The 997,043-nt window shown below is 36.5% G+C and overlaps 1 protein-coding gene across 16 annotated transcripts; it reads left to right on the forward strand.

Moving 5' to 3' along the window:
• Positions 1-167,885: 167,885 nt before the first annotated feature.
• PMCA (plasma membrane calcium-transporting ATPase 3) lies at positions 167,886-973,864 on the forward strand. Of its 16 annotated transcripts, none has more exons than XM_069838528.1 (26): positions 167,886-168,031; positions 171,567-171,694; positions 312,571-312,617; positions 516,560-516,613; positions 624,056-624,132; positions 687,518-687,570; positions 819,272-819,449; positions 823,491-823,682; positions 838,083-838,315; positions 838,484-838,619; positions 842,361-842,495; positions 845,227-845,262; positions 854,694-854,894; positions 857,537-857,739; positions 857,863-857,969; positions 858,347-858,482; positions 858,566-858,807; positions 864,492-864,756; positions 871,466-871,645; positions 877,462-877,656; positions 884,170-884,376; positions 886,299-886,497; positions 888,019-888,230; positions 896,279-896,430; positions 920,442-920,583; positions 927,984-933,073. In XM_069838528.1, the coding sequence occupies exons 7-26, from the start codon at positions 819,293-819,295 to the stop codon at positions 928,554-928,556; spliced, it is 3,903 nt and encodes a 1,300-aa protein (XP_069694629.1). In that variant the 5' UTR covers positions 167,886-168,031; positions 171,567-171,694; positions 312,571-312,617; positions 516,560-516,613; positions 624,056-624,132; positions 687,518-687,570; positions 819,272-819,292; the 3' UTR covers positions 928,557-933,073. The 16 variants fall into 16 exon arrangements, with proteins under 16 accessions (XP_069694629.1, XP_069694633.1, XP_069694630.1 ...); XM_069838532.1 differs by having other exon boundaries at positions 516,560-516,602; XM_069838529.1 differs by lacking the exon at positions 167,886-168,031 and adding an exon at positions 168,083-168,233.
• The last annotated feature ends 23,179 nt before the right edge of the window (positions 973,865-997,043 follow it).

The following is a 997,043-nucleotide window of genomic DNA, read 5'->3' on the forward strand; positions in this document are numbered from 1 at the left end:
ATGCTACACTGAAAGGTGAATGGTGAATAAACAGCTGTCGTGCTGAAAACTATCACTGTAGGAATAGCCATAGAAATAAACGCGCGGGCTGGCAGAAAACTGCGTGTCAGTCCACCCACGCCTACAGAATCCAGCGTTACACTCTGCTTTTATGGCACCCGAACTGATGTTAGTATTTTATTCTTTCACTTTTTGTTAAATTGCACTGCTTGTGAACTTTGTGAACTGGCACAGCCCTATGGCCTTAACTGTGCAAGTATAAATAAATATAAATAAATAAATACTTATTTTAAAAATTGACTGGTATTTCACCTTAATACACCCTTTCTCTCCTCGGCGTTTTTCTGAGATCTGTGAACAATAATACACCCCAAGCCCCCTTCGGGGCAGGGCATAGTTGCGCCCCACGGTCAGATAAAATGCAGCAGATAAAAAAGGGTCCCTATTTTGTGGGCATAGTTGCGCCCCGTTCCCATCAGGTAGAGAAAAGGGGATGGTATAGTTGTGCCCCGATGAAATGGGTAGAGAAAAAGACACTACGGAAATTCGAGCCTCGTAATCAATCAACCTTATTGATTTCTTATGCGATTTAATATTCATTATCGATATCATTAAAATGAACACCATGAAGTTGGCAGTACTTTATTAACTGTTTTTCTACTGTTTATGCAGTGATTATCGATAGCCTACCGTTAAAATGAACACCATGAAGTTGGCAGTACTTTATTAACTGACATATTCAAATGAGGGAGCCGTTGGAATATGGGGGCTTAAGCAGTCTTTGACATTTTATTAATGATTTTCACACCGTCTGTGGCGTATAGTGAGGTTAATTTAAAATGAATGTTAAGTTTAGTGAAAAGGGTAAAGATTCACAATGGTTCTAAGTTCCAATTTTCGAAACCCTGTACCGTAGGGTTAAGATATCAACATAACGAATAGAAAGAAGAAGTGTGCGCACTCCTATCTGTTCAGCATTGTCGACGGTGACCAAGAGAATTAGTGGCGCTGCGATCGGTATTGCTCAGTTGGAAGCGAATATCCATAAAAGAAGCAGTAGAGTGTTCGTTCATTTCGTTTGCTTTTTTTACTGTAATTAAGTGCGTTAAATACTTTAAGTGCCAATAAGCTATTCGTACACGAATGGCCAGTGAGTAGCTCTCACGATTTATTTATTAAAGGACGAGATTATTATGTTTTTGTCTTGTTATATTTGAAGCAATGCCTTCGTGTTTTGTTCCGGGTTGTAGGGCGGGATATGGCGGAAAGGCAGCCAATAAACATTTTTTCACCCCTCCCAGGAACAAGGACGAATTTTATAAATGGGCAAGGGCGATCCCAAGAAAAGACAGGCCATTGTCGCGAACAAGTTCTATTTGTGACTCATTTCTCAGACGATTTTATTGTTAAAGTAGACGCGTTCGTTGTGAATAACGAAAAAGTTGAATTCCCGAGACTGAAGTGGAAATTAAAACCAGGTGCAGTTCCTCATATTTTTCCGAACGTACCTAAGTACTCTCAACGCCTATCAAATCCCGAAAACGACCAATACGGAAAATTCAAGAATCCACAACTCCTCGTAAAAGAAAGAGAAAGGATGAAGATTATCTTTCCGAGAGAAGCATGAAAGATATTCCGGAAACAAGAGGTGAACCAAATTATGTTGATATTCAATCTTCTTCTTCTTCTTCTTCTTCTTCTTCTTCTTCTTCTTCTTCTAATAAAGAACTAACTGTAGCTTCTTATCCTCAGAAAACAATAACATATCTGAAAAACCAACTGAGATATGTAAATCGAAAATTAACGCGCGTTAAGGTCTGTTTGTATCAGCCAAAACCAGAATCAGCGCTTTAGAAAGCGAAGTTAAAAGTACAGAATTGCATTATAAGGACACTGCAGGTCTCAGTAAAAAGCAGAAAATAGTAGTAGATACCATGTTAAAAAAAATGTAATATTAAGAATCCTAATGGAATGAGGTACAGCAGTGAATTCACTCTAGAAAGTTCATTGCTTAAAATAAAATCACCTAAAGGATACAGACATTGTTTACAACATGAATTGCTACCACTCCCTTCTAAAAAAACACCTAAGGAAATTATGTAAGGGACTTCAATGTCCCTATAGAGTAAATCCACACGCCATTAATGCTATTGCACAATGCTACAAAGATGAAGAAGAAAATAATAAATACGGTGTATTAATATTCGATGAAGTGAAACTTAGGGAAGAAATTCAGTTTAATAATGCGTCACTTAAAGTAGATGGCTCCGTTGATTTCGGGGATCTAACACCAGAGACTCCTAAACATCAACTGGCAAACCACGGTTTGGTGGTCATGTTTATTCCCTTCTTGCAAAGCTGGGTGCAACCCGTCTCGATTTATGCCAGTAGGAATGCTGCACCTGGGGATATTCTTGCAAAAATATGCATCCAAGTAATTCTGCAACTGGAGGAAGCAGGAGCAAGAGTTGTAGGCTTTACATGTGATGGAAGCCAAACAAATAAGAAAGTTTGGAAATGGTTAGGCATAAGTGGAAAGAAGGGTCAATCTAAGTGTTTTATTTTAAATCCTGCAGACAATGAAAGGAAATTGTGGGCATTTTCTGACTTTGTTCATATCTTAAAATGTATACGAAACAATTTTAATTGTAAAAACGTCGTTTATTATAAGAACGAATTAATATACTTCAGTTTTTATAAATTGCTGTATAATGAAGATTCTTCAGCATCTAAAGGGCTTAAAATGTGTCCTAAACTGTCTTCAGCACATGTAGAACCCTCTTACTTTCAAAAAATGAGTGCAAGACAAGCCTTTCAGATCTTCAGCAACAGTGTAGCCAACGGCTTGAAATTTTATCGAGAAATTTGTACACCAGGTTTCGAAGGCAGCGAAAGCACTGAACAATTTACAAGGGATTTAAATCAAGTTGCAGATTGCTTAAATTCAAGTATTCCCATTAAAGGTCTTTATAAAGGTTCGAATTCTCACACCGTCATCAATTTTCTCCATTCCATCAACACTACAAACAATACTTTCGCATCTGACAGAACCATGGAATCATTGAGAGTTTCTCTTCAAAGTACACTGAAATTGTGTGAATTTCTTTGGAGCAAAGGGTTCCGATATTTGTTAACTGCAAAATTACATCAAGATCCCCTGGAACGCCATTTCGGAATCATGTGATCATTGAGCTGCGACGACCATCCTTCAACTATTGATTTCCTCCAATTACATAATTATGTTGCAATGCATTTACGTCCATATAAAACAGGCCTTGTCATCTGGGAGGAACTGCGAACCAAAATCGGATGCGCCCTTGACATCTTTCGTGAACCAAATGCGTTTCTAGCCCGAAATATATAACGGCGTAATAAAGAAATAAAAACATTGACAGAAAAAAATCTTAAAGAAAAAATTGTCCTTCAACATGATTCCGAATTTCAAGATAGGGAAAGTGCTATTTCAGAATTATATAATTCTTCTACTCTCGCAGAGAAATGCTTAGTATATCACCTGGCTGGATACGTAGTGAAAAATATTCTAAATTTATTCAATGTAACCAGTGTGCCCGCTCCCTCCGTCATCATGGACACAAATCACCGTATTCCGCACTTACAGAAATAAAGGATTACGGATCTGATCGGGACATCTCCTTCCTGTCTCATCCTTCGACGAGCGTGTTTCATTTGCTTATGCAAACAGAAAAGACAATAAAAGAAACATTGAGCGATGGAAAGTGGGGCGACATGTTTCACGAGTGCATAGACAGCATTACCTCAATTGTAATTCAGCCACCGGGAACAGGATGCTGCTTGGATCATGCCATGGATATCATACCGAAACTAATTTTTCACTATATGAAATGTCGGTTCTTCTTCCGGACGAAACAAATCCGACAAGAACTTCAACGCCGCCAAATCATCTCGTAAGTTAAGTTTTACATAGCCTATTAAAAATATTATTTGTTTTACAGTGTGATGTATATGAATGTGTTTTTCTTTCAAATAGTCTTTAATGTTATAAGTACAATGCCAGTAACGTACGTATATGGAGCTAATGGTAAACAGTGCAACTTACGTTGAATGTATTTACGTACTTACACACGGAACAGACTGAGCGAACTCTGCACTAGCGCCGAATGGTATCGGCCGTTTGAATTAACAGAGTGCGAACACTATTTCTTTCTATTCGTCATGATATCAATGTACAAACAAAAAATGCAGTTCATTTATTGTGTGATCGATAAAAAAGTGCTATTTTAAATAGTAAAATTGATCATATGCTAGGCCTACCTGATTTCAATGCAGCTATCGCTAATATTTGTAACTAATTTGTTTATATTATGACAATCACTTTCGTGTGTACTATATCCATCGGGGCGCAATTATGCCATGTCCATTCTGCTACCTGGTTTCTTCGGGGCGCAATTATGCCACGCCTAGGCCTCCCAATTGACCGCGGGGCGCAACTATGCCACACCGCCCCTTCGATGGCTGAGTGGTTGGACCTCTAACCTGTCACGCAGACAGGCTGGGTTCGATTCCCGGTCAGATTTGGGATTTTTCATTGAAAAATCCATAGTGACACTTGTAGCGGACAAGGTCACAGTTGAGGTTTCTGTCAGGGTTCCCCCATTTTTCCCCATAATAGGCACCTACATCATCCTGTCACCATTTCTCCATTTTGTCACCATTCCGTAGCATTCCCTAAACGCCGCGCCGGCTGGCGACATACGACGCACAAGGTGGGCTGGCCTAGGGACGCAGCGAACCTTAGTGTAGTCAGCCGGTTTGGGTTTGGGAATGCATATAGCTGGGGGGTGAGAGCAATAGATCGTAACAGGTCGCAATGCTGGGCCATAGTGCCCCCTCCCGTAAATTCCATTCCATTCCCTTCCAATACACCCTAAAGCTTCAGAAAGTATTTTTGTCGAGCGCTGCATACAGGGAATATAATTGCATGCAGTCTGACCTGGTTAGATATGAACTAAATACAATAGTATTTAACATTCGTGCGGAAAATGAAACGAGAAAAATAAAAATAAATAAAACGATAATAATAATAATAATAATAATAATAATAATAATAATAATAATAAATTGATTTATTTATTTATTCATTTATATTTATTTCTTTATTTATTTATTTGCTGGACAACAGCCATTGGCCAATAAAAGTCCAGCACAATGATACAATTAATACATTAAAATAAACAACTATGGAGCAAATTAAATACTTGAGTTAACAACAAAATTAAAAAAAACATAGATTACAATAATTAATTTACAAGAATTAAAACTATAAATTATTAGGGAAAGGAGTTGATTCGTACTACCAATTTGTGTATAAGGATTATGCAAATAATATTAGCAAAGACATTGCCATATTCTAATACTTCTATACATTGAATGGATCGAAATCGCCTACATGTAAGTTAGCATGTTTAATACATCTGGAGACCGGCGAGGAAGATTTAGAATTTCTAATATAGAAGAGTTTGTGATGTCTCATGTCCTTCATAGGAATACGAAGGCTGACACTGTTTAAGAAAGATTGACAATTAATGTCACCTTTAAGGACCTTACATAAGAATAAGTAATCGAGATCATGACGTCTGGCATACAGGCTTCGACATTTAAAGTGCTCGCATTTTTTATCATAGTTATACTCAGAGTTATTAGGCAGGAATCTGTACGAACATAATGAAATAAATTTCCTTTCAATACGAGGGCTATTCATAAAGTAACTTCCGTTTATTTTTTACAAACTTGTGAATGACGTGACAGAATTGGGTTACAATACGTTTGAAAGTATACACTCTAATTTATTTTTCCACATAGTTTCCAGTCACATTGAGACACTTGTCGTAGCGTTTGACGAGCTTTGAAATTCCGCAATCGTAGAATTCGGCCGCCTGCGACTGAAGCCAATCTACGACGCTGGTTTTCAACTCTTCGTCATCGTCAAAGCGCTTCGAGCCAAGCCACGTCTTCATGTGCATGAAGAGATGGTAATCGCTAGGCGCAAAATGTGATGCTTTTCTCGATCAGATTGTGATAGGAGATGAGACTTGGGTGCGGTATGTGAATGCAGAATCAAAGCTTCAATCAATGCAGTGGGGCCATACTCACTCGCCGAAAAAAACCCACAAAGTGCCGCCAAACACTTTCCACTACGAAACTCATGGCAACTGTCTTCTGGGACACAAAAGGAATTTTGCTAGTGGAGTTCTTGGAGAGGAATGCTACAATTAACGCTCAGCGTTACTGTAACACACTAACAAACTTGAAAAGAGCCATTCAGAACAAATGTCGTGACATGTTGAACCCCGGGGTGATTTTCCTGCATGACAACGCCCGGCCGCATACAGCGCGTCGTACTGCGAACAAACCGCAAGAGTTCAACTGGAAAGTATTGGATCATCCTCCCTGTAGCTCAGATTTTGCCTCTAGCGATTACCATCTCTTCATGCACATGAAGACGTGGCTTGGCTCGAAGCGCTTTGACGATGACGAAGAGTTGAAAACCAGCGTCGTAGGTTGGCTTCGGTCGCAGGCGGCCGAATTCTACGATTGCGGAATTTCAAAGCTCGTCATACGCTACGACAAGTGTTTCAATGTGACTGGAAACTATGTGGAAAAATTAATTAGAGTGTATACTTTCAAACGTATTGTAACCCAATCCTGTAACGTCATTCACAGGTTTGTGAAAAATAAACGGAAGTTACTTTATGAATAGCCCTCGTATTTTCCAGTTTTGCCGAATCAGAACTAGTAATAGAGTTCCAAACTACATATGCATATTCGAGTTTCGATCTCACTAATGTATAGTATAGTATTAGAAGAGAGTCAGGTGTTGAAGAAGAATAAGTAATTGACCGAATTATTCCTAACATTCTTATTGCATGGTTATAAATATAATCAATGTGGTAATAATAATAATAATAATAATAATAATAATAATAATAATAATAATAATAATAATAATAATAATAATAATTTGAATTGCAAAGTGTGTGCTTCTAAATACAGTGCATACGACGCTTACTCTCAACGTTCGCCACTGCGGGTTGTGAACATCTTAGCCGGAACACGTGTCTCTCTACAGGTTTTATAATTCCGCTCGAGCATCGCTGACCATCCCACGACGTTTACAGTATACAAATTACACTTGGGATATATGAAACTGCTTGAGCTGTCTCCATTAGGACTTCTACGAGAACGTTATGCAAGCCATAGCCATAAAGTATTCAACAGATATAAGCGGTAGAATGTATGTTTAGCAGAACGCAACTTAACTTGCCGACGAAGATGACTTGGATTTTAATAGGAATAATGTTTCTTGATTTCCCGAGTATTTTAACACCCAAAGACTACTGAAAATTTGTAACTAGGTACTTTATTTTTCACCACAAAGTGAGTTGATTATATGTACACAGTGAACCGTAAGTAATGTGATTAATTTTAGGGGATATTGTTTGAGATATTTTCAACAAAAAGGTTTAAAATTTTACTCCTTTTTACTTCTTGTTCGAGAGAAAAAATTGTTTTACATGAAACATTTTTTAGCGTGTTTTGGGAAAGTCATTGATTTAATTCCCACTGTGCTCAGTAATTTTAAGAGAACAGTGCATTATGATAATAAATTGTTGAAAGAATTTTAGTTTTATCCTCTAAATGTGGAGAAATTTGATCCGAACAAATGTAACATTTTAAAATTCCTTTTAAGAACGAAAAGTTATATTTCTTCACATAAAATTTCTCAACGAATACCCCCTTCAAATTAATTACTATTTACGGTTCAGCCTTTGTGTATATAGCTTGTGTATTCTTGGTATTAGAAAACAGAAACCTGTTTCATGTTAAATTTAATAATATTCTAGTATGTTTGACTGTTCCAGCGATTTATTTTAAATTTCAGTAAATTTTGAGAAAAAAATTGTAAGTACGAATTGAAATACAAGAATAGGTAAACAATGTATTTTCTGAAAAATTTTGAGGGAAAAATTGTTCCGGGGCCGGGTATCGAACCCGGGACCTTTGGTTAAACGTACCACCGCTCTACCAACTGAGCTACCCGGGAACTCTACCCGACACCGATCCAACTTTTCCCTATATATCCACAGACCTCAATGTGGGCTGACAACCGTCAAGCAACCAACACTGAGTGCACAGTAACTCTGTGTGATTTAAATTGTGGCTTTATTTTAACGAACAGTGACGTGCATTATGCAAATGAAGCTTTCAGGTATAACTCCCTATAAAGTTGATTTGAACAATTTAAGTCACACAGAGTTAGTGTGCACTCAATGTTGGTTCTTTGACGGTTGTCAGCCCACTTTGAGGTCTGTGGATATAGAGGGGAAGGTGGATAGATGTCGGGTAGAGTTCCCGGGTAGCTCAGTTGGTAGAGCGTTGGTTCGATACCCTGCCCCGGAACAATTTTTCCCTCAAAATTATTCAAATCAACTTTACAGGGAGTTACACCTGAAAGCTTGATTTGCAATGTATTTCCTTTACATTCCAATATTTCATATAAAGAGTAGGTGAAACCCGGCTAAATTATTACTAGATGTAGAATCAGTTCGGACGTGGATTCGAAGCCCAGCAGCCTCGTCCATCGCTGTGGAGTATCGGTTATCATATCTGACTGTGCAACGAGTGGGACCGCGTTCTGATCCTGGTTGAGTTTTTTCCCCAAGGTTTTCCTTCAACATTGAAGTAGAATTGTTTGATAACTTTCAGCGTCGGACCTCGGACTCATTTCGCTATAATTTCTTCACATGTCATTATCATTACCATAGTCCGGGTTAAGTTTACTGTGCAGCGTGTTCTATTCGCACAAGAGCGCGACAGATATCATTCATAGGACAGGAATGATAAGCAGAATAAGGCTCGATTCACATTATACCGAACACCAACGTCACGGACCATCACCGTCACCGTCACGTCCAATGCAAACTCATTCACATTTAACGACAAGTGACCGTCAGTTTGCAGGCGTCATCAAGAATAGAGAAGTAGTTTATGCTCTCAAAAAATGTCGTAACTCTTATGTGAGACAATGAATTGCACTGTAATTTGTAGGGTTCATTATAAAAAATGTCTAAGGAAAGCGTAAGAAAAATTTGGAATCAAAATCTTTTTTGGACAGTGAGAAACGTCACCCGTTCAAAATAGATATTGATATATCAAAAGTTGATAAGCGGCAAAAGTTTTTTTTTCATGTTAGACGGGGGGTTAAAGCGAGATAAATGTTTAGAAAGAATGGAAATTACTTTTAAAATAATAATAATAATAATAATAATAATAATAATAATAATAATAATAATAAGAGTAAAAACGCTGCCAGATAAATTCAAATAAATTAGGTCCTTTTGCCTTGTCTTGCACATACACCAATAATAATAATAATTATAATAATAATAATAATAATAATAATAATGATAATAACAATGACAGTAATACAATAATAAATTCTTTTTTTTTCTTTTTTCTCAATTTCAAATTATGCCATACTAGTGGTTAATCAACATAGATGTTATTTATATATTGTACTAGGAATATTTTAATTACATTTAAAAACTCACAAATAACTCGAAAATCTTAAGCAATGGAAATATTTTCAACAAAAATTTGGAATTAGAGCGACGATTTCTATGAGAATCCGCAGTTCTAACAGATAAAAGTTGTTGCTCTGCATAAGAAAGTCCGCTACGCATTAAACTCGCCGTAACTCGCAAACCGGTACAGGTTTTGAACATCAGCCACTTTTAAAAGTAATTTCCATTCTTTCTAAACATTTCTCTCGCTTTGACCCCCTCATGTAACGTGAAAAAAAATTATCGCTTATCAATTTTGAGTGTCAATGTCTATTTTGAACGGGTGACTTCGCTGTTAGTATTTTTTTCTCACTGTCCAAAAGAGATTTTGATTCCAAATTTTTTCTATGCTTTCCTTAGACATTTATATATGAATCCAAAAATTACAGTGCAATTGATTGTCTCTCGTAGGAGCTACGACATGTTAATGTTTAACGTTGCTGCTAGAGTCTAGCAGAACAAACCGTCCACTTCACGTCAAAACATTCTCCTTGACGTTGCCTGTATATGTGAACGCTACCATATAAAATGCGTTGTACAATGTTTTGATGCAACGCTGCTGGTCCGTGACGTGACGTTGATGTGGCGTATAATGTGAATCGAGCTTAAAGCCGCAGTAAAGGTGCCGTCCTACGTCAAAGTAAGGAAAAAAGTCGCTTGGCTCGAGTATCTGGTTGGTTTTCTCGTGTTTCCCCAGCTATAAAGCGACTGTCAAGTATACGCCATTCGTTATCTCGTGAAACGAAATGCACGCGTGCGCCGTAGCTTATAGGACTAATAAATTTATGGTGGTGTAAGTGAGCTGATTAGCTACAAATGGAAACGTGGTGAGGGAGGGAAGCTTCGGAGTCCACTTTCTTTTTGCCACATGCGCAGGTAGGTTTCACGAGATAATGAATGTTCCATAATGTATTTTCGAATCCTCGATTTCATTTTGCCAAACACTGGGTAGCGTCGATAACGACAAGTGTAAATAAAAGTGTGTTCTCGTTACCAGTAATTTCTTTTACTTTTAATTTAGTTTCACGACCAGACGTTCTAACCGTTACTCCACAGAGATACACTATTCTATTATTCTGCATATATTCTCTTTGGGTGGTAAGGTCCATAATCGTGGGTTGTTTCTAAGTTTTCAATATGTAGAGGTTTCCTCTTAGATTGTCTTTTGATCAAAAACAGTTTTGCTGATAATGGAGGATATTTTCATTTTCTTCTTATTGTTTCCAGCAACGTTAAAAATCTCGAACTAGAGGGATATGTTCGATGTTGGTACTCCAACTCTTCTCCACCTAAACGCGTTTCTTCGAGTTTCAAGTAGGCTGTGTTAGAGGAAATCTCTTATCTTTCCGGACATTAGACTAACGACTGTAGCTCGCCTGCACTCCCCCTATATCAATCTTACTTTTTATGAAGTGCAAAACGAGTTGTTTTTTCTGTTACGTTTCCCATATATCTTATTTTCCTTTCTTTTCACATCTTCCTGTTAGTTGCATTTTATGTAATTATCTGAAATGTGCTACTTCAAAAGAAATCATTAGGCCTATTACGGTGTATATTGCTTCGATCTATTAACGGACGAAAATGTAACAACTCATTCAGAGACTTTCTTCTCCTTGCTTAATAATCTCGACATAACCAAGAAATAGGACATTTCTTCTGTATAAAAATACGCTTTGTAGTAGCTTCCAACGTACGCACCCTCAGTGTTAGGTTTCTTTGAATTCCTATGTACAAAAGAATTTATTTCATTCGCACGTGTAAATAACTTCAAAGAATTGTGCTACAATATATCATATTACTTTACCTGTTGGGAACCACTATTCATTGCGTAAACGTAAAGGCAGTTTGGACTTGTCTCCAAAATGTATTTATTTCAGATTTCTGTAGAATGATCCTATGGCCAGGCAATCAAATGAACATCAAGTTAAAATATTTCTGTTTAATAATATTCATCCAGATAACTATTGACTTTCATTTATCTACTCGTTTCACCTTTAATTAATTAAATTAAGCAACACATACATTCATCAATTCATCGCTGAGTCCATCCATATAGTTCTTTTTCATTTATTTATACATCCATACATACATACACACACTCATGCATTTATTTAAATGTCACGTGTCTCCCTTCGTCCATAGAACCAACGAACTCATGACTTTTTTTTTTTGTTTTCTGTTTTCGTTTTTTCCCCATTTGTTTTCCTTTCTGCTTTACTTACACTAATACAACACAACACCCATGCCCGAGGCGGGACTCGAACCCACAACCCTTCGGACCAAGCGATAGAGACTTGCCGTGTCCCTACCGCTTGAGCCATCCGGGCCGGCTGACTCGTGATTGTCCCGAGGGAACTACCTCCCACCTCGCTCTCACTACAACGTTCCAATTTGTTCGCATCATTCAGTGGTCAGATATTAGTGATTTTAAAATTAAATTTACACAAAAATCGTCCACGCTGTGAAAATACGCCAGAGGGATAAATTATCCTTTATTAGATTTTCTATCGATATGGATAAAAATCACGATCCTACTCGCAGTAATTACCGAATAAGAGGGTTTTAAACATTTGATAGTATTATTATCTGAGAAAGCTCTGAACATTCCACCAATATGGTATTACATATTTTGTTACAGACAAATCTGCAGGGTTATTTCACTTTCACTCTGTATATCCCTGCATACATCCATTGATCAATCTTCAATCCGTCCGTCCATCCATCCATCCACCCACATATCTGTCCATCTCTCCATCCATACATCAGCTCACCCATACATTTAAATTATGGTTTATTTAACGACGATCGCAACTGCAGAGGTTATATCATCCTCACCGGTGTGCCGGAATTTTGTCCCGCAGGAGTACTTTTACATGCGAGTAAATCTACTGACATGAGCTTGTCCATTTAAAAACACTTAAATGCCATCGACCTGGGCCGGGATCGAACCCGCAACCTCGAGTGTAGGAGCGCTAAACCAATTACGCTACCGAGGCCGACCCCATCCATTCATCGATCAATCCATCCATTGATCAATCAGTCCATCCATCCATCCATCCATCCACACAATCACACATCTGTCCATCTCTCCATCCATACATCAGCCCATTCATCCATCCACAGTGAACCATAAGTCTGTTCATCTTTCCATCCATACAGTCTTCAATACATTTATCTATTCATTCATATCCAGTATGTCTAATCTCAGTTACTGGTAAAGTAACTTGTAATTTGTCATATAATTCATTCTTACAGTACATATAATTCATATAGCCTCGTCTTAATCATATAATTTAACCTGTCCACACCTGTGGAGTAACGGTCAGCGCGTCTGGCCGCGAAACCAGGTGGCCCGGGTTCGAATCCCGGTCGGGGCAAGTTACCTGGTTGAGGTTTTTTCCGGGGTTTTCCCTCAACCCAATACCAGCAAATGGGTAACTTTCGGTGCTGGACTCCGGACTCATTTCACCGGCATTATCACCTTCATTTCATTCAGACGCTAAATAACCTAGATGTTGATAAAGCGTCGTAAAATAACCCAATAAAAATAATTTAATCTAATCTAAAAGATTTAATTATGTAATGTAATCTGATATATCTAATTGAATCTCAGGTTATGTAATGTGTCTTAACTGATCTAAACAAACAGGTTATTCCCAGTAATCCAAACTGTAGCATGAAGCAGTCCACTTTTGGAGACGGTGGATGTATAAATACAATATTGTTTTTATTAGCGTTAAATAAAGTGAAGTTTTACCGCGAACATTTTAAGCAGAAGTGAGCAAAATAATCCGGTGTTCGGAGACGCGTATTAATTTGTGACTGATTTAAAGTTTTTCTTCATGCAAGTGATAGGTTGTCTCAAAACTTTGTATTTGTATCTTTCTCATATTGGAACTCATCCATTTTCTAACAATTTTGAAGTAAACCGCCTAAAATATTGTATTTGTCCACATAGGCGTACAGTCTCACCAAGCGTTCAGCTGTATCGGCTAAATACTCAACTAAATGTTTTACCTAATTCTTGACAAATCACAGAGCGCATGTACTATACTATCAGACATGCTAACCTGTGAGAGACGAAATGCGGAAGATCGGAATTTAGTATGGGGCATCCATTTTAATAGTAGTAGTAATAGTAATAATAATAATAATAATAATAATTATTATTATTATTATTATTATTATCATTATTATTATTATTTTATTACTACTAATAATAATATTGATGATAATAATAATATTATTATTTGTCCAAATTAAATAGCCTATGTTACCAAATAAAATACAATAAATCCACAGCATCATCAAATCCTTACCTCAATGCAAAAAATAAGTAACTCAAATTCTTGCACTGAAAAAAAAAATAATTCTTACATTGGCTGGAATCAGCACTGATTACAATAAACACATATACCACTCCTATATTTTCTGGCAAAAATTACACATTTTGTTGTTATTTTTTGTATAATGAAAAGCCCATGAAGTTCCAAAAAGAGCAGAAATTAAGTAGATAGTAACTTTTACGGTTTAACTCCGTTTTAAACATTAATTTAGACATATAAAATTAGACGTAGCAACGCTGAAAATACTTTCAAGGATACGAAAGAATGAGCGAGAGTGGAATAGGAGCCACATATTCTGTTTTGATTTCAGTGAGCCTAAAGGGGAATTTTGGCATTTCGCTTATCCTTCGCTATCGCTGAATGTTGGTGAAATGTGTTGCATGGGTTATTCAAGGTTTTCTTGGAAAAAATCTCTATTTTCTCCTTATAACATCTGGAAAATTCTGTTCAGTGGAACATTTTGAAACCTTAATGGAGGGAGTGAAATCGTAAAAAGTATAACAAAACATGAAAATCTTTATGAAATAGGCCTATGAACATTTTACCATTATATTATGAAATATCAATTTTGCGTTAATTGTATTTACTATTTACACATGTAGAATCTGAAAATGCTTGTTCTCATACCGCTGGTAGGAATCGTTGAGGATATGAAATGTCATGGTTTGCCTCTCTCTAGTGATGACTAGGCTTGTAATGTTGGGGACCGATTACACAAGTTGACTGCAGCATGGTACATAGGCCGGGTATGTGAACTAGTACGAGGACATTGACTTGGTTCTGCGATCGATTACGCGAATAACAAGGTGCACATAATCAAATCTGGACAACTCTAGAAGTAAATATACACTACATAGTATTACAAAGATATATCTTTACGTACATTTTGCTATGTGCAGAAGTATTATCATATAATTATTCGTGGGTTTGAGTTTCCTCCTTTCTTTCCTTGTGTTACAATGTCTCTGTACATAATATCGCTTGTCACCTCGTATGTTTGTATTAGATAGTTTACATGTAATGTTCGTCATTCAGTTGAAAACACTCATCAAATTCCGCTGCAAAAATATGCGCCTGAGAACCTTTGACCTTCGTATTTATTATTCAGCAGGTACACTGTTCATGCATGCTAGAGTACTGACTGGTGAACGGATAGTCAACTTGAAACCACCGTAACGCACTCTTTTCGGTTCCCAACATTGCAACCCTAGTGAAGTCTATTCTACTGCGATTGTCTTTTGAAAACTTGGCTATGAGATTAATTGCGTGTTTGCCTACTTTAAAGGTTTTAAAAAATGGCTCATAAACAGTACTACATTAGACAAGATTTGCAAATTTGTGTGTTGAAATTATTATATACAGAATAGAATAGTCTGTTCACTCTCTGTCGTGCTTTTTATCTTTAATTTATTTACTTCTTCTTCCGTTTATTCTTCATTTTGTGTTTCCATATCTCTCCTTTAATTTTCGCGTGAATATATTATCAAGTAGTGTCTAATGATATTGAGAATGTCTGAACACCCCTTGATTGTATGTTTTTCGCTGCCCCTGCGTCTTTGAAATTGGAATCTCTTCTTGATTCGGTAATGATGTGTGCTGGCTACTCTTGCAAGGAATCGGTCATAAGTCTCGCTTTCATGCAAGGGTTGTTCTCAGAAAACACGAGATCGTATCTGGCACTGCGTGATGCCTCATGCTAATGGCGATAATGCCGCCCAGCACAATGGCCGTGTGGGCTCTGTTGGAAGGGTGAAAGGTCAACGTTTTGGCCTTTGTGTAGTGCTGAATGCTGCAGTAGCGATCATCCCTATCGAGGATGTGTTGCACTCCTTCGAGGAGACTGGAAACTGCACTTCAAGGTCACTCGCGTCTATTTATAGGACACGCCGACAATGTTGGGATACAGTAAATTAGGACGTTAATAGGCCTAACTCTATACATCAAAATACCTACCATTCTTGTCTGGTGTTGGATGAAGACAGTAACATTTGAGTGGCTTGATTCTATAACCTATTATTTAAAACTATTTTGAGTTTTAAATGTTACCCTATACATTTTAATGTCTTGAATTCAATGGTGAGGTTGCTTCTTGCCAAAAATATACAGGGACACCATTTTATTTTTACTTCAATTTTTTATTGTACCTGAGTTTTTGAATGTACTTCACTCCCACCCCTTCTACTAATGACAGGACCTAGACGAAATGTTTAAAACTAGAGGAACAGAGTATCCGTACAAAAATCACAGAATATGTTCAATCACTTTAGATTATCGGACTTCAATAACCCCAATTTGAAACGTCAGGGGTAAGTAAAAATAAGGTGTAATTGGAAAAATACCGAAGTTTCAAATGAGTCTTAGACCTGTTAATTTTTAATATTTTTTTAATAACAGACTGAAGAAAACAGCTATTCCTTCACTGAATTTAACAGCTCCTTCTTCCGAAAATATGGATCAAAGTACGATGAAAGAACCGCGAAGGTCCCCAAAGAAACGCATTAAACGTTCCATCGAGGAGGTGACAGGTTCTCCGATTCCAGACAGAAACGACGATAATCCTCTACCAGGTACCTCATAATCAGATAGTACATTAGCAATAACATGTTCTCTGTGCTCAGTGAATGAGTTATTAAACTGCATAAAACTACTTTACTTCCATCACACCAAACACAATTTCTTTATAGCTTCTCCATATAAAATACTGAAAATCATGACTTTTTCAAACTAAATAGACGCATATTGTGATACGTAACATAAAAATACGAATTATTGATTTTGTGAAGAAAGTGTGTGAACTCATGTTTTCTCATAAAAACTGATTCAGTTAGTTATTCGCAAAATATTATTTACCTAGCCCTAGACTTTCAAGACGTTATTAATATTTTACTAAATTAAGTCCCTGTTTATTTTTTAAGATGCAAGAAATCCTAAATGGTCAAAGATGGCTCAAGATCTTCAGATAAAGACACTTTATAAGAAATTGATTGCAGCTCAAAAGTTTGTATCTAAACACAAAAAAAAAATATATATATATATTTCATCCCTTCGGGCGGAAGTGAGACCTCTGAAGACAACCATTTCAAATACTGATTTAATCAAAATTGTTTCTAATGATGAATTCATTATGTCGCAAGTGCGCTTAAAAAGAAAGAAAAAAAAATGGGAAGGCGGTATTACAGATGTCTCCGATTTGGATGTAACTGTTGATAACAAAAATGTACAGCACACAAATCAAGAAACCGTGTTGCAAGAAAATGCAAGGGCTTATGTTGCAGCTTCTTATTGAAATCAAATGCACACCTCTCCTCTTTTCCTCACGTAACCTAGCACGACGCACGGAATGTGCGAACGTTTCAAGCCGCTAGATGGCAGCACTGTTACTTTTCGCCGCCGCTTGCAATGCTAAACAGGAAAGCTTTCCAGTATTAATGTTGGAGAGTATTTGCTAGCTGTCAGAAAGTACCCGAATTTCGTGTGGCAACGCCATGCTTTGTAAGCAACTTCTCTGCCTTGTCCGTGTGGTATGTGGCCTACTGTCCAGGCGCATAGACTCAGTTTGTTGACCGATCAAAGGGGAAAGTAATGCTTGAAGTGTTCTTCGATATCCAGGGTCTCTTACATTTCGAATTTATTCCTGAGTGTCGAACTGTCAGTAAGGAGACGTATGTTGTATTTCTTCAACGTCTTCGTGATGCAGTTCGATGAAAAAGACCCAATTTGTGGTAAAGACAATCATCACAATACCCCAGCGAATTCCTCGCACAACACAAAATTCCTGTCCATCCACAGCTACCATACTCTGCAGATCTTTTTTATTTTATTTTACTAGGTTATTTTACAACCCTTTATCAACAGCTTAGGTTATTTAGCGTCTGAATGAGATGGTGATAATGCCGGTGAAATGATTCCGGGGTCCAGCACGGAAAGTTACGCAGCATTTGCTCGTATTGGGTTGAGGAAAAACTCCGGAAAAAAACCTCAACAGATAACTTGCCCCGACCGGGAATCGAACTCAGGCCACCTGGTTTCGCGGCCAGACGCGCTAACCGTTACTCCACAGGTGTGGACTGCAGATCTTACACCAGCACATTTTTACCTATTTCCAAAGGTCAAATCCCTACTCAAGGAATGGCGGTTTGCGTCAGCCGAAGAGGTGAAAATTCATGCGACGCGCGCTCTGCGGGAAGTGACCAGAGATGGGCTGCAGGAGTGTTTCGAAGAGCGGTATGGACGCTGGCAGGAGTGTGTCACTACCTAGGGGCGTACTTTGAAGGCGGTGTTGTGTAAAGGGTTACATGTCATTTGCAACAAAGTTATCTACACATGTTCGGTTACTTTTTGACTCCAGTAGTATTCTTTTTCTCTAGACCCTCTATTTCTTTACATTACTCTTTCATCCATTCACTCTTTGTGTAATTAGTTTCTCCTAGTTCATTGTTTAGTTTCCTGTAATTTCTTCTACCTAGTTCTGTGTTGATGTTTATCCATTTCCTCTTTTCCTCCATCTTGTCCAACATTTCCACTGTGACCCAAGGAAGGTTTCTTAACACTCACACCTCCTATGTATCCTATTGTTTCTTTTGCTGTTATCTGTATACAGCGTTTTAGACGAGTCCTGTATTCATCAGTCATCACTGACTATTCTCAGTTGTGGATCCTAATGTAGAAATTGCCACAGCAACTTCGACTTTATTTCCATTACACTTTGAAATATTATAGGAAGGAAAAGCATTTGATATAAATTTTGTTTCTAACGGTAAACGCCGAAGTTCGTTTTACAAGTCCATGGAAAAGAAAATGCGCAGAATAAATACTTGCATTTTCAAAGCTGATTTATAAACCCCGACACTCATTTAGTTAACAGTTCTACAGCTCTACAAAAGCGGTGGTAAACTCTTTTATGAGCTTTAAGAGTATATGACGGATTTTTATTCTCAGCATCAACGAAATTATTTGCCCTTTTACTCGTTTCACTCGAACGCACTATTAAGCAATTTTAACAGCTGACCGACAACCGCACAATGTTATTGCAACTCTATTCCGTGTGACGTTGCTTTGCGATGAATGTAGGTAGAACAGTTGGCGCGGGAAGGGGAATATGGCATCCTGGAAAATACAGGACTTGAGAATTTTGTTACGGCATTAATCATTCAACATTCAAAGGGAATAGGCAGTTTCGAGGAAGAAGAAGTATTTAGGGTTTTCCTGATGCAGCTCAAAACTAACGTGAGAAAGTGGTAAGACAAAAACATATCAAATTCTTAAATCGTTTTTCTGTGTACCAAATTTAAGGAATCCTCTTTAAATATTTATTGAAAATGTTATGGGGGTGTACTAGAAACAAAATGTTCTTACTTTTTACTTTTGAGGGCCTCTCCACTTTTCAGTGGTTACCCTTTATTCCCATTTTCCATCTGCGTCTGTCATTCCAATTCTGCACATTTAGTCCCTTATCATTCATCATCCTCAATATTCCAGCCCTCCATGAATTTCTAGGCCTTCCTCGTTTCTTTCTACCAGCTGGAGACCACTGAAGTAGCACGTTTGGCCACCTCCCCTCATCCATCCTCCTCACATGACCATACCACTGAAGTTGTCTACTCTCAGTTCTTGCAATCACCGATTCTTCCATGTTCATTATCCCTCTAACATCCTCGTTTCTTCTCTTTTCCAGCCTGGATATTCCAGCACCTCTCCTTATGCCGTCCATTTCAACTGCCTGTATCTTACTTTTTTGGCCTTCCGATAGACTCCAACCTTCAGCCCCATATGTCAATATACTTTCCACTATAACCTCAAGAATTCTCTTTTTTGTTTGCATTGTTATTGTCCTGCTCCATAGCACTCCATTCAACATCTTTATTGCTCCTCTACCCTGCATTATCCTATAATCTATATCCGCTTTACAATTTCCAGTCTCATGCAAAACCGACCCCAAATATTTAAACTCCTTCACTATTTTAATTATTCCTTGGGGCAACTTTATATTTCGTCCATCTCCACCTATCACCAGGTATTCGGTTTTACTCATATTAAACAAAACAAAATGTTCATATTCGTTAATATTTCATTCTTTTTTCTAAGAGCATAAAATATTTACTGTTTACATTGTTAAATAATTACACGAATCACATTTAACATATAGTCTTTATGGGAGATTTCGACACTTAAGGAAAGTAGACATTGCGAGCACTGTTCTTAGTGAAAACGGTTTTAACCATATGAATTCTGTGTTGACTGTTTGTAATCTCTCTCTAAGTTAAGGTATACAGCGACTCTAGAAATGTCAGATTTCTTCAAAATTTTGGTAAGTAATGTTTCTGCCTAATCTCGAAGCTCATTTCTTCTAGTTTTAAAAAATTAATTAACTTGCACCCATTATCTCAAAAATTTCATAATTATTTGGTGGTTTGCAATATAGGCACACTATACTTTCTATACCTTACGCCATCTTCAGTGTATGTTTTCTCCTATTTCACATTTTCCGACATTCATTACCCTTCCGACGGACAAAAAGCAGACTCCCAATCGAGCAAAGGACTTCATTGTGGTACCAAATTAAAATTTAAACACGCGACTATATTGTAAAGTTATCATTTTCAACCGTTTGTAATTATTTTATCCCAAAAATATACAAATATATTTTTTATAAAGTGCTTATACAGGGTGTTTAAAAAATACGGGGCATAATTTCAGGTATGTATTTCCCACATGTAGACAATCAAAATAGTTCATTACAACATGTGTCCGGAAATGCTTTATTTCCGAGTTATGGCCTTCACAACATTGAAATTCACAGGAACGTTTTTCTTTCCGCAGGTCGTTGCCGTCAAAGGAGACATTAAGAGGGCACTCTGACAGTTCATTCCGAGGCGAAGGTTACATTCAGTGTTGTGTAAGTGTTAGACTGTGCGACATATATTCAAATCAAGAGCTGGCAGAAATACACTTCATGTACGCTAAGGCGGACGGCAATGCTGCGCTGGCTCGTTGTTTGTACCAGGAGAGGTACCCACAGCGACAATGTCCAGATCGGAAGACATTTGTACGTCTCCATTACCGTCTTTGCGAGTATGGAAAATTTAACTCGATGGATAGGTAGAGGTGGCCCAATTGCTTGGCCTCCACGCTCACCTGATCTGAAACCTCTCGATCTCTACTTGTGGGGCCATTTAAAATCATTGGTTTATTCGTCTCCGGTGCCTGATTTGGAATCCTTTCGGAATCGAATTGTGGCATGTTCTGAGGACATACGCAATACTCCTGGAGTTTGGGATCGTGTTCGCAGGTCAATGAGACATCGATGTGAGGTCTGTATTCAAGCAGGAGGTGGACATTTTGAACATCTTCTGTAATGACAACGACCTGCGGAAAGAAAAACGTTCCGGTGAATTTCAATGTTGTGAAGGCCATAACTCGGAAATGAAGCATTTCCGGACACATGTTGTAATGAACTATTTTGATTGTCTACATGTGGGAAATACATACCTGAAATTATGCCTCGTATTTTTTTAAACACCCTGTATAATGTGGTATATCTTTCGAATGGTTCAAGATAAATAATTTTAGTATGCAACTTTCTGGATTTGTAGGGGATCATTTTGGCGAAAGAAGTTTTAATCTGGGTCAATTTGTAATGGAGTTAGGTCGGCCCAAACTGTTATTGATATTTTTCCAAAAAAAAAAATTGTTTGGCTTCCAAATTCGATTTTCAGCTTTGAATTATATAAATTTCTTAGTTTCCTCCCAAGAATCATGTCACCAAAGTTTCAAAGATATTACGAAAAAATGTGTACTTTTATCTTAAGACATAATGTATGCCTTATTCTCCTGGCTCCAACGTTGTTTTACGTTCGCAGAAGGCAGTAAACACGATACATGTGAGCTACACTTTTCTTTTCGGTCATGAAATTTAATATACAGTCTGTAGTTTATTGCGCTTTGACTGGACATGCGTGATATTCGAAGAGGCACAAATTACTATATATGCGTTTTAAATGTTAGTAAATGCGCCAGAATAGTTATCCTAAAAAAATTCTTTGTTTCGGGTTTCCTATCATCTTTTGAATGAAAGTGTAACTCGGGGACATCTCGACACTGTTTTGGGGAGATCTCGCGTCTGATCATTCTTACATGACTTGGGGACTGTCGCTATCAATATTTTAGGAGGGTTTGTAATCCTTCCTAGAGCTTTTTAGTGTCATTTTGTCCGTCTATCCGTTTTTCTTCCTGTGTGTCTGCTGCATTTATGAAACTACTCATCTTCCATTCAATCAATCTTAATTAAACTTTATATTTTAATTTTCATTGATATCGGACAAAAAGGAAAAGTCACAACTCCCAATACAAACATGGAAAATCAATTAGTTCGACATGTCCTTTTCCTCGATTCTAAATGTTATATAGATTAACAATTAAAGACGTAAGCGAATTGACATTCTGACGTACTGCAGCATAGCATGTTTGAGTACGATTTGGTTCTATCCCAAAATTGGTGTGAAATTCGCGTTGAGGAAGACATTACCACTGCCCCAAGAACACCACAGACACCATTTAGGCAAGGACTTTTAGGTTTGCCTATTTCCTCATCTAGTGATACTTCCTTTAAGGAACTGTCGCCAGTTCCGCTGCTAAGACTACATCTGATGGCAAAAGAGAAAACTGCAAGTCTCAAACGTAAAAACGTTTGAAAACTCTAGGAAACAGTTGAAGGAGACTAAACAGCAAAAAAGAAGTTAGGCTTCCCACAGATGGAAATCATCTAATGCTCGACGTGTATGGGGAGGAAGCTAGTTCATCAAACAATCTATACAACTCAAAAAACCTATTATGCCGCTACAGTGGTATTACTTCGAACACTTACCCGTATATGTAATCACTGTACGCTACGTATACCGTGTTAGAAATGTTGCACTAAGCTGCTAACTCTAAATGTGACAAATAAATATCAAACCCACGAAGTTATGAAGACATACACGCTTAATTCCAAAATAGCGGACACGGAAATCGATAAAATTAAGATTTCACAAGATATGCTCAGTCACTGAACTCCATCACACTTCGGGGTTAGCGCTATCAAGTGTGTTGCACAGTCACTGAGAACAAACTTGCGTCTTGCCCCGACTTCCATGAATTGAGCACGATAGAATGCACTCTGCACTTGCTCTGCACCAAGTTCAAACTTTTAAAATTTAAGTCTAGAATCAGAAACTCTAATCGTTACGCTACCGAAGAGAAATTCTTTATAGCTGCAACGAGTGATGGTAATCCAAGTTTTACTGTTATTTTAAGTGCTGAAAATTATATGTATAACTTGTATGTGACAGTAACTCATTTTCGAGTGTAGGACTTAACACGATGATGTTTTATAAGGGAACTGAACAATGTGTAATTTTGTAGACTCCCTAAACGAACTAATTAATGCACCACACTTCACGTTTTATGCCAGGTGAACCCGAGCTTAAATATAAACACGTTGTAAAGCTGATGAGACCGGTTATAAAGTCCCGCTCTATTGTTCAGTACAGATCCTTGTGAACTGAATGATGTATGATGTTTGCGTTTTTGGGAGAAAAGGGAGGGAGGTGCATTAAAGTTCACGGTCTTTATGTATAGGCCAGAAGAAAACTCTTTCTGCTACATAACGCTACTTTTCATGTGGAATTTGTAGAGAGGGTTGGTCATTAAAATGGAGTGCATTAAAACATTAGGTGAATGGAAACTATACAGGAGATTACGACAGTTATTCACGGAGTATTGTAACTGTCTTCATTCTCCTCAAACTGAGACACCGAGTTCTAGTGTTTGCTTAAAGATAAAAGAAATTTATTTATTTATAGAAACGTATATACTAGTTATTTATCTATTAAACCTTTTAGCTTCTTTGGTTTTTTTCCTGACCCCCAATGGTAATATACCTGTAAAGTTAATTAGCAGGCAAAACTTTCATTCTAGAAGTTTCAACTTATAGATATGCCCTTCTAAACCATTTTATAATGCATAAATAAATAAATAAATAAATAAATTAATTAATTAAATAAATGAGTGAGTGAGTCAATCAACAAAATGCTAGTACATTGTTGATATTCAAATATTTAAACACCACTTATACTGCATTGGTTAACTCGGAAATAGACTTGACTAACAATTATTTCTAACAAAATCGCTTTTAGAATAAACGTAACACAGGGGAATAAAAAAAAATAATTGGAAACCATTGGTCGTAATAATATAAATAGCAATATGAATAATAATATAAATAACACAAAAGAAAATAAATTTAAACCAGACTAGTTAAAAAATTAAGAAAATTAAGCTGTTACAGATCGAATTTCCTTTCTTGGAATTTTCATGACAATCATGATACAGACTAGCAAGAGGGATAGCAACATTAGCCCACATGAAGAAAGCGAATTACTTCTTGATGCAGATGAATTATTTGTAATATTCTTATTGGAAAATGTTTGTAGACATGTAACGGTCAAATACATGGAATTTCAAAAATAAATATGGAGAAAAATGGAAACAATACTAAAAAAAAATCATCAGTAGGGTAATCCTATTATCCCCCTCTTGTTGGAGGAGGGTTAAAAATAATATGTTGCGTGCATTCATAATTACTGCTAGTAAAGGTAGTGTCTGTTATTTCAAAGTTGTGAGGAAGTATATAATGATTAGTTGAAAGATTGTTAGATTCCGCTCTTCTTTAAGCGATATCAAGAAGAAAAATGTTACAACTAAACAACCAATCGGCAAGAATATTCTGTCTATTATTCCTTGCAAGGTAGCAATGTTTCTGGGTTTATAAATTTTTAAGGCATATACAAGGCACTAATTTAGGAGAATTTATAGTTTCTGACGTTTTAGCTCTGAAAAGGCACGGAGGATGAAAGAGGACCCCGACTTCACACAATGAAGTATATCGTCTACATCTGTCTACGGAGTTCTAAATGAACCCTTGAAGGGACTCCAGACTAACGCACGCTGTTTAGTAATCCTTGAAACGTTATTTATCCGCAAGCAGCATTTTCCTCCAGAGAGATCAATGCTGGGAGTTCTCAAGTCGCGTAATGACAGGGAAACACCGCCCTCCATGCCCCAAATGTTCCGGTCGTTAGGCTATAGGTCTATCTTGTCGGGGATAGACGCAGAGTTTAATGAAGCAGTAGTACCCCTTGACAGAGAGGTGCATTCTGCCCAAATCCAATTCAATACAATGCACAAGTCTCTTCGCGTTCCTTAATACCAACAACACGATCAACTATATCACTGGTCTGCAAGCAAAAATCATCAGAAAAAAAATAGGTGGACTTCATTAAAATCAACTTGCTGATTTCAAATGTGTAATCAGCTTTCCTGTGTGAGGTGTAGTTTTAAAGATCGACTCATATTTTAAATATAATCTTCAGAAAAATATTATTACAAATGAGGATAAAATGGCTTTAATTTTTCAGTTATAATAATTTTCTACAGTGCCTAAACACTTTTGTGGTCGTTGCTATTGACTCCTCACCCAAGTTGTCTGCGGAAGGTCGCTGAAGTTTTTTTTACATTTAATGGTCCAATGGTATTTTACAATGACGTTAACGGCCTCCTCCAGCAGCTGAAACAGGACCATTCTGCCACTGACTCGAGACTTTTCATTGATTCCTCAACGCGAAGTTTGAAAATAGTTCTGCTGCATATTGGGAATACAAAACCATTTATTCCGGTAGGCCACTCTGTGAATCCGAAAATAATATTCCTTCAGAAAACGTATTATGTGTCTTTCAAGTGTCAAATTTCTTATTATCTTGTTAACATGTTTCGGCCTGCAATTGGCCATCTTCAGAACTGGTTGTTGCTGTAAATTATTCGAGATAATTTCCCGTAAGGTTTTATGACTTACACCTTGGAATTATTTCAGCGGTAATCTACAACGTTTGATAAAGTGCATCGGTACTAATTGAAACAGTTTTAGTGTACAGGTGGATTGGAACAGTTTTAGTGTACAGGTGGATTGTAATCTACCCTTTATAGTGATCTGCAAATAAGAGATCAAAAGAAAGCCCAAATAAAATTCTCTCCCGTTTAGCTTACTCGATCGCATAGCGAATATATCTGGGGTGGGGGGGGACATTATAACCTGCTGCAAAGAAAGTGTCAGGGATTTTTAATGTATATAGGATATTTGGGTGGCATTATTACAGATATTTGGAAAGAGATGGTAAGAATTAGAAGGAATAATTTTTTCTAATGAACCCACAACCTCAGCTCACCAGTACGTTGCTACAAGTCCTTAGAAGTTTTACTTCTGGTCGTTAGAAAACTCTGTCGCTTACTTGAGTAATGGAATACAGGTAGCTGGGTGATTATTATTATTATTACTATTATTATTATTATTATTATTATTATTATTATTATTATTATTATTATTATTATTATAAGCTAAGTTTCTTGATAAATTTCCTCCACTTCATTGGTATTTCACAGATCACACTTTTCACTAGATCATAGAGAGAAATGTCGAGGTCTTGGGAGCTTGGTGATCAAGCAGTAGGACCGTATTTTTAGATCCACTTTTCACGATAATGTTAAGGTGCGACTCTTTTGAGCTCAAGCGGTTTCGTACTCAAACACTGTTGGCAATAATTTCGTTCTTTCACATATTCATATTATGTTCATTTATTCGCACATTCACTCATTCCTTCATATACTCGTTCGTTTACTTTCCATTAATCATTTATTCATTGTTTATTTCATTGATTCACCTACGCAATCGTTTATTTTTCGTTCATTTAGTCGTTTATTTGTTCATTCATTCTTTCATTCTGTCACTTAATCATTCGTTCACCTACTTACTCATATTTCGTTAATTGAGTCATTTATTTATTCATTCTTGCTATCAATCATTCACTTAATCATTCGTTTACCTGCTTGCTCATTCACTCAATCAGTCAGTCACTCTTTCTTTTACAAATTCAATAATTTGTTTCTCGCTAATTTAGTTATTAATTTGTTCTTTCATTCTTCCGTCTATTCACTTAATAATTCGTTCACTTAATCGTTCATTTAGTAATTTAATTGTTCATTTATTGTTTCGTTCATTCGCACATTCTTTCTTGTATTCATCCACTTCAAACACCATTTTACGTTAATGAGAGGACCCAAATTGTGTTCCGTTACTGTTAGAGTGAATATAAATTTAACCCGGCCTGGATCAGATAGATTGATTCTCCTTCCTTGATATTTCTTAGAAATCTTGAACTCCGTAGCAGGCATGGTAACAGCTACTCCCTCTGTCCCATAATAATTGTCCGGTACTCTTTTATTTCTTGTCCCATAATAATTGTCCGATGTCCATAATTTTACACTGGAGTTTACATAGGAGCAAAATGAAGCACATGAATGAGTAATACAACTATATTACTCCAGGAATCAGTACAAAATTGTCAGTCAATTAGCAAAAGAAAGAAATTATTAGTCCGGGATCTGTATAAATTGGCCAATCATTGAGCAAAAAAAAAAAAAAAAGAAGAAGAAGAACATGTATACTACTTGTACAACTTTATGACTCCAGGATCAGTACAATTAGGTAGTCATTGAGCCGAAAATAAATACTCCTAGGAGTGCAACTTTATTAACTCCAGGAGTAGGCCTAGTACAAATTGACCAAGAAATGAAACAAAGAAAAACATTCTCCTACGAGTAAAGACGAAAAAACTGCCTGTTAGACCGGGAAGGTTGTCATTGTAACAGTTTGCCTAGAACCACAGACCTATTGCTGCAGTGCTACTGTAGCCTCGTCGTAAATGTTCCGAGGACACTCCAAGCGAGATGGCAGAATGTTGAGGTGGTCCAGGTGCCCCTTTTGCATATGGGGAATCTTGCTGTTGTTCCCGTCATTGACTTTCATTATTTCAATGACATTGGACTGCAAAGTGAGGAAGACATTGTTGAGCTTGTCGCGTGTCAGCTAAGAGAAAGCTGTTTCAATGGCGGCGATCAACTCATCAATAGTTTGTGGAGCTGCCCAGATCTAAAACATTCATATGCAGATTGTTTGGCGGTTGGCACACGAGTTCCAAAGTGATTCCACTGGCTGCTGCAGCATCCATCCAGGTGTGGTCATTGGGAGCGATATGCGGACGCGCATTGTCCTGCTGAACTGACACCTGAATTCTCCCTGTGCGCGGTCCAGGAGGCCATTTTGCATTTATTGCTGGGATTAATTTGGTGATGAGCATGGAACCACTTTCCAAAGATTGCCGCCCTCGTTGCCAAATGCAGGGTGCTGTTCTTTTAGTGACATGGAAATTCTCGGCCGCACCTGTTATGGCACCATTCTTCACTACGTCAGCCGTAGTGTTTTTTCAAAAAAACTCATATACCGCCTGCCGTTCACTGTCTGTAAAGTTCTTGCTACCCCTGTCACTCACTACAGCCAGTTGTGTTCCCAGGATGTCCATGTTTGTTCAAACGTAAGTTTTCACTGCAGGAGTATGCTCTACTATTTCCAGCTTGCTTTGCTACACTGGTTTGTATATAATGCCACACCGGTGAGTTGAAAACCAATACCCACTTTCGGTAATTTTCTGGATGGAGTGTGTTGCTTGTCTCGATAAGATCACGTCATTGCTCTGCATAACCTTGTGCACTGATCTACTGCGCTTCTGCTCATGCGCGCACTTCTCATTTGCCCCGTCGTCTGTAATTACTGTAAAACCATTTCGACGTACCGGACAATTATTATGGGACAGAGGGAGTACATGCGAAAGGATGAACAAGTCTATGAGGGAAATATTTGACGGAAATCGAACATGGGTTTGCCGTGTTCCTACCTGGAAGCGCTGACGCATTGAACCTCTTCATTCGGGTTTGTACAGGATTGATGACATATATAGATATTATGTGATGCAACAAAACTTATTTAGGTACCTCATAACTTATAAAAGTGATTTCAATAACGTGCCACTGATCATAGGAATGACTATTTGTGTCTCTTGTATAAATAATTACTTGCAGAATAGTGGGAGAGTCCACACCTGTGGAGTAACGGTCAGCGCGTCTGGCCGCGAAACCAGGTGGCCCGGGTTCGAATCCCGGTCGGGGCAAGTTACCTGGTTGAGGTTTTTCCGGGGTTTTTCCTCAACCCAATACGAGCGACGAGCGAATGCTGGGTAACTTTCGGTGCTGGACCCCGGACTCATTTCACCGGCATTATCACCTTCATTTCATTGAGACGCTAAATAACCTTGATGTTGATACAGCGTCGTAAAATAACCCAATAAAATAAAATAAATAGTGGGAGAGAAACGAAGTACTGACTGCAAACACAATTTCAAATGTAACAGCATTAACCCAGTTAAGACTGAATTATTTCTTGTTAAAAAAATACAATTTTTTTGTATGAATTATTTATTTGTAATTGATATAACATAACAAAGCTGTTTTTAAATTTTTTATGACGATAGTATCCGAGATTTTCAGTGTCCTATATATAGGACGTCAGTCATATCCCCATGCAAAAACATATATAACATAAGTCGTTTTAGCACTAATATATAAATTGTTTAGCTTAACAATACATCAAATTAACACAAAATTATAATATCACTCGCACACAATAAGATTATTGTATTTTTCGAGAATGTTTATGGTGTGTGATACGTGATAAAACATTTTACATGTACACCAACATCACACTTCATACATATTATTGTTATCTTTGTGTGACAATGTCTGCATCGAGTTTGTTTTTCTTGAGATACCACAAAATGATTACTTCCATCAAACCTTGAATCTTTTTGCTCAGTCTTAGATGAGATGGTCTACCGCAGTGGTCGTCAGCATTCGCTGAAATGGGTAAAGGGTGAGTGCAGCAGGATTAGGTAGAGAGCATATCCGCCAGTAGCCACAAATGCACCTGCGGGTAAGAGACGATAGCCCGAGAGTGCAGTGAGTTGACGACCGCTGGTCTACCGCTTGACTGTACATGTCGAGCAGTGGATTCGAGAACAGATAAGACAAGACGTTTGCGAAATGCAAGATGATCGAGTTTTTCGTTGGAGTTTATCCTGTAAGCTGCCATGCATTTTGTTCTGCTACGTCAATGCAGACTGAAGTACCATTTCTTGTTTCTAATAGATGTTTTGTACAGATTGATGTTTTGGTCCACCCATATTTTTTTTGTACCAATATATGATATTGGGCTATTTCACTGATATTTTCTTCTTCATATTTCTAGAGTATCTTGAAACTGTGTGTACAGAAATTGAAAAACAGTATTTCCCTGCTGTATGTCAACTTCTTCCCAATTGAAACTTATCATTCTTTATCTTCATCTGTATATCGGTTGCTGAATCACTAGTATTTCTACTGCCATTCTCACCATCGCCTTTACTATGTTCATCATCACCATTATGACTTTCCTCATCATAACCATCCATTCCCTCTCCTTGTGTGTTGAGGGTTACTTCAGTCTCAGCTCACAACTGACTACCAGGCATATTGTCAATTGTAGGGTTATTTTCATCACCAGAATCCTCATCAGTTACGTTACCACACGCATTTGTGGTAATAAAATGGTGATGGAAATGTTATTGCACTTAGGTATAGCAACTTGGTCGTCCTGAATCATTTGTAAGGCTTCATTTAGTGAAAATCCCCTATAATAACATGAGTACCATCAGTCTCACGAAATGTCCCCTCTTATGACTGACGTACTACATGTAGTACGCCTAACTTTACCATGATGTGGCATAACACTAAATAAAAAATTGAATCTAATTATGAATTATTATATACGAAGTACATCATACGAGTATGCCCTATCAATATCAAAAGCATTATATCTATAGCATGTAATATATACCGACTTCGAGAATAACATGTTCTGCTCCACAGCCATGACTCACACAAATATGTTAACAACAATGACTATGACAGACTGAACATAATAAAAAAATTGGAGGCAATTTATAACACATGAGTATTATGGTATCATGATTGCCGACTATGAAAATCTAACACAACAATGTTAAAAAAATAAAACGTCCGGTGTCCTATATATAGGACGTCAGTCTTATCTGGGTTAATGCAATTGATTGTACAGCTGTTAAAAATTAACTGCAATAAAGGATATCATTGTTACAGTGACAAAGATATTATGTGTTGCGAAAGGCGAAGGAGTTACAGCAAGAAAATGAGTATATCCTCTTGACGTTAAGGTATTTTGCTCGTCAGCAGTCACCTTAGATCGCGTCTTAGATTGCTAGAATACAAGTTTCAAGGACTCTCTTTGACGAACTACAAGAACTCTCTAGTACTGAATGCATGTAATTTTAATCCCCAAAACTCAACATACTTAATGCTACTGAGACGTATTACTGTTGCAGTAGCATACTTGGAAAATAGTCGTCTTTTGCGAAAGAAGTTGAAAAAATCCTTACGTATGCTGATAATTCATAAACAGGTTGGAGATGAAGCGCTACTAAATACATTTCAACAGCCGTAAACATCAGCCACTTTTAATCCTCTTTGCAACTCTCGTCATTAGCACTATAATTTCCTGACATCTGCAGGTAGGAACGTTGCAATAATAAGTAGTGATTATGAAGAAGAGTTCTTCCTTCGCAGGGTTCCGATGTGTCGAGGCTTCAATTTGGAAAATGTTGTAATTTATGTAGAGGATCTCTTAAGTTTATGGCCCATTTCTTCTAGGCTTCATCGCGAAGTTTGTCATAGCGCCCTGGGAAAACAACCGGAAAAAACATAGGCAAGATAAGCAAAGGTGGCCGTAAGAGTGGCGACAGAGACGACGGTCGCTGTGATGGTGATGGGTGTGACGGCGGCTGTAGAGTTAGGTTTGTGTTGCAGGTCCTGGCAGCAGGTGTTCACTGTAGAGTTAGATTTGTGTTGTAGGTCATAGCAGCAGATGTTGACTGTAATGTTAAGTTTGTGTTGTAGGTCATGGCTGCATGTGTCGACTGTTGTGCTAGGTTTGTTTCATAGGTCATGGTAGCAGGTGGCGGCTGTAGTGTTATGTTTGAATTTTACTATGCTTTGAATGTTATATGACCAATTAGCGGTGATGTTGCCACTGTTGTCATATACGAAACATCGTAGGGGATTACGAAACGTTGGGCATTGAGGGGATCAAAGCATTCTTGGAGTGGCGTGACGTACTCTGCTGCTTCGTGGTCATCTTACAAGGGTCGGATAGTAGGGCCTGCCAGTAATTAGTAGACCAAGTTGTGGGTGATGGTGTGTTGTGGGTTCTTACAACCATAGCAGTATCAGAAGTGGTGATTGTAGTGGTGGTAGCGGTAGTGATGTCATTATCATAGCTAGCAAGTTGGTACCGAAACTGTTAAGTTGTATGAGCTTGGACTATATCTCTACCGAATGAAAAGTAGTAGCGCAGCTCTCATTGTCAGTGAACCAGAACGACAAACATGTAGAGCCGTGTGGTAACCAAACTTGTGCTCCGCTCGTCCACGATCTTACAACAAGAAAAGAATAAACGAATAATATAAAAAAACAATAATTTGTAATTATAACCTTCGTAATTCCCAATCTAATATAATTTACACATACATATAAAATTAACATACAATGTATACAATTATGATTCTAGCCTAATTATAACAAATAATATTGAACATTTTCATTTTATCAAGAGAAATACTCCTTTTAAGTTCAGAAAAATAAAAAAACAATATTTGTAGTCTGAAAATATTCGTTCTACGTCACAAAAAGTTACTGCAGCAAATCTGAAATATGACACAGTATTTCTTACTATTATCAGGTGAACAACAACTTTGTGAATCTAGTATTGTATCTCATATGTGGGACATTATATTAAACCCATAATTTCTTTCAAAAACATTTTTCATTTCTATTGTAATGGCAGCTAGGAAGTTCGTATAGTAGCACAGCAGCACGAGACGTCAAGAGACCAACAAAACAAACACGTATTGACAGCTGGTAAATAATCTTCCCTTTCAAACATCATTTAACGAAGAATAATACGGAAAAAAATAAACGTGTTACACACTCCTGTTTGCATAATTATTTAACAACAGATGAGTTTATATTTTTGGAATCATATAGTATAATATTAACATTACGTAAGTAATATAATAATAACAGAATAGCTCACTTTTTTCGAAACCTAAACTATTAATATAAATTAAAAATATTCTGCACTATTCAGAATAATATTACGCGTTGCTTATGTGACCTGCGTATCGTGTGTAGCGAGCGGGAGCAGGGCGAGGCGCGGGTGACATCTGTACTCCACGCTGTACTCAACTGAAATCTACTGTTTTGGTACGAACTTACTTTATTATTACTTTATCTGAAACGTGATCCGTTGGGACAAGTACATCCTCAGCCACGTAAAGACAGTGCTATGCCATGGTTTTAGTGTATGAATGTTACCTCAGCATTATTATGTTCTGCTGACCTAGGCAGTCAGTATAGTCCATTGTATTTTTAATATTATAACAGTAAAATACTTATTTTTAACAAATTCCTGTCTAGTGATTTGTTTTTCGAAATTTTCGCAACATTCTGAAATCTAAGATAACTTTTCGTTTTCATGTTTTTAAATTTCATCAAACTACTTTAGTCATGACATGTTTCTCGTTTTAATTTTACACTTTCCAGTTCTATGTAACAATAATTTTCGTAATAATAATAATAATAATAATAATAATAATAATAATAATAATAATAATAATAATAATAATGTTAATAATATTGGCCTCAATTGAAGTAGTTACTGACGGAGTAGCAAGTAAGTTCTTTGCCTTAGATTGAAACATGTTTTTTCTCTTGTAAGCAGTGTTGAATCTGAGCCTTTTGCTCCGTGTAGTTAGTAGTAGTTACACGATAATTATGAGTTCATGATTCTTAAATGTTTTCTTCCACCATATTCTCTGTTGCTGGCCGTACTCAGACGTAATGAAATGTGAATTACGAGCGACTTCTATTAAAAACGGAGCACGTTCAACAAAAAGAAAGTTGCGGACGGAGCATTGTAAATTTCGAACTCTCTCTCTCTTTCATAGAACAACTTTATTATGACGGCATAAACAATTGTGTTATCTGTAACCCTCAGCTATTTATATAGTTTATTCTTGGGATATTTTTCTCGATTCTTTTCCTCAGTGAGAAAGCCATAGATTTCCTAATATAGTCGTGCAAAATTGTAATCGATGAATCTCGTATAGGTCTCAAAATAACTTAAGGTCAGTATTCCTCTTAAAATAGGAATGACCTCCATAATAAACATCATGCCACGTCAGTTACGTTAGAGGACTGCATATTTTATTACCTGGATCCCATTTCAGCCTAAGTCACTAAAATCGATTTTTAATTTCCTTTCCCCCCAGGTTCTTTTGATGTTTATGCACGCCGTTAGCAATTTAACCCGACAGCACGTTTCCACACAAGATACTTATTTTGTTTCCACGAATCAAGATGCAGAAGTTAGAGAGATGTGTTAAACTCGCTTTATGAAGCGTGACTTTGTGCTCTCTAAGTGCATTATCCACGGCGTGTGGGAAACACGATATTTTTGTCAGTACATCCGGTTAAAAGAGCACAGAAGCGCAGGGTCTCCTCGTAAACTAGAGCAACACACTCGGCTCTCAAATTGTCGTTAGAAACTAAATGCTATACATCATATTGTCGATGTGTCAGAGTTTTGCGTCACTGGCAATGAAATGTGAACACACAACGCTAAATAAGTATAATTTTTCTTGAAGCTTTGTGAAGTATTGGCATAAATTGTAAACGTTAAATTCTCGCCAATAAAATTTGTCATATTGCTTCTGTGATTTTCTTTAATGTGACAAAATATTACTATATTATATGAAGTTTTAAACTTGAATGATTCTGCAGAAATCGTCTTTATAATTTTCGCGAAAATACGCTTTTTCAAATTATCCGATGCAAAAAAGTGGTTTTGGGCATCCGAATGTCTGCGAAGAGTGATTTATCTTGAACTTTCACTGATTTTTTTCGTACTTGGGATCTACAAATCAAATATTCCGTAAATAATAAACATGCGTTCTCGGTCATTTTTTCCAAACTTTTTTTCTCCATTATATATTTTCCAAACAATTTCTCCCATTGGACAATTTCACCCACACGTTTTTCCAACAGCAATGCTCTCCAACTTAATTTCTTTTCCAACGACTTTTCTTGATATTAATAACAATTGCACTTGATAATAACTGGCTTCAAGTTGCTGTGGAAACTTTGTTCATTTTATAGTTTCAGAATTTATTTGCTTATGTTTTCTTTCCAAATCATTGGTTAAAAACGTATAATAATTCAGTTATATTTACTTAATCCGGAGGGGGAAGGAAACTATCTTACGATGGATATTTATACCATTGTAGAGACAGAATCGGAGATAAGAAATATTGGTCATGCCAAAGGACACCGAATTGTAAGTGAACAGCAACTGCCAAAATTATAAGGAATGTTAATAAAGGACACCATTCACACGCACGTAATCAGGAGCCAGTACAGACGGAACTGGATGTCAGCAGAGTGGAATATATTGACGCCATTTTAATATCATACATGCCGTATTTGTTTCTAATTTCTATTCTTTTCAATAATTTAACGTCCATCTGTCCAATTTTAATTTAGCCTATGTTTTGTCTCCTGTTTATGAATGTTAAATGTGCAACTTTGGCAAATATCGCTCAAAGCCTGTAGACTTGTATAGAGTATACTCACAAGCATACAAACAAACAAAAAAACACACAATAAAGAGAAGAACACACAAAAGAACACACAAACACACACATTGACTTTTACATATATATATATATATATATATATATATATATATATATATATATATATATATAAGATATCTTGAAATCGTTTGAGTACTTTCTTTGAGTGTGATACCTGGATACGTTTATTGCTTATATTTATTTGTTAAAAATATTTTAAAGGGACGTAGTTAACTTTTAGTGCATTGACATGAAATGATTATTTTCTTTATGCTAAAACACAATTTAAATAAACTTATTACGGTAGATAGTTTTTATGTTTACATTTTTGTCATTTTGTATCGAAAGAAATTCAGAATTTTGATTGAGAGTGAGAACTGAATAATTTCATTGTAATTTTTTATTAATAATTCATTGGAGATTCAATTGATATTTACTTTAATGGTATAAAATGTTAAAAAAGTCCGATATTTTTCAATGAATATTAAGATATTTATTGAATGATGAAAGAAAATGATGAAAATAGTTTTTCTCGATTATCTCAAAACTATTGTCTTTGTCTTTATCCACTTATCATTCTCAGGTCTTTATACACTACATTAAAAGATTAATATGTGCAATTACATTATCTGCTTTTTAAAAATTTTGAGAGAACAAAATTTTTCTTAGAGCGAATACATATTTACACGAAATGATTTTCAGAATTTTCACTCTAAATGTAGGAAAGTCGAGCAGTGAGAAGAGGGTTGTGTGATAGAAAAGCATTATCGGTTTGTCCTAGATTTCTTAATTTTCGGCTCTCAAAATATAGACAGAATCCCGTCCTCGCCACAAATCATTTAAATAGCATTGTAGAGTCGCTCAGTATAAGACGAGGATTTCGTGTACTTGGTTGTCAGTTCTAAAATTTGTTTTGTATTCAAAAGCTTTTGTGAAGAAATGATTTTCACCAGACTGGATGTCTGTGCAATATAACACAGAATCTCAGTATAATAGTAATATGCGTTACAAGAGCGGTATGTTGAAGTTTTCATGTTCGAGGAAAAGTATGAGAAAGCGAAACGTAGTTGAGCTTTTTTTAATTTCCGAGAATTGAAAGAAAACATACCGCTCGTGTATCGTACATTATTTTGTGCGAAGATCGTTTATTACATACCTGAAAAAAGGAATTTCTAATTAGTTGCAATGAAATCTCCATCTTGGTTTCTGTTCAATGACAGCAAATTTGCAAAACAAAAATATCTACCTTCAACATTGTTGCTTTAAAATGTTTTCTGTGTTTACTATACTCCAGCAGGCCGTGATATACGTCTGTATTTTTTTTCCCCAGTCTATGATGAGTCTGGAATCTTGTTGATTTTTTCACGGCTTCCGTAATGTCACTTGCATCACGAATGCAGTAACTTTAGTGCAGTTGTAGAGTTTACTTAATTTTTGCAAATATTTAAAAACAATAATTAACAGTGGAATGTAGTTGAAATTGCAGTGGTAAGTTTCCAATTTATAATTATTACTATATTGAACGTCTGTAAAAATAATATGTTAAAAGCCTAAAGCAGTAAAATCAATATGTCACTTAAGCGGTAAGAAGAGGGAAATTGTTGTGTGTGTTAGGTTGGGAATACTGGATGTGGAATTTTAGACTTTCCGCGGATTGGTTTTGTGCGGAAACCAAGCAAATACACACGATCTCGCACAAAGGTTTTTTACCTCATCAGAAAAGGCAGAGCACTATTACAAGTGAGTAGAAACACTAAGAATTTTAAATCATGATTTTTAAATTAAATCTAGCCATCAACTTCAAACTATACAATTCGATGATTTAGCGGCACATCTCGCATTTGTTTAAAACGTGGCGGATGATTTTGCGTGTAATCCAGACAAGAAAAATTAATATTATAATTGTGGGGCAAAGCAAGTTAGGTCATTGTATTTCAATAAGAGTTCAAAAAATTAAAAAAATAAATTGTAAAAATTAATATCTTCGATGAACTCAATTCTTACACTTCCTCCCTCGAAAATTCGTCTTCTTCGTTTTGCATTCATGCCATCGAACATCAGAAGTTTCACACCGTTGCAACATGCCGGTCACTGAACCTTGATTGCTTATTAATATGTTCCGACTGTAATTTGCGAGTTTACATGAGGGATATAAGATAAAACGTGAGCTTATGGATGAAGGAGAAGCCATACATACACGCAAATGAAGTCAATTGTTTCCTAGGAACCAGGAAGAAATTTATTATATGTAAGGAACACAGAATGACGTGCTTCATCTGTTTACCTTAGAACTAAATGTAGCTACAGCCTCAATTGATTCCTGTAAGGAAATAGATATACATCGAGTGAAATGATGCGTGATGTAAATTTCAAACTTAATTGTATTGTAGTTGATATACATTCTGCTACTATTGCTTGAATGAGAATTAAGTGTATTATAGGAAGTACATTCTGTTATAAATAAAGAGATATTATGAATATTTATTTCAACAGCTGTTGCATCTATCTACATGTAGTGATGGCCCTCGCATTTATGTAAATAAATCTATTTATTGATCGGTTGTGCGTACTCCCAGAAGCCTGATGCGAGATTTATATTCGTATCCGATCCTGTTCTTTCATAATTTTTGAAAATAGGTACCGGAAAAATGTGTAATTTAAATTTATAACGCTTTTTCATTTACAGTAAATGTTTACTGTCAATCAAAATTATTTAACTACAAGTGAAATATGCCAATTTTATTAAGAGATAAAATATATACTTAGAGAATGCCAATGCTTTCTTTGTTGAATAATATTTAGATTATTCTTTACAATCAGTGGCGATTTGCTGTAGATATGAACAATATATAGTTAAAAACATGGTCATAATAATGCTATCATGAATAATAATTTCATTAATGAACCACGTTATTTAAGTCAGGACAACTAAAATCTCTGTAGATCTTTTGAAAGTAAGGGTCTTAAAATAGTACTACCATTTAAGTATGGGAGAATGGGACTAATTTATGTAAAATTAATTAAAATTATTATCTTGTTCTGTAATAAATACTAATTGGTCCTATTATTTTTTGTAATACCTTGTAGAAAGACTTTACTTCTTATTCTTTAACCGCGGCATGTAATAATTAATAAATAATTATTTATTTATTTAATCTGGCAGAGCCTTCTCTTCCGCCTAGCCAGACTCTTATTCTAATTGAATACAATTGCTTACATAATTATTACATTAATATCTAGACCATAAGACAACATTAAAGTAAATAATGAAAGTTGGATAAGTAATGTTAGTGCTACAATAATAAACATTGGTAAGAAATATTTATAATAATAATAATAATAATAATAATAATAATAATAATAATAATAATAATAATATGTCAGATTGTTAGATTTTTTCTGTTAAATTTCAACTTGAGTACAATAAAATTATTCCTTCATTGTAGAAGGTTGAATTACCTACGAGTGGCTTTTCTAGGGATCACTCGTTCATTCCTACAAGGTTGCTTTAACTTTGATACATTTAATGTACTCGTATTTCGTCTGAACTTTCTCTTCTAAACAAAATTCTAAGCATATTCCACGTCGCGATATTGAATTTTGTGGTTGCAGTCATTCAACGTTGTCTGTCTCTTTTCATGAAAATTGAAAGCAGTTGATGTCCTGCCGATTGGTATCGTAAGAATGGGAAGAAATAATCGAATGAAAAATGAAATATATAAACATTCATATGTCGTGAGGTTATGGAAAAAATTTCCACACGCGACGAAAGAATATGGAATGGGTGGCACTGGGAATAAGAATCTTTGCTCCCTGCGTTGGGAAGAGATGGAGAGTCTAGAAATTCCACGGTTGTGAGAAATTCGAATTAACATTTCAAAATAACTTTTTAGGCCTTGTAAAAATAATGTTATTTCTATTTATATCAGTTACTAAATATAGCGGTAGTAATCGGAAACAAATTATTATTTTTCGAATGACATTACATAAACTATCGTGCAATTCCCGCATACTCAAATTGAATATTTAGCTTTGACTGGAATTATAATTTTATTGTGGTGAGTAAAATCTGGGGATGAGGGTTCTTTCTCGTTTTTTCCCCACGTTTCTTTGTAAGTTACAAACTTAATTTAACTAAAACCGCCCATGGGGCCTATTTTTCTGGGATTTATATATTGACATAATATATGATTAGATTCTGGTAAAGAAGTTTCGGTGATGAATAAGAGTGGACTCGTGGCTCATGGTCTCCTAACCATGTCAAGGTGTTGGTATGCTGTACCAACGGCTCCTAGACTCATGAGAGAACCGTGACTGACATTCATGGACTCATGACAAGGCTATCTTATTCACCGCGGTGTTCCAGATTGAAATATTTGCTATTTTGGCCTGTGCATATACTAGAAATGCCTTGACTCAAGAGTTGGATTTGTTTCTGCCAGGCAATGTCCAAATTGGTATGGCAATGCCAGAGGACACTGGATCTTCTCTGCTCCCGATGCCTTGTAACACTTTGTTGGATACCAGGACATGCGGGAATCATAGGTAATAAAGTTGCCGATAGGTTAGCGAAGGAGGACTCGGAAGATACTTTCGGGAGGCCAGAATCTACCCTTGATATTACTCCATGTAGAGACAAATTGGAAATCACGCAATGGATGATTCACCAACACTGCACACTATGGACGAAATGAATCTTATTAACGCTAAGCAAGCTCGAAAGTTGTTGAAGGATTCTATCAGAAAGATGGGTGGGATACTTCTATCCTTTAACTGTACACACCTTAGAAGTGTAGTGGGTCTATTAACAGGACACAACACTCTAAGGAAACATCAGCATGTATTGGGACTGACTACAGGAGATATTCAACCTCGCAAACTTCTAGTGCAATAATTAACAACAGATCCCTATTAGAAACAACAACAACCAAATTTCGTGGCTTAAAAATCGATAATGTGTTAAATTGGAAAAATCATATTACGGAAATTACCCCCAAACTAAATTCAGCTTGTTTTGCTATTAGAACTATGCAAAAGATAGTAAATATCAATACCTTAAAAACAATATACTTTGCGTACTTCCACTCGGTAATGAGTTTTGGAATAATATTCTGGGGAAATTCCACAGAGAGTAACAGTATATTTCTATTACAAAAAAGAGTAATTAGAATAATAGTAGGTGCCAAATCTAGGGAATCTTGTAGGACTGTTTTAAAAAAACTACAAATAATGCCCATGGCTTGTCAGTATATCTTTTCATTAATAGTCTTCCTCGTATGTAATCGTGAAAACTTTGTAACTAATTCAACAGTTCATAGCATAAATACAAGTCAAAGAAATGACTTTCATACTCCATCGGCAAGTCTATCGTGCTATCAAAATGGAGTGCGTTATATGGCAGTAAAAATTTTTAATAGCCTCCCTATCGATATAAAAAGAAACTCAAAACATAAGATTATTTAGGGCCAAATTAAAGAAGTACCTAATTTCTCAAGCCTTCTATTCTGTAAGTGACTTCATGACATTCAATAACGCTTCATGAAATTGATACTAAAACTATGTGTTGTACTAATAGACTATATTGTTAATCTCGTCTGATATATATTTCATCTAGACTGTGACTATAAATTAAGACTTTATAATAGTATTATTAATTTTTTTTTACTTGTTCCATATTCTAGATGTAAAGCAATGTATGAATACCATGGAATGTTAATAAATTCAATACAATACAATTCTATATTTTGGATTGTAAGGAAATTGTCTCAAGTTCTATTTTTGCAGGAGAACTTCATTCTCTTTTTTGACACACGAAAGCCTTCAAGTATTGAAAGTTAAGTGTGACCTGATTGCAAGAACCATTTTATCATTTTGTAAATTTGTTTCGAACCTTGTACTTAATGCGCAACTTTTTGTGTTGTCGCCACATTGACAAATACGTGATGGAGTGGTGGCATAGACTGCGGCGCGGCAAGTGTCAATGCCGAGACTCAGGACCAGCGTAATAAAACAGATGTCCCAGTTGGGTTTTGTCCACTCCAGCACGCAAAGGGCATATTTGTTAGACAGCCATTGTGTCGTGTCGCTTTCGAGCAGCATAGCAGAACACAGAAAGGTCAAAAGTTCCTGTCAACTGATATAAATAGAGAAATCATTTCATTAATTTTTTTTATATTTTACTATTATCAGAATTAAAGTTTATAACATTTAATCCTTACAATATCTGACATTTATGCATACGTGCAGTAAATAACCTAGTTACAGTTGTAGCACGAATGGCCGTACAGGCTCGTGTTAGGATACTGTGTACGTGAGTTTGTATAATTGTGTATCAATAAATGCACTTCATTCATCCAGTCATTCATTCACTCATTCATTCATTCATTCATTCATTCATTCATTCATTCACTAAGGGCCGATTGTATAAACCATTTAATCTTAGATCAGAAGTTAAATTGATCCTCGTTCTAGCTGAACTTGGAATTTTGTGTTGTATAAAGTCTAATCTGAGATTAATTTGTCTTAAACTAAAGTCAACTTTGACTGAAGAAATTTCTTCAATTAAGTTAGATGATCCAAGTTCAGTTATTTCTTTTTTGTTTGAAATATACGAGTGACAGATTGTGCAAATAAAATATCCATTATTATTATTATTATTATTATTATTATTATTATTATTATTATTATTATTATTATTAATGTTAATAGATATGGTAGGTACATATATATATTTTTTTTCAAGTTCTCGCCTTAATACACAAACAATCTTATATTTTATTACAGAAACAATCTTATATTTTATAAGGCTCTATCGTGTTCAGCAGTATCAAATAACATAACCTATAATTATATTATGTTTATAACAACCATTAATTATTAATGGATATGATAGGTACATTCATAAATTTTCAATTAACTGTATTACTGAATGAAAATTGTCGTTTCATAAAGCTTTATTATGTTTAACAGTATCAAACACCATAACATGATAACAATTTGGAGAACAGTCAACCTTCTTCTTATTGTCCGCCATTATTTACAGTGCACAAAACAAACCAGTGTCTCCAACAGAGTGTACGGAAAGTCGCCAAAAAGTAGTTATAAGGTCGCTAGATTTTTCATTATCAACCGAGAAAGATTAAATTTTGTCACTATGGGGTGCTAAAAAGGTCGCTAAATCCCTATTTAAGCAATATAAAAGTTAAAAGAAATTGTTGTTGAAAAAGAGTTAAAGTCGCTTTATTGGCAACACTGAACAAACCTGTACAACATGGCCCGCGCATCACATAGTTCACCTGTTTACGCGATGTTGCCAAATCCTTTTCACGTGAACTTACATTGCATTTGAACCAAGGTAATTTGATCGCGGAAAAGTTTTATACAATAGAAGAAGTGTCTGAACTCGGTTCACTTTTCGATCTTCGATCAAAGTTGATCTTTAGTCAGGGAGTTCCATACTATTGGGCTTAAATAACCTTGCAATACAAAATTTATTTATTTTACGTAACGTCTCTTCTCAACCACTGAGATATTTGAAAAAAGATGAGTTGATAACTTCATTATGAATGTTCCTTGTAGTATGTAATACTGAAATAATATACAGGGTGTCCACATGAACCTTCATGAATTAAAATTCTAATTTTAAGGAAACTATTAGTCCTACAGTTGTCTGGTTTGTGGTGTTACGTAAAGTAACTCAAAAAGTTTTGTATTTTTATTCTATTCTTTTGTTGCAGGTGTTGAGTAATTAGAAAAGATGACAAAAGCACAAGAGATAGCTTAGTGTGTGTTGTGGTACTCTGAAACGAAATCGTCGATTACGGTCCAAAGGAATTTCAGGCCACCAGAAGTAAAGACAATAAAATTAAGGCGTGGTTTGATAAGTTCCTAGCCATGGGGAATGCTAACCAACAGTCCGGCACGGAAAAGAAACGCACGTCTGAGGAAACAAAGTCAACTCGTAGGCGCCTGAACGATTTGAACTGTATAGGTATAGAAACGAATTCTTTATGCAGCACCTGATGGACTGTTGAGCGTGGGATGCTGAGCTCCGGTTCCGGACAATTGGCCACAGAAAATTGGTAACTGGGACAGTTGGCCACAGAACATTGATAATAAGGACAATTTGCCACAGATAGACAATTTGTCACACTGAGGTACAAAGATAAATCCATGACGTCCAGAAGCTCTGTATTGTGCGAATGGATACACAGATTAATAATAGTAAATTCCACTAAGTTCGTCAATATTCCTTGGTTCAGGTGGTAGGTGCAGCTTCCTGACACAGCGTACAGTTTTTTAATAGATAGTTTCTTCGGTAGATTCACATTGGCTTCGCTTGCAATACGCTGTAACTCATTTTGAATAATGACAGACGTTGGTTCTCGGGAAGTCCCCGCCCTTGCCTTCATGTTCTCTACACATTCCTTTGCCTTAATCCTTCCCCAGTCTGGACAATGATTCTTGTCTTCAGACGGTTCTTTGACGACACTGCTCCCATCTTCTGATAACGTGACTGTTGCATTACACCCGCCACGCATGTCACGGCGCCAAACAATTCCATTCTAATTTTTTCTAAGTCTCGTGTACATGTAGCCAAGATATATTAATTTGTGAAAACCTCTTTCTGATTTAGTGAAGCGAATTTCTTCCACCATAGTTCCGAATCAGTTTACAACTTCTGGATTTGTCTTGTGTTACCATAGAAATATATTCTAAATTGTTGCGCGTTTGATTATTCCCTTGAATTTTAATGTGTGGCTAATTGTCTTTGATACGAATTTCAATTATGTGGCGAGTTGCCTCTGTGGCCAATTTTCTGTGGCGAGTTGTCCCCAACTCGCTGAGCTCTCGTGACGCTCCACGAATTGACATTGATCTCGTTCAACGTTTTCTCAGACATGCGTTTCTTGCAGAGCCGAACTGTCGTCTAACGCTCCCCGTAGCTAGGAATGTATCAAAACATGCCTTACCTCCGGTGGCTCCCATTCAGGGTACGTTTGTCTGAAATTCCTTTGGACCGTAATCGGTGATTTCGTTTCAGAGTACCACACCACGCACTAAGTATCTTCTTGTGCTGTTGTCATCTTTACTAATTATTCAACACCTGCAACAAAAGAATAGAATAGAAAATACAAAACTGTTTGAGTTGCAAACCGCACAACTCTAAGACTAATAGTTTCCTTAAAATTAGAATTTGAAATCAGGGAGGTTTAATGTGGACACTCTGTATGTGGAGTCATTCATTAGGCATCATACCTTTGAAATCTCTGAAATGCAACTAAAAATAACAAAATACAATTCAAATCACAAAGGAACGAAGTTTAAAGTCGTGATCTTTCCTTAAGTTGTAATAGACTAGTACAGGCATGCCAGATATCAGACTGTAAGGGCCATATTCATAGAAATTCTTAGCGCGGGCTTCCGGTGGATGATCAGCGAACTAACGTTTTTCGTATTCATAAACCAGTGTTAGCAATATGATATGATATGATATGATATGATATGATATGATATGATATGATATATGATATGATATGATATGATATGATATATGATATGATATGATATGATATATGACATGACATGAATGACATGACATGACATGACTCCTGTACAAGTAACCAGTCAATAGCCGGGGCTAGTTTAGCACGCTCGTAGCGCGGGCTAGCGAAATGTCTATGCATAGCAGCCTACATGTGCAGTTATGTGCGCGGATCGCCGGTCTGTGCAGACTGCATCATAACAAGCGTTGCTCTTACCCGTTCTTAGCTGGAGGGGTGTACAATAATCTATTCTGCGCTTCTAGGGTTGAATTAAATAGACATTTGGACATTATAAACACACATAGCAGAAGGAAGAAAACATAGTTATTATGAGTGTCTATATTTGACAATTGTAATACATGATACTTTAGGCTTACCGGTACTCAGTTATACTTCACAAAGTAGTGGTCTGTAAAGCATAATTTATTAATTTGCAATTCATTTTATATTTCAGATGTGTCTAGTAATGTCATAAAATAATGTTATAAATTTCAATCAAAGGCACAACTATCTGCAAATGTTCATTTGCTACATGAATATAAGGCATATAAACGTTTTCGCCTTGTGGGGCATCATCAGATATATTAAAATTATGTGATCTGAACTTAGATTAAATTAGATTTATAAAAGCAAATACGAACAGTGTGTAATACATGGTGATAAAATTTCATGAGTTATATGTATACTAATTGTAACAAGAAATAAGATAAAATGATGAATTTCAATGTAGTGTAAATTCAAATATGATTAAAATTGGAATTGTGTGTACATATAACTCATGTTACATTATAATACATTTTATCAAATAATGTTATGCAAATTATGATCATGTTAAAATGAATAACTATAACCCAAGATTTTATCTATTTATTTACCTATTTATTTATTTATTTACTTATTTATTCTGGTGTAATTAAGGCCATCAGGCCTTCTCTTCTACAACACCAGGAATACAAATACAATAATATATGGAATAATATAGATGGAACCCAAAATCTCGTGTCTCTCGATCTCGAGTTAACTGTCAGTTTGTTGTATTATTTTGGTATTTCTAGCAATTTTTGGTACTGTCGTCTGCAATCTTAAAATCATCACACATGTTCTCAAGTCTGAACTATATAAATTACAGTGTAATTTAAATTTTGTTGCAAACATGTCTAAATATGTTAGCTGTCGCATCGATAACGTATCGATGCTTACGCAGTCTCGCGAAATTACTCCATTTTTATTCGGGAGGAATTATTATTTGTGCATTATAGCGGACAGCAGCTTTGCATATCGAATAAAGACTGAGAATTTGATTCGCATTGGAACGTTGCTTGTATATGATGTTAGAAATGTGAGCCTATATCAAGAGAATAAGTCAGACTAATAAAAGAAATGTTCAGTATGATTATTTTGTGTGTGAGCGTGACACGTGAATGACTTTCTCACATGCTAGAGAATTCCAGCAATAGCACTATCGATTTCAGAGATATTGCCTATCTCTTTCTATTACAACCTTCATATGCTTATTTCATTTCATTGAAAGCATGGCTTTACTTAAATGTTAGCAAATAGGAGAATTTTAAGTTTGAAGCTCGGTGGCCAGGATGGTCATCATAGAACATGTTTCTTTTCTGATAGCCTAGTCAACAAATTTTAACCTTTTTCGATAATCTCGATAAAAAATACCTGATTAAGTGGTAATTTGAGCTCCTGAATTAGAAAAGAGCATCCTAATTGTTCTATCGGTTCATATTTTTGAGTTATCGGTATGTCCTAATATGTAGTACTTTGTGTATATTTAGGAACACCCATGCGGAAATGCAGTTATCTCTAAAAATGAGTCCTCATCGAACATATTAATGAAAATCAACAAAGTAAATATGATTTTAGCTTTCAAGGCATGTAAAGATTTTCAAATAAATTATAAGAGCTCTTACTTTGAATCAAAAGTGTGTTTTGTTGACTTTCTTTTATAAGTAGAATCGGGTATTATCCTTTAGAGAAACCAGCAGTGGTTTCACTGGTTCCCCATCATAGATGGGTCCCAACGTCTTTGATAGCGTTTTGACGTGAATCCGTGTTTAAAATCAGACGGACAACCTACAGAAGGTGTACCAGAATGGAAACGGCGATGTAACGTTTGCAGGGTGATCGATACCGACACTTTAACTTTATGACTAATAACACGATTGAAATAAATGTGGTCTCGCAGCGACTGGCGACCATTTCGAACATGGGCAAACATTTTTAGGCGTTATATCTCGCGACTCCGATGTGTTACCACGCTAATTTTGATGCCAAACAAAAGATCTCGTGGGGTTTACACAAATACTGGTGCCACTTTGGGATAAACAATTAAATAGCCTATTTGTTTTTTTCAGTAAATCTTGACTTTCTTGTCAAGTTAAAATAGTAATCGGTCACATGATTTTAGGCTCTCACCAAATCATCGGTTACCGGCCTTGACTATAATAAGGAAATATCAGACTAATGTGGAAGTTGTCTAGCTCCTATCAATAGAATAACTCCGTTAAAACGTAACAGAAGATTCCTTGAATGCAAACAACGTGATGCATTTTACTCTGTGGTGTTCTGTCAAATGACCTGACACTTGAGTGCAGCAAAGCGCTTGCGCTCCATGTTTAACGGCCCGGTTACCCATTGCTTGCTCCGGGAGTTAGAAGAACCAAGTGCTACCCGACTTGACCTGAAGGAAAGCACCCGTAACGCACAGCGTGTGGTAATTAATATGGCAACCAGTCTAGTAAATGCACTATCCTCTACATCAGCCGTGGCGAAAATGTAATCGTGCGCCGAGCCACTGTGTAACCTGCAACGTGCATAGCACCAATGGAGGAAGGCGGACACCCGAAGGGGAAGTGAAGCAACTGTCTGACTTATTAACGGATTTTCATTTTCCTTACGTCAAGCACTTAAATATAATTTTATGCAGTACAACGCTACAAACTAATGTTTAGTACGTGTAACGAAGAAATAAATGAACAAGAAAACATAGGACACATTATCACAACCTAAAATTAATTGTCTTCAGAATGTCTCTGCGACAGAGTTTCAAAATCAGGAATTATGTCACTTACTACCAGTCGTAGTTGATCACGAAGGTATTTGTCTGTCAGTCGTGATCTAAATTTGATTTTTACTATTTTCATTGTTGAAAATAATTTTTCACAAACGTAAGTTGTAGCGAACATGGCTTCAATAGAGCAAGCGAAAGAACGAAGCTTAAAATATTTATTTGTTGGCAAAGACTTGAAAAGTTCAACATTTGTCAAGTCCTTACATCTAGCTTTCATTTAACATCACATTGTGAATCTGTGAGTTTAAATTGAAGATCTAACCGCATTATTCGTACATCTTCTGAAAAAGGCTCGACGTACAAGGATAATAATAATAATAATAATAATAATAATAATAATCATAAACATAATAATCATAATACTAATAATAATAATAATAATAATAATAATAATAATACTTAACCTTTTAATGTTTCATGAGTGACATATAGTATAACGCCGTTTTATGTTATACAACCGTTTTCCTCGTAATACTTGTGAACAAATCATACATTTAATATTCTCACCATATTGGCAGCAAAAAAATTCGTCCTCCCATCCTAGGCCTACTTGAAACTTTCGTTTTTGTAGAGGTACATGGTTTCGAGAGAGACATTGCGACGATACGCCAATCGCAGGTCAGAGAAAAATACAAATCGAACGGAGATTGACTCCAGTGAGTGGGAGGGTGGGGGTTGGAGAAGTAAGAGTCATTCACAGCTATCATTGCGAGCCACAAAGTGCTCGTGAGTTACATTTTCGCCACGGCTGCTCTACTTCATGTACCGGAGTTATTTTCACACCCAGTAAGCGAATATCTGCAAGACTTTTCTTGGACTTGAAGATACTTCTAACTTTGTCACTGCCTGACTCTGGCAGTTTGACTCTCATTTCCTTGGTAACCAGCAGATCCATTACGAGCTCTTTACTTACTGCTTTACTGATAGACTGAATTATAGAGTTACTACCTTACTTAATTATTGACGCGTAATTTAATGCAATACTGACTATTCAAAATAATGAATGACGAGATTCAGTACTTTCATTGTCAGAGCCACTTATTGACAGATTTATTTACTGGCAGATAGACGTGATTAATTGCCTTACTGGCCCTCTTATTGGCTGATTTATGAATGGTTAATTGGACTACAGGTTACATGATTTACTGGCTGATATAACTTACAGGTTAATTGATTTAAAGTTTAATATATTTCTTAGCTATTTGCCTCCTTCGCTGATTCATGTACCGTCACATTTAATACATAGACTCAATAGGATGAAGGCTTTCTGCCTCCGTGTTCTTGCAGCTAGGCTGCTGTCCGTTGACTCCATGGTTCGTGAGATCAGATCCGGCCGACGATGGTTAATTTTAAAAGGCGATATAATCTTTGACATTGTTTTCTCCGGGACGGAACTAAAGATGGAAGTCTAGTTTCGTAGATTTACGATACGCGAAAGGACACTGTCTTGGTTATTATCCAGTGCGCAGTGAGAGAGAGAGAGAGTTCACGCTCCGTTACAACTTTAATCAGCGTAGATGATACCAGTGTCCCCGTCCCATTCAGGAAACACCCCCAATAAATGTAATTTTGAGGACCTGAGGTTCCTAGGTAAATTCTTCGAATACTATGCAGCTCGAGAATTTATGAGTAATCCCAGGTTCTCTCGTGGTATTACCTGAAGTCTGTGAAGGAAGCCTCAACTAATAACTCCCTCAACATCGATAAGCTTACCCCTTGTCGCGGACGACGGTAGGCCAACCTGACCTCTAGTGTCATATTGACGTCCCACGCGACTCACGTCCTAGCATCAACACGCTTTATTGGCAGCACGAAACATGTCACTGCAATTCATATGCTGGATACGGTCGGAGACTATTCAGGTGTGTAACTCGCTTCTGACACCAATCACATACGCCATGTTGAACATTTATCTGAATGGTTGTCACCATTAAAAATAACAACCTAAAGGAAACGAATGGAGTAGGGAACTCCTTATTTGCGGTTTTTTTGTGAACACTTCACTTTCTAAAGAGAAATTTAAAACATTCTTCTGTCTGTCTGTCTGCCTGTCCTGTGCATTCATCCATCCATCTCATCTAACTACCTGTCTGTAGTAACGTTTATCTCTTTTTCGATGTATGCTATTGCCTCGTGAATTGTCCAGTTTTTGCATCATAATTATAGCTGAGTTAGCACTAAACTCATATGTGTAGGCTTTCTGGCTAATGCTTTCACGCGACTAGAGCTCTCTGTATTATATTGTATTAATTAACATTCCATGTTATTCGCACATTGCTTCTAGCTAGAATGTGGAGCAAGTCAAAAAATGAATACTACTATAAAGTCTTAATTTATAGTCACAGTCTAGTTGAAATGTATAGAGAAGAGGTTCACAATATAGTCTGCTAGTAGGCTGCAACACAAACTTTTAGTATCAATTTAATGAAGCGTTGTTGAATGTCATGAATTCACCTAGAGAATAGAAGGCGTGACAAATTAGGTTCTTCTTTAATTTGGCCCTAAATAATCTCAGGCCTATGTTTTGAGTTTCATTTTTTATATCCAAAGGGAGGCTATTAAAATGTTTACTGCCATGTAACGTACTCTTTTTGATAGCAAGATAATAATAATAATAATAATAATAATAATAATAATAATAATAATAATAATTCTTTATTTATACTGGCAGAGTTAAGGCCATAGGACTTTCTCTTACACTCTACCAGGTCACAAAGTATACAACCAGTTAAAATTTAACAAAAAGTTAAAGACCAGAATACTAACATATTACAAAAAATAATAATAATAGCATAATAAAATCGACACTAAACAACATGAAAATAATACCATAAATAGAAAAAAAATAAAGTAAAATACATTGGAATGTAGTGAAAGCAACTCATTTAGTACAAATGGTTAATATAGAAAAACTTAAGGAAGAATATATCAAAATGGAATGTAATAAAATAATAATAAATAAGATAAGAAATAAGAAAATTAAATAAAATGCACGATAAAATGGCTATGGTAATAAATTCATCGGCTGATAAAGAGAACAAAGGAAGGAAAAATAAATATATATCCTATATTTTTACAAAACTATGGCAGAGAAAAGGGCTTATAACTGAAAGGAATCTAATTTAAAAAGTGCAATTTTAATTTATTTTTGAAACTAGACAGTGTCCGACAGTCTCTGACATGTTGTGGTAGAGAGTTCCAGAGATGAGCTGCAGAGACGGTGAAAGATGAAGAGTAGAAGGATGTTCTGTGTTTAGGAATGGAGAGTGTGATATGGTGTTGTGAGCGAGTATCTATTTCGTGATATGAGGACAAATGTTGAAAACGAGAAGCTAGGTAGCTAGGGTTAGAGGTTTGAAGAATATTGAAGAGTAAAGTGAGAGAGTGAATAGTTCTTCGCTCTTTGAGACGGACCCAGGACAGCATATTTAGTGAAGGTGTGATACGGTCAGATCTATGGACATTGCAAATAAATCGAACGCATGCATTATGAACACGCTGTAGTCTGTCTGTCAGTCTCATGTTAAGGTCAGTGTAGAGAATGTCACAGTAAACAAAATGAGGCATCAAGAGCGACTGTACTAAATTCTTCTTGAGAACCAACGGAAGGAAATTTCGAATTCTTTTTAGTGCGTGAATTTTCATAAAAATTATTTTCCATGTGTGTGTGATTTGAGTATTCCAGCTTAAATGTTTGTCCATATAAATTCCTAAATTTTTTACTCTATCATTGTAAAGGATAATCACTCATTTTAACAGGAGATAAGTCACCTGTGTTTAATTTACTTAAAAGTCGTTGATGTTCCATTATAATTGCCTGAGATTTCTCCGAGTTCAATTTCAGTCCAAACTTTTTCGTCCATGAAATAATTGATTTTAGGTCATTGTTTACTTCATTTATTGCGTAATTTAGTGTCGATATAGGTGCAGAGGTATGTATTTGTAAGTCGTCAGCAAATAGCATATGATAGGATAGGATAGACTTGCCGATGGAGTATGAAAGTCATTTTTGACGCCTGTTTATGCTATGAACTGTTGAATTAGTTACAAAGTTTTCACGACTACACACGAGAAAGATTATTAATGAAAAAAATATACTGACAAGCCATGGGCGTTATTTGTAGTTTTTTTTTTATATTTTTTTTGAAAATAATCCTACATGATTCCCTAGATTTGGCACGTACACAAAGATACATTTAGAATCGGTATTCAAGACAACAAATCGTTTTATTTTATTCAAAGACACTCGTTGAAAGTTGCATGCAACAGATTTCAACATGATTCTCCTTCAATCTGTTTCGCCCATCTGTGATAATCATGATGCTTCTCTAGTATTTTTTTCTCCCAAGCCAGCCTTTCACTACGCAATTTGCACATCAAAATAATAGCCACCAACATAAAAATGGTCACTTTTATAATTATATGCCCGTTGTTTAATGGTGATTTTTTCCTGATCCATTTCGTTGCTTAATCACGTACTTTTTTGTGAGTGAATTGGCTCTAGAGATGCTTCATAAGAGGTCGTATTCCTGTGCTGCATTTACTACAAAAGCCAACATGGAAGGGTTACCAAACTATTCGAAAAAATGTAAGAAACTCAGTGTGGCGAGACAGTGTTTCAAAAAAGGAAAAAATGTAATTTCGCAGAAACGTATACACTTCGCATTTTGTACTCAATTTCGCATTTTATCACGTATTTAAAATGTACAGGGACATCATTTTATTTTTACTTCAATTTTTATTGTACCTGAGTCTTTTAATGTACTTTACTCCCACCCCTTCTACTAATGAAGTTCAACCGTCCTCCACACAGATCCAAGACCGCATATACAGTCATAGTAGCAATACGTTTCAAAAATATGTTCGCGTTTTCCAGTGACGAAAGAGCTTTCAATATTGAATCATATTCGCACAGGTACGGTCGTCCATTTGCCTACGTCGTATCCCGGTTTCCCCCACCAGCTTTTATTCGCCACCTAGTGGCTGGATTGTCTTAGCTCTTTTCTGAGAACATTAATTTCTGTTAGGAATTGGACGTAATATTATACAACTGTTTAAAATAACTTAAATAAAAGAGTCTCGTTAAGTAATTAACTGTCACGTGAATTCCTCCCTTTCTACGACCCTACGACATAACCACTTGCACGGACAGTAGATAGTATGTCTGAGTAATTTTATCTTTTCAGATCGGGCAGAAGTGAAGATTGAATTTACAGTACGTAAGGTAATCTTTCATATAGTAGGTACAGAATTATTTCAACGTGAGTTACTAGTACGAAGGACGAAACTGATAATTGGGATTAGGTACAATAGTCTATAGTGCGATAATATGCACATTAGAACTGAAGCCTGTATCGAAATGAACGGCCACCATTTTTAAAAATGTGTTTAAATATCCATATTATGATTATTTTTCAATTTAATTTCATTCTCTATATCGTAGGCTAATGTGCTGTAGACAGTATAATATACACTGCATAATGAATACGTCCACATGGACAGCTCAGTTCGTGAGTAAAAACACTCGTTTTTAATACTGTACTGTATTTTGATTAAACAAAAACCTAATGAAAATGATCAAACTCAAAATCGCGATATATCCTAGTTTACGTAAATGGATGTACTATTTTTCTTCCCTCCTATACCTAGTAAAGTGATTAGTTTGTATATTACGCCAGTATCATCGAACTCCAGTCATGGAAGGAGGTAGCAAACGGTGTTGATCCAAAAGTAGAGCCAGGTTAATATTAAAAATGTTAGTAAAATAAAATGATGTCCCTGTGCAATAATATACTTAACATACTTTTAAACAGAAAGATATTTAATTATACAGCATTTGAGCACATTTCGCATTCAACGTGATTGCGAAAATGTATCATTTCGTAACAATTAGAGAAATATGTAATCGAAACTGTTTCCTCGTTGAATATAATTTAAATGCCGTGGACTACCCTTGGGCTAGAAAAGGTCGAAGTGTTAATGAAGAATCAACTTGCTCCCACTGCCAGCTTCAAAGACCACCGACGTCTGCCTCTGTGGGGAATAGATAAATCTCCATTACTCTGCCAGGAATCAAATCCTGGTCTGCCAGGTTTGTAAATTGAAACGTTAACGCTTGATTCACTGGAAAGTGTCTGGTAGTTGCAAAGGTTATAGCATGTAACAATAAATTATGTTAATCGCCATCTATATTCCATTTAATCGTTGACAAATTTCATCCTTTCCGTACTTACTCGTACCAAGATTTTGAACTAAACCTAGATCTTCATAAAACTGTTTGGACTCACTGTTTATGTGGCGTCATTGGCACAGCTCACCTATGGAGTCAGGAAAACCAAATAACGAAACAGAACACATTCAGTAAGTACTATGGCAGATAAATGAACATATTTGTGAATGAGAAGAAAAGCAGGGGTCGATTATTCGAAAGTGAAGTAGCGTAGACGCCTTCCATCGCTAGTAAAATATACGAAAAGCTAGCAGTGTTAAGATTCAAGTTCAGAAGTAAAGTTTGAGGAAGGATCGCAGTCCTCGTGCCATTGACGTGGTTTCAGCCATTTGCAACCACCCCAAGTCAGTTATAATCGTTTTAAGCAGAAGACGAAGGTGGATCAAATTTTCCAAGCATTGTCGGTTCTTTTATAAAATTATTTCACGAGCAATTGAAATATTTGAAGCTATGAGATTTCCACGCAAGTTTAAGTGTGGAATATCAATGCCTTCAGGGTAGGCAAAATGTGAGTTATGCTCTATGCTCATGGAAATAGTTATTCTCTTGTTTCCAATTAAATTAAAAGTAATATAACAGTAACACTTCACTTACATAGCCTCGAACCTAGGGCTGAAGGCTGTGTAGCCACATCCACCACAGCGTTCTTTCACGACGATGCAGCCTACTGCACATATTATTACACCACTTACTTGATTGCTACCAGATTTTCAGACAAGAAATCAATGCTCAGTATTAAATTCAAAGTTGCCTTAACAGAGATTTATACAGTATTTATTCTTGCGAATATAATAACTTTGACTCTTAATTTTGAGAGGGGACCACATTGTTTATTGGTTCCCGTGAGTCAGCAGACGCGATGGTTTGTAGGTCATGTGCAGCTCCTAGGTAAAACATATTCCAACTCTGTGACGCAAGTTGGACGTCATCAACTCCAGGATCGATTCCTTTCGTGGTTGGTCGCCGTTCGCCGCTCGCTCGGTTGTCTGCTGGCGATAGCCTACCTGTCTGCTCTGAGTGAGAGAGACTCCCTCGCTGCTACTGACAGCTTCTCGAGTTCCTCAACACATTGCAGAAATCACATACGAAATTTAAAGTAACGACTTCGAAGAAAGTCGTCCGCAAATGTGAAACGTCCACAACCAAAAGATCGGTTACAAAGGAGACCAGGAATACCACTCTTCCAACTTTCGAAGAAACTGTCCCGGAAATCAAAACACTATCTCGGATTCCGGACAAATACACTTATACGGCGCCGATGCCGATTTTGAGAACAGCAGATAACAATGTCCTAAATATAAATGGAATCAAATTTGAATGAGCATGTATAAAAAAACTTGCCTTACTTAATTTTTTTACAAATGGCTTTTAGATAACCCGGAGATTCACTGCCGCCTTCACATAGGCCCGCCATCGGTCCCTATCCTGAGCAAGATTAATCCAGTTCCCAGCATCATATCTCACCTCCCTTAAATCCATTTTAATATTATCCTGCCATCAACGTCTCGGCCTCCCCAAATGTATTTTTTTTCTCACGTCTTCCAACTAACACTCTATATTCAACAAGTATCAGTCAGGTTTCAGAGCTGGACACAACACAAGCACCACTCTACTTAAGGTGACAGAGGACATTTGTGAAACAATCGACTCTAACAAAGTGACAATAATAACTCTTCTTGGCCTTAGCAAGGCTTTCAATTCTGTAAATTTTGACCCGTTTATCCATAAAATGAGAAATCTGCATTTGTCAAAGATACTGTGAGTTGGTTTGAATCCTACCTACGGGAAAGACAACAATGTATTTTATCCAGGACCCGACGTTTGTCCTGGCTTAACGTAACATATAGCGTGCCGCAGAGATCGGTACTCATACCATTGTTGTTCACGATCTCTGTCAATGATATTACATCACCTGTAAGGCACTTATAAGCTGATGATTCTCAATGCTACATATCTTTCCTCTTAGACCAAGCAAACGACGCTGTAGAAGGCAGTGACTCGATTGTGACATGGACAAAGAAATTACATCTTGAAATTAATCCTAAAAAGACACAAGTAATTATATTAGGACACAAACGCCAAATCGACGCTGTAAAACAACTTGACATTTCCCCCGTTAAAGTACAGTACATATTACTTTCAATCCGTCCGTAAAAAATGTTGACATTCGCATGGATAATAATCTGAATTGGGACATAAAAACAACAGAAACATACAGAAACGTATACTCTATTATTCATGTGCTAAAAGGCGTAAATTTTCATCTTCCTTACTGTTCAAAAACCCCCTTGTGCAGGCGCTTATATTGCTGTATTTTGGTATTTTGACAATGCCGACAATTGTCTGACCTTTCCAGTGACAACAAAACGAAAATTCAGCGTTCTCATAATTTAAGTGTAGCCTACGTTTTATAAGCAATGTTCGCAAATATGAACACATTACCACATCCCTGGAAGCAATAGGTTGGCTTGAATTAGATAAAAGAAGAAATTTACATTCACTTTTTCTCTCCGAAATCTTGAACTCTATTGAACTATTCTTTCGTACCAGTCGTCTCGCTTCACTTACCTTTCTTCCCATCATAATCTGAACACACGTTCTCGCCATGAAACAATAATAACAATACTTATCATCCCACCACACCTCCTCATAGCTATCCTCTTTCACAACAGCCAAGACTCTGGAATTCGCTACCTGCTAGCATCAGAGACTGTCAAAATAAAATCAATTCAAACGCAAAATTACTGGACATTTGGTCAGTAATTGAGACTCGTTGAGACATGGCTTCCCATAAATAATTCTCTTGTTCTGGGATAAAATATATCAGTCTCCGTTAATTTAATCCCTATATAATTACTCTACGTTCAATTTTGATTTCAGTAATTTTTTTTCTTCACTCCGACAATAAATTATCTAGTCTTTATTAATCGCTTTTACCAATCATCAGGTTCGATTTCTTGCAAAGTCTGTACCGTGCAGGCGTGCAGGCGTGCAGGTGTAGTAGATGGTGAAGAACTTTATGAAACGTCGAGCTTTTCATTTCAAGCTCTCGCTGCTTGTCTGAGTGAATTCCGGTGCTTCGTGCGAATGATTTCCGTATATTTCCTACAGTATCTTTCGAGATGCAATAATCTTCACCACCGTCACCTTTCGACACACTACCGGTCGCCAAAAATTGATGGCGACACTTTTTGGTATACCTAAATGTCGGAGGGTCCTTACTGAAGACAGTGGATTTTTCGTTGCACTTCAGTGACCGATATTATTCCCGTGTACCAACGAAAAAACATGTTTCGCAAACTTAGAAAACGAATGATTGTAGTGCCACTATCGTTGTAACGTGCAGTGAACTTTATATAAGTTTCTGTTTCGTCCAGTATCTCAGTTGTATATCGTGAAACATACGTAAAATTAATAGACTCTGGAAATGGTTTGAGTCTCATGATGAATACGGTGTATATTTTCACAATTTACGGAAATTAGATTTAAAATTGAGATGGATATTAAAACATAACCGTCTTTAATACTGAGTTTCAAATATGTAATTTCCTTGTCAATCAACAGCAAACCGATCTATCATGTCTCAGTCGAGCCCTGATATCAGAAGTCATACTAAAGGCGTTATTTATCAAGTTTACTGTTTCTTGAAAGAACTTAAAATTTGTGATGAAAAATTAAAAGTGTCCTATATACATATTCCACTTTCCGCCGATGGTCAAGTTGTGGTTACCTCTGGGGTCAATGATGTTAATGATGTGGGTAAAAAATGGAAAAAGAAAATTACTCAAAATGGGGAAAATTGATTGTAAAACAAGCAGAAATATGAGCACAGATCCTACTGATGACTTTCAGATTAATGGGAATATATTCGACAGTTACACATTTTTAAATATCTTGGATCAGTTATCAAACGAAGTGGGATAAGGAAAGAACAAAGGAAAGTATAAGTTCACTTAATTCAGTTTTATGGAGCAAAAATACTAATAATGAAATATATAACACAGTAGTGGAAATATTTTACTTCAAGAGACTGCAACATGGATACTAGAAAGGAAACACAAAAATAAGTTGCTTATCACAGAGATGGACTTAGACATTAGGTAAAAATTTCAAGCAGGGATGATATGAGAAGTATTATAATAAAAACGCGAAAGACACAAAAAAGAATTCTTCAAGAAATAGAAGTACTGCTGTTAAAATGGTATGGATGTGTAATGAGAAGGAAGGCAGAGTTAACTGGAAACCTAAAACTGTATCTTTTGGTTGAGGAGTTTTTTCTGCAACATCATTCGCATAATGATAAACTTAATGTTTGTGACGCTTGTAAAATGCATGATAAATTCCGTATCACAATCGCAATAGTCTCGACATCCTTCCGGACACGTAATATTCTCTCTGTACTTTGAGAAGTAATAAATTTCGTTAAAATCGATTATTCAGTTCCTCCCTTCTTAAATGACAAATAATAAAACCTAGCTTTCTTCGTGTGCCTCAAACATGGCAGAAAATAAACACCAGTTTACTAACACATTCCGTATATTACAGAAGCTGATTTAATATTTCGTATTCTGAAAGATCTCTAGGGAAGCTGCGGTGTTCGTTTCGCTTCGTTACAAACAGATGTCTTTTCCAAGTCCGCTTTTACGACGAAAGGTTATATCGTTCCTTCCCGACGGAAATAACTCCCTCTCGTAAAGACGACGATGTTTGCTTCCTCTAAGAAGTCTAAGTAATTCAGTTTCACAAAACCGAGGTGTGCCACCGGTCTAAATACACTTCGGATAAAATCTTTCTCCTACTTTATGAAAGAAAATTACATTACAATGTTGGCATATAGCGAAAAACTTGACATGGTTTCCTGGATAAGATGCCCGACAATTAATCTCTTGTTTCAACTACGCCTAATTCTAAAACTAGGAACAAAATTAGAAGCCTGATATTGTCTTGCAATGTCATAACAGACACGATCATCACCACCCTTTTCTTCACAGACAGTTTCGACTACCCTGAAGTTTTTATGCAGTTAAAATATATTTAATTTTACTTTTTATTAACTACGTATAAAGAGAAAATATTGTGATATAAAATGTCACTTTTGAAATATTCATAAAGATACTAAATCACTTGTACTATAAATTCTATTCGGCATGTCGTTTTAACTGTTCTTTCCTCCGCCGCCATTTCTCCGAAACTTTTAGAAGTATTTAGTTCTTATTTAGTGCCTTCGAGTTAGATCGTTTAGGAATAATGCACAGCAGGTAGAATCATATTAGGCCTATACCAGGCCTGCAGAAATGTAGCTCTTGAGAGCGACTGCTTTCCTCCCTACTCCACCCACCTTTTCTATCTGTGCGGTCACGGCGTTCTAGTTACGCTCGGCTGCATCAACATTCATTCTCGGGGCGGAAGTCGATCATCCCCAATAGGAGTGGAGTGAGGCTGACGTCATAGTTCCCCTACTAGCGAGTTCTGCAGGCCTGGCCTATACAATATTAAAGAACATATCCAAAACCAGGCAGGATGGCAGAAACATTTGGAGTGGCTTATTCTGAAAGGTTAGCTCTTAATAATGTAACAGTCCATTGAGGAGTAACGGTTTGCATGCCTGACCGTGCAACGAGATGCCGCGAGTTAAACTCCTGGTTGGGCCAAGTTATCTGGTTGAAGTTTTTTCGGGTTTTCCCTCAAGTAATTAAGAATAAATGCTAGGAAACTTTCGGGGCTGGACCCTGGACTCATTTCGCCGGCATTATCACTTTCATCCCACTCAGATGCTAGATAACCATAGCAAATGATAAAGCGCCGTAAAATAATCAATTAAAATTAATTTAAATTCTGTGTTTCGTCCTGGCGAATGTCCGTAGTACTATGTAGTTGTATGACTGAAACGTCGGGCCGAATAACGGTCTATGTTACAATCTGCTAACTGTGCAGGAGGAACAAAGATGTTACATCGTAATTCCGCTCATAAATTTACTATCGGACAGGCAACATAGACCGTTATTGCATCAATATGTTTGTACACTAAGCGAAGTATACGATTTTATGATATTGAAAGTCATATTACACATCATAGAAGTTTGTAACATTTTTAACTCCACAGAAATGCCACTAGGGAATATAGAAAATAACCAGTTTTATACGATCAGAATATTATGAAATATTATATAAAATCAATAAAAATGTTAAATTATGAACAGAATGATTATGGCATTTATTTTTAAATGCTATATATTAATATTAATTAACACCACATAATTTATTACAGTTACATTCAATGTTATATTATGAATAAACACACAATATTGATCAAATAATAACACTATTATTAGAAAATAACTGCAGTATTGAGATGTAGGGACCCCATTAAGTTAATTAAAGTTGTAACAATAACAAATGGATAAAGAAAATTAAATATTACAATTGACAAAATGTTGGGGGATGGAATTTGAAGCCCTGTCCCGAATATTCACTATCCATCCTAACAGATGGCATATCTGTTAAGTATAAATAATATTGATGATGAAGACAATAACAATTAGAGTTTTTAAATGCTGGCTGTAAGACAGTAATACATTTTAACAGCTCCTTTCTGACATCAAGAACAAGCTGTGAGTACATCTTACAAGAATTTTCACAAATCTGTTCCTGAAACGGAATACCGATAAAATTCTAACATAAACTATAGTGGCAAAACACAACATAGACCAACTAAACCCGTACCTTTTATTTACGACAGGTAAATTTATGTGGCCCTGAGAGAGTCCAAAAAAATTCAGACATTTTGCACACGTCAAAACTGAATTATGGCGGTAGCATAGTGGGACTAAGCAGGAGGCTCAAGTGCAAGCTGATTTCTTCCACACGCCATCTGTAACCAGACCATTGCATATCTTCCACAAGAATTAATATTGCATTATTAGTATTATTATTATTATTATTATTATTATTATTATTATTATTATTATTATTATTATTATTATTATTATAGACTTATTTTTGGTGTAGGACGCGTCTTTACTTGATGTTTCTTGTATTAAGTACCTTTTTTTTTGCAAATGTCTCTTTTGTTCGCCTCTTTAAGCCGCATTGGCCAGGGGTTGACTGTAGACCTATTCTGTCGTTTACAGATTTTAGAGACAACATGTATCGGCATTCATATACCTCGGAGCTTAAAGGAAGTCCTTGGCTAGCTATGTCTTTAATCACATACAGAAGCCTACTTGAATTCGGTGAATATACTCGCACTGTTGAATTTCTGTGTACAGTATGTGTAGTTGATTTAACGATTTTTGACAGCTATGATTTCTCCATTAAAAGTGATTCTTCTGCTTCAATTTGATAGACGAAAAGAAGAAATAACTAGATATTCCTGATGTACTGGGTGTTCATTTCAAAGTGTGTCATGACGTTACTGTTGTGTCAGCGATTTGAAGCGAGTTTCAGCTTTTGTGTCAGAGAAGTTGCCTATTAATCAAGGCGTTCAGTCTGAGCTTGAGAACGTGTACTGTATAACTTGAACGTCGTAGCAGCAGATGGCGGTCTGTACGGTCTGTGTGCTACCATAGCCTCTTTCGAACTGTGTTTTTCGCGGGCAAGTCGTACGCAGGGTATTTGTTATCATCGGTTGCATACGGCAACATTCCACAATACAAATCAAATGCTCCGTGTCCATGTTGACCGTCGAAGTTAATGTCAACAAATACGTAAGTAATCGTCTTAACCCTCTCCACATACCCTACAGTAAGAAAAAAACTCACCTCAGTACGTGTTTCCAAACAGTTCACATTCCTGCCACTACAGGTGTTACCGTACGTATCGGTAAGTGCTCTTCAGAATGAACGCCGTACTTGGTAGGCAACTTCTCTGGTACATACGTAATACGCCTCTGTGGAAGTGTAGGAAGATTGAATTCTCTAGGCTCATCGGCTAGCCACATGACGACATACAGCGAGCCATGACACACTTCGAACTGAACACGCAGTATACTGCGCAGAGGCGTATTACCTAAATGCGAGAGAAGTTGCCTAGCAAGTACGGCGTTCATTCTGAAGTACGCAGAGTCCGTGGATACCCACGGCCTACCGATACGTGTGGCAACGCCGGTAGTGGCAGGAATGTGAACTGTTTGGAAACACGTACTGGGGTGAGATTTTTCTTACTGTTGGGATATGGCGAGAGGGTTAAGACGATTACTTCCGTATTTGTTGTCATTAACATGGACAGTCAACATGGCCACGGAGCATTTGGTTTGTGTTGTGGAATGTTGTGGAATGTTGAGGTATGCAACGGATGATAACAAATACCCTGCGTACGACTTGCCCGCGCAAAACACAGTTCGAAAGAGGTTATGGTAGCACACAGATCGTACAGACCGCCATCTGTTGCTACGACGTTCAAGTTATACCGTACATATTCTCAAGTTCAGATTGAAAGCCTTGCTTAATAGGCAACTTCTCTGACATAAAAGCTGAAACTCGCTTCAAATCGCCGACTCACAACAGTGACATCATGACACACTTTGAAATGAACACGCAGTATTTTCCGTACTATCAAGCAAGACCCAAGCCCGTCTCTCTGAAAGTAGTTTCTGAATATTTTTCAAGTGCTACTTGTTTGATATGTTTATGTCTGATTCATCTTCCTTTTCTGGTCTATACAATTAAGTGAGCTTTTATATAATGCATTTTCAAAGGATGTCTATACACTAATGAATTCGCTTTTTCAATAGCGGGGCTGCTGCATCTTGTATGTTAGTTTGTCTGTTTCGTTCTTCTCTTGAATCTCAACTTCAGGCAGATTCCGTCAAATATTTCCGATTCTTATATAAACTACGTAATTAATATGTGGAACTTTGGAATACGATTTTAATACCATCATAATGAGAAAGCCTCATAATAGAGAACAGAAATGAAATTCCCAAGAAAAACAACACGAGCAGTCCTGCAGTCAAGAGATTCAATCGAACGATGTAGGCTACTAGTAAATCGACACGGAGGCACGTGGCAGAAGTCGGAATGCCACACAATATCTGAATCCTATAGATTCAAAATCCCCTATATCCACTTTCTCAAATTAAAGGATTTTGACAGTAACTGGTGTCAAATAGAGTGAATTTGCAACCTAACAGTGATGTTAACCAACTTTTTGCTTCAAATTTAGTGGCTTTCTTAATTCAAACTATATAAATAATTTTAATTCATTCTTAGTAAGCAATGCGTGGGCATAACTCAATTATGAACAAAATTATCTCTAGGGGGTTTTGAATCTAGAGGAGTCATATTCCCATATGCTTTACGCGTTTCAAAACATTTGTTTTATCATGTTGCCAGTTATACTATTCTATACAGTTTATTTTCTTGCACCATTGCCCTGTAGACATACATAAATGAAAATATTTAGCGTATGAACGTTTGCTTTCCGGATTCACGCGAAGGAAATGCACAGTATATCGTAAAATTAATTTATTATCTTCATTTGTACTCTTTAAGTACACAGGGATCCTACCGACATAGTGACGTTACAGAGGAATCTTGATGAGGTGAAGTGGGGCAGGAAAAACAAAATAAAAATTAACAAAGATAAGAGTAGATCGGTGGCCATTACAAAACGAGAAAAGTGATTGGTCTTGGCTACAACATTGAAGGTGAAATGATATTCAAGATAAGAATTTCAAATATTTAGGAGTTCATCTTAGCGATACCCTTGGGTGGGACGGTCAAACTAACTATGTGATTGGGAAAGAATACTGGGTGTTCATTTCAAAGTGTGTCATGACGTCATTGTTGTGAGTCAGAGATTTGAAGCGAGTTTCAGCTTTTATGTCAGAGAAGTTGCCTATTAATCAAGGCGTTCAATCTGAACTTGAGAACGTGTATGGTATAATTGAACGTCGTAGCAACAGATGGCGGTCTGTGTGCTACCATAACCTCTTTCGAACTGTCTTTTGCGCGGACAAGTCGTATGCAGGGTATTTGTTATCATCGGTTGCGTACGGCAACATTCCACAACACAAATCAAATGCTCCGTGTCCATGTTGACCGTCGAAGTTAATATCAACAAATACGTAAGTAATCGTCTTAACCCTCCCCACATATCCCGACAGTAACAAAAAAAAACTCATCTCATTACGTGTTTCCAAACAGTTCACTTTCCTGCCATTACCGGGGGCAGCGTTACCATACGTATCGAAAAGTACTCTTCAGAATGAACGCCGTATTTGCCAGGCAACTTCTCTGGCACATAGGTAATACGCCGCTGCGGCAGTGTAGGAAGACTGAATTCTCTAGGCTCATCGGCTAACCACATGACGGCATACAGCGCGCCACTTTGAACTGAACACGCAGTAGAAAGCCTTATACATTACAATGCGAACTCTCAATAAGGAAAGCGCTAAATCTAAGGACTTAGCGTAGGACTACGGATCTTTGGTTCGCTGAAAAATGGAATAGACCACGCCTGTCAAACTCGTGCACTGAAAGTGTGAAGAGTTGTTTGTGCACCTGTGCGCAGTGGTTAAGGCAGTTCGTACGTCTCAGCTTAGTGCTCTGTGTTGTTGCCCTGAACGGCTGTGTTAATTGTTATGATGGCGTGTAATGTGTACTTCAATCCCGAGAGGGAAGACCAGTATTTCTGCGTATTACATAATGGAAAAGAGCGGTGTTCGATTTGCCCCGTGGAACTAGAGTGCGTAACACATTATAACATTAAACGACATTTTACTCATTCGCATGCAGAAGCGTACGGACGTGATAAATTATCAGGAACAGCCCGAGAGAAAACCATTGACGAATATAAGTCAAAATTTAAGAATAATTCTTCATCTTACATTAAAGAAGCCTTGGTTCGTGCGAGTTGTAAGATGTGTAAACTTATTCCGTCGCCATCAAAACATCCACTGCGGGAGAATTTGTTAGATATTGTATATTAGCAGCTGTGGAGGAAATCTGAACGGAACTGTTATCCACATTCAAATATATAAGCTTGCCTCGCAACACTTGTACAACGAACACTTGAAATGGGTGACAATTTGGAACAGCAAGTGTCACATAAAGTTAAGGATTTTATTTCCTATTCTTTTTAACCCTAGACGAGAGTACTGATAGGAGAAATACTGCACAACTAGCGGTATTTATAAGGGGTGTGGACATTCATCTTAATGTTTTCGATGGTCTCCTCGATGTTGTTTCACTCAAAAGATCGCACATGTAGAGACAATTTTTTGGGGCTATAATGACAATAATGGCAAAATTTAATACTGTTTCAATGTTTACTAAAACATTATTGTAATAAGCATATAAACCTAATTTGTAATTACTATTGTGTTCCAAACTGGCAGCGTAGCAGTAATTTCTGTTGTATACATTTTACGGATTAATAGGACTACTGAGAAAGACAAGGAGGTCCAAAGTATATGCGGGCTATTCCATCTCAAATCGACCGAAATACAGAGAAAATTTACCTTGAATTTTTTAAATACAATGAAGCTTTTTCTGTCCGTTGACAACTGTGATACAATGCTTTGTGCAAATTTTGAGGCTTCAGAATTTCATAGTGTTTAAATTAAAAATATTTAAATTTATCGTATTTTCATAAAATTAGCAACTTTAAACTGTTGTGGCTCCGAAACTCTTTGACCCAATGATCAAAATCATGGTTTATTTTGATGCTGAGAAATTAAAGTTTATATTGACATGTAAACAGTTTTTCTTACTTTTTATGGAAATGGAGAAATTTAGATTTTTCTTCATTAAGACGCCTTTGCCCACGAAAAAATATTTTTAAAATATATGGTTACATTTCGCATTGAAAGTACAAATAAACACATAATTTTACCTGTGCACCGTTGATAAGAAAATATTGAAAATATCAAATAAAGAAAATAAATATTGCGAGCGTGAAGTAACCAGCTGACTGTGAGGCGGGATTTAGACGAGACAAGCAAGGCCAGGAGACAAACACATGATGTTTCGTCTAGTAGCACATAGCTGGGCTAGCTTTATCACAAATTTTCATAAACACAGGAGTAAAATGACGCCCAATGCTCTCTTATCTTCAGCTCTCGGCCAGTGCATGCTGTACTGCGCCGTTCAACTCCAAGCGTCTGAAAATAATTTATTTAATACCCTCGAAACCTATTGCCGAGCCACTAAGCAAACTATGCCGAATCCCTCTTAATAATGCAAGTTTTTTTCTCATTTTTTTTTACATTTTTACAAATGGGCAAAAAGCCTAAAAGTAAGTAAAATCAGATTATCTGTCTCTCTGTATACAATAAAAATAAGGATTACTTCTTATCATAACCTACGAAATGTCAGCTTCAAATGTGCTCCCGTTCAATGTTCTGCAGTAAATGGTTCCAGAGTTTTGAGTGCTGAAAGAGGCTTGTTTTTATAAAATACGCTAAATTTGTCGCTCAACAATACGAAAACCGTTTGACTTTCGATAGTATATTTTTGAAAATGCACTGTCCTCAGCACCTTGTATAAATAGGGAAAAAATTGGAGTATTAAAAAAATGCGAGGTTTTTTACTGATCGATTTCATATGGAATAGCCCATGCACATTACCAGCCTCTTCTGTCACTAGTACAACAGCTCTGTTTACGTTCACGCACCCGGCACTACCTTTTATCTAGACATCTACGTTGAGTCAATGCAAGGGACATGAAGGAGTTAGGAAGCATGCATCATATTTAACGTCTCTGCACAGATATAAACAGCACAGGTACACAAGCAACTGTTCACACTTTGGGTGCACTAGTTTGAGAGGCATAAAATAGACTACAGGGCGGTATGCTGGGATCCATAAAGAGTGGAACAAGTACATTGTATAAAAAGGTGAAAAAAATTCACAAAAGTTGAAAAATGCAATAGATGCGAAGAAGTCCATGCTTTGGGTTTTTGGCTCTCTAGCAAATAGACAGAAAACTCGAGGTCTATGCACTATTTGAAGCGTATGCAGATCTTAAAACGTGGAGAAATATTGGGGATCGAATTGGAAAATTCAAGGATTACTCGAGGGAAAACAATAATCACTAGATTAAAAGTGGGAAACAGAGGACCGATATAGGAGAGTTTTCGTTTTAAATAGGGCTCTAATAGAGTGTAACCAACTAGCTGCAGTGGCTCTTCTTGGCTCTCTAGCAACAATAATTAAAGATTAAAAATGACTTAACTTGTTATAATAAGAATAGTAGTAATTATAAATTAGGTTATATAAGTGGAAGTGTGTAATGAATAGTCTATTTATTATAGTCCCGTCGCTCTAATTTCCGGCAGCCAATCACGTTGCAGGTCGACTACATTTTAAACATGTGCGTCTTGTGATTCGCTGATGAAGACGTCATGCATTTCCTAAGGCTGGATAAATACTTAATATAATCGCCCGCCATTTTGGCTCCTTCGTTGGCGTTCGCAGAAAGCACATGAGGACGTTATTTGCCGCTCAATTATTTGCTCAATTATACAGTGCGTTCGATTTATTATCATAGAAGCTACGACGTGATAATGTTTAACGGTGTGGCAAATAGAGCCCTCGTCTGGTAGTTCGGCAACGAAAGAACAAAAATGGCGAACGATACTACCTACCTAGACTTTATGGAGCCTTGACTTCCTAAGACGTAAGCAAAGAGGAGGAGTCACGCCGGGAATAACAGGGTTGCGACTATAATTCTTGCATTAGAGTTTCATATTTTGTTTGACCATTTCTCTCTCTTATGTTTTTATTTTCTGTTTTGCTGCTTTTTTGTGTGTGTTGGAAGTGCTTAGTGCTACGAAAGGTTTTGGAAATAAATGAGCACAGTGTTAAATGTTTAAGTGTTTCTTCAGCGTTGATCTTGGTGAAGGTATTATGTAAGCGTTACAATTGCAGTGGTAAGCGATTCTCTGCACATCAGTCACTATGTAATGTCTAAATTTTAGTATTTTGTTTGCTCGCTGAGCTGAAGAATAAGAAATGTCGGCGTGTTGTGCAAGTTTCCTTACGGGTTTTCTGGCAGAGGCGTTCATGAATATCCGGAAGCTTTTCACACGTTAAGACTGTAAGATATTTCCGACCTTTTCGTTTAGAACGGAATCTGTTGTTCAGGATGTATTCACTAGTTTATGAATCCCGGAACGCGTACTAATTCATACTCCTGGAAATTATTGCTCACGGCAGGTTCTTACTTAAAGCATGTGGAGAACAAGAAAATATGTTGTTTAATGGCTTTTCGTCTGATATTTAATCACAAAAAGAAAACAAGTACGAATTGGGAAAAACGAACATACACAATAATGAAAGCCAGGGACTGCTTAATGTGCGGAGACAGATGCTTCTAATACACCGCTAGTCACCTGGTGGTACCGCATGAAATAGAATCCGGTGATCACGTTTCAGTAGGATTTGTGGCTGCATATTTTTCCGTGCACTTTGTAGTATAGTGTCGGCTCTTACGCTGTCGCTTGCCGAGAAATCCGATGTTTTCGCTGTTAGAATTATCCTAATGTAAACAAAAGCACGTGGCTGTCATAGCCGTGATTGGCTCCTACTCGAAACACTCGCACGACAGCGATTGACCTTACACGAAAGTATAAAACAATTTAAAAAGTAACTGTTTTCTCGGCCAATCAAGTCTCATTTCAGTCACGTACCATTGTTTACTGTGTCATTATTCTAACCGCGAAAAGATTATATACGTACAACCATAAGAATCCCATTGTAATATAATACAAAAGAAAAACTATAAACTCCTCGCCATGAAGAGCCATGCTTCCTTTGGTGTTTTTTTAGTAGGTTATTTTACGACGCTTTTATCAACATCTAAGGTTATTTAGCGTCTGAATGAGATGAAGGTGATAATGCCGGTGAAATGAGTCCGGAGTCCAACACCAAAAGTTACCCAGCATTTGCTGAGGGTTGAGGGAAAACCCCGGAAAAACCTCAACCAGGTAACTTGCCTCGATCGGGAATCGAACCCGGGCCACCTGGTTTCGCGCCTTTGGTGTTAAAAGGAAGGTCAAGCCCTGAAGTGGCTAATTAAAACAATAATATTGTAGTGCAGTCAGCGAGATGAGGTGGAGGTCTGGAGTGTTACATTTAGACTCGTCTGCACTTTTTATTTTCAGTAAAAGTCTGAACTCATAATGAGACACGCGCATCGAATAGCTAACCTCTCTTCGATATAAAATATGGATGTTCCAAAGTCGGTGAGATGAAGTTTCATGATAAGTATTTTCATAGAAGTTGCAGAACATTCAAACAGATGTAGTAATTACACCGCCGTGTTTTTGTTGGGTTTGAATTTCCAGTTTGAACCCCTGATCATTCAGGGTTGTGACACTAGTGAATTCTAAAAACAAGTAACTCAGCAATATATTCTGCATATTGCATTAATTAAATTGAAATGAGTAAGATGTATGTTTATATCTTAGTTCTCAAATTAAAATCATTATCATTGGTAATGCCACGATAGGTTCTGAGATTACTGATTAATTCTCGATCTACAAATTAGCGTAGCGAGAGAATTGTTCTAGGAAGCTCAGTTCCTGGAGCGTCATTTATTCAGATTATTTTCCGAATGGGAAGGAAAAAGTAGAATATAAATGAAATTCATAAAAACGCTTAACGTTCTGATAAGGTAGTGATCTACTTGATCGACACACTGTTACATAAAGTTAAATAATCTGTTTCAGATCAACAATCAAATAAGCAGAATGGTATACAAAACACTTTTACTAATACTACTGCCGCTGCCGCCGCTACCACCACCACCACCACCACCACCACCACCACCACCACCACCATCACAACTTTATTGGCTATTTAAATAATTAAGATAGTCTTCTTTAAAAGGAAACATTACAAATTAAAAATTAATTATAAATTAAAAGACAAGATCATTCACCCCCACATTAAAGAATTCGTCAACAGTGTGAAAAGTCTCATCAGTTGACCACTTTAAGAGAATTTTTTTTTTAAATGGGCAAGAGCAACACATTTGGCATTAATAGGTAAGGCGTTAAAAATTCTATTCTCATGGTTTCCCAACTTTTCAGTATTTTGGAAGTGCGACAATATTTAAAACTCATATCTTCACATGATCTAGTGTCATAATCATGAATGTTTGATCTATCACAACATTTATACGCATGTTCTCCTATAAAATTCACATATCAAAACACAGTTTTCGTTATTAATTACACAATTATTGAAAACAAAGCACGGGTCATTCTTTTCTGTAGCGTATTCTGAAGACTAATTAGTTCATCATATTTCTGTGTATTTGTTTTTGCTTATTTTGGTGCGTATTTTCACCATTTTTCGTGCTTATTTTACTGTTTCCACTCACAACTTCACTCATCGTGTCTATCAGTCACTGTAAAGAATGCCTCTGATATAAATCAATTACAATCATCGCAATCTCAGTTTCACCTTCGCTTTTTTCGTTTTGGGCTCTACCAGCTCCAACCTTCCCTGTGGCCAAGATTCGGTGACAATGGCGGGCATTACAAATCGTTTTGCCGAGCGTCAAATGAGTAATCCAAGAAATTAAAAGAGAAATGTGTTCAGATTTGACGAAAAAAGATGAGTGTTATCTCTCAAAATTTAGGACTTCCTCCTTTAAATTAATTTGTCATTATAAAAATTGAAACGAGCAAGTATTGTAACGATGAAACAATTATTTCAAAACTTTGTCCGATATTCAGCATGTCTGATGTTGGAGGAATTCTGCCTGTCCCTGAATTGTGGCGAGGGTTTTGTTCCAAGTTCGTTTTTATTATTCAACTGAAAGTGATACATATGAAATGTCATTATTGTGTTGTATAATGTTTGAACTTTATTGGAAAAAATATAAAGCGACCCTTCATTCAAAATTGGAACCATTCATTTCCCTTCCTTTCCTTGACCCAGTTGCTTCTTGTCTAATATAGCCTACTATCTTATGTATTCACTTTCCCGCTTACCCATTTATTTACATACCCTCACAAGCCGACCACATTAATTAACTCATTTTCAGTTACGTTAAGTCGTCTTTGTAGTATAAAGCATGTTTTCCTTCTAGTTTGCTGATTCTTCACCGCTTATTGACTCTCCTGCTTCATTGGTGCTCTAGTTCTGAAGGACTTGATTTGGTCGTTCTTTCATAATGAAACACACTTAGCCGAGTCAGAGTTCTCGGAATGAAGTCTCTCTTATCGCAACTCTGTCAGGTCGCTATCAGCAGTTAAATTTCATGGAATATCCAATCGATACGTTCCCCGTGGTCTGGCGCTTTCAGAAACTGCTCTCCTCTACGATCTAAGGACATTAGCCAGCGCTTCGCTGTTTCTGTGTATACATTTAGCGTCGACTGTTACAGAGAATCACCGAATGTTCATGCAAATGATTGCGAATTCCTACATCTTCAAACAATCTACTCCTGATTTCTTTTCCGTTCCTAAATAACTACATGGGAGGATAATATTAAAATGGATTTACCAAGAACATCACAACCTTCCAGTATTTTTAACTGTTTTAAAAGATATACAAACAAAAACACATATAACTTTAAACAGCTTAAATTTGAAAAAGAACTGCAATAATAAGACATACCGTGAAAGACTCCGTTTTTTAAACCATATGATCGAGGAATTCAGAAGCGGTAAAATAGACAGATACATGTTCTTAAGAAAATTCAGCTACCGCTATAATATTTTTAAGTAATTTATTTATTTTATGATAATCACTTTCGTCTGTACTATGCCCATCGGGGCGCAACTATGCCATGTCCATTTTGATACCTGATTTCTTCTGGCGCAAATATGCCATGTCCATTCTGCTACCTGATTTCGTCTGCGCAACTATGCCATGTCCATTCTGCTACCTGATTTCTTCTGGCGCAAATATGCCATGTCCATTCTGCTACCTGATTTCTTCTGCGCAACTATGCCATGTTCATTCTGCTACCTGATTTCTTCTGGCGCAACTATGCCATGTCCATTCTGCTACCTGACTTCTTCTGCGAAACTATGCCATGTCCATTCTGCTACCTGATTTCTTCTGTCGCAACTATGCCATGTCCATTCTGCTACCTGATTTCTTCTGCGCAACTATGCCATGTCCATTCTGCTACCTGATTTTTCTGGCGCAACTATACCATGTCCATTCTGCTACCTGATTTCTTCTGCGCAACTATGCCATGTACATTCTGCTACCTGATTTTTCTGGCGCAACTATGCCATGTCCATTCTGCTACCTGATTTCTTCTGCGCAACTATGTCATGTTCATTCTGCTACCTGATTTCTTCTGGCGCAACTATGCCATGTCCATTATGCTACCTAATTTCTTCTGCGCAACTATGCCATGTCCATTCTGCTACCTGATTTTTTCTGGCGCAACTATGCCATAACCATTCTGCTACCTGATTTCTTCTGCGCAACTATGCCATGTCCATTCTGCTACCTGATTTCTTCTGGCGCAACTATGCCATGTCCATTCTGCTACCTGATTTTTTCTGCGCAACTATGCCATGTCCATTCTGCTACCTGATTTTTTCTGCGCAACTATGCCATGTCCAGTCTGCTACCTGATTTCTTCTGGCGCAACTATGCCATGTCCATTCTGCTACCTGATTTCTTCTGGCGCAACTGTGCCATGTCCATTCTGCTACCTGATTTTTTCTGCGCAACTATGCCATGTCCATTCTGCTACCTGATTTCTTCGGGGCGCCACTGTGCCATGCCTAGGCCTTCCAATTGACTGCAGGGCGTGACTACGCCATACCGACACCAATAAAAAATAACTCGTGTTGCAAGTGATTCAGGAGATAATGGGTAGGTTGGCCAGTTTCTTTCCCCCTCCGTTGCATACATCGCTGACTAATAATATATGACACCTATCAGACTTAGGATGTGTACAAATAATAATTGTTCATCCTCTGACTTATCGTCAAGTGAGATGGACTGCCTCAAAATAGAAGCACTTATCAGCCAGAACCTCAATCAGAAGCAGTACTCTGTTAAGTCAGGTTTGAATTATCGTTCACTTCCACTCGGGGTTTATGCGTTCGACAAAATAAAGGAATGGTGCAGGTAGCCGCCACGATGGACAGGAAAGTTCCATTTTCCAATCCTTTGCATTGCATGGCAAAACGAGTAAGGTTTCCTTTACCTTTTCCAATTTGTAATGATGCGGAAAATTATAAAGGTATAAATAAATAAATTTTCTAGCAACAAATATCGAAATAGCTAAAGGACTCGTACATCATTTAAATTAGGTATGAACATCACCACATTGTAAAACATGTATCAGAGAAAATCGCTTTATAAGAAGTGTGAAATGGGTTTTATTATTGGTTTAAATTCGAAAAAAAAATATCACATTTTGTCATATTTTGTTGCGAATACCTGAATCTCTTTTCTACAGCTATGCATTAATAACTATGATATTCTATTGTTAACTAAAAATATTTGATATTTTGTAAGATATGATCTTTGGTTTTCGTTGCACATTACTTATGTGCTGGCTTGAACCAACTGGGCAGTTAAAAATTTAAGTGTGTTGTAAAACTTTCACGATGTTCACAGAAGTGCTGTATGTTCGGAGTTGCACCGTCTTACAAATATAGACACATCCAAATCTTCATACAATTAAGAAGAGCAAAGAAAGGGGAGCCTGCTTATGGATTCGTTAACAAGAGATATTTTCCAAACCTTGGTAACAGATCTAACAAAGAAGTTCCCCTTTGTTTGTCCAGCTTGATGAAGGAGAAGCGGATTTTTTTATGCTTTTGCGGCGTCTGTGACACTGTAATGTGATAAACACAAACACCAAGAACGGTTCCATTACTTTGTAAGCATATTTAATTTAATCTTTATGTTCCGCCTATCACAGTCTTCTCAATTCTACTACTGAGGTAGAACAAAAAGCACGCTTCTCATTGTGTACCTTTCGTCATCTCGTCTCTTTGTCGCCTGTAGGTACATATTCTTAAGCATTTCCTTACACACTCTCTTTTTCTCTGTAGCGCGAAATACTCCTGCAGAGATTATCTCTTTATTATTTTAGCCAGCTTTCTTGCTAAATTAAAAACACAGAATGCTTAGAGAACCCGGAGGTTCATTGCCGACCTCACAAAAGCCCGCCATCGGTCCCTATCCTGAGCAAGATCAATCCAGGCCGTAACATCATACCCCAAATCCCTCAGATCCACTTTAATATTATCCTCCCATCTACGTCTCGACCTCCCCAAAGGTATAAAATTAATAATAGAAGCTAAGTTCCAGAAAATTTACGGATAAATAATTTGTTCTCGCAGCAACAATACGGCTTTATATATGTTGTGAATGATGCAACAGTTCGGAATATATTGTGTTTTCCTCACTTTGTATTTAGAAAAATGTAGGCTATAAAATGATATCGGTGGAGTAGCGGCTACATGCAAGGTGATGGATCCACCCGGCCGAGGAAGAGGAGTTTTAAAGGGTGATTAAATGTTTAGCATGATTTCCTCCAAGAGGGAAAAAATTTGTGGATCCGGTATAATAGACTCGCGACACGCAAAGAATGCTGTTAAAGGTAGAGAACTCCGTAAAATTTAGGCAGTCATTTTTCGTTTCCGTTGAATTTCGACGATGTGAAAAAAGTTGCATTTGATAGTCTTTAAATAAAATTCTATAGGACATTCGCTATCTCGTGAAACTACAGTAAGTGACTGCGTGCGCCGGTAGCACATAAGAAGAACCTTATGGTGGGGGTAAGTGATCTCGCTTGCTACGAGTAGGAGCGAAGCTTCTCAGTCCACATATTTCTTCCCCTGATGCGCCGGTGGGTTTACGAGATACCGAATGGCCTGTATTACCACTACTGTTATATACGATGTATTATATTATATTATATTATATTATATTATATTATATTATATTATATTATATTATATTATATTATATTATATTATATTATATTATATTATATACATAAAATTCCACACTGACGAAATAAATGATGCAATAACTAAAATTAATGACGATCTGGACTCAATCTGGACATAGACATGGAAATTCCGACTTAAACTAAATCCAGAAAAATCACAGTCAATCATTGTGAGCCATTCACGTTTGTTAAGCACTATTACCATACTAAATTTGTCCCCGGTTAAAATATACGGCACCGAAATTCTGTTCAGTAATTAGTAAAGAATCTATGTATTTATATGGATAAAAGTTTAAATTGGAACATTCAAGTTGCAGAAACCTGCAAACAAGTATTCTCATTAATCCACTCGTTTAGGCGATTGAAGAATTTTCTACCCTTTTCCATGAAAAAAATGTTAGTGCAAACACTCGTGATGCCCCACTTCGATTACTGTGATATTCTGCTTACTGACCTAAGCGTTACTTCGGCGCAGAGACTACAACGTGTTCATAATATGTGCGTCCGTTTCGTCTGCAATATTCGCCGGGCTGATCACGTAACACCATCCCTCGAAATGTTGTCCTGGCTCCGTCTAGAAGATCGTAGGAAAATCCACTGTCTTTCCCTTCTCTTTCACATATTGCATTTCTCCAATCCTGTCTATCTTGCGTCTGGTTTTCAAAATTTATCCACCCATCATAACCTAGACACACGATCACAACACTCCTCAATATTATCCATTCCTTCCCACCGAACATTCTCATATTCATCTTCTTTCACTGTGGCTGTTCCTCTGCTTTGGAATTCCCTACCGAGTAATGTCAGGGACTGTCAAACATCAAACCAATTTATGAATAGGCTAACGAAATATTTTTCCAACAATTCTTGTTAACAATAATAGCTGTTTCAGGTTTCTCAATGTTTAATGGTTATATATATATCACAGATAAATATTTAAATTATCTCATTATTATTAATATTATTACTATTACTATTATTATTATTATTATTATTATTATTATTATTATTATTATAACTATTTCTTACCAATGTTTATTATTGTCACACTAACATTACTTATCCAACTTTCATTATTTACTTTCATGTTGTTTTATGGTCTAGATATTAATGTAATAACTATGTAACCAATTGTATTCAATTACAATTAGTCTGGCTGGGCGGAAGAGAAGGTCTACTGGCCTTAGGTCTGCCAGATTAAATAAATAAATAAATAAATAATAATAATAATAATGATAATAATAATAATTATTATTATTATTATCATTATCATTATTATTATTATTATTATTATTATTATTATTATTATTATTATTATTAGTATTATATTACATCTATGGCTGCCAAATTTAAATTATGATAAAAAGGCTGTAATGCTCATAAAAGCTAAAAACAAAACAAAAATCTGGCATCATGGATGATTACTTTAATGAATCACTACAGAAACCAGAAACATTACAATAAAATAAAAAAATTGTCATATAAAATGTCTGCTAATGGTATCATAACCATTTTGGGCTACAAAAGTAAGCAATTTATTCTGATTAATTTTTGTTATATTCTTCATTCGCACGTCTGGCTTTTATTAAAATGCTTATTACCAAATTCTTGCTCGTGACATTTCCCCTCCTAGTTTAACTTACACCATATAATAGAAGAGAGAGTTCTGTCTACCTTCATGGAGGCACGAAATTGTATCATATATCGCATAATACATCATATCATATCATATAATAGAATACAACTGAAGATTCTGATCCCAAAACTAGCTCAGTTCATTAGGCAATTTTTATCATTTATGCATAGGCCTATATACGATTTTCTGAGGCCTCTATATGGATGTTCAGACTATAATTGTGAAAGTGTGTAATTACTTTTCAATAGATACTGTTATGGCATATTGTGAATTTGTAAATGTAACGTATGAAGATCTTCTAAATCATGTAAAAACTAGTTGGCAAAGTCTCTTCACAGCAATTGAAAGATTTTACATATGTTTCAGCCATTTAAGTCATATTTCATGTCTCAAGACAAATGTCCTGTTCTTATGAAGTTCTTTTTCTCTAGTGAAGTTGGAGAGCCTTTTTCTGATTTGTTGTGGACCAGATGAGCATGTTGCAAAAGCCCATTGCAAGGACTGAGATGTAAGAGATTTCGGTAAATGAGGTCAAAGTAATACTGTTGAATTTGAAAGAAAGAAAGAAAGAAAGAAAGAAAGAAAGAAAGAAAGAAAGAAAGAAAAAGAAAGAAAGAAAGGATGCTGGTTTTGTTAGTACTAAGGTTACAGATTTATTGATAGATCTGCCAGAATCGCAGTAGGCCTATGTAAAATTTCATAATGAATGCATGTCTATATATGAATGTGTCTACTGAAATGAAGGAAGCTTCTGAACCACTTTGATTGGATACTTTTGCAGGAGCCAGTTGTATGGGATAATATTGAAGTAAATCTTATAAGTTTGTGTGCATTTATTGATACAGTCTCAAACTCGCTTTTAGGTGATTTCAGAAAAGTGCAGCCAACCTCACAATGTAAACGTCGATGACTCTTGCAATTGCAGACAGTACGCAATTCTTTCCGAGTGCCTGGACTGGTGAGTAGCAGCCAATCACAATATGACATGCCACAGCTGTTCAGCGGTTCAAGAATTTCGGATTCATGAGATGATAACTTTTTAATCACTGTCCATTACATAGTTAGTGACTGCATTCTTAAATTCATTATCTTAATGAATTCCTGCGTTCAGAGCACTCTTGTGTTTGCGGTGAACTGTAATTACGGTGCGGATAATTGCGGTTTAAGACGTGATGAAACCTCCGAGAACCTGAGAATCCGGTACACAAAGTGGGTGTCAGGCAGATTTGCTTGTTGCACTTCATCGCGTCCGAGTTATCACCTTGTTAGATGAGGATTTAACTTTTAATTTTCTACCTAATTATCCACTTATTCTCTAACTATCCGTCTAGTCTGATCTAATTTTGTTTCCAAGTCAGTAGGAAAGTAACATCTAACGAACAAAAATGTCTACAGAAGATATATGTCGAATGGCAGGAAGTGCAAGGAAAAAAATTAAACAAAATAACGAATAGAAATTAATGCAACCAATAGTAATAGCACTTAACAAGAATATATTATATATGCACGACATATACAGGGTGGCAAGCAAGATAGTACATTAATTGTAGGATGTGATTCCTTGAAATATAACGAACAAAAAGTATAATGCCATTTTTCTCGTTTTTGCGAGGTTTATGAAGAAATAATACTTTTATGCCGACATTTCGATCGCGAATTTTACGAATACTGTTTAAAGTACTATTAAATTTCTTGTATAACAACGAAGAGAACGTTTATTATGTTCACGTTGCAGCAGTATTTTAATTAGAAAATTCACAGATTTCGAATTAATCGATTGAAGAAACATTGGAAACATTGATTATCGCTGTCCGGACGGCAGACAGTTCGCCTAGTACTCGCAACTGATCAGCTGTTGTGATGTTTACATTGCATTAGTGTGCAGTTGGACGTACAGCGATACAGTTTAGAAATTTATTCGGAACAGTGAAGAACTACTGGACAGAGTTCGTCATAACTGGACTAGAAGATGTGAAATCTGCACGCTGACGGTGGACATTTTGAACAGTACCTGTAAGGTGTGAGTGGAATGTGGTTTACAGAGTTTATTACTCTTTATTTCATTATTAACGCCCAGAATTAGTGATTCGTCAAACAACAAACTGTAATGTTAATTACATCTTGTTCACAAAGTCACATCAGTTTTATTTTTTCATTAATTGTAACTGAAACTTCAGTCCGATGTGTTTTCACTAATTTGGACATAATTTCCTGGTTTTCACGTTATTTCTTGTTATTGCTGTACGTATTTCTTGCTTACATTAAAATTATTACGCCATACTTAGTATTGAATTGTTAGTGTATTGCATTGTAAGTTGATAATTCTGCATTCGTTGTTGAACTGCGCCCGGACACGAGCTATTTTGTTCATTCGGGTTATTAATTTATATTTTCTGACATTAAATTACACAAATTAAACAAATAACAGTTACGTCCCTATCCGTAGTTTACGTAGATCATTTTTGTGCGAAGATTTATCCCCAGATTAGCTGGCGAAGTATTGCACCGAAGCTCAGTACATGAGCCGTTTAGAGCAGAAGTGGTGTAAGTCAAAAATGGGTAATGACGGTTTAAGTATACATTCTGTAAAATACAGCGCAAAGTAGCAATTGATATTAATTTTATTTAAGCTACTAATAGTAGTGGGTAGCACGAAGGACATATTAATTGCTGCTTTGCACTGTATTTTACAGAATTTTTACTTTAAACCTCTTTACCCAATTTTGACTTACACCACTTCTGCTCCGAACCACTCATTTGTTTGCTGTCGTCCTCCCCTCATCTGTTGCAAGATACACGGTGAAAGGTAGTTGAACTTAACCCATCCCCTTCAAGTCGCTGACCGCTTGGAGTGTGGGGTGCTACTTATGCGGCGTTGAGACATCTTGCAATTGCCGACAAACAAACAAAAAATTCTATAATAATTATAACGAAAAATAGATTCTCTTTCTCAGCGCTTTCGAAACATTTGTAATTATCTCGCTATCCGTAAGTCCTATAATCTTTTTTATTTGACAAAACTTACTCTAAATAATGAGTTCTATGGCTCCTGTCAAATAATATGCTACCTTACCTTCCATCCTGTATACGGTTATAGGCCTAGATTTACTGGAGTAATTGAAACTACAAATATTGCAGTATCATTCAAATAAGTAGGCCTATGACCAGTCTTCACACAAATTAATGATGTTTATTTTGGAGTGATGATATTTAAAAGATCATTCTTACACATTCAAATATGACACTTACGTCTTTCTTTGAATGACTGACTTCGGAAGTACGGTACCTATGCGAGACAAGAGACCGTGCATTAATCGATCGTGGTTTAAGAGGACTGCATCTTATCTTTGAGTCCACCACTGCCTTTTCTTCAACAATTAACATGACACAAATCGGCGCGAGTAGAACTGAAAGTTTCAGGTGGCAAAGTGTGCAAAATTTAGTGCTCAGCGAGATTGTAAATTACAGAATTGTCCCAGTGGCACTGAGAACGAAGGGCTGGTACCCAGCGCGTGTCGTAGCGATACAGATTGGCCCATTTACCTCAGAATTAATCTCCTAGGACAGCAAATTCATTATGCTTAATTGGTGCTGTGTTTATTCTCGGACAGTTGGGTGTCATTCAACTTTCGTGACAGGCACGAAGCACACGCGTACCAGGCCCCGTCGAAATATTATTTTGAGCTGGAAGACTCTGAAACCTTCAATATACTACATTATTCACACAGAATAATTCAAAATCATACTGTTTAACGTATAGAATCACATTGTAGTTGATAATTCCTATATATTGTTTTGTTTCTTATCGTTCAAGAAAATTTTATTTCTCGAATGTGTCGGAACTGCTTATTCCTTCCATCAAGAGGATCGTGTCGCTCAAGAAGTGGGAATGTCGTAGGTTTTGATTGGAAACACGACTGCTATGATGTAATCACAGTCTAACATACAGTCACGAAGCTTGAGGTGATTTTTTAGCGTTTCTCACAATTCAATGCTCCAAGCGGTTAGCAACAGGGAATAATAGGAACAATAGTCAGTGCGACAGTAGCGATCCTAGTGGCTAGCAACTAAAGTTCAACTGTCATTGGATGCATATTCCCTACGTATTGAACTTCGTGACTGTTTGTATTAGACTGTGACGGAAACCTAAGCAGTTCGAAAATACACTGTTAAAATCTTCTCCGCAAGACATCTACCGCTAAACTCGGAATATTATAGGACTAACAATAAATTTAAAGAAATAATAATTATAATTCTTATTCAATGTTTCTATCTCAACTTCCACGTTATCTGTCGTTGGGAGTGACGAAAGATGCAATTATGGCGTAATTAGACCGATCATTCGCTATGGGGTAATCTGATATTTGTCTTAATTTGGCAAATGCCTTGGGAGAAAAATCCGACCAGATAATAGTCAGTTCTAGCTTAATTCTTACCGAACCTCAGCGCAACTTCGTCTTACGAATCCTATTCAATACACCGGAGCTCCTGCAGTGTTAATTTGTGCAAATTTTCCCTGAAAATACGCTTACGTGAAATTTCTTTCCCAAAGTGACATAAACGCGCGCCGTAGCGTCGTGGTATAAGACATCGTGTCTAGAACTAGCGTTAAGGAATGATCGCTGGTTCATGAAATTTTGGCCAGTGTGTGCCGCTGAAGCACATCCAGCATCGTGATTAATTTGGGGAGCTACAATAGGTAGCGAAATCCAGTTTCAGAAATCAGCTATAGCGGCTGGGGAGAATCATTGTGCTGACCACACTACACCTCCGTTCTGGTTAGATGACCGTTCACTTCTACTGGCTAGTCGATCGTGGCACTGCATGGTCTGTCATTATGGTTATTATTACTATTATTATTATTATTATTGTTATTGTTATTATTATTATTATTATTATTATTATTATTATTATTATTATTATTATTATGTAGTGAAATGAAAATACGTCTGCTGAACACAATCTTCCATTGTGCTCCTGTTTGATCTTACTGTTAATTTTTATGTGATATATTTTGCTGGTTTAGTAGAGTAAATCAATTTTATGGAGATTAATTCTTAAAGCATACTTCAGTATTTAAATGTTCTTGTTGTAAAAGTAGCTTATCGTCATAATCTGCATTACGGTTTGTGGCTTCCAATCTTCTCCGTCGACATATATCCTGCATTATTTCCAGGGGTTTCATTGGTCATTTTGTAGTTACCATGAAAATGATAGCGTAGCTCATGGAGTAGTTCATTTGCCTAATGATCCAGGGCTGCACTCAGGCGTGAGTTCAAATCCAGCTTGGGCTGATTACTTGATTGGGCATTTCTCGAGGATTTCCCCAACCGTAAGGCGAATTTCAGGTAATCATATCGAGAATCCTCTACCTCATCTCGCAAATACCACCTCGCTATCACCAAAATAATCGACGCTAAATAACTAGTAATTGATAAAGCGTTGGTAAATAGCCTACTAAAACTAAGGAATTGTCATTTTTGTTAGACTTTCAGTATTCGCACTAATTGAAAGTATGCTTTAATTTATTTTGAAATGTATGTTTGTTCAGCAATGTTTATGCGTATAACTTTTAGTTAACATTCTGTAGGCCTTTTCTTTTATTGTAAACATACTGTAGCTTAATATGAGGACTCGAAATCCACCGGAGCGGACCGAAACGTCTTTCCGGTTCGTGAATTTCACGAGCATTTCGCGTAAAAATGGATACTGTACGTTCCTTTTGATTTGGTATTGGTGTTAATTAGATATGATTTTCCAATACATTTTTAAATTATGTTTACATTTTATTTTGCTAAAAACCGGGCAACGGTACTGTCGCCAGTGCTTAATTCCAGTAGGGTCTACATCATTCATATGAGCTCTCTCTAGTGTATAACAATCTTGTAGAATGTGTTTAATATGTTAGATTCCTCACTGAGTAACGTTGAGGTTCCGAAAAATAGCACTGGGTTACTAATGAAGGACCGGAATTCAGCAAAGCTTTATCACTTCATACCGAGCTATCTGATGCCATAGGCCACTACTAGGCAGAAAATCTAATTTCTTATTGTTTAAACTGGAACATGAGTACGCATGTCCATTTTTTGCGAAACAAAGCTTCCAGTAAGAAGCGTAGGGCCAGAAATCATTATCTTTCGCTAGTAGTAATATGCGTGTCGAAATAATAATATTATTATTATTATTATTATTATTATTATTATTATTATTATTATTATTATTAATTTCTGCTGAATGAAGTGTAAATATTGTGGCACCCGTCTGGAATATTCTGGTCGCGTCAGGGAGTTGCGCGCGCATCCGGCGAGAATGAAGGCGCGGGGAAACAGAAACACGAACCCCTGACGCTAACAGCGGTACGGAGCAAGGGGGGAGAAAAGCTACTGTGGCTGGGCGGAAGTAAGGAAGCATCTGGAGGCGGATTTTTCTGGAGGTGCAGAAGCTTCGCGACGCAGAACATTCTAGATGTACGTGGTAAATATATAACGCCGTGAGTTGCCGACGAAAGTTAGTCTTCAGTCAGTCTTCAAGTCTTGTCTTGGACAGCGGCGACGTATCCGGAGGATCTATGTTCGACGTGCAGTGAACTTGAGTGAGTCCGTAACTGTGGCAGTGGCCAGGCGAAGGCGACGCATCCAGAGGATCCGAGTTCGTTGCGCAATGAACTTGGACAGTGAGCTAGAAGAACTAGCCAAGGCAAGCGAATTGCGAACTGAGAACTGACAGTTTTGTTCTGCATTTAGTGCTTTGTGAACATTAATTGAAATTAGGGGTACATTGTTCTTCTTCTCAATAATACACGTGTATTGTTATGGTCGTCGTGTGGAGTGCAATAACGACTATTGTGTTGCTGTGTTGAGTGGAGTACCCATTGTTATAGGGTGAATTATTGAGAATAAAAGTCACATTGTTGACAGGTGTGGTGGTAAAAGTAAAATAAAGTCACAATATGGTAAAGAGGTTAACATTCCGAAGACTTATCTCTGAAAGTTTTATATTAATTGGTGTGTAAATAAATATTTCAACGTTGATACATAAAGAGTGAACCGTAAGTAATGTCATTAATTTCAGGAGGTTAATTTGTGAGATATTCCAAACAGAAAAGTTCAATACAATTTTCCTCGTTTTTGTTTTCTTTTCGAGAAAAAAAATTGTTTTATATGAAACATTTCATGGCGTGTTTATGGAAAACCATTGACTTAATTCCCAATATACTCAGTCAATTTAAGAGAGCAGTGTGTTATGATAATAAATGATTGAAAGTTTTTTAGTTTTGTAATTTGAATGTGCAGAAATTTGATCGGAACAAACGTAACTTTTCGTTCTGCAAAGGAATTTTAAAATGTTACATTTGCTCGTATCAAATTTCTGCAATTTAAATAACAAAACTAAATTTTTTTCAGTAATTTACTGTCGTTATACACTGATCTCTTAAATTAACTGAGCATATTGGGAATTAAAATAATGGCTTTCCCAAAACGCGGTATGAAATGTTTAATATAAAACATTTTTATCTCGGAAAAGAAGCAAAAACGAGAAAAATTCAATTAACTTTTGTTTGAAATATCTCAAAGAATAACCCCTTGAAATTAATGACTTTATTTATGATTCACCCGGTATATATGTATCTATACATAAGGCTATATTTAGCATGATGATACTCGGCGCCATCTCGTTATTCATTAATTCCGTCGTTGTCGTCATCAACGCCGCTGTATCCACGAAAATAGCCAGTGTTCCAATTCGTGGAAGTGTCCATTTCGAGTCCTGGTTAAAGTGATACTTGCAGTAGTTCATGTGGTGAATTGTTATGGCATTTACTATTATTTCATTTCTTAATGCGCATTTGTGTATTCCAGTAAATTGATAAGACACAGGAACCACTAAGATGATACACTGTCTGACACGTTTTCCAAGTTTATGCGTTTCGCAACGTCCAGTTATTCATGTTGTGGCGAACGGTACACTTATCCATACACTACTTGCCTTTCTCATGTTATGAAAATCATTTTCAATAATGTTTGTATGAATATTGCAATGTAATAATAATTCTTTCCCATGGGATTTAATGTATATTATTTTGTCCTTAAAGTACGAGAACTCGTTATGAAATCAGATCCTCTAGACTTGTAAGTTATTTCCATGTTTGCATTTGCAGTAGCCTTCGTCACGGAGACAGGCATATGTTTCAACGCAAATACACTTTGGATTTAGTGGTTCAAAAATGAAAGAGCGTTTTAATTCAGTGACTTTACTGATTTGTTTTTAAGCCGTTTAGCCTGATTTTGGTTGTATTAGGTTTTTACGAAAGTGCGTAATATTTTTTTTCTCTGTAAAAAACGTTTTTATTTATGATGAATAAAATACAGAAATTAATCAGTAATATATACTTCTACATTATCCATGACTAGCTGGGTAGTTTTTCGGTTTCGCGTCTGAATAAATCTACTGATTTTGAGGTAAAGAAGTTGTCAAGCCAAGTTTGTATGGTATCTTCGTTATGAAAGGAATTCCTGTGAAGATTGTTGAATAGAGGAAGGAAAAAGTGAAAATCTGATGACGCAAGTTCTGGAGAATATGGGGGATGTGGAACCACTTCCAAGATCCTCGATAGCGGCTTTCGTCATGTTAGCGGAGTGTGGACGTCCATTATCGTCTTACAGCGGCACTTGATGCAGTCTTCTCGGTTCCTTTTCTTCAATTGCGGCCGCAAGGAGTCTGAGTTGCTAGCAGTTATGGTTACGTTCCTGGGAAGAAATTTATAGTAAAGGACGCCTTCTTTATTCCACCAGACGCATAACATCTTCTGCGGATGGATACTAACATTTGTACGGGGTGTTGTGTGTTAAAACAATGGAACAATTTAGTTTCCAACACTTCATTTTCCTCGGTGACGTAGTGGTTACCGTTCTTATAACTGGATCCGTGGTGTGAGTGTTCGAAATCGACCAAGGACAAGAAATATTTAGTTTGAAAAAAATATTCAAATCCAGCTCTATCGCATGAGGTATTGAAGTCGTTCGTCTCGAGTAGTAAACTACTGCATGTAAATGGCTTCATTGCTCATGAATAAAGATGGATAAAGGAAGAATTCCAAGTCCGGGGCCGCCATTACTCCATTGAGTAATACTGGTAAGAGATATTACCACGACAGCGATTGAGGAGTCGTCTGGTGGACAAGAATGGGAATGAATCGATTCGTATCCTCTCTGGTCCAGAGCAACTTTTGAAGCAATTCAGCGAACTGCTAAAACCAGTACAGAAATTGAAAATGAAAGTCAATTAAGAGGCACTGATTTGTCTGTTCAGAGCATTGCAAAGCAAACAAAAGTTTGAAATTGCCTAATGAAGGTTTTCTATGACATGTCATATTTTTACCCTGTTCTCTTTTTTGCAAGCTTTAGTTAATTTAAATACATTCCTAGTCTTTCTGAACAAGATGGCACGGATTTTGTTGGTTATATAAATTTATATTTTATATTATTTTGTTTAACATTAAGTATATTTAATCAAAAATGTTATAAAACATATTTTAATCATATTAAAATTGAAGACTGGACATAAAAAGGCTGTAAGTGCCAAATAGATAAAAAGTAGAAAACGGAGCTCAATCAGAGGTAAAATTCAATATGTATCAGGAAACGTATCCGGAAAGTGTGCATACACACTTTTAGTCCAAAGAATGAGAGCCCATTCGAATATGTGACATATCTAGTTTGGTTGCAACTACTTCGGTTTCTTGTGCAGCTATAGGTTAACAACTGGGAAAACTACGTTGTAGGAGGTTACTAAATATTACCGCTGTGCTGGAGGCGAAGTCAGAGTTTCCCTCCATTAATTTGAACCATTGTCGCTACTGATCGACAAGTCATCTAATGCATCACTGCTGTCAGTACGCGCTACAATTGGCTGACAATTAGGAAGAAGGAGGTGAATAGTATAGCAGACCAACGGAGTTTTGTAAGTTGTTCCCCTATAGTTATGTAATCATACACTTTACACATGTATGGGAGGAGCAAGGCTCTAAATAAAATTACAATGGAACTTATCATTTTTCTTGGTGAGTTGAGCCAGCAACATACTCTTTCTTTTAATTAATTTTCAAAGATATGGGTACTTACAGCCCTTTTACGTCCAGTCTTCAATTGTTTTAATATTTCTTCAAATAATTTCACATGTTTTGCGTCAATAATGGCAATATGTTTGTTTAGATTTGATTATTTAATTCGATTTCCTTTCCTTACAAATATTTCTTTGGGTAAATGAAGTTTGAGGTTAATGGAATTCCCTAGCAGTAAGTTGCGAAAACACAAAGGACAAAAGAATGCTAGTAATATGGCCAGATTGTTGCCGGTCATCTCGTCTCCACCACTTATTTTTTTGTAATATTTTAGTACATTTAGGACATAAGTGCATGAATATTTTGTGAATTTTTTGGTTATAGAAATCCAAGGCTAGGAATAGCACTGTGTGTGTTTGCGCATGCGCAGGCGTGAGAAGCTGACTTACGAGGCAGTCCTAGAATATGATAGAAGCCCTGAGAAGCCGGAACAGGCACAATTCGCAACATTTTGATACTGGCCACCCCGCAGCGCTACCTGTTCGAGGCCGAGGGAGCGAACACACACCCTTTTCGTGCACAGCCCAGGGGCTCCACTTCTGACGTCATGCATTCTTGGCTCGGCTCAGCCAGATCACCCGACACAAAATCGTTACGAAAGAGTGAGAGAGACGGAGAGAGTGAGGGAGAAAGAGGATGAGGAGACAGTCAGACAGAGACAGAGGGGCGCGCAATCCGCGACTTGACTTATGTGTGGTGTATTAGAGGTTAACTTTCATCTTGCAAGTTAATTTTTGTTATAATTTAGAGTAATCTTGAGCAAAGGGAATATTTAATAAGAAAAAAGGAAAACGTTCATATTTTAAAATATAAACAGCGCGTACTTGTTCTAATTAAACATTTATCATTGAGTCTTAATTTTCGAACTATTTCCACGGGGCAAAAATTACATTAGCTCTTCGCTACAGCGTGTCGACATGGAGGGTTCTACAGCCTTGGCGATGAGTATCTCAGCTAACCAGGATCATATTGTCTAATAACACGTTATTATTATTATTATTATTATTATTATTATTATTATTATTATTATTATTATTATTACAGTAGGACATGGATTATATGTAACCCAGTTATACGTAATTATGCACAAGTCTCAGCAAATATAAATTAATTCTGAATTCTACGTAATTAGCTTTTGTAAGTAATATTGTTTTTATTGTGGTTTGAACTGTATATATTTTTGTTCACTTCAATAGTAATAAAATTTCATTTAACTTCACATGCTACCTATGACATCAAAAATATTTTAATAATTTCACCCTAGTCCCCAAGGTCAGCTGCTGGATACCGGTAATATACGATTAAGCTATTTGGCACAATGAAGTCAACTGTATATTTATATCAATGATTTTAAGGCTGCGGGATACGTATCAAAAGAGAAAACTCACACATCCCAGGCGAATACAGGGCTGACATGCTCCTTCACATGCTAGCTAATCTTCTTTCTCATGGAACTTGTAACATTTGAAAATATTTTCAGGTCACGCAGTATCTGTCTAGCAATCATGACGTGTGACAGCAAAGGAAGGGTTAAGGCTGGTCCGCAATAAACCGGGAACAGAAGCAACGAGAACGAGAACTAGAACGCAAATATTGGTTAAAATTAATGTATTTAAATGTGAGCATTCATAATTAATTTTCACATTCCCGTTCCAGGGCTCCGGCAAGCTTCTCGCTAATTGTGAATGCTCACGTATAAACATTTATTTTAACGATATTTCCACTCTTGTTCTTGTTGTCGTTTCCGTTCCCTGTTTATTTTGGACCAGCCTTTACTCGCAAGATGACGAAATTAGATTATAAAAGAAGTTCAGACAATTGCCAACAAAACAAAAACTGAAATTAAGAGAGCTTTTTTACAAAGAAACATATATAATAAAAAGTAATAATTAAGGGATATTAACTACCTTATACCGCCAATGCGCCAATTTTGAACTTGCTTAATTAATGAGGAACTACTGAAGGTAGACCTATCATAAGGATAGTGATACGAGGTTTCTAAGTAAATTGAGACAGATTTATCACGAAGTACAAGTTGTAAAAACATTATCTCAGGAACTGTTGAAGATAGACCTATCAGAAGGATAGTGATACGAGGTTTCTAAGTAAACTGAGGCAGATTTATCATGATATATAAGTTGTAAAAATATTATCTCAGGATCTACTGAAGATAGACCTATCATAAAGATAGTGATACGAGGTTTCTAAGTAAACTGAAGCAGGTTTATCATGAAATACAAGTTGTAAAACCATTATCTCAGTAAGTACTGAAGATAGACCTATCACAAGGATAGTGATACGAGGTTTCTAAGTAAACTGAGGCAGATTTATCACGAAATATAAGTTGTAAAAACATTATCTCAGGAGCTACTGAAGATAGACTTATCATAAGGATAGTGATACGAGGTTTCTAAGTAAAGTGAAGCAGATTTATCATGAAGTACAAGTTGTAAAACCATTATCTCAGGAAGTACTGAAGATAGACGTATCATAAGGATAGTGATACGAGGTTTCTAAGTAAACTGAAGCAGATTTATCAAGGAATACAAGTTGTAAAAACATTATCTCAGGAAGTACTGAAGATAGGCCTATCATAAGGATAGTGATACGAGGTTTCTAATTAAACTGAAGCAGATTTATCAAGAAATAGAAATTGTGAAAACATTATCTCAGGAAGTACTGAAGATAGACCTACCGTAAGGATAGTGATAAGAGGTTTCTAAGTAAACTGAAGCAGATTTATCACGAAATATAAGTTGTAAAAATAATTAGAATGTTTAAAATGAAATCATTCAATATGCACACAGATATGATTATGACCATACAACGGATACTGAACGTCAGTTGCAGGGAGGTCATTGAACGCATTGCTACGCCAAGGGGCGCGACGTCTTGTTGCTATGACCGAAAGTCCGCCGTTATCTGGTTATGATCTATCGTTTTCTGTATTCGTAACAGAAACAGATTGTAGAGGAATCACTCATTACTGAATTGGGTTCTCTCAAGTCTGAATTTACTAATAGTAATTGTTATAATATCTACTGTTTAAATACCGGTATATCATCTTCAGAGTTTTCCGACATTTATAATGTCTGGATCTTTATAATACATACATTTTTTGTCTCTTACAATTAGTGGGTCATTTTACGACGCTGTATCAACATCTCAGTTTCTTTAGTGTCTGAATTGAAGGTGATAATGCCGGTGAAATGAGTCCGGGGTCCAGAACCGATAGTTACCCAACTTTTGCTCATTTTTTGGTTGAGGGAAAACCCCGGAAAAAACATCAACCTGAGTAATTTGTTTACGAACTACGTTTTGCATAACCACATATTGCAATATTTTAATTTTTCCACCGTATATTTAAGTTACTTTAATTGAACTATTGAAAACATGTACGAACGTAATTAAATTCTTCTTGCATCTCAAACGTATTAAAATTAGGATCATTAGTTGGATAAGTACGTGTTTAATCCTGTATTGAACTGATTATATGCCCCAATCTGCTTGTAAGCTATTGTAATTATTGTAACTGAAATGATAAAAATAAAACTTGCATTGGAATGTAAATAGCTAAACAGTTATATATAATTGTAATTGCGTGAATAAGTAGCTACATTTTTATTCTGGTATATCATTGTTAATAGTTGTCCAATCTTCTGCATAATTTACTGTAATTGTATTCCTGAGAAATGAACATCTACTTTGGGTGTAGTATAAGCAGAAACCTGAGCTGCTGTGAGGAAGTCAAAAGGAGGATATCAATAACAAAGAAAGCTTTTAATAGGAAAAGGGATTATTTTCTATGTACCTCAAGAAAAATAACTGAGGAAGAGACTAGTGATATATTAGGCTGTGTCGAGTGTGGCATTGTAGGGGGAGAAACACGGACGTTACAACGAAGTGAAGACCACAAATAGAGACATTTCAAATGTGGATATGGAGAAGAATGGAGCGTATGAAATGGACAGACAGCAGTGCTAGAAAGAGTGGGTGAAGAAATAATAACGCTGAAAGTGATCAGGAAGAGAAAACGAAATTGGTGGGTTGTTGGCTAAGAAGAAGCTGCCTACTGAAGGATGCACAGGAAGGAATAGTGAACGGAAGAAATGTTCGGTGCAGAAGATATCAGATGGTGGAAAACAAAGTGATTAAGATATAAGTTATGGATCGTATGCGGAGACTAAAAGGAAGGCGGGAAATAGGAAATATTGGATAAAGCTGGGTTTGCAATGAAAGACCTACCGTTGACCAGAACATTATGAATCAATTAATGTATTCCTGAGGAAAGTTATAACTTGTATTGCTATGTAAATAATTGTGTGAATACCTACGTGTTTAGTCCGATGCTTCTGTTAACAGCTGCCTGGTTTTACGTTCAGATTATTATAACAATTATTGCACTGCTGTGTTGTCTATAATTTATTTTGCTTGTTATGGGTGATTTTCTGAAATTGTTTGCTAAGTTCACATTTAACTTTGTATTTCACTGTTTACAGTTCCTTCATTACATATAAGTTGCGGTAATGAAATCATGTTGTATAAACTAAAACCCTAACATACTCGCACATATTATTATGATGTACCGAAGTACATATAATATTTTCGTGCAGGAATTTTGCGTTACCATATGATGAAGGATGGATAGAGCAGAGTGATTCATGTGATTCGAGACGGCGCTTACCCTGTCGGATCTCGGCCACTTAGTCACTCGTAATGAGTGCACTTCTGTACATAGTGCGTTGGACATTGTGCCACTGTCACATATTCTGTGACACAGTACATGAAGGTAGGCCACCAAAGGGAAAACTGAGAGATAGAACCAAATACTCTATAATGATAATACCGGAAAGTTCACGGTAAAAGTGGCGAATGACTCGCCAGTGCTACCTAGCGGCAGGGATTGTAGGCAGCGAGAATGACGAGACAAATAGCTTTGTTCTTCACAAACACGTGATGCCGTAAGGATTATTCTCATTAAAATTGTACATAATGTCAGTTAATTGTGGAAATATTTGCTCTTTGTTTTGTAAAATCTACGCCTAGCAAAATATGCTAGATTTTTCTTCAGAATTCCAAAAGATAGAGATTGGGAGTAGTCAGTCTTGTGGCCCTCCTGCTGCGAAATTCCTCACAGACTTAAGCATAATGTTGTGATGTCACATTGTTGCTAGTAAATAAAATTGATTCTCTTAATTTGTGCCCAAAATAAATTGTGTTAACATGATATGGATAAAAATGTGTTATTTTATTTCTCGAAGTACAAGATTACTGTGTACAAAACATTTTTAAAACTCGTCAGTCTATACTGAATATTTTATTTCCGAAATAACATAAGTCAGTCATTTTTCATAAATTCTTATTCCATAACTCATTTTAACACACCATTTCCATTACTTTCTAAAACACTGAAAAATAGCCTATCTTATATTATTTCTGTAGAACCTATTAGTTTGGCTATCATACGAACTGAAGTCATACATAATTCTAATTGTCTAAAAATGACACGTTGTTGCAGAAATAAACGATTCACTTGCAAATTACGAATTGTTAAAAACATCTCTATAGTATTTAAGTATTAACTTCTTATTAATCAAATGTATAAAATAGCTTCTTTTCTTCCCTGAGATTCTTGGGTTGCCAGCGAATATAGAAGTTAACATTACATCATTGATATAAGTTTTCTTCTTCTGTTTAATGACGATTTCTTCCTAAGAATTAGCACCCTTTGTAGAAAAGTGAATTGGATGTCCCTTTCAAAACTTTCAGTACTTTTATACCTAAACCTTACGACTCCCACATTTATAGGACGTCTATTCAGATACGGAAATCAAATTTGGAGCTCCTTTATTGTGCAAGTTTCGCTTACAACACACTGCGCATGTGCAGTAGACAAGCGCCCCTGTATTTTACATGTATATGCTACTTGTGGACAGTTGTGTGAATTGTTGCCTACATACAGGTGGACTGCCATCAAGACTCGCTGCAAATTTTAATTTCGTATCTGTACATCTGCCGTTGTTTCATGTCACAGAAATCTTCATAACACACGTACGAGTAATTTACATGAAATGGTTGTTCAGTTTTCCTCGCAGAAATAAATGTTTCTGGTGTGTACACGGGTTCACTTTTCAACTGGCGCTACACTTTTCTTTCCATCAAGGAATGGACAGAACCGCTTTCTTTCTGCGTGTGTCCGTAATGATACTTCTTACATTAAGACACCTGACAGCGTAGAATCATGAATTATTTTTTTTGGCATGTTTAGACGCCAGAGTAAGATATGAAATATTTCTGACTGTTGTCATAAGTTTTACCTTTCAAGTATCGAAGTACGCACATATGTTCCCAATTCGTCCACACCCATATGTTCATTACGTTCATTCCAAACGTAATATTCACAAGAATTATTTTGTCAATTGTAGACTTAAAGTTTACTATGACTAATTTTGATTTAAAATAAAAGACTGACACAGCACTTGGGTAATTGTATCACTGCTTTTGTATCGTAAACTGCAACAAATGTCTTCCGTATTTTATCAGCTTTCTTTTGATTACGAGATAACACTTTTCCAATCAATCGTTTACTTTTTCTAATCGGTTATTTTCTTCTCTTTCTATATTAAAATATACAGTACAGACGTCCACTTAATTAGGGCGTGGTGGAGGGAGAAAGGAGACAAGACGTAGTCTATTTGCCGTACCCTGACCTACTCCATTGCATATTTTTCTTTTATATTTATTTCAAAACAACTTTGATATCAAGACACGTCTTTTGTATTATATCCGTTATTAATCCAGACACTTAATTTTAAACACATACCTAAATCGAGGGAAATCAGTGAGGTGGGGTATGTTTGTCGATAATCTTGCTTATGGGTTAGTGCTTGCAATCTTTAACATCGATCTTAATGGATTATGCAAATCAAGCTTTCTGGTATAACTCCCTGTGAAGTTGATTTGAATAATGTCGAGGGAAAAATTGTTCCGGGGCCGGGTATCGAACCCGGGACCTTTGGTTAAACGTAGCAACGCTCTACCAACTGAGCTACCCGGGAACTCTACCCGACACCGATCAAATTTTTCCCTCTATATCCACAGACCACAAATTGGGCTGACAACCGTCAAGCAACCAACATTGAGTACACACTACCTCTGTGTGACTTAAATTGTGGTTTTCTATTAACGAACAGTGACGTATATTATGCAAATCAAGCTTTCAGGTATAACTCCCTGTGAAGTTGATTTGAATAATGTCGAGGGAAAAATTGTTCCGGGGCCGGGCATCGAACCCGGGACCTTGGGTTAAATGTACCAACGCTCTACCAACTGAGCTACCCGGGAACTCTACCCGATCGATCCAATTTTTTCCTCTATATCCACAGACCTCAAAGTGGGCTGACAACCGTCAAGCAACCAACATTGAGTGCACACTAACTCTGTGGGACTTAAATTGTGGTTTTCTGTTAACGAACAGTGACGTATATTATGCAAATCAAGCTTTCAGGTATAACTCCCTGTGAAGTTGATTTGAATAATTTTGAGGGAAAAATTGTTCCGGGGCCGGGCATCGAACCCGGGACCTTTGGTTAAACGTACCAACGCTCTACCAACTGAGCTACCCGGGAACTCTACCCGACACCGATCCAATTTTTCCCTCTATATTCACAGACCTCAAAATGGGCTGACAACCGTCAACCAACATTGAGTGCACACTAACTCTGTGTGACGTAAATTGTGGTTTTCTGATGGGTTATGTTAGCGAACACAGCATCCATCGCCAGGCATGGTAAAATCTATGTTACAAAAGATCTCATTCTGCACACGATCTAAATTATGATTTTTAGTTAAAATCTGTCAGGAAGTGGGCTACTGTATCTTGCGTGGCGTTACAGGCGACAGTCGTCCGATTCTGCTCTCTTTGCCATTCCTGCAGTCTCAAGAACGTTGCGTGACGCTGGACGACTGCGCAGTGTCTTCTGGGAAGCTGCGCCTGAAAGCCGGACCGCCGCCGCCGGTCATGAAAGGGGTGGAGGGTTATGCTTGACGTTAATCGAAAATTGATGTCGGTGTCTTGCCGCGGTGATCAGAGCCTAGCCGCACGTGTAGTATCCGGCTGGGCTACCAGTTGTCCACTGTTGCGATAACGTTAATCCCTCTGCGCGCCTACCAAAATATTTACAGGCGTGCTTGAAAGGCCGCGGAGAGCGGAGACTAAGTTCAATATTAGATGCGCCGAGAGAACTGGTCAACAGGCGAGAGTTTTAACAACTAGACCCCAAGTACGAGAGCGCAACGAAGATTCTGATAGTCTGAATGGAGACGAAAACTTTTAACGGGAGAAGATTTCAATTTGACATTTTGTCCTAATTGATGCACAATTTTAATTTATTCTATACATCTTGATTACACAACTTTTAATACTGTATCACTTCGGAATATGTATGATAAGAACTTTCTTGTGTTAAATTTTAACGTACCTTGTTAACATGTTTCGACCTATTTTCGGTCATCTTCGGAACTGGTCGTTGTTGGTCTTGGCGCCTCTTGTTTCCTGTGTGGGTGCGTTCGTAGTGTAGAGTCAAAGAGTGTATGTGTCTTGAAATTGAGTTGTGTGTTGAGAATATAGTTGGGGTATGTTTTCGTGTGTCTGTATATTTCATATTGTTCTAGTGTGTTGAGTTTCTGGTTTTTGGGTTGGATGTGCAGTATTTCCATGTCTGTGTTGATGTCTCTGTAGGTGTGGTTGGTATTTGTGATGTGTTCTGCATATGTGGAGGTGTTTTGTAATTTTGTTATGGCTGTGATGTGTTCTTTGTAACGTGTTTGAAATGATCTGCCTGTCTGTCCTATGTGGAAGTTGTTGCAGGTGTTACATTTTAATTTATTATGTAATATATATATGTGTGTGTGTGTGTGTGTGTCGTCGTTGTTCCTGAAATGACTCCTATGTGACATACATATTTATCGATTTTCAGATTTTTGCTCTGTTAATTAACTTAAATAGTGATACAACAAATAATAAAATCTCCTATATATAATTATATTTCTTTGTTTCAAAAATGTAATAATTCTCAGTCTCCTATGTACGGCTGCCATAGGATGAATAAATGTGTTTTTTCTTCCTCCTGAAAAATTTTATATTTTGCACATAGGAGTTATTCCAGGAACAACGATATATATATTTGCTGAAATAAATTTAATTCGAAATTAGTTTTGAAAAAATGAGGCCCAGCTTAAAAAAACGGGCTAAAGTAATTCATTAAATTGGATAGGCTATATCTCAACCGTCCACACCTGTGGAGTAACGGTCAGCGCGTCTGGCCGCGAAACCAGGTGGCCCGGGTTCGAATCCCGGTCGGGGCAAGTTACCTGGTTGAGGTTTTTCCGGGGTTTTCCCTCAACCCAATACGAGTAAATGCTGGGTAACTTTCTGTGCTGGACCCCGGACTCATTTCACCGGCATTATCACCTTCATATCATTCAGACGCTAAATAACCTAGATGTTGATACAGCGTCGTAAAATAACCCAATAAAATAATATAAAATATATCTCAATCATTTCTTAAATAAATTCAAAATGTATATAGCATTTTACTCCTAATGCACGTTCTTAGAAAAGTCGGGGTACAATTTTGATATTGGCTTTGAAAATTTTGAGTAAATAATCACATTTTAAGGATGAATTTTTAGAGGTATTGTAAAGAAATATAGGGCACATTTTTAAAATGCAACAATGTAACAAATGTCTCTTCGAGAGAAAATTTTCATTATTGGCTAAAGAATTTGTGTACCAGAGATCATGGACGTAGCGTTAATAGTTTTGAAGATATAGACCTATAGGCCTACCTTTCTTTATTGAATAAAGCAACAAATTATAGTTACGTGACATTGCAATCAAAATTTATTGTGATTTAAAACCCCGTACACCAGAACTATAGAAATTGCGCCAAAGCAATTAACGAGGCCATAAATATTATGTAAAATTTTTTGCATGTCCAAGGATATTTTAAAGAACAGTATAAATATAGGCCTACTGGTTTTTCACCATATTTAACCTTCTCCCCTTTAATGCGTAAAAAGACGTGATTTCATTCCTTTACAAATAGCCGATAACACGGGCCTCGCCAATGCCGAGTAAATAATCTGTTTCGAACAATTCAGTCATTTTTAAGTTACTGCTTAAAATATCCCCGTTTATAGGCCTACTTAATATTTTTCAACTGTCATTTAAAATAGATACATAAATAAAATCATTTCTTATACACAAAATTATTAAGAAACAATTTTTTTAAGTACAGGGACATCATTTTATTTTTACTAACATTTTTAATTTTAACCTGGTTATACCTTTGGATTAATGATTGAGACCCGGAAACACCGTTTGCTACCTCCTTCCACGACTGGAGTTCGATGATACTGGCGTGAAATACAAACAAATCACTTTACTAGGTACAGGAGGGAAGAAAAGTAGTTCATCCATTTACATAAAGTAGGAAATTCGCGATTTTGACTGTGATAATTTTCATTAGGTTTTTCTTTAATCAAAATACAGTAAAGTATTAACAATAAGTGTTTTTACTCGCGAACTGAGTTACCCATGCGAACATATTCATTATGCAGTGTATATTATATTGTGTACAGCACATTAGCGTACACTATAGAGAATAAAGTTAAACTGAAAAATAATCATAATATGGATATTTAAACACATTTTTGAAAATGGTGGTCGTTCATTTCGATACAGGCTTCAGTTCTAATGTGCCTATTATCGCACTATAGACTATTGCATCTAATTCCAATTACCAGTTTCGTCCTTCATACTTAGCAACTCATGTTGAAATAATTCTGCACCTAGTCTATAAAAGAGTACCTTACGTACTGTAAATTCAGTCTTCACTTCTGCCCGACGGTCTTGGTTCTGTGTGGAGGACAGTTGGAACTTCGTTAGTAGAAGGGGTGGGAGTGAAGTACATTCAAAATTTCAGGTACAATAAAAGTTGAAGTAAAAATAAAATCATGTCCCTGTACAATGAAATGCATTTCTTATAACTGGAAGAACTCTAATGGATATTATCTTATTTAATTTATATACTGTTTTGCACGTATTCTTTTAGCTCTTCGTATACAGAAATCAATCTTAGCATTACTAAAATTCGTACTATTTACAAACCTCTGCAAAATTGAGGCGAATGCTAATTTCATGATTAACCAGGCACTGTGCAGTAATGGCTATAACTCTGGCCTAGTATTCGGGATGTGCGACTTCGATTCCAGGGCCAGTTATCCTTCTTGAACATTTCATATTTCCCCAAGTGTCTACAGGCGAATTCTGAAAGAGAAACAATTCAAGGGCCATGACACGTCTCCTTCCCGGTCGTATTTAACCTTTCACCATTACTTCCGACTAATTATACCATCTAGACCTGCCACCTATCTGTCAAGCATTGCAAACCTCTTCTCTAGCAAGCATGATTGCAAATCTCAGTATTGTGGAAAATAAATAATAATAATAATAATAATAATAATAATAATAATAATAATAATAATTATTATTATTATTATTATTATTATTATTATTATTATTATTATTATTATTATTAGAGGATGAGAAAATGTTGCTATTCAATAACTGCAGTTTCATTCAAAATAAAGACAACTTTAAAAGAAGCATAAGTCTTTTTATTCAGACTCACAATACTTCCCTGGCGGAGAGTTCAGGTTAATTTCAAAATATAATTTGCATAGAAAATTTTAAGCCCTAAAGTGGATCACTTTTACCTATTTCCGTAGACGCTAGGCCTGAGTTGACTTCGAGAAGTTTCAGGTGGAAGGTATAATGATGAAAATATTACGGAAATAGACTTCAGTTACGTAAACAGTATGATAACGAGGAAAATTACAGAGGCGATTTTCAGTACATCAAGATTTTGTGTTATTTTTAATAAAACTCCCACAATGTTGTATTGCATGCACATCATTTAGCATTGTATTGACTCGTAAATACTGAATACGAACCAAATGCCGTCCAATAGTTTTGTCGAATTCGCTATAAACATGCCAGAAATAGGGGGAATGCTGCAGACGTGTTTATCCTCCACACTGAAGAAATAAAAGACATTGTACAGACGTTGTTGCAACAGTGAGCTAACTTAAAGGACGCTGTAGATTCTAAAGTAGGAGGAATAATGAAAATTTTCCTTTTACGTAGGAACAAATGAAACGGTTTCGACGTAAAGTGGAACAATGAATGTTTACTAAAATAATAACTGCCGTAGAAGCAAAGATTTCAGCGGAATGGATACAATGAACGATTAAGTGAATCGTGGGAGCAGAAGTTCCATTTCTGTAACACAAAAGGACAACAATATGCCATTTACGAAACGGAGAGAGCAGAAGTAAATTTTCTAACGGAAAGGCTAAAACGAGCTACATATGGAATAAAGGGTTAAAAAATTTATGTATCCTGAAATGTATGGCCTCCACATGGCTTTCTATGTTGGAGACTGTTCAACTACAGACAAGGAACAATATTTATAATTTGATAAACAAAGCTATTAGTGCGGCATAATACTCGTAGAATAGCTTATCTGCTAATTTAGGCATAATTCGTCTTCATATCCAACATCTGTGCAGAAAGCAACAGGAAGTCATAATAGCGTAAGTTTTCACATTTAGTAAATTGAAAGATTTTTTTTTTTTATTTTCTATCTGTGTGTCGAGACTTCAGGCTTCTACGTCCACCGGATTGGAAATAGTTTGTTTTTGATGTTATGTTGATTTGAGTTCGGAAGGTATATTTTCCAACTCTGTGTTAAAATTGCCGATCTTCACATTTATTTAAATGACAATATTTTTCGGCTTTCTGTCTTGTCGTTTGGTTTCACGCTTTCATGTTAATTGCGTTAAGAATATTAAACTGTGTTTTAAATTGTGTTGAAATTCCGAGGATTCAAGTCTAACAAAGGGTACATTTTGCGTTTTGAATATTTAGGCTTCCAGGTTTACTGAATTGAAGATGATATGCGCGTTTTGATACCGCGTTCAGATTTGAGGTTTGGCTTTTGATTTAAGTTCTAAACATTATTTACTTTCCACTCTGTGTTGAAATCTCAGGCTTTTGCATTTATTTCATTCAGAAGGTTATGCAACTTTCAGTCATTTGTTAGGGTTTTGCGGTTTCATGTTAACTGCGCCAAGAATATTTAGCTTTTTAAATTGTGTTGAGTTCCTAGCTTTCACTTCCAATAGAGGGGAAGATTTTTTGTTTTCATAAGTGTGTTAATGTGTCAGGTTTTTTTTAATGTTAACCTTAATTTTGCACTAAAACCTTAGTATCGCGAAATTAGCCGAGTCTGCCTACAAGTACATGTCGCATTTATCACTCCGTAAATGGTTGCAAACACCGGAAACCGTAAATATCAAGATATTTAAAATTCCATGTCATGTCATTATTATGCATTACTGAAAAAGTAATATTTACTACTACTACTACTACTACTGGTGCTGTCGGCCTGGGTAGTGCTGTCGGCAGAGTTTTGACCTTTTGTTCTCGAGGTTGCGGGTTAGATCCAGGCCCAGGTCGATGGCATTTAAGTGTGCTTAGATGCGACAGGCTCATGTCAGTAGATTTACTGGCATATAAACGAACTCCTGCGGGACAAAATTCCGGTCCACCGGCGACGCTGATATAACCTCGACAGTTGTGATCGTCGTTAAATGAAATATAAAAAGGTACTGCCATCTTATTACTGTTTCTACTACTGCTATTACCAGTAAAAAGTATTACTACTACTGGTACTACTGTTACGAACTCGATCAACCACATCCAGCATACGTATAAGATCTTTCTGTACTTCACAGTATTCGCTAATCAATATTAAAAGCGCAAAGTCGAAACTCCTTGAACTCCTGAACACGAAGCCGTAACATTGCGACTGATTGATGGCTGCAAGTTATTACTAACGGTACAATTTTAATAATCTCTCTTCTAATTTTCAGTACAGCAATCAGTTACAATACTTTCAGCTTTCTACGGCCTCTTGGTCGTGTGTGAAAGAATTAATTTTATTTTTTACAGAGAGCCGGTTCTTCGAATGACCTTTTCTCTTACTGTCTCATTTAAAATTTTCTTGGAAATGCTCTTTTTCGAAATTCCTTATTCAGAGAATTAATTGATTTTGGCATGGCGTATGTCTGTCTGTCTTTTGTTCATACAGCGATTTCTTATAAATTATTGGACGGTTTTTCTCATATTTAGTATCTGGAAGCAATTGGTGTGTGAGTTATGCACATGAAGTTTAATAATTTTGTTAAAAATGAATTGAAAATTTATTTAAATCTAAAACACGAAATAATATAGAGATCTAAATCTACCATCTCAGGGACTGGAATGCTTTACCTGCAGACTTACTAAAGGCTTTACCAACAACCAAAAATGTATTTAAAAATAGGCTTAAGGACTTTACTAATAGACGATAATTATACACAGTATTTAAAGGGTGTAATTGATATTTTGTTATTGAAGTGTTCTATCAGTGAAGAATTATGTTGTGTCAGTGAGGTGTGTTGTGTCAGTGAAGTGTGTTGAGTAAGTGAAACGTGTTCCTGTCAGTGAAGCTTTATAGTTTATAGTGGCAGTGCAAAGTATTTGAACAGTGAAATGTTTTTGAAGTGTTAGTGAAATCAGGATAGAATCAGTGAAATGTGTCGTAGTTCCAGTGCAGTGAGTGAGTTGACAGCGAAATGAGTGTAGTGTTGAAAAGTACTTGTGCAGATATGAACATATCATACTCGTGGGTTTTAGTTCGAACATAGGTTTAAGGTACAAGTTAGATTTACTTTAAATGTTATTTTAACCGATCGTGCTTCATTTAATTTAGGATGTTTCCTGTTGTTGTTATTATTATTATTATTATTATTATTCATTATTGTTAGTATTAATTATTAGTATTATTATTAATTGTATTTTTATTGTGTTTATTATTGTCTTTATTGAGTGTAATTAGTTACCACTGCCACCGGGTATATATACATACTTACAATATTTTTACTGTCACCAATGTTGTCTTGAAGGATTGTAAGACTCAATTCACCGAGCTTCTCCTATAGGAATCAGTGTCCTTTACTTTGGATTATCTTGTCCTAATTTTCTTTCAGGAATCTCTGAGATTGTTCACCACAGTTCTCTTGCATAATTCTAAAATTGTGTTTACCAGAATTGTATTACACGAATCTTAAGCATTTCTTCGCCAGAATTCTATAAAGTAAGATTCTGTTAGTAAAAGTATTGCAGCTCTTATTATTATTATTATTATTATTATTATTATTATTATTATTATTATTATATGCGATGTGTGTACTTCTTAAGCGGATTCGAGTCTGCATCGCAACTTACTGGAGCCTCGGTGTGGACCGAAAGAACCGCGATAGACTAGTTGGGGGATTTTAAGGCGAGTTTCTTCTTACACTGACCTCTACGATGGTCTCTGGATCGTGTTTCGTGGAACTGAAAATCCTTGTGGCTCTCTCGCATCTGAAGGCGACACACTCCGGATTCCAGTGTTGTGCACATACGATCCATTTTGCATAATGTGTTTAATTGCCGTGCCAATATTAGCCTCCTGTGACGTAGTTCATTAGCAAGTGTTGCTGCACAAAACACATCTACTCCAATGATTGGCCGCCCTATGACGCACGTTCCCAACTTCGCAATAGTAAGGGAAGGTTCTTTTCTCCATCTGAAGTCCTGCAAATTTTTCATTGTGCTCTTTATTGATAACTTCTGCTTTGCTTTTTAACTTGTTCAAATATTCGATCTGCTATGTTCTTTAACATTTCCTTTATACACTGAACATTGAAACCTTTATATTTATTAGCATTTTTATCTAGCTTTTGTTTCTAAATTTTAAATTTGTTTGTGAGACTTTCGACTCAAATGAAAGGTGAAACTTCAATCTCACTGCACAACACACAGGGAGAAGAAAAAGTTGCTGTTGGAAATAACTCCAAAATTGTAGCACAACACACTAGGCACTCGATATGATTACTGCGAAAGCTATAAACCCACCCAGTCCTCTATATATAAGTCTACTTACAATGGTGGCATAACTTAGTGTAGTCCAGGGTAAATCACTTATGTCTTCCTCTGCGGTCGGTATAAAATGATCATAGTCTTTGAAAGCACTCCTTTGTTCGGTATGGTCCATGGTATATTTGTTTTCAGATAATGGCATACCACAGGTTACGAAAGTATGATCCAGAGTAGATCTACTGCGTGTTCAGTTCAAAGTGTGTCATGGCTCGCTGTATGCCGTCATGTGGCTAGTCGTTGAGCCTAGAGAATTCAATCTTCCTACACTTCCACAGAGGCGTATTACTTATGTGCCAGAGAAGTTGCCTAGCAAGTACGGCGTTCATTCTGAAGAGTACTTACCCATATATACGGTAACACCTGTAGTGGCAGGAATGTGAACTGATTGGAAACACGTACTGAGGTGAGTTTTTTTCTTACTGGCGGGATATGTGGAGAGGGTTAAGACGATTACTTACGTATTTGTTGACATTAACTTCGACGGTCAACATGGACACGGAGCATTTGATTTGTACTGTGGAATTTTGCCGTACGCAACCGATGATAACAAATACCCTGCGTATGACTTGTCCGCGCAAAACACAGTTCGAAAGAGGTTATGGTAGCACACAGACTTTACAGACCGCCATCTGTTGCTACGACGTTCAAGTTATACCGTACACGTTCTCAAGTTGAGATTGAACGCCTTGATTAATAGGCAACTTCTCTGACATAAAAGCTGAAACTCGCTTCAAATCGCTGACTCACAACAGTGACGTCATTTCACACTTTGAAATGAACACCCGGTATTGCTTATTTTTCTTTCCACTTACTAGTCGCACTGCGGTACGCTTCTCAAAAGACCAGTGCCGAATGTAGTCACAACCTACTACCCCAATCTACTTGGCTTCTCGTTTTCAAAATTTATCCGCTAAGTACCAAGTCTCGTGTTCGAATCCGGGTGGGGTGATGCATTTTAAATTACCTTAATATTATTAGCCCGGTTTCCTCAGGGAGACAAGAAAAGTTGTGGTTCCCGCGTCATAGATTTACAGCATGTAAAAGAAATCCGTTGCTGGTAGAGGGCTCCACGCAAAATATATCCGCCTTTTCAGGCGTACAATGCAATAGCCTGCTCTGTAGTTGAAAATACTGGCACTTAGGGTACAGTAGCATAAATAGCACCGCTTCCTAAATGGCACCACTGCTAGTTTAAAACAAGTTACTGTAGTAGTGTAGCATCTAGTGGTATTGTTACAATCTACCATATGAACTTCCACCATGCCACTTGATTTCTGCCACTTCTTTGTGCTAGCAACGTGGTGATAGAGTATTTAATATAATCGCTCAGGTGGATGTATATTTAGCTAACATTTTGTAACTAAATAACGGATTTGTATGCAAAGGAATCCATAATCTTAAGATGTTATTGGTTAAAAGAAATATTAAAGAACATTTAACTTAGTACGATTTTCGAACATGTGGTGATTACAGGCTAGAATGAAGGAAATAATAACTTATGACGTAGTTTCTTAATTCGCACCACTTTGTAGGTGCCTAATTCGCACCGGTGCGATATGAGCAACTACAGCAATTCTAGCCGTACAAAGAAGGCTAAAAAATTTTAACTGAACGAGGAATGCATCAGGTGGGTGCAATATCAAGTGGTGAGAAGGGCGTTAATACAACAAGTGTGTGTTGTACAAGCGCACCAGATATTTTGTGCTACCTATGAAAATTTTTAAACGTCAAACAGTGCATCCTATATTATCAGCTGGTGTTCTTCCAGGATCGTTATTTGTTTGCTCTGATTCAAGTTACATCAACAGTGAACTATTTGTCGAATAGCTCAAACATTTTATTTGCCACTCAAACCTGCCATAGAAAAAAGTGCTGCTTCTGTATGTCCACCTATACGAACCATTCCAAAAAATTAGGAGCTAGATTATCTCGGGAAAGTTATGTGCTCATATTTCAGCTTCTTCGTCATAATACTCAGAGGCCCAGCCTTTAGATGTTTCTATCTTCAAACATTTCAGACAGCTAAATCACGAAGCAGTTCTTAGGTGGCTTCGAGATAATCGTGGAGATAAGGTGACGCAGTTTACAGTTTGAACTGCCTGGTGAAGCACATGGAAAATGTGTGACAATGAAATACGCATTCAGGAAGTTGAAATGTTAAGTTATTTATGCTCTATTTTTCAATTTCATTTGAAGATGCGTTACTCTCTTTCATTAATTTCAATAAACTTGTAATTTGCATTTATCACATTATTCATATTAAATACTGTTCAATATGTTCATTATTAAAAGCTTTCCTTCATCCTGTTCCCTGCAGTTAAAGAGGTGCGATTTAAGAAACCGCAGGTGCTGTTTAGGAAACTAGTTGCCTAAGTGACACCGCTGACAAGTGTTTCGAAAATGTCATTTTAATGAAAAAATATTAAATCAAATTCAAGAATTATTTTTTACATGAAAGGTAAATGTTCTGGGAATGTATTTCTGTAAAGTAACGCAGATAATAAAAATTGTATTGTTCAATAAAAATTATAAATGCTAAAGTGGTGCGATATACGCAACCTACCCTACAATATAGTTGAGAAAAGATAACTCTCATACTGTTTCATTATAAGTTTTTCTTTTTCGCAACAGTTTAATTCGTCAGTTTACAAGCAAACACATTGAGTCAATTTTTTTTTCATTTTTGAACTTAATGTAATTAAGTCACAGGAATGTGTTCTGTCCACTCTGTGAGCAGCCTGCGTTCAGATGAAAACAAAATTATTAGCATTGCCCTTACTCGTAAAACACCTGCACAGCGCATGAAGCACTATATTGTATTATGAAAACCTGTTTGCTTTGATTAATTACCGAATTACGTATCTGCTCCCATATCGTGTAATATAATACAAAAACATGAAAGCCTAATATTTTAATTTCAAGATATAAGCACCATTCATGAGCATGTGATCATAGCAGTTACATAAAATAAACTTTACTTGCATAAATTACTCCGTAAATAAACATGAACTCTTTATGCATTTTAGGTTTAGTGTACAGAACAAAATCTTATGTATTGATTCATAAAATTATAAGATAGGCTTTTTTAAATGTTTTACAACTTTACGTAAATTCATTTTTAAGTTTTTATCTTTATGATATCTAATGTTTATGGAGGCCTACATATTTGTGGTCAGTTTACAAAGTCTAAAAATGTGAATTTCTCTGCTTCCCTATTGTATAATACACCCGTGAAAAGTGCAGGCCTAATCCTTTATTTTCCAAATATAGGCGTAAGTAGCACTAATTAGCTTATTATCACAGCAATAATAGACCTACAAAATAGATAAAATAAACTTTACATGTATGAATTACTTCGTCACATGGGCTTTGAATGCATAGGCCTACATTGATTTTAAGCCTATCCTTTAGAGGATAAGATGTTACATATTGATACATAAATAAGAACGACTTCGTTATATGTTATTTCACAACTCTCTTATGTAGCTAAACTCATGTTGTAACTTTTAGTTGTGTGGTGGCATCTGATCTTTATGTGCATATCTATGGTCAGTTTAATAACTCTAAAATGTGATTCTCTGGAAAATGTTCCTGCAGTTTGTGGAAAGATTGTAGAAGTCTTCAACTATTGGATCGTATTGTTTTACATACAATATGACACCCTTCGTGGTATGTCATTATCCCCTTTCAACATCTGCCTAATCGCATATTTTTATAATCACAGATGATGGTATGACAAGACCCCTATTATTTTTTTCGTAAGAAAAATGTGATATTTAGTTCACTGCTGGCACAACAAAGTGATTGTTTATATTTATCACATCATATTTTCATACTAATTTGTTTAACACCAAAGCCAGCAATGTATACAATAATATTTTAAGAATATTCTGACATTGAGAATGATGTAAAAATGAGGGAGATATAAATGTTGTTTACAGTCGAAAGCTCAGAAGAGACATATCGCCTCTGACTTTCAAAACACTAATCGTGAAGTTTATTATTATAAACAGTCATTTGTGCTCCCAAAACAAGAATCGTACAAACGTGCGCGAGTGTGTTCAAATTTGTACAGAATACCAACGCCAATTGTGTGTCTAGATAAATAACCACGTCTTTGACCTTCGCTATGCCAACTGGGTTGCCAAGGCCGTGGCGGTGTTGAAGAGTTCAGTTTTGGTTGCAGAGATGGAATCACTTCTTTTCACGAAAATAAAAATTTTCTGTTAGAAGGAGTTAAGCAAATATGAAAGGTTTCAAGTGAAATTGTCATTATGAAGATTGATTTCTCAAATTAAAGAAAATATATTATTTCAGTGGAGAGATAGTGTATGTTTCTCTTATTTTATAAAATTAGGAGACAATAGAAAAAGTTAATTACATCTTACATTCTAAACACACTGTGTATATCATGCATGTAAAATATTGAACTCCCAAAGTCCTTTGCAGAATGTAACTGCTTCAGACAATCGTCTGTAAAGGACTCTGCAACTGCCACGTGAAGACAGAGATAAGCATCAATTTCCATTGTCTGCCGTCTCAACGGAGACAATGGGGAAGTCTAAAATCCCATATAATTACAAGCAATAAAACGAAGAGATGAAATGTGTTCTTCCATCTGAAAACCAGCATTAGCAAGAACACATTGCCAAATGAGGTTGCCAGATACGAGCAGTAGAAATCATGCGATAATCTTTGACAAACTCTCAATTTTCAAATATAAATGAACTGGTGCCATGAAGGAGAGGCATTCTGTGCCTTTCACAGGAACTCGGCTGTTCTTCATCATATTACATTCACAGTTAAATCTTCACTGTTCTCCTTTTTCGTTTCATTGGTTTAGTGAACGTAATTTTCCTTTATAGTCGTGCTCATAATTTGTGTGTAAGTTTTGTAAGCAATGTTCGTAAATATGATCATATCACCCCAACCCTGGAAGCAATAGGTTGGCTTAAACTAGATAAGAAAAGAAACTTACATTCACTTCTCTCTCTCTCTTCGAAATCTTGGAACTCTTCTATTCCTTCGTACATGTCGTCTCGCTTCACTTACCTTTCTTCCCACATTATCTGAACACACGCTCTCCTCATGAAACAATACTAACAATACCATCCCATCGCACATCCTCATACTCATCCTCTTTCGCAATAGCCCTACGAAGACTCTGGAATTCGCTACCTGCTAGCATCAGGGACTTTCGAAATAAAATTGAATTCAAACGCAAACTAACTAGGCACTTGGTCAGTAATTGATTTCTTGTAAATAGTTTCCTTAATCTATCACAAAATATTTCAATATCCGATAATTTCGTCACTATACAATTTTGTTATTCTAGGTTTAATTTCTAATTCAGTAAGTATAAAATATTCTTTGTTTTTTTTTTTTGATAAATTATCTAGCTTTCATTAGTCAGGTAATATTTTCGTACTTTGATTTGTATTGTAATTGTAATTGTAAATTTAATACTATAATTTTATTTGTAATTGTAACTGTAAATCTAATACTAATTGTAAATTTATTCTTCATATTATAGTTGGAATCTCCTGGTAGAGGGGCAGAGAAGGCCTGACGTCCTTATCTCTACCAAGTTAAATAAATAAATAAATACTACTACTACTACTACTACTACTACTACTACTACTACAAAGTTAGATCTGACTTGATTTATAAATAGAAAGCATGTGTCGTCTTCGTGACCGAATTTTGGTTGTGGGAGGAATTAGTAAAATAAAGAGTGAAATATTTGATGTTTATGGATATCTGGTTGCTCAAGATCTCAGGAAAGGAAATGGTTTTTGTGATCGAGTATTCATAAAAATATACGCAGAGGTTATAGAAAACGAAATCAGTTAGCTTCAGTAAATGCAATCAATGAAGACCAAGAATATTCATTGAAATCTCATACCAATCTATCTGAAGTCATTTGTTTGTTATTGAGATTTGTATGATTGACAGAGAGGCGACGAGGATCTGTGATAGAGGAAAGTACAGGAGGAATATTTTATGGATTCATAGTGGATTACGTGCCCTTAAGGCGCATCTCCACTATTAAATATTTAACAACAACATGTTAAATGTTAAATTGTTTACCGTTAACATCCCAACATGTTGATTGAACATGTTAATGCCAATTTCACTTAACGCTTTGTCCACACTGTTAAACATGTTAAACTTGACTTTCTTTGCGTAGTCTACCATAAACAGTCTATGAGATTTTTAATATAGGTAGTGTTTTATTTTCAAACCTTGGACAATGGACTCAGATGATGATCTGACTTTTGTAATTGCCTCTATTGCTTGTTACAAGGCTTTGGAAAGGAAGAAAATGAGAATGTGGATGCGGCAATATCTTAGTAAAAGGCACTATGCAGGATACATTCTAAACTAGCTTAAAGTTGAATACAGTATCGATTTGGTTTCATAAACTTGCTGAGAATGTCAGAACACGATTTTCATATAGTGCTGCAAAAATACTTCCTGTTACATCAAAGAAATACACAATTTAAGAGCAGCCATTTCATCTCAATTAAAAAAAAATACAGCGCGATTGATTATCATAGAACCTACGACATGATAGATGTTAAAGGAGTGGGTAATATCGTATAATTATTCTTTCCGAAGTTTTACGAACTTTAACATGCATCACCAAATACGAGCATTACTGACGTTAACATAGCATTAAAGTTTAGCGTACGACGAGAGTGCGAAAACTCTCTACTGTATTCTCGAGAACAATTAAATAATAATTCCAGTTCTCTAAAACAATCGGCCTTCTTAGTTTTGCCCGTGTATTTGTTTGCAAACACATCCCACAAACAAGGCCTTTCCATCAGTGCATTAATTTTAATCTAATGTATTTTCTTTCGTCCACTCCATTACTTCGAACAACTTACAGCCAACACAAAGGACCAATGATAGTAGGCCTATAAAAATGATCAAGATACGCGCCACAAAATCGGAAGTTAGTTGTTGCTATGGAAACTGTACGAACTTTGCCGAACTGTACCGACGCTGCGCGAGCAAATGAATTGACTTGACATGTTTTCCATTTCTGCTGGAAAACACGCCAACATGTTAAAAGTGTTAAATTCAACCTACTTAGTTAACATGTAAAGTCAATTGAGACTTGAAATGTTCATATACATGTTAAATTCAACATGTTATATTTAACATGTTGTTGTTAAATGTTTAATAGTGGAGACGTGCCTTTATGCGTTTTAATGAACTACGTTTATTTTCTGTTCTATTCTCCTCACTGTTTTGAGTGGAACTGAATTATTATATTACATTTAAGCTTGGAGATAGTATAACTATTCTAACCATCAACAAGACCATCCCTAAAAAGACACGAGAACACTCATGGGAAAAAAATAATTCCCTCAATTTGCCTACTGCATAAATTCAGTTATTCATGACGTAGACACAGTCAATTGAACTTATTTGACTCGGAATAACTCTTGTTGTTAATGTTGTCGTAGGACTCCCTGTATAGTCTGTGTCTATATTCGACATGAATAGAACTATTTCGGATTGCCGGTTGGTTCAATCATCACAAATTATTTGAACAACTGCCTCGTGCAGTGCGAGTGACTCACTTCCAAGAATAAATGGTTTCGTGTTGAAAACTCCCGAGCATCGCTTTGATAAAATTTTAAACTTCACTTAATATAACAAACATTCCGTTAATGGGTTTGGAATTAGCTCAATATTGACATTTCAAAGTTTTGGAGGATAGCGGGTGACATTACATCAACAGCTTCCAGCTCGCGATGTAACGCGACGAGACCGTGCCGAATACATTTATAGCAGAATTATTTGGTTATCTCGTATCTGTGCCGGACTCGTTGGCCGCATTTGAGTCCAGGCATGGCTCGTTAAGTTGAAGAGTTCTCGCCAAAGAGACCTACAGTGCATTGATCATATGAAGCTTGTCATGACAAAGCAACTGAGGAAAAGCTTTTCTTCGAGAACTCTCAGTTCATTTCTGCTCCAAAATCGTCACAAGCCACATTACACAGATTAACAAAGAACATGTAGCTAATTGAATGCGTTATTTCAGAAAGGACAAGAGTAAAAAAGTGAACTTTTCAAGAATAGCAGAAAATTGTTTCTAAGTTTCACTATTCTACAATGATATTTGTGCAAAATAATATACATGAACATACTCGATGGGAATAATTTGCGTGGTGTAATTTCAGCTCTGACATCTCAGTTTTCGAGGAAAGAAAAATTATAAAAAGGGTTGACTCATGACCTTTCTGCAATGAATATTGCTTTTTAGCAAAGAAAATAGAAAAATAGAAAAGAGAAAATTGAATAATGTTATCGTACATTTTAGGGATTTTTTTGTTATACGACAATGGCTTACAGTTCTGGATCTGTAATGATCGTACAACTTGGTAATCTGGCTAAGAACTAATACGATTATTGAGATTTGAAAAGAGATTAATTAGTACTTAAAACGAACAGAATTGAGGCGGGAACACGAGTTCTGTCTCATCATTAATACATCCATTCACTGCAGACAGGACACGAGTCATTAACTCATGACATTCCTGCAAGTTCTGGAAATTTACAAGCCCTAAAACACTGAATACAAATTCGTGACTGACTTCCTTCTTCTGCAAAATGATAGATCTACCTTTAAATTATAATATCTATTGAAAATATATTTCGCACAGAAAATTTACTTATGTGCTTTCTATAATGACCGATTCATTTTTTTGTTATGCCTCTTCTTTCAAAATCCAATTTCATACACTGGGCCATACATTCTGCATATTTTTCTTTCAAATATCGCTAAATATCTAGACGTCAAATTACAAAACATATAATAAAATGCAGTTATTCATGATTGTGGATACAAAGCTAAGACTACACGACATGACGTCAAGAGCAGGACTCAGTAATGGAAGTGAAATTTGGATATCAAATAAACGAAGATCAAGACAACGATGGAGGGATCAAGGCCATCTTTCTTACTTTATAGTTACAGCTCACGAAGAAGTTCATGATGATATCGCTAATATTCCCAACCCCGTGCCGTAGCCTCGTGGTCTAAGACGTCATGCTAGGATTCGCGTAACGTAGTGTACGCTGGTTCGTTTCCTCGTGGGGAAGTAAATTTCTCATGGAATTTCGGCCAGTGTATGGGGTCGGTGCCCACGTAGAGTAAAGCCTGCTATTTGCTGGAGGGATCATCGTCCTGACTACACCTTACTCCAGTACTGATTGGATGATCGTTCTCCTCCGCTGAGGCATGTGGACGTGAGGCCATTAGTCGCCTGGTTGGGCGCGACTCCTCATGAGCTGTTCGCGTCACGAAGTTTTCGTTCATTAAATTGCATGTTACGTCTGATATGTAGCCTAGGCCTACATCTATTATCAGGCAATACATCTCACTTGATAATTTGAAATCGGACTAGTGTTAATATTGTATATACCACTGCCACCGGGTGCTTGCCCACTTGCAGTGTAAATAAATACATACAATATGTAGCTAATCGGCGATGTATGCAATGGAAAGGGTAATGAACTGGCGACTCTACCCCATTATCTCCTGGCTTAGTTGCCTCATAAGTCGAGCCTTGTTATCACTTGTGAGGTTCATACCCGTGTTCGGATAGTTGACTAAACAACAATAATTTTAAATGGTCTATTTTCCTTATGCATATATCATGGTTGGTCTCACAGTGTTTTATACAAAGTGATTTTTTTGTTTTTTTTTTTTAAGGAAGATATGCGACGAAAAATGATTTTCTCAACCTGAGAATATTTGGTTTATTTAAATTAAGTACTTGTAATACAAAAAATAATAATTTCTATGTGGGGATATGAACTAAAAAAATTGTATAGGCCTATATTAATTCAGTCATTCATAGTATTGACCCCAGAACATGCCTTTCACTGTAATCCCAGCTTCTCCAGTCTTTCCTATTTTCCGCCTAGCACTTAGGCACTAATTGTTCATAAACAAATAACAAATGTTTAGTTGTGCTCATATTTATATTTGGTTCTGTATTTGTAATTGCTACATTGACATTAAAATTTCGTTTTTTATTATTATTAACGACGCTGTATCAATTATTAGGTTATTTAGGGTCGATGGGATTGGTGATAGCGAGATGGTGTTTGGCGATATGAGACCGAGGATTCGTCATAAATTACCTGACATTCGCCTTACGGTTATGGAAAACCTCGGAAAAAGCAAACCAAGTAATCAGCCCAAGCGGGAATCGAACCCACGCCCGTGCTCAACACCGGATCGGTAGACACTCGCCTCGGCCGACTGAGCTCTGCCGGTGACTGACATTTGATATTGTTAGTTTAATACTTTACTTTCTCTCTTTCTCATTTAAAATATTCTTCCTATTTATTCCTCTCCTTGCCTTTATTCTGTTATTTCTCCTAGCTCTTTCTTTTCTTCACTTTCTCACTTTCTATTTGGTTCTTATTTTTCTCTTCATATTATGTTTCCTTCCTCTTCCTTTTCACAATTATCCGTGCTCTTACTTCCTTCCATCCTTCCTTTCCTATTTCTTTCTCATTTCGCCCTGTGGCTTACCCTTTTCTTTCTTCCTCGTATGGGCAAATTCATTTTCATTCAATAATGTATTCCTGTACTTAATCGTCTTTCATTATATCCTTTAGAGTGCAATTGGTTTACGCTCTCATTCATTCATTCTTTCATTCATTCATTCATTCATTCATTCATTCATTCATTCGTTCATCCATTCGTTCATTCATTAAACATTTGAAACAATTGCTTGATGGTTATACCCTTTTATTCATTTGAACATTTTTGGAAATACGGTAATACGGTACTGCAAATATTCACGAATTGCCTTTTCCCAGACATTCTTTCCTCTCTTCTCTAGCTATTCAGAGGTAAATTGAAATTCCTTGAAATCAGAGAATTCAGAAGCCTTACAAAGTCTGCGAACCAGTTATCCTTTCTAGAAAAAATATGAAAAATCTTTTCCTCACTGTCGTTATTTTGGTAACTTAAAACTTACATGGCATGCCTCAACCAGGACTCTGAGAAATATTGGCTTTGCACGGGCAAAACAAGGTGAGGCGATCCGTGACGTCACGCCCGTGGGCGTGAAGAAGAACAACGAACTACAGGAGATTTCAAATTCGGAGCACTACATTGCTGGGTCTTCCATAAGGCCGCGAACGCGCTTCAGTCGCCATCAGATCAGACGGTTAAACGGATGTGATGCTCCATCTAATTCAGCTCGAGATTGATTTCTGATAATGTCCTTGTCATCGGAAACTAAATTTATCCAGTCTTGTTAAATGTTAAACAGGAGCGTCTGGCTTTATTTCATCTAGTAAATGATCACAAGAGTAGATAAAACAGCTGGACGTTGCAGAATCTAGTTTAAATCCTGGCGATCTTACAACTAATACTGAAAAAAAATTGTTTTGCTATAATTTCTCAGGGTACTTCCATAACCCCTTCGTAATATCTTTACCATCGCCTCCTAATTTACAATGATAATTATTACTAGTGAAATGAAGAGTCCACTGCAAGAATGATGGATGTCATTTGCAATACATTTTGCAGGAGAAGCAAATGAAAGTTTGAAATGCTTAGCGCTCAAAGCTTAACTGTGATTTTCCGAACATTACTGGACAATGACTATCAGTGTTAATGCCATATAACTCTCTATGTACATTCTATATATCTTGAGCTATGCATTGGCAGTCTTGGTTCATTTTCCACAAGAAAGTGACATTCATCATTCTTGCAGTGGACTCCTCAAATAGAAACTGATGCACCTTCGCTGACTTCCATGGCAGAAAATTATACCGAATTCCTAAGGTGAGTGTGCGGCAGTATCGGAAGCAGGTCGCTGCTGTAGGTTTGTTGTGCTTAAATCGCAGGCCCATCAACATTCACGCATAATGCGAGAGTCACCCGAAATTAAATCGTGATTTCCTCTCTCCAGCATTGACACGATAATCTCGGGGATTTAGAGTTGATCGCATAATTTTCGCGTTTAATGTTATATTTATGCCCTGTTGTTAAAGGATATCGCCCTGCTAAAGTCCCATTTCCAGCATTTCAATTCCCATAGGTTGACAGTCCGATGTTACATGCGCTCTGCAATTGAAGATGTGGATTCCAAAGTGTTCTAAGTCTTCTTTTTATATTTTCACTTGCTTTATTCACGTTTTAATTTAGCCTTTTGAAGCCTATATGTAGGGTGTTTCAGAAATAAGTACCGAATTATTTTAGGGATGATAGGTTGGGTCTGGTTATTCATTTTAAGGACAGGAACCTGGTGTCCCTGATGAGTGGCTTTTATTCTACGTGATGCCGAAGTTCGCATAGCGAACCCTGGGGGATAGGCAGCCGGAGTTACTTCGAAATGAAAAAGGGGACAATACGTACAGAGTGGGTATTATCCAGTTGTTACTTAAAAAAGTATCCAATATTTTAGGAGTTGATAGTATACATCGAGAAAAAAAAACGTCTAATAAACATGGGTCCTACAACACATACTTTCCGAGATCTGAACACTTGTTCATAGGAGGTGCTCAATGTGACGTCCATTCATGGCATAAGGACCTTCGGCATCATGAATCACGTACTCTTTGAAATTTACCTGGTTGTTCTTGTATATGCTGACATGCATTTAAGACGCGATCCTGTAGTGTGCGCACATTGTTGATTGGAGTGGTGTAGACCAATTCCTTCATGTGTCCCAATAACAAAATATCTAGGGGATTTAGGTTTGGGAAACGAGCAGGCCAAGTTGTGGAGCCTCCCCGACCAATCCAGCGGTCCAGAAATATCAGCGTCAGGTGTTCACGCACATTGCAGAGAAAATGTGCTGGTGCGCCATCTGTAGTCTTTGCTGACTTGGCACATTCTCCTGCAAGATAGGCAATACGTAAATAAGAAAGTCCTGATAACGAGCCCCAGTTAATCTCTGTGGTAGCACGTATGGCCGTATTAATCTATCGCCAAGAACGCATGACCATACGTTGATTGAGAATCGGTACCGATGCCTTGCTTATTCAACTGCATGGGAATTTTCATCAGCCCACATGCTGGTTACGAAAATTCACAACACCATCTCTGCTGAACCCCGCTCATATCTGCAACAAGACTTTTGTTTTCACTATTCCCTGCGACGTATCAGTATTCCATGCCAGGGGTGTCAACTACGGTATGATTGTCTAGTAGTCAGCTGTATTATAGGGCAGAGAAATACATTGCCATAAATGGACGTCACATTGAGCACCTTCTTTGAACAGGTGTTCAGAGCTCAGGAAGTGTATGTTGTAGGACCCATGTTTATTAGAGACTGTTTTCTTGTTTTGATGCATATTATCACCTCCCAAAATATTCGATACTTTGTAACAATCTCTATATCAGTAGCGTCACCTATCACGATAGTACAAAAACTGGCAACTAACTCAGAGACCCCACGTTTTCTATAATCCTTGATCTCACTTTTACTTGCGTCAGCTTCACGTGTTTGGCATAATTCAGTGATCACACAATGAAATAGATTAAAGGATCTTTCAAACTTTTCAAACGTTGAAAAAAGTAATTTTCTTGGGAACTCGTGACTTTTGGAATAATAAAGTCGCACTTTGTGACTGAACCAGCACTTTCACCCTGTTTAGAGACATTAAAGAGTAGCAGAAAATCAACTTGTGACCTTCCGTAGATATCAGCGGGCTCAGTCGAGTTTGTTGCAATGCATTTGGCAAAATGAGCAATGTGTCTCGCTTTGCGACATTCCTTCGTACTTTAAGTTAAATAACGGTAAGTCTGCCCCTGTGACAAATGGAACCATCTGGCACGGGGAAGAGTTAGAGTACTCTTGCGAAAACATTTCTGACGTCACAGTCGTACGAGGAACTAACAAACACATGAGTCGATATCGTAGATCCAGAACCAGGCAAGTCAAGACTAGACAACACAACAACAATGAGAGGAAAGGTGGTTGCAAAAGAGAAGCTGTCGAATTTTGCTTATATGTTGGAAATATTAATACAAATATTTATACATCATTCTGTAACTTTGTAACAAAATGGGGAGTCTCGACCGCTACACCAATCCATTCATTAATCATGTATAGGCCTATGCATTAACACTCATCATTAACCACGATTATGGATAACATTTCTCCTATAATAATAATAATAATAATAATAATAATAATAATAATAATAATAATAATAATAATAATAATAATAAAAGGTAAAGGTATCCCCGTCACATGCCAAGACACTTGGGGGGGCATGGAGGTAGAGCCCCACGCTTTGCATGACCTCGGCACTAGAACGAATAATAATAATAATAATAATAATAATAATAGTAATAGTAATAATAATAATAATAATAATAATAATAATAATAATAATAATAATAATGGTTTTATATAAACTGGAAGAGTTAGGCTCATAGGGCCTTCTGAAACACTCAACAACCTTCTAGTCATCTAGTGCATTGATATTAAAAGTTCTTAGTGTGGTATGTATGCCTTGAAGGCGTCTGAGAAAAAGATATAATAATAGAAACTTTCCTAAATCGTAGGGTCTGAAGAAGAAAACGCAGGCTATAGTCGTAGATAAATTAGTAACTTCTCTAGACACGTGGTAGCGTAGTAGTTATGGGCCGTATTCATAGACATTCTTAGCGCGGGTTTCCGATGGATGATCAGCGAACTAACGTTTTTCATATTCATAAACCAGTGTTAGTGATATAATTTGATATGAATCCTGTACAAGTAATCAGTCGATAGCCGGGGCTAGTTTAGCACGCTCGTAGCGCGGGCTAGCGAAATGTCTATGCATAGAGCCCTAGGTTTTTACGCTACACAGTCGAAAGTCACGAGATCTATCTCAAGAGAGTCATATATTTTTTTCAATTAACCTCTGCCTCCCGGCTAGCACTGTCTGTCCTGGTCGACATAGACTCTTAACATAAATTGTTCTCCTTGGAGTTAAAAGCGACTAGTACGTAGGACTGATGTCTCCAATGTTATTAACACTGTTGGGAAGTTTATACTAAAACATTGTTTTCAGATTGAGTGCAGCCAGACATATAGATCTATTGTACTAGAATACTATACTCTGTTCACAGTATATCTGCAAATATGGGTCGATGACTTCAGTGAGTCACTGCATTACAATAATATGCACAGTAGAGAAGCAGTTTCAATACGTACTAACGGTCGCAGTGGCGTTGTGCAGTTTAGTGAGCGGTTTTCATCGTGACAAATTAAATCTTCCTATCGCAAGAAGTTGAATGCAATTCTTCAAGAATTTTCTGATAACAAATGAACATTTTACTGAAAAATATGTAATACAGAAATTTAATGTCTGTTCAGGGACACTGCCCTATGTAAAATCACGTGGAACACCTCTCTTTACCTAGGAAATAAACAATGACCAGAAACAGTCTTCATCAAAATATAATACAAATATGCATAATCCTTTTTTGATATATGTATAATGTTGGTATGTTGCAATATCCCTTCAAACAATTGAATTGTCCATCTATTGAAATCATTCTGCTGCAGCCCAAAAATTTGGAAATTAATGAAGCCGTGAGATATGTGGAAGAATAATATTGTTCAAGTAGCCTATATATACTCATATATACCAATCCGCATAAGGCCCAATAGTCATTAAAGCAAATATGAAAAGTGTCCTTGAAAATAATTATTGATTTAATACGATGTGCTATATGAGAGGTGCACTATTAGATTCGTAAAGCTATTGGTCACTTGATGATATAGTAAGAAATACTGTATCTATTTCAGACTTGCTCCAGTCACGTCTTGTGACGAACGAATATTTTCCGCATACGAATAGTTTTTTTCTAAGCATAGAGGGAGTATTTATTTCGATAAATGAAAATGTACATTGTAAAAAGTGAGACATATCACTATGAATTTGATTTGATACTTTTATACGTATGTGAAAATTATTTGAGATTGAAAATCACGAAAGTTCTAATTGAAAATTAGTGTATTTCTATATCATTGGAACAAAGACAAGATTGGTTACCACGCGACTGTACATATTTCTTGTGCTGGTTTGTTGACGTTTAGAGCTCCGTTACTACTCTTTATTCGGTAGAGATATAGTCAAAGCTCACACAACTTAACAGTTTTGGTGCCAATTTCCGAGCTCTAGTTATTAATATTGTTTATCTGTAAAGGTGAGAACCTTATTTCATTTCATTTCATTTCATTTATTATATTCCATAGATCTTACATGAGCAATGGAGCTTTAAGATGTAGAACAAGTCAAAATTTTACAATATTACAATTTTTACAACTTTTTACAATGTTTTACAATTTTTACAGTTTTACAATTTTTGTAATTTTCTACAATTTTTACAATCTTCTGCATATTTTTACAATATTTTGGTAAGGTGTAGTGAGATGAGGTGAGGTCCGAGGATTCGCCAAAAGATCCGAGGATTCGCCAAAAGAATAGGCCAACACTACACTTTATCACTTCACTATACCACACTTGACAAACTACACGACACGTCACTGCACTTAGGCTATATTTCAGTCTAGATGCAACTTCATTATTTATGTTTTAAATTATTTCTACTTTGAAGTATCACCACAATACAATATTTTAATAGACCAACACTACAATTTATCACTTCACTATACCGGTACCACACTTGTCGACGTTAATCTACACGATACGTCACTCCACTGCACTTATATTTCACTCTTGATGCAACTTTACTATTTGTGTTATTTAACACAAGCAATTTCTTAATCAACAATAGTATTTATATTGAAATGTGCTATTAATACGTTAGCCTAGTCCTTGTTAAAATATGTAAACACATTCTATATTAGGTGTTACAATTAAGCCTACTTATGTATCAATTAAATATTTGAACTTTACAAATAACAAAAAACCTTAAAATTAGTCAACTTATTAGTTAAAAATTACTCAAGTTAAAATAAAAGATCGGAAATAGTGACCAAAGTGTTGTGTGATATTTGAGATTAATTGTTAGAATTTGGCGATTTATGTTGTGTATGAAATGCGAAGTAGCCTATATTATTACGAAATTGCGTGGGAAATGGCTGTTATGAATTTATTATTTATGTATCAAATGATTAGGGAGTATTGTAAGTGTCTTTGAATATTATGATGTGCCTATATATTTGTATGTATATGAGAATTGTATTAAATATAAGTTTGAAAACACAGAGCTGCTTTGTCACAATCTTATCTCTTCAGTCACTACTGCCAACCTCCCACCACTCTGTGGCCTATATTGCCTTAGGGGTAACTATATCTTTAACTTTCCCTCATTGGGCATTTACATCTTTATGAATTGCAGTTCTTGTGCTAAGAGCACTTTTTGTTATGTAATGGTTATTATTATACTAATATGAATAAATACGTAAAGTAAAAAGTAACTATGTAATCTGTCGTCTTTGAATTGGACGCAAAAAGCAGTCATTATAATAAATTACGTTATTTGACTTAAGACAAGGTCTCCAACACTGCATTGCAGAAAATTACAGCTTCTGAGAACATCACACAAAAAAGCTCTCATAACGAAGTGGAAGTGGGGTGGTCATGTAGCAAGGCAGCAACAAGGCAGATGGGCGCGAGAAACCACCATGTGGGACCCGTACATAGGAAGGAGAACACAAGGCAGGCCAAGAAGAAGATGGGCAGATACATTCAAGCAGCAGCTGGGAGGGAACTGGTCAACCATCGCCCGCAACAGGAACGAGTGGAGACAGATAGTGAACAAACTCATATAGAACTAAAATTTGACAAACTCAAGTGTATCTCACATAGTGAATGTGAATGTAAATATTGTTCACGTGAAATAGCGCATCATGTGAACCACACCAACCGAGCTTCCCCTCCTGTAGGAGGCCCGGCCCTTCATGGGACACAGTGGCTTCATTCATTCATTCATTCATTCATTCATTCATTCATTCATTCATTCATTCATTCATTCATTCATTCATTCATTCATTCATTCGACTTACTTTACAAAATTGTCTACTTCATCAATGTCTCTACAAATTAAAGCGAGGCTCCTATTCGTATAATGTTATTTGATATACTTAAGGAAATCAATGCTCAAAAGTCACATTTGTTTTAAAATATATCGGTACTTAACGGAAATATAAATCTTTGTAGTATTGTCGCTCACAGCTGTAAAACAAATTTCTACTCTGGAACCTCATACACTCCATATAAGAATAGTTCACAAACAGTGACCGCTAATCCTTTAAGGAATAGAGACTGTGCTACGTGAGTTGTGTTCAGCACCTGAGGGTGAGGACGGATTTTTAAGAAATTTGATCCGAACAAATGCAACATTGTAAAATTTCCTTGCAGAACGAAAAGTTACATGTTCGGATCAAATTTCTACCCATTAAAAGAGCAAAACTAAAATTCTCTCAACCATTTATTATCACAATACACTTTTCTTAAATTGGCTCATCATATTGGTAATTACATCAATGACTTTCCCTAAACACGCTATGAAAATGTTTAATATGAAACAATTTTCATCTCGGAAATGAAGACGTATAAACGAGCAAAATTGAAGACCGGTGCAAAATCCGGTCAAGTCAATTTTTTTTAAATCGTTATAAAAGTATGCATTCCATAAACAAATATATGCTGCACGCTTTGGTCCAAGAATCCGTCAATCTAACTTATAGTAACGGCTCTTCAGTTGAAAAGGACTGAACCGCTTCAAAAAACACACATGTCCGGCTGATTCTTGTTCAAAGATCTTCCCACTATATGGAAGATAAGCCATACTTCTCCTACAATATATATTTCGATACCAACCTTTAGCTACAGCTTTGGCCTCCGAGATCAGATACCTGTAGTAAGTATAATACTTTACAGAATATTAATGTTTTGAAATATGTATGTAATATATATGCATTAATTAATAACTCAACGGGAACGCACCTGAGACTGAAGTAAGTTTCGTAGAATTGTTTTCAAATAAGAAATAAATTAAATGTAAGCATGATAAAAAATCCGTCCCATTTTCGGGACAAAAACATTCAAGTAAATCGTACGAAAGAGAAGTGTCAAGAATATTGGTAACTTCATAGAATACACTAATTTCGTAAATTATCGTGTAAAAAACTATTTCAAATTAATGCACATTTAGTTTTTATTTTTAACTCCTGTAAAATTTTCATTTCTGGACTTGACCAGCTTTTGCACCGAGATTTTCAATTGTATTAAACATCTTTATTTTAAATATCTCAAGGAATAACCCCCAAATTAATGACATTACTTACGGTTTATCCTGGGTAAATCACAAAGCTTTATTAACTAGCAATTTTCTTATACAGGGTGATTCACGAGGAAAGGTAAAAAAATTAGGATGTGAATTCTGAAGTCATTCTGGGTCAAAAAGTTCATATGAATATAGGTCCATTTTCGAACGGTTACGGATTTATGGCTCTTCGATTTCACAAAAACTTCCAAGATTCCATTTTACTAACTCGCATTTAGAGACAGATAACGGACAAATTTGAAGTTTATATTCATGTATGCATACATACCTAATATTCTAGACGTCGGGGTCGATGTTTTCGCACATTTTCAAGGGTACCTCCTTCTGCTTCAATGCACTGTTGCGCTAGGGCGTGAATCGCGCTCATCGCGCGGGGGAGTTGCACGTAACTGTTCTTTATGCCGCATCCAAAATACGGTCGATTAGCGCCTCTCTCGTTTCCCCCTTCCTTTGCTATACCAAGTCTTTCATCCAACCCCATAGACAGTAAGTACTCTTCGATATGATACCCTTCTGTTCGGAAAGCGTCGTTCATATTCAGCGACGGCACGCAAGGAACTTTCATCACACAAACCATAAACATACACAATATCGGCGTATTCTGTAGTCGAAAATTTATAAGGCATCTGGAAAAACACAACTTAACACTTCCGAAAACTGTACCTGTATAACTACTGTACTGTAGGTAGCTGACTAGACTGCTATGAATTGATGACAGTGTAGGCTATTTGAGTTATCTGCGAGTTCTGTGTCATTACATCAGACAAGGGCAGGCGATTGGACATTTGTAATGCTCCACCACTCGGTTTCTTCCTCTTATCTACATCGTTCACAATGCAGATTCCAATGTTACGTCATTCATTGCGACCTTGACCTTGTCTCACGCCTCGTCTCACGTCAGTAGCATATGGTAACGTCTGATTCACATTGAGGCGAGACGTTCTACCAAAAAAAAATTATCTAGCTCCGCCATCGAAAACGGACCTAGGTTCATATATTATGAACTTTTTCACTCAAAATGGCCTAAGATATCGTATCCTAAATTTTTTACTTTTCCTCCTGAAACTTCCTGTATAGTGAGTAGAATCTTAAGTGAGAAAATGTATGGCATTTACAAAGAGCTAGTTATTTATTTATTTAATTATTTATTTATTCGTTTATTTAATTATTTACTTACTTATTTACTTACTTAGTTACTTATTTACTTACTTAGTTACTTATTACTTACTTATTTACTTACTTATTTACTTACTTACTTATTTACTTATTTATTTATTTATTTATTTATTTATTTATTCATTTATTTAATTATTTATTTATTTAATTACTTACTTACTTATTTACTTACTTATTTACTTACTTAGTTACTTATTACTTACTTATTTACTTACTTACTTACTTATTTACTTACTTATTTACTTATTTATTTATTCATTTATTTAATTATTTATTTAATTATTTATTTATTTACTTAGTTACTTACTTATTTACTTACTTAGTTACTTACTTACTTACTTACTTAGTTACTTATTTACTTATTTATTTATTTATTTATTTATTTATTTATTTATTTATTTATTTATTTATTTATTTATTGTGAATTACGTTCGCAACATGTTAAACCTGGCACAGAGGGCATGTGTGTAATACATGCTGGTGTGCGTAGGAGCAAGAGGAGGTGAAGTGCTTGTTCGCTGAATCTCTTAATTATCCCCATTTGAAGTAAAAAAAAAAATGTCATCGCGCATTCAGTGTCCCCACGGTAATTCAAATTGAAGGGGAGGAGCGCGAGCTCCCCACCCTCCTGTGGGTGTAATCGCCTCGCCTACCAACTTGACCTGACCTGACCTCTTTTCGAAAGCAGCGTGGTGTTCCAAGAGACAAACAAATCAATATAACCTCATGGAGTAAACTGTGATTTCACATACTAGCTAATATTTAATCCAGCATTTCAACATAATGTGCCTTACGTTCTCTTTACTTCCCTGATTCAGTTCTGATTGATATATAAACTGTGACACAAAAAAACACGTGGAGATGCGGGTTTTATCTGTTACTTCAGGACAGTCTATCTAATAAGAGATAAGCTTATCTACGTTGAAAGCACCATATCATGCAAGTTCTAGGAGGAAAATAAGTGGAATAGGCTTGCAGAACATAAATGAAATTGTCATATTCTAGATCAGAGAGATGGTTGCAACAAGATTAGTAGTAGTAGTAGTAGTAGTAGTAGTAGTAGTAGTAGTAGTAGTAGTAGTAGTAGTAGTAGTAGTAGTAGTAGTAGTAGTATTCTTATCGCTGTCACCATTACACGTAGGCCTACTTTGTTAAGAGTCTATGATTTTATCTTTGAATAAATGTCAGTGATTAATAAATGAAGCCATAGACATTGTGTTTCGCATTGGGTCTCATGCATTTTTGATCTTTCGCATTGAAAACCGATGCTTTGTGTATCTTGATGAATATCCTTCTATCGATATTAGGCCTACATATTAGTTACTCACTGTTAACGCACGGGATCACCGCAGCGCGGCGCTTGCGTACTTTTAGGCTGTTAAAACACCTGATTATGACATTGTTGCTGTTTACACTAATGTGCGCTATTATTGCAAGTTTTAGCTATTTGCCAACAATGGAAAAATGGAAAAAAGTTTCCAAATAATAATAATAATAATAATAATAATAATAATAATAATAATAATAATAATAGTTATTACTGACCACAGACTACTTGTGTGAAATTTTTGAAAGTTTCCTCGTTGACTTAGCTGGTTTCGAGGATTGCGAATTTCTTTCACTCTGAGAAAGAATCTGCACTTCATGTAATGAAGTACTAGTTTTGGAATTGCATCTTTTATATGTTCCAAAGTGCAACCTACTTCAGAGGGCCGAATCACAATATTATCGATAAGCACTCATAAAAAATATCACTCCATATTTCGCTTTTAGAATGCAGCTTTTCTTTTATTTTCATTTTAGTATGAAGAAAAACATCATAAACATTTTGGGATGGCCTAGTTAAAAAGGAAATGTCCCTATTGAAGCCAAAATCTCTTATTTCAGTAAGGATGGAAACACTTGTGGGCACCTGATATTATTCACGAAAAACTGGGCACATAGCTTACAATGAATAAATTTAGTAGAATGTTTCAGAACGTATCCAGCCAAATGGTAAACTAAACACTCTCCAGTATCAAGCTCAACAGTAGGTATTTCTAATCTAATGCAGGTAGATGACTCTCCCAATTTTGGTATTGTGAAACCGATTCCTGAATTATTTCAGAGACCGGGACGTAGATGGGAGGATAATATAAAAATGGATTTGTGGAAGGTGGGATATAACGGTACAGACTGGATTAAGCTTGCTCAGGATAGGGACCGATGGCGAGCTTATTCTTGATCGCGTTTACCCTTGCCTGATATTCGTTCTTAAATTCCTTTATGCCCTTATATAAATCTCTAATGTTCTTATTCTTATTATTTGTTTCTGCCTCAATCAGTTTTTCCTTCAAGTAACCTCTCTTTTATTCCTAAGTGTACGACTTGCTTCCCGTCTTTCGTTGAAATAATTATCTCTATTCGCCTCAACTGGATGCTGTAAGAATTTCAATTTTGCTTTTTCCTTGTTTCCTTCTTCCTACTACCATGCAACAGTCTTCATCAAACCGCGGTTTCTTTTTCTTGGTTTCATATAGAATGAATTATTCTACAGTTAAAGCTGTATTAAACGAACATTGATAGCTCCAAGTAACAGTGGTCTCTGAGAGGATTGTCGTTGAATAGGGGGATGCTTTTCTACACAAATAATGACTTAAAGTACTGTACTGTACTTAATTAAAAATGGCTTTTACAGAACCCGGAGGTTCATTGGCGCCCTCACATAACATCGCCATCAGTCCCTATCCTGAGCAAGATTAATCCAGTATCCCAACTCCCTCAAATCTATTTTAATATTAACCTCCCATCTACGTCTCGGCGTCCCCAAAATTCTTTTTCCCTCAGGTCACCCAACTAACACTCTATATGCATTTCTGAATTCACCCATACGTGCTACATGCCCTGCCCGTCTCAAATGTCTGGATTTAATGTTCCTAATTATGTCAGGTGAAGAATACAATGCGTGCAGTTCTGCGTTGTGTAACTTTCTCCATTCTCCTGTAACTTCATCCCTCTTAGCCCCAAATATTCCCGAACATCCATAACCTCTGCTCCTCTCTCAAAGTGAGAGTCCAAGTTTCACAACCATACAGAATAACCGTTAATATAACCGTATCATAAATTATAACTACGTTTTTTTAGAGCAGATGGATGGCTAAATCTTCTTAACCGAATAATAGCAAGCATTTCCGATATTTATTCTGCGTTTAATTTCCTAAAATATATTAAAAAAAGGACTAGGAATATATTGTTAATTATAATGAGTTGTTTGCGAAACTTTATTACAGTTTTATCCTGTAACTGAGTGGACAGCACTACGGACCCAATTTCCATGGATCTGTACTTTCGCGGACCCCTTCAAAGTTGTCAAAGGAGTAAGTTAAAATTCCGGGTTAATACTAAGTGTACTGTATATGAGTAGTGATATTTCTGGTACATTTTCCAAAACTGAATCCATATTAAATGTATATCTGAATTAAAACGTAAATAAAATATTGCCCTGAGAAAATGCATGTCCTCATTAATATGCAACAGATTTTAAAGGAGTGGCCCAATTATCCACTTAGCCAATCTTGACACGTAAAGATGGCTACAATAACGGCGAGAATGTTTACCACTTTCGTCACTTAAAGAGTTTTCAACCCAGAACTGCGTACACTGCTGCCGTCCCGTATTCATCGTTTCTTCCATATAGACCCTCAGTAATATGCAATGAAGATTAAATATATTACGAGCTTCGTTTAAAATGCTGGCATGCTCATAATCCTGTGTTGATTCTGTTTCACATATCATCTCTATGAAATCACAAATCTCGAAGTAATTTTGCAATATCCTGTACCCTCGACCACATGAGAGGATTTGCGGCCCCGTCACGGCTTAGTGACCAGGCGACTCTGGGCTCAGTTCCCGGATTTGCGGCGCATGGAGCAGCAGCAGTGGATCATATTTTCTCAGTAATTTGGTTTCCGTTATGCAGTTAATTTCATCAGTACTGTAGTGCCATAAACCACTAGCGCTCAGTGTTCCGGTGACCTTAAAGCCGTTGTTAAACAACCGCAGTTTAGACAATTGAACATTTTAAGGAAGCTCTGCATCATCAAAGGTAACTTGACGTCCGGATGTCAGGACAGAAACAAACAGTTCACGATTACTCATCGTAGATAGCAAGGAATGGATTTTTAGTTAAATAAATATTTATTCTGCTTGTAAATAAGTGACAGCGCATAAGTTTACATGTTAAGAACAATAAGCCATGTTTGTATAGTTGAAGCAACCTTGCAGATTGAAAGGGACGATGGGGAACACTGGAATGAATAGAAAACCTATCTTACGTTTTATAATTAAATGCACGGTTAATTAGAAAGTTACGTTTGAAGTTCCAGCAGTCCGGCAACATCGCCGTCGCTAACACATACTTCTCGTGATACAGATGTAAGAGGTCAAGGAACTCGGTAACTCGGTGTATCTCGCTAGTTGAGCTGTCCTCTGGCGCTGTGATGCAAGCAACTGGCAGCGCGCAGTGGCTTCAATTTAGAGGTTTTTAAAGTTAAATTTACACGAAAACCGTCCACAATATTGAAATACGCCAGAGGTATAATAGTAGATTATGCAACGAGCTTATAATGGTAGTAATTAATACGCGAATATGTTTATGAAACGAGCGCAAGCGAGTTTCATAATTTTCATACGAGCGTCTTAATTACCATTATAGGCAAGTTTCATACGACTTTTTATGCTCGACCATATTTCTAACTTGAAATTATTCATAAGTATTCATGTTATTGTTATCTAAGTGAGAAGCGGAACTGACCTTGTGCAATAGCCTACCTCGTAAATTGTGAGATGTGCGCAGACGCGAAAATATTGATTTTTTTCGAGAAACAGATGTCGACGACCTTGATATAATCTAGAGAGTAAAAGAAACATTAATCTTGATATAACCTTGAAATTGAATTATACATTGAAAAATGAGATGACAAATTGAGTTTATTTGAATATTATTTACAATTAACGCTAATTATTATAGTAACAGAACTGACTTTATTTCAAATGTAGGTTATTTATTGTGCAATTGGTGAAATCGATACTTGCGCTTTCATATGGTGCTTCCTGATTGGCGGAACACCTGAACTTTAATGAATAGGTGTACTTTAATGAGGTCCACTAAAGGGCAGCTACCAGGTGTATAATTACTACATTTCGGCATGGTCGAGCATAAATTATTCTTTATTAGATTTCCTATCAATATGGACAACCAATATGAGCAAATGCTGGGTAACTTTCGGTGTTGGACCCCGGACTCATTTCACCGGCATTATCACCTTCATTTCATTCAGACGCTAAATAACCTAGATGTTGATACATCGTCGTAAAATAACCTAATAAAATAAAAGAATATATGGATAAAAAATTACGATCCTACTCGCAATAGTTACCGAATAACAGGTTGTTAAACATTTGGAAAAACATTTTTTTCTTAAAGAACTATTAACTTTCTATCAATGTGATATAGTTTTTTGTTACATACAACATAAGCTATTCACTCTGAAAATCTGCAAGGCTATTTCACTTCCACCCTGTGTATTAAAATTCATTCTACGTATAAACACATATTTTTACAACATTCTTATGTAAATTCATATTTTAAATAATTTCGCTATGAATACTAATGTAATTTATGTAATTCCTTAATTAAATTATTCGTTCAGATACCTCGGAATGACCTTCCAAACATGAGGAACTTGTTTTACTACGCATGTAAAAGAGAAGGTCATAGCAGCGATCAGGGCAATAAGCGCCATGAAGCACCTAAAATGATTACTGTCGTGGAAACAGCAATGAAACTACTCAGGGCAAAGATAGTCCCAGTACTGACGTATGGGGTTCAAATTATTTGGCAATGCTTAAAGAAGAAGGTTCTAGAGATGCTAGAAAATGTTAAAGCTACCTTCCTGAAAAGAACTCTGGGAACATCAAAATATGCACTTTCGAGATTTGCAAAAGAAACCTTTTTGATAGAAGACCTCAGAACGGACTACTTGCTGCCATCTACCAGGGGCTACGGGCAGCTTCTGACAGAAAGAGAAGAGAAAAGACGCCAGATTACGGACGAGTTCTACAGAATCGGGGCCATGATAGACAGAAACTGGATGGGACCAAACCGACCGTTGCGACATGTGGTGACGACACTATTAGTCCATGGCTACCACCACAAATTGTGCATTAGATCAGGCTGACGGAGAGTGCGTGTGCAAACTATGTCGGCAATATCACATACTAACGTGTGAGAGGGCAGAGAAATCAATAACTGACATAGGAAAAGAGATATTTATTAGTAACTCTAACAATGAACATTCGTGTGCATTTCTCTCTTATTATTATTAATAAAATTTTTAAAATTAATTTCAAATATATAAATTTAAATAAACAAAATGCGTAAATATTTCGTAATGTATGCTTGTGAGTCCTCTGCACCGTGGCTGCTCCAGTGTGTGGACGCTACGCATGTGGAGTTTTTTCAGGCTTGTTGTTGCCTTCATTAGTTAAGTGAGTGCTGATGTCGAAAGTGAAGTCAAGTGTTAGTTTTCGTTTGCATAAATAAATTGCTGAATTTAAATGAATATTTAAAAATGACGAGAAAGATCTATACTGTCAAAAATGTGAGAAATACATAACAGGAAGTTAGCCATCTCAAGTCACACAGCATTTGCTAAAATTGGCAAGACTATCTTCTTGTGATACATCGAGGTTCTTCTACAGATACCATGCACTCTTCCGTGACAACCGACATCTACTATTTCTGATGGAAAATTGGATGAAATTATTCATTGTCCGCTGCAAAAACCAAGGTTTTTCACTCACCCATGTCTCGACATAATTGATGAATAATAGTTTTACTTTGCATACAAAATTAATTTGTCTAGTATTGAATCAAAGTATTTTTAAATTTTTATAAACGATTTTCTATTTTTAGGTATATAAAAATAAAGATTTTAAAGTTTCTTGGCACCTAAAAATTCGTTCCCAAGTGATAGCACCTCCGAGGTCACTGCGAGGTATAAGCCCGCATGCGTTAGACTAGCGAAATGGAATGTGGGTTGGTTATAGTCCTAATGGAGAAAGAAATTTCGATATGAAATTATGGCCGGTACACATTTTGTTTTTTAATTTTTAACTAAAAATTACATTATTCTTATTCACTTATCACAACAATTTTATTGTTCCAATAATACGACTTCAGGAACTTGATTCTTTGAAATTTAATTCTTGCATCTTAATGTATAGTCTTAAAGGATTTACAAGAGTGGCAGAATTGTGATAAGTGCGCAAGGAAAATATAATTTTGTAGTTAAAAATCGAAAAAAAAAAAAAAAAAAAAAAAAAAACTGGACGAAGCATCTATGGAATTCACAACACATTTTTAGCTTCAGAATACTAAGTAATTAAAGAAATGATACTCCTGAATAGTTCATTCTTTATCTGTAATATTTTTTTACCCTTAAAACTAAAGAAAAAAGGTATTTTACAAACAACTTCAAATTAGTGTAACTCTGAAAATATTGAGAATATGACCCATGTTTATATGACACTTTTTGCTCAAAATGTCTTTGGAAATAAGCTCCGTAAGTGCCGGTAACTCCTCATGAATCACCCTGTATAAGTGGTTGATAAATTAAACATTTTATAATATTTATGAGCATTTTAAGACTCCTTTTACATGTTTTTAGTTTTAATTTTAAGATAAGGGACTATGTCATTACAATTTGTTTGCTAACAGACAATAGATAAATAAATAAATAAGCAAATAAATAAATAAAAATAAATAAATAAATAAATAAATAAATAAATATACATCAATGTACTACATAATATATTAGCCCTATACTCTCTTTACTACAGAAAAAAAATGATGTAGTAGTGTGTAAATCCGACTGAGTATGAATGTATTCGTAATCTTGTATGTTAAAGAAATTTTATTACTATATTTTATTTGTATTAAATTCTTTTATAAAAACATTTATTAATTTTATTATTAACATAGGAAATAGTAAAAAGTCTTATTGTATTGCGTTACAGTCAGTTGCCTTTTAAGACATTGGAATTTAGAAAAACTAGATGTAGTACTGTGCTCCAACCACGAGAAAGTCTCTGCCGGATGAGACGAAGGGGGATAATGCTGTGAATGAATGTTGATGTCATAAGGTCACACACGTGGGTACTCTTATCTCTATTGGCTAGCTCTCACAGCACAAACCATAACATTTTATTTTATTGGGTTATTTTACGACGCTGTATCAACATCTAGGTTATTTAGCGTCTGAATGATATGAAGGTGATAATGCCGGTGAAGTGAGTCCGGAGTCCAGCACCGAAAGCTACCCAGCATTTGCTCGTATTGGGTTGAGGGAAAACCCCGGAAAAAACCTCAACCAGGTAATTTCCCCCGACCGGGATTCGAACCCAGGCCACCTGGTTTCGCAGCCAGACGCGCTGACCGTTACTCCACAGGTGTGGACACCATAACATTGATACAGACATATTGATACTACCCTAGTTACAAAACTAGAACACAGTTAATCTCCTGGTCTTTTAATCTCTTCATACAGGAAATAACATATGCAGGAGAGCGCATGGTTTTTAAACTGGCGTTATAACGGTAATATTATTTATCTACTTCGTTCCAATAGATGAGGCAATACTAAGCACATTCCTTTCAATGTTGATCTCCTGGTTGGAGAACAGTAATGTCACAATGCTTATCGATTGTCGTGGAGGGCACCCCGACGTCGTTATTCCTGGTAATATAAGCTGAATATATAAAATTAGGTCAAATCCCACTAAGGGTACGCAAGAGCTCTCGATGAATACGAACAACAACCTAACAAGACACATCCCGCGCAGTTGGAGATCTGTATTATGAAAACAGAGCAAACTTCAGATCCTCACAACGACGCGACGGTGACCTTTCTCGTCATGGTGGAAATATCTAGAAAGCAACGGTGTTGGTTCTGCGAATCTGCGAGGAGGCCTATTTAAACATGGAGTATAGAAAGTACAAAGACATGCGAGGGGATGTGGGCGCACTTCTCTGGCCACTCGATTCAGATTACACAAGGCCGTGGTGCAGAAACAAACCCCCGGATCTGTAAACATTGCGGAATGAAATCGTTCTGTAGCTGCTTTGCGTATTTCTATAAAACGTTATGGATACCACGCGTGAGTGATACAGAATAAATATCTGGCTTCTCAACTTATATCCTATGAAGTATTAAAAGGTAACTTTGCAGCAACATCTTGAATTGTACAGGGACATCATTTTATTTTTACTAACATTTCTAATATTAACCTGGCTATACCTTTGGTTGAGAACCGGAAACACTGTTTGCTACCCTCTTCCACGACTGGAGTTCGATGATACTGACGTAAAATAAAACAAATCACTTTACTAGGTATAGGAGGGAAAAAAAAGTAGTTCATCCATTTACGTAAACTAGGAAATATCGCAATTGTGAGTTTGATAATTTTCATTATAGGTTTTTGTTTAATCAAAATAAAGTACGGTATTAACAATAAGTGTTTTTACTCACGAACTCAGCTATCCATTGGGACGTATTCATTATACAGTGTATATTATACTGTCTAAAGCACATTAGTGTACAATATAGAGAATGAAGTTAAATTAAAAAATAATCATGATATGGATATTTAAACACATTTTTGAAAATGGTGGCCGTTCATTTCGATAGAGGCTTCAGTTCCTCTGTGCACATTACCGCACTATAGACTATTGTACCTAATTCCAATTACCAGTTTCGACCTTCGTACTAGAAACTCATGTTGAAATAATTCTGTACCTACTCTATAAAAGAGTACCTTACGTACTGTAAATTCAATCTTCACTTCTGCCCGATCAGAAAAGATAAAATTACTCGGACATGCTATCTTTTGTGCGTCCAAGTGGTTATGTCGCATGGTCGTAGAAAGGGGGGAAATCACGTGTCATTTAATTACTTAACGAGACCCTTTTATTTAAGTTATTTTAAACAGGTGTATAATGTTACTTAGACGTCCAATTCCTAACAGAAATTAATGTTTTCAGAAAAGAGCTAAGACAGCGCAGCCCCTAGCCTTTGCAGAGGGGTGAGTAGAAGCGAGTGGAGGAAATCGGGATGCGACGTAGGCAAACGGACGTCAGTACCTGTGCAAAAATATGATTCAATATTGAAAGCTCTTTCGTCACTGGAAAACGCGAACATATTTCTGGAACTTACTATACTCACACAGTACTGCTTACTATGACCGCATATGCGGCCTTGGTTCTGTGTGGAGAACGGTTGGAAGTTTACTAGTAGAGGGGGTGGGAGTGAAATACATAAAAAACTCGGGTACAATAAAAATTGAAGTAAAAATAAAATGTTGTCCCTGTATTAAGTTCTATAGTTACTCATCAATTGTGTACTCGTCTGTGTACTCATCAATTGTGTACTCGTCACAACTGAATAAAATTATTTTTAAAATTGATTACAAACCCCTCCCCGCATTACAAAAATAAACACTTCCAGACAGGTTATTTAAAGAGACGAACACGTCTTGGGTGTAGAAATTGACTCGTTCACTTGTCATTTTATCGGAAATGACGTAAGTATTTCCGTTGCAACCGAAGTGGAATTTCCGTTCCACAAATTCCTTTCACTTGCTGTTCATTGGTTTAGTTCGAATTACACGTTACACATCGGAAGAAATTACAGCCCATATTAACTGGCAGTCCCAGGAGAGAATTTCACTCCCTTTCATAGTTACAGGTCAGTCCAGTTGCGTCGTGTTTATCAGCGTTTTCTTAATGTCATTTCAGACCTCGATCTCAGCCAGGATGCGTGTAAGGGAAACAAAGACATAAACTGGCTGTGGCCAGTAATGTAAGCTTGTAACACAGACGCTGTGCATTGAAAAATCACGCAAAGCAAGGTTAGAAAGTTACTTTGAATATATATTGTTATTGGACGTTATTTTAGAGTAATTTTCTATAATTTGTTGGTAAATACCGGTATAAATGTAATCCACGTCCATAATTTGTCAATCACAAGTGTTTAAGTCTGTAGCATATTTTTATTCTTACATATATTTGTCTTTTTTGTTCTAGGTATACTCTTTGTTCGGGTGAAAACCCATTCATATTTAATAAACATTAATTGTGTCCTTTAGAGCAAAAGTGGTGTAAGGAACTTTTTTTTAAATAGACTTCATATCATAATCAGTTACCTTTACGTTTATTCTGTCCTCTGTATAAATGGTGCCTAATACACGTGACCACCAGTGTTGCCACGACCTACTCACGAAAATCAAGAGAAAATCATCGAAAAAAAAACAGGAGATTACAGTAGATTAATTAAACATGAATTTCCTCTTTGTATTATAATATTAATTACAAAACAGTGTACTGTGAAAAAGATGATACTGTTATATTCCTATATAGCACTTCCCTAACCAATGAAATGGAACAATTTTGCTAAATATAATTACTGTTATCTCTACTCAGCGTACGTATCAAAGCCATGCAATTTTGTTTTTACACAGTAATGTCTTATTGACAATGTTTCGCATTAAATCTGGAATTTTTCATGTATTCACGAAACATTTATTTTAAAGGTGATATTAAATACAGTACTGCATTAGCTGCGACTATAACAGACGAAAAATTATCCCCTTTCTTGCTTTTACATAACTATCCTTTAAACTGTTCACCATTTTCCCACTATAATTTATAATATTCTGGGAGTATTTACTTTTTTATTTCCTTCTGGGACATTTTCACTCATTTTAAAAGATCACTGTGCAATATATGTAACCCTAAAATGCCATTACCTATACTTCACTCTTTCACTGTTTCACGTGCACACAATCAGAAACAAACTTCACTATACTGAATAAGTTTCGTTCCTCCTCTGTTCCCCGAGTCCTCAAAACAATAATGAAATAACTTAATTCTGTCGTCGATTTGCAAAAGGGAATACGTCCAAAATAACAAAGTGTTGGAAAATCGCTACAAAAAAACATAAACTTAAAATATTAAAATGTTCATGGATTCTGAATGTATGCATCCATAGTGATCTAATTAGAAAAAAAATTATGAACATTTTAATTTAACTTATAGTTTTGCGATTTTCCAACACTTTATTTCCGAAATGTCTCCTTTTGCAAATTGACGACGTTATCACATGCTTACGTTGCATGAAGATTATATACTTGTGTGTGTGTGTGTGTGTGTGTGTGTTGTGTGTGTGAGTGTGAGTGAGGAAGAGGGTTTGCATCCTTTCGTGGTAAGGTTTCAAACATTCGTTCTCTATCGATCTGTAATTATGTTTAGACTATCGAGTGGATTGGAGAGACCCATAACTCTGAGCCATGTGTATAAAACATGGTCTTTATCTGCTGTGTGCTGATATCCTAATCCGTCCACACCTGTGGAGTAACGGTCAGCGTGTCTGGCCGCGAAACGAGGTGGCCCGGGTTCGAATCCCGGTCGGGGCAAGCTACCTGGTTGAGGTTTTTTCGGGGTTTTCCCACAACCCAATACGAGCAAATGCTGGGTAACTTTCGGTGCTGGACCCCGGACTCATTTCACCGGCATCATCACCTTCATTTCATTCAGACGCTAAATAACCTAGATGTTGATACAGCGTCGTAAAATAACCCAACAAAATAAAATATCCTAATCCGCCGCTGGACTCCAGGCGAGAGCCGTCTCCTAGCTTCTTGTAAGCATCATTGTGGCGACGCAATATGAGCAGGGAGACAAATGGAAGCATTGACTTGTGTATAAGATGCAAAAATAAGACATGATGACATAATATAGGCCTATGTGTACTAAAGTAATGAGTTGAAAATCCGGGCATAGAAGTAGGTCACTGCAGCATGCCAAAAAGGCAGGAGAAATTCGGACTTTTGACATAAAAATCAGTAGAGCAGTAGATTCAATGGAAAAACAGGAAATTTCCTGCTAAATCAGTAGGTATGGCAACACTGGTGACCGCTTCGGCTGTGGTGTAATGGATACTCTTTTATTATCTTCGGGATTATGGGTGGGGTCCTTGGACCCAAGGAGACGAAATAACGTAGAGTAGAATTTCTAAGTTGAGTAAATAAATGTAAGATGGTTTATTCTGGTATATATTCCTGATACGTCTGTCACAGGATCACAGACGTATCTCACACAAGCAATGATACAGAAAGACATTATTTTACCCTTTACACGGATATTTATAGACTAACTCTCAAAGTCACTCAAGGATTAGATCAAAGTACAATTCTGATGAAATGGTCTCAAAAGTTTCGTGGAGATCTTTCGAGAGTGTTCTATCAAAAGCTGATGCAACATACCGATTCAGTATCATCATTGTCTGTGGTTCAGGGTTCGATATTACGCTGGAAGAATGATTGAATTTCGTAAGAATAAGTTGGCGTAACATCGGCGTAACACCACACGGCCGATCAATCATTCGTGGAATGTGAGACTTAGGTGATCTCTCACCCGACGGTTAAAATGTTCGTGCTGGAAGATCATTCCCATTCTTGTAGCCAATTCTTGAATCACAATAAGTTTTGTAATATCTACTAAAATAACGTTTTAATTGTTGAACAGGAGCCAAAAATTGATGTTTTAGAGTTTAATTTAAAAAACTCCAACTAATGAAGCAGTTCAAATAGGTATTCCCCGGCATACATGCACACACACACTACACACATGCATCTGGTTGCCTGCATGACCCGGCGAGGTCCATGACATGCAATAAATTAGCTGTAAGCTTTTATCAAGGAGGTCATCCTCTCTGACCTCACGCGATGCTGTCATGTTTTTCATGTACAGGCTTCGATCTTAGGCAAGCATCTTCGTGTCTGCTGCAAGGTACAGTTTGACAGAGAACAAATAAATTCGAAACGTATTGAAATGATGTTATTTTCTCATATGTTTGCCAAGAGCAGATTCATACATGCATTAGTGTTGTACCAAAAGTAAATGCCTGTTCTCTTCTCCGTGGATAAACTGACTTGCAATGCACTGAAACTCTACGCCTCGGCACCTAATTTCAGACTCGTAATGTAGTTTAAAAAGTTTTCTTCTGACTTTGCTCTCTCTTCCCCGTCTTATTCTCTAAAAATGAATAATTTTTGTGCACTTCTTTCCATTCAAAACTTTAAAGCTACCGTGAAGAATAATTGGCTTGGATGTCTTCCCACCTTTGTTAGTTTTAAAAGAAAAGGTATTCGTATTTCAAACTCTGAATTGTTTGAATTGTCACAAATGACATTAACAACTTTATAATAAATTTGAAAGAATTATTTTAGAGGAAAGATGTGTAAGTAACAACCACTGTTGAACTTAAGACTAAAAATACCCCTTAATGAATGATGAAGATCTGAAAGAAAATCTTGGTTCAGGCAATCACTACCAGTGGAATTTATACGTTATGGTTTTTGTTACTAATAAAAAAAATGTTATTGCGTAGAATGTTGTATGTGTAAGCGACTGCCACATTGCTCTTCAGATTTTGCGAAATGATATTATAGATTGTCGTCTCTGGTTGTAAGTACTTGAAATATGTGTGAATGAAGACAATAAGCTTAATTATTTATTCCGCTACTATTAAATGTCACACATTGTAAATACCAATAAGATCAAAATAAAATTTATCGATAACTTTATTATCGAAAACATCCGCGTTTTGTGTACCATTATTCTATTTGTACAGCGTTGTAAATCCAAAACCCTTCTATTTGTTACCGTTCATCTTTATAGTGTTGAGCGTTTTTATTCTATTCCTTTTCTTAATTTTGTGGTGGAAAGCCAAAACTTGATATATACAAATTTTGCGAAATTGAGATTATGGTATACAAATGTTGCTCCTAACAGAGTCCGTGTGCTGACAGGCCATGGTGTGTCTACTCTCAACAGTGGTAGAGTAATAGGCAAATATAATATTACAAAGACAAGTTTAAATGAAATTACTTCATAATATACATCCATACTAGGCTACTTCTACTGCTATTGTTTATTCCACTGCTACTACTACTTCGACTAGTGCTTCTACTACTAATAATTTTATACTACTATTTCTGCTACTACTTCTGTTTATACTACTTATAATTCTACTACTTCTGCTATTACTGTTTTCACTACTATTATTTCTGCTACTACTTCTCCTTACACTAATTCTGCTGCTACTTCTACTACTGCTTTCGCTACTACCACAACACTTATGCTACTAATACTACTACTCCAAATACTACTTATACTTCTACTACTTGCAATATTACTACTACTACTACTACTACTACTACTACTACTACTACTATTACTACTACTTTGTTGACGTCCCTTGCGAAATTTCGGTTTTCAGGCTACCTGTTGGACTAGAAATTCACAGATTCAAATTCGGCCTTGATCGATTAATTTAAAATTACAATAATAATAATAATAATATTATTATTATTATTATTATTATTATTATTATTATTATGAATTCCTCTGACGAAAATTATAGCTATTCATTGTATGTATCAGATTTATGGGACGTAAAAGAAGTCTGTTCGCCATAGCGGTGTTCAGGCTACATTTGTAGGCCATTTCTTGCCGACGCTACGCGGCGATCAGTTCTGAGATTACTGGACTCGCCAAACTTACAGGACCGCAGTTCAGAAGAAAGAAGTCAAAGAAGTCACGTCAACATGCTCTCGATGATTATGTTATGCAATTGGCCGCGCCCGATGACTGAATTGCTTTATAACAGCGTTGCTAAACACAGACGGCCTCGACCCAAGTACAGAGGTCAGATTATCTTGTCTCTTGTACTGTCCGACGAGGGGCTCCTGATGCCTCAGAGGTATTGTGAGAATGTTGGGTCTTCTCGCAAGAGACAACTGCTAACTTCTCTGTTAAAAATCGTACTAGTCTCAGCTCAGCGACTGGGCTAACTCAGAATCATATGTGACAACGCTGCATAACTAACAGACATGCCCCGTATGATTTCTAATGTTTCCGATAGGGTACGAGTCAGCGGAGTGGTGTGAGTGAGGTCGTCTAAGCTTGGCAACAACTATACATAAGGCCCGTAACACACTTGAAGAGTTTTCGCTAGCGAGAAATGTGTTGCGAGAAAGAGGCGAAGAGCCTTCCTCCACACACTTGGAGAGTTCTCGCTACCACAGATCACACCTCGCTATGATCATCTATGCACTGCCTTCATGCAGAAAGCATTTTTCTGATTATAGTAATCACTCGTTGGGGGAAATATTATAGGTTATGTATTTACGTATATTGTCGTACTTAAATATATAACCTGTAAGTATATTGTCGTACTTTACAAATTACGTACGAACGCTGTGTTGAATCTGAGTATTCAGATGATGAGAAAATGGAGTTACATGAACATATTTTGTTAATGAAAAAAAAGTAGGCCTAAAATTAAAGCCAGAAATATCTGAAAATAACATTGTATATTACGAAAATAAGGGCGAGTTTTGGACACTGGTTTCGATTTGAATGATGATACTTTAGGCGTTATTTCAGATTGAATGGACCTCAGTTTTTGCTATTCATGATATGATAGAGGATTCTTTGCTATGTTCTGATTAAAATTATGTAATCTGTTAAGACATAGATACATTATTTCAAATGTTTAAATAATACTATTAAATCTCATCAAAATAAAATATAGCCCTATTTATTTTCACATAATCTCCAGATTTCTTCTTTAAGTTTCGTGTTTTTTATAGTTTTCATCCCGTGTATCATATAAATAGGCCTACGGGTGACATCGTACAAGTTCGATAAGTTTCTGACTGCAATTATCTGCCATCTTTCCTCATTTTCAAATAAAAACAATACAATTCATCGCCACCTGTGATATCTTTTTCTACATTCAATCGTCATAAAGAGTATAAATGTCAAACAACGTTGATAAATGTGTCAAGAAAATTCGCTGAGCTACCGATTCCAGCGAGAAACTCGCGCGAGGTTTTTGCCTCGAGCGAGAATCTCTTCCAGTGTGTGGACGTCCATTTGAATCCATGTTATCAATTTTTTTAATTTTCTCGCAACACATTTCTCGCTGGCGAAAACTCTGCAAGTGTGTTACGGGCCTTACGTCTGCAGTTGAAGACGTTGTTGCTGCTACTGCTCTCCATGTCATAATTTAGCAATTATATTTCCGTCTCCCCTGCTACTTGAGGAAGCGGGAAATAAACCTTTTGTAATACAACCAGATACGAAGAAATTTAAGTCATTATTTTGTCTGCGGTCCCATTTTCCCCCTCTATGTTTGATTGAAGAGAAAAGTAACTGCAGGTTCTTGATACTTCGCTTCCCTCGGGGAATTGCATTAAGCGAAGCACTTAACACACATTGGTGCACAAAGTGAGAGAATAAGTGGCATACACGTGTCCAGTCAGCAGCAGTCGCTGGCACAGCCGTCGCCATATGGCTGCGGTCTGTCCACATTTCATTCCTGCAGTATGAGCTTGTTTGTGAGATCATGTGTGCCTGCCAGCTTAGCTAATTATACTTCTGTTCCTTATATCCGGTGTTCGATTCCTATGCCAGCTATACATTTCATTTAAATAGTACTAAAGTGCAGAGTTCATGTAGGCCTACTATAATCTCCGTAAGGTCGATTGTGCTGACTGACCCTGTTGGGAGGAAGGGATGAGTTTGGTCAATAATTTTAATGGCGACATTTTAGTCCTGATGTACAATATAGGCATATGCCTACAGGTGTGGAAGCGATATAGGCCTACGTAAATACACAGGGTGATTCACCAGGATTCACCGCCACTTACGGAGCTTATTTTCGAAGACAATTTGAGCAATATATGTCACATAATCACGTGTCCTAATCTCAATATTATCAGAGCTACACTAACTTGAAATTGTTAGTAAAATACATCTTTCTCTGTAGTTTTAAAGGTAAAAGAATATTACAAATAAAGTATGAACTATTGACAAATATCATTTGTTTAATTGGCTAGATTTCTGAAGCTAATATTATTGTTTATTGCTTTGTGCAGATTTTGTGTTTCAATTTTTAACTAAAAATTACATTATTCTTACAAAAATTGTTACAAATCATACGACTTTAGGAACTAGAGTCTTTACACTTTAATTATGCATCCTAATGTATAGTCTTGAAGAATTTATAAGAGTGGCATGATTTGTAACAATTGTTGAGATAAATGCGTAAGAACAAAATAATTTTGTAGTTAAAATCGAAAAAAAAAAAAAATCTGTGCGAAGCAACTATGGAATTCACAACACATTTTTAGCTTCAGAGTACTAATTTTACAAGTATTTTGAAGATTTTTTAGATAGTCGTAGTAAGTTCAATTAAATTGGTTTTATTATTTTCAGCCTATGACTTATCACACAATACTTAAGGAGTAGTTCCTCTATATTACATGGTTTGCTATTTGTATCAACGTTTTCATCTCCCTGCGACATCATTAGCTACATTCTTACATTATCCAATATGTTAACCTCATTTTAGTTTCAATGTGTACAAGCATAGTGAATATCAAATATCAATAAAACATAGGTTAAAAGTTAAAAGATACAAAGTACAAACATTTAAAAATATGTATTATATGTCTTTCTCGTGTTAAATTCTGTCGTATCTGGTTAACATATTTCGGTCTGTTATTGACCCTCTTCAGAACTCTGACCTTCAGAGTTCCGAAGAAGGTCAATAACAGGCCGAAACATATTAACCAGGTACGATAGAATTTAACACGAGAAAGACATATAATACATATTCCGAAGTGATATAGTGTTAAAAGTTGTGTAATCAAGCTGTATATTTAAAAATATGTGGTACGAGCTTTCACTTACATTTTTTTACAATTATTTTTGGCCTGTATTTGTGATTGATCATGCAAAATTTGTATAAGTTGTTAATTTTATTAGTGTGAGTGAAAACTTTCTTACAATTTTGATTTACATGATGTGAAGTGTACAGTCTGTGTTACATAATATTGTATCTATATTGGTTGATCAGTGTTTTAGTGTGGTATTGTTTTATAGTTGAATATGTGGTTGCTCTCGTGTGTCTGTATGGTGAGGTTGATATTTGGAATTATGGGCCGATGTTGAGGTATTATCTGAATTAGAATAAATTTGTATTTAATTTACAAGAAAACCGTCATTTTATTTAAGAACTGCAAAGGGATAAACAATTCCTTACCCGTTTCTCTAATGATAAGAGCAAAAGTGCAAATCGTACGCATAGTACTTACCGAGTAAAACATTGCTAACATATGGGAAAATTATTTTGATCAGAAAATTATTCATTTCTGACTTATGTGGAATCAAAGCTTTTTTTATTTCATTCTATCCAAGGAATAAGCTGTTTAAATTTTTAGAATTACCGGTACATTACTTCCACCGTGTATACTCAGGAAGCTCCGTAAAATTTATCAGATTAAAATCCAAACCGCGTCTTATCTTACGTATCCCCGAGTTCGTGCACTGACCCATGGCCTAAGATGTTTAGAGAGATGAGCATAATAAAATTATATCTGGCAGGCCAACTCATCTTTCACACTTGTGTAGCTAAATTGTCACTCGAACCTCAAAAAGTCATCTTTCACATTTGTCGAGGAAAGCACCTTCCACAATTTTCCAGCTAAATTTTCACTCCAAACTCGAGCAAGACGTCTACAACACTTTTTTTTTGTATTCAGTGTGCTCCATTGCAGTAATGCAGTCTTCAACACTTGTTCTAATAAATTATTCTTCCAACCTCGAGGAATTTCTCATCTTCCACACTTGTCCAACAGGATTAACATTCCAATCTCAAGGAAATTAGAGAAAAATAAAAGAACAGCGTACGAACACCAGGTCTGCGGACGAAAGATAAACTTCTTCCATTGCCCACGTCGGGTTAGAGGAAACGGACTGTATAATATACAGTAGCGTGCAAATTAATCCGAACACGACATATTTTTACATTTTCTGTCATTGTTGGCGTCACAGCTGCTCATACCGCTTTAATTGACATCTGTAGTACGTGTAATTCCATTGTTTAAGGTCTGTCGTTACTATTTTTTTTTTATAATATGTGATATTTTGCCTGTCGTTTTGTACATATAAGCATTTCAGTTGTGTTGAAGACTTAATACTGCAATCCTGTGTACATTCTGTCATCTTCACAAACGGATACAACTCCACGAAAACGGTCTACAATTATAACATTAGCAGAGCATTCTTCTATGACACAGAGGCAAATTGCTGCAGAATGTAACATCGGTTTGGCTACTGTTAATTCGATCATATAACGATACAGGGAGACTGGATCCATCACACCCCAGAAAAAAAGGAAACTGTGGCCGGAAAAGGAAGACTTTACCTGCAGATGATCGTTTAATTGTCAGGAAAAGTAAATTAAATCCTAGACTTACTGCTGTCGACTTAACCCGCGAGTTAATGGCTACCACTGGGGCGAATATTCACGTTACAACAGTGCGGCGTAGGTTTTTGGAAGCTGGACAAAGGGCTCGTAAGCCTATTAAGAAGCAACTGCTAACCCCTGTTATGTGCAAAAAACGCTTAATGTGGGCAAAATTACATCAACACTGGACAGTGAATGACTGGAAGAATGTACTTTTTTCCGATGAGTCTCATTTCGAGGTCCACGGCCACAGTGTTTCTTACGTACGGAAAGGATCCGAAAAAGTAACAGTAGCTCATCTCCAACAGCACCCAAATACCCCCCTAAAGTAATGTTTTGGGGTTGTTTTACACATGAAATGTTAAGAAATGTTGTGTTTTATTTAACGACGCTCGCAACTGCAGAGGTTATATCAGCGTCGCCGGATGTGCCGGAATTTTGTCCCCAGGAGTTCTTTTACATGCCAGTAAATCTACTGACATGAGCCTGTCGCATTTAAGCACACTTAAATGCCATCGACCTGGCCCGGGAACTTACACATGAAGGGCCTGGAGCATTAATACCTATCAAGGGAATGATGAATTCTGACAAATATATTCACTTATTGGAAACCAGAATCGTACCCCAGCTGCAAAAGCATTTCCGGATGGCAGAGGTGTGTTCCAACAAGGCCTGGCACCATGCCATACGTCTCGAAAAACTACAGAATTCTTCAACAAGAAGAATATTCAGGTAATCCCCTGGCCAGACAACTCACCCGACATCAACCCCATTGAAAACTTGTGGTCAATGTGCAAAATAAGAATGCAAAAAATGGATTGTTCTACAAAGGAGAAGATGATTTCTGCCCTCATTGGTGTACGGTTTCGCGATGAAGAAATGAAGAATATTTGTGGGAAATTAGTGGAATCCATGCCAAATCGTCTATGAACTGTTATTAGGAACAAGGGAGGCCACATAGATTACTGAGGTATGTCTTAGATCCTTTTTTTATCCCGTTTGAGTGTTTTTGCTTAAGTAATTACGTTTTTCGGATTAATTTGCACGCTACAAAGGCGTGAAAAATAAAAGAATTGGCTGTAGTTTATCTGCAGTTGAATAGTGGAAGAGGCCTTGGATAGGAGATATAGCAGTAATAAACAAATAGTATGATGCTGGAACATGAGTCCACACCTGTGGAGTAACGGTTAGCGCGTCTAGCCGCGAAACCGGGTGGCCCGGATTCGATTCCCGGTCGGGGCAAGTTACCTGGTCGAGGTTTTTTCCGGGGTTTTCCCTCAACCCAATATGAGCAAATGCTGAGTAACTTTCGGTGTTGGACCCTGGACTCATTTCACCGGAATTATCACCTTCATCTCATTCAGACGCTAAATAACCTAAGATGTTGATAAAGCGTCGTAAAATAACCTACTAAAATAAAATAAATAAACATGAAGTGGTTAATAAGGAAGTAACACTATTTAACTTAAGAGGAGTGTGGTCAGTAGACCTAGGTAATATATGGAAAAGCATAACACCTGTTAGACCTTTTTCAACTAGCCTATATGAAGTAAAGCAAAAACGTATGGATGAATTAATGATTTCCACTTCGTTTAGTTTCATCATTACGATATTACGAGATTGAATGAATCGGGCATTGCAGAAACAGCACATGTCAATACGCCATACATAGTGACATGTGTTGTTTCTGCTATTTCCGATTCTACAGGAGACAAAAGAGATATGAACAATTATAGACCAATATCATTACTTTCATGTATTTCAAAATTACTAGAAAAATGTATTAAAGTTCGTTTAATGAATTATCTTGATAAACATAATATATTAAGTGATAATCAATTTGGTTTTCGAAAAAAATTCATTACAGATAATGCAATATATCAAGTTATTAAAAAAATTGTTAGAGAATTTGATCAAGGTAACAAATGTATTTGTATTTTCCTGGACATAAGAAAAGCATTTGATACAGTGAAACATGATATTTTAATTGAGAAATTAGACTTATTAGGAATCAAAGGTAATGCTTTAAACTTAATAAAATCGTATCTTAATGACAGAATTCAAATAACGAAAATTGACAATTATTCAAGTGAACCTTTAATTATTAATATAGGTGTTCCCCAAGGCACAGTTCTCGGCCCTATTCTATTTTTAATATAAATTTAAATTACTCCACACCCCTTTACCATTTTCTTAGAAAAAAATGTTGTTACAAACAATTCACAGAGTTTATACACCACATCCACGCAAGACTGTAGCTGTTAATTGTATATAAATTAATGATGTTATAAAATCCTAATGCACTATGTAAAACAAGGTGTCTATCTTTGGGACATAATAATAGTAATGACAACAATAACTATGTTTGTATTATAGATTTTACTATTGTTGAGTATTTGATGACAGGTATATAGTTTGTAACCATAAGTAATTTTGTTTTTATTTTTTCTTTACTATCGCAAACCAACTATATAATAGGTATTTTATTTGTAACTACGCCAATTATGTGCATTATCTCATTAATATTGCTTAAAATTATGTATAAGATCACAAATTAATGTAATAATCTTGCAATTTCTCTACACCTTCGATTATAATTTCTAATTTTATTTCATTTTGTTTTAACTGAAAGTAATTATTGCATAACGTATTAGTATTGTTTACTGTCTCTTAATTAGTGTATTTATATTGTAACTATGATTCACACCTACTATTAATTCTTTAAAATTGTGTATTATCACTACATATTGTATTTCACATGTAACAAACTACAACCCTAATATACCAAAGGTAAAATAGGGTTTCAATATTTGGATAACAATAATAATAATAATATATATTAATGACTTATTAAAAATTGACTTACAAAATACAATGGTGTTCACTATTCTTATGCAGATGACACAGTTTTACTTTTTGGTGGAAAAACCTGGTATGATGCATATAATAATTCAAATAATGGACTTAAATTAATAAAAGAATGGTTTGACATAAATTATCTTTCTATCAACGAAAATAAAACCATAATTATTCCATTCTCATTATCTGAAAAATGTAACAAACCTCCTACATCTACATTAAGTATTAAATTACATAATTATGATTGTTGTCTTATACAGTGTAAATGTGCGATTATTAAAGAGTCCTCTGAAGTTAAGTATTTAGGCATAATTTTCGATAATCATTTAAAACGGAACCAACACATTAATTACCATTGTAATAAATTACGTAAAATAGTATATTGTTTTGCTTTATTGAGGAATTACTTGTCAATAAGTTTATTACGTACAATATATTTAACTTTATTTCAATCGGTAATTATGTATGGAATTATAGTATGGGGTAGCTCATTTAAATCCAATTTTAATCCACTTTATTTATTACAGAAGAAAATAATTAAAATATGTCTTCATAAACCTATTGATTTTCCATCTCAAAATTTGTTTCTAGACTTTAATGTACTTAATGTAAGACAAATGTGTTATATTGTATTAATAAAATTCATACATAAAAATCGAAATAATTTTGAAATTAATTCTCATAGTTATGAAAAAAAAGGTATGAATTCTTTAAGATTGTTTGAACCAAAATGCAACACTGTTACAGCATTTAATCATAGTAGTAATTTAGGCCCAAGAATATATAACAAATTTGTATTTAAATATCCTAACCTTGTCAATTCTAATAGTTCTAGTATTAAATTTAAAAAGTTATGTATGGATTTTATAAAAATAGAAAAATTGTAAATTTAAATTTATATGCTATAATTGCACAGTAGACATAAGAGAAATTGTATTGTATAATTATTAATTTCAATTCAGGTATCCGACCCTGAGCACGAGGTCTACTCTTTCAGGGGCGAGCTAAAGTTTTTTCTGTATATATTATATTTTATGTTACAATCATTAGCAAAATAATAAATAAATAAAAATAAAATAAATAAAATATATCTCGTAGACTTGTTAGTGTAGCAGTTCTGTCAGTGTTCTCTCATACAGAAACAGACAATAACAAATGACACCTGAAATCACATTCGAAGTAAAGTCTGATTTATGTAATTACTTTTCAAATCGCCTGTTACTTCGTAAGACGCTTATCCGCTCATTCGCTTTTCTGCAGTTGGGATAGAACTGCACACTTACTACTGAGCAGTATGGCGGTCCTCGTGGCCAACACGCCGCTCCTGAGTGTAATGCCGTTCCAATCCCAGGCCTGTGCCTGGATTTGAACACTCTGACCCGCTTCACGGGTTGTCTGCAGGCTGGGATAATTCTGGATCATATAATAAATGTGCAAGTAAACTAATTGAGACTTAATGACCACAAATCATATTTTAATGAACAAGTTCATTAAGTTTATGAGTAGTTAATCTGTACATGATTTCTGTATTTGCTTCGTTTGTCTGGCTAAATAACGTCCCATTATAACAACTTCTGTTTGCACTGAAGTCTTCTCATAGCCATTAGGGCGACGCCTTCACACTGCTGCAGTTTGCTGATGGTGCACCCTATATTCGTGCATAATGTGATCCCAGAGCATTAACATGGCAGCCAGTTGAAGCACAATAATTAGCATATGCGAACATGAAATGCCGAACTAGAGAACTTCCAGTAATAGAGTTGTGTATCGTCATACCAGTTTGTTCACAAATAATTTAAATGCGTATTTGGAATTGTCACTGTATAAATTACAAAATGAATTGTCTAATAACTGAGACAGGATTTTCAAGCATTATCAAATCTTAAAAAATATGGATCCGATCATGCACTATCAAATGACAAAATTTGCACAACCAAGGAAAAAACACCAAAATATGCAGTATCAAAATTGAAGCCTACAATTTATTTTTAAATGGCACATTGTACTGGTAACAGTGTTTCCAAATTCAAACGGTCAATATCATAGGTTTACTTACTTACTTACTTACTGGCTTTTAAGAAACCCGGAGGTTCATTGCCGCCCTCACATAAGCCCGCCATTGATCCCTATCCTGAGCAAGATTAATCCAGTCTCTACCGTCATATTCCAACTCCCACAACTCCATTTTAATATCATCTTCCCATCTACGTCTCGGCCTACCCAAAGGTCTTTTTTCCTCCGGCCTCCCAACTAACACTCTATATGCATTTCTGGATTCGCCCATACGTGCTACATGCCCTGCCCATCTCAAACGTCTGGATTTAATGTTCCTAATTATGTCAGGTGAAGTATACAATGCGTGCAGCTCTGCGTTGTGTAACTTTCTCCATTCTCCTATCATAGGTTTATCTATGAAAATGTTTTGTACATAGAAAATAACCTGGATACATCACAAGAAGTGTCAAGTGAAAATTTAAATTATGAAATTTGAGAGAAATTGAGGCCATATACTGTGTCCTTAATAATTATTGTTCACTGAACACCTAAGTTCATAATTAGAATTTCCATTAACGACTTTGTCCAGTTTGTCTTTAGCTGATGTAACCACATCCACATTTCCTTCATGTGTTAATGACGATGTAAAGAGGAGCTGAGTAAGAAATCCCAACCCATCTTAGCCTAACCTGAAATAATTACCAATAAGATCATTGAGTGCAGAAATATCGTACTTACCCCTACGGTGGCTGAGTGGACAGACCTTCAGCCTGTCACGCAGGCAGTCCGGGTCCTCAGCCTGTCACGCAGGCAGTCCGGGTTCGAGTCCCGATCAGATCTGAGATTTTTCATTCAAAAACCATAGTGATATTTGTAGCGGAGAAGGTCGCAGTTGGGGTTGCCCTGTACATCATTCCGTCATATTTCTCCATTTCATAGCATTCTCCAAACGACGGCTGGCGACGCAAGGAGGGGTCGGGAGGTGGCCTGGGTACGCAACCGGCATGGGTTTGGAAATCCGCCTAGGTTGAGGATCGTGAAAGGTCGCAGTGTTGAGTCATAGTGCTCCCCTCCCAAAAATTCCATTCTATTCCATACCCCAAAATTTCTACTGAGGTCACAAAGTTTTAGGTGAAAATTCTGAAAATTGTTCACAATCTTTTGTCAGGCAAACTTCGGCAAATTAATGTTGTAATGATAAGAATTACTTAATTTGAGTCGCCTAGAATGAAATTGCACTTTCTCCAAATTGTGAAATATGGAATTAAGGTATGTTTCATTGTATAATTTTGCAGGGAATGTAATAAACTTCTCGTTTGGAGTCAAACTTGAATTTATCTGCCTTAACTTTAATAGTAAAGTCACCGTTTGCAGTCTAACTGCGCTAGTTTTTTCGTCTTTTCTGAATGATCAGATATTTGATGAAGTGCAGTTCGATTCTAAGTAGGCCTAGGTGTTCACTGCACACTCTCACATTCTCACATAGCCTACTTGTGATGGTTCATTAATCTCCGTCTGTGACCCAAGAGAGAGCAGCTGGTCTTCCATCCATGCGGCCCTTGTACGATTCCCACCAGGTCGTATGGACGTTGCCGAGGCCTGTCTTGGAGTATTACCGTCCCCGTGCCACATGCGCGGCATCATTTGAGCCACAGCCGCTGTCTGGAGTTCAGTGTAACGCTGTGCCACGTGTTGTCCTTGCGGTGCAAAGCTAAGTTACGACGCGTTCTTTTCTGCTCTGATGAACTTAACTGTTAGCTAGCTCTCCTCTACGCTGTGCTGAGATGTGTTTTCTTCCGTTCTTCCCTGCTCTGCTGAACAATTTCAGTTGGCACTGATATACTTCGCCATATTGCAATATTTTTCCCTGTGTTGCGTTATGTTCTGTTATATCATCGCACTCTGTTTTGTCATGTTGTGTTATTTTGTCGCATTGTGTTGTGTTATGTCTTATTCAATCGCACTGTGCTATGTTTTGGTGACGTATTATTTTATTGTACTGTACTGTGATATGTTTTATAATTTTATCGTACTGTGTTATCTCATGTTTTGTGCCATCGTACAGTGTATTGTTATCTTTTATTATTCTGACGTATTAACTTATCTTATTATTTATTATTCTAACGTACTGTGTTGTGTTATATCTTATTATTGTATCGTACTGTGTTGTATTATGTATTTTTGTCGTTGTTGTTGTTGTTCTTCTTCTTCTTCTTCTTCTTCTTATTATTATTATTATTATTATTATTATTATTATTATTATATCGTACTGTATTGTGTTATGTCTTATTACGCTATCGTACTGTGTATTGTTATGGTTTATTGTTGCATTGTAATGTGTTATGTTACGTCTTATTATTCTATCGTAATGTGTTGTATAAAAAAATGTATGCTCGACCATGCTGAAATGTAGTAATTATACACCTGGTAGCAGTTCTTTAATGCATGTCATTAAAGTACACCTACTCATTAAAGTACAGGTGTTCAGCCAATGACAAGTCAGTTTACAGTTGTTCAGCCAATGACAAGTCAGCTTTGTACCTTTATAAAACCGCAAGTATCGATTATTCTCGGATATGCAATCGAAAGAGAATTAGCGAAAACTCACGGAGGCTGGAAATCCAATACTGTCGCAGAAGGTTATGTTCTGTTACTATAATAATTACAGTTAATTGTAAACAATATTCAAATAAATTCAATTTGTCATCTCGTTTCTCAATTCTAAATCAATCCATCTTATTCTGTGCCAAGGTCAATGAAATTCGGCCTCGGAAAAAAATCAATACTTTCGCGTCTGCGCACATCTCACAATTCAGGTCAGTTCGCACATAACCATAATTTTGAATACTTTCAAGTTAGAAATATGGTCGAGCATAAAAAGTCGTATGAAACTTGCCTATAATGGTAATTAAGACGCTCGTATGAAAATTATTAAACTCGCTTGCGCTCGTCTCATAAACAATCATACTTGCATCTTAATTACTACCATTATAGGCTTGTTGCATAATGTACTATTATTTTATAGTTTTCAGTCTGCAAACTTATCAAAGAAGGCAAAAGGTAAAAAAAAATTACATTATTATTCATATAGAATGAATTTGACTCAAATCCACTCTATATGAATGATAATGTAATGGTTTTTTAACCTTTGACCTTGTTTGATAAGTTTGTAAGACTGAAAACTACATAATAAAGTTTTCTATATATATACAACTCATCCGAAAAATGGGTTGGAATTACTGTGTTGTGGTATTTCTTATTGTTGTATCGTACTGTGTTGTGTCATGCTTTAATATTCTATCGTATACTGTGTTTTTATGTCATTATTCTGTCATACTGTGTTGTAGACTAATATGTATTATTATTCTATCGTAATATGTTCTGTTATGTCTTATTATTCAATCGTACTGTGGTGTATTTTGTTGTAATACCGGTATGCTATTGTGCTGTGTTGTATTATACCATATTATTCTATAGTGTGTTGCGTTATCTCTTACTACTTGATCGTAGGCCTACTACCCTTTATTGTAAAATCGTACTGTGTTGTGTACTGTCGTTATTCTATTGCACTGTCTCTTACTATTTCATTTCATTCAATTTTATTATCTGTTATTATTGCTTACTGTGTTACGTTATGTTTTATTAATTTATTATCCTGTTTTGTGTCATGTCTTATTGTTTTTTCGCCCTCAGTTGCGTTATATGTAATTATATTACCGTAGTCTGTTGTTATGTTTTACTATCCTATCGTACTGTGTTTTGTTTTATTATTCTATCGTACTGTGTTGTGTTATGTTTTATTACTGTTGTTCTGTGTTTTGTTTTCTTTTATTATTCTCACTGTGTTGTGTAGTTTTATTTTTTTTCTGTATTGTACTGATTTATAATTTTATCGTGTCGTGTTGTGCTATATTTTATTATTCTATCTTACTGTGTTGTGATATAATTAACTTTCTTGTCGTACGCTGCTCTGTTACGAATTCTTATTTTATTATACCGTGTTATGTTGCATAACTCCAGAGATCGGTAGAAACGTCATCATGATAGTGACGTCGCAGGGGCAGCGCAGTAAACTGTCTTTGCTTCGCCCCCTCCCTTCCGTACACCTCCCCTGCAACTCCAGTACACAGTCATCTACTGTGTGTTCAGTTCAAAGTGTGTCATGGCTCGCTCTATGCCGTCATGTGGCTAGTCGATGAGCCTAGAGAATTCAATCTTCCTACACTTCCACAGAGGTGTATTACTTATGTGCCAGAGAAGTTGCCTAGCAAGTACGGCGTTCATTCTCAAGAGTACTTACCGATACGTACGGTACTGCCTGTAGTGGCAGGAATGTGAACTGATTGGAAACACGTACTGAGGTGAGTTTTTTTCTTACTGTCAGGATATGGGGAGAGGGTTAAGACGATTACTTATGTATCTGTTGACATTAACTTCGACGGTCAACATGGACACGGAGCATTTGATTTGTATTGTGGAATGTTGCCGTATGCAATACCCTGCGTACGATTTGCCCGCGCAAAGCACAGTTCGAAAGAGGTTATGGTAGCACACAGACTTTACAGACCGCCATCTGTTGCTACGTCGTTCAAGTTATACCGTACACGTTCTCAAGTTGAGATTGAACGCCTTGATTAATAGGCAACTTCTCTGACATAAAAGCTGAAACTCGCTTCAAATCGCTGACTCACAACAGTGACGTCATGACACACTTTGAAATGAACACCCAGTATTAGTGGTGGGTTACATGATTACATTTAGATTGCTTCTTTCTCAAAATCTTCAACGTCTGTTCGAAAACGTGTGTTTAAGGAAGAATGGGAGAAACAGTATTTGTTGTGCATATGGTGACAATGTAGATGCCTCTTGTGTTCTAAAATTATACTCTAATAGGCATTTATAAATCAAACATCTAACGACATTACGACACGTCATAAGATTATCACGAAATCATAGGAAAGCATGAACATATCCAATGTAATTGTAAACGGAAATGTATACAGTGAACTATAAATATAATTTTCTTTTCGTAGGGCTGGACGGGGCGAAGCAATTAAAACATTAAAAAATAACTAAATTCAAAATACAGTTTCGGTACTAAAATATGATGAAACAAGCTATGAGTCAAAAGGGACTCCATCCTAGTTATGTTATTGCTTTGGAAATCGCAAAATCATTGAAGTGCTATAATGAGGGACAGTTCATTAAAACATGTCTGAATAAAGTTGCTAACATTATTTTTCGCCAATAATCTGATGTTTTCAACAGTATGGAATTATCCACACGAACAATAAAAAGGAGGATGAGGGATATTGAAACACTAGCTGAACGAGAAATAAAATCAAAGTTGCATGAACAGTGGTCTAATCTCTTCGCTTTAGATGGAAACAAGATGTTGATACAGTAGAATTGGTAATGTTCACCCGCGGAGTTACGAAGGATCTCTCTGTATAAGAATATTTGCTCGATGTCATTGCACTTAAAGGAAATACAACAGAAGAGTTATTCCAAGCATGAAGAAAATATCTAGAAGAAATGAATCTCAACATAAAGCAACTTGTATCTATAGTAACAGAAAGGACTCGAAATACGATTTTAAACAAGTCTACTTGGTGCAGTAACGTGTTATTAAGAGAGCTGGAAATAAGTGACGGCATAAAACGTTGTCATTGTATAGCACATCAGACTGACTTAGATTTATTTAAAGTACTCTCCACAGAAAATGTGTGTAGTCCTATGATAGGTCGCCTGCCGCTACCCTACACAGCCGCTATGTTTGGCTTTATATTCAATAAATTTCCGAACACTTCTTTTCTGAACGAAAACTTGTAATATGTAAACAAAGATCGTGACTAACAGACGAAAATTTACGAGTTGTATTAAGAGTGGAAATTTGTGACGTATTTTGCTAGGTTGTTGTAGCATAGTGAAAATAAAGGTGAAATAATATATAATCTGTCCACCTATAAATCAATATTGTGTAGTCTACGTCAGATGATTGGGTTGAGAGTCCGCCACTGGGACGGAGTGCTCTATACTGGGTGTTCATTTCAAAGTGTGTCATGACGTCACTGTTGTGAGTCAGCGATTTGAAGAGAGTTTCAGCTTTTATGTCAGGGAAGTTGCCTACTAATCAAGGCGTTCAATCTCAACTTGAGAACGTGTACGGTATAACTTGAACGACGTAGCAACAGATGGCAGACTGTACGGTCTGTGTGCTACCATAACCTCTTTCGAACTGTGTTTTGCGCGGGCAAGTCGTACGCAGGGTATTTGTTATCATCGGTTGCGTATGGCAACATTCCACAATACAAATCAAATGCTCCGTGTCCATGTTGACCGTCCAAGTTAATGTCAACAAATACGTAAGTAATCGTCTTAACCCTCTCCCCATATCCCGACAGTAAGAAAAAAACTCACCTCAGTACGTGTTTCCAAACAGTTCACATTCCTGCCACTACAGGTGTTACCGTACGTGTCGGTAAGTACTCTTCAGAATGAACGCCGTACTTGCTAGGCAACTTCTCTGGCACATACGTAATACGCCTCTGTGGAAGCGTAGGAAGATTGAATTTTCTAGGCTCATCGACTAGCCACATGACGACATAGAGCGAGCCATGACACACTTTGAACTGAACACGCAGTACTCCTCGATTGATATTACATCTTATGTATTGCGGGTTGCGTTCAGTGATGTCATCGTGAGTACAAATTTGCCGACGGCTGCATTACTCTATTGCTGTGGTCGTCAACTCGATGCCCTGTGACGTCATCTCAACCTGCTCTGAAGCCCTTACGCTCTTGTCTCGCTGCCGCGGGCACAGCGGAAGCTTGCAGTGGTGGCTCCTCTTCGTGATGATAATTGTTTCTCATATTGGTCGAATTAAACTTAAAGTAATATGCATGCTAGTACTAGTATTTAAATGTATGGAAGCAATTGGTTGACAAGTTAGGTATGAAATGAAAGCTGAATAAAATTAAATACTGTAGGTACTACATTTTAGATTTCTACTTTTTCTTTTGTTAATGCAGGGGAATACAGCTATATCTCTGTCTTATTGCGATACCTTGTACTTCTCACTGTACGCTTTATGAACGAGTTAAGAGCATTGAAGTGGTAGTGGTTGAAGGAGGGTTGACAAGATCATGAAGCAAATTAGGGGTAAGGACAAGGTCATGCACGGATCTAAAGAACCACCAATGTAATAACTGAGAACACGACTTGCATTAATGTTATCCAGAAGGTTAAAATTGTAACTCGAAGTGCAAAACAAGCACTCAAATTAATCCAGACAGAACACAAATAAAAGTAATTGTAAAGAAACTGTTTGAAGTTGTGTAACGGAGAACTAATAATTAGGACTAAATTATAATAACGATCTTTTTAAAAATGAACAGAAGAACACTTTTATTTAAGTAAATCTAGCTTGTATATAGGCCTAAGGGTACTGTCTATACAATAAAATATATTATTCACAGCAATATTCAATCTAAATTTTCTTTGCAAAATTAAAATAAACATTGCTTTCCTGTTTAAGAAGGTGTGACCATTAAACATTAATACACCAGATGACCTTTATTATGATGAGCGTTTGCATTTTTAATTCTGAATATTGTCTTTGAAGGCAAGCTCACACTTTCAAAATCTTCTAGCAGATTTGAAATTTTTTTCTTTGCAGCCATCACAATAACAGCTTTAGCAAAATCTCTATAGGTAAAAGATATTAGATCTTTCGCTACCGTAATTCTGAAGCTCAAGCGAACAGAATATTCGCTAATTTGATGATCAGCAGTCTCCTTGAACTGCGGTATCATCTCATCACGTTCATATCCCTGATATTTGTCATATTCACTTGCGTGACACGAAGAATAGTGACATTGTAGATAACACTTTATTAACCCAGTGCTTTTCCTTGCCACAAACTCAACATTTTTGCCTCTTCACTACACGACACAAAAAGGAAAAGATCCTCCCGTACTGACAAGACACTAGGCACAGATTGATTAGAAGCCATCACAAAGATATGTTTGCTTTCGAAGCTTACGACTGGATACTCGCAGTGCCTTTACACTGAATTCCCCATGCCGTACCGCTACCAGCTACACGAGCACTCAGAAGACGTCATAGCTGTACGAGCCTCTCACTCGCTGCACATACGTCACAACTGGTTTGAGTTGTCTAGGCCTGCTCTATTGTATCCCGTTATGTTGCATTACTCTGTTTACCGTATTGTACTGCATTATTATTACTGTATGGTATACTTTTTTTTTAAGTTAATACTTGTATACTAGAATGTATTTTCCTGTTTGTGATTATGTATGTATTTATTCACACTGCAATGGGTATATACCCGGTGGCAGTGGTAACTAATTACACTCAATAATGACAATAATAAACTTATTAATTAAAAATACAGTTAATAATAATACCAATAATTAATACAAATAATTAATACTACTACTAATAATAATAATAATAATAATAATAATAATAATAATAATAATAATAATAATAATAATAATAGGGAATATTCTAAATTAAATGAAGCACGATCACTTAAAATAACATTTAAAATAAATCTAATTTGTATCTTAAATCTAAGTTCGAACTAAAACCCAAGAGTATGATATGTTCATATCTGCACAAGTACCTTTCCACATTACACTCATTTCGCTGTCAACTCATTCACTGCACTGGAACTACGACACATTCCACTGATTATATCCTGATTTCACTAACACTTGAAAAACATTACACTGTTCAAATAATTTGCACTGCCACTATAAACTATAAAGCTTCCCTGATAGGAACACGTTTCACTGACACAACACACTTCACTGACACAACATAATTCTTCACTGATACAACACTTCAATAACAAAATATCATTTACATCCTTTACATACTGTGTATAATTACCGTCTATTAGTAAAGTTCTTAAGCCTATTTTTAAATACGTTTTTGGTTGTTGGTAAAGCCTTTAGTAAGTCTGCTGGTAAAGCACTCCAGTCCCTGATAGTACTATTGAGAAAAGAAAACTTTCCAGTGTCCGTCCTCTGTCGTCTTTCTCTCAATTTATATGAGTGGTCGATGTATTCAGTCTCTTTTTTTATTATATATATTTTATTATTGTTATTTTAAAGTTAATACTGATTGTGCATATGTATTCAATCTCTCTTTTTTACTTAATTAGGTTTATTATTATTTTTAAGTTAACATTTGTATACCGGTATGTATTTTTCTGTATGTGAATTTATCCTGGTTGAGTGGAAGAGAAGGCCTGATGGTCTTAACTCTACTAGGGAAAATAAAACTACTGTATTATTATTATTATTATTATTATTATTATTATTATTATTATTTTATTACTATTGTGCTTGTTCATGGTGCTTTGTTCTGATATGCTGTGTAATTTGTGTTGAAATTTTTGTTTACTATAGAGCTGTGTTGCGATTTCGTACTCATTCTTCTTCTGTAAGTTGTTGCGCCCTGAACTCTCCCATAGCTTGTTTTATTACACGTTTCCTCTTATGGTGTACAGTCATCTCACGTCACGTTTGTGTTGCATGCGTTAGTCAAGTTGTTGTACTTTCTTATTGAATCTGTATGTGAGCCGTTCAGAGCAGAAGTGGTGTAAATAAATAATATACAAAATACGATTGAATCGGTTATTGTTGAAAGGAACTAAGTCCACTTTCTTAAGTTTTGAGATAATCGAAAAAAAACTGTTTTGTGCGTAATCTATCGACGATTAAACCAAAATATATTGTGCACATAAAATATAAGCATACAGAATTAGTTTAGACTCATAAAAATATCCGCACAGTCATTAGAATCTTTCTAATCTACAAAACACGTAACTGGACTTAGTTCCTTTCAACATGGAAATGCTCTATTTATAAGAATGTAAACACATTTTGGCCTATAAAAATAAATTGGGAATTTAGTAAATCACCTGTAATACATGTCTTAAGAAAAAAATTAACTATGAAATATGTTACTTGCATGATGCAGTATAACATACATTATTTTTACAATATACATAGAATGTTTACAGTAGTCATACACCTTTGCAATGAGAATAACTCAGAAAATAAAACAAAGGTTTTAAAATATCCATACTATTTGATTGAATTAACCAATATATTATTATTCTTGGGTAAATACAGAGCAACAGTTCAAATAATTACTGTTTTCAATAAAGTAGGTTTTCTTTTTATTCCGTTGGCCATTGAAATATTTCTTCACAGAAATCTTTGCTATCTCCTGATGTAGTGACATAACGATAAACTTTCCTCACATCTCCTAGTTTGCTTGTTTAGATTGGAACTCGTCCTTCAGGATAGGCTTTCTGTAATTGGCTAATAAGATTACAATGTCTTGTGCCAGGGTTTGATAGGTGGAAAGAGTGACTGACTGGACTCTCAATAAAAGGACGAGTTACAATCGTACCAGGTGATCAGCAGCATATACAAACTCTGAGAATGATGCAGGAGCAAATGTCATCTTCATATTCCGAAGGATATTCCGCCCAGCTGATTCATCACTGAGCGTGGTCTTTTTATAAAATGTGGGCTATCATTTATTTACATCATAAATATCATTACCTGTTACTATATTTACACTAACATTGCGTTTTGCATTAGCAATGATGTTACAGTATTCTTTACATGTACAGACTCTATCACATTGCTGAATTGTTTTCTTGAACACTCCAAAATCTATATCACAGGGCAAAAAGGAATGTCCTCTGATAGGGAATCGGTTAATTATTTCATCAAACATTTTATTCTCAACTAAACCCATACAAAGCCGAATGAATGAATGATTTCTATTCTGAGCTGGGCACCCATCTGAGTAAAGATGGAGTTTCGTAACATTTTGTTTTACTCATTGGTGAGGTTGTCCAGAACGAAAGAACTTACTTCATTGGTACCTTTTTGGCCTCTCCCCCATGACACACGTATACTTTGCAACTGTTGTCATTAAGGTTATGAATATTAAAACATTAACCCAGAGCTGTCTGAGATAGAAAATCTCCTGAACAGGTATATGAGGAAGGGGAAGATTTTGCATGTAATCAAATGCTATACATGGTGTTTCATCAGAGTTACAGGATTCAGAGCTCGAGTGTAAGTTGGAATACAATTTTTTACTTCTTCTTTTATGAACTTGTAATTCATAAAGTGCTGCTAGTTTTACGTTTTGCGATAAGTGTAGAGATTTTTCTTTTGTTTCAAGTTCTTCACACTTACTACAAACGTCAATTTGTGGCCTAACAAATCGATAAGGAAAATTCTTATTAAAATATTGAACATAACAATTATATTTTACATCAACAAATATTCCTAAGGTATATTTCATCGTGACGTTGACGCTACTTTTCACGGCCTCGTGTATTCCGTCTTCCATTATCTGATACTGTTATCAAGTACAGAATAATCAAATCTGAACATTTAATGCGACAAACAACTAGTAATCAACAATCAGTCTCTGCAGACTATAAAACCCGCGAAATATTGGAGGCAGAATACACTGTTAGCACAGGGCCGCCAACCTGGAACCTTCGTAGTTCCGTGTTGAAAAGCACTATCTACAGGAGTTAGTTCCTTTCAACACGGAATGACAAGATTGGCCACCTCAAATAAAGCACAAGGAATAAGAGTAATAAGTTCATTCCAACATCAACAGAAGCAGCTTGCTTTCTACATTACAAATCGATAAAAAAGTGAAATTGACAAAAATGTGGACTTAGTTCCTTTCAACAAGGAACGATTCAATTCCTACCTTCTCTTTGTTTTTTTCTCTCTCTCAATCTCTCTGTTCTTCGTATATACATTTACAGGCAAAATATATATTCATATCATTTAAATTTGTGTAATAACGACCGAATCATTAGCCTAGTCAAAATTGACTTACACCACTCCTGCTCTGAACGGCTCATATCTCGGTTGCGTACTAGTTTCAAACGTGAATGTAACGCTTTACAAGGAATACAAATTTCGCAGTTCTATGCCTTGATCATTGCATTTGAGAGCACTCTGACACCGAGGAAGGGTATTATCGACCTTTCCTCTTTACGTTAAATTCAGAACTTAACCGAGGATTTTAAGTAGGCCTAACTAAGTAGCCACCACTAGCTGGCGTTGAATAGACTTCCTAAGTGAAACCTTGTTCGGTTCGGTTCAGGAGGCGCAGCAGACTCGATCCAGTTCTGAAGAGCATTGCCGCGAATGAAACTGTTCCTTCAACTTTTACCGCCGTTTATGCCTTGCAAAGTAGGAGTGACCCTGAAAGAAACGGGTCAGCAGATCTCGCTCACAAAAAATTAGGGCTCAACCGAAGCGTTCATCTAGGCGCTGATCAAGGCAGGCTTACAGGTTTGTAACATGAGAGGAACTCTAATGTGGAGGAGAGGTGTTGATCATGCCAATGACGGTGACGATAAAGTGGATATTGTTGCTACTATACTGAGTAAAAATATTCAATGGTTTCGTGTGAAGATACACTGTTTGAATGTTACGCACAACTCTTACAAACGGTATGAAGGATCGACAAGGAATAATAATGTATGTGTCACTTCTGAGATCGTGTAATAGGTGTAGAGAAACATGTTCGTAGTTCCCTTGGCTACAACATGGGCATATTCTTCCAGAATGACGAAGCCCCTGTGCATCTTAGCCATGAGGTGACACATTACAGATATCTCAGATTTCCCGAATGATGGATCGAACGCGGTGGTCGCATTCATTGCCAACCAAAGTCCCCACATCTTACTCCTATCGATTTTTGTCTGTGGGTGGATGAAAGACGATGTGTATAAAAACGAAGTAAACACGAGAATCCAATGTCACCAGTTATATATCCATTTTTTTTTTTTAATTTTGGTATGTTTTGAACAATATGGAACGGGACTTTTCAACCAACATGTATTAAAATAGAACGAGTATTTTACATTTTCTGGAGATCTACAGTCAATAATACATGGATAGTTAAGTAGGCTATTCCAAATTCTTAACAAAGATTGGTATACGGTATTTTTATTTGGGTAATTGTATTAACTCCCTTGGTATTAGCAAGTTGTAATAAACCTTGGTATCAGGAGAGTTGTTGTTGGGTTATTTTACGACGCTGTATCAACATCTAGGTTATTTAGCGTCTGAATGATATGAAGGTGATAACGCCGGTGAAATGAGTCCGGGGTCCAACACCGAAAGTTACCCAGCATTTGCTTATATTTGGTTGAGGGAAAACCCCGGAAAAAACCTCAACCAGATAACTTGCCCCGACCGGGATTCGAACCCGGGCCACCTGGTTTCGCAGCCAGACGCGCTGACCGTTACTCCACAGGTGTGGACGCAGGAGAGTTAATATAGAATATGTTATGCATGCTTCCCTTTTACATATCTATGTTTCTATTACACATTCATGTCTTTTCAGTCTCTCTTTCGACTCCAGCATTTAGTTTTCCCACAAACAATGGCGAAGTACGAGGGTTATCTGTGCTCCATCGTAACGAGCGCAGCAGAGTGGGCGACCTGCCCTGGCTGGCCGGACGGGTAGGCACGTTTTGGCCCATTGTGCACAAGATTGTCCAAGTAATACAGTTGACCCGCATGACATTTGTGAGTCCGACGCTGATAGGTGGGCCGCCTTACTTCAGCTCTTGATAGAGCCAGGTCTAGTCCGCATGCGAGTAGCTTGATGGCCCCAAGGGCCCGGAGCCCCAAGCTGTTCCGAGACCCGTACTGCCCTCAAGACCACTCAGCCTGTTTTTACTGTGCAGATGAGGGGGAGCCAGGGAGTGATGGTTGGATGATAGAGGGAAACGGGAGTATCCGGAGAAAAACCCTCTGCAACTTCTGCTTTGTCCACCATTAATTCTATCACGACCTGGTCGGGGATCGAACACGGGTCGCCTGGATAGAAGACCAGGCCGCTAGCTGCTATCTGCCCTGATGACGTAACCTGTATGTAGTTCTGAAAGTCAAGTTCCAGGACACGGTGGAATACCCAAAAGCCTAATTCTGATATTTTTTTGTTCTCAGTTATTTTTCTACAATTTTAGTATAGAAGTTTTTTAATTGTATATTCATACGACAGTAACATTCCGTAATTACACTTATTGTTGCTCACACATTTTTACTCCCAAGGAAACCACGTTCTGTAGGATCCATGAGTGCTCACTTTACAGCATTGTAGAACTCTGTTTCACCAATAATGCTAAATTTATATATCTTTTTAATATCCTTTAACTTTATATTTTAATGTGGTAAGGGAGCAAAGTAAATCTAATTTGGAGGCGTTACTAAATGTTTTAATGTAACGTCGCCTTCCAGTGACGTAAACGCCGACCACACGTAGCTAGAGGCCACCTTATACTTGAAAGCGTCTGCTTCCTGTTGTGTAAACGAATGTTTCATATTTTCTGACGGCAAACGTCGCATCTTGATGTACTGCTTTCCTGAAAAAATGAGCTAAAATTATTCACAAAGTAAAAAAACGAAATGTTTAGCTGTTGTTTTCAATTTATTCTAGTAATCATATGCTCATATAAGCATGATTTATTTTATGCAATTGACCATAATCTAGGCGCATTATTATGATCAGATTTGTAAATAAATAACACAATATTGTGCATTTTTTCTTCAAAATCATTTATTCAGTCCCCTGGGATGCCTGCTCTCTCCATTCTTTTCTAAAGCCAGAAAGACAACCAGCTAGCTGATTGGTTGTCAACCTTATTACAAGAGATGTCCGAGTGCCACGTGTTGGGAAATTACTGTCTTGAATCTAATTTTCAATGCCTAACAGAACTTGGGTGCCTTTTGGCATGGTGTACTGTCCATCTGCGTTCTTATCTCCGTTTGTCTAAAAATGCCACTTAGGCACTTATTGACCTGCTCTATTCAATTTTGATTTTGAGGAGGAGAAAGAGATTATTCACGTTATGAATTCGACGATGATAGCAAAGATTGTCCCCAGCGGAGGGGGACTGTGATCACACGATAGCATTGTTGACGAGGAGAGAAGTTGTTAATAAAAGAATGAATGGAAAGTTGATACCGATGAAGATGTAATGAAGTAGAAAAAGATTGTTACTGATTATACAGGAAATATTGTTCCTTATACCGAAGACATTTGAGTCACTGATATCCTTTTGAAGCCTCACACTAGGTTTACTTTGACTTCTCCCGCTAATAGTTTGTTGTAGGTGCCGGAAGTATGTTCTGAGCGACAACATACGTGTATAGGTTAAATAAACCATTATTATTATTATTATTATTATTATTATTATTATTATTATTATTATTATTATTATTATTATTATTATTATAGGTTTGGAAGTAAATCCCGAAAAGACAAAGTATATGATTATGTCTCGTGACGAGAATATTGCACGAAATGGAAATATAAAAATCAGAAATTTATCTTTTGAAGAGGTGGAGAAGTTCAAATATCTGGGAGCAACAATAACAAATATAAATGATACTCGGGAGGAAATTAAACACAGAATAAATATGGGAAATGCCTGTTGTTATTCGGTTGAGAAACTTTTATCATCCAAGTCTGCTGTCGAAAAATCTAAAAGTTAGAATTTATAAAACAGTTATATTACCGATTGTTCTGTATGGTAGTGAAACTTGGACTCTCACTTTGAGAGAGGAACAGAGATTAAGGGTGTTTGAGAATATGGTGTTTAGGAAAATATTTGGGGCTAAGAGGGATGAAGTTACAGGAGAATGGAGAAAGTTACACAACACAGAACTGCACGCATTGTATTCTTCATCTGACATAATTAGGAACATTAAATGCAGACGTTTGAGATGGGCAGGGCATGTAGCACGTATGGGCGAATCCAGAAATGCATATAGAGTGTTAGTTGGGAGGCCGGAGGGAAAAAACCTTCAGAGAGGCCGAGACGTAGATGGGAAGATAATATTAAAATGGATTTGAGGGAGGTGGGATATGATAGAGGATGGATTAATCTTGCTCAGGATAGGGACCAATGGCGGGCTTATGTGAGGGCGGCAATGAACCTCCGCGTTCCTTAAAAGACAGTAAGTATTATTATTATTATTATTATTATTATTATTATTATTATTATTATTATAGTTATAACGCCCTTTAAATGTGACATCAGTACAATTGAGATGGAACTATATTTTTGGAAAACTTTATATGGAGATTCAGTGCACAATGATAGATCCTTTGAGTTGTGGCATTTTAGACTTTTTTTATATACAATACAGAGTGGCCCAAAAGTCACTACCCATTACTACTATATAGTTTTAATCTGCTCATGGATTTCAACTTACTCGCCTGTGACGTTCATCTGACAATTTGTTACTAATGGTACCACTGGAGTACATTGCTAAATGGTCATTCTATTGCCAGATGTTTATTTAGAGGTTTGTGTTAGTGATGTTCAGTGTTCATGGATGTAGTTAAGCTGAGATGTTTGGTGGAAGACGAGGGATAATAGAAATGCCGCTCAGATCTGTTTTGAACGGGCTGATTTACTATGGGCCAAGTACTAGAGATCTTACAGGGGTCTCGTTTTAAGTTTACCTCAGTTACATCCTGTGACATTTACTTGGAAATTAATAGCCTAGTATAGTATAAGGGTACACTGAAATTAAATCTGAAAACTTTCATATATTGTGGTCTACAGTTTTTTTTTTTCAGAGTTTTTTGTATGTTTACATTTTATATTAATTTATTAAAAATTAATTATACAACACTTGAAAAAGGGACACCCGTGTGAGCAAACCTCGTGTTTATTTAGTAGATTTATTTCTATTGGCAGAGTTAAGTCCATAAAGCCTTTTCTTTCACTTAACCAGTAGGCATATAAGAACAATAGCAATTTCAGTATAAAAATGGCAGAAATATAGGAACAAATTAAGTTAATAATAACAATAATAAAAAATAATAATAAAAACAAAATTTAATACAAGTTTAGTTACATGTACTTCTAAGAATCAAACAATTACAGTAATTTGAATCGAAGAAATTGTTAAAATAATAAAGAAAATTTATATATCAAAAATAAAAATTATATATTGGAGAAAAAAAATATTTTTAGCAAAGCTCATAGTCAAAGCACTCTAGCTGAAAACGGGTTTTGAAATTAGTAAATGTCTGACAGCCCCTTAAGATATGAGGTAGGGAGTTCCAATGACGAGAAATTGAAACGGTGGATGATGAAGAGTATCGGTAAATGTTATGATGAGGTTTACTAAATATTCCTGTGATCTGAGATCGAGTATTTAGGTTATGGTTGGAGCATACATACACAAGACGAGACGACAGATAACTTGGGGCTGAAGTGTGCAGAATTGAAAATCGAAGAGAAAGACGGTGTAAAGTTCTGCCATCGTTGAGCCGGAACTAAGATAAAGATTCGAAAAATGGTGAAATATGATCGTCTCGAGTGTTCGGGTGCAGTTGTATTTAATACAAGAAGTACACAATTATTACACAGCAATATTATATGAAGAAAACAAACGTGAGAACGTGGAAGAAGAACTTTACATATAGAAACAATTTAAGTATCATTTAAAAATAACCTATTAAAAAAATAAACACATTTAAGTATTCAAGTATCATTTATAAGCTCCACCAGAGTAAATAAATAAATAAATAAATAAAACTATTTTAAGTTCATTTTCAGCATACAGACATCCCTTCACGAAATAAAACATGGAAAAAGCCGTTATAGTAGTTTTACCATTTAAGCTATGGCATTTTACGTTAACACAAATTAAATTATGGATATATTTTATCGGAATGTTTTGGAGGTAAATTGTAGTTTTTTTTTATTTTACTAGGTTATTTTACGACGCTTTATCATCTTTGGTTTTTTAGCGTCTGAATGAGATGGAAGTGATAATGCCGGTGAAATGAGTCCGGGGTCCAGCACCTAAAGTTACCCAGCATTTGCTCAGATTGGGTTGAGGGAAAACCCCGGAAAAAACCTCAACCAAGTAACTTGCCCCACCCGGGAATCGAACCTGGGCCACCTGGTTTCGCGGCCAGACGCTCTAGCCGTTACTCCACAGGTGTGGGCAAAATTGTAGTTAAAGGTTATCCAAATCTCCGATTGTATCTGTCTTTTATTTACGTAGTATGTACATATCTGTTTTTTCTTTCATTTTTCATTTGTATTTACACTTGTACCTTGCATTTGTATCTATTTTATCTGTTTTTTCATGTTATCTCCAATTTTATGTTTTAAACAAATATTTATACTGTCTATTGTAATTGGAGCTTTGCCCTGTTATAGGCATAAATAAATAAATAAAGATAAACGGGCTCAAAACTGTCCATAGCTTAGTTTTAACATTTACTGCATATTTCTAAGGTTTCTTAGTACGTGGTTGCACGCATATTTGGCAGTTTTGGGACATAGAAATCATCGGTCTACTTATAACGTTACATTGTAATGTATTTATTTTTATCATATGGTTCAGTGGAAGAGACCTGGTTACTTTAACTCCACCAGAATGAAGTGTTATTATTATTATTATTATTATTATTATTATTATTATTATTATTATTATTATTATTATTATTATTATTAATTTCTTTGAACCGTAAACTTTGGATCTAACTTCAAGCTATGTAATCAAGCGAATTCGAAGTTTAATAGGACGCCCGTCATCTTTAATGAGAGAAATTTGGAAATTAGACATCTGCTTGATAAAACGTCGTTGAATCAAAGTAAGAAATGGGGGAGGAGAGGCTGCAGCTCCACCCCCGTGTGCCGCAGTGAACCGTTCCAAGGCGCTGCCTAGCCGCTCGCCAGCTATCGATCGCGGCTTGCCCGCCATGGCCTCGTTCGGCGCTCTCCTCCACTTTGGAAACTGTGGCGTCGGCCGGCGCTGAGTGTGGGGCGCTGAGTGAGGCGTCGTCACATTCTTTTGTGGACTTGCCGATGACGAGTGGCGTACATCTGCCCAACACTTCACCTTGTGCGCGAATACAGTGTAAGCACCATGCCTTGTTGTGAACACGTGAACCTGCTTGTTTACTGAGATTTTCGTACTGTATATCGCCAGTTCTTCGTCGGTTCGTCGGAACGTCTCTCCGCAGTGCCGGATAATTCCTGTTATTCTAATCTAAGCCGAAGACCCGTTTTCTCCGAGAAATGAACCTTATCGATTGCCTGGCAGGCAATTTCATAGCCACGTAATTATATCCTTTCAAACTTTTATTAATCGTTTTCAAAATAAGTACACAAGAAAACATGAAAGGTACAATTAATGTATGGGGTGTTCTAAAATTGAAATACCATAAGTAAAAGTGTTAATTTAAAGAACAAAATTTCACATCTAGAAATTTCTTTGAAACATGCATGCACTCCAAAAGAAGTCAGCTATCTAATCCATTTTAGGATTCATTCGAGTGAAATAGTAATACAGAAACGTTATTACAGAGTAATTTTATTACAGTGTAATGATATTTTGGATCACACTGTATATTTCTCTCACCCCACGCATCACAAATATACAGTTTCCTTTTCCTAACTGCAAAATTTTTAAAAGGAAATTACTAAATATTTGAAATTTACTTCGCAATAATTCCTTTTAATATAACACTAATTCCATAATATTATAATATCAACATGAGTGTGTCCACACCTGTGGAGTAACGGTTAGCGCGTCTGGCCGCGTAAACAGGTGGCCCGGGTTCGATTCCCGCTCGGGGCAAGTTATCTGGTTGAGTTTTTTCCGAGGTTTTCCCTCAACCCAATATGGGCAAATGCTGGTTAACTTTCGATGTTGGACCTCGGACTCATTTCACCGGCATTATCACCTTCATCTCATTCAGACGCTAAGTAACTTAAGATGTTGATAAAGCGTCGTAAAATAACCTATAAAATAAATAACATGAATGTGGCATATCTCTGTATGGAACGGGGTCAAGTCAGTGCTCTGAAGAAATAGGAAGGGCGTGCCACTTTTATTCCGCGATGTTCTTCTGTCTCCCTGTCTCGCAATCTCTCTCTTTTTCTCGTATCAAATATTGTGACAATAAACTCAGCTCTATAATAAAGAGCTATAGCCTTGTGTGTTTCATGGTTCCTGTGTTTATGGGTACTATACGGTCACGCTAGCAGAATCTCGATTATGTCCACAATTCGATAATCTATCGCAATCGATCGTGGATTTATTGTATATCCTCAATAACACATAATCCCTTTTCACGGTTCGCAAAGACAATAATTAATGTCTCATTTAAAGTGTGTGTAGTTATTTACATTTTCACTCATAGTAAAAATTCTGAGTGCGGTCAAATTTACTTCATTAAAAAGAATACTTTAAGTTCTCACAGAATTCAGTACGAATCCATTCCAGCACTTATATTGTACTAAGGAAATAAATTATAGCTTCATAGAATTTTTTTAAAATTTTGATAGTGTTATTTTATACGTAAATGAATCAGAAATGTTACTAAAGTCAATATCCAGAAAATAGTCTTAATGGAGATGTTGCATTGAGAAATGAATATGCAGTGATACTGTTCATAAAACACATTAGGCCTATCCCACTAAGAGTTTGGTCACTCCGTTAGCGAATTATTCTATTTTCTATGTAATATAAATTATCTGACAGCAATCGTTATGAGTAGCATATATTATACATTTGTCAATGAATTGTTAACACAGAAATAGGGTTAACGAACATACAGGTTTGACTTGGCAATTCAGCCGTTAGTTTGAATGCAAGGCTTAAGAAAATCTGTCTCGAGTAACGAATTCCAGGAAGGAACTCTGGTGAGACATCAAATAGGCGCGTGCTTGCACACTCACACCTTCAGCGTGGGCCGCTAGCTACCTTATCGATATTAAGGCTCTGTTAATGTTGAAACTTTGATGAGAAAGCCTTCTCTTGCATATCTGTTCTCGGCCTATTATGCATTTAATTGATAGAATCTTAGATTCATTTAAGAAGCTATATTTTCTTGAGAGAAAATGTTCCGTTTATGACTGAACTATAATTTTAGGCAGTGCATCCTGTCTCGCGTAGGGATGTGATTAGAAATACGAAGACGCTCCAGTCGCAGGCAGTAGGCCTACTCTGAAAAACCCTCATATCAGTCACTGTTCACATTTACTAATTACTGTTTTTCCGGGATTTTCCCTCAACCCAATATGAGCAAATGCTGGGTAACTTTCGGTGCTGGACCCCGGACTCATTTCACTAGCATTATCACCTTCATCTGATTCAGACGCTAAATGACCTAAGATGTTGATAAAGCGTCGTAAAATAACCTACTAAACTAAATTTACTAATTACTAAGCTATGTCAAATCGAAAATTTTCGCATCAAGTAAGTTTTCAGCATCATGTATTAATGTCTTGCTTAAGTGCTTTTTTAATTAGGTCCGTTATTTCATTAAAACATTTCATTTCAAGAAAATGAAATGAGTTTGAAGCGATTAGCTTGCATGAGAAGCATGATACAACGTAATGAGGTTTTATCATGTGTCCATGAAAAATTTGCAGTGGCCAGTATCATTTCATTTGCTTAGGACGTTGTCTTCATTAGTTAAGTTTTGAATTACATTTCCACTTTTATCGAAAGTTCGTAATTCATATTTTATACCCGAGATCCTTCTCATTATTTGTTTAACCGCCCACATACATTGATAGTCACTTGCGTCAGAGCAGCATTTAGACAAGACAATGTAGGATACATTGCATTGCCGACTTCTTGTATCTTGTATGCGTGTAATCAATTACTGAGAGGGTTGTATTTTTGTAGTTTCTGAGCGTACCGCAAGGAAATTCATAGAGCAAGGTTTAGTGTGGACTGCTTCAAATAGAACTACAATATATTTCAGGAGCCAAGAGCCTTTAACCTGCTACTCAGTTTTATACATTCAGCCCGAAATCTACTGCGGCATGAGCATTAAATATGTTTGAGCAACTCGTGTGCACCGATTTATCAAAAGTTTGCGTACCTCTGATACACTTTTAAGTTATATTTTCTGTGATTCCATTTGTTATAATAGCATGTAAAACTGATTATTAACATACCAGTTTACAATAATTGTGAAGAAATATATGAGAAAATGAATACTGCAATTAATCCTTCATATATCGTAATTCTTACAGCCACAATGTTCAGTTCAACCGATTGAGGGGATATGACACATTACCACTAGCTTTTATGTTTGAAAGCAAAACACGGATTTATACGCAATACCGATAATCACTTTGTATGAATCAAGTTTTTTTTTGAACGTGCAAAACTTAGCACGAGGTACAATAATACCTGGATATCGTAGTTCGCAACTTGTGTGGTGCCTGACATTTCGAAACCAAAACTTAGCACTCCGTGGACGCGGTCAACTGCACTCCTTAGCTACTTCCTATCATCGCTGTCAGCTTCTTTGCAGATATAACAAATAGGAAGTATAGAATTAGTTGCTGCAAAATTATTAGACAATAACACGTGTTCAGTCAAGGATATGCTGTATTTGAATTCTTACATTGTGGTGTGGTTTCTGTTACAGATAAGAAACGTCAGACGCCTAATTATTTGATGTGTCCGAAGGAGTGTTAAAGTAAACGTCCCGAACGCCACAACCTCAAGGGGGAAGAGCTCGGATACCCGTTGATTCACGGAACTTCCTCCAAGAAGGTAAGTCCAACGCTGTTTGTGTAATAAAACACCGTCTTCAGTAAGTTTCTCGGAAAATTAATTGGCTTCAGGTCGCCATATAATGAGGATTTACAGAAAATAGGCAATTAAGGGGAAATATTTACATTCTTATACTTAAGTAATTAAATAGCGGAAATATATTAAATTTAAGTTCGGGAGTTGAAAAGGAATGGTTTCTGAGCGTACACCAGTTCAGTACATGCAGTAAGTCTTCACGTCACAGTTATACAGCGTGATTAAGTTCTTATGCAGCCCTACTTTTTACAGCACGCCCACGAAATTGCGGTACCTATTTCTAGGAGATTTCAACGCAAGATTAGGTATGAAATTTCTACACCTTCAGGGTGAGTAATTTCTTACTTGTCAACTCTGCATTTTGTTTGTTACCAAGGAAAGTTAGCACCAGTTGATACTAGACACTTTCTTCGTATTAAAATACTCATGAAGTTAGCACCTATAGTAGGATACGTTATACGATACTGACAAATTTGTATATTTATACGTACTTAAAGCGTTAGTGTAGGAAGCACGAGCATTTCAGAGAACATGCCGATCTGCTAGCAGTACATTTACGACAGCGCTGGCGTAGAATCGATGAGGAGGAAATATGCGGAATATTGCGGGGTTTCCTCATTAAAGCAAGAGCATTAAGTAACATAGGCTGCCTGCCCACAAACCATTATTAGCTACACGCCTTTATCACCTGATCAGTATGACATGCACAATACTGACATTTCCATTTAAGATATGATTACGAGTGCTGGGATTGCGTAACTTCCTATAAATAAAGGGCAGTGACTCACCTGGCATATTCGACCTACAAGGAGAGAAGAATTGTACAGGGACATCATTTTATTTTTACTTCAATTTTTATTGTAACTGAGTTTTTGAATGTACTTCACTCCCACCCCTTCTACTAATGAAGTTCCAACTGTCCTCCACACAGAACCAAGGCCGCGTATAGTAAACATCACTGAGTTAGTGAGTATAGTACGTTCCAGAAATATGTTCGCGTTTTCCAGTGACGAAAGAGCTTTTAATATTGAATCATATTTTCGCACAGGTACTGTCCGTTTGCCTACGCCGTATCCCGATTTTCCCCACCTGCTTCTGCTCGCCCTTCTGTAAGAGCTGGGCTGTCTTAGCTCTTTTCTGAAAACATTAATTTCTGTTAGGGATTGGACGTTTACGTAATATTATACAACTGCTTAAAATAACTTAAATAAAAGGTCCTCGTTAAATAATTAACTGTCACGTGATTTTCCCCCTTTTTACGATACTGCGGCATAACCACTTGGACGGACAGTAGATAGCATGTCTGAATAATTTTATCTGTACGGGTCGGGCAGAAGTGAAGATTGAATTTACAGTACGTAAGGTACTCTTTTATAGAGTAGGTACAGAATTATTTCAACATGAGTTATTAGTACGAAGGACGAAACTGGCAATTGGAATTAGATGCAATAGTCTATAGTGCGATAATATGCACAAAAGAACTGAAGCTTGTATCGAAATGAACGGCCACCATTTTCAAAAATGTATTTAAATATTCATATTATGATTATTTTTCAATTTAACTGCATTCTCTATATTGTACACTAATGTGATGTAGACAGTATAATATACATTGCATAATGAATACGTTCGCATGGATAACTCAGTTCGTGAGTGAAAACACTTAACTTATTCTTAACACAGTACTGTATTTTGATTAAACAAAAACCTAATGAAAATTATCGAACCCAAATCGCGATATTTCCTAGTTTACGTAAATGGATGAACTACTTTTCTTCCCTCCTGTACCTAGTAAAGTGATTTGTTTGTTTTTTATGCCAGTATCATCGAACGAACTACAGTCGTGGAAGGGGGTAGCAAACGGTGTTTCCGGTTCTTTAAAGGTATAGCCAGGTTAATATTAAAAATGTTAGTAAAAATAAAATGATATCCCTGTACATTTTTGACATGAAAGTTTTACTCTGACGTGACTCGCGGTATCATGTAAACAGAAATGTAAGATGAATTTTGTGCCCCGTGGTTTTACACACAGTGCTCTCCCTCGTGTTGTGGCTATAAGGATACGTCCATTTTCGGTTTTTCCCCTTTCGTAATTATCCTAAGTTGTTTCAAAGGAACTGTGTAAATCTGAGTCAGGCAAGTGACCGATTGGCTCGGAGGTTACATAGATTCTTCCTTCACTTAGTCAAATTCACTCGCGCAATCGTGCGTTCGCATACCTTTTAACCTTTTCTCTACCCATTTCCCCTTCTTTCATTACGTCATTCCAAACAGTTCGTTTCGCTCCATTATATAATTATTGGATAGGGTGTACTCATCCTGACTGTGGTAGTGTTATAGTCAATCCTTCAGTCTTTCTTCAGCTAACCTGAAAATTCATACCAAGAAGAAAAGGCGTTTCGCGTAATCCAAGGGATTTCATAAACCACTAGCAACTTTTTATTTTCAGTAGCTGTTTGAAGAAAGTTACTGTGCGTGTAGAGTTTAGAAGTCTGGACACAAAATGATGATGAGAGGGTAGAGTCACGCTGCGGTTACTTTTACTGAAGGCGACAAAAATTTTACCGATGAGTTGGCGGAAAGATATGACCTGCCGTAATTGAATCTCGTTCGTATATCCGGACTAATTAAGTAATTTCCTCTTGAGCTTCATGGCGTGCTTTGTGTGGAAGACAAACTGAAACACATCAGTCCAATAATTTGAAGAAGGATGACATTGCGTAGGCGCAGATGTGCGGACGACGCTTCTCTGTCTCTCAAAATAATTGGGTAGTAATAAGTTAAAAGTGAATGTAACATTTTACACATCATAAAGGCGCATGGGTAGCATGGAGCTACAGCTTCATACTTCCAATGATATCGGCACTGTAATGAGGTGGTCTGGTCTTCACCACGCTCCGTCCGCCTTTAACCCCCAGCAATACTAGACACTCAATTTGCCAGAAGACTGATGAATCTCAGAGTTGTTCTGGAAGCTTTGGCAGCGAGGGAAATCTCACCACCGCCCGTGCTACTTACGTAGTGACATTTCATTCAAATAAATATGTACTGTGGTCCGCTTCGGTGGCGCTGCCTATTCAAACGGTCCTTGGGTCGATTCCCGACTTAGGTAGTGGAAGTAACTTAAGTTCCGTCTACAGGACTGTCCGTTCTCTTGTGATTGCCATGTGATGTCTCTGCGGTGGCGCAGCTTTGTGCCAATCCCACATTCAGGTATCTAGTGTGTATTCAGAAACAGTACCTTCTCTTCTACACCGCAGTGGCCTGTAAGTCGTTAGTACAAGGAATATCTAATCTTTTAATTATTATAACCCATAATGACTTGAAGTTTTTACCTTCAGGTTTAGAATATAGCTTCGCTGAATTTATTAAGTTGTCAATAAAGTTTTTCAGTAGCTTATTTTACGACGCTTTATCAACATCTTAGGTTATTTAGCGTCGTGCTATCAAAAAGGAGTACGTTATATGGCAGTAAAAATTTTTAATAGCCTCCCTATCGATACAAAAAATGAAACTCAAAACATAAAATTATTTAGGGCCAAATTAAAGAAGTACCTACTTTCTCACGCCTTCTATTCTGTAGGTGAATTCATGACATTAAATAACACTTCATGAAATTGATACTAAAACTATGTGTTGTACTAGTAGACTATATTGTAAATCTCGTCTGTATATATTTCATCTAGACTGTGACTATAAATTAAGATTTTATAATAGTATTAAGTTTTTTGACTTGTTCCATATTCTAGCTGTAAGCATGTATGAATACCATGGAATGTTAATAAATACAATACAATACAATACAATGAAGGTGATAATGCCGGTGAAATGCGTCCGGGGTCCAGCACCGAAAGTTACCCAGCATTTGCTCATATTGGGTTGAGGGGAAAACCCCGGAAAAAAACCTCAACCAGGTAACTTGTCCCGACCGGGAATCGAACCCGGGCCACCTGGTTTCTCGGCCAGACGCGCTAGCCGTTACTTCACAGGTGTGGACGTCAATAAAGTTAATTTTCATATCACGACGATACTGAAGACAGAAATTAATAGTATTTCACGTTTGTATCAGTATAACTTTCCAAATATTTTGTGTTCAAAAGGATACAGTAAGAATATTTAATATCTCTGCATTCTCATGTTCTCGTGTATTTGAAATGTCCTTAGCATCTTCGTTCCGTCTTGCTCATAATTCTGCCCTCGGCAAGAGGAGGCGTCCAAATGATACAGCGAAGGGAGTCATAAATACAAAATTTCACGTCCAGTCGCTGACATAATTAATCATTGTAAACTCGTGCAATTAGCTCCCGCGTAGCCTTTCTGTCAGGCTGCGCTAGGCATAGCTCTGCGTGAAGATCGGCTGTCGCTGTTGAATGTGTTTCAAGAGACTTGCAACCAAACGACATTGTTTTATGATAAGCCTATATGTCCATGTTTCAGAGGTTAGCGCATTTGTTGATTTTTTCTGTCGATCCTCAAAATAATGCTTTACAATAGTAATTCGCTATACAAGAAACGGAGACAATGGAGCCATTTTTCAACTCAATTCAACTTATTGCAGTCTGAAGTCATGAAGACGGCGACACCACAACCATCAACAAGATACTCGTTAATCTCGCCGTTACGGGTACAAGTATAGTCTATTTGTGATATCCCAACAAATCTCCTTCATCGTCGTTTTCAATCAGTACGAGAGCAAAGTACAGTCTCTGACGAGCTAGGAGCTCCACGCTTCTCGGCAAAAGCTACGCTCGTAGAGTCGTGGCGAATAGCGAGCCATTAGTTAGGAGTCCTACCCTGTGCTATTTGTCGGCTCCTATATAAGAACATCCTTTTGTACGAACAACAGAAAATATCGTTGTCTGAGAATTTGGAGAAATAACTAGAAGTTTATTGCAACTTCAATTTCAGCAAAAAGAATTAAGTTAAAGAAGTTGAAGTTCCTTTTGTATAATGGAATAACTTTATTCTTTTATTTGTAAATAATATTCATAGGACTAAACATATAATGTATTTGTTTACTCCAATTTCATAGTAAATTGAAACTGTACAAGAGTTTTAAAATGCTGTAGTGGTTATTAATGAACAGGGGCTGTCTGAGCGATAAATGAAAGTAAAATGCTTGAAATGGAATCAGTTTTCATTTTTAACTGTGCATATTTTGTTATCTTCCGTGCATATATTCCACTTTTTGAGGACATACGTGCATGCATAATTTGCCACTTTTTAGTGCATATCATTACACATGATTACTGTCAGCACAAAACACAATTTATTGTAGAAACTCATCCAGTCATGGTGACTGAGTTACCAATTTGCCCGCATTTCAATTCCAGATGTAAAGGTTGCTCAAGTACTAGTAGAACAGAACATTTTAGTCTATTTATAAATACATTTGTTGTATGTATTGTAGCTGCTTTATCGCCCTTTCATTTTATTAACTTGTGCATACATTTTCAAAGAGTTCCAACCTGATTATGTGGAAATTCCCCTCGTGAGAAATACGAAGTTTCAGTTACATGTTACTTTTCGTGTTGATATTTCTGTAAGAGAAATACTTTTCCAAATATCACACGAAATAATATTCATTATCAAGCATTAAAATATACTGTATATAACAAATCTTCAGTAGTTGACATGTATGAAGTGTACTTTAATTACTATAATATTGATGTAGAGACTACAGAAAAGCGGTTTTAAAAATACAAGAAATGACATTCGACATGGAGTTCACACCTGTGGAGTAACGATCAGCGCGTCTGACCGCGAAACCAGGTGCCCCGGGTTCGAATCCCGGTCGGGGCAAGTTATCTGGTTGAGGTTTTTTTCCGGAGTTTTCCCTCAACCTAATACGATCAAATGCTGGGGCAACTTTCGGTGTTGGACCCCGGACTCATTTTACCGGCATTATCACCTTCATACCATTCAGACGCTAAATAACCTAGATGTTGATACAGCGTCGTAAAATAACACAATAAAATAAAAAATAAAACATTCGACATGGATTTAAACAACTCTTTTCTCAACAGGGGAAAAATTGAATTCATAAATGTAGTTTGACATACGTATTGTTTTTATATAAATGCATGAATTCAGCAAGTTGTAACGATAAAATATGATATTAATTTTCTCTTTATACGTAAATTCACTTAAAAAGAACACACAGTGGCACTCTGCATTTCAGTCATTTCACTATTCTTAGATTGTTTAACTTAACACCAACATTTATTTCATTTGTATCTTTACAGTTATTTATAAATGCATATGATTTAACAGTCTGAACTTTATTTTTATACTTGTTTTACAAAGTTCGTTATTCTGTTCCTTGTTAAACTTTCTTCCGCTTAATTAGAAATGAAGCGAAACTCTAAGTAGTAATTGTAGTTGTAATTCTTAACTTGCTGTAAGCCGGAATTATTGTTATGTTCCAAAGAAAACAACAATAATTTCAGCTCAATTAAATTAACCTAAGCTAATTAAATTAATTGCTCGTAGTATTGTTGTAGGGAATGGTAAATACGATTGCAAATTAATATTATTTGTAATCTAGCAATTAGTCACTAAAGAGATGTTGACATGGTTTTGGAAAGTTAATCAATGCGTTTTAGACACTCTCAACTTCTTCTGAAGCTCAGAATATGCGTTGAAACGAGTATCATCTGGCAACGCCCTGTAAGTACAAACAAAATAACTTCACATATGTCCAATGAAAGGTGTAATCTGATTCCGACTACCGGCTCTAACATGCGACCCCCCTTCTGAGCGGTCACGATACAAGACTTGACAAATGTTCTACGTATTGTTATTCTTGCACCTTATCGTTACGTGGAAACGTCCGACGACTCGAAACTACATGATTGCCTTCTGTTCAGAGAACCAAGTAGGAGAAATTATTTGTTTAGATCAGTCGCGTCGTCAAGATATTTTTTCCAGAACTGAGGAGACATCGTTAAAGAATTCTGATACAGGAGACTAAGACGTGAAGCGACATTATTGCGCGGATTGTGATTCTTTTTGCGGGGAGATGTATATTATAAATCTTGATTTTCTTCCTAATTTGCACTCCGGGGTTCAAGATTTTGCACATTAAGGCCTAACTGGAGGACCATTATTTCTTCTTTTTGATTTTTATACAAAATATTCCCAAGTGCCCAAGTGTTTGAATTTATACACTAATCATGGAAGAACCAAATTGCACGATGTACAAGATGAATATAAATTCGTACATAAACTCCCTATAAGGTGCCTCTTTGTGCATAGTGCTGAACTTGTGACGACTGGGCGCTCGTTCTGAGTAGCGTACCTAACACATAATCGGCAAAAGCGACAAATAACAGAGCTTAAATCATAGGCGCATTATGTTTAGAGAATATTATCAAAACTGCCTCGTCCATATGAAGGCAGAAGTAACTCCACTAGACTAGACGGCATTTCGGAAGGCGGTTAGCTTCTATATGCGCCGTAGCATTCCTGGTATGTGACGTCACAAGCTTGTACAGTAGAACCAATCAGAATCAGCCTATAACAAGCACTTCTCGAGTTCGTTTGTTCGCGTGCGAGTGTTTCAATGCATGGAATAAGTAAAACTAACATTTACTGTGTGTATGTAAGGTAAATAAATGGAAGAAGAGACTGTAAAAAGACAAGTATTACACAAGCAGGCGCGGAAAATAGTGTTTAAGATGTATAATTATTTTAAAAACGTTAAAGAGCAGAACGTTGCCGGCCACCTTGATGCTGGCAGCAACGTTGCCAACATGCAAGAAACGACTGCAGAAGCATGTGGTGTGGGATTGAGAACCGTGCAAAGAATATTGTTAGTGAAGGAAAGAGAGTTTGTTTGGTGTCATGCTTACAGTAATCAACGGCTAAGGTCATTATTGTCTTTTGATGATTTAAATTCTCTCCTGCGCTATTTGTATTGCACGTGCTCGTGAAGTACGATGTGGCAATGTTGTACGCTGCCTTGCTCTCCCTATCTGTCTCCCTCGACGCAAACGCTAGCAGACAACCGCCTTCCGAATTGCCATCGACTCTAGGCGTATACAAAATATGTTGATATTGATGCCCCACGATTTTCCATGGTCATGGAATGGACGGCGTAAACTCACTCCACCTAAACTTACAGAAAATATCATATTGGAGTTAAACTGATGATAGAGTAGCCATGTTGTTGGTCTTCCACGTCCAATTCACTGCGATGAATATTTCAAGTTCAACCACTGGCGTGGTTAAAGGATATCCAAGATATCTTGCTTTTACGTCGTGACGATTTTACTAAATTTGACGTGTGGTGTGCAGTGTGTGTCATGAGTACAACGAAAGTCCTCACAATAGATAAATTATACCTTCGGAAAATGTCAATTACATGAGGTTGAATGGACCTCGGAAATCCCACGCCGTGGCGACGTGGACTAAGTCATCATGCATTGGACCTGCGTTACGGAATGCGTGCTAGTTCGATTCCACCTAGACAAGGAATATTCTCATGAAAATTATGCCACTGTATGGGACCGGTGCTTAGGAATTTGGGGAGCTACGAGTATGATAGGTAGCGAAATCTGCTATGGCAGCTGAGGGATCATCGTGCTAACCACACGATACCTCAGTTCTGGTAGAATGATCGTTCTCCTCTGCCAAGATAAGTGAACGTGATATCAGCATTCGACTAGTTAGACTTCGACCTTCATCGGTTATCGCCCCAAAGGTTATATCATCATTGTAACTCGAAAACGAAACGCTACACACTGTAAGTCCCACTACAGTTCCAACTTGCTTTTTGGTAGACTCATTCTGTGAGAAAATTTGTACTCATCAGTATAGATAGATTTTTCCACACATTGAATGATAAATCCTACATCTCATGTAGAACATTAAATTGTAAAGTATAATTTCAATAAGGTACGTAAAAGTATATCTCTATGAAGGAGGTAAGAATGGCTGATGGGACATCAAACATTTCTGCAGCTCTTCAGGCGGTATACAGCCTTGATCAAGCAAACATCACTTGGTCTGCTCTGTGTTTTCGTTGCTTTGAATGCATATTGCATCTCCTGTCTCTTCCTGAAATTCAAATATTGCTTAGTATAAAATTTACAGCTTAATAGTATTGGAATGTATACGCTGGACACACTCGATTCTCATTAAATTTCGGCCAGTGTATGGGACCGGTGCCCACCCAATACCTTGATGAATTTGAGAAGATACGATAGGTAGCGAAATCCGATTTCGGAAACCAGCTATAACGGCTGGAGGTTGATCGTGCTAACCACACGATTGCTCCGTTGTGGTTCATTGATTGGTCATGGTCAGGCATGTGAACGTGAGGTCAACAGTCGACTTGCCGGCCTTGGACATTCAGCGGTGCTGTGCCACGGATTTAATCGGAATTTTATTTAATACATTATAAACTACGCACTGCTTTAATGTAATATGAAAGCCAAGGCTGTCAGTTCGAATTTCGCCGAGGTAATGAATGTTTCTCGTTGGACAATGCGATGTCTTCTTCCTTATAGGTGTAAACACGCAGCCGTGCTGACTGACGTCACGGGAATGCCCCTGCGTGCCCTTGTGTTTGGTCGAGAATATCAACATGTAGGTTAAGGCTAAAACCCGATAGGGGAATGAAAACGCTCGATACATACAAATGAGTCCTCAGACGCCGAACTGACTAACTCCATTTTTGTGTACGTAATTGAGTTACGTGGTTAGAAGGCGATTAACTTCAGTGTGGTAGTGTAGATTGTTGTACCTACCTTTTCCTCTGATAATTGTGAAATCCAATCTTTCAGAGGATATCGTACATCAGCTTTTGATTTCCCAATTTTGATCTTAGTGAAATTAATTAGTTCGGCTTAAAATGTCAGAAATAATGCTCTATTCGCTTGCTGCAAACGTTACTCATAGGGGTCTTGAAATACGATACATGCCCTATTATCGCATTTCCATAGTGTGCACCCAATACGGTGAGCAAAGTGGAGAGTTACAATGTAATTCGGCCCAGAAAATGAGTTTTAGCGTGTGCTAACCACACATTATTCCATACTGGTCGCTTCATCGTCCCCCTGTCGACGCGAGTGAGATGATGGACTTTGGCCATATTGTGATTGTTAAACAAGTAATATTAATATACACTGTGTAACAATAGTTTCTGTTACAGTAGCGCATTAAAACGCTCTAATTTTTTTCTACTTTTCTTGCGCGGAGTCTTTAAATTTTAGCGGTACCTGCTACCACGTGGTTGACTACATAGTGTGTGCTGCTTTGTACTGTGAGATATTTTGCGGGAAATACTGCTTCTGGAAAACAATAAGCTTTCATTTGTCATTTGAGTTCACTTCTTATCAGAAACAAGTCAGTTACGAGGTCAAGCCATTGTTGTACGCTGGGGTCTTGGAACTGGTAAGTAACTTCTCTAGTCACAAAAAATGAGAAAATTTTTTTACCCGGCTTACAAAATTAATCTTCAAGGACCAGTTATTTAGTCTTATTGATGAGAAATGTGGAACAAAAATGTTTGGTACATAACAGAAACTTTTGTTACAGAGGTGTTCGGTATGAACACACATAAAGAATTATAGTGCTTGGAACTAACTTCATATACATAACATTGTGCATTGCTTATTATCGAAGTTAATTGTGTGTTTAATGATTTAGATTACCATGTCTTTAACGAAACGAAAACACGCGATCAAAAATTCAAGCTTTGTTCAGGATTGGAAAATCAGTACGTGATATTGCTCAAATAAATGTTGAAACTGTCTCCAACAACCATCATGAAAATGTACAAAAACAAGGATGGTGGACTCGTTTCAGACGCACGGAGGAATGTGGGTTAAGAACAAAATTGGTATAGGCACACGAATAATGAGCAAGAGACTTAACTTTTCCGAAACGTATGAAACGCAGAACAAAACCATTTCGCATATGACTATCCGTAGACATTGCAGACAGTAGGAGTGGGACCGAAGAGCTTCACACTTCAAAATTCTCACTAAACGAAATCAAAAAAGTGCAGCGGAGTGTGGGGTGACTGGCCTGGAAATTCACCTGACTTCAATCCTGTGAAGCAAATATGAAGCAGGTTACAGGACAGCGTGTTTTGAGCTCCCAGACCGAGAAACCGTGTCGAGTTGGTGACCCTTGTTTTTGCGAGGCGTGTAAAACAGTGTCTTGAACGAAATGGAAAACACACAATCAACTTAAGTACAATTTAAGGTATGCATCGAGCTCTAGAATGGCAATTTTTCTACAAAAAATAAAAATTTTGTTTTTGTCTTACATTATAGCCTGATTCTTCTACTTTATAAACATACCTAACTTGTTTAGGCTTTCTCACTATTGATGGACTTTCTTTTCTTTTGTACTCCATGCGCAGCTGCTTGCGCCAAGAAGTGGGTTAAATTTAATTACGAAAGGCTTAGACCCCAGTATGCTGAGCAGGTGCTTGCATGATACGACTCAGAATGCAAACGAGTCTTTCAATGGTTTGATTTGGAGACGTTGCCCCAAAGAAATGTACGTAGATCGTACAATCCTGAAACTTGGGGTCATGGATGCTATCTGACACTTCGATTGTGGAAACTAAGTTGAATTGGACATACTCCGGAAGATGAGCATAACCCCAGGAAAATACACAATGGCTGGTGTGAATGCTGCGGACGAAACCCGAACCCTGAAGATCAAAATACAGTGCACTTCTGAGCAACAGCAGCGAAGACAGTATTGGAGGGCTGTGAAGAAGAGAAAAATTGACCTCAAGACAGAATAACAGGGCCTCACCTAAGTTGTAGGAGAGTTTTAATAGCATAAAATTCTTGGCCTCATCTCGTCAAGTAGCATCTTGCCATTACCAATTTCAATAACGGAGTAGTTGACACAGTGTCGCTGATAGCCAAGTGAAAAGAAACATGGGTCCGGAAATGCTTGGTTTGTTTCTGAGTAGGGCTTGCAGTATTCCAGTAAGTTTGTTTCTTGGAATTATTATGATGCATTCTGTTTACCTTTCCTTAAATGAAAACTATTCAAAATATCCACCCCCTGCTGAATACGGCCGTAGCTCGTCGTCTCAAGATTGGAACATGCCTGACTTCCACGATCAGTAGATCTCAACCCATTGCACTTCTTTCTGTGAGGACACACAAAGTCGTTGATGTAATCCTAGCCGAATCCTATGGATAATGAAGGGACTCATTAAATGGTTCTGCAAGGCTGTCAGAAAAAAAAACTATGCCAGGAACTTGGGAACACGTTCGCATTGTGATGAAACGACGAGCTGCGGCCTGTATTCAGAGAGCAGGCGGACATTTTGAACAGTTCATCTAAGGAAATGTAAATAGAATGAATGAAAGAAAATAATTCCAGCAAACAAATATACTGGTTTGCACTAAGATCGTACTTGCAAGTCTTATTCAGAAACCAAGCGTTTCCGGAACCATGTTTATATAACCATTTTCCTTCTATATGAGGAATCCATATCTCAAGTTTCGTCCACTTGTTTCCTTACACCCTGTATATTTCTACTCGTACTTGGGAATATTGGGGGCCTGGACCCATGTATACTTTTCTGAGGCGGTTCGGCCCCACGGAGTCGTCTCAGAGCTTGGTTGTAGCATATGGAGAAAATAACCTTTTAATTATATGCATGGTGTAAGCTATAAAGTAGGAAACATAAACGAGTCCGTTCAATAAAAACATTTAATAACATTATGTTGTGTATGTCTCTCGCTATTATTTTAATATAACAAAGTACCTTGTTTGTAGAATGGTTGAATGCCAATGAGATCAGCTATTCCACTGTAAGTTAATCTTAATATTCTGGCTACAGCAACAAATATCCTTCATGCAGAAAACTGACGTCATGTGGAATGTTCTTCACACGCCTGGAGGGACAGCAGCTTCTCTAATTATTCCTAAGCGAAAATCATTAAGGAGATACAACTTGCCCGCTCACGTGACTGATATCAGCTGTCAGTTCTGTAGGTCCTTGCGATTAATAGCTCACACCCCATTGCTATGCAAGTCAATGAATCCGACGTATGCAGTTCGAGATGGGCCTAAGACGGCTATACAATCCTTAGTATCATTTCCTCGGGGTGGAAAGTAAAGATTTTAGATCCATAGCACAGACTACTTACTGTTCGTGAGAGAATCCTGCCTCTGATAGGGTCTCCAGGAAAGATGTCGGGCATTCCTCATCCGCTTTGAATATCGGTGTGGAATAACCTCACCAATTTTAAGAATCGTAGAATTAAATACTATTATTACCGGTACTGTTACTATAGTATTACTACTATTACTACTGGTACTACTTCTATTAATATAAGTACTATACTATTACTAACGATACTACTTTAATTATTATAAGTACTACTACTATTACTGCCGGAGAAGAGAGAATGGTTTAGTTTATTTATCTACAACAATGAGCATTACATACTATAGTATTTGTCAATATAAAATTATTAGATTGTTGTTTTCCATGTAGTCACGAATATTATAATAGTTCTTTTTCAGTAATAATTGCTTAACCTTATATCTAGTTCACCGCTGTGGAGTAACGGTTAGCGCGTCTGACCGTGAAACGAGCGGGCTCGGGTTCAAATCTTGGTTTGGATAAGTTCCTGGATGTGTTTTCCTTCAACCATCTGCAGCAGAATTGCTGAATAACTTTCGACATTGGGCCTCGGACCCATTTCGATATCATTAATTCACATATCGTCATCAATACCATAGCCCGGGTTGAGTTCACGGTGTGGCGTGCTGTATTTGTACAAGAGCGCCGCAGTTCGGCTACCCAATCATTCACAGAATAGGAGTGGTAAGCACAATAAGCCTCAGACTGCAGTGTAAGCCTTCGGGTCCCTCCTGCGTACAAGAGAGAGAGGGAGGATGATTATGATGTTAGGGACTGGATTAATAGTGCTCAGGATAGGGACCGATGGCTGGCATTTATTATGAAACTTGATACTCATAACATGATGACTGTTTAAACTTTTTCTAATCCGCATTTCGGAACAACAAATAGTAATATACGTTCGAGGAAAAGATTGAAAAAGCGAAACGTAGTTGAGCTTTTTTAATTTCCGAGAACATGAAAACAAACATACCGCTCGTGTATCGTACATTATTTTCTGCGAAGATCGTTTATTACATACCTGAAAGACGAATTTCTAATTAGTTGCAATGAAATCTCCATGTTGGTTTCTGTTTAATGACGGCAACTTCGGAAAACCAAAATATCTTTCTTCAACATTGTTGCTATAAAATGTTTTCTGTGTTTACTATACTCCAGCAGGCCGTGATATACGTCTGTCTTTTTTTTCCCAGTCTATAGGCTAAATGCGAACTTAAAACAAACGGTAAGGTTATGAAACGATTTATTTTTTCATTTTAATATTTTAACAATATTATTTATAAAACATATTGCAGTAATAACATCGGCATCTGGAATCTTGTTGATTTTTTCACGGCTTCCTTAATGTTACTTGTATCAGGAATGCAATAAGTATCGTGGAGTAGTAGACTTTACTTAATTTTTGCAAATATTTAAAAACAATAATTAACATTGCAATTTAGGTGAAATTGCAGTGGTAAGTTTCCAATTTATAATTATTACTATGTTAAACGTCTCTAAAAATAATATGTTAAAAGCCTAAAGCAGCAAAATGAATGTCGCGCTTAAGCGGTAAGAAGAGGGAAATTGTTATGTGTGTTACGTTTGGAATACTGAATGTGGTATTTCACACTTACCGCGTATTGGTTCTGTGCGGAAAACAAGCAAATACGCAAGATCTCGCACAAATTATGTTTACCTCTAGTTCTGTGTAAACGTACTGTTCGTCAGTAAAACACCTGATCAAATGAAAAGGAGGTGGAAGTGTTGGAGCACCCCAAGAAAACCTCTTCTGCGAAGTCTCCTTTGCCCAAATTTCCTGGCCAGGGATTGGACACGGGCTGCAGGTATGAAAGACAAGGTCGCCAGCGCTTCAGTCATACACGCTATTCCCCATTTACACGCAATAGAAGTGACATCGATCCCCTGTGTAGGGCACGTAGGTCTATTAGACGAATCTGATGTTTATCTCAATTGCAGTATGGACATATAACTAACTTTCATATTTCGCCTTCTGAGATATCCGGTGAAACTATAACTCCTTTTCTATTCTAGGCAATCAAGCATACTGTAAATTGAGTCCATTCCCACAGGAACTGGTTGTGCCCCTTTTCCTCGATTTTTCTGGGTTATATCAAGACCATCTTCAATACTCAGACCTTAATGCAGGTGTCGGTAGTGGTCAAAATGGCTCCGGTGGCGATCCAAGCTTGATTACCACGTATTTTTGTTATAAGTTTTTTTAAGTCAATTACGTCGTGAAATGGGCCGTTCGTGTTGTGTACAGGGTTGTAATTCTAATTGTGGATCTGTGTCTCGTATCCAGCGTTTAAGTTCCCGAAAAATAAAACTTTATGAGACAAATGGGTTAGGTACATACATTCTGACAATTTCCAGGTTAAGAAAATTGCAGTTTGTTGTTGTTAGTCAACTGTCCGAAGGAAGGTAAGAACCTGACAAATAATACAAACAAGACCCCACTTATGAGGCTACTATGCCAGGAGATAATGGGGCATGGTAGCTAATTCCTTTCCCCAAAAAATTACGGTTACACATAAAATATTTCGAATCTAGATTAGTTAATAGGGAAGATATTTTTCCTATCATATATGGTGATGCTTTTTGTGTTCCCGGGAAATTTCGAATCCTACCAATGATGCCTAACTAGCCATATTTCCTAACTAATCCTCATACCATACTGTCAGTCATCCTAGCCTCCAGAAGGAATCCCGGTCAAACAAAAAGGAACAGATGGACAGAAGAAGAATTTTATTTTTTCATGGAATGGTGTAAAAGGAACATTATTGACACTTTCGTTCAGTTTCAAAGTGAGGTTCAGGAAAGAAGTGTGGCTTCATTTATGACTGTTGTCAAAGGTGGTTATGTTATTTTCTTGAATATGAAATATGACAGCGTAGAAGAAATTCCATCGTTAATAACTATACAAAGGTGTTGAACGGGGATGGGGGAACATTTCAAACCAATTTTCGAAAAAAAAAGAAAGTGAAAAGAGGTCATGTAGAATTCAAATCTTAAAGTAATAAAATATAAAGAATTGAAATTCAGGAGGAATTAGGTCAAGAACCCTAGGTTATGTCAACAACTATCTATTAAAAAGATAAAATATAAGCTGATTTATTATCATCATTATTATTAGCACTACCAGTAGCAGCAGCAGTAGCAGTAATAGTAATGAAAGTAGTAGGCCTAATAGTAATAGCAGCAGCAGTACTTGAATTAGTAATAAATAATATTAGCTGACCATGTTTAATTGTGTTATTGATTTCAGTTATGTGTTATCCTTTTGTTTGCCCAACAAATATTAGTGAACGTTTGCATTTACTGCAGTAACTTGTACGAAGTTCCGGGTATAATTTTCAACTTATTGAAAACTATTTTCAGGCTGCGTTTGCACTGTCCAGTTCATAACCTTATTGCAATGTGTTTATACTCGTACTTATCTTATTGTCTCGCTTTGAAATTTAACCTAACATTGTTCATAAATTAAAGCTGGACGTTTATTTAACACACAATTGAGTAATTAAAGTTAATAAAATATGAAAAATATAACTCTTTCGACACAAGGATATGGCGGAACCGTCTATATATTTGGAAATGGTTCGACCTCACCTTTCTTTCTGTATTGATTATGTTAAGCGAATGCCTTACTCCGTGTTGACCTCGTGAACCTATCACTGGGCTAGCGAGTGGACTTGTGATCCGTCGCATTCGGGCGTGGGTTCGAATACTACTTGGTCTGATTGAATGATTCTTTTGGAAATTTCGCCCAAATCGGGTAAACTCATTGTGAGTCTTTGGACTCATTTCGCCAAAATACCACATTCATATCGCGAATTCCGCCGCTGCTAGCGCGGGAAGGCGTATATGCGTTATAACACGAGGAGACGCAAGCGGTCAAAAAGACCGCGCTACTTAAAATATATTAAGCTCAATTTATTTTTTCCTGCTTGAGCATTTTGTCCTGTGATGTTATTTTTATAATAAACATTACATTTTTTTATAATACAATCTTGTAACATTTTATTACATTTTCGCATTACACTTTTTTTTTCTATTTCAAAAGTTAATCATAGTATTTATTATTTTCTTTAATGTTATAATCTAAATTGCAGCAACACAATGCTTGAGTTAAATCCCTAATACAAATCGGTAAAAATATCATAGTGTTTATTATGAAAATAAATTAACACGACAAGAAAAATTCTGCAGAAATTAATATCACAATATTGTATAGAAAATATGAAATAATATGTTTTACATTTCATAATAAATCCAATATAATATTACGAAAGCATTGTTAACAGAATTAATAGTTACACAAATAATATATCAATACTTAATGAATAATGCAGAACCGTTCTTCATATCAAATTTAAAACAGAAAAATAATCTGTTATTTATACGTATAACGTGAAGATTGTCCGACAACCCAGAAAGAACGAACACGTAATTGTAAGTGCACAGCTGTGAGTGTTGCATGTGCACAAAATGTCAACAATGCTCTATTTAAGGTTATGATGGAATGGCGAAGTCACACCATCACGATGTTGCCAGTTTAGTGCAAAGCGCGCCTTACTGGGATACAGGGGAATGCATTTTCATGTAACATGAGCGAGCTTATGCGGTCAAAGACACCGCGCTATAAAAGAACAAGCATTTCAGGTGCAAAAGTTGTCAACAAGGTATGAAAGAGTGAGGAGTGAGGTGGTCAGAGGTTTCCTGCCATTACAGTAGTGCAGACTTAAAAAAAAGTGCGGTCATTTCCCCGCCATGCTAGGTAACCGTGAATCTGATGTAGCTTCCTTAAGGAGGAATGGTATTGGATTTGGGAAAATTTTAAACCATTTTTTAGTTGTCAACTCTATTATTTGGTATTCCTCCTTTAAAAAGTATCTATTTTAAACCTTTAATTTTTAATTTTAATTTTAACCCTTTTTTTTCAAAAACGTACGGACTTTGGACTGAAAATTATGCATTTTTCAATCATTACAATTTTTTTATTTGATTTTTCCCTTTAAAATGGTATATAACATTATTTCAATTACTGAAATAATATATACATGGTAATTTTTCGTTTTTCTGAGGAGGAGACACAGCATTTATAAGGTCCCTGAGCCAAATAACGCCATGTATAACTTTAACGCCACCCTATTAAAATTTGTTAACGACACAAGTTTTCGGTAGTGCACTACTGTAGCCTGCATTCGCTTACAATCTAGTGATGAAATGAGTTACTAGCTGTCCGCTGACTTTTACGAGTGACATTATATTCCATCATTTTCCTGTTGTGTGTTGATAGTGAATGGCTGTTCTTATATCAAGGTAAGAGGCAATATTTTATTTTGTGTGTTGAGCAAATAATAACCGTGATCCTTAAGCATTCTTCTATGTATAGAAAGTATAAAATTTGAAAATGTTAGAGAAACAGGCATGTCATGTTATCAAGTACTCAATAGCGCTTTAACACCATGTGGCGTTAAAGGTCTACAGACAAAATTTTAGGTTAAGTTGGTACTAAGGCTGACAGTACAGCATCAGTGTGAAAACTTCAGGAAAATCACTAAGCTTTCAACTTACAAATGTTCAGAATGTGCAGTGATGATATTGATTCAATTGCTTATCGAACTCTTATTTTTTTTTTAGTTTACATAACTTAATTTTTTTGTTTTACTTATTGGAAAACATTCATATTAAACTAAGGTAAATGCATTTGTGTTTAATAACTTTCTGCTGTGTCACATTGTCTCTTTTTTTAAGTAAGGCGTCACTGGAAAACAAATTTTTCCTAATCCATCTGGTGTTTCAGTTTCAGAACAAGAATCTTTCATTAGTATTGAGTGATTTTGTACCCTTTATTAACAGAAACTCAAATTTAGTCGCTTAGTTCAATTTGTGTTGCTTAGGAAAAATAATTCATTAATGATTGTAAGTGTATAGGTTACTAGAAAATAGGTGGCGTTAATTGGACATCCTGTTCCTAATAACGCCAGTTTACAAAGTTTTTCTATTTGAGTTCTAATTCTTGTTCGGTATAAAATATATCCATTTTCATTGTGCTATTTTGTAAAGATAAGATTACAGTTTCTATTTCATAATTTTCATGTTTGTATATAACTTATTTCCAGAGAAAAAGTGACTGAAGTGTTAAGGTGGCGTTATTTGGTACGTGTACCTTACACAAGTCTCACTTTAACACTCATTTTCCGTAAGTTTACCTTTTTACACAAAAGCAACCTTTTCCCAGCTTTTATTTCAAATAGAAAGCTGAAACAACCGGGAATTGTTTATTTGGACGTTTCATATATATAGCGAAACAATGATTTTGAAATATGTTAAATTTTGGATATGTTAAGTTATGTAATGTACTGAAAATCATTGAAAAAATATACGAATGCGGAAAAATTATTTCTCAATAAGGAGATAAATTAAAGAAAAACTGTTGTTTCAGCATAAAGTCAGGTTATGAGTTGTAAGAAATGAACTGGCTAGCTTTAATAGTTTTCGAGAAAAAATGCCTTATGTAATATTTAATTTAATATTGTCAAGATAGGCAATTCCGTATCCCCTTATCCAGGGAAGTTTGAGGACCCAACCTAAAATTGAACTATCAATAATGATGTCATATTTAAATTATTGCGCTGTGCCCCTTTCCACTGCTCTGTGGTGCCTACTCGTTTAGTACTGCGTAAATGGTATGCTTCGGCAATATAACGACAGCTAGCACATCTATCTGCTGCTACGTACAGGGACATCATTTTATTTTTACTAACATTTTTAATATTACCTTTAGAGAACCGGAAACACCGCTCGCTACCCACGTAAAACACAAACACAAACAAATCATTTTACTAGGTATAGGAGGGAAGAAAAGTACTTCATCCATTTACGTAAACTAGGAAAAAACGCGATTTTGAGTTTGATAATTTTCATTAGGTTTTTGTTTAATCAAAATGCAGTACTGTATTAACAATGCGTTTTTACTCACGAACTGAGTTATCCATGCGAACGTATTCATTATGCAGTGTATATTATACTGCCTACAGCACATTAGCGTACAATTTAGAGAATTAAGTTAAATTGAAAATTAATCATAATATGGATGTTTAAACACATATTTGAAAATGGGGCCGTTCATTTCGATACAGGCTTCAGTTCTTTTGTGCATATTAGCGCACTATAGACGATTGCATCTAATTCCAATTGCCAGTTTCGTCCTTCGTACTAGTAACTCATGTTGAAATAATTCTGTACCTACTCTATAAAAGAGTACCTTACGTACTGTAAATTCAATCTTCACTTCTGCCCGACCCGCACGGATAAAATTACTCAGACATGCTATCTACTGTCCGTCCAAATGGTTATGCCGCAGGATCGTAGAAAGGGGGGAAATCACGTGACAGTTAATTACTTAACGAGGCCCTTTTATTTAAGTTATTTTAAGCAGTTGTATAATATTACGTAAACGTCCAATTCCTAACAGAAATTAATGTTTTCAGAAAAGAGCTAAGACAGCCCAGCTTTCACAGAGGGGCGAGCAGAAGCGGGTGGGGAAATCGGGATGCGACGTAGGCAAACGGACAGTACCTGTGCGAAAATATGATTCAATATTGAAAGCTCTTTCGTCACTGGAAAACGCGAACATATATCTGGAACGTACTGTGCTCACTAACTCAGTGCTGTTTACTATATGCGGTCTTGATTCTGTCTGGAGAACAGTTGGAACTTTGTAAGTAGAAGGAGTGGGAGTGAAGTACATTCAAAAACTCAGGTACAATAAAATTGAAGTAAAAATGAAATGATGTCCCTGTATATACTCGTGTATCGCACGCTTTAAAATTCCGCGTTTCTCTGGCCAAGAATCTCTTAAGGCTGGTTCACAATAAACTGGAAACGGCAACGAGAACGAGAACGGCAATAATTTTAAAATAAATGTATTTAAATGTGAACGTTCACAATAGTTAATTGTGAATCCTCACATTTAAATAAATTTATTTTAATAATATTTCCGTTCTCGTTCTCGTTGCCGTTTCCGTTCCCGGTTTATTGTGAACAAGCCTTTACAAACATTTTGCTGAAATAACCGTTATTCGTATCTTTTATTATTGCAACCAGAACAATGCCTTGAAGTTGTGAGACATCGCTATAGGCGGCATGACATTTTCTTTTTTGAAGAAACAATGATCCTAATCCCAGAACACACAGAAATATAAATACAGCGTGTGTTGTGCTATGTCCGAGTCAAACAGACATTCGAGATGGCGCTGTATTGCAATCGAATCCCGACTATAAATCTCTTAAATAAAATATTTTCGCGATTCCCCGGCTGGCTACAATGCTCAAAGACGTCATAATGAATCTCGTCCCAGTATCAATTCTTAATACACTGCCGTTATGTAATGTACAAATCAATCACAGTGTATTTTCAGTCTTATCAATCAACTTGTCTAACCTTTGACCTTCAGCAAAGTCCCGGTACCGCAATGTGAAAAATGTAATTGTCAATTGAATGCACTGCTTTTGGTCTTCCGTAAGTCTGTTTTTGCAATGGAGGTAAATAAATCATGATGTTTACATACAATTTTGAAAATGGTACAAATTCTTTATGTCGCTATGGAGATTCTCATGCGTTTTCTAGAACTTCTGTATGACTACTTCGAGTAGCTGCCAGGCAGGTTTCACGAGCGCAATACATTATATTCCGTCAAAAGATTGTCCAACTTCCCAGAAACAATGAAGCAACGCTTAATTTACAAGTAACTACATGTACCTACCTCTTGAAGTGGAATACTAAGTTCCATATGCTGATGGGCAACATGCCGCGGATGTTTAATTTGACTAATACTACGTCATACTACTTTTGACCAATAAAACGGTACGAAAGGACGTATTTCAACCAATCATGGCTGCTTATCGCACAATTTTATCGCGTCCCTAGCATTTGTTTCTTTGTTTGCCACATTTCAAACTGTGCTGGTCTGGACGTCAAAAAAAAAAAAAAAAAAAAAACAGAAAATTACAAACCACTCCAGTCGATGCACAGCAGTTTCAAATATGACTCGCATTGGCATTGAAGAACAAGAATTAATAAAGATCACTGGTCATACCTATCCATCTTCCCTGAAACCCTATTTACAAATAAATGAAGAGCACCATTCGGAAATCCTGAATAAGTTGAGGAATAAACCATGTACATCAACGAGTTCCACTTCTTTTAAGCACACGTCTAATATAAAACACTAACACCAACCACTAAAACATTCAAATTTGAAAATTGTATTTCAATAATTGTTTATTTTAAAATTATTCATGTTTATTTTGTATGTCATCATCGTTAATTAAAACTTTTCTTGTTTATTTCATCATCCTTAATTAAAACTTTTCTAACACTTGTTTATATTATTTAGGTTATGTTATAGCTTCTTCTATATGATATTATGGATAGTCACGTATCAGAGAATGTTTAATACTGAGATTTATTGAAAATCATCTGTAAAGTGACGTTGATTGCTGGGATCCGGATAATTGAAGTGGAATGCAACTGTTTTAATAAAAATGAAATTGAATCAACAAAGCCTTCTTGACTAGTAACCGTCTACAGAGTTCAATGAAGATTCCATAGTTGGCACACCTGATAACATCACATAATCATAACACACCACTGCCATCTAGCATGCATCTAGCGTAATATTTGTAATGTTGAGATGGTACAATAATACATTTGAAGACAGTTATATTTTCGTAAGTCAATTAATATTTTATTGTAGGCTATTGGAGTACTTCGTTACTTCTAATCTTTATATACTTTCTTCTAATAGTCAATTAAATTCCACTCGAGCTTTGATTTTCTCTAGATAAATCAAAACCTCTAGTGAGATTACTGTTGACAAGACACACCAACTTTTCTGGTAACTAAGTTACCTTGTGTTTTTCTTTAAACTTAGTTTTATTTTTTCGCACACTTTGTGCTAATCGGTAAATAAACTCTCTGTGATCATAATTCCTCAGTGTGAACAATAGCAGTAGTGGTGGCGTTGGGTGTAGTGGTCATGGTAGTAGTAATATTTTATTTATTGACGTTTTTACTGCAAAAGCAATTCAGCATCGAAATTCAACCTCAGCAAGAAATAGCCGACAGACTTTGCTGTTCCTACACGTGTCTGAAATCTGCTACATGGAACCAGAGTTTACTTCTTTGACGTCCTCTAAATTAATCGTCTGAACGAATCTAACAACTAGCGTAGCGTAGCCGGAAACCCACGTGGCAGACTTTACGGAACTATAGGACCCGTTTCTTAAAATTACTGAATTCTTGGCATTTAAATGTATGGCTTTATCCCAGCCAAACTTTAACACTATTATAATTACAAGATTTGCAACCGACAGTCCTCAAGCACAGCAGCAGCCGTGGGCAAATTATATTTGAATATCTTTGTTTGTTTTAAATTATGATTTAGTAAAATATATCAGTTACATATGCATAATTGATATACCAAAAACCAATGCTTACTTACAAATGACTTTTAAGGAACCCGCAGGTTCATTGCCGTCCTTACATAAGCCCGCCATCGGTCCCTATCCCGTGCAAGATTAGTCCTCTCTCTATCACCATATTCTACCTCCCTCAAGTTCCTTTTATTATTATCCTCCCACCTACGTCTTGGCCTCCCTAAAGATCTTTTTCCCTCCGGTCTCCCAACTAACACCCTTTAAGCATTTTTGTGTTCGCCCATAAGTGCTACATGCCCTGCCCATCTCAAACGTCTGGATTTTATGTTCCTAATTAGGTCAGGTGAATAATACAATGCGTGCAGTTCTGTGTTGTGTAACTTTCTCCATTCTCCTGCAACTTCATTTCTCTTAGTCCCAAATATTTTCCTAAGTACCTTATTCTCAAACACCCTTAATCTCTGTTCCTCCCTCAAAGTCAGAGTCCAAGTTTCACACCCAAGGAAGTCACTCTTGCTATTCCCGAAAACAAATGAGCTCTACAGCATTTCAGTTAACAGTGACAGTAAAGTTGAAGGTGGTGTTCCTGACTATGCGTAAGCTTATTGTTTTTCTGAAATATAGTTCCTTTGGTATGGAATTTTTTGGCATCTCCACTGAGTGCTGGTGATCAGCGTTTTCATATTGAATACACCAAGTAATCTTGACTGTGATAAAATATTGACAGTCTCCAGTAATTTCCATTTCATTGGAAAAGAAGTTGAGTGGCACCGCGAAGTCCTATGCCAGGTAAATAGTAATTTTTCAGAGTAAATTAAAGAATACACTTCTCCCCTGATTTAGTAGAATGCTTTTGAGTCTAAAGAAATGCTGCAAAACAGTACAATTGGATCTGTTGTCACGAGAATCCAACTACCCGCATGCCAGTAAGGCATCATGTGACAAACACGTTCACATCTGAATATATCTCACGCAACGCTTTGAGAACGGCGCAAATATTAAGAATATTGCTGAGAATTTAAGATAATATTTCGCCTTTGCTTACTCTTTCCTTTCTTTCTTTATTTCTTTCTTTCTTTCTTTCTTTCCTTCTTTCTTTTATTTCTTTCTTTTTCTTTCTTTAATTATTTCGTTCGTTCTTTCTTTCTTTTCTTCTTTCCTTTTTTCTTTTCTTTCTTTCTTTTTTCTTTCATTCATTCATTCATTCTTTCTTCCTTTATTTCCTTCTTTCTTTCCTTCTTTCTTTTTTTTCATTCTTTCATTCTTTCTTTCTTTCTTTTCTTTCTTTCTTTTTTCTTTAATTCTTTCGTTCTTTCTCTCTTTATTTATTTATTTCCTTTGTTCTTTATTTACGTCTCTTATTAATGTATTTATTAATTAATGTATTTACTATTATATTTTATAGATAGGTATATTCCAGAAAATAAAATTAATTTGTATTAACGTTTTATCAGATTCACTTTTTAATGAATTAACAACTCTTAATTAAATACCATTCCGTACGATCGATTATTTTTACTGTCCATAATATCCCTGGATTTTCATTCAGTACCCAACACGATGCTTGCCGAATGCAGGGGACTCGCTCCGCGTGTTACATATAAGTAGGTAGACATTGGCTTTCTCCTATATTGAGGAGTGTGGTACCTAGCACTAGCGCTGCTTCATTTACGTGTTACATTAATTCAGGTCCATTTTTCGGATTTCCCTGCATAAGAATTCTAAATATTTTCAGTCGGAAAGCTAACTCCAAAGTCAAATAAGTGACCAAATTATGGAATTCTCATGATTATTATTGCCAATTCCGAGACTTTTTAGAAGGCAACACGTACCCACATTTGTAGACACCCGCTCTTGTCATTGACATTGGCCTTGAGGTGGTCTTAGAGACATGAAATGAAAATAATATTGAGTCAGAAGAGTCGGTGTACTTGATAATTGCGTCGTCCTTCAACTGACAATGTAGAGTCCAGGCGAGACATTTACGAAAATTGTACTCTCTGCAGCAATCTACATAATGGACACTTCTCCATATATGTCGGTTGTAGTCACGCTCTAGAGTGAGGTCTGCTTTCTAGCTGAAAGAGCAAATAATGGGAAAATCCATGCGAATGGTTGAGCATTACTGAGATTGTTGTACACTCGCCACTAGACTAGATGACCTCTGACTTGTCAGCATATGTGGTCTCTTAAGTAGCGAGAATGATTCTGCTACGTCGGAAATGCTAATAATAAATCATTAAAGAATTTATACTTGACTTTGGAATTAATCTCTCCAACCAGTCAGATCTCCCCCGTATTTCACACATATGAAAGGCAACATTCGACATGATTTTGACATCTATTCGGGTATAAGAAGCAGAATCCTATCGAAAACAGTGCCTCTAAAGCCATATATTGGTACCAAAAAGCGCTGAGGTTTATAATACAGGTGCATCATCAACTGAAATTTAGTTTCTTCAAGAGCGTCTTTAGTTATTTTGGGGCTGTGGATTGGTGTATTTTCATTAGAAACAACTCAATTCAAGTCGCAGTCGTCGTACTGATGCTACTTTCATGAGTTTTTTGGTTTATTAAATATTGTTTTATAAGCGGTTTATAAACCATGAATGTTCATTTCCTTTCGTGCTGTTAGTGGAGAGCCATTTGTGCGCAGTTCAACTTCCAGGCACTTAAGCCTTCGATAAACCACCATTGCCACCAACATTAACATAATTTTTGTGCCGTTTGATACGTTTCAGTGTTGGTTATTTGAAATGAACAGTTTCGTTGAGATACATAATAACAATTTAATATGTAAACAAATTTGAAATAGACTGTAGTTTTCTGAGAGTTGCATAGCGTTACTCTCACATAATCGTACGTGAATAGAATCGCATTAACTCGTAGATAGATGGTTGTTAAATCAAGTGGCGTTTAGTCTCATTACTTCGGAATATTTCTTGTATAGGAAGGCAAACTGTTAGTCAAAGGTCAGTGCATTAAATTTGTTTTTAATGTTTTATCTATATTCATATTTCCAAGAGAAATTTCGTAAATACATCGTAATGAGATAAGTTTCTTCAGGGTTACTTGTCTCCCCTGTCGTTGTTCAATATTTCTGGAGGCCAATAGGCCTACAACAGCTCACTCAACTGTAAGGTACTGGATGAAGGAATTGGCCATATCGTGTTAGATTTTGTGTTGTGCAAATCAACTGCAAGGTATATTTTTCTTTATAATCTCGGTTTTGCATTGTTGCATAACTGTTCTATTGTTTCTAGTTACCTCTCAATGTGCCTTATAGTTTCAAAATAAACCGTAAATAAAAGTCCTTGTCATCAATATAACACTTTCTGATTACATATTTTACGCCTTTCGCGAATGTTCAGTTCATTATCGCTAGAGTTGTGTCTTTTAGTTGATTTTTCCATCAATCATTCAAAAGTTAATACTTTAATTACATTATTCTTCACCCAAATAAAAACATTTATGTAATTCTAAAATATATGACAATGAATCCCTCATTTTGGATGCACTCTTTTAACGCTTGTATAATCACTGAACAAGTAATAACTAGTTCAGCGTGTCAATATTGTGGTAAATTACCTGGCTGACTAGTTTCGACGTGGTGTCCGTCCTCCTCCGAAGCCGAGTGAGTCACAGCGCTATCTTCTGGTTTCCTGTTGTGGTGGGGAATGTTCATGATTGTGTCGAAAAGGGTGTGTGCTTTGAAATTCAGTTGAGTGTTAGGAAGTGTTGTGGGTGTGTTTTTGTGTGTTTGTATATTTCAGATGTTCTAGAGTGTCATGTTTATTTTTTTGCTTGGTTGTGTAGTATTTTCATGTCAGTGTCAATGTCGCTGTAGTTATGATTGGAGCTTGTGATGTGTTCGGCTTAAGTTGAATTGTAGTATGGTTAAGGCTGTGATATGTTCCTTGTAACGTGTTTGAAATGATTTTCCAGTCTGTCCAATGTAGAAGCCGTTGCAACTAATTGCATGATAGTTTGTATACACCTGTTAAGTTGTATTTGTTTGTGTGTCTTGTGTTCGTGTTTTTGTAGTGTGTTCTGTGCTATGTTCAAAAACCTAAAAATACACATTGCATACAGAACACACTGCTGCTGATCCAGAGCTGCGTTCGGGCTTGGCTTGGATCCCCCTTTGGTCTTTGGTTTCTTCCGAGGTTTTCCACAGCCGTGGGACTGAAGCCGGATGGTGTATGGCGAGTCCTTGGCATCAACCCCTTTGATTAGATTACCCCCTTTGATTTGATTACCTGGTTGGGTTTTTCCGAGGTTTTCCCCAAACCAAAAGGCAAATGTCGGGTAATATTTTGGCGAATTCTCGGACCTCACCTCACCTCACCTCATCTCACTACATCTCGCCAAAATATTGTAAAAAATTGCACAAAATTGTAAAAATTGTAAAAAATTACTAAATTGTAAAACTATAAAAATTTGTAAAAATTGTAATTGTAATATTGTAAAATTTTGATTTGTTCCACATCTTAAAGCAGGCAAGACACACAAACAAATACAACTTAACAGGTGTATACAAACTATCATACAATAGTTGCAACGACTTCTACATTGGACAGACTGGAAGATCATTTCAAACACGTTACAAGGAACATATCAAAACCACACAATCCAAACTACGCAGAACACATCAAAACTCCAATCACAACTACAGCAACATAGATACTGACATGAAAATACTACACATGCAGCCAAAAAACCAGAAACTTGAGACTCTAGAACAATATGAAATTTACAAATACACAAAACACACCCACAACACATCCTAAACACTCAACTGAATTTCAAAACGCAAACCCTTCTCGACACGATCATGAACACACGCCACCACAACAGGAAACCAGAAGATTGCGCTGGAACTCCCTAGGATTCGGATAATGACACACACCACGTCGAAACGAGTCAGCCAGGTAATTTACCATAATATTAATGCAGTAAAGCAGTTATGACTTGTTCAGTGATATGATAATTAATGTAATTCGGTAAGTACAATTAGTATATCTTGTATTAATTTCTGCAGTTCATACCTAGCACCGATTCGTATATTGGAAAAGCTTGTAATATTGTTTTTCCATTTACAAATATTGCTATTTGTAATTGATTGAAACACTGAAAGACATTAATAGCTCATAATGTGATTCTAATATTGCCTACCCTGCGTCATTCCCGGCTGAATTGAGTCGTATGAAATGAATGTGAATAAAATGACTTCAGTAATTTAGTGAAGTTACGATTTGTAAAAAGAAATGTAACAGATTAATGTTTCCATATCACTAACGGTCATTTCGCGTATTTCCGTGAAAATACAGACAGTGATTTTTTTATATAATCACAATAGGTCCTAATACTCAGTGCATATTGTTAGGAAATAATATTTCTAAATCAACAGTAATAAATAAATTAGTGAAAGCAACTACTGTGGTATTGCAAGTCTAACAAATGAATGCCAAAACGACTTCGAAAACAAGATATCATCGCACAAACAAAGTTGGAGGTCAAGAGGGAGACGGAAAGTAGCATAAATTGTCAAAATTAATATTTTTCCTTAGTGCGTGGAGATGTTCCTGAACGACCCTACCTTTAACATCTTACGATAATACTGCGCTTTCACCTCAATCGCCATTCTGAAAATGCAGTCAGTTGTACATATATACTACAACGTTAAAATATGTAACACTCTCAATAAATTTCTGTAAACATTTTACAGTAAAGTATTAGCTTCATAAAAACCGATAAATTCCTCTTCAAATTAAAAGGAAAATGTAAATGACTTAATAATGACGTGTAAACAGACACCACCAAGATCAATCGATAGTTCACTATAAACAATGTTGCTGGGAAATCTGATTCACTTTTATTAATTGTGCCAACCATTACAAAACTTAATTATAGCGTGAACTTAGACAAAATGTAAAGTGGGACGTTTCTTAATATCCCGTTTCAGTTATAAATATCATTCTGCAACGTTGTGATGTTTGAGGGGATTCCCATTTTTTTTTTAATATTTATTTTATAAATACTATTGCATTTTATTATCAAAATATCCTCCTTAGTTTTGTAAATTAAATCACTATATAATAGTGATAGTGTGATTGGATTAAATTAGTAATATTGTGTGTAAGTCTTTTATTCCATGAGCTCATAAACGCTTTCCACAAATATTCATTTTAATGCAAGGAATGCCTTCATTACATTTCTGAGAACGTTACATAATGTAAAATAAAATTCCACTCTTAAAATAAATGCAACTAAAAATTTGATTTCGTGATTTGAAACAAATTCTGCCATTGCGAAATGTACGAGTATGTCGGACAGCTAAATTTAAATATTGCATCCTGTAAGTTAACATACTAGTTTTAACACTTATATACTATACTTACACAGGCAAGTTTGGAAGAGTTTTTGTCATTTGATGTACGGACGTTACGTAAACGAAGCGAGACAGTTTACTCTCGGCGTATGAAGCATTTAGAAATGCATTATAAATGAAGAGATTCAAAATGGGAAGGAATGTGAAGGCCACACGCAAGCTAGCTGGTCGCAAGAGTGGCCGTGGACGTGCTTTTACCTATGCACAAGAAATTAAAATATTTTACTGTAGAAAACATAGTAACTCTTACAAACTTATTCGAAAATTTAAAGCCAAAATCTGTTTCCTTCTAGTAGAAATGTGAAAACTTCACTTATTTCTGCACTAAATCAAATCACATCATCATCATATCCAATTAGCAGATACATCTTTAGGGCTATCTATTATTCATAAAAATAAAAATTTTCTGTTTATTTCGTCTTCTTCTGGGTCTTCGGTCCTACGCAGTCTCGTCCGCTGATTTCATCTAGAGATGAATTTTCGTCTCTTGGATCATGGTTTATCCAGATAATATGTGGAGCAAGAGTTTGTATATAATTTACTGTGTTATGCTTCTAATTTTGTCTTTCTTAGATTACTTACAAATGGCTTGTAAGGAAGCCGGAGATTCATTCTCGCCTTCAAATAAGCCCGCCATCGGTCCCAATCCTGTGCAAGATTAATTCACTCCCTACCATCACATCACACATCCCTCAAACCAATTTTAATATTATTCTCCCATCTACGTCTCGACTTCCTCAAAGTTCTTTTCCCCTCAGGTCTTCCAACTAACATTCTATATGCATTTCTGGATTCACCCATACGTGCAACATATTCTGCCCATATTAATAATAATAATAATAATAATAATAATAATAATAATAATAATGATTTATTTAACCTGGCAGAGTTAAGGCCATACGGCCTTCTCTAACATTCAACCAGAAGTAAAAACTGCGTTACAAAAGCACTACAAATTTACAAAGTACACTACAATTTTACACACAAAACTGAATAAGATAATAATAATAATAATAATAATAATAATAATAATAATAATAATAATAATAATAATAATAATAATAATAAAATGTAAACAACAAGTAAGAAGAAATCAGACATAATATATAACATAGAGAAGGAAATAAAAAAGCATAATAAAATGTGAACAGCAGGTCAAAAATAAATGAGGCATACAAAGTATAAAAAATAATACAATTATTGATAATAATAATAATAATAATAATAATAATAATAATAATAATAATAAATAAGACTAGTAATAATAATAATGATAATAACAATAATAATAATAATAAAATAATAATAATAACAGGCCCAATAGTAATAATAATACTAATAGTAGTAATAAAATAGCGCAGTACAAAGCATATAATGAATACAATATTTTTAAGTACACACAGTAAGGAAAATTATGTTTATATATAGCTCAACTTATCACGTTAGAGATATACCATTATCGGAAAATATGAAAACAAAAATATAAAATAAGTTAAATATCACTAGAACATAAAAAAAATGGGAATACGTGGAAACATGCAATACAACACTTGTCATAATATACAACACTTGTCATATTAAACGTCTGGATTTGATATTCCTAAATATGTTAGGGTCCACACCTGTGGAGTAACGGCCAGCGCGTCTGGCTGCGAAACCAGGTGGCCCAGGTTCGAATCCCGGTTGGGGCAAGTAACCTGGTTGAGGTTTTTTCCGGGATTTTCCCTCAACACAATACGAGCAAATGCTGGGTAACTTTCGGTGCTGGACCCCGGACTCATTTCACAGGTATTATCACCTTCATATCATTCAGACGCTAAATAACATAGATGTTGATACAGCGTCGTAAAATAACCCAATAAAATAAAAAAATATGTTAGGTGAAGAATACAATGTGTCCAGTTCTGCGGTGTGTAACTTTCTCCATTCTCCTGCAGCTTCATCCCTCTCAGCCCTAAATATTTTTCTAAGCACCTATTTCTCGAATACCCTTAACCTCTGTTCCTCTCTCAAAGTGAGAGTCCAAGTTTAAGAGTAAGATAACTGTTTTATAAATTCTAACTTTGAGGTTTTTTAAGAGCAGACTGGGTGACAAAAGTTTATCAACCGAATAATAACAGGATTTCCCATATTTATTCTGCGTTTAATTTCCTCTCGAGTGTCGTTTATATTTGTTACTGTTGCTTCAAGGTGCTTGAATTTTTTCATCTTTTTAAAAGATGTTTCTAAATTTTATATTTCCATTTCATAATATGTTTCGGTCACAAGACATATCATGCAATTGCTTCTTTTTTGGGGGTTTACTTCCAAACCTCTTTCCTTACTTCCTTGAAATAAAATTCCATTGTTTCCCTAATATTTTGTGGATTTCCTCCTAACATATTTACATCATCCGCATTAACAAGCAATTGATGTAACCCGTTCAATTCGAAACACTGTCTGTTTTCCTGAACTCTTCTAATGGCGTATTCTATAGCAAAGTTAAACTGTAGGGGTATAGTGCATCTCCTTGCTTTAGCCGACAGAGAATTGGAAAAGCTTCAGACGGAAACCTGCATATACGGACTCTGCTGTACGCTTCATTGAGACACATTTTTAATTAATGGAACTAGTATCTTGCAAATACCAAATTCAACAAAAATATTATATAAAACTTCTCTCTTAACCGAGTCATATTACTTTTTGAAATCTATAAATAAGTAATGTAGTATGTCCTTATACTTCCATTTTTCTCCCGTATGTGTAGGATACAAAAAGCTGATTCTTGTACTAATTTCTGCTGGAATATGATCGATACCTGAAGACTGATACTTTTTCAGTTTTTCTGTCGCAATTTTGACTTCAGAAAGTGAGAGTTCGGGTATAAATGACTCAGCAGTTTGCATTTTAATATCGTACCGATCATTTCTATTTGGCCTATGTACGCAAAATAATTTTCCATCTGTTCAGGACGGAATGAGAGCCTGTAAGCAAATCACCATTCTCATCCTTGATCAGGTTTGCCCTTGCCTGATATCCTTTATGCCCTTGTATAAATCGTTAATGTTTTCACTTGTAGTATTTGTTCACATCATTCAGCTTTTCCTTCAAGTAATCTCTTTTTTTGTTCTAAAGTGTACGACTTGCTTCCCGTCTTTCATTGAAATAATTATCTCTATTCGCCTGGACTGTATCCTGTAAGAATTTTAATTTTGCCTGTTTCCTTCTTTTTACTACCATGCAACACATTTCACCAGATAAAGTTGCTAAGTTTCCTCGTCTTTTAATTTTTAAATATTGAATCGCTTATATTAACTTTTTGCTGTATGCGCTTGGCTACTGATAATTCTCTTCATTTCCCAAATATCAAATAATTGTCAGAATCACAGTCAATTTAGTGGGATTTCGTGCTGACATTTTTGAAATGCCTGTTTCTTGAACATGCAGACGTAGGATTTTTTTTTTTGGGCGGGGGAGCATCTTGAAGTCGTTCACCTATTATATTTTTCAACGTTTTCTTTCGTAAGAACACGGCGATTGGCAATGCGTTTCTTGTCATTGAAATATCCTGTTTTTCTTAACTACGTATTTAAGAAGTTGGTGAACAGTTTGTCTATTTGGAATAGGATTGCAAGAATATTTTCTCTTGAATCGTTTTTCTATTTCTGTGCAAGAATTCGTTTTCACTTATGTATCTTATATAGAACCCGTTCTTCAAGATTTATTTATGTAGTGGCTTAACGGTGAAAGAACAAAAGCAATTAGCACAAAAATTTACACACAATGATAACATCCTTTAACACACGAACGCATAACCATTCGCTGACATAGCCTCCGTCAAACTAACTAAAAGCGACTAACTGCACATGCATTACACGGCCTTGACGCCTGGATTTTCCCAGTACGAAACCGCACTTAGGCGGTCCTTAACTCAAATAACCTCCCTGTATAAGACAAGTAACATATTATAGTGCCGTTATCGAATTGCATGATATAAGGTAAAGGACACATAAATAAAATAAACTTATTAGTATCAATACTTCAACTGCTGCTAATTTTCTTTCCCAGTGAGTCATGGTCGAAATATCTGTATTATTTAGCTGTAACTGTTAAATTCTTATCACGTCCCTGTCTCCAAAATATCCGTTCAGTGACATAAGTACGTCAATAATGCCACTTCAGTAAGAAGCAATAAAATGATCGGCAACTTGTTATGAGGTGAAATTGGGTCTGTCGGTAGAGCGAGAGACAACGAAGTGGAGGAAGTTGAGTTTTCTCAGTTTCCGGAACCTCTCCAGCGTTAGTCAGACTAATATAAAATTGATTGCCGGGTTTTCCCGAGGGTAGAGGATGGCCCCATAACATACTCCTTCTAGTACTAAGGTCAGAATAGCATGGAAACTCAACCTGGATCTCTCCTAAATGCTTCAGCGGCGTGTGCACAAACTCTTCACCTTTGTATTTCTCTTAGTTATATTGCGTTTCGGTACGTTTTAGTCTGTGTTTTCTTTTATAAACTTGCGTCAACTGAAGTATCTCCTATACGTCTTTAACTAAAAACTTATCTTGGAGACATCAGTTGTCGAGAAAAAATAGCAAAATCTACTTATAGACCTACGTTTGGACTCTACAACCCATTTCGTTTTTCATTCCTGTGGAATGTTTCAATCTATACTGGACATTTACAAGTGGCGATAATTTTATTCCTGGTCCTTCGTAGAGGGTAAAGGCCTCGAAAGAAGGAGATCTTCGCATTCCCGAGAGTCTATTGTTGCGGCATGGATTCCTATTTCTCTGTCATGAATCGTACGCGTATACTCTGAATTTCTATCTAGCGACAGTAATCCCTAACAAAGTTTATTACCTTTTAGTTTTATTAATTCGGTTCTTTACTTTTATTGTGACTCTAGGTAACCAAACGCAGAACCCCAGTAAAAACTTATAACACACTAATATGCTTTAATTTCGAATTGCTTATCCCGCATTAATATGCTGTAATATCAAACTCTTTATAACACACTAATATGCTTTTAATTTCGAATTGTTTATAACGCATTAATATGCTGTAATATCAAACTCTTTATAACATAATAATATGCTTTAATTTCGAATTGTTTATAACGCATTAATATGCTGTAATATCAAACTCTTTATAACACACTAATATGCTTCAATTTCGAATTGTTTATAACGCATTAATATGCTGTAATATCAAACTCTTTGTAACACACTAATACGCTTTAATTTCGAATTGTTTATCGCGCATTAATATGCTGTAATATCAAACTCTTTATAACACACTAATATGCTTCAATTTCGAATTGTTTATAACGCATTAATATGCTGTAATATCAAACTCTTTGTAACACACTAATACGCTTTAATTTCGAATTGTTTATCGCGCATTAATATGCTGTAATATCAAACTCTTTATAACACACTAATATGCTTCAATTTCGAATTGTTTATAACGCATTAATATGCTGTAATATCAAACTCTTTATAACACACTAATATGCTTCAATTTCGAATTGTTTATAACGCATTAATATGCTGTAATATCAAACTCTTTGTAACACACTAATACGCTTTAATTTCGAATTGTTTATCGCGCATTAATATGCTGTAATATCAAACTCTTTATAACACACTAATATGCTTCAATTTCGAATTGTTTATAACGCATTAATATGCTGTAATATCAAACTCTTTGTAACACACTAATACGCTTTAATTTCGAATTGTTTATCGCGCATTAATATGCTGTAATATCAAACCCTTTATAACACACTAATATGCTTTAATGTCGAATTGTTTATAACGCATTAATATGCTGTAATATCAAACCCTATATAACACACTAATACGCTTTAATTTCGAATTGTTTATCGCGCATTAATATGCTGTAATATCAAACCCTTTATAACACACTAATATGCTTTAATTTCGAATTGTTTATCGCGCATTAATATGCTGTAATATCAAACTCTTTGTAACACACTAATATGCTTTAATGTCGAATTGTTTATAACGCATTAATATGCTGTAATATCAAACCCTTTATAACACACTAATATGCTTTAATTTCGAATTGTTTATAACGCATTAATATGCTGTAATATCAAACTCTTTGTAACACACTAATATGCTTTAATTTCGAATTGTTTATAACGCATAAATATGCTGCAATATCAAACTGTTTATAACGCACTAATGTGCTTTAATTTCGAGTTGTTTATCGCGCATTAATATGCTGTAATATCAAACTCTTTATAACACACTAATATGCTTTAATTTCGAATTGTTTATAACGCATAAATATGCTGCAATATCAAACTGTTTATAACACATTAATATGCTTTAATGTAGAATTGTTTATAATACACTAATGTTACCTTTGTCCAGCGATGTGGTGTAGCGGTAAGCACGTCTAACCGTGAAACGAGCGGGCCCGGATTTAAATCTTATACGTATTAAGTTACTGGGTTGTTTTCCGAGGTTTTCCATCTACTAATCGAAGCAGAATTGCTGAGTAACTTTCAGCGTCGGACCTCGGACATTACATTCTCACTCTCTCATCGTCATCTCCGTATCTTTCCCTATTTCGAGCTTGCCACGATGCAGAGTGGGCTGCGGGCCGCCACAGAATTTGGACCCCGTGGTATGTGGTCATTAGTTGCTGGTAGTAGTGCTATATACCTTGGGACTTATAGCAGCTCATGGGACCTGGTTTGATTAACTGCGGTGACGTCTACTTAGAAATATAAAGAAAATCCTGCAGTCTGTATGGGAGTAGAATGCTACGTTTTTAGTAGTGATATTCTAGGTTATGCACAAAACCATGCTATTAATGTTTTCAGTCCTCTCGATACCAACAAAGTCCCTTTCGGTACACTGTATGTATATCTCCGTGTATAGTGGTTTACCCTACGCATTTGAACGGATCGTATTTACATTCAGTACCTGCGAGTTAATTCATCCGGGATGTACAAGGAAATCAGTGGGATCTTGTTTGAAATAGAAATACAACATAGTGATTCACCCACATTAGCCAGTTTTTCGTAATTTTGTTTCTTACTCACCGTGTGATGAACGAAATGGCGACGATTTTGTTAGAGGAATTACATACAATTTACGTAACGCTACTTCCAGTAGAAAACTAAGTTAGAAAAAATTCATTAATTATATATAGATACTTAAAAAATTAAGTATGGAAAGTCCTTGTAACGTAAAAATTGTTGCATACGTAATTATGGTTCCAATGCATTTCGAACTGAATACTTGTTTGCATTTTTTTTTCGAAATTTTCCGAACTATGAGAATATTAGGTAATCTCATGGTGGATATTTGCTAAGACACAATCTTGCTAACATCTCCGCTCATAGTAGATAGTTGATACGTTCTCGTTAAATAATCTAATCAAAATGTGAATTTATAACAGCGATTTTCATAATTAGGAGAGTAATATTAAAGGGACTGCCACATACAAAGACCTTTATCATGAAAATTTGTACGTAATTAATAACACACAGCCATCAACTTCACCTGTGAAATATACAAATTAAGTAGGACATATACGTTTTAGTATTATAAGAATATGGAGACTGGACTTGATTATAGGAGGCCCCGGCTTCAAATGTTGTGTTCGGCCAACCTGATCAGAATTTATGGTTTCCTCGGTCATAGGTACCTAGAATTCTGGTTCCTTTAAAGGCAAACGCGGAATTGGCTACCACTTCCACCAAAAATAAAGATATGTGTATTTACCGGCAGATGGCAACATGTCTGAAGTTTACATGTCTGCCAACTCGCCTGTAAGATGGAAGCCAAATGTGTGAACAGTGTACGCGTATCATTCGGAATAGACGGTCGCGATATGATGTCATGGGCTGTGTGACTGTAACAAAAAATTGTATACAGTATTTGTTAAAGGTACCGAGCGGAAGTTTGTTTTCTGTATAGGATACACACTAAATGATTTCATTTATTCTCCTTTTCTAAATTACAGCTGAATAAAATAAACTACGGACAGGAACGCCATCCTCGTGCGAAGGAAAGGCATGCAAATGTAATAATGGATTATTACGTCGCCTTCATGATACAGAATATTTACCTGTGAGTTTTTAAGGGAGCTGCATATAATCAGGGCGATAAATAAAATTCATGAAATGAGGCGAGATAATTAGAACAATAAAATGCAATAACACCTATCTATATTGTTTATGATCCGTATCGTCGTTTCCCATAAATATAATTGTCGGCTACAGAGTAAACTCATGTCATTTACAGCGGAATGAAGTGAAATCCCGACCATTTATAATTAAATATGTCGATAGATATTTTACGTTTTATAACTACAAGCTCATAATAAACATGTACCAACTCCTGTCGTAAAGTGAGAAATACGAACATTCAACGTTACTTCTCCCACATAATTATTCAAAGCATAGGCATATTATATTGATTTTCCTCGAAGTTTCTCGGTGGATGGCTTTCTGACAAGTTTTATCTGGGTATTAGGCAGTAATGAGCACATAAATTTGTTCAGTTTCTGTGGAGTGTATCATGATTATTTACCATTCCATCCAAAGCCTGAAAGTACAATGATTTCATTTTACGAGGGAACTTTGCAACATTCCGAATGCTGTATACGTGTATTTTTAATAATAATAATAATAATAATAATAATAATGATAATGATGATGATAATAATGATAATAATAATGATAATAATAATAATAATAATAATAATACTTACTTACAAATGGCTTTTAAGGAACCAGAAGGTTCATTGCCGCCCTCACATAAGCCCGCCAGCGGTCCCTATCCTGTGCAAGATTAATCCAGTCTCTATCATCATATCCCACCTCCCTCAAATCCATTTTAATATTATCCTCCCATCTACGTCTCGGCCTCCCTAAAGGTCTTTTTCCCTCCGGTCTCCCAACTGACACTCTATATGCATTTCTGGATTCGCCCATACGTGCTACATGCCCTGCCAATCTCAAACGTCTGGATTTTAAGTTCCTAATTATGTCAGGTGAAGAATACAATGCGTGCAGTTTTGTGTTGTGTAACCTTCTCCATTCTCCTGCAACTTCATCCCGCTTAGCCCCAAATATTTTCCTAAGCACCTTATTCTCAAACACCCTTAACCTTTGTTCCTCTCTCAGAGTGAGAGTCCAAGTTTCACAACCATACAGAACAACCGGTAATATAACTGGTTTATAAATTCTAACTTTCAGATTTTTGGACAGCAGACTGGATGATAAGAGCTTCTCAACCGAATAATAACACGCATTTCCCATATTTATTCTGCGTTTAATTTCCTCCCGAGTGTCATTTATATTTGTCACTGTTGCTCCAAGATATTTCAATTTTTCCACCTCTTCGAAGGATAAATTTCCAATTTTTATATTTCCATTTCGTACAATATTCTCGTCACGAGACATAATCATATACTTTGTCTTTTCGGGATTTACTTCCAAACCGATCGCTTTACTTGCTTCAAGTAAAATTTCCGTGTTTTTCCTAATCGTTTGTGGATTTTCTCCTAACATATTCACGTCATCTGCATAGACAAGAAGCTGATGTAACCCGTTCAATTCCAAACCCTGCCTGTTATCCTGAACTTTCCTAATGGCATATTCTAGAGCGAAGTTAAAAAGAAAAGGTGATAGTGCATCTCGCTGCTTTAGCCCGCAGTGAATTGGAAAAGCATCAGATAGAAACTGACCTATACGGACTCTGCTGTATGTTTCACTGAGACACATTTTAATTAATCGAACTAGTTTCTTGGGAATACCAAATTCAATAAGAATATCATATAATACTTCCCTCTTAACCGAGTCATATGCCTTTTTGAAATCTATGAATAACTGATGTTCTGTACCCTTATACTCCCATTTTTTCTCCATTATCTGTCGAATACAAAAAATCTGATCAATAGTCGATCTATTACGCCGAAAACCGCACTGATGATCCCCAATAATTTCATCTACGTACGGAGTTAATCTTCTCAAAAGAATATTGGACAAAATGTTGTACGACGTCAACAAAAGTGATATTCCTCGAAAGTTACCACAGTTGGTTTTGTCCCCCTTTTTAAAAATAGGTACAATTATGGACTCCTTCCATTGTTCTGGTACAATTTCCTTTTCTCAAATAGCAAGTACAAGTTTATAAATTTCGCTATATAATGCACTTCCACCCTCTTGTATTAATTCTGCTGGAATTTGATCGATACCTGGAGACTTGTACTTTTCAGATTTTCTATCGCTATTTGGACTTCTGAAAGCGTGGGTTCGGGTATAAATGGCTCAGCAGTTTGTATTTCAATTTCGTCCAGATCATTTCTATTTGGCCTATGTACATTTAGTAGTTGCGCAAAATAGTTTTTCCATCTGTTTAGGATTGATGGAGAGTCTGCAAGCAAGTCACCATTCTCATCCTTGATCAAGTTTACCCTTGGCTGATATCCGTTCTTAAATTCCTTTATACCCTTATATAACTCTCGAATGTTTTTATTCTTACTATTTGTTTCTACCTCATTCAGTTTTTCCTTCAGGTAACCTCTCTTTTTATTCCTAAGTGTACGACTTGCTTCCCGTCTTTCATTGAAATAATTATCTCTCTTCTCCTCAACTGGATTCTGTAAGAATTTCAATTTTGCCTGTTTCCTTCTTTCTACTACCATGCAACAATCTTCATCAAACCACGGTTTCTTTTTCTTAGTTTCATAATAATACAGCCCACGAAGGACCAAGACCGACCAGCCGGCAGCTGGCCTCGCGGCCACATGACGAAGCAGAGGTGGACGATTATCCAACCAGAATGGAGGTATCGTGTGGTTAGCACGATGAGCCCCCAGCCGTTATAGCTGGTTTGCGTAACCGGATTTCGCTACCTATCGTAGCTCCCCAAGTGCATCACGATGCTGTGTGGGCACCGGTCCCATACACTGGCCGAAATTTCATGAGAAAATTTCTTCTGCAAAATAGTGCATAGGCAATAGATGTAGTCCCTATGTTCGTAGACTCCGAAACAGCACTAAATCCCATCAAAAGTAAATTTAATTTCAATTCAATAGCCTATCTGTGAATATTGGAGAGACCATGAGCCCAGTTTAAACCACATTAGTGGCTGAGGGTTTGCGAGTCAAACTCCGAACCCAGCGGGCCCGGGTTCGATCCCTGGTCGGGACGAGTTGCCTGGGTGAGGTTTTTTCGGGGTTTTTCTCTCACTCCTATGGATGAATATCAGGTAACTTTATCAGGCGATTGGAACCCTACTGATCTTCGCCACTTTCTTTCCTCCCCTATTATCCTTTCATTCATCATCCCGTTACTACTTCTGGTTTTCAGATCGCTCTACAGGCGGCCCTCCGAAGCTGTTGGCTCTGTCGACCGGCCTCCGTGGATTTTATTCATCTGATGATGGATAGCTTCTGCAACGGAACCCAGGGCAGAACTTCTCGGGGGAGGACTTCCGCCTTGGACCGTTAAGGGAGCCTGGGGGAGGGGAGTTGCCGAAGCAGGAGTGGTACATGCACTCTGTTGGCTGTAGGGACCGGTCGTTAGGGGGGTCCAGTGGTTAGGTCGGTGCGCGTAGAGGATCGATGGGCACGCAACTCATCCCATGTACAATAGATCTCAGGTCGTAGGGCGTGGGATGTTCCCTCCCTCCTAACAAAAAAAGTAGATAAGAGACCTCTTAGGTACAACGGACAACAAGGAGGCCGACAAACTAGCGAAGACGGCAGCATTGTACTATGAACATCTATTACATGAAATGTCCTCTATTATTCATTAAACATTCACTTAAGAAACGTCTTATATAAAGACTTTGGAACGAGAAGTGGATTAATATTACAAGCGATTCAGCTACTTGAGAAATTTATTCCCAACTATCCAAAATCGCCTTGAGTCAAGTCTTTGATTCCTTCATTCATTACCTCACTTCCTGTCACAACATGGACAGTTTGGCATTTATTTCAACAGGATAAACTCTGTAAGTGGGAAGGAAAGCGCATATATATATGCCAGGAGTTACCCTAATCATTGTCCCATTTATCATTCATCAATTCGCTTTCGAAACAGCGATATAAAATATCATAACATGATATTTATTGTAACATTAATTTTAATAAAATTATCCACTGTAACTAGCATTCAAGAGAGAATGTTGCAGCAAATCTTGCTGAAATTTCTTTATGATATACATCTAAATTTGCCATAATGACTTGCAGGGGACTAATATACTGTTCTATTACAATTTCTATTATGTATATTTTCACAATATTGGAGCTGTTTCTCTAACACCTTACATGCCTATGGCTGAAGTGTGATTACTAATGGCCTATATTTGGATATTGGGTAATAGTAATAGCAGTAGCTGCAGTACAACTACTATTAATTATGATGATGATGATAATAATAATAATAATAGTAATAATAATAATAATAATAATAAATTATTAATTTCAGGAAATCAGAAATAGATCTACGTTGCTGAATAGAACTTAGTTTTGATGTTATTCTGAAAATAACTCTTTCAATAAGACTTGTTTCACTTTCATACGTCATTAAAATAATTGCATAGGGCAGTATGTTTCTGATGTTATCCCTCACCCTACCTTTGGCTTATTTGCAGAACAAGGTATTTGAGAGTGGAAGTCTGTATTGAATATTCTGTTTCTCTAACTGTAGAATGAAATTAATATCTACCTGTGCGTGGATCCGTCTCTCATATTTCATTCGATTGCTGTTACTACTGTACGTATTTATAATACAGTAAACATTCTCCGAAGCGGCACTAAATCCCATCAAAGGTAACACGTTTACAAACGACATTGCTTTAAAAAAGTATTCCAAACTAACATCAAGTTATTTTTTTATTATTGTTATTATTATTACATGATCATCATCAGCACCATTATTGCCTTCACTATAATATTCATATTTAGTCCACAGTTTTGACTGTAATTAGTAACCTTTGCAGTTTAAAATCCAACAAACTCGTGTTCGTTTCCCGACAGGCAAGCGGGATTCAGTACGTGCCTTGTCTTCTGCTTGCCTGTGGACATGATGCTTATAAGAGTAGAGTTCCGCTACTTTTCAGTTTTTATAATCGGTTTACATACTTAAATCTCCATATTCTAGTCACTTCGTCAAGACAGACACCTCTCTTAAAACGGACACCTCCCTAAGATGGACACTTACCTAATATCTACCTAATGTGAAAAAAAATATATAGCCTATGGAGATCATTCTAAGAAAGATAATGAAGAATTCCCTCTCCGAAAAGATATTGAACTACTTAAAATACGAAAAACATTAATGGGAGTCAGCCATCAGAATTTCTGAACCATTATCTCACCTAGTATTAATATGAAATATATTTTTGCAGTTGATTTTTATATATCTTACCACTCACCCTAGTAAAAGTCTTAACTCTTGAACATACTACAAACATAACTTCCTTGAATTAAGTGTCCACACCTGTGGAGTAACGGTTAGCGCGTCTAGCCGCGAAACCAGGTGGCCCGGGTTCGATTCCCTGTCGGGGCAAGTTACCTGGTTGAGGTTTTTTCCGGGGTTTTCCCTCAACCCAATATGAGCAAATGCTGGGTAACTTTCGGTGTTGAACCTCGGACTCATTTCACCGGCATCATCACCTTAATCTCCTTCAGACGCTAAATAACCTAAGCTGTTGATAAAGCGTCGTAAAATAACCTACTAAAATAAAAAAAATTAAATTAAGTTTTTTTAGAAAAAATATGAACTTTTTATTTTTCATATTTGGGTGATTAATTTTACTAAGTTATCACGTAATTGATAAAGAACAGTGAAAATCTCATCTCTAAACATTATGCCATTTTGCAGATACTCTTTGTGAGATAAGTATGCAAAAATTGTAATTGTACAGAATTGAGTTCAACGGAGGACATGTGTAAAATCTTGAAATTTTGTATTATAAACTCTTTAAAGAGTCCAGCTGGATTTTTAATTAAAATCTTGTTATGACAATGCAGTCAACTTATGCAATAAATTTTCAGCCACAAAACAAAAAGTAAATAAATCTCTCTGCGGAATATTTTGAAGTATCTTTGACGGGGTAAAAGTCGTACCAATAAACCAAATGAGTGCAATGCATTCTTTTTATATCTTAAAATAATACACATCTTATAAAAATTATATTGTTTTGTTCATAATACATACACAGAATGTTTGTAACATAATCTAGGAAACGATATTTAACAAATTCGTGGTCGCTACATCATCGTAAGCGGACATGTTCCTATAGTGACAGGTACAACGATTTTCTTTTTCATGGGTACACCTTACCTCTCCGTAACGGACACATTTAGTGGTTTATAAAGTAATAATTAAAAATGTGCCTTTTACCTTCACTTTAAAGATCCACTTATTGCACACCATTCATCTGATACAGACTTACCATTCTTCAAACTCTCAAAGGGTAGGGGGATTGTCTCAACTTTGTCTTCTGTCCCCACAAGTTTGTTTGGCGGCCTCGAACTTGCGTTAAGAGAAAATGTTGAGTAAAGTTTCTGCTTTTAATCCCAAGTCAGATTTGGCAGCATTTCTCTTTCGAATGATAATTTCCACACTAGATTTTGATTGCACCGTATCTCTTATCGGCAATGTAGGAAATTTGAAACATTTGTTGTCCTGTAAAATTTCTACCAGCGTTTCCTTAATCTTTGAAATACGTTACGTAGTTCATTTCAACGAGTGAGTTCGAAAATACATAGTGTTCGTGCCATGCTTTCATTGTGTATTCTACACTTTCTTGCTATGACATGCAAAACAGTGACGTCTTCGAGAAATTGAGAATTTATCTGTTTCTGCATTTCAAAGCCATATGTTAAATAAATGTCTGTTTGCGACATTTTAAATTTGTCTGTTCTATCTTAATGTATTTGTACTTCATAAAGAATTTTAGAGAACCAAGCTCTTTACAAAGAGCACGCCTCTTCACTGCAGACAAAAAAGCTGTCCGTCCATGTTTAGCCAAGAGTAATTTCAATATAAATCTGAAAATATTGGAAACGCAACGAGCTTAAATATTCATCCATCCATCCATCCATCCATCCATCCATCCATCCATCCACCCACCCATCCATTCATTGATTTATTCATTCTAGGAATGCACCGTTATTATTATGACATTATTTTTATCTGTTCCACGAAACTAAAATTAGTATGACAATGCACCTTACTTTGAATGCACTGTAGCAATTTATAATAATATATATTAAAAAAGAGGCCTAGAGGAGAACGGCACGTCGGTTTTCAAGTTACCGCTGAATTACTTTGCGTGTATACTTTGAGTGCAATTCAATATTACGGCATATTTGCGCATGTATTCGGCACGCCTTTTTCGCTCCGACATCTTATCCGTAGATGACGTAATAGCGGGCACAGTCTTCTTCGGTAAAACAAAGTCTTCTTAACAATTGTACCGAAACTAAAAACACTTGTTAGAGATTGTCAGCTGTTCCGTATGTTTTATATTGGTTCAAAATAAATTTAATTTTCTCATGAATAATAAAATCTATGCTTATGATTAGACAGTGTATGCGGGATGACTTAAGGAAAAGTGAAGTTGTTTCGTATCGGAGTATATGGCACGTGCCGCGTCGTTCGTCTTTTGTGTACCTGGCGAGTACAGCAGCGTACATAACGAAGGAACCCCGGTCCACATTGCAACGCAATGTGTGCAGTTGTGTTATCCTGCTCAAGTATTTAGTACGAGTTGAATAGTGTAGTGCTGATCCATTCATAATGTCGAAGTCAAAACGTTAAATTCGTTCAGAGATACGAAATGCAATTAAGAAGTATGAGAGTGATATTTTTGTATTAACAAAGACAATATCGTGTGTAGGCCTAATGTATGTAAAATTGAAATAAAAACCAGAACAACTCAGACTAAAGAGAAACATTGCAACAGTACTTCGCACAGGAAGTGCATTGAAATGAAATCTGAGGAACCATCATCATCATGTCATCATCATCATTTAGTTGTGCGGGTCTAAACGACACGTGCAACATGATACTCAGTGCAAATATTCCTCTAAAGAAATTGAGTGATCCCCATTTTAGAATTTTTCTTCAGAAATTCTCTCGATACAAAAACTGTTTAAGCGATAGGCGAAGACGATTCAGCTTTGACAACTTACGAGAATATATCGTCGTTTACTGCAACGCTGGTAATTGCATCAATGATGACGAGGGCTGAACTTGAAGGTATGTACTACAATACGTTATTTTTCTTTTGCTTGTGACTTTACGGAGATACAGTAGCATGTTGATGTCGTCTGTTTACGTTTAAAACCTGTTGAGCCAATGGTCTGTATGAAAAAAATGTAACATATAGTAAATGTGCACCTACATTTAACGATATGTAATCCCGCATCCACTGTCTACTTATGATTATATTGATCAAATAAAAATGCAATAATTAAGACTTTATATCGAAAAAACTTTGACGTACAATATCAAACTACTAATAAACAACAGGCATAACAAACGTTAATTGAGTTGTGAGAAATAGTTTCTGAGAAAATGGTACCAGACAAAAAAATATCAGAAATTTTCACTCCGTTGCTCAGCTGTTGCAACTAAAAGAAAATAATCTCCGTTGCTTACTGTGGGTAAAATTCATCTCAGTAGGGTATGTTTTATGACTAACGAACATTGTTTGTCTATCTTCTGTAATTCTAGAGACAATTCAGTTTCTTTTGAGGTAACGAAAAGCAAACGGAACACCTGGAAAACTCTACCTAGTATCCTTAAATCACCACAAGCTAGCTAAAATCTGAATACAGATTTGAAAATCAGGTGTTTACTTACGTATTTCATTTACTTTATTAGTTAACATTTCGGTCATTAAGCAATTACCACAATTGCAATACACAAATGAAACCCACATCGCAATGTGTGTGGATCCAACACTCGTACTTTGGACGTGGTGAGTGAGCGAAAATTGTTGTATGTTTGCGAAATAGTGTAGAAGATTTACTGTGGAATAAAATAAAATACATTAATAGAAAACGTTTTTATTTACTCTTTAAATTTCACACAGTTTTGTATCGTCTATCTCTCACAGGCACTGAATTAGTGGAATGTTATGCGCCAACATCACTTACATTTTATTTCTGGCGCTGTCTCGTTTAGATAAACGTTATTAAACGTTGAAGAATCGGTGGCAGAAAAATAATATATCCTCATTACCTAGTTCATGCTTTTCGCTTACGCTGTCGTCCAACTAGACGCATTCCCAAAACACAGCTGCGGACTGCACTAGGGTTCGTTAAGTACCAGGTTTGAAGCAGTTACCCCGCTTTTCCCTAGACCAAACCCTTCCGTGCGACGCTATGGGATGAAGACAGGACGGGCTTACTTTAATTACTAATGTGTGGAAATCGGAGAACCCCGAGAAAAACCCCAATTGCAACCTTCTTCGTCATAAGTCACTATGATTCAAGTTAAACATTTCAGACCTGACCGAGATTCGAGCATGTACCACCTGAGTAACAAACTGTAGTTCTGATCACTCAGCTACCGAGGATGCTCACACGTCGATGTTCTGTTGTATAGTTTATCTCCCTGAATTGTTATTCAAAAGCATTGGTGGGCAAAATGAACGCAACCCACAAGACAGGATTTAAATAGCAACTACATACTGTGGGAGGGGTTGCACTCTACAGTGCAGTGACGGATTTACAGACAGTTGCGCCACTACACTCCTACCTACCATATGTAATTAGAATAGTCCATTCACGTGATATTTAATTAATCATTTTTCAAAGCAATTTGTTCGAAATTGGGATTTATATCTGTGCATGCTATTTTCAGTTGCGCAAGGAGAAAAGCATCGCTTAAGCGGGATCTGTGGCTGGACTTTATACATTTCATTTTAGAAAACAGCTGTTCGCACTGGTAGGTTGATGAATACATACCGTCATTTCCCATAACTATGGTCCTGGAACAAAACTATTGTCCACGATACAACCATTCAAAGCTCATTGTAGAAGTAACATAGACCGTTCGTAGATAGTTGCAGTAACTTGAATTCAAACTACAGTACCGCAAGAATATAGATAAACGAGGTACTAAGTTATGGAGTACAAAATTTGAATAGTTGTATCGTGGACAATAGTTATGTTCCAGGAACATAGTTATGGGAAATGACGGTACTCATTATTTTCGAAGCAAACTGTCTAAGCAGTGGATATGTAGTACTGGACATCTTTTAAAAAAATTTAGCCCCCAGTAGACCTTCACATTCTGCTTTCAAGAAGCTATCATTCTGCAAATCCAGTACCTCTAACTGCAATTCTGGGATAACATTTTCAATTTAAACACGAAAAGGAGTGGCAAAAATATTGAAATCTTTCTCCATCCTTTGAAAATCACTGAATCTGTGATCTTTGAACTCGTATAACAGGTGATCTATTTTAAGAACGTACATATTTAAGTTCGTGTTCTGCATATTTGTAACTAATCTTAAACATGAGAAATGAAAGAACCGCCTTTCTTGTAAGTGTGAGATCCTCTGGATTCATATCATTCTGCGAAAGACATTGTATCAGTAATGAAGCTCCGAAGTACAGCAATCCAGTATAATCCGCCACGTACACGAGCAGTATTTTCATGGAGTGGGGGAAGGGGAAGGTAGGGGATAAGTTTGATGCTTCGCTGAGGTCTGACGTCACTGCGACAATGCCGCAGGAATGCGCACCATTGTTCAAAAGGTATGCATAAGTTAAATCTTTGACTATACACCCTAATAATAATAATAATAATAATAATAATAATAATAATAATAATAATAATAATGATAACCATGACGCAAAAGTCTTGATACATTTAAGATTTACAATCCGACAGATAGCCTTACGCCCACTTACCCGCGGCAGATGTGGGCGATCATCAAACCTGTCCAGAGGTAACGTGTTTTGAGTACATTGCAATATTGGTTCCCAACCGTCGAAGTTTGTTTACTATAACTGATTGCGCTCTCATTTTACAATCACGATGCTGTATGGTCCCATACACTAGTCCAACCATGGGGAAAAATGGCTCCGAAGGGCCACTGCACTCAAAGCCGCCTTACCTCACTCCACCGACTCTCTCCTCCGCCTGGTGCTTCTCTAGACACGCTTCATTCAGTGGCGGGTATGGCTTCGATCTCGGGACGTCAGTTTCAGGAAGAGTGGCAGAAAGAATTTTTTGTTACTTACAAAAAGAAGAAAGCCTGTTGCTTACTATGTAGGTTTAAAATTGCGCATATAATACACTTCAATATTAAACGCCACTTTGATCGGAAGCATAAAGCGGACTTCGGTGATCTTACAAGTATTTATTTACAATTTTAAAAGCTATTTTCGTAATATTTGTGGAAAGATACAAAACAAGATGTTTATGGTATTTTCAGGATTTAGATACTTATTATTTTATTAAGTATCTGGAACTGAACTTATTTAAAACTTTGAGTGCATATTAGGCCTACTTGATGCGTTCTCTTTCCAAGAAAGATTTTCAGAAGTAACTGCAATGGACATGGAGACGTGTCTGTTCAATAATCCATTTGTATTTGATGTTACCCAAGCATCAGAGCCACTTTAGAGATGCAAAAGAGCACGCCACTAAAGTGTTTAGGAAAAAATGGATTAGATCTCTTTAAATACCTACCAGAGGAGCAATTCCCTAATCTGCGCACATTTGCAACGCGTATGGTATCTATGTTTGGATCAACTTACTGTTGTGAGCTGTTTTTTTATTTTCAAAATGAATATGACCAAAAGTATCTCCAGGTCTAGAGTCACAGACATGCATTTAGTTTCAGTATTATGGTTGAGTTGTTCTATTTTAGAGCCAAATATATCATTTTTAGTTAATAACAAGAAATTTCGAGGGCAATCAACAAAAAAAAAAAAAAAAAAAAACCAGCGGTATAGGCCTACAGTAATATTTCGTTTCATTCACATCTCATATATTTTCTTTAATATGTTTTAAAGTTAAATGACAGTGGAGCTTAGTTTTACTTTCTTTAGTATTTATAAAAAGAAAAATTGATTTTGTTGATTATTATATTGTGTTTAATATGTTTTCAAGTTAAATGACAATGGAGCTTAGTTACTTTATTGGTTTTAAAAAGAAACAATTAATTATGTTGAGCATTGTATCTTTTAATATATTGTGCAGTTAAATGACAATGGAGCTTTGCTTTTTTCTTTATTGTTTTTAAAAAAGAAATTCTTTATTATGTCGATCACAAGGCAGTTCAAGAATTTTTCGTGCACATGATAAAGGAATAGTTATACAATTGAAAAATATATAATTTGCCTAATGACAGTAGGTGGCCGTCATAATTATTGTATGATACGTGTACTTCCTATAAACAAAATACTGTAAAGATTTTGAAACAAGAACTAAGAGCGGAGAAATTACTGGTGCGCAAGGTGTGTCGACTCCACCACTGCACTTGACTTAGCAAAACAACTGCGTTACCCCTCGCCTGTCAATCAAACGAATGTGGGGTGAGCAGGAATGTTCCCTCCCTACTTTGCTTATAGTCCCCATAGCTGCACTAGCTGAACATGTGAAACATTTTCCCACATGAAAATTCGAACCAGTGCTACTTCAAAGTGTGACGCCTTAGACCAGGCATGCCAAAACCTACACATTGTGCAACTGTCTCTGTGCGATGTGCACTTTCTATTCCCCTACCTGGAGGGAGTGAATCGCCTTGGAGGGGAACGCGACAGGGCTATACAATAACTGCAGCAGCTTTTGTTTCAGTAACACAGTTTCAGTACCACAGTTTCAGTACGAGTGCCGATTTGGCTGTGTCTGTGAATGAGTTATGTTAAATAAAGTGAGGAGTTCACAGATAACGAAGAAGAGAAATTACGAACCATATAACATAATTGTTATAATGTTTTCCTCAGCCAACAATAATAATTATTTTAAAATGAAAGGCTTTCATCAGCCTATGTCGAGGTAATGGTGTTGTGAGGTGACAATTTAGATCAGATTAGTAAAGTTCTCAAAATATGATATTGCCAGCGCTTATTTCTTAATCAGTGCTCTCACGGAAAAACATACTTAACAATGGCATTGTTTTGAAGTCTGTACTAACACAGCCATCAAAGGTTAGACGACTTATGACTTTCATTTCATAAACTGGTAAGTGATGAGAATATAATGAGGAATACATGTGAGGCTCTTGAGTTTGTAAGGAGAGAAGAAAACAACTATTTGCAAGGCGGAAAAATTTTTTGGAAAAATATATAATGGCAAATTTTCCATCTTACGTCACAATATTAATTCAATATACTTATATTAATAAATCTTTAAATCTGACATAAAGAGAATATCGTCGCTTCACAGCTTGTGAACTACAACTTTAATTTCTTTGAGTAACGCTCCCAACTTTTCGATACTTGCTGTCAACGTTTTCAAATAAACTATATGGGAATTTAAATTCTAATCTTAATTTATATTTATTAAAGGTAATATTAATTTATAGTGACATACAGTAAAGAAATAATTTCAGTGAAAAAACTCCACAATCCCCTACTGGATGTAATTAATTGGGAGTATAAAATGTTCAACATTTGTGCACCAATGGTCACAGTAAATAATAATGCTTGACGAACAATGAAAGAGTAGGGTATATTACCTTAAAATAATTAGTACCTTCTACGTAAAATTAAATACTTGTTCGTTTCTTGTTGTTTCGAAATCACTGCAATTTTTTTCTTCAAATGCTGTATAAAAATCATATTAATAAATTATACTTTACAAACCACCACTTTGTGAAGTATAACTGAGTAAGCCTGAAGTTTCTTGTATTACAATTATTGTCAAATATAGACACTGATAATAACTGTGTTTTTTCGTTCTGTTAACTATGTTTATAATGTCCAAATGTCTATTTAATCCAACCCTAGAAGCGCAGAATAGGTTATTGTACACCCTTCCAGCTAAGATCGGGTAAGAGCAACGCTTGATTGATGCAACCTGCACAGACCGGCGATCCGCGCACATAACTGCACATTCAGAGTCTGATTTCTGGCATGCCTGCCTTCGTAGACGGTGTGGAACGTTCACCCACATGAGAACTTACACTTTCGCTTTCTGCAATGCATGTAAGAAATTAGCATTTTGTTTTGGCTGTATGTAAGAAGATTTCATTGATAAGTTGTAAGTTGTAACAGTTTAATGAACTTATACAAATTGGTATAGAATATACAGTATATTGCTATATTGCTGTACTTAATTTATAATATTACCTTTGTCTTTATTAAAATTGGCATTTAAGAGTGATACGCTGTATAGGTTAAAACATTGTGTGAGTTGTAAGTCACAAGACGCTTTCATATCCCACTTCAAAAAGAGATAAACAGAAATCTGAACAGACTGTGGCATTACTTGGGGAGGACATACAACAGTACGACCACCATCTTCACTTCTGATCGGATTCAGGATTTCACATGCTGTGTCGAATAAAATACGCCAAATTCGCAGATGTCCATTGGTGTCATTCTTTCAAATCTTTGCCCATTCTTTTACATGTTATATTGAACAGACAAACACCGACACAAATATTCATAATTGAACTGTGGGCGTGGTCGGCATACACTCGTACGATATCATCCGGGGAAATGCCCGCACAGATGTCAGTGATGGCGCTCCTGTTACTATCTATTGCGCTAATTCAAATCTACACCGACTGACTACACTACGGTCCACTGCGTACCCAGGTTTCGAGGAGGCAACCCCCTATAGAGGATTCCACTCTAAGAAAATAGCATTCAACATATGGAGGCAATACCATAAATTATTTTAAGTATTTTTCTTCTTGAACTGGGAATTAATTAGTTTCATTTAATTAATATAACATAATTTCATTGAGAACTAGATCGATTTCGTGGGCTAAAATTGTGTTACACCTCTAACATTACCATATATTTAATTTACGAATAACGGGGTAACAGCTGAATTGATGGAATAGTCTTCCGCTTTCTTCCTAAATATCACCGCAGAAAAACATAACAGACAAGTAGGGGTGGTATAGTTAAGGCTAAGATTTCACACTGTTAAAACTCGCTTATTTGAAAAAGTACACAAAATTTAACTGTCAGCAAATCAACAAAGGCATTAGGTATGTATCTTAGGTTATTGTTTGAGTATAGTGTGAAGATAATAATGGAAAAAGTGTGCTGTACATAATCATAAATTTGTATTATAAGCACTTCTTAGCATTTTCAATAACGAAAAACGTCTGCTGCACATAATCTTAAATTTGTATTATAAGCGCTCCGTAACATTTAATAACGGAAAACGTGTGCAGCAAATAATCTTAAGTCTGTATTATAAGTACTTCTTAACCCGATAAAGTGACAGTATTATTATTATTGTTATTATTATTATTATTATTATTATTATTCCAATACTACAAGCAGTAACATGAGCTGCACTCAAGTAGTCAAAAGGAGAATAGCAATGCAAAGGAAGCTTTTAATAGAAAAAGGACCTCTGGAGAAAGAACTAAGGAAGAGACTAGTGAAGTGCTTTCTGTGGAGTGTAGCATTGTATGGTGCAGAAACATGGACCTTATGACGAAGTGAAGAGAAGCGAATAGAAGCATTTGAAATGTGGATATGGAGAAGGATGGAGCGTGTGAAATGGACAGAGTAAGAAAGGAAGCCGTGTTGGAAAAAGTGGATGAAGAAAGAATGTTGCTGAAACTGATCAGAAAGAGGAAAAGGAATTGGCTGAGTCACTGGTTGAGAAGAAAGTGTGTTCTGAAAAATACACTGTAAGGAATGGTGAACGGGAGAAGAGTTCGGGGCAGAAGAAGATATCAGATGATAGACGACATTAAGATATATGAATCATGCGGAGACAAAGAGGAAGGCAGAAAATAGGAAAGATTGGATAATGCTGGGTTTGAAGTGAAATACTTGCTCTTAGGCAGATCACTATGAATGTATTATTATTATTATTTATTATTATTATTATTATTATTATTATTATTATTATTATTATTATTATTATTATTATTATTATTATTTGTAATTTCACTAACGTTTTAGGTCCCTAAAACTGTATTTTAATGCCTACTTTCGATCATTATGGAGCCTAGTTGAGGTGTCTAAAAGTTGGTTAGTGGCCTAAATATCCGAAGTCTAGTTATAATGTATATAAAATATAATGTATGTTTTTGCAGGCATCATTATGGCATTAATAGCTTTTTTTTACTATTTCAACGGACTCAACGTACCTATCTTGTGCGATAAACTTGCTTGAACGCTGTACGTATTAGGAAGAGAGTGAGATAGAGATACTACACCTCACTCGTTCTACTAACGGAGGCATCTCGCGGCAACAGCGTACTAGCCAAGACTCGTAAGACGAATGCTTTTTCTTAAGGTGGAATAGTCTATAGTCTCTAGGCCAGCCCACTCCCTGTGCGTCGCCAGCAGGCGATGGGGGAATGCTATGGAATGATGACGAAATGGAGAAATGGTGACGGAGTAATGTAGATGCCTAATATGTGGCAAAACGGGAGAATCCCGAGAAAATCCCCAACTCCGACCTTGTCCGCCACAAGTGTCACCGCAGACCTGACCGGTGCTCGAACCTGGTCCGTCTGCGTGACAGGTCGGAAGTCTGACCACTCAGCCACCGCAGGGGTTCCAGTTCGGATTACTATCACACCGTCACTATTACTTTGTGGCGTTTGACCTCACCACTTACGTAGAAGTTGATTCCGTCATTAAACAAAATTAATTTTGCAAATGATGGTATTCAGCTGCTCTTGGTAGAATCGACACGTAAGTCCGGGTCAAATTCCACCATTGACATGGAGAATACGCACAATAGAACTTTGGCTAATGGCACAAATTGCGAAGAGGTGTCTCGTGCTGCGTTTCGGTTGACAAATGAGGCCAATCCGTCACTGTAGGACTTCGTGAGCAGCTGTTCTCGGCGAAAACCATGTGGCTTGTCGTCAGTAGTCCCTGGTTCACGAAATCTGGCTATCCAGTTTGCTGAAGCTCCCGATCAGCGTGGCGTCCGTGACACCTGACACGGCAGTTGCGTTCACCGGATATCAGAAGAAGTTCGATGCTTTCCTTTTTCTTCAATGCCATTTTTTACTTACCTGCAACAGACAGCATACTGTATTTGTGTCAGATTGTCTCACCCTAATTTCTGAACTAATGAGCGTGGGATTAAAAGGATTGCACCACTTGATTCCTGTAAATTTTCTAATTCCCACTTCAGACATCACATGAACTCTTTACCATTTAAATATGTGCCCTCACTTCAATGTGGCAAACATCACTATAGTGGCTATGTTGTGGTATGTCGCACAAGGCAGGTAATGTTAAGGCTGGTTCACAATAAACCGGGAACGAGAACCAGAATGAAAACGAGAAGCAGAGGACGTGAATATGAAAATATTTGTTTCACAATAAACCGAGAACGTAGACGACTATGCATCGATATGCATGTCAGTAACGATATGTAAAGTCGATATTACGCATTCTGATGTTATTTGTGTATAATTGACCAATGGCGTTCTCTCATGAGTACAAGGCAGCAAACATAAACACAGGTTAACCAACTTCGAAATTTCAACTGAAACATTTCATTATGTACGGTGCTATAAATATGCCCATGCATCTTTATTATCACAACCTATTTTAAGTCTACCATAACGTAAAATAATTAGAGAAGAAACATTTGTAATAGAACAAAAATGAACACAACAGTAGTTATTGAATTGAAGCATGAATATGTAGTGTGTAATACAACCAATACAGTAACAAAATATGATTCACTTACGATCGGTGTTCAAAGACGCAGCTTTTGAAAGCCACGTATTCTCCTTCATTTTCTCATCGTTATACGAGGCGCGCCGCTTATCGTAAACGTGAGGATTTTCCTCAACACAATATTAGAATGTCATCAAATAAAACTTGCTCCATGAGGCACAGCACAGAACAAAATAATGCATAGGTTATGTCACGGTCTTCTTGCTACAAAATATACGGTGACAAAATAGCTTTTAGATGGCAATAGAATGAATCTAGTGGTCTGTGATATGAAACGTGAACGCCAAAGTTGAAACTTGGCCAACTCTCCGTTCCCGATCCCGGGCTCCGGCAAGCTTTTCGTTAATCGTGAATGCTCACATTTAAATGTACACATTTTAACAATTTTACCGTTTTCGTTTTCGTTCCGATTCTCGTTTCCGGTTTATTGTGAACCAGCCTTATCTATAACTTTTCAAGTCCTCGCATTGCAGCTCTTTCAATAAGTTCTGACGGATACCGCTCTGATCACGTTTTGCAATCCACGGTTTAAACCACAGGCGTTTCTTTTTCTGTTTATTTTTCAGTAAAATGCTTTATAATAATTGAACTACCTGTAGCTAAACAAGCATAACACTGTTCTTCATTCACGGTGTTATAAACTTAACGCGTAAATATTAGTATAAACAAATCATAAACTTAACGCGTAAATATTAGTAATAACAAATCTTCGGAACACGTATTAACTGTTGTGGAACAAGTGTTAGGTGAACTTTTGTTCCTAATTTTAGGTTCTCTTTGATAAAATATGTTATAAAAGATTTTATGTAGTGTAATATACCCCAAATCCTATCTTTTATCAAAGTTCTTTGATAAAATATTTTCATATTCTTTGTCAAATTTGATAGTGTAATAGCAGACGCCTCCATTGCCATCACATGGACCTTTACCATGCGACGTTGCAAAGTGCCATTCAGCGCTAATTCCATAATCGTCTTCATGTAAGCAGATATTTTTAAAAATCTTTTTGTTTTTGTATTGTGAACTTGATTCATCGGAAAAGTAGGTAATTTTTCTCATTTCGTTGAATTCTTGCTTTAAGAAATTGATTGCTTCGAACTGAAATAGTGAAAGGAATCAGAGTCATGTTTCATGCTTTCTGAGATGACAACAACACTTATGTGACGAATTTCTGTACCTTCTTTGAAATATACTACAAAAGGATTTATTGTGACTTGGCAGTTGTTCCAATGCACACTTTGTACTGAATCTTGTATTACAAAAAATAATTTTCAGAAAAGTCTGCAATAACTATGTAATTTTCAGATTGTACATTTTCTTTGCATTCCGTAAAACTTTCCGAGCACAGTCTTCTAGCACCATGCACGTGTAGCCCGGCCTACGGCCGCAAACAGTTCGTTAGCTGGGGATCGCGAGCGCGTGCATTCCTCCGGAAAGTAAATTGTTCCAAATGTATGCATGCAGATCCCACATTTTTAAATGCAGTACTTTACAGATGATACATCAGGGAACAATTCTATATATATTCTTTTAGTTTTTTAACTTGGCTATTTAATGTAGTCATTTTACTTTGAAAAAGAAGTGATTAAAAATTAGGCCAAAATTTAAATTTATTTGTGATAGGCCTAAAGTAATAAAAAGTATTTTATTCAGTCTTTCAAATGCGCCAAACTCCATATCTCAACTGTATGTGTACACAGAGTTCCAAGTGAGCTTAGCCTATGTAACAGTGCGCGCATAATTTGCGTAATTTCAAATAGTCATAACTACACAAATAATTAATAGTGGTGGAAGTAGAACAATACGGGTCTCCTTATTTGAGGTCTGAAATTCATGAAAAGAATTCGACTATTTACGAGAAGGTCATATTTTGTTGCTGTGTGATTTGACGTGGAATGACTCATATGTGACAGTGCACATCATTATTTCGGGAATTTTAAAATGGAAAGAAGAAAATCTTTCTCTTTCCAGCACACACTCCCATTTCTGTATTTCTGATGTCAGTACACGACGAAGTCTCTGCATACCCCAGTAACCTGTGGTTTGGTTTCCTAACACCACTTCATCCTTTTGGCTTAGTGAAATTTAATTATTTAGTAGGTTTCGTGTCACCCATTTTGATGATGTGCTCAGTCCGTGCTGCACGCTGGAAGCTGAATAATAAATTCAGCGGGGCATCACATCGGCGTGGGTCAAGGTATTTCTTCTAAATGTAGCAGCAAATAGGTCGGCTGGGAATTATTTAATAAACGACAGTCTTCATCCCCCAAATTCCACTCCGTTGTCACGCTTTCACATTTAATATATCCACATCCCGAAAATCTTTTATCATTGAGAACCCTGAAACCCCAATATTCTCGTAAACAGCTTTCTTATATTTACAAGAGGATATCTATCGTCATTTCTTTCTCTCAGTTTTCATGTAAGTCAAAGTCAACGACATCATCTACTTTTCTCGACTGAGTTCCGGATTGAAAACTCGGCAATATTTGTACGGAATTTAGTGATGGTTTGAAACAAATTTATCTAGATACTCCTGTTTTGACGCGCCCATTTTGCCAATCATAGTATTATTATTATCATTATTATTATTTATTTATTTATTTATTTATTATTTATTTATTTAATCCACTCAACATTGTAATTACAGAGTAGATAAAATGAAAATAACAGTAGTAATACATATAATAATGGTATTTACACTTAAACAGTTACAATCCAATACTACTCAACGAAAGATATTAAGCAAATATTACATGTAAATCTCGGTAAACAAAAACAAAACTATTTACAGTATGAATAAATCTTAGATTATATTAAAGTAATAGAGCCAGTGATGAAATGCAAATAACTAGTCACAGATTAGTAACAATAATACAATAACTGATGAGGGACTAGACCTACGTTAAGTCAGAATTAGGAGTGAGTTTGTAATGGTAATTGATATGAAATAATTTAAGAAAGAAGACCAAAAATACAATATGCAAACCAGTTAAGACCTATTTATTAGCAAAATACTTATGGAATGTTTTGAACGCTATCGGTATTTATTTCACTCAAGAGTGTGGCTCTATCCTGAAAGATGTCAATATTGCTCAGTTTATTATAGAAGGAACAGATTCTAAGAAGTGCAGAGTACTTGTAATAACATGTCCTAGCATAGTTTATATTAAATGTTTTACTGGTCCTACAGTTCTCTCTTGGTACATGTGTTGCTATCGTGGACAGTAGATGACTATTTACAGAACTTGTTAATAATTATGGAGGCATTTTATATCAATATTATTTCTTCTGTGTTGCAAACTTTCAAAATTAAAGAGAGACAAAAGAGATGAGTACGAAATACTACTTTCATTATTCCAGGAGGGATAGTAACCAAATGATTTAAGAAACAAAAATCTAATGAATCTTTTTTTAACACTCTCAGTTTTGTTAATATATTTAATTTGATCGGGGTTCCATACAGTACTGCAATATTCAAATTTTGATCTAACTAGTGAAAAAAAATAGAATTTTTAAACTATCTTGAGAGGAGAATTTTGTGGTATGTCTATAGATAAATCCTAGAAGTTTAAGAGACTTAGACACAAGTTCAAGTATATGGCTGGAAAAATCCATATTATAAGTGAATACTATGCTTAAATCTTTTACCTTGTTATTATCATTATTACTACTATTACTATTATTACCACCATTCCGTACATGATGAACATGAATATTTAGTTGTTAAAATTGCATTATTTGTGAAATATCAGAACTAAAAAAAACGCACACAAACTAAAAGAACGACATGTCTGAGACGCTATGCACAACGAGTACAGCAAGGCAGAGGTCGCCGCACGTATCTCCTGGTCATTGAAGGCAACCGCAATGCTCTACAACACAGGAACGTGTTACCGTATCGTCAAGAGTTTGGAAAAGACTTCCTCTTCTTGGACAACTCTCGCGTCCATCGTGCAGGTATTGTCAACGATGTACTTCGTGATGCAGATATCATCCGAATGGAATGGCCAGCTTGTTTCCCAGACTTGAACTCTATTGAGCATGTCTGAAATCGGTTAAAAGAAGCTTTTTTGGACGTCCTGACCGACCACAAAATCGATGAGATCTATGCAGAATTGCCATTGAAGAATGGGACAATTTGGACCAACAGTGGGTTAATGAACTTATGCAAGGTATACCAAGAAGGATCCATGCATGTCTTAATGCAAGGGGCCAACTGCTGAGTATTAAACTCGTTGGGCTGGCTTGTTCAAGTTTAGGGTGAGAAAATAAAGTTTTGTTTTGTTACATTTTGATCTGTTTTTCATTTAATGAGCAATGTGTATTGCAGATGTGTTCCATTTTTACATATCGCTTCCAATTTTGTGACAAGTGCATTGTATGTTTTAGTTCAGAGGTGATGGAAAACTTTTTTTGATGTGTGCATTACAAGACCATCGTTGTAATTACTAGAACTCCTCCGTCACGCCCGACGCTCGGAAAAAAAGACAGACAATATTTCTGATATATTCCGCGGATATGATTATCTCAATCCAATTAAAATTTATTTCAAAGTTATCAATTGAAAATGAAGTTTTATATGAAGGGCAAAACGGGAATTGATATTTCATGCTCGTAAGGCTTGCAGAAATAACGAGGTGCAAAAGCATAACAGTAGCCCAGTCGCTTCGCATTCACAGTTCTGTTTTGTTACTAGTTATGGTCTACATAGGTTTTGTATAGACAGAATTTTAAATGAAGTTTTCAGTGTCTCAGTGGTGTCCTCATTAATATAGTGCTAGTGTTCGTCTGAGTTGATCAGTTGCAGTACTAATGTATTTTCATATCATGTTTTATTTAACAACCATTTTATACCTTAATAAGTAGCAATTTCTTTCTTTTATATTTATTTATTTACAAATTATTTGTTTACTTATTTACCTATTCATTTATTCATTTACTTATTTATATGACAATGAATTCATTTGCTTACATATTACACTTTTACTTATTTATATAATCTAAGTAATTATATTAGATAGTGGACGTCAAATGAAAAGAAAGGATTACTTTGATACATGTGAGAACTGTTATAACATCTACCGTAGTCAGAAATGGTATGTACTCATGCATTAAGAATAATACGTACTGAGGACATTTGTTGAAGAAAATAACAAAGGAAACAATAGAATAATTTTCTTACTTTTACCTTGAAACATACTTAACAACTCTGGAGTAGTCAAGGGACTTACATTAAAAGTAAGAAAGAGAAAAGAGACAATTACTTTGTACAAGTGAGAAGACATGATTTTCAACAGATATTGAAATAGGCTTTGCACTCTTTACATATCTTTATTTCTCTTGGCAAACTGTTAAACCTTTTGTATGACGCATACCGGATACGGTACCTTTAATGTGATATTCAGTGGAAGGTAGTAGTATTTATGTGTTAGATTGCAAGTTATGGTAATTTATTAATGAATGTCGGCATTCAAAGTTAATGTCATATTGCAGTAAAATAGACTGTTTAAAACTTTAAATATATAAAGAGATGTCAGATAATATGTAGTCAGATCTTTAATCCGGAGTGCTTTGGGCGTGTGTGGATTTCCGATAAGTAGACAATTTTGAAGAATTTGTACTAGTTGGGTGACATACTCAGTCATATCCCATAACTAGGCTACTCGGTGTTCATTTCAAAGTGTGTCATGACGTCACTGTTGTGAGTCAGCTGTTTGAAGCGAGTTTCAGCTTTTATATCAGAGATGTTGCCTATTAATCAAGGCGTTCAATCTCAACTTGAGAACGTGTACTGTATAACTTTAACGTCGTAGCAACAGATGGCGGTCTGTACGGTCTGTGTGCTACCATAACCTCTTTCGAACTGTGTTTTACGCGGGCAAGTCGTACGCAGGGTATTTGTTATCATCGGTTGCGTACGGCAACATTCCACAACACAAATCAAACGCTCCGTGTCCATGTTGACCGTCCAAGTTAATGTGAACAAATACGTAAGTAATCGTCTTAACCCTCTCCCCATATCCCGACAGTAAGAAAAGAACTCACCTCAGTACGTGTTTCCAAACAGTTCACATTCCTGCCACTACAGGTGTTACCGTACGTACCGGTAAGTACTCTTGAGAATGAACGCCGTACTTGGTAGGCAACTTCTCTGGCACATAAGTAATACGCGTCTGTGGAAGTGTAGGAAGATTGAATTCTCTAGACTCAACGACTAGCCACATGACTGCATACAGCGAGCCTGACACACTTTGAACTGAACACGCAGTATATCTTATGGCCGCGGCAAGCAGCGCTCCCCCAGTGTATATCATACGACAATGTGCATTCGTTCGCGAAGATGGCTACACAGCTGTCTCTAAAGCAACGCATTTTTGTGGGTAAAGTTTATTATAAATACGAATCAGCTCGTCGTGATTTTGCGGAAATTCTTCAGACGTTCTTGATTAATTACCTCCTTCCAGAACTGCAACTCATGATACTGTGACAGATTGAATCGACTGGTTCTGTGCAAAAAAAAAAAAAAAAACGCGAAAACATACATTTCTAACAGATGGCAAATTAGATCAAATTGGCGAGCATCTTCAACGGTCCTCAACAAAATCACTCTAGGAATTAGCGCAAATGGAGGTTTCAGTGTCTTCTGCACATAAAGCAACATAATTCCTAAAACGTAAGTCTTACAATTGTACAGTTGTCCATTGTTTACAAGTCGATCCAGTGGCACGAATGCGTTATTTTGAGTCGTTTTCTTCATCGGTGACTGAAGGTTTAATCTTGTGTTTTTTCAGGTGAGACGTGGCTCCACCCGACAGGTCGTGTAAACAATCCAAACACTCGCTTTTGGTGTTACGAAAATCCACATAGTGTACAAGAAATCTGTCTTTATAATAAGAAATTTTGGAGTTTGGTGTGCTGTTAGCGCAAGACGAATATAATCGGACCGATGTTTTATGAGTAGAACACACTTTGTCTACTATTCATTGTTCTCAAATCCAGCATTTTAATTATTGTGAGGTTAAATATCGTATATACTGATGGAACAAATGAAATAAAAAAACATTGCAGTGGCAGAACTCAAACGTAAAAATCATAATGTTTTTCCCGATACAGCTCCTGTTTAGCCGAGGGAGGACGGAATTTCCAGCATGTTCCATAAGATACGACTCTACACACGGTCAACGTACGAGTGCGGCCGGCTGCGACATGCCTAGCCGCCGAGCAGCGGTCGGTACATAAGTTATAATAGAAGCCCTGTATAAATATATCTGTCGACGTTCCGTTCATTATTATTTCAGGTTTTCGTGCAAGTACTTAGTTTTCATCTGGATTCAATTATGCATACTATATGAGTCTGTTACACCAACATGCAGAGCCAGTTCGGAGGATCTGTTCTCTAGTCTGGTGTCCGAATTTCGTGGTGAAGACATTTTGGTTTTACACACTTCAATAGCGTCCAAATTTTTTTTGTAGTTACGTGTCTTGTTATGGGAAGGAATGTAAAAGGGAATGATGTGGAATGATTATACAATTAAGATCGGCGAGAAATTATGTTAATTTTCAAAGATTATTTTAACAGACGGGTACATACATAAGAAAATGAATTTAAATTATGAATTTTCCTTTTAGATGAAACACGCATTAGTCCATAGCCAAGTTTTTCTATCGACTAAGCTATTCTCCTCTGATACACCCAGCGGAATGAAAGAAAATTTACAATTTCTGCACCTTTCATTAACCCATTTATGCCCAGATTATTTTTTCATTTTTATTTTTGTTTCACATATCATCTTAAGTGGGTCAGAGGGACGTTGTAAGCATTAGGAACTATGACAATACTGACTTAGTTACTTCGGTAAAAATTTATGGGGTGGGTCGATAACGACCCACTAGGCACTTCCTCGGGAATTTGTTCAGTATAATGTCTTGATGATTTCGTGTTTTATTTATGCTTTTGCGTAGTATGCAACTTGTTAAATTTAAAAGTAATGTGTAAACAAATCATTACCATATTAAAAACGCATACGATTTTTTAAAAATATTTATTGAATAATTTCCCTGAGAGCTATATTCACATTTACATGTATTTTACATTCACACATCTGAAAGGAAACCTTGTAAAAATCCTTGGCTCTACAGCCCTTGAAGGGCCTAGACCGACCAGCCGGCTGCTGGCCTCACGCCCACATGCCGAAGCAGAGATGGACGATCATCCAACCAGAATGGAGGTATCGTGTGGTTAGCACGATGATCCCCCAGCCGTTATAGCTGGTGTAAGGAAACCTTGTACTGGAAGAAATAAATAATTTTAAACACACAATAAATTATGGTACATGACATAAGGTCCACACCTGTGGTTAGCGCGTCTGGCCGCAAAACCAGGTTGGCCGGGTTCGAATCCCGGTCGGGGAAAGTTACCTGGTTTAGGTTTTTTTCGGGTTTTTCCCTCAACCCAATATGAGCAAATGCTGGGTCACTATCGGTGCTGAATCCCGGACACTTCACCGGCATTACCACCTTCATCTCATTCAGACACTAAATAACCTGAGATGTTGATACAGCGTCGTAAAATAACCTACTAAAAATACGTGACATAAGTCCTTAGTTCTACTCATGATATGGTGCATCTCTGACATGCTTTTACATTGTCACAAATCTTGTATCGCCGTCATTGTTGTTGGGTTTAGTGCCCACAGTGATCCTTTCTCCGGTGTTCTTTGATGGTATCGAAGGAACGAACTCGTCTTCCACTCTTTGGAGAAGTGTCATATTTTAGGCTTGCGTTATTTCGTGGCCGAAGGCGAGTGCGTCCAAAGACTTTCCATATGATCGACTGACTGAGAAGCCAAGCATTGTTCATTCACACATCTAATAACCACGAAAGTAATGATATGTGCGATTTTTTCCACGTATATCAGAAGTATGTACTCCACTCATATTGCAATTATATTTACGGAAAACATAAGGCAGACGAATTTTGATTTCCTCTTTCTTCTTGTAAAGGGGCTACTTCATGTTCGTTAGACATGTTGCTCACACTTATTTCTTTCTCGCTTTATTCTACGTGTCGGTAGTGGGGAATTCTCAATTTCATTGCTGATAAGATCTGAATCTTTTCTAATATCGGTGCCCTTTCCTCATTATAAGGCTGAACAATGTCTGGTAGCTCTGTCACTAACTCTGCTGCGGCTTGTAGTTGAGCTCGGTCGGAGTCCTTGCAATCTTCATCTCCAGAATCTGCATCCGTTATCCTCAGGCAGACCAATGAATATATATGTGCCCCATATTTTGGGATTTCGGAAGAATTAGATCTCTCCAACTATTCTAGAATTTATATTACTGTCATACCAGTGAGTCTGAAAAGAGGGAATACTTATGATTATGGAAACTGTTATGAAGGATCTCAGTTTTCAGACGGGGCCAGTAGAGAACTCTCATGAAGATAATAAAAAGACAAAACGGGGTCATTCTGATTGTTATTCACACCCGGCTCTCATAGGTGCCGCTAGTGCCGAGAATTATGAACTACTTAGTTCGTCAAAGACTATCCAGAGTGCATCCCAAGCGGTGAGATATAACATTACGCAAGTAAAACAATGTTGTAAACGAAAGCGGTAATAAGCTTGAGATATTCTGAGAAATGCTATCAGAATTATCATCCCCAAAAGCACTCCTAATCCTTACACAAACTTCTATTGAGGTAGTTGTTCGCAAAATATCACTCAAAGAAAAATAATAAGAAAACAAAATGATTTCATAATGAAAAGCTATGTGAAAGGTGATCCTCGAGTAAGTGCTTAGTGGGTCGTTATCGACCCACACTAAATTCTAAGCCCTACTTTACAGAAAATAGCGTAAATATTGACAAAAACACACAAGATACATATTCTCCTGAATCTTCTTGGCAGGAAACACTGATCGTTAATACAATTCACGGATTGAACAGAGTTTTTACTCACTTTTTCTTCTCCAAGGCAGACGGTAGTTGCGTCATATTTATTCGGCAAGTTCCCGCGCAATAATGACATGGTCTGTTGGTTTCCCGCGTGTTCCACAAGTGCATTGTACCTTTGTGCATCCAAGAAAAGTGGACACGTAGTGTTGTCTATACTAATTCGCGTGGAAAATAATTTTAATCAATGGGTCGAAAACGATCCACCTGGGCATAAATGGGTTAAAAACAAATATTGCTAGTAATACGTATTTTTAATTTTTGAATTACACGAAGCATGAAGGAATAGTGTTATGGTACTGAGAAACAAATCGACTTCGGGAATTTCATGGACATAGACGTTCTAGTGTGGCTGTTGTGCACACACACTGTGAACGCATAAAATTGTCTTCCAAACTACGAGTCTGATTTTACTGACATATTTTAATTAATGTGTCTTAATGTGAAATAAAAAAAATACAAATTGCTATTACACAATTTTCTCCTTTATTTTTTGTTTATTTGTTTTGTAACCTAGAATAAATTGACAATTGAAACGCAACAGTTTGTACCGAATGGAAATATAAATATTATTACATAAATCATTATTTTATACAGAATTTTGTCCAATACCCCGTATGTTTTCCTACACAGATTGACCGTATATAATTTCTTTTTGTTGCCCGTCGCACTCAAGGTGTGGTGAGAGGCGTTACATATGACAGGCCTAGTAGTGAAGGCCGGTGAATATTAATAACGCACGTTCAATTCGAAAATCTTTGCATATACAGGATGAAAATCGTTGGTATATCAAGGATTAAAACATTAAACAAGCAATATTATGACATTTTGTTAATGTTGATCAGATTGAACTTCAGTAAACTTGCTGTACATTCAAGAATATTCCGAAAGTTATTTTAAAATTCTGGTAAAGTAGCTCATAACTTCAGTTATCCTATTCAACCGTGGGGTATAAAGTAAAAATTGTGTGACTTATATATCTGTAGTAGAAAATATTTACAGAGTTTTATTGTGAGAAAAAACTGTGCCATATTGTCACGACGATCTATCCTCCAGCAACACCTGTGACCGACCATGAAACATCTGTTGAGAAACGTAACATTCAACTCTCTCCTCCGCTGAATGCAATGGAGTGTAGCTTCTGTGGGGGAACATAAATGATATCAAGGAATGTTTTATCTACATTATTTCAACCCTACAATATTGCTTTCTTTTTTACTTTCTATCGTGTAAAGACAGTATTGCAACAGTGTTTAAGACCGGTTTGGACACTTACAAGTGTTCAGTATTATTTTGTGCTCACGTCAGTAGTATTTCCAGTTATTCCATGTTAAGTTACGTAGTATATTTTCCCAGATTCCAATTTTGCTCCACGAAGAGATAATAAAAATGCATCTTAACACATTCTCATTGGATACATAATATTCAGACGATTCGCAGCGACTTTGGTCACTGTTTTTCGGTCAGTGTATGTATGGGTCAAAGATACATTGGTCTCGGACATTTGAGTCACGTTTTTTCGCTCAAAGTTATATTTTGGTCGCTGGATATTGGTCAGAATTTTTAGGTCACTCAGCACACTTGGATCACTATTTTTCGGTCAACCATTTGGGTCACTGAAATCGATAACTCATTTCTTCGGTCAGAATGAAAGAAGCCTTTTTCTACTGCATTTTATTTTTGTGGTATGAATATATAGACTTTTTGTGGCATGAGCACAAGCTATTTGTGATCGTCTTGACTATCAGTTTCTTCAATGTTCTGGCTTGGATTGAATTTCAATGTGTATGCTACAGCTCTTAGGTTAATATCCATTTGTCCGCCATCTTTATACTCTTCATATCTTTGCATTACAGCTCCTGGTTGTTAATATAGGCCTACTTCTTGTTCAGGACTTGTCACATTCCTGTGTCCTCCAAGTAGCCTTGTAGGGTAATATCTTGTTCATTGTCATGTTTCCTGTCCTCACAACGCCAGTAACGACGGGTTTTCTGTTTGTTGCACGTGTGAAATTGGTAGCAGAGTGCATTTAATACAAGCATTGCTTTGTTCTTCGTGACTGAATTATTCGTGTCATTTTCACTATAGTAATTTAGTTATAACTCAGGATTTTGTGAAAGTAGTGACGGAATGAGAGTTATAGCGATTCCAAACCGAATACGAATGATGTACGTAGGCCTACATTGCTAGGATACAGACAATACAATCGAATGATGGATACTGCTACGATACAGCCAACACAATCTGTTGATCATTATATCCGTGATACCAAAACGTCGCACTGACCGAAATGTTGTATGAGCGAAAAGATTCGTGACCTAAAGAGAGACCAAAACCGCGTGAAACGATTCAGACCTCGGCGAGTTGCAGTGATAAAGATAATCCTGTGTTTCTTCTCGAGATATTCCCATTTTCTTGCCACCATTCTACAATAAAATTTCTCCATAGTGAAAAATGTTAATGCAGGAAACCACTGCACTATTATCATATTCTTCGAGACAAAGTCCACATGTTTCCTACGGGACTGCAGTGTGAGTTACGATTGTCTACGAAGAATTGTTGCAATCATTAGAAAATTTCTTGCCTCTTTCATCCTCGAAATCATCTATAGTTTGTTCTTATACAGAAGGAATTGTCCCGCCAAGAGTTTTTAACCGGTATGATTAGCAGGCCAATGAAGTTTAGGGGTTGCTTGTGTCCTTCCTCCCACCACTTGCAAAACTCGTAGTGTAACTTTAAACTCCAGCTGTGACACCATCTATAGCACGTGAAGACTAAGCCTTCTTCCCTCTGAATTGACCTGTTTGATCTATTAGCAACGGATTGAAAGTGTAAAATATATATTCATGAATAAGTTTGTCGTGTCACATATCCTCGTCTGTCCTTCGGTATCATATGTGATAGATTAGAAATTTACTCACGTCGTTCATTATGCGCTTATATAGGTCCGTGGCCTGAGGTATCTTATTCTATACCATCTGCGCTTTCTGGTTATCATTCGAGTTTCTTCCATTTTCTTGTCACTAGATGCCTCCAGTTGATTGAATTTATCAGTCCGTCTAGTCAGCAGCATGGCTGAGAAAAGCAAATATAATTGCCGATTTGTTATATGTTAAATTAAATAATATTAACTGTTGATACATTCTTACGCATTACCTATTCACGTAATAATAATATAAATATTGTTTGTGTTCTCATACAGGCGTACAACACTACTTTTTAAGAGGTATCATTGGCGATACCTTTGGTCACTACCATGAATTTCATAAATCACATTACTATAATTTTCTATAATAAGTAGAATAAATAATATTGTATAAACCTGATAGCTGTTATTTCATGCTCGCATCATTTTCATATAATCAAAATATTCTTTACAATATAATACTTTTCACTGGAAAGTGACACTGATATGAAGAAATAAGGTAGGGGTTGTTACGAGCAAGTGGTGAGAAATGACGACGAACTAACTCTACTAAAGTAGTTTGACAATACGTCCATTTTTATATCATCGACTGAATTCGGTGTGGAACCAGTAGAAGACTATAAGTGCTGGTCAAAAAAGATACTGTGCCCTGTATTGTATAATACTCCAATAGATGGACAGTTTAGTAAAAAATTGTGGGCAGAAATAATTCGTATACTAAGAAAATGCCAGAATTAGGGAATGTGTGAAACTACCAATCAGATTTGATCACTGTGTGTTGTATAATACTCCAATAGATGGACAGTTTAGTAAAAAATTGTGGCAGAAACAATTCGTATACTAAGTCAGTGCCAGATATAGGGAGTGTATGAAACTACCAATCAGATTTGATCACTGTACCCGTGTGTTGTATAATACTCCAATAGATGGACAGTTTAGTAAAAAATTATGGGCAGAAACAATTCGTATACTAAGCCAGTGCCAGATATAGGGAGTGTATGAAACTACCAATCAGATTTGATCACTGTACCCGTGTGTTGTATAATACTCCAATAGATGGACAGTTTAGAAAAAATTATGGGCAGAAACAATTCGTATACTAAGTCAATGCCAGATATAGGGAGTGTATGAAATTGCCAGATTTGATCAAAGTAGTGAGTAAGTTTGGTCCCCTCCATCGTTAATGTAATGAGAATTGTGGACCTTCGTTGGAGATTCTGATGCAGCATGATTCTCTGTTCACGCTGTCAGTATAATACGAAATTTTCGCTCAGCAAAATTTCTCTAATTCCATGCCTAGATTCCAACCCGAAAAAGTAAGCGCATTCCGCCTTTTCTAATGACCCGAAAGAGTAGAGTACTCCTGAAGGCTATCGTAGATATTATATCCGAAACTTATGGTGTATACAATACGTTAATAGTAGAAATCTAGAAGCTTAACGCCTTTCGAATTGAACGCGTGACCTTTGATTTTGCAGCTCTATATGCCTCTTCGTTTTACGTGGGACTTGGAACTAAGAAATGCACCATATTATATGCTTACAACTTTGAAACTCCGTCATATTTGCAACAGAATTTCTATTGAAATTAATGAGAAAGGCTATGCGAATACGTCGCTGACGTTAATATTGGTTATCTGATTGCAACGCAACACATTTTCCTTCATCTTATCTGAAATTATGTACTACAAGTCATTCAACTACACAGAAGATTCGTCGTTACATAAACTTACAAAGAGACTATATACAGTACGACCTCTGAAAGTGGCGTTATAGAGCGCACGCAGACTGTCTCGTCGTACTTCCAATAACGTCCTCAAGTTATTTTTCCTTTCACTCGTCTTTATTGACTGCTGCTGGGAACTGAACTTCCACGTCATAAAACAAAGAATGACAGTGATTTCGTTGCATCAAGGAAGATAAATATTTGCTTTTAATTTTCAATAACCAAACTGAAATATTTCTTGCGACTATTCTTCAAATGACAGAAGTGAACGTCAGATATTTTGTTTCGTTCTTTTCATTGCATCTATATACAGTGTGTATGGGAAACATTCTAACACATTTTTTAAGATTATTGGGGTACGGAGATATCATTTGTGAATTGAAACACGTATCTAGATACAGTATTGATTCAGGAAGACAGACCACTTTGTTTACGTACGCGGTTATTGATCTAGAGAATTCGACGCTACTGTCTGCGAATTTAATATTAAAGACATAACTAAAGTGAACAAGAATAATATAAAGCATTTTAAAATTTAATCAATAAATTAATAGTAGTCGATTACAGGCTAGAAAATGAATCATTAAATGATTTTTAACTAAAGTCTTACCTGTCGATCCTGCCTAGAGTACGGATGTCTTCCTTCATCAATGTGATATGTTTTGTATGTCAGTGATATAGTTAGGCCTACTATGGCACTATGCGCAAGCGAAACGCTCAATTTTTTGTTAGGATTTTTGCATTCTTCAACGGTTTACCTCACAAAGTCCTTTTTCTCGATAGAGGGGACAGTTCTCAGCCAGTTGTGATACTTCGCTGACAGATGGCGGGTCTGTAGCGGAAGAGGGAAGATGAAGACGAAATGACGTATAAAATATTGTAGGATTGGAAAAGAAACGGGTCGTAATATTCCCTTATTCATCTGGAGACTTGCAAAACATTCAAAAACCAAAGCCAGGATAGCCAGCCCCTGAGATCCAAACCCGCACCTCCCAAATACAAGGTGGACGTGTGACCAACTACACAACCTTCCTTGGTGTGTTTTTTAATTTTCAGTAATCAAATGGAAATATACCGTAAACCCATGAGGACAACAGTAATTGGAAAATTTGTTTCATTTATGAGTACCATTCTGACGCGCTTTGGAAGATTATGGAGTTGGGGAGATAAGTCACACGTGAAATGTAATCCATCTGCACATATTGACTGCTTTGGTAGTGCACACGGTGACTTCCTCCCCACGAAATATCACGGAGAGAGCATAGACAGCTCCTGAAGACCTTAGTACGCGGTTACCACACGCCGCGCCGTGAATTTTTAATCGGTTACTTAACAACTACTAAGTTATTTAGCGTCGATGGAATCGGTGATAGCAAGTTGAGATTTAGCGAGATAAGGCTGAGAAATCGTTATTTGATTACATGATATTAGCCTTACAGTTGGCGAAAACATTTAAAAAATTGCAACTACGTACTTAGCCCAACAGTGAATTGAAATCAGACCCTGACTCAGCAGAGAAACGAGCTACCGCCTGAGCCAAGTCGGTGGCTCATAGAGCATGATGTAGTAACAGTAGGATTAGTGGTGGTAGTAGTAGCAGCAGTAATAGCAGTATCAATAGTAGTAGCAGCAGCATTAGTAGTAATGTTCAAATTTCACGAGAGGATACCTGCGAGGGGGGTATGGTTCTTGCGGGGTGAGAGGAGAGGTTCAACTAGTAACTCACCTCCTCTGAAAGGGCAGGTGGATGGAGATGGTGTCATTGGCCGGCTGGGACAAACAAGGCTTAGTCATTGGCCGGCCGGTTCCATGTTGGGGAGTTGGTTGCAAGAGAAGGGGAAAAACTCGCATTCCTTGCTCGGATCTTCTGCTGAAGTGCGGACTGTAGTAGCAGCAGCATTAAAACACTGGTCTGCATTTTGAAACTTGTTTATGTTGTTTTGCAATTGATATGTGATTATTATTAAGGATTTTATGTGTTGAATTCGACAATAATCTCCAATTTTTTTCCAACTTGTCTGGTTTTCGTAGAAATCATAAAAATGTGAATGAAAGCTATTGAATTAATTACTGCCTAGAAATGAAGTTGTAGCTTTGTGAAACGTCATGAAAATTATATAAACAAACATTTCGTAACAAAAAAACTGGACTACAATTTTCTATAAATCATTAACAATCACATTCATAACCTTCAAATTTCTTCCTTTTTGAACTCCTCGAATGTTGTTCAGAGAAATCTCATTTCAACACCCGGAAATCAACCACAATGTTACCACTCCACTTCCCTAGACAGCACATTTCCATTTTTTGATATTTTGGTGAAATCTTTCACCTTGTTCCTCACTAAAATCTCCTACATTATCGGGGAAAAATTTAGATGAGAATGAAGGAATTGTACTCTGATAATCATGTTACAACCAATCTCTTTGAAACTTTGTAACATCACTTTCATTATTTTAACATAATTTGGATCTTTTTATTTCCAAGGAAATTAAAAACAACGTACTTGAACACATTCCAGACATTCTTTACATTTCCATTCTTAGTATTCTCGAACTGCCTGTCCATCATCCATTTTCGAACTTACGGGCCAATGAATGTACCAACTTCAATTTTTTCATAGGTTAATGAGGAAGATTTAACACAAAGGTATTTAAAGCACTTACTGTCTTTATTTAGAGCTTTCACAAATTGTTTCATTAAACTTAATTTCACACGTTTCGACATTTTTATGAAACAACACTATTACTCTGTACTTTCAAAGAAAAATAAGAAATGGTAACACACTTCACTTTTACACGACAACGAAAACACAAGACTGAGCATCCAAAGTTCAAACAACGACTTTTAAAGGAAGGTGAAAGATTTTTGAAGTGTAGCCTCACAGGCTGGATCCACCTCCGTAAATCTGTGTACCTGTCCCTGTGTCGATTCACTCCCTCATGGTTTGTTTCAATAGCCAGCCCTTTAAAGAGTAAATATTTCCTTCAATAAATTGTTGTGACCTGAAAACACTTTGCAGTTGAACTTCCTGTCGGGTGGAGACAGATAATAACGGATGTTCTACCCGCAGTATATTTTAAGCTACTGAAGGGACGGAACCTGTAAAACTAGGCTTTACTCGATATAGAAGGAAGAATATTCTTTCAAATTTTAAGTAATAAATTTGAAATTGTTAACTGTCGTGCCTCCCAAATAATTGTTTTTAACATGTGTCGGACGCAGAAAAATAAAAATAATTTGTAACATTTTCCAATTATCTACTTTATTTGGTATAATATTCTGTGTTTCAGCGAATTTAATGTGTGTCAGATTTGTAAAATAAAAAAATATGAAAAATATTAGAAACATATATTTCTGAACTGTGCAAAATTCTGACGTGGTACACGAAAACGGATTTCATTTTTTTGCAATCGGCATGAAATTCACTTTCAGAAACGATAATTTTTTACAAAACAAAACCCGTGCAGAAAAGTTTAATTAATAGAACGAAGAGGAAGTGGAGTTGTCATGTAGCAAGGCAGCAACAAGGCAGATGGGCGCGAGCAACCACCATGTGGGACCCGTACATAGGAAGGAGAACACAAGGCAGGCCAAGAAGAAGATGGGCAGATACATTCAAGCAGCAGCTGGGAGGGAACTGGTCAACCATCGCCCGCAACAGGAACGAGTGGAGACAGATAGTGAACAAACTCGTATAGAACTAAAATTTGATAAACTCTAGTGAATCTCACATAGTGAATGTGAATGTAAATATTGTTCACGTGAAATAGCGCATCATGTGAACCACACCAACCGAGCTTCCCCTCCTGTAGGAGGGCCCAGCCCTTCATGGGACACAGTGGCTTCATTCATTCATTCATTCATTCATTCATTCATTCATTCATTCATTCATTCATTCATTCATTCATTCAATAGTACTGTAGCTAGAGCCCGTAATCATGCAGTCCCTATACGGTTCGTTCACATTAGTTTTACAGTACTGTGCTAAGGAATTTATCTCCCCGTCGAGTTTGCACCTGCGTGCCTCTGATCCGAAATATATCGTGGTGACCATTATACCAGTGGATACAACTGTGATTATGCTAAGTTTTAAGAACTGCGTTACATTGTGTTGTGTAATTCACTGTCCAGGAATCGTGATGTTTCTGTGAAATGTAAATCATTTTACCCACTATGCACCAAGTCATGGTGTAGTAATTAGGTGTGAGATGGGTTCCTCGCTCGAGCCGATGATTTAGTAATGACTAAGAAGAGAATTGGAAGCGCTGTGTTGGTGTATCGATTGCATTAAACGGCGCGCCGCGCAGCTCCCCAGACCACGCCCTGCACGCTGCCCCATTCCCTCGACCCACATATTTCTGAAAATCCTCTGATCCCTCCAGACGCCCCCACGCGACCGGAACACTTCAACTGCCTTATATGCATGTACGTAAAATAAATTCATTGATTTAACGTCTGTCAGACATAAAAGAGGTCGGTGTATAATCGATATTCTCAGATATTCAATCACTCTAACATTCTGCACGAGTCCTTTGAACTGTTCACTTTACAGAACATTCCCCTTCTCTGCCGCTGGATAATTCAATTCTTTTCATTGAGTCGGGTGTCTACGTGTGAGGTTAACGCACCAAATCTTTGACATTTTGTTACAGAATTTGTTGTCCGTGATGCAGTTCGCGAGGTGATTTTTTGTAGTGATGATATCATGAGAGTGATAAATAAAAAATTAATGGAATTCTGATAAGGAAAGCGGGAGCACTCCACGAAGATGTACACGAAACAGACACTGCACTGGTACCAACTCAGAGTTGAGGCCTCGTGTTCTACATGTCGACAGCTTAGTGCAATGATGTCCTGGATGTGATGACCAGGAGTTCTTATTTTTTCCTGAAATCTCCATTTCGCCCCAATCTTTCTTTCATTTCTTTCTTGCTTCTTTTTTGACAAAGAATGACTTTAGCTTATGTGTACGAACTTCGGTGATGCTGGTGAACGCGATCAGCCAGTTACTTTCCTCTTAAATGTTCACAATTTACCGCCCAATACTGCTTCCTGCTGGCAGGATCAGTTTATTTATTTATTTATTTATTTATTTATTTGTTTGTTTGTTTATTTGTTTATTTATTTATTTACTTACTTACTTGGTTTGTTTGTTTTTTGTTTATTTATTTATTTATATTATAAAAGGACTTAACTAAGAACCAAACAGAGATAGTTCTTTTAAATAAACCTTTACTCTTAGAGTGTATTAGAAAATTGTATTAGATACTATTAAAGCCATGATTTCAAAATTATCTCTAGCATTAGTTAATCTAAAATAAGGTTTGGAAACAGTGGTAAAATATCTAATGTTTTAATAATGAAATTTACTCCTCATAACAGGCTTGTGAACAAAGAACAATAATTCATGTATTTTTATTTTTATTGGGTTATTTTACGACGCTGTATCAACATCTCAGGTTATTTAGCGTCTGAACGATATGAAGGTGATAATGCCGGTGAAATGAGTCCGGGGTCCAATACCGAAAGTTACCCAGCATTTGTTCGTATTGGGTTGAGGGAAAACCCCGGAAATAACCTCAACGAGGTAACTTGCCCCGACCGGGATTCGAACCCGGGCCACCTGGTTTCGTTATTCATGTGTATATAGGCCTGTGCCAATTATAATTTTCCCCTTAAATAGAGAACAGCAAATATTCTTATTGAAGGGAATTTGTTACATGAGTACTGTTCCCGAAAAGTAAAATTGCATAAGAAGGATACAGAGGAAAACCCTCATAGGTCACGTTTTAATTTTTTTACAGGAGAGCAAGTTAAAACTTTCTAGACCCATTATAGTCTATTGTCTTTGGGTTATCGTACTTACGAACTTACAAATGGCTTTCAAGGAACCCGCAGGTTTATTACCGCCCTCACATAAGCCCGCCATCGGTCCCTATCCTGTGCAAGATTAATCTGTTTCTATCATCATATCTCACCTCCCTCAAATCCTTATTGCATGGTTTCGTAACAAGCTGTTTTTTACGGTGATGGGTTGTTAGCCCTTCGCCCAACCTCCAAGCTGGAGGACCACCCCTTCTCTGCTGTCCGCGACTGCTTATTCAATATATTCACAGCTACCCTCCATATCTGGAGGCCGTCTCCTTTATCCGCAACCTGAGGATGCGCCGTGCCGTGGTGATAGGGACCCACAATACAAATTTATTGGACTACATAGCCTGAGGTATCACATGACATCCAAAACAGAAAATCAATAATTTTTGGGCTTATCAAGTATTCCTTCCCCCTGTGCTCTTCATGTGTTATAGCCTACAATCCTAGTGGAATATACAAAGTGCGCTGTCTTCATGTAATTTGAAGCTTTCAAACATCTCAATAAGTATAAAGTTTAGGGAATTTTCCACAGATGTATTCTACAGTGAGAGTTTCGTGTCAGCTGCAGTGACCAACATATTGAAATAACTATTGCCGTGAGCAAATCATTAGGAATTTATGCCTAGTTTTACTTCCTTTTAAAACGAGGCCAATTACATTAAACCATGATTTTGCTTCTAATTCATACAGAGATGTTTCGTTTTCAAATATGGTTAGATCTCTATGATTACTAAGAATAGTGCCATCATGGACATTGTAGTAATGCTTTAGCATGTACATAATTATTTATTATTATTTGCAATTAAAAATAAAATTGACCCAAGAATAGATTTTTGTCATTAATTGCAACACATTGTTTTCTTCCAACAGAATATGAGTTCATTATCTGTGATGCCATAATATTTGAATTCATCTTATTACAACCAGGTCTAAAACCATATTGATTGGAATAAAAAGTAGGCCTATAGTTGTTTTCAAAGTAATCACAAATTTGTCTTTTAAGCAACAAATGAAGCGTCGGGCCGAATAACGGTCTATGTTACAATCTGCTAGCTGTGCAGGAGGAACAAAGATGCTACATCGTAATTCCGCTCATAAATTTACTAAATGACGGGCAACATAGACCGTTATTCCATCAATATATTTTGTACACTAAGTGAAGTATACGATTATATGTTATTGAAAGTCATATTACACGTCATAGAAGTTTGTAACATTTTTAACTCCACAGAAATGCTACTGAGGAATACAGACAATAAACAGTTTCATGCAATCAGAATATTATGAAATATACAAGATAAAAAAGGCTAAATCATGAACATATTGATTATGACATTTATTTTTAATTTATTAAAATTACATTCAATGTCATATCATGAATAAACATACAATATTGATAAAATAATAACACTATTATTAGAAAATAACTGCAGTAATTAAATGTAGGGACATAATTATATTAATGAAAATTGTAACAATAACAAATTAATAAACAAAATTAAATATTCCAATTGAGAAATTGTTGGGGAATGGAATTTCAAACCTTGTCCTGAATATTCAATACCCATCCCAAAGATGGCTAATCTGTTAAGTATAAATTTTAATAATAATGAAGACAACAATGATCAAAGTTTTTAAATGCTGACTGTAAGAGAGTAATACATTTTAAATAGCTCCTTTCTGACATGAAGAGCAAGCTTTAAGCATAGCTTCTAACAAGAATTTTCACAAATCTGTTCCTGAAACGAAATACCTCGATAAAATTCTAAGATAAACTATAGTGGCAAAACACAACATAGACCAAGTAACACTAGGTAAAGTGTAAATTAAAATACAATTAATAAAATACTACAAAAATAACAGACAGGAACTTACATCACTTGAGGGATCTTTCGCATTAATTTGCGACTTCGTCTTCCTTGTTGTATACTCAAGACCACCATCTCCCAGCGACTTTTGCGACGCATCTTTCTACTTATTAATATTAATTTGTTTGGATCTTTTTTTTTAGGTTTATTTAGCCGGTCAACATCTACCGTAGAAATCGTCACTGTCTTGCAGTCGTCCATTTTACGTAATAGATCAACCGAAACCTGATACACAGAGTTCAAGTACCCAGTATTCGTAAAGAGAACACACCCTGTAAAATCTCAGTGTCGAAAGCAGCTACAGGCCTGTGCATCAGTTGTTTGATTTTTACTCGCGAGTTCTGTATTATTAAAGTGGCAATTGACACGTACCATGAAAGTATCAAAAATAAACTTTCGAAAATTGCGTATATCAAGTTCTTTCGTTAGCCGCGATGTAGACCGACCACACAAGAAATGAACACCTTCGCTTATTCCGCCGCAACAAACCACATGGGTGCAAGACTTGAAAAAAATTAATATCTAATAATTTATAGTAGTAATAATGTAGTAATTAGGTTCTCGAAGCTAATGGAAGAGAGTAGTGCTGCTGAAGCCCTCCTTGTAGAGTGAGCGTAGGCCTGCATCTGGACCAACCCTGAAAGAGACGGAGAGCGCCTTTGTGACGGCAGTACCGCAGCTTCAGAGTGATGGCGTTCTCGTTTTAATGAGCTGGTACTATGCTTTCATCACAACTAAGAGTATCAGACTCAAGGTCATTGGGAACTTGAAGGCTCAGACATTCCGCCACTTGCACGTCTTCTCTAAAAGAAAGAAAGAGACGCGACGCGACGCGACGCGACACAATTTATTGTATGTTCGCAAACGACAGACGGCGAACTTTTTGTCTGTATACGATGTTCCGGATGACAAAAAGCGAAGACATTTCTTTGCAATGCATATAAATTACATTCAGCAATTCGACGACGGAGAGCAGGGTTTAAAGGAGGTAGAAATAAACTGATAGTTACGCTGATGAAGGCATGAGCATTGTCAAAGTCTGGCTTGTTGAAAATGAACTTTCTTTAAATTCCACGACATCGAAGTGAATTCCTTTTCCATTAAGCATTTATTGGTATTCAGAAGATACATTCAAATTCTGGAGGTTGCGAACAAAACCGGCCATTTCCACCGAAAACAAGAAATGAGTTTTTTTTTTTTACGGTTTCGGTATGTTTTGAGAGGAATCTTTCTGGATATGTTACTGTTTTTATCCTGAGTCGGTCATTTACATGAGAAACAGCAGGCCTATGGTAAAATCAGCATTTTCAATCAAAACCCGATAATTCCACATCATAGTAATGCCTATATTTTCATTGTCTTTCTTTAATCAAAAACGAACATTTCCAACATTCTGTCTGTGTTGCAATTACTAAGCCATTCAAAATCGGTCATTTCAACTTTAATGTGCAAGAGTGTCAATATTTTACTGCAAATTGAAATTATTTTAAAATTGTTGTAATATATTTATTTTTTCATGATGCAGTGGAATGAGAGTGAAGGATATCTAGGGAGATAAGCTACTAAATTCATACTTTTATTTTCATGCAATGTGCATTCAGAGTGTTTTTCATTGAAATTATTGTAAAATTATTACGGTAGAGTGATTATGCAGTAAAACTCCGACCAGACCGCCATCTTCCCATTGGAGTGATGCATACAGTGGACAAGATCAGAAGATGAAGATTCTCTCAGATCATTTAACTTAGAACTCTTTCTCCCAAAGACATTACAATTTCATCAGCAGATAGACATGATCGCCATCCCACCAAATAACAACAATGGCTACATCATCGATCCCTCCGTTAGATTTGAAAAACAAAAGAGCCAACCTGAATATGTAAATGGGGGAAAAAACGACATCTATGTACGTACCGTTCCATATTTCATGGACAAATACGGCCTACAACTAATTGAAGTAATAGGCCTTATGGTTGGAGCGCGCGGAACTATTCCCGGTTTCTCCTTCCAAACCTGGCAACGTTTCGGCCTACAGAGGAAGGCAATTGATGACATCGTTCTTGCAGCTCTGAGAGGATCCATATTTCTACTACGAAACCATCTCTACGGTCAACAGTGATCTTTAACTAATTAATTAGTGGCTACTTATTTATTCAGTCATTTCTTGTCTTTGTTGTAAGACTCCCTTCAACTTAAACATATGTATATTATTTATACTTCCAACTGCCTATTGCACAATATGCTCTGTCTTTGTGGAAGCCTGTTAATACAGGGAGCTGTTATCGTTTGGATAAATAAATAAAATAGGTGCATATGTCACATGTTTTATGTCAGTTAACCTTTTCCCATAAGCTTGGCGAAGTAATGAATTATTGCTCTTTATGCTGAATGCTTAAAAATTTTATAATAGTATTTCCTCTGTCTTTATTCATGAAAACATAGTTAGAAGATGCGTCTTCCCCAGATTCTTAAGGTGAAATTTACATATTAAGTGGTTAATAAAATGGATAGGCCAAGTTTCATTTGGATTATTTTTCGCACGTGAGTTCAATGGATGACAATGGCAGTGTTGCCGTTTGAAATCCTCGCCGGTCCGTTATTTTGTGGATCCCGTACGCGGTTTTAATGTATCCCGCCGGACTTCCACCAACACACACACATCGGCTATGATGTTCTGATTCATATATGGAAATAAATCTTCGTATTATGTCGTTTCTCTTATCGCTGAGACGGTCACGATGATACCAAAAGCTGGCATATAATGAAGATGTGGACTTACGCGGCTGTGGGATTCATGAGTATATTTTTCTTGAAACTGCTGATGGTGCTGAAGATGATGTTGATAATTCTGTGTTGTGATGACAATGTATATTTGAAAACTATTCATTACGACAGATAAATCAAAGTTTTTAACGCATCATATAGCCTTAAGTACGTATATCGCCGCAAATCTCTACTCGAAATATCTGTGAAATGACAACATAATGAAACGTAGGCCTAAGCGGATATGATGATTCTTGGCTTATACGACCGAACGTCGTCTCGCCGGGATATTTAATGTTGAAATACTGTAATAGAAGGTAAATCTTGCGCTTCGTCCTATAAAAGTAATAAACATTGCGATATGGGTAAGTTCGTTTATTATTCTATTTGTATGAACATACGGTAATATCAAATATAACTCTCCCTTCCAAGCTAGACATTTCGTTCATCTATTGAGCAGTCATCTACGTAATCATACCTTATTGACATAAAGTAGCATATTTGTGAGAGAACAATTTTCTTGAAGTCATTAGAATTCTAAAAAAAGGAAATCTGTTGCAGCATCGAGTGAAAATATTACATTCATGTTGTATTATAATATAAAAGTTAACAATATAAATGGAAAAAATACTACGAGTAAAGGCCAGGAAGTAGGTAAGGTACTCAGTTTGATCACACCTTGCTACGATGACTGCCATTTCACTGACAAGCTAGTTTCGCCGATTACCACTTCAGAAATGTGCAGTATTTTTGTAAATGTAATTTATTGTTTTGAGGCGCCAACTTCTTCCACAATTGTACTGTGCTGGTTGCAGTTCCATCAGGCGTTTGACACAGTATGAAAATAATAATAATAATAATAATAATAATAATAATAATAATTATTATTATTATTATTATTATTATTTCTCTATTATTGTTATTATTATAAATATTATTATTTTATTGTTATTATTATTATTATTATTATTATTATTTTTATTACTATTATTATATTTAGGCTCGTGAACAAATTTATGATTATAAAATCAGACTATAGGCCTATTATTGCCTTTATTTTCAATACTTTGCATTTCAAGCTTATTCAGTGTTACGAACCTTATTTTTAAATCCTTTCGTATTCACTGTCAGTTATTACATTACTGTGCATCGTCTTTTCTTCCTCCTTGCCTGTTGAGTCCTAGAAGAACCTTAATAGAACCTAGAGTAATTATATCTTTCACTTGGTAAAGAGTGGAACTGCCATGACTTTAGTATTAGCGTTGCGATGGAACTCGACCTAAGACAAAATATGACGTCATACCTATATTGACAACGGACGAACATCCGTGTCCTAAGTAGGATTCTAACGGAGAATCCTGGTTTTTATTCAATAACAAAGCTACGCATCGTCTATTACTCTTCCTCCATATTCCATCTCGCTAAAGTAGCATTTTCACAAACACATCACTTCTTTTATCAATCACATGATTATTTGTACTTCATATAAACTTGTCCGAAACTACTTCCGAGAATCGTTTTAAGCTCTAAAATTTTGATTGAACAATATCATGTCTTGGCTCCGGCTGGCTGACAGACGCAGTTTACTTTGCCTTTCTCTTCTCTGTCGGATTTTGCACACATCAGCCCTGAATGCCTCGCATCACGATTTCGTAATGTGTTCACACATCATAATCTGTATACCCGGTCACGACACGACACACTATTGTCAGCTCCTCTTCACAGAACTTCCGCGTACTCTTCGTCTTTTACAATAGACACTATTCGTTCTTGGAATTCATTATCTACAAATGTTAGGGGCTGCCCGACTTTAAACGCTTTCAAGTCCAAAGTGAAACATTTTAGAACGCACAATGTCCCAGGGTATATATTAGAATTCACAATTGTATCTAGTTCATTAATTAATCGTTTAATTTAATTTATCATCTAGTTTAAGTAAGTATTCAACTTCGAGAATTCTCTGGTTTATGCAATTTTTGCTGTTTCGATTTTGTCTTAGGTATACCTATAACTTTCTTTTGTATTAGCATTATATAATCATGTATTTCCTTTTCATCCTCTGGTTGAGTGGAAGAGAAGGCCTCACGACCTAAACTCTGCCAGAAAAAATAAAGCATTATTATTATTATTATTATTATTATTATTATTATTATTATTATTATTATTATTATTATCTCAGTTTGCTGTAAAAGTTATTGTTACGATTTAGATTTTTAAGGGCATTTTGTTATCATATTTGGGTTATGCGTTCACTTCATGGAATAGCGCTTCAAAATTTCGGATAAATTTTGCCTTCACATGTTTTATTCGTGTTGCACTCTGGTAGGAATATTCCACCTGATGGTGTTTATTATTACTGAGGAAACAGAATATTGGACGGAGTTAAGAAACTGTGGTGATATGTTAAGTCTTCCTCAAAGAAACTGTTTTTATGCAGCACAAATTCTCTTGTCAGGTTTTAAACGAAGATACCCCGTTTAAACTTATTTGTGTGAAGTAATGGTTGTGTTAAACATGAATATATTATTTAACTTGTAATATTTCTTACGTAAGAAAAATTGGGAAGGAATTAATTGGACATAATTTCGAGTTGTAAATGAATGAGAATGTTATATCATAGTTATATAAATTAAAAAGTTGACAATTTTGGAGCGACTAACCGCTGCATCATCAGGGAAAGCATGACCCACCTGTTTGATCCGTTACCTGGAGCTATTCTCCAGGACTGGCCATCAGATGCAATGGAGGGTGTTTGTGTAAACAAAGTTGAGTGGAGCCAGGGTTGTATGGAACAATAATCGCCCCGGTTATCTACATAATCTTTCATGAAAGCCAGTTTTAAAGACCGCGAAATTAGTAGAGAAAATGGAAAGCCTTGTACGATATCATACATAATTTGTATTGGAGTCAAAGAGAATTATGCGAAAAGTCGGGTAAGGACCATCATTGCTTGACATCAGGCATCGTGTCAACCGTTTAAGGATGAGGGAAGTATTCGAAATTACAATTCTTCTTTACATAATAAAAGTTTCTTAAAAAGGCTTTCATCACTGATTCTGCATAGAAACGAACGGTAACTTTTCTTTCCAATAGCCCTACTCTTCCTCGGTGCTAATAGTAATACCAACGTTGAAAATGATATCCAGTAATGGGGAATAACTGTTTGTTGCACATCCAAAAGGAGGCTTCCCATTCTTTATTTTCCCTGATGATGGAACTGTTATAGGACTCCCAAAATTTGGACCTTTGGACATCTATGATACAGCGAGAGAACCAAATAGTAACTTCAGACCGCATGAAGTAATGGCACATTTAACTGTATGAAAGTTAAATATTTGTAAAACGTTAAACCAAATGTTCAAGAATATTTACAAAGCACCAGAGAATATCCAGTAGCAGGAGTTGTGTCAAAATAATTGTGTAGATTTAGAGTATAAACGAAGACCTGAATTGATAAAGATCTCAAGTATATTGAAGTAAAGTTTTCAAGAGAGGATAAAAACCATATAGGCTTGCCATATGACTACTGAAAGTAAACATTTTCATGACTCAAAAACAGAGGTGTAGAGTCGGTCTTGGAATATTCTTTTTAACATGTTGGTCGCCTATGCAAAACACAACATATGTCTGCTAAATGACAAATACGGTAAATATTGGATTTGGAATGTTGATCAATTTTATGTCTTCAAATGAAAAAAAAAATGTAAAAACAAAGATTTCCGAATGACACCTAAAAAGTAGGTAAAATACGTCACAAAACATTTAAGCAAGAGACTACAAGCTTCAGTAACGAAGTAATAGAAGTCATACATATGAAACAATGCAAGTCAGTCCGTGACACAAGTTGCACGCCTGCTCTCACATTCCTGTCTATACTTACGACACCAGATGATAGATCATCATTTTGTTTTTAATGAACTGATTTTTTTTTTGTTCTGGATAATTTCAAAACAGAAGCTGTATAACATTTCCTGGAAGACATTTATCTTTTTCCTCTGAGGATCTGAAAGAGTTTAACCAGTGTACCTCTCTAACATTCACATTTTCTTCGCAGCTCTCTATCTAAGCCCCACGGACACATAACATGAAATTTACCAAACTAATTGGAGATGAACAAAACTAACTGCCGCTCTCGCTCGCTGTATTCGTTGCATTTGTCTTTCGAGTCTCGTCTCGTAACTCTCGTGCGCTTCGAGTCTCGCTCATCATTCTCGAAATAGCATTTGGTCGGCGTGGAAAGATTTCGTAACTTTGAATAACATGCATCATTGGAATAAATAACATTAGAAATGTTTAATTGAGACAAAAAGACAAAACAATACAGTATCTAAGTTATCAAAATGTTTTGGTTGTATTATATGATATTACCTGTGGTTATATAAATAGAAAAAAAAAAGATTCTCAAATAAATTTGCATTTCTAAGAAACATAAATAAAGCGTTAATATTTTTTTACTTGAGGTTATACACTTAATCTCAAGAAAATTCCTAGCCTTTTAATAAGGGCCTAGTAATTAAATACGTCCAAGTCCCTTTCATGATCCAAAGTGAAAACCTACCCATCCGTTTTCCTCACATATTACATGTCTGCAGTTTTGCGTCGATGCTGATCGGATTTCTTTATCGTCCGAGCCTGACTCTCATGTACATGGCAATGGCAGGGCTATACATTATATGTGTATGCGTTCAAAGTGCGAATGTTAAAATAAATTAATAAAAAGGTGTTAGAAATTATTTCTGAATATTTTAATAACCAGCCCTTCAGTCATCTGGCAACTGCAGCGCGTTATTCGTACAGTCCAGTATGCAACGTTGGAAAAATTTCTAGAAAAATACAGCATTGTATATGCATATTTTTAATATTATTTAAACAGTAGACGCTTAATGTTAATAAATCAACGTAATAGGCCTACTTCAGGGTAATGCAATGTTACGAGAACCGCTACATCTATAAGAAGCTGTTCAGTATTTTAACTTTGACATTGCATTCAGAGCATTGAAATCTTTTTCACTACAGCTGGTATGACAGGAGATGTACAGTTGAATAAATTAAGAATTATCAGTTCAATGAAAGCTTGAAATTGTGGCGTGAAACGCATTAAAGGAAACGCACCGACGGAAAAATTGGTAATGAAAACAATTTAAAATTTTCAATCTGTATTGCATTTGACAAGAAAAACTTTATGAAAATTAGGACATGATTTTCCTGCTGCGCCCCAAGAAACGTCTAGAGCACACCATGAACTCAAACCCACACATTCGACTTGCGTCCAGTCTTGGATGTTCCTTCATTACCATTCCATTGTATTTAGCTGTGTTTATATACAACATGCGGAAAAACAAACGACATTGAAATGTTATTCATTTGCGTTGGTTCAGTATGTGTTCAAAATGCATACCATCACGTGCCACACATTGTTCATAACGTTTCTGAAGGTTATGGAACATGTTTATGAACGAAGGTTGCTGTAAGGACTAAAAATGATCTTATCTTCTCGCGTAATTCGGGAATATTTGTAGGTGGGTCATCTGTCTGGAAAATTGACTCTTTCAACATGCCCCATATTAGGCATCTGGGGCCGTGAAATCCGGGGACCAGGAAGGGTACGAAAATTGAATTCCACGAAAAATTACACGATCTCCAAAGTGTCGCTGCAGAAGGACAAGTGACTTCCCCGCGGTGTAGGCTGTAGCTCCATCTTGCCACATCCATTGTCGTTGAAGGTGCAAGTTTCCGCTGCGACAAAAACGGCGCAAATCCCGCACGAATGCGGTAATAATGAGGTCTCTGTAGAGTACCTGGTTTACTGCTTTTGGGTTCTATGCAGCAGTCCACACCTGTGGAGTAACGGTTAGCGCGTCTGACCGCGAAACCAGGTGGCCCGGGTTCGATTCCCGGTTGGGACAAGTTACCTGGTTGAGGTTTTTTCCGGGGATTTCACTCAACCCAATATGAGCAAATGCTGAGTAACTTTCGGTGTTTGACCCCGGACTCATTTCACCGGCATTATCACCTTCATCTCATTCAGACGCTAAATAACCTAAGATGTTGATAAAGCATCGTAAAATAACCTAGTCTATGCAGCATCCCCGACTAAATAAGGGCCCAATATTTCATGACAGGACTCGGCGAACCAACATCGTAACCCGCGTACTGTACAGTGGTTTCTGTATAACGACATCAGGCCGTTCAAACCCTAACAAGCGAGTTGTTTATCGGTTGATGTAGCCATCAAGGTGAATATGTCTTTCATCTGAAACCATATGTTGCACAAGAAATCTGGATCCTGATACGTCATGGACATCACTCGGCTGCAATACTGTAATCGGGCTGGCTCATCCATTTCTGTAAGACGCTGAGCAACTTCAATGCGGTATGCAAATCCACCCAACTCTTTGAACATTCGCCGAAGAGACATTTCGCTCAAACCAAGTTTCAGCGACGTTCGTCGTTGACTACGCTTTAGTGACTATAACATCTGTTGGAGAAGTCGTCCATGATTGTCGTTCGTGGTAACGGTTCTTAGGCGCCCTGTTGTCCCCTTTCGTTGACATTAGATTGATCACGTACGTCGGAACTTGTCAACGACAGCTAACATTATTCTGTTACTTGGTGCCTCCTTATCAAATAGCTCCTCGTACTGTCCTTTAACGTGAAGTAAACTTAGCCAATTCTGACGTCCTACTCCATATCACCAGAAATAATGTTCCACGATAAACACCTTCTCCTTTGTTGTGAGAACCATAATTGCAGAAATCAACACAACACTAAATTCACAATATGTCAAACTAGTATTAATACATTTAGTGTTCTGTCAAAGGGCAGGTCTTTCACTGCAAAACCCAGCTTTCTCTAACCTTTCCTATTTTCTGCCTTCCTCTTTGTTTCCTCATATAATCCATTATCTTACTTCCGTCTATCATCTGATATTTTCTTCTACCCCAAACTCTTATCCCATTCACCATTTCTTCTAGTGCATCCTTCAGTAGGCAGTTTCTTCTCAACCAGTGACCCAGTCAATTTCTTTTTCTCTTCCTGATCATTTTCAGCATCATTCTTTCTTCACCCACTCTTTCCAACACAGCTTCATTTCTTATTGTCTGGCAACTTCACACGCTCCATTCTTCTCCATATCCACATTTCAAATGCGACTATTCGCGTCTCTTCACTTCGTCGTAATGTCCATGTTTCTGCCCCATACAATGCCACACTACATACAAAGCACTTCACTAGTCTCTTCCTTATTTCTTTCTCCAGAGGTCCTCAGAAGATGCTCCTTTTTATATTAAAAGCTTCCTTGGCCATTGCTATCCTCCTCCTGATTTCCTCTCACCAGCTTAAGTTACTGCTTATATGAAGTACACCCCAAGTATTTGAAGCTGTCCACTTGCTCTACTGCCTCATTTAGAATTCGCAAGTTTATCTTCTGTATTTTTCTTCCTATGACAATGCTCTTCGTCTTATTTGCATTTATCTTCATCCCATACTGCTCACAGCTGTCATTTAGCTCCAGTAGCATATCCTTTAGTATCATTTCCTCTTCTGCTAACAACGCCATATCATCAGAAAATCTTATGCACTTTATTCTTCTTCCTCCTACTAACACTCCTCCCATGTTCTGAAAACTGTTCTGTACTAAATCCTCCAAGTAGATGTTGAACAGGGTAGGTGATAAAGAACATCCCAGACATACTCCTCTCCCAATTTCACTTCCTTCTGACATTTCTTCTCCTATCCTGACTTTGACTCGTTTCATATACAGTAAAGATTAATGAAGTCTACTCTCTTTCCAATCCACACCCATTTTCTTCAGGATCTCCATCAGTTTATTCCAATCCACTCTGTCAAAAGCATTTCTAGGTCCACAAATACTACATACACTTCTTTAGTCTTCTCTAGATATCTTTCGCCGATTGTCCGCAGCAGTCCAATTTCATCTCTCGTACCTCTTCTCTTCCTGAAGCCAAACTGCTCTTCCTCCAACTGTTCTTCCATCTTAGAATATAAACGTCGATTCAGTATTAGCAAGAGAACCTTCGCCGATTGCGATATTAGGCGTTGCTAGGAAAATGTGGACAGCAAATGATCAATAATTTCAGTCTCGTTTGTTTTGCCGCATAGAGATGGAGCAACGTGTCGTCATACGTAACACGAGTCCCACAAATTGTTAGTGTAGTGTTAAGTTTATATCGAGGGAAACGTGTAGCCATATACATAAGATGCTTTTCGCATTCTGTACAGCGGAACAGAAGAAATGACACATAATGCTGTATACGTGACGCATAAATTGTCTAAATATGAAGTGATTCCTTTTTACTGGCTAGAAGTAAATAATAAATCATTGCGGCAGAGGACTTGAATTATACCTTTCCGATGGTGTCCAATATGTAGGATCATGCAGGCATTATGCGGACCTTAATAGCTTCCCATCCCCACTGAGCACTGTACAGAACAGCTTGAACCTAAGTTGTACCTCCGCGTACATATGTTCTCGCAAACGGACACGTGTTGGTAATTTATTCTAATTGTATAGCGAGGCAGTGGAACGTGTATGTCGTTACCCTTCCATTCGCTGTTATATAAATAGTTTTATACAGTTAAGTCACTTGATACTTCTTCTCTAGAATTACCTAAATTGATTTCACAGCACGTGAGCGTATTAATACGGCACATTTCATGTTTTGCTTATGACAGTTAAATAGACAGCCCCGAAGAAAATGTGAAAGTTATATAGGTTCATTTGTTTAAACTCTTTCAAATCCTCAGGAGAAAAAGGAAAATTCTCAAAATACTTACACCGCATTACGTCGGTTCAGAATATAAATTGTCTATATAAATAAGTTTCCTTTTCATTGTAACTTCCTCTACACGTATTATCTACAGTAATCTCACTAGAAGTTTTGATTTATCTAGAGAAAATCAAAACTCGAGTGGGATTTAATTGCCTACTACAAGATTAGAAGAAAGTATATAAAGATTAGAAAAAAATGAAAAACTCTAGTACAATAAAATATTAATTGACTTACTACAATACTAAACATTCTTGGAAATGTATTATTGTACTATCTCATCATTACAAATATTCCGGTAGATGGCAGTAGTGTGTTATGATGAGCTGTTCTCTTGTTACCAGTTTTTCCAACTATACAATCTTCATTGAACTCTATGGACGATTACTAGTCAAGAAAGTTTTGTTGATTCAGTTTCATTTTTATTAAAACAGTTGCATTCCACTTCAGTTATCAATATATATTAAACAATCTCTGATACGTGACTATCCATAATCTCATACAGCAGAAGCTATAACATAATCTGAATAATAAACAAGATAAATGAAGTTAATGTAAGTTTTATACATTGGAGACTATAATTTCAAAGTCTATTAAACTTTTGATTCGAGGAATTAAATTTGTACATGAGGTATTATTTATCCATTAAGGAAGTAAAAACCGATCGATAGTTTAAAGGTTCCCACGTGAACAATTTCCGTAATCATAAATATTGTTATACATTCTCGGCCAGTAGCAGTTATCAGCCAAAAAGGCCGGAATTTATATTATCTCATTGAGATCAAAGTAGATGGTTGAATTTATGCAATTATATTTGTCAAATATATACTTATATCTTCATTTTCCTCTCTCACTTTTGCATCTGCTCTAAAAACAGGAGTAGAATAATGTCGTAGGAATAGGAATGAAATGCTGATGGCGTTGGATGTTGTTCATGGTATTAGTAATAGAATTTGCGGCATCCTCGTGAACATATTTTAATCCGTCAGTATCTCCCACCCACGACGTTACTGCCACAAAGAGAGCAGAGAGCGTCCCGACGCCGGGAGAAAGGCGCCGCGAAACCTGACTAAAACAAGAGCAAAGGATCGATTGATTAAATGAATGTTGCCCAGCTGAAAGATAACTGGGACAGTTGGGTAATCTATCAGTCAGGTTGGCAATTCAACAGTTACATATTGATTAGTTATGGATTATCTATTTAAAGGCACTACTGCATACCACAGCGATTCTGGTTAATTGACACATCAGCCCATGTGGCGGACGACATTGCTCACTTTCGAAAGGAAGGTTTCAGTCCTAGTGGAATGCTGTAATTACAATCCAAACCTGTTTCTCTTATCAGATAAATCCTCTGCTTATTGGAGATTTCTGAATGTGTGTTATTGGCGTAAGTGAAAATTAACGCATTTTACGTTGGCTATCCAATTTAACTGTCCACGAAAAGAACACATTAACAAAAACTATGTTGTGCTATTCATGTAAGTGCACAATAATGTATCTATCTTCAGAAGAATGATTTTGTCTTTCCAACCGTGTTTAAGGCCTAACATCTCAGACGTTTCGGTATCACTTACAGGTTCTATCATATACATCTAAATTAGCGGTGACAAACTGGGTATCGTGATTACAACGTATAATCAAAGACATTCATACTGGTAAGGGGAGTTTCCTATACATTGCTCTCTGTCTTGCTCACGTACTGAAGGTAAGCAGTGTCTGTACCATGTGACTCTACAATCCCTCTGTATCTACGAGCAGGAACAGAAGGTTCGTACAGAATGGGAAGAGGAATTTATTCGCTGTTCTGTCAGAGAAAATGTAATATGTTGCTTTGCTCAGCGGTTCAATTAGTAATAGTATGTAGAAGCGACATTACAGGGCATTGCGCTAATACACAGACATAACAGGTATTATTATTATTATTATTATTATTATTATTATTTATCAGCAAGTGTTACCATAATTCTTATATACATGCTCAGTATATAGGTCTACATCTTCCCTTGAATGATAAAATAATTACTACGCCATATCTCCATTTCTAATTTATTTTTTAATCTTTTGATGACTATTATCAGTTATTTACTAGTTATTGATTTACTAATACTAATAATAATAGTAGTAATAATAATAATAATAATAATAATAATAATAACAATATAAAGAAAATGATTGAATATTACGTGCTAGTGTAGTAATCAAACGAGCTATTAAACTCCAAGAACTGAAATCAGCCTTCAGTCATCGCTATGAAAAGAAAGATGACATAAATAAATGTCAGGAAGCCAGCTACCTAGTGGCGAACGAAATAGCTCGTTGTCTTAAGCTTTCCAACGAAGGAGAGTTTTATAAAAACGTAATGATCAAGGTGGCTGAAATAATTTGTCCAATGAAAGTTGTTAATATTGATTTTGAAAAACTGCACATTTCTCGACTAAATATCCAGAAGCGAATTCAGGAAATTTCTAATTGTGTTCATGAGGAATATTTTTAAAAAGTAAGAAAATTTATATATTTTTTAATTGGTTCTTGACGAAGTAATAACATTACTGATACAGCAAAGTTTGCGATTTTTATTCGCGGGGTTGATGAACTCAGTGTTAGTGCACGAACCACCACTGGTTGTAGTTTTCATGCTATGTACCTCTCCCCCGTCTCCTTACTACTTAGATTGTCTCTCGCGTGTATTCACTGCCGTTCGAGTTTTGTCACTGCTGATCTAAATGGTGTACTCACAAGGAAACCGTCCCAACTGGGCCGAGTGTATTTGAATGAAAAAAATTATACAAGCTAATTTTTGTATGATAAACAACGTGGTAATAGTCGTTTAAGTCGCCTTTTCGTTATTAACGATATATAAACATTTTAAACAAGGACAAAGATATGCCACTCATGCGCTAAATGCAAGCAAAAAAACAAGCGGCAAGTTCTAAATCTATACTCTTCATCCTTATTTAATTTAATACCTTCATACAAATGTAACATATTACATTATAAATATATCAATTTAAGTTTTAAACAACTCTTACCTTATCGATGGTAGAGTAGATTCAAAAGAAGTGGTTCGGAAAAAGGGCCATAGAAAAGTACAGACGTTTAACAAATTCTGGCTCTTCACTATCTTTCATTTCACATTCACTACTGTTAACTTCAAGTAGAATTTGAAGAATATTTCGAAAACTAATGTCCAGTTTGTTATATATCCAGATTTTCACCACGCGTATACTAACACGTCTTGTACGGACATGTAATTTTATTATAAAGATTCTATCGTGCAAATTTTCTGTACTATTTCCAATTATAATTTTGTGTCTGAAATAGTCCTCTATTCTCCGAAATACAATGTTATACTGCCGGAAAAAATAAACGTCAAGTGGCTACATAAACCTTGTGGACTTGGAGGAAAGTGTTTGCGTCTGCATAAATATACTGCAAAACAATATGATATGACATCCCAAGATATTAAAAATATTGTTTAAATATCTTAAAGAAATCCATAGGCATTTTACATAAACATTTATATAATGTTTAATTTTTAAACTTTCTAAATTGCATATTGTACTATGATTGCTACCTACTGTATTGATTTTTCTCTCTATTCCATATATACATTTTTTAAATTGTTTTCCGGACCTATATGGTCATCTGTTATGACAGGCGGATGTATAAATAAATATTAAAAGAATCTTTATTTCAGCGTCATTAAACATGTTTTTATCAGTTTGTCCACCCCACGAATCTAGTAGAAATAATATATAATCCTTAACACCGGGAATGAACAGACTCATCAGCCATCTTTCCACATGGTTTTTCGTGAGTTTTCCTGAATTGGTAGCATCAACCACAGATTAAATGGAGCTTCCCTTTCAATAGTTTGTTTAACTTTGGGCCCAAACTCTCCTATCCGTTCTTGGAAACAAAGGTAAAATCGAGTTCCTAAGGTGCCCGTAGATGACCAGATGCAAGTAGTGTGTGTGTTTTTTTTTTATTTTGCTGGTGATATAGCCTAGATTTTTAGATTAAAACTCACTGCTGTATATGTACTCCAATCCGATTCTTGTTGTGTCCGCGGGCTTTTTGCCTCTCATAATGTTCCTTAATCTTTTTGTACGGCAGCCTACTTGTCAAGAAGATTTGCATTTTTTCATGTGCGCGCATGCGCACCACTCGTTTTTCAGGACGAAGATTTGTATTCACTAGTGAAAGTTCCTGGATCAGATTCTGAATCTACACTTCCTTCATGTAAAATTTCGCCACTGTCTGAATCACTATCGACGTCTAAAATGCCGCACGTTACAAGAACACATCACTGCCATAACAAAATTACAAAACACCTTGACATATGCAGAACACATCACAAATGCTAACCACACCTACAGAGACATCAACACAGACATGGAAATACTACACATCCAACCAAAAGTCGACCTGCTTGCCGAGTTGGTATAGCGCTGGCCTTCTATGCCCAAGGTTGCGGATTCGATCCCGGGCCAGGTCGATGGCATTTAAGTGTGCTTAAATGCGACAGGCTCATGTCAGTAGATTTACTGGCATGTAAAATAACTCCTGCGGGACAAAATTCCGGCACATCCGGCGACGCTGATATAACCTCTGCAGTTGGGAGCGTCGTTAAATAAAACATAACATTTAACATTCCAACCAAAAAGCCAAAAACTAAACACAGTAGAACAATATGAAATATACAGACACACAAAAAACACGCCTCAATGAAATTCTCAACACACAACTCAATTTCAGAACACACACACTCTTTGAGTCCACATTACACCACACAAACACACCCTCACAGGAAACAAAATAAGAGGCGTCAAGACCAACAACGACCAGTTCTGAGGATGACCCATAATAGGTCGAAACATGTAAACCAGGTACGATAGAATTTAACACAAGAAAGTCATATAATATATATTCCGAAGTGATACAGTGTTAAAAGTTGCGTAATCAAGATGAATATTCTTCAGTCAAGTTTTAACGACTAGTTCATGTTTATTTGAATTGAGGTAAAACCTATACGAAAAAGTAATAATTTAATATATGAGCTACTATAATTCAATTCAGTCAGTATGAAATATGTAAAGAATTGTAATTAAGTTGAGATAGTTAGTTGTTGATCAATTTATTTCTATAATCCGTTTAAAATACAGGCTAATATAATGTTTGGTTTAATTTCAATAACAGGATTTGTCTCGCGACGGAGATACTACGAGTGATTTTGAAGTCACAAGCGAATATTTCACAATTTGAACTTATATATAGGCTATTAAAATGCTGAAATGGAAATATCTGCTTATAGGAATGGGTGTCTAAAACAATTATTTACAAAACAAGAATGCCTTGACAACAGCGCATTTCGTGTACTGAGACGTTGAGCAGTGCTTGGCGTGCTATGAGCAATAGTGTTGCGTTTGGAATGCCAGTCAGGGAATTAATAGCGTGCACAAAGACGAAAGGAACGGAGTCATCCCTGTTGGTTGAGGACAGAGGGTCAAAATCCAAGGCGGAGCTCCGTAGTCCAATGAATTCCTACACAATTCGCGATCATAATTTTTCCGGAGATAAAAGTGGCTTACACAACAGTTCGTTATACTCTTGGTTCTGAGTCATACTTAGCGTTGGGGTAGAGTTTCAAACTCCGCTAAAGAGATTGATTTCATTTCCTCAGCATGTTTTCCTCTGGAAGGGAAGTAACACTTGTGTCCCTATGGAAAATTTACAGCGCGGAAACAAACTTGTCTGTACTGCAGTGGTCAATATAAACTCTGTCTGCTTCTTCTCGCCCACATTGAATAACGTCATCATTTGAAAGCACCATTAAATGAAATCGTACTCTGTCTGTTAGGCTGCCGCTATAGAGTAACGGTTGGCATGTCTGACTGAACGAGCGGGCCGAGATCAAATCCTAGTTAAGCACACTTAAATGCCATCGACCTGGGCCGGGATCGAACCCGCAACCTCGGGCAGAGAAGGCCAGCACTCTACCGACTGCGCTACCCAGGCCAACATAAATGCAAAATAAACATATAAAAATTGAAATTTCTAAAAATCCTCAAACAAAATTGATTAGCTTTCATTTAAGGCAAGATTTTTTATTCCTGATACTCTTGTCAGCGGATATATCATTTTCTTCATAATACCACATTTTTGCGTTTGTTATGTCTGTGACTATTCCATAAAGGGGAAAAGTGAAAATGTATTAAAAGGCTTCATATTCATTCATTCCTTCATTCATTCATTCATTCATTCATTCCTTCATTCATTCCTTCATTCATTCATTCATTCCTTCCTTCATTCATTCATTTTATTCCATAGATCTTACATGAGCAATGAAGCTTTAAGATGTGGAACAAGTCAAAATTTTACAGTATTACAATTACAATTTTCACAAATTTTTACAGTCTTACAATTGAGTAATTTTTACAATTTTGTGCAATTTTTTACAATATTTTGGCGAGATGTAGTGAGATGAGGTGAGGTCCAAGATTCGCCAAATTATTACCCGGCATTTGCATTTTGGTTGGGGAAAACCTCGGAAAAAACCAACCAGGTAATTAAATCAAAGGGGGGTAATCAAATCAAAGGGGTTGATGCCGAGGACTCGCCATAGACCATCCGGCTTCAGTCCCACGGCTGTGTAAAACCTCGGAAGAAACCAAAGACCAAAGGCGGATCCAACCCAAGCCCGAACGCAGCTCCGGATCAGCAGCCCAGCGAGTCTGCCGACTGAGCTACATCGATGGCTCTACTAAAAGTATACAATACATAGCCAATTAGATTATTAAATTTACAAACGGAAACGATCATTCTTCAGTTGAGCTATATGTATAATACAAAAATGTAAGTTAATTAAATTTAAGGCATAAACAATTCAACCAGTTGTGATATACAGAAAATGATAATACATATCATGCAAACTACTTCAAATTACAAACACAAACAATTTATCAATAGAGCTATACAGATTACTATTCAATTTAAAGCATATATAATTCATCGGCCAAAACTATACAAATATATACAGTACAAAGTAAGCAGATTAATTTAATTTACAAGCATGCTTTCATTAAGATATACAGATTTGTGCAATTAATATCAAGTATATTAATTCAATTTATAATCATAAACAATTCATCAGTTGAGCTATACAGACTACCATTCAATTTACAATTCATCATTAGAGCTACACAGACTAGTAATCATTTTAAAAGCATATACAATTCATCAGCCAAACTATACAAACATATACAATCAAATTAGTTCAATTTACAAACTTATTTTCGTTAAGCTATACAAAATTGTACAATTGTATGAAACTATGTTAGGAAACTAGAGGCTCTGTTTAAAATTATATGGGAAAAGAGATTTTCTGTAGGTCCTTTCTCTTAAGACAATCATCCCTATCAGTCGAGGTAAGCACAATAAGCCTTGGACAGCGGTGCACCCCTCCCTAATTTAAAAAGGCGTACTGCTCGCAGTACTGAGGTCACGAAAGCGTGGGAGACTACCTGCATGGCACCCACGCGCCTCAGTTGCGTGATGCGGATGGTGGAGGCCACGACAAAACTTCGCTCACGTAGGTCACTCATGCCGAGCGTCAGGAATGTATTCACATTCTTTGCGGATATGTCCTGTAATTATAATTTGTGCTTTACGTATATACGACGTTGGCCTCTCATCTCCCATTGCCATGGGTCTGCGATCGACGCGCATCAGTGTAGGTGTGCACGGAGTACAGCGCAGCGTACTCTCGTCATATCTTCTGCTATTCAGTGAACCATGCCAAAACAAAACAAAGCTAGACCGTTAGAAATGAGTGTTCCAATAGGAAAATTTGTAGCGGGCACTTCGTTAGGAAAGAAGAAAAGGTATTTTATCGGAAAGAAGGAGAAATTTTTCTTTTGAAAGACTTCAATGTTTACAGTTACTCGTAGAGGAAGTAATATGTGTAAATAATTTTGTTTTCATTGTGATTTATTGTATTATTTTAATTTCCACCATTTATGTATTTATTTATTTATACTGGGTGTTCATTTCAAAGTGTGTCATGACGTCACTGTTGTAAGTCAGCGATTTGAAGCGAGTTTCAGCTTTTATGTCGGAGAAGTTGCCTATTAATCAAGGCGTTCAATCTGAACTTGAGAACGTGTACGGTATGACTTGAATGTCGTAGCAACAGATGGTGGTCTGTACGGTCTGTGTGCTACCATAACCTCTTTCGAAATGTGTTTTGCTCGGGCAAGTCGTACGCAGGGTATTTGTTATCATCGGTTGCGTACGGCAACATTCCACAACACAGATCAAAGGCTCCGTGTCCATGTTGACAGTCGAAGTTAATGTCAACAAATACTGTACGTAAGTAATCGTCTTAACCCTCTCCCCATATCCCGATAGTAAGAAAAAAACTCGCCCCAGTACGTGTTTCCAAACAGTTCAAATTCCTGCCACTACTGGAGTTACCGTACGTATCGGTAAGTACTCTTCAGAATGAACGTCGTACTTGCTAGGCAACTTCTCTGGCACATAGGTAATACGCCTCTGTGGAAGTGTAGGAAGATTGAGTTGTCTAGGCTCATCGGCTAGCCACATGACGTCATACAGCGAGCCATGACACACTTTGAACTTAACTCGCAGTAGATATGCCTATGTACATACATAGGCTGTGTCAATATACAACGTAATACAAGTAGCTCTATTCTAATTTCTGTAATCTGGCATTATAGACAGTAATACATAGAGACAAAAAGAACCTACAAACATATTTAATTGAAAAGAAGTTGAAACAACAGAGTCGAAATATAACATATATTTCTATATAAACTCATTTTTCATTGTGAATATTCATATTTCAATTCTTTCAATAAATTATCATGTTATTAATTCCTAAACTCATTCGATTTGATAAAAGATATTCTATTTATTTTAAAAAGTACAATTTAAATATTCAAAACTCTGAAAATAGGCGAAACATGAGTTTTTTTTTTGTGAAAAATATATTGTGAAGCAAAAAAGTAGGCTTGTCTAGAATCTAGATTCGTTTTACTTATTATGATAATAATCTTCTGTTGTACATAACATGGCTTTAAATAAATATTTTGTTTGTTATTTAATACACACGACAGTATATTTTGTGCGTGAGTAGCATTCTCACTGCTCAGTTCCTATATGAATCAGCAGATTGTAACACACGCAACGTCCACACCTGTGGAGTAACGGATTGCGTGTCTGGCCGCGAAACCAGGTGGACCGGGTTCGACTCTCGGTCGGAGCAAGTTGTCTGATTGAGTTTTTTTTTCCGGGTTTTTCCCTCAACCCAATATGAGCAAATGCTGGGTAACTTTCGGTGCTGGACCCCGGACTCATTTCACCGGCATTATAACCTTCATCTCATTCAGACGCTAAATAAGTTGAAAAAGCGTCGTAAAATAAAAAAAAACACACGAAACGGAGCGGGGAGACGAATCAGAGCCCTCCTTTGCAAGAGAAGCCAGTATGATCCATATGATCTAACTGGCACCCGAAGTAACGAAGCGCAGGACCCTGCTGATTACTTTTATTAGACGCTAAGTTTCTGTGATACACGAGAATTAGAAATCTCACATCTTCAGTAACAATCTGAATTTCTATTCCACAAAAAACTTTATTTCAGATAGTGTTCTACAAATTTGGTTGCCTTAACTATCGTCATTTTTCCATTACTCAATTCTAGTATAATTACTAGCTAGTCGCGACTGAATTCCCTCAATAATATAGAATACTTGTCAAGTGGACGATCGGGAGTTAAAAATTAATTTTTGGGCATTTTTTTAATTCTACATTTAGCGTTTTTGATATGTCCTCTGTTGATGTACGAAAGGATTCAAACGAATTCTAGTTTAAAATGTGTTAATGATAATTTTTAAATATCTAATATTTTCAAGCCCAGATATAATACAAACTTTAAACTAATTTTCCCACAACATTTTTTTTTTAAGTTCGATCCCCTGATTCTTACATTACATATCAACCAAATATTAAACATGTTAAGATTCAAAATTAAATACCTATAGTGTAAATTTGTACGTCAGGCCTGGGCGTAAATAGCTCGATTGAGCCACTGAAGACCACCCCTTAACTCCCCACTCCACCGTCCCCGACTGAAACAGTAATGTTGTGGTGCGGTGCGAGCAGGCAGGAAGGTCAGTGACGGGTTGTATCTGACGAGCATCATAGCTTTTACGAATTTTCGGCACTCGCCGGTTGCCTAAATCCGCTACTGATGCACAGATCCTTACTGGGCGTTTGTTTGTAAGGCGGTGTAAACAAAAAGGACATGGACGAGGGTCTCTTCGTCCCTTTAACTTTCTCTCTTATGCCCATGACTGTTCTACGTGAAAAACCTACCTACCTAACTTTGCTTTACAACATATCAAAGCACATAAATTTTCATCTAATATTTTCTTTAAAAATTGGAGCCAGACTTAACACCCAAAACTTTGATGGAAAACATTCTTCAAAAATTTTCACCATATAATCTGGAAACTCAGTACTGCTACTTCTCATTATGCTGTAAACCAGGCATGCCCATCCGGGGCAGATCTAGCCTTCAAACGAGGTGAAACAATGACGTAGAATCACAGAATACCATGCAGGCACACGCATAACAGATATTCTACGTCACTGCCACACCTCGTTTGAAGGCTAGAGTTGTCTCGGCTGGGCATGCCTGCTCTAAACACGCCTTGTAAATTTTATTAAAATTGGTCCAATAGGAAGAAACGTTTTTGCAAACTCCATACTGCTCCCTAAAATGGAGTGCTGTAGCTGTGGCTAATATGGGAAATGGAGACTTATTGACTTCTTATCTGCACCGTCCCAATTTTCTCAAATCTACTTTTTTTGTGACTTCAATAAAAATTCTTGTTTTATCGAAGTGAAATTTCAGGTGAACAAAGACAGTCTTTGGAAAAGGATTTCGAAGGATATTCCTATTTTGCCTGTCGTAATTCTACATACAGTACAATGACGAATAAAATCGTACAGATTCACCTTTCAGGGTGCACTATGAGCAAAGACGACGAAAAATAAGAGATCTACAAGCATTGCGCGTTAATCCTACAGGGGAAAATTGTCACTTACTTTTATCAACTACCTGCTGTTAAAAAGGTAAAACTTTTGTTTTGACATATTCTATATCACTCGTTTATTACAAAAATGAATACATTCAGTGGTACTACTCATATTCATTAATGGAAATCACACACACACACTATGTACACGCGTGTGTGTGCGTGTGCGTGTGTGTGTGACACATGAAAACGATTAGACATTAATGTAATGGATGTAAATAATACATCTGTGTCAGGAACATCACATGTATTTAACATAATAAGTTTAATTCGTTTCGGAACAGTTATTTCAAAAGTTACCATTAAGAGTTTTCGTGAGCCATTATTCAGAAGATATAGGTAATGTAACTAATCGGTTGTACATTCAAATAAAACATACTTCTGTTTCCTGCACCGCACACAAGCTATTTTATAAGCCATAAACTTATCAGGCTCAATTTACAAATTACAAGTTTTAAGTAGACGATTGAACTTAATTTGTGAAAACAACATAAAATATATAGGCTATCTTACATTGCAATTCCTTCTAATTGTACTTTGCTATTTACTCAAATCTATATAGGAATAAGAATATTTTATTGGCTTGTAATGGCTAGAGTCCTGCGTTTGGCTACTTTGAGTACAATTTAGGTGTACATGGATCGTACTAGCTTCGCTCTGCGAGTCGGACTGTTTCATTTTTTTAACGGCGCTGTGTCAACTACGAGGTTATAGAGTGTCGATGGAATTGGTGATAGCGAGATGATACTCCTGAAATGTCTTCGTTAGCCGCCCGGTCGATTCACTACTTTAAGAATCGCGAATATTCCTTCGAGTCAATCACTGTTTTTCTTAATGAATATATGCTCTTTTTGTGTGCTGTGGTCCATCTTCATTTCAGTTCAGACTTAGAATGTGAAAATTTTCGCTTTATTTCTTTTATTTGTTCATTTCAGTAATTTTCATAGGCTAGTAGGTAATTTTCCACAAATTCTCTAATTTTTCATCAATATTTGGTAAACTTTGCAGCCACTTCGTGCTACACAACTTTCTTCGAGTCATTGTATTCACGTCCGGTTGCCGTAAAAATTCGAAGATATAAAACAGAAATATCCTCTGATTGAGGTTCTGGCTGATATGTACATCTATTATCAGGCAATACATCTCACTTGACGATATGTGTCAGAGGAAGAACAATATTGTTTTTTATGCTTCTGAAGTGTAACTAGTGTAATTTGTAACTACTCTGCAATGTATGCAATGGAGGACGGAAGGAACTGACCACTCTACCCCATTATCTCCTGGCCTAGTTGCCTCACAATTGGTGCCTTCTTTGTATCACTTGTGAGGTTAGACCTGTCTTCGCACAGTTGACTAAACAACAAAACTTAAATAAATATAGGGTCAAAAAATCTACATTTCTACTGACAGGTCTCGTTTACTTTTCACTAATATCCTACTTCATCCCATCAAAGCTGAATTTTCATTTTCACATCATTTTTTTCCTTCCCCTTCATATTTTGACATGTGGGGTCGTGAAGGTTATTTATTGTAAAACTTAAATTTTCAAAATTTGAAAATTGATTTTAGCTCCCCCTTAATTTTTTTCTTCAACATGTACATATATTTCTACAAAGTAATTTATAAATTAATACACTGCCGAGCAAAAAAAAAAAAAAAGCAACACTTGAATAAATTTGAAATATCTAACCATAATACAAATTATGACATTACTGTGTGCTTCTATGGACCTGTTTGTGTCAGGCAAGTGTTCATTCATGTTTTGAAAGAAAAGTTTACCCATTGGGTGGTTTGTGACACCATTTTTGCCACTTTCTGTCCCTTAGTGTATATTTATTGCTGTGACATTAAAATTTACAATCCTAAACACAAGCAGCTAAAACAAATTTACAACATTTTTGTTTTCTCTTTTTGCTTATAATGAATTCTGTGATATTGAACTCAGTTTTAAACAACGTTTAAGGGGGTTAAGATGCCGTTAAAACCCATGAAAGCTGCTAGAGCAGTGGCGTTGGTAGAGGATGGCAACATCTTACGTTATGTGACTCAAGTGTTGCATACAACTCCGTCGACGGTTTCACGTACAGTGCACAGAGGTACAGGGAACTTCGTTCATATTCTCGAAGACCGGGATATGGTAAGAAAAGATGAACTTCTTGCAATAGATGACCAGTTCTTGCGCCTTCAAGTGCTGCGTAACCGCCACACCACTGCGGTCTAAGCCAGAAATAGACTGGAAAAAGTGCGAGGTGTGAATGTCAGTGAGTGGATTCTGGCCTGATCTCCAGAAGACCTGCTCCTGGCTCAGAACTTACAAGACAGCATCATCAAATTCGCTTACAGTTTGCAAAGGAAGATCAGGAATGGGCTGAGGAACAATGGAGAACAGTTTTGTTCTCAGATGAGATCCAATTCTGCCTCAGATCCCCAGATGGAAGAGGAAGAGTGTTGAAGAGAACTGGAGAAAGGTATTCTCCATGCAAATTTTCATCAAGGACAGCATTTCATAGCCGTTCAGTGATGGTGTGGGCAGGCACCAGTTTTACTCTACGAATAGACCTTGTCTTTGTGGAGGGTGAGTTTCTTACTGCCCATCGCTACATGAAAGAAATCCTTGGGCAACATGTTCTTCCTTTTGCCTCATTTATTGGTGACAATTTCGTGCACTTGGAAGACAGTACACGTCCTCTTGAGGCGCGATATATCCTCCAGTACCTTAATGAAGTAGGGATCCAACTCATGCAATAGCCATCACGCAGTCCGGATCTTAACCCAATTGATCATCTGTGGGATATTTTAGGAAGGAATGTCCGTCACCAAGGTCCAGATACTCTTCAAGAGCTACGGGGCCATGTATGCAACACCTGAGTCACATAACGTAAGCTGTGGTCATCCTCTACCAACGCGACTGCTCTAGTGGCGTTTTCGGGGCTTAACGGCATCTTAACTCTCTTAAATATTGTTTAAAACTGAGTTCATTATCACAGAATTCCATTATAAGCATGAAAAGAAAACAATAGTGTTGTTGCTTTGTTTTGGCTGCTTGTGTTTAGGGTTGTAAATTTTAATGGCACAGCAATAAATATGGAGTAAGGGACTGGAAGTGACAAAGAGGGTGTCATAAACCACCCAATGAGTATACTTTTCTTTCCAACACATGAATTAATACTTGCCTAAGACAAACAGGTCCCTAGAAGCACACAGTAATGTTATAATTTATATTAGAGTTTGAGATTTCAAATTTCTTCAAGTGTTGCGTTTTTTTTTTTTTTTTTTTTTTTTGCTCGGCAGTATATTTATCCATACAAAAATAAATATTTTATAAAATCTGTACACTTGTTGCAATAAAAATCGAAATTTTGGTGATGTGCGGGGTCATAAAAGGTTAATGAGTCTATAAAATATAAATTTTTAATCATCTTCGTGCAAAATATCTTACTGTGTAATTGTACCAAGGCCAAAGGTCTGCATCATCGAGAGAATCTTCGGTTCTCTGTACGCTTCTATCGGAGCTTATATGTTCTTTATAGAAATCTGTTTAACAGTCGCCATTCGAAGTATAAATAATATAAACTAATAGGTACCACAAAATAATCAGGTTATTTCTACGTTATATTTAAAAAGAATAGTTATTCGAAAACCTATTTGAGAATTACATTCAAAATTCTGTACTAAAATTACATTTTAATAGACTATTGAATTCAAAATGTTGTACTTCATACCAATCTTTGGGCACATTAATTTGAATTTCTGAAAACATCAATATTTTTCTTGAAAAACATCAATATCAAACAAATTTGTGCTAAAACAAAACTTTCGTGTATACACAACATTTCTTGTTATTTCATGAGTTCAAACTCAGGATATTTTACTTTGGGGCTTTACTTTGAAACATGGAATGTTTACTTTTAACAGCTGAAAAGCAATATTTCCCGAATCCATGATGTGCCAAAACTAGGTACCATTAGAAATTAATGTATATTCGTTTAAAGTTATGAATACAGGGACAGAAATTTGTATTTTCTCCTGGCTAGTTTTCTAATTTCAACAACCTTGTCGATGTTACGAACATAATTTCCAGTGAATTTCTAAGTTCTTCAATTCGCTCTTAATACATATGTACCACATTAAAAATTGAAGATTACAACATTTTGTGACTTCAGGATGTTGAGAATTTTAATTCCAATTGATTGCGTTTTATCCGAGCTAAAACTGCACGAACGGTGTGCAGCTGATCACATCATTAGAGATGAGTAATGCGCTCGCTTGTATATACATAGGGAAAAATCAATGATGACCCAAATACGTATAAGGTGGCCGCCTTCCTTGTACTGGGCGAATCAACCTTCCCACCCCCACGAATCGAGCTTTGGTGGCATCCAACTGCCTGATGACGTAGCAATCGATAGGCGCTCCCCAGACTCTAGGTCGACCCCAGCTTTCAGGCTTCAAGTTCCATTCACATGGCTGACGTCATGCCTGCTCCCCATCCAGGTACATACAGCCTGCCTCGCGTTCTTAACCTACGACGAATCAACTGGTTATTTTCATCCTGCAATATACATACAGCATAAAGGTTGCTGAATTTTAAATTATTATACCTTACGGCTTTCACGATGACTCGTTTGTAAACAATTTCAATTAATGCTTGTTCTGATTTAATATATCAGACGTTTCGGAAGAAGTTACGGAATCCATTTCTATTAGCTAAATGTAAAGGAAACAACAGAGTAGATGAACCTTCGAGATTCAGGACGATAAATCTGGATTATATAACAAAAGCTGTTTCGAAATCAGAAGAAATCCTATCTCAAAACACGTCTAGTTCCTTGATGTATAGATATGGAAATAAAATTTGGAGCACCCTTAATGGCTAAGTTTCGCTTACAGCACACTTCCCATGTGCAGTAAACAAAAGCCCCTACTTGTGCACAGTCGTGTAAAATTGTTGCCTACATACAGGTTGACTGCCATCAAGACTCGCTCCAAATTTTAATTCCGTATCTGTACATAGGCCTACATACGTATAACGTACCTAAGCGTAAGTTAGCTTACCTTTCCAGAACTTAAACAGTGAAACTCTGATGACGGTAACTAAATATCGGAGAAATACTGTATAGTCTTAATGCAATTGCTCTTTTCCTTGACCCAGTAAATATAACGAACCCAGTAATATTCCGTTTTCTAAGTCTTAGACGAAGTAACTATGATGATGCAACATAGAAACAGTTTCGAAATGTCGGAGAAATGTAATCCCAACACACGAGTCCAATTATGTTGTCTAGATAATGATACTTACTTGTCCAAGTTTTTAGCGACACGACCGTGATCGGCAACAGTACTTTGAGGAACTGCAGAGGATTTCTGCTCAATGACACAGGAAAGGTAGGTGTAATTTGAGGAAAATAAATACAAGTATGCTGACACAGAAAAGGTAGTTGTAATTTGAGGAAAATAAATACAGGTATACTGACAGAAAAGGTAGTTGTAATTTGAGGAAAATAAATGCAGGTATACTGACACAGAAAATATAGTTGTAATTTGAGGAAAATAAATGCAGGTATACTGACACAGAAAAGGTAGTTGTAATTTGAGGAAAATAAATACAGGTATACTGACACAGAAAAGGTAGTTGTAATTTGAGGAAAATAAATGCAGGTATACTGACACAGAAAAGGTAGTTGTAATTTGAGGAAAATAAATACAGGTATACTGACACAGAAAAGATAGTTGTAATTTGAGGAAAATAAATACAGGTATACTGACACAGAAAAGGTAGTTGTAATTTGAGGAAAATAAATGTAGGTATAAGGACACAGAAAAGGTAGTTGTAATTTGAGGAAAATAAATGCAGGTATACTGACACAGAAAAGGTAGTTGTAATTTGAGGAAAATAAATACAGGTATACTGTCACAGAAAAGTTAGTTGTAATTTGAGGAAAATAAATGCAGGTATACTGACACAGAAAAGGTAATTGTAATTATGAGGAAAATAGATGCAGGTATACTGACATAGAAAAGGTAGTTGTAATTTGAGGAAAATAAATGCAGGTATACTGACACAGAAAAGGTAGTTGTAATTTGAGGAAAATAAATACAGATATACTGAGACAGAAAAGGTAGTTGTAATTTGAGGAAAATAAATGCAGGTATACTGTCACAGAAAAGGTAGTTGTAATTTGAGGAAAATAAATACAGGTATACTGACACAGAAAAGATAGTTGTAATTTGAGGAAAATAAATACAGGTATACTGACACAGAAAAGGTAGTTGTAATTTGAGGAAAATAAATGCAGGTATAAGGACACAGAAAAGGTAGTTGTAATTTGAGGAAAATAAATGCAGGTATACTGACACAAAAAAGGTAGTTGTAATTTGAGGAAAATAAATACAGGTATACTGTCACAGAAAAGTTAGTTGTAATTTGAGGAAAATAAATGCAGGTATACTGACACAGAAAAGGTAATTGTAATTATGAGGAAAATAGATGCAGGTATACTGACATAGAAAAGGTAGTTGTAATTTGAGGAAAATAAATGCAGGTATACTGACACAGAAAAGGTAGTTGTAATTTGAGGAAAATAAATACAGATATACTGAGACAGAAAAGGTAGTTGTAATTTGAGGAAAATAAATGCAGGTATACTGTCACAGAAAAGGTAGTTGTAATTTGAGGAAAATAAATGCAGGTATACTGACACAGGAAAGGTAGTTGTAATTTGAGGAAAATAAATACAGGTATACTGACACAGAAAAGGTATTTGTAATTTGAGGAAAATAAATGCAGGTATACGGACACAGAAAAGGTAGTTGTAATTTGAGGAAAATAAATACAGGTATATTGTCACAGAGAAGGTAGTAGTAATTTGAGGAAAATAAATGCAGGTATACTGACACAGAAAAGGTAATTGTAATTATGAGGAAAATAGATGCAGGTATACTGACATAGAAAAGGTAGTTGTAATTTGAGGAAAATAAATGCAGGTATACTGACACAGAAAAGGTAGTTGTAATTTGAGGAAAATAAATACAGATATACTGAGACAGAAAAGGTAGTTGTAATTTGAGGAAAATAAATACAGATATACTGACACAGAAAAGGTAGTTGTAATTTGAGGAAAATAAATGCAGGTATACTGACACAGAAAAAGTAGTTTTAATTTGAGGAAAATAAATACAGATATACTGACACAGAAAAGGTAATTGTAATTTGAGGAAAATAAATACAGATATACTGACAAGAAAAGGTAGTTGTAATTTGAGGAAAATAAACACAGATATACTGAGACAGAAAAGGTATTTGTAATTTGAGGAAAATAAATACAGGTATACTGACAAAGATAAGGTAGTTGTAATTTTGTAAATTGAGGAAGGAAAGTAAATCACAAGAAGGTGAGTGACTGCGTTATTTATTTTGGCTGGCATTTCTAAAATCTGAAGACGTTGGTGATTGATTTGCTTTCGACTTATTTCAGTGTCAATCATCTAATTCAAAATAAAGAGAACTGTCCGATTATCTTCTTGAAAATTATATGTAGTGCTATTCAAATTTCCCTCCAGAAATGTGGGCTCGACCTATATCTTCCTTGGAAAACACCACGAACGCATGTAAATCATTTGGTTTCACTCAGCTTTCAATGATCATTTTTATAAGTCTCAGCACAACTTATTCGATTTTATTGACATTTTAATATAGTTTCAGACTCAAACATACGTAAACATGCAAACACCGACGTGGTCAATAAAACACGTACTGCAGTCAGCAATCACTGGCACTAAAGCTGAAACATAATGAACACGGAGAGAGCACTAATAGATTTCAGTTAGTCAAATAGGCAATAATGTGTGTCATCCCTAGAGAAGTGAACAATACTTTTAAAGCGGCAGCCGTGGGACAAAGTTAAAAATTTTACTGCAAAAAAAAAGACAAACAATAATTTTAACTACACCAATATGCCAGTTCTATGTCTAGGAAAAGTGGGAAAGAATTTGTTGCTTCGTGTAAAATATTGCATGATCTGCCTTAAAACTTTTCGTGCCTTTTCCTCAAATTACAATGACACTTTGAAGGATTCTTCCTCAAATTACATATTGCATTAGCGGACCCTAATAAATATTCCTCTCCACACCTCTGGAATAACGGTTAGTTCGTCTGGCCGCGAAACCAGGTGGCCCAGGTTCGATTCCCGCTCGGGGAAAATTACCTGGTTGAGGTTTCTCCGGGGTTTTCCCTCAACCCAATATGCGCAAATGCTGGGTAGCTTTCGGTGCTGAACCCCCGACTCATTTCGCCGGCATGCCGCGGCATTATCACCTTCATCTCATTTAGACGCTAAATAACCTAAGATGTTGATAAAGCGTCGTAAAATAACCTACTAAATATAAATAAATAGTCCCCACCGTGACAGTGGAACATAAAAATTTGCTCCGAACGAATTTTGGCTATATTAATGCCGGATTCTTCTCCAAATCATCCTTTTTGTATGTTTGAAGCATAAACCATCTTAAGACATTTTTTCGGTCATTACACTTTTTTCAATATATAATAAAGATTTATGTCGGCCTGTGTAGCGAAGTCTATATTTTTGGTACAAAACGGAAATCATTTATTACTTTGTTTATAGATACAGGTTTCCTTCTTACTGCAATGTAGGCATCTTTCCCCGATAGTCGGGTAAGATGCCAAATGTAATTAACACAGTTACTGATATATATATATATTTTACCTGAACTTGGTTTCATACATGTATATAACAAAATTGACTTAATCTAAAGCTCATGGACACTTTCTCACTCGTTTATCACCGCTTACGAACATAGTTATTGCACGTATTTTATTGCCGTGTGCAAGCTTTCATTTTCTTTGCGTTCATGTATTGAGCTCTGCAATCTGATTTTAAGCCATCTATCCATATATTACCTTAGGCCCAATCTCATTCGTTTAGTATGTCAGTTTAAATACGTTTTTGTACTCGTTGTAGTCACTGTTCTGTGTATTCGTATAATTTAACATAAATTCGGTATGTTTAAAGTTTGTATCACTTTTCTTTACTTCTTACTGCTAGTAAAGTAGCTTTATTTTTCTCGTCACATTCCAAGTTTACTTCTAAACAGCGGAAAAGAAACTGCAAAGTTTTGAGGAACTGTTTTTTGTTTTGTTTTGCTTTTTGTTGTTTTTTTTTCATATATTTTAACATATCCTTGCAGTGCCCCCCTTTAATGCAATTTAATTTTAATAAGTTCTCTAGATTTCTTATTTGTATAAAAGAATGGCAAAAACTTGAAATAATTTCTTTTATTATGTTATTTCTCGAGTTTTCTATAGATATTTTCGAAGTGTACACAAAAAACGTATGTACAATTATTGTACATAGGTATGTTTAAATATCTGCTTTGTATTTAATCATTGGTCTGTCATCTTTTCATATATTCCACCACTGGTCGCTTCGGACTTATTGCTGTTACAGTAATATCTTCAAAATATTTGTTTCATGGAACTTACTATTTTTTCTGAGAATCAAGTTTAAAACCCGAAATTGATCGAAAAGGAACTTTCAGCGAACAAAAGCGATTTCGGAGCACGTTTGCTTGAGATATCTCGGTTTTTCTCCAGAACCCGATCGCAAACTCGTGGCACCAAACTGCGCGAGTTTCTTTCTGAATCTTCTATTGCGAGCGGTGTGGGGGGGGGGGGGTTTCTGTGTGTGCGTCCGTTTCCAAACGACTGCTTACTAATCGAGCGTACTGTTCAAACATCCCCCAGTAGGACCTTTGGGCGAGTCCATGTAAGTGAATGCTATTCGGCTTTCGAGCAGGTGTCACGAGTTTGCGATCGGGCTCTACATAATTCCGCCATCCCTCCATATCCTCATCACCGGAGAACTACTACTGCAGCTTACAACCTCAGTGTGATTCCATGGCTGTGCCATCCTCGGCGGTCTAGAAGTTACCGTGCTGGCCGTTGGGTCCTAAGTTCTGGGGTTCAAAAAAGGCCGAGGGCTGTGGATTTCAATGGGCTATAAAATCCTTGTTATGGATTTTTTTCGGTAGTGAAGGAAATCTCTTCGTCCCCTTCATAGACTACCGCACATAAATGAACCCTGTTCTTGATACAGGACTCAGGAAAAAATTGTCCGCCAATCGGGAATCATCGTGTGCACTGTGTTTACACTCGTGCGTTTTAGGCCCGTGTAGAGAGATTCGAAGCTCGACCTTTGTAATGAGACGAAAGAACTCTATCTCTAAGCCATGAAGGCTTCGTAGGCAATACGTTGTTTCGTGACGCGCTGCTACGACTCGATCTGATGCTCAATATTTCCCCGTGTGAATCTCGCATTAACTCGATCGACACTGAGACAATCTTACGTTACAAGAGAGCGACTATTTTCCGTGCCAAAGTGTCGTAGTTCTAGCATTGCTACTAGGCCTAATAGTCCTGTCCATGGCAATCTTTTCATGGATCAGTTAGTCAGAAGTTAACGGGAGATGTAATTGTTGTGAGGGCTGATTTGTACAAAATTATGAGATAAATGTTTAAGTTTCTTATTAGTCGTATGCAAATTTATTTGAAAATTCTTTGCTTCCAGACTTTGGATTTCGCTTATGTGAAGAATTTTCAATCGACCATTTCTTACAGGGATCCACCGGCGTAGCTCAGTCGACTAAGGCGCTGCGTGCCGATCCGGAGTTGCGCTCGGGCGTGAGTTTGATCCCCTCTTGGGTTGATTACCTGGTTGTGTTTTGCCCAATCGTAAGGCGAATGTTATCCAATCAGTGGCGAATCTTCGGCCTCGTCTCGCTAAGTAATCTAATAGTTGATACAGCGTCGTTAAATAACTAAGTAAAATCTTGCAGGATCGCTTTATTCACTATCCTCATGGGACGTTCAGAAACGAAGCCGTTCAGTATTTTCTCTCTTATTTATGCGTCGTAGTTTGAATAGTGATCTGTTACAGAGAATCGATGTAATTATTTTGAACACAAGAACACTTCCAGAAATGATGCTCCACACCATACCTCAGTCTACATCCACCCAAAGTTACAAAATTGATCCGAAACTCTGAGCAAGAATTTCGACGTAGGTTACCAGCCATTCCATTGAGTCGCATAATGATTATATAAATATTCGTGAATATAAACATTACGGTGTACTGTACATAAAGATTGAGGCTGTGAGAAAGCCATGGCTGTGCACAGAAACACCGAATAATTTATTATCATGATGACATGTATTGTTTTAAGTGAAGACTCAATCTCGTATTGACCCCATGTCATGGAAATCTCATTTTATGTCCTACTGTCAATCAAAGAAAAATTCAAATATTGGTTTAGAGTAAGACCTTTGGTGGCAAGGAAACACTCGATAGATAACTTAACTCACTACTTTAATATGAAATGATTGAAGGCATAATTTTCGTAAAATTATTAAAGTTAGGCTAAGGCCTTCAGTTAGTTTCATCGTAACTGTTACGGAGAATTTCAGTCAAGCACTGGTCTGCATTTTGAGACTTTTGTCTGTTGTTTTGCATCTGACATATGATTCTTAACGAATTTTAGTGCTGAAGTCGAAAATTATATCCTATTTCTTCCAACATGTCAGGGTTTCATATAAAGCATAAAAATGTGAATAAATGATAATTAATTAATTACAGCCTAGAAATGAAACGTCATTAAAATTATTTTCAACAAGTATTTTGTGAGAAAAAGCTGGACTACAATTTGCTATCAACCATTAACAATCACATTCATAACCTTACCTCAATATTGCACTTCAAATTTCCCCCTTTTTTAAATCCTCGATTATTGTTCAAAGCTGTAGCTTTTTTCCGTCCAACAATCAGCGACCATGTTATCATCCACTTCCCTTGATACCTCATTTCCATTTTCTTGTATTTTGGTGAAATCTTTGAATTTGTTCCTCATTAAAATCTCCTAAATTATCACGGAAATAATTTAAATATGAATGAAGGAAATGCACTTCGACACTCAGGTACTTTGTTACAACCAATCTATTTGAAACTTTGTAACATCACTTTCATTATTTTAACATAATTTGGATCTTTTCATTTCCAAGGAAATTAAAAACAACATATCTGAACGCATTCCAGGCATCCTTTATATTTCTATTCATAATATTCTTGAACTGTCTGTCCATAATCAATTTTCGAATTTGTGGGCCATTGAATAGTCCAGCTTCAGTTTTTCAAGGTTAATGAGAGAAATTTAACACAAAGCTATTTAAAGCAGTTACTGTCTTTGATTAGAGCTTTCACAAACTGTTTCATTATACCTAATTTCACACGTTTCGATATTTCTATACAACAACGCTATTATTCTGTACTCTGGCGGAAAAATGAGAACTGCTGGCACACTTCACTTTTACACGACAACGAAAATGATGAGACTGAACCTCCAAAGTTCAAAACATCTGCTTTTAAAGATAGGTGGGTTATCTCGGAAAGGGTTTAAATGCGTAGCTTCACAGGCTGAATCTCACCCCCACTAAATTTGTACACCTGACCTGTGTCAATTAACTCCCTCATGGTTTGTTTCATTAGCAAGCTCTTAAAGGAGTAAATACGAGGGGGATCCAGGAAATAACGACCGTTTTGTTGTAATAATTAAAAAAATATATATTTATTTGAAAAAACAAAGTCTGTTACATAACTGAAGCTTCCTTTACTTCTCTACATAATCACCACCTACATTTAAACATTTGTCGTATCTGTTCACTAGCTTTAGAATTCCCGTTATACTCCTCTGCCGCCAGTTCATTAAGCCAGGTGTTCACTGTCTTCTTCAACTCTTCATCACTTCCAAAACGCGTACCACCCAGAAAGTCTTTCAGCTTAGTGAAAAGGTGAAAATCGCTAGGAGCAAGGTCTGGACTATAGGGCTGATGATCAAAGATTTCCCAACCGAATTGATCCAGCAATTCTCGAGTTGAAGGAGCAGTGTGCGGGCGGGCGTTGTCGTGAAGAAGCACAACTCCTCTCGAAAGCATTCCTCGCCTCTTGTCTTGGATGGCTCGCCGTAGTTTTCGTAAATTCTCACAATAACGATTTGCATTGATCGTAGTGCCTTTTGGCATGAAATCCAGCAAAAGAACACCTTTGCGATCCCAAAAGACAGTAGCCATGACTTTTTGTGTTGAGAGAGTCTGTTTGAATTTTTTCGGTTTCTTGGGTGATGAGGGATGATGCCACTGACGTGATTGGCGCTTGATCTCTGGGGTGTTGTGAGACACCCAGGTCTCATCACCAGTCACAATTTGATCAAGAAAGGCGTCTCCATCTGTGTGATATCGCATCAAGAATGTCAATACCGAAGCCATTCTCTGAGTTTTGTGTTGGTCACTCAGTTGCCGTGGAACCCATCGTGCACAGATTTTGTGGTAGCCAAGATGTTGCGACACAATTTCACCAAGCAAAGAACGAGAAATGTCAGGAAAGGCAATATGCAATTCGTCGAGTGATGTGCGCCTGTCTTGCAAGATTCTGTCGTTCACTTTAGTCTTCAGGTCTTCTGTGATGAGTGATGGGCGTCCGGGTTGAGTTTCATCATGGACATTTGTTCGCACATTGTTGAACATTTCGCACCATTTTCTCACATTTCTTTCATTCATTACAGTATCACCATACACTTCTTTCAATTGCCGGTAAATTTCTGCAGGTTTCAAATGTCGGGCATTCAAAAATCGAATCACACTCCTCACCTCACAGTCGGCGGGATTATCAATCACGTCGTTCATTTTGAAGTAACACAAAATGCACAATGGCGACTTGTTGCAACCAGTACTCACAACATTATGAGAACACATGTTAAAGAAGCCAGTTGATCTTCAAACAAGGAAGGGGATTCAGCTGCGCGGCGGGTATGCGCGAACGGTCGTTATTTCCTGGACCCCCCTCGTATTTCCGTCAATATATATTTTATGACCTGAAAACACTTGGATTTCAACTTTCTGTTTATAGATGATGTTGGGTGCAGACAGATGAGAATCCTAAAGATTAAGGGTGCTATTCATAGACATTTCGCTAGTCCGCACTACGAGCGTGCTAAACTAGCCCCGGCTATCGATTGGTTAGTTGTACAGGATTCATATCATATCATATCGCTAGCACTGATTTATGAATACGAAAAACGTTAGTTCGCTGATCATCCACCGGAAGCCCGCGCTAAGAATGTCTATGAATACGGTCCTAAATTATGGATGTCTTAGCCGTAGTTCATTTTAAGGTACTAAAAGGACGGAAATAGTAAGACTAAGCTTTACTTGATATAGAAGGAAATAGTAATATGCGTTACAAGAGCGGTATGTTGAAGTTTTCATGTTCGAGGAAAAGTTTGAAAAAGCGAAACGTAGTTAAGCTTTTTTAATTTCCAAGAATTGAAAGAAAACTTACCGCTCGTGTATCGTACATTATTTTGTGCGAAGATCGTTTATTACATACCTGAAAGACGAATTTCTAATTAGTTGCAATGAAATCTCCATCTTGGTTTCTGTTCAATGACGGCAAATTTGCAAAACAAAAATATCTATCTTCAACATTGTTGCTTTAAAATGTTTTCTGTGTTTACTATACTCCAGCAGACCGTGATATATGTCTGTCATTTTTTCCCCCAGTCTATAAATGCGAACTTAAAACAAACGGCTTCCTTAATGTTACATACATCACGAATGCAGTAACGTTAGTGGAGTTGTAGAGTTTAATTAATTTTTGCAAATATTTAAAAACAATAATTAACAGTGCAATTTAGGTGACATTGCAGTGGTAAGTTTCCAATTTATAATTATTACTATATTGAACGTCTCTAAAAATAATATGTTAAAAGCCTAAAGCAGTAAAATGAATATGTCACTTAAGCGGTAAGAAGAGGGAAATTGTTATTTGTGTTAGGTTGGGAATACTGAATGTGGAATTTTAGACTTACCGCGGATTGGTTTTGTGCGGAAACCAAGCAAATACGTACGATCTCGTACAAAATAATATTCCACTTTTAAGTAATAAAGTTGAAATTATAATCTGTCGAGCCTTACAAATAATAATTTTTAATAAATGCCAAGCGCTGGAAAATAATGATTTATTATATTACGAAAAAATATTAGGAGCATAAAATTTTGAATTCTAAAAATTCTGACATGGTACATGGAAACGGATTTTATGTTTGCAATCAGCATGAAATTCTGATTCAAAGACACTATTTTACTCAAAACAAAACCCATGCAGAATATGCAATCGGACACCGACAGTGAAACTCTCAGGTTATGTAATGAACATGACGCGAGAATTCTTCTTTTAATAGAACACAAAACAAAAGTCAAAAACGCAGTCAGTGTGGAGAAAAGGTAAATTTCCAATTTTATTGGAGGAATTCGATCCACTTGCGCTGGATATGTAGCTAACTGGAAACGGAGCTGCCTCAACCATAGCAGAGAGTGCAATTTTCATTGTCTAAAATACGTTCTAATATGCTGCTCACTGCTTGTGATACAAGAGAACTACACGCCAGAGATATTCGTCGTATGCGCTATTTACTGTGAGGTGATTAGCCGCGTTCTACACTACTCTATAAATCCTTATTCATCACATAACGATATTTGGCGTAGTTCACTGTAATATTCACTCTTCATTAATCACAAGATTTGTCGAGACGGGGAGAGACTTCAGACATTTGTTTCGATTTTTCTTCATCCAGCAAGAACGTTCAGAAAACCAATACGCGCGAGATCTTCTCCATACATAATGAAGTGCGTTTCTGTGTTCTAATATCTATAGTCCAAGCAGGCACATTTCCCGCTTCTAATCCTCCAAATCCAGACTTTAAAAGAGAGTTAAATAAGGAACCATTACAATGAACACCGACGCTAAATGCAACTATTACTAACACCACCACCACCTTCATCATCACCATTAACACAAACACAATTGCAATTACAACATGATTATCATCACCACTGTCACAGTTATTATTACTCCCACTTTCTTCACCACTACTGTTAGAACCAACATCACTAACACTACCATAAACACCACTACGATCACCAATAACAATAACACAACCACTAATACTATCATTAACACTACCGCCGTAACCACTGTTATCTGAATCAGCATTAATACCGCCGCCACCACGTTAATTATCATCACTAACAATACCAATACTTGTACTAGTGTCCGAACGTGAGAAGGGATCTCAAGATACTACAAACGTCACCCTGCTGTATAGGCATCCAACAATACGCAGAAGTGAAGCATGTAAACTGAAATGATCGAATCCGTTGAAAACCGGTATGTTCGGTTCATGTTTGCACGAGTCTGTGTGCAACCGAAGCTCGCTTTGCATTTATTCTAACTTACCCCTTCCTTTCGTATGTTCGGTGCCTTTTTCCTTAGCTTCTTCTCTCCCTGCGTCTTAATGCTTTAGCTGCATAAGGATGTCAGGTCCACACCTGTGGAGTAGTGGTCAGCGCGTCTGGCCGCGAAACCAGGTGGCCCGGGTTCGAATCCTGGTCGGGGCAAGTTACCTGGTTGAGGTTTTTTCCTGGGTTTTCCCTCAACCCAATACGAGCATATGCTGGGTAACTTTCGGTGCTGGACCCTGGACTCATTTCACCGGCATTATCACCTTCATTTCATTCAGACGCTAAATAACCTGTGATGTTGATACGGCGTCGTAAAATAAAACAATAAAAAAAGGATATAAGACACATATCTTGCGCAGCACGCATAGTAATTAGTATAGGCAATATTTGTTCTTATTAATAGGACTAAACATTCACAAAATGTTACGTATAAATAAGTCAAACAAAATGTATTTTAAAAAATCATAATCATGTTCATAGTACCGACTAGTATTGTACAGTGTTCAGACTTAAGATAAGAAACTTCATCTTATTTCATATGAAAAACTAATCACAAAATATATGCTGAAATCCTTAAGCGGTTTAAAACATGAAGAAATTCGAGAAGAGGACAACAAATATTTTCATAATATTGGCGAACAACATGACAGGTCTCCTACTGCAAAGCGAACATAGGCGAATATCCAACTTCGCCAAAATCGACAAAATTAACCGAACATAGTGTCTGTCATGCACGACGATAATGTGTAGTATGAAAATGAAATAATTATTTCATTTTATTCATTAACAGGTTGAATATTATAAGCTAACATAATGTGTAGTATGAACATGAAGAGAGCAAACTACATGTAGGCCTATGTACAGATTTGGTATTATTTATTTATTTATTTACTTATTTATTTATTTATTTATTTATTTATTTATTTATGTGTCTGTCTGCCTATCTATCTATCTATCTATCTATCTATCTATCTATCTATCTATCTATCTATCTATCTATCTATCTATCTATCTATCTATCTATCTATCTATCTATCTATCTATCTATCTATCTATCTATCTATCTATCTATCTATCTATCTATCTATCTATCTATCTATCTATCTATCTATCTATCTATCTATCTATCTGTCTGTCTGTCTGTCTGTCTGTCTATCTCTTTGTCTGTCTGTCTATTTATTTCATCAATCATTGTTCACGTCATAGCGGATTAGATGTATTAGATTTGGTATTATGTAGTACGAAAATGAAACTCTTCCTTTATAGAATTTATTTCATATTATGCTGTTCATGTTGTTCTACTTCTTCATATACATAGTGCACATCTACTGCTGTTGAGCAGTTGTGATTTATTTTTATTTCATAGGAAGAATGTAATAATACTTTTTGTACTTAGTTCGCATAGTGAACTCTATCATGCATTGCAAAAGATATTGTGATTTACTTATATGTGTATTCCTGTTAATGTTTCGTTATAATTTTGTAACAAAATTATCTGTACTTACAACTGTGTAGAACTTTACAAGATTTGTTGTAAATCCTTACGCAGCTGAAGCATGAAAGTCGGGGAGGGGAGGAGAGGTCAACGACTCACGGGGCGAGTTCGGACGAACATGAGATCTGGCTTCCGCAAAGCGAGCTTCGGTTCGATGTACAAAGACTTGGCACACGTGAACCGAACATAGTGTCTGTAATGCACGACGCTAATTTGTATCACTTTCACTGAAATCGCCACCTTTATGAAAACTAATACTATCACCACCAACACTTCAATCACGATTATTACTGTCATAATTTCCATCATTAACATCAACATCAAAGCACACCACTACACAGTTGATTTTCCACGCATGAAGCTGTAATCCGATTCTTGACGAGTCCAATTACAAATAATTGTGGTCTACAAAGACCAAGATTGAACAGGGTTTGTCAGGTAACTTCCCTTTTCTTCGCAATCATTCTATCATTTGTCCATTTGCTGTCACCCGAGAAGTGAAATTCATAGTTAAAGTGTGCCTCTAACGTGTTCATCTCACTAATATAACGATCCAAAATAAACGATGGCGGGATTTCATGCTCGTGGTGAAAGGGAGAGAGTGATGTGACATACGTAATCACAAATATCACTGCAACAGCCCTCAATACCACGGTTATTACGACTACCACCGCAGAAAATTGTCACTAGCACTATTATCAACTCCAAACCCACTAAAATTAATATTACCACCACTACGATCACTAGTGCTACCATAATAGATAATAGATAATATATAATAGCCAATACAGGCATTACTTCCGTTTTTAAGCAATTTATTTTATCACCGCATCAAATGGCTTCTTGTAAAATGAATATCGGATAATTATATTGTGCTGACTGGCTGGAAAGCAGGATATCTTGAAATACTTCGGCCGTTGTTACCTTCGTCAACCCATAATTTCCGTATCATGATTAGTTTCTTCAGTCTGATCTTTTTTGGCATCTTTTTTTAAGTATCAACATCTTAGGTTAATTAGCGTCTGAATGGTATGAAGGTGATAATGTCGGTGAAATGTGTTCGTATTTGCGGATGTTGCAAATGAAACATATGCAGGCGTTATGAACGCGCTGCAGTATTTGGGCTAAGTTAGAATTTAAATCTGTTAGTGGAATGTCACAATAGTCAAAATGTGGCAGCATCAATGTTTGTATGAGAATTCATTTTAATTGAAAGGGTAGAACATTCTTCAGGCGATTTAATGAATTTAGGATGGAGAAGACGGACTTGCATGTGTGTGTGACTTGGACATTCCACTTGAGGCCCTCATTCATGTACCGTAGAAGAGGGTAAAGTCGATCAAAGTTTTGCAATTGTTTAATGATACTGAGGTTATGCAATGGAGCGAAGTTCCTCAGAAAATAGCATTTTGTCGTCATATCCTTCACTTATGAAGACACGTTACAAGAATTGAATTACAATCTATAAAAAACTGTTTTTTTATTTGACTTGTGATCGAAGTTACCTGCTTAAATAAGGTAAAGTCGATCACCATTGAATTTTTAGTTTAAGATCGATTTTAAAATATTGCGGAGTAAAGTCGATCACTGTTTATGCTAAAAAAAAAAAATTAAGTGTATTACATATATTTTATTTGTTATAAGGGGTGTAAAAAACAATAATAATCTTCAATACATGCCTATAGCATTATATAGTGTATATTTTGTTACTTTGGTCATACTATTCGATACAATTAGGCATATAGGTCTCCACTGTACAATCGTGACTATGATTGCCAACTTATAAAACATAAAAACACATTTTAATACTTCACATGCCAACAAACAAAGATTTAAGAATTCAAAATTTACATTGAAATACCATCCTTCAATTATAATCTAAAATGCAATTCAACATTGCTTAGGTTTATATCAGATGTTATTTGAAATCTTCACCTCCTCATGTCACTTTAAAAACTACGTTGTTCCCATAGTCAGGTACAGAGGGGTGTACAAAATATGTTCCTTTGGCAGTGCTTCTCTTACGCAAGACATTCACCATAATTTCGTCTTCCTCTTTCCCCACTATCCCATCAATACTGTATAAGCTATACTACGACACTTTTCTGTTTATACTTTATAAGTGTTAGTTGGTGGTATTTCGGTGAACAATTTATTCTTCCTGCTGGTCCTATTTGTTTCGAGTAGATCGATGGCATGATCGACTTAGCCCTACAAAGGTACAAGTTTTCTTAAAATAATAAGTTTCAATACTAACATTTACGAACTGCAAAACTATTATTTCAGGATACAATCTCAACAAAAGTACTTACCTATACTTCCTGTCTCCTTTCACTGCTGACTATAATTTAGAGTTTGTAAGACTTTGTTTTCATTTAAGAGAAAAAGTTGAAAATAACAATTTTCACTTCAACGGTAATTACACAGTGTTCCCATTGTTGGCATTCGCAGGCTTTTTGTTGTCCCTCTCGCTTACATTTGCAATGTAAGGCAATGAAGTCAGCATAACAAAATTTTAACATTTAACTGAGAAAATATATAATTTTCAATAAAAATCGCAAATGATCGATTTTACACCCACTTATGCGGTACACGCCTAAATATTTTAACAGAGGGACTGAATGGGATTATAGATTCATTTAATTTTACAGAATTTGTAAGAGCGAATTTTGAAATGCGTAAGAGTCGTTGTTGCCCGATTAGAATTGCCTGCGACTTATTGTATGTAAAGTTAAGTCGAATTTTGTAGACCATGCTGACATTGAGTTGATGTCACTGTTCAATTGGTCTATTGTGTCATTTAGAGCTTCATTTCCCTCTGTCAATTTCAGTTCAATATTACTCTTACTTCCTTATCGTGTCCTTATCTGTTCTTATCTTCACTGAATGTTGTTATCCAAAGAGCCTAACGGGACATGAATAGGAATTTAATCTTCGTGGTCACTCTAATGTGCTTGTCATTTTAACAATGATCAACATACAAAATCAAGCTGAAATTCAACAGGATATGCTTTCATATACAGCTTCCCTTTATAGTGATTTGTATTGTCAGGCTCTTCGAGACTTAGGAACTTTACAGACACGTGGATCCCAGTTGAAACAAAGAAAATCACATTACACGAAAATTATTACTTACCCAAGCCAAATTGCAACAAACCCAATGCCAAAAACCGAAATCGCTTCTTACACAACAGCCAGCACACGAGGACTTGGCTTGCCGAAATTCGAACACGGGCCATAAGTTCCAGAAATAAGTGAAACTTCAGAATCGTCAAGTTGAAACCTTTCTTAAAAATTAATAATACGCAGGGAGGCTGGTGGAGGAAAGCCGAAGCACAAAAAATACACCAATGCGAACCTCAAGTCACAAAAGCAACCTGCATAAAGAGCTTAAAATCTAAGTTTCATGACAAATTTGAAAACGTGCTTAACACAGTTCTCCGTGATTCTTCAGCGGTAAAACCTCAAGAGGAATTATTAACATTCTCTCTTCGACATCCTTCATTGTAGAGGAATTATCGTTGTCAGACAGAATGTGAAATTCCTCGTAGATGCTAAACTACAGCATAACATGATTCGTATTACACACTTACCTAAATAATTTGTAATTTTATTCATTCTAACTTCACTTTGTCCTAATATATGACTTCAATAGCGACAAGCGGGAAGATTATCAGATCTAAGGACTAGGAGGAGGAAAATTTAACGCTATTTCTTAACTTAAAATTTGTCTGATTTCGTATTGACAGCTAGGCTCTTAGCTCACTTTTCCCGCTATGAGTCTGTTCCTGATAGAGGACACTAGGCAAAACTCGTCGGCCATTTCTCGCCCACGTTGAGTTTTGACTCTAGACGCTAGATAACTTCGTGGAGTTGGAAGTGACGTCAAATTAAGTGCCACTACTCTGCTGCATCAGTTGTTGTACCTCGCTGAATGTAAGGGGAAGGATATTCTGTTTAGCAGAACAATATATATATGGCATTATTCCTGTGGGTACTAAAAGAGAGTGTGATGTGGGGATTCCTTGAATGAAAAGGAAACTTTGTACTTTCAAGGCATGCATACATATTAAAAAGAACTTTTTACAGCTTATCCTCTTTGAGTCAGAGAAACGCGTTATTAGAACGTAAGCCTGAATCCTCTTGATGCCGTAATGACTATGAAATGCTTATCTTAAATCCTACGTATATTGGCAATTGAAATTAAGAATAGCTCAAATTGGAGGAAGAAAAGTATTATATGTTGTAGCTAGCTCATGTCGATGATGCAAATCAAGATTGTTTTATAAATAGTTATAATATTTATTTATTTATTTATTTATTTATTTATTCACTTACTCATATATATATATACCGTATATTATAGCAGAGATAATAAGGCCATAAGGCCTTCTCTTCCGCACTATCAGAAATGAAACATGCATTCAAATAAAAATAACAGTAGTAATATTAATGGTATCAATATAACATGGAAATGTCACCGGATAAAAGAATAATTATGGCATTTTCTGGCAAGTAACTAATTTAAAGTTAAATATGTTTAGAAAACAAAGATCTGGAAAGGGTGAATGAATTCAGTTACTTGGGATACAACATATCTTTTCTATCTGAAAGGGATATCTCCCACCAAATCAACAAATACACTAAAACTATGAGCATAATCAATAGTGTTTTCAAGCCTGCAATTGTTCATAAATATACTCGTTTACGCCTGTATAATATTCTCGCAAGACCAGTTCTCTCTTGTAGAAGTGAGCCATGGACCTTAAGACCTCATGATATTAGCAGAATGACAGCATGCGAGAGGAGATTCATGAGAAGAACTCTGGGATACACTAAATTCGACCACAAGCGGAATGAGGGTATCATGGAGGAACTCAAGGCTGAACCAGTGATGGAATACATTTGGCGATATCAAGAAAATTGGAAACATCACGTCAACAGAATGAGCAACAACAGATCTGCAAAGGAAATTTTAAATTATCGAACGAGGGGTAAAAGATCCATTGGTACACCTCAAAAGAGATGGACAGAAAACAAGACCGTAACAGATCATTCGGCCTAATACTTCTCAGGAGGAGGATGATGATGATGATATTAATAGAAATACTTAAATATATTTTATTCTTTTGCAGATTAAGGAGTTAAATATGATTAGGACTAAATATTGACTAAGCATAGTACATAATTAATTAATTTAAAATTCATATCCTAATTCTACTTTATGATAGCTCTAAATGACAATTTATACAAACACACAATAACCTATAAAAATCGGCTAACGCGCACAAATCAGTTCCATGTAAAAGTATGTAATCTTGAATTCATTCGCGTGACTAAGATCATTAGGAATCATCCTCGCTTGATTGATTTATTAGTGAGTAAAATATGGAAGACCGTCCGTTAAAATATGGCGTAGGAAACTTCTGCCTCATCCCTGCAACATGACTACTTCGTATGTTGGACTGGACGTCAAACTTTCCTTCAGTCGAGAATTAATTTCACTAGAATAAAATTTCCTGATTAGTTCTGAGTAACAAGTGTTGGCTACACAGTGTTATCCTTTCAGTTGTGTAGCGATGACAAACCAACTTATGCATCATTTCAGTTTTGTTCGTGGGTGGAGTGTGTAATACTGTGTAATTTCGCTGAGCTACATGTACACAGTGGGGAAAAAATTCTCTGCGTAAACTGTTAAAGATAACAGAAAAGACTAAAAATACGCTTGTGAAATACGTCCATCCAAATGTCGAAGTACATGCTCGTTCTTGACGAACCTGGTGGTAAGCAACGCCATGCCTGGAATCTGCTGCACGAGCATCTCTTTCATTCGTTTTGTTATTGAGAAGACGGAGTGAACCTGTGAACTGACCTTGCTGACCTGCTAGACTTCTTTGTAGGGAGCCAGATCTGCTCAGTGCCGACTCTGAGATGGATCTTGTAGCACGTATCGCTGAAGAAGACACATTCATAATAAAAAGCACCTGATACTTTCAATCTCTTGTGCGTCTTTGTCGTCTTTCTAACGAGATTATTGGCGGTGACGTTGAACTGTTGTTGTAATATGCTAATAAGAAATAACCAAATAAAAATGGAAAAGACACTTGCTTCTTTCTTGATTCTCAACCATACCTAGCACACTGCAGCAGTCTCTGAACAAGTTGACTAATTGCTCCTTGCGGATTATGATCTGTAGCGTTTCCGACGCATTCAAGGTCTGTACTTGTTTAGAAAACTTAACTTTATTTCTTTGCAGTTACACTCAGCATTTAACTCATCGAATTTTCTTAACCCTATATATGCAGGGACATTATTTTATTTTTACTAACATTTTTAATATTAACTTGCCTATACCTTTGGATCAACGCCGTTTGCTACCCCCTTCCACGACTGGAGTTCGATGACACTGGCGTAATATACAAACAAATCACTTTACTAGGTATAGGAGGGAAGAAAAGTAGTTCATCCATTTACGTAAACTAGGAAATATTGCGCTTTTGAGTTTGATCATTTTCATTAGGTTTTTATTTATTCAAAATACAGTAGGCCTACTGTATTAACAATGAGTGTTTTTACTCACGAACTGAGCTGTCCATGTGGACGTATTCATTATGCAGTGTATATTATACTGTCTGCAGCACATTAGCGTACAATATAGAGAACGAAGTCAAATTGAAAAATAATCATAATATGGATATTTAAACGCATTTTTGAAAATGGTGGCCGTTCATTTCGATACAGGCTTCAGTTCTAATGTGCATATTATCGCACTATAGACTATTACACCTAATTCCAATTACCAGTTTCGTTCTTCGTACTAGTAACTCATGTTGAAATAATTCTATCCTACTCTGTAAAAGAGTACCTTACGTACTGTAAATTCAATCTTCACTTCTGCCCGATCCGAAAAGACAAAATTACTCAGACATACTATATACTGTCCGTCCAAGTGGTTATGTCGTAGAAAGGGAGGAAATCACGTGACAGTTAATTAGTTAACGAGGCCCTTTCATTTAAATTATTTTAAATAGTTGTATAATATTACGTAGACATCCAATACCTAACAGAAATTAATGTTCTCAGAAAAGAGCTAAGACAGTCCAGCCACTAGCTGGCAAATAAAAGCTGGTGGGGGAAACCGGGATGCGACGTAGGCAAATGGACGACAGTACCTGTGCGAAAATGATTCAGTACTGAAATCTCTTTCGTCACTGGAAAACGCGAACATATTTTTGGAATGTACTGTTTACTGTGACCGTAAGGCTACTATGACTGTATATGCAGTCTTGGATCTGTGTGGAGGACGATTTAACTTCATTAGTAGAAGGGGTGGCAGTGAAGTACATTAAAAAAACTCAGGTAAAATAAAAATTGAAGTAAAAATAAAATGATGTCCCTGTATAAAGATGTTACTCGTAGGAAGGCTTCGTAGTTCTTCTGGGGTATTTATAAATTGATTACACATGCAATTTGGAATAAATGTTATCGGATATTGAGATTAGCGTGTTTTAATGCCGTTAATTGCATTATCTTCAAAAACTGACTAATCAATTTTATATTTTCTGACGAGACAGCTCGAAATTAAAATAAATTGCTTCTACGAGGGTTGTCAGAATGCAATTTGGTTATAAATAAATCTTTGTTATAAAAATTATTGAAGAAAGTAAACAATCGCAGGCCCCTAATATTTTATAATAAAATTATTCACAACATTGTTTTCAAAATGTTTAAACATTTCCCAACACTACGTAATGACTGATAAGATTGCAAATGACACAATAGTTAAGAATGAAATAAGTTTCAGCCTCCGAAAGGAAGATCGCACTTACACACATGCAGTCCCTTGCCAGCTCAGCGACCATTGATACAAATATGTCACTGAAATGGCCGCCGTAGTGAGGCGTATGCCAATTTGGAAACTTATTCTCTGATTTTCTCTAGTTTTTATCTATAAATTACTTTCCGAGCTACACGTGAATTTACATATCTTGAAATGAATGTTTTCTCTAATTATTTATAATCACATTTATGCTCAAGTGTTGAGTCAGGCAAGAATCTCCCACATTCTGTAGGAGGATTTTTGTAGTAGTGGCTCGTGAGATGTGATGGAATGATGGTAGGAAAGGATGAAAGGGTGAAATTGCTTCAACTCAATCATATTCCAACACAAAATTCCAATTGGAATATTCTGGATTTTACACGTGGAAAGCAGTTACTTGGGTCTTCATTTAAGGATGCAAAATATTAATCATTACGATGATTCATAGATGAATAAAAGAAATCATTTATAATTAAATTTCTGATTCTTGAAAAGTGTTAAGAAACTTTGTTTCCAAGTTTCACGTTGAATAGCGTTGAATTTTAAGTCCAGTACTAGCAAGGAAACCTTTAACTATGTCACGTTGAGATTCATTTCCAAACTTTTCACTCTGAAAGGTCTTGTTAAGAAAAGGCATATAATAAAAATTAGCCCGTTACCTACACTGCCAGGCCCTTCTTTTGGAGGTAACATTATCGGATGGAACCAGTTGAGCGCCTCACACTATGTAGATAGGCACACACTTCGCCAACACATGATGTTTACGTAGCACAGCAATGTTGGGAAGAAAAGTTAGGAACAGATCAGTAAAGGCTAGTTCACAATAAACCGGGAACGGAAACGACAACGTCAACGAGAACGGAAATAATGTTAAAATAAATGCATTTAAACATGAACATTCACAATAGTTAATTGTGAATGCTCACATTTAAATACATTTATTTCAACAATATTTCCGTTCTCGTTCTCGTCCTCGTCGTTTCCGTTCCCGGTTTATTGTGAACCAGGCTTAACGCTGAACTCTATACGTGAAAGTCATTCGGACATTATACTTACAAAATGTTGTCACACTCGTCATTTTATATTTATAAAACAATATTATTAAAATAAAACGAAATAATATTTTGATCTAGTAGGCACATAATGGGCATCCGTTAGGTGACTGTATTTCCCAGTTAGACATTGATACGAATGACCTTAAACACACATGATTATATTATTAAGAGTATTAAGCAACATAATCGACAATGCTTTATTTATGTACAATTATCTTTGCGTATTCATATAGGCCTACTCTACTATGAACAATCTTTAATTGAAAATACGCTACTGTTCTAACAGCTTACAATGGAGTTCCGGAACTTACAAGACGTTTCCAATAACAGTAGTCGTCATTGGTCCCTATTTTTTGGAAGGTGGAAATCAGAGAACTGTTACGGTGAATGGTGAACGGTATCGACATATGTTACAGGCATATAGAGGCGCACTAAACAGTGGTGATATGTGGGTTCAACAATATGGGGCTATGGCCCATACTGCCAGACACACACTGCAGTTGTTGAGAAATTTTTTCCCAGGGGACGCATAATTTCTCGGTTTGGAGATATTAATTGGCCGGCTCGATCCCCAGATCTAACAGCTACTGACTTCTTTTTGTGGGGACACACACTATCCAGGATCTGAAGAAGAGGATACAGACTGAAGTGCAAGAAATCAACGAAACCGACCCCAGGTTTATTGCAAAGTGTCATGAACAATTTGCGTGTAAAATTACAACAGGTCATAAGATACCACGGGGATCACTTGAAATGTGTAATTTTCAAAAGATGAAGACGTTCCGATAAATTGCATTATTGAAACTACATACTGTGTTATTTTTTTAATTTTTAAACCTTATAGTTCCTTTACAACAGCATGTTGAATCTCGTCAGAACCAAATGCCGGACCCTGCTGTTTATAAAATACATCTAACACAGTATAACTAAGACTGTTAGCCACTTCACTGATTTTGTTGGTTTCTGTGTTTGTTTATGGTATAAATTGTAACAATGATTTATACGTTTATTTATTGTATACAATTTTACTTCTATATAGTAGATTTTAACCGTGACTGATGATATTTTATACAGTTTCAGTTTTTATGTAAAATATTGTAACAATTTGTTTCTAGTCTTTTTGAGTATTTTCATTTTTCATAGCAGTGGTAATATTTATTTCAAATTTATGAAGCCCTATTTTGTATTCTGTATACGAAGGCTATAGTTTAGACTAATCATGACAACAAATAAACACTTAAATACAGTAATTAAAGCCTTGAGTGAAATAAATGAGAAAGTTATACCAAGAGTTCTTTTGAAAAATATGTAGTACATATAGGATGTCCATAGGTGACGTTGCAATTTACGACATACGTAGTAAGATATTGTCTATGCGTATAAAAATACAGCATATTCAAATAATAGATATTCAACAGATGGATATCACCACAAAAGCACTTGAATACGTCTACATTCTTAAATTTGAATCATCCAAAATAATCTCAAAATTTGACATGGCCACATATAAATTGCATACTAATAAAGTTTGGAGATTGTGCTTTGCTTTTCATTCTACCCACACTTGAGGAAAATACAAGTTTTTCGTAATTGAAATGTTGTGACTTTCAGTCCAGTGTGAATTCCAAGTATAATTAACTACTTACTAATTTAATATGAGGTGGAACACTTCGTGCGTAAAATAAGGTAGATCTGCAGGTCACCTGTTTCTTCATTGCCTACAATGCTTTTGTGTCCTCAACCCAGAATAGGCATATAGTATTGAAATACAGATCTTATTTTCAAAGTAAGATAGAGAAGATTCTTATTGTTTTAACTGACTGAATTGCAGCTTGAGAATCAGATTATATACAGGAGTTTAATTTGTCGGTACTGTAATACTCCGTCTTGTTGGTTGAAATATGGCGAATACATAGTGCATCTGGCTGTAATCGATGGATAGATGAATATATTTGTGTGCCATCATTTTGCGTGTAATAGATTGAAATCGCTTTTAATAGTTTTATCATATAATTTTAGTTTGATTACTGAATTTTAATTGCAGGATGTTGTAACTAAAGCTGGAAGTATAAAATGTCAACGCTTGCTCGTGAATGGAGAATTAACGGTGATTATGAAAATAATAATAATAATAATAATAATAATAACAATAATAATAATAATATCTCAACTTGTATATTATTATTATTGCACTGTAATTTCGAGAAACTGTATTAAACATGCCTCTAACTTTATTTCAACTTGAAACAAATTATTTTTCGTAGATGTATCATTTCACCGGAAAGACAGCTTTGGTAAAATGATTGAATAAGTACAAAGCTATAATAATGCCTTCATGTCACTTTTCTTCCTTTTAATCTTTAATGGCAATGTTCTCCAACATAAATCGTTTTTAATATCGTAATGAAAGTGTGCATGTTGTAATATATCTAGGGATGAATAATTTAGAAAGGCGCTTTATGAGCTATTACTTTAATTAAACACGAATTATTTTAACTTTTGCATTTAAGAGCAGGAAATTGCATAATCTTCTTTCTCGCTTTCAATATCATCTAACACGTTTGCAGGACTTATTCTCCTATATATATTTATTTTAATTTCTGATTGTACGAAGTACAAAGAGGAAGACAGTGTTGCGATGTTGCGAACAACGGCTTTCGACATTTTCATGGAAATAGGCTACGTGTGTTCAGTATCCATGATATCTAAAGCAGTTTTGGACACGCGTACTGTTCGTCTGTGTTTCCTTAGCGAATTATGCTAAGCTTTTGGTCGGTCTTCTCCGAATTCGGTGCGTAGTATTAAATTTACCCGGGAATAATTCAAATGGAATATATGAGTTTAAGTAAATTACTATTTAATTGGAATTGAAAACACGGAGCGTTGCGTTGCTGCCAGACAAATCCAAAGGTCTGTTTTCTGGTTTCTCCGGTTACCCAGAATAGACTGACTAAGAAATAAAGTCTTCCCTAAGGTGAACTATTTACTATATGCACAATAATTTTTGCATTTTGTTGTAAAATTTCCAATGTTAAAAAGCTTTTGAGTGAGGGCAGATAAAGAGTATCCGAACATCTCGTTGCATAACTGGCTTTGTAAAACATTCGTGACGCGTGCGTGAACCGCTGAAGCGAATAGAAATTTGATTTTCAGCTTTTAGAAAAATGTCACTAAAATGCAATTTTATTCATAAATAGAAAATTAATGTTAGAAAATATTATGTTTTTTTATTTCCTTAAAAATGAATTAAACATAGCCTCTCTACTCATGTTAAACCGTATAGTATATAGACGATCCGGCTCCGTGGTAAAACGGTAGTCTAACATTAGGGAGGTCCCGGGATGAGCCAAACTCGTCGTGGTTTGTAGTGATTTTCTGTCACAAATAGGGCCAGGATTCATGTGCAAATGCATATTCTACTAGACATTTAAAAGTAATATAAAAACTTTTTTACACGTTTTGAGCGTCTATGATGACGAATAAGCAAAGTTGATCCTGCATATTTTTGCATATTTTAGGCGTTCCAGCACAAAATAGACTATTGTCCATATATTTATTTCAGGATTTTTTAACATAAACATTCAAATTTCCATATTCTGTAAAAAAAAATATATTCTGGATTGTTTGATTACACTGAACAACAAAAGTATTTACTTTTTGGCTTGCTCCGAAATAAAAATAGCTGAATATTGCTAATATGTATGCCTTAAATCTGAGTTTAAAATCCAAATTGCCCCATCACGTACCATTTTCCGGGGAAAATGAATTGATTTTTTTTATGACAAAACGTATTTGTTTTTCATTTTTCGCTGCTACTGATAAAATTACAACACACTAGGGATTTAAATTCCTCATAATACTTGAAAAATGTGTACTGGATACAAAAATGACGTAACACTCTTTCCCACTCACTTGCTGTCTCTCTCTGGGCCTCGGCAGGGCAGCCACGGGGCATCACGGGGGCTGCCCCCCCCCACTTGGAATAGTCTGGTGTAGGCTTATATAATGTATAGAAATGCCTGTAGTAACTCCGCCATTGCCAGTCCCCAGCCCGGATGAGAGAGGAGGAGTGCACACACGATTATATTTAAATACTTATTACTCATTACAGGTTTATTAAGACCTGCTACGAAACCATGTTCTCTCGAAACCGGAGTGTCGTGAGATGATGTCTGTATTGAACCAAGTTCTTTTACAGTAGAGAGCCGTAAAGTGAAAGAACCAACGTTTTCTGAAGAATCACGTTACCCGAGGGAGGGGCATTCTTGCCATGCCGTTACGTTGATGAGTACATGCCGTACCGAGCAGTTCGAAAGACAGACTTAGGAGATGTATGGTTCAAGATAACTGGAATAACAGTATATGCCGGACATTGTGCAGCTGAGATATTTTCAAAAATACTTTTTTCCTCTCTTGTCCATGGACAATAAATAATTCACACAACCATCGTGAATACATGTTTTGTTTCACGGTATTCATGTTCAGATTCAGGAGTTCCTGACTTCTGAATAGCACTATACACTGCAGGCAACTCTGGCTATAATGCCGACTGACCCAATTGTCTTACCGACCAGAGTGACGTGTCCAACAAGAGGGGCTGTCTGCACACTGACAGCTCTAAGTAGCCTCCCAACCTCTCGATAAGTTCAAGTGCTGCTGATGGCAGTAGAGAGAGCGCGTGTTGAAATCAGCTGAATTCAGCGACCCCAGAACGTGAAAGAGTACAGTTTAAAACGCAAATAAATTCCGGTTTGGGCGCTACAATATTTTATACTGTGGAAAAACTTTATGAAACGTCGATAAAGATTCTATCGTTGGTTTACTTCTAGAATCTCGTAACTTCATTTGAGGGAATTATACAACGTAACTGTTATACCACATCTAAGAAGTGTTATGCAATTGTTATTTATAAAATATAAAAACACAGTAGACACAAGGTTTATCGGCAAACGCGCATTGACAATATACACAAACTTCACCTCTAATCCGACATTCAAGAAAAGTTGGAATTACGAGGTTTCAGAAATAAGCCGACGATAGGATTATATAGAGCTCTTAAACATTTGGGGTGCTATTCATAGACATTTCGCTAGCCCGGTCTACGAGCGTGCTAAACAGGATTCATATCATATCATATCGCTGACACTGGTTTATGAATACGAAAAACGTTAGTTCGCTGATCATCCACCGAAAGCCCGCGCTAAGAATGTCTATGAATACGGCCCTTGTTGTTTAGACAGACACATGACGAAACTTACGTAGAATTATCATGACATGACATCGGGCTTCTAAACCAGCTATAAATCCTTCTGGTCTAACGTATGAAATTCACAGCGTTTAGATGGTTTTTGGTTTCGAATCTTTAGTAGAATACCAGTGACGGCAATGAACCTGCGGGTTCCTTAAAAGCCATAAGTAAATAAGTAAGTAAGTAGAATATCAATTAAAGGTCAAAATGAAGAGAAAGTGCTTTCTTGTACTTTACCGCTTGTTCTATAACTCTATGGAGCTTCCAGTTTAATTGTCGAGTCCCTTGCGACGATCACCCAGTCGCTTTGATTCTCGAGTTAAGTACTCCAACATTTCGTTTATAGTAGTTAAGTTAATGACGCTGAAACAAAAAAGCTCTCATTTGGCGTCGTTAAAATTGATGATAGCTGGATGAGATTTAGGCGAGGATTCGGGTTTCTAACCCGTGCCGTCCGCCGTTGTGGCTGAGGGGTTAGCGAGTCTAACTTCGAACCCAGCGGTCCTGGGTTCGATTCCCGATTAGAACGAGTTGCCTAGGTGAGGTTTTCTCGGGATTTTCCCCTCACTGCTATGGATGAATTTCAGGTAAATTTATCAGGCGATTGTAACCCTACTCATCTTCGCCACTTCCTTTCCTCCCCCATCATCCTTTCCTAATCATCCCGTTTCTGGTTTTTCAGATCACTCTACAGGCGGCCTCCCGGAACTACTGGATCTTTCGACCGGCCTCCGTGGAATGTTGCTAAGCGACGTTGGATGGCTTCTGCAACGAGCACCCGAGGCGAACCTACTCGGGGGAGGAGTTTCGCCTCGGACAAACAGGGGGGCCTTGGGATGAGTTGCCGAAGCAGGCATGGTATATGGATTTCTGTTGGCTGTAGGGACCGGTCGTTAGGGAGCCATGTTGTTGGGTTGGTGCGCGTAGGGGATCTATTGCACGCAACTCATTACATATCGAGTGTTAGCGCAATAGATCTCAACAGGTCGCAGTGTTGGGCCATCCGTGCTCCCCCTCACTTAAATTCCAATTCCAACCCGTGCCAATCACAAAGTACAGACCTGTGGCTACTGTACTGCACGCACCTGAACACAAAAAAATTCTTCTTATTTAGATATTGTGTTCATTTCCTCATTTTTGCATACTACTTTTTGTCTGGAACAATTGTTTCATTTATTCCTTACATAGAGAATAAAGGCGAATTTTGATATTGCAGTAATTGACTTGGAATATTTGACATAAATAAATAGGACATGAATGTTTTCCAAATCCCTGACACCAGAAACGCAATTTTCAACTTGCAGCATACCTATCTGACTGTTGAGGTTTGTCTGCGGTGCAGAGTGGATTCTATTCGTTCTCATTAGGCCTATCTGCGAATCGATTAAGGAATCGTGTACACCATTGAGGTTCAAAAATAAACTTTTATTATTTCTTCCTTTTAATAAAGTTTCTTGTTCAGTTTTATGAAAGAAATTAAGATATCGCCAATTCTTCTCGATTAACTACGTAAAACTAGGTCTAGCCCTTTAGGCTGCAGTTCTTCGCGCCCACTTAAGTGGCTGAGCTCATTTCTCGTAACATACATTTTTAATCCGTTTTACACATAAGTCGTACACTTTTAGATAATGAAGTTTTCCGAGGTTGTGTATTTTATAGACGAGAATAAAATTTACCTTTATCACTGTTTCAGCTTTAAAGGTTTATTTTTATAACTTTACTTTTTAAACAAAAAGTAAAAAAAGAATAAATAGTTCACTGAAAAAATATCAGGAAAATTATTTCTTATTTATATACCGAAACGATAGTTTTGTTAAAATGTCCATTGTGAATAAAATGAAGCAGACATTTAAAAATAGTGAGCATTATATGAGATATCAAGAAAATGGTACTCCCTTACGCAGATCATATACACCGAGTTAAAAGAGCATACATCATTAACTATAAAAGCATTCTTAATTATACAAATTGTTTAATGATATAGAAGTATCATGTAATCACTGCACCAAATTTAATAAGAAAATGAGTTCGGGTTAGGAAGTATTAAACTTTAAATATTTCTAAATTTAGACAAGTCAGTGGTGTACCTGTACATACTTATGAAATACAATAATTTTACTAAGAATATTAAGTACTTATTTGAAAATGTTTATATTATACCTTTTCAATTACTTAAATTCGGATCAGACGGTTATTTTACAACTTTATCAAGTATATATTACGAAACGATATACACAGTATGTCTCCAGGAATGTTTTTTAGAAAAATGATTGTTCACTTACGGAATTATACACTTAGTCCTTAAAGTGTTCGAGGAAAAATGTCAGTATTTCAAGATATATTGTGAATAATTATTCTGTCATAATTACGCATTAACTAGAAGTTGTTGAATTAGAAGAAAATGACGCCTCACTTTTGAAGCAAAATAATGATAAAACGTTGTTGTTGATGATGATGATGATGATGATGATGATGATTATGATAATAATAACAATAGTAATGATAATGGTAATGATGTTAATGGTAACAGCAATAATAATGTCTTATGTAATTATACCTCCAATGTGAAACAAAAACATTACAATGTTTAAATATTTCTACATCAATTAAATTTTAAAATTTGTGAGACTGTGAACTTTATGGGAAAACAGGAAAACAAACAAACACAAAATACATTGTTTGTCACAAAATGTCACAATGTGCTCCAACAAACTATGCTCGTATTTCGTCTCAAATTATGTATACGGTAGCTAGGATCATGTGGTTTTGGACAAATTCTGCGCCCTATACATTACATTACATCACATTACGGAAATACAGTCTCAGAAGCTTAATATTCTTACATATGAATGTATTAATATAACAAACTCGCTTGGTAACACAAAAAATACTGGATGTTCATTTCAAAGTATCATGACGTCACTGTCGTGAGTCAGCGATATGAAGCGAGTTTCAGCTTTTATATCAGAGAAGTTGCCTATTAATGAAGGCGTTCAATCTGAACTTGAGAACGTGTACGGTATACCTTGAACGTCGTAGCAACAGATGGCGGTCTGTATGCTACCATAACCTCTTTCGAACTGTGTTTTGCGCGGGCAAGTCGTACGCAGGGTATTTGTTATCATCGGTTCCGTACGGCAACATTCCACAATACAAATCAAATGCTCCGTGTCCATGTTGACCGTCCAAGTTAATGTCAACAAATACGTAAGTAATCGTCTTAACCCTCTCCACATATCTCCACTCACCTCAGTACGTGTTTCCAAACAGTTCACATTCCTGCCACTACAGGCGTTACCGTACGTATCGGTAAATACTCTTCAGAATGAACGCCGTACTTGCTAGGCAACTTCTCTGGCACATATGTAATACGCCTCTGTGGTAGTGTAGGAAGATTGAATTCTCTAGGCTCAACGACTAGCCACATGACGGTATACAGCGAGCCATGACACACTTTGAACTGAACACGCAGTAAAGTAGAAACAAGTTATAAAATAAAAATACATAATTAGTTAAGATAATATAACTGAGCGTTCATTTAGTCTAAGGGAAAACAAATGTTATTGCTGGCAGTACTGTTATCATGAAGACAAAAGGGACGTAAGAGGCGATGAAGTGTAACTCAGATTACGGGACAGATTAGAATGCATTGTGCTGTCAATCAGGTCTGAAGGGAACTGAACAAATCAGGAACTAAAACGAATACAGGACAGCGCTGAAGGCGAATTTCTGAGAAAGAACCACTGCAATCTCATTTACGAGTAACTGCAAGTGGAGCTCAAGAACTCATAAAAGAAATGGAACTTCGTGTATCTCCTTTTCTCAAAACCAACGTGGATTATGCCATAGGCGAACTCTGTTTTCTCCAAAACTTTACAAGACAATCAGGGTCTCTTCGATACTTCGGTTTAAAAAGTGACTTTGGCAATGTTACCTGTATATAGCGACTTCGTGATCGATTATAATTAGTAACGAGACGATTTATTCAGTAGGTATGCACATGAAATAAAATTTTATTAGAAAATTATTAGGGTTTCACTTTAAATCAAGTCATAAATAGTGATCTATTCCGAATTAAATGAGACTGATTTCTTCGTGACTTTTCTATTCTTAGAATAGACACAGAATTATTTTTATTCTTGACTTAGATTACAATTTAAATTTTGTCGTTTCGTGGACAGAATCTATTCAGATAGACAGGTAAGATCCCTTTTATTGATGGATTAGCGAGTACTAGGACTAACCAACCCTCTTGCGGAAGTGAATATTAGTATTTTAACGTTCCACTTGACAGTACTGCTGGTTATTTGAAAAGGAAGGGATATACTTAGAATCTCATTAAAACACTATTTTTTTATTTATATTACTTTTAAGTAGACAACGATTGAGGAGCAGACATGGAAAACGGTATAAGTGCCTCCGAGGTCAAATTTTGTTTTTGTCACTGAATGTGATATATGTAGCAGCGCCAATGTCATAGTAATGGATATGTGTCAAACATCCTTCCATGTAGTCAAACGAGTGCATTCTAGATGACACTCGATATAAGTCCCGTAGTATAGTCCTGATGAACGATATAAGAGCCACCTAGTGTATGTTCTGTGGAGGGTTACTCGCTGTGTTGATCTGCAGTGAATGTAGCGGTTTTGTAGCATTTATCATGGATAATAACAGGCCGCTAACTATAAAAGTATCCAAGGCAAAGAAGTGTGTAGAAAATAGGAAACTACGGCAGCAAGGGAAACCATACACAACTGCTAAGGGAGAGGGTTTGTAAAGCCATGGCTCCTGATGAGATGCAGGACATTGTAAGGTCGGCCAGAATTAAAAGCATTCAAAGTTATTACAATGAAATCTGAAGACTTCTTGGATGTGGCTCAGAAGCTGATAGGGCTCTAAATACGTTAACATTGCGCATTACTCAAGTATCATGGATTCGAGTTGCTTGTGATCATCCAACATTGATCCTTACCAGGAATGACTTGAGTGATTCTGAACAGTGGAAGACATGTCAGTTTCTAAGGAGGGGACGAACAGTGCAGTCTATTACAAATCTGGAGAAGTTTGCTATGCTGACTCCTAAGAACTCTTTAAAGGCAGACCTTCTAGCAATGCTAGATTCCATGGACACTAAGTACCATTGTTTTTATAAATTTGTTTTATTTAATGTATATAATTATCAGGTAAAATTCAATGCATATCAGAAAACGATCTATCCAATAATTCAACAAGCAGATAAACGGTATGCCCAAAAACACTGTCAAAATGTAACAGGGTTACTACGGTATGGGTGTGAAATAAGTGTATGATGGTACATACACCTTTTTAATGGACTTTGATTTCTGTGATGGACTTATCCAGAACCATTTTAAAGGAAAAAATGAGCGTGAGAGAAAATAATTTTTTGTACTGGGAAAATGTTCCTGAACAAAGGTCATAAGCTCGTAAGCTTTTCGCAAAAAGGACTTGGACATCAATATCTTAAACGTAACAAACGGAAGTTGAGGAAAATAATTACAGGTGTACTTATTGGGCTTATTCCTCTAAAGTATTATCTTTGAAAGCTGGGAAGGCTCGAGTACTGCGCCCGATTAGGAGAGAGACGATCACAAAAGGAAATTTCATCAATGAAAGGAATATTAGCATGTGAGATTATTTAAAATATAGATCCTAGGAGGATTTTTGTTTAGTCAAATGTCCGCAAATAGGTTTGAACCTCATAAGTGGCACCAATAAGTCATCGAGGCAACTAAGCCAAGAGATAATGGGGTATGGCAGTCAGTTTCTATAAAAACTTAAATGTTACCAAGGAAACGTAAATTAACACAACATTTGTTTTAGGTCGTAAGTGACGGAAAGAAAATCAAAGCCTTTCCATTCCTATTCCTGTGACCAGGTTTCTTCCCAGCTCCTTTACACTTCATAATATTAGAGTGCAAAAATACATTACACAAAAATTTCAATAATTATGGAAGTACTTAAGCATCCAAGAATGTTATAAAATGGAGTGCAGATCGTGCAGCGAGTTGGATGTTCTTACTACCGGGAACAGTCTGTTGGTGTTAGGGTGCGGCTACTTTAACCTCGTGAGAGATGTCGGTGATTGTGACAGGTGATTTCAGTTCCCCTCTGCATTCACCGATCCCCACTCTCTCCACTCTTGTGCGCTTTCAGTTCCTCCGTGACACGCCTTTGTTTATGCCTTCATAATCCACTCAAACATGCACTTTGCCTCTTTCAAGAGAGGGCAGCTGGCATACCCGAAGCCAATTTTTCTGTGTCAGGGATGCCAAGAACGTACTTTTGCAGCATCAGAGTACTTCATTTTTTTGCGTCGTATAATGCGAATAAATTCTTAATTGTTTGTTAAAACTAAGTTCTGCTGTCTGTTGAACAAAGGAAGCATTATTCAATTTACGTTCATATAAGGAATAGAGCGTTCTTCATTTATCATGTATAAACTTGTTGAAAATAAACGTGGCAAAAGTGGAAGAATTGTTTAATGCTGAATTGAAGCGTAGTAAAATATTGTTACAGTGAAGATTAAAGAACACTTAAAATTGATTTATTCACTTGTGAATTAATTTTTAGGAGCATCATTTTAAAATGAGTTTTCTCCGTCTTACGGAGTGCTGCATTGGAGTTAAATCGCTCGCTTGAACTCGGTCGAATGTCGCACCCTCGAGCGAGATAAGATCGATCGTGATACGCTTGTAATAAATAGAAGCACAGTACAAGGTCATCTCACCGACATGTCTTATCTTGTATGGAAGGCGACAGATAAGATACACATATGTTTTGCCCACACGGTAAAAATAAGGCTTTATTTTCTGCGTTTATGACAAACGTTAATGAAAAGTCTAATGGAACGTACCAAAACAGTAACATGCATTTATAAATAAAATAGTATGAAAAAATTCGATATACAGTTATTATTGCTAATTAATAATTATTCAATATTTGTTTTACCACATATATAATATGATAGGTCCATACATAGTGTTCCGCCTATATTCTGCGACAATGTAGCAACGTTTTACATATAGCAGTAGATTAATAACAATATTAGTACAGCGATAACGTCACAGAAAATATAATAAAACGAAAATAATCATGCTGCACAACTGTTACAGACGTAAAGATTGATACACTAATTATTAGAGATTATTATTAGAGATTATTATTATTATTATTATTATTATTATTATTATTATTATTATTACTACTACTACTACTAGAAAACCTGATACAGTTCTTGCATTATCGTAATTGTATTCTCCGTTTATAATAATTACATTTACATCCAATAACATCTATCAGATGTGGCAAAAAAAAAAATCAGTCCTGTTTGGAAAAAAAAAACATTTCCCTACAACATTTATATTACATTTTAAAGCAAGTTTTGTAGTTGTAGTATGGAGAGGTTAGTTAAACACTGCAAAATTTTGAAATGATAAACATCTATGATGTTACTACATAGTTCATCACTGTAACAAGAACGAATGTCTAACGCTCGGCTTATACCGTTCAAGAATTTATCGCTCGCAACAATTTTACCCATCATGCATGTGCGCTACCTATCGGATTATGCTATGAACTACTTGGCGCTCGAGCGAAAACGTCCGATGCAGACCTCTGCGGCGTTTTAGTATTTTTCTCGTGAAATAAAAGAATAAGTCTGCTCCTTTTTTACACCATACTAAGATGAGTAATACTTGTTTTGTTACGCTGTCACTGCAGATTTTAATTCTGCGTAGAATGTGGAATAAATGCTACATGTTAAACTTTTCAAGAACGGAGACAACACGTTTTTCAACTATACTTTCTTTATTATATAAAATGTTTAAATTAACAATTCCGGGAATTATCCAGTACTGTGTTGCACTATCATTAAAATCACTGAGTGCTAATTTTACGATTTTTTTAGAATACTTCATGGCTAAAGAAATCCCTAGGTAGTCATATAATTTAAAATGGTGACGTATTAATTTTCTCTTCTTTCAGATTGTTGCGTGACCGCCCAAAACGAAGGGTTCCCTCTCCGACTAGAGGTAAGTATTTTTCTTTTCACTAATATATATATTGCCAGACTTCTCATAAAACAATCGCCAAGTTTTTCCCAATATATTTACAGAATTTTACGTAGTCAAAATATTCCTACAGTTTTAATCACTAGACAGGAAACAGACGAGTAGTGACGATGTTCATGCATATGGAATTAACTATTTTCCATATAGAATTATCATCACTTACCGGTAAATACCGACTAAGTGACATTATTCCCGCTTCAGTTCCCGATAATTAAAAGCCGCTCAGCAGAGATTCTTTGACGAACTGACCACTGCTCAGTTAAATACTTAATTTCATATTAAATAATATACAAAATGTTTCAAAAGTAAGTAATGTAAGTTGATCATATCACACATTTTTAGCCTTCCTTCAAATCCGTAAACTATCCCTTTACGAAAGGAATTGCATCTTTAAAATAAGCAATAAAGTTGGAAACGGTTGCTTCAGTGTGGCATCAACTTAATAGCTTTCGAAAAATATTTTAGTAAAATATATTTCTACAAAAGTAGTTTTATCTGACAATTGCTATGGGATTTATTATTATTATTATTATTATTATTATTATTATTATTATTATTATTATTATTATTATTATTATTTAATCTCCAGATACATAGAAACACTCTTTCACCATGAATTATGTTATGCTTAAAGTTTGATACACAGGAAAACATACATTGCATTCACCAAGCATAAATACTATATTATGAGAATAACTTCAAGGAAAAATTGTTCCGGGCCCGGGTATCGATCCCGGGACCCTTCGCTTAGCGCACGAATGCTCTCCCGAATGAGCTACTACAGGAACTATATACGACACCGTCACAATTTTTCCTTTATATCCACACAACTCAAATGGGCTGACAAGACCCCAGAACCCAACTTTGAGTTCACACAAATTCTGTGTAAATTCGTTACTGAAGGTACGTTAACATGAAGCCACAATTTAAGTCACACAGAATTTGCCGGTGGCCTAAAGAAATTTCATAGATTTAATTACCCAAGAAAGAAATTCGTCAATGAACGTTAAAAATGTTTAAATATACTCCGACAATTCGGTTCAAGGAAATCTCGTTGTTTATTATTTACGATAAAATTGTTGTCGTAACAAAGTAAGCCTACCAAAATTGTGTAACGTATTCTGAGCTTTCCCGGAACCATGAATTCACGATGCGATTCGTGACAAGACTGCTTTAATTATGCAAGAGAGACACAAGCTAACCGAGAATAGAGATCATTGTAGCACTTGGGAATATCGACCCATCTTGTGCATGTGCTCTGATACTGTCTCAAAATCCATTCCAAAGGAACAGTGATTTTTTTTCAAACTAGTTCGAGAGTTCTTTGGTTTGTTACATATCTTTCAATTTTAATGTTCACTGACCATTCCAATCAAATGTTTTTTTGGCTTAGCAGTAACTCAGTGAATGAGTGAGTGAGTGAGTGAGTGAGTGAGTGAGTGAGTGAGATGGCCTGTTGGTTTGTGGCTAAGGGATCTGCCTTCCATTCCTAGACAATCATGTGAGAATTTTGGAATACAGAGCGCAACGGCTGTGGAACTGTACTTCTAGTGTTTCCATCTCTTAATGACTATGGACCAATGGCGGGCATTCCTGCGGCATTACCGCAGTGATGTCAGAGCTCAGCGAAGCATCAAACTTACCCCCTACCTTCCCCTTCCCCCACTCCATGAAAATACTGCGCGTGTACGTGGCGGATTATATTGGATTGCTGTACTTCGGAGCTTCACTAGTGATACAATGTTTTTCGCAGAATAGTATGAATCGAGAGGATATCACACTTACAAGAAAGGCGGTTCCTTCATTGCTCATGTTTAGGATCAGTTACAAATATTCAGGACGCGAACTTAAATATGTACAGTCTTAAAACAGATCACCTGTTATACGAGTTCAAAGAACGCAGATTCAGTGATTTTCAAAGGATGGAGAAAGATTTCAATATTTTTGCCACTCCTTTTCATGTTTAAATTGAAAATGTTATCCCAGAATTAAAGTTAGAGGTACTGGATTTGCAGAATGATGGCTTCTTGAAAGCAGAATGTGAAGGTCTACTGGGGGCTAAATTTTTTTAAAAGATGTCCAGTACTACATATCCACTGCTTAGACAGTTCGCTTTAAAAATAATGAGTACCGTCATTTCCCATAACTTTGGTCCTCGAACAAAACTATTGTCCGCGATACAACTATTCAAATGTTGTAGGCCCTACTCCATAACGTAGTACCTCGTTCATCTATATTTTTGCTGTACTGTAGTTTGAAGTCAAGTCATTGCAGCTATCTACGATCGGTCTATGTTACTTCTACAATGATCTTTGAATGATTGTATCGTGGACCATATTTGTGTTCCAGGACCATCGTTATGAGAAATGACGCTATGTATTCATCAACCTACCAGTGCGAACAGCTGTTGTCTAAAACGAAATTTATAAAGTCCAGCCACAGATCCTACTTAAGCGATGCTCATCTCCTTGCGCAACTGAAAATAGCATGCACAGATATAAATCCCAATTTCGAAGAAATTTCTTTGAAAAATGATTAATTAAATATCACGTGAATGGACTATTCTAACGTATGTAGGTAGGAGTGTAGTGGCGCAACTGTCTGTAAATCCATCACTGCACTGTAGAGCGCAACCCCTCCCACAGTATGTAGTTGGCATTTAAATCCTGTCTTGTGGGTTGCGTTCATTTTGCCCACCACTGCCATAGACTATAGACTATAGACCTATCAGCATCCTACGTGCCCTATCCAAAACATTGGAACACATTGTACGCAAGCAACTGACGGAATACTTAAACAAATACAAACTTCTCGACTCTTATCAATCAGGTTTTAGGGCCGGACATAACAGATCCAGATGGTCAGCATCACAAAACAGGGCATAAGCCTATAAGGTAACACAGCAAGGGTATACAGAAACAAACAGGTTGTGTTACATTTCATGCTGGAAACGCCGCAGTTTATAAAATTTATCCATTTAATGTTTCCTTCATTCTTTCCGTATTTAAAAAAGAATTTTTATATACTTTTCATCTCTGACTAAAAAATTAGTGAAATGTTGTAACATAGATTTGGGTTAATCTGTAATGGACAGTTTGAGTGCTCACCGAGCGAGGTGGCTCATGTGTGAAGTACGGGACTCGGGGTTCAAATCCCCGGACCGACCAACCTGACTGTGGTTTTTCCATCGATTCCAAGGTTATTTAGGGATATCCCGGATTTAAATTTTCATTGCCACGGTCCATTTCCCTTCCTCCTCCCTGTAGAAAAAACTTTAGCTTTCATGTCATATTCATCTTCATCATCTCACGCCATACGCATATCCAGATCATGACACGTGTCTTCATCCGCTTCATCCTCTCCGAACCCAGAGACTGTTTCAGATCTCCAGCGACGGCGATCTAAGGATGGGATCTGCTAGTGGATCCGAAAATTTTAAAATGAAGTAAATGGAAAGTCAAGATTGGACATTTGAATGAGACCTTAATTACGTCTGCCCAGTTTGCAACATTTCAGAAATATATCAATTAACATGACGCAGTCCAAAGGAACTCACTTATTTGACACCATATTTCATCAGTGCATTCGTCGACTTCACAAATTCCACGGGGTCATGAGCTTGTGTATCACACGACACTTTGCGAATTGGTATGTAATTAGTAGGCCTATATGGTATCGCACTGACTCAAACCGCAGTTTCTTTGATGGCGCGCTGTTTATTGTAGGAAAGTGAGGAAAGGATTATTTTGAACTTCACCACTGGATGGAAAATACCAACACTCAGAAATCGTTACTCGGAGCGAATCATGTGACCGACTAAGAAAGTATTGTGACTCCAAGCCATTAGTTAAGAGTTGAGTACATACACAAGCTTTTATTATTTGACATTAAGGGACATGTATGATAAAACTGACAAAACCCACGCTCATAGTCGGATTTGTTCAAGGATGGACAGACGTGGCGAAGAAATTTGTCTTGTACGAGTAATTAACGTGCGAGTTTTTCTACTCTCCGCTGGTATGTTTATTTTATACATTTTCCATCATTGTGTCAAGAAGGATGTGCTACTCGCAATCTCATTCATTTTAATGTACGAATGAGCTACTTGCAAGCATTTCTAGTAATTGATCTGCAGTGATTGAGCCGAGCAGCCGTTGAACCCTTCCATGTCTTTGTGGCGACATTCCTCCATCTCGTACAATGGAGAGCATTTGTACGCATAATATAAGGCAGAACAGTTTTGTGAACATAAATTTAATAGAACTCACACAACACATTCATTGAGGTGATATATACAATAATTATATAATTAATTGATTAAATGGCGATCTTACTCGTGTTAATTATGTAAGCATGTGTGGATTACAGCTGATTCGGTGTTGCTTGGCACCATCCTCAGAGCCTACTAGATCTCAGCGCTATCTCAACTTCGCTGCCTGTTGTGTGGGTGCGTTCGTGTGATGAAGAGTTGTGTCAAATAGTGTGTGTGTTCTGAAATTGATCTGTGTGTTGAGAATTTGATTAAGGTGTGTTTTAGTGCGTCTGTATGTTGATTCAACATGAATTATATAATGTAATAGATCTAGTGCTATAAATTGTCTGTTTATCCGTCCTTCCTTCTGTCGGTCTGTCCGAATATCCTTCTGTCTCTCTGTACGTCCGTCCGTCTGTCTGTCTGTCTGTCTGTCTACCCATCTGTCTGCCTGACTGCCTACCTCCCAGTCTGCTTGCCTGTGCAATCTGTCCCACCTAATTCTTTATTTTCTCTTTCTCAGGACTTCAGAATCTGCTTTTATGTGAGACATGTTCCAGATTCCGGTGTATGAGTCAGTTATTATTATTATTATTATTATTATTATTATTATTATTATTATTATTATTATTATTATTATTAAGATAAGAACGCCAAGGCATACTCCATTGAGATGCAGAAAAGACAGGCTCGCGTTCTTGACGTCGGCACTAGAAGCAGGTGTACTTCTGCGCTAGTCTTCTGTCACCCTTATTCCCAGGAGGATTTTCGATATCGTTTATCTGCTATTCCAAGTGAATCATGCATTGACACACAAACCATTTCATATTAGCCAGATTTATTAGCCTATTGAAAAGATTTTCTGTATGCAGTAGTGCTTGTTCCGTGCTTCACTGTGTTGAAGATGATCCATAGCACCTTTCTTCATATCAGTCTATTCGCGGAAATGATTATTATTGATTATATGTGCATGGATCATTAATTTCATGCGATATTTTGATACAGTCTTACTTTTATGTTCGGGGTGCTGTAAGTTTTAATGCATAATAATATACATGTGATTTCAACAATACCGAATCTTTCTATTCAAGGAATTAGGATGAACACATCTTCATTGTAGAGATACATTTTTTTTTTTAGTTTGCGCCATGCCATTTTATTGGGTTACTTTACGATGCTCTATCAACATCTCAGGTTATTTAACGTCTGAGTGAAATTAAGGTGATAATACCAGTGAAATGAGTCCGGGATCCAACACCGAAAGTTACACAGCATTTGCTTGTATTGAGTTGAGGGAAAACCCCGGGAAAAACGTCACCCAGGTAAGTTGCCCCGACCGGGATTCCCACCCGGGCCATCTGGTTTCGCGGTCAGACGCGCTATCCGTTACTCCAGCAATGTGGACACACCATGTCATAAATTCAAATGAACTCCACGCCTTGAAGCGATGTATCATCTTCATCAGAGGAGACTGGTCTTCGAGAATAGCCTTTCACAATGCATCCAACACTGAGGTTTACCATACTTTGCCTCCCGTGATGATGGATTCGATAGATTATCGAACTACGATCCAATTCAAAAGGTCAAAATGCAGGAAAGGACCCAGGATATTTGGCATTACTAAAAATTTCCACGACGAATGGTTCAAGGTTGGAAAGGACCGTGAAAATTGTGGACATTCTCCCAAAAACCCGTACTTATAAGTAACCTATGCAGTCGTTATATGTAAGGATATAGGCCTATATTAATTACTAAGCAATTTTATTTATAGTCGTATTTGTCATTGTTGCTATGATTCTTCTCTTTTGGGTGGTCTTCAATCTATATGCAATCCCACATTATATTTGTATCGATATAGTTGCGTACCATTTCAGAAATTTGTTCCTGATTTCCGATGTAAGTGCGACTGACGCTGGGCAGAACTCGAATCTTATCCGATGTCACACAGAGTTCGTGTGCACTCATTGTTGGATCTCTGACGGCTGGTCAGCCCACTTGAGGTATGTGGATTGAGTCGGTGTCTGGTACGTTCCTGGGTAGCTCAGTCGGTAGAACGTTGGCGGGCTTAGCCAAACGTCCCGGGTATCGATAACTGGCCCCGGAAAAAAATTTTACCTTGAAATTATTTTAATTTTATCACTTAACAACTGAGTTGATGAATGTTCATTACCCTCCTACTCCTGTTGAAGGACCTCCGAAGACTTGCACAGCGAGGTTGGAATCCCTGGCAGACACGTTGCGAATAATTTAGCTCAACATAATTTAGCAGATCTTCCAAGTTGCACCAACCAGAAATCTGTAGTATAACATCCGCAATTGCTGGTATTTTCGCTTGTAGGCCTATAGGTGTTCAGTTTTCCTCGACATCATTACACGTACCAGAGATATGACGTGACTCATAAATGTCACGCAAAGTGAATATTTCTAGGAACTCTATCATTATGAAGATATTTCTTAGTTCCGTCGCTTTATACATATTGTTACACTCCTGCAAGTCTCTTTATAGGATCTCCGATGCTCACATCTCCATTCTCTTCTACTGTTGTCCTTGTAAGAATGGAAGTAGTAGCAGTACCCATTGAAATTTGTTATACGTTTCTTTTGTTGTGACTGACGGATTTCTGTCGTGATTTATTGTAATTTCACTGTAAATTCACTGTGAATTATTTTGAACTTTGCGACGAAACTACAAACATCTTAACGGTGGCATGAAAGATACGGCGTTTCGGAGTGGACCTCTCTGTCTGTGAAACTTATCGATATAAGAACATCCTCATTTTTCACATTCAACGCAGATATCACTCTTGTCCTCTGAGCATGTCAGTTTGTTCCACTTCACACAAGATATTTTTGTTTTCTTGTCTTTAGCGCGGGGAAATAAAGCAAATCTAGCTTGTTTCATACGTACACCAGAGTTTATATCATCACCTCTTACAGCCATCACTAACACAATGACAAGAAACGGCTATAAAAACTTACAAATGTGCCCGTATACCTGGGGTTACTAACCACCCCATGAAGCTCGTGAAGCGTGTGTACTGCTTTGAAACACTGAGTGAAAACTAGTCTAAGTAGTGAATGACCTGTGTTGAAAGCCATCCAAGAATATGGCAACAAAATATAGGTTTCTGAGGGGTGACGCATTCTAGGTTTAGTGAGGCAGTATACTGTATTTTATTTCGTGGAGTGCAGTTTCACAGAAAGGACTTTACCGTCAGACCTTCTACTACCCACTACTAATTGGTTGTCATAAATAAATGTCTTCCTTACTGTGACGTAAATATTGTCTTCTTCTATCAGTAACCAGTCACAACCCTCGTTCAGAAGAATTGACAGGCTCCTGTCAAATCCACGTGGAGGCAGGTATGTCGCATCTTTTCCGAATTCCAAGAATCCCGTCAGTCTCACTGTCTCATTTCGAAGATCACCAGGATTGTGGCAACTGTGCAATGTTGGGACGAGGGGACAGGATGGAATTATCAGAGGTGATTATGTAGGAAGTCATAAATCTGTAAGTGGGTGTTCAAAGAAGCCACCCAACTGCACTCCTTGAAATAAAATAGAGTATACAAGGCTCCGATCCACTTACATATATTTTTGACGTGAATACAGACACGTGGGACACCAGGAGGGAAATGTCGTTGTAACGTTTTCAGGATAATCCACTCCGACACGATAACTTCGTGACTAATAACACGATGTCGAGTATACGACTTCGATACGAGCATGGCCTTGATCTGGCGCTGAGTAGGTGGGTATCCACGGCGACTGGTGGCCATTTTGGGGGTGGGCGAATATTTCCGGTAAGTATTTCTTGTGGTTCCGATGCGCTAGCGATGTGATTTTGGTGCCAAACGAAAAATCTCGTCCAGATCTTTCAATTTAAGACAGACGTATTCCAGTAAAACCCACGGCGGTGTCCCCAAAACAGCCACTCTCTGACTTTTTTCAGTTTGAGAGGGTAGCATTTAGCAGTTCACTTATTAATTTAATCTAGTCGTATTTAAATTCCTAATAACTTTGCAAAAATCTCATGTCGGTTCAGGAATTCATGCGTCGTCATTATCTGAGTCAGATGTCCACGCCTGTGGAGTAACGGTTAGCGCGTCTAGCCGCGAAACCAGGTGGCCCGGGTTCGATTCCTGCTCGGGCCAAGTTACCTGGTTGAGGTTTTTCCGGGGTTTTCCCTCAACCCAATATGAGCAAATGCTGGGTAACTTTCGGTGTTGGACCCCTGACTCATTTCACCGGCATTGTCACCTTCATCTCATTCAGACGCTAAATAACCTTAGATGTTGATAAAGCGTCGTAAAATAACCTACTAAAAAAAATAAAACAATGTGAGTCAGATCTTACATCTTGAATAGTTCTATATATCACATTCCAGAAACGGAAATTTCTACATTATTTCTGGCTCAAGTAATATTTATGTTATTAACCGATAAATTACTGATTACTTAAGTAAAAATGAAAGTGCTTGTCATATTATATATAAGTAATGAACCGTATACTTTTAAAATCAGTAAGTTCCCACATTTTTATTTTCATTAACATAGCCTATTCAGTTTTCCAAGAGTAACCTATATTTATGCATTATGCCACGGAGACGAGCAAGCAATCCTCACAATATGTCAGGAACCTTAGTGGGCTCTAAATCGACACACTCGCTCGGGGCCACGACAGTTCATGGAACTGGGCAATAACACAGGAGTCACGATTTCCTGAAATATCATCGGTCTGCCATTTGCCGGTTTGACCTTGTGTCCACCACGCGAGCGTCGTCATAGGTAACCCATGACCCATTTCTGGGGACAGGGGAATCCCTACACGTCGAACCGTTCCGCATGCTTGTGGGAGAGTATTCTTCTAACCACGAAAGCCAATACCGCACTGTTTTATTATGATTATTACACTCTTAGTACGTCATACTACTTTTGACCAATGAAACGGTACGAAAGGACGTATTTCAACCAATCATGGCTGCTTATCGCACAATTTTATCGCGTCCCTAGCATTTGTTTAATTTTATCGCGTCCCTAGCATTTGTTTCTTAGTTTGCCAACATTTGAAAGTGCGCTGGTCTGGACGTCAAAAAAAAAAATATATATATATATATATATATATATATATATATATATATATATATATATATATATATATATATATATATATATATAATTACAAACTACTCCAGTCGATGCACAGCAGTTTCAAATATGACTCGCATTCGCATTCAAGAACAAGAATTAATAAAAATCACTGATCATACCTATGCATCTTCTGAAATCTGATTTACAAATAAATGAAGAGCACCATTCGGAAATCCTGAATAAGTTGAATACACCATGTAGGCCTAAATCAACGAGTTCCACTTCTATTACGCACACGTCCAATATAACATCAATTGAACCACCAACCACATTCAAATTTGAAAATTGTACATTCAATAATTATTCCATTTAAAATTATTCATTCGGAAATCCTGAATAAGTTGAATACACCATGTAGGCCTAAATCAACGAGTTCCACTTCTATTACGCACACGTCCAATATAACATCAATTGAACCACCAACCACATTCAAATTTGAAAATTGTACATTCAATAATTATTCCTTTTAAAATTATTCATGTTTATTTTTTATGTCATCGTCGTTAATTAAAACTTTTCTAACACTTGTGTACAGTATATTAGTTAGGTTATGTTATAGTTCTGCTATATGATATTATGGATAGTCACGTATCAGAGATTGTTTAATATTAAGCTTTATTGAAAATCATCTGTCAAGTGACGTTGATTACTGGGATTCGGATAATTGAAGTGGAATGCAACTGTGTTAATAATAAAAATGAAACTGAATCAACAAAGCCTTCTTGACTAGTAACATTGCCATCGTGTATAACTATAGATCGAGAACTTCTCGACCAGAAGGCATTGCTCACTACTGCCATCTAGCATGCATCTAGCGTAATATTTGTAATGTTGAGATGGTACAATAATACATTTGAAGACAGTTGTATTTTCGTAAGTCAATTAATATTTTATTGTATTGGAGTACTTCGTTACTTCTAATCTTTATATAATTTCTTCTAATCGTGTAATAGTCAATTAAATTCCACTCGAGTTTTGATTTTCTCTAGATAAATCTGCTCGTGTTCCACTCGCAGATTTATCGATATAATCAAAACGTCTAGTGAGATTACTGTTGATAATGCAATCACATTTGGCGCTGCGTGCTCAGAGCTTTGTAAATCATTAATATTTTTCCAACATATACTAACAATTTTACTTCGTAAATTACAGAAAACGCTTAGCAAACTTACAAACTTCTTAGATAACAACGTTAATGCAATATACTAATGATATTCTTTATTAGCTGATTATTTACGTAACGTACATAAATATTATGATTAGGGTACGTACCCCAATTCATTCACTCGTTCTTATATTACAAAATTTTTCAGACAATCTCGCATAACGTTTTCTTAAATCCAAAACCTCTTAAGTCGCTCGGTTGTCAATTTTCACATTTTGCACGGTTTTGAAAGTACAGGGACATCATTTTATTTTTACTTCAATTTTTATTATAACTGAGTTTTTGAATGTACTTCACTCCCACCCCTTCTACTAATGAAGTTCAACCGTCCTCGACACAGATCCCGGACCGCATATACAGTCATAGTAGCCTTACGGTCATAGTAAACAGTACGTTCCAAAAACATGTTCGCGTTTTCCAGTGACGAAACTGCTTTCAATATTGAATCATTTTCGCACAGGTACTGTCGTCCATTTGCCTACGTCGTATCCCGGTTTCCCCCATCAGCTTTTATTCTCCAGCTAGTGGCTGGGCTGACTTAGCTCTTTTCTGAGAACATTAATTTCTGTTAGGAATTGGACGTCTACGTAATATTATACAACTGTTTAAAATAACTTAAATAAGAGGGCCTCGTTAAATAATTAACTGTCACGTGAATTCCTCCCTTTCTACGACCCTGCGACATAACCACTTGGACGGACAGTAGATAGCATGTTTGAGTAATTTTATCTTTTCGGATCGGGCAGAAGTGAAGATTGAATTTACAGTACGTAAGGTACTCTTTTATAGAGTAGGTACAGAATTATTTCAACATTAGTTACTAGTACGAAGGACGAAACTGGTAATTGGAATTAGATGCAATAATCTATAGTGCTATAATATGCACAAACGAACTGAAGCCTGTATCGATATGAACGGTCACCATTTTCTAAAATGTGTTTAAATATTCATATTATGATTATTTTTCAATTTAACTTCATTCTCTATATTGTACGCTAATGTGCTGTAGACAATATAATATACACTGCATAATGAATACGTTGGCATGGATAACTCAGTTCGTGAGTAAAAACACTTACTCTTAATACAGTACTGTATTTTGATTAAACAAAAACCCAATAAAATTATCTAACTCAAGATTGCGATATTTCCTAGTTTACGTAAATGCATGAACTACTTTTCTTCCCTCCTATACCTAATAAAGTGATTTGTTTGTATTTTACGCCAGTATCATCGAACTACAGTCGTGGAAGAGGGTAGCAAACTGTGTTTCCGGTTCTCTAAAGGAATAGCCAGGTTAATATTAAAAATGTTAGTGAAAATAAAATGATGTCCCTCTATATAAAGTGAGAGAAGTTAAGTGATTTCGTAATAGCCCAATATTAAGGCTAGTATGCTAAATTAAGCTTCAGTGCTTTGTCAGTAGATGGCTCTGTGGATATAATTTCAAAAAATGGTCAAGAAAGTGAATAATCGACATCCGAGCAAGTTACGAGGTTTTGGAATTAAGGTAACGATAAATAATAAAAGTTATATTTCATAGTGCACACTTTATAAAGGCGCTGTTCTTGTAATTTTGTCATTATATGTTTACAGGAATTATCTTTCTGTGAATTTTAATTGAAGTTTGTTGTAATCCCAGTTGAGCTAACATTAATTATCTAAAATTTGCTTCGTTGTTTCTCATACTTTGCATTTGAATATGTCGTCTTATTTCATGATTTCATATTTTCGTCTGTTTCCACCGTAAAACATCGCAACACGGCACACGGCTTTTATCCCTCGTGACTGTGTGAGGTTCATTGTACTTATTGACTCGAATTGATTTGAATTTCAGGAGAAGAGCATTATGACAAACACTGTGACCCATACTGCGTCCCATGATATCTAACACGCTACGTAAACATTGCCGGCAGACAAAGAGAGAAGAATAATTGCTATTCAAACAATTGCAGTGGTTACATTCCAGGCTTATCTTCAAGTTGGGCGGAGATAGAACGCTGCAGACTGCCCAACTTCAAGATAAGCCTGGAATGTGACCTCTACCATTGGTTGAATGTAGGGGAGAGTCGGGTAGTATCGGACATCGGGTAATATCGGACAGTGAGTTTCTTTCATCTACCACACGATGATAGTACCTGATTGACATGGTTACGTTTCTGTGATGTCGCATAGAGAAACGTAACCATGTCATTCAGGTACTACCATATGGTGGTAGATGAAAGAAACGCACTGTCCGATACTACCCGACTCTCCCCTAAACTATTCTTCTCCCTTTCTTTACGGAATGTTTACATCGCCTGTTGAACTTTATGGAATGCAGTGTAGATCTATTTCACTAACCATTGAACTGGGCAAATTTCAAAACCACTCTAAGGTTCGCTACGTAGGCCTACCAATCAGCGTATTCCGAATCTCACCGGACCGGTGGACAACAATGACGTCACGCTGCAGCGGAATAGGAACAAAACTGCTGGAAAGATCGATGGCTGTCATGGCGACTGTATAAGTTGTTATCTGTGCTACGCTAGCAAAATTTTGCGAAATTTCCGCACTGCCATCTCGATCAAAGAAAAGAGATCATAAACAACTTATTTCTTGAACCGGTAGTAATAACTGGTCCGTTGACATGTTCTCTCATAAGCCATTAACATATTGTTTTTACGTTGTGCTCATTACAAACAATACAGCAGAACTAAAGCAGAACACACCGCCATGACACAACAGTGCACGATGTCATTCGTCTGATAATTCCCGCTCTATACAAGAACCAGTCAGATTCACTGATGGCGGCTGATGGAGACTGCCACCACCTCTGCAAGCTGATGGCACCGGTGCGACACCGGTGGAGCATCAATGACGTCATCGCTGGAATTCGGAACACCGTGATGCCATCGGATTGCTCACCGGTGAGATTCGGAATAAGCTCAATGATTCGAACATGCCAACCCACTCGTTACTAGGCCAGATCCCCCCCCCTGCGTCGTCAGCCGGGATTCGGAGAATGTTTGTGAGTGATATTTGTCGCCGAACGGTCGCGATCTTTTACGCATACTGCACGCTGCACCGTGAAGTATTTGTGATTATGTGTTCACTTTCGAAATTTGAGCCCACCAGCATAATGCCAAAGCTACGCTAGGCCTGCTCAGCTTTCTTCACCACGAATGTTTAAAGAATTTGTGTAGAGTGGAATTGTGATTCAACTTAATTGAACCACATTTGGCAGATATCGGTTATAAATGTTGTGGGTATCAAAGTATTTTAATTTGAGAAGTACAGTTTCGTAGCCACGAAGCTGTTTAAACCGCTGAAATACATAGAAATGAGAGCACCATTTCGCTGCCAATGAAATAGTTATAGTATTGTTTTAATCTACGATATTTCTTTCTTGTTGATTCATTATGGTTGCTCTTACGAACGTTACTTCTATACGTAAAAATCAAGCTTTTTTATCTGGTTTATGACGTTTCTTCACACATTTATTCTTTTGAACATAGATGTTGTTCTTTCAGAAGTCGTTTTGTAATACTCAGTGTTGTTATGAATGTAATAGAAAATTATCCAATATCCTAGGAATATTTAAAATTCTAAATGTATTCAGGTAAATTGCAGTTGGAATATTTCAAGGGACTGGCACGATCGGAAATAAAAAGTTATAGTATATACAAGTCCATAGAATTTTATTTAAGAACAGTGATGGTTGTACAGAATATTGAAGAAATTAATATAAATTCCTTTTACAAAAAAAAAAATCAATCAAGAAAAATTTTGCGAGACAGAAGTGTGGAAATATTGCAGAAATCAAAAGTGCGACAAATTGTAACATGAGAATTATAAATGTTCCCTTGTAAAATTAAAAACTCCTTTGAACTTGTGAAGGCAAATTGATTCGTTTCAAACACTATGAGAAACGCAAACGAGTTCGTATTGCTTAGTTACAATATTCACGACGTTTGAGGCAGATTTTACGTAAAATGAATGTGTCCACTACACATACAGTACATCAGGGATGTCAAATCGCCTGCACTGCGTGCTCATACTGCAAGCAATACAAATCCAACAAGGTTCACTTTTTAGCAAGATTAAGTACAATCATCGCTCTTAAGGAAATGTTGTGCGGGTTCTTGTGAGAGAACACAGTGCAGGTGCTTTGACATCCCTGCAGTACATTGATCATTTAGTCCAGAGCTGGGCGGATTCTATTCTCTCTCGGGAAGCCATATGGCTACTCTTCAACCCCTTTCTTCCTCGCCGAACACCACGCAGCGTTGATTCCGTGACGGATGAATATTAAGCGTGTCCGTTTATGTAGAGTCAGGATTCGCTTCCGATGTCCAGCCCTGATTTAGTCGAACATAATGGAAATGCTGTCGTTCGACAACAACTACATGATGTGAAAGCTACAGCTTGGCATGATTTCGTCGAATCGTATTTCGCTTAGTAAATGAATTGTGGCCCAAATGTTGTAATGAATGACAGTACAGTACTTCAGAATGTTCACGTTCGTGCGATACCGGCACTGTATTTTAATGGAATATAACGCCGCAACTTATTTTTGAACAACCAAAAAATTACTGAGAAATGCTTTAGAGAATGGTAATAATCCGGCATTTTTTCAACATTCAGCATCCCACAATATCCTTTCGGATTTCCGGTTATTCAGGAAATTCAAAACATTACGTGGTACTTTCTTATAAATGCTCGGCGGAGACCGAAATAAGGTCTATTACTTAAGGCAGTCGACTTGAATTCCGTATCAGTTTATTCGAAGAATGCACTGGAAGGAATGGTAAACGGGAGAAAAGTTTGGGGCAGAAGAAAATATCAGATAATAAACAACATTAAGATATATGGATCATATGCAGAAGTCGTCCACACCTGTGGAGTAACGGTCAGCGCGTCTGGCCGCGAAACCAGGTGGCCCGGGTTCGAATCCCGGTCGGGGAAAGTTACCTGGTTGAGGTTTTTCAGGGGTTTTCCCTCAACCCAATACGAGTCAATGCTGGGTAACTTTCGGTGATGGATCCCGGACTCATTTCACCGGCATTATCACCTTCATTTCATTCAGACGCTAAATAACCTAGATGTTGATACAGGTCGTAAAATAACCCAATAAAATAAATAATAAATATGCAGAAGTCAAGAGTAGGCGAGAGAAAAGATTGGGGAGTATTCCGAGCTTGCAGTGGAAACATGTCCTTGGGCAGGAAACTGTTAATGAATTAATTTAGGGAATGATTTATTATTATTATTATTATTATTATTATTATTATTATTATTATTATTATTATTATTATTTCATCTTTATTTTAGGAAATTTCAGTGATTTCAGAAGCCTTAAATGCAATGGAAGGGGAAAGGAACTGGCCACCCTACCCCATTGTCTCCTGGCCTAGATGCCTCACAGGTGGTGTCTTCTTGGTATCACTTGTGAAGTTCAGACCTGTCTTCGGACATTTGATTAAACAACAATTTTTAGTTACCATACCTTATTTTATATTTCTAGAATGAAAGAATAAAGGGAAAGAACTAGAAAGGAAATTAAATATAATGTATGGATATACAGAAGGAGAGATAGGGAAATCTGGAGATTTGATGAAATCAGAGTACTTACTACTCAGCATACTGGAACTTCTGTAAAGCGGATTAAATGTCCCTGTGGGCCGACTGTAATGGAAAGATTGTGTAGGCCTACATGTGCTGTCTTAGGTTCCATAATGTTCCACGTCATTGACCCTGTGAAACGGGATTAAAGAGCTAGGGGGAGTTTCCTTGGAAACGACATCTTCATTTTAAGTTATTTACGTCGTCGTAGTATAACAGTGGGTACGGCGCAACCCTGACGCCACGTGGAAGTTACGGTTTGGTTTTGAATCTCGTCTAAGGATTGAGTATAAATTGGTATAATATGGTTTGGAGGCCTAATACAGTACTGCTGACAACATGCCCAGGAAGTTCTGTTATTTTCCTTGTAATATAATGGGATGAAATACCGAAGAAGATACTTTTCTGTTAGAGAAGCATACAGTACATAGAAACCCATATTTGAGCCTTCCTCCAAGTGGTAAAAAAAAATATGAGTGAATTATAGGAACATATTATGCCGCTCCGTAGCATCGTGGTCTGTGGCATGATGTCTGGACCCGCACTGGTTTGAGTCCTCATGGGGGGAAATATTTCTCATGAAATTTTTGCCAGTTTATGGAATTTGACAACACTTAAAATCTGGACATGTTATACATCTTTGGATTCAGAATTTAGAGGGGGGGGCAAGAATATGTACTAATATACAGCGTGTTCCATTTGAAATAAGAAAGTTAGAGTACTTTCCGATTAAATCGGAAGTAGTGTTTAAATAACACTCGCAAATGTTTGTGTCTAAAATGTTCCCCAATTGCCATGCAAATGGTAGCATGACTGTAAAATATGTAATCCAGTTACATCCGGTATATTGTGTATTTCACAACTTCCTCTAGTGGAGAGTTAAACATTTGTGTTGATCACACTAGTACTGTCTGGTAAAAAAAAGCTGTTTCTTGTTTATCATCTATGAAATGACCCATCACATTCAAGGCAATATTGTTGGGGAATCAGCTGAGATACGGTAGCCAAATTCATGTATGTGTATATTTATTTTCATATGTTTAGAACATGTTTTTAATAAATTTAGTAATGTATCGAGAATAGTTTGTTAGTGAATTACAATTTACAAACGTGGGTTAATTTGGGTATAATTATAGGTTAATTGGTAACTAACTTAAGTTTCATTCCAGATCATGCCACGTACAAAAATTATGGATTGGTGAAAGACGAATAAATATCCAAAGAATTTTCTGTCCCTAATTTCAATGAGAAATATTTTAAGATTTCAAAATATGCTTTATCAAAACTTGAGTATTGGCAGAAAATTTTTTGTCTTGTTAGATATAATTAAAAGTGTTAAATGCCTACCTAACCTGTGCATTCTGTTTTAGGCTACATACACTATCCCATGGTTGGGATAATTTGATTTTATAAGGACTTAAAATCATGTTTTACTTCAATAATATATATTATACCCAAATTTCCCCCACCATGGTGTAAATTGAGTATAGTTAAACTTAGGGTTATTATTAGGTCTGTGGTAGGGAGAGACCAACATACTTGAAAATACAAAAGAATCATTCCAGAAGGTCACTGTGCTAACATAGAAAAATCTGACTGGAAAATTTTATCATATTAACAGGCTATGGGTCTCTAAACTTAAAAAAGGCTGTTTTAAACCCAAATTACCCCAACTCACTTCTTGTCAAATCGCACATTCTCATTAGAGCTGGTTGTACTCACTCCTCTGGCATTCCTAAATCCTCCTCATTAGGCCTGAACTTTTTCAGTGTACATACTTCGAACATTTCTGCAATATCAACTGCACAAATTACTATGTATGCAACCCATCACAACTTTATGCAACCCATCACAACTTTAACATGGTCTCAAACTACCTTCAAGAAGCATTAGACATTGGCTTGAAAATTGGTGCATCACACTGAACTGCGACAAATGCGAAGAATTTATATTGACTATGTGTTCTGCTAAATCTCCATGCATAAATATTGCAGGAAAATAATTCATTCACAAGCAAAGAAGATCTCCAACCTAGAAAACGTTCCAGGCGAAGTCCACTACTCTCTGGAAGTGTCTGTATTTGCCACTAGAATCAAGAGCCGACTTCGAATGAACCTAATATTATAATCAAAATTGTTATCATATCAATCTTATCTGCATGTACTTAATTACAATTGCTTTTTCTCACCGAGGAGCCCAATCTAGGTCGCCCTCAGTTCAGTGTTACATATTATATTTGCTTATTTAATTCAATATTGGTCTGTCTGTATAACACTAAATTCGCTAAAGTATTATTTATAGAAAGATCGCGAGGATGACAAAGAACAAAGTGCTCAGTTCTCAAAGGACGACGAAGAGGAACAAAGTGCCCAGTTCTCAAAGGATGACGAAGAAGAACAATGTGCCCAGTTCTCAAAGGATGACGAAGAGGAACAATGTGCCCAGTTCTCAAAGGATGACGAAGAGTAACAATGTGCCCAGTTCTCAAAGGATGACGAAGAGGAACAAAATGTCCAGTTCTCAAAGGATGACGAAGAGGAACAAAGTGCCCAGTTCTCAAAGGATGACGAAGAGGAACAAAGTGCCCAGTTCTCAAAGGATGACGAAGAAGAACAATGTGCCCAGTTCTCAAAGGATGACGAAGAGGAACAATGTGCCCAGTTCTCAAAGGATGACGAAGAGGAACAAAATGTCCAGTTCTCAAAGGATGACGAAGAGGAACAAAGTGCCCAGTTCTCAAAGGATGACGATGTTGACCTCGTTAAGTTAGAGATGGAAGAAGCCGAAGGCCCTAGTCTTAGGTGGTTGTTGAAGAAGAGGAACAGAAGGGGTAAGAGAAGGATGGATGATCATGATCATGATGATCAGGAGGAGGAGGATAAGTGAACACTAACTCCCTGAAGATTCATGACGAGGACGACGGTACTGGTGTTGTGTTGACAGCAACGACGTACTACTGGTTTCCATAATCAGCGTCAATAAGTTTATAATTCCGGTAGTTTGTTTACTGTATAATGAAGACACGGTATGTTCGGTTGTCCCTGTGGTGACTCTCGGGCGTGGCCCCGAGCTGCCGCCGCGACGCCCACTGTCTGTGCTATCGATCAGATCCCTCCAGTCGGGGATCAATGCTCCGCTGCTATTCTAGATGCTCTCACATGTTTGGAACGAGTAGACAGACCCACGTAACCAGTGCATTTCTCTCAACTTAACTTCTCACCAATTTACTTATAATTAAGCTTGGCTTTCAAGGGACTCCTGTTACCCATAATATTATTTAAGGTGGTGTTGGCATAAAACTACAAGAACGTTTTAATTCCGAAGCAAATTTGTAATATTTAATCTCATACTATCACAAAATGTAATTATCATTGCGTAATACTACTACTATTATTATTATTATTATTATTATTATTATTATTATTATTATTATTATAACTATTTCTTATCAATGTTTATTATTGTCACACTAACATTACTTATCCAACTTTCATGTTGTTTTATGGTTTAGATATTAATGTAATAACTATGTAGGCAATTGTATTCAATTAGAATTAGAGTCTGACTGGGCGGAAGAGAAGGCCTACTGGGCTTAGCTCTGCCAGATTAAATAAATAAATTATTATTAATATTCTTATTGCGTCAGAAAGGAAGATTCCTATAGCCATGAACCTATCAAAATATGGGAAGTTGTGGGGCAAGTAAACTACAAATTCATTTTGTAACACTAAAATTGTAACTTATATCAGAATTGATTTGTATATCAGAATAAATTATGAAAGTTAAAGTGTATTCCTGCACTTGACACGAATTTAAAATTCAGGTAAAGATTAATTCGTGCTTTCATAATTCGAATATTCCGCAACACCTGATGGAAATGCAATCAATGCAATAGATGAGTGCAAACTCAAAACCGAAATTGCATTCGTATTTATTAAAAAGCGCCTAGATGTTGCGGCAATCAGCCCAACGAACTGGTCGGTTAAGTGCCATAGTAGCAGGACGAATTCTAATACGGAATCTTGCCTTCGAAATACGCAACTGACACTACAATAAGCTTACTGAAGAAAAATATATTAATGTAGTAGAAACAAAGATAATGCATGTATTTAATTTACCAAACACTAGACACGATTAATAAAAAAAAAAACGAAATACGTGCAAGGGAATGCAGTACCGGGAATCACTCCTTGAAATCCTAGGAACGTAGACAAAAATAAGTGAATTGAAATCGGCGAGACTATCATTGTCTAAAAGTAGTTTCCATGACAATGGTATAGTGGCAACGTAGGTCGGCGATCTTTCTTCTGTGTGATTGGTCAAGATCAGGGTTGTCTGACAGAGGTCGTCATATAAAATGTACATGGTATTGATAATACTGAACTTCTTTTAATCAGACTGTTTGGTGAATTTTGTTTTGTTGTCGAAAATGTTATTTTTAGTGAAATAGTTAATTATTGCTTGGTTTACTATCAAGTAAGGGGTAAAGCCAGTAACTTGATTGGACAAATAGTCCCTCGTCAATAGTTAGCTAACACGAAGCGATTCGATTTTTTCGTTTGTAGTTATTGAAATGGTCACAAAATTTGCATTCTTATAGTGGTAATCACACATCGTTATTTTCATCAGTATGACCAGGGTTTAAATTGGTCAGAATTGCTCAGGTTCCACATTAAATGTAAGATCCATTTCATATTCTTTCTCTAGCAATCGTATAATTTATCTGAAGTGCCGTTTCTCATTCATATATTACTTGTCAGTCCTTGATTTGATATTCGTTGCATGTAGTACAGACACAGGTGGTAGGGCACAGTCCAGTGATCAAAGGAACTCAATAAAGTTTTCTTCGTCACACATTAATATTAATGAAATAAAATATCACGTTTTAGAAACGTAGAACATGCAAGAAGCCGACGCTGCGGAAAGTATCTTTGATAAGGTTGAAGCGCTGCCCCCGCTACAAGCATCATCCTCTAGCTATAATTAAATGAATATATGAAAGCTCGTGAGCAAAAATCCACCAACCTACTTCACCTAAATTCAAGTGACTTATTACCCAGCACTGATTTCGCTCATTCTTAAAGGATTAGCACTCGCATGCTATTTCCGCAGACGCACGCGCTTTACAACATGCTATTCACTGGTTTCACTTCACAGTGCGTCTATGAGAAGAAAATAATATATTTAGATCCACATTTTAAAACACCATTATCTTGCAGTATTCATTTGTTTTCAGCTCGTTTAAACAATATTAATTTATAGGAATGGATATCTATTGGAAATTATGACAATGCTTACTATACTGTATATTGTATTTATATCTCGTAACTTGTGCATAGAATGAGATACGGAAACTTATTCGCACAATGAAGAATATTTTCTTTTTGTCAGAACTATAAAACAAAAGTTAATCTTCTTTGGATGCATAGTAGAAATGTTAAAATTGTAACAAGAAATACTACATTTTTCGTTGATTATATTTTCCTTTGCTAGCTGCTACATGTTGTTTTGTTGTCGAGTGGCGATTAGTTGATTTGAACAATTCTTTCTCTAGCTTCCTAATAAATTGTTTCAATGTTTTTTTCTTCCTATTACCAGAATTTATTTTACCACAATTTGCCATCGTCCCTAAGATTTGCTTTTTATACTTTTTCGCTGTCTGTGTAAAGTCAGCAAAATATTTCAATGTTTTGAAAACAAAACAAGCTTGGACTTCGGCCTAGCTTTAGGAGGGCTGTACCGTGGATGGGTCCTCACGTTGAGGCACATTTTGGGCCATTATGCTCCCTACATGTGCAGTGAATCTCGGAAGCCCAATAGGTGACCTGGGTAGCATTCGTGAATCCGATGTTGACAAGTATGCCATCCTGTCTCAGCGTCTGATAGAGCCAGGTCCCGTTTCGCGGGGGTCCAGAGCACTAATTTCTTTCTTCAGCGTCAGCTGACAAGTGGACCATCCCGTCTCCGCCGCTGATAGACACAAGTCCCATTCCCAAACGAGTAGGCCCAGTCTGATAACTGCCAGGGACCGAAAAATCCAAGTCCTTCCTGTATCAGTATAGGAAACCCGTGCTACTCTCAAGACTTCACTCAATACTATTTTTACTATTGCAGATAAAGTGATAGAGGTAAACGGTAGTACCCCGAGAAAAACCGTCTGCTACGTCTGCTTTTTCATCATAAATTACATCACGAGGTGGCTGGGGAGTGAACCCGTGCCGCATGTATGGAAGACCAAAGAGCTAACATTGCAGTCGCAGACGCAACGAAAACAAGCATGGGTTACGTGTTTAATATTCTTCATCGACAGGGGTTAAAACTTAACCTCGTATTATACTATTTTAACTTTAGATTTGACTAATATTCTGTTTCATCAACAGAAGTTAGTTTTAATATGGGGTTAATCTTGGGGTTAAGTTAACACCTACTTTCAGTTGGGTTAAATGTTTAACTCGGGGCTAGAAACAATATGGCTATTGTAAATCTTGTTTTTGAAGCAGAATTCCTCTAGTTAGATAATATGTTAAATGATGTTCCTAACATAGAGAAATTATTTTCAAAATCTACCTGAAGAACACTTTGTAAGGGGATATACTGTAGATTGTCGAAAGTCGTGGTCAGTAAGATTGTCGATGAAATTCACGAGAGGTTAGAATACACAACGGAAAGAAACAGGGCTCTCTCCCTTATGCTGCAGACACTATTAACATTCAGATATTATGCTGCAGGGTCTTCTCAAACAATGATTGGAGACAATGTTGCAGTTTCAAAAGTTACCGTTAGTAGAATTGCCTCTAAGGTGTCTGCAGCTAGAGCATAAATGAGACAAAGGTACGTAAACTTTCCTTCTCGTTGAATAACGTCCACGTGCCATTCATGACTTCTATCAAATGTACTATTTTCCTAGAGCTTTAGTTGGTAACGTGGGGAACGCTATTGAATTCCTCTGCAGTCCTTTCCAACGCCTCATTCTTTTCCTTCATTTTTAATCCACCTGTCTTCTTGCACTCTACGATGTCTTAATGCTAAGTTTCTCATAAATTAGCAAATATTTTTATATTGCCGGAAAATCTGAGCTTCTGTGTATCTTCCTAACATCTTCCATATTCTTTGTCATTCTTGTGGATGGAGTTGTGGAAGAAAACAAAAGAAACTCGCAACAAGGTGCCCTCATAAAAACAAATTCTCGGTCACGGCCTTCTACATTACTTAGTACTTTTCCTCTTCCTCCCGAGGGTTAAAGTGGTGTTAGCTAATTCTCTGCCGAAAAGACTGGGTGAAACGCATCAACCGCAAGGAGTCAAAATTTTAACCTGAAGTTAATAAACTCCGGGTTAATATGTATTTAACATCTCTAGATGAAACCGGGCATAAAAGAGTTAAAAATTAAACTTACTCAAATATATTTTCATTGTTGTCTAGATTTTTGAAATATGCAACGAGCCAGTCATGTTCCGTAAGCAATCGGAAACGTGTCTTCGAAGTTTTGTTAAAATGTATCTTTGCTGCTTGCCTTCAGTTCTTCAGAGTTGCTTCATTTCTAGTTTTCTTTGGTGGTCTCTTATTAATTTGTATTTTATTTGGCTTTCTACATTAAAGGCAGGCATTGCTTTGAGTTGGATAGCTTTTTAACTAATTAATTTGTCAGCTTTTTCGTTGTGAAGTAGACATAGGACGGTATCCACTGGAATACAATTTCCTTATTTCTTGATTTGATAGTTTTGTACAGTTTTCTTACATTTTATAGGTTTTCTGTTGTTTTGTTGTTGGAGTCTGATAGAATTACAATAAAATGTATTTCTTTAAGTAGATCTGTTTAAGGCTTTAAACAGAGCTGTTTTTGTTCTTAGTACTTAATCGAAATTGGTTTCATTTTTTCCAAGGATGCATGTTGTGAAAAGTCTGTACCGGTACTAAACATTCCAAAGCTTTCATCATCATTGTTTGTACATGAACCATCGGTATATATCCTATACCATACATCAGATGGACATCTTTCTTCTAGAAGTTAGTTTCTATTCTCGTCGCCTTCAGCAGTTTATATTGCCGCACTGTGTGTAGCATAATTCTCAAGAACTTCATTTGAAGCACGCGTACTTCTTCCATCTTCCGTAATTATTCGCGTCTAGGGAAGTTACCAGGCACTCCCGTTGTTACAGAAATTTGTAATTGCACTTGTTTCCTAGTTTTAGTTCTGTATGTTTTCGTGGTTATAATAAACGTCATGTACGTAGCATCCCCTAAATTAAAATGGGATTCAGTAGCTCTTTTTGTAATAAGAAAGGCGAAGTCAAAGATTTAGGAATCGTGCAAGCTAACGTCGTACTGAGTGAAAAACGTCAGCAAATTAACGTTCAAACTGACAGAGAAGCAATGAAAACATTAATGTTGCAAATGTAACGAAATGTTGAAGTTTTCCGTGGGAGTTACATGAAGTCGAAAAAGCTGTGACTGAGCGTGCCTGTACCCTGAGTCGTAACGTTGCAAGCTCTGGCAGGGAACACCTGGTTGATGTGGGCGTTCGGCTTTAATGGGCTCTGCTACTTGCCCTGCAGCAACACAGTCAAATATTACGAATCGATTCCGTGACTTTGGAATAGTACGTCATATCCACAACACATCGACGCGTGGATACTGACTCTTAATGTGTCTGTGTTTCTGTTAATGCAGAAAGAATTTCAGTCCGATCACTAGCATACACTTTCTTTAATCTAGTTCAAATTTTATAAACACATTTGAAGCTTTGGCATGCACATGTTGGTTTTTACGAAGTAGAAAATGCATACTCCTTTGTTTGTTTGTTTTTTTTTTTTTTTGTAGGAACAAGTGAATTAAACGCCTAGTTCACCTGTGTTTGTGTTGCCATCGGGTCTTAATGAGCTTCGTAGCATAAAAGAGTTAAGAGTGGAAATTTGCCGCATTCTGCTTCAAACTACCCTATCATATTCTGGCATGCAAAGTTCTCTTATCAGCCAGTCTATTCATTCCCTCACCAACCAACACAACCACCGATTCAATCTTCCGACCATTCATACATACTTGTATCCATCTACTGTAATTTATCTATCTGTCAATACACGAATTCACCATTTCAATCAGTCACTTCTCCATTTATTAAATCTGATATCCACCAGTTTTAACTATCCAAGTACTGACCACTGATTCGCTAATTAATTTATTAATTTTTCAATCCACAAATTTATGTATACGCCAATCAACGCAGTCACCGTTCCGAACATTATTTCATTTATACTTGAATCCACCTGTTCTATGAATCCGTCCATCCTTTCGCCCACTCTTCCGACCAATTATTAAATCATTTTTTCATCCGCTTATTTCTATATTCATCTACCCGTCTGTATTCTATCATGTGCCAGGTTATCCGTTCAGCCCTCAGTTTCAACTCACTTTGTGACTCATCCATCCACTAGTCATTCAACACATTCTTACATTTATCTAATCATCCATCCTTCAATTCACAAATTCATCTAAACATTTGTAGATTTAGTCATTCATTGACATGCTAATGTACCCACAGATCCTCTCCGTCCGTTTAATCCTTCCACAACTTCACCAAATCATTCATTCGTTCATTCATTCATTCATTCAATATTTATCCATTCACAAGCACACCTCTCCTTTCACAATCCAATCCATTCATTTAACTACCCTTCAAACTTCATTGTATTTAGTAATTCACTAATACATTAATACGTCTGCCCATTTACTGATTTATTCATAGTTGAAAACACTGTCTCATCACTTGAGTAGTCCAAGTCAAAAAGTGCTCAAGTGACATCTTCAGGCTTTTAAAGTTAAGACCACCAATATAGGAAATATCCATGTTGGAGCACATAGACCAAATTTATAAGACATTGAAAATTAAACTCAAAGCAATAATTAATTGACAAGATATTAAACTTACAGTATATAGTTTTATTTGAAGTGAATGTATAAGGAAGAGTGTAAAGTAAATGTAACTGTGGAATTTAAGTGTATTATATTACACCAATAAAAATAAAAAGGATGGACTTTTTTTGGAACAAGGAAACAATATGCTTAAAAAGTAATTATGTGAGAAAAATTATTCAAGAAATTATTCATAGAGTTAATAAAAGACGTTTCCAAGTGACAAACTAAAGTCAATTAATAACCTTGTTAACAAAATTAAACATAAAAATAAAAAGTCCGAGAAAAAATGAGTAATGCCATAACAAGCATATCAAGATGTACTGGAACATTCATAATTTTAAATCAAGAATTGACAGCACAGTACTGTTTTTTTATTTTCCTCAAAGTCTGGGTTTTGTTACTGGTCACTAGTTAATTTGGAATATTCAATTCCTTTATATACTTATAAACCCATCAACCCTTAAACTGCCTGCTTGTTATAAATACTGTATATTCTCCTTTATGCCCAATCATTCAACCAACAAGTCATGTCATCAAATCACCATGCATCCGACGGTTCATCAGTCGTTCAATGCATTTGTGCACCTATCCATCCATTTCTTAAACATTCTATTCACTCATCAACACCATCCATCAGCTCATTAATCCATCCGCGACCTTATCAACCAATGAATCCATCAATCCATCCGTTTGTCTATCTATTAACAGTTTTGTACACGTATTCATCCACCCATCAAATTTTCTGTCCAGTCATCAACACATCCGTCTTTCCGCCACACATTAGAAAATCATTCCAACCTATACGATATCAACCCAACTATCCATCCTCTATTCATTCATTCGTTCATCGATCTGTTAGTTCATTCATTTATGAAATATATCCATTTATTTACCACACTTCTATTCATCCAACACTTCTTAAACAATTTTTATCTTCGTTTGTTTCGTAGTTCGCAAGTATAATTAAATTTTATTTCAGCGGAATAATGTATTCCCCTACTGTTGCCATTGTTATTCCTAACTTCTTCAATTATGTGTGCTGGGTAATGTCACAAATGAATAAGTTAATTTAAATGAATGGCTATAACAGATAAGTCAGGACTGGGCATTGGGAGCGGAACTAGACTCTAAACTGATCCGTCACTGAATCAACGCTGCGCGGTGTTCGGCGGGGAAGAAAGGAGACGAAGAGAAATCATATGGCTCCCCGAGAGAGAGTAGAATCCGCTCTTGCTGCCCAGCCCTGAGATAGGCTATGCTGTGAGGAGGATGACAGTGGTGGCAGTAGTATCTTATTGCTGCGTTGTAATACTGCTGGATTAAATTCTTGTATTCAGTTAGAAACAGCAATCAGTTACGAAGTGTGTTGTAGCGTTGATGTGTGATATTATTGTCATTATTTTGAACCAGGAAGTGAAATTACTTTACCCGTCGACGAAGATGTACTTTGTTAACGATCGTTATTTCGATAAAAGCTTCCCCACTTCTGGCCTCACTCTGTCGTAAGGAATTACAAATAATTGATTTTCCGACCCTTATGCTGGGTAGTCGTCTGATTTCCGCGCTGCAGACATGGGATCAAATCCTCGGCGATGAAGCACGTCATCTCGAAGCATCCCCATTATACACGCATCATTGCACCTTCACTTCATGTTCTAAAATCTTACCATTCACTGGCTCAGGATGCAAAGTGTAACCTTTCACAATATCAATTGAATAAGGCTCCTGTACAGAACGTTTCACGGTGCAAGTATCCAAATTATCTACAATACACTTGGTGTTTCAAGCATTTGTTTCAATATGATTTCTCCGAACTACTGGAACTACTCTGAAGTGATCGAGTAAGTCGTGTTGCCTGTTATGTTATCTAGCTGAGAAGCCCAGTTCCAATCATGAGCAAAACGGCCCTGGCTATGTAACCTGTAACTTGGATGTTCTTATTCCTGGCACCGACATATCAATTTCAGTTTTGATATAATGAAAGAAAAAACTTTTAAGATCATAACGTTAACCAAACGACCAGACTTCGGCTGTGAAATTCAAATTACGGTATTTGTAATAGAATTGTGGTGAACAAAACATCCTTTTGTGGACTGGTTTTCTCGAAGTATCCTGTTACCTGTACGGCTATTCACAGTTCCTTTATAATTCAGAATTATTCTTCTCACCAGAATACAGTAGAAAACAGTAGGAAATTATTGCACAGAATTCTTCCTCTCATGAGGCGAATTTCTTGATTTCCTAATACGAGCATTTCAAGGTGCAAGCAATTGTAGGAATATCTAGGATTCGCCCCGATACTTTAGACTTTAGTCAAGGTACATTTACAAATAAGTTATGTAAGGCTAGTGTATTAGCAAAGACCAGTTGCGGTTCGAGAGATGACTGCCGATTGACAACCATTCATTATCCTCAACGTTCAACGCCCGAGAGCAAGAGAAGACCGTTACGAACCAAACTCGCCGTCCTTTGAGCTAGTGTATCAATTTCGAAGTTAAAACCATAATTTCGGATCCCAAGAAAGATAGGAGCATTTTTTTTAAAGAAAATTGGAGGTAACAGCCGTTCCTCTTGCGATACTTCAGGAACCTTCTTATGAATTGAATTGAATTTACGGGATGGGGGCACTATGGCCCAGCACTGCGACCTGTTTAGGTCTATTGTGCTAATCCTCAAGCTAGATGCATTGATCCTGTGAGTGTCCCCAAAAATGTTCAGGAGGTGTTAGGTCCGAGGATATTGCGCCCAATCAATAGCACCCCGACTTTCTACCCACATTCTCGGGAATCACTCACCTTGTCATTCCCGTACTATCAGTATCAGCAGATAGGTGATCCAAACCTTCCTACACGCGCGAAATACAAACGAACTTCAATACATAAACATATACCTAAATATTTGCACCTTATTTCGTGCCCACTCGGTATCTGGGTGAATTAAGACGTTTAAATCAACATTGTCCTTGCGTTATTTCCAACTTAATATGTTTTAATGCATTATTAATTCGATATAGAACGGTTATCTAGCGTCGTTCAGATTGATGACAATAAAATGTTGAGAAGAGTCCAAGGATTTGTAATGGGATTACATTACTTTCGTCTTACAATTTAAAAAAATCTCGGAAATAACCCAACAAATTATTGAATCCAAGCGGGATTCGAACATCTCTTCATGTAAAGATCGGAAGTAAGTTTTTCATTTACAACTGTCACAACTGCTATAGGTGGAGCTCCAATTTCTTAGGTGAAATACCGTTAACTAAGTTGCTATAGGATATCAAGAGGTAAGTAGGCCTACTCAAGCAAGATTAACCGCCGATGATCAAAGTTGGAATGCCAAATGAAAGAAAGTGATGAGCTTAGCAATAAAAAAACGGTAACATGTGTGCGTACAAGCTATTAGGTAAAAATACAGACAACTATAGGAGAACTACAGAAGTTCGATTTATTACACAGTATTTCAAATTTGAACTTGAACGCAGCAGACGGAAGAAGCTAAGAAGTATAAGAAAAATTTTGCTTTGTAATAGGCCTGCAGGTGACAAATTATTTGATTTTTATGGGACATAAAAATTAACCTTACATCAATGCGTGAGGGACATTGTACAAGTTTTAAGCATAATTTTCCAACAATTTTAATTTCCAATATAAATGTCACAGTAACTTTCAATAAATGAAATTCAATCCGTTTTGTGATATTCCAGCGCTCTCTGAACTACGGGTGAATCACAACAGATAACACCGCAAAAAGATTACACCATTGCTGCCTGACGTCGAAAACATAGACTGCACTGATCAACGAAAGAAGAAGAGTAGGTTTATTAATTTATTTTTGTAAATTATTGGGTGGGACTAATACAAATAAGGTCTATCAGTTAGTTGTTGAGCGGAAAAAGTTTAAAGAGCATAGGCAGGTGTGATAGCCTGACAACCCCTTGTGTAGAATAATGTCAACACAAGCATGGACACCTCATTAGGGTCGAGATATGGAGTATTTGTTGAGAGGCCGAGCGACCGCCCAACAATATTATGGATTTCCTATAGCCCCAGCCGTATTGAACAAATATCCGTTCGGTGACGCAGTAATTCAGTCAAAGACAACGGGGCACTCCTGCCAACAAAGAAGAAAGCTGTGTAGCCAGATATTTACTTAGTGACGACGTCCTCTTCTCAGGAGTATGAAGTAGATCTTCACTCAGCTTCTCTTCCACATTACAGAGCAGCAATGGTGAAGCGAGGATGGCTCCACCAAGTTGTCTGACAGGACCGCTCCGGAGTTATTCATTTAACGAAATTCATACGTGATATACGCACCAAAACTTTTACTTCAGAATACCCGAAATATACAGGGTGATTCAAACTTAAAGAGCTTATAGAGGTTCGAAATACAACTTTCAATAGGAACTTATGGTCTAGGAAGTAATCCTAGTCAGTGCACGCTTGGGAATGTCGGAAACTACATTTCAGATGTAAGCTTTCTTTGCAGTGAGGCACTGCGGTCGATACACTATGAAAGGATGAAGACATTCCTCTGCCACCATGATTGAATGGGGTGAAGTACAAGGTCTTCATACAAGACGTTCTTCCAGAACTGTTAGAGACTTATCCTGCGTCGTCAGATATAGATGCAACTAGACGGAGCACCTGCACACTTCTCTCTTCAAGTACGTGACATACTAAAAGACACATATCCCGGGCGTTGGATCGGAAGGGAAGGCCCAATTGATTGCCCGCCCGCCCTCGCCCCTGATCTGACGCCTGTTGACTTCTTCTTCTTCTTCGTTTACGAGACACCAGCTCTCGACCAAGAAACACTTCTCGCCAGGATACTTGCAGCATTTGATGAGGTTCGTGAGATGCGTGATGTACTTTGTAGAGTGCTTCAGAATATTCTATGACGATGTTATGCCTGTCTTGAATGTGGTGGTCGTCAATTTGCATAACTTTTGTAAAAAAAAGTGTTGAGTAAACATTATCTTTGCTTAACTTAAATGTGTGATCGTCCATTATGTAGTTCCTGACATTCCCAGGCTTGCACTGACCCAAGATTATTTCCTAGACCATAAGTTTCTATTCTGAAGTTGTTGCATTTCGACCACTTTGTAAGCTCCTTAAGTTTGTGCAGAACTTTTTGAACCACCCTGCATATGTGTTTATCTAGTATATATATATATATATATATATATATATATATATATATATATATATATATATATATTGAAGACAATACAAAACAAATTAAATTCAATAATACTACTTCAGGATACAGAACCACAAATCTTGGAGTCAAACAGGGTTGTGACAAAATCACTCTATATACAGACGTGGACAAATTATTAACAAAATTGACGATTTTCATGATATTTTGTTTACAAAATTTGACTTTTCAATTTAGACTACAGTTGACAATTTTGGATATTTCCATCATTACAGTAGAGAGAAATATGCAAAAATGTCAACTGTAGTTTAAATTGAGGAGTCAAGTTTTGTAAAAATATATAATAAAAATCTTCAATTTTGCTAATAATTTGTAAATTAGCAAAAATGTCAACTGCATTGAAGAGTCAAATTTTGTAAAAATATAAAACAAAAATCTTCAGTTTTGCTAATAATTTGGAAATATCCAAAATGTCAGCTGTAGTCCAAATTGAAGAATCGAATTTTGTAAAAATATACAATAAAAATCTTCAGTTTTGCTAATAATTTGTAAATATGCAAAAATATCAAATGTAGTCCAAATTGAGGAGTTAAATTTTGAAAAATCTGCAACACTAATCTTCAATTTTCCTAATAATTTGGAAATACACAAAAATGTCAACTGTAGTCTAAATTGAAGAATCATATTTTGTAAAAATATATAATAAAAATGTTTAATTGTGCTAATAATTTGTCCACGTCTGTATATGCGTGTGTGTGTGCCGGTAATATTGTTCGTCTTTGTTACAAGGAATGTAAATTAGGAATCCAAATTTCAAATAACACAAGATTAAACACAATGCTATTTGCTGACGACTAGGTTTTCATTGCTGATTCTGAAGACAATCTACAAAAAGTGTTATTCGTTTTGCACAACATTGAATGTCTGCGTAATGACAGACATTAGCTGGCTCAGTGACACATAGTCTCATGAGACTGAAACACCAAGTACAGTAATTCAACGTCGTAGTGAATGACTGAGACTCATAGATCAAGAAGACTGGAAGGCCAAATTACTGACATAGTAGGCCTAGTTATTATTGTATGACTACCGGAATTAATAAAATGCTGATTATTCCGAATGCCCAACTTTCTGATTAACAATTGTACGCCGTAATTAGTTAATTAATTAATGACTTACTGGCGGAGGGTTGACTCAGTCTGTTCCCCTTAAGAACCCGTGAAATCCATTACATAGGCTCTCATTATACGCTACGCAGTCACGTGGGGAACAGCTTTGCAGCGGGCAGGACTTCCTTAACAGCTTTGGTTTCTCTGCGTCGAGTGAAGTGGGATATTGCTGTGAAGGAGGGGCCATTCCAACCTGTGCCACTTGGGCAGCACGAATCTATCGACGTGCTGAGTGAGCGAAGTTATACTGGGTGTTCATTTCAAAGTGTGTCATGACGTCACTGTTGTGAGTCAGCGATTTGAAGCGAGTTTCAGCTTTTATGTCAGAGAAGTTGCCTATTAATCAGGCGTTCAATCTGAACTTGAGAACGTGTACGATATAACTTTAAAGTCGTAGCAACAGATAGCGGCCTGTACGGTCTGCGTGCTACCATAACCTCTTTCGAACTGTCTTGCTCGGGCAAGTCGTACGCAGGGTATTTGTTATCATCGGTTGCGTACGACAACATCCCACAATAGAAATCAAATGCTCTGTGTCAATGTTGACCGTCGAAGTTATTGTCAACAAATACGTAAGTAATCGTCTTAACCCTCTCCCCATTTCCCGACGGTAAGAAAAAAATTCACCTCAGTACGTGTTTCCAAAGAGTTCACGTTCCTGCCACTACAGGCGTTACCGTACGTATCGGTAAGTACTCTTCAGAATGAACGCCGTACTTGCTAAGCAACTTCTCTGGCACATAGGTAATACGCCTCTGCGGAAGTGTAGAAAGAATGAATTCTCTAGGCTCATCGGCTAGCCACATGACAACATACATCGAGCCATGACACACTTTGAACTGAACACGCAGTATAAGCTCTGCTCTCACATCATGTCAGTACAATTTGCATGCAGTTGCGTTTTATTGCGCACATTATATGATAAAATGCAATAATTATAAATTATTACTGCTTGAGCTGTATGTAATTTCATGTGCTATTTCTTCCCTTCCAAAGATCTGTAAATCACTAATGCTTGTGGATTAAAGTGTTACTTATATAGTGGTGATGGTGGTGGTGGTGGTAATAGATTTTTGCGGAAATACAAGTTTTCATATCCATGATATGGGAAAAATGATGTTTGTATGTTATTTTTGTTGGGTTATTATTATTTTACGACTCTGTATCAACATCTCAGGTTATTTAGCTTCTGAATGAAATGAAGGTGATAATGCCGGTGAAATGAATCTGGGTTCCAGAATCGATAGTTACCCAACATTTGCTCATATTGGGTTGAGGGAAAACCCTGGAAAAAACCTCAACCAGATAACTTGCCACAGCCGGGATTCGAATCCGGGTCACCTGATTTCGTGGTCAGACGTGCTAACACCTACTACACAGTGTGGACTGTTATCCTATTATCTATCTGCCTATGTGCATTGTTCCTGTATTGCTGTTTTTCTTATATTTGCTATTGTTCTTAAACTGGTTGAGTGGAAGAGAAAAGGCCTAATGGTCTTGTCTGCCAGTAGAAATATACCTATTAAATAAATATAGGAATAAATGAGTGGATGAATGAATGAAAGAATGAATGAATGAAAGAAAGAATGAATGAATGAATGAATGAATGAATGAATGAATGAATGAATGAATGAATGAATGAATGAATGAATGAATGAATATAGCGATTTCTTCTAAACAATTCGTCGCGTTTTTTTTTTGTCATTTAATATTTGCAAGTCAATTTGTCAATTTGGTACAGATGAAATGCAACAATTCTTAGTGAATTAGGCCCTATCAATAGGTCTTTGTTAAAGTCATAAACAAGCGGTGCCGCTCCACTTGGATCTCCAGACGAATTTCTTGGTAATATCTGTTTTACATAGGAGAGACTGACAAGTTCGTATCATATAAGAAACCATTTCCTAAGTCGAATTTAGTAACTACTGTAGGCCTATATAAACAATTATTTATTTATTTGCGAATTTTACCTAAGCCTTTACCCTTTACCCTCGTACAGCCAGAACATATAGGCCTAGTTGAGCTCTTCATCCGTACAAGATTATCGCGGTTCCTGCTCTAAACCTCTTCTTATGTGTGCGTGACACTCAGCAGTTAGAAAAAATGTTATGTTTTATTTAACGACGCTCGCAACTGCAGAGGTTATATCAGCGTCGCCGGATGTGCCGGAATTTTGTCCCGCAGGAGCTCTTTTACATGCCAGTAAATCTACTGATATGAGCCTATCGCATTTAAGCACACTTAAATGCCATCCACCTGGCCCGCGATCGAACCCGCAACGTTGGGCATAGAAGGCCAGCGCTATACCAACTCGCCAACCAGGTCGACCAGCAGTTAGATGTAATATATTTTAACATATGTCAATTTTATCTGGCCAGTTTCATTAAAAAAACGTAGTGTTAGCACATACAGTAGTTACTTGTTTTGTGTACATAGGCTATACCTGATGTATAAATGAAGTCGGCCATCTGTGCAGCTCAGGATGTATCAGCGATTCCGCCGGCGACACTTACAGTAACTTCACACTTGATACGGCGTCTCAAATGACCAAATAAAATGTCCGTCTCGAATAAAACATATGTGTCGGTCTATACTCGTACTTGGATGTCTGTTAAATTATTCAATTATCTAATTTTTAATAACAATTCAAGAAAATGAACTACTGGAATATACACATAAATACACAACATGATGAAGGAACTGAACATTTTCGGAACTTGTAAGCCGTCTAATGAGAGGTTGCACAGCATTTTTCCCCAATATTCTTATTCTACACCATGTGAGATACAAATTACTTATTTCTAATTTATTCTACATAATACTACATTTCTTCTTTTTATCCTTATTATTGATTTTGAATTTGTAATAAAGCTATTATTTAAACAATAATGGCTTCAGTAAATACACATGTAGCGCAGTACAAGACACAATCAAATGTGTTGCTGAAATGTGCAAGTAATATATTAGGATAATACACGATGAGTTGTTAAGATGTATTGGGGATTAAGTATAGGATCAGAGGTAGCAATTTAAATAGTTTTCGCAGTTTCTGGCGAAGTTGAAGTAAATAATTTCTGGTATGTCACTATAAAATTATTTTCTTGTTTTATTCATTTTTTTAACTCTCTTCTAAATTGCATAATCGGTCCAAATAAGTGCTACAAATGTATGGTCGTAATTTGAGATACGATTATATTAAATATTTTTTACTGGTTACAAATTTTGTAGATATTCGCACAAACTTACGTATATTTCGAGCCCTTGTCATTGAATTAATACCAATATTCAATATTTTTTTATCCCTTCTGTAGACTCTTTCCTGTCCTCTGTGAGTATTGTGAATCCACATAACCTCTATTACCAACAACCTACTTTGTCGTGTTGTCTGTACGATTCAAAACCACAACTACAGGCCAAGCAACAGGAACACAAAACATAATTTATGGCCCTTACGGTTAGAGAAATCTAGGAGTGGAAAGTCACACATTTCGTTGGGATAGAAAGTGACGATCCTCCTAGCTGTGAATTGCCTGTCGAAAACATTTCCTGCTCTGTATTCCTTCATTATTAGTAGCAGCATTGGTGAGTGATATTTTCATCTCTGCGACCAAGGTGATGGGACCTTCAGGCAGATTTGAAACGTTTGAATGTTTTATTTTAATGCATAGCTCAAAGTGTCGTAATAAAATGACAGTGAAAGCTTGATATTGTTCACAAAACGCTTTCCAAATCAGAAATTCAAAATGTATATTTGAAATCGAAGCCCGTTCCTCGTGATGATACTTAGGAGAAAGCGCAACAGCAGAATTTGGATCTACTAGGGAAGTAAACACACGATTGCCTTCATGCTCTCTGCAGTGAGGATCTGACGCGCTAGGAGGAAGACTGCACATGCTGCGGATCGTAAGTTGAATTAATGACGCCAGTTGGATATTTGGAAGAATAAGCTGCACGAGAAAGTCCCATTTCACGAGTTGTCGTGATTCCCTTCAGTTTATCAAAGGAGGAAGCCTTTAAGAGAGAATACCAGTCACCCACAAAGCTGTGCAACGGTTGCCAAATCTAAAGCAACAGTGTGGGCTTGGAGATGTGAGGAAACTTCATCTGTTACTTAAGAATAAGAAATGATCACGAAGGAAACAATATTAATACATACACAGAAGTCAGTATTTTACATAGGGATAATTCATCTCAAATCTTTAATTTCTTCCTCATTTGGTTTGCAGAGAAAGAGACATTCCAGAAAAAAAAACTGTTTGATTACTTTTCCCGTAACTTCGCCAAGATCTCTTATTCTTTATCCGTTGCTTCATCACTTACGCGACAGTTATCAATCGATATCCAACACTCACAAGAAGCAGGGCTTCCTGGTCATATGGTCCTATCGCGATGGCTACTAAGCTCGGTCTAGAAAAGAGTCGTACCGTAAACTGGGGTTACTTTGAACACAGAGGAAACTTTGAACATTTTTTTCAGAAAATCATATTTAGGTTTCTACATGCTGTACTTGTTATAGGTGGGGGTAAATTATCATAAACATCATACTCATATCAAATTTACCTCCATCGAACAAGTGTAGCATCTAGAAACCTAAATATGATTTTCTGAAAAAATGTTCAAAGTTTCCTCTGTGTTCAATGTAACCCCAGTTTACGGTACTACGAAGCTTGATTAATTTATTTTTCGAGATGTGGGTATTGTATGGTAATTTTACTGTGAATCCTTGGCCTCGTCCCATCAAAATATCATTCACTGCCTGTAATTTCATTCGCGCTAAATACAGTGTCCTTAGTTAACGGTTCGCCACTTACCGAGACTCGAACCCAAGCCTAACTGACTTGTATTTCATTTATAATCGAGTGTAAACGTACTTGAAGGCTGGACGATCGATTTGAAATACTTTCTCATAGGAAGGAAAGTTTGGGTGAACAAATACGTCGGTGAAGGAGGGCTACTCGGGACAATGGCGTCATTTCTCTCTTCCTGTATAATTCGCAATCATGTTTCCCACTAGCCTACAGTGCAATTATCATGCATACGGTAACCCGGCCGGCGCAGCTCCGGAGTTGGCTCGGGCGCGGATTCCACTCCCGCTTGGGCTGATTGTCTGGTTGGGTTTTTCTCAACCGTAAGGGAAATGTCAGGTAATCTGCAGCGAATCCTCGGCCTCATCTCGCCAAGTACCATCTCGCGATCACCAATCCCATCGAAGCTAAATAACCTAGTGTTTGATGCAGCGTTGTTATTTAACAAATAACCAAGTATAAAAATATGGCAAACCTTACATGGAAATAAATTATCAAAGGGTTCGTACAGCTCTTGGCATCGGCTCAGACTTTGATTTCCTTATTCATTCTTTCATCTATCCATGAAACCATCGGTTTGCTTCATCGTGATTCTTCCTTAATTACGTACCTATTTGCTCCTTCTTTATTAAGTTAAGGAATTTACAAGACATATTATGTTATTTATTTATTTACTTATTTACTTATCTATTTATTTACTTAATTATTTACTTATTTATTTATTTACTTATTTATTTATTCACTTATTTATTTATTTACTTACTTAGTTACTTATTTATTTATTTATTTATTTATTTACTTATTTACTTAACTATTTATTTATTTACTTATTTATTTATTTATTTACTTACATAGTTACTTATTTACTTATTTCTTTATTTATTAACTTACTTATTTATTTACTTACTTATTTACTTACTTACATAGTTACTTATTTACTTATTTATTTATTTACTTACTTACTTATGTTTTATTACGACGATTCCTTCAAGTAATCACAAAATAAACTTGTGACACATTTCTCCAGGTAGTCTTAGAGAATGTTGCAATCGTTCCAACAGATTAATTCTCGCCTTCCATTCTAAACTATGGTCGAGTGGTTTAAATTATACTTAAAAACGGTTTAGACATACCCAACTGCAATCCTTTAACTATAAATTGCCTACAGGCAGGATTATTACAAACTTACACAAATATTGCAAAGAAAATCAGAAATAATTATGATTCCTATAATTAATTTCCCTTAGGAGAAATCCTTCAATCGATGATAATTTCAGTTTATTCTGCATAGTACAAAGTAATCAAGTAAAAATTCATTAACTTGGTTTGTATTGGATGACCATTGAATTCAGATCAAGACACGTTAATTTTCACTAGAAGTATGCTTAATGCGTGGTCTGACATAGGACTATTGAGGGCTGACCACGTGTACACAAACATTTTTCCGGTACCAGGAATTTTGAAAACGTACATATCCCCAATATTCTTAATATCGATTTTTAGAACATTGCAATGCTTAATATCTAGTGAGAAATTAAGACTTAGCCTATATGAAGTTCCTCGTACTCACAGGTCTTCATGATTTATGATATTGCATGGCTGGAACCATCCCTTAAAGACTGCAGCCGAAACAGGATTACTGTACAGTCCTGTGGAATGAGTTGCGTGCTAATTTTGCACACCTGGCGAGCTGCTGCATCACGTGTAGCTCTCCAGCCTACAGTCATCTGCGTCGTATGGTTTCGGCTTGCAAGACAGTCTCGCGAGCCACTTAATTGGCCCTCGGTTGCCAACCACGCTCTAAGCTACATAATTAAGCAGCTTTGTGTGTAAGAAATATGATAATATTTTCTGAAAAAAGTACGTTTGAGATGAAAGTAATAACGAAGATAAGAAAGAACTGCTGATTCTGGAGAGAAGAACCTTCATTAGTGGACTTACTGGAGAGGTGACAGAGGCGCCACCCTCTCTCCGCCTTTGTCCATTCTCTGTCCCCTCACCGCATTGTCTTCGTGTCTGCAGACCATGATCGTGCTCCCAGCTGACTTAAGGAACGAGTATGCATTATTCAGACCTTCGACAGGCTCCAGAGAGAACAATCCCAATTATAAGGAAACGCCCCCATTCGTACTGCCGAAGCCCTCAAATATTCTTTACACCCAGCTTCAATGCCAATCCACAATAAAGGCGGGGCACTATTCTGGGACTTCGTGGTATTACACAGCACATGCCATCACGTGATCGATATTACGTGTATGGAAATATAAACAATTATATTGTCCGCCAGTTTAATTGCATTATGAACATTCACTGTAAACAGATACCGGCAATAGATTAAAGTGGTCAATAGACGTACCGCACTCCTGTCATGAAGTAGAACACGCACTCCACTGAGCAAGATGTCGACAAATAATCGACTTAAGCAAATAATCCGTCTCCATTTCCGTACTGCATGCTGTATTGTGAGATACCTTCCGGGTATTGAAAAGTTAATAATAAATGAAAATCGTTAAAATTTAATATATTTTGATAAGGTCCGCATTATTAAAAAAGTCACATTAAATAAATTATGCATCCTAATAAATGGAAGATTAGACAAACACTTCCCATTATTTATTTATTTATTTATTTATTTATTTATTTATTTATTTATTTATTTATTTATTTATTTACTTATTTACTTATTTATTTATTGTTCTAGATTATAGGCGTGAAGATTTGGGTTGCTAATGTGCACTGGGACATACGTACACACATAAACAAACCGCGCGCCGTTGAAAATTAAAATCACTACTTCTTAGTATAATATTTCGTTAAAAATTTTTATTCCCGCACTCGGGTATTGATTTCAAAGATGACACCAGTTTCCTAGCATATACGTATTAATAGAATAAATATTATTTTATAAAAATTATAATCAAATAAAAATAAAATAGAATATCGTCAAACTTACGAAGTTGGCATGGTTTATTATGCGTTCCGCCTGTTCTGAAAACATTCACTTCTTTTAATACCTTACCAATGATATTAATGCTTATAGGTTACTTTCTTCAACTATTGTTAAAAATACATATACAAAAATAAAATCTCTTAACGTGTTCCTAAATAAGATCAACTCAATTCTACCATTGTATTTTATATAGCCACAAACAGACTATATTACCGGTTGTTTTGTATGGTTGTGAGACTTGGACTCTCACTTTGAGAGAGGAACAGAGAGTAAGGGTGTTTGAGATTAAGGTTCTTCGGAAAATATTTGGAGCTAAGAGGAATGAAGTTACAGGAGAATGGAGAAAGTTACACAACGCAGAACTGCACGCATTGTCTTCTTCACCTGACATAATTAGGAACATTAAATCCAGACGTTTGAGATGGGCAGGGCATGTAGCACGTATGGGCTAATCCAGAAATGCATATAGAGTTTTAGTTGGGAGGACGGAGGGAAAAAGACCTTTGGGGAGACTGAGACGTAGATGGGAGGATAATATTAAAATGGATTTGAGGGAGTTGGGTTATGATGATGGAGATTGGATTAATCTTGCACAGGATAGGGACCGATGGCGGGCTTATGTGAGCGCGGCAATGAACCTCCGGGTTCCTTAAAAGCCATTTGTAAGTATATCCACAAACATACCATTCAACCATTTTAAATTCATGTGAATAATCAAATATATTGGACCCTTTCCTAGCACCGACTAATAACACCAGTTCCGGATCCATTGTGAAACTAAAAAGGACAGAGTTTCAAATGTTTACTGTAATAATACTATGAGCCACAGCCAAATGCTAATGTTATCAGTGGTTAGGCTATGAATCAATGTAACTTGTGTCACCACGCCAAAGAAAAAACCTCCCCTCAGTCGTGATGCGCGGTCTCTTTAATCGAGAGCAGTTACAGACCTGTGAGTTCTGCAGTGTTAAAGTGATAATGTAGACCAGTGGTCATCAGAAAACTGCTCTCTCGGGCTAGCGTCCCTTACCCGCGGACAAGACACTGCCCTAGCGTGCATTCGTGGCTGTTGGCGGGCATACTGTCTCTCTATCCCTTGTGCACAACGGAGTATATTTCCTTACCTTCCATGCACTCTACCCATTTCAGCGAGTGCTGACTACCACTGATGTAGACGTACTTTGAGGGAAGAACAGTGAAAAATGTGTTGTGAGCTGGACTAATTCTGTCACTTCATATGAAGAAAAAATATATTTCATGCCCTTTTTTAACTACTTCTTTTATCGCAAACCCATTCTACCCATTTCTAAACAGAAACAAAAAACAAATTATTCAAATCATCACAACTTTAATTTCATTCCCGAAACTGGGTGAAGTATTCTACGTGCCGGTGTATCCCTGACACAGAGCAGGATTTTCTTCATCCGAGCAGTAACCTCCTCTAACAAAAGGAGACTACTCGCCTATTACCCACCTATCACCGCCACAGTGTTTGGCTTTTGAAGGTATTCTGCAAAGTAGAGTAGAATTTATTCTAATAGTAATGTATATTATACCGTGCGATCAGTTATACTTCCCCCGCGGCGCGCACTGGAGTAGCAAGCTTGCTTACTTGACCTTGCTGACTGTCGCAGTCGTATCCCAGTTGTTCCCGGATGTGTGTTGTGTTGTTCGTTTCTTAATTCGACAGTATACATAAAGTGTATTATGTCTCATGAGTTTACAACAGCACAGCGTGTCTTTATCCACGGTTCATATGTGTTAACTGGGTCAGCTCGTGAAGTTCGAAGACGGTTTGAAGAAACATTCCCGGATGTAGACGCTCCAGATCGTAAAACAGCCCATAATCTTTATAATAAATTTCAGGAAATTGGAAGTGTCCAATCTAAAAAAAAAAAAAAAAAAAAAAAGAAGCAGCGTAGGGTTCTCACCGAAGAAATATTACATGATATTCATAATCGTTTATAAAATTCTCCTAGAAAATATCTTCGTCGTCTTGCGCAACAAGTGGGAATTTCTTATGTGTCTGTGCAAAAGGCGGCTAATTTATTGCATTTCAAGTCGTATAAAATAACTATGGCACATGCTCTTCAGCCAGGTGACCCCATACGTAGGCGCACATTTTGTGAGTGGATTCTGGAAAATGTGTCAAATGAACAAATAGACCGACATTTAATATTCTTCTCGAATGAGGCCTGGTTCCACCTCCGTGGTTGTGTATACTCAAAACAATCGTTATTGGAGTACTGCTAAACCTGACTTCGTACATGAAGTGTCCCTCGGTGTATGGTGCGCCATCAGTGGTGAAAGAATCGTAGAACATTTTTTTTAGAATACAGTTGATTCTGTTACTTATGTGAATACCATACTAACCTCTTTTTTTTTAGAGAATTAACAGACAGGGAGCATGATCATGCATCTTTTAACAGGACTGTGCCACTGCTCACGTTGTGAATATTTCCATGAGAGAAATTCACAGTGTGTTTCCACAAGAGAAAGTTATTAATAGGAATTTATGGTCCCCTCGGTACCCCGATTTAACAGCTGGGGTAAATTAAGAAATGCCTTGTACAAGACGAACCCGCACACCGTACAAGAACTCAAAGATAATATTCGTCAGGAAATTGTCCGGATTTCTCAAAATTAACAACAACGAATGATGAATAACTTCCTAAAGAGATGAGAAAAATATATTGAGAATGAAGGCGGGCAGTTTCAACACCTCATTTCATAATTTCGTAAGTAATGAGCCTCCTAAATTTGTTTGTGTGTGGTTGGTTTATTTTATTGTTTTACCTTTCCGTTAATCACCGAGACGCGGTTAATTGGCTAACCGGCTGAGGAGCGGCGCGCTCGCCTATAGGTAAACACTCTGGTGGAAAGCAAAACTTATCGCACTGTATTAGCGAAAACTTTCCCACTAATATTAAAACAAACATCTTATTTGTTAGTTTATTCTATTAATATAAGAACATTAAAAACATTTACTACTCTTTGAAGTAATGATCCCATTTTGTGTTTTTAATTCCAAATCAGATTGATTAATTAATATTTCACTAAAGTTATTATATTCCATGTGCACCATTCACGGATAAATTAACTTGTAGATAAAGAATACGAAAAACGTTTCAATAGAATTCGCTGTATACAGACAGATATCATTACCAAAACCACTTTTCCGTACCATGGATGCAGAAAACGTTGCTCTATTATAAAAATTTCGAACCACATTTTTGCGGCATTGTATTACTTTCATTTATAACTCGTATAAAGAAAAACTATTGGAATTTTTGTACATTCAAAATATTGGATAATTTGACACTCTTTCGATTAATATTTCTGCGTATATTTCTTTACAAGTATTTTTAACTCCGACTTTTTTCCGGTTAAGGTCTAGCCCCTCCATGAGGGTCACTTTACTAAAACCGTAGAAAACAAGGGTTAAAATGAAGTTATTACCATAATTCAATGGAAACATATAGCAAGTAATATAAAGTATACACATTAAAACTAAATGACATGTCAATCTTCATCAAACTATGATATTCAATTTAACCCTTGCTTTCTCAGTGTTTAATAAATAGCGCTTGGCCCACTATGGCTCTGAACTCTTCAATTTTAAGCATTATACGCAAGAGGGAAACAACTGCCTACGATGATGACGTCTCATGACGCTCGTCAATATTTTTATCAAATATGAATCTATTTACACATGACTTAAATAACATAATAGACTAATATATAGATCACAAGAGGTGGCGACGCTTTGAAAACTACTACGGTCTATTTAGAGATAACGCCTACTCACTTCGTAAGAGATGATGACGTAATGTTCTAAATTACTTGATCCATGTTATTGCAGAACTGTTCCTTTATTATTTTTAATGTCACCACGGAATAGCCAGTAGACTTTTCTGTTGAAGAAAAGTTTTTAACAGTCGTTCAGTATTCACTGAAATGTACTTACGATTTAGAAAATGTACTTTACTAATAGGCCTATAACAAACGTCCCTTTAACTACATAACCTTCCAATTTATTTTCGCACTCTTCGAAAGAGAAACGGTCTTCAGAAAGAAATCTGTATTTTTAACGAAATACCGAAGGGCTCTGTTAATATATTTTTTCGTGGAAATACCACTGAATAAACAAAATCGTTTTGCAAGGTAACGTATTACAGCACAGTTCCAATTATAACTGCATGGGATGAAATATATCTTATAAATTTGACTAGGCTATAGAAAACAAAATTAATAAGTTTGGAAATGCTGTATATATGTGTGTGTTTATTCACACTGCTTTTGGAAATACTTCCGGTAGCAGTGGTATATAACACATAATAACTATAATTACTCAGTAATAAATATAACTGGAAGGAGAGATGGTTGGTATGGTGTGTAAAAATGAGAAAAATCTGCCTCAAAGCAGCTCTGCATAGATTTGGTTCTAATGAACACAGCTTTTTTAAATTTTTGTGCTGAGTTATGGAGCTTTTTGGCTATTGAATTAACCTAGAATAGTTGCCATGTAATTTTTTTAAGACAGAAATAATTTTGTTTTCTTTCTCCTCGAAAGTTTCATTTTTCGTCATGACGGTACACTTTTCTGAGGAACTAATTAAGTTCGAATTGTGAAATTTTCATGGTATCTTAATAGATACATGTAGTGACATTCGTGTAATGTTTTAAGGTAATTAAAAAAGTCAGCTTTATGCCAATTTTTCTAGTTGGAAAAAAAATTTTTTTCTACAACGAACTTCATTTCAGGCCTAATACTGAAATGATGTACATGTTAAAAATAAATTGCACGGTTTTACTTCGGTTTCCTCTGGCAATAAGTGGTTAAAATTTCGTTACTATCAGAAGTAGAGAAAATTAATGAAGTGCACCAATGTTATGTTGTGTAACGATACTTAAAAAAAAAAACATTAAATATTAAAAAAATTATTCTGGAGTTCCTCAACACATGTTACGACTAAATATCTACAGCCTTTCGGAACTACTTACAGCTACCACCATCATGTTTACGCCACGAAAACTACTCTATTGGAACCATTGTGTATGCCTACTAAATGCAAACGGAATCTAAACACAAATCAGTAACGAGCAAAGGAATGTCTATGTAAACAATTAATGTAATGATATGTTGTTTAAATCGGAGCCTTTGATGATTATCAACTGTTGTGTAAAACTAATAATTCCCAAGTGGCTGTTAGTGGTATATCAGTTAAGGAGTATTACATAAAAATAAGCAATTGGTGTTTAATCGATACGATAACCGATGTAGCAAATAATACATAAAACAATATTGTGAACTTTATTAGTAACAACAATGTAATTTATTCGTCACAACAATAATTCCTTTCTACAATTCACCTTAAACGCTCTCGTCAACAATTGGATCTTCACTCAACACAGTATTCGTTATAGCACTCCACCGACGACAATGACAATTTACTTGGACTAGTACGAACAACAATGAACTGTTAATCTTAACTAATATTTGCAAAGCACTATTTACAAATCAGAACTACCAGTTCTCAGTTCACAGTTCTTCTATCTCAGTCACTCGAGTTCACAGTATCTCGAACCAGAGACCTTCAGAGACAGTTCACTGTACTCGAACTCGGGTCCCTCCAACTGCGGTCCACTGCACTCGAACTCAGGTCCCTCCAACTGCGGTCCACTGCACTCGAACTCAGGCCTTCGGATGCTGACGCAGATGCGGACGCACACTCGAGTCGAACTCCGGTACACAAGACTGGCTTGCTTGCTCTGGCTTTCTCACTGACTGGCTGACTAATCAGCTGAAAGCTGGAAACTGCCGTCGTTCCTTCGCGACCGTAATTTATAATCACAGCGACGTAACCTCGAAGGTTCCACCCGTCTCTAGAGATGGCATTCCAGAGAAATCCAGGGCCCTCTCCTCTCTACCAGCACCAGATGCGCGCGCAAACTCGTCGCGTGACGTAATACACCCTCTCTCTTCTCTCCACCGCGCGACGTCACTCAATGTTCCGTGGAGCCTGTGCGATCTGCTTTCTTGCGGGACGCTGGTCGTGAGTTCGAATCTCACGTCGCTGTCACATTGCTCCCTCCTTAGGTCTGCTCGTCTCGGGCAGTCCCTTGGTAGGCTGCTAGTCGGTCCAACGTTTGGGGTCCTCCGGCTGCTCCCTCCTTATGGTGGCGCCACCCCATCCTTGGCTTGGCTGGGCAGCGATACTCGTACTGCGTGGGCGCCATCTTGCTTTTCCCCTTGGCCCTCCAAGGAGAGCTCGCTGGCCACGGGTTGGTCCTCGGCGTCCATCAGGAACACTTCATCCCGACCAAGACGGAGTATACGGCGCCGGACGTCCACCGTCGCATCGAGTAACCGCATGGCGTCGAGTCCCAGGACGACGTCCTCGGTGATGTTGGCGACGAACACCCACATCTCCAGTTTCCTCTTCCCCAAGGTCAGGTCCAGGAAGACCTCTCTCTGGATGGGCAAGCTCTCGCCTGAAGCAGTCCGTAGCTCGTATTGGCGCAGCGGCGTCCTCCCAGGTAGGCCCCGCATGACGTCTGGTCTGGCGATAGTGAGCATCGCCCCGGTGTCCACCAATACTCTGCATGGACGGCCTCTTATCCGTCCTTCAGCAATCAGCCCATCGTCGCACCTTCTGTCGACCAGTTTCAGGACGAGCCGAGGGGACGGTGATGACGGCGCCGACGTGCTCCTCCGAGCATCGGCCCCCTCTGTCTCCTGACTGTAGCCAGGTCGGTCGCAACTCCTCCGCAAGTGCCCAGGTTCACCGCAGGACCAGCAGGTGGGCACCCGTCGTCCCCGTTGCTCAGGCGACTGTTGACTCCTCTCGGTGTCAGCCACCTCTCTCTCCGGCCGGTGGCCAGAGCGGTCGCAGTCCCTCCTTAGGTGTCCCGGCCTCCCGCAGGACCAGCAGATGGGCGCCCGTCGTCTCCGCCGCTCCGTGGACTGTTGGCGCTCCTCGACGTCGGCCACCTCTCTCTCCTGCCTGTGACCGGATCGGTCACAGTCCCTTCTCAGGTGTCCCGGTCTGCCGCAGGACCAGCAGATGGGCGCCCGTCGTCTCCGCCGCTCCGTTGACTGTTGGCGCTCCTCGACGTCGGCCACCTCTCTCTCCTGCCTGTGACCGGAACGGTCACAGTCCCTTCTCAGGTGTCCCGGTCTGCCGCAGGACCAGCAGGTGGGCGCCCGTCGTTTCCGCCGCTCCGTTGACTGCTGGCGCTCCTCGACGTCGGCCACCTCTCTCTCCTGCCTGTGGCCGGATTGGTCACAGTCCCTTCTCAAGTGTCCCGGTTTGCCACAGGACCAGCAGGTGGGCGCCCGTCGTCTCCGCCGCTCCATTGACTGCCGCTCGGGTGGCTTCGGTTTTCGCCCCCCAGCATCCGTCGCCGTGACGCTCCTGATCCAGTGCGGTGCTGAGACTCCCGCCGCCGACTTGGCCGCCTCCATCCTGAGGGCCGCCGCCAGAGCTGCGTTGATGGTACGATGCTCTGCCAGGAGTAGCTGTTGTCTGATTTCGGGGTCTCGAACTCCGCTGCCGAAGGTGTAGGCCGCCTCTCCAGCGATGAAGTCATTAGGTAGGCCCCTGAGGGCCTTATGGGCAAGTTGTTCCACCGCCATCCCGAATTCTTGCAGGGACTCTCCTGACTGTTGGACCCTCGTTTTCAGTTGGGTCCTGAACGCTGCCGCAAGTTGATGGTCACCATAACGTCCCTCCAAGGCCGCCATTATCTCAGCGGCTGTCCCATCTTCTGGAACGCTGTGAAGAATCTCCGACGCCTGTCCTTGAAGCGCGGTCATCAGCTGAGTAGTCTTCTCCGCTGGGGTCCACCCATTATGTGCTGCGGTGGCCTCGAACTGGCCACGGAATATCGCCCAAGACGTCGTACCGTCGAACTTTGGCGTCTTGACGTTGTGATGTCTGGCTGAGGGCGATGGTTCCACATGGCCACTACATGAGGTCCTCAATTCTGACGTCGATCTTTCCACGGCCCGTTGAACTTCCTCGGCAATTATCTGTTTCTGTTCTCTAGCCTGGCGATCCACCAAGGCGAGGATGTGCTTGTTTTCCTCAGCGTGTTTGTCCATCATCTCACTCGTCTTATCCAGCAACTCGCTCGTCTGCTCTTGACGACGCTCGAGATCGCGGATTTTGCCGTCGAAATTGTCTACATCCTGTCTCAACTCGGCTACTGTCTCGTTTATAGTTGTAAAATTCTGGTTTAATTTATCCAAATCGGCCTTAAGTTCGTCTTTCACGATGGCCACAATTCCATCTACGTGGGCCGAAACGCTTTCGATTTGCGTAGTGACGTCATCTTTCACTCCGCTTATGTCACTTTTCATCTCCGTTTTCACTTCACTTATGTCACTTTTCATCTCCGTTTTCACATCACTTATGTCGTTCTTAACCTCACTGATGTGCTTGTTCATGTCATTCATGTCGTCTTTCATTTCTGCTTTCACGCCACTTATGTCCTTTTTCATTTCAGCTTTCATTTCCGCGATGGCTTGCAGGATCTGCTGTAGGTTCTCCATTGTCGATAATGTCCCGATTCTGACACCAGTGTAATTTTATTTGTAACAACAATGTAATTTATTCGTCACAACAATAATTCCTTTCTACAATTCACCTTAAACGCTCTCGTCAACAATTGGATCTTCACTCAACACAGTATTCGTTATAGCACTCCACCGACGACAATGACAATTTACTTGGACTAGTACGAACAACAATGAACTGTTAATCTTAACTAATATTTGCAAAGCACTATTTACAAATCAGAACTACCAGTTCTCAGTTCACAGTTCTTCTATCTCAGTCACTCGAGTTCACAGTATCTCGAACCAGAGACCTTCAGAGACAGTTCACTGTACTCGAACTCGGGTCCCTCCAACTGCGGTCCACTGCACTCGAACTCAGGTCCCTCCAACTGCGGTCCACTGCACTCGAACTCAGGCCTTCGGATGCTGACGCAGATGCGGACGCACACTCGAGTCGAACTCCGGTACACAAGACTGGCTTGCTTGCTCTGGCTTTCTCACTGACTGGCTGACTAATCAACTGAAAGCTGGAAACTGCCGTCGTTCCTTCGCGACCGTAATTTATAATCACAGCGACGTAACCTCGAAGGTTCCACCCGTCTCCAGAGATGGCATTCCAGAGAAATCCAGGGCCCTCTCCTCTCTACCAGCACCAGATGCGCGCGCAAACTCGTCGCGTGACGTAATACACCCTCTCTCTTCTCTCCACCGCGCGACGTCACTCAATGTTCCGTGGAGCCTGTGCGATCTGCTTTCTTGCGGGACGCTGGTCGTGAGTTCGAATCTCACGTCGCTGTCACAATATTAATAATGAGATGTGTAATTTTGTGGTGAATATTTTATCCTAATTTCGGTGACTAAAGTAATTTAATTTCGGTTTATATTTCGTAAAAAAACAAGCAATTTCCCTCATATTTCGGAACATAAAAAACTTAAAAGAAAATGAAATAACATTTTTAAATTTATTATTGAAACAATTCCTATGAAACTAAGAGAAAATTGTTTGCATCATTAATTAAATTCATAATTTAATTTAATTCGACTGTGACGGGGTAACAGCACTACCTTCTTGGTCTCACGAAGGCAGTTGTTGCGGGAAAGAGAAATGACCGTTGTCTACTTGCTCTGCTCTCTGGAAGTAGTTCCCGAAACTATGCGTACATCGTTGCCAAATGTCGCACGCGTGTAATGCCTAACGATCAAACATGTAGAAATTGTGAACTAGTTTCTTGGGAATACCAAATTCAATGAGATTATTCTATAAAACTTCTCTCTTAACCAACTTATATGCCTTTTTTTAAATCTGTGAATAATTGATGTACTGTACCCTTACACTCCCATTTTTTCTCCAATATCTGTCGAATACAAAAAATCTGATCAATAGTCGATCTATTACATCTAAGACCGCACTGATGATCCCCAATAATTTCATTTACATATGGAGTTAATCTTCTCAAAAGAATATTGGACAAAATTTTGTACGACGTCAAGAAAAGGGATATCCCTACAGTTAGTCTTGTCCCCCTTCTTAAAAATAGGTGCAATTATGGACTCCTTCCATTGTTCAGATACAATTTCCTTTTCCCAAATAGCAAGTACAAGTATATAAATTGCGCTAGATAATGCGCTTCCACCCTCTAGCATCAGGGACTATCGAAATAAAATTGAATTCAAACGCAAACTTACTAGGCACTTGATCTGTAATTGAGACTCGTTCAGACATGGCTTCTTGTAAACAGTTTTCTTAATCTATCACAAAGTATTTCAATACCCGGGAATTTCATCCCTATACAATTTTGTTATTCTAGGTTTAATTTGTTATTCAGTAAATAACAATAATAAAAAACATTCATTGTTCTTAACTTCTATGATAAATTGCCTAGCTTTCATTAATCAAGTAATCTTTTCGTACTTCGATTTTTATTGCAATTGTAAATTTAATATTAATTATAACTTTAGTCTCCATATTGTAGTTGTAGTCCCGTAGTAGAGGGACAGAAAAGACCTCACGGTCTTATCTCTACCAGGTTAAATAAATACTAAATATATCTTATTATTGTGTTTACGTTAGTTACAAAACGGGTGTAACTTATGGAACAATCCTACTTTTGATTCAAAATTCTGGGACACAAAAAACCCAGATGAACAATGCATTACAAAAGAAGAACTACAAGAAGCATTAAAGAAGACGAAAAATAGTAAATCACCTGGAGAAGATAACCTAAATTCAGAATTGTATAAATATGCAGGAGATCTATTTCAAGAAAGATTACTAAGATTTCTAAACAGAATATATCTGACTGCCACTTTACCGGAAGAATGGAAAAATAGTGTAATTATTCCCATATATAAAACAGGAGATAAACAGAATGTTGAAAACTATAGAGGGATTAGTATCCTCAACACATGTTATAAGATATTTAGTAGGATTTTAAATGAAAAATTAAAAAAAACATGCTGAAACTTTCCTTCTGGAGTGTCAAAATGGCTTTACAAAAGGAAGATAATGTGTAGATCCATTATTTAGTATCAAACTATTGTTGGAAAAAAGAAGAGAATTTAATTTAGAAACCCATATAGCTTTTATTGATTTTGTGAAAGCTTTTGATAAAGTCCGAAGAGACCTTTTATTCGACATATTACAAGAAAAAAATATTCCAAATTTGCTATTCCAAAATATAATAGAAATCTACACGGACAGCAAAATAAGTGTCAAAATAAATAACTGTATATCCGAAAGAAAATTAGTTAATAATGGAGTTCGACAAGGTTGTCCACTATCACCAACTTTATTTAATATTTATATAAATGAAATTATTTTAAAATGGAACCAAATCTACACATCAGGAATCAAAATAACCAGTGCTCTAACATTAAATACCTTACTCTATGCCGATGATCAAGTCATAATTTCCAATTCAGAGGATAATTTACAAAGAGGATTGTATACATTAAATGAAATATTAAAAGATTTTGGGATGGAAATTTCAGCACAAAAATCAAAAGTAATGGCATTTTTAGGACAAGACCCAGTGAGAAGTAAGATAATACACAATAACCAATGCCTCGAACAAGTGCAAAATTTCAATTATCTGGGTTGTGAAATATCTTATCAAAATGAAAAAGATGTGAACAAGAAAATTACCAAATTTACACAAATTCTAGGAATAATAAACAATACATTAAAAGCTAAATTAGTACAAAAATCTACAAGAATAAAAATATATAATACACTAGCATTACCCACCCTTCTATACGGAAGCGAGATTTGGACATTAAAGAAAAAAGACATGAACAGAATCAAAGCAACGGAAATGAAATTTTTCAGGAGAACAGCAGGATATACTCTTTTAGACCGAAAAAGGAATGAAGAAATTTTAGAACAATTAGAAGTAGAGTCAGTAGAAGAAAAAAATCACCAGATACAAATTCAATTGGCTAGATCATGTAAGAAGAATGGAAAATTCAAGAATCCCAAAAATTATGATGCAATATAAACCTAGAGGACATCGTCGACCAGGAAGACCGTTAAGAAGACTGCTAGATGGGGCCGAAACAGGTCTACAGAGGCCTAATTCGTGAAGGATGATGATGATGATGATGATGATGATGATGATGATGATGACAAAACGGGTGTGCATCTTGTATCCTGCAATATCTTGAGCGACAAACTTGCCACGTAGGCCTACTTATCGCACGCACAAGACTGTTTAGCCAGGTGATGTGCTGGTTCTTAACTTCAGGACGAGGACGAAGCGATCAAGGGAATTATTGTTAGTTCTGAAACTTAGGTGGAGGTGCTTATTATTATTATTATTATTATTTATTATTATTATTATTATTATTATTATTATTATTATCGTCGTCATCAGCATAGTTGTGTAATTTTATTTCCATTTGCAGTTCAGCATTTTGCTTCCAGCTTCAGCCATCAAATTATTTAGACGCGCCTGTCACGCTAGGCAACTTCTCCGACTTCTTGGATTTGTGTTGAGGCTACTCACAAAAATGAAGGCGAAGTGTGTTGTAGAAGTTTGTATTAAAAAAATCCCTGCACTTCAATCATATTGATATATTTATAAGTACTAAATACATTCCCAGGACAATTTACGTAAAATACTACCACACGCAATTTGTAAATACACTACAGTAGTTCCAGGTACGATAGTCCTATCCATGCACGCACGTCTATCCGCAGCTAACCCAAACATCCATCATTATCATGTGACAGCCATGCTGTAGAGCTGTAAAAGCCTCAGAGCTATGTCCAGATGATACATACTGTAGTGTGCTTCAGCATAGGAATTAATGACTTAAAGAATGCTTAAGAAAGAGTGTATTCACCCATCTGTCTGCCTGTCCGCTCGTCTGTCCGTCCATCTATCCAATTATCCATCCAACCAACCATCCATATCGAGATCATCGCGCCAAAAGGGCGTGTAAGTACTACAACTTTGCATTAGAGCCATTTAAGCATGGAATGACTATTCTTATCCCTGTCTACATAACCAGGTACATTCCTTGTCCATTGCAATAATAAGTTCCATTACAGTATTTAAAAAACGCAAAATTTGTTGATGAGTCCCTCTGGCATGTTGCCCTTTTCTCTTCTCTCTCTCTCTCTCTCTCTCTCTCTCTATATATATATATATATATATATATATATATATATATATATATCCCTCTTTATCTGTCTGCCCGTCTGTCTATGCATTCATCCGTCTGTCGACCCGCCTGTGCGTCTGCCTATCCTTTTATTCGGCTTAATTTTAAATTCGCGCCAGATCATTGGAAATATTTCGAACGGTCAATAAATTGTTTCTGGAAATAATTTCAGTACCATGAAATGAAACTTTTGTTAATTGTCTTCAATATTTAGCACTTAAAATGTTACGGATAGAGGAAAGTAATTACCTGCACACTCCATATTTTATAATTCCCAGCTGAGTACATGAAAATGGCCACATTATTCTAGCCAATTCCGAGACTACATGGGCCTAAGGAGGCAGTACAGACTCTTCTCAAGAAAGCAAATGATTGTAATTCAGAAATTTCATAAATAAATATATAATGGCTTCTAAGAGAAAACCTGCATCAGATATAAAATGTTCGCTAATAATAATAATAATAATAATAATAATAATAATAATAATAATAATAATAGCAATAAAACAATTAATATTATAGTTTTCATGGCCTGTTCTCGTTAAAGTTGTCTAGTTTCTCAATTATTTATTTCTAATTGTGTTCCTTTCTTGAAAATTTCATACATAAAAAAATGTAATCAGATAAATTGCAATGCTTCTCCAAAAGAGCAGCAATAATCAACAAAATTTAGAATGAATCCCAAAGTTAGAAGCATACCAGGTTGAAAACGCACAACACTTTGACTATACCTACACTTTAGTATGAATGTGAGATTTGGGCAATAAATGAAGAAGAAAAATCCTGACTAAGGGCAACAGAGTTGATATTTTTAAGAAGAAACTACTAAGTATATAACGCAAGACTACAAATCATAAAATTTTATCAGAACTCAGGTCAACGAAGTTTTGGACTCCACACATTCATCGAATAGATGGAAGCAGATTACCTCGTTCAATCCTGCAATACCACTCCGTGAGTAATGCAGTCGTCACTTAGGAGGTGCATAAAGCGGGTTACGAAGAAATAAGCAATTAAACAATTGAAAAAGATTCGGAAATGATGTTGAAGGGATGTAAATGTCTATTAATCATTTCATTTAATATATAACACAACATTTTTTTGACGCCTTAAGAAACCGCATGCATAAAAGTTTCTTGACATTTTCCTCAACAATAACAATTCAATTTCACCAACTCTTCTTTTAATCTTCCTCTTCTCTTCAATATATAACGTTCCAATCCTCGGTCAAGTTGATTGGACACGGTCTGGAAGACTACTGCTAGGCGTAACGGCTCCAGAGACATCGAGCACGAGGCTCACTGGCATTCGCTCTTATAAAGGGATGTTCTCTGCTATTGTATGACCTTATAGGGATAGTTCTGTATCATTTGTGCGGTATTTTCTGGTCTGGAAAGCCCTTCGTACATAGTCTTCACCATTGCGTCGCAGAACATAATGTGAAACTTGAAGTATCGTCGTTTCAGTTCTTGTAAGTCAATACCTGCGAAGAAAGCAAATAAAGCACCAGCTTAATTAATGTCAGCCAGGCAATCGATTGCATCTCCACGCCTCTCTGTATAGAATTCGCCAGTTTTAAAGGCAGGCAGCTACATATTTTACAGCTTTGTAGAGCTTCGCTCTATTCATTATCACACAGACAACGCCTTTGCGTAGTAGGAAAGGAGCTTTATCGCAGATGATCGTTTTTAATGCGTTGAACAATTTACAGAGCAATGCTTGAGTGTAACGTCGATAGTGAAATAGCTGTATCCTGGCAGCCCGGCAGAGATTTGTACCCAGAATTCGTTTGCGGTCAATTTAGTATCAAGGTCATGTTTTTAGGTACAACACAGGTTAGATGGCACTGTACTGAAAAATACTGTGTTTTTACTGGTACCGGTATTTACTTTCTAAGAGCGTGATGTTTTGGAGCTTTGTCCTTATACAAATACTATTACAATAATAATAATAATAATAATAATAATAATAATAATAATAATAATAATAATAATAATAATATTGTTAATAATAATAAATACTAATGTTTATTTCCAAGATAATGGTACAATTTTTTGCAATATAATAAAAAAGAACTCGCACAAAATGTTTGAAGTTGATTATGAAATATTAAAATATATTTAATGAATTGTGTGGATGATGCAAAGGAGACCTACAAACTTTCAGAGTCTAAAGTGCAAACATTCCTTGAACGTTAGCGCACGGGTAAAATTTATAGCGAACAGAAGACCTAAAAATACAGTTATCATTACAACTCTACGACTCAAAAAATGGGTTTTAAGTATAGCGAAAAATGTTCCGTGCTACTAGTTCACTACTCAGTTATTTCTGTTTTGTACAATTACGTCGTTCACTTATCAAATGTGTTTATATAATTTATATTTTAAATATTGACAAACGTTTTCGCTCTTTTATATGAGCATTTCAAGTCTAACAAATATAATGTATGCTTGAACACATGTGGGATGGTAAAAGTTATAGTTATTTGTGCAAGTTATAAAAATTTCAAAAATAAAGTAAAAGCTTTTTATTTGATATGAATTGTACAATTTTCTATACCTTAACGAAGTATGCTTGTAAATTGAATTAATCTGTTTACAATATATTTTTTATGTTTGTATAGTTTGGCTGATGAATTGTATATGCTTTAAATTGAATAGTAATTTGTATAGCTCAACTGATGAATCGTTTATGCTTGTAATTTGTAGCAATTTGCATGATATTTATTATCAATTTTTGTATACCTCAACTGATTGAATTGTTTATGCTTTTAAATTGAATTAACTTACTCGCTATGTATTATATTTTATAGCTCAATTGATGAATAATCGTTTATGTTTGTAAATATAATAATCTGATTGTCTATGTAAGTTACTGTATATTTTTAGTAGACTCGGGTTCCACATATTTCAGAGAGATGGCAGGACTGTGACTCATTTTCAAGTTGCACACCACCATTTCGGCGAGCCAGGCTGTGCAAGACGTGTATTTATGGAGAGTTATGTCGTGTACTAGGCTGAGTGAACGTGTAAGTGTATTGTTGGGAATGGGTGAGGGTGATGATTAAAATGATAAAGGGAGAAGGGGAAACCCGGTGCCGGCACGTAGCCTAATTCTGTCGAATAACTCCAAGTGGGCCACCAGGCTTAACGTCCCCATCCGACGGACGAATCACTATCAACAGTGACAATATGCCTTCTCTTCATATGCACTGCGGAGAGATTTGGGTTTTAATCCAGGCATATTGGTGCACAATCTAGTGACTACAAGTTGTGCACCGCCAACTCTCCTAGTCCCGAGATAGAAATTTTACACGAAAATCTCTGACCCAGCCGAGGAAATCGAACCCGGGCCGGCTAGTCTGGAGTCACAGAAATTGTCTCCACACTTCCTGTAAAAGGAACATAATACTAAAACGTTTTAATAATCGCAAGAATAAGTAACAAAACCTAACAAACTGGACTTCTATTGTCGAGAATTCACTGAAGTTGAATTTAAATATTCAAAGTAGCAATTTAGTTTGTAAGTGATATGGTGGTTTCTTAATGTCTGCGGAAGATCACAATTTCTGATAGGGAAATTTCTTTAATTGTAGTTCATTATAATATTTTGTCCATCTACCTAGGTGGGAAAAAATTCCCGCTATGTAAAGGCTCGTCCATAATAAACCGGGAACGAGAACCAGAACGAGAACTTAAAGCGAGGAACGTGAACGTGAAGATTTTTTGTTGACAATAAACCGAGGACGGAAACGGCTAAGCACCTCGATATGTATGTCAACAACGATATGTAAAGTCGATATTACGCATTCTGATGTTATTTCTGTATACTTGACCAATGGTATTCTCTCGTGAGTACAAACCAGCCAACATAAACACAGGTTAACCAACTTCGAAATTTAAGACACGGAATATTTAATAATTCAATTCACGTGATATTCTGGTCACATATACACATAGCATATATGGAAAGTGATTCTACTGAATTTCTGGGTTAGATACAAGCAATGAATGGACAAGATATTATATCACGGTCTCCTGCCTACAAAATAAACGACGATCAAATAGCTTTTTGATGAAAACAGAATGAATCTAGTAGACTGTGATCGGAAACGAAAACGGCAAAGTTAAAACTTGTCCACTTCTCCGTTCCCATTCCCGAACTCCGGCAAGCTTCTAGTTAATTGTGAATTCTCACATTTAAATACCTAAATTTAAAAAAAAGATCCATTATCATTCTCGTAGTCGTTTCCGTTACCGGTTTGTTGTGAACCAGTCTTAACTCATCTGAATTCTAATCTTCTCCTAAATTTAACAGAAACAAGTAATGGTGAAATTTTATAATGGATGGAAACTGGATAAAGTCACGTGAGGAATGCAGGTGAGACATTATCCATTGATTCGCTTGTTCCAAAGCCCCATGCGTCCATTACCACCTGAGCTTTGTACAGCTGACGATGCAGGTTCGCTTTGTAGCGGCCGTTCAGTCCTCCAGTTCCTAATACATCAAATTACAACTACGAGTTTACTCTTATGGTCATTCCACTCATGTTGTGAAAGCGGTCGGTGATGTAGGTCAGGTGAGTCTAATTGAACTCCGTTTCTGTTATACGGAGATTCAAATCGTTATATATATATATATATATATATATATATATATATATATATATATATATATATTAATTTCCCATTATTGAGGTATGTAGAAATTATTGCGATAATGCAAAATACGTGACTCGAGAATTTCGCAGAAATACATTTTCAACATTCGTCGTACAGAAAAGAATGTCTTTCAGGAACCCTGTTTATGTAAGGCAATACCTACTGAAGCGATTCATTTATGACAGGGCCGGGCATGAGAGCTGCTCAGTCTAGTCGGCCAGAGCTGCTCTCGCTCCGCAAGGCACTTCAATTCCAAGCCAGAGCAGAACGCTCACGCAGTGGCGGACTCGCATTACAGCTACCTTCCCTGCATTAATATAACAAGAGCCACGGTTGTTCTAGTCATTCAGTCTGTCAGTACATAATAGTTTATAAGGATATCACATCAATCCATTGTGCATTACAGAATTTGTAACACTTTTATTAATTTAATGAAATAAACTTCACTCTATGCACACACACAAATCATTAGGCTTATTTACATAACCCATACACATACTGCAATCACCTCACCACGGTTCTACGAGACAGGCGTATGGTTTCCACTTCCCCTACTTGCTGTGGACAGAGTTCATCTGCCAATATAATTAAACATCGCTTGATGAATTCACCTTCGTTGAATGTTTTCAATTCCTTTGCAATTTCGTGGCAAATTTTGTAGCTAATTCTCATAGCCGATTCACTAAGTGCATTATTGTCATCCTGTTAATATATAATATAATATGATATAATATAATATAATATAATATAAATAATATAACGTGATGCGATGCGATATATATGACATGATATGATATATATGATATGATATATGATATAATATGATATGATATGATATGATATGATATGATATGATATGATATGATATGATATGATATGATATGATATGATGCGATATGACCATAAATTAATACAACTTAAAGAAAAAGTTTCTCAGGTACATTATATTAGAGTATCTATTCGATATTTATATTGCATTATAAGTTATTATAGTACATTTAGTAATATATAATTTTAAATTATACAAATATTATGATATGTCATAGTATAGTATATTACAATTCATGATATATAATATGATATATTATATATCATAATACTTGTATAATTTAAAATTATATATTACTAAATGTATAATAACTTATAATGCAATAAATATCAAATAGATACTCTAATATAATGTACATTACCTGAGAAACATTTTCTTTAAGTTGTATTAATTTATGGCGTACATTACCAACATATTTGTCATATTCAGTAGCATGCTGTAAAGAATAATGTCGTTGGATATCGAACTTCTTAATCAGTTGGAGTGTTTTATGCCAAATTAAACACTTTGCTAATCCACTGCTCTCTACCAAAAAGAACTCTTCCTCCCATGATACATTAAAATCATTGGGAATAGCGGGACGCTTTAGTGTGTGAGCGGAAGCTCCGTCTTGAAAGTTCGCCATCGTACTGCAGAGTCGCCACTGCACCGATACTGAATGACGTACAGTATGCATACGCCATAGCGCTCGCAAGATCCGCTCTTTAAAGCACACAGCGCTCATTGCTCAGAATAACGTAATGTGCGCAGCCCTAATTTATGATAAAGGAGACGAATATTGATGACCTACAGTGGTTTTACTTGAAACATGGTAGTAGATAATTCTGATCTCCTAATCTATATAGATATACCTTTTTAAAGTCAAGGTTCTAAGTTAAAAAGAGAGAGCATTAGTTCTACACACCGTACCGGTAAATTTATTGTTTCTGTAAACCTATGAAACTCTAAGATACATCAATACGAGTATTATTAGTAGGCAACCAGATTTGTGCTTTATGTTTTATTATATTGTAATTTTAAATGAATACGCATGCTTAATCATGAGTTTTATTTGTATTACTGTTTCTCAAACATTACTGATGTGCGATAATACATGGCTGCATACTTGAAAACTCTGCGTTGTTTTAGTATTTTAGACATATGAAGGACACTTAATATGCAATTATAACAGATCATTATGCAGGCAGTTTCAAAAAGGACTTTACAAATTTAGAATCGTATGGAAATTTATCCACATACCTTACAGGTACAAGAAAAAATGCATTACTGAAGAATCATTGTTCACTCTCAATTTTAATTTTATTTTTGTCTGTATTGAAATCCACTCCTGAGCATGAGTCTTACTCATTCAGGAGTGGGCTAGTTTATCTTTCATTGTATTTATTAACTTGTATTCATTTCAAACTTACTAGGAATACAAATAAATAAATAAAATATCGGCCGTAATCGAATTTAATTTAATTTTCTCGGTTAAGCATGTGGAGTATACAGATTCCATTTGCGGGAGAGAAGGAAGAGGTTTTCCTACCTTTCCGTAAGCAATCGGGGTTGTGGAATGTCTTCACAGGGGTACAGCTGATCAGCTCAATCCGTTCCCCAATAACTGCCGTGTAAAAGTAAATGTGAAGTAGGAAGTGAAATAAATTATATACTTTCCGCACAAAAATTAAGTTTAAGAACTTCTGCAACTTTTTCCTTCTTATAACTAGTCGTCCAGCAATAAATTAGAAGTGAACCTAGCTGGCGTGTAAAATTTAAACGCTTATAACAGTGGAGGAGTAATGCCCTTACTTACTGAAGAACTTCAACGAATCAGTCGTTTCCAGTTCGTTTAACTGCATGTTCAACATGCTTTACTATATAAAACAAAATAAATGCATATATACTGTACATACATACACACATACACATATACATACGTATATATATATATATATATATATATATATATATATATATATATATATATATTAATGCACTCAACAATTTAATCCACAGCTGAGATAGAGCTCTGTTATGGAATTACAGTATTCATTAAATTTATTAATGTACTGCATAAAAATTAGATGAATTGAATAACAAATTTCCCTTAATAATAATAATAATAATAATAATAATAATAATAATAATAATAATAATAATAATAATAATAATAATCATCATAATATCAGTAATAATAAAATAATAACAACCCAATTATGAAAATAAAATGAATAACAGCTCTGCTTGTTTAGCCTGTTTAATTAGTTTTCTCGCATAAGCATTATCATCGTCGAGATAACTCTGACGCACAGCAACATGGCTGCTCTCACTTCCTGCATGTATACAAGGTGTTATCAACATGTTGAAGTTTTACTTATTGGAGATCGTTTGCCTCGCATTTCGCTATTTTCTATTCAAGACTTCGCAAGTCACTTCATTTGTCTTTGGGCTTCTATTATTTTCAAATTGTATTCATTCAACTTTCCTCGTACAACTAACTTGCAAGTGGCACTCACCTTGATTGTGTAGCCCTACTATTTGCTAATGCAAAATCTATTAAGTTTTAGATTGTTTTCGGTTTAACAATTTTGCTCATAAATTACATTGAATTTGAAATCTGTCTGTCCGTCTGTCTGTCTATAAAACGATAAGCGTCAGTGCGCTAGGTGCTCCCCGAATGACGACCATGGTTAGGATGCAATATTTCCGTGTCGTAGCCGTTACGTGTGCTTACGGTCGGTTAAATTTTGATGTGAATTATCTTAAATTTTGAAGATTTATTAATCTTGTTACTAGGTACATTTTTAGATGTGAATTATCTTAAATTTTCATGATGTATTAATCTTTGTTATTAGGTACCTTTTGGATGTAAATTATCTTAAATTTTGATGACTTATTAATCTTTGTTATTAGGTACATTTTGGATGTGAATTATCTTAAATTTTCATGATTTATTCATCTTTGTTACTAGGTACCTTTTGGATGTGAATTATCTTAAATATTGATGACGTATTAATCTTTGTTACTAGGTACCTTTTGGATGTGAATTATCTTAAATTTTGATGATTTATTAATCTTTGTTATTAGGTAACTTTTGGATGTAAATTATCTTAAATTTTGATGATTTATTAATCTTTGTTATTAGGTACCTTTTGGATGTGAATTATCTTAAATTTTTATGATTTATTAATCTTTGTTATTAGGTACCTTTTGGATGTAAATTATCTTAAATTTTTATGATTTATTAATCCTTGTTATTAGGTACCTTTTGGATGTGAATTATCTTAAATTTTGATGATTTATTAATCTTTGTTATTAGGTACCTTTTGGATGTAAATTATCTTAAATTTTGATGATTTATTAATCTTTGTTATTAGGTACATTTTGGATGTAAATTATCTTAAATTTTGATGATTTATTAATCTTTGTTATTATTTACCTTTTGGATGTGAATTATCTTAAATTTTGATGATTTATTAATCTTTGTTTTTAGGTACCTTTTGGATGTGAATTATCTTAAATTTTTATGATTTATTATTCTTTGTTATTAGGTACCTTTTGTATGTAAATTATCTTAAATTTTGATGATTTATTAATCTTTGTTATTAGGTACCTTTTGGATGTGGATTATCTTAAATTTTGATGATTTATTAATCTTTGTTATTAGGTACCTTTTTGATGTAAATTATCAGGTGTAATTATCTGGATAGATACTTACATGAAATTTTAATTCATTACCTCTGTGTGTTGGTCTGTTACCTTGAATTTCATTTCATTCGATATTCCAAACTATAATTATATTCATCGCACTACTTCCATTTACTGTTAAAATTAATTACACTCTTGCAGTTAAATTTTGGTTTCCTTAAGTTCTGATGATATTATGTTGCCTTAAAATTCACTTTTATCAACTTCTAATACTTTGAACTCAGACAATATGTGACTTTCAGCTGTCGTTCTCTTATTCATCGCTAATGTGTAGTGTACACGAACTAGTGATTTTATTATTTCCTTCTTCATTTAGGCTCTATTTGCATCTAATTACATAGCAACATATTTTATGAATGAATTCATTTTTGTTAACATGCTCAAAATTTTAATAGACTTTTGCAGTGCTGTTCAGATATATGATATTTCAAGAACCACGTTCACCTAGCTTTTGGTATTTCTACAGTTCTAATGAACTTCTGTTGCTCACCATTGATAAACCAGCGCCTGTTTCTCCAGGAATTTTTTTCCAATTTTTGCACGCATTCCTTTGCACTTCAGTTCGATTGCTCATGGACACAAAATGTGGCTGACCTTGTTTTTTAATTGACAGCCAAACGGTAGAGTAACCTATATACATACAACATACATAAAATAATACAATTAAAAACTAACCCCGATGATCTGATATACGTGAACATTCACCGTAATCAAGATTTAGAATGTTGAACTATATTCATATGTGTAAGCTTGTAAATTGGAAAATAGATATACGCCAATCAACTCCAACGTTATACCTATGCATAGCTGGGCGAATACCACGTTCGCTTGCTAAGAGAATGTTCCGTATTCGGTCCTCGGCTGCGATTAGTTTTTATTGGGATGTATTATTACATCTTTGCAATTTCAGCTTGTGTTCAGAATTATTTTATGATTCTTGAATACAGTTAGGAAAAATTGTGTAGCCATGGAAAGGGCTGTTTTTGGGTTTCCATAAAATGTGCACGCCAAAAACCTCTGTTGTCACCGACGACTTGTAGCCGATTGGGAAGGGATACACTAATTTTTTATTACTCGCGGAAGCATATCGTAGGTTTGAAACAGAACAATAATTGAAGAGCTTAAATATACAGAGTGTTTCAAAAATACGGGGCATAATTTCAGGTATGTATTTCCCACATGTAGACAATCAAAATAGTTCATTACAATATGTGTCCGGAAATGCTTTATTTCCGAGTTATGGCCTTCACAACATTGAAATTCACCGGAACCATATGTCATGTTTTAGAAGACACTCCACTGATCAATAGTCAACACATTCACTTCTTGCATGATGGCGCTCCTGCACACTTCAGTCGTACGGCTCGCCGGTACTTGGATCGAAGGTATCCTGATCGATGGATAGGTAGAGGTGACCCAATTGCTTGGCCTCCACGCTCACCTGATCTGAACCCTCTCGATTTCTACTTGTGGGGCCATTTAAAATCATTGGTTTATTCGTCTCCGGTGCCTGATTTGGAATCCCTTCGGAATCGAATTGTGGCATGTTCTGGGGACATACGCAATACTCCTGGAGTTTGGGATCGTGTTCGCAGGTCAATGAGACATCGATGTGAGGTCTGTATTCAAGCAGGAGGTGGACATTTTGAACATCTTCTGTAATGACAACGACCTGCGGAAAGAAAAACGTTCCGGTGAATTTCAATGTTGTGAAGGCCATAACTCGGAAATGAAGCATTTCCGGACACATGTTGTAATGAACTATTTTGATTGTCTACATGTGGGAAATACATACCTGAAATTATGCCCCGTATTTTTAAACACCCTGTATAATGTGTCAAGTGACAACAATATCGATTTTTTGTCTTTAAGTGTGCTATGAAACAACCGTTTTTTTAATGCATAATCCAGCAAGAAAGACGGGACTTAGAAGTGGATCCAAATCCTGTCCAAGATATCGCTAGCTTCAAGGAACAGAACTATAATGGACTATGTGCTGATACCTGTGTTTACCACCAGTAAATGTCTGTGGCATTTACAACCGCCGAACCTACACGCTCTCAAGAATTTTTCTAAGCATTACGATTTCTTTTGTATCGTGATATTGTTACAAAATGAGTGATAGTGAACGTAAACAATCAGGAAAAAGGAAGAAGGGACAAGGTTCTACGTAGTCTACTCGGAAAAAGATGCGTGCTTCAGTGAAAACAGACAAAACAAATTATTAATTACGTTCAAATTTTAAATAGTGCTCTGTAGTAGTAACTCAGGAAAAAACCGTAATTGTTTTATTCAACGCAGGACATTTGTCTATAAAACAGTTTACCAAATCCTTACTGATACGAGTGTAGGAAGTGTATAATCAAGATGTATAAAAATAAGATGTTTTTGTCCCTGTGGTTTTACCTCATTGTTCAGGGATTTATTGATAAAGTTCATCAAAAGTATCTTGTTTCGGGACACTCTTTCTTAAGCTGTGACCGAGATTTTGCCTAAATTGAAAAACGCAAACTAAAGTATAACTGACAGATACTATTAGATTTAATCAAAGTAATTGTTTCTATCCATACCTTTCAAGTATAATGGACTCATCTGTGTTCTCTGATTTGAAAACTGCTTCTCAAGAAGATCTTGGAATAAGAACTTAATATCTCGAAGGATCAAAATCAGTGGGTCAGAATAATGAAGGACAAACCTGGAGTAGTGATGATTCGAACAACCTTCAGTGATTTTGATCAGTTCTGGGGTTTTCCCTCCACCCATTAAGAGAAAATGCTGGGTAGCTTTCGGCGCTGGACCCTGGACTCATTTCGCCGGCATTATCACCTTCATCTCATTCAGACGCTAAATAACCTGAGATGTTGATAAAGCGTCGTAAAAGAACCTATTAAAATAAATAAAAACAAACGAGCCAACATAAACACAGTTTAATCAACTTCAGAATTTATGACACAATATTTAAGAATTCAATCCCCGTGGTAATCTGGTCACATATACACGTAATAAATATTGAAAGTGATTCTACTGAATTTTCGAGTTAGTTGGAAACGATGCATGAAGAAGAAGTTATGTTCTGTCCTCCTTGCTACAAAATACATGACGATCAAATAATTTCATCATGGCAACAGAATGAATATAGTGGGCTGTGATCGGAAACGAGAACGGCAAAGTTGAAACTTGGGCAACCTGACGTCCCCGTTCCCTTTCCCGTGCTCCGGCAAGCTTCTCGTTAATTGTGAATGCTCAATGCTCACATTTAAATGTACACATTTAACAATTTTTTTCTCATTCTCGTTCTGGTACTCGTTTCCAGTTTATTGTGCACCAGTCTGTATGCAATATTACTTTCTTGAGACATCCATGAAGTTTTAGGTATCCCCTCTACACATGATGCTACTGATTAGAATAATATAGAATATTCATTCATTCATTCATTCCGTGTTCTGCTCAAGGGCACGTCTTTCACTGCAAACCCAACTTTCTCCAATCTTTCCTATTTTCTGCCTTCTTTGTCTCCTCATATGATCCATATATCTTAATGTTGCCTATCATCTGATATCTTCTTCTACCCCGAACTTTTCTTCCGTTCACCATTCCTTCCAGTGCATCCTTCAGTATGCAGTTTCTTCTCAGACAGTGACCCAACCAATTCCTTTTCTTCTTCCTGATCACTTTCAGCATCATTCTTTCTTCACCCACTCTTTTCAGCACAGCTTCATTTCTTATTCTGTCTGTCCACTTCACACGTTCCATTCTTCTCCATATCCACATTTCAAATGCTTCTATTCACTTCTCTTCACTTCGTCGTAATGCCCATCTTTCTGCCCCATATAATGCCACACCCCATACAAAACACTTCACTACTAGTATCTTTCTTGGTTCTTGTTCCAGAGGTTCGCAGAAGATACTCCTTTTTCTATTCAAAGCTTCCTTGGGTATTGCTATTCTCCTTTTGACTTCCTGGCAGCAGCTCATGTTATACTGCTTATAGTACACCCTAAGTATCTGAAGCTGTCGACTTGCTCTACTGCCTCATTCAGAATTCGCAAGTTTACCTACTTAATTTTTCTTCCTATGCCCATGGTCTAAGTTTTATTTGCATTTATCTTCATACCATACTGTTCACAGCTGTCATTTAGCTCCTGTAGCATAATATAGAATATATACCACGTAATAAGAAGAATATAAACATTAAAACTTTGACACTTGTTCTATCGATAACAGCGTCATACAGCAAGTTTCAAAATTCAAATACCTTAGTTTTATCTTAATCCATAAGTCAGACCAGAATAGCCACATTCCAACCCATCTGCGGGACCATAAGGAGAAATTTACGTAAGAAAACAAGGAAAGAAGCCCAAATCAAATTTTATAAAATTATGGCAATCTCAGCGGGCTACTGATTGCTAAGGAAGAAGAAAAATATCAGAAAATAATTAGCAATAGACGAACTAAACACAAAAATGGAGCAATATAGAACACAGTGGACACGACATGTACTAAGGTTGAACAACAAGTTTGTTACCAAGGACAATCTTGCACTACATACCAATTGGCAGAAGACATTTGGGAAGACCGTTGGAATGCTGAGTAAACCGATAAATTATGATAATAAAATTATTGGTGCGATTTTAGAGTCGGAGTGGATCCATTCTTCACACTGATGATTGTGACAACGACGACGACGACGACGACGACGATGGTGATGATGATGATACAACACGTTCTTTGATACTTAAAATCCTGTGGAGTAACGGTCAGCGCTTCTGGCCGCGAAACCAGGTGGCCCGGGTTCGAATCCCGATCGGGGCAAGTTACCTGGTTGAGGTTTTTTCCGAGGTTTTCCCTCAACCCAATACGAGCAAATGCTGGGTAACTTTCGGTGCTGGACCCCGGACTCATTTCACCGGCATTATCACCTTGATATCATTCAGACGCTAAATAAACTAGATGTTGATACAGCGTCGTAAAAAAAACAATAAAAATACTAATAATATTTTACTAGCAAATGTAGAAGTCCAAAATTACACATACTACAAAATAAACATTTTTGTATGAAGTGGGTGTGTTATAAAGGGAACGGTTCCAGTTGGGTTGGCGCATTGAAATAGCTGTAAGTACGAAACAATAGTGAACATGTCCGACAAATACTTGTCTGTCTCTTGAAACTATTTCGTGAATGCATTAGTAAGAAAATGAATGAGGACTCCTCTCAACTAATTCCGAATGTAACCACTATGTGCATATTTCTGTGTGTTTGCATTACACGCTGCGTCTCTGATAGTCATGACTATTCTTAAATGCGAGTTCTTTGTACTGTATCGCCTTTTCACCCTGGAGATTCGTTTTCAAAACCCAACGAGTTCCAGTAGGATTTTTGGTAGAAAGTTACTTGTTATGGTCTACACAGGACACTCTTCGCCTCCACTAGTTCTGCATTATCAGTCCCTTCCCGTCTATCACCACTGCTATATACAGTCCACGTTTTATCTGAGGTGAGGAGTAAGTTTACACTTTACCACTTTGAATAAAGTTTCACATTTCCCCTAGAATATTGACAGTAGCTTAGTCATAAAGTGTTTTGAAATATGTTAGTGGGTATACGTGTTCCAAATCGTACTATGTCAGGGTTAAAACCACTTACAAAAGTTCAAAGGCATTAGTGGGGATAAAGGCTATCTGTCTCTTTCGTCGATCAAAAGTAAGTGGGGTTGCCAAGTTCGTCTTACACGCCACTGGCTTCTCAGGTAGCTTAGTGCTAATCATTCTGAGAACGTGGTTCGATTCCCTGCGATTACAGGATATATACTGGAGGTGGGTGTGATTTGTCCCGGTTTTTCTCATTTCCTTGAATATTATAAATTTTATTCCACTAAAACACTCCAGTTCATGCTATTCTCCTCTTCATTTCACGTCATCGCAGTAACGTGTACGAGCTTAGGTGATGTCGGATGAAGATACCAGCCAGGCTACAGTTTCTCAGCAAAGTGCTTGCCATCGTGGACCTTAGCCAGATAGAGATATTCAATAGGTGTTGAAAAAAAGACGCCGCGCCCTATGGTGAGACGCGCTAGCGAAATCGAAATCGATTACGACTTTCAAAGTGCTAGTGAAGATTTCTGTTAGGGATGTGAATAACGCGAAACTGAATATTAAATATTTTGAAATGGATGTGTTCCGAATTTACAATGGATGACGCACTGAAAGAAATGGAAAGAAAGTGATAATTCATTGGGTATATTCCTGTTCAGCGTTTAAGCTTGACTTGCTAAAGTTACTTTCTACAAGTATAACATAGTAGGTATATATATAGAAAATAGTAGGAGGCGGAAGACCTCAAGTTTCTCGTCAAGGAACTCGACAAACTTTGAGTGTTTCATTATTTTACACTACTATACCGTATTTTTTTCTAGTCCCTTCAAACTCGGTGACACCAAAAACGTGCCCTCTTCTTGATAGTGTAAAAAATTGTTATAATACCTTTGGATATCGTTAAGAGTCCATAAGTAGTTTCTGAATAATGAAGAGAATATAGGTATCCACTTGGTGATAGTATGTTTAATTGAACAGTGGTTTCAGTTATGCCAGTAACAATTCACGGATGACACATTCGATATAACGATGACTGAGGGAACAATGCAGTGATTTGTTAGGAGAATAATTTATTGTTTGATTGACTTATCGATAAATGCAAATGCCTCCGATGGTGATTGTAACTGTTTGAATTAGTAATCAGCTACAGATAATGTGCCGAACATGTTTTTATTACGAGTGACCTATATTAATTAACCATTTCAACGAAACTTCTGTCCCACCATATTCTAGACAAGGCAAACGCAGAATACACGGGTTAAGAATCAGAATCCGTTCTGAGAACGTGATGCCAGATTTAATGCTATTGTCAACCTGCTCCATTTCAACCCGACACTTATCTCCGGTGAAGATCTACAGACATAGCCCCGGTTTCTAAATTTAGTTCATCGGTCTTCTGCTAGCGAGATGTCTAGACCGTCGGATTTGCACATCGAAAACTGTGTTCAATCAGAATGCAATTATAGTTGACAGAAGTATTTTAAGGCAGAATTTCTCATGTTACTCCCGTATCACTATCGATTCCTCCAACGTGATCTTCACTGCCACCGTTTCAAGAGAAAGTGACAGGTTTTCCAAATAGCACTGTGACAGATCATCACAGTTGATCATTTGCTTGAGTTCTAACATTGAGCAGGAGGAAAGAAAGAGAAGAGACAAGTGTTTCTTCTTAGCATCACCACAAATTAAGATATGGGTACGTCTAAACTAGTACTACCAACCTTTCAAGTATCACGCGCGCATTGAAGCTCAAATTTAATTTTGGCGGAACTTCAAAATGTTTCATATAATGTAGGGTGATAATCATGTCCTAATCATTAAATATTTCCATAATATACGGAATTAAACAGACTTAACATATTGTTAGCGGTAGTAAATTTCAGTTTCAGTCTTTGAATTTAATCTCAAAATACATAAACTTTTTTGTTAGAAATATTTCAAAGAATAACCCCTTGAAATTAATGACATTACTTAAGGTTCACCCTGTATATTTACAAATAAAGCAAGAAAGTTTTTCTATTGTACAAGAGGAACTTGATGATATGTAAAATTGGAGTTGCAATAAACTGTAGGCCTATATATCTTCCCAAATTCTCTGATGCTATTTTGTTTGGCAATGGCAGGGCCGTGAACTCGCCGTTAATAACTAGTGCTTTGTTGATTATGGCGTCACTATCTATGCTTCGTTACATTACAAAAAGTTAAATGAAAATTGAAAAGTGGCTACACCTCGTTTCCCGTAATTTGCATATTATTGCGATTTTCCATTTTTTACATTACTTCCAGGATCGATTGATAAAAATATGTTTTATATGCACTAGAAAAGGGAAATATGCACTAGCCCCTGGAGTGTGCATATATATGCACTACTGGGTGTTTATTTCAAAGTGCGTCATGACGTCACTGTTAGTGAGTCAGCGATTTGAAGCGAGTTTCAGCTTTTATGTCAGAACAGTTTCCTATTAATCAAGGCGTTCAATCTGAACTTGAGAACGTGTACGGTATAACTTCAACGTCGTAGCAACAGATGGCGGTCTATACGGTCTGTGTGCTACCATAACCTATTTCGAACTGTGCTTTGCGCGGGCAAGTCGTAGGCCTACGCAGGGTATTTGTTATCATCGGTTGTGTACGGCAACATTCCACAACACAAATTAAATGCTCCGTGTCCATGTTGACCGTCGAAGTTAATGTCAACAAATACTGTACGTAAGTAATCGTCTTAACCCTCTCCCCATATCCCGACAGTAAGGAAAAAACTCACCTCATTACGTGTTTCCAAGCAGTTCACATTCCTGCCACTACAGGCGTTACCGTACATATCGGTAAGTACTTTTCAGAATGAACGCCGTACTTGCTAGGTAACTTCTCTGGCACATAAGTAATACACCTCTGCGGAAGTGTAGGAAGATTGAATTCTCTAGGCTCATCGACTAGCCACATGACGGCATTCAGCGAGCCATGACGCCCAGTATAAAAACCTATCGTTTGATTGCAAATATTTTGAAACGCGTTTCAATAATGGTAGCATATGGTTTTGAACTAAGCTCAAATCCGATCGCTATTCATAATTTACCTCAAACTGAATTAACGAATGGCAGTTTTGACATTCAGAACGAAATATCGCCAAGAATCGTCGAGACAACAGGTGTTTGAAAATTGTGAGATATGCTATATTAATTTTGGAGAAAGCAACTTCTTAGCATATCAAGTCTAAATCAGAGAGAATATGGAGCACAAAACTTAACGTTAAGCTACTATTATCAGAACTATTGGGTGAGTAAGAAAGCAAAACAACTTAACATGTAGGCCTGTACATGCCAAAACTGTGTACCAGAAGCATTTTGACATGTACTGAAATGTTATGAAAGACCAGAGATGCATAATTGTTGAAATAGGAATTAATATCGGAAATCTCTCATGTTGGAGATGTCGTTATAGGAAAATGGAAAATCCTCCAGGGCATGCAATGCTCATTGTCAAGAAGTTTTAATTACTCTCAACACTTGAGGCACAATGTTAATCGAGAATCAATAAAGCAACTTATTGCTTTGATCATCGAGAAACAGATATCAATGTTACACAATAAAAATATAATTGAGTGTCAGGGTAATGGAAATTATCTCATTAAAAGCTACGAGAGTTAAATAACAATTTTGTTCTCTCATCATATTTAGAATAAGACTAATGATTAGAGCTCATTTGCTTGAACTATGATTTAAAAAATACATGCGTTAAATAAATTACTTTGTATATACTAGCATAGTAGGACATACTTTCATTTTGAGGATTGTACACAAAAGCTAGGCTATTATGTCGTGTAAAAAATAAGTATTCCATTTCATTCATAGACTGTATTGTTTAAGTACATTATGTGAGCAGATGGATTTTTGTAACACTATGGACTCTTTCTTTGGAAATTCAGCCTCATGTTACAAAACAACGACTGATAATTAGGAAGCTACCTTACTTGTTCAGTATTTAGGCGGAAGATTGTAAAAACTAAGACAAGAAATATTTCATTTCTCCCAGCATATTAGCTTTTTCCAATACTTAAAATTTATTTAACTAGTCAGTGATGCATGCAGTGTAGGAGGAAAGGAACTGGCCACTCTACCTCAATATCCCCTGGCCTAGTTGCCTCATGACTGATGTCTTGTTGATGTCACTTGTGGGGTCCAGATCTCTCTTTGGACAGTTGACTAAACAACAACAATATGCAATCGCATTTGCCTGTTCGTTCTACCTGACAGAAAGTGTGTCGCCATTGAGTGTTTTGATTTCATTTAAAAGCGCTCTGTTTTCCACTAAAATTGCTGTATTTTGTATGTATCATTCCAAAATTAATCCGTATGAGCAAAGCTGAAGTATAAACGTGAACATTTTAAATTAGATATTTGTAGCATCACATTTCTTTCTTTTATAGTTTATTTCTTACAATAAGAAAGCAAAAGAAAATTTTAACAAATTATATGAAAAGATAAAAACGCTAAATTTATAACCCATACGTATCCAGTGGAATTTTTAATAAGTTGCATGAAGCATACATATTCTACTGCATATAAAGAAATCTATATTACCGAAAAAGCATTAATATTCTAATATTGTCATATATGTATGTGTATGTGTTTATTCATACTGCAAATGGGTATATACCCGGTGGCAATGGTAATTAATTACACTCAATAATGACAATTAATAATAAACACATCTCATAATAATAGTAATAATAATAACAAGGAGCATCCTAAATTAAATGAAGCATGGTCACTTAAAATAACATTTAAAGTATATCTAATTTGTATCTTAACCCTAAGTTCGAACTAAGACCCACGAGTGTGACAGGTTCATACCTGCACAAGTATCTTTCGGCACTACACTTATTTCGCTGTCAACTCACTCACTGCACTGATTCTCCCTGATTTCACTAACACTTCTAACCATTTCACTGTTCAAATACTTTGCACAGCCACTTCACTGACACCAACACACTTCACTTACACAATAGACTTCACTGACACAACACACTTCCTCACTGATAGAACACTTCAAATAACAAGATATCAATTACACCCTTTAAGTAGTAACTATAATACAGTACCGTCTATTAGTAAAGCCCTTAGGCCTAAGCCTATTTTTAAATACATTTTTGGTTATTTGTAAAGCCTTTAGTAAGTCTGCAGGTAAAGCATTCCAGTCCCTGATAGTACGATTGAGAAAAGAAAACTTTCCAGTGTCGGTCCTCTGTCTTCTTTCCCTCAATTTATATGAGTGGTCGTTCCTTGAAGAGTAATTTGGCTGCTGCAACTTATTTTTTTATTTCTCTCCAGGCAGGCTCACCTCTGTATGTTTTGAACATTGCGCATAATCGAATTCGCTTTCTCCGGTCCGTGAATGTGTCCCATTTTAATGGTGAATTAATACGGCAACACTTAAGAGCCCGTTTTTTAATCTTTTCCAGTGTCTTTATATGTTCTAATCTGTAAGGATCCCAACATGCAGCACCATATTACATTACTGGACGAACTATCATTTCCAGCTTAAAATATCCAGAAGCTTGTTAAAATAGTTTTGTACATCCTGTATAATGTAATTATTGTTTCAAATTGAAGGAAGTGCCGGCAGTACAGGGACTACTTTCTGAAGGAGAGAGACAAAAACGTGAATGATATCATAGTGTGATTCAGCGCGACTATAAGCGTAACTGCGTATTTCCTCTTATTTTTTTCTCACGCCTAGACATTGCATCATCTCCTTTAATGTGCGAGCTGAAGAAACCTTGATCTTCACATCGAAATGGTTAGGAAATCGGACAAACTATCGCCTTACTACTATCTCCAAATCTTTAGTAATAATTAATACAACGAAAGATAATAACCTTTAATTACATAATTGAGTTTATTTCTCCCTCTACAAAGAAAAGTGGGATAATTTATCTTTAATATTAGCCATGGTTTTATTTAAGCCGATTAAAAACTTTCCTTGACCTTACATGAGGTCGCTAACAGAGTTTTACACTCAAACCACCTGTGTGGTCTTACGGGATAGCGAGCAATATTGGGTCGTCATTTTGAATCCAGCTTGGGCTGATACATGATTGGTTTGTCCCGCGGTTTTCCTCAGCTGCAAGGCATGTGTCAAGTAATTCCCGAACTGAAATGGTCGAAATATATCTCGCTATTTTCAATTCAACTGACGCCAGATAAACGAGCAGTTCAAACAGCGTCGCTAAATAATCACCTAAAAGACTCCAGTAAAAAAAGTTCAGTTTTCAGCTACTTGACGGGATCCGTTGGTCTACGGCAGGCCAGGGAACCAAGAGCGGATTCTAATTTCTCACGGGGAGCCACATGACTTCTCTTCAACCCCTTTCTTCCACGCCGAACACCGCGCAGCGTTGATGCTATGACGGATGAATATTAAATGCTGGTTCACAATAAACCGGAAACGAGAATCGGAACGAAAACGAAAACGATAAAATTGTTAAAATGTGTACATTTAAATATGAGCATTCACAATTAACGAAAAGCTTGCCGGAGCCCGGAATCGGGAACGGAGAGATGGCCAAGTTTCAACTTCGGCGTTCACATTTCCGATCACAGCCCACTAGATTCATTCTGTTGCCATCTAAAAGCTATTTTGTCGTCGTATGTTTTGTAGCAAGAAGACCGTGACATAACCCATGCATTATTTTGTTCTGTGCTTTGCATCATGGAGCAAGATTTATTTGATGAGATTCTAATATTGAGTGTTGAGGAAAATCCTCACGTTTACGATAAGCGGCGCGCCTCGTATAAACATGAGAAATAGCTGCATCTTTGAACACCGATCGTAAGTGAATCATATTTTATTACTGTATTGGTTGTATTAAACACTTCATATTCATGCTTCAATTCAATAACTACTGTTGTGTTAATTTTTGTTCTATTACAAATGTTTCTTCTCTAATTATTTTACGTCATGGTAGACTTAAAATAGGTTGTGATAATAAAGATGCATGGGCATATTTATAGTACCGTACGTAATGAAATGTTTCAGTTGAAATTTCGAAGTTGGTTAACCTGTGTTTATGTTGGCTGCCTTGTACTTATGAGAGAACGCCATTGATCATTTATAGACAAATAACATCAGAATGCGTAATATCGACTTTACATATCGTTATTGACATGCATATCGATATGCATAGTCGTCTACGTTCTCGGTTTATTGTGAATAAAAAATTTTCATATTCACGTCCTCTGCTTCTGGTTTTCATTCTGGTTCTCGTTCTGGTTTATTGTGAACCAGCCTTAAGCGTCTCCGTTTAGAGTTTGGATTCGTTCGCGGTGCCCAGCTCTGGTCTGCGGTATGGTTTGTATATCTGCTGACAGTTTTTGAATGTACTGAGAGTATTTATGTGATATCTCTGGGTTAAAAATCTACAAAAATGGATCTTCAGTCATCTTAGCTCTTCTTTCTCTCGGGGAGGACATTCAAATAAATAGTGGTCCTCGTGCATAAAGATTTTCACCCTTTGTCTAAGAGAGAAAAAGTACAGGTATTATAGCATATTTTTATGCAGAAGGAATCGTCCCGCAAGAGTTTTGAACCAGTTGGATTAGCAGGACAATGACATTTTGGAGTTGCGGGTAGAAGAAAGAAAACAAGCAACCCCTAAATATCATTGGCCTGTTAGTCCGACCGGGTTAAAGCTGTTGGCGGGACGACTCTTTCTGCATAATAAATAGGCCTACTATAGAGGATTCCACTTGAAGAAAATAGCATTGGATATATGGGGGCTGTTCCGTCAACTATTTATAAGTATTTTTTTTTTAGAAATGGGAACTAATTAGTTTCATTTAATTCATAGAACATAATTTCATTGAGAACTAGATCGGTTTCGCATGCTAAAATTGTTTTACACCTCAAAAATTACCATATATTTAATTTACGAATAACGGGGTAACAGCTAAATTGGTGGAATAGTCTTTCGCTCTCTTGCCAAAGATCTCCGCTGAAAAACATAACAGACAAGTAGGGGTGGTACAGTTAAGGTTAAGATTTCACGCTGTTAAAACACGCTTATTTGAAAAATTGCACAAAAGTTAACTGTCAGCAAAACAATAAAGGCATTAGGTATGTACCTTAGGTTCTTGTTCGATTATAGTGTGAAGTTAATAATGGAAAAATAATAATCCTAAATTTGTATTATAAGCACTTCTTAACATTTTTAATCACGGAAAACCTCTGCTGCACATAATCTTAATTTTGTATTATAAGCGCTCCGTAACATTTAATAACGGAAAACGTGTGCTGCAAATAATCTTAAATTTCTATTATAAGCGCTTCTAAACGTTTAATAACTGTAAACTTAAGTCTATATTTTAAGTATTTCTTAACCCAATAAAATAATAGTTTTATTATTATTTATTATTATTATTATTATTATTATTATTATTATTATTATTAAAGTACTTGGGACATACTATAAGCAGTAACATGAGCTGCTGTCAAGTACTCAAAAGGAGAATAGCATAGCAAAGGAAGCTTTTAATAGAAAAAGGACATCTAGAGAAAGAACTAAGGAAGAGACCAGTGAATTGCTTTGTGTGGAGTGTAGCATTGTCTGGGGCAGAAACATGGACATTATAACGAAGTGAAGAGAAGCGAATGGAAGCATTTGAAATGTGGATATGGAGAAGGATGGAGCGTGTGAAATGGGTAGACAGAGTAAGAAAGAAAGCTGTGTTGGAAAAAGTGGATGAAAAAAGAATAATGCTGAAAGTGATCAGAAAGAGAAAAAGGAATTGGCTGGGTCACTGGTTGAGAACAAGTTGCCTTCTGAAGGATGCACTGGAAGGAATGGTGAACGGGAGAAGAGTTCGGGTCAGAAGGAGATATCAGATGATAGACGACATTAAGATATATGGATCATATGCGGAAACAAAGAGAAAGGCAAACAATAAGAAAGACTGGAGAATGCTGGGTTTGCAGTGAAATACTTGCCCTTGGGCAGAACACTATTAATTTATTATTATTATTATTATTATTATTATTATTATTGTTATTATTATTATTATTATTATTTGTAATTACAGTAACTTTTTAGGTCCCTAAAACTATATTTTAATGCGTACTTTCGATCATTATGGAGCCTAGTTGAGGTGTCTAAAAGTTGGTTAGTGGCCTAAATATCCGAAGTCTAGTTATAATGTATATAAAATATAATGTATGTTTTTGCAGGCATCATTGTGGCATTAATAAGTTTTTTATCATTTCAACGCACTCAACGTACCTATGTTGTGCAATAAACTTGCTGGAACGCTGTACGTATTAGGAAGAGAGTGAGATAGAGATACTACACCTCACTCGTTCTATTAACGGAGGCATCTCGCGACAACAGCGTACTAGCTAAGACCCGTATGACCAATGCTTTTTTCTTAAGGTGGAATACTCTATATATTCCGGAGAACTACACTGACGGGACTCGCTTGTATACGGACTTGATTTGTGATTATTGTGACCATAACTGAACTCTAAAAAGCAAGCTGCATTATCAACTCGTAAGAACATCCGTCTCTCTTTTTCCTCCAGGATGATCTAATGCAATACATCAAACAATTGTCACGTTGTAGAAGAGACTCCACGTTCGACCCTTCTGTAAGAAAAGAAAACTTGTAGATTTCTTTGCCATTATAGACTTGCTCTTGGTACACAATGTAGATGGATCTGTGTGATACCAGAGCGAGAGCGATAACGATTAACCAAGTTCGAAATATTGACAGGGAAAACGGAAATAATCTGCGAAAATCTGCCGCAAATACAATTTTTACTAAACGTTTTCACTTGGATTCGCCAGAATTTCAAACCACATTTCGAGATTCTTAAACCGACACGTCACGTGTGTGCAAATATTCTATTTTATGTGATTTTTTCGGTCATGCGTTTGTCAGGTGGAAAAACAAATTAGAATCCGCCATCATAGTTTCAAATACGCATTAGAGCAGGTATGTTTGTCCGTCTAATGCCTTGATTTGGCATAGTTAAGAGGCCCTTCGTTCCGTCTATTTGTCCAACAAGTGTAGTAAATCGAAAACGAATATTTAGGAATACAGGATTATATTAAGTTCAAATCTCTATGGACTATGTTTTTTTTTATTCTCATTGCAGATTATGTTAAAAAATACGGGTTTAATGAAGTTTTGATGTCGCTTTTTCTCTGGGTTGGTTAACATTATGTGTATCGCCTGAATAGAGGAGGCGTTTTAATGATAATAGCTGTAAGAATGGAATCAAAATTTTGAATTAAAAATGATTTGAAATTTAAAATATGTTTGGAATGGAGATGTCGTCTTCTTCACCATTGTGGAGGTCCATCACAGTGCCTGTTCCATGTCATGAGACAGCTGTCATTTGTTCAATACGTGAGGCTGAGCAAATATTCAGGATTAATTCAAGTTCGTGCTTTCGAATCCCAACTAGAGCATGAATGTAGTGCATAGTCTAGTGTTCTACTCGTATGTGTCACGGGAGTACCAATCTCTTACTTCAAGAGCAGCCTCCAAACCCGAGCTGATGAGCGATGTTTATCAAATATTATCAAAGTGATATCACAGTGTAGTATATAAAGTCACGAAGCTCAATACGTAGTAAATATGAATCCATAGATAGTTGCTAACCACTAGGATCGCTAATATCGCCTCATTACAGATAATGCGAAATAGTACCGGCACAGTCTATTGTTCCTAGCATCCTCACAACTCAAGCTTCGTGACTGTATATACTAGACCAGTGATGTCAAAGCAAGCGCATTTTTTCTGACCTTGACGTCGTGCGCGGGCATCAAGCGCTAGGTATGGACGGAGAAATAAGCAGCCTGTTGGATTAAGAAAACAGTGGTGCACAAATTTCAAACGGAACGTGAAATTTTATGTCGTTATTTTTATATGGCTTCTTTCTGTTTGATATTACTTATATTTTCTGTAAAACAAAAGTGCTAACACCAATTTCTTAATATTGCAGTTACGTTTTAAACGTTAATAACATAATAAAGAGTTAAGAAGGAATATTCACATAAATTCCATAGTAGTGAAGCTATAGACTGCTGTGTTAAGTGGATGAAACATAAAGAAAGTGATATCCAAAAAAAAAAAAAGAGAGAGAGATTGAATATGACATGATAAGTTGGAACTGATGTTGATGGTATCTTTAGTCTTGTAAAAGTAATCAATGAACTATTCAAAACAATATTATAGTACAAAGTAAAGTTACCTAGATAGACTATGTAATTATATGTTTTCAGTGTAACTAATATTACATAACAAAAGTCTTATCGCATTATGCTTTTAAGGTGATATTGGTGAGCAATTAAATTATTTTCTCGAAACCTGCTGAAGCTGTAGAGCTGACATTTTTACAACACATGGGCACATATCTTTTGCTTATGATGTAACAGTTAACAGCTTTGTTAATTCATTTCCTTACAAATATTTTCCATGCGAATATTTTCAAAATCTGTAATACACTATCTTCAATAATACATATTTACGGTACATTACATTTACGAAAACATTGTTTCAGTACCTGTAAGGCTATTAAATAAATAGGCCTGTATCTGAAAATTTCACTTTTCTATCAAATAAGTTGAGAAAATATTCCTTTAAAAAAAAGCAAGCTTCTGGAAAATGACCATTAAAATTAAAACTTATTCTTATAATGCACTTATACTTCTCAGACAAACCTAAAAATTAACATGGATACAGTTTTAATAAGTTCTCTTCCCATTATCCATTGAATCAGTGCTGGCCATCCCTGTATATAGCTCGACCAAGCGGCATATACTACCTCTTTCTTCTGTCTCTTTCCTTTCCACTGTAAAGCGCTCAGGATCTCCTGAGCTCTAAAGCGTGCACTTGCGCCTATGGGCATCAATTGACATGGCTGTACTAGACTGTGGTAATATCCTGTATTTTCTTATACGGTGATTGGACGTAGTATGAACCCATGTCACGGGAATCAAACTCTGTGTGCGTCTAGTTTGTTAGATAGGAAAACATTTCAGACTTCACTATCGTTAGCCCAGACCCCGACTACAACAGGGATATTTCTAGTTTGTGAATATGTTGTCCTGTGTTTTCTTATGGATCGTGCTATTGGCATACTTCTAGTGGCCCTCGTGCTACAAGGGGGCAAAGTTCTGTTTGTTTATTAATTGGTCCGTTACTGTCAATTTGAACTGGCCTTTTTATGAATACACTATGCCTCTCGTGTTATGCACTAGACTCGGCACTGGATGAGGCATAAGCGACAGCAAGAACAGCAGATGAATTTATCACAACAAAGCAAGGCAGTTGTGTTACAAGCTTGGTTGGAATTGAGATAAGAAAGAAAAGAAGACCTCGGAGTGACGTGTCATGTGCATCAAACATTTCAAGATTTTTTTTGGTAGGTTATTTTACGACGCTTTATCAACATCTTAGGTTATTTAGCGTCGGAATGGGATGAAGGTGTTAATGCCGGTGAAATGAATCTGGGGTCCAGCACCGATAGTTACCCAGCATTTGCTCATATTTTGTTGAGGGAAAACCCCGGAAAAACTTCAACCAGGTAAATTGTCACAACCGGGAATCGAACCCGGGTCACCTGGTTTCGCGGCGAGACGCGCTAACCGTTACTCCACAGGCGTGGACTAATGTATTTCAAGAAGAGTTATATGAGTTGAAATCGAAAGCACTTAATTTTGTTTCACTGTTACCAAAATATGACAGTGTAAGAAATGTTCTATGAGTTGAGAGCAAAAGGACTTAACTTTGTTTCAGTGTTGCCAAAATATGATTGTGTAAGTAGTGTCTTGTCTTTTTAAAGGAGAAAATCGTTACTCTCCAAAATTCTGGAACTAATTCGGATATTAATTTCCCGAATAGGTTATTGATTCTATGTGATGGCTCTAGTTTTTAATAATTGAGAGAGAATGTCCACCATATTCCGGCATATAAGACGAAGCTAACGTATTACAGAATTAATACCAAAAATGTCAAAGCTTCTATTATTATTTAGGGATAATATTTCCATGCACATCCTCAACTGTAAATTCTCTAAAATTAAATGAATGTAGGGGACCATTTATATTACTTAAATCTAAAAAAAGTACTAAAATTATTTACACTAGGTTCAATACCATTAATAATATCACTAGCTTTATTGATAAAAAAAGTCATTAAAAGACTCAGTAGATAAATTCTTAACACATGAAGATTTGTCATTTGAACTTGTTAAATTTCTTATTACAGATCATGTTGCCTTAGATTTATTAGTCGCTTGTAATATGAATTCAGAATTATATTTTCTCTTAGCCAATTTGATTTCATAAATGTATTTACGTTTATAATCCAAATAAGCATTCTTCGCAATAATGCTTTTACTAATTTTATAAAGGTCATGTAATTTTAAGCATTGATATTTCATCATACGTAAATTATCATTATACCTGGGTTTACTCACAACAACTTTGTTAGTAGGAAATCTGAAAGGTAAAGATTTATCTAGTGAGTTAATTATCAAATTGATAAAACCTGAAAACATATCAATACTAGCTAAAGTTTAAAGAGGAAGCCAATTAATTAGAGACAATAAAAAGGTAAAATACAACTCACCCCAGTTGCTAAAGAACCTGTAAGGAGTACTAGATGTGTAATTACTCTTTTCATTATTAGTCTGATCAACTTCGCTCTGAGCAAACTAGCATCATGAGCAGATCGAACAGTATGAACAACAGATGCAGATATCCTATCCTCGTGAACTGACGTTGCTATATTATCAATGCAAGTATCTAACACAACTTGACTCGGTCTGGTTATTTCATCAACAGCTCTAAGATCAAAGCTAGTTAACATATTCCACCGTTTATATTTATGCTGAGTAGCAATATTTACTAAAAATCGACATTAAAATCTGCACATAAAATGATAGAGTATATAACTTTCATAATAAAAATTAATACTAATACATTATATAAAATATTTGAAAAAATAATAAAATTGTTAGAATTAGGTGATCTATAGACAACTAACACGATAGTATTACAATTTTCAATCAACACCTCAGAGCTTTCACAGACAGATCCCACAGAAAACTTACTACACTTTTCTTCTGCTTCTTTCTCTCAGTTTATCCTCTCCCTTTTAGGTGCATTTACACGACCCACGCCATCCGGGCCTTACAGGGCCGCGACCTGTCGGGAGAGGAATTAAGCTATGGATCACATACATACTTTTTTGACCACACAAGGACGTGGAAGGCCTCCCCGGATGAGGGATCAGCTCAATGCCAGGGCCACCTCCGATACAACACAAACATTTAAGACATTACACAGCATTCACTCACACATATGAAAGGATTAAGGGAAGGATCGCCGTCCATGGCCGGACTTTTAAGAGGTACAATCCCGGCATTTGCCTGGAAATAACTGAGGAAACCATGGAAAACCTCAGTTAGGATTGCCAGCCCCTGGGATCGAACCCCGGACCTCCTGAATTCGAGGCCAGCCCTCTACCACGCCGCTAGCCCGCTCGGTTACTACGCATTATGTCTAGTAAAAATAACCACACCACCCTGTTTTAGTACTGACTGCAATATGAATTTGCTAAACAAAATCTTGGAATATATATAAATTCATTCACTCAAATCCAATGCTCAGACACACATATTAAATCCATATTAAGCATGTCTATTAAAGAGTAAATTTCATCTCGCTTATTTAATAAGCCTTGGACATTCCAATAAAATACTTTCAAACAACTTTCACAATCACTGCTGTTCGAAATCGTCAAATTTGCATCAATCACTACCCGTTTGGAATCCTTTGACGTGGTTGAAAAAGACGTCTTACACAAGCATTATCAGGCCACATTTCCGGGTTAAGAGCAGCTTCAAGATGAATCTCAGAAATTTAAATTTTAAAGGAGGAATACTGATCGGGATGACGGGAATTCAATTTCTCACAAGAGATTACAGGTAGGCTATATCAGCTTTAAGAAAATTCACTAAATCTTCAGTTGTACTGGGTGCAAGTCTATGTACATGAAGTGCTACTGTTTTAGGCACACTCTTTAATTTCCAAACATTTGAATCAGTTCTCACGCTCTTTCCTATTAAAGTATGGTGGTTCCACAACATAAGTCCAAAGAATATCAGGCCTGTAAATAGCAAACCTAAGCTTCTTTCTACCGTATTTTCGTAATTTTATACAATAATTTTAACCTTTTGTAATCATCTAAATTCAATTATAAGGAACTGTTTTCGGCTACCTCTTCGAATATTCCTTGTGGCAAAAAAAAAAATCTGTATTATCCCCCTACAACTTTTCATGGGTATTTTGTCAGAATGTATCTCCGTGGCCACACCATCTTGTAGTTTACATTATACTGTTTCGTAGGAACAGTAAATATTCTTCTAACATTCTAAATTTTCTATTCTTTGCTTGTATAACCTTTCCACTTGTAAAAATATGCTCTTTTCCAAGATGAAGTCGACCTGGTTGGCGAGTTGGCATAGCGCTGGCCTTCTATGCCCAACGTTGCGGGTTCGATCCCGGGCCAGGTCGATGGCATTTAAGTGTGCTTAAATGCGACAGGCTTATGTCAGTAGATTTACTGGCATGTAAAAAAACTCCTGCGGGACAAAATTTCGGCACATCCGGCGACGCTGATACAACCTCTGCAGTTGCGAGCGTCGTTAAATAAAACATAACATTTAAAACATTTCACGATAAAGCAAGATTCTACGTTTTCTATAAATGCACTCTTGCTAATTCTCCCAAGTTTTTAGGATCCATTGTTTTTATAGAATTACAGATTTCAGTATGAACACCTCATCCTTCGCGTCCATTTTGCCACTGTGAGTAGACTTACTGCACCTGCAAGCGCTCGAAAAAGCTGTTGAGTTGAGATAGACCGTTCTTTTATTCCAAGTTCAGTGTCGGAAGAAGCCCCAAAATAAAATTCCTACAATTCGAAACGCACTTTGAAAATGTGTACTCAGCTAGGCCTATACGTTATGAAAAGAAATTATGCACAAAAATGAATTGCAATACAAACGGTGAGATACAAATAAATGGTGTAACATATAGCTTAAAATTTTATATTTGGTTATTAGCTGCTTTGACAGCTCAATTGGCAAAGTTGTATTTAAAGTGGACAAAGTCAAGATTCTGAGGATTTTTCTCTAGCTTCTCTCGTTTCAGTTCATCCTCATTCTATCAACACTCTCCACAATTCCTTTTTAATTAACATAAAACTCTAAAAAAAATAGATCATCTGCTCTGCTTGCGTGACGCAGAATCGGCCGTTCGCCGTGGTGGGTGTTTTACGATGTTTATCCCAAGATTCATAGATGATGGCAGTGCTGATAGATTATACAAGACTCGTAGATTTGTATAAGAAGAATAGACGTGCCCCAGACGGGGATGTGACGACTGATACAGATGCAAACCTCCATCAGAAGAATTTGATAGGAATGCGCCATGCAGCACATCGCGACTGCATATGGCTGAATTGCTTAGGGATGCTCCATGCCATGTCCGATGAACGTCTCTATGTTGTACCGTTAATTCAGCCTTTCTACTCGTTAATGACTAAAATCCTGATGCGTCACGCTTTATACTGTGGTAGAGGCAGATTGATAGCTTGTAATCTACAATTTAACTAAACCATTGCCTGCCATAAACTGAGTTGTGCTACGGTAATCCGGTACCATAAAGAGGTGTGATAGCAGAGTTCATATGTGGTGCACAGGTCTAGCTAATGGGAAGTGAAGGATAGCGTAGAGCAGGGTCGTCAGCACAGAGCACGCTGGGGCTAGTCTCTCTTACCCGCGGAAAACGCAGTGCACTAGGGTGCACTCCGTAGCTGCTAGCGGGTATGCTCTTTATCTCTCCCTGTTGCACGACAGTGCACACGGGACAGCACCGCGTACACTTTGCACATTTCAGCGAGTGCTGACGACCACTGGCGTAGAGCTATGTCAAGAACGTGTGCTCCAACAGCTTCAAATGCAGATATTACGCTACTTATTGATAGTGTTTTGTGCATCGGCAGCCTGTGTTTCATTTAAGCTTCCTTTACCGGTACCCAGCCGAGTACAAATTTTTAAGATCATCTTCGATGTTACGATTTTGGAAGTATTCTTTGTTAGACATCAACAAATTATGACACAGAAATAGACCCGGTTATTCTACCGTGCTCTGGACCTTTACATACAAGTTCTATAATTAGGACAAATGAGTACGATCAGAGGAGTCAGAGCTAACAACCCGAAATCTTTATGCGCACTCATTTGCCCTGATGATGGAACCTATATGTTGTACGTACATGTTAAGATACACGAAGAATTCTCAAAGTCTACATCTGAACACGTTCACCGTGAAAGCATAAAAATTCGTCTATATTGCTTTCGCTGTAAGAAATATCCTAATGTAAACATAAGCACGTTGCTGTCATACCCGTGATTGGCTCCCAGTCGAAAAACTCACATGACGCAGGAAAATATAGTTCGTATTTGGAAACCACAATCTTGTATTATTTGAAAATAAAAAATTGAATTCTAGTTGTTAAATACGATGAAACGTTTAACTTCACTCATATGTAAAACGCTAAGTAAAAGAAAAGCTACTTTTATATTTTGTTATGTGCTATGAACGCGGATTAATATCAACAGTAATACCGAGGTAGTCTGTTCTTGTAACAAGCTGGCGTCACTTGAGTTAGTAGTTGATCACGTAAGCACGTGGTATTGAAGTATGGCTTGTGTATCCTCAACTGTCCATTGTGAATACATAAGACTCAAAAATAATTTTATTACAGTAATTATAAAGTAAATGTTTCCTAAGCAAACGAATGCATGGTAGTGAGGTTAGGCCTACTTGATGAGTAACGGGAAATGTTTAACATGAAACAGAATGTCCAACAGTAGGCGGGAACACGTACTGAGAATCTATGGCGCCAAACAGCGGCCAATGAAGCCTCATTTCAGTCACGTGCTATTGTTTACATTAGGATTTTTCTTACAGCGAAAAGATTATAGATCAGCGTTGTCAGACAGAAACTAAACGGAGCTGAGCGCTCCACTAGACTCGTTGCGTGCTCCGATGTTTCCACAGACATAAGCAAGTTCACGCTCCGATCTCGCTCCACAGCCGGTTTTGGAGCTTACAACTCTGACACTACAGGTCTAGATGATGACACAATGTTACAGCTTCTGTGACAAAGTAAAGATAGACCTTCGTTTAGGATAGATCTATTTCTGAGTCCTTCAGATATTTAGTATGAATTCCTTCCGAAGAGAAGTGACTCCTAGGGTAGTGTCGAATACGTACTTCATATAAAAGCATACTTTCCCTGCATTAGAGAAAATTGAGACAAAATTGCCACACCATTTTTGCCTCGTACTATTTCAGATTGAGGACAAATTTTTGGGAAAAATTTTCCGTTCCCAGTTAATTCTCCTGTACTTCAGTTCCGCTATGTTCCCGCCTCTGGACGACATCTGTATAAGAAACTAGATAAGCATTGTTACTTTTCTCGCTGCTGTGGCTCGCTGTAGCCGCAGAGATTGAGAGCTCCGCGATCCTGGGCAATGTAGCCCTCTCTTCACTGTAAACAATTTATGAATGCCGTCTTCAATTGACATCAATTGACTTAAGTGTCTCTCCACCTCTGTCTGTTAAGATATCTTCAGAAGGGTTTAGCGGATGCCAGGACATTTAGTAGAAATTGAAACGATGGACAAACAAAATTTATCGGGTATACTGCCTCGGCTTCATATTCAGAAAACTCTATTCACGAGTCTAACTCTCAATGCATTTTATTTTTGTATTTCAGTTATGTTATAGAAAATATATATTTTATATAATTCGTAGTTATACACTGCTCTTGTCTTATCAACACAATCTGTAGCATATGAGTATAAAAACGGTCAGCGCGTCTGGCCCTGAAACTAGGTGGCCCGGGTTCGAATACCGGTCGGGGCAAGTTACCTGGTTGAGGTTTTTTCTGGGGTTTTCCCTCAACCCAATACGAGCAAATGCTGGGTAACTTTCGGTGCTGGACCCCGGACTCATTTCACCGGCATTATGACCTTCATTGCATTCAGACGCTAAATAACCTAGATGTTGATACAGCGTCGTAAAATAACCCAATAAAATAAAAAAGAGTATAAAAGCGAGTTTTAGGGGTAGTAAAATGTTTCTTCATCTTCGTAGAATCAGGTTGTTCACACTATTTCTGCCTGGATTTATGTTCATAGTTCTTTCCAGAATTATAACACGATTACCTTTATGTTTTTTACTTCGCCGTCTATTACCGTGTCTACTTCTCTCTCTGTCTTCCCAGAATTGTCATAATTCCATGTTCTGTACGCTCATGTATTACTATGCCCATTTCTTTCCGTATATTTCCAAAATTAGAATATTCTCTCTTCCGCCTAATTCTAGGCTCTAGTTCTGAGCTTACCTTTCTTACATTATTATCAAAATTAGGCTATGATTGCCTTCCGTCTTCATCACCAGCAAAAAAGGCATTTTTTCTATTCAACATTTATCTTTATGTAATTGTGACATATGCTTTCTACAAAATACTTTTTATCGCTACTCTACCTGCATTTGTGCCCTACCTGTAACCCGCAGAATTTTTTCAGCATTTTTCCTCATGTCAGTGACTTTTTCTAAGTGTAGATTTATATTGAACTTCAGGAGGAAGCTTATAAGAACTTTTTACTCAGAACAACCCCTAAAATAGTTGCTATGTTTCTGTATGTGCGCCGTCTTCGTGTTTCTCATCTAAGCGGTCAGTGATTAAATTTCCATACGCAGGACTCGGTATGTCCTTTGTTCTTTGCTCTTCTGTGTTGTTACCAAATTTAAAACCCATCAAACGGATCTGTATTTAAAACGAATAGGTAATTACGGATTACTGTTTAAAATTGCAAATACGATTTTATACTAATTTATCTCAAAGTTACAAACGTCATTTGCCATCCTCGTATCATTACTTAGCTTATTTTAAAATTGAAATTTGCAAATTTGCCGCACTAATTTGTCGTACTGTTCTATACATTCAAAATAATGATATTGCATAATAAAGAAGCAAATCTGCAGAATTATTGAAACTTAATAAATGACTTGCTAATCACATTAGTATTAATAATACAATAATTACATGGGCTTAGACTAATTGCACATCATATGATCTCCGGGAAATTATTAACTATTTCATTAACGGTATTTGGATGTCGGACATACCGTAGATCATAGCTATGCGATTAATTTGCTTCCGAACAGCAATTGCCCAAGAGACTTCGCCTATAATTGATCTACCTTATATACAAAATTCAAAATTTCATTTCTGTTACGCAACATTAACACCTTCCAGGTATGAATGTATTATTTGAGGCACGTATTTCACTGCAAACCCAGCGCTCTCCAACCATTCCTATTTTCGCATTCGTCTTAGTCTCCGCATATGATCCTTCTATCTTCAATTTATTTCAATTTATGTTTTAATTAACGACGCTTGCGACTGCAGAGGTTATATCAGCGTCGCCAGATGTGCCGGAATTTTGTCCCGCAGGAGTTCTTTTACATGCCAGTAAATCTACCTACATAAGCCTGTCGCATTTAAGCACACTTAAAGGCCATCGACCTGGCCCGGGATCGAACCCGCAAACTTGGCCATAGAAGGCCAGCGTTATACCAACTCGCCAACCAGGTCGACTCCTTCTATCTTAATGTTATATTTCATCTGATATCTTCTTCTGCCCCGACTGTTACGTTCACCATTCCTTCCAGTGCATCCTTAAGTAGAGTTTCCTTTTAGCCAGTCACCCAGTCAATTCTTTTTTCCCTTCCTGATCAGTTTCAGAATTATTCTTTCTTCACCCACTCTTCCTAGCACAACTTCATTCCCTATTCTGTCTGCCCATTTACACGCTACATTCTTCTCCATATCCAGATTTCAAATGCTTCTAGTCGTTTCACTTCATCGTAATAACTAAGTTTCTTGTCCATAAAATGTCACACTCCACAGAAAGCACTTCACAAGTCTCTTCCTTAATTCTTTTTCTAGAGGTTCTTAGAAGATCCTTCTTTCGTATTAAAAGCCTCCCTTGCCATTGCTAAACTTCTTCTGACTTCCTGGCAGCAGCTCATGTTACTACTTTGTACACACCAATTTCAAGCCATCCACTTGTTCCACTGCCTCATCTCCAATGCGCAAGTTTACCTTCCTTCGCTTTCTTCCGATACTAATGTCTTCGTGTTGTTCTTCCATACTGCTCACATGTCATTGAGCTCCATTAGCATATGTTTTAGTATAATCTCCTCTTCTGCTAACAACGATATATCATCAGCAAATCTTATGTTCATTGTTCTTCCTCCTATCATCTCTCACATGTGAAAACAATTCAGATGTTGAACAGGATATGTAATAATAGGTCGCATTCCTCTCCCTTTGACATTTCTTCCCCTCTACTGACTTTGACCCATTGTTTCACATAGATATTACAGAATAGCCTCCTCTCTTTCGACTCCACACAAGTTTTCTTCAGGATCGCCATACGTTTATCCCAGTCCACTCTGTCAGAAGCCTTACCAAGTCCGAAAACCTTCATACTGTACACTTCTATATTTTCCTTTAGGTATCTTTCGCCGATTGTCCGAAGCAATCCAATTACATCTCTCGTGCTTTTTCCCTTTCTGTAGCAAAATTGTTTTTCTTCAAACATTGCTTCCATCTCGGAATATAAACATCAATTCAGTATTCGCAAGAGAATCTTCGTCGTGTGCGATATGAGGCTGATAATCCTGAACGGGTTCCATTTCTTAGCATTCTTATTTTTTCTTCGATATTGACAGGAACACTTTCTCGCCTGTCTCATATGTTTCGTTGCATAATGATAGAATTTTCCTCTTTTCGTCACCCATGTATTTAATTAATTCGATAAGGATTCCATCAACTCCTGTGGCTATCCCATTCTTCATATCGCTGAGTTCTAGATAAAAATCTTCTCTTAGAAATGGAACTCCTTTTTTTCTTTTGTCTTCTGACGACTGCTTCATCTCCTGTGGCTAAGTTATCTGGAAGATTCTTTGTCTCATATAACTCTTCTACATATTTCGTCCAGCTCTCCAGTATTCCATGTTTGTCTGTTATTTCATTAACAATTTCGTATTCTATCAAACAAATGGATTGCCTCTTCTTATTCGTGAAGTCTATACACTTTATTCGCGGTATATTAAATCATATTTTCCGTTTCTTTATAGATCCTCATTTCTTTACGATTCTCTCTCATCCAGTCTTGCTTCGCCTTATCAGCTTCTCTTCTTAGTTCGTTGTTAAATTTCCTTTACTTCTTCTACCTCTTTCTGTTTTGATATTTCTTCATTTTCTTCTTTCTTCCAGCTTCTTCAAAATCTTCCTTGTTACCCAAGTTTTCACTCAGATATATTTTAAATACGAGGCGCATCCACAAAGTAAGTTTCCCAATTTAAAAATAAAAGAACACACACTTTCAGGAAAACATTTATTGGCAACAGGTACAGCAATGTTTCAGCTATTTTTCAACATAGCCACCATCAGAATTGAGACACTTGTCGTATCGTGGGATCAACTTTTGTATCCCTCTCTCGTAGAACTCTGCCGTCTGTGAATGGAACCAGCGTGTGACAGACGTCTTCAGCTCTTCGTCGTTGCCAAAACGCTCACCGGAGGACAGGAATTTCTTGAGGTGCAAGAAAACGTGAAAATCGCTGGGAGCAAGATCAGGACTGTAGGGTGGATGATCAAACAACTCCCAGCCAAATTCCGTCAAAACAGCTGCTGTGCGCCGAGCCGTATGTGGACGAGCATTGGCATGGAGGAGCACTACACCTGCAGTAAGCATTCCACGCCTCTTGTTTTGAATGGCACGTCGCAATTTTCGCAGTATTTCACAGTAATGTTCAGCGTTCACTGTTTCACCTCTTGGAAGGAAGTCAATGAGCAGAATGCCCTTCCTGACCCAGAACACAGTGCACATCACTTTCCGTACCGACAGCGTCTGTTTGAATTTCGTCCTGACCGGAGATCCACTATGCCGCCAATGCATTGACTGCTGCTTGGTTTCCGGGGTGAAGTGCGAAATCCAAGTTTCATCGCCCGTGACGATCCTGTCGAGGAACTCGTCGCCGTCATCGTGATACCGTTGCAGAAATGTCAGTGCTGCTCCTAAACGTTGCATTTTGTGTTCGGGTGTCAGGTTTCTCGGCACCCACCTGGCACACACTTTTTTGAACAGCAGGTGCTTAGTGACAATCTCATGCAACAAGGATCGCGATATCTGCGGAAAATGGCTGCTCAGCTCCGTAATCGTGAAGCGACGGTTCTCCATAATACACTGCCGCACCAGCTCAACACGATCATCATTGATGAGGGACGGTCGCCCACTGCGCTCTTAATCATGGACACTTTGACGACCTTCGGAAAACTGTCTACACCAGCGACGCACCATCTGCTTACTCATGATGTTCGGCCCATAGACCTGACAGAGCTGCCGATGAATTTCAATTGGCGCAATGATTTGTGCATGAAAGAACTTTATCACCGACCGAACCTCGCAGGCGGCGGGAGAAGGAATAAGAGCTTCCATTTCGGACCACTGCTGCCACGCTACTAGCACCAGGCGGGACCTGTCCGGCTGGCATATGATTGATACGTCATAGATCTGTTACGCATGCGCAATTGACACGGCTAATTACGTTTACTTTCAAGGGGAAAAAATCGGGAAACTTACTTTGTGGATGCGCCTCGTATGTCACTCTCTTTGAACTTCATTCCTTGTAGTGCATAGAATAGATATGCATTTTGTATTTATTTAATTAAAATGTAAGATTTTTTAGAGTGCCAGGTCTACATAGGCTTCTAACTTTCCAAGTCGCTAAAAACATCCCATGTGTCTTATGTATTTCGCAAACATATTCGTTTCCTTGAGACGGTCCGGGTTATTTGTTTAGTATTTTACAATTCATTTTATATATCAATATGCCTGGTAAATTATTAATAAGTATTTAATGAATATGTCTTAAGATTGAAATTCATTAAATACTTATTAATTATTTGTTTAGGCTTCTCGACAGGCTTTTTTTTTTTGCAAATGTGGAAGTGTCAATCCCGCGACCCAACCCCCAACCTGGAGGACCAGGAATTTGTAATCGAGGTTATCCTTCCCTAATCTTTGGAGAGCCAACGCCCTATACTGCAATGCAGCAGCACCTAGTTTCGGTGTACCCCGGATATTTTATTTTCCCGGTACCTGCCTGACATAATATCTGATGAGCATTCCCCTATCCACACGTAGAGAGCAGCAACCCCACACTGGCAAATATTTTCATTCTCATATGACTTTAAATGACGTTTCTACAAAATAAATCACAAATATGCGTGAGTTAGCATTGGTAGAAGGTAAGAAACAAAAGTCTTCAAAACTCGTAACACTTATGAGAAAGTCTGTCGTCTTTATTACACCAATTTTTCTTTTGTAATCTTTCCTTTGTTTGCCGGACGTGCTGATTTAAAATCTCAAAATAATCTCCACCAACACTTTAAAATTATTTTCTATTCACTAAATCACAATAATAACATAATTTCATGTGTTGAATGGAGGTTATAGGGTTTTGAATTCTTGAGCAAGAAGTCGCCTAATAAACTACGCGCACCTGATATAATATTTACATCTGGCTGTAACGTGTACCTTCTAGAACGTCTATTTCACGTTCTTATCTGTTTCAGGGTAAATATGCGTGTGGTTAAATAATTTATTTCCCGTAAAATTACACGATGACGTTTTCCTTGATCCCGTATAAACGAAAGCGAAGCACATATACTCACGTTGGCTGTCAGTGTTTACAATCCATCTCAAGGGCTAGCTGTTTTTTACTTTTATTTTCTCATCGTAGGAGGTATTGTAGTGTTGTGAAAAATCAACTTAAGTTTCCACTGTAATACACGTTTCACATTGGTCATATCGAAATAGCTTGATCATTCTATTTGTGTGCGATTTCGGACTTTGTTCATATCCAATATCTGCAAGTCAGTTTTTTTCGGAAATGGTGGACATCTAATATAGTGATGTTTAATGCAGAATAGCCTACAGTACGCTAATGGGTTTCCTTTGAAATCAGAAATGCCCAACGATGGTCCAGCCCAACTCAAAATATATACCAGGTATGCTCAAAATTGTAAAAGCGCCGATTACACGGATGATGCTGCCCTGCATAACACACAGTGTACGGACTGGGCTCCACAACTACATTGTAGCACCGCCCGTGGCATCGCTCTCACTGTCTTACACGGATAATAACTATCTCATAGTACGTAGAATAAAGTGACAAACGAAGAGTCCATACCTGTGGAGTAACGGTTAGCGCGTCTGACCGCGAAACCAGGTGGCCCGTGTTCGATTCCCGGTCGGGATAATTTACTTGGTTGAGGTTTTTTCCGAGGTTTTCCCTCAACCCAATAACTTTCGGTGCTGGACCCCGGACTCATGTCACCGGCATTATCACTTTCATCTCATTCATACGCTAAATAACCTGAGATGTTGATAAAGCGTCGTAAAATACCCTACTAAAAAAACCAACGCAGAGGTGAAGTTAGGATGGAGGGAAAACAATTTTCATCAAATAAAACAACTTGTACTTATCGTTGCAAAATTTCATTGAACTTTCCGAACAGATGAATTTACATGTACTTAGTGAAGAAACATTTTCTGAAAAGAACTACGATCATTGTCCAATCCCAAATTCTCATGAATTTAGAGCCAAATTATTTGCTACATAGGCCTAATTATCTGTACATTCATAACATCAACTGACGGACTGGTTGTCTTCCTGTCGATGCAGTGCATGTCTCTGCAATCACGGCAGGGTGCAAAAGCTCAAAAACCCCATGCCGCATTGGGCACCGTGAACATCTCGCCACACTACACAAGAGCTCTTATAATTTACGTCCCTTGCTAAACAAAAACATCCCCTACAGTAGTCACACTTCGAAACAGATGATTCATACTGCTAAGAGTCTGTGGAAATGAAACAAGCCAGACATCTCCCTCGGGATTTCTTCCTGCGATATTCTCTGTACACTGCAACCCGCTCTGCACTTACTCTGTTTGATATATCCTTTGGATCATTAATTAACCGACGTTTCAAGCTACGAGAAGGAATATGTTTTCGTTGAATATTCTGTTTCCTTATCTCCTCTCCTGCAGCCATCGTATTTGCGTTGAAAACCTTACATTTCTTTGCTTTTGTGGTATTTCCGCACACGTCGATGGATTGAAGATTCAAGGAGAGCGTAATATGAAGAGTTGGCGCAGCTTTTGCGTCTCAAGAAATAATGTAACAGCACTCCTAATGTAGTTTACTTGAGTAGTTCTGCAATTTGGAATATTAATAACGCTATTTAAAATAATGTTAATTGTTTCTTTAACGATACCGCATCAACTGCCAATGGAATTGGCGATAATGAGATGTTACTTTTGACAGATGAGTCATGGCATTCATTACATGACGTTGGCTCTAATGTTACGGAAATTCTCGGAAAAGACAGAAAGGAGGACTGAAACGCATGCGTAAGTGCCGTCAACGAGTAGGCCTACATGACGCTCTCGCTAACCATTAGACTACCATTTGGTATTGTTTACGTTGACCAAGAATGTTTTAAATTTATACCTCGTATGCTTTCAACTGAAAGGTCCGGGGTTCGATCCCGAGTGGTGACGGGGTTTTTTCTCGTTGCCAAACTTTCAGAACGGCCCCGAGGTTCGCTCAGCCTCCTATAAAATTGAGTACCGGGTCTTTCCCGGGGGTAAAAGGCGGTCAGAGCGTGGTGCCGACCACACCACCTCATTCTAGTGCCGTAGTCATGGAAAGCATGGAGCTCTACCTCCATGCCCCACAAGTGCCTTCATGGCATATGACGGGGATACCTTTACCCTTACTTTTTATGTGTATGAATCAATCAGCCTATATTATATTTTTATTCTATAAGATAATTGTGGAATATATATTTTTTCATAAATTGTCGTACTTTATTCACGTACGATATTATTCTTCTCTATGTTAATATTATATTACATAATTTCATTGCAGCTGTAATTTTAATTCTAGTTCACATTTTATTTTATTTTCTATATTTCTCTTATATTAATATATTATATTATATAATTTCGCTGTACCTGTAATTTTAATTTTAGTTCCTATTTTAATTTATTTTGTATATTGTCTTATAGGCCTATTAATAATATATCTGAACTGCGACCGAACACGAGCGCTGCTCATTCGGTCCTCGAACTTTTTAATATTACTGTAGGCTATCTTTTTTTTATGTTGATTGTATTATTTTATTTCTATTTCTAGTGTTGTAATTATGTTCTGTATTCTGTACATTTAAATTTAAATAACAATATATAAACTTCCATTAGTAAAGATACGTTTCTCTTATTGTTGATGGATTGTTATTTATTCTATTGCGGAACATTTCTTTCTTCCCCCGCAAATTTCTCCTTAGAATAAATGGGCTTACTGCAGCTTCGGACCGGGGAAACAAGTCTTTCAAAGGAAGAAGAAGAAGGCTAAATAGGCTATCGGAATAATATTATATTCCATATTGTAGGCTATATAAGAAAATAAATATAAGTTATAAGCAGCACATGAGCATTGTTGTCGCTGACATCATTATACGCTGCATTTAGCGCTGCAAATGGATCCAAATAATGGAAAGTAGTTATTAAACCATTGCACGTTTTTTCAAATTAGTATATTAATTTTGAGTTAGGACATGTAAGACTACACTCCTACACTAGAGACAATCACACAGTGTTTCCTGGAATGCATGAGACTAGTACCAGAGGGCTCAATGACAGGGATAGTAACTGTGTCAATCTTCAATGGTTTATATATATATATATATATATATATATATATATATATATATATCACAGGATAAATATTTAAATTATTATTATTATTATTATTATTATTATTATTATTATTATTATTATTATTATTATTATTATACTTACTTAGTTACTTACAAATGGCTTTTAAGGAACCCGAAGGTTCATTGCCGCCCTCACATAAGCCCGCCAGCGGTCCCTATCCTGTGCAAGATTAATCCAGTCTCTATCATCATACCCCACCTCCCTCAAATCCATTTTAATATTATCCTTCCATCTACGTCTCGGCCTCCCTAAAGGCCTTTTTCCCTCCGGTCCCCCAACTAACACTCTATATGCATTTCTGTATTCGCCCATACGTGCTACATGCCCTGCCCATCTCAGACGTCTGGATTTAATGTTCCTAATTATGTCAGGTGAAGAATACAATGCGTGCAGTTCTGTATTGTGTAACTTTCTCCATTCTCCTGCAACTTCATCCCGCTTAGCCCCAGATATTTTCCTAAGCACCTTATTCTCAAACACCCTTAACCTATGTTCCTCTCTCAGAGTGACAGTCCACGTTTCACAACCATATAGAAGAACCGGTAATATAACTGTTTTATAAATTCTAACTTTCAGATTTTTGGACAGCAGACTGGATGATAAGAGCTTCTCAACCGAATAATAACACGCATTTCCCGTATTTATTCTGCGTTTAATTTCCTCCTGAGTGTTATTTATATATGTTACTGTTGCTCCAAGATACTTGAATTTTTCCACCTCTTCGAAGGATAAATCTCCAATTTTTATATTTCCATTTCGTACAATATTCTGGTCACGAGACATAATCATATACTTTGTCTTTTCAGGATTTACTTCCAAACCGATCGCTTTACTTGCTTCAAGTAAAATTTCCGTGTTTTCCCTAATCGTTTGTGTATTTTCTCCTAACATATTCACGTCATCTGCATAGACAAGAAACTGATGTAACCCGTTCAATTCCAAACCCTGCCTGTTATCCTGAACTTTCCTAATGACATATTCTAAAGTGAAGTTAAAAAGTAAAGGTAATAGTGCATCTCCCTGCTTTAGCCCGCAGTGAATTGGAAAAGCATCAGATAGAAACTGACCTATACGGACTCTGCTGTATGTTTCACTGAGACACACTTTAATTAATCGAACTAGTTTCTTGGGAATACCAAATTCAATAAGAATATCATATAATACTTCCCTCTTAACCGAGTCATATGCCTTTTTGAAATCTATGAATAACTGATGTTCTGTACCCTTATACTCCCATTTTTCTCCAATATCTGTCGAATACAAAAAATCTGATCAATAGTCGATCTATTACGCCGAAAACCGCACTGATGATCCCCAATAATTTCATCTACGTACGGAGTTAATCTTCTCAAAAGAATAGTGGACAAAATTTTATACGATGTCAACAAAAGTGATATTCCTCGAAAGTTACCACAGTTGGTTTTGTCCCCCTTTTTAAAAATAGGTACAATTATGGACTCCTTCCATTGTTCTGGTACAATTTCCTTTTCCCAGATAGCAAGTACAAGTTTATAAATTTCGCTTTATAATGCACTTCCACCCTCTTGTATTAATTCTGCTGGAATTTGATCGATACCTGGAGACTTGTACTTTTTCAGATTTTCTATCGCAATTTCGACTTCTGAAAGCGTGGGTTCGGGTATAAATGGCTCAGCAGTTTGTATTTCAATTTCGTCCCGATCATTTCTATTTGGCCTATGTACATTTAGTAGTTGCGCAAAATAGTTTTTCCATCTGTTTAGGATTGATGAGAGTCTGCAAGCAAGTCACCATTCTCATCCTTGATCACGTTTACCCTTGGCTGATATCCGTTCTTAAATTCCTTTATACCCTTATATAAATCTCGAATGTTTTTATTCTTACTATTTGTTTCTACCTCATTCAGTTTTTCCTTCAAGTAACCTCTCTTTTTATTCCTAAGTGTATGACTTGCTTCCCGTCTTTCATTGAAATAATTATCTCTCTTCTCCTCAACTGGATCCTGTAAGAATTTCAATTTTGCCTGTTTCCTTCTTTCTACTACCATGCAACAATCTTCATCATAATAACCTATGCTCTGCTCAGCTGCAATTTTGATACTATCTCTGATATTTTTCCACACGCTATTAACATCTAATTCTTTCTCAACTTCGTCGGAACTTTCTAAAGTGGCAAACCTATTCGAAATTTCGACCTGATAATTTTGCTTAGCTTCCTCGTCCTTTAATTTCAAAATATTGAATTTAGTAATACTAACTTGTTGCTCTACTCGCTTGGCTACTGATAATCTTTCTCTTAATTCTCCAATCACCAAATAATGGTCAGAATTACAGTCTGCACCCCTGAAAGTTCGAATATCTACTATACTAGTATGCCTCCGTTTATCTATCAAGATGTGATCTATTTGGTTGTGTGTCAATCCATCTGGAGATTATTCGCCGTGGCGTTGTGGTCTAAGGCATCCGCGTTACGGAATGCGCGCTAGTTCGAATCCTCATGATGGAAGAAATTATCTCATGATTTTCAGCCAGTGTATGGGGCCGGTGCCCATCCAGCATCGTGATGCACTTGGGGAACTAAGATAGGTAGCGAAATCTAGTTGCGAAAGCCAGCTATAACAGTAGGGGGGATCATCACGCTAACCACACGATACCTCCATTCTGGTTGGATGATCGTCCACCTCTGCTTCGGCATGAGAACGTGAGGCCAGTAGCTGGCTGGTCGGTCTGGGCCCTTCAATGGCTGTGGCGCCAAGGATTATTATTATTATTATTATTATTATTATTATTATTATTATTATTATTATTATTATTATTATTATTATTATTATTACTACTACTATTTCTTGTCAATGTTTATTATTGTCTCACTAACATTACTTATCTCACTTCCATTATTTACTTTTACTTTCATTATTCACTTTCATGTTGTTTTACGGTTAGATATTAATGTAATAACTATGTAAGCAATTGTATTCAATTAGAATTAGAGTCTGGCTGGGCTGAAGAGAAGGCCTACTGGCCTTAGTTCTGCCACATTAAATACATACATTATTAATTATTATGTCTTGACATTTATCAATACCATACTTAAAATACTAAAAAGCTTGTGCAAGGAGCTTCTGTCATTTGTTAATTTGTGGACAAACTCCTGTCCTTAAGGTCGTGATTTAATGCATTGTGTTTAGGACTCGTGTTACGGAATGCCCGCTGGTTCGATTTCTCACGTAGGAAAATATAGGCTATTATGTGTGTATCTAATGCCTACTCACTTCACTTCGTGATTCGGGTTCGGCATATTGCAGATAGATGGCAGAACTATGATTCATTTTAATGTGCACACCACTTCGGCGGGCCACGCTACATGATGTGTTTGTGAAAAGTTATGTCGTGTACTAGGGCGAGTGTATGTGTAAGTGTTCGTGTAAATGTAGTGTAGGGAATGGGTGAGGATGATGATGAAGGTGAGGAAAGGAGGAGGGAAAACCCGGTGCCGGCACGTATCGTACTCCTGTCGAAAAGTAACAAGGGAACCGCCAGGCTTAACGTCCCCATCCGACGGACGAATCACTATCAACAGTGACATATGCCTTCTCTTCATATGCACTGCGGAGAGATTTGAGATTTAACCTAGACATATTGGTGCACAATTTAGTGGTTATAAGTTGTGCACCGCTAACTCTCCTAGTCCCGAGGTAGAAATTTTACATGAAAATCTCTGACCCCGCCGGGAATCGAATCTGGGCCGGTTAGCCTAGAGGCAGACGAGCTACCTCAGAGTATAAAGATATTTTCTCATGAAATTTCGGCCAGTGTATAGGACTGGAGCCCACATTACATCGTAATAAATAGCGAAATCCGTTTACGACAGCCAGCTGTAACGGCTGGGGAGATCATCGTGCTAACGACACGATTGTTGGATGATCGTCCACCTCTGCGGAAGCACGTGGACGTGAGACCAGCAATCGACTGGTCGGCCCTGGCTCTTAGTGCACTTTTGCGTCATGGATAAATAAATAAATTTTTTATAATAATTAGGGCTATTTATTGAATTATTTATTTTGTCGATTTACTCATTCTTCAACATGTTCTTGAGTCGGTCTCAGAATGTCGTAGAGATTCCAATTACTTCAACTATCTCTCTTCTTCTTCTTCTTCGTCGATCATTCGAAGTTTTGTTTTCTGTTTCGTCTCTAAATAAGTATCTGTTTTATGTACTTACGTTCATTCTTTGAGCACAGCCAAGCCATTACTCTCTGAAATTGTTTATTGTATAATTTAGCTATATTGCATTGTTTCATTTGCTTTGTAAAAGGAGATTTGTTTATAATTCAAACGTAAAAAATACAGTTTTAATACGAGTTGCAATGCAAATTCTTAGTAAGCTGGGATGAAGCACTAAGGTGAAAATTAAAGAATTTTTTTTTATATAAAATAATTGCTCGTATGTCGTGGACAGAAAATAAAGGAACACCTGAAAAATAGACGAATGAATAATTTTAATTACAATGTCATAATAATGTACTAGGGGGAATATAAGACTGTGAAAGATTATGTGAAAATTGAAACTAACTTCGGAACAATCATTGACTTACTAGTCAAGCAAATAAATAGGCCTACATAAGTATAGAAAAGTGTCACAAAATGTTACAAAAGTATAATTATTTACATTGATGCTTTCGGGTCCTCTGTAGATCTGTATATTAAAATATTCGTTTCCCTGAAAACCAAACGAGTTATAAAATAATGTTGATCACTTCAACGTTCAAACAATTACGCTTGTCAGCTATGAGAGAATGAACCCCAGTGATGATTTTGAATATGACGTCACAAGGCGGAGCTGCGTGCGCGCACATGGGTGTTGTCTGTGGTATGTGCGTGCGTGCGTGTCATTCATTGATTCTTTGAGCTGTTTAGCTGCGCTATATCAACGGTGTGGGTTACTTCGCAACCAATAGAATCATGGGATGCCTATGACAGAGTCCAATATGAAGAAGGGGTCTAGAAGAAAGGGGCTAGACCTTACAATCGAGAGAATAATGAAATAATATAGGGAATTGTACATACGAAACTTTCTTCAGTGTATTTCAATTTTCACTGCTAATAATTGTGATCATGGAAAAATTGTAACATAACTTAGAATTAAAAGAAATGTTAGATCTTTACATGCTCTACAGTTACTAAATTTCCTAAATAAATTTCCCATATGACAAGGAATATAATAGACTTTAAAATGCACTCTTATTGTGTTAGGCAGTTTTACGTAGTAAGGCAACGATTAATCCAAGTATTCACAGTTACTTCGTACTACATTATAGAAGTGATAAATTTTATCATTTTCAGTTTTGTGCAATGATTGTAACAAAATCATTATGTAATCGCTATTTCAATAAGTGAAATAGTTATGGTTGTAATATGTTTACAGTATACTACTTCCACTTCCCACAGTAGATATTCCACTACAGTACATTTTAGATAAGGGCGCAAATAGCCATAGGAGCTGTCGAGCCCTTTTTAAACCCAACTAACTAACTAACTACTACAGTACATTCCACGAGCATAAATTCCGTAGCGGAAGTCGTGCGCAAATTTCACCTAAACTTAAAAATTTCCTGTACTAGGCTACTTTACTTAAGTTTCCGTAGTCCGTCGTAAAATTTAGCAGTCGTACATTGAATCATATAGACTCTACTTTCAGTATTCCCTTTCTGACCTGGGAGACCGTACACCGCACCTCACGGTTAAGAAAATATCCATGATATGTATGTTTTGTGTCTGTTTCCTGAAATTGCAGTTAGAAACGGGAATACAACTAAGATAAAAATAAATGAAATATGTTCACATCGATATATGAAAAGTAACGCAGCTAAACTTAGGAATTCTTTAGTAACTTGCTGAGAAATGACACTGACGTTAAATTGACAAAAATTTTGCAAGGTTGTGAAATCTTGTCAGTGGTATTAACTTCATTTCCAGTCTCAGGAAACTTTCAAACTAAAGAAGTGCTCATCGTCGTCCGGACTGTGAAGTGGCACAGCAGTATTTTAACATTGTTACTAGAAAAATTAAAATATTTCGGAATCTGTATAAGACATTGATTGTAAATATTTATCTACGTAACGTGTGTAAAGTGGAAACTTTACATGACTGAGAAGATTCTCAGCACACATCTCAGGCGAGAATACACAAAAAAAGTTCACGTCACGCAAGTTGTATGGACAGTTTTTATTAGCATGACAAGAAGCGCTTTTCTATTAGAAATTTATTCTACTGTCATAATAAAACATGGGAGAGAAGGGGACACATTTGAACAGTTTTTCTATTTACATTTTTACTCACATTCACTATAAATTTTTTGAACTTTAAATGCCACAGAATTATAAGACATTGCTTAATAAACACCTCAAAATTTTATATTTGCAGAAATTACATATATCTCAAGTCAGAACAAACTGTTGTAACATGTTCAAAACTGTGTCATGCATGGGATATTTTTGAACACGTATGGCGCACTTTTAAACAATGTCCAAATCATCTATTAAAGAAATAATTAACGCTAAAAAATATCATGTGACGGGCACTACTGTGGTTACATTGTTTTTTCTTTAAAACTACCGAAGTCCACTCCAAATTGTTTCGTTGTCATAGTGCGAGCACTTCCTCCTGAATTCTCCGGTTGTGTGAATTTCATGACAGTATCACCTGTCTTACACAGTCTTCAGTTTTAGGATATGCGAAGTCCCACGTTTGTCACAACCTCTACATAAACCTGACATTGTCCATCTACCTCTTCCACTTGTCCAACATACAGAACTTTAATTTCCTTTGTTGCATATTACGTCAAAAAAAATGTCATCGATGACATTTCTTTCTGCGGCTTCTATAATATGTTTTAGAGTTACACATAAACTTGACATTGTAGATGTAGCTCTTGATAGATTGGTGTTCTCATGTTTTAACATTAATAGTAATGGCATTGTTTCGATGGTGACAAGTGGTATGATATGTGAGGGGGTCAGAAGCAAAGGGTATAATTGCACTTAAGTTATTTGTGAGAAAATGTGGTTGAAACTACTTAAGATTTCGTAAATTCCGTGAAATTTTTTATTTCAGTTTTAGTGTGTGATGTGGTTAAAACATGTATCCCTTTGCCACTAAAATTTTTAAATGTTTTAACTTGCCCTGGATGCACTTAACTCATGTTTTTAGAAATGTCACTTGTACCCCTTTGCTTCTGGCCCCCTCATAATAGAGCACACATGACGTGTGTGTGCGATAAAGTAACTTCATTTCACGGTGTTCAGAATTGGCGTACTCTTCATATGCAAAAAAGTTTAGAAAAATTCCTACATTTTTATGGTAGTGAACAAAAAAATTATTGTATAAATTTGGAATTGCTGAGAAAACTACGAAATATTGTCTTTCATCTTGGTTTCAACACAAGATTTCCATTTGAAAAATCATACATTGCAAAAATCACGGTTATGAAAGAAACCCGTTTAGCACCCGTCCCGCCATTTTCTGTCTCCCCGTAACTGGTGCATCGACTATTAGAAAACCAATGGAATTAGTTTCATGTGCTTTTCTCTGTATCTAGCCGAGCTACCGATGCTGACTCGGCGCAAAGAGTGGCGCCATTGTAGTAGACATCCCAGGAGATAGGTGGCAGCACACGAACGCTGCAGAGTGGGTCTTCGGTACCCTCTCAGTGTGGGGAAGTGCGGGCTGGTGCGAGGGTCTTGGAGTGAGCTGTTGTGTATTGTGTATACTTTTCCTTCGAGCTTCTGTAGTCGCTTGTACCACAAATAGTCTAACGTGGAAACTAGCTTAGAGGACCGAGACTAGAGCTGGAGCATCAAGGATTATATTGTGTGTGAGTAGAAATGTTTCTCATTTCACTGTTAACTGCATTTACAGTATGAGGTCGCACTCCGTTCTTGTCTGCAACAGCTAGCAAATGCCTCGAAGCGATTTCAGTCGCCGGCCGCTTTCGTTGCGTTGGTGGCACATACAGTATTTTAGTACTCTCGTATTGACCGACCGACCACCCGCCCGCTCGCCGCCCGGTCAAATTTTCGTGAGTCTTGCCCTGTGACGTCACACGTCAACTTTGGCCTTTCGCGGTAAATAAATCTATGCCGGTTACGCGAATATTAATTAGTTAAAATTTGAGAGACTTTGTGGCATATTGTGTTTTGTGTGTGTATTGGTAGGTATTGAAATTTGGTACAAATAATTGTGTATTGTTACAAAATACACGAAATACAGCGGACTTCTGAAATTGCATTATTAGATTTCCGATACGTCACAGTTCGACTGGGATTCTGTGCCTGTTTAAGTGTGGTAAGGTGAAAGTTTTTCTTTTTTTAAACAACTTATGAAATATTTTTTACTGAACTGGGATAAACAACGGGAAAATTTCACTGACAGTTTTATCTTAAAATGCTAAAAAAGAGCAGATTTGTCTGTGTGTGTCGAATGCGCATCATGATGCTTAAGAAAAGGTACTTTTCAGTGCCAATAATTTATTTTGTGTGCAAAGGTTGGAATTTTTAAGTAAGAGGTAAAGGAAGGAATCCGTGTTCTGAAATTTATTCTAAACAACAAATAAACTGTACAAAATATTAGAGATACAATTATGTATAATTCGTTCTTTGCTCTACTTTCCAGTAGACAAGTTCTTTTTCTGTGGCGTGCCATGTCTTTGTTATTAACAGTTGTCTAGGCTTCTATATTTGTACTGTGTAGTTATGCAGTCGGACAGATGTGTTTATTTCATTAGACACACAAGAAGTTGATGCCCAAATACACGTTAGCATGATTCATCCGCCGAAGGACAGTAGGTGTATCTGAAAAGACAAAAACTCGTGATTCTTTAACACACAACCTTGTATATTATTTGTAATAAATTTTAATTTTGTAGAAACATTCACGGAATTACGATCTGTATATTATATATATATATATATATATATATATATATATATATATATATATTCCATATTTCTAAAGTTACGTAGGCCTATACTTTGACTTCAGGGGTGCCACTCCCACAAATATACGAATATTTTTAGGTGTCTTACTTCACGTTATTATTTGCTATATACTTACATTACATAGACTATTTCACATTACATTGAATGTACTTCCTTAGAATTGTATTTTTCATTTCTTCACAGGAAAATAAAATACGTTATCACATGTTCAATATTTCTGTTCGAGGCTATTACCAAATTCCTAATTTCGTCTTCGTAACTAATTTAAGGTAATTTAACTCGATATATATGTTTACTTTCATAGCTCGTTAAAATATTCCTGAGACTATCTCTGAATATGTAGTATCTTCCGTTGTATTTCCCAAGAATATCATAATAACCGTGTTTTAGTTTTAGAATGTGTAACTCAACTAGATTTTAGATACTAAATGCTGCGAGGAAGTTTACAAGAGAGTTGATCATTCATTGGAAGACGTATTGTCGTAGTCACTAAACTTAAGTGATAAGCAATTACTACTGAAAATGTGACAACATAGCTAATCGAGTCCAGTCGTAGAGCTGCAATTAATTTGTCATTTTTAAGAAAGTAACTGTACTACGTCTACCATTAGTGAATATAATTACTACACCAATGGCACAGTTTGTCTATAAATTTACAAATACGGATTTAAATTAAGGGTTTCTGGTCACATACAGTAAAATTGTTTTCGAAAATTGTGATAACTTGATATATCTGACAGCTGATAATGGTTACAGAAATTACATAACATAATTGTGTGTAATAACGGGGTTGGGACAAGCATTAGAACTGTTATCTCTTGTTGTGGGAGGTGTGAGTAATGCCTTTTATCTCATCTCTCTTCTGCTCTGCACTCATACTGTTGGGTCCTACTAATACTGGTGATACTGTAGTGGTTAAAAATAATGACGTCTAACTACAATCTCTACAACCATTGGGGCCGCATGTTTCGTTCAGTGTGGAGCTCTCTCAGTATCGATTTTTGTTACGGGGCTTGCTTTTACTAGTGACCCCCCCCCCCCCTGTCTCATTCTCCTACTCCAACGAACATCAAATAGAACCTTGCGTTCCAGCATTCAATAAAATGTACAGCATTCCAGAATACTATACTTTCATTAATTCCTCGTCGATTTTCTATCTTCCTGAAATGAAACCGAGAAAGCCATTCATACGTTAGCAAACTGTTTTAACTTTCTATTTCCTTTGAAGTTTTATTAAGTGTCCTATTTCTAGCTGCATCTAGTATTAAACTCGTAGGTTTACTGATAAAATTTTATCATCGATATTCCATCGTTATTTACCATAAAAACAATTATGTTTGGTTAAAAGCTTCGATTTTATGAACTTCAAGATTCGAAATAGAAATTTTATTAAAAATTTACGAATTTTTGGCTACTCCTTCATATTTGACTCGCAACTAACACAGTTCTGTTTTCCAGTAACTTTGTATATTTATATTGCAGTCAATATTGTGAAATGTGGGAATAATAATACTGTATAACTGTTTTTATTCGATTGTAAAAACACTCGTATAACTTAGTGACTTTAATATAGGTAGACTATGAAGAGGGAAGCGCTCCTTGGACATTTTCTTCTTAAAGTGCCACGTTACTTGAAGTGACACCTTTCACTAATACATAATTTAGTAAAATATATTACTTTCACATATGTAGTCTTTCCTGATCTATTTTGTATTATATTTTTGCATTTCATTAAGCTTTACCTTGTATTGAATGTTCTCTGTATATGCTAGATAGGCTACCGAAATTTAGAGGATAACATTATTTGTAACTGAAATGAAGATGAAATAAAAGCTATTACATGCGACAATCCGGAAATGATGTGTAACTGTAGTGTTCTAAATATCTTAATCTGTTACATAACCTCGACTCTTACCTATGCGAATTATTTTCCCGTTACAGTAGACAACAGTGAACTTGAAATAATTATGACGTAACTGGGGAGAGCTTTGTCTGAAAAGATTTATGGATAATGGTTCATAAATTTAATGTTATATTCAGAACATTTCATTTTCTCCTTATTCGTAAAATAATTCGTCAGTGGTGGTCACTACCATAAAAGTTTAAATATTGTATTTAAGTAAAGCAGTGGTTCCCAAAGTGGGGGTCGTGTAAAGAGCTGAGGGGGTCGCGAAAAGATTTACAAAATAAAACAAAAAACACCTTTATGTAGTCTGTTTTTTTTTGAATTTATAAATATGATCATTAAGGCCCGGAAGTTCATGCATTTGCATGTTTTTTTTTTCTTAGGGGTGAAAAATGTATGCTTATACATTATCTGCACGAATTATGGAATTTTCAGTTATTTGAACATGATTTTATGGTGCATATAACTGCATATTTTCGTGATTTCGATAAATGCATCACATTTCAATATTTTGGTGCCTATATGGCATATTTTAATGAGTTTTATGGTTTTTATTATTTTTTTTTTCATTTGGATCATATTGACAGTAACGTTGCGCATGATGCCTTATATAAGGAACAAAAAACGATACCTTAAGTGAATTGCTGCTGCCCACTAACAATGTAACTGTGACCCAGTGTGTGATGGACTCTTGAAATTATTATGGCTATCTGGAATCAAATACGACTGGCTACTTTTATTTGTTACCGATGCAGGTACTTATATGGTAAAAGTCCACATCTGTTGAGTAACGGTCAGCGCGTCTGGCCGCGAAACCAGGTGGCCCAGGTTCGAATCCCGGTCGGGGCAAGTTACCTGGTTGAGGTTTTTTGCGGGGTTTTCCCTCAACCCAATACGAGCAAACGCTGGGTAATTTTCGGTGCTGGACCGCGTACTCATTTCACCGGCATTATCACCTTCATTCCATTCAGACGCTAAATAACCTAGATGTTGATACAGTGTCGTAAAGTAACCCAATAAAATAAAATAAAAATATATGGTAAAATCAGGACAAACACTGAAAGGTATTTTTCCTAACTTAATGCATATAACTTGTGAGACAATACGTAATTCTTTCCGATAGGTAGATAGATTTGTGGCCTCTACAAAGAGAATTTTTGTTAAATCTCCTTCAAGAGTCAAGTAGTTTAGATCAACAGCACCTCCTCGTAGTTGATACAGCGTCGTAATAACCAATTCAAAAAAAAATAGAATAAAATAAAAAAACACCTAATATCCCACTTCCTCCTGCGCCAGTGTTAACTCGATGGGGAACATGGCTGGATGCAGCTTTGTATTATGCTTGTTAATTCATCGGACTCGAATGATGCTACATTAATAGAAACGGTGCAAAATATTCTGTCAGGCACTGGGTTAGAAGAGAATCTTGTTTTCATATCTGCCCATTTTTCTTTCTTACCAACAGCCATAACGTAACTGGAAGCTGTAGGATCAACCTTAAATGAATCACTTACTGTTTTTGAAAAAAAAAAAAACAATATGTAATCTAAGTTCTGTTCCTGGTAGTAAGTTATAGGACAAAAAGTGAAAGAGAAAGTGAATTTTATAATTAAAAAAAAATCCTGGTTATAAACAGATGTGCGATATTCGAGACATCCTCGAAGGAAGACGGGCTGTCACAACAAGAGACTCTCTGTGGAGCAGTTAACATCATTTAAATATGCCCCCCATTAACATCTTGTGACGTGGAGAGAAGTTTTTCACGTTACAAAAGTGTTTTGCGAGACAATAGGCGAAGTTTTTCAGTTGAAAATTTATGCAAAGTGGTAGTTGTGAACTGCAATTCGTCAGTCAACATTGGCAGCGGGACCACTTCTGCTTAAATCTCTAAGGAATAATGTAAGTTTTTTATTAATAATACTAACTCGTCTTGTCTGCTGCCAAGGGACATTAATTCTTTTAATTTAATAGTGCATAATTATTGGTATATTTTCAGTTTTTAAGAGCATAATTGCATGGATATTTTATAGTTTTTTAGGGCATGAACTTCCGGGCCCTAATGATGATAAACAACATTGAACATAAATATCTAACATTGTTTCAGTATGTAGAGTAAAAAAATAATTAATGTAGTCTAGTACACGTGCCTGTTTTTCAGAAACGTAACCGAAGTAAATAAGATAGAGCGTCAGCACGTAGAGCTGAAAACCCGGGTTCGAGTCCCGGTGCCGGAGAGAATTTTTCTCCGCTCCGCCCATCTTTCATCATTGAAATATCAAATTAACATGATTTTGTAGGTAGATGCGCCGAATAGTTTAATACGATGGAACAGTTATTTTAACGGGATTACCAGTATTTGCTTTATGAAAAACATGCAAGGTAAATATAGTACTATTTTAATATTAGTAGTACTTTATTTTATTTATTTATTTATTTAGGTCATTTTACGACGCTTTATCAACATCTTAGGTTATTTAGTGTCTGAATGAGATGGTGATAATGCCGGTGAAATGAGTCTGAGGTCAAGCACCGAAAGTTACCCAGCATTTGCTCATATTGGGTTGAGGGAAAATCCCGGAGAAAACCTCAACCAGGTAACTTGGCCTGACCGGGAATCGAACCCGGGCCACCTGTATTAGTAGTACAACACGCGTGCAATAATAATTATGATTATACATATTATAATTATAATACTGTATATATTAAAACACTCACCAGAAACATAGGCTACTTCAGAAGCCAAGTTCTAACTGCTGGGTCATCCATCTTTTCAATAGTAATATTTGCAATCAAAAATATTTTCGTAGTATCCATTACAAACTCCATTTTTTTTGTTTGGTTTTCTTCTGACGATCGAACGAAACTTCGTTTGATGCTTTTCTTTTAGGAGCTACACTTTTTTCTTTAAGATGCACATGATCTTTTTTATTAAACAATGTTTACACACTGTATCGTTTCTCGCATTCTACACGCATATTACAAAATTTACACACTAAAATGTTAGTCTCGGATACATAAAGACCCTCACTAGCAAATTCTTCAGCTCTGGAATGAACTGTAACTGTCGACGTTCGACCCATCTTTACAACTGAATATTTGAAAAAGGCTTCGTATTTACTATTTTGTAAAACACCAGCAAAAAATGGCACCTTTCAGATGGACAGTAAGCTACCTTCTTTTCACTTTGTCAAGTGTCAGTGACCAGATTTGGCAGTAGGGATAATCTCTTAATCTCCTTTGGAATGTGTTGTTGTTTTTTTATGTTCACAAGTTTAAAATGCTTAACCCATGAAACTAATTAAGTCACACAGCTGTGAGACTACCGTATATATTGTTGTCAGTCAGTTACACTGATATTCTAGTCCAGAGTTAACTTTCAAAGAATCGGATTTATAGGCCTACGCGTTCAAATTTCTCGCGTGGTTTGTGTGACTGTGTTACAGTAATCAGAGCAGGGTCATTACGAGTTAAACGGTGCATCAAATCTTTAAAAAAATAATGAAATTCAAATGTTTAATCAATTTCGCCCTTTTCCGCCGAAATAATTTATTTCGCTCTAAACACATCTATCACGAAAATTCACGATAAAAATATTGCAATTTTCGCTGTTGTTGCAGGCGTATTCGCAAAGAAAAAACATCTTTCTCAATAGTCAACTTGTAGCTTTTATCGCTAATGCGTAAGTACGTAGTACTCGTAAATGCAACATGGATTGTGTGAGCTTGCATACTCTGTTTTTTTATCGACATCCTTCATTTTGAAACTGTATTGGAACAAATAATGTAGTGATAAATACGTTATCATGTAATTATAGGTTACTCGGTTGTAATGATGTCGATGACTGTTCTGCTTTATGAGAACATTGATGTTTCACGTATCGTAACGCTACTGAAATATGATAATGCGTAGTCTTCTGCGTTTTCATACCTGACCTTGGAAAACTGAGAAGTTTTCTTTTCACAGGCTGTGCAAACCTAATGCCACTGTTCGTTGAGAGAGTTGTTTGAATACACTGATGTTCTTGGAAGGAACTTGCGACAGCGTGCTCTTTTTACTGTTTCTTCGCGACAGTGTGTGGGAAAATTAGTGTCTCGAAGGCTATACACTTTATCATGCATCTTATAATTTGTTTTCAACAGTTCAGTTCCTTTATCATATTGATAATGATATTATCACTGTTTACAGTTTATTTTTCGACTATTGCTTAGCAGACGTGCATAAATTCATTTAATGTGCAACGAAATAGGAAAAGGGGTGTCAGTTTTCTGGAATTCTATACGAAAGACTGCCATTCAGTGTTGCCAATTCAGCAGTTTTCCCGCGAAATCTAGCTTTTTCTGGATAACCGTCTCGCGGGTAAAATTATATTATTCCGCTTAACGGGAATATTAGCGTCTTTTAATCTTTAAAGTTTCTGAAATGAAGTTCATATTAGCGTTATTGTTGTTTTTGCAAGTTTAATACCGGTCGAGTCTAACAATCAGACAGTAATGAAATGTATGTGCGGCGGCGTTAAAAAATCGAACATCTGCTGCCGCCGTGCACTGGTACTGCACATGATCAACAAAGACTAAATAATATAATATATAGAGATCACAGACAGATTAAATTCAATTGCTTAAATAATATTATTTGTGTAAGACGTGTACCGTGACAGTGTTAACTATTACACGTTTTATAAAAATACCGGCACAATATCGTTAAACCTTTCTCTGTGCTATTTATCCGTAAATAATTGAGATACGGGGCCTCAATATCAGCAACGATTTCGTAAAGAGTGGCTACGTGAAGTGCAATTTAAAGACAAACACAATTGAATTCTGGAGTGAAGTAGCCAGTTATAGGGACACATCTAATATAAAATCCTTTTCAAGAGTTGATTGATCCTATTTTGTTTTCTTGGTCTAATGAAGTGGAGAGAATATTTAGTATGATGAATGTCGTGAAGTCTACGAAAACGGATGGAGAAATCATTAATGAACGCAATTCTGACAATACGGGCAGGTCTGGGTCATGTGAACATGTATTGCAAGAATTAATTATCCGATACCACCAGAGATTTTGGAGGAAATATGTACCTTAGATGCGTACAGAAATGAATGTGGCCAGGCTAGGAATAACTTACTACCCCGGGGACCTCACAGCCACAGCATTATATTCCTGCGTTAGAGGATTCAGATGGAGATGATCCGGAGGAGCTGCTAATTTGAGTGAGTGATTTTTAAATTATATGTTTATCAATACTAATTGCATGCGTATAAAATTGAATGCATACATTGTGCCGGATCGAAAGCTTCATTACCAGCTTCTGCGATAGTTAAACTTGTACGCTATACCACTTATTTATTATTATTATTATTATTATTATTATTATTATTATTATTATTATTATTATTATTATAATGAACGTTACTTATGTACCTGACACTATATGACATTGCTAAAATAACTTGAAAATAAATATGGTACCTTAGATTTATAGTATGGAGTACTGAAAATTAGATTGTTTTTATTTAATTGCATTATTTTACGACGCTGTATCAACATCTAGATTATTTAGCGTCTGAATGAAATGAAGGTGATAATGCCGGTGAAATGAGTCCGGGGTCCAACACCGAAAGTTACCCAGCATTTGCTCGTATTTGGTTGAGGGAAAACCCCGGAAAAAACCTCAACCAGGTAACTTGCCCCTACCGGGATTCGAACCCGGGCCACCTGGTTTCGCGGCCAGACGCGCTGACCGTTACTCCACAGGTGTGGACTGGAAATTAGATGTGATTACTGGGAGAGCTATATGTCCACTCAACTCGCCCCAAATACATACCTTATATAATAAAATCGATGTGCGGGAATGAAGAACACAGCCACATTTCGTGAATGTGACGTATTTGAGGGAGAAAATGGAGGAGGTTTCAGTGTCACCAATATAGTAATAATACTACACACCTAGTCTAACCAAACCTAACCTAACCTGTTACATAATATATACACCTAATCTAACCTAACCTGTCACTAATACTACACACCTGTAGTAACATTCCTCAAGTTTATTATCATTTCGTTCGCATATATTGCTATCCCTGCTAGATGCCGTGTCGGGTGCCACCTAGTGGAAGTGGATCGTGATGTTGGGGAGAAACTTTCATCATCACATTTAGTTCGTTCAGTGTGTTTTGTAAAACAATGAATGTGTTGATGTAGTGATAATTCCATATATAACTTATAGTTAAAGACATATTCTACCAAGTTTGTCCAACAACTAGAGGAGACGTGAAACAAAGAATTAGAGAAAACTGTGAGTCTCTCAGCTGTGCTGAAGTGCAATCACGTATGTTAGGACATGATCAGAACATTGTTTAGCATAGAGTGGCGTACATTTTGAACACTTACTATGAAGAGTGTACGTACATAAACAGACAGCATTTCTCAGAAGACACTATTTTTGTTGCTTTGTGAGTAAACAATAAAAGTTAGAAAAAAAAGTTTGTGTAAAAGTTGTTTCTTTTAAAAGTAGTTTCCAGTGGCACCTTCAGTGACCAATGTTCTCATTTGAAATTTCGAAGTTGACCACAGGTACTCCTACTTCCGGTTTGTTACGGGAAATGGTACTACCACCAATCGATTTTTATATAGGTTTCGTTTATCAAATTTTTTAATGCACAACCAGTATCATATAGTTTTCGAGAGAAAAAGCTGATACGTGTGGTTTGAAACACCTGGTATATATCATATGTGAAATATGTGTGCCAAAGTCAACCAACTAGCTCAAAAACTACATACGTTACAAATTCCACCCATCTCCTTCCTTAAGGTGCATAGGCTAAATTAAACTCACTTCAGACGTTCCTGTGTTATTTACAAAAATTGGCATTTAAAGCGATGAAATATGAACAATTATTTGTCGTGTACAGTGAGATTTTATGAGCAAGTCACCGTTGTGTTTAATTGAAAATGAACATTCAGTGATATTTTGGTAAAATAATGCTTTTTGTCTATGAATCGATTCATGAACAAAATTCTTACAGTATTTCATGAGGAACCATTATGACAGATTGATGGACGGGTTGCGTGAACAACTATTTTCCAACTTTTGATTATGGTTAATGCTGTGAAAACTAATTCTTGCAGCGTTACGACACTTTGACTTCATACTTCGTCGAATTAGAGCATTGGCGTATTATATGAGCTAGCTAGGCTAGCTGCGAAAACCATAGATTTTGTTATTATCCTCGATTTTGTCATTGGTATTGCACATTTACGGCTATAAGATCAATATTTATCTGTTAGATTCACTTCAGCTGCACTTCACATTAGATAGGTCTAACCGCAAGCTATATATTTTGCAGCAATTCTGACAATGAGATAGCGACAGCGAGCGTGGATGGACTCGGGAAGGATTGGGGGGGGGGGATGGAACCAGTGCACTCAAGTTGCCATTACTTTGCTATTCAAAAAGCTAGCGGTAACAACATTTTTCGGGAGACAGCGAATCCTACAGTACAAGTTGACAACAGCAGACAACAATCCCCAAGTTTCAGAATGTACAACCAATTTTATTCACATACTGTATTTTGTTCATTCATTCATTCATTCATTCATTCATTCATTCATTCATTCATTCATTCATTCATTCATTCATTCATTTCCATAGATCTTACATGAGCAATGAAGCTTTAAGATGTGGAACAAGTCAAAATTTTACAATATTACAATTGAAGAGTCCACTGCAAGAATGATGGATGTCATTTGGAATACATTTTGCAGGAGAAGCAATTGAAACTTTGAAATGCTTAGCGCTCAAAGCTTAACTGTGATTTTCCGATCATTACTGGACAATGACTATCAGTGTTAATTCCATATAACTCTCTATGTACATTCTATATGTCTTAAGCTATGCATTGACAGTCTTGGTTCATTTTCGACAAGAAAGTGACATCCATCATTCTTGCAGTGGACTTTTCAATTACAATTTTTACAAATTTTTACAATATCTTACAATTTTTACAGTTTTACAATTTAGTAATTTTCTACAATGATGAGGTGAGGTCCGAAGATTCGCCAAAAGATTACCCGGCATTTGCCTTTTGGTTGGGGAAGTTGAAGTCTTTATAATTATATATATTAGGTTTTACAACAGTACATATATGTAAATACCTATGTTTTCTTTTACTATGTTCATATTAATGTTGAAGTGGACCCATGAAGGCTTTATTTTAGGTTTTGGTAATATATCTAGCAAACTTTTAATTTTCGTGCCGGGATGGGTAATTGGCAATAATGAAAGCTGTGTCCGCACTCCGCGCGCTACTCGGCCATCATTATTTCCGTTCATACCGTCATATGAATGCTATTTTCGTGTGTGAATTTCAATGGTTATTTCTTACATACAAGTCATTGAATTTACAGAGTTTTTAATTGATTGAATACCTAGGCTCGAACGTAACTATTGTTTGCCGTGTAGTAGTGTATTGTAGTAGTGTGGGACTTGAAAAATGTCCGAGGTTATTGGTCATTTGTTGAAATCATCATTTTCTAAAATTAAACTTGAAGAAAAACTGAAATTATTAAAAATGGAAGGCCAGAACCAGTTCTTAATGAACTCAAATGTGAACACAAAGAAAAAAAATCGTTCTCACAGTATATTAGAACTCTCAGTACTGCAAATTATGAAAAGTACGAATGGTTAACTGGATATGGTGAGTTGAAAAACTTTATTGTTGGCTTTGTCTTTTATTTTCCACAGAGGTTACTCCTTGGAATAGAAATGGGTTTAACAGTTTAAATTATTTAGTCACTGCATGCGATAGACATCAGAAATCTGTCAACCACTTAAGAGCTTTTGCTGCTTCACAAACTTTTGGAGCAAATAGGATTGACTGTATCAAAATGAAATATTCATTACCCCGTCTGTCGGAACCAACACACATTTTCCTTCATTTTTGATGGCACTTTTCCCCTTTCCTCGTCGGGTGTTTTTCAACCACTCTGGAAGGTTTGGCCAAGAAATGAATTCTCCGCTTCACTCACAAACTCATCGAGTCCAAGAGCTCAGAGGCATGGCTCATTAACTAGATATATGCACTCATTTATGTAAGGGTTGACGTCACTGTTTCAAAGATAAGCATTGTATTAATTAAAACACCATTAGTGCGCTTCCGAGACTGAATAAGCACTCCACGAAACTGGACGTTACGTGTTAGAATGTCGCCTTTGTATTCCTCATGTGTTTATGTAAAGCGAAAGTTCGTTTGTACGGGGGTGTTTGGAGAAGGAATGTTCACGGTACCCACACCTCTTATATTTTGAGAAGTTTGTTTCAAATTTAGCTCTTTTGCTTTCTCTCCTGATCTTCCTCCCACTATTTTCTTCTCTTTCTTCTTTCTTTTACGGATTCTAAAGAGAAACAAAACATTATAATGCTAAAAAAATTGGTTTCGAAAGTTTTGCAGAAATGCAAGTTCTTGGCAACCCTGACAGAGTGGCTTCGGACATGTCGCCTGCCTGCCTACGTACAGTCTTAGAAAAAAGTTTTATTGCACAGATACTTTGCAAGTCCAGAATTGATGCAGTGCACATGGTCAGAGGACGTGCGACCTGGGCCACGAGAAGTATTAGTTGAGGTAGTAAAATTAGTTTTGTTTCGTTGTATGTCTGATCATGCGCACTGCTTCCTTTCTGGGACCTAAAAAACTATATGTACGTCAAAACTTTCTTCTAAGATTGCACAGCGATTTCTTGTAAACTATTGGTCGGATTATGTTCACATTCATTACCTACGAGTCAATTTTATCACAAATTATTGCATTTGAAAAATATTTTAGTAATAAGCTCTTCTATGAAATAAAAAAGAAATATAGCACTGGCTGTCCACTGTAGAATGACATTACGTTCTGTATTGCATTGAACAAATTGACAAATGAGACAGTGAAGATGGTGTAGTACAGAAAAGAATTATAAAAAAATTGAATTAGTTCCAGTTTTCTGCACAAATTCGGTTCAAATTTTCGCCTCAACCGGGCATCAACACGTGGTGGATTCCAGTAGTGAATCCTTTTATTGGTGAATAACTTAAGCAAGGTTTCAAAGCTTCGATCGAACTGTCGACATGTTTTAACATTGATGCCATACTGTATTTAAATGCCGATTTTGTAAATATAAAACTTTTACAAAAGGTTACATTATGTGAATAACTACTTCATCTGTAAAAATGTAAAAACTAAATTATAGCTGTCCCTTCGGACGCCCAAAGGGTAGCGTGATGTCATGTTTGCCGTCTTCCGCCAAGGAAATATTCCTGATACTCATCCATTAGTCCTGCACCGTAGCATCATGCCTGTACTCAGTTACCGAAGAGCGCTAGTTGCAGTCCTCATGGGGAAGGAAGGGAAGAAATATAAGCTTCTAGCACATCTGCTGAATTTGAGGAGCTGCGATAGATAGCTAGGGAGGATCACACGATACTCCCGTTCTGGTGGGATAATCGTTTACCTCTGCTTAGGCATGTGGACGTGACGGCAGCAGTTGTCTGGTCGATCTTGACTCTTCATGTACAGTTGCGCCAATAATAATAATAATAATAATAATAATAATAATAATAATATGGTCGCCACCAGCAGGCCTCTCGACTGGTGCCCAAATTCTCGTTGAGGCCTGATGCAACTAGTTAAAGTAACTCTCATAGAGAATTTTAATTTAAGGTATGAATTTTTATTATATTATTAATATCATTAATGCTATATTATTATTATTATTATTATCATCATCATCATTATTATCATTATTATTATTATTATTATTATTATTATTATTATTAATGAAACATAATTAAAATAATGTCAATCACTAAATAAGTTGATATACTGTGAGTGTTTCAGTGATAATGTGCATGCTATACATGTTATTTTCAGCTAAAATGTTTTGAAATTCCCCTGCAAATATTTTTCCGGTCGCTGAAGCCCTCTGTAGACACACTGCTTCTTTCGATATCAACGAGCATGGTCAACAGAAAAGTTTATTTCGCACCACATTACCACAAAGCTATTTATGTTGTCCATACAGGAATACATTGGAAGCTCGCGTTTTCAGATTATTTTTCTGAAAAATTGTCAGTGATGTGTAGGTATCTGTTTATTTAAACTTCCTTCCTTTCAAGTTTATTTCTTTCTTAAAAATGATATTCTAACAATGAATATAATTTTATTACATTTCTCGCATCTGTTTCTGTTTCTATTTTCCCGAAAAACACAGCACTGGACCATACTCACTACTGTACTACGAAGTACAATAGTACAACATCCTCGCATAAATCATGAACTGAGACATAAAGAGAGAGAATATTGTGGGCTTGTGGCTGCTAGACAGCGAGAATTTTTGTGTTATTTATGGCTTATTTGAGAAGACTAATCACAAATACTATTCTCATTCCATCCCACCCTTGATACCGGTCTATGCATGAGAGAAGTGACAGCTGACCGGGCTATGAGGCCAGAAGAATTGTGCCTCAGTTACAGCTTTTCAAGTGCATCCTCAAACATACGAAATGCAGAAGCCAGACCAGGCACGAGCGTTTCAGGTCTCAGGGAACAAATTTTACTGCAATACAGGCCTATATATATGACAGTTTTTAAATACATCTTCTACAATGCTATTAGCTTCATTTAAGTAACAAATATACAGGGTGTTTAAAAAATACGGGGCATAATTTCAGGTATGTATTTCCCACATGTAGACAATCAAAATAGTTCATTACAGCATGTGTCCGGAAATGCTTTATTTCCGAGTTATGGCCTTCACAACATTGAAATTCACCGGAACGTTTTTCTTTCCGCAGGTCGTTGCCGTCAAAGGAGACATTAAGAGGGCACTCTGACAGTTCATTCCGAGGCGAAGGTTACATTCAGTGTTGTGTAGGCGTTAGACTGTGCGACATGTATTCAAATGAAAAACTGGCAGAGATACACTTCGTGTACGGTAAGGCGGACGGCAGTGCTGCGCTGGCTCGTCGTTTGTACCAGGAGCGGTACCCACAGCGACAATGTCCAGAACGGAAGACATTTGTACGTCTCCATTACCGTCTGTGCGAGTATGGAAAATTTAACTCTCCTGGTTTGGGAAGGGGACGACCAAGATCTACAACTCCAGAAGTACAGGAGGAGATTCTGGTGGCTGTGAACATGACTTCTTCTATCAGCACACGAAGGGTAGCGTTGCAAGTCAATGTTCCTCATACGACTGTCTGGAGATTGTTGAAAGTGTATCAATTGTATCCTTATCATTTGCAACGTGTACAGGCCCTGTCACCAGCAGATTACCCTGCACGAGTTAGGTTCTGTCAGTGGTTCTTGCAGCAGTGTGGTGTAACTCCGAACTTTCCTGCCGCCTTAGTATTATTTACAGATGAAGCACAGTTCACACGAGATGGCATAACAAATTTCCACAATCAGCATGTATGGGCGTATGAAAACCCACGTGCAACTGTTCCATCTCATCACCAGGTGCGGTTCTCCCTCAACATGTGGGCCGGTATCATTGGTGATCGATTAGTTGGACCCCATGTACTTGTAAACAGACTTATGGGGCAGGCGTACACAAAGACCATACCTCATGTCTTAGAAGATACTCCACTGATCAATTGTCAACACATTCACTTCTTGCATGATGGCGCTCCTGCACACTTCAGTCGTACGGCTCGCCGGTACTTGGATCGAAGGTTTCTTGATCGATGGATAGGTAGAGGTTGCCCAATTACTTGGCCTCCACGCTCACCTGATCTGAACCCTGTCGATTTCTACTTGTGGGGCCATTTAAAATCATTGGTTTATTCGTCTCCGGTGCCTGATTTGGAATCCCTTCGGAATCGAATTGTGGCATGTTCTGAGGACATACGCAATACTCCTGGAGTTTGGGATCGTGTTCGCAGATCAATGAGACATCGATGTGAGGTCTGTATTCAAGCAGGATGTGGACATTTTGAACATCTTCTGTAATGACAAGGACCTGCGGAAAGAAAAACGTTCCGGTGAATTTCAATGTTGTGAAGGCCATAACTCGGAAATGAAGCATTTCCGGACACATGTTGTAATGAACTATTTTGATTGTCTACATGTGGGAAATACATACCTGAAATTATGCCCCGTATTTTTTAAACACCCTGTATTATAAAAGACACAAAATTTGAATTCAGTTAAGCGAAGTGACTGAGGCCCGCCTCATTTGTCTCAATCAGCCACCGCTGGTTGGCACCATGATTTGACCGCATTTTACCTTCGGGAAAAATCCTGTTCTCAGTTTGAACAGGAGGCAAAGTGCACTTCGGGGTCGTCCTGGAAGTTTTGACGCCTCTTTGGTCGTATTATTTTAGCTGCTTATTTAACGGCGCTGTATCAAGTACTAGTTATTTAGCGTCGATGAGATTGGTGATAGCGAGATCATATTTGGCGAGATAAGGTCGAGGATTTGCCATATATTACCTTGCATTCACATTACGGTTGTGGAAAACCTCGGAAAAACCCAACCAGGTAATCAGCCCAACCGGGGATCGAACCCGCTCCCAAACGCAACTTAAGACCGGCAGGCAAGCGCCTTAACCGATTTGGTCGTATTATATTGCTACATTCTCACTTCTGGAGTATTATATTGTATTCTATTTATTTACATTCCATGGTATTGATACATTGCTTCACAACTAGAGTATGGAACAGTTATACAGGGACATCATTTTATTTTTACTAACAATTTTAATATTAACCTGGCTATACCTTTAGAGAACCGGAAACACAGTTTGCTATCCCCTTCCACGACGGTAGTTCGATGATACTGGCGTAAAACACAAACAAACCACTCTAATATGTATAGGTAAAGGTAAAGGTATCCCCGTAATATGCCATGAAGGCACTTGGGGGGCATGGAGGTAGAGCCCCATGCTTTCCATGACCTCGGCACTAGAATGAGGTGGTGTGGTCGGCACCACGCTCTGACCGCCTTTTACCCCCGGGAAAGACCCGGTACTCAATTTTATAGGAGGCTGAAAGTTTGGCAACGAGAAAAAATCCTGTCACCACCTGGGATCGAACCCCGGACCTTTCAGTCCGTAGCCAGCTGCTCTACCAACTGAGCTACCCGGTCGCCCTACTATGTATAGGAGAGAAGAAAAGTAGTTCATCCAGGAAATATCGCGATTTTGAATTCGATAATTTTCATTAGGTTTTTGTTTAATCAAAATACAGTACTGTATTAAGAATAAGTGTTTTTACTCACGAACTGAGTTATCCATGCGAAGGTATTCATTATGCAGTGTATGTTATACTGTCTACAGCACATTACCGTACAATATACTGGGTGTTCATTTCAAAGTGTGTCATGACGTCACTGTTGTTGAGTCACCGATTTGAAGCGAGTTCCAGCTTATATGTCAGAGAAGTTGCCTATTATTCAAGGCGTTTTTCAATCTGAACTTGAGAACGTGTACGGTATAACTTGAACGTCGTAGCAACATATGGCGGTCTGTACGGTCTGTGTGCTATAGGTCGCGCCAGGGATTTTGGCAGATGGATTTTCTTAATGTGAACTGGAGAGCGAGTCCTCACCGCTGTAAGATCGGCTGTTATCTCTGTCGCAGTGGAATGGGTAGGACATAATATTAAACATGCACGCCCGAGTATTTGTGCACTCTGAACAGTCACCTCCAAAAACTAAACAAATATTACAGTAGTCTATATGTGTCTTTGGTATTCCCAAGAAACTTGTTCGATTAATTAAAATGTGTCTCAATGAAACGTACAGCAGAGTCCGTATAGGCCAGTTTCTATCTGATGCTTTTCCAATTCACTGCGGGCTAAAACAAGGAGATGCACTATCACCTTTACTTTTTAACTTCGCTCTAGAATATGCCATTAGGAAAGTTTAGGATAACAGAGAGGGTTTGGAATTGAACGGGTTACATCAGCTTTTTGTCTATGCGGATGACGTGAATATGTTAGGAAAAACTCCACAAACGATTAGGGAAAACACGGAAATTTTACTTGAAGGAAATAAACCGATAGGTTTGGTAGTAAATCCCGAAAAGACAAAGTATATGATTATGTCTCGTGACCAGAATATTGTACGAAATGGAAATATAATCTGTTATATATATATATATATATATATATGTATGTATATATATATATATGTATAAGGAAATATTTTAATCCTTAGTCAATAGATAAGACTGAGTTTTACGAAATACGAACATTAAGGGATGGAAAATGGGAGGCAGTAATGATCAAAATAATTATACCGATTTATATTTTTTAACCAGCAGACGTGCAGCCTTTAAATTTAAAACAAAGATTCACTCATAAAATTGGGTTAGACTGTTCATCTCATCTCTCAGAATTCAGAATTGTTTCTAAATTGTATAAGGAAAGTAAAAAAAATTCAATTTCATGTAGGCTACTCCCTTGAAATAACTTCGTTTTTTTATTATTATTTTACTTCCGAGTATAGAGAGGAGAGAGAGAAAGAAGTCGACGATTTTAAAAATTCACTAAACTATATTTAACTAGAGACATAACATTTAAAATGAAAGTTACTCTCTACAATATTGGTTAAACATTCTTAGATTTTTTAAATACCATATCCTAAGGTACTGATGAAAAGGCAGAAGGGAGTGAGAAATCTCATGTCATCCGATCTCGATGAAAGTCGATATCTGGGGATCTTTGCGATCACAGAATACGAATAAGGTATTATTTAGTCCGACTTTGTCCCTAAAGTGGTGGAGTGGGACAAAAATGGGTGAAAAATTAAATTAGATATCTTAGGGGTTTTCGAGACGATAATTACGAATAATACAATTTGTGCGAATTCAATATGGCAGTTTCAGTACTATGAATTATATTTAAAAAAATTAAACATCGGATATTGCACAGGTAACACATGTACAGTATTTAAGGGGGTATGTAACACCTTTTGATAGTAGGCCTATACATTTAGTAAAATCCAAAGTGTAATTTCTACATATTCTGAATGAATGTTGTGCTGGAATTTAATATAGTCATCAGCCAATACCTCTAGATTAATAAACAACTTTTTAGAATCCATAAAATACAGTATTTATTGTGAATGGTAATTATATTTTTCAATTGGTGCAATTTGTGCAGGGAAAATTGGTTTCTCCGATATTTTGTACGATTTCGAATATTTTAAAATGCTTTCTTCTCTGTTCTGTTCACAATGTGCGTGTGAAGAAATTATTGCCCTTGTAATATCCATTACAATCCTATTTATTATACTCTTATGTAAATCTAACTTCCGCAGCATGCAATTTTATCCAATTAAACAAATTATATTTTGATTCTTAAGAAGAATTGTAAGTTTATTAACTTGAATTGTCGCACCACCAGTAGACGATCCCTAGATTATTACTGGACAGATCTTGTATATTGATCTGGTAAGGGTAGGATTATATATATATATATATATATATATATATATATATATATATATGTGTGTGTGTGTGTGTGTGTGCGCAATGCAATGCTTTTTCCTTTTAATTAAGAATTAATTTAATTTAGAAAATATAGGAGACGTATTGTAAAATCATTGCGAACGGAAGTCATTTATATTTATTAAAGGTATTCTTTGAGTAGGACTGTACCGTGGTGTGTTTCATAATAAGGATAATTGATGAGCTGCTGTTATGAAAATATGAACGACTCGGAATGTTATCGCATCTCATTGTCGCAGCTTACACAAACAATATTGGCTCTCCTACTGGAAATGTCATCGAGGTCATCTGCCAAAATCGGTGCCTCCGACTATACCATAACCTCTTTCGAACTGTGTTTTGCGCCGGCAAGTCGTAAGCAGGGTATTTGTTATCATCGGTTGCGTACGGTAACATTCCACAACACAAATCAAATGCTCCGTGTCCATGTTGACCGTCGAAGTTAATGTCAACAAATACGTAAGCAATCGTCTTAACCCTCTCCCTATATCCCGACAGTACGTATTTCCAAACAGTTCACATTCCTGCCACTATCGGCGTTACCGTACGTATCGGTACGTACTCTTCAGAATGAACGCCGTACTTGCTAGGCAACTTCTCTGCCTCATAGGTAATACACCTCTGCGGAAGTGTAGGAAGGTTGAATTCTCTAGGCTCATCGGCTAGCCACATGACGGCATACAGCGAGCCATGACACACTTTGAACTGAACACCCAGTAGAGAAAGAAGTTAAATTGAAAAGTAATCATAGGCCTAATATGAGTATTTAAACACATTTTTGAAAATGGTGGCCGTTCATTCCGATACAGGCTTAAGTTCTTTTGTGCTTATTATAGCACTATAGAATATTGCATCTAATTCCAATTGCCAGTTTCGTCCTTCGTACTAGTAACTCATGTTGAAATAATTCTGTACCTGCTCTATAAAAGAATAGCTTATGTACTGTAAATTCAATCTTCACTTCTGCCCGGCCCGCACAGATAAAATTACTCAGACATGCTATCTACTGTCCATCCAAATGGTTATGCAGCAGGATCGTAGAAAGGGGGGAAATCACGTGACAGTTAATTACTTAACGAGGCCCATCTATTTAAGTTATTTTAAACAGTTGTATAATATTTCGTAAACTTTCAATTCCTAACAGAAATTAATGTTTTCAGAAAAGAGCTAAGACAGCCCAGTTTTTACAGAGGGGCGAACAGAAGCAGGTGGGGGAAATCGGGATGCGACGTAGGCAAATGGACAGTATCTGTGCGGAAATATGATTCAATATTGAAAGCTCTTTCTTCACTGGAAAACGCGAACATATTTCTGGAGCGTACTATATTCACTAACTCAGTGCTGTTTACAGTGTGGAGGACAGTTGGAACTTCATTAGTAGAAGGGATGGGAGTGAAGTACATTCAAAAACTCAGGTACAATAAAAATTGAAGTAAAAATAAAATGATGTCCCTGTAGTAATATGCGTTACAAGAGCGGTATGTTGAAGTTTTCATGTTCGAGGAAAAGTTTGAAAAAGCGAAACGTAGTTGAGCTTTTTTAATTTCGGAGAATTGAAAGAAAACCTACCGCTCGTGTATCGTACATTATTTTGTGCGAAGATCGTTTATTACATATCTGAAAGAGGAATTTCTAATTAGTTGCAATGAAATCTCCATCTTGGTTTCTGTCCAATGACGACAAATTTGCAAAACAAAATATCTATCTTCAACATTGTTGCTTTAAAATGTTTTCTGTGTTTACTATACTCCAGCAGGCCGTGATATACGTCTGTCTTTTTTTCCCCCAGTCTATGGAATCTCATTGATTTTTTCATGGCTTCCTTAATGTTACTTGCATCACGAATGCAGTAACTTTAGTGGAGTTGTAGAGTTTAATTAATTTTTGCAAGTATTTAAAAACAATAATTAACAGTGCAATTTAGGTGAAATTGCAGTGGTAAGTTTCCAATTTATAATTATTACTATATTGATCGTCTCTAAAAATAATATGTTAAAAGCCTAAAGCAGTAAAATCAATATGTTACTTAAGCGGTAAGAAGAGGGAAATTGTTGTGTGTATTAGGTTGTGAATACTGAATGTGGAATTTTAGACTTTCCGCGGATTGGTTTTGTGCGGAAACCAAGCAAATACGCACGATATCGCACAAAAAACTTAATACTACTATAAAGTCTTTATTTATAGTCACAGTCTAGTTGAAATACGAGGGCTGGAAAGAAATAAGTGGCAACACTGTTTTATCCCCGCGCGGGGAGTTTTGTTCGAGCTGCTGTTGGCAACACATGTAGAGGGTGGGTGGAGCTATATAACTTGGGTGGCGGCGCTAGTGTAGGTGCTGCAGTGATAGGAGTAGGGTGTGTTGAATGCAGGTTGTCAAATCACACCGCCCGAAACGGGATGTTTTCCAAGTTAGAACAACGTACCTGGATAAATATCGAAGTTGCCCGTGGGAAAAACGCCAGGGAATGTCACACTGCACTACGTGAAGCGTGCTGGAATGATGCATTGACGTATCGGTTGAATTTGGACAGGATTTAAATTGAATTGTGTTTGTTTTGTTACAATTTAATACTAATTTATTTACTGAGAACCAGTCACAAATTTTGAAAATAATTTTCTCTGTTGAAGATTGGAATGTGTTGGAGTTATTGGCTGTAATTACTATACTTGTGTCATTTGCAAATAATATTGGATGACCTGCATCTTTCATTAGGAGGGCAAGATCATTTATGAACACTAGAATAAGTAGGAGACCTAATATTGATCCTTGAGAAATTCCAGTGAGTAACATTAGACGACCACCATTCATCTTACCGTTAGGTTTTCATGTCACAACAGTTATTTGGTCTAATGTTAAAGTGCATCAAGACATTGGAAAGGAATAAAAGTCGCCTGTTATAATTCCATACTTGTTGAATGTAGGATTCACCAGATTCGTAGATTGTGTAGCTGTAATTTTCTCGGCTTTAAAGTTATCCATGTTTCTTTAGAGAGCGCTAGTGTATGATTTTAATAAAATAAGAGACATGTTAAGTTATACTCGTAGTTATGTAATCCAGACCATATAGGCTGTGATATGACTTGTTTCATTAAATTTATACCTTAGAAATACGTGTAAACGTACTTAAAATACTAAACGGTTATGGAATTTTATTTTATTTTATACCGTCTCGAAAGAAAAGGAAAAGGAAATTCTGCTTTATTTATTAACAAAGCCCAATAAACCTCTTATATGGAACATGTTAGTGATTTTGTTTCTTACTTTTAATATTTGAAACAACGCGTGCTACTTAACATTTTTTTTTCAAAGAATACAAAATTCTGATTGCACAGAAGAAAAAAATTGCCGCAATTGTCTTCTAGATCGCAAAACGTAAGATCTGCAAAAGAAGCATTCTGAATTTAATAACGTTCGAGAATAAATTGAAGAATGATTCTAGGACTCACATTTCAGGATACATTTGGCAAAATTCGTTGCAAAAATAATAAAAATAAAACATAAAGCGGAAGAAGAAAATACATACAAAAACCCAAACGTGATTTTTGTTAATTCTAGCCCCGATTTGGGATGATTTGGCCACATACTAAGAAATGAGGTCTTATTAGAATAACTCCTTGGAATCCACGTGGCAATACGACAGCGTGGGGCATCCATTTATTGGAGACACCAGGTGATTCTGGATTTACATCAAGCCTCGGCCGATCCTTTGAACACGAGATAGGCCTGGCCTTTGTGGACTTGGAGAGACCGGGTAGCTGTTAGGATTCGAATGCATTAAAACTGCTAAGTATGTTGACGTTGTCTTCATTAGACAGTATTAAGAAATATCACAATTTCCTCTTGTACTCCGCCGTAGAGTAGGCTACTTGGATGCAGTAAACATGACAAGTTATGTCAAATAAAGCACTAAAAAAAGATGATCCTAATATAAGTCAACATAAATGAGACAATGTAGCACAAAGAAAGAATAATAATAAAACTTAAACAGTAAGCCAAAATGAGTGAGACATGAACAATGTATGGAAATATGAAACAATAATATTCGTAATAATAAAAGATAGTAAAGTAAAGAGCACATAGTAAAAAATAATTAAGTACACAAAGAAAAAGAAAAATGAAGAAAATAACTAGCACAAGTCTACATGTGGGCATTATAGGGGAAAATAAGATACATAGAAACATACAATAGTAAGTTAGTTTGGCACTTCGTCAGCAGATAATTTTCTAACTTGGATTTAAAGACTTAAAGGTTCGACTCAACAGCCTTTGACTTCAGGCTGCAGAGAGTTTCAGTGACCAGAAGTAGCAACAATGAAGGATGTGGAATACACAGATGATGTGTGGAGTGGAATTTCTAGCAATTTTTTTTCGCGTTTTGATCTAAGACCTTCTGGTGTGAGATAATAGGGCTATCAATTTAGGAGAGAACTGGTCAATTTCGCAACACATCACTTTCTCGTGCCCGAGAGCTTCCAAAGCATGCCCCCTAATGCATGCATGCTAAAGGAACTGAATTTTTGCGAAAAGCGTAAATCTTAATGACAAAGTATATGTCTCTTTCGTGGCAGCTGTTCTTGGACAACTATTTCATTCACTAAAGTAAGATCTTATTGAATAATAATCTCACATTTTGACTTAGTATGCTATAAGTGGTCCACGAGCCTGGTAGGAGAAAGTCTATTACAGAATTGATAGGAATACAAAGGAAGAATTGAGTCGCTACGTAAGAAAGGAAAGTGGGAACTCACATCGATGTGTTAATGGTACTAATTCACGGTCGCGCTCCTCGTTGTGCAAACATGAAGCCACGTCCCCGAGGATCTATATTTACCGGCCTCGACACGAGAGATCTTCCCCACAGCAAAACAGACCGGCTCGTTCCCGCCCGCACCGGTCTGGTGATCTCTTGGAACATCTGCGGTATGGTCGCGCAGGGCCAGTGCTGACAACCTTACAAGTTCAACTCCACGCGCTGTTTTCTTCTCGTGTTAAACAGAATTCACAAAACATGACCCCAAGACCTATTTGAGCAGAAACGAAAATTGGTACCGGCCATAACACACGGAGTGTTTGGATGAGAGACCCATTCTATTGCCACGGTATAGGTCTCGCAAGCAGGGAATACCGACGGAAAGAATTCGAATGAAACAATGCGATAAGGTAGAGCGGGCGACAGGAAAGGTCACGAGATAGCTTGAATGATATTCAAGAGAACAGTCGGAAGGGAAATGAAATCGATAGACTCACTCTTGCGTCGTGATAGTTACATTACGACTTTAGTTTGTTCCATTGCATGTGAATACGTGTCTTACATCGCACGATATTATTATTTAATTCGTAAACATATGTTGCGCGTTTAATTAGTTTCGAATTTTTCTCTTCCTACGTTCCTTATTTCCACAGCGATGTCCTCGTCTGTTCATCATCTTGGAAGAGACGGTACGTCCATCGGCCCGTACCTCTCGCCCCCTCAGCGTGCCTACATACACACGTCAAAACAGACAGCAACGCCACCATTGATTTTCGGTAATCGTTCCTTGCGCGAGCTATACCGGTGTTGTTTACTTAACAAACATTGTCTACCTTATCCCTCTCTCATTACGTGGAGTGTAGGGTGAAAGCATTGCAGTGTTGCAAAATATGGAGGTTAACTCTTGTGATGCAAAACATAATCTCATCATCACTTCCTTCAGTTTGCCGCATTAAGGCCGGAGTGTTGCTAGCTGTGTTCCGATGGGAATGATAAGAAATCTCCGATTATAAATGTCACAATCTGTTTGTTTTAAACAGATACTTTGAACACCCATTATTTACAGAATTTTCCAGTTCTTATAATATTGATATTGTCATTATTGAAATATAAAATCCTCTTTGTGTTCAGCCGATTTAGAATTTTAGTCGGATAAAGGTAGCCATATTTAAGCAATTTTATTGAACTGGTCAGTGATTAGATATTGGCGATCTTGTTACGTTTGAATGTTAAAGCCCTGATCACGTACATAGATCTATCAGATTGGCCATTCCCATGTTATGAAATGGCAACATATAAAAGAGAACAAGCACAAGGATTTCTACTGTCGAAAATGAATCTTTTTGGTAACGATAGCTAGATGGAAGTGCTGCTGCAAGCTATTACTCCATGTAATTCCATGTATAACGCGACTTCTTTTGCAGTCGTTAGATGGCAGCATAGTGAAATTGATAAAAGTTGTCTTGAAAATGTGTTAGAATGATCAATCTGTTATATTATATGATCAGAGATTAAGACAGGCCGTTCATGTGGAAAGATCGGGTAACGAAGGAATTGTGTTGGCAATGGTTTTCAGTTTAATATTCAACAATTATATTTATATGCATATTTTAAACAAAAAAAACTATATGTGGTATGCGTATTGTATTTAAACATCATTGGTAGCTCTGCCTTTGGCGTAATATGTAGAATACTACTGCTAATTAGAATATTGTTTGTATAATAGATGCCTGCAATAGGCCTTCTAATTCAGATGTGTAAAAGGGATAATATTATTGTAACAGTGGTGGCAAAAACAATCACTTATAGGCTAATAATAATTTCAGTAGTCTGTCGATAGGCAGACATTGAGTTGTATAATCTCATATGTACCGTATTTCGAATATCTCAAGAAATTGCACGTTTTCACCGCACCTCATACCGAAAAACGGTTTTCGACATGCGATTTTTCTTAATTATGAGTCGACCTGGTTGGCGAGTTAGTATAGCGCTGGCCTTCTATGCCCAAGGTTGCGGGTTCGATCCCGGGCCAGGTCGATGGCATTTAAGTGTGCTTAAATGCGACATGCTCATGTCAGTAGATTTACTGGCATGTAAAAGAACTTCTGCGGGACAAAATTCCGGCACATCCGGCGACGCTGATATAACCTCTGCAGTTACGAGTGTCATTAAATAAAACATAACGTTTCTTAATTATGGGACGGAAATTGTTCATATTCAGTATCCGAGAGCCAATTTATTGAGGAATTGCGAACAAAAAATCTGATATGTTAAGAAAATTTATTACTGTGATTTTATTTTAAATCCAAAGCTAACTTTGGTGAAATACTACATATCAAATTGGACTTTTTTTTTTTCGTTTTTTTTTTTTTTTTTTTGCGCACAAACTTACGGACGAATGTGTAATTTTGGCGTCGATTAAGAATCATATACGGAGAGAAATTCTTAGAGATATATTTTTACTTGTAATTTCGGACACTGAAAATCATGCAGCCAGCACATTTTCGTAAGAAATTACCGGTGACTACACGCAAATCTTCCTGTTGTGAGTGGGTGAATTTTCCCAGACGCAGAACCATCTGATTGGTAATAGATAGGTATTACAGGAATATGCTTAGACTCTCGTTATAAATCATCATATAGTGTTATAAGTCGTAGGCTATTATTGCATTGTCTTCAGAATATATCATGCTTTTCTTCCATATTTTTCGCGTCTACCAAACTATGATTATAAATTATTCTGATGTACAAACCTATTGCTAACCAGTTCTCTATAGTTAGACTCTAGTCCGAGAACTTGAAAAAAATATTCTTAAGGACAGTAATTTTCGTCTCTTATGCCTGACGGGCGAGAGCAGGTTTGTGGGGCAGTGTTGCACGCATCACAACATACTACCCAGTGCCATCGATTAGTCCTTCGAGTTACCTGTACTCATTTTCAGTTTTAATTATACGATCACATTTTTTCTTTATAACGACAGGTAGCGTTGCCACTTAATTGGAACATGCCTTGTAATAAGTTAACAGCCAATTAAATTCTCTTCGAAGTCTCACTCTCTCCCATTATCCCTTTCACGTGGCCGACGCGCGTTGCGTTGGTTCTCTGCACACTCTTCAGCTACTTGCAGAATTGTGGCAATAGATACGTTTCACTCCTCAGTTATTCTTCTGGCTGTAGGGCCTACTACTGTATACCGAAGAATCACAGAGTTCCTAAACTGTTTTCTACAAGTACTGGACCACTCTGAATAAACAACCCATTAGCCTACAATTCTTCGATCCTTGTGGTTCATGTAGGATTATTTTCTAAGACGCTAATATAGCCGTCTTTTCAATGTTGGAAACTTTTACTGGGTAGGCTATCACCAAAGCGGAGTCACTCCATGAAAAGATGACAATAATTTTGTCTGAAACTTTCATATTTCCTTAAAGTAAATTCAGTGAACTTCCAGAACATTAATACAGTATATTTGTTTCAGTAGATACATTATTCTTGTATTTTCCCGAAAGTCGGTTTGGTGATTATTAGCGCTTGCTACGCCTATTTACAAGCAATTCTTTCAGTTTCAGAATTGCTTGGTTCGGAGTTTTATATTATATTATAAACTGGGAGATATTAGGTAAGTTATGACAAGTTTAGACTTGAATAAGTATTACGTGTGCATCTTCCCGCGTAACGTGAGTTACGAAAATAAACGTTTTTCTCCATAGGTGTGTTAATAATCATATTTATCTCGTAAATTTTTTAGTTTTCTTAGTATTCATCCTTATCTTCAACCATAGCTCAAAAATGCATTGTAGGTAATTGCGACATTTAGGTGAAAATTTCCTTAAATGTTGCACGTAATGAGATCTTAAAATTCTTGAAATTAGAAAAAAATATATATATTTCCAATATGTGCCAGCCGCTAAGTTTACAGGTGTACTTAAGGAATTGAAAAAAAATACACGTTCATTTTCGTGGGACAAAGAATAGTCTTTTTTTATTATCCAATTTAATAAACCCTATTTCACCCTGAGGTATATTAGGGTTATAGTTGGCATCAAAATACATATTTTATAAGCAATAAACAATAGTAAAGTGATAACATAAAATAGTGGTCACAGTTACAATTCCATGAATTATGTAGAAGCATGCACATTAGTCAAAGAATGGCTCCTGTTAAAGATTAATGAGATGTTTGAGGAATAATCAATATAAAAGATATACAAGAATGTCTAACCGTTTCAGAGTAAATCACGATCTTAAAAAGATAATCAATAGTAGATTAATAAAACAAAGTTTCACTTTCACTTTCAAATTAATACTTAATTCATGAACAATGAAACAGTTAAGAGTAATAAAGAGATATTACAAGCAATGATTTACGGTTACAAAATACATACATGATTCAGGAACAATTACAATAATTAAAATATAACACAAGTAATGACTTACAACTAACGAATACCGAAATTCTTGAAGGGCAATATATAATGGTAGGGGCAATACAAAAAATTTAAAAACAAATGTAAACAGTACAGTAAAGGAATAGTAGAAAAAATTACTTAAGATTACAAATTAAACATATTCTTTTTAAAGCAATAGGTAACAACAAAGAGATATTAATAACAATACACTGACTGTAGTTAAAGATTAAACACATTATTTTAAAAACAAACACGGAAAGGATTAATAGCTATTTTCAGGCATCATTCAAATGGACCATGACTGTAATTCACATCTTCTTGACGTTATTTCGTATATTATTTTGTGTTTCAATCTATTTCAATTTGTTATTTTTCACTGTAACAACAAAATATGTTTCATAAAGCCTCAAGACATTTCTCTATACTTATTGTATCACGGTTCTCTTTGTCAATGGCAACCTGTAATGGTTAGAGGGAGAAATATATATAAATAAAAAATAAAATAGTTATTAAACACATTATTTTAAAAGCAATAAATAGCTATGTTAAGAGATGACTTGAAATTTACGAATTAAATGCATTATTTACTAACAGCAATTTGGCAATAAGGAGGTATTACAAGAAATGGCTCAAAATTGGAAATTAAACACATAATTAAAAATAAATAAATAAATAAATGAAAACCAATAATACAGTGGTATGCGAAATTCAAGACTTACGGTTTCATACTAGTTGATTAGAACTAACACGCTTTTTCCCCAAGAATAATTTAACATTTTAAAGTTTCACGAATATTCTATTCAAGAAGGACATGAAATAATTATATGATTTAGAGTTGGTAAGTATATTTGTTAACGGTTTGGTAAATGTATAATTTAAAGTGTTCAGTAACAACTCAAACTCGTATCTTTCACGGCAAAAGACTGGACAGTCATATAATACATGTTTGATATCTTGAGATTCCTCCCCACAAATGCAAATTGCATCGTCTTTAATATGGAATCTATTTTAAGAATAGTCTTTAACTAGTGCTTAAGATTTTGACACTAGTACGAAAGCATGTAGTGTTTTCGTGCCACTTATAGGTTTTATCGTCTCATATCGAGACTGCAGTTAGTCACATTCGTTTGTATGCTCATTATTTGTTATAAACACAAAATTAAATCCGCTAACAATCTTTTCAGGTCACTCAAATAATTTTCTTTGCCGTAATGGAATTCTGATGAGGCTGAAGGCGTGCTGTTGGTGCCGCCGTCCCATCACAAGGGCAATCCCAAAATAGTGTCGTTCAGCACTTGCACCGAAATATTCTTCGTGAAAACACGTATTCACAATTTATTTGTTTGTTTTTTTTATTTTTCTACAGGACCCCATCAGAAAAACATATAACATTTTTCACATAACCTATTTTATTCTTTAGAAAATTTATAGATTTTTGTTAGAAAAACATTTCTATGTGTTTAAGACACTCAGAAGTTGGTAAGAAGTTCTAATGTTTTAATTCGTTTCTATCTTCGAAATAAATGATAAAGGAATGTAGTGTGGTCTGACATTTATTTCGTTCATCATCCTGGAGATATTTCTTCTTAGCCAGAAACGCAGCTTGGTGCGTGAAGAGCTAGGACTTCTAGCTTCATCGAAAGTTTATCTAAAAATTTCTCAACTGAAAACTGCAAAATTCCTAAAATGGTTTGGTCAGCAGTACTCATTGTTCGTAATTGACTATATAATTTTTGTTTCAAATTCTTCCTGGAAATATTAAATTAAATTTGAATCTTCTGATTTTTATTTCAGAAATTGTCCAAATCACCCATAAACAGCAACGTCTCTGATATCCACATGCGCATTCGCATCAATAAATTCTCAAACCTCACCACACCAGACTCCATTTGGTTTAAGACCCATGTAGATGTTCTAATAAAAGACAAACAAATAAATTTATTTGTACTATGAAATTGTGTAATTCTTAGGACGGCTTTCAAAGACAAAAATCCTAAGAATACATATTTAATTGTAGAGGATAATAGTAAAATTATCGGTAGCAAGCTGCCTTTAAAAAACCGTTATTAAGACGTACTCTTGTGGAATGTTCGAAAAACAAAACTGAATTTACCAATAAGTGGGAGAATAACTTATTTATTAAATCAGGCATAGGCCTATGCTTTGTGTGCGTGCGGTAAATTATTACGAGTTGTAGACACTTTATCGAATCAGGAAGATCACACATTGAACAAAATCTGCAGTCATTTGTTTTTGTTAGATTATATTTCGCATTTATATGTGCATGTGTTGATTTTTTGTTTTGCAGTATATGTAAAATCTTAGACAAAAAACATGACCGGCTGCCATACGCTAAATCCCCTTCGGAAGACTTCTGTTAATTCCGTGTATGTATCTTCACACCCATTGAAAATTGGATACATGTTTGTGCGAATTTCTGCTTTTACTCAGATTTGTCCATACTACATCCTTAAAATATTTCTATTCCTCTTGATCAGACAAAGGCTAAGTTAGTGATGTGCAATTAAGAAACCCGCCCCGAACAGCCTTTGTGCACCGTGAATATCGCCTCTGTATCTCTGGAATTCTCCCTTCCTAGCCATAGACGCCAGGATATTGACGTCTGCTGTGCACATTTAAATATATAAAATTACCTGAAGTAAGCGTAATAAATTTAAAGTATCATTTTGCATCTGGAAATATGTCGTTTAATCTCTCGCCTTACTCTTGACCAGACATAGAGTAAGTGCTTCCATGTGCCTTGGGCCGAAGTCCATGAGGTGGACTCTGCACACTTGGTACTACAAATGCATGAATGTCCGCGTTTATGAGATGATAAGGTGATAAGCATTATTGAAACGTATTGGAACAGTACATGTGTGGAATCCGTGTAACTAGCATGAAATATAAATTATTCAATAGTTTAATTTGTTAACTTGTTGAAAAATCTCAACAAATCAGGACATTAAAAGGCGATAACATTCAGATTGATGAAACAGAACGAATAACTATTCTATGAAGCCTGCCAGAGCGTTCAGTTTGTGGAACTATTAGATGACATTCTGGTCGTGTGGTTAGCATGGTACATATCCACATAGGATACAGTAAATAATTGAGACGATAGACTTGCATGTTCATTATATATGATAGAAAACATGTTCCCATTGTTAGGAATCGAAACTAGAAAAGCCACCGGTGTGGCTCAGTCGGTTAATGCTACGTTTACACGGCGACAGTTTAGAGAAGAGAGCTAGAGATTATAGCTGAGTATCACCGTGTAAACGGTTGTGAGAGCAAATATCTCGTTGACTCTAATATCTAAATAGAGCGGCCTTGAAAACTGTTCTCGCCGTGTAAACACCCCGAACAGAGAACTCGCATATACTGTCAGCTCTCATTATAGCTACTCTAAATTAGTCAGGTAAGTTGAACTTTTTCATTAACTCTCGCGACTGTTGCGTTCGAGATTATACAAGCTTGCGCATAACTCTTGAAATACAGGTCTAAAGTAATAATCATGCTACGTTTGCACGGCGACAGTTCAGAGCGAAGTTCTGAAGAATCATGAGAGCTCTCTAACGGAGTGTTTACACGGTGACAGAATATAGCTTCTCTAAATCCATTAGCGAGCTCTCATGAGATTTATATAATTCTAAACTCTATGTTACTCTACGGACCGTTTACATGGTGCAGACAGTTTAGAGTGAAAGTGTTGAGAGAGGGCATTTAGAGAAGAATAGGCTGGTCAGTGCATTTTTAGTACATCATCACCCATCTAACTTGTGAGCATTGTGTCAGCAGTTGTGTAACCTGACCACGCATAGCACTTGCGTTACTAATATTGTTGGGTGAGTCATTTATTTATTCGTATAGAATACTATAATTGCACGAAGGACGGAGTTGATAGTCTTGATCAAAAATGTGAAAATTATAGCTCAAGCCGGCACACATGTAATTTACATTCTATGAATCAGAGATGCATGAAAATAGTACCAATGGTAAGAGAAACTCAAAAAGTTTAGTTGTGTTAACATTGTTTCCCTACTTGATAACACGCCTCATAATAGTGCATATAAACAAATTTGTTCATTGTTGAGGCGAAATGGCTACTATAGAGGACAGAAGAGCTTAATTTTCATGTGGACCAGTCGGTTATTAATGTGCAAAAGCAGTACCGAACAAAGGTTGGTGCAGATTCACCCAGTGGGCCTAAAATCCGTTAATGGTACACAAATTTAAAGGCACGATTCTTCGCAAGCGGTTGCGACTCCATCCATACCTACTACAGTTGCTGCAAGCCCTAATACCAGAGGACAAAGTGCTACGAAGAAATTTTTGCACAAGTATGTAGACCTTAATTGAAAACGATGATGAATTTATTCGTTCCGTGGTGTTTTCTGACGACGTCACTTTTCAACTTTCTGGTAAGGTGAACAGACATAACCTCAGAATCTGAAGATCGGAAAATCCTCGTACCTACGTGGAACTTGACTATAGGCTTGATGTGTGCCGTGTTACTAAGGGGGGGGGGGACATATTGAATATCTTTAAGTCAAGAAACTAAACGTTTGGAGTTTCTCTTTCCATTGGTACTATTTTCATGCACCTCAGATTCATAACCGGAAAGGTCTTTTGTAGGAACCCTGTATAAAGACAATTTTCAGGCTTCCTGATGAAATAAAGGCAACGGATGCAGCTGAAGAAGTGGTTCTTGAGAAGAAGAAAAAGAAGAAGTGCTTTGTGCCCCCCAAAATTAAAGAGGAAAAAAAATATTCTTGCTACAAGGGCCGAAGTCCAATTTACCTCCAATGTTAAAAAAAGGTGTGCAGAATTTGCAATGAAAATGATTGGTTGCGTTTAAGCTCCTCAAAAGAGACCGAGTGTTCAAAGAAAAAAAAAACAATTTTTCAAATAACATTGTTCATCTTCTTTCATTATAATATTGTGTTTATAATGATTCTACTAATACAGTGTAATAGTTGTGCCTATTTCGTTTTGTTATATTATAACTATATTCTTGTTAACAGATACCGGTACAGACCACACTGTACCAGTTATGTGATTTGTTTGTAATGTACTAGGTGAGCGTTATTGTTGTTATTATTATTATTATTATTATTATTATTATTATTATTATCAATAGTATTAAAGGAATATAGAAACTATTCCACATCAAGTGAATGGTGATAATTGGACAGTAATAATAATAATAATAATAATAATAATAATAATAATAGAACAATAGTGATAATAATAGCATAATAGTGATAATAATAATATAATATAATATTATCATCATTATTATTATTTTATTATCACTATTTTATTATTATTATTATTATTATTATTATTATTATTATTATTATTATTGTTATTACAGTTCGCACTTACTGGAGGTTATTTAGCTTTCGCTGTACCTCCTCCAGCAAATAAATAAGCAAGAATAAAACCGACAAAATAATTAACAACTAAAACAATGGACCTTGCTAAAATTACGGCCAAATTACAGTAAATTAACAAATTAAAAGCCAAATTCAGACGCCTCAACAGTCTCAGCTAATTTTGACAATGCCTGATTTCTCAAGGCCCTTATTCTTGTAATTCTCGTTAAACACATTCCACAAACAACTTTCCAATTCATATGCTTCAATCAATCTTCGTGTCTTCGACACTCCGTTGTTTTTGGCGGTCATTTATACTGCTTCTGTCGCGAGAGTTTATGAAAAAGTTCAACTGAGTTGAATAATTTAGAGTAGCTATAATGAGAGTTGAGAGCATATGCAAGTTCTTTGTCCAAGGTGTTTACACGGCGAGAGCAGTTTTCAAGGCCGCTCTATTTAGTCTCTCTAATATCTAATTAGAGTCAACGAGATACCTACTCTCATAACCGTTTACACGGTGATATAGCTTGAACGGAACCTGGTGAAGCTTGACCTTGATAGAGAAACCAGTTCTACGGGCGGTTAAGAGTGGAGGGGGTAACGCTTGTTCAGTCTCGCTTCCATCTCGTCACATAACATCGGTCGGTAGTCGATCCCACACCACAATACTGTTCTCTCCCTCCAAGTTTCACCAGGTTCCGCACGAGCTATACTCAGTTATAATCTCTAGCCCTCTCTTCTCTAAACTCTCGCCGTGTAAATGTAGAGACGCAATTCCCCCGCTCAGAGCGCTGTTCGGTTCTAGATATTTGTAGCAGAAAAACTTATTGACATTGACATTTGGGGCATTTAAATGACTAATCGTTGCGTAATAAATGCTTTGAGCAATATTTTATGGTCAATAGACGTAAGTTCAAAACTTCTACGTATCAATTATATTAAAACAAATGGTTGTAATTTTTTATATGAAAAGATATTACATATTATAAACTCAGGCACTACCTTCCTGTTGTTCAGTTCATACACCATACCTTTTCGAACATCATGAAAGAAACTTAATACATTTTACATGAGCAATGTAGTCTACCATTTTCATATGTTTATTAATAATAATAATAATAATAATTATTATTATTATTATTATTATTATTATTATTATTATTAATTTATTCTGTTAAGAACAATAAAATAATGTGTTTAGGGTACAAACCTGTTGCTAGGAAGCGTAATGTGACCAACAGCCTTTCCTTTATACTAATGACAATCCTCATAGTTGTGTATTTTTTGCCAATTACAGGTCATATGTGTAAGCTCCATGCGTGTTCCGGCGAGATATCCAGGGTTTTTCCCACGTAGATCTATTTCTCCTCTGCCTTCTTCAATTCAGAAGAATTGCACACTACAGCGTCCGAAAAACGTTCTGTTTCTGTCATAGTTGTAAACGCACTGACCAGCCTGTTCTTTTCTATATGCTCGTAACACTTTCCCTCACTCTAAACTGTCTGCACCATGTAAACGGTCCGGAGAGTAACAGAGTTTAGAGTTATATAAATATCATGAGAGCTCGCTAATGGGTTTAGAGAAGCTATATTGTCACCGTGTAAACACTCCGTTAGAGAGCTCTCCTGATACTTTAGATCTTCTCTCGCTCTAAACTGTCGCCGTGTAAACCTAGCATAAGGCGCTTGCCTGCCGGTCTGAAGTTGCGTTCGGGCGCGGATCCATCCCCGCTTGGGCTGATTACCTGGTTGGGTTTTTCCGAGGTTTTCTCCAACCGTAATGTGAATGCAAGGTAATCTATGGCGAATCCTCTGCCTCATCTTGCCAAATATCATCTCGCGATCACCAATTTCATCGACGCTAAATAACCTAGTAGTTGATACAGCGTCTTTAAATAACCAATTAAAATTAGGATAATAATAATAATAATTATACTTCGTGGAATTGCCACGAGAATCGTAAGGTTTACTGCGCACGCGGTATAGACTGTATGAGAAGGGGGCGTGCAAAGGATGGAGTTTGCCTCTGATGTAAACACTGAGCAGTATACTGCGGTTACAATAAAACCTGTATCCTGCATTCAAGAAATATAATGAATGATCATTGAAGTAGGAAATGTCTAAACATGTAAATACACTATTATTTTATATTTTGATATATTAACTCTTAAAATTTAATGTAAGATACTCGCATCATCCTTGAATATGTGCATTGCAGTGAAGAGTTACGCACATTTTGAGCGACTGCAAAGTAATCTCCTCCGATGGTCACTTAAACAGTTTTTATTTCGGGAAAATGTACGTTCAACATCACACGATGTAATACATACATATTTGAAGAACGAAAAGTCACTACGTTTTAGTACACCAACTTCAGATGTCTTATCGTGACCTGATGGTACATTATTTATAACATGAAATTGTGAATAGGCAGAATTTTTAGCAATAATGTTTCTCAAGTTACATTTCACTTTTTCTCAAAATAGTGAATTGTTAATTTGGATAACGGTTTGTGACACTTTATCCACTCTGTTAAGAGCTTCTGAGAGTTGAAGTTTAGACGATTCTAACAGGATGATGCTTTTGGACACGATTTTAAAATTAGAATCAATGAACAGAATATCTTCCAATAGCTGTTCAGAAGGCAATGATTTTACAGCTGCAACACCGGAACTGTCTGTGCTATTCAATGCATCAATTACCTCCATTATTTTGCCGTAATGTTCTGCATAATAATTAACAGCGTCCAACCACATTCCCCAACGGGTCAAGACTGGCTGCGGGGGTAAGGATATTTCAGAGGCAATTATTTGGAACAGCAACACTCTCATTGTAGTATGTTTGATTGAATTCTTGTCTGCACTGAACAAATGTTAAGCTTTGACTATTCCAACCACAGTAATGCAAAAACAAGTGCTTACATAGGTATACATTAGCTGTAGCTGCTCTATCTATTTGGACCAGTCACAACTCTTAATATGAACTGCTTATACTACGAGACCGGGCGGTCGCTCACCACCTCTATACTACCGTACATCGGCAACCTGATTGCATGCTGCGTGTGGCAATTCAACGAAGTCTAATAATAATAAAGGTCAGTATTGCCAGTATTATCGGTATATTGCCATCGACTCCTTGGACATATTCCAGAAAGAAATGGCGTAATACGTAAACTCCATTCTTATAACTAATAAGAAAAGGAAAACTTCTGGTCCACAAAGTCGGAAAAAATATATTTGTGCACGTGTATTTTACCATTTCATATTGTCCGCGCAACTTATCTGGGCAGCTAAAAGAGTTTGGCGCGGGGTGTAAAGGAGTCGCTTCTAGCGGAAGCGGGGCAGGAGAAGGAAGGATGGTCCACGAGGCGGGTAAAATACATTTGCTTGCTTAGTGTGATCTATACTTACAGTAATTTTGCGTTCTGTGAAGACATATTTATGCAATGGCCGGAATTAATACGAGATGCAACAAGGTTATACGCGCCTTCTATACTCGAGGTTGCCGGTTCGTTCCCGGCCGAGGTCAATGGCATTTAAGTGTGTGTAAATGCGACAAGCTCATGTCAGTAGATTTACTGGAATGTAAAAGAAGTGCGGGACAAAATTCCGGCACACCGGCGACGTTGATATAACCTCTGCAGTTGCGAGCGTTGTTAAATAAACCGTAATTTAATTTTAATATAGCGTACACAGTAAGGAGAGGGAGATAATAAGGTCAGTGGTTGTTTGTTGCGATCAAGAGGCAAAAGAGAAATGTCTTACTTACTTACGACTTTTAAGAAACCCGGAGGTTCATTGCCGCCCTCACATAAGCCCGCCATCGGTCCCTATCCTGAGCAAGATTAATCCAGTCTCTACAGTAATCATATCCCACCTCCTTCAAATCCATTTTAATATTACCCTCCCATCAATGTCTCGGCTTCCCCAAAGGTCTCTTCCCTCCAGCATCCCAACTAACAGTCTATATACATTTGTGGATTCGCCCATATGTGCTACATGCCCTGCCCATCTCAAACGTCTGGATTTAATGTTTCTAATTATGTTAGGTGAAGAATAAAATGCGTTGTGTAACTTTCTCTACTTTCCTGTAACTTCACCCCTGTTAGCCCGAAATATTTTCTTAAGCGCCTTATTCTCAAACACTATTAACCTCTGTTTCTCTTTCAAAGTGAGAGTCCAAATTTCACAACCATACAGAACAACCGATACTAACTGTTTTATAAATTCTAACTTTCAGCTTTTATGAGATCTGACTGGATGACAAAACCTATTAATAGCAGGCATTTCCCCTATTTATTCTGCGTTTAATTTCCTCCGAGTATCATTTACATTTGTTACTGTTGCTGTACTATGTTCTAGTCACGAGACATAATCATATACTTTGTCTTTTCGGGATTTATTTGGAAACGTATCTCTTTACTTGCTTCAAGTGTTTTCCCTAATAATTTATGGATTTTGTAATACGTCTAGACGACACCAGCAGTGATGACTATGATGATGATGATGATTATGTTAATAATGAAGAAGAGAAGAGGAGGAGGAAGAAGAATATTGATAATGACTGTATGTGAAAGTGAACTTCTTGGAAACCCAACTACTACAGACCTGTGCTTCTAGTTAAAGACTTCATGCATCGCTTACCATCAGTAGCTCACGGCCAGATACGAATATTGTAATAAATGGAGTTGTGATCATACTGTATAGCACACAGAAGAAGAAAAATGTAGTTTATTTATGTTTGTTATTTTGTGAAACCATATACTTTCACCAACCATGTACAATGGAATGCAGTGAAATTAAATATCGAATGATGTTTTTGTAACTGTACGTACAACTGCTGCAGCGATGGTCAGGAGCCAGCAGACAGCTACGGGGCAGCGAGGCAGCACTAGGGAACCCAGGTGCCTCCTAGATAAGTTGCGCGGACAGTACTTAACTACACATTGCAGGTTGTATCTTCAGCGATAGCGAACGTTAGATATGACGTGTTTGTTGCTGGTGGAGCGTGCTTTACACCGACACCTACGTTCTAGCGGCAATACATCACTTGAAGTATGTGATCATTGTTTGTAGTTTGCCCGTTTACTCCCATTCTTACTTCACCAGCTCTCAATATACTGTATATTATGAGATATGTACAGGTGAGGTTAACAAAAGCATTGCTGTTACTTGCATACCTTTATCTTACAGACTTTAATATTTGTGAAAGAAAATTTGTATTTCTCTTATCGTTTTATGGAATATATTTCTAACGGATGTGTAGGGTCTGTATGTGATGCAGTAGCACTAGTGAAAGTGATATTCATGTTAAAGAAATTTACCACGAATTTAGATAAGTAATGAAATGACTCATTTTTGAACGCGATATCAAAAGCTTTACATGAGTAGGGGCTTACATTGGAACACCCTACATTTTAGAAGGTAAGCGTTACTTGCATACGTCAGTTATTCATTCTTCATACTGCAAACATCCACTCCCAGTAGATTAAAAAGTAAATGAATGACGTCACTTGCAGGTAGTAACTAATGAGAGATAACGTATTCGCTGTTTTTTGAAAAGTTGTAGGCCTACTGAAGTTACTTGAACAGAAAAAAAGAGTTCCTATGGAGATCGGTCCCACTCCAAACTCTGCCTAACAAAGTGTGTTGTCGGAACCGGTTTAAGCCGGTGCACAGACAGGTCCGCGCACGCTTCCCTACTCATACCGGTCCCACTCCATCCCTTACCGCTTAGCTTCCTTTGGACAGACGTTCCGCACTGCTGTCGTTTAAGCCGAAGGAACATTACTACACGAGGCCGGTGTGCATAGGAACTCTGTGTACAACTGCATACATGAAATGCTATTGTAATTTGCAAATTATCACTCTATAAACTGCAGCTTACATCCAAAACGGGAGAAGTGTTTTCTTCAACATTTTCCAAAGGATGTGAGCAGCGCTAAATTCTGTTTTGTAGTTCTCTTCCCTAGTATTTACCAGCGCTGTTAGTCTTTTATAATATATTATTATTATTATTATTATTATTATTATTATTATTATTTATTCCGATTGCAGGTGCCACTTTCAGATCTAATTATGTGCCATTTGTTCCATATGAACAAGTTTATTTCACTGTTAATGACGGAGAAGCACTCGGATGATAAACTGCTTACTTCGGCAGAGTGTGCAGCACTTAGGGATAAACCGTGAACATGACATCCATATTAGGCCTACTTCGAATTTGAAAAATGTATGTTTACTGCCGTTTCTTCATCGGCCAGGGCAGCAAATCCCAGACAGAATCAGTACGCTGCGAATATTTCATGGTGATGACGAAACAGTGGAAATTATACAGTGCAGTTACAGATACAAGCGAATCTAACATTAAACACTTTACTTAATCTGTGTTTTTTGTCAGTGCACTCTGTGCGCTTGTTAAATGATGCAGAAGTAGGTGAAAGGTGGCAGAAGGATAGATCCAGCCAGAAGCTGTGCTGGTTATTAAAGTGTGAATTTGTTGGGCTTTCTGGACTTGGATGACACCGAGTGGGCCCTTCGCAAGCCTTGTCGAGGTGAGAAGCCCCGCCTCCGTCTGCACTCCAATCTGTGTCGCTCCACAGTCTACAGCCAGCCAAGTCCATACGCACCCACATTTAACATTGCTTAGCCAGAACGCTGACACAGTGAAATAATTTCCCCATTCAAGAGGTCATTGTGCCCGAGACCATTCTGTTCCATTCAACCTCAGGAATCTTTATCTGCTTGATAAGCTCACTTTCGATTTTGTCTTAGAACCAATGCGATTCAAGAAAGTACGCAGATAATCTTCGTATGAATATGACGGGAAGATGTGTGTTTATACTGTACTTTCAGAAGCCTTAATTGTTTGGAACTACGATATGATATTGGCAGTTGCTGTTGACACACTTTAAAATAGAAAAAAGGTGAAAAAAGTATGGAAAGTAAAATGACGTAGTTTTCATTTACTCTAAGTCAGCGGTGGCGAAAATGTAATCGTGCGCCTAGCCACTGTGTAACCTGCAACGTGCATAGCACCTATGGAGAGAGGCGGACACCCGAAGGGGAAGTGAAGCTACTGTCTGACTTACGTCAAGCACTTAAATATAATTTTATACAGTACAAGGCTACAAACTAATGTTTAGTACGTGTAACGAAGAAAGAAATGAACAATAAATGAACAATATCACAATCTAAAATTAACTGTCTTCAGAATGTGTCTGGACAGAGTTTCAAAATCAGGAATTATGTCACTTACTGCCAGTCGTAGTTGATCACGAAGGTATTTGTCTGTCAGTCGTGATCTAAATTTTGTTTTCACTATTTTAATTGTTGAAAATAATTTTTCACAAACGTAAGTTGTAGCGAACATGACTTCAACAGAGCAAGCGAAAGAACGAAGCTTCGGATATTAATTTTTTGGCAAAGATTTGAAAGTTCAACATTTGTCAAGTCCTTACATCTAGCTTTCATTTGACATCACATAGTAAATCAGTGAGTTCAAATTGAAGAGCTAACCACATTATTCGTACATCTGCTGAAAAAGGGTCGACGTACAGAGATGATGATGATGATGATGATGATGATGATGATGGTGATGATGATGATAACAACCTTTTAATGTTTCATCAGTAACATGTAGTATAATGCTGTTTTATTTTATACAACCGTTTTTCTCGTAATACTTGTGAACAAATCATGCATTTAATATTCTTCTCATATTGACAGCAAAAGAATGCGTCCTCCCATCCTACTTGGAACTTTCGTACATGGTTTCGAGAGAGACATATGCCACTCGCAGGTCAGAGACAAATACAAATGGAACGGAGTTTGACTCCAGTGAGTGAGAGGGTGGGGGTTGGCGGAGGTTAGAAGCAAGCGAAATGCACAGCTATGACTGCGAGCCACAGTGTCTCGCGAGTCACGTTCTCGCCACGGCTGCTCTAAGTAAATGCTACACATTGTGATTCGGGTCTACACTGTGAATCAGATTCAGCGGTACACTCTGATTCAGATATATTCAGGTATAGGTTTAGAAATATTCAAGGTCAGATCTAGGCTTTAATTCACTTTTAGGTTTAGACTGGTTCAGGAATAGATTTAGAGGAGACTATGGTTCAGGTATAGATTTAGACTTCTTCAGGTTCACACTGATCCAGTTTTAGATTTAAACTCTGATTCACTTCCGGTAATAAATTCTGACTCACTTTTAAGTTCGAAGTGATTGGAGTTTAGCTTCAGATTGTAGTTCAGGTTTAGGTTTGAACTCTGGTCTATATGTAGATTGAGATTCAGATTACACTAGATTGAAATAGGCCTATTATTATTCATATTATGTTCGCATTTCAATTCTGATGAAGGAATAGGCTTATGTTTTTATTAGAAGCGCACTTGTCCGTGGATTTGATATGAAGATATCAGGTACACGAGCTCGAGATGACTGTGAAGCGACAGAGGCGTCCTCTGTCGTACACTTCACTGCTTCTCCATTACTAATTATCGTGTCTTCGTCTCCGAACAGCCGCAATAATTAAAAACAAAATCGTTACAACTTGATTTTGAAAATGTTTGTATTCGACACATTACTTCGTAGGCGCGTATCGCTTTCTGAGTCGCCGCGACGTTATGTTGGCGTTGGAGTTGGTGGATTCTGGAGTAACAGACAAGATGGCCTTGCGCGAACAACTTCAGTCACATTCGAGGTCAGTTGTTCCTCACGACGTTATATCATCGCGCCTGCATGAGTCTGAGAAAGGAGAGGCCACGGGAAACTTCACGGATGGTAAACACACTACTGCGAACTCTGATCCACTGAAAATGCTACGAACTATATACATTCGTTTTCTTCTAGTTTTGACTTATTTATGGACTCTGTATCAAGTACCTGGTTATTTAGCATCGATTGAAATGGTGACAACGAGACTGTATTTGGTGAGATGAGGCAGAGGATTCGCTATGTAATTACCTGACATTCGCCTTACAATTGGGAAAAACCTTGGGGAGGGTAATCGGCACAAGCAGCAGCTCCGCAAAGCTGCCGGTGACTTTCCTCCAGTGCAGATATGGGCATTTGAAGAGGCGCGCCCTACTACTCTGATTGCGGCAACACGCAGCACCTGGTGGATCACATGAAGTCATTTAAACAGGACGAAAACATACACAACATTCTGGAATGTCAGTTTTACAAATAACGACAATGAAAGAAAATAAAATTTCAAAAATAAATACAGATTGTTTTAAAAAATAGCTGAAACATAACTGTATTCCTAACTTATAACTGTAGAAACACTAAAAATGAATTAAACTTTTAGGGTGCTATTCATAGATATTTTGCTATCCCGCGCTACGAGCGTGCTAAACTAGCCCCGGCTATCGACTGGTTACTTGTATAGGATTCATATCATATCACATCGCTAACACTGGTTTATAAATACGAAAAACGTTAGTTCGCTATCATCCAACGGAAGTCCGCGCTAAGAATGTCTGTGTATACGACCCTTAAATTCCACAGCGATAAAAATGTAATACCATATTAATTTTTTTTTTCGTCACTTAAATTGACAAGTTTTCAAAATTTGAGTTTTGTCCAACATTGCAATTAATAATAATGGGAAATGCGCACAAGTGTGCAGAGTAGTTAGACTTCTATCCTGAGTTCAGTCACGGTTTTGGCATTCTTCTTGCAGTTCAGAACGTGATATTTGCCACATTTTTCACCACACAGTTTGCATATGCATTTTTCAGACACTTTATGGAAGCTATCTCTGACATTGCAATGTGAGCTAGTGCAATAAATTCTCGTCTGAAATGCGTGATCTTGATTTGGATTTTGCAATGCTCAACTTAAGAATAATTGCTCACAAATATTGGTTGAACGAAACAAAGTAGCAGTTTTTATAACAAAAGTTGGAGATGTGGATATTTTACTTTGTAAAATTGTTTATATGTATTTAAACCAATCATATTTGTACATTTGCAATTGGTAAACGTGTCATTTTTTGAGTAGAAGAGCTTTCTGAATGAAGATCTAATCTTACATAATGATCATTAACGAGACTGGATTGGCAAACAATAAGAGTCATTCTCTAATTTTTTAAGATCACTTAATCTATTCTGGTATTAAATTTTCCAATACTTAACTGAAATATATATCAACATCGGGTGACAGATTAAGCAATTTTAAACAAGAAAATGATAAATTTCTCTCTGATTTAAATGCATAAAAATAGACGAAGTTGCGGCAGTTTTAATTCACTTTACATATGTACGATATTTTTAGCTTTTCCTTGAAGAGAAACATTGAATTCTTTAACTTTTAAGACTGCTGGTTATGTCACACAGAAAAGCTAAATAAATGATCTACCTCTCACCTGTCAATTCATTTATTGTTTCACCCTGAAAAGAAATATTATTATTATTATTATTATTATTATTATTATTACTACTACTACTACTACTACTACTACTACTACTATCATCATCATCATCATCATTGCTCTATTTTTGGAGATGGAGATAAGGAAATGTGTTCGTGGAATGACGAAAAACGAGGACCCCGCGAAAAACCCTCACAACCTTCGTTTTGTCCACCCCAGATTTGAATCTCGCTGGAGTATAACTCTTTATAATACGAGTATCTATGTAGGCCTAACTCACCAAAGTCATGTCAGTCTCTGAAAAGTAATTTAGTTTCCGCTGTAAACACGGTCTACATTTCAGAAGGAAACATTTCAAAGTCAAGTTGAAACTCTCCTTGAAAAGGTGCCCAAGTTTGGCTACTGTAAAGAAAACGTAAATGTACAGCTGAAAAATCTGCCAATAGCGTTGTGTTTCCAGTACAGTTAAGCTGTACTGCATTCCTTTACCGACCGCTCGCCCTTATCTCTACTCCGGAACTCTCTCCGCTACCCCTACTACTTCCCCTCTTTCGCGTCGCTGAGCTGTCAGGACTAACTAATCGGTCTGTAGTAGCTCTTTAGATCAAATATAAGCATTACGTTTTATCTAATTAATCTTGCGGGAGTTTATGTCATCAGGCTTTCTCTACCACACCAAAAGAATACAAATAGGCATATACAAAAAAAATGAAAAGAGAAGTAGTAAGTAAGAAATATAAATGTTTAATCGTTCTGGATTTCTATTATAAATTGTGAGGAATATCTCGCATTTATTAAAGCTGTAGTAGAACTCGCTGTTCATTGCAGATATTGATGTTTTGCTGTCTCCTTCAAGTGTAATGTGTAATGTATGTAGCTTGTCCTCTTAGTGGTAAGGGGCAAGCACATTGTGGTGTACGTGTAGAATGCAATATCTTGTATTTCAGAACTTTTGTTTTGCCTCTCTTTCAACTTGTATCGGTAGGTATATGTTTCAAGTGTGCTTGTTTTTATGGCTTTTAGTCATGTCGTACTGATTTTAAAAGTACAGTACTTTCATACTCAAAATTTTGTAATGTTCTCTTGTCCGTTCTAAAACTCTGTGAGGCTAAGTAAGTGACAGGGTAGGAATTATAAAGTAGGTAGTGACTGGTACACAATTTACAGAACGCCTTGTAATTTACACGTAGCTTTGTGTCGAAAGGTTTTGAAAAAATATAATAGCCGTTTCTCACCTCCCATCTTTTCGTCACCTTGGCACCACGTTGTCTGCGCTCCTTTCAGAGCTGGGATACGGCTAGTAAGCAAATAACTTTTTCAAACATTATTAGCTATTCCTTTCATCTACTTTGCTAAAGAGTTGCTGTGCTAACTTTAGGGTTTTTTTTTAGTCTTGGTTTCTTACTGCTCTTACCGCAGATTTCTTTTGGTTATGTTGGCATGTCGTAATTTCGAGATAGATAACATTGCAGATAGATATCTTAACGTTTGAGAAGTTACGTGATAAGTAAGTTCGTCATTAAATGCTAGGATCCCACGTTTTTATATACCTCCATACGTAAGAACGTACCTACGTAAACAAATTGACCTCGAAATAACGGTTTGTCACTATAATGCCCTGAGTTGTCGTAAGTCATTTGCGTATACTCGAAGTCAAAGTTATGAAATATTTCTGGGTATTTTAATTGGAGTTCAAGCGTTGATTAACAATTGGTTTGAAGAAGACGCTTGCAGTGACATCGTGGATCTGCGAGGTAGGTGCAGTGCGTTCAGTATCACCATTTTCACTTGCGAATTTATTTCTTTAAGAAAGTTAATGAGTATTTACATCAAAAAGTTTTATTTTTGATGAAGCAATAGCCAAAAGTGTATTAAATTAACTTAGAATAGAAATGGCGTCCACCGCGTGTTTCGAATGCTAATAGTTAACGAATAGTTAATTTGCGAAGGGTGGGAAAGTATTGCAGATTCCAAAATGTGACTATGGCATGCCGCCGATGTAGAACAGTTTGTACTATTAATTATATTTTATGGATTTTGTTCATAATCGATATCATAAATCAATTCATCTGACAAGTAAAGCAGAGGTAGGCCTATTTGTTGTGGCGCACTTACGGCAGACAGGAACATCGTTTTCCCCTCGAAAACGACCTCGCATTCAGGACTGCAGAGGACCACGGAATTTATAATGAGATAGAAAAAGACACGCCTTCACCTGCACTGCACTAAGAATTAAATTGCCGCCTCATCCAGGATGTATCCAAATAGAAGCCATAATTTGTACTCCATTAACAACCCGAGATATTACACCTGGACTCGCGTTACGGAATGCGCACAGGTTCGGATCCTTGTAGAGGAAGAAATTTTGTAATGAAATTTCGGCCAGTGTATGGGACCGGTGTCCACCTCGCATTGTGATGAATTTGGAGAACTACGATAGGTAGCGAACACACTGTTCAGAAAACCAGCTATAACGGCTGAGGATCATCGTGCTAACCAACGATGTAACTGCATTGGTTGGATGATTGTTCACCTCTGCTGAGACGTGGATGTGAGGCCAACAGTAAACTGGTCGGCGTTGATTCTGTATGGGCTGTCGTTCCGAGGGTTAACATGAGCTCTAATCCTTGTAGTAAATCTGCACAATTTTGATACTGATGGTTTTCTTCTTGAATTTTCTTATCGCAAAGGAAATAGGACAAGGTGAAGCTGTGGCTTCGGGGATCCACTCTCCAATTCCAAATGTTGACGTAAAGCTATTTTTGCTTGTAAGAATTAGTTTGTACTAGGCAAGATAATGGTTCTCGTGAATTAGTGAATTCCTCTGGGCAAGATGTAATCGACTTACCGGTCCGTATTTCTTCGCTGACTCTTAATAATTCCATTCACTCGTAGAACTTAATAACCCCTGCAGTTGAAAGTGTCATAAAATAAAACAAGCAGTAACGAGAACCTTTCAGCTTATATTGCCACAGTTAAGAGCTTAATTAGTGATGAAGACTCCATTCTCATAATGGAGAACACATTATCTTATGCCATGTAAAATTATTTAATGAGTGGATTTAGATTTAACTGGATTAATTGCCGATGTCATCGTAAAGCATGGTGAAAGTTTGACAGCTCATTGTGTCTTTGTCATAAGAAACGATAACAGAATTGCGATAGTGTGTTGAATGTTGGTTACAGTTTTATTATGACACAGGCTTCTGTTGACGAACTTCCAGAAAGTATTTAAAAACACGGTGACCTACGTGGACATGACGACGACATTCGGCATACTGTAGCCAAAAGCTTGTACTCGGATATAAAATAAAATCAACCCTGGTATACTAACATGAAAAAAACTCCCTATTAGTATTAAAATAGGGTGGTGCATAACTCCATCAGGTTTTAATGTTATTTTATAGAATATATCCATTTAATTCAATTACCATTTTATTTCCTGTAAAGACACATCATTTGCTTTAGTTTTGCGAAAGAAAAAATAACAATATTATTTGTAACGCGTAGAACATTTTTTAACTTCGTGTTTTGTAGTAGGCCTATACAAATCATGTATGGCATGCTGCATAATGTCATACTAGATTGTCTGCAATGAAATTATATAGGTAAGATAAAGGCAACCCCATGACAGGCCAGAACAATTCAAAGGGTGGGCGAGAGACTAAGGTTCCCACCTCTACAGACAGTCGGCAAGTTAATGGCAGTAGGGGTGTCAACCCTACGTGCCCGCTGCCTTTACCCCCAAGGAAGTGCCCCTCGTACTCATTTCTGTTAGAGGCTGAGTAGACCCCAGGGCCATAGTGCGGCTGGAAGGATTAGATCAATGGAGAAATCCATGACCCCATCGGGAATCGAACCCGCGACCTTCCGACTTTGTAGCGTTACGCCTTAATCGCGAGACGCTACAGCGCGCCCCCAAGTTATATAGGCCTGTACACTCCTAGTAGAGTACAAATGACTTCTAGCTTATACGTATAACTTCACTGCATAGATAACCCTAGTTATATTTTCTTTTTGAACGCCATATGCATTTTCTCTTAAATGTTTGGCTGATTTTTTTTTAAGTTCCCAATTTATGTATATATATATATATATATATATATATATATATATATATATTTATTTGTTTATTTATTTAATACATTACACTTTAGCTACATCAGGCATTGCAGCTCGAAAGAGCAGAAGCTCGTGCTCGGCCGCTGTTCAGATCAGTTACACAAAATTAAGAGAGTTCATTGAGCACAGTAACATTAATATATGGTAAAATACATACAGCATGTAATAATATATACAAATAGAAAATACAAAAATACATGAATATTAGAGTATGAATTTTTAGCTCAATTAGCTTAAAAGAAACACAAAACAATTAAATAATTAATCTAAATTGTTTCCTAAATCTGTGTGTGTTCAGTGTACTTAGTTCAGAGTAAGCTCTAATTAATGCATTATATATTCTGGGTCCAAAGTTTCTGCTGTGATGTGATATGAAATGGTTTTAAAATGACCTAACAATGAAATGTAATTCTTCATAAAAATCTGATACTTCACTCACATATAGAGATTGCACTGAAACTTTATCTTCATAGTTAGTCCCGCTAGAATCAGAGTCAAAATTGTCATCTTCTGCCAACCAAGTCTGCATAACACTCCCAGCTGGTCTTAGTCATACGAGTACTCTTACATTGTTGAACACCAGAGTCACACGGGTTTCCTGCCATTGCACTACTTAAACAAATAAACATAGGCTGAGAGAATCAAATGAAATTCAATAGTAACATGGGTTATGAATACGTCCATTACTTGAATGATAGACACAATAATGGCAAATTTATTGTTTAACTTAGTATAATATGTCAGTTGATGAGAATACATAAAATCTCAATGGTATCAAAACAATAACAAAGAAAGGCGCACCCTGTTAGTATTCTAGACTAGGGTTAAAGGCGTTTCATGTCTCACCGTCATTTCGCCGTCGTGTACTTGATAAAGGAACTTGCAAGCAATACGAAGTGTTTTAAGAGAAAGCAACACGGGCGAGTTAAGTAGTGATGGGAAAGAGTAATTTTTATTTTTCGCTGAAATTTTCCCATACCGCGCAAATATTGGACACTTTGTGTTTTGGGAATATGTATGTGAGCGGTTGTTTAACGTCCATCGCATGACTTCGAGGGTTCGCCAAGACTTAACTGGCATTCGTCTTAACTTACGGTAAACAACAGTCTTACTAAATGCTCGGAGCACGAGTCCCGCTCGCTACCCACAAGAAACACCATCAACCAAAATGTTTTACAAAACAAGTCTGCCTGTCATATTGAGAGCGCTTCCTTGCTTTCTGCCGCAGAGGTTTCGCACTTGTCCCAGAGCCGTCGAAACAGCACTCCAGGTAGCTCTCAATCCGATAATTACATCGTGCTTTAGGTCTTGAACATAGGCGGAGAGAGAATCTTTTCCTTGTGGGGGGAAGGGCAAACCAAAGCCATAGAATCCCGATATAACGAAGTTCGGGGGACATCATTTATCTCCATCTCCCGTTATAGCTTGACCGTGGTACAGTATATCGGAATACAGTATAATAATTTATTAATAGTACATTATGCAACGAGCGTATAATGGTAGTAATTAAGACGCGAGTATGTTTATCAAACGAGCGCAAGCGAGTTTCATAATTTTCATACGAGCGTCTTAATTACCATTATAGTCAAGTTCCATGCGACTTTTTATGCTCGACCATATTTCTAACTTGAAATCATTCATAAGTATTCATATTATTCTTATCTGAGGAGCGGAGCTGACCTTGTGCAATACCTCGTAAATTGTGAGATGTGCGCAGACACGTAAGTATTGATTTTTTTTAGAAACAAATGTCGACATTGACCTTGACATAATCTAGAGAGTAAAATAAACATTAATCTTGATATAACCTTGAAATTGAATTAGACATTGAAAAGCGAGATGACAAATTGAATTTATTTGAATATCATTTACAATTAACTCTAATTATTATAGTAACAGAACTAGTTGTCTTTCGATTGCATATCCGAGAATAATAGATACTTGCGCTTTCATATTGCTACAATGGTATTTTCTGATTGGTGGAATACCTGAACTTTAATGAATAGGTGTACTTTAATGAGGTCCATTAAAAGGCTGCTACCAGGTGTACAATTACTACATTTCGGCATGGTCGAGCATAAAGATATTTTCGAAGGGCATGTTTCTTACAGTGTTACATCCATATACATATTGTCACCGATCGATATTTTCGTAACATTCACAACAATAAATTGAAAGTAAAATTGTAACAAAATATATAGACAATTTTACATTTAATTTATCTGTTTGTTTCAAAAAGCTAGATATTATAAATGAAATGTAATTTCTAATTATTTTATTTAATCTCGTCTTTAAGTTTACACATTGTACCGGGATCACTTTTCTTTGTTTTCTCCTTCTTCTGTATTGTTGTGCAGTATGTTATTCATATTTCTCCAAGTGGCGGCCTGAACACCTCCAGACTTCTAACACATGAGTACAGGCTGTTACAAAGGAAACATTACAGTACTTCCATTCCTCAAATGAGGTGTAGAAATTCTTATACATTCAGAAATTTAAAATAAACATTATAGTCCAGACACATGATCTGAAGATATTAATTCGTCAATTGAAGCACTGAAATTAATCATAAACAAAAACAAGAAAAATCTTTTGAATTCAATATTTTCTAACGTTAACAGAAAAAAAGTTAAGATACTTTGGGGGGGGGCAGTGCTCCTACATGCCCCCCATAACTCCGCCTATGTTCTTGCCAGTATGAAACTTCTGATCTGTTGCACGATTGTTACGTTCTTTATCTCGCCTTTGTATTCAGAGAACATTGGTGAAGCTCCCTGCATCGTAACAGCGGTTCTCTTGAGCTGTGCTCGGCCTGACTTCGAATCCCGCTTGGGCTGATCCTCCTGTTGTTGCGGTGAATTTTATGACTCCTCTCGCTAAAGACTGTCTCGCTATCACCAATTTCACCGGCGTTAGTAAACCACACACTTGATACAGCGTCTATAATTGATTTGAAAAAATAACCAGTTATCTTTCGGAGCATTCTGGATGAATTCAGAATTGAAACGTAAGATTGTGACACCTCATTTTGGCGTCAGGCGGCAGAAAGAAAGTGCCTCCTCTCTGCGTGCGTGTGTTAGGTTCAGGTCTATACTGTATTTTGTTTCATGGAGTGCAGTTTCATAGAAAGGACTTTGCCGACAGCCCTTCTACTGCCCCCTACTAATTGGTTGTCATAAATAAATGTCTTCCTTACTGTGACGGAAATCTTGTCTTCTCCTGTCAGTAACCAATCACAACCCTCGTTCAGAAGAATTGACAGGCTTCCGTCAAATCCACGTGGAGGCAGACTTGCCGCGTCTTTTCCGAATTCCAAGAATGCCGTCGAGGGTCACCAGGATTGTGGCAACTGTGCAATGTTGGGACAAGGGGACAGGATGGAATTGTCAGAGGTGATTATGTAGGAAGTCATAAATCTGTAAGTGGGTGTTCAAAGGAACCACCGAACTGCACTCCTTGAAATAAAATAAGGTATACACAAATATTGGTATGCGCAGTAGACCGCAATGCCTTCGGAAGGCTAATCTTTCTATACCTAGTTTATCTTGTCTCAGTAGCAATAAAACCAAGTCCCTTCAAATGAGGGTGGATATTATAGGAGGGTTGTAAATTTTCAGGATTCCTTTCAAACTCTTGTTATTGTACAGGCTACCGGAACTCAGTTTCTTAAAAGACTAGCTCAGTGACGGAACTATACAGTACGAAGAGAGATATTTTGTTACTGTATTTTGCGCTACAGAATGTATCAACTAGTCCCTTCCGCCACTGGCATCGCTTCACTCCCCCCATCGCAATAACACAGACGAGGTAAGACATATCTCCTTTCTCTGTCTTTTCTCAGTGAGACAAGATTCATCACACAGACTTTCGTTGCAAAGACTTATCGCAAGTATTATTTTGGCATTTTGTTTTACAGTGGATTTCAGGATTCAATTGTACGTTTTTGTGTACATAGTGAAATTTATGGGTCTGGTGATATCTAATGTACATCTGAATAGCTTAGCCTCGGTCTAGATCAGAGATGATGTTGGATCGCAATTCTGAAATCATTAACAATTTATCACGTTCTTTCTTAGAAAGTATTACAATATTTTAAGTTTGCCATGATCCCCTCAAAAATCTTTGTTCTTGTGATTTATGTAGTTTTCTATTCAGAATCTATCTATAGTAATTTTAGTTTCGATTAATATTTTGAAATGTTATGGCGTTAAGTGTTTGGATCCTAATATATATCCGTTATTATATGAGGCCATAGCTTTTTAAAAGAAAAAAGATTTTGAAGTTGGAAGTAATTTCGTATACATTGCTGTGCTACTAATGTTCTGCAATATCAGACTCGCTTGTGTAAAATTCATAATTATGTACACAGTTCGGGATAAATAGACGTGGAGAAGTGAAATAATTAAAGGAAGAGTTTACAGAAATAGACACATAATAAGCCAAACACCAATTAGGGCCTATATGCACCAGAAATGTTGAAGACAAAGTTGTGAAATAGGTTTTGTGGTCACGGAAGTAAGTGAAATTAAAATATTATTTTTGTAGCGTTTAAATCTATAACTTCAGAAACAAGGAGCAAGAGGTGACTGTTCACAGAGTACGCAATAGCTAGTGAGTATCCCGCATTGTCGTGGAAGGAGGTCTGATATCATGCTGACTCCATTTTGCTTGAGTCCGGCCATGTGTCCGTCATGTGAGAATGCGATTGAAAAGAGTGAAGTCTAAATCCTATAACAATGGATTGACAAAGAAATAAATAGCCTACAAAGCAAAAGTGAATATATTCGTAGCCTATACCGAATAAACTGGGCTACCGGTTCGTCGGAGTGATTGCGAAACGAAACAGTTTTCATTGACGTCAATGTTCCAACTTTCGAAATAATTAGTTTGCATTTGTCAAAGTGCAGGAAGTGCAGTTTGCTATCTCATTTCTTTAGAAATGGTTGTAACAATTCTGATTAGATAATAACGGATGCGCATTAGATAAAATAAACTCGTCCTCTGGAATGTTCGTTACAAAGCGATTGCTAATATTAAAGAAGTTACAACCTGAAGGCCTTGCTATTTACATGTTGACGACGTTACTGTAAATATATGCAGTTGCGTAACTGTGAAAATATCTCAGCGGCTCTTTACTAGAGGGAAAGGATGTAGAATTCATTGGCTTTAATCTAAAAATTAAAGGTATTTGTTAACATCACGTTTCGACCGCCGTTATAAGCCGGGAAATACACCGCAAGTATTGGACATTGGATTCGTTTCGGCAATTGATAGCGAAAATAAAGATAATCGTTATTCTCCGAATCTTTCAGCTTTCAATCTAGTCATAGAGCTAAGTCGCTGCTACCAGCAGTGGTGGCAGTGGCAGTGGCAGTGGTAGTAGTTGTTTCTCTTTGTAGAATGGAAGCTGTCCCTGAATCAGAGGGCTCCAGACATGTCTGTGCAATTCAAAACGTCCATAGACTGATAATTTTCTTTGGAGCTACGTTTTTGGGAGACAAATATCTCTGACAAAAGAAGGAATGAAGTAGAATACGGTACTGAATAAACCAATAGGCTGATGTGTATCGGAGCAGTAGAAAACATGTTTCCTCTGGCTAAATGCAAGATAGCCCCCTAAATCAAAATACTACTATGTACTATGCAAATCTGGCGTTCAGGTAGTAGCTCCATGTAAAGCAGGTTTGAATAATAGCAAGGAATAATTGTTCCTGGCCGGGTATAGATTCCGGGACCCTTCGCTTAGCGTACGAATGCTCTCCCGACTGAGCTACCCCAGGAACTATACACGACACCGTCACAATTTTTCCTTTATATCCACACAACTCAAATGGGCTGACAAGACGCCAGAACCTAACTTTGAATGCACACACATTCTGTGTGCGAAGGTGTCGTGTATATATACGCACTAAAGTCTGTGTGATGTATCTTGTCTGACTGTGAAAAGAGAGAGAAAGGAGATGTCTTACTTCGTCTGTATTGTTATGGCGATGGGGGGAGTGGAGCGATGCCGTCCACCCATTCAGTGGCGGAAGGGACTAGTTGATACATTCTGTAGCGCAAAATAAAATTACAAAATATCTCTCTTCGTACTGTGTAGTTCCGTCACTGAGCTTGTCTTTCAAGAAATTGAGATCCGGTAGCCTATATAATAACAAGGTTTTGAAAGGAATCCTGAAAATTTACAACCCTCTTATAATCTCCACCCTCATTTTAAGGGACTTGGTTTTATTCCTACTGAGACAAGATAAACCTTACCAGGTATAAAAACAATCCGCAATTTCCTTCCGTTGACACTTAAGAAGAATGTAGTTCAGTCGATCTTGATGCATCATGATTACTGTGATATTCTTCTTTTCACTGACCTCAGCATGAGACTGACAGAGACTACAGAGTATTCATAATGCATGTGTTCGATTACTTGCAAAATCATAGACTTCACTTAATATGCTCTGAAAGAACTAAGAACCACTTATTCTCCCACCTTACTTTTCAACGTTCTTCAGAAATCTAACCCTAGCTATTTAACTTCTCGTTTTCAAAATTTGTCTCCTTATTACACTGTAAATACTCGTTCACATCACCATATCACACTCTTCAGTTCTAAACACAGAACAGCCTTCTACTCCTCATCTTTCACAGTTTCGGCAGCCCATTTCTGGAACACTCTACCACAACACGTCGGAGATTGTCGAACATTATGAAGTTTCAGAAATAAAATTAAAACTATATTTTTTCAATTCATATTCCTTCAAATATAAGCCCTTTTTACTGCCACAGTTTCATTAATAATGTATACATATGAGTTTTTCTTTGACCATCACTACGCTACCTTGATCACCAGATCAATTTATCATGTTTTTTTATTGTGGTCTTTATTTAAATTTCGTTTTTTATTATTTCATTACATTCTATTTGTTACATTTTCCCTCATGTTTTCCCCCCCTTGACTATTTGTACTAATGTTGTATTGCAGTGCATGGATCTGTATTTTATATTCTTGTATGGTGATATTATTTCCATTGTGTCAATTGTCTTATTGTTTCGTAATAAGTTAGTATTCTTGTTATTTTCTCTTTTCGTTTAATTTCACTTCTTGGTTATTTTGTGACCTTGTGGAGTGTAACAGAAGGTCTTATGATATTAAATTCTCCAGAACAAATAAATAAATGAGAAAATAAATGAAAAAGTAAATAAATGCGTAAATAAATAAGTGAAGAAATGAATATGCGAGTGAAGAAGTAAATAAATGCGCGAATATTAAATATATAAATAAGTAAATAAATGAAATGAGGACAGAGAACTTGACGCTGCGCCAGTCCCTGGCCCTGTTTCAATATCTGAGAGTGATCCGCCTGTATCACTCTTCTTGTGGGTAGTTTTGGTGAATGATGTCTAACGCTAAAGGTCTGAGTACAATGGGGTTTGCTACATTTAATTGCAATTTTATCTCTTGTATTTGTTTTCAAAGTTAAATTTTCTCTATTGGATGTTAGACTATATTTCTGTCTTAGTTCCTTAACATTTTCCAGGAAACTGAACTTTGTCTTTAGGGTTCTTGTGGTCACTTTTTTAAATATATTTTTCTTATGTCTTGGCTATTGATAACCTCATTCATTGACATGTTGGTTTCAGTGATAAAATGAACCATTGCAGAAAACTTTGGCTTTGCCATGCACACTAATTAGATTTTTACGGACTAACTGGAAAATGAATCTTCTGTGGTTTAAGCATTAAAATATTCGGCTGAAAAGTGAAGTTTTCGGGTTCGACTTTTAGCAGATGTACAAATTTATCTCGTGTAGGCCTATATATGAAGCGATGAAATACCTATATATATGAAGAATTAGTACGTCTTGATTACACAACTTTTAACACTGTATCACTTCGGAATATGTATGATAAGTCTTTCTTGTGTTAAATTTTAACGTACCTTGTTAACATGTTTCGACCTATTTTGGGTCATCTTCAGAACTGGTCGTTGTTGGTGTTGGCGCCTCTTGTTTCCTGTGTGGGTGCGTTCGTAGTGTAGAGTCAAAGAGTGTATGTGTTTTGAAATTGAGTTGTGTGTTGAGAATATCGTTGGGGTGTGTTTTCGTGTGTCTGTATCATACATATTCCGAAGATTTAGTGTTTGTCTCTTGTACCGTGTTACTAGACTTGTTTGCAACCCCCACTACCATACTGATATTTAGCCCGTTCGAAAAATACAAATACCTGTAAAATAGAAAGCAATGATAATTTTACTCAAAACGAATCAATACCACCCAAAGAACGACCAAAATAGAAGTATATGGTGCAATAATGACGTAAATATCATGTCTAGTACTTCAAACTAGTACTATCGTCGTGCAGATATGAGTTCATTTTATGAAAATTGTCATTATCACGCGGAAGTAATATGGCCTTCATGGGGGGTAACGTGTTGAAAGTGTGTTTCAGATTAAGAACAGTATTTTTAAATTACTGGTAGGCCTACAAAAATCGGCACATGCAAACCTATTTTCCAGTACTGTTTCTCTTCTTAGACTGTTTTTTTTTTTGCTGATATTTTCGAACATTTAAACACTTTGAATAATCATTTGATGTTATTAACAACATAATAACAGCCAGGAATAAAATAAACGGATTTATAAAGAAAGTTTATTTCTGCTCTACATCACTTGAAAAGGAATCTGATGCATTCCAATGTATTAAACAACTAATGAAAATTCAGCTACATATGATATGAAAAATGCTGAGTTTGCTTTGCGGACATGCAATTAAGTTTTTACAGTTTTAATATTTTCCTGAAGAAACTTAAAACAATTGCGACAGTCGCAAATGGATACTGAATCCGATTTGGATATATGCGTTCAATTGGCACACACTACAAAAATATGTAGGAAAAACTCGTTTAAATATATACAGTAGTGACAAAAAAAAAGCCGGAGCGACCCTTGTAGCTGATTTCAGAGCTTTGTTCACTCCAGAGCACGATAGACTGGTAACTAAGTCTTTCGTGTTCGAATCTGCCTGGGTAGGAAACTTTTTTTTTTCCTTATTCAAATTTATTCCCAATACTTTTCGATTGCTGGTAAAATTCATGTTCTGGGAATAATAAGTTAATTAAGTAGTAAAATATCGCTGCAATCGAAAAGTATTGGGAATAAATTTGAATAAGGAACAAAAAAAAAAAAAGCTTCCTTCCCAGGCAGGATTCGAACCACGAAAGACTTAGTTACCAGTATATCGTGCTCTGGAGTGAACAAGGCTCTGAAATCAGCTACAAGGGTCGGTCTGTTTTTTTGCCACTACTGTACAGTCTTAGACCAAAAAATGGCCGGCTGCCTTACGCTGTCTCCTTCGGAAGACTTCGATTGATTCCGTGACAGCTTAGGTTTACACGTGAAGAATTTATTATAAATACGCACGACTTCGCTCTGTTTTTCCTTTGTTTTCTTTGTTGCTTTTTCTGTCTGTTTATAGGTCATGTGCTGTGAATAATCCATAACGAAGATATTTTCCTATTCAAGGAGTAAATTAGATGCAAAATAAACATGCTATCCCTAGTCTTGTGAACCAGACGCTGCTTGAAGTGGACTTGACAAATTCACACTACAGGAGATAGGTCATTTTTTGTGTCTAACACTGTACCTGATGATAGAATGTTGAAACTAGACTACTTTTTGCAGAACGTGAACTAAGTTTTGGATGAAAACAATGCAAGAATACGTCGAGCTTTGCGAAGGAAGCTCTTAAACTTATGTACGCGTAATATTTGCAACCTCGTAGTTATGCAACACAAGTGTCTCGTCTATGATTGCCACCAAAACAGATGTGATTAGATGAAATTAGATTAGATTAGGTCTTATTAAAGTCATAAATACTATGGACATAGTCATAATAAAACAAAACAGAGTTAATAAGTTTTTATTAAAACATAAGTTATTAGCAGAGGACTCAAAGTATTCACTAATATTATAAAAGGGATGATTAATCATCCAATGTTTTAAAACATTCTTAAATATATTATAGTTAATAGTGTGTGCAGACTTATGTAATATATTAAACATAACTTAAGATACTGTCATGGACATAACGTGAGAAAATGATATCACTGCGCGTGTGGTATGTGTGTGTCTGTGTGTGTGCACATTTAAAGCAGTAATTATTATTTTTTACTTCATACCTACTGAACCATTTTAAATTATTTTTGTGTTCAGCGTTGTTTGTCTTGAATAAAAAATATAAAATGTTAACTTAATAACGCGTTTTTTTCCCCCTTTTATTTTGTAATTCATTTCGCGACCTTTCTCAGCTTCGTGACCTACACTTTGTGAACCATTGGCTTAGTGTGTCAAATAAATTGTTAAATAATAATAATAATAATAATAATGATAATAATAATAATATTATTATTATTAATTGCTACTATCATTAATGTTATTACTGCAAATCGGAAATGTTTTGAGATGCACTTTTGTAACATCGAAAATAATTAAATATTCTTCGAAATGAGCACACACTATTACATTTCCGTGGAGTTACTGACTCGGAAACGATACAGCTGGAACCACATAGGCCTAACTTATCCGTTCGACAATCAGTAACTAGAACATGTCGGAAAGCTTATGAGGCACCTGGTACGGTTAGCAAAGACGAGACTAAGTAAAATAGCTGGTAATCAATTTTATATAAACAAGGGAGTAAAAAATGTTCAACAAACTTTGGGGAGAATAATCGAATGAATGTTTTATAAAGGCTACAGGAACGCCTTTGTAAAGAGTGTATATATTGCCTTCTCTTCTCTTGTTTATGTTCCATTGAAATTTCCGTCTGTGCGCAGGCGTCACTGTGGAGCAAATTGGCTCTTCGTGTTTCAACAGATGAACTAGAGTTACTGTACTCCTGGCTCTTTCTCAGGATCCATAATATATCCATAAGAAGATAAAACTGCTCTCTGTTCTTATTAAAATTCGTTATTATTTTGAGTAAGCTTATAAATTCGCTGGGTAAAGCGAAATGTAAGATTATTGTTTTTGAGACAAATTGGAAATGAGACTTAGTTCACGGAGGTTGCGGTCGCCCGGAAATACACGAACCATTCGCACTCAAGCCTAGTTGTAATGTTGCTGTTCGTTATGGTAAGTTAAATATTACGTGCGCCCAGACAAAATATTGTTGCCACTAAGATGAACTAGGTCGCGTGAAGTTCACCTCTGTGGAGTAACGGTCAGCGCGTCTGACTGAAACGGGCGGACCCGGGTTCAAATTCTGCTTGGGACAAATTACCTGGTTGGGTTTTTTTCGGTGTTTTCCTTCTATCAACTGAAGCAGAATTGCTGGGTGATTTTGAGCGTTGGGTCTTGGACTCGTTTCACCATCATTAATTCACATATCATCCATACCGTAGCCCGGGTTCAGTCCACAGTGCAGCGTGCTGTACTTGTACAAGAGTAGTACAATAACCCTCAGGCTGCAGTGAAAACCTTCGGATCCCTTCTCCGTACAAGAGAAAAAAAAGAATCGCGGTGAAAAGCGTAGTGTAGTAGCAGTGAGGGAATGAGATTGTGCTTCCTTTAGAAAGAGAGAGCCCCTAGTTATTGATTTATATAGTAAAATATTAATTTTATGTAATAATAGTAATATAATTATTATTATTATTTTAGCTGGCAGGGTTAAGGTCGTAGGACCTTCTCTTCCACTCAACCAGCAAATATGACTAATTATTCTGGCTATTACATGGAAGAATACAAAAGTATGCGAAAATGCAATACAAGATACTAAATCGTTAAAATATAACAGGCCGGTCCCAAGTAGTAATGTTCCGTCGGCGAAGCGGCTGGCCCGAGGAAGCTAAGCGGTAAGAGGTGGAGTAGGGCTGGTCTGCGTAGGGAAGCTTGCACGTACCTGTCTGTACGCCGGGATACGACCACTCGTCGCACTACAACACATTTTGTTACGTAGAGGTTAGAGTGGAACCTGTATTCATAGGAACTCTGTATATTATTCTGTGGAATAATCTTTGTAAAAACATATCAACTCGTTTCTATATCGCTTCAAATTTCCAGCATGTCTGATTAAGTAATCTTAATCTTACATTACCACTCACATATAATAATAGTAATAGTAGGAGTAATAGTAATAATTTATTGTAGCTGGAAAACTTAAAGCCGCAAGGCCTTCTCTTCCACTCAACCAGCAAGAAGTATACATACTTATGAATGAACTTAGAAGTTACAAAGATCACAACAAATTGAGTTTGATAAAAGTTACGTGTATGCAAGAATCATTTATGATTTAAACAGTGAAATACTATGAACTATTAATTAATTAATTAATTAATTAATCAGTTAAATACAAATTGTGTAGCAAAATTAAACTAATACACACAGAGTGTTAATATATTTCAAATAATGATAGATAATAGGAAGAAATAAGTAGTGAAAATAATTGTGAAAATACAGCTAGGGACTGGATTAATCTTGCTTAGGACAGGGACCGATGGCGGGCTTGTGTGAGGACGACAATGAACCTCCAGGTTCTGTAAAAGCTATTTGTAATTAAGTTGTATTACAGCGTTACAATAAATATCAATACAACAAAAGTACAATATAGTCATTGACCGTTAACGTCACTATAATTAGAATGAATTGCTACTAAGGTTATCCTTTAAGCTATTTTTAAAAGTGTTTATTGTCTTGTGCCCCTAATACTTTGTGACAGGGAATTTCATTGACGTGAGGTGGAGACTAAAAGATGAGTAACAAGATGTCCTATGAAGAGGTATACTTAGCATGCCACAGATAAGTGACCGGGTATTTAAATGGTGGTTAGAGTATAAGTAAGAGGATCGAGATGAAAGATAATTTGGTGATGAAGTGTGCTGAATTTTTCAAATGTTTAATCTCTTGTTTAACGAAGTTGTATGAGCTACGAAGTTATTTAGCCTCTGTCAAATTGGTGATGGCGAGATTCGCCATGTGATTGCCTGGAATTCGTCCTTGAGTTGGGGAAACCTCGGAAAAACAATCAGTTTATCAGTCACTGCGGGTATGGAGCATAATTCCGCATCAGCAGAACACGTTGCAGCCTGAGCTAAATTCAGTGGCGACTCTTAAGAGTAGTGAACATGTTTCGTACAACTGTCATGTCGATCCTGAGAAATAGCCCAAGATCTTGAAACTTTATCCTGGAATGCAGCTCTTCATAACGAACCTGACGATACAGTAGGTTGTCTTTTCCTTGTGTTGGAGTCTTGGACAGGTGCAAGACCCCTGGAATTTCAGACGCCGTTGGAACGCAATGTAGTTCTAAAGCACGCTTAAGAGGAGTCATAAAGTTCAAAATAGTTAATTTTTCTTTTGTACAATTTGTACATTTCATTCTGCTTAATTTGGTGTTTGTCTTATTAACATAGTACAATATTTGATATTTTAAACTTTCGAGTATTTATTCTGCATGAAGTGGGTTACGGACATTTTTAATTTAAACTCAGTTTACTCAAATCTATATTTCTTTATCAAAATGCTCCATTTTCTCTGAGACTACTGCTTATATTTCGAAGAAATTTTTGCCATATAATTAAGGCAGTAGTCTATTCTGATATTGTGGATTGGTTGTAGGTTAATGTTCCTAAGTAGAGCATTATAAAAGATAGAATGTCCTAATTTTAAGTTCACACCTATGAAAATTGCATAATCTTTGTATTGAATATTTTAAAGTGATTGGGGATTAGTGTATTCAGAAATAATGAATAAACATCCTGTAAAGGTCACAATTTTAATGCAACAGTTCCTGAAAATATGGACCATTTATATCGCTGTTTTAGCACTGGTAAGATATGGTATTACGACTCCTCTTAAGTGCTAGTGGTCGTTTGGCAGTGTGTAATTACGTTGAAGGAAGACATATATTTAATAAGTACCTGCAAAAATTGGGACTCTTGAGAATAATATTCTTTATCCACTTCCGCGAGCAGCAATCCTTCAAAGTTGTCGTATTAAGAGAACTTTCATAGAAGTTCAGTGAGTTAAACCTTCCCAATTGCCATTTATCTAGTATACGAAGATTATTTATAGTAACAATAATAAAGTTAGCAGAGAAGTGAAAGGCTAAGTTTTTCTGTAGGGCCGGCTCGATCTCCTGACTTCGAGCATACTCCGCCCACAGACTGAACGCTCCCGAGACTGATATCGCCCGAGGTGGTGAGTCGTCGCGGCTTGCAAGCGACGCGGCACTTCCCTAAACTTAGCATAGCATCGCGAGGGGGGAGGGAGGAGCATCCAGACAACTAAAAATACCGGACGGGAAGGATTGAGTCTTGGGCCAGCAGCGGTGCTTTTTCCAAGAATCCCTCCCTGACTCCGGCCGGCCTGGATTGTTAATAACCAGGCCAGCAATTTAATTATCTGACGCTTTCGTTATTACGTCAGGAAAGAAAATTGCACAACTTCCCGAACTCATCTCTCTCTTCTCCACACACACCAGAGAGGAATGCGTATTCGGTTGACAGAAGAATTTTATTTTTAATGATGGCGCACCAGCGGTAGAATAGAGTGAGGTGCAAACACGAGTGACATCAGAGGTTGGATTCATTTACAACTAGCCTGTTCTTTATTGAACTCTGGCCATTTTTATATTTATACTGCCTCCCCAATTGCAAACGTTGGCGACAATTTCAAGAATGGCTATTGGTTACGTGTCCGAATTGACTTAATGTACGGATTTCAGATCTTAACTGTGGAAGGAATTCTAACCACGTGGTGTCAAGAGTAGGAAAATGGCTGGAAATATACTGCAACTATACTATTTCAGAAACTTACCTGAGCTTCCATGAATCGTTTAAAATTTTTTTCGGAGCTTATGTAATCTGCGATGCTGTTCAATTTTATTAAATAAAAAAGTTCTTTTTTTTTGTGAGCAAATGGCAAACCCTTAAAATTAGTTCGTTTCTACTGCACCAACTGTGTAAATTTAGTAGTTTATCATTTATGTACACCTTGCATGGAAGGAAAATCTTAAGATGTATTTCCATGATCTTCTGAGAACTCGATTATCTTCATATAATAATAATAATAATTTATTTATTTATTTATTTATTTATTTAATCTGGCAGAGCTAAGCCCAGTAGGCCTTCACTTCCGCCCAGCCAGACTCTAATTATAATTGAATACAATTGGTTACATAGTTATTACATTAATAACTAGACCATAAAACAATATGAAATAAATAATGAAAGTTGGATAAGTAATGTTAGTGTGACAATAATAAACATTGGTAAGAAATAGTAATATAATAATAATAATAATAATAATAATAATAATGAGATAATTTAAATATTTTTTCTGTGATATAACCATTAAACATTGAGAAACCTGAAAGAGCTCTTATTGTTAACAAGAATTTTTAGAAAAATATTTCGTTAGTCAATTCTTAAATTGGTTTGATGTCTGACAGTCTCTGACATTACTCGGTAGGGAATTCCAAAGCCGAGGAACAGCCACAGTGAAAGAAGATGAATATGAGAATGTTCGGTGGGAGGGAATGGATAATATTGAGGAGTGTTGTGATCGTGTGTCTAGGTTATGATGGGTGGATAAATTTTGAAAACGAGACGCAAGATAGAAAGGAGTGGAGAAATACAACATGTGAAAGAGAAGGGAAAGACAGTGGATTTTCCTACGATCTTCTAGACGGAGCCAGGACAACATTTCGAGGGATGGTGTTACGTGATCAGCCCGGCGGATATTGTAGACGAAACGGACGCACATATTATGAACACGTTGTAGTCTCTGCGCAGAAGTAACGCTTAGATGAGTAAACAGAATATCACAGTAATCGAAGTGGGGCATCACGAGTGTTTGCACTAACATTTTTTTCATGGAAAAGGGTAGAAAATTCTTCAATCGCATAAACGAGTGGATTAATGAGAATACTTTTTTGCAGGTTTCTGCAACTTGAAGGTTCCAATTTAAACTTTCATCCACATAAATACCTAGATTCTTTACTGATTCACTGAACGGAATTTCGGTGCCGTATATTTTAATCGGCATTAAGAAAATGAAATGTACGTTTTTATTCTATAAAAGTGTAGGCCTACATAATTGTAGTTCTTCTGAAGGATTGTTTTCAGAATGTGAGTAGTATTTACAATGTGCTGCTATAGCCCTATCTCTGTATCGTTATCGAGCACTGATAAGAGTCTTCGATCTGTGTAGAGCCGACGTGTTCTTCCTGATCTTTTGAGCCGCATGAGGTGCAATAATGATTGCATGTTTTACGTTCAGCGAGACGTTTATTCCATTAGTTTCTGTTGAAATATGTTAAATATACTCCCTTATGAAGTACTTCATCATCCGTAACTGCCAGTCATGGCTCACCTTATATTCATTAAGAGAATAAGAACTGAAATGTGCTGTAAATGACCTAATGCGAACAGCTTTTCTCAAAGGAATATTTCCATTTTATTACATAATTTTTCTAGAATAACTATGTGTTCGTCATAATAATGAATTCTCGTCATTTGACGATTTGCTGGTCTGGATGGATATTGAAACGTGAAGTTTTGTAATATCTTAATGCATCTTGTAAATGGTTTCATTTTTGACAATATTTTGATTTATATTATTTGTTATTTTTTTCTCAAGTGGTGCCTCAGGTGAGCTGTAAAACTGGTCTTATTTTTATTATCTGTGAGCCTTTTCAGTTTTTGGTTATAGCTTTCTTGGTTCGAATCTTCGCTGTTACCCTGCAGTTTTGTTTCCAACCACGTCCCTTCATGATCCCTGAATGACCTGCTAGTTTCACAGTGCTGCTTAAGGAATGAAACTATAAATTGCAACGTAGGAAACCTGAATATTTCAGTTAATAACGGATCAAATGTTACATTTACTATTATTGGATTTAATGTTTTTCATTTAATTGTATTAAGAAATGTCCCCCCCCCCCGGAGGTTCGAATATCTACGAAAATATAGTCCCGTCGCTCCAATTTCCGGCAGCCAATCGCGTTGCAGGTCGGCTACATTTAAACGTGTGCGTCTTGTGATTCGCTGATTCATTTCTTAAGGCTCGATAAATACTTAATATAATCGCCCGCCATTTTAGCTCTTTCGTTGGCGTTCGCAGAAAGCACACGAAGACGTTATTTGCCGCTCAATTATTTGCTGAATTACATTGCGTTTGATTTATTATCATAGGAGCTACGACATGATAATGTTTAACGGTGTGGCAAATAGATTCCTCGTATGGTAGCTCGGCAACGTAAGAACAAAAATGGCGAACGATACTACCTACTTAGACTTTATAGAGCCTTCACTTTCTAAGACGTAAGCAAAGAGGCGGAGTCACGCCGGAAATAACAGCGTCGGGACTATAGTAGTCTTCGTTTATGTATCAATATGTGATCTATTTGTTTGTGTCAATCGATCTGGAGAAGTCAAAATATAATTATGTATATCTTAATGGGGAAATGTTGTTACTTTATTATTATTATTATTATTATTATTATTATTACATAAGTGTTCTGCCCATCGACAGGTCTTTCACTGCAAACCCAGCATTCTCCAGTCTTTCCTATTTTCTGCCTTCCTCTTAATCTCCGTATATGATCCACATATTATCTTAGTGTTGTCTATCATCTGACATCTTCCGTCCCGAAGTCTTCTCCCATTCACCATTCCTTCCTGCGTATTCTACAGAAGGCTATTTCTTCTCAGCCAGTGACCCAACCAATTCCTTTTTCTGTTTCTGATCAGATTCAGCATCATTCTTTCTTCATTCACTCTTTCCAACACAACTTCATTTTTTTCTGTCTGTCCTCTTCACACACTCCATTCTTCTCCATATCCACATTTCAAATGCTTCTATTCGTTTCTCTTAACTTCGTCGTAATGACGTTTCTGCCCCAAACAATGTTATAATCCACACAAAGCACTTCAGTGTTCTCTTCCTTAATTCTTTTTCCAGAGATCCGCAGAAGATACTCCTTTTCCTATTAAAAGCTTCCTTTGCCATTGCTATCTTCCTTTTGACTTCCTGACTGCAGCTCATGTTACTGTTTACAGTACATCCCGAGTATTTGAAGCTGTTCACTTGCTCTACTGCCTCATTTAGAATTCGCAAGTTTACCTTCCTAATTTTTTGCAACAACCATTAGCTTCGTCTGGTTTGCATTTATCTTCCTTATTATTATTATTATTATTATTATTATTATTATTATTATTATTATTATTATTATTATTATTATTATTATTATTATTGTCGAGTTAGTATAATAGTGACAAAAGCATTGTATTATAAATGCCATAGTCTCTCGAGCCTATATTATATTTAGTTGCAGATGTTGCAATACTATGTACTTGTCTATGCCCATTACTATCCCCGTACGTCCGCCAAACATATAGATATGCGGATCCCTAACTTTAGAGGTTTTATAAGTTGCAAAAAGAAGTTTCGGTAGATGAAGGGGGTGGTAGAAAAAAATGAATAACTATGTTTAAAATTAACAGGTACAGAGTAATTAAAAAACTGTACGGCCTCCTTTGTTTATGTAAAGGAAGACACGAAGTGGTGGAAGTGCTCATATTTGATTAATTTTAAAAGTGTTGAGTGTGTGCTTTCTGTCTTTGTGAGATGCTGCCGTTTGTAATGAAGATCTGAATGTGACATAAACCATTAATACAACTCTGGTCTCCCCTCTGACATGCGGGTACAAAGAGGGACTAACAGTATTTATGAAACTGCGGTCTCTTTATACAGTAGCCAATAATCTTCAAGATTGAGTTCCAGTTTGCATGCAGTGGATGCCAACTTGAATATCTAGGTTAGGATTTAAAGCAAGCGATACAAACCAACATGGGTCATAATTTATACGCGTGTAAAACACTGTAGATATTGTCACGCTGCACCTTGCTTTATCAAAACTGTATTCGCGTCAGCAAAAATAGCTGAATGTTCAAGGCTGAGCGGAATACATAGTGCACTGCTGCACCCTGCTAGTGCACGCAAATGTGACAAGTTGGCAGCGGCGGCTGGTAATGAGAGTGCGGTGTTGGCTCTGTCACGTGATCTGAGTTATTTGATTGTAGTACGGTAGCGTTCTGTGATTGAACATGAGCGTCACTGTTCCAAATATTGAAAAACTTGTTGAAATGAAAATATTGTAAACCTATCGTAAATCAACTCCAATACATACGAGAGTGGATCGGAAAGTAACGCACAATAATTTTTTTCTGCATTTGTATTACGGCTGAGATGTTGACATTCCACCGAGATATAGTTTGAAGTTTTCATTACAGACAATTTGTTTTGCATGTGCATCTCTAGCGAGAGAAGCGTGAACTACGCAACAAAGATTGCGTGCATGTTACTGTTGTCAACTTGTGAAGAGCAGCGAATTGTGCGATTTTTGTGGGCTAAAGGACATAACCCGAGTGAAATTCACAGGGATATGTGTGTGGAGTGTACGGAGAAGACTGTATGGACCGTAGCAACATCTCCAGGTGGTGCACATTCTCACAGACGGCCGTGAGAACCTTTGTGATTCACCACGTTCCGGGCGGCCGGTAACAGCTGCAACCCAGCGGAATGTCACAGGCATTGATGCGGCAATTTTAAACGACTGGCGGATCCAACTGCGAACCTTATCTCAGCAGTTTAACATTTCATACGGTGCGGTGTACGATACCGTGCATGAAATATTGAAATTGCGTAAAGTTAGTGCCCGCTGGGTGCCTAAGGATCTGACAGAGGACCACAAGGTCCAGCGAATGATGATATGCTTGAACCACTTAAGGCGTTACGCTGCAGAAGGGCATGAATTTCTGAAAGAAATTGCCACTGTTTATGAGTCCTGCTCATACCACTACATGCCCGAAACAAAGCAGGCCTCTATGGAGTGGAAACATGCTGCTTCCCCAGTAAAGAAAAAATTCTATGTGACGCAATCTGCTAAGAAAGTGCTTGTGACAGTGTTCTGGGATATGCATGGTGTTTTGTTGGTGGACTTTGCTAAACACGGGACCACTGTGAATGCTGCAGCCTACATTCAAAGGTTGGTAAAGTTCGTCGTGCCCTTCGTGACAAACGCCGTAACATTAATGCTGATGATGTCAAACTCTTCATGACAATGCTCGCCCCCCATGTTGCAGCTTCTGTTCGTGAGAAAATCAACACATTTGGTTGAGAGGTACTTCCAGCATCCGCCATACAGTCCAGAACTTGCACCGTCGGACTTCCATCTCTTTGGTCCCATGAAGAAATTCTTGGCCGGCCATCGCTTTGCGACCGATGCAGAAGTGCAATCAACTGTCCGCAGATGGCAATACTCCAACCGAACGGGTTCCACGATGGAAGGAATGTGTTTAGAATCTTGACGCCTATGTAGAAAAGTAGCCAAAAGATGTGATTTCATTCGTGTATTTTTTATTTTTTTTTAACTATTAAACGTTTTTTTATTATTCTGCGTTACTTTCCGATCCACCCTCGCACATGTTTTATACATTTCTTCATTACTTCCAAATTAGTGGTTGAAAATAATTAACAAGAGAATAAACAATTCTTTCCTTAGGAAATGGGAATTACTTTAGTGTTTTTATTGTTAATATTTACTGTAGATATGAACAAGTACAGTATATTGATTATTTTTATATTTGAGATGTAGACGACGCTGTTATTTCCGGCGTGACTCCGCCTCTTTGCTTACGTCTTAGGAAGTGAAGGCTCTATAAAGTCTAGGTAGGTAGTATCGTTCGCTATTTTTGTTCTTTCGTTCCCGAGCTACCATACGAGGAATCTATTTGCCACACCGTTAAACATTATCATGTCGTAGCTCCTATGATAATAAATCAAACGCACTGGAATTCAGCAAATAATTGAGCGGCAAATAACGTCTTCGTGTGCTTTCTGCGAAGGCCAACGAAAGAGCCAAAATGGCGGGCGATTATATTAAGTATTTATCGAGCCTTAAGAAATGAATAACGTCTTCACAAGCGAATCACAAGACGCACACGTTTAAATGTAGCCGACCTGCAACGCGATTGGCTGCCGGAAATTAGAGCGACGGGACTATAGGTGTATGTTTGTTTCATATTCTTAGGATAGGTCAGACCTGTTCAAATGAAAAACAGATCTTGTAGGTATCGTGCGCACTCAGTTGTTTCATGAATTTATATCGGCTTAAGTTACTCTTCTGAGAGTTATTACTTCAAAATCGATGGGGTAATAATTATGAATAACCTTTCCCACTAGATAATGAGACATTTTTACAAATAGCTACGTTCACCGCTGTGGAGTAACGGTTAGCACGTCTGACCATGAAACTAGCAGGCCCGGGTTCAAATCCTGGTTGGGACAGGTTACCTGATTGAGCTTTTTCCTAAGGTTTTCCCTCAACCCGTTAAGAGCAAATGGTTGGCGAATCCTCGGCTTCATCGCCCCAAATACCATCTCTCTGTCGCCAATCCCATCGACGCTAAATAAGAGTAGTTGTTACAGCGTCGTTAAATAACCAACTAAAAAAACAGCACACAAATTACGCACGTGCTCTACAGTATGACAGCATCTAGCAAATTGACATCGTAGGAGCGCCACGCGTTGCTGCAGCAGCGTTATGATGAGTTCAGCGCTCTCCAGATTTTTCATGAGAAGTGTTGTGTCAACTGTCAAGTCAGTGAAATGCATAGTTACGACGACTTGGTATAGTTATAATGTAACATAACCGAGGTGTGTGTACAGGCTCCATTGAATGTCGTGAAATGGAAAAGAATTTTAATGGTCATAGGACGATTAACCTATTGCATATTGTATGTGGAAGAGAAGATAAATATTGTAACTCAAGCATGACACACCGAGTAAATATCGCATTAGTATACATGCAGATGCTTGCAGATGGACGTACGTGATAACTATGGCCGACCATTTCCGCCATCCCGAAGTGTAAAAGGAAACACCAAGCAATGCAGCCCCATTAGCTTATTGTGTGCACTGTGGAATTAAATGTCCGCTGATTAAGAGTCTCGGTGCGAATGCTAGCAGGAACATGTACGCGGAAAGGGTGAGCTTGAACTATAATGCCACTCAAAATACCTACAGTACCTTAAAATTGTCGTGAAACAGCAATCGAATTATTAACAAGGAAACTTCACGCAAGGAAATGTGGAAGTTTGTATACGGTCAAATACTGTAAAAATGTAAGCGATCTACAAACACACAGTTGCCAGCAGAGTTTTGAGTTATTAAAAAACTATTGAAAAATAGCGCAGTGTTCCGAAAATAAGAAAGATGTCCTTCACAAGTCATGATTTAACCACAGTCTAGTATATACAGTCGCGAAGCTCAATACGTAGTAAATATGCAAACATTAGATAGTTGCTCACCACTAGGATCGCTAATATCGCCTCATTACAGGCAATGCAAAATAGTACCGTCACAGTGTATTGTTTCTAGCACCCTCAAAACTCAAGCTTCGTGACTGTATATAGTAGACTGTGATTTAACTATACTGCGAACTGTGTGTTTTATTGCCCGACAGTAAAGAAGGACGAACAGAATGTTTGTTGAAGGATCACGGGCAGCACATGCTACGCTATTCCTGGGAGCTATTTTTGTGAGTGTATTATTTGCAGTTTTTATTTAAACATTACTTGGATACGATTTTTGTATTACACAAACAATAACGAAGCTATTATAAGATTCTTCCATATCACAATTCACAGAGTCACGTACTTTCAAACGTAGGCCTACGTGCTATTTTTATTCACTATTCAGGAGAGTCCTGAAACAAGATAATACAGTGTTCCGTCCACCCCGGCTTCACTAGCATTCCAAGTTCTTGGCGTTTACAGAACTTCTCTCTTTTTCTCCGACGAACAAGGAAAAACTGTCCATTGAGCAAGTTGGCATTATTTGAATTGGAAATTACCAGTAGATCAAAACGTTGTTTTGAAGCAATATTTTTTTTTTCTCGAAGATAGAGCAACTGTCAGTCCAGATGCGGCTTTAAAATGTTTGAAGAGCAAATTTATCTGTGCACGAGCAAATGAATTTAATACTGCTATATTTAACGTTTTTCCACCACAGTGGCTCAGTGCTTGAGCGTTGGGCTTATAAGCCAGGAGTTACGAGTTCACATCCCGATGCACCATGAATTTATAAACTGAATGGACGATTTGAAAAAGGAATAAACTCCATTTTTGACGAAATGAGTTCAGATATTCAAATTGTTCTTTTTCCATAAACACATAATGTGATCTATATCTATACAGCATTATACTGAGTGGGAAACGGAAAAATCTCGAGTACCTTGATTGTTACACTCCTTTCTACGAGATAGCACCACATGCAAATATAAGGAGAAAGCCTTCTATTTGGCGCCAAAATGCGTGGAATATTCTTGTCGTAATGTAACATTTTATACTTGCATTTATTATTGTAATCATTTAATATAAAACATGAGTGGAAGCGAGTCTCGGAAGTGAAAGAGTGCCCTAAAAATGATGATCCTAGAGAGAAATATAAAACAGCAGAGCAAAGGGGGAAGGCACAACATCATGCCTGACAAGCGTACTGGTCCTTCCTGCAGCTAGATATCATTCCTATATCATTTAATATACAGGATGATCCACAATTATGTCTCCAATATCGTTACACTATAGGACTGTCCTTAATGATGGTACACGGTTGATTTCAACTTTACAGGGAGTTATACCTGAAATCTTGATTTGATTTCAATGATATAATGTACTATGGATCTTGCCATTTCATATTTCATCGTAGGCACCAGCATTAGTAACACCGCTGCAGCCAGGGTCCAATGTCCACGACAGCCCTTTGCAACATCTCTCTGTGCGCGCGCACACTCCTTCCTAATCACTGCTTCAAATGCCTTGTAGCCACAGAAGAAGGAAACAATGAGCACAGAATAATTACAATACTATTGTTGTAACTGTACTCTTTGATCAAAATATAGCGTGGTAATCGATGAGATCCAGTTGTACTATTGTTACTTAGTGCGGCACACTAGCCGACACTATCGGACGCAGTAGAGAATCTCAGTTATTCTGTTACCTTTCGTAATAAAATAATGGCAAAACTTTGACGTAGCTGTGTAACAGTTGAATCGTTCGTTGTCCACTAAGTCCACATTTTTGTCAATTTCACTTTTTTATCGATTTGTAATGTAGAAAGCAAGCTGCATCTGTTGGTGTTGGAACGAACTTATTACTCATATTCCTTGTGCTTTATTTGAGGCGGTCAATCTTGTCATTCCGTGTTGAAAGTAACTAACTCCTGTAGATAGTGCCTTTCAACACGGAACGACAAAGATTCCAGATTGGCGGCCCTGTGCTAACAGTATATTCTGCCTCCAATATTTCGCGGGTTTTATGAGTGCAGAGACTGATTGTTGAGTACTAGTTGTTTGTGACATTAAATGTTCAGATTTGATTATTCTATACTTGATAACAGTATCAGATAATGGAAGACGGAATACACGAGCAATAGTAATCTGATTAGCCTATTGCAAAAAGTCTATCCTGAAGGACGAGTTCCAATCAAAACAAGCAAACTAGGAGATGTGAGGAAAGTTTATCGTTATGTTACTACATCAGGAGATAGCAAGGATTTCTATGATGAAATATTGCAATGGCCAACGGAACAAAAAGAAAACCTACTTTATTGAAAACAGTAATTTATTTGTACTGTTCTGTATTTACCCAAGAATAATAATATATTGGTTAATTCAATCAAATAGTATGGATATTTTAAAACGTTGTTTTCTGATTATTCTCATTACAAAGGTGTATGATTACTGTAAAAATATCTGTATTTTGTGAAAATAATATATGTTATACTGCACCATGCAAGTAACATTTTTCATAGTTGATTTTTTTTTCCTTAAGACATGCATTAGAGGTAATTTAATAAATTCCCAATTTGTTTTATAGGCCAAAATGTGTTTACATTTTTATAAATAGATCATTTCCATGTTGAAATGAACTAAGTCCAGTGACGTGCTTTCTAGATTAGAAAGATTCTAATGACTGTGTGAATATTTTTAAGAGTCTAAACTAATTCTGTATGTCTATATTTCATGTGTACAATATATTTTGGTTTAATCTTCGATAGATTACTCACAAAACAGTTTTTTTCGATTACCTCAAAACTTTAAAAAGTGGACTTGGTTCCTTTCAGCAATAACCGATTCAGTTATATTGTGCACGATTTATGTAATAATAATAATAATAATAATAATAATAATAATAATAATATAATTTATTTAACCTGGCAGAGTTAGGCCATACGGCCTTCTGTAACACTCAACCAGATTTGTAGTGATTATTAGTCAGGAATTTACACACGACTTATAAACGAACTATTCGCTGTGTGAGTATAAGACAGTTAAACGTCTGTATAAGAGTTTTTATTAGTAAGACCGTTAAAATATGTGTCGTAATCATTGCTGAGGGGGAAAGGAAATGGATACACTCCCTATTATATCCTGGCTTAGTTGTCTCATGAGTGATGCCTTCTTGTTATCACTTGTGAGGTTCAGACCTGTCTTCGGTCAGTTGACTAAACAACAACAAATTATTGCTGCACAATATTGTAGTTTAAATGCTTCTTGACATAAGAGAAAGTGTTTTAGAATATTATTGAAGACCAAAATTCACAAACATTCAAGGTCCAAGATTAACAGATTTGACTTCTACTTGACATATGTCGTGTTTTTTCATAGGCCCCAATACTCGAAAAAAGAATAACCCAAGTCCGATTCTAAGCCAATGTTTTTTAATAATACAGATATTTATTTCAGTGCTCTTATATTGCAAGTCTGCGTAGTTTTCTTGCTCTCTGAACAATATATGTCAATGGACTTGATATGTTTTTCAAATCAGGCCTTCCATTTTTGTTGTAGGAGAGGTTGTGGGTGTAATTTCTCATTTCTCATGGAAACACGTGAAATAAACATAGTGTACTAAATATTCTTGACCTCGGGTGTATAAATTTGGACATTTGAAGTAATCATAATTTCCCTCGCAGTAATATTCAAATTATGTACGTAAATGTATAAATGCGAATACTTTTCATGGTATTCGTGTGCGAAATTTTGTGGATTCTTATACCAGTGGTGAACAGTTATGTCTGATGTTCTGGAGGTAGGCCTACTACATATTGTGCATGTGTGCATTTGGTTAAAATTAGTAAATTTATGTCAGACAAGGTTTAGAGATTGTAACTACATTCAGGTTTTCACGTTTGAATTTCGGACGACTTGACTTACAGAAATGTCTTACTTTTTTATTTTTCTTTTTTTAGTTCCTTTGTGTATACGGGCGGAAGTTCATTAGCCTTCTTGTTGTCACCTTGCCAAGAGTCCCTCTCCAAACTGGTCTTTTCTTCTTTCTGCTAGTTTGTTTACTACTGACATAAAACGTGGAGTAATTGTTCGACCGAGTGATAAACACGTAATGCCGAGGAAGTTGTTATTATTCAGGCAGACGGAGACCGATTTGCTAAAGGCACGCGTGGAAGAATAAGCCATGCTGTGAGATTCGCATAACCGATTTGAAGGCCGAAGCTAGAGAGATTTTAGTTCATGATGATACACATGTATGTACCCATTATTTTCACCGAATGTATCTCTGTGAATAACGTAATAATAATGATCGTGAACTATCCATATCTAGCCATACCATACCGAATCTGTAACCAGTAGAGCTTAATATACAAGCTGTCACTTGTCGCTCTAGCCTACACTTAAGAGTGGTAGATGATGGCAGTCATATAAAACAAACATTTTCTGTTGCGTTTTATTTAAATTATTCAAAGAGTTTTCTAAAAATGTATTTTAAAACAACTGTGCCCTTTGTTCAGCCTTATACTTTAATTACATTAATTGCTTAATGTTTTTATCGTGCTTCAATCATTATCATACGTAAGCCAGGCTCAACCAAATCTTCTGCTTAAGATAAGTAGGTATCAGTCACTTACTGTGTTCAATCGGTCAGTGCACGATGTAAATCTGTAATGGAATTTTCTTTTGAAGTACATGGACCCTAATTGTGGTTGGCGCAGTTAGTATAGCGCTGGACTTCTATGCCCGAGGTTGCGGGTTCGATCCCGGGTCAGGTCGATGGCATTTAAGTATGCTTAAATGCGACAGGCTCATGTCAGTAGATTTACTGGCATGTAAGAGAACTCCTGCGGGACAAAATTCCGGCACACCGGCGACGCTGATATAACCTCTGCAGTTGCGAGTCGTAAAATAAACCATAATTTAGTAATTTATCTTCACGCATTATGTCCAATATCTTGGTTCAATCTAATCAGGCTTTGATGTTAATATTCCCCGACTGACTTAAAACAATTTAATTTTTTCTACTTTCCTTCCTGGAATGACGTTATAAAACAAATATATATTATCTGTAGTCGCCTAAAAGTTGTATTTCTTTTAGGGATTATTACAACTGTACTTCACAATACTTCCGTACCTGAATTTGTTTAAACTCAGTGTCTTTCTTCGCTCATACATGCTCTTTGTAAAGTTCGAAATTGAAATAAACATTATCTATTAGAATATATGAGACTGATTTTCAAGGAATGAAATTATGTACAGATTTCATTAAAAATTACATATTCCAACACATTTTTCTCTAAACTGACGTGATCCATTTTCAACTCTTATCAAATGAAAACAGATGACTATTGTTTAGTTAAGTAATCATACTGCTCTTCAAATAAATTCTTGTAACTGATACAGTAATCTTAAAATACCTCTTTCTCTGCATTTTTGACATCTCAAGACACTAGTTTTAGTGAAATTACTGTAGAGAACATGTCTTCTTGAAAGATGCATAATTTACACTTAAATATAAGAAAGAAACCTAAAGATATTATCAAGTCCGGACCTCACGCTCTGCTCCAACTTAGGCGTGGGTTCGATTTCCGCTTGGGCTGATTATCTGTTTGGATTTTTTTGAGGTTTTCGCTAACAGTACTGTGAATGTCAGGTAATCTATGATGAATCCTCGGCCCCATCTCGCAAATACCATCTCCATATCACCAATTCCGTCGACGCAAATAACTTGTTAATGAACTAAAAAGAAATAATTATTCTGATGTGAAGTCCGAAACACCGAAAAATATGCCAGATAATGTAACATCATGGTTATGGCTGCCAAGTCCACCAAGTTCATTGAGGTTTGCTCAGATCAAGGCGAATGCGAATGAAAAATTTAAAGTTTGTGTCTCTTTTGGATTGTAACAATTTTGATAGTTATGCGCAAAATTTTCCAGAAAATGTTTTTAGTGAATTCAAAGTTCCCTATGTTAGCTTCTTTGACACAGTACGTCTAAAGAATGAACTAAAATTTGATTACTCTACTGAAGAGTACAAAAATAAATCAGTGGTGAAATTATAACATTATATGAAATTAAATAAATTGCACATAGTATTTAGTGAGGTTTATAAACTTGGCCAATTGTTGTTAACATTTCGCTCTACAGCTGCAAGTGTTGAACGAAGCTTTTCTGCTTTGAACAGAATTAAAACTTATCTGAGAGCAACGCAAGGACAAATGCGTTTGAGCAGCCCGAGTGTACTCTCAATTGAAAAATAAATCCTTATTAAACGTAAGAAACACACTCCGGAGTGTTCTATGACAAAGTGAGAAAGAAATTCACGCAGAAAACAAGAAGAATAGACTTCCTTTGCAAATAATCTCCGAAGGTGAGCGTTTGTGTTTCAAACTAGTTTTACAGTAGATTTAAAATTATATTAAATAAGCTTTACTGTATGAATGTTGCACTGTTAAAAATAAAATTGTTATAAAAGTAACATGTCATCACTGTGAAAACTAGAGTTAGCCCAAATGTTGAGAGCAGCCTACGCCACTGGACGTAACTTTCAGACATGTGCAAAAGAGAGCAGAGCAACAAGTTGGTCACCGTGGATATCACTGTGGTCACTGTTTCAGTGGACTGCTCTGATATCCTCGACAGGTAGGCTATGATGGAAACTTCGACAGATATCTCAACACTGATGGAAATGTATTTGTTTTCAACAAATTTCAGTCTCTAATATATTCTTAATCCAATTATGTTGTTTTGCTAAATTTTAGTTAGAGGATACAAGTCGTTCAGTTGAAGGAGAGAGGCGTTCCCGCGACGTACGTTTCATCAAAAGGTTGCTTGTGCTAGCATGTCCCACTCGAGAGCTGCCAGCTCTTTGACATTGAGAATCCTTTCCGGGAGTAAAGTCCACGCAGTTGGCGTTATTTTATATGTGCGTCCAGTATGCGTTGACATTTACTCTTTGATTGCTATTAGGATGCGCGATACATTGTGAATTGGTTATCTAACAATTATACGCGGTGATGATCTTCAGCACATTTTCATTGCCCGTGTTTTCCGGATCGTAACGTGACAAAACGTCTTTCATTGTCCTCTCTATCATCGTGATTGAATTCACAAGTTCATTTTACACTGTGATGAATTTATATTAACATGGTTCTAGATCCCATGATCTTCGAGTGACGAACTACTTTACTTTGATCGTCATCATCAATAACAGTCTTGGATTAGGCCTCCTGACCTGTTCCGCTTCCAGAAGAAAGTTGATCTTTTCCTTGGTCTTTCGATGTCTCGTTTTCCACGAGGTGTATAGTCCAATAGTCTCTTGGGTAACCTATTGTTGCGCATTCTTAATACATGTTCATACCAGTTGATATTTTATGAAATATATACTAAAATTACCTTCAAGATATCCACGAAAATTCACGCTTTCAGCTTCATTTTCACAGAAAAATTAGTCCGCCTATGATATACACTACTCAAAAAAAGTCTTGCACCAACCGCACAGCTTGCGTGTTTCTTCTTTATGTTAATATTTATGTTCATGATTTTTTGGGCAGTGGACATTGATATTGCCATAGTAGATTGCCACCTGTCCATTGAGAGTCGAACTGAAGCTTCGGTATGTCAGTAGAGTGCGCTATGTCTGGAATCCAGAAGTGCATTAAACAGTGCTCTGTTCTGTTTGCCAACATGCCTAGAAGGGTCATCAGCACGTTTACTCGTGCGAGCATCGTTACATTGCGACAGGAAGAGTTGTCAGTGCGGGAAGTTGCCCGTCGGGAGTACACCGTAGCTACGTCGTTAGAACATACCAACGATATCGTGTTACTCAAAATGTCCAGTACATGCCTCGCAATGGTCGCCCTCAGTCAACCGATATGTACGAATTATGGCTCGTAGGAACAGAGAAGAGAAGGCCATGGAACTACACAACGCCTTCCTGGAGGCAACTGGGACTGCTGTGTCGACCTGGATCAGAGGCATAAGGTCCTCTTTACCGACGAGTGTAGGATTTGTCTGATGCCTGATAATCGTCATAGGAGAGTATGGAGAGAATCAGGTACCAAATCAGGCATTCCATCGGATCCAGCAGGAAGGTGAATTAGTGATGTTTTGGGCAGGCATCATGTACGGACGTCGGATGCCGCTCGTCGTTGTCGAGGGTACTTTGAGAGCTGTCCAGTACCGGGACAGGATTCCCCAGCCCATTGTTGAGCCCTACAGCCAATATATAGGAGATAGGTTTGTCTTCCAAAACGACAACGCGCGAGTGCACCTCGCCCGTCTCGTCAGTACTTTTCTCCAGGAGGCTGGCATACAAAGAATGGAATGTCCTTCAATGTCACTAGACACGAACCCAATTGAACAGGCTTGGGCATGTTGAAACGTGCAGTACGACGCCGCAAAAATCCACCACGCACCCTACAAGCCCTCAGGAGAGCCACTGTAGAAGAGTGGGACTTGCTTGACCAGCAACGTCTCGACCATCTTGTGGACGGCATGCCGATGAGGACCCAAACATGCCCTAACCCAAGGGATGGAGTAACATGTTACTAGAGTCCCCCAAAAGAAGTTTTTGATTTCGATGATAAGCACAGAAACACTTTTTAGCTAATTTCCTTTGTTTTGATTAATTGTTTGTACAGTAAAATTTGTGTTTTGTTTTCATAAGGTATGTCAACTGTTATCCACAAACTTTCACCAAAATTGATATGCTGCAAAACTTGTTTTGAACAAAAATCCAGGTTGTGCAAAACTTTTTTGAGTAGTGCAGTCCGTCTTAAGCACACAGGTCCTAAACTAGTGGACCGATTTTGTTCACATCCACTATCTTGGAGTGATACAAAATATTACTAATACGAATACTAATTAGCATATTTTAAATCAGATAACCACTGGAAAATTTAACTTTTAATGGATACTGATTCAATCACGAGATTCACAAGAACTAAAAATCGATGTGCCAAAAATAACCCGTACTTCCATTTTATACATTTCACTCTTTTCCCGAAAACGTAGTTCCTTCATCACACAATAGCCACTACATTAAATCAAACTTCACGGTTTTCTTTAAGGATTACCTCTTACGTTGAATAAACTGACATTTGAAATGGCCATGCCCACACCAAAGGGAATAATGATATATACATCTTGATTGCACAACTTTTAACACCATATCACTTCGGAATATATACTGTATTTTTTTCACGTGTTAAAATTAGGTACCTTGTTGACTACTTTCAACCTGCTGTAGGTTATCTTCAGAACTGAGTAGCATAATGAGAAGGCGCGAAAACCAGGAACACTGAGTTCTGAAGATAACCTACAACGCATTGAAACTAGTCCACAACAAGGTACCTAATTTTAACACTTGAAAGAAATACAGTAGCCTATATATTCCGAAATAATGGAATATTCAGGGAAATTATCTACACAATTACTGTATATTTCACTGGGTCGTGATTTTTAGACTATTCTGTCGGCGTAGTGCACAAAACATCTTGCGATGGGCTGCCAACCCTACCGAACAAAAGAGCCACTCTTAGAGGATTACCGGTCCCTATCTCTACGCTACAGAAGAAATTAGTTGCACAACTTTTGCTTCTGATTTATCAGCCAATATAAATACTTCATTAATGATCGGTATATTATGTTAGTTAAAAAAATTGTCCACACTTGTGGAGTAATGGTCAGCGTGTCTGGCTGCGAAACCAGGTGGCCCGGGTTCGAATCCCGGTCGGGGCAAGTTGAGGTTTTTTCCGGGGTTTTTCCTCGACCCAATACGAGCAAATGCTGGGTGATTTTCGGTGCTGGACCCCGGACTCATTTCACCGGCATTATCATCTTCATATCATTCAGACGCTAAGTAACCTAGATGTTGATACAGCGTCGTAAAATAACCCAATTAAAAAAAAAGTTAAAAAAATTACTGCACTGTGCTATTATTGAAACAGTGTTGTTAATTTTACCTTATTGACTAGTTTCAACTTAATGTATCGTCATATTCAGGTTTCCGGATGAGGTCTTTTGTTTCTTTCTGGTTAATTATGATTAGAGAGCGGAAAACATGAAAATTTAGACAAAACATGAAATCTATACCCCCAAAATGTGAAAAGATGTGAAATTCTCTTGACAAAAATATTAACGTATCCTAATGCAGGAAAAACGACGCGAAATTAACGTCTGTTAACATTGCCAAACTCAGCACGAACGTTCCGAAATTAAGCTACGTTCAAAAGCAGCAGGTGTCTTAAAAACAAATAAATAACAACGAAACATAAACACCTCCATTTTAAAAACTGGCTGTCCCCACGCATACTTACCTCGTTGTTGACTTGTAGCGACATTTTGTGCAAAACATTGCATATATGGTGTCAAAAGAAGTCTGTTCGTAAAGAGCAGCACATCTGGAGATGGTATAGGGTAAGTGAGGGCATTAACGCCATGCAGGTCACAACGCCATCTAATATTTTATAATTAGTTCCGTGAAAATCTGCTTTGGCAGCCCTAGTCAGAGGAGTGTGGTGTTTAGAGGAACCTTTCTTAAACATCTGGAACAAACAATGAAACGGATTTCTGTCTTTACTGTGAGTTTAACAACCTTTAAGCGCAGAAGTGCGCGCTTGAGCTAATCGTCCAGTGACGTGAATATTGTGTTCTGTATGAAGTAAGTACAGGTAATTGAATTTCAAATATAGTGAATGATGAGATGTTATAAGAAATTCGTTTATATGTGTTAAGTTTGTGGATTGCGATTGGTTTAAAATGTATAATTTATTGTGGTAATTATTCATTTAAAATAGAACTTGCGGCTGTAAATAATGACGCCATCTCGCTGCGAGAATAAAACTTTGATTCAGTATGTAATAATAGCAGCTAGTTTAACCGTCTCTAAATTAAAGATAATCGACCTGACTTGGATATCACGAAACCTGCGACATGAGTAGAACAAAGGAAACTGGACTCCTCACTATATGAAGACGGTTGTGCACCACTCAACGACAGTGACCTTGATTGGATTTTTTTAAAGTTAAGTGGTAATGAGCATTGAGACTTTTTGGTTGTCTCTTTTTTATTTCTTTAGTAGGTTATTTTCGTGACCAGAATATTGTACGAAATGGAAATATAAAAATTGGAGATTTATCCTTCGAAGAGGTGGAAAAATTCAAATAATTTGGAGCAACAGTAAGAAATATAAATGACACTCGGGAAGAAATTAAACGCAGAATAAATATAGGAAATGCCTGTTATTGTCCGGTTGCGAAGCTTTTGTCATCTAGTCTGCTGTTAAAAAATGTGTAAGTTAGAATTATATTACCGGTTGTTCTGTATGGTTGGGAAACTTGGAGAGAGGAACAGAGGTTAAGGGTGTTTGAGAATAAGGTTCTTAGGAAAATATTTGGGGCTAAGAGGGATGAAGTTACAGGAGAATGGAGAAAGTTACACAACACGGAACTGCACGCATTGTATTCTTCACCTGACATAATTAGGAACATTAAATCCAGACGTTTGAGATGGGCAGGGCATGTAGCACGTATGGGCGAATCCAGAAATGCATAAAGAGTGTTAGTTGGGAGGCCGGAGGGAAAAAGATCTTTGGGGAGGCCGAGACGTAGATGGGAAGATAATATTAAAATATTAGATTTGAGGGAGGTGGGATATGATGATAGAGACTGGATTGATCTTGCTCAGGATAGGGACCAATGGCGGGCTTATGTGAGGGCATCAGTGAATCTCCGGGTTCCTTAAAAGCCAGTAAGTAAGGAAGGAAGTAAGACCAGATTATTTTGTTGGATAAGCGATCCCTAATAAATGTCTGTCGAGTGTCAGCGAATACAGTATTTGTCAGTTAGGTAATAGGCGCTATTTACATAGCAGGAAACTGAAATTGAAAGTAGTATTTCTTTCCTTGCCACAAATGAGGGTTGCAGTCTTCGGAAATCAGCTCGTAACGTAAATTTTCTGTTTTCGTAATTTTATTGAGGACATCTTGCAGGTAATTAGAGCGTGGGAAATTTGATACAAGAAATTGTTTAGACATGGAAGGGAATATTCACTGATGGTCACACGATCGAATCTCAGTTCGGCTACATTTTGGCATTCTGCTACAAGCTGTGTGACTAAAACTCAAGCTACGTTTAGCTGAAATCTGCCACAGTTGGCAACGCTCGGGTCTGTACACGTGTACTTCGTGGAGGGAGTAAGAGCAACGTGTATTCTGTGCTCGTTGAGTAAGAGTATGGAGTAAAGCCCAACTCGTTAAGTAAGCCTTCATGCTAGCTTGCGGCCAGTTTTCTGGAAAGCTGTCTGCTAGAATCCCCGCCGTACTTGCATTGTACTGATGGAGAAGAACGTGTATTGGAATACTTTACTTATATACTTCTTATATATCCAGTGCGTATTAGAGTTTCAGATATTCATACCAGTTATATTAATGTATAGGCGTAGTTATTTACAAACAAGATGAGATTTTGTGCTGCTGTTTGCTGCAGTAATAGGACGTCAAGAAAGAGTGCAGAACAGAAGAAAAAACCGAAAGTGTCATTTGACATGTAAGAAGACTGAAGGTTTATTAAGTAAAATATAATACAGATTAGCTGTAATGTAAAGAAAGTGTTATTTTAAATTGTAAGCTATACAATTTTAGGAAGAATAATGAGACGTGCGGAGTGAAGAATGGACAGCTTCGAATTTCCAAGAATTTCAATGCTGGCCACATCTTAACAGTGAACACACATTGAACCGTATTTGCGTGATTATAATACGCACATTTTTTTTTTTACAAAATGTCGTCTTGAAAACTGGGATGCGTATTAATTCGCACTGAAACAATCAGACTCGAACAAATTAAAATTAACGCTCTATTTATGTTACAAGATAAGTATGGTGGGAAACGGCTGACAGAAACGGCCATTGCGAGTTCGTGCTTTCTCGACTTTTGCGCACTGTTCATTCGCAATATTTCTTGTCCCCTTTTTTTTCACAACTATCACTAATAAGAAAAATATGTTTAACTACTAGAATGACTTTAATAACACTTTTTATTTTACGGTGAGATTTGATGAATGAAACTCTCAACAATTGCGCGTCATTAATTAAACCAAAAGAATTCACAAATAATTACTGACGAAAGAGCAGCATGACGTTAGTCACTGACAATCAATGTTCTGACACCAACCCAGACCTGTTGACAAAAGTTTCAGTTCCGATACTGCAAATGAGGATGAATGCGAAGTAAGGCAGAGTCTTGATAATATGAGTGTAATCTTGTGAGGTTTCTAGCATAGGTGTGTATTCTATTCGCCATTTTTTTGTATTTTAGAATGAAAAAATTGGAGTGCGTATTACATTCAATGACGTAAATACGGTATTTTCACTTCCTACATTTTCACGGTAAAACTAATATTGAGAAAAAAATAATTACAATGTATAAATGAATGTTTTGTACCTCTCGGTGTTTAAAATTTGATCGTATAAGTGAGAAAAACGTATGACTGAAATAAATTAACTTGGAAAGTATAGGAATTTTGGCGGGACGTCAGAAAAAACGTATAGGCCTAAGTGAGAAATGTTATAAACAACGTGTTTTACTGTAAGCCACTCCATTACGATAGTTTCAGCCAATACGCCCATATTACGTTGAATCTTTCTTAATCATACCTTTGCAACAAAATATTACATTATTGATTTAAACTTCAATCAGTTGTTCATTTTAATTAAGAAACCAATACCCGTACATACTATTATAATTATTTTTGAAATCATTTCATCTGCTTATAATTTTAAAATATTGAAATAAAATTAATTTGTCATATAAAATATGTAGCAGGCGGGTGTAATGTATCGTAATTTCATTATGTAAAGAGCGGAAATTTTTCTCTAAAACATTCAAATAATTTAGTTTCTTTCACTATGTCTTGTTAAATAAAGTTTGTGTATTATGAAAGCCTGACATTAAATAAAGTTTGTCTATCATCACAACATGAATTCCTTTTAAATCCAGTTTCTCTGTATTTAATCCCTTAGCAAAGTGGCGTGTAGTCTGTCCTCGCGCACCTCTTCCCCCCTTCCGTCACCTGGCACGCTTCCCCTCGTCCTTATTTGCCTACAGCGCCAACTCTATACTCTTACTCCCTCCACGCTGTACTTGGGCACTGCTACTAAACCTGTTTTTTTTTAAGATGGGTCTTGACAGTTACGCGGCCGAGCTTGGAACTGCTGCGCAATGTTGCCAATAATGGACGTCCACGATATCAGCTGGTGTGAGCAAGCAGTTGATGCTAGTTGGCTGAAGTTAAAACATTCATTGACAACTGACGCAAAGGTATAAAATAAAAAAGAACTGACAGAGAATGAAACACGAAACATATTAATGCTGACATTGTTTGCACAACAAAAGGCTCCAAGAGAACTATTGAGCACTCACCACGTAGGAACTGCAACTTCGGCAATTCAACAGTTGTAACCATAGCAACAGGTCTCACACGCGGTTTATTATTCAGTTGTTTTTCCGATCGCAGCGCTAATGATATGTCTCATCTTTCGAAAAAAAAAAAAACAGATTTAGTATCGTAATAGTTTGCTTGTGATTGAACAATTTGAACATGGTGTGATATTGGGTATGACGCATGTTACTCGCATTAATCCTTTAAGAAGCTCGTCTCCAAAAAAGTAGATCTGACAAGGGAAGGTCGATGTTGATGAATGTGAATAAATCTGGAGAATTGTTCATGATATGCAAATGTTTACGAATATTATGTAATATGAAACAAACTAAATCCCTATTCCAATTCTACCGATGGAAAAAAGATATGATTCCCAATATTCTGCGATTAATGGTATAAAACATGAAATTCCATATTTTCCTCTCTCTAATTATAATATAGCCTACAAGTGTTAGAAGTGTGTAAGCAAAAATGAATATTTAAGAAATATTTCGATTTCTTAGAAACCATCCATAAATTAAAATTATATATTTTTTTTAAATTTCGTAAATAGAAAAATAGAAGTGATAAAACTGCAATACAGGCGTATCTGTTGAATTAGTAGAAAGTTGACACGTATCCGCTTAAAACCATGCAGTCCAAAAATTAAGTCAAGTATCTTGTTCTTTTGGGTTGATAAGGGATGTCTTGTGTCCATGAGAAGAAAAGTCATTATGTAAGCAGAGTAAATAATTTTACTTGCGATGCTTCTGAATAATATTGTTAAAGCAAAATTCTAAGAAGAGAGTATCGTTCGCCGCGTGGTGGAGGAACTAAAGGCTGGTTCACAATAAACCGGGAACGGAAACGACAACGAGAACGGAAATAATGTTAAAATATATGTATTTAAATGTGAGAATTCACAATAGTTAATTGTGAATGCTCACATTTAAATACATTTATTTTAACAACATTTCCCTTCTCGATCTCGTTGTCGTTTCCGTTCCCGGTTTATTGTGAACCAGCCTTAACTGATTTCTTGCGGGACATGTCGAGCTCATGATAAAGGTATGGGTCGGGTCCCCTGTGTGATAGCGAATTTCCTATACGCGTTGATCTGTGCGATTGGATTCATATCCACAAAAATGCACCGCTGATCTGATCATATGTAACAACATGTTTTCGATTGGTACTGTATTTAGATATTGGAAGGTAACAGACGCTGTATTTTACGGATTTGAAACTCCTTCCTGGATTTGTCCAAAGAGAAATTCGGGGTGGTCTTCAACATGACGTAACATTACATGGTCGGTCAAATAGGTAATTTTAACTACGAATAGAAATAAATAAATAAATAAATAAATAATATATTATTATTGCTTTAAATCCATATATTTTATTAAGTGTCTTTTAGATATCATTCGCCACTTTCTCATGTACTCGAGAGATTTTGTTTAAATTTATTTCAGGAATCTTTGCATAAGTTCTAATATTTTCGTGTTAAACTTTCGTGGAAGAAATGCAAAATCTTAACACAAAATTAAATATAACATTGTTGTTGTTGTTTTATGTAGTTGTAAAGAATACTATTTTTTTTATTTAACGTTCATGGTATTGTTATGCGCTTCGAATATAAAAAAAAATTCAAATTGGAGAGAGAATTATTGTTGTTGCTGCTGTTATTATAACAATAATAATTATTATCGTACTGCCAATATCATGTTAATCATATTCGCTATAGTCTTTAATTTAAACATTGATCCGGTAACCTCGCAGATACAGAGTTAAATACCGATTAAGGAACATCGCTCCCGTAAGTGTTACGACCGCATTATTTGGTAAAAGTCTCGTCTTTTTTCTGCAGTAATATGAAATGTTTCCATTGGACATCATATTACACTACAGTATTACGTCCCACTATGTTTGACAGGCGACGATAGCTCTGCCTTCGTGTGAAGTGAAAAGGCCAATGTCTATTCAACCAATGGCAGCGGTCACATTCAACGATTATATTTAATGCGATCTGGAGGGTTCTACGGCGTACTACCCAGTTCCAAAACATTGTATTACGCTGTTTGTACAGTTGGTGTACAATCACGGCCTTCTCCACAAAAGTGTGGTCTAATACATTATTAGTTATTAGTAAAAGTTCTTGTATACTATGGAGTTCTAACTTTCTGTTCCACCAAATAATGTACAACAGTTGTGTAGTATTAGTAAAAAGTTACTAGTGACATCATAGAAGTGTGTAGCAGAGGAACTGCTGTTTGCCACGTGATGTCATACCTTGAATTATGTTATGTCCACCTCCCTGGGAATAAATTTGTATTTCAGAATGCAAGGAACGGTTCATCATTCCTATAATATTTATCCGAATTACTTGGTCAGGAATAATGAGTATTTAAATACTTCATCATGTATTTGTCAATATTTGAACGTAATCTTCCACTCTACGATGACAATCGTAATTTTCCGTGCGTAAATACCAATTGCAGTAAAAAGGTGGTGCAGTTGTCGATCTTCCCATATGCGCGCGTTAAATTGTTTGTTATTATTTCACAAACAAGGAAAGTTCGTGAAACTGGTATTAAAAGAGACTAAATTATTTATTCTAAAAGAACTAGAGGGAAGGAAAAAACATTATCTATGGTACATTTAGTGAATGTGTAAAAAAAATGACACAATAAGGAATTGTACTGAAATTGTCTTTTAAAGCTGCTATCACAGAGTGAATTTATCTACACGCTGAAAACTTTGATATTCCATGCATATCTGCTGTCATGATGATGACTATCATTAGCCAACCAGTGGAGAGTATTTAGTAACTGCTTAGTTGATAATGATTGATTTACTTCGATTCTTTGGGTGTTGTAATCTATGCCTAATTTAGTTAAAGGTCCTTCTGCATCAAGTGCACTTAACGCAAGACGTTTATTGTACTCAAGTACAGAGTTAAAATGGAAAATTATTCCTCCTTTGTACACACTGATATTCTCACTTTCCTACTACTATTATACTACATATTTCAGTCAACTATTTCCTTGAATTACACAAAAAAATCAGTTGTAGGGAAATCTGTACAAAATTACAACAGACTGACTGACTATTACTAATAATTACGTGGAACACAGTGAAAAATCGCTTGTACTGTTACAAGTATGGTGTAATAAAGTACAAATGCACAAGAAACCACTATAGGCATCCAACAAACAAAACTCAGTGCGCAGAAACCAGCGGGCGTGACTGTCTCGCGCAGATGACGTATGCTCCCTTTCCCAGCATGCTCCCCGTCTCCAATCACAGCACCGACACTATGCGTATTATCTTCTTGTGCTGAACTGAACACGTGTTATTGCTACAGAGTTAGGGAGTCACATGGCGTTTTATATTAAGTATTAATTTAATTTACTTTAATTTAAATATGAGAACAGTTCCAGTGAAGATAGATACCGATTGTGACTTAGAAAGAGACTATGTTGACATCTTGTAATGTTATATATATGGTTATTGTGACAGCTGCTCTTTGAGTGCATATGTCCGCAACCGTAGCCGTTATAGCTGTACCAATAGCCGCTTATTAAAGAGCCCGCCTACTGCAGGGTGGGGGGTAAGAGGGGTATAGCATGCGCGGCGCGAGGAGTCTGAGCTGAGTTTTGCTTGTAGGATACCTATAATAACTGTTAGTTACAGCTCAGTATACTTGTAATGTATTAGACCTTACTTTTTATTTCCTATAATAATGCCAGTATCATAAATTAGTTGTTAGTACAATTACAAGTGTGTACAGTGTACATATTTACAGTTCATTCCATAGAATAGTATCGTATAATGTTTCTTTGCAATTAATGTAGTAATTAGGGGATTATAATTTAGTGTAGTGCTAATAGTGCAAACAAAATTACGGCAGGTGCTGCAACGATTCTGAAACATAGGAAAGGGAAGCCTTCACAGAGCGGCAAAATACTTTGTTTTGAACGTAGTATTTAACAAGTTTGTGTAGAAAATCCTGCAGTTAGAAGCTATAACGAAACCGACATCGCAAGCTACTGGAGTAGCATCGGAATCAAACATATACACTACACAGCATAAGGAAGGGAAAAGATCAACGAAGTAGTCCCTCCAAGAAATTTGGTCTTGTTAAACAGCTATCGAAGTTCGCCGAGTGAACGAAATGAGTCATAAGAAGGAAAGTGCATGGATTTTACTTATAAACGAGATTTCTGTATTGAATAATAATTTGAAAGAAGTGCAGACCTTTCTAACATTCCCCGGACTACACTGCACAGTCTACCATGTTGTTTAGTCAACTGTCCGAAGACAGGGCTGAACCTCGCAAGTGATATCAACTCATGAGGCAATTAAGCCAGAAGATAATGGGATAGAACGGCCAGTTCCTTTCCCCCTCCATTGAATATATCACCGACTAGCTAGCTACATATTACACTAATCAAACTTCCGCTGTATACAAATAATTGGACGGAGTTTCGCAATAATAGACCAACAGACAATTTGAACTACTGACAACTGCTGCTTACTTGTCGAATTACGTCACGGTAATTGTAAGGCAACTCTAACCTCCTGAATCCCGAGACATTTGTTGTTTTATATTTAAAGTTCAATATAATTCTACACTTGAAAAGAAGTCACCGACATGAAGAAAAAGGCTGTAAACATTCTGCAGGTTATAGTTAGGGCATAAATGTAGGTATATTATACTATACTTCGGTTCTTTCCGCATACATCTTATATCAAAATCATGTATGAAGTGCAGTATAGCATACTATACTCACAGGACTTAAGAGGCTAGTCATGCAAGTGTACGGTGAATTTTTATGGAACAGAAATTACAAGAACTTGTAGCTTGTATCCCTTATACTATTAACTTGTTGCTTATAGTTCTGTAACTTTTATGAAACAGGCCCTGAACTGTGTAAGTAGGGTCGGATGCCGCCGATCATATCTACACTTTTACGGATTGCTTGAAGGCTCTGTCTAAATAAACAAACACAGGACTCCGGTCATTATTGAGATGGGTCGGCAGTGCAGTCGTGAACAAATTGCAACATTGTCACAAAAATTCATGCGAGTGGCTGGGTTCGCTTGTTCTAATCTGATCTATGAACCGTTGTCACTCTGTCTCTGTATTTGTAAGGATGGAAGTGCTGCGTTTTCGTTTCTTTTAATGCAGATTTTTGTGACATGTCGCATTTTTTCCCTAATGGGCGTGAAGATTTCCCGGGAATTAGCTGTATTCGTGCCTGAATATCTGCAAGTTTCTCTGATGTGATCCTTGCACCGAGAAAGATGAATATCATTTTCAACATTTGCTTTAATAAAAGATAAGGTCAACATTCAACGTTTTCTTATTTTGCATACCTCCTACCGGCGCGCACACCTGTGGAGTAACGGTCAGCGCGTCTGGCCGCGAAACGAGGTGGCCCGGGTTCGAATCCCGGTCGGGGCAAGTTACCTGGTTGAGGTTTTTCCGGGGTTTTCCCTCAACCCAATAGTAGCAAATGCTGGGTCACTTTCGGTGCTGGACCCCGGACTCATTTCACCGGCATTATCACCTTCATATCATTCAGACTCTAAATAACCTAGATGTTGATACAGCGTCGTAAAATAACCCTACCGGCGCATCGTTTGTACGGGACTATAGGCGTAAATCACAGTCATTCACTTCCGATTCGTTTTTCTCTCGTGCGAGATTGCGGTCGTATCTCTCCACGAAACACGCACTGTATTTCGATTTTTAATATGGACTGTAAATTTTATGTATTTTTGATTCTACGTCTGTCAGAAACGCCATTTGATTATCTAGTCCACAATCTTAATATCTAGTCTGTTACATGTAACTTTTCAGGTGTGAATATGGATCGTAATACACCTTTGAGCAATGATACTGAAATAGCGCATGCGTTACATCGATAATGTGATAGACCTGTGTTGTTGTTGTTGTTGTTGTTGTTGTATGTATTTATTTACACTGCAAGTGGGTAAGCACCCGGTGGCAGTGGTATACACAATATAAACAATACACAATAAAATTACAATTCAATACATAATGCAATTATATACACAATACAATAAGAATACACAATACAATTTAACACAAAAATTACAATTAATAATAAAACATAAATTAACCTAATTTTACAATACAACCTGCATATATGTAGACCCTACATAAGTTTCAATAATCTTTCATTTTACTCTCATCTCACTTACTGTAGTGGCACTATGACGCATTTCACTGACACTTCAGGACACATTTCACTGACACTTTGGGACACATTTCATTGACGCTGTAAATTATCACTGATCGGAACTATTCACTGCACTGTAAAACCATAACTTCACTGAATCACCTCGCTTCACTGATACAACAGTTCAAATAAGTCAAATAATTACACCCTTATGCATACTTATAAACAGAACTACGTTTAAGCTAAACATTTCTAGTCTAAGACTCTCTTACATACTGTTTTTAAATAATATACAATTCAAACGAAGGGAGTAACTCGCCAGGCTAAATAAATACATGTCACCTTAATAGTTAATAGTAGTGATAGTGTTTAATGATTTGTTTCTGATACAAAACGTTTAAAATATACTGATGTGCCTCCATTTGTAATCAATGTGCTGAATACTTTGAATGCAAATTTTATATTTAATGTAAACAAACTGTTCTATCCTCAATCATACATTTTCTATGATTTTATCTTATTGTTGCTTTCCTAGTAAAGCGTTTTGCTATTTATGTAAGGCTTCAGCTTGCAGTAGGAGAGGCGGGCGAGGCGAGGCGTACACCACGCACGAGACTTCCTGTTGTTGTGGGACTCCTTTATTTATAACGAGCGAAGGGATCACAATTTGAACGCAGAACATGAGGCGTGCGGCGATTAACTTCCTCAAACCGCGGAAGTAGTGCAAGAGTGTTGTAGTGTAAATTCTAACATAAATCTTCCCGTTCTATATATAATTGATGTAAAACCTCGCTTTTATCGCTAGAACGGAAAGAGCTTAAGTAGAGGATGTTGGAAAACGAGCAATACGACCAGGGATACGTCAGAATTAAAATTACTTTCCGTACAGCATAGTCGTTTATCTGGGTGACATCGATAAGTTGAGAGTGATTTTCTTGTAAACACTTGAGTGTAGTTCAGTATTCGCTATAATTAAGTGATCTAAAATGAATATCGAATTTTACTTTTATACAACTGTAACACTTCCAGCAGACACGTATGGCTGTGAAGTGCTGACAGTGAGAAAAGGTGATGAAATAGTACATAGAGATTTCTGAAACGAGACACTTGATACATGGCGCTGAAGACTGTCTCCACGTTAGACACGGTGACCTCAAGTTTTAAAATATACAGAGTGGCCCACTTAACTCTCTCACCTCCGATAGCGTGCGAAATATTTCAGATATACACAAACCGACAATTACAAGTTAAATTACATCGAGGGGTACAACCGATACACGTAATGTATTTTTTCTACATGAAATACTGTAAGTTTCAAGATATCAGAGTCAACTTTCTTCCTTTTTTTAAATAGGAACCAAGTATGTTTTGTATTGCAAATGTTGCATTAGCTCTGTCTAATAACAACTGACTACTTTACCGGCTGTTTGAATCTATAGGTCTCGCAAGTACGGATTACCGACGGAAGGAATGCGAATCAAACACTGCGATAAGGAAGAGCGGGCGAGAGGAAAGGTCACGAGATAACTTGAATGATATTCAAGAGTACAGTCGGAAGAGAAATGACATCGATAGAATTAGTCTTGCGTTGTGATAGTTACATTGCGACTTTAGTTTGTTCCATTGCATGTGAATGTGTGTCTTGTATCGCCCGGTATTATTATTTCATTCGTAAACATATGTTGCGCCTTTAATTAGCTTCGAATTTTTCTCTTGCTACGTTCTTTATTCCCACAGCGATGTCCTCATATGTTCATCTTCTTGGAAGAGACGGTACTTCCCTCGGTGTGCCTACATACACACGTAAAAACAGACAGCAACGCCATCATTGCTTTTCGGTAATCGTTTCTTGCGCGAGCTATAACCGGTAAGAGTAAACATAAACAATGTCTGACGCACACTTACTGATGTCTAGTTCATAATGTTGACGTAATTGAAGATCGAACACACCCATAGTAGTGTACACTACCCAATACAATCCTTATTTCTGTATAGACAATTGAACAATATGACAACTGCGAAGTGTTTCGGAAAGGCTCTCTAGAAAGTTTAGGTGTGAGGAGGTACGTTAAGCTACATTTCACTAATGTATTGTACAGTTAATTGGTATGAATGTTCTAAACGTGAAATTAATTTAACCTGCCAATCATTTGTAGGCATTTGATCGCACACCGGAGATTCTGTGTTTTATTTTTTGAGAATATATATATATATATATATATATATATATATATATATATTCTTTTTATTTTCTGTTATACACTACTTTCATATCTCACTTCACCATGTGCACCATTTCCATAGAATTAAAATGTGCAGCACATTGTGATTGTGATTTAATTGACGCACAACACTAACCAGAATTGTACTCCCGCTGCTCGATCCTTGGTTAGACAATGTTTATGTTTACTCTTACCGCTGACATTCAAACAGTCAGTAAAGTAGCCAGTTGTTATTAGACAGAACTAACGCAACATTTGCAATACAAAACATACTTGGTTCACACTTCATTCACTCTGTTTGCTGTATCAGATTTTAAATAATTCAACACCTATTTACCTAGTTCCTCGCTTCGCACTTTTAGCATCCCATCACAATCGTCATACAAGTTCACAGCATAACCTTGTTCTATCAGTACCATATCTTCAAACATCTCTCTACTCTGCTTCCTTCACAATTCCTTCCTGGAATTTCTTGTCACAGGAAATCAGGAGCAGTCGGAGTCTAAAATCTTTTAAGTACACTCTACTAAGAAATGTTTTATTGAACAGAACTAGGCTCTTGGGGAAGTTTCTAAATAGTCTTAAATGACCAAGTTGTTATTTTTTCTCCTCTCTCTTCTTTTTTTTTCTTTTTTATTATCTTGATATATTACTTAATCATTTGTATCTGTATGCCATACAGTACGATTTTACTTTTTATGTCTTGTAACCAACATGTATTTCCCTATAAGTATAGGCTATTAACTGTATACTATATCTCAAGTGAATTAATCGTCGAATTTATCTCGAGCAGTTTATGTCTTATAAATTGTGTGTAATTATGTATGTATGTATGTATGTATGTATATTCCCCGTATGTTATGTAACATGATTTTGTTTAAATGTAATTTTCTACTTTATTTTATATTCTCCTTGTTGACATGAAACGTGCGAATAATACATGGAGAAGTGTTAAAACAAATGTAATTTTTGTTATTCAGTCAACTTTCGAAGGCAATCTGAACCTCATAAGTGATACCAAGAAGACACCACTTGTAAGGAAACAAGGCCAGGAGATAATGGGGTAGGATAGCCAGTTGCTTTCCCCCTCCGTTGTATACATCGCCGACTAGGTACCTACAATAGTCAGACTTCAGATATATACAAACAATTGTTCTTCCTCTGATACATATCAAGTGAGATCTACTGCCTGGTAACAGAACAGTTTTAATATGACCAATGCTTTCATGCCATATTTTTTGTCAAATCTGACTTAATGCTAAAATATTCTAAAATATGCACTTACATGACCTATAAAATCCATGCCATCGTGTTAAAAAAGCCAGAAATATGTTTAATTTAAATGAATTTTGTAAAAGAGCCCGTGAATACCTCTGATAATGAAGTCAGACATGCACAGTTATGTGAACATTCTTCTAATGCTAGCGAGTCTCACCGGAAGGCTTCTCTGTCTAGCATCGGGAACATGCCTTGCATGTTGGACGTCTTCTATCACGTAGGTTTTCCGGGTTCAAGTCCAGCAAGGCCAGAATTTTAATTAGTATGATAGATATACGAGAAATTACTGCACATGCATTTTTGATCCTTCATTATTTGAATATATGGGATGATTTTTGTCGCATTTTCGTCTCTACTCTCGTGAGATTATGAAGAGTGTAAGTAAAACCGCGGGGTTTCTCTGTTATGTCTTGAAAATTCTCCTTTTACAATTGATGTGGTGAGAATAGCACAGTTTTCATTATACATGTTATATGTGTTGCAACAATGCAAAATAATGCTCCGTTGGACTTCAGCGTAGTCTATATGATTAACAGTATTGTGATACTAGACCGATGAAAGTATTTAATAATGTGAAGTTAAGGCGTGCATAGAACTTGTGACGAGTAATCCCTTAAGAAAGAACAGCCCCGAATTATTCTGCAGGCATACTTTTAAGTTGTAAGTGGCAGTAAACTACTAGAGCAGGCCTGCAGAACTGTAGCTCTTGAGAGCGACTGCTTTCCTCCCCTCTTTTACCCCACCCACCTTTTCTACCTGTGCGGTCACGGCGTTCTAGTTACGCTCGGCTGCATCAACATTCGTTCTCGGGGCGGAAGTCGATCATCCCCAATAGAAGAGTGAGGCTGACGTCATAGTTCCCCTACTTTGCGAGTTCTGCAGGCCTGTTCTAGAGCATCTTTTTCACGTTTATTACTGAAAATGAAAATATAAAAACAGTTATTTCGTGTCCTCCTTCAGTGACGGTTTGGATTGTATTAATAAATCCGTGTAGGTATCCATATGGGGTTGAACGTTTGTCTCGAATCCGAAAATTATGACAATTATGTACATAAATTGTAATTAGAACATGGCCTGACCTTTGCTGCATTTCCAGATTACTTAGAATCTTACTTGTGAGAACTCTCCTGCCTTAAATATATTTATGTCTCCAATATGTTGACAGAAGTAGATTTAACTGCTCCAACGAGGTAGTGCTTTCAGTAGAGCACGATGGTTTTGGCTGAAAATGTTAATGTAGACTGATTTCAGGTTCCTGAAAACCATGGTGAAGGTCTCTCGTTTCGGAATTGCATATTTGTGAAAATACAGCAAATTTAAAAATCTGGATTGCATGTCGTTCTTGCGCCTCTTGCTCATAACCTACTTGCAGAGAGGACTAGAAGCGAGGAAGAAAGTAGTTTTCTCGCCTCTAGTGCTCTCTGCAAGTAGGTTATGAGCAAGAACGACATGCAGTCCAGACTTTTAAATTTGCTGTATTTTCAAAAATATGCAATTTCGAAAAAAAGACTTCCATCATCATTTTCAGGAACCTTATCAGTGTACATTAACACATTCAACCAAACCCACCGCGCCCTACCAAAAACCTTCCTTGTAAGTAGGTTTTTTCGTGTTAATCCAAATAACCTTCACGTGCTGTGTGATATAAATTTCACGGGCTCAACCATGCACTTTTCAAATCAGAATTTGAACCTTCACCATGATTTCACATATGAATCCTCTAAATTCAACACCCCCTGAAGACCATTTTGTTCATAATTGAGTTATGCCCACATATTGCTTGCTTAGAATGAATTCTAATGATTTATATAATTTGAATTAAAAAGCCACTGAATTTAAAGCAAAAGGTTTGTTAAAAGTCACTGTTAGCTTGAAAATTACCTCTATTTGCCACCAGTTACTTTCAAAATCCTTTAATTTGTGAAAATGATATAGGGGATTTTGAAACTATAGGCTTCAGATATCATCACACTATCTACCGCTATAGATCTGTTACCTATCTTCAAATATTACCTCCGAAAACGCGCATTTTAGTGGGCATGGTGGACAAATGTTTTATAGAGAAATCGAACTCTTGACCAGAATATATAATTTTTAGGGACTTAGTGTCTATACCGCTGCACTCAAACAATATTCTGAGTACTTATGTTCAAGCCAGTTTTGAGTAGGCCCCAATTCGTTATTGCAAGTTCGTTTTCCAAATAAATTTTTTAAAGTTTGTGGTAAAACTACATCACACGTATATTTCCCTAGCAGTTGATCGTAGATACGGACCATGAACTAAATCTAATACAATAAAACATTGTACATAAATATAAGACATGCAGAAAACCAGTTATTTGGTATCTATGGAGCTGAAAACATACATTTTAAATCTCGAAATTAATTTTTCTCGCTGTTAGCGTCTCTTTATATTTATATTCCATAAAGTAAAAGAACTGAACAAACAGGAGTCGCAGGCTGCACGCACTGTCGTACACACATACATACAGTAGCCTATATATTCCTATTGGAAGAAGATAATCTCCACTTCTCTGCCGGAAATCGAACACGGAGAAGCTGGATTTGCGTCCAGGGAAGCGAGGAACGTTTATATCATTATGTTGAAGATAACTGAAATCCTGTATGAAGTGACGAACATTTAGTGTCTCATTCTCGTTACACATTTTGGAATAATTTTGTCATGTTAATCCTTCGCATTTCTATTTTAAATTACAGAACCACATTCTTACATAATGCTTTACGTCCGAACTCCGACAAGGCAAGAAATGCGAATTCACGCACAGACTTGCAAATTGACACGAAACAGCTATCATAAGAGGAAAAGATATAGGAGGAATAACGGAGGAGTTTAAGAAGAAACGACGAAATAATGGAAGGAAAGGAAAATAATAAAGCAAACTTTGCGTGAGTTCACCACGCGTAACTAACGACTCTGAGAAAATGGATCCATTTCACTACATAATATATTATACCAGAAGTGCAAATGCTCTTAGCAAATGGAAATGGCTGACTCACTTATTTTGGACGTTGTTTGGGCTTCGGGGTATTTGTAACGCTAAGTAGAAATAGAATATATCTGCATATCCTCCGAAACGTATTTTACAGGTCTGGAGATGTACTGAGTTGCCCGTCAATTTCTCTTATTTTATATTCAAGAAACAAAATAAATTGTGGATGTAGGCCTATATATTTCGAGTTAATCAATAAGGTAAATACATTTTTTTTTCTTGATTAAATTCCCAATTCCTTTACTGTGCTAATCTTTAAATTGTAAATTCAGTTGGTGATATATATATATATATATATATATATATATATATATATATATGTGTGTGTGTGTGTGTGTGTGTGTGTTAGAAATGTATAAAGAAAGAATGAAGAATTTTCAATTAGATATTTTATCATCCGTGATGGTTATCTAGCGTCTGAGTGAAAAGGTGGTAATTCCAGCGAAATAAGTTCAGGGTATAACCACAGTCTAGTATATACAGTCACGAAGCTCAATACGTAGTAAATATGCAAACATTAGATAGTTGCTCACCACTAGGATCGCTAATATCGCCTCATTACAGGCAATGCAAAATAGTACCGGCACAGTCTATTGTTTCTAGCACCCTCAAAACTCAAGCTTCGTGACTGTATATAGTAGACTGTGCTATAACTCCAAAACTTACCCAGCATTTTCTCTTAATGGGTTGAGGGAAAACTCCGGCAAAAACTTCAACCAGGTAACGTATCCTAACCAGAATCTCTGCCCGATTTCGCTCGTTTCACGATCAGATATGATAACCGTTACTCCACAGAAGTGGACATAAAGACATTAATTCTGTACTAAAATGATATTTAATGTGCAGTTACCCGAAGAATGATTGGGCCTTTGGAATATTCATAGCAGATTGGGCCGTTGGAGTATTCAAAGTTTTTCTTTCATTTTCATTCCCTTCCGAATCGTAAATGAATTGTAATTACAAAACTTTCAACTTATGGTTTTATTTTAACAGTAGGCCCTGTATTTCAACAAATAATTATAATTTAGACCTTACAGTCTCATTGTAAATGGAGTTTTTTTTTCTTTTTAACAATAACAGTAAAATTTAAAGTGTTTTTAAAAGAAGTATTAAGGCATTGATTTCAAATAACAACAGCAGCAACATTTAAATAAAATTGCATGGTGTTTTCATTACAACTATTTTCAAGTATTGAATTCTGGGACTGAGAGAGAAGAAATAGGGAGAGCACCAGCTATAACTCTGTAGTTCTACATTGTAACTAATGAAAGGAAATGTTGAAATTATTAATACTCTTGGATGCGTGTTAACATGTACACGTAGAATCCGAAATAAGAATCAGGAGGGAGAGATAATTCTAGATTAACCAGCGGCTCGTGAAGTCACCGTTCAGAAACTATTGTTCATTTTAATAAATAAGAATGATTGTAACACTTTTACAGTCTTTGGTGTCACTGCAGACATACATAGTTCCAAAATTCTGACAAAGAATATTATCTTGTGAATCGCGCTATAGTTCATAGACTTTTTACCACCAAGAGTCGGGGAACTGTACATTATTCACGGATAAGTTGACTCGTAGATACTGAATCCGTTCAATTACTGAGGGGAAATCGGTGTACACGGCGGCATTCCGCGAATGTGTGTAAATTAGTTTTCAACTCCGTATAAAGGAAAATTGAAAAGGATTTGTATTATCTTTGCTGTATCCAAGGGCAGTCAGCGAAGCAGTTTGTACACAAAGGAGCTTAATTTATTTCAATGATTTGCATTTAATATATATATATATATATATATATATGTTCGTACAAAGTGAATTAACAGTAATTTTTCTTTTTACTTCATAGGGGCAGACCATTTGGTGGAGACGCTACGGTTGGCAGACGACTGGTACGTTGAAGGTCAGTTTTTATTCGTATTTGAAGTATAATATCGAAAAATTTCCAATTATATTTTTCGTATGTATAACTTATACAGGTGTAACAACATCCCCTTTTAGTGTCCGTGTATGCTTCTTATGTCCTACACGAGATGATTCAGAATTGAGACGCTGTTAATAATGTTAATGAGTTGCCGCATAATTCTGCAGTCAATGACGTCATTTAGTTACGCATGACTACCGGCTTGTGACACCCACATTTACACAGTGTCCCGAGCGGTCAAAAATTAATTTCTGTCGAAATGAACATTTATATTAAATTACGCACTTGTCCCAAATGATCGAACACTTGTTCAAGCACTGATTGTCCCATTCAAAACATCCGCAGAGAATTAAAAAATCCTTGGAAATAAAGGCTGTTCACAACTGTACTGACTTTCTTTTCATTTCGAAGAAGGTGCTTGAAATTATATATAAAAGTGAGTAGGAAACTGAACAAATATCACATACAGAGTTCCTGGATACACGTATCTACCTGAAAAGTCGCTTAATATCAAACTAATAGCAATGATATTAATACTTAAGCTGTAACGAGGTAATTTAGGACATTTAGGACTGAACCTTTAAAATAGCAATTTCACTATCCTACAGCACCGTTGAACTTGTACATACATCTACTACGCGTTCCATGTTAAATGATTGCTGATTGCTCATGTCGCCACTGTTGTATACAAGACATCGTAGGTCAGGCCTGGGCGATATTAACTCGATTGAGTCATGCGGACTAACACTTAACTCCCCACTCTACCTTCCCTGGCAGAAACAATTATGTTCCGGACAGATAGGAGTACACAGGAAGGAAAGCATTGCTGAGTGACGGATTGTAAAAGGCAGGCATAATAGCTTTCTACTCTCGCTGGTCGTCTAAATTCCACCACTGATGCACACTGCCTGACTGTATGTTTCGAAAGCGGAGTAAGCGAAAAGGACATGGGCGAGCGATCTCCTTTCTTTTTCCCTTCCCCGTTATGCCCGGGGCTGTGTTAGGCGATTACGGAACGCGGAGCATTGAGGGGATCAAAGTATACGTGGAGGGGTATGACCAGGTAACTTGCCCCAATCGGGAATCGAACCCGGGCCACCTGGTTTCGCGGCCAGGCTCGCTAACCGTTACTCCTCACCTTTTACAGTTGGTAGGTTATTATTCCAATTTAAGAGTAGATCCTTTCCTTTTATCGGGCATTAATTTGAACTTCATATTCATCGTAATCGGACGAGAAAATAACTGCATTGCTTTCTCTTGCAAAGCTGCACCCAGGCCGAGTGAGCGATCTCTCTTAGGAAATGAGTAGAAGAATTTTCTCTCCTTTCCGTCCTTGCCTTTATTTCCAGAAATATTGGAACATCCATACACCGCACATAGAGGCATTTTAACGACTGCACAAAATGAGGAAGGAACTCACTGTGACACTTGCCTTACTGCTACAGCCACGCGACCGCTTGGCAAAGTGACGTCATACTATTTCTAAGAGTCGCTCTCCTGTGAAAACGGTGGCGAGCTTCAAGTAAAAACTGTTGCATTGTTGCTTTGAAGCGCGAGTGCATTCATTAAAATATATATTGTGTTGTGCTCCCCTTTAAGAGCGCCAAAGGACATTTCCGAACAATTTTGGACGACGAAGTGGGTCTTCAAATAAACACTATCCAAAATTTAGTATCAGATTTAGAGACGGGAAGAAGTCCAATCAGTCAACAACAGGAAACCAGGTTGCTGTACGTTAAGAAGACTTGCTGTGTAGACTAAACTCGCCTCTTCCGCGTGTCAAGTTGAAACTGCAACCATATCGTGTCACAGTGGTGCAAGAATTGCTTCCGAGAGGCCATGAAAACGTGTTCGCTTTTGTTAATGGTTTCCAGCATTGCGTTATTGAAAGCATTACAGTTTTGTACGTTACTGTACCTTGTTCACGGATAAAATACGAGTCCGTACGTGTAGCAGCAAAAAATATCTTCTGCTTCTTACGTGGCAATGGTGTGTACCTCGTCTCATAAGGAATATTGGTCAATATTTAAGGAGACAGTCGAAATCACTTAACATACAATGAATTATTAACTCAAGATTATCTGTAACAAGTGGCGCAAGATGCCACACCTGAAATTAAAATGAGTGCGTTTGAGAGCAAGGGATGTGCTCCATTGTCGGAGATCTTCCCCAGTAGACAGATGGTGTGTTTATTCTTAGATTTGAGATTCAAGATGTTTGCAGTTAAATTGCTTTCACTTGCGTAATTAAGGAACGGAAAGGAATAACGTACTGAAATCATCTCCGAAGCTCCCTATAGACGATCACAGACTTAAAGGTGACCTAATTTCTGCTCTTGACACGACGTCGAAGTACACAAGTCCTTAACTCAAAGAATAGGTGCCAGACACACTGTTCACTTAATCCAGAGATTCTTACTTTCGTGTTTTCACCATTCCTGTACTTGCACATAGATTAAAAAATACTGTCCTCTATTTTACACAACAAATTTCACTCTGAGTTTATTCTTAGGTTTTTACTTCCTTTCAGCTTATACCAAGGCTGGGCACATTACGTGATTCTGAGAAATGAGCGCCGTGTGCTTTAAAGAGCGTTTCTTTCGAGCGCTGTGACGTATGCATACTGTACGTCATTCAGTGTCGGTGCAGTGGTGACTCTGCAGTATGATTGCGAACTTTGAAGACGGAGCTTCCGCTCATACACTAAAGCGGTCCGCTACTCCCAATGCCTTTAATGTATCATGGAAGGAGGAGTTCTTTTTGGTAGAGAGCAGTGGATTAGAGGAGTGTTTAATTTGTCATGAAACACTCAAACTGATTAAGAAGAGTATCGATTTGATATTTATATTGCATTATAAGTTATTTTATATTTAATAATATATAATTTTAAATTATACAAATGTTAAGTTATATCATAGTATAGTATATTACAGTTTCTGATATATCATCATATTATATAAAGTTACATATTATATTATATTATATTGTAATCCTTTATTACATATGTTTATATTATTAATAGCCTACCATTATGTAATTGTTAAAGCAGTGTGCGTATGGGTTATGTGAATAAGTCTAATGATTTGTGTGTGTGCATAGAGCGAAGTTTATTCCATTAAATTAATAAGAGCGTTATAAAATCCGTACTGTACAATGGAGTGATGTAATATACTTATAAACTATTATGTACTGACAGACTGAATGACTAGAACAACCGTGGCTCTTGTTACATTAATGCAGGGAAGGTAGCTTTAATGTGAGTCCGCCACTGCGTGAGCGTTCTGCTCTGGCTTGCCTTGCGGAGCGAGAGCAGCTCTGACCGGCTAAACGGAGCCGCTGTCATGCCCGGCGCTGGCTTATACAGTACATGTAAAATAGAGAAGGATAATATTCTTGAATTTATGTGTAAGTACATGGAAATAAATGAACATAAGGGATGGCAAAGACACAAAATAAACATTTTGTGGAATAAATGAACAGTGTTTCACCTATTCTTTGCGATAGAGACTGAAATATTATTCATGTACTTTGATGTCATGTGAAGCGTCGAAATGAAAGGAGTAATTTTTAAGTCTGTGATCGTCTGTAGGGAGCTTAGGAGATGATTTCAGTATGCTCTTTCTTTCCGTTTCTAAATTACGTAAGTGAAAGCAATTTAGCTGCAAACACCTTGGATCTCAAGCCTAAGAATAAACAATCCATCTGTCTGTTTGGGAAGATACAGTATCTGACAACCCAATAGCACCAGACACGAGGGAAAGGCTGTAAACAGAGATGTCTGCTAGGACGTTCCCCTGGAGGCAATTCCGTTGGAATTTTTAAAATTCGGCTATAGTGTGACACCAAATAAAGGTACATTCAATCCATTTTCGGAAGATGTTAAAATATCGCTGACAAAATAATCCCCTCAGGGCATAACGTCTTGTGTAATAAGTTAGACTCGAGGCGTTAATTAATGTTTAAAAAAATGAAATACGTATTCATTATGGAGTAGGAAATTGTTTACGGTTTTTCGAAACAACTTCTTGCCCCCACTCTTCACGGAAAGCTTGACTGAAATGCGTCTCATGAGGTAGGCCTGCTAATGGCCACTTGAGTTACTTAAGGGAGTGTGTCTGGCGGACTTCAAAATCAAGTTTAGTTTTTTCTTTTAAATAGGCGTTCATTTTGCATCGTTTAGACTCTGTGAACATACGCGTAAGAAATACGTCAACAAGCATAAATAACACCTTTCTTTCTCATCTTTTCTACTCGTATTTAAGTGAAATTGTGAAAAAATCTAAGAAAGAATGTGCCAGAGTTAGTCTGAGTAAATAATCAGCACTACTACTAAGTTTTCTCCAATAAATTCCCCCGTTGTCACATATAATCCCCCAAATATGGTTGCTGCCGTGAAATAAAAAAAAACAAACCTTCGCCATCTAGGGTGTGTTGCGCACATATTAACCTCAGCGTCAAAGTTTCCAGCATGCGACCTTATTATTTTATTTTCAACTAAATGAAAGAATTTCCATGTGTCGGGTACACTCTTCAGTGCCATTTTATCCCACTCACAACTACCGCCAGTCCCGCCGATCGGTCGCTTGGTCGTCCTTGAGAACTCCGTCCTTCGATTGTCGCTTCCCTCCGAATCTCCGCACCCCTCCGTATTTCCAATTTACCACCTACAGCAGCGGTCATCAGCACAGAGCACCCTGGGGCTAGCGTCACTTACCCGCGGAGAACACACTGCACTATGGTGCACTCGTAGCTGCTAGCGGGTATGCTCTCTACCTCTTCCTGCTGCACGACGGTGCACATAGGACGGCTCCGCTTACCATTTGCCCATTTCAGCGAGTGCTGACGACCACTGACCTACAGTATTACCGGAAATAACCGGAGGAGAGCTTAATCGTAACCTCCAATTCCTCCGCCGCCGGTGGTAGTCGAACTAATATGCAATGTGTAAGGAAAATACGAGGTCGGCAAGAGAAAATTTTCGCGTAAAATCCAGCCTAGTTATGTTAACCTGACACAACAGCAAATACGTGTATCTGCCAGTAGGCCTAACACAAGTAACTATTCGTTCTTATGCAGTACTGTATTTTAATAAAGTGTCATAATTAGCTTCATCAAATGTAAAATATGTGTGGACTGTGTCCGTTTCTACTGGAAGGAGGACCTGTGAAACTTTGTCGGATTTCGATATTGTAGGCTAGGCCTATTACCTTAATCAGTGGATCGATTGTAATACGCATTTGGAATGGGCCCAGAGGTATGTGTGTATATGTCGGATTTCGATATTGTAGGCTAGGCCTATTACCTTAATCAGTGGATCGATTGTAATACGCATTTGGAATGGGTACAGAGGTATGTGTGTATATGTCTGTGCGTATGTATGTATGTAATGTAATGTAATGTATGTATGTACGTTATAATATATTATATTTGCGTAACAATTATTGAGAATGTCAGGTTCTCCATTTCGACGCTTTCTTTACAGCTGTATTAATTTTATCTTCCTTTGCCCGCTTGACGGAGAATATTATTTTAAAGACTAGTACCGTAACTTGGTGCGACTGATCAAAGACTGGACTAAATGTTCAGATATGATCTCCCATCAAAAATATAAATTTAGTTCATTGAAAAGCCCTCAATGAAATATTGTTACTGCTCCAGCTTTGTGTTATAATAATAATAATAATAATAATAATATAATAATAATAATAATAACTCTGTCACAACATCTGGTACAGTGTTGAAGTCGAATAAAATGTTCTCCTAGTTTGAATCTCGCAATGTGGGAGTGTCTTTTAGTTCTGACTGTTGCCTTGCTTGCAAAGCATTCTGATGTTCAGTTATATATGTTGAAGTAATTATATCGCTGTTGCTGAAGTATGGATAGTATCGATACGTTTTGTGGCTATTGACGAAAAAATGCACACCTTGTACTAGGTGATACTCTTGTTGATTTTGTTACTATAACCATTCCGGCTGGAAGTAAAGGTTGAGCGCAACTGCAGAGTATGATGTAATGGAGGGCAATGTAACTATTACTATAAATTTGTGCTTCGTTATTTAATGACTCTGTATCAAATATTGGGTCATTTAAAGTCTATGGAATTGGTGATAGCGAAAGAGTATTCAGAGAGATGAGGTCGAGGATTGGCCATATATTACATGATATTTACCTTACAGTTGGGGGAATAAACCCAACCGGGTATAATCAGCCCAAGCGGTAATCGAACTCACACCCGAGCGTAACACCCGATCGGCAGGCAAACGTGCTACCGCCTGAGCTACGTCCGTGGCTAAATACTACTGTCATCACCACCACCACTATCACCACCACCACCACAACTAACCTTCAGACGGGACAGGCGTTCAATATATAATGAAAAACTTTTTCTTCTCTCTTTCAAGACATGCTTGATCCCAGTTTTAACTCCACCATTTAACTCCCCGATTCTTTGATTACCAAAACCTATTTTTTTTTTCACGATATTATTTCAGATCTATAGATTGTTGCATGGCAATACAAAGAAGGAAACATGCAAAATTGAAATTCTTATAGGATCCTGTCCAGGCGAATAGACATAATTATTTCAGTGAAAGACGGGAAGCAAGTCGTACACTTACGAAAAATTGAGAGATTATTTAAAAGATGAACTGAATGAGGTAGAAACAAATACTAAGAATAAAAACGTTAGAGATTCATATAAGGGCATAAAGTAATTTAAGAAAGAATATCAGGCAAGGATGAACTTGATCAAGGATGAGAATAGTGACATGCTTGCAGACACTCATTCCTGACCAGATGGAAGAACTATTTTGGGCAACTACTAAATGTACATAAGTCAAATAGAAATGATAGGGACGATATTCAAATACAAAATGCTGAGCCGTCTATACTCGAAACCACACTTTCTGAAATCGAAATTGCGATACAAAAGCTAAAAAAGTACAAATTTTCAGGTATCGATCAAATTTCAGCAGAATTAATATAAGAGATTGGAAACGCATTATCTAGTGAAATTTATAAGCTTATACTTGCTCTTTGGGAGAAGGAAATTGTACCAGAACAATGGAACGAGTCCATAATTGTACCTAACTTTAAGGAGTTAATGAGTAACTGCAGGAACTTTTGAGAAATATCACTTTTGTTGACGTCATACAAAACTTGAACACATTAGAATATTTCGAATATATACATACACACAAAAACACACCCACAACACATCCCCAACATATCTCCAATACACAACTAGGCCTACATTTCAGACCCCAGCAAAAGAACTGAAACAGGAAGAGGACATCACTGGTTATGAACGTGGTTGATACGAAGTCGAAACTAGTCAACTGGTTAATTTACGGCATAGTTTACATTTTAACACATGAAATTTGTATTGTAAACCATATAACTAAGGAAGTACTCCTGTTTTATCCAAGTTACTAGTGGCTTTGTGCATCCTCTCTAGGTATTTCCTTTTATATCAGTTCAATCAACTCTATGCTGTTACTACGCTGTATCATCTGAGATTTTGTAGCAGCCAACTGGGAGACTTCGTTCCTTTTCTTTTTATATGTTGAAAACAGTGCCAACAGTGATAGGTATGACTCCACAGATTCAAGCTTTTTATTCAATTGCGACAAGAATATCCTTATTGGTACATATTTTCACAGTTGTGTTATTTTTATATTTTTATTGGTGGGTAATCGCGGTGGTAATTAATACTTTCTAATTGATTTTTTTAGAACAATAGCTTAATTATACTCATAGTTGAAATGGCTTTTTCTCTTTATTTAGGTGCATCATGGTTTGAGATGTAATACTGGTTTATTTTCGTTCCTCTAGTTTTCTAACTGCACATAATATTGCATGATTTATTCATGACTCTTGTCTATTTTTATTATTACTTTTATTATTATCATCATCATCATCGTTGTTATTGTTTATACAGTTATTTTTAAGTGTAGTGAATATAAATATATGATCGGAGTTCTTGGTGATTCATGAAGTTTATGATTACGATAATAGTGAAGTTTGTAGAAAAACTCTGAATAAAGTAGTTGCAATTTATTCCCCACTTCTGGAACTTCTCACGGTTTCGCTGGTTCACGTATTTGATAGATGAAAAGACAGGAACAAGCAAACTTTCGTTTTCTCGACCTGAAGGTAAATCACATTTCAATGACATAATGTAATTATGGGCGATCTTGTTTACATAATCTGCATCCTATTATTTCCTTGCATTATTTTATGAAGACTTCTGAAGGTCACTTATAACTTGACTGCTAAAATTACACCTGGATCCGCAACTAACCAACACCTCGTTCAGAATAGTCGAGGCGGACATTTATAGATTGCATCTTGTATTGTAAGCATCGCACGGTCGAGCTGCTCTTACTTTTGAACTATATCTCCACAAAAAGGCTCGGAATTTAAATTCATATAGTTTGAAACGTTTGTGGAATATATATATATATATATATATATATATATATATATATATATATATATATATATTTCAAGTTCTTACTTTAGGTTTCTTCTGCCATTCATTCCGTCCCAATTTTTCACTAAAACGCTATCAACGTTTAATAATCTGCTATAATAATAATAATAACAATAATAATAATAATAATAATAATAATTATTATTATTATTACTACTACTACTATTATCAAAAATTAATAAAAACTAGTGTTGTAGTCTCTTAAAAGACACTAGGACTGAATATTTGGACAAAATGGTAAAAATAAATATTTTTATATAAATAATTACCTTATACATTTGTTTAACATTCTGTCCTATACAATATTTAGCCCCTCTCCTACTACTTTTATAGGTCTGGCGATCATTTTTAAAATGTCACAGTCACTAAAACTCGCGTGTTCTCGAAACTACGTTTTTGGACAATAATAAAGTTCCTAGCGGCTTTCATTTTCTCCGATTTACATGAAAATTTGCAAGAATACTCAGGATATTGCAATACACAAAGCTGTGCATGGAATTAACTCTTCACTGAAAATATTTATAATATGAATTTTTAACTTCTAAAAATTAAACAAAATAATCAGTCAAAAATTATGATTTGTAAGAAATTTTTCATCTTATGAACTAGTTCCCAAATTTAAAATACCTGTGCAGTTTTCTTTATCATGAATTGTAAGTCCTTCACAGAAGATTTTTAAAAGCAAAAACAATTGTGAAGCCGTCAGGGATGTTTCGAATTTACGCACAATTTAATATCATTAAAATACGTGCAAATTAATATTTAAGGAACTAATTAATGAAACTTTATGAAATTTGATATTGTTGTTTAAACGTGCAGACACAACAAATCCGCCGAATTTGAAAGAAATTAACAAAAAACTTTAAAAATTTCGAAACTCAGTCCCAGTGTAGGCCTGCCTTAAGTGAGTTCATATTGGTGACGATTCCTCTCTAAATTGTACATGGCAATAATACCGGATTTTGCTCCATACATAGCTTATTCGATTCTTGTCGAAGTTCGACAGTGGCATGGATGCCATTTCTGAATTGATGATGACAGAAGAGCCATTTTGTCTCTGCCCTGACAGAAACTGGTCCCATCCTCAAACGAGTATAACTGATCTGATGGAGGACACGGAGTCCGTGTCAGCATCGGAAACCGTTATTACTTACTTACAAATGGCTTTTAAGGAACCCGGAGGTTCATTGCCGCCCTTACATAAGCCCGCCATTGGTTCCTATCCTGAGCAAGATTAATCCAGTCTCTATAATCATATTCCACCTCCCTCAAATCCATTTTAATATTATCTTCCCATCTACGTCTCGGCCTCCCCAAAGCTCTTCTTCCCTCCAGCCTCCCAACTAACACTCTATATGCATTTCTGGAGCCACCCATACGTGCTACATGCTCTGCCCATCTCAAACGTCTGGATTTAATGTTCCTAATTATGTTAGGTGAAGAATACAATGCGTGCAGTTCTGTGTTGTGTAACTTACTCCATTCTCCTGTAACTTCATCCCTCTTAGTCCCAAATATTTTCCTTAGCACCTTATTCTCAAACACCCTTAACCTGTATTCCTCTCTCAAAGTGAGAGTCCAAGTTTCAAAACCGTAAGTAACAACAGGTCATATAACTGTTTTATAAATTCTAACTTCCAGATTTTTTGACGACAGACTGGATGATAAAAGCTTCTCAACCATCACACCATCTACCCTTAAGTACTAAATACGGTAATCTATCACTGATAAATTCGACCTTTTTTACTCCTGATTTTATTCTGTTATGAACAAAGTATCCTGTTCCTAATTGGTGATTATGGTTTCCTTCCTTATAATACAACAAATAATCTCCTATTTGTGTTAGGCCTAGGCCATTCCCATATAACCTAACCTCCTGTACTCTCACGAAGGCTATTCTATATCTATCTAGTTCTTTTGCTACTAATGTTACCCTCCTGTTCTATATAGACTAGACTTGTAACATTCCAAGGACCAAATCTCATAACCTTATTCGTTTGCTGTGGTCGTGCCAGAGAATCAGTCCCATTCTGAGGCTTATTTTGAGTTTTCGTAACAAGCTGCTTTTTATGGTGATGGGTTGTTAGCCCTTCGCCCAACCCCCAAGCTGGAGAACCAGTTCTCATCGGCTGTCCGCGACTGCTTATTCATTATATTCACAGCTACCCTTCAAATCTGGAGTCCGTCTCCTCGATCCGCAACCTGAGGACGCCCCATGCCGTGGTGATAGGGACCCACAATACAATAAAACATATCTAATGTTATTTTTTTTTCAATTATATATGTTATTCAAAGTTACGAAATCTATCCACGTCGACCAAATGCTATTTCGAGAATGATGAGTGAGACTCGAAACGCACAAGATTTAAGAGACGAGATCACACCACATGCATTTGGATAGTTGCTGTCACGTGGTTCTGACGGTTCGCCTCACGTAGTCCTTGTGTGTGTTAAAGGCAGATCCCGTTGATGTTGATCCAAAGACCGCATTAGAAAGATGTGTTCGTTCTACGCTTCGATTTGAATTTTCAATTGTAATGGGAAAGTGATTCTGGTATCACGCTTCACCTAATTTGGGAGGTTAATATAGGGGAGAATTGGGTACAGGGAGAACAGTCAGACATTTTTATTAGATGGTAAATTTTGGTGTTGGAAATGTTTGTAACAGTGGAGTTATATGTTGCATGAGTAAAGTAACAGTATTTTCATACTCGATTTGATTCTAGTTATAAAGGTGAGTGATGAAAAAAATTCGTAATTTTTCACTCTAGAAGTAAAATTTTTGCTTGTGTTTAATGAAGGTTATATTGGATATACAAATTAAATAGAAATATGAATGTTTTGTTACCTAATACTATGGTATTTGACGTTATGTTTTGCAAAGTTTCGTCTTTCTTGTTTTGATTTTGAAGTGATGGTGCCATTTTTAAACGAACTATGCGTAAAGGGAACAGAGAGACATGCTATTGAAGGGTATACTGAGACGTCTCACTGTTCCCATTTACCAATGATTTGCAAAAATGAACTGTAATTATATTACATTTACCGGTAACTAACATTAAAAATGAACATACTAGTAACCAATTTAGGAACTATAGCTTAAAATAATGGATACATTACACTTTAATGGTTTCTTAAATAAGAAATTAGTCACAAAATTTAAAAAAATATATTAAAAAATAATAAAAAATTAAATTAAATTCTTATGATTATAAGCTTTGTTGTCACCAAAAATTCATTTTATTTTTAGCAAAAGTTTGAAGTCATGGAAAATTCACTTTTCCAAGTGTTCCAGATGTTTCAATGGTTTCGAAGTCAGACATCAAAATGATTCTAAGTAAGTCTACAGAACATGGCAAGATAAAGAGACAGCAAGCTTTCTTTTCTTTTGAAATAAATGTAAATTATTTCAGTGTCCGTTAATAGACAGTGGTGTCTCACTGTACCCTCCTGAATGGGAACAGTGAGGTGAGACATTTGCATTTTTTTTACAAACACGCATTGTATATTATGTCCTTTATCTGTTAACATTTCTGTTTATGTATTATTGTACGCCATGTTTTACTGTATATTTCTGTTGCTTTTGATTTAAAAAATACTTGACATTTCGCTTGCATACATATGTCTTAATATTTTGTGTCTCACTGTACCCACTACTCCCCTACATTATACAAGTATTTTCTCGGAACGCTTTAAAGTTCTAATGTCTCGGTTTATGTCTCGAAATAACTTCTAAATTTCCTTTTTTAATATTCGTAATTGGTTAAAGACAGCAATGGCTGTGACCCAAACCGCATCCTGACTTGAGGCTTCCTTTCTTGCCAAGTTAATATGCGATTATATTTGTCCCGACTCTTGTACTGCTAACGTACCTGTGTTGTCCACACTTTCATTTTATCATGGTCATTAAAGACACGGGGACGCTGCATGTAGTTTACGGTTAAGGTCGACAACTCTTGTAACGCATTGCAGGTCGCTATTGATTTATACGTGCAGGCGGCATTCCACTGACATGAAATCATTTGACATGTCGGCATCATGAGAGTTGAAATAAAGTAACGGATTGACGACATGGATGTAGACTTTAGTCACTATATTTATATTCCTGACACTAGGATGCGAACCGTGACACTCATGCCACGCCTCTTCCCTTGGAATTGAGTGAATGAATACGAAATCTTGCTTTCCGGGGCCATAGTGCAGGCTTTTTAAGAGTTGCATGGTTTTACACATGGTTAGCAGAAGATGAGTGTCTAGCGCGCATGTGTTACGTGGTTCTGATCATACTTCGAGCTGACCCAAATTAACAGGAATGTTACAATGCGTTTGATAATATGAAAAAAACTAATAATGTAAAAAGTGTAAATAAACAAATAAATAATGCAGATATTCTTACGAGACTCAGGCTGTTAAACGTTCTTTACAAAATTATCTCATACAAATTGTATGTTATCTATATTGCATAATTTTATTCAAATTAAAATAGTTTCACGTTCTTTCTGGTAGCGCAGTTCATTTCGGATCCTGTAGTTGGATAGCCAATACTTCATAGAAATAAAGTACAGTATAATGTAAGTTCCCATGCCCAGTTGTTTAGGTACCGACGCATAACTAGCCTAACAGAATAGGTGACCTTTCATGTCGTATCAGTTTGTCCTGAAGATGGACCCTGTATGTGGTTCCAAATGTTAGAAACGTTAAGTGACATACCCAAATACGGTGGAATACCCAAATGTCTTCTGCTGAAATAATAGTGTGTCAATTTAAACAATTGCGTCAATATTGATTTGAAGATATTGAGCATTGAAGGATTTCTATCATTTTTCTAGTGAAATAATTTGGTTTCATTGCGTACTCCGCCCATTGAAGCATGTACTCTATGTAACGAGGCTATATTCGCAGTGGAAATTTAATCGTAAATATAATAGTCCCACTTAGACTGGGAAGCGTATCCACGAAGCGAAGCTGTCAAGCTGGGTTGCCTATCGCGGCAGCCTCTTGTGTTGTTTGCCTCGCGGTTCATTCTTTTGTTAGCGAGGCAAGGACGCAAAGCAGCGTGAGTCACTGTTAGTGTGCGGAAATTGAGGCAGTTACGTGATGAGGGGCTACGTGATGGCGCCTTTACCAACTAACGAGCGTTACAATCATTGCTGGACACCTTTGAGGCCCCCGCACTGTTGCGAGGCAAGATATTCACCGAGAGAAGCATCGTGAGGCGCCCTCGTTTTCTGGATAGAGGCTTACGGAATGACAATTTCTGTTAATTCTTAACCCTCGAAACTTACCTGGGGTCGTTTTTGATCTCACATCATACTTTATTGTTAATATTAGAATACATATATAGTGGAGTCCCTGTGTTGAAATCTTCTGTTGTGGAAACTTCTAATTTGGAACGTAAATATTAGTGTACCTCGAAGGTTGCAATTTGGGATGCTGAAATCGGGCCATGCAATAAATTTCTTACGCCGATTTCGATTGTAAGCCACATTTGGAAGGGAAGTTAAGTTGAAGGTTTAATTTAATGAATTTTAGTTCTCTCTCTTTGGCTATTCGAAGCTGGTTTCTTGGAATCAAGTCCACATCATGTTAACACTTTTCTCACTAAAACTATTCGAACACATGGTGAGATTGTCCCGATTTGGTGTCCACAGTAGAAAACACAGAACGTCGTGGCTTAAGAGATCATTTCATATGTTGTCTTGTTTCCGTCATAACCGATACGTATGCTATGGCAAAAGTTTAAAGATTTAGCATGAAATTCTGTCCGAAATGCCGACCAAAACGCTACAGTAAATTAGTAAGAATTTTGGCTTTCAACATTTTAAAATTTGTCATGCAATTCGTTTAATTTCGTATTCACAAGTTAAGCTCTATCAGTGCAGGAAACAGACGAGTGTGTTGGTTGACAATGGTGACTTGACGCATTGAACCGTGTCCCCTGTTTCGTTCGACTTCCTGCCGATTAGTTACGACAAGTCACAATCATATTATTGTCCAACCGTCCTTGAGGCTTAGTAGAATCCGTGGGTGCCTCTGGACCCAAAATAATGCCGATTTTTTTTAGCTGAAAAACGTTCACATCCAGATTATGTACACTTAACTGCAAAAAGAGTGAGCCGCAGGCAATTTTTAAGTTCCAGAGACATAACATTGCGCATGCTCGTCTCGTCAAAGCCGTAGTTCACCAGGTAACACATAATTAAAGAATTTAAATTTGCTGTATTTTCTTTAAGAGTCTAAAATATGTTATAAAATCAAATAGAGGGTTGATTCTAGATACATCAGAGCCTCTGAAGAGTGAAATAATAATAATAATAATAATAATAATAATAATAAAATTGATAAATACAAAATCAACTCAAGCGAATATGAACAGGAAAGCAAAGTATTATGCTGAAAATATACGAACTGTCGCAGTAGCGTAAGTCGTTACGGCATTGATCTCTTGAACGAGTTAATAGTAGTATCTCAAGGTTCGAATCTCCCACAATGTCTTTTTTTAATTACAAATTTGCCATCATATACGTCGTGCAAAGCTATATTTATGTGGAGACATCTCTTAGAATATGCCCAAACTCTAATAAATAATAAACCTCCCTCTCTCTTCCAAGCAATACTCCTGTCTTTTAATAAAACGTTCTGTCTCGTCATTAAGCTTGAAGATGGCAGAGAGACAATAGAGAGCGTGGCTTACGGTGTCGTCGAGCTGTGGGGAGAGAACATTTGACGATGGATCATGCCGTGGACCTCCTAGCGTATGCTAATCTCCGACAGGATTTCGATTGGAGAAATGTAATTTTCTCCGACGAGGTAATTGTCTCCAGTAGCAACGATGGTCCTACACTAGTTTATCGTATGGATGGCCACCGATACGACTTAACAGGTCGGGTCGCGTGAGCGTCGCGAGTTGGGGGAGGGGAGGTTTGTGGACGAAATACTAGTCCCCACCACAGGCCTTTTTTTTTTAATATATTAACACATTGTTTTTTGTTTATTTAATTATTTATTTGTGTTTGATATTCGTCCGATTTTTTAGGATGTGAAACAAGTATTTTTTGTTTATACAGACCAGGTCTCGCCTATTAATAGCCCACAGGTGATGGGCAATAATATTTTTACAAGGTAGGCATGACGAAGTTTATGAACAAATGTCATTTCACATTTAAACTAATAAGTTAATTGAAAACTAATAATAATAATAATAATAATAATAATAATAATAATAATAATTTCACCGTACCAGGAGACGAACTCGCAACCCCTTGTATGGAAGTCAGACGTCTTACCACTGGGCCACACACAGCTCGTAAGGTTAAAGTTTGACAGACATGCCAGCTAGTTAAAACAGGTGCAGCGCAGGATGCGTTTAGAAAATTCAATATTTCAATCAACTCTGCCTCTAGTTCTGGAGCTTAGAAGACTAGAATTACAGCATATAGTGTTTGGACGTAGATCAGCCATTAAAAGTGATCCTAACCTATTTGAATATATCGTAGGCATGATGCGTGATGACGTTAAGCATCAGAATCAGGTCCAGTTCTTCGCTAACAGACACGGTGCAAACACGTCAATGTCTCGAATCGTAGTTAACTTAAAAAATTATAACACGTAATTTTGTAGGTTTTGAATTCTTTAATTTTGTCTTTTTGTTACTATTGATGCACTCTTCCCCATCAACACACCTGCGTATCTCTTCCTCCTTCTCTCTGACATCATTAGACAATTTTGTCACAGTATCTCTATTTTATCACCTGTCTCATTCGCATATATTATCTTCTCTTTCGCCCCTTCGGATTCTCTTCACCCGCCTCTTGGCTATTTTCACCCTCCTCTTCGTCTTCTTTTCGTACGTCTTGTCCATCCATGTGTGTCCGTGTTCTAGTCTTTGACCTTGCGATGTCAGTATTTACATATATCGTCTTAGTTAATCCTGAAACATGAGGTGCATCGCCTCTGGCAGTGTTGACGCAGTATCGGTCATCCACCCGAGGCAACACATTGCAGCGCATGCATTGCTAATTGGATTTGAACTCACGACCGTCGTGTCCATGTAGAGGTAAGACTGTTCCTTATCGATTTTATCACAACCACCATTGCCAGCAATCTTAGGAATACAGGCAGCACTTCGTAATTTGACAGGTCAATATCTCGACACGAGTGTGACATCACACGCTTTTGCAAAACCAATAAACTACTGTAGAAAGTGAGTCACGAGACCTTGTAACCGCCTTGACAAGTCACAGTTGCTAATAACATAATGCGTTTTGTCAATAGATGTCGCTTATCGGCAGTTGCGGTCAGAGCAGTGTAAATTAGACAGTACCGCATTCTCGACGGCGGCAGCCATATTTACTCCTTGCTCGGCACAGAAGCGTAAGCAGTAATGCTAGAACGATGGTGATTAAAGGCGATATCATACATGTTGTAGTTTATTGAACACAGGAGACAAGGATTAACAAACATTGTCATAGTGAAATGACTCTTGAGAGATAACACTTTATTATTTATGTTATGTCCATTTCAATAGTGATAACATCAGTAATTTTCTAGTGCAATTCTCACACCAATATTTTGACCGCGACATTTGCAAATTGTTGTCGTGCACTTGCTATAACAGACAATTTTCTTAACAATGAATATATTCTAGTCTTAAAATAGTGATAAGACTTTTTCAAACATATTATAACGAATTGAGAACGTATGAGTTGAAGTGTTAATGAATAAAGACTTCAAATCCTTTAGTGTCAATACATTTTCTACCAACGTTTCACATTTTTATGCATTTAGAATTATATCAAACACGAATTTACAAGGGTATACAAGTGACATTTCCATGTACGATTTGAGAGTCACTAATATGCTAATAAAATTTATAGATTCATCCCCGTTATCAGTTATTAGATATGAAATACAGTTTTCACAAATATTATATAACTTATTTTGTTTTATTTTGAACAAAACTGATCCCAACAAATAGTAAAGAGCTTGTTGTTCACTCAAGTCAATATTTCCATTTCCATTTTCAGTTGAATTAAAATTTAGCCTATATCAATTTCTTTTGCTCACATTCATCTTCACTAGACCTTTCTGTTTCGGGTTTACTTACATCTGTGCCTAGAATCTCAAGTAATTGTTCAGAATCGCAAACTACGTAATTTTAATGCTTCGCTTTTTTTTTAAGAGAAACTGATGAATTGTAATGCAGTTTTTGAATTCTATTGCATCCGGGATTGGATTTCAGGAACGGACAGTAGAAAATAAATTTTCTAACACATCCTGAGTGCATCCATCTAGCATAAGATATTTGAAGTTCCCTTTATTAAGAAAATTTCTTGAAATTGAAGAACTGTTTTTATTACTAGCATTATACCAGTTTGGAATAGTTTCCAACGTCCGCTTTTCTCCACCTTGGTATTCTCAATTATAAATATTACGTCATTATACTTACGGCTTTTAAGGAACCCCGAAGTTCATTGCCGCCCTCACATAAGCTCGTCATCGGTCCCTATCTTGAGCAAGATTAATACAGTCTCTACCCCACCTACCTCAAATCCATTTTAATATTATCGTCCCATCTACGTCTCGACCTCCCCAAAAGTCTTTTTCCCTTCGGCTTCTCAACAATACTCTATATGGATTTCTGGATTCGCCCATACGTGCTACATGCCCTGCTCATCTCAAACGTCTGGATTTAATGTTCCTAATTATGTCAGGTGAAGAATACAATGCGTGCAGTTCTGCGTTGCGTAACCTTCTCCATTCTCCTGTAACTTCATCCCTCTTAGCCCCATCGTAAGAACCTTATTCTCAAGCACTCTTAATCACTGTTCCTCTCTCAAAGTGAGAGTTCAAGTTTCACAACCATACAGAACAACCGGTATTATATCTGTTTTATACATTCTAATTTTCAGAGTTTTTGATAGCAGACCAGATCACAGAATCTTCTCAACCGAATAATAACAAGCATTTCCCATATTTATTCTGCGTTTAATTTCCTCCAGAGTGTCATTTATACTTGTTACTGTTGCTCCAGGATAAGCTTATATTAATTTTTCTACCTCTCTGAAGGATAAATTTCTAATTTTTATATTTCCATTTCATATAATATTCTGGTCAAGAGACTTAATGATATACTTTGTCTTTTCGGGATTTACTTCCAAACCTATCGCTTTACTTGCTTCAGTAAAGTTCTCGTGTTTTCCCTAATAGTGTGTGTATTTTATCCTAATATATTCATGTCACCCGCATAGACAATAAGCTGTAATGATCATTCAGTACAACAGCAGTTGATTACACATTGACTAACTGCACGACAATACGGCATTCTTCATGATAACGATGGAATATCACACTAGAAACCTGTGTTCCTACGCAAGTTTTGCGGTGTATTGTCCCCGCAGGAGTAAATATGGCTGCCGCGTCGGCATTTGTCGGATAAAAGAATGCGGTACTCTCCAATATACACTGCTCTGGTTGCTGTCTTAGAAGTTCCGTAATGTACCATTCTTCTTGAAGCTTTGCACAATAGTGTCGTGACATGTCGGATTTTTAAACTTTGACTTGAATATGTCAGAACATTGCAGGTCTATTGACAGAGACGTGTAAACATTTCGTTCCATTTTAATTTCCCCCCACACACTGTTTCAGTACCTTTAGTTATCACGTTGTTTTAAAAGTAGGATCCGCTCGTCTTCAAATAAAAATGGGGGGGGGGTAGTATCCCAGTGGTTGGGGAGATTACAAATTGCTGCATCATTCCGTTTTCATCTGAAAATAAACTTTGGGAACATTTCGACATACAAATAGAAATCACTAGCACTTGAAATGCGACCCATCTTCAGTGCGGTGCACGTTTTTCGAAAGTGATTCGCGTAATTGATACATCTCATCGTATTCTCTGATTTCATATAAAGGATTCCGAATTTGCTTCCACTTATTTTATTCTTGCATTACCGGATTGAGCCGGTTTGATAGTAAGAGTTTCTGAAGTAAATTGAAACAATATTGTTTTTATCTTGCGTCACATGACATTTTAACAATGTAAACGGAATTTCGTAAAAATTCTTTCTTCTACATTTCTGTTTTCAAAATGTCAGAAGAATTTTGAGCGACGTAGTTTGGAGCCAGGAGTCCGTGCACTTACGATATATATATATATATATATATATATATATATATATATATATATATATATATATATATATATCGTGAGTGCAAGTTTGAACCAATAAATTACTTAGATTTGTGACAGATAAATTAGTTGTGAAATTGTAGGGCCTATATTTATTATGTATAACTACTTTTCGTGTATAGATCAATTTTAAGTCATTAAGTTCGTACTTTTGTGAACTAATATCAATAAATCTACTATAAAATAATGTATATCTTAAGTTCTTTGTTCATTGTTTAAAAAAATCGTAGTAAACGCATGTAGTATGTTTATATTAAACATTACAATTTTAGTTGCGTTCTATTGATTAAAACACATTTGGACAAATAAAAATATCCGTAAGTAGTCCCGGCTCACTAGGTTATGTTAAATTGATTCCTAGTCATTAATCATTCGAAAATGTTCTGAGTTGTGCGTAATTAAAATCATTCTCCGTTCAACTCAGATTTTAATTATTTAGGACATTACGTAGTGAGCGCAAGAAAGAAAAACATAGTACCCGACGAAGGAGATAAAGATAAAATGCCTTTCTTTCTGTCAGAAATCAAAGTTTGATACTCCGCAGTTGTAGCCAGAAACACAACCACTCGATACACATGGAAGGACAAGGAATAATTACCCTTAGCTGTTGATTACTAAAGCAGTGAGTTCTAGGACTCGTGCCCCCAATCTAACAGGCTTGGTGGGGGTCGGTTGCGTAAGCGCGGAAATCTATTCTTACAAATGATGAGTGTGTATCCGTGCTATTGTTTACAACACGCTGTCCGTGACGGTGGGTACGCCCATCAAGTCTGAACGCCACCGACTGCACATCAATAACGAACTGAAGCTTGATACGAAAGCTTTTGGCTGTGTGTGATACACGTCCTCGGCAGAGGTAAGAAACTGTTGTGTGAGCTTGGACTATATATCCACCGAATTAACAGTAGTATAGTCCCGTCGCTCTAATTTCCGGCAGCCAATCACGTTGCAGGTCGGCTACATTTAAACGTGTGCGTCTTGTGATTCGCTGATGAAGATGTAAAGCATTTCCTAAGGCTGGATAAATACTTCATATATAATTGCCCGCCATTTTGGCTCTTTTGTTGGCGTTCGCAGAAAGCACATGAGGACGTTATTTGCCGCTCAATTATTTGCTGAATTACAGTGCGTTTGATTTATTATCATAGGAGCTACGACATGATAATGTTTAACGGTGTGGCAAATAGAACCTTCGTCTGGTAGCTCGGCAACGAAAGAACAAAAATGGCGAACGATACTATCTACCTAGACTTTATAGAGCCTTGACTTCCTAAGACGTAAGCAAAGAGGAGGAGTCACGCCGGGAATAACAGCGTCGCGACTATAACAGCTTTCACCCGCAACAAACCAACAAAACAAACATGTACAGTCGGGTGGTAACCAAACTTTTTTTTTGTACCTTAGAATAAGAAACAAAATAGACAAGTAATATTGTATAAAAAAGGCATTTGACAATTAGAATTTTTGTAATTTTCAGTATAAAATTATTTACCCGTACATATAAGCATAACAAAGTACATAATTATATGTATCTAGCCCTGTAACAATTAATAATGTACATTCTCAGTTTATCAAAAGAGATACTCTTGTATGTTCTGAAAAAATATTTATTTATTTATTTATTTATTTATTTTATCCTGAAAATGTACATTCTACGTCACAAGACGTAACTGGAGAAAATCTGAAAAATGATACAGTATCCCCAACTGTATCCGCAAGTGAACAAGTATAGCTTTGTGAATCTTACATTGTATTTCGTATATGGCACATCACATTAAACCGTAATTCTTTTCAAGAACGATTTAATTTTTGCTTTAATGACTATATTGGGACTTCTGCGGATTAGTATATATATTAACAGTAACTATTCCTCCACATCTCGCCGTGATTTCTGTAGGCAATTGTTACAAGGGATATTGAAACATAATTTCCAGTAAAATATTTCTCATTTCTTGATATATGATTATCAGTAAATTTTGAAGTATTGGATTCAACTTCATGTAATGGCAAGATTCAAATTTAGCCATGTTAAAAACCAGTTGCTAAACTGCACAACTCCACTGCGAACAATACCACGTAATGAAATTGCTTATCTACTTGCATATTTCTGTAATGTAATTAAGAAAGTCATCCATCCAGGCTTGCGGATATACTTTTGAGTTTTATATGAGAACAGAGTATAGTATATACAGAATGCAGTTGGTGTAATAGTGATCTATGTGCGTGGCTGCACCCAACCTGAAAACTATGTTTTGGTACGAACTTCTTAGCCCTAGTTTATTCTGTCCGGGAATGTCATTTTTCAATAGCATCTTTATCTCCCGCGAAGCTATTCGTCCTTGAGACTAAACCAACGTACGCCTGTGTGAGCTGTGCTTCTACAGACGTTCACAGGGGAAAATGTGAACCGGAAAGTCTGTTCTAGTTTTTAAGGATTTTTGTAACTTAAATGAATCATCGTTTTTTCTTTGTTTAAAATGAGTAGTACATCAATATTAGGTAATTATTAAACAACACACTTAATTTACTTTCTGAAAATTGTCGCACTTAATCGAAAAACATTAAAAAGTAACGCTGAACACTTTATAAGAATATAGGTCCTACAGAGCAATATTTTGACATGTGGTACTATTTACCGTCAAATAGCTCAGGAGACTTCGAAGCACACAAACATAATCTGCATGCCCAAAACCACTTTTTCCATATTGAGGATACCGAGGAAGTTTATTTGCTTCAAAATCCCAAAATAGGTTCCATCATCATCATCATCATCATCACCACGGTGCTTCCTGATTTTGAAAAAGTAGCAAATTGTCCAATAAACTATACGGGTTAATTCATAGGCTGAGTGTAAATATTAGGCAAGTGTACTGCAGCATTGTGTGTACATGTATATGCAGTGTCATCAAAATCATTTACAATTAGCGTATCATTTGTTAATGATGATCCTGTTACATTTCTCTTTTCCAGAAAAACATCCTTAATTACAATTTACTATTCATAACTATTACTATATATTCTATACTACATGTAATTATTATAGTTATTTATTAACAAAATTCTTTCCATTTGGTTAATATTACTTATATACATATGCTTATATTTCAGTTTTTCCTTCCCATTTTTGGTTTCCAAAATTTCTTTTGGCAATATCCTAGATCATACATCATCCCATCTATTTTAGTTTATCGTTGCTTAGAATGGCAAAATGTCCCTTGTCCTGTGCTTCCTTTAGATATGGTAATAGTAGTTTCCTTTTATTTCTCGTCTCCAGCTGTAATCATTCTCTATTCTCAGTCTACTCATAATTCATTCTTTCGTTCTCATACTTGATAGTTTGATAACTTAAGTATTGGCCGATTCCTACTTTTCCCCAAGTCTAAATGCCTCTGCTATATGACATTCATTCAATTCTATTCCGAAAAACTCCCAGCACAAGTCACATACATATTTTATATGTTGCATGTGTATATTCTCTTTGCTTTTCCTTCAGTCCGAAAACTAATAAATTTTTCTTCCTCCGCTTGTATTCCAAATTTTCAATTTTAAATTTTATTTGCTTTTTTTCTTGCTGTAGTTCTTCCATTTTCGTGTTCATTTCTGTATATTTGTCCTCACGCTTGTTAGAGTTTTTCTGATATCTTGTCTAATCATTTCTAGACCGTTCATCATTTCTTCGCTAACCTTCTCTCTTATATTTCAACTCCCTTATTTACGGGCCCGGGGTTCATTTCAATTCTTCCAATTACTAGTAATATTACTAAAACTGCTCCTATTGCCCAACTTAACGCCTCTCCATCACTATTCTCTTGTCTTTTATTCATTCTTTTCCTTCTTGTGTTGAAACCTCCTATTCTCGCTCTATAAACACTAATATCTGCACGCATCTTCACTTCACTCACTTGATTTTTAATATCTTCAGATTATGCACCTTATGCGTAGAACATTGACCTCTTATACCAGTCTTGCGATGGTGACTAATAATTGCGAGCGAGAGCTATTTTATGCCCGCTGCGCGCGCGCGGAGCTCTTTTGCCTGTAAACATTGCTAAAGGATGTATGTATCTTAGAACACAGCGCATCATGACGGAACGGAAGCGCTTAAAGCTTCCAAGGAAGAGTGGAAGATACAATATTTATGCTTCGAACATGGTGATGAAGTCCAGTGTTTGTTGTGTAAAAAAAAATCATTTGCAAAAAAAAAGCAACATAAAAGGGCATTATGAGACGCAACATGAAAAAATATAGGCATTATTCAGGAGAAGAGAGAAATAAATTCATTTCGGAATTGACATCGAAGGTAAATTAATTTACATTTGGGTCAGTAGATAGTATCTAGATTCCTTTTATTACTTTATTTTAAATGTATTGTTGATGTTTTATTTTATTATTTTTGTATATTTCTGGAAATTTACTTTTATTAGAGTACGTGTTTCTTTAATTTAGAAGTAATATGTTATCTTTGATTGCACTTTAACTTATACTATTACTAAGCTCAAAATGCTAATTCACTTTTATTCCAATAACTATTTTCAGGATTTTGAGCAAATATGAACTGAACATTTTGAAAACTTTGATGTAAGGAGCTTTTTTAGTAACGTCAATATAAAGTATACTTAAAAATATAATTTCAAAACTATTAGACCTAATTGCACCAAATTTTGTACAGATGATATTACTATAGATCTGTTTATATAGTTTAAATTTCACAAATTTTGACCGAAATTGTGGAAGTTTTAAAGGTCATACATGTACCCTTAAATGATTGATCCCAAAAATTACGATGGCTCTGAATATCTTAATTTAATCAATTTGTTTTTTCGTGTTACGTGCATCTCACAAATCACTCTAAGAAAACTCATTACATAATCACGACTGGAGAGTAAGGACTACATTTTCACAATCACACAATCAATATACTCTATTTCAATCAATATTGTCATTATTATTTTTTAAACAAATACTCAAAAGTACTTAGAGATCACACACGTCGAGCAGGTAGACCCTATTAGTTTCTCCTAACCAATGAAGTGAAGTATTTACATAATAAATAATTGCTTTTAACAATAAAATTGTTTACATATAATTAACTTTCCCTATTTCTCTTTTTGTTCCTAAAAAACCCTTCCCTTTGCGTTTTGTTTATATATGTACATGTATATTAAATAACTGAGTAATTAGCCCTATTACATAGCCAGAAAGTTAGTAACGCAAGTTATTGTAATAATTGCTGCCTTTATTCACTGCATGTGCATGTACATCCCTGATATCTACGTTACGATGCTACGTAGTGGATGCGCTATGCGCTCGTGATCAAGGTCGAGCTCATCTACCATGATTGGGAGCTAATATCGTCTCATCCCTGTCTTATACTGCACTTCCTGCTTTGACGGACTTCTACTACAATACGTCCACTCGCTTACAATTACTTTTGTAGCAGTAAACACAATATAGTGCTTTTCCTGGAAGTGTATATTCAAGAATTATGTCTCAGTGAATTGAATAGGTCGTGGGGGACCAGTTGATTGGCCAGCCAGATCACCGGACACGAACCCTCCAGACTTCACTTATGGGGTTGTTTGAAGTCACTGACATTTCGGACAGAGCAGAAGTGCAGCGACGAAGTAAATGTAGCTGTGAAAGTTTTCGGGATGAGTTGAAGGGGCGAACTTACAAAATTAATAAGGCGACGGGCACGTCTCTGCCTACGAATGAGGCAAATCACTTCGAACACTATGTACTTGGTAATTTTTGTAAACATCTTGAGAGATTATTACTTCCAGTTTGTGTTGGGTTTGTTACAGCTTCTTTGCTACATAACTTTGAAATAAATCACTTTTAGAGAAGAAAGTGTTAACAAGGGTGTTTAGCCCTTTTACTGTTACATTACACCCATGTAATATATTTACACTTAGAAATCAAACTATCATAAAGACTACGTGCATGTTGCCCACCAGATCACGATATTAGTGAAAGTGCTAATGTGTGTCGAAGTGAATAGTTATTCCCAGGTGAAATAAACCATTATTATTATTATTATCATTATTATCATTATCATTATTATTATTATTATTCCCAGTGATGGATCATAACTAGTTGGCATGGTGGGCTTTGCATTTAAGCTACAACTACAACACCTGTCTCGAAGCAGGTAAGTAAAGTTGCCTCTCATGTGTCATAAATTCACGGTTCGTGGAAGAGTTTTGTTCCTGCAAAACTACTCTGGATCATTCTCACGTTAAATTTCGACGCTGAACCCCCGGTACTTCAAAGCGTTGTTAAATAAATCATTATCATTACCACAAAATTATTGAACACGAAATTGTGGAAGTGCTTACAATAACTAAATGTGTTGACAGGCGTCACATGTACGGAAGATTGGGCCTTGACCGACAAGCACGATATCTCCAAAGCATGGAATTCAGTAATTATTAGTGACAGGATTTTAAAGGGAATCCCTTTTTATTATTTAAACACGAAACGTGAAATAATTAATTACGATGTTTTTTTAATTGGGTTATTTTTCGACGCTGTATCAACATCTAGGTTATTTAGCGTCTGAATGAAATGAAGGTGATAATGCCGGTGAAATGAGTCCGGGGTCCAGCACCGAAAGTTACCCAGCATTTGCTCGTATTGGGTTGAGGGAAAACCCCGGAAAAAATCTCAACCAGATAACTTACCCCGACCGGGATTCGAACCCGGGCCACCTGGTTTCGCAGCCAGACGCGCTGACCGTTACTCCACATGTGTGGACAATTACGATGTTAGAAACTATCTTCCACCAACCAAATTATGTGGTTTTGACTTCCCTCTTTTCTCCTTTTTTAGTCCATATTCTCTTTTATCCACTTTTTAAAAAAATCTCTTACTTTGGTCATTTTTTTGACAGAATATCGCAAACATTTAAATACATTTCCTATATTTTTTTTCCGATAGGCCTATAACTTCCTAGCAAGCGAAAAAAATAATATCGTTCTCCTTCTGATTCCAGACATTGAAAAACTAATAAAGTGTGCTGGTTTAGAGATACGGATGAAAAGAACATTTTCACCTCTGTCGATGTTGAGCGGTCATTTTCTGTTTATAAAGACATTATGCATTCAAAGAGGCAGAATCATATTGAAACGTATTTAAATGTTTAATGTGATCAAATACAACACTTTCCTTATGTTGTGAAGCGATTAATATAAGCTTGTGTGTGCTATGTGTATCCATGAGTGTGCTGAAGTGTGTTTTCAATTAAAGTAGTATCCTTTTGAGGTAGTAATATAGTCCTTTCTGAAGTCCTTTTTTGATTACGTCAAATACAACACTTTCCTTATGTTGTGAAGAGATAAATGTAAGATTGTGTGTGCCATGTATATCCATGAATGCGCTGAAGTGTATTTTGGGGAGTAATATAGTCCTTTTTCAAGTCCTTTTTTGGCTATAACTTTTCCTTTTTTGGTGAAAAACTTTCCCTTTAAAATCCGATCTCTAGTAATTATATTGAACACTTAATCGCATTTCCTCGGATAGTGTGGACAATATACTGTATAGGCCTATATATGAGTCGTTCAGAGCAGAAGTGGTGTAAGTCAAAAATGGGTACTGAGGGTTAAAGTAAACATTCTGTAAAATACAGCGCAAAGTAGCCATTAATATTCAGTTTATTTAAACTAGTAGTAGTCACTGGATAGCAAGAAGGCCATATTAATTGCCACTTTGGCTGCATTTTACAGAATTTTTACTTTAAACCTCATTACCCAATTTTGACTTATACCAATTTTGGTCTGAACGGCTCATACAGACGTGGACAAATTAATAACAAAATTGACGATTTTTATGATAATTCCATATACAAAATTGGACTTTTCAATTTAGACTACAGTTGACAATTTTGCATATTTCTATCATTACAGTAGATAGAAATATGCAGAAATGTCAAATATAGGCTATTCTAAGTTGAAGAGTTAAATTTTGTAAAAAAACGTATAATAAAATTTTCAATTTTACTAATAATTTGTAAAAATGCAAAAATGTCATCCAGTCTAAAGTGGAGAGTCAAATTTTGTAAAAATATATAATAAAAAATCTTCAGTTTTGCTAATAATTTGGAAATATACAAACTGTCACCTGTAGTCCAAATTAAAGAGTCGAATTTTGTAAAAATATACAAAAAAAATCTTCACTTTTGCTAATAATTTGTAAATATGCGAAAATATCAATTGTAGTCTAAGTTGAAGAGTGAAATTTTGTAAAAATATACATATAAATCTTTGATTTTTCTAATTTGGCAATACCCAAAGATGTCAACTGTAGTCTAAATTGAAGAATCATAGTTTGTAAAAATATATAATAAAAATCTCCAATTTTGCTAATAATTTGTCCACGTCTGTATATGTGCGTCTCTCGTAGTTCAGAATACCACTTGAAATAACTCTGTGAGTTGAAACCAGTTTGGAAATATTGTCGACATTTGTCCTATTTCCTTTTCTAATCTTAACTTCTCCCATTATGGCGGGGTTGTTTTGCGTTCTCAGTATGACAGCATTTTATGTTCCATTTAATTATCGAGAATTCTTTGGCCGCATTTGAAAGATGATATTTAGTTCGTCACTCGAGTAAGTCTTGTGTTTCATTTTATGGAACTACTGCATAATACAGGCCCCTGGTGTGTGCAAGAGAGCAATTCCGTCCCAGTTCTTTTTATTGTTTTTATTTATTTTTACATCTAGAATTCATAAGGTTGGTCATACAACGTTTCACATGCGATCAAAGCTGCACGTAACGAATTGTGACCGCTGTGTTATTTTTGTTATTATTTATGATGAATATGACCTTAATAACAGCTGCAAGTTTTGAGAGTTCTGTGGTCATAAATGATTTTTAGAATTTTATTGTCCCGCCTTCTTCACAAGCTTACGTGTCAACTTTTACTGCTCTTTGCGATAGAAACTTGAAGGTGACTGGACGCCTAATACCAGGGCCTTATTGCCAGTTTCAGTAAATAGAATTTTTCGTGAGCGAAAACGTAGGGGCTGGAAAGCTCATCCCGCACACTTCGATGTCCCTCACCAAGTTCCACAAATCTTGCCATTGCCACTGTCAAACATTATATCGTCCAACCTGTGGAGTAACGGTTAACGCGTCTGGCCCGGGTCAGGGCAAGTTACCGGGGTTTTCCCTCAACCCAATACGAGAAAATGCTGGGTAACTTTCGGTGCTGTACCCCGGACTCATTTCACCGGCATTATCGCCTTCATCTCATTCAGACGCTAAATAACCTATGATGTTGATAAAACGTCGTAAGATAAACTAATAAAAAAACATTAAATCCAGCATAGGTAATTATTTGATTTGAAGACCATCCTAAAGTGAACTTTATTAAGATTTTTTATGCTCGACCATGCCGAAATGTAGTAATTATACACCTGGTAGCAGTCCTTTAATGCATGTCATTAAAGTACACCTATTCATTAAAGTTCAGGTTTTCGATTATTCTCGGATATGCAATCGAAAGACAACGAGGGAAACGTCACGGAGGCTGGAAATCCAATACTGTCCCATAAGGTTATGTTCTGTTACTATAATAATTAGCGTTAATTGTAAATAATATTCAAATAAATTCAATTTGTCATCTCGTTTTTCAATTCTAAATAAATGTCCAGGTTATATCAAAATTAGTTCATGTTATTCTCTAGATTACATCAAGGTCAATGACATTATTGTTCCTCGGAAAAAGTCAATACTTTCGCGTCTGCACACATCTCACAATTTACGAGCTATGCACAAGGTCACTTCTGATCTTCAGTCAGATAAGAATAAAATGAATACTTCTGAATAATTTCAAGTTAGAAATATGGTCGAGCATAAAAAGTCGTATGAAACTTGCCTATAATGGTAATTAAGACGCTCGTGTGAAAATTATGAAACTCGCTTGCGCTCGTTTCATAAACAAACATACTCGCGTCTTAATTACTATCATTATAGGCTCGTTGCATAATGTACTATTAAATGGTGATGAAAACACCGAAACACTTGCTGAATTACAGTTGTGGAAGGTCCTCTCTAAATTTCTATCGCCTAAACGAGTGGAGTAATAATGTAACTTCTTCCGTACAATTGGAACAAATAATTTTTCTTTATACAAATTTAGTCAAATATTTCGAATATTTCTCTGTACACATTTGATATAGGCTATTGTGTGAATATCTCTAAATGAAATAAATTTGTATACCGTAGGTAAGTCATACGAGAGCTGGTAACCATTTGTTTTAATATTTTATAACACGAGTGGATCTGACGATCGCAAGAGAGCAGCTGGCAGATCCCCTTAACGACAGTCCTTGGATGTCTTTGTTATTCTTACGTAACTTCTCTTCTATTACAGAAGTTTCCTGGTAATTTTAGCGGATGCCTACTCTCTTAATTTAACAGTGATGAATCAACCATTCATCAATTTATTAGGAAATGTTCGTGATATAAATACGTTTTTGAACCAGCTAGAGTATTTCCGTCATAAGAATCACAGATCAAACATCTTATTACGTATGTCCAACTGGTCTCCGAATGGCACGGTGTCCACATTGCTGAAGTATCTTTAAGGAAATTTTCACGTCGTTTCTACTGAAAGTGCAGTGTAGGTCTGCAAGAGAATCCTTCAAAGTACAATAACTTCGTACACGGTTAGATACTGTGAAGAAAAGCTAAGTAGAAGAAACTAGCTGTCAATACGAACTATAAGGTAGGCCTAGGCTATATAAAACTGCTTTCAAAAATTGGTTAAAGTTATGTAGGTACATTTCAGTAGACTTTTTTCAGGCTTTTGGAGTATACAGTAGATCTGGTGAGACGGAATTGTAGACTAGAGCACACATAATCATTACCTTCGAACTTATTTATCCCATTGCACTTATATTAGCAGATAATGCAACACAGTTCATAATAGTCGTTGATTTAAACTGCATTGTAAAGTGTGAAACATTTTAGCTATAAATTCAGCGGACAGGGATTCTGTTGTCTACAGAGAAATAGCGGGTTACGTCACTTGAAGAGGGAATAGCCCACCTCTTTGCAGTAACGGTTAACATATCTGATCCTGGAACGAGCGAGCCCGGGTTCAAATTCTGATTGGGACAAGTTACCTGGTTGTAGTTTTCCTTCAACCTATTAAGAGCAAATGTTAGGAAACTTTCGACGCTTTGTCCTGTAAGCAGACAAAAAGCAACAAAGAAAACAAAGAAAAACAGAGCGGAGTCGTGCATAATAAATTCCTTCACGTGTAAACCTAAGCTGTCACGGAATCAACCGAAGTCTTCCGAAGGGGAAGTAGCGTATGGCAGACGGTCATTTTTTTTGTCTAAGACTCTACAATAGAGTCGTGCACAACAGGTTACGAAAACTATAAATTATATATTGCTATTGAACGCCTGGCGCTGTACTCAGTATGCAAAGCTCTTACATTTCGCAGTGTGTCTCAGGTTCGGTTTAACGAATATTCGAGTTGTTTCTCACTCTTTGTGGTGGACGGCAAAGGCAGACCACATTGAGCCATGCAGGTGTTCCAAGAGCCCTTGCAAAGACGCGATTACCATCGTGTAGACCAGTGGTCGTCAGCGCTTGCTGAAATGTGAAAGGGTAAGCGGAGCCGTCCCGTGTGCCCCGTCGTGCAGCAGGAAGAGGTAGAGAGCATACCCGCTAGCAGCTACGAGTGCACCATGGTGCAGTGTGTTCTCTGCGGGTAAGAGGCGCTAGCCCCAGGGTACTCTGTGCTGACGACCCCTGGTGTAGACGTACTATATTTAATTGATCATTCTTCTTCTCTCACTACAATCAATCATCCATTGTGCCATCCATCAATTGACTCATTCATTCATTCATTCATTCATTCATTCATTCATTCATTCATTCATTCATTCATTCATTCATTCATTCATGTACTACAGTTGGTATCGTCAAGAGCAAAACATATCTTAAAATTGATTTATTAATGAAATAATGCATCTGCTTAGAGTAATTAAAAGGGATGAACAACTACTGGTTCTGAGGTATAAATTTGAGATTAAAGTGTAAACATTACAATAGAATGTTTGTACTTATTTTCTCTTCTATTTAGTAAGTAATTGTAATTTATTCTATTCTTGTATTTCCTTACACACCAGATTTAATATTATGCATTACACTTATTTCCTTCGTTGTTACCGGTGTCCATTTATGTTACGAAGATAAGTTTAATAATGTATGCAATCAATTGTAGGGCTATATTAAGCATATACATTTCTTAAATTACACATGGTAAATTTCCTTCAATTGTTACTCCGTTTGTGTACACAGAAAATGGCAGTGTTCTGTCTACCTGCAAAACATGAGGGGCAACTGGTGGAAATTCGAACATTCGGTCGGGTACTGTACCTTGACGGATGCTCTCTGACTGGTCGAATGAAATCCGGTTGTAAGATCTATTCTGCAGTCTCTACAAGTCACTCCGCGTCTTATCAAGGTTTATTACGTTTTAAGTACTAGCAAGAGCACTAGTGTTACACATTCAGAAGTACCGTGACTCCACGGTCAACAGGACACAAATTACTGGCTTGGACAATATACAAATTCTGTGCGAGTGAATTTTTTTGAGAGTGAAGAGTGTGTTGGAATTTAATGTCTCAAAAGTCTGCGAAACTGCCATAGCTCTGTTTTCGGGAGGACAAATTGCCAAAGTGGATAAACGAACTTTCCAGGCTTGGCAGAAAAATATATATTTTTCATTTTACTTGTAACTTTGAGAAAAATGTATTTTAGCTCACGGCTGAAATGCTGCAAGTCTGTCAGCCAACCACAGTGAAGACATCAACCGGTACGAACTGAAGGGAAGCAGCATACACACACGGTTCGCAGCTAAGGAAAGTCGTAATATTTCACAGAAAATTTGAAATTCTCATTTATTTTTAGTTTGGATTGAACTTGAAGCGGCTGATTAACGAAGTCGTCGAAAAAGTATAACATTGTCAAAAATTATTGAAAGAAGTAATTTTATGCTATCATAATTCTGTATTCTGTTGAGCTCTCGCCAAGCTCCTAAGGGAAACTAAGTTATTTGTAATCCTCGAGAGAGTAAATGAAACAATTAAGAACATAGGTGAAATTTCTGGTTCAGTGGCGGGAACCCATGTTTGGGTCGACATTGTTTGGATATCACTGTAGTAAGATTTAAGTTAGTGGAGAACATATGCCAACAGACAGATTCCCCGTAAGCCATATTAATTATAAATCCAGAAGATTCCGAAACACCGCACGACCTCTGGCTATATGAGACAATGAATTTCGAAGATCATCCTCCCGACATCAACGAATCCTGCTGTCGTTTATGTTGCTGAGAGGAATGATTGAATAAGATTGGAGATTGGATATGTGGGATTTCAAATCGTTTGTACAACAGTGTTACTCGGGCAAGAATAAGATACTCCATTTCACTTTGAGTGAAAAGTTACAAGGCATGGGATGATTGCTCTCTTTGAGTCGTTCATTACGCCCTTGTGTTGGCAGACTGCATTATATATTTTAATGGTGTGCTAATTATTTGTTTCCAGTAACAAATTTAATAAGTTTTTATGTAGTTCCATAACATTTTATATAGTTCTAGGTGATTATGCTGTATTGTAACTGGCAATATCGAGTAAATCTGCTGAAGCGTTATGCTACGGAAATTTTAAATTTCTTCTCTTTTTTATTATTCTCAGTTGCATTGCAATTTTCTGTTCCCAAAGTCTGATTTCTGGTTGGCTTTTCTAGCTTTCAGTACAGAATTCGATAACATTAATAATAGCTGTATTTAAAATACAGAACAGAAAGGATGGGTTTAATTTTAGAGTGTGGAAGTCTCACCCCAATCGCAAATGCTGGTTTTTATTAAGAGCGGCAGCAAAAAGGATTTTATATAGATAGATCCATACAAATTGAATTAAAATATGGTATTATTTTAGTTATTCGTTGAACCTTAATTGTTATCCGCAGTTAAAGTAGTCCTTGTTAATTTGAAAGCGAGGAAAAGCAGTTATTTTCCTCACGTTCCTCCAGGAAACATTATTTCAACCATATCGGTGCTTCAAGCAGAATTGTAGGTTGCGAGTTCGTGCTTAGCAGGTATGTTAGCACGAGATTTTTGCCCAGTCAGTCATAAATTTTCAGGCATGTTTAAAGTACGCGCTATAAATACTATCGTAAAAGTCATGTAATGGCTCGAAGAGCAGTCGGTTTGTTGAAATGCGTTCATTTATTAAGTATTTCTAACTCAATGCCAGTTTGTTCGCTGAAACGAAAATGAGCGACTGTAAACGTTTAAACAGTTCTCGTTCCCAGTCTTCAACCGTAGATCGTTTCAATACAATATATAGTAATATGTATCCACACATTTGTTGTATATTGGTTGCTCGGGAATTATATTGATACATGCCTTTTATTACAAATAGTAATACTAATAACAACTCATATAAAATAATTCAACAAAATATTTATAAATTAAAAAATACCCGAAATGTAAAGAATAATTACCGCCAGTTAGATTAAACTTAAAGTGTAGTAATAGCTTTCCTGAAAATGTAATAGAGGATGAGTGAATTACACCGCAACTTGATGTCCTGCCGGTGCGCTCCCACGTTCTGGTTACGTCTCGAGCGTGTTATCGGAGATTTGACGCAAGATACGCAGCCATTTCCATATACCTTTGGGTGTTAGTAGTTCCGTCGAAAAAAATAGTTCTTGTATCCTCTCGCTATACCGCTATACATACCGCATAATACAAACTCTTTTATTTCCACATCGTAGAGTGGCTTGCCATGAAGCAAGTTGTGTTTTTCAAAGCTTTAGTATCTGTTGTCTCCAGTATTTATATACATAACTTATGGAGATGAAACCCTAACTAGTTCAAAAATAGGAGATTAGGGTCAATATCCCGTACTCCCGTACATGTACTTCTGAATAGACAAATATTTTGTGTTTTGACTGATAAAAAGCACCTTCTTTATCCCGCGACTACGCCTGCGGTCGATTTCGCTTGGACACTGTTCGGGAATACCGTCATATTTTGAATCACTTAACTGTACTCGAAGAGTAGTTCTGTAGCTGTAGTTCTTAGCCGGCCATTTTCAAGTGTATATTTCTTGCCTTAGTATACCCTTCTTTCTCAAGGTGTTGCGTAGGACTCTTTAAAGATCCCCGCTAATGTAGTATTCCTTTGGAAGTCATCTTGACCCTCATCATTTATTGCTACACTCATTGTAATAAATATTGGATTTCCTCGTTAAAGTGAGTTTATATTGAGACCTCCGTGGTGATCAATACTCCAAGCCCACTTGGAATCCGATACCTACATGAGTTTAGCACAGCGAAGTCTCGTGCACGGCAAAACTCATGGGATAGGCCCGAATGAGGTCCGAAAATTTTCCATCCTTTAAATTAATTTGAGAAAAAACGAGGTGAAAAATAAATTGAATGGAACCGGCATTCGGAAAAATTACCCTATTTTAGAAATTAATTTATAATCTTGGCCATTGGACAAAAATGTTGATTGGGGAGGTTCCTTGAGGCAATTTCTGTTCCTTTGGTGTCACATTTCTTCCAATCACTGACACAAAATTACGAAGATGTTCAAGGAAATAATGTATCTCTGATGTACCAGGCGTGGATAAAGTAATCAGACGTAACAGTATGAATGTTACTCAAAAGGAAGAATGCGGAAATACACATTTCAAATTAGTACCTGAGGTATGGCAATTCTGTATTGCTCTACCTTAAGTTAAAGCCGTCCTCGTGTCCCGTTTTGCATGTTGTTACCCTGTTTGGTTACCATAGATTTCTACGAGTTAATAGTTAGGAAATGAAATTATTTTCATTATAAATGTCGATTCTCCGCAGTTCTGACCTAAACAACCTCATGCATGAAGATAAGCCTACTTAGTTCCTTAAGACACGTGTGCAGAATACTAGGTTTTGCTGTACGTAAAGATGTTATTTCATTCACAACTTGTAGGAAGGTATGAGAATGTGGAACACTTTCGCTTCATATTTTTAATTTCGTGCTGTGTAGTAATGCAGCTTTTTCCTTAGTTACCAGATTCACGACCTTTAATAAGCACAAGTTGAGTAATTATGTTGTATAAAACTCGATGCAGTTGTACAGGAATTAGCGGAGAATAACTTCGTGCTTTACGGCGAAATATCTATGTGCAGGTGCATTCTTTGCCATGCGCAGCAAACTTCATCAATAATTACGTCCCGGTAAAGGAATACCTTAATACACATTTCATGTAGAAGTTCCTTTACTACTACATGGAACAAGAATAGGTCGGCCTTGGTGTATTATGGTTACCATGCAAGTACAAGGATCGTAGGTTCAAACCCGGCAGAGTGCGGTGGATTTCAAAGGACGATAAAATATTAAGATGGCTTCCTCGCGAAGGATGTCGTGTCGTAGATTTGCGGCAGGTATGAGAACCCTCGGTAACAAAATTTGTGGACAATTTCTCGGCCATTTTTAATTAAAACTCTAAATAATTTCTGCAGTTGAAAACTTTAAATAAAAGACTACCACTAGCAACACTTCCTGCGAAAGTAGCGGAAATTGGTATGCTTTCTAGTGAATGTAATTGAAACCCAAGACTTTGTCATTATAGCAGATTCATGTACGTTGTGTACGGAAAATATTTTCCCAAAAAATTATACGATAGTTGGAACCAAAAGGAATGACGTGCAAAGATTCCAGTTTTGTACAAGTCCGTCAGTCACTACACTTCGGAGTTAGAAATTTATAGTGAGGTTTTTCATTTAAAATGGAACGTATGGAAGAAAAATCGTTGTGAAATTCCATTATCACTTGGTAAGGTTTCCTTGTATCAGTATTGCTTACGATGAATATAGGCCTATTCTTATGCCCGGGTTAAACCTAGCTGAATACGTTTCAAAAACTGACGTTATCACTGTTATCATTATGGATAACATCTCGTCTCTCGTCCAGAAGAAATGAGGATCTTTAAGATAGAGAGTTTGAAAGGATGGGGAAACTATTTTGCGCAAACGATGGCAAAAAATGAAACCCTGAAGGAGTTAATGAACTTTTCATAATGGTGCTTGAGCGATGGTGAGTGTCGTAGAAACTGAAGAGGCTTTGCGGCGCGGCGCGTCCTTGTTACTTCAATCAGGAGCAGAGTTTGATGATGTTCATTGGTGTATGGTGGGCTACTACTTTCTGTCTAATCCCAGAGCAGCCCATAAAATGGTTCATTGAAGAAAATACAAACAGTAAATCTGTAAATCGGATTTAGAATCGCTTTGATATCTGTTACCACAAAAATTGATCATGTTGTGGTGTAGAACATTCAGTACTACGTAACATTTTTATTCACTGAATACAGTTGGTCTCTTCACAGGTTTTAATGTAAAGTTACAAATGATTATTTGTTAACTCTATTAACTTGGGGTAATCAGAAAGCATTTATCCGTCAACGTTATTTACAAATACTGGACGCGAGTTATTTGGATGGCCGCATCCAGTGCCCCTCCATTCGACGCATGCGGAATCACGTGATCTTGCTAGACAATCTATTTTAATCAGTAAATACATGGATTACATTCTCAATTTGAAACTATATACAACATACATCCTCTGATTGAGGTTCTGGCTGATATGTACATCTATTATCAGGCAATACATCTCACTTGACGATATGTGCCAGAGGGAGAACAATTGTTTGTATGCATCTGAAGTCTGATTAGTGTAATATGTAACTAATCGGCGATGTATAGAAAGGAGGGGGAAACGAACTGGCCACCCTACCTCATTATCTCCTGGCCTAGTTGCCTTATAAGTGGTGCCTTGTTGATATCACTTGTAAGGTTCAGACCTGTCTTCGGACAGTTAACTATACAACAACATGGAGTGCAACACCAACCTTGCATCGACTTTGAGTTAAAATGTGAAATTATGTAGGATTTGTACAAATTAACTTTATTACCCTTAAATTAAATTAAATTAAATTAAATTAAATTAAATTAAATTAAATTAACTTTATGTATGTAGTCGTCGTACTAGGGACACACAATACTCTCGTTTACAATCAAGTAAGTCAAATTTTCTTATAAGAACATCGATGGCTCGTGCTGAGACTTTATATCTATACCCACGGTGCGCCACTCCCTAACAGTAAGAGGAGAGTTACGAATTAATACATTACTTATAGCAACAGTAAAAGTGGCAAAATTTATGATTAAAGAACACCAATGAAGACTTTTCTTGCACTCCTTCATGGGGAAATAGAAGTCTTCTTAAGAGCCGTTACTGTTGAAAGCTATGGATTTGTATCGCAAACTAGGATTATGCAATCCTTCATCTCCCAATATGTAGATTATAATGTCCGATTGTTTCATAAAGCTGACTAGACCATACTTTATGAACAGAAATGCTGTAAACACGACCGCATCCTAACCGACGTGTACCTTTCGTCATTGTTTGAAAATACAGCGACATAAAGTGCAACCTTGGACGACTGCATCACAGGAGAAATTTCTCTTGGTGCTAATTTATATTAATATTGTAATAATGCCTCTAAGTAATAAACATTTACTATGGAACTAAATGGGGAAAGTTACTTCTTGACATATCTAGCATATTGCAACCGCAAGTTACGAAGAAACTTCCCGTCTTTGGAGTGACGTTGACTTCCTCTTAGAACTGAACTTTCTATTCGATTGTAGTTACTAATTTTATTATTTTATAATAATTACATTGAGAACCATTCTTTATGTGAATCTCCGTCATTGAATGGGTCAATAATGTAACAAATATTTTACGGTTAGCGTTGTAAATGAGAGTATTTGCAACGATTTCGGACTTTTATTGGTAAAAACCTAATATGTCGAGTGTTGGTATATTTGGTGTAGTAATTTAAATGGTAAACTGGCACTCGAAGGTACAATATGTCAATTGTCGTGATATGGGCAATATGGTGGTAAGTTTTATATAATTAGTGCGGCAACTTTAGATAAGTATGCCAGCTTGAAATGCATGTATAGAGAGTGAACAATATGGTAGTAAGTTTTAATTTATAATTAGTACGGCAACTTTAGATAAGCATACCAGCTTGAAATGCATGTATAGAGAGTGAACAATATGGTAGTAAGTTTTAATTTATAATTAGTACGGCAACTTTAGATAAGCATACCAGCTTGAAATGCATGTATAGAGAGTGAACAATATGGTAGTAAGTTTTAATTTATAATTAGTACGGCAACTTTAGATAAGCATACCAGCTTGAAATGCATGTATAGAGAGTGAACAATATGGTAGTAAGTTTTAATTTATAATTAGTACGGCAACTTTAGATAAGCAAACCAGCTTGAAATGCATGTATAGAGAGTGAACAATATGGTAGTAAGTTTTAATTTATAATTAGTACGGCAACTTTAGATAAGCATACCAGCTTGAAATGCATGTATAGAGAGTGAACAATATGATAGTAAGTTTTAATTTATAATTAGTACGGCAACTTTAGATAAGCATACCAGCTTGAAATGCATGTATAAAAAGTGAACAATATGGTAGTAAGTTTTAATTTATAATTAGTACGGGAACTTTAGATAAGCATACCAGCTTGAAATGCATGTAGGGAGAGTGAACAACATGGTAGTAAGTTTTAATTTATAATTAGTACGGCAACTTTAGATAAGCATACCAGCTTGAAATGCATGTAGAGAGAGTGAATAACATGGTAGTAAGTTTTAATTTATAATTAGTACGGCAACTTTAGATAAGCATACCAGCTTGAAATGCATGTAGAGAGAGTGAACAACATGGTAGTAAGTTTTAATTTATAATTAGTATGACAACTTTAGATAAGCATACCAGCTTGAAATGCATGTAGAGGGAGTGAACAACATGGTAGTAAGTTTTAATTTATAATTAGTACGGCAACTATAGATAAGCATACCAGCTTGAAATGCATGTAGAGAGAGTGAACAACATGGTAGTAAGTTTTAATTTATAATTAGTATGGCAACTTTAGATAAGCATACCAGCTTGAAATGCATGTAGAGGGAGTGAACAACATGTAGTAAGTTTTAATTTATAATTAGTACGGCAACTATAGATAAGCATACCAGCTTGAAATGCATGTAGAGAGAGTGAACAACATGGTAGTAAGTTTTAATTTATAATTAGTATGGCAACTTTAGATAAGCTTACCAACTTGAAATGCATGTAGAGGGAGTGAACAACATGGTAGTAAGTTTTAATTTATAGTTAGTACGGCAACTATAGATAAGCATACCAGCTTGAAATGCATGTAGAGAGAGTGAACAACATGGTAGTAAGTTTTAATTTATAATTAGTATGGCAACTTTAGATAAGCATACCAGCTTGAAATGCATGTAGAGGGAGTGAACAACATGGTAGTATGTTTTAATTTATAATTAGTACGGCAACTATAGATAAGCATACCAGCTTGAAATGCATGTAGAGAGAGTGAACAACATGGTAGTAAGTTTTAATTTATAATTAGTATGGCAACTTTAGATAAGCATACCAGCTTGAAATGCATGTAGAGGGAGTGAACAACATGGTAGTAAGTTTTAATTTATAATTAGTACGGCAACTATAGATAAGCATACCAGCTTGAAATGCATGTAGAGAGAGTGAACAACATGGTAGTAAGTTTTAATTTATAATTAGTACGGCAACTATAGATAAGCATACCAGCTTGAAATGCATGTAGAGAGAGTGAACAACATGGTAGCAAGTTTTAATTTATAATTAGTACGGCAACTATAGATAAGCATACCAACTTGAAATGCATGTAGAGAGAGTGAACAACATGGTAGCAAGTTTTAATTTATAATTAGTACGGCAACTATAGATAAGCATACCAGCTTGAAATGCATGTAGGGAGAGTGAACAACATGGTAGTAAATTTTAATTTATAATTAGTACGGCAACTATAGATAAGCATACCAGCTTGAAATGCATGTAGGGAGAGTGAACAACATGGTAGTAAGTTTTAATTTATAATTAGTACGGCAACTGGAGATAAGCATACCAGCTTGATATGCATGTAGGGAGAGTGAACAACATGGTAGTAAGTTTTAATTTATAATTATTACGGCAACTTTAGATAAGCATACCAGCTTGAAATGCATGTAGGGAGAGTGAACAACATGGTAGTAAGTTTTAATGTATAATTAATACGGCAACTTTAGATAAGCATACCAGCTTGAAATGCATGTAGGGAGAGTGAACAACATGGTAGTAAGTTTTTATTTATAATTAGTACCGCAACTTTAGATAAGCATACCAGCTTGAAATGCATGTAGAGAAAGTGAACAATATGGTAGTAAGTTTTAATTTATAATTAGTACGACAACTTTAGATAAGCATACCGGCTTGAAATGCATGTAGGGAGAGTGAACAATATTGTAGTATGTTTTAATTTATAATTAGTACGTAACTTGACATAAGCATACCACCTTGAAATGCATTTATAGGTATTTAGCAAATAATTTTGGAACCTGAAATCAAGAGAAATAAGAGTCCTTTTGGTTGTTGTGATCGGAAGGAAAGAAAGAATTTGTGACAACTCTGTAACATATATTTTTCAACTTCCATCCGCTCCCCTAATCCCTCAGCCAATGGAACTGGATAAGACATTTGCCTTTCTGGCTCCACACGGAGTGGACACGACGTTGTCATGTATAGAGCTATATTCCTTTTCTTCCCTTCCGCGTTTATCTTCCTGCCATTCCACGTGTTTTACTAGATACGTCAGTAGTTGCTTCTTTGTCTACAGCCATAATAATTCAGAGTTTCTGATCCTACTGCATCTTACAGGAATATTTTATTCTCAGTCATGTTAAATTAAATAACAACTATTTTAAGTTTTTTGGGAGTACCAAATACAATTAAGGTGGAACTGAGAGCAATAGCGGTCTGACCAACATCGGTATCACAGTTGAGATTCAGTACATTTGAAATGCCAACACTTCCCTTTGCTTTGTATATGAATGACCTAAATATTAAAGAGTTGATCAGTAAATGAGGAGTCCAAAATTATGTTCAGAACAAGAAAATAAAAAAAAATATATTATTTTCTTATATTCGACAGTATTCTACTTACAAGGCAAATAATCTACATGACTTGTCTACGAACGTTCTGCTGCTGAATACGAGACAATGTGTATTGAGTGGGGCAGAAAATATCGACCTATTTCACATTTTCACATGCTGCATATTTGGAACCTCTGTCAGTGTTGACTTTCTTAGAAACTGCAATCCTTTTTAAGAAAAGACGTAACGTGAAGTAAGTTTAACTAATATTATAAGCATAATAGGTTCCAAAATCTAATAATCTATTACCAGCTTCATCATAAATTTATCATATAATTTTACTTCAGTTCAGTTACAAAAGAGCGGACTAAAAGCCTTCTGCTTGTAGACAGGCCCTATCAGGTAGAGATGAAATAAATTAGAAATTTTACAGTTTGTTTTAAGCCTCAGAAATATCACGTGACAATCGGGTAGCAACGGGCATTGCCAAAACTGTTGGTGCGTTTGTCCTCTGATCTGGAAATGTGCTTGGTTGTAGGTTCGATTCCCGCTAGGGCTGATAATCTGGTTGAGATTTTTCTAAGTTTTCCCAACTATAAAGCTAATGTTAGATGATCCGATGGCGAATCCTCGACCTCATCTCGCTAAACTACAGTATTTCCATCGTCGCGAAGTAAACTAGAATATAATAAAGCGTCGTTAAATAACAGAATAAAAATGAAAATCGAGTGCCTTGAGCGCTACTTGGGTAGACTTTTACTGGCATAAATATCATTCGAATGCGAGCAGAAGTTGTCGGAGTGATTAACTTTACACAACAGTAAGCTGGCCTGGTCATCTATTTCAGTTATCATCGAAGATTGTAAACATAACTTTGCAACTAACTATCCTTCGAGGTCCATGAAGAGGTGCACTGCGTTGCGTCTGAAGGCGGCGGAATTAGAAGAGCGGACATTATGGCTCTAGACAAGACTAATAGTAAAGGCTTTCTACTGGACCCAACTGCTAGATTTGAGATGAGCCAGACCCAACCATCTGAGGTCAACAAAGAGGAACAACAAATTTATGAGCCTACTATTCCGTATTTTCGAGAAAAATATCAGATGGAAGGCACCTGGGAAGTACATGGTTTAATGATCGGAGCGAGGGGCACCATCCCACGATCAACTGTAAACACTATTAAAACATTTGGAATTCATGACATCATTCCAAAAATAATTACTTCAACCATTAAAGGGTCTGTGGCGACTCTGAGAAATCATTTATACGGAATATCATAATCCCTCCCATGTTCTATTCGTTAGTGTGTGATTTTTACAAATATATGTACAAATTTATTATTTCTTAAATGTAAGCTCCTAGTTCACATTTCACTTTGACTCATCTATTTTACTGTAATCGTTACTATTCTTATATGTGTGTTATTCTATGTTTTTGGCAACCCAGGATGCCTGGGCAGACTATTTCTTGGAAGTAAATTATATATATATATATATATATATATATATATATATATATATATATATATATACACATATATATATATATACTGTATATGTGACTTGAGAAAAATAAGATGAAATGGGGAGTGTTGGCGGAAAGGAATTTGCACTGTTGTGGGAAATAGAAGAACCTCGAGGAAATCCCCAACCTTCGAACTTGTTCACAACTTAGCCCACTCATATTACTTATTCTTAATGCTGCTCCTTGCAACTCACTTTCTGAGCGCACTGATATCACCAGGTGTTGTATTCCTTTCGGAGAGTAGCAATTGTGAACTTTTATTGCTGTTCCTTCATGGAAGCACGAAGCGATGCAATAGAAAGTGTCTCGGTACCCAGTGGGGCGTGTGAGGCGTGCATAACCAAGTTGGCCAAGTCACGAGTTTGGCGTGTTTTCCAAAAGTGAGAACCTTCTTAGTCACTCTGTTGACGTTTGTTCGCAGTTGTGAAGAGTAGCTTCCTGAAATTGGATGCCTTGCATAAAATTTGTTGTGATTTTCCGTAGAAGGTGCACACAGTTCTGTTAAGTGCATTTGTCTCAGATTTGCTGCTTCATCTTCCTCATTCCTGTTACTTCAACTACCGGCATATTTTCAGTGTGGTATAGTTCAGTTAAATGGATTTTCTGGAAACTGCTGTCGTGCTCTGTTTAAGACGTTTCGTATATTTTTCTTGGACTAAAAATGAAAGCAAAGAAACCGTATTTGGAGTTACTTTTACTTAGAGGTCATCGTTAAAACCATTTAAAGTTTCGATGTATGTAGTCCACCGAGGTAGGTTCTGATTCAACTCGGAATATTTCTGGTGTTTACTTCTTTCTTTCAAAATATCCTACTATATCTGTTCTTGATGCTCGTTTGAAAATCAAACTCATTCCTTCATGATCTTTAAATGGTTATAGATTTTTCATATGTTAATGTTCTTAGTGATATGTGTGCTATATTTCACTCTGGACAGCCTTCATTTGCAGTGTTTATTTCATAACAATTACCGCCGTGACTCGGCCACTACAAAGTAAAGTCTGTTCAGCTTCCTCGAGTGCAGTTTCACTGACTGACCCTCTACCGCCCTCCATTAATTCGTTGTTATAAATAAACTTCTTTCTTATTGCAATGGAATTCTTGTCCTCGCCTGTAAATAACCAACCACAATCTTCATTTAGAAAAATTAACATCTTCTATTCATCTATTCATCCCCATGCCACATTTATGAAGAAACTGAAGTAGCAATAATTGAGCGGTCGAGGGTCGCTGGGAATGCGGCAACTCTGCAGCGTGTGAATAGGGATCGTCAGAGCTGTTTGACTAGGCTGCAGTAAGTCTGCTAGGTGGGAGTTCAAATAAGTCGCCGGACTGCACACGAGGAAGTTGTACGAACTGTATAGAATGGGAGATCAGTAAAGAGGCTGTGAGAGATGCTGTAGAGCACATCACAGCAACTGCGACACACTCGGATGAGAAGTTGTAGCCTAATGGTGTGTTGTTATTATTAATAGAGTGTACTCTACCTTACTTACAAACGGCTTTTAAGGAATCCGCAGATTCATTGCCGCCCTCAAACAAGCCCACCATCGGTCCCTATCCTGTGCAAGATTAATCCAGTCTCTATCATCATATCCTACCTCCCTCAAATCCATTTTAATATTATCCTCCCATCTACGTCTCGGCCTCACCAAAGGTCTTTTTCCCTCCGGTCTTCCACCTAACGCACTATATGCATTTCTGGATTCGCCCATACGTGCTACATGCCCTGCCCATGTTAAACGTTTGGATTTAATGTTCCTAATTCTGTCAGGTGAAGAATACAATGCGTGCAGTTCTGCGTTGTGTAACTTCCTCCATTCTCTTGTAACTTCATCCCTCTTAGCCCCAAATGTTTTCTTAACACCTTATTCTCAAACACCTTTAATCTCTGTTCCTCTCTGTTCAGTAGGTCTTCAGCAGGGTTACACAAAATACTGTTGCTTTTTGTGTGAGTGGGACAGTCGTGCAAGAGATAAACACCATCGACTAAGTTGTGGCCCCTTAGGTATAAGTTAGAGCCAGGCATTAAAAATGTTATTCGTATGCCACTGATATGAGACCACAATATTACCAGCGTTACGTATTAAACTGGGACTTACGAAAAACTTTGTAAGTGGTATGAATAGAGACGGAGACGCTTTTAGGTATCTATTTCATCAATTTCCACTACTCAGTGATTCTAAAATCAAAGAAGTAATCTTCATAGGTCCACAAATTAGAAAGTTAATGCCTCATGAACATTTTCATGAACTTTTAACATGCAAGGAGAAAATCGCTTGAGGATCATTTTAGTTGTACATAATTTTCTTGGAAACAGCAAAGCGACAGATTACACGGAATTAGTGGACAATGTGCTGATGGCATACAATAGAATGGGGTGCAACATGTCTCTTAAAATACATTTTCTCCACTCCCATCTGAACTTCTTCCCAGACAATCTCGGAAAAGTAGGTGATGAACGTGGGGAACGTTTTCACCAAGATATCGCTACTCTAGAAAGAAGATGTCAGGATAAACTGAGCACTACGATGATTGCTGATTATTGCTGGTCAGTAATAAGGGATGCCCCAGAATTAAAATACAGAAGAAAGGCTGAAAAACCACGTCTGTAAGGTACTCGTATGTACTTAATATGACATAATATTTAAAATTTCTAAAATATTGGTTTTTATTGAATATATGAAGGTTTCAGAACCATATTGGTTCAAACGCCATTTAATAAAACCGTAGAAAACAAGGGTTAAAATGAAGTTATTACCATAATTCAATGGAAACGTATAGCAAGTAATATAAAGTATACACATTAAAACTAAATGATATGTCAATCTTCATTAAACTATGGTATTCACTTAACTTTAACCCTTGCTTTCTCAGTTTGTAATAAATGGCGCTTGGCCCACTATGGCTCTGAAACCTTCATATTTTCTTGAATATCTTTTGAACTAGACCCGATAGAAAAAATAGAAAATAGATTTTCGGAATCAACACATCAATTTCCATAAGAATCGGCTACCTTGACCTCGGAGGTATATTAAAAAAAACATTTACTTATTATTTGCTGGTGAATGAGAAAATCATTTACAATATATTGTAAAGTTCAAAATATCTTGAAAATAAGAATCAACTGGCCATTTTCGTTATCATTTTCGAATTTAGGAGGTCAAATTACACTGCAATCGATTAGTTTTACTTCCGATACATGCAACTTGTTAAAATTTGCTGATCAGCGTTACTGTCTGGTCGAGTTTCCACGACAAGTTCAAATGAACGTAATCTTGACATGATTTGAAAAATGTCCGTCCTTACTTATTATCTTGCGGGTTATGCAATTTGTTGTTTGACAGGTACAGTAGAGGAGGCATGACCTGTTCTGTGAGGCAACACTAAATAATCACAAGTGTTGGGAAATAAACCTCCTGCACGGAATCTGTCCCGGATCATGTGTTGAAGTTAGCACGGTAGAGATTAAGGTAAGATATAGTGCAATTAGTAAACATTAGGGTCCTTAAGGCGTCACGGTGAGTAGGCATATTGACAATACGGAATACGCGCTGGTTCGAGTTTTCGAGTGGCGAGAAATTATCTCTTGAAGTTAGGTTAGTCTGTGGAAACAGTAGGTGAGACTAGCAGTCGGCTGAAGAGTGGCACGGGATGCTTATTATTATTATTATTATTATTATTATTATTATTATTATTATTATTATTATTATTATTATTATTATTATTATTAAAAGTTGGTACGGCACAGTAAACTGAACAAGAATGTCTAATAGTTTTCTTTTTTATTATATTTAAACGGTTTTAGCAGAATAGAATATTAGTTCTTTTTAAATCGGATATTTTTCTAAAACATAATAACATTGTAGAGTTTAGAACTTCGGGGACTCTGCAAATGTAATTTTATGCTCGACCATGCCGAAATGTAGTAATTATACATATGGTAGCAGTCCTTTAATGCATGTCAGTAAAGTACACCTATTCATTAAAGTTCAGGTTTTCGATTATTCTCGGATATGCAATCGAAAGACGAGGGAAATGTCACGGAGGCTGGAAATCCAATACTGTCGCAGAAGGTTATGTTCTGTTACTATAATAATTAGCGTTAATTGTAAATAATATTCAAATAAATTCAATTTGTCATCTCGTTTTTCAATTCTAAATCAATTTCCAGGTTATACATTCTCTGCATTACATCAAGGTCAATGACATTATTGTTCCTCGGAAAAATAAATACTTTCGCGTCTGCGCAAATCTCACAAATTCGAGCTATGAACAAGGTCACTTCCGATCTTCTGTCAGATACAAATAAAATGAATATTTCTGAATAATTTCAAGTTAGAAATATGGTCGAGCATAAAAAGTCGTATGAAACTTGCCTATAATGGTAATTAAGACGCTCGTATGAAAATTATGAAACTCGCTTGCGCTCGTTTCACAAACATACTTGCGTCTTAATTACTATCATTATAGGCTCATTGCATAATGTACTATTATAATGTTGTTCGCCTTTTCCATCCTTCGTACGTATTTTGCTTGTCCTCGTTCCGTGTTAAAGTATGCATTAATCAATATAATATATAATGAATGAATTGGTAGAATGCAGGCCCGGGGAGGAAGGTGGATTAAAAAAAATTGTCCACCGTAATATTTTTCCACCAAAAATTTGAATTGGTGTCACCATGATTTAAATGGCGCATATTGTTTTCGCATTTCTGTACTTACGTTCTAACTACGATGTCGATTATATAAAAAAGTTCATCACAAGAATCGTGTGTTAGCTTGATGTTAATTGAAATAAGATTTATAAATATGTACTGAATACCAAGTGATAATGAAACAAGTGCTTATTATCATAATTTTTTCAGAAATGCTAAGATAGCGTTTCCCGTGTTGATTCGTAGACAAACAAATTTTTTCTGTGTTTTAAGTGAAAAATTAAAATTTCAATGGAATTTTATCACAGTATAGTAATGCCATATCAGTTTCTCGTATCGTTTATTTTGTATAAAGTAATATCTTAAATTCTTTTGGTTTGGGCAAGGTCCATATCATATCAGAAGATAGAAAATTTTATCATAATTACTAACTTTGTTTTTTTTTTTTTATTTTTTTTGGAATATTGGTGCGGATATTACTCAACCAATGCCTTATAGTAAATTGAGAGCTTCTGTTACATCTGAAACTTAAGCCACATGCTTTCGTAATATAGGTCTATCCAAAATTTAATATTTGACACAGTAGAATATGGTGCTGTAAATAAATCCTATTAACGCAACAATTGAAAGGTGTTCTTCATCTGATCCTAATTTGGTCATTTATATATGTCATGTATTTTTTTTAAATGAATCGCCCCATGCAGAAAGCGGTTCAGTCACAAATTTTGAAAAAAAAAAATAAAAAACGAGATATCGATGGAAATCATATCGGCCTGTGCAGAAAGATATTCTGTCCAGTGCTTGGAAAGATAGAAATTGAAGCATCAGGATCAGAGTTCTATGTAGAAAGGAATATAATGTACACAATGTTTTTCTTAGTTTTCTGAAAACTAGGTCTGATGTAGTGAAGCCCTTTCTACATGGGGCGATTCAAATGTCCTGGAACTTTATCGTTGAATTGAAACAAATGTTATAACTTTCAGGATACGTATTACATATTTTCGATTAAGTTATTACCTTCCGCAGTGTTCGTATCGTTTTACATGACATCAATCATTCTCAGCATCGTTGTTGACAGCGCATTGGAAATGTTTACACAAGACTGTGAATGAAGTTTCTGAGCACGTATGGTCGGCTACAGGAACTTTCCTCGCCCCAGGAAGAGACCGCCTCTGTCGAGTAGAGTGCTAGAAGCATAAAAAGAAAAGCGATTTCAAATTGGTCAACAGAGCTTACATTCCGGGAACTCAAGACATTATTCCCCACTAAAAGAACATATTACACAGAAAAGAAAAGAAGGCTTTAATGGTAATCAGGATAGTGTAAGTATTTTACAACACGTACAAAGTAGACTGATTCCTCGGTAATTACTTTCTTAAAGATTGGCGTAATAATTGCCTATTGCCATTCTTCAGGTACATAACAAATTAACGAACGTATGTTAAGGAAATCTAAAAATCTTCTAAGAAAACTCTTTCATGCACATTTTATTAACTCTATTGCAAAATATATAAATATTAGAGTTGAACAACGAGTGAGGAACCAAGCCTAACAGCGCCCGCAAAGTCTACAACCCGCACCACAGTATTGCGTACGTCGTTGATGCAAAGACTGCTTGTGAGTAAATCAAGCGAACGTTCGAGACATTGGGAGTGGTCCACTCTCGAACGTCAAATAACCTTGAATCGTCACAGTTGTTTATACTCACAAACCATAAAATCACTAGTTTTTAATGACTTATTTATCTTAATTTACTTTTATAAATTATTGTAAATTATGACTAAAAAGGAGAGTATCGTCTAAGAAAACACCCTTGTAAGCCTGTTTGCCAGTGAACTGAAGTACGCAACGTATATTAGTAGTGCCACCTACTGAGAACTAGTGCAAATATTTAAAAGTTTGTCAATTTGTTATATCTTTGGTTCTGACTTATCCCGTGGTTAATAATAATAATAATAATAATAATAATAATAATAATAATAATAATAATAATAATGGTTTATTTTAACTGTTAGAGTTAAGGCCATTCGGCCTTCTCTTCCACTCAACCAGTATGATAGAAAATTACTACATTGCTATAAATAAAACCTAATTGATATAATATAATACAATACAATAACAATTCTTTTTATCTTCCTAACACACCAATAAAATAATTATGTAATAATAATAATAATAATAATAATAATAATGTCATACCAAAATATAATTAAATTATTCAACTTGATCTTGATTATAATTATAATTTCAATTTGACTGCGTCCGTAAGAAAATGTTTAGCCTGTTATTTTCTTGAAAGTAGTTATTGTCTGGCAGTCCCTAATCTTCTGAGGTAGAGAATTCCATTCACGGAGGACTAAGACAGTAAAAGAGGATGAATATTGAGATGTTTTATGGGGAGGAATAGCTAGAATTAGGCTCCCCCCTCCCCCTTTCTACGACACTGCGACAAAACCACTTGAACGGACAGTAGATAGCATGTCTGAGTAATTTTATCTTTTCGGATCGGTCAGAAGTGAAGATTAAATTTACAGTACTTAAGGTACTCTTTTATAGAGTAGGTACAGAATTATTTCAACATGAGTTACTCGTACGAAGGACGAAACTGCTAATTGAAATTAGGTGCAATAGTCTATAGTGCGATAATATGCACAAAAGAACTGAAACCTGTATCGAAATGAACGGCCACCATTTTCAAAAATATGTTTAAATATCAATATTATGATTATTTTTCAATTTAACTTCATTCTCTATATTGTGCGCTAATATGCTGTAACAGTACAATATGCACTGCATAATTAATACGTCCGAATGTATAGCTCAATTCGTGAGTAAAAACACTAAGTGTTAATACAGTACTGTATCTTGATTAAACAAAAACCTAATGAAAATTATCAAACTCAAAATTGCGATATTTCATAGTTTACATAAATGGATGAACTACTTTTCTTCCCTCCTATACCTAGTAAAGTGATTTGTATTTTACGCCATTACCAAGCGTGTGTTTCCGGTTCTAGATCTTTAATCCAAAGATATAGCGAGGTTAATATTAAAAATGTCAGTAAAAATAAAATGATGTCCCTGTATAATTATTCTATAGCCATAACGACTGTCCAGATATGATTCGGCATGTGATGGTGGTGTCTGGCGATTTCAGGCAGGTCGTTGAGAGCAATCAACTAATGCATTATGGACAGGAAGAAAGCTGGAATAACACGCGATACGGCTACATTTACCACTAATTACTACCGTGATATAAAGGTGGGTTCGTAAACAGTCAGTTCGCTAGCCACTGGCTTATGCGAGAGAAATCGTTAGCGGTCACTATCATTGTGAATGCTATGGCATTGTTTTATCCACTGAAAAAGGCATCAATACATAATTCCAAATTATAGGCCAATGCAGTGGATTTGAAAGAACTAAGAGCCAGTCCCAGCCTCGTGGTCTGTGTCAATATATCGTTCACGTCCATAGTGACACACTCCGTCTTGCGAACAGTCAGGTTGAGTATTACTCAATCCTCAGACGGACTTAGACTAATTGAGACCACTTGGTTGTGAATGAAATTCGCATCTAGGCAATCGCGCCCCCACCACATTCCCACGATGAAGGTCTTCACAAACGAACTCCGTCATCCAGTTCAGCCGTAATCTACGATATGACGGTACTTAAACAAAAAAAAAAAAACTTTTCTTCGAGCTGATGATGCGTCATGGACTCCTGTTCGAGAATGTAACTTTAAGAGGCGTGTGCATTACAGCAACCCTCAAGTAGAAAGGCGACCTGGTTTACAGCACTTCTGCGCAGTCGAGTGGCCTGGTCAGTCAGTTTCACTTAAATTAAACGTCGTAGCAATAATTGCATTCTACTTGATTACGGATTTATGTGCACATTTTAATAAATAAGTCAACGCAAATATTGTGGATTATTACGAGTTTACATGCAGTACACTACCGATGTAGTTACTCCAGCATCCAGCAGAACACACAAGTATATAAACGTAGAAATTTTCGGAGTTGGACATTGTGTGTATCAGATGGCGAGTATAGATGGCAGTAGGGCAGTAATGCGTCTCTTAATGAGATCATGATTATCATGGGGTGAAAGTATCTCAATTGAAGCACCATCTCTCCAGTGGTACTGACATTTGCAATTAAAGAAGCAGTAACAAGAATTCTTTTTACAAATTCAGCCAAACGGAAAATATATTTCATTTTATCTACAATAAAACAGGGTACGTCTTCTTGCTTTTGTTTTTCTGTGTTTTCTTAAGTCAGGGGTGGGCGAAAGTGCGCATTTCTGCTGTGAGTGTGGCATTACAACCCCTCCCAAGAACACTCCTAGCTGAACCAGTGTCGGAGGTAGATACAATGCCTTGCTTGCGTATTTTCTGTTAAGAGTGGAAAGAAGCATAATTTTGTACGAAGTACAACCACAAAGCAAACATTGAAAATATAACAGGTTTTCGTCATTTTTTATCCTTAGAATACTTTTTGCTTTATTAATTTTTTCGTGTTAATAGAAACTTTTGACGCTATTTGGAAGTAGCACTAATGACGACACGTAGGGGCTTTCATATTAAAATGCTGTGTTAATTATTTTATTAATCCCTGCTGCTTTGCACTGTATTGTCTAAGTAACATTCAGTAAACATGTTGACAGTTAAATAATTGGCAATAATTAATTTGCAAGTTGTGCTACAGAGAATATGATTAATATACTAATCTAAATCCGTGATCATCAGGGCCTAAACGTAGTAATTGCAAACATGGAGGAAAACCATAATTCTGATGACAAAATATATTCTGATTTCCTGGAATTATAACCACAAATTTTCACCAATTTTGTAATTATCTCTAAGTAACATGAATTAACATAAGCAAAATTATTTGACTATATTACACTAAAAGGAGTTAAAAAAAAGAAAGAAAACAAAACAATTCACTACGGAGATTCGAACTCGAACTGTCTGCATAGAAGTTAAGTAGCTTAACCATTGCTCCGGCCAAGCATGCTGTGGAGGTATTAAAATGCTGTGTTAATTATATTATTATTCCCTGCTGCTTTACACTCTATTGTCTTAGGAAAATTCAGTAAATAATATGTTAACGGTTAAATAATTGACAATAATTAATTTGCAACTTGTGCTACAGGAAATATGATTATTATACTAATCTAAATCCGTGTTAATCAAGGCCTAGTGATTGTAAATAAGAAAAACCATAATTCTGATGACAAAATATATCCTGATTTCCTGGAATTATAACCACAAATTTTCACCGATTTAGTAATTATCTGTAAGTAACATGAATTAAAATAAACAAATTTATTTGGTTATATTAGTGAAAAGGAGTTGTAAAAATAAAAGAGAGGAGAAAACAACAAATTCACTACGAATATTCGAAGCATGCTGTGGAGGTAGCCCAAATCAGCGCCTTGTATTATGGAGTTAACTGAAGCGGCGCACGGAGGTTTACGGTAGTGAACTGCGCCACTGTCATTTTGACCAAGTATACACCTGAAAACAGGGAATAAGTGCGCATGTCTGCCATCCGCAGTCCGAAGAGATCAGCTCGTAATCGCGCTGCTGCACTGGGTATGTCAGATCGGACAGTCGGACGAACCCTTCGCGGTATGAAATTTCACCCGTATAAAGTCGCTAATGTTCCAGAGCTAAGTGCAAATGACAGAAGGTTGAGGCTTGAGTCTTGTACCCATTTTCTGGAATTGCAGCTGAGGGATCAAACAGTTCACAGCAATTTATTCATGAGTGATGAGGCCCATTTTCATTTAAATGGTGATGCAAATGGACAGAACTGTCGTTACTGGTCAACAGAAAATCCACATCAACTTCGCGAGGGACCACTACCTGGTGTGCTGTACATACTTGGACCTTTCTTCTTTGAAGGTGATAATGGTGAAACAGAGACAGTCACAGCAGCCCGCTCGTGAGAATTTGCGTCCTGAAATCGATCGGCTGGAGAACAGGGGTAGCATATGGTTTCAAGAGGATGAGGAACAGCCCACACCGCAAGGATGAGTATGGCCCTTCCCCGTGAGATGTTTCCAGGACGTCTTATTTGAGTCATTCCACGTCAAATCGCACAAAATTATACAAATTTTGACCTTCATATTTCCGATTGCGTTTATATTTTTTTTACCAACTCTATGGGTCTAATAAACCAACAAGTGTATTTTTATTTCCTCCTAAGTTCACATGTTTTTAAAATATTACATGTTAAAATTCGTTAAAAATGTCGCACAATGCAACATTTAAAGCGTCATATTTCTGACGATATCGATGTTATTTTTTTAAATGCATTTAAAAGCTTAAGGTACTGTCTTTTATTAAATATTTACTAACTAATTTTAATATAATTATTACAAATATTTTTTATAATTGAATTTTTAAAAGTTATATATCAATGTGAAATAGCCCTATTAAAAATCTAAAAAAAATCCTACTAGGTGCACTGAAGTGTTCTTAATAATTCCAGAAAAAATGAGAATGGGATCTCCAATAGTTTAATGGAAATTTAATTACTTACGACACAATGTGTAGCGGTCGGTGTAGCAGCAGTGGATGGGAAACGTTAAAGCGCGCTGAGAGGTTTATAGGCTGGCTCTCGTGGCAAGTATTTTAACAATTTCTCCAATGCCATCACATGGACCTTTACCATGCGACGTTGCAAAGAAATGTCATTCAGCACTAATTCCATAATCGTCTTCATGTAAGAAATTATTTTTAATTTTTGTATAGTGAACTTGATCCATTGGAAAAGTAGCTTTCTTTTCTTGATAGGGGATTCTATTGACATCAAACTCTTGTTTAATTCCTCAATATTAGTGATTTGTAGCACTGTATCCATAGAACTGCTAGAAAAAGGACTGGGATAATTACTTTCTCTGTCCGCATTTTCATTTGATTCATGTTTATTCATATCACAAGAACTACCGGCTTCACATATAATTCACCTGACCTATCCGGAAATTGATTGATTTTTACGGAACGAATCACATAATTGCACATTCAAAGACTCCTTTAAATTGAGTTTTATCAATAAGTCACGACTTACGCGTCTTAGTGTACTTTTCTTTTTAAAAGCGTGATTAGGAAAGTAAATGGATTTAAACACTTGTTATATATTACGCGATCTTTACCATCACTCATGTTGAATAGAAGTCACGTCACTCCGTGAAATTCAAACCCAAACTGATTATTTTTCTCTTCTATATTTTGTCTCCTGCCATCTGTTTACTGCCATAAAGTTTACTGCCTTACCCTGCATTGCTATCATCAAACACTTGGCTATATTACAGTATAAACATACAGCTCTGTGAAGGGCTTCCCCTCGTAGCTAAGCTGACAATAATACAATAATTTTAGATAAGATATTTACTGTTCCTTCTAGCCTATGGCTGCAAGCAGTTCATTAGCTGGGCATCGCGAGCGTGTGCATGCCTCCGGAAAATAAATTGTTACAAGTGTATGGGTGCCGATCCCACATTTATAAATGCAGTAGTTTACAGATAATACATCAGCGAACAAGTCTATATTTTTTCAGATTTTTAACTTGGCTATTTAATATAGTAATTTTGCTTTGAAAAAGAAATTATTAAAAATAGGCCAAATTTTTAATTTATTTGTGATAGGCCTAAAGTAATAAAAAGTGTTGTATTTAGTCTTTCAAATGCGCCAAACCGCAAATCTCAATTATATGTAGACACAGAGTTCCAAGTGAGTTTATGTAACAGTGCGCGCATAATTTGCGTAATTTCAAATAGTCATAACTACACAAATAATAATTGTGAAAATAAAACAATACGGGTCTCCTAATTTGATGTCTGGAATTCATAAAAAAATTCGACCATTTCAGAGAAGGTCGTGTTTTATTGCTTTGCGATTTGACATGGAATGACTCATTTCCAGGTTTGTAATGTACCATCCCCAGCCCGTTCCCCGGATTTGTTGACGCGAGATTTCTTTTTATGGGGCTACTTAAAATGTCTTGTGTACACCATCTTGCCCCGTACCACCGAGGTGCTGAAGAGGCGTATTGAAGATGAAATCGCAGGCATTAACGAAAAACTTCTACCTAAAGTAATGCGCGATTTGACCCGACGTCAGGAGGAGTGTATCGAAAATAAGGGGGGTCATTTGCTACGAACAATATTAAAAAAGTGATGTGTAAATTGAATTGAACTGAATCTCCCATGTTTCTTAAATATGAATATGTTTTGTTTTATCTTGTATTGTTTTAATAAATTGTAAAACACAATCAAAATCTTTCACATTTCCACACCGGACACCGTATGTTTTGCAATCAATTAATTATACATATACAGAATTATAATATTTATTCAAATACTTTTTATCTGTTCATTGTTGAATAGTTGTTTGAATTTAAAAGTAGGGTGAATGTTTAGGTACCTTACAATGGACAGCTGTCTCGTTTGAGATTAGTCTATTTCTGTGTACTATGAGCTTCCTCCGATATTTTTTATAACTGGTGAGTAAATGTCATTAAAACTGAAATTTATACTAAATCAGTATTATTACATTACTTCACAATTTTGTTTTTCGCTATGATTCGGACAGTAGCAGTTATAAATATTTCTGAATATCTTGCTCCTGAAAGGAAAACGAGGCCTCTTACTGACCTCTTGCGTAGGAAATTCGAGACTCATCCGGTAACTCCGTGCTAGAACACGAGTTTCAGCTTCGATAGTGTGTTGACTTTGGTGAACAAGATCGGGGAATAAGAGTTGCTCTTGGGTTGCCGCTTTTCCCTCTGCCAGTAGCAACCTTCACTTCACTTTATCTTTTCCGTAATTATATTTCATTTAATGAAAGTATTCGCTTAAGAGCATAACGCTAAAAGTCATAGACCTGCGCCAGTCGCAGGACGTTCAGTTGGCGAGACTCTTTCCATATGATTTTGGTCTGTTCACCGTTAGGGCAATAGAGGTATATTCTTATTCGTAGAATTCACTAATTTCAATCTTCCCTCTTAGATATTTTTAAGCATAAGATGTAAAATATTGATATCATTAAAAAGTGATTTACATCTACGCCAGGGCTGGGCACATTACGTGATTCTGAGATGTGAGCGCTGTGTGCTTAAAGAGCCGGTCTTGCGAGCGCTGTGACGTAAACATACTGTACGTCATTCAGTGTCGGTGCAGTGGTGACTCTGCAGTATGATGGCGAACTTTGAAGACGGAGCTTCCCCTCATACATTAAAGCGACCCGCTACTCCCAATGCTTTTAATGTATCATGGGAGGAGGAGTTCTTTTTGGTAGAGAGCAGTGGATTAGCAACGTGTTTAATTTGGCATAAAACACTCCAACTGATTAAGAAGTTCAATATCCAACGACATTATTCTTTACAACATGCTACTGAATGTGACAAATATGTTGGTAATGAACACCATAAATAATTAATACAACTTAAAGAAAATGTTTCTCAGGTACATTATATTAGAGTTTCTATTTGATATTAATATTGCATTATATGTTATTATACATTTAGTAATATATATTTTTAAATTATACAAATATTATGATATATCATAGTATAGTATATTACAGTTTATGATATATAATATTATATATATAACTAAATGTACTATAATAACTTATAATGCAATATAAATATCGAATAGATACTCTAATATAATGTACCTGAGAAACATTTTCTTTAAATTGTATTAGGCTAATTTATGGTCATATATTATATTATATTATATTATATCATACTATATTATATTATGTTACATTATATTATATTATATTATATCATACTATATTATATTATGTTATATTATATTATATTATATTATATTATATTATATTATATTATATTATATTATATTATATTATATTATATTATATTATATTATATTATATATAAACAGGATGACAATAATGCACTTAGTGAATCGGTTATGAGATTTAGCAACAAAATTTGCCACGAAATTGCAAAGGAATTGAAAACATTCAACGAAGGTGAATTCATCAAGCGATGTTTAATTAGATTGGCAGATGAACTCTGTCCACAGAAGTAGGGGAAGTGGAAGCCTTACGCCTGTCTCGTAGAACCGTGGTGAGGATATTCCAGTATGTGCGTATGGGTTATGTAAATAAGCCTAATGATTTGTGTGTGTGCATAGAGCGAAGTTTATTTCATTAAATTGATAAGAGTGTTATAAATTCTGTACTGTACAATGGATTGATGTAATATCCTTATAAACTATTACATACTGACAGCCTGAATGAATAGAACAACCGTGGCTCTTGTTATATTAATGCAGGGAAGGTAGCTTTAATGCGAGTCCGCCACTGCGTGAGCGTTCTGCTCTGGCTTGGAATTGAAGTGCCTTGCGGAGCGAGAGCAGCTCTGGCCGACTAAATAGAGCCGCTCTCATGCCCGGCCCTGATCTGCGCCATTCATATATCAAACGAAAATGGGAAATTAAATGATCTGCCTTTTCCAAGTTGAACTGAACTCAGTAATGATTGTATGTCACAGAATCCCGTACTTCGAATTATTGTTTCCCTGTGTTTATGGTGAAATGCCCCAATCTTCATTTGTTTCATCGAACGAATATCCCGTGACGTCAATCTCCATCTCCGTGCTGCTGTACAACTGCTGTGATGACTGAGTACCGTCTATTCCACTGCCATAAAATTTATAGGATTAGTTTAATCTGACCTCGGTTCTTTTCTGATCGAGGCAGAAAACTGAAGAGGTCTGCAAACAACTAAATCTAGATCAAGCGCATTACTTTTTATGAAGACGGCTGATTATACAACACTGCGTAAGCGTAAACGTTGAAACCAAGCGCAGACAGGCAGCTTGGCCAATAAGCGGCTAGAGATCGATCGTAGAGCCATCTGGAAGTAACTGCTCACGCGCACAGAACAATAGTCATCCTGCATAAATTTCATAAAGTGTAAACGACACTTTAGATTTGTAGCAACATGAGAACAAATAGGAAAGATGGAGATTTCTGAAGCACGTTGATAATTGCGACTGGTAGAAAAGACATGTGGCAACAGATGACGTCAAGGTTAAAGCTTCGAGCCCTCATAACAAATCTACATAAATATCACAGTAACAGAGATTTGAATTGCAGTTTGCAATGTGGAAAGACGACGCCAATTGTATACCTTGAATATACCGTATAGTGATCACGAAGGCAATTGAAATGGTTACATCACTCTAAAAATGAGTCAGGATATACGGTAATTTGTAAGCAATTCGGAAAGGAAGTCATCCACAGTTTGTAATAACTTCTTAATGGCCTTTGGCAAACCAGTTGGAGAGTCTTCAGATATCTCGTGGTAGTGTTCCTTAGAAAATCATATATGAGGCGTAACACATTACTGCGTAATACTACAGCGTAGCTGTTGCGTTGATCACGCACTTTTACTACGGAAATCAGATGATTTGTAAAACTAGAAACGCATCTTCGAAAGTGTCGAAGTACAAAAGCTCTTGTGCTAACGAACACGAGAGCCGAGGTTTTGCAGATTTTGTCATGTGTTTCTTTGAGAATGTATTGGCGATGTTACAGTTTATGAAGCATAGATAATTCTTAACCCTAACATTGCCGAGATTGGGCAAAAGTTGCGCACCCTTTATATTATCTAATTTTTTTGCAATAAATTAAATCTGTTTTTTACCCTCCCTCTAACATGACAAGGTACAAGTGTTCACATTTGTTCTGTTTTACATTTGAAATATAACAGACCAATAATTGAAGTATTTGTTGGTGGGCAGATTTTACCCACCCTTGATATTTCATGTGACGTTAATTTTTAAAAATCTTCAAGTTTGAATTCTGTGATTTTTGTCCATTATTATAACTGTGTTTAGTGCCCTTAAAGTCGTAGATTGTTTCAATTCTTCACTTTACCAGTTTCTTGCAGTGTGGAAGATTGAGTTGGTAAATTGGTAGGATCTACTTTGTTTATTGGTGTTCATTCAAATCTAGTTGTAGTCAGGATACAGAACATCGTCATTAATAGCAGGTCTACTTTTTTGTGTGAAAGTGAGACTATAGTGCTATTGAAAACTGATTTACCGGCGGAGTTGGAGAAGGAAAATGGCAGTTAGGAAGGTAATACAGAAGTGGTTTGTGAAGGTGAATGAAGTTCTATTTCAAGTTCTAGCTGCCAACAAGAAAACTGTTTACAATGTTACTAAAAACAATGTTAGATGTGGAAACTGTGGACTTAATTTATGTAAAAAAAACATTCAGGTACTAAAATTCTGTGTGCTGGAGCAGTTCGCTCAAAAATGATGTATAATCACTGGCAAGAAAAACTAATGTGCGTTTTTAAAAGTAATATAAAAGTTTTTGGTGACTATTACACTCTTACTACGTCATACTACTTTTGACCAATAAAACGGTACGAAAGGACGTATTTCAACCAATCATGGCTGCTTATCGCACAATTTTATCGCGTCCCTAGCATTTGTTTAATTTTATCGCGTCCCTAGCATTTGTTTAATTTTATCACGTCCCTAGCATTTGTTTCTTTGTTTGCCAACATTTGAAACTGCGCTGGTCTGGACGTCAAAAATATATATAAAATTACAAACCACTCCAGTCGATGCACAGCAGTTTCAAATACGACTCGCATTGGCATTCAAGAACAAGAATTAATAAAAATCACTGATCATACCTATGCATCTTCTGAAATCCTATTTACAAATAAATGAAGAGCACCATTCGGAAATCCTGAATAAGTTGAATACACCATGTAGGCCTAAATCAACGAGTTCCACTTCTATTGTGTGCACGTTCAATATAACATCAATTGAACCACCAACCACATTCAAATTTGAAAATTGTACATTCAATAATTATTCCTTTTAAAATTATTCATTCGGAAATTCTGAATAAGTTGATACACCATGTAGGCCTAAATCAACGAGTTCCACTTCTATTACGCACACGTCCAATATAACATCAATTGAACCACCAACCACATTCAAATTTGAAAATTGTACATTCAATAATTATTCCTTTTAAAATTATTCATGTTTATTTTTTATGTCATCGTCGTTAATTAAAACTTTTCTAACACTTGTGTATATTAGTTAGGTTATGTTATAGTTTTTGCTCTGAGAGGATAAAAAGAACTTCTGCTATATGATATTATGGATAGTCACGTATCAGAGATTGTTTAATATTAAGATTTATTGAATAGTAATCATTACAGTGTCTGTATAAAGACACTACTGCCATCTAGCATGCATCTAGCGTAATATTTGTAATATTGAGATGGTACAATAATACATTTGAAGACAGTTGTATTTTCGTAAGTCAATTAATATTTTATTGTATTGGAGTACTTCGTTACTTCTAATCTTTATATACTTTGTTCTAATCGTGTAATAGTCAATTAAATCCCACTCGAGTTTTGATTTTCTCTAGATAAATCAAAACGTCTAGTGAGATTACTGTTGATAAAATTTAATTGAACATCTTGTAAATCTTTAAAAAGTAAAGTAATGGTTCAATGGTAATACAGTAATATAATACTAGTATTTTTGTTACACTAGAAGTATATTTGAATTTAATTTAGTGGGCAATTTTTGCTCACACTTAGTAATCCACGTCACAAAAAAGATCTTGATAATGCTAGTGTTAATGCTTGAATAGAAATGAAGGCACACAAAACTGCACTATTTATCGAATCACGTTAAATCTTTCTGTCAGTAAGGTTGCCAGGTTGTCAGAAAGAAAATAAGGCACAGTTGGAACACAAAATACGGGGAACTAAGAGAGAGAGAGAAAGGGACAGACAGAATAACTTATTAAGTGCCATCTACGAGCATACATTAGCATGTTAAAGCACAATTAGGGAAAATAGTAGCTTAGTCTGACACCATTAAATAATAGTAACCATCAGTTCATTTGCATTAATAGAATTTAGATACATGAAATAAAGATGAGGAAGATGTAATTGAAACGGTTGTGTTCATATACAGGGTGGAAGGGAACCTATTACAATAATTTACAGAGGTAATAGATGAAGTCAGTGCGAACAAGTTTTGGTACATGCAATGTAACGTGTTGCAACTCTGCAAAGAGGAAGAGCGCTCCTTGAGGTCATTGCCCCGCAGTGTAACTCCAATCATCCACTCCGCAAGACTTACGAGAAGGGAATGTAAACAGAAACATCTCCACTGAAAAAGACACTCTATTGAGACATTATTGGAACCGTAAAGTCGTGAAAGCTGGGGTCATTTATGATAGACTAACCGCAAGAGCGCGACTATGAGCTGAGACAATAGGTCCACTAGAGGCTTCAGTGCGTATAATTGTATAGAATGCATAAAATATGTAGGCCTACCATCGTCACTTTGAGTATTCTTCTGACTTGGGGCGTGGTGGATCCAGACGTAGCCTAAAGCCTTGGTTCTTGTGAACCGACACACGTGAGGTCCGAGGCCGGCGCTGCGTACCATCTGCGAGACTTGTGGTTTCTCTCTCACTCTGCGATTTCGCGTGGTGGATCAGTTGCCGAGGGCAGGTTATGTCCGGATTTCCCCTTCAAAAATTCTCTGAAGCTCCATCAGTGGAACAGCGAAACTCTGAGATTAGTGGTCAACAGGTTTGGAGCTCTCATATTCAGTTTTTCCCAGCCCCAAAATCCCTTGCAAAGAACGCGTTTTCGCGCACCATTTGTTTCTCCTCCTATTTCCTTACTGACATCGACAATGGATCTCGCCACCCGTTTTACTACCTTTGAAAGAGGAAGCAAATGTATGTACGTATGTGTAATCAAGTCTGAAGACTGGTTTGGAACCTCAAAAGTGGCACCAATAAGACATATTTCATGAGGAAACTGAGCCAGAAGATAATGGAATAGGATGACCAATTCCATTTTCCCTCCATTGCATACATCACATACGAGTAGTACGCTGATCAGACTTGAAATGTATGCAACAAGCAACGATTGTTCTTCCTCTGAAACACTAAGGGCCTTATTCATAGACTTTTTAGCGCGGGTTTTCGTATTCATAAACCAGTGTTAGCGATAGGATATGATTTGAATTCTGTAGTAGTAACCAGTGGATAACCGGGGCTAGCTTAGTACGCTCGTAGCGCGTTGTGCGAAATGTCTATGAATAGCACCCTTAATCACGAAATGTGACTAGGAATAGGAATAGAATAGGATGACCAGTTCCATTTTCCCTCCATTGCATACATCATATACGAGTAGTACACTGATCAGACTTCAAATGTATGTAACAAACAACCATTGTTCTTCCTCTGAAACACTTAGTCACGAAAGGTGACTAGGAATAGGAATGGAATAGGATGACCAGTTCCATTTTTCCCCCATTGCATACAGCCATACATCATATACGAGTAGTACACTGATCAGACTTGAAATGTATGCAACAAGCAACCATTGTTCTTCCTCTGAAACACTTAGTCACGAAAGGTGACTAGGAATAGGATGACCAGTTCCATTTTCCCTCCATTGCATACATCATATACGAGTAGTACACTGATCAGACTTGAGATGTATGCAACAAGCAACAATTTTTCTTCCTCTGGCACATTTAGTCAATGTTAAATATTATGTTTTATTTAACGACGCTCGCAACTGCAGAGGTTATATCTGCGTCGCCGGATGTGCCGGAATTTTGTCCCGTAGTTCTTTTACATGCCAGTAAATCTACTGACATGAGCCTGTCGCATTTAAGCACACTTAAATGCCATCGACCTGGCCCGGGATCTAACCCGGAACCTTGGGCATAGAAGGCCAGCGCTATACCAACTCTCCAACCAGGTCGACCACATTTAGTCACGAAATGTGTACTGCCTGATAATGATAGATGTATCAGGCAGAACCTGAATGATAGGTACAAGATAGTGAGAAAGAGGACATTATTTTGTGTGTGTGGAGACGACTGATATCTTCAGTAATCTGTCAACACTCCATGTATCTAATTGTTATATTTTTTACTGTATTATTAATTTCATCACACATTCGTTCCTTGAACCCGCATATGAACTTAAATAATTTATGGATATGAAACACTACAAATCTCTCCTACATAGTTCATTTTTGTGCCGCTAGATGGCAGCCTGAGAAACAGCAAGGTACAAAAGATTAGATACGAGTGCCGGTTTCTTTTACCCTATGTATGCAAATTTACGCTTCCTTATACTGTTTTACTGCTAGATGCACGGTTATTTGCTTCCAGTAGACCGTTTTTCCCTATTCCATGTATCTAAATTTCAGTTGTTTTATTTTCCTAGATAAGTTACTTTATTAAATGCAAAAAAATATATATATATATATATATATATATATATATAATCAAACCCTCTTATTTAAACCCAAAATTGTTTCTTCTCTCTAGATCTAAAGCTATTTGCTGAAGCCTCGCACAAATCCGGGCGGTCGAATCGGTCCGAGGCGACGCTGCCAGGCCTCTCTGCAGCTATAGAAACCACTCACAATCCCTCGTATAGTCTGCGTCGCTTCAGAAAAACCAAGGCTTCACAGATATAAACCGCCTCTTACAAAGTCTAGTTCAGTATCAGAGCTCCGTGTATTAGTATAACGAAAATGAGACTGAATAGCTGAAGTCACCCGACCGAATAATAAACTTATAAATCGTATCGTACAGCTCAGTCCAAATTAATAGATGACCTTTGCTTGCATTAATTTTATTAATTAATTCTTTGTCGAGAGCCAAATACAATAACAATAATTATCGGTAGAGAGCGGGGAAATAGTACCAAATATTATTTTTACGTGGTTACTTAAAAGTGCTACGCGTCTTCACTGTAGACAGTTGTTCTGCAAGACAGACATATACAAAGTGCAGTGACGTTAAAATCTAGTATCTACACTTCACTTAAACAATGCAATTAATGTGGTGAGCTTGTGAGTTAATTCAGTTGTTTTGTGTTGTTTCAGTGACCGAGGACCAAACACATTAAAATATAGAGTAGATTCACTAAGACAGAATTTCAGCCTTGAATATTATTTTCGGTGGTAGATATAATAAAATTACATGTACTTCATGCATGTCAGAATTGAACAGTACATTGTCGGCTTACTTTTAGTACCTCCAAGTAAGTCCAATATTGCCAATGTTGAAAACTGTGTATATTTTCAAAATGCGTCCTGTGACAACACTTCGCAATTCTCCAAATGTATCTACATTTTATAAATAACGAATGTATAATAGTTGTTAGCTGGAGTGTAGAAGTTATCTTGCTCTACACTACAATGCCCTCAAACGCAGTTACGAGGTTTTAAAATAAAACCAACGATATACTGTAACAACATTGTCGAATGACTACTCATATAAAAACAGTGAACGTGTTTCACAAGCAAATGCTGAGTTTAGTAGAGATTTGTGTACAAGGATAATTCATGCTAATATATCTTTCAAAACGTTAGGAAGCCCAGAATTCGTAGGAATTCTATTAAAGTACACAATCATATATTATTGAAACTGATCCGAAGAGAGATCTTACCTGCGTGTTACAGTGAAGTTGTACAAAGAACAAAAGAAAAGTTGGGGAACATTACGATTTGGGTTTCAATTTGCTGAAACCACATACATTATATACATATATGCATACATTCATACATACTCACATACATTACGTACGTACGTACATACATTACATTACGTACGTACATACATGCATACATACATACATACATACATACATACATACATACATACATACATACATACATACATACATACATACGTTACAGATATCGTGGGCATACTGTGACCTAATAATCAAGGGGCGAATACTGTATTTCTTGATCTCTGAAATTCTGGAAGAGGTGGACCATACAACAACAGAGATTTTTTACAGTAGGATCACTTTTATAGCCCAAAAGCATTAAGTGTGGTATGTCGTGATGCTGCCCCATACATGGTGAAGGTAGGTAAGCAAATAAAATTTCGTTTTTCAGAAATGTTGCACTTGACCACTTACTGAAAAAGTGACGAAAAGCGTAGTTCTGTTCGCCAAATATATTGTGGTTATTCTGAAATGTGTTCGATAAGAAATTCTGCAATTAGTTTGATTAACAAAATGAAAAAGATACCTGACCCCAGCGCGCCATTTTGACCACCCTCATCGTAGTGCTACACAAGTCCACTCTCGCCGGCTTTCGGAATCGGCCTGCACTCTCTGTACGTAACCTAAGATGTGTGGCGATGACGTACACGAATAAATTTGTGATCCCGATTACAACAGAACCGATGTCTATAAATGCTACCAGATTTTCGTTCCTAACGGACCCAGTTGAAATGACTGCTTCTAAGATAAGCCTATTCGTTTCTCATTTTCGTGTATCATTTTTAGCTCTAGTTACTCCTGGGAAAACTCAGTTAGGGAAGAATTCCTTCCAACAGCATTATGAGGTAGCTATATGACTTGTATTTCTCTTCGCTCTACTCCTAAATTTCTCTTTTAATGCCTCTTTCCGTAAATTTATATCTTTAATACCCCTACAGTTATACTACTCCTGATGCCACTCCCACCCCACATTGACATTAAATATCTAATTCACTTAATTACACTTCCAATTCTCATTTGTTCAGATGTTCTTTCTCTTTAATTGTCCATTGTTTGTATGTCTATCTTGCTACACTCTTACATTATCTTCTTACACTTTACACTTTCTTCTCCCATCACTTTTGTCACCCTGACTTTCTTGCACTAACTTTTCAGCACTCTTCTTTCTCGCTAATTCCATCCTCCTTACTATTCAGTGCTTCATTTCGCCATCTAATAATCTCTCAAAGGCCCTATCTATTCTGTTCTCACAATCACTGATATCTGGTAGTTGCTTCGTTCCTTTGCTCGTTCTTATCGTGGCTTCTCTTTCATTTCTTCCGTTAGTCTTGTCTATGCTCCTGACTTCAGCCGCTTCCGTTTCCATAATCCTTCATCAGCAGTATCTTCTATCTGCCTCACGTTTTGTTTTTCTCCTTGGTTTGTTTTGGTCAGCTGTTTCGTTTTTGTAGTCGGAATCGGGCACCAACATTGCACATCTCTCGTTTCAATGTTGTTGAAGTTTCGTTCGTCTGCATTTCCTTCTTCCTAGCGTGCTGCCTTCTAAACGCTGACGTACGCATATTTTCACGTTCATTACACCTCCGCTTGATTGCACCTTGATTCACCTGACTGCTCGATTTCAGTCCAGAACTCTGGTTTGTCACAATTTTTATAGTATTCTAGAGCGTAAACTTTATCATTAATTTTCAATTTTCCCTTATTAATGATCGCAATATGTCCTTTTCTTCTCGCTGTTTTCAGATATGGTAACAATAGTTTTATTCGTCTTCTTATTTTGTAACTAAGATCATTTTCAAAGCGCAATTTTGTTCCCTTCGCATTTTTCACTCTGTTCATTTCTTTCGTCCTTAAATTTCGAAATTTCACTAAAATAGCCGGAATTTTCCCTTCCCCACTCTATGAACTTCTATATGGCCTCTATATCAGTTTCGAAAAGCTTTGAACACATTCTCCGGTCTGCATTGTAATTTTTCTCTCCATACTCTCTTTCGTCCTCATCTATACCGAAAATTATCAGATCACTCTTCCCCTGGCTATCTTCTGAATCTCTAATTTTCTTTTCCAACTGTAGTTGTAGTAGCTCTTCAATTCTTTTGTTGTTGTATTCCATGCGTGTTATTATCTGCATGAAATCCTGTAACTATAATTTTATTTCCTGATTGATTTTTATGAACCCTAATTTCATTTCTTAATCACTGCAGTTCCTCCCATTATTAAATCATATCATCACTGTGACTGCCCTAATCGCCCATTTTAATTGTTTCTTCTCCCGCTGTCCTGTTTTCTCTCTTCTTTAACTCTCCTTATTCTGAACCTTCCAATTCTTGATCTATACACATAAATCCACACCCATTTTACTTTTACTATTGCCAGACGATGCTTTCCACATGCTCTCTCTCTCTATGCACGTTACAGTACGTCTACTCGGCTCGGCTTCCAGTTTCTGACTGGCACTACATTACATTGTGTGTTCAGTTCCAAGTTTTACAGGGACATCATTTTATTTTTACTAACATTTCTGATATTAACCTGGCTATACCTTTGGAACAACGGTTGACAACAGTAAGCACGTTTGCTACCCCCTTCCACCACTGGAGTTAGATGATACTGGCTTAATATACAAACAAATCACTTTACTAGGTATAGGATGGAAGAAAAGTAGTTCATCCATTTACGTAAACTAGGAATATCGCGATTTTGAGTTCGATAATTTTCATTAGGTTTTTGTTTAATCAAAATACAGTACAATATTAACAGTGAGTGTTTCTACTCACGAATTGAGCTGTTCCTTGCGGACGTATTCATTATGCAGTGTATATTATACTGTCTATATCACATTAGCGTACACTAAAGGCAGGGGTCGTCAGCACAGAGCACGCTGGGGCTAGCCTCACTTACCCGCGGAAAACGCAGTGCACTATAGTGCTCTCGTAGCTGCTAGCGGGTATGCTCTCTATCTCTCCCTGTTGCACACGGGACGGCACCGCGTACACATTGCACATTTCAGCGAGTGCTGATGACCACTGCTATAGAGAATGAAGTTAAATTAAAAAATAATCAAATATGGATATTTAAACACATTTTTGAAAATGATGGCCGTTAATTTCGATACAGGCTTCAGTTCTAATGTGCATATCATCGCACTATAGACTATTGCGCCTAATTCCAATTACCAGTTTCGTCCTTCGTATCAGTAACTGATGTTGAAGTAATTCTGTACCTACTCTATAAAAGAGTACCTTACGTACTGTAAATTCAACCTTCACTTCTGCCCGACTCGAAAAGATAAAATTACTGACATGCTATCTACTGTTCAAGTGGTTATGTCGCAAGATCGTATAAAGGGGGAAAATCACGTGACAGTTAATTACTTAACGAGGCTCTTTTTTTAATGTAAGTTACTTTAAACAGTTATATAATATTACGTAGACGTCCCATTCCTAACAGAAAATAATATTTTCAGAAAACAGCTAAGACAGCCCAGCTACTAGCCTTTACAGAGAGGTGAATAGAAACGGGCGAGGAAAACCGGGATGCGACGTAGGCAAATGGACGACAGTACCTGTGCGAAAATGATTCAATAGTGAAAGCTCTTTTGTCACTGGAAAACGTGAACATATTTTTGGAACATACTGTTTACTGTGACCGTAAGCAACTGTACAGTATATGGGGCCTTGGTTCTGTGTAGAGGACGGTTTAACTTCATTAGTGGAAGGGGTGGGAGTGAAGTACATTCAAAAACTCGGGTACAATAAAAATTGAAGTAAAAATAAAATGATGTCCCTGCATAAGGAGGATTTGAACGACGTAATACATAGCCTACCCTTCGTGTTGCAGAAGTTGGTTTATCTTAACATCGTGATTATGGTAATTTTCAGACGCCCTGTAGCTTCTTATTCAGCGAGTTACTTTTTTAAAGAATGTTTACATGTTACAGAATTAGTGTAGTGAGCAATCTGTTGCGGTAGTAATAATGTTTAGAGGGAATGACTAAAGTAAACCACGAAGTGACGCGTGTTGCCTGTGACGTGGCGCGGGATGCCGCTTGTAACTCAGTTACCCAATTGACTTGACGTCGGACACATGGCAACAATCAGAGAAGAAGAAGACAGATTCTTTGATGATCCTTGCAGTTCAGTAATTCACCACTCAGGGCCTACTTGGCTGGTAATGACAAAATTGGTTTGAGAGACTTGGTCACACTTTCACATCTAGTTATTCAATTGATGTCCCGAACCCCCCACATAACCTTCTCTTAATGGATTAGCTCAGTGGTGAAGTACAGTATGTCTGCCTGTCCTCTTACACGAGAATATATCCTGCGTGAAAATTCATGTCGGAAGATATGTACGATAAAGTAAATCATAAATTTGTAACACTCAGTGACAGTATAGTTACGGAGACCATCAGTGAAATGACCAAAACATCACTCACCAATTCAAGTTCAAACTCAGTAAGGGAGATGGATTCTGAAGTGTGGCACAAATAAAGCTTGGAACATCTTCCTCTTTTAAGGGAAGAAAAATTGTGTGATTGATTTATGTTATGTGACAACCCTGTCCTTCATAAAGAACTACAGGCAGAATTATATACTGTTCTTTATTCTAAAGGGATGGAATGGAATGGGATGTACGGGAGGGGGGCACTACGACCTGTTACGTTCTATCGCTGTAACTCTCAAGCTAGGCGCACTCCCAAACCCAAACCGGCTGACTACATTAAGGTTCGCTGCGTACCCAGGTTTCGAGTAGACAACCCCACTCGTTCCTAGTAGCGTCGTGTATTACAGGCGCTAAGTTCGGTTCAAGTTGTAGAGTATAGCGAAGTTCGATATTCGCCGATGTTCGCTCTGCAGGAGTGTCCTGTCGTGTTTACTCCATCTTGTTACAAAAATATTCGCTGTCCTTCACTCCACTCCTTCATATTTTAACCACTTAAGGAATTTAGCATATATCTTGCGATTAGTTTTTCATGTGAAATAAAACGAAATTCGCAGTTTGTAATATCTTGGTTGCCTCTCTCATGTTCGAACATTGCAGGACACTAGTTTCTAGGCCAGCCCCCTCCGTGCGTCGTCAGCCGGCGATCGGGGAATTCTATGGAATGATGACGAAATGGAGAAGTGGTGACGGAATGATGTACTGTAGATGCCTAATATCGATGAAAACGAGAGAATTCCTACTGTCATTAATGCCGTTTATATGTACAGGTGTTAACCGTAACATCTCGTTGCTCTTTGGAATTTCATGGCCTCTAATGGGGGTGACATTACCTGTACTGTGTTAAAAATGTGAGATTGTGTCCTCTGGTAACGGAAGTGCTCCTCATTATAATAGGCTAGCCCTTTTTGTCTGTTATTTTTTTAGACTAATTCATTGTTACCATTAATGTTGTCGCCAGTGTGCTTGTAGAGGAAAGCGTTGGAAATTAATTAATTTCACCAGGGGGGAGAGTAAATTGTGTCCTCAAAACAAAATACATGAATTATAGATGTCACTGAAGTCGATTTTAGGAAGATACTATGGATCTCGGGCACTGATCACGATTGGCAATGACAAGAGAACATAATGGAAAGGTATGCAAGCTAAGGGTTGAGGTTCTAATTCTAGAGGCCGACGAAAATAATCCATTAGAGGAGCTTTGCCAAATATCGCACATGTGCCTATCGTCAGAAATGTTTTTTGGCTATACACTTATGGGAAGAGGATCTATTACCTCTTGCAGTTCTGCAAACAAGACAGATAATTTCGCTGCTGTTATTTAAAAACCCTGTAAATCCAGTGACCGCTGAAATCAACGTTCGTTCGTAATGGTTGCAAAATATCGATCCTCGATTATTTGAACGCTTATAGAAGAATGAACAATATAATTCCCGAAAACGACGTACATTAGAATGATAACAAAATAAAGCACAAAAACTCGTATATAGAAACATTAACTATGCGAGGTTTTGTATTAAAAGGTATTCTAATATAAAATTTGGTAAATTGTCAAGGAGAAGTTTTGGTATATTTTGTGAAATCACCTACTCACACTCAATAAATATTTCTGTTCTTATTGAAGAAATGTTGTTTCCTGGAGGTTTTGTTATAACCAGGCTTCGGCCTGGAGACACAGAGTAACCAGTTTAGAGTACACGGAGTATAAATGACGTCATGACCCGATTGGAGGGGTGACTGCAACAGCACAGGTGGGTCCGTAATGTGCATTACCGTTGTGTGTTGCTGCTTGGCTGCGGTACGTGTAACGGGCATCGGCGTAGGGACACCTGATTGAAGGTTACAACTCACTTTAATGGTAGACATTTATTGTCTACATAGGAATGTACTGTATATACTGCATCTTTACAGGGTGAAATATATTTTGTGCCGTACTGTGACAGACTGTTTATATGTTGAGACACGAAGTAACGGGCGCTCCATCTCCCATTCCACTCGACCAATACAACACTACCGTCCGTGCGTTCTGAGCTTCATGCGTTTCTGTGCCCAGGACCGAAGCCTGGTTATAACGGCGACGATTTGTAGCGTACAGTCGGCAAGACGAGTTGTATGCGGTAGTAAGACAAGCTCTGTGTTCAATGCACTCTTTAAAGAGTCCAGTACAGTACGACATGCCATATGCTCCGATTTCGGATGTAATCCGTTGCTTGACTCCAGGAATGTAAACGGAAACCTAACGCGAGCACGCATTCTAGCAAGGAATCTGAGGGCAAAGTTAAGGCCAGCTGGAAGGAAATTAGAAAATTTTGAGGAAAAGAGAAGGATAAAAAGGAATATATGTTTCCCTAATCATGAAGTTCAAACTTATTTCATTATAATTAACTTTTGATCGATGATTCTATGAATGAAAAAGGAATAGTGTCGATTGTTCTTTTCGTTTACAATTGCACTGTTATACTGAATATTTGCTTTCATATATCTCAACTTTTCACTCGAAAACTTTACGCCGATGTCACAGGGACAATTCACACCAAATCTGCCAAACTGAACATTATGGGTCACATTTGTAATATTATTACTACAGTATTTCAATAATTAATATTTCTTTAATCATTGAATCTCATTTCATTGTGGGTGCAGAAGGCAGCGCGACGTTGAGGCCTCGTTACTCCATATGTCATTTAACGTCAGTTGTAGAGTTTTGAATGAGTTATAATCGTCCAAAACTTTGGCATGAAGCTAACATTATACGTGCATATAATTTCCTGGAAGGTACGTATTTTCCTGAAAACTTTGACATCGTGGTACACATGTTCATTTCCTGCGAAAGCCGTATCTGCCCGAAAACTTTGGACTATAACAGTTGCAATGCATACATCTTCATTTCCTACAAAGGTTATATTTGTGCACAAAGTTGGCCGGCAGCCATTGCTATGTATCTCATGTATATACATGTATTATCTTCCAGCAGAAATTTACCCAAAACTTTAGCATGGAATTAGCGTTTAACGTATTTTATATTGAATAGGTCTATCTAGTTAATAAAATTTAGCGTAAACCGGCAGACTTCGTCCTGTTTTATTTTTTATAATTTGTGACTTTTTGTTTTTTTTAATGACTTGCTCACCCAGATTGGACTTAATGTAATACTTTCTTCAGTGGTCACACTTCATTCGTCTTCATGAAAAACACAATATTTTACACTGTTGTGCTTCCTCAGAGCTATTTCTTGGACTTATGAATGGTAGTGAAGTTCGGCCTGGGAAACAAAGGGACAGAAGCAGGCTGAAAATAGAGAAAAAGCTATAAAACTTTCTTAAGTTAAAACGTAAAAAGTCGTTCAAAATTAAAAAAAAACGCACCTTAATGACAGACGGACCGTTTCAACACCGGTGTGGTGTCCTCATCGGTATCCTCGGAACTACTGCGGCTGCAGCTGGTCGTGATTTCCTGGATTAGCTTTCGTCAGTGGTGGAGGTGAAGGTGTGTTGCACTTACGGGGGAGGGTTGTTTTCATGCCGTGTAGAATGAGATGGGATAATGTATGTGTATTGAATTATAATTGTGTATTAAGTATACGCTGTGGGTATGTTATTGTGTGCTTGTATATTTTGTATTGTTTTAATATATTTAATTGTGAAATTTTTGGTGTGATGTATAGTATTTCCATATCTGTTTCTATGTTAATGTAATCGCGATTGTTGTTAGTAATATGTTTTGCGTAATTTGATGTGATGTATGGTTTATCTATTGCTTTAATGTGCTCATTGTATCTTCTTTGGTATGATCTTCCAGTCTGTCGTATGTAAAATCTGGATAGGTATTGCATTTCAATTTGTAAACTCCAGTTGAATAGTATTTCTTTGATGTGATTATTTTGATATTAATTTCTGTATTGTGTTATTTGTCTTGTATTTTAGTTTTGTGAATGGAGCTGCAATTTTGTATTTTATTTATTTTAGTAGGTTATTTTACGACGCTTTATCAACATCTTAGGTTATTTAGCGTCTGAATGAGATGAAGATGATAATGCCGGTGAAATGAGTCCGGCGTCCAACACCGAAAGTTACCCAGCATTTGCTCATGTTGAGTTGAGGGAAAACCCAGGAAGAAAACCTCAACCAGGTAATTTGCCCCGACCGGGAATCGAACCCGGGCCACATGGTTTCGCGGATAGACGCACTAACCGTTACTCCACAGGTGTGGACTCAATTTCGTATGTATTGGTATTGTGATATATTAATGTTATGTTTTTATTCTCGTGTGTTTGTGTTGTTTTGATATGTTTTTGTTTTGCCATTTTTATAGCGTATGGTTGTATTCGTTGTCTTGTGCTTTATATTTTATTGTGTTTACTTCTTCAATGTAGTTGTCATTATTCATTGGTATATACATTAATCTGTGTGCAATTGTACGGAAAGCTGGATGTTTTTGTTGTATAGTATGGTTTGATGAATTGTGTATGTGTGTTGTGGTTGTAGTAGGTTTCCTGTATGTCTAAAATTCGTGTTTGTTGTTTTCTTGGTTATTGTGATATCTAACAAATTTATACAGTAGTTTGGTTTTGTTCTATTTCTATTGTTTAATTTAATTTGGGATGTATTTTGTTTAGTTGTTGATGTAGGTTTTCTATTTGTCTTCTATAGGACATGTCATTTACGTATCGATGTCGGTACATTATTTTCTCTGCGTGTTTCTTATTGTCAATATTTAGATGTGTGTTTGTTATCTATTATGTATGAATACTTCAGCTAATATGCTTGGTAAGGGTGAAACCATTGGTAACTCTTCAATCTGTGCGTAGTGTTTGTTCTTATGTGTAAAATAGCTTTTAACGGTTTAACTTAAGAAATTTTTAAAGTTTTAATATCAGTGTTAAAGTGGACAACAAAAATACAAAGAAAATAGACATGTTTGTAGAAAAAAAAATGTAATTTGAGGAAAATTAAAATAGGTCTTAACAGTTGACAAATTTGAAAAAGTATAGAATTTTTTGTTATGAAGAGACACATTGCCAGCAGTGACAGTATATTTGAACATGAAGAGTTGCAGGTGAAAGGACGACTTTTTAAAATGTACCGGATGAAGTCGAATCATGTCTGTGGCTTGAGAGTGGGACAAGCCTCTGGCATGAGTCCATCGCGTTGTTCTACCAGTGAGAACAAGTGTATAAACCAGTCGTCAGCACTCGCTGAAATGTGCAAAGGGTACGCGGTGCTGTCCCGTGTGCACTGTCGTGCAACAGGGAGAGATAGAGAGCATACCAGCTAGCAGCTACAGAGTGCACCCTAGTGCACTGCGTTTTCCGCGGGTAAGAGAGACTAGTCCCAGCGCGCTCTGTGCTGACGACCCCTGGCATAAACTAAACGTACTGACTAGCATAGATTTCAAGTTAATTTCCAGTAAACCTGATGCCTAGATATAATTGGATTTGAGATATGTCAACTGCATGTAAATGAAAATTTTGTCAGAAGCTAAAAGCTGAAATACGTCCTTTAAATTTAAACACTGATAATATTAGAAGAAAATTATGTAGACAGGAAGACATTAGTGTCACCGAGTTCACGACTGCTACTTGATAAAATGTTTGGAAATGTAAACAAGTTTACTTCCTAGTTATTAACATGAAACCTACCCATCATGCCCGAAAAGGTAAAGGAAACCATTTTTCTCGTGAATGGACGGGAACAGAATGCTTCTTGACAGTTCCAAATATGTTCTTTATTATATTTGGGTGCAACACATTTGTTAAACAAAGTTACTCGCCTTCTCGGAAAACAATTCCTTAAACATAGTATCCATACCGGGATACTCGAGCTTCTGTCCAAATTCTGTCAACAACGTTCCTTTAGGAAGAAGAATTCTAAACTTAATAATGAATATTTGAAACTGGTAAATAGGTACCCCGTTTAAAATATGTGTAATTGAAGTGATTTGGTGTTACATTCAAGTTTTTCTCTTTGTTTCCTCTCATTGAATCCGGAACTCAAAGTACCACCCTCCACTGAAAATATTTTGAGATTAATTTTGGAGACATTGTGGTTCCGATAAACCAAGTGATATTAACATATAAGTTAAGTGAAATTTCCGTTAATAGCTTATCTATTTTAAGAGTGTCCGCATGTAAAGTTTAATAAAACTTTCTTAAAATAAGCGTAGATAGGCCTAACAATAAGCTAGTGACGAAACTTTAATGTTCGGATTAGTTTGTAAAACTTGTTTAAAAAAAATAGTGTGATGTACTGTATGTGAATTATTTAGTTCAACAGTTGCACGTTGAATGCATCTTTCGTTTCGAAATTTAAACATTGAGAAAGTTAATGTTCTATCGTCTGTTGGGATTATTCATGTTCACAGACGTTACAAGTTGGTGTAGCTGTGCAAAATACAGGGTGTTAAGAAAAGTATCCAATATTTTAGGAGTATACATAAAAAAAAGAAAAAAAAGTCTAATAAACATGGATCCTACAATGCATACTTTCTGAGATCTGAACACATGTTCATAGGGGTGCTCAATGTGACGACCATTCATGGCAATGCATTCCTCTGCCCTTCGGCGAAAGGAATCACGCACTCTTTGAAATTGACCTGGTTGTTCTTTATAATCAAAAGTCTAGGAGATTTAGATTTGAGGAACGAGCTGGCCAAGGTGTGGGGCCTCCCCAATGAATCCAGCTGTCCTGAAATGTCAGCGTCAGGTGTTCACGCTCATTGCGGAAAAAATGTGCTGGTGTGTCATCATGCATGAACCACATCTGTAGTCTTTGCTGACATGGCGCATACTCCAGCAAGGTAGGCAATTCATTAATTAGAAGGTCCTGATAACGAGCCCCAGTTAATCTCTGTGGTAACACTTATGGCCCTTAATCTATCGCCAAGAACTCCTGCCCATACGTTGATTGAGAATCGGTGCTGATGCCTTGTTTCTTCAACTGCATGGGGAATTTCATCGGCCCACACATGCTGATTACGAAAATTCACAACACAATCTCAGCTGAATCCCGCACATATCCGCAACCAAACTTTTCTTTTCAGTATTCCATGGCAGGGGTGTCAACTACGGTATGATTATCTGGTATCCTGCTGTATTCTAGGGCAGAGAAATGCATTGCCATAAATGGAAGTCGCATTGAGCACCTCCTATGAACAAGTGTTCAGATCCCAGAAAGAATGTATTGTAGGACCCATGTTTATTAGACATTTTTTTCTTGTTTTGATGTATACTAGCACCTCCTAAAATACTGGATACTTTTTTTTAACACCCTGTAATTGGAAATTGCTTTAAATAGGCTTATCGCAAGATATGACGAGACAATAGCAAATCTTATCTCCAATGGTAAAAAAACAATAAAATATAAAACAAACAAAAAATGCTGCATTCGCGTAATAATCGACAATCTGTGAATCCTCTGTCACCTGTTTACATTTAAATTATGTAAAAGATTTAATGCAATAACGTTTCTGTTGAACAAATTATTGTCTGTGTTAAGACTCGTAAAACAGTGTATATTTTATGCAACTATAATAATACTTTATCACTTCCCGAATGAAATTTACAATAACAGTAATTCTCGCGTTAACGCATATTCAAACGACACGGAAGGGCCTGTTTGAAGTAGATAGCAATAAGGCATGCATATCTCATTGGTACAGCACAGGAGCAATTGAAAAATGTGGTAAACATCGCTAATATTTTGCGAGCTGTTTGGGTATTCGGACCGCGTCTTAGTTACCTTTCCACTCCATCATCACGGCACTCCGGGGAAGGGGAGCCTGTCTGCTTTATCCGAAACTAATATCGGATCTATCCTACACCTAAAATCCTGGATCTACAGTCTTAGAAAACAGACACTTGATTGGTTCACAAGAGGAATAGTTGTGGTAATAAAATTAGTTCTGTTTCGTTGTATGTCTGATCATGCGCACTGCCTCCTTTCTGGGACTTGTAAAGTATCTCTGCGACAAAGCTTTTTTCCAAGACTGTACGTACTGTAGCTGTATTCTGACATGACAAATCTCGTATTGCGCTAAAAACCAAGAAAATGTCAAATCATAATTTTCGCAGAAGTTATGAAATGTTTATTCATAACTGCTACCCATTTGTTTTAATTAACATGCCAGAAGAGGTGCAAAACACACTATTTCGTTTATCAACACTGGAGTTCATGAAAAGTTTCCGGAGGAACGCACGCTGGGAATGATCGATGTAAAATAAAGAACAGTCAAAGTGTCATTCGTTTGAGCGAAAGAAATCTGGATACTAGATGAAAGTCGTAGTTTGTAGAAATTTGTTCAGGAATAAAACAGTTATGGTAAGTAAGATCTTCTCCTCGTTCTTATACTTGATTCACTTAAAATCGTTGCAGAAACCGGTTCTACGTGACGCATTTGTTGAACCCACTCACTAAAGAATACATGGCAGAGAATGTGTTGAGGACTTACGCTTATAGTATGGAGGCAGAATGGCCTTGAACTTTAGCAAGCATTTCCTTGATCTGTGACGCCATTGTAATACTTTTAAAAGTATTCTAGCCTTATGACGTCACCCGTATGTTTTTGTTGCTGCCAGCATTTTCCGTGTTGAGAATAATGTGGAGGAGAAAGTGAGTTATTTAATGAAATCATGTTTATAATAACTTTAATGACATGCGTTACACAATGAACGGCACTCCCTAAATTCTGGATGCCTAGATTTCGATCCTCGTACAGATTCTGAGTTTAAGCACATTTATGTCTTTACTACAACTTGTGAAATAATCATTTACAAACCCAAAATATGTTTTTAATTGAGTGTATTTTTGTATTGCACGAAACAATACACAAGTGTTGTAGGAAAGCGTTCCAAAGGCACGGGTCTTGAAATACAAATTAAAACATTCGCCTCGCCCCTTATAATCATGCAGGAAAATGAAGTTATTTCTTGCTCATTTCGTAACACTATCTCCAGGCATATTTATACATTTTTCCAATATGACTAGCTTCAAAATATTCTCAACGTAAATATTTTCACCCGTATTTCTTAGTTAATTTGGTCTCCCACCTCACTGCGTCATCTGATGAATTCCACTTTCCAATACAGAAGAAAATCTGTGGGTACAACGTACAAGGTGTTATCTGAAAATAGATGCAACTGTATTCTTGGAAAGGAAGATAACCTAACTGGTTTATTTCGTTGACGAAAACGGAACAATTCTATGGTGCGCGGTAAGAAGGATATAAGTCATGAATTGCAAGTTTTCAGTAGAGCAAAAGCGATTGTGAAATGAGGACCAACATCATTACGATGGGCTGAAATCTGACGCACTACATCATTATGGAAGAAGATAGACATTCACTTATACATTTTTTGTATTCGTATCGAGATTATAACTGAAAATCACAATTTTTTTTACTTGAGTCTTTTTTACCGCGCACCATAAAATGGACAGTGACCGTTACAGTGAAACATTGCACAAAGTATAATATATAAAGTTAAGGCTGGTCTACAATAAACCGGGAACGGAAACGATAACGAGAACGGAAATATTGTTAAATGCATTTAAATGTAAGCATTCGCAATTAACTTTTGCGTTCCCGTTCCACGGCAAGCTTCTTGTTAATTGTGAATGCTCACATTTAAATACAATTATTTTAACAATATTTCCGTTCTCGTTCTCAATGTTGTTTCCGTTACCGGTTTATTGTGGACCAGCCTTTATTCGTCAGAAAATATATTGGAATGGTTATTCCAGAGTATCCAGGATTTGGAGGACAATGAGCTTCTCATGTGCTCAAAATATGAACTGGCCAAAAGTTATGATCGAAATGTTTGTGCAGAGGGTACTTAGAAATTAGTGCCAAAATATATTAAGCAAGCTTAAGGACTACGTCATTCTCATTAGACCTACATGACTGAAGAATGACAGAAAAATTATTAATTCACTTTTCAGACTGCAGGCCTACTCTATTTCTGGACTCGCCCTCGTATACTGTCAAATGATAACGCTGGATGACGTTATAATTTAAATTACGAACTACTGAAAGTACGCGCTTTTTGTAGGCCTACTTAATTCTTCATTCTGACTGTAATTCTTTATTTCTGACTGCGCTTTGCTTTGTCACGTTCTCGACTCTGACCAGAATTCAGAATCCGTTTATTCTTTTTCTGAATTCTCGGCAAATCTGATTTACTATCACTTTCACTGCTGCTGTGGCTCAAGTGCTAGCGGCCCTGACTCGATCCCCGGCGGAATTCGTTGACAAAGCAGACATTGCAGAGGGTTTGGCGAGGTACTCCCTTTTTCCTGTATCATTTCACCTATATGCTGAAGTGGAAACAGGCGGGGGTGAAGTGGTGTGAAATCTTTGAGGTGGTCCGCGTCCCAGATGCAGATATAAGAAGGGCTCGGGATATCAGGTACTTATCCCAGAAAGGGCCGTGACTTGTTAGGGCTGAAAGAGATGTCAGCAACACAGGCTGCGAGCCGTCCCAGGTTCAGCCAAGCCAAAGCTGTTGAGTAATTTATTGTAAACAACCTGAATAAAATACTAGTAGGCCCCTACGACTTGAAGTATCGGTTTTTTTTCCACTGACAGAAAAATCTGTACAGGTGGCTATGTCGCAGAATCATCGAAACTGAGGAAATCACGTGACAGTTACTTACCGGAGACCTTTTTTTTTTAACAATTGTATAATATTACATAGACTCCCAGTTCCGTACAGCAAATTTTTTCAGGAAAGACCAAAGAGCCCAGCCACTAGCCTTTACAGAGGAGCAGCAGAAACGGGTGGGGAAAACCGGAATGTCACATAGCTGGATTCCGAATTTTTAGGTAACATTGATCCTAAAAATAGTCATATAAACATGGACAAAATATGTGATATCAATATTGCACAGGGAGTAAAATGTATTTATTTCAGAAAGGATCTTATTTGAAATAAAGATGAATTAGAAGATTAATTGCAGATAGATTACATATTTATGTATGTCACGATATAGTTTTAGTGTGATTCTAATGCTAATGAAGGCTTGAAGGACAATGTACCACAAGATCTTTCACCATGTTTTCAGGAGTTAAGTTCCGTCAGCGATTAGACCGTATATTCTTATATACCGAAAATTATATCTGTGCCTACTGGTGCATATTTAAACAAATGGATATGATTTGTAGCAATGTTTTCTGGAGGGTTTCGCGTTTCTCCACTGAGGATCTGACTAACAGTAAATAAAATGGCTTAACCTCGATTTCTTTTAAGGACAGCTTCGAATTTTTTCACGACTTGCTTACTTGCAGTTCCAGGGACATCACAAAGTTAATTCTTTGCGTCACAAATATTGTCCATCGATACCATGGGAGAAAGTCCGATAATTTTCAATTTTTCGATTCTTCCGGAAATTCAGCTGAACTTGCAGTCGATATAGGCCTATGTCATGTCACACGCAATTTTAGAATTCTGTAAGACACGTTGAGAAAGTCAAAAAGTAAATATTGGAATGAAAGGCAAAGCCACTGTTCAATAAAACAACGTACCTCCTCTAGTTGCAGGAAATACTATTGACTCTCGCCCTTGCCAATTGTTAACAACAACTAACAGAAGACAAAGTTAAAAGCTGAGCTGCCTTCAGGTAGTGAAGTGATGTGAGGACGTTTTAGTGGACACAGCATATCTCGTGAGGTACCAAAAATCGAAGACGACTACAAATCAGTGCTACCAATCTTGAACGTAAAGCAATAATATTAATAATAGTCCATGGTTTATACGTAACACGTTTTGTTCTTAGGACTACACTAAATTATTTATTATTTTCTATTTCATTTGCTACACATACTCCTCAACAAGAATTTCAAGTGTGTGTGTGTGTGTGTGTGTGTGCGTGTGTGTGTTGAAATTGAAGTGGAATAGTGCATAGCCTAATTATAAAATTTATACCATTAAATTACACTAACAAGGTAGTGAAAACTTCAAAATCGTATTTACTTCTGAAGTACAATCTCTACCAGCATGTACGATAACCAGTCCTCATCCGTCAGCAGGTCGGCGCATGAATCCCTGAACTTTACCGCAAGCAATAGAGCTGCTTTACTCCAAGCACGTGTTGCAGAGCTTATGAAATATACATGGAAAGAATAATGTTATAACTAGAGACGAGAATTTCATGCACTAAAATATATATATATATATATATATATATACACATGCATTACTGCACTATCAAACTGAAACATGAACGATCAAGTGAAAAATAGTCTACATAAAAATGTGCAGTTTCATTTTTGTTCCAAATGTCTTATTTCACTTCACATTTTTTTGCACAGTTAACATCTAACAAATTCCTAAATTGTTTCCTGTGAGGTTCCTGTGTCCACACCTGTGGAGTAACGGTTAGCGCTTCTGGCCGCGAAACCAGGTGGCCCGGGTTCGATTCCCGGTCGGGGCAAGTTACCCGGTTGAGGTTTTTCCCGGGGTTTTCCCTCAACCCAATATGAGCAAATGATGGGTAACTTTCGGTGCTGGATCCCGGACTCATTTCACCGGCATTATTACCTTCATCTCATCCATACGCTAAATAACCTGAGATGTTGATAAAGCGTCGTAAAATACCCTACTGAATAAAACGTAGAGGTGAATTTAGTCTAGAGGGAAAACAACTTCCTTACACTAACGTATGCATTTCCCTGCAGATAAGTGGTGCCAATTGCAGCATTTCGATGCTGAGAGTCCGTAGAAGCGATGTCCCTCGTCCTATGTAGGATGATGAGCTTCATCATATTTTGTAACAATAAGTTAAGTAATTGCGTCACAAATGACGTCAACATTCGTGCGGTAATTTTTAGGTCTCCTTAATATGAGCCATTTCTCTATAGAAGACTTTGTCGTCGCATAGTGGCAAGAAATGTGCTAGAAAAGTTAATTTCCATTGTTACGAAAGTCATGCTTCGGCAAGTGAAATGTTTCATTCATAAATGGGAAGGTTGGAATGTACTTACGCAACCGCCTGTCATGTGTTGAATATTTTATGTGCATTGCAGACTTTTAAAAATAACGGAGGGTTCCCTTCCTGGTTCTCCATAGGCCTACTTTTCATCAGTTGTCTCCTTTTAAGTTTATTTTTGTGAATATCCTGTTTTCCGAACCCTTTCCATTAAGCTCTCTAAAGATTCCACACTTCCTATTTTTGTTCCACTTGCACTCAAGTTTCTCATTATACGGAATAAAAGAGAAAGCTTTGCTGTGATGCAATAATAATAATAATAATAATAATAATAATAATAATAATAATAAACATATCAAGATTTTCACGGAAATTTACACCTTTGTCATCCCACATACAAATAATTCTGTTTTTGGCATGTCGCATCTCTGTTTTGTCTACAGTGATTTGAATTAAATTGTATATCTGATTCCGTGGGTGAGTCAATTCAATCCTAGAATTATGAACATGATTATATTAATATTCAATAAAAACTTGATAGCATAGGTGTCGCTTTAAAAAAGAAACGTAATGGCGATCTATTGGAATCGGCTCTTGACGATCTTCGAATTTCGTTTTTACGCTAGATAATTTCGTAAATGTATGAGCATAAACAGTACGTTCCCAAACACTTTGCGCCATAGAATTTATTTATAAAATTAAAGAATGAATGTAGAAAAGGCTAAACGTACGACCAAGGTCGATATAGGCCTAATATATATTTCCATGGGGACAATACGGGAACGACGCGACGGATGTAGTCTCCTTTCAGTCAGAGTAAAATGTATTTTTTGCATTTTTCTAAGTTTTGCATTACAGTTTTGAAAGTTTTATTCAAATACTGGAAACGTTTGTTTGTGGCACTTCACCTTTTTCCATATTAATTCTTCAATATCTCCATTGGAAGCATTCAGATAAAAAATGGAAGTCAAATTTACCTAAACGAATAGCTTCGCAGAATTTACCTAACCTTATCTGTTAGAGAAATAAAAAGAAAATACTTCGTTTTACATAAAAAAAATCCCGTCCAACAGAAAACGTTGTACACACTTTTTAGATCAATACATATTTATTAATAAATTTGTGAAGTTAAGTTTTCCCTTGTCGTTTCAGAAAGAGGAGGATAAAAATGTTTGATTGTCTGTAAGGACCTTTAATTTTTAATGTGTGTTGTTTCTCATGATACATATTCGTCATTGTGTACTCAGCTTCTGAAATTACGATACTATTACGACTCCATATTCCGAAGAGAGTTCAGTTTCGTTGAAATTCTCTGCTGGTTGGTTCTTATTCGTGCACAGAGGCTCCTCGACCCGTCCGCCATACTGGAGAAGCATTTGGCGACCACTATTGATCCAGAAACAGGAGTTGATGTCGCTGAATAAATTCGGAGCCATTTTCTCTCCATCCTCTATGAAAACATCGGAACAAATATCCAGAGAATCTTCTCGAATTGGTTGGATATATGTACAAGTTAACTCTTTAAGATGTTGTCCTATTTACAGAATGTTTGTCATTTCGGAATATGTTACATAGGCCTACGTATTATCTAGAAACCGAGTATAATTGTACCTGATTAAATTACATGCATATCAAATGTTTAAACCAGTGGCAGAATTTTGTGAAAAAGGGGGGGTATTATTATTAATTTTTTTTGCAATTTACATTATTGGTATTTTAAATTTTTAATATTATTAACTTTTTATTATTACTATTATTTTTATTATTTTATTATTATTTTTATGTTACACTATATTGTGATAATATGTTCTATTAGAACATACAGTATTCATGAATATCCTTATAAAATCTTTGAAACGTAATTTTTCCACAGCAATTCAGTTCTTAACAATTTTTTTAACTTGTGTTTAATTTTGTACTTAATAAAAATGCTTGTCATTATTACACTTACACAATTATATATATATATATATATATATATATATATATATATATATATATATATATATATATACACACACACACACACAGACAGAAGTTATATGTATATAATAGGTAATACACTTTACATAACAGGAAAATCATGGAAACAATAAGGTGTATTGAATTTTTAAGTTCAAGGGGGGTTCAAACACGGTAACCCCCCGTTGTGTATGCCCCTGGTTGAAACATTCCCTGAATCTTCGTGATTTTTGTTCAGAAAGTGTGCCTGTGATAGGAAAAAGTTATTATAAACATATTGATTGTTGTCAGAAATCTGTTATGAGAAATATAATTGCTGTAGGTAGTCATATTTGTAAGAACTCAGTTATTATAATGACATAGTCAGTAGAAAATCAATTACGGGAATTACATTTTTAGAGATACTTTTCAGGAAAGGAAAAGTTATTATAAACGTATTGATTGTTATCAGAAATCTATTGTGAGAAGTATATGAACTATGACAAAAAAATATGTTGTGAGAAACGCATGAAGTGCGACGCGATATTAATTTTGAGTTTCACATGAACTGTTACGGCAAATTGATTGTGAGAAATGAGAACTAGACCTACATGGATTATGATGACAAATAGATCGTGAGAACTGCTTCTATTATGACAAATCGATCCTGAGAACTACAGTACATAGACTATGACGACAAATCGATTGTGAGAACTGCTTCTATTATGATGTATCTGTCCTTAGAATTACAGTTCTTGTACTATGGTGACAAATCGATTGTAATAACTATATCAACTATGACGACAAATTGATTGTGAGAACTACACTGGCTAAAATGACAAATCCATTATGAAAACTACATGGACTACGACGACAAATAGGTTGTCAAATATAGTTTGGCTGTGACTGGAAACTGTTTCTGAATTGTGTGCAATACGTGGACTTGATTTGGGAGGGACTGAGACACTCGAATAGACTAAAATAGGGAATCCGTTGGAAAACATATAGAGACAAACATAGGGAATCTATAGTCAGTCGTGGAGACTGTAGATAGTGATAGAAAACTGTTGTTATGATCATGTAGACATTAATAATGTTATGTTAGTAGCCTACACGTATTGTGTCTCATGACAGCATAGACATTAGTAGTGTGCAGCTGCTTTTCATGACAGCATAGACATCAGTAGTGTGCAACTGCTTTTCATGACAGGAAAGACATCAGTAGTGTGCAGCTGCTTTTCATGACAGCATAGACATCAGTAGTGTGCAGCTGCTTTTCATGACAGCACAGACATCAGTAGTGTGCAGCTACTTTTCATGACAGCACAGACATCAGTAGTGTGCAGCTGCTTTTCATGACAGCACAGACATCAGTAGTGTGCAGCTGCTTTTCATGACAGCACAGACATCAGTAGTGTGCAGCTGCTTTTCATGACAGCACAGACATCGGTAGTGTGCAGCTGCTTTTCATGACAGCACAGACATCAGTAGTGTGCAGCTGCTTTTCATGACAGCAAAGACATCAGTAGTGTGCAGCTGCTTTTCATGACAGCACAGACATCAGTAGTGTGCAGCTGCTTTTGCTTTTCATGACAGCATAGACATCACTAGTGTGCAGCTGTTTTCCATGACAGCACAGACATCAGTAGTGTGCAGCTGCTTTCCATGACAGCACAGACATCAGTAGTGTGCAGCTGCTTTTCATGACAGCACAGACATCAGTAGTGTGCAGCTGCTTTTCATGACAGCACAGACATCAGTAGTGTGCAGCTGCTTTTCATGACAGCACAGACATCGGTAGTGTGCAGCTGCTTTTCATGACAGCACAGACATCAGTAGTGTGCAGCTGCTTTTCATGACAGCAAAGACATCAGTAGTGTGCAGCTGCTTTTCATGACAGCACAGACATCAGTAGTGTGCAGCTGCTTTTGCTTTTCATGACAGCATAGACATCACTAGTGTGCAGCTGTTTTCCATGACAGCACAGACATCAGTAGTGTGCAGCTGCTTTCCATGACAGCACAGACATCAGTAGTGTGCAGCTGCTTTTCATGACAGCACAGACATCGGTAGTGTGCAGCTGCTTTTCATGACAGCACAGACATCAGTAGTGTGCAGCTGCTTTTCATGACAGCAAAGACATCAGTAGTGTGCAGCTGCTTTTCATGACAGCACAGACATCAGTAGTGAGCAGCTGTTTTTCATGACAGCATAGACATCAGTAGTGTGCAGCAGCTTTTCATGACAGCACAGACATCAGTAGTGTGCAACTGCTTTTGCTTTTCATGACAGCATAGACATCAGTAGTGTGCAGCTGCTTTTCATGACAGCAAAGACATCAGTAGTGTGCAGCTGCTTTTCATGACAGCATAGACATCAGTAGTGTGCAGCTGCTTTTCATGACAGCATAGACATCAGTAGTGTGCAGCTGCTTTTCATCACAGCACAGAAATCAGTAGTGTGCAGCTGCTTTTCATGACAGCAAAGACATCAGTAGTGTGCAGCTGCTTTTCATGACAGCACAGACATCAGTAGTGTGCAGCTGCTTTTCATGACAGCACAGACATCAGTAGTGTTGCAGCTGCTTTTCATGACAGCACAGACATCAGTAGTGTGCAACTGTTTTTCATGACAGCACAGACATCAGTAGTGTGCAGCTGCTTTTCATGACAGCAAAGACATCAGTAATGTGCAGCTGCTTTTCATGACAGCAAAGATATCAGTAGTGTGCAGCTGCTTTTCATGACAGCATAGACATCAGTAGTGTGCATCTGCTTTTCATGACAGCACAGACATCAGTAGTGTGCAGCTGCTTTTCATGACAGCATAGACATCAGTAGTGTGCAGCTGCTTTTCATGACAGCACAGACATCAGTAGTGTGCAGCTGCTTTTCATGACAGCACAGACATCAGTAGTGTGCAGCTGCTTTTCATGACAGCACAGACATCAGTAGTGTGCAGCTGCTTTTCATGACAGCACAGACATCAGTAGTGTGCAGCTGCTTTTCATGACAGCACAGACATCAGTAGTGTGCAGCTGCTTTTCATGACAGCACAGACATCAGTAGTGTGCAGCTGCTTTTCATGACAGCACAGACATCGGTAGTGTGCAGCTGCTTTTCATGACAGCACAGACATCAGTAGTGTGCAGCTCCTTTTCATGACAGCATAGACATCAGTAGTGTGCAGCTGCTTTTCATGACAGCACAGACATCAGTAGTGTGCAGCTGCTTTTCATGACAGCACAGACATCAGTAGTGTGCAGCTGCTTTTCATGGAAGCACAGACATCAGTAGTGTGCAGCTCCTTTTCATGACAGCATAGACATCAGTAGTGTGCAGCTGCTTTTCATGACAGCACAGACATCAGTAGTGTGCAGCTGCTTTTCATGACAGCGCAGACATCAGTAGCGTGCAGCTCCTTTTCATGACAGCATAGACATCAGTAGTGTGCAGCTGCTTTTCATGACAGCGCAGACATCAGTAGTGTGCAGCTCCTTTTCATGACAGCATAGACATCAGTAGTGTGCAGCTGCTTTTCATGACAGCATAGACATCAGTAGTGTGCAGCAGCTTTCCAGACAGTGATAAACGTTGTCACTCTTAGATATAGTAAAGAGCTTCGTATCAAATGACGTAGACAGTGATAAACTGATGGTCATAATCGTGGAAATAGATATTCGTCGTATAGGGATTATTACTAGACATAAGATTTAGATGCACTAAAAATATCTTAAATATGCAGGCATTTATGCTGTCAAAATCTTTAAAATGTGCTCTATCATTTCGAAATCATGCACTAGAAATTTTAATTTTAGGCTGATGCATTTTGGTACTTAAAATGTACATTCTTTCTTAGACGACATTCTGGTCGTTGTAATTTGATTTGCAGTACACAATGACTATTTTCTTCAAATGCTCAGGGGTAAGTATGACGTTTATCACGTAACAAAAGTTTGTATGCCGAGAAGCACCTTTTCACGTCTACAGATGTTATTGGGAAAAATTTGAAAGCACTTACTAGTTCCGGGGAAATTTCTTCTGGAAGCCCAATGCTTTCACATTGAAGATGTTTATCCACAGAACACAAAAATTCAATGTTGGGATTACTCCCTAAAACAGTGCACAATTTACCACTTAATTTTTCTGCATACTTTAAAGTATATTCTATACCTCCTTGAGGATTAATAAAGTTTCACGTAAAGTCAAACCGCATTTTTAGAGTTTCCTTTTGTGGCTTCAGTTATAACTTAGAAATGTACCTTGATTTATAGCCATGTCTCTTTGCAGAACAATATTCACTAGTAAAATATTCTGTGAACGTTGAATTGACAAAGTTTCAGTTGCATTTATCCCACCAACGAATTCTTTAACAGCATTGAAATTATCTGAATAGAAAGAGCAGCTTCAACCCACGTACTCCAGCGGATAATTATTGGCCCTAGGGGTAATGGGAGGTCTGTAAATTTTTCTTTGTAAACATTAACTCAGGATGAGACTCGCAAACACTCTTACTTTCAACTGTAAATAGGTATGTTATTCTCCAGCAACATCTCGTGATTTCGTCAGTTGCATTCGGGGAGGCTCCTTATGGTTTCCTCCATAGTAAGGACTTTATCATCTTGTCACTAATGTGGGTAAATATTAATTTTAAAATTAAAAACTAAAAAATGCATTATTATATGCAGCAACATCGGAAATATGGAATTATATGCACTATAAAACTTCACATACAAAAACAGAACATGAAATATATTGCTATATTGCAAAAGTTAATTTCATATCACAAGTAAAAACAAACTAAATATGCATTTGCATATAAATCCTATGTCTAATTCTGTAGTGCTCGGGAAAAGTGGCACAAGTCAAAAGTGTTAATTTCACAGGAGAAAGAAAAAACTGTCTTCACACTGGTTTATGTCGATTTGATTTTCTTCTGTATGAATTATTGTAATGGGAGAAATACTTATGTCACTTTTCCCAAGCGAGTAGATGTGTCGTAAGTTGTCAATAAATTAATAAAATATGTTTGTGGAAACTGACTTATGCCACTTTTCCCAAACATTGCAGAATTATTACTAAGGATTACAGTCACCGCGTACACATTGGCAAGGAACTTCCACTGTGCTGTGGCATATTGTTGAAGATGGGCATACAATCGGGTTTAGGGTCTCGGTTATTAGTAGGAAATCCATTAAGACGTTACGAAATGGGTCAGTTGCTTTTTTATTGAAACTTAGTTGCAAGTAAAAGAAAGAATTAATATGTTAAATCTCTGAATTGCGTGTTCGTACAGCCATTGTTCCAACTACCTACATTTATTCTCTCTCGCTTGGGTACACAAGAAGAATAGCAATTTTGCTCCCATTGTGATTCCAGCCGGCAAATGCGTGGGTGTGTTGTGCAGCTCATCGGCATCAGTCAGCATATTCAACTGCTTCCCTCTATCGTTGTTGTAGTAAGGTAGCGGGAAGTTAAATCATAATCGGAACTTAAGACACGCTGATTGTTTTTTTCAAGCAGTAAGGGATTGTGCGGAAAATGGTTTAAACCTGTAACAAGAGTCCATCTTCAATAAAATTACCTCAGGCCGCAGCCTAGTATTTGTCACTTAAAAGGTCCTTTCGTAACGACCATTTATAGTAACACGTTCCTTCTTACTTCTTATGCCCTGTTTCTTCATGTTAATGACATAGTTTTCTACAGAGGTCAGCATAGGCCTATCCATCATTCACTAGCTGTTCGTAGTGAAGCATTACTGTGCTACTACTAACACAGTTTAATGAACACTTCAAATCTACAGCCAATTCCCTTATAATTTGTTTTGTTTTAAATTCTAAACGTTCTAATATTAGTAAATGATTTCATAATACTTGATAGAGCACGTTGGAAGTAATCTCTAACCAAAAACTGTATGTTCCAAGTGTATTTCACTGATTCTAGAGAATAAATTATAATTATTCGATTTCATTATAACACAAATTTTATTGAGCTGTTTCCATCAGCTTGAAATTGAAACTTAGAATGGGCACAAGTCAGCAGTGGCGTAGCGTGACTTTCGAAACAGGGGAAACATACAAGATTAAGTTAGTAATAATTATTCTTAAAATTCATTAGATAAAGATAAGTATATATATATATATATATATATATATATAATTTTACAACAGTAATCGAGAATCATCTGCCGGCCACAAATGAGCCGTAGCCTTAGGAAACACATGACTTACTTCATCTAACACTAGCCTTGTCAATAGAAATTTTTTTCCCTGGTTAGTCAGGCAAGAGAAATCCAACCACATTGGCCACAAATCTGCCGGCAGAATCCTGAGATTCATCTATTGAAGCCCAGATCTTGTTTTCTACATACTGCCTGTGTTACTTACAGTTTTTCACAGAACTTGTCCAAATAATGTCGCAATGTTGTCAGGGAAGATAACTGTTTGTTTGTACAGGTTTCCATGAATGCATTAAATTTAGAATTGTTCACTTTATTGAAGGGAATATTCGCAGCAAACATTATTTCACAAAGCTCTAAATAGAAGTCAGATTGCTTGTTAGTAAATATACATTAGATGTTGATAGCACTCCTCTGTTCTTGGCCAAAATTGTAAGATGTGAAGTGTGTAATTTGGTTTTGTATGTATGTATGTATGTATGTATGTATATGTGCATGCATGCATGTATGTAATTAACACTACAATTGGGTATACACCCGGTGGCAGTGATATATAATATAAAATAATACCATTACAATTATACAATAATTAGAGCAATAAAAGAAAAAGAAAATAAAATAAACCTAAATTTATTTCTAACTATAAATAAATAGATGCAATAAACCTAGGACTATAAATAAGAACTAATCTATAATAACGCCTAAAATTAAGCAAAAGTAAACCTAACTTATAAGTACTTCTATTTCACCCAACTATTACCAATTTAAGTAATTACATATCACCTTAATTAATTACAAATCAACTTAATTGCATATCTTAATTAATTGCATATCATCTTAATTTATTTACATATTAACTAAATTACATATCATCTTAATTAATTACATATCAACTTAATTAATTACATGACACAACTTAGATAATTACATTGCACCTACAATTACATTTCAGTCTAATCTTCTCAACTTTTCCTTAAATGTATTGATTTTGAGAGGACCACCCTGAAAGATTGCCGCAGGTAAGCTGTTCCAGTCTACTATTGTGCGGTTAACAAAGGAAAATTTTGCCACGTCCGTTCTTTGTTTTCTACATTTAAACTTCCTAATATGATCTGCCCTGCGTAAGTATGATGGTGTTGCTAATCTAGCATTGATGTCGGTCCGTGCTTTATGTCCCGTTTGTGCCTTAAACAATGCGGTGAGTCTGGTTTTTCGTCGCCTTGATTTGAGAGATTCCCATCCTAAGTCTTTTACTATCTCTTCACCATGTCCCTTTCCCATTCTGACATATTTTGCTGCCTTGCGTTGGACCTTTTCTATTAAATCGATTTGGTTTTGGTTGTACGGATCCAACCTACTGCTCCATATTCCATAATTGGGCGAACAAGGGTTTTGTACGCTAATTCTTTTGAACTTCGGTTAGATTTCTTCAGAATACGCATAGAGAAATGTAATGCTTTCCAGGCTTTCCTTGTGGTATTAGTGACTTGTTCCTCCCAATTAATTTAAATTGGGATTTACGAACTTTATAATTACAAATTATGGCTTTTCATATTATTTTCTTGTTCTAAGACTGTAGACGATTGGAGCACATGTTTGGTTACCACCCGGCAGTAGCTACATGTTTGTCGTTCTGCTACAGTGACGCCGAGAGACGCTCATTACTTTTCACTCGATAGAGATATAGTTCAAGCTCACACAACTTAACAGTTCTGGTACCAATTTCCTAGCTCTTCTCATCAGATGCTGGAAATATCCTGGAGAGAGGTGTTTCTTGCTCGAGAGTTGGTGTCTCGTACACGAGGCTTTTGATATTCCCCCAGAAGAACTCAAGGGAGTAGAGTGGGTAATAAATTGGACTTCACCTTCCGATCGAACGCCCGGGTTGTGTCATTTAATATGTCACGTGCTTGAAGAGAGAAGTATGCAGGTGCTCTGTCTAGTTGCATCCCCATCTGACGACGCACGATAAGTGGTTCATTCTCTAACAGTTCTGGACGAACGTCTCGTATGAAGACCTTGTACCTAACCGCAGTCAAACGTGGTGGCAGAGGAACGTCTTCATCATACCATAGTGTATCGAACCCAGTGCTTCATTGCAAAGTAAGCTTACATCTGCAATGTAGTTCCTGACAATCCCAAGCGTGCACTGGCTCAGGATTACTTCCTAGACCATAAGTTCTTATTCGAAAGTTGTATTTCGACCCCTCTATAAGCTCCTCAAGTTTGTGCGCAACCTTTTGAATCATCCTGTACTGTATCTCAGAATAGCCAGATGTTTAAATTTTCATAGGAAGATTTTCATAATAATAATAATAATAATAATAATAATAATAATAATAATAATAATGTATGTGTATGTATATATTTATTCACACTGCAAATGGGTATATACCCGGTGGCAGTGGTAACTAATTACAGTCAATAATGACAATTAATAATAAACACAACTAATAATAATAATAATAATAATGATAATAACAAGGAGCATCCTAAATTAAATGAAACGTGGTCACTTAAAATAACATTTAAAGTAAATATAATTTGTATCTTAACCCTAAGTTCGAACTAAGACCCACGAGTGTGACAGGTTCATACCTGCACAAGTACCTTTCGGCACTACACTTATTTCGCTGTCAACGCACTCACTGCACTGATTCTACCTGATTTTACTAACACTTCTAACCATTTCACTGTTCAAATACTTTGCACAGCCACTTCACTGACACTACACACTTCACTGACACAACACACTTCCTCACTGATAGAACACTTCAAATAACAAGATATCAATTACAGCCTTTAAATAGTTACTACCGTCTATTAATAAAGTCCTTAAGCCTATTTTTAAATACATTTTTGGTTATTGGTAAAGCCTTTAGTAAGTCTGCAGGTAAAGCATTCCAGTCCCTGATAGTACGATTGAGAAAAGAAAACTTTCCAGTGTCCGTCCTCTGTCTTCTTTCCCTCAATTTATATGAGTGGTCGTTCCTTGAAGAGTAATGATCATAGTAACGATGATAATATAATAGTAATGATAATTATTACTATTATTATTACTATTATTATTATTATTATTACTATTACTATTACTATTATTATTATTATTCTTATTCTTATTTCGCGGCTGTAACTACTCTTCGGCCTCCCAGAGAGCCGCGGCGCCTAGGTTGAGAATCACTGCTGCAGAACATCCCCTATTTCCTGTTTTAACTTTAGCACGCTTTTACTGAATTACTCTGTACGTAAGACAGTAATAAATCATTGCATGTTCAGCGCAAATGTAGGAAGAATAGTTAAATGAATGATGTAGACTTGTGTTTTGGGGAAAAGCATTTGTACAGCCAAGGTGCCGAATGATTTCAAGTGACACAACATTTCATATGGCAAAAGAGCTCATCATTGATCCAGTTGCGGAAAATGTGTACTCTCATTGTACCTCATAGTGACTCACTATTACAAACTTGGCGAGATGTCTCGAAACAGAATAGTACTGTAGCCATGCTCTGCTATCGATTTTCACAGACGCCGGCGTTTGCCGGTAGTTTTGGCACCCCACGTCTTTCCCCGTTGCCCGCGTCGCGACGTTTAGAGACGCCAGCAGACTCTCGCCACCCTGTCGCCTCTTGGTACGGATCTAACAGACTTCCCATATTTTTTTCAGTGCACTAAACCATAAACCCGATATTATTTTTCTTTCCCTTGGAAGACATTCTGATTTGAAGAAGTCTATTTTATACCCTCGCTCAAAGCAGTACATTCTATACCAACACTATTTTACAACTATTGTTATAAATGTAGACAGAATCAAAATCTGCTGAGTGCATTCCATTTTATACTTTCATTAAGACGCACTCTTGCAAACAATGTGCGAAGATTACAATTATTTTCGCTTCACTAGTGTATAGTCTACATTGCACTTCGTATTTTTCTGACTTTACATGGTCGTGGTGCTATAACCGATGATGATATCATTACTATTATTATAATTATGATAATAATAATAATAATAATAATAATAATGTAAGCAAATGAACGTGTATATTGACAGGAGAATCTAAATCTGAAATCGAAATTCTCACTTGGCAGTTATTGACTCCGATAAAGACATTCATTTTCAACTGAATCGTGGAGATAAATAAATAAATAAATAAATAAATAAATAAATAAATGAGTGAATAAATAAATGAATGAGTGAATAAATGAGTGAATGAATGAATAAATGAGTGAATAAATAAATACGTAAATAAATAAGTGAATAATTAAATTAGTAAATTAATAAATAAGTAAATTAAATTAGTAAATTAATAAATAATTAAATAATAAATAAGTAAATAATAATTGTCCGTTCAAATAGAGTTATATCTGAAGAATATTTACGAGTGAAAATAATTTTGGAAGAGTTAATCTTTATTTATGTGGAGATTAATAACAGTAATGAAACAGAGTTGGAAAAAAGAAACGGATCAAAACTTTTTAGTGTTAAAACCATCCTTGGTATTCACATTGATATTATATGGTAGAAAATATCGAGTCTTGCTTTTCAGATTAATATATTGATACTGTGAAATATTATCTTATGTAGGCCTATTAGAAAGCTTGAATAAGAATGTTAGTGATCATGCTAGATCTAGTCATATTCATTACTTACAATATTAAATCTGATCAATTAGTAATACAAAATGAAATTCTGTCACTCGCCTCAGAATTGGACAAACTAAGCTTCCTCACTCCTTAGTTACTAAAGAACCCCTCCAACATGGCATTGTCATTCTCCAATTTCTGTCGGACACATTCTACTGGTCTGTCCTCTATATTCTAGATGGAGACAAGAAGCCAACACCGATCACCATAATTCTGCCCTTAATGACTTAACAAATCGAAACAGATTCGTAAAGTCTTAAAGGATAATTACATTCTTAATCAGGTATAATGGAATGTCTCTGTATATTTAATCACTTGATTTAATATACTGTATTTTATAGTTAGGTCGCAATAAGACCAAGCAGTTATGCGACCTTAAATGAAGTATTAAAAATCCAAAATTATTTTTTTTTGAGAACAGAAAAACAACTTGAGCATTATGACTGGCATTAAACAATTCGAAAAAAACATTAGTTTAGAGGCCTTTTTAGTTCCCAGTCTGTTTTGAAGCTCGTAATGAACTATACGGAAGTAAGAAAAAAAATCCTTTCTACGCTAGCTGAAGATGCTTGAGCATTCAAAAGTTGTTCATATATTAACACAATTTTTTTAAATTTCCCTTTTTTTGGCTCTTCCACCATTCATAAGCTGACACTTATGACTCCACAGATTCATTGATGGTGGGGCTTCACTACTAATCTTGTATTGCTGCGTGTTCTGAAGACGGCAGTTTAAGCCGAAAACGTTTACCACTGTAAATGGTGTAAAATTTTGCTAATTATAGCATTGTTATTTTGATAAGCAATTTGATGGACATACCATTCAATTATTGTAAAAGAACTTGTTGGACTCACACATCATGTTTATCAAAATTCACTACTAATGGTAGCATAAAACTAGACTTATATTTTGAGCTTGTAAAATGCAGTCCCAATTTCTTCTCATCTTCATTTAGTTACAGCAGTTTCGTGTTATCGATTTATTCTGGATCAAGTATGTAAGCAAGAAAATGAATTGCATTTAAAGCTGTATTATGTCTGTTTACAAATTTCTTCTTAACATTTTCATCTCGTGTTACATCAATTATGTGTTTTTGTTTACAAAGATAAACAGCATGAGCAATGGGGCATAGTCTTTCTTTACTTTGTCAAGAATCTCAGCAATGGACTTCAACATTCCTCTTAAGCATAACGTTGGTAACTTTTGCTCACTCAATTTTGTCCCTATTATCTTCGCAGATTTTTGGAAGTGTAGGCCAGTCTTTAATGTAAACATTCAGACAATCCACTAAACTGTTCCAAGGGTTTCAGCTGCCATAGGTTTAGGAGCATCTGATTGTAGAGGGCATTTGCAAAATGACTGTTTCCAAATATTCAACAACACTCAGAACGTGCTTCTTCAGAATTGGAAACTGACAGTCATTAATATTTGAGGAGAAAAATTCGCTCCGGCGCCGGGGATCGAACCCGGGTCCTTGGTTCTACGTACTAAGCGCTCTGACCACTGAGCTACGCCGAATTCAATCCACAGCTCAGGACCGAACCCTCCTCCTTGAATATTTCCCATTTGGCCTGACCCGGGTTCGATCCCCGGCGCCGGAGCGAATTTTTCTCCTCAAATATTAATTGTCAATATTACAGATATTATTCCGTAGGACAAATTAATAAAAATATATTTAATATTGACAGTCGGTAGCCAAGAGGTGCAAATGATGTGCCGAACAGCCATAGGTTAATCACATTCCCTGTTTTCCAACAAGTGACGCAACCGCGGAACACTAGCTGCTTTATCAGTCACAAGTGAATTCACAAATCACTTCAAATTTTCTTCACATTTCTTGATGCTATTAGATCACAACCGATAATGGTATACATCCGAATTTGGTATAAATTTATAGATGAGAATTTCTGGCAGTCCGAGGAGGAGCTAGAACACACCAATGCGATGACGGATGCACAATTTAATACTTGGCCGCACCACACACAGATGCTGCTAATGCAGTACAGATTTATATTAATCTTTACCCTTAATGTTTGCGCAATGTTCACGTTTCTATTCTCCGCTTACGTAGTAGTATATTAGGCTTCAAATACAGAGAACCCGGGTTCGATTCCGGCAGGAAAGTGAACATTTAATTTTTTCCATAGGTTCTATGTGTTTGTCTTCATTGTGTCTTTTATATGGCATTGCACCATGTTGACCACATGGTGAGGGAGGCCCTCTTAAGTTATTCGTGTTGTAGATTGTTTTCTCACAAGAATACAGACGGACGGACTTGTTGCCATAAAACATTGTATGTACAGGCATTGTCAAATAAAAATAAAATTCATACATACGTTAAAGTTTGTATAACTGTTTACGTTATAATAAACATTTAATAATATATTCTGCAATTTGCTTTTTAAAATTATTAACAAGTAAAAGTCTAACATCAAAATGTAGGATGTTGAATGCTTTGACACATTGTCATTTAGAACACTAAAACAGCCATGTAGTTCTCTATAATTATTCCTTTTACTATTTTGCATTTATGGTAATCTTTATTTAAAGAAAATTTATAACATAGGCCCGTCATATTTTTTTTACATTTAACAGTGACCAAGATACAGCTGTCAAAAAAAAAAAAGTGGCCGCACTCGTGAACAGCGAATATTTTCAAAGTCCACTTCGGGTCGCGGCGATGTTACACGATGCATGTGCTTGTACAAGCAGTTCCTGAAATATGAAAGTGTTCCATGTCTGCGCCTCGTAGGCCAGCGGTAGAGTGCTTGTTTAGTGATTCAAAGGTTGTGGGTTCGGGCCTTCTTCAAGTTTTCATTTTATTTTTTAATCGTTCTTTAGCGATGTAAATGCTATTCAAATTATCATTTATATTCAGTTATCGTTCTTTATGGATATCACGTTATTTATATTTTGTTATCGTTCTTTAGAGATATGAATAAAATTCAAGTCATCATTTGTATTCTGTTATCGTTTTATAACGATATGAATAACAATTATTATTATTGTATCTCCAATGGTGGTTAGCCCTATTTTACATATGTATGTTAGGGCTATAGTTTCATACACAAAAAAAGATAAGCATAAAGAGAAATAGAAAAGAAAATTAAATTAGCTTACGCGATGTAAACTCTTTTGAGAAGATTAACTCCGTACGTAGATGAAATTATTGGGGATCATCAGTGCGGTTTTCGGCGTAATAGATCGACTATTGATCAGATTTTTTGTATTCGACAGATAATGGAGAAAAAATGGGAGTATAAGGGTACAGTACATCAGTTATTCATAGATTTCAAAAAGGCTTATGATTCGGTTAAGAGGGAAGTATTATATGATATTCTTATTGAATTTGGTATTCCCAAGAAACTAGTTCGATTAATTAAAATGTGTCTCAGTGAAACGTACAGCAGAGTCCGTATAGGTCAGTTTCTATCTGATGCTTTTCCAATTCACTGCGGGCTAAAGCAAGGAGATGCACTATCACCTTTACTTTTTAACTTCGCTCTAGAATATGCCATTAGGAAAGTTCAGGATAACAGGCAGGGTTTGGAATTGAACGGGTTACATCAGCTTCTTGTCTATGCGGATGACGTGAATATGTTAGGAGAAAATACACAAACGATTAGGGAAAACACGGAAATTTTACTTGAAGCAAGTAGAGCGATCGGTTTGGAAGTAAATCCCGAAAAGACAAAGTATATGATTATGTCTCGTGACCAGAATATTGTACGAAATGGAAATATAAAAATTGGAGATTTATCCTTCGAAGAGGTGGAAAAATTCAAATATCTTGGAGCAACAGTAACAAATATAAATGACACTCGGGAGGAAATTAAACGCAGAATAAATATGGGAAATGCGTGTTATTATTCGGTTGAGAAGCTCTTATCATCCAGTCTGCTGTCGAAAAATCTGAAAGTTAGAATTTATAAAACAGTTATATTACCGGTTCTTCTGTATGGTTGTGAAACTTGGACTCTCACTCTGAGAGAGGAACATAGGTTCAGGGTGTTTGAGAATAAGGTGCTAAGGAAAATATTTGGGGCTAAGCGGGATGAAGTTACAGGAGAATGGAGAAAGTTACACAACACAGAACTGCACGCATTGTATTCTTCACCTGACATAATTAGGAACATTAAATCCAGACGTTTGAGATGGGCAGGGCATGTAGCACGTATGGGCGAATCCAGAAATGCATATAGAGTGTTAGTTGGGAGACCGGAGGGAAAAAGACCTTTAGGGAGGCCGAGACGTAGATGGGAGGATAATATTAAAATGGATCTGAGGGAGGTGGGGTATGATGATAGAGACTGGATTAATCTTGCACAGGATAGGGACCGCTGGCGGGCTTATGTGAGGGCGGCAATGAACCTTCGGGTTCCTTAAAAGCCATTTGTAAGTAAGTAAGTAAGTAAGTACGCGATGTAAACAAAACATAAACAAACCGTAAATTAGGCATTGCGATTGCAAAATAAATATCAGGTATCAATTTGAAACATACAAAAACATTAACAACACACATACGTAACACTTCTATAACACAAATACGCAGCCTTCCGTACCATACATCATAAATTAATACACAATAGTCATACAAACACAATCAAACTATAATTACGACATTGCGACGACATCAAGCATCACATAACTGACTCACATACATAACAAATCAAGCATCCGTTACAACACATACACTTCAACATAGTAACCACACTTTTAAAAGTTACAAATTTGGCTCCAAGAAGAATAAATATGACACTGTTACTAATTACTATTCTTCTACAATTTCTTAAATATATCTAATAAATCTGTGAAATTCCGATATGAATAATATTCACGTTTTTTATATTGTTATCGTTCTTTAGCGATATAGATAATATTCAAGTTATCATTTATATTCTGTTTTCCTTCATTAACATTATAAAATAATATTCAAGTTATTTATATTGTTATTGTTCTTTCGCAATATAAATAATCTGTATTTTATGTAAGTAATTATTATAACACAAATAACCATCTTTCTTTGTAAAATAGGTCATTTTATTTAGATAATTAAATAAGTATTATATGATATCTTATATTAATTAAACAAACCGATATTTATCATTTATATTCTGTTATCGTTCTTTAGTGATACTGTATAAATAATATTCTAGTTATTTATATTGTAATCGTTCTTTAGCGATATAAATAACATAAATTTAATATTAGGTTTGGAAAAATCCAGTTGCATAATACTGGTATTAGTTTTTCTTTTTGTATTATTACATTATACTATCTTGAACCACAATAAAATGAAAAGGAGTAACGAGGAATTGAACCTGAGACGTTGACATCTAAATTTCGACGTTCGTCCGCTGAGCTACGAGGGCAAAAGTGTGGAAACATTTTCGGAAAAATTGGCCCAATCACACTATAAGATTTTCTGATGATTCGTAGAAGCTAGTCCAGGATGCGGGGGGCAAAGGCTAATTGAGATTTCCCGGTCTCTGATCGGGTCAAACTTCCTTATAGAATTAATATTTAACCCTTGCCGTGACTTTCGGTGAAGTCCGGAGGGCCCAATTAGTCAAATCCACTCTCCTCATCTCCATGCTTGGGTCCCCTGGAATTTAATAAGATGCGAAAGAGATAGTGGTGTGCGGAAATCAACGGGATGTTACCGCATTTAGGCCTATCCTTCCCAAGAAAAACTGCAAACATGAACAAAGTAAGCTTTTAATAGAAGAAGAAGGATATTCTGCGGACCTCTGGAAAAAGAACTAAGGAAGAGACTAGTGAAGTGCTTTGTGTGGAGTGTGGCACTGTATGGGGAAGGAACATGGACATTACGACGAAATGAAGAGAAACGAATTGAAGCATTTGAAATGTGGATGTGGTGAAAAACGGTGCGTGTGAAGTGGACAGACAGAATAAGAAATAAAATTGTGTTTGAAAAATGAGTGAAGAAAGAATGATGCTGAAACTGATTAGAAAGAGAAAAAGGAATTGGTTGGGTCTCTGGTTGAAAAGAATAATAGAAGACATTAGGATATGTGGATCATATGCGGAGACTAAGAGGAAGGCAGAAAATAGGAAAGATTGGAGATTGCTGGGTTTGCAATGAAAGACTTGCCCATGGACAGAACACTTATGTATGGGCTATTCCATATGAAATCGGACAACGAAATACCATGACATGTCAGAATTGTCTGAAAATTCGTACAGACGTTTAGTATATGGGAACTAGTAAATGTACAAATTTTGGCTTTCCTTAGCCCAGTAGTTTTTCAGATAAAATTCCTTAAAATTTAGCGTATTTTGTATTTTCTTCTTACTTTAAACACGTACTACTACGCCTGGCTTCGAAATAAAAAATTAAGCTATAGCTAATTTTGTAGTGCACATTTAAGTGTATTAATGGGGTGTAACACATATATTTTATTGTTTGTGGAAATTATGGATATACTGTTTTTTGTGATTTATAACTTGTTACCACCAAAAAAGTATGGATATAAAATACTATAATATTAGTTATTGTTGAGACAAAAATCATACAATTTTTTTTAAAAAGCTATTTTAAATGAAAAGCCTTAAAATAAATATTTCAAATCTCGCTATAAAAATACGCGCTCCCTGCAGCGTCATGCGGAGATGTGAGAGGAACCAGAATGTTCTTATCAGCTGGCCTTGAAACAGCTCGTGTGTGTAGTCACAACACAAGGAATTAGACGAATACGTGACCCACCAGCCAGTCTTCTGCATATACTTTATTATTACAGGGTGACAGTAGATATTCATTTCCAGTGTTTGAAAGTTTTCTTTTATTGTGTTGCAGAAAATTGAACAAAAACTGCTATACTCGTATTAAGGTAAGATAATGATTACGTATTGCCTTAAAAGCAAGACTTCTAGATATCAATCATGCTATTACAGAATCGCGTTACAAAAATACATGTACACATTATCAGTACTGAAAAGTCAAATCCTTTTTTATAGGGTGCCCAAAATGGAAAATCGTTTTAGAACAGATCGCTGCTTCAACCCCTTCCGACGATTACGTAGAAAAAGGACCACAGAAAAGTTGAAGGTAGTGCCAAATCGGATATTGGAAAAGTTTAACATTCCCATTAACTTAAAAAAAAATCTGTGAGAATGTGTAAAACTTGTTCCGTGCAATTATACAAGACTAGACCATCCCATATGGATATTACCGCTGGCCAACTACGCACGCTCAGCTTGCTGTGAGATGGAGCCGCGCGGCGAAGAAATCCACGATGAGAATTCGTTTCTTTATTTTTTTTTTCCACCCTTACCCAAAGAAAATTTCGGATCTGTAAACTGTGTTTTATTCTATATTAAGTCGTCCATATTGTCGTATTTTTATGTTTGAGCTATTTCGTCAAGAAAAAAAGGAAAATAAATAAATCTGCCTAGTCAAGTGAATAAGAATTTTAAAAAAATCCCTCCAAATCATTATATTACTCTCTGTCTGCTTTAAAAAGACATGTCGTTGAAAATTCTACCACTAAATGTCTCTGAGCAATGTTCTTCCAAAGCTAAGAATTTTATGAAAGTACGATAAATATGACGCTCTATAAAATGAAAAGTAATTCTAGTTGGGGATATTTTAATTCACCATTAGGCTTATGCAGTGAAGGCCTTTCAATGACAGAAGCACCGCTTTTTTTTTTAATGCGAGGTCAAATTTTCTGAAATTTTGTCCGATTTCACATGGAACAGCCCGTATGTATGTTCAGAATGCCTGGAATATCGTGTCTAAAAACAGTCGCTATTTGCAAAGACTAGTCGATACCATGTCCACTCGACTGCAAGATGATCGAGATAAGAGGATGATAGACTAAATATTGAATTGTGGCTTTTTGTTTTGTTTTTTGAACGCTTAATTGTTTGAATGTTTTAAGGCCGACGCCAGTAAATTTGTTTTGTTTATGCCACGAAAGATATTTTTATTGAGAATAAAATCTTTTTCCTTTCCATTTGCAGCCACAATATCATAATGATAAAGTCATGTCATAGTATATTAATGAACCTGATGTTAATTACTAAAATAATCGTAAAAGAGAAAGGAGCCATTATGTATAGTTTGTCTCTCTCAAAAACATAACAAAAAAGAACATAAAAAGCACGAGGTTGTAGTCGAACGCAGGACCTCATGAATAAGAGGCCTGAACGCTACCATTACGCTATCGAATCACAGAGAGAATACTTCAATTATAACTGTAGATATCAGGCAACGTGGTCCAACAACATGTAACATCGCCTGTCTCCGAATTATAGCGAAGATACCCGAAGGGAACTTTGTTCCAGGAGAGCGGCCACTTTTTCTTTTGACAGCTGTACATAATGATAATGATAATGATAATGCTGGTACCTACTGCCAATACCCTCAGTCTTAAGAATAATAGTTCAGAGAGAGATCCAAAGGATTCATGGCAGATAATTCTAAGGACACGTAACTTAAATATTTTATTTGAATATGGATTATTCCTCCATAATGGTATGCTATAACAGACTGACGAATATAATATACTTAAAAAGAAATCGTCATGCACAGCTCCAATGAGCCTTCGTAATGTAAACAAAACTTTGGACATTCTTCAGTACAGTGCCACAGTCCATATGGGTGTACGGAGTCTCGTGTCGATCCAGATACCAAGAAACTTTTATGTGAAGTTATTATTATGTTCTTTTTCTATTGAAACTTAGCATTATTCTGCTGTTTTATTAAGTTTAATTTAAAAGCACGTTATTAATTAGTTGAACACCAATCCTGTAATAATAATTTTTTTCTGTATTACAATTTAAACTCACTAACTTGTCGTTGCTCACCTTAAGATCAAAGCCGCCAGCAGGCAGGTAACTATCATTGTTACAATACTCTGTATTAGGTGACAGTTCATTCATGTGAATATTAAAGGTAAGGGTCATAGTGTGAAACCATGAGATACTCCATATTCAATTAAACAACCTCAAGAAAATGAACCATACTTATAAACAGAGTTCTTTTATGTAAGATTCTATTAGAATGACAGCAGCTTACTCAATGGCATAAAATGAAAGTTTCTTGCAGAATATGTTGAAACCGATGGAAAGGACTAGAATTCGAAATCCTTGAAGGTTCTGCCGATTGATTTTTTTGGGCGTGGCTATGGAAATAACTGTCCGAAAGTCATTATTTCCTAGAAACTCTTCTTCTTTCATTCAATTTTCACGCTAAGATTTTGTAACGGAATTTAGTAATTTTCTGAGAATACTTCATTTAGATAGAAAAATTATGACGATGTTTAGAAATATATTTGCCTTCTGATATAGGTCTTACCTCTGAACGCTAGATAAGAGATTACAAATATGTACATAGCAAGGAAACAGTTGTAGTGAACAGGATTATGAAGTGTACATTTTCAGCAGAAGAGCTGAAAAATAATGGTTCAAATGTAGTTCAAAATATGCTATCTCATTTTGTGTATTGATTCCTGTTACAAATATATATTCCATAGTGTACAGTCCATCTCGGCACTATTTCAAAGAAGGAATTAACTGAATTGCCACAAAAACTTGAACGTACACAAGGTAAAGAGATTTGTTACCAGTAGTGGTAGTGGTAGTCCTGTGGCATAAAATTACTGCCAAGAATTTGAACTTGAGATATAAGGTGACGTGGAGCATGGCATCCAAGCTGTGTTGAGATTTAAAATGTCAGACTTCTTAAAACAATTTACAGATTTTATCATGAGGATTATAATGCTCCAGACTTGGACGGGTAATCTGTTGTTAATTTCTTTATGCTTGACTAATCCAACAACAGCAAATTAGGTAACCCATTACGTGCCAAAATAGGGAGTCAGTTTTCCGTATGAGTTTAATACGAGAGATAGGTGAAAAAAACAAAGCAAATTATAGCTTCCATGCAGGAGCTCCAGGTAGAAATACAGTTGAGTGGGAGTGTAATTCTTGGGTGAACATGAGAATGTTGCTGGGGAAGGGATTCTCGAGGCACATTCGTTTATCGTTTGCCTTTTCATTTCGCTAAATCACCATAATCGCCACTGCTCACATTAGTATCCATTTTGAGGAAAGAAGGCGACGTGCTCGAGCCCACGCAACTACAAAATTGTCGAGAACCCTATTTGGTGACGAGGGAATTTTTGTTGATTCCATTTTCACATCCTAAATATGCGAAGTATAAACGGAAAATATTGCGATGCTTAAAAAATGTTTCTTTGAGTGTTTGAGAGAAGTAAACGTTTTCAGCATCCCTGGCACCAAAAACAATTGTTTTCGACAACATATGTCTATGTATGTATGTATGTATGTATGTATGTATGTATGTATGTATGTATGTATGTATATGCATACATGCATGGAGATATATCTCTTGACCGTTACACAGATTTAGTTCATACTCTATATCTTGAGTCATCTTTTTGGAAATGGGATATTATTTACAATAGCGCAGGGGCGGTAAACTCGTATTGTAAATAGAGCAGTCTGCTTAACAGCAACTAAGGTAATGGGAGAGGCTGTTTCCCAGCCTGCAATACAGTAACTTTTTGGTAAAATGGATGTGTTATTTGAAGCCAATAAAACACGACGACAATGAATTTGAGCTACTTTATCATATTCTTCAACAATAAGTGATTTCTTCAGAGATCTCAATTATCTGCGAACCTATTTACAGTGTTTGTTTTTTTCGTCCCAAGCTATACGGCCTCCAGGAAAAGAGTCACAACAAAAGACAACGCAGATAAAACATCTCTTCGTCTTAAAGGATTAGCGTCACCGGTTCTAAACCCCCTTTGTTAAGATTGCTCGAATATCCACAGAGGAACGCCGTCCATCCCTCTCAGGGATCAGGCTTCGCAGTACTGCTGATTATTCAACAAGAAAGAAATGTACTACTGTATTTAGAATATTATTATAAAAACTAATATTTCTAATACATATACAGACTCACTCAATTTCGAGAACACACTTGGTGAATAAAGATACACTTAGGAGCGAGTGTAATGTAAGAGTGGTTGGTTATTTTAATGTGAATTTGTAAAAAATTATTGCATCTACTTCTGTGCAGTTCTTGAGGGAAATAGAATACATTGCATTTTGATCATGGAGAATGTCTTTTGTACGGAAGGCTGAGAACGTCCGTTCTCGAATTTGGGCGGGTTTTGGCCTAAATTATTTCATTTATGCACTCTCTACGTTTAAGGACAGACACTGTCATTCGCAATATGACAGGAAGAAGTGCTGCATTGTGTAAAACGTGGAGTCAGTGTGTGTGTGTGTGTTTTTTACGTTCTTAGCACTTTATTTAGGATATTTTCTGCCCATATAAGACTTTTGAGCTCAATTTCTTTCTCGGTTATATTCTTATTATAAATAATCAATATAATACGTAAATATATTACAAAATATTAACATGGTTGATTGCCAATGACCTGCTGTTGGCCTAACCATCAGTTCTTTAACATTCTGGTATAATAATCCTAATGCCACATTGGCTTCTTCGCTTTACTGAATCAAGTTGTTGGCGTTGGAAGGAGATGAAGTTTGCCCGCAGCTGTGTTGTTAAAGATAGCGCATTCTTGTGTTGCTTTTCCCATTTCGTTGATCTTCCGTTTGGAAAATCATGACCAGTTACTTCTCTGAGTAGTGGTATTTTCGCGCTAGATTTTAGATGGTATTTATTTTTTCATATTCTTTTGAAAAAATCTTCTAACATTTTTGTCTCCGTTATTTGTGTCTTATTAATATGCTTTAATTCTCTTTCGGAACAGATTCCTACATCAGTCGCAATCTGGCACGGAACCATCCACTCCGATGCGCATGAGTGATTCGGAACGCTGAAACGCAAGTATGAGATCATCCAAGTTTCTATACTTTCATACAAATATATATATATATATATATATATATATATATATATATATATATATATATATATAGCTGTTTGTTAAAAGAGCCGAAGTCCAGAAAGGCGAATTTTACAGGAGAAACAAAAAGCTATTTCCTACTTAATCATTTAAGTTTATTAATTTTCTGAATTGTTCAAATTAAGAAGTTATACTTAACTCACATGCGTGAGAAGTGTATTTGGATATATAATCAATCATGCCCTTACTAGTGGCACTTAAATTAGCTGAATATATGCCCTTTTAACAAATAGTATATTTTAACAGATTTTTTTTTCTGTTTAAATATAATAAAAACGAGTTTTGTGTGAAAAACAAGATTTATTAATATGTATTAGTGTATACAAAACTTTTTTTTACCATGGATTTGAGCAATTTGATTTGTTTTCTTTTTTGCAATATGAAAATAATATTATATTGATCTGTTTGATTTTTTCACATCATTGTTGGGTCCACTGTTCAATCTGCTCATAAAATACTTTAACATTAACCTCAATGTATGATTTTACTTTCTTTGCGTCATTAAGTTCTTGCTTTCTAAGTAAAAATTTTCCTTCTGGATATGCAATAATACTAGACAGTTCAATAATTATGACGCAAAACAAAGATATGAGTGGTAAACGCAATGATGAATGGTAAGGAAATAATAACTCCTGGACGCTCCTTGTCATAAATAGTGGTACAAATTACGGACAGCAAAGGAACACCACCTTATGATGCTCGGCATTAGCTTTCTCCACAGATTTTTCTTGTAATATTTCTGTCACCAGAATTTAAAATCGTAAATTTCGACAGATTTTGTTACACTTCCACAACGACAAATTTGAGCGAAGAACTGCTAAAAATAATGATTTAAATCAATTGTCATATGCTGTAAATTCTTCGGTCATGCTTTGTAGAACTCGTTTGATAGCCTGTCACAAGGCTCAAATTGTGGCCTCTGATAGATTTTGCATCGTGACATGAATAGTTAGTTCTGTAGCTGCTGCACTTTTGGAAGCATAATTCAAGTGTGTAGATGCCTGGATTTCAAGCCCCTTGCCGTTTTTAATATTAGTATTAACTACAGCATCTACTTCACTATCAGAATTCATTGTAATGAAATATTAAACACAATAGCATGTACACGTCTTGCAAAGCTATGTGCTGACTGGAATACATGTACTACAACAATGACCACAAGCCTCATTATTAGCTTTAAATAAAACAACTTAATTGATGAAGTTTAGCCAACATCTAAAGGCTGGTTCACAATAAACCGGGAACGGAAACGGCAACGAGAACGAGAACGGAAATATTGTTAAAATAAATGTATTTAAATGTGACCATTCACAATTAACTATTGTGAATGATCACATTTAAATACATTTATTTTAACAATAGTTCCGTTCTCGTTTTCGTTGTTTCCGTTCCCGGTTTATTGTGAACTAGCCTTAAGTTTCTAATGTTGTTTGTTAAAAGGGCACATGTCTTGCACTTCTGCCCTTTTAACAAAAATCGCGATATTGAATGCCGTCTAGTTGCCACTTATGCTGGACATTCGTCGTTCCTTCTAACATAAATCAATGTCTCTATGTTGAAAGAAAATTATAAACTAAGAAAGTGATATTCGAAAAAAATGTGATATATATATATATAAAGGGAGGAAGTGAAGTAGTCTTGCAAATTTCCAGAGCGAATAGCTCATGTTGTATGTAACAAAAAACTAGAATATCATATTGGTGGAAAGTTCATAGTTTTTCAGAAAAAAAAGTGTTTTTCCCAAATGTTTAACTATCTCCTATTCAGTAACTATTGCTAGTAGAATCGTGATTTTTGTCTATATCGATAGAAAATCTAGTAATTAATAATTCATCCCTCTGACTTATTTCAATAGCGTGCACGGTTTTCATGTAAATTTAATTTTAAGAACCCCTAAATTGCACGGTGCTAGCAAGTGGCAACGTCTTGGCAGAGAGCAGCTCGCTTACCGACACACCGAGTTCGTTGACCTCTTACGTCTGTATCACTAGTAGAGTGTGTTAGCGGCTATGTTGCAGGACTGCTGAAACTTCAAGCTTAATTTTGTAATAAACCGTGCATTTAATCACAAAACATAATATAAATTTTCTATTCGTTTACGTGTTCCCTCAATCTGCAAGGTTATTTCACTCTCACTCTGTATATATAAGCTCCTTAACTTCATTGAACCTAGTAAGTAGGGCTGTACTTTAAACCTCATGGATTGCTAGTCGCGAAAGCTGCATGGGTTCAGAAGGAGCCATTTGGGTGTTTCATCTTGTCCTGGAACATAACGTTCCTAACTGTTCGCAACTACATACATGTTCCATCTGTTGGGCTCGTTACTCAGTTGTGTTTACTTCTGAACTGTGGAAGATTAGTTAATCAAATGGAAGACCCGACCAGTACATCCTCTACCTGAACGTCCACACCTGTGGAGTAACGGTCAGCGCGTCTGGCCGCGAAACCAGATGGCCCGGGTTCGAATCCCGGTCGGGGCAAGTTACCTGGTTGAGGTTTTTTCCAGGGTTTTCCCTCAACCGAATACGAGCAAATGCTGGGTAACTTTCGGTGCTGGACCCCGGACTCATTTCACCGACATTATCACCTTCATTTCACTCAGACGCTAAATAACCTAGATGTTGATATAGCGTCGTAAAAAACCCAATACACACACACACACTCTACCTGAACCGCTCTTCCAAACGACGAGAAATTATTTCTTGACCAACAATAGAAAATGTCCAAGCTTCACGCCTTCTGAATAATGCACGAATTCATTTTCTCTCATTTTCAACGATAATTCAACTTAATTTTGAACAAATCAGTATGTCTACAGCAATAAGTGTGAGTTGATCGGTTGGTTTCTCACGGATCCATAAACAGTTGTTTAGAGTGTTTATAATACCCTCTGTATTGTTGCCGGACAAATCTGCAGATGTGTTCCATTCATATCCTCTTCTCTGTCACAAGAATGCAGTTGGAGTGGAAGAGATTTTCAATGTATGAAGGTTTCAAAACCAGGCTGTCGTGTCCAGAAACCAGTCCAAATAGAGCAACTGCTGTGTTTATGGAGGCACAGACATTGTTTTTTTTTTTTTCTTGGAACTACTGTCGCCTCTTGGTCTAACAAGTACTTTGCTTCCTGTTATTTTTCAGGACGTGTTACTTATGTTAAACTATTTTAGTTGAGGAATAGAAATATTTTTGTTCTTGGTGTCAAGATTTCAAAATCTCTTCTTTGCAAGACAGTGAGCAACTTTATTCTGGCTGTGTCGACACTAATTTTGAATATGAGTAGGCCTATTTCTTGCAGTCTGCAGTGGACTTGTTTCTCCATAGACTAGTACAAGGTGGAGTAATCCCATGGACTGTTAGTAACGTGAAGTGAAATGAAGGCGAATTTACTTTGCTATTCCAGAGAAGGCTTGGCACCTTATGAGTAGGGACCGGATTTTTAGGTTTTTGGAATAGATGAAATAGATTTTTTTAGGTTTTTTGGTCAAACTGAGAAAGAGGTCGCAAAAATTGCCAGATTGTTAAAAATGAAAGCTTACAGTCAATTTTAAATAACATAGCTTTTCCCTCAGTGGCAAAGTTGGAATCATTTATAATCCACTGTCGTAATAAATGTTATTTGACTTGTTTTGGCATAGCTCAACAAAACACAAAATATAAAAATTCAGTGTTAGGGGAGAGTCGGGTAGTATCGGACATCGGGTAATATCGGACAGTGCGTTTCTTTCGTCTACCACCATATGGTAGTACCTGAATGACATGGTTACGTTTCTCAATGCGACATCACAGAAACGTAACCATGTCAGTCAGGTACTATCATCTTGTGGTAGATGAAAGACACTCACTGTCCGATATTACGCGATGTCCGATACTACCCGACTCTCCCCTAACACCAGAAGCACCAGAATAAGACAGACTGCACAGAGACCTCGGAAAAGTTCACAGCTTGTACCCGCACACGCAACATCACAGTCTTCTGTAGGGGAACATGCCCAAAAAACTTCACGAATTTCAATAATATGACTTTTTCGCAGTTCATTCACCTCGACAGAAAGATCAGTCACTTCGTGTCCTTCTACTGGCGTGTCATATCTGCGATCAGTGAAAATTCCAAGATACATACAGTTCCAATCAGAGCCCTTGAGAGGTGGAGCCTCTGTATAACGGCCGCTATACGAAGAAAGACGGAATTCTCTGTTAACCATTTTATCCAAAATAAGAAGAGACTGAAGGGGTACAGTAGTCACTGCAGTTTATGTCGCTTTCTGCAGTGGAGAAGAGAATAAAAATTGAAAGATGTATTGAAATTTCTGAACACATTTATATAAAACACATTAAATATAGAACAATACATATTAATTATGATCTACCAATTTTTTTTTTAGTTCTTAAGGTCCAATTTAGGTTTTTTAACAGAATTTACATATACAGTGAAACTTCCCTTAACGGACACTTCCCAATAGCGGACTCCTCTCAATAGCGGACATTTTAAAATTCCCCTGCAAAATAACATTGGCCCTTATGATAAAATTCTTCCAAATAGCGGACATTCTCAATAACGGACGCAGACACTGAAATGTATCTCCAAACAACAATTAAAATTTCCAAATAACGGACAGCGTGAAAAGAAGGTTGTAATTAAACGGAATTCTAACGGACTTCTTTGCAACAATCATTATCGTGCATTTGAACGTTCTTGTACTTTACTGAAGGTAAGCAGCACAGTTGTTAGTTGTGACACTGCACGTGAGCAGTCCGTACTTTCTTAGTTTGTCAAGTTGAGTGTTCGGAAGTACAGTCACATTAAAAAGTCACAAAAACGTAAACGTTTGTCACTAAAAGGGAAAGTGGATATTGTAAAGCATAGTGAGAAGGAGAAATTAAGTGTTCGTGAGCTGGCCACAAAGTTCAATGTGGGAAAAACTCAGGCTAGTGAAATTTTGAAAAACAAGGTTGTTACACTGAGAATGCAAATGAAAAGACAGAAAGAGCTTTGACAGTTGAAGCAGTTTTTTCTTCAGAAGAATGATGCACAGGGACTCAAAATTACTTCTGAACTACTGATGCATATTGAAACTAAGATATCCAAAATTCACAATAAACGATGAACAATTCCAGATTTCTTTGTGTAAGGTGAAGTGGTACAGTGACTGTTTATTTCATTTACAAAACATTTACTGGTACGATTGTCTCTCTGAATGAATACTGTAAACAATCTCACTGTCTACTGTACTGTACTGTAAAATATAGTGTTGAATATGTATGAGAAATTTTAATGTACTGTACACAGTACACACTAATGATTTTCTAAATAGCGGACACTTCTCAATAACGGACATTTAATTTTTCCCCGTCGGTGTCCGCATTTGGGAAGTTTCACTGTATATGAGTCTTTTGACCATGATTCGGAAAATTATCTAAGTAATTATGAGTTTAAAAGTAACTTAAGGAAGAAAATAAGTAAAAACCTATAAGTCCGGTCCCAACTTATGAGCAAATGTTGCGTACAGTTAAGTTTTCTGTGTACAGCACGTCGGAAATCAAGTTTGGACCTGGTTACGTAATGCAGTTCATCAGGGTCACTGAACCGCGGTGCTTTTAACAGGAATGAGGCCGGCCTCCCTCTACCCGTCTACCGCGTCGGAAATGAAGTCGAGTCTCGTCTCCTGCGAAGGAAAGCATTGTACATTGTACTCTCTTGCTCAAGTCGCAAGTCCCACGCTCCGACGTAACAGCGCTTGAATTCGCTCGCTTCTATGGTTGAGATTATTTCTTTTTTCTGATTGTTACGTAATGTTTGTCCCCTTGTGACAGAACGTTTAATATAGAATTGACATATGGCGTCACTCCCGTCAAACAATCGGCGTATGCATGAATTCCAAGTCTTTCAATTAGTTATTTCTAAAATAATGTACAGCGTTAGCAAATGCTTAGTACATCGGCCACATAATCGGAATAAATACTGGTAATTCCTAAAACGTTATCAATGAACAAAGACTTCTTAAGAACGGGTTTTCTCTCCTTGCTCCGAAATACTAAATTGATAAGGTAATAAAAAGAAATTGCCTTGGAATAATTTCCACAGATATGTATTGGAGTGAAAATTGAACTACTAGAAATTTTGGTTGTTTCAGAGCATCGAACATTTGACAATCTTCTTGACTGCATTGAGAGCAGCCTTAGACACAAAAATGACCGCCCTACTGTAGCGTGAATTTGCCTTAAGTTCACTTCACACGACTAGAGAAAGGCTGTTTATTTTGCACTTAATTTACTTCTTACATAAGCTATATCTTCGGTATAGATTATACATAAAACTTGATCTACAAACAGATGTCGGCCTGGGTAGCATAGTCGGTATAGCTGGCCTTCTATGCTCGAGGTTGCGGGTTCGATCCCGTACCGGGTTGATGTCATTTAAGTGTAATTAAATGCGACAGGCTCGTCAGTAAATTTACTGACATGTAAACGAACTACTGTGGGACAAAATTTCGGCACACCAGCGATGCTGATACAGGGACATCTTTTTATTTTTACTTCAATTTTTATTGTACCTGAGTTTTTGAATGCACTTCACTCCCATCCCTTCTACTAATGAAGTTCAACCATCCTCCACACAGATCCAAGACCGCATGTATAGTCATAGTAGCCTTACGGTCATAGTAAACAGTACGTTCCAAAAATATGTTCGCGTTTTCCAGTGACGAAAGAGCTTCCAATATTGCATCATTTTCGCACAGGTATTGTAATCCTTTGCCTACGTCGCATCCCGGTTGCCTCCACCTGCTTCTATTCGCCTCTCTGTAAAAGCTGGTGACAGTGACTGGGCTGGCTTGAGAACCTGTTATACAGTATATAGTGTTTGTTACAATATTCACTGTTTAAACACTCTGAACGATCTGTCTGTTTTAAATCTGATATATGAATTATTTTCTCGGAATATTTTAGTGATTAATAGTTATGTTCCTCATTATAACTACTAGAAGAATATACGCAATCTTTTGAACAAAGCCTGGCTGTCCCGAGCGCTCACGGAAATATCCGATCCGAACTTAGTCTCTCAGACGCCGGCCACTTTCATTTTGACCAAGTGTACGTAAGCCACAATGATTTAGTGTTTCTCGCTGAAACGGAGGGATACGAGAAAGGAGAAGATTGAGAGACGAGAATGGAGGAGGAGAATGATGGAGGTTAGAGAGGAATCAAGCGAAGTAAAGGGAAATAAGTGTAAGTGCAAGAAAAGGGGTTTTGAGGTGAGTGTGAGGTAGAAGACGGGGATGTGATGGTGAGAATTTGAGAAAGGGGAGCGAGTTAGAAATACGGAGAGTAGGCAGGAGAGAGGAAGAGGACAATGAAGGGGCAGGAGAGTCTTGAGAAAAGGAGAAGGTGAGGAATGAGTGAGGAAGAGATCGAGGAGAGAGATAGTGATAGTGGTAAAAGAGAGATAGTGAACTGGGGAGATAGTTTGGAGCTAGTAGGAGAGTGAGTGAGTATTGTAACAAGTCGCAGATCTCTTTTTGGTCCTTGAAATTTTGATGTTAAGCAAAGAAGCGAGTCACTATCCAACTTGTATGTTGTCTCACATCCAGATGCAGATACCCTCCGGCCAATCGTCGTGACAGTAGTAGTACACTCAGAACTCGTGTAAATAGATCTATAATACCAATAAGTTACGAACACCAAGTCTAATAAAACTTTACAGACTGTGCGTTTATTGCTATTATTATAAATTTTTACCACTATAGTATCTCTACTGCTTTCATTGTAATTTCTTATTATTATGATCTCCATCTTATCCTCTTATCATTGTTACTTCTGTGTATGTAGTTATCTTCCCAGTAGATGATGGATCGACTTTCCTCTCTAAACTTTGTGACTAATAGAGATAATGCTATTTGCCTTTCAATCAGTACACTTCTATTTTTCCCCGTCTTATTACTTTTGAACTTTAACTCCCTTAAAATACTTCTTGAACTAGTGCTCCCCAATCAATGATGGGCGATTTCGCGTAGAATGTGTAATAACTTCGAAATTGTAAGAGAAAATTTGTGCAAGAGATAGAATTCGTGAATCATTCGCGGTATCACGCATTTGGCAAAGTCTTCAATATTAGTAGCAGTCTTTGCCATGGACGTTTCTTCTCTGGTGCGCGCATTGATGTCCCTTCAGCGCCATGTTATTATTGTTCATACAAAATCCTATTCACCTTTGTTAAAGAGCTTGTTTGCTCTGTTACTCTCTGTATCTTATTTTTTACTACTCTGCTTATTTGTCATAAAATTGTATAGGCTGCATTAAGAACGATCTCTCTTGTTCATCCCCTTTTAGTAGCCTTACTATATATTTTAGTTCAAAAAGTATCGGCGGCTCTCGCCCACAGGTCGATTTGTTCCTAGCAACTGAGTACTCGGTATTTCCTTGGTGTCATTGCTCCACCCCTGTCTACCAGAGTCCCTTTGCTTGACACAACCCTGCACAGGATCACCACCAAAAAGGCTCGTTTGCTAACTTTCTCTTTCCTCACAAGTGCCAAAAAGATCTGAAGGCGGAGGTGGAATGAGAGGAGATGGCAGGCGATTTGAATAGGAGTAGGGACAAGGAGAATGAGTTAGGAATAGTACAACGAGGGTGTGGGGGAATAGGAGAAGGAGGTGGCGGAGTGGGCAAGAGCGAACGAGTTGTGATGCGGACGAGAAAGGGGAAGGTGGTTATTAGAGAGAGGTCAAGGGGATAATGGGAGAGTTATTTAGGAGAGGGCGGAGAGATTGTGGAAGAGTGAGTTAGGAAGAGTAGGAGGCAGGGCATTCGAGTTAGGAAGAAAAAAGGTGACAAGGGAGACTTAGAAATACGAGATGGGGCTGTGGAGTGATTTAGGTAGAGGATTCTTCTTCTTCTTCTTTCTTATCCCGAGGTTCTTAGACCAAGTCCATGAAGTTATGTTGTTGAAGCCAGTGTAGGAGAAGGACGGGATAGGAGAGCCGGGAAGAGGGATAGCATATTTAAAAAAGGAGTGGACAGGAGAGTGGCGTGTTTCAGGAATGTGTTGTGTTATAGTGAGAAAGGAATTTGAAGATGATGGTTCAATGGAATGAAGGAGTGGTTAGCGAGAGTGGTAACGATAGCAGTGGATTATGTTGAAAGGTGGGTGAAGGGGGAGGGAGGGAAAGGTAATGGAATATGCAAGCAATGGAAATGTTAGCTGGCAATTTTATTATTCTTCCCTCCTACATCGTTTACAGAACAGGTCACGAGGCTTGCAGTTGTGCTCGGTCTCAGAATTATTGCGTTACTCGGAACGGCTTTATCTGCTCTCTTGAAGAATAGTTAAAGGCAGGGAATGTATTTAGTATTTATTTATTTATCCTACCAGGCCTTCTCTGCCCCTCTACCAGGGAATTACAACTATAATATGAAGAATAAAATTACAAATCATATTAAATTTTCAATTACAATTACAATAAAAGTCGAAGTACGAAAAGATTACCGGACTAATGAAAACTAGACAATTTTTCATGGAAGTTAAGAACAAGAATATTTATGTATTTACTAAATTACAAATTAAACCTAGAATAACAAAATTGTATAGTGATAAAATTACCGGATACTGAAATATTCTATGATAAAGAGAACTATTTACAAGAAACCATGTCTGCACGAGTCTCAATTACTGACCAAGTGCCTAGTAAGTTTGCGTTTGCTTCTGGCTTTCGTTTGAATGTGTGCGTTGCCACAATAGAATGGCATGTACCACGAGCAGAATAAACAAAGCTGAAGATAAATGTTTGGCGCTACTCCGAATTCTTAAACTCTCACTGCTGGGAACTTTGAATGATGAATCTGACCGCACTGCAAGTGTAATTCATATCCCAGATTTGTTAACAAATACGGAGTGCTGATGTCTCCCCTCCCTCTCACACACTTTCTCTTTGTCTGACTCACTCGTCGGTGCCTAAATAAGTGTATATGACGTATTCCTACTTCAAATTAAATCCAGTACTCTGCCATATCTCGAGTGCAATAATAATAATAATAATAATAATAATAATAATAATAATAATAATAATAATAATAATGCACGGAGTATTGTGCTGTTTTTCTGTAATTGTGGCTTCATTAGTTACTCGTACGAATATTTACGGCGCAGTTAAGTCAGTGTTGCCAACAATACGCTGTTTGTAACGCTTTCTGACTTTCGCTTCTGACCTTATGCTTGAAAGGCATATGGCGTCGATAGAACGCCCTTGCCCTCCGCATTGCCACAATGCGTCCTCGGGTATAAGATTCCATAATGGGGATGCATACGGCATATTGCACTCTCTAACCCTTTCTCACCCATCCCAACTCTTTACTACAGTACCGCTTTTCCTGTACATAATGTATACGCATGGACAATATATAAGCTTTATGCCCATGTGCATCAACGTCGGTTAGTGTAACCACCGGTTAAAAGTGTCACCTAACCTTTGGTTAAGCATTTTTACAGTGGATCGACCTCGGTTACGACTTAAATAGGAGGTTAACCACAGTAATCTCTAACCGGCCGTCCACGCCTGTGGAGTAACGGTTAGCACGTCTAGCCGCGAAACCAGGTGGCCCGGGTTCGATTCCCGGTCGGGGCAAGTTACCTGGTTGAGGTTTTTTCCGGGGGTTTCCCTCAACCCAATACGAGCAAATGCTGGGTAACTTACGGTGTTGGACCCCGGACTCATTTCACCGGCATTATCACCTTCATCTCATTCAGACGCTAAATAACCAAAGCTGTTGATAAAGCGTCGTAAAATAACCTAATAAATCTAACCGGCCATATTCGAGCGGTTAAAAGAGATAATCGGTGATTAGTAGAGCAAGTAAAGCAAAATGGCGGCCAGAGCCACAGATGTTTATTTCGAAGACGATTATTATTGTACAGTACTTGAATTACTTGGATAGAGCGATAGCGTGAAGTTTCTTTATTGGAAAGAGAGAATTCTTACGAGGAATTAGGTGACAGAAAATTTCAGGAGGGATTTCGTTTATCAAAATCTACAAATGGATCACTTGAAATAACACAAAAAGTCATATTTCTCCTATGGTTCGGCTGCTTATATTACAATTCTATGTAACAGTTATTTTCTGTATTTTAAGAGGGAATACTCGAATATCTCTTTCTCTATGTCACTGGCTGAACAAAGAGAGGTTATTTATGGATCTTAGGATAATGAACAGTTCCCTCGTGTAAATGAGGTCCTTGATCGTATACACATTCCTATTAATCTTCTGCATCCTTTTCCTTTATAGATATTCCATCTTTTTATATAATATATTTAAATTCTAGTAATTAAGTCTAGCGACACTTCAACCACGCATTGGGATATAATCATTTTTGCATTCAATTTTCTATTTTGTACGATTTTAACCTAACAGCAAAGAAATGCAACTCATAAATATAACATTGCCCAAAGGCAAACAAATGCAAAGCGAAAATGTAGGACACGTTCAGTTCGATGTAGAACGGAGTGAGCGCAGTCATTTTTAGACGTTGACTATTATCTTTGCAGCGGTATGGATGCTTTTCTTTAGTCATTTTGTAGAAACAGTACACCAGCATAGACTTTACGCTGGTTAAATGAGGTGTCAGCTAGCCATGTTTAAGTAATCTGTGATTATGAATGGTGCACACAAATTACATTTTAACCACTGTTACTGTTTAACCGTCGTTTCATAATCTACGATTACTGCGTTTTTAACCGGTGTTGATACACTTCGCCATTAGTGTATGTTATGCATAAAGAAACAAGTAATGCAATTTTGTTATAGTTTCCACTCTTATTATTTGTACATTTAAATATTTTAGAGGTTCAGAAATATATTATTTTAAGGTTCTCTCCCATTCATTAATTTGCTTCAGAGAAAAATATCTATTTCAGTGTTTAGTTTTCCTAAATATCAGCTATCACAGATGAGTATATGACAATAGTGTTGTCTAATGCAAACTAACGGAACTATTTCAAAATTTGCCCATTTATACGACTTATACCGTGGTTAGAAATTTCGCTTACACGATCAATATATACACTGCTCAAAAAAGTTTAAGGGACAAGTACATTATTTGCTTCAGTTTATTATTCATAGCAGTGAAAGGAATATACCGTATTGGCCCGAATATAAGCCGCACTTTTTATTCAAATTTCAAACTCGAAAAGTTGGGGTGCGGCTTATTTGCGCGGCCGATAAATTTAAACTTGAAATGTGGCGCATGTTGCTACCGGTAATTTTATCATTTTGAAATGGAGCAACAATGCCACGCGCTCGTGTTTGAAATTGTCAGCAGTCGTATGGTATATGACGCAACAATGTACCAGTCTTCATATTACAGTGATCGTACTCTTTTGTATGATAGGACAGATTAAAACAGTTTGTACGTAGCTACGGGTTAAGCCATGAGCGGAAACGTAGAAAGAAAAGCTTCAACAAGCTTGGGAATTCGGCGCAGTTATGACGCTAGTTTCAAACTTGCAGTTATTCGTCATGCTAGGAGTACGTCTAATAGAGAAGCCGGCAAAAAGTTTAGTGTGGATGAGTCTAATGTGCAGCGCTGGATCGCCTCGGAGGATAAACTGAAAAATGCCAATACAACCAGAAAATCTTTCAGAGGACCCAAGGCTGGGAAATACCCTGAACTAGAACGTAGGGTCCTTTCCTTTGTACAAGACAAAAGGAAAGAAGGGATGCCTATCTCTCGACAAGTAATCCAGGTAAAATCGTTGGAAATAGCGAAGACTCTAAACATTCCACAGACAGAATTCCATGGGAGTATAGGTTGGTGCCGCAGGTTTATGCGTAGAAGTGGCCTTGTTCTCCGACGAAGCACTTCATTAGCACAGAAACTGCCAGAGGATTTTACTGAGAAACTCATCAACTTCCAGAGGCACGTCATTGAATTGCGTCAGCGCCACTCTTACCCATTACACCAGATCGGCAATGCTGACGAGACGCCCGTATTTTGGGACATGCCGAGCAATATGACAGTTGACAATAAAGGGGCGAAAAACATATCATTGAGAACAACTGGAAATGAAAAACAAAGAATCACTGTGATGCTGGCGGTTACGGCAGATGGAAGAAAACTGCCTCCGTACGTTATTCTGAAGCGTAAAACTATGCCCAAGGAGAATTTACCTAAGGGATTAGTGATTCGTTGCCAAGAGAAACGATGGATGACAACCGAACTAATGATGGACTGACTAGCTACGGTTTGGAATCGCAGACCAGGTGCGCTGCTCTGTAAGAGGGCTATGTTAGTATTGGATGCCTTTAAAGGTCACCTCACACCCGAAGTAAAGAAGAAAATTACTGCATTGAAGACAGACCTAGTCGTCATACCTGGAGGTATGACATCAAAATTGCAGGTGCTTGATGTCGTCGTGAACAAGCCTTTTAAAGACCATCTCCGAAAACAGTATTCGGATTGGCTTCTAGAAGGGGGTCATGCATTCACTCCATCTGGGAAGATCAAGAAGCCATCTGTCAGCCTTATGTGTGAGTGGATTCTCTCATCATGGCACACGATATCACCAGATTCGATCATCAAAGGCTTCAAGAAATGCTGCGTGTCTAATGCTCTGGATGGCAGTAAGGACGACGTACTTTGGGCGGAGAGTGATGAACAAAGTGACAGTGATGAAACAAATACCGGTACCGGTAGTAGTGAAGTCAGCAGTGACATTGGAGAAGACGGTGATTAGTTGTACCGGTATTTTTGGTGATTTACCCACGTAATACCGTAATTGAAGAAAAAGTGTTTAAATAGTGTAAACAGTTTTGTAACTGGATAATGTGACAGGTAAATTTCACTGCACTCAATTTTCCTTTTTTTCTCATTCTGCACTCAATTTTTCTTTTTTTTTCTCCTTTCCCCCTAAAATTAAGGGTGCGGCTTATACTCGGGTGCGGCTTACACTCGGGCCAATACGGTATTACTTTGACTAACAAGCAAATCTAGTAAATTTATATGACTATTTTTATTTTTTATGTTGAAAACTAAACAATAACTGAAATGCTGCATGTTGAGTAAAATATTCGAAATATTTTGACAGGAAAAATTTGAATGAATCCAGTTACTAATAACGAGTACGACCTCTTCTTGCATTTAACACTGCTTGGCATCCACTCAGCTTGATTAAAATCAGATGTTCAATGTCTTATTGCAGAAGATTATCCCAAGCCTGAATTGGAGCAGTCTGGGAGTTTCCAAGGTTCTCTATATTCTCCATACGTGGTGTTACAGCCCTCTGAAGTTGACCCCATGCATATTCTAGGGATTAAGATCCGGGCAGTACAGAGATCTGCCCTTGCTGAAACCATTCACAAACCTCTGGAGCAGTATGAGCGCGGGAATTGTCATGCATAAGAATGAAACTTTCTCCTAGAGCGTTAGCAAATGGTCTCACAGTTGGTTGCGGAACAAAATTTAAGTACACATTATGATTCATTGTCCCTTTTGGAAAACTAGCCGTGTTCTTCTGTCCACCATTACTCCTGTCCACACCACCTCCGTAGCTATGGACTTCCTGAACATGACGAAGTCTTTCTGTGACCCAGGTTGATGCCAAATCCTCATACGCCTTCCATTGGGGTGAAAGCAGAATCTAGACTCATCAGAAAACATAACATGAGCCCATTCTTCATAACTCCAATTGACATGGACATCCAAAAGTAAGTGGATCCCACGGTATGTCTCAGGACATCGCTTTAAGCTTAGGCAATGCAAGGGACTCGCATAGTTCACAGAACTGAAGGAATCGTATCGAGCTCGGCTGCATTTCCGCAGTGGAAAACTAAATTGTGTTTCCGCGTTTGATTTTACTAATTAACAGTCATGGTTTAAATCTCATGAAGGTTGGAACTTTTGAACTCAGCAGTTGAATTTACTGGGTGCGCCAGTAAAACATACCTCTCTTTTTAGTGTTTTGTATTTCGAAAATTTAGTGCAATGTTTTTATTTCTTTTTCTGGTGATTTTATGCACGCTTGGAAGGATGTATCACAGTAGTTTTAACTGCGCCACAGAGAATTACAATTGTTTATTTTATTTTATTTGAAACAAATGATAGGAGATGCTGGCAAATGAGTTAAGAACGTGTGATTTACAGACAAAATTCACTTCCATCTTAATGCTTAATGAATCGCAAGAACGTGAGGTTTCGGTTTTCCAATCCACCAAACGATATCATGGAACAGCCTCTCCATTGTTCGTCATCATTATCTTCCATCATCTTGCAGATGTGAACACGTTGACGTTTGTCTTGGAACTGCTGTTACTGCTAGCATTTTATACGGAAACAGTTTTAATTCTTCTTTCAAAATTCTACTGACGGATGTTGGACACAGCCTCAGTTCTTGCGCCCATATTAGATATCCGTTTTTTTGGCTTCTGACTGACTGCCGTACAGTTTGTTTTCTTGTATCCTCGCCGTTCTGGTTTTTCCTGAATTTCCTTTTTTTGCCGGTTAAGAGCGCTTCCTTTTTCATTGAATTTCTTTGCTACACTCACCATTGTCTTTGGCGTCGGTGTTGATCGAGAATTAAAGTGATCACGATACCTACGTTGTGTCTCTACTACTGATTTTGTTTCTAAAGAAATAAAGCAATTTGAATTGCCTGTGTCGTAGTTAAGACCAATGCGAAATATTCTCTCAATATTGCACGAAGTTCAAATGAAAATAAAACTACAATTCTCTACCAAATTTGCGAAATACGAAACACTAAAAGCAGGTATGTTTTATTGGTGCACCCAATACTTCCAATCCTTCCAACTCTGGTTCATATTTCAGTACTTTTTCTGGGTGTTCTGCCGTTCTGTTTACATTTTCAACCAACCAGTTTTGTCTGTGATAAACTATTATAAGGATTAATTTGAATATTTATAGTTCTGCGGCGATGTCTTCGCTCGGCTCTCTCTCTCTCTCTCTGTATATATATATATATATATATATATATATATATATATATATATATATATATATCATCAGGGAGGATGCCAAAACTATTGGAGTTGAAAACTGGATGAGTGTTGCTAGAAATAGGGATGAATGGCGGAAACTCCTATGGACAGCCAGGACCCATGATGGGTTGTCGAGCTAAGGATAATGACATATATGTGTGTGTGTGTATATATATATATATCCAGTGCACTTGATGCATAGTCTCATTTCTTTCTTCTTAATTCTTAGTTCATGTTCTTTTATTCAGAGAATCGCGGGAAGTAGTGCATGTCTTAAATTAAGGTTAGTTCACACCTCCAATACAAATAATGGATTCTAGGGGTAAAAATACGGCATCAACGCGTAATAAGGTGCGAAGTGAATTACGTGCACCAGGCAGGAAGCTACTTTCCAGCTCACTGAATTCAAATTCACCGGATACTATTGTGTCATGCTGACGTCATTCCCGGTAGGGTCGCTAGTGTAGCTTCCTGCGTCAACTGTTTCTTGTTCTCTCAGGTAAGTACATCCAAGACCGGCTACAATACTCAGACCTTAACACAGAAAAAAAGATGGCCGCCGCTGCGGTCCAACCATTTCCATTTATAAAGACAGTTCCGCCATACCTTTATGTCAAAATAGTTCCATTTTTCGTATTTACTAAGTTGAATTACTAAATTTTGTCTTAAATGAACGTCCAGCGTTAACATATGAGCAATGTTAAGTTAAATTTCAAAGCGAGACAAGATAAGTATGACAAGAGTAGAAAAAAATTATTATGAAGTTATGAACTTGACAGTGCAAACGCGGCCTGAAAATAGTTTTCAGTAAGTTCAAATCATACCCTGAACTCGTATAAGTTACTGCAGTAAATGCAAACGTTCACTATGTTGTTGGGCATACAAAAGGAAAACACATACTCAAAATCAATAACACAATTATACAAGGTCAGCCAGTATTAGACCTACAAGGTGTACTGCTACTGCTACTGCTACTCGCGCAAGAAACGATTACCGAAAACCAATGGTGGCGTTGCTGTCTGTTTTGACGTGTGTATGTAGGCACGCCGAGGGGGAGAGGTGCGAGCCGATGGAAGTATTGTCTTTTCCAGAAGATGAACAAATGAGGACATCGCTGTGGAAATAAAGAACGTAGCAAGAGAAAAATTCGAAGCTAATTAAACGTGCAACATATGTTTACGAATGAAATAATAATACCGTGCGATACAAGACACGCATTCACATGCAATGGAACAAACTAAAGTCGTAATGTAATTGTCACAACGTAAGACTGATTCTGTCGATGTCATTTCTCTTCCGACTGTACTCTTGAGTATCATTCAAGTTATCTCGTAACCTTTCCTGTCCCCGCTCTTCCTTATCGCAGTGTTTGATTCGCATTCCTTCCGTCGGTATTCCGTGCTTGCGAGACCTATACTTATAGTTTATATTTTTAATAGGTGGATGTTGACAACCTAGGGTTCTTAGCCTAATTCGTCTTAATCTCTCTATGTTTTTTCACTTTTAGACTTACGCCTAACTCTTTATGACTTCTTTTCACTTTTCTCGATAATTGGTTTTAAATGATTTTCCCTTGTTCAACATCTTTGTATGGTTATTAATAGTTATTAATGATGGAGTTTCTTCTACACTGTCATCTTTCATATTTAAGAAAATAACATAGTCACCTTAAACAACAGTCATAAATGAAACTACACTTCTTTCCTGAACATTACTTTGAAACTGATAAAAAGTGCTAATAATATCCCTTCCACACCATTCCCTGAAAAATTCTTCTTCTCTCTCCATCTGTTCCCCTTTCCGTTGATGTGGATTCTTTCTGGAGCTGAAATGACTGACAGTACGGTATGAAGTTTGGTTAGGAAATATGGTTCTTTAGGCGTCATGAGTAAGATTCGAAATTTCCCGAGGAATACGAAAAGCATCACCATTTACGATAGGAAAAATATCGTTCCTAATAACTAATCTAGGTTCAAAATATTTTATATGTAACACTGTCATTTCAGGAGGATAGGAACTGGCCACCCTCATAAGTGGTACTTTGTTGGTATAATTTGTTAAGTTCAGGCCTGTCTTCGGACAGTTGACTGAACAACAACAAACTGTAATTTCCGTAACTTGGAAATTGTCACGATTATGCAACTAAACCATTTGTCGCGTACTAAAGTTGTATTTTTCGGGAATTTAAACACTGAAATATGAGACACAGATCCACTATTATAAATAGTACAACCCGGTACACAACACGAACGGCCCATTTCACGACGTAATTAACACAAGAAAACGTCATAACAAAACATAACGTGGTAATCATGCTTGGACCGCTGCCGGCGCCATTTTGGCCACTAGCGACACCTACATTAAGGTTTGAGTATTGGAGACGGTCTTGGTACATCCAGTGAGCTATGCATCACAACCCATTCCATAACCATCTTAAATTAACAAGCCTTGTTCGCACATTTGGAAGCGTTGCTACTCCAGCGTATAGTGGTGTGATTGCGGAAAACATAGCACACGACACATTTACGAAATATGTTCAAAATTTCGCTTCGTTGTAACTGAAAAAGCATAGGAACGATTTCAACATGAAAGTGATTAATGATCTACAACCATTTTATTAACAATTAGGGAATATAAGCACAAAATCTGTATTTATGTCACTTGCATTTGCGGTGTAGGCAATTAGTATTCAAGCTATAGACTTAATTTAATAAGTATATATCCATAACAAAGTACACGATAAAATGAAAACACTGAACAAAAAATTAGGGATCATTTTCTTTTCCTCGATGTGCACTAAAATATGAACATTTTATTAAAGAAAAATATTAAACATTAAAATCAGTAGACATGTACCTGAAGTTAACCATTAAGCCTACCAAATCATGTGGACTATATTATTATACTAATACTAATTATGGACTTTAAAAGAATATTGTATCAAACAATAATTTGAAATTTACACCACTTTAAGCTTAAATATAGCCTAAGTGACTGAATGGATAAATAAAAAAGTTACGAGTAATAATCTATTGTAGGCATGAAGTTTTCGATTTTCCACTGTGTTATTTCCACACTTTGTGTAATTGTTCAAAATTATATTGGAAAACAGAAAAAATTATGTGAATTATTACATTAAATTTCTGCCCATGTACACTTGGTCAAAATGAAAGTGGCCAGCGTCTGAGAGACAGAGTTCGAATCGGGTATTTCCGTGAGCGCTCGGGACAGCCAGGCTTTCTTCAAAAGATTGCGTACATCCTTCTAGTAATAACGGAGAACACAACTGTTAATCACTGAAATCTTCCGAAAAAATAATTCATATACGAGATTTAAAACAGACAGATCGTTCAGTGTGTTTAAACAGTGAATATTGTAACACAAACACCATATACTGTATAACAGGTTCTCAAGTGGAGTATGACCATTGCTCGTTACAATGCCATTCTGACTGCAGTAAAACTCTTAGCGTAGTTTGTAAGAGTTCGTGAGGCTGCAAGTTCAAACTTTCGTGGGGTTACTAAACTTTTATTTTGGTTGCCTTTTAAATGCATCAGTTAAATATAACAGGTTTTTGGTCATTTTTTATCCTTAGAACTTTTTTCGTGTTAATAGAAACGTTTGACGCTATATGGAAGTAACACTAAAGACTACAATTGGGGGCTTTCATATTAAAATGCTGTGTTAATTATTTTGATTCCTGCTGCTTTGCACTCTATTGCCTAAGTAACATTCAGTAAATATGTTGACGGTTAAATAATTGGAAATAATTAATTTATAAGTTGTGCTACAGGGAATATGATTATTATACTAATCTAAATCCGTGATCATCAGGGCCTAAACGTAGTAATTGTAAACAAGAAGAAAAACCATAATTCTGGTGACAAAATATATTCTGATTTCCTGGAATTATAACCACAAATTTTGACCAATTTTGTAATTATCTGTAAGTAAGGCCGGGAATACGCGGACGCGCCTTGGCAGTAACGCGGCATTACATGTAGTGCGCGGAGGAAAGTGTGCACTCTCGAACAACCATCTGAGTAGCGCGCAAGCCTCGAACACCATTCTAGTTCCATTCTATCTAGCACGACGCACGACCATGGAAAAGGAGGAAGCCTTGCTAACTGCTATTTGCGCTTTGGTAGTAATAGGATACATTTTCAACAGATAGAAACGTAACGTAGACCTACGAGGTTTACGGTAGTGAACTGCGCGCTCACCCGAAGTGACTTAGAACATTTTCGTTGCTCAAGAGACCGGCCACTTTCATTTTGACCAAGTGGACATACTGTTAGATTTCAGACTGAACTTTGCCAATTGAATAATCTGCACATCTTTCAGATTATTTAAAGACATTCGGCGTGATCCTGGTCATCCGGACTTCCGCGCAGGCGAGATCAGAACGTTAAGACTGCAACTTTATGCAGAGGAATCGAAAGCTACGCTCCTTAACCGTTGCGTCCACTACTGCCGGATTTAACGAAATAAAATAATACACTCTATAGCATCGAATTTACATCTCTTACATAATTATCGGAGATACAACTTCATATTAAAATTCTATTAAAACGAAGAGGAGATATTTTCATTTACAATGGAACACACTCGTGCACAAGTTACATTGATGTACGCCAGAGGAGTGGGAAAAATGTAACGCCGTCGTAATGAAGCTTTGTTCCACACAGCAGTTCGATTCGATACGGCTACAGACGTCACAGGAAAAGGGATGATATTGGTATCTCATAGTGCAGCAGACTGACGCCCATACCTTCCCATATAGAACCATCAGTTACTAGTGTTGCCACCTCGTACGATAATTGAAGACCTCCTCGGAAAAGGATGCAAGATCAAATTCTTGAAATAGGTATGAAGATGAAAAAAAATATTTTGTAGCAATTATTTATTATTATTTCGGAATATGTATGATAAGACTTTCTTGTGTTAAATTTTAACGTACCTTGTTTACATGTTCCGACCTATTTATGGGTCATCTTCAGATGTATAATAAATTATTACATTCAACGGCTGAATAAATTTGAATCCTTCTTCAGTCAAATGGTTGTGATAGTAAATATCTGCACTGCTTGGGAAAAGTGACATAAGTCAGTTTTCACAAACCTTTTTTGATAATTTATTGACAACTTACACTGGTTTATGTCGATTTGATTTTTTTCTGTATGAATTATTGTAATGGGAGGAATACCTATGTATTTTTTTCCAGGCGAACAGATGTTCCGCAAGTTGTCAATAAATTATCAAAAAAAGGTTTGTGGAAACTGACTTGTGTCACTTTTCCCGAGCACTACAGATATAGGCCTAATGAAATATGCTCCTGAAATTATTTTTTTCTTATCTCCTGAAACATGAATTAGTTTTGTCGGGTAATTCCTTATTCCGGGAAGGTCTTCAATTATCGTTTTGTACGATAGTTTTGTCTCTCCTACGATATGAGATAATGCCCGTAGAAAATATTTGGACCTCCCAAGCTGAAGTTCGCAACCATCTAGTTACTTATGCCAAGAACGCTCTGTTATTACGTTCACAATATGTGTATCAGTGGTGATTGTGAACAATCAGGTACTCAGTCTGATGAATAATATTTTTTATCACGACAAAAAATATAGAGTTAATTCTAGAGAGAAGCACCGAGGCACAGGCAAAGGAAGTTGAAGTGACTTTTTTTTAAATAATTGTATTATGTAATCATTACCAATTTATCTCTATATTGGCCTATATAATTATTATGACTATAACATTACTATTATTATTATTATTATTATTATTATTATTATTATTATTATTATTATTATTATTATTATTATTATTATTTTCTTAAGCAATTCACATTTCAGTAAACATTTCACTATGTATTAAATAAAATATTACTTTTGAATAATGGAAAATTAACTACAACTTATTTCTAAGAATGTACAAGATTTTAAACCTCTAGAAAGGCAACAATTAATGCTGTACGATAATTGTTTAATGTTTGCATGTTAATTTCTAGCAAACGGGATCAGTCACTCTCCATAGCTCTTCCTCAAATATCATACACAAAACAGTGCAAAATATGGTATTTAGCTAACCAAGTACTTAAAGAGTACCTGGAAATTCTTTATTTTCCCATAAAACTTCAGGGTTCTCACGTTTTAAATATGATAATAAAGAAAATTATTCATCATATAAACATGGACATTACGACGAAGTGAAGAGAAGCGACTAGAAGCATTTGATACGTGGATATGGAGAAGGATGAAGCTTGTGAAATGGTCAGACAGAATAAGAAACGAAGCTGTGTTGGAAAGAGTGGATGAAGGAAGAATGATGCTGAAACTGATCAGAAAGGGGAAAATGAATTGGTTGGGTCACTGGTTGAGAAGAAACTGCCTTCCGAAGGATGCACTGGAAGGAATAGTGAATGGGAGAAGAGTTCGAGTCAGAAGAAGATATCAGATGATAGACAACATTAAGATATGTGGGTCCTATGAAGAGACAAAGAGGAAGGCAGGAAATAGGAAAGACTGGAAAATGCTTGGTTTGCAGTGAAAGACCTGTCCATGGTAGTACATAGTTCGTTTCTGCTGATCAGTGAACACGCGGAAACAAAACAAAGCTAGGCGCTTTAATAGTCTAATAAAAGAATTTGGTAGCTAGCACTTAAGAAAGAAAGAAGAAAATGTGTTTTGTCAGAAAGGAGGAGAATGTTTGATCTGAAATGTTTACAATTCTTCATTGTACTGTGTAGAGCAGTCTTGCGATGGTGACTAATAATTTCGAGCGAGAGCTCTTTTATGCCCGCTGCACGCGCGCGGAGCTCTTTTACCTGTAAACATTGCTAAAGGATGTACAGATCTTGGAACACAGCGCATCATGACGGAACGGAAGCACTTAAAGCTTTCAAGGAAGAGTGGAAAATACAATATTTATGCTTCGAACATGGTGATGAAGTCCAGTGTTTGTTGTGTAAAAAAAATATCATTTGCAAAAAAAGCAACATAAAACGGCATTATGAGGCGCAACATGAAAAAAAAAAAGATATAGGCATTATTCAGGAGAAGAAAGAAATAAATTGATTTCGGAATTGACATCGAAGGTGAATTAATTTACATTTGGGTCAGTAGATTGTATCTAGATTACTTTTATTTCTTTATTTTAAATGTATTGTTGATGTTTTATTTGTTGCTTGTTTCTGGATATTTACTTTTATTAGACTGCGTGTTTCATTAATTTAGAAATTCTGTTTTATCTTTAATTGCACGTTAACTTACACTATTACTAATCTCAAAAGCTAATTCACTTTTATTCCAATAACTATTTTCAAGATTTTGAGTAAATATGAACTTAACATATTTAAAAATATAATTTGAAAACTATTAGACCTAATTTCAGCAAATTTTACCAAATTTTGTACAGATGATATTATTGTAGATCTGTTTATATAATTTAAATTTCACAAATTTTGGCCGAAAATTGTGGATGTTTTAAAAATGATATATATCCCCTTGAATGATTGACCCCAAAAATTACGATGGCTCTCAATATCTTAATTTAATCAATTTGTTTTTTTCGTGTTACGTGCATCTTACAAATCTCTCTAAGAAAACTCATTACATAATCACGACTGGAGAGTAAGGACTACATTTTCACAATCACACAATCAATATACTCTATTTCAATCAATATTGTTATTATTATTTTTTCAACAAATACTCAAAAGTACTTAGAGATAACATACGTCGAGCAGGTAGACCCTATTAGTTTCTCCTAACCAATGAAGTGAAGTATTTACATAATAAATAATTGCTTTTAACAAGAAAATGGTTTACATACAATTAACTTTTCCTATTTATCTTTTTGTTTCTAAAAGACCCTTCCCTTTGCGATTTGTTTATATACGTACATGTATATTAAATAACTGAGTAATTAGCCCTATTACATAGCCAGAAATTTAGTAATGCAAGTTATTGTAATAATTGCTGCCTTTATTCGCTGCATGTGCATGTATATCCCTTTGTCTACGTTACGACGCTATGTAGTGGATGCGCTATGCGCTCGTGATCAAGGTCGAGCTCATCTACCATGATTGGGAGCTAATATCGTCTCATACCTGGTGTAGAGGCTCGTAAAGCACGCAGTCAATACAATTTGATTAGTTTAATTTTGCACTGATATTTATGTTTTATTCAATTGTTAATTCCTACCTTTAATTATATCTAAAATATCTAGATGCCTTTTAATTATTGTAAAAATCAGGGGTAGGTAAATTCAGATCCCCAGATTCCATGTTTACGTGGTGCATGAATTTTTATTGATTGATTGATTTATTTTTTTTTTAGAGTTCGATTCTTTTTGTCACTACAACTGATATATAATGTTAACAAAATGGGTTGTAGAAATGAATTCGAGTGACATTTTTATATTAGATTGATATCGTTAGAAATCTATTTGTTGCGCATCTCAAGATTGTCATTATACAACAGAGCACAGAGTGTTTATGAGAGCGTGTGTTTGCTTTGCATTAAGGTTTAATATCCTTTCATATGTTTTAGTAAATTTACCTTTATCTTAGCTCTAACAGTTTCTCATTGCATGTGTGCTAGCTCTTGAAAAAAGTGGCTGACTCCTAAAAATTGGAGTTTTGTCTACCCCTGGTAAAATTATCTTTAATTGCTTATAAGCTCCCTTTAAATAACACTTTATTATTGCTATTATATCGAATTGGTATTTTGTATATAGGGTCTATTTCTGTTGTCTACCGAATTACTACCCGGTTAAGCGAACTTCGGACGCGGAAAATAGGTGCAACACGCTGTGACGTCATCGTATCGTAACGTAAACAGTCGTCTGATCGACTGCAGCGCCCTGATCTACAAGGCGAAGTCGGAAGTTCGCCTTGCTGTGTAATACAGAGACAAACACACAAACAGACGTAAACAGACAGTATCGGAGACTGCTTCACTGTAGATTGAACTGCTTTGACTCGCAGTGCTCTCCGTACCAAGCGAAGCTAGTTATTGTCGCCGTACACCTAACTTGTATTCTAGGTGACCAAAAGGAGGGTTCTATTTATAAGATAAGTCATCAGACTGAACATTTTCGTATCAATAGGCGCTTTAGTTCAAAATGAACAATGAATATGTTAACTAAAAGTCACAATGTCAAATAAAAATGATATAATTCACAATAAATCGAGGATAGTGAGAGGAAGCATTTAGCTATAATTATCAGAATGACGCTTCATTCATATTCGTCGAGTGGACTCTTACGTAATAGTTTTCAGAAAATATCAACAATTAAATTTAGACTTGATATACGTTAAATAGACTCTTCAAGATTCCGCCCCGATGTTTGTCTACAGTAACAGTTATGGAGAATTGTAGCGTTGTCCGCTGTCAAGCCTACGCCATAATATTCAGTACAGATCTCGGATTATATCTCTGCCGGTCATTGGCCACTAAATTTCAAGTAGCTTATCTTACACCGTAGCGTATGGAAAAGCATTATAACACTCCTCACCTCACCACGGCAAATGTAACGTTGCACAGAGGCAGAGATAAAATACGAGATCTGCTGTGCAGTTGAGAAACTCAACGAAGTCCTTCTATACTTCATTCCATAATGTTTGACAGGAGATCTAAACATTGCCGCAGAGGACGAGAGCAGTATAATTGCTATTCAACCAATGACAGAAGTCTCATTCCACGCTTGACTTGAAGTTTGGCGGTCTGAAGTCTGCTATTGGTTAAATAGTAATTATACTTCTCTCCTCTTCTGCCGACAATGTTTACTTCTGCTGTCAGACATTATGGGACGAGGTATAGTATTGGATGACGCGTATTGCGCCAAAGCAGCACAAATTAGCGACTCCTGGAAATGTATTCAATATGGTAGATATTGTAAATCAAAATCCAATCCTAAATTGTATCATTATCCATCTAAATTAAAACAGACGCTGGTACAGACACTTATTCTACCTCACTTCGATTATTGCGACGTTTTATTCAGTGATCTCAGGATTGATTCCGCTCAGAAACTACAGCTTATTCATAACGCGTGCGTCCGCTTCATTTGTAATGTTCGATACTATGATCATATCTCACCTTCTTTCGAGAAGTTATCATGGCTTAGGTTACATGAGAGGAGAAATCTGCACTCACTTTCTCTCTTATATCGTATTATGCACACTTCATCCCCCTATTATTTATTCGCTCTCTCTCGCTATATAAAAATTAATACTCGGTCACAACGCGATAACACGCTAGAAATTCCACTTCACACATCATCTTTGTATTCCTCATCTTTCACTGTTGCTAACTCTCGTCACTGGAACTCTGTGCCGCCTGAAGTCAAGGGCTGCCGAACATTGAAATCTTTCAAATCCAAGTTAGAAAATTATCTTATGACGAGTTGCCAAACTAACTTACTATTAGACAAGTGTTGTATTGCATGTTTCCACGTAGTCACATTTTTTTTATGTTCTAGTGATATTTAACTTATTTTATATTTTTGTTTTCATATTTTCCGATAATGATATATCTGTAATGTGATAAGTTGAGCTATATATAATCATAATTTTCCTTACTGTGTGTACTTAAAAATATTGTATTCATTGTACTGCACTATTTTATTACTACCATTAGTATTATTATTATTATCATCATTATTATTACTAATTCTTATTTTTTATCATTATTATTATTATTATCATCAATAGACTAATTGTCTTATTTTTTATACTTTGTATGTCTCATTTATTTTGACCTGCTGTTCACATTTTATTATGCTTTTTTTCTTTCTTTCTGTATGTTCTATATTATGTCTGATTTCTACTTACTTGTTGTTTACATTTTATTATTATTATCTTAGTTTTGTGTGTAAATTTGTAATGTACTTTGTAAATTTGTAGTGTTTTTGTAACGCAGTTTTACTCCTGGTTGAGTGTTAGAGAAGGCCGTATGGCCTTAACTCTGCCAGGTTAAATAAATCATTATTATTATTATTATTATTATTATTATTATTATTATTATTATTATTATTATTATTATTATTATTATAAATTGTAAATTGTTTCTAGATAGAGAACGGCAGCTCAAAACTTCCTCCGTCAGCGATCACTTAAATGTGGAGCAATGTAGGCTAACCTGAAAATAATGAAGAAAATAATAGCTCTGTTATTTTGTGCTCTTTATGCCTTATAGGAAATAAAAGTCGTATACTTATAGGCCTAAACATGAATGTCCATCAAACGTAGCATGAAATGCTATGGGCGTAGGGAGTTTCTCTGTCTAATCAAGAGAAGTGGTCAAAAGGAAATCTGCAGTATTAAACCAAAGGACCTGTTCTTGTTAACCTATGCATAGAGATAATTCGCCTCTGCCCTTTCCTGGAATCTAACACGAATCCCGCTCGCAGCGTCACAGCAGGAGAACAGTTGTGTCATTAAAAGTAGCTCCCTGTTCTGTTTCGGAGTGCGGGCCGTTCCGCCACGTGCATTGCAATAAAAGCAAACCCCTATTATTTTCCTTTCAGTATGTACCACGTCATGATTGTGATTCAACTGCCAGACAGAGAACCTATTATTGGAGTTGCGTTGTGTATATTCTGAAATCCCACCTGGTGAGTACATTCTGAAGCTTTAGGGGGATGCTGCATTCTGATTGGCTAATCGACCAGTTTGCCACCCGGATGACGTCAATGATCTTGAAATGTACCCTTCAAATAAATCTACTGTGAGAATGGGAGAGGCTACTCTACCGGGTGTACCCGCTATTGGTTCTCCATTTTGTACTTCGTTATTTAGCGAAGGGAAGCAAGAATGCGAGGGACGCAGAGATGTCATGGAACATTGCTTCATTACTTCATTTTTGTCCGTTACAAATGTTACCAAATTCTGTACGTCCCTTTATTTGACAAAGAAATTTAAATGCATTTACTTGCAATTTTCTGTAGTCACATCAAATTTTAAAACTAGTTACAGCTTGGGTATAAACAATATTTTGTTAAACTGTAGTTTTGTATCTTTTATAGTTAATATTTTAAAATTTCTGTAAATTGTCGGAGGTTTAAAGATATTGAAATAGGTATTCCGAAAAAAAACGTAACTTGTTTAATTATCGCATGCCATGTGTGTGTTACATTTCTTAATAGTTTCTGGTTCTAGAAGTTTCTTTTGTCATAAGTGGTGTATTGTTAACATGTAAAATGTTTTAGATCCTACATTCATTTCTCCCCTTGTAATAATAATAATAATAATAATAATGGTAATAATTATAATAATGATAATAATTATAATAATGATGAAAATATATTAAAATATTTTATTATTATTATTATTATTTTTTATTATATTATTATTACTTTATTATTATTATTATTATTACTTTATTATTGTTATTATTATTGTTATTATTATTATTGTTGTTATTATTATTGTTATTATTATTATTATTATTATTATTATTATTATTATACTTCCTTACTTACTGCCTTTTAAGGAACCCGGAGTTTCATTGCCGCCCTCACATAAGCCCGCCATTGGTCCCTATCTTGAGCAAGACCAATCCAGTCTCCACCATCACATCCCACCTCCCCCAAATCCATTTTAATATTACCTTCCCATCTACGTCTCGGCCTCCCCAAAGGTCTTTTCCCCTCTGGCCTCCCAACTAACACACTATATGCATTTCTTGATTCGATTATTATTATTATTATTATTATTATTATTATTATTATTATTATTATTATTATTATTATTATTATTATATAGTGTTAGTTGCGAGACCGGAGGGAAAAAGACCTTTAGGGAGGCCGAGACGTAGATGGGAGGATAATATTAAAATGAATTTGAGGGAGGTGGGGTATGATGATAGAGACTGGATTAATCTTGCACAGGATAGGGACCGCTGGCGGGCTTATGTGAGGGCGGCAATGAACCTTCGGGTTCCTTAAAAGCCATTTGTAAGTAAGTATTATTATTATTATTATTATTATTATTATTATTATTAATAATAATATTATTAACTTTCGTAAGCTACAGATCGTAGTTCTTCAGAACCATAAGTACAGTCAATATGATAACCATGGATATTGGGACGGTACGTAAGAAAAAGCAATTCGAAGGCAAGAAAACTCTCGAGGCGATGGTAGGTGATACGACACATCGTTTCGAATCTTGGAAGTGTCATAATTTATTTTCTTGCGCAAGTTTATTTGGAGTTATTACTAATGGGAGATTTGGTCTAGGAGATGATAAGGTTGTTTTGAGACGGTTGGGAATTTTCTTGATTCGACAATGGAGAGTCTGCGAGAGATGAGCTGCCCGACTCTCCTGTCGTGGGGCCAGTGCCAACAGAGCCAATTTTAGGTGTGGTAATGCATCGGTTATGCGGAAGTTCGATACCCAGTGGCGTACCTTCCTGCATCTCAAGTAAAATTCCATTGGCAGACAGATATCTTATTCGTCAGTGGCGTACAACAAAATGCACGGAGTTGCTTCAAGTTGGAATGCTTCCAGATTTTGTAAACTACGGAAATCCGTACCAAATTATAGGAAAAGGGTGATGTGTAAGCTACATGTAGACGATTAGTCATTTTTTTAGACACAAAAGATACTTAAATAAAACTGTCGCGATTGTGATTCTTGTCATGAATCATTGCAGCGTGTGCTTGCGTCAGTTTCTTCTCGTGTTGTTTTAATTTATAGTTTTGTGATATTGATAATTTCTTCAATCTTTAATTCCACGCTTGTTGAAATATATTTGTCATATATCAAACCGTGAGACCTGCCTATACTGTTTAACAGCAGCCTTGCCTAGTCGCTATATTCTGAATATGCAGGCTGCGGCATAAGTCGCCAGTCAGAAAATGTGTACTGAGGTATATAGCCTAACTTACGTGCATGTGACTGGTGAAAGTGTTAAACATTAATATGGGCTTCGTTGCGAATCGCTCAGTGATCTCAGTCAGTTATGCCGCACTCTGTATTTTGCTGACCTAACTTTATGAATTTTTAATGTACAGGTGCGGAAATAAAATTTGAAGCTCCCTTATTCTAAAAGAATCACTTACAACACACTGCGAAATTGTGGACTCCCATCAGGACGCGCTCCAAATTTTAATTCCGTATCTGTACGTATTTTCCTTGCTTGCCAGTCCAGGAATCAAATACTTTTAATCGATTCCCACAGACATATTTGCGCCATAGTTTGTAGATGAACACAGAAAGTTAGATACAGTAGAACCTGAGTTATATGTAACCCAGTTATACATAGTTCTGGTTTATACGTAATTATGTACAGATCCCGGAAAAATAACATTTAATTACATATAACTTTGAATTTTACATAGGCCCTAATTGATTTGTATTTAATTCACTTCTATAAGTAGTAATTTTTTATTTGGATTTGAATTTCACGTATTTTTTCACTTGATACGTAATAAAGTTTCGTTGTAAATTCACACGATTTTCCATAGGAGTTCGAATATATTATAATCATTCTCCATAATCCTCAAAGTCGGATGCGGGCTAGAGGGAACATAAATGTCATGTGAAAAGTGAAGACTGTTGGCTTTTTACATCAGTGATATCAAGGTTACAGAACTCGTCAAACTCTCACAGTCCTCCAGGTGAATACAGAGCCGGCATGCATCATCTTTACATGCTAGCTTGTCTTTCTTACGGAACATGCTCCAAGCGTTTGAAAACAGTTGCAGGTCATTTAGTATCTTCCTAGCAATCATATGTGACAGTAAAAGAAAGAGTTATTTGCAAAGTTACAAATATTTATAAAATAATATGAGGCTCATCCCCCCAAAAAAAGAAAAATAAACATGTGTAATATATATATATATATATATATATATATATATATATATATATATATATAATAAAAAGATACCCGAAGTCTGAGTTAATGATTAAAGAAAAACTTCGTAATAAATATATGTAGCTCATTTATATCAAACATCGAAAATCTAATCTATTGCTATTGATTGCAACACATTTGGACAAGTTAAAAGAATCCTTAAATTATTGGAACGCTCTGTGTTCTGTCAAATTGATTCCTAGTCATTCGGAAATTATCTCATATTCAAACCCAGGCTTTGCTGTAAGTACTTCCTAATTTCAAGTACTGTAAATATTAGCTTGGTGAATAATTAAAAAAAAAAAAACTGTACACTACCTATCAGTAACTTTGTTCTTGAATTTGCTCTCGTTTCTTATGTTTTATTGATAACACCGTATTTCCCTCTTGTAAGGTCTTTCTGCAGTTCTACAGATGTGAGAATATCTGTAATAGTGTAACGTCTGGAATTTAAAATGCCATTAGTTGTAGATTCGTCTAGACATGGCGGAGGTATTGTAGGTGGTCTGTACAAAGTTCGTGAGAATGTTGTAGGCCTACACATGTTTTGCTTACTTAGCGCGAAATAGGACCGCAGCTTTATTCCCCTCCCGAAGATGGGTAGGCCTATACTATTTTATTGTCCATTAAAAGTTCTTTAGGTAAGAACTCAGAACTTGGATTTAGTGATAGGGCCTAAGCGTAATAGCCAGTAATGTGGACCGTAATGTTTACAAATTCGTAATTCACTTTCCAGTATTTTTACCGCAGCGAACATGTTAGGATAGGATATACTACCTGTTTTCCTGAAAACAATGGCATTATGTAGGATTTTGCGTTATAGTAAAATTCTAAGACGTAAGACACACAGAGATAAATGTAATATTGAAATATGTTGATGCTGTCAGTAAGAATGTTCATTTTAAAACTGCAGAGCAAGGAACACTAATACACTACACCGACAGGCTTATGATTATATTCGAAATTGCTCTTTCACATTACAGTCGTCACTTGATGAATTTTCACAATCATGTGTATGAAAACAAACGCGCATATCTTGAGGCCAGCTAGGTCACCGGACTAAAACATCCTGCCTCCCCCAAGCAAAAATTGAAAGGACGTCTTTAAACTAGAATGATTAGTCTAACCGCGAGGTAAGTCCGCTGTCGACCCCTCCTTGGAACCAAAAATGTGGCTATGTTTACAGATACGATTTTTCCGTACTCTTTCTCTCGTATATAGTAGAAATCGCTCCAACAGACTGAGGTGAACCGCACACATGCAACGGCCTTGAACTTCGACGTATACCACAGGCTCACTGTGGGAGGAAACATTTCTGTACGTACCATGGCGTCGTATGTGGAGGACTTCTTGTGCTTTACGTTGGCACTGCATTATACATTATATTGAATAGTTCGTTCCACGACATGAACACCTTTGTTTGCAGTTTATAACTATTACCTCAATATCAACATCTATTGGCATAGTGAGAAATTTTCACGTTTCTTCTACAGCACAATTGTCACGTGGTTCGTCACAATAACAATCAGTGCTGTTACGTCTTGGAATTATTTTCGTTTAATGATGCTCATAAAGGACCGAGTACGTTTAGGCGTTTTAAAACAAAATTATGTTACACATACCTTCACCGCTACTGTGTAGAGGTGCACAGGAGTGCACCTTATCAAATGTACAGACCCAAAACAAGCACTGAGCGTGCGCGGAATGGTATAACTAGAACTTGGAAAGCTCAGGTGCCCCAAATTTTGTTTCTGGTTATGTACAGTATTTTGAAAACTGGTATTCAGAACTGTACAGCACAGAGCAGACTAGCAATACACACAGATCGCTTGAATGTGTCATCGAAATGCTGTATTTAAATTTTGTTGCTGTAAAGTGTAAAAGGTAAGCGAAGCGAGTATGAAGCATCAATAGGACGGAGAAGTTTGTAGTAAACAAAGGTTTTCTTGTCATTAAGCGAAGAACATTACACCGTATACTCACAGTCTACTATATACAGTCACGAAGCTTGTGATGATTTTTTGCCAAAGAGTTGCATTTCTCGCGATAGTTGCTAGCCGCTTGGAGCGTTGTGAGTAGTGGAACAATAGACTGTATCACTGCTATCGTGATCTAATACAGGCCGTAAGGCAGACCACGTGACTCGCTTAACCCGATCACGAAGGGAGGCGTTTCAACCATATAAATTAATTGAAATGCATAAACAGTAACATATATTTCTCTAAAATGTAGTGTAATTGCATTAATAAAATTTAAAATAATGATTAGTGGACACTTCAGACATTTCTTTGCGAGTTAAGGTGTAATATTATTTTTCGTGTGAAAATTACGTTGTCCGTATGTGTAATACCTGCCTTTATTTCGATTAAATATTGCGTAATTCTTGTACATTCATTTATGCACGATTCAATAATTCTCAGTTGCACCGCACGAATATTTAGATATGTTGAAATTTTAGGTTATGTTTACTGTACCAGTTGCCCCTTTCTGTCTAATTTTAGTGATCTCCAATGCCTTGCCATTCATATGAAAATTATAGGTTATGTTTACTATATTTAACTTAATATTCCTAAATTCGCAATCATACATTATAATTAAGCATAATGTCATGTATGATACCCCAGACATTCAATTTGTCTATATTTTAATCCTGCAATTGAGTACTGAATTATTGTATTTATCTACTACTTAAGAGACGAAGTAACACAATTGTACGTACACTAATTTCATAGGAGTGGTATGGTAAAAGTTTTGTCTAAAATTAAGGAAGGTAGATGTGCTAAATTGAAATCACAATATAAATTCTTTTTTATTACACCTCAAAATAGCTTCCATTCTAAACTTAAAATGTTGACGCGAACAGATTATGTTAACATGTAAAATTCTCTTGGCATTAAAATAACACAGTTTTGTAATTATTTCTGCAACATATTATCCAACAAGAAGTAAAGGGAACTTATGGACACATTACACTAAATAAAGCTTAGCAATGATACGCAATAAAGTTATAACATTTCAATGAGCTCCATACACTGAAATAGAAAACACGAACAAACATGATCGAAAAGACATTGACTGTGCTGTATTTCGAATTTTTGTGAGAAGCTTTGTAAACTGTGAAATGTTCGTTATCGGTTGTAATAACTGTAAATGGTTAAAATACAATAATTTGAATAATAATATGAGACAAGGAGACGTTTGTAGTACTATAAATTGTAAGAGAAATAGGTTAGAGTTATCTTTATTCCGAAAGATCCAGGAAGGTGAGTTTATAGAATATAATATATATTTTATGAAAATAATATATAAACTTTATGTATTTCATATTTCAATAGTGTAAGGAAGGTCTTAATTTTTTTCAAAAGAACACTATATCGAAACTACAATACATTTTATCGTCTGCTAGGGAAAGTGTCTGTGATGAGGCGATAGTAGCGATGAGCTTCGTGACTGTATATATTAGACTGAGGTATAATGCTAATTCAGATTGAAATTACGTAAGTTTATGTTGTACGGTATTGCATTTTGTTGATGCCACACACTTTTATCTCTGCTTGATGAAGATCGATGACAGTCGCCTGATAAATGCTTAAAGCGTTTTACTTATTGTATTAAAGTGAATGAATCAATCCTTAAAATGCAACGACAAAGATAAAATGAAAATCATAGCCAGATCAGTCACCCCTTGCGAGGAATCTGTGAAGTTCCAAACATCCAACTGTCCTGTTCTCAAAGAGCCCGGAACACTTGTTCCTCTCAATGCAGAATACACGAATCGGAACCGAATAAACAAGATATTCAGATAACACTTTGAAACGGTGACCTCCAAATAGTGAAACGCCTTACTCTTATCACCTTTTCCGCTTGTCCGTTATCAGCTGATTTCGAATAATACTGCTACGATATCTCGCAGTGATGCCAACCGAAGCATAAATAATTCAGTATTGTATTCTCCCTAAAGGACATATGCTAGGAAGGAGCTCCTCGGTTGTTGGTTTTTCAACATATTCTTACTTATTTTCATTCATGACGTTCCTGCTTTGCTTTCCTTGCTAGAAAAATGTTTCAGCAATTATGCGTTTAACGTACTTGGGAGTACTTCGCATCAAGGTATTGTGCAGGCTAGCGGTTACAAAACTATAATCTGAATAAGCGGCCCAGTTTCGTTTTCAATTACACTTTGTTGCTACATAACTATTATTGAAATTGTACAAAATTAACTTACTGGACTCATTATTCTATATTTAAAACATCAGTCAGCTAAATTTTTGTTCACGGTGAATAGGCCTATTAGCGTGCCATAGTTTAATATTGTAGCATTTTATTCCATCAGTGCACTTAAATTTGTCAGTTGAGGAGAAAGAAAATAGAGAAATATACTGATAGCTATATTATCTAATGTCAAAGTCAAAACATGCAGGTATAATATGACATCCGCTGGAAATGAAGATATGGTCCAGCTAAATTTGCTGCGGACACTGCAGGAAATGATTAATGAGTCCAGCAGTGCCCAGTTCTTTAGTGAAATTAATACGGTGACCACTAGTTTGAGGGTATGTTAATTACAAAATGCGGTAGTTTTGTTTCTTTGCGATTGTCTGATCGACTTACCTCAATTACAATTTATGTTTATTCAATAATGAAGAAATTGAAATGCGAAAATTCGCAAATAATAATAATAATAATAATAATAATAATAATAATAATAATAATAATAATATAAAATTATTGAAAACACTCTCTTTGAGTAAGAAACAGGACATGTCCTGACTAATTGGGCGTAATAGGGAACTAAAATTGCGCGGAAAATGAGACATGGATAATAGGAAAGAAGTAATTTTATCAACACTAATCTCACTAGAGGTTTTGATTTATCTAGAGAAAACTAAAACTCTAGTGGGATTCAATTAACTATTACACGATTAGAAGAAAGTATGTGAAGATTAGAAGAAACGAAGTACTCCAATACAATAAAATATTAATTGACTTACGAAAATACAACTGTCCTCAAATGTATTATTGTACCATCTCAACATTACAAATATTACGCTAGATGGCAGTAATGTGTTATGATTATCTGCTTTCTTGTTATCAGTTGTGCCAACTATAGACTCTTCATTGAACTCTGTGGACGGTTCTAGTCAAGAAGGTTTTGTTGATTCAGTTTCATTTTTATTAAAACAGTTGCATTCCACTTCAATTATCCGGATCCCAGTAATCAACGTCACTTGACAGATGATTTTCAATAAATCTTAGTATTAAACAATCTCTGATACGTGACTATCCTTAATATCATGTAGCAGAAGCTATAAAATAACTTAAATAATATAAACAAGTGTAGAAAAGTTTTAATTAGCGATGATGAAATAAACAAGAAAAGTTTTAATTAAGGACAATGAAAGAAAAAAAATAAACATGAATAATTTTAAAAGGAACAATTATTGAATGTACAATTTTCAAATTTGAATATTTTAGTGACTGGTTGTTCAGTTGATGTTATATTGGACGTGTGCGTAAAAGAAGTGGAACTCATTGATGTACATGGTGTATTCCTCAACTTATTCAGGATTTCCGAATGGTGCTCTTCATTTATTTGTAAATAGGGTTTCAGGGAAGATGCATAGCTAGGACCAGCGATCTTTATTAATTCTTGTTCTTGAATGCCAATGCGAGTCATATTTGAAACTGCTGTGCTTCGACTGGAGTGGTTTGTAATTTTTTTTTTGACGTCCAGTCATTGCAGTTTGAAATGTTGGCAAACAAAGAAACAAATGCTATGGTAGTGATAAAACACACAAATGCTAGGTAAGCGATAAACTAAACAAATGCTAGGGACGCGATAAAATTGTTCGATAAACAGCCATGATTGGTTGAAAGATGTCCTTTCGTACCGTTCTATTGGTCAAAAGTAGTATGACGTAGTAAAAGTGTAATAGTCAGAAATAGCACTTCAATTTAAAAGGCATACGTAATAGAAAGTGCAGAGCTCATTATATTGCGACATTCACTTTGTCAGCTTTCGTGGAATCTTTTTTCTTCTGTTTATATTGTCTTCATTCTTTAAGGGTATATGAGAAAAACGATCAAGGTTCATCAAAAATCGAAATTGAGTTAATAATGCCATCTTATAGTGGAAAGGGAGTGCTGTCATGTGGTCTAGTTAGTCATGGTCATGGTCCTTGAAAATGAATGTTGAAGTTTTTATGTGATTCAGAAGAACGATCAAGCTCCAGTCGGTTTTGTGGAAGAACGATCAAGATCCATATTTCTACTTTGCTTTTCCTCCTGTGTTTTGTTGTATAATGCTGCAGCTTTGTGTTGCTGGCTTTCCGGCAATTTATGTAAAATGATCTGGACGATAATTTAATTACTTTTCCACTGTTGAGTAAGAATGTGAAAGGCGAAGGACAATGTATTAGATTTTTGTTACCAACTAGTAGGCTAAGATTGAGAGTTGATTACCACAGTGCGATGTTGTCGTTACAAGGCGAAATAAGTATGGATAAGTAGACATAGTTAAGCGATTGTAAATAAAATGTATTTATGAAATAAAGTGTACGAAAGATATAGTGAGCTCTTAGCAAAGATCGTTAAGACAAAAAATAATCACATATTGTAGCAGTGTTACCCCATGCTTTAAATTGCGTGTAATGATGTAATACTGAAAACGGCCATAGATGAGATTTCAGTTGAGTTCGTTTGTAACGTAGGCCTACTGTATATTATCGGAAAGCACATGAATCTGTGTGTGGTTTGTGGTAAGCCTACCAGTTAAATTCTGAATTCAGGAGACAGAAAAATAGAATGTCAGAGTATAAATGTCACAAAAGGTGAAAGTTGTAGGGAGGGAGACTTTGTCCTTGTGACACTGTGCAATTGAGGGAGAAAAAAGTTTGAATTCAAAGGAAGTAAAAATAGAACAAAAGGTCTCGACCAACATATGCCTGCAAGAATTTTGCACGATTTATTGTCAACGTTTAATAGATAATGGTGTTATTTGTTTGGACAGCATTTTACAATGCGGACGTAAACGTTTTAACGCGCCGTCGAGGTGCTCTTCTTGTGTTATTTGATCCACATTTGTTGAACGTAATGCATCACCTGTACATTCCGCGATCTTTTTTTTATGCATTTCTTATGTGAACCGAGGAAATATTCTTCAGCAGTTTTACGAGCTGGGGTGTTTCAATACTGATGCGACCGCTTTCAATCTGTCATGCTTTAGGACTTTATGATTCTTGGAATGCTGCCAATATAACTAGAAATTCATAGCTTGAGAAATAGCATTATTCGCACACAGTCAAGAGGGTTAGAATTCCATTATCACACTGTAATGAGAGTCGGAAAGTGTTTGCATATATTGGAAGTGTAAAGGGTTGTGAATTAGGATACAAAGGCCCAATTGTATAAAACTCCCTGACTAAAGATCAACTTTGATCGAAGATGCAAATTTCAGACACTTCTTCTATTGTATATAACTTTTCTGCGATCAAATTACCTTGGTTGAAATGCAATCTAAGTTCACGTGAAAAGGATTTGGCAACATCGCATAAACAGGTGAAATATGTGATGCGCGGACCATGTTGTACAGATTTGTTCAGTGTTGCCAATCCAGCAACTTAACTTTTTTTGAACAATAATTTCTTTTAACTTTTATATTGCTTAAATAGGGATTTAGCGACATTTTTAGAACCCCATAGTGACGAAATTTAATCTTTCTTTGTTGATAATGAGAAATCTAGCGACTTTACAACTACTTCTTGGTGACTTTCCGTACACTCTGTTGGAGACACTGGTTTCTTTTGTGCAATGTAAATAATGGCGGACAATAAGAAGAAGGTTGACTGTTCTCCAAATTGTTGTCATGTTATGGTGTTTGATATTGCTAAACATAATAAAGCTTTATAAAACGACAATTTTCGTTTAGTAATACAGTTAATTGAAAATTTATGAATGTACCTATGATATCCATGAATAATTAATGGTTGTTATAAACATAATATAATTATAGGTTGTGTTATTTGATACTGCTGAACACGATAGAGCCTTATAAAATATAAGATTGTTTGTGTATTAAGGCAAGAAATTGAAAAAAATATATATAAATGTACCTACCATACCTATTAATATTAATAATAATAATGGATATTTTACTTGCACAATCTGTCACTCGTATATTTCAAACAGAAAAGAAATAACTGAACTTGGACCATCTAACTTAATCGGAGAAATTTCTTCAGCCAAAGTTGACTTTAGTTTGAGACAAATTAATCTCAGATTAGACTTTATACAACACAAAATTCCAAGTTCAGCTAGAACAGGGATCAATTTAACCTCTGATTTAAGATTATATGGTTTATACAATCGGGCCTAACAGTGTTGTAATACAGTCTCCCAATGTTTTAAAGACACATTTTTTTAAGTTTATTTTTCTCGTGTATTTTCAGTTTTGCATGAAAATATAGACACCACTTTTCCCTCTAAGGCAGGCGTGTCCATTTAGAGAGTTGCGAGCATCGAGCACTGTGAGACGTAATGATTCCTTCCGCTGCCCCTCATGAGCTTGTACCGAAGTCGTGTTATTCCGTGTCGATTGTGAAATGAAGGAACTTCCATTCCTAATGTGAGGGAAGTATGAAATAAATATTAAATGCCTCATTTTCCGCAAGGTTTTACTGCTTTTTCGAAACAATGTAAAACGCCATTATACTACGTGTCACTCTCGATATTCTAATTTAAATGGTAAGCCTACCTACGTTATTATTATTATTATTATATTAAATTCTTTATACCATTTCTAAAGTTATTTAGTTAACTGGTGTGGAATGCGGAGTATATTTATTATTATTATTATTATTATTATTATTATTATTATTATTATTATTATTATTATTATTATTATCGTTGTTGCAGAAAGCTGTAACTCTATACTATTTCTACTGGTTTTATTGTATAAATTACTGTGCTGGACACTAATTGGCCCAAGACTCTTTAACAGCACATAAATATCAATAAATGAATAAATAAAGTATTATATTGTTATTGTTGCTATTATTATTATCATCATTATTGTAATCATTATCTTCATTGTCATTAATACCATGAGGAATATTATTATTATTATTATTATTATTATTATTATTATTATTATTATTTCTTTGCTTATTCCACAGAATCTATGTATGCGTCAACTTATAAGTGTGAGCAAAGTTTTTCGCAGATGAACTTTGTGAAATCGAAATAGTGGATGCGTATATTGGACAGGAACTCTTTGCACAATTACGTTCGGCTGTATCAGATATAATATCCGATTTTGAAGTTGTTTTTGCTCGAGTCTAAGGAAAATTGGATAATAATATTAATTAAATATAATTATTACATGGGGAGGCCGAGACGTAGATGGGAAGATAATATTAAAATGGATTTGAGGGAGGTGGGATATGATGGTAGAGACTGGATTAATCTTGTTCAGGATAGGGACCTATGGCGGGCTTATGTGAGGGCGGCAATGAACCTCCGGGTTCCTTAAAAGCCAGTAAGTAAGTAAGTAAGTAATTATTACATAATATTATACGCATAATTATATGTACCAAGTTATTTACCGGATTGAATTAATATAGGATCGATGTAATTAATAATAATTAGTTAATAATAGTTCGTTAGTAATATCAAATGATATACAAGGGGTAAGAGGTATAAGTGCCGTCCTTTTCACAGTCTTCGGAGTCGATCTACAGGATCAAAAAATGTCCATACAACGTAGGTAAAAACTTTATAGGTTTCGCAGAAAAAAATTCTTTCCTTATTTTGTTTGCGTTATACTGCTTATATCGCATCAGTAGGCATATCTAGCAAACAGTTAATATTAGTTTAAATACATATTTGTGTGTTCTGTTGCGTTTTCGTGAAATTAATTAATAATGCATGCTTAAATTTGTTAATAGTCTGGCGTGAGAGACGTGGCAACGTGTTCAGCAGGTTTCATGCAGTTGACTACTCTGCACAGACGTACAGATCAGGTGATGAGCAAACATTCTGATGGGGGCAGATAAAAAAGTTAAATTTTTTCTTCCGCCATGTTAATTATGTCAAAATAAGTGCTTACACAAATTTTGGCCACTCGACCGCAATTAGGAAGCCGTCCAGAAAGTTATTTTCCCTGGGTCCGTTTACAGAAGAAAAGCGCAATTGTATGGAAAGATTTATTAGAACATACACGCAATTGTTGCGCTATTTTTCAACTTATCCTTTTGTCATAGAAGTCAGCCGCCTGGGATGAGAACCAGCGTTTGACAGTCGTCTGCACGTCTTTATCGATCCCATGATATGTGTAGACTTACACCTTCCGGCATTTCTTCTTCCTATCCTGCAGTCAATTTCTTGAATGTATCCCCCTCCCCCCCGTATGTGGTACCTAATAGGTTACGTACATTTTCGACTTTTACCCTTCAAAATTTTTTAGAGCTCCTTCAGAGGAGCAGCGAAATCCGGAGTGAGACGAGTGGCCAACAGGCTTGGAGCTTGCATATTTAGTTTCTTTCAACCCCGAACTCCCCTTGCAAGGACACATTTTCGCATATCTTTTAAATTTCTCCTCCCATTTTCCCTCTCTTTCAATTCAGTTAGGTTTTCCTAAGGCGCTACATAAACCGTATTAGCCCTAAAAGAAATGGGTCACGGACCTACATTCTCCTCCCCACAAAAATTTTGGCTTTTCTCCAAAATTAAATCCTCGGTATAGATGCATTGGTTTAGATTACCCCTGTTACATGAGCGAGTTTACTCGACTCCACTAGCACTGCGAAAGGAAACGTTGCCTTTCAGTGTGCAGAATTACAACTCCCAGCGTTTTTTCCGTCGGCCTTGGCTTAGCTTTTGAACATTACCCCTGTTACATGAGCGAGTTTACTCGACTCCACTAGCACTGCGAACTTCCGTCGTTTCTTCTTCCTTCCCCTTTATGTGGCAGTTATTAGGTTACGTCAAAGACGTTTTAATCTTAAATCGTCTTTGGGTTATGTTCACTTCCGGCTTTTCACCTTCAAAATATTCCACAGCTACTTCAGTGGGGCAGCAGTAGTCTAATTCCGAATAATATTGGTAATTTGGGCCTATGTATCTGTCCTTTAAGAACAATAGATTTACATGGTTTTCATAGTCAATATTGAAACTTTTAAGTATTACATAAACTTACACATCTTTAAGCCTAATAAAGATACGAGACAAATTGAACGAAAGGTAGCAGTTTTAATATCCACTCATGAGGTAGGCCTATACATGCATAAGCATAAATATTAAGACAATCTTGTCTTACTAAAAATGAATAGTGGAAGTAAAATTGAAAAAAAAAACAATTGTTAATCAGTAAACCTACAGTCCATCAATGTTATCTCAACTTACATATTTGAAGGAAAGGATTTGTATTAATTTTAACAGTAATGAAAGAAATTATTCACGAAAGAGGCCACTTGAACAAAACAGAACATAGCCACAATACTTCAGTTCTTTCATACTCACGGGATAGAGGCACTGCTTCTTGTTTACATGGCTGTTCATTTCATTAATTATTATTTTCCTATCTTGGCTATCAATAGTTTTTGCTCTCCTAGGACTGCTAGTCATTAGAGAATTCACTAGTAGCTTGAAGAGTTTATTTACCGCTCTTTAACCAGTTGATCTTACCGCGACATTACAATTCATATACATTTTTAATTGATAAACTACAGTAGTATATAGTGTTCATATCATTGTACAGAATAACAGTACACGGGAAAGAGATCAGCATAGCAGAATGATTCCTATTACAGTATTACCGTATAATATAATTATAAAAGTTTTATCTTTAAGGAAACCGAGGACATTATTGATGTTGAGCGCTATCTGGAGACCTTTAGAGACGCCACGCCGTTGTTTGTTCGTCATACTTTGGTGTTCAATAATGATACGCTTAGTATTGAGTCTACAGTGGCATTCTTCACTGTGGGATGTTCCTTTTTCAATAATAAATCCATGTGGGTTGCTTCACCATGTCCAATTCTGAGGCTAGATAGTTTTACCTACTCGCGGCGTAGGAGTTTCGTCATTGGGTAGACCTAGGCCTACTGTGCCGCGTTATTGGATCTTACAGAATAAAATTTACTGTGTGGGTTATTTTGTCAGGCTGTTCTCCACAATTCATTCAATTTCCTCTCAACATGGGGTATATGCAGGTTTGGCTTACTATATGGTTGATGGACGGCTTCTTTGGCTTGAGTGCCTATGTGGGATGGTTTCCATATGACGGTGATTTGTTTCCCAGTTCTTATTTGTTACATAAAATCTGGATGAATGAATGAATTAATTAATAGTTGTATGCAATTAGGATAAAATTGCACTTTTGAGGAGGTAAACATGGAAAAGTGATTAAAATATACCCCGAAGCCCTCATAATAGTGCACAATTCACATGTAATGTGGTTGTCTGCAGAGCATGGCATTATCTGGATGCACTTGAACATAAGCTTTTGTTCCCTGTGGTTGAAGCATATGTGTAAATTGTAAAATTGGCATAATTTCCACATACTGTATGTTACAGAAAATTTCATTGTACATAAATAGAGACGTTTGATATTTAGTGTTGGAAGTCACGTCAGCATTAACTTTATGTAACATCTTCCAGGGTGTTGTTAGAAAATTTCTGTATGGTAATACTCGTATTTAAGCGAAGTCAAGCTTGGTCGTAAAGATATGGGATATCCTGATGTTAAATGGAATGGCACAGTAAGTCCTATCTCACTTGAGGCTGATGTCTTCTGATCAGGAATAGGCCAGAGTGTCAGCCTACACACACGAGCAGGTCAGTGCCGATCTCGTCAGTAAGCTACAATTGGTGTTTTGTGAATGGAACTGTATTCATTTTCACGTTATAGAGAAAAGTTGTAACAATCTGAAAGTTTACATCGAGGTTTTCATGGCAATGCACTTTTTCATCATCCCTGGCAAGATAAAATTTGTTTCGCGATTGCCGCCTCTTGTTTATTTTGTGTGTACAGCATTGGTTCTTAACTATTGGACGGATTTTATTCATACTCTACTTACAGATAAATTATAGAAGAATGATGCACATGAAGAGTAAAATTTAGCGATATCGGCACACAATTTTCTTTCGTGGACAAACTGACTAAATGACACAATGTATAGACTAGATGAGGAGGTGAGACCTGGCATGTGAGCTCCGCTTGAGAGAAAAGAATGAGCTATCAGCAAGAGAGTTTGTTCAAGGTGGTTAATATTACACGAATCTACCGACACGGATATTCATCTATCTTCCCCTCTCCATTCCCATCGGTGATGTGGCTACGGGCGCAGTGTTGCCACGACCTAATCACGAAAATCAGGAGAAAATCGTCGAAAAAAACAGGAGATTACAGTAGATTAATTAAACATGAATTTTCTCTTTGTATTATAATATTAATTACAAAACAGTGCACTGTAAGAAAGATGATACTGTTGTATTACAATATAGCACATCTCTAACCAATGAAATTGAACAATTTTGCTAAATATAATTAGTCATCTCTACTCAGCATATGTAACTAAGTCATGCAATTTTGTTTTTACACAGTAATGTCTAATTGACAATGTTTCGCATTAATGCATTAAACAGGAATTTTTCGTGTATTCACAAAATATTTTCGATACAACAAGATTTATTTTAAAGGTATTTAAATACAGTATTGCACAAACTGCGACTATAACAGACGAAAAATTATCCTCTTTCTTGCTTTTACATAACTATCCTTTAAACTGTTCATCATTTTCCCATTCTGATTTATAGAATTCTAGGAGTATTTACTTTTTTTTTCTTGCTGGGACACTTTCACTCATTTTAAGACACCACTGTGCAAGATATGTAACACAAAAATGCAATTACCTACACTTCACTCTCTCACTGTTTCACGTGCACACAATCAGAAACAAACTTCACTGCTGAATAAGTTTCGTTCTTCCTCTGTTCGCCGGGTCCCCAAAACAATAATGAAATAACTTAATTCTGTCGTCGATTTGCAAAAGGGGACATGTCCAAAATAACGAAGTGTTGGAAAATCGCAAAAAAAATCATAACAGACTTAAAATATTAAAATGTTCATGGATCCTGAATGTTTGTATGTATCCATAGTGATCTAATTAGAAAAAATATATATACGAACATTTTAATTTAACTTATAGTTTTTGCGATTTTCCAACATTTCATTTTCGACTTGTCCCCTTTTGCAAATCGACGACTGTTATCACATGCTTACGTTGCATGAAGATTATATACTTAGTGTGCGTGCGTGTGCGCTTTCGTGGTACGGTTTCAAACATTCGTTCTCTATCATTCCGTAATTATGTTTAGACTATCGAGTGGATTGGCGAGACCCATAACTCTGAGCCACGTGTGCAGTGTGCTGATATCATAATCCTCCGCTGGACTCCAGGCGAGAGGCGACGCTTTGCTTTTTGTAAGCATCATTTTGGTGACGCATTATGAGCAGGGAGACGAATGAAAATATTGTTTTACTTGTGTATAAGATGCAAAAATAAGACATGGTGACATAATATATGTGTACTAAAGTAATGAGTTGAAAATCCGGGCATAAAACTAGGTGACTGTAGCATGCCAAAAAGGCAGGAGAAATTCGGATTTTTTTACAAAAAAATCAGTAGAGCAGTAGATTCAATGGAAAAAACAGGAAATCTCCTGCTAAATCAGTAGGTATGGCATAACGGCACATGTTCAGGTCACAGGACTGGTCTTGCCTCCTCTACTCTAGTTCACATCGAAGGAGAAATGGTTTCGTGTGAGAAATTTATTATTAAATAGGCCTATAGATTTATTTCTACACTTCGTGAAACTTTAGTCTAAATTTCAACCATCTACGCCAGGAATGTCAAAGCGCCTGCACTGCGTGCTCTCAAGAACCCGCACAACATTTCCTTGAGAACAATGAATAGGCCTAAGTGAATCTTGTTGCGTTTGCATTGCTTGTAGTATGAGCACGTAATACAGGCGCTTTGACATCCTTGATCTACGCCGGCCGTCGATGTCAGTCTGTTCTCAGAGCACGCTGAACACACCGCAACAGAAAAGAGGGATGAAAAGATGCTGTACATTTGCCATTCATAGTTATTTGATGAGAGGAAATACTGGAGTTATCGAAAGATTTTCTGAACCTAATATTTATTTCAGTAGAAATGTCTTTAGTGTTAGAGCCAGAGTCTTATCGTAAATTTAAATGGTGCAATATCTGATTTGATCGAACTCTATTATTCCTGTCGTAATTTCGGTACTCAAAAAATTTTCACAGGTGAAACGTTAGTTTTTATTCCTTCGAGAGCTGTAATTGCTGTAAAATCGTTATCAAGATTGATCTTACGAACGAGAGCCTTGGCATCGATTGTTTGTAATTTTTACCCGGTTACTTAAAGGTTGTATCAACTACAGAATTATTTAGCGTCGGTGGAATTTGTGATGGCGAGTTGAGGCCGACGGTCAGCGCGTCTGGTCGCGAAACCAGGTGGCCCGGGTTCGATTCCCGGTCGGGGCAAGTTTCCTGGTTGAGGGTTTTCCCTCAACCCAATATGAGCAAATGCTGGGTAAATTTCGGTGCTGGACTCCGGATCATTTCACCGGCATTATCACCTTCATCTCATTCAGACGCTAAATAACCAAAGATGTTGCTAAAGCGTCGTAAAACAACCTACTAAAAAAAAGAGATGAGGCCGAGCATTCGCCATAGATTACCTGATAATCGCCTAACGGTGGAGGAAAATTTCGGAAAAACCCATCCAGGTAATCAGCCCAAACGGGAATTGAACCTGCTCCGAAGCGAAACTCCATATAAGCAAGTAAATGCGCTACCGCCCAGGCTACGCCGGTGGTCACCGATTGTTAATCTCCTGCTTGTGTGTCCCGGTCTCTAAAATTTAGTATGCTAAAACCAGCTCCTCCTGTCCGCATCGTGTGACCGTTTAGCGTGGAGTGTGCTGTCATTGATTAGGCCTAGGTAGTCTAATGATTCACGTTGGTGAGAAATGTCTGGTACTCCCCCAGTTTTAATTCCCTTACGGAGGAAGTAATGTTGTTGTTGTTTAGTCAACTGTCCGAAGACAGGTTTTATCTTCATAAGCTTGGACCGTAACTTGGGGCTCTTGAAGCTAAGACTAAGATATGCACAGATACTGTATGTTTATTAGATCTGCACGCTATGTACAGATACGGAATTAACATTTTCAGTGAGTCTTGATGGGAGTCCGCCTGTAAGTAGGCAACAGCTTCACACGACTGTCCACAAGTGACATATATATGTTTACTGAACATGCGCAGTGTGTTGTAATAGCCTCCATCTAGATATGCGCTGATAAAGTTGTAACAAAAGGTGAATAGTGGTGTAAACTTGCCGTGTAGTGAGTTTTAATGCTCCCTGCGGCAGGCATGTTTACATAGGCGAGTGTCCGCAGGTGAGCCTTGCGGAGCTGACGCTTTAGCACTCCGATCATTTTCTCATGAGTTCGAATCCGCATCGTGACAGAATTATTCAGCACTCGTATGTAGAGCAATATAATTGTATTTAGTGATAATGGTCAGTTCACCTAAAAACCCTCTCAACATTTCATATTTGCCAGTTTTAAGTCAGCAAATGGTTTCTAGTTTTCAGAACTGAGTTCAGTAGGTAAATTGTCTGTCGGATTCTATCGTCTTTCGAAAGTAAACTACACAATTACCTAAGTGAACAGGAATATTAAATTACATTCGGGCATAACTATAAAACTCATCAGAAATACTTAACATTTGAGCTGTTTTCCGACTAATTAACTGAATTAATTTTCTCTTAATCCTAGCAAATTAGCTCCTCTAGAATTTCATATTATTTATTATTTATCTGGAATCATTTTTGATCCCAAGAATACTGTACTAATTGTTGTTAATAATTAGGATATTTTATAGCTTACTGCATTTTTATATACTGTACAAGCAAATTGAAAAGTTTTATTGTATCTAAATTTACTGTGTTTAAGCAATAAATTATTTATTTATTTATTTTGTTTATTTATTTAGTTATTTATTTATTTAATGACAGACTTATTCTGTATCTGTGTTTTTATTATTCAATTATCAGAGAACACATTCGGTTTCCTTGAAATATAACACCAATAGGAAATTGTTATTCCGTAAGTTTTAGCCTAAATTTTATGTTTAGACGACCAACCAATTAATTAATTAATTTTCATCATCTGCTGCAGTAGAAAGAACAAGAAGCTAGTTTCATAAATACAAGTAATTACTCTTGAACCTACATATTTGTTTCATTTAACTTTTCTAAGTAAATGTTCACTTTGCTTAAAAGAAAACACTATCACTACAAAATGATTTTAACTAGAAAATAAAGACGTGTTCTATAGCTGAGGTCATCCACGAACATGAAAAAAATGAATATATATTTATGAAATTATAATTTTAATTGCAAAGGAAACTAAAATAACCAAGGAGAGCATATCTAGATTACTGGAACGTTTCGGAGCATATGGATGTCGATATTAACAATGAAAGATGGTGTGTGATCAGAAAAGACCCCAGATAAGTGTCGAGGGTTATAGGGCGTATATTTAAATATCTATATAAATTTATTTTTAAACTAGCTGTACCCGTGCACTCCGCTGCACTTGCTAGAAATAAATATAAAGTAATTACATAATTAAAATAAGACATCTGGTCCAGGGAACATTCGTGTTTGATAGAAGGATAAATCGTTTAATATGTCACTTAATTTAAATTGTATTTAAGTAATTAAAATGCCATCATTTTGGTCCAGAGACCACTCATTTAGTGCAATGATAATTCCTTTAACATGTTACTGTAATAACATTATAGCATTATGTCCATCTAGAGAAACTACACTTTCCAATGGTGAAATAATAATTAATTATACAAATCGGTTAATTTAGCTTCCGATATTACTTCATACAAACACAGAAAAATTCTCTGTAGGCTATGTTTAATAGCTTTCGATTGGTGTTGTCCAAGGCCCCTTATAGACGAAGTCATTTTTTTATTTCATTATAGCGACTTAGATGGCGTTATGTTAATTTTAAAACTCATTTATCTCATTAAATATCAGTCCTATCAAAATTTTGTATAGAATAAAACTTATCGGAAATAATTTTTAAAGAAACTTTTGTTATGTAACATTTTTCATGAAAATTAATAATAAGGGAGATATTTCGATTTAATTCAATACCCTTATAACCCCCCTTTTAAATAAAATATTTTGAATCTCATATAGCCTAAAATCTAAGTTACAACGAACTTAATTTATATACCAAATTTTAATATAAATCGGTTCAGCCATTATCGCGTGAAAAAATAACAAACATCCAGACAGACACAAGACAGACAGACATACAAACAAAATTTTCAGAAAAGCGATTTTCGGTTTCGGGATGGTTAATTATACAGGTTAGGACCAATTACTTTTGGAAAAGCAAAAATTACCAGAAAAATTTCGGCTACAGGTTTATTATTAGTATAGATGAGAGTTGTTGGTAATTATTTTTAAAATCTTCATATAGTCAGATTAAATAGAAACTGAGATAAATTGAACAATAGTAAACTTATTTTAATACGTATCTATTATTAATATTAATATTAATATTATTATTATTCAATACAATTAAATTTACGTCATTAAGCTGTGAAATAGCATGTGTTTCAAACAGAGCTAATGCAAGCACGACTTATTTTTTAAATGTATGCCTTTAAACTTGTATGAAGGAGTGGGCTATTATCAGGCAGGCTTTCACCACAACGCGTTGTTCTAGCTCACCCACAGAGCTCCGAGGTTGGAGACACTTGCATGTATGGATTTTTAAAGGTAATCAGGTAGTGGATATTCTAAAATTAAAGTCATGCGTATTAGGCGCTGACGTAGGAAACTATGAAGAAAAGTAGGCTATCATTTTACAACAAGAACATAACTTTGCCACAAAATGAAACAATCATCTTCTATATCTGAAACAAAAAAAATGTAAATTGGCTTTTAAAAAGTTCACATTTTCAGTAGGAAGAATTTATGCCATTGGATTACTTCCTGCTATCTCTGGAACATTGACCTTACCATGGGCCTATTTGAAATTAAATCTGGTTATCCTGCCAGGGCATCGCAGGCATTCTGAATCAGCTGCCATAATTCATCTGTGCATACGTCCCATTCTTCCACGGCGTTGAAGAGAACGCGTTTTAATAAATACGCAGACATTTCAGGAGATGGTCCTGTTTTTGAAAAAGCTTAGCCTATCAGTGTTGCTTAGTTCCAGAGCTTTTCTTAAAGAAACTGTCCTGTGTTCATGGCGTGCCGTACAACAAAAAATGTTATAACCTTATAAAAATAATAAATCATAGGGATGAAAAATAATACAACAAAAAAAATTTCTCGAGCCTGAATTGAACTCCAATCTCCTACATACGAAACCGAAGTTGTGTGTACTAGAGCACAGACGGCATTGCGAAGACCATTCTAATGACAAACATTCAATTAACCTTGGACGATCGATTATCGATTAGGAGGTCACATACCCGTCTCCGTCTTCTTTTAAAACAAGTGAACCGCGCGTTAAAACATCGATTTTGACCTGAACAAGAGTCAGGCCATTTTTTCTTGGGAAGACTGTACAATTTGTAGTGATTACATTTGTGCATGTCACAAGTATTCATTCCGCTACAAAGTTTCCTGCGATGGAAGATTACAGAATGGCATATCCTTGTGAGGTCCAGAGGTTATCTAGTAGGACATAACATTATATTTACATCATAGTTATCACTATACTTGTGTGAAATCTAAGTTGAAAGTGTAATAAAATGATATATTGGGACAATTTTAGTATTTATGTGGTCAACCTATCTCTCTCTGTAACTAAAAAAAAAATACTAGTGGAAACACTAGTAATGCCACACTTCGATTATTGTGATTTTCTACTGGTTGACCTCAATGTCAACAGTCACAAAGATGACGTGTTCATAATTCATGTGTTCGCTTCGTCTACGATGTCCGTCGCGCTGAACACATTACCTCATCCTTCCAAACTCTAAACTGGCTACGGCTTAATGAACGTACAAATTTTCACTCCCTTGATCTAACACTTCTACACCTACCTACCTACCTACCTACCTAGCCTCCCGCTTCAGTTACCTATCATCGTATCACAATCTCTACACATGCACGCAAAATAGCCGCATACTAGCCATACCAATGCATAAAACATCATCGTATTCATCATACATTATCTCGCTATCCAACTTGTGAGATATCCTACCCAGTGACAGGAGAGACTGCTGGAATTTAACAGTATTCAAAACGAACTTATTAAGCATTTTCTTACTGCGTAGAGTACAATGCACTAAACTGAGTATACTAACATATTTCAAATGTTTCGAAATTGTTACTGTTTTGTTTCTCCTCACATTTGTACAATCCGTTACTTATTTCTACATACTTAGTCGTTTTCTTTAATCACTAATATATTAGGCAGTCAGTAGGCTATATTGCATTAGAACTTCTTGTGCCCATTGTGATCTTATCTTTCTACTTGTATTTTTTATTCCCTAATTTTTGCATGTGTGTTTTTGTGTTTGTAATTATATTTCAATTACTTATTTACTACTTCTCTTTGCATTTGTTTTTTGTATATGCCTATTTGTATTCTAGTAGTGTGGTAGAGAAGGCCTGATGGCCTAAACTCCTCCAGATTAAATAAATGAATAAAATAATAAATAAATAAACTTAAAATAAGTTCACTGTTATGACTGTGGATGGCGTATATACACTAATTCCAACTAAGCCGTTTGAGAATTGATTCCAGACTTTTTCAGTTGAATAAATTAATCGGCCATTAACATAGTCAATTGTTGCCGAAATGGACAATATGAGTGATTTTTTTTCTGGATATAATAACCGATGAAACAAACCAATTATACCTTCTAGCTTAGTATTACCATGGTGAGTGATACGTTAACACAACAGAAAGTAAACTTTAAAGTTATTAAGCTAGTAGAACAGTTGTCTTCGATTATATTACTGAAAGAAATGGCGGATTCACATGTACCTTTCTCCCGGGGGACTGGGTGTTTGTCCATTCTTTTGTGATTTCGCTGTGATGTCTCACAAGCAAACATTGTCACGGGGGCAGATAGAAAACTTATTTTCTTCCGCCGTGTTAATTTCAAAGCAAGTGCTTATACAAATTTTGGCCACTCGAGCGCAATTACGAGGGCCCTACAGAAAGAAAGTTTACCTGGAGCAGTTTACAGAAATGAAACATTTCATGGAATATTTATTGGAACAGATACAGCAATTCTTGAAAAATTTTTGGACATATTCCCCACCGGAAATGAGAGATTTATCATACCATGGGATCAACTTTGTATCCCTGTGTCGTAGGAGTCTGCGCCTGGGATTGGAACCAGTGTGGGACAGTTGTCTGCACCTCTGTCGATTCCACGGTGTGACAAACGTCTCAGTTCCGGTGGGGAATATGTTGAAAAATGGTCCAACAATATTGCTGTATCTGTTTCAATAAATCTTTCCATGAAATTGTTTTTTCTTTATGCAAACGGCCTCAGGGAAACTTACTTCCCGGAGGGCCCTCGTAATTGCGCTCGAGTAGCCAAAATTTGTATACACACTTGTTTTGACATTATTAACATGTTGGAAGGAAAATAATTGCTCTCTTATCGCCTCCATGAGAATGTTTGCTTGAGAGCAGTGGCTCCGAGTCGGTGAGGGCCGCATTTATGAGACGTCTAGTGTACGAACGAATGAAACTCCTTCCTCTACTTGGTGTGATGAAAGGAGAGGTTAAAGGGACTAAGAAATAAATAATGAAAGAAAAATATTAAGTCAAGAATTGATCTACATAAATTTTGGACTAAAGTCTGTGAATTGTTTAAAAACTAGAATTGTGTTTCTCATGTGTTGAATTTATGAATTTTTCCACTCTGGCACAGAAAAATTGTGCATTTTTTGTTTATTAAGTGGTTCGGATATGGTTGATGGGTTTAGACACTGATTTTTTAGTAATCTCATGAATCGTTGTAACAAGTTTTAATTGCATGCAGAATTAATTAATGTCCATTCCTTTATCGATATATGGCCCAATTACAATTCTGTGTTGAATATTCTTGGAGGGAAATACACTGCCGTCTTTTCTCTGGGAACCCTTCGCAAGCTAGGTCACCTGTTGTGTATCCTATTACACTTGGGAAAAAATCTGTCCAATTTTTTGTTTGAGTTATTATTGTACTAGAGCTTTCTGTTGACACGGAGGAACACCTGCGCCATTCGCCGCCACACTGACACTTCGATTGCCAGATGGTGCTTTGTTTTTCCTGTCGTTCTTATTATAGAACTTAGGCTTTATCTGGTATCATCCAGAGCCTACGGTTTGTATGTGGTTTCATATTCCTTTATTTTTAATCTTTAGATTTGGAAAGCATAATCTTCATGACTCTGACCGTTACTACGGCTAGGATTTTCATGACCCAGAAATTATTAAAAATGCCCCAAAGTAAGGCATATGTGACAAAAATATTTTTAAATGGTCTAAAATGGAAGACCTAAAATATATTCTATACTATCAGTTTGGCATATTAGGAAAAGAGTTTTTGCACAGATTAGTATTTAGATTAGTAACTAATAATTGTCATAATTGGATTCTAGTAGGAACATTCAAATATACTAAATTATTTTATTTATTTCATTACATTTTCCATTAAATAATCTTTGTTAATTTGCAGCTTCACTTATTGAGTTGCAGTACACAATAAACAGCTTATGTAAACTTTCAAAATTGAAGCCTTTGAAGATTGTCAGCTAAGAAATATACATGAAAAAAATGCACTTTGTACCCGAACTGAAACTGGAGGTTACCAGCTAAGAAATATGCATGGAAAATGCCCTTTGTATCTGAACTGAAACTGGAGGTTGCCAGCTAAGAAATATACATGGAAAATGCCTTTTGTATCTGAACGGAAACTTGAGGTTGCCAGCTAAGAAATATACATGGAAAATGCCTTTTGTATCTGAACGGAAACTTGAGGTTGCCAGCTAAGAAATATGCATGGAAAATGCCCTTTGTATCTGAACGGAAACTGGAGGTTGCCAGCTAAGAAATATGCATGGAAAATGCCCTTTGTATCTGAACGGAAACTGGAGGTTGCCAGCTAAGAAATATACATGGAAAATGCCTTTTGTATCTGAACGGAAACTGGAGGTTGCCAGCTAAGAAATATGCATGGAAAATGCCCTTTGTATCTGAACGGAAACTGGAGGTTGCCAGCTAAGAAATATACATGGAAAATGCCTTTTGTACCTGAAATGAAACTAGTGGAACGTACTTAAAATATAATATCACTGGTCGCTAAGTCACTGACATTGTCGCCAGTGAATGTTGTTCTCCAGATATAAACTCTGATATAGAGCATATTAATGCTCACCCTACAGTTTTATTTAAAGCTTTCTTCACCTTTTCAATTATGACTGTCTATAATGCGATCACTTGTCCCAAACTAGCAGGTACAGCGGGATGAATCTGTATTGAAGGAGTGGTTGGACGTTGAATGTGTAGAAGAGTGATTAGAGATATGTACAAAATAATGGGTATTAATGATCAAAAGGTGTGGAGAAGGTATCAAACTGCGGTGTGGCATCTTGTGACACTATTTTTGTCGTTGTCGGTCATACCGATCACCAGTTGTGTTATGATCTCACTTCTGAAAAATCAATTTTGCCGTGCCGCCCATTTGGCACCCATTATGTTGTGCGCGTTTCTTACTGCACACAAGTTATATTAAGTTTTACTTTACCTATTTATGAAAAACATTTTCATGTTGTGCTACAACTTAAGTCGGATGACTTGTAGAACGGTTGGCTACTCCGTTCGACTCCCAACAATGACCACACTCAAATTCATAAGGATTTTCTGACACAGCCATTATAATATCTTATAATGGGAAAACTGACTGTACTTTGTACATTTTACTTATTTAATTAATTTCACTCATTATACTTAATTTAGCTAATGTCATTTGTCTTAATTATTCTCCAAACGCTCGTATTATCTAGTGTTCAGGATATATAGGAATTCTGCTTGGTTTCTTAATTCGGGTAGTTCAAGATTCAAAGCAGAATTAATTACAAACAAAAACTATACTTGTTTTAATGAATTTCAAACATGATAGATTAGTTACATAAAATAGCTTTTACCTTCGTTCTTTCTTGTTTCCGCCAACTGATGCCACAATTTCTTGAAATATTTTCTGCAATCCCTCTCTGGTTTCAGTTGACGAAAAGTCGAAAATTTTGATGCGATAAATACTCCAATAATATAGACCTAATAGGGCCTATATGCGAACTTGAAGCAAAGATTTATGTATTCTCAACATCCATATGTCATCTTGTCGGCAAAATGCTCTTAAGACGTTCATTTTATTTTAGTAGGTTATTTTACGACGCTTTAACAACATCTTAGGTTATTTAGCATCTGAATGAGATGAAGGTGATAATGCCGGTGAAATGAGTCCGGGGTCCAGCACCGGAAGTTACCCAGCATTTGCTCATATTGGGTTGAGGGGAAAAACCCCGGAAAACCCTCAACCAGATAACTTGTCCCGACCGGGAGTCGAACCCAGACCACGTGGTTTCGCGGCAGGTGTGGACCTGATCATATCTTCAGAAAAACCATAGCGTCATCATATTTAAAACAGAATACAAATTAGCACATCGGATTATCTTTAACATCAATAACGTTATAAGTGAATACAATGGAATTCCGAACAGGAATGTAGTTGGAGTGTTCCGTCATCGATAGCCAATCGATCATACGTGGTCAGTCCTACTTCGATGTGACGTGAATGTGATGTATATCCAATGTGTGTGTGTGTGTCAACATCTGCTGACACCTGCTCGGAGTTCATAGCTATGTCAAGGAGTTCCCTCCCTACTAGACAATACATTCCTGTACAGCTTATTAAACTCCTCGACGATTTTATAATGCGTTAAAATATTTCTAATTCAATTCTTAAGATGATCATAGATCATAGGTCAATATAGAAAGTGCTAAAGGGTAGTTACACTCTGGGGCACACAAGGAAGCAACTATGTTTCTGGCTTACCAGAAAAAATTTCAATTTCACCAATATCCTAGCCCTAGTCATTACATTTTGATATGTTGATATTTAACGCAGCAAATTTCAAATATATTTCACACACACTACATTTTGCTACATCATTGTACAAAATTTTGGCAGCCTGAATTTTCCAAGTTCCAGTTATAACATGCTGCGCCTGCTCAATACTGCTTAGGTGGACCAAATTGATCTGGATCATAGGCACAGACTTCTTTGAAGTATTGAAGGGGGGTGGCTGGACTCTGCACTAAATTCCGATAAGGTTTAATTGCTGTTTCTAAAATTTTTCCTTACTTAGTATGTAGAAAATAACGTCTTCTAATGTTTCATACCACACCCATGGAAATTGCGTAACAGATGTTCGAAAACTACGACCGTTATGAACCACCTTTCCCCTTTCACTGTTTTGATCACCCTTGCTATTAGTTTCACTGCTACTATTACAATCCAATGCATCATATTAATTGCAGCTTTCTTTATTAAATTACTCCACTTAGACCAGTGGTCGGGCGAGTCAACTCCTTAATACACAAGCGGGGCGGAGGGGTAAGGCATGATCTCCCTCCCCTTAGCCATCACTTGTTCACTGAACGTTAAGCAGTCTGGCTATCATCCTCCTCCTGCCTTCCCCTTTGATATGTATTGCAGGCTGCATTTTATATGATGTAACATTTGTCGACCACTGACTAAGACTAATATTAATACTCACCCACGACGAAGATCATAACGTGAACGATTACCGAAACTGAATATTGATATCGGTTACTTTCAAATTTCTTAATAAATGTTTACTGTTTATGAAAAATGTTGAAGATTAATAATAATTTAATAGAGGTAAATACTCTGTTACTTAACTGTTAATTTGATATTATTATTTACACATGACATAATTGTTCGATCGCAGTATTTGATAGATTTGAACTGAATTGAATCACAAAGAAGTGGAGTCAATTTGTATCATCATGAGGAAGTTTCTAAGCCGGTTATTTTTTTTCCACAGACCCTACGTTTTGCTCACACTTGCTGTTAGTTTCACTGCTGCTGCTACTACACCCCAATGCATCATTTTTATGTGATTCTGTACTGCATGGCAAGAACATTTATTTACTTATAAATTCAATAGTCTCCCGATCGTGTACATTGCCTATGATTGGAGTTAACATCTGAAAGTCCCAACATATAATCAACCAGGAAAAATTAGAACCGAAGCTCTAAACTGCCCGGTAGCTTTCATCGTATTGCAAATGTATTACTCTTTATCCATGTATTGCTCGAAAAAATGCACAAAATCATTCTTTAGGAGACGAGTAAAAATGTGTTTATCACTGGGTTTCGGATGTTTATGACGTGTCATATTTTTTTCCCCTAGCTTCTATTTATTTTGAACGAAAATGTTCAATTGAAAATTGATTGAATTGAGACGTGTTTTATATAGCATATAAATGTATATTTCGGTAATTTTATTTTTATTTTTTTGTCATTCGAATAATATTAATTGTGTTCTAAGGTCATATTAAGAGGGGAAATTATAATATAAATTCGTATAAGTTATATTAAACATTGAGGTTGTATTTAAATATACTAAATGATATAAAAATTAGATTGTGAGAGGCAATCTACTGAAATTTTGGTTTGAATGTACAGGGTGGCGCATGGAAACGGGACATTTTGGATTAACGTAAATGGCACGAATAAATACAGTACAAACATTATTTATTGATTGCAGTGCATGTACGTAATATGCCATTTATGTTGGCATTATTACACAATGTCACTTGTCATGTTACTTCCATTTCGACGTACCGTAAAGTGGGGATATTTCGGACGCAGGGGTAACATCGGACGGTAATTCAATTTATCATATTTTATGTTGGTAACACCAGTTCTTAGCATCTTTTCCGCGCTTTTTACTATGTTCGTATGTTTCTGCACATTTTTAAAGACCCATTGGTGAACTGGTGTTACCAACATAAAATATGATAAATTGAATTACTGTCTGATGTTACCCCTGCGTCCGAAATATCCCCACTTTACGGTACAAATTCTGATAGCCTCGTGTGGAAACTCTGGAATGCTCGGTGTATCCTGTCTCAGGAATGTCAGTTTCGTCTTCAATCTTCTGTTTTAGTTGAGCGATGGTTGCAGGATGTGTGCGGTACATATTGCCTTTAAGATGTCCCCACAGAAATAAATCGCAAACACTGAGATCAGGGGATCTCGCAGGCCATGGAATGTCACCGTTACGTGACAAGACGCGCTTTCCAAACAATTGGCGAACGGCTTCCATCGATTGTCGAGCAGTATGTTTCTATGCTTGAAATATTCTTTGCAGCGAGACTGCACGATCTTAACATGAGAACATGTGGTTCCTGGAGGACTGAGCCACGTAGAGGAGAGTCGTGTAGTATCGGACATCGGTTAATATCGGACAGTGAGTTTCTTTCATCTACCACACGATGATAGTACGTGAGTGACATGGTTACGTTTCTGTGTTGTCGCATAGAGAAACGTAACCATGTCATTCAGGTACTACCATATGGTGGTAGATGAAAGAAACGCACTGTCCGATACTACCCGACTCTCCCCTAACATATTGCTTAAATTCTTATATCTATCATCAGGAATGGAAATGTTAAAAGCCTCAACTCTTCCGAACAGTTAGTATGAACTCATTGATAATAAACAATAGTCTATAGCAGCCGCGGCGAAAATGCGACTCACGAGCACATTGTGGCTCGCAGTGCTTTTCTCTCGCTTCCTACCTACAACCCCCACCCTCTTACTCACTGGAGTCAAACTCCGTTCTATTTGTATTTGTCTCGGGCCTGCGAGTGGCGTATCGTCTCAATATCTCTCTCGAAACCATGTACCTCTATAAAAAACCAAAGTTTCAAGTAGGATGGGAGGATGCATTCTTTTGCTTACAATATGATGAAAATATTAAATGTATGATTTGTTCACAAATATTACTAGGAAAACGGTTGTATAACATAAAACGGCATTATAAGTTACTACATGTTACTGATGAAACATTAAAAGGTTAAGTATTATTATTATTATTATCATTATCATTATCATTATCATTATCATCTCTGTACGTCGATTCTTTTACAGCAGAAGTACGAATAATGCGGTTAGATTTTCAATTTAAACTCACAGATTTACAATGTGACGTTAAATGGAAGCTAGATGTAAGGACTTGACAGATATTGAACTTTTCAAATCTTTGGAAAAAAAATAAATATTTTAAGCTTCGTTCTTTCTCTTGCTCTGTTGAAGCCATGTTCGCTGTAACTTACGTTTGTGAAAAATTATTTTCAACAATGAAAATAGTAAAAATCAAATTTAGATCACGACTGACAGACAAATGCCTTCGTGATCAACTACGATTGGCAGTAAGTGACATAATTCCTGATTTTGAAACTTTGTCGCAGAGACATTCTGAAGACAGTTAATTTTAGGTTATGATAATGTGTCCTATGTTTTCTTGTTAATTTCTTTCTTCGTTACACGTCCTAAACATTAACTTCCCCTTCGGTTGTCTGCCTCCCTCCATAGGTGCTATGCACGTTGCAGCTTGCACAGTGGCTCGGCGCACCATGGCCTTTTCGCCACGGCTGGTCTATAGGGTATATTAGTTTCCTTGGTACCATGGGGGGGTATTTAATTTGTTTCAATTGTTAAAATCTAGATAAGACAATTCCGCGAAGGCTTGCACATATGTACAATGTACCAGGACATTTTAATAGATAATTTCATGCTCGAATTACTACAGTTTCCTGGAGGCATGGTCTCAAAGGAATGAACCACCTCTTACGAGGCATTTTTTCTTCAGTTACGCTTCAACAGTCCCTGTCGTGAACAGGAATTGGATCTGTCATCTCATGTACAGACTGCAAGTAATCGCACATCTTCCTTCAGCTTTCGAGTGGGAAACTGCAGCTTGTGGGCTTAATGGCTGTAGATTTCTCTTCTCGTATGATAGCATGGTCACAGCTTCATTCTAGGAATAAATCTCTTCGAAGATTCGATGTGAAATGAACTCGACTTCCTGTCCGTTGACCACCATTTCAAACTATTTTAATTTTCTGTGTCAAATTTCCCTAGAGAAAACAATATATTGTTTTGTTAGTATATAAAAAAAGTTCGCGAATTGCCTCGAATAGAGTGGCGCTCACGTTCTGTATGTTGTCCACTTAAATTTGTGATGCTGTCTAGTCGTATAATAAAGATAGATAACAGATATTCCTGCTACAAAGTAAGTTGAATAAATCCTCATCCTGTTAATAATTCATATATATTCATGTATTATTCATTTATGTTTTATTCAATTTCAAAAATTGTTTTCACTGATTAACTTTATAACTCTTGTCCAGAACCACTTGGAAATAATCGGCCAGGTAATTCCCTCACATTAACACAGTAAAGAGTTAGACCTATACAGCTAATCAGTGATTAACTGATTATGTAAGTGTAAAAAGTGTAGTATATAGAACAATGAAGAATTGTTTTCAGTTATAAGTAAAAATACTTGTAATTATATTTCAATGAAAGACTGAAAGCAGGTCGCACACGTAGAAATAAAAAAAGAGATTACGTGAAGGAAAACTGAATTAGGTAGAAACAAATAGTAAGATTAAAGCCATTAGAGATTTATATAAGGGCATAAAGGAATTTAAGAATGGGTATCAAGCAAGGGTAAACGTGATCAAGGATGAGAATGGTGACTTCCTTGCAGAGTCTCATACAGTTCTGAACAGATGGAAAAATTAATTTGGACAGCTACTAAATGCACATAGGGCAAACGCCGTTTATATCCGAACCCACACACTCTGAAGTCGAAATTGCGATAGAAAATCTGAAAAAATAATAAGTCTCCAGGTATCGATCAAATTCCAGCAGAATTAATATAAGAGTGTGGAAGCGCATTATTAACGAAATTTATAAGCTTGTACTTGCTATTTGGGAAAAGGAAATTGTACCAGAACAATGGAAGGAGTCCACAATTGTACCTATTTTTAAGAAGAGGGACAAGACTAACTGCAGTAATTTTCGAGGAATATCACTTCTGGTAACGTACAAAATTTTGTCCAACATTCTTTTGAGAAGATTAACTCCGTATGTGGATGAAATTATTGGGAATCATCAGTGTGGTTTTGGTTGTAATAGATCGATTATTGATCAGATTTTTATATTCGACAGATATTGGAGACAAAATGGGAGTGAGTACAGTACATCAGTTATTCACAGATTTCAGAAAGACATATGACTGTGTTAAGAGGAACGTTATATATAATACCCTTATAGTAGTTGTTAGTCCTAAGAAAATAGTTCGACTAAATAAAATGTGTCACAGTGAAACGTACAGCAGAGTCCGTATAGGACAGTTTCTGTCGGATGCTTTTCCAATTCGCTACGGGCTAAAGCAAGGAGATGCACTGTCAGCTTTACTTCTTAACTTCGCTCTACAATATGCCACTAGGAAAGTTCAGGAAAACAGAGAGGGTTTGGAATTGAACGGAGAAAATCCGAAAACGATTAGGAAAGAGACTGAAATTTTACTTGAAGCAAGTAAAGCGATAGGTTTGGAAGTAAACCCCGAAAAAAAACAAAGTATATGATTATGTCTAGTGACTAGAATATTGTACGAAATGGAAATATAAAAATTGAAAATTTATCCTTCGAATAGGTGGAAAATTTCAAATATCTTGGAGCAACAGTAACAAATATAAACTACACTCGGGAGGAAATTAAACGCAGAATAAATATGGGAAATGGCTCGTATTATTCGGGTGAGAAGCTTTTATCATCTAGTCTGCTGTTAGAAAATCTGAAATTTAGAATTTATAAAACAGTTATATTACCGGTTGTTCTGTATGGTTGTGAAACTTGGGCTCTCACTTTGAGAGAGATACTGAGACTAAGGGTGTTTGAGAATAAAGTTCTTTGTAAAATATTGGGGGTTAAGAGGGATGAAGTTACAGGAGAATGGAGAAAGTTACACAACGCAGAATGCACGCATTGTATTCTTCACCTGGCATAACTAGGAACATTAAATCCAGACGTTTGAGATGGGCAGGGCATGTAGCACGTATGGGAGAATCCAGAAATGCACATAGTGTTAGTTGGGAGGCCGGACTGAACAAGACCTTCGGGGAGGCCGATTTTTCACCTGTGATTAAAAAATCACTTTCACATCAGTGAGTGAAATTTTCATTAACCAGTGAAACAGTGATGAAGCGGTGATATACTCATTGCACTGCAACGTGCAAAACGATTACGTCTCTCCTCAGTGATTTCAACATACAGCTGAATGTCATACCTTGCAGTCTTCTGCCATCTGTTGAGCAATTTTTAAACTGCTTGATATGACATGGATTTTTTTTAAGAATTGAAATGATTTGTGATGAAGGAACATATTGAAATTTCATTGATGGTTGAACTTAGTGATTTGACATACCTTTCGTTAATGAAATAAGACGTAGTTTGCAATGTCTCGGTGGCATCTCTCATGTTCGAACATTTCAGGACAGTAGTTCATTCTCTGTAGACTAATATTTTGGCATTGGCTTCATAATATTGAAAAATAACTTTGGTGTTGAAGATAATTTTAAAAGCACCAACACTTTAAACATTATAACGTGCATATATATATATATATATATATATATATATATATATATATATATATCATAAGAATCGAAAAAATCTGGAATTAATTCTGTACAAAAGTAATTTGAACTGACAGAAATGGGGATTTTTGTATGCCTGCTTGTTGAGTGCGAGCTAGGAAGATATTATGCACGTCTTATAGTTTGTGAAAATACATCTTACAAAATGTGATGTGTTACGGTCCGTCCCAGGGATCTGTAGAGTGGCTTGGCGCATGTGGGGGGGGGGAAATCTGTGTTGCGGGCAGCATCAGGTCGAGGCTGCTAAGGGGCAAGATGCTCGTGGTAGAGAGTATAGATTGAAATGATTCCCTCTCTGCAAGCGATTGGTAGTTTCGTTCAACCAATATGCCTCCCCCAGAGCGGTCATTGGTCCTAGCCCTCCCACATACCACTTGCGCACTTCGTGTTTATACTCCACAAATTCTTGGACAGACCATAGATGTAACAGTAGCTGCATGGAATTGACACTGGATAGGGTATAATGCGTTATGGAAGACGGGTATACAATTCTTCTTCTGAACTATTTAAAGAGACTCCAAGCGATTGTGTCCAGTGTAAGTAACGGAGGTTCTTTCTTTCTGTTGCAGAGTAGAAACCCGCCGCTCCCGATGACCCGGAGATAAGACCGGCGCAGGCACAGGTGAGTGCGACATAAATGGGCTAGTGTTTGGCACACGCGGTATCATAATGTATGAGGATGTGTTTCTATGGTGCAAAGTGAAATAAATCACGTATGTGATTCGTTTCTATAGTCTTAAGTTTAGACTTGTGTAAAATGTAAACAATGAAATTGTTTATAATCTAGGCATTTTTATTTAATTTAAAATGTCTAGACTGGGCATAGAAAGCCATCTCACTGAAAATTAATACAAAATAACTGTTTCTTAAAAAATCAAATAAAACAAATCTTTTCTAGAAGAAAGATTTCTAGTAATGCACAACATACGTCAGAATTAAATGAACTTAATTCTACTGCAAGTTAATAATTCATAAGAGCTTCACGACGTCTCCATATTTAGTATGGTATGTTTTGTAATGCCGTTTTAATAGTATTTTTAAAAGTGGTAATGACATTTCCAAAAACTAACAACTGTGATCCATTTTCTACAACAGGAAATACTCAGATTCCAGAGAGCGTCGTTTAACATCACTTTTGCTAGCCATGCTATAAGTAACAAAAGCTCTGTTTTTATAAATCACCTATTGGTTACGTATTTTAGTTCGCTTTTAAAATGCTGCAGTCGACGTCCGTCGATTAATGACTTCAGCGAAACAAAGCCAAGAGCGCCTAAGCATTAGGCAATTTTTGGAACAACGTGTGCGCGTGAAAGCATGCAAATGAAACTAATGCTTTCTCTGCTGTAATGCATAACGATGAGGGAAGTGGAATAGCGAATCTGCAGAGAAAGAAAACTGAGACAGATATGAAAGAGCAGCGAAATGAGTAAAGAAACAGCGAAAAAAGGCTAAAGATGTAGGAGAAAACGCAAAAGAAATAAGTCAAATAGAGGAAAAAGTCGCAAAAATGAGTAACGAAAAGAAGGGAAAGGAAGATAACGCAAGAGAATGAAGAGAAGGGAAGATTGACGCGAAAAAAGCTCAAAAGAGTTAAGAGATGGAAAAAGTAAAGGGCAAGAAAAGAAGAGAAATAAACTGATTCAGTCATAGCTTTCTGCCCAAGGACAAGTTCTCTTCTGCAGTTCCAGCATCCATATTTTCCGCCTTCCTCTTAGTCCCCACATACGATTCATATATGTATTTTAAAGATGTCTAACATCTGATATCTTCTGCTCCGAATATTCTTCCCGTTTACCATACCTGCACTGCATTTTTCCATAGCGGTTTTCTTTTAAATAAATAATTCGGAGTATATGGTTTAAATATACAGTATAAAGTCGATAATCTGCACCTTAATAACCCCAACGTTTGATACTAGTATAACTTCGTTCCAGAACTCATTAGGGATGTTTACACGTTCTTCGTGAAAATTTAATATTTTCTTCTTGTTGATATCATTCTGGCTCATATGATATTCACTGTTTCTGAAATAATTACAATCTGTGCTGTCACATTTAGTTGTAGTTCTTCAAGTTCACTAGCAACTTTCGGTACACTTTAAATGGGATTTTATTTCATTTTCCTTATAATTACTGGTTCATGTACTTCAAATATTTTTCTTGGGCGTTCAGTTATTTTCATGTTTTCCAATGTGTTCTTTGCCCACTAGAGTCTGAATTGCATTGCAATAAGTAGTTCCTAGGGTCAAGCGTGTGGGATTCGTAACAGTTACTGGCGTTTGAACTGTTCGAATACCTTTTACTCGTCCAATTTACACAATTACACGTCTCAGGAGACGTAAAGGGCTTCATAAAATATACGTATTTCTAATTTTCTTCTCAACACTGAATATTCCCTAGATTTCAGTGAATGTGCAGGAAGAATATTTCATGTGAATTAGTGCATTAGTTACTACTTACTTACTTACTTACTTACTTACTTGCTTTTAAGGAACCCGGAGGTTCATTGCCGCCCTCACATAAGCCCGCCATTGGTCCCTATCCTGAGCAAGATTAATCCATTCTCTATCATCATATATCACCTCCCTCAAATCCATTTTAATATTATCTTCCCAACTACGTCTCGGCCTCCCTAAAGGTCTTTTTCCCTGCGGCCTCCCAACTAACACTCTATATGCATTTCTGGATTCGCCCATACGTGCTACATGCCCTGCCAATATCAAACGTCTGGATTTAATGTTCCTAATTATGTCAGGTGAAGAATACAATGCGTGCAGTTCTGTGTTGTGTAACTTTCTCCATTCTCCTGTAACTTCATCCTCTTTTCCCCAAATATTTTCCTAAGCACCTTATTCTGAAACACCCTTAACCTATGTTCATCTCTCAAAGTGAGAGTTCAAGTTTCACAACCATACAGAACAACCGGTAATATAACTGTTTTATAAATTCTAACTTTCAGATTTTTTGACAGCAGACTGGATGATAAAAGCTTCTCAACCGAATAATAACAGGCATTTCCCGTATTTATTCTGTGCTTAATTTCCTCCCGAGTATCATTTATATTTGTTACTGTTGCTCCCAGATATTTAAACTTCTCCACCTCTTCAAAAGATAAGTTTCCAATTTTTATATTTCCATTTGGTACAATATTCTGGTCACGAGACATAATCATATACTTTGTCTTTTCGGGATTTACTTCCAAACCTATCTCTTTACTTGCTTCCAGTAAAATTCCCGTGTTTTCTCTAATCGTTTGTGGATTTTCTCCTAACATATTCACGTCATCCGCATTACCCTACAATTATTATATTTCTTAAAAGTTCATTGGTGTTCGAATATACTACTTTAACATTCGCTGTAGATTGCAGGACCACAAAAAACGGAAGACAAATCTACACTGTGTGGACGCCACTACCTGAATGCTTGAGATAGTCGTACATCCGCCGTGCGGCATTCTCCTGCAAAACTGCAGCGTGATATAAAGTGAGATATCTTTGTAGCGATATTTAGGGGAACAAAGAAAAATAGTGTTATAAGGATGGTTTTAAAAATAATATTTAAATTGGTAAGAGGCTTTCTATTCAGTTTACTTGGTGTGTAGACCTATATTATGGTACAAAGTGTTAAAATTACCAATAAAACCCTCTTAATATGCTGCCCATTGTACTGTTCTAATTTTTTTTTAAGAAATCACTTACGTCAGTTTGTTCAGAGCTCTCTTCATGGAAATTGACACATGCTTAGCAACAAACATTTCATTTTACCGGGCTTTGTCGTAGTAGAGAGAGAAAATACTACACTGAGGATGACGATAATCGTTATATAGAGATTTGACTGTAGTCGCTTCCCGCACGCTCCGTTTGAGCGGCAATGTGTGCACGGCTCCATTTAAACCAATTAGTTATCTTCCTCCGAAAACGGACCCGCAAAAACGCAATGTGTAAATATATTTTGATGTACCGAAGTACATATGATATTTCCATGCAGATATTCTGCGTCATCATATGATGAAAGAGTGATGGAACGGAGAAAAATTCTCTCCGGCGCCGGGATTTGAACCCGAGTGCACCTCAACACATGTATGGACTTCGGTCCTGCGTTCATAGACATCAATGACGTAGTGCAGAGGGCGGCCACCAGAGGAACCCAAGAGATGGAGCTTAATCTGAGACGATTCTAACCGGCGTCGGGGTTGTATCCGGCGTGGCTTAGTGGATAAAGCATCAGCACGTAGAGCTGAAAACCCGGGTTCAAATCCCGGCGCCGGAGAGAATTATTCTCCGTTCCATCACTCTTTCAGCAATGTGTAAACGCAATCTTAAGGGTAAATAAATCTTCACTTTCGTTTGCAGGTTGAAAGGACGAAAGATACAACAGCATCACATACATTATAAGCTAGATTTACTTAAAAGTGACTGTTACACTTTGTGATCCGCATTTCTGTCGTAGCAACTATGTATTCAATTATTAGATCTAGCTGCTGTAAACTGATACTTAGAGGAAATATCTACTTAGTAACTTGCAACTTCACGAAACAAAACTGTTCATAACACACAACAGCGACGTATAAATAAAACACTACTGCAAGTGTCAAGAGGACTGGTGGTCGTGATGATGGCGCTAATACGTGGTAACCATAACAGTTAGTGCTTAGGCTACACCGTCAATTGCTGCAGTATTCGACAGTCCGAAGACTGGTTGGAAACTCATAAAAGACATCGCTCATGAGGCAACTAAGCCACGATATGAGACTCTCTCTCTCTTTTAATTGGGGCCCAAAATGTTTGTAAATTTATCTCGAATTTAAGTTTTTGCTGCAAAGATATGTTTTAATACAAAACATGAAAACTGTGTTTCAGTTGGAAAACAAAATAAAATTGCACTACCATCTCCCATTTAATATCGATTTTTGTAAGTAGAGAAACATAATCAATTGCATCACTGTAGCCTATTTCGTGACTGCGTCTCCGAAATCCGCTGTGTGATTTTAAAAAGATTTTGCAGGAGAAAGAGAAAAGCATTGCCATTTTTAATTATCTTGGTTTTCAAAGCTGTTTTAGCTATAATTTCAATCATTACAAGAAAAGTCATGAAATTATGGCGAAAGTAGCTTTGAAAATGAAGATAATTAAAAGTGGCAATGCTTTTCTCTATCTCCTGCAAAATCTTTTTAAAACATATAGCGGATTTTCGAGGCGTAGCGACGACATGTTTTGCTGTTAGGCCTATATATTATAAATTTGTATAAAATTACACATAATTCTCCCCTCATTTTGGGACAAGTCGGCACTTCCGCATCAATTTGTATTTTTTTTTATTTTTTTTTTTAATACAATGATATAAAATTATCATATTAACACCAGATATGTGAAATGTACGGGAAACATATCCATACAGATTAGAAGAAAAATTAGAATAAATATTGCATAAATTGGTCCAAAAATTAACATTTTTCCTTTTTTATTTATTTTATTTTTTATTTATTTATTTCATTCCAAAGACTGTACAATGCAGCATAGGAAAATGTCATGAGCAATATGTTCATAAGTTACATACAAGGAAATAATCACATTATATAATATCATATGGACAATTCTCCTTGAAAGCTATGCAGCTATATGGAGTTAAAATACTCACCAATATTATATAGTGACAAGTCTATTAATTTATTTTTAATTTCTTTCTTAAAAAGCCTCAAGCTTAAATGTTTAATATTGCCGGGTAAAACATTATATAACTTTTTACAAATCTCTCAAAGCTGCTATTAGTAGTAGCGTAATTACATTGCCCTTTTCTTAAATCATTTTTATGCCTTGTAGAATAGCTGTGCACTGCGCTATTTGTAGTAAAATTATTAATATTTGTTTGTACATACATTAAACAACTTAAAATATACAAAGACGGCACAGTTAAAATTTCAAGTCTCCGAAATAAAGGTTTACAATGTGTACGGTTATCAACATTACAAATTATTCTTACTCCCCTCTTTTGTAGTTTCAATAACTTTATTATTTTAGGATCATTACCCCAAACTATTATTCCATACGTCAGATGGTTATGGATATAAGCATAGTATACGGATTTTAGCACTTCAACACTAATATTTGTTTTTAATTTCCCCAACATAAAAATACCTTTGTTGAGTTTCTTAGATAGTATGTCAATATGACAGTCCCATTTAAGTGTAGATTGTATATGCACTCCTAAAAATTTTATAGATTCTTTACAATTGATTCTATTGTTTAAGGAAAACTCTAAGTTCTGTATCTTCTCTTTGTTTAAGCAAAGAGAATTAGCTGAACACCAATCTTCTATTTTTCGGTTGATTGCATCAAGATCATTAATAATTTTCAATCTATCGTATCCAGTAATTGTTATAGCAAGATCATCCGCATATAAATATGACTTTATGTATTTGCCATAAATTATATAGGGTAAGTCATTTACATAAATAATGAATAAAATCGGTCCCAAAATAAATGTCCACAAACGACCCTACATAGTTTACAATACATTAGTCTGTTGTAGGTCTATAATAATGAAATTGGAACTTCAGAACGAAAGCAGGGACAATGAAAGTGTGTGGGACGAGATTTCTGACCAGAAGAGAGTTATGGACATTTTAACGTTAGTTAAGGTAATAAAAATATATGAAAGTAACTTGTTGCAAATTATTTCGAGAATGAAAAGTCAAATATTGCTTCAATTAAAAATGAAGGCTTTATTTTAGCAACTTTTCCCGAGTAATGTACGTGCAAAAATTACATATGGTGTTTCCAGTTTTCTTATCGGAGAAATCTGTACTTCATACAAAATGCATAACCAGTTAAGAACTGAAATTATGGTACTGTACGTAGGCCTGTGTATGTTTCTGTGGCTCCTCAAGGCTGTGCTGCCCGGCCCGAGACCCGATTCGGCTATCAGGTCGTACCTCTAGTAGTTGAATGGGACTCACAGATAAGCTTATCGCTAGCATTCTCAGAGAGGACGTGCTCGTTATTGCTGTAGTGCGAACTTCTTTGTACTTCTCAAATTTCTCGGTAGATGACGACTGTCTTCAGTTTTCTGTCTTTCAGACGATGCTCTTCAAAATTATGTAATGCTATTGGAAAGATCGAATTCACTGACTGAAGGTGACTGTCTCTGTTGGCACGTACAGCTTGATTCAGGAATTTTAGTCCTTGCAAAAAGTAGGTAGACAGACTAGGAGCGAGTTACTCATCACTACTAGCAGGTTGGGTCGCACGGGTCAGGCCACACAGTCGTAACACCTAACATTTCCTTATTATCATGTCGCGGTACACTCCGTCTTAAAAACAATATTCTTCCACACTTCCCTACGTCTGTTGACTAAACAATGTCATGATGAGTTATATTTTCTTGACATGGAGTGTTCCTCACCTACGAGCATAGATATTATTTGCATTCTTCCTCTTCCCTCTTCCTCTCCTATGTGATTAAATTTCTTGTAATAAATATAAATAGATCATTTTCTTAATTAATAACAGTGTATATCTCCAATAAATGATTTGTTAGCATCGCCACAGATACACTTGATTGTACTTGTCACTATCTCTTGTCACTGGAGAGTTCTTGAAATTTATATTTTCCCCGCCATTCATAAAATATTTTGTTATGATACCTCTTGCACAAAAGGGGAGATCTATAACTGAAACTTGATTAATATATTTCAGTATTATTTGTATTTATCCTGGTACTAATGAACAGTTTGACTCGTAGACATTTTGTTTCTGCAGCATTAACTTCCCATGATTGTACGAGAAGATTCGAAGGGAACTGCAGTTACGTAGACTTTCGGCTCCCCCCTACTACCATTAATGCACAACACAATGTCAATACGGCGGTTGCTGTCGTCTGCGATACAACGAACTTTTCTGTTGATTTTCGAGTTCGTCATTTTCTTCCGGTTATTATATGCTTATTTAAGTTGTGTTAACTCTCGCTAGTGGTTTTATATTTTATTTTATCCGTCCTAGTATTTATTTTATTATTGTAAATATTTTTTTTATCACTATTATTATCATTATTATTATTATTATTATTAATTAATTATTTTGTATTACAATCTTTGTATCATTTCTGTCACGATTATTTTATTTATTATTATTATCATTTTATTATTAGTATTATTATTATTATTATTATTATTATTATTATTATTATCTTCAGCATTATTATTTGATCTCTGTAAAATTTATGTAGACTACTGGATTGTACCCGAGCACGAGCATATGCTCATTTCGGGTATCTATTCACATGTATTCATTTCAAATGTAAATTGCAAATAAATTTGAATTTGAATTGAACACAACACAAAGCTCGCTCACTAGCCAAACAAGCAAGGACAAGGGCCCAGATCGTTGATCGAGCTGGACAATTGTGGCGAATGGGGTAAGCCAACCTCGAGTCCGGAGATCGAACACTCAGCAGAGCGGTAAATTGACTGTGGCGAATGAATCCTTAGAATGCTCGAATGTGTTGTTCTATGCCAAGGCAATGGTCGGCAGAGATTACGTCATATAAAATACAGCGATTGAAGAAATGCCGACCACCGCTTTGAGGCAATGGTAGCCAAATCCCGAGCACGTCTTTGTTACTTCACGCATAACACGTGGAGACTGGTAGGAAGAAAAGCCTCTACTGTGCCCAGTTAGAGAACGTCATATCCATGAGTGCATAAACAGCCTAGGTATCTTTATTCTGTATACAACTGGAAGTAGCTAGATTTGAAACACAAAACAAATTTTGGATAAGTGACAGTAATGCAGTAATTATTAATATGCAAGAGAATCTTAAATTTGAACAACTTTTCTGTATCTAAATTAACTCCTCTGCGCTTGTAGGCCTACAATATTGGAAACAATAAGGACTTCAGAATTTGGGGTGATGTTTGCCATAGCTGTTTTCAGTCGTGTCACGGCTGTCTGTCTCGAAAGTTTTATTTTTTATTTTTTTATATTCGGGACATATTTTCTCGGCTACCTTAGTCATGAATTTATTAATAATTTCATTGTCGCTGAAAAGTTACATTGGCCGAGCTATTTTAAATTCAACATAATTGACAAGAAGCATATTATTTCCTTTTTTAATTGTTATTTGTGTTGTTAATGTGATCTTTACCTATTTTAGCTACACTGTATACATTTTTTTTTCAAAGCGACATTGTTTTTGCCTTAATCCACCACTGCTTTTTATGAGGTTTGTTGACAAAATGAAAACGTACGGAAGGGAATAGGGAGGAGTAGGGCCTACTTCGGTGCGTCGGCAGAGGCTGCAATCAGTGACGTTTATTGGTGGAGACAGAACCACTTTCTTGGTGGGGGGCACAATAGGATGATGAAATAGATGATTGACAAAATACATATTCTCATCATGAGCATACGAATGCGCCAACAGACATAAAAATACATACATACATACATACATACATACATACATACATACATACATACATGAGTCCACACCTGTGGAGTAACTGTTAGCGCGTCTGACCCGGAAACCAGGTGGCCCGGGTTCGAGTTCCGGTTGGGACAAGTTACCTGGTTGAGGTTTTTCCGGGATTTTCTCTCAACCTAATATGAGCAAATGCTGGGTAACTTTCGGTGCTGGACCCCGGACTCATTTCACCGACATTATCACCTTCATATCATTCAGACGCTAAATAACCTAGATGTTGATACAGCGTCGTAAAATAACCCAAGAAAATGAAATAAACCACTTAATGAATGTGCAAGAAGGGTACAAGGACAGATCAATCAGTCACATTATTTAGGTTTTGAGTAGATAAAAATTTTACGTTTTGAACGCTGTCGTGTACTTAAATTAGTATTTAAAAAATTTGTTTTGGTGTAGAAGTATGTAGTGATACGTCCTGAAATTGTAATCCATTAATTCTTTACTTTAAACTAGTTTTTACTTCTTAATTTTTCAACATTGTACCTTAGGGTCGATTTCACGAACATGTTACTAATCCACAATTAATTAATTGTAGATTTAACTTAAATATTTAATTCGTTTGCATGTCACCAAACTAATACACGTTAAAAAAAAGGCAATACATTTGATTTCCAATTAACGGACTTCGGAATCGTAGTAAAATCGCAGTTTCCTTTTGATTGTTGTCTTACAATCCAATACGATGTCGGAGAGAGAAATTCTTGGACACACATATTGTGAATCTCCCTGATTTTGTGGTCGGCATGACACAACATAAGACACCACATGACTAGTTCTGCGAATAAACCTCTTCCATTGCCCACACCGCGAATCGAAAAGAAGACCGTCTGGATCAGAAGCGCTTACACTATCCAACATGGCGGGCTATGACCAGTTCCATCAGCGCTAATTAACCTCGCAGTTGTTACAGCTTCGTCAGACGATAAAAATATTAAATATATAAGACTTAGCTTCTAATAACTATACCTGCTTCACAATTATTTATTGTTGCGTATTTTTAACAGCACGCTGAAGAAGAGCGTGTGTAGCATCAAACTCGCCTAAATCGTGCATTACTCCACTCTTACGTTATTGGTGAAAGACAGTAAGCTATAATTTATTTGAATTTGAATTTTAAGTACATATTTAATTAATGAAAGGAAATGGTGGAGTGAAAGTACTCCTATCAGCAAGGAAACCTGCAGGAAACGCCCCACGGAAGTTGTGTGATGTCCAGACGTCACTTCGTGGATGTTGCCTCATCAAACTAACATTGATTGGTGCCAATGAACAAAATAAGATAATAATTTGCATGCCAAATCTCAAGCTTAAAGACACGTTTTATTAAATTATTAAACTATAAACCTAGACTTAGTAACACTGAAAAAATATTATGTAAACATTTCTCTGGTCTCCAGTTCCAAGATTGCTGTTACTCTGTCAGTTTCACGAAGTTGGCCCTCTAGCAGACATTTGATGACGTAGTTCACCTCTGGAAAAACAATGTGCGTGCTTCAGTATTAATACGTCATGGATGATCTCAAGAGGGGAAGCCGTCGCACACATTAGACAGACAGCTGATTTATTTTTGACCTTCCTTCATATAGAATTATTTTACAATTGGATGTTCCGTCAGTTGCACTATAGAACTACCAATTGGTACGAAAGATGAAAATATTACAAAATTGACTAGTTCTTCAGATTACGGAAATCAACCTAATATTAGTTCTTTATGACAGGGCTGGGCATCGAGAGCGGAACTAGACTAAACGGGGAAGCTTAATATTCATCCGTCACTGAATCAACGCTGCGCGATGTTCGGCGGGGAAGAAAGAGGATGAAGAGAAATCATATGGCTCCCCGTGAGAGAGTAGAATCCGCTCTTGCTGCCCAGCCCTCGCTGCTTTATGAAGATGAAGGAAATAACCAATCCGAAAATTAATATTACGAAGATGTTATTTTTACGCGTGCCATAATTCAGTTTCCCTGTCATGCTGCAGATGACATTGCAGTTGAAAGTTTTTCTTGACGTCTGACCGAAAAGACATACAGGAATGGGTCCACACCTGTGGAGTAACGGTTAGCGCGTCTAGCTGCGAAACCAGGTGGCCCGGGTTCGATTCCCGATCGGGGAAAGTTACCTGGTTGAGGTTTTTCCGGGGTTTTCCCTCAACCCAATTTGAGCAAATGCTAGGTAACTTTCGGTGTTGGACCCTGGACTCATTTCACCGGCATTATCACCTTCATCTCATTCAGACGCTAAATAACCTGAGCTGTTGATAAAGCGTCGTAAAATAACCTACTAAAATAAAAAAAAAATACAGGAATGAAATATTTTAATATGCACCCAACTAAGAACATTGAGTTTTATTCTGTGGGTTATGCGCGGAACGCATTCCCTGTAATTCTATAAATATTTCACTTCTTGTAATATATTGTAGGATTTAACGAATAATAAACTAATGAAATAGCTAATTGTCTATTGTAATTATTTCTAATAATTATAAGTAATGCTTATTCCTTTAGGTCAGGGGTCGTCAGCACTCACTGAAATGGGTAACGGGTAAGAAGTGTATTGCAATATGCATCGTCGTGCAGAAGGGAGAGGGAGGAAGCATACCCGCCACAGCCACGGATGCACGTGAGTGTAATGTCTTATCCGCTGGTAAGAGACGCTAGCCCGAGGGTGCACTGTGCTGATGATCGCTTCTTTAGATAGATTTTAGAGCAAGGGAAATTTTTTAGCATCAAAACCGTCTCTACCGGAACCCTCTGCTACCTGACTTCGGCCAGGATCAGTGCTGTGTTCGTGTGTGTTTGAAGTGTGCACCTCGTTATGTTAAGCGTAACTAAATAAAGTGAATAATGTTTCTGAAAATATACAAATCTCGTAAATATTTCTAGTAATGTGGAAAATTTGATCCCAAGTCAGTTTGCTTCATTTGTTCAGAAAATATGTGACTCGAATGGAGAAATTGTGGTTTTTATTTGCTGGATAATAACAAATTCACACGGCAAAGTTGTCTGTCAAAATAAATTGTTTTAAAATTTCTGGTCAAAATCCAATAATAATAATAATAATAATAATAATAATAATAATAATAATAATAATAATAATAATTCATCACTTACTGGTTAACAGCAATTACCAAGCCTCTGAGCAACAGGTTCATTTCGCAAATGTAGTTTCTTCAACATTACTTTGGCCGTAAAGTCGCTTGTACTTGTTTATTTTTCCAGAAGTCTATTTACGTTTATATTGTTCAGTCAAATTTACCAGTTCAAATTACATCCGCTTTCTTCATGTTTTATTTTGGTATTTCTGACCATGTTTATGTTCACAGACTTTATTCCTACGCTTCCTTCCAAAAGTGAAGCTTTTATGACAGGCCTACCGGCGTGTTAGATGTGTTGACGATCTTTAGTTTGGACGAGCAATCAGGAAAATTTTCATGTATCATTCCTTATTTCTGGGACCAATACATGATCTTAAGTACTCTGTTCACAAACTAACAGATCGTCAAACTGATGGCTGTCAACCGATGTTACAGAAACTCATCTTACGTTAATCAGATTTCATAAAATAGGCAGCAATTAAGCTAGGAAGTGAAAATTTGTTTTGATATTAGTAGGCCCTAAATATAGCCTGAAGGGTGAACTGTAAGTAATGTTAATTTCAGGAAGTTATTCTTTGAGATATTTCAAACAAAAAAGTTTCTTACAATTTTGCTCGTTTTTGCTTCCTTTTCGAGATAAAAATAGTTTTATATGAAACGTTGCATAGCATGTTTTGGGAAAGCCATTGATTGAATTCCCAATATGCCCAGTGAGTTAAGAAGAGTAGTGTATTATGATAATAAAGGATTGAAAAAATTTCAGTTTTGTCCTTTAAATGTGCAGAAATTTGACCCGAACAAATGTAACTTTTCGTTTTGAAAAGGACTTTTTCAATGTTACATTACGTACGGTTCGCTCTGTATGTAAAGGTAATGTGAATATAAAATCGCAGGTTGGTATGTGTGGAAGAGATTACACTGTACTATCTTCTGTGTGTCTGCGTTCTGCGTGAGTTAGAAGGGGCATGGCCTAATAGCACACTTTCTTGACTTTAGTGATAATTTAAGTAAACTCCAAACGGCATATACGTGAACATATCGCATACTTAATCATATCGGACGGCAGATATCCGTAACAGAATACTTTCGATATAAGTTCGTCGAGAAAATCTGACTAACATTTGTGGACCAGGACGTTTGTGTATAACTGTAGACGTAGAGTATAGGGGAGTGACACGCGAAGGAAGTTGGACCGCGTCTTGTCAGATTATCGTGTTTATTTCTGTCACGATCTACAATACTTCATATGTCGTAATGGTTGAAAAATGAATCACAAATATCGCGAAAGGAAGCCACTGATATAAAATAGGAGTTGACCGAGTTGTTCGATGTATAAATCATAATGGGTAATATCGGAAGTCCTGTATTTGTCACTAGGAAGTACACAAATGCGTCAGAAGTGGAACTTCCTCCGTAGGCTTGTCATTGCTCAGCAGGCTTGTTCCGCCTGTGCACCGTGTTCAGATTCAGGTAAGACGTTTCATCGGAAATTTTCTTGTGAGAAGGCAGTAGCTAGTTATGTACTTCCGTATGTGCTTTTGTCCATTGCATAGATCTACAACCGTTGTTGTCAAAAATGCAGAAGATTCAATGTCTTACGATTCCGAAGACCTAACACGAATCTCGGTATGTGAAACGTTGTTCCATATAACTATTGCGACATAGTATTTTGGCTCTTTATTCTAAGTAAATATTTCAGAGTTGATAGCGATAAAAATAGACAGAACTGTGACCTCAAATGTGATCACTCCCAGTTAGCTCAGCCGGTGACCGATGTGTTACAATTTATATCTCAGTCACCTCGAAAAGTGGTTTTGGTGACCCAGGCATTGTCGGATTTTAAGTGAATGTAGCGATGATGCAAATAATTTCCCACGCCATGATTCAGAAACTATAAATAGTCACATGCACGTAGAAGCTTCTATTCCTCTTGTTTCCGAAGAAGCCAATACATCATTGATATATGTTATTGCTCCATATTAGAGTTAGTGACTTTGTTTAAACGGTCACGAAAGTGTGACGGTAACTTACTGTGTCGACACAAAAGAAATTCATTTAAGTACGGTGACCAGAAATGTCATGACAAGAAAGAATGAACTTTATACGCTTAGTTAAAGGGGAATCAACGGTTCGGCATCCTGTACGTGAAGGAGCGCTTGAGCGCCTACAAGCCAGTTTCGCGTTCGTGATGCACCAGACTGCGAAACCGATGAATGGGTATATCGGGAATTATCACAAACTGCTATCATGGCCTCCACGCTCTCCCGACCTAGCCCCTTGTGACTTTTTGTGTGAGGATATGTGAATCATTCAGTATTTGTGCCACAATTACCGGTCGATCTGCCAGAATTCCGAGCTCGCCTCATTAACGCCATTGTGTGGGATGAACTTTATTACAGAGTCACTACAGGGCACATATCGAGCACCTGTAACATGTCAAAAAAAACTTGGTAAGTTTTTCTATATACAGGTACCTGTACAGGGTGATCATATGTTAAATAATATACCTACAGAGATTCTTTGAAACCGCTTCAAAGATTTGTAAACACCCGTAGACCCATACGTAAAACTGACGCCGACTGATCAACGAATAAGCACGCGGAAGCAGAAGTTGATCTTTTTGCACCAAGTAACTTCAAAACTATCCTCAGGCTGCAGTGTAAGCTTTCGGGTCCCTCCTGCGTACAAGAGAAAAAAAAACGTTGAAACTAACTGAATGGCTAGGAGGAGATGGAGAGAGTTGGTGGAATGATAGAGGCAAAGGAGAGTGCATCGAGAAAAACCCTCTGCAACGTCTGCTTTGTCCACCAGAAATTCCATCACAACCTTACCGAGGATCGAACCCGGGCCGCCTGGATGGAAGATCTGGGCGCTATGTTGTTGAGCCACAGACGCGACGAAATTGTGGTATCAGTTACGACCGAATGAGAGGTGACAACACTGTTACACGTATTAATAATCTAGCATATTACTGTACCTCCAATCCGGTACCGAAAAGTAGTACTCGTGTATTATCCGAAAAGAGAAACATGCTATCCCAAACGGCTTCGCCCTCATTACTTCGGACAAACGACATTCTACTGTAATCCAGGTGAAGAATTCAATGCGTGCAATTCTGTGTTGTGTAAATTTCTCCATTCTCCTGTAACTTCATTCCTCTCAGCCCCAAATATTTTCCTAAGAACCTTATTCTCAAACACCCTTAATCTCTGTTTCTCCCTCAAAGTGTGAGTCCAAGTTTCACTACCATACAGAACAACCGGTAATATAACTGTTTTTTAAATTCCAACTTTCAGATTTTTTGACAGCAGACTAGATGACAAAAGCCTCCCAACCGAATAATAACAGGCATTTGCCATATTTATTCCGTGTTTAATTTCCTCCGGAGTGTCCTTTATATTTGTTATTGTTGCTCCAAGATATTTGAATTTTTCTGCCTCTTCGAAGGATAAATCTCCAATTTTTATATTTTCATTTCGTATAATATTCTGGTCATGAGACATAATCATATACTTCGTTTTTTTTTTCGGGATTTACTTCCAAAGCTATCGCTTTACTTGCTTCAATTAAAATTTCCATAATCGTTCGTGGATATTCTCCTAACATATTCACGCCATCCGCATAGACAAGAAGCTGATGTAACCCGTTCAATTCCAAACCCTCTCCGTTTTCCTGAACTTTCCTAATGGCATAGGCCTACTTTAAGAAAAATCTCGTATCAGTTGAAAGAGGAAGTATTAAAGAACGGGATAAGAAAGTATGACTCGTTTCATTTTGTGTTTGACCATCAGCGTCCAGGGACCGTTGTTGTAAGACAATTCATTAATGGGTTAACTCAACGCACATTCATCCTTCGCCGTGATTCTCATATCCACATTCAGCTTCCAAGTTTAATGACTTATTCTGAAGGGAAACTGTTGCTGAAGAAAGAAAGAAAAATTAATTATTTGAAAAAAAAATCTCCAATACAAGACATATTTATGAAGACATCAAAAATTAACATTCAGAGGTTTTAAAAATATATATTTATTAGACATAAACCGTAATATCGATTGTAGAACGAGTTTTGGTAGTAGTTCAGTAAATTCTATGTTGATAATTTTCTTAAGGAAAGTAAGATGCTATTTTACAAATTTTCATTGTAACGCGTTCTTTATGTTTTATGGTATTTTTCCCACTCATTAAAACATTGCATAAAATTCTAAAACTTTTTTTAAATAACCCAGTATTTATTAAATGGGCAGAAGTCCCAAGATAAACGAAGACCCTAGTGATCACCTTAATTAATGGAACAATTTAGAAATATTTTAATAAAGGGATCTGAAGTTAAAACTAATTTTTAAGACTGAAAAGAAAGTAACAATTTTCATACAGTTGCTGAAAAAAAGGTTTTTTTTTTGTCTCTCCTATAAAATTTGTATTTTGGACTTACACCATTTGAATAAATAGCGATTCAAATGTCACTGGCCTGTTAATCCGACCGGTTTAGACAGATTCAGCCATTGCCTCTCGGGAACAGTGCTAGTGACAAATGCCTTGAAAACCAGCTGATTTCAATCCGTTATTCTCTTTACTTGATCAGTGCAATTGGATATAATCCAGTCAGTAGGCATCGTAATTTATGTAATTGAATTTCGCCTTAACGAATTGGCTGATATGAGAAAATCTAAAAATAAAGCTTTTGGAGCCTGAAGTTAAATAGGAAAATAAGATATTAACGCATTGCTTTAAATATTGAACCTCAATGGCCTTATATCCTACATGTGTGTATGTGTGATATATAATAGTAATATGCGTTACAAGAGCGGTATGTTGAAGTTTTTATTTTCGAGGAAAAGTTTGAAAAAGCGAAACGTAGTTGAGCTTTTTTATTTTCCGAGAATTGAAAGAAAACATACCGCTCGTGTATCGTACATTATTTTGTGCGAAGATCGTTTATTACATACCTGAAAGAGGAATTTCTAATTATTTGCAATGAAATCTCCATCTTGGTTTCTGTTCAATGACGGCAAATTTGCAAAACAAAAATATCTATCTTCAACATTGTTGCTTTAAAATGTTTTCTGTGTTTACCAAACTCCAGCAGACCGTGATATACGTCTGTCTCTTTTTCCCCCCCAGTCTATGATGAGTCTGGAATCTTGTTGATTTTTTCACGGCTTCCTTAATGTTACTTGCATCACGAATGCAGTAACTTTAGTGGAATTGTAGAGTTTATTTAATTTTTGCAAATATTGAAAAACAACAATTAACAGTGCAATTTAGGTGAAATTGCAGTGGTAAGTTTCCAATTTATAATTATTACTATATTGAACGTCTCTAAAAATAATATGTTAAAAGCCTAAAGCAGTAAAATCAATATGTCACTTAAGCGGTAAGAAAAGGAAAATTGTTGTGTGTGTTAGGTTGGGAATACTGAATGTGGAATTTTAGACTTTCCGCGGATTGGTTTTGTGCGGAAACCAAGCAAATACGCACGATCTCGCACCATTCTTAAATTAGGGTGAGCAGACATACTCTTTTTAAGAGTATTAAGAACTCTTTTAGGGGGTCGAAATACTGTATACTCTTTTCTAACTGAAAGTATCTCCAATTATATAACATTTTCTTAATTTTTTACTTTTCACGTATTTTCTAATTTAATGGTTTTTAATTTTTAAATTCCGAATACAGTGCACAACATGTAGTTAAAAGTTTATCATAATCTAATCTTAATTTATTTAGGTGCTTAAGTATGAGCCGTAAGAAAATTGCAAAGGTACAAATTAAGAGGCAGTATTTATGAAAAAGTATACTGAACAATTCGTATATATAGTAACATAAAAACATCATACATTTTGTCTTCACATTTTCACTTTAATGATAAGGATATATTGACCCTTTTACACACACCACAGACCCATACTTGCTCGTCACGCAGCGAATATATACGTTTTCCATCGCCAGACTTGAACGTGACGCACAGGGTGTACTGATTCGTGCAGAATGTTCGTTTCACCGTAACTTTACTCCACACGTTGATAGCTAAGCACATACCGCTCTAACAATGAATTATTAACAATAACAAACAATGATTATACTGTTGGAAAGCATAGTGTCGAAGTAGCCAAGAAGTGAAAGTAGCCCTCGTTTACGGTACCTTTTCTTATTTGTTCTTATACTTAAAATAGTACGAAATAAACAGGTAGGCCTACATGGCCGGATTCATATTATAGAAATTATGGAAAAAATTGTGAAGTTAATCGTTGAAGAAGTCGAAGACATTGATTGTGTGAGCTCCCGCCTACGGATAATTCATTTGAAAAGAAGTGAAAAGGGAGGGAGAGCACATGCAATTCACAATGCAGCATGGGTCATTGTCATTTGTAAGCCCCTGCTTCCGTACCATGAAGAACCCATTTTTAGTTATAAAAATGGATTTGTTAAAAATACCTTAAAATAGTTCATTCTTAGGTGCAAGCTCTTTATCAGACAAGTACGATTATAGGCCTCCCGTTTGGTTGTCAAGTTACTACCACATTTTTTTTTAAATACAAACTAAACCGTAGAGTTTTTGGCGGATTTCCTCATTACATCATAGTTCTGTTCCTTCCTCTTCCGCTTGGTTTGACTGCACATGATTTCGGCATGCAAAGTTGTCTCTGTTACTAACCTCTTAAGATTTAAACCTAACGAATTTTATATCTTCGCGAGAGGTAGTGTTTCCATTGTGAAGAATGTAGTTTTGAGCCCGTGCTGAGGTGAAATATTTTGGACATATTTCCGACATTTAGGTTCCTAGTTGTCAAGATCTGGTTCATTGTATTTGACAAATGTTGGGGCAGCCAAGCATAACGGTCGAATGTAAACGATGTTGGACGACATATCGTCGGCTTAAGAAAAAGACGTTTTGAAAGCTCTTAAAAAATTGAATCCTCAAAATATTATTTTTAGCAAGTTGTTTCTCTTCATGTGTATTTAATTTGTCAATTCTAAGTTTATACACATACATTATATGGGCCTACGCCTTTTTGTCAGAATTATTATTTTTTACTTAATGTATTTTGCTTGTAATACACCCTACTGATGGAGACCTTAAGAGTTTCGAATCGTTAGAGAAATCATTCCAAAGCTCAGAATCATATTAGTGGGAATGGGTGTTACTGAAAATCGTTAAACCAGAAACGCCTTTATGAACGCTTATTGCCAATAATAACTGTGGACGATGATCGGTGAATTTCACACTATTTTGTATATTTACTGTACATATTATTAATGAATTCTGTTGCATTTATGTTTATAGAGTAACTTTTTCGCTCCTCTAACTTCTTGCAATAACGTTTGTGGCTGCCGATTCGGCGGATCGAAATTTTAATATTCATTTCATTTTGCTTCCCAAAGTGCTGCGACTGGTTTTCTGTAAAATTAACTAACTCATGTAATGATACTTTTCAACTTGTATTCAGTGATGAAAAAATTATTTATAGGGCTACAGGCAAAGAAACTCTCCAATATGCGACATGTCAATGAAAAGTATTGAAGAAAGAATGCATAGAGCAGCATTACAAATATTACACTAAAATCATTATCTGGGAAGATACTTTACCTTACAGACAGAACAAGATATACATGTACGTGTACAGACCCAGAAACAAAATTTGGGCCACCTGAATTTTCCAAGTTCAGTTCCAACATACTGCGCATACTCAATGCTATGTTATAACTGGAACTCGGAAAATTCAAGTGGCCCAAATTTTGTTTCGGGGTCTGTATAATAATAATAATATTAATAATAATAATAATAATAATACAGTAATAATAATATGTACTAAAATAGTGAAACTGTGAACATGTTTCGATTAAATGTCTGGTCTTTTAGAATTGAAATGTTACTTTCGTTAATAAGTTGTCCATGTGTGTTATTTGAAGGGGGCTCATACACCTGCAAGCGTGCGTTTTTTAATCAACATCAACTATGGAACTACAATACATAGATCAGAAAAATTTCGCGTATTAATATAACATTCCATGTGCCCTTTTTGGTATTAAAATTATCATTATTTAAGATGAATTGAAGACCTTCCCGGAATAAGGGTGTAACCAAAAAATCTATAATTCACGCTTCAGGGAAAGTAAAATAATTTCAGGGGCATATTTCATTAGGCCTATATTTACTAGCAGAACAATTTGACTTATCAAGGGTACAAGTTTATTCAACTATTGGATGTAATAATTTGCTGTTATAAATAAATGCTTCAAAATTACTTTTTTCTAGGGAGGTCTTCAATTTTGATTAAAAGGGAAATGTAATTTGCATATTTTATTCTAACGTTTTACAAAAAGAAAATAATCAAATTTTCAAAAACCAGTGATTCAACTTTCACGAAGTTTAGCACACACATTCTTGTCTGCGGTTCGTAGAGGTTGAAGCACAATAACAATTATGTATGGGAAATGTAACAAAGCGATGCATATTCAAGCTGGAGCGCTTGGCGGGCAGTCTCTTTCTTCTCCTGCTAGAACGCACCGAAATAGGGATAGATGTGCAAAAGTTGTCCATGCAGAAGGCAAGGAGGTCAGTCATGTATAGAACGAGAAGGAGATATATATATACTGTCCTTAATACGTGGAAAATATTGCATTACTAAGAAATGATGTATTCAGAGACGCTAAATGGAAAAGATTCGACACAAAGTAGAGCTCTTATGTTGTCTTCATTCCGAAAATCCACGAAATCTTCCTCTAGAGTCGCTGTTAAATAAATTGATCTTTTACAATTCCTTAAACAATGAACTGTGTCGTAAGATTTTTTAATTTGCAGCGAAAATGAATCTATTACGATTTTCAGCAGCACATACGTATGCACCGGTAGGGTTTCATGAACCTAACAAAGCCAAGATTAAAGGACAGGCTAGTCGATCATGATAAGCGCCCTATGCTTATATTTGCTTCTCTAAATATCACTTTGCGGAACGTAATACGGCTGATGTGAGGCAGATATCGAAGAGTTTCTGAAGAAATTTTATCTTGAGTGGTTTATTTTCGCATAACAGTATTGTTATTATGACGTCAATGATTGATTCTTCAGCAGTTTCAAAAGTTGTATACGTGAACGCAGTTATTTTTTAGTCATTCATTTCATATTATATTGTGCAAGGAACATTTTGTTAGTTAGGCTATTCAAAATCGTACAAATATAACTCTTTCGGCTGTGAAAAAGAATGTATTGCATTTATTTAAAAAGGTGTAAACAAACGTAGCTATAGAATTATTGTATCTCGACTTCATAATGTTAATTTTGTTTACCCTTGTCTTTTTGTCGCTCCTATTTGTACAGCATATATACTGCAGCCAGGTATCACGCGAAAGAATCGAAGGTCGTTCGCGCGTGATTTCTTATACATCCCTGATATATATGGTACATTTTAATACTATTTGTTTTTAATGGTGTAAATGTAATTATTGGTTCTGTGCACTTCATGTGTTTACAATGTGTGTTATAATATTAGTTGCCAACACACTTGATAATCATATTTATGATATCCTTAGAAGTTGCGTTCTTTGTAAAATTACTGGGAAAATTTGCAAATATTACTTCTTTGTTATTCAGGACAATTAATCTTAAATCATAATAATTTATATATCGAAAGAACCATGGAATGTTCTAGGAATGTGGAAAACTTTTTTCTGATATTCTGTGTACATGCTCGCGGCTTGGCTTGAGTGTGTGGTAGATGTTCACTGCATCGTATCGCACTCCTCGGACGAATCGCACCCAACGGATATTTAAAGTGGATTGCGTTCACTGTAACGGCTCTACCTCATCGCCTCATCGGATTCTCTATCAGCTGTTTGGTTTAAAACATATGTCGTACGGCATTGACATTGAAAACAGAGGAATTTTGAGGTTAGGTCTTTTAATTCTGAGTGATAGCGAAAAAGAAATTGTAATTGCTTCGTGCTTATTAATTGACTAGGAAGAAGTTAAAGAAATATTGGTTGCATAATATTTATGCAAGAAACGACTTGATCACTGTAATGGGAATGCCTTGAATTGTGTAATTCTTCGCAAGAGAAATAAGTTTTCCGTCTGCCATTTTGGCGCGACACTGAACATGGCACAACATAATAGTAACATTTGAGCAATTAAAATTGATTTTGAAGAAGGCCATGATCGCACTCATCGGAAAAGTTGCTCATCCGAGAAACATGAACGGATTTAGCGAGAGCCGATGCGTGCGATACGACATAGTGAACGCGGTTACATAACATTACAGCAAAGATTGTCTTTTTCCCATCCGTGCGATTCGTCCGATGAGTGCGATACGATGTAGTGAACGTTTACCTTAAGACCAGAGAATTCGCTACTTTGCAATGTTAACGCGAGTATCTCGTTTCTTGAAGTCCATTATACGAGAATGAGTCAAAAAGTAACCTTAATAATTGTTTTATTAATTGAATATTTACAATAAGCCTACAAACACTTCATCACTTTTCAACATAGTCCCCACTACGTTCAGTGCAAGTGTTCCTGTTATACTATGTTGAAAAGTGATGAAATGTTTGTAGTCTTTGTACATATTCAATTAATAAAACAATTGAGGGCTTTTGTGGAAGAAAGGCGGATAGACCTATACGCCCTTCTTCGGGAAAACGGTTTAAAATGTAGTGAATAATTATAGTAGCGAAATTTTGTTTTGATTGTACTGTACATACCTGCAGGACAGGGCTGCGTGCGTGTATAACATTTTATTCAGGTGCGTTTTAAAATCTTAGATTGCATGTATCTCAATTCACCGTATTGACGTATACGCCCTTTTTCCGGCAAACCTCTCAATTATTAAGGTTACTTTTTTACTCTCCCTCGTAGTTATAGAATAGCCCGTTATTAATTTATGTTTTAATCACTTTTATATACCGGCTACCGTCATTTCAATATTGGTACAAAATTCTTTGAGTTTGTGCATCCTACCCTAAATTCCGTCTGCATCATTAGAGAAAGCAAGAAAATTGAATCCAACAGATAGGATATCTCTCTCTCTCTCTCTCTCTCTGACCCTCTCCGGATGATGGAACCGATAGGAGCTCCGAAAGGTAGAATGTTTATGTGTAGTACCTGTACAGTGCAGATACCTATACTCTGGAGTCTTCATCGTCAGCTACAGTTGCTCGTTCTGGAATTAGGGTTTATTGACGATATCCAGTAGCGGCTCATCAGCCTGATGAAGGGACACACACACTCTATTAGCTGGAAGATATTTAACTTTCTGACCGGCTATCGAACTTGCCCAGATTCACTGCAGTTTCACATGGAAACGCGACGTCTTGAATCGCAGTGAAGGACATTAATTTTCCCTTATTGTCTCCTTTTTTTCTTTACAGTGTAAATAATTTTCATTTTAATTGTTTATACATTTAAATTTACAGTCATTTTAGTATAATATTTAATGCAGATAGTGTACTGTGTATTGTGTGCAGAGTTAAGTGCACCAGAATGATACCTGTATCTCCATGAAAGTGATCATGATTACTCTGGCATTGTAATGATCAAGCATCGATTTATAGATATGCAGAGATAAAAGCGTCACAAGAAATAACTTTCATAGCATTCACAAGGAGATAGACAAGGTGAGATAAACGGATTTTGACTCCGCAGATAATTCGCAAATGGGAATGAATGAAAATATGTGTGCATATTTGTTGAGAATTGTTAAGCCTTTGAATTATTAGTTTATTTCTTCGTGACATGCGGGCTTACTGCTGCCACAAGTTGTAATACATGTAGAGCGGAATTTCATTAATTGTGTCAGAAATTCATTCTAGGTGGGACAGGTCTAACCAGTATGTTACTTGACCAGGAGCTTAAATAAGAACACTTTCTTAATTTATTTAAATAACTTTAATGTTAAAATAAAAAATAAATAATAATTGTAATCGACAAAATTGACCAAATAAATGAAATAGTCCTAGTAGTGACAAATTTAATTTTTATAGAATAATAAATATGATTAAAATATAATAATTTCCTGTTTAAATAGGAATAATTTTGGACTAAAATAATGAAAAAATGCAATACATTTATACTTCAGTGCGAAGTCTTTGTGGTCTCTTAGTTATTTCGTCTACAATATCTTCAAATTTTACTACGACATTCCCAAAACTATTTTGTCGGTATGAATGTTTCGAAATAGATTTTTTTGCATTACAACTGTAATTAGAAGAAATAAAATGCCACATTTATAAGTGGAGCATTGAGTTTATATATCACTGGTAGCTCAGTTGACAGACGAACGCGAACACGAGTTAAAGTTGCGGCGAAAACGACATTTTATTTGTAATGTTAGTTAAATTAGTGAGGGATTTTTTTCTAGTTCTCCATTTTCCCCCCTCTTCATTCCATCAGCACTTTCCACAATTCTCCCTTTCATAATTACCTCCATTTCAAAAATATAGTGCACACGTTTTTGTCTGTCCGGCGTAGGATCGGCCGTCCGCCATTCGCCGTGAGAAGTGGTCCTCATTGTTTATCCAGAGATTGTTAGATGGCAGTAGTGATGGGTTATGGACGACAAAGTGTTGTGTAGATTAGGCACTACATTCTTTCCATGGCGCGTATTTGACTCGGCCGGATTAGCGGAGTGGCATAGTCTGCTGCACATAGAACTCAATTTCCTACTTCTGTTGCAGTGCGTGGGGAAGCAAATGTCAATGCAAATCATCACTTATAATAATGCGATAAGCAAAATTTTGGCATCAACATATGTAGATGGGAAAGAATAGACTTCAATTATGTAGGAATCCGTGCTCTAGTTATCCCAAATTCGTCATGGTATCAAAGTTTAAAGCAACTCCGTAGAAGGATTGTGTTTGATGCCTGCGTTGTGCACGGAATGCAGGGGACGTATTAGGGAGGCGCAAACCCGTATGTGGGCGTGAAAAGGAACATCACCGCTCATTAATATTGGAAACGACACAATGCCGAGCTGGTGACGTGACATCCGCGATGATTCGGATCAAAACTGCCACCGCTTACGGTAAGAGTGGACTGAGGTGATTTCTCTGGCCCCTTTGTCGACGGTTACAGCAATAAGCATTATTCCAACTTTAAATGTCTTCCCCCTCATTCATCCATCAGAGGTTTTGGAATGATTTTGGCCTTAATTTCATTGTATGAAAGATGGTCATGGAACTATTTGCGGAAATAGAGACCTATAGCTAGCCTATATTCCCTGTTTCGCGGATTTTTCTTCATATTCAGTATTTACACTTTTCCTCGAGATTTCAGTCTACATTTTTACTCCCTACGGCCAGATATCTACATTTTCTTGAAGGATTAATGATCACAAGTTGTTAGCCTTCATTATTATTAGTATGTGAATTTCCAGAGAACCAATTAGACGTAGAAAGTTCTAAATAACAGTACTTACTGTTGCAACTTGACAGAAGGAATTTTTTTTTTAGCCATCGTTATGAATCGCTCATTTATTATATCATTCATGTCACATTTAAATACAGTAACTCTTACACCAATGGTAAAACTAATGGCATGGCAAGCGTAAAATTTATAAATTATGTTAAATATCTTTCTTCTTCGGATTAGGGAAATGTTTTGTGATTATGAAGAAAGTATTTTGCTTGCAGTCCAGAAAGCGTAAGTCTATAGCCTATATGTAATTTCATGCGAGCGTATAGCGAATTACTTTATTTCTGTTTATTTTTATTAGTAGTTCAAGGAGATAAATTGTAAGGAGTGATATTATTGGAAATAGGATAAAGGAACTATGTAATCGTAACACGCATAAAAAGTATAATGGAAATAAAATCTTCGTAACACCACATTTTTCTACTCTATCCAAACGACAGTTCCTTTAGCACTATGAAGCGGCTTTGTCATATTCTGATGGAGCTCTACCTACATCACTTCGTGAAAACGTTGGCATTAAAGTTAATCTTATGCTCAACAAATGTTGATTATTTGAAAATTCACGGGACAGAAAATTATATTCTTACTCATGAAAATGTGTTGTGTTGTAGATCTGATTCCTTGTTAGATTTGAACTCTCAAATATCGGTTTTACGATACTGTTCTGTAAATAGACTTCTCGACAAATAATCAAAGGTTGACATTCTCTGGTAGTAAAGAGGGATTTCAAGAGTTAGGTAGTAAATCAAACAGTGATTCGTCATGAAATTCCGGTCACGTGACGCCCAGGTTTATGCAATTAAGGTATACTGTTAGTTGCTGGGTTCTGTGGCCGGCGTAGACCGCGGTTATTTATGGCGTAGAAGGGCTATACCATCACCGGCTGGGGCTGGGCAGAAGTGGTGAGTGACAAGGGACTTAGAATACTTAGAACGGTCAGTGAGAGGGAAATTGAGTGCTCTATGGAAATAGCAATTTCCCTCTCAGTCACCGCTTGTCCCCTGTTCCCGCACACGATGGTATGATTCCTCTACACCAGCGTTTCTCAAACTATGGTCCGCGGACGACCTGTTGTCTTCGAAGTCTGCCCTTGTAGTTCTTCAAAAATGTCAGAAGAAAAAATAAAATTCAAACGAATTGCATATCACAGTATAGCTGAAAATCTCAGAGTTTGTAAATGACATATAGCAATCGCCTTTCACCTTTTCTCCTAGTACTGACATTTTATGAAATTTATTTACTCTACCCGTCTATTGACTTCCCACTCTACCCTCAGCAACAAAAGAGGGATTTAAAGCACTATGAACGTGGTGTTTCTCGCTATCTTTTCCGTGCACATCTGGCGTCGTGTCTGTAATCCAGCTAGGGACCACCCGAATTCATAACAGGACCAAAGTACCGAACCTTTTCATGCATTTATGACTTTCTTAATAATTTGGTGACACCCAGTCTGCACACTGAAATGGTCACGTACTGTACGTCGTACACAAAAATGCAAAATTGCATCTTTACTTGTTGAAAATCGGACATGTTTCTGCATTAATTTTTTTTACAGATGACAATATAAGAAATTTTCTTCTATTAACATTAACTTAATTAGTTAATACTAATATAAAACTAATTGAATTAAATTAATTTTAATTATTTATTTCTACATTCAAATGTAAGTATACTGGTATTAAAATATGCTACAAAAATGACAAATTTGCTTTCGAAGAGAACAAGAGTAAGATGGTCCGCGAAACTGTTCTGACTTAAAAAAGTGGTCCCCACTTCAGAAAAGTTTGAGAAACGCTGCTCTACACCGACCACAGAACCCAACTGATAGCAGATGGTTCTTCGACAAGATTATTAATAATCTTGGTCCTTAGACTCCGACCCATTTTTTGAAATCTGTTCGTTCAGGCTGTCTTCAATGGCTACTGTGACCTTTGGCGTGAGGTCATTGTCCCCTTTCAATCAATAGAATTTCAGTTGTTGAATAAGCTATTACGATATTGAGAAGTCTCAAACCAGGATTTACGTAACTATGTAAACAGAAAGTAATGGTGGTTGATGTTTAACTTGAATTTGCCTCACAACCGGGTTTCTTGCAATTCGGTAATGATCGGATAGAGTTCACTATTTATAAGCAGCTCGCTCATAAGTTCATAAGTGTGTAGTCTGAGACTAAGGTGCAAATTCTACGAGGCCGGGGACTGCGTTGAAGTGTTTTCGAGTTAAATCCGTTCCCCAACCATCATTATAGTATATCACCATCATAAGTTACACAAAAAGAACGGTAAATTACTCCACCGCATCATATCACCATGACACCGTTTCGATATTCTTGTGGTTGGAGCACTTTCTGTGGAATCGTCGGCAAGTGGAAACTAGAGGAATTTTTATCAAAGCGCAGAATAAAGCAAAGATATATGACGTTTACGAAGATTTTGCTCTAATCATACATTTTTCGTCAGTTTATTCCAAAATACTTGCCACTACTTGCAGACTTAATTTATATCGGATATAAAAGGACTTTTAACTGACCATTATTTGTTTCGTAGATTTTTCGTAATTATTTTATTAAATGTTATTCGCCACTAAATTGCACAACGATTGTCGGATATAAAACAACTTTAAGTGATCAATATACGTACATTTGTTGTAATTTGTTATTCCATTAGAAAGTAGCTTACAGGCTAATTTACGTTGGGTATAAAACAACCTTAAGTGATCATTATACATTTGTTGTAAGTTGTTATTCCATGAAACTAGCGTACAGGCTAATTTACACCGGATATAAAACTATCTTAAGTGATCATTACACATTTGTTGTAAGTTGTTATTCATTAGAAACTAACTTACAGGCTAATTTACTTCGGATATAAAACAACCTTAAGTGATCATTATACATTTGTTGTAAGTTGTTATTCCATTAGAAACTAACTTACAGGCTAATTCACATCGGATATAAAACGATCTTAAGTGATCATTATACATTTGTTGTAAGTTGTTATTCCATTGGACTAGCTTACAGGCTAATTTATGTCGGATTTAAACGACCTTAAGTGATCATTATACATTTGTTGTAAGTTGTTATTCCATTAGAGACTAGCTTACAGGCTAATTTATGTCGAATATAAAACAACCTTAAGTGATCATTATACATTTGTTGTAAATTGTTATTCCATTAGAGACTAGCTTACAGGCTAATTTATGTCGAATATAAAACAACCTTAAGTGATCATTATACATTTGTTGTAAGTTGTCATTTCCATTAGAGACTAGCTTACAGGCTAATTTATCTCGGATATGAAACTATTTTAACTTTTACTACATCATTTTATAGTACCGCGCCGTGGCGTAGTGGTCTAAGGCATCCTGCCTAGGACTCGCGTTGCGGAATGCGCGCTGGTTCGAGTTCTCATGGGGGAAGAAATTTTCTTATGAAATTTCGGCCAGTGTATGGGACCGGTGTCCACCCAGCATCGTGATGCATTTGGGGAGCTACGATAGGTAGCGAAATCTGGATACGAAATCCAGCTATAACGGCTGGGGGATTATCGTGCTAACCACACGATACCGCCATTCTGTTTGGATGATCGTCCACCTCTGCTTCGGCATGTGGGCGTGAGGCCAGCAGCTGGCTGGTCGGTCTAGGCCCTTCACGGGCTGTAGCGCGACGGATTATTATTATTATTATTATTATTATTATTATTATTATTATTATTATTACATTTTATAAAAATATCCGTTATTTCTAGTGCATGATACTCGTCGCTAATTTATTCAGGATATATGACTTTCACTAATCATTTGCTAGTTTCTTCTTTCTATATTACTCGTCTCTCTTTTTCAGTCGCATTTATGTGGCACTAAATAACTTCAACATCTCAGTAAATTTGTATAAATATTGCTAATTGTTTTCTATTGCATATTACACGCTACTAACTCTCGGAAACCTCTCACAAGAACTGTAAAAAGTGCAATTACACCGGGAGGGGTAAGGAGGAAATCATCAAGAAATTAATTTGTTACTTTATCTTACAATTGTTTAAGCATTTTAACATAATTACACGATAATTTTTATTTGGATATTTGCATTCCTTTATCATTCCTGTACTTTAGATCGTACTGGAAATTATAGCAGTATCATAATATTACTTACTTAAAATGCCCTCACGATCTACAAGTACAGTATAATTTTTGCTTGTGAGTAGATAAAACAGCAAATCGTACAAAGAAGAGTGCTGTGGCATTAATTCAATGAAAACAATGTCTTCTGTATTGAAAATGTCAGTGTTGTACTCTGATGTCATGCAAATAGCCACTCGAAGCGATGCGATTCATACGACGATGCGACTGTACTGCTCTTGTAGGCAGTCGACTAGAATCGTGCGTCTAGAGACGGTAATTTCTCACTGCGCTTGCGCAGTCCGTCGCATCGCTCAACCGCGCGTCTTCAGATGCCAGAGTCGCTTCTTGCGAATAGCACCTTACGGGCGCCACGGTTCTGATTTCAACAATAGTGACACGATAAGCAATATCTTTACATGCCGTTTGTTCATAATCAAAACGAAACTACTCTACATTATTTATGCATTATTGATACCACTTACCAGTGTGTTCCATGTTTTATTTCGTCCCCAATGAATTCCACTGTTAGTTTGCGGACTGTTTGCTTAACAAAAATCTGTGATAGAATTCATAACCGTGCCGTATATTTAAATGATTCGGACATATTTAAAAATCTTCTCGGTCTCATTATTAGAATCTGCGGTAGAAGAAATTGTATTTGTTCGTCGCTTTTATCTCTTTTTTTTTTTTTTCGAAAAATATTCCGTCACACAATAACAACTTAGTTTATACCATGGTTCGGCTCAGCTGAAGTAAAGCTTGTCGTTCTTTCCGTACACTGTGAGTCACGTATGCAGCTTAAGTTCCAGCTTAAGCTTGAATTGTGTTTGCATTGCGACAGACACCTATGCTTCCTCTCAGGTTCGGATGAGACTTGGTTAATGTTTATCATGCAAACAGAAGCAAGAAATCGGCTATGGATCTGCCAAAATTCCACTACGGTTATGGATACTGAATGAATATGCAAAAATCAGAAATGTGTTAAAGGATAACATAAATAAAATAGTTTTATTAGGTTTTTCTGACGTAGTATATATTGTTTGGAAATCTAATATGTGAATTATATTCATTTTATTTCATATTTATTCACAAGGACGTACTTTGTAAACAGAAATATAAGTAGGGTCTAATGATATTCTTTTATTAAAACATATTTATTTCATGAAGACATTTATGAAAGCAAGTTTATTTACTTATTCCTTATATATATATATATATATATATATATATATATATATATATATATAATTTACTTGTATCATTACGTAATGTTACTTAAAATTGAAATACATGTAGGCTTAATAAGCATATTTTAATGTATTTTTTAACATACACCCTATAATACACAATGCATATTAAAATATTATTTTTGTGTTATTACCATATGCCTCCACTACTGAAAAAGTGGCTAATTTGGTTCCACATTTGTAAGTAGGCTATAGGATATCCTTTCTTCCTTTTGTAGTTATTATAAAAGTTAATCAGATCTCTCTCCAGGTGAATCGTATGAAGCTGGTGGGGCACTCTTCTCTTATCATAGGTACATTTGTTGGTTGAACCTCCTGATATGATTATCACCAATTTTATAAATCCCGCAGCATATATTTTTATTTTTCAGATCTAATTTTATTCTCAGACTTACAATGGCAGGTGATAGTCTATTTCTTTGCTACAGTTGACAAAGCAGTCGTATTTTAATTTTTACATGTAATTACAAACATTAGTGTCATCTCTTACGGAATACTGCAGTTACTAAAACTTCTATAAAACCGGATACAATTTATTTGGAAAGTTTCACAGAATATATACAACTTTAAGTTTTAAAATAAATCTATTAAAATTCCGCTACATTTCGGGATAATTTCGATTCTCGCCGCGCAATGCATGCAACTGAAAGCGACAAAGGCTGGCGGGTCACTATTTTGTCGTGAGGGAAGGTTGGGCCCACTCACGAAGGTAAACAGTGGTGGGTAGGCAGGCCTCTGCTACTGACCACCATGGAGCCCAGATTTAAACCCTGGTGATTATTTCCCCTGGGGATTCTTCAAGAGCCAAGTCATGGATGAATATATAATAGGATGCGAAACTGCGGTCAGCACCATCTGACGGAAGGGGGTTCATATAAGATGATCAGCGCCCGACGTCGTGGGTAGTGAACATTAGAACTATGTGTTGGGTACATTACCCAGATTTCTCTATTTATCTGTTCGTTCGAGACGAACAGACGATGCTCGAGAAGCCAAGATGGCAGCCAGAAACCTGCTAATGGGTGGACATAAAGTGATACTAATTGTGTATATAAGCGGTGTATGTTAAACAATTATGTTTATGGACGTTGTAAAAATAGTTTTGTTGAATGTATTGTAAAGCAACAGTAATATAATAAATTGAACTATTTAAGTAGTTTTTTGCAGACTTTTCCATTGCGCTGTACACTAAATACCCAAATAATACAATCCTAATTATCTAACCTTTTGCTTATTTTCTGTCTCTGTTTGGATATATTTTAATTGGGTAGTGTAAAATAGATCGTCTATTTTATCTTCCTGTTGGCACCGGTAAGAATTTGTAGTGGAAGATGGTGTGAGAAATAAAAATGTAAATGTTTTATTTCAAATTGGGTTAGTTAAGAATATCGATGAGGGTGGGAGAGAAGAAATATTTTTCGCATAGTTTAAAATTTTCGTCACCAGGTGCGCTGCTAAGTGCATGGAGTAATTAGTTCTTGTTTTCGCTACTTGGTGCGCTGCTAGATGTAATAAGTTCTCCGTCCAACAGATGGCAGCAAGATCAGTTTCTACATTAGCGCCTCTAGCATGTGTTACGGGAAACTCAGTAAGTTTCGCATCCTATTGCATATTCATCCATGCCCAAGTTTTCACTAATGGACCTCAGGATATGCAACAACGTCGACAAAGAATATTTGAAGTGTGCTACACTATTGATGAGGACCTGTCTAAAAGTTGTTTTCAATTTGGTTCGTCGTCTGAAAGCAGTGCAGCAGCGTAATTGTAATCACATCCAACATAAGTTTTATGTGTGGACATTTTGTAAAGTTCAAATTGTTTTAATAAAATTTTAATTTGTAAGTTACAGTAAAATTTATTTCTGAAACTTAAAAAGAAACGTGGCATCGTTCCATGGTCCACTATATACAGTGAATGATAGTGTATGGCTTTACCGCTTAAACAAGGAAGAAGTTGAGCAACCGTGGGACACACTTGTCCGCACCGAGGTTACACGTCACTTCACTCTGTGTTCCGCTCAGCTGTGGAGCCCCAATTATTAATTTGTATGCTAAATGGACACATTACGCTTCCTGATTACTGTGGGACATGTTTACAGAACTCGGGTCATGTCCCATGGGCGAGGAGGCGATTTTCGGATATTCCGTTACAAGTTTGGCGAGCAGAGCACAGCAATTATTCGCCCTCGTGCTTCATTTTACCTGCGTAAGCGGAATGGCAGATGTAATTGATATCATTCTGGTCACACGCCGCAGAAATAAACGCACAAGCGAGATCGTCCCGATATCATTATGATGTTGAGGACGAAGTTTTAGCTTCATTTATTCACATAGACAGATTATAGAGCTTGAGCGGCTCTGAAAACGAATTTAAGGTAGTGAAGGCGGCCGAGGACAGGCACTAGGCTGAGGAGGCGACGAAGTTACCCTGAGGACTATCTGACAGTCTGTAGCATCTCTGATTGTAGAAAATAATAATAATAATAATAATAATAATAATAATAATAATAATAATAATAATAATAATAATGTAATAATTTTAATTAATCGAACTAGTGTCTTTGGAATACTAAATTCAATAGGAATATTATACAAAACATCTCTCTTAACCGTGTCATATGTCTTTTTTAAATGTATGGATAACTGATGTATTGTGCCCTTATACTGCCATTTTTCTCCAATATCTGTCGAATACAAAAAACCTGAATAATAGTTGATTTATTACGCCTAAAACCACAATGATAATCCCCAATAATTTCATCTACATATGGAGTTAATCTTCTCAAAAGAATATGAACAAAAGTTTGTATACTTCAACAAAAGTGATATTCCTCAAAATTTACTACAGTTAGTCTTTTCCACCTTAAAAATAGGTACAATTATGGACCCCTTCCATTGTTCTAATATAATTTCCTTTTCCCAGATAGCAAGTACAAGCTTATAAATTTTGCTAGATAATGCGTTCCACCCTCTTATATTAACTCTGCTGCAATTTGATCGATACCTGGAGATTCGTACTTTTTCAGCTTTTCTATATTCGGTTGAGAAGCTTTCGTCATCCAGTCTGCTCTCAAAAAAAAAAACAGAAAGTTAGATTTTATAAAACAGTTATTTACCGGTTGTTCTGTATGGTTGTGAAACATGAACTCTCACTTTGAGTGAGAGAGAGAGAGATAGGCAGAGGCTAAGGGTGTTTGAGAATAAGGTGCTTAGCAAAATATTTAGGACTAAGAGGGATGAAGTTACAGGAGAATGGAGAAAATTAGACAACGCAGAACTGCACGCATTGTATTCTTCATCTGAACTCTCAGACTCTTTACCTTCAAGGAGGCAGGCGCCCATTAGTCACTAGTCACAAGATAAGTACCTGTAGTAAACAAGGGTCTATTTTCGTCATAATACGGTTGTTAATTTTCTTTGTAGTGTCGTTCAATTGTAAGTACTTACTCTGCACCGAAGATTTAGTACTTTGTTAGTCCACTGTTTAAATAGCCCTTTAATATACGCATTTCTCGTTACCATAAATTTGAATTTCTTTTCGTGTAAACAGTATGCCCCTATTTTTAGAATATCCAACTTATAAATAGAATTTAAGACAGTGAAACCATTCTTACATAAAAATGTGTAAGAAATGTTAATGTATAGGCCTATTAGTATGGTGTATTGTTAGTCGAACTGCTAGAGCACTTGCTTTCTTTGCTGAAGACCCGGAATTAAATCACTTAACTCTAGCGGAATTTCTCTTTGAAAATGTTGTTTGCAGCAAATCTTCGTAGTATGTTCCTAGTTCTCTTACTGTTATTACACGTAAAGCCTAATCGCCATCATCCTAGTACTGTGTGTAGGCCTACATTCATCTTCAAACGCTGCAAGGCGGGCAACTTCGAAGAGGGTATAACGTGTACGCTTCACATGGGATAGGATGATGCATAAAGTATCCGCCATACGAAGAACAGTTCACGAAGCTAGGTGATAATAGTTGAAGAAAATAATAGTTTGTTTTTCTCAAAATGTTAAGGTTTGTCTCTTTCTCCGATATGAGGAAACTGCTTACTGGTTCCACGATTTAAGCCATAGTCGCATACTGAAATATAAAATTTAATAGGAAACAGTTTCAACAGTAGGACATCTAACATGAATCATTGTAATTTTGAGAGACTTCCTTGAAGTGTACAATAATAATTGTCTAATTTTAAATATATATAATTATGACCTATAGAGAACAAAATGAGTCATGTGACTGAATTTTTTCAGTTACTGTGAAACTGACCGTGAGCGTAGAAAAATTTGTAACTACCACGACATTGATAGTGGGAATGAGGTTGTAAATTTTTTATTCAATCACAGTTTGTATTTTTGGAATCGTGAAATAATGCAGAATATGAAATTCTTTATCTCATTTGATGAACAGTTAATGACTTCATTCATTTATGTCTTTTTTTATTTTAGTAGGTTATTTTACGACGCTTTATCAACAGCTTTGGTTATTTAGCGTCTGAATGAGATGAAGGTGATGATGCCGGTTAAATGAGTCCGGGGTCCAACACCGAAAGTTACCCAGCATTTGCTCATATTGGGTTGAGGGAAAACCCCGGAAAAAACCTCAACCAGGTAACTTGTCCCAACCGGGAATCGAACCCGGGCCACCTGGTTTCGCGGCTAGACGTGCTAACCGTTACTCCACAGGCGTGGACTATTTATGTCTTTCGAGTGGTAATTCAAGGAGAATAATGAACAGGTATAGTTGGTAACTTGGCGACGAACTGTATTGTTGCAAAACGCGAAATCTTTTGAGGAAGTGTTTCATGACAAAAATATGTAATATTATTTTTTTCAACAAAGCAGATATGCTGTCCTTCCATGAATATGGAGCTGCTTTCTCACTCATGATTGCTTGACACCATGGAACTGCTCGGCGTCTTGGGAAATGTTCTGCATCCCCGTAAGTGGATTGAGCAGATCGATAGTAAAGCCGACTTAGCAGCGGGGGTCAAAGTCCTGATGACGAGTTCCAATAAGCTGTCAAATGAAATTGCTTTAGAATAAACAGTACCTACCCGGAAACGAGAAATTAATCTGTAATTTACTATTTTGAGCATTTCTAGTCCTCAGTTGAGGATTCAAATAGGAAGAGAGTTATTTTAATGAACTTTGTGCCACAATGCAGTTGTTGGAGAGTAATCGATTGCAGACGTAGCACTGGAGTGACCTCTAAACCCAGGAGTCAGAATCATCAGAGGGTGGAGAATCGTACTATAGAGCGGAGTCCGTGACACAGGCGTGGTCTTCATGCAGACGGCATAGGTTCGATCTGCGGTCAGGTCGAAAAGGAATTTTCGGTGGACAATGAAGCCTTTGCAGAGGTTTTCCTCTGGGTATTTTATTTCGTTTTTTAGTTCCACCTTCCACTAATTTCATCTATCATCTTGCAGTCTTGTGGCTAGTAAGGGCATGAGGCTTCGGGACCTGCGGCTTATCAGGTACTCGTCTGAGGATAGGACCTGGCGCGCTTTGGGTAAGATGTCCCACTTTGTTAGCGTTGGATTCACGAATACCACCCAGGTCACATGTCAGTGTTGGACAGACATGGCATATATGGGACAAAAGATACCTAAGTGCAAGGATTCGTCCCTGGTCCGGCCCTGGAAAAGCCATACCAAGAGTACCTCCAAATAGTTTTCACTTGGGAATGTAAGTTCAGATATCTTCTCAGGTATCCGGTATCTCCTTAAACTTATTAGTAAATGGTGCAATCATTTCAAATAGCAACACTTAATTTTTAGCTAGTTTACGGCAAGTCCATGAGCAGTAGATTTCCTTTTGTGACAGTATTTTCAAGTGTGTCTGTTGATAAAAAATATTCCTGTTCCATCACAGTCGCTTCAAACGGCATTTGTTTTAGCAGTTTTCACAAAATCTACCCAACCATCACGTCAAATCCCTTTCAATCGATTGTATTCGGTTAAAGAGAGTCAAGTCATTTTCTGTGCAAGTGGACTTTCATTCCCCAGGGTAATACACAAGTTAAATTCTACAAGTGGTTGTGCAAAATCCCGAATAGGCCTACTAGCGTTTGATGTGATTTGTATGTGTATAAAATTATTTGCAATAAGGCTCCGATGTTTAATTTTCATTTAACTCAAAACTCATTTTTATGACTTGCCTCTCTTTACCCAAACACCACCGAAATTTCCCTTCTTCTCAATTAAGCCGAAATCAGAATCATTGCGTAAATAAGAATGACCAGACACAAAAAAATTATGTTGAGTAATTTCCGTGCTATTTGTGGGGTCAGGGTCATTTTTATGTTTCGGTTTTGTTCTCCATACTAGTCCGAACACATAATGATACTTTTATCTTTCTCAAGATTTTTCAATTTTTTTTTAAATTTCAATAGTGTAATCAGAACAATGAAAACACTAATACATATTTTTAACAGTGGATGGACCCTAGTGGCTCACACTGCAGCCTGAGGTTCACTGTACTTACCACTCTATTTTGTGGATAATTTTGTCGCCGAACGGTCGCGTTCTTCTACGAATACAGCACGTTGCATCATGGACTTAAACCGGACTAGGGTAATGATGATAATGACATCAATAAGTGAAGGCGGAATGAGTCCGAAGTTCGGCGCAGAAAGTTACCCATCAATTCCGCTTCAGTTGACTGAAGGATAATCTCGGAAAAAATCCCAACCAGAATTTGAACCCGGGCCCGCTCGCTGCACAGTCAGGCATGCTAATCGTTACAACACAACGGTGGACATAAATTAATGTCAGTGGCCAAACTGACAATTTATCATATACTGTAATATTATTATATTACTGATGTGTTCGCAAATTGTATTGACAAAGGTTTAGTTTTGTAACTACAGTTATACAGGGACATTATTTTATTTTTACTTCAAATTTTATTTCACCTGAGTTTTTGAATGTAGGCCTACTTCACTCCCACCCCTTCTACTAATGAAGTTCCAACTGTCCTCCACACAGAACCAAGGCCGCATATAGTAAAGCAGTACTGAGTTAGTATAGTACGTTCCAGAAATATGTTCGCGTTTTCCAGTGAAGAAAGAGCTTTCAATATTGAATCATATTTCCGCACAGTCTGTTTGCCTACGTCGCATCCCGATTTCCCCCACCTGCTTCTGTTCGCCCCTCTGTAAAAGCTGGGCTGTCTTAGCTCTTTTTTGAAAACATTAATTTCTGTAAGGAATTGGACGTTTACGTAATATTATACAACTGTTTAAAATAAGTTAAATAAAAGGGCCTCGTTAAGTAATTAACTGTCACGTGATTTCCCCCCTTTCTATGATCCTGCGGCATAACCACTTGGACGGACAGTAGATAGCATGTCTGAGCAATTTTATCTGTGCGGGTCGGGCAGAAGTGAAGATTCAATTTACAGTGTGTAAGGTACTCTTTTATAGAGTAGGTACAGAATTCTTTCAACATGAGTTACTAGTACGAAGGACGAAACTGGCAATTGGAATTAGATGCAATAGTCTATAGTGCGATAATATGCACAAAAGAACTGAAGCCTGTAACAAAATGAACGGCCACCATTTAAAAAAATGTGTTTAAATATTCATATTATGATTATTTTTCAATTTAATTTTTTTTCTCTGTATTGTACGCTAATGTGCTGTACTTAATTACTTACTTACTTACTTACTGGCTTTTAAGGAACCCGGAGGTTCATTGCCGCCCTCACATAAGCCCGCCATTGGTCCCTATCCTGAGCTAGATTAATCCAGTCTCTACCATCATATCCCACCTCCCTCAAATCCATTTTAATATTATCTTCCCATCTACGTCTCGGCCTCCCCAAAGGTCTTTTTCCCTCTGGCCTCTCAACTAACACTCTATATGCATTTCTGGATTCGCCCATACGTGCTACATGCCCTGCCCATCTCAAACGTCTGGATTTAATGTTCCTAATTATGTCAGGTGAAGGATACAATGCGTGCAGCTCTGCGTTGTGTAACTTTCTCCATTCTCCTGTAACTTAGTCCTTTTTAGCCCCAAATATTTTCCTAAGAATCTTATTCTCAAAAACCCTCAATCTCTGTTCCTCTCTCAAAGTGAGAGTCCAAGTTTCACAGCCATACAGAACAACCGGTAATATAACTGTTTTATAAATTCTAACTTTCAGATTTTTGGACAGCAGACTAGATGACAAAAGTTTCTCAACCGAATAATAACAGGCATTTCCCATATTTAGCTTATGTGCTGTAGACAGTATAATATACACTGCATAATGAATACGCTCGCATGGATAACTCAGTTCGTGAGTAAAAACACTTATTCTTAATACAGTACTATATTTTGATGAAACAAAAACCTAATGAAAATTATCGAACTCAAAATCGCGATATTTTGTAATTTACGTAAATGGATGAACTACTTTTCTTCCCTCCTATACCTAGTAGAGTGATCTGTTTGTGTTTTACGCCAGTATCATGGAACGCCAGTCGTGGAAGAGGATAGAAAACTGTGTTTCCGGTTCTCTAAAAGTATAGCCAGGTTAATATTAAAAATGTTAATAACAATAAAATGATATCCCTGTACTGTACAACATAAACGGAAAATTTGATACTTCCTACCTGAATTTAATTCATGTCCTGATGATGTAGGCCTATCTTGACTGCCTCATTCATAATCTGAATCTGTTGAACACTCAGCATCACTGATATCACTGTCTGACTCTTGTTCAACAAGCAAAACAGACATGTATGCACGTAAAACCAGTGTGGACTTGTTTTCTTTCTGCTCTGAAGAAAGGAGGGAATATGTAACAGTAGGAAAGTGCTACAGTCTGTGGAGAAATTATAGCACTATGGACTTCTTTAAGTTTATCTCTGAAGAGAGAATGGCATTTTCTATATCAATTGTATACAAACGTTTAGTCATCTCAAAACTTCCAATTTTGGATTTACACCACTTCTGCTCTGCACCCCACATTTGTGCAGCAAGCTTTTGTATGTATAGAGGCTCGTCTCCACTACTCAACATTTAACAACAACATGTTAAGTGTTAAATTGTTTACTGTTAACATCCCAACATGTTGAACATGTTAATGCTAATTTCATTTATCACTTTGTCCACACTGTTAAAAATGTTAAACTTCACTTTCTTTGCGTAGTCCACCATAAACAGTCTATGAGATATTAATGTAGATAATGTATTATTTTCAAACCTTAGACAATGGACTCTATTGCTTGTTACAACGCCTTGAAAAGGAAGAAAATCAGAATGTGGGTGCGGCAATATCTTAATAAAAGAAACTATGCAGAAGACATTCTAAATGAGCTTAAAGTTGAAGATCGATTTGGATTCAAAAACTTGCTGAGAATGTCAGAACACGATTTTAATATAGTGCTGCGAAAATACACTGCCGAGCAAAAAAAAAAACGCAACACTTGAATAAATTTGAAATATCAAAACATAATACAAATTATAACATTACTGTGTTCTTCTATGGACCTGTTTATGATAGGGAAGTGTTAATTCATGTTTTGGGAAGGTAAATATACTCATTGGGTGATTTGTGACACCCTCTTTTCCATTTCTTGTCCCTCAGCCTATATTTATTGCTGTGCTATTAAAATTTACAACCGTAAACACAAGCAGCTAAAACAAAGTTACAACGCTATTGTTTTCTTTTTTGGGTTTGATGGAATTCTGTGATATTGAACTCGGTTTTAAACAACATTTAAGAGAGTTAAGATACCGTTAAGCCCCGAGAACGCTGCTAGAGCAGTCATGTTGGAAAAAGATGACCGCAGCTTACGTTATGTGGCTTAGGATTTGCACACATGGCCCCGTAGCTCTTGAAGAGTATCTGGAGCATGTTGACGGACATTCCTTCCTAAAATGTCCCACAGATGATCAATTGGGTTAAGATCCGGACTGCGTGACGGCCATTGCATGAGTTGGATCCCTACTTCATTGAGGTACTGAAGGACATCGCGCCACACGAGAACGTGTATTGTCCTGCATGAGTACGAAATTGTCACCAATAAATGATGCAAAAGGAAGAAAATGTTGCCCAAGGATTTCTTCAATGTAGCGATGGACAGTAAGAAACCCATCTTCCACAGAACAAGGTTCGTTCGTGCAGTCAAACTAATTTCTGTCCACACCATCACTGAACCGTCCTGAAATGCTGTCCTTGATGAAAAGTTGCATGGAGAATACCTTTCCCCAGTCCTCCACACTCTTTCTCTTCCATCTTGGGATCTGAGGCAGAATCGGGACTCATCTGAGGGCAAAACTGTTCCCCACTGTTTGTTAGCCCAATCCTGATGTTCCCTTGAAAATTGTAAGCGAGCTTGACGATGTTGTTTTGTAAGTTCTGGGCCAAGGGCAAATCTTCTGGAGATCAGGCCAGCCATCATGTAACCTCCTCCTCACAGTTCACTCACTGACATTCACATCTCGCACTTGGTCTAGTCGATTTCTGCATTCGACCGCAGTGGTGTGGCGGTTACGCAGCACTTGAAGGCGCAAGAACTGGTCATCTATAGCAAGAAGGTGACCTTTTCCTACCATATCTCGGTCTTCGAGAATTGAACCAAGTTCCTTGTACCTTTGCAATGTACACGAAACCGTCGACGGAGTTGTATGCAACGCCTGAGCCACATAACGTAAAATGCGGTCATCCTCTACCAACGGGACTGCTCTAGCGGCGTTCATGGGGCTTAACGTCATCTTAACTTTCTTACATGTTGTTTAAAACCAGGGGCGTATTTTGCGGGCTACCGGGGCTACCGGCGGTAGCCCAAGGAAATTACAAAAGAAAAAGTTTATAATATAAGATAATGTAATAATTTTGTATTATTAGTTTTACCATAGTAATTAAAATTAAAGTAATTGTTAGATATATTTTGTGTAATAATAGGGTCAGCGGTAGCCCAAACCCTTTAACCAGTATACGCCACTGTTTAAAACTGAGTTCAATATCACAGAATTCCATTATAAACGAGAAAAGAAAACTATAGTGCAGTAACTTTGTTTTAGCTTCTTGGGTTTAGGGTTGTAAATTTTAATGGCACAGCAATAAATATACAGTACAGGACAGGAAGTGGCAAAGAGGGTGTCACAAACGACCCAATGGGTATACTTTTCTTCCCAAAACATGAATTAACACTTGCCTAACACAAACAGGTCCATAGAAGCACACAGAAATGTTATAATTTGTATTATGGATTGATATTTCAAATTTATTCAAGTGTTGCGTTTTTTTTTTTTTTGCTCGGCAGTGTACTTCCTGTTACATCAAAGAAAGGCACAATTTTAAGGGCAGCCATTTCATCTCAATTAAAAAAATTACAGCCGGATTGATTGACTATCATAGAACCTGCGACATGATAGATGTTAAAGGAGCGGGTAATGTCGTATAATTATTCTTTCCGAAGTTTTACGAACGTTAACATACATCACCAAATACGACCATTACTGACGTCAACATAGCATTAACGTTTAGCTTACGACTAGAGAGCGAAAACTCTCTATTGTATTCTCGAGAATAGTTAAATAATAATTCCAGTTCTCTGAAACAGTCGGCCTTGTTTGTTTTTGTCTCTGTATTCTTTTGCAGACACATCCCACAAACAAGGCCTTTCCATCAGTGCATTAATTTTATTCGAACATATTTTCTTTCGTCCACTCCATTACTTCGAACAACTTACAGCCAACACCAAGGACCTATGATAGTATAAAAATGATCAAGATACGCGCCACAATATCGGAAGTTAGTTGTTGCTATGGAAACTGTACGAACTTTGCCGAACTGTACCGACGCTGCACGAGCAAATGAATTGACTTGACATGTCTTCCATTGCTGCTGGAGAACACGCCAACATGTTAATAGTGTTAATTTCAACATACTCAGTCAACATGTTAAGTCAGTTGCTACTTGAAATGTCCTTATACATGTTAAATTCAGCATGTTATATTTAACACGTTGTTAAATGTTCAGTAGTGGAGACGAGCCTTAACGTGAACGTGATGTGAAACAAAAAAATTGTGTTTTTAGGTTTCCGCTGTGAATATGATCAGAAATGGACTTCTGGGTATTCCACCGTGTGTGATACAAATTTGTTGTCTTCGTTAGGTGACCAACAAATCAATAACGGATATAGAGTTACGAGGCGTTGAAGTGGAGGTCCTTGCATGTTCTGTATCGAACACACTTCTCAAAGGGTGTTTGACTATGACTAATGCAAGATATAAACGTGTCATTACGAGCCGTTCTTTGAAATAGAATTTTTCCCGTAATACTCGGTATTTGTTTGTGAGCGGTCATTTGTCAGCTCGCGCTACGGCAGAAGGCGGAGTCGATAAACCATTTGCAGTCCATGTGGTCGCCACTCCTTGATGTAGGCTACTGTATTACGTTAAAGCAATTCTGCGTGTACAGGAGGATAATTTAAAAATAATATAGGCTGCTGTAATTAGAGTTCTACTTGTTTTATAAATGAGAATTCTTGCAATGTTCTCTCGATTCACATTCTTCACCATCTCAGTGAAGGTTATTAATTCTAGATGTCGTTTTTAAAATTATTAATAACTAAATTGATTACGTTTTCATTTAATCCATTGTCCTCAGTATGAACAGAAATAATTATGTTGCTACAAAAATATATTTCTAAATTTTCACAGAAATACACTTGTCGAGATTAGAACTTGTGTCTGCAGCTCGGAAAGCAAACATATTAATTGCGTGATTATCTAGCATCGATGGGTTTGGTGGCGGATTATTCAAAGGACTCGAAATGGTATTACCTAACATTCTCCTTACAGTGGAGAGGGGAACCTTGACATAAATTCTACCAGGCAGTGGTTCGAATCCGTATCGAACCCGTCCTCGGATCACGAGTCGTCGCTACCCCATAACAGCAATGGCAGGGCTCGTTATTCAACCCGAGTCTACATTCATGACGCATAGACAGTGGCGGCTCGTGATAAAATATTGTGTGTTCACAATTTTGTGTTCCAAAATCGAAGAGAATTTGAAATCGCACGTTTTTAGCCTAATATGAAATGTCATGATTCCAATGTTTCACTGTCGAAAAAACCGTATATAAATTCAAAACTATATAATAATAATAATAATAATAATAATAATAATAATAATAATAATAATAATAATAATAATAATGAAACCTAGTCTTTTTATTTCCAATTTTTCCTGGAAAGCCAGTTTACCCAGTTCTTTCCTCTTCAAAATTACTTGAACAGAGTTCATTGTTTACTTTTGTTAAAAATTAATACATAACACAATTTACAAAAGCGTGTGTTCAGTAATATATTTTGATTCACAACACACTGATACACTATAGCCTATACCAGTACTGTAATCCCTTAGCATAGATTGATTACTGTAAATACATGCCAGTAAATATTATTCTTAAATAATATACACCACCATACAGATATTTAAATTCATACCACCATCACACTCAGCCAGCACGTCTTTGAAAGCCAAACTATGCTATATGCCAACACTGAAGTACAGTAATTCACAAACTACAATCTCGTAGCAGCACTGTACACACATCCACATAAAGTAAACTTTCCGACAGTGAGATGCTGATACCTGCAGGCTAGAATACAGACTAATTAAATTTCCTCCTCGAGATATAGCACGTAAACGATAGGCATCGATGCACCTGACATCTGTAGGATAGATTCACTGTTCACTTAATGCTTTGTGCTCTTGACAAGTCATAAGCGCCCAGCGAAAGACAATTTTCTCCCGCGCATGCGTGAAATTTCTGTAACTTTCTTGAAAAGAGCACGGCTTGTACGTGAACGGATGTTGCCAAATTTACATAAGAAGTTTATGCAATATGCGGGAAGTTTAAAATACTCGATCCTGATATTATACATCCCCACTACGCCAATACGGTATTAAATAATAAAACTAGTCGTGCATTAATGGAAACAAGGTGTTCACGTGCCCTTGTGGTCTTATTGATGCACCGCCAGTGCTCATAGATGTTGCTAGTACCAAGGGTTGTAGACCACTTAGTTCGTCAGAGACTCACAAGTGGTGGGTATACATTACAGTTTTAATGGATGGTGATGGTGATGGTGGTGGTTGTGGTTGTGGAGAATTGTTGGGATGTCACAGGTAAACCGTAGTAACCAGAGAAAACCCCTGTGTTGCTTGGACCACGGGCTTGCACAACACAAATTATAAATTCAGTATAGATTAATCGGCAGTGCCTGGAAAGTATAGCTTATACAAAAAGAAAAAAGAGAAATTGCATCTCTGGTTAGGTTGGAAAACCAAAACCTTCTTGTGTCTTTCAGTATAACAAATTCAGTACAGTAAATTCATATCATGGAACACTTGTTTCATTTTCCTTTCAGAGGACTAATCGCCTAATACAGTTTGTTACTTTAACAGAGGGACGTTTACTTTGCTCTAGAGAAGGGGTCGTCAGCACAGAGCACGCTGGGACTAGCATCTCTTACCCGCTGATAACGCAGTGCTGCACTACGGTGCACTGCGTAGCTGCTAGCGGGTACGTTCTCTCTCTCTCCCTCCCTCTCTCTCTCTCTCTCTCTCCCTGTTGCACGACTGTGCACATGGGACAGCACCGCGTACCCATTGCACATTTCAGCGAGTGCTGACGATCACTGCTCTAGAGTATGCCATTAGGAAATTCTAGGATAACAGAGAGGGTTTGGAATTGAACGGGTTACATCAGCTGCTTGTCTATGCGGATGACGTGAAGATGTTACGAGAAAATCCACAAACGATTAGGGGAAAACACGGGGATTTTACTGGAAGCAAGTAAAGAGATACACTAGGTTTGGAAGTAAATCCCGAAAAGACAAAGTATATGATTATGTCTCGTGACGAGAATATTGTACGAAATGGAAATATAAAAATTGGGAATTTACCTTTTGAAGAGGTGGAGAAGTTCAAATATCTTGGAGCAACAGTAACAAATATAAATGATACTCGGGAGGAAATTAAACACAGAATAAAAATGGGAAATGCCTGTTATTTTTCTGTTGAGAAGCTTTTATCATCCAGTCTGCTGTCAAAAAATTTGAAAGTTAGAATTTATGAAACAGTTATATTACCGGTTGTTTTTTTATGGTTGTGAAACTTGGACTGTCACTTTGAGAGAGGAACATAGGTTAAGGTTGTTTGAGAATAAGGTTCTAATTTTTGGGGCTAAGAGGGATGAAGTTCAGGAGAATGGAGAAAGTTACACAATACAGAACTGCACGCATTATATTCTTCACCTGACATAATTAGGAACATAAAATCCAGACGTTTGAAATGGACAGGGCATGTGGCACGTATGGGCGAATCCAGAATTGCATATAGTGTTAGTTGGGAGGCCGAGAAGTAGATGTATGTGTATGTATGTATTTATTCACACTGCAGTGGGTATATACCCGGTGGCAGTGATAACTAATTACACTCAATAATGACAATAATAAACTTATTAATTAAAAATACAATTAATAATAATACTAATAATTAATACTAACAATAATTAATAACAACAACAACAATAACAGGGAATATACTAAATTAAATGAAACGATCACTTAAAATAACATCTGAAATAAATCTAAGTTGTATCTTAAAACTAAGATCGAACTAAAACCCACGAGTATGATATGTTCATATCTGCACAAGTACATTCAAATTACACTCATTTCGCTGTCAACTCACTCACTGCAATGGAACTACGACACATTTCACTGATTCTATCCTGATTTCACTAACACTTCAAAAACATTTCACTGTTCAAATACTATGCACTGCCACTATAAACTATAAAGCTTCACTGACAGGAACGCGTTTCACTTACACAGCACACTTCGCTGACACGACATACTTCTTCACTGATACAACACACTTCACTGACACAACATAATTCTTCACTGATACAACACTTCAATAACAAGATATCATTTACACCCTTTAAATACTGTGTATAATTACCGTCTATTAGTAAGGTCCTTAAGCCTATTTTTAAATACATTTTTGGTTGTTGGTAAAGCCTTTAGTAAGTCTGCAGGTAAAGCATTCCAGTCCCTGATAGTACGATTGAGAAAAGAAAATTTCCAGTGTCCGTCCTCTGCCTTCTTTCCCTCAATTTATATGAGTGGTCGTACCTTGAAGAGTAATTTGGCGGCTGCAACCTATTTTTTATTTCTCTCCAGGCAGGCTCACCTCTGTATGTTTTGAACATTGCGCATAATCGAATTCGCGTTCTCCTGTCCGTGAGTGTGTCCCATTTTAATGGTGAATTTTTCCGACAACACTTAAGAACCCGTTTTTGAATCTTTTCCAGTGTCTTAATATGTTCTAATCTGTAAGGATCCCAACATGCAGCACCATATTCCATTACTGGACGTACTAGTGATTTATATGCAATCTCTTTGGATTTATCAGAATCTTTCCTTAGTACCCTCATCACAATAATATTAAAATGGATTTGAGGGAGGTGGTATATGATGATAGAGAATGGATTAATCTTGCTCAGGATAGGGACCAATGGCGGGCTTATGTGAGGGTGGTAATGAACCTCCGGGTTCCTTAAAAGCCAGTAAGTAACAGAGGGAAGTTTCCGCCAAGTTTCAAATCGGCTGTCCTCTCTCTATCCAAGTGAAAGGAGCATTTCATGATTTTTCATAAAACCCTACTCTTTTATTTTAACTACTGTGCTTAACGGAAAGATTTGATACGTCATGCGAAATGTGAAAGTAAAGGAGATCTCAAGCAAGGAAAGATTTAGAGATAAACTACACTGTGTATAGGCCTATATATGTAAAATTCATTGTTTCTTGGCCGATTATGGCTTTGAGTAACCAGGGTTACTGAAATCGTCGATACTTTGTAAAGAAAAAAAATTACAAAATAACGTCACGGTAGGCCTACTTGTTGTTATTTGTTTCCATATCGGTTACTTTCCAGAATGCAAGATAGGCTACTCTTGTGTTGGTTACTGCGTTTCTTTCTGATATTTATGTCCGTAAATAATGGTTCTGTAAGTGTAAATTGATCCTAATATGCGTTTTTATTCCGTGGTGGCTGTAATGTCGTTCTGAATTTCTTGTAAACCTTCTTTCTTACGAAACAATTTAAGAGAATTGAAGAATGCCCGAACAGTAATAATTTAAACGCAATCCATCAAACGTGTTATACATTGAAACATTGCGCCGCTTAAATATAGCCGTAGGCGTCACCTTTGCTAATTACGGATCGTGGTATTTGGAAAGTAACAAAGTTGCTTAAGATTATAAATAGAAAAAATGGTTTTGGGTGCCATATTATCACACATGCAGTAAAAATTGATAAGCCTTCCGTTGCCATGTTGCATTCTTTTTCCATCTGTGACTACAATGTTAGCCATATCCAGCAATTTTCTTCCTCTTTAGTGTCGGATGTAATAGCCACGAGTCCGGGTTGCCTGAAGTAAAAGTGCTCAATTTAGCGTTCCTAATATACGAAAACGTACTGTAACTTGTAAAAACTGCATTGATAATATAAGTGACTTACCGACAGGAAAGCAAAATTATTTCTGTCTTTAGTGGCGGCCTTCACTGTTGTGAAGTCTTCTTCGTTGCTTTTTGATTTTGCCTCATGCCATCATTGCGCTCTTATTAGCTTGTGTGGCAACGCAGACAACCGGCATAGGTGAGACGGTAGCGCCTTTGCTTGTTGATCTATGGCTGCATTCATGGATTCGAATTCCGCTTGTGGCGATTACCTGGTTGTTTTCTTCCGAGGGTTTTTTCAAACTGTAAGACAAATGTCAGGTAATGCAGTGGCGAATCCTAAGATTGATTCCATCAATTGCCGTCAACCGGGATACTTTGACATCATTTTGATGAATTTGATATTACGCAAATGTTTACAAACATAACGGCATGAAATAAACACCAGTATAAAAAGTTTGGTTGCTGAATTTATTTGTTGACCGTGAAACGAATGGGCTGGGGTTCAAATCCTGGTTGGGACAAGTTATCTAGTTGAGAGTTTCTCGGGGTCTTTCCTCAACCCAATAAGAGCAAATGCTGGGTAACTTCTGGCGCTGGACCCCGGACTCATTTCGCTGGCAATACCATCTTCATTTCACTAAGGCGCTAGATGACCATCGCAGTTAATAATATAAACAAAATAAAAATAATCGATTGGTGCATTCAAAATTTCTCTAAAGTGAATAGTTCTTTCAGAAAAAAATTAAAAAGTAGTGTGTCAGAATTATCGCATGTTTGAGGCTACTTTTAAACACAGAAAAATATATTGAACTAGCATTTTTTTAAGGTTCTAGTGTCAATGTGGCCCCGCATTAGAAGTAGAAAGAAAAAGTAGGCGTAGGTACATAGGTAAAAAACGAAAAAATCTCGTTTTAATCAAGAAATAGAATTTCGCACATTTTACAATAAGATAAAATTAACAAAATTATTCTTTGAGGAATAAAAGCAATTCATTGTGGACGCGATGGTGAGGAGGGATGAGCTTTATGAGGACAGCAAGTTTACAAGCTATAGGCCTATTTCAAATTTTTAGCAAAACTGAGAATTGCCGCAGTCATAGACATAAACGCAAATGAGTCGACATGTAAACCACATTTGACTACCGCACGGTATGATGAGATAGCCTGTCAGTCCTTATGACAGGAAGAGGCCGGGCTCTGTTCCACATACATTACCGCTAAACTCAACTGTAACTTGTAGGAATCATGAGGATTGTTCCCCGAAATTATAGTGTACAATAATTGTACATTGTTATTGTATTTTTGTAAATTACATGTATTGTGAAATTACCATCGTTCTATCCCACAAAATTATTAGTATTAATTCATATAGGCCTATGTATAATTGTACAGATTTCTCTACCAATGAAAGGAAATTAATATTACTAATACAAGAATATATTTAAACAATTTTATTATAATTATGTCAACAAGTAATTTATTAAATTCGTGCTCTAGTAGCAGCGAAAATAACGGGGAAGATAATGAAAATTATAGAGTTTATAAAGGCAGAAACATTTCCAATGAAAACAGATTTTGAGTACAATGACGTTTTGGAATAGAATATCATTGCCACAGAAGTCTGCTGGGCACAATGAGTAGGGCCTACTACTGTAATTCATACGGAGCTCAAAAACTAGCATTGCCTTGAGGAGAAGTTTATATTATCAGAAGTACACTACAGACTATCAGAATTGCAAAGTAATATCAAAAGAAGTTCAGAGAAATATTTTGGTAACATTAATTTTTGTCACATTTCCTTATATTTTATATTAGAAATAAGCGAGGTGAACATAACTTAACCTTATTACAGGGGGTAAGAAACTAATGCAAGCAGCCTTCATATAGGTGTACGTCATCAATATTTTGACATGACTTGCACACATTTACTGATGATGTAATATGGCGCTATACACACAATTTTGTGGAACAGTAAGATTCAACTATATACTTTACAATAACTTTTAAGTTGTAATTTGTAACGTATTATAACATACTCTTGTGGAATATTGGCAGGGGTCGTTAAATTTATTCATAAAACAACAGAAAGATGAACTTAATTGGGAAGTATTGCAGTTCGCAGCTGCCACGGTACCCGACATTGTAGCTGCGAAATCATGTCGCAGTGCTCTACAGTTCTAAATATAGGGACGGTGACAGCAATTTGTTTTCCATTGTTCTGTCTTTCTGAGCATCTCACACATGGCAGCAGTTCCCAGTGTTAACAAATGAAGTTGTGCAGGAAGGAAATGTATTTTATATTGCGAAATTATTTATGCCAGTGGTAGCACGCGGACCCCCGGAGGTCCACGTAACCCGTGCCACAATTCGCAAGCAATAGTACATTATGCAACGAGCCTATAATTGTAGTAATTAAGACGCGAGTATGTTTATGAAACTCGCTTGCGCTCGTTTCATAATTTTCATACGGGCGTCTTAATTATCATTATAGGCAAGTTTCATACGACTTTTTATGCTCGACCATATTTCTAACTTGAAATTATTCATAAGTATTCATGTTATTCTTATCTGACTGGGGAGCGGAACTGACCTTGTGCAATATCTCGTAAATTGTGAGATGTGCGCAGACGCGAAAGTATTGATTTTTACCTAGAAACAAATGTCATTGACCTTGATATAATCTAGAGAGTAAAATAAACATTAATCTTGATTTAACCTTGAAATTGATTTAGACATTGAAAAACGAGATGACAAATTGAATTTATTTGAATATTGTTTACAATTAACGCTAATTATTATAGTAACAGAACATAACCTTCTGCGACAGTATTGGATTTCTAGCCTCCGTGACGTTTCTCTAGTTGTCTTTCGATTGCATATCCGAGAATAATCGATACTTGCGCTTTCATATTGTTACAATGGTGTTTTCTGATTGGTGGAACACCTGAACTTTAATGAATAGGTGTACTTTAATGAGGTCCATTAAAGGGCTGCTACCAGGTGTATAATTACTACATTTCGGCATGGTCGAGCATAAACGATTTTATTCTCTTCAACCTGAAATGTTTAATACTAGGTATGTTGAAATAACATTTCTTTATGTTTTCGATATACAGTTTTCATAATGGAAAAGTATTCGTGGTCATAATAAGACTAATTTTTGTTCAAAACATGTCGGAGAAACCATAGCAGTGCGTTGGCGTTTAAGGTAGAAAATACTGACGAAAAAAATATATGATCAGGTGAACGAATTTTCCGTGTTTGTGTATGGTAGCCTACTCATCAAATGTTCTTCGCCAGTTTTCAAGCTGCTGTTATAGGCAAGCCGATTTGAAGCAAACCCCATTACAGACAGTCCCTTGTGACTGACGCCTTTACCCCGAAAGAAATATCCCTGTTAGAGGTTGAATAAACCTCGGGACCACAGTGACGTCGGGAGGATTAGATCGATGGAGAAAATCCATGACCACATCGGAAATCGAACCCGCGGTCTTGCAGCTTTTCAGCATTACGTCTTAGGAGCGACGCTACCGTGTATTTCCCATATAATTGTCGCTTCACCATTAATTTTGGTATCGACATTTCATCCCTGTAATTTTATCTGTAGTTCAAAAATAACTTCGCAGATGTACAGTTTTAGAAAAAAGGTCTGTCGCACAGATACTTTGAAAGTCCCGGAAAGGAGGCAGTGCGCATGATCAAAGGACGAACTACCTGGTTCACAAGAGAATGGCTAGTTGAGGCAGTAAAATTAGTTTTGTTTCGTTGTATGTCTGATCATGCGCAATGCCTCCTTTCTGTGGGACTTATAAAGTATCTGTGTGACAAAAAGTTTCTCTGGGACTGTACAATTACGTCTGGAAAAGTTTCAGACTCAAACGACTTTGAGAAAATGACGTAAACCGCACCGAGTCATTCAGATGACGTGCCTAGGCTTTGCAGGAGGTTCCAGTCGGGTCACATATTCTCCCACGTTTCGGTTCTTAATAGAATTGCTTTGTAGAACCAAGGAATGTTTTCACAAATTAACACAATGAAAAATTTGGTAAATGTAATTTGCAGCACTCGGGCTATTCTTAAGCTACATGGGAGCAATGTGGTGACTGTTAAAAACAAATTGCAACAACTGTGCGATTATTTAGCGCGGACGGAATTGGCGATAGAGGAATTTGATTGTATTGAGGTAGATAAATCCGAGGATTCGCAATGGAATTGGCAGGAATTTCCCTCAACTTGGCGAAAAAAAAACATAATCGGTCCCAACGAGATCCGAACTCACGTCCGAGCATATCCCCAGCAGTTGCTCACAGGAATATGTTGGCGTGAATGATCGAGATACTCAACCGTTTTTCAAAGGAACATGTCGGATAGAAGTAAGTAAATGTCGTCAACAAACATAAATAAAAATAAATAGTCGCAGACCGAAAAAAAGTGTGTTTGCTTTCCTAAGTAGCTGAGGGGAAGGAGTACATAAACTGGTATCCACAGAAAAGTCTGAGAGAACGAAATCTTCTACTACTCTGCACTGGCTATTATTCCAGTGCGCCAAGGCAACTGTGGCTGTTCCACGTATTGTGTACTCATCACAATAAATACACATTTCTCTGGTTAGTATGTAGAATTCTGGCATTGTACACTTGCCAGTGAACTGTTCCATGTAATAAGCAATTTGTTGCGTAGAAAAGATTGCTGCCTTAAACTCTGCGCTTTGCTTCGATAGAGTGAATGGTAACCAAAAGTATCCGAAATAAAAAAAAAAAAAAAACTTCCTGTAATGCTCAGTTTGCAGTCACAGCACCGGATGATTTTCCGTTTCGGAAGTTCTATCCCTGATCACATATAACAGATTGATCAGTCTAACGTACTTTCAAGGCAAATTATATCCTATTATCTAACGACTGCAATAGAAATGCCGTTATAACCCTGATGGAATGCAACTATACTTCCATCTAGCTGCCATAACCAAAAGTTCATTTTCGACAGTAGAGATCTTAGCGATTGTTCTCTTTGTTATATGTTGTCATTTTATAACATGGGAGTGGCTAATCTGATATACAGGTTCAACCGCAAATAATGTCATTAATTCCGGTGAATGATTCCTTCAGTAAAGAGCAACAAAAAAGTCAAATATCATTTTGCTATGTTTTGAATAGTTTTCCAGAAAATGTGCATTTTAAAATACATGAATTATAAAATTTTACAACGTTGCAACCAGCAGGCAGTACACATTAAGTTGTGTTGCTCTGAAAACCCCCTTCATTTGGCTTGTACATCGTTTTTAAAGTCGTAAAAAAGTACAGACGATATACCCTTTAATTTTTGTGTTTAAATTGTGTTAGAGAACGGAGAACGAACAGTGCTCATTTCACGTTAAAGAAAATCTTGGAAAATTTAAAATAAACTCTGCAACCTAAATTTAATTAAATGCTCTGACAACACATACAATAAGACACGCTTATTTCAAACGGAAGTAAAAAGATAAGAAATATTTCTACGCTCCCATTTAAATTGAATATTATAGAGGTCGTAAACAATAATTATGCATATTTCACGTTATAAAAACAACATTTTTAAACATTTAAAACTCTAAAAGAAAAAAAAAAGAAAAATACGATAGCGTCGGCTTAGAGTGTAAACCTGCTAACTACCAAAAAGGAAATTTTACAAGAGAAGCAAAATAATAAAAAAAAAACTTTAGCTTATCCAAAATACAGGTGGTATTTTGGATTTGGTTCTAAAGTTGGGAGTTCATTTAAACTCTAGTTTTTTTTTTTTCTTTTTTGGCTGCTCTTGTAAAATTTCCTTTTTGGTAGTTAGCAGGTTTACACTCTAACCCGACGATATGCTTATTTTACGTTAAAATAATGAACAAAATTAAAATAGTAATATTATGAAACAAGTTTATAATGTTGCGACTTATTATATCTGTAAATTTAATAAGATGAACGCAGTGAGTTTCATACCCTTTTGCGAATGTAATAACTGTATAACATCATAAATGAATTTCATACAGCATTATAAAACAATATGAATAAAGAAATAACATCAGATTTGTAATGATGGATAGTTTTATATCGTCGTCTATGAAGAAAGGACGTTGCTATGTCAACAATGATATATTAAATATTATAGCGCTAGTAAATCGTTTCATAATGTTAACTTTATAATAGAAGTCATGACGTTATAGTAGGCGTGGTAATATTTTTACGGCACTATGTGGCATATTATGCTCGATTTTCACTAACGATAAAGGCTGTTTACAATGCTCATATAAAAAAAAATATTTTTCAACTCTTCGATTTAATTTTAATTAAATGTTCGGTGAACACAGCCAATAAGAAAAGCTTGTTTTATATTATACAAAAGTGATTAATTGTTTAAAAAATCTCCGTTTGTCGCACTACGAGCATTTTCTTCATCCAGTTAGAAATAGGCTACTTCCCCTCCCACTTTCATTTTTAAAGTAGTAATGGGTAAACTTGCATAAAAAGTCAAATTTTCCGAGCCATATTTAAAAGCAATTGTCCACACCTGTGGAGTAACGGTTAGCACGTCTGGCCGCGAAACCAGGTGGCCCGGGTTCGATTCCCGGTCGGGGCAAGTTACCTGGTTGAGGTTTTTTCCGGGGTTTTCCCTCAACCCAATATGAGCAAATGCTGGGTAACTTTCGGTGCTGGACCCCGGACTCATTTCACCGGCATTATCACCTTCATCTCATTCAGACGCTAAATAACCTAAGCTGTTGATAAAGCGTCGTAAAATAACCTACTGAAAAAAATAAAAGCAATTGTGTCACGTTTACATTTCTCGTTGTCTAACCCATTCCTAGCATACGCGAGCTGCATATTTTCAGCGTTGTCACATTGCATCATGTTTTAAGTTTCCTATGCGGAACAAAAACTTACATTTGTTTGGATCAAATTTCTGCACATTTAAAGGACTATTACATTCCTATTACGTCATACTACTTTTGACCAATAAAACAGTACGAAAGGACGTATTTCAACCAATCATGGCTGCTTATCGCACAATTTTATCGCGTCCCTAGCATTTGTTTAATTTTATCGCGTCCCTAGCATTTGTTTCTTTGTTTGCCAACATTTGGAACTGCGCTGGTCTGGACGTCAAAAAAAAATATATATATAATTACAAACCACTCCAGTCGATGCACAGCAGTTTCAAATATGACTCGCATTGGCATTCAAGAACAAGAATTAATAAAAATCACTGATCATACCTATGCATCTTCTGAAATCCGATTTACAAATAAATGAAGAGCACCATTCGGAAATCCTGAATAGGTTGAATACACCATGTAGGCCTAAATCAACGAGTTCCACTTCTATTACGCACACGTCCAATATAACATCAATTGAACCACCAAGCACATTCAAATTTGAAAATTGTACATTCAATAATTATTCCTTTTAAAATTATTCATGTTTATTTTTTTATGTCATCGTCGTTAATTAAAACTTTTCTAACACTTGTGTACAGTATATTAGTTAGGTTATGTTATAGCTTCTGCTATATGATATTATGGATAGTCACGTTTCAGAGATTGTTTAATATTAAGATTTATTGAAAATCATCTGTCAAGTGACGTTGATTACTGAGATTCGGATAATTGAAGTGGAATGTTGCATTTTAATAAAAATGAAAATGAATCAACAAAGCCTTCTTGACTAGTAACATTGCCATCGTGTATATAGATCGAGAACTGCCATCTAGCATGCATCTAGCGTAATATTTGTAATGTTGAGATGGTACAATAATACATTTGAAAACAGTTGTATTTTCGTAAGTCAATTAATATTTTATTGTATTGGAGTACTTCGTTACTTCTAATCTTTATATACTTTCTTCTAATCGTGTAATAGTCAATTAAATCCCACTCGAGTTTTGATTTTCTCTAGATAAATCAAAACGTCTAGTGAGATTACTGTTGATAAAACCACAGTCTAGTATATACAGTCGCGAAGCTCAATACGTAGTAAATATGCAAACATTAGGTAGTTGCTCACCATTAGGATCGCCAATATCGCCTCATTATAGGCAATGCAAAATAGTACCGTCACAGTCTATTGTTTCTAGCACCCTCAAAACTCAAGCTTCGTGACTGTATATAGTAGACTGTGATAAAACTAAAAGTCTCTCAGTCATTTATTATCAGAATACACTGCTCCCTTACATTGAGTGAGCGTATTGGGAAATAGCTTTCCAAAAATACGCTATGAAATGTTTCATATGAGCTAAAATAATTTTTCTCGTAAAGGAAGCACAAACGAGCAAAATCGTTTTGTTTTAATTATCTCAAAGAAGAACCCCTTAAAGTTAATATTACTTGAGGTTCAGCTTGTTTATGTGATCAGTTCTCTCGACGCTGAACAGTGCTAAAGTAGCCGTTGTTTAGAATTATTATTTAAACTCTGTGAGACGGAAAATACGCTAAAGCGTGTGGGTGAAACATTGAAAATTTGAAAATGTACATGAATTAAAAAAAAATCAAACTCAGATTGTTACACGTGTTTCATCTTCCGTATACTTGATCTGTACTCTGTAGTGGTTATAATTATTTTTTTTCCGAATTTTCAGCAAGTGAGTTATCACTATTGAACTACTGCAGCTTCTCACTACTGAAGTGGAGGGAGGGAGGTACAGGGAAATTTTTCCTCCAGAAGGAGGAATGGGATTTTACACTTTCTTTTACTTTTCTTGTTCTTCCAGAGACTCAAATAGTTGTACATGCGTTATCGTTATTGTCTCGAATGTCGTCCTTACCGTAAGTTTTCTGTAGCTTCTGTTCTTATTGCCATAACTTATTATCCTCCAGTAATGGATGCACATGGTTGTAATAAATTAGACAGACGCATGAAAGCGCGTGCATGTATTGCCTATGATTGAGAAAAGTATACTTTGCTGCTGCTCTTGCGTTTCTCTCAGCGTATTCCGAATCTCACCGGACCGGTGGACATCGATGACGTCACGCTGGAAGTTTCAATGGTTAATATGGTGGCTGTACAAGTTGTTATCTGTGCTACGCTAGCAAGATTTTGCGAAATTTCCGTACTGTCATCTCGTTCAAAGAAAAGAGAGCATAAACAATTTATTTCTTGAACCATTAGTAACTGGTCCGTTGACATGTTCGCTCATAACCCATTAACATATTTTCTTTACGTCGTGCACATCACTAACAATACAGCAGAACACACCGCCATGATATATACTGGGGACAGAACATCTAGAAGCTTGGAGACGGTTACTTTTACTGTCCGACCACCCCCTCCTCCCGCACTAGCAGGTATACGGTACCATTCAGCTGCAAAACATTTTCTGAACAGACGTTATTGTATTGTGAGAGCGTAGCTGGATCAGTGAAAGTAGATGGTCAAAGTTTTTCAGTTTGTAGTGCAACGAACAATTCTGCTGTGTGTGAGTTCTTCTGTAGTGACGTCACTGAAGCCTCTAGTTGTTCTAGTGCACGATGCCATTCGTCTGCTAATTCCCGCCCTACACAAGAACCAATCAGATTCACTGATGGCGGCTGGTGCATACTACCACCACCTCTGCAAGCTGATGGAACCGGTGTGACACCGGTGGAGCATCAGTGACATCATCGGTGAAATTTGGAACACCGTGATGCCATCAGATGGCTCAGCGCTGAGATTCGGAATACGCTCGTTGCAGCGATACTCCTTCTGTGCGGAAGCTCACAATAATGGAACCGGTTTGGCTACACGTTGCAAATCCATCCCAAATCCGCCGTGGGCGCCGCGCCATGTTGCTGTCTCTTCTACTCCGCTGCAGGTTTACTTCTCTCGCATCACACGTCAGTGCGTAACATTTTCCACTGAACTAACAACTTGTTAAAACTGATACTTTACTTTAAAAATGGGCAGTTGGTAGCTTCAGTCAGTTACTAGAAAATTAGCGGTGATCACTGTTCGAGCTAGATCGGCCGAAGAAGTACAGGAAGAAAGACAGTACAATAAATCAATAAATATTTCAGTCTTAGTCTGTGACATGTTAGGTATTGTTAAAGAATACGATATTGTTTTGCAATGTAGGACGTGTGTGATGTTTCAGAAACTACCACAAGTTGAGTCTCGTAATAATTTCATGTGGTAAACCACATGTGTGATATATCCACTTCGTAGGAACTGTGATTCATTACAAGGCGTGACATGTGACTATAGTTCACGAGACATTGTGTCTTTGGAGAAGCGGGTGTTAAACTCCTTTGTAGCTACGCATTATTATCGAATCAGAAAATAATGTCAAATGTCGAGAGTAACGAGGGAGAATGTTGGGAGAGAAATTATAAAGTTATTTTCACAGTACAATGTCTTGAGGTTGGTGGAATATCTGTTTTCTCGAAGCCTATCGACCACTTTCCTGACTTCACGATGCGCCCTCTTGCTTGGGGAACTTCGGCAGTTCGGAAAAGAGTGCGTGGGAGTTAGCTTAACGTTGAACCGAGCCATTCGTAGTCGTCTTCATGTTACTGTCAGCGAGACTCGAATCCGAGACTTCAGCTTCGTCTGTTAAGAATGGTGAAGATCGCCCGATGTCTCACGAGTGGACGTTTCGCTGTTACCCCTTGCCGCTGGCTGAGGACGATGAAAGCCCTTTGCTTAGTTTGCAAGTAAATTTGGGAGGCCTCTGTCGTAAGAGAGAGAGAGAACTCTGGCCGTATCTTTCCCACAATTCAAAGCTAAGTTGAGAATATTATAGATGTTTTATTAATTTGTCATACAGAATAGTATCTGTAATATTGAGGAGCTGCAGTGCATATATTTGTACAGATTACTGTGCACGTAACTGCGGAATCCCGGCCAAACAAGTCACTCAGATGAGTGCGCTCCTAGTATAATGCCAGTTGACAATGGACATATACGTCAACATATATGCCTAACTTGGAGTCAGGCCATAAGGGAAAACATTGAAGGAGGAGGATTCGGTCCGGTGCTGTGGATTGAATTCGGCGTAGCTCAGTGGTCAGAGCGCTTGGTGCGTAGAACCAAGGACCCGGGTTCGATCCCCGGCGCCGGAGCGAATTTTTCTCCTCAATATTAATTACTAAGTTGAGAAGCTAATAATAGTAGTTAATATCAGAGTGGCGTAAGTATGATAGTGTTGTTGAACCCTTGTGTAAAGGTAAAACGGTCTCTAACTACTGTATTGAAATCCTTCAGCGATACTATGTATGTATGTATGTATGTATGTATGTATGTATCAGGGAAATTTGTAAAAAAAAATACAGTCTTGTACTATAACAAAAATCATGATTCGCCCCGGATGTTTTATACGCCTTGTTTCTTGTAAAGGGTAGGAGACATTGTCTTGATATAAGAGTAGTGATGGGTCTTATAAATAAGTTGATGTGTGTAATCGATAATAGTTAATTTTTTTTTTACATAATTGCACAAGTTCTAATAAATCAAAGTCCGGAAAAGTAGGTGTGGTTGGATATCTCATAGGTTCCTTTAAACAAATATTAATAATACGTTTTTGAAATAAAAATAATGGATTGAGATTAGACTTCTCAATGCCTCCGCAAGCAGTTATGCCATACTGAATCACATATTGCATCGAAGCTATATAAATAGAACGCAGTATACATTCATTGACAAATACGGAGAAAAAATGATCATGTGAATACACAAAATTACCTAATTTGCAAATAATTTAAAATAGGTAAAATAGTAATTGTTGGTACCCTAATAATAATAATGATGATGATAATATGATGATAATAATAATAACAATAATAATAATAATAATAATTTAAGAGTTACGAAGACAAATAATTCTCATAGTAATTTGTTCATACAGTAAACAAGAGCATAATGAGACATCCCAAATGACAGATATTTTTGTTGAAGGTAGTAACATGTCTCTCTGCTTCAAGCTGGTGTCCAAACACTTCGTAACAGTTACCCACTCTACCACCACCACCACCTCAGCGGTCACCAAAAAGTACCAGTAGTAGCATGTGGTGCTTTATGAAGAAATGTGCCTCCGCACATGTGGAAACCAGCTACTCATTTCAAAGCCTTTGTTAGATTGTGAAGTAGAATCGAATAATGCTGCCAAAATTATTTTTTCCAGTCTTAAATTTGTAGAGTGTAGATTTCACTTAGGACAGATTTGGTTTAGGAAAATTAAAGGAAATATTCTATCAAACTAGGAGATCCGAAACGAAACATCTCAAATTCGAAATTGGTTGCAAACTTTTATTTTTTGGTCGTTCCTGTTTACCAGCATCAGAGATATCGAATGCTTTTGCAGAACTAATATCAGGGGCCCCTCCTGTTTTAAAGAGTGTTTTGATTTTTCTCTTATTCTGGAAAACTATACTGAAACATCAACCTTCCCTCCCTCCCCTAAATTGTGGGCTGAAGAACCACAATTTCGAGCTGCACGAACTACAGAAGCAGCAGAATGTTCCCAGAAGAAATTCTATAGGAGTACATGGAATCTAAAATAAGAGGACATTGATGAAAAAAGGAGGACTTTTGAAAAATTCATAGGTAGAAAATTAAAGATAAAAACAATGGTTCACCTTAGTGAGTTTTCTCAATACTTGCTGGACCAGTATTACATCTGTACCCTACTTATCGGTGGAGCCCACTTTGTGTACGAGAGCCTGAAGGGACCAACTTATGTCTTGTAACAAATAACTATGGAACTGTTCACAGGACATGTTGAAATTATATTTCACCATGATGATACCTCTGACTGTCTCCGTTAGCATGCGATTTCGTTCTTTTGTCCATTGAGCATATAATAGGGAAAATACTCTCTCAGTACTTCCATTGTGACTTGGGATAAATAAATAGAATTGACATATTTTTAAGAGTTCTAAGAAAGTTTCAGTGCTTGCAGAACTATTGGAATACAAGAATTTGCACCATTTTTTATCTAAAGTTAAATCTTTGTCCAAATCAACTTGATTGGCATATTTTTGCACATTGCAGAATAAAGTTGATAAAATAGCTTAGAATCATGAATAGTTACATTTTTAGAGTGTAAGAATTCAATGCATGTCAATAGGTTGTCACATTTTATGTTTTTATGTGCTGCAGCTTCAACCATTGAAAGCAGTTACATTCTTTCATAGGTTTTCATCATTTGTTTAGATATTCTATGCATAATGTCGCACATTATTCCATATTAATATTAATTCTAATTGAAATGCGAAATGCCGGACATTTCAATTTTTTTAAATGCCTGCCGGACAGGATAAAATGATTAAAAAAAGAGGACGTGTCCTCCTTTTACCGGCCGGATGGTAACCCTACACAGTCAACTGCAGCGTGAATTTTGTAAGACATATCCACCTATCTTCATGGCCATAGCTATATTAAAAAAAAACAGACTACATGTGAGGTGCCAAAAATGCGAAAAATAGAAATGGAAACGACAATAAAAAGCGGAATGGGCAAACACGCAAGGAACTACATCTTGAATCGGTATGGACAATACACTTTGGGTGAGATATCTCATATACAATGCTTGAGGAGCTCGGGATATCGAGCAGAGGTGATTAGATTTAAAGTTTCATTAGTGTTGCCGTGCGACGAAATGAAAAATATATGCGTCGAAATAAAAATTAATTGGCTTTTATTATATTTTTAAGTCGAACACAGTGTATTTCAACTTTTGCGCTTCTTAGCTACTATAGTTCCTCGAGCACATCATTTTCATTCACAGGCACGTTCCCAAGTACGTACATACGTGTGTTTGTACACGAGTGGTTTTCTCCTGTGATGTTTCTTAGTGACGAATATGACGTTTCAGGAGCCCGATAGTTACAGGGAGAGTTGACATTATTATGAACAGGTTTGCATTACTGGAAGTCACTGTTATGTTGCAGATAGAGATGGCCGATATTTCACAAACCGATATTTTGTCACACGTATTTTTTGTCACAGATAAACCTGTGACTGATGACGCGAAATATCTGTGACAAAATATCTCTATCGAAATCTGCTCCGTATTCAGTACTCTGTGACTGATATTTTCTCATCTACGTCGTGGGTTTGCGCGTGCGCATGATACAGTAACAGCAATCTGGCGGTAGTTTCTCCATCTTATTATAAATGATGTAGTTATTACACGATTTAAATAATAACACCATTGGTTACCAGTACTTAATCTTGTGTAAAATCCTGTCTGAACAACTATTTTCTTTTGTAATTATTTTCCAATGTTTTTCCGAATACTTATGTTTCATTAATTTTTATTCTATGACTAAATATTATAATGTTAATGCACGACTTAAAATAATTTATCAATTATATTATATACAATAAAAAGGATCAATTTTTAAAACGATTAGGATAATCATACAACCTCAATTTCTCCATACCCAACTACATTTAAAAATGATCAACTGGTTCATTATCTATAATATAACTTCTTGGTACATGAGGTTAACTTTTGACATGTTACTGTTCAGTTAGGTAAGTATTTATTTGTTAATGATACATGTACATAATTTCTTTGTTGGATTTTCCCATATAAATCACTGATGAGTGGTGTGGACAAAGAAATCGTATTCATATTTCACTGCTCTTCAATATTTTCTGCTAATTTTTATCGGTGTGACAAAATATCGGTGTAATTCATGCTACGTATCGATATAAAATATCGTTGTGACAAAATCACCGATAAAAGTCACAGATATTTAATTGTCACAGTCACAATTGTCACAGATACTTGAAAATATCGTTTAAGCTCATCTCTAGTTGCAGAGCTTCAACGGCGTTTCGTTTTTTTTTTTTTTTTTTTTTTGTGGGGCTCCGAAGGGTGTACCTCCAAACCCCCCTCGCTGCGCCAGTATTATATTGGTTGTTTTTTTTTGTACGTGTCATTCCAATTTTATCCCATAAGAAAGGGTTTCCGCTGTCAACAGGATTTCGTTAAGGGAGTCTCACGGTAGAAATTTACGTGGCGCTACAACCATTTAAGGACCCAGACCGACTAGCTGGCTGTTGGCCTCTCGGTCACATACCGTAGCAGAAGTGAACTATCATCCAACCAGAATGGAGGTATCGTGTGGATAGCAAGATGATCCTCCAGACGTTATAGCTGGCTTTCGTAACCGGATTTCGCTACCTATCGTAGCTCCCCAAGTGCATCACGATTCCATACACTGGCCGAAATTTCACGAGAAAATTTCTTCCCCTATAATGAACATTATGTAACGTATTCAAAGAAGCGAGGGGAATTTCACTGAAAACCTTGTGACCTTACCTGAAGACCGCACCACCACATGAGTTTGGGGAACGCTGATTGTGTAACTTGGGTACTTGCATGTGCATGCATAAAGATTGACTGCATGAGGCATGGTGCCTGATTCATCAACCGCCAATTGATAATGTTTATCTTGTAATAATTCTAGCACATGACGTCATGTTTTTTAAAGGTCATTCATAATCCGGTTGACCTCTGACCGTCTGGGATATAACCAGACCAGAAGTCTGCCGGTCTAAAGGAACTTGCATTATGTGGCGTGGTGATTTTCTTTTAACTCATGCACTATTTTTCTCGCAAGGCCACTGGAAGCGAAGAGTGTCAGTTCTTGGTGATCGGCAAGGCCATTCGTCACTCCACACACTTCCATTCTTCCCCGCCTATTTCTGCACCGTGCAATACGGAGAATACTACTTACTGTACTTGCTTCTTATATTCTTGATCTTGTTGGAGCAGAGTATTGCTGGACTGGGGACAATACAACTGCTTTGTAGTGGTTTGCACGGGCGAAAATCCCGAAACTCGGCCAGGCCACCTCTGAACCCGAACCCGACCCGACATAGTTTTCAAAAGTAAAACCCAAGCCCGCCCGAAACTTCAAAGCGCAGAAAGAGCAAAGTGAAGGGTGAAGACTAAAATTAAGAAACTAATATTCAGAAATAGACTTTTAGGTATTCTGGTATTCCACTGTGTCCCGGAAATTAACATTTCAAACGCCTCAGTGCTACAGGTTCCATTATCAGAGCACAGAAGCAAGTCCATAGACAAATAAATCAGAAAATCTCGAATTTAATGTATACGATCGAGAGACTATTGAAATTATAAGTTAATGTTATTGCCAATGTTGGCAAAGATTAGAACTGCATTCATGCTTACACAGACCGATCGGTATTATACAGTACGTATCCATTGTTGTTTAGTCAACTGTCCGAAGACGAGTCTGAACTTCGAGAGTGATACCAACAGGGCATCACTTTTGAGGCAAATATGTCAGGAAATAATGGGGTAGGGTAGCCAGCTCCTTTTCTCCTCCATTAAATGTACCGCCGATTACATGTAGCTACATATTACTAAACCAATGAATAGAGGGCGGATCTGTGTGCGGCTAGAAAACGAAACAGGTTAGACGCGACGCGAGCAGTAGCAACACGGTCCATGCATGCCAACCTTGAGGGAAACGCACACAGATCCGCCCTCTACTAATGACACTTCGGATGTATACAACAATTGTATTTCCTCTGACATATCGTCGAGTTGTGCTGCCCGAGCCTGATAATAGATGTACATATCAGCCAGAGCCTCAATGAGAGGTACATGTATCCATTATACCAACGATATTATTATTATTATTATTATTATTATTATTATTATTATTATTATTATTATTATTATTATTATTATTGTTTCCATATTACTCCCCAAACGCAGAGCGAGCAATGATGTATCACTTTCAATTAAAAGTTTACATGTAGGATTAAATAAATAAATATAAATGTTAAATGTTATGTTCTATTTAACGACGCTCGCAACTGCAGAGGTTATATCAGCGTCGCCGGATGTGCCGGAATTTTGTCCCGCAGGAGTTCTTTTACATGCCAGTAAATCTACTGACATCAGCCTGTCGCATTTAAGCATACTTAAATGCCATCGACCTGGCCCGGATCGAACCCGCAACCTTGGGCATAGAAGGCCAGCGCTATACCAACTCGCCAACCATGTATATATATAGTGGTTGAATGTTAAAACAGATAACCATTGACAACGGATTTTCCTGTACTATCCGATTTGTTTTGAAATTCTTGGATTGTACTCTAGGTTATATTTATAGCCTACGTCGGCTGTATGCACATCGCTGATAATAAATATTTGCATATCTTAAACAAGAACGAAGTCCTTTGAGACAGTGAACAGTGAGGCTAAGAAAATCTGAGTAATTTTGTTAATGCACACGGCTCGAATATGAACATAGCAATTTGGATATCTATATGTGATAACTAGAGTTCTACGTTTGCTTACCTAAGCCTCGAAGCGACCGGCAACAGTGTAGGTATGAATGGAGTATAGATCGGCTTCACCCGAACCTACTATACACTTCAAGTGTAATGTTCAGCAAAAATGCGAAAACAAAAGAAAGCTGGGCGCTTTGGGATCATGCCCTAATATGAGAATTTGGTAGCTAGCACTTCATTGGGAGAGAAGAACATGTATTTTATCAGAAATAATGAGAAATTTTTCATTTTAAACACTTGAATATTCTACAGTCATTCATCGTAATGTGTAGAACAGGCATCGGCAAAAATTTAATCGTGATCACTAGCAATAGTGACGTCGCAGGGGCAGCACAGTAAACTGTCTTTGCTTCACTCCCTCCCTTCCATCCAACTCTCCTACAACTTCAGTACACCAGTATCTATCAGTGACGGTTTAACTTCTTAGATTTAGTTTGCTTCATTCTAAAATCCTACAACGGCTGTTCGGAAACGTGTGTTTAAGGAAGAATGGGAGGAACAGTATTTGTTGTGCAAATGGTGGGAATGTAGATGCTTCATGTGTTCTAAAATTCTAATGAACATTTACTTATTAATCAAACATTGGGCGACATTATGATCCACGCCATAATGATTATCATGAAATCATAGATAAGATTGAACATATCCGATGTAATTGTAGACGGAAATATATAAGGGTGAATACTAATTAATGCCATCTTCGAAGACCGAGGCGTGATGGATATTGTGGCGATGAAATTCGAGATAAGAATAGTCATGGTGTGATGATTAGTTATGAAGATATTAAAGGCAATACCCACAAGTCAAATGGGGTCGTAGTTAATTTGATCCATAGCGCGTAGTAATTGGAGATAAATGTGAAGAACACAATAGCGATGTGATGTGTGCGACATGTACCTGTCCCTGAAATGGTCGGATTTCTTGGCTTCAGTGCAACAACTGCGAACAAAATTGCTGTAGCTGGTTTGTTTTGAAGTACTGTACTGTGAGTTCTCTGTGCAGTGTCCCAGTTCAAAGTAATGTTATAGTACGTATCTGTTTCGCATTTTGAAGTAAGGTAAGCACAAGCACGTGGGGTTTACGTTGTGTACGTCAAGCAGGCGCCGGTTTTCAAAGCGTGCTGCGCAACCCACTCGCTGTCGGGGATTGCACTAAACTCTAGCAAACCTGCGTGCGCAGTGCGCTTGGTGTGATGAAAGTGCAATTTGGAATTACGGAATGTTCGACGAGGACATGCGGGAGTTACTGTACATTCCGAGCTTACATAGGCGTTATAGACCTTTGGGGAAAATTGCAAGATAGGGTATTGGTTCCTATTTTATTTATGCTTGTTTTGGCGTCTATTACACACTGGTCTTCGAAGACAGCATTTAGTATTCACCTTGTATATATAGAAAATAAGGATAAAAATAATAGTCTATTCGTAGGGCTGGACGGGGCTAAGCAGCTACAACATAAAACAACGAAATTGAAATAATAGTTCTTGGTACTAAAATCTGGTGAAACAAGGTGTGAGTGAAAGAAAGCTCCATGCCAATTACGTAATTGCTTTAGAAATCACAAGTGCAATAATGAAGGAGAGTTCATTAAGACAGGTCTGAATAAAGTTGCTAACATTATTTGTCTCGAATAATCTGATGTTTTTAATTGTACAAAATTATCCCCACGGACAATACAAAGAAGGGCAATGAACATTGAAATACTAACTCAACGAGGAACAAAATCGAAGATGTACCAATTTGTGGTATCGCTTTAGGTGAAAACGCTGATATCGATACATTAGAATTGGTCATTATCATCCGAGAAGTTAGAAAGTGTCTATATAAGAATATTTGCTCGATGTTGTTCCACGTAAAGGAAATACAACAGGAGAAGAGTTATTCCAAGCATTAAGAAAATGTATAGGAAAAAATAATTTGAATATAAAGCAAATTGCATCTGTAGTAATAGATTGGGCTCGAAATATGAGTTTAAAAAGTCTACTAGATGGACTAACGTTTGTTTTAAGAGAGCTGGAGATAAGTGAGAACATAAAGTGTATCCGCTGTATAACAGACCAGACTGACTTAGATTCAATTAAAATGCTGTCCATAGAAAAATATCTACAGTCCTATCTAAGGTCGCCTGCCTCTATCGTACATAGTTGCTGCTTGGCTCTACAGTCAGTACATTTACGAACATTTACTTTTTGAACGAAAATTTGTAAAATCTAAACGCAAATCGTGACTTACGGGCGAAAATTTACGAGTTGCATTAAAAGTGGTAAATTGTGACGTATTTTCTAGGTTCTTGTACAGTAAAAATTAAGGTGAAATAAGATAATTTTTTGTCACTCTAGATATCATTAACGTGCATCTAGTCCACGTCAGCTTTGTGTTAACAGTCCGCCACTGGGATCCGAACGGAATGCTCTAAACTCCTCGATTGGTATTACGTTATTTGTATTGCGACTTGCAGTGACATCGTGAGTACAGATTTGCCGATGGCTGGTGTAGTTTCTCGTAAACACGCACTCACAGGCCAGTTTGTGTCAGTTTAAGTTTCTGTTGACATTATGTTTTAATTTGTTAATTTAAGCCTTTAATAAAATCAAAAGTAGGCCTATCTTAATGCATTTTGCTTCTTATAAAAATCAGGGGTAAACAAATTCCGGCCAGCATGTAGCCATGGCGACCAACAATTTTTATTTTGGTGCCTGAATTGTTTATTGAGTTCAAAATTTTTTAACACTTCGATTTCTTTTATGTCACTATGACTAATACATAATGTCAACACCTGTGGAGTAACGGTCAGCGCGTCTGGCTGCGAAACCAGGTAGCCCGGGTTCGAATCCCGGTCGGGGCAAGTTACCTGGTTGAGGTTTTTTCCGGGGTTTTCCGTCAACCCCATACGAGCAAATGCTGGGTAACTTTCGGTGCTGGACCCCGGACTCATTTCACCGGCATTATCACCTTCATATCATTCAGACGCTAAATAACCTAGATGTTAATACAGCCTCGTAAAATAACCCGATAAAATAAAATAAAAATAATGTCAACAAAAGCGGTTGTAGGAAGAAATTCGAATGTGTTTCTTAGATTAATATTGTTACATTTGTTGTGCATCTCAAGATATTGTCACTGCATAGCTTCGGCGGAGAGAGTTTGAATTGCATAGATATAGTTTAATGTTGTTTAATATATTTCTGTAAATGTATTATCTTAGCTCGAATAGTTTTCTCATTGCATGTGTGGGCAAAATGTGGTAACTTCCGAATTTGAAGGGGATGACTCACGACAAATTTTAGTTTTGTCTAACCGTGGCAAAAAATTATTTTTTATGACATATAAGCTGTTACTAAATAAATACTTCGTTATTATTGTTATTAAATTCAAGTGGTATTTCGTACATGAGTACTATTCCTGTTGTACACCGACTTGCAGACACAGGCACGCCTAAACACACAGTAACATCCTATAATTTTACAGTTTGAGATGGCTGCATGTGCTGAGTCTGGTCTCATGTTTTCGACACTTGTGGCAGACAAGATTGCAGTTGGAATTTTTCTGGGGTTCTCCCGTTTCCCCATGTTAGGCATCTGCACAATTCTATCAATATCTATACATGGTGTCATCATTCGACAGCAGTCCCCGAACACCGGCCGCCGACGCACGGAGGGGGCTGGCCTATGGAAGAGTGAGGTTGTCAGCGAACCTTGCAATGCGCAGTAGAACTTGGAAGGTCGTAGTGCCCTCATCCCGATACTCAATTCACGTATTGCGGCTATTCCTTGCCGCTGAATTTGGCTACATTAAATTATTTCACGAAATGAGATTTAGATACGCACTATTACAATATTATGCATTGGAAATAAGTGTAATAACAATCTCGATTTTCTTTCGAAAACATTTAATGAAACTATTCTACCAGATGTATTGCTCTGAGAGTCGACGAGTATGGAACCAGTTTCGTCTAGTATGTGAAACATGTAGCCTATATCACTGTCCAGGATTGGGGCTATTCCATCTCAAATCGACCGAAATATAGAGAAAATTGACCTTGCAATTTTTAAATGCAACGAAACTTTTTCTGCCCGTAGACAACTATGATACAATTCTTTGTGCAAAGTTTGAGGCATCAGAACTTCATAGTGTTTAAATTAAAAATATTTTAATTTATCGTATTTTCATAAAATTAGCAACTTTAAACTGTTGTGGCTCTGAAATCCTTTCACCCAATGATCAAAATCATGGTTTATTTTGATGCTGAAAAGTTAAAGCTTATATTGACATGTAAACATTCTTTCTTACTTTTTATGGAAATGGAGAAATTTAGATTTTTCTTAATTATGACACCTTTGCCCACGAAAAAATATTTTTAAAATATATGGTTAGATTCCGCATTGAAAGTACAAATAAACACGTATTTTTTACTGGTGCAACATTAATAAGACAGTATTGAAAAATAAAATAAAGAAAATAAATAGTACGCGCGTGAGCTAACCAGCTGACTGTGAGGCGGGAGCTAGCCTAGGCAAGCAAGGCCAGGAGACATAAACACGTGATGTTTCGTCTAGTAGCGCATAGCTGGACTAGCGTTATCACAGGTTTTCATAAACACAGGAGTAAAATGACTCCCAATGCCCGCTTATCTTCATCTCTCGGCCAGTGCGTGCTGTGTTGCGCCTTTCAAGTCTAGGCGTGTGAAAATAATTTATTTAATACCCCAGAAACTTATTGCCGTGACACTAACAAAACAATGCCGAATCCCTCTTAATAATGCAAGGTCTTTTCTCAGTATTTTTTACATTTTTACAAATTGGCAAAAAGCCTAAAAGTAAATAAAATCAGATTATCTGTCTCTCTGTATACAATAAAAATAAGGATTACTTCTTATCATAACCTACCAAATGTCAGCTTCAAAATGAGCTCCCGTTCAATGTTCTGCAGTAAATGGTTCCAGAGTTCTGAGCGCTGAGGCTTGTTTTTCTAAAATACGCTGAATTTGTCGCTCGACAATACGAAAACTGTTTGACTTTCGATAGTATATTTTTGAAAATGCACTCTCCTCAGCACCTTGCATAAATAGGGAAAAAATTAGAGTATAAAAAAATGCGAGGTTTTTTACTGGTCGATTTCATATGGAATAGCCCATTGATATAGATGAGTAGGCGAGACCTGGCATGTGAGCTGTGCGAGAGGGGAAAGAATGAGCTGTCAGCAAGAGAGAGTGTTTCATGGTGGTTAATATTATATGAATCTACCGAAACGGAAGGCTAAAACTCATCTTCCCCTTCCAAACCCATTGGTAATATAGCCACGTCACGTGATATGATCACAGGAGAGATCTTGCCACTTTTACTGTACTAACAGTGTGAGGAAAATGACGCAGGTGTTGTAGCGCGTTATTTCGACGAAATAGGTATCTACCTAGATTTTTAAACACGTTCAATTACGGTTCAATGACAAGCAAGCAAATCTCGTGCAAAGCACACAAGCCTCGTGTACATAACTGATATATTTAGCCTTGTTTGCTCCTGGTATTTTGAGTCCAAATACATAAATCAGGGCAACGAGCGCCACGTCAGGCGACACCCGCGAACGTCACTACTATTGTTAAATAAAACCTTCTTAATGCCTCGTGATTTAGACGTCAGAGCCTCGTGTCTCTTCCAATGCAGATGTGTCATCAGACATTGTCGTCGTAAATACTTCCTTACTGCCTCTTCTTTTGCCAGTTTTAGAGTTGTTCCTTGTCGTCTCCCTTTTTGCGTTGCCGTTACTCCTCTTTCGTCAACCTTTTCCCCCATTCCTGTCCTTTCCCTGCAGCGCTGCCAGCCGTAGCATAATTGATGATTCATAGCATGTAGCACAACGTTCATAGCATAATGCTAGACTGTAGCATAATTTCTTTTCTGAATCTGCAGTGCTAGAGCTTGTAACTTCGGAAAAATCCATGTCAGTCGTGGGACGTGAGTACACGGCTAGGGGTTCAACAGCTGGGTACCTGGTTCTAATGAGTGCATAATTTATAAAATTACATGGAGGCATGAGATAATTGCTCTGCTACCACCTGTCTCGTTGATTGAAAATTTTAAATGACAAATTACATATTATGGGAATAGTTTTTTATCGGTCCTATTAGGCCGTTACTGCAATAAATTAACTCTAGTTCAGTTAATCCCGACAAAACATTTTTTTAGGAACAAGTCGGCAATAGTATACAGTTGTCCTAATCTCGAGGAAGCAATGCAACTAATTGTAAAGATTTACGATAGGGTCATACACTAGGAAATGCGGAGTTGGTGTTGCAGGGTTGTCATTAATAACCATTGTAAAACAACCACAATGTGTACTGTGTTTCCATGGTTTCGCAGGGCCATGATTTCTGTGTAGCCTTACGGCTACAACGCTTTCAGGATTGTTACGTAATGATAGTTATTTTGTTCTTCAATAATCAGTAGCGTCTCTTCCGAGCGTAGACCAGTCAGAAATCTTGCTGCACAGTCTCGGATGCAGTTTGTTTCCATATTAACACTATATAAAATCAAATAGCGTTAACAGAGACGAAGTCCTTATTTCAAGGAATAAATTTGAAAAAAAAAATGCAAGAGAAAGGAAAGAAATAGAAAACGCAGTGACGTGCACAGGAATTACTTAAATATATTTCATTTGCTGCATTCCGATATATCGGTGTTAAAGCACCCGAAATGGAAGAATTTTTTATATATATATATCTTGTTTCCCTTGGGGATATTTTGTTAGTTTTCTATAATTTTTTTGCCAACTTTCCATCGACTTCAAAAGTGTCAAGGCGTTTGCATGGTCTTTCTTACATTATTTCCCTAGACTGATTTAGTTGAAAAATGATAGGTAAAATGAGTGTTGAGATCCCCAGCAATTCTGCTTCGTTTGGTTGAGGGGATGGGAGAAAATGCAACCAGGTAACTTGTTCCAACTTGTTTCACAGTCAGACAGCCAAAGTGGTGGACTGTATTATCTGCTTAATAAGACTTTACAGAAAGATATGCAAGATATCGGTATATATTATAATTCCGTAAGATGTGTCCCAATCTGAGATTACTAGAATTCTGGGAGGAAATAGTGAAGATAAGATGAATGTGAATCACGCGTAGACCTCCTACAGCTGAAAAACGGTCGCAGTTCCTCTCATTCACATAGATAAAAGGCAAATCATTAAGAAAAATAGCATTTGGCAATGTAATGACGCTATTTATAGAGACGCGCCTATTGCGTAATTGTGATTTTGGTCCCAGTTTTTGTAGGCTTCGTTACATTCCGACTGCTCTCAGCCACATTTTTGAGTGCTAGTTTGGGCTGGCTTCTTAGCCTCTGTGCTGGTATAAGTCGGTGATAGTCATGCTTGTAGCGAAAGGAGGCAACAGAATCACGAGAATTCGTGATTGTCGGCTACATTCCCATTTTCATTATTAGTCTATCCTGTGAAGGTTTTAAACAAACTGATGTTGGATATTCGAGTTGTGAAACTGTCATTGGTCAGTATGACGTAAGATGGTTAGACGGAAAGCAATAAAGATGTATGCAGGAAGGACTCCCCTGTCAAAAAGAAAACCTGAGTTCACAGAAATCCTTGGCTATTGCAACAGTAATGACGTAAAGGAATATTTGAACCCTAGTAATAGACTATATTATGTACGATGGTTCCATTTCCGTGAACAATAGCATTGTGTTCCCTAGAGTATTAATATTGCCCCAGTTGCAGCTTAATAAGAACATGACGACCGTAGCTAAAAAAAATATATATATATATGTAGGCAATTTCTGGCCCACGCAACAATAAGCCTTACCAGGCGTGGATGCTGCCACCGAGGATTTCGAGACGGACAATATCCACATTGAGTTCAACTGCTAATCTAATACTTACTTACAAATGGCTTTTAAGGAACCCGAAGGTTCATTGCCGCCCTCACATAAGCCCGCCATCGGTCCCTATCCTGTGCAAGATTAATCCACTCTCTATCGTCATATACCACCTCCCTAAAATCCATTTTAATGTTATCCTCCCATCTACGTCTCGGCCTCCCCAAAGGTCTATTTCCCTCCGGTCTCTCAACTAACACTCTACATGAATTTCTGGATTCGCCCATACGTGCTAGATGCCCTGCCCATTTCAAACGTCTGGATTTAATACTGATAATGTTGCTTAGTTTCCTCGTCCTTTAATTTCGGAATATTGAATCTTAATATTAACTTGTTCTACTCCCTTGGCTACTGATAGTCTTTCTCTTAATTCTAAATTACCAAATAATGATCAGAATAAAGGCTGCTTCACAATAAACCGGGAATGGAAACGACAACGAGAACGAGAACGGAAATATTGTTAAATACATTTATTTTAACAATATTTCCGTTCTCATTCTCGTTATCGTTTCCATTCCCGGTTTATTGTGAACCAGCCTTTACAGTCTGCCCCCCTGAAAGTTCGACTGTCTACTGTACTAGTATGTCTCCGTTTATCTATCAAGATGTGATCTGTTTGGTTGTGTGCCAATCCATCTGGAGAAGTCCAAGTATATTTATGTATATCCTTATGGGGAATGTTGTACTTTTGACAGTTTAAATTTTTTCATGTGACAACGTTGACTAACCTAACTCCATTGTCATTACTAGTTAACGTGTAGGCTCTCTTTTCCAATAGTTGGTTTAAAAATATCCTCCCGTCCTACTTTTGCGTTGAAATTGTCCAATAAAATTTTCATGTGATATCTAGATAACTGATCAAAAGTATGTTCCAATTACTCATAGAAGCTATCCTTTATACGGTCGTGATATGCCATTTCCATCTAACCTAACCTCCTGTACTCCCACAAAGTCTATCCTATATCTGTCTAGTTCTTTTGCTACTAATGTTACCCTTCTTGGTCTATAAAGACTAGTTACGTTCCGCGTACAAAATCTCATAACCTTATTCCTTTGCTGAGGTCGTGCCAGAGAATCAGTGCCATTCCGAGGCTTATTGTAGGGATTCGTAACAAGCTGTTTTTTACGGTGATGGTTTGTTAGCCCTTCGCCCAATCCCCAAGGTGGAGGACCACCCCTTATCGGCTGTCCGCGACTGCTTATTCAATATATTCGCAGCTACCCTCCATATCTGGAGGCCGTCTCCTCTATCCGCAACCTGAGGACGCGCCCTGCCATGGTGATAGCGAAGATAATTCGATTGTAGAACAACGAAATTTTTCCGTCATGAATTTGTTGGAAATAAATCCGCTTCTTGGAGATTCTCTGTGGGGAATGGTCTATGAAATATAAATACGGTAATACATAATATGTTTAATTGTTACTTGTAGAATATTGTTTAAAATTAGTAAGCCTTTAGTTACGTCTTCTTTTTTTTTTTTTGTAGTTGATAAATGTGTTCTTCATAGCCTTATTGAATTCCTATCTCTAAAGCATATGTGGTTTTTCGACATTAAGATATGTGACGGGAGTTTTGTGACCTGTGGTCAGCACGACGACTGGCATCCGCCTAAGAATAATGGATAGCACACTGACTGCGGACATACATATCCTACAGTCGGCCTTGGTAGCGTAGTTGGTATAGCGTTGGCCTTCTGTGTTCCAGGTTGTGGGTTCGATCCCGGCCGGGTCGATGACATTTAAGTGTGTTTAAATGCGACAGGCTCATGTCAGTAGATTTACTGGCATGTAAAAGAACTCCTGCGGGACAAAATTCCGGCACACTGGCGACGCTGATATAACCTCTTCAGTTGCGAGCGACGTTAAATGAACCATCATTTAAAAAAGATTGCACACCCTATAAGCGAGATTAAAACGCGTTTCCGTGTATTTCGCTTACGACTAGGTTGGGTAACCTGCGAAGTTATCTAAGCACTAAGAATTCTGGATTCTCCACATCTGTAATTCATGAAATATCTCTGGTGTGTCCTTGACGTCATTTTCAGACGTAAGACTTTTAATTGTATGTGAGAAAGTGACGTGATGGTTAATCCATACATATTTTTAATTCTGTTGACTTTTAAGAAAGCTGTGTTGGATTGTTAATAGGTAATTGAGGAAGTGACATGTCAGTAGTAGGCCTACATTGAATAAATTACCTATGATATATAATATATCAATATATTTACTAGCATTATATGGTACTAATTTTTATTGTATTTATCTGATGCATGTAACCTATAAGATAAAACATTGTAATAAATACAAATACATCATTTTCTTAATTAATAACAGTGTATATCTCCAATAAATGATTTCTTAGCATCGCCACAGATACACTTGATTGTACTCGTCACTATCTCTTGTCACTAGAGAGTTCTCGAAATTTATATTTTCCCCGCCATTCATAAAATATTTTGATATGATACCTCTTTCACAAAAGGGGAGATCTATAACTGAAACTAGATTAATATATTTCAGTATTATTTGTATTTATCCTGGTAATAATGAACAGTTTGACTCGTAGACATTTTGTTTCTGCAGCATTAACTTCCCATGATTGTACGAGAAGATTCGAAGGGAACTGCAGTTACGTAGACTTTCGGCTCCCCCCTACTACCATTAATGCACAACACAATGTCAATACGGCGGTTGCTGTCGTCTGGGATACAACAAACTTTTCTGTTGATTTTCGAATTCATTTTTTCCGGTTATTATATGCTTATTTAAGTTGTGTTAACTTTCGCTAGTGGTTTTATATTTTATTTTATCCGTCTTAGTATTTATTTTATTATTGTAAATATTTTTGTTTTATCACTTATTATTATTATTATTATTATTATTATTATTATTAATGAATTATTTTGTATTACAATCTTTGTATAATTTCTGTCACGATTATTCTATTATTATTATTATTATTATTATTATTATTATTATTATTATTATTATTATTATTATTATTATTATTATTGTTCCTATTATTTCTATCATCAGCATTATTATTTGAACCCTGTAAAATTTATGTAGACTACTGGACTGTACCCGAGCTCGAGCATATGCTCATTTCGGGTATCTATAAATATGTATTCATTTCAAATGTAAATTGTAAATAAATTTGAATTTGAATTTGAAAAAGTTGCTGTAAGTCGGGCTTTGAAATAGGATATCCGATGTGGAAATGCGGTGTTGTTTCATTTGAATGCAGAATCCATTATATTATTCCAGACTACATGGGCTTGCGACATGCTGATCAAGACTAGGAAGTTTCTAACTTTGTGAATAGGAGCTAAAGATGGCAGTAGCAGTAGTTGGTAATGATAAAGAACAGAGTGGTCTGTTTGATGAATGACATCAAGTAGTGTTAGTTTCATAATAACGAATATCTGGTATGTCAGCAAATATAACTTTCATTAGTCCGTTGTTAACATTAGTGAGTGAATTCCTTTTACCTTGTGATTTTTGCATTTGCGAGGAATATGAAAAAAGTTGAGACATATAAACGCAGTGGTGACTGCTGCTCATGTAGTGAGAATGGTGTAAGGCTACGATAAGACACAAGGGATAGGCTTAACTTCCAACGTGTTTCCTCTGGATTTATAGCTATAGAGCGTTCGCCTACATTATGTAGGTCGACCGGACGGCACGCGACCGGCACGAAGGCCATGCAACACTCTGCAAACCGTCTCCCTCCCGATCGGCAGTCCAGTTTAGTTTCCCTGTAGGAGTGGTTATGTTGACGTTAGCTTGCGTGTTATGGTTCTGATTGTGTTAGTGAAAAGTTTAGCATGTTCACATGTCGCCACAGAAATTTTAATTAGAGCAAATTATTTTCATGGTAGAGACTTATCCGAAAAAGAGTGGATGCAGATAGGTAAAAAGACGATCTGTCAGAAGATTTTCCAATGTTACTGTTTCACATAGCAACAGCAGCAAAAGATCACTTCTAAATCTAAACACTTCACTAACACACTTAGAAGAATAACACGCAATCAACACAACCACTACTACAGAGAGACTCAACTGGAGTGCCAAGCGTGCGGGAGACGGTTTGCCGTGTGTTGCATGGCTTTCGTGCAAGTCGCGCGCCGCTCGGCCAACCCACATTATGTGAGTTAGGACTGGCCACCCAGAGTTAATCCAAACTCTAAACGGGGACACTTAATATTCATCCGTAACGGCATCAACGCTGCCTGTTGTTCGGCGGGGAAGAAAGGGATTGATGAGAAGTCATATGACTCCCCGTGAGAGAGTAGAAATCGCTCTTGGTGCCCAGCCCTGATGTAAGCGAACGCTCTGTATAGAATTTAGAAATTTATTATTTTCGGTAATTTTCCATTCTTTTACGCCATGGCGCTGTAATTGTGGCTAATCATCAATGACGCAAATTGTAATTACAGTCACATCTCTTACTCCTCGCGTTGTGAAAGGGAATCCCAGCGATTTTCAATCGGTTCCGAATATTTGATAGCATCTAATCAATTTTCGTCTAAGCGGCCTGTTTGTTGTTACTATCTGTCGAATAATTCTCACACATAAGAGCCGCTTATTGTCTTTTATCGCAAGTTTTCTTTCTTTTTTTGATTTAATAGAATGATAACAAAACACTCAACTGTAATGCTGTGGTTTCGTTACGGATTAGAATGTAACTGACCTTCCACAATTCATCTTCATTCAGTGATATTCATCGTTAATGTAATAATAATAATAATAATAATAATAATAATAATAATAATAATAATAATAATAAAATGTGTCTCAGTGAAACATACAGCAGAGTCCGTATAGGTCAGTTTCTATCTGATGCTTTTCCAATTCACTGCGGGCTAAAGCAGGGAGATGCACTATCACCTTTATTTTTAACTTCGCTTTAGAATATGCCATTAGGAAAGTTCAGGATAACAGGCAGGGTTTGGAATTGAACGGGTTACATCAGCTTCTTGTCTATGCGGATGACGTGAATATGTTAGGAGAAAATACACAAACGATTAGGGAAAACACGGAAATTTTACTTGAAGCAAGTAAAGCGATCGGTTTGGAAGTAAATCCCGAAAAGACAAAGTATATGATTATGTTTCGTGACCAGAATATTGTACGAAATGGAAATATAAAAATTGGAGATTAATCCTTCGAAGAGGTGGAAAAATTCAAATATCTTGGAGCAACAGTAACAAATGTAAATGACACTCGGGAGGAAATTAAACGCAGAATAAATATGGGAAATGCGTGTTATTATTCGGTTGAGGAGCTCTTATCATCCAGTCTGCTGTCCAAAAATCTGAAAGTTAGAATTTATAAAACAGTTATATTACCGGTTCTTCTGTATGGTTGTGAAACTTGGACTCTCACTCTGAGAGAGGAACATAGGTTAAGGGTGTTTGAGAATAAGATGCTTAGGAAAATATTTGGGGCTAAGCGGGATGGAGTTACAGGAGAATGGAGAAAGTTACACAACGCAGAACTGCACGCATTGTATTCTTCACCTGACATAATTAGGAACATTAAATCCAGACGTTTGAGATGGGCAGGGCATGTAGCACGTATGGGCGAATCCAGAAATGCATATAGAGTGTTAGTTGGGAGACCGGAGGGAAAAAGAACTTTAGGGAGGCCGAGACGTAGATGGGAGGATAATATTAAAATGGATTTGAGGAAGGTGGGATATGATGATAGAGACTGGATTAATCTTGCACAGGATAGGGAACGATGGCGGGCTTATATGAGGGCGGCAATGAACCTTCGGGTTCCTTAAAAGCCATTTGTAAGTAATAATAATAATAATAATAATAATAATAATAATAATAATATAATGAGTGTCAAGAAGCCAGTAGCGTAGCTGCGGGAAGTTGAAAGTGCCGCTTAGCGGAAGAAAACAACAATTAAGCTTTCCTTCCTCTGGTTCTCGCTGACGATCTGTGTTGTCTGCTGATATTTCACTTTTAGTGTTTCTCATTACGGTATCTCATACTTACGTATCTTGTGGGTGTTACATGCATAATAAAATTGATCTGCTGTAACAGTATACTTTAGTGTCCTGCAATGTTCGAACATGAGAAAGACAACCAAGATATTACAAAATTCGTCTTACTCCATAAGCGAACATCAGCGATTATCGAACTTCGCTATACTCGACAAACTTGAACCGAACGTAGCGCCTATAGTGCAGGAGGAATTAGCCCGTCTCGTCTATACACCAATATAAGTTACTGTACGTCGGGGTTTCATTGTTATTTCTGACATTAAAACCGACGAGACGCTCTGGTATTTCGCCTGACGGCGCATCGCAAATACATTTTTGTATCTATTCGTTTTTAAAGAATTATTTAATATCTTCTCAACTTTTTTATATTTGATCACTATACCTTGTGCGTAATATGATGAAATTGGTGTAATGACTTGAGTCATGAAACGAACAAGGAAATAAAATGAAAGCAATTAAGATTCAGCATTAAGAATGGCATTGCTGAATTTTATCTGATTGATACAGTAAAACTTTATCTTGCGGTAGCACTTATGGAACGGGGCCGAAGCATTATCAAGTGCTAGCCGTGCAATTTGCACGATAAAGTGAACCCTGAAGTATTTGCCAAGTGTCGGCGAGAGGAGCGAATAGACCTTAATCACGTCCTCGTGATGGCATTTTGTGCGACTCACTCTTCTCTCTTCACAAAACTTTTGAAGTAATGCTGTGTACCGTATTGGATGGAGTGTTGCTTATCAGTGGAAAATTTTCCCACAGAATTTCATTCATTCTTTCTACGCAGATTTTTAAGCACCGACAAATTAATGTAGCAACTCTACATGCTGCCTTTATCATGTTGAATAGTAAATTGTCATGAATACATACACAGTCCTTACGTCACATAAATATACAGGATGAACCGTGAGTAATGTCTTTAATTTTAGGGGGTTATTCTTCTAGATATTTCAAACAAAAAGTTTAATATAATATTGCTCGTTTTTGTTTCCTTTTTGACATAAAAATTGTTTTATTTGAAACATTTCATAGCGTGTTTACGGAAAGCCATTGATTTAATTCACAATATGCTCAGTCTGTTTAAGAGAGCAGTGTATTATGATAATAAATTATTGAAAGAATTTTAGTTCTGTGCTTTAAATGTGTAGAAATTTGATTCGAACACATGTAACATTTTAAAATTCTTCTTCAGAGCGAAAAGTTACATTTGTTACGATAAAATGTATGTACATTTAAAGGACAAAACTAAAATTCTTTCAATCAATCATTATTATAATGCACTGCTCTCTTAAACTGAGTATATTGTGAATTAAATCAATGGCTTTCCCTAAACACTCTATGAAATGTTTCATATAAAGCAATTTTTATCTCGAAAAGGAAACAAAAACGAGCAAAATTGTGTTGAACTTCTTTGTTTGAAATATCTCAAGGTATAACTCCCTGCAATTAATGACATTTCTTACGGTTCACCCTATAGTTATGTGTCTGTGCATGTGTGTGATTGTTTGAATGTGTATATGCAGTGAGAGTAATATTAAAAAAAAATTAACGTCTTTCTGGATACAAAATAATAATAAATATTTGCTATGTACTTGTGGTTTCAAGTGCTTCTTTGAATAGTGGCAACAAATTGCTTTCTGTCAATGAGTAAATTTCAAAGTATGAGGTCTGGCGAATTTTTCTTATTAACGGATTATTCAAATTTCCTTCTCCATTTTTGACACTTGTCTGGTCACGACACACAACACTGGCGAATACGTTCGTATTATACACACTAACGTTTCTTTGGATCATGTGGCATCTATTTTCCATTCTTTGTAAAATTTTAACAAACAGTAGTCTTCAGGTGATAATAATGATAATAATAATAATAATAATGATGATGATGATGATGATGATAACAACAAAGGTTCATATTAATGAGGAACAGGTTCGTTTTAAAAGTTTTCCTATGTACTTCTTACTACTTACAATAACATCTGAACGAGTGCAGGGGTCTTGCTGCGCGAAGTGCGTCTCAGGCGAACTTAGTGTTTGCAGGTTATTCCTCTAAATAGGAGTCCAACTGTAGTAACATGAGCTGCTGCCAGGAAGTCAAAAGAACAAAGGAATGGGAAAGGAATATTTTAATATAAAAAGGAGCGTCTTCTGCAAACCCCTCGAAAAAGAGCTAAGGAAGAGACTAGTGAAGTGCCTTCAACGGACATAATAAGAGGTGAAGCTGTGCTAGAAACAGTAGATGAAGAAAGAATAATGTCGAAACTGATTAGGAAGAGTAAAGTAAATTGGCTAGGTCACTGGCTAAGAAGAAATTGCCTACTGGAAGGATTGGTGAAAGGAATTAATGTTCGGGGTAGAAGAAGATATCAGATGATAGACAACATTAAGATATATGGATCGTATGCGGAAAGCGGAAAATAGAAAAGATTGGAGATTGCTGGGTTTGCAGTGAAAGACCTGCCTGCGGGCAGAAAACTATGAATGAAATGAATAACGCCATTTCGGATAAGTAAAATTTCGAATAAACATATAGGGGTGTTAGCGATGTGATATGGTATGAATCCTGTATAAGTAACCAGTCGATAGCCGGGGCTAGTTTAGCACGCTCGTAGCGCGGGCTAGCGAAATGTCTATGAATAACACCTATACTCTCTTAGAGTTAAAAGTTTAGAAACTGAATTACAATTTGTGTACATGTAACCATCACATGTAATAAAAAAAAATTGATATAATTGATGCAGTAGGTATATTGATTGTTCACTATTTGTTTAGGGAAAATTTCGAAATTTTCTTTTGAGTTGTTTGTTTGCTGCTGTTTCTTCAGCACTGTCCCTCCTGCTCAGTGCTAGGGTGAGTTCAGCCTGCTCTCGTAAGAATGTGTTGCCCTCGCATACATTCCTCTGGCCTGCTTAGTGACCACTTGTCTTCGGAACTGCTTCTAATTTACACTTATATTTTGCGTACGAAGTGTTGAAGTTAAAAGTAAATGTACCGTACTATTAGTGCACCACAAATCGTATTTCATAAACACAGTACGTAGTAGGCCTATAACTTGTATTTCTTTATGAAAATTGAGTTGCACGACTTAAACTTTTGGGTTAAACCGGTTTTAGGTTGACAGAGTTTCGGTTAATGGAGCGTTTACTGTAATGTTAAAGACGCAACGCAAGTTCAGGAAATAAACCATGGAAGAAAAAATCGGAAGAACATTAAACACTTAGGGCCATATTCATAGACATTCTTAGCGCGGGCTTCCGGTGGATGATCAGCGAACTAACGTTTTCGTATTCATAAACCAGTGTTAGCGATACGATATGAATCCTGTACAAGTAATCAGTCGATAGCCGGGGCTAGTTTAGCACGCTCGTAGCTCGGGCTAGTGAAATGTCTATGCATAGCACCCTTAGAGTTATTTTAAACTTAACGGACATGTATCACCCTTAAGGCCCGGACCCGATGGACCGTCCGCCGCAAACCCAGCATCATCCTAGTCGAAGAGCACGCTGCTAGCGCCTCTGGTTCGCGGGGGACTGACAGGGAGACTGTGTTTTTCCAGAGTTCCTGGCGAACATCTTGTAAAAATGATGAAACGGAAAAATTACTTGAATTTGTGCTGGAATATGTCCATTTATATGGTACGCACTACCCAGACTATAAAAATATGGTGAAAAAAAGTGAACCTTGGAAAAAAAAAAATTGCAGACAAACTCCATCGGACCAGAAAGTTTAAATTCAAATTATTTTACAAAACTGTGTGTTTGATCACAACTGTTTATAATTAGCTCATTGAATAAGCAAGACTATGTAGTCAACATGTAGATATGTATTATTGGAGAAAATTTCGTTTCCGCACCGGGAATCGAACCTAGAATGATACAAAAGAGGCACCGTGAATCGGGTCTCGGCATAGTTCAGCTGGAAAGAGCGCTCAGATGTCCTGGATTCGATTCTCGGTGTCGGAACGAATTTTTCTCCAATAATAGGTATCATTACACTTAGTTATTAATGAGGTAGTTGAAATAATTAACAAAATGCTTTCGTATAGTAGGCCTATGGGCAGCATTACTCGATCTTTCTCTCACTCGATCTATGTTTGAAAAAACATGGCTGTGCTGTCTTGTTCTACTTCTGGTCCACTAGTACCATGTTGTATGGAACTTCTAATAAAATTGTGAAGACAACTTTAACTGCAGAATCACTATCAAACTCTATAGGCCTAAAAATACACGCCACTTCTGAGCTAAAATGCCAAGGCATTTTCAACTACACGTCATAATATATAAGTCGTTTATTTTAATTTTGTTTTGCTCTATCATTGCAACTGCATTTCTCGGGAAAAGGCACATTAAATACGTTTGTTGGACATGTTAATTAATCCAGGCGAAGAAAGGAAAGAAAGTAAAAGTACAATTTCAAACAAATTCAGAAAACAAAATCGGGAAAATACGATGAGTACTGCACTTGGCACTGGTTCGTCCTGCACTGTCCGCATTCTGTTTGACGAGGCCTTAAGGCCCATTCACAATGAAAATTAAACATAACCGTAACATAAACACAGAAGTTTGCACCCAGGCTACCGAATGGGATCATTCACAATGATTCACATAAGCATTGACATAAACATTACTGTAAGACGTTAACATGAAAGTTTGCAAACTCCAAACTTTCATGCTTATGCTTACGTGATTTGCAAACAGAACACAATCGTGGAGCGCTGAAGTATACGACAGGATATGAGGAAATGGCGTCGTTGTTATGTTTCCATGGTTACCAAGTATGTTTGCTATTATGTTTATGTTCCCATCGTGAATGATGGTAGGCCTATGACTTCTTGATTTTACAGTAACGTTAAGTTAACGCTTACGTTATGTTTAATTTTCATTGTGAATGAGCCTTTATGCTCACCGCTATTGACGGACATCACAGATGTTTGAAGTGGGTGCCTTCAACTTAATGCAAGCATTATATATTATTATGTGCCAGACCGTCTACAGTAGAATCTCCCTCACGCAATGTTATGCATGCAGTATTGAAATACATGACCACAAAAGGAGTTTCTGTGCCATAATATGTTAGTATCATGCTAGCGTACAATTAAAGAAAAAGAAATGGTTCTCGGTGGTGCAGTGATTATCATGCTGGCCGTTGAATCCGACGTGCGCGGGTTCAAATTCCGCGGAAGGCGGTGACTTTAATTTGCTATATGCAGTAGTTCTTAGCATAGGAAAGCCCTGTCCTCGATAGAGGATTCCAGGCCGTTTCTCAAGCACGCTCAATAACCTCTGTGTTTTATATGCAGGATGATTTCTCTTTAATAGTAAATACTTTATGGACTCTGAGTAAAAAGGTTGTATAAACAAGTGCCCAATTTTCAGTGGATGTGGAGAATGTTACACATAACAAGCGTTATAAGTTTAGAATATGTAATAATCCTGATCTGAAAGCATATCTGGTGGTCGTTTGTAATTCTTCTGCGCCGGAAAACTTGAATACACATCACGGCCAAAGTGAGAAGTCTATTTAGATATTATTCAGTGTTTCTATAGAAATCATTTCTCCATGGATACGAACTGTAAGGTTTCATTTTGTTAGTGAAGTCGTTGGATTTGTTTTGTACGGAATCGCCGTGGTGTGTTGATCGCATGAAAGCCCATTAATTTTGTACTACAATTAAATTTGTTACATGTTTAATTCCATGAATTTATTGGTTGATGGTAAACCTGGGGAGATAGCAGATATACTCCGTGCCAAAACCCAAGTTTTCAATGCAATTGTTGCTAATAACGTGTATTTTCTTCAAAATCTCTAAATGGATGCTTTGCAGTATAATAGTACGTATTTTTCTGTAAATTAGGAATTAAAAATTAATTCTGAAAAGCACATAGTCCTGTATCGCACGGCTATTCAAATCAATTTGCAATATTCTGTAAAGTACCTGCGGCCATACATAACTATGTAATTCATTTCAATTTTAAGAAGGTCTAAGAAATATTTTAAACGTTTACGTGACACCGGAGATTATCATTCGTAATTGTCACAGTTGGCAGCTATGTCAATGAAATAATTGTCATGATAAAGACTGTGCGAGTAGGTGAAGAAACCGCTGTGTCGTGTAGTCCTAAATAGTTGTCTGCGTAACTTGATATTTCGATACAATTTTATACCATTATCTGATATCGAATGTGAGAAGATTATAGTAATGAAGTGGAGCTCCTATTTTAAAACACTCCAGAGATAAATGCTTTTAAAGCACCTGAGATATTTGTTACATTAGTGAGTAAACAATTGAATTGCCTTCATTCATACCGTACAACCTTATCGGAGATTCGACTTGAAAAATTTGCAAGAGGTTCTTATGCTCGCTGCACATTGGACAGCGGAGGGAAAGAGGGGATATACTGGTGCGTAAATTTAGCTCGTGTTGTTGAAAGCATGAAGGACTGGAATAATTATGGTTTATTTGACGACGCTTACAATTGCCGAGGTTATATCAGCGTCGCCAGTGTGCCGGAATTTTGTCCCACAGGAATTCTTTTAATGCCAATAAATCTACTGACGTTAGCCTGTCGCATTTAAGCACACTTAAATGCCATTGACCCGGGCCGGGATCGAACCCGCAGCCTCGGGCACATAAGGCCGGCACTATACCGACTGCGTCATCCATGCTGATTGAACACTGCTATGACTTTGAAATTGAGAAGAATTGAAAGAATATCCCAGTGGTGTTTAAAGTCACTATTATTGCCTCTACTCAACTTTAAATCATGTCAGATATATTGGATAACACTTTGAGATGGACAACACATTACCAGTAACACAAGGTATTCATCTCGGAAGGAACACGAGATGCTGGAGCAGCAGACCAATTATGTGATACACAACCCTGTTGCTGTTGAGAGGTGAACCACTTTTATGATGAACCGCTATCTTTCTTCGCAGAAAAATTTCTTAACGATGTACGCCGGTCATATTTCCGACAGGATGTAATCAGCTTACAAATACGACGGTGATACTTGCCTTTGCTAGGCCTGTGTGGAGAAAGCGAAGTTTTGACTTCACAGGAGAGTAAACAATTATAATAAACAAATAAAAATAATTGGCGGAAACTGACCGATTACGACTCCGCATAGAACAGGGCTGGGCACCGGGAACGATTCCAAACTCTAAACGGGGACGCTTGGTATTCATCCGTCACGGAATCAGCGCTGCGCGGTGTTCGACGAGGAAGAGAAGTCATATGGCCTCCAGTGAGAGATTAGAATTGCTCTTGCTGCCCAAACCTCACATAGAATCTCAATGTTCACATTATTATAGAAATTTATTTTCTTATCACGCGACGCATAGTACCTGTATAATAGCAGGTGCGTTATTATGAAAATAGTGGTGGAGAATTGTGTGAGTGGTAAGCATTGTATATCCTAATGTTCTTAGCAGAAAGTTAATTGGTTTTATTGGTCTTTATTTTGAATCGGCTCAGTTGATTTTCTTCACGGCCTTTCTGTTACGTAGCATAGACTGGAATGAAACGGTGCAGATCCGTACCAAAGGAGAAATTATCACATACGCAGGGTACTTGTTCTGTTTTTAGTTTCGAACTCGGGCAAGTTTTAACGTTCTTCGCCCAAATGACTGGTAGATTACAGAGATATTTCCCAAACGATTACCTTGCACTTAGGCCTACTAGTTCTAATTCTATGGCAAATTTGCTGTGCAGATCCTTACGTTTTAAAGCTTCAAATGAAAATAAAGGATTTGCTTAGTCGCAATATTTATCACCAGTATTATACAATGTGGATTTGATATAGCTGTACAGATTGAAGGGGCCAGTGGAATAGGTTAAAATAAATAAGAAACCTAGGCCATTATACGTTTTGTAATAAAGTACAAGGTTAATTAGAAAATTATGCTCAACGTCTGTGTAGTTTGGAAACAGCACACTGACGCATCATTAGCAACTTCCCTGCATTCTAACTGTTTGTTATGAAACTTTGTACAGACCTTATAGGTAGCACATATTTTTTGTGTAAAAACTTCCATTACGTTTGTGTAAGAGGAACTACCCCTTTATAGGGGTGAGTTTAGGCAAAATTAATAACTCCTCTCCTATATAACATTTTTATGAAACTTTGTGCAGGAGTTACAGGTAGCAATATATTTTTGTGTACAAACTCTGATTACGTTTGTATAAGAGAAACTATCCCTTCATTGGGGGTTCATTTAGACAAAATTAACATCTTCTTTCTTATATAACGGATACTTACACAATTTTTTTTGCAGGAATTACAGATAGAATAGGCTATAATTTTGTGTAGAAACATTGATTACGTTTGTGTAAGAGGAACTACTCTTTTATAGAGGTGATTTTAGACAAGAGTAGTAACTTAACTCGTATATAGCAGAGTTTTATGAAACATTATACGGAAGTTCCAGGTATCACATAATTTTTTGTGTACAATCTACATTTACGGTTCCAAAGAGGAACTACTTATTTATAGGGGGTGCGTTTACACAAAATTAACAAATGCTCTTCTACATAACACATTTTTTTTAAATTTTGTATAGAGTTGCAGGTGGCATATGTTTTTATACACAAACTCTGATTACACCTGTAGCCTATGCTATATTTGTAATTCTTGTAAAATGTATCATAAAAATAGATTACATAGAAGAGAAGGTATTAATTTTGTCTAAATGCACCACTACAAAGGGGCAATAAGCCCACTACATCCCATTAGGGCAAGGGCCTCCTGCATCAAGCAGGGTGAATTCTGCTTGTACTCGCCCGGGGAGCTATTCCTGACGAGTCCATTGTACTGATTAAAAAGTTATTACCCTCATGCTTAACGATTGTTCGTTTACTGTCTCTAATGTTGTCCATTTTCAGCCACTAGAGATTATGCACTGATAATAGTTAGATGTTTGATGTCAGTCCGCTTTCCGCCACTTAGGGTCTGTCCATCTTCTTCCGAACATCTGCCATGTTGTCCTGCATGTCGTCGTTCTTGTCCACTGTCTACCAGCTTCCCTCCTGAAGAAGTCGCTCCATCGGGTCCTCGGTCTTCCCGTTGTCCTCTTCCCCGTTCTTGGATCCCACATGGTTGTCACATACGCCCATCTCGACGTGTTCAGTCTGCTCACGTGGCCTCCCCACTTCCACTTCAGTCGCTGAGCTGCCATCACGACGTCTTGTACGCCTGTCATCTTCCTTATTGTTGTGGCTGGCACTTTATCTCTGAGAGATATTTTTGTGATCCTACGTTCCATTTTGGATAATATAATTAAAATACAATGAAAGCAGGTTAAGTTTTATTGGCTATGGCAAGAAATCGGTTGAATGAATATAAATTTAGTATGTAAATTTATAAATGAGAGGAGTGATGAGATAGCGAAACACGAAATTTTCAGTAATTTAAACAATACGGTCATTAAGTGATTACAGAGAAATGAAAATTGTATGGAGACAAGAAGCTTAAACGAGTTAACTTTAGGAAGGAACGGATGGCTGACGAATTGGAATTTGGAGATTAAGGAACAGAAGGGGAAACATTCTGCATACAAAAGAGAGCACTATGCATATACTAGTATATTGTCCTGAATGATAGGTTAAGGAAAACATTTGTTGAGTCAATGTTAAATATAAATCTAAGAGCAGATTATAGGAAATTATGTAGACACTTGCTATACGCTCTAATTCATGTCTGTTCGTCAAATGAACATTTTAAAATATTGTCTGAGACTTCTATAATCCGAATAGGCCTACATTTTCAACTAGGTATCAAAAGACCTTCCCCGAAGTCGGATAAAGCTATTTCAATCTCCGTCCTCCTAATTAGAACGCATTATCCATGTTTCTTGTACACTCTGATGTTCCTTTAATATGTGGATTCTTTTTGCAAACGTGATACATGATAGTTTCTGGAAGAGACCCAAGCATGAGGGCAATGGTTGGGGCAGGTACTAAGGTGGGCGTAAGCAGTGGCGTGGTGCCAACCGGTTCATCGGGTCTTAATTTGTACCCTACGTAGAGCCATTGTAACAATTCCGTGACACCGAGTAAACTCGATTAAAATAGCCGCTACCTTGAAACTTCTTTCGAAAACGTGCGAATCCGTAGTCACATATGTCTCTGTCTCGGAAATAACTGCGTCTGTGGTTCAAAATCTTTGCACTGGCAAACACATTTGCAGCAATTTAGCAAACACAGTCGCACTTCAATAGGCCTATCTCTGAGTGCTCTCGGAAATGGATAATGCTTCGAATTCTAGATATAGAAAATATGCCAAAAAGTGTAGATTATCATTACTGCACAAGTACTGCAGCTGTGTACTAACTGCAATCTGTAAAAGTCGAATAATTTAATAATGTTTCCATACACCTCTTATTGTTTATTTCAAATGGACTGGACTAATCCAAAATGTTGGCCTTTTCTTACTACCCCGACATTACTAAATCCGTTGGAGGTTGGCTACTGTTACTGTTGAATATTTACTGTAATTTTAACACGTTGACTGCCAGAGAGGACACCAGTAGTGTCTCAACAAGCATTCAAACTAATGTTCATAAAGCACCTCGAGATAGCTGTAGAAGTTCTACTGTACTTCTCTAAACGGAATCATGATAGTGCAAAAGGCGGATTTAGATATTTTGACTTTGGTACAAGTTTTCGAGAAAGTTGTTGGCTGCCTGTACTGTCTATGCTCAAGTTTTGCCAGTCCCTTACTCTGTGTCGCTAGATGTATTGTTTGTGTGTGCAATCCTCTGTTCTGTTTTTGTCATGGACGTGTTAGTGTTTTGTTCTGTTTCTAATCCTTCACCGCGCCTGTATTTTGAGTACGTTCACCTGACAATGTTTCTAGTCCGTTGCCCTTCTTGTCTGCGTGGCTAAACTTTACCCCCTCACTTTGCATGTGTCTAGTCCTTCCCTTCACTTCTGTCTGTCCCTCCCGATGTGTTTGACCAAGTTTAGCCATGTAAGCGAGTGCTCTAGGCACAGGGTGAACCAGGCAGGGCTAGACTACTAACCGCACTCGCGGCGGCTGATTTATACCTAACGACGCTACCATATGCGGAGGATCCGTTCCGCTCTTTTGCGGTTAGTATTGCGTAATGATGTACTTGCCGATTCACAATTCATGTTCAAAATGACGTTCTTGTGAAATCTGGCAGACTGCACATCTCCTGAAGACATGTACAGCAATTCGCCTCAGTTCTTTCTCCTACATGGCTCGAATTTCGTGCCGGATATTTTGATTTCAAGTGAATGTGGATTATTCGCTTAAACTTTACTTTTAATCACCGAGGTGGAATTTGTTTCGTCACTATACAAAATTAAGGTGGGGTCAAGTAGTCTGTCCTACACAGACTGTTGGAACCACATGCAAAACCTAAGTCTGCTCTGATAATCGGGTTCCGTTAACCTCTTAACTGTACGAAATTTGTAAGGTTTACATTTTAATTGCTTCGTACCTCTTATAACTGAAGATTGTGACACCCCTACCTGCTGAGCTACACGGCGGGATGATGTCGGAGGACTTCTCTCTAGACGGCAGCCAATTTCATCTAACATCTCTTCTGTGAGAACACGCTTCACATATGTTCGTTTCTTATCCAATACTGATCCAGTTGTACGAAATTTCTTCACTGAATTGTCAATCATTGCTTTAGAAGACTGGCGAATCAGGGAATGACTGACGGAAGTTTGTTACAACTGTTCTCCAAGATTCGTATTCACAAAGTTGTAAACAGACACTAGTTGTTTAAGACTGTATTTCATAATGGCCACACTACTGTACTCCAAATGTACGGTATACAGCTGCACTCTCATTGTGTGAACGTGTTTACGTAACTAAACACGAAACGTACGCGAGCAAGAGGTCTGATTACTGCGATGGAGCAACAGTTACTACGAATACGAATTTCGGCCCAGCCCTCGCTAACTCTGTATTTGTTCGCTCTAGCCAATCCTTGCTCACAAGTACGCAGTTCGATTCCTCTGCCACGGCTCTACAGGAGCAGCAAGGGTCTTGTACAGCTGCTAATCTAATACTCACTTAGGCTACTTACTTACAAATTGCTTATAAGGAACCCGAAGGTTCGTTGCCGCCCTCAAATAAGCCCCCCCATCGGTCCCTATCATGTGCAAGATTAATCCACTCTGTATCACCATATACCACTTCCCTCAAATCCATCTACGTCTCGGCCTCCCCAAAGGTCTATTTCCCTCCGGTCTCTCAACTATCACTCTATATGCATTTCTGGATTCGCCCATACGTGCTACATGCCCTGCCCATTTCAAACGTCAGATGAAGAATACAGTGCATGCAGTTCTGCGTTGTATAACTTTCTCCATTCTCCTGTAACTTCATCCCTCTAAGCCCCAAATATTTTCCTAAGAAACTTATTCTCAAACACCCTTAATTTCTGTTCCTCTCTCAAAGTGAGAGTCCAAGTTTCACAACCATAGGCCTACAGAACAACCGGTAATATAACTGTCTTATGAATTCTAACTTTCAGATCTTTTGACAGCAGACTCGATGAAGGATGGATGGAACGGAGAAAAATCCCCTTCGGCATCGGGATTTGAACCCGGCTTTTCAGCTCTACGTGCTGGCGCTCTATCCACTAAGCCATTCCGTTCCATCCATCCTTCATCATATGATGACGCAGAATTTCTGCATGGAAATATCATATGTACTTCGGTACATCGTAATAATATGACATGCGAAAGTAATCACTTAGTGATTTAAGACGGCGCTTATTCCGTCGGATCCCGGCCACCTAGTCACTCATAATGAGTGCACTTCTGCACATTAATGTGTTCGACATTTTACCACGGTCACACATCTGTGACGCAGTGCATGAGGGTTGGCCACTAGAGGCAACGTATGAGGTGAAACTTAAACTGAGAGGATTCAATCCGGCATCGGGATGGGCATCCGGTGTTACTTGGTGGATAGGGCGTCAGCATGTAGAACTGAAAACCCGGGTTGAAATCCCGGTGCCGGAGGGAATTTTTCTCCGTTCCATCCATCCATCATATGATGACGCAGAATTTCTGCATGGAAATATCACATGTACTTCGGTACATCGTAATAATAGCAGACTAGATAACAAAAAATTCTCAACCGAATAATAATACGCATATCCCATATTTATTCTGCGTTTAATTTCCTCGTAAGTGTAATTTATATTTGTTACTGTTGCTCCAAGATATTTGAATTTTTCCACCTCTTCGAAAGATAAATCTCCAATTTTTATATTTCCATTTCGTAGAATATTGTGTTCACGAGACATAATCATACACTTCGTCTTTTCGGGGTTTACTTCCAAAACTGTCGCTTTACTTGCTTCAAGTAAAATTTCCATGTTTTCCCAAATCGTTTGTGGATTTTCTCCTACCATATTCACGTCATCCGCATAGACAAGAAGCTGATGTAACCCGTTCAATTCCAAACACTCTCTGTTATCCTGAACTAATTTGCTCCATAAATTAATTTGTTGTTTAAAGAAGTAGTAGTTCATAAGAATTAACGCCTTACTTGAAATAAATTGTATAATAACTGTATAATGTTCAGTTTATGTTTATGTTATTGTGATTAATTTTATTAGAGGCTATATATATTATTTTATATATATAATTTTATTGAGCTTCCTCAAATTAGAGGCTGCCATTAGACAAAGCATACAAAACAACACAAGAACAAATAGATGATGAACTTTTTCACTTTATACTGGCTAATAAAGGAATTGTAATAATTGTTTTAGAAACAGTTTCGGCAACTTTCACAAAACTAAAGTGTTCAAGGTTCAGATAATGTAGCGATCGACACATTGGTACATCAGTTTTCATAACTTATTTTTGCTCAAAAGTAAAATAAACAAACTGGTATACCAAAAGACTTTATTAATTAAATTCATATTGTTGTAAACAGTTTCGCAAAGCCTGAGGAGTATTTTCATCACATGAATCAATCATCTATTGATATTCATTTCACTTCAGTAGGCCTATTACAGCACCGGCTTTACTTACCTCTGGCATGCTTTGTAATTGTTCCCTTTTGGCTTCTCTTACATCTCTAGCACATTTAAATTCTTGATTTACCTACAAACGAGTTGAAATATCGTTGATGTTGCCTACGCCCTAAATAGACCTACTGTGTACAATAAGAAATCGAGGTTGTCTAACAGACGATCTATTGCGATTCCATTTTCCTATGACGACATAAGAGACGTCACTATGACATCACATATAGGATCACCGACTGGCTGTGACGACATTCCGTGATTCAGAAGCTGTGTTGGTGTGTCCGCTTCGAGGAACAGGTTCCAGCACTGAAATCATCAGCAAAGAAGTAGCTATAAATTCCGAACAGGAAAATGACAAATCCACTCTACTGTTAGTAGCGGAAGCCATTGTGGTGAATATGTTCATCACGAAATGAATGAAACAGTATCTTACCCGTAAAATTGAATTGCGTCATAGCTAACGTGTTACTTAAAGCGTAATTACGCGTGGCTGCAGAAGTTCTTCGTGTAACTATGTCTTTATGCTGCCCTTACACGGTCAGTAATACTGTCAGTACGCATCAGTATTGTAGCGACCCTACACGATCAGCATTGCTGTCAGTGTTATTGGTCAGTATTAGTGTGCTTCTTGTTCAGTACAGACGCACAAGTACACCCTCTGACACGGAAATTGGACGCTGTTCAGAGATTTAAGTTCGGAATAGCTAGGGAGTATCGCGTGCGCCTTTTTTACATAGAGAGATTCGAAGCCCGGTCTTTGGAACTAGAAGAAAGAGCTCCATCGGCTTCGTAGGGAATATGTCGTTTCGCGCTGCTCCGACTTGACTTCATCCTTGGATCTCGATGCCTCATACTTCCCCGGGGACACAAACAAATTCAATCCTGATCCTGATACAAGGAAGACATATTTGGCTATAATATTACGTTAGCTAAGAAGTGATTTCTCGTATCTCTGAGTTTTCAGGTGAATCAGAAAACTGTTTTAAAAGTCAATTTCTCTCAAATTAGACAAACTTTTTTTGTAAGTTTCTGTAAAGGTATCCCCGTAACATGCCATGAAGGCACTTGGGGGGCATGGAGGTTGAGCCCCATGCTTTCCATGACCTCGGCACTAGAATGAGGTGGTGTGGTTGGCACCACGCTCTGACCGCCTTTTACCCCCGGGAAAGACCCGGTACTCAATTTTATAGGAGGCTGAGTGAACCTCGGGGCCGTTCTGAAAGTCTGGCAACGAGAAAAAAATCCTGTCACCACCTGGGATCGATCCCCGGACCTTCCAGTCCGTAGCCAGCTGCTCTACCAACTGAGCTACCCGGCCGCCTGCAAGATCTTCTACCCGAGGAAAAAATATTAGTTAACTGTTCAGTTCTAAGAACATAACATAATTATTGTAGTGGTATAATTCTAAACAAAAAAGTGTCCTGGTTCTATGCAGGATTTCGGTAGTCATCGTCGTCGTCTTCACCATCACCAGGGATGGGCGACGGTCTCTCAATGAGAGATGACGTCACTACTTTCATTCATCCCACACCATTCCGCTCGGTAGGGGAAGGTAGGATACAAACGTAAACACTGCTTGTGATACGTCTGTGGCGTTTCGCTGAAAGTAGGATGACAGGTAGCCCCAATTAATGCCTCTGTAATCTTCGCCGTAAAAATGGCTTTTTCGTCTGGAAATCACTACCACCAGGAATGGCGAGACGAGTACTTTTGTGCACTGTTTGTTTAATTTCTGTAAAAAGTTGTAGTTATATTCTCATTTCAATGTAAAGAGGCATTTCACTTCTCGTCACGCAGAGAAGTATGGCACACATGCCATTTCAGGTAATTATCGTTTAATTTTCTATTACGTTATTGTCTTATTGACGTCCACATTGATTATTTTGTGATCTCAATTTATTCTTTATTTAAATAGGAACTGCACGTTTCCAACTTCTAACAGAACTAAAAGTTACAAATAAACCTGAGACTGAAGCTTCCGTTCAGGTAAAGGTACAGTGTGCAATTCGAGCTAGTTTCAGTTTTGCGATTGTGTTCATCAGGTAGAGATGCCAGACGTCTTCGGGATCATCCCCATGTACGGGTGTGTTGCATATTGGTTTGTAAAATGTTCATTTATACGTCATTATTTCGGGTTTGCTGTGAAGATTAATATTAAACTTACAAATGATGAGTGACTGATGTTAGAGTGATGTTTGGCACGTTTACACACATTTGTACAATGTTTCTTACTAACAGTAGAAATAGATCAATAGTTACGTAGCAATATGTTTAACTCAGTATTATGTTTAATAGATGTCCGCCACTGATGCAGCGAAGCAAGCGGAAGCAAAACGGGTTGCCTTACTCTCTTCGATAGCACATGTAATAATGGGTTCACCATGGAGTGAGGGATAAACAAACCACCCCTCCATGATAACCATCACCATCACTACCACCACCATTTCCGCAGGAATACTTTTGGAATGTCAGACCTGGCTATGAAATTGGATCTTTTTGGAAATGCAAAATTTTCACGATAATATGAAAATCACAAAAGTGCTCTAGCGCCGCCCCGCCTGAAAAATAGTGCCTTCGTCCCGCCTGGCCTGAAATACACCCTGAGTTATTCTAAATAATAATGTAGGTAAATTAAATGACTATTTTTGTGGATAGGAGGTATCACTTAGCACTAACCACGGAACCCGGAGTTAAACGGAAACATTAGGTTAAAGATTGGCCACAAAAGCGAAATATGTGAATAATAATAATAATAATAATAATAATAATAATAATTTATATAATTCTCAGATTATACCGAATTGCACGGAAAACTTTTCAGCTTAAATGAAATTCTTAATATATAAAACGGACCAACAATAGGAATAAAGAAATCAAACTAAGAGAAAAGTAAACGTCACATGAATTAGTTACGGGAAATACAGGTTATTGTATAAAAACAATTTCCAAGTGATTGACAGTCTACTTCGGGCGAATTACGTCGAAAAGTAGGCCTACATACTCTTTCAGTTAGGCAGAATGCGAATATGAGGACCTGTTGATTAGTTGAAGAGAGAGGGGGGGGTATGTGTGTCGAGAAAGGGATAGCCGGCTTATAAGTAGGGCAGAAAAAAGTATCGGTTGTAGGCTAGATTGCATCGCACTTAGAGCTCTGTGTTTACAAAATGCTTGTGTACACGCTCGACTAGTTACGGTAGCGGCTGTTTGTACAGTCCGCTCCCTATGAATGAACTCATAATAGCATTTACATTTGCAGGATTACTTGTGTTTCAAATTAATTAACTCGGAACAAATATTACATTTACAAAAAAATTATCCATGAAGTCAAACACATTTTCCCATGTTCTGAATTCAGTCGCCTCAGAATTCAGTTGGATTTTTGTTTCGTCATTCTGATACAACCTCACGTCACTTAAGCATATCTACTATTGAGGAGAGTCGGATGTCCACTTTCTCTGCTCCTTACAGACAGTAGACACACCCTGCAACGAGACGCATTTTCTAAACAATGTATATACAAATTATTTACTAACCTGATTCCAATACTTTTCTTCGGTCCTATCTTTAAGTTATAACAAGAGATACCGTTTGGTTACAACCACGTAATTACGTTCGTGTGTACAAAAATCAATAGTCCCTATTTCTACATAGTTCAGTTTTTTTTTTCGTTGTTTTTAGCAGCCATCCCTTTAACCAAATTATATATTTATTCATTATTTATAAAACTGTATAAACGGTGATATACAATTAACAAAGAGGAATTTAAAATCTGTGTAGATGGATCCTGGAGAATTGATGTATTGATATAAAATCTATGGAAATTAATTACACAAAAATTTGAAAATAGTTGCATGTGTTCCAAGCAATAATCCAATTGCTTCTCAGCGACTTCCAGGTATGTTGTATTTCTCTGCATCCCTTGAATACTCTTCGTCGGAGGTCGTAGCACGCGCATGTTCATCCATGGCTGTTCCTTAAAATACTGACGGATATAGTGAAGTGCGCCTCTCTCTATAACTGCCAGTATCCCCACACTGTAATACTGTGCTGATGGAATTCCGGATCTCCTCCAGTACTGGCCGTCATTCCGTCAGTCCAACCCATACACGTTCACTATTTGTTAACATTGACTGTGTAGGGTCGGCATTAGACTGAATGGGCTATTCACTGTGGCTACATCAAATTGTTATGTTTTAAATGATGGTAATAATAATAGTAATAATAATAACAATAATAATAGATAATATAATGTCCTGAATCCTTGAGTTAAAGCCTGATCGTTTCGGATTCGGTTTTGCGGTCCAAGTCGCTTTCTTTTCCTCACCACCCCAATTTGCAGCGTATTCGTGTGTTGTCTACACTCATCGCGTTGTTTAACAAATTATTTTTGTGTATTATTATACAGTAGTTTGAGTTGAGCTAAGATTAGGAGAAAAAGCTGGAATATACGAAGCAAACTTGCCCACGGCTTCGCCACAAATACAACTGCGATTCCTGTGCTTGAAAAACCTAGACTCGCAACTGCGACCTGGTTACATTACAGTTTCTGTGTTTTCTTTTTTCTTATTTTCTTGTTAATGAATTAATTTTACCTCGCCTAACGCTGTTAAATTTTCATTTACACTGAAAGATCTGTAGAGAGATGAGAGCTCCAGGAAACTATGTTGGATGCCGAATAGATTCTTCAGAACTTGTGCTGGATAGGTATTATCAGAAAAAAATTGATAAAAACTCAAGCTTTCTTCCACTTGAAAAATACAATTTAACTATGTATATATATATTTTTTTTTTCTTTTGAGGAGTGACACTTCAGCCTGAGGCTTATTGTGCTTCTCACTCCTGTTCTGTGAATGATATTTGTAGCCGAATGGCAATTTGGAATATAATGCTAAGGAGAATTTCTTGGAAGTGTTGCGTGTTTCCGTACCGTATAGCAAATAGAGGACCGGATCCGGGGGTGGAGGCTTATACTGGCCCATTTTATTAGTCTCCCGTGAGGTGAGAGGCACGAGCTGGGGACTGCCCTCGCCATTTGGGTGGGCCCGGATTCCCCTGCGGGTCGCTTTCGAACTCCTCTACAGCCTGTAGGCATCGTAGAGGTCCCAAGAGCGACTATGAACTCACGAGTACATAGCACGGGGTCCAAGTTTGGTGGCCGTCCCGTTCGTTTGACGGTAGTGCACCATAGTGGCACCTTGTGAACCATTAAGTAATATCATTAATTTCAGGGAGTTATTCTTTGAGATATTTCAAACAAAAGAGTTTAATAGAATTTCGCTCGTTTTTGCTTCCTTTCAGAGATAAAATTTCATTTCGTGTTTGGGAAAGCCATTGATTGAATTCCAAATATGCTCCGTCAATTTAAGAGAGCGGTGTACTATTTTAATAAATGATTTAAAAAAATTAGTTTTGTCCTTTAAATTTGCAGAAATTTGATCCGAACAAATGTAACTTTTCGTTCTGCAACGGAATTTTTCATTGTCATCTGACACAATTAAGAACATTAAATTCAGACGTTTGAGATGGGCAGGACATGTAGCACGTCTGAGAGAATCTAGAAATCCATATACTGTAGAGTGTTAGTGTGGAAGACGGAGGGGAAAAAGACCATTGGGAAGGCCGAAACGTAGATAGTAGAATAATATTAAAATAGATTTCAGGAAGGTGGGATATGGTGCTAGAGACTGGATTAATCTTGCTCAGGATAGGTACTGATGGCTGGCTTATATGAGGGCGACAATGAAGCTCAGAGTTCTCTAAAAGACCATAAGGTAGGTGTTGTGAGAAGGAGGTGAAGAGTTTTGGTGAAACGAAAGAGAGAAACGGGATTACCATGATAAAGCCCTTCGCAACGTCTGCTTTGTTGACTGCAAATTCCATCACTACCTGGCCGGGGGATCGAACCCTAGCAACCTGGATTGAAGAGCAACGCGCCGGCACTGGAGCCAGACGCTGTAACGCGTTCGCTTAGGGGAAATCACAGAACCCCAAATGTTTTGTTGGATCTTATCTTTCTCACTGCCCGACTGAGGGGAGGGGAGAATGAATTGTTATGCTCGAAATGTGTCCATGCGCAGACGCGGTGTGTGGAGAAGCAGCTCTCTCTCCCTCTACTCGTACAGTCTCAGTGTTTCTGGTCGCGCGCGCCAAATGGACGCTACCGCTAACCATCGCCGCGAATACGGTTTCGGACACTGACGGAAAAGGAATCACGTCCTGTCACATTAATAGGTGAGTATTAAATGTAGTGTAATGAAGATATTAGATAGGATATTTGACGGGTTACCCATAGGAGAGTGTTGGTTCGTGTTTTGAAACATCCGTTCGATCATTCCTATCATAACACGTACTGATAAGTAAGTTGTTGAACAGTGCATATTCTAATCAAAGAAATAGGAGATGGATTTTTTCTCCCATTTTATTAAGTTTAATGTATTTTTATCGTTACAAATAGCGATTTTCTCCCATAAATAATTTTAAATTTTGGAAAATGTATGTTTATGAATAGACCTGTGTGAAATGTAAATCGGTGTCGACTAACGTGGATTTAAATAGTTTGTAAATGCTTTGAAACTTAGCGCTCGTATTCTTATCGCGTTAGTACATAAATTCCATACGTGTGTCAAATACGTGGTTAGGCACTTGCAGAATGAAACGCATTTAAAAATAGAACGCTTAGAATGGACAGAGATAGTGAACTTTACATGTAGCGTATTTAAACCAATGCTTACACAGAGTAGAGGTAAAAATGCACTTAATCACATAATGCAAACGTTTTTATAGTACATATTTGTAGGAAATTGGAACAATACTGTAAAATAGTACAATAGATATGCGTATATAGAATAAAATTTGAAAGCGATATGAAGTCAAATCACGCATTATTATAAATGTATGATAGGTGGTGTTGTTCCCAATAAAAGCATAATTCATAACGGGTAGAAATCAAATTACTGAATGTATTACTTGCAGTTGCATTGCTTAATTGGACAGATTTGCACAATAACAGAACAACCAACAAAAACCTGTTTTACAGATATTGGCCATTGAAGTAAATCTGGTTATTTATTAAATATTTTATTCTAGAAGTGTTGTGACGTTCATACTGTTGCAAAAATACAACAAATTATGTTGAAAAAAAACCTAAACGATTTTTAATAACTGACCAGCAGGTGATTTAATATTGCAAAGCGAAATAAATCAATAAACGCATTTTCCTTATAAATGGCAGCAGAGTGCAGATATCACATTCTTGATTTTTCTGAGTTCAGCAATCCAACCAACAACAGATCTGAGCAAATATTAATTTTTTTCAAATTGTCTGTTGGTCTATTGTTGCGTAACTCCGTCCAATTGGGTTGTACCCTACTTATATTTAGAATGTCTTGAAATCGTCACATTTTGTCATCGAAACTTTACTATGAACAGACATACATGTCATTGTCCGTTATCTGAAGCCTATATGAGAACAACTTGGAAAAGTACTTCGTATCTCGTTCATACTGTGCGTATGCAGTTTGAGATACAATAAACACGTGCATAGTGGGACTCGCTGCTAGCCGAGCAGTAGAGCGTCAAATTACCACGCCGGCAAGCGGCAACCTGAATTCAAATCGTGGAGAGACTGTGATAGTAATTCCGTGTTAGAACTAACCATTTCTCATATCCTGCATAATATGAAACATTAAGCGAAGCCGTATTGCCATATGGTAGGCCCATGTGTCGCGTGACACTGCAGAAGTAAAAAATTACGGAGTGTTTTGTGCTAGCGCTGTTATTGTAGCCTAACTGAACAAATGACCTGCTTACAGCAAGAATAATACTTGCACTAACCCATACGACGACAAACTGACGATATCTGTTCTAACTACTAATACTGTCTTTACATACATACATACATACACATACATACATACATACATACATACATACATACATACATACATACATACATACATACATACATACATACGTACGTACGTACATACATACCGGCATGTAAAGGAACTCCTGTGGGACAAAATTCCGGCATACTGGTGACGCCGATATAACCTCGGCAGTTGCGAGCGCCGTTAAATAAAACATTTAATTTAAAGTTCCCCGTTAGTTCATAACAGTGGTATGGTCTCTCAGTCGTTGAAACTTAGCCGTAAGATAGATTTTTTTTAATGATGTATCAAGTATTTCCGTATATATTATGAATGAATTAATGTGGTTCTCATTTCCCTGCATTAAGAACTATGCAATTAAATTAAAATGCGGTATGTTTCAGTTCAATCTCTCCTTGAAAGTGATTCTGTCGCAAGCGCCGGCCAACCGCAAACTCTGCAGATGCAGAATGCACGATATACAGTATATTGAAGCAGCCAGTATAAAATCACACTTCTAACCCATACGTTATTAGAATTTATTTTATTAATATGTTTCGCGCGAGGAAGGGAATGCACAGTATGTGTATTGATCTGGAACTCCATGGTAAACAGTGAAATATTTCATTGGGTTTATTTGAATATAACCTTGGGCATATTGAGATATCGTTATCTTTCCGTATTTAGGCTACGGTGGGGTTTCTATTGCACAGTACAATGTTCTGTAGCAAGAGGATCAATGTAGTGCAAGTTCATTGTACGAGTGTTTCCAAGAATCGGTAATACTGCCCCCGCAAGTTACATTAGAGGAAGAAAGACCTGTCCTGTGACATGTGCCGTGGTATGGAGGGGGAAGATAGGTGAACTTCGGTGCCGGTAGATTCTGAAAGTTCACTCTTTCTCCAGTCGCACACTCACATGCCTAGTCTCGACTCATAGAGGGATGTGCGTGGAGGAACCTTGCAGAGTGAGGATGAGTGTGGAGTGTTGGTGGAATGATGATAATGGTGAAGGGAAACGGGAGAACCTCGAGAAAACTCACTCCCGTTTTGTCCACCACAAATTCCTTCACAACCCAGACGGGGATCGAACCCTGGTCGCCACGGTGGAGGGCAGAGAGACTAATCATTCGGCCATGGACGATGTTTTCACCGGCGTTTTTGACTGCAAGATGATGAAAGTTGTAAGATTTGTGATTGCCTATTGTGATAAGGACGCGAAAAATTCCCTGTTCCAAATAGACTTGTTAATGACGTAAATGATACTGCTTAAAATTTTGCGAGAGTTTGGTTCCTCTAATTTGTTTGGCAAATATTTAAGAGCTTAATTCAGTAATCATCAGTAGCTCAAATTGGAATACATTTAATTGAAAGTTTGAAAGCAATGTCTTAAATAAAATTAATGGATTTGTGACTAAATGATTATGGCTAGATTTTAATTTGTCGTGTGAATCATTTGTTTCATTTTTTTTTTCATTTATCGTACTTTATTAATTATACTTAGGCTATGGACTTTTTAGAAACTAACCCCAAAATCAAGCGGACTCAAGGTCACGTATAGCTTTCTATATTCCGGCAGAAGGGGGAGGATAATACGTACTGTGCGTAATTCGATGGATGTTTTAGAGGTGGTGTGGTGGTCTACCGCTGTACCAAGGGCAGAATATTGATGATAAAAATAATTTATTAATAAATATGCCGAAAATAAATGTCTTGTTAGGTACAAATTGTTATTACTTGTACAGGAGTTTGGTAGGCAGTATTTTTCAAGTGATGGAGAAAACAATTCAGTGCAATTTATGTATCGCTATATAAAAACGGTAGTGTTCAGAGACTGTTCATAGAACTCTGAAGGACACAGTAACCAACTTGACATGTTTACAAGTGAGCGAGGAGGAAGGAACATCCTCAGCTTCATCATTTCGAAGCAATTAGACTGCATTTATTTTTAAGATTTGTATCGTGTATTTAGTCCTGATATCCCAGCTCGAAAACTTGGAGGAAGAATTTCTATAAAAATACACTAACAAAATTGTATTGCCAAATGATTGGACATTACTGAGGAAATATTATTTGAAAGTTGGCTATAAAAAGTGACAATTACATGAGGGAAATAGCACCATATAACACAATTCGAGTCTCAATAAACAGAAACCGAAGTTTCTGCAATAGATCGCTAGCAAACTGCATTCAGTTCATTATGAACATAATAAATATTGCATCCTTAACATTATTATAGAATATCCTTACAACCTAAGAATAAATAATTGTTTCTTCGTATAATTTATATTGTTTTTTAAAATAGGCCAATGGAATGGATGATTAACCATGTTAATAATCTTATTTTCGTTTATGATAAAATCATTTATGGCTTTTTTCATTTCTTTAAATTGTAATTGTTCACTTCAATGGAAAATGAATATGACGAACATATTGAGAGTGAACGCGTTAACCTCGCAATATGACATCAAGGATTGATTAAATATATGATTATAAATTTGTATTATGTACTGACTATGCTGTCTCCTACCTGACTACACATTCTGACCACTGTGACATATCTGTAAACATCGCTTCAATTGGGTTCGAACATTCTGCTAGTGAACCCTGTTCAGACCACTTTTAAGGGACTTCATATCCACTTGCAGTTAACTTGTCATAAGAGTCTAAAAAGTCCACAGTCTAATTATACTGTATTGTACCTATATCTAGGAGTCGTTCGGGTTTTAAAAAGGATTCACCTTCCCAACATTACACACGTGTATAATATATTAGGGCCTATACTTTACACACATTAAACATCGTGAAGAATTAGAACTAGATGATTGTTGGAATACTTTGACTTCCGCTGCTGTTTTGATCCCACTACTTCGTTAAAATAGCTCACTGTACGACTGCTTAGACTTCAGGCCTAGACAATACCGTGTAGCAAAACGACTCTTGTTCACACCTATAACAATTTTAACTCACTTGGCTCAATTAACAGAAATTCGTAAAAAAAAAAAAAAGATCACGAAAATCGTGTCTCCCTACTCGGGCAACTAAGCCAGGTGATAATGCATATGATATCACGGTTTAATTTTTCGCTTTGTTTACTTGGATTTTGTTTGTTCTTTATGGCCAAGTTTACCCCAGTTCACGGCATGAAAATAGTTACATTCAGAGAAAATGAGAAGCAAGAGAACCGTAATAGGCCTCTTGATGGGAAATATACCGTGCGATGTAGCCGAGGTAGTCTTCCCAAGAAACTTGTCCATCCCACAAGCAAAAACTGAAATAACATCTCTGCATATTATGTTTGGTTTTATAGAAAGTAAACGTCTTCTCATTCACTTAAATATAAGACTTTAAACTTCACAGTCCAGTGCCTACTTATACCTGCAGTATATAACAGTTTTGTTCATACACCTCATATGTTATTAAAATAACCTTTCAAATGATCCAAAAATTCAAAATATATCAAAACTAAATTCGTTATGTTTGATGAGTTAAACACGAACGCAGTGACATGAATAAAATTAATTTACATACACCTGTTACTTACATAAAAATTTAAAACTAAATATTTCGTGAAATTCATGTAACACTGTTGTTTGTACACTTACCTCATGGAGAGGGGGTAGTTACGTTTAGATGCATAGTAAACAAGCATGTAGTGCGTACAGGGTTGTCTTTCAGTGGAGGTCACTTGCTGTTATTCTGTCATTCAGAATTGTGTACAATGGAGCGTCATAAGGAGCTCAGTTCCGATTTGAAGAAAGTTATTGTTCGCCTGGCTCCTATATAAAAAAAATAGGTAAATTAGTGCATAAAACACATTCTACAGTACAACACATTGTAGAAAAATTTCGAAATCATTGCACTTGGGATAAGTTGGGAAGAAAAACAAGAAAAAATTGCGAAATGCACGTGACGAGAGATTCTTAGTTAATCAAGTTGTAAAGAAATCCAAGAATAAGTATTCCACAAATTCGAGTAACAACTGAAGTTTCTCCAAACACGAAGATCAATAATCAAACTATCCGGCGTGTGTTGTGGAAAAATGGTTACTATGGCAGAAGACCACGAAAGAGGCCATATGCAGTGCGTTCGTAGCACTGTACTGGGTGAAGATTGGCGCGCCTGCCGCCAGAGTCGCACGTAAACGACCGGCAAGACATGGGTACGGAACACTAACTACTCTACTAACATTAGGCTTACCTGCATCACAACAGATGCTGAAAGTGATGACCTTCAACTCGAACACATTCCCTGTACCTCCGAAAACAATTCTGGTTCACTCGTGAAAGTGAATGATTGCTTGTATTTCTCTCGTGAATGATTGCTTGTATTTCTCTCGTGATGTTGTCTTTCAATTCTTGTAACGTGTGCGGATTTGATGCGTACACTTTATTCTTTAACGTTCCCCATAAATAAAAATGGCATGGAGATAGGTCAGGGGAACGAGGTGGCCACAATCCTCGACTAATTATTCTGTCACCAAACACACTTCGCAATTCATGCATAGAATTCGCAGCGGTGTGCGCTGTAGCTGAATCCTGCTGAAACCAGGCACTCAGTCGTTCATTTCTTGTTAGTTGCGGAAAAAAATTACTTAAAATTGAAGTTACATAAACGCGTGAATCAACTGTTGTGTCGAAAAGTATGGGACCGATAATCAGCGTGTTCCGAATCTCACCGGTCTGGTGGCGTCAATGACGTCACGTTGCAGCGAAATAAGGAACAAAACTGCTGGAAGGATCGATGGCTGTCATGGCGACTGTACAAGTTGTTGTCTGTGCTACGCTAGCAAAATTTTTCGAAATTTTCGTACTCCCATCTCGTTGAAAGAAAAGATAGCATAAACAATTTATTTCTTGAACCGGTAGTAATAACGGGTCCGTTGACATGTTCGCTCATAAGCCATTAACATATTGTTTTTACGTTGTGCTCAATACAAACAAAAAGCAGAACACACCGCCGTGACACAACAGAGCACGATGTTATTCGTCTGCTAATTCCCGCCCTATACAAGAACCAATCAGATTCACTGATGGCGGCTGATGGAGACTGCCACCACCTCTGCAAGTTGATGGCACCGGTGCGACACCTGTGGAGCATCAATGACGTCATCGGTGGAATTCGGAACACCGTGATGCCATCGGATTGCTCACCGGTGAGATTCGGAATACGCTCAATTCTACTCGCACTCACTGCACACCAAACCCCAAACTTTGCAGCGTGGTGAGGAACATCATGAATAATATGGGGATTTTCGGTAGTCCAGCATCTATTGTTCTGAGTAGAAACGTGACCGTGAAGATGAATACACGCTTCATCAGTGAAGAACGTAAAAAGTGGGTCCACGTCGCCATTTTGAACGGACTGCACAAACCAATTGCAATAATCAACCCTGCTTACAGGATCTTGTGGTTGTAAAGCATGAACTACAGTTACCCTGTAAGGTTTAAGTTTCAGAAGTTTCGTTGCCACAAAAGCTGACGTCTCTCGTATGAAAAGAAATTAAATTATATATTTTATAAGATAAATTAGTGTTTTATTTTGAAAATAGAACTGTACGTACAATACTGTTTTATATTGTATGTACTATGTACCTTAAGTTGTCTCGAGTTTCGAAAGACATTGACTTCTTCCAAGACTGAATTGCAGTCCCCTGCCCAACAGCTGAGTACAAACAGGGGACAGAACGTTAGGGGGAGGGATCCGAGTGTAAAGGTGACGAGGGATGTTGCATAGAATGGGGACGCTTGCATTCACAGACCTGGATTCAACTTTGTGAATCATTGAAGACGTAAACGACGCGAAGTGATGGAAACCAGAAACACATGTTCCATTAACCGATTAAAAAATTTCTCGGATCTCCACTACGTCACGTCCGAATAGTCACAGATCAATGTTCAGTTCACTCAGCTGAAGCTTCGTTTGCCGAAGGGACCGTAGTGTGGGAAGTCCAGAATTCGGATTCTTAGAATTTAACATGTTTTGTTCCTTGCTACATATCTCGAATATTTAACACGGTTGTTCGTTTCGTGCTTCCCGCAGTAAAATATATTCTTATAAAACCTAAAAAGGCTAAATGACGCATGTAAACCTAAAAAGGACTAAATGAATCCTAAACACAAGAAAGGCTAAATAGAGCCAAAAATGAGTAAAAAATAATAAATATTACATTCACAATACAAGAAATCTGTCTTGAAACGGTACTTCGAGACATTCAAATAATTTTGTCGTCAGTGTTGCCAATTCAGAAATCCATTTACCGCTGCACAAGCTTTAAAAAACCGCTAAACTGTAGTTGAAAAACTCCAGATTTTTCTTAACACATCATTTCCAAATATGAAATACAAACTATACAGTTTTAAGAACTGGAGAATTTTATAAAAATGTAGACTAAATTATGGAAATTGTGTCACTTTGTAGGCTCTGTGTTCTCTGCAAATTCGTATGAACAATTAAATCTGAATATTTTGCATTCAGCATCACCTTACACCATTCACACTATCACCGGCAACTTCTTCCACCCAGTCTTTCAACACATGTCCCCCCCCACATCTCTAAACTTTTGTACGTATGGAGTTTTACGCGGCATATTTCTTAAAAATTGAATTAAGTAGATCAAGAATGTACTGGACACTTCGGAAACAGTCGCATTCACAATCACACCAGTCCGTTCGAAATCTGAGCTGGAGACGTGCCTGCCAACAAGGAGTTTGGTTTTAAGTTTTAAGCGTTGCTTACGAGATTATAAGTAGGTCTGTGCTACATAAACTATAAATTGGAATGATAAATTAAATACATCATTGTAAGTTATCATAAATTAAAATAATAACACACGGAACAGTGTGTAGCGAAATCTCTTCCATTCTGCCAGATTGCTGAGACTTGAAGGATTACGTATACTAGCTGAAGAAAATTATCTGGAGTAAAATAGCCTACTAAAAATAGTAATGTGGAAAAAAATAGTTTCATCTCTGGCATTTGGATACAGTTGTCCTGCCTAGCATATATTCTGAACATGCTACAAAGCTACTATCAGAGATTACCCTTACATCAAATATTATTTATTGTCGTGATGTAAATGATAAGGACTGTCTGCCGACTATCTGCTACTTATTACTTATGAACGAAATTCCTGTTAACGACTTTGTGGTCCCGGTAACACAGAATATGCTGTAATGCATAGATAAAGTAGGGACTTTTATAAACTTGATAATTCTATACTTCTATAGTCTAGTGGAGTTTACCATAAGCCCATGACCGAACCAGGACATGGAAGACAACGCGGCCTACGTATAATGAGGGGATTTGTTTCATTCAGATTTCAAATTAGTACATTATGCTACGAGCCTATAATGGTAGTAATTAAGACGCGAGTATGTTTATGAAACGAGCGCAAGCGAGTTTCATAATTTTCATACGAGCGTCTTAATTACCATTATAGGCAAGTTTCATACGACTTTTTGTGCTCGTCCATATTTCTAACTTGAAATTATTCATAAGTATTCATGTTATTCTTATCTGACTGGGGAACGGAACTGACCTTGTGCAATGCCTCGTACATTGTGAAATGTGCGCAGACGCGAAAGTATTGATTTTTTCCGAAGAACATATGTCATTGGCCTTCATATAATCTAGAGTGTAAAATTAACATTAATCTTGATATAACCTTGATATTGATTTAGACATTGAAAAACGAGATGAAAAATTGAATTTATTTGAATATTATTTACAATTAACCCTAATTATTATAGTAACAGAGCTTAACCTTCTCCGACAGTATTGGATTTCCAGCCTCCGTGACGTTTCGCTAGTTGTTTCGATTGCATATCCGAGAATAATCGATACTTGCGCTTTCATATTGCTACAATGGTGTTTTCTGATTGGTGAAACACCTGAACTTTAATGAATAGGTGTACTTTAATGAGGTCCATTAAAGGGCTGCTACCAGGTGTATAATTACTACATTTCGGCATGGTCGAGCATAAACTAATTTATTGTTAGTTCAGATAGTTTTTCGTTAGCCAAACTTAACTTACTAAAGAGACTCCGAACATTCCCTGCCTTGGTCGGCGGGGTCGGTTGCTTGATGCGTCGTATTAATCGAAATACGGAAGTGTCTGTTCACACTATTGTTACCTAAGCATATTTTGTTAAACAAAGGCGCACATTTGTTCCAAGAATGTGTTGAAAAATGTAGATATTACCTATATACATACCGGTACTTCTACGTCCGTAATTCTGCGACTCTGCATTAACGATGCACATTATACACATACGAAATATTGTATATTTTATTGCCATATGTGCAAGTTCTTGGCGTCAACGGCTTTTTCACGCTGATATCCTTGACAAATCTGTAGGTGTTCTATACAAAATATCATGCTGAAAGCATCTGTTACGATGAGATCACTATTCGAGTGCCTGCTTGATTTTAACAATAATGAGGCTGTTCGCCTTCGATAACACGATAATGCCGGCAGATGGAGATTGAAGTAGCTTAGGGGGACCTGCCACGTATGTCTTCGTTACCGTAAACCACTGATAGGACACAGGAGTAGATGGAGTGTTATCGTGCGTTGCTTTAGTTAAATCGGGACAAATTTTCAAATGAACTCATTTTTAAATACTGCATATTGTACATGTACATGAAATGGTATATAGTGAGAAATGAATCAAATTTATTCGTAGCCTATATTTGTATTAGAACTTAAATTGGTTATCCAAACACAGACCTGTGTAATATTTAATAATGGAAATTTAAGCTATTTTGCACTTCAGCTTGTCCATATTTTTCTGATGTACTATTAGAAATCTACAATTATTTTTTGTTTTAAGTATAAAAAATTTAATATAGGATATATTTTTCGTGTTACTAGAGGTCTAGTTCTGCTCTAAAACAATGTAATAGGGAGTATAAAGCATTCAAGCAAAGAATCGCAGTTGCTGTACTCGCGACGCTGTTATTCCCGGCATGACTCCTCCTCCTCCTCCTCCTCCTCCTCCTCTTTCCTTACGTCTTAGGAAGTGAAGGCTCTATAAAGTCTAGGTAGGTAGTATCGTTCGCCATTTTTGTTCTTTCGTTGCCGAACTACCAGACGAGGAATCTATTTGCCACACCGTTAAACATTATAATATCGTAGTTCCTATGATAATAAATCAAACGCACTGTAATTCAGCAAATAATTGAGCGGCAAATAACGTCCTCGTGTGCTTTCTGTGAACGCCAACGAATGAGCCAAAGTGGCTGGCGATTATATTAAGTATTTATCGAGCCTTAGGAAATGCATAACGTCATCATCAGCGAATCACAAGCTATACTATTTCCGCATCAAAGACAACCACAGTGCACACATAAAAGAACGATTTCAAGAGTAGGGCTGTGTTGTGTATTACAAAAGAATAAACATAGTCTTTGCTGTGAAATTTTAAATTAAAATGTTACCGTTTTACAGATACTACTCTCAACAACATATTTAAGCCAATATTACAATAACCTTTGATGTAGAATTTTAACTTAAAATACTAGTACATCTGTAACACAGGTACTGCCTTGAATGAAATGTTTAAGCCTATATTACAACAATGTTTGCTGTAACATTTAACTTAAAATACCGGTACTACCATAACACAGGTACTGCCTGCCCTTGTGTAGAAATGTACTTTCCAACAAAATTTTTATTAACGTGGTTGTCCTCAAATTTGTTGAAAGGAATGTTTGTATTCACCATCATTTCATACAGATCTCTGCTAAATTAGTCCTCTGACACTGAATTACTAGTTGAAGGTAGATCGTCAGACTCGCTTCTTTCTATCAATTTTAAATGGTTTATATGTTTTTTTTTAATTATAGTGCTGCTGTAAACACAGTCTTTTAGAACCGATTGCCAGTCTTACATAAATTACACACAATTATGTAACCTTTACACAGACATACTGTAATGTCTTCCGAATTCCTCTACTCATTCATGTATTTTCGCAGCTCTATTTCAGCTAGTAGTGCATAATAACAAACATTGCTAAACTAAAGCATACGCTACTTAGGAGTAAGGAACCTGTTTTAGAGTGCGCTGTAGTATGCGTTACTTGTGTTTGTGAGCAGGGTGTCTGTTGAAGGACACGTGACCTAATGCATGTCCCGTGCACACTTATACTCATTCCAGTGTTTTTGGACTAAGAAAACTGTCTCTAGTTATAAGGGTAAAGCCGAAAGTTGGTTATTTAACGACGCTGTATCAACTACTAGGTTATGTCGATGGGATTGGTGGTAGCGAGATGGTATTTGGCGAGATGAGGCCGAGGATTCGCCATAGATTACCTGGCATTCACCTTACGGTTGGGAAAAACCTCGAAAAAAAACCCAAGCGGGGATCGAACCCGCGCCCGAACACAACTTCAGGCCAACAGGCAAGCGCCTTAACCGACTGAGCCAAGCCGGTGGCTTCGGACATTGTCTCGGACCGTCCCATGTGACGGTGATGACACGTATTGTTATAATACTACAGCATACTGCATCGGACATTGGAATTTGGCTAAGATAAAGGAAAAGAAGATGCAACAAAATTAAGGTTTTAAGGGAAAACAATAGATTTAATGTTTTTCAATCAGAGGTGGTCCATGTCAGTGCAGTCATTCTCCGTCTCCTCATCCTTCCGCGCTTCACTTTTGTTACCAGATCTTCCAGATGAGGGATTGTGAATGACAAAACAAATTATGGGCGCAGCGTGCATTCTTGCAATCTTTGTGTTAAAAATACTGTCTACTACAGTAGACATCCCTGTCGAACCATGTTGAGGACACAACGTCCTGTCCAGGACATGGTGAACGTTTTCTCCCTTCCAAACCTAAATTCTAAAGACACCCTCGCACCGACAAAAGAGCAGTAGCGGTCAAAGTCCTCACTTAAAGTAAGCTGCTATCAAGCATTTTATATTAGGCCTACTTCAGTTTTGTGAAGTGAAGCTTTCAGTGGAATGAGGGATGGACTTTAGAGTCTGTTCCAAACTATAAAACTCAAATTTGACTGTTATTCACTTATTCAGTAGGTAATTACTACTGACCTATTTGGTTAGAAAATGGTTTATCAGACCTATTGGTAAAGAAGAAAGTAAAATGCATTCCACATGATCTAAAAGTTCTTCAAAGTATTAAAAATGACCAAAAAAAATCCGAAAAAATATAAATATGACCTATTAGCTAAAAAACTAAAAAAATGCAATATAAGAAATTACTTTTTTACGTTGGTATTAACATAAAAAGGATTTCTATATTAATAGGCATCGCCCTAATGTGAAAAAATAAGATGACTTTTCATCAACATCCGCCTCCCTAGTGATCATCTATTGCAATCTGTTATTTTGTCGCTCTGTTTGAATACCCTGAACTCCTCCCAAACACTTTCGCTGCTCGTGGAGGATGCACTACTCCTGATTCGCAGGGCCATGTGGTTCCAGCATTATGCCGCGCCTCCGCACTTCAGCCCGGTTGCACGAGCAATCTGAATACTACGGGGAGAGTGGGTCCTGTTGCGTGGCCAGTGCGATCACCTAACTTACCGCCCCTACATTTTTCTTTGGGGCATGAGAAGAGAGTTGTGTATGCAACCTCATTTGACACCAGAGAGGAACTGATTGTGCGATTCGCTGCTTTTGATCAAATTCAACACAGACTGAAATGTTAGACATTCACTGCTATGACGGTGTAATGAATGTAATCAGTTTCAGGGTAGACATTATGAACACGTATGGCACTTCAAGTAGCCTAAATTAATTCATTTCATAATAAATAAATGTCACCAAAATTTACGTTTTCTTCAATGTTGCGTAGCTCCTAAACCACGTGTAGGTTAACACTGATTGTTTCGAAAAATGATAACTAATAGCGAAATCTGTCGTACCTCAGAGTTTGTTGCAGAGGTCCCGCTCTCTCTGTATACCATACGCGTATAATAGTCTACGGAGCGACAGAGCGATCGCACGTTTATTATGACTCTGTCAGTCGTTTGTATTGAAGTGCAGAGCTCGTGCATACGACCAGTTCTTCCAAGTGTTGAAGAGAACGCGTTTTAATATACACAGACATTTCAGGAGATGGTCCTTGTGTCTTTGACAATACTTCACCAGTGTAGCTTAGTTCTAGAGTTTTTATTAAAATACTGTCGTGTGTTCATGGTGTGTCATACAACAAAATGATATAAGCTTGGGAACGATAAATGACTTAAAACTTCGATTTTGACCTAAACAAAAGGCCGGCCATTTTTTCTTGGCACGACTGTACAATACTTCTATTACGACATCGGATGGCTAGGAACAACTTTTAGTATTTCTCATACCTCGTGCATGAGGATTTGAAGAACAAATATTTAGCCACGCTTTGCGTGGCCTCCACGGTGACTCCGTCGTGATATTAAATGGCTAAATATTTGAGATCTATTTCTACGAGGTTGTGCATAATTAATCTGTTTCACATAGGTATCCTCTTTTAGTTGTGTACTTAATTTTGTGTTCTTCCCAGAAGAAACAAAGTGAATATTGGTTGCTGTGCTAAAATGGAAAATGCAACACATTTTATTACAAAAATAAGAACAATTGCAGCTAAAGAAAGCTACTTTTCAGTTCATTTAGCATGTAGGCACCATCTCTCTTTGCATTGCGGTTATTGATATTAGTACGAAACCGTCTAACATTTAATATCTCGGTCCTCAGGGTTGCATCAATGTGGATTTGGAAAGATCATCAAGAATTGAGTGAAATATAATTTCTAGAATCTGTAAGTAGCCCGAAACGTCAGATAAGTTTAACTCGTTCAAAAATAAATATTCAACAAAACCAAATCGCACTGAGAGCCCGATGTCCCTCAGGCACTATAAGAGAAATGTCAGGGTAAACCCTAATTACACAGCGGATATAGCCCGCCTCTGTACTTTTTCGGCATATTCCAAATTCTAAGGGCGGTATTCATAGACATTCTTCTTAGTGCAACCTTCCGGTGGATGATCAGCGAACTATCGTTTTTCGTATTCATAAACCAGTGTTAGCGACATGATATGAATCCTGTACAAGTAACCAGTGGATAGCCGGGGCTAGTTTAGCACGCTCGTAACGCGGGCTAGCGAAATGTATATGAATAGCTTCGTCGCTTCCCGACTTCTAACACATCTGCGGAGTCCACCACTGTGGAATAACGATTAGGATGCCTGCCTGTGAAACGAACCTGCCCGGGTTCAAATCTTGGTTGGAACAGTTTATCTGGTTGAGTTTTTCAGAGGTTTTCCCGCAACCATTTGAAGCAGAATTGCTGGGTAACTTTCGGCGTTGGACCTCTGACTCATTTCGCCTTCATTAATTTCAATAGTTTCAGGTCGGCCGTGAGATCGTGCCAGACGTGGTTCCGTGATTCGCCTTCAGTATCATCTGTCTGGAGGAGGTGCACAAATCCCGGGAGCCGGTTTTTTTATTGGGTTATTTTACAACGCTGTATCAACGTCTCAGGCCCAGGGAGCCGTAGGAGCTTCTACGGTATACCCGGGGAGTGTAGCTCCTTCGGACGGATGGCGCCTTGGTGATTCGCGGAATCTGCGGTATCGCGATCTACGGATCAAAGGATGCAGCAGAACGTAAGCACGTGAAATGCAAACAGATTATATCGATTTGGGGAAGGCATATTAACAAGGCGACGGAGGGTAGTTTCTGCGTGCGCGCGGACTTCGTTAGAACCGGATTGCCACAAGCCGAATAGATAACACGAAAAAAAAAAAGCAGTGAATCACATGTTTGCAGAAAATGCCGTCCTAAGGACTCCAGTACTCATTCCAATATTAGGAGGTTGTACAGTAAGCTTAAGACTGCGTTGCTTGCCATGGGGCTCCCCTTCGAGGAAAAAAAGAACACAGCTGTTGTTAAAGACAGTATATTGAGATCTTCACTCACGCAACTCCGGGTTCGATTCCGTGAACACTGGCGTTCAGAGATATCTGAACCAGAATTTTTTGATCGTGTAAGCGAACTTTTTAAACACGGGATACTGCAAAACCGAAGACTATATACAAGTGGATAAATTTTGAAATAGTTCCGCTAGTTCTCAATAGGTGACACTATTATCTTACACCCATCTGTTATAGCTACTCTAGTTACGTTAGCGAAGCAATCCGAGAGCGCATTGTGGGAATGTTTGGAGACAGGGCAGCCCTAAGGTCAAACACTAGCGTTAGCAACAGCGTCTTTTCAAACTCGTTGTAGCATGTTTATTTTATACTCTGTTCGCAGCACTGACTTGTCCAAGCAATAAATAATAAAGCCACACTTATATGAACGAATTATCAATCACTATCGATTAATAGGTGTCGGGTATGTTCGAACTTAATTATAGACCTACTAACATGGAGTGTCGTGATCACTTGGGCACCGTTGCTGTTAAATCTTGCCTTGCTCTTCGATTCCGCACTCTTGACATGCTAACCTAATAAATGCGTCCATTTTCGGCCTTTTCCCTTCAAAACATTCTATGTTTCTTCAGTGAAACAGTGATTGCCGGAGTAGGACAGGCTTGCACCCACGTCTAACTTTCAATTTGTCACTTCTCCCTCGACGCTTTTGATTCAGACAGCAATGTGGATATTGTACTTCAATAAGTATTATTTTTGTACTTGCATTGTATTGCATTCTTGTACCTTTTCCCTTCGTGAAGCCAAACTGCTATTCTTCCAACTGTTCTTCCATCTTAGAATATAAACGTCGATTCAGTATTCGCAAGAAAATCCTTTCCGACTTCGATATTAGGCTGATAGTTGTGAGCTATCATATAAGGATAGTATGAGGACATACATAATTCTACTTCCATTGTTTAAAGGGAAAATGTTATGTTTTTCTGTTTCTATTGCTTCCAGAGCAAATTTTCTAATCTTTTTCAGTAAAGATTTTACACATTAACCTTGTTAAAAAGAACTGTTCTACGGAGTGTTACATTACACAGCTCAAGAAAACAGAAATAACCTATTATGCAGTACTATTACAGGTTATTATACTAAAAAAAATCTCGGCAGTGAACCTCAGAGTTCTTGAAAGTCGTAAGTAAGAAAGTGTCAACTGCGAGGTTATTTAGCGTCGATGGGACTGGTGATAGCGAGATGAGGCCGAGGATTGATTGGCCATATAATACCTGACATTTTCCTTACGGTTGGGAAAAACCTCGGAATGAACACAAGCAGGTAATCAGTCCAAGCGGGAATATAACCCGCGCCCGAGAGCAACTGCCGATAGGCAGGCAAGCGCCTTAGCCAACTGAGCTATGCCGGTAGCTAACACTACATTTCTGTCCAGTAAATTCTAAGAAAAATTAATTGTTATCACTTTGGTATCGACGGCTATCCTTTCTTTACTAGGCAACAGTGAACGCTACGAAATTGTCTACAATAATACGTTATTTCAAGATACCGTACAGGCCTCCTGGCACTCCATCTTTAAGAAAAATAACCGAACCGTTTTAGTACCATTCATTTCAGAAACATTTTGGGAATTTCGCATTTCTCAGAACTTGAGAGGAAGAGAGAGACCTATTGGGTGAACCATAAGTAATACCTTTAATTTCAGGGGTTTATTCTTGGAGATATTCAAACAAAAGAGTTTAATACAATTTTTTGTTACTTTTGCTTCCTTTCCAAGACAGAAATGGTTGGTTTTATATGAAACATTTCATGGCGTGTTTTGGAAAAGCAATGAATTGAATTTCCAATATGTTCAGTCAATTTAAGAGAGCAGTGTATCAGGATACTAAATTATTGAAATAATTTTAGTTTTGTCTTTTAGATGTGCAGAAATTTGATACGAACAAGTGTAACTTCTAGTTCTGAAAAGGAATTTAAAAATGTTACATTTGTTCGGATCAAATTTTTGCACATTGAAGTACAAAACAAAAATGCTTTCAACCATATTCTTTCTATCATTAACTACCATAATACACTGCTCTCTTAAATTGACCGAGTATTTTGGGAATTAAATCAATGGCTTTCCCGAAACACGCTATGAAATGTTTCACATAAAACAATATTTATCTCTGAAATTTTTTAACCAAAAAGAAGCAAAATTGTATTAAACTTCTTTAAATATATCTCAAAGAATAACTGCCTGAAATTAACATTACTTACGGTTCACTATGTATACAGTAAAATGTTGTAGCACTACAGAAAATGTTTGCTGTAAGAATGTTCTAATTGTCAAGATAATCAACAATTAGAGCCTATCTGACGTAAATGGTGCAGAAATTCTTCGAAACGCTCAACCTGGTCGTCGCAGTTGGGCAAATATCTTCTGAGTACATCACCCTGATCAGCGTATGTGCAATGTTACATATTTATACTATGACGAAGGGATTTCAGTAATTTATCCACACATATGCCGCAAGTAATTACATAGTGACACGTGGTACATGTGGCTTTGTCATTTCTTACTTCCGCACTTGCCAAGAACTTCTTGACGGCCTTGTGATAATAGGTAAGACTATTTACTGTATCAGCAGATTGTAACTGCTAAATAACTGACAAGAAATTTAACAACTAACAAATATCGACTTCTTTGAAAATCTATCCAAACGAAGGAACTGGACAGTAGCGTCATAGCGTATTATAGAGTATTTCACCTAAAGAAAAAAGCACTGGTTACGGGTCTTGGCCAGTACACTGTTGCCGCAAGATGCCTCGCTAGTAGAACGGCTGAGGTATAGCATCTCTATCTCACCAGAGTATAGATAATTATACAGTATGGACACTTCGCGTCGGTACCTTTGATATAGCAGGACTGATTTCAATGACCTTCAAACCAGTTTGAGCGTGAGATTCTGCTTTCTCCCTGGAGTTGGCACTGGCATCACACCAGCTATCAGTCGACACAGCGGAAATATAACGCATACAATTAATACATCTAGGTACATTATGTACTCAAATAAAATACATTGGACCGATGAAATAATAAATCCATCATTATCTGTAATGTGTAGACTCTTGGAGTTCCTTTATAATGGGAGTTGAGACGTTGACCCCCAGCAACAATTAAAATATGTAGTAATTTGATAGCGCTGAAAATGGAAAAACAGAACTCCTGTGAAAAGTAAAACCATATACCTATATTATATTGAATACAAATTAAACGAATTTGATGCATAATTTTATAATGCATTATATTATTTTATAATATAATTTATTATATATAAAATATAAAAAAAAATATTATTACAACTAGTTTGTCACTGAGATATAAGGAAAAGCTGTTAACTTTAATTTATCTGAAGCAAAGCGTTGCTGGATTATGCAGTAAGGTAGCGATGTTTGGATCCCGTGCCTCAACTCTATTCTAAATTACTATCTTAGCGTGTGCTCGATTACAATAACCTCTAGTGCCTGAAAGTGGAACTAAACGCCGACGCACAGATAAACAACACACAGGAAAATACGCTCAGTGTCCATTCTTTGTAATCCCTATTCGCTGATCTCACTCTCTTCCTAATACGTACGGCGTTCTAGCAAGTTTATCGCACTAGACAGGTACGTTGAGTCCGTTGAAATTATGAAAAAACTATTCATGCCATAATGATGCCTGCAAAACCGTACATTATATTTTATGTACATTATAACTAGACTTCGGATATTTAGGCCATTAACCAAATTTTAGACATCTCAACTAGGCTCCATAATGATTGAAAGTAGGCATTAAAATACAGTTTTAGGAACCTAAAATGTTACAGCAATTACTAATAATAATAATAATTCATTCATACTGTTCTGCCCAAGGGTAAGTACTTCACTGCAAACCCAGCATTCTCCAGTCTTTCCTATTTTCTGCCTTCCTCTTTGTCTCCACATATGATCCATGTATCTTAATGTCTATCATCTGATATCATCTTCTGCCCCGAACTCTTCTCCCGTTCACCATTCCTTCCAGTGCATCCTTCAGAAGGCAGTTTCTTCTCAACCAGTGACCTAGCCAATTCCTTTTCCTCTTTCTGATCAGTTTCAGCAGCATTCTTTCTTCTTCCGCTTTTTCCAACACAGCTTCGTTTCTTACTCTGTCCATTTCACACGCTCCATCCTTCTCCATATCCTCATTTCAAATGCTTCTATTCGCTTCTCTTCACTTCGTCATAATGTCCATGCTTCTGCCCCATATAAATAAAGTAGAACCTCTATTATCCGTGGTAATGAATGGGATTGGCTGGACGGTTAATCGAAAAAATCGGATAATCCGTACCATAAAAGATTTTCGTAAATTTAGTGAATATTTTTACACTTTCGTAATTCCCTTCTTGGTGTTGCGTTTAGATAGCGGCTTAGAAGTTCATTAATTTAAGTCTGGTTGTCAACGACGGTTTTTTTAAGGGGCAAGGAAACTCCTTGCAATGGCTGTCTGTGGAAAGATATGAGTAGTGAAGGTCTAGTGTTGTAGATTTACGTAGGCCTACTTTATACACTCCAATCTCGTATTCTGATGCGAGATGGGCCACGGTTTCTCTTTCCCCAAACCATTAAATTATTTACACTTTTTTTTTTCTATTCATAGCACAATGAGATTTCTTTCGACACCCGTACAAAACATTAAATTAAATGAAATTTTCATACAGATGTTATACAGTACGACAATTCGAACAGTAGCCCATACTGTGTAAAGGAAAAGGCTTGTAATAACACTCTGTAAAACAAAAATAACGTGCGAATACAATGTGCAGCACTTAATATATTTCTGCAGCAAAAGGAAAAAAAAACGAAAGACAGACGGTTAATCCACCAATCGGTTAATAGGGTGACTGATAATCGGGGTTCTACTGTAACATATATTATGCAGCATTATTACAGGTTGTTATACTACAAAAGGAATCTAAAAATTTGGGGTAAATGTAAACGCTTATTTTAAAGAAAAATGATACAAAAATTGCATCCTGGAACCATTTATTTACAATTGACCATGAAAGAAGTTTCATATAAGTACAAACAACTTTTATACCCTAGGCATTTACTTTTCGCCGGTTTCTTGGGCTAATTTTAAACATATTGGGGTAATTGTAACTGCTAAATTTTAAGTATAAATATTAATTTAAATTATTAATGGAAACTCTGGATAAATACTTGAACTTCATACAATTCAATACCGTGATATTTATTTTCCTGCATTAATACGAATGTACAGGAGAACTCATTATATCCTAAATATAAAGAATTAATTTACAATTACACCCCCGACCACAATTCAGTAATATTAATTCATAGATTTCTGTACTAGGGCAGGTATTCCACTGTAAACCCAGCATTCGCCTACCTTCTCTATTTTCTGATTTCCTCTTTGTCTCCACATATGATCGAAATACGAACTTATAATAAAGAAATGAATCAGGAAATCATCAGAGCTAGAGCACGGTAACTTTTAATTCATAGTCAAACCTCTTACCACTGAGCTACACACTTCGACTACAGGCCTTTGCCAATGCCCTTCGCACATGTACACGCGATGAACCTCACAGGCACGAGGAAAATTATTCATTGTTAAATTCGTGCATTTGGAAGTTTCGTGTTCTATATCATTGTCTAAATTAGAAACATAACGGCAGAACAGGTGTAGGCGTAGCCTATTCTAAAGGCGCGGGAGGGGAAGAGTAAGTGGAAGCATAAACATAGTATCGTGCAAAATTTCAGTACTGCATGACCACCATGCAGAAGTCTTTAAACTGGTCATTTTTTTCTTTCCACAATAAATACTATGAAGCAAATTGAAGTTTTATGGTATTAAATGTGACAACTTGGGTTGTTTTAATTTACCCCAGGTAGGTAATCTTATTTTAGATGATATAGCGTGAGTATCTTAAGTAAATAATATTAAAAAGTAATAACTTCTAATAATTTTAAAATTAACGAACGATTTGATAGTGCAAATAAACTGGCACTTTGTTTATAAAGCCAATGTAATCAGATTTAGTACAGGTTTGCATATGACTGCTTAGTTTACTTTTAATATTAGTTTAAGTGGAATTGATCCGGAAGAATAGATAAGCTCAAAGATTCTTGGTTTAGGTGTGAATAATGACTTCAACTGAAAAAATGGAAACATGCACACAATACTTACTGGCTTTTAAGGAACCCGGAAGTTCATTGCCGCCCTCACATAAGCCCGCCATCGGTCCCTATCCTGAGCAAGATTAATCCAGTCTCTACAATCATTTCCCACCTCCCTCAAATCCATTTTAATATTATCTTCCCATCACATACACACAATATTACTCCTAAATTCACCTCTGCCTGTTATGCATTATGATCTGTATCTTCCATCGGCGATATGAACACTCCAAACACGGCCTTCTTTGCTTAATTTAATTCTACAGTGAAATATGGATTATTATTCTGGGGAAACTCTTCTGAAACTAAAAATATTTTTGTTTCACAAAAGGAAACCCTAAGAATGATGACAGGTGTGCATAAAAGGACATTGTGTGAAGAATTTTTCCAGAATTTATATCTTGTTCTTATGAGCATTCTTTCTCAGATTATGTTTATGTTAAAAATCAAGATCATTTTAGTAATAATGAGAACATTTCTAACTTCATTAATGTAAGATATAGATCATATGTCCATTTACCCTATGTTGGTCTCTGCCTCTTCCTAAATTGAAGAGCAATTCTGTTTTGTTGTACTATGTCATTCCCCTCTGTCTACAGTGTTGAAGGGTGTGAAATTATGCGATTAAAATAAATATTTGTGCAGTCTGTGATACCATGATTTTTTTGTCAACATGGCACCCCTACAAGTTCTTGTGAATTATTTCTGCATTTGTATTTTGGACTCAAATTAATTTCAACTTACAGAATAATTGAAAATAACAATAAAGATGATTGCGACATTGACATGAGGCCTTCTCAATGATCGTCCATACGAATTATATAATTTTTCTGAGCTCTAGGGGTGCTATTCATAGACATTTCGCAGCACGCGCTACGAGCGTACTAAGCTAGCCCCGGTTATCCACTGGTTACTTGTACAGAATTCAAATCATATCCTATCGCTAACACTGGTTTATGAATACGAGAAACGCTGATCATCCACCGGAAACCCGCCCTAAAAGTGTCTATGAATACGGCCCTAAGAGTTTAAGATTAAACCTTTCATTTCGGAAAGTTTAAATCATCTTCTTCAGTTATACGCTACACAGTAACTCTACTCTAATTTATTCTGAATGTCTCTGTCTTTCATATACTGGTACATGTATGCCTAATTACTGTTAATCTATTGACAATTTTTCGATACCTTTCAACACAGGGACTGGGATCTAAAATTTAATGCCATGTTCTTCCACCCTAATATTGTTCCGTAATCAGAGCTGGACCAGTGCTACTGTCAATCATCCACAGCAGAAGGAGTGTCGACATGACGTAAGATTCTCCAACGTGCCTCTAGAACGGCACAGCCGGGAAAGCTGGGCGAGGTTTGATATAGTCGCCTATGCATCAGATGTATAATGACGTAATGGACGTTACGTCATTCGTGCTTTGAGATCACGGCTCTACCTACACATAATTATGTGACCTTCTCTGAAAAGTATGTAAAAGTATTGTACAACAATTTCTAAACTTTGGGGTAAGGGCGCGGGAATGTGAGTAATAAATTGTATTCATTTGCCCAGAGAGAACTAACGCAACGCTTTCTCTCTGTATATAATGTGACATTTAAAATAGCATTTGTGAAACAGTTTCTTAATTTTCTCCGTGAAGCACAAATGTCGTCAACTAAAATTCAAGAGGCTTGAACCCCTGATCAGGGACTTGTTTCACAATTGAAGAGTCCACTGCAAGAATGATGGATGCCACTTTCTTGTCGAAAATGAACCAAGACTGTCAATGCATAGCTTAAGACATATAGAATGTACATAGAGAGTTATATGGCATTAACACTGATAGTCATTGCCCAGTAATGATCGGAAAATCGCAGTTAAGCTTTGAGCGCTAAGCATTTCAAACTTTCAATTGTTTCTCCTGCAAAATGTATTCCAAATGACATCCATCATTCTTGCAGTGGACTCTTCAATTCTTATAAATTCTTGTATATTTTAAATTTTGTTTCCAAATTGTGAACTTTGTTTCTCAATTTAAGTTTGTAGTTTAACTTTACAAAGAAAATCAAATCCTTTACAAAATTAAATTTGGCATACCTCACAAGTGTTTTCTTTCACAATGGAGAAACGACTTACAGATGTGTAAATGTTACTTATAAAGCTATCACATTTTCTGCAATTGTTCTTAGGTGTGTAAAATTTGAAAGTTCGACAAATCATGCATAACTGAGGAAAAAAATACGTACTCATTAAATGTATTTCAGTAGTAAGAATTGTAATGCAATGGCTCAGACGAAGTTACTGAAGAAGTAAGAACTAACACATTCATAGGCCCACTAATATATTGAAAGGTCTGTACAGAGTTCCGATGCTGTATATAGGGTTCAAAGATCCAATATCCAAAAGTAACAACTTTGTTTTGCTTTCCATTGGATGAGTGTCGGTTCAATGCAATAGCAGGCATTCATGAAGTTTCCAAGCCTCAAGTATACAGGTATCCTTTTTCTTCCCTAAGCTCTCAAAACTGCAAATTTATTCCCACTAGCCATTAGTAACCTAGAGAGGAGCCTTGCTGAACGATTCTAAATCTGTTTAATTTTGCGGTTCCTGTGATCATTTAAATTGTAGACCAATCAAAATATTATCGTCGACCACATTGAATAATGAACTCTCGTTTGCGAATTTCTTTAACTGATTTTGTAAAGCTTCTCAAGCGTCGCAAATTAGTAAGATTGCATTGTGGAACACACTTTACAAGCATTTGTAATATTTTACTTGTGACTTGTATATTGCTGATTTGTAATTTAACACTGTGAAATGATTACAGGACACTCTTTCGCTCTCTCCTGTAAAAGACTGGACACAACTGGGTATGTGTCTTGTCTTAAGACTGCCTTTTTATTTTCTTACGACGCTTTATCAACTGCTGTGGTTATTTAGCGTCTGAACGATATGCCGGCGAAAAGAGTCCAGGGTCCAGCGCCGAAAGTTACCCAACATTTGCTCTTAATGGGTTGAGAGAAAATCCCAGAAAAAACCTCAACCAAGTAACTTGTCTACCAGGATATGAACCCGGGCCCCCTCGTTCCACGGTCAGGCATGCTAACCGCTACTCCACAGCGGTGGACGACTTTCTTGCGCCATGCTCAAGAAAGGACTAAAGGATTATGTGCTGCATCAACGAGTTAGAAATAAGAATATAGAGTGGCGATCGCGCCGCCATACTTGAAACTTTTGAACCTCTGTACGCCATGTTTTAACTTGTCAACAAGTGGGCGTGGTTCCTATAGGACAATACGGAAAGTGACTGTATAGAACATGTTGCATCTTATGAATCTTATTTTATATCGCATTAACTCATATATTCCATTTTACTAACACTTATTTATTTTAGCAGCTGTCAGAAAACCCATGCAGCAACAATTTATTCCATTCATCTTACGTTAACATCGAAGCTTAAAGATGTAGATACAAGTGGGCGTGGTCCTATAGGACGAGGCTAAAAGGGCTGTATATAACTTGTTGCATCTTGTGAATCTTATTTTATATTGCAGTAACTCATATATCAAATTTTTACCAGTGGGAAGGAAACCCACGCAACATTTTATTCCATACACCTTACATCACCCGTGGCGAAAATGTGACTCGTGAGCACATTATGGCTCGCAATGATAGCTATACATTTCTCTTGCTTCCTACCTCCTCCAACCCCCACCCTCTCACTCACTGGAGTCAAACTCCGTTTCATTTGTATTTGTTTCTGACCTGCGAGTGGCGTATCGTCGCAATGTCTCTCTCTCTCTCTCTCTCTCTCTCTCTCTCTCTCTCTCAACCATGCACCTCTACAAAAATGAAAGTTTCAAGTAGGATGGGCGGACGCATTTTTTTGCTGCCAATATGATGAGAATATTAAATGTATGATTTGTTCACAAGTATTACGAGGAAGCGGTTGTATAACATAAAACGGCATTATACTACATGTCACTCATGAAACATTAAAAGGTTAAGTGTTGTTGTTGTTGTTATTATTATTATTATTATTATTATTATTATTATTATTATTATTATTATTATTATTATCCGAAGCTTCGTTCTTTCGCTTGGTCTGTTGAAGCCATGTTTGCTACAACTTACGTGTGTGAAAAATTATTTTCAACAATGAAAATAGTAAAAAACAAATTTAGATCACGACTGACAGACAAATAGCTTCGTGATCAACACGACTGGCAGTAAGTGACATAATTCCTGATTTTGAAAGTATGTCGCAGAGACATTCTGAAGACAATTAATTTTAATTTGTGATAATGTGTCCTGTGTTTTTTTATTCATTTCTTTCTTCGTTATACGTACTAAACATTACTTTGTAACCTTATACTGTATAAAATTATATTTAAGTGCTTGACGTAAGAAAAATGAAAATCCGTTAATAAGTCGGACAGTTGCTTCACTTCCCCTTCAGGTGTCCGCCTCCCTCGCTGATGTAATTCCCGTGATTTCGGGAGTGAAAATCGTTGAATTTACAAGTGTTGGATAAAAAGTTATGGCAACACTGCTGTCACATGACGATGGTGCGTTCGAGAGCTGCCAGCTGTGCGAACAAGATGAGTTGGTGCAGCCAGCGCCGACAGTACTCAATCTACACACCTAATCTAACCTAACCTTACTTGACTTCAAAATACTACGCACCTAATCTAACCTGCAGGATCTTAAAGAACAGAACAGTGGTAGGGGAACTTACCCCACTGTTATCGCTTCTCGCACGGCAGCTGCTCTTTGTGTGCCTGTCTCTCTCTACCCGTCACCTTGGTGGCTCACTTTCTTGCCTTCCTACAACAAACCTACGCCCGCCAAAATTCGATGTGCATTCGACACTCATATGGTAAAAATTACACCAATAACAAATTTAAAATGACATTACCTAGTGTATAACACAACACTCACCTGTCAAAGTAACACAAATGGAGACCCAAACTCGTCTCCCTCGCTCCCTCACTCGCAGACATTACTCCACACTGAACATAAGTAGATTCATTTCCCCTTCCCCCATTTTCAACCGTTGCTTTCGTGGCTGTGTGGTCTAAAGCGTTGCTCGTTACACATAGCGTGCGTTCTGAATTTCGGAATGCAAATTCGGCAGATCGAATCCCAGTGTAAGTGAAGAAATAAGACGGGGACTCCTACTTCCTAGTGGAGGGGATAGTGGGCGGAGCCTCTCTGTTCTTTCAGATTTTTCCATCTGACCTGACATAATCTAACATCTCAATACCACACATCTAACCAAAGCTAATCTAACCTGTTACATAAAGGTACGGTCACACGTCGCTACTTTTGCTGCGCAACTTTTGTACTGCAGCTGCAAAAGTTGCGTGTCGTGTTCACACGTAAGCCAAAAGTAGCGCACTGCACGCTACTTTTCGTGCTGCGCAACCCGAGTGCTGCAAAAGTTGCAATTGGAGGTTGCGAGTCTGTTCACACACAAGGCGCTACTTTTGCAGCCGCAGTCATGCTGCAGGTTTCCATCTCCATGTTGACTTCTCGATATACATTTTGTGGTTATGTTAGCATTATTAATAAACTCATGCGAAAGCTTACCGGTACTTATCATTTTTTTTTCTTTTCTGTCCTAACTTGTATTAAGAAATTGGCTTTATTTTTACTATAAAGGTTTTAAAAACGCCTATATACTTAAATGATAACCAACAGCATATTCACGTAATCAATGTTGGCAACCCTCCTGTTTGAAACTGCGCTACGGAAAATTAAAAAAAAAAAAAAAAAAAATGAATTATATCGTCAGCAAATATACTCAGGATGTGTTGTACATTTAGTATCTGTTACAAATAATTTATTTTCATAACATCCAACATTAAAATATATCCAAACAATAAAAGTATCATTGGCACATTTGGATGGCAACACTGGTCGCAACCGCAGCAAAAGTTTCAACAAAACCGATATCAAAAATGCTGCGGCTGCAACCCTGGGAACCCTGTTCACACGTCGCTACTTCTAAGCTGTGCGCAGCATGAAAAAGTAGCGGGCAGCAGGTTCGGCAGCCGCTGCTTTTCGGGTTGCACCGTTGTTCACACGTCACAGTACGAAAGTTGCGCAGTTTTTTGTACTGCAGCGCTGCAAAAGTAGCGACGTGTGACCGTACCTTAATACACACCTAATTAACCTTACCTAAGGCCCGTAACACACTTGAAGAGTTTTCGCTAGCGAGAAATGTGTTGCGAGAAAGAGGCGAAGAGCCTTCCTCCACACACTTGGCGAGTTATCGCTATCACAGATCACACCTCGCTATGATCATCTATGCACTGCCTTCTTGCAGAAAGCATTTATCTGATTATAGTAATGACTCGTTGGGGGAAATATTATTATAGGTTATGTATTTACGTATATTGTCGTACTTCACAAATTACGTACGAACGCTATGTTGAATTCTTAGTATTCAGATGTTGAGGAAATGGAGTTACATGAACATATTTTGTTCATGAAAAGAATAAGTAGGCCTAAAATTAAAGCCAGAAATATCTGAAAATCACATTGTATCTTACGAAAATAAGGGCGGGTTTTGGACACTGGTTTCGATTTCAATGATGATAGGTTTAGGCGTTATTTCAGGTTCAATGGACCCGTTTTTTTTTTTTTTTTTTTTTTTTTTTTTTTTTTTTTTTTTTTTTTTCCATTCATGATATGATAGAGATTTCTTTGCTATATTCTGATTAAAATTACGTAAACTGTTAAGACATAATATAGATACATTATTTCAAATGTCTAATCAATACAATTAAATCTCGTCAAAATAAAATATAGCCCTATTTATTTTCAGATAATCTGATATTTGTCTCCAGATTTCTTCTTTAAGTTTCGTGTTTTTATAGTTTTCATCCCGTGTATCATATAAATAGGCCTACGGGTGACATTGTACAAGTTCGATAAGTTTCTAACTGCAATTATCAGCCATCTTTCCTCATTTTCAAATAAGAACAATACAGTTCATCGCCACCTGTGATATCTTTTTATACATTCAGTCGTCATAAAGAGTATAAATGTCAAACATCTTTGATAAATGTTTTTGCCTCGAGCGAGAATCTCTTCCAGTGTGTGGACGTCCATTTGAATCCATGTTATCAATTTTTTAATTTTCTCGCAACACATTTCTCCCTGGCGAAAACTCTGCAAGAGTGTTACGGGCCTAAGGCCGTATCGTATTATCGTAATACACTGCTGTCTTAAATTGACTGAGCATATTGGGGATTAAATTAATGGCTTTCCAAAAACGAGCAAAATTGTATTGAACTTTTTTGTTTGAAATATCTCTAAGAATAACCCCTAAAATTGACGTTACTTATGGTTCACTCTGTATACCCTACTTCCACCTCCCTCCTGTTCCCCAGCATTCTCTCCATGATCTCCTCATCTACTCCCTTCTCTCGTTTTTACCCCTGTGTTCACCACTCTGCCCCTTTTTGCCCCTGACCCCCTTCTTGTCTCTTTCCTTTCCTCTCACCACCCTGTGCAGGAATAGAAATATAAATTGTTGATCATTAAATGTGACAGTTAAAAATTTTGCTTCTATTTCATACACATTTGTGGCACTAAGTAATCATATCAAGCTTCCCCACAATACTGGATGTGATTCCTCTTCATCCTTTAGTATCGTCTTCCTTCTGTTTTAAGAATAATTTGGTAAATTTTGTTTCTGTATGTTTTGGTTCATTTTGGTGAAAATTTTGTAAATTCTAAATAATAAATTCATGAGGTATTCTGGATGTTTTGGGATCCAATGCATTTTCTTTATTTATATAATCTTCAGACTTAATATATGAAATTGTGAACAGAATACTGTGACCCATTTTCAAGTTGTACACCACTTTGGTGGGCCACTCTGTACATGATGTGTATCTGTTGAGAGTTACGTCATGTGCTAGGGTGTGCGTAGTGTGGGGAATGGGTATTTCAACCAACTTCTTCAGAAATATTTTTGATCTGTTACTTAATGTCGGATTGGCTTCATTCTGAAGAAAATTGCGGATGTGCAGTTGTTGCTTAGCATATGTAAACCAGAAATATTGCATGCTACTTGATCTGGAGAGTAGTGTGGTTGTGGTAGCACTCTGATAGATTTTTTGCTATATCATCACCTATAATGATGAATGTGTCAGCTGTTGATGATGAAGGGTGAAACTATTGAAGATACCTGTACATAGGGCCAAATATTGATGATGAAAGGGGCTAACTAGTGATGGTGAATGGGGCTAACCATTGATGTTGAAGAGATACAATTATTAGTGAGGATATGGGCAGCTACAGTATGTTGGTGGTAGTTGTTTAAGTATGCAACAGTTCTTGATTGTAAATAAAGTGAACTTCTTTCATCACTATCTTGCATCCCATAAGAAAATTATAAAAAGAAACAGATTAAAGTATGATTTGTTTGCTGGTATCATGTAAGTGTAAGAGTGATATGACTGCCAGTTTTGGTATGATAATCTGAAGTTGTCTAGCTGGCAGATTGTCAAGATTATGACGTATTCTTTCTCTTCCTTGTTGCTGCCTGTTGACCTGAGACTTCAGCTGTAATAATAGTCAATTGGAAAGCGGGGCTATGTACCAATTAAGTGAATTGGATGAATTGCAATCATTTTTGTTACTTTGTGAAGGGAAGGGAGCCCATCGAAATGTGGCATTAAGGTTTGAATGGAAAACTATGTAAATAATGCAACTGAGACTGTTCACATTATAGTACTCGTTATTTACTTTGAGTAGCTATTAAAGACATAAGTGTATCCCACTTACCTTAAAATTAAGAACAATAAGTAGCTGTGAAATTTAGAAGTACTTATGTTTATAGGCCTAATGATTCATTTCCCCTATTCTTAGTACAGTTGAATACATGGAACTGATTTACAGTATACTTCTTGGTAATACTAATGAATACTAAGATAACGGTTATCAGCACAGTGCACCCTCGGGCTAGTCTCTCTCTCTCTCTCTCTCTCTCTCTCTCTCTCTCTCTTCCTACACGTAAGAGATACACTAGCGTGCATCCATGGCTGCTGGCGGGTACGCTTATTCCCTCTCCCTTCTGCATGACTGTTTATGTTTACGTACCCATTTCAGCGAGTGCTAACAACCACTGATCTAAGCCAAAGTGATAAATTGTCTTAAATGTAAAACCACATTAATCCTTTGGAATATGAAATCTGCTGTTGGTTTATGGCATTTGGAAAATATTTTTTGAACACAAATTCATATTTAACATTGATGGGTTTAAAATATCTTTAACTCAGGAGTACACATTTAATCGAATTGAATTCAAGAAACAATTTGGACTTAAGTGCACATAAATCTTACACATAGTCGAATTCTTTTGTAAATAAGTTTGACCCATGTGAAATAAAGAAAACTAATATTCATAAAATTTTCATTTACTATACTGCGTGTTCAGTTCAAAGTGTGTCATGGCTCGCTGTATGCCGCCATGTGGCTAGTCGATGAGCCTAGAGAATTCAATCTTTCTACACTTCCGCAGAGGCGTATTACCTATGTGCCAGAGAAGTTGCCTAGCAAGTACGGCATTCATTCCGAAGAGTACTTACCGATACTTATGGTACGCCTATAGTGGCAGGAATGTGAACTGTTTGGAAACACGTACTGAGGTGAGTTTTTTTCTTACTGTCGGGATATGGGGAGAGGGTTAAGACGATTACTTACGTATTTGTTGACATTAACTTAGACGGTCAACATGGACACGGAGCATTTGATTTGTACTGTGGAATGTTGCCGTAACCTACGCAACCGATGATAACAAATACCCTGCATATGACTTGCCCGTGCAAAACACAATTTGAAAGAAGTTATGGTAGCACACAGACTTTACAGACAGCCATCTGTTGCTATGACGTTCAAGTTATACCATACACGTTTTCAAGTTCAGATTGAACGCCTTGATTAATAGGCAACTTCTCTGACATAAAAGCTGAAAGTCTCTTCAAATCGCTGACTCACAACAGTGACGTCATGACACACTTTGAAATGAACACCCAGTATAACTTACATTATTTTCATTTTTACTTGCATTTGTTTTGTTTTGTTGTTGTTTTTTTTTTTTCATTTTATTTCTTGCTGAACATCTAAACAAGCTTGCATTATATTTTTATCTCATATTAGCAAATTCCACTACTGTGAATTGAAAATTGGTTGATAAGAATTTGTCATTCTGGAAGAGTTGAATAGATTCTAAATTGAGTTAGTAAAGTAAATAAATTTACTATCTGTAACAGCTCTGCAGGTATTTTCATGAAATATTAAGAAGTCTGCATTTTTTGATCTCATCTAATGAGTAACTGTCTCTTTGTTTACAGTAAATACGTTTTGTTCGTGTAATGGCGACGATAGATGGGCGGCCAGCGCAGTATGGCATCACCCTCAAACAGCTTCGGGAGCTCATGGAGACCCGAGGCCGTGAGGGGGTAGCAAAAATACAAGAATATGGCGGTGTTCAAGAAATATGCAGAAAATTGTACACATCTCCTAGTGAAGGTATTCTTGCACACCTTATTAATTATACAACTAAGCAGTAATCAGTGAGATCATTTTAGAACGTTAGACATATTTTCATTGTCAACGTAATTTCCTTTCATTCCATTGCATATGTCCCATTATTGGCCGCAAAAAGAAATAAAAAGTATATGTACAAGATTAAAAAAAAGAGCAGTCAGTACTTCGAGAGATGGTAGTATTTATCAAAACAAGAAAACAAATTCTAATAATCATTGGTAGAAAAAAGAATATTTTGAAAGATATGAGTACTTTGTCAACATCATAGGAGAAGCTCGGTGATTTCCATTCATTGTAATGCATCCTTGGTGTCGGTCAACTCTGCTTAAAGTGTCCTTTTCAAGGGCTTGTGAAAATATTTTTGAGAAAGAGAAATTGATCATCTTTAATCAGTTCTGGAAAGATAAGAACTAGGAGCCAAAATAGATGGATAATGAGGGTTTAAAAAGGGTGTGTCAGCAGCTATGACTATTTGGGCCCTTATCAATAACATAAAACACATAAGCTAAAAACCGAAGGATCTAAGAAGGTATACATGGCAAATCATGTAAAATCTGCACAGCCTGAAAGAAAATACACAAATAACTTTATTCTCGTGGGAGTTGCACGTAGATTAATATTTTAACTGTAACCACTCGCAAGATCGCAGTCTGTAAAAAATGTTTCGTTGAACTGTTGTTTGGGAGGAATTCCAAGTATTACCTGGGTAAAAGCAGTGCTTTTGGAATGAAAAGATCCAGATAATTTAAAATTTACACCCAGACAGGTAATGAATGAAAGTAAAACTAAATGTTTGAACCTTTCAAGGGGAAGTGGAGGACAAAAATTAATAACATTTCTTGATGCCCCTAAACTTCCCTCATATTATTTTAGAACTAAGTGCTTTTTGATCAAGAAATAACTTCGATTACCTAATTGTTCAGCATACACATTCAAGAATGTTCTTGTAAAGCAGCAAGAACTTGTCAAAGAGAACATTCAGGATGTGTTTTAGAAGAAGAGTATGCCAAACTAAAAGGGCAAGTGTGCTACATGGACAAAATTTGAAATTAGTGAAAACTCGAAGAATAATATTCTGTCCATGTTCAGAAGGAAGGGGGGGGGGGAAAGCCAATATTTATTTACTTATGGCTTTTAAGGAACCTGGAGGTTCATTCCCGCCCTCACATAAGCTCGCCATCGGTCCATATCCTTAGCAAAATTAATCCAGTCCCTACCACCATATCTCACCTCTCTCAAATCCATTTTAATATTATCCTCCCATCTACGTCTCGACCTCCCCAAAGGTCTTATTCCCTCTGGCCTCCCAACTAACACTCTATATGCATTTCTGGATTCACTCATACATGCTACATGCCCTACCTATCTCATATGTCTGGATTTAATGTTCCTAATTATGTTAGGTGAAGAATAAAATACATGCAATTCTGTGTTGGGCAATAGAAAAAAAAAGTTTACAGCTAAAGAAGTGAAATGCACATTGCTTTAAATGGATTTTTAACTTAAAATCAGCTGTTATAATGCTAAATTTTGCTATCGTATCTTCCAAGAAAGAGGAAGAACGTAACTACATAGTTTTGATGGTTTTACTTACTGAGTTGGTGAAATTCAAAATGATGAATGCCTTGCTGAGCATTAGTTACAAATAGAGATGCTAGATTTTGCAATTTTTGCGGGGTTTTCCATAATTTAGAGAACTTACCATTTCTCAATTTAAGATATAAGTTTCCCTTTTCAAGTTGAAGTTCGATTTGAGCAGCTTTAATTTTGCACGTTTGCTAAGATCATATGGCTAATCGATTGTAACATTGTAAGTTAGTTCTGTGCATTGAACTCTAGGGTGCGAGTAATCTTTTGATAAAGATCTCTTGGTCATTTTCATTTCATTCATTGTATTCCATAGATTTTACATTAGCATTGAAGCTTTAAAATGTAGAACAAGACAAAATTTTACAAGATTGCAATTTTTTGCCGAGATGAAGTGAGGTGAGGCCGCGGATTCGACATAGATTACCTGGCATTTGCCTTATGGTTGGGGAAAACCTCGGAAAATACCAAAACAGGTAATCAGATCAAACGTGGATCTAACCCAAACCGAAGTCTGCTGACTGAACTACGTTGGTGGCTCTACAAAAAGAATATACAGTACATAGCAATCAGATGATTAAATTTACAAATCTAAACAAATATTCATCAGTTGAGCTATAAAATATGATACGTAGCAAGTAAGTTCATTCAATTTAAAAAGCATAAACAATTCAATCAGATGAGATATAAAAAAATTGTCAATATATATCATGCAAATTACTTCAAATTACAAACATAAATAATTTATCAGTCAAGTTGTAAAAAAATGTACAGTACATAGTAAACAGATTAATTCCATTTACAAGCATACTTTGTTAATCTGTACAAAATTGTACTGTTCATATCGAGTAGATTAGTTCAATTTATAAGCATAAACAATTCGTCTGTTGAACTATACAGACTATTACAAGTTAAAAAAAAAAATAATCAGCTGTCTAGCTTCATTTTTGTGGGAGTTGACACATTTTGTAAATGACAAAGAGTAAGAAAAATGAAAAGTCCACAAAAGCATGTGAAGTAAACCGACACGTGTGTTTTCATCTGTTATTGAAAATGTTGAACTCACCATGTCTTGAGGATGTGATAAGTTTAAAAAAACGGACAAATTTACAACTGACAGGGTAAATATTTTTTTCTCAAAAAGTAATTGCAAAAATATGAAAAGCATGTATCATATTTTATATACACCTATCGGGAATAAATTTAATATAAATAAAAAATATATATGTAAACTTTGAAAATTGGAACAATTATATTTCATTATTGAAAAAAAAAGTTATAAGTAAACTAATTGGAATATCAAACTGGAGATTTGTGTATTGCATGTTCTCATTATAAGAAATATGTGGTAAAAGTTTCAGATTAATAGAAGCAAAAAGGTACAAGTTAGAAATTTCACGGATCCATAGCCTTAATGAAAAATGTGTGGTGAAATATAAAAAACTTTGTTCAGAAATCAAATTCGTGCACCTTGTAACCATACAGTGAAAACTCGCAAACCTCAAAATCTGCGTAATTTTCACTGGTGAAATGTTGTGTGCCACAAAAATATAAAATTAATATAAAGTAATGATCTCGAAATGGAATTGTATGTTCAAGGAAACAAAACTGCATATACTCATGTCAGTTTTTGTGCATTTAGGTAAATTGTCATTTTAAACTGATTTTTTTTTCTGCTTCTGTAAAATAAGTTACGAGGATTTACATCGTAAAGGACGACATTTCATAAAATAATGCAAGTAAGCCAATTTAAGGGTGTTCATATTGCCAATAGAAGATGATGATAATTTAATGCATAACAAGCAGAACTCAATTTAAGGAGCGACATTTCTCTGTGCATTCTAGTTCAAGATGTTATCCATGTTCAAGAAATTTTGTCTTTTAACATTCGGTTTCTCTTTCTCATATTTGCCAATGATTTAATGTACAAACTTAAAACCCTTGGTTATTATCCATACAGTGGCATTTCGCGGAGATTGATCATGGAGGGACTTGGTTACAAAAAAAGAAATCTGTCAAATAAGACGTCAGAGTCTGTGGCAAATATACTTACCAAAAATATGTTCTTGCCTTATTTGAATTTATTGAACCAAACGAGTAAACAGAGGGAATGATGATGATTATTTTTATTATTATTATTATTATATTATTATTATTATTATTATTATTATTATTATTATTATTATTATTATTTCATTTTGTCATCGCAGCAACTCTTGAGCATGCAGTACTGCAATACTGTTCTGAGTTTGTAAACTGTTACTGAGATTAATTTTACTTCATAACCTACGATCAATCATCCATGTGTCTGCCTGGAGGAAAATATTTACATTAAAAATTGTTATAGTTGCGATGTGATATTTTGTAAAGTTTCTAGTAAAATCTGAATGAATGATCGCATTATTTGTTAATTATTTGTTGACGTTTCTATTTCAGGTCTTAGTGGGTCAAAGGTAGACATAGAGCATAGAAGAGATACTTTCGGATCTAACACCATACCTCCAAAACCACCAAAAACGTTCCTACAACTTGTTTGGGAAGCACTGCAAGATGTGACCCTCATTATTTTAGAAATAGCAGCAGTTATATCCTTGGCATTAGCTTTTTATCCCGATGATAGTTCTTCAGGTAAGAAGTAATCATGATTTATTATTATTAAAAATATATTAGTAATTTTAAATTAAAATTATTGAAAGGCTACATTATTTCAAAGTGTTATGTTAACTTGGTGAAATTTATATCTCGTCATATATTTGGAGGAATGTGAATTATTACTGTGGCTAGACTTAATTACATAAACATTTCAAAATATGTATTATTAAATATATTATCTGGAATTGAAGACTCCAAAAAAGATCACTTCATTATTCAACAACCTTGACAACATACACATACATTATTTTCCATTATGACTTGAATTGTCTAATAAAATTCAGATATTAGTTTGCTGAATATTTATTGCTTTATGGTTATATTCAAATAGATATTTCTGTTCTTAATACGTGCTTTTTGTAATCATATGTAGAGACAGATCTTTGTAGTATATTTGGTAATAACCTTGATATGTGGACTTGCAGTAATCGTGAGTCGGTGGCTTATTTCTCAGTCTCTCTTGAATATTAGTATAAACTTATTCCCCTCCCCCCTGCACATTTTCAGTCATAATGCGCATTCTCTCCCCTTCCCCCCCTTTCTTTCTCGGTTGTTGCTTACTCACGGGGTCGTACAGTTAAGACGTACTTACAATATATAAAGGCGGGGGGGGGGGGAACTTGCATTGTAAACATAGCAGTCAACATTTGTGTGCCTATGTACAACAGCAACTAAGGTAGCAGGAGAAGCTAAATTCTTTGTCGCTGATATAAAGAGTATCCCTGGTAGAGTGCAGTTGTAGCTGCTCACGCATTATATGCAGACGTAAAAGCAGGAAATAGAGATTTGTAGGCCTATACTGATCTAATTAGGTGCGATGCAGTGCAGTGTGTTTTCATTGTTTATGAATTTGATATTTTTAGTAAACTTCATATATTTTTGTATTGAATAATTTATTTGTTGTAGTTCTATTAAGTACTAAGTGGAGGAATTGTCGTTGAAAATGCCATAGAAAATTCCTGAATTCTGCATTCCCTGTTAAAAGAGCAGTATACATACATATAGTTTGGCAAAATTTAGAGCAACTGGATCTGTCTTGGATAAAAAAATGGTTAGATATTGGCAATTTTTTTATCTGTACTTATAGTCGTTCTACCTAGATCATATTATGCACAACTGGGAATGAGCTGTGATATTGTACCTATTATTCCGTGGTAATGGGGACCAATCTGGCATTCGCCTTTATTTCACTGAAAATTAGTTCTATTCAATTGAAGAAAGCTATGGAAAAACCTCTGCCAGATTGGTCGGCACTGGGGTTCGAACCTTGGACCTCTGGAATGCGAGTCTCAAATAATCTGTCTGAGTCATCTCGCTTGCTTAATGGCAAGTTTTATCTGAGAAGAAGTTGGATGAAATTTGTACTAAATTAGAGACTCGTCGTAGAAACTCATTGCAGTGTTTAGCACAACCTATGGGAGTGTCAAAAAAACTTCAGTTCATAATGTAATAAAATTTCTTTGATTAAAGCCATACAACATTTATGTAGTTCACAAGCAAGCACCACTAGGACCACCAGGCCTTGAAAAAAATTTTAGTGGTTTCAATAATGTGTTCATGATGAATTAGTTCATCTCTTGTCATTAGAGTGTTGAGAATTTGCATCAAACGTTTGAAGTCCCTCTCCAGGACTTAACATTTGGGCATGTTATATGAGGAGTGTTCTCAGGATTATTGCATTATTTTCGTATGATGCGATTAACTTAGATATGCAAGGTAAATATTGACCCCCCCCCCCTTCTTGCTGAACTGACATAGGAAGAAAGAAAGAACACACACAAAAGGCAATGTCCAAATGTGTAAAAACTTCTAATGACCGCAGTTTGTCGAGTCTTGTGATCGAGTAGTAGCCTCCAAAATTTTCTGATTTGAATCGTTTGTTTTTTTTTTTTTTTTTTTATATCTCTTTGGAAAGCTTTGAAGAGAGAGTGCATGAAAATAATCCCCATATCCCTGTTGTACTTAAAGAAAGTATTGGAAGAGAAATTCGTAACATTTCACACCTGGTTTCTAGGAACATCCAAAGATGTACACATTTCTATTTCAAGCATGAATGCACAGTAAAATCAGGCTTAACTGGTGACAGTAACACCTCTGTAACGGACAAATGTCGTGCAAGTTGTGTAGCTTAGGGATATTGTAAAACACCCACATTGTTTTTCTACAATAATAAAAATGTTAAATACAAAATTCTACTTGCATATAGCTTTCATTAAAAATTAAGTTATCATTTTGTAATTAATTTTGTATCAATTAGATCAAATTATATAACAGAATGGTTTATTATACAAAGGAAAGTAAATACCGTTACATAACCTATTACACTATTATAGGTGCACACTGCAGATTGTGTTTAAATTCTCTTGATCAATCTATACTTTGTCTTGAATGTAGCCTTTTATGTGAAGTTTATACCTCGTGATGCCTGCTAGTAATATTTGTAAATATTGAAGTATACAAACTATCACCATAACCATTTAGTGCTGGAAAATCATAATTCTAGTCATTAAAATTGATATCAATATTGACGTAACAATTACATGATTACTGTCACAACGTATGCCACAGTCATCATTCTGTGATGACCCTTAGAGTTTGAGGGAATTATTTCCAATTATAACCACGAAGATTGCAAGTTGAAGGTCGTAATGAGGAAACTATCTCTCTAGACTAGAATACTAGGAAGTAATTGGCCTATTGCATTCCATCTAATGAATAACATAAGTGGAACTAACATTGCTAATTTAATATACATACATATTACATACATGTTGTCCCAAGAGGAATGTAGAATACTTCAGGTTAATTTAGTTTGGGTAAAACTAGATCGATTTCATCCTATATATGTATGTCCGAAAATGGCTGGGCAGAAATTGATGGAAGAAATATTGTAATATCTTGCGGTTCCATGTACTATTCTTGATGTGCTAGCAGCATAGCAGATGGATATTTCGAGCAACTTGTGTAAATTGCAACTTATATTACTGGTATTGTATTATTATTACCTAGTTGTATCAAAATCTGTGGAATAATGTAACTGTATTGTATTAGTGTAACATACTCATACTCTAATACAGACTGTACTGATGGAGCTTCCAAGCATTTTATGTTTACTGTATTTTGTTCCTGTTGTTATTCAGTTGGTATACTTATTTCGGAGGCTTCTAGTTTTAAGGTCAGCATTCCTGAAGCTGTGGTATGATTCACAAAACCTGTAAGAAGAGTAACCTCAGTAATTAATGTTGTGTAGTTATTTTATTTTATTATTTAGGTACTTTGTGCTTTATGTGAAATTAATTTTTTTAGAATGACACAAGATACAGTATTTTCAATAATGTATGATAATATCACATTGTTCTGAACGTGAAAATGCATGTTTACTGCCTCTTCACTTAAATGTTTGCCCATAAATATGTTCTGAATCATTAGACTTTGGACATATGTGTGTGTCGTTAAATCGGTTTAGTTTACCCCAGACTACATTACCTCGAATTGTTTTACATACCTTCAGTGTATAGTGTAGAGAATAACTATAAGTTGTAGATTTCCGGGTTTCTGCCTCATCATCTCGGCAGAAGCCTGGAAACCTACAACCTATGAACACAGACCGTGAAAACCTACCCCAACACAAAGGATAACTATACTTGGAGCAATATAAGAAGTTCTAAATGTAGAATAGTACATCGAAAATATAATAAGGACAGTACAAAATAAAAAAAAACGAAATCAACAGTTATAAACAAATAGAATGAAGTATAAAAAAATTGCATTGTTATGTTCCAACTTTACTGACTTGTTATGTTCATTTTTTCTTGGTCTAATCTTCCGGATCTTGCAGAATCAGGTAATAAGGTCTTCACTTATTGAACATTATGTACTTAGAGGCAAATATACTCTGAAATTCAATTAATTTTTTAACAAGTAGAAGCCATTGATCTGATTCCGCAGTAGATGATAGAGACCCTATCCTCGTCAAAGAGTGACTGCTGTCTTCCAAAATAACCTTCACAGGTGATCTAGTCAAATAGGGGGGTTAAACGTTTGGAGGCTGGGGTAGATGGGATGAGAGATCTGGGAATAGAAACTATAGAAGAGGTCTCCAACTATTAACAACTTTTTACTCCATAGTCATTGCCACCATCATATCTACCATTGATATTGTCATTGCCACTGCCACCATCACTATTTCTAAACCTGCAGCTTCAGTGTAGATCAGGAGAAAGATGTTATGGTTTTGTGCAGCATGTGATAGTTATAATCTTAAATACTTTGGAATTTTGAATGTATAATAATAAAATGAGTATTCAGTTTGTCTTGGTGACATTTCAAGTGTTCTTTAGCCATGTAGCTGCAAATTTCTTGTATTACGTAAGTGGCATTTACTCTAATTAAAACAAAATATCAAGAAATAATTAAGTTGATGTACATTTTAGAATCTTAAAGGTACTTCAGCATTATGAAAAATGAGATTTACATTTAATTTTGTCATGTATTGTCTTGTTATATTTCAACTTTATTGATTTGTGATGTTCATTTTTTTTTTCTTGGTCTTATCATCCGGATCTTGCAGAGACAGGTAATAAAGATTTCACTTACTAAATGTTGTATATGTCCTTAGAGGCAAATAGGCTCTCAAATTTAATTAGTTCTGCACAAATAGAAAAACAAAAGATGAATAGTGGATGGAAATTTGATTCCGTCCAGTTAATTGAGTATAGTTGATCATTAAATTACTATTCAAGGTTTACAAGCAAAGAAATAAGTTAAATTGACAATAAATCTTTCTTTCTTCTAAACTGAGTGCGTAGACCTAAACACGACCTTTTGTTTGTTGGCGATCTGCACTATTACACTATGCAGTTTCTTCTGTAATACATGTGATTGACAGTAAATTGGAATATGATCTTTTAGCATATACAAAATCATTAAAGGCAGGAAGTTAGGAAGTGTATGATCCACTATGCTCTTGAATTTGATATTAAATATTCATGAAGTATTATGCATTAAATTGTATGCTTATTTACTTATTTAATTCTTAAGCCTTGGCAGTATCTGCTCCAATACACATCTCTTTAACAGGTGTCTCCATTGAAATGTGATGACCATTGAAGGACTGATGTTTATTCATTATTAATTTGTGTGCGTGCGTGCGTGGGTGTGTATTATATATGAAGAAACTACTTATTCCTTAGTATGTTTGTTCTTTATGTTCGTCTGATGTGACATTGGATCTTAATAAGCACTGTAGGTGTTATGGCTATGGGAATTCTTGAGCAGTGTTCTGTAATAGTACTAGTAATAATATTAATAAGTTAATGAACATCTATTTTTTCACATGTTCTCCAAAACAATACATAGTAGGCCTATAACTGCATCATGATTATGAAAAATAATTTTCATATATAATATTATTTGTGAGGGGATGTTCATTAATAATCTCAGCACTGTATACAATGCATAGGAATAAACTCTGAGTGCTTTTATGTTTACCTGTTCCATCGTTTGTATCTTTTGCACTCTGAATTGTAAGCCTCAAGAAATGCTAAATTTTCAGTGATATGTGCAAAATCGAAGCTTTCAGACAAATTTCGCCGGGCATGAGAAAGATTTTGTACTGGTAAGATATTCAGTACAATTTGACATCAAATTTACTTCTTATTAGTAGTGAAAATCCAAGATTTTATTTAGGCATACAGCATATTCAATTTGTTAAAAAAAAATAGTAGTAATTAATTCCGTACAAATTACAGGTGTTGAGAAGTGAGAAAGTAAGAGAGAATAGATTTAAAACATAGCGCTGCTATTTGTAACGTCAATAAGGAGTTGTAGCATTATGAGTATTATTGAACATGTAAGCATTAATAATTTGTTTGAATAACTGTTCGATCAAGGTAATTGGTTTGTGGTACTGGTGGAAAATCGATCATTGTTTCTCGATACTTGCATAAGAAACCATGCATAATCTGAAATATCCTTTTAATTTTTAATATAATATTTGAAAGGCTGAGTGTTAAGTTATCATCATAATGATGTTTTACAGTGTCCAAGGACATCATCCTGCACCAATTTTCAGGATTCCATTCTTCTCTATTTTCCCATGCCCCATTTTCTAATCTTCTCTCTCATTGTTCTCTTTGTGCTCATGTCAATTTTGGTCTTCCCTTTTTCTTTTTTCCCCGATGGAATTCGTTCATACACCTTCTTTGGCAACCTGTCTTCTGTCATCCTCTTTGTATGACCAAACTATCTTATTTGTTTTGTTGTGGTGTAACGTACAAGTGATCCTTGCACTTTCATTTTTCTCTTATAACAGTATCCCTAATTTTGTCCCTCCTTGATACTCTTGCCGATTTCAGTCTGAAAGCCATTTTTGTAGAATGTAGTCTTGCTACTGTCCTTGACTTCAAATGCAAGTATTGTGCTTTTAACAATTCAATTATGCTAGTCTCCAATCAGGCACCTTCCCAGGTGGCGTATAGGGGAATGTTCATCAGATGTAGCAGGTACTAGGAAAATAAAATACCTGGGACAGACCAAAACCACGACTGGTGCCTTACAGTATGATATTAATTATCAATGGCTAGAGGAAGGAAACCTTGATCAAAAATCACCTAGTCTTCCAGGTTGGGGGTTGATGCAACGGGCCAGCTCCCCGCTTATCAGAAAGAAAATTAAAATGCTAAAAGACCCATTGAGGAACAGTGTTCAGTTATTATTGGAAGAAAATGTTCAATTATAAATGGAAATGGTATAATTGTCCCTGCGAGTACCGGTATGAGATTGACCTTGGTCTCGTGCAATGTAGGCACTGTAGATAATATAGCTGTCTACTAATGTCATTCATTCATAGTTTTCAGCCCAAGGACAGGTCTTTCACTGCAAACCCAGCATTCTCAAATATTTACTACTTTTTGCCTTCCTCTTAGTCTCCACACATGATCAATGCATCTTAATGTTGTCTATCATCTCCTACCCCGAACTTTTCTTCCGTTCATCATAACTTCTAGTGCATACTTCAGTAGGCAGTTTCTTCATAGTGACTTAGCCAATTCCTTTTTCTCTTCATCAATTTGAACATTGTTCTTTCTTCACCCATTCTACACCCCTTACTAACGTATCTGATGGAATTTAGTACTGATAACTATAGAGTTCTACCAATACTCTATTTTCTCCAGTCATGGTACCTTGTAATATGAAGTAAACAAAATTTCTTGATGGTGTGAGTATGGTTCCGTTTATTAAGGGTATATTGAATTCAATTCATGTGGAACATAAAATGCAAAATCTACAAAGCTCAATGTATGCTATGATATTACATTCGTATTCATATGGTTTGCTGAGAGAAAAACAAAATACACCATCATTTAAAATTAATTAATCAATTAAGGCCCGGAGAATTTACTTAAAATTATTTTAAAAAAAAAGTAGTTTATGTTCCTCATTGTGTATATCATCTAACAGCATTACTTAGTACTAAAAATAATTTTTTTTTTCCCAGATTGAGAGAGATCTGAGGGAATTTTCTTCAAATTATCCCTCCTGCTACCAAGTTTTATTACAACTTACTAATACCAAGGGGGGGGGGGGTAATACAATTACCCAATCAAAATCATATACCAATCTTTGTTAAGAATTTGGAATATTTAACAATTTGTATTATTGACTGTAGACCTTCAGAAAATGTAAAAGTATAAAATAATCGCCATATTTAAAAAAATACAGAGTGGTTAAAAAGTTCTGTTCCATATTGCTGAAAACGTATACCAACATTATAAAACTTCAGATGTGTTACTGGTGATAGTATAAGATAACATAGTGGTATACGGCAATAAATTTATTGTATACCAATATGTTGCCTCACTTTCACTTCTAGACGAACTCCTCAAAGTTTTGACATGGTAGGCAACACAGCTATAAGCTGTGAATGTCACAGTACCATAATATAAATTGGAAATCATTTCAGTTATTTGTTGAAATTTAAATATTGGAATACAGTCTATACAACCATGAACATCTTCAAAAGTTTTGTTTATAATAAAATAATTTTTAAAATCTATAAAAACTTATAAAAATAAATAAATACATAAATCCAATAAAACTAAATTTAATTCTTTGTTGAAATTTAAATATTCCAACACCACCTATATTACAATGGTAATCTCGGAAAAAAAAAGTCCACTAATAATTATTTCTAACAAAATCGCTTTTAGAATAACCATAACACACGCAAACACAAAAAAAAAAATGAAAACCAAAGTCATGATAATATAAATAACATGAATAGTGACATAAATAACAGGAAAAAAATAATTTGAAATCAGACAAATTTATAAATTAAGAAAATTAAGCTACAGATTGAGTTTAATATCCTGGAATATTCATGACAGACTATGAAGGGGTGTAACAAGATCACCTCACATGAATAAAGCGAGTTACTTCTTAATGTAAATGGATTATTTATGTTATTCTTAATTCAAAATGTTAGTAGACATATAACAGACAAATACAAGGAATTTAAAAAATAAATATGGACAAAAATGGAAACAATACTCAAAAATCATCAGTGGGGTAATCCTATTACCCCTCTTGGTAGCAGGAGGGTTAAGTTAACAATGGCATGCCAAAATTTAAACGAAATGGGTGAAATATTTCCTAGGTTGTGTTATATAGAAAGCAATATTCTCTGTTATCACTAGGGAATGGATTGCTAGGTGGTAGAAACGAGAGATTTAGGACTTTATAAAATCCAATGTAGAGCTTTAGGAGTTTACATATATATATAAAATTAACAATTAATAATTTTAATTTTAGTAAATATTCCATTTTAGGTGGAATTCATGTACAAAGAACTGGTGCTGACAATGTGTACTACTGAACTGAAGCCTCAAGTTCTATCAGTGAAAGAGACTGATTGCTGATTGGTCAGTTCAGTTTCACAGAACGGGGGTGCATTAACTTTAAAACTAATTTGTAAACTCTTGCATAACCTGAACAACCTAACACCCTTTTTATGCTAGGATGGACTTTTTCGAACTAACTTTGTTCCAGGAAATTAGGTGAAATCTCCTTTCCTTCACTTCTAAGACCAATCTGGAACGAACTTGTCAGACCAGTGTTTGTAATATGTGTGTGTGTTTTTTTTTAAGTAGAATTTTGTGGTTTTTGAGCCTTCTTGCACTTTAGTACTGGTATTTTTATTTTAAATATACGCAAAATACTAAAAAGACCCTTTTCAGGGATGAACATAGTTTTTAGGCAGTTATAGGAGTTTTAGGTCCTGCAGAATTTTAGCAGGGGTATGAGATATCTGAATAACATAGCAAACAAAAATAGGTATGGAACTAGAAATCCTTTTCCTAATTATCACAGAATATTGGAATTCGTAGATCATTTGAATTTATATGTTCATAAGTACAAAACTTTAAAGCATGCGGCACGGTAAGTTCTGGAATGGAATATCACCTAGGCATAGTCACTACACTGTATTTACTTGACTCTTGTCAGAATGTAATAAACACTACTGGGTCATAACTTGGACAGTTTTTACAGTTATGAAAAAATTAAAACGTACCGGTACTTAATAAGAAATTCTTTGAAATTAAAAAAAAATATATATATTTTTTGTAATTTCTCGACTTACTGTTATATTGATTTAATTAAAATAAAATGCCTTGGTGTAAACAAAAGAATAAAAAACTAGATTCTGGCTGATAGGTACATCTAATAACAGGCAGTACGTCTTGCTTGACGATGTGTGTCAGAAGAAGAACAATTGTTTGTATACATCTGATGTCTGATTAGTATAAACTAGTCTGCGATGTATACAAGGAAGGTAAAAAAGAACTGGCTACCCTATCTCATCTCCTGGCCTAGTTGCCTCATGAGTGATTCCTTCTTACTGGTGTCACTTGTGAAGTTCAAACCTGTCTTCGGACACCTTGGGATGCTTGAAATTGTGAAATTCATATGTATAATTTACACGGACATTCATACAAACTCGGATGTTGTTTTTAAACAAATTAAATCGGAATTGAGAAAAGTGTAATTCTTATTTCATGTTTTATGTGTACAGAGAATTATATCGAGTTGTATTTTTTTTTTAGAGTGAGAGATTGGATTTGAACTAAAGAGAATTTCGAGTTGAACTAGACAGATTAGAGGTACTGCCATGGTTCAGTCGGTCAGTCCGTCATTAGAAGTGCAATTCCATGTTTTTGGGGTTATAAGTCCTAACTGTTGTGTCTTTTTAAAAAGTTTGGAGATGTGGCTGCTAAGATCCATTTTCTTGTACTTGTATGGTTTGGGAATCTCATTTCCAGCAGGCACCAAACGTCGGCCATGTCTCGAATCCAGGACCTCGTAAGCTAGATGGAGTTGCAATTCCGACCGAGCCATGGCAGCCCCACGCACAGTGCGCAAGTTAAGGAGTAGCGTAGGCAGATTTGCATGGTTGTATATAACAGTGTTGTGAAGCTCACAAAGGGAAGCTGAGCGACTTTACAGAGCTGACAGTTCACATATGTTTGTAGCAGGCTGTGCTAAATTTTCGGTAGCAGTTGACACTCTGATCTTGGCAATTAACCTCTTTCATGTTTGTTTATTTTTATGGATTGCCATCTTCAGACGGTAACAACATCGATGGTAAATACGTTAGCTTCTGGGTGTTATGTAGACTTTGGTGTAGCCACTTCCTCCATGCTCGCTCGCTCGCTCACTCTGATGTTATTACATGTCAAATCTGTAGCATCTCCCAAGTGTCTTTGTTTGGTGCATCCAGGCAATGAATTTCTGTAACCACTGTTTCCAGCAGGTGAAGGTCCTGGTGATTAAGTGAAGAGAAGTGTTGTTGAATACGATGTTTCTTTCTTTCTTTCTTTTTTTTTTTCTTCCTTCCAAAATTGTCATGTTCTTTTGAGATGTGTGTCCAGTGGGTGGGAGGGTGGATGTGTGTTTGTATAGTGTGTATCAGTGTGCATGTGACCCTCATTGTGAACATTAATAAATAAACACAGATGTAGAAAGTGCAGAGCTTTTATATTGTTAGCATTACACTTCTTACTGGCTTAAAATTTGGATTGATTCTTCCAGGGTTCGATTTGTTAGGAGAGCCTCCATGCCCATACTATTTCCTTTTAACACTATGATGTAATCAATCCTTCATTCCTGGCATGGAAGTAAACCCTTCAGTATCAGACATGATGTCAGTCTTCCCTCTACACATAACAAATTGAGCCCCGGGTCTTTTGCAATTTGAAGTATGTTTGGTGTCTGTGTCGTGGCAATAGCTTACCAACAGTGGGATTTACAGTATGTCATGAAATGTTAATAAACAAAATTGAGTACAATCTCGTACATATTTGCAGTGTAACACTCCCTTCTGCTTTTCTTTCAGCTGCAATCACCTTTAAAAAGTAAAATGTTGTATGGTATTACTTTCATTTTGCTTTGCAAGTACATTCACTTTCTCATATTACTACAGAGTTAAATGTAATATATGAGCACATTTTAGTTGGAATTTCGGAACATTTCAAACATCATTTGGGTTCTCGTACTTGGTACATCCTGTGGAATTCTTTATACAGAGTGAAAGGGAACATATTACGTTAATTCGCATGGCTTATTACGAGCAAATATTTCTGTTACGACCAGTAATTATTGAGAATATTAGTTTTTCGATAGAAATTAAATGCAGTATGTAGTAGTGCTGAAGAATGTAAATAACAGCTCATACTACTTCGCTTGGGTGGCCGGGTAGCTCAGTTGGTAGAGCAACTGGCTACGGACTGGAAGGTCCGGGGTTTGATCCCAAGTGGTGACGGGATTTTTCTCGTTGCCAAACTTCCAGAACGGCCCCGAGGTTCACTCAGCCTCCTATAAAAAATTGAGTACTGGGTCTTTCCCGGGAATAAAAGGCGGTCAGAGCATGGTGCCGACCACACCACCTCATTCTAGTGCCGAGGCCATGGAAAGCATGGGGCTCTAACTCCATGCCCCCCCCCCCAAGTGCCTTCATGGCGTGTGACTGGGATACCTTTACCTTTACTACTTCGCTTGAACAACTTGCAGACTAAAGCATTGTTCGTTTTCCTTTCATGGCCACAATAAAACAGTTAAAGAATGAAATTTGTTCTTTCTTTTTAGGCAATTAATCGAAACCAATGTGTCAAAAACCTCTCAGACTTGTCATTTTGGTGCTACGAGTTGATAAGTGATGTGAAGAGTTTGTGTTCAGACTCTGCTACCTGAATGTAGTGATGTGGAAAAATGTTTAGAGATGTAGTTCGAACTGCCTTGTGTTTAACTGAATGACCTGTCTAATAAGCTAAAAAATGCCAAGAGTTTGTCAAATAATTGCTGCAACTTCAAGAATGCGAGCAACCAGCTCTCATGCCTTATCTGTTGGGGCCTGATGAACCTGACATTTCATATCCCCCACACAAAGAAATCCATAGGAGTTAAGTCGACTGATCGAGGTGGCCATGATACTGACCCACCGCTGTCAATCCAACAATTGTGGAAAGTAGCATTTAGGTGGTTCCTGACACAAATATCAGTGTGCAGAGGCACCATCATGCTGAAACCATAGTTGTTCTCCGATGTCCAGGGAGAATATTCTCTGAGAGTTCTGGTAGTAATTCACGAAGAAATAAGATATTTTCTGCCACAGAGAGTGTTGGGCATCTGGTAAGACGCAACCAGATGGTCATGTACAATCCCAGCCCACATATTTATTGCACGTATTTGTTGATGTCGACTTAAACAATGCGTAAGGGTTTTCAAAGTCCCAAACATGACTGTTATGGCTATTGAAAATCCCCTTCAGTTGGGAAGTCAGGGATAGCAGTCATTTGCTGCAGAAACCATTGGGAAAACTACATGTGCCAGGGAAAGTCATCAACTGACAAATGTTGTACCCTCTCAACACAAATTGAGGCATTGGCATTGCTAAAAGATTGCAAAATTACCTTTCTCAGCAATTTGACTAGGAAGTGGTCTGGTAGAAGCCAAGCAACCTACCCTTTTAGGACACCTACCAGCAAAATGGTGCATCTGTCAGACGTTTGTTACATAAAGATATTTATTTTTACTCCCTCTATCATCCCTGAAATCTTGTAAACAAACATGTTTAGATGGCTGAGTTTACTCTACCAAAGCTCAGTGACATGCATTTCTTGTATGGAGTGATACAAAGCAACAGCAAAACAGTAGGGCACATTTATGCAACATTAAACAACATTGGTTTCAGCATGATGGTGCTCCTGCACATTTTGATATTCATGTCAGTAACCACGCCGAATTGACATGTTTGAGATGTTTTTGTCACATAAAAATGTTTGTTTTTACTGGGTCTATCATCCCTGAAACGTTGTAAACAAACTTTTGACACACTATATAACATGTTGTATAAGACCTTGGGAGCAAATTGCTAGATGATCGAATTTATTTTGCATTGAATGGATTTTGGGTGTCCTTTTCCCATTACTTGTATTATGAGGTCCATAAAAAGCACATAATCAAATTAAATGCATATGAGAAAGTATGTGCAATGTAGCAGTTTTCACAATTCTTTTGACTTAATATCCATGTATAGACTTCACTTTCAGAAGTGCTTTGCTTTTGTTCCACAGAGAGCTTTCCTTCAAATAAACTGTACACTTATAGCTATTTACTCCAAAGACGTGATGTCACTCTGACTGATAGGTTGCTGGGTCAGGCTTACTTGTGTTCTAAATGTCTGCACAGTAAGCTGTTGCCATAGCATAGTAGCGTGTCTCTTCCCCACACTGCACATTCTTGTGATAGCATTGCACTGGGGCAGCATGCCTAGAAAAGCATGCATTAATGTGCTAAGTTGTAATGTCTCTTCCTCATATTAGGCGAAGTGTTTGTACACTTCAACACTAGCATGATTCTTCAATGAGTATAAAATATAGGAGGAGAGATGCTATTCATTTTATGAATAATTTAATTTTCACTAGACAAAATATTAAAATTAAAATCAGAATTACCTGAAAATGTAAATCTTGAACAGTTTTGTCTTGCGTCAGGACTGAGGTTGCTTTGAAATTCTTTTCAGTTCTGTATTGCTCTTGCATGTTGCAAAGAGGGGGGATTAAGCTTATTGAATACAAGGAGTTAAGATTATTTAATCTAGAATTATGCAATGATTAATTACAAGTTTTTTCCTTGTTAACAATATATAGCAGCTCTGCTATTTATTAATTTGTTTGGAACGTGGGTGTGAGTGCATAAACATGTGACGAATTTAAATATTTTACTGTGTTCAACTTGGTTATTGAATATTCTTGCAAGGGATTAGGATATGGTAGTGTTAATGCAGTCAAAGTAATTCATGAGATTGATTTTGATTTCCAGGCGGGCCAAAGGTCGATGAAGATGAAGGGAAACACGGTTGGATAGAAGGATTGGCTATTCTCATATCAGTAATAGTCGTCGTCATTGTAACTGCGTTCAATGATTACACCAAGGAAAGACAGTTCCGAGGACTTCAGAGTAGAATCGAAGGAGAACACAAGTTCTCAGTCATGCGAGCTGGGGAGGTGAAGCAAATCTCAGTTGGAGACATCGTGGTAGGGGATATATGTCAAGTGAGTACCTTACCATGAAACTTTAATGTTAGTTCAGTTATGGGGAACAATTCTTAATATGCTTTTATTTATCTATGTATTTTAAAGGTGATTGTCCATTGTTCATGATTTCTGAGTTAACAAAAACTTCTGTCATTTGAACTACACTTGATCTTTGTTCTTCCATAGGTTAAATATGGTGATTTATTGCCAGCAGATGGAATTGTAATTCAAAGTAATGACCTAAAAGTAGATGAATCGTCATTGACTGGTGAATCAGATCATGTGAAAAAGGGAGAGAATTTTGATCCTATGCTTCTTTCGGGTAAGATTATAAACATGAAAAAAATTAGTTACAAATGATGTTTGTTAATTTTTGTGTAAAATTTGTAATTGTTTCACTAATGTTCTTACCAACACATGTACTGAAAATGACCTGTTGTAAAGAGCATGCGAAGATTATGTATTGTGCATTCACTATAAGATTGTTGATGTGGTCTAAAAATGAACTATGATATCATGTGTTAAATTGAAGTTGGTGTGTATTGGCAAATCAAGACTGATCATTATATCAGACCTACACAATTGAGTCAGACATGTAAAAAAAAGTTGACTGAAATATTTATTGGCATGCATGAAACCATGTTGTATGTACATATAAGTGTTATAATTTCCAAGAAGACGAATGTTCTTTTACTAGAGCAGTACAAAGAAAGTTGTGCATTGGCCTTCATTTTTACTAGTGAAATCTCCATATAACGATTGATATAACAATAATACTCTTTATAACATTGTATTGTAGTTCTGGCATTAATATTCCATTACTGTAATGTAAAATTGCTCTCAATTTTACTATACTCTTAACAATGATGAACCCTACCATTATTATGCTTAGTTTCTGTAACATATTTTTCTCCCTATTCTTATTAGTATTATTGCTGTTGTCATCATTGTCATACGCTATGAAAACTCTTGGCTGCTGTGTTTACAATATAATACCACTGCACCTTGTCCTGACAAACAATTTTCCAGTTGTCATAAATGTCTAAAATTTTTAAATCCTCTTTCAGATTGTCCAAATATCCAAGCCTAGATCTTCCCAATGGCCTTTTCTCCCTATACTGCGATAAAATACGTCGAGGAAAAGTAAATTACGAACTACCACTGTCATTTAAATAGTGGACACAACTTCTTCAACATTGACCATCCTGCCACCACCAGCTAAAACGTTTTGTTCCTGCAACTCCATCCACAACAGCTCTGAAACTTACAAACACTATTTACCAACTGAGTGTAATGATGCATGGAACTTCTATTCTGCCATGCACAGTGTAGTTGGCTGGCCATGACCAGTGTGTTTCCAGTGTGCTTCTTTAGTCTGTTGTGTTTAAAATTACGTTGTTAAATTTTTATCAGTTCTGTAGAGTTTCTTGTTTCACACATCTCCATCTTACAGCCATCATATCACAGGTTTCTCCAAGCTAATTAGGCAACAGAAATTAGCTGTAATAGATGTGGAGTGTTCCTAGTTTTCCAGAAGAACATTTAGTGACTCTTGACGCAGTAAAGTCATTTTCCTCTCTCTATAAAAAATAACGTAAACAGACCGTCATTTCTGGCTTCTTCAAAGAAGACTAAAAATAAAATTTAGGAGACTCTTGTTGTTTCATGGTTTCTGTTACTAAAATGTAAAAATGTGTTCACCCAAAGAGGACATAAAGTGATTAGACATATAATGCATAGGATCAGTACTACACTGTATTGTATTTTATGCTCGACCATGCCGAAATGTAGTAATTATACACCTGGTAGCAGTCCTTTAATGCATGTCATTAAAGTACACCTACTCATTAAAGTACAGGTGTTCAGCCAATGACAACTCAGCTTACAGGTGTTCAGCTAATGACAAGTCAGCTTTGTACCGTTATAAAACCGCAAGTATCGATTATTCTCGGATATGCAATCGAAAGAGAATTAGCGAAAAGTCACGGAGGCTGGAAATCCAATACTGTCGCAGAAGGTTATGTTCTGTTATTATAATAATTAGCGTTAATTGTAAATAATATTCAAATAAATTCAATTTGTCATCTCGTTTTTCAATGTCGAATTCAATGATCAAGGTTATATCAAGTTTAACGGGATTACATCAATGTCAATGACATTATTGTTCCTCGGAAAAAATCAATACTTTCGCGTCTGCGCACATCTCACAATTCACGACCTAGAACAAGGTCACTTCCGATCTTGTCAGATACAAATAAAATGTATGCATCTGAATAATTTCAAGTTAGAAATATGGTCAGCATAAAAAGTCGTATGAAACTCGCCTATAATGGTAATTAAGAAGCTCATATGAAAATTATGAAACTCGCTTGCACTCGTTTCATAAACATCCATACTCGCTTCTTAATTACTATCATTATAGGCTCGTTGCATAATGTACTATAATAGTAAGGCAAGAATTTCATGTGTTAAAATTGCATTATTTCTTTCTACAATTTTTCTTTTATTGTGAGAAATCAAACCTTCATCATAATTAAATATTATGAATTCTTCTTAAATAATTGATGTACTTCAATTACGGTATGCTTTCCAAATAGGATGCATTTATTAATTTTTTTTTTGTAAGTCCTCGATATAATAATAAATTCCCTTACAACAGTATTTTTTTGTGGTTCATGCAGTATTGTTATATCGAGATTTCACTGTATTTAGTGCTCCACTGCTACCCATACCAGTAATAAGAATGATGGCCATGGCTCCTCGCCTGAAAATGTCAAATCTCTAATGAACTCTCAATACTCTGTCTGTTGTCTGTTATGAAGCTAAAACTGTTACTGCTACAGTATAATGAACATTATCATGCAAATGACAACATATTTTTATTTAATATGTATATGTACAGTAAAATCCCTCGTAACAGCACCCAAATAACCGGCAATACCAAAACATCACTTTTGGCTGAGCAAAAAAAAATAAATAAATAATAATAATAATAATAATAATAATAATAATAATAATAAGTTTGAATCTGCCACATTGTCACAGTTTGGGCCGTCAGTTTTGCCACATTAAGAAGTTCGCACGAACTTCCGTTTTCAGTGAATATTCGAACCTAACATTAGTGTATTATTTGTGTTGTGTGATGTGTTTTAAAAAAGAAAATCCACACAATTTTTATGTTTGTTTAGTTATGTTCGGACTGTTAGTGTTGCCATATTAGAAGTTCGCACGAACTTTAATTTTCAGTGAACATTCTAAACTAGAATTAGTGTATTATTTGTGTTGTGTGATGTGTTTTAAAAAGAAAATCCAAACAGTTTTTATGTTTGTTCGGACTGTTAGTGTTGCCATATTAGAAGTTCGCACGAACTTTAATTTTCAGTGAACATTCTAAACTAGAATTAGTGTATTATTTGTGTTGTGTGATGTGTTTTAAAAAAGAAAATCCACACAGTTTTTATGTTTGTTTCGTTATGTTCGGACTGTTAGTGTTGCCATATTAGAAGTTCGCACGAACTTTAATTTTCAGTGAACATTCTAAACTAGAATTAGTGTATTATTTGTGTTGTGTGATGTGTTTTAATAAGGAAAATCCACACAGCTATGTTTATTCAGTTATGAGCAAGTGATAGAGAAGTAAACTTCACATGGATGCAGCTTAGACATTTGGTACCATGAAATATGAACTTTTTTTGTATATACCAGTATTTATTCAATTATCCGGCAAAATCTCTTATCTCTAACTAGTCTGGTCCTTTTGGTGCTGGTTAAGAGGGATTCTACTGTACATATCTCTCTATCAGAATTGAAGTAAAAATGGACTCTCGTATATGAAAAACTACAAACATTGAGCACATACCTCATTTGATACAACTGATGTGTTGTAGCTAGAGTGTATAAATCAGTGTAACGTATGTGCAGTAGGTACCACCTACTTCCAATCTAATGGTCTGTATTGTTCAAGATATACCTCGAGCTGTGTAGTAACTAATCCAGTGTTTCTTGTAAACAAACGAAAGTTGGAATATTAGATTGTTAAAAGATTTGAAACATGATATTGCAGGAACGCACGTGATGGAGGGCAGTGGGAAAATGATTGTAGCTGCTGTTGGGGTGAATTCCCAAGCTGGTATAATTTTCACGCTTCTTGGAGCCGCTGTGGATCAGCAGGAAGCAGAGATTAAGAAGCGGAAAAAAGGTGATCTCAGTAGTCCTCAAGTATGCTCTGCATGTACGGAATTTGTGTCCATGTGCCCAGTTTGTACAGGTTTTCCAGCATGTTCCAATTTGTTAACATGTTTCTAAAAATTTATTTTATTACAAAAACCAAATTTACTGTGTCGAGTGAAGTTTTGATGATCGTTATTGAAGAAGAGTGCTTTCCTCCCCTCTTTTCTTTTTAATATTTAAACGAATAATAAAAAAGCTTTCATGACAGCCCCCCGAAAATTTTGAGGCATTGGTAGATGGTCCTAATACTGCTGAAGGCTTCTTGCCATCTCTGTTAAGAATAGACTTTTTGTTTTAATGAAATGAGGCTTTGTTCTACATTTTTAAGGTGCTACATCTCAAGTGAGGAATTAATGTGAACATTTTTGTAGTTCTATATCACTACATATTGCACCCCTAAACTTACAGGTGACTTTTTTGTATGTAACAGAATTTTCCTTTGAAACTGATATTTTCGTAACAATGTTTATAATGGATCAAATCCTAAGAAAGTTGTTTCTTTAAATCATGTATATATAAATCATATGCTGTCCATGAAAATATTTGAAGATGTAGTGGAGCATATGCTTTCCAGGATTAGTATATGCCTAGTGGAACATGCACTGTCCAGGAGAATTTATTTTGTATAAAATTTGTCATTAGATATAGAGTGAAACATATACGTTACTGGCGTAACTGAAATTGCTTTTACAGTAACGAGAGAAACTTGCTTTTGTGAACTGTCTTCTCATTCTCCTGGACTCGAAGCTCTGTCCCGCATGTATGTACATTGTGAAGTATGAAATCATTAGTTCAAGCTAGGGCAGCATTAGAGCCATGTATCTATGATTACGTATGTTGACATGAAAAGAACCCAAAATCCTTCAATATAAAAATGGAAATGTTACAACGAATTTTGTATTGAATTGAATTTCTGTTTAATTTTTTATTATTACTTTTTTATTTTGTAAACTTCCTCAGTAAGTCATCTGTTACACATTGGATTAAAAAATTATACTTTGACCCATAGTTAAACAATTTGGGGGGAAAGGGGTCAAGCACGTACCTTTACCTAGCAAGCATGGACTGTACATTTGAAAATTCAAAATAAATTTAAATAAAAGCTAAGTTCTTAGTGTATAAAGTTCTCCATGTTTTCTTGTGTAACAGCTGCAATTACTTGGCACATTTTGTAAAGAATAGCATTTAAATTCGTATTTAGTTTTTTTTTTTTTTTTTTTTATACTAGGAAATGAACTGAACAGAAAAATACAGAATCATTCACAGAATAGCTTAGGTTCATGTAATACCATTTTGAGATCATATATTATCTTTCTACTGAACTTACATTCTGATTTTAAATTATTTATTTTCACTTCAAAATGGAGGTAGATTGCAATTGACATAGTCAGAGAACACTAGAGGTGGAGGGTGATTATTATTATTATTATTATTATTATTATTATTATTATTATTATTATTATTATTATTGTGCTAATGAATTATGTTTATACAGTAAGATTTTATAAAACTTGTAATTTGATTGATTCGAGATTATTTAGTATACCACTGTGTTTTCATAAATTTGAATCTATTGAAGACCGTTTATCCAATTAAAAATTAAATGAGACAAGGAGGGAAAAAAATTAATTGCAGTAGTTAAGTTACGTTTTTGACATTTATTGCATTGATTTGACTCCTGATCTTTCGAGAAATATTTACATTGTGTATAATGTAATCCCATACCACAAGGGTACAGTACATATGTACAGATACGGAAATAAAATTTGGAGCGACTCTTGATGGGACTTCACATGTATGTAGGCAACAATTTTGTAGGACTGTCCACAAGTAGTATATAATATACAGGGGCTCTTGTTTACTGCATGTGTGCAGTGTGTTGTAAACAAAACTTATGCAGTAAGGGAGCTCTAAATTTTATTTCCGTATCTGTAGATTACTTGTAAATTTCATGAAGCATTCCAACCATTTATTGCAATTCACAATCCATTAAAATATTATGGCAATAACACAAGTTTTTTTTTCTTAGTATAAGTTATACTTATTTTCAGAATTTCAGGTTAAATAGTGGTTTTAATAGGAAATTCTAAGATAAGTACTGAAATTGAAGTTTTGTTCGGTGCTGTAATATACTAATGCTCGTTACACAAGGAAGTAGATAGCTGTTTTACACATATTTTATTTTATGTTTAATTGAAAATTTATTTCAATTCTGTGATATCAGTGTTCACTATATTATTATGTACGCTTAATAAATAATGTAGACTATTATGCATTAAGAGAAATAGATTCTTAATTTTTTAAGTGTACATTAATGCGTGTGAATTTAATACTGTCTTGAGAATATGTTTAATCTTTTCATTAAGAATTAATTAGTGGAGGTTGCCAGAATGTCTTTTTACAATTGAACATTATTTTCACATGCATAACTTGTAAATATTTTGTCTGGTACTACAGAATTGAATAGTGATGGAATTTTCAAATGTACTTAAAACAAATCACAGACCAATATATGTGTACCACACAAAATTTGAACTTTCATCTTCTAAAACTGTCAGTGATATTGTTTATTGGTGTTTTTTGAATGTTTGAAGACAGAATTGGCTTCCAATGTGGACCAGGTGTCCAGATGTGTGATATTGATTTGTTTTTGTGTTTGTAATACTAATGGATTTCCTTTTGCATGATTCCCTCTCCAGAAGCTAAGAAACAGCGGAAGAAGAAGAGTTTGACAGGTGAAATCCCTTTTTTTGATTCTTTATATTATTATTATTATTATTTATCATTATTATTATTATTATCATTATTATTATTATTATTATTATTATCATCATTATTATCGTATTACACTTTAGAATATGTAGAAATGAGATGATGTAATATGTAGTAGAATAAAGGTGTATGCTTTTCTGAGCATGGCTTCTTGGAAACCATTCTTTTCAGAGTAGTACCAGCTGCAGAATCTTGTACATGCTAAATAAACTAAGTAGTTGGTATTTGGTTAATTAGTAGAATATGTATGAAAATAGTATTGCAAGAAGAGTAAGAACATTGTACTTTTATTTTTTTATTTTTTTTTTATTTTATTTTTTTTTTTGTTAAAATATGACAGAATGCATAATTTCTCGTATTACTTCTGAAGGTGCAATATGAAACATAAATTGTTCATAAAACTATCGGATTAAAAAAAATAATAGTTTTGCATAAAATTAAACTGGTAATGCTCTATTTGTGAATATTTTCCAAGTAGCTTAAAGTTGCACTGACTATACCATTTAACAAATTGAACAATAAAACTAAATGAAAGATTTTATATAAATACTATCAATGAAAGCTGACAAGCATACTATTTTTTACAATAATTCACTCTCTTAATATAAATACAGTATGATAGGGTATGTTATCATGGCTACCCCTCTACATCATCTGTCAATACAGATTACTTTAACACAGACTATAAACATTACATATTTCATAAATAGTTGAAAATGTGATGTCAAGTTAAAAATTGCAATAAAATAAATATTACATAAAGATTTGTTAAATTTCAACTGATGTACCAGTATTAAAGACCTTCAGAAGCAGCAGTCCATTTGATTCATTAAAATGGGTTTATGCGTTTGTCTTAATTCCATCTCAAATTGTTCGAAATGCAGAGAGCTTATTTCCATTTGATTCTCTATGTATTTGTGTGGGGTATATATTTACTTGGACAGAGGGTAGAGCAGTTTGTTCACACAAGTGTGGTTCTTGTAAGTTTCAGTTGTGGAAGGGATTTGAACCAAGTACTATATGATAAAAGAAACTTTAAGTGCGAAGACCTAACATTTATGCATACATCCACTTTAGGAGACAGTATTAGTATTTATGTCTGCAATTTGCTTCCTCTTGTAATCTTCACAAATGAACACTGAAGTGAGCTATAATTACATAAACTTTGACATTACAACGTGGTGGATACGTGAAGTAATTCTAATATACCTAATAATGAGATTGCAAATGCTATATTATACTAATGATTGATACATTATACTTAACAACTTTAAAGATGAAGACCACAAAATTCGAACATCGAAATATTAATCAATAATGGGATACAGTGCTAGTATTTTCTTTAAAAGTTTCGTATGATAGGCAGCTCCTTGTGAGGGACATGTCATAAATTTGAGCCATACTCCTAGAATGTTCAATATTAAATTCCCTCTGAAACAAGCTGAAGAAATGGATAAATTCCACTGATACAAATGGCATTGCAAAAGTCTTGACCAACCTGAAACTCTGGACAGTGACAGCTGACATACCATAGAGCAGGGGTCGGCAATGTGGTGCCTGCGAGTGCCATGGTGCACTCCTGACAGATATTGACGACTGCCTTGTATTTTTTAAATAGTTTGTTTCTTAAATAACGGGGTGGTTATTGAGTATTACTTGAAATTTAATTTCTTTGTTATTCACTCCTCATTTGCCGAGCAATTTGAAACTCAAATCCATTTTACTACCAGCTTCAGTGTTCTATCATAATGATTAGGAAGGCCGTGACTCTGTAGGGATGGAGTAAAGACGAAGTTGGGAACACTCTGTAAGATGGCACTGGTTGGCCAGCGATTGTCAGTGTTTTATGTTTTGTTTTAATGTGGAACAATTTTAGCAATGAGTGATAAGAGGAAAGGAACTTGCAATTTAGTAATGAATGGGAGCAGCAGTTCTGTTTTACAGATGTAAAGATAAATGTGAGTGTTTATTTTGTAATGGCAGTGTATCTGTTCTCAAGAAAGGCAATGTTGAGGGACACTTCAATACAGTTCACAGATCTCTTAACGAAAGTTTTCCTGTGACTTCAGAAATAAGAAAAAGAAGTCTGTTATTTGAAAACGAAGTTGAAAGAGCAACAATCAATTTTTACCATACAAACAAGCAATCCACAAATGCAACTGTTGCTTCCTTGAAAGTTTATGTATTACCGAAAAGGAAGAATCATTTGAAGACCGTAATATAGTGAAAGAAGTCATGATCGCTGCTTCAGAGTCTGTTCGATGGTTTCAGTAATAAAACTGAAATTATTTCTGCCATCAACAAAGTGCAGCTATCGGCTAGGACAATTGCAAGGACAATGGAAAATACAGCAGACGGCATGGGGTTGCAATTAAATTTGACTTACAAAGATGTGGATTTTACTCCTTGCAATTAGATGAATCAACGGACATTTCATATTCATCGCAGTTGTGAAAATGGTGTTTAGCAACTTTTCACTCAAAGAATTTCACTGATAGAACGAACTAAAGGCGATGACACTTACAATGCCTTCAAGAATTATGAGCAAGAATGTAAAGTTGACAGCTGTACGGTGGATGGAGCTCCTGCATTTGTTGGCTGGAAAAATGACTTTATAGCTTTATGTATATGAAAGATGAATGCCTTCATTATTTTCTATCATATCACTGAATACTACATCAACAAATATTATGTGCAGAATTCCTTAATTTTAATCATGTCATGAACACAGTTGTGAAAATAATTAATTCAGTTAAGGCTTCTTCTATGCAGCACAGATTGTTTAAGGCACTGTTGGAAGAGGAAGGCGTTGATTATACTGAATTGGTTCTACATACAGAGGTTAGGTGGCTTTGTAGAGGGGAAATTATTAGCAATATTTTGCGAGTGTTCTGGAAGAAAACAAATAGTTTCTCAATTCAATAAAAGAAGAGTACACAAAGCTGGATATGTGGTTTTTGGACCTGTGGTTCCTGATGGACATGATGCTGAAACTTAATGAACTTAACCTACATCTGCAAGGCAAGGACCATCATACTGCAAAAATGATGTATTTTTGATGATGTGTTAATATTTATATTTACAAGTTGAGTATCATGAACTGAAAGACCGTTAAGGGAGGAAAAGCTGTAGGAAAAAATAAATGTGCATATGGAATGAGAAACTTCGAGACATTACAAAAACAAAGAAACAGGCGTATTTTAAATGCCAAATCCAGATCTGTAGATGAACTCGTCAACTACAAGCAACTCCCAGCGAAAGTAATAAAAAAAATCAACAATTGTGTGTGTGGATTCAAATAATAAAATGAGCACAGAATTAGTCAGAAACGATGTCAATGCAGATAAAATTAGCATAGATGAGCTGATGTCTGCTTTATTATGAGTAACAAAAATAGGAAATCACGTGGCTCCAATAACACAAACACAGAACTTCTCAAGTACACACAAACATCTTGTTTCAATAGATTCTTGGATCTGGTCATTGTATGCATATCCTTATTAAATGGAATGAATTGTTATATCTATTAAAAAAATGAGAGAACTGTGGAAGATTAACAATTGCAGAAGAATAAACCTTTTAAATTCTGGCTGTAAAATGTATGCCAGAATTATACATCGGTCCATAATGGAAGAAGAGAATGAATTCAGGAGGAGATCTTGTATAGACTGTATCTTTTTCAGTACCGCTCAACTATTAGAAAAACACTGCGAATTTAACATCCCTACATATATCGCCTTTATAGGCTATGAGAAAGCATTTGAAATTGTAAACAGAACAAAACTGTAGACAGTATTACATTCTGAAGGCATACCACAGCATTTGATAAGAGCCATAGTTCGACATAAAGATAAAAGTCAGAATAAAGAGTAAAACCTATGAAAATTAGAGTAACACACTGCAAGAATGTCTGTTTTAACACTGCAGCCACCAAGCGCTCATTTTGGGCACTTTCCATTTTTAAACTCACTATTACTGCTACACTTTTTATCATGTACTATTGTGAGTTTGACTTTTCCTAAGTTGTTTTGTAAATCATCTCGGCACAACAATATTTACTTTCGCTAAATTAGTTCCATACTTACTGACCTTTATACTTAGAAGAACAGCTGATTTCAACGAATGTTACAATGATTTTTGTGTTTTTAATCCAAAATCAACAATTGCAATTGAATACTCTACAATGAAATGAATATCTTTGATCAGTATTCGTATGCTACCTAGTCTGTGGCAATTCATTTCGTCAGTTACTTCGAAATAATAACAATGTCTCAGCAGTGATCAGTGTGATGGACAATGGTCTCCCACAAATGAAGGATTGCTGAAGATTGTGTAATTTTCAAGAGAATAAATCAGACGTGGGAGAGCTGATAGAAAATAGTGGTAATTCCTTAGATGAAAATTACCATCCTACTGATGATTTGAAGGGTAACAGTTTGGACAACGAAGGTAATAGAGTTGTTGAACCTGAACCTGGATCCAGTAGTAACCCCAACCTTGTTGCGTCTGTGGCTCAAGTGCTAGAGCATTGGGTTTCCATGCAGGTAGACTGATTTCGATCCTTGTCCAGCTCGTGATGGAATATTTTGGGCAAAGAGGACTTTCCAGAGGGTTTTTATCAGAGTACTCAGTTTCCCTTTATCATTCCACCAACACTGTTCATCTCCCCTTATTTAATCTATCATCTCCAATAATAATAATAATAATAATAATAATAATAATAATAATAATAATAATAATAAATAGGCTGGGGTGTTGTCTTGGGGATAGTATGGGTTTCTGATGCTGATATAGGAAAGGCATGGTGCTTTGGGTCCCTGGGTCTTACCAGGCTTCAAATCATAGAAACGGAACCTGGCTCTTTATGGGGTGAAACAGGATGGTTCACTTGTCAGCGTCGGATTCACGATGTTACTCAGGCCACATGTCAGTTCTCTATTCTTCAGTGAGATAGTGGGTAGGAACAGGTTGGGAGATTATTCGATTCCTGCATTTTGATCTAATGTAAGAAGCACAATTAAATGCGAAGATATTGTTTGTTCATGATGAAGCATGGTCGGTTACTTGGAAGATAATTGGCAGAGAGCAGTTCAGTCTGTACACTATTTCAAACAGGTATAATTTAAACGTTTTTAACAACAAGGACAAATGGAAACGAAGAGCAAAAGTAATTGCCAATAATCATCTTGGAACACGTAAATTCATTCTTATGTGGGATGCGATCTCTTTTGTATTTCTTGTAAGGGTTTGGCAATAAAATCATTAAATATCAACAGCTGAAAGAAACAAGAGGGTTCTCTTAATGAAAGTTATAAGAGAGATTGTACTAAGATTCTTTTAAAACATTAATCCTGTCACCACAGTTGTATGGATCTGAAACACAGATGCTTACAGCATCCCAACAGAGGTGCAGCTTCTAAGGCCACCGGCAGGGCATACGTTAATGAATCACAAAAGGAATGAAAGCATCCTTTATATTGCACATAGAACATTACGACTACTGTACATAATTATAAGAAAAATTGGCATCAGCACGTGACCAAGAAACTTAAGGATAGAACACCATACAAGATCTTACATCACATGACAGTGGGCAGAAGAAATGTGGAGAGTTGATATGTAACAAGCCTAATACTGTAATCTGTAGATAATACTCAACATCATAGTTGTATGAATAACCACATTTTTTACATGATTGAAGTAAGAGTTCATGTCATTTGACATTTCATCAGAAAAAAATAATAATAAATTGTCTTACCACCGTGATTGTTGCGAGGTGCTGGTGCATCAGTTAGTTTCTTCTTCTTCATCCTCTTCTTCCTCAGTTGCAGTATGGAGTATGATTTTCGATGATATCATCTACATCGGAAGTCTCAGACACAAAATATTCAAAGTGAATGTCTCCCAACTTTCTGCACATAACTGCCCAGTACTCACCATTACTGGTTACATCCTCCTCATGCTACAGCTGCGGTGGTTGAATTACATTTTTTATGTTGTTGTTCTTAATGTAAAAGATGGAATTCCTAATGAATAGAGAATTTTGTCTGATTTACACTGTTAGTTTTGTAGCACATATGGGTGAATATAGAAATGCGTATAGTGTGTTGGTTGGGAGACCTGAGGAGGGGAAAAGTTCTTTGGGGAGCCCGAGACATAGATGGAAGGATATTAAAATGGATTTGAGGGAGGTGGGATGTGATGCTAGGGACTGGATTAATCTTGTTCAGGATAGGTACCGATGGCAGGCTTATGTGAGTGTGGCAGTGAACCTCCTGGTTCTCTAAAAGCCATTTATAAATAAGGCAGTCATACTTCAGTAGCACTCCAAGCATAACTGAAAAATGACCAGCAGAAATTTGCAGATTTAGCCAAGTAGTTTTGTCAAAGAAGAAGGGTGAGTTAGTGTATGTGGGCTTTAAGTTCCAGGATGATGACTCTCATAAAGAAAAGGAAAGGAAACGATTTTTTAATTCTTCCAAACATTAATAAAATGAATGGAAATAATTCCCACGACAAAAAGGGCAACTTACGTGAGTGTAAGAAATTGTACTTTATAAGAGCTTTGTATAGAATTTGTGCAGGGAAAGAAAAAAGCGCGTATTGCATGTGATAACATAGTAAAAGGATACAATGTATCAGGGTTTCATTGTACCTGATATGCTAAAAACCTCGGTAAACAAAAGATCCTGTGATGGTGATGTAAAGTTACACGTCATCTTTCACTTAAGTTCCCTCTCTGCAAAAGAGAGGAGTAAAGTTCATGTAACGAAAAATCTAATACAGGAGATAGTTTTGTTTAGTTTAAGTTGAAGTTTAATTTTTACGTGCGGTACTTATTAAAGTGCTTGTATTTAATAGAGATTCAAGAAGTTTTGAACGTAGAATAACTTGCATGGTGCATTTTGGATAGCATGGTTAAAAATTGGGTAAGTGGCCAGCATGACCTTTTATTAGGTATATGCAGTAGGCTTCTTTATTATTGAGTTAAAACACACATTACTCGACATGAAAGAGGTGTAATATGTAACACTTTCCGTTACTTAGTCTAAATAATAAACATAAGTTCCTTTTCTTTTTTATTTCTTAATTGGCCACTCTAACCTATTATCTCCTGGCTTAGTTGCGTCATGAGTGATACCATGTTGGTGTCAAATTTGATGTTCAAACCTGTCTTCGAACAGTTGACTAAACAAAAATAGTGTTCCAAAGAATTTCGAAAATGTATAAATTTTATAATTAAGTATTTCGAATTTTTTCTTATTTTAAAATATAAGTTAAAATATCAATGTTTATGTGAGCTACTTGGCTTAGGTTATGTTCTGTAAATATTCTGGGTAAACAAATGTACCGGTACATTTTATGCATACGCTGGAGATGAGTGGATATAATTTTAGTCATTATGCTACATATTTGAGGATATTGTAAAACACATTTTCTTCAACATGTGTTTCAAGAATACTACAAATCATAGTATAAAATGGTTTCATTAATACTAATTGCATGTTAACAGAAGTACTATTAACAATGAGAGAGAAGTACATTTTACTGATAAACAGTGTTATGAGGTCATACATCTGAATGGAGTTAATTTCTTCTTCATAGACCACATGCATATGGTAACATTATTAACAGACAGCGTATTTTCGGTCCCTAAACAGCAACAAGACGTCAAGTTCTTTGGCGTTCCTTGGCAATTGTTTGAATGACCTCCCTGCAACGGACTTACACCTGATGTTCAGTATCAGGACCGAAGATCTGCTGACATTGCACACACATACTGCACATCGAGTGCAATCTACTTCTAATTTCTATATGTCACTTTATTTACATAAACTCGTTCTTTTCATCAACACTACAGTACTGTTGTTCAAGAGTTTTTTGCTGTATAAACACATTGATAAATTATTGGGACTGTTGTATACTGTGTTAATAAAACACAGTTATGTATTTAAAGTTATTCTGTACATTAAGCACCTGTGATACACTGCTCATTGTTAAACTCAGCAATATTTAACTTGAAAATCTAAGTAACAAAATATACGTTTGAATAGGATTAGAATTCTTCGTATTATAGTACATTACTACTAGAGCTTTAATACCTTGCCTCTCACTTCTCCATGTATTATGAAGTGAATGAAGACAGTTATTTACGGTTGCACATAATTAGTTATCCCACATAGGCCTAAACGTAACTTGTTGTTGCATGCACAGAAAGTATACAAATGTAGATGATTAATAATAAATGCCCTTTCTGTGACGTAGTGGTTATTGACTGTCCTTCGCTTTGCAACTAAGGTACGAGTACATCAGTTCACTTCCAGTGAAAGACTATTTGTTTTTATGTGAAAAAATTCAAAATATGTCTTTAATCAGATTAAGAAATAAAGTAGCAAATAGCGAGGGTTTGTTGATATGTGCATTGTTTTTATAAATAGAAAGCTACTCAGGTACAATTAAAACCTGATGCCATTTAAACTAAGATGACTTGAGAAGAGCTGATTATTTGGCTGTGAATACTTACTCAGTAATGTTGTGTTTAGTTCCTTTTCGAAGAACGAGTTATGTATATTTGTGAATGAAGTCTCGTGTATTTGCAGTCAACAAAGAGATTAACATTTGATTACTTACGAACTTATTAAAACACTGTTTATTTCTTTAAAATGTATGTTTTCTCTATAATTTTCTGCAAATAACAAAAATCAAATCTAAGAACTGAATACTGGTCTATGTTATAAGATATGTAAAATGAACAGTTACTTTTCATTATGACGTTACACAACACGGCTTAAAAAAGATAACACTTGCACAATATTCAGTGGAGGTGGAGAGGGAGTTAATCGAAGTATTAATACAGATAATTTAAAAGAAATGGTATTCAACGTGAAAAAAGTATATGTGAGAAAAATATTCTTTGCAGATCTTTTTGCATTATTCAACTCTGAGAACTGAAAGTTTCTCTCATAAGTAAAATTATTATAAATTTAAAGTTCTTTAAGTGCAATAGAAAATGTAGATAAATGCTGTTTAATTCTTGTTGCTCTATTGACACGAGCAGTGAAACAAAACAAAAATTAACTCCTTCATTGCATAAAAGGTTAATACTAGTTGGCTATGTTTTGCTAATGACCAAGTTAATGATGTGTCGAAATATGGCGATAAAATAACGAGGAAACAAAAATCACTGAAGTGACTTCTTTCAGGTTTTTTTTAAATCTTTAATATCCCACTATTAATTATATTAATAAATATAAGACTGAAAAGTCTTAAATAAACAGTATATTAAAATATCAATATTAAATTGTGATGTTATCAGAAGACATTTGTTAGACATAATAGTAATAGTACTGTCTCTGGATGAGAACGTTGGATTATACATGTGCTTGTTGTGTAGGGGAGGAAGAGGCAGCACCAGTAACAGGTAACAGCCATGTGAGTGTGCCTGCTCCCATGGTTGACCACACGCCCAATAAGCACGGCGAAGGTGAAAACTTGGAGAATCACAAGTCTGCACCAGCTTCAGAGAGTCACAAGAAAGAGAAGTCTGTGCTCCAAGCCAAGCTAACCAAACTTGCCATTCAAATTGGTTATGCAGGTATGTATAAAAGCTTTTATTTTACATTGAAGTAACTGACAGATGTATAATTAATAAAACAAAGCTGGTTCCGTGCTATTTTTCGGGATTTTTATGATATGTAATTTCATTACCTTGTATTATAACTTCACACTGTAAATTTGTTATCTTTGTCAGTTAAAAGTTTTCTCCATCAAATTAATCTATTTAGGAACACAGTAACATAACTACTCCCAAGTTCTGTTACAGGACGTTAGGTTGATTGTAGTGTTTAATTTGTCTTAAATAATTATTTCACTCACAAGGGAACTATCCCAGGCCATGGTGCTTGAATTTAATGAAAATGCATATTTAAGCTAATTTTCATTTGTTAAGAAACGTGGTGATAGTTGTTCGTTTCGAATTTTCGTCATTTACGAAACATATTGACTTCAAAGTCGATGCTATTTACGCAGCTTCTTGCGTGCACTCGGACCCTCATAGTTCCACAACACTGTATCACAGCTCTTGCATGAACACTTTAGTATATTTTTTTCTCTTAACTCACATTAATTCAGTATTCTTATTGAAATACAAATTGGATTTGAATTTCAAATAGGTATTAACTTTGTGACTCACCTTAAATATGATAGTGTGGATTCGAAATTAAGTGGTTGGGGCAAAGAGCCATTGAACAGTACAAACATTTTAAATGGGCTGGTTTTTCACTCTCTTCTGTAACACACACATACTGTTTCCAACATGCAACGTTGTTGCAAGAACGTTGTCAAATTTTCTTACATATTTCTCCATCACATATCCACACTTCTGCCATGCATATATTCTCAGGTCTCAGAGGACAGGTGAATGAAACTGGTGATACACAACAGAATGTATTGTCATTATGAAGTCCTTGTCTGGAATGTTTTCGCAGGTAATTTTGTCTTAAATACTCTTCTAGCCTTCGAGTTAAAATTGTATAGTGCTATAAAAATACACATCCAAGGTTTGCAAAAATCTTGTAGTTTTTGGAGGGATAATTTATGTTTAATTGTCTTACCATACATAGTATTGTTTACTTTTCCATCAGTAAATATAGTGTCGTCTATCTGACTGCTCCAGGAATCCAGTAGTAGTAGTGTTAGGAGCCGTGCATCCATTATAGTGGCCAGCTAGTATTATGGTCATGACATGTTATAAATTGTATGTTTTATATAAAATACGTTGATATTCTTTCATTTTATGTAACATTAATAACATTGCACTTGATTAAAACGATAATTTTTTTTGTAATTTTTTTTCTTCTTAAAAATATTAGCAAAATCATTTCAACTGAAAACCTGTGGGCTTTACTTGTGCCTTCCCCATCCTTTACCACAGGTTCAATTGACTGCAGTGGCCGGGACATGAACCTCTGATCATAGGCATGATATACTGGCTGGTCATACCTTGTGCGCCTTAAACCGGTCGGCTAACAAACCCAACACGAATTTACCCAATTATGCAGGTTAAGAGTTATACATTTGCATGCAATAGTGGTATAAGTCTTACGGCTTCTAAGGGTTAACATCTGTGAGAAATACATCATTTAACCATCTTTTCACATGATTTTTGTCAGTTTACCAGAACTACTTGCATCGACCAAGACATTAAATGACTTACCGGCATCTAAATGTCGATTTACTTTAGATCCAAATTCTCATTTTGGTTCTTGAAAGCATGTGTACAGTTGTGTTCCTAGACTTCCAGCTGCATTACTTATGGATTTGAACTGTATACGAATGAGTGACAAATGCCATGGTTTGCATTAACTACTGTATTAATGCGAGTTGAGAAAAAAAAAATTACTATAGCATTAATGTGAGAACTGTGATATGGTGTCGTGGAACTATGAGGATCCAAGTGCACGAAGAAGCAGCATAAGTAGGAACGATTTTCAAGTCTGTATATTTCGTAAATGAGAAAAATGCGACACGAACAACTATCACCGCATTTCTTAACAAACGAAAATTAGCTTAAATATGCATTTTCATTAAATTGAAGCACCATGACCTGGGATGGTTCCCTTGTCAGTGTAGTAAACACGACAACTCCAGTAATCATAGTCTGTTACTCTCCTTTCTGTTTCTTGGAATGTATCTTAAATGTTTTTCCTTTGTCAGTCAGTACAGATGTCAAATTTTACCCAGAAATTACTGTGTGCTCCATTTGAAACAAATGAGCAGAGATAATACATAACCATATTTGCAGAAATGAGAGGTGACCTATTTTGTTCTTGAGTGTTCTCAAAGAGAAAGTAAGAAATAATACAGTGGAAGCTTGTATTGCCAGAAAGTTATAGTATAGACCAAAAATTGTTACTTGGTACACAGATGCTAGATATCAGAAATTTCTTCATTGTGTGTTTGATATACACGCAAGATAAATTAGTTAATGTTAACTGTTTAAGTTATATCAAGACTGGGGTTTGGAATACACCAGTCTATTGTTAGAAACAAAAGATGTTTTGGCTTTTGTGATACAGTGCAAAATTCCTAAAATATGGGACCATGTTGGAATGTATAATAATCAGTTATCACTGATATGATAATTACTTGTCAGATGTTTTATTAACCTTGTACATATTTCTTGAATAGTTCTACTTAAAAATACAGTATGTTATTTATTTTGAATTTGCATTTCAGGTTCCATGATTGCCATGCTCACGGTTGTGATATTGGTAATTCAGTTCTGTGTGAAAACTTATGTTGTCGAACAGAACAGCTGGAAGAGTAGTCATGCAAGTGAGCTTGTCAAGTATTTTATCATCGGTGTGACTGTGTTAGTTGTCGCAGTGCCAGAAGGGCTTCCATTAGCTGTTACACTTTCTCTTGCATATTCTGTAAAGGTATGTACAGAGAGTTGCCGTCTGTACTTAAGGATAGGCTAAGAACGGGGACTAGTTAATGTCGATGGAAATGTATTGCCGGGATAATAAATTAACTCCTGCATATCTTCTTTCATTTTCCAGAAAATGATGAAAGATAACAATCTCGTTCGTCATCTTGATGCATGTGAAACTATGGGAAATGCAACTGCCATCTGTTCGGACAAGACTGGAACCCTTACTACAAATAGGTATGCATTAGAGATTGGAAAATTTATTCTTTGTCCGGAATTGTTGATATTTCCTGTTCCACCTGAAATACCAGGTTTGACAAATGAAGTTGAGCTGGACATCGACACTAGTAAGATATTGAATTTGATCACTGTTATATACATGAAAGAAGTTCGGTTCTGAGTTCTCTATTTATGAATCGACTGTGATGTTGCTCAGTAGTGAGGAGAAGGCTAAGGATGCTTTATGCAGTAGCACTAATGGAAGAAATACATAAATTGTTTAAGTGAAGTTCAGAATCACAGCCCTCCTTGTACACTGTCTACAACTGCATCTCACGTATGATTAATTTTGTGGTAATTTGTGACTGATGTTTACTATTTCTTGTGTATTTTAGGATGACTGTTGTTCAATCATACATTTGTGAAAAGCTATCCAAAACAACGCCCAAGTTTTCGGATATTCCTTCACATGTTGGAAACACTTTAGTGCAAGCTATTGCCATAAACTCAGCATACACATCCCGCATTATGGTAAGTGTAGGTGTGATTTAATGTGCGCTTAAAAGTGACATTCAGTTTGGACTTGAAACTTACATGTGGATAATTTATTACAGCCTGCTGATGAACCTGGCGAGTTACCGAAACAAGTAGGCAACAAGACAGAATGTGCTTTGTTAGGGTTCGTTCAAGGGCTTGGTAGAAATTACCAGACACTTCGGGATGACACACCTGAAGAAGTGTTCACCAGAGTGTACACTTTCAACTCTGTGAGGAAGTCTATGAGTACTGTGATACCACGCCAAGGTGGTGGCTACAGACTGTTCACCAAAGGAGCATCGGAAATAGTCCTCAAAAAGTAAGTTTCAGTTAGTGTGGAAGCCTAAGCAGTTACGCAATGCATTCAGCTTGGGTCTGAACTGAAGAAGTGTAGGCCTTATGCATTCAAGGTGAGCAGCAGAGATAGCTGCAGGTTCGATCTGCAACTTCCTGTGTAGTTTAACACCTACATCTGTTGTTAATTATATTTTAATTATTTTTATTTCATAATGAGTACTGACCTGTGTTACAGAAGTCGTTCAAAGCAGTCTGTTAGCATTCACACATTCCTGACATTTTTTATGACATTAGAATTAACTTGCAAAATTTCTTCTTACGTAATTCCTCCAATTTCTATTCTTATGTTGTCTTTAAGTTCGTCTATAGTGTGGGGATCATTCATGTAGATTCTATCCTTAAAGATTCTTCACAAATAATAGTTGCAAATGGTTAGATCTAGGGAATGTGTGGACCATAACCCTTTAAAAATTATTCAGCCATCAAACATCTACATTACCAATTTCAATGAAACTTGTTTTCATTTATTTATTTTAATATTTATTTTATTATGTATTTTAATTTATTTCATTTTACATAGCCTATATTAGATCTTAAGTTATTTTATTTATTTAATCTGACAGGATTAAGGCCATAGGGTCTTCTCTTCCATTATAAATTACATTAAAGTCCAATAGAGGAATTAACAAGGTCAAAGAACACTATAAGAGCACTTATTAAGCTAAAAAAAAAGATAGTTGAAATAATGTGATAGTGATGGTGATGATGATAAATACATTACATATTAAGGGTAAAACTGACAATATGAATTATTAGCATAGTTACATCTATGTCTCATGAGAGTAAATTAAATTTGGCTCTAAAATACCATCAACAATGTTCTGTAAAACCCAGTTACAGGAATTCCTTGACTTGTTATTGTGTAGCTGTAATTCTTGAACTATAGTTTGTTTTAAAAGTTTAGTAGCTGTACGACCTCCAGTTTTAGAAATGTCACTTCATGTGAAACACGAAGTACAGATTTCTTCAGAGAATGTTTAAATAATGCATCAATTTCACCTTGGACAGAACACTAATAATGAATGGCCGAAACCAATAATGTGTTGGCAGCAGTGTGATGTTGATACATGATGTTTAATTGAAAGATTGTGACAGCAGATATACAGTAGCATGCAAATTAATCCGAACAACGTAATTACTTGTGCAAAAACACTCAAACTGGATAAAAAAAAAAGGATCTAAGACATACCTCAGTAATCTATGTGGCCTCCCTTGTTCCTAATAACAGCTCTGAGACGATTTGGCATGGATTCCACTAATTTCCCACAAATATTCTTCATTTCTTCATCGCGAAACCATACACCAATGAGGGCAGAAATCATCTTCTCCTTTGTAGAACAATCCATTTTTTGCATTCTTCTTTTGCAAAGTGACCACAAGTTCTCAATGGGGTTGATGTCGGGTGAGTTGCCTGGCCAGGGGAGTACCTGAATATACTTTTTGTTGAAGAATTCTGTAGTTTTTCGAGACGTATGGCATGGTGCCAGGCCTTGTTGGAACACACCTCTGCCATCTGGAAATGATTTTTGCAGCTGGGGTACGATTCTGGTTTCCAATAAGTGAATATATTTGTCAGAATTCATCATTCCCTTGATAGGTATTAATGCTCCATGCCCTTCATGTGTAAAACAACCCCAAAACATTACTTTAGGGGGGTATTTGGGTGCTTCTTGGAGATGAGCTGCTGTTACTTTTTCGGATCCTTTCCGTACATAAGAAACACGGTGGCTGTGAACCTCGAAATGAGACTCATCGGAAAAAAGTACATTCTTCCAGTCATTCACTGTCCAGTGTTGATGTAATTTTGCCCACATTAAGCGTTTTTTGCACATAACAGGGGTTAGCAGTTGCTTCTTAATAGGCTTACAAGCCCGTCGTCCAGCTTCCAAAAGCCTTCACTGCACTGTTGTGACGTGAATATTCGCCCCATTGGTAGCCATTAACTCGCGGGTTAAGTTGACAGCAGTTAGTCTAGGATTTAATTTACTTTTCCTGACAATTAAACGATCATCTGCAGGTGAAGTCTTCCTTTTCCGGCCACAGTTTCCTTTTTCCTGGGGTGTGATGGATCCAGTCTCCCTGTATCATTTTATGATCGAATTAACAGTAGCCAAACCGATGTGACATTCTGCAGCAATTTGCCTCTGTGTCATAGAAGAATGCTCTGCTAATGTTATAATTTTAGACCGTTTTCGTGGAGTTGTATCCATTTGTGAAGACGACAGAATGTACACAGGATTGCAGTATTAAGTCTTCAACACAACTGAAATGCTTATAAGTTCAAAACGACAGGCAAAATGTCACATATTATAAAAAAAAATAATGACAGACCTTCAACAATGGAATTACATGTACTACAGATGTCAATTAAAGCAGTATGAGCAGCTGTGAGGCCAACAATGACAGAAAATGTAAAAATATGTCGTGTTCGGATTAATTTGCATGCTACTGTATGTGGAACAAAGAAAGAAAATGTAGTCTTCACTGCAATGCAAAGTGTGAGCAACCTGTTCCGTCACTGAAGTCTGTTTTATCTAAAATTTTATTTATTTATTTATTTTTATTTTTTACTTAAAAATCAGTAGGTCTTGGAGTCATTAACGTACGAAATAAAATGACATGTGTAGAAGTTTACTTCATTAATGAGAGAAAAACAGTGTATTAATTTTAAAAAAAATGAGTGTTGTATTTGCACTATCTGACTTATGGAAATTCTCAGCTGGAAAACTGTAAGTTTACGGAACTTTTCAGACTTCCTCGCAATCCTGAATTTATTACTGTTCATTTCTCCAAGAAAAGGGGATGAGTTTGTTCATAGGGACAGGCTACAAATCTGGTGATTATAATGTAAGCATATCTGCAAATAAGTAATTTAATACTCATATTGAAGTTGAAAATTATTTTCATCTTTATTAAAATTAAACTTCTTTATCTAATTTAGTCCTCTCGCTTATACTACAGAGAGGTCTAGGGTTCTGTATTCTACTACTGTCGTCTGTAGCAGTATAAGCTTACAAGCGAAAGTAGATGATAGCTGCAACCCAGTAATACTGTATTAAAATATTGAAGGTAAAAAATGTAGGCCAATATTAAAAAGAAGTGTGTGCAGAGTAATAGTTGTAAATTAAATGCAATTAAATTGTTTTATGCTCGACCATGCCGAAATGTAGTAATTATACACCTGGTAGCAGCCCTTTAATGGACCTCATTCAAGGACACCTATTCATTATAGTTCAGGTGTTCCACCAATCAGAAAACACTATTGTAGCAATATGAAAGCGCAAGTATGGATTATTCTCGGATATGCAATCGAAAGACAACTAGCAAAATGTCACGGAGGCTGGAAATCCAATACTGTCGCAGAAGGTTATGTTCTGTTACTATAATAATTAGCGTTAATTGTAAATAATATTCAGATAAATTTAATTTGTCATCTCGTTTTTCAATGTCTAAATCAATTTCAAGGTTATATCAAGATTAATGTTTATTTTACTCTCTAGATTATATCAAGGTCAATGACATTTGTTTCTCGGAAAAAATCAGTACTTTCACGTCTGCGCACATCTCACAATTTACGAGGTACTGCACAAGATCAGTTCCGCTCCCCAGTCAGACAAGAATAACATGAATACTTATGAATAATTTCAAGTTAGAAATGTGGTCGAGCATAAAAAGTCGTATGAAACTTGCCTATAATTGTAATTAAGACGCTCATATGAAAATTATGAAACGAGCGCAAGCGCTCGTTTCATAAACATACTCGTGTCTTAATTACTACCATTATAGGCTCGTTGCATAATGTACTATTATCTTACAAAGTTTTGTAATGTTGATAATACTCTGGGTTACAATTCACAATAACAACAATATCAACCTAATGTCTTCTTACACTTTGTATAATATTACAATGAAATCACAAATCTTATCTATTTCCCACCTGTGAGTGTGTAACTTTTCTTTTGCGAGTAGTAGGTGAAACACTATAGCCACTTGCGATTCCTTCATGAGACATTATGGTAAGTACTATTGTTCAATATATGTTACATGTGGTGGCTGGATAATATCTGTTTAGTCTTAAAGTAGTAACAAGCGAGTGAGTTGACATAAGAATTGTGTTCTTATACACTCAGTTTCAGATTCTATAGCTATATCGAATGACACAGCTTAAAATGAATCCCGGAATATAAATGTGTGCGCAAGAAAAAAGTAATATGCAACACATCGGCAAAAATTTGCGACAATTTAATTAGGCAATATCACTTTATATCTTAGGCTAGTCGACATAAACAGGCTTGAACTAGTTCTGCCTCATATGCTTTATTCTGACAGCATTCTAGAGGAGTTTAGTGATTGCAAGTGAATATACAAGTACAGTATAACCTGCTATCCCATTCATTACGCTCTTTTTGTATCATTCCTGGTCATTTCATATGTAATCCTACGTACTTTTACCTTCTTGTAATGCTTTCAAATCCCGCTTGTAGCAATTTTTTCGGATTACAAAGGTGTAAAAAAACTCCGTATAAATTGCGAAACTTGTAATGTTTTAAAAGAAATGTGTTGCTGTGACTACTGAAGGTCATTATATCACACATGCAAGAGAGAAATTTTATCCTCTATTTGAAAAATCTCTCTGGTTAGCACTGTTGGAAGTGGTACTTACTGGTCCTTTCCTTTGTATGAAAAGGTTTTAACACTCAAAATTCTCCCTGTAAATGCATTCCTGTTCTTTCTGTATAATTTAGTCACCCTTTGAATTCTGTGGAGTGTGGAGTAGGTTTGATAATGCAAAATGCCATAACAAGCTGGGAAACGAATGTCTCATTCATAATGGATGATGACTAGGATTAAGCTGCTGTATGGGAGGTCAACATGAAAGATTTTCAGTTAGTTGACAATGGTCTAGTTACTTCAGGAATCTGGAGTGCCTATGACATGATTGCAGATCATGCTGCCACTCAGCCCAAGATGAAGACAGTGATGAGAGTCAGAGAAAAGTGTCCCTACATGAAACGAAGCCCTTGGAGCAGTAAATGTGCTTCGAAAATAAATTAATGTTACTCCTAGTGGTGTATTCCATTTATGTAGTTGCTTCTTTGTAGTTACTTGAACTGAATAAAAAATGTTATTCACAATAGCATACAGACACATGACAAAGAACAATCACAGATTTTTTCCGTATGAAATGAGCTCTTATTTGCATTTTGCACTGTAACTAATGGAAATAAAATATGAGTAGCCTATATCTTCTATGAAGTAGTGACTGAATTATTTTCCACATTTCATAAATCATTTCCCATCTCTTATTATTACTCTTGAAAGTCAGTCTCCCTTGACGAGCATATTAATGGGGTTATATTGTATTATAAATTAATATTAAATACTTGAACTTGTGTAGAGGTTAAGATAAGTTTTGTTTATAATTATGGTTTGGTTTTCAATCAATCAATCAATCAATCAAACTCCTGTATCTCCTCATGAGGACCATAGGGCAGTCACAAAGTGCCTCCGTCGGACCCTATTTGTAACAAACTTCTTCACTTCGCTCCATGTTTTCCCCTCTCTAGCAATTTCCTCCAAAACTGTTCCCTTCCATGGTTTGATTTTAATTGATAAATAATAACTATATTACTAATTTTTATGCAGGTGCGCCTTCATTTATGGCCGTGATGGTCATCTGGAAAAGTTTACAAGGGAGATGCAAGATCGTTTGGTCCGTCAAGTAATCGAACCCATGGCCTGTGATGGACTTCGTACCATCTCAATTGCTTTTCGGGACTTCGTTCCTGGAAAAGCAGAAATAAATCAAGTGCACATTGATAATGAACCAAACTGGGATGACGAGGAAAACACAGTCAACAACCTAACCTGCCTTGGTTTGGTAGGAATTGAAGATCCTGTGAGACCAGAGGTAAGTGTGTATGCAACTATTGAAAAGCTTCCTGTCTGTGAAGATGTGACGAAAATCCAGTGGTAAATATCTGAATTAAAAGTAAATATCTGAATTAAAGTAAAGTGCATGTTTGTAAATATGTATACCATCACTTTCTGATGATATTGAAATGCATATAAGTTACTCCAGTCAGCTCGTAACTTTTTCTTTATTACGTAATAATGTTGCGTAGATCTTCTTTTCAGTAACTTCTGCCTCAAAGTATTATTCCTGCTCCCTGATTATGTTTCGTATAGGTAGGGACACTGCAAAACTGTGAATAAAATACATGAAAGTCTTTAAATAAAACTGCTGTAATTTGTGAAAACAGTACCTAATTATTTAAATATGTAAATTGTGGGGGGAGGGGGAATTCGTTATTGAACTATGTAAATTGTGAAAAATTCGGTATTTAAACATGGAAATAGCTATAAACAATTGGTAATATAAAACACATTCCCCCACAGTATTAATAAGGCTGGTTCCCAACCTTTCGAGTGTCGTGGATCCCTTGAAGCTGATATTCCATAGTGGTGGACCTCCAAAATCTTTTGAAAAATTTAGACTGGTAATCACATTCTACTCAAACATTTGCATAATTTAGTGAATTAAACACCCTTAATAAATTGACAGTAATATTAATTTCAGTTTTAGCTTTTGAATATAATCTGAAATTATTTAAATATAAGTTATTTTACATTCTATCATATACTTGCTGCGAAAATTAAACCAGTCTTTACACTTCCCATGAGGCATTCAGTGGGATGGTTATGGTTGGTTTACGAAGTCTGGCTCAATTGTCGCATGTCTGTTTCTACATTGAGTTTACTTTTAGGTACAGTTGTTTTCAAAAAGACTGAGTAGGAAATGTTCTCACACAATTATGCTGATGCAAATGACACATGAGAATATATGAGTGGTGCATGCACCAAGATTGCAACATGGACGATGTAGGAAACATCTCTCAAATCAGAAAATAATTCTAATAATTCCATCAACCCCTCTTTATTTTCGATAGGCAAACTGTTACTTGTCTCGAAAAAGAGTTTAAAACATGTTTAGAAAACAAAATTCTGGAAAGGGTGAATGAATTCAACTACTTAGAGTACAACATATCTTTTCAATATTAAAGAGAGTTCTCCCAGAAAATCAACAAATACACTAAAATTATGAGCATTATGTTTTCAAGCCTGCAGTTGTTCAGAAATATACCAGTTTATGCCAGTATAATATTCTCACAAGACCAGTTCTCTCAGTTCTCTCTTAAAGAAGTGAGGCATGGAACTTAAGAGCTCATGATATGATAATAACAGATTCACAGCATGTGAGATGAGATTCATGAGAACTGCAGGATACACTAAATTCGACCACAACTGGAATGAGAATATCCTGGAGGAACTCGAGGCTGAACCAGTGATTGAATACATGTGGCGATATGAAAAAAAAAAATGGAAAAATCACGTCAACAGAATGAGCAACAGCACATTTTTCAAAGTCAGGTTTAAATTATCGACCAAAGATGGACAGAAAATAAGAACTTAACAGGCCACTTGTCCTAATACTTGGAAAAATGGTGATGATAATTTTCTTGCAATTGTGTTTCTATTTATTTATTTATTTTGTTTTTCATTGGAGAACAGATAATTTGCCTTTAATTCTAATATCAATCAATGAAAGTATTTCTTTATACACAAAAAATATCTGGCAAGAGTTCATTATCCTGTATTACTAGAAAGTCACTGAGAGAAGGAAAATGAATCGAAGTCTCAATTAATAAATCACTGAGACCACAAGTTAATCTCTTCACCGCTGCTTCAGTCTTATCCTGAATGGTGTATACCGTTAAAATCGGACCCTGAAGATTTTATATATATATATTTATTTATTTATTGGATAGGTACGCAAGACTTGCAAGCAAAGAGAAGTTTCTCAGGCAAGCTTATTTCTCTTAAACTTTGTCTCAAAAGTCTGAGATAAGCAAAAAATATTCGAGCATGCTAATAAATGTCAGAGAATGTGATGAAGTTAAGCTTAATTGAAATACCATTGAAAAACACATCTTGGTTCTGTGGATCCCTTTCAAATCACTCTGGAGTTCACAAGTTGGAACTACTGCACTAGACGGAGGAAAGTTTCACTTGAATCTCAAAAAACATTATGCCTGTGTTCATTTGCACACTCTGACTACTGAATTATCAAAATAAATTATTCTGTAATCTTTGTTGAGTGTACTTTTATTGAAAATGTGGTGAATATCTTTTACACATTTCTTCTTACTTTGTTAGTGTGTAATAAACATAAGCATTGCGCTTGTTCGATACATAGATTTTCATTTTTCACAGCCATGCTTTCCACATAATGGAAACATGAATGACAAACCCATTTTCGTACTTATTTTGAATGTTTCATTGTGGAAAATAAAATAATGGAATTTCGTGACTGATGAATGTACACTTAGCGGCAAAAAGAATGGGCCAACTCTTGGTAGATAGAAATGCTAAGTTCTGTTGCGCAGTTCACTCGTGTAAACGTAATCCACTGCAAGGCATTGCTGTGGTGTCTCTTCATTGAGCGTCGTCCGTCTATAATGTAATAAATCTTACGAGCAGTGTGTGGCCCAGTGGTAAGATGTCTGACAACCATACCAGAGGTTGTGAGTTCGCCTCCCAGTACGGTAAAATTATTTTTTTATTTTAACTTTTACTTAATTTATTAGTTTAAATGTGAAATGGCATTTGTTAATAAACTTCTTTATGCCTGCCTTGTAAAAATATTATTGCCCGTCACCTGTGGGCTATTAATAGGAGAGACCTGGCCTGTATAAACAAAAATACTTGTTTCACATCCTAAAAAACCGGACGCATATCAAACACAAATAAATAATTAAATTAACAAAAACAAACAACTTTTTAATATATTAACGAAACAAGGTCTGTGGTGGGGACTAGTATCTCGTCCACAAACCACCTGCGTCAACAACTGCCCTCATTCTGCGCGGCATGGAGTCCACAAGATTATAGAACAGGTCTAAATTCTTGGCCATCTCCTCCCACGCATTTAGAACTCTGTCCCACAATTCCTCAGGTGTCCGAACGGGTGGTTGTTCTGCCCAATTAGAGCGTAGGATCCTTTTGACTGCAGCCCACAAATTTTGAATCTGATTCATATCTGGTGAATTTGGAGACCAGTGGACTGGGTCGACATCACGCCTCCTCGTAAACCATCTTTGAATCCGGTTGGCAGTGTATATCGGATGATTATCCTGCTGGAAGAAAAGTGTTCCTTCTGGATATCGATTTTGGGTGGAAGGGATCGTTACATATGCCAAAATGTGTTCGTAGACTTCTGCCGTAAACTGCCTGTGGATGCGTTCCAGAAGTCCTGCCCCATCGTATGACATCCACCCCCAACACGCGACCCTCACGCAACCCGACTTGTTAATAATTCGTCTCACGAAGCCTTCATCGTATCAGTGGCCATTCATATAATAAACTAGGGCAGTACTATCGTTGCTATAGGAGACAATTACCTCGTCGGAGAAAATGACATTTCTCCAATTGAAGTCCTGTCGGAGAGTAGCATACACAGAATAACCTATGCGAACCAGGGCAATGAATTATTGTTTCTGTGCCAACTTCAAGCATAGTGACGAGACAGAACGTTGTATTAACAGATGACAGTATTGCTTGAAAGAGAGAGGGAGGTTTATTATTTATTAGAGTTTGGGCATATTCTAAGAGATATCACCACATAATTATAGCTTTGCGAGACACATATGATGGCAAGTTTGTAATAAAAAAAAAAAAAAGAAGATTTGGAGAGATTAGAACCTTGAGCTACTACTCACCACTTGTTCAATAGACCAATGCCATAACAACTTATGCTACTATGACAGTTAATGTTGGTTCAGCATAATACGTGGTTTTCCCATTTATATTCGCTCCGGTTTATTTTGTATTTATCAATTTTATTACTATTTCACTCTTCAAGGGCCCTGATGTATCTAGAATCAACCCGCCATTCGATTTTATTACATATTTTAGACTCTTAAACAAAATACAGCAAATTTAAATGGTTTAATTATGTGTTAACTGGTGAACTATGGCTTTGACGAGACGAGCATGCACAATGTTATGTCTCTGGAACTTAGAAATTGTCGGCCGGCCCATTCTTTTTGCCGCTAAGTGTACGATTCAGTGATATTCAAATAAAAAATTGCATTTAACTAAAAAAATTCCAAATACGCAAACAATGAGAAAAATGACCAAACTTCGCAACAAATCACGATAGTAAAACATATCTGGGAAGTGAATCTGCTTCATATGTATGAAGATTCTCTCTCTTTGACTCAATTAGCAGAAATGACTTACAAAATCATTTGTTAAAATTGGGTGTCTCTACATACAGGAAATCTCACACACGTGCGCACACACACACACACACACACTTGAGAGAAGGAAAGATAGCTGAACTGAATATTTAATGTGTGTATCTCATTTTTATATCGGTATACTGCATAGAGTACATAGTGAACAATGATGGATGCCCTGTGGAGCATGAAGTTGTGTAAGGATAGCCAGACAAAGCTCTTGCTTTTGTTGTGGTTACTTTCAATTACTGGTACTGTTTTAAATATTTTTTTTTTTTGCTATACTGTGTGTGTGTGTGTGTGTGTGTGTGTGTGTTTTCCCCCCCCCCAAGTACAAAAAATTTATTCTTATCTTGTACAATAACATATTGTTAATTTCATTATTAATGGGACTAGTTCCTAAGCAAAATAATGGTACATTTTGTGTGCAATGTCAATACACCATGTTGATTGCAATGCAACAGTTGCAGAGAGAGTCAGAAGAACAGTGGTGAGAATGCCCTTAGAGACCATATCTGTTATTATCATTATTAGTATTAAAGTTGAGAGTATAATAATATAAAATTATTTCTTACTATTTATGTAATTGTATTTATGTCTGTTGCGTCTTCATTGTCGTGAGGATATTGAAACTAAAACACACTTCAGAATTGAACTTTCTCCATCAATTAGAATAGCAAATAGGAAACAGGCAATGGAAATATTTCAGAGAGTTCAGGATACATTGCAGTTATTGCTGAACTTCAGTGTGATGTGATAAGAGTGATAAATTGGTGGCAGGTTGTCTGTAGAAAACACAATATTATCTTGTTGAAAATCACTGAATAGGAGGTTCACTGGTAATACAAATATTCTCATTTCAAAATTTACGTGATTAAAAAATATATATAGGCCCTAACTTAATATGTTTTACAATAATTTACAATTCAGTTGGTTTTATCAGTAGTTTGTTCATAACTAATTCTTTTTCGAACTGTCATGAGATATACATATATATAGAGTAACTTTTATATTTCAACAAAAGTGTGAGTTTTACTTGTAACTTTAATCACACACCCGTCGTCAATGGGTATTCCACTCAACACTGCAATACATTAGTCGTTATTGCACTCCACAGAACGACAATGACTATTCACGTGTATTATTGAGAAGAACAACAATGTACTCCTAATTTCAAATAATGTTCACAAAGCACTATTTACAAAACAAAACTGTCAGTTTTCAGTTCACAGTTCGTTTGCCTTGGCTAGTTCTTCTAGCTCGCTCACTCACTCAAGTTCACTGTATATCGAACCAAAGACTTCCAGAGACAGTCCACTGCACTTCGAACCCAAGATTTCCAGATGCGTTGCCTTCGTCTGGATGCTGTCACAGTTATTAAAGTTCTCTGCACCTCGAACTCAGATTCACTGGATACATCTCCGCTAAGTAGCTCTCTCATAGCTGACTAAACTAAACTGACACACTTGAAGGCTGCTCGCGCTTTATTTATTAAATCACATGTTCTCGAATCTTTGGTTCCTTTCCTATCTTCTCCGCTCCGTGTCGGTACCGCAGTTCTCTTTCCCCTCACCGCGCCTTGCCAGCACCCACCGAAGCTCTAGCCTCACGTCCTGCGCCTCCCTTCTGCTGGCCGCCTCTCCGCTGGACTCGCGCTTAGACTCCCGAGGCAACGAGAATCTTCCAGCACGGTTGCCACAATATAGTACATTATATCATTCACCATAAGATTTTTGTGTATGGCATTTGCAGATTTACAGAAAATAACATTTTCACAGAAAAATGTTTAAAATTGGAGCTATACTGTATATCCTTTCTTTATGCATTATACATTTTGCAAAAATTAATTCATGTGGATATTTTTGAACACTAAAATAAAATTCTTGTCTGAAATTATTGTTATTCTGTAGGTAATAGTAATCTCCGAAAACATTTTTTGGTAGAAGTAATTCACTTCCATCCTTGCAGGACTTCTGTGATTGGATACTGTATGTGGCCAAAATCAGAAAAAATCATTGTAGACAAATACAGACAGACATAGAAATGACATGTCAGAATCCATTTTTTCCGTATCAGAGGTATTGAAAACTTCCATTTCCATGAAAATTTGGGAATGTGTAAGCTATATGTTCAAGCTTCCCCTCCCCTCCCCTCCCCTCCCCTCCCCTCCCCTCCCCCCTCTCTCTTTCTCTCTCTCTCAATAATGTGATGGAGATATTGAAGAAAACAGGTGCTGTTAAAAACAATAACTTGGACTTCAATTTCTGATATTTGATTGCTCAAATGCAACTGGATGGGATGTTTATGTATTTATTTCAGGTTCCTGATGCCATCAAAAAATGCCAGAGAGCAGGTATCACCGTGCGCATGGTTACTGGAGACAACATCAACACAGCACGCTCTATTGCCACAAAGTGTGGAATTTTGAAGCCTGGAGATGATTTCCTCATTTTAGAAGGAAAGGAATTCAATCGAAGGATACGAGATAGCAATGGAGAAGTAAGGATTATTTATACTCGTATGCGTGCACAGATTTCTCAATTGCTTGCTCTCCACAAATAACGGAAAATAAGTGAGAGAAAGGAAAGACAACAGAATTTAAAGTAAAGTTTTGTAATGATGTACCAGTCAGAGGCAGTTTTGCTCCAAAGTTGCATGGACATGGCTGGGGTTGGAAAAAGTGTGGTAGCACAGTAGCTGTTCAACTGCCAGGAGGCTAAGTTGCTGGCGGAAGGTGGGTGGGTGATTGCATTGCAGGCAAGTGGAGCAATATTGCAAAGAGTACCGGTAGGTTTGTACTGTTGTTGTCTGTGACAGTGGTGACATCACTCGGAATGCAGATGGTTTCTGGGGTTAGGTACAGGCGAATTTTTTTTTTTTTTGTGAAGCATTTAGCCACCAGGCAGGTTGCTCTGAGCTTCTACACTCTCTTCACCCCCCAAATCGTATAATTCTAGTTCAGAAGGAAATAAATTTGGTGGCAAAATGTTCCTTTCTTTTTTGTCAAATCTTATTAGTAACTTAGGTTATTGAATAATTTTAGTACATGTATCTTCTGTCAAGAACATCTTGGCAATTGATGTTTGAAAAGCTTCATTATTTATGACTGTTTCTCTTCTTTTTTTTTCTCTGATGGCAACTCATTAGGATTCAGGATATTACTCTTGCATTATGTTGAACTACTTTCCTCGTGGACCTGGATTTTTAGATAATACTGGATCTTCATGGACCTGAAAGAGACTACATTGCATTGGTGAAGTTCTTAATGGGTATGAAACCTGGAATTGGTGATTGCTGTTGCGGCTAGAGAATATTCATCAGAATCATTCCAGTTTGATAAGCTGCAACTGGCACATCACGCTACTGCAGTATCTTGGATTATGACAAGTCAATGGAACATTGCTGGAATTATTAACGCTTTGAAAAAATAAAACGTAATCAGTTTTGTATTACATTTGACGAAGAGTATAATGGTCAGGAGCAAAAGAAGAAAAAAATATGTTTTAATTCCTACTCAAATGGAAATTCTAATGCCTATAGGACGTGATTTTTTAACATATACAAAAAATGACTGTCTTATTAATTGTGCTATTCTGCATAATTTTAAATAATGCGTCCATACACTCTAATTTTTATATGCTGAAATGGAGGATTTGAAATGTTAATATCATCGGGCAAATGTAGTTGTGGTCAGTGGATGGCTTTTACTTGAAAATGTATATTATAAAATAACTTCAAGAATTTGAACTATTGGTCAATTTCGTCTCCGTCAAGTTCATCTTCTGCAAATATTATAGATGTGCAAGGAGAAGATTCCTTGATTATTTTGTTTTTATAATTTAATTGTATATTGAATTTTAAAAACAATTTTCAGCAACTATAAAAAACGTTAATGAAGATCCAAAAATTGAAGCCACATTCAAGATAAACTTTTTTCTAAAGGCATATTTCAATCTAAATATATGAAAACCTTTGAAGCCATGGAAATATTGTTCATATTAAAGTAGATATTGTGCTCACTTTGGAACAGTTAATAATTTAATTGCATGTTCGACTACGGAAATCATAGATTGTTTGCTGTTACGAAAATATACATCAGTTAAATGAATCTTAGTTTCGCGTGAAATAAATTTACATATAAATTTTGCAGTGGGTGTTTACCAAGATTTTAATTGAGGAGAAAAATGTTAAATTCTACAGTTCAGAAGGCAGAGAAGCTTCACTGTATATGGTCACAAAAACTTCAGTTATACACCATTTTTATATGGAATTATATATATATCAATGCTCTCGTAATTTGCTTACTGAAAACTAGCATGGAGAAAAACATATGTCTCTTCAATTTACATACAAGGGTGGTTGTACCGGTAACCAAAGTTCATATTGTCAGAAAAGATAAAGGTGCATGTGTCTAATTGAAAATGATTACTGCAAGAATATGAGAGATAGCTTAGTTCGAATTCAGAATTTATATTTTTTTAACACTAAAAATTTTACAATGGAATTTACAAAAGATGGAGGACATTAATAATTGAAGAAAAATTTCTGAATATGATGTAATAGAATACATATAAAGTTTTGTGAAGAAAATTAGGAGGCGAAATCTAGTAAATATTAATGAAAAACAAGAAGACAAATATTCTGATGCTGACAAAATAGTGGAACTACTTGCGAAATGACTAAATGTAAACAAAGTAGCAAGTAATATTCCGAAGTAACTGGATGATAATGTAAGAGAAGATGTGAATTTACCCAAGGAAAGATAAAATAGTGATTCAGGATTTGGTGAGAGAATTATTGATAATTTAAGAAAAGAACAAATAAAGGCTTAATCCAATGAGTGCATGGATATATCTCAGAAAGTTAATAAATTGAGTTGTGATAGAAAATATCTCAAGGAAATGACGACATATTGAAATGATTATGGGGTTGAGAGACGTGTTGTTGTCAAGACATTGGATTAACATGGCATAATTCAGTGTAATGAGTTTGGAAACTTATTACTCTTATGGATCAGACATTTTTTAAATGTTAAAGGATTCTACATTGGGATATCATACTTAACCACTTTGTAATAAACTGAGATCAAAACGAATGCCTGTGAAATTAATAAGTTATAAGAAAAGTGAAAATTCCTGTTAGAATTAAAGAGCTCTGAAACTTTGTCTGACTTTATTTTATATGAAGTTAATTTTTAATATATATGTTCAATTAAGCAGTTGAAATCCTGTCAGTTGGTATAGAATATCTTCAACAGAGTCTGAAGTTGCAGAGGGAAGGTCAGGGAATCTGTGAACTAAGAACATTTATTAATTAAATATTTGTCATTTGTTACATTGGAGACAATTGAGTGCTTACAAGTGAAGAATTTGAAGAGATTTTCTTACAAACAAATGTTGGCTTCATCTATTGGCAGTGAATTCGGCTTTATAACTATTCATTTCAAGATTTTGCACTCTGACAACAATAATATTTCTGCATTATATGGCAGAGTTGTGGATTGTAGTTTGTCTAAAGTTATTTTTCTGCAGATAATTGGAAATGAGTTCTGAAGTAAAAGTTAAGAGCTTAAGAATATAACAGTCAGAACATGATAGTTATGCTTAAAGTACAGTTTTCACACAAAAAGGATTGAAAAATAGATTAAATGAAAATATAAAAATTTGTCTTCAAACATGAGAATAGATAAGTAACATCAAAAAGATTCACTTCCACTTTTCACGTAATAATCTGCTATTTGTGCTGTCACTTCTGTCACTATGAAAAGTTACCATGATATGCCATGGGATGATTGAACAGATGGAACGCAGTGAACTTTTGAATTTTGTGGGATATTGTATCTACGTAAATTATTCTTGACTGTGCTATAATTTGTTGTTAAATCTGATTTATAAGACAGGTGCTAACCATCATTTGGTTTAAATAATAATAGTAATAATAATGTATGTGGAATACTAAATTTGCGACAGAGGAAAGACAATACGATTAATGTGCTTTAACTGAAAACGTAGCAATTGGTGAATTAAGAATAAGGAAATTCAGAAAATTTGAAGATAGACTGTAAAAATAGACTGTTAAATATACGAATAACTTAATAAAAAAAGGATTACATCTGGAATATTTCTTACATCGCATGTAGTACACAGCACTGAAGTCCTTTGAGAAATTGTTCAGACTATTGGAGACAGATTAAACTGAAGTTGGATTATTCGGAAGAGAGAAGCTGTAATGCACGCACAGGAATTCTCGTGGAACTAATTATGGAAGAAATTGCATTCAGTTAAGCTGCTGGTATTACTGTTCCAAAATCAACTTAGTTTAAAATGATTAAACAGTAATGTTGCTATTAAAGTATTGAAGCTAAAGCATCAACCTTATTGGTGAGTATGACCATCGCCCATGGTAAAGTAGCTTATTCTTAGATGTATTGAGATATTGTGAATGTGCTGCACTTGCCTGAATGAATGGGGAAATTATAGAACAGCCTCGACAAGAAATACTGTGCTACTAAACCACTTTTTCCAGCTCGGGCTTGTTACTTTACTGAGTATAAGCCAAGAACAGTGGTTATAAATGTTGCAAGTTGAGTAAACTGCAAAATATGTTGGCAATATGGTTTCCTTGTACACTGTAGTTTTTATGTTATTTAAAGTATCAGCGTGCGAAACCTCGTAACCCCATTTTCTAATCCTTGTCCAAGACACAACAATGATACCGGTACGTGGAAGTGGTGGGATCTTCTCAAAAATCGTGTGTTAACCACAGCGTGGTAACTTAACCAAGCTCACACTCGTAAAGAAGTGAATAGAACCACCCTCCCCTAGCAGCACAGTATTTTTTGAGAGGATCCCTACCTATTCTTTCACGTCGCATGGTTCTTCAGTATTAGGGATGCACAATGAAATTTACTGGGTTAGAATTTAAAGTTCTGTGCACATTTTTTTTCAGGCATTATGTTGAGAGTTGATGAAACTATTTTTGAATGTGGATTCTGTAAGATGTTGACATTATTCATTTAGTAATTCATTTAATAACTATTGACTTGTGAATGTGCATCAGAAAGTCTAGTTTTTAAGTAAGGGTAAGTTTCGAGACATGATTATACATATTTTGTTTCTTAAAATCCTGTTTTAATATTCGTGTCAATACAAGATCTCAATATTTTTTATTGTTAAAGAAATATAATTTAGGTTTAAGTTACTTATGGATAAGGTTAGGTAAGTACAGAAGGTAATGAACAGTAATAGTTTCTAAATTTTAATTCTCAAGCAGTTAAATACAGAGATAATTCAGATTCTTCCTGACTGTGGTATGAAAGGGATTAAGAGTGATGAATAGTTTTCGTAGGTTAGGTTCCCAATTGTGTATCAACTTTGTGTTTCCAGCACGACGCTTCAGTGACTTTAGTATGAGAATAAGAGGTTTGCTCTTAATTTCGCGAATCCATCCTTCCAATAATGATTCGATTTTTGCTGCAGTTATGTGATCTATATATTAATCATGTTTTGACTCTACTTTCTGGGGATATGTTATCATAATAATTATAATTGTCGTATTCTCTCTTTGTAATGACCAGACAGGGAACGTTGGGTGTAAGTCAGTTGCAGGAAGATCAATGAACTCATTGCTATGCCAAGAGACATGACATCTTGTCGCTGTGTAGGGACCGAAAAATTGCTGTCTGGTAATGACATTTGTTGGCATTAATTATTACTTTCAATGTGGAGAATATTTATGTTAACCCCTATTAATAAGTTCTGTTTTCTATGTATTGTCTGCACGAATCACTTCACAAATGAGGGGGTCAGAAGCAAAGGGATATAAGTGCACTTAAGTTATTTTTTTAAAAATTGTGGTTGAAAGTACTTAAGCTTTCGTAAAGTCGGTAAATTTTTTTATTTCAATTTTAGTGTGTGATGTGGTTAAAAGACTAAAATTTTAGATGCTTTAGTTTATCCTGGATGCACTTAACCCATGATCTTGGAAAGGTCACTTGTAATCCTTTGCTTCTGACCCCCTCAAGTGATATTGGACTGAAATTCTACAGAATTCTCTTCATCATTATTGGTTTCCTTTCGATGCTTTTAGTGAACAGATCCTTTAAAGACTAGGGCTTATCGCGAGTTAGAAATGGAAATGTGTTCACGACAGATGTGTTTATTTTTGAAGAGTGCATCTCTAATGCTGATAAAGCAGCAGATTTACATACATTTAATGTTTATTTTTAAGTGGTTTAATTGACGTAATTTATTACTGTTCAGGTTCTAAAAACTAATATGTGCATGCTAATTATTTTTGTGCGTGTGTGCATATAGGTCCAACAACATTTACTGGATAAGGTGTGGCCAAAACTGCGTGTATTGGCGAGGTCTTCACCGACAGACAAATATACTTTGGTGAAAGGCATTATAGACAGTAAAGTCAGTGAAAGTAGAGAAGTGGTGGCTGTCACAGGAGATGGGACCAATGATGGGCCAGCTTTGAAAAAGGCTGATGTTGGGTTCGCCATGGTAAGTTCTGTTATATGAAGTCTGCCAGAGATTTGATGTTTGTTTAATGACGTTTACATAATGAAGATTTTATATATGAACAGTTGACAATGAAATACTAAAAAAAATGCATTATTTCTACAAGTGAATACCATATTACTGTGCATTAGAAATTAGGAAAGAATTCATAGGTTTTAATATTACAAATAGTTCATGGTAAGAGTGATTATGTGATATTAAGTTCAAAATTTAGCGTAACAATTATTGTTGTTGTTATAGTACAGTACTTAAAACTATATGAAAATAGATAGCACTCTACGTGAAATGCATGTTACATGAATTACATTAATTTAATGAGAAAAGGAACTGCTACCATTCAAAGAAGAGGGGGGAAAACTGATAATTTACATGCTTCAACTGGATGAATGTGCACACCAAGAACATAATTTCGGATTTGTCTAAAATGTTTCAAATATTTATATTCAAAATTTGGAAAAATAGATATTTTTTAAAAGTTTAAATTTTGTTATATTTTTGAACACTCATTGTTATTCATACTCAAAATTTTATTGAAATATGCATGTTCTCCAGCCAATGTGGTCTTCAAACTTAGTGAGATGTGAACTTAAAATTTTGTGAGAACTCATCTTTTATGAGCGGTTCTTAACTTTCGATCCTCTCTGTTTACTTTTAAATATACAGGGTGAATCGTAAGTAATGTTGTTAATTTCAGGGATTATTTCTTGAGATATTTTGAGAAAAAAGTGGTCTTATATGAAGCATTTCATGGCGTACTTTGGGAAAGATATTGAAATAATTTCCAATATGCTCATTCAAATTAAGAGAGCAATATATTACGATAAATTATTGAAAGAATTTTAGTTTTGTCTTTTAAATATGCAGTAATTTGTTCTGAACAAATGTAACTTTTCGTTCTGCAAAGGAATTTTAAAATGTATAGCACTTTCACAATGCTGTAAATGTTATTGCCTGGTGAAAGACAGATATGTAGGCCTAGGTACCCTGACCAGTTTGGGTGTGTTTTTGTGAGAGGGATGGAAGAGACAGAGGTATGTATGTATGTATGTATGCATCTGATGCCTACCCACTTCACTTTACATGATTTGGGTTCCGAATATTGCGTATGGATGGCAGGACTGTGACCCATTTTCTAGTTGCACACCACTTCGGTGGGCCATGCTGTACATGATATGTATCTGTGGAGAGTTATGTCGTGTACTAGGTGAGTGTATGTGTAAGTGTAGTGTATGGAATGAGTAATGATGATGAAGATGAGGAAGGAAGAAGGGGAAACCCAGTGCTGGCATGTAGCCTACTCCTGCTGAATAGCACCAAGGGGGCTGCCAGGTCTGATGCGGAGAGACAGGTATATTGGTGTACAATCTAGTGATTAGAAATTGTGCACTGCCATCTCTTGTAGTCTCGAGGTAGAAATTTTACATGAAAATTTCTGACCCTGGCAGGAATCGGACCCGGGTCAGCTAGTCTGGAGGCAGACACATAACACAGAGCTAACTCAGTGGACGAAGAGAAATGTAAACATAACACAATCAGTTGCATTTAAAGGCAGCTCGAGAAATTTAATTTCTTGTGTGCAAGTTTATCGGTTACTATTTTACAAATTAAAGTGGTGGGGGAACTATTTACAATTGCTTATAATTCAATGTGGCGATTATTTTCAGATAAGTCAAAGTGTTAATTAAACATAACTTGTTTGTTAGTTTCAGTCTAAAGGACTTTAGATTGAAATTTACAAATAAGTTAGATTTTATTTCCAATTATCTGAAGAAAATTGTTACAGTATAACAAACGAAATTTTTAAAAATCATTAACATGATTTGTATAATGTAAAATAAGCTTTTCTTATTGCTTGTATTCACCGAATATTTAGTTAAAATTAAATCGAAGAGTTTAAGAATCGTATTTTAAATTTAATTTAACATAAAATAAGCATATTGCATTTTCTATTTCTTTCCATGGGATTTTAAATGTTTTAAAATTTTGTTTTCATAACGTGAAATAAGTATCAGTTTTGATTATTTTCTCTAGAACATTCAATTGCATTGAGAATGTGGAAATATTTCTTAATCTTTTAAATTTAGATTGAAATACGCTTATCTTATTGTCTGTGTTCTATGAACATTTAATTAAAATTAAGTTGCGGAGTTTATTTTAAATTGTACAAGTTGTTTTGTTTAACATGAAATGAGCTTTGTTCATTCTCCGTTCTCTAACACAGTTTAAACACAAAAATTAAATGGTATGTAATCTGCACTTTTTCTTAGAATTTTAAAAGCAATGCAGATGGCAATGATCTCCCACTCCCCTATTCAAAATAAGCCAGGTGAAAAGTTGTTGAGAGCAACAACAACCTACTGTGCACTGAATACTAATTACAGCACTGCACAATCGCACAATTCATGCCTTTTAAAATGCACGTTTTTCTGGAAAACTATTCATACAGCAAAATGGTATTTGACTTTTCTTGTTGCTCTTTACTACAGGAATCATTCACCAGAATGACATTACTTACGGTTCATCTTGTATCATACAGAGTGAGATTTTATTCATGATGCCATTTGTTCTGCAGTGGCGCAGATGTGCGGAGTTTGATGAATTTGTAATACTCCTATGAGGCAGGAAGGTTTGGAGAGTGAGTTAGAAGCTACTGCAAGAATGGAAGCATGCAACCTGAAGAGAAGGTGTTTATTAAGAAACAGTATTAGCACAGTCTACTATATACAGTTGCGAAGCTCAATATGTAGTAAAAATGCAAACATGGGTAGTTGCCCACCACTAGGATCGCTACTATCGCCTCATCATCACAGATCTCTCGCCTAGCAGATGACAAACACTTTCGTTGTCGTGTTCTTTTGGAAAAATTAACACCTTCCTTCCATTATTGAAATATTAAATGCATAAAGTTAATTTATTATTTTAATGAAGTATATTAAATTCCACCATAAACTCGAAGATACCTGCAAGAAATAAGTTAATATAATTTTTGTTTGTGCAAAACGAACTGAAATTTACTATAATGGCTTCACTCATTCAAGATTATAGCGATAATTAACTATGAAACCAATAAATATTAATTTGCATTTCCCTTTACAACAATAATAATGGAAATATGAATTAATGGAGTAACTTACGTGTACCGGTACTTGTAGTGTAAGCTTACGTAGTTAACAAAGTGGGATGAGGTTAAGCAATAATAATCACACCAGAATTGGAAATAAAACGTGATCAATGAATTTTATTGTAACGGACTTTTTCTACGTCTCTAGTAAAGAAACAAATAAAAATAACAACAAAATTAACAGCTATAATTAAAAACATGTCCTTTGGAAAAAAAAGTAGACCTAAGCAATAATAATCCAGAATTGAAAATAAAACTTGATCAATAAATTTCATTAAAACAAACTTAATTTTTCTACGTCTTTAGTAAAATAACATATAAAAATAATAACAAAATTAATAGCTACAACTAAAAATATATCCTCTGAAAAAAAAGTAGACCTAACCTTTATTTCTCTGGAAATTTAGCAGCCTAAGTGACAGAACTTTAACCGGTATCTAATGTCCTTTCGGTTAGACTGAAACATTTCATTGTGAAATTTAAGGATATAATGTATTCTAACAGTCACAAAGAACTTCAAAATTAAGAGTTTTGTTTCTGCACAGCATTCTTGTGGAAACCTAGGAACCTTTCTGAATCTTTCGGAAATCGGAAAAAGGATAACTCTGGCCTGTTTCTCTTACTGTTGCTACAATTTATAGCACTACAAACGTCTCCTCCTTGTCCCATATTCTTATTCAAATTATTATATTTTAGCCATTAACATTTTCATTACAACCAATAACGAACATTTCACAAGCATCAATGTGAAATACGCAACGAGCTAGCACTCGATAGAAATACGACACAGTCGAAAGTCGACCATGGACAGTCTATTGTTTCTAGTTGCTAACCACTTGGAGTGCTTTATCACGAGATTTGCAAAAAAACACCCCAAGCTTCGCGACTGTATATAGTAGACTGTGGTATTAGGTACACCATTGTTACTGCCCAAAGGGCCTAGTCATTTTTTTAAATATTGGTAATGGATCTGGTAGGACGACATGTTAAGATAAGTTAATGAATTTTATGGGACTCTCAGCATTTTGATGATCAGGTCAAACTCTGGAAAAGGTGGAGGAAGCTCGACAACATACAGTGCTACATTACAGTGGAACCCCGTGTACACTTTCCTGCTGGGAGTGACTACTGAAACTTACTTCTAACTGCATACGAGTATCTCCAAGTTTATCTTCAGTTTAGATTAGATTAGATTAGATTAGATTAGATTAGATTAGATTAGATTAGATTAGATTAGATTAGATTAGATTAGATTAGATTAGATTAGATTAGATTAGATCTTTATTAGCCGAATAGAATTACAAGCATTCATGGCGTCGTCAGTACACAAGAAAAATGACATAACATACAATATAATACAAAAATAGACTTAATTCTAAATAAATTTAACAGTTTAATATTAAGTGACATGCAAAAAAAAGAGAGAAAAAAATAAAAAAAAAAAATATATATATATATATATAGGACAAGCTTGATCTTCAGTCTCCACTGTTCTACCTAGTATCTTCTCTTTTTGCTTTCCCCTGTCTTTTCTTCAACTCTGAGTTACCTGAAACATAAATGGTCAAGGGCAGTATCAAGAAACGTTAAATTCTAAAATTTTAAATTTAGGTATTCATTTGTGCAAAATGGCATATGTGTTAATAAAATGTTCTTTACCGCTTTTTTTTTAATTTTCTTATGTTAAGTTCTTTGATTTTCTGTGGAAGTTTATTATATAAATTGCTGCCTCTATGTGATATGCTGTTAAGACTTCTGGTAAGCCTGTGGAAATTCAGTTAAAATATGCTTTTCCTGCTTTGTCTGTATATCACAAACTGAACCTCTTGTACGTCACTTTTTCATCAACTTCGAAATGCAAGATTTTGTAGGAATGCTAATCAGAATATTTATGAGCAAATTTCCGAACACAACTTCTGTAGTTTTCTTTATTCACTTAGGATTCCACCAAATAAATTCCCTGTTCAACTGTGTACTTCATTTTCCAATTGATTACTTAATACACAAGCAACTAATTACTGGGATGTTTTTTAGAACTGGCTTCCCACGCTGAGGTTGCGAAGTTTCCTCATTAAATGTGAGCACTGTATTATGCCTCAAAGTTCAAAGTAGAATTTATGTAATCTTTCACAACAATGAGCATGGAAAATCTACCGAAGTGATATGCCAGCTATTCCTATAAAATTCAGCTCAACCACTCAGACCACGTGATAAAGCAAGATGTCTCCGTTTTCCCAAGGCATATAGGCACTGTCTTCTTGCACAGCCCATTATGCACTTACGGTGCCTTTTAGATAGCAACAATATACTTGCCACTGTTACAATGCTATGCAAGTCTGGCTTTCAGGTAGGAGCTCCCTGTAAAGCAGGTTTGAATAATTTCAAGGAAAAATTGTTTCGGGGCTGGGTATCAATCCTGGGACCCTTCGCTTAGTGCACGAATGCTCTCCCAACTGAGCTACTCCAGGAACTATACGCGGCACCGTCACAATTTCTCCTTTATATCCACACAATTTAAGTCACACAGAATTTGTGTGCACTCAAAGTTGGGTTCTGGCATCTTGTCAGCCCATTTGAGTTGTGTGGGTGTAATGGAGAAATTGTGATGGTGTCGTGTGTAGTTCCTGGAGTAGCTCAGTCGGGAGAGCATTCGTGCCCTAAGTGAAGGGTCCCGGGATCGATACCCAGTCCCAGAACAATGTTGCAATGTTGTTTCAAAATAAACATTCTGGTCATTGCTGTTTGATTTAATTTTTGCAATTTGCTGTGAACTGACTCTCCAAATATTCATGTCACAGGAATATTACAGATTTACTAAAAGCCTCACACCTGTGTCACTGCGAAAGAAACAATTGGTATCATGAATAATAAAAAAAAAACACTGTGTAAAGTACAGGATTACAATTTTTTTTTTGGTAATTTTACTGTTATCTCTCAAACTTAGTTAAATGATCCAGTAAGCGGAAAATTGATACTTCTTAAATTATTAGGAAGTACCCCCTCCATTAACAAAACTACTTCATTTTCAGGAAATGTACCATCAAACTTATGGAACTCTATCAAGCTTCTTTTATTTAAATTCATTCTTTTAAGACCACTGCCCCACTGCCTTACATGTTGGAAATTTGATAATAATTGAAGTAGAGAATTGGATGTGTAATTTTTTTACCAATATTTCCAGTGAAACTTCACAAAGTAAACGCCTTCAAAAGAATGGCTATAGTTTTAAAACTTGCTGTGTCCAACTATGCGTACTATATTTCGTACAGTTAGCACGGTATTTTTTTTAACAATCAGTAAAAATATTTAATTGGTAATTGTGTACTGGTACATAGAAATATACATTGGTTTTATCTTGTGTTAATTTTCTATAGGGCATAGCTGGTACTGATGTGGCTAAGGAGGCCTCAGATATCATCTTAACAGATGATAATTTTAGCAGTATTGTAAAAGCTGTGATGTGGGGTCGTAACGTGTATGACAGCATAGCCAAGTTCCTGCAGTTTCAGCTCACTGTTAACGTGGTGGCTGTGATTGTTGCCTTCATTGGTGCGTGTGCTGTGCAGGACAGTCCCCTCAAGGTAAGTGTGATCCCGCTACCGCTACTGTTCCATTATTCTATCCAAAGTATTTCTGTAGAATAACTCTTCTCGGGTTCTCAGCCAGGTGAGTTGGAGATTAACTTCCAAGCTTTCGATGGCTAGCTCTGCCATCTTCTTCAGGGACGAAGCCGTCGAAAGCTTGGAAGCTAATCTCCAACTCACCTGCCTGAGAACCCGAGAAGAGTTATTCTACATCAAACGCTGGGAAAGCCTCAAATCATACAAAGTATTTCTTCTAATTTTTATTTAGAATTGAATGATATTATGCTTTGATACAAAAGGAAGTCGGAAAGCCTATTTCTAGTCATATTTTTGTATAGAATAATAAAGGAATTAAAAATAGTAAGGAAAGTTTTATTTCAAGGAGTGCAGTTCGGTGGTTCCTTTGAACACCCACTTACAGATTTATGACTTCCTACATAATCACCTCTGACAATTCCATCCTGTCCCCTCGTCCCAACATTGCACAGTTGCCACAATCCTGGTGACCCTTGACGGGATTCTTGGAATTCGGAAAAGACGCAGCAACTCTGCCTCCACGTGGATTTGACGGGAGTCTGTCAATTCTTCTGAACGAAGGTTGTGATTGGTTACTGACAGGAGAAGACAAGATTTCCCTCACAGTGAGGAAGACATTTATTTATGACAAGCAGTTAGTAGGGGCAGTAGAAGGTCTGTCGGCAAAGTCCTTTCTATGAAACTGCACTCCTTGAAATAAAATACAGTATATCATATTCTTTACAAATTGTTAAATGTTTTAAGTATTTTCTTGTTTGACATGAATATGAAATTTGTTTAATGGAACTAGGCACTATCTGAGTTTAAGCTGAATTACACACAAATAGCACCCTGCTGAAAAAAGTCGGTGATTGTTCGTCATTGAAATGCACCCTTATTTCCTGACTTCCATCTTACACAGTATGAAATCATTAAAGAGTGATAACAGGCATACGGTCTATTCTCAGAACAGTGAGTTAAAAGTAGGAGTGTGTGAATAGGGATTCATTTAAACTAGAGGCAGAGGGTTGATGGTGTACTTAGATGCCCCCTGCGGGCTATTGTGCTACCCCAACAGCTTCTCACCCAAGCCATATAAGATGAAACTTAATGAAGATGCTCCAGATAACATTATTGCTAGTAGTGGCTATATCTGGCATGAAATTACCTGGTGCAGATCATCTCAATTTTGTAACGGCAGGACAGTGGCATAGTACATATTTTGCTGTTAACTTTCTGACTTGCAACCACAGAAGTCGGGATTATCAGCTTTACTGAAATGCAAACCTCCTGCACTTGGCGGGAACCAATAACAGATTGCTGTCCTGTATATGAGAGAGAGAGAGAGAGAGGCAGACAGACAGACAAACAAAAATGATGAATTATTCAATAAAATATTCTGCTATGTAACTGAAATTGTCATAATTTAACTCCAAAATTTTATAATGACTTAGGGTCTGTATTTTTCATAGGCAGAGTCTCTTAAAAATATAAAGTGAAGAATATACACATACACATACATACCTATCTATCTGCCTGCATGCATGCATGCATGCATACTATTTGTTTATATTTATGTACAATGTGTTCAGATTTCTGAAAATTTAATTTAGAAGGTTAAAATTAAACTTCAAAGGAAAGTGAAAGTGATGCAAAGAAATGGAGTAGAAATACTACATCCATATTAAACGTGAAACTTTTCAAGATCTGACATATTTTACATTCTACTAATTATACTAAAATAATTCGAAACATATAAAAAAGCATGAAATACTGATATATTGTATAATTATTGTAGTTTGATCTCTCCCTTTACCTTGTTTCACAACACTTAATGTCAACAATCGTAAGAACTTCCATTAATTAGATCAACTAACCATTTAATGAATGATGCTTGATTCCAGGCTGTGCAAATGTTGTGGGTTAACTTGATCATGGACACATTGGCCTCACTGGCTTTGGCTACAGAAATGCCCACATCGGATTTACTGTTGAGGAAGCCCTATGGTCGGACAAAACCGCTGATTTCGAGGACAATGATGAAGAATATATTGGGACAGGCAATATATCAGCTCGGTGTTATCTTTGCCTTACTCTTTGTAGGTAAGTGAAAAATATTTTCATTTCCTGTTTCGAAAATAGTCTGCTGCATGGCACATCATCGGGCCACTGCCTCTTTCAGGACCTTCTCCCACTTCGCTCTATCCCTGGGAACCGCCCACCAATTCTGGATCCCATTTATTTCCAGGTCCTCTGCTTTGGTTGCCCAGCAATTCTTCTCCCTTCCAACCTACATTCCATGACTGCCTAGGAATCTCACTATCTGACATTGTTTTAACATGGCCTGCCCGTTGCTGTCTTGCTACTTTAATTTCTTTAATTATGTCTGTAGATTTATAAAGTTGGTACAATTCATTGTTATTAAACCTACTGAGTTTTAAGTATGAGAGAATAGAAAAAAAATTCCAATTACAAGCTGTAGAATTTCAGTACTAATTTTTTCATAGTAGATTAAGGAAAACACGGGAATTTTACTTGAAGCAAGTACCTATAAAGAGATAGGTTTGGAAGGAAATCCCGAAAAGACGAAGTGACTAGAACATGGTACCAAATGGACATATAACAATTGGAAATGTATCGTTTGAAAAGTGGAAAAATTCTAATGTCTTGGAGCAACAGTAATAAATATAAATGACACTCGAGAGGAAATTAAACACCGAATAAATATGGGAAATGCCTGTTATTATTCAGTTGAGAAGCTTTTGTCATTCAGTCTGCTCTCAAAAGAGCTGAAAGTTAGAATTTGTAAAACATGTATATTACCAGTTGTTCTGTATGGTTGTGAAACTTGAATTGTCACTTTGAGAGAGGAACAGAGATGAAGGGTGTTTGGAAATAAGGTGCTCAGGAAAATATTTGGTGCTAAGAGGGTGAAGTTGCAGGAGAATGGAGAAAGTTACACAATGCAGAACTGCACGCATTGTATTCTTCACTTGACATAATTGGGAACATTAAATCCATATGTTTGAGATGGGCAGGGCATGTAGCACGTATGGGTGAATCCAGAAATGCATATAGAATGTTAGTTGGGAGACCGGAGGGAAATAGATCTTTGGGGAGGCCGAGACGTTGATGGGAGGATTATATTAAAATGGATTTGAGGGAGGTGGGATTTGGTGATAGGGAGTGGATTAATCTTGCACAGGATAGGGACCGATGGCGGACTTTTGTGAGGGCGGGAATGAACTGTCCTTGTAAGTCATTTGTAAGTAAGTAAGTAATTATCTTTTTATTTTAGTTATGCATCGAGATTAATTTACTACTGTGGACCAATATGATTAATTACTTTCTTAATTAACCTTTGGGTGAGGTTCCAGCTAATATAATGTACATCTATTATCAGACAGTATATCTCATTTGATGATATGCGTCAGAGGAAGAACAATTGTTTGTATACATCTTAAGACTGATTAGTGAAATGTGTTATTAGTCTGCGATGTATGCAATGAAGGATAAGGGACTGGCCAGCCTACCCATGAGTGATGCCTTATTTGTGTCGCTTATGAGGTTCCTTCCTTTCTTCGGACAGTTGACTCTTCTAATAAAATGTGACCTTACTTTCAGGAGACAAAATGCTGGACATTCCTACTGGAAGGGGAGCTGAATATGGTGCCAAGCCCAGTCAACATTTCACAATCATATTTAATACATTTGTTATGATGACGTTGTTCAATGAAATAAATGCGAGAAAAATTCATGGCCAGAGAAATGTATTCGAAGGCATTTTTACAAACCCCATATTTTATTGTATCTGGATATTCACATGTTCAGCACAGGTAAATAATATTTTATATTAAGTTAAAATGTAATATATTTGCAACTCTTGTTTGACTCTTTATAACACAGGATTAAAAATGTAATTTACAATGTCTAAAGTAACAGATTTTGTGAGGGACATAGTTAAAATATTGCTATTAAGGCTTCAGAGTATGATTGTGATGATATTCTTCATTTATCATTAATGTGGTACCAAATTAAAAACCAAAAAGCAATAATGGCTCACTATTTGAATTGGATTTTTTTTACTGTTATAGAGAGAGAAACAATAGTGGTAAACTTCCTTATAGGAAAAAGTAAAACATTTCTCTTCCCATTTTCCACATCGTTTTTCATTTTTTTTCTTTCCTCACACTGCTTCGTTCTTTCCCTGTTCGTTTATTTTATTTATTTGGTTGCATTGCGTTACATTGTCGAATGACAGTCGTGTTGTTATCACGGATTCATTCTTTTGCGTTTTCCCTTTACTTATTCTCATCATCTGTTTCTCCCTCTTTGGTTTTCACCCTGTTTTTCACTCTATTTTTCAATTTCTCTCTGTTTTCCATTCCCTTTGTTCACTCTCGCATTTCTCTCTCTGTTTTTTCACCCTCTCTCTCTTTTTCACTCTCTGTTCTTTCACTCATTCTGTTTTCACTCCTTCTGTTTCTTCCTCTCTCACTCCGTGTTTTCATTCTCTTCCTGTTTTTTACTTTCTTTCTCTCTGTTTTCGTTCTCTCTTTCTGTTTTCACTTTCTCTCTCTCTCTGTCTGTTAATCGCTGTCTCTCTCTTGCTCTCTATTAATCACTGTTGCTCTCTCTCTATTATTTGCTCTCGCTATTTTTCACTCTCCAAGTCTTTGTTCACTCCCCTGCTCTGTTTTTTTCACTCCCTTGCTCTTTCTTCACTCTGTTTTTTTCTTCTTCACACTCTTTTTTTCACTCTTTGTTTTTATTGCTGTTTCACACACACTGTTGTTTCTTGGTCTTATTTTTCCATACGCCATCCAAGTGACCACAATGGGCTTTCTTCATGAATAGATTAAGTCTTAATTTATGTAGATGAAAACTTACGGCCTACGACCTGAACATTTTAGCTTCACAGTACCCATTTTCACGCATCTTAGTTCATGGTGGTTGCTGCTTTTTAGCATTTCGGAACAACGCAAGTCATTCGAGCTTAAGCAACATTGCCTAGTGGTAATGTGAGGACTTAGTCGCTGTTAGTTATGTTAAGTTAAATATTACATGCACCCAGACAAAATATTGTCGCCACGAAGTAAAAGTATGAACAAAGTTGCGTAAAAAGCGTTGCATCTGTTTAAAGAAGTGGAAATATTAGAAATGGTTTCCAGTTGATCGAGTCGCTTAGTTGAGAAAATGCCGCTACAGTGGCCAAGTACTAGCATGCTGGGTTAATAAGCCAAAGTCTGATTGGACCACTCTGAATTTATAACTTTTGTTGGGCAAGCCCTTGGTCCAGGCAACACGGATTTTCTCCAGGTACTCCAATTACCCTGTGACATCCCAACAATTCTCAATTACTTTCATTACGAATGTAATGCAGACCCACCACCTGTGATATACACTTCATAGTCTGTGATGAGCTAAGTGGTCTATGCTTCTCGGCACTATGAGCCACATTCAGAGTCGGGGTGAATAACGGCTAGTTAAGGGTCCTGCCAGTGCAAAAAAAAAATGCAAAATTATAAGACTGCTGTGTTGTTTTGTCATTTGATGAGTAGTGATAGAGAAGACACACGTGGTGTTGCAAGAAATAACAGCAAATGAATTACTTGAAATTGGTGCAGTCATTATATTTAAAATAAAATATTCTCGACTTCATTTATAGTTTTCTCCCTAAGGGCATTCGTCAGTTTTCCCTATTTTTCGCCTTCCTCTTAATTTCTGCATATGATCTATATATATCTTAATGTTGTCTATCATTTGATATCTTATCCACTAATAAATAATTATATTGTGACTCTACATTGTAATGTTAGGTTATACAGTGAAACTTCTCCTTACGGACACCCCCAGGATACGGACACTCCTCATATACAGACAGATTTTTATGTCCCAACTGAAATAATATAGAAATAATGATAAATTTAACTCTCATTTACTGACACTCTCAGGCACGGACATGGACAGCTGTTTCACAGTTCTAAAGCTAGCTTTACCTCCTGACTGTGGACAGAACTTGGATTTCAAGACCTAATGTGTTACAAAAATGGAAAATTTAGTTTTGAGAACTGTACAGAAATTCCTTAACATGAAAGAAGACATGGGTCTCGTAGACTACCACTGGCCCAGCCAGCTACCCCTTGTTAGCTGGAAGGGGTGGATAAACAGTCATAAAATGTAACCTGTTTGATGGGTCCAAGGTTACCGTGATCGTGAAATTGTATTTGACTTATGATGGAGTTAATAGGATTATTCTCTTCACTTCAATCAGTGGTACTGTTTCGAGAGACAAGGCACCTGAATGTAAAGGTTAAGTTGAAAACTGTAAATTACAGTACTGCATAACTGTAGACATAGAATAAAATTGCATGGCACAGTACTGTATTTTCCTTTTTCAGTCTTATCTACTGTAGTTCAAAGTAGAAAAGAATTTACTGTAGTATACTGTACTGTATTTAGAATTAAACTACAGTAATACAGTTCAATTAAAGCGTAAGGGGATACATAATTCATATTATAAATTTACTGTTAGATTGGGGAGCCTCCCTCCCAATAAAGGACACCTCCCAGATGCGGACAGATTGCTACGTCTTTTCGATGTCCGTAAATGAGAGGTTTCATTGTATATTGTGGCCAAAAAAATTAAGTTTCTATAATAAACATTAAAGTAACGCTTTTCTGGTATTAGTATCTTAAATTTTCTTGTGTAGTATGAAGTTGTAATACACACACACACACACACACACACACACCGACCGACCGACCCACCCCCACCCCCCCTCTTCATGGAAAGGAATTTTGATGGTTAGAGTTTTAAAACGAAATAATGTTCTCGCCTAACATAGTTCATAAACATTTCATTCTCAGTTGTTAACGTGTGAAATTAGGAAGTGTAGCAGGAAATTCGTGAAGGAACTCTATTATCTGTAAACGTTTCTGAGTCCTTCATATTTAGCATGTTAAGTGGAAAATATTTTAGATTGCTTAATGGATACAGTACTTAGGTTACTTCAGTCCTAGTTGGCCTTGCAGTCATCATGCGGGATCAAACTCAGCCAACGGCAATGAAATTTTAGTCATTGTTTCCTAAACTGTGGAATCTCTGTTACAGATTTATAGCACACAAAAGAAACCTGATCTAGATAAAAGACTCTCTGCGAAAATGTTCTAGTACTTGCCCACATTGAATTTCGCCACTACTGTACTCTAATGTACTTTCAAACCACTACTGTACTACTACACTACTACTGTACTGTCAAACCACTACTGTACTACTACACTACTACTGTACTGTCAAACCACTACTGTACTACTACACTACTACTGTACTGTCAAACCACTACTGTACTACTACACTACTACTGTACTGTCGAACCACTACTGTACTACTACACTACTACTGTACTGTCAAACCACTACTGTACTACTACACTACTACTGTACTGTCAAACCACTACTGTACTACTACACTACTACTGTACTGTCAAACCACTACTGTACTACTACACTACTACTGTACTGTCAAACCACTACTGTACTACTACTGTACTGTCACATCACTACTGTACTACTACACTACTACTGTACTGTCACATCACTACTGTACTACTACACTACTACTGTACTGTCACATCACTACTGTACTGTCACATCACTACTGTACTGTCACATCACTACTGTACTACTACACCACTACTATACTTTCACATCACTACTGTACTACTACACCTCTACTATACTGTCACATCACTACTGTACTACTACACCACTACTATACTGTCACATCACTACTGTACTACTACACCACTACTATACTTTCACATCACTACTGTACTACTACACCACTACTATACTGTCACATCACTACTGTACTACTACACTACTACTGTACTGTCACATCACTACTGTACTACTACACCACTACTGTACTGTTACATCATTACTGTAATAGGGTGATCAGATTCCCAAAATAAAAAACGAGACACTTGTTAGTTGACGTGAATCAACATTTCATCTAAACATTCATTATTATTAGTTTATATAATGTCAGTGAGCAATGAAGTCCAGTTTTATTTATTTTAAAGTAATAAATACTACACTGTTTACAGTAGTTAGACTATAGCCCTAGTAATTATACATAGTAGAGTAGCATGGATACTTAAGTCATTGTTAATCATTTTTTTATATTGCAACTAGTCTGGATTAATTAGGTTAACTTATGTGTTTAAAAATATTTCAGGTTAATTGGATCTTACGTCATATTCATGTCACTGTATTCTGAACTTGTTTCATAACAACATTTTTTGCCTCATATTACCTTTTAACTATTTTAACATTCTCCATGAAGATGAACTGTACAATCAGCATCATATTTCTTTAATGAGTGAATTTGCTCTAGAAGTGTTGGCCTTTCCTTCAGGAAACTATAGAAGTCCATGCAAGACACATTTTTGCAATGACATTTTGTGATTAACATGGTCTTTATTGAATTCATTATTGTGACTCTGATAGAAAAAGTATAGAATTAATCAATGTTTTTCGTGATTATTAAATAAAATAAAAGAAAAAGAAATATTTAAACAATAATTTAGGGAAATTGGACGTCATTTTTAAAAAACGGGAATTTTGGTGTCCTGAGCATACTTTTATCAGAACAGGACGTCTGGTTACCCTACTGTATTGTCACACCACTACTGTACTACTACATCCATCACTACTGCACTGTTACACCACTACCGGTATTGTGCTACTGTACTGTTAAGGTGTTCACTACATTGTATCGCACTCATACGAATCGCACGCAACGGATATTTTAAGTGCAGTGCATTCACTGTAATGGCTCCACCTCATCGCCTCCCCCTATCAGCTGTTTAAAACATGACGTCGTACGATATTGACATTACTGAAAACAGAGGAGTTGAGGTTAGATCTATTAATTACATCAGTTAGCAAATAAGAATTTGTAATTGCTTCATGCGTCTTAATTGAAGAGGAAGAAACGAAAGAAATATTGGTTACGTAATATATTTGCAAGAAACGACTTGATTACTGTAATGGGAACACCTCAAATTATATAATTCTTCGCAATTTTCTACATGCGAAATAAGTTTTCCGTCTGCCATTTTGGCGCGACACTGAACATGGCACAACATGATAGTAACAGTTGACCAATTAAAATTTATTTATTAAAGAAGGCCATGATCACATGCATCAGAAAAGTTGCCCATCTGAGAAACGTGGACGGATTTGCTGAGAGGCAATGCGTCCGATACGATGTAGTGAACGCGGTTACATAACAATTACAGCAAATATAGTCTTTTTCCAATCCGTGTGATTCGTCCAATGAGTGTGATACGATATAGTGAACGCTTACCTTTACACACCACTACTGTACTGTTACACTACCACCACCACCACCACCACCACCTACAGCTACTGTTACTGCTAGGTTACTTGCTTCGAATCGTGAAAAAGTCAGGTTTTGTAAAATGCACAGAGACAGCAGTTGAAGTTTCATACTCATATTTAGTAGTAATATTTTATGCACAAAATACTTGTTAAGAGATTTCATGTAATAGGTTGTACTTTACATGGGAAGCAGGAAAGGGAAATTTTTGGCTTTAGCAGTAATTAATCTTGAATTACAAATTGTCATGTGTACTGTAATTTTTAATGCACTGGATGCTTATAATAATCACTGTACTCTAGAAGTAGAAAGGGAAATGAAATATGTTTTGTATTTGGACATTGAACACATGACTACTGACACTGGAATCATATTCAATGAATTGGAATCCTTCGAGACATGATTCTGTATTCTTTGGTTGCGTGGTGACACTAGGAATCTGACTCATAACTTCTTATTATGGGGAAAATATTGTACGAACCTGGTACTGTTAATTTTCTTCTTTGTTTGAATCCATAATTCATTCCACTAATTTGTTACACTTCTGGCAAAGGAAATGAAGAGAGGCATTGCTATGTTTACTGGAATAAAATTGAACTGTGAAATTGTGTTGTTTAGATGAAAAGTCTAGGTAAAATCATGACAAATGGAAGTTTACAGAATGAAGGGAATTTCAAATGACACATCTTTGCTACGAGTTTTAATAATGTGAAGTTAAAATACAATTGATTTCTTATAAGTTTGTCTGGCAAGAGACTCATAAGTAGTATATGAAAACCGAAATTTAAAAAACTAGTGCCAGACAAGGTTTGCATTATAAAAATGAACTGATCTCGTTTCTACTGTGATTTGTTGCATAATATTCATATTAAAAAAAAAGTGTGTGACACTTTCTCCTGTTGTTTAATTATGTGGTAATAATTCAGTGCCTTTACTATATTGCATTTTATATTAACCTACTCTTCACAGTTTTTCTTGAAATATTAAATGGGTATACATGAATGGAATTATTTTTTATAGTGCTAATAAGCATTCAGCCATATCAGCAAAATACTGAACTACATGTTTTAAATCATCCTCGACTGTCACAGAATGCATACAATATCAGACCTGTCAAACAACAAGAGATAAAATGTGGGAGATGGGAATTTTGTGGATGCTATTCTTTATAATGAAAATGATAAGAGCAGTGAGGCGAAAACTTAACATTAAATACGAAAGTTATGCGAGCACCTCTAAATCTCTGAGATTATCATGAGAGGAAGTCTTGAGCTTATTGTATGAAAGTTGGTAGGTCTGAAATTTAACCACGAACTGATAACAAACCTACATTAGTGATTTGCTTCATATATGGCTCATCCATTTGCCACACAATACTACATATGAAAATAAAACATGCCTTCTTTTTCAGGATTTCACATAATGCATCATTTATAATCTCAGTAAATTACATATTTAATTCATGAATTGTATGTAGATGTGTGAAATACTCTCATTTTGACAGAATTTCCAAATCATTAATTGCTTCTTTCGAAATTTAGCCATGCATTTCAAGAAGGGGGCTACAGCTAGTAACAGTTAATCTGCATAGTCACCTGGCCAATTGGTGGTGAAGACATGAACTAAAATTATAATGAAATGTAGAATCACAGTTACCTGGCCAAATGGTAGTGAAGACATGAACTAAAATTGTAATGAAATTTACATTAAATTCTGTATGTAATAATTTAACCTTTCATTTAAACTATACAGTTTTATTTTTCAGTCTTCTTTGTAATACAAAAAAAAAATAATAAATCTCAGAAAATTATATGATTTTATTTGATTTGTATTGCCTTTGTGCATTTTTAGTTCCAAATGGAGAAACAAATTATTTGTACTAAAATAATTTCATATGGATATTCCTGCGTAAATTGACTCATAGATACTTCAATATTAACAAAATTCTTTCATAGTTAGAAAAATAAACAAGGTGGCCATAACATCCAGAACCATTTTCTTGCTATCAGAGGAAGCTTAAAGCGAGTATTTCCTTGAAAATATCGAAGTCTGCTTTTTGGCAACATTACAGTATTTTCTCCCTGAACCTCATATAATGAGAAAGTGAAATCTTTCATTTCTTTATGAAAACTTTAATATTGATTAAGTAGAAGATTTAAAATTTGGTTATGTATGCTAAAAAGATTTTTGTTATAATTGTGCATTCTCATCTCTTTAATGGATGAGCGTTTTTTTTTCTCATGTTGTTATTTGTTCTTAGCTCTCATCACTTAAAGGCTTTGGATAATTAAGGTTTGTGGTAACTTAATATTTTGCATAAAGTTTACGGAAAGAGATTGGGTAGATGGATGTGCCGACAGCAATATATTATAGCTGTAGTTGTATTTTCATTTGCATAATAGCCAGTGTTTTTATTTGAAATCATGATATATGTGTAAATATTGTTCCTAAAGTATACACATGCTCTGTACTCAGGTCCTAATTATACAGTGTGGTAGGATGGCATTTTCTACAGCAAGTCTGAGTTTGGAACAATGGCTGTGGTGCCTCTTCTTTGGAATTGGAACGTTGTTATGGGGCCAGCTAGTAACCACGGTACCAACAAGGAAGATTCCAAAAATACTTTCGTAAGTACACATAATGATTTGTTGTTTCATGGTAGACATGATTTCATTGTTCATGCATAAGGTCAAGTGTGGTAAGTGTAACCCAAGTTGTTGTTTAGTCAATTGTCCGAAGACAGGTTTGAACCTCTAAGTGACGCCAATAAGAAATCACTCGTGAGGTAACTAAGCGAGGAGATATGGGGTAGGGTTGCTAGTTTCTTTCCCACCGACCCAAGTTTAATGGGTTAATACTTCTGCATAATTATAGCTAAGAATTCAGTATTATGAGATGATGTTTTTTTTTAATTGGTGAAATATTACCTTTCTTGTTTAAGGAGTGTAGAAGATATAATCTTCAAAATTGTACTGACTGTACATAACACTCTCCAGGTGATTTTGGCATAAATACACATTAATACCGTTTGTCTGCTTCTGGGATAACCAACCAACCAATTCAAAACTATTTGTCCCCCCTCCCCAAAATTGAATTCTCTTCATCCACTTTGAAGATAAACACTTTTCCATTAAGGAAACCAAATTCTGAAAAATATATAAATTTACATTTTGTTTTTTTTTTCTAATATGGAAGAACAATTAATAATGTTATGTATTACGTAAAACGAAGTTTTGAAAAAAAGATTCATCTCCTGAAAAAAAAAAAAATATGCAAATGGTTCGAAATTAGATTTAAAAAATTTAATAATCAGTGCAAATACGATTAAGAACAGTGATCTATATTTCATAATACCTAGAAAATGTAGCTGTAAAAAAAAGAAACAATACCAAACAATTTGATAACACATACAATCGAGAATGTAAACATTTAAAAAAGAAAACTATTAATTTATTTGTATATTTAAATTAACGATTCTACTAAGCGTTATATATGAATGGATTGCACCTCCCTCGGGTGTTTCGATCACACAAAAATCGGAATAACAATGCAGTTCATTTTGTCAAAGTACTGCTGTAAAAACAAGATGTAATTTTTGTAATTATCCTTTTCATAGTAAGAAGTTCTCATGACAAATGTAAAGCTGTAACTATGTAAAATTTTAATTTTATAGTAATGCACAAAATTCATTGCTTTATATCAACCTTTGATTCTAACAGGATTTTCAAAATTGTAGATAAATGTATGCACTACCTTATCTGTCGCCACATTTACACATGTTATTACAATATGGCAACCCCATTGTAACACATACAACACTTGACCTTACCTAATTTATGCTCATGAGTTGCAAAATCTGTGAAGAATTAACATTCAAAACTGTTGTCTTGCATGCTACATAATATTTCGTGAACTATTGTTCAGAAAGAGCCATGGAATTACAGGTATCTGCTCATAATTGAGATTTAACTTCTTGTTTTCTTTCTGTTTTATAGAATTACGAGGTCAGATAATTTAAAATCGGGACTGGTTTAAAATATGTGGTTAATTTCCAGAAACTTACCATTTAACTGTTGTCCCCTTCCAAGTCTACACACCGCTGTATGCATGTCTTCCATTGTTCATAACAATGCTGCAGCTCATCAACGCCCAACGCTTTCAGTAGTTGCGACTGTTTTGCCTTCACCTCTTGAATGGACGGAAAATGGGTTCCCTTCAGGACACTTTTCACTCTGGGGAAGAATATGGAGGATGTTCAAGAACTGGATTGCATTTGTTGGCTAGAAACTTCTTCACCAAAAGAGCGTTGTGTGCGGGTGCAGAGTCCTGATGTAGCATCCACATGTTGTTCTTTAAAAAAATTGGCCACCCCTCCTCACTCGTTCGCTTGGAAAAAGAGACAAATATTTCTCCCATTATAATAATTCATGCAGAAAAAAATCAAATCGACATAAACCAGTGTCAGTTGTCAATAAATTATCAAAATAGAGTTGTGGAAACTGACTTATGTCACTTTTCCCAGGCACTGCAGAAATGATCTGCATACACATGCTTCAATAATTGAATGTACTCCATTCGGGGTATTCCCAGTTTCACAAGAAATTTGAGATTAATATACTGTTCAATCTTTTCACTAGGTATTATTCCAGCAAGTTAACAACACAGCGTCCACTTGAAACCACTCTCAACGACAAACTAAGTCGAATAGTGAGATGAACAAACCCCCGCTGCATTGCAAACCTTTAAGGTTCCCAACTTTTGCTAGCAATCCGCATCCCTCCTTTCACCCTCGACAGGAGTGGAGCAGTCTCATTTTTAATTGTCTGACCTCGTATTTGCTTTCTTTGTCTAGTCTTGCGTCATGTTTGTTACAAAAATATTCTTTCCTTGTCATGTTTTGGGTGCTGTATATCATTCATCTTTTAATGCATGTGTGAGAAACGTGTTGCAAAAATATCTGATATATTAATTTCTAAGAGGAATTGAGATTTTTATTATATACTATTGTCTGATTAAAGTAAGTTTGTGATTGACAGTTGTTAGGGAAGGGAAGACTCTCCCTTCTATTGTCGAGTCAACCACCATGCTCAAGCCATCAGATTCGTGCTTTTACCATGGCAACTACACAGTGTTGCCTGATATTACTTATTTTAGTTTTGTACGTTGCCTCTCACAGTTGTCTCTGCTTCTTCAATCATGTCACGTTTCTTATAATGTTCATCTTTGTTTTCGTGATGGTATTTATTTAAATGAGTCAGCCTCGTATAATATACAGTAGTTGCAGCGAATTCTTTATAGAAGTCTTTACACAAATATACAGAATGTATTGCATAGAACAGACATCATTGTAATACAATCTACTTACAGAACATGAATTTAGACAAAAGATACTATTGGGAAACTAGGTTATATACACACACAACATTGTGTTCGTGTGCATCCATCCACTTCTGTGCACAAATAATCACATTCGTATTCACTTGACGTAAAAGATTGAGATCTAGAGCTTCGCTGCTTATGTCAAAGTTTTCTTTCGGTTTTTCTATTCTGTGATTGCTCCTCTTCACGTTTCCTTTTAAATATCCCCATAATGACGAGTTCAAGGTAAGAGGCAGCCACAATGCTTTCTTACTGTCTGCTGCTTTGATTATGGGTGAGACTTGTGACGTGATGTTACCCTATTGAGAAAAGCATTTTATCTTCTCATTTTCCATCAGGTGAGGGTGGAAATCTTCGAAAATGCGGAGGTAACCATCTATGTTCACAGTGGTGTGATTAAACTGGTAGAATTTGATGTAAAGTGTAAGAGTTTTCAGAACACCTGTAGCGAACATTTTGGGCATTCATATGGTTAGAAAGATCAAACCATACCTCTTCAGTTATAAAATACAGCATTAGGTTGAGTTTACCACCCACAGTCGTCTTATGATGCCACTCGAAATACTTGGGACTTTTTTCTGCGTCAACCAGAAATAATTCGTGAGCACACAAAATGTACATAATGGCAGAATATTAATTTAACACCAGTTTGTTGCTGAGTGTTTGTTACTACCTCCAGAGCCCGAACTTCTCGGATGATCATACGATTATATTTGTCATTCAGCTGTATGTCATCAACATTGCTTTTGTAGGTATGCCAGCAGTAGGAAATAACTCACGAAGAACATCACGTGTTTTCCTTAAATGAGTCGATAGAAATATATGATTAAACTTTGTACAAACCTTTCTTTGATATAGTACAGCATTCTAAAAAAAAAAAAAAATAATAATAATAAACGAGAACTGCGCACAAACTGTGCAAAGAGTAGATGTAAATATAATCTTAGTTGTCCTTGCTATAAGCAGTGATAGATCTGCAGTGTTTCTTGCACTTTAATATATGGTACTTTAAAAATTTTTTGAGCACAAAACACATATGCACGTATCATCCGGACCGTGGAATGTCTTATTCAAATTTCAAATTCAAATTCAGATTAAAATTTATTTACAGTTTACATTTGAAATGAATACATATGTATGGATACCCGAAATGAGCATATGCTCGTGCTCGGGTACAGTCCAGTAGTCTACATAAATTTTACAGTGATCAAATAATAATGCTGATGATAGAAATAATAGTAATAATAATAATAATAATAATAATAATAATAATAATAATAATAATAATAATAATAACAATAACATAATCGTGACAGAAATGATACAAAGATTGTAATACAAAATAATTCATTAATAATAAAATAATAATAAAATTATTATTATTATTATTATTATTATTATTATTATTATTATTTATTGGAGCACAGCTTCTGGTGGAAGCCATGAATTGCCAATCTTGTAGTCACATGTCGCACTTCGTAGTTCGTCTGAGTCCAGGTTCTGTCTTGCATCGCACAGGTTGCATAGAATTCCGGTGATATGTCCCTTTTCTTCTCACGTAGGTTCTGTAGAAGTCCACTGTAAGCTTCACTAGATGGCAGCAGTAGTGTAGTCTGCAGATCTTCTATGAGGAAGGTCTCCCTGGCGAGCTCGTACACCAGCCTCGATCTTGTACTTTGCGATACTCCTACCGCCCTCCTATCTCTTCCAGCTGCTTATGTGTGAGATGTTCCCATACCAGATCGATTCCATACGTAAGAACAGGTAATATCTTCAGCCTGAATAGGTCCATATAGCGATGTCCATTGATAGCAGCCTGATGTTCCTAATCTCGTTCAAGGCCCTGATTGCAGCCACCGTTCTTGTTCTAATGTGGATTCTGAAACTCCTCCCTGTTGTCTGTATTGTAAGACCTAAGTATTTGAAGTTTTTTACTCTCTTTAGGAATTGATCGTTGCATTTTACTTGTTCTCCTTCGGTGAGCCTGCCACCTTTCCTAAATGCTACAATTTCTGTCTTCTCTTTGTTTATGTCGTTTTTCTCTGCCCAGTCACATAGTGTCTATCGCTGCCTGTAGTGAGCCTATATCTGTCGTTGCGATAGCCATATCGTCGGCATAGATATAAGTGTTGGCTCCTGTTATCTCTTTCGCGACATCATATGTAAAGGCATTGAACAGGATGGGACTTAGTGGGTCGCCTTGAAGTACGCCTTTCGTTTGGGGTAGCCAGTCCGATCTTCCTACTCCGTCGTCTATCTGGAGGTAGTTCTCTGCCAGGATGTTTGATATAAGTATGGCCGTACTTGTTCTGCCAATTAGCTCTTCTAGCTTGTCCATGAGTAGCTTCCGGTTGACCAAGTCGAAGGCTTTTGAATAATCTACAAAAATCACATATAGTTTCCCTCTGGGCTCTTCTAATGTCAGTTTCATTTGATCCAATAGGTTCTTCACTGCCATTATTGTGGATCTCCCTCTTCTGAACCCAAATTGTTCTTCCGGAAGTACTGGTTCCAGCTTTTCTGCCAATCTCTTCGTTAGGATCCTTGTTAGGGGTTTCAACGCCATGGATTCTAAGGCTGGTCATATCTCCTTTACCCTTGTACAGTAGTCTGACTGTCGACTTTCTCCATTCATCTGGTATGTTTCCTAATTCCAAACACTTGTTCAGGAGGGGGGTCCATACCGGAAGTAGCTCCAGGGCTGTCTGCTTAGATGCTCATTTCTGATCCCATCTGGACCTGGGGTTCTGTTCTTGGTTTCCTGTATAGCTTTGGCAACTTCTTCTGCGGTAAAGATCTCCTCTGCCTGTGGTATCACAGGAGGCTTGACCGGGGGGTCTCGTTTCCTTTGCACATATAACTTGGTTCATGTGTTCTTTCCATGCCTCCATGGTAATGCTGGGTTGGAACTTTTGTTCTCTCAGGCGGAGGGCACGGTATGGGTCTTTCTCTGCTTCTTCTATCATTTTCCTCTGCGCTTCTTCCAGGTGTTCCCTTTTTTTCTTCTTGGTAAGATCTTTGTAGAGTTTTCTTTCTCGTCAATAATCGTCGAGGGTTTTGTCACTTTTTGTCTCTCTAATGTTACGCAGTTTTTCTAGAGTCAACTTTCTCTGATCGTAACATTCTTTATCGAACCAGGGTCTCTCTCTCCTATTTATGTTTTGTGGGACGGAACCACATTCTATGCATGTCCTCAACCATTCAGCAGCTTCTTCAATATTTCCCTTATGTATTTTTCTTCTATCTGGTTCCTGTCGGCCATTTTCGATCTTATTACATCCATGTCCAGTCTCTTACCAAGTGTTGGGAGTCATCTTTCTCCTATGACGTTGGCTGGGATGGCTTCTATATGCATAATTACAGGAATATGTTTGCGGATGAGTGCTTCCTCTTTTTTGAGTGGGGTGGCAATTGCCTTCGTTCTGATACCTCGTGTAAGTATTAGGTCTATTGTACTGACCCCATTGGGACCTATGTATGTCCAGTCTCGGCGTTTATTGTGCACTGTAAAACCCTCGTTTTGTAGGTACGCCATCACTTCTTCATATTTTCCATCTTGCTTGTCTATTGCACAGTTCAATTTTATTTAGTCTGTTGTCTCCTTGTCTTGTACCCTTTGTTCTTCTTTTCGAATCTTGTTCTGCTTCGGTTCCTTGCTCTCTCACACTCCTGTTTTTACCTCTCACCACTGTCGTGTATTCACTTTCTCCTCTGCCCTGGTATATGTCTGGGTCTGGATCGGGTTCATGGTTCCTTTGGTCTCCGAATGTTTTTGTGTTCTTCATTCGTGGTCCGGTTTCAGCTGTTTTCCTTTCTGAGTCATTGGGTAGTTCCTGCTGTCCCCCGCGTCTTTCCCTCTGTAGTCTATTGCCAGCAACAAACTCGTTCTCTGCATCCGCCTCCAAAGGGCTTTGATGTGGCTCCATTGATTGTTGCGTTGCTGCCTTTATTTCTTCCCTTATCATATTTTTTATATTCTTTGCGAGATTTTCCATCATGAATTTCAGGTTATTGTTCACTCTTTCAGTGATATTTTTCTTCAAAGTCTACTTCGGTTGATCTTCTGATTTTGACCAGTAGAGGCCGCGAGTGGCAGTCTGCTGTACGACTCGGTAGATGTTGTAGATTTGGCGCGGCTCTCATCCTTGTTCAGGTCGACTTCGACAGGTGCTGGCAGGTGTTCGCTGCTGCTTGTGGCTTCTTTCGTTTCGTTACTGCTAGATGGCGCCACCTGTCCCCCAGAGTAGCCGTCGTTACATATATCTACTAACAACTGAATGCTATGAAAAAGTGTTTGTGATAACTACTGCCAAATACCACTATTATCCATTGTATACGAGATCATGCTTTGCACAGGAAGCATTACATTATGAAAGAAAATAACATAACCGATGTTTTACGAATTATGACATACTGGTTTTATGTGAGACATTCTGTATTTATCCCCCTTAAAAGGACAAACTAGGTTTTATTATTTTAAAGGAGATTATGTAATAGGTCACTTAACTTCTGCATTATCAGTAGGAGCAATATTTGCAAAGCACGTGATGGGTGGGCAAGAGATTTATCCTCCCTGCCTACAAAAAAAAAAAAAAAAAAAAGTCTGATTATGACATTCCAATATACAATCAAAGACGTGATTTCGTATCTTCATTTCGTGACTTAGTGTGTTCATTTCGTGATTACTTTGAGAGGAAAGAAAAATATGTGAAGATGTTTCAGTTGTGTGTAATGCGATTTCTAGTTTACCTACCCATAAACATCTGTATAGGAAGCTATTTGCGTGAAAATAATTTGACAGCCCCTCTCGAATAAAAAAGTGATATATTTACAAGTGACTTGTTAATAGCAGGTTGTCATTCATTTCAGAGACCATCAGATTAGCCTTTAATCACTGGTTTTCCATGGCTCTTAAGTCTATTTGTGAAGAAGACTGAGAATTTATCCTGAACATATGATTGAAAAATGCTTTGTACTTATTTAGAGGGGGATAAATACTTAATCTCATTTTCACAGAATTTCAATCAGTTGGAATTTAAGACAGGGTAGTGTAAATGGTAATTGTAATTAAAATAATTTTGCATAAAATAATATTTTATCCGGTGAAACAGTAATGAGCAAGCCAGAAGTGAATATCTCAGTGGGCTTGTGGTCTGTAAGGTAAGTGTCAGCAGCACTGAACTCTCCCTAATAGGAACGTCAATCACAAAAATTATTTTAATTATACAATATACAGTATATATATACTTGTGTATACTGTCTTGTCATTCCCTTTTTTCTACAAAAATATAAGTGACGGACTTATTAAGAGCTAAGATTTTGCCTTAATTGCAAATACTCGAATCCCAAGATTGACCTCAACAAACTGGCATTAAATATTTGTAATATGTTGTTCGTGTACTTGTCAAAACATTATTTTGTGAACTTAGTTGATGTTCTTTTGTTTTCTCTTGCCAATTAAATTAATCAGTCCTTCTTAGCATTTCAGTAATTCTAGTGCGGGTGATAATTGTTTATCTTTCTAAAGTCTTTTATATGTTTAAGAAACAGCAAAACTTTTCATATGTAGTTCCTGTACGATCTTTTTAAGAGTTACGAAGTAACTTAAACTTCTTCAAACTTGCCTTCTTCAGGAAAATTGAAATATACATCTCCATAACACACTTTTAACACTATATGACTGAGGAATATATTTATGATAAAGTGAAATGTTTATATATCTATAATGAATGCACATATAAGACAACAGATACTGTTAAAGCTGCCTTTCTTCTTCGAACATGGAATATTAACATTCAGGATTCCTTGCTCATTTTTGTAGGTAATGTGTACTGTAACTGTTCTTCAGTGTCGAAATATTTTATACTTCATGCCATGAAAAGCCAAGCAATATGCATAGCTACAAAGTTGAGGTCCATAGATTAGTAGCACTTGTGGTAGATCAGATTTCTCGAGGTTCTCTGATTTCCCCATATTAGTAATCTACAGCACACTGGCAGCTCTCCATAACATTCCCTGAATGCATGGAGGAGTAGTGTTGCCTGGATACATAGCATAGCCAGTGTGTTTGGGAATGTGCCTAGTAGATCTTCTAAGGTCTCAGTGCTGTGTCGTAGTGCCCTCTTCCGAAATTCAATTAAATTCAGTTCATATCAAATTCAGGTCCATATGGCGTTTCAATGTAGCAGTTTAATTTGTAATTTGTATTATCATATGGTACTCTTGTTGGCATTAATTTTATTTTTGTTGTACTGAAAATTAACGAGTCAAACTGGAATAGAGTAAAAAATATACAAAAGTAACTATTATATATGCAGATAACTAATGCATTTCAGGAGGATAGATTTCTATTGTTATGGCTTACTGTAAAATGAGTTGGTCTATTTGTAGAAAACGAATTAAGACTTGTGAGTTCTAAATTACTTAAAACAAATGCAGATAAGCGTTTTAAATTCTTTGATTTAAGAAATACATTATTGTGGAACTGTTTATTTAAAGGACAAGTGTAAATGTATCTCCTACAGGGAGAACTGTTCGGTGGTTTTCTGCCAGCTGACTTGTGTCTTGTGTTCGAACATGCGTCCATGGACTGTTCAGTGTCTCTAAAGCAAAAAAAAAAAAAAAAAAACAGGGAACTGTTTAACTTACTAAAGGCAACTATTTGTAAAGTTACCATCCGAAATTAACCCAAGAAATGATGAAACTGTCTGTCTTATGTTTTCGAATACTTTCGGCACCTCTTTAAAGACTTACATCACTCATTGCAGTTCCCAGATGATGCTGTGTTTTAAGTTCTTTAAGATTGCGAGGATTTGTTTTGTACACTTTCTCTTAAATTCCCTCGGATGGAGGAAGCTATTATTGCTAATTCTTTTATGATCAGACACTTCACGAATGTCATGTATCAAAATATCGACTAGCTGAATCATGTTAAAAATTGGGTAAATTATGCTGGCCAAAAGAGGTTCAGATTTGTGTTCATTGGCATCAAGACTTTCCTTCAGTATAAATTATCCTTTTACCCTCACCACCATATTCTCACTTTCGAATGTATCTGAATGAAAAGTGCGCGATTGTGCGTCCTTGCCATGAGAAAAATCTAACACCTGTTGATCACTTGCCTCACTCAATTTTTCACTGTTCTGTTGAACGTACTGAAGAGAATTTCGAAGGGTTTCCCCAAAAATGGACATAACCTAACAGCTGCCACATGAGAGGGAAAGTAATGTCGCTAGTACAACCGAACAGCAGCAGGGTAGAGCAAATGGTGAGGGGGCGTCATTATACTCACTAGACAAAGGATCCAAGCCCATGCACTAGGCCAGTGTTCAAGTTACCTCACCCAAAATACCAAAGGCGACACATGAAAACCGAAGCTTCAATTGATTTGTGAAAGCTTTAATTAGAAGATGCCGACATTTTTGGGGAGCATGTAGATCTGTAGCACATTTCTTTTGGCCTTATCCCGGCATTTGTCTTTGCACCTTAGGAAAACAACAGACAGAATGAGTTGTCTCAGTTTAGGAGACTAGTCAATTAGCAATACTTACTTACTTAGTTCCTTTTAAGGAACCTGGAGGTTCATTGCCGCCCTCACATAAGCTCGCCATCAGTCCCTATCCTGAGCAAGATTAATCCAGTCTCTATCATCATATCCCATCCCCCTCAAATCCATTTTAATATCTTCCCATCTACGTCTCGGCCTCCCCAAAGGTCTTTTTCCCTCCGGCCTCCCGACTAACACACTATATGCATTTCTGGATTCACCCATATGTGCTACATGCCCCGCCCATCTCAATTAGCAATAAGATGACTAATAGAATAAGGCTTGGACCCTGAGGAATGGTGATATTTTAACCAAGAGAGATAAAGATTGTGTATCCCTGGGCTGGGGGATGTTTGCAGTCAGTGACTCGGTTGCTGATGGCAACATTATACGTTCTGTATGCCAGGCTAGTCAGAACCGTAAGTGTAGGTGACGAACACTATTACCCCAGTATTATTCAGTAAGAACCATAGACTGACGTCTAGGCTTTTACCAGTTTGTGAGTAATATTACTTGGAATATTTGTTACAAGGGGAATTTTTCGTGAAATTGTCTTTAAACTTAACTGGGTGTATCAGCACATTTGAACAGTATAAAGACACTCTTTGTGGAATGCGACACTTAACTGATCCTTGCATAATAATACGTGAGAAAGAAATTGAAATAGGTCCATTGGCTTTAATATTAAAACATGCATCTGTGCTAAAGCACTTAAGACAAGACGAATGCCACCTGGCCACGTTTCCTTTGTGTATAGTTCAGATCAATTTGGTTCATGACACTGCACCAGTGAAAGGCATTTATGTAGAGAAATGAAAAATGTGAGTGAGCGGTCTCCTGGTTTAAAAACCTGGAGCTCTTGAATATGAATGAATCTGTCTGATGTTTTTCTGTTCTGGTGGTGTAAAATGTATATATATTGCCTTAATTCTAGTATCTTTTCTACTGTCGTATGTCTTGTGACCTCAATTTCTCGATGTTATACGATTTTGTTTCTTGAATACATAGCCAAATATGTTTCCTGTGTAATGAAATATTTATTCGAGTCTGAATTCCGAGGCATACATTTATACACTATAAGATAAATACATTTAAAATCAGGTAAAAATATGTGGATTGATTAAAAATGACAAAATTACAGGCACATACCTAAGCCACAATTACATATTAATGTAGATGTAAACGTAAATGTTTAAGAATATAACCTTAATTTCTGTTACGGAAAACTGATGTTTTACAAGTGGTGAATAGATTTTCATTGTGAATGATACTTCTATTTTTTATTGGTTTCGAATCTTCCAGATTCTAGTACCGGTAGTCTTATTCGTGAATTAATGAACCTATGTGTTAGTTTTATACGAAATATTTAATTGTGGTTTAGGACCCATATAAATTACGTAAATCAGTAAAACCAGTTCTCGTAGTTGGCGCCTGTGTGGGAGTTCGAGTATTTTAGGGTGACCATATTTCTTGTAACATTACATATTTTATTCATTCATATCGTTTCATTTGAAGAGGATTTTTTGTTTTCAGTAATGCCGAAGATATAATGGTTATTTAAACATTCATCAAGTACAGATTTATCATAAATAATGCGAGTATTTTTTCAATTAAAGTTATTCTTGAAATTGTATTGAAATGTATACTTAACGGAAATAGCTTAACTCCTCCAATATTGTAAACAAATATTATGGTCATCCTATTAGCCATGATACTTAGTAAACTAAATTACTTAAGTTTTTAATGACATTGTCTGAGAGTAGAAAATTAACTCCAGGATTGTCTTGGTTACCTTTCTGCGTGTATTTTAGAATTCCATCACGGAAGTACACCTGGAAACTCGCTAGTAAAACAAAATACGGAATGGAGACATGATGAAGGAATGTGAATGATGACAGAAAGCAGGAAAGATGTGTGCAGCTCAAGAAGGGACACATGAAGGTTACATATGAATCGAACTTTGCTCAAATACTCCAGTTTTTTGTGCTTAGAGTTAGGAATTAGGAAAGCAAAATGGAATGATTAAACCTACGTATAGTGATTGAGATTTACTTGAAGTTTGAATGAAGATAGTCGTTTAATGTACGTTTTTAATAAAATGTTACATTAGTATGTGGCAGTTGTTGCTAAGTTATTAGCCCTAACATTGCAATTGGTGTGTGTCAAACACAGAATGTTTGCACTTATTAAATTTCTAGTCTGTTACGACAGGGTGATTGTAAAATACAGTCAAATAGTAAAAGTGGTTGTAGAAAATGTAATTTTACCTATTAAATTCTGAAGTTTTTCTCATTTCTGTAACCACTTACTTTTAATTTTTTGTTTTAAATTTTTTCCTTAAAATTAAATGAATATTTGCATGATATTTTACTCCTAGTTACAACTGAGAAATTGGAAATTCTACACGAGATTTTGTGATCATATTTTTTGTATTCACGGCTTTAAAGAAGAAGAAACTTGCTTGAAGGCCGCACTTCTTTTTAAATGTATTGGACCTAGTACTTCAGTGTTGCATTTGTACAGTAATATAATACACAAAATGTTGTTCGTCTAATAATTACTGTATACAATAAAGAATTATAAGCTTTAACAATTGAAACTAGAAATGCTTCTTTAGTTCCGAATATTATATAATTCATCTTCTTTAATTTCTTAACAAGTTGTGTGGCTTGTGCAATTCAAGACTGTGATAAAAATTTCACCATGGAAGGCATTTGTACTCTTATTTATTTCCAAACTTGAGATTGTGTAATCTCTTAAGCATTACTGTAGCAAGTTAATCTCATGTACTTTGGTTGAAAAAGTTTATTGTATATCTGTTTGCTCTTAAATTATGTTCTCACGTTCGTCAGTATTGTGTTTCTATGAACTTGTGAAATTATTCAACACAACATGAACTAACGTTGTTTCCAGTTCAAAATGACTAGGTCTGAGTATGAAACTGTTAGAAATGAGAATACAGTTTTTTTTTAAACTGTAGGGCACAGTATTTTCGTAATATTATATTATGTGGGTAATTTCTGATGGGTAAATAATTTTGACTGGACTTCAGGCATGTGTTTTTTTTTTCTTACATTGGGGTTAGATATTAACATGCCAGTTCCATATTTCCACATATAAAATTTTCTTACGATATTAAGAAATTAAAAATGTCAGTATTGGTAATTGTTCCTTTGTAAATGTTATTTTAGTACATGTAATATATAAGTTTTGTATGTTGATGCATGTTTTTCTTGGGTAATAAATATTTATCAAATATGATGTGTTAAATTTATGCACTGTGTTCTTTGAGGACAATTTAACATGCAGTGCATTGAAGCTGTGTAACTCTACTTAGAGCACTGAAATATTTTCCTCAGATCCAGGCAATGAACCTGATAGTTGATAGAGTAAATCAGAACAAAGATATTTGAGTGAAATCCTCGACGTGAAAGAAAATAATTTTAGTTCTTGTACTAACTCACATATTCACTCCGTGATTCTCCAACCCATAAAGGGTCTTGGCCTCTATGACAACTTTGGTCCATGCCTGTCACCTGTCTTCTTCCTCCATTCTCTCACTTCCAAAGTTCCTTGGAATTCCCTTGTGTGTCATCCAGCCATCTTGTACGAGGATGTCTTTGAAGATTTTCTTGTTGCAGTACATGACTTAGCCATTGAAGTCTACTTCCTTTAATTGGCGAGACCAAATGTCAGTTTTCTGATACAGCAGCATTAGTTCCTGATTACTCCTTGCTCTTCAAGAGCTGTACTCATTTATGGATCCATAGGTTCGACTCGAAAGTTTCCTTTCCCACACAGTAAGAACTTGAATATCTCTACTTAAGTGTGTCCATGTTTCTGAACTGTACTGCCTTGGACACAAAGAATGACCGATATCCTGCAACGTGAATTTGTGTAAGTCCACTTTGGACAATGCCTGGTTCACATGACTAGGAAAAGATGTTGCCTGAATCTTTCAGAGTTAATTTTGTCATAAAGAGAATTGACTGTATTAAATCTTGAGCACAAATAACAGCTTATTTCTATACCAAACTTTTTTACATATCCATACATAAGCATATGTTGCTCTGATGTAATGTATACATTAGTGTCCCGGAATGTTCAAACATGAGGTACGCAACCAAGACATTATAAAATTCGTCTTATTCCATATGAAAAAACTAACTGAAATATCTGTGCTACAATCCTCATGCAGTTAAAGCATTAAGGGTTGGAAGTGTGGAACAGCGAATATTTTTATAATGAGGTGGAACAAGCACAACAGGCCGCCTCTTGCAGAGTGAACAACTTCGCCATACTCGACAAAGTTGAACTGAACATAACATCTGTAATGCACGACACTAGTGTACATACCTTAACATTATGACGTAACCAAACATTTTTACATTACAATTTAAGAGGTGTAATAGAGTGTAGTAAAGAATATAAGTACACACGTGAACGAAGGCGCAGTTTAGTGAGCATACTTACGCAGGTAGCCAGGCCCGCATTTAGGCATGGACCCGGGCCCAGCACAGCAAATTTTAAGAAAAAAGTCGAGATGAAATAAATATTCAATATTCTACCAAATGTGGGGTTGCAGGTAGCATTCTCAGGCATATGACCTCATCTGCCTGCAACGTGGGACCTGTTGGCATAAGTCATCAAGGATAGACATTCATTTACAGTTACGTGACTTGTCACAGTGTCCTAGTGCTGGAATAGTACATTACGATACAAGATTGGGAAGTGGTTTTTTTTTTTTTTTTACAAAATCGAGGAAAAGTTTGAAAAACAAGCAGAGTGAGTTTTTTAATTTCCTAGGTTTTGTAATGCACTTCACAAACGTGTGTTGTACAGTATTTTTTGCACGTTAGTATATTTTGAAAATATTTTTTAAAAATATTAATATACATTACCTATGTAGTACACTATGAACAGCTGACTGTTTCTCAGCAAGAGGTTTGTCATAGGTGTCGGTAGGTGGCAGGTGTAGTTTTAATTACAACCCTAGAGCAATTATTTGTAATATTTCAACATACTTATCTAGGTTGGCGATTCTGAATTCAGTAAAATCAACTTCGAATAGTGGCGGTCATTTGCTGTAATGACGAAAAAACAACACTATTGTGCAAAAAATAAATATTGTGCATCTTCTTTGTCAGTCCTCTTCTACATACGGTGTACAGCAGCCATGTCAAGGTTACGAACTGTTGTCTATCAGAGTGCACTTTGCGAGTGCTGTGGTTTGAGTGAGCGTAAGACAAATAATTGATCAAGGGTTTACATTGTACATTGAATACATTACTACAGCATGTTAAATTAATATTACGCTATACATAGCTCTACTAGGATCGTTTATTTAGGAAATTTATGTTTGGATAATCGTGTTAAATATTATTTCTTTGGCGGTATATTTGACAATAATTCTTAGTAAAGTTATTTCACATAACTCAATTTGAAATATTACTGTATTATGAGTGACATTACCCAATCATGAATAAATGCGCAGTAGGCTCAATCCTGACATCTTTTAAAATTAACATCACAGTGTTATAACTTCTAGTTAAATTTTCAATACTTGAGTAAATATATCTTGATTACACAACTTTTAACACTGCATCACTTCGGAATATGTATTATATTACTTTCTTGTGTTAAATTCTATCGTACCTGGTTTACATGTTTCGATCAATTATGGGTCTTCTGCAGAGTTCAGAACTCTGAAGAAGACCAGTAATAGGATGAAACATGTAAACCAGGTACGATAGAATTTAACACTTTAGTAAAATTTTGGGCTTATAATAATTGTAACATAAAATATAATATAAACAGATAAAACTTTAGCTCACCCCTGAAAGAATAGAACTCGTGCTCAGGGGCGGATTTCTGAATTTAAGAAGTATATAATACGATTTTTCTTATGTCTACTACATGAGAATATATAAATTTAAATTTACAATTTTTCATTATTTGTAAAATCCATAAATGACTTTTTTAATTTAATACTAGAACTATTAGAATTGACAAGATTAGGATATTTAAATATAAATTTGTTATATAAATTATAATAATTTCAAATGTTTCTTTTTTTAATCATGAATTCTTTTCATTGTATCTTCCATGGTGTCCTTGTATTCATGGGAATTACATATATTTTAACGTCACTGTACATTAAATTTCTTACATGTAATGTGTTTTTACACTTTATACATTGTGCCTCTTCATAGTGATTGCGACTTGAAAGTTTGAATAATCAATTTTCATGCTAAGATTAAATAACAGTTATCTAGAACTAGTAGTGCGATTTGAGTGCTAATTAATAGTCTTCATAATAAACACGGATATACCTAGCATAATTTAATTGTATAATGAACAAAAATGGGTCAGCTTCCCATAAATAAATATATAAATATAAAAAAAGAGATATTTAATTCTTCGCATTGCCCCAACAAAATAAATTATACATTTTAAAATAAAAAAAATAAACTACATAAATATGTAAAAGTCTATGGGATCTCAATAACACATGCTGTTGTGTTGTTTTCAGTAGGTACTGTAAAGCAAGCAATCGTATGTTTCATATTACCAGTGTACTTATTCACCACTGCCACCCCTCTTGCAGCGAAAGAGGGGAAGAGTACAGATGCCCGCGAGCTCGATTGCTTACATGGCAGGTGATGTACTGACATGACTGGTGTAGAATTTTGATGAGTGCCTGCCATGCCTTCCTTTCCTGCACATGGGTCTTCTCTCAGTTCCAGTATATTCCTCTCACGTAATGCAGCCTTGATGTTCTCTTCCCATTTAAGTCTTGCTCATCATCTCGGTTTCTTTCCAACATAGCATGCCTCCCTATATATTTCGTCTTTGGCATTTGCACCATGTGCCCAAACCATCAAAGCTGTCTCTCTTCTATTCTCGCACTGAGATCCAATTTGCCTCGTTCCTCACCATATCCCACCTAGTCTTCCTCTCCACTTTTTGCAGATACCTCATCTCGATTGCTTTTATAGGTCACTTGTAATCTCGTGAAACCAAATGGTTGCGTGAGTCGTAGCATATAGTAAGAACCTTATGATGGGAGTAAGTGAGCTCGCTTGGTATGAGTAGGAGCGTAGAGAGGGAGGGAGGGAAGCTTCTCAGTCCACACTCTTCTTCCCCTGAAGCACAGGTAAGTTTCACGAGATACTAAATGATTTATAGCATACTGAACAATGTCCAGTATTGTGTATATAGAGTAACATATATGGACTGTCAGTGTAAGGCAGAAATAATAATAATAATTTATTTATTCTGGCGAAGTTAAGGCCATCAGTCCTTCTCTTCCAGTTAGCCAGAAACAAAAGAAGCTGATAAAATTTTACTAATATTTAAAGAACACTAATAAAAAATTTATACAGTCATGCAAGCACAAGTTGAGTAAATTAATGCAAACATACTAAATAATAATTACAAAATAATATAAAGCTAGAAGTTACACTCAATGAATATGCACGTGGTAAGTGAACCAGTATTACAAATTACAAGAATAACAAATTCAAATAAATTATAATTATACAACAGTGAGGAAAATTACATATACACACACACCAAGGAGAATTAATCATGAATACTGGTCACGTGTTTAAACAATTTACTTTTAAATTGCAATATCGTTCGACAGTTCCTGAGGGACCTGGGTAGGGAGTTCCAGAAACCAATTGCTGATACTGTGAAAGAGGAGGAATAGTGAGCTGTTTTATGGAGAGGCATATATAATAAAGGGTCATTTTTAGAATGAGTACCCAGTCTGTGATAAGAGGACAAGAAATTAAAACGCACTGAGAGATAGTTAAGCGAAGAAGTATTGATGATGCAATATAGGAAAATTAGTGAATGGATACAGTAGCGTGCAAATTAATCCGAACAACGTAATTACTTATGCAAAAATACTCAAACGGGATAAAAAAAGGATCTAAGACATACCTCAGTAACCTATGTGGCCTCCCTTGTACCTAATAACAGCTCTGAGACGATTTGGCATGGATTCCACTAATTTCCCACAAATATTCTTCATTTCTTCATCGCGAAACCATACACCAATGAGGGCAGAAATCATCATCTCCTTTGTAGAACAATCCATTTTTTGCATTCTTCTTTTGCAAATTGACCACAAGTTCTCAATGGGGTTGATGTCGGGTGAGTTGCCTGGCCAGGGGAGTACCTGAATATACTTCTTGTTGAAGAATTCTGTAGTTTTTCTAGATGTATGGCATGGTGCCAGGTCTTGTTGGAACACATCTCTGCCATCCGGAAATGACTTTTGCAGCTGGGGTACGATTCTGGTTTCCAATAAGTGAATATATTTGTCAGAATTCATCATTCCCTTGATAGGTATTAATGCTCCAGGCCCTTCATGTGTAAAACAACCCCAAAACATTACTTTAGTGGGGTATTTGGGTGCTTGTTGGAGATGAGCTGCTGTTACTTTTTCGGATCCTTTCCATACGTAAGAAACACGGCTGTGGACCTCGAAATGAGACTCATCGGAAAAAAGTACATTCTTCCAGTCATTCACTGTCCAGTGTTGATGTAATTTTGCCCACATTAAGCGTTTTTTGCACATAACAGGGGTTAGCAGTTGCTTCTTAATAGGCTTACGAGCTCTTCGTCCAGCTTCCAAAAGCCTACGCCACACTGTTGTGACGTGAATATTCGCCCCAGTGGTAGCCATTAACTCACGGGTTAAGTCGACAGCAGTTAGTCTAGGATTTAATTTACTTTTCCTGACAATTAAATGATCATCTGCAGGTGAAGTCTTCCTTTTCCAGCCACAGTTTCCTTTTTTCTGGGGTGTGATGGATCCAGTCTCCCTGTATCGTTTTATGATCGAATTAACAGTAACCAAATCGATGTGACATTCTGCAGCAATTTGCCTCTGTGTCATAGAAGAATGCTCTGCTAATGTTATAATTTTAGACCGTTTTCGTGGAGTTGTATCCATTTGTGAAGACGACAGAATGTACACAGGATTGCAGTATTAAGTCTTCAACCCAACTGAAATGCTTATAAGTACAAAACGACAGGCAAAAGTCACATATTATTAAAAAAATGACAGACCTTCAACAATGGAATTACACGTACTACAGATGTCAATTAAAGCCGTATGAGCAGCTGTGAGGCCAACAATGACAGAAAATGTAAAAATATGTCGTGTTCGGATTAATTTGCACGCTACTGTATGTCTTCAGTCCTGTAATCTTACCCAATGGAGCATTTCAAGGGAAGGTGTAATGAGGTCGTATTTGCGGATGTTGCAAATGAAACGTATGCAGGCATTATGAACACGCTGCAATCTTTGGGCTAAATTAGAATTTAAATCTGTTAGTAGAATGTCGCAATAGTCAAAATATGGCAGCACCAATGTTTGTATGAGAATTCTTTTTAATTGAAAGGGTAGAACATTTTTCAGGTGATTTAATGAATGGAGGATGGAGAAGACGGTCTTGCATATGTGTGTGACAGAGGTCTGCATCGGACGTTTTTGCTCGAGCGCCAAGTAGTTCATAGCATAGATAGCACAGATGCATGATGGGTAAAATTGTCATGAGCGATAAATCCTCGAACGGTATAAGCTGAGAGTTAGACATTCGTTCTTGTTACAGTGATGAACTGTGTAGTAACAACATAGATGTTTATCATTTCAAAACTTTGCAGTGTTTAACTAACTTCTCCATAGTACAACTACAAAACTTGCTTTAAAATGTAATATAAATATTGTAGGTAATTTTTTTTTTCCCCCACACAGAGTGATTTTGGTTTTTTTTGCCACATCTGATATATGTAATTATTTTAAACGGAGAACACAATCACGATAATGCAAGAACTGTATCAAGTTTTCTAGTAATAATAATAATAATAATAATAATAATAATAATAATAATAATTAGTGTATCAATCTTTGCGTCTGTAACAGTTGTGCAGCATGATTATTCGTTTTATTATATTTTCTGTGACGTTATCGCTGTACTAATATTGTTATTAATCTACTGCTATATCAATAATATTTTGTAAAACGTTTCTACATTGTTGCAGTATATAGGCGGAACACTATGTATGGACCTATCATATTATATATGTGGTAAATGAAATATTGAATAATTATTAATTAGCAATAATAACTGTATATCGAAGTTTTTCATACTATTTTATTTATAACTTCATGTTCCTGTTTTGGTACATTCCATTGACTGTTCCATTAAACGTTTGTCATAAACGCAGAAAATAAAGCCTTATTTTTACAGTGTGAGCAAAACATATGTGTATCTTATGTGTTGCCTTCCATACAAGATAAGACATGTCGGTGAGATGACCTTGTACTGTGCTTCTATTTATTACGAGCGTATCACGACCGATCGTATCTCACTCGAGGGTGTGACACTCGACCAAGTTCAAGCGAGCGATTTAACTCTAATGCAGCACTCTGGTGTGTGATTTGGACATTCCACTTGAGGCTCTCGTCCATGTACACACCTAGATATTTAACAAAGGGACTGAATGGGATTATAGTTTCATTCAATTTTACAGAATTTATAATAGCGGATTTTGAAATGCGTAAGAGTCGTTGTTGCCTGATTAGAAGTGCCTGCGACTTACTTGGATTTAAAGTTAATTCGAATTTTGTAGACCATGCTGATATTGAGTTCAAGTCACTGTTCAATTGTTCTATTGTGTAATTTAGAGTTTCAGGTCGCATATATGCATATATAATGGTATCATTGGCATGGAGCATGTATTTGCTGTGTTTTAGAGTATCAGATATGTAATTTATGTAGATTGCAAATGATAGAGGCCCCAAAACGTACCCATGGGGCACCCCCGCTTTTACTGCCCACCATGTTGAATATTGGTTATTAAAAATTACACACTGCTGGCGGTCATAAAGATAGGAGGAGAACCAGTTAACCGCATTGTCAGAGCTGTAGGGCTCTGAGTTTGCGGACGAGCAAATCTATGTTCACGGAACCGAATGCATTTGTAAAGTCTAGAAGTGTCGTGACAGTTACCTTACTATTGTCCATTGCTTTACGAATGTCTTCAGTTACTTTGACAATGGCAGTAGCAGTACTATATTCACTATATACACTTTTTGCTGGTTGTGTGGAAGAGAAGGCCTTACGGCCTTAACTCTGCCAGCTAAAATAAATCATTATTATTATTATTATTATATATTCTGCACGGAAACCAGATTGATAAGGGTCCAGAAGATTGTTCTCGTTCAGATAATCAGAAAGTTGCTTGTGAATGATCCGTTCCAGTGCCTTTGACAGGGTAGGTAAAATGCTGATAGAATGGTAATCGAGAGGTACTGATGGGGTTTTGACTTTAGGAAGGGGATGTACATAGGCATTTTTCCAAATATTGGGGAAAATTGCAGTCATAATAGAGGTGTTAAAAATGTGTGTTAGTGTGGGTAATATTATATGAAAGATTTTGTTTACTAGAATAATGCTAATGCAGTCTACACCAATCACTTTGGATTTAATCCGTCTCAATGCTGAAAAGACGTCTTCAGGAGTAATATATATAAAATGGAATTTTTCTCTAGTTGGACTTGCTTAATTTTTCAGTTCACTTATTGTATTCTGTGTTGTAGATGGGTTGTTAGAATTCAAAATGGAATATCCAACTCCTTCTCAACTTCATCGTAACTTCCTAAAGTGGCAAAACTATTTGAAATCTCGACCTGATAATGGTGCTTAGTTTCGTCTTTTAATTTCGGAATATTGAATTTCGTATTATTAACTTGTTGCTCTACTTGCTTGGCTACTGATAGTCTTTCTCTTAATTTTCCAATTACCAAATAATTGTCAGAATCACAGTCTATTCCCACTGAAGGATTAAATGTCTACTATATTAGTATGTCTTTGTTTATCTATTTAGTTGTGTGTCAATCCATCTGGGGAAGCCCAAGTATATTTATATAATTATATTCTTATGCGGGAATGTTGTACTTTTGACAATTAAATTTTTTGGTGTGGCAAAGTTGACTAACCTATCATTACTAACTACGTGTAAACTCTCTTTTCCAGTAGTCTGTTTAAAAATATCCTCTCTTCCTACTTTAGCATTGAAATCCTCCAATAAAATTTTCATGTGAAAATCTAAAGTGTGTTCCAATTCTTTATAGAAGCGTTCCCATATATGATCGTCTTTCTCTTCTGTAGGAGCGTAAGGATTTGTAACTATGATATCGCACCATCTACCCTTAAGTAGTAAATACGATAAATGCTTCATTCCATTTTCATTTCCTTTATTGTATTCCATAGATTTTGCATTAACATTCAAGACTTGAGATGTGGAACAAGTCAAGATTTTACAAGATTACATTATCTCAGAGTTTAATGTCGTGAAGTAATGGAAGTAAATGTGCAAATAAAGAGAGTTGCGTAATATGATTTATTAAGGTATGAGACTTGAACACAAAGCGTAAAGCATTTAAGTTAAGTTGACACAAGACACAAGTAATATGAATAGCAAATAGTCTCACTATTTCTGAAATTTATTTTCCTTTGTGATTATAGTGAAATTTCCTTCGACTCTAAATAAAAATAATAATCTGGAAAAAAGAAAAAATAATAATATTCTGGAAAAAAAAAAAAATAACATAAGCTTAACTTACTGGAGAGAAAAAAAAAACATTGAATTCCGAAGGAATGAATTTTACTTCAGATTTCATATTTAAGGTAAAATATATATTGGCATTTATTATGTAAGCCTTTAACCCAGAATAATATAATCTGTAGAGGTGAAGACTGGAAGATGGTATTACCTTGAATTTATTATTGTCATAACTTTTAACTTTGAAATTACAGTTCAGATACTTTGTCAAAAAGTATCACCACATTTAGAAGAATGACATCGAAGTTGAATACAAACATCATTACCATAGAAGTAGAAACATCACCAGTAATGATAGTAGGAGGTATAATAATAATAACAGTAATAGTAATAATAATAATAATAATAATAATAAATGTCTGGATACTACTGAAAGAACTTGTGTAATAAAAAAATAACAGTAAATGAAGATGTATATTAAAACCGATTGAAAAAGAGGTTAAGGGTGACTTAAATGAGCTGAAGTATATAAAAATGAAGTATATTAGGGTGTGTAAATAATTGCAAGAGACTCCAGTACAGCAATAATTTAAATGCATTTGAAGATATAACAGGTAAGTGGGAAGAATATTAGATTCTCAGGATCAAACATTGTGTTAGCTTATATAAGGGGAGTTCATAAGGCAAGCATACTGGAAAATATGATCGGGTACTACCTAAATGATGCAAATTATGGGAATAAATTTACCGTTGACGAGAAGAAATGTTCAAATGGTATCTATAGCCTATATCATGTAATACTGAATTTTTCAATACCCTTTCTGCAGAATTTTCTTCTTCACAGAAGACATTTGTCTGAAATTAAGAATTTATGCGTTTTATTATGGTGTGACTAAAATATTTTGGTTTCTAGCTTTCATTCGTGTCTTTGAGCTATATTTTTTATATAAGATGTTAGATGTTATAGAAATTTGATATGCACAATGTCCGGAAGTTATATGAAGTTGTAATAAGTGTATGAAAGACGTTTGTGAAAACTGATGTTAATATAATGTCATGGCAAAATATTTGATATGTGAAAAATAGTAATAGCAGAAGAGAATTTGTAAAATTGTATTTGTATGGCAGGTGGGGTCGTGGACATCCTGAGGAGTATACAGAAGCCATAACTTTGGGAGAAGAGAAGTTTGATCCTGACTCCCAAGAAGGAAAGAAGCCTCGTGCAGGCCAGATCTTATGGATCCGTGGCCTAACAAGACTTCAGACCCAGGTATGTGACAGTGAACACGCACTCTTCTGTCTCTTATCTTTAGTTACGGTATAAGAATAGATACATTTCAGTCACACTTTCTGCCTCACTTTGACTGCTTATGCTCCTGCTTTGAATAGTCTAATTAAAAAATCAGGCAAGGTTGCAGTGTTTGAATTTAACATAAGTACGTAATTAATTTTGTTCTAAATTTTTACTCCAAATGCAAACTGGGAAAATGAATATCTTATTAATATATTCACTTTTTTTAGATCCATGAGAAGAGATCCTGTGTATGTTTTTAATCACATCTGTCTGTCTGATGCTTTCCAACATTGATACTTGAGTGTAACGTTGCCGAACTCTGATCTGTCAATGAAGGGAACAGTGAATGCCTAGCTTAGCAACTGAATGCAATATAACAATTTATAACCTGATGAGAGGTAACTCTTCTTGACTTGAACCCTAGCATGTCACTGGATTTGGCTTCGGCAAGTGTCACACAGTGAAATGTCGTGTACAAGATTTCAACATCTCTCAATAGGTCTCATAACTTGAATTTTATTTTATTTTAACACAGATTAAATAATAGTTCGCTATTTATTAAAGACATAATTTCTGAACTTATACAAAATTTCCTTCGTGTCGAAATCTAGAGGACTATGCAGTTCAAATATGTGTTTCTCATAGTGAATTTTGCATCGTGATGTTCCGACATTTCTCTGTCATTTTTCAATTCGTGCAAAATATGGACAAGAAGAGTTAGTTCTGGCTGGGGATGCTTGTTCTGTGCTTTTCAGTGCTCTTGGAGGATTATCTGGCATGGTATTATGCCTCTTGATAATGTTGATTTCATCTTCAACTCTCGTTGCAAATATTTCTTAGAGGTGGACAATTTTTGCACATGGCTTAGATTCAATGATGGATGTGTGGAGGCAGAGCACCGCAACTACAGGATACTGCAATGGGAAGCTACTGTTAATTGCACGGTGACGGACTTGTACAAGAATAACCATTGCTTCTTCTTGATAATGTTTAGTGTATGTGCTCGTCTCGTTCGGTATCGTTGCCACTCACTTCATCAATGTACAGTATATTGATCAGCTGCTCTTCCCAGTTCTAGCAACAGACAACACTTGATACACACAGACCAAGTAATTGTGCTCATGCCTTGCATTTTTATTGAATAGTTTGTTACATTGAACCAGTGCCATTATTAACCATGAGATCTTTTTATTCCCCGTCCCATACTTTTAATAATACTCCGAGCTCATGATGTTTTGACATTGGACTTTGATTTTTGCTCCAACAGATATTTTTAAACTATACTTAATTTATTGTTCAGCGTGTAATTAAATTTTATATACTTTGAATTTTGAAGCACAGTGCAACATAATACTGTGAAGGTTGTATTAACAATCGATACATGTCATGTTCTGATGCATAATGGAAACACACTTTACATTTGTTAGAAAACTCTTAAGCCATGTATGTGATGTCAGAAATGGATTTGCATTTCAGATTTGCCGAATACCCTGCCATCATTCCATATCTTATTGTATACCTAATGGTATGACCAGTTTTACTAACAGCTGTTTGTTATTCTTAACCAGAGTCTTATCTTAAGTTGAGCATCCCCCCCTTCCACCCCCCAAAAAAAGACAGTATCGAACGAACAGGACTTGGTGGTGGAGGAATGCCGGCCTTTGTTTGGGCTCACTGGAGTCCAGTAGCTGTTACTCAAGTTGAGTGTTCTGTACCCATGGCCTTGCCTGATTTGTAACATGTCTAACCTTGTATATCTATATAAAAATCTTAAAAGGGATGTGGGATGGTTCATGGTTACTAACTTGAGTTACTGTCACTTTCCTTCAAAAGCAAGCACTTGATGAAATGAAGACAGACACATGCAATGCCTCGATTCAGGCCAAATGAGCAATAGAATGGCCGGATGGGCAGGGCGGTGGTTATGCTTGGTCCTTTGACAGGTCAGGCAAGATGTGGCACCAAGTCTGCGAGCCAGATTCGACCTTCACGCCTGACAGTTAAGACTTGCCAGAACCATGAGTGATGTGTTCATTTGATTTTAATGATTATTTCTCAGATGGCTTCTAGAAAACGATGGTGATAACAATAATCCCTTTCAGGTGATACTGAGTGATCAGATGGCATTTCCCATAACATTTTTCTTAACTTTCCATTAGAATTTTTTAACTGTTGAAGTTTCTTTCAGGTAGAATTTGATTTACCATATGTCCTTAACAAGAATAGGTGTTCCATAAAGTGGTGTGGCACTCACATCACATTATGTTACTTTTAAAACAGCAGCTAACAACAACTGTGTGGTGAAGTATTGTACAGTACAGTATCCATCCATGTAGCTGTCAAGTAACATGCATGCGATTGTTTGACTCAATTTCAGAGGTTGGTTGATGGTTGGTTGACTGGTCGGCTAGCCGATTGGCCACTTGACCAATTGGTTAGCTGGCCTTGTATTGACTATGGCTGTAGAGGTAAATAAGTAGCTAGGACGTGCTGACAAAGACGTTAAGGGGAGACTGCAACTAAAAACAGACGTGACTCAGTGTGCTGTCGTGTGAGAATTGCATGTTGACCTGAGTGGTTGGTAGGTGTGGATGATCCGGCCCCGGCCACAAGACGTGACTAGAATAGTATTGTCATAAGTGCAACGTGGTAGGGTTGTAAGATGGAAGAATGTGACGCAGACATGTTTGAATGTGACTTGGAACAGTAGAGCAAGGGATGTTAAGATGAATGGTGCAGTAATAGAATGAGAATTTTATTTGAGGGGGAACCGTCTACACAGATAAAAGATGCCCCACGACGAATCTTATAGAACCTACTAGAGGTTGAGCATCGGTTCTTTTGCTGGGAAGCTGCCACCTGACTGATGAGGTAGGATCAGAAAATTAGAAGTCTAAGACATGTTATGTTAAGTAGAAGAAATATGACATAAGAGAGGTGGTGATGATTTGAAGTAAATATGACATGTCTTAATGTTTTTCTTTTAATCCTGTGACGGGTACTTGACTTTGCATTATACATTCATGAATGACGCATCAAACTTGTAGTTCTTTCTGCCACTGTAGGTGTTGCTTTTGGTGCACCATGGGAAGCGAACTATGTAGTACCACATGATGATGATCAATGGAGCAATGGTGGAATGCTGGTAGGGGAAATTGGAGTACCCTATGGAAACCTACCACCAAGCACTGCTTTGTCCACCACAAATTTCAATTGTGTCTGCTGGGATTCGAAACCGAGATACAGCATGGAAAGCTGATGCTCTAGACATTTGGCTAATGGTGCACATGTCTTAGTGTTCAGGATAGGAAAGATTGTGTTCAGATATTACAAACAAGAGTAAAATATCTTCATGTTAGATGTTAAAATAATGTGTGGTTAAGAACGCCTTCTGTGACATGGGAGGAATATAATAGACATTCAAATTTGCTGCAGACAAGACAGATTTGAGTTGACATGAAAAGATTAACTATGTTCAGTGTCATATTCATGAAGTGAAAAAAGGAATGTATTGTTATGTGGAACATTATAATGACCGCTTTGACAGAAGAGGTAAAATAATTCTTCAGTATAATTTTACGAGCAGAGAATATTTTCAATATGATATTATAGGACTTAGGTGGAACAGAGATGTAACAGTGGTAAGATGTTTTACATGAGACAACATTTTTTGATAGTGACATGACAGGAGTATATCATATCCATGTAGCATAATAGGAATTAAATATGTTTCAAATGTATCTCAGTAGGAGAACGAAATTACTGCAATATGACAAAGATAAAAAAAAAACATTTGAAAATGTGGATCTGACAAAATGGGAATAACATTCTTGATGTGACTTGACTAGAAGAATGCAAGCTTAGTTTGAGTTTCTTTGTGACAAATTAGTCTCAGGAAAGTGCAGAATTATGACAAGGACCTGGGCATGGTGTAACATTGTAAGGAAGTGCAACAGTGCATGTATAGTGAAATTTTAATAGGTTGGATATGGCTGGCAAGAGCAAATCTGGAATTGAGGATTAGGAGACAGGGTAGGACAAAGGGCATGGGACAGTGCATGGTGGAAATGACGTGACAGTTGACTGCAGACGTGGATCTGGCAAATGATGAATGAATGGTTGGTTTGGTTGATGTCACATTTGAGGAGTAGGCTTTACCAAGTAGGATAGTTCTAGATATTTTAAAGTTGTATCATGTATTACATATGATGCACTGTTATGTAATAATGGTTTTCATTATGGTAGGCATGCACTGTTTTAATATTGTTATACAGATGGTTTTTGACCTTAGTCACATAACACACTGTTACAACATAATACATAATACATTGATCCCAGCCACAACCCCAAATCCCATGAGGGTCTTAAGATACTGCTCAAATGGTTTAAATTGTAACTTCGGTTTCCGGGAAGGGGCTTTCTGTTGTGGATTGTATTCCAGAGTAAGTGTGCAGAAGCAACAGAATGTCCCCAGGTGTCCCTTCTAAGCACTTCACGTGACACTACACTTTTTTGCCAGTGCTTTTCATAGGCTCTGCTTTGCTGCATGTAGGAAATTGTCTCGTGAGTCCTAGAACAAGTAAAAGAGCAGCGTCCATCGCCTGCCTGCCCGCCCGCCCGCCCACCCAAATTAACTGTGGTTGTCGTGTTCCTGTCTCTTTCTCTCTCTCTCTCTCGTCAAGGTATTTCTCTGGACCGACCGTGTTGATCTTCCTACCGTGTGTGCCATCCGGTTCGGTTCAGTTCGAATCGATATTGCAAGCAACGGATTGATTGGATCGCAAGCAAGCAAAATTGGGGACTGAAGTGTTTGTGTGCTGTGCGAGCAGGTGGCCGAGGCAGCCTTTGAGTCTCCCGAGGCTGGGGACGGTGTGGCCGTGCTAGTTCTGAGCAATCCGTGTTGCAAGCGAACAACCGAACCCCCGAGGGTTTGGGGGCCCGTCTCGGGGCCTGTGTCGGGGCCCATCTCGGGGCACCTCACGGCGGGAAGAGAAACTATGGTCTAGGGATGGGGACGTTACAGATGCAGTACAAACGAGTGAACCGAACAAGTGAGGTAGCTTGTAGATGATGCTTGCGATTGCTTGCTATCGAATAGCTGCTCTGCTGACGGAAACCAACCGTAGTTGCCAGTCGTGTTGTTGCTGTGTATGGACAGTAGAGACTAGACTCTAGATACAGTATTTCTTGGAGGTTTAGCTTTCGTTGCTACCATTAACTATCTATCCGTTAGTTTAGATACCGTACGTACTGTCCGTATGTCACTCACGATCCCAAAGTGTGATGATGTTACCTTTTGTCAACTTAACATGTATTATGCTTTCAGTATTACCCAGCTTCTTACCGAATGCACATTGTCTTGTCCGTTGCCACTGTTGACCACTTTATGGGACACCTACGTCTCGAAGGGGACGTTGCGAGTTGACCGAGAATAGCTCGCTACCGCCCACCCACCCACGCACGGAAATGTCTTTGCGATCAGATTGAAAACATAGTGACACCAGATGAAGGGATTCTGGGTGGGATGTATTGTTTTGTGTGCATGAGCGCGTGTGTGCGCGTTTGAGCGAGTGAACGTGGGTGTGTCTGGGGTGTAAGTATATATTTTGTTATTGATTTGTTGCTTTTTTTTTAATTAGTTATCCTCTAAAAATCTCAGTTGTAAATCCTCATAATTGTCCTGAATGAGCTGTTATGAAATATCTGAAATCATGTAGGGAGGGAATCTTTTGTTTATGTGCAAAAAAGGCCTTATAAAGTGCAGAAAGGTTTGAATCGAGGTCTTGTCTGCAGCAGGAAGACTGCACGTGCTGCTGCAGACCGGATCTGCACTCTACTAACACACACTTTATTTTCACTCTTGTCTCTCACTGGGGTCCAGCCTTGTCCTGTTACTTAACAAATTGGACCAACTCCAAAGAGCTTCCTCTTCAGACTCTGTCTTTCAGTGCACACACATAAGTGGTGTCGTGCTCCGCTTCGCTTCTTCTCTGTTCTGTCCGCCCTTCTCTGACTCAATGCGGCGTGATGCATACCAGCTTGTTCCAGAGGGCCCAGCCTGCCTCTTTACACCTTTTTGATCCTGTGACAATGCGGCGACTGAAATTTTGGACCTTTTAACGGTTGGGGAAACAAACGATTCCACTGCCGAGATCGGGGGAGCTTTTTATTTTATGTCTTTAAACTGGTTGTCTGGGAATGCAAGCAAATACTAGATGAGATTGCTGCCTCAGCCCCCCTGCCCTAGCGGTGAAAGTGATGCTTGCTGTTATTAGTAGACGCATTCTTCGATCGATGCGTGCCATGCGTGACTACTTCCTTTGGCTACTTTTTGCTTTGATTCTAGTGAACCCGGTGTTGGGATGATGTGCTCAGATTTAGTGCTTTATTTACCGTCACTTACTTTGGTTTCAAACTGCCGAATTTATTTTGCCGCTGAATGTGGACATAACCTCTGATGTGTTGAATTTGCAATACCCTGACCTTCACTGGCAAGCTTGGAATGAAGCTGCATGCGAGCATGGTCTGCAAGTCGCCACTCCTCTTGCTGCTTGGCTCCTGTTCACTTAGTGCAATAGTCCCACTGCAATTAACGACTTGCTTTGGCCTTTTTTGTTTCTCTCTTTTTTTTTTTTTCTTTCTTTTGGTTTGGTTTGGTTTGGTTTGGTTTGGTTTGGTTTAGCTTGCTTGTGCATGTCTCCTACTGTTGCCATAACCCTGATTGGCCTTGCCATGCGTCCAACCTTGAGACATACTCGGGAACGGAAACTGTGGTGTTCATTGATGTTTGTAGGGGATTCTGGTTCTGCTTTTCTTCTCAGACGTCTCTCTTTTTGTACTTGGATCTACACAGAGTAATTCTGTTTCCTTGCTTGTGTGTTAGTACTAGTTTGTATTAGTTTTTCTAGCTATACTGAATATTTTGCTTTTGATTTATATTGTAAACACCATTCTATTTCAATTCATGAGGCACCTCTTTCATGAAATTTATATATAGCCTGCTTTTCTACATGTCTATTCATTTACTGATATTGATTTGTGATAAATAAAATTTTGATGTAACATCAATGAACAGCATCAGTGGTAACTGAGTATAGACAGTGTCTGTCAATGCTGTATTGCTGTAACCAATTTCTTGGCAAACTACTAAAGAGCCTTCCTTGGTACCGGAAGTTTGCTACCGGTCTAAGTGACAGCAGCATCGCTGCGAGAATCCTTGCTCGATACTGTGCCAGACATTAATTTTGCCAGAAAGGAAGGAAGGAAAAGATGAAGAAGGCTTGAAGGAAGGAAGGCAGGAAAGAAGGGAGGGTGACATGTTTGTGTGTGCGTTAGAGCCCTCCCGCCCTCATGACTGTCCTTCCCTGTGTTTGCAGCTGCGAGTAATCAGGGCTTTCAAGTCGACACTGGAAGATCTGGAGGAGCGCCGCTCTGTACATAGTTTACACAGCTTACACAGTTTGCGCAGCTCGCGAAGCCACACGGGCCCACGCCCCCTGTCCGACATCAGTTACATTGACGAGGACCCTGTCAAAACACCGTCGCCTCTGAACGACCGCGACAAAACCAATAATTCCTCGATGCTTCCGAAGATGGTCTCTCCTGCCGAGGACCCCCACCTGGTGCCGACGGCGACAGCGGGGAAGGACGTCACTGCCTGCAGGGGAAACGCACAGAGTACTGATCCTCCACCTCTGCCGTCCGGTGGTTCGGGTTCCGGTCTCTTGGCACCGCCCCACGCTCCCGCCCCTCACCGCTCCGCGCCGCAGCACTCACTTCACCTCCCTGCTAAGAACAACCACCCACAGCGAATATCTCCCTATCAGCCACTGAGCCCCGCACATCTGCAGAATCTATCACCACAAACGTTGAACTCTTCAGGCGGTCCAACCCCGCCCCCCCCTGGGGTTCCAGATTTGCCCAAGCTGGTGCACGAGACTAGCATCTAGTTTCGTTCATTTCAGAAACGTAGGTGCTCGATCGGATATAATGTGTTTCATTTGTTGGCCTCTCACCCTGCTCGCATCCTCCAGCACCATCACCACTACAGTCCTTTCATGTTGCTTGTAGTTTCCCCGCGATTGATGATCGGATAGTGGCAGGCTGATCAGGTTTGTGGTGATGCGATGATGCTGGTTCCCTCACATTTAATGTAGGGGAGGGGAGGGGAGGGGAGTGTAGCACATGGCACTGCATGCCCGTGCGTGTGTCGTAGATTAGCTGCTTGCCTTGTGGCTTGCCTGCCCGTCCGCCCAACTTTCATTGTCAAAATTTGTGGGGGGTTGTAATGGAGGGAGACCTGTTGCGGACAGAAGAGACTTGCTGGGCCACAGAGAGAAATGGAAGGGGAGGGACGGTGGTCTGGAGGAAGGGATGGGATGGGTGTGCCGCAACAAGACCGACTGACCGACCGTCCCCTTGTCGCCCTCCCCCATGTTCTCTTCACTTAGATGAGTGTTGTATTGTGAATGGATGTCATCTGTGAGTGCTTGCCAACTTTCCCTTTCTACCTTGCATCTAATAGTGCTCAGCGGTACATATAAATGTGCGTAGTCTCTGTAACTTACACATACATTTCTTCTTTCCACCTTTCACACTGATACCATATCATTTGTGTCTGTACATACATAACTTTTTTGTTGTTCTCACTTTTACTCTGTAGCTACAAAAAGTGTATGTTGAAGACAAAAGTCACTTGTTTCATCATCTTTGTTTTTAATGCCTCTTTTTTCAATTCCAGCAACTAAATTATGTACAGTCAGTTCTAGGGATTAAGCATTGAGTTGTGATCTATGCTCTCCCGTGTTCGGTCGGGTGGCACAGGATGCAATGAGATGCAGTTGTTTCACTGCTTGGCATGGGTTCTTTACAATCTTATTGAAGGTATTAGCACACTGTTTCCATCCCACCTCGCTCGACAGTTTGCTGTAGACTTACATCTATCGAGCACCTGACCTGACCTGACACGCTGCAACCCCACCCTCTTACCTGACCCATTTTTTCGGTTCAAAACACTTGCTACTGTTTTATGACCAATGTTACCCTTTACTCTTGAAGGTGATAGGTGGTGAGTTGCAAGAACGTTTGATTCCGGTCCCCTACAGCAAGAGCTCCACTGACCAAGCTGTAAGCCGCTTTCCTACTTTCTTTCTTGTCCGCTCGATCGCTCGCTCGTATTACTTTAGAACCTAGTGGAGCCCACACGATGACAGGTTCGATCCACGCCACCAGCACGTGACTTGATTTGAGCCCTCTGTTTGGAATTCTGTCTCTGTTTTCTTTTCTCTCGATCTTTCTCTCTGTCTTTTTCTCCCTGTCCCATCCGTGCATCCGTGTGAGAGTTCCCGCCCCAACAGCATGCTGCGTCCTTCACGTCCATGTGCACCTGCACTGAATGGATGCTGTCCCCTACCACGAACCTTGTCCTGTTAAGAGTTTGTTGGTTGCTGACTGATTGGTTGATTGGTTGACTAGTCGTTTGATCATCCTGTGGGCTTCACCAGCGATCTGAACCACCGTGTGGTGAAATGCTTTTGATGTTTTGTTGTGTGTACGTCTAGCCCTGTAGAATATTGACAAGTAGTTAGTAGTGATATGAAATTCTGTTTTTTCTATTACTACTAGTCTATGTTTTCCATTCCAATTTATAGTTTTGTAACTGTTCTTTAAATAGGATATTTGAGAACTCCAGGTAGGTGAATACTTTTAGTGCATGGTTTCTCACGGTCAACATTGCACCACTTGTATCACTTCCATTGTTGCTTGCTTTGCAGTCGTAACGTTCTACTAGCAAGTCCCCTACTTGTGCACTCCCCTATTTGACTCTTATATCTCTTTGTTCCTTCCTCCAGGCTCGACCCATCCTCGTGAACCCTTTGCCACCTCTGTCCTGCTCCTAATCAGCAATGTTGCAGGTACCCCCATCCCATGCTGCATGTGGAAATTAAACAAGCGAGTGCCGGTGCTCTCGTTAAAACGATCAGTCCATCTTGACTCGAGAATAACTCTGCATGGTTTTTGAACGACCCAGAAGAAGTTCCACTGTTGCGAACGAGAGCGCGAAATTCCGGCCGGGCATACCAAGGTGCGTGTTTGACGAACTTTTCCGTCTTGTCAACGAGCGCTCGTACCATGTTGTTTGTTGAACCTAGAAGTTTTCATTTGTACAAGAGAGGCGTGCAGTGCTGCTTTTGCCCATGATTGCTTTTATTAGATTCGCAAATTCCCAATCAGTTGAACTCAAGTGGTGATTTGGTTGACTTGAGGGCCAGGCTCACGAACCCTCTGCCTTATTTAAATGTATAGATATATTTTTGAAACAAGTAGCCAGTTTGAAGGCACAGAGGATTGGCTTGCAAGTGCAACACTTGGGTGTGTTTTTGATGGGCGGCAAGGCAACACATCCGTCTGTCGCGCGTGGTTGGTGTTTTGTGGCATGAGTCAGTTGCAGTGTTGGCATGGTGGCTCAGTCCTACATCCGGGCAGCATATGGATGTGCTTGATCGACGTTTTTGGTCAGTTTCTAATAATGTAATCAGGAGTTAAAATGAGAGACTCCTAACTGCACGCTGGTGTGTTTTATTTTTATTTTCTTTGTTTTATCCCCAGTTTGGTGGTGGTTGTTTCAATTTGATATTTGCTAAATGTATTCCACTTCTGGGCTTTTAAAACAATTAAAGAAATTATACACAGGTGATGGTGTGACCAAGTCCACTGCATTCGTTTTTTTCACTTCTGCATTTAATGTATTTCTTTCGTTACATATCTTTTAGTCGAGGAACTAAAGAAAATAATGATTTGTTCCCTGTATCAGTTGCTTGTTGCCATTCACTGCCAGTACTACACAGCTGCCTGCCATACTTTTATTGACAAAACCACCAACTGGAGTGACCATCCAACAAGCAGTAGTTATAGAAATAGCGTGTAGTTTATAGTAGCCATAGTTCAGAGCGACGCTTGTATATAATGGACTAACATAACTTCGTCAATGTGTCCGTGTGCTCATGGCTGTAGTATTAAAAGCAACCCTTCAATGGGCAGTTAAGTATTATGCACAATTATAAAGCATTTTTATGAGAAGTAGTTGATAAATACTTAATATTACTTTTTCGTCTTTGATTTTGAACAAGTTTGTATCACCTTGAAGATACTCATTGTTACGGCATGTAGAGAAGTATTATTTAATCGTGACCGTGATTATTGTATGAATAATAATAATAATAATATTAATAATAATAATAATAATAATAATAATAATAATAATAATAATAATATTCATGTACTCATTTATTAGTACCTTCGAGTGACTATGGGAACCACTTGTGCGATATAATTACATGGCTCAAAGTGACTTGCATGAACTACTTAAAAGAACGATATAGACAAAGTCGACTTTTGAGGAGCTGTGTGCGTGCAACATTGAATTCACTTGGAGTTTAAAACTGAATATGATTTTGTAAAGATGTTGAAAGTGTTAACGCAAGCATCACTCCAAACAGAGAGATCTGGTCCTATTGCTCCATCGTATACAAAGACTGATTCATAGGAAGTGTTGTCAAATGAACAGTGGTGCATGAAGATACATGCTGAACATGTACATGTAGAGTGCATAATGTTGAATCAAATTTTGTTCAGGTTTCTTTTTTTATTTTGTATTTTAATTGCTAGGGTCCAGATACTTATGGAACCTGTGTGTGTGCGTGCGTGCGTGCGCGCGCGAGTGCGAGTGCGAGTATGAATATATGTGTGTGTATGTGGCATTTGTCATTACTTTTCCTGACAGTTTTGTTCATAAAAATTTTTTTTTTTTTAATTTTGTATCTTTGGTTTGCTAAGTTGTGGCCCCATCACATTTCATACAAATTTGTGTACCTACCATCCCACATATAATTTAATAGTTATTATTAAAAACACTGTATCCAAATGAACACTAATTTGTAAATATCAAAAAGATCTATCTCTGTATAGGATGAAGAGGGAACACTTATTGTTAATTTTTATTTAAAGCATTAATATTCCAGTTGCAGAAATGTCTAACAAGATATAACTTACATCTCGTATTTACTGTACTTGTGGTGACATTGTATTACTAGGAAAAAATATATTTCAATATATTCATTTATTCTGGTAGGCTACATACGATTATTTGAGTATTTCACAACATAGCTGATAACACTGTGAGATTTCTTTCCATTTGTGTTCACCCTACATTTACAACCTAATAGTTCATTTTTATGCTTTGTTAAGGCAGGGAATGCAGAGGAACATTAAACAACGAGTTTATTAAAGTTGCATACTCCTTTGTGACTTCCCGTGTCTAAATAAATGCACATGAATTTTTATTTTTCAGGTGTTATGTTTACTTTTGTTGAAAAAAATATATATATGCATGCTTATTATGTTGTATAATTAATAAACTGATAAACTGCATTGTCACTTCAAGCAGTTTAAACTAATTGCATTTTCATTTTTTGAGTTTTTAATAATCCAATTTATTCTTTAGATTGGTTATCCTGACCTTACAGCTTTACTTTTACTTACATTTGGAAGAAACAATGTCTAGAGTGTGTTGAATTATGATTTTCTTTTTGATCCCAAGTCCCAGTGAACCTGCCCCGGTGTGCTTGTTGGGTTGAGCAAGAGCTTTATCATGATTGACATTCAAGCCAGCACTCATTACTTTGATTGTCCACGTCAGAGTTCTCCTAACCAGTCGGGAAGTCCATATAGTAACATTCCTACCATTCATTCGTAGTGTTCTGCCAAGGGCAGGTCTTTCACTGCAAACACAGCATTCTCCAGTCTTTCCTATTTTCTGCCTTCCTCTTTGTTTTCGCCATTCCTACCAAACCTTCTTTATATTCGGCAGGACAGTATCCTTCCATCTGGTACCCACGTAGTCTTGCCCCCACATTATGTATGCATTTCTTGTTTCCCCCCTGCATGCTACGTATTTGGCTCATTTTTTTCAAACTCCTGTACGAAAGATATAGACCGTGAATTTCCAGATATGTCCATTTTCCTTGTATTATTTCGTGAAGCCTACACATTTTGATTGCATGTAACAGATCAACACACACTGTGCGCCTTGTTCTTCCCTACATGAGTCACTGTTAATGTTGTTTCTTTTGATCGTGCTGTGTCACCTACTAGAGTTAGAGGTTGAATGAATGGTGATGATGTCGTGAATGTTGTTCGAAAATTTTCGATCTAAACCATTAACCTGGATATGAAGTGAAAAGGCATGATCAGTGGTTCCTCGACCAGGAGACGATTTCAACTTTTATAATAAAAAGAAGTTATGATCGTACTTCGCTTCTGTTGAAGTATAATAAGTTAAAACGAATCTGAAAAATGTTACATAATAAAGCATTCACATACGGAGAAGAAGAAGAAGAGAAAAGGCTAACGAAATTAAATCTCAGAGACTGGCTTGAACGAATATTAAATGCATCTCTAAAACTTGATTGAACAGGAATGTAATTATAGACCCCTCTAAACGATGAGAATAATTGCAGAAGCAGAGTTCAATGCATTAGGCTCTAATAAGCACTGATGTCTCTTTTCATTGTAGATCAGGAGAGAAAAAAGAATTAGGCAGATACTTTATTTACGATCTTGAATTAACAAAGGGAATTATTGTCATTACATTTACGAGTGTGACATCAGATTAATCTAAAACAGAATAAAAAACATTATTTCAAATAAAATTAGCTTTGTAATTGTCTGTTCTTCTTACTTCAGAATTACAAAACAAGCGTAATGTGCAAAAATTTAATTTCTTGATTTGAATTACGATCGTAAACATTTTCATCAACCCTGATATTTTGAAAGTTACTTTCAACTTGCCTCTCTCTCAATAATAATTCGTCTTAATTGTTAGACAATTTTTTTCCGTATTTCACATTGTGAAGCAGTTGCAACAGGAATATGCAAGTGAAATATTGAACTTTGTTAAAGATATTCTACTTGAAGTTTGTAAATAAGTTATAGATGTTACTAAAATCTGTTATAGAAAATTTCTTCTTCCCTCCCCCCCTTTTCAGTGGTTTTCAACAAAATAACAAAGACCATATTTAAAAAAAAATATTCCTCGGTAGACACAAATGTAAAGTTACTGTCTAAAGGTAACAGTTAAATCGACAATACAAGTAGAACTTTGGTAAATATGAGAAGTCTGCACTGTCGCCTTGCAAAGCTAAAATATCTGCCTATTTCCTAGTAAATTCGGAAAGTAAGTTATCATATGGAAATAATTGTATTCAACTAGTTGCTACCTGAGTAAACTTTATCTGCAGTACTTATTTCTTTCTCTCTCTAAATATTATTTAAAATTTGCAAAGTGGATTAGGAGGTAAAACATTAATTTGTCGCAAATTTCCGCAAAAGATCAAGTCCGTGTTAGTAGTCAAATTATACATTTGATTTTTGATCGTTAATATGAAGAGCTATTATTTTATCACTGAGGATTCAGAAAGCAATTAATTAGTTTTATTAAACACGCTGTTTGTAGAAAAAGAAAACTCTGCAAAATGTTACACAAATTTGAGATTAATAATTAAAGATTAAAATTGTTTATTAATGCATGCGTTCTTCTCTTGAACTATTTAATCAGAATACACACTAAATTAGTCTTGAAAGATGTTTGTTATGCATTTGAATGAGACCACTCAGATTTTTCTAACTTCTCATGCGGATTTTCTGTATTCCAATAACAGTATTTTGGCTGTTATCACAATCTTGGAGGAAATCATGCTTCAGTGCTGAAAAAATGTCGGAGTGGAATCTGATGCATGATGGAGAGACTGCTGATACACTTCCCCATAATCACTTAATGAATGTTTCACAAAAGAAAAATGTGTTGTTCAAGACTGCATTCACAACTTAATTAACCGTGATCAGTGGTAACACTCGAGAATCAACACAGAGTTGGGCCTTGTTCACATATGTATTTATGTTCACCTGTAAACTGATTTTGCACAATGATAATGTAGATCAAAGTTGTACAGAAATTTCACTGTTAGCCTTTTCTATGGTACTTTGTATGTGTTAATATTATAAAATACATATAAATCTGCACATTCATTTACGTCTTAAATACATTGGTTAAAATAGCGATTTACTGGATTGATATGATTAGCAAAAGATGACAATGTGGAAGTCATTGTTGAAATAAAAAGTAAATATTCTACATATTTTAGGGTGAGTAAATTTACTCTGTTTGTAGAAATTTATTTGCATTAAACTTTATTGAATGATGCTTCATATAATTTTTAAATACAGCCTGAAGAATTTAATTCTGCTTCCTAAATGAGAGTGCATTCATATGTTGGATCATCTCTTAAGTTGAAATTAATTTGCTTTTATCTATTTACATCATTATCATTAATAACTGAGTATCGATATGACGCATTTTATTGTATCTTGTTATTTGGAAAAGATGTATTTTACTATGTGTCCCATGTATGAAGTGCATACAATGATAGCATGGTACTCATAGTCCATTACAGCAAGACCTCAAAGTGCACAACAAAGTTCTCCTTATACATTTTCATGACAAACTTGATGAGCCCTTAAATAATCAAAGATCGTTACTTATGACCATTTTATGTACGGTATCTGATCTGTGATTCTTAATTTCTTACTGCTCTTTTAAACATTTCTTAAAACAGCATTTCAGATGTTTTATTTCTTAGAGTGGGGAACAGCATTGAAGAAGTGTTCCTTCCAATTGAAAGGGTTTTCACAAAACTCGTTATCTACAATTGCTTTTTTTTTTTCCCCCACGAGGAATTTTTTTTAATACACCTATATCGTGATGGAATTTTTTTCCCCAAAACTTATTACATATTGTCACTTAAATGGAACCGGTATTTTGAACTTTATATTTATGAAATAATATCAATGAAAAAATTCATCATTTTCACGAATTTTCACAAAACAGTCTTATTGTAAGCTATATATTATTATCCAATATGGCAAGCTCGAAGTGCCAGTCATTTTAACATAAATATATTATGCATGTGCATATGCAGGGCCCTTTGCAAAACATTGTTTAGTCGTCCCATCAAATACGGGCATGCCTTACCATCGTTTATTTAATCTAGATCCACCCCTCAAAATCCACAGGCTAGATGGTGCACCACAGCGGGCCTTACTGCCCTACACACATCATGTCTCCTGTCATGGGACAGAGGTTGAGTTCTTGTATACATACTTAACAAGCATGTAAAAACGTACCTGCAGGAATTGAACAATTATCGTTAATATATATTGGGAAATGAGAGTTTGTGTTTCAGTCATAGTAAAACTGTCCTCAGAAGAGAACACCGGAATTTAAATTCCAGCTACAGAAGTATTTAAATTCCAGTGCCAAAATGTTAAAAGTCATTGGCAAAGATAATACACTATTCAGAAAGACAAAACAGCATAAATGAACAGTGTGCCTCATGTGCAGCTAACAATGAAAGCAAACGAAAGTCCTCCAGTGCACCCACAAGACAAAATAATATTTACTCAATACCTATTATTAATTAAATTATCTCGCCTTCTCTTGTAGATGAGTTATGCTAAAGCTCACCATTCTGTAGATACCGGTACCAAGTTTTGAAGCAACTTTTATATTTTACTTTCAATTTACTACTGTAGCTTGCAGGTTTAGCTCATTTCTGATATCGCCATCCGATTCTCCTGATCCAGAACCATATGGATACATAAAAATCTCAAAATCTAAAATTTTGTAGTTAACGAGTTTTATGAAAATGCTTCTCAATTTCTTTTTTACTAAGTCTACAAATAATCACACTCACTTAAGAGTTCGAATTAAGTCCAAAACTTTTGTCTCTTGACGCAGTCATGAATGTCACTAAATAATAATTTACTGTACTGGTACTTCGAATAAATAAGCTTGATATTGATATCAACTGCTATCACAAGTGATGTATCATTACCAATTCCAGATAACCCAGTTATTTGCAGTGATAAACAAAATAAAATAACGTATTTACATAGGTGTTAATTTGATTTTATCTTCTATATAAATTTTCTTAAAATCGTGTAACATTGCTGTTTACCTATATCATGATGACAGAAGTTCCATTACGATATTTAGCTCTCTTCGTTTACAACGAATTACTTAGGTCATTCATTGAAATGACTAAATTCTAAATCATCATATTGTTGCATGGCATGAACAAAAGTGCAGTTCCCTTCCCTCTCCAACTTCACGGTTGGAGCAAAGTGGAAGACTGCAATGCGAGTATTTGCATTACTGTGATTGAACTCAAATTATGTGGGTGATTATTGATAAAAATAATAATTGACTAATTGCATCACAGTGCTTTTCACAGCAAAATTGGTCTCAACACATTTACTTTTAGCATACTTATTATGATCAATTTGGCAGTATAGAACCATACTGGATTCTTGTTATAAGCCATACTCGTATTATCGCAAGATTACCTGTAACTTTACAAGACCTAGTGTCGGGCTCTGTAACTTATTTTTGGTGTGCTACAGTTTTTCTTTCAATTTTAAAAAGTTGACCACCGTAGTTAATTTGCTACATCACTTTTATATATGGTAATTAAACATTTTTAATGCAAACAAAATGGGCTGTTAATGAGAATAGATTCTTGTAGGTTGTGGAGTTCTGTATCTTGAATTACCTTCTATCAGAAGTGTATAAAGACAGATTAAAGAAACATACCGGTATGTAAAATATTTTCAAAATTACGTATTTTTCAGGCTGTATAAGATTTGTTTGGCATGACTGAAAGAAATTGAAGATAACATAAAAAGCAGCTTTTTGATAGTAAAATACCAGATATAGTAGGTTCTCATATAGCACAGGGATGGCATTTATTTACATCTCTGCTGTCTGAATATGTTGAGCTTAGAATGGGTGTTCATTGTTCACTCAATGCCCTTGCTTGGCCGGATTATTTTCTTGGTTAGGACCAAGAGCAGCGCATTCCTGCTTTTAGCTTTCACTTTCACTAGCTTCTATGCTGTGCTTTGGGTTCATGATTATGCTCACAAGAATTTACTAATTTGATCACGATAAAGTAAGTTCTATCCCACCAAGTGATCAGAAGGTAAGCTTATTGAACAGTTACCAACTGAACAACCCCAGAAGCTGTTGATTGGTAAGAAATTATGGTAAGATAAATTGTTTAAATATAACTTTCTGTGTGCAGAAGCTCAACATATGTCGAGACCAAAGAGGGTGAGTGATCTAAACAGGGTACAATTGATAGACATGTTTCTTTACCATGTATATGCGCTATACATGAACCTACTAAAGCATTCCACTTATCTGAACTTCGTGCAAACATATGTGATATATTGTCGGAATCTGACAAGTTATTGAAGTATATTAAAGTTTACTGCATAATTCTATATTTTCAGAGAGAATTCATGAAGAACATCTTAAATTGAAAATTCAAAATACCTATTCTTCGAATAGGTTGATAATATTAGGTGTATATCATCTGAACCATGGAACTGCATTACTTCTCTTAGTATTGTCTGAGTGATGTATTTGAATTTGTCTCAAATTAGAAATGTAATGTGCATTGATAGTATGACCACATTAGTGTAACATGGACCCTCTGTATTTCATGTCCACTAGTGACCATCACACTCCTGAATATATACACATTTGGATGAGAGTCTAGAATCTGAATAAAGATTTGAGCTGTTGTTGACCAAACCTGGCAACATGCATACAGTGCTTAGGAGAATAAAAATTTAACAAATGGTTTGGTATGCCAGCCTTCATTCCTGTACTCCCCATCTGTCCCTTTTCTTCACTTTCTTTATGTAAGTAGAAGTACAGTATCTGAGAAAACCAAATTTAAACTAAAGCAAAAGTCAATGAATCAGAAAATCTTGTGAACAAACTAAAAGTAACGTGAGAATACCAGACCTAACCTAAACCAAACATTATGTAAACTAAAACAAAAAAATCTAAACTAGCCCAAATACAGAAAAACTAACATAAACCATTCCCACATGTTGATAATGCTGTAGAATCCAATGCAGGCAGAGTGAGTGCTGTAAGCACGTCTAACTGCGTAAGTCTTTATCCGGATTCCAGACTTTAACCCATATTTGTCACTCGTGGTGTAGGTGAAACGAAAAAGCTTGATTGTTCAAAGGGAAGGACGGAAATTTTGTCTAAGTACTGTATTACTCTTAAACGTTATGAAATAACATAGGATTATGAAGTACTGCTTAATACTAAAGTTGTGTACTAGTGAACCTGAAAGTTGTGATTATGCTTAAACATCTAGATTATTCTGTTAAGTTTGCAAAGATATGCACAAACTTACATGGAAGTAAGTAAATACATGAATAACTGTTGTTCCTAGTAACAAAATGAGACTAACTTGCGAGTGGATGAGAGTTTATAATGCTGCTTTTCAGCAGGAACTGAAGGGTAAAAAGTGACGAAATTTCCCTGTGTGTTATAAAAATCATTCCCAAGAGAGCTTAAATGACCACATTCAGCATGATGTTTCAGTTGACCTCATACAGTAACATCTAGCAAATTGTGTCTGTGTCTTAAGAAGATAGACAACAAAACATGACATGTTTCACATTCCAACCCTTCACGTGTATATTGGAATTGTATTCTAATTGAAATTGTTTCTGTATTGTAGCTGTTCCTATGGAAATGATTCTGGTGTCTTTAGTTACATGGCAGTGGCACTTTAAAATATAACATTGTTTCAGGATTCTCATGGATTCAATGATATCTTATTTGTATTAGGAGTGTGACTAATCAGTTGGGAGAGGGGAGATGGCAGACTTTTTTTTCTTTTTTAAAGAAAAAAACTCGACGATGTATGATATACGTATAATGTGTGGAATGTACAGTAAGTAGTTAAGAGAATGTTGATCTTCACTTCTTGCTTACCTTCCACAGTAACAAGTGTTAGGTATAAGTCATTGAAATGCTCACAGAGTTAAAAGTGAACATTGTGGCATCGTATAAGTACCAAAAAGGAAAATCTGGATTGTGAATGCATAAGATGATGTGAGTTACAATATGAAATATTGTTTGATTCTTAAGTTTATTCTTTCACACAAAATATTTCATAAGTTATTACATGGTTGTTAAGTAGTTAGGCTTACAAGAATTCGGTAATATATAAAATAGAGGGAGTGAGAAAGGCAAATTCTGAATATGATTTGGAAGTGGGTAGGCCTACTTAATCAGTGAGGATTTGCAGGTCAACTCATGCTGTCTCAAAGCTTTTTTCCTATAACTGTGCTCTGATCAATTCATATGGATCTAATTTTCGCCATTTAGACACAATCCCAAATTGTGGACGTGGCACCTGTGTTCTTAGAAGTGCCAAGACTTGCGAACACAGTTCACTGCTCTGCCAGTGAGGGTTATCTGAATAATTTAATCCAATTGACCACATCTTCACCTTCTTCACATATTTCCTCAGAACTTAGAAGCACTGGAATTGTGATTGATATAATTGATGGTGGAGGTCTAAGTATCTTGAAACGTGTTTTGCCAATGGCGTAGGTCAGACAGTCGCACATTCGCCTGCTGATCTCGTTTGGGTTCGATTCTCTTCTTGGGCTGATTATCAGGCAGGGTTCTTTCCCCGCCCAAAGTTTTTCCCAACTGTAAGGCGAATGTCAGGTAATCTATGGTGAATCTTGGACACATCTCGCCAAATATCATCTCGCTATCACCAATTCCATCGATGCTAAATAACCTTGTTCTTGTTATAGTATCATTAAATAACAGACTAAAAAACTATTTCAAAACAATACCAACAGATATAAACAAATAGTCCATTGCCTAGCAACACAAAGACAAATAAGTTGAACATTTATATCGAAAGAGTTTTGAAATAGCCTAGTATACACTTCTCCCCCTCTCTCCCTTGTCAGAAAAATTGATGTTTTTCCTGTAACTTACTAGTATTAAAGTAACTTTAAAAAACTGAGGTTATGTTTTATATAACTTTGTATGAAGTAAATGACGAGAATTTTTATGCTGCTTTCCACGACATCTAATTCCAAGCAGTGGAACTATGCACTATTTGGTGTGAGACTCAAAAGAACAGATTTTATGTTAGTAAATTTAGGGAGTAAATGTTTTGTGATGACATAAAATTTTAAAACAATTCTGATGATAGACTTAAAATTAGTGTAGGAAATTGTACGAACACTTAACACAGTATAAGAACATATTAAAACATAGCGAAGTTTGTTTCTAAAATGTGAATTATAAAATAATTAAAATTGTAGTAATATGATTTAGGGGAAGACAAAATACTTCTAATTGGATTGTTCAACGTGTTCATGAGAGATTTGATCAGTCTTTGCATATCGTTTTTCATGTTGAATTAGCATACTGATATCACTGCTTAACCAATTAATTTTTGCTTTTGTGTCGAGTTCTCTCTGATATTTTATTCCTTCCCCTACCTTTGCAATTACTTTAGTGAATCAAACAGATACGGCAAATTGTGCATACTGTATAAATTCACTGATTGAGTGATATTGGGCTGTACAGTCTTAGAAACATTGATGGCACACAGATATTTTCAAAGTTCCAGAAAGGAGACACTGCACATGATCAGAGGATGAGCGAACCACTAGTTGAAGTAATAACATTCGTTCTGTTTTGTTGTATGTCGTCCTAAATAGCTGAAACAAATTCCAGGGAAAAACATTTAGCGTAATTAAGTAGTGCGATAAAGACTGTAAATCAAACAAAACAAAATAAAGGAGGAAAAAAGTGGAGAAAAACAATTCCCAAGCATGCATGACAGCAGAGTCCAACAGGCGAAGCAGGTGCTCGCTCCACTGGACTAGAACTGTCCATGATGGAAATGTTTTGTATGAATCAATGCAATGCTCCAGAACAATCATGAAATTGGACGTTAACGTGATTTAGTTTAAATTAATGAGACACATTTGCATTAGTTCTGGAAATATATCATCTTGTTATGCCCTGTGATTTATAAATGAAGTAATTTGTGTGAAAATTGTTATTCATTTTCTATATGTGACCTACTTCCTTTTATTGATATATTTGATATATTTGGTCACAGCACTTCTTTACATGTAATGGTGTACCTCACATTTCTGTATCCGGTGCCACCATTAACACTTACAGTAACACATATTTGCAGTACATGTCTACACAACTTCTACCAATTAAACTATGTACTTTTTTTTTATTATTACTTGTTCAAACTCCCTTTCAGTATTATTATTGATATATTATGTTTATCGAGAATGGATGAGGATCAAAAAATATTAAATGACCCACCTCGGAATCCAGATCAGTTCTGGCTACCTGGGAAGATCTCTCTCAATTCGAGAACTATTTCCACAACTTGGTTGACTCAGTGCCTCGAAGATACCAAGTGGTGATAAATTCCGATGCCATGTGGAAAAGATATTAGGTCCACATGCCTTTTTTTATATTTGTGCATTAATTTGTTTTTTTATCTTTGTTTTATTTCGGGAAGAAAATTTATCTCCCAAGCATTGTGCATATATATAGGCCTATAATTTGGTTTTTATTCTCTAAGTCGAGCCAAGTATTAACCCACAGTTGTTGTTTCACTTAAAAAAATTGAATGTAGACAGGTAACATATAAACATTATCGAAACTACTTAAAAAGTAATTAAAAATCCCCATGTGACCGAAAATTGAACCTGGATCCCCACATTGCAAGCCAGCATGTTACTGACTGGTGCACCGGGGCAAGTTGTATAGAGAGGCTTCCAGCTACCCGACTTGAACTCAAAAGAGACCGCACAAATACAAATTTACTGGTGTGAATCGCTCTTCAACACTTAAACTTTCCATCGTGCCATCGATTGTTTCTAAGACTGTACATATTACAGAATAAATATTATAAGCCAAAAAAAAAGAAAAGAAAACGAAAGCTTGTTTCAGCAATATTGATTTACAATGCAAATTATTGAAGGGGGGAAAAAAAACACATCCATGCTTTACTTGCATTTATTATGTTATGTTTTAATAACTTGAAATATTCACATTCCTAAATAAATTTATCTTTTTGGTATTTATTTTGACGATTTAGAGCAGTGAATTCGACATTTTCTTGGATTAAATGCAAGAAAATGTTCTAATATTAGAATTTTTTTTGTAATGTTCACTGTTGTTTTACATAAGGTTAAAAATTCACTCCACATACACAATGGTTATTTGGTGCTCTGGAGTGAACTACGAATGGGAGAAAAGAAAACACTTCTGCATTTTTAAATTAAAATGATAGCATTTTGCTTTCCTTAAAGACTGCTGAAAAGTGGCGGGAAGATATTTTACAATCTACAAATGATGGAAGGTTGCGTCGTCTCTCCGTTGAAGATCCACTGCGCATTCGTAAGGCTGTCTTGCACTATGTGTGCATGTAGTATGCTTCCATCAGATTACCCAGTAGTTGACATTTTCATACAGACTTTCGATAATATAACTGAAATCCTGATTCCTTTGCAGAAATTAATAAATTCAGTGTATCAGATTGCCTTGCTTTAGAAGCTGTGTCAATTTTCTTCTATATAATTTTCATTGTTATGGATGACTGAGGCTAAAGAATTAGCCTTTATATGCTGTAAATTTAAATCGTGTCATACATCCTGGTTTATGGACTTGTATGAAATTGCATTCTCAGAGTATCATAAACATACATTAAATTTAATTTACGGCATTTGAAAATATCTCTACATATTCCATTGAATTTAATTCGTACCATTTGTTAATAATAAATAAATTTCTTTCAATTTTTTTTTTCTTTGCTTTATATGAATAAATTGTTTCTTCTTTCTGTTTGAAATTGTAAAATTCAATAAGTAGCCTACTTAAAATATTTCTTGGAAATGTTTTCAGAATTGGTATCCTCAAATAGTCTGTTAGCTTTGAAGCCTTGGAATGCTTAGTTTCAGGTTTTCCCTGCTAATAATTCATGGCGTGCATTCGTAGATATCCTTATATTAAAGTTACTTCCATATAGTAAAATAACATTTGAGCATGATAGAAGAGGATAACTTTACAACATCAAGCATATGTAGTTTTCCCTGATTGTATCTACTTACAATATTGGTGCTAGACATTATTCTAGTTCGATTACATTTCACGATATATTACAATGTGATTATGGTGTAGGGTGACCATAATGTTTCGAGCCATTAGCAGGATACTATCTTTTTCCATATGTTAGAAGTGGGACAGGTGCTACAGGTCAAGCTCCCCTCCACACCTACCTTTTTTAAATGTAAGCTCAAGTTCAAGAATATCGTAATATTATTTCAAGTGACAAATCTCCAACATGCTTGTGCAGTTTCTTCTTCTCTCATGAATGCAACATTTTTATTAGATTGTCTCCACATTTTTATACAGTAACTGAAATAAAATAAATGGGAATAATGAAAAGTAATTAATAGGTCTAAAAGTCGGAAAATCATTATTTCTGTTTTTATAATTACTGCAGCATCTTTATATTAATTTGAAGATCTACTCTCTCTTATAATATTATTCAAAATATTCCGTAACTTTTTCAATTCAATAAATATAATCCAAGATTTACGTATTGTGTTTTAATTTCCTCTTAATGATGATATGTCATCTTCATACAAACATGATACCGGTACCTGTAGTTTTAATAATGTGTATGGTCACCCTAACCTATACTGTTCTGACTTGAGTGGCTGAGCTATGTCATGCACTTTCTATTAGCAATAACAATAGTAATGTTAATAAGTGAAAATTACTATAACCATTAAACATAGATATTTTTGTGTGTTCAACAGAGTGGCATGTAGAGGGAATAGAAGAATAATCTAATCTTGATCAGTGATAATGTATTAGCTAATGCAGAGCATAATTTTTCTTTATAGTAAATATTGAGTGAACGTAATTTCGTCACACCTGCTTACTGTGTTATCCATCATTCACAACAGTTTTTTATATGGAAATGGAGGTAGTATTTTAATGGATGTTCTCTACACATTGGTTCGAATTAATGAAGGGAAATGCGTGGAAAGGAATTAACTCTATTGTGGAACCTTTTTCCCTTGCTAGTAAAGTACCGATTTATTAATTCCTTGCCTGCTTGGCAAGCAGAAGGTAGATATTACATATTAATATTCAGTGGTATTTCAACACGATCAAGTTAGTGATAGCCGAATGGCAACTAATTTTCGCTAAAATGTTGAGTGAATTATATTTTGACACTGATTTCCCTAAGTAAGAATGATAAGGCCCTTTCTTACCTTTTCTGTTGCTTGTATTTCAACATTGGTACTGGTACAGTATGTATTAGGCCTACATCACTAAAAATTATTCGTTCATGTAAAATACCTTTCTCAAATATGATGTTCGATATTGTTGGCAAATTTAAATGTCACGTGAGCAACTAACAGTCACTTACCACAACATGAAGTCATCCTCGTTTACCATGTTTGTTTTTGATCCGAGTTTTGCACGTTAAAAATCTGGTTGAGTGCGATGGATTTTAAAGGATGATAAAGTCTTTGGCATGGCTTCATCTGAAGCTGTGGGTCTTCTGTTTATTAACAGCATGTAAAAAACCACACTTGAGAGAGGGCTTCAGGCAAAATTTGTTGGCCATTTCCCACCCATATTGAATTTTGACCTGAAAACCTCTGCAGTTGAAATGTTACTGCTACTGCTACCCCAGGAATAAAATAACAAACGAGTATTGCAGCACTGTCTTAACGGATGGACACACTGGGCAGTTGTCTGGGGGGGGGGGGCCACGCTAATCTATGCACAGGCAAGAATTTAACACTAATTTTCCTATAATCTGCCTTAACATTCAAATCTCCCTCTAACCCGGTAGAAGCAGGAAAATTACGACTTATATTTGAGAATCAGCATATCTGCATTCACGAGAGAAATTTTGCCACTTTTATTGCTTGTAATGTTATGGAAGCAGAATATTGTAACATATTTATAGAGGCTATTAAGAGTTGAGGACAACTGAATTGCTGACAGTGTATATTTCCATTATCTGAAGCAGAGCCTCTGCTGTTTGTGGTCCAAGAATTCTATTTGTGCGGTGAAGGGTTAGAGAAACTGTAAAAAAGTGAAGTGAGGAAAAAAGAAGCTATGGACTTTTTACGTATTAGTGAAATTCGTATACTCCTTTGAGCAGAAATTAAACGTAATATTTTGAATAGAGCATAGAAATAAACACAAGGCAAGAGGCAGAATAATTGAGTGAGAAAATGGAGATTCCTCATAGTTCTTTGGAATGGCATTCTTTAAAGAGTGGACAAAACAAGTAAGGTCCTGCAGTCAAAGGATGTGAGCATACTTGTAGCCCTGAATCTCTAAAAACCTATCTTCAGGAAATTAGAAACAAATTTAGTGAATACGAATTGAAAACCAGAAGTAGGTGTCCATATTCAGATTGTGCTGTTATGAAAATATGGACACAGAAGCGCAGTGTAGGCTTACTAGATATGATGGATCAGAAGGAATTCAAGGCTCACGTTACATTGTTCAGACGTTTGTGTTGACTAATCGTTGCTGTAGAGTGTAGATAATGTTTCTAATACCAAAAATAGGCCTATAAGTTTATTTTACAGATAATTTACATTTTTACTCCCGCGAGTGGCAGGGCCCAGTGCACTGTTTTGCCTGTAGGTCTATAATGCTGTTAAGATGGCCCTGCAGCATTGTTGTGTGTAAGCAGTAGCAAAGTGTGGGAAGACAGATGGCTGTAACTTTCAAATAAACATGGTATGTAATATAAAAATATTGGAAGATTGTTTATATATAATTAACCACCGTAAATAATTAATAGTCCCTCAAATCCAGAAGTTCAATTCGAATTCTCGTTCTGGGATATATGGATTTGGATGAGACATACTGTTTTAAAAGTTCTGCAGAGAAGAAATTTCCAGGAAGTTTAGTCAGGACTTGGAAGGGGAAATGCATTGTTGATAAGGACTCTATCCTCATAACACTTCGTGAATTATTAGTTTTATAACATTGGCTATATGTGATGCGTTAGAATCCTGGAAAAATTACATTTTCCCTCAGTTAAATTTCCAAAAATGTGGTACAGAATGATTGTTATAGGCACATACTTACGGACATTAATTTTATTAGACGAAAGGACGTCCTGTCACTGCTAATATTTGCACCATTTTATACTTTCAGTCATAGAGGGCTTACACTGCAGTAATGTGATATGATTTCAACTTTGTAGTGTTTTGTGCAGAACTATTTCCTGCAAAAGGTAGTGCAGTTATTTTAAGAGCAGATACTTGAACTGAATCATTTTATGCTTATAAATTAAACACGGACATACAACTACAGCTATTATAATTCTCTTACCATAACCAAGACCAAGGTATAATGTCATTTAATTGGGTAAATATTATCGATACAGAATTAAAATACTGTATAGACAAGAGTTAAGTTTGCTTTTTTTGTAACATATTGTATAATTTCAATATTTTAAGGTTTCATATACATTTCTGTAAATAAAATCCTAACAAAACACCTTAACACAGTGCTGCTCAACGGAGTGACTACTACCGCGGAGGAATCGGAGATTACGAATAAAGCTCTCCACCGGTGATCTCTGGTACTACTGTAAGTGGAACAGGGATATACGGAGGGATGCGGGGGTTCAGAGCGAAGCGACAGCTCAAGGACGACCGGTGCGTACGAACTGGCGGTAGTTGTGAGTGGAATAAAATGGCACCAAATCGGATATCCGTCGCATGGAAATTCTTTAATTTAGTTGAAGGTAATAATAAAGTCGCACGCTGTAAACTTTGTGGGCGAATTTACTCTAAGGGTAGTGGAACTTCGAATTTGTTAGACCATTTCAAGCGATCACACAATCGCGAACTTGATGAAAATAATTACGCAAAACATTTGATATGATTTCTTTTTAAATTGTTTTAGTGCCATTGTTCCCAAAGGCCTACAGTATAGGAAAAAGTCTTGAAATTTCTCTAAAACGTAACTTTCGAGGCAATAAAAAACATGAAATATTTAAAAGACGACTTGAGTTATATTTTGCTGTTTAGACAACTTGAGTTATATTTCACTGTTTGGATCAAAATATTGAGTTTCTGAATGAAACTAAAGAAACATGTGGTAATAATATAATTACAATTATTCTTTAGTTGATATCCGCTTATATTTTTATTACAGAGCAAGAGTTGCGCGTTTTAGAAGAGGCAGTTCAAATGCTGACACCCTTCAACACAATAATCAAAATCCTGTCCGGTGAAGAATCTGAATAAATTATGTTGGACAGTAAACTTTAACCCATTGATAGCCCACGTTTCTTTTGTTCCATTCTGAAGCTCCCTTAATATATTTTACGTTAAACTAAAATGATTAGAATAATAATTGACAAACATTGTTTGCGATTAAGCGAGAGTTCCTAGAACTACAGTATAAATGTTTATATTAGGTACTGAAAGGCTTTACTTCTGCGTTAGTTTTGCAGTTAGATTTAATGTTATTAATTTGATCAATGACATAAAACTAATATGCCTTTCCACATATTGTATTCTATGAATTTCAAAACTAGAAAAAAAAAAATCTGTCAGTTAACGTAGCACTTCAAGCAAAACAAGAAAAAAAAGAGCCGAAGAAAGAGAGAGAGATTAACATAAAAGAGAGATTAAACAACAACAAATTACAACTTATTTTAAAAGATACGCGGACGTCAGAGGACTCGAATCACTACCTGATCCGATTAAAGGAATGCTCAGCAGAAAGTGTATGTCTGCGCCACAGCACATATACAACCTGCGCTGCATCAGTCGGAGGTAACCGGAGATCTCCGATTGAAAGCGCGCAAACAACCGTTCCGGAGAAAACCTAATCATAAGCAGCACTACCTTAACACGAGACCATAGCCACTAGAAGAGTTCAAGCATTTTTAAGCTCTACTGGTTTTCAAGGCTGTACTTCTGTGCTTGGACATAAGTTTGAATCTCTCCTAGGCAGATAACCTGGATGTGTTAGAAGTTTTCTCAAACTACAGAGATGCCAACTATTACGAGTATGATTAATTTTTACATACAATTATGTTTTCATGAATGGTCAATAAATATATATTTATTTTTTTATATATATATTTTTTTTTCGTTTTAATTCAAGGTGTTTGATTTTTTACAAGCCAAGAGCAATATGACTAAGTTTTTAAATTCATTTATTTATCTGAACTGTTGATTGAATTGATGGTTCTCTGATTGGTCTACTAAAGACTGATGACCAGTCAATATTTGTGTATGAATCATAGGCTTCGGAAGTGATTGATCATTTTCAGTTCTGTTTGTTGATTTGTTCCTTATGTGATTAGTGATTAGCCATGCACACTCCCTGTCTCTCTCACTTCAATAACGTCATTGCTCTGAATTACGTGGTAAACATTTGTTTTTCTGCTTATCACGAGAAATTGTTTGTGTGCTTTTCCCAGTCACAGTGCTATAATGTGTAAGTCTGTACATTACACTGTATTTATTGCAAAGCAGTGTGTTAGTCGGACAGACTGTTTTAAACGCAACAGTATGTAATTGTTTCTAGTGCAAAAAAGTGAGTGTGCTGGTAGTGTGGGGATGACAAAATTACAAAGGAACTGCAGGTTATTAAAAAATTCAGAGATCAATACAAAAGTGGATGGCTGTGTTTACTACATTCTTCAAAGACTTTGCCCTACATCTTTTGTGCTATATGTTTTTTTTTTTTTTTTTTTTTTTTGTGGTTTTTCAGTTGCACATGGTAGAAGGGAAAACTGCCGGAAACATATAGATAGTAAGATTCATACAGGGTGTGTGGATAAGCTTCAGGGCTTCTACCGTGTTGTCTTGGTGTTATTGGCTGACGTTTCGACCGCTGTGTTGTGGCCATCTTCAGAGCAGTTGTTGGATAAGGAAATAGTGTGCCAGTACTATTTCCTTATCCAACAACTGCTCTGAAGATGGCCACAATACAGCGGTCGAAACGTCAGCCAATAACACCAAGACAACGCGGTAGAAGCCCTGAAGCTTATCCACACACCATGTACACCAGCCGCGGAAGCCTATGCGAACAAGATTCATACAGATTTTGTTACTCTGAGGACGTCTAACAAAGATTTAACATTTTTTAAAATAATTCTGAAGACAAAAATGCCATGAGAAATACAGAGTGTTTATTTACAGCTTTCCTTGTCTAGCAAAATCTGCCTGTAGCCTGCAGGGTCCATGCTGGACATTTATTCAAGAAAATGTTTTCGAATTCGGCAATAGCCTCTAAATACGGTTGTACCAGAATAAAAACTGGAGCAGTAATAAAGTTAGGATTGTAGCTAAAGCATTACTGGTACTGAAATAATGAAATCTCAACCATTCTTGCTTGTGACAGTTGGGAGCAATGATATTGGTTGTACCCAATAGTTGTCATATTTTTATACGGGAACTGGGTGGATAACAGTAATCACCTTGACTATTACGAATCACATGACAGTACAAAAGAAGAAATTGTTAAACTTTCGGATGGCGAGCTGAATAAGAGGAAAATCCCATAATAGAATTGTGTTAGCTTTGAATGTGACAAGCGAGCACTATGATTGGCGTTCCCAAAGGTGTGAGTTTATTTATTTGTAAAGAGAATCCAAACATTCCCTGTCATCTTGTGCACTTAGTTACTCAAAATGGTAGAAATGATTTTAAATGTTGAGCAGAGTTTATTACTACTTATGAAAGAGCTCCAAGAGGCAAAATATTTTGAAGATTTATCAAGAAGTATTTGGGGAAGAGCCCCACAAAATAATGAAATATGTGTCAACTAGTTGATTAGTGATTATCCCTTTTACAATGAGTAAAGAGAGTCTTAGAGCAGTGGTACCTTCTGAAACAGACCATGGCAGGACAAGTTAACAATTCCAAAAAGTTAAGGCGCACTTTGAAAACCCATCTGTCGAACTTTACCTTTATCATCTCAGTTCTGTTCGTCCACATTGTCTACTTTCTAAATGTAATCCTGCAAAATGAGAAACCATTTATAATAAACTGTATCGTAAGTTAAATCGGTTTTTTCACTGATATAATTGTCTGATGTACAAAAACAAAGTTTGGTGTGAAATTGAATTGTAGGAAGTTTTTTTTACTTGGTTATTTAACGACATTGTACCAAACTATGTTATTTAGTAGTAGTAGTAGTAGTAGTACAAGTAGTTGTTTTATTTTGCCTGGCAGAGTTAAGGCCATAAGGCCTTCTCTTCCACTCAACCAGGTTTCAATAATATACATGAAATTCAAAATTATGTGATAGATTACAGAACAACACAAAAGAAGATACCTTAGAAATTACATAAAATATAGTAGAAAATTACTAATAGTCAAGATCAGTTACATAATATAGGGAGAATACAAAATAAAGTAGAAAATTACATATAATCAAAATCGGTTACATAACGTAAGGGGAAAATATATACACACAGACACAGACACAAAATATTTATAAGACATAAACTGCTAGAGATAAATTCGATGATTATTTAGCACCAATGGGATTGGTAATAGTGAGATGGTATTTGGCAAGATGAGGCCGAGGATTCGCCATAGATTACTTGGCATTCACCTTACAGTTGGGGAAAACCTCGGGGGGGGGGGGGAACCCAACCAGGTAATCAGCCCAAGTGAGGATCGAACCCTGACCCAAGCACAACTCCGGATTGGTAGCCAAGTGCCTTAGCTATGTTGATGGCTGTGTAGGAAGTTCCAGAAAAGCGGAACAAAGATCAGGGCATACGTGATTATTTATTTATTCATTTATTCATTTATTCATTCATTCATTCATTCATTCATTCATTCATTCAATATGGCGGAGTTAAGGCCATCAGGCCTTCTCTACCACACCACCAGAATACAAATGAAAGAAAGTTTCTGTGAATGAAAATGGGTTGAAAAAGCTTTTTTCTCATGTTTTACACAGAAATATGTGAATACATTATTTTAAAAAGTGGTCAATTAAAGAAAAAATTTTAGAGCATGCTGAAGTTGTCGATTTTTTTTTCCAGCGAAACAAAAACTTTTCCATCTGTTGAATATATGGCTGACTAGTTTCCTAAGGCTCTGACAATAGAAGAAATCGAATCCTTAGGAACAGAGTTTAGTCATTTCCAGTTTGAAACTTTTTCTTTCGACCAGGATAAAAGGATTGATAAAATATGGTTTGAAATTTCAAAGATGACGGATGTGTCTGAAACAAGAAAGTACACTTTTCTAAGCAGTCTGGTGATGCCAGTTCTTGTTTCACACAGCAATTCTCCCAACTACGAATTTTTAGTTTAGTGAGGAAAATCAAAACAGAATTTCTTGCAAATATGGATACAGAATTTCTTAGTTCTCGGTTAGTGCAAAAAATGCATGCGATTTCTAAGAGGAAACCTGGTTATCAAAGTACTATTAAAAGACAACGGCAAGTAGGACGTGCAACTTCAAAGTTTGTGGCTTCAATGTGGTGTATATTCAGATCTTACAGAGGAGACTTTAGATTAAGAGGGACTCTAAATTGGTAAGAACTGTTGTCGAAAACTCGATGTATATGGTCGCTGTTCTCCTGTGCACCCCTCCCCTGCCCTTTCTTCCCATTACTATTTACTGTTCTCGAAATCTGGCATCTTTGCAAGTCGGGCTGAACTCACCAAATACTAATCTCTCTCTTATTCTACCAATGCTAGCATCCTTAAATAATCAATTACAACTGCACATACTGCACTGCAGTGTAGTGAAGCTCTACTCATGCATTGCATTTGTATGTGAAAATTTTACCTGATTTTAAATGCTGGCCTACGATTAAATCATAAATTAGTCTAATTTCCAGTAATTTCACATACAACGGCAATACATAAAGAAACTTCTTAAAAGCAATACTTACATCTCACTTTTATGAACCTGTTATAAGTTTTTAAATTTAATAAGTCCTTTGTTTGAAATCGATATGTTGGAAAATGTGTCTGTTGCAAAGGAAAGGACATTATTGATGAATTTGTTGATTAGCACCAATTAACCATAAAAAGTCCTTGTGACGAAACGTTCATGCCAGGAATTATCCTTTCACTTGAATGTCATATTTTCAAATATATTTATCAGGTATGTTTGTTCCTCAGTTCGTCGTGCGTAGACTATTTTGAAATTCTCAAACACTTGTAAAGTGCACAAATTTTATGAAACATTATTCAGAAGTATATCAACTTATACTGCATACCACAATAATCGGTAGTTGCAAACTTGATCATTGTAACTGATGATAGAGAACCGTGCATCGAAACAACCTAGGACTTGTCTCACAAGCAAACATTCTGATGGCGGCAAATAAAGTTAATTTTTTTCTTTCACCATGTTAATAATGTGAAAAGAAGTGCTTATACAAAGTTTGGCCACTGGACCACAATTACGAGGGCTGTAAAAAAAAAAAAGTTCGCCAGGGGATGTTAACAGAAAGAAAACACAATTTCATTGGAAAAATTTATTGAAACAGACACAGCAATTATTGAGCTATTTTTCAACATATACCCCACTGGAACTGAGACATTTGTCATATCATGGGATCGACAGAGAGTTGCAAACATCTGTTAAATGCTGCTTCCGATTCCATGTGGCTGACTTCCAGATACAAGGATACAAAAATTGATCCCATGGTTTGACAAATGTCTCAATTCCAGTGGAAATATGTTGACAAATAGTGCAACAATTGCTGTATCTGTTTCAGTAACTCTTTCCATGCAATTGTGCTTCGTTCTGTAAATGGCCCCAGGGAAAATCACTTTCTGGACGGCCTCGTAATTGCGGTCGAGTGGCCAGAATTTGTATAAGCACTTCTTTTGACAGTATTAACATGGTGGAAGAAAAAAATTTAACTTTTTTACCTGCCCCCATCAGTATGTTTGCTTGTCAGCTTATTTAAAAATTTTTTTTTAACAAAAAATAGATTTTAATTGTCTATTTGCATTGTTGAGAGAGGCAATGAGTATATGGGCCTACAAATGCGAAATTAAACTTTTTTTTTAATTTCTTAAAAAACACATTTCGACCATATGAGACGAATAATTTTATCGAAGTACATTAAGTTTTCCATGACCACATTGTTCACAACATCCAGGAGAGGATCAGTTTTTTAGCAATAGCCTACAACATGAATTTCCAGAATCATTGCAAGCATTTTCTAAATATATTTGTGCTCAAACTAACAGTATAAATCTTCAGTGATTATTTATCAAATATAGATATGTTTATTCTGACAAAAAAAAAATCTTAAATAAAGTTCTTCCACATTCTCATTTGATGGTTTGAATTATGAACTAAGTTTTCCAACCCCATTGATTTCCTTAATAGATTTTAATTTGCTATAATTTTCAGTCTGTTTCAGTTGTTAACACTAAAGAGTAAATAATTTGCAGTGTTAAAAACTGAAGACTTGTGTCTATCACATTTAGTTAGTATCACTGAAGTACAGAGTAAAATCTGTTCAGATACAATGATTAAATACGGTATATTTTATTAACTTCCTGCAGTATGTATGTGTATTTACCTACCGTATATATACTCTCTCATGTGTTTTACACTTCCCGATAATTCAGTTCTTTTATCATGTTGGCAGTAACATTCCTGTTTATCTGTTTATAGTAGGTAAAGGTTTATTGAGCACTCATAGAAGATAAAGAGTCTGATATCCGACTTAATAAATTGTATGTGTTAAATAGGTGAATGTAATGTTGAATGCACAAAATATATAGGTGTATTAAATTGTAATAGCATATATTTATTATTTTCCTGTTTACGAAAATTGGTGTTAAGTGAAGTAACCAAGGGTATGGCCAAAACAGACAGTTAAAGTTCATGACTAAAACAGTATTTTTTACCCACATGTACTGTACCTAGGGAGTCTTTATAAAAGTGATACAAGATAGGCCTGCTTTCTTGCCTGGTTTTCGAATTATTTGTGATCTGGTAGAATGATTTTAACAACACATTTCTGCTGACTAGTTATGTATTTACAAATACATACATTACATACACAGCTTTTAAAGAACCCAGAGCTTCATTGCTGCCCTCACATAAGCTAAGGTTATCAGATATTTTACCTGGTCCACACCTGTGGAGTAATGGTCAGCGCGTCTGGCTGCGAAACCAGGTGGCCCGGGTTCGAATCCTGGTCGGGGCAAGTTACCTGGTTGAGGTTTTTTCCGGGGTTTTCCCTCAACCCAATACGAGCAAATGCTGCGTAACTTTCGGTGCTGGACCCCGGACTCATTTCACCAGCATTATCACCTTCATATCATTCAGACGCTAAGTAACCTAGATGTTGATACAGCGTCGTAAAATAAGCCAATAAAATAAAAATAAATATTTTACCTGAAATCTGGGGACATTAATCAGGTCCACAGTACAATCACTACATTAGTTTCTGTTGTTTCTCATGTTGCTTCTGTTGTTATTATTATTATTATTATTATTATTATTATTATTACTAAATTAAATTAAATTACTACGAGATTGAAAAAAAAACTATTCTGACATAAAGCTACTTATTTTTCTGACGAGTGAATGTTTTTTATTATACCTTGTATAAAAGTAAGCCTTAAGCCACTCATTTTTCCGATGAGTGAATCTTTTTTTTTATGCCTTGTGTAGAAGTAAGACTTGTTGTAAATTCCAGACATGTTATGGAAAAGTTTATGGATTGAACTGTTTTACACCTACCGGTACTTTTGAATGTTGTGAAATCCACATTTATGTTCATATATAGCTGAGAAAACCAATTGCTTCCACTTTCGTCCTGGAACTTGTGGTCTTTGTTCCATAGAACTTCTTCACTAGGCCAGATGTACAATCCATGGACTTGAAACTCCAATGGTGCTATGGTATTGAATATAAAAGTATCTTCTTGTAGTGCAATTGCCATGTCACTCTTGTTCGGGATAACACTTTTGAAATAAGTGGACAGTTTATAGCAGCCGTTATGAGTGAGCACAACACTTTTATGTCTTTTCGTGCCATGTGTTTGGTAACAGAAGTTCGTCTGCCACTGATAATAATGAAGGAAGTTTCACATAACAACACTTTAAAAAAAATTTCTTTAAAAAGTATATGACTTGCAATACATATTAGGTATGCTTTTTATCTTTCTGATTTGACATCTTTACATTACATACACAAAGATACACTATACAAAAACTCGCCTTGTTTAGCTTGATTACTGTCATTGGCTACCTATCCAACATGTACTGCTCTTACATACAATTTCGTTTTCGTATCTTTATTTAAAGCCCTTTCTTTAAATCGGAAGTAAGAATGAAGCAGTGCAGTGTAGTCTATGCATTAGAGGTGTAGAAAAACTACGAGCACACTCTTCCCACCATATAGTGGGGAAATGTATTAACTATCAACAATTTTGACTGTCTCCAATTCTTTATTACAATATATTAACGAGATAGCCTATGATATAAGTAACTGTTAAGATATTAACTTAATAATAAAATAAAATGGCGTTTGAAAACGAAAACACTTTGAGAAGTGACAGATTTTAGCTAGTGACAACAGTATGAATTCAGGGACTATCTCCGGGAATCGGGGATGTCTGATGAGCCCACTATCGATCCCTAGCATTATAATATATAATTTTACTCTGTTCCATGACAGGAAGATTATATTGATTTTTTGAACCAATTTATGTAGGTAACTTAATATATGAAATTTCATTTGATAAAGTTTTCAATTGCAGCTACCGGTATCAATTCTGTAGACAACATTCCATATTCATAATTTCCTAATGAATTCACTTGCAGATAATGTACATCAAAATTTGCCCAGTAGTTCAGGAAATTTCCCTGTGCATGAACAAAAGGAATGGACATACAGGAAGACAGATGCATGACTAGAACAGTTTTTCGGTATCAAGGATACTCAGAACAATTATTTCCGCGAAAATTTCGAAATCCGTTTTCTTGCACCGTCACAGTGCTTCTTTGAGCAAGTAGCACATGTTCATCTTAAAAGTAAAGTAAAATGCTAAATCTGTGATTCCATGATGCTAAATTGCATTGAATACACCTCCCATTAATACTAAAATTTAAAATTAAATTTCTGTAATTCATATAGTTATCCTTACTGATGTCGTGAGTACCATAATGTCAACTCAAACATGACCAATGACGATAGAGTTTAAAGGGTGATAAAATCCTTACTATGGATTCTTCTGGGAGGCCGGGCCCATGTTATAGAACTATGTCCCTGATGGACCCTCCAGGAAAAATTTATTGACCATTTCTTGCATAGGTTAAATTTTGATACTGAAAATGAAAGTATCGTTAAATGAAATGCTTCAACAACTGCCAAAATTCAAAAGTAATGAAACATATTTTCAATTTTTCAGCTGTTTTGGGTTTCCAGAAAATGCATTCCTCATATATGAACGAAATTTTAAATTAATATTTAAGAGGTTATACGATTAACTATTCTGTTTATGATAACTATTTTATTTGTAGAGAATTCAGCAAATGAATGTGTCTCAGAAAATTACTCCTTTAAGAAGTGGAATGCTGGATCTTTCATAAATAGTTGATCACTCGGAAAATTACTGATTTGGATAATTTTTGGATGTGATATACATCTATGCTGGAAGGAACCTATTTTGGGACATACAGTCAATTAGGTATTCCTGCCAGAAGAAGCCATTTTTTTCATGTAGTAATGAATGAAACAATCATTAATGAGATTGAAAATGTAATGTAACGGTCAGAAAAGAACTTAAACAGATTATAGTGAATGTACACTAATTATGGTCTACAGTTTACAACATGTCTGCCATCCTGAAGAATGCAAAAGTTCAAGTGATAGACCATCTCTTCTTATTCTCTCTGTAGCATGTCAGGAATAACTATCTGTAGCATATGCATTATCCTTTCCACCAATTCAAGGCTAGTGTGCAGTTTAGTTCTATACACAAGATCCTTGACAAAATGTTCATAAAAGTCTGGAGATCATGGAGACTAAAGAGTTGCCCTGGGAAACCAAACCACTTGTTAGGAAACACTTTGTCAAGAAGGGCTCGAACATTCGTGTATAGTGGAGATGAGCTGCATCTTGCTGGAAAGATGTTTCAGGAGTGAAAAGATTCGTTGCTTCAACTGTGGGAAGACAAACCTTGTCAGCATGTTATGACAATCATCACTGGAAATTTAGTCAGAGACGAATGAACACTTCTACAGAGAGACAAAACTTTGACATTGAAAAAAAATCAACTGTAAATGCACACAACACAAAGAAAAGTGGCGCTTTCTGGTGGACGTATGCCCAGAATACCTGTATGGTAACAGGAAGTGTTCTTGTTATGTGCGAGAATCATCACTGTTAGTATTTTACATTATGTTATAGATATAAACAACATGATTATTCAGTTCTTCAGATTATGAAATTTGTCTCAGGTCTATTAATTTACTTTTGAAGTTTGTTCATAACTTCAAATTTATATCAATGGAGATTATTCCTCGAGCAGTGTAAGTTTTATCTCCTCTCATGTTTTCTCATAAACACCAAAATGAACAAAGCTTGTTGATACATTCATGTTAGAGGTGACTTTTTATTTATCTCTGATTGAATATCTAGACACTTGTTAATTACATACTTACCATAATCTGGACCTGTTTTCGTTTTCAAGAATCAATTTAGACAATGCTATCCTTGCAGTCAAAGTCAGAAGTAAATATTTGGTTATATGATTCAAAAGAGATAAAAAATTTTCTGTCACAAAAGTATTAAGTACTATAACATTGATATTATATTTTAGGTGTTTTAAACGAGGGAATATGAAATTGAACTTGTTTCACTAGAACGAAATGTCTTAAATATTTTAGTCATAGAAATGTATATAGAATTTTTGTGGTTTAGGTCACCTGATCATGAATATCACCATCTTTAATTTGCAGTCTCAAGGCATTAAACTATTTCAGAGGCGACAATGAGTATACTTACTTTCAACATGAAGAACACAGGCGAAGAATAAAACACGAAATGTTGGTGAACAAGACGTCACAGATGCAATCATTTGTCAGGACTGGAAAGACTAGCTAATGCAGTAACTCATGTACTGGGTAAAATCGAATTATGTTCATGTTAGGATATTTTATTTACAGAAGAAATGTCAATTGATGGTGGAAATTTAAATTCTCTTATACTAGCACACATACCATAATCACCATAAACTTTAGTTAATTAAAAACTGATTTGCATTAGAAGATCAATAATTGAATTAGCAGAAATCTAATAAAATTTGTAATTTTGAATTCATTCTCAAATTCTTTCAGAGTATCTAATTCTTGTTTGTGGTAGAAAAGGAAATAGTCAGTGGTAGGTTAATTTGGAAGGAGAGTATTGGTATGAAAAATTGAAAGTATTAGTGTACTTATCATGAAGTGATTTCTTAAACTACTTTAGTTTCACCTTTCTTACTAATGTTTTAGTTACTTTTATTTCCATGTCATCAATTGACGGTTCATACTTTTATTTCGATTAAAATTTGAAAAAGGAATTTGACACTGCATTACTGTGTCCATGAAATCCTGAAAATGAAGTTTAAAAGGGTTAAAAAATATGTAACAAATATTTCTTTATTGATTGTCAACCACGTTTGCAAACTTTGCTGGTTTAATTTACAAATAAGACAGTTAGTAGTGATTCAACAGTATGTATTTATGATTATTTAATATTAATTGATGCATTATGAATATATATATATATATATATATATATATATATATATAAATGATGTACCCTCATCCTCTGTGCTACAGTCTCATTGAAAAACAAGTTAAATTCGTCTTAGTGGTCCATGGTTCAGATAGAGATTACAAACACTGCTGTATTTAGAAACTTTTTGACCCACCTTTTCCGAATTGAATGATCAAATCTTATCCAATATTAAAGAATACAAAGAAACTCTGTATCAGTAGAATATCAAGTCTATTCACAGCAAGAACTTGTCTTAATTAAGGAATGACCTTTCATTATTTTTTTAAATATTAATTCACTATTAGACACCTCTGTTAAATTGAAAGATTTCAGTTACCCATTCCTAAAATAGTCTTACACCATTTTTCATTTCATCATCATCCTCATCATTGATTGATCGATTTTGTAACCTCCTATGGGTGAAGGTCTACCTCAGTGATGTCAAACTCAGTGCCACCATAAACCTACACAAAGCATGGTACCAGACTCAGGGCAGATGACGTAAAGCAGACGATAATTCAATCGTACCTGCATTCAGTGTTCTGTGACGATCACATTCCCTTGTGTGAATGTAAGACCAGGGAAATTTCTTGTGTACGATTAGCTACAGTATTTAGTGACAAGATTATGGTCTCGAACTTCGAAGATTCATTGGGACATACATTCTTTGCTGTTGCTAAAATGCAGTCCTTGATTATTTATCTGTCTGAATAAGTTCCATGTCTTGCGACAATCATGGTAGCTACTTCATAACTTGCTCTCACAGCATCAACACTATACACCTTCGTGTTCTACGAATATATATATATATATATATATATATATATATATATATATATAAACATTTTAAGAACAGTGTGCTAACCGACAGGTTATCTCAGTTTTTACAGAATCCCATGAAGCTTTCACCCATTCACAAAGTTAGTATCGATGCATAAGATGCACCATGCTTTTCACAACTATTTTCAAAGAGAAAGTGCGTCTTAGGCCATGGAAAATACGGTACATAGCAGGGAATGTATAATAAACATTAATATTATAATGGAAAGATGTGTACATTACGGAATAATTAATGTTTATTTATATCACTCTCTCTAAATTTGTGATCATTTCCTTCAAACTCTAGTATAAATTTAGTGATCAGTTTTATATTTCTGTGGGACATCGAAATTCAGGTCCCAGTCATTAATGTTACCTATTACTGGTACGACTTTTTTATTTATATTAACTATGATTCTATGAAACACATTTTTAGTTTCCTCTTAGGATTGTACAACAGTAAATAAGCTTAAATGTGCTATCCATGAGCTTTAAAACTGTACAACTATGGTAAATAGCATTTAACTTGTTATACAAATAATTGTAATATCTCACAGTGTCAGCGAACTACTTACATCATATTTATCCACTTTTAGACATTTTACTAGAACAACTCGTTCTTCTCCATCAAATCCTTCATAGTCCACTTAGTGTTTCAACTCGTAATGTCGTTTTATATTGTACTTTCTTATAAAGAAATATTGTTTGCCTACTCAGCATTGTAGCCTATATTATTTGCTACAACCCTACATAAGAACACATTCTCTCATTCTACGTTTATTAAAAAATGTAGGCAAAGTAGGGAATTCAGCGCGGATCATGTCTATGGATTTAGACACAGTCTTTTCTTAGACTTCAAGTTGTTACAAAGCACTGTGCTAGCAGCTCGTGGCAAACCTGTGGCCGCTGCCACTAGTAGCCGAGCTTGACATCACTGGGAAGAAATTAGTTTGATCTCTGTCTTACTGATAATATTTTAAAATACAAAATAATGGCCTTTGTCTAGTATTTAGGAAGGTTCTTCCACGTTTAAACAAATAGAGTAATGTTCTTAAGTTTAGGATGACAGTAATATTGCTCTGTTTTGTTGTTATTTTCAAATGATTCACTTCAAATAGGCTATTATTACACAACATAAATTCGATGGTACCAGTACAGGTAATGTTTAAATTTGTAGCATAACTAAATAGCTGCATAAATATTTCAATTTATTAAATATCACGACAGAAAGTAATTCATAATTACACGTACATTTTTTTAATTACTGATACTTTTAACGTGGAAATAAATTGTAGCTTATTCTGTTATTGTGTGTGCCAGTATGTTGCAGTTTAAAAAAAAAATCATCATTAAATTGTTAGGTCTAACCAACGCTGAACGAAACATTTCGATGCTATGTCCAGAGATACTTAGAAGTAAGTTACTCTGGTTTTGTAATGTCAGTAAGAGATTTTGTGTACTTGTAATTTACTTTTAAATTTGCATTAATAAGTACAAGAAATTAGAAATAGTAACCAACCCCATCTTGAAATACTATGAGAACTTACATTTTCGTTTGAACAATCACTTAAGTGTGTCCATGAAGCATAAAAAAAAGTTTAAGTTTTCAATACCTACCCTTTATTTGCATAATTAGATTAGGAGAACATGAATATTAAGATCGCCATAATCTTGTTTCTTTTATCTTAAAATGATTTTCAGTAATTACTGAAGTTAATATTACTTTTGAGGAAGAGAGTGCAATTAAGTAAAAGTGACGCACATACACAGTGTATAGTAACAGTTTAAAGACTTTAATTCACAATGTAAACAAATGTGATATTTACCGTATTTTTATTGCGTTTACTTTCTCTGACACGTTTAGGTACCTGATTCAAAATAAACTTTTACTATAGCATGCTTCGTTATTGAACTTAAACACAGAAATAGGTTATGCATTAAAATATAGTGATGTTTACAGTATCATCATAATGTCTGAACAATACTCAGTGAGCTATTGTGGATAGCACATGATATTTTACAGATAATAGTTAAGATTTTCTAATATACATTTTTATGACGGTATCACTCTATGTTGTGTCTAGTTGAGGGTTGAGGAAATATAAAAAAACCAAATTGTAACAATTTTGCATTTAAATATAATAAAAAGACATAAATAAAAAAAAACATGAATGGCTGTATTTGGATTGCATATATTTGATTGAAATATATGATGTATGCTAGTGAAGTACTGACAAGGCAAAAGAAGACTATATATTAATGTAGTCATTAAAAACTATTACAATATAACGACTTTCGTATAGAAAGGTTAATTAAGTTGTATTTGTGTTATTTTAATATATTTTATTGTTTGTTGGTCTGCTAACATAATGACAGCATTCTATATTTCTGTATTAACCTTCTTTGGGTTTGAGTGTGTACAAGAATTTAGTAAGTAATGGTTATATTGATGTTGGGTAAACTTGGGCTAGTTCATGATGAGACTGCATTGGTCACCGTGCCCAATTTGAAAGAGAATTTGTTACATATAATCTGTATCTGTAAAAGAGATTGTGTACAAATACATAAATAAATTTCATGGAATATGAAAAGAATAATTCTGAAATTCAGATCATATACTTTTCAAGTAAGAAATGTGACTAAAACTGATATGACATTAAGGTGATTGAAATCTTTGGGTACCTGAACACTTTTAAATGAAAAACACAAACATTTCAGAAGCCGTTAACTGCATCTTCACATTTGAAAATGGAAGTAATAAATTAAACGAGTGTTGAGATTTTTATCCATAATAGATCATGTAACTGCGACTTTAGACTTTTTCTTTAAGTATAGGCACATAAAGTAAACATTATTATGTTTGCTTAAATTCGAAGGTTCATTATTTATTCTCAGTTATCCCAAACGTTTGAGTTGAGTGATAATGCTAAACCACAGGTATTGTGTTAATGTAGACATAAGAATTTTTAGAAATGTTTTCTTGGTTTCTGTGTGTGCGTGTGTGGCATGGATGTTGTTCGTGCATGCATTTTGCATGTGCAGATATAAGTAGTAAACTGGATTTAATATAGCAGGTCCAGAATAAGTGTCATAATTATTGTGTTAATGCTTAGTTTGAATGTGCAACACTTCCTGTTTAATGTTGATTATATATAAGTATGTTTCTATACATACATGCGTACAGCAATAAGAGGTGTGAGGTATTACCTGCTGTTTCAACAAGGGATTTATAAAACACAAAGAACACCATGCTAGTCAGAAAAAGCACTTTTACTAAATAATTGAGAATAAACAGAACGTGTGCAGTGAACTATACAGTTTACCCAACATTGTACTAATACTGGTAATCATCGTCATTCTTTTGTCTAGATATGATAGCAACTGATATATTAGGAGTGAAGGTGAAATAAATAATCACTGCTTAATGGGTGATAAAATGATAAAAGAGGCTACGAATATTTACATGAAAGATAATTATAGACTATCCTTGAAAAGTATCACTTCCAATTGAAAATGTTTTGTTCTCGGAAGTTAAGCTCTCAGTAACAGGTAATTATTATGTATTTTATTGCAGTGGTATTACTAAGAGTAGATGTAAGTTCTTGAAATATTTCTGTTTATTAGGTGTTAAATTCCAGTAAAGGCTTGTAAGATTCTTTGCCAGAATACCATATTTAGACAATGTAAACCTGTAATCTCGTTATCTTACACAGATTGAATAATCTCTTTGGATTTAATGGGCTATAACCAAGAATTAAAGCAACAAGTTGGAGACTAAATTAGAATATGTTCAGCAAATTCAGTAACTGTAGTTTGTTTTTCGAGATATAATTTAGCCATTTTTGATAGTACAGTAATTGTAGTACAATGTAAAATTGCTTTTGTTGGTAATGCTTACAACTATGCATCTTCTGAAAAGTGTTGTTTCTCTGGGATATATTTCTACATTGTGCCTTTTCTTCCAGTTCACATTTCAACAAGTACCGTAGGTAACTAGCACATTGTGTCATTATATCAATACAGGGCTGACTTAAACATACATGTGTAGGCCTATTATTCACATATTTGAAATTTGTATTAATTTTATATAAAAATTAAAATTATTCGAAAAATTTGTAACATTTATATCTTCGCCACTTGAAAAAATAACTACAAACTTCAAATCATTGGTGGCTACGAAAAATAACGTACAGTTACCCAAAGAAAAATTGGGCCATTGAAATATTCATAGTTCCAGATACAAGACACTGCGCAGTCCGAGACCCAGAGGACAGATACACAAGCTAATACCTAATTGAATTATTTAAATTCATTCTATTTTGTTCTTATTGGAACTAGTTTTGAAACTTGCTTAAAAACTGCAAGACAAATTTTAATTTGTTGTAAATAATAGATAAATATTATAAAAATGTATTCTTACTAAATACGAATCTGATGCTCTTTTATGATACGGGTAGCAAATTAAAAGAAACCCTTTAATTTTTATTTTGAAATGAATTGACCAGAGGTGATTTGTTTTATTTTATTTTTATTCCATTCCCAACCATAAATGAAATTCAATAATACTATGTTCTAATAAATAATGTCATTGTAAATGGAGTGCTTTTTTTTAACAGTAACAATGAAATTCAGAATATTTGTAACAGGCCTAAGGAACTGAATTCAAATAACAATAAAAATTCATTTAAATACCGTTATAAACAGTATCAATTCCTGACACTGAGAGGGAAGAAATAGAGACTTTTTCCTTAAGTTCAGAAAAAAGTGAGAGCACTTACCTTGTAAATGATTCGATACTGTAGCTAATGAAGGAAAATTAATACATTAATCTGACTTTTAACTATTATAATTTTGCGGGCATAGTTAATTAATATCGATTATCTTCAAACAGTCATGGATGCGTGTTAACGTGTAGGATAGAGATGTGATTTTAGATTCATCCGTGCAGGCAGGTGAATGTTATGTAAAGCATACTATTAATCATGAAGAGTCAGCCCGTCCTCGGTTTGGAGAACTGTACATCTTCAGGCATTGAGCCAACAAATCTAAAAGTTTCTTTGTCTGAATTCTTTTAAGCGACCATATAATAAATATGATCATTTAAATTTAATTTTGATTAATATGCAAGATCTGTGTATTTCTGATCTGACATGTTTACAATTGAAGCACTATGAGATTTTTTTCATCCCAAACATTCACATTTACTATTTAATGACGATTTCTTTCAACTTCATAGTATATTCATATTGTTTGATGAGATGACATATTAGTACAGCACTCATATACTCAGAAACATGCTCATCTTCTGGAGATTTGAATGATTGGCTGCATCATGCCAGCAGTACCGGCTATTCATTAATGCTGATTTTAGTTTGAGTAATTATTAACACACACACAATTAAATAAATGCAATTCACTTCGTATAAGAAACCAGTCTCTCAAAAAATTCAGTGCAATAAATTACGAGATGATTAGAATTTGTGTAATGTGAATATTTCAGATACTGTAAACTTTAAAATCTTTAGTTTATTATAAACATGATCATATTTCGGACACATCATAATCTTACACAAGTTTATCATCATAACCATGACCATGACATCACCATCAAGACTATAACCACCTTAAACGTAACTTTCCTAATAATCACGATAATTCTATGGTGCGTGATGAAAAGGGCGTAAGTCAAAAATTGGTTGTTTTGAGTTATGACCTCCATGTGAATGTATTTCTTCAAATGGTATGAAGTACATATGTCTATCCTCTTCCATAATGATATAGAGCGTCTGATTTCCAGTCCATCATAATGATATTGTTCATCATTTCAAACTTTTCTTTTGCTCTAGTCAAAACTTGCATTTCATAACTTATTGTTTTTTATCGTGCATCATAATTACCGGATTACATTGCCTAGCATTAGGGCAAATTCCAGAAGGCGATGAGGCAGGAAGTTCCCCTTAACTAATAGTTATAAAAAAATAAATTAAGTTCAAATTTTACACCAACTTTCATTATTCATCATTTCAGTTAACACCTGAGTGTGTAATATTGTTTTTCCCACTTATTTGGTTCACAGTTTTTCTAAATGATTTGATGTATACATTTCCAATTTTGTAACAGTTACTATCTTGTCTGTTCCATGTGCTACATTGTAAAGTGATTGTAAATAATTTTTCACTTTGCTTTGTGATTAATATGTGTTATTATTTACATGCTTTATTAAAATTTAAATTCAGGTAATCCAGCATTACTGTAGCATTAAACTTTCCTATACCCGTCTATTAAAAAACATTCTGGTCATCAGATTCTCATGTCTCCTCTTACAATAAACTGGATACATAACTTGTTTTCAGTATTAACATGTATGGTCGGAGGTCCACAGCATCTTGCTTGAAAATGAAACCAGTGTTTTATCAACAATTTCCTTACAATATCTAAACCCTCTTCCTAAATAAATTACGTTTTATCCACATAATAGAAGATGTATAATGTTAAAATCGGTTAATAGTCAGCTTATACCTGCACTGAGATAAAAAAAAATTGCTAGGGTAAACCAGAGTAATTGTAAACACTTTTCACTAATTTAAAATATATTTCATCATTACATAACCCTCAGTAACAGTAAGCATGACAAAGAAAATTGTATTATTTTTAGACCCTTCTTTTCTCAGAAAATGGAGTTCAAATAATCAAGTTGACTTTTTTCATCTTTTAATTGCTAATTTACATTTACACCACCTGTTTACATTTACCCATTTGAGAGGGGGTAATTGTAAAGACCAATTTTTGCACGGGCTATCAGACACTGAACATTTTTTGTTCTGTTTCTGAAGAAAGAGCGAACTCCTTTTAGTTCCAATTTTGATCACTGGTACATTTCGTCCCTTTAATCTATGATATATGATGGATATAGGAACTCCGTACCTCTCCTGAGCTTCACAATAACTGTAGTTATCATTTTTCACATTTGTGACAACCCTCTCTAAATCGTCTACAGTGTAGTTGGGTGCAAGTCTCTTTCTAATATAATTTCTTGTCATTTTGATTACTGAAAAGTACGAAATGTAACATTGGAACCATAGTAAAACATGTTTACAATTACACCAAATTCATGTTTACAATTACCCCCCAAGCAATTAAGACTATGGGGCAAATATAAACACGTCATAACTTAATGAACTGAGGTTATGGAAGGTCTCAAAACCATTGTAATAAATGTTAACTACTATACATTACTCATAAAAACAACATATTCTTAAAAAATAGCACTGTACCAGTGCGTTTACTTACAAAGCCAAAAATGAAGGTGAAGCAAAATTCTTTCTGAACTCTTTTTGTAGACTCTTACAAAACATTCGTTCACAACTAAATAGATACTTCTATTTGGCGCCAACTGCTTTGTAGGTTAGTCAATATGTTAATTTCAATATTCACCGAATTAAAATTTTTATATTGACAGCTTTGTGTTTCTCACAGCATTTGTTTACAATTACCCTGACTTGCTTGAAAATGAAACCAGTGCTTTATCAACAATTTCCTTACAATATCTAAACCCCCTTCCTAAATAAATTACATGTTTTATCCACATAATAGAATATGTGTAATGTTAAAATTGGTTAATAGTCAGCTTGTAACTGTACTGAGATAAAAAAAAATAGAAAATTGCTACTTATTGAACACATCTTATGAAATGTATGGAAAGAATTAAGTTGGGGCCATAAGTATGTAAATTAAATGAAACACCATTCACTGTGTCTTGAGTTGGACGAAGGATTTAACATTAACCCATGTTTCATGTATAGTGCAAGAAGTTCGTTGCAAACTTACATCAAGGGACTTCAGGTCCAAAAAATTAAGTTGAAGATTCTGAGTCCACACCTGTGGAGTAATGGTTAGCGCGTCTGGGCGCGAAACCAAGTGGCCCGGGTTCGAATCCCTGTTGGGGCAAGTTACCTGGTTGAGGTTTATACTGGGGTTTTCCCTCAACCCAATTTGAGCAAATGCTGGGTAACTTCCAGTGCTGGACTCATTTCACCGGCATTATCACCATCTCATTCAGATGCTAAATAACCTAAGATGATACGGCGTCATAAAATAACCTATGTAAAAAAAATAAAAAAAAAAAGATTCTGAAATAGACATTTATTTTGCATCAATCAGGTTCCAGAAGCCTAACAGTAAACCTGAAATTTATTTCAAGTACACAGAAAGTTAAGAATACAGTATTCATTATGAAATAAAAGTAAAGAAAATATAGCTACTCGTACAGTTTATTATTTTTATTTGCTTTTGTCATAATTTTTACACTGTAGTTGGCCTCACGATACTATCCACTACTCACGAGATGGTCTCTGGAAGGAATTTGAAGAGTATTTCTGTGTGAGTGGGTCTTGCTAAAAATATGTTTTCCATACAGGTTCATAATATTTACTTGTAGGTATTATCCTAAAATGAAAATGTAACCGGATCGAAGGCAGAATGAAGAATTATGAAAGTAAAGTGAATAACCTGTTCAACTTGAATTAATAGATAATACCAAGTTATCAAATTTATCGGTGATTTCTGATGGATTTGCTGGAGATTCCCATTTCTTTTCATGTATTATTTTTGTTCCCTTTCATATTTATTACCGTACATTAATTGACACAGTTGTATGTTTTGCCACAGTCTCTGTTACTAACACCACAGGAAATGTCAATTCTTCTTCCTGTAAAATAGTTTGACAATGTTAGATATCATTTTCGCTTTCAGTATGAATAGTTTTCCCACTGGGAATAAAAGAAAAGCATTTGTAAAATTTACTATGTCTGCAAGTTTACACGACAGAATTCTGTTGGATGTTTCACCAACAGTACAACACTATTCTAGAATAGCAATAAATATTCTAAATTTTCACACTCAATATTAGTTTTTATGCTATAAACAGGGTTCTTTATCTGATTGAGAGGAGTGTACTTGGAAGAATTTGGCCTCAGATTTTCTGTCAAAATTTAAGTTACAATACAGATGCATTATGCACTTGAGAAAATTGGCAAAAATGATTTCTCTTTTCATTATAGGCATGGTGGGACATCTTAAATCACGTTCATTTCCACTTAAATGTACATGAGAAATATACAGTGTATATGGTCTGCCGAGACAAATAAATAGGGTAAAAAAACATTTTCACCAAAAATCCACTGTCTTACCATGAGAGATACATGTATATGTACATGAGTAACTTGCGAGTGATAACAAAAATTCCTGTTGTCATGTTGAGCGTGTAAGTCTGTTACGAACCACAGATGCAGAAATACATTTGAAATTAAAATCTGAAGAGTGTAGAAGGTTAATATTTTTACTTGCTCTGGTTGTCTCATTTTTTCAAAACCTTACACATTGACGATTTTACTGGACAGTGTTGGATTGTTAAATTTTATTGTGAATTGCTTTTCTCTCCACATTATTTAGAATTGTACCGAGATGTAAAATGAGACATGGTAAGTATGGATGATGGTCAGTATTATGTATATATAATTGAATATATTTTTCTTAGTACTAAATTTTTAAGACAGTCGAAATTAGATAAAAGGATGACTAAACAAAAGTTGAAGTTGTAGAAGATGACATAATAAGATAATTGTGACTTAGATATATAATACTGTGAAGTATGGAGCCTTACTCTTAGTGCACGGCACTTGAACAATTGAAGTACACTAAGCACGCAGAGAAGAGTATGGGTCCATCTTGATTGTTGGATGGTCACATTGGCTTGGATGGTAGGACGAATGACCTGAAGCATGAGCCTTGTGAGGTCATTGTGTGAAGTTCAAGCTCCGGGCATGTTGTTGTTTGCTAAGCGCACTTGTACACCTAATGGCCATTTCTAATTTGTCCCGTTTCTTTTTTTGTTGTTGGTTTCAGATACGAGTAGTTAATGCTTTCCGTCAGGGTCTAGACGCTCGATATGGTGACAGTGCCACCCTGGCCGAAGCTCTCCGAAAGCAGTCTTCTCTTAGCAAGCGATTATCCCAGACATCTTCCATTGAGTACGCCGATAATGTCATGGACGAGTTAACAATCCCCGAGATCGACGTGGAACGTTTGTCGTCTCACAGTCACACCGAGACAGCAGTGTAATCCCATGCCGTCCCATCGACACCGCGCATGCCGATACACTGTCGGGGACAGAGGCAACGGTGTTGGTGGTTGTGGCAGCGATGACAGTTACGGTAGTGATGGTGGTGTTACGATGGCCAAAGGAGAACTTCATCATGCTTGTGTTCGTGTATACGATTAATATTTAGTTACACGCACCACCTGTGGAATTGGTGACAGCCTACTGAAACAGACTCTGGAACTTCTTTTGAGAAATGACGTAACAAATTTTATCAATATTATCGTCAAATTTTGATGATGGCAAGATCTACACTTAACAAACACACGATTACTTTAAAGTTCTGTCTGTTGGAGTTGGAGGACTAATTCACTATTTCCCCAACCATCTTCCTTTCCCGAGCCTCTGGCTGTTGTCCGTTCATCTTTATACCTCCAACCATCCGGCATCGAGTGAGTGCATGTGGAGAAAAACGAAACTGCAAGTGTAACTCGTTGATTTTCCAAAAGACAAATATTAGGTATGTTAGTTGCAGTGACACTGAGGACGCGAGCAAGCGAGCATTGGTTCTTTCTTCATGTAATTATTGTAAAATAATTTAGCTCGTAACTTGAAGGTGAAGAGAAAATGATTATGACATATGCCAAGTGTCTTTTAAGAGGGGAGGCCATAGCCTTGTTTGAATGCAATGTTGAACAGTGTTAAAAATAATAATTCTAATTTTTTTTATTTGTTCGCCTCCCCTCATTTAAAAGTCAAGTGCCAGGATTCAAAATAGTAGATAGAGTTCATGTTGAATCTTGTTTGAAGCAAGTCAGGAGTAACTGGCTCTGTGCAGTGCGGTGCAGGCCTCCCGACTCCTCTCGTCTTTGAATTGAGAGGTTTTGTTATCGACTTTCTCTTGGTGTAATTCTTGTTCCTGCTAGCAACTAGAATCATCATGTTGAAGTTGACACTGTTAATATTACTTTTGTAACCACGGCAACAGTGAACGAAGGAGTGCAGGAAGATGTTCCCTCCCCTCCCTCCAGCCCGGGGCGGACAGCAGGGCCTCGGACCTGGAGACGCGAGGAGGGAGGACGCGGAATCGAGAGCAATACCAAATGTCACAGGGTGTCCGTGGTTACTGTTACTATTTTCTGCTCTGAAGAAGAAAGTTTACCAAGTTGTTGAATGTTGTTACTATCAATATTGTAAATCTGAAAATACTCCTCTGAGCAAGCCATTTTGTTAGGCTGGGTTGTTGAGCAGTGTGTAGTTACGTATTGTAGTGGGGTCGTTGCAGCCCCGCCCGACAAGCACGGATGCCGATTTTAAGCTGCACTGTCGGTCATTTGTCAGGAGGCGGCGGCCCGAGGTCGGGGCCGTCGCTTCTCTTCTCTCGAGAAGAAGCCCCTCTTTGTGCTCTAGTTCACTCTGTAAATCTGTTGTGTGGCTGCAATTTTCTGTCTGTATAAAGAGAAACAAATTCTAGATGTTGCAAATATGCATTAGTTTATAAGAACTTTCCATGGGCTGTTAAAGTATAAATTTAAAGAAAGTATCAACTCATTGACTGATAGAGATTTGCATCTGTACGTAGGGATAAAAAGAAACTAGTCTCACCAGATGTACCGTAGTATTCACTTAGGATACAAGCCATGACACTGGTTTTGTCCTGCTCCCCATAGACTTGACTGTGACGGCCTCGAGAGTCCGAGGTCGCTGGCGCGCATCCTCTCCTCGGACTTCTCGAGCAATGGGACAATGGTGACATTGCCTGTGGGGTTTAAAAGCTTATGTAGAGTCGAGTCGACCAAAGGCAAGTCTTGGATCATATAAACTTCTCGAAAGTAAACGAATCGAAGACCACAATATTCTAGATGATGCCTGTTCTCTGTGTTAACCAAACTTCAGAGAGGTGCGCAATTCACAACCTTTAATTTAGCTCTAGACAGGGATTTGGCAGGCAGCATCCTTAATTTTTTCTACTCCAGTCACATGAGTATTATGTTTTCTTAAAAGTTTTATTTCCATCCAATGTTAATGGCTATTAATTAATCGTTTTTACAAAATAAATTTTTAATGTCTCAATACCTTGTTGAAAAAATGGTGTGCGTTTTTATTTGAATGGAACCCCTAAACCCGATAGATCTTAGGACAGCATTACCACTCTTTGTCGATTTGGAAGAAGCTGTTGCATCGGATGTAGATAGATGTACAAGAAGAAGAACGATCGCACTTGACGATGTTGAAAGCCACAAGTTACTTCTCTGTCTAATGTATGGTGATGTTAAATTTATTTCTGTAAAATTTTGAGATGTTGAGCATTATGTGCCTTATGTCTTTGCTTTCTTTGTTGAAATTGTAATTATGACTGATTAAAACAAAACTTGATTCAATCTCAGGGTTATGCCCAAAAGAGGAAAGGAAAGAGTAACACCCTTATTGAATTGCAACAGCTGCATTCCGTCCGCAGTCAGTGCATGCAATGCTGAGCGAGTATTAAGTGATAGAGTAAGTATTATTTCTTATGTAAAAAACATATTCATGTTAGGAAAAATAAAATTGAATGATGAGACAGTTGTGGCGAGATGATTCCAACCAGAGTGAAGAAAAGAAGACAAGAAGTGCAACATCATTCCTCACATGTCCTACATTTTGAACAGTTCCTTCAGTCACACTGTTGCTCCATTTCACCACAAGACAAAGTCCTTTACGAAGCTGTGTACCCATATCCTAATGAGACTCCGTGGCAAAACACTTACATGTAGAAAAAAATAACACACGTTCTAGCATGAACTCCGCATTGTGAGTATACTGGACTGATTTAAAAACTCAGTGGGTATAACTTAGAATTTTTATTGCTATTCCTTTTTATCTGTCATTTTTCTCGAGTATTTGCTGGAAAACTGTACATTTAATTTTTTTTATTAAACTGCAGATTTTAAAATGTAAACTACGAGGATTGTAAATTCTGATACCGTTTGTGATTTGTGAATGCTATACACGTGCACACCTACTCATAAATGAAATACAGGGTGTAACAACTTTAATGTTTAGAATTTCAGGAACATGTTCCCTGACACGTTCTACGTCGATTAAACCTAACATACCTATATCCAAAGTTCTATAAGTTTGGAATATTTGCATCCCAAAGTTAAATTTTTCAGTTTAATTTTATCGCTGAATACTGAAAGAAGTAACACCAATTTCCGAAAGTCACATGTCTATGTCATTATTTTTATTAGTACCATATTACATTTTAATATCAACTACTTGTGAGTATGAAAGAAGCAGTGCAAAGTTGAAAAAAAATGTCCTTAATATTCCAAACACTGTACTTCTTGAAATTTGCCAATAGGCACGTGAAAATACCTGTGCACTAGGAATCCTACGATTTGGGAACCGTGCTTGATATGCCAAAACAGCTGCTGTTGCATTGCCATCACACAGTCCATACACATACACTATGTCGGCGTATTCCTGATGTGTGTACACAAAAGGCATGTTTTAATGGTCAAAACTCAATAAAAAGACTAGTCACAATACGGTTTATTTTTCCCACAACTGTTATTTTAAACTGTTGTCTATTTCGTTTCCTTAGCAACCTAAACAATTGTAATTTAATTTATCTTAAAAGTAAAATTTCCTTCATTCACTGATTTTCAAATGTTTATGTATCTCTACTTAGTAATGCCATAAAATAGTCCTTGTATGAACGGTATAATGCTTGGAGCTGCAAGAAGTTCTATTTTTTCCAGCTCTGTTATCTCTGTAACCTCTCAATTTCGGATATAGGTATGTTAGGTTTAATCAATGTAGAATGTGTCAGGGAACATGTTCCAGAAATTCTAAACATTAAAATTGTTACACCCTGTATATTGAATAGAACATTTTTTCGAACTGTATAAGTAAGCATAAATACTAAGAATGGTTGAGAAATATTAAATCTGTTCATTGTGACAAGATATTTCAACGAAGCCCATACAGGATTGCAGAGTCTGACAAGTAAATTTCAACACACTATATTATTTCAGTACAACTAAATCGAAAGCAATATTTTGTCACCTACAGGTGACGAGATTCTTCCGACACATAGTAGCTCAGATTTGTTGTATGCCTTGAGGTGTTTACAAGTTAAAGTTACAGTATTGCAGAGAGCTGGGGTATAATTTAACATTAATGATTTAAAGAAATAACACGCCATTCAATTTCTGATTTGTAAGTGATATTTAACTCGTGTTTCCAAGATAATTTTTGCCACATTGCGAGAATGTTACCAGTTACGATATTTCCACATGAATTCAGAACTGCTTTCTATCTCATTCTATGCCCATTTCTCTCGCCCCCAGAACAACATATTACCGGTACTAAAATTGGAAACTATTATAAGCTACACACGACTTTTGGAAACAAAGTTTCTTCATTGTGTACCAGTTGCAGTTTGTACTCCATCAGAGGGCTAATATTGCAGACTGGAATGTTTTGGGCTCTAGTATCGAATGTCCCTATTTTTACTTTCATTTTTTCTCGTTTTCACCTAGGTAGTTGAATAATTGTTATATTTTGTATATAATTATATTATTTTATTGATTTATTCATGTTTAAACACACGAGACAATAGTTATGACGGGTCTGGTCTAGTGCAAGAGTGGGGTGTAACTCCATTTTATCAATTTTTCAGGAGAGAGAAATAACAGATATAAAAATTATTGAATTCATATGACATTTATTAAAGTACATTTCCATATTCCCCACTTTAAGGCAGTAATATTTAGCTATAATTTTGAATTCCAACTCAATACAACTGATATTAATATAAATATAAATTTCAGATACCTCTTGCTTGCACCTAAACATTTAAAATGTTTCTATAGATCTCAAAATATTGAGATGGGCCCTACATTCCCTTCCCCATAGAGATTCTGGTATTTTCGCAAACATAAATTCTTTACATAGATGCTCTGGCTTAGCTTTCACACATGAGCGAGGTTACCCGACTCTACTCGCATACTCGCAATGCAAAAGGACAATTTTATTGTACTTTTCAATGTACAGACATTTCTTCTGGCGGTCTTGGCTTAGCTATCGAACATCACACCTGTCACATGAGCGAGTTTACTCGACCCCTCTCGCACTGTGTAAGGACACAGTATCTCTCAATGTGCAGACTTACAACTTCCGGTATTTCTTCTTCCGATCATGAAGTCAGCTTCTCCACCACTCTCCCTGCCCTATTATGTGGTAACTGTTAGGTTACGTCCATTTTCGGCATTTTTCCCTTCAAAATTTTCTAGAGCTCCTTCAGTGGAATAGTGAGACAAGTGGCCAACAGGCTTGGAGCTCTCATATTCAGTTTTTCTTGCAAGAACGCGTTTTATTGGTACATCTTAAAGCTTCTGCTCCCAGTTTCCCCCTTTCCATTCATTCAAAATTGCACATTATTTAATATACGGTATGTTCAACTATTCCCTCCATAATGCACTGCCTGATTGTAAGGACGATAGGCTTACTTTTTCTTCCACCCTCACCCTTTGTAGGACTAGGCTTTACTCAGCACGGACATGCGAAAATGAACCTTAGGAACTACAGAGGGATTATTTGAGTGCACTGTAGTAACTTGGAATAATGTAAAATAAAATGAATTATGTCTGTCATCATATCACAAATATGCTACCAAAATAAATTGTCAAAATAGTTGATTCAATGTGTCATTTAAATCTTATTGTCGGGGCAGGATTTTTTGGTGTTATTTTTTTTTTTAATTTCGTGGAAAATAAATAGAAAAGGCCTATTGTGTTTATAGTTAAAAATATGGCAGTAATTTTGTGGAAATTTCGTGATAATTTTTAATGCCATACACATGGCCTATACATAATGTCACTAAATCAGTGAATGATTTTATACAAGGCATAATATTTGCAACATTTGTGGAAAAATAAAGCTTAAAAATACTAAACAATAAATTGTACCTTCTGAAAATCAGCCTTATTCAGTTATTCATTAGAAAAAGTGGAAAGTTGAGTGTAAAACGAAGTTGTATACAAAACAATCAGTCTCTAATTTATTTTCATTCATCAAACATCAACATACAATAAGTGACAACATTTTGCTCCTTCATACTTCTTCTCATATCTGATACTACAAGATTGTACTGTGAAAAAAACTGTTCACTATCTGCGTTTGAAACTTCCAACCACAATGACTGCATACATTTAATAATAAAGATAGATCGCACAAGTTGTGCATGGTGTTGTTAACACAGTTTATTCATTACGCGAACTGTCACTTCGTACTCCCAAATGTTCACAAAGGATGTTACCCGGTTTTTACATTTGGTTACGTGGTATTGGCTGCATTGTTCATCGCACAGGTTGCACACAGAGGTTTCGTCTGGGTCATGGAAGTACTCGCTTTTGCACAGTTTGTGGTGGTACCCATGTATCGCCATCGAGTTCACGAAGTGCCGAAGATCCTGGTTGGTGTCTGTCCATGTCCTATTTATCATGGCCTCCGTTGCGTAGAAATCTGGCCAGATTTCTTTCCTCTTCCTCACTCTGTCCTGCAGTAGTTTTTCCCAGAGTCTGTGGATGGTAGTCCACACTTTATCCGCAGGTCTTCAATGAAGAATGTCTCCTTGGCATCAGGAAACGCGACTTGACTGTTTCTAGTATCCTTAGGTCCGCCAGGCTCAGTTTCTCCAGTCTGCATGCGGTGATGGGTGCTATTTTCGTGTCGAATAGTCTCCAGCAAGCCTCGTGATTGCATACATTTATCAACATATTATTTAAACACATCTTAAACACATCGCCTCTTCTTTCAACACTACCAGTATAACAATTACATTGAGCTCAAATTTATCATTGAATACACACTTAGCTAACTCTACATAACCAAATCACATTGTTCACCAACATTTACAAATTCTGGTAATTTACTGAACATTGCTTTAAGTCTCTAAAACTTACTCACCCCTACCTTGGAAAGCAATTTTGTTGGTTCAAAAATATAATCTAATACTTGAAATCCTTCAATATTACGTTCATCATTTAACAGCATAGCTTCTAGTTTTTTAAGTGTTAATTCAGCACATATTTGTAATAAATTCTGGACTGGAGCTGGAATCTTAGAATCAACATTTTAAATTAATTCATTAAATTTATCATCAAATTGGCAATACTGTAAACTTATTAGTTCAAATTCGCTTTTTAGAGATTCAATTCATGACATTAATAAGTGTGCTACAGGTCCCTTGTGTGTCTGAAATTCTAATATAGGTTTGTAATCAAATTGGAATTCAAAGCAATGAAGGAAGCCTGGATTTTCAGAATTTTACATTTGTATGGATTACAAAAATATTCCTTAACTAAATTTTGACCCTGAAGTGATAGTGAATTGTACTGTAACAAGTAAGATCAGAGGAAAAGTCCTTGGGGGGTCATTTTGACCACACTACTTTGTTTCGATAAGTTTTTTCTGTTCATACTTTTTTCTGTTTTCGATTTCTTTTAGTGTCTGTTATGTACAATATGGACAAACTGGGTCCTTTAGGAATAAAACTATCCCTGTTTCAAAGAAAAGGCAGACTGTGACTATTCAAGATGAGATTGTGAAATAGCGTAACTGGCTGCTCAGATGAATCAGACTTCAGCGATTATGATAATTATTATGGCAGAAAGTCTGTAACTTTGAACACTCATTTTTCAAGTGCTTTTGTTTCTGATTAGAATGTTGTTTGCCTGGTTTCTGGGTTTATTGGGAAGAGATACGTAAGTTTACTTTTTCTTACTTCATTATTCCATAGTGCTATATAGGCCTATCTATGTATGTCTGTGTAAGAATTCAACATCAAAGTTTTTGTAGGATGATTTTGCATTGAATGATATTTGTTAATTTCTGCCAATTTACATTTTAAACTCCATACAGAGTCCTCTAATGCACTCAATACTGAAAATTCTTTGAAAATAAAATAAAAATAATACCGTACCGTAATTATTACAATTTAATCATGAGCGGTCTTTTGGACCTCACCACGTTATTGGTGTCTCAATTATGGCACCACGTTAGTTAAAGGTTAACATAATTTTCCTTTGAATTCTGCTTAGCCCTTGAAAATTTAAGTTGTACGAAATGGAGGTTAATAATGACAAAATTCTCGTGCACTTGACAGTAATTATCTCCCTGCCTGATATTGCATTTCTCTAGAATAAAAGCACTGATTAATAATAATAATAATAATAATAATAATAATAATATAATAAATAATAATACCTTAAATGGGGCCAATAGGAATGAATATACTGCTCAAAAAATTAGGAAACATGTTTTTTGTCTGCAGTAAATTTTTGGTATAAGGCAATAGCTGTGCTGTAATGATATCACCATTTGTGTTAACATCTTTTCTATTCAGGAAACAAGACATTTGGCTTTCATCTTCATCAGAGCTTTACTTGAAAAATTGGAACTACCGGTACTCACCTAACCCTTTAAAACTTTCCAGGCTGGCTCCAAGGGATGTTGTTCTGCAGTCATTTTTTTTTATGACAGGAGAGGTCTTCTGCTGCTCGCCTCTCAGTTGACAGCCAGCATTTCACATATGGCAGTGGCCGAATTCAGAAAGAGGAGGTCCAGTTAATTTAGTGAACATCAAATCAGCTATATGTTCCACCAAAAGTGTATTTCTTATTTTTTAACTGTTACTTAACGACGTTGTATCAATTATTATGTTATTTAGTGTCGATGGGCTTGTGATAGCGAGATGAGACCGAGGGTTCGCCATACATCACCTAACATTCACCTTATGGTTGGGGAAAACCTCGGAAAAAACTCAACCAGGTAATCAGCCCAAGCAGGAATCGAATCCGTGCCGAGCGCAACTTCAGATCGGCAGGCAAGCGCCTCAGCCGACTGAACTATGCTGCTGGTTCAGTATTTCTTATTGGGGTTACAATCTCATTCATGGAAATAAATGACCGTTCACACTCGGCTGTTGATATAGCAATAGTGTCCGAAGCGCAGAGAAGTGGCAACAGATCATCTGGCTTTGTTTCATAATTTCTATATTAATTGTACTTCTTGAAAGATCTAATAATTTTCCTTTTATTTGAGATTCTAAATTGATTACAGAGATGCACTATACTTTCTTCGTACATTATATCTAGCTTATCAAGCCATTCGGATAGATTTAACACACTTAAGTGACTGAGTAGTTAATAGTCTTGATTCTAAATTGGCAGCAAGACTCCTATACAACTGTCCTGCATTGATGCTTTGTCAAACTAAGTCATTGTTGAAACACATTTTTCTTTATATTGTTTGTAATGTGCGGCAGAAACAAATTTCTTTCTTCAATATTGTCGACCTGGTTGGCAAGTTGGTATAGCGCTGGCCTTCTATGCCCAAGGTTGCGGGTTCGATCCCGGGCCAGGTCGATGGCATTTAAGTGTGCTTAAATGTGCCAGGCTCATGTCAGTAGATTTACTGGCATGTAAAAGAACTCCTGCGGGACAAAATTCCAGCACATCCGGCGACGCTGATATAACCTCTGCAGTTGCGAGCGTCGTTAAATAAAACATAACATTAACATCTTCAATATTATCGTCTCCCTGTCATTAGGTAGGCATATATGAGATTACTTTCTATTCAGTAAATTTATATAATTTTGTCCAAACGGAACAGCATTGTTCTTGTAAGAGCCGATGCATACTGCTTTAGATCTTCATGTTTTAGAACTTCTGGTACTTCCTTTAGACAATTCCATAACTCCCGGTACTGAATACTTGTGAGTACCAGCCGAACTAAAGCCCTGATCTTCATCGCAGTCCAAGGAAACCAGCATGACTCAGCTTGATCTTCTCCATTTGACTATGGCCATTTTAGAACATATTGGAGGCTGTGGTCATTGTTATGGTTTAATTCAGATGTTATTGCAAAGGAACTATAAAATGGTTGATATCAGGGAAGTTGAAGTCGTACGAGCTGTCACCCTCATTCAGCAGGGATAGTCGGCCTGGTTGGTGCAGTTGGTATAGCGCTGGTCTTCTATGCCCGAGGTTGCGGGTTCGATCCCGGGCCAGGTCGATGGTGTGCTTAAATGCCACAGGCTCATGTCAGTAGATTTACTGGCATGTAAAAGAACTCCTGCGGGACAAAATTCTGGCACACCGGTGACACTGATATGACCTCGGCAGTTGCGAGTGTCGTTAAATAAAACATAACTTTAACATTCAGCAGGGATGGACTTATCATCAGATTGCCAATGACCTCCATTTCTCTGTGTCAGATGTGTATAAGCTGGCAAACGTTATAGGGAGAATTATAGGCAGTACGAAAGGAGACGTGTGCAAGGACGTAAACGAAAGACAACTGGAAACCAGGACAGATTTTTAGTTCTTTCTGCTCTTTGTCAGCTTACATCCACTGCTTGTGACCTGCAAAACGACCACAAGTTAGCACGTAGAATAGCAGTAAGTGACCAGATGGTCAGGAATAGATTGTGGAAAGTTAATTTGAGAACTTGGAGACCTCTACGTGTCCTTCGTTTGAAGGTTTATCACAAGCGAGCAAGGTTAAGATTTGCTCTGGAACATGTAAATTGGCAACTTCAATAATGGAGGCAAGCACTGTTCACAGACACTGTTTCAGCATAGTATAGAATAATCTTTATTCCCTGCTAAACTGTTAAAACCATTTTAACATAAACTCCCAAGCATGCTTTGTGTTCTCTAGCAGTGCCATGAACAAATAACTAACAGCTTCTCAATGTTAAAAAAGTAATGTCCTTCATATTTTATTGGCACTGTCTGTATATACCGGTAATTGTATTCTACTTACCAACTAGTTTCATGCTCTGTAATCCACTCTCAAGTAAACAAGACTTACCTTTCTTTACCATATGAGGTTTGTTCCAAACCGTATTAAGTCCACCCACGGACGAAATTGAGTTTTATATGAATTCGTATAGTTCTGAACATGCTCTATCATGCTGTGAAGTCTGTTTGGATCTAACTGTATTAAATCCCCTTCAAATGAATGCATGAAACTGGGTGTTCGTGGTAAATTGTATTATGTCAACAGCTTTGTCCGCGTCAAACTGTATTCTGTCCAAAACCAATTAATATTTTTCATTGTAAGGTTGCATGTCAAGTTTCCTGCACTGAGAAAAACTAGCGCTAACTTACAGCATTGACTTATTGTCGACCTTTGTATCAGTTCTGGGCTGCCGCAGTCCAGTTGTGCATGTGATATGCGTGAAAATGGAGGGGAAGTGCCTATAGGCGAGAAGAGTAGAGTAAGCAGGAAAAGAGTGAAAAGAAAACAGCACGACAGCAACAAAGTGAACTTCTGTATAATGTTTTTACTATAATAGATGTTAAGATACTTTCATTAAAAAACTGCTTTCTACAATAATCATGTAATGTACAAGAGGGTATTCCTGTTTCAATCTGCAGAAACATTGAATCGCTCCATGCAGAAAGGGCTTCAGTCACAAATTTTGAAAAAACGAGATATCGATGGAAATCATATCTTTATGGATGGTTCCATCAGCCTGTGCAGAAAGGAATTCAGTCCAATGCTTGGAAAGACAGAAACTGAAGCGTCAGGCTCAGAGTTATATGCAGAAAGGAATACAAAGTACAGACTGTTTTCCTCAGTTTTCTCAAAACCAGGTCTAATGGACTGAAGCCCTTTCTGCATGGGGTGATTCCATTGATAAGGGTACTGATTAACACTGTTCGAACCACCATGTCAGGATAGGGAAGGTCGGTTCCACTGTTGAGGAATTCCAGCACATGACGTACGTAGGGACAAGGAAAAGATTTTCTCAACAAAAAAGAAAGCTGATCAAGATCGTTATTTTTATCAGGTTATTTTACGATGCTTTACCAACATTTTAGGTTATTTAGCATCTGAATGAGATGAAGGTGATAATGCCAGTGGAATGAGTCCGGGGTCCAGCACCGAAAGTTACCCAGCATTTGCTCATATTGGGTTGAGGGAAAACCCCGGAAAAAACCTCAACCAGGTAACTTGCCCCAACCGGGAATCGAACCTGGGCCACCTGGTTTCGCGGCCAAACACGCTAACCGTTACTCCACAGGTGTGGACTCAAGATCGTTAACATTAATGAACACTATCTTTGTGATTTAATATTACATAGGAGCAAATCAAGGAGTGTTAACTATTACTTACACAATTACTTTGGTTGAATTTTTACAAATATTGAGGAAGAAATTATTTTTCTTTTTTACATTCACGTCAAACCATATTATGTCCATGATATTTTCTGAATTTCAGGACAGTCTGATGTAAAAGTGATTTCAAAGATTACTGATTCTGATAAATTAAGTCTTCCAGTAATTAATAATTTTAGTATTTTAATTTATCTCCCATAGTTGGCACACATCTATTATCAGGCAGTACATCTCACTTGACGATATGTGTCAGAGGAAGAACAATTGTTTGTATGCATCTGAAGTCTGACTAGTGGAATATGTAGCTAGTCGGTGATGTATGCAGTGGAGGGGGAAAGGAACTGCCCACCCTACCCCACCCCATTATCTCCTGTCCTAGTTGCCTCATAAATGGTGCCTTCTTGGTATCATTTGTGAGGTTCAGACCTGTGTTCGGACAGTTGACTAAACAACAACAGTTGGCACATAAACAGTTTTTATTCTCTCCTGAAAAAAATTCAATCAGTGGACTTAATATGGTTTGGAACGAATCTCCTCATATGTTTCTGTTGAAATATAATTGCTTCTTAATTTATAGATGTCATCTCTTTGTGCCATTTTCTCTTCTTAATTACTGGTAGAATAGGAGGTAACACATGTTTTCCCCAAAAATACATAATTTAATGATCTCACATATTACATTGGTTTTCAAAGAAACAACCTTAAATATACGAGTTACTACAGCAAAAAATATTATTTCTCTTTTACTACATTGATTTCAATTCCTTGACATTCTTATCACGACCTTGGACAATGTAGTGGCTTGAGGAATCTGAGAGATGGAATACACAAATAATTGGTCAAATATTTATACAGATGTGGACTACATTTATAAATTGGTAAGAGAAACAACTATAGCAGTGGACGCTTTGTTCACATTTCTTAATTGACTATTAATAAATGTTTCGGTAACTTCATTCATTTCCTCTTCCGTGACCTTAAATTCCCCACCATCATGAAGCTGTTTTAAACATTTCAGTTGTGCTCTTCCATTCTGTACAAGTTTTTTAATTCGCCTATTTTTGAAACAGTATTTCGATAGATTGGGTACATTTTTTAATTCACTGAGGTTAAATTAGACTTTGAAACTCCTGAATCCATAACTCCCCTATTAAAAGTTGTGTTTTATTTAACGATGCTCGCAACTGCCGAGGTTACATCAGCGTCGCCGGTGTGCCAGAATTTTGTCCTGCAGGAGTTCTTTTACATGCCAGTAAATCTACTGACATGAGCCTAACGCATTTAAGCACACTTAAATACCATCGACCTGGCCCGGGATCGAACCTGCAACCTCGGGCATAGAAGTCCAGCTCTATGCCAACTGCGCCAACCAGACCGACTAACTCCCCTATAGTTGCTATCATCTAAGGAAGGTGAACAAAGAAATTCATAATTACTATTGTCCATACCTTGCACATTATTAAGGACTACTACATCTTCTTTTACATCTGAATTTCAAATTCCACTTACTTCGAACAAATTCACATCATTTTTACTAAGTTCTGAACTTCAACAAAATTACTCTAAAAATGTACACAGTCCATATTTGTAATAGGTCTACACAAATACAGTTCCAGACCTACAGAGAACTCCAGGATTTAAATTCTTCCTACGAAAGTTCACTTCAAAATGATCTTCACAAATATAAAAAAATTCTGCAACTAAAGTCTTCGCTTATATTACAGATTTTCTTCCACTTAGTTAACACATTCCTCTTAGCTTCAAACAGAAATATATAGAAATGTTTATTTCCATGTTTCATGCTGGAGTTGAGATTTAAATACGAGTTACAGTGACTTCGACATTCAGGAAACTTGCAAGAATACTTCAGCTTCAGATCTGAATCCATCTGAAACAAATAAAAATAATTATTCCAATTTTTATGTTAGAAAACAATGCTAAAATTTTGCGAATATATATGAAGTATTAGGCTATTATTATTAGGGTTTTAAAAATGTTATGGTGGCTCACTAGTCAGTCAAGAATTTCACTGGTCAGCGTGGTCGAACTACAGAAACACAGTTAAAAAATCAGAATTTTTTCACTCAAGTAAATATTATCGCTTGTCATAGACACACCCACCATAAATTGTCTTGTTTCTTATATTCCAAAATACTGTATACCAGACCGATTTCTGTCTTATTTGATATTGTGATATCCTGCATATAGTACGCCTGTAATTTTATTATAATGGTAACATCAGAAAATATTTCAAATAGCTAGACAGAATACATAATGTGTTAAAATGTAGATCGTCGGAGCTGAACAGTGATAATTGCGCTCTTTCCTTAGTCCTTGTAATTGTCATGGAAGTAAATAAATTATACAGGTAGAATTCATATCAGATTGATGATTTAAGCCAATATCCATAGACAGTTTCTGTTATGTTAAGTTTAATGTAGCTACCCTCATTGTGTGCCTTTTCTTTTCTAAATTAAAGAAGGACCTTGTGTTTGGTATCAGTAACATGGGTAATTGAAGTTTATTGGAGTTGATGAAATTTTGTTTCTTGATGCCCTTTGGCAAGTGCTTCACCTATTTTTTTTGCATGACTGCTGAATATAACCAACTCCGCTTTTTTCCTCCGCTTACGTATCACATCACTGTGTTCATTATTTCATTATTTAAAATCTGTATATTAAAATGTTTGAAGTTGGGATGTCTCTTCTTCAGTTGACATGAATACGGTGTTAAAATTCAGTATTCAGTTTAAGTTAATCATGGTTCTCACATACCCTGAAAGTTAGTGAAGGTCAGGTAATGTCAAGGAAATTAAAATTGGTCAGGGAAAGTCAGGGAATTTGTTTTTGTAATGTAGTGAGTCAGTGAATTTTTGTGAATTTCACTAAGAGTCAGTGAAAAATATGAATATAGGATGATCGTCCCAATGAAGGTTAACTGAGGGACAGTAACATGTTCCAGTCTGCTTTAACACAGATTGTGGTAGCATTTTTTGTAGGTGTTCCTTCAGGGTACTATCCGGGTGTTTACCAGCAAGTACCAGTATGTACCTATTTACTTTTGTTCTGTTTTATCTTATTGCCTACTTTTTTGCAGGTGTAGGAAATAGGCTAGTGCGAGATGGCATCAAAGAAAACTGTCTTCAGTGAACAGTGGCTTCATTAAAAATTGAATCCTGAGTTTTTTGGCTGGCTTTGTAAGGGACCAGATATTATATTTTAGGCACATTACAAACCATGTAAAAAAACTTTTGAACTCGCTAGCTAATATGGGCTGCCAAGCTTTAATTTCACATGCAAAAGGAATGAAACACAAACATCTGATAAAAATATGTGACTATCAGTCATTAAAAAACTTTTTCATTGCTTCAGTTACAACTGTGTCATCTCACAATGGTCAAAATACAAGCAGACTTTAGTCAACCTGGGTCTTCAAAATATGATATCAGTACAGGATCAGTTTTGAGCATTCTTCAGTTGAAAGTTTGTGCTTAAATGATGATGTTTTAAGAGCAGAGGTTCTGGTCATTGAATATAATAAATAACACCAGAATGTCATTGCTTTCATGTGACGATTTAGGAGAAACGTTTCGGTTAATGTTTCCAGAAAGTGCTATTGCCTCAAAATTTCAAATGGAGGAAACAAAATGTTCTTATATTATTAATCATGGACTTGCACCATATTTTGATAGTTTAAATTTAAATTGTGGTTTATTTAACGACGCTCGCAACTGCCGAGGTTATATCAGCATCACTGGTGTGCCGGAATTTTGTCTCGTAGGAGTTCTTTTACATGCCAGTAAATCTACTGACATGAGCCTGTCGCATTTAAGCACACTTAAATGCCATCGACCTGGGCCGGGATCGAACCTGCAACCTCGAGCACAGAAGGCCAGCACTATACCAACTGCGCTACCGAGGCCGACTATTTTGATCATATTTTAAAAGATCGTTGAAGTGTTTGTGAGGATTATGTTGTGTGCTTTGACGAATCTTTGAACACAGTTGTTCAGAGGGGACAGATGGCCTTGTTCATAAGGTTTTTTGATAGCAATACAAACAGGATTTGCACAAATTATTATTACAGTGTTTTCTTGGAACATGCGACAGCTCAAAATTTTTAGATAGTTTTACTACTGGCATTCACCCAATACTACAAAAAACATATCGAGTGTTTCATTGGATGGACCTAATGTCAATCTGAGCTTTTTAAGAAAATAGATGGAATGATTAAACAAGAGAATGGGGCAGATAGTAAGATTCTTGTGAACATTGGTGTTTGTGATCTGCATGTTGTTAATGGTGCAATAAAAACAGGAATTGAATCAGTAAATTGGGAGCTGTATGCATTTTTACGTGATGTGTATTGCATCTCGAATGATTCACCTGCACATTGCGCAGGTTTTACTTCGGTTACTGGACGAAAAGTTTTCCCTCTCAATTATTGTACTACCAGATGTTTGGAAAGAGCTTTTCTTCTTTATGATGATGTAAAGAAATTTGTTGAAAAACCAAAAGCAGTAAATTCCAAGCCAATCAAAAATGTTGGTTACCGGTACCAAACTAAGGAAAAAATTATGATGTGTAATCTTGTCTTCTTTAAAACACTGTCATCTGAATGTAAGCCTTTCTTCAGGAAATATCAAACCTCAAGTCCACTTGCTTCTTATTTATTCTCAGACTTACAGAATGTGATCAAGAATATAATGGAACGATTTGTAAAACGAAATGTAATGCCTACCACAATTGAGAAGCTCCTTTGTCTAGTTTAATTCTTGCCGATCATCTTATGTATAATACTGTAGCCTACCAAATTGTCTTAAAGAAATATGTGCACATCAAACATTTAAGAAAGGTCTTTACAATATTTAATCAAAAATTGCTTTCACAGTATGAACGTATTTATTGAAAATTGGATGACTGACAAATGGTGGCAGTTACATGTTATCCATAATTTGAAATATTCTAAACACTCTAGTATTAAATTGTAACAAAACTAACATAATTCAATTTAAATCCTGTCCAAATTCAACGTCGCAAATTTCTAGCGCAATAATTAATAATAGATCCCTAGTAGAAACAACAACAACCAAATTTCTTGGCTTAAAAGTCGATAATGTGTTAAATTGGAAAAATCATATTAAAGAAATTACCCCCAAACTAAATTCAGCTTGTTTTGCTATTAGATCTATGCAAAAGATAGTAAATATCAATACCTTAAAAACAATATACTTTGCATACTTCCACTCGGTAATGAGTTTTGGAATAATATTCTGGGGAAATTCCACAGATAGTAACAATATATTTCTATTACAAAAAAGAGTAATTGGAATAATAGTAGGCGCCAAATCTAGGGAATCGTGTAGGACTATTTTCAAAAAACTACAAATAATGCCCATGGCTTGTCAGTATATCTTTTCATTAATAATCTTCCTCGTATGTAATCGTGAAAACTTTGTAACTAATTCAACAGTTCATAGCATAAATACACGTCAAAAAATGACTTTCATACTCCATCGGCAAGTCTATCGTGCTATCAAAAAGGAGTGCGTTATATGGCAGTAAAAATTTTTAATAGCCTCCCTATCGATATAAAAAATGAAACTCAAAACATAAAATTATTTAGGGCCAAATTAAAGAAGTACCTAATTTCTCACGCCTTCTATTCTGTAGGTGATTTCATGACATTCAATAACACTTCATGAAATTGATATTAAAACTATGTGTTGTACTAGTAGACAATATTGTAAATCTCGTCTGTATATATTTCATCTAGACTGTGACTATAAATTAAGATTTTATAATAGTATTAAGTTTTTTGACTTGTTCCATATTCTAGCTGTAAGCATGTATGAATACCATGGAATGTTAATAAATACAATACAATACAATACTCCATATGAAGTGTCATCAGAACTAAAGAGACGCCATTGTAAATCTGAACAACCATATTTTAATACCTTAAAGACAAATTCTAATAATATTAAGGGATGCTCATAAAAACGCCTCATTGAAGAAAAGAAAGAGTTTTATATTCGAGTGCAACATTTTAAATTCATGCGAATTAAACTTTCCTGCTATTAGAAAAGTTAATAATTAACCAAATAAGAATGGTAGCTATATTTCAAAAACAAGATTTAATAACGTCGAAGTTTTAATAAATAAAATTGAAAGTAATGCATTTATGAATTTATTAAGTAATAACGACGTAATTATAATAGCTGAATAATAACTCACTAGAAAGTTTTTTGCAAATAGCTTTACTGATTAGTAAATGATCAACAGATTAAAACGTTATAAATTGATAAATACTGTACTGCAAATTAGGCAGGATTGTACTAAATTATAAATTTATTAGAAACATAATAGCAATGAATGAAAATGAGTGCATGCGATTGAATTGATTAAAGTGGAATTGATGTTGATCATGTAGTTAAACTGGCAAATAATATGTTGAAGTTGTTGAGAAGTTTCAATATTTTAAACTTCTCTTTTAACATAAAAGTTTCCATGTAATATTCAATGACAAAGATGCACATGCTTTCAATGGCACAGAGCTTTGACTTCAGGAACCAAAGAAGTTAAATGAAGTCTCAGATCATTTTCAACACAAAGTCTATTTCTGGATTAATTTTTTTTGTAGACATATGAAAAAAGACCTCTCGCACAAATATGCGGATGAAAAATGTAATACGGTTGTTATGATTTAATTCAATTTCTGGGAACTCTTTATTTCATTTAAAATCTAATGACAAATATTTGTAACTTTTCTGTAATTGAAAATGAGTGGAAATGGCATTTAAGTAGAGAGGTTTCACACTACTATTAGTAAGAATGTCGTCGACCTTGTTGGCGAGTTGGTATAGCGCTGCCTTCTATGCCCAAGGTTGCGGGTTCGATCCCGGGCCAGGTCGATGGTATTTAAGTGTGCTTAAATCCGACAGGCTCATGTCAGTAGATCTACTGGCATGTAAAAGAACTCCTGCGGGACAAAATTCCGGCACATCCGGCGACGCTGATATAACCTCTGCAGTTGCGAGCGTCGTTAAATAAAACATAACATTTAAAACACAAGCCTCTCGGTCCTATTTCGATTCCTAAAGATCTCTATGGCCACTTACGGGATTTCGACCGCGAATGTAGAATATAGCCTAATGGCAGGTAGAGTCTCAACCACCGAAGAAAATTACTTTAAAACATACTATATGGGTAAGGATTCAACTTTTTCTAGTACAGCTCAAAAGCTGCAAATACAATAAGTTATTCTAGATCCTACACTCGAGTCCCGTACTATTTCGGACTTTCTCGACCTGACACTAGGCAAATACAAGATGAAAGTCCCGCATTCATGGAGTCGACATGACGTCGGATTTCCATCTGAGATAGCGCAAGTAAATATTCATGCCAGGCGAGTTTCAAGCCCACGATGACGATGTGGCATTCATGCAGTGAAGGAACTGCGCCCTTTGCCGCTGGAAGTACGACGGCGATAGTCCTACCTAGACTGCATTTTCTTTAAATTTTAAGTACTACAATAAAAACAAATACGGTATAATTCAAATTCTATTGCAACAAAAATGTACTCATCTTAAATTAAGGTGCGTAGTCAGCTGGCTACCAGCGGATAAATGTCAAGAAATACATTTTTTCCTTAGTACTATATAGCCTAGGGCCTGTGTGTGTCGGATGTGGTGACTTGTCTTCCTAAATAACGTAAGAACTTCCGCTGTCTAGCAGGCACGAGCCCACACTCGTCTCTCCCCTTATGTCTCAGTTTATGATTTGTTGTACTGTTGTACTTCGTAGTACAGTAGTGTGCTACATGTGGTTATGTGTTTCGGGAAAATAGAAACCGAAAGAGATGCGAGAAATAATGATGATAATTACAACAAATTCATTGTTAGAGTATCCTTTTTCGAGATAAAGTAATTTTGAAAGAAGGGAAGTTTTAAATAAAGACACACCTACGCCATCAATGACAATTTTTCCAGAAAGATAATTTTGAAACGCGACCTTTCAATGTATTCTGGTATGGGCAACATAAATGAAGCTTTGGTAATGTGCTTATTGCTGTCAAAATGAGAGAGAGAGAGAGAGAGAGAGAGAGAGAATAGTGTGGTCTACTGTCACCTTCAGCGATCCGAAAAATATTTTCAGGAACATTTTAACACAAATGCACTTCAGCTGAGCATAATATGCTTTATAAAATGAAACAGTTACTGAAACAAACTCACAGCATATAAACTTATTTGGTAAGTGACATGTTATTATTTTCCATTAATAATAATAATAATAATAATAATAATAATAATAATAATAATAATAAAATATCAATAATAAACGTGTTGTATGGGAGGTACCCTACTTAAACTAGTTAGGCCTACATGAGGCCTCACCGGCCGCTACTGCTGTAGTTGAAGTACCCCTCAGCAACCCAATCCCTGATACCAAGAAGAAAGATGTTGATGCTCTAATAGAAACTGACGAAATCAGGAGAACTTAAGTTGCAATACATCCACCACAGACGTCACTCCCATAGATAACAGAGAACAAGAGACATTTCTTGCGATTGCTCAGAACAGACCTGGGCACTAATAACTCAATTGAGTCACTACAGATATCCCCTTAAGTCCCCACTCCACCTTCCTCGGCTGAGACGAATAGACAGGAATGTAAGCATTGCTCAGTGACGGATTGTATGAGAGGCAACATATCTTTTACGAACTTTCGGCTCTCGCTGGTCGCCTGAAATCCATCACTGATGCACAGTGGCTACTATAGCGGTTTCAGAATAAGAAGGCATATGGCCTAAGCCAATTGAGTGCTAGCAACAGTTCGACGTTGTCACACAGTGCACGGTGCACGAGACGTGGAAGACAGAGGCAACAGATATAAGAACAGAACATATCAGTCGCAGCCCTCTCGCTGAGCGAGCGGGTCAAGGCCTGTTTCTTCATTGTGTGTAATTTTTAAATATAATTACTCTTACTGAAGTAACTCTCATCTCAATTTTTATTACTTCTTCGCTTCATAGATCAGTAGCTCTTGGAGTCACTGACTTGCGAAATAAAGTGACAGACATGTAGAAATTTACTTTGCTAATGTCTGAGAAAGAATGTTTTAATTCTTACTCAGACTTCCTTGTACAGCGAAGCTGAATTTATTATTGTTTATTTCTCCAGAGGAAAGATAAGGTACAGTTTGTTTGTAGGGGCAGCCTAAGAATCTAGCGATAACAAAACGAAAACATATCTGTAGATACGTCATTTAGCATTGAAGTTAGAAAGTATTTTATTTTTCCTCCGTTAAATGAAGCCTATATAATTTAATTTAATTCTCTAGCTTATACATACCTAGGGGTCCAGGGTTCTACAGTCTGGTTACGAATCTGGCTATAATGCAACGTAATCATAATGTCTGTTCATATATAATTCAGTACTCATACTGAAACTGTAGATTATTTTATATTTCTTTGTTAAACTAAGTCCAATTTTATTTTATCATCTAATTTTTACATATCTAGAGGTCCAGTGTTCCATATTCTTTCTAAGAATCCGGCTATAAGAATATAAGCATATCTGTTCATATGTAGGCCTAATTCAGTACTCATATTGAAATTGAAGATTACCGTACTTTCTTTTACTTTGTTAAATCAAGTCTATCTAATTTAATTTAATCCTCAAGCTTATACCTACCTAGAAGTCCAGGATTCTATGTTCTATCACTCTGGCCTGTGGCAATATAAACCTACGAGTGAAGGTAGTTGTACAGAAGCGAATATGAAAACTGTAATCCAATAATATCGTTAATATATTGAAGATAAAATTGTATATTAGAAAAAAAAACGTATAGATTGTAATATATATATATATATATATATATATATATATATATATATATATATATATATATATATATATATATATAACGAAAGGTGTTTAAAATAGGAATTGAGTTTTGGAATTATAAAATCTCCTCGTTCCTAGCATGCCTGTATTTATTTTAAAAGTGAAATGTAGTTAATGTGCTTCATATTATAAAGTTTTCTAATGCTCTTAAGGAAGAATGTTGTTAATGATCTTCGTATAATTCATGGGAAAAGAGGCAGGAGTGTTTATGTTTACAATATCATCCAAATATCTCATATGTTTATGCAATATTTCGTCTTATACCATGTATAATATTCCAATGAAAAGTGAAAATCGTACCTATGGTTATTATCAGCTTTCTTCTTCTTTCCACGTTCTATTATAATGGCACTGCTAACACATAACTACTAATGTATTTAAAATATCGTACGGTGAAGTAATACACGGTTCTGAAAATTGTACAAATAAGTAACACGTTTGTTTTGCGTTATTTTCCAGGAGAGGTAAATTCAAGTATACAACCTATTTTAATTGTCTCTTTGTCCTATCCAAGAATATGAGATAACGTATGCACTTCTAAACCATACGCCTCTGCAGTCAGATTCTTTGTTTGTGAAGAACTGACTCGCATTGCATCATAAGATAGTCCTTTAAAAAATTATATACAAAAATACCATACTCCTCGCTTGCGATTGTAGGACCATCCTTTTGCGTATAACAGATGAAACACCAGAGCCAATTGCAATCCCTTCAAGAGACATCGTTACGGTAAGTTACACATCACACAAGAGAAAACAGTCCACATCTGAATTTGAAAATAAACAGATTCTATCTTCGTTCAGAGCAAAATATGTTCTATGCTGTAGGTTGGATATCTCTGTTTAGTCTTAAAGCGATAACACGCGAACCAGTTGACATACAATTGCCATTCTTGTACTGTTGGATTCAGAATTCGTAGCTCTATCGAATGCCATAGCTTTAAATTCATTCCTAGCCATAAGTATTGTGCGCGCAAGAAAGAAACTAATACGCGACGCTTCAGCGAGACTTCGCGACGATTTAACTAGGCAACACCGCTTCACTGTCACTGGCTAGTCGACATAGACCGGCCTGAACTAGCTCCGCCTTCTTATTCTGAAAGCGCTTTAGAGTCGTGCATTACAGGCTCTGTGTTCGGTTCAAGTTTGTCGAGTATGGCGAAGTTCGATATTCGCTCTACAGAAGGAGGCCTATCGTGTTTGTTTCACCTTGTTATAAAAATATTCGTTGTCCTTCACTCCCACTCCTTCGTGTTTTAACCGCTTAAGAAGTTTAGCACAACTCTAGCGATTAGCTTTACGAACTTCGTCTTATTTCATATGAAATGTCTTGGTTGCCTCTCTCATGTTCGAACATTGCGTTTGTTTATAAAGTACTTCGTCGGGAGTTTGAGAGCTCCGTTATTTCTTCGTTGTGTCCAGGGCTGGCTTAGAAGAATATGTCTAAGTGTAACAATCACCTCAAGCACATTTCTAAATAATAGATTATGCCATTTTTACAGAAATCAAGTTATCACTCTGACCTGAAAATAATGTAAATCATTATAACTTATAACTTCTGGTAAAAGACTAACAGACAATGCCAATTTATCATTTCTTTTGTTATGATTCGACATAATATTAAATGTAACAAATAAGTATTTTGATATAGAATGGCAAATATCAATCAATAAAATGTATACCATTATGAAAAAACAAACTATTTCCATTTTGACAGTTATTCAAGAACAAACATGTCCAATTTTAAATTATAGTTTAAAGGAATATTTTTATTGTAGATTTATTTAAAGGTGTTTGCATTTCAATACTGTATTTGTTGTACCCCTGTATGGCTGGGGTAAGTTTAATGTTGATTGTGAAAATTTGTATTTGGTGGACATGTTCGCTTTTGCATGTCACTTCATCATAAGTACTTCCATTGAACGCTAAATATACCGATTGTGTAAATTTATTTTCTCAAATACCAAAGTTCAAATTATTTGAAATGTGTTTTTTTAAATCCCACTTAAAGTCTATTAATTGTTAAACGAGTGAATATAATTAATTACTATTATATCATGCGCAGTAGATATATGCAATTTGTAATCCGCCTCTGCACACTGGAGAGCTGGCAGCAGTACAACATGAGGCAGAGCCGCTCTCCGCTACTCCACAGAACGTTCAGTTGCCCGGCCCTGTACTATACCAAAGGAGACAAATTTCACAATAAGAATTGAATTGTCCGCTCTCATGGTTCTACGCATCTCAAATAGAAGATAATTTATTGGCAATAGAATAAAACTAAGCATTTCGGTGCCATTAAAATTTTGCCCCTTTACCTTTCTTGAAATATCGGCGCCTAGAAAAATGCACTGTGTAGTGGACGTGAAAGTTTATTTATTAACGCAAACTAAAATGTTATTTATATTGCAAGTTACGGTATTGTATATTTTTAATAATGTAAAATTATATACAGTACCTGTGCATTCTTTGTATAAGAGTATATAGCCTACAGAGTATTCCACCTTAAGAAAAAAGCGTTGGTCTTACAGGTCTTGGCCAGTACACTGTTGCCGTGAGATGCCTCCGTTAGTAGAACGAGTGAGGTGTAGTATCTCTATCTCACTCTCTTCCTAATACGTACAGCGTTCAAGCAAGTTTATCGCACAAGATAGGTACGTTGAGTCCGTTGAAATGATAAAAGACCTATTAATGACACAATGGTGCCTGCAAAAACATACGTTATATTTTATATACATTATAACTAGACTTCGGATATTTAGGCCATTAACCAACTTTTAGACACCTCAACTAGGCTCTATAATGATCGAAAGTACGCATTAAAATACAGTTTTAGGGTCCTAAAACGTTACTGCAATTATAAATACTACTACTACTACTACTACTACTACTACTAATAATAATAATAATAATAATAATAATAATAATAATAATTCATTCATTCATAATGTTCTGCCCAAGGGCAAGTATTTCACTGCAAACCCAGCATCTCCAGTCTTTACTATTTTCTGCCTTCCTCTTTGCCTCCGCATATGATCCATATATCTTAATGTCGTCTATCATCTGATATCTTCTTATTCCCCGAATTCTCTCCGTTCACCATTCCTTCCCGTCCATCCTTCAGAAGGCACTTTCTTCTCAACCAGTGACCCAGCCAATTCCTTTTCCTCTTTTTGATCAGTTTCAGCATCATTCTTTCTTCATCGACTTTTTTCAACACAGCTTCATTTCTTACTCTGTCCATTTCACACGCTCCATCCTTCTCCATATCCACATTTCAAGTCCTTCTATTCGCTTCTCTTCACTTCGTCATAATGTCCATGTTTCTGCCCAATACAATGCTACACTCCACACGAAACACTTCACTAGTCTCTTCCTTAGTTCTTTCTCCAGCGGTCCTTTTTCTATTAAAGGCTTCCTTTGCCAATTGTCTACTGTACAACTTGCTTAAGACAAATGACAGAAAAATGGCAGTACTCTCCTGCCCCAAATGAATTTATATTTTCTGGTGTAAAGTTGAAAGTTAGTAATTTAAGTGAGATAGAAAAATATTGTCTTAATTTCAAATGACATATCATTTTTTACTTCCTATCGAATGATGAAATAGTAGGATTAGGTAATTCAGGTACTGTACAGTGAAATGTGTAATCTGTGTCTGG

Source organism: Periplaneta americana, chromosome 10, assembly GCF_040183065.1.
Source record: "Periplaneta americana isolate PAMFEO1 chromosome 10, P.americana_PAMFEO1_priV1, whole genome shotgun sequence".
NCBI lineage: Eukaryota > Metazoa > Arthropoda > Insecta > Blattodea > Blattidae > Periplaneta > Periplaneta americana.

What these genes read in the sequence shown, in the direction of transcription:
- PMCA (XM_069838528.1), top strand. Translation starts at nt 819,293, where the DNA reads ATGGCGACGATAGATGGGCGGCCAGCGCAGTATGGCATCACCCTCAAA. An exon ending in GATTAAGAAGCGGAAAAAAG is followed by an intron (nt 842,496 to 845,226) that starts GTGATCTCAGTA and finishes TTCCCTCTCCAG; the next exon opens with AAGCTAAGAAACAGCGGAAG. An exon ending in CTGATGTTGGGTTCGCCATG is followed by an intron (nt 877,657 to 884,169) that starts GTAAGTTCTGTT and finishes AATTTTCTATAG; the next exon opens with GGCATAGCTGGTACTGATGT.